A 1,153,433-nucleotide genomic window follows, 5' to 3' on the forward strand; every position below is an offset into this window, starting at 1 on the left:
GGGCAGAGGAGGTGAGGCCTGTCCAGGGGTCAAAGGAGGTGAGGCATGTCCATTGGGGTAGAGGAGGTGAGGCCGGTCCAGGGGTGCAGAGAAGATGAGGCCTCTCTGTGGTGTGCAGAGGAGCTGAATCCTGTCCAGGGGTGCAGAGGAGAAGTGTGGAGAAGTGTGGCTCAGGGGTTAGAGGCGGCAGACCCGGAAGCTGAGATCGGCCCTGGACCAGGGTTCAATTCCCCGCCTCGACGGGGCTTGGGCTCAATAATTCCACGGACTCGATAATTCTCGCTCCGGTGCCTACTCGACTCACGGGTTCACACTCTGCGACTCTGGGCAATAGCTTGCTTAATCTCCACAACGGCCCCTCGCGGCGGGATGCCTGGCTTTCACCTTGTGGATACCCTGCCGGGGTTATCTCACAGGGGAATACCAGGACGGGTTCCCTAAGCAAGCGCTTAGATGCCTGCGATGTGGGCGGTTTGCGCTATATAAATACATGTACATTTACAGGAGGAGAGGCCTGTCCAGGGGTGCAGAGGAGGTGAGGCCTGTCCAGGGGTGCAGAGAAGCGAGGCCTGTCCAGGGGGGCTGAGGAGGTGAGGCCAGTCCAGGGGTGCAGAGGAGTTGAGGCCTGTCCAGGGGTTCAGAGGAGGTGGGGCCTTTCCAGGGGTGCAGAGGACGAGAGGCCTGTCCAGGGGTGCAGAGGAGGAGAGGACTGTCCAGTGGGCAGAGGAGGTTAGGCCTGTCCAGGGGTCAAAGGAGGTGAGGCATGTCCAGGGGGGTAGAGGAGGTGAGGCCGGTCCAGGGGTGCAGAGTAGGTGAGGCCTGCCCAGGGGTGCCAAGGAGGTGGGGCCTGCCAGGGGTGCAGAGGAGGAGAGGCCTGTCCAGGGGATCAGAGGTGGTGGGGACTGTCCAGGGGTGCAGAGGACGAGAGGCCTGTCCAGGGGTGCAGAGGAGGAGAGGACTGTCCAGTGGGCAGAGGAGGTGAGGCCTGTCTAAGGGTGCAGAGGAGGGGAGGCCGGTCCAGCGGTGCAGAGGAGGTGAGGTCTGTCCAGGGGTTCAGAGGAGGTGGGGCCTGTCCAGGGGTGCAGAGGACGAGAGGCCTGTCCAGGGGTGCAGAGGAGGAGAGGACTGTCCAGTGGGCAGAGGAGGTGAGGCTTGTCTAGGGGTGCAGAGGAGGGGAGGCCTAACTATGGGTGCAGAGGCATTGGGGCCTGTCCAGGGGTGCAGAGGAGGAGAGGCCTGTCCAGGGGTACAGAGGAGGGGAGGCCTGTACAGGGAAGTGGGCAGCTGCAAACGAGGAGAAGTCTATCCAAGGAAGTGCAGAGGAGGTGAGGCCTGTTAAATGGGGTACAGAGGAGGTTAGGAATGTCCGGGGGTGCAAAGGAGGTGGGGTCTGTCCTGGGGGTGAAGAGGATTTGAGACCTGTCCAGCGTGGTTCAGAGGAGGTGAGGCTTGCGCAGGGTGGTCAGAGGAGGTGAGGCCTGTTCGGGGGATGTAGTGGAGGTAGGGCCTGTCCAGGGGTGCAGTGTAGGTGAGCCCTGTCCTGTCCAGGGGGGTGCATAGGAGGTGAGGCCTGACAGGGAAGTGGGCAGCTGCAAATGAGGCGAAGTCTATCCAAGGAAGTGCAGAGGAGGTGAGGCCTGTCCAGGGGTGCAGAGGAGGTTAGGAATGTCCAGGGGGTGCAAAGGAGGTGGGGTCTGTCCTGGGGGTGAAGAGGATTTTAGACCTGTCCAGCGTGGTTCAGAGGTGGTGAGGCTTGCGCATGGTGGTCAGAGGAGGTGAGGCCTGTTCAGGGATGCAGTGGAGGTAGGGCCTGTCCAGGGGTGCAGTGGCGGTGAGGCCTGTCCAGGGGGCTGCAGTGTAGGTGAGGCCTGTCCAGGGGTACAGAGGAGGTGGGGCTTGTCTTTTACTGGGTGGTGCAGTTGATATGGGGCCTGTGCAAAGTGGGTGCAAAGGAGGTGAGGCCTGTCAAGTGGGAGGCTAGGAGGCCATTTCCAGAGGGGGTGGGGCAGAGGAGATGAGGCATGACCGGCAAGGGGTGGGGAGGTGCAGCAGAGGTGACGGCTGTCTACGGTGATGCAGAGGAGGGAAGGCCTGTCCAGGGGGTGCAGAGAAGGTGAGACCTGCCAAGGGAGGTGCAGGTGACGCTTGTCCAGGGGAATGCAGGGAAAGTGAGGCCTATCCTGTCCTGTGGGGGCAGAGGAGGTGAAGCCTGTCCAGGGGGGTGTAGAGGAGCTGAGGCCTCTCCATGGTGGTGCAGATAGGTGAGGCCTGTCCAAGGGGTGTATCCTGTTCCGCTGGGGGCTGGGAATTAGAGGAGGTGAAGTGTGCTGGGGGTCCATGAGAGTGGGGCTTGCAGAGGAGGTGAGTCCTGTCCTGTTGGGGTGAAGCTTGTCCAGGGGGAGGCACAAAGAAAGTGAGGCCTGTCCAGTGGGAGCAGATGAGGTGAGGCCTGTCAAGCAGGGGAGTAAGGGAGGAGAGGAGGTGAAGCCTGTCCAGGGGGAAGTGCAGAGGAGGTGAGGCCTGTCCTGTGCTGTAGGTGCAGAAGAGGAAGCCACTCCACGGGGTGCAGAGGAGATGAGGCCTGTCCTGTGCTGGGGGCAGATTAAGTGAGGCGTCCAGGGGGTGCAGAGCCGGTGAGGCCTGTCCAGTCCTGGGGGTGCAGAAGAGGAGAGGCCTGTTCTTTACTGGGGAAAGTAGATGATGTGCGGCCTGTCCAGAGTGGGTGTATAGGAGATGAAACTTGTCCGGGAGAGGTGCTAAGGTGGTGTGGCCTCTCCAGGGGGTTGTAGAGGAGGTGAGACCTGTCCTGTCCAGGTTGCAGAAGAGGTGAGGCCTGTCCAGGTAGGTGCAGATTAGATAAGACCTGTCCTGTTCAGGAATGCAGAGGAGGTGAGACCTGTTCGTTACTGGGGAATGTAGATCATGTGGGGCCAGTCCAGAGTGGGTGTATAGGTGGTAAAACATGTCCGGGAGAGGTGCTAAGGTGGTGTGGCCTGTCCGGTGGGTGCAGGGGAGGTGTGGCGTGTCCTGGGGATTGCAGAGGAGGTGAGGTCTGTCCAGGGGAGTGCAAAGGATGTGAGGCCTGTCCAGTGGAGTGCAAAGGATGTGAGGCCTGTCCTGTGCTGGGGTTGCAGAGGATGTGAGGCTTCCCCTGGAGGTGCAGCGGGGGGTGATGCCTGTCCAAGGGGGTGCAGAAGAGGTAAGTCCTGTTCCTGAAAGTGCAGGGGAGTTTAGGTGTGTCCGGGGGGGGGGGGGGGTTGTGCAGAGGAGATACGGCTTGTCCAGGGGGTGACGAGGGGGAGAGGTCTGTTTAGGGGGTGCAGAGGAAGTGAGACCTGTCCTGGACTGGGGTTGCAGAGGAGGTGAGTCGTGTTCAGGGGATGCAGAGGATGGGAGGTCTTTCCAGGTGGTATATATGAGTTGAGGCCTGTCAAAGGGGTGCAGAGAAGGCGAGGCATGTCAAGGGGGGGTGCAGAGGAGGAGAGGTATGTCCAGGGGCTGCAGAGGAGGTGCAGACTGTCCAGGGGATGCCGAGGAAGTGAGGCCTGTCGTGTGCTTGGGTGGTGCAGAGGAAGTGGGCCCTGTCCAGGAGGGTGTAGAGGAGGGAAGGCCTGTCCTGTGCTTGGGTGGCGCAGAGAAAGTGGGCCATGTCCAGGAGGGTGTAGAGGAGGTAAGGCCTGTCCTCTGCTTGGGTGGCGCAGAGAAAGTGGGCCATGTCCAGCAGGGTGTAGAGGAAGTGAGGCCTATCCTGTGCTTGGGTGGCGCAGAGAAAGTGGGCCCTGTCCAGCAGGGTGTAGAGGAAGTGAGGCCTGTCCTGTGCTTGGGTGGCGCAGAGAAAGTGGGCCCTGTCCAGCAGGGTGTAGAGGAGGTAATGCCTGTCCTGTTCAGTGGTGCAGATGAGGTGAGGCCTGTCCTGTTCAGTGGTGCAGATGAGGTGAGGCCTGTCCTGTTCTTGGGTGGTTCAAAGGATGTGAGGCCTCTCCAGGAGGGATGCAGTGGAGATCAGGCCTGTTTGTCCAGGGGTGGTGGTCGAGAGATGAGTTTACGTTTTTTTAATTGTCCCAAGAGATTTGTGGAATGAGTGTAAGTTGCTTGTAAACTGGCCAATTGAAGAGCCACAGAGTGAAGCGCCTCAAAATATTTTAATATATTACAAGAGATTAATGCAGATTTACAGACAATATTGCAAAGGCAAAGACCGGGTAAAAGAGGGTGTATCTTTCTGCGTTCAGTTCCGAGCGTAGTGCATATAACCAGCAAAATGTGAGGGGCTGCAGGCTAATATTCTGGATGAGATTTTGTTGTAACCAAAGTACTGTAGTGTTAGAAGGGGCGATCCCAGGGGGGTCAGAATGTATTCTCCCACTCTTCCCGTGATCCACCTCTCCCAGGAATACTTCTGAATCTTAACGTGAGGTCCTCGCCGGGGAGAACGCCGGGTCTAAGATCGTACACACTGAGCTCACACCACACCTATGAACGGACACCACACTGTGGATTTCAGTAAACAAGTTCTTTATCAACAGTAGAATTTTAGGCAAAATGGATACGTATTTACAAGCGATCGAGTGGTCGTAAAGTCTCAGTTATGGAGAGCAAGGAAGCGGGACAGTCTCAATATCAGGCCAGTACGAAGCGTACCCTGCGCACAGCTCTCAATCCTCGAGCCGGGGGATACGGGCGATGGTGGTCGTACCAGCTGCTGTACTCACTCCTCTCGCTTCAGGTCGTGTTGGTAGCGTCGATGGTCCGGCCGGACCAAGGTTATCCTCGAGCCGCGACTAGGTCAGCAGGGCTCGATCCAGAGTGAACAGAGTGTCTGTCAGTTGTTGAGGAGCCGCGACCACATCAGCAGGGCTCAGGGTGTTCAGGGAATGTCCTTCGAGTTTCAAGGATGAGCCACAACGAGGTCAGCAGGGCTCCGAGGTTCCAGTTCCGTCTTCCCGAGAATGAGCTGGGTCAGCGTCAGCAGGGCTCGATGAGTTCTAAAGTTCAGTCTTCTCCTCAAGGGGTTGAGCCGCGATCAGATCAGCAGGGCTCTCTTGTCCAGGATACAACTGCCCGCTAGTTCTTGGGCGACCCTTAATATAGCGATGTGGCCCATTGATGTCCGGACCTTCGCAGGCGGAGATCTCATGCCCCGGGACTGGCCGTCGGGGAGTTCCGTAGGCTGGCCCTTTGATCCTCTTGAACATGCGTCTGGGGATTCCCAGATGCCCAGCAGGGTCTGGAGACAGCTTTTGGGAAGGTCAGAGGTGCGATCGAAACCAGCCCATGGGGGAAGGCCAGAAGTGTGAGCGAAACTAGTCCCCCAGGGAGGCCAAAGTTGCAATCGAAACTCTTTGGTCCTATCTCACTCAGGAAGTCTTCTACCCCCCAGCCGGGCATGGCGCATCTGCAGCCTAAGTGTTGCTGGGACCAGGGTCGGGCCAGGCAATGGGGTCAGGGACCTCTGGAAGGGTAATGGCGGCCGGTGGCCCTGTGGGGGGATGCAGGTTCAGGGTGCCCGGTACCGGGAGGAGCATGCAGGGATGGTCGTCCGTGGGCAGGGTCATGTAGGGAGTGGGGCGGACAGGGAACGGGATGACCAGGGGTTTCGGGGTGCAGAGTGGGCTAGCGGAAGAACCGGGACCGGACGTCCACGTTGGCGTGGTCAGTACCAGGACGGTGCTCAACAGTAAAATCCATCCCCTGGAGGGAGATGGACCAGCGTAGTAGTTTGGGGTTCTCTCCTCTCATTTGCATTAGCCACGGAGTGGTCGATGGTTGGTTTGGACCCGGAAGTGAGTACCGTACAGGTAGGACCTCAACTTCTTCAGGGCCCAAACCACCGCGAAGGCCTCCCGCTCGATGGTGCTCCACCTTTGCTCTCGAGGGAGTAACCTCCGGCTAATGAATGCCACTGGCTGGTCTAGGCCCTTATCATTCATCTGGGACAGGACTGCTCCGATGCCATGCTCAGAGGCGTCCGTCTGGACTACGAAGTCTCGGGAGTAGTCGGGGGCCTGTAGTACTGGGGCGGTACACATGGCGGCTTTCAATGCTTCAAACGCTTTCTGGCAGGCGGGGGTCCAGCTAACTTTCTTTGGCTGCTTTTTGGAGGTCAACTCTGTGAGGGGGACTACGATGCTGCCGTACCCCTTTATGAATCTTCGGTAGTACCCAGTGAGCCCTAGGAAAGCCTGTGCTTCCGTCTGGGTTGTGGGGGCCTCCCAGGCAATGATTGCATCGATGTTGGGTTGGAGGGGGGCCACTAGACCGCTCCCGACCTGGTGCCCAAGGTAGACCACTGACCCTTGTCCGATCTGACATTTGCTGGCTTTGATGGTGAGGCCCGCACAACATAGGGCCATCAACACCAGAGGTGTTGTAGGTGTTCGGTCCAGTGGGAGCTGAACACCACGATATCATCGAGATATGCGGCGCTGAATTCCTCCAACCCAGCCAGTACCTGGTTAACCAGCCCCTGAAAGGTGGCGGGGGCAATTTTCATTCCGTAGGGCATCACCCGGAAGTGGTAGTGGCCATCCGGGGTGGAGAAAGCGGATCATTCCCTAGCTCCCTCCGTGAGTGCGATTTGCCACTACTCACAGGTCAAGTCGAAGGTGCTGGGATAGTGAGCAGACCCTAGGCGGTCAATGAGCTCATCGGCTCGGGGAATGAGGTGTGCTTCGGTTCTGGTGACTGCGTTGAGCCCGCGGTAGTCCACGCAGAACCTCAGCTCGGGAACAGCGCCGGGGGCGGCCGCCTTCGGAACCAGAACCACAGGGCTGGCCCATGGACTGTCAGAGGCCTCGACCATTCCTATGGTTAGCATCTTAGAGACTTCGGCCTTGATGCAGCCCCGAACTCGGTCAGAGACGTGGTAGGCTCTGTGCCGTACCGGAGGGAGAAGAGGTCAGAGAACTGTCCCAGCAACTGGCGACAGTCTTCGCGCTGCTCGGGAGTGAGGGAGGAGGACAGACGCATCCCCTCTACGGAGCCATCTTTTTTTTTTGCACACAGGAGATCAGGGAGAGGCTCCGTGTCCTCTTCCACTCCGTCGTCGGTGGCGAGGAGCAAACTCAACTCGGGCTGAATGAAGTGGGGCTTGAGGCGGTTTACATGGAGGACCCTCAAGGGGGTCCTGGGAGACTGCACATCTATGAGATAGGTGACTTGGCTCTTGCGCTCCACCACTTTGAAGGGCCCGGCCCACTTGTCCTGAAGGGCACCACACGGTTCCACCTGGGCCATCACCCAAACCTGCTGGCCGGGCTGAAACTCGACCAGAGTGGCATTCTGGTCATACCAACGTTTCATTTCTTTCTTGGCTGGCCTCGAGGTTTGCCTCGGCCAGCTCCCGGAACTTGCGAGTCTGTTTCCGGAGGGCCAGAATGTATCGAAACACATCTGGGGGTGGATTTTGAGGTGCTGCTTCCCAACCTTCCTTGACCAGGCTGAGGGGTCCCCAGACGGGGTGTCCGTAGAGCAGCTCGAATGGGCTGAACCCCAAGGATTTCTGGGGGACTTCCCGGTAGGCGAACAGGAGGCAGGGTAGGAGGATGTCCCACTTGCGCCTCAGGGGTACGGTTGAATCGCTCAACCAGGCCGTTACCTTGAGGGTGATATGGAGTGGTGAACTTGTACGTCACCCCACACTGTTGCCACAGGGACTTCATGTACTTGGAGATAAAGTTCGTTCCTCGGTTGCTCACCACTTCTCGCAGGAATCCCACCTGAGAGAAGATCCCCATGAGGGCCCGTCCCACTACGGGGGCCGTCACCGTCTGGAGGGGGATGGCTTCGGGGTACCGGGTGGCATGATCCACTAGGACAAGGATGAACCGGTGGCCTAAGGAGGTCCGGGGGTCGAGGGGCCCCACGATGTCTATCTCCACCCGTTCAAAGGGGGTACTGACAACGGGGAAGGGTTGTAGAGGAGCCTTGCACTTCCCTCCACTCTTCCCGCTGGCCTGGCACGTGGGGCAGGACTTGCAGTGGGTCTCCACATCGGCGCGCATACGGGGCCAATAAAAATGAGTGACCAGGCGGTGATAGGTTTTGTCTTGACCCAGGTGTCCCGCCAAGGGTACATTATGGGCCAGGTTCAGGAGGAAGCTGCGGAAACATAGGGGTACCACCAGCACCCGGACTGACCCTAGTTTGGCGGATTTCTGTTCACTATACAAGAGGCCATTTTCCCAATAGACAAAGTGGGAGCCGGACTGGTCGCCGGCAGCCTGGGCAGCAGCCTGCTGCCGCGGCCCAACTAGAGAAGGGCAGGAGGTCTGTTCCAGGCAGAACTCCTCTCGGGGAGGTCCTCCTTCCTGGGGCCACTAGGTTAACTCAGGGAGGTTGTTCAAGGTCGGGGTCTGTTCGACGGGAGGGCCTAGGGGAACTGCATCGGGTTCAATTTGTTCGCCGGGGGTAGTTCGAGGACCTCGGGTCGCTCGCTGCCCTCCGGGTCGTCAGAGCCCGGGCTAGGGGTCTCTGGTTCCACCCCCCCGGGGTGGACATCCTGGCAGTCATGGCTCGTGTGCTCATGCAGGCCCATTCAGGCAGGCCCACTATCTCTAGGGGAGTCCTTCACTCTACCAGTTTCCACAGGGAGCTCTCCAGATCGTTTCCCAGGAGGCAGTCCACGGGCATGTCGGTGCGGACTGCTACCCTTAAGTCACCGGAGATTCCCCCCCCCACTGAAACGGGACCTGAGCTATTCGGCAGGTGCAGACGGAATTGTCGGCGGTGGTCACCCTGCAGGAGGCGTGGGGGATAATTTGGTCGGTGATTAAGTGACAACGCACGGCGGTGATGCTTGCTCCTGTATCTCAGAGGGCCCCTATGCTGTGCCCGTTGACCGTCACCTGTTGATGGTATTTCTCAGTGTTGTCAGGCAGGGGGTCCCCTGGGACCATCTCCCTATCCCCGAGGGAGACTAATGTCATGGCTGCGGGCTCCCACCCCTCGGTGTCCTCCATCTCTACCTCTTCTAACGCTACTGTGGATATCTGGCACGCGGGGGGACTCGCAGCTGCGGGTTTCTTATTCAGGGGCATTGGGGATCACTGGCATAATGCCCTGGTTGCTGACATCTGTAGCAGGCTATGCTGGCTCGGGGACCGTGTCTTCCTAAGGGGGGCCCTGTTCTAGTCACGGGAGGAGAGTTTTGGGACTGGTTTCGGGGGGGGGGCTACACTGGGGCCCAGACTGTAATCCTCGCTGCCTACCTTGACCTCCCCCTCCCCTCTGGCGGGAAAATCCTTGCTCATTTCGGCCATAGTCCCCCACGGGCCCCCCCTGGGACCCGGGTGTTTGTCCAACGATCGGCCTCGACAGCAAGCTTCCGTGGGTCTGTTAATTTGCTGTCCAGAAGGTGCTGTCTCAGTTCCACAAAGCAGTTTGTGGATAGGTGTTCATAGGCGATGAGGTTGAATAGTCCTTCAAAGGTGGTAACCTTGCTGCCCTTGATCCACCCTTCCAAGGCTTGGCTGTAGAAATTCACATATTCTACCCATGTGGTGCCGGGGATCTTCTTGCAGTCCCGGAACCGCTGCCAATACATCTCAGAAGTGAGTCCATATCTAGATAGTAGAGCGTCATTCATGTGTTGGTAGGAGTTCAGGACGGTGGAGGGCAGGTCTAGAATGGTGCCCCTTCCTTCACTGAGGAAGCGCCCCCACAATCTGGCCCCCCAATCCCTCTTGAGTACCCGGTGGGAGGTCATGGCGACCTCGTACGCTTTAAACCACTGCTGGATGTCGTCTCCCTTGTAGTACTCTGGGCAATAGCTTGCTTAATCTCCACAACAGCTTCTACAACACTGGGATGCCTGGCTTCACCTTGGGGGTGCCCAGGAGGGGCATCTCACAGGGAGAGCCAGGAAGGGTGCCACAGGGTTATACAGCGCCGGGACGCCCCGTTGGGGCAGCTGTGCACTTTACAAAAATACACTACACTACACTACTTTGCCTGCCCATAGTTAGAGTAGGGAAGCTCCTGGAACCTTCTAGAATAGGGGCAGAGTCTGCTTTTGCCGCCTTAGAATGTGGTCACCTGACCTGGGCATATATAAAGAAAGGAGGGAAAGTTTTTAGTCAGTTGGGTCATCACTGACCTGGGGTAACCTACACAGGAGACTTAGGCGGTAGGGCCTAGTCAGGAACCTATACCACTGGGGGTGACCGGGTTTAGGCGCTGTCCACCAAGCTGTGTGAGGAACACTGAACTAGCCCACTAATCTGGCCCGGTGGGAGGGGAACCCAGGGACCATCTGCACTGACCTGCTTAGGAATCCTGTCAGCAGCCTTCAACTCAACCCCCCTCAAGAAACTACCTACAAAGGGCGCAATAACCACCAAGCGCCAAGAAGAAACCCACCTGCGCTAATCAGGACTACTGGGGATCAACTAGGTACTGGGCTGTGCCATCTCTGCCCCCTCTGTCTGCACCTGGGGCCCCAGGGCTGCCCTGCCTCATCCCCTCTGAAAAAACTGCCTGTGCGGCTTGGCTGCTTTCCCTACCTACCCAGCGCTCTCCTACTGTGCCCCCTTGAGAAGCGCTGTGATTCGGGAGATTATTGCTGCCCTTGAGAAGCGCTGTGTCCACAAAGCGCTATTGTGGAGATGCCCCCGAGTGCTGACTCTGCTAAGCGCTAACTCTGCCAAGCCTACTGCTAGCCCCGAGGCGTTACAAGCGACCGCACCAGTCCACCCCGGCCCTGGGCCCAGAAGCGCTGCTGACCTGAGAGCCCCCGCCGAGGCTCTACTACAGAACTCACAGTCGCGGCCCGGCGCCGCGTCAGCGAAGTGCCGTCATCATTCGCAGGGCCTCTGAGGGGCCCGGGGCTCCGCCGTCGCGACCTAGGTGCTGCTTCCCCAGTGGCCCGACTGCTGCACGTCCTTCGCGGTGGCCCCCGGCATCCCAAGAGGACCGCCGGACTCCGGAGTGGGCCGCACTAGGACCTGAAGCCTGTCTCCTCATCATGTGACGGGGCGTGTCTTTCCCCACCTCCGCCAACGCCGCACTCCCATTGGGCCATGAGGCCGCGCTCCCGCAGGCAGCACTGCCATTGGCGGCTGCGGGCGCTCCATTGCCTCGGCCCCAACTGATTGGCCCACGGCCCCAGAAGCCATCAGGAGGCCCGGGGACCATCCCTCGCCAGAGCGGGGCCTCAACTGCTGCATCGGAGGCCCCGTGGTAGCCCCTGCCATCACCGGCCCTGCTCAGGAGGCTGCATCATTGAGCGGTGTGGGCTCAGAGGAGAGCCGAGCCCCGCCCCGCCTACAACCCTTCAGAAACCTCCGCAAGGGCTCCCCGAGGAGCCGAAGAGACTAGGTAACCCCCGGGGAGGCGGGGGGAAGGCCAAAGGAGGCCCCGAGTTCGCCCCACCCCTGGGGCACATTGTTGTTGGGCCCAGTTGGCTCTTATCAGCCCAAAGAAATCGTCCCTGAACTGGGCTAAGACTCTGGTAGGCCCCTGGATCCGGGGCTAGATAAGTTAACCCCTGCCTGGGGTAAAGTGTAACACCAGACCCTGTCGCTTTATGAGTGGTCCATTCTGGATATCTGAAATGCTAATTTTTAGCCGGATCGGTGGTTTATTAATGCCTAATGCAATGGTTATTCCGGCCTAATGAAAGTTGGCTTTGCCTGACGTGATGTTTGTTCTCCTGCCTAATGAGATGTTCACCCTGCTTAAGGAAATGTTTCACCTTCAATGACATGTATTACTCCTGCTCAGGGAAGTGTTTTCTACTCCTGCCTAATGCTGCATTTCCGATATGCCTACAGTTACCTGATGCAATAGTTATTACAGAGTAATGAAATGTGTAGTCCTTTAATGAAATGGTTATGGTGATATGCTACAGTGAATATTGAATTGCTCCCCTCACCCCCCTCTGATGAAATGCTTTGCCGAGACATTGATGCTTTGATTATTAATTGCATTGATTATTAATTGCCCTGTACCTTGAACTTAGATAAAACGTATTGATTTTTACTCAAACCTCACTGGTGTGGTGTCAGTCCTTGTGTGTGTTTCCTGTCTCAGTGGATGTGTGTGCTGTATGGTCATTTTACACCTAAGCTTTCGGGTGCCTACCTGCTCGTGCCAGGCTACCCCCCGGGGAACTGGTGACCCTAGTTCCTACAAGGCCTATATCAGGTTGTATAGGCTGCTGCTGCTGCTCCGTTGTCTTCAATGGAGATCTACACATTTCAATGTTTCCAGCTTTGTCTCGTGAAGGATTTATTTATACTGACCCGCAGCATCATCCATTCATATAAGTTATAGATAAATAGTACAAGTGTCGAGAGACCGAGAAGAGACGATACGCTTCATCTATGTAACAGCGATTGCGCAATTAGAGGCCAGAGTCACCCGCTGGATCTCATTGCCCCTGTCACTGGCGACCAGGGTGTCACTAGTGAAAATGGTAATTCTACTTCAGTTTTTATATTTATTTCTAAATATACCATATTACCCTGGAGCACACTTCTTTAAGACCCTGCGATCTGCGCTGATCCGTTTGGTGTGGGGTGGCAGACAACCGCGCCTAAGGTGGGAGGTTCTCACACAAACGTATTGTAAGGGCAGCTTTGATATACCTGACTTCGAGATTTATTATTTAAGTGCACAAGCTCACTACGCGTATCACTGGATGGCACCTACGCCATTTATGCCCCAGTTGGCGGTGGAGGATTGGGTGGCACGTCTGCTCCCGTTGGGGGGGGGGGCGATCCATGGCCCGTTGGAAGCTGTGGAGACTCCATTCACTACCGTCACTAGCACAATGGATGATTGGAAACATATAGCGCGCATCCTAGAGGTGCAATTGCTGTACTCACCACGATTGCCAATTATATATCACCCCAAGCTCCACATCCTGCAAAAAACAGGCTTTCAGGCCCTGTGTAGAAAGTTAAGGATAGCGTCCTGGGGCGACTTCTTTGCTGGCGGCCAGTTCCGAACCAGTTAACTTTTCTTTCATGACCTTAAACCCATGCCCCTGGACTTTTTCTTATACATCCGTCTCCGACAAGGGATGCGGATGGTGCTTCCGAACTTTCCATCAGAACCGGAGGTATTCGCGCCCCTACACCTCCTACTTGAGTCCCCGGATGGGAAACATCTAGTGTCCAAATTGAACAAAATGATCAGAGACTGTAGAGAGAGTGTTACTAGTTCTGCTCGTGATAAGTGGTCGGATGACCTCGGGCAGGAAATGACGGATGAGCAGTGGAAATATTGCTGCACCATCACGGAAAATATATCGGCTAGTCGTAGATTCAAGGTTATCCATTATAAGTTTCTACAGCGTCTATATTATACCTCTGCCAGGAAATATCGCTTTCAGCTATCAGACAATGACAGATGTGAGAGGTGTCGGAGGCCTGAGGCAGGGTTCTTGCACTTGGCATGGGAATACCCGGAGGTGAATGAGTATTGGTCACAGGTTCACGCAGCGCTTGAGAATATGATGGGTAACAATATAGATGGTGATCCCTTGCTGATGCTGCTGGGATGTACGATGCATATTCCGAAAACGGCGAGGACATTTATGGACATTGCATTGCTGATGGTGAAACGTAGGGTTGCTTGCAGATGGGGGAGGGGGAGAGCTCCGAAATTCAAAGATTGGCTGCGCGATCTTGTATACTGCTAAGAGCAAGCTGCTGTATATGCGGAATTGTTGCCATTGTCGTCTAGGCCGAAGGACATATGGGGCCCCTTACAAGGCTACTTGCTGAAGGTTGAGGAGAGAGCGGGTGAAGAGGATGCGGAGACAGATACCCCGGGGGGGGCGACTCCCCTCATTTCAGATACTTAAGTGGAGGGATGGTGGTTTAACTCAGAGACTCTCGCTAATACTGAATCCTGTGATTATATATTATACTTTTGCACTAATGGGATGCGAACTCCTGTGATGTTGAGGGCAGATTTGGGGTTGTTAGAGACTGTTCATTCTTCTGCTTTGCTGTGATTGTGTTTGTTCACTATACGTTACATTTGCTGGAATTTTATTGTCGCTCTCATGGATGCAAAAATGTTGCTCAGAGAGCATGGTTTGTATAAATCTAAAAGCCTGGTTGACTGATTTATGAACGGTGGGCAGAATTATGTACAAGGACATTAACATACCTTTGCAAACCAGGTTCTTTTGATTTGCAAGTTTCATGGTTTGTAAATGGAAAGATGGGGGTTATGAAGAAGTGGACTGGATTGTTAGGGTTTGTTCTCTGAGACTGTGGGTGCACACTATATTCACAGGGACCTTTTACAGCAAGGGATCATGGTTCTTGGTGAACCAAAAAAGTATTTATTCATGCCCATATTTGCATCACAATGGCCTCCAGAGAAAAAGAGATTATTTTGTTTTGTAAGTTAAGGACGTTTTTTTGTAAAATGTGATGAAGTGTGATAGTCGTCTGACGCAAAACTATTTCTTTACTTCCTTTCAAGGTATTCTGGGCTGACCAGGCAGTACAGCGGGCTGCCACCCTTGGAGGAACAAAATATAATATAACTGTCAGGTAAGGATTCCTATAACTCTTAAGTTTCCTTTTCCCCTGTTTCTTCTTTCTCTATTCCCTTTCTTGATCTCTGTTTTGTTTTTGTCTCTTCAGCTTCAACATTTGACTCCCTCTGTGCACTATTCTTGTTGTCATCAAACTTCTGATAATAATATGATGGAGCCACATTCCTCCTGGAAATGTTGGGGGTGTAGTGCAGGTCCAGTTCCTTTTTAGGTCAGTTTTGCCCAGCAGTTCCTTAACTATTGGCACATTTGGCTTCTCCTCTACACCACGTGATACTCTCCCCCCTCTGACTGTTCTTTGGGTGTCTTTTTTCTCTTGATCTGACTTCTATCTCTTTACCTACTCCTAAACTATCCTTTTCCGTCTTATCTACTACAAGCAAAAGACACAGTATATGTGTGTGGACACACATGCACACAAGGCTTGCTTTAGGGTGGTGCAACCGGTGGAGCCGTACCTGGTGCTGAACTTGGGGGAACTGTGTTTAGATGTAACTTATGGGTTCACAAGCATCTGCTGCACAGTTTCCTGTGCTGGACCCCTGAGGTCAATGTGGAAGATAGCTTTTTTTTCCTTTCCTCTATTTTGTGTTTTTCTTTTCCTGACCCTTTTTGGTTTCCTTTACTGTTGTGCTGGTTTTTTCACTTTTTCAGGTGTTGCAGAGCCTGGGTCCTGTCGGAGGAGCATGGTGAGTTCTGAGCCACCAAGTAAGTCCTTATCATCCGCACAATTTGAAATAGTAAATTCCACTGAGCTAACTGGACACCGTGTCAGTCTACAGTGGCATTTAAAGCAGTGATTAAAACTAGGTAAATTCCTTTGTACAATAAAATGTCCCTTCATAGATACCTTGAAAAAGGAATAGATGAATAGTTTAAGTGAGTAGGGGAGTAAGTAACATCTAATAATTCATTAAAAGAATTACAAATATCTCACTATCATGCCAGCCTGTTTCACAGAGTGTAAATTGATAGTGTTGGCTGCTTCTGAGAATCTATGTTGCAATATATGTGCAACTTGTGTTTCTTTCTTAATTATTAAATACGTTTTCTCTCACATCCATGAGCTCCAGTAATCCGAAGCTCCCGATCTACAGTATCCCCGAGCTGTTTCACCACTATCAGAAATGATACTCAACAGATTTCCTGGCTTGTTTTTGTCAATACTTTCTTTGTGAAAAGTATAAGGTCACAAATATTTTTTCTTTGTTTTCATTTACAATTTTTGACTCCATTTCTACAGGTGACTGAAGCATGAACAGAAAAAAGAAGGTTTCAATTTAGTGAAACACAACGAAAAGGATTATTTCAAGGAAAGTTAAAACATTCTCGAGCTCTTGAGAAGAAACGCATTCTATGTGCCAGGAATGGTGAGGATGTTGGTGCGGAAGAAACTGGTGAATGAGAAAGTTGTCAAATCCCTATTGTAAAATGGCCATAAATGTTTACCAAGTGTCAGTAACTGAGATTGAGGAGAACATTGGCCACAATTGATCCCCACGCGGTGCACTTGAGAAAACTCAGTGCTGTAATTCTGTTTTTATGGTTTATGAGAAATGCTTTTGAGACCTAAACCCTCCCCAACAGATCAGTATCCGTAGACGTGTTGTGATGTGACAGAACCGTCAAAAAGACTAATATTCCTGGTTTACAAGCACAAGCTTTTGTCTCTGTCTCCTGAAGACGAGAGGAGAGAAAAGATTGTTTAAAAGAAAGTCATTGTAAATACTCTTTCTCAGATGTCGTTACAGCAAAGATACTGGATTACCATTTCCAATATAGAAAGATTTTCCCTACCAGCTCTGTCTCTTGGGTTGATCCGAGTGGTTTCAAAGTGTCCTTTAACTCCAAAGTCTTTCATGTTCCTGTCTTAGCCACTGTGCAAAAAAGCATATACTGGCACAGAAAGTATAAAAGGGGCCAGTGTTACGCTATTGATAATTCATAAACCACCCTGGCATGCCCATATCATCTGTCATTACTGGTATGAGCAAACATACCTAACAGGCAAACACTAAAGCCCAAAGACCTTATCAGTGCTTTTAAAATTCCTAATTCAAATGTGATAAACTAGAATCACTAAATGAGACTAATTAAACAAGAGAAACACTACGAAAAGGATTATTTCAAGGAAAGTTAAAACATTCTCAAACATTCTCGGCATAACTTGGTGAAAATGAATCCATGAGAGGCCTCTTAATCAATACAAGGGGCTCCTCAGTGAAAGTTAATAAGACAAGTTAGATCGGTTCCTTTAAAGGTAGGAAAATAATTTCCAGTTAAAAACTATCATTAGTTAAAATACATAAAGAAGAGCATCTGAAATGTATTTTAGAAGTTAATGCTGAGTTGTAACATAAACAAGTACACAATCAGAAATCAAATTCAGTCTTAAGATGACATGTATCCAGGAACAAAGCCAACTTGAAGAAACAAACAACTCGAATAAGAGCAATGACTGTGGGAACAGCTTTAGTCATCAATCCCACCTCACTAAACATGAGAAAACTAGCGCTGGACGAAAACCCCATCAGTGTCCCGAATGCCAGAAACACTTCAATCACAAATCCAATCTCACTTTACATGAAAGAACCCACACTGGGCAAAAACCTTATCAGTGCTCTGAATGCTGTAAAAGCTTCAGTCAGAAATCCAGCCTTACTGTACATGAAAGGACCCACACTGGACAAAAACCTTATCAGTGCTCTGAATGCTGTAAAAGCTTCAGTCATAAATTCAACCTTACTGTACATGAAAGGACCCACACTGGACAAAAACCTTACCAGTGCTCTGAGTGCCTTAAAGGATTCAGTCGGAGATCCAGTTTAAATGAACACGAGAGAACTCACACTGGACAAAAACCTTACCAGTGCTCTGAGTGCCGGAAAGGATTCAGTCAGAGATCCAGTTTAATTGAACACGAGAGAACTCACACTGGACTAAAACCTTACCAGTGCTCTGAGTGCCGGAAAAGCTTCAGTCAGAAATCCACCCTTACTGTGCATGAAAGAACCCACACTGGACAGAAACCGTATCAGTGTTCTGAATGCCAAAAAGGTTTCTATCACAAATGCGGTTTAACTCAACATGAGAGAATCCATACTGGGCTCAAACCCTATCAGTGCTCTGAATGCCAGAAAAGCTTCAGTCGGAAAATAACTCTCACTTACCATGAGAGAACTCACACTGGGCAAAAACCTTATCAGTGCTCTGAATGCTGTAAAAGCTTCAGTCAGAAATACAACCTTACTGTGCATGAAAGAACCCACACTGGGCATAAACAATACCAGTGCTTTGATTGCCAGAAAAGCTTCAGTCGGAAAATAACTCTCACTTACCATGAGAGTACTCACACTGGACAAAAACTTTATCAGTGCTCTGAATGCTGTAAAAGCTTCAGTCATAAATCCAGCCTTACTGTACATGAAAGGACCCACACTGGACAAAAACCTTACCAGTGCTCTGAGTGCCGGAAAGGATTCAGTCAGAGATCCAGTTTAATTGAACATGAGAGAACTCACACTGGACACAAACCTTACCAGTGCTTTGAGTGCCGGAAAGGATTCAGTCAGAGATCCAGTTTAATTGAACACCAGAAAACTCACACTGGACTAAAACCTTATCAGTGCTCTGAGTGCCGGAAAGGTTTCAGTCAGAAATCCAACCTTACTGTGCATGAAAGAACCCACACTGGGCAGAAACCGTATCAGTGTTCTGAATGCCAAAAAGGTTTCTATCACAAATGTGGTTTAACTCAACATGAGATAATCCATTCTGGGCTCAAACCCTATCAGTGCTCTGAATGCCAGAAAAGCTTCAGTCGGAAAATAACTCTCACTTACCATGAGAAAACTCACACTGGGCAAAAACCTTATCAGTGCTCTGAATGCTGTAAAAGCTTCAGTCAGAAATACAACCTTACTGTGCATGAAAAAACCCACACTGGGCATAAACGGTATCAGTGTTCTGAATGCCACAAAAGCTTCAGATTGAAAACAACTCTCACTAGACATGAGAGAACCCACACTGGGGATAAACCTTATTAGCTCTTTGAATGCTGGAAAAGTTTCAGTCGGAAATCGGTTCTCACTCAACCTGCGAGAACTTACCTAGAAAAAACGTCATCATTGTTCTAAATGCCTGGGAAGAGTCTGCTGGAGATTCAGTTTCATTCAACAAGAGAGAACCCACAATGAGAAGGAAAATGACTCGTGCTCTCAATGTGACAAAAACTTTAGTTGTAAATGTAACATTTCTACATAAGAGAGACAATGTGGGAAAATAAAAGGTGCTCACTGTAAACCCTGGGGGAGGAGCTTTCAGACTCGCAAAACATTTACATGAAGCAGCCACAAAGACACCACTGTATTGACTGTCCAACAAACTGTCTACTGAGAAAAGCACACTGCGTGGGATGGAAATGCTTGAATTAACCTCATTCTTTTGTAATTATTTGTGGCCTCATTCCATTCAGCGTGTTTTGTTTGCTGAGTGTTTATAAGCAGTGACTGACCCACAAAGTCCATTCGATCCTGAACTTTGAGACCACGCCTCCAAGGATCAGGAATGCTTGAACCTCAAACTGTTTCCAGCCTTAACGAGCCTCACCAGGGGGCTGCAGCAGGAGTCCCTTTGTCATAGGTCTCTATGGGACCAACATCTGTTCATGTCTGTACCACGTAGGGCTGATCATTGAGAAAAACTAAAAGTGATGGATGGACTGGTAGTTAATCTCTGCAACGTCCCACCACATCATTCTCTAGTCTTTGTGTAACTACAGATGAGGTCAGCCATATGCAAACCATTCTTGGCCCCATCCTAAATAGTCCTAATGACTTCTGTTCCAAAAAGACACAGCCTTGTATTACAAAGATCCACATGAGTGGCCTCTTTCCATCTTCTTTTTGTTTCCAATGGAACCTGCTATCTCCTTAACCATGCCTCAAGCCTGCCAGGTTCCATGCTTTGGCTCTTATCCTCAACCTTGAACCGTCTCCATAACTTGGAAGCTCCGAAGACTTCGCAGCTGTTGTAACTGCTTGAAGTTTCACACATTTTGATGGCCGTGGATTCAGGTTCAACTTGATGACCCAACTCTACTCTATGGGAATTTTGCACTTCAAGCCACTTCTGTGCAGCTCGTCACCTTCTGAGACTGGTTCAGCCAAAAACCCTGCACCAAATTCCAGTGTTAATCATTACCTGAGACTAAACTTATCTTTGTCCTCTCGAGCATAGCTCCCAAAGTCAGCTACAATTTTGTTGGTGACTTCTTGATTGATTCAGTAGAACTGCTTGTTTTTTATTTATTTACCTTTTTGTTTGGTTTTGACAGTTGTTTTTGCTAATTAATAATCCTTAAATCACAGCCCACCTTTTGATTTTGCTTCTGAATAATTATTAAATATTCTTTTTGCTCTAAACTTGATTTGAATCTTACAGTTCCTTGTCTATTTTTAATAAACTGTATTGAAATTTGTGACTTCCACTGTTTTGCTTTTCCTTCGAGCGTGTCTTAGGCCATACTGCTCAAGCCACGTTACCAAAAGCGTGCTAAGAACACTTCAGTAGAAGACACATTTACCTTTGCTGACCAAAGTTTGGGAAAAGCAAATCAGGCTGACTCCAGAAAGCACACTAAGGTTACTATCTTAGTTGGCTTCTGCACCACCTGTAGATGCAAAAATCAAAAATTATGAGGGAAGCTGTTGGTAGCTGTGCCCCGGGAATTTGAGACTGCCTCTCAAACAGTCTCAAACAGTTGAAAGAGCTCAAGAGGCAGATTCATGTCCTAGCAACTAAGACTGCTCGCTCCTGTCATACAACACTCACACTGAATCACCCTCCCTGTGCAATGTTCAAACTTTTACATAAACAAGTTGTGTTGTGCTTTGTGAACAGGCTTTCACCCCCCCTTTGTATGTAAATGAGTTTCTGTGATCAGACACCCCAGGCTCCCATCTCTTCTAGTGCAAATGATAATGTGAGAACTGTAACGAGATCACAAACAAGGGCTGTATTGAGGAATAATCGTCTTCCAAGTCACCCAGTAGTTTGTAGTTCTTTATTAGTATTTTAAATGTACATCCCCTATCCCGTTCCAAGGTAGAGTAAAGTTTGCGAAGCGCGACTCTCTTGTGGCCCGCTCCCCAGATTAAGTCCATAAGAACAGAAACAGAGTCCAATTTCCTGAAGAAGTGCAGAGGCAGGTAAACTAGAGTGGTCGAGAAGCAGTATAAATGTATTAACAGCATTTTTGCATTTCCACTCTACCCATGGGTTGATAGTTGCAGGGAGCCCCAAAACAACAGGGAGCTGCAAACCTTGGATATCACCTAAGTTGCCCTGTACACGTTCATTGTCGTTTGGTAAGTTCATCGCTTAATACCTGAAGATGTTAGGGTGCCACCCCAGTGCTAATTTGGGTAGCACTTCCTGTTTTAAGTTGTTAGTTTGCGCATGGGATATAAGCTGGATTTGGTCAAATTTAGCCTTAGTCTAGAAACCCTACCAAAATCGTCTAGAACATCCATCACCTGTGGTAGATATGAATGCATGTTCCTGAGGTACACAAATGCATCATCAGCATACAGTGATATGTCCTCTTAATTTGACTCACTCGGTATACTGATTGCTGGGTCCTGTGACCGAAACTGGACAGCGAACAGATCCATGGCTAGGGCGAAAGTAATCGACAGCAGGCATCTTTGCTGCATTCAAAAGAAACTGAGATCTCTGCCTGTCCGGATGCGGGCCAGCATGTTTGTGTAGAGGAGATTTATCCAGTGTAATATTTTTGGGCCTAGTGTCATGCCCATCAGCACTTTCATTAAGTAAAACTACTTAAGGGTGTCGAAGGCCTTCTCTATATCTAGTGAGAGTGCTGTGTATGGAGACAATTCATGAAGATTCTTTTCCATTAGCCGGAGAGGCGCCATAGGTTAAGACATATTTTTCTCCCAGGTACGAAATCATTCTGGTCTTGGTGCCAATGTAGAGAGGCAGGGGAGCAACCTGTTTGCAAGGACCTTCCTGCAAATCTTGTGGTTGGTGTACAGTGGCCAGTAGGAGCGTAGCTCCAGGGGGTACCTGTTGGGCTAAGGCAGGACTAATATCATAGCCTCCCATAGGGATCCCGGCAATGTGCCCACCTGCCGGGCCTGTTGGTACATTTGGAGTAGCTTTGGAGAGAGGGTTGCTCTGTAGGTGAAGTAAAAGTCCACCGAGAACCCGACCATCCTAGGAGTTTTGTTGCACGCGATCTAGTCAATCATGAAGCCAATTTCCTCAGTGGTCAGGGTTTCGTCTGGTGTATGTCCCTGAAGGGGGTTAAGTCTGGGGATTGTCAGTCTATTCAAATACTCATCTAATTGGGGCGCTTGCACTCCCAACACAGCATGGTATACAGACGTCTGGTACTACAGGAAAGCCTGGTTTATATATGCTTGTACATTCAATATCACTCCCACCGGGGATCTGCTGGCCTTTCTGGGGGTCTTTGGGGTCAATGACCTTAGTAGCCATGCTAGTATCTGATAGTGTAGTGTTCCTAGTCTGACCACCGCCTCTCTTTACTCCTTTCGCAGAGGGGTGATTGTGTTCTAGTTTCATGCAGCTACCCCACATTTATTTCCGTTGTTCATATTGTTTGTTCAAGAGAGAGGTTCTGGGCTTGCAAAGGCATGTTTTACACAATGCTACATCTTGATGCACTGGCCTTATGTGAGACCCTTAAAGGTACCCCACTCTATCACTGTCGTATAGGCAGTCCCTTCCTTCGTCTCAAATATGGCGACATGTGTACCTTCAGTATCACAGAAGACTCTGTCCTGTAGGGCCGGGGCACACAGCCTCCTAGTAGATACTGGTGCATGTCGTCTGCCCCACTGAATCATCATTTTGAGGTGGTTGTGGTCTGAAAGTGTGTGGCCTAGACATTCAGGTCACAAGACCAAGGAAGCAACAGAGGGATTGCATAGGAGCAAGCCGATTCTGGTGTGCAGTTAGTGTACTGGTGAGAACAACGAGTATTCTCGTGTACGAGGATTCATCTGCCACCGGATGTTTCACATCTGGGTAAGCATAACCCAGTCCACAATGCATGGGTCATTCTGATTGCATTCTCATGTTGTGGTAGGGGAAGGATCTATTTAGGGAGGTGTCATGGCAGAATTAAAGTCCCCACCCCATATACTCGGCATTGCCAGGGCTTGTATCAAGGGCTTGGATGAAGTACACCTGTCTCAAACTCAACACAGACAAAATGGAAGTCCTCATTTTTGGGAACAACACCTCACCATGGAATGACCCATGGTGTCCCATGGAGCACGGCACACCCCCCATCAACATACCAGGCCCCTAACCTCTGCATCATTCTGGATAGCAAGCTATCCATGAAGAAACAAGGCAATGCAATCTCATCCACCTGCTGCCACACCCTTTGCAGGCTCCACAAGATCTTCAGATGGCTCCCGGCAAACACCAGAAGGACCATCATGCAAGCCCTCATCACTAGCAGACTGGACACTGGAAACACAATCTGCGTAAGAATCACTGCACGCCTCCAGACGAGACTCCAGACAATACAGTACTCAGTGGCAAGACTCATATCCAACCTTCCAGAAGGATCCACATCACACCCCATTTCAAGAAACTACACTGGCTCCCGATTCAGAAGAGATGCCAGTTCAAGATGATGAGTCATGCCTACATGGCCTTGCACAACGTAGGACCAGCATACACAACAAATGCCTGACCTTCCACTATCAATCAATCAATCAATCAATCAATCAATCAATCAAAATTACTTTATTCGGTATACAGCAATACCATAAAAGTACAATACAATTAGAATTAAAAAAAACCAAGAAATAAAACCTTCTACCGGGTACCTAGACAGTTGGTACAAAATATTAGCAAATAACAGAGCAAATCATCGTGGGTAATAAGGTTGAAAATGTGCTGAAAGTTAGAAAGTCTAACACTCCTGAGCAGATTACACTCAAAAAGGGCAAGTTACGAAACAAGGGTAATATAAAACCAACATGGTAAAAAAGGAAAAACCCCCAAGCATAAAATTCATCTTTGTAAAAAACAAGGAGAAGGGCATCATAAGTGTTGGTACCAAAGAGAAAAAAGGATAATTTAACGACCAGTGTCATAATCCCCTGTCCTTAGTATTTCTCAGTCTTGCAGCCATCCTTAGGAAATTAACAGTGCAAAAAAGTGTGAAGGCCTCCTCAGACAATTTCAAGAACAATAGCGCAACCTTTCCGTGTTTGAACCTGCATTCTTTAAAATGCTCTTTAAAAACAACTTCCTGGGGTGACCGTAATAGGGGCACAACAAAACAAAATGGAGCATGTCCTGCGGAGACTTATAGTCGCAGCCGCAGGGGCCCCTCAACTCTATGGATGATAGAAACCCCGAAGGACACCCCAGTGTGTTATGGAGTAGGTTCAACCTAAATCTAGTCATCAGGAATCTGTCCTGAGCATTATAAAAATAAGACAGGTATGGTTCCAAACCTGGTCTGGATTTAGCCAAGAGGTGGGCTCTCACGGATGGTTTTACCATCTCTGTGTCTTCCCTGATGGAGGCCTTGTTCTTTAAGAAAGCGGACTGAACAATCGCCTTGTCCCGGGCTAACAAGGATCTCGGGGTGTTAAAATAATCAGCAAAACCCAGGCCCAACAGGGTCTCCCTGGTAATGCAATCAGTTATTATCTGTTTGCTTAGAGCCGCTTCAGGGTTAGTCCATATTTTAAGCCAGCAAGTGAGAGGTTTCAATTGAATCTCATCTCTGATGTAAATGAGACCTAACTCTTCGTGGATTTAATAGGAGGGGGTGCTCAAATGTCAAAGGAATTAATTTTCTTCTATTTGGATCCTTAATGGGTCAATGAAACCCCAAATCTCACTGTCATATAGTGCTTTGGCATTACAGATGGCCCTATACAAATTCAAGATTTGCTCAGGAGCCCAGCGACCCAACCTGAGTGCAAAATTCATGATTGCCCCGGAAGAGCTGATAAGAGATCTGCATTTCTCATCTGACAGAGTATTAAACCTGATGCGGCTATCAAATAAAATTCCCAGATAAGAAAATGCCTGCAATTTTTCTAGACAGTGGATGCAGATCCTAAAGGTGAATTTCCTGCCTGGCCTTTTTCCCATCTCCATGATGTATGATTTGGAGAGATTAGCGGACAGGTCCAGGTTCTCCATGAAGATGACAAAGCCATCAATGAGGTGCTGAAGGCCCCGCGCAGTACGTGACAGAAGTACTGGTCGTCCGCGTAAAGCAGAACCGGGATCCCTCTTCTACCTATCCTCGGACTGTCCACCCCTAATGCTCCCAGTGCCTTATCTAAACCATTAATATATAAAGTAAATAAGAAAGGCGCCAGGATGCAGCCCTGTCTCACTCCCCTAGAGCAAGGGAAAGAATCAGAAATGTCTCCCTCGTCATTGTATCTGCCCTGGGCTGAAGTGTACTGGTGCAAAGTGCTTAAAATATTAACCAGTCCTGAATCCACGCCCAAAGCCCCCAATAGCTCCCACAGTTTCTTATGGTTAACCCGGTCGAATGCTGCTGTGAGGTCCATGAAAGCCAAGTACACCGTCTCATCGCTGGCAACAGTGTACTTGGCGACAAGGAGATAAAAGTTGAGACATTGATCAGAGGTTGAGCAACCCGGCCTGAAGCCATACTGTATATCCGAAATGATGTCATGTTCATCTGCCCAATCCATAAGCCGATTAAGAATAGCTCTCCCCATGACTTTCACTGTGACATCAATGAGGGAAATAAGCCTGTAACATTGTGGGTTACCTTTGTTACCCTGTTTGAAGATTGGGACAATTGTCGCAGTAAACCAGGATGACAGCATCCCTGCCTCCACTGCCGTATTGATCACTCTTAATAAAATAGAAGCCCACAAGTCTACCTGGGTTAATAGGAGATCTGGAGGGATCCCATCCGGGCCCGGGGCCTTATTGCGGGTTAAGCCCTCAATTCCCGCTTTTATCTCACCTAAAGAAAATGGGGTTTCAACAACCCTTTGATTTCCTATCCCTGCTGATGGTACTAAATTGCTCGTACTCTCATGATTATAGAGGCCTTGAAAGTGCTCCACCCAAGCCTCTGGCAGGACGTGGCAGACAGGCTTGGATTTATTCTTATCCTGAAAACAGGGTTTATTTAGAATTTTCCAGAAGGCGGTCATATCCCTTGATTCAGCCACTTCCCTCAGATTCTCCCAAGCCTGCTATTGCAATGAAGTTTTGCGTTGTTTTAGTGCCTGTTTATACCTCCCCCGGCAAGTGGACACCGTTGTCTTATCTTTGGGAACAATCTTTAAAGCTGCCTCCAGTTCCCTCAAGGCACTAGAGCCTTGCTGATCAAACCACCTGTGAGTATCCTCATCCTCTTTTGGCGTTCTACGTCTAAGCAGGCCGTCAATACAATGTGCTACTCCCTCAAATGCATTGATGTGGTCCACCTCCTCTACTGTTGGGTCTAGACACTTCCAGACCTGCTGGGCTTTCTCCGTCAGTAGTGCCCTGTAGAATTTATCACAATTGATGTTTGACGATCTCAGTCTCCTTCCCAGTCCGTGGCTGTAAAGGAGCCTCTGGTCTACTTACGATGGGAATGTTTAACTGAGTCAGGGTCCCTTAGGATCAACACCAGGGGGTTATGGTCACTAAAGGTGCTAAACTCCACATTAAAACTTAATATTCGACATATTAAGGAGCTTGGAACAAAAATAAAATCAATAACAGAGCCCCTTCCCTTCCCTTTAAAGGTTGGGAGGATACGATAGTCCCCCGCTGCTCCTATCAAATCCATCGTGTCATGTGTGCCCAACAGCTTGCTTAACTCAAATCCCTCCCTGCTGTGTTCCATGTGCAGTCCCTCTTCCCTTGGGCAAGCGGACCATTCCCCCTTACTGCTAATTAAGTGGGGGCACAAGTGACAATTAAAATCTCCCAACACCCCCAGTTGGGCGCTAGCAACCCCATGCGGTTCTAATCCTATCAACCTATGTTCCAGCTCTACCAAGCTGTCTAATGTCTGTCCGCCCTTGATGGCATTACAAAAATTAATAAAAATTAATTTTAATCCCTTGTTCGTAAACCGTATTCCCTGTGTGCATTCTGAATCCCAAACTAAGTCCTCCCATTTCCCATGTAACCTCAAATCCACATAAGTAATTAGGCCTCCCTTGGCTTGCCCTGAAGAGGATCTACATGCTGGAACAGAATACATTTTGTAGCATTCCAGTGCTAGTGCGCTACAATCTGCCTCCCACGTTTCTTGCAGACAAATAATGTTAAATCTCCTGAAATATCCTAGCCAGTCCTAATTTTTTAGTTTACTGGACAGGCCTGCTATGTTCCAGCAGATTATATTAATATTTCCCTGCCCTCCTACTACTGGAGGGTTAGACATTTGGTCAATGTGCCCAGTTAAAGTTGCAACTAATCTACGTGGATTTGTCTCTATATCCAGCGTGCTATGGGCTCCATGAATAAGGGGCGTTTTTGACATCACCGTCATCTCCTAGACTAACCCTTCATTATCCCTGCTGTGGTGCACATCCTCCTGTGCCACCCCTTGTCCTAGGATTGGCCCCCCTAACCAGTCAATCTAATTCACTTAAGGCGGAAACACTTTGGAGTGGCGCGTATCGATTAAATAATGGTTCTGGACGATCCCCCCAGGTTGACCTTGCAGGCTTTCGCCTCAGATCTTACCTGTTCATAGGGTGTATCAGGTCTCTGTAAAAGAAACTAAGTGGGAGCAGTCTGATGCTAGTACCACACTCCTCCTGGTAGGTCCCCCCACTTTTGATAATACAAAAGTTCTCTGGCCATTACCGGATATCTAAAGTTTAAAATTACAGTCTCCCGGGAAACCCTTCCTGCTATTTCCGATCCATGACACTCTTCTGGCCATTAGAATATGCCTGTGATTCTAATGTTAAAGCCTAAATTATTGGCCAACCAATGAACTGTTTTGTTGATCAAGGAGCGTGTGGTTTCTTCCCTCGCGTCTCTACATGCTGGGATCCCTGTCAAAACTACTGTGTAGGGGCTTGCAGCTGGTGGGAGGTCTAGTACGGGTAAATCCCGGGTGTCCAATGCCTGCTCCTCTAGTGATGACCCTGGTTCTTCGGGTTTAGTAGGTCTAGACATTCAACTGATAAGAAACCTTTAGTGTATTTCCCTTATATCTCAAAAAGCCAGATTGACACAAATGATGTACAGTGTTATGCAATTAAAACCATGTGTTCAACAAATCAAGAATCCTAAGGAGTGTGTATGTTATAAATAATACAATTTATTACAAATCAATTAAAACAATGTAGTACAATAAGATAATAGTGCCAAATATTCAGTGCAATTACAGTATAAAGATAAAATCAATAGAAAATACACAGTTAAAAATGATCAAAGAATCACAGTTGTTGGAGTTGTCGACGCAGCGTTTCGGTGTATGAATGATACCACCTTCTTCAGGACAAACAATTCTATACAATAGAACATTACAATTAGATACATATCATGGCATTCTTTAGCATTCTTTTTAAAAAAAAACATGATTAATACTGTTTTTAGGCACATTTTTAATACACACAACAATAGGGTATTTCTATTGGTCAAATAGGGCTTCTCGTTGGTACATCGTTCAGGCATTTGAGGTATAACAGGCTATACACATGGTTCTTAAATATGGTCACAGAAGGTAGCCATTCTAGGTAGCATCTGAGGGAAAATCATAATGCATACCTGTGAGTTAGTAATTTACTATCCCTCTCATATTCAATTTCGGAGGGAATTAGGATCGATGTCCCTCAATTTTGTAGAGCATCTGGTCTGTTTAAATCCAGTAAACGGTCCCTTTCTGCAAGGAATACAAGGTCATCATGCTTGTTTTTTTAAAATTCTAAACAAGAAGTTTGTTTTGTCCAATTGGACCCCTTGATAATAGTTAGCCTATGTCTATTTACCTTATTATCTCAGGAACTTTGCATTGATGAGGCTAATGCTGGAGGGGGGCCACCGTATTATAGATATAAAACTGGAAGTAAAATGAGGCAGAAATGATATTTTTTGCACAGTCTATACATCTGGGTAATTGTACATTATCCCTGGTGGTCTCAAATGGATAGGTGGAGTAGGATACAATGAAACTAAACGATATTAATTTTTTAGAGAAAGGGGGCTATGGTGATAGGTGGTAAACCCCAATGTTCCTGTTAGTAGTACATTGCCATTAGTCGAGAATTAGAACTCTTGCCACGATTGATATTCAGGGCTTTAGCGATTATATAGTTTTACTCACCCACTAAAATGGGGTTCAATGTCCCTCAATGCAGCGTCGCTGGATACCTTTAATTCTGCAGGCAGCGTCGGAGACTCTTTGAACAGGGTCTTTCCTCAATTTGACCTGTGTGGGGTTACATTGCAAGCATTGTTTCTTTGTTTATATACTAAAGAATGGATACATTCATTTCTATTAATAGACTTGTCTTTTTACTTTGCAGGCTAAGGGAGAAGATAAGTTATCCGGTGTTTGTATAATTTTGGGCACCTCTCTTGTGATGTTGTGAGAGAATTCTATGATCAGTGTCGACCTTTATTAATTTTGGTCGCAATTAGATGTTATTCTAATTCAGTTACCCCCTGTTTTTGTCTGTAATATAATACTGATACCAGAGGTAAGTGTCTTTTGGGGCACTCTACCGGTTTAGCCCTTTGGTTATTTAGCCTGTATCTACAACAACAGTGTCATTAGAGGTTTTAAAAAAAAATCCGTATTATTTTAGTTACAGGTCTCATTCTCTGTCTCTGTGCATAAACCGTGCTATGTATTGTGTGTCCTTAGTGGGGTAGCGACACAGCCTCTTTGACTTTGCTTATATTGTCTGGATTCCTACTCTGAAACGTATTGCAAATAAAACTGCTGCTGGTTACATTAGCAGTTACTACTACTTATTGGGCTCATTGTACTACTTCTACTTTTAGATCTGTGCTCTAGCCTCTCCTCCCTTGTCTGCCCGTTGTCTTCCCTAGAACTAGATGGTCCTAGGTACTTGCTTTTATTGGTTCCCTCTATTGGATTCTTCTTTACCACCTCTTGCCTAGACATGTGCAGGACTATGTCATTGTTTGCCCCTCCCATGCGATCTACTGAATGTGCTACCTTGGGGTGTGTACTAGTCTCAGCGACCCCCTCCCCATAGGCCATGGCCCCTTCACCATTGAGGCCACAGTACTACCTTGTGTGAGTAGCTACGAAAGTTGCCCTTCTATCACGTTCAGTCTCTCATACAGGGGCCCCAGATGAGAGGTTAATAGCGTCTCCAACTTTGACATTAGTTCTCTGTCCCTTCCCTGCGGCGTCGCTGTCTCTCTGCAGTTCTGACACAGGGTGGGGGTTGTAGATACCCCTTCTTCAGTAACCCCCTTCACTTTTACTCCTCCCCTCTGCCTTGGTTTTTTTGAAATATGTTGTCCCCCTCTCCTTGAGCTGTTAGCTAGTGCCTTGGCCTCAGCTAAGGCGGTGGTCGTAGTTGATGTACCCTTGGCCTGCAGGGCCTCTTTGAATCGGGATTGGACTGGACCTTGGGGTGAGTATTTTGTCTGCCACATCTATAGATATGACATCCTCCTCTTCCCCTAACCCTACTAAGTCAAGTGTCATGGAAATGCGGCCTGTTATACCCTCTCCCTCTTGTGTGGTGTTATGCGTCTAATTACGGTCATCGTCCATTGACTCAATGGCTTGTAGAGATAGGTCCACCCTCAATGGTGATAAGGTAGTATGAATTGTAGCCTTAGTGATGGCACTGGCTACCGTGTTGTGTTGACCAGGGGGAATCCCAGTAGTGGGGGGTGGACACCTAGCTATAGAACCCATGGACAATCTCTTGTGTTCTATTAGCTTATCCAATGAGAGCCTCTTTTCAGTCAACTGAATTTAATGGATTAACAGGGACTCAGCCCTTATTAGAAAAGCATCCAAAGTCCCCCTTGACCCCCCCCCCCCCTCCCCGGAGCTGAGCTTGCCTCTTTGCGTTTACTCATATCACAGGTAATGGCAACAATCCCCAGAATATGATGAGAATGATGCCACAATCCCCAGAATATGATGAGAATGATCCCCTATAGGAGGACAATATTCAGTACCTTATGATAGAAAACACTCTGGCACAACCTCTTTATAGCCGCCTCCTGGGGCTTGGCGATACAAATCTGGGACTGTGGATATTACACCCGACTCCAATCCCCAACCTTGATTGGAGTTTCTCTTAGTCCTGAGGGTTCTGTAAGTCCATAGATGACAATTAAGGGGGGTGGCCCAGCCCGGCCTCTTTCGGCCTCTGATGGGCGTGGGCGGGTCCGCGCTGCGTGGGGCCTCGTCGATTAAATGCGCCTCCTGGCGCTGAGCGATGATGCGGTCAGCTAGCGCAACCACAGGCCTCTGGGAAATGCAGTTCCTTACTGCGAGAGGCTGGCGAGTCCATGATTAGATGCGGCGGTGAATGCAGGATAGCAGCGTTTCCTCCTCCAAGGGAACAAGGAGCCAGTAAGAGAAACAGGCAGGGTTTGCAGCGTCCCACGCTGCGTGGGGCCTCGGTCGATTAAATGCGCCTCCTGGCGCTGAGCGATGACGCGGTCAGCTAGCGCCACCACAGGCCTCTGGGAAATGCAGTTCCTAACTGCGAGAGGCTGGTGAGTCCGTGATTAGATGCGGCGGCGACCGCAGGATAGCCGCGTTTCCCCCTCCAAGGGCACAAGGAGCCGGTAAGAGAAACAGGTAGCATACTGCATCTTGGTCAGTGTAATGCACATTCCTACCAAGGCACACTCATGTGTCTCCAGCCTGACTGTAAGGTTGATCTGGTCAGCCCGATGCAGCCCCACTTCCATTGCCAGAGCGTCCAGTTTAGGTCTGAGTGTGACCTTCACATCTTTGATTGCTCGCAAATGTTTGTCAAAGTGCTCTCCCTGGGCTTGTGAACTCTGTGGGGCAGTGGTCTGTAGAGCCTCTTGTTGGAAGAGAGGATACTGAGGTTCCTTCCTCCCACTGTCCGTGTCTCCCTTGTGCTGCCGTTTCTTGACGGTCTTTGTGCCGGAGTGAGTCGAGAGGGGTCTGCATCTGAAGTACTGCGAAGGCTTACTGTGCAACCCTCTATTCAATAGGACGTGTCCACCCCAGCAATCACTGCTGCCAGGTAGGTGTAAGGAATCTCCCCTCTGGCGCCCGCTCTTCACCCCTCTAATCAATAGGACACGTCCGCCCCAGCAGTCACTGCTGCCAGGTAGGTGTAAGGGATCTCCCCTCTGGTGCCCGCTCTTTCTCCTTTGTTCCTCATCAGTGCGATGAAGTAGTCAATGTTGATGTGCCCAGCTAGGGCACTGTCTAAGTGCAGGGGTGGTGATTGGTTCCCTGCCTTCTAGTAAGGGGAGAAGGTCAGCACATGTGGGACCCTTTACATGGGTCTGAATGCTCCATATCCTCCTCGGTCCCGCCAGCCCAGGGCACCAGGCTCACTTAAGGTGTTCTCAGCGCATCTCAAGGTGTTAGTCTATAGTGAGAAAGAGAGCAACAATTTGTATTCACCGGCTATGCGGGAGCATAATGCCCAGTCTTCTGTGCCTGGCCCAATTATCAGGTTCCTCTGTTTAGCATAGTAGCCCCATAGGGCCAAGGAAGGTTGGTGCACCTTGTTGTGGTGGCGGGGGACGACCTGCTCGGCATGTATCACAGGCCTGGATCCTGGGATCAAGCAGAGTGCCTCTTGCCCATGATCGTCTCTTAGTGGGCATCTCCTGCTGGGGGTGCCTTACCAGTGTTATCTAGACCAGCTTCCCTCTAGGCCTGTCTCTGCGATATCTCCCCCTCTACCACTGCCGACCGGCCCCGGCCTCAGAAGGCCAGAGCAATCCATGGGAGACCACGGCTACAGATGCACGCAGGCTGCGGCTCTCTGGGGGGGTCACGGCACACTGGAGAGTCTTTCAATAGTGGGGACACTCTGGCTGCACCTCCGCAGCATCAGTGTGGTCCCTGATGTTCGTCGGTGCCTCTTATGTGTGTAGGGAGCTGTCAGGGTGATGTCAGATGGGCTCGCCTCAAGAAGCTTCTTCAATCCACGCCCTGCTCAGTCGACATCTAAGTCAAATCAGAGCTCCATCTTAGGGTCATGGAACGTAGAGGTGACATGAAATATACTGCCCACTGTGCAGTGCTGTGCCGGGAGTGTTTTCTGGTCGTTATCATTCCCACTAGGTGAATCAGGGACAAAGCGAAACTCCAAACCCTCTTTCATAAGTGAATAACACACTAAAAAGTGCATTAAGAAGCATGGGGTATGATTTAAAATATGTACTTATAAAGCCCAAGGGTAGTGCATAAAATATGAACGGTAACCACACAGAATGCAAAAATAAATGTAGTAGTGCATGACATGGTCAGGGAAAATAACATGAACTTTTCTAATATGGTTGGGAAGTTCTTTCGTCCTACCACCCTAGATCTTCTTCCAAGCTCTATGCTAAAACATAGCACAAGCAGTACATAGAAACCCTGTGAATCGGGTTTCTTGAGATGGATCGCTCAGCATACCTTCTCTCGATGTTTGGCTGTTCTCTATCACAGCTTTGCCCAGGTATGATATCAATCAATCAATCAATCAATCAGTAATCTTATAAAGCACAACTGCTCACCCGTGAGGGTCTCAAGGAGCTGAGTGTGTGTGGGGGGTGGGTCTGCAATAGAGTGGAAGAGCCAGGTCTTGAGGTCATTCCTGAATCGTGGCAGCGATGGTGAGTGCCTGAGGTGCAGAGGCAGGGAGCTCCAGGTCTTGAGGTCATTCCTGAATCGTGGCAGCAGTGGTGAGTGCCTGAGGTGCAGAGGCAGGGAGCTCCAGGTCTTGAGGTCATTCCTGAATTGTGGCAGCAGTGGTGACTGCCTGAGGTGCAGAGGCAGGGAGCTCCAGGTCTTGAGGTCATTCCTGAATTGTGGCAGCAGTGGTGACTGCCTGAGGTGCAGAGGCAGGGAGCTCCAGGTCTTGAGGTCATTCCTGAATTCTGGCAGCAGTGGTGAGTGCCTGAGGTGCAGAGGCAGGGAGCTCCAGGTCTTAAGGTCATTCCTGAATTGTGGCAGCAGTGCTGAGTGCCTGAGGTGCAGAGGCAGGGAGCTCCAGGTCTTGAGGTCATTCCTGAATTGTGGTAGCAGTGGTGAGTGCCTGAGGTGCAGAGGCAGGGAGCTCCAGGTCTTGAGGTCATTCCTGAATTGTGGCAGCAGTGGTGAGTGCCTGAGGTGCAGAGGCAGGGAGCTCCAGGTCTTGAGGTCATTCCTGCATTGTGGCAGCAGTGGTGAGTGCCTGAGGTGCAGAGGCAGGGAGCTCCAGGTCTTGAGGTCATTCCTGAATTGTGGCAGCAGTGGTGAGTGCCTGATGTGCAGAGGCGGGGAGCTCTAGGTCTTGAGGTCATTCCTGAATTGTGGCAGCAGTGGTGACTACCTGAGGTGCAGAGGTAGGGAGCTCCAGGTCTTGAGGTCATTCCTGAATTGTGGCAGCAGTGGTGAGTGCCTGGGGTGCAGAGGCAGGGAGCTCCAGGTCTTGAGGTCATTCCTGAATTGTGGCAGCAGTGGTGAGTGCCTGAGGTGCAGAGGCAGGGAGCTCCAGGTCTTGAGGTCATTCCTGAATTGTGGCAGCAGTGGTGAGTGCCTAAGGTGCAGAGGCGGGGAGCTCCAGGTCTTGAGGTCATTCCTGAATTGTGGCAGCAGTGGTGACTACCTGAGGTGCAGAGGCAGGGAGCTCCAGGTCTTGAGGTCATTCCTGAATTGTGGCAGCAGTGGTGAGTGCCTGGGGTGCAGAGGCAGGGAGCTCCAGGTCTTGAGGTCATTCCTGAATTGTGGCAGCAGTGGTGAGTGCCTGAGGTGCAGAGGCAGGGAGCTCCAGGTCTTGAGGTCATTCCTGAATTCTGGCAGCAGTGGTGAGTGCCTGAGGTGCAGAGGCAGGGAGCTCCAGGTCTTGAGGTCATTCCTGAATTCTGGCAGCAGTGGTGAGTGCCTGAGGTGCAGAGGCAGGGAGCTCCAGGTCTTGAGGTCATTCCTGAATTCTGGCAGCAGTGGTGAGTGCCTGAGGTGCAGAAGCAGGGAGCTCCAGGTCTTGAGGTCATTCCTGAATTCTGGCAGCAGTGGTGAGTGCCTGAGGTGCAGAGGCAGGGAGCTCCAGGTCTTGAGGTCATTCCTGAATTGTGGCAGCAGTGGTGAGTGCCTGAGGTGCAGAGGCAGGGAGCTCCAGGTCTTGAGGTCATTCCTGAATTCTGGCAGCAGTGGTGACTGCCTGAGGTGCAGAGGCAGGGAGCTCCAGGTCTTGAGGTCATTCCTGAATTGTGGCAGCAGTGGTGAGTGCCTGAGGTGCAGAGGCAGGGAGCTCCAGGTCTTGAGGCCATTCCTGAATTGTGGCAGCTGTGGTGAGTGCCTGAGGTGCAGAGGCAGGGAGCTCCAGGTCTTGAGGTCATTCCTGAATTCTGGCAGCAGTGGTGGCTGCCTGAGGTGCAGAGGCAGGGAGCTCCAGATCTTGAGGTCATTACTGAATTGTGGCAGCAGTGGTGAGTGCCTGAGGTGCAGAGGCAGGGAGCTCCAGGTCTTGAGGTCATTCCTGAATTGTGGCAGCAGTGGTGAGTGCCTGAGGTGCAGAGGCAGGGAGCTCCAGGTCTTGAGGTCATTCCTGAATTGTGGCAGCAGTGGTGAGTGCCTGAGGTGCAGAGGCAGGGAGCTCCAGGTCTTGAGGTCATTCCTGAATTGTGGCAGCAGTGGTGAGTGCCTGAGGTGCAGAGGCAGGGAGCTCCAGGTCTTGAGGTCATTCCTGAATTGTGGCGGCGATGGTGAGTGCCTGAGGTGCAGAGGCGGGGAGCTCCAGGTCTTGAGGTCATTCCTGAATTGTGGCGGCGATGGTGAGTGCCTGAGATGCAGAGGCAGGGAGCTCCAGGTCTTGAGGTCATTCCTGAATCGTGGCAGCAATGGTGAGTGCCTGAGGTGCAGAGGCAGGGAGCTCCAGGTCTTGAGGTCATTCCTGAATCGTGGCGGCAATGGTGAGTGCCTGAGGCGCAGAGGCAGGGAGCTCCAGGTCCTGAGGTCATTCCTGAATTGTGGCAGCAGTGGTGAGTGCCTGAGGCGCAGAGGCAGGGAGCTCCAGGTCTTGAGGTCATTCCTGAATCGTGGCAGCGATGGTGAGTGCCTGAGGTGCGGAGGCAGGGAGCTCCAGGTCTTGAGGTCATTCCTGAATCGTGGCAGCAGTGGTGAGTGCCTTAGGTGCAGAGGCAGGGAGCTCCAGGTCTTGAGGTCATTCCTGAATTGTGGCAGCAATGGTGAGTGCCTGAGGTGCAGAGGCAGGGAGCTCCAGGTCTTGAGGTCATTCCTGAATTGTGGCAGCGATGATGAGTGCCTGAGGTGCAGAGGCAGGGAGCTCCAGGTCTTGAGGTCATTCCTGAATTGTGGCAGCAATGGTGAGTGCCTGAGGTGCAGGGGCAGGGAGCTCCAGGTCTTGAGGTCATTCCTGAATTGTGGCAGCAGTGGTGAGTGCCTGAGGTGCAGAGGCAGGGAGCTCCAGGTCTTGAGGTCATTCCTGAATTGTGGCAGCAGTGGTGAGTGCCTGAGGTGCAGAGGCAGGGAGCTCCAGGTCTTGAGGTCATTCCTGAATTGTGGCAGCAGTGGTGAGTGCCTGAGGTGCAGAGGCAGGGAGCTCCAGGTCTTGAGGTCATTCCTGAATTGTGGCGGCGATGGTGAGTGCCTGAGGTGCAGAGGCGGGGAGCTCCAGGTCTTGAGGTCATTCCTGAATTGTGGCGGCGATGGTGAGTGCCTGAGGTGCAGAGGCAGGGAGCTCCAGGTCTTGAGGTCATTCCTGAATCGTGGCAGCAATGGTGAGTGCCTGAGGCGCAGAGGCAGGGAGCTCCAGGTCCTGAGGTCATTCCTGAATTGTGGCAGCAGTGGTGAGTGCCTGAGGCGCAGAGGCAGGGAGCTCCAGGTCTTGAGGTCATTCCTGAATTGTGGCATCAGTGGTGAGTGCCTGAGGTGCAGAGGCAGGGAGCTCCAGGTCTTGAGGTCATTCCTGAATCGTGGCAGTGATGGTGAGTGCCTGAGGTGCGGAGGCAGGGAGCTCCAGGTCTTGAGGTCATTCCTGAATCGTGGCAGCAGTGGTGAGTGCCTGAGGTGCAGAGGCAGGGAGCTCCAGGTCTTGAGGTCATTCCTGAATCGTGGCAGCAATGGTGAGTGCCTGAGGTGCAGAGGCAGGGAGCTCCAGGTCTTGAGGTCATTCCTGAATTGTGGCAGCGATGATGAGTGCCTGAGGTGCAGAGGCAGGGAGCTCCAGGTCTTGAGGTCATTCCTGAATTGTGGCAGCAATGGTGAGTGCCTGAGGTGCAGGGGCAGGGAGCTCCAGGTCTTGAGGTCATTCCTGAATTGTGGCAGCAGTGGTGAGTGCCTGAGGTGCAGAGGCAGGGAGCTCCAGGTCTTGAGGTCATTCCTGAATTGTGGCAGCAGTGGTGAGTGCCTGAGGTGCAGAGGCATGGAGCTCCAGGTCTTGAGGCCATTCCTGAATTGTGGCAGCAGTGGTGAGTGCCTGAGGTGCAGAGGCAGGGAGCTCCAGGTCTTGAGGTCATTCCTGAATTGTGGCAGCAGTGGTGAGTGCCTGAGGTGCAGAGGCAGGGAGCTCCAGGTCTTCGCAGCGTGGTAGGAGAAGGATCTTCCTCCAGCCGTGGTCTTGCGGATCCGTGGGATGGTTGCCAGGGCCACTTGGGCAGAGCGTAGAAGTCTAGTGGGAGCGTAGAAGGAGCAGCGGTGGTTGAGGTATGCATGACTGGTGTGAAGGGCTCTGTAGGCATGCATGAGAAGCTTGAAGGTGATTCTTTTATTGCCAGTGAAGGTCTCTCGGGTGGCGGGTGATGTGCTTACAGCATGGGATGTTCAGGATGAGTCTGGCGGAGGCATTCTGGAAGGTCTGCAGTTTTGTTGGGAGCTTCTGGGTGGTGCTGGCGTAGAATGCATTGACGTAGTCTAGTCTGCTGCTGACAAGCACATTGGTGACCATTTTCCTGGACACAGTGGGGATCCTACAAAGGAGTGTGGAAGCAGGAGGATGAAACAGCGTTGATTTGGTGGTTCATTGAACGCAAGAAGTCCAGGAGGATGCTGAGGTTTCATGCGTGGTCTGTGAGTGAGGGGGTTGTCCAAGAGCTGCGGGACACCAAAATCCATTCGAGGTGGAGGGAGAGGAGCCCAGGATTAGGACTTCTATCTTGTCTGAGTTAAGCTTGAGGCAGCTGTCCTTCATCCATGTGGCAACTGCCTTCAACCCTTTGTGGAATTTGCTCATGGCTGCTGTGGGTTCATCTGTGAGGGAGAGAATCGGCTGGATGTCGTCGGCATTGGTGACGATGGTGAGTCTGTGGCTTCTGATGATGGCTGCAAGCTGAGCCATGTAGATATTGAAGAGGATCCCTGAGGCACTCCATAGCTGATCTCTGTTCATTCTGAGTTGAATGGCGGAAGCCTGACTCTCTGTGTTCAGCCGTAAGGAAGAAGTGGATCCATTCTAGGGCTTTGTCGCAGATGCTGGCGTCATGGAGTCTTGCACAGAGGTTGTGGTGGGAGTGTCAAAGGTGGCCAAGAGGTTTAGGAGGATGAGGGCAGCAGTCTCGCCTCAGACGAATAGGGTGTGGATTTCGTCTGTAGTGGTGAGAAGAGTGGTCTTGGTGCTGTGGTTGCTTCTGAAGCCCGATTGGGTGAGTTCCAGGGTGTTATTTATTTTGATAAACTCTGAGAGTTGGGTGTTGATGGTTTTCTCGATGACCTTGGCTGGGAAGGGGAGCAGAGAGTTGGGTATGTAGTTCTGGAAGTCTGTCTGGTCAGCAAAGGTTTTTTTCAGCAGGGGGGGTTTATCTTTGCATGTTTTCAGTCTTCAGGGAAGGTGGCGGACTCAATGGAGCAGTTGATGGTGTAGCAGAGCTTGTGTGCAATGGAGGTGCAGACTCTGTTGAAGATGTGGTTAGGGCAGGGATCCGAGGGGGCTCTGGAGTGGATGTTCTTCCTGATCCTTAGGGTGTCTTCATAGGTGATGGTACTCCGGGTGGTCAAACTCTCTTGGGGGCTGGAGCCATTGGGTGCGGTGGTTGCGGGTGAGTCTTGGACTTGGTAGGGTTTTGCATACGAGGATTGCGCCTGATTGCAGCCTTGTTTATATGCCTGCATATATACACTGTTTTAGCACCATGGTGAAGCTGTACCTACTATTTACTATTCTGATGCTTGAAATCACCTTCGCTCTGTGTTTGGCTATCCTATATCACAGCTTTGCCTGGGTATGATAAACAGGGCAAGGCTGAAGGTCACTTCTCAACACTACTTCTGGAGCCTGTCTCCGACTGATTGTCACTGCAAACTGAGGTGACTTCTGGCATGATAGCTCCATTGTGAAGCTCGTCCAGTATTGGGGGGGGGCACGTGGTGTGTCCAGTCTGAGCCTCAACCCGTATAGGAGTAGGTAGCACAACAAGAGTATTGCCACCTTAAGAGGTAACAAGTTGTGTCTACTCTCACCCTCACCTCATAGTAGTGTATATGACACAACAGGGTATTGCCACCTTATGAGGGAGTGCAAGTTGTATCTAGTCTGATCCTCACCCGATACAGGAGGAAAAGTAGCAATAAATAGTATAACACCTTATGTTACGTTCCTGGGTTAGGCCCACGTAGCAAAGCTGCTCATTTCTTACATTGTCCACTTTTTCACAATAACATTTCTATCCTGAACTTTTGCAAATATTTCCAAAGACAACAATGTTGGATTAGTTTCTCTGAAACTATTTTTTTACACATATAGCTGTGCACATCATTATCATGATGCCTCATACATCATGTACAAGGCCTCTTTTCGCACTATGTACAAATGTCGTTCTATCTTCGTCCACGGGGTGACAGAGCTATCAACAAATCCATAACATTACTAATCAACAATGTACATAGCAATGCTGATTTCTAATATAAATAATGAGCATCCCGATAGACTAGCAGGGGAGGCACTTCATCTGACATTGAAGGTCCCTGCATGCTGAGACTTCACCATGCAGCAGCCTGACATCTCCTAAGGGGTGTCCAGTTCGTGACCAAGATGGGGTCCTTCATTCTCTCCCTCCAGGTAATGGGGTTGGATCATTCCTTGCGAAGATTCTTGTCTCTAAACCTACATACAATCTAGGTACACTTGGAGTAGTGTTTTGCATACGAGGATTGCGCCTGATTGCTGCCTTGTTGATATGCCTACTTATATACACTGTTTTAGCACCCTGGTAGAGCTGTACCTACTATTTCCTATTTTGGTGCTTGTGATCACTTTGATCTTCTGTCTTCTGATTATTGCAGCACATGTATTCTATACAAGAATAACATTGGTTCAATAAATATATTGAAAGTGTCTCACTGTGTATTCTGTATATTTATCTGAGCACTAGTAAGCACGGGTGACTGAGAGAAAGGTTCTGATCCGTTTCCACAATCCCTGAGGGGTCAAGGTTGTCATGTTCAGTGGTTGCCAGAAACAATTCACTCCCTGGTAAGGTTTGGGGGCTTATGGTGGCACTGTGAGCTAGCTGGTCTCTAGGCCAACACATCCTGTGGGGATGCCCGGAATCAGTCTATGCACCTCGCCCAAAATTCATGTTGTCCAAACACGCAGGTAATACGGATTAGTGGGAACTGCACAACATGGCACCACCAATGTTGGTTGGGCTCTTATTTATCAGTCTATCTGAGTAGTTCAGTTGTACTTTACTCAGTGAATACTACTCACCTCCAAACCGAAGACGTACGTGGTGATAAGGAAAATCTGCCTCAGCTGAGTAGGTATACCCTATTTATTGACTATAGGTTATGCAAGCTTGTAGGATAAAATGTTCCCATATTGTGCAAACACTATCTCCATAAATTCGTCTCCATACAATTCTACTCCCTTCACACAATGTCCATAAATGGAGGAACCAGTGGAAAGGATGTTGTTACTCTAAATATTACAGAAAATTGCAGACATTCAATTACTCTGAAATTATTACATTAAGGCCTCCCGGCAACGGGTGGTGACGTTACCTTTGTGGTCGAGGCACATAAAGCATTCAGAACAGAGGTACTCTAGTCTTGGGTTAGATTCCCACCTGCGAATGCTCGTTCAAAATTGTTTCACACTTACATTGAAAATGAGATACGATGGGAACATTTTCCATATGTGGACATAGAAATTCTGTTAACTTACCAAAAACATATAAATTGGTTTAAAAACTTTAAAGGTGCCCTCCCCCATGCCATAGAAGATGTGAGACTGGGTCCGCTCAGTAAAGAAGGAGTGACTTGCCGGTCCTAGCTGCTCATACACCACATACTAATCTTGTCAATTTAGATGCAGCAGAAATAGCAACACTATATGATGATTTAGTAAAGATTTACAGAAATCTTACACAGTACAGCATGAGAACACTGACAGTTAACTCTGCGCAGATGGCTAAAGCTGCGCAACCTCAATTGGTTGCTACTGGTATCAGCCCTCAATTATCGGAAAAGTTCGCGCCGGTCAGGAGCAAATTACATTCTGAAGTGCACAGAAAACAGGCCAGCTTGAAGTGTTTTGTCACCATACGGGAGCACAGCATAAACACAGAATATTAGCAATTTGCTTGTCAATGAGATTGGCCCCCTATTGTGAAGATTGTGCCACTTGGTGTACAGTCTTCGCTGCAGTCTACACCAGAACTCATAGTACCCCTTCAATAGCAGTTCTACCTGATGTACCGAAACAGTTACAGAATGAGTACGGGGCAAGACCTGCCCTGAACTTAGGGATGAAACTGATGGAACTTTTTCTGCGTTATCGACCTGTAACGGGGGAGGTAGTGAGAGGCTGGATACTTCGTCTTGGTAAAGCAGGTTTTATTTTTACATATAGTTTTTTTCCGGCGAAATGTCAGTCTTTCACAGGCAAACTCAGAGGTATCCGTGGTGAGGCTGTCTTTGTGCTGTCCTTTCTCTTCTCGCAGTCTCCCTCCTGGCAGCTCCTTGGGGACTCTCTCTCACCGGGGTCGTATGAAACAAAACAGAAATAGAAGGACCGTTACTTTCACGTCCTCATGCTATATACATCCCGTGGGGAACCGGGGAGTGAGGGACACCGCTGACTCTGTAGGCTATACTGTAGATCTCGTGAAGGGTAGAGAGTGAGGGAAATGGAGGTAGGACAAGGGAAGCGGGGTGCTATGTACAACCGGAGGCACTAACTATAGTGTTCCGTTCCTATGGTGGACCCGAGCACCTTCTCCCCGCCCACCTTGAAAGCCTCTGCCGTACCTGTGATAGCCACACTACTCCCTCGGGAGTGTGGCATGGCGAAGCGTGAATCCGTTGGCCTCCTGGCTTGTCTTCTTCTCCTCCTGGATCACGCCGCACCTCGCTTTCGTCTTCTTCTCCTACTCTCCTTGCTCCGTCTTCTCCGGGGTGGTTCCTCACCAACTGGTCGTCTTCCGGGTTTTTACTCGCAGCTGCCAGAGTCACGTCACGCTGAGGAGGTTCTTCACTTGAGGTCCACGCCCACTTAAAGGCACCGCTTTGTTTTCTCTCCCTTTGCGGTAGCGGCTCCCATTGGTCCTGATAGCCCTGAGGGGAAGGAGGAAATGGATCGGTGAGCCACCATTCGCTATGGGTTTTCGTTTCCTTTCTCTCGTGCCGGGGCACCTCGTAACACTCCTCCCCCCCTGGTCTCTCCCGTTCGGGGAGGGAATGTGCCCTGGACAGGAAGTCCGCATTACAGTTATCCTGTCCTTTGCGATGTTTCACTGTGAATGAATAGGGCTGGAGAAATAGAAACCACCGCAGTACTCTCGGATTTTGGGATTTATTCTTCTGCATCCATTGCAATGGGGCGTGGTCATTAAACAAGACAAAGGAACGTCCCTCTAGGTAATACTTTAGTTTGTCAATGGCCAAGCGTATGGCCAAGCATTCCTTTTCAATTGTAGGGTAGTTCCTTTCCCGAGGATGTAACATCCTGCTAAGAAATACAATGGGATGTTCATTCCCGTCTTCCCCCTCTTGTGACAGGACAGCTCCCAGATGGGAGTTTGAAGCGTCTGTGGCCAACGTGAAGGGTCTATTGAAATCAGGTGGTATCAAGACCGGACTGGTTATTATAGCATTTTTGAGGTACTCAAAGGCCTCTTTGGCCTCGTTTGAGGGTTTGAGCAGTTGTGCGGGTTTTACGGTGTTTCTTAGGAGGTTGGTTAAAGGACTGGCTATCTCTGCAAAGTTCTCGATAAAGCGTCTGTAATAGCCGTTGAGGCCTAGGAACGCCCCTAAGTCCCTTTTTGTTCTCGGAAATGGTGTTTGCACTATAGCCCTCACTTTTTCTTCCTGGGGGGCTATCACCCCATCACCAAGCAAAAACCCGAGATATTTAACCCTGGGATATGCAGCTCTTGACTTTTTTGCATTTACGTGTAGGCCAGCTTCCTGTAATGCCTCCATGATGCGCTTTATGTGCTCTAGATGTTGGTCCCATGTTTTACTAAATATGACAATGTCATCCAGGTATACTGAGCTATAGTCAGTATGTTCAAGTAGGACATTGTTCATAAGTCTTTGGAATGTGGCCGGGGCCCTGTGTAACCCAAATGGGAGAACATTAAACTCATATAACCCGTCCTCCGTGGCGAATGCTGTCTTTCGCCTATCCTCCTCTCTCAGAAGGACCTGCCAGTAACCTTTCGTTAGGTCTAGGGTGGTTATGTACCTGGCTTCTCCTATCCTCTCCACTAGTTCGTCCACCCGGCGTATCGGGTAGGCGTCAAAGGCAGATATGGCGTTTAGGGCCCTGAAGTCCATACAGAATCTGGTTGATCCGTCTGGTTTTGGGACCAATACGATCAGGGAAGACCAGTTGCTGCGTGAGGGCCTGATCACGCCTAACCCAAGCATGTCTTTCACTTCCCTCCGGACATCTGCTCTCCTTGAAGCAGGGATATGATATGGTCGTTGTTTTATCATTTTGCCTTCTTCCGTGTCTATCTGGTGTTCAGTTAAGTGAGTCAAACCCGGGGTATCGGAGAACAATGAGGAAAAAGGGCACAGAACACTTAAGAAGTCCTCTTTCTCTTTTGGGGATAATTCGGGGTTGATAGGCAATTGGTCTAGAGTGGACTGGCTTCCACTTACGGGTACGCCTGATGAATTCCATCCACTCTGGATCCCCCACTGACCCATGCCCTCACCACATCTTCAACAAAGCAGACTCCGTCATAGCTCCGCACCTCCGAGACGTCATCAACTGCTCCCTCAAATCCGCTACCTTCCCAGAAGACTGGAAACACACTGAACTCACCGCCCTTCTGAAAAAACCAACAGCAGACCCCACCGAACTCAAAAACTACCGCCCCATCTCGCTTCTTCCATTCCCGGCCAAAGTCATCGAGAAAGCTGTCAACAACCAGCTCGCCGCCTTCCTCGAAGCCAACAAATCACTCGACCCCTCACAATCTGGCTTCCGAGCCAAACACAGCACTGAGACCGCCCTCATCGCAGCAACAGACGACATTCGAACTCTACTGGACAATGGAGACACAGTCGCCCTCATCCTCCTCGACCTCTCTGCATCCTTCGACACAGTCTGCCACAGCACCCTTTTACAACGCCTCAGAAACATCGGAATCCAAGGAAAGGCACTGGAATGGATCACCTCGTTCCTCACCGGAAGAACCCAGAGAGTCCGCCTCCCACCATTCAAGTCCGAGGCCTCAGAAATCATCTGCGGCGTACCACAAGGATCCTCACTCAGTCCCACCCTCTTCAACGTATACATGAGCCCCCTCGCGGCCATCGCCCGCCAACACAACCTCAACATCATCTCTTACGCGGATGACACTCAACTGATCCTATCTCTCACCAAGGACCCCAGCACCGCCAAAACTAACCTACACGAGGGAATGAAAGAAGTCGCCGAATGGATGAAACAAAGCCGTCTGAAACTGAACTCAGACAAAACAGAAGTCCTCATCCTAGGTAAATCCCCCTCTGCATGGGACGACTCTTGGTGGCCGGAAGCCCTCGGGAAAGCACCCATCCCGACAGACCACGCACGGAACCTAGGCGTCATCCTGGATTCTTCACTCTCAATGAACAGACAAGTCAGCGCCGTATCCTCTTCCTGCTTTAACATTCTTCGCATGCTCAGAAAAACATTTCGCTGGATCCCCTCCGAAACAAGGAAAACAGTCACCCACGCTCTGGTCACGAGCCGACTGGACTACGGAAACACCCTCTATGCAGGTACTACCGCAAAACTCCAGAAGAAACTACAACGAATCCAAAACGCCTCAGCCAGGCTCATATTAGACATCCCACGCAACGAACACATCTCTGGTCACCTTAAAGACCTCCATTGGCTACCCGTCAATAAGAGGATTACTTTCCGACTGCTTACCCACGCACACAAATCACTCTACGACATCGGACCAGAGTGCCTCAACTCTCGACTGTCCTTTTACACCCCCTCCCGCCAACTTCGCTCTTCCAGCCAAGCCTTCGCCACTGTACCTCGCATCAACAAGACCACCATGGGAGGCAGATCCTTCTCTTACCTGGCTGCCAAAACATGGAACTCACTCCCCGCTTACCTTCGCCTCACCCAGAATCACCTAGCGTTCAGAAAGCAGCTTAAAACGTGGATATTTGACAAATAATCCTACTCCCATCCCTAAGCGCCTTGAAACCCTCTGGGTATGTAGTGCGCTATATAAATGTTATGACTTGACTTGACTTGACTAGGCCAAAATGGGCGGACCGGGGAAGGGGCCCAATCCATTTCTTTAACATGTTAAATGTTTGCTGTCTCGTTGGGGACATTCGCACTCTGTAGGTCGTCTTCCCTATCGTTTCGATTATCGGATACGGACCCAACCACTCACTCCTAAACTTCTGGCTTGAAGAGGGTAGTAATACTAACACCCAATCACCCTTTTCTAGCTTACGCCACTTCTTGCCCTTATCATAATGGGTTTTCTGTTTTTGTTGACTGTGTACCTGATGAGAATAGGCCAGGTCCCTCAGATTCCCTAGCTTGGACCTGAGTTGTTGAGTGTAGTCCAAGAAGGACCTGCGCTCCTCACTCTCTTCGTGCTCCCAAGCATCCTTGGTTATCTCTAGTAGAGAACGAGGTTGTCTGCCATAAAGCAGCTCAAAAGGCGAACACCCTATACTGCTCTGAACCTGTGCTCTCAGTACATATAGGGCCAGGGGTAATACGGTGTCCCAATCTTTATTCTCCACAGTCAACATTTTCTTTAGAGTCGTTTTTATCGTTCGGTTATATCTCTCAATGAGACCGTCCGTTTGTGGGTGGTAGGCTGACGTTTTTATTTGGTGGAGATTTAACGTTTTACACACCTCTTTCATCATTCTAGACACGAAAGGTGTCCCCTGGTCCATTAGGATCTCCTTGGGGAATCCCACCCTGGTGAATAACTCCAACATTTTGTCTGCTACGTTTTTCGTGGTTGGTGCCCTTAAAGCGAAGGCTTCGGGGAACCGGGTATGGTAGTCCACTACAACCAGTGCATAGGTGTGTCCCCTTGAGGCACGAGGCAGAGGACCTATAAGGTCCATTCCAACCCTTTCGAATGGTTTCCCTATGATGGGTAGTGTTTGTAAGGGAACGGCCTGGGGTCTGGTCATGTTCTTTTTTTGGCATATCTCACAGCTCTTGCAATACTTTTCGGCCTCTTTATAAATACCTGGCCAGAAGAAATGTCTGGTGATATTTTGCGTGGTTTTCTCCACCCCTGAGTGTCCTGCAGTGAGGTGAGTATGAGCATAGTATAGGACTTGCTCTCTGAAGTCAATAGGGACAACCAATTGAGGCGGATCGCCTGCTCTCCCTTCCCTATAGAGAAGATCCTATTTTATGACAAAACGAGGGTAAGCTACTACTCTATTGGACTGAGCTGCATGTGCCGCTTCCCAGGCGTTAAACAGGGTGGCATCGTTGCTTTGCGTGAACCGAAAGCTCCTGTCCAGGACCCAGGGTTCTTTTGCTAACAGGGCCGGTATTTTGGTTGGAGGACCTTCTGTTTTGTTAACCCTTTCCATGCTCATGACGAGCTCAGCTCGTCATGAGGCACAGTGGAGCTGTGCTGATGACGAGCTGAGCTCGTCATGAAACGATGTAAATCTGAAGTCTTCAGCACCGGAGGGGAAAATGTGCAGCAGCGATGTGGTTAAGGAACTTGGTGCTGAATAGGGACATGAAGTCAGGGTTGTCTACCCCTATTATGAGGTCCTCAGGAAGCGAAGCCACAACCCCCGCTTTAACCGTGACAGGGGTTCTGTTTTGTGGTGTTATAGTGATTTTAGCTACGGGATAGGGCTTCACGTCACCGTGTACGCATCTAATATGCACTAGGGTGTTGGGAAGAATCTGGGAAGGTAACACTAGATTTTGTTACACTACTGCTGCACGACCGCTGAGCCTTCTCCAAGGTGAGGTCGCCCCCACTCCGCTGCTCCTTCCTGCCGCCTGCCTGAGCCTTGCTGCTGACTGCTGCCTGCCTGAGCCTTGCTCCGCCGCCTCGCTACTGCCTTCTGCATTTTCCCCCCTCCTGCTGCCCCGCTGCTGCCTATTTCGTTCTTTCCCTCTGCTGCCACCTCGTTTTCTTTTCTCCCTTCCTACTTCCCCTCTGCTGCCACCTCATTTTCTTTTCTCCCTTCCTGCTTGCCCTGTGTACCCCTTACCCCCCTCTGCTGCCCTCCCCCTTCCTTGGGTCTCCTCCGCCGGACGACCCAGCCGCCGCAGAGCAGCCCTGTGAGCCCCTTCCCGCCACAGACCTCCGCCGACCCCGCCCCCCCTGCCCATTGGCCGCCCCGCTCCCGCCACCCAGCTGACCCACCCTCCCGGCTCCTCTCTTATGACGCCCCAGAGCGACCGCGCGCAGCGGGAGCACCGATTGAGTGCCGAAGGTGTGCCAAAGGTAAGCCCGTCTGTGCCCGTCCACGCCTGGACCCCGCCCAGGGCCAGGACCCCTGGCCCCCGCAGATCCCAGCCCACCCGCCGGACTTACGACGCCACCGAACTCAACGCACTCAACACCGGCCGGATCCCTGGATGCGACCGAGCCACCCCGAGACGCACCCACGGACCCTTCAGCTGCCACTCCTGCAAGTTCACCTGCTTCCGGACCCGCACAGCATCCGCACCCACCAAGCCAAACACCAGCAGCAACCACCTCAAGTGCATCCTGCTCAACACCCGCTCCGTCCCCAGACACGCCGTAGAGCTCTGGAACCTCCTCGACACAACATCACCAGACGTCGCCTTCCTCACGGAAACCTGGATGAACGCTTCCTCAGCGCCCGACATCGCCATTGCCATCCCAGACGGTTACAAGATCACCCGGAGGGACCGCGGCAACCAGACCGGAGGAGGCATCGCCATCATCCACAGGAACACCATCCGCATCACGACCAACACCGACGACACCCTGACAACCGCCGAACACCTGCACTTCCAGATCCACACCGACCCCAAGACCACCCTCAGAGGCACCCTCATCTACAGACCCCCAGGACCACGCACACAATTCAGCGAAGACATCGCTGACTTCATCAGCCCGCACGCCCTCCCCTCCGCAGACTACATCCTCCTCGGCGACCTCAACTTCCACCTGGAGAACAACAACGACCGCAACACCACCACCCTAGTGGACAACCTCGCCAACCTCGGTCTCAAGCAGCTGGTGACCACCCCCACCCACTACGCCGGACACACACTCGACCCCGTCTTCTCATCCCGCCAGCTCAGCAAACCCCAGCCAGGCCGCCGACAACCTCACGAAGTGGATCGACCTCGCCCCACTGAGGACCCCGCCCAGCAGACCCGGCAGCAAGAAGGCCCCATGGTTCACCGACGAACTCAAGAGCTCCAAGAAGAACTGCTGAGCCCTCGAGAGAGCCTGGCGAAGAAACCCAACACCAGACAACATGACCACCCTCAAACTCGCCACCCGAAAGCTCCATCAACTGATCCACGCCACCAAGAAAACAGCATTCAAGGAACGGCTGGACAACAACGCACACAACAGCAAGGAAATCTTCAACATCGTGAAAGAGCTCTCCAACCCCAACGCCGGAAACAACGACATCACCCCATCGCAAGACCTCTGCAACTCCCTCGCCTCCTACTTCCACAACAAGTTCGCTGACATACACAACAGCTTCAGCACACAACCAACGCTCCCATGCCCGCACCAACGCCCCCCACCACCACCCTCAGTGCCTGGACCCCGATCAGCACCGAAGACACCATCCGCACGATGAACTCCATCCACTCCGGATCTCCCACCGACCCCTGCCCTCACCACGTCTTCAACAAGGCCGACGCTGTCATCGCACCCCACCTGCGGGACATCATCAACACCTCCTTCGACACCGCCACCTTCCCGGAGAGCTGGAAGCACGCCGAACTCAGCGCTCTATTGAAGAAACCAACAGCGGACCCCACCGAACTCAAAAACTACCGCCCAATCTCGCTCCTCCCGTTTCCAGCCAAAGTCATCGAGAAGGCCGTCAACAAGCAACTGGCCGCCTTCCTCGAGACGAATGGATCCCTCGACCCATCACAGTCTGGCTTCCGGGCCAACCACAGCACTGAGACCGCCCTCATCGCAGCCACCGATGACATCCGAGCCCTGCTTGACAACGGAGAAACAGCGGCCCTCATCCTCCTGGACCTCTCTGCGGCATTCGACACTGTCTGCCACCGCACCCTAGTGCAGCGCCTCAGCAACGTCGGAATCCAGGAGAAGGCACTGGAGTGGATCATCTCCTTGACCGCTGGAAGGACACAGAGAGTCCGCCTACCGCCGTTCAGATCAGAAGCCACCGAAGTCACCTGCGGCGTTCCTCAAGGCTCCTCGCTCAGCCCCACCCTCTTCAATGTCTACATGAGCCCTCTCGCAACCATCGCACGCCAACACAACCTCAACATCATCTCCTACGCCGACGACACCCAGCTGATCCTCTCCCTTACCAACGACCCCGCCACCGCCAGAGCCAACCTTCACGAAGGGATGAAAGACGTAGTCGAGTGGATGATGACCAGCCGCCTGAAACTGAACTCAGACAAGACGGAAGTCCTCATCCTGGGCTCCTCGCCCTCTGCTTGGGATGACTCCTGGTGCCCCCCTGCCCTGGGCACCGCACCCAAACCAACAGACCACGCATGCAACCTGGGCTTCATCCTGGACTCCTCCCTCTCCATGACCAGACAAGTCAACGCCGTCTCCTCGTCTTGTTTCAACATCCTGCGAATGCTACGTAAGATTTTCCGGTGGATCCCCACCGAGACCAGGAAGACGGTCACCCAGGCCCTCATCACCAGCCGTCTGGACTACGGCAACGCCCTCTATGCCGGAACAACCGCCAAGCTCCAGAAGAGACTCCAGCGAATCCAGAACACCTCAGCGAGACTCACCCTCGACATCCCCCAACACAGCCACATCTCCGGACACCTGAGAGACCTGCACTGGCTCCCGGTCAACAAGAGAATCACCTCCTCAACCACGCACACAAAGCCCTACACAACCAAGGTCCGAGCTACCTCAACAGCCGCCTCAACTTCTACACTCCCACATGCCAGCTCCATTCGACCAGCCACGCCCTCGCCGCCGTCCCCCGCATCCGAAGAGCCACAACAGGAGGAAGGTCCTACTCCTACCTGGCCGCCAAGACCTGGAACTCCCTCCCGACCCACCTCCGCCTGAGCCAGGACCACCTCGCCTTCAGGAAGCAGCTCAAGACCTGGCTGTTCGAGCAGTAGCGGACCCCTCCCTCCCAAAGCGCCTTGAGACCCTCCGGGTCGTAGTGCGCTATATAAATACGATGATTGATTGATTGATACTGACTGGCGGCATCCCGAGTCTAACAACCCCAAGACATGTCTCCCGTTTATGGATATACGTACATAAAACGTTGGACCCATCTCGGCCGTATACATTACTGCTCTGGGGATATACCCCACTTCCATGGGTTCTTCTTGGGGCTTTCGTCGTGGGCAGAGTCTGGCTATGTGGCCCCATTCACCACAATCGAAACATTGAGGACCCTTAATGGGGTTGAAATCCATTTTGGTGGGGCGGGGTTTTATTAATGGGGTCGTCTCTTGTTTCTTTTTTTCCGGCTTTGGAGCCAGATTCGTTTTGGGATTTTTGTCGCTGTCCCAGGCAAACGTACGTGGTTGTGCTCTGGAATAGTTCGTGGCCATGTCGATGGCTTGGGCTACCGTCAGTCCGGAGTGTTGGCGCAACCATCTTTGCGTGCCGTATGGCAAGGCTTCCATGAATTGCTCCAACACAATACTGTTCATAAGCTCTTCTTTGCTTCTCTGTTCGGGTCTTAACCATTTTTCTGCTGCCATCTTTAGTCTGAGGTATAGGGTCTTGGGGTTTTCTCCCGAGACTCCCTTCTCTCTTCGGAAACAAACCCTATATGCCTCTGCGTCCAACCCGAGATGGTCTAGGATGACCTCCTTGATTTCAGCATAAGGGGTGTTTCCAGCATGGTTGGCCACTTGATAGGCCGCTTGTGCCTCCCCGGATTGAAGCGGGGCCAAGAAAAACGGCCATTTCTCCGGAGGCCACCCACATGCCTGTGCTGCTCTTTCAAAATTGGACAGGAAGGCATCGGGGTCTTCCCCCTGTACATACTTTTGTAGGGAGACACCCGAGGGATGAGGCATTGCTGTTCTCCGTTCAGCTGCTGGACCGGACGTTTGTGTGACCTTCTGGAAGTTTTCAAGTTGGGCACTAATGGCATTTTTAAACAGTTCTCTATCAGCCTCCGCCGATGTTATCTGGGATTTAATGGCCCATTCCAGTTTGTCTTGTCCCTCGATGAGGTGTTGTATCACTTGTTCCATCAGGGGTTGCTGGTGGAGGTCTTCGGATCCCACTTCTGACACCACTGTAACGGGGGAGGTAGTGAGAGGCTGGATACTTCGTCTTGGTAAAGCAGGTTTTATTTTTACATATAGTTTTTTCCGGCGAAATGTCAGTCTTTCACGGGCAAACTCAGAGGTATCCGTGGTGAGGCTGTCTTTGTGCTGTCCCTTCTCTTCTCGCAGTCTCCCTCCTGGCAGCTCCTTGGGGACTCTCTCTCACCGGGGTCGTATGAAACAAAACAGAAATAGAAGGACCGTTACTTTCACGTCCTCATGCTATATACATCCCGTGGGGAACCGGGGAGTGAGGGACACCGCTGACTCTGTAGGCTATACTGTAGATCTCGTGAAGAGTAGAGAGTGAGGGAAATGGAGGTAGGACAAGGGAAGCGGGGTGCTATGTACAACCGGAGGCACTAACTATAGTGTCTCCGTTCCTATGGTGGACCCGAGCTCCTTCTCCCCGCCCACCTTGAAAGCCTCTGCCGTACCTTTGATAGCCACACTACTCCCTCGGGAGTGTGGCACGGCGAAGCGTGAATCCGTTGGCCTCCTGGCTCGTCTTCTTCTCCTCCTGGATCACGCTGCACCTCGCTTTGGTCTTCTTCTCCTACTCTCCTTGCTCCGTCTTCTCCGGGGTGGTTCCACACCGACTGGTCGTTTTCCGGGTTTTTACACGCAGCTGCGAGAGTCTTGTCACGCTGAGGAGGTTCTTCACTTGAGGTCCACGCCCACTTAAAGGCACCGCTTTGTTTTCTCTCCATTTGCGGTAGCGGCTCCCATTGGTCCTGATAGTCCGGAGGGGAAGGAGGAAATGGATCGGTGAGCCACCATTCGCCATGGGTTTTCGTTTCCTTTCTCTCGTGCCAAGGCACCTCGTTACACGACCATTATGTTAAGTAACATAAAAGGGGAAGCAGCAGCATCGGCTATACACCAATGCCTGAGGAAATTCACTCCTGCACAACAGGAATGGGAATTACCTAGACTTATCGAGGAAACCTATGCTACGTTAGACAGAGATAATTTGGGAGCCAGATCTGGGAAAACACAATTATTTTTTGTTTTTTTGTTTTATAGAGTGCTTACTTGACCCGTTAGGGTATCACAGTGCTTTAAAGGAATTATAGGATTGTACAAAAAAGCTTAGAATCACAAGAGTAAAAAATCAATTAGGAGGTGGCGGGGGGCATAATACATAACAGGTTTCTTAGTGGGGTGACTAGGTAATCCGAAGGGAGGCAATAGCCAGACGTATATCAGAGTCATAGTGGTGGTTGAAGCCAAAATGTAAATGCGGAATTCACCCATAAGGAAGGTTTTGGTATCCTTTTTGAAACATGACAGATAAGGGATTCTTCTGATGGAAGGTGGGAGAGAGTTCCATATTCTAGGAGCGGCCACAGAAAAAGCACGATTGTACGTTTTTTTTTCTGAAAGTGATCAGGTTGCAGCAGGAGATCTCTGGCGGACCGGGAGTTTCTGATTACTCCATAAAGTTAAGAGTAATTCTGAAAAGGATAACTCTAAGCAAGCACCCAATTCTTCCAGGAAGAAATGATATAATAAACAAAAAAATAAAAAAAATAACACACAATCACAGGGTCGGCCTCCTCAGCAGAAATCCACTGACAAAAAAGGCAATCTGAGAAACCGTGATAACATTAAAAAACCTGACAAGTATCAGGATACTGATACATAATCCTCTCGTTCCTTTCAGGATTCATCGGGTAGAGGTTCTGAGAGAGGTGGATGGTCAGAGCGCAGATTAGAAGAGCATGTGAAGCCAAAAAGGGAAATGCATCACACTTCAGATTACATCCAGAAAGAGGACAAAAGACTCAAAAATCACAATTCAAAAAGAAGAAGGTAGAGGGATTAAAATAAGACATGCCCAGACTACTGAGGACTCTGCTTCTGAAACAGGAGTGGAAGTGACAATGCTGGACAGCGCGGTAGAAGTCGCAATAGGTCGCCGGAACCGGATAAATTTTCTAGTGATTGTAACACTGAATGAGCATATCACAGTGGAAACGCCTGATACAAGGGTAAGTATCCCACCTCTTTTATACAAACTAATGCTCCAAATGGAGGGGGACATACTCAGGAAGATCAAGGCTCTCTTTTGGGAGAACCCGATACATGGTTATGACTTTCTTTTTCCTGAAAAGGATTGGCCTCCTGAGTTCGTAATGGAAAAGGTTATTTAACCTGCCTTCTCCGACTTCGTTCCAGAATCAGTTAAACAGTCATATGTGCAGGTGCAGGCATTAGCGCTAGCTCCTGCATTTTACCACTATCATGTTGTGTGGTTTTAATGGGAATACCAATAAAACCAGTTCCTCAGCCGCAGAGACAATACCCAATAAAACATGAAGCTAAAATGCAAGTTAGGGAAATCCTATAACAGCTTGAGTATCAGGGTAGATAGAAAATTGTACTTCACCCGTGAATAATCCTTTGTTTCCTGTATTGAAACCGGACAATTCATATTGACATTTGAACACTTCCACACGCATATTTGCATTACAAAATGCACATAGTGCCATGCTAAGGAGAACATTTTGCAGAATAGATACAAAACAACCCTAGATATATCGAATTGATTTTTCTGCCCGAATGTAGCACTTGAAAGCAGATATTTGACCGCATTTTCAGTGTTAGGTTTACAGCATCAATTTTGTCGTTTACCTCAATGGTATAGGAACAGCCCGGGGCTATTTTCAGCCAGGGTAACGGAGTTACTTCAAACTTTAGATGAGGAAGCATTGTCCTATGTAGATGAGATTTATCTGATGGACTATGAGCCAATGGAACACTTGGCTAGAGTGAACCACATAACCCTTGGATTCGCTCACCTGCGTTACAAATTTAATTTAAAAAATCTAAAATTGCCCACCTCATTATCCTGTTTCTCGGAAATGAGTTGTCAAGTGAAGCCAAAAGCCTGGCAGCACATTTTTCTGAAAAATGTGCACTGCTCCAACCTCCAACAACTCTGAAAAGATTACAATCCACTTTAGGATTTTTTTAATTTTGTCAGAGCATACATTTTGGATTACGCAGAACGAGTAAAACTGTTCTACGACTTAATTAGACCTGATTTTTCAATCAACCATTGTACACAGGACCATAAAAACATTGTATGTTCCGCACAAGCTGATATGTTATCTTCCAAACATTTGCACACACGTGTAAACACAACTAACCTGGTGATCCGCATAGGTGCTGAAACCACTAGGTACATATATATCACTTGCAATTAAAGTTATACCGTACAGATTGCATACAAATCACGTTTGTACACCAACGCTGAAATGCGTTTCGCACGTACTGAGGAAATCCTCACTGTGGTACAGATTGCTGTAGTGAGAGAGAAAGCACTGGCTCAGGACAATAGAGTAATAGTCGTTAACCCAGAGTTGCCAAAACAAAGTACTCCAGAGCGTGAATGAGCTATGCAAAGGCCCCCCTGGTCTGCCAGGACAAAAGAAACTCAGTATAAAAGTAGGAGTCCTGCTCCTAAGAAATCAGATCCAGTTTTACCACAATGAACCTCTGCCCAACTACAAGGACCAAGAAGAAGCTGAAGGACTGGCCTGCAGTGGTGCCTTGCTGAGGAAGAAGAGGAAAAGGCCAGAGAAGACTTTGCTTTATTGTGCTTGAAACTATCTCCAAGGGCTTGATTGTGCTTGCCCCCTGAACTGAACCCCAGGACCAGTGGGTTCATTGTGCTTTCGCTCGTCTTTGGCCAGCCGTGTGCTTCCTTCCCTCCAGAGCTGTGATCCTTGGTGCCCTCGCCCCCTCCTAGGGCAGTGACACTCAGGATCCTGTCCACCCTTTCCCGCTGAGAGCCCTGCTCTGACCGAGACCCTCTCCACCCGTCGGGCCGGGCTGCTTGCTCCCCTGTCGCTTGCCTGCTACTGGAGCCCTTGGTGTGCCCCTTCACCCCTCCCGCCAGAATCGGATCGGAGCGCGATCCCCAGACTCGGATGGCCGCCGTACGTCGTAACGTATCCGGCTGCCCCGCTTTTGCACTCCAAGATCTGAGAAGGCCGCACCGCACTCTGGAGAGACCCCCAGTACGATCCGTACTGGAGGTCCTGTGCCGCGCCTGCCTGGTGGAAAGCATCAAGCCCCCAAAGATCAGAAAGTACGCTTCGCCCGCCGGCACGTACTAAGAGAGTACGCCTCTTCCCCACCAGGACCGCCTTGTGGACTGAAGCGCCTATGTTACATCATGCAAATCAAGGTACAGTGCCAGTCATGAACTCGGGGTCTGCAACGTTCTGTTTTCCCCGCTGCACTGTTTCAACTCATACCCCGCTCTAAAGCAGACCACGCCGTACGCTTCGTACTGCACAGCGCGTGAGCCTCAGTAGGCTCACTGCCGTCGCTCAGCCCAGAGTACGCCAGCGCGCTTCGCAGCGCCTGGCCAACCGCAAACTGTGCGACCAGGCCAGGACCCGCTTTAGGAAGGTGGGGGATCGCGTGTCACCCCTTGAACTTTGCTGATTAAGTACAGAATCACGAACTAGAAAAGCTTCTTTCTCACCTTATTGCTTAATAACATCTTGTGGCCTCATTCTTAAAACGTTATATGGTCTTGTGATAATTCCGCAACTAAGTATTTTGATATAAAGCTATGTATTTTTGATACAACTTCTACGACTGGTGTCCATTCATGGTGCGTCATTGTATTTACTGTATGTGGTCATAAATGCTTAACTGACTTAGCGCCCTGAAGATTAACCTTGGCTGCTCGCGCCACGCAACCCAAAGGGTGAGCAGGGGTTATTATGAAAGGGTAATTCCCTGGCCCTGAGTAGAGGAGAGGGTCCCTGCTTGTCACAAGTGCCTACCTGTGCCAACCAGAGACCCCCAATTCTAACAGCCATGAATCAAGAGTGAGATAAAGGAGCAACCCTTGACCCTGATCCATGCAGGTCGCACCCCATGCCACACAGCTCTACCTGTCTGTGCCCGTGTCCCTGCTCCCTGATCTCCCTGCTGCGGCGAGTTCTCAGCCCTCCTCCACCTGCAGGCTCCCGCCTGCGCCTTATCCCTGGTGGCCCAGTGGTGAGCCCTAAGTGTCTGTGTGCTCACTCTGTTCCTTTTTGCCTGTTATTTGTCTGTTGTTGTATTATGTTTTGCGGTATCTGTTACCAAACTGTTGTATTACTTTTTAGTATTCTGCTTCTGTATTATTTTGTGCCCATTGTTGTATTCATTTTCTTTGTATTCTGTGCTTCCGCCCGTTTTTCGCTCTGTAGCCCTCCAGCATTCCAGCCTTCCTCTCCCCTTCCTGCCGCTGCAGCCCCGCCTCCCCACTCGCCCATTCATCCCGCTCCCGCATCCCAGCTGCTCCTCACTCCCACCTCCCCTTCTTATTGTGGCCGTGCCGAATGCAAGCCCATCTATGCTCGTCCGTACCTGGACCGCACCCAGCACCAGACCCCCTGGCCCCTGCGAACGCTACAATGCCCGCCGCCACTATGACACCAACACCCTTCACGCACTCAACGATGGCCGTTCATACTTCCTGGCCACCCCGAAGCACACCCAAGGACCCTTCGCCTGCCGGAGCTGCAGCTTCACCAGCCTCCAAGCCTCCACCTCGCCCACCAGGGTAGAAATCAACCACCTCAAATGCATACTATTCAACACCGGTCTGCCCGCAAGCATGCCATTGAACTCTGGGACCCACTCGACTCATCCTCCCCGGAAGTCGCCTTCCTGATGGAGACCTGGATGAACCCCTCCTCGGCACCCAACATCGCCATAGCCATCTCGGACGGCTACACGATCATCTGCAGGGACCATACCAACAGAGCAGGAGGAGGAATAACCATCGCCCACAGGAACACCCTCAGAATCTCGACCAGCACCGACAACACTCTCAGCGCCGCTGAACACCTGCACTTCCAGATGCACATCGACCCCAACACCACCCTCAGAGGAACCCTTGTCTACAGACCCCCAGGACCATGGCCACAGTGCAGCGACTCCATCCCTGACTTTGTCAGCACGCACCCCCTTGCATCCCCGGACTACTTCCTCCTCTGAGCTCTGAACTTCCACCTCAAGAGCACCAACGACAGTAACTTTACGACCCTGCTCGAAAACCTCGCCAACCTCGGACTCAATCAGCTTGTCATGACACCCACCCACTCCGCCGGACACACGCTCGACCGCATCTTCTCCGCCAGCAACCACATCACCATCAGCCACACCACCGAACTCCACTGGACCGACCAGCGATGCATCCACTTCATCTTCGAGAAATCCACCACGCACCACCACACACAACCGACCCCCGCTGCAGCAAAGTCACCGAAGACCAGCTAATCACCACCCTTGCCCGAAACCCACCAACTGACACCGCGGACACTGACAATGCAGCCCGCAACCTCAGGCAAAGGATTGACGACTGTGCCAACACTCACGCCTTGATCAAGTAACCTTCAAACATACGCACTGACAGAAAAGCCATCAGGTTCACCGTCGACCTCCAGGCATCCAAACTGACCTGCCGAAGGCTCGAGATGAAGTGGCACCACGAACAGACACTGGACAGCAATGCAGCCCACAAGAGCGCCATCCGCAGACACCACCAACTCATCCGAACCGCCAAAAGGACTTTCTTCAAGGAACGCATTGACAACAACGCACACAACAGCAAAGAGCTCTTCAACATCGTGAAGGAACTCTCCAACCCCAGCTCCAACTCCAGCGACATCCTGCCATCGCAAGACCTCTGTGACTCCCTAGCCACCTTCTTGCACCGCAAGATCGCAGACATCCACGACAGCTTCAACAACCAGGCCCCCAACAGACAGCTACCGACACCTCAGACTCACCGCCCCCAGCCACACTAATCCCCTGCTTCCCTGGACCCATGTCAACGACAACGACACTATCAAAATCATGAGCATCATCCACTCCGGCTCACCAGCAGACCCCTGCCCGCACCAAATCTTCAACAAAGCAAGCTCCACCATCACACCCCATCTCCGCAAGATCATCAACAACTCCTTCAAGACCGCCACCTTCCCAAAGAGCTGGAAGCACACCGAGATCAACACCCTACTCAAGAAACCCAAGACGAACCCTAAGGACCTCAAAAACCTCCGGCCATTTCCTGACGAAAGTCATCAAGAAGATTGTCAACAGGCAACTGACCCTCTTCCTCGAGGAAAACAACATCCTGGACCCATCCCAATCCGGATTCCGCAGCAACCACAGCACCAAAACTGCCCTCATCACTGCCACTGATGACATCAGGACTCTGCTGGACAACAGAGAAACCACGGCCCTCATCCTCCTGGACCTTTCGGCTGCCTTCAACACCGTCAGCCATCACACCCTACGCACACGCCTCCACAACGCAGGGATCCATGACAAAGCCCTTGACTGGACCACCTCCTTCCTCACCGGCAGAACCCAAAGTGTCCGCTCCCTCCGTTCCAATCTAAAGCCACCAAGATCATCTGCGGCGAACCCCAAGGATCATCCCTCAGCCCAACACTCTTCAATGTCTACATGGCACTGCTCGCCCACATGGCCCGAGCGCACATCCTCAACATCATCTCATATGACACCCAGCTGATCCTCTCCCTCACCAAGGCCCCCACCACCGCCAAAACCAACCTCCACGAAGGAATGAAGGCTGTCGCCGAATGGATGAAGAACAGCCACCTGAAACTGAACTCGGACAAGATGGAGGTCCTCATCCTCAGCTGCACCCCGTCCTCCTGGGATGACTCCAGATGGCCGGCCACACTGGGAGCTGCACCGACTCCCACCGACCACACACGCAATCTGGGGTCCATCCTGGACTCATCGCTGTCAATGACCCAGCCTCCAAAGGGTGAGTCCCTCAGACCTTGCTGGTCTACTCCGAAGCCAATCTTTTCATTCTGCGTGGGTTGCTGTTGCCAAGGTTTGTTGGGTCCAATCCGGATACAGACACCGCAACACTCGACATCCGATGTGGGACAGCTCGAATCCAGATCCTGGTTGTCGTTGATGCCTCCTGGTGCTTGTGGCTGAAGAGTTAAGCTTCACCTCCTGAACCTGAAATTACCCGACATCGGCTGGCTTTTTCTTGTTGCCTCCCTGGTCACTGGCAAGTGACCCATACCCTGTCCCCTCTACTTTCAGGTTCTTCCGATCTTCGATCCACCCTTGAATCCATCCGGACACTTTTCATCTGGTCGCCTGCAGCACTTCTTTGCAGCTCTCCATAGGAAACGACGACGAAACCCGACACGAAAAGACACCTATGCACCCAGCTTCCCTGGGTGAGGTAACACGAGTACTTTGGTGCTCCCGTTGGTCTTGACTCTCAAATTGTCCAGTACTAAAGGGGTAAGTTACTGTATTGTACTTTTGCCTCTAGCCTCATAAAGAGACTAGAGTGATGTGTTTAGAATAAATACATATATTTTTTATATATACCTGTTGTGGTTCTCCTTTCATTTGGTCATTCATGAGATTATGGCTTCGATGAATTTTGCCTTTTATTTGGGTGTTAGGGTATTGCTACAGTTTTATGAATCAATAATATAGATAAACCAACTTCCAAAGGGTATGGACTGAGGGCTGCGGCTTCTTGGCCTTGACAGGTGTGGTAATGGTTTCCTTTTTCTCTCCACAGGTTTCTTGAGGGATGGTGCCACTGGCAGTCTCCTCCAAAATAAATAGGGGCAATGCGAGGTGTAAGCTACTCTATTCTTTTACAATTTTCTCCCGTCACCAGGTCACCCACGATGAAGGATTCTAAAGACTCAGTGTCTCTTTTCTCTCTGGTAGGAGCATCATGGTGGACGGGAGGGAGTGCACAAGGTTATTAATAAGTTCATAGAAAAGTGCAAAAGGAGAAGGTAGGGAAGAAAAGAAAAAGAAAAAAATGGAAGCTTCGGATCTCTCAGTTCCTGTGCCAAACTTAAGGGAGAATTTCATATTATACTCCCACTACTTGTATATTGGCACTTTCTAGGACACATGCATGGGAAACCAGTTTTTCTCCTTTCCCCTTCATGCAGGTACTCCCCCTACCCACAATGATGCACCCCGCCTTGCTCAGAGCTCTCCTGAGCTGCTGCGGGCTGCAGCAGTATCTCTGGCAATGTCTACCATTCGGTGGTGAACCACACTTAGCGGATGTCTTCTGCCTTGCTGCGGTCCTGCTGATTCTTCTCCTCCAGTGTGGCGCTGACTCAAGGCTTCTTTTCTGGTGTCTCTTTGTTTTGCTGATCTCACTCCTGTCTCTCCTCCATGCTGGCGTCTTTCTCTTGTTCTCCCACTTCTCTTATGGTGTTGAAAAAGCGAAATGGCCAGGAACCATCTTAGCATGCGAGGGTTTCTACCCTTGTTATGAGCCATCCATTCAACAGGAGCATGGTATGCATAGAGGACAATTTCCTGTCCTTCCAAGTAGTATCAAAGTGCATTTAATAGCTAAGGCTGTCCTTCCAAGTAGTATCGAAGTCCATTTATGAGCTAAGGCTTCTTTTTCCACTGTAGCATTGTTCTTTTCTTGCTGAAATAGCATGCAGCGATATATAGGAGGGGGTTTCAACTTCTCTTTCATCTTTTTGGGACAGTGTTGTACCTAAGCCAACTCCCAACGCTTCTGTTTTGGGAATAAAAGGTTTTGTAAAATCGTGACTGGGAAGGATGGGTTCTGAGGTGAGAATGTTTTGTAAGGTATAGAAATCCAATAGCACCGCTTAGGAGGGATGACGTAACCTTAATTCTGCTCCTTTATTCTTTATTAGACGATCTGTTAGGGCAGAGCTTTCCAAAGTGTGAGTCGTGACACAGTACTGTGTCGCCCCCCCATGTGTGGGTGTGTCGCGTGACGATGACGTGTCGTCACTGACATATTAGGGCAAATGCTTGCATTCAGTGACACAGTACAGTACAGCGACGTACACAGAGGAAGGAGACGCTGAGCGGGCGGCCTTGTTCCCTTTCCGACGCAGAGACCATGGAGCTGCCTCTGCTCTCCAAGCGCTCACTAAGCCAAATCTACAACATTTTAAAACTCTGTTTAGGCCGTACGGGGATTGCATTTACAAGTGGGTCGGATTTCAACAAACCCTGTAATTACCGATTGGTTTAAAGACCGAACTACCCCCTCTCCTAGCCCCAACCCCCTCCAGTGTAGATTTCAGCCGGTCAAAGCTGCTGGGCTCCTGGGTATCAGATTTGAACGGGTGTGATAAATACCATCTATCCATCAGGTAGGGTTGCCCCAACCCCCTCCAGTGTAGATTTCAGCAGGTCAAAGCTGCTGGGCTCCTGGGTATCAGATTTGAACGGGTGTGATAAATACCATCTATCCATCAGGTAGGGTTGCCCCAACCCCCTCCAGTGTAGATTTCAGCAGGTCAAAGCTGCTGGGCTCCTGGGTATCAGATTTGAACGGGTGTGATAAATACCATCTATCCATCAGGTAGGGTTTCCCCAACCCCCTCCAGTGTAGATTTCAGCAGGTCAAAGCTGCTGGGCTCCTGGGTATCAGATTTGAACGGGTGTGATAAATACCATCTATCCATCAGGTAGGGTTGCCCCAACCCCCTCCAGTGTAGATTTCAGCAGGTCAAAGCTGCTGGGCTCCTGGGTATCAGATTTGAACGGGTGTGATAAATACCATCTATCCATCAGGTAGGGTTGCCCCAACCCCCTCCAGTGCAGATTTCAGCAGGTCAAAGCTGCTGGGCTCCTGGGTATCAGATTTGAACGGATGTGATAAATACCATCTATCCATCAGGTAGGGTTGCCCCAACCCCCTCCAGTGTAGATTTCAGCCGGTCAAAGCTGCTGGGCTCCTGGGTATCAGATTTGAACAGGTGTGATAAATACCATCTATCCATCAGGTAGGGTTGCCCCAATCCCCTCCAGTGTAGATTTCAGCAGGTCAAAGCTGCTGGGCTCCTGGGTATCAGATTTGAACGGGTGTGATAAATACCATCTATCCATCAGGTAGTGTTGCCCCAACCCCCTCCAGTATAGATTTCAGCAGGTCAAAGCTGCTGGGCTCCTGGGTATCAGATTTGAACGGGTGTGATAAATACCATCTATCCATCAGGTAGGGTTGCATCAACCCCCTCCAGTGTAGATTTCAGCAGGTCAAAGCTGCTGGGCTCCTGGGTATCAGATTTGAACGGGTGTGATAAATACCATCTATCCATCAGGTAGGGTTGCCTCAACCCCCTCCAGTGTAGATTTCAGCAGGTCAAAGCTGCTGGGCTCCTGGGTATCAGATTTGAAAGGGTGTGATAAATACCATCTATCCATCAGGTAGGGTTGCCTCAACCCCCTCCAGTGTAGATTTCAGCAGGTCAAAGCTGCTGGGCTCCTGGGTATCAGATTTGAACGGGTGTGATAAATATCATCTATCCATCAGGTAGGGTTGCCTCAACCCACTCCAGTGTAGATTTCAGCAGGTCAAAGCTGCTGGGCTCCTGGATATCAGATTTGAACGGGTGTGATAAATACCATCTATCCATCAGGTAGGGTTGCCTCAACCCCCTCCAGTGTAGATTTCAGCAGGTCAAAGCTGCTGGGCTCCTGGGTATTCGATTTGAACGGGTGTGATAAATACCATCTATCCATCAGGTAGGGTTGCCTCAACCCCCCCCAGTATAGATTTCAGCAGATCAAAGCTGCTGGGCTCCTGGGTATCAGATTTGAACGGGTGTGATAAATATCATCTATGCATCAGGTAGGGTTGCCTCAACCCACTCCAGTGTAGATTTCAGCAGGTCAAAGCTGCTTAGCTCCTGGGTATCAGATTTGAACGGGTGTGATAAATACCATCTATCCATCAGGTAGGGTTGCCTCAATCCCCTCCAGTGTAGATTTCAGCAGGTCAAAGCTGCTGGGCTCCTGGGTATCAGATTTGAAAGGGTGTGATAAATACCATCTATCCATCAGGTAGGGTTGCCTCAACCCACTCCAGTGTAGATTTCAGCAGGTCACAGCTGCTGGGCTCCTGGGTATCAGATTTGAACGGGTGTGATAAATACCATCTATCCATCAGGTAGGGTTGCCCCAACCCACTCCAGTGTAGATTTCAGCAGGTCACAGCTGCTGGGCTCCTGGGTATCAGATTTGAACGGGTGTGATAAATACCATCTATCCATCAGGTAGGGTTGCCCCAACCCCCTCCAGTGTAGATTTCAGCAGGTCAAAGCTGCTGGGCTCCTGGGTATCAGATTTGAACGGGTGTGATAAATACCATCTATCCATCAGGTAGGGTTGCCCCAACCCCCTCCAGTGTAGATTTCAGCAGGTCAAAGCTGCTGGGCTCCTGGGTATCAGATTTGAACGGGTGTGATAAATACCATCTATCCATCAGGTAGGGTTGCCCCAATCCCCTCCAGTGTAGATTTCAGCAGGTCAAAGCTGCTGGGCTCCTGGGTATCAGATTTGAACGGGTGTGATAAATACCATCTATCCATCAGGTAGTGTTGCCCCAACCCCCTCCAGTGTAGATTTCAGCAGGTCAAAGCTGCTGGGCTCCTGGGTATCAGATTTGAACGGGTGTGATAAATACCATCTATCCATCAGGTAGGGTTGCCTCAACCCCCTCCAGTGTAGATTTCAGCAGGTCAAAGCTGCTGGGCTCCTGGGTATCAGATTTGAACGGGTGTGATAAATACCATCTATCCATCAGGTAGGGTTGCCTCAACCCCCTCCAGTGTAGATTTCAGCAGGTCAAAGCTGCTGGGCTCCTGGGTATCAGATTTGAACGGGTGTGATAAATACCATCTATCCATCAGGTAGGGTTGCCTCAACCCCCTCCAGTGTAGATTTCAGCAGGTCAAAGCTGCTTGGCTCCTGGGTATCAGATTTGAACGGGTGTGATAAATACCATCTATCCATCAGGTAGGGTTGCCTCAACCCCCTCCAGTGTAGATTTCAGCAGGTCAAAGCTGCTGGGCTCCTGGGTATCAGATTTGAACGGGTGTGATAAATACCATCTATCCATCAGGTAGGGTTGCCTCAACCCCCTCCAGTGTAGATTTCAGCAGGTCAAAGCTGCTGGGCTCCTGGGTATCAGATTTGAACGGGTGTGATAAATACCATCTATCCATCAGGTAGGGTTGCCTCAACCCCCTCCAGTGTAGATTTCAGCAGGTCACAGCTGCTGGGCTCCTGGGTATCAGATTTGAACGGGTGTGATAAATACCATCTATCCATCAGGTAGGGTTGCATCAACCCCCTCCAGTATAGATTTCAGCAGGTCAAAGCTGCTTGGCTCCTGGGTATCAGATTTGAACGGGTGTGATAAATACCATCTATCCATCAGGTAGGGTTGCCTCAACCCCCTCCAGTGTAGATTTCAGCAGGTCAAAGCTGCTGGGCTCCTGGGTATCAGATTTGAACGGGTGTGATAAATACCATCTATCCATCAGGTAGGGTTGCCCCAATCCCCTCTAGTGTAGATTTCAGCAGGTCAAAGCTGCTGGGCTCCTGGGTATCAGATTTGAACGGGTGTGATAAATACCATCTATCCATCAGGTAGGATTGCCCCAACCCCCTCCAGTGTAGATTTCAGCAGGTCAAAGCTGCTGGGCTCCTGGGTATCAGATTTGAACGGGTGTGATAAATACCATCTATCCATCAGGTAGGGTTGCCCCAACCCCCTCCAGTATAGATTTCAGCAGGTCAAAGCTGCTGGGCTCCTGGGTATCAGATTTGAACGGGTGTGATAAATACCATCTATCCATCAAGTAGGGTTGCCTCAACCCCCTCCAGTGTAGATTTCAGCAGGTCAAAGCTGCTGGGCTCCTGGGTATCAGATTTGAACGGGTGTGATAAATACCATCTATCCATCAGGTAGGGTTGCCCCAACCCCCTCCAGTGTAGATTTCAGCAGGTCAAAGCTGCTGGGCTCCTGGGTATCAGATTTGAACGGGTGTGATAAATACCATCTATCCATCAGGTAGGGTTGCTTCAACCCCCCCCCCAGTATAGATTTCAGCAGATCAAAGCTGCTGGGCTCCTGGGTATCAGATTTGAACGGGTGTGATAAATATCATCTATCCATCAGGTAGGGTTGCCTCAACCCACTCCAGTGTAGATTTCAGCAGGTCAAAGCTGCTGGGCTCCTGGGTATCAGATTTGAACGGGTGTGATAAATATCATCTATCCATCAGGTAGGGTTGCCTCAACCCCCTCCAGTGTAGATTTAAGCAGGTCAAAGCTGCTGGGCTCCTGGATATCAGATTTGAACGGGTGTGATAAATACCATCTATCCATCAGGTAGGGTTGCCTCAACCCCCTCCAGTGTAGATTTCAGCAGGTCAAAGCTGCTGGGCTCCTGGGTATCAGATTTGAACGGGTGTGATAAATACCATCTATCCATCAGGTAGAGTTGCCTCACCCCCTCCAGTGTAGATTTCAGCAGGTCAAAGCTGCTGGGCTCCTGGATATCAGATTTGAACGGGTGTGATAAATACCATCTATCCATCAGGTAGGGTTGCCTCAACCCCCTCCAGTGTAGATTTCAGCAGGTCAAAGCTGCTGGGCTCCTGGGTATCAGATTTGAACGGGTGTGATAAATACCATCTATCCATCAGGTAGAGTTGCCTCAACCCCCTCCAGTGTAGATTTCAGCAGGTCAAAGCTGCTGGGCTCCTGGGTATCAGATTTGAACGGGTGTGATAAATACCATCTATCCATCAGGTAGGGTTGCCTCAACCCCCTCCAGTGTAGATTTCAGCAGGTCAAAGCTGCTGGGCTCCTGGGTATCAGATTTGAACGGGTGTGATAAATACCATCTATCCATCAGGTAGGGTTGCCCCAATCCCCTCCAGTGTAGATTTCAGCAGGTCAAAGCTGCTGGGCTCCTGGGTATCAGATTTGAACGGGTGTGATAAATACCATCTATCCATCAGGTAGGGTTGCCCCAACCCCCTCCAGTGTAGATTTCAGCAGGTCAAAGCTGCTGGGCTCCTGGGTATCAGATTTGAACAGGTGTGATAAATACCATCTATCCATCAGGTAGGGTTGCCCCAACCCCCTCCAGTGTAGATTTCAGCAGGTCAAAGCTGCTGGGCTCCTGGGTATCAGATTTGAACGGTTGTGATAAATACCATCTATCCATCAGGTAGGGTTGCCTCAACCCCCTCCAGTATAGATTTCAGCAGGTCAAAGCTGCTGGGCTCCTGGGTATCAGATTTGAACGGGTGTGATAAATACCATCTATCCACCAAGGTAGGGTTGCCCCAACCCCCTCCAGTATAGATTTCAGCAGGTCAAAGCTGCTGGCTCCTGGGTATCAGATTTGAACGGGTGTGATAAATACCATCTATCCACCAAGGTAGGGTTGCCTCAACCCCCTCCAGTATAGATTTCAGCAGGTCAAAACTGCTGGGCTCCTGGGTATCAGATTTGAACGGGTGTGATAAATACCATCTATCCATCAGGTAGGGTTGCCTCAACCCACTCCAGTGTAGATTTCAGCAGGTCAAAGCTGCTGGGCTCCTGGGTATCAGATTTGAACAGGTGTGATAAATACCATCTATCCATCAGGTAGGGTTGCCCCAACCCCCTCCAGTATAGATTTCAGCAGGTCAAAGCTGCTGGGCTCCTGGGTATCAGATTTGAACGGGTGTGATAAATACCATCTATCCATCAGGTAGGGTTGCCCCAACCCCCTCCAGTATAGATTTCAGCAGGTCAAAGCTGCTGGGCTCCTGGGTATCAGATTTGAACGGGTGTGATAAATACCATCTATCCATCAGGTAGGGTTGCCTCAACCCCCTCCAGTATAGATTTCAGCAGGTCAAAGCTGCTGGGCTCCTGGATATCAGATTTGAATGGGTGTGATAAATACCATCTATCCATCAGGTAGAGTTGCTTCCTGACAAGTATTTTACCATTCTGGCTAGAATAAAAAAAAAAAACACCTCGAGATAACCATCAATATCAGGTCCCTTGTCTGCCTGAAAAAGTCTGAAAGGAAGTGGTATGCTGCTGGGAAATAGGGCATGCAATCATGGCAAAGTTGGTGAGTGAAAATAAAAACATGAACACTGCACAAACAGCCATATCCACGTAGCAAGCACTACACAAAACCCTTATATCTAGATTAACATTATTATTACTTCCAACCTATATAGTCTATCTTACCCTCACTTACTTTTTTTTTTTTTTTTTTTGTTTTTGGAAGACCTTTATTTCACATTTGTCCATCATCATACAGGGTGCATTGCATGGCCCACAGAGGGGCGAATCAAATAGTCAAGAAACAGAGTGATACGGCATGGATGACACAGCCATTTAGCTGGCAACCCGGGGGTCCAGCGGCAGTATACATGATGGAATCAGCATTGTCATTTGGAATTGCCCATAAGAAATGATCAGTCTAATTTTCTCTTTTTTTTTTTTTGTAACAACAGTAGAAATGTGTCATTCAGGCAAGCATCGCAGTCGTCGCAGCTTGTTCCCCGGGACCTCACCTAGGTGTGTGTAGAGCTGTATAAATGCGTAGCAATGCGCGGGTCTCGGGGAGGTTGTGGGTATGGCTCGCATTTGCAATGCTCTACCGTGCATGACAATCAGTGTGTGGTATAGCTCACTGAGGCATAAAACTACCGGTGAATGCTCGCGAGTCCAGGTCGCAGCCCTAAAAGCGATGTCCACATGTGCGGCAGCAGGGCGTGCACACTAATCCTCAGGCCCCAGGCGCAGCGGTCAGTCAGTGTTAGGACAGGTTCACTCCGCCTTGCCGCGTGTTTGTTCACTGCGTGCGCCGGAGCCCTAAGCGTCAGTACCTCTTCGTACTCCAGGTGTAGCATGCGTTTCGTAGTGTGCTGTCGCCTAGTGGTCGCTCTATCCTCAGTGTCCATATCGAGAGCTAAGTGTAAGTCTGGTCGGGGAACTTGACCAGCGGTTAAACTATCCCCCACGCGTCATAACGGCAGGGGAAAACTGGGGTCGGGTAATGTATCGCGGTCAGGGAGTGGGTGGAGGGGGGGCATGAAGGAGATCATCGTGTGATGTAGCGGGGGGGGTAAGCAGCCAGAGGGACCAGGGCTAGGAGGACAGGAGCTGTGTGTGGGCGGGGGGGAGGGGAGATGGTGCACTTCCAGGTAAGGTCTCGGCATGTGAGTGCGCCCAGCGCGTCTATGAGGCAGGCGGTGGTCGCCTTAGGTCATCTCATGTTCCTGGCAGGCCTCCTGATACGTCTGGAGGAGATCGTCCCAGAGCTGGGCGATGGGGAACTTGCGTAGTCCCGCCGTTTCCTCCCTCAGGAGCACGGCACTTTCCGCTCGCGCCCAGTTAGTGAAGGACGTTCGCCAGTGCCGCGTGTGGGGAGGGGTAGCAGATTTCCAATGCTTGGTGAGCAGGCGTTTGGCTGTGATGAGGCCCATGTCCCAAAAGCGCGCTTGCACTTTGTTGGACTTAGTGCGTTTGTATAACCCGAGAACGCACGCTTCCCAGGTGTGCGGTAGCCTCTCTTCAGCTCCATGTGAGAGGAGTTTCAGGACTACTTCCCAGTATTCCCTCACCTCAGAGCAGTGCCACAGCATGTGTAGCAAGTCCGCTCCCGGTAGAGAGCAGCGCTGGCAGGCCGCATCCGCAAGCGGGAAGTACCTATTGATTTTATCCGGCGTGAGGTATGCGCGCTGGAGCAAATAGTACTGTATAATCTTAAAGCGGGGGTTTCTAGGGATGTTGGTCGGTCCCGCCAAGACCATCGCCCACTCCTTATCGGTCCAGTCCCGGCCCCTGTCCGCCGCCCATTTGTCACGCAGCGGCTGTGTAGAAGGTTGCGAGTGTGTCTGTAACGCCTGCGCCAGCCAGTGTATGATGTGCGATCCGTTGCCCATGACATGCAGGTACTGGATATAGCAATGCATCGGGAGTTCTTCCGTCACTTCACCCCAGGAGGCTGTGAGCGTGCGCAGTAGCGACGCGTGCTGCAAGAACTGCCCAGCCGGGAGATCTGCGCTGTCAGCCAGGGCTGCGAAGGTAAGCAATTCGCCTTCAGCGTACAGGTCGCTCAGCGTGTCCACCCCCGCCCGTGCCCATGCTTCCAAGCGCGTTTCCGTGAGGATCCCCGCCGGGGTCGGTGTGCCCAGCAGTGGTATGACCGGGGCATACGGCTTGGTCGCTCTGGTGAGGCGTAGGCACCTCAGGAAACATTTCCGCGCCACCGCCACGTGCAGCTGGGAGGGGCATCGTGCTTGGGTGAGCGGGTGAAATAGTGTATTAATCTGCGTTTGCGTCCATGCAGTCTCGTTTTCCGAGGCTGTATCTTCAAGATATTTGCCACTCAGCCAGTACGCCACCCATTGCGTCTGTGCCGCAAGGTAATACAGCTCTAGATTGGGAACTGACAATCCTCCCGAGTCAGTTGGCATGTACATCTTCGTCAGTGCCACTCGTGGGCGGCCGCTGTTCCATATAAGGTCGCGGAGTAGCACCTCTAGGTCTCTAAATATCCTGGTTGGGACATAAGTGGGTATGTTCGCGAAATAGTAGAGTAGCCGGGGCAACACAATCATTTTAGACAGAGCTATGCGGCTTGGGACATTAAGTGGGAGGGTATTCCAAAAGCGGACCTGCGCACGTATCGAGGCGATCGTCCTAACGAGGTTCCCCTCCAAGATGTCCAGCGGGTTCCGATAAATCTGTATTCCCAGATAGCGAAAGGAGGTGGGGTACCACTGTAATCTGCCTCCGCCCAGTTGCACGTCGCACTCGGGCGTGTCTGGGCCAAAGGGGTAGGCCCCAGATTTGGACCAGTTGACCCTGAGGCCCGACATCTCCTCAAATGCAGCAAAGACGGCAGTGAGAGAGGTGGGGATTGCGGTTATGTCCCTGACGTATAGGAGCAGGTCGTCTGCATACAACGACACCGCATGCAGACCATCCGCCAGCGGGATGCCCCAGTCTGGCCCCTGTGCTCTAAGAATCGTGGCTAGAGGTTCCATGGCCAGGGAAAACAGCAGCGGGGACAGAGGACAGCCCTGTCTAGTGCCTCTGCGCACCCGGATGGCATTGGAGTGTAGTTGGCCCGTGCGTACCCTGACCAATGGTTTGTCGTACAACAGGTCCACCATGGCCTCGTATCCTTCTCCCAGGTGGAACTTCTCCGCGACCGCTCGCAGGTATGGCCACTCCACGGAGTCAAAGGCCTTCTCCAGATCGAGAACGAGGCAGCCCGCTCTGGGCCACTGCCGGATGGCATATTCCTGCACTCGGAAGAGGCGACGGATGTTGTGGGAGGTGTGACGCTTTGGGACAAAGCCATTCTGATCTTGATGCACCAAATGAGGCACATGGGGAGCCAGCCTTCGGGCCAGTGTGGAGGCCAGTATTTTGTAGTCCGTGTTAAGCAGCGCCAGGGGGCGGTATGAGCCCACTCTGGTACCGTCTTTGTCCGGCTTCAGGATGGAGATCAGATTAGCCTCGTTCAGCGTCGGGGGCAGGATGGAGTCCTCCGCTGCTGCATTGTACATCTTTAGAAGCTCTGGAATAAGAATATCCGAGCCGGCCTTGTAAAACTCCGCCGGGAGTCCATCAGGGCCCGGTGCTTTGCCGTTGGACAGGTGGAAGATTGCCTCACGGAGTTCGTCCGCCGCAAGAGGGGCCCCTAGTTCGTTCTGTTGCGCCACTGTCAAGTGTGGCATCTGTAAAGGGGCAAGGTAGCCGGCAATGTCTGGGTGCGGGATTGGTAGTCTGGAGCGGTACAGCAAGGTATAATGCGCAACAAAGGTGTCGTGTATGCGGCGCTGTGTGTACACAGTAGTCCCGCCCGCCTCTATCTTACCCTCACTTACAGTGTTACAAAACTATTGCAGCAAACAGAATGTAAAATAGATGACACCATTATATTTAAGGAATATCAATTACTGGAAAAGAAACATCTCTGCATATTTCTACACAATTTGAGGCACAACATTTTTAGCACGACACATTAAATTGATTTAAAAATATTTTTGCAAAATACGAACTGCTTTTTAGTGTGTTTAATTTCACAGTGCGGATTCTGCTTTGATTTTAATTGTACCCTCGGTCCCTGAGCCCCGGTGACACTGCTCATGCCGCGCCTCTGATAGCCACGGTTCTGATTCACAGAGCTCCCCTAGATTACTCTTCAGCTTTACCCCCAGCTCTCAGTGTGAGGATGAAAATTCAATCTTTTCCCTTTCCTACCTCTATATTTTGCTCTTTCAGTCTCATTTGTTCTCTCACTTTACCTCGCTCTACTCTTTCTCTCGCGTTCTTAGTTTCTGCGAGTGTCCTCCATCAGTTTTCACTCATACTTCCGATTATCACACCTGCGTTTCCATTGACACTTGACCCTTTTCCCTCCCATTCCTGTCACTCTCTCCCTTCTCATGGTTCTGCCACCCTTTGTCTATATCTATCTCTGTTTGATTCACCTTTCCAGTTTATCTTCGCAAAAGTTACATTCCCTCTTTTTCTCTGTCTCACCGTTTTTAGTATTTCTTTTTTCCTCTTAGTTCCTCTCCTTTCTCTTAGACTTTTCCCTCTTTCCTAGAGAAACTTGCTTCGAGCCAATTTAGCCCCTCTGTTTCTCCCACTCTGTCTGTTTCTACTTTGGCACTCATTCTCTCTGTCGGTTCTCTACAAGTTTAGCCGAGACACCTCACTTTTTCTCTGTGACACTTGCTTTGCACCCGTCTCTGTTCTTTTTCACATGAGCCTCTTTCCTAATTCCACTGCTCATTTTCCTTATGTGCTTTAAATGAGCCAGTGCTCACAGGTACTCAGTACCTGCACTTCTTTAGTTTGAGCGGGAAAGAGTACTTGCTCTTCTCAGTGGGGGCTTTTAATGGGAGAGTACAGGCTTCCTAAGATCACACATGTACTCCTGGGCAAAGAATACCGCTACAGCTACAATACCATTTCAAACTCTGCTTCGAGTGCTTTTTTGATGGCATTACAGAACCTTCTTTTATTTCCATTGCAACGAAGCTGCAAGGCTGAAGCAGAACCACTGCAAGCAAAGTACATCCCTCACGCCTCTTTTCACCCTCGTCACTTTCAATGGCAAACTGTTTCTCTATTTTTCCACACCAACTCTTGAAATCTCTGACTTTTTCCATCTCTTTATGTCCCTCTTTTTTTAGGTCTCGTGACCTACAATGCGCGCAAGCGCATTGAGGGAGCGAGAATTCAAGTGCTCAAAATCCTCGTGAAACCACGGGCTTTTTGCTGCGGTTTTCTTCGAGTTCACGTGGCCACAGGCACGCGCTTTTGGGCCATAAACTTGCATTTCTCCTCCCCCTCCCCAGCCAGCTTCCCCCAGGCCGTAGCAGCACTCCTCCCACACCTTTGAAGTGAAGCTTTGCTTCACTTCAAAGGCCCCTGCTGCTTCACACCGTGTCGCATTTCTCCTCCCCCCTCCCCGTCTCTGCCTTCCCTCCGTCTTGTTTACCTACCCATCAACCCACTCTCTGAACAGACAGTTCAGTCTAACTTGTCTCTGCCTCTCTCTAACTCGGCCCCCTCCCCTGCCCGACGTGTTGCATTTCTCCTACCCCCTCCCCTTCTCTGCCTTCCCTCCGTCTTGTTTAATCATGAAAACATGTACTCTCAAAATTCTAGGCTTCAGAATGTTTAGTATTCCTAAATAAGTAAGGGCTTTCCAGCATGTACGGAGCACTTTTCTTGAGTTACTAATTCACAACCTGTGCACTATCCATAGTCTGTTGTTCCCATGTAGATTTTACTTGCGCCAACATTTAGGTCACATTACTTTTTGACAAACGCCACAGTCTGTTTAAAAGGCGTCCGGATTTCTCACTTAGTGAACGGAGCATGGTGATGGCGGCATTCCCGAGAAAGGATTGAGGCACGTTTTTGTAGCTAAGCACCACACACTGTATATCACATGTTGCACTGGTTAGGAGGTTGTAACTAGCCTTAACGTAAGGACTGTTCACTTTGTTTTCAGATTTAATTGCTGTAAATAGCAGTGTTATAACTGTCCGAACGCCAAACGTATGGGCTGTATTTAGCACACTGGAGCATTGGGCGAGTTCCTGGCTTCGGCTAGTTAGCTTATGCAAGTTTCTAGAGGTATCTGGAGTTTTCGTGTTCGTTTCCGAATATGTGTATTGACTCATCTGTAATGATAGAAGACCGATATGTTGGCAGTTTGTCTTTAGTGTTAGTGTAACACCCCAAGCGTCAGAGACCATTTTACCATCATACAACTGCCTCTTTGATTGCACGAGCACCAAGTAATTGTCATTTTCGAGTTTGGGCAGGATTTTTCCCGGGCATGTTTGTGAGTAAAACAGTAGAGGGGCCAATATTTAGCATTAGTGGTTTACTTCAAGCATGGTATGCATGCTATAAATGCACATCCAGATTGAACTCAATTCCTTTGGGCACGTTTTAGGCATGAAGCGCATTTTGCTGTACGTTACCTTTTTCATGATAATTGATTCCTGCAATTTTTTCAGTTTTTGAGACAACAATGCTAGCTCAAGTTGAGGCTTCATGACATGTGGTGACCCTGCATCCACGTAAACCTATTTGTCCCTGGACAGAATTAAAGGATTCCTATGTGCAGCGTCACTGTGCCTGTGCGCTACTGTCCACGCGCCACACGTGCTGACTCAGCCATGGCCGCACGTGCAAGGAGGTTTAAAAATAGCTTACGCCGTGATGCGCTTTCCTAAATCTAGCACGCTCTTCTTGGCACTGTGAGCGAGCATGAGAGAAAGATCTGCGTGAACAGCTGGGAAGAAATAAAACGCTCCTTCCGACCTGTCAATAGTGTATGACAAGCAGAATAGCAGAACATATTGGCTAAGTTCATTTTCCCCTGTTTAAATCAAGTGCATGAAGGATTATTTTTGTGGTAATTGTTTTTGATCCCTAACGTACCCTGCTTAGCTCCACTAAGCAGCAGTGGTAGAGTTTACAGCAAGGTGGCTGCTGTTTAGATGGCCAGAAAGGTAACACTTGTATTGCAGGATTTGTGAGAAGTTGGCCTAGTATATAATGCTCACTAATTCTAGTGATCACTTTGTACCATGCCAAGCAACCCTTATGATGATTGGTTGTAAGTCAACCTTATAGACCAGTTATCCTAGTGGTAACGTGGACAAAGCAGTCTTAGGCTAAACTCTGAAAGGCATGTGAAGCCAGCTGTATTACCATACACAACCCCCTTGAATACCAAATGAAAGGACACCACACAGATATATATATTGAAAATATATATAGGTTTATTAACTAAAAGTATCCCCTGGACTCTTTATGAGCACAGAAGCACAAGGGTTAAACACAAGACAGTCTAAAATACACAAAAGTTGCACAATATGGATGAGCCCTAGGGGCCACCTAAACCATATACTAAGAAAGTGGTATAAGAGATACCAATCGGAAAGGAAACAGGCCTAGGGCCTTGGGAATTGCTGGAGCTATTCGAGACTAGCAGTGACTAAGTCGGGAAAGGCCCGCGGGACTCGGGTGCAATGTTTAAAGTGCACGCACTCACCAATGCAAAGTCTATGGTGCGTAAAAAGTACAAAGTTAGTTAGTTCGGAACCTTCCGAGTGACCTAGAAAGCTGAAACTTGAGACACAGGCCCTAGAGATGTGTACCAGTGTGGGAGCACCGGAGGAGCGGAGTTACCTCACCCACAGGAAGCGGGTGCACAGGGTCGAAGTAGTGTCGGGTTTCGTCACGCTGGTCGATGGTGCTTGGAGCTGAAGATGCTGCAGGCGGCTTGATGCGAAGAGTTCCGGTGGATCCAAGGGTGGATCTGAAGATGTGAAGACCTGAAAGCAGAGGGGACAATGTTCAAAGTCACTAGCCAGTGACTACCGTGGAACCAGATTGGAACCAGGCGATGTCGGGTGCAAACAGGCGTTGAGGTGTAGCTTCTCTCGGCAGCCACGTGGACACCGGGGGTTGAGGATGTCCAGGAGTCGGTCACAAGCTGTCCCACGTAGGCTTCTCGCTGTTGGCGGTGTCGGCAACTTGATCGGAGCAAACAGGCCTTGGCTAATGCAAGCCACGCAGGAGTTGAAAAAGGCTTCTTACTCGGACCAGCAAGGTCAGAGCGGGTGCTCCTTTTTACAGGAGCCAGGGCAAGTCTGGAACAACCAGACCCGCAGTGTAATTCTTCGGTTTTGTCGCCTAGATGGCCGCTGGCCGCGTGGCTAGTGGCCGGGATGGCGCGTCGAGTGGCACAATGCAAAAGGGCACCACGCAGATCGTGGAGATGCTGGGGGGCTGATCTTCGGTGCAAGGGCTGCTCGGTGGCTGAGGGTCTCAGTCCCCAAAGCACAACGTCGAGGATGCCTCGGATGCTGCGCAGTCAGCTCTTCGGGGGTCTTCCAAGATGGCCGGTCCCACGTCTCTCGGTGCCTCCACGGGTCCCTTCTTTGCAGGGACTGTGGATCGGGCTGTGAGAAGTCTGGGAGTCTGGGTCTTGTCAGGCTCTGGGCTCGGGCTCCGGCGGCGGCAAAGCAGACGTCGATTTGCTGGTTGGTACCTGTATTCACAGGGTGGCCACTCCTAGGCCACAAGGGAGATTCTCTTCAGTCTTCTGAGCAGCAGAATGTCGAAGTCCAGTCGTCTTCTTAGTTTTCAAGTTGATTCAGGATGATCTGCTGTGCAATGGCACTGCTCCCACTCTTATTCCCAATCTGAGGGGTGGATCACCTACTAGGTCCCTCCTCTGGGAGGAACCAGGAAGGGGGGCGGTTACACCCCCTTTCCTTTGTCCAGCTCCTCGCCAGGCCTGGGTCTGGAAATTCCCAGGACCGGTTTGGACTGGCTTATGCACGGGGACACCTTGTGTGCCCCGGGCATGTCTGTTTCTATTCAGCCCTGTCCTACCCAATACACAAAACCCTGTCTGGGGTGGTGCTTGCACCTCCCCAGGCAGGAAACCCTTTGTCCAGGCCTTCCTCGCTGGAAGGACTCCAAGCAGCAGGAGGTCAGACTCGTGTCTGTGGTGGCAGCATCCATTTTGTGATGCTGAGGCTCTGTTTAACTTTAACCGGGGTTAAGGCTACACACATGTCGTGTCCTTCTAGAAGGGTGGAATGCTATCCCCGTCGACAGAACTGTCGAGGGGATAGTATTCCAATTCGTATGACACCTTACTCGACATGTTTTGATAAAGCCAAACCAAAGATAGCATATAACCGCGAGGATTATAATGCACTTAAGAGTATATGGTATGGCAATATCCCGGAACAGCTTAGGGAGTGGTTCCCGACAGCTGCAGACAGGCTCAGCTCATGCTAGAGCACCATCTCACACATTTCCAAGCACTCTGCTTTCAGGATTGATGAGGCCTTCCATAGGAGTGGCTGACAGGAACATATGTGTCCAGTTTAAGGTTAGATATAGGGATACTATACCTAAGTAAGAGGTGATTACACCAACTTACCCCAGCTGAGTGATCAGCCAGTTGTGTCAAATATGGAGGCCAGGCCAGGGGTGGCACAATACATGCTGCAGCCCCTGGTAGGCCTTGGATGCACCTATGCCCTGGGTACCTAGGGTACACTGTTACAGGGGGCAACAAGGTGAACCAGTTCCAATTCGTAATGCACCTAGAGTGCATGGGCAGTAATTTAGAGAGAGAACAGCAGGCTGTGGGTCTGATTAGCAGGCCCACAGCCACATTAAGTCATAAACGAGTGAAGCAAAAAGCAAAAATTTGGGGTGACCATAGGATAGCAGACCCTACTCTCCTACAGGATTGACATCTAAAACGTAAGGCGCTGTATATAAAATATGACGGTGTGTGTGATCTGGTTACTGCATATACTTGTTTCTTTTGTTCCAGTTTTAGAAGCATGTCCATCAATACATAAAGAAGGGCAAGGGAGTGTAAGCCTAAATAGGAGCATAATTGCAGTCTGCTTCTGTGTCAGCCCCACTTACTTTGCTGCATTTTTATTATATTGAATACTTTGTTGCTCAGCCATATGTTGCGCACAGAATGAAAAACTGGGCCATAACCACAACAAGCACTGGCGTTGCCAATAGGTTTCGCATTTGGAAAGTTGGAGCTATTGGTTTTGTAAATGACATTTTATATTTATATATTGTTATTGACAATGCCAATAACGATATATAAATAAAAAATGTCATTTACAAAACCAATAGCTCCAACTTTCCTACTGCGAGACCTATTGGCAACGCCAGTGCTTGTCTTCTATATTTCTCTTCTTCTGTGCCCTGTGCTGCCACTTTTGTACGGTGAAACGAAATGATACTACCGGCCCCTCGACTAAATCCTAACGCCATTCTGTGTAAATCACTTTATGCTCCTGGGCCTCTGTTAGCCATGGAATGCTAAAATGCATGTAAAATAAAATACAACGCCCTCTCTAGGGAGGAAGAGCATAAAAGTAACTCATTTGACAAGATGGCGCTATCCAAGCTGTCTCTGTCACTCTTTCTTGTTGGCTGTTGTTTCAATTCCGCTCCTTATGTCCAGCTTGTTTCTATCTCCGAGCACACCTACCTGTCCTCTAGCAGTCTCATAACTATCGAAGAGATAAAGCACATAGCAGTCATGCTGTGTGCTCTTGTGCAGTCTTTGCATGCGTTCACGGTGGCAGGCAGAAGTCAGTATTTAGCAGCAGCACTAAGGGACCACTCTCTGGCTTTGGCCCGCAGCACCTTTCCAGAGGTAAAGGCCGTTTTATGATCTCACCGAGGCAGCGCTTGCACTGTATCTGCAGGACATGCTGTGTTCATGATAAGGGCTTTAAAAACGCGGCTCATTTTCAAAGACTGCCCCCCTGCTACATGTATTGTCACTCAGAGCTTGTGAGCACTATTTCTTTCTTTAAGTTGGAGCATGAGAGACCAGTGCTCCTGGTTTATAGAGCTCTGATGTAAACAGAGCTGTAAATCTTGCTCTTATCTTGCCACATTTGCTGTGCATTCAAAGTCCGAGGTCTGTTTTGGCTGCAGCTGCCTCCTCCCCCTTCCTGCTTTTGAAATGCACGGCCTGATGTCACGGTCCCTGCCTTCCTATGGCTGCTGCCGCCTCTGTCTCAGAGCTCAACAAGCATTTGCAATGGAATAAATCTCACATGTGCATGAGTTTGAGCTATTGGCCTTGTAAATGACAATGCCTTTTATTTATGTTTTGAAAACCTGCCAGTGGTGCGTACTTATAGTTGTTGCTTACAAGAAACAAGGCTGGCACTAACTGTGCCTCTTTTACTGCCAACTGTGCTTCTCCTAAGCAATGACTATAAGTATAAAGTGCAAGTTTACACACCACTTACAGAATTTCAAAACACACAAATAAAAGGCACCGTCATTTACAATGCCAATAGCTCAAACTCTCACGAATGCGAGACCTATTGCATTGCAAATGCTTGTTTAGGAAAGTAAGCAATCTAGTTTGGCGGAGAAGACCATGGCATAACATGAAACAGGGGACCCCTCTAAAAATACTTAAGGCCAGGGAAAAGAGGGGAAAAAATGAGCAAAACACTAGAAAGTTCCCTCATAGCCTATATACTTTATACATTTGAACATTGTTCATATCCTTTTCTTAAACCTTCAAAACACAACAATGACACATATATTTTCCTGATTATACTTTTTCTTATTTATTTATTTTATCATCACTTTTTATCTCTTTCTTTCAACTTATTATATTCTTTTTTTCATTTTTTATAAATATAACATGTAAAAATGTAGTACATGGTTCATCTCAATTCCACATGATACATCAATTTGTCAATATTTCATTGCTACTATTTTAATACAACTTTTGTTTTTCATTACAAAAACAGAATTGATTTCAAAAAGAGAAACATATATACCCCTGGTTATAGAATACCATAAATACTATCACACTACAATCACTCAGATTCATACACTTTCACTTTCACACCAGTCATATACTGCCATAACGAGAACCACAGAATGTTCAACAGGATTCCACGCAGGGTTGACGCGCGTTTCGGTGGGTTTGGTATATTACAACCACCTTCCTCAGGACCTGTGCAGATACTCACTCTTCACTTTCAAACACCAGGGGATCTGAAAACACATAGAAGAAAACACTGTTGTGTTTGTACAAAAAACAGCACGAATATAGGGCATGTTATATCTATCAAACTGATGTGGTTGGAACCAGTATGGACACACATCTATCACAATAGGGGGGATACGCCAATCTCATACTAATTTATCATTATATGCACCAAGACGTCAAAAAACAAAATACTTTTTTTTCAAAAGACTATCCCCGTGTCTAGAAACATAGTAACAATCATGCAAGTAAGAATAGCCATCACCAAGAATTTTAAAGAGAAAACCCATGTGAAAGAAAAACTCTTTATAAAGAATCAAAGAATGAAAAAGATAAGAAAAGAGAAATAAATGTTTTTATACTGTATGTATACCAGTTTACTTACAAAGCACTATAGTTTATATAAAATCCATATTAAAACTCCAATTTTAGATCAAATACTGTCGTCCGGCCATATCATCCAAAAGTAGTCACTCTGTTATCCTATAAATAGAGGAGCATTCTATATAAGGACCATACTGAGAACACCTCAAAGGAAACTATTACCTAATATCTAGTTCCTTTAATTATATTGGTAGGTATCTTCTTGGGCCATTCAGGGCAGATAGGTGAACAAACACGAAATTCTGTGAGAAAGACAGCGTCCAATAATTAGATATGATCCATTGGACCGGCAGTTATAATGTAATCCGAGTAGTAATGACACATACTAACTTTCATATAATCTCTCATATGTTTTCAAAAACGATTTTTCTTCCGCCATTAAGTGCAGTCTTCAGAGTATCTGGCACCGATATATAGGCTGCCTGTTATGCCTAAAAAAACACATAGACTCACATTGTGATGCGTGTGACTTACACTGTCTTCAGTGTTCTTGATAAGCGTCCCAGCCTATGCCAAACTTCTTACTCGCAAAAGTATATTAACCCTGTCAGTTCGTATAAATTAGGCCAACATACATCATAAGTGGCCACTGAGCATACTAAAGATTCTTTACTATTGCCAAACGAGTTACGAGTTATGACAATGACTATTGTTTTTTACCTAGGTACACAAGAGAATCCGATATTCCGCGCTGGGACAGTTATCCTCCCAGGTTTTTTTTAAAAACACCCATGCAGGTCCCGTATTAAAGTAGCGACCAATATGCCACTAGGCATCATTCGGTTCTCACCTTGGTTCCCGGAAAGCATAGTTCCTGCATCCACACTGCCCGATGAGTCCCACGAAACAAAAAAATTGTGGGCTCCAAACTTTTTAAATCCTGGCGTGGCGCGAAAAAGTCTTGTATCCTGACAAATCAGGTGATCCCCAGTAACAGTGGTAGATAGTAAACATTAACGAAGGGTTACCTTAACCATTGTTATAGCAGGCGCCATCTTGAAACTCCCAAGAGACCGTATATCAGGCGAGGCAGTGTATATACCTCACAACAATAAATGAAGTTTTAATTACAAAAAAGAAAAGAATATCAATTGGTTTTAACTTAGACAATGTTGAGTACCTGTATAGATCAAAACCGTAATATCCAGTCATTGGATTCGTACATGTACATCAATCTCGCGATACCACATGGCGAAAATTTTAATTCAATCATGGACCTAAATGAAGGATTGCATACTTGTTTGGTCACGAGGACGCCATCTCAAAACACCTCATTGATAGTATTTCAAATCCAATTGTGCCCTTTACCATCAGGGAAAGGGGATTGCAATAATACAAAAATGATTTGATTTAACACTAAAACCAATTCACATATATTCAAGTCAACGCCACCAAACGATGTAAGTACGGTGGCCCATATATGTAAGATCACATGATCAAGAAATGATGACGGTTCCTAATGTCTAATAGCCATAGACAAAGGCTACCAAGTCTCCTCATTATAAGGAACGCAGTCCTGGAACTCAACAATAATCATATGTTGAATCAAAATACTGCACCCAATTGAGAACAAAGAAAGATAATTTCACAAAGAGGGTTGATACATATTGAGGTAATAAAAATACAATCAAAAAAGGTTGCATGTATACAAAAAGGTAATTGTGTTTCTAGAGTGTGTGATCCTAACATCACACTAGAACATACAGATATCTAATATAAGAACCACATTTCAATGTGGATTAGAGGCGCTCTAATTTACTTGACCAATAATCGTCAAAGACGCTAAAAAAATGGCTAACATCCAATAATGAAGAGGTTAGAAAAGTGCTTTACACAATTAAAATACTGCGTGTGTGCGAAGGATCAAAATTTGGTACATCATCATGGTGTTATCAGGTTTTGGTCACATACCAGGCTATATCCTCATTCAGCCCTTTGCGTATGTGTAAATGTATTGCGATTTATATAGCGCACGTATCACCCGAAGGCATCAAGGCGCTTGCCTTGGGAACCCGTCCTGGTATTCCCCTGTGAGATAACCCAAGCAGGGTATCCACAAGGTGAAAGCCAGGCATCCCGCCGCGAGGGGCCGTAGTGGAGATTAAGCAAGCTATTGCCCAGAGTCGCAGAGTGTGAACCCATGAGTCAAGTAGGCACCGGAACGAGAATTATCGAGTCCGTGGAATTTTAGAGCCCAAGACCCGCTGAGGCGGGGAATTGAACCCTGGTCCAGGACCGATCTCAGCTTCCGGGTCTGCCGCCTCTAACCCCTGAGCCACACTTCTCCACGTATGCAATCCAAATGGAAGATCTAAAAGGTCTCACGTTTCTTGCGAGTTGTTTCAGCAAGTTGACTCATTCTGGTTTAGATTTTCTCTAATATACACCACTTAAGATCAGATTCATGATGGTGGGTATCTAAAAAGTGTTGTACCAATGGAGCGGGGATTTTTTTCGTACTTATAGCAGACTTGTGTTCGCTAAAATGAAGTTGAAACTCACGGCCTGTCTCCCTTATATATGCCAGCCCACAAAGGCAAAGGAGTACATATACAATGTTGCTACTCTTACAATTAGTGAGAAACCTCAATTTCACATTCATGTTATTGTAGCAGAAGGAATCTGTCACCAGAGCCGCATCACAAGCATGGCATGAGCCACATCTATGGTTTCCAAGTATCACCGGAAGACCGGTAATAGTCATTGGATTTTCAGATAGCTTGGGTTTATTTCTCGTGTGAACCAACAGATCCCTGAGGTTCTGGTTTCTCCGATAGGCTATCAGTGGTTGAGGAAGCTGAGTATCTTTGTCATCTGTGTTTAAAATTCTCCAATTTCTGTTAATCACATTTTTCATTTTGAATTTCAGAGCAAAGTGATTAATCACACAGGTGACTTTACAATGTGGTTTCCGTTTTGTTCCTTTCAGTAGTGCCTCTCTATCATAGTATTTGGCTCTTTTGTAAGCCTGACGTACAAGACGATGAGGATACCCTCGATTTACAAGACTTTTCTTAAGTGCATCACCATGCACATGGAAGTCAACCATATTCGTACAATTCCGTCAAATACGGAGAAATTCCCCAAAGGGGATAGAATCTTTTTGACAATTGAGATGAAAACTCCCAAATTGCAATATGGTGTTTTTTGCTGTCTGTTTTCTATAAAGACTGACCTGTAGGCTGCAACTCCCACCATCAATCATGATGTCCAGAAATTCTACCTTACTAGAACTATAGTTTGCAGTGAATTTAATATTCTTGTCGCTTGCATTTAACCACAGCATGTATTCTTGCAATTGCATCTCATCACCCTTCCATACAAAAAAAATATCATCAATGAAACAGCTCCATATAAAAATATTCTCAAAAAATGGAGCCGCCTCATTAAAAACATTCCTAAGTTCCCAATCTCCCATGTATGTGTTCGCCACACTGGGGGCACAGGAAACCCCCATGCTCGTGCCCTTAATTTGTTTATAGAGGGACCCATTGAAATCAAAAAAGTTGTTCAAGAGGACAACTTCGAGGCATTGCAATATAAAACCGCCCAGACTATTGCTAGGATACCTGTGTAGGAGTGATGCCGCTGCCCGTAACGCTTGACATTGAGGAATGTTGGTGTACAACGCCTCAATGTCAAGCGTTACTAAGATGTCTGTTTCCGGATTAAATGGCATTCCCTCTATTTTGATAATTATGTCTCCAGTATCTCGGATAAATGAGGCATACTTCTGAGTCAGTGGGCATAAAAATGAATCCACATATTTTGATAGTGGCTCTGTACTAGAACCTATTGTTGAAATAATCGGTCGCATGGGGGAATGTCTTTCATCTTTATGTGATTTAGGGAGACCATACAGTGCCGGTGTTATGGGACATGTTTTGTTCAGGAAGGTATACTCATCATCGCAGATATAACCTTCCCTCAGGGATTTTTGTGTCATGTCACGGATCAATACATTCAATCTTGTAAGCTCATTAGGCTGTGCTGGTCTGTAATGTTAAGCTCTTGATAACATCTCTAGCATCTTCTTGTCATATTCCATATTAAAAATAGTTATACCCCCACCCTTATCACAGGGTTTAATCACTATGTCTGAATCGGTTTCAATTTTTTTCAAGGCTATGTTCTCAGTTTTCGAAAATTAAACCGCGGTTTATTAGAGCCTTTCAAAAGACGAGCAATATCCTTTAATACATTTTGCTCAAAAATATGAACTTCGGGTCCTACCATGTCCAGTGTAGGGGTAAAGGTGGAAGGAGGTTTACAATTTGATAAGTTGTCACTTTCTTGTTCCACTGGTCTATCCATGAAAAATTTCCTCAATCTGACCTTTCTAAAGAAGGCAAATAAGTCTTCATGGAGCTTGAATTTATTGAGTGAGGTGCATGGAACAAATGATAAACCACAACTCAATAAGGAAGACTCTTCTACACTAAAAGTTGTAGACGATAAATTGTAGATTGGTAGTGTATCCTCACATCTTTCAGTGTCTGTAGTAGTTACATTATCTACCACCAGTATTGCTTGTTTCGAGTTTTGACATACAACTGTTGAGGTTGTGGGCTCATCTGATGATGTCCCCCTCTGTCTTGTTGCCAGCGAACATTCCTTCCTCTGTACTGGCCCCTTGGTAAAAAACCCCGGCCATGAGAGAACATTTTTTGTATTAAAATAGTCCCAATGAAATATTGACAAATTGATGTACCATGTGGAATTGAGATAAACCATGTACTGCATTTTTACATGGTATATTTATAAAAAAAATGTAACAAAGAATATAATAAGTTGAAAGTAAGACATAAAAAATAAATGATAAAATAAGTAAATAAGAAAAAGTATAATCAGGAAAGTATATGTGTCATTGTTGTGTTTTGAAGGTTTAAGAAAAGGATATGAACAATGTTCTAATGTATAAAGTATATAGGTTATGAGGGAACTTTCTAGTGTTGACGACCATGGCATAGACATGTAAGGGCTTTCTGATAAAGGATGGAATATAATTGTGGGTTCTGGACCGCTCACGTGGCATCCTGAGTCTGTCGGAGCCAGCGTCAATGCAGTTATTACTTCTGTTCAACCTTATGCTGAGAGCTCTGATTTCAAATGATTATCTACTACTCAAATCCTGAAATGTTACTAGAGAGAATGAGGACAGTAGGCAAGGCGTAAGAATATTAAACTTCGTATCTCATGTTCTTCCTATCTCTAGATTGCCACATTTCTTCATTTTCCCATAAGGCAAACAGAAACTCAAAAATTGATACGTTTATAATTAGGAAGCGAAAAGCTGGTGAAGATGGTGTTTGCCAAGAACAAAATGTAGCAGCTATTGAGCAAAGTACCTAAGAATTAATTGAGCGGTCTGTCTCAGTACGTAAGAAATGTGCAGGGAAAATCTCAAATCCTCGTTTATATGATAAAGCTTATATGTAACTGGGGTTCACATTTTCTGGTAATGAAAATCCTCCTTGTCCCAGGTGTTTAGTTTGTGAGGAAATACTTGCAAATTAAAGTATAGTACCAAATAAATTAAAATGGCATTTTACCACAAAACACAGCAATTTGTCAGAAAAACCATTAGATTAATTTGAGCTTTCTAAATCTATAAAGAAGCAGTCTGCATCATTCACAAAGAGAATGAAGACATCAGAGAAAGCTCTAGAGGCAAGTCACTTGGTTGCTCAAATAATTGCCAGAAACAAGGAACCTCACACTGTTGCGGAAACCACCAAAAAGCAATCTTGCTGTGCTATTGTTCGAACAATGTTTGGGCCAGAATTTGTGATAGAAGTTAATAAAATCCCTTTGGCAGATTACACAATTGGAAGACATATTCAAGATATGTCTGCTAACGTAAAGCTGCAAATGAAGGATATTTTCCAAGACAATAATATGGTCTTTACATTGCAAATGGATGAATCAACAGATGTCAGTAGGTTAGCTCAATTACTTGGTTTCATACGTTTCATTCATAGTGACAGAATTATAGAGCAATACCTGTGTTGCCTAGAACTTCCATTGAGAACTAGAGGTGAGGATATATTTAAAACTTTGGATTGCTTCATGAAGGAAAATAATTTGCGCTGGTTAAATTGTGTCGGGATATGCACAGATGGTGCACCCTCAAAGGTTGGCTCAACAAAAGGTTTTATAGCTTTAGCAAAGAAAGAAAATGAAAATATCATATTTACTCATTGCTTTTTACATCGCGAGGCACTAGTCGCAGAAAAGTTATGGACAAAGTGATTCAAATGGTCAATTACATTAAAATCAGACCTCTTGAATCACGAATATTTATTCATATTTGTGAACAAATCGGGGCAAGATTTAAAAAGCTCCTACTGCACACAGACGTTTGTTGGCTCTCAAGAGGTTGCATGCTTTGTCGTGTATACGAATTGCGGGAAATGATACTTAAAATTTTTTAGATAAATCAGCAAGACGAATTCTGCAATCTAATTCTAAACAAACTTTGGTGCACAAAATTGGCATATCTTGCTGACATATTTGAAAATTTGAATACAATTAACACCAGTATGCAAGGAATAGGAGAAAATATTTTAACCGCAGTAGATACATTTTGTGCTTTGAGAGACAAAATACATATTTGGGAAAGGAAAGTGAAAGAAGGCAGTTTTTAAATGTTTTCCAAAACTGATGAGTGCCTTCTGAGAAATGAGATCAGCCTGCTGATTGTTGACCATTTAACATGGCTCGAAGAGAAAGTGTATCATTACTTCCCAAATGTTGAAATCCAAGACTATGATTGGATCAGAAATCCATTTCTTTGAACTGCATCTGGGATCTTTTCACTAACTGAAGAAGAATTAGCTGAAATAAAAAATTATCGAAGTATTTTCATGATGCATGCAGAGAGTGATTTAGACAGCTTTTGGATTTGTGTTACAAAAATGCCTCCAAACATAGGTAAAAAAGTGTTAAATATTCTCTTGCAGTTTTCTACTACATACATTTGTGAAGTATCCTTTTCAACGATGACAAACTTAAAGACACTGAAACGTGGATGCTTGAAAATGCTTGATGTTGAAATGCGAGTGTCTTTATCAAATATTCAACAAAATATTGACCAGCTGTGTACATCCTATCAGCCTCATATATCTCCATAAAATAGTAAGACAAGTGCTGTTGTTTTTATTAAATTTTTGTGCTATGAGAGACAAAAGAGCAATTTGGAAAAGCAAAGTGAAAGAAGGACAATTTGAAATGTTTTCCAAAACTGCTGAGCGACCGCTGAAATGTGATATCAGCCCCCTGATTGCTGACCACTTAACATTGCTCAGAGAGAACCTTCATCATTACTTCTGAGGTTCCGTGACAATTGTAAGTGGTGTTTTCGACTCGCACGAATATGGTCGAGTCTAGCATCTATGAACCACAAATGACGAGTTTAGTGGGTGTACGCGTTTTCGCTGTGCTAGCCTAAACCGTTCGTTTGTTTCGTGGGTTTCTTCATCTGAACCCACGGGTTCCATTTTAGATGCGGCATCCATTTTGTTTCTTGCCCTCAAGTAGCCAGCGAACGGACGCTGTCCGCTTCGCGACCCTGGGATTCCCAAGCTCTTGCGGAAGACACGTGTTCCTTTAAAGGTGTCTTTATGATGAGGGGGATGATACTGTAAGGCAGATGGCCCCGCTCGAGGCTCATCTTGCCGTGCAGGACTATTGTCTCAGTTGTGCATCTCATTAGGCACGTCCTTTGATTCCTGCAACTCGTGTTTCCTGATACCACCCCTTTTTATACCCTTTTCGATCTGTTACTGTTCTCGTCTTCCTCTGCACCTGTTTCTGTTTCTTCCCTGACTCGTTTACTGCTGAAAGGAATGTATTAATGGTGGGAAAACGTACTTTTACAGTTGGGAACTGCCAAATGCTACTGTAATTATGTTCCGGGCTCTGAATACATGAAAGCGACCCCTTACGATCTTTACGATGGGAACCAGGTTGTAATTCTTTGTGTACCATGTTATCCTATGCTCAGAAACTGTATAAAAGGAGCGATCCACAGATACAATTTGAATCAGGCTCCGCGAACCTACATGTTATGTACTTCACGTGACTTCTGTGTTCCCTGCAGTAAATAAACCTCGAATCTTTGACGCCGAAGGAAGTGTCCCGTGTCTCTGTTATTTGTACGCCGGAACAGGTAACCCACGAAGGTTTCAGGTGTTATCCCTGGCACCGCTGGGTCTTAAATTAACCCAGTTCTTCAGTTGGCGCCCAACGTGGGGCTGCATCAGTGGTACCGGTCCAAAGCCCGACGATCGTGAGAAATCTCCGAGGGAAGGTGCACACCGCTTCATCGATCCTGTTGTCGAAATAAGTGGCCCGGCGACTTTTCCCGCGAAGATTCCCGCCTCCTGACGGCTGCGACGGACTGCTGCCCTGACTGTAGACCTGTTTTGGCGTCTGGCGTAGACCTTGGTACAGCGAGACGATAGACGGGCCTTCCTGGTGACGCCATCGTTCTTTGAGTTAAGTATTTGTGGGTCGCTCCCAGAGTCCTTTGTTGTGGGTGCTTAGTTGTTGCATGGTTCCATTGCATTTGTAGTTCTTGGTATTTTGTTCTTCGTTGTACTATTTGACGTCTGCAGTCACCAAAAACCGAGGGTTTTTGCTCATTGCAGGGATATAGTGTAATCCCGTAACCCTTGACGTTTGTGAAACTCGGTTAGTGTGCACGATGCCTGGCCGTAGTACTTTGTTCAGTTGCTTCAGAAGTTGTGGTGCGGATTCCCGACTGGAGGACTCGTGTCCGATACCTCCGGTTGGAACTCCAACTTATGAGTTGTACAGTAGACATGGGTTGGGTCCAATTACATTCAATGAGTGTTGGGTTCGTTATACTAAAAAAGACGGTGCCCTCAGTTGGCCACCTCATGGTAGTTTTGAGACCCCGATTTTGGATAATCTTGAGGCTAAATTGTTCCAAAGAAAAGCAAGGCCGGCCATGTTTGATTCCTTTCGGTTGTGGCGTAAAGAAGCCGAGCAGAGAGAAATCAAGCAGATTAAACGTAATAAGAGAGAAGGTGTCGTTACGACGGTAAGAAACGCAGAGCAGTTCCAGCGAGATAAGGAGGAAAAGGAAGTTTTCGATAGATTGCAGCGTATGACTATAGATAAGTGTTACCCCGCTTTACCGACGGGTACAGATAAGAAGAAGGAATCAGTAGAGGACCCCTTGTTGTCCTATCTCTTGAAGTCACCACCTCCGTACGCACAGGGTACCGTAGCTCCAGTGGTTCCCCCTGTCCCTGTTCCTCCACCTGCTCCCGTTCCTGTTCCACAACCTGTCCCCGTACTTCAACCCGTTCCTGCTCCTCTACCTGCTTCTGTCCCTACTGCTCCTCCGCTTGTACTTCCCCATACTCCTGTTTCCGCTGCTCCTACTGTTCTGGTTACTCCTGCTGTCTCTTCTGTACCTGACGCTTCTCTTGTTACCCCGTTGAGTTACTCTTCTTCTCCATCTGTTCGACGTCGTACCCCCTCTGTTGCAGCTAACTTCTTTAATTCTCTTGGACCTATTCTTGAGTCCGCTGGTTCGGATGGTCCTCAAAGACGGAGTCAGCTTCCCGGTAGTAGGGAACGTGACTCGTTGTATAACATGGCGATGGGTTGGATGAAATACCCCCTTAGAAATCCTCCGCGTGTGGTGCTTGATACGTTTTGTCAATTCAACGTACCGACACAAAGGTTCGTGTTTGAGGAAATGTGCAAGCTTTTACGTGACCTAATATCGGCTGATGCATCTGACGATGTATTGAATGCTTTGACAAATCTTCAGCTTCAGTTTGCGAGCGGAATGTTGGTGGGTACCAATGTTTGACGTGCTGTTGAGCAGTTGCTGTCTTTTCGTCCTTCTATAATGCCTCAGGCATTGTTTTTAGAAGACATTGAGGGACCACTAGCAGCGCCTGGTCAGTATCCCATGCGCGAAGTTCCACCAGTGTGGATGGCGGGTGATGCTACTCAAATTCCGCCGACCCTCCACATTTCCAGAGAGTGTGGATACACCTCCCATGGAAACGATCGGAAGTTTTGCAGGTGAAGCAATCTTTGCCTGACCCTCGAAAGAATCCTACAGGGTACTATAAAGAATTGTCGCAGCTAGTGGATGCTACGATAATGAATCTTGCTGACATTGATATGTTGTTTGGTAACTTAGTTCCGCAACCGGTTTGGGCGAAAATTCGTCAGGAAAATCATGTAGCAGAATTAGGTGGTGATTGGGCTGCTCTTATAGCGGCAGATACACGGCAAGTTGGTGGGGCTAAGCCTGAACAGTTAATTACGGCTTTGCCCCAGAGAATAATTACTCTTATGAAAACGCTTATGCCAGCTATGAAGGTAAATTGGGACAAATTGTTTGCCTGCAAACAAAAGAAGGACGAAAGTGTCTCCGATTTCTTTACGAGATTTGAGGAGGCATTTATCGATCACAGTGGTCAGGATATGGGCACTGAGGGAGGTCAGAGATTGTTTGTGGACAAATTTGTGTCGAACTTGTTGCCGGACTTAAGCAACAAGTTAAGGAATTCAGAAAGTGCGTGGGCTGTTTCCACTTCTGCTCAGATATTGGCTACGGCCCAATATTATGGGAATAGAGAGAAAGAAGAAAATGATCGAGCAGATAAAAAAACAAAAGAACTCAAAACTAAAGTGTTGTTGCAACAGGCGTATCCTCCACGTTCGAATCAGAATGATTCGCAACAGCGGAATCGATCGCAGTCTCAGTCGAATAGGTCGCAATCACGAAATGATTCCTCTTCGCAGAGATCCATGTTGGGGTACAATCAGTGTGCCTATTGTAGGGGAGAGGGTCATTTGAAATTCGATTGTCCAGTTTTGCGTGATCGCAATAGTGGAAATTCATCTAGAGGAGGTCGTAGTGGTCCTCAACAGGCCTCGCGTGGTAGAGGTCGTGGTGTTCAAAATGATCGTCCCAACAATTCTTCTGATTCTAATAATTGTTTTGATCAGCGTAGATCGTCGCAAGGCAGATCCGCTCAGTACAATGTGGATGATTATTACGTCGATCAGGATGCTGACGACGGTAATTACTAGGACAGCCATAGACAAGGAGAGGGAGTAGTATCAGTTCCGGTTGATCAGAGAGGGCCTTACATCGCAGTTGCCACCTCGGGCGTAGTTGAGCCTTTTCTGTTGGACACTGGTGCAGCGAAAAGTTCCATCATGCATTCGAAACTCCCTGGCGCACCTTTGTCTGGCTTAACAAATGTTTCCGTTGGATTCTCAGGCCCCCCCGTAAGCAATCCGGTTTCTCGTCCGTTGCCCCTTACAATTGGGCCACGTGAGCTGAAAGCTCCCTTGATTTTGACTACTGGTTGTGGTGAAAATCTTTTGGGCTTGGATTTGCTAAAACGACTATATGCGACTTTGTATTGTTCTCCTGTGGGAGTGAAGCTTACTTTGGGTGAGAGAGTCATCTCACCTATGTACTTGTCTCTCGATAAGCTTCCACCGGAATTGAGTTCTCTTCCTGCATCTTTGTGGGCAACAGGTCCCAATGATGTGGGTCTACTTGATATCTCTCCTTATGTTGTTCACTTGAAATCCAATGTGCGATTACCACGTATTCCCCAGTATCGTATCTCCCTTGATGGTGAGCGAGCACTGTTAGCAATCATCTATGACTTGATTGATAAAGACGTTATCGAGGAGACTCGGGGAAACGTGTGTAATAACCCTGTGCTGCCCATTTTGAAACGCACTGATCCATCTAAGCCTCCTGTTTATCGTTTTGTTATCGATTTACGGGAGGTGAATAAAATTGTGATTCCTCAGTTCCCTGTGGTGCCTGACGTCACGGTTCTACTGACTCTGATTCCAGCATCTGCGTCTTGGTTCTCAGTGATCGATCTGAAGAATGCTTTCTTTAGCATTCCGATTGCTGAAGAGAGTAGGGACCTTTTCGGTTTCTCTCTTGGTGGCCGCAGCTTTAGGTTTAGACACGCTCCTCAGGGCTACTGTGAGAGTCCATCGATATATAGTCAAGCCTTGAAAGGCCAACTTGACGCGTTTGTGTTGCCGGCTGGTGCGGCCTTGATCCAATCTGTCGACGACTTATTGGTGGCTGCGGACTCTCAGGACATTTGCAAAACTGCTACAGTATTGTTGTTGCAGCATCTCTGTGACTTACATCACAAGGTGTCACCTTCTAAACTGCAATATTGTTGTCAAGAAGTAACCTATCTAGGTCCCTTATTGTCAAAGGAGGGAAGAAGGTTGACCCCAGAGAGAATTGCAGCGATTGCTCGAATGACTGTGCCAACAACTCAGAGAGATATGCGTGCCTTTTTAGGTATCACGTCATACTGCAGGCAATGGATTCCAAATTTTTCATTGCTAGCGAAACCATTGGTGGCTCTTACGTGTAAGGATGTTCCAACTCCTTTACCATGGACGGAAGAATGTCAGAAAAGTTTTTCTGAACTGCGTGATGCGTTGTGTTCGGCCCCTGTGTTAGGTACTCCTGACTACAGTAAGCCGTTTACACTATACGTTCACGAGAGGGAAGGGTGTGCGTTGAGTGTTTTGACGCAACAATTCGGCGGTAAGCAGCGTCCATGTGCATATTTTTCCTCGACCTTGGACCCAGTAGCTAGAGCATTGCTGAGTTGTTTGAGAGCAACAGCGGCAGCTGCGGCGTCCATCCGACAATCTGCAGGATTGGTCATGGATAATATGCTCACGGTGATGGTTCCACATGCAGTTGACACTCTCTTGAATCGTACGAAAACTCAACACCTGACGAGTGCAAGATTGTCTGGTTATGAGTTGACACTCTTGGCAAGTCACATTCAAATAAAACGTTGTAATGTTGTGGTAAATATAATTTACCGTATACTTTTTTCCATATAATTACAGACAGGTAAAAGAATAGCTCAATCAAATGAGAGGCAGAGTCCGTGATGTCTGAGTCATACGGGCTTTAATCAGGATCGCTCGAGCCATGGAAATCAATTCCATCAATACAAGGGTTCGGGGGTATGCAATGATGGCAGAAAGATGTCAACGATTTATTAGCAGTACATGACATATATAGTAAAATGACACAATGGCAATGGATACAGTAGGCGTGACAAGTGAAATGTATGTGATAAGAACACATGTGCATAGCAAAAAGGCGTGTACAAGGGCGTGCACAGAGGCGTGTACTGGAAACGTCATAGAAAAGTGTCATATGTGGGTGGGTGCGTAGAGAATTCTGCAAAGTCAGCAGGAAGTGCGGATGCACGCGCAACTAGCATGACGTGACATAGACGTGTAACTGGGGAGAACTTTGACACTAGTAAAGGAGACAGAAGTCTGGGATGTCAGTACGACCTGAACCTATAACATATCTGGTATCTTATGTTTGGAGGATGTTTTATCTGGAGTAAAAGGTCTCTCGGGCAGAGGCTATTCTATACTGAATGCTAGTGTGTGCATATGTGTCTACGTGTCTACGTGCGGGGCCATGGGCCTACTATGGCAACGGGAACTGTAAATTACTTGCACGGAGACAGGAAGACTTGCTCTTTGCTCTGCAGCCGGGGATATGTTTACCTAAATCACTAGACGGGAATGTGTTTTCGAGGAGGCTGAACAGATAACTTGAAGGCAAAACACTGTTTGGCAGGCAGGCCAGCCCGAGCCAGGCACCGCTTGGCAGGAAGTAAGGCAGAGGTCAGGGAAGCATCTCCATGCTGCAGCTTTCAGAGGCAGAGACAGAAGTAACTCGAAGGCAGAAATCAGGGCCTAGCTCGGCAGAGCCAGGTAAAACATGAAAGTGCACCATGTAAAGACGGTGGCACGGCATACTTAGGAACTGAATTACCGATCCATTCATGGTGGATCTGATAGAAGACATGTTAACGTTGGACGCAAATGTATTTGCGTCTTCAGATTCGGTTGTGGAGGGAAATTACATGTACTTTAAACTCGTACATGGAGCCGTTGGGGTGCACGTTAGGGGACATACTCGACCATAAAAATTTCAATTACCTCATTCCCTCCTTGTCCCCTACGGACCCTTCAGGATATATCTATTTTCATGAGACCATCAATCTGTTCATATAACATCATCTGTTCATCTTTCTTTATTCGGGAATGGGAACGTGAACTTGGATGAGGAACACAAGCTGTGGCGCACAAGCCGCAAATCGCTGGCCCACATTGTAGACATAGACAACAACTGAATACTATGGCCAATATTATTCCTAGGAATGACAGTAGCTTCCATCCCCAGGCTGTTATTACACTCCAGAGCCAACCGGACCAAGTCCAGGAGCCTGGGTTCTGATGTATCAGATGGGCAATTTCGTGAAGTCTGGTAATGGCCTTATAGACTGATGGCGCGTTATTAGGAATAAACACGCAACAACTGGATCCGATGACTCTACAAGCTCCGCCCCTATCGGCCAGGATGACGTCAAGGACAAGGCGGTTCTGAAGAACAACAAGTCTCATAGCAGACTGCTCCTCTGTTAAGTTGCCTAAAGCAGAAGTAGTCTCATTCACTACTGCTTTGAGTATTCTGGTTAATTTGCGTATCAGTTTACTGTTGGAGACAGTGCCTAGATAGGGAAAGAATCCTTTATTGAAATCTGTATATTGTTCCCATGTAGTTTCAGTCTGATCGACTATTGGGAGACCTCTCTTGTGCCTAACGAGATCGAGGTGGGAATTCCTGTGATAGTCAGAGGGGGCTAGAAAACTGGCGGCAATAAGAATGCAATGAAACAAGTACCATCCCAATCTAGAGGTAAGCGGACATAAGCTGTCTGACCACAAATGAAATAGGAATGTCGGGAAGCTTTGAATGTAGACTTGCCTCTATCACTGAATTCGACCACAGTAGTACAATCACTGTGACCTAGATGTACTGAACCATTCTTTCTGACACATAATACACCTTTTGCTGGTAAAACTGATATGGATGGCAAGTCTGGACTAGTCTCGGACTGAACATTTAGGATCATGAGGTTAAGTGTAAAATTGCCTAATCCATATACTTCATTTTCTAGATCGGTCCCTGTCATTTGTGGAAGACCTTCTTCGTTTGGGAAACATGCTTTGTTCATGACTGTGTTCAGATTTCCCCATATCAAATTGCCTTGGGAAACTCGGGATTCGGTGTCTAAAGAGGATATTAAACTAAACCATGCACCACAGGAACCATTATGTGTAAACGGGTAAGGAAAAAGGGGCAGAGCTCCCTTGTAGTTCTGATAGGGAGGGAGTCGGCCACATATCCAACAATTAGTAGCATTGTTGATCTGGTGAGAATGGTGTAACATACGGATGAATGTATTGTTGCGCAGCGCAAGTCGATAGGACAATTCGTGTGGAGGCAGGGCACTGAACGTGTGCTCTGCAGTGTCATTAGAAAAATGTGCAATAGGAAAATACATATATAACATCCAACTCATAACAATAATCGTAAGACTCAGAAAAAACATAATAAGTAATGTGCATATGCATCTGCTTCGGAGACTTTTACAATATTTCTGTTTCTTGGTGTCCTGTCTATCTCTCTCTCTATTGGGGTCTAACTTATACATGTCAAGAAACTGTCTAACCGCTTCACCCAGGGGGGGACTTAAACAATTAAACTGTCTGACTTACTAGACCTCAATTTCATTCGATACTCCTGCTGAGGAGTTTTCTCTAACAGGGGGAGTTTGGTATCAGTCTCTGGAATGCGAGAGTCATGGGAATCAGTCTTTGGCGGAAGTCCATAAAATCGCTTAACGTGGCTGGAATGGACTCAGCCTCTCCTCCCTCTAGCTTCACTGCAGTCCTGGTTGTTAACAAAACGATCTTCGGCTCCTTCCAACGGGGTTCCAGAGGGCTTGACCGATCGAAATTCCGGACTACGACGACATCTCCTGGGACCAGCTCATGCGGTTTCACCTCGGTGTTGTCTGGGAAGGCTGCCGCAACCTGTGAACGACATGATAGTAGTGCAGACATCAAGGAAGCAAGGTAATCTGTCAGCATTGTACTGTCAACATCAGTTATTTTACGTGGCATAGGCGTCCCCCACATATTAGGAGGTCTTCCGAAGACCACCTCATACGGGGATAGCCCTGTCCTAGAATGGGCTACCATTCGCATATAAAAAAGGGCAACTGGTAAAGCTACTATCCAATCTACGCCTTTCTCTTTACACACTTTGGCAAGACGAGTTTTCAGAGTCTGATTGTGTCTCTCCACGAGGCCTGCTGCCTCGGGATGTCGGACACAGTGAAACTTCCATTGATAACCTAATAGAAGTGAAACCTACCTCATAAGTTCGGACGAGAATGGCTGACCGTTATCTGAATACACGACACGGGGCAAACCGTACCGTGGGAAGAACTCACGAACCAACTGCTTGGCAGTGGTCGGGGCAGTGTAATCTGGGACGGGATATGCTTCTGTCCATCTGGATAGGGCACATACAACTACGAGGACATACTTGAATCCTCGGCATCTTTCCATCTGGATATAATCCATCTGGAGGACTTCAAAAGGATGATCGGGAGGATGAAATCCACCTTGTTCCACGGGAATGCCTTTGCCTGGATTGAACTGACAACAGATCATGCAGGTACGCACTTTCTGTTTTGCTGCTGCTCGTAAATGCTTGTTGAACCATAGATTCTGGATGCTGTCTAACATGGCTTTTTCTCCTAAATGTGCTGGACTGTGTGCTGTGTTGATGATAACCTGAACCATAGAGTCGGGGAGAAACCATGTGGTCTTTCCCTTCGTCATCCATCCCTGTTCTGTCTGGACCCCTCCTTGTTCAGTCCATTTCTTTATTTCATCTGGAGTAGCATGTGTCTGTATGTCAATGACATCTTGTGTAGGATCTCTGACTGTCATGCAATGTGTCAGTGAGGTTACGTCAGTCTTTGTCATATCAGTCGTTTGAGTATGAGTCAGTGCTGTATGTTTAGCCGTTCGATCTGCAAAATCGTTACCCTGGGAAATAGTGTCTGTGACTTTTGTATGTGCTTTACACTTCATGATAGCTATAGCTGTAGGCAAATGTATTGCTTCCAACAGAGCTTGAATGAGGGGGCCATGCTGGATCTTGGCTCCGTGAGAGGTCAAGAAACCTCTCTCTTGCCAAAGGACACCGAAATCGTGTACGACTCCGAATGCATAACGTGAGTCTGTGTATATGTTTACTTTACGGTTCTTGGCTCGTATACAGGCTTGGGTCAGAGCCATGAGCTCTGCTGCTTGGGCTGACAGGGTGTCAATGCGATGTGTTTGTATGACTTCAGTTTCAGTGGTCACTGCATATGCGGCCACTAACTCTACTGTACTTGTTCTCATACATGAACCATCCACATAAAGTGTCAGGTCTGGATTGGGTAATGCAACATCAGTCAAGTCTTGTCTGGGCTTCGTAATTGTGTTAACGACATCCACGCAATCATGTGGAGTAGGATCTGTTGTGCTCGATGGTAAAAGTGTAGCAGGATTTAGTGTATTGCAGCGTCTGATTTCTATGTGTGGTTGGAATAATGTCAATTCATAACCTGTCAGTCGTGCTATAGTCAAGTGTTGGGTCTGTGTTCTGTTTAGGAGAACTTCCACTGAGTGTGGAACCTGAACTGTCAATTGATGTCCTAATACAATGGAGTCACTTTGTCTGATTGCTAGAGCTGTTGCTGCAACTGATTTTAAGCACGCAGGCAGGGCCTGGGCTACTGGATCTAATGTACTCGAAAAATAAGCACACGGTCTGTGTTTGTCTGCTTGAACCTGAGTGAGAACTGATAACGCTGTGCCATCACGTTCCGTGACAAAAAGTGTAAAAGGTTTGCTGTAACATGGTGTTGCTAAAACGGGTGCTTGACATAAGGCTTTCTTTAATTCATCAAAAGCTTGTGTATGTTCCTGAGTCCATGGGAGAACAGTCGAAGACGCTGCCTCCTGTGTTGTCAACTGTATAAGTGGTTTGGCTAGAAATGCATATTGTGGGATCCATTGTCTGCAATAAGAAGTGAGTCCAATAAAGGCTCGTACTTCTTTCTGTGTCTTGGGTTGCGGAAGATGTGCAATTAACTGAATACGATCAGGTGTCAACTGTCTACCCCACTTGGACAGCAAGTGCCCAAGGTACACCACTTGCTGGGCACAGAATTGTAGCTTCGAAGGAGACACCTTGTGTCCCTTGTCTGCCAGGAAATGCAAAACTGTCAGTGATGCTTGTTCACATTCTGGTTCACTACGGGCGGTGATCAATAGATCATCGACGTATTGGAGTAGGGCAGTGTTGGCAGGCATGTGAATACTGTCAAGTTGTCGTTTCAATGCTTGGCTGTAGATGCTGGGGCTTTCTGTGAATCCTTGAGGGGCGCGTGCAAATTTAAAGCTACGGCCATTTAAACAGAATCCGAAGAGGTATTGGCTCTCCGGATCGATGGGGACACTAAAGAAGGCGTTCTTGAGATCACAGAATCAATAGCTGTCAATAGTGACGAAATGTCTGGGACCACTGGATACTGTGGTACAATGCATTTATTTAACTCTCGTAAATCGATAACTAATCGATAAACTGGGGGTGCATTCGGATCAGTGCGTTTAAGAATCGGAATGATAGGGGAATTACAAACATTTGAGTCAGTTTCTACAACCACTCCTTGTGCAATAAGCTTGTCAATGATTTTCAGTAAAGCCACTACAGCATCAGGTGGTAACTTGTATTGTCGGATTCGTGGTAGTACAACTCCTGGCTTGAGTGTGACATGGTATGGTGTAATGTGCATACAACCTACATCAGTGGGGCCTTGTGCCCATAAATGTGCAGGAACATTCTGTAACCTAGGATCAAAATCTCTCAATACATAGTGTCCCTTAAAATCACAAAGGAACAGCCTTACTCCTTCCGGAGAACAACAAATCACAGCTCCTACAGCTTTCAGTGTCTTTATACCAAGCAAGTTTTCTGGACATGATTTCGTGAGCAATAAATCTGTAGTACGGGATAATGGACCAACTGCAAGGGGAACTGGTTTCGATACTTCATTAACAATAGGCTTTCCTGAAAATCCAAGGGAAACGTTCTGTGAGCCTGAGAGGGGTGCCCCTGGAACCTCGTCATGACTGATGGTAGTTCTGCTTGCCCCTGTGTCAATCAAAAAATTTCTATCCTTTCCTAATACCTGACTATGTACATAAGGACCCTCTTGATCTACAGGAACTTCAATAAGAGGCAAGCCAACCTCCCTCTCTAGGCTGTTTCATGTGTACTGCTGATAATCGGGGTAATCGGATTGTGCATACTGGTACATCTGCTGTGTAACATGTTGTGTTGCGGCAATGGGCTGGGGCTGTGGTACCGCTACGGTCTGTTGTGGAACTTGCATAGGCTGTACATTCTGCGGAATATGATGTTGGACCTGGTCCTATCTAGGGGGACGCGGTCTCTCTTTAGTTTTACCTGTAGCTATATTGCGTTTCAAGACTGCACAATCGTTTACATAGTGACATGGCTGTTTACAATAGTTGCATGTCCCTTTAACAGGAGCTGCCGAATTATTGGACTGTGTCGTACCCCTTTTATGACCATCAGCTGGAACTGACTGAGCAACTAACACTTTCATTTTCGTGTCTTTCATACGTCTCTGTTCGTGATCATGTTCCTCCCTGATTCTGTTCTTGTGGTTCTGTAACATTTGTAACATTTGGGAAGGCGTATTTGCTTGCCATGTGCTCTCGACCTTCAATACACGGTTCTTAACCTGGGGTAAGGAATTTTCGACTAATTTGGTCACAAAAAGATGTGGGTATGACTCGCTACTTGCTTTCAGGCCACTATTAATAATAAAACATTTCTCAAATCTGGAATAAAAGTCACTAGTGTCTTTGTCGTGTTTCTGTTTGCAGGCTGAGATTGCATCCCAGTCCTCCTTTTTAGTTGTCAATAATCTTGGCAAAACCTGTACTAATAATCCTGGTAATGCTTTAGTTTTCTCCCCAAGACCTAAAACTGGGGTTCGAGTCGTTTCTTCGTTTTCTAATTCAGCCCAATTAATCTTTTTATCTCCCATCTCCCATTCTTTTTCTTTGAGTTTCTCGTAAATACCTGCAGGCAATAACACTTTTAATATTTTCATAATGTCGGGATATGTGTAATCTCCCATGAGTAACATGTCTTTTATTTCGCGGTGAAACCCTGCTGGATCTTTATCATGACTCGGCACTATTTTCTTCATTTCCAATAATTCCATCTTAGTTATGGGCGTGTATACAAACACGCGTTCAAGTGTATCATCTGGTTTCCGGATTGGATGCACTTCTCGTAAAGGGTTCTGTTTATCTAGGTGATATGGTTGTCTTACTGGGGTTGGAACGGAAACAAGATGTGGAGTCAGGAAAGTTCTGTGTTTGTGACGTTGTTCTAAAATGATGTCGATTAAATCGGTACCTAGACCTCTCCATCTTCTCAGGAGTAAGTCCTGGAATAGATTATATAACGGACCTGGATCAGATTGCTGGTTTTCATACTGTACAATAAGATGTTGGGTCATGTATATACCAGCTAGTCGCTGTTCTTCTGGAGTAAGACTTAAAAACGTTTGCACTACTAAATCATCTTTATATATGCTGTCATCCCCGGCCCATTGGACTGCGGACCGGGCTAGTTCCTGATCACGTAAGGTAGTGAGTTCATGATAACCTACTCTTTCTTTCAGGATTTTATAAGTAACTTGGAAAATATGTTCAAGGGAACATCGCTTTGGTATCGGGGAAAGGTATCGGTTCTTGTTTCCCAAACGGATGGGTCTATCAAAGGGTCTATCAAGAGGATACTGTCTAGGGAGTTTTTCTCTACCTACGTACGCCATCAGGTCTTGAGTCTCTGCGGCATTCTCTGGTTCTTCCTCCTCAGAGGTATCTTTATCGTCTGACTCGAGAGGCCTTTCAGCCTCCCGTCGGGCATGTATTGCTACTATTTCTTTACGGATCTTTCTTGACATGGCATCTATACAGTTCTGTTTATCATGTTTACAATCTGCAATATTCTGACTCTATTTTGACAATCCCTCCATTTCTTCTTGCGGAAAGCCTGGCTGGTCTTGTTCCCTAATCAAACAATTAATCAAAAATCGTAATATTAAACCTTGCGTCCCAACTTTCTGATGTGCCATGGCTTCACGAATACAACCTGGCCTCTCTCCTGTTCTAATAAAATGATATATGTTGTCTAGATGTTCTGGCATTTCTGGTAATAACATCAAATAATCTGTAACACGGCGTAAACGTAATGAGGCTAACATCATGGGTCCTGTCTTGCCAGGCACTGTATCATATCTACAATCTGTAAGTAACTGTTTAAGTTTTTCGGCTGGGCTTGCTTTAGGTGTACGCTGCATTGCTAATTCTCTCATTGTCACTCGATGTAATTGTGACGGGGTGTGATAGGGACCTCCTGTAGCACCTCCTGAGGCGGAAGCGTGAGCATAACCTGACGTCAATGGATGCGGGAAAGGTATATTTATCGGGGACGACTGACTCTGAGTCGCATTTGTACCAAAAGGGTTATGAGGACCAAGAGTAGGGGGACCAGGAGGGGAAGTGACAACAGGTGCGGGAAAATGCTGACGTGAGGGGTCGCGGCTTGGGCTTGATCAGCAGGAATAGGTGGTGGCAGATTGTTATTAGCAGGTTGTACGGGTACATTGGTATATGCGGGAGCTACATCATCTAAATAGGAAGAAAGGAAAATGTCTGCTGCGGTCTTTTTATGACGTAATTTAGTCGGAACCAATGGAGGTGGTAGATCGTTCGGTATTTCCGGGGTCGCCTTGGGCAGGCCCTCGGCCAGAACTGGATACAGTCCTGTTATAAGGGCATTACTCTGTCTGTCGTGTTGTTCCATTCTGACTCGCTGTCCTTCTTCTAGTAGTTCTTTTTCTCTAGCCTTTTCGGAATCTTCTCTACTCTTCTCTACTTTTCTGAGTGCTTTCTCTGTCCGTCTATGTGATTCTTTACGCCATAATTCTATGGCATCTTTCTGTGATTGTCTGGCTTTCTTTTTCCATAATGCTTCTTCTACTCTCATGATGCACTCGGCATCCCATGTCCCTGTAACGGGCCATCTCTGTTTCTCTTCCAAGTCTTTCGTATAATCTACCCACAAGTCTAAGTACAGTATGGCATCTAAGCCATGCTTGTGGTACATAAAATGTCCAGGGGTGTCCCTAGGTGGGATGGGAACTGCTTCTTCAAGTATCCCTTTCCTAGTTCCTATCTGTCGTAGTTTTGAAAACAAAGGCATTGCTACCTCGACGCAAACACGATAAACACAGTAAAGAAATGCAAACAATCACTCATACCACGACATTAAACACATTGAAACATTTCGAACAGATACTGACTTAACAAAAGTTAACTGAATCACTAAATAACTGAATAACTGGATTACTAGATGCACTGCTAAACAGTACAGATACACTGCTAAAACAGTGCAGACCGGATCTGTGTACCCAAACCCGTCTTGACCGGATACAAATTAATGCACCCGTCTTGATGCGTCCCCAGCAACGGTACTCACCGGGAAGCACGGAACGGAAGGCCTCGGAAACTCGACTGGACTGGACCGCTACGACGTCACTGCTGCCGCACACTACGCATGCGCCTCGACGCTTCGGACAGGTGGGCCTCTCGACACCTCGGACACTGCTCTCTCGGCTGGGCTCTGGTCAAGATCCTCCGCACTCCTCACCGCCTCGTCTGGATGTCGACCGCAGTCTCCGTCACCTCCGTAGGCCTGAGGGAGATACAGGAAAACCTGCAAATGCGCATAGAAGTCCGTCACGGCTGTGGTAGGGGGCAAGGCCTGCGACGCATCGCCGGCGCGTGGGGTGGGGGAGGGGTCCCTATTCGGGCGCCAAATTATGTGGTAAATATAATTTACCGTATACTTTTTTCCATATAATTACAGACAGGTAAAAGAATAGCTCAATCAAATGAGAGGCAGAGACCGTGATGTCTGAGTCATACGGGCTTTAATCAGGATGGCTCGAGCCATGGAAATCAATTCCATCAATACAAGGGTTCGGGGGTATGCAATGATGGCAGAAAGATGTCAACGATTTATTAGCAGTACATGACATATATAGTAAAATGACACAATGGCAATGGATACAGTAGGTGTGACAAGTGAAATGTATGTGATAAGAACACATGTGCGTAGCAAAAAGGCGTGTACAAGGGCGTGCACAGAGGCGTGTACTGGAAACGTCATAGAAAAGTGTCATATGTGGGTGGGTGCGTAGAGAATTCTGCAAAGTCAGCAGGAAGTGCGGATGCGCGCGCAACTAGCATGACGTGACATAGACGTGTAACTGGGGAGAACTTTGACACTAGTAAAGGAGACAGAAGTCTGGGATGTCAGTACGACCTGAACCTATAACATATCTGGTATCTTATGTTTGGAGGATGTTTTATCTGGAGTAAAAGGTCTCTCGGGCAGAGGCTATTCTATACTGAATGCTAGTGCGTGCATATGTGTCTACGTGTCTACGTGCGGGGCCATGGGCCTACTATGGCAACGGGAACTGTAAATTACTTGAACGGAGACAGGAAGACTTGCTCTTTGTTCTGCAGCCGGGGATATGTTTACCTAAATCACTAGACGGGAATGTGTTTTCGAGGAGGCTGAACAGATAACTTGAAGGCAAAACACTGTTTGGCAGGCAGGCCAGGCCGAGCCAGGCACCGCTTGGCAGGAAGTAAGGCAGAGGTCAGGGAAGCATCTCCATGCTGCAGCTTTCAGAGGCAGAGACCGAAGTGGCTCGAAGGCAGAAATCAGGGCCTAGCTCGGCAGAGCCAGGAAAAACATGAAAGTGCACCATGTAAAGACGGTGGCACGGCATACTTAGGAACTGAATTACCGATCCATTCATGGTGGATCTGATAGAAGACATGTTAACGTTGGACGCAAATGTATTTGCGTCTTCAGATTCGGTTGTGGAGGGAAATTACATGTACCTTAAACTCGTACATGGAGCCGTTGGGGTGCACGTTAGGGGACATACTCGACCATAAAAATTTCAATTACCTCATCCCCTGAACCCGGCGACTTTGTTGCCAATTAGTATGGAATCAGACGAAGTAGCACCTCATGACTGCTACTTACGAACCGAGGAGGAAACAAAAGGTCGCGTTGATTTGAAAAATACTCCATTGGAAAATCCCGATGGTACCCTGTATGTGGATGGTTCGTGTTTTAAGTTGCCGAATGGCGATGTGACGACTGCGTATGCTGTGGTAACTTTGAGTACGGTTGTGGAGACTGCAAGATTGAATCAGAACTCTGCACAGGCGGCAGAGCTGATTGCTTTGACAAGAGCGTGTGTTTTGTCGAAAGGGAAGCGGGTGAATGTGTTTACTGACAGTCAGTATGCTTTTGGTGTTGCGCACAGTTTTGGACGTTTGTGGAGAGAGAGAGGTTTCATGACGTCGCATGGTACGAAGATTCAGCATGGACAGCTTGTGAATGATCTTTTGGATGCACTTACATTGCCCGAGCAGGTGGCGATTATTAAATGTAGTGCACACCGTAAGGTGACGGATGATGTTGGTCGTGGCAATGCGTTCGCTGATGAAGTTGCTAAGGAGACTGCCAGGAACCTTAGCACTAGAATGTATGTGACGAGTTCGGTTAGGTGGCCTACAGAGACTGGTATGTGTGAGGACACTATCGAGAGTGTGAAAGCGATTCAGAACGAGGCCACTGAATCTGAAAAGACGAAGTGGAAAGAGAGTACGGGAAAGTTGGATGCAAATGGCGGCTGGATTGATTTGTCGGAGAATAAGAGGTGGATGTTGCCGGATGCGTATGTGCTAGCTGTTGTGACGATGGCACACGGCTTGGCACATATTAGTGCGAAAGGTATTTGTAAGTTGTTGTCCCCTGTATGGAAGAATGATGGTATTACTAAGTGTGCTGAGAGATTGGTTAAGTATTGCATGATATGTATGATGTACAATCCTGGTAAGGGAACTCCTACACCTCCTGGCCATTTTGCTCCCCCTTCATATCCCTTTGAAGTGATACAACTAGACTTCATCCATATGGAGCGATGCAATAACCTAAAATACGTTTTAGTAGTGGTTTGCGCATTCTCCCGATGGATTGAAGCCTACCCTCTCAAAGACAACACTGCCCTGTCCACTGCAAAGATCCTACTAAAGGAATACTTTCCTCGGTATGGAATGCCACGGATTGTATGGTCTGATAATGGAAGTGAGTTTGTAGGGAGTGTGATGAAGAGTGTGTGTAAGGGCCTTGGAATTACACAAAAATTCCACAGCGCCAATCATCCCCAGTCAGCAGGCTTGGTTGAAGGTTATAATGGCACCCTTAAATTAAAGTTAGCAAAGATTCAGGCTACGACTGGTCTCTCGTGGCCTGACGCTTTACCCTTAGCTCTACTGTCAACTAGGGCGACTGTACACTCCCGAGTAGGGCTCAGTCCCTATGAGATTGTGTTCGGCCGTCCTGCCAATGTTTGGGGGGTCCCTAGACCCAGTGTGTTCTCTGATCTTGAGTACCCTATGTTGATTGATTATCTTCATGATCTGACTATTAAACTGAGATTAATTCACCAACAGGTCTTTGAAGCACTGCCGACGCAGACGGAGGGTCCAGGCCACCAGCTCCAGCCCGGAGACTGGGTGGTGACGAGGAATTTCGCCAGGAAGCGCAACCTTGAGCCTCGTTTTACTGGACCCTACCAAGTGCTCCTTGCCACGAGGACTGCTGTTCGTTTGGAAGGACGCAAGAACTGGGTGCATGCCACCCATACCAAAAAGGTACCTATACCTTTACCAGCAGACTCGTGGGTGAGGAAGGGCATCGCCTCGTCTGAAAGCGAAACTGTGCCGACCTTCGTTCCTTTCAGCGATGCTCAGCCTGTCGGAGATACCTCAGTGCAGCAGAACGACATTGTTGAACATTTGTCACCACAAAACTCAGGATCTGAACAATTGATTGATCAACAGAACTCTGTCTCATCCTCGGATCAACTGTTTGACGAACAGACACGTCCTGGGAGAAGCCGATATTTTCTTCGATCCAGTACTAAAGACTAATAAATATTTTTGCTGACTCCCCTGACATCCACGTTACCCCATTGCCACCATTCAGTCTGAACACACTCGTATAATTGTAATTTTGTAAAATTTGAGCCTTTTTCCACATATGTGCTTTGCTTCCACAGCTAGGAGATTTTGTACATACTGTTAATTAAAGATACCTTACATCCGGGTGGGCCGTAGGGCCGCACGGGTACTTCCTTCTGGTTAGTAGGTCTTGACACTAGGTCGAAGACCGTCGGTTCCTAGGAACTCCTGGGGATTGACTATTGCTACACAGAACGAAGTGCGTCAAAAACGTTGCGGACGGTTTTAGAGGATGGCTTTCTCAAAGCTGTCGGATTTGGAAAAGGCTCAGGCTCAAAGATTTGAATTGCGTGGAATTGCCTATACAAAATGCTTCATGTTTCAGGAGTTCCTTTTATTCCTAACTGTCTCTTTGTTATTGGTGGGTGGGGTGTATTACACGATACTATCATTGTTGCCTACTGCCTCACCTACCCCTTCTACTGAATCTAAACCTACCTCTACTGTTTCTCCTCATTCTTTCCACATCTTACCACAACACGAGCAGGCTAGACGTGCGGAATTCATGAACAATTCCTTTGTTCAGCTCCTCCATCAGCAGTTAGTTGTAAACACTACCAACTATTGGGTGTGTGGATTAATGCCACATACCACCGATAAGGGAATTCCGTATTTGGTTCTTCCTTACAGCTCCCAGGGTTCAGCTCGAGCATTCCAATCAATGTTTCGAAGCGCACTAGATTCTTACCCCAATCGAGAGCCACGTTCTCCCCACTTTGGTCCCGGTCCGTACCATAAGTCGTTGGCAATAGCAATAGCTGACTTAGATAGGGATATCTATGATCCATCGCTTATCCCAGATGAAGAGGTGCGAGCCTATAGGGATCTGAGTGAGGTTGAGTATAGTGCGCTCGGGGCAATAGACAGCTTAGAAGTTCATCTCCAATATGGATCGTACCCCACCTTGGTAATTTCTGTCTGAAAGGCCGTGGCCGAAGCCCGAGAGCTCACCTTGGGGAGAGTGCTTGCTCTGAAACATACGTTTTACCAATGCTCTCCTCCCCTGTTCTCCTGACTGCCAAGGGTACGTACTTCGTCTGTTACGACCGTGCATATACATGGTTGCCCCTGGACTTCGTAGGCACCTGTTATATTGCAAACTTGTTGCCACCAACCTTCACAGTTGCAGCAGATTACCACAAGACTAGAGTTGTGAGGGGCGTGATTAGCAAAGAGGACACTGCCGGTCAAGAGGCAGGAGACTTTTTCAAGGGTTTCTTTTCGTTTTGGGGACCTATGGTCAATAGTAGGAACCTGAGACAGTTGACTCGAGTGGTGGAATCGACTGCTAATATCACTGCCAGTGCCCTTGGTAACATCACGATTTACAAAAAGGGGGGTGGTGATGAACAGAGTGTCTGAGTTAAACAGACCACTCTTACCCAGTCCAAAGGTCAGGGCTTGATCCATCACCGTTATTTATCTCACTGCCCCATCCCAGCTCAGAACCTGGCTATATGCAAATCAGTCTGTCCCTGGCCCAGTGCATCATGGGAACAGGGCAGACTAAACTACCAAGCCAATTCTTCACCAGAAAGGAGACAAGCTACCGGGGTAACATCACAGCAGAGCTTCAGGCGGATAGGCTTATGACGTTACAGAACCGTATGGTTTTAGACGTTGTCTTAGCAGATCGAGGTGGAGTATGTAAGGTGATCCATTCGAGCTGTTGTATTTTCATTCCAGACAACGCTCCGACTGTCTATCAGGCCATCTCGAAGTTGCATAAGATCTCTGAGTCCATACACGTGGACGTAGGAGATTGGTCGCTACTAGGATGGTTTTGGGGCCTAATGTCGACTTGGGGTTGGAAGATTCTGATGATCATTGGGGTTGTTGTAGCATTTTTGTTCACGTGCTGTCTTTGTGTGCAGTGTGGTCCTGCCTTATGTGGCCTCTGTGCTACATGTGTATAAGACGGCCATCTGTTACCAAGGAAGCATTGATGGATAGAATTATGTTGCAGCAGCATCTAGATGGTCTGATGAATATCGAGATCGATTATGATTCCGACTAGTGCTTGCCTACATGAGGGCAAAAGGAGCGTCTGAGGTTCCGTGACAATTGTAAGTGGTGTTTTCGACTCGCACGAATATGGTCAAGTCTAGCATCTATGAACCACAAATGACGAGTTTAGTGGGTGTACGCGTTTTCGCTGTGCTAGCCTAAACCGTTCGTTTGTTTCGTGGGTTTCTTCATTTGAACCCACGGGTTCCATTTTAGATGCGGCATCCATTTTGTTTCTTGCCCTCAAGTAGCCAGCGAACGGACGCTGTCCGCTTCGCGACCCTGGGATTCCCAAGCTCTTGCGGAAGACACGTGTTCCTTTGAAGGTGTCTTTATGATGAGGGGGATGATACTGTAAGGCAGATGGCCCCGCTCGAGGCTCATCTTGCCGTGCCGGACTATTGTCTCAGTTGTGCATCTCATTAGGCATGTCCTTTGATTCCTGCAACTCGTGTTTCCTGATACCACCCCTTTTTATACCCTTTTCTATCTGTTACTGTTCTTGTCTTCCTCTGCACCTGTTTCTGTTTCTTCCCTGATTTGTTTACTGCAGAAAGGAATGTACTAATGGTGGGAAAACGTACTTTTACAGTTGGGAACTGCCAAATGCTAGTGTAATTATGTTCCGGGCTCTGAATACATGAAAGCGACCCCTTACGATCTTTACGATGGGAACCAGGTTGTAATTCTTTGTGTACCATGTTATCCTATGCTCAGAAACTGTATAAAAGGAGCGATCCACAGATACAATTTGAATCAGGCTCCGCGAACCTACATGTTATGTACTTCACGTGACTTCTGTGTTCCCTGCAGTAAATAAACCTCGAATCTTTGACGCCGAAGGAAGTGTCCCGTGTCTCTGTTATTTGTACGCCGGAACAGGTAACCCACGAAGGTTTCAGGTGTTATCCCTGGCACCGCTGGGTCTTAAATTAACCCAGTCCTTCACTTCCCAAATTTTGAAATCAAAGACTATGATTGCATCAGAAATCCATTTCTTTCAACTGCAACTGGGAACTTTTTCACTTTCTGAAGAAGAATTAGCTGAAATAAAACATGGCACTGAAATGTGGTAGCTTGAAAATGCTTAATGACGAAATGCGAGTGTCTTTATCTAATATTCCACCAAATATTGACTAGCCGTATTCATACTATTCACCTCATTCATATCAATAAAATAGTAAGTGCTGTTGTTTTTATTCAAAGTTTTTCAATCTTGCACATATTTAGATATTGTTACTCATAAAGGACAACATGTTTTGGAAAAGTATGTGTGTTATATTATAAATCATATATATATATTTTAAATCAATGAAAGGTTTTCGTGAGATATGTTGGGTCCCCATACATTTTGATATTTACAATTTATATGCCATATATGGTACATAAGTAGTATTACTTTTATTTGATTTCGTTAAAAATCATAAAAGCATGGAAAAAACACATATTACACAATAGTTATCTAAGATAAAAGTCTATAAAATGCAAACAAGTAAAAACATTATCCTATCATAAGCTTTGGTCGCAACGACAAGTAAAACAAACATATTGTAATCTATACAAATCGTAAGAAGTTCATTGCAGTTCAATATGAAAAGAGCGATATTTGATGTCAGTGCAGAAAGGGAGTGACCAAACAGACATATACCTTTGCCATGTGGACTATTATGTTTTTTGTCCAATTCTTTGGCTGCTATTTTCCAAAAGGTGATGGCTCGACATGACAGCAGAATTGACAGCTCACCAAGGCATTGTATCACTGCATCTCTGCACGACCTCAATTGATGTTTCCTAAAAACCTCATGGAGGACTATTTTTTGAGGTTCTGATAGCAGGGGGCAGATGCATAAAAGGTGTAATAACGACTCTTCTCCTTGTTCACACAGGCGACATTCTTTAGTGGGCCATGTAGACTTCCATTTCGGGGTTAGATCCTTTGTGGGGAATGAACCCAGCCGCAACAGTGTCAAATAGTGCTTTTTGTAATGCGAGAAGTGTTCAGACAAGTATGGTTGGAGTTTCAGAAAATGATATGATTGAATCACTGCCCATGCATGATTTTTCTTAGCAAAGGCAGATTTGTCAATAAATAGCGAAGTTCGTTTAATTGCGCCGTTTACCATATTTTTGAACTCGGAATATGATGTTGTTGTATGCCATGCTTCTTCAAGATGTAGATCAACGAATGATTCTTTTAGGACTGCAACAATAGAGTTTTTTTTACCTCCCTTGCTTTTCGATTTCTTCCCAACAGAAGTGGGCTAATGTGTTGTCTTCCGCTTGCCTCATCCGCCAGTAATATTTTACCATCACCCCTTGTCTGGTAGGTTTCTGGATTTTCAGCCCGTATTCCAGTCGAACTTGTGCCTGAGAGATGTGCCGAGGAATTAAAAACAGACGCTTAAAAAAACTTGATTGGGCTAGGTTTAAGGCGGCTGCATCTTTTGTATTCATTATTTCCGACCCATATGATATTGAGGGTAAAAGTTTTGCTGCAATTATCTTAAGCAACTGACATGTTGGACAACCTTTTAGCTTCTTCTGTAACATTTTGAAAGCATGAAGGAGTTGTTTTGCTTTAATATTCCCTTGGTCCAAGTTTTTTTTTTTTTTGTCCTCATATATGCCACCAGATTTTATATGCTCTAGATGGGTCTCACTGTCGCCTTTTATACTAACAATTCTGTTTCCGCCCCGGGGTCAGTATCTAGCAGACAGGGATGTCCCAGAGGTAGGTTGTTTCCTTATCCATCTCCCCTGACTTATGGTGGTATATTTCAGGCCAGGGGAGGACAGGACCGACACAACCTCTGGCATAATCATCGGACCGTTTACTTGTTCGACCAGACCTCCAGTTTTGACCATACATTCTCAGTGTTTCCATCGCGACCGACCATGTCCATCTTACAGACTTCCATTATATTTTTTAGACACTCTGCAAATCTGGGAGGGGCAGCTGACTTCCATTCTTTACATATTTCTCTTCTAGCAATAACCACCACATAGAAGATAAACTGTGAATGTAAATTATTGATATTGTATTATCTTAAGCAACTGACATGTTGGCTAACCTTTTAGCTTCTTCTGTAACATTTTGAAAGCATGAAGGAGTTGTTTTGCTTTAATATTCCCTTGGTCCAAGTGTTGCTTATATTTAAGTGTATGGTCAAGTTGGAACCCTAGGTATTTGTATGAGTCCACCTGGGATATGGGGTTTTCCTCCATTTTCCAGGTGACCCTATTTTGTGATGACTACTAAAGCATAATACCTTAGTTTCCTTAAGGTTTATTAGTAATTGAGCAGAAGTGATATAAGATCTTAGTTGGGTCATCGATCGCTGTAGGCCTATTGGTGTTTGTGCTAGGAGCACAATAGCATCTGCGTATTAAAGGCTCCTGATTGACGTTTTGCCCAATTTTGGGGGGTCAATTTGCACTTGTTGGAGGTACTTGTCAAGATCGGCTGTGTAGATGTTAAATAAACAGGGGCCAACACACACCCCTGTTTTAGCCCGTTTAATGTTGGGATCTTGTTTGTTATGGTGCGGCCCTCTCCTTTCCTTATCTGCACCCACGTGTTTGAGTAAAGATTGATTCTTGCCTCCAAAAGTTTGGGTGGTGCCCCCCAGCTTTTCATTTTGGCCCACAACTTCTTTCTCAGGACCTTGTCGAAGGCTGCTTTAAGGTCAATGAAGCAAGCGTACAAGGTTCGATATTTCGCGTAAGCTTGTTTGGCTAGAAGAGTCACAGCAGAAATATTAGTAAGGGTGCCAATTCCGGCCCCGAATCCAGTTTGAGTGTTTGGTATCAGGTTTATGCGATTGACCCAATCCTCTAGATCTACCAAGAGATTTGAAGCATATATCTTGGCCTCCACATCAATCAGTGCAATCATTCTATAGTTCGCAGGGTCTTAACGTGAACCCGTTTTGTATATGGGATTTAAAATGCTTCCTCGCCAGGAATCAGGGATCGAGCCAGTTGCTAACGCGTGCATAAGCAATGGAGTTAGAATACCAGTCCAAAATGAGGGGTCATATATGTATTTGTCCTTATCTCTTATATCCAGTTAATTTTACCTCTAAGTGCTGAATGGAAAAACATATGACTCGTCTTATTTTCTGTTGCCTTTTGGCGCACTGCGATGAGGAAAGCAGTCCCACCTGAGTTCAATGCGCAGAGACCAGCTGATAAGTTGCCTGATTGTTTTACCAATTGCAATTTCAGGTCTCCTTTTGTTTTTGGAAAGGGTATCTTGAGAATGGATGCAATTGGTTTTCTCTGGGGTGAAATTGAGATTTCCCAATTAAAATGCCCTGGGGATTGTACCTTTGTAGTGAGAGCTGGGCCTTGTTGCATGCATTGCTATGTTAGCATAGGCTTATTAGAAGTTTAAGTGTCATTTTACCTTTTCGCTGCTTTTGCACACAACACTACACATAAATGTTGTTGTAAGTTAGGCTGCGTGAAATGCTGCACATGAGAATGGCTTGTTTTTAGCATCCCGAGACTTACATTGAGACTCTAGTCTGCACACAGAGTTCTAAAGCCGCCAACGTTATCATAACAAGGTAGCTGTTGTTCGGGCTGATCGGCTCACGTTTTAGCCATAACATACATGCAGCTGCAGCCAACGTGATTCTGGTGCCTTTAATAATGCATGGAAGCATGATTTCAGGCACTTGGAAGACTCCCGTTTTTCCAGAGAGAAAGAGTGCTTTTGCAGATCCTGATGTCATACATTCCTGCTAATCCTAGAGGTATGGGGTCCCCCGCACAAGCCTAAGAGACCTTCTATATTTTATAAAACATAGTTCCTATCTAGGGAGGGTGTTATACTAGGAACTATAAGACCAGTTTTCACCATCATTGTAATATGATTTCTCCTTTTGTGTTTTATGGAATTGTAACAATGCTGACCATATTATTTCCGATTGTATGTCTGCTTATGTTAGCAACAATACTGCATCTTAGAGCACGTCGTTAAAATAAATAAATATTTTAACTTTGCCCCTGTCTCTTTTTACTCCTGTTGTGGACTGGTATGAGAGTATAACGAAAGAGTGGTCTTGCTTCCCACCATTCCTGAGTATAACCTAAGTCACATGTCCTGGGTTGTCTAATCATTGGTTCCTTTGCTATAGGATGAAGAGCTAATGTGACACTGATGCTAGATGGTTAGGGTTTCTAGGCACTGCGGTGAGTTTTTGGTACACCACAATTCAATGAGGTCCTGGGTCTCTGTGTACAGTTCTGCGTAGGAGCAGAATCCCTGCAACACCTTTACTAGTGGCTAAGTGGATTTTTACGAGATTAACCTTGAGACGCACCAAGCCTAATGAGTCCAAACATTACATACGGTTGTATGACAGAGGCAGTCATGGCTGAACCACACATGCCTCTACAACGCCGTTCCAACCTCAAATGCGACGTAACCATGCATTTGTTTACTATGTATGCTTTTACAACGATTTTTGTTGCAAAGGTATGACTGCTAAAGGAATATGTGTGGTAAATTCAAAACTAGACTACCCCAGCTACCAGCCCATCCACTAGCTCCACTCAGAACCACAAGATGTGCAATCCCATAGGCCCCAATGCAGGTGATTTGCTATTTCCAAACTAGGTCCAAAACCACCCTTACTGTGGATCGATTTCCCCCAAAATGTTCATACACACAGCAGGCATCCCCAACCATCAGAAGCCACATTCACCTGGAGCAACTGAAACCACCCCAAAAATATTTCTCAAGAACTTCCAAAATGGGCCCATTAGATAAAATTGGACACCAGCATCTCAGAAACAATTGCTTTTCTACTAGTTCCACTTGTCCGATCCTTTGCAAACTTGGAGGAACACAAGTCCCACTTGTCCCCAAATACCTACCAAGCTGTATCCCGATCGATTCACGGGAATGGGTATGACTTTTGACCTAAAAACCCCACCTGCAGCCATTCAAAAACAAGGAAATTCAGCCAAAACAAGCCAAAAACCAAATTTCAGCCAAACCTTGCAAACTCCTATATGTTCTAAACTGAAATGGCCCCTGAGTCCTAACTCGAGGATCCCTAGCCCAATCCAACCCTAAGCCCTAAGAACTACCCTGACAACCCTGCTCTGTGCCTTAAACCCACCCACCAAAAACAAACAACTACTCCACCCCAAACCCGACCTCAGCCCCTCTACCTGTCCGCGTTGACCTTTCTTTCTTAACGCTTCCTGTTCACCTCCCTGCCTATCCGACATTCAGACCGCGCACCGCCTGAACCTTGCATATGCGTGGTTAAGGCAAGCATGGTTCCGCTTGCAGGTAAACAACATGCCTACCTCAGACCGCGTTGTTAAGACAGTTACCATTGCATACGTGTGGTAGATGTGTTTACCATGAGGGACTGCATATAACAATGTCATCAATATAGGCGGCAGTTTCCACTTAAGGGGCGCCTACAGCGATGACACTCTGATGACAGTCGGTGTCCAAGAGAGCCGCAATGGGATCCATGTTCACTTTCATTGTATTGTATTGTAATTGCAATTATATAGCGCTTACTTATAAAGCCTCAAGACCCCTTCGCTCCGACGCCGAACATCTTGCTACGGTGCCCAAATTCAGGAAGGCTCGCACCGGCGGTCGCCGCTTTTCGGTCAAAGCCTCCACAGCGTGGAACTCACTCCCTCTCAGTCTATGCCTGGAACCCTCCCACATGGTGTTCCGCAGGAAACTTAAAACCCTCTTGTTCCCCAAATAAGGCACTCCCTCTTCCCCCCTCTGGATCTTTACAGGTTGAATAGCGCGGGGATGCCTACAGGTCACCAGGCGCTTTAGAAATCGCAAAATAAATAAATAAAAATACTACCCCGACGAGGCGTCAAATCGCTTTTTCGGCAAGTAGCACGCTACTCCAGGACCTATAGAGGATTAATGTTGAATTAGTATAGTGAAACATGCAAGTAATAATCCAGAATTTAATCCACATTTTGTAAATTGAAAATCACCCGTAAGGGTCTCTAGGCGCTGGGGGCCGTCGGGAAGATTAAGCAAGCTATCGCCCAGAGTCGCATGGTGCTGGGCTAACCTGCCGCCGGTGCCAGGGATCGAACCGTGATCCCCAGATTCCGGAGTCAGTCACCCTAGCCGCGGCGCCACACCTCTCCCCAAGTACATTTTAAGTAGTGGATAGGGTAGTCAGTTATTTGGATTCGGAAGGATAGCAGAAGGATAGAGGGGGGAAATAAAGGTTTATATTTATATAGAGCTTGTCACACCTGATGGGGTGTTGAAGCACGCTACTCCGGAAACCCATAAAAGATTAGTGGTGAATTACTATGGTGAAATATGAAAGTAATTTGAGTGGTGGATATTAGTCAGTTATTTGGAGTGAGAAGGATAGTGGAGGGATAGAAGGGGAAGAAAGGTTTGCATTCATATAGCGCCTGTTACCCCTGATGGGTGTTGAAGCGCTTTTCTGGCGAGTAGCACGCTACTCCGGAACCCATAAAGCATCAGTGTTCAAAATTAGTATAGTGAAATATGAAGTCATTTGAGTGGTGCATATGTTATTCAGTTATTTGGATAGAGAAGGGTAGGGGGCGGGATAGCAGAGGGAAAGAGGTTTGTTATTTATATAGTGCTTGCTACCCGTAATGGGTTTTAAAAGCGCTTTTTTGGCGAGTAGCACGCTACTCTGGAACCCATAAGGATTAGCATTGAATTAGTATGGTGAAACATGAAATTACTTTGAGTGGTGGATATGAAAGTCATTTATTTGGATGGAGAAGGGTAGGCAGCGGGATAGAAGAGGGAAAGAGGTTTGTATTTATATAGCGCTTCTTACCCTGATGGGGTGTTAAAACGCTTCATTAGCAAGTAGCACGCTACTCTGGAACCCATAAAGGATTAGTGTTGAATTAGTATAGTGGAATATGGAATTTGAGAAGTGAACATGTTAGTCTGTTATTTTGATAGTGGTGGGATAGTCAAGGTTTTTTTGTGAGGTTATAGCAGTAGGAGGAGGCTTTTGGATGAGTAAAAGGGGTTTTGGAGGGGAAGAGTCAGAGAGAAGAGTTTAGAAAGGTTTGCTTTGGGGATCGGTATAGTAAAAGATGTCAGATGATGCAAGGAGGGGTAGAGTAGGAGAGAGTCTAGAAAGGGTAATTTTGGGGATCATACTAGTGGTATGGGGTTTGGGATAAATGAGAGAGTGGATGTAGAGCATATATTGATAGCTGTATAGGTTGAGAGATAGGGTAGTGCATTGGAAAGAGTAGTAGAGATGAGACAGATAGTTATTATTATTATTATTATGTTTCTTATATAGCGCCTGAATCAACCCCCGAAGGGGTATCTCCGCGCTTGCCTTGGGAACCCGTCCTGGCTTTTCCCTGTGAGATAGCCCCTACAGGGCATCCCCAAGGTGAAAGCCAGGCATCCCGCCACAGGGGGGCCGTTTTGGAGATTAAGCAAGCTTAATGCCCAGAGTTGCAGAGTGTGAACCCATGATTAGGTCAGGCACCGAAGCGAGAATTATCGAGTCCGTGGACATTTGAGCTCAAGACCCTGCCGCGTCGGGAATTGAACCCTGGTCCCGGATCTGACCTCTGCTTCAGGGTCTGCCTGCTCTAACCAGTGAGCCACACTTCTCCACTTGGGCTAGAAGATATATTGAGAGAGGTATATGCTGAGAAATATGGTAGTGCATTGGAAATGCTAAATTAGAAGAAAGTGATAAATGTATAGATCCATAAGTACATTGAAAGTATATAGATGCATAAAGGGGGTAAGTATATGCAGATTAAAGATATTGATAGAGGTACAGGATGAGAAATAGGGTAGTGCATTGGATTTGCTTTTTCAGGAGAAAACTAACTGACACACCGATCCAAGTACATGGAAGGTACATAGATGCACAATGGAAGCAAGTACATGTAGACCAAAGATGATTTTTAAAACTTTTTATTAACAAGATAATTATTGTACATGTTTATACAAAGCAATACACAAAGATAGGTACATATCTATGGTGAAATAAATGCTTACATACAGTATGCTGCTTTTGTGGGGAAGAGCCAATCCTTGAGTAGTTTTCTGAAGAAAAGGTGGTTGTCAGTGGATCTTATGTTGGGGGGTAAAGAGTTCCATAGTTTGGCTGCTTGAACAGAGAAGGATGTGCCACCCATGTTTTTAGGTCTCGCCTAAGCCATTGCGGTAGCAATGCTTTGGCGAGATATAAAGTAGGGACTTTAAAAAATGCCCCCAAAGGCTTTTTCAGGCGGATTGCCTACAGTGCATGTGTTTGGGCGCATGCACATCGCACACCATTTGGCAGGCTGTGAGCTTCAGACTTCATAGACTTTAAAGGAATCCGCCCCCCGCCCCCCCCACCCTCCGCGCAATGCCAGAGCTTGTTTAGGACTTGGGCTGTTTTCCGGCCCTATTGCAATTACATTTTCCTTAGCCAACTCGCGCTAGTGCTGCTTTCTCTGCTTTGCAAATAATGTCTCGAGATTACTTGCCCTGCTGGGTTTTACATTTCTCATTCTCCTTACTCTTCCACCTCTCTCCGATATCCCCTCTACCGCTCCACGTATGAGTAGACGGGTGTCCTGTTGCATTTCCTGATTTAGACATTGACACGTTTTCAGTGAAACTGGCATTTTGTCACTTAGCTTCTTTTTGAACTTGAATAAAACTGAAACCTCCCTTTCTGCCTACAAGCCGTACTTTTAAAAGTGCATCTCATTTGTTTCACGACGGGGATATCTATACAGTGCATGTGTTTGGGCGCATGCACATCGCACACCATTTGGCAGCCTGTGAGCTTCAGCCTTCAAAGACTTCAAAGGAATTCACTCCCCCGCCCCCCTCCGCGCAATGCCAGAGCTTGCATAGGACTTGGGCTGTTTTCCGGCCTTATTGCAATTACATTTTCCTTAGCCGACTCGAGCTAGTGCTGCTTTCTCTGCTTTCTAAATAATGTCTCGAGATTACTTGCCCTGCTGGGTTTTACGTTTCTCATTCTCCTTACTCTTCCACCTCTCTCCGATTTCCCCTCTACCGCTCCACGTACGAGTAGACGAGTGTCCTGTTGCATTTCCTCATTCAGACATTTACACGTTTTCAATGAAACTGGCATTTTGTCACTTAGCTTCTTTTTGAACTTGAATAAAACAGAAACCTACTTTCTACCTACAAGCCGTACTTTTAAAAGTGCATCTCATTTGTTTCACAACAGGGATATCTAAAATCATCTGGGTTTTTTGAGAGGACGTGTCTTTGTCAGGACTTCTGCTGAAAACGTCTTCTGTGCATCTGCAACTGCCAGCGCTGGGGTGGGTGAGCCCGAGGGGACCGGATTGTGGGTCTAATGCTGCAGCAGATGCTCACAAGCTGAGCACTCCTGAGGCATTTAAATCCTGGCACTCTGCCCACTTTCCACGCAACCCCATTATTTTACAGCCAAGACTAGAGCTGCAGGGAGGATTTTTGGGTGAGTGCCCTTACTGCTCGTGTTTACTTTGACAGTGCTTGTTACCTCTTCTATCCCCTCAGTATGCTACTCTGCAGCCACATGGAGGCCTGCCCCCTGTACGCCAATCTTGCAGCCGCCCTTCCTTTTGCCCCTCTCCTCTCTGTAGTGGGATTAGGTGTTCCAGTGATATTTTTATGAGGTGGACACACACGGGTGTAGGGAGTTACCAAACCTCTTTAGTAACCACAGCGTAATTTACAATAAGTGGTTATTGTAAAGCCATTGCGGCCGTTGATTGACATGTTGGATTCACACAGTTCGCTTCCAGCACACCCCAAGACTTTATGGAAGGTGTAGGAGAGTGGGGTCTCCAATCCTAGGGTCACCCCCGATTTTGGCTTTTTGCTTCACTGGTTTACGACTTTCCCTGGCTGTGGGCCTGCTAATCAGACCCACAGCCTAGCTGTTCTCTCTCTAAATTGACAAGCATGTACCTTAGGTGCATTTACCAATTGGTACTGGGCCACCTTATCAGTCACTGTACAGTATACCTTAGGTATCCAGGGCATAGGTGTACCCAGGGCCTACCAGGGGCTGCAGCATTTATTATGCCACCCCTGGCTGGCCATCCAAATCTGACACAACTGGCTGCACGACAGCTGGGGCAAGGTGGTGTAATCACCCTTCACTTTAGATATAGTATTTCTATATCTAACCCTAAAAATGGACACATATATTCCTATCAGTCACTCCTATGGCAGGCCTTATCAATCCTGAAGGCAGAGTGCTTGGAATTATGTGAGATGGTGCTCCGGCATGAGCTGAGCCCGTTTGCAGCTTGCGGAACCAAGTCCTAATAGCTGTTCCATGATAACGCTATACCATATACTCTTAAGTGGATTATGAACCTCGCAGTCAAATGCTAACTTTGGCATAGCATTATCAAAACATGTCGAGTAAGGTGTCATACGAATTGGAATACTAACCCCTCGCCAATTCTGGCGACGGGGTTAGCATTCCACCCTTCTAGAGGGACACGACATGTATGTAACTGTGAACCCCGGTTAAAGTTAACTCGAGCCTCAGCATCACAAAATGGATGCTGCCACCACAGACACAAGTCTGACCTCCTGCTGCTGGGAATCCTTCCAGCGAGGGCGGCTTGGACAAAGGGTTTCCTGCCTTGGGAGGTGCTAGCACCACCCCAGACAGGATTTTGTGTATTAGGTAGGACAGGGCTCAATGGAATGAGACATGCCTGGGGCACACAAGGTGCCCTGTGCATACACCGGTCAGAACCAGTTCCTGGGGCACTCCAGCCCCAGAGCCGGCGCAAGACCGGACAAAGAAAAGGGGGTGTAACCACCCCCCTTCCTGGTGCCACCCAGAGGAGGGACCTAGTCGTAGTGCAGCCCCCTTTAGCCGGATAAAGGTAGCAGCTGGTCCCATTCCAAATCAGATTACTCTTGAAAACTTCCACGAAGAACTCTTCACCTTCGACATTCTGCTCCCCAGAAGACTGAAGAAATCTCCCTTGTGGGCAAGGAGTGTCCACCCTGCACAAGCAGGCACCATCAGCGTCCAGCGACTTCCCTTTGTCGTCTTCCTGCAAGGATCCAGACTTCAGAGCCCGACGAGACCCAGACTCCCAGACCTCTCCGACTTCTACCCACATCTCCAGCAGAGCTGAGACCCGTGGGTGCAACGAGACACGTGGGACCGGCCATCTTGGAAGAAGCAGCACCTCGCTCCAGCACGACTTCAGAGGCATCCTCGTCCAAGTGCTTTGGGGACTGAGAAGCCCCGACCCCGAGCAGCTCCTGCATCGAAGATCAGCCCTCCAGCATCCACGAGATCTGCGTGGGGCCCTTCTGTCTGTTTGCTGCTCGACGTCTTGTCTGGTCACTTGCCGGCTGGCTTGTGACCTCCTAGACGACGAACTCCAACAACTTTGCTGCTGGTCTGGTTGGTCCAGACTGGCCCTTGCTCCCTTCCAAAAGAGGAGTACCCCGGACACTCCTGGTCCACTCCAGATGCCGTTTCCACTCACCGCGTGGGTTGCCTTTGCCAAGGCCTGTTGAACCCGAATCCGGAGACGACACCGCCGACAGCGAGAGCCTGCGTGGGACAGCTCGTGCCTCCATCCTGGTCGTCGAAGACACCACCTGGTCCAGGTGGCTGCAGAGACAAGCGTCCACCTTCACCTGATCGCGACGACGACATCTGGTTCCACTCCTGGTTCCACTCCAGTCACTGGCTAGTGACTTTGAACATTGTCCCCTCTGCTTTCAGGTTCCTCTCTCCACCAATCCACCCTTGGATTGCACCGGACATCTTCCTCCTGACCGCCTGCAGCATCTTTTCCTCCAGGCTCCATAGACTTCAACGCCGGAACCGGACCCGGACCCTCCTGGTCCCTCCTGGTCCACTCCAGACGCCGTTTCCACTCACCGCGTGGGTTGCCTTTGCCAAGGCCTGTTGAACCCGAATCCGGAGACGACACCGCCGAAAGCGAGAGCCTGCGTAGGACAGCTCGTGCCTCCATCCTGGTCGTCGAAGACACCACCTGGTCCACGTGGCTGCAGAGACAAGCGTCCACCTTCACCTGATCGCGACGACGACATCTGGTTCCACTCCTGGTTCCACTCCAGTCACTGGCTAGTGACTTTGAACATTGTGCCCTCTGCTTTCAGGTTCCTCTCTTCACCAATCCACCCTTGGATTGCACCGGACATCTTCCTCCTGACCGCCTGCAGCATCTTTTCCTCCAGGCTCCATAGACTTCAACGCCGGAACCCGACACGACTTAGCACCTATGCACCCGCAGCCTGTGGGTGAGGTAACACGAGCATTTCGGTGCTCAGGGGTAGCTTCACTATCCTAGTGTCCAGTTCCATTTTCGTTTCAGTCCTACCTAGTCAGGGACGTCCGTACTCAACTTTTCTTTAAACTGTACTGTCCAGAGACGATTGTACGCATCTCGCGTGTGAGTTCACACTCTGCACACGCATTCTGTGGGCCTCCTATTACTTACCTCCAGTTAGTATAGTGTGGTCCCAACGATCCTACAGCCTCTGGACAGCTCCATTCCTTTGATTGACTTTCGCATTCCATTTATTTAGTATATGGTTTGTTGCGCCCCTCAGGCGTTCTTGTAAATACTGTGCAAACTCGTATTTCCTTTCAAGTATTGTCATGTGCTTAGCCCTCTGACCTCAAAGAGTTCAGAGGTGTATGTTAGTTAATAAATATCTGTTTATTTTCATAACAACCTGTGTGGTGTCCTTTCACTTGGTTTTCAAGGGGTTATATGTGGTAAAACAGCTGGCTTCACATGCCATTCAGAGTTTAGCCTAAAGACTGCTTTTGTCCACGCTACTAGGATAGCTGGTCTACAAGGTTGACTTACAACCAATCACCATAAGGGATGTTTGGACTGATACAAGGTGATCACTAGAACTAGTGAGCATCATATATCAGGCCAACTTCTCACATTGGTGTGCAGCGGTTGGGATTTGAGCTTGCTGTTGTTTTTACCAAATATAATCTTGAGATATCATTTGAAAGATCACATTAGGTACCATAGGTACATATAACAAAACTTAGAAATACTCTGAGTTCTACTGAACCAGCTGTTGTAGTAGAAAGGGAGTAGCACACCATGACTACAACTCTTAGCAAGGGATCAGTAGGTAAACCCATAGTGTAGGTAGGTGCATCACTTACACCTAACTAGAAGCATGTCTACCCATGGAGAGTCTTCAGAGACTCCCCTTGTGGTTGTTGACCCTCCACAGGTCACTTCCAGATATGCAGCCCTTTCCTTCCAGGAGATGAGACAATTGTGTACCTCCAGGAAACTAAAACAGGGTTCTAACCCTACCACTCCTTTTCTGATAGGTCTCTTAGAGACTTATGATGCCAGAAGGGCTTCTAACACAGGCCCCTCTAATCAATATGGGAGCATGCCCCCCTTAGAGGGAACCCTTGGTGACCCTGACCTTACCCTCCATGAAGCAGAAGGTGGAGAGGAGGAAGAGGAAGAGGAGTTATCAGGGGACGAGGCAGACAAAGGTCCAGTAGTAGTCAGTAGGCTCACTAGGACCAACTTAAGCAGGCATGAGAGTGGAACTGGGGGACCCCCAGGCCTACTCTCAGGCAGGCTTAACATTGGGAATGGACGAGTTAGGTCTCTCTCCAGAGGCTCTAACAGATCTATTCGTACCCATGACTCTCAGGCATCTTCTCACAGAGGGATGACATCCCCTCAGAGAAGAGAGCATGAAGCCAAGATGAGGGAAGTCAATCTGAGGATTGAGAGGGAAGAACTTGCCCTTGCCAAAGAAAGCTTGCCTTTGCCAGAGAGCAGAAATTGTGTGGGTCAGACCCCACTGGTGGCAGCATTATCCCTAAAGATAAAGACAGGAGTTTTGATACTAGACACCTGAGTAAAATAGTGCCCCCTTTAAACAAGGGGATGACATCCACAAATGGGTGACTGCTTTGGAGAGGGCCTGCACTGTCCAGTGCATCCCCCCAAGTCAGTGGGCAGCTATACTGTGGCTCTCCTTTGAAGGCAAAGGTAGAGATAAGCTCCTCACTACTAGAGCGGAGGATGTTAACAATTACCAAGTCCTGAAGAATACACTGATTGATGGGTTTGGCCTAACAACTGAGCAGTACAGGTTGCTGTTCAGAGACACCCAGAAAATTCAGTCTCAGGATTTGACTGACTTTGTTGATTGTGCCACTAAGGCTTTTGAAGGCTGGTTACTGGGAAGTAAAGTTAATGATTATACAGGATTGTATAACCTAATTATGAGAGAACAAATCTTAAGTAATTGTCAAAATCAGTTGTTGCATCAGCACCTTATTGACTCAGATCTGACCTCTCCCCAAGAATTGGGAAAGAAGGCAGACAGATGGGCCAGGACAAGGGTCAAGCAGCAGAACCAGAACCAGGGTGGTGGCCAGAAGAAAGCAGACCAGAAGGGTAATGAGAATAAGCAAAATGACCAGAAGTCTCCAACAGGGCCCCAACAATCTAAGGAGGGTGGGTCCCAGAATTCCCAAAAGAAGAAGAACAATGGTCAGAAGAAACCATGGTGCCAATACTGTAAAAGTAATACTCACTGGTTTAGTGAGTGCACCAAGAAAGGCCCAACTCCTACCACTACTGCCCCTAAGGCACCTGCAACCCCTAGTTCAGTTAGTAGTGGTAGTGCTCCCCCTAAGGCTATAGTGGGGTTGACATTGGTATCTGAGGCAGGCTCTGACTTAGTCAGAGTACCTACCCAGGCTGTTCTTGTCTGTACTGGGGACATGGATTTGACCCCTACAAAAAGTCCCAGTAATCTGGGCAAATACAGGCAGACGCCTTTAATCAATGGAAAAATGGCTCAGGCCTACAGGGACACCTGTGCCAGTGTCACTATGGTGACACCAGCATTTGTGGACGCTGGACAGGTAATACTAGGTTCAGACTACCTGGTGACCAATGCTAGCATTGTCACTACCAACCATAGTATGGCACTTGTTAATTTCTCCTGGGGAGGGGTAAATGGCCTCAAAAGGGTTGTTGTTAGTTCAGACCTCCCAGTGGACTGTCTTTTGGGCAATGATTTGGAGTCCTCTCTATGGTCAGATGTGGAGTATAGGACTCATGTGGCGATGTTAGGTTTGTCAGCACATGTCCTTGCTGTGACTAGGTCACAGGCCAAGAAATGCCCAGCTGAACTAGTGCTGGATCCTGGAACAATGGACCAGACACTAACCAAGAGTAAGAACAGTAGGGTTAAGGCAGTGCCTTCCCCCTTGCCTCAAGGTGAGGATCAGCTCTCACAGGAGACTGACCCAAAGACCCCAGAAGGAACTGCCCTATAAGAACTTGAGCCTGAACAGGTTGAGTTTCTTGGGGCAGGGGAACCTTCCAGGGCAGACTTGAGGCAGGCACAATTAGACTGTTCATCTCTTGAACCCCTCAGACAGCAGGCTGCTGCTGAGGCTGCAGGGAATGCCACAGTTGCCCATAAGGTTTATTGGGACAATGGACTCCTTTACTCTGAGGCAAGAGACCCGAAGCCTGGTGCTACCAGGAGGCTGGTCATCCCCTTGTCTCTGAGAGGTTTCCTTCTCACCTTGGCCCATGAAATTCCTCTTGCAGGTCACTTAGGCCAGAACAAGACTTGGGACAGACTTGTCCCACACTTTCACTGGCCCCATATGTCTGAGGACACTAAAGAGTTTTGTCGCTCATGTGTCACCTGTCAAGCCAGTGGCAAATCAGGTGGCACAACAAAGGCCTCCCTTATACCACTACCTGTGGTGGTGTGGTAAATATTTAATTACCGTCCTAATTTCTATGCAGGTAAGTACTAAAAACAAAATAACTCAATCGGAAAGAAAGACGCAGAGTCCGTGGTGTTAGAGTTCTTAGGGGTTTTATTCCTTAAAAAGGAATGGTTCTTGAACCGGATATCGGGTTCCTGACACCACTGGGGTTCAGGAAGGGATAGAGCATACTTTATTGACAAGACATAACTTTTATACTTAAATCATATAATAGAAACCAATACAGTAGGCGTAACAGCTGAGAGAAACAAGATAAAAGTACACACGTGTTAGCAATACGTAATCAGAAGGCGTGAACATAGAGGTGTGTGCTAGAAACGTCACATGAAAGTGTCACAAGTGGGTGGGTACATAGCAGAATCTTGCAATGTCAGCAGAAATCTGAGATTTGGATGCGCGCGCAGCTGCATGACGTGTGATTGACGTGGAGCTGGAGGGTGCAGGGGACTTGACATTTACACTAGAGGAAAGAGACAGAAGTCTGGCATGTCAGATCAACTCGTTCCTATATCATATCTGATATCTGATGTTTGGGAACCATATTATCTAGAGGGAAAGGTCTCTTGGGCAGAGGCTATTCTATACTGACTGTGAGTGCGTGTATAAGCGTCTACGTGTCTGCATGAGATGCGAGGGGGCATGGGCCTTCCATGGTAACAGGAGCTATGAATTACTTGCACGGAGACAGTGAGGCCGGGCCCTTTGCTCTGCAGCTGGAAGGATGTTTACTTGAACTAGTAGGCAGGAATGTATTTTTGAGGAGCGGAGCAGATAATTCGAAGGTTGAATACAGTCTTGGCAGACAACAGGCTGAGCTAAGCGCCGTTAGCCGTGCAGGGAGTAAGGCAGAGGTCACGGGTACAGAGGCAGACCCAGGCTGAGGCATTCAGAGTCAGAAGGCAGGAAAAGGCTCGATGGCAGAATTCAGGGCCTACTTCGCCAGAGCTGAAAAACGTGTAAAGTACACCACAAAAAGACGTTGGCAAGGCATACTTAGGAACGGAATATTCAACCCATTCAGGGTGGATCTGAAAGAGGACATGTTAACGTTGGACGCAAATGTATTTGCGTCTTCATAGCTGGCACAGGAGGGAAGTTACATGCACTTTAAGCTTGTACATGGAGACGGTGGGGTACAAGTTAGGGAACATTTCTTGACCATAAAATGTATATTTCCTCATTCCCTCCTTGTTCCCTACGGACCCTTCATGATATATCGATCCTCATGAATCGATCAGTCTGTTCATGTAACATCATTTGTTCTTCTTTCTTCTTTTCGCGTTTTGAGTGGAAACTTGAATGCGGAATACATGATGTGGCGCACAGACCACAAATCGCTGGCCCACATTGTAGGCACAGGCAGCAACTGAATACTATAAGAAGGGCAATGCCTAGGAAGGATAAGATCTTCCATCCCAAAGCGGTCAACGTTGTCCAGAACCAACCGGACCAAGTCCAGGTGCCTGGATTCTGATGTATCAAACTTGCAATTTTATGAAGACGTGTGATAGCTTTATATACTGTTGGCGCGTTTTCTGGAATGAAAACACAGCAACTCGACCCGATGACCTTACAGGCCCCGCCCCTATCTGCTAGGATGACGTCAATAACAAGACGATTTTGAAGAACAACAACCCGCATGGAAGATTGCTCCTCTGTCAAGTTGCCTAGAGCGGAAGTAGTTTCATTCACTACTGCTTCGAGGGTTCTAGTTAATTTTCGTATCAGTTTACTATTAAAGACAGTACCTAAGTAGGGGAAGAAACCTTTATTGAAATCTGTGTATTGCTCCCATGCCGTTTCAGTATAGTCGACAATCGGGAGATCTCTTCGGAGTCTATTCGTTACTAGATTTGTATTTCTGTGATAATCAGGAGGGGCTAGGAAAACAGGTGGCAGAAGGAATGCAATGTAACAGGTACCATCCCAATCTGGAGGTAAGCGTATGTATGCGGTATGGCCACAAACAAAGTAGGAATGACGAGTAGCTCTAAATGTAGACCTGCCTTGATCGCTGAATTCGACCACAGTAGTACATTTACTATGACCTAAGTGTACTGAACCCTTCTTTCTGACACATAAGTCACCCGTGACTGGTAATACTGACATAGCAGGGAGAACTGGTGCGGCTTCGGATTCAACAGTAAGAATCATGAGGTTAATTGTATAATTACCTAATCCATATACTTCATTTTCTAGATCAGTTCCTGTCCTAGTGGGAAGTCCCTTCTTGTCAGGGTAACAGGCGTTAAGCAGAACTAAGTTCAGGTTTCCCCAAACCCAACTTCCTTCGAAAACAGCAATATCGGAGTCTAAAGAATTAATTAATCTAAACCATGCTCCACATGAGCCATTGTGAGTGAACGGGTATGGAAAGAGAGGCAGAACTCCCTTGTATTTCTGGACGAATGCCTTTCCTAAGGTAATTTCCCTTACCCACATATGCTATCATTTCTTTAGCCGTGTCATGTTCTTCAGGTCCGTCCTCCTCGGAGGAGTCATTCCTGTCACTTTCTTTTTCTTTTTCGTGTATTTCTATTACTGCTTTTCTGATTTTCTTGTACATACTTGCTATACAATTTAGTTTATCATGGTTTCCGTCGGCTATATTTTGACCCCACCTGTTTAGTGCTTCCATCTCTTCCTGGTCTACTCCAGGCCTGTCTCGTTCTCTTATTAAGCAATTTATGAAGAAACGTAATATACAACCTTGAGTGTCAACTTTCTGGTGAGCCAGGGCCTCCTTAATACTTTCAGGATTTTCCCCAGTCTGGATAAAATGATATATTCTATCTAGGTGTTCAGTCATTCCTGGAAATAACACGAAGTAATCTGCAACTTTTCGTAAACGTAGGGATGCTAACAACATTCTATCGTCTTTACCGGGTACTGGATCGTATCTGCAAATTGGAAGGGGTTCTTTAAGCATGTCTAATCTTGGAGTTTGCGGTGTTCGTTGCTTCATTAGGTCCCTAATGTTCAATCTGTGTGTTGGTGGCGGGGTCTGGAGACCTCCTGTCGCACCTCCTGTAGCGGAGGCTTGAAAATTGTATGTCTGTGGAATCGGTATCTGTACCTGAACTTGTCTCTTATTAGGATCAGGCGCAATCGGATTTGGTATATTAATCTTAGGTGTGGGAAGTGGTGGAGGTGGAGGAGCAGGTGGAGCAGGCTGTCGAACGGGTGAACTTTGTTGCGGCAATGGCTGGACATTGTCTCGGAGCGGGTTGCCACCTCCGTCACCGTCAGTAGGCGGTACGTTGGCACGTGGGTTGGTGTAAGCGGGAGCTACATCGTCTAGATAGGAAGCAAGAAATATGTCTTTGGTGGTCCTGTGACTTACTTTAGTCGGAACCAATGGCGGCGGCAGGTCTTTCGGTATTTCTGAAGTGGCTTCAGGCAAACCCTCGGCCACAAAGTACATACCATTTACAAGATTGTTTCGCATGCGGTCTACTTGTTCTGCTTTTACTCGGATCCCTTCGTTAACTAATTCGTTTTCTCGGACTTTATCCGACTCTTCTCTATGTCTGTCTTCTTTTCGGAGTGCTTTTTCGGCACGTTTATGTGATTCTTTACGCCACAACTCTATGGCATCTTTCTGAGATTGTCTGGCTTTCTTTTTCCATAGCGCTTCTTCTACTTTCATGATGCACTCGGCATCCCATGTTCCTGTAACGGGCCATCTGTGTCTCTCCTCTAGGTGCTTGGTATAATCGGCCCATAAATCTAGATACAGTATGGCAGCTAAGCCATGCTTATGGTACATAAAACTTCCAGGAGTGTCCCTAGGGGGGATAGGAATTTCTTCCTCTAGTATCCCTTTCCTAGTTCCTATCTGTCTTAATTTATTGAAAAACGGCATCTTGTTACTTAGTACTGGATACTCGATACTTGTTATTTACTCTGAACACAGCTAGTTACACAAAAACACAGTAATGTACATCAAACAATCACTCATACCACGACATTAATCACATGAAAACATTTTTAACACATATGACTACCCTTGATACTAGATGTACTGCTAAACAGCACAGATACACTGTCGAGAACAGTGCAAGAACTTGAATGCCTGATGTACTGCTAAACAGCACAGATACACTGTCTAAAACGGTGCAGACCGTGTTTGTGTACCCAAACCCGTCTTTACCGGATACATAATAATGCACCCGTCTAGATGCGTCCCCAGCAATGGTACTCACCGGGAAGCACGGAACAGAAGGCCTCGGAAAACTCGACTGGACTGGACCGGACTGGACTGGACTCGACTCGACACGTGGATACTTCGGAACTGGTGGGCCTCTTGACACCTCGGACCTTGCTTCTTTCGGCTAGGCTCTGGTCGGGATCCTCCGCACTCCTCACCGCCTCGTCTGGGTGCTGATCGCAGTCTCCGTCACCTCCGTAGGCCTGAGGGAGATACAGGAAATCCTGCGGGTACGCGTAATTGTCCGTCTTGACTTATGGCAGGGGGCAAAGGTTGCAACGCACCAACCGGCGCGTAAGGTGGGGGAGGGGTCCCTGTTCGGGCGCCAAAATAATGTGGTAAATATTTAATTACCGTCCTAATTTCTATGCAGGTAAGTACTAAAAACAAAATAACTCAATCGGAAAGAAAGACGCAGAGTCCGTGGTGTTAGAGTTCTTAGGGGTTTTATTCCTTAAAAAGGAATGGTTCTTGAACCGGATATCGGGTTCCTGACACCACTGGGGTTCAGGAAGGGATAGAGCATACTTTATTGACAAGACATAACTTTTATACTTAAATCATATAATAGAAACCAATACAGTAGGCGTAACAGCTGAGAGAAACAAGATAAAAGTACACACGTGTTAGCAATACGTAATCAGAAGGCGTGAACATAGAGGTGTGTGCTAGAAACGTCACATGAAAGTGTCACAAGTGGGTGGGTACATAGCAGAATCTTGCAATGTCAGCAGAAATCTGAGATTTGGATGCGCGCGCAGCTGCATGACGTGTGATTGACGTGGAGCTGGAGGGTGCAGGGGACTCCATTTTGTTTGTTGTTGCTCTCGTGGTCAGCCCGCCCCGCCTCCCAGCTGAGTCGCCCTCCCACAGGATACAAACAGCGCCTCCCTGCCTGGAAGCGCTGTGACTCGCTCTTCGCTTTGGCCGGAGTGGTCGCTCCCAGTGCTCCCTGGCGTGTACTGGTATCGTTACTGCAGCGCTTCTGTGACATTTGCCTCCTGTGTGCCTCTTATTGATCTGCCTGGCTGCCGCTTTGCATATAACGCGCATTGGCTTTAAAGTGTACTTTTTCAGCTGCTGTATTAGCGCGTTTGTTCCCAGGCGCTCTGTTGTGCTCCCCCCTCCTCCATTTTGTTTGTTGTTGCTCTCGTGGTCAGCCCGCCCCGCCTCCCAGCTGAGTCGCCCTCGCCCCTCCCCCTCCACTTTCCATATATGACAGTTCTTCCCGCGCGCAGCGTTCACGCGCAGCGACCGCGCCCAACCCGCGCCGAAGGTGCGCCAAAGGTAAGCCCGTCTACGCCCGTCCGCGCCTGGACCGCGCCCAGCGCCAGACCCCCTTGCCCCGTCCCTCCCGTCCCTCCCAGCCCCCCCGCATCACCTACGATGTTGCCACCCTCCTAGCCCTCAACCCTGGTCGCGCCCCCAACTGCGTCCAAGCTGCTCCTGGACACACCCATGGACCTTTCTCCTGCTACTCCTGCAAATTCAACGGCACCAACAACATCTCAGCTACGACCACACCACAGATTCCCGACCCCAACCTCCTACAATGCATACTTCTCAACACCCGCTCGGTCCACAGACACGCCATTGACCTATGGAATCTACTAGACACCACCTCTCCAGACGTCGCCTTCCTAACGGAAACATGGATGAACGCTTCCTCCGCCCCAGACATCACCATCGCTATCCCTGATGACTATAAGATCACACGCAAGGACCGCACCGACCATACAGGAGGAGGAATCGCTATCGTCCATAAGAAATCCATCCGCATCTCAACCAGCTCTGACGCCAACCTCGCTAACTCCGAACACCTTCACTTCCAGATCCACATCGATCCCAAGACAACTCTCAGAGGCACCCTCCTCTAGAGACCACCAGGACCCCGCGCAAAATTCAGTGAAGACATCACGGACTTCATCACCCCACACGCGCTCCCCTCCAAAGACTACATCCTTCTGGGAGACCTCAACTTTCACCTTGAAAAGATCAACGACCGCAACACCGCCACCCTCTTAGACAACCTCGCCAACCCCAGACTTAAACAACTGGTCACTTCCCCCACCCACATCGCAGGTCACACACTCGACCCAATCTTCACCTCCAGCAATCATGTCTCCTTTAGCCACACGACGGATCTCCTCTGGACTGACCACAGCTGCGTTCACTTCACCTACAACAAGCCGAAACCCATCAACCACCTCCAACCAACTCTACAAAGAAACTGGAACAAAATCACCACGGACCAGATCTCCGCATCGCTCCTTCAAAACTCCCCAGCCCTCTCTTCTAACGCCAACGAAGCCGCCTCCAACCTCACCCTATGGTTATCCAACACCGCCGACACCTTAGCACCACTGAAAAAACGTCAAAACAAACCTGGCAGCAAGAAGGCCTCATGGTTCAACGATGATCTCAAGAAGTCCAAGAAACTATGCCGCTCCCTTGAAAAGGCCTGGAAAAAAGACCCATCCACCAGCACCAAGGACGCCTTCAAAAGCGCCACCCGCACTCACCACCAACTGATCCGAAAAGCCAAGAAAACAGCATTCAAGGATCGACTTGACAACAACGCCCACAACAGCAAGGAACTTTTCAACATCGTCAAGGAATTTTCCAACCCCTCGGCCAACTCCAACGACATCACCCCCTCTCAAACCCTCTGCGACTCCCTAGCCTCTTTTCTCCACAACAAGATTGCAGACATCCACAACAGCTTTGACAACCAACCCGGAAGCCAACCCGCCCTACCATCTGCTGACCATCTTCCCCCCGTAAACACCCTTAACGCCTGGAACCCAATCTCCACCGAGGACACCATCCGCCTGATGAACTCCATCCACTCTGGATCCCCCACAGACCCATGCCCTCACCACATCTTCAACAAAGCAGACTCCGTCATAGCACCGCACCTCCGAGACGTCATCAACTGCTCCTTCAACTCCGCCACCTTCCCAGAAGACTGGAAACACGCTGAACTCACCGCCCTTCTGAAAAAACCAACAGCAGACCCCAACGAACTCAAAAACTACCGCCCCATCTCGCTTCTTCCATTCCCGGCCAAAGTCATCGAGAAAGCCGTCAACAACCAGCTCGCCGCCTTCCTCGAAGACAACAAATCCCTCGACCCCTCACAATCTGGCTTCCGAGCAAAACACAGCACTGAGACCGCCCTCATCGCAGCAACAGACGACATTCGAACTCTACTGGACAATGGAGACACAGTCGCCCTCATCCTCCTCGACCTCTCTGCAGCATTCGACACAGTCTGCCACAGCACCCTTCTACAACGCCTCAATAACATCGGAATCCAAGGAAAAGCACTTGAATGGATCACCTCGTTCCTCACCGGAAGAACCCAGAGAGTCCGCCTTCCTCCATTCAAGTCCGAGGCCTCTGAAGTCATCTGCGGCGTACCACAAGGATCATCACTCAGTCCCACCCTCTTCAACGTATACATGAGCCCCCTCGCGGCCATCGCACGCCAACACAACCTCAACATCATCTCTTACGCTGATGACACTCAACTGATCCTTTCTCTCACCAAGGACCCCAGCACCGCCAAAACTAACCTACACGAAGGAATGAAAGAAGTCGCCGAATGGATGAAACAAAGCCGTCTGAAACTGAACTCAGACAAAACAGAAGTCCTCATCTTAGGTACATCCCCCTCTGCTTGGGACGACTCCTGGTGGCCGGAAGCCCTCGGAAAAGCACCCATCCCGACAGACCACGCACGGAACCTTGGCGTCATCCTAGACTCTTCACTTTCTATGAACAGACAAGTCAGCGCCGTATCCTCTTCCTGCTTTAACATTCTTCGCATGCTCAGAAAAACATTTCGCTGGATCCCCTCCGAAACAAGGAAAACAGTCACCCACGCTCTGGTCACGAGCCGACTGGACTACGGAAACACCCTCTACGCAGGTACCACCGCTAAACTCCAGAAGAAACTACAACGAATCCAAAACGCCTCAGCCAGGCTCATATTAGACGTCCCACGCAACGAACACATCTCTGGTCACCTTAAAGACCTCCACTAGCTACCCGTCAATAAAAGGATCACTTTCCGACTGCTTACCCACGCACACAAATCACTCTACGACATCGGACCAGATTGCCTCAACTCTCGACTGTCCTTCTACACCCCCTCCCGCCAACTTCGCTCTTCCAGCCAAGCCAAGCCTCTGTACCTCGCATCAACAAGTCCACCATGGGAGGCAGATCCTTTTCATACCTGGCTGCTACAACATGGAACTCACTCCCCGCTTACCTTCGCCTCACCCAGAACCACCTAGCGTTCAGAAAGCAGCTTAAAACATGGATATTTGACAAATAATCCTCCTCCCCTTCCTAAGCGCCTTGAAACCCTCCGGGTATGTAGTGCGCTATACAAATTTTATGACTTGACTTTATGACTTGACTTGACATTTACACTAGAGGAAAGAGACAGAAGTCTGGCATGTCAGATCAACTCGTTCCTATATCATATCTGATATCTGATGTTTGGGAACCATATTATCTAGAGGGAAAGGTCTCTTGGGCAGAGGCTATTCTATACTGACTGTGAGTGCGTGTATAAGCGTCTACGTGTCTGCATGAGATGCGAGGGGGCATGGGCCTTCCATGGTAACAGGAGCTATGAATTACTTGCACGGAGACAGTGAGGCCGGGCCCTTTGCTCTGCAGCTGGAAGGATGTTTACTTGAACTAGTAGGCAGGAATGTATTTTTGAGGAGCGGAGCAGATAATTCGAAGGTTGAATACAGTCTTGGCAGGCAACAGGCTGAGCTAAGCGCCGTTAGCCGCGCAGGGAGTAAGGCAGAGGTCACGGGTACAGAGGCAGACCCAGGCTGAGGCATTCAGAGTCAGAAGGCAGGAAAAGGCTCGATGGCAGAATTCAGGGCCTACTTCGCCAGAGCTGAAAAACGTGTAAAGTACACCACAAAAAGACGTTGGCAAGGCATACTTAGGAACGGAATATTCAACCCATTCAGGGTGGATCTGAAAGAGGACATGTTAACGTTGGACGCAAATGTATTTGCGTCTTCATAGCTGGCACAGGAGGGAAGTTACATGCACTTTAAGCTTGTACATGGAGACGGTGGGGTACACGTTAGGGAACATTTCTTGACCATAAAATTTATATTTCCTCAGTGGGGGTACCCTTTGAAAGAGTGGGGATTGACATTGTTGGACCAATGGACCCCCCAACAGCATCTGGGCACAGATTTATACTGGTGGTAGTTGTTATGTTCTTGGATGTGGCACGCCCCTGACGCCAGGAGCGTGCAGCGTTGAGTCATGTGACCTACTATAATAAAGAGAGGCCCGCACGCACGTACGCATTCAGACGCGCGCACGGAGAGCCACAAAGTTATTCCCAGAGTCCGCCTCAGTTATTTCTAGGGCCACGTGTTAGGCCAAGGTAGACCTAGATGCCCCGGAGTGTAGGCCCCAAGTTGCTACCCCTAAGGCAATCACTCCCTGATTACAGAGCACAACAATTGGCGACGAGGGTGGTTGCCGGATCCTCGCCCGGGGTGTGTGTGTGCCCGCTGTCCCGCGGGGCGGCTGTGAGCCCGTCCCTTGGCTCGTGGTGCTCGTGCCTCGCGGCGTCACACACCCCCACGAGGTGCACCTGGAGGGAAGACTTCGATCCCTGGAGAATCGCAGGTGAGCCGTGCTGCCCAGCGTCAGTCTGTAGTGCGCATCGGTACGATTGCCCAGAAGGCGCACTCTCTCCCCGGTGGCTTCACACCCAGCGCCGCACTGGGCCCCTTGGCACGTGCGTGAAGCGCGCTTCGGTCCGCCTGGCCCGACGATCGGGGCGGCGCCCTGCATCATCTCACGCATCTGGCGGACGCGGCGCCTGCCTGTCCCATTGCTGGCCTTGCTCACCAGTGGTAAGTGCGCCGGTCGCACGTGCCTTCCCGGGCTCCCGGTGGTATACTCCACGGCCACGGACCGGCCTACTCTCGGGTGCCGACGGCCCGGTGCTCAGCAGTAGCCCACGTCTGGCCCCTTCGCGCACCGGCTCCGGTGCTGCCCCGGCCCGTCGAAGGCCTGATCAAGCGCTCCCTGGGCGATGGCTACGATTCCGCCCATCGAACCGTTTGTGGTGGAGGGTGCGCCCTCGACTCTCGCCCCGAAATGGAAAGAGTGGGTGGACAGGCTCCTAGTATTCTTCGAGGCCACGAAAGTCCACAAGGAACAAAAGCTGGCCATGGTGCTCCACCTTGGTGGCAAGGACATCCATTCCATCGCTCGGACACTCACAAAGGCGACCCCCAAAACTCATCACACGTTGATAAACGCCCTAAATGCCCACTTCGAACCCATGGCCAATCAAGACTATGAACGTTTTGTGTTCCGACAAGCGCGTCAGCTGCCGGAAGAGTCATTAGACACCTACCACACCAGACTCAAAAAGCTGGCACTGACATGTGGTTTCCAAGATGTAACAGAAGAGATCCGAGGGCAAATCATACAGGGCTGCGCCTCTGCCAAACTGAGAGAAAGAATACTGGAAGAGTCTGGCAAGCCGATGGCCGATATCCTAACTTTCGGCCGCACGAAGGAACTTTCGCAGGCAAGGGCAGCGCACATGGAAGCCGCTCTGCAAGCTACGGTTAAAGTGGAACCTGTCAACAAGCTTCAAGTCCAAACACCACCCAAGTGGCACAAAAAGATGACACCCACACAGGGTGGGGCATCTGGACACTCATGCGGATACTGCGGAGGCCCGCGTCACCCGGCACCAGAATGTCCAGCACGGGGAAAACGCTGCTCAGGATGCGGCAAGATGAACCACTTCGAAAAAGTATGCCGATCGAAAAGATTTCGTAGGCCACGCCAAGCAGTACAGACTATAACGGAAGGAGAACAGAGCCACAGCGACATGGATGATGACGAGGAGGAAGAACGGTCGGTGCACAAAGTACACATGATCGGCACCGCCGCCCGTCGCACCAGAACACTGCCTCAATGTTCAATCCAGGTGGCGGACCAGGACATAATGGCGGTAGTGGACATGGGTGCGTCTATACACCTCATGAGCACCTCACTCTACAGAACCATGGCCACGCCTCCGGCCTTGAGCTCCACTCCCATCACCGTCTTTGCATACGGACAGGACACCCCCCTCAGGATTCGAGGGAAGTTCCGAGCGGCAGTCCGCCATGGGGACAAGACCATCAGAGCAAACATCTTTGTGTCGGAAGAAGGACAAGGCATGCTACTGAGCTGCAGGGCAGCCGACGACCTAGGCGTGGTAACATTCGCCTTCGGAGTCCACGAGGAATCAGTACAACAACTCCTCATAGAATTCCCGGACCTCTTCGAGGGCATTGGACGCTTCAAGGGCCGTGAGATACACCTACACGTTGACCCCACAGTACAGCCGGTGGCTCTGCGACACCGTCGCATTGCATTCCATCTTCGGCCGTTGGTGGAAGAGGAACTCCGCAAACTGGAAGCGGCTGGCATCATCGAAAATGTCTCAGGTCCCACCCCCTGGGTGTCGCCCATCGTAGTCACCCGAAAACCGAAACAGCCAGGGGCAGTCAGGATCTGCGTGGACAACCGCCTCCCCAATGCGGCCATAAAACGGGAGCGTCACATCACCCCCACCATTGATGACCTCATCGGAGAAATGGCTGGGGCCTGCTGGTTCTCAAAGCTAGACTTACGATCGGGATATCACCAGCTAGTGCTGGACAAGGAATCGCGAAACATAACCACCTTTTCCACCCACATTGGTCTTCGAAGGTACACCCGGCTCAGCTTCGGGATCTCCAGTGCAGCGGAGGTGTTCCAGAATGTCATTCAAGAACTGATCGCTGGAATACCCGGGGTGATAAATGTCAGCGACGACATAATGATACACGCCCGCACCATTACGGAACACAATCACCGACTAACACAAGTGTTTCGCAGGCTAAGAGACACAGGGCTTACGCTCCATAGAGAGAAGTGTGAATTCCTACGAACCAAGATAGGGTTCTTTGGATACGTCTTCTCGGCAGACGGTGTCAACCCAGACCCTGACAAAGTAAAGGACATCAAAGACGCACCACACCCCACGACAGTCACCGAGGTCCGGAGCTTCCTTGGCATGGTTAATTATTGCGGTAGGTTCATCAAAGATCTGGCCAATCTCACACTTCCCCTACGCGACCTCACCAAGGACTCCACCCCGTGGACCTGGGGACCGGAGCAGGAGAAGGCATTCCAAGACATCAAGGAATCCCTTTCCAGCAACACCACGCTTGCGTTTTTTTGACCCTCGAAACGCCACCCTCATAGCGGTAGATGCCGGGCCGGCAGGACTGGGAGCCGTCCTAATGCAAAAGCAGAGGGACGAAATGGACTGGACACCAGTTGCCTTTGCAAGTAGATCTCTCACAGACACAGAGCAGCTGTACTCCCAAATTGAGAAAGAAGCTATTGCCATCCATTGGGGGTGCCGGCACTTCCATCTGTATATCTACGGCAAGCCGTTCACAGTGGTGACTGACCATAAACCGCTAGTGGCCCTGTTCTCAGGAACCTCATCAAAGCCGCCGCCTCGCATCGAAAAATGGCTGCTCCAACTGCAGGAATATAACTGCAACATCGAATACCAGCCCGGAGCAAAGAACCCGGCGGATTATCTCTCTCGACATCCCAGGCCAGCCACCCCGGAAGAAATGGATGAGGCAGAAGAAACGGAGGCATATGTCAAATGGGTGGTTGCGCGGTCGTGCCCGCGTCCCCTCTCTATAGAGGCCATTGCGAAGGCCACGGCACAGGATGCCTGTCTCCAGAGAGCCAAAGAGATCCTCCGAACGGCGAACTGGCACAGAGCCAAGGATGGTTGGAAGGTGCTCACACCAGATGCTCAGAAAATCATGGAGAGCCTGCATCACGTCCGGGAAGAACTCAATGAGGACGAGGCAGGGTGCCTGCTGAGAGGGCATCGCCTAGTAATACCTACGGCTCTGACTGACCAGGTGATACAACTAGCACATGTGGGCCATCAGGGAATGGTTAAAACCAAGGCCCGGTTAAGAACAAAAGTGTGGTTTCCCCTAATGGACGACATGGTAGAGAAGGTGGTGAGGTTGTGTGCTGCTTGTCAAGTTACAGGAGATGCTCCTCGGGAAGCCCCGATCATAGTGGAACCCCGACCCCAACAACCATGGGAGAGGGTCAGTATGGACTTCGGCAGCCTCCCGGATGGAAGGCACACGTTGGTAATGATCGATGACCATTCTAAATATCCTGAAGTGGAGATAATAACAAGCACAAATGCTGAGAGCGTCATCCCAAAAATAGAGAAAATATGTTGCCACTCACGGGGCTATGCGTGAGCTCCGCACAGACAATGGGCCCCCGTTTCAAGGACAAGACCTGGCCATTTATCTGTCATCCCTCGGCACTCGACATCGACGCATCACCCCTCGCTGGCCTCAAGCCAACGGGGAGGCAGAACGATTTATGAGAACCCTGAACAAAGTCATTCGCATCGCCCATGACAAAGGCCAGTCAGTGGAGATGGCCATCTTCACCTTTCTCCGAAGCTACCGGCAAACCCCACACTCAACCACGGGGATAGCCCCAGCCCATCTCCTCATGGGGCGAGTGGTGACTGACTCCATCCCTCACCATCCACAGTGGTCACCGGAAGGGGTGAATGAAGATAGGATTGCGAAGAAAAGAAAGGCCACGTTTGCCAAAATCAGCCAGAAGAGAGGGGCGGTGATGACACGCTTCAACAGAGGCGATGTAGTGCTTCTTCGTAACAGGGTAACCAGTGGCAAGTTTAGGCTGAACTATGAAAAAGGACCGTGGCGAGTGATTGGCGTAAAAGGCACCCGCATCACAGTGATCCGGGGACGGGAGACAGTAACAAGAAACGTATCCCATTTCAAACACTTCCATCCGGAGCCGACAGCATCCTGTCCCCCACCGATTGCCAATGGAACTGAAACTGCAACTAATCTGCCACACCAGGAACTAACACCCAGCCACGAGGTCACCCAGAGTAGCAACTCGAGAGCAGTGAGTGAAGAGGCGGGTGATGGTGCTGGGGCCCTCGAGGACATGCCAGATCCGGATGAGGCCGACAGGGAGGCGCCAGGAACGGCCCCAGTCACAGAGACAGATATTCCGAGTCAGAGAGGGTTGCAACACAGGCTGAGAAGAAACCCCACACCCTCCTGTCGGCTACGCGACTATTTCACGTAAGACTGTTTCAAGAAAAATGATATGAGTGCAATGTCTGTAACCATGCTCCACCAGTTCGAAATCATATCTGGAAGCAGAATGTGTCTACGAAGGACCTTATAATAGACTGTTCGACAATATTGTTGCTGTTGTTGTTTTTCCTTGTTTTAGGAGGAATGTTATGTTCTTGGATGTGGCACGCCCCTGACGCCAGGAGCATGCAGCGTTGAGTCATGTGACCTACTATAATAAAGAGAGGCCCCGCACGCACGTACGCATTCAGACGCACGCACGGAGAGCCATGAAGTTATTCCCAGAGTCCGCCTCAGTTATTTCTAGGGCCATGTGTTAGGCCAAGGTAGACCTAGATGCCCCGGAGTGTAGGCCTCAAGTTGCTACCCCTAAGGCAATCACTCCCTGATTACAGAACACAACAGTAGTGGATCATGCCACCAGGTATCCAGAAGCTATTCCCCTTAGGACCACTACAGCTCCTGTTGTGGCCAAGGCCCTACTCTCAGTTTTTACTAGAGTGGGGTTTCCTAAGGAGGTTGACTCTGACAGAGGTGCAAACTTTATGTCAGGATACTTGACTGCAATGTGGAAGGAGTGTGGTGTCAATTACAAATTCACCACCCCCTATCACCCACAGTGCAATGGGCTTGTTGAGAGATTCAACAAGACCCTCAAAGGGATGATAAAAGGGTTACCTGAAAAGCTTAGGCGAAGATGGGACATCCTTTTACCCTGCCTTTTGTTTGCTTACAGAGAGGTCCCACAGAAGGGGGTTGGCCACAGCCCTTTTGAACTTCTATTTGGGCATCCTGTAAGAGGACCCCTGTGTCTTGTGAAGGAAGGATGGGAGAGACCTCTCAAAAGGCCTAAGCAAGACATAGTGGACTATGTACTTGGTCTCCGCTCCAGGATGGCAGAGTACATGGAAAAGGCATCTAAAAACCTTGAGGCTAGCCAAGAACTCCAAAAAGCTTGGCATGACCAAAAGGCTGTCCTGACTGTGTATCACCCAGGACAGAAGGTGTGGGTGTTGGAGCCAGTGGCCCCAACAGCTCTCCAAGACAAATGGTCTGGACCCTACACCATTCTTGAACAGAAGGTAGAGGTCACCTACCTGGTGGACCTTGAAACTCCCAGGAGCGCTCACAGAGTACTTCATGTGAACAGGCTCAAGGCATTTGTTGACAGGGAGGACATGGGCTTGCTCATGGCCATAGATGAGGGACAGGAGGAAGAGAGTGACCCTCTCCCAGACCTGCTCACTCAGAACCCTGATGATGGGTCAGTAGATGGTGTAGTCTTTTCTGACAGCCTCTCTGAGCATCAACAAGAGGATTGTAAACAGGTTCTTCAATCCTTCAGACAAATGTTCTCTCTGACACCCAGTCAGACAAACTGGTGCACCCATGAGGTGGACACTGGTGACAGTCTGCCTATAAAGAGTAAAATCTACAGGCAACCTGACCACGTCAGGGACTGCATAAAAACAGAAGTACAAAAGATGTTGGAATTGGGAGTCATTGAACCCTCAGAGAGCCCTTGGGCTAGTCCTGTAGTTCTAGTGCCTAAACCTCACACCCAAGATGGTAAGAGAGAGATGAGGTTTTGTGTAGACTACAGGGGTCTCAATGCTGTCACTAAGACAGATGCCCATCCAATACCAAGAGCAGATGAACTCATAGATAAGTTGGCTTCTGCCACATTCTTGAGTACATTTGACCTGACAGCTGGTTATTGGCAAATCAGGTTAGCTGAGGATGCAAAGGCCAAAACAGCATTTTCTACCCCAGGAGGTCATTACCAATTTGTGGTGATGCCCTTTGGTTTGAAAAATGCACCTGCCACTTTTCAAAGGTTGGTGAACCAAGTTCTCACTGGGTTGGATGACTTCTGTGCAGCATATCTAGATGATATTGCTGTCTTTAGCTCCACCTTGGAGGATCACCTGATCCACCTGAGGAAAGTTTTAGAGGCCCTGCAAAAGGCAGGCCTCACTATCAAGGCCACCAAGTGCCAGATAGGGCAGAGTCAAGTTGTATACTTGGGCCACCTTGTAGGTGGAGGCCAAGTTCAACCCTTGGAGAGCAAGATACAGGCCATAAAGGACTGGGCTCCTCCAACCACCCAGACACAGGTCAGAGCTTTCTTGGGCCTGTCTGGTTACTACAGAAATTATGGAACCATTGTGACTCCACTTAATGACCTGACAAGTAAGAAAATGCCAAAGAAAGTTCAGTGGACAGTTAGCTGTCAAAAGGCATTCGATGACCTAAAGCAGGCCATGTGCACTGCACCTATTCTCAAGAGTCCAGACTACTCCAAGCCATTCATTGTCCAAACAGATGCTTCTGAGTTGGGTGTGGGGGCTGTTCTTTCTCAACTGAATATTGATGGTCATGACCAGCCCATTGCTTTTATAAGTAGAAGGCTGACCCCTAGAGAGAAACGTTGGTCAGCTATAGAGAGGGAGGCTGTGGTTTGGGCCCTGAAGAAGTTGAGGCCATACGTGTTTGGCACTCACTTCAAGATTCAGACCGACCATAAGCCCCTCTTATGGCTAAATCAAATGAATATTTAGGTGAAAATAGAAAATTACATTCACTACTCAGCAAATCTTGATCTTTATCTATACACGCCTAGAGTTGGAACGGAAGTACTGAACTAGAACAAAGCAACATCAGCAGCCTTTCTATCCGGAATTCAAGCAGAGAAAGAGGCACCTTAAGACATGCTACACGGAGCTAATATGAGCGGGCGATACCTAGAGACGGTAGGCTCGAAAGCCCAGAATATAAAATACCCACCTAATTTATCCAAAAATGCAGCTAAAAAGTTCAAGCACGACACACTGAGAAAAAACCAGGACATACTATTTACGGACCTATATTTCAATATAACCACAGGCACGTCAATGAATGACCTCATATTCTACACAAATCAAACAACCAAATGGTGCAATGCCTTCTCACGGATGCTTATCATAAAAGCGACTATAAACATCCCTCATGGCACAAAAATGATGACCTCACCATCAAAAAGATGCAGAGCAGAACTAAATATCACCATATATAAATCTGGAATTGTGCTGATACAAGCAGCAAATCGAGAACTGGAGAAATTTGCCAAGATTTTCCAAACAATAAAAGATTCACTAGAAGACCCAAGACACCAACTACACCAGACCTCACCAGGAGACACTCCCGACACCAAAGTTATCACCAGAGGTGCCATTAGAAACAGAGGACACCAGGCCCAAAGCTCTAAACCGGAAGATAGACTTGAAATGTTAATGCCCGAACCTGAGAACGCGACAGAAAGAACAGAGAGATCTACCAGTCAGGCAAACAAGGAACAAGACCGGCTCCAAAGAGAAGAGGCGTTCCCGCCTACAAACGAAGAGACCTCCCATGTAGAGCGTACATCGGCTTCGAGAGTAACACTTTATGACAACCAGGAATTGGACGAGGGAGAAGACATCAACCCTCCTATACCTCCCGCGAGTACAATACCAGCGTCATGCAGACTCTCACTCACAAACGCACTCACAGCAACACAGAACTTAGCTAGCACTGACGTCATCTCCAATAGAAACGGAACGGACAATCAAACATGGGTTACAAAGGAAAAGGATGCGGAACCAAGAACAGATCCAAAACGAAGAAGAGCAGTATACAAATCCCGGATAAACAGATCAGTCGTCCCTAAGAAATCACGTCAAAACATGAAGGATATTAATGAGATTCAGAAACTAGTGAGCGAGATGGCACAAGTCGCTATAAATACCCTACAGGCGATTGTAAAAATCGAGGAGATGACGACGAGCATTCACTCTAAGGTCACGCACATCCAAAACCTCGTACACTCCTCACAAAGAAAGAGCAACGAGACGGCCAGGCAGTTAAAAAATAGAGACAACCGACCGGATAGGACAAAACCATTATCAAAGGAGGAAACTCTGGCCTTAATCCGATCATATGAAATACCGGACCGCGAGGGAGAGGAAAGAATCAAAACGGTACCACTAGACTCGAACAGAACATCGAGAAAGAATGATAGAACATCCGAACCCTTACAATTTACAGCACGTACAACTTACAACAAAAGAAGCCAAGATTGGAATTTGTAGTAACAAAGAAAAACCTCTGACATGTCTACTACTCAACTGTCGGTCGGCAACCAAACATGCATCGGACATAGCGGACCTCATCATCAACAATGACATTGATCTGGCAGTCCTTACTGAAACATGGCTCACGGAATCCTCATCGCCAACCATGGATCTCTTAGTACCACCCCAATATAACATTGTGAGACTTGATAGACTCAGAAAGCTAGGGGGAGGTATAGCCTGCATTCACAGATCAGTTATAGAGGTCAAACAAATCCAAGCTGACCCTCTAGAATCCTGCGAATATCTAGGTCTTAATATAAGAGCAACTAACAACCAAAGATGCAACCTGCATACATTTTACCACCCACCAAGAGACAGCGCAAAGTTTACAGAGGAGCTAATGGAGATCATAACGGCCAACTCTAACAACGGCGTCAATAACATATTTCTTGGCGATTTCAATTTACATTGGGATGACTGCAACGACAAACTGGTCAACTCGCTTAAAGATTTCCTCGATGAAATGAACCTCACCCAAGTGTGCACACAACCCACTCACTCTAAAGGAGCGACGTTAGACTGGATTATTTCACGAAACAAAGATACAACAATCCTCTCCATAACGCCATGTGACTGGTCTGATCACCATGCCATAACATTTGCGATACCCATAATGGAAAAAGGCAGGACCAGGCAACCCTTCAAGTCCAAAAAATGGATTCGAGACACAAGAGGAGCAAACTTGGAGCTACTGGTTGAAAGCTGTGAAAGAGACCTGAAACATCCTAACAACCTGCAGAATGTCAACGAGCTGACCGACTGTAGGAGAGTAGGGTCTGCAATCCTATGATCACCCAGATTTTTTGCTTTTGTTTCACTGGTTTACGACTTTCTCTGGCTGTGGGCCTGCCAATCAGACCCACAGCCCGGCTGTTCTCTTTCTAAATTACGAGATGTACCCTAGGTGCATTTACCAATTGGTACTGGGCCACCTTATCAGACCCTGTAACTCAGGGCATAGGTGTACCCAGGGCCACCAGGGGCTGCAGCATGTATTATGCCACCCCTGGCTGGCCTCCTAAATTTGACACAACTGGCTGCATGACAGCTGGGGCGAAGTCGTGTAATCACCCTTTGCTTTAGGTATAGTAGTTCTATATCTAACCATACAATGGACCCCCGAGTTCCTATCAGTCACTCCTATGGCAGGCCTTGACAATCCTGAAGGCAGAGTGCATGGGCTCGTGTGAACTGTGTTCTGGCCCGAGCCGAGCCGGTTGCAGCTTGCGGAGAAAAGACCCAATGGCTGTTCCATGATAACGCGTACCACATCGGTAACTTCGGTGTTGCGTTATCAAGACATGTCGAGTAAGGTGTCATACGAATCGGGGTGCTGCCCTCTCACCAACCCTGGCGACGAGGTTAGCATCCCGCCCTTCTAGAGGGACACGACATGTACGTAACTGTGAACCCCGGTTAAAGTTAACGAAAGCCTCAGCTCCACAAAATGGATGCTGCCACCACAGACACGAGTCTGACCTCCTGCTGCTGGGAGTCCTTCCAGCGAGGAGCGCTTGGACAAAGGGTTTCCTGTCGAGGGCGGTGTTCGCACCGTCCCAGACAGGGTTTGTGTATTCTGGGTAGGTAGGGCTTTTGCGAGAAGGTGACTGCGGAGTGGCACCCCGGTGCTCACTACGCATCTGCCGGTTAGAACCAGTTCCAGGGGCGACAGCCCTGGCCTGGGGAAAGTCCGGCAGGGGAGAGGGGTGTAACTACCCCCCTTCCTGGTCCCACCCTTAGGGCAGGACCTAGTCATGTACCCACCCCTTTCTTTAGGATAAAGGCCGGAGCGGGGACCCTTCCAAATTAGATCATCTTTGAATCAAGAATACTTTCTACGAAAGGACTTCAAGACTCTTCTCAAGATTTCTCCCTTGTGGCTAAGGAGTAGTCACCCTGCATCAGCGGGCACCATCTAAGAACTCTGCGGTTTGCTGTAAGTCCTTCCTCCAGGAATCCGACGGCTCAGCTCGACGAGAACCGGCTTCCCTGGCACCTCTGACCTCTACCCACGTCATCAGCTCAGCTGTGATCTGTGGGTGCGACGAGACCTCGAGGGACCGGCCATCATCAGAACCTGCACGCTCTTAAAACCAGCACGACCATCGAGGTAACTCTCTGGTGAGTGCTCTGGGGTCCGAGAAGCCCCGACCCTGAGCCGCTCTAGCACCGAAGTGCAGTCTCCCAGCATCTCCACGATCTGCGTGGGGCCCTTCTGCTCGCTGCTCAGCACGTTGTCTGGTCACTAGCCGCTGGCTTGTGTCCTTCTGTGACGACATCCGAGAATCATCACTGCAGGTCTGGTTGCTCCAGACTGGCCCTTGCTTCCATCTTTTCGAGAAGCACCCCGGACCCTCCTGGTCCACCCAAGACGCCGACAGCGTCATCCTTCGTGGGACAGCTCGCACCTCCACCGTGGTCGCCGACAACGCCTCCTGGTCCGTGAGACTGCAGAGCCTAGCGTCGCCCACTCACCTAGTCGAGGTGACGGCCAACCGGTGCCTTCCTGGTACCCTCTGACTACTGGCTAGTAGTACGAACTTGGTCCCCTCTGCTTTCAGGTTTCATCAATCTCTGATCCAGGCTTGGATCTCTACGAACTATTCATCACTGGTCGCCGGCCAGCAACTCCTTTTCTTCCGGCTCCTGGCTCGTCAGCGAAGACCCCGACGCCTGTAAGACTTGTGCAGCCGCAGCCCTCGTGGCTAGGTAACTCGGCATTTCGGTGCCTGCATAGCCTCCTTACTCTAGGGTCCCGAGTCCCTCGCTTCCGACTTGCCTTAACCTTTCCGTGTCTTCGGACACTTGTTTAAACGTGCACTTAAAGTATTTGCTAAGGAGATTTGGTTTGTGCTTAGTACCCTGTCCTCATAAAGAGTACAGGGCTGTTGTGATTCTTAATAAATATACTGTTTATTTTCATAACACTTGTGTGGTGTCCTTTCACTGAGTGTTCAAGGGGTACATGTGTGGTAAACAGCTAGCTTAACGCGCCCTCTCGAGTCTTTAGCCTTAGACTGCTCGTATCCACGCTACTAGGATAGCTGGTCTATAGGTTGACTTACAACCAAACACCATAAGGGTCGTTGGAACGATACATAGTGGTCGCTAGAATAGCGAACGTTGCATATCGGGCCAACTTCTCACACCGACCACTACATAACAACGGTCGAAAATATTGTCAATAACACCATGCCATTAAAACTGAAAAGAATCTCGGAGAAGACAAAAAATCCTTGGTTTAATGAAGCTTTAAATGAAGAAAGGCGCAAACTGAGAATGGCCGAAAGAAAATGGAGACAACACCCTTCATCCCCTGAGTTGAAAGCCCTCAGAAAAATTAGAAACCAATATAATAAAAAGATCATCAATTCAAAACAAGAATTTATAAGACCAGAACTGGATAATGCCAAAAACAGGCCACGAAAACTCTTTGAAATCCTAAAGCAACAATCAAACAAACTAGCCAAATCCGTCCATGAGAACTCAAAAACACCCCTAAATTGTGAAGAATTTTCCACATTTTTCACGGAGAAGGCGAAATCGCTTGAAATAGAACTCAAAAACGCCGCGGCGAACCTTCCCACCGAACCAAGGCCCATGAGCAATACCGTCACTACAACGGAGAGTACCAAGGCAAAAAATGAGGCAAATTGGGATACGTTCGAACTATATGACCAGCACAATATCGCCAAAACTCTTTCTGAAATCAAACCACTACCAAGACCCCCTTCCCGCAAAATGTTTAAAAGAAATCAATCAAGTCTTGGTTCCAATATGGACCGAAATTATAAATGCTTCACTTTCACAAGGGATCCTCCCTGACTGCCTAAAAACAGGTCAAGTTGCTCCCATAATCAAAAAACCCTCAGTAGAGACATCAGACCCAAACAACTTTCGCCCAGTGACCAACATCCCGGTTCTGGCCAAGCTAATTGAGAAATGCGTACAGAACCAACTGAGCCAACACATCACCAAGTTCTCATTGCTTGATGAATGCCAATCAGGATTCAGGGCAGGGCATAGCACGGAAACAGCGATCCTCCATATAGTTGACGATGCACTACAGGCCCTTGACCAAAATCAAGCATGCTTACTGATTCTCCTTGATCTGTCTTCGGCTTTTGACACGGTAAATCACGAAGCATTACTGACTAGGCTGCGAGACAGGATGGGACTGTCAGGAACTGTGCTGAAATGGTTTGAGTCTTTTCTACAGAACAGGACGCAGCGATTCCTGGTCAACGAGTCAATCTCTCTCCCATCCCCTATTTCAATAGGAGTCCCTCAAGGATCGACGTTATCCCCAGATCTGTTTAACCTATACGTCGAACCGCTTACAGAAATTCTTCAAAAATCACAGATATCCTATCACATGTATGCAGACGACACGCAAATATACTTGAAGATCGCATCCCTAAAAGACATTGAACTAATGAACAAGTCATTAACAACGGCGCTACAATGGTTAACTACCAATCAGCTGAAGCTAAATGCTCACAAAACAGAGTTCCTACTAATCTCACCAGCTAGGAGCCATACGTTAATAAAGGAATGGACGAAAGTCATGACTGCGCTAAACTGCACCCCAACGCTAATCAAGTCAGCGAAATCGCTAGGAATCAAATTAGACGAGAATCTGGACATGAAAGCCCACATTAACTCAATGGCCAAAAATGCCCGATTCCACCTGAATTACTTAAGAAAATTGAAACCATTCATCTCAGAGGCGGATCTCAAATTGGCAATCCAATCCTTAGTTATCTCGAGGATTGAATATGGCTGCACCACCATAGCTGGTTTACCAAAAACGTCCACAGCGCCACTGAAAGCATGCCTTAACGCTGCGGCAAGAATTATCACCGGATCTAGGAAATACGATCATATATCACCACATTTGAAAGCTTTAAACTGGCTACCTTTTGAAGCCAGAATCCAAATGAAGTTAGCATGTATCACCCATAAAGCGCTACACCACAACACCCCAAGATACCTAGCGAAGAAAATTCAGCTGTCGGGGGGTTACAGACCAGCTAGGAGTGCTGAGGAGATGCTGTTACGGCCAGCCTTTTTCCGTAAGAAAAAAACCTATGACAGAGCGTTCTCAGGAGCTGCCCCCAGAATCTGGAACTCACTCCCTCCTAACATTAGGAAGATCCAGAATGTGGCAACATTCAAACGAGAAATGAAGAGCTTTCTGATGAAGAAATACTCTACTTAGAGTAGAACATTCATGAACTTATAACGACCTACCTCATACCTGCTACTTAAATTGCGTATGATTGAAGCTTAGCCGCAACTGACTACTTAACGCTAACTACACATGTGTTTTTGAATATATATCACCTACCTCATATATGTTGTTCGTATAACTGTTGATATATTTGTTTAATTTTCTAAGTCTTCTATGTTAAGCGCTCTGATACCCACGGGTCTTGTTCGCGCTATACAAAACTTTATAATAAATAAATAAATAAATAATAAATAAATAAGGGTGAAAATCCCAAACTTCTTAGGTGGTCCATTTCCCTACAGGGGATGGACTTTACAGTGGAGCACCGCCCAGGGACTGACCATGGTAATGCAGATGGTCTCTCCCGGTACTTCCACTTAGAACAAGAGGACTCACCTGGTCAACGTTAGTTTAATGTCCCTAAGTTTGGGGGGGTTATTTAGGAGAGTGGGGTCTGCAATCCTATGGTCACCCCCGATTTTTGCTTTTTGATTCACTGGTTTACGACTTTCCCTGGCTGTGGGCCTGCTAATCAGACCCACAGCCTAGCTGTTCTCTATCTAAATTGACAAGCATGTACCTTAGGTGCATTTACCAATTGGTACTGGGCCACCTTATCAGTCCCTGTACAGTATACCTTAGGTATCCAGGGCATAGGTGTTCCCAGGGCCTACCAGGGGCTGCAGCATGTATTATGCCACCCCTGGCTGGCCATCCAAATCTGACACAACTAGCTGCACGACAGCTGGGGCAAGGTCGTGTAATCACCCTTTGCTTTAGATAGAGTATTCCTATATCTAACCCTAAATATGGACACATATATTCCTATCAGTCACTCCTATGGCAGGCCTTATCAATCCTGAAGGCAGAGTGCTTGGAATTATGTGAGATGGTGGTCTGGCATGAGCTGAGCCCGTTTGCAGCTTGCGGAACCAAGTCCTAATAGCTGTTCCATGATAACACTATACCATATACTCTTAAGTGCATTATGAACCTCGCGGTCAAATGCTAACTTTGGCATAGCATTATCAAAACATGTCGAGTAAGGTGTCATACGAATTGGAATACTAACCCCTCGCCAATTCTGGCGACGGGGTTAGCATTCCACCCTTCTAGAGGGACACGACATGTATGTAACTGTGAACCCCGGATAAAGTTAACTCGAGCCTCAGCATCACAAAATGGATGCTGCCACCACAGACACAAGTCTGACCTCCTGCTGCTGGTAGTCCTTCCAGCGAGGGCGGCTTGGACAAAGGGTTTCCTGCCATGGGAGGTGCTAGCACCACCCCAGACAGGATTTTGTGTATTAGGTAGGACAGGGCTCAATGGAATGAGACATGCCCGGGGCACACAAGGTGCCCTGTGCATACACCGGTCAGAACCAGTTCCTGGGGCACTCCAGCCCCAGAGCCGGCGCAAGACCGAACAAAGGAAAGGGGGTGTAACCACCCTCCTTCCTGGTCCCACCCAGAGGAGGGACCTAGTCGTAGTGCAGCCCCTTTAGCCGGATAAAGGTAGGAGCTGGTCCCATTCCAAATCAGATTACTCTTGACAACTTCCACGAAGAACTCTTGACCTTCGACGTTCTGCTCCAGAAGACTGAAGAAATCTCCCTTGTGGGCAAGGAGTGTCCACCCTGCACAAGCAGGCACCATCAGCGTCCAGTGGCTTCCCTTTGTCGTCTTCCTGCAAGGATCCAGACTTCAGAGCCCGACGAGACCCGGACTCCCAGACCTCTCCGACCTCTACCCACATCTCCAGCAGAGCTGAGACCCGTGGGTGCGACGAGACACGTGGGACCGGCCATCTTGGAAGAAGCAGCACCTCGCTCCAGCACGACTTCAGAGGCATCCTCATCCAAGTGCTTTGGGGACTGAGAAGCCCCGACCCGAGCAGCTCCTGCATCGAAGATCAGCCCTCCAGCATCCACGAGATCTGCGTGGGGCCCTTCTGCCTGTTTGCTGCTCGACGCGTTGTCTGGTCACTTGCCGGCTGGCTTGTGACCTCCTAGACGATGAACTCCGACAACTTTGCTGCTGGTCTGGTTGCTCCAGACTGGCCCTTGCTCCCTTCCAAAAGAGGAGCACCCCGGACCCTCCTGGTCCACTCCAGACGCCGTTTCCACTCACCGCCTGGGTTGCCTTTGCCAAGGCCTGTTGAACCCGAATCCGGAGACGACACCGCCGACAGCGAGAGCCTGCGTAGGACAGCTCGTGCCTCCATCCTGGTTGTCGAAGACACCACCTGGTCCACTTTGCTGCAGAGACAAGCGTCCACCTTCACCTGATCGCGACGACGACATCTGGTTCCACTCCTGGTTCCACTCCAGTCACTGGCTAGTGACTTTGAACATTGTCCCCTCTGCTTTCAGGTTCCTCTCTTCACCAATCCACCCTTGGATTGCAATGGACATCTTCCTCCTGACCGCCTGCAGCATCTTTTCCTCCAGGCTCCATAGACTTCAACGCCGGAACCCGACACAACTTGGCACCTATGCACCCGCAGCCTGTGGGTGAGGTAACACGAGCATTTCGGTGCTCAGGGGTAGCTTCACTATCCTGGTGTCCAGTTCCATTGTTGTTTCAGTCCTACCTAGTCAGGGACGTCCGTACTCACCTTTTTCTTAAACTGTACTGTCCATAGACGATTGTACGCATCTCGCGTGTGAGTTCACACTCTGCACACGCGTTCTGTGGGCCTCTTATTACTTATCTCCAGTTAGTATAGTGTGGTCCCAGCGATCCTACAGCCTCTGGACAGCTCCATTCCTTTGATTGAATTTCGCATTCCATTTAATTAGTATATGGTTTGTTGCGCCCCTCAGGCGTTCTTGTAAATACTGTGCGAACTCGTATTTCCTTTCAAGTATTGTCATGTGCTTAGCCCTCTGACCTCATAAAGAGTTCAGAGGTGTATGTTAGTTAATAAATATCTGTTTATTTTCATAACAACCTGTGTGGTGTTCTTTCACTTGGTATTCAAGGGCTTATATGTGGTAAAACAGCTGGCTTCACATGCCATTCAGAGTTTAGCCTAAAGACTGCTTTTGTCCACGCTACTAGGATAGCTGGTCTATAAGGTTGACTTACAACCAATCACCATAAGGGATGTTTGGACTGACACAAGGTGATCACTAGAACTAGTGAGCATCATATATCAGGCCAACTTCTCACATTGGTGTGCAGCGGTTGGGATTTGAGCTTGCTGTTGTTTTTACCAAATACAATCTTGAGCTATCATTTGAAAGATCACATAAGGTACCATAGGTACATATAACAAAGCTTAGAAATACTCTGAGTTCTACTGAACCAGCTGTTGTAGTAGAAAGGGAGTAGCACACCCTGACTACAACTCTTAGCAAGGGATCAGTAGGTAAACCCATAGTGTAGGTAGGTGCATCACTTACACCTCACTAGAAGCATGTCTACCCATGGAGAGTCTTCAGAGACTCCCCTTGAGATTGTTGACCCTCCACAGGTCACTTCCAGATATGCAGCCCTTAGCTTCCAGGAGATGAGAGAATTGTGTACCTCCAGGGAACTAAAACAGGGTTCTAACCCTACCACTCCTTTTCTGATAGGTCTCTTAGAGACTTATGATGCCAGAAGGGCTTCTAACACAGGCCCCTCTAATGCAGATGGGAGCATGCCCCCCTTAGAGGGAACCCTTGGTGACCCTGACCTTAACCTCCATGAAGCAGAAGGTGGAGAGGAGGAAGAGGAAGAGGAGTTATCAGGGGATGAGGCAGACAAAGGTCCAGTAGTAGTCAGTAGGCTCACTAGGACCAACTTAAGCAGGCATGAGAATGGAACTGGGGGACCCCCAGGCCCACTCTCAGGCAGGCTTAACATTGGGAATGGACGAGTTAGGTCTCTCTCCAGAGGCTCTAACAGATCTATTCGTACCCATGACTCTCAGGCATCTTCTCACAGAGGGATGGCATCCCCTCAGAGAAGGGAGCATGAAGCCAAGATGAGGGAAGTCAATCTGAGGATTGAGAGGGAAGAACTTGCCCTTGCCAAAGAAAGACTTGCCTTTGCCAGAGAGCAGAAATTGTGTGGGTCAGAACCCACTGGTGGCAGCATTATCCCTAAAGATAAAGACAGGAGTTTTGATACTAGACACCTGAGTAAAATAGTGCCCCCCTTTAAACAAGGGGATGACATCCACAAATGGATGACTGCTTTGGAGAGGGCCTGCACTGTCCAGTGCATCCCCCCAAGTCAGTGGGCAGCTATACTGTGGCTCTCCTTTGAAGGTAAAGGTAGAGATAAGCTCCTCACTACTAGAGCTGAGGATATTAACAATTACCAAGTCCTGAAGAATGCACTGATTGATGGGTTTGGCCTAACAACTGAGCAGTACTGGTTGCTGTTCAGAGACACCCAGAAAATTCAGTCTCAGGATTGAACTGACTTTGTTGATTGTGCCACTAAGGCTTTTGAAGGCTGGTTACTGGGAAGTAAAGTTACTGATTATACAGGATTGTATAACCTAATTATGAGAGAACAAATCTTAAGTAATTGTCAAAATCAGTTGTTGCATCAGCACCTTATTGACTCAGATCTGACCTCTCCCCAAGAATTGGGAAAGAAGGCAGACAGATGGGTCAGGACAAGGGTCAAGCAGCAGAACCAGAACCAGGGTGGTGGCCAGAAGAAAGCAGACCAGAAGGGTAATGAGAATAAGCAAAATGACCAGAAGTCTTCAACAGGGCCCCAACAATCTAAGGAGGGTGGGTCCCAGAATTCCCAAAAGAAGAAGAACAATGGTCAGAAGAAACCATGGTGCCAATACTGTAAAGGTAATACTCACTGGTTTAGTGAGTGCACCAAGAAAGGCCCAACTCCTGCCACTACTGCCCCTAAGGCACCTGCAACCCCTAGTTCAGTTAGTAGTGGTAGTGCTCCCCCTAAGGCTATAGTGGGGTTGACATTGGTATCTGAGGCAGGCTATTACTTAGTCAGAGTACCTACCCAGGCTGTTCTTGTCTGTACTGGGGACATGGATTTGACCCCTACAAAAAGTCCCAGTAATCTGGGCAAATACAGGCAGACGCCTTTAATCAATGGAAAAATGGCTCAGGCCTACAGGGACACCTGTGCCAGTGTCACTATGGTGACACCATCATTTGTGGACCCTGGACAGGTAATACTAGGTTCAGACTACCTGGTGACCAATGCTAGCAATGTCACTACCAACCATAGTATGGCACTTGTTAATTTCTCCTGGGGAGGGGTAAATGGCCTCAAAAGGGTTGTTGTTAGTTCAGACCTCCCAGTGGACTGTCTTTTGGGCAATGATTTGGAATCCTCTCTATGGCCAGATGTGGAGTATAGGACTCATGTGGAGATGTTAGGTTTGTCAGCACATGTCATTGCTGTGACTAGGTCACAGGCCAAGAAATGCCCAGCTGAACTAGTGCTGGATCCTGGAACAATGGACCAGACACTAACCAAGAGTAAGAACAGTAGGGTTAAGGCAGTGCCTTCCCCCTTGCCTCAAGGTGAGGATCAGCTCTCACAGGAGACTGACCCAAAGACCCCAGAAGGAACTGCCCTAGAAGAACTTGAGCCTGAACAGGTTGAGTTTCTTGGGGCAGGGGTACCTTCCAGGGCAGACTTGAGGCAGGCACAATTAGACTGTTCATCTCTTGAACCCCTCAGACAGCAGGCTGATGCTGAGGCTGCAGGGAATGCCACAGGTGCCCATAAAGTTTATTGGGACGATGGACTCCTTTACTCTGAGGCAAGAGACCCCAAGCCTGGTGCTACCAGGAGGCTGGCCATCCCCTTGTCTCTGAGAGGTTTCCTTCTCACCTTGGCCCATGAAATTCCTCTTGCAGGTCACTTAGGCCAGAACAAGACTTGGGACAGACTTGTCCCACACTTTCACTGGCCCCATATGTCTGAGGACACTAAAGAGTTTTGTCGCTCATGTGTCACCTGTCAAGCCAGTGGCAAATCAGGTGGCACAACAAAGGCCCCCCTTATACCACTACCTGTGGTGGGGGTACCCTTTGAAAGAGTGGGGATTGACATTGTTGGACCAATGGACCCCCCAACAGCATCTGGGCACATATTTATATTGGTGGTAGTGGATCATGCCACCAGGTATCCAGAAGCTATTCCCCTTAGGACCACTACAGCTCCTGTTGTGGCCAAGGCCCTACTCTCAGTTTTTACTAGAGTGGGGTTTCCTAAGGAGGTTGACTCTGACAGAGGTGCAAACTTTATGTCAGGATACTTGACTGCAATGTGGAAGGAGTGTGGTGTCAATTACAAATTCACCACCCCCTATCACCCACAGTGCAATGGGCTTGTTGAGAGATTCAACAAGACCCTCAAAGGGATGATAAAAGGGTTACCTGAAAAGCTTAGGCGAAGATGGGACATCCCTTTACCCTGCCTTTTGTTTGCTTACAGAGAAGTCCCACAGAAGGGGGTTGGCTACATCCCTTTTGAACTTCTATTTGGGCATCCTGTAAGAGGACCCCTGTGTCTTGTGAAGGAAGGCTGGGAGAGACCTCTCAAAAAGCCTAAGCAAGACATAGTGGACTATGTACTTGGTCTCCGCTCCAGGATGGCAGAGTACATGGAAAAGGCATCTAAAAACCTTGAGGCTAGCCAAGAACTCCAAAAAGCTTGGCATGACCAAAAGGCTGTCCTGACTGTGTATCACCCAGGACAGAAGGTGTGGGTGTTGGAGCCAGTGGCCCCAACAGCTCTCCAAGACAAATGGTCTGGACCCTACACCATTCTTGAACAGAAGGTAGAGGTCACCTACCTGGTGGACCTTGAAACTCCCAGGAGCCCTCACAGAGTACTTCATGTGAACAGGCTCAAGGCATTTGTTGACAGGGAGGACATGAGCTTGCTCATGGCCACAGATGAGGGACAGGAGGAAGAAAGTGACCCTCTCCCAGACCTGCTCACTCAGAACCCTGATGATGGGTCAGTAGATGGTGTAGTCTTTTCTGACAGCCTCTCTGAGCATCAACAAGAGGATTGTAAACAGGTTTTCAATCCTTCAGACAAATGTTCTCTCTGACACCCAGTCAGACAAACTGGTGCACCCATGAGGTGGACACTGGTGACAGTCTGCCTATAAAGAGTAAAATCTACAGGCAACCTGACCACGTCAGGGACTGCATAAAAACAGAAGTACAAAAGATGTTGGAATTGGGAGTCATTGAACCCTCAGAGAGCCCTTGGGCTAGTCCTGTAGTTCTAGTGCCTAACCCTCACACCCAAGATGGTAAGAGAGAGATGAGGTTTTGTGTAGACTACAGGGGTCTCAATGCTGTCACTAAGACAGATGCCCATCCAATACCAAGAGCAGATGAACTCATAGATAAGTTGGCTTCTGCCACATTCCTGAGTACATTTGACCTGACAGCTGGTTATTGGCAAATCAGGTTAGCTGAGGATGCCAAGGCCAAAACAGCATTTTCTACCCCAGGAGGTCATTACCAATTTGTGGTGATGCCCTTTGGTTTGAAAAATGCACCTGCCACTTTTCAAAGGTTGGTGAACCAAGTCCTCACTGGGTTGGATGACTTCTGTGCAGCATATCTAGATGATATTGCTGTCTTTAGCTCCACCTGGGAGGATCACCTGATCCACCTGAGGAAAGTTTTAGAGGCCCTGCAAAAGGCAGGCCTCACTATCAAGGCCACCAAGTGCCAGATAGGGCAGAGTCAAGTTGTATACTTGGGCCACCTTGTAGGTGGAGGCCAAGTTCAACCCTTGGAGAGCAAGATACAGGCCATAAAGGACTGGGCTCCTCCAACCACCCAGACACAGGTCAGAGCTTTCTTGGGCCTGTCTGGTTACTATAGGAAATTTGTCAGAAATTATGGAACCATTGTGACTCCACTTAATGACCTGACAAGTAAGAAAATGCCAAAGAAAGTTCAGTGGACAGTTAGCTGTCAAAAGGCATTTGATGACCTAAAGCAGGCCATGTGCACTGCACCTATTCTCAAGAGTCCAGACTACTCCAAGCCATTCATTGTCCAAAACGGATGCTTCTGAGTTGGGTGTGGGGGCTGTTCTTTCTCAACTGAATATTGATGGTCATGACCAGCCCATTGCTTTTATAAGTAGAAGGCTGACCCCTAGAGAGAAACGTTGGTCAGCTATAGAGAGGGAGGCCTTTGCTGTGGTTTGGGCCCTGAAGAAGTTGAGGCCATACTTGTTTGGCACTCACTTCAAGATTCAGACCGACCATAAGCCCCTCTTATGGCTAAATCAAATGAGGGGTGAAAACCCCAAACTTTTTAGGTGGTCCATTTCCCTAAAGGGGATGGACTTTACAGTGGAGCACCTCCCAGGGACTGACCATGGTAATGCAGATGGTCTCTCCCGGTACTTCCACTTAGAACAAGAAGACTCACCTGGTCAAGGTTAGTTTAATGTCCCTAAGTTTGGGGGGGTTATGTAGGAGAGTGGGGTCTGCAATCCTATGGTCACCCCCGATTTTTGCTTTTTGCTTCACTGGTTTACGACTTTCCCTGGCTGTGGGCCTGCTAATCAGACCCACAGCCTAGCTGTTCTCTCTCTAAATTGACAAGCATGTACCTTAGGTGCATTTACCAACTGGCACTGGGCCACCTTATCAGTCCCTGTACAGTATACCTTAGGTATCCAGGGCATAGGTGTACCCGGGGCCTACCAAGGGCTACAGCATGTATTATGCCACCCCTGGCTGGCCATCCAAATCTGACACAACTGGCTGCACGACAGCTGGGGCAAGGTGGTGTAATCACCCTTTGCTTTAGATATAGTATTCCTATATCTAACCCTAAAAATGGACACATATATTCCTATCAGTCACTTCTATGGCAGGCCTTATCAATCCTGAAGGCAGAGTGCTTGGAATTATGTGAGATGGTGCTCTGGCATGAGCTGAGCCCGTTTGCAGCTTGCGGAACCAAGTCCTAATAGCTGTTCCATGATAACGCTATACCATATACTCTTAAGTGCATTATGAACCTCGCGGTCAAATGCTAACTTTGGCATAGCATTATCAAAACATGTCGAGTAAGGTGTCATACGAATTGGAATACTAACCCCTTGCCAATTCTGGCGACGGGGTTAGCATTCCACCCTTCTAGAGGGACACGACATGTATGTAACTGTGAACCCCGGTTAAAATTAACTCGAGCCTCAGCATCACAAAATGGATGCTGCCACCACAGACACAAGTCTGACCTCCTGCTGCTGGGAGTCCTTCCAGCGAGGGCGGCTTGGACAAAGGGTTTCCTGCCTTGGGAGGTGCTAGCACCACCCCAGACAGGATTTTGTGTATTAGGTAGGACAGGGCTCGATGGAATGAGACATGCCTGGGGCACACAAGGTGCCCTGTGCATACACCGGTCAGAACCAGTTCCTGGGGCACTCCAGCCCCAGAGCCGGCGCAAGACCGGACAAAGGAAAAGGGGTGTAACCACCCCCCTTCCTGGTCCCACCCAGAGGAGGGACCTAGTCGTAGTGCAGCCCCCTTTAGCCGGATAAAGGTAGGAGCTGGTCCCATTCCAAATCAGATTACTCTTGACAACTTCCACGAAGAACTCTTGACCTTCGACGTTCTGCTCCCCAGAAGACTGAAGAAATCTCCCTTGTGGGCAACCCTGCACAAGCAGGCACCATCAGCATCCAGCGGCTTCCCTTTGTCGTCTTCCTGCAAGGATCCAGACTTTAGAGCCCGACGAGACCCGGACTCCCAGACCTCTCCGACCTCTACCCACATCTCCAGCAGAGCTGAGACCCGTGGGTGCGACGAGACACGTGGGACCGGCCATCTTGGAAGAAGCAGCACCTAGCTCCATCACGACTTCAGAGGCATCCTCGTCCAAGTGCTTTGGGGACTGAGAAGCCCCGACCCCGAGCAGCTCCTGCATCGAAGATCAGCCCTCCAGCATCCACGAGATCTGCGTGGGGCCCTTCTGCCTGTTTGCTGCTCGACGCGTTGTCTGGTCACTTGCCGGCTGGCTTGTGACCTCCTAGACGAAGAACTCCGACAACTTTGCTGCTGGTCTGGTTGCTCCAGACTGGCCCTTGCTCCCTTCCAAAAGAGGAGCACCCCGGACCCTCCTGGTCAACTCCAGACGCCGTTTCCACTCACCGCGTGGGTTGCCTTTGCCAAGGCCTGTTGAACCCGAATCTGGAGACGACACCGCCGACAGCGAGAGCCTGCGTGGGACAGCTCGTGCCTCCATCCTGGTCGTCGAAGACACCACCTGGTCCACGTGGCTGCAGAGACAAGCGTCCACCTTCACCTGATCGCGACGACATCTGGTTCCACTCCTGGTTCCACTCCAGTCACTGGCTAGTGACTTTGAACATTGTCCCCTCTGCTTTCAGGTTCCTCACTTCACCAATCCACCCTTGGATTGCACCGGACATCTTCCTCCTGACCGCCTGCAGCATCTTTTCCTCCAGGCTCCATAGACTTCAACGCCGGAACCCGACACGACTTGGCACCTATGCACCCGCAGCCTGTGGGTGAGGTAACACGAGCATTTCGGTGCTCAGGGGTAGCTTCACTATCCTAGTGTCCAGTTCCATTTTTGTTTCAGTCCTACCTAGTCAGGGACGTCCGTACTCACCTTTTCTTTAAACTGTACTGTCCATAGACGATTGTACGCATCTCGCGTGTGAGTTCACACTCTGCACACGCGTTCTGTGGGCCTCCTATTACTTACCTCCAGTTAGTATAGTGTGGTCCCAATGATCCTACAGCCTCTGGACAGCTCCATTCCTTCGATTGACTTTCGCATTCCATTTAATCAGTATATGGTTTGTTGCGCCCCTCAGGCGTTCTTGTAAATACTGTGCGAACTCGTATTTCCTTTCAAGTATTGTCATGTGCTTAGCCCTCTGACCTCATAAAGAGTTCAGAGGTGTATGTTAGTTAATAAATATCTGTTTATTTTCATAACAACCTGTGTGGTGTCCTTTCACTTGGTATTCAAGGGGTTATATGTGGTAAAACAGCTGGCTTCACATGCCATTCAGAGTTTAGCCTAAAGGCTGCTTTTGTCCACGCTACTAGGATAGCTGGTCTATAAGGTTGACTTACAACCAATCACCATAAGGGATGTTTGGACTGATATATGATGCTCACTAGTTCTAGTGATCACCTTGCATCAGGCCAACTTCTCACAGAAGGGACACAGGAGATCGCACTCAGTGATGCATGAAATAGTTTAAGCTTATCTTACATTATAGTTCAGTTCCCCAAAGGGGTGTCTGAAAGGCTTCTGGTGCCAAAGAGACGGCTCTATTCTAAAAGAAGAGTAATTTACAAGATGAAGTTTGGCCACCTACAACCACATTAATCATATGTTTTTTGAAGGAGTACCACATGCTTTGCAATTAGTATTTGCCACGCTGAAAGGCTCTTCAATGTTTTTACATGCTTACGTTATATTTGGAACCCAGTAAAACGCCACAGCAGGGCACTCACCTTCTAGTAAGGGGTAATCTTAGTTGAATGAACTGCATTTTAATTTAAGTGCTACAGCCAGAAATATGACATTCAAGCTCCTGTTTGGTCACCAGAAGTCTTGCTTTTTTACTATCTGATCTGTCCTCACTCTATCTATCTATCTATCTATCTATCTATCTATCTATCTATCTATCTATCTATCTATCTATCTATCTATCTATCTATCTATCTATGTTATGTTATGTTATGTTATGTGATCTTGTATAGCGCATGCTACCACAGCAACGGGGCGTCCCAGCACTTGCGGACATACCAGAAGCTAGTACGGCAGAGGAAGTGCTAGATGGATGCAAACAGCCAAGTTTTTATAAGTTTTCGGAATTGCAGGTGATTTGAAGTGGCCCGAGCTTTAGAGGGGATAGAATTCCAGAGCTTAGGGGCCAAATACCTGAAGGAGCGGCCGCCAGCTCTGCTCCTCCAAATCCTGACAGTACAAGCTAGAGAGAGGTCCGCTGAGCGGAGTGCGCGCGTGGGAGTATAAAAAGAGCACAGTCCCTGCAGAGTTTGGGGGCCAGCATTATACAGGATTTTGTGGGTGAGGCAAAGAGTCTTGAATTGAATGCGTTGTTATATTGGAAGCCAATGTAGTCGTCCGAGAAAGGGGGACGTGTGGCAAGTTTTAGGTAGGGCAAATAGAACGCGGGCGGCGGCGTTCTGTGCTCTTTGCAACCTGTTTTTTGCAGTCATATTGGAGCCTAGCATGAGGGCATTGCATTAGTCCAGGTGAGATAGAACTAATGCCTGGACTATAATCTGGCGGGTAGAGGGCTAAAAAAAAAAACAAGATGGGTTTAAGAGAGCGAAGACGCCCGTAACAAGTACCTGCCACTTTTTTGGCATGGGACTCCAGGTTGAGTGAATTGTCAAGAAACACCCCTAGATTTTTTACTGACTCCTTGGGTATAGGAGCTGGTCCCAGCGCAGGAGGCCACCAATGCTTGTTCCAAGTCTGCGTGCCATTGCCTATCAGGAGTACCTCTGTTTTAGAGGCGTTTAACTGAAGACAGTTGTTAGATAGCCACCTTGAAATCGCCAGAATGTCTTCTTGGAATTTAATTTGGTCCTCCACATTGTTATTGGAGAAGCTGAAAATGAGTTGTGTGTCGTCCGCATATGATGTTAACTGGATCTTACGTTCCCGGGCCATCAAGGCCAGGGGGCGGACGTACACATTGAACAATGTGGGACTGAGCGCAGACCCCTGAGGCACCCCACATTCAAGAGGGAGCTTGCTGGATGAGTACGGCGGGGCGTGCACCTGGAAGGAGCGGTCATATAGAAATTACGCAAACCAGTCCAGGGCCGTTTCCCTGAATCCGATCTCCCACAGTCTCTCAAGTAGTATCTTGTGGGAGACCGTGTCAAAGGCCGCACTCAAATCCAACAGAACCAGGATAGAGGTTGTGCCCATGTCCAGGGAGGCCCTTAGATGTTCTGTGACTGTTAACTAGGCATGGGCGAATTTTGCGGATCTCGCGTTCGCGAATTTTGCGGATTTGCGGATTTTTTGTGTTCGCCCGTGTTTCTGCCAGTTTGCGAGGGTTTTTACAATTTCGCAATTTGCGAACTTACCTGTCGGGTCGCAAGTTTTGCGAACTTGTTGTTTCTACATGTCCAGCCTGTTTGGGACACTCTTCTTCATCACTGCCACTCTCTGTCACCACTGCCACTCTCTGACTACTCATGCCACCCTCTGGCCCACCCATGCCACCCTCTGTTTCATCACCACACCCTCTGGTTGTCCAGTGTACATTATTTTCGGCAAAGCAAAGCACACCTTCCCTGCCTCAAGTGACCTGAGTTAATTTGGGGCTGATTAATGTGTCACAGAATATTTTTTTAGCTGGCACCTGCTTCCTTAGTGCGCCCTGATTAGTGATCTTTTGCACTTGCTAAGTGCTTTCATTGTTGCAAAATTAGTTACAACACCTGCCCTGCCCCAACTGACAATAATGAATTAGGGGCTAATTAATGTGTCACTGAAAGAATTTAAAGTTCCAGCCTGGCACCTGCTTGTCTGCTCCTTTAGCTGTAAATCAGGACCTTTGTGGCATACAGTTAAGGTCAGAGCAGGGTCACACAAAATAGTTGCAAGCAGGCAACCGAATTCTGGAGGGCCCCCTCAGGAAGCACTACAAAGAATCGTTACAAATCATGAGGTTGACCTTTTGCACCTGCTCATTGCTTTTGCTGAAATCGTTTTTCGGTTTTTTTCGCGCTATTCGCGGGGCCCGGCGTCGTGCGAAACCGACCGCGGAAGCCGCCAATTCGTGCGAATGAGCATTTTATTTTTTTGCGGCTTGTTGTTTCGCGAGTTTTTTTGCAGTATTCGCGAGCCGCTTGCAGCGCAACACGCGAATTTACCCCAAGGTCGAGTACGGGCGCGGCCATTTTGTTTCCGTGACGTATTTCCGTTTCCGCCCGCTATGTATAATCTCGCGCAGTAAGCGCATTGCGAGTAGAGGTTCGCACGAGATCGCGCGGGAAATCTACAGGTTCGCACGAGATCGCGAGGAAAATCTCGCGCGAACTTTCTTTCGCGCTCGTGAACGGGCGCCGGCCATCTTGTTTTTCATTCATTTCCTGTGTCTGGGCATGGTGTTTAATCCTCTTGGTATCTTTGCCATCCTTTGCTTGTTTTCAGTTTTTTTTTTACGATTTTGCTTCTTATCTATCCCTCTCTTTTCCTAGCTGTATATTTTTGTCTTTTCTGCTATTTTTCTTTACTTTTAAACTACTTTTTTAAACTCTTTTCTTTTCTTCTTCCCTATCCTATTCTTTCTTAATTTTCTACTTCTTCCTACCTTACCTGCCCAGACCATGGTCAAGCCAGGCCCCGTGAAGCTGCCCAGGCACTTGAGGGCCGCAGCGGCGGCGGGGAGTAGTGCTGGACCCAGTGGCAGGACAGCATGCGGGAGATTGAGGGGGGAGCAGGTGACGCGACGGGAGATATTCAGCCCGGAGGAAGTGGGCGCGCTGGTCTACTTCGTCCAGCGCCGCCTGCCCAGGACCATCGCGGGAGGCGGCAGGATCGCGGCCGGCGGCTACAACATGCGGGAGCGCCGGAAGCGGTGGGAGAAGGTGTGCTGGGCCATACCCACCTCTACGGGGTCCAGCGCACCTACAGCCAGGTCACCCATCGCTGGACGGACCTCCTGGACCGCGAGCGCGACCTGCTGGACCAGCTCGGCTTGGAGATCCCCGGGCTTGGTGAGTAGTAGTAGCCATTTAATCACTCACTACTATGATGTTTTCTCCTGCTCTGTGTTGTTGTATTGCAAATATTTGTTTTTTACATGGAGCAAGCCAATAATGACGCTGATGACGATTACATTGTAGTTAAATTATATTTCAAAATCTTCTGTGCATTTCAGGTGCACTGCTCTCCTTCTCAGTGGCGTTGCTACTATGCTTATTTGTTTTCTATTTCGTGGTCTCATTGGCCTGAGTAACTATTATGTATGAGTGTACTTTACAGAACTGCGTAATGCTAGACACTAGGGGGCAGATTACATTTACAAGCCCCTTGCGCCACGTTTACGTTGCCTTGCGTGACGCAACAGCGGCGTAAACGTGCCGCATCCCTGCGAGTCATTTACAGCATGACGCATCTAGGGAGATGCGTCACGTTATAAAGCCATGGGCCTGCACCACAATGGGTGCGTTCCTAGTACGCAGGGTGGGCGGTCCAGCGGCTGTGCGCCTCGCAAAATTGCCTGCGTGAAATGTACAAGATTTAACGCAGGCACTTCTGCGACGCTGCTACGTCAATTCAATTCCTTATGTCTGCTCGAAGCAGGCGAAAGGACTGACACAGCATGTTAAGTATTGGGTGGCCCTGAGCATTACTGGAGTTGCATTGCGTTGGCGACGTGACTCCAGCGATGCGCCGCTCTTACGTGACGAGATGCGTCACGCAAGTGCCTACCCTTGCGCCAGGGCGCGCCGCATTGTAAATGAGGCACATCTGCCGTGTCGCAAGGGTAGTTTTGCGTGACGCATTTGATCTGGCGCATCTCTGGAGATGCGCCAGAACGCGTAAGTAAGTATGCCCCTAAGGGGCAGAATTGCAATTACCGTCGCATCCCTGCAAAGTAGCAGGGATGCGCCATTAATTGTGCGGCCCGCTACCACCACCAAACATGGTGCGCCGTATTTGCAATGCGGCGCACCATGGGCCCAAAACGTCACCGAAGCTTTACTGCTGGAGTTGCGTCGCAACGATGGCGCAGCTCCATCAATGCTCTGGGGTACCCTATCTCCCCAATGCTGGGTCAAGCCGTACGTCTGCTTCAAGCAGGTGCAGGGTTTGTGTGACGCATCATTGTCCTAAAGGTGACTGATTGATATTTTGTAGATTTCCCTCAGCCACTATTAGGATGTGTTCCAGCGCAGGAATGCCCTCCCTTGCGCCGGAACGCCCCCTGATGGCGCAGGGCTTTATAACGGGATGCATCTCCCAAATGCGTCACGTTGTTATAATATTATACGCCGCACCATGGCGCCCTTTTTTGTTTAGCTGCTGCGTCACAAAAGTCACGCAAGAACGGCGCAAAAGAGCCGCAAGGGCTTAAATCTGCCCCTTCCTTTGTAACCCTGACAATAAGAAAAATAGTGGCGGTGGATTGATAGTTTGACTATTTAAATGACTGGTAATGTAGCAGGCAACTGTTAGTGTTGTCACTGATCTGACTGAAATCACAATGGAGTTTGTCTGTCACTTTGCGTCTTGCCTGCGGACTGCTGCCTGCCAGTCCTAGGTGAACGTTTCAGTACTTTGTTTAGTGAGTTACGTGACTTTCGAAGTCACAGGTCCGCAAATAAATGAAAAGTAACCATAATCAATATAATTTCGCGGAAATATTTTGTTATTGTTCTTTTGAAATGTTTGATTTGGTTGACATTGACAAGCAACAATCATCCATGTTTTCTGTTCTTTCTTTCATGTTGTACGTCAGCTCCCCCCAGGGGCGAGAGGAGGACACAGGAGCAGCAGGCGGCGGATGCTGTTCAACAGGGCCAGGATCGGGCAGGCGAGGGCTCCTCTGCTGGCCCCAGTAAGTTTTCATTTTAGACTAGTACCTATTTTTCCTAGCGTTCCTCATTTGACTTTTTTCAAAATTGTCTTTGCTCTTCTTGTAGACTGTATCTAAATTCTTATCCTGCCTCTACTATGACTCCCTGTGGTATTACTAGATTATTCTTATTAGTCTGTCTGTGTAGCTAACTAAGATTGCACGGTTGGCGAAACTCCCATGATTCTAGTCAGCAATAGCTCTATCAACTTAGTGCAGTCCTCTGGGATTGTCCATAATGTCTTTTGAAGTGTTCTATCTGGACTCATGCTTGCAAAAATTGCAAAACCTTTCGCTCAGTCACTCTAGTCTGGACCAAAAAACACAGATTGTATTTAAGTTTAAAAGCTTTATTAAAAGTAAACACATTTATTAAAATCAAGTCATAATAAAACTAAACGTTTAACTGATAATGGAAAAGTGGTTAGTGCTGACGATTAATTGAAGACATTTCTTGTGGTCGAGCCGAGCTCTCACCTGGTTTCAACTTGATCTTGTTGTTAGAAGTCCATCTTCTGTCTGTGTGGAGAAAAATGGTGCGTGTTAAAAAAACAGCCTTCATCAGTTGTGCCAAAAAGTGCAGCAAGACAACCTTCCCTGGAAAAAGGGACATTTTTTTTTTAACTTTAACGTAGACAGTCACAAATTACATTGTTTTCACATGTCTTCATTCCTAGACCAAATACTAGTGACTAGTGAGTGCTTTATTCTAACATTCTTAAATGTACTTTGTAGGTGGAACATCTGGTGGCGGGGCCAGTGTGGAGGTGGTGGTGCTCGACACGGAGGCGGAGGGCGATTCTTCAGGGGAGGAGGCGGCGGCTGTGAGAGTTGAGACGGTGGTGGTGGCGGCCAGAGGTAAGCTCTTATATATTCCTTACTTATTGAGATTGAAGACTAGCTGGGAAGGCAAGAATATGAGATGCATGGCTGGGTGAATGATGAAGCAATGATGGGTGGAAGGACAACAGCCTGGGTGGGTGACACAGAAACTGTATGTGTCCATATACCTGGATCATGCTACTATCTGACTCTTAGATAGCATATGTGTATCTAGAGCAGGGGTACTCCTAGTACGGCCCGCGGGCGGGTGGTGGCCCGGCAAGCCTTCCTTGGCGGTGCGCAGACCTTGCAGACAATCACTGCTCCCCCGGCCCCCACAGAGCAGAGGCTTTTTTGTATTTCACCTGTTAGCGCCCCTGCATCTCCACTCTGACAATCACTGCTCCCCCGGCCCCCACAGAGCAGAGTAGAGATGCAAGGCCACAAAGAGGTGAAATAGAACAAAGCCTCTGCTCTGTGGGGCCGGGCAAGCAGTCATTGTCAGGGTGGAGAAGCAGGGGCGCTAAAACAAACAAAGCCTCAATAATATGTTAATGGTCTTTTAAAGACCTGTTAAGTACTTTGGTGTTGTTGTCTGTGTGTGCGCGTTGAGGAAGCAGGTCTCAACCCGGGCTGAAGGCTGACACAGATAGACACACACACAGTGAGATGACAGAGGGGGAGGGAGAGGGAGGGCAGGAGGGAGAGAGAGATGGAGGGAGGGCAGGAGGGAGAGCAGGAGGGAGAGAGATGTATGTAAATGCTGGGTCTGGTGGCTCAGTGGATGAGGGCATCTGCTGCAGGGACCTGTGTGCAACCTCATGGTCACAAGTTATCGTTTTGCTTTAGCCCGCCCCCTCTGACTCCGCCCCCACCAGTGCGGCCCTCGGCCCCAAACTACACTGTAAATGTAGCCCCTGAGAGAAAGTTTGTGAGTACCCATGATCTAGAGAGAGTAGACGGTCAGTGGATGAACTAAGTGTAACTTTGAAGAGCATGTAACACTGCACCCGCACGTCCGTTCCAGTGTAGGAAAGGCAAGGAAAAGAACTTTTAATTTTGTCCAAATACTACCATAAATAGTAGCAGTAGTTTGTATTGCAAGCACTACATAGATCCGGTTATTATGGTGGCCACTCCCTACCTCTCTTAATAAGTTTAGTAGTACACAGTCATTCATGTGTGGATGTATCACTGGTCACTCAATAAAAAGCAAAGCACCTAAAGTCATCCCATATATAAGCAAAAACATCCCATGTGAAGTGATAGATAATCAGATTATTTATCTTCTTCAATTTTCCATTTCTAGTACTCATTTCCACTGTAGGGTGAAAGATAAATTAATTAAGCAGTAGCCCTTGAGTTGTAACAGAGTATTCTCAGTGCCACCCGTAATAGAAAAGTAAGAGCTTCACCACCTGCATGTACTGGACGGGTACAGTAACGCAACGGCAACGCAAGTCTAGGTCACTCCTCATGGCGTGCGTCTCTTTTTCTCGGGTGCAAGTTTACTGCGCTGGCATTATGCCGGCTTGCAGAAAATAACGTACCAATTTTCCAAAACAAGAGATAAGAAGAAGAATAAGACTGGTGTACTTTCATAGTCGACTCCAATGGAAGTCCACAGTGCTCGTAGAATTTGTTCCTTAAACTCCCACTAATGTTAGAGCAAGGATGAAGAAGTGTGAGGTTAGATAGATACTGGCCTCAATAGTTATGTAATGCGCTTGCAAGTTGCTAGTTGTACTGCAACACAAATTTCTGCTGAATGATTGAGTTAATCTTAAAGAGCATTGGTTACAGACTATGTCTTTCTTTCTTCATATAGGTTCTCCTTCCAAACGAACAAGGAGGAAGGAGCTGGCTAGAGCGGCCCGGCAACGGAGGATCGAGGCCACTGTTGCGGAATATCGGCGGCTGGTGGCCCTGGAGGACGTGGAAAGTGTGCAGTCGACAACTACAACAACGTCGTCTGCATCGGCCTCCGTGGCCCCACGGGCTGCCACCCAGCACAGTGGTCCACCCAGACTGAGCCGGGCTGCCAAAGGCAAACGCCACCGCCCAGCAGCAAGGCCAACAGCTGCCTCTCACAGGCATTGCACCTGCAAGGCAGTGAAGGCACGCCTGCGCCGCACTACCCTGATGGTGTCCCGCCTTCAGCAGGAGCTCGCCTTGCTCCGCGAGGAGCATGATGCCCTGGCCCAAAAAGTTAACAGCATCCACCCATAGTGTCCCTTGCCCCTTTTTTAGAGACTTTTGGAGGGTGGGAATTGGGAGTTGGGTTTTTGGGGACTTTTGAAGGACAATCGTTGGGGTTAGGGAGGGTCTTGCGGGAGATTATTTTGTTAGGGATATAAATATACTTTTTCAAACTTTATCTGAGCATACCTGTTTTTTACTGCTTGCCTGGTGGGTGGGGGTTTAACGTTGACTGTTTTCCTGAAAGTTTAGTTCCATTTTCTTCCTTTAAGTGTAAATGCCCAAAAGTTTTCAACACTAAGTGCCTCTCACAGACTAAGTGAAGTGAATCCAAGAGTCCTAGGACTTTAGTAGTACTACCTTCAGTCTCTCGTCTCTCGTACTAATACTCCATTATACCCCCAAACCACCAAACGCTTATCTTACCTGTAATTTGTGTTTGAAAGTAGGGCTAGACCCAGGGCTGGCTCCACGGGAAACACCGAATAACGTTGGCAATCTTGGTCGGATAAAATTTCCTCATAGCGGTGGTACTAGTGGTGTGACACAGTGGCAGTTGCATGCCTATGAAAAAAAAGAAAATGAAATCTGGTTTGTCCTCCTGAGCAATTCAACGGTACAACTGAGAATATAGCAGGTGACAGAAGTACAGTAGAGCAGTGCCACATTGTAGCCTAACAAATGGTAAAGTATAACTACTAATTCGGTTGAAGTTCTTTCACATTAGCAATGGTTCTTTGTCAAGCAGAGTAAGAATATATCCTCGGATTTCTTCACCAGCCTGTTGCTATCACCTTATCCTCCCCACCCAGCAAGTGTGTGGATTTATTGCTGTAATAATAATTTAGTCACACATCAATCAAAACCACACAGCCCGGGGGAAGAGGGTTAGGGTTTGAAAAATGGATGGGTACGGGGGTTTTTGGGAAAGGTTTTGGGAGACAAGAAAAAATAGCACAGCATAGACAAACTATTGTGAACATAAACAAATCTTTGGGTACAAACCTATCCATCAATCTTTGAAAGTGCATGCACTACTGCATGCATGTCATGTGAAAAGTAAGTAGTACATTCGACAACTGTGGAAAGAAAGAATGCGACAGTACAGGGCCTGTGTGGAATTATTGATAACGATATTCAACATAAGGTCTCTGTAGCCAGATACCCGAGAGCCTTGCTGGTCACTATAAATCCATTCACAACAACACTCAATGGGGTTGGTCTGGAAGGTGTCAGGTTTACTCCCCGTGATCCAGTCGATGCAAATATGGTTCCACCTCCAAATGTCACCAACACCCAGAAGTGTAAACACAGGGTGTTCGAGCCATTAGGCGGGGGAGAAAAATAACAAACTAAAATAAAAAATGTGGGATGGGTAAAGGTAGGGTCAGCAGGGAAAGGATACCTGTAACAGAAGACAAGACAGGCATCAGTGAAGTGCTGTCCTAACATACAAGGGTACTCTCATATAGTCTCACTAAATAACCAAGGAAGTAGACAAGTACCTGAGCACCAAGAAAACATGACCTTGGATAGGAAATACTATAGCCCTTCTGCCACAATCTGTGAGGAAGGCCTAAGAAACACATAAACATATAGTTAACGAACACACTCCTGTCGCACCAAACACACTCGCGTTATACTAAGACATCAAACCCACTACTCACAACATACCACAAACATGGTAGAGGACTCAATGTACAAAGGGGGTTCCAAATAGTCAAAGCAAAGATGTATGGTCCAACAAAAAGGAAGAGGGAAACGGTAGTGTGTAGGAAGCAAGAACTACAACACTGCGCTCTCTAAGTAATGACCCAGTAGAGAATCTTTGGTGAAGGTCAAACAGAAAAACGTAGTTGCTGTTGCGACCACCACTGAATTCTGCCAACAACACACCCCACGGTGCACTACACAAAGAGAACTGGGGTAGCCTGTAGTTACCTCACTACATGCCCAGTTATGGAGGTCCTTTGAAATACACAGTTATACAACGGAGACGCGTAGTTGTCCTTACTACCGCGCTCCGTTTTAATAGTACAAAAACGATCCCCGATGTGAACGCGAACACGTGGTATAGACCGCCACTGTGCTCCGCCACACACAATTCAACCAAACAGGAATTCATCAAAGCTAGAATTCTGTTAGAAAACAGTCACAGAACCTCCCTTAACAATCCGTTCAGGCAGTAATCAGCTGACCGCACGGGCGGCCGAAGAGTTTAGAGCGGCTTTACCTGAAGACGCGTGAAGTCCGTCTACCGCCAAGGACAGAACACGGAAGCGCTCCCCACTGAGCCTCAGGGGGGGGGGGGGAAGGTGATAGTCCACAGGAGACACGATAGAAAAGCATGCAGAGCGTCCGCTCTCATGCCGGTGCAGAACAGAAACCAGAATAACGCGCAACAGGAAGCGCGTCTGTTCCCCAGATAAACTTCCTGCAAGTCTCCCGCCTACTCATGGGAAATGTAGTTTCATAGTACGGTAGGCGCTTAGGGGCTGCGTAACCTGACAGAAGGTATAGTAGATAGAAAAGGAGAAATTGCTTTTTTTCTAGGTGTCCCCTCACTCACCAGGGTTGCCCCTTGGTGACATGCTTCATCATTGGGGCCGTCCCAGTCCTCTATGGCCTGGGGCGTGCTGCGACTTGCGAATTACGTAGGAGCACTTACAAATGACTATGTGTGGTGCAGATGTGATAGTGGAGTGGACTAAGTGATGTGTTAAGGGATCAATTTAGAAGCCTAGAGAGAGCCAAGAAATGCAGTCACAGTCAGAGAAAAAGGCAAGGGATACTGTATGTATGTGGTTGTAGTGGTCCTGTTGGAAGTGGTAAGTAAGTTGCCTGCAGAAAAAAAATCCTCCTATTAGCGGCACTCCTCCATTGCAGCCGACGCTTCGTCCATCGATGTTGGTCACCAGAAGACACCCTGTAAAAAAAAGCACAGCATAGACAAACAATTGAACATAAACAATTCTTTGGGTACAAACCTATCCATCAATCTTTGAAAGTGCATGCACTACTGCATGCATGTCAGTGAAAAGTAAGTAGTACATTCGACAACTGTGGAAGAAAGAATGCAACAGTAAAGGGCCTATGTGTAAATTATTGATAACGATATTCAACATAAGGTCTCTGTAGCCAGATACCCGAGAGCCTTGCTGGTCACTATAAATCCATTCACAACAACACTCAGTGGGGTTGGTCTGGAAGGTATAGTAGATAGAAAAGGAGAAATTGCTTTTTTTCTAGGTGTCCCCTCACTCACCAGGGTTGCCCCTTGGTGACATGCTTCATCATTGGGGCCATCCCAGTCCTCTACGGCCTGGGGCGTGCTGCGACTTGCGAATTACGTAGGAGCACTTACAAATGACTATGTGTGGTGCAGATGTGATAGTGGAGTGGACTAAGTGATGTGTTAAGGGATCAATGTAGAAGCCGAGAGAGAGCCAAGAAATGCAGTCACAGTCAGAGAAAAAGGCAAAGGATACTGTATCTATGTGGTTGTAGTGGTCCTGTTGGAAGTGGTAAGTAAGTTGCCTGCAGAAAAAAAATCCTCCTATTAGCGGCACTCCTCCATTGCAGCCGACGCCTCGTCCATCGATGTTGGTCACCAGAAGACACCCTGTCCACTGCCTGCCTGATGCTGAATTGTGGCTCGCTACTGTGAAGCCTGACTCCATCCTTTTTTCCCCATTGCAGAGACTGAAACCCGGCCTGTAATTATTCAACGAAAAACAGGAAGTGATATAATATTACAACACCACTGATAAATAAATATAAGGTATGTAGGCTGTGGAGTGCAAAAAGTCACAATTTGATTTTCCTAGTAGACAGTACAATATTTTTGAAAGTGCGTACTCTGAGTCACCTTTTGAAGGATAAATAAGTATGGGCAAATTAATGTAGCGGATCTTGCCCCTCAAGCTAGGTGTACTGTAAACTGTGTTTTAGAACAAAATTAGATCTTCCTAGCAGTGCTCCCACCCAGACCCTTACTAAAGCCAGTCGCAAAAATGTAGGAGACCCCCAATCAAATCTCAAAAAACAAGGCCTAGCAGAAAACTGGTGACAAAACTTACTTTGAAAGTAAAAGTAGGCCGAAGTACCCCCTTCCTAATTACCCATTACCCACCGTGGATTGCATTCAAACCACTTGCAAGCAACCAAGCAAAAGTAGCCATAGCCAGCATCGCTCCAAGACTCGAAATCCCCCCCACTCAAACACATGCAATAGAAATACTGCTAACCCTAACGAACCCTAAGTTAAGAATAGTGGCAAAGGCTTTCTTTAACTATGCCAAATCCCCCCTTTCCCACCATGGATTTTCTTCAAATGACTTGCAACCAAAATTACACATTCTCACGAGTGCTCTAAGACCCCAGAACTCAGTTGGAAAAATCTAGAACACCCCGAAACACATGCAATCCTGCTGCTAGGGCTAACCCTAACGAACCCTAAGTTACAAAAAGTGCCAAAACTAAAGGCTTTTCCGCGCGGATTTTGTCCCAACCACTTCTACCCGGTATTAGACCTTCCCAGGAATGCCCCAAGACCCGGCAACCCACCCGCCAAGAAGCATAACACCCCCAAACAGGCCAAAAGCAAAATCTCATACTTGCAATATTTCTGGGCCTTCGGTCCAAACGCGCTGCGTAGCTAGGCCATAAGTCGTGGTTGGCACGACGGACTTCCTGAAAAGCAAATGCAATCAAGATTAGAGTGTCCCAGCAGTGCTCCCAGACCACGAAACTCACCCACAAACACCAGGAAGCCCCCCAAACAGGCCCCCGAAAACGCTACATAGAGCAAAATGTCAGAAATAGCCAAAAAAAAAATCGGCCTGGATTTTGTCCCAACCACTTCTACCCGGTATTAGACCTTCCCAGGAATGCCCCAAGACCCGGCAACCCACCCGCCAAGAAGCATAACACCCCCAAACAGGCCAAAAGCAAAATCTCATACTTGCAATATTTCTGGGCCTTCGGTCCAAACGCGCTGCGTAGCTAGGCCATAAGTCGGGGTTGGCACGACGGATTTCCTGAAAAGCAAATGCAATCAAGATTAGAGTGTCCCAGCAATGCTCCCAGACCACGAAACTCACCCACAAACAGACGGAACCCCCCCTAAGAGCACCTCAAAGGCAAGCAAGTCATCAAAAACACAAAAAAAATTCCGCCTGGGATTTGGTCCAAAACACTTTTATCCGGTATTAGAGCTTCCCAGCAATGGCCCCAGAGCCGTCAACCCAGGAGAAAACGAGTAGAAGACCCCCAAACAGCCAAAGAGCAAAAGTACAAAAATGGGGACTTAGTCAATTTTTCACAAATTTCCCAAATCACTCCGCGCGCGCTCTGCAGCTAGGCCCTAAGTCCCCTCTGCCACCATGGATTTGCTTCAAACCTCTTGCAAAGTAAAGTATATATAGCCAGCAGTGCTCCCAGACCACGAAACTCACCCACAAACACCAGGAAGCCCCCCAAACAGGCCCCCGAAAACGCTACATAGAGCAAAATGTCAGAAATAGCCCAAAAAAAAATCGGCCTGGATTTTGTCCCAACCACTTCTACCCGGTATTAGACCTTCCCAGGAATGCCCCAAGACCCGGCAACCCACCCGCCAAGAAGCATAACACCCCCAAACAGGCCAAAAGCAAAATCTCATACTTGCAATATTTCTGGGCCTTCGGTCCAAACGCGCTGCGTAGCTAGGCCATAAGTCGGGGTTGGCACGACGGATTTCCTGAAAAGCAAATGCAATCAAGATTAGAGTGTCCCAGCAATGCTCCCAGACCACGAAACTCACCCACAAACAGACGGAACCCCCCCTAAGAGCACCTCAAAGGCAAGCAAGTCATCAAAAACACAAAAAAAATTCCGCCTGGGATTTGGTCCAAACCACTTTTAGTGCTTCCCAGCAATGGCCCCAGACCCGTCAACTCACCTGCAAAGAGGTAGAACAACACCCCCACAAGTGCTGAGTCTTTCTTCATTGGGCGTAAACCAGCCCTCTGCTTTGATGGAAATAGGAGTCTGGAGGAGGAGGATAGAGGAGCATGTTCTTCTGAACTTGTGAACCTGAGGAATGCAGACTGCGGCACCTTCAAATAAATTAGCAAACAAGTGAAGACAGTTCTGCTGATGGGCTTGTTTTTGTGATTATCTGATTAAAGTTTGAATTATATTAACTGTGCACAACAAAGAAAGACAGACACACAGGAATAAAAGTGAATAAGGATGAAAAAGAAAGTTATTGATTCGTTGTCTCATTTTCAGGGCTCGAAGTCGGAATCACGGTCCAGGAATAAGAATAAGGCTTCGTCATCATACTCTGCGAATTCAGGCAGGGTGAGGTCAGTGTCACCTGACAGAGTAGAAATTCCCTCATCTATGTTGCTGGCCACCTCCTCTTCATCCGGCACGCTCTCTCGTACTCTGAAATCTGGTGGTATGAGGTGCTGATTCATCTTGATCATTGTTAACCTCTCCACATTTTTGGGCGAGAGGCGGCTCCGTTTGGGAGTTACAATCCCACCAGCCGCACTGAAAACCCGTTCAGAAGACACACTTGCGAGTGGGCAAGACAAGTAGTTTAAAGCCAGGTTGGTGAGCTGTGGCCACAATTCTTTTTTCCCATGCCAATACGCCAATGGGTCAGAATTAACATAGACCTCTGTTGAGTCATTCAGATAGTCCTTCACCATCGACTCAAGGTCCTCATCCAAGGTTCCTCCACTTTGCTTAGCTCTTGCTGTGCCTCTGACCTTTTGAGAACCAAACCCACGCAGAGCTAGCCAATCCTCTTCAGCCTCCAATGTTTCTGTTGTCTTTCGTGCAGATGATCCGGTTGCCGGTGTCTTTAACGGCTGAGAGGTCACTTGTGCCACAGCCACAGGTGCAGAAGTGGATTGTTTTGACTGGGGATGGCCTGCTGATGTACTGCCATTTCCTTCAATTTCCAGCCGTTCTGTTTCAAACTTCTTGGCTGACAAGGCTAGCCAACGTTTGTACTTTGGAACATGTTCATCATTAAAAGGAAAGAATGCTTGGCCTGCCAGCGCCTTTTTGTAGCGTGGATCCAGAATAGTAGCACAAATGTAATGCTGTTCTGAGTGGATCTTTTTAAGACGTTCATCACCTTGTAGGAGCTCTAATAATTGCTCAGCCAGAAGCAAAGAGTCTTGCTTTTTGTCATCTTTTCCAAACACAGAACACACCTCCTTCACTTGGTCCTCCAGCATGTACAACAATGGGATAGCTTTTCCCAAATTAGAGTCCTCCTTGCTGACTGCACGCGTGAAGACCTCAAAAGGACGAAGCATGCGTGTCAGGCTTTCAACTATGTTCCATTGCGGCCCACCCATCCTCAGCTCCTCTATACCCTCTTTCAAGAAATATTGATCGAGTTCCGTATACTGCTCATACAGACGCTCAAGCATGTAGAAGGTTGAGTTCCAACGTGTTACCACCTCCTGGATGAGTGCTTTCACTGGCATTTGACATTGATATAGCATGCTCCTCAGCTGCTTCCGGGCCTTAAAAGAATGCCTGAAATGCTTGCAAATTTTTCGGCAGGTCTCCAATACACCGTACGCTGCACTGCGTTTATTACCCAAGAATTTTTGGACAACCAGGTTTATACAGTGCGCCAAACACGGCACTCTGAAATAGTAACCGTCCCTCATGGCCTTAACTATATTGGCGCCATTGTCCGTGGAAACATAACCAACCTTGCGTTTTAGTGGGGACAGACAGTTAAGGACCTTTGTGTTAAAGACATCCAAAATGTTTTCTGCTGTGTGACGTTTCTCCAAACCAAACATGGCTAGTGTTGCATGTTTCCGAGCACCTTTAAAAACAATGTTAGTGTCAACACCTGAGTTTAGCTTTGCTTTAGCCCCTGAAAAAGAGACCCAGTGTGCAGTGATGCACATGTAATCAGCGCCTGCGCCACTGGTCCACATGTCTGTTGTCAGATGTATAGTGTGAACAGCACTCTTCTGCAAAGCTGCCCCAATCACCTTCAGAACATCTTCATGTAGTGCTGGAACCGCAACTCGGGCAAAATAGAACCGGCTAGGAACCTTCCATTTAGGGCAGAGCGCTGTCACTAATTCTAGAAAACCAACCCCTTCTACAAAAGAAAAAGGGAGAAGGTCCAGAGCTAGCATTTTAGCCAGCTTAGTGTTATACAGACGGGTCATTGGGTGGTTGCGTTCATATTGCGCTTCTGTAAACAACATCTTTTTTTTTTTTTTTTTTTTTTTTTTTTTGAAAACCTTTATTGATTCTTCACAGATTAGTACACAGCACGTGGCCTACAACCCAACCGGGCCGGCCGCTAACATAGCGTATAAGCAATAAATATGCAGTAACACAGTACAGGCTGTCGTGAGGACTTGAGGATAAGGTACCGAAAGGAAATTGTGAAGAAGGAGTTGCGAATGGTCCTTGCCAAATTATGAGGTTTCCGTTTTTTGTTTAATACCTAAAAAGAAAAACATTCAAACTTCGGGAAATCACGTTGCCATCGACACAAGAAACTGAATGCCATGCAGGCGGAAATGTGCCTCTGAGTCCATTCAATTTGCGCTTTTCACATTTTGGTAATTACCGTAGCAATTGCCCCATTCCGTTATAACGCCCCCACCCAGTGCAGCCCCTCCTCCCACCCCCATGCCCTCCCCTCTCAGTCACTCATCCTCATCCGACTCCAGTGTGTCCCCTTCAGGGAGTGGCTCACAAATCTCACCCCGGTAAGCATTCCACGGGGACCAAACTTTGTTCCACTTGGCCGGGCACCCCCTGGATAAATACACCGCCCGCTCCGTGACCATGGTCCTATCCATATTCACACACCATTGGGAGGCCTTCGGCAGATCTGCCACCCCCCAGCGATGCGCGATGTCCCTCTTCGCCACCATCATACCAATCGTCACCCAGATGCGACCATGTCGGGACAGGTCAGTTGGTTCCCACACATTAAGAAGACAGCGACGTGGTTCCGGAAGCACTGAGACCTCTAGGACTTGTGAGACGGTGCGCATGACCTGACGCCAGTATGTTTGTATGAGGGAGCAGTCCCAGAGTGTATGGAGTAGTGTGCCCTCCTCCCCGCAGCCGCGCAAGCAGAAGGGGTCAGGGGCTCGCTGTATGTGATGAAGCAATGTTCTGGTGTAGTATGTCCTGTGCAGAACCTTGAGTTGGATGAGTCTCATTCTAGAGGATATGCCCGCCTCTTTAGGGGATGCCAGTGCCTCGTTCCATTCGTGTTCATCCATCTCCCCCACGTCCTGCTCCCATTTTCCCTTAAGAGGCACTAGCGGGTCTGGGGAATTATTCAGGAGTTTCCGGTAGGTAAGGGAGGTGGCCTTCTCCACCATATAGTCAGTTAGGAGGCGATCCTCTAGCGGGGATGACTCCGGGAGAGTTGACCCCACCGGAATAACCGCCAGCAGAGCATGACGCACTTGAACATACCGATAGGTTTCATGTGGTCCCATTTCGTAGAGTTCCTTCAGGCGGGCGAACGTGATGACAGCCCCATGGTCCCACATGTCTCCCACTGTTGAGATGCCTATGTCGTCCCAGCGGGAGAACCCTTTACTGGTCCGAAGGTTGCCCAGAGCACGCGAATCCCAAAGCGGGGTGAGCTTAGTGATAGTATCTTTCCAGCCTAGCGCAGCGGTGGCTGCGTGCCAGACGGAAACTGTGATCTTCGTGGGCCCCCTCAACAACCTGAGTTTACGCTTGTCATAGAGCGGGGCCAGCAGGGTACCCGCCCCTAGCTGGGCCCGATCCGCCTGGAATGCAGGGTCCGATTGTGATGCATGCAGCCATTGATTAATCGGTCTAAGCTGAGCCGCCCAATAATAAAGTTGAAGGTTAGGGAGTGCGATGCCACCCTCGTACCAACCTTTACAGAGTTTGGCGTGAGCTATCCGTGCCGGGCGATTGTGCCATAGTAGACTGGTGACCACTGCCGCCACCCTTTTGAAGTACCTGGGGGGCACTGCAAAGGGGGTGTTGTCCAGAATGTACAGAAAGCGGGGCAGGGATTTCATCTTAAAGAGGGCTGCTTTTCCCAGCATCGTTAGCGGTAATCCTGCCCAGAAGCTCGCATCTCGCCTGAGGCGGTCCAGCGGCGGCTCCAAGTTCAACTTTTCAAATTCCGTCGGGTCACTCGTAACATGAACACCAAGATATTTGAAGGACGTGCCGGCCAACCGCAAGGGGCAGTCTGAGCCAACCGTGGGTGGGCCGCCCGCCAGGGTGTATAGTTCAGATTTAGTCCAATTAATTGTGTAGCCCGACACCTCCCCATGGGCATTGCAGATACTTAAAAGAGCCGGGATGCCATGGTCAGGATCCGTCAGGTATACAAGCATATCATCCGCGTAGAGCGAAATGCGGTCCTCCCAGCCCTCCCTCCATTGAATCCCCTTGAGCAAGGGGGTGGTCCTAATGCGGATTGCCAAGGGCTCTAGCGACAGTGCAAATAGTAGGGGGGAAAGAGGGCAGCCCTGCCGAGTGCCGCGTCTGAGCGGAAAGGAGCGCGAAATGTGGCCATTCGCCACCACATGCGCTACCGGCCCAGTGTACAGCAGTTTAATCCAGGATATGAAAACAGGGCCGAAACCCATGTACTGGAGAACCTCGAAGAGATAGGCCCATTCAACCATATCAAAGGCCATCTTGGCATCCAAGGCCAAGATGGCCGCTGGTTCGTCGAGTTCATCCGTTTTGGCCAACACCCCATGCACCCGTCGTAGATTGAGTGAGGTGTTCCTGTGGGGCATGAACCCGGACTGGTCTGGGTGAATTAGATCAGAGAGGTGGGGCAGGAGACGATTTGCCAGCAGTTTCGCCAGGATTTTACTTTCTGCGTTGAGTAAGGATATAGGGCGGTATGAGGAGCAGTCCTCCGGAGGTTTGCCAGGCTTAGGGATAGCCACTATCGTGGCCGTTCGTTGGTCTAACGGGAGTACCCCCGCCGTACGGCACTCCTCATACATTCGAAGCAGGTATGGGCTAATAACAGCAGTGCGGTCTTGGAACCATTCAATTGGAATGCCGTTTGGTCCGAGCGCCTTGCCCGTATGCAGGGCCCCAATGGCGATCCGCAGTTCGTCAGCAGTGAACGGCGTCTCAAGCTCAGCCGCCGCCTCGGGCAACAGCGCCGGGATGTGCAGATCATACAGTGCGCTTTGGGCCGCAATGGCCGTGACGTCCCGCTCCGGGGTGTAGACTTTCTCGAAGTAGGCAGCCAGCTCTTCTACTATCCGAGCTGGGTCCGTGTGAATGTTCCCCAGGACATCCCTGACCTGTTGGATCCCCCTGGCACTCCCGCCTCTTTTGTCTAGCCAGGCCAGCATCTTCCCTGCTTTGTCCCCCAGATCGTACACTCGGTTTTGTGTGTCAGAGATGTGACCTTGGGCAATGTGTCGAGCATGGTCTGTATAGAGACGCTGGGCCAGCGTGAGCGCATGCAGTGTGTCGTCAGTGGGGCCCGCTTCATGGGCTGCGGTTGCGTCGCGCAGTCGTATCTCGAGCGCCAAGTGGTCCGCCGCCTGTTCTCGCCTATATGAGGTTATGGAGCTAATGGCTTGCCCCCTCAGGACAGTCTTATAGGCCTCCCATAGCACCTCAGCCGAGGCCGCGGTAGGCTCGTTCTCTATAAAGTAATGTGTTGTGGCGGTCTGCAGTGCTTTCCGGACCTTCGGCACCTTAAGATATGAAGCATGCATCGGGAAGACACGGTGGCGTGAGCGTGTTTGTGAGGTAATGGTGAGAGTCAGTGGGGAGTGATCCGAAATGCCCCTTGGATGAATGAGCACCTCCTCTACGCGCTGCAAACCATCCCCGAGCGCCAGAAAGTGGTCAATGCGGGACAGGCTATTGTGGACGGCGGAATGGAAGGTGTACTGTCGTAATGTAGGGTGGACGTGCCGCCATATGTCTACCAGCCCCAACGCCTCAAGGAACCTTTGGAATCTGGAAGGACCCCCGGGGAGAGCGGGTGCGGGGAACCTGTCGAGTAGTGGGTCGGCAGGGGAATTAAAGTCCCCGCCCAACAAGGTGTCACCCTCGGGGAGGGACAGTAGGAAATCGCCCAGGGCAGGCAGCATCACAGAGTGTAAGGACGGCGGGATGTACACTGATACTATTGTCAGGGGGCGCCCCTCCCATTGACCACTCACTGCCGCAAAACAGCCCTGTGAGTCGGTTTTTGTGCAAATGGTGATAAAAGTTGAGGATTTTCTAAGCAGGATACCTGTGCCCCGGGACCCAGTGGAAAATTCGGAGTGGGCCAACATTGAGTACCCCCGCCTGTCCAGGGCCTTGGTGGCAGTACCCATTAGATGGGTCTCTTGAAGGAGTATGAGGTCAGGTTTATGTCGCTTGACCTCGGACAGAACAAGGCCTCGCTTCACTTTATCACCCAATCCACGCACGTTCCATGCCAGAAGCTTGAGGGAGGAGCCGCCCAATCGCGTCTCACCCGCCTGCATCACGTTACGCCGCTCACCCACCACCCTCGAAACTCAGGGGCCTGAACCCGCAGCACATGGCCCGCCCTCTCAACATCGTTCCAGTAAACAGCACAGTACATTCTACATTGTTCATACGATAGCATGAATTTCCCGTAAAACCAAACAAGTCCCCCCCCCAACACCCCCCACCCTGCCTCCCTGCCAAACGGACTCAAAACTGCCCGCCACCCCAACTTAGCAGAGCGCTCAACCCATAGCTGAAACAGAGTACTTGCACGTCGGGGGAGAGTGTCCCCCAAAGTAGGCGGTCCCTCTGCAGCCCTTGGGCGTCCGGGCCAGTGTCCATTAACGGCTCAATAGAGAATCAGTGGGAGTAGAGTTCAGGAGTAACACGATAGTCCCTTGTGGTATCTTCATTTGCCGCCATCCGCTCCCAATTGGTCTTGTGGCGGTGTTCCATTCTCGCTGGTCCTGGATGGGGAGCGGGAGCCCCGCCGGCTCGTCCCTCCCGATCTGTTGCGTCGACGGTTAGAGGTGCGGTCCACTGTGCGCCAGCCATCCAGCCATTCCCTGGCATTCTCTGCCGAGTCGAAAAACCAGACCTTCTTATCCGCTACCACTCGTAGCCGGGCCGGAAACAGCATGGAGTACGGCAGTTCTTGGTCGCGAAGCGACTTTTTAACTTCGAGGAAAGTCCTCCTCTTGCGGGTGACCTCCGCCGTGTAGTCGGGGAAAAAGGAAATCCTTGAATTCTGGATTTGGATGGGCGGTGCCACCCTAGCGGCCTGGAGGACTGCATCGCGGTCTCGAAAATTGAAGAGTCTCGCCAGGATGGGGCGCGGAGTTGCACCCGGGGTGGGCGTCCCGCCCGGGACCCGATGGGCCCGTTCTACTGTGAAGAAGTTTGATAGTCCCTTCGGGGCCAGTTTGGTCTTTATAAGGTCTTCAACATATAGGTCCATGGCCCCCTTTGTTTCAGACTCCGGGACCCCCAAAATACGGACGTTGTTGCGTCTGGAACGCCCCTCCTGGTCGTCCAGCTTACTTTTCAAAAGTTTATTGTCCGCCTGCAGCCTCTCCATTGCCACCTGCAGGTCCGAAACGTCTTCTATCAACGATTTGGTCACTACCTCCACCTGCTTCACCCTTTCGCTCATTTTCTGGAGGTCGGCTCTGATCAGGGTAACCTCCGCCGCGGTCGAACCCACCGTGGCCTGCACCTGCTCCAGTGTCCGTAGCACGTCGTCCAGCGTGGCCTTTTTTGCGCCGTCATTGTCAGAACCCTTCTCCAATGATTTGCGCTGCTCAGATTGTGTGGCCGACTGGCCCTCATAGGCATATTTCCCAAGCCTCGCTTGAGCAGCATTCTGTCGCTGTCCCTTCCCCGCCATTGCTGTCCAGTGAGACAAAGTCCAAGCTGGAACGGGCCGGAGGGGGAAAAGGGAATGCAGGGGGGGTTCAGCAGTGGTGGGATGCCAACGTCCGCTGGTACTATGCAAGTGTCGCCGGCCGCCGCGGAGCGTTGGCGGCCTCGGCCAATTCAGCAAAAATGGCGTCTGGTGCCGTGCAGGACCTCCGGTCCGTGACGAGCGCAGCCAAGGGGCACAGATGCCCAGCGTCACTGTGTATTCCACGGGAGGGGTAGAGCAGCCGGCGGGGAAGGATCGCCAGCCAAAGGTGTCGGGCGATGGCGTCGTCGGCTACTTCCGGATGGTTGCGCCGGGGAGGATGAACTTCCGCCCGGCCTCAGGATTCACTCGACACCGCTGCTCGCCTCGTGTCACCAGGCCCGTCTCGCCCAAGGGATGGAGATGAAGTTTCGCCCCGAAATCGGGGTCCAGGCACTCCCAAATTTTCTGCGCCGGTGCCGCCCGGTCACTGCACCCAGTACACCCTCTCCGGACTGAGTAGTGCGCGGATTGGCATGCGGATTGTTGCGGGAAGCCGCCTAGCTACGGGAGCCTCTCTAGGTTGCTGCCGCCATCATCGGCTGCTAGCCACGCCCCCCAAACAACATCTTTTTAATGTTGCCCTGGACCAATGATTTACGGGATGATGATGATCTCTTCGACCCAGTTACGCTCGCTGATGAACTTTTCCGCATTGATGTCTCACTCTCTCCCACACTCTTAGTGTGGCTCCCATGGGGTGTGCTGCTGACATGGGAACTGGGTGTAAGTGAAGTGTTTGAATCGTCTTCTTCTACCTCCTCGTCATCAGCAGATGAAAAATCAACATTTTCATTACGTGCAATTCCGGCTTTCTTGACCGCCTCTAGGTGCGGAAACCATTGGACAGCGTGCCTTCTCTCAAGATGACCTCTCTGGCCTCCGGTACCATAGTTAGAACCAAGCTTACCACGACCAACTCGAAGCTTACAAAGGCTACAAATGGCTACGTTTTCCTTTTTTGGGCAAACACTAAAGAAGTCCCAAACTGGAGACTTGAAATGTCTTTGGGGGCCGGAGGAGGCGGCGATACTGGTGGTGGTGGTCCTGCTGCTAATGCCAGATGAAGTGGAGGATGTGGATTGCCGAACTTCAGTACGTTTTGCACTTTCACCACCACGAATTGAGGTCGAGGACGAGGTGGGTACCTTCTTGCGAAGAAATATGGAAGCGGTAGGTTTTGGTGTACTACTTAACTCCAAATCTAATGATTCCATTTCCATTGCCTCCTCGCCGACATCATCATCACGCTCAGCAGCTTCTCGGGATAGGGTCAAAATGTCTCTTTGCTGCATGCCCGGTGGGGCTGCAGTGAACTTTGTGATGACTGGCTCGTCGTCATCGTGAGAGGCTTCATCACCAGCAGTATCTGTCACTTCTTGTTGAGCCTCATCACACTCCATAGGTTTGAGTTTTTGGACGACCTTCCTTTTACGCTTAGGTACCGGTGTCAGATCATGGTGTGCCTCACTGTCAGACCGCAGTTGTGGTTCCCAAGACAGATCACTTGCATCAGAAGGAAGTGGGCTTGAAGAAGATGTAGACACCCCCCTTGATCTTTTCCTTGCTAGGGATGTGGAAGACAATGAATGATCATCAGGAGGAGTGGCTTCCAATGATACCTCGGCTTCATTGTCGATTTCCTGATGTGCCCCTACTTCGGGAGGAACAACTATTGTGGGCACTTGTGAACCTCCATGCACCTTTGCTTGCGCATCTCCTTTTGCTGCCTCTCCTTCCACATGTACTTGGGCGTGTACTTGCACATGGTGTTGTTGTTGCGGCTGTGTTGATTCAGGGACATTGCTGCTACTTTCTTGCGATGAGCCAACATCACTGGTCGATGGTGATTGGAGAAGTACACTGACTGCCTCTGAAGCACTCAAGGGCTTTGACTTAAGTTGGCGTGGTGGTGGAGGCACTGAACCCAATGGAGCAGGGGTGCTGCTCCCAGCTTGGTCCCCAGCAGAACCTGCTGCAGCAGGCGTACTTTTTTTTTTGCTCCCAAAAAACGTGGCGGGTGGCACACCAGCCTCCTTGGTAACTTGCTTCTTCTGCTCCTTACTAGCAACTTTCTTGCTAGAGGAGCTACGGAGAACTTTCTTTGGGGGCGGGGCCATCTTCTTCAGAGCAGGTCAGACAGCAGGCCGCAGTTGCACGCTATGACGTTATGCTGCACACACACACCGCTGCAGGACTTCTTCCTGGCACTGGTGGTTCTCTTGAGTCTTGTGCACCTAAAAAAAATGGAAGACAGAGGAACATCAGTTCAGTTATAGAGCACAAAAAAAATCGAAAAACACTGCAAAATCAGCACAATCCCAATCCATCCATGCCCTCCATAATGTTTAAATTCAAGACAACCCACAGAAAGACTAGGCCCATGCAAGACTCACTAGTACCCCTGGGCATAAATAAAGGTTGAAAAGTAGGCAAAATGGTTGGAGGCCTAACAACAAAGCCTGCATTCAAAATGGCCACTTGCCTCCTAGCACATGGCCAGGGCCTGCCTGTACCAGCACTCAAAATGGCCCCCACCCACATGGCCTGTCCCCATGAACACCCCCAAAAATCGAAAAACACTGCAAAATCAGCACAATCCCATTCCATCCATGCCCTCCATGATGTTTAAATTCAAGACACCCCACAGAAAGACTAGGCCCATGCACCACTCACTACCCCTGGTCAAGGCCCCAACAACAGGTCAAAAATCGAAAAACACAGAAAAATCAGCACAATCCCATTCAATCCATGCCCTCCATGATGTTTAAGTTGAAGACAGCCCACAGAAAGACTAGGCCCATGCTAGACTCAAATACCCCTGGTGAAAAGGCCACAAGTACAGGCCCAAAAAACGAAAATCACTGAAAAATCTGCACAATCCCATTCCATCCATGGCCTCCATGATGTTTAAATTCAAGACAACCCACAGAAAGACTAGGCCCATGCAAGACTCACTACCCCTGGGCATAAATAAAGGTTGAAAAGTAGGCAAAATGGTTGGAGGCCTAACAACAAAGCCTGCATTCAAAATGGCCACTTGCCTGCCAGTGCCAGCACATGGCCAGTGCCTGTAGCTGCACTCAAAATGGCCACCAGCCACATGGCATGTCCCTCCCCATGAACACCCCCAAAAATCGAAAAACACTGAAAAATCTGCACAATCCCATTCCATCCATGCCCTCCATGATGTTTAAATTCAAGACAACCCACAGAAAGACTAGGCCCATGCAAGACTCACTACCCCTGGGCATAAATAAAGGTTGAAAAGTAGGCAAAATGGTTGGAGGCCTAACAACAAAGCCTGCATTCAAAATGGCCACTTGCCTCCTAGCACATGGCCAGGGCCTGCCTGTACCAGCACTCAAAATGGCCCCCACCCACATGGCCTGTCCCCATGAACACCCCCAAAAATCGAAAAACACTGCAAAATCAGCACAATCCCATTCCATCCATGCCCTATATGATGTTTAAATTCAAGACACCCCACAGAAAGACTAGGCCCATGCACCACTCCCTACCCCTGGTCAAGGCCCCAACAACAGGTCAAAAATCGAAAAACACAGAAAAATCAGCACAATCCCATTACATCCATGGCCTCCATGATGTTTAAATTCAAGACAACCCACAGAAAGACTAGGCCCATGCAAGACTCACTACCCCTGGGCATAAATAAAGGTTGAAAAGTAGGCAAAATGGTTGGAGGCCTAACAACAAAGCCTGCATTCAAAATGGCCACTTGCCTGCCAGCACATGGCCAGTGCCTGTAGCTGCACTCAAAATGGCCACCAGCCACATGGCATGTCCCTCCCCATGAACACCCCCAAAAATCGAAAAACACTGCAAAATCAGCACAATCCCATTCCATCCATGGCCTCCATGATGTTTAAATTCAAGACAACCCACAGAAAGACTAGGCCCATGCAAGACTCACTACCCCTGGGCATAAATAAAGGTTGAAAAGTAGGCAAAATGGTTGGAGGCCTAACAACAAAGCCTGCATTCAAAATGGCCACTTGCCTGCCAGCACATGGCCAGTGCCTGTAGCTGCACTCAAAATGGCCACCAGCCACATGGCATGTCCCTCCCCATGAACACCCCCAAAAATCGAAAAACACTGAAAAATCTGCACAATCCCATTCCATCCATGCCCTCCATGATGTTTAAATTCAAGACAACCCACAGAAAGACTAGGCCCATGCAAGACTCACTACCCCTGGGCATAAATAAAGGTTGAAAAGTAGGCAAAATGGTTGGAGGCCTAACAACAAAGCCTGCATTCAAAATGGCCACTTGCCTCCTAGCACATGGCCAGGGCCTGCCTGTACCAGCACTCAAAATGGCCCCCACCCACATGGCCTGTCCCCATGAACACCCCCAAAAATCGAAAAACACTGCAAAATCAGCACAATCCCATTCCATCCATGCCCTATATGATGTTTAAATTCAAGACACCCCACAGAAAGACTAGGCCCATGCACCACTCACTACCCCTGGTCAAGGCCCCAACAACAGGTCAAAAATCGAAAAACACAGAAAAATCAGCACAATCCCATTACATCCATGGCCTCCATGATGTTTAAATTCAAGACAACCCACAGAAAGACTAGGCCCATGCAAGACTCACTACCCCTGGGCATAAATAAAGGTTGAAAAGTAGGCAAAATGGTTGGAGGCCTAACAACAAAGCCTGCATTCAAAATGGCCACTTGCCTGCCAGCACATGGCCAGTGCCTGTAGCTGCACTCAAAATGGCCACCAGCCACATGGCATGTCCCTCCCCATGAACACCCCCAAAAATCGAAAAACACTGCAAAATCAGCACAATCCCATTCCATCCATGGCCTCCATGATGTTTAAATTCAAGACAACCCACAGAAAGACTAGGCCCATGCAAGACTCACTACCCCTGGGCATAAATAAAGGTTGAAAAGTAGGCAAAATGGTTGGAGGCCTAACAACAAAGCCTGCATTCAAAATGGCCACTTGCCTGCCAGCACATGGCCAGTGCCTGTAGCTGCACTCAAAATGGCCACCAGCCACATGGCATGTCCCTCCCCATGAACACCCCCAAAAATCGAAAAACACTGCAAAATCAGCACAATCCCATTCCATCCATGCCCTCCATGATGTTTAAATTCAAGACACCCCACAGAAAGACTAGGCCCATGCACCACTCACTACCCCTGGTCAAGGCCCCAACAACAGGTCAAAAATCGAAAAACACAGAAAAATCAGCACAATCCCATTCAATCCATGCCCTCCATGATGTTTAAGTTGAAGACAGCCCACAGAAAGACTAGGCCCATGCTAGACTCAAATACCCCTGGTGAAAAGGCCACAAGTACAGGCCCAAAAAACGAAAATCACTGAAAAATCAGCACAATCCCATTCCATCCATGGCCTCCATGATGTTTAAATTCAAGACAACCCACAGAAAGACTAGGCCCATGCAAGACTCACTACCCCTGGGCATAAATAAAGGTTGAAAAGTAGGCAAAATGGTTGGAGGCCTAACAACAAAGCCTGCATTCAAAATGGCCACTTGCCTGCCAGCACATGGCCAGTGCCTGTAGCTGCACTCAAAATGGTCACCAGCCACATGGCATGTCCCTCCCCATGAACACCCCCAAAAATCGAAAAACACTGCAAAATCAGCACAATCCCATTCCATCCATGGCCTACATGATGTTTAAATTCAAGACAGCCCACAGAAAGACTAGGCCCATGCACCACTCACTACCCCTGGTCAAGGCCCCAACAACAGGTCAAAAATCGAAAAACACAGAAAAATCAGCACAATCCCATTCCATCCATGCCCTCCATGATGTTTAAATTCAAGACACCCCACAGAAAGACTAGGCCCATGCAACACTCACTACCCCTGGTGAAAAGGCCACAAGTACAGCCCAAAAAAACGAAAATCACTGAAAAATAAGCACAATCCCAAGCCATCCAGCCCCTCCATGATGTTTAAATTCAAGACACCCCACAGAAAGACTCAGTCCACCCACCACTGAGTACCCCTGGGCAAAAGGCCCCAAAACAGCCCAAAAATCGAAAATTCCAAAATTTTAATTGCAGCAACTGTATTGCCCCAAACAACCTTACTTGTAAAATTTCTAATCCAACAGTGATCCAAAGAAAGTCAAAAAGGCCTCAAATCCAAAGATCCAGCAGCATCCACAAAAAGTAATCCTTCCAGCTGCACATCCAAATGAAAAGTGACCAGGAGATGGACAAAGCACTGGGAGGAGCCGCTGAACAGGAACAGGAAGTTGAAGACTATGGGGCACTTCCTTCCTCCCACCCCCCTGCCCCCCTCCCCAAAATGGACTCCTCGCTAAAAAAGTGCAGGCAAATGTCAAACTAAGGAGTTATTCACATAAAAATCATCATTTCTAGAAGGTTTATGCTGCTTGCTGGTGGATTTCTTGTGCAGAATTGCAAATTTATATTTTCGCTCGCCGCATCTCAAATCTCGCAATTGCGAAGTACCGCGAGACGAGATCTCGCCGTACTCGCGTTGACAAACTATCGCTGGCAAGCCGCGATGACGTAATCGCGCTCGCCAATTCCCGCGGGATCACACAGCAAGATCCAAAATGGCTCAGCACTCGCAAACTATCGAAAAAAACAACTCGGCAAACGATGATAAACGCCGCGCGCCGCAAAAATTGTATCACCAACGCCGCGCGCCGCCAAAAAAATCCGCTGCGTGCGAATTTGCGGATTTTGCGGGAAATCCGCAAATCTCGCGGATTGCGGATTTCCCGAAAATCCGCAAAATCCGCGAGCGTAACGGATTTTCCGCCCATGCTTACTGTTAACAGGGCAGACTCCGTACTGTGGTTAGCACGGAAGCCATTCTGGGACTCATCAAGAATCCCATTGGACTCCAAGTAGGCAGTCAAGATGGAATTGACATGTGCTTCCGCCACTTTCGCAAGATAAGGGAGCAGCGAAATAGGTCGGAAGCAGTCTGGCCTTGAAGGATCCACTGTTGGTTTTTTCAAGAGGGGTAATACTTTGGCATGTTTCCAGGATTTGGGAACGGTGGCTTGTTGTAAAGAACAATTAATCAGCTCTCGCAATTCGTGCAGGACAGAGTCATGAAGTGATCTGAAAAGTTCCGGTTTGATGGGATCATCCGGGGATCCTGACTTTACTCTTAGGGCTAGGTGTTCCATCCCTGGCTGTTCTATAGGTGGGAGGGTCAGGAGGGAGTAGGGAGGATCAAGATTGTCTCTAGCAGGATTAGGGGGCCCGATGGACTATCCAGTTGTAGTAGGTCGTATATCCCTTTGACTTTATTAATAAAGAAACGAGACAGTTCTTCACACTGTGCATCTGACACTACCAGCTTGCCTGTGCCTACCGGGGCATTGGTCATATCTTTCACCAGGGAAAAGATCGTTTTAGAGCGATTTGTGCTTGAGGTAATCAGGTCTGTATAGTAGATGGCTTTAGTTTTCTTTATAAGCTTATGATAAGCTTTAGTGGCCATTCTAAACTTAGTTTTGGCCAGGGGGTCATAAGATCGTCTCCAGATAAGCTCTAGCAACTTGCAATGTTTTTTAGTTTCAGCGAGAGTCTCCGAGTACCAGGGGTGGGACTGATCTCGCCTAGGTCTCGAGCGTTTCATAGGGATAAAATGGTCTAAATAATTCTATCTATCTATCTATCTATCTATCTATCTATCTATCTATCTATCTATCTATCTATCTATCTATCTATCTATCTATCTATCTATCCATCTATCTATCTCACTCTATCTATCCATCTATCTATCTCACTCTATCTATCCATCTATCGCCCTCACTCTATCTATCTATCTATCTATCTATCTATCTATCTATCTATCTATCTATCTATCTATCTATCTATCTATCTATCGCCCTCACTCTAGCTATCGCCCTCACTCTATCTATCGCCCTCACTGTATCTATCTGTCTATCTATCTATCTATCTATCTATCTATCTATCTATCTATCTATCTATCTATCTATCTATCTATCTATCTATCGCCCTCACTCTATCTATCGCCATCACTCTATCTATCTATCAATCTCCCTCACTCTATCTATTTATCACCCTCACTCTATCTATCTATCTATCTATCTATCTATCTATCTATCTATCTATCTATCTATCTATCTATCTATCTATCTATCTATCTATCTATCTATCTATCTATCCCCCTCACTCTATCTATCTATCTATCTATCTATCTATCTATCTATCTATCTATCTATCTATCTATCTATCTATCTATCTATCTCCCTCAATCTATCTATCTATCTATCTATCTATCTATCTATCTATCTATCTATCTATCTATCTATCTATCTATCTATCTATCTATCTATCTATCTATCTATCTATCTATCTATCTATCTATCTATCTATCTCCCTCACTATATCTATCTATCTATCTATCTATCAATCTATCTATCTATCTATCTATTTATCTATCTATCGCCCTCACACTATCTGTCTATCTATCTATCGCCCTCACACTATCTGTCTATCCATCTATCGCCCTCACTCTATCTACTATCGCCCTCACTCTATCTATCGCCCTCACTCTATCTATCGCCCTCACTCTATCTATCGCCCTCGCTCTATCTATCACCCTTGCTCTATCTATCTATCTATCTATCTATCTATCTATCTATCTATCTATCTATCTATCGCCCTCACTCTATCTATCTATCTATCTATCTATCTATCTATCTATCTATCTATCTATCTATCTATTTATCTATCTATCTATCTATCTATCTATCTATCTATCTATCTATCTGTTTGGCGGATTGCCTCTCATTTTGGGACTCGCTGCAGGAATACTGTTTTTGCTTCTATTGCTGCGATATGGCAAGTCATTTCACAAACGACACCTAGTTCTCCATGGAGACAACTCTACTGGCGATGAAGTGTCGTGAGCGCATCGTCCAAATTTTGGGACTACCTCGTCTAAGAGAATTAAATACCACATGGTTTCTGTCATTCAGACCAATTTGGCAAGATTGCATCCTACCTGTTCTACGCTGCCTGCTATGCGGAGAAGAATACGTGTTAGACACATGTCTCACACTCCCATCAGTCACGCCAACGGATGTTGATACTTTGCTTGAACCAGTAACAGCCCATGCACTGTGTTGTCCCCAGCGGCTACCGATTCTGATGACGGCATTCATTGAGATCTCACGGACGCAAAAAGCTACTGCTGTAATTCATGAATTTTTATCTTGTGTTCTGATTAACTTGGACATATTATATTTGTCAATCTGTAACTTGGAAGATGTTTTTCTTTTGTAAAACCGAATAAAATTTGTTGATAATAATCACTAGGGGATTCATTTACAGGGTAGCATGGTCTCCCTCACACTAACTCCAGGAGTCACAGTCCACACAATGGACATGCTTTGTTCCCCCTACTTCCAACCTTACATGTACCCCTAATCACCTGCCCAAACCTCTCTCTGCTAATGCCAATGTGGTCCTCCGTCAACCCACAGACCATATTTTTGGCCTCTTTGAAACTGCCCATACAATAAAAATACTGCAGTTGTAAATACATATCAACTACCATTTGTTGTGTTTTCAACTTTTTATTTGAATAATAAAACCTAATAAACATAAGCTGATTATTAAAGCAAAACAAAACATCAGTTGCCATACACATAAGAGACAAAAGTAGTACATAAAAATCAACTACTGTAACACAGCAAAGTTATGTAGAGCACAATTCCTAATTTCGGGCACTCTTTAAAGTTCAACAATAGAAACGTTCATAAAGAACAGGAAAGGAAACAAAGAAGGTGGGGATACAGTGATTTCATTAATGTAATGCTTCCTACATGTAGAAAAACAAATACTAATTATTTTGTTTAAGCAAATAGTCCTCACATTAAAATACTAAGAGAAATATATTGAACAATGAACATTTCATATGTAATTAGAATTCAATTTGAATATTTTAACCTCCTCAGCATTATTTGACTCATGATTACAACCTGAATGCTTTCTGGAAAGGAACCGCCTCATGGAGTTCAAAATCACATCTTTTCCAACAATAGGATTCAAATGATAAACTTGAATTTCAATTCAATTTATTTATTTAGGCCACTTTGGAGATCAACAATTTGAAATATATACAAAATCCATACACTTTTGTAAAAAATGTCTCCTAAACTTGAATTCCATCCACTTTTTGATTAAACACTTCCCATTCCAGCAAGCATCACAAGACCACTTGTTGTTATCTTCCCAATTAGTGATCATTTTTCGGCTGGCAATAACAATAAATATGTTTCGAATTTTACCTCTGAAAGCAAAAACATGCCATTTCTGAATCATGGTGCACAATAAAATGTAGGAACAGAAGGGCATATTTTGGTGTAGCATTCATTAAGGTTTGACCAGGCTTGAAACTATAATTCCTGATTTTTGGGACATTTAAATGTCATATTTTTGAAAGAGTTCTAACAAACCAAGCATGAGCTCCACAAAAAATAGAAGATGACTGAATTGTACTTAAAGAAAATGTTCTGATAAGTAATCTATTGATGTTAAATACAGTGGTCAGGCAATGCTTGAGGACCTAATCTATTCAGATTTTAACTCCATAGTTTGTTCAATAAATTGACCGAGCATAATACTTGAAGGTCCATCTCTCAGAACAGTTTTATTACAGTTTTAGTTGCGATAACACGAATACAGATCATTGATAAATAGATTTTAAAAGCCATGGGTGGAATTGATCCTTGGTCTAAATCTAGATTATTGTCTGCAATGGAAACCAGTACAAACAGATCAAATCTAAAATCATTGAATATGTTTATTATAGTGGTTTAGAGTAAACCCAGAAGACACATATTGTTCCTGAAACTCGGAAAATGTATCTAAAGATTATGATTACATCCTATTTTATGTCCAGAGACTGCTTTAGCTGCTTTCTTGTTTAAGTGACAACATTTGCAAATATATTTAACAAAACATTAACGCTGGATGTCAGGAATTCTGTCTTTAAGTATTGTGTAAGAGTTATGTGTGATGGTTTTTGTTTGATCTGAAGCAACACTAACACTAAATAGATACATGCAGCGGTTATCATTCAACGAACAATATTAGCAAACTTAATTTGGAGGGAATTGAGAAAAATTGCCTCATGTTTTATTGTTAAAAAAATCTACTGGTTCAGTAATTCACAGAGTTTGCAAATGCTAAACCCCTTTTTGAAATGTACTAAACCCATTTAACAATTCAGAATTTGGAAGGGGAATGTTAATAGTTTCCCTTCTGAATATTTAATAAGATATGTATTAAGCTTTGAAACCATATGTGGACTGAAAAACAGTAACAGGAGGTAGTAACCCAAGGGGACATTTGTGAATCTAAAAGTAAAATGGGGTGCATTAAATATGGCTTTATTTAAAAGCTATCACAGACAAAGTAGTGTGCTGACGCTACAAGCAACCACTTTTTACCAAATGGATTATTAGTACATGAACCTCAGTATTTCCTATATTGCTGAAATGTAGTCTCTAATATTTTTGTAATGTCGTGTAAATATTTGTTCCTGTTAGTTCAGAATTTCAATATTGTCAATGAATGTCCCTATTCTTTTTGTCAAACATATTGAAATATCTTCATCACAATTTTTGGAGCATTCTAAAAAGTGTTTTCACTCTCTAACTTGAATTTTCCTAAGAAAAATACTGACACCAGTCCCTGGTTTCTCCTAGATCATTTAGCTTTCTCACTAAAACAAGCACAATATTGATTTGAGAGAGGTGATTATTGTAGTCATATGCACTGGGGTTAGTTTAAAAAAGACCAATTCCTTAATCTTTTGAAATAATACTTGGAAAAGTTTATGTTCAATAATTTCAGATAACTTACTGATAAAGATATCAGATAAAGATCCCCAAATTTCGTATACCTTGTGGTATCAAAAATATGCTAGAATTAACATACTAGTTATATTTGCAATGATCAACTTTCTGTTATTTTAACACAGTTTGTCAGTGCACAGAGTATTTTCCCTACATAGATCACATTTCATGCAATGGTCTGTGCTTCAACGTACAATGAAGGGGTAAAAATGCATTTCTACCACAATCAAGAAACCCTTGGGTCTCTGAGGATTACTGTTGCAAATGAAGACCTAGCTAAGATGAAATATCCCTTTAAAAGGACGATTTCCCTCACCTACCATAGTTGGCATGCTTCCTTAATGGGAATCTCCTTGCACCATGAAACAACCCCCTCACTGAGAGGGAGGAGTTCAGGCATATTTTGTTATAGAGAAAGGTATACTAAATACCACAATAATGAGCTCAGGGTAGTGGGGGCAGCAGAGTGAAAGTTAAAACTTGTTAAAGGGTATGTGGCTTCCATTATTTGTACACCCCTGGGCCAGGATTAAAAATAGGACACTGTGGGAGAAATATATATACACTGTTAGAGTCAATAAGAGGTCAACATGTTTCAGCATATTAACCCTCCAAATAGGTGTTTGCGGCATTCTTCAGGACTTAATCAAAAGTTCTGCCGCTCAATGTACTCAATCAATAACAAGCATTGTCATAGCCAATAGGTCTCGCCTTTGGGACCTTATAAGTGTTTAGCCATGCATATTCAGTAACAATGTGAAATAATTGCTATTAAAAAAAAGAAGACTATAAACTAACTAAGCTAGACGTGACTTTATAACTGGTTAATCAAACGTTTCTGGAGGTTTAGTATATATAAACAACTCCTTTTTTCTATGGTGTGTCATATAAAGTTGATGCTTTAAATTTTGGTAAGAGTACACAACGTCAAAAAATTCAATACTGCTTTTATATTAATATACCTTTGAAAGCTTGAGTGAAAGACAATTCTAAGTGGCATTTGGTTATGAGTAGGCGCTAATGACTATTTCCGGATGACAATGTAATTAGCATTTTTTGTATAAGATGTGTTAAAAGTATGGGTAGGGAAAATGGCTATTTTGGCCAAAGGCTGCCCTTTCTATATGCATGCTAGTTTTAATTTGTAAACAGAATCACAATTTGTTATGTGGTACACTGCAATGTTAGATGAATCTGTTTTATCCTTCCGATAAGCAAGGGATGACGATGAACCGTTTTTTCGTCCCTGGTTTTAAATGGATTCAGGTTGGAACAGAAGAGGTGTTGGTTGACTTTACCTCAGAAAATGGTTGTTTCCCGCATGCTGCTTTCATGCGACTTAAATCCCTTCAGAGGAAGAGGCGGCTGCATGCCTGCATATATGGCCAGATCAGTACTTGGCTGTTTCGGTTCTCCAGTGGGGCTAGAATAGAAGCTGTTAAGGGCAGGGGCTTAGCTTCCCATTGGTGCAGCAGGTGCAGTGGCACCAGGTCCCAGATGCCTTAAAGGCCCACTGAATCCTGATAATTGCTGTTTGTCACAGTTCAAACAGAGGCCTGAGGGGCCCACAGAACAATGATTATTGCTGTTTTCCATAGTCCAAATAAACGGCAGAGGTCACATTTCCTTTCTTGCCTTGGGGCCCAAGGCACACTGGCTAGGCCACTGGTTAAGGATGCAGTGGGGAAGAAGTGGCGAGACAGGTGGATTATCTAAACAGCTCGACGATGACTTCATGCCTGGGTATTAAAGTATTCATTACAATTAAAGACTTAAGCAGGAATAGATATCATAATATAGGAAGGCCTATGTACAAATGCAGCTCGATTAGCGGCTGCCTTTAACTTCTCACTTATCACCTCTCCTAATTTACAGTTTTATATTAGATGCAGACATAAATCGTGACCTATGAATATGTTTATCTATCTTTAGGTTCAAATGACCCATCTTTTCTATATGCATGTATCAGACAGGTCGGAAACGCCTAATGGCTTTAAACTTGATAAAGCCACATTAATCACTGGTCTTGAAATACAAATGGCAGCATTAGGCACGCAGAGGTGTATTCTACGTAATCTCATTATGTTGAGGGTCCGGGAGGGTGTTTAGGGCATAAAGCACTTTGACCAAAACATTTCTGCCACCATAGAAATTCAATCTTCCTTGTCCTACCCTAGTATACAAGTAGTACCACATTCTTTGTATACCTGAATTAAATAGGCACACAAAATAGTACCGTATTTAAAGGCCAAGTTCAGAATTACATGGAAGGTGCACTGTCCCAGACTACACAACGGTGCAGTTTTCAGTGGGTGCTATCATCCCACACAGGGGGGAGCAGACCAGATTATGCTGGAAAAAACATGTGGTGCCCCAACGTAGGCGCAGTTGTAAACCACCAGTCTGCTTACATAGTAAAGCGTCTGGCAGCTATTAAGTGAGGTGGCAAGTTTCCCCTGCAGGTGGTTGGGGTCTGTCACTATCCTGTCAGGTGGGGGGTATACAATCAGTGCGCCTCCTGACTGCTTGTTTGCCTTTTTGCCTGTGTCAATATTACAGTGCAGTCCTTGGAGGAGTAGTCAATTTGTATTCATGAAAGACACTTGTGTTTCTCGGATGTGTAATCGCCAGATGATGCCTGAACTGTTCCCCAATGGGCTATTTGTACATCGTATTGAATTGTATGGTCTTATGAGGACTGTTAATAATAATAAAAAAGATTTAGTGAGTGTTTATTGCCCTCTATGTCACTCTACTTCTAAGCACCTAATACAGCTTGTACAGTGCTTACTGTCATCTGCTCACTTACATTATGCTTATTATGCTTAATATAAATAGTGCACAATTTAGGCGTTTGTGCCTGCCTACAACGTGGACATGATACAAATAGCAGTACCTACAAGGTGGATGGTACAATTCAAAAAGAGTCTAAGATACTCCAGCACAGATGACTTTGCATCAACATTACGGGGCATCAGTCTTGATGGCAAGCCAACTTAAAACTTATCAGTATTGTATACATTATTATCAGAGACTATACTTGCCTCTTGGATACAACTTTACAACGGAATTTTATTAATTTGTGTACAGTTTTGTGTATACAATAAAACAACCTCCCCACCATAATTGATCTATCTATTCATCTTGTTGGGATCTGGAGTAGCATGCTACTCGCCGAAAAGCACTTCAACACTTCATCAGGGGTAGCAAGCGCTATATAAATGCAAAACCTTCCCTCTTCTATCCCCCCACAATCTTTTTTAACCCAACTAACAGAACAACATGTCCAGCTCTCATATACATTTTATACTTTCCTATACTAATTCACCACTAATCATTTTTGGGTCCTAGAGTAGTGTGCTACTCGTCGAAAAAGCGCTTCAAAGTTCGTATGGGGTAGTAAGTGTTATGTAAATCTAAATACATTACAATTACTGTTTACATCATGCTGCACTAACACGAGGATAGAAGTAGAGTGGGGATTAGAGTTTATCTGCCCAGAACGAAGCATACTACAGAAAGTGTGTGAACAGTCTATATGTTGTGCGCCTGGCAGAGAAAAACACAGCAGAGGTGGGAAGAAGGTAGGTAATCTGATGGTCAGACCTATGTGGAAAGAGGCAATCACTTTGGGCAGAAAAGAGGGCTTACACAGAGAACTACTTTGTTTGGATGGACAGCAAGAAAGGGAGGTCTGGAAGATAAGCCTGAAGCTCACTCATCCTGCAAGCAGAGGTGATGGCAAGCACAAAAGCAGTCTTCTAAGGAGGCGAAGAGCACAATTATGTAGGTGCTCAAAGGGAGCACACATAAGATAAGTGAGGTCAACTCCCACTAGGGTATTACGAAAGAAGAAGGAGGAAAGAGATGAGTAATGCACTTCAGAAATCTGTTAACAATAGGATCGAAGGCCATGCTCAAGAGCTCGGGGTACCAGACTTGGGACTGATCGCGTTTGATCTTCTTCAGCAATCTTGGCAGAAGTGGTACAGGAGGCCGCAACTCCACTTGCAACGAAAAGGGTCGCAGAGTGAGAGCCTCTTTGGAAACTCTAACATGCAGAACTGCTGACATTGAGCGTTCTCTTCGGTGGCGAATAGATCTAACCAAGGCTCTCCCCACTACTGAAAGAGACCTAGCACGACCTTCAAGTAAAGATGCCATTTTGATCCATCATGCACTGGTGGCTGAGTTTGTCCGTCCTTGCGTTCAGTGAACCTGTTAAGTGTTGAACCACCAGAGATATGCCCTGATGTTCCAGCCATGTCCAAAGGCGAAGAGCCTCTTGACATACGGCCCACGACCCCACCCTGCCCTGTTTGTTGCAGTACCACATGGCGGTGGTGTTGTCCGTGAACACGTGCACCACTCTTCCTTTGACAGAAAGAAGGAATGCCTTCAGTGCAAGACGAATCGCCCGGAGCTCCAGCGGGTTGATGTGGTGCCTGGACTCCGACAGAGACCAAAGGTCTTTGATCTCCACCATTCCCATATGGCTGCCCCAACCCAGGAGTGACGCATCCTTCACTACTGTGAACTCAGGTTAGGGGAGGTAGAGGGATCTGCTGTTGACCCAATCCTGGTTCGTGAAGCACCACTGCAACTGACTTGCAGTCCCCTCTGAAATCTGAACGTCATCGGAAAGATTCCCCTGGTGCTGCGCCCACTGAAACTTCAGGTCCCACTGCAGAGCACGTATATGCCATCTGGCATGATGCACCAGCAGGATGCAGGAGGCCATGAGGCCCAGCAGCATCAGGGTCATTCTCACAGAACACCGGGATGGAGGCTGAAACATCGGTATCATAGCCCCAATATACTGGACTTGCTGCTAGGGAGGATAGACCCAAAACTGCGCTGTGTCCAGAACCGCTCCGATGAAGAGGAGCTTATCGGATGGAATCAGGTGCGACTTCAGCACGTTAACTGAGAACCCCAGCAAATGCAGGAAGTCCGTCGTAGTCTGGAGGTGGGAGCCTTCAACAGCCAGTCGTCGAGATAGGGGAAGACTGGAACCCCTGATCTGCGCAGATGAGCTGCGACTACCGCCATCACTTTCGTGAACAACCGGGGGAGGGGGTGGGCTGGTAAGGTCAAAGGGGAGTGAGGTAAACTGAAAATGCGCGTGGCCTACCGTGAACCATAGGTAATGCCGGTGGGCAGGCAAGACGGGGACGTGAAAGTAAGTGTCCTGCAAGTCCAACACTACCATCAAATCTCCAGGGTCGAAGGCAGATAAGACCTGAGCCAAGGTTAACAACTTGAACTTCTCCTTTCGGAGAAAGCGGTTGATGTCCCTGAGGACTAAGCTAGGATGCAGGCCTTTGTCCTTCTTGAGTACCAAGAAGTAGTGGGAGTAGCAACCCCGACCTACTTCTGGCACAGGGACGCGTTTGACAAAGAGATCCATAACTTCCTGGAAGAGAAGGGCCAAATGATTCTCCAACATGGGATGAAATCACAACAAACTGCATGACCCTTACGCACTCCGCTGCTTGCGGAACTCCGCGTAGACCGCCAGAGTTTTTTTGTCACTTTGCGGAGTTCCTCACTGAGGAACTCTACATAAGCTTAATCTTATCATGAAAAAATAGATATCAGTCATATGTTAAGAAACAAGGGTGAGTTGAAACCTTTTGGGTGGAGTAAAATTTAAGACATTATTATTGTGATTTTTTGGGCAATTAGTTGATTTTTGCAAGCACTAACACTTCCCTGTGTAAAGTAAAGACCTTGAGAGTTTTGTAACTTTCAGATACTCAAACTGTGGATTCTGTTTCAATGAAAAATATTTCCAGGCCTAAAATTTCTTTGGAGGTTGCATGCGGGCAGCCTAAGTTATCCTGCAAGAGTTTCTTGATGAATTCTATTGCAACTACAATATGTGCTCTCGCATGTAAAGTCAGGTTGTTAGAAGCTTTTCTGCAACTCAAGATACGCCTTACTTTTTACCTGGTGTGGATGCATTTCTTATGTTTAGTGATATCTCCTTTCTGAGTATAACGTTTCTGGCTTTCCCCTCCTGTATATGGCTTTAGTCCAGTGTGAATTCTTTCATGTGAAATGACATTGTATTCAAGACTAAACCTTATCTGACATTCAGAACACACATAAGGCTTTTTTCCCCGTGTGAGTTCGCTCATGTCAAGTGAGAAGTAATTTGTACCCAAAACATTGCTTGCATTTCGAGCACTCATAAGGTTTTTCCCCAGAGTGAGATCGCTCATAAAGCATAACACTGTCTTTCAGATTCAACCTTTTATGGCATAAGGATTTTCTCTAGTGTGGAGTTTCTCATGGTGAAATAGCATTTTTTTCTGCAGCTTTTCTGGCATTCAGAGCACTCATAAGGTTTTTCATCAGTATGGAGTCGCTTATGGTTAGTGAGGCTGTGCCTATCAAATAGGAATTTCTGGCATTCACAGAAATTGGTAATGTTTTTCCCCTGTGTGCGTCTGCTCATGTAGAGTGAGATTGAGTTTAAAATGTATGCTTTTCTGGCATTCGGAGAACTGATTATTTTGATGGTGTGTTTTCTAATGGCGCTTGTAACCATCTCTACCTCTGAATCTTTTCTGACATTTAGAGCACTGATAATTTATTTTCTCCAGTGTGGATTTTCACATGTTCAGTGAGATGAGATCTTTGTCTGAAACATTTTTGGCATTCGGAGCACTGATAAGGTTTTTCCCCAGTGTGGGTTCTTATATGCCGAGTGAGACGGCTTTTTACACTGAAACATATCTGGCATTCGGAGCACTGATAAGGTTTTTCCCCAGTGTGGATTCTTATATGCTCAGTGAGACTGCTTTTTTGACTGAAACATATCTGGCATTCAGAGCACTGATAAGGTTTTTCCCCAGTGTGGATTCTTATATGCTGAGTGAGACCGCTTTCTTGACTGAAACATATCTGGCATTCAGAGCACTGATAAGGTTTTTCCCCAGTGTGGGTTCTTATATGCACAGTGAGACTGCTTTTTTCACTGAAACATTTGTCGCATTCAGTGCACCGATAACGTTTTTCCCCAGTGTGGGTCCTTGTATGTTTAGTGAGTCTCATGTTGTCACTGAAACATCTCTGGCATTCAGAGCACTGATAAGGTTTTTCCCCAGTGTGGAATCTCACATGTGCAGTTAGAAGTGATTTATGTTTGAAATGTTTTGGGCATTCAGAGCACTGATAACGTTTTTCCACAGAGTGGGTTAATTCATGTCGATATAGACTCGGTTTGATACTAAACCTTTTCTGGCATTCAGAGCACTGAAAAGGTTTTTCCCCAGTGTGGATTCTCATATGCTCAGTGAGATAAGATTTACGCCTGAAACTTTTTTGGCATACATTGCACTGAGTGTGGTTTTCCCCTGTGTGCATTCTGTCAAATTCTGAGAGATAAGATTTATGGCTGTATCTTTTTGGGCACAGGTAACTTTTTTCCCTAACCTCGGTTATTTTGCCTCAATTTTAGAGTCAGGCTTGTTCAGATAATGTTCAGCACTATCTCTAAAACAAATTGTGTGTAATCTTCTCAACACTTGAATTGAGCAAAAAATGTCGGGAAGCAGTCCTGTAACACCTGTTGAAATTTTTCTAACAGATAATAGTCTTTAGGTAATAGCCTCTCCGGCAGCAACTTAATTTGTGACTGAAGTTTTTCTCAAATTTATTTGTATAGGTTCTTAGCAATGCAGTAATAAGGTTTTAGTCTGATATTTAATGATTAAACTGATAAGTACCTTTTTGCACTGGTGTACTGGCAGTAACCGAGGGCGTTAGAGTACTATTGTGGATCATTAGTCGCAGAACATCAGTTCCTTCTACCCTTTCTATGTTTGGGGTAAGGTTAAGGTTTGTAGTTCTGAGGATGAGGATCTATTTACATTAGCTATAGCGCAACGGTGCTCCTTTAATCCATTTATATATTTAACAGTTTTACATATCACTCCTGCACAACAGATAATGTTGAGGCGATTTACATAGAAATACAGAACAGTACACAATAAAAAGGAAACAATCTGAAATGGTCATTAACACAATAAAGTGGTGAATTTTTAAGGTTTTCGCAAGAGTGAGCAGAGTGGGTCAAGGTGTTATATCCCGAGGCAGATAGTCTCAAACTTGCGTAACTGGTTAAAAATGGTTGTTGAACAAAGGTGATTTTCCAATCTTTTGGTTGTTAATGTGTCAGCTTCGGAGTCTTCTTTCAGGATCTTTTCTTTGATGGTATCCAGAAGAAACCTTTAGTTGTAACTTTCTTTTATGTAGTGTGTGCTTCCTCTCTAGAAGTACATGATGCTTTAGATGAACGTTATTCTGTCATGCTGAGGCAATTTGTCTTTCTGATAATATTTCAGATGAGGATGCTGAAGCGGTCTTTCTACATTATTTCTGATGCTGTGTGCACAGATATGGCTTTTCTCTGGGTTAATGAAATACAAAATTCGAGACTTCACTTACAGGTATAATACTTTCCTCGCCACACTTAGATTTTTGGAAATTGTTTAAACGTAGAATGCTGGATGTCCTTCAGTTTTTCAAAATAATCCTTCTTATGGCACTGACACTCAGTTGCTTAGTGCTAAATCTTGCTTTCTTCGTCAGTAATTTCAATCACCTATAGTATTAAAATTAAATAGTTAATACATGTACATTTCCAAAAATATAATTTACAAGCCAAATCAATGCAGAATTTTGAATATGCCGAGCTGTTTTTCAGACAGAGCAGAGTGTAGAATGGTAGCATGAGAGTACTTGGATGTAGGAGTGAGGTTTTGTAGAATTTTCAACATTTTATTAAGCTCACAAAGGATACATGTACCCTATGGAGTTGCAACATAGAATCCCAAAGGCAGATATGAAAGTCATATGGACTGGCACCAAACAGATATTAAAAAAATATATACTATTAATTAATTTGTAATGCAGATTTCTGGGAAGGGAATGACTCCTCCACGGACAACAGGCGTTTTCCCCTGCCCTGAGTTACCACCTACTTGTATCTGGTTTCCTGACTTTTGAGCTTTGGCCTCTGCCTCAAGCAAATCTATTGTGTGCTGCGAGGACTATGCCTAGACCTATCCCTCAACTATGGTCAGAGTGTGAATCAAGGGCAATGAAATTAAGGCGTACTTTCATGTGTTCATTTTATTCCACCTGATCATTAGTTGTTAGGTTTTTCTGCACCTGGATTTACTGGGTGCAGAAAACCAGGACACAATCTTTTTCCAGACAGAAAACTTAGACTGAAAAGATGCATAAGACTCTGGGTGTAGCAGAAGCAGCCAAGACTTATGCTGTTTTTTTTTCACTAACTGGGGGAAACACACTATTCTTCCCTCTGTTGGTGTTCACAGTTGTTGTCGGCCTGTGATTCGGTATTGAGTGCAGAGCGTATCGATTGGAGCTGAGGGGCCGAGCCGAGGAGGAGTTGACGAGCAAGCGGAGCAGAGCCTGGGACGACTGCCAGGGTTTGTTTTGTGACCGGTTACCGCTTCACCCGCGTCCTGTTATACGGGCGCTTTAAGTTCTACGGATCTGCGATGGAGGCAGGAACGGCCGCTGCCAGCACCGCGGTGCTAAGGCGCTGATGGTGCTGCTCGTGCGGCGGCTGCTGCAGGGCACCGAGGAGCACAGAGGAGCACAGAGGAGCCTTGGCCTGCCACCTGATTTATGTCAAAAATGTGTTTAATTTTTTTTTTCCACAGTCCACAGGCAAAAATTACATCATCACTTGGTCCCACGCAGGGGATCAGAAAGCCTCAACAGAATTATAACAGGTGGACAAAGTGCATTGATCAATATAAATCAGCTCCTCCTCTTATTAGATAAGCCAAATGAAAGATACAGCTTCTAAGTGCCCCGGAGCTTAGAGAGAGAGATAAAAAAGGAAAAAAAGAAGATCATGCAACTTTGCTAAGCCAGCAGATAGGTCTAAAGAAAACTCAACGCCTTCTGTAACGGTAATTTCTCCAGGTTGCTCCACCGAGGTGTTGTATGCGGAATAGCCAAAAAGCGTGGACAAACTCATCCTAATATGGGATAAATAATTATGAATCTAACAAGGAACAAAGAAAAAAAACGAATAAAAAACCACTTCCCGACGTGGCTACCGGCCGAGAAAGATGGCTGCATTCTAGCAGAGCTCTGTGACTGCAGGGCACCTTCCCAGACAATCCGCACAATAATCCTGACTTCAGCAGGCACTGCTACGGCTGTATACAAAACGGGAGATCTTGCGGTGACCCGGTGAAGCAATCCGCTACTCCAGACTCCTAAAACTCAAGCGGCTACGAGACAGTGCAACCGGGGCCTAACAGCACTACGGAAGCCGGGGACTAAAGTTTCACGGCGGCCCGGCATACAGATGACCCGACAAGAACTGCTCCTGGACACAGAATAAAGGCGGCGAAAACCAAAACGGAAGCGGCTGCGCGCACAGGACATCCTCGGACTACAAGGTACTGGCGACTGCTGGAGGAGGCAGCGAGGGGGCTCTGAGTGAAAACCCGACGTTACCGGGCAGGGACTGTGGACTGGGGACGCCGCAGTACGGCGGCACAAAATGGCAGCTTAATCCTGGAACCACCGGCGCCTCTGTTACCGCCGCTGAGCACACCAGCCCGCTCACCTGCCTCACACGCAGCACTAGCTGCAAATCAGTGACACCAGCAGGCATTTAAAGGGGCATACCCTAGATAGCACTGTGGGAAGACACCCGGCGTTGTCTCACAAGCTTAGCGGGGGCTATAGGGAGCAGTTCCACGGCTGAAAGACAGGAGCTGAGGTACCACAGGCCGCTGGTTCTACACAGCGGACCAGCCCAGCGCAACGCAGGCCCACACGCATTCCCGGAGTCACCAAGGAACACACTGTACAACACATCGAGGAACAGTTGGCAAACGGGGCTCTTCTCCTGTTCCCACAAATTTTTGGGTGCGTGTCCACTGCGATCAAGTACCATGACGGGCAGGGGGCCCAAGGTGCAACAGCCTCCGCGCTTGGAAAAATATGCCTATGTAAAAGAACCCCAGAATGGTCACCGGAAAGCAAAGCGCCACGCACATCATCCCAGACGACCAACCCGCATGGTGACGCCGAACAGGTCACCCTGAACGATGTCATGGCGGCATTGCACACAATGCAAACTTGAATGGACACATTCTCCACCGATATCTCCCTGATAAGGGCAGACTTCTCCAAGTTGTCAGACCGTTTGATTGAGGTGGAAAAAGCTACATCGGGGCTAACTGACGACACGGCGGCCTTGAAACACAAAGTACAGAAACTGGAAGATGACAATCTGCTATTAAAGGCGATACTTGACGAACAGGAAGGCCACTCACGGCGCAACAACGTACGCCTGGTTTGTGTACCGGAAACAACAAACAAAGCTGCAACCGAAGGGCCTGTCAAATTATTTCTCAGTAGAACGTGCCCACCGGGTGCCAGGGGGGAAACCGAAACCAGGGGCACCACCGCGTCCAATCTTAGCGAGGATCTTCAACTTTCGCCACCGCGATGCCATCCTGCAGACAGCTCGAATGGCTCCACCAGTCAAAATTGACAATGCAGAGGTCACCTTCTATCCAGACTACACGGCAGCGGTGGCACAATGACAACGAAATTTCACGGAAGTGAAAAGGGAACTCCGTTCTAGAGAACTCAAATACTCAATGCTCTTCCCAGCGAAGCTGCGTGTTGAAGCGGAGGGAAAAACCTGTTTTTTTGAATCGTCTAAAGATGCGCAAGATTGGTTGGAGGGCTGGCGGCAGACAGGGAAACCCAGGAACCGGGATGCAAGACATAATAACCGATAATGGAAAAGACAGAAGCCCACAACAAACTGCATCACTGAAGCGACGCTATGACTTGGCTTTTTAAGGATAAAGGACCTCACAGCCTGCCACGCTTCACAACACCGCAGTAGGAGACTATGATATGGACACGGCCCGAGATTGGGCGGTGAGCGCAGGGTGATGGGTACTGTTACATTGACCTTCCTTACAATGGGTCGATTAAGGACGTGATACACAGGCAAGTTATGAAGACTCCTACAGGTAGGACCTACCGTGATGTTGGTAGCGCTGCATGGACATTGATGGGTGGGAAGGAGGCTATAACAGTCACGGTAGTCTCACCCTCACGAACACTACATTTTGTTCTGGGAAGTAAGCACTCTGCTCAGTTGGGGGTGGTGGATGGTTCTGTATCCGCCGGGCAGGGAGGCAGGGTGGGGGGTTGGGATTTTGATAGCGATAAGTTTCGGTTTGTTTTGGTCTCTGGTGAACAATGACCACTTTCTTCAGGGACTACAATTGTTTATCGGGGGCCATAATGAGCAATTGGAGATGGGGACAGTCACAGATCCGATGGGGGGGAGGGCAGGGTTTGGGATTAGGGGCCAAGGATTCTTGAAGCAACTGTTACAGTGGTTACGTTTAATATGTTACGTTATTTCAAGGAACAAGTTTACGTGTCAACTATACAATCTATGCGCACACAGGGCAGGTCATGTACAGCAGGTATCAACAGTAGTCACTGACCATAGGATATACATTTCAAGCACGACGTGACACCACATGAGGGGCAGGAGACCAACACTCAGTTACCACTTCAGCCGGGCCCCCCCTTGTCCATAATTTCGTGGAACGTGATTGGGTTGGGTCATGAGATTAAACGAGGGCTGGTCCTACAGTACCTGAAGCGCAAGGGGCCCTCGATTGTTCTACTCCAGGAAACACATTTGACAGGAACAACATGCAAGGCACTAGATAGATGGGGGTTTAAAATGGTAGCTCACGCGGAGTTCACATCTGGCTCTAGAGGGGTGGGAATCCTGGTCCATAAGAGCTCCACATTCATGATTAAGAACACTTGGACTGATGCACAGGGACGATTTGCGGTACTAACTGGGCAGTGGGAAGGTAGGTTGTATCACGTGCTCTCCGTTTATGTTCCCCCTACACTTCACCAGCAAGCATTTCAGGACCTCGGGAGGCTCCTGCTGGACCTTCCAGAGGGAGAAATGATCATGGGTTGAGACTTTAATACAGTAATGGATCCGACCATCGACCGCCACCCGTCCAGGGAAGCAAGCCGCTCCAATCAAGCCCTGCAAGATTTCATACACGCAATGGGAGTGACTGACATTTGGCGACTTAAGCACCCAACAGAGCGTCAATACACATTTCTCTCCATGGCACACAGGAGCCTCTCCCGAATAGATTATATATTGACACTGGGTATTACGCCTGAGAAAGTGAAACAGGTAGAGCATCTACCGAGGGGCATATCAGATCACTCTCCAGTCCAACTCATATACACTGCCTATATCCCTGGCAGACGGAGGATCTATCCGCTTTATCCTGGGTTCCTGAAAAATGCCAAGATTGTAAGAGACCTAGTTAAATCCACTACACAATACTTTGCAGAAAATGTTCAGTCAGTTCAATCCCCCAGCACACTATGGGAGGCATATAAAACCGTTATTAGAGGGCAGGCCATCTCGACGATCACGAGACACAAACGCTCACAAAGAGAGACCATAGAAGAACTAGAGGAGGCCACCCAGCAAGCGGAGAAAGCTCACGCCGCAGACCCCACTGAGGTTACGGCACACGCTGTGGCGCTGGCTAGCCAAGAATTTAAGAATTATGCATGGGAAACAGCAAAGGCCAAAAGTACCAATACCTTCCACAGAATTTACGAATTGGGAGACAAAACAGGTAAAATGCTGGCATGGATAGAAAAACGCGAAAAAGCAAGTAGATGGATAGCACAAATTTTGGAGAAGAATGGAGGCAACACCAAGCACGAAGTAAAACAGGACCAAAGTTGTATCAAAAAATATATTTTTCTTTTTATTTTTTCATATTTTCAAAGTGCACAGGACAGCCAACGCGTTTCGCTCCCCAACCGTGGGAGCTTCGTCAGGGCTGAAAACAACGTGAAATGATACACATATATTAATGACATATACTCAAATTAAACAATTACAACAAAGAGACATACAAAATTAAAAGCATCAGATCAAGCTTCCGAGAGAAGAGATGACACAACACCTAAAAAGATCACAATAGCAATCCTATTTTCTGGAGAGCATGTTACCCAAATTTGAAATATCCATACAAAAAAGGTAGTGCAACATGGTAAATACAGTAATCGCATTTGTTATGCGAAATAGTATACAACCATATATCAAGGGTTGAAAGAAAGATAAGTCAATAAAAAGAGTAAAAATCGAGCGGAGGTCAAGAAGGGGCGGGGAAAGATACTGGAATAGAAAAAAGGTAGGAAATGAAAATCCCTTTAGATGGAACTATGCAAAATAGGAAATGATCACCAATGCTAAAAAACACACAAACACGCGCCATATACTGGGCCCAATTGTTCGAGAATATATACAATATATTTCTCGCCAAAGATACTGGTTAGTCTTGATGTGACACAATGAAGTTGACAAGAAAGCTGGCCAATGAAGTGGTAGAGATGCTGAAATAACAGAGGACAAGATATATAAAATATGAAAAATTTAAATAAGCAGAATAGGTGTACTGAAATTCCTAATCTTCTCACCTAATACAAAGATTCCAATATTAGGAATAGAGATGTAAGCAAACGTCACGGGCCGTCAAGTTGATAACATCAGTTGCATGAAGGGTAGTATCTCAATTGAATCTAAAAAGATAATAAAATTAGAGAAGTGTCGTGAATATCGCGATTTGCAGATAGTATAGACCAAAACCGAAATATCAGCAACTAAGTTAGTACTGATCCTATTTTGTACATACAGTGACAGGGGGGGGTTTGACGTGAGTGGTAAGATGGTGGAAGGAAAAGATAGTAAGAGGGGGGGGCAATTGTTGATATTATATCATGTCTAGATATAATGATGGACGTGAAGAGATGGCACTTAATTTGTTTGGACCCAACAATCCTAGGGTAACATCTGCCCCGGAAGAACTTGGCAAAAAAAGTTTAAAGAGCCTTTTTCTAAAACTAGAGAGATTACGCAAATTGGAGTTAAGTAGATGGTGGGATGGGGAACCCTGACACAATATCTTGAGAATGGAAAAGTCCCTAGGGGATTGAGGATCCTCATATTTCCCACCTTTGAGGACTTACGTGAAAATCTACTTAAAGAGTGGGAGAGTAATTTAGAGGGAGCCTCATCTATTATGATGAAAATTCTGGTCAAACACTCGCTAGAAAAGGGTGAAAAGCTACAGGCGGAGATTGAACAAATAGAGAAAGAGATTGGTGAGTTGGGGGAGAAAGATTTAATTGAGAAAAATGTTGCTATCTTGAAAAAAGTAATGGATAATCACCAAGTCTACCTTAAGGACAAAAAATTACGAAAAATCAAGAGAGATGACAGTGATTACAAGGACGGTCGTATCTATACCTTTGCCAAAAAATGTGATAATCTCTCTGTGGCCGAGGATAAAAAAAGAACAAAGGGATGATGGTGAGGATAACCAGTCAGTCAGTAACATCGAATAGTTTCTTACCTGTCGGTGTAGTTTTGCAGCTTGATGATCTTTCTGGATTCACTATGCTGTGCATATTCCGCGGTCTTGTGGTTGGGTCCGGATTCGTAGTCTTTTCTCTCTTTTTTTTTTTTTTTTTTTTTGTGGCCCAGGTGGGCGTCGGCGTCACCCTTCCTTGGGTGTATTTCCGGTGACGTCGGCATGCTTCCTGCAGAAGCTCCCATCCATGGGCGCCATCTTCGGATTCTTTTTTTCGTGTTTCCTTCGTTTCCGAAGTGATGGCAATGTTCTATGTAGGTGATTTTTCCTTAACCGCCTTGTATGTAAAATCCATTTTATCTCTTCATCTTCTTTTTTTTTTTTTTTTTTTGACCACCCCTTTTTCTCTCCAGCCTCATCTTTCTGGCGGAGGTGGGTGGGTTCGCTAGTGAATCCAGAAAGATCATCAAGCTGCAAAACTACACCGACATGTAAGAAACTATTCGTTTTGCAGCGTGAATCTTTCTGGATTCACTATGCTGTGCATAGATTTTGTAGCGGTTTCTCATTTCCGTGGCGGCTGGGTGGAAGATGAGTTCTGGTGTCTGAATATGTGCTGGAGCACCTTTTGTCCGACTTGCGCTTCCTTGTTCATCTGCACATCCACGCAGTAGTGTTTTGTGAACGTGTGCACTGAAGCCCATGTTGCCGCCAGGCATATGTCTTGTATGGGCGTGTTAGCCAGGAAGGCTATTGTGGCCCCCTCTTCCTAGTGGAGTGTGCACACACTCCCTCGTCTAGTTCCTGTCCTGCCCTGTTGTAGCAGAGCTGAATCGTCTGTGCTATCCATCGTGCAATAGTGTTCTTCGTTACTGCTTTGCCCATGTAACTGTTGGCGAATGACACAAAGAACTGCTTCGTTTTTCTGTGCTCCTTTGTCCTTTCAATGTAATGCATGACCGCCCTTCTGGCGTCTAAGGTGTGCAGAGCTCGCTCAGCGCTATTGGTTGGTTTTTGGAAAAAACTCGGTATCTGTATGGACTGGTTCATGTGGAACCTGGAGACCACCTTCGGCATGAAGTGTGGGTCCGTCCTCATCACAACCCTATCACTATGTATTTGTATGTAGGGTTCCTGTAGCGTCAGCGCTTGTAGTTCGCTTACCCTGCGTAATGACGTTATAGCAACTAGGAAGGCTGTTTTCATGGTTAGCATCTTTAAGGAGGCCCTGTGCAGTGGTTCAAAGGGCTCCTTCATGAGTTCCGTGAGAACTACGTTCAAGTTCCATGCTGGTGGTGGCACCCGCTTGGGCGGTGCGATCCTCTTCGCTCCTTCCAGGAACCTCTTGACAACCTGGGATGTGAAGAAGCTCCTGCCCATCTCACCCCTTGTGTAGGCTACTATAGCCGCTAAGTGAACCCTCAAGGAGGATGAACTGAGTTTTTTGTCCAGCAAGTGTGTCAGGTATCGCAGCACTGTGGAGTCTTTCTTCATTTTCTTGTGAAGTTGTTCACGTTTGCACCACATCGTGTATCTTTTCCATTTTGCGACATAGCACCGCCGTGTGCTCGGCCTCCGTGCCTCCCGAAGGACCCTGAGGGTGCTCTCTGGCAGTCTCAAATGTGCAAACTCTATGTCCTCAGGAGCCATGCTACTAGGCTCATGGTCTCTGGCTCTGGGTGCAGCACCTCTCCGTTCTGCATGGAGAGCAGGTCCTTTCTTCTGCCGAATCTGTGGGGTGCACTCTGTGACATCTCCATGATCTGCGAGTACCATGTCTGCCTCGCCCACTGTGGCGCGACCAGTATCAGGGTCATCTTGCTCGCTCTGCACTTGCTCAGTACTCGGTGTATCAGTGGTATCGGGGGAAAAGCGTAGGCAAATGTCCCGGACCAATCTATCCATAGGGCATTCCCAAGGGACCCCTTTTCGGGTAGTCTGGATGCGAAGTACTGGCATTTCGCATTCTGGCGTGTTGCAAACAGGTCCACTGATGGCGTTCCCCACCTGTTGAATAACCACCTTGTTTCCTGAGCATTGAGCTCCCACTCGTGGGATGCCGATGTCTGTCTGCTCAGCCAGTCTGCCTGAATGTTCTCCTTCCCTGGTAGGTGTATGGCTAGCAGGTCTATCTGTAGAAGGATGGCCCATCTCCATATCTCCTGTGCCAGTGTTGAAAGCGTTGTTGACTGTGTTCCACCCTGCTTGTTGATGTAGAACATCGCCGTGGTGTTGTCTGTCTGCAGTAACACCCTTTGCTTGTACAGTCTTGTCTGGAAGGCTTTCAGTGCAAGGAAGATTGTCTTCAATTCTAGGTAATTGATATGCTTTGTCGCATCTGCTGGCGTCCACAGTCCTCTCACTTTGAGCTCCTCCATGTGAGCGCCCCATCCCTTCAGGGATGCGTCTGTGGTGATGGTCACTGTCGGAGTTGGGGGTGTTAGAGACTTTCCCCTTGTTAGGTTTTCCATGCTCCACCATGTCATCTCCCTTTGCACTGCGTGCGTCACCACCACAAGATCCTCCCAACTGCCTGACGCCTGTGACCACTGTTCCTGGAGCCATTCCTGCATGGGTCTCATGTGTAGCCGCACATTCGGCACCAGGTGGATGCATGATGCCATCATCCCCATGATCTTGCTCGCCGTCCTCGCTGTCCGAGCTTGCCCCTTCCGGTAGAGGCGAGTTTCCTTGACCAGCGCCCTTGCTCTCTTCTCGCTGGGGAACACCTTGGCCTGCACGGTGTTGATCACTGCCCCCAGGAAGGTCTTCACTTGCTCCGGTTCCATTGACGATTTTTCCCAATGGACGGAGAACCCCAGGTTTATGAGCGTGCTCGTCACTGTCTGTGCGTGGTGTTTGCACCTTTGGTACGAACTCGCCTTCAACAACCAGTCGTCTAGATAAGGGTATACGTGTATCCCCTGTCTTCGTAGGTGTGCAGCAACTGCTGCGAGGCACTTCGTGAATACCCTTGGTGCTGATTTGAGTCCGAAGGCCAGCGTTGTGAACTGGTAGTGGCCTCCCCCGATTGTGAACCTGAGCATATGCTTGTGCTTTTTGTTCATCGGTATGTGCAAGTAGGCGTCCTTGAGGTCTATCGTGACCATGAAGTCTCCGACCTGCAGTTGCGGTAGCACCTCCTGCAGGGAGGTCATTTTGAATTTCTGTGTTCTTATGAATTTGTTGAGGAACCTCAGGTCTAGGATGGGCCTCATCTTGTCGTCTACCTTTGGTACCAGGAAGTACGTCGAGTAGACTCCCTTGTTCCTTTCCTTGAATGGGACTCGCTCTATGGCCTGCTTTTGCAGAAGTTCCTTTACCTCTTCCTGAAGCCTCGCCAGCTGGTCTCCTGCTGGCGGTCTTCCCCTTGGTTTCCTGCTTGTTGGCCTTTTCTCCAATTCCAGGCAATACCCGAATTGGATGATGTTTAGGATCCATTTGTCTGATGTGATTTCTCTCCATTCCTGGAGGTAAAATTTCAATCTTCCTCCCACTGGTGTCATGTGGTCGTAGGTGTTTTGATTGTCCCGACCCCTTGGTACGAGGTGCCCCCCCGGGTCCTTTCTGTGGCTGGGCACCCAGAGTTCTGTGGAGTCACTTCGAGGAGGGCTGCTGCCCCCCTCTCCTATTCTGGCCACGCCCGTTTCTTCCTCGAAAGGACTGACCTCTTGGTTGGTACTGCCAGGACTGCTTCTGCTGACCTTGCTGTCCCTGTGAGTCTGCCTGGTGCGTTTGCTGGAAAACCTGGTGTGATGTACCTGGTTGGTTTCCACCTCTCCCGCCGGGCCTCCGTGACGGGGTGCCTCTTCTGTTGCCTCTGAACTGCAACGCCCCCATAGACCTTGCCGTCTCATTATCTTTCTTGAGCTGGCTGAGTTTCTCGTCCACAGTTGCCCCGAAGAGCGTGTCGCCGTTGAACGGTGTGTTGAGGATACTGTGTTGCACCTCGGGTTTGAACCCTGAAATCCTGAGCCAGGCATGTCTCCTTTCCGTGACACCCATCATCATCAGCCTGCTGGCGGTGTCTGCCCCGTCCAGGGCCGTCTTAAGGCAAGAATTTGCCGCATTTTTCCCCTCTTCGACCAACATCTCGGCCTTCTGCCTGGCCTCCTGGGGTAGGTCCTTCACCAAGTGCCCCAGGCCGTCCATGATCTGGTACATGTGCCTGTTTAGAAGAGCGTTGGAGTTAGCCATGCACCAGTGGGTCGCAGCATTCCGTTCGATCCTTCTGCCCACCAGATCCATCCTCTTGCTCTCCTTATCCGGTGGTGGGCCCGAGGTAGTGGATACGTTGGCCCTCTTCCTAGCCGTGGCCGTGATAATGGAGTCTGCGGAGACCTCGCCTCAAATGTAGGCCGGGTCCTTCGTGGAGTGTTTGTATTTTTTCTCTGTTCTAGGGGTTACCGCCTTGCATGTTGCGGGCTCCTTGAATGCTTCTCGTCCTTGAGCCAAGACGCTCTCGAGCATTGGGAGGAACTGGCTCCTTGTCTGTGTTGGGAGCAAAGTCTCGAGCAGGAAGTCAGCTTTCTGCTTCTCCTTGTCGAGCTTTAACCTAAATGCCGCTGCGGCAGATTGTATCGCCGAATTGTATGCCCCGATGTCGTCAGGCGGCGAGGGCCTCGAGGGGTATGTGTCGACCGCCTCCTCCGGGCTCTCGGTGTCGATATCCAGGTAATCCTCCTCGATGGGGTCAGAGGTGGCCGACTCGGCGTCCAACCTACTGCCCTCCTCCTCGTCATAGCCGTAATCCTCGTAGGGATTCTCCTCATCTCCCTGGTCGTCGACCATCTCGGCGGCCGGGCCAATCTAGCACCACGTGCTTGGTCTTGTGTGGAATTGTAAAGGCACTCATCTCTGCGTCGAAATCCTTCTTCCGCTGCAAGATGCTCGCCATCTCGGCCTCCAAACGCCGTCTTTTCTTTTCCCTTTCGGCCGCGTTCTCGCCCTCGGAACGCTCGGCCCCTCTCTTCGTCACCTGGCTCGGCGGCGAGACTCTCGGCGTCGAAGGTTTGGACGTCGAACTTGGCTTCGGGTCCTTGGACGTCGTCAAAGCTTTCGGGTCTTTCTCCCTCGACGCCGATCGGTCCCTTTCGGAGACGATCTTCGGCGCCTTCTGCTGTTCAACAGCCCGGCCCCTTTCGGAGGCGATCTTCGGAGCCTTCTGCTGTTCTACAGCTCTCGGCGCCAGGGACTCCTTCTCTGAGGATCCGCTGGGCCTGTATGCGGTCGCGGACTGCAGATGTCGCTGCGTTGGCGCCTTTGGGGTCTGGCCCTCGTTCTTTCGAGACTCAGGGTCTCTCGTGCTCTTGTGGGACGTCGAGTCTCCTACCTTATCAGGCGTCTTCTTGGAATCGGTCTCTACGACCGTGTAGCTGTCGTGTTCGGCGGCAGCGTTGTCCTCCTCCTCTGAGGACATCCCCAGGTCGTACAGCGAAGGCGTCGGGGCTTTTCCTCCGAGGGTGGCGTGTGCTACCCTCTGGCTCTTCCTCACACGAAGGGTCTTCGCGGCGAAGACGGAGCAGGCGTTGCAGTCTTCGGTTCTGTGGTCCACCGGTAGGCAAAGGTTGCACACCGGGTGCTGATCTTTCTGCGCGTACTTGTGTCTGCAATTCGGGCAGAACTTGAACGGCGTGTTGTCCATCCTCGAGCGCTTCAGGCTTCCCTGACCGCGTGGACGTCGATGATCGTCGAAGTTCTCGACGTTCTCTCCTCCTTCTCTCTTCGCCAATGGTCTGCGAAGTCTTCCTTGGTCTTCTTCTTTTAATTTCTTCTCGAACTTCTCGCTTTGCAGTACTTTCTCCAAAAATGTCTGGAGGCCAACGGGAACGATCCAGACCCGACCGCGGAAAAAAGAATCTGAAGATGGCGCCCAGGGATGGGAGCTTCCGCAGGAAGCATGCCGACGTCACCGGAAATACACCCAAGGAAGGGTGACGCCGACGCCCACCTGGGCCACAAAAAAAAAAAAAAAAAAAAAAAAAGAGAGAAAAGACTACGAATCCGGACCCAACCACAAGACCGCGGAATATGCACAGCATAGTGAATCCAGAAAGATTCACGCTGCAAAACTCCATTTCCTCAACCAGCAGTGTTGCCTCTTCCATTACTATACCTGAGGTCCCTTTAGGCGAGGGCTCCTCGTCGTTCCAGAAGGAACTGGCAAAGTTGAGAATGTCAAGCCGCCTTCAACAAAAAAGGGAACAGCCAAAACTAGGAGGGGGGGTAGGAGGTGGAAAAGCAGTAGGAAAGACCGACAAGCTTGTAAAAACAAAGAAATAGCCAATACTGCTGATTTGACAAATGTTACTGATGGTATACAAGAGTTGAAAATTGTAAATTTATCTAATAAAATTCTGGATACTATTGAGATGCAAGTTTTGAGTAAAGGATTGAATTTTTGCCCTACCCAAACAGGAGATTTTGCTGATGTACACATTGACTTGTTCAAATTCACTAGACTTTTAAAACTGAAGGATTTCTTTTCCAATAGAGCTGTGTGTAGTGCCACGCCAACAAACCGGATGAGTGAGAGTGAACATACTGTTGCCTCGATCCGTGCTGTTCACTGCCTCATGACTATCGATGAGGAGGAACAGACTGATTTACCCGCTTTAATGACGGAACTTGGTATCGGCCAAGAAATCACCGATGATAGTGGCCTCCATCCCAGACCCAAATTTATTCCAACATTTGGATATCACTCTAATATAGATGCCTTTCATAATAAGCATTGGAAATGCAATAGGGCTCACATTAGGAAAGTTTGAGCTATTGGTGTTATAAATGAATTATTTTTATTTATGTGTTTTTTTTAAAATAGGTAAATTAATAGCTTTATCATTTACAATGCCAATAGTTTTAACTTTCGCAAATGTGATACCTATAGCATTTGCAATGCAACATGTTTTGTATTTACGTGACTTAGATGTATTGATATTACAAATAACAATGGCTTTTAATTTTTTTAAATAATTAATACTTAATTATTTATTTAATTTGTAATGGCAATAGCTTAAACTTTTGTAAATAACATTTGTGAAGATTATGTTCAGTGTTTTTTATTGTGACGAAAATCCAAGAACAGAAGTGAAATATTAACATCTTTTTGTGATTTGTAATAAAGCGTGAAAGCTTGAAAAATTGAAAGAACATATTTGAACCAGTGATGCTGTGGTTGCGCTGAGTGGTGTGTGCATCGGTGTAGCTGTTTGGTGGGTGCATTGGTGGAGCTTAGTTGGAGCATCGGTGGAGCTGTATGGTGGGTGCCACGGCGGAGCTGTGTGGTGGGTGCCACGGTTGAGCTGTGTGGTGGGTGCATTGGTGGAGCTGTGTGGTGGGTGCATTGGTGGAGCTTAGTTGGAGCATCGGCAGAGCTGTGTGGTGGGTGCCTCGGCGGAGCTGTGTGGTGGGTGCCTCGGCGGAGCTGTGTGGTGGGTGCCTCGGCGGAGCTGTGTGGTGGGTGCATCGGTTGAGCTGTGTCGGTGGAGCTGTGTGGTGGCTGCATGGCTGGAGCTGTGTGATGGGTGCATTGCTGGAGCTGTGTAGGTGGAGCTGTGTGGTGGGTGTATCGGTGGAGCTGTGTCGGTGGAGCTGTGTGGTGGGTGCATCAGTGGAGCTGTGTAGTGGGTGCATCGGTGGAGCTGTGTAGGTGGAGCTGTGTGGTGGGTGCATCGGTGGAGATGTCGGTGGAGCTGTGTGGTAGGTGCATCGGTGGAGTTGGGTGGAGGGTGCATCGGTGGAGCTGTGTAGGTGGAGCTGTGTGGTTGGTGCATCGCTGGAGCTGTGTAGATGGAGCTGTGTGGTGGGTGCATCGCTGGAGCTGTGTGGTGGGTGCATCGCTGGAGCTGTGTAGTTGGAGCTGTATGGTGGGTGCATCGGTGGAGCTGTGTGGTGGGTGCATCGGTGGAGCTGTGTAGGTGGAGCTGTGTGGAGGGTGCATCGGTGGAGCTGTGTGGTGGGTGCATCAGTGGAGCTGTGTGGTGGGTGCATCGGTGGAGCCATGTGGTGGGTGCAACGGTGGAGCTGTGTGGTGGGTGCATCGGTGGAGCTGTGTGGTGGGTGCATCGGTAGAGCTGTGTGGTGGGTGCATCGGTGGAGCTGTGTGGTGGGTGCATCGGTGGAGCTGTGTGGTGGGGCATCTGTGGAGCTGTGTGGTTGGAGCATGTGTGGTGGGGGCATGTGTGGTGGGTGCATCGATGGAGGTGTGTGGTGGGTGCATCGGTGGAGGTGTGTTGTGGGTGCATCGGTGGAGGTGTGTGGTGGGTGCATCGGTGGAGGTGTGTGGTGGGTGCATTGGTGTTGCTGTGTGGTGGGTGCATCGGTGGAGCTGTGTGGTGGGTGCATCGGTGGAGCTGTGTGGTGGCTGCATCTGTGGAGCTGTGTGGTGGGTGCATCGGTGGAGCTGTGTGGTGGGTGCAGCTGTGGAGCTGTGTGGTGGGTGCATCTGTGGAGCTGTGTAGTGGGTGCCTCGGTAGAGCTGTGTGGTGGGTGCCTCGGTGGAGCTGTGTGGTGGGTGCCTCAGTGGAGCTGTGTGGTGGTTGCATCGGTGGAGCTGTGTGGTGGTTGCATCGGTGGAGCTGTGTGGTGGTTGCATCGGCGGAGCTGTGTGGTGGTTGCATCGGTGGAGCTGTGTGGTGGTTGCATCAGTGGAGCTGTGTAGGTAGATCTGTGTGGTGGGTGCATCGGTGGAGCTGTGTCGGTGGAGCTGTGTGGTGGGTGCATCGGTGGAGTTGGGTGGTGGGTGCATCGGTGGAGCTGTGTAGGTGGAGCTGTGTGGTGGGTGCATCGGTGGAGCTGTGTCGGTGGAGCTGTGTAGTGGGTGCATCAGTGGAGCTGTGTGGTGGGTGCCTCGGTAGAGCTGTGTAGTTGATGCTGTGTGGTGGGTGCATCGGTGGAGCTGTGTCGGTGGAGCTGTGTGGTGGCTGCATCGGTGGAGCTGTGTGGTGGCTGCATCGGTGGAGCTGTGTGGTGGCTGCATCGGTGGAGCTGTGTGGTGGCTGCATCCGTGGAGCTGTGTGGTGGCTGCATCGGTGGAGCTGTGTGGTGGCTGCATCGGTGGAGCTGTGTGGTGGCTGAATCGGTGGAGCTGTGTGGTGGCTGCATCGGTGGAGCTGTGTGGTGGCTGAATCGGTGGAGCTGTGTGGTGGCTGCATCGGTGGAGCTGTGTGGTGGCTGAATCGGTGAAGCTGTGTGGTGGCTGCATCGGTGGAGCTGTGTGGTGGCTGAATCGGTGGAGCTGTGTGGTGGCTGCATCGGTGGAGCTGTGTGGTGGGTGCATCGGTGGAGCTGTGTCGGTGGAGCTGTGTGGTGGCTGCATCGCTGGAGCTGTGTGATGGGTGCATCGCTGCAGCTGTGTAGGTGGAGCTGCGTGGTGGGTGCATCGGTGGAGCTGTGTGGTGGGTGCATCGGTGGAGCTGTGTGGTGGGTGCATCGGTGGAGCTGTGTCGGTGGAGCTGTGTGGTGGGTGCATCGGTGGAGCTGTGTCGGTGGAGCTGTGTGGTGGGTGCATCAGTGGAGCTGTGTGGTGGGTGCATCGGTGGAGCTGTATAGGTGGAGCTGTGTGGTGGGTGCATCGGTGGAGCTGTGTGGTGGGTGCATCGGTGGAGCTATGTGCATCGGTGGAGCTGTGTTGTGGGTGCATCGGTGGAGCTGTGTGGTGGGTGCATCAGTGGAGCTGTGTGGTGGTTGCATCGGTGGAGCTGTGTGGTGGTTGCATCGGTGGAGCTGTGTGGTGGTTGCATCGGTGGAGCTGTGTGGTGGTTGCATCAGTGGAGCTGTGTAGGTAGATCTGTGTGGTGGGTGCATCGGTGGAGCTGTGTCGGTGGAGCTGTGTGGTGGGTGCATCGGTGGAGTTGGGTGGTGGGTGCATCGGTGGAGCTGTGTAGGTGGAGCTGTGTGGTGGGTGCATTGGTGGAGCTGTGTCGGTGGAGCTGTGTAGTGGGTGCATCAGTGGAGCTGTGTGGTCGGTGCCTCGGTAGAGCTGTGTAGGTGATGCTGTGTGGTGGGTGCATCGGTGGAGCTGTGTCGGTGGAGCTGTGTGGTGGCTGCATCGGTGGAGCTGTGTGGTGGCTGCATCGGTGGAGCTGTGTGGTGGCTGCATCGGTGGAGCTGTGTGGTGGCTGAATCGGTGGAGCTGTGTGGTGGCTGCATCGGTGGAGCTGTGTGGTGGCTGAATCGGTGGAGCGGTGTGGTGGCTGCATCGGTGGAGCTGTGTGGTGGCTGAATCGGTGAAGCTGTGTGGTGGCTGCATCGGTGGAGCTGTGTGGTGGCTGCATCGGTGGAGCTGTGTGGTGGGTGCATCGGTGGAGCTGTGTCGGTGAAGCTGTGTGGTGGCTGCATCGTTGGAGCTGTGTGATGGGTGCATCGCTGCAGCTGTGTAGGTGGAGCTGTGTGGTGGGTGCATCGGTGGAGCTGTGTGGTGGGTGCATCGGTGGAGCTGTGTGGTGGGTGCATCGGTGGAGCTGTGTCGGTGGAGCTGTGTGGTGGGTGCATCGGTGGAGCTGTGTTGGTGGAGCTGTGTGGTGGGTGCATCAGTGGAGCTGTGTGGTGGGTGCATCGGTGGAGCTGTGTGGGTGGAGCTGTGTGGTGGGTGCGTCGGTGGAGCTGTGTCGGTGGAGCTGGCTGAATCGGTGGAGCTGTGTGGTGGCTGCATCGGTGGAGCTGTGTGGTGGGTGCATCGGTGGAGCTGTGTCGGTGAAGCTGTGTGGTGGCTGCATCGTTGGAGCTGTGTGATGGGTGCATCGCTGCAGCTGTGTAGGTGGAGCTGTGTGGTGGGTGCATCGGTGGAGCTGTGTGGTGGGTGCATCGGTGGAGCTGTGTGGTGGGTGCATCGGTGGAGCTGTGTCGGTGGAGCTGTGTGGTGGGTGCATCGGTGGAGCTGTGTAGATGGAGCTGTGTGGTGGGTGCATCGCTGGAGCTGTGTGGTGGGTGCATCGCTGGAGCTGTGTAGTTGGAGCTGTATGGTGGGTGCATCGGTGGAGCTGTGTGGTGGGTGCATCGGTGGAGCTGTGTAGGTGGAGCTGTGTGGAGGGTGCATCGGTGGAGCTGTGTGGTGGGTGCATCAGTGGAGCTGTGTGGTGGGTGCATCGGTGGAGCCATGTGGTGGGTGCAACGGTGGAGCTGTGTGGTGGGTGCATCGGTGGAGCTGTGTGGTGGGTGCATCGGTAGAGCTGTGTGGTGGGTGCATCGGTGGAGCTGTGTGGTGGGTGCATCGGTGGAGCTGTGTGGTGGGGCATCTGTGGAGCTGTGTGGTTGGAGCATGTGTGGTGGGGGCATGTGTGGTGGGTGCATCGATGGAGGTGTGTGGTGGGTGCATCGGTGGAGGTGTGTTGTGGGTGCATCGGTGGAGGTGTGTGGTGGGTGCATCGGTGGAGGTGTGTGGTGGGTGCATTGGTGTTGCTGTGTGGTGGGTGCATCGGTGGAGCTGTGTGGTGGGTGCATCGGTGGAGCTGTGTGGTGGCTGCATCTGTGGAGCTGTGTGGTGGGTGCATCGGTGGAGCTGTGTGGTGGGTGCAGCTGTGGAGCTGTGTGGTGGGTGCATCTGTGGAGCTGTGTAGTGGGTGCCTCGGTAGAGCTGTGTGGTGGGTGCCTCGGTGGAGCTGTGTGGTGGGTGCCTCAGTGGAGCTGTGTGGTGGTTGCATCGGTGGAGCTGTGTGGTGGTTGCATCGGTGGAGCTGTGTGGTGGTTGCATCGGCGGAGCTGTGTGGTGGTTGCATCGGTGGAGCTGTGTGGTGGTTGCATCAGTGGAGCTGTGTAGGTAGATCTGTGTGGTGGGTGCATCGGTGGAGCTGTGTCGGTGGAGCTGTGTGGTGGGTGCATCGGTGGAGTTGGGTGGTGGGTGCATCGGTGGAGCTGTGTAGGTGGAGCTGTGTGGTGGGTGCATCGGTGGAGCTGTGTCGGTGGAGCTGTGTAGTGGGTGCATCAGTGGAGCTGTGTGGTGGGTGCCTCGGTAGAGCTGTGTAGTTGATGCTGTGTGGTGGGTGCATCGGTGGAGCTGTGTCGGTGGAGCTGTGTGGTGGCTGCATCGGTGGAGCTGTGTGGTGGCTGCATCGGTGGAGCTGTGTGGTGGCTGCATCGGTGGAGCTGTGTGGTGGCTGCATCCGTGGAGCTGTGTGGTGGCTGCATCGGTGGAGCTGTGTGGTGGCTGCATCGGTGGAGCTGTGTGGTGGCTGAATCGGTGGAGCTGTGTGGTGGCTGCATCGGTGGAGCTGTGTGGTGGCTGAATCGGTGGAGCTGTGTGGTGGCTGCATCGGTGGAGCTGTGTGGTGGCTGAATCGGTGAAGCTGTGTGGTGGCTGCATCGGTGGAGCTGTGTGGTGGCTGAATCGGTGGAGCTGTGTGGTGGCTGCATCGGTGGAGCTGTGTGGTGGGTGCATCGGTGGAGCTGTGTCGGTGGAGCTGTGTGGTGGCTGCATCGCTGGAGCTGTGTGATGGGTGCATCGCTGCAGCTGTGTAGGTGGAGCTGCGTGGTGGGTGCATCGGTGGAGCTGTGTGGTGGGTGCATCGGTGGAGCTGTGTGGTGGGTGCATCGGTGGAGCTGTGTCGGTGGAGCTGTGTGGTGGGTGCATCGGTGGAGCTGTGTCGGTGGAGCTGTGTGGTGGGTGCATCAGTGGAGCTGTGTGGTGGGTGCATCGGTGGAGCTGTATAGGTGGAGCTGTGTGGTGGGTGCATCGGTGGAGCTGTGTGGTGGGTGCATCGGTGGAGCTATGTGCATCGGTGGAGCTGTGTTGTGGGTGCATCGGTGGAGCTGTGTGGTGGGTGCATCAGTGGAGCTGTGTGGTGGTTGCATCGGTGGAGCTGTGTGGTGGTTGCATCGGTGGAGCTGTGTGGTGGTTGCATCGGTGGAGCTGTGTGGTGGTTGCATCAGTGGAGCTGTGTAGGTAGATCTGTGTGGTGGGTGCATCGGTGGAGCTGTGTCGGTGGAGCTGTGTGGTGGGTGCATCGGTGGAGTTGGGTGGTGGGTGCATCGGTGGAGCTGTGTAGGTGGAGCTGTGTGGTGGGTGCATTGGTGGAGCTGTGTCGGTGGAGCTGTGTAGTGGGTGCATCAGTGGAGCTGTGTGGTCGGTGCCTCGGTAGAGCTGTGTAGGTGATGCTGTGTGGTGGGTGCATCGGTGGAGCTGTGTCGGTGGAGCTGTGTGGTGGCTGCATCGGTGGAGCTGTGTGGTGGCTGCATCGGTGGAGCTGTGTGGTGGCTGCATCGGTGGAGCTGTGTGGTGGCTGAATCGGTGGAGCTGTGTGGTGGCTGCATCGGTGGAGCTGTGTGGTGGCTGAATCGGTGGAGCGGTGTGGTGGCTGCATCGGTGGAGCTGTGTGGTGGCTGAATCGGTGAAGCTGTGTGGTGGCTGCATCGGTGGAGCTGTGTGGTGGCTGCATCGGTGGAGCTGTGTGGTGGGTGCATCGGTGGAGCTGTGTCGGTGAAGCTGTGTGGTGGCTGCATCGTTGGAGCTGTGTGATGGGTGCATCGCTGCAGCTGTGTAGGTGGAGCTGTGTGGTGGGTGCATCGGTGGAGCTGTGTGGTGGGTGCATCGGTGGAGCTGTGTGGTGGGTGCATCGGTGGAGCTGTGTCGGTGGAGCTGTGTGGTGGGTGCATCGGTGGAGCTGTGTTGGTGGAGCTGTGTGGTGGGTGCATCAGTGGAGCTGTGTGGTGGGTGCATCGGTGGAGCTGTGTGGGTGGAGCTGTGTGGTGGGTGCGTCGGTGGAGCTGTGTCGGTGGAGCTGGCTGAATCGGTGGAGCTGTGTGGTGGCTGCATCGGTGGAGCTGTGTGGTGGGTGCATCGGTGGAGCTGTGTCGGTTGAGCTGTGTGGTAGCTGCATTGCTGGAGCTGTGTGATGGGTGCATCGCTGTAGCTGTGTAGGTGGAGCTGTGTGGTGGGTGCATCGGTGGAGCTGTGTGGTGGGTGCATCGGTGGAGCTGTGTGGTGGGTGCATCGGTGGAGCTGTGTCGGTGGAGCTGTCTGGTGGGTGCATCGGTGGAGCTGTGTCGGTGGAGCTGTGTGGTGGGTGCATCAGTGGAGCTGTGTGGTGGGTGCATCGGTGGAGCTGTGTAGGTGGAGCTGTGTGGTGGGTGCGTCGGTGGAGCTGTGTTGGTGGAGCTGGCTGAATCGGTGGAGCTGTGTGGTGGCTGCATCGGTGGAGCTGTGCGGTGGGTGCATCGGTGCAGCTGTGTCGGTGGAGCTGTGTGGTGGCTGCATCGCTGGAGCTGTGTGATGGGTGCATCGCTGCAGCTGTGTAGGTGGAGCTGTGTGGTGGGTGCATCGGTGGAGCTGTGTGGTGGTTGCATTGGTGGAGCTGTGTGGTGGGTGCATCGGTGGAGCTGTGTCGGTGGAGCTGTGTGGTGGGTGCATCGGTGGAGCTGTGTGGTGGGTGCATCAGTGGAGCTGTGTGGTGGGTGCATCGGTGGAGCTGTGTAGGTGGAGCTGTGTGGTGGGTGCGTCGGTGGAGCAGTGTCGGTGGAGCTGTGTGGTGGGTGCATCGGTGGAGCTGTGTGGTGGATGCATCGGTGGAGCTGTGTGGTGGGTGCATCAGTGGAGCTGTGTGGTGGGTGCATCGGTGGAGCTGTGTGGTGGGTGCATCGGTGGAGCTCTGTCGGTGGAGCTGTGTGGTGTCTGCATCGCTGGAGCTGTGTGATGGGTGCATCGGTGGAGCTGTGTGGTGGGTGCATCGGTGGAGCTGTGTGGTGGGTGCATCGGTGGAGCTGTGTCAGTGGAGCTGTGTGGTGGGTGCGTCGGTGGAGCTGTGTCGGTGGAGCTGTGTGGTGGGTGCATCGGTGGAGTTGGGTGGTGGGTGCATCGGTGGAGCTGTGTCGGTGGAGCTGTGTGTTGGGTGCATCAGTGGAGCTGTGTGGTGGGTGCATCAGTGGAGCTGTGTGGTGGGTGCATTGGTGGAGCTGTGTGGTGGGTGCGTCGGTGGAGCTGTGTCGGTGGAGATGTGTGGTGGGTGCATCGGTGGAGTTGGGTGGTGGGTGCATCAGTGGAGCTGTGTGGTGGATGCATCGGTAGAGCTGTGTGGTGGGTGCATCGGTGGAGCTGTGTCAGTGGAGCTGTGTGGTGGGTGCATCGGTAGAGCTGTGTCGGTGGAGCTGTGTGGTGGGTGCATCAGTGGAGCTGTGTGGTGGGTGCATCGGTGGAGCTGTATAGGTGGAGCTGTGTGGTGGGTGCATCGGTGGAGCTGTGTGGTGGGTGCATCGGTGGAGCTATGTGCATCGGTGGAGCTGTGTTGTGGGTGCATCGGTGGAGCTGTGTGGTGGGTGCATCAGTGGAGCTGTGTGGTGGTTGCATCGGTGGAGCTGTGTGGTGGTTGCATCGGTGGAGCTGTGTGGTGGTTGCATCGGTGGAGCTGTGTGGTGGTTGCATCAGTGGAGCTGTGTAGGTAGATCTGTGTGGTGGGTGCATCGGTGGAGCTGTGTCGGTGGAGCTGTGTGGTGGGTGCATCGGTGGAGTTGGGTGGTGGGTGCATCGGTGGAGCTGTGTAGGTGGAGCTGTGTGGTGGGTGCATTGGTGGAGCTGTGTCGGTGGAGCTGTGTAGTGGGTGCATCAGTGGAGCTGTGTGGTCGGTGCCTCGGTAGAGCTGTGTAGGTGATGCTGTGTGGTGGGTGCATCGGTGGAGCTGTGTCGGTGGAGCTGTGTGGTGGCTGCATCGGTGGAGCTGTGTGGTGGCTGCATCGGTGGAGCTGTGTGGTGGCTGCATCGGTGGAGCTGTGTGGTGGCTGCATCGGTGGAGCTGTGTGGTGGCTGCATCGGTGGAGCTGTGTGGTGGCTGAATCGGTGGAGCTGTGTGGTGGGTGCATCGGTGGAGCTGTGTCGGTGGAGCTGTGTGGTGGTGCATCAGTGGAGCTGTGTGGTGGGTGCATCGGTGGAGCTGTGTAGGTGGAGCTGTGTGGTGGGTGCGTCGGTGGAGCTGTGTCGGTGGAGCTGTGTGGTGGGTGCATCGGTGGAGCTGTGTGGTGGATGCATCGGTGGAGCTGTGTGGTGGGTGCATCGGTGGAGCTGTGTGGTGGGTGCATCGGTGGAGCTGTGTGGTGGGTGCATCGGTGGAGCTCTGTCGGTGGAGCTGTGTGGTGTCTGCATCGCTGGAGCTGTGTGATGGGTGCATCGGTGGAGCTGTGTGGTGGGTGCATCGGTGGAGCTGTGTCGGTGGAGCTGTGTGGTGGGTGCGTCGGTGGAGCTGTGTCGGTGGAGCTGTGTGGTGGGTGCATCGGTGGAGTTGGGTGGTGGGTACATCGGTGGAGCTGTGTCGGTGGAGCTGTGTGTTGGGTGCATCAGTGGAGCTGTGTGGTGGGTGCATCTGTGGAGCTGTGTGGTGGGTGCATCGGTGGAGCTGTGTAGGTGGAGCTGTGTGGTGGGTGCGTCGGTGGAGCTGTGTCGGTGGAGCTGTGTGGTGGGTGCATCGGTGGAGTTGGGTGGTGGGTGCATCGGTGGAGCTGTGTGGTGGATGCATCGGTGGAGCTGTGTGGTGGGTGCTTTGGTGGAGCTGTGTAGGTGAAGCTGTGTGGTGGGAGCCTTAACGGAGATTACAACTCTCAAAACAAAAAAAATCTATCCTTTAACGATGCTGGATAAATTATGACAAGTGCTTGCTACTGTTCCAACAGATACATGCAGAAAAATATGTAGGACGTTATTCTGGAAGGAAAACTAAATCACAGAAAAGAAAAGAGTATGAACCGTAAATGAGAGAGGTTTGTTTGTTAACATCTGCATTGGGAGAAGGTTTTGTTAAACCTGTCGGTGTTTAATTAATACCGAAGCTACACTATATTTTAAGGAATGACGAATTTTAAAGGTCTGCTTAGAAAATGATAAGTAGCAGTGCACTCAGTACTTAAACCAAAACTCCGAAAAGCCCTCTTAAGAAGCATGGAATTTGTGGTCCTGGATACAGCATGCATTCCATGTTTCTTTTCAAGCAGAGCATAAACAGTTGTTGCAGCAAGGGGCGGGAAGATTAGGAGACGAAACTGAAAATACGGCCGGCAGGCAGTGAATAATTAGGAGGTGACAGCTGTATAGGTGGAGCTGTGTGGTGGGTGCATCGGTGGAGCTGTGTGGTGGGTGCATCGGTGGAGCTATGTGCATCGGTGGAGCTGTGTTGTGGGTGCATCGGTGGAGCTGTGTGGTGGGTGCATCAGTGGAGCTGTGTGGTGGTTGCATCGGTGGAGCTGTGTGGTGGTTGCATCGGTGGAGCTGTGTGGTGGTTGCATCGGTGGAGCTGTGTGGTGGTTGCATCAGTGGAGCTGTGTAGGTAGATCTGTGTGGTGGGTGCATCGGTGGAGCTGTGTCGGTGGAGCTGTGTGGTGGGTGCATCGGTGGAGTTGGGTGGTGGGTGCATCGGTGGAGCTGTGTAGGTGGAGCTGTGTGGTGGGTGCATTGGTGGAGCTGTGTCGGTGGAGCTGTGTAGTGGGTGCATCAGTGGAGCTGTGTGGTCGGTGCCTCGGTAGAGCTGTGTAGGTGATGCTGTGTGGTGGGTGCATCGGTGGAGCTGTGTCGGTGGAGCTGTGTGGTGGCTGCATCGGTGGAGCTGTGTGGTGGCTGCATCGGTGGAGCTGTGTGGTGGCTGCATCGGTGGAGCTGTGTGGTGGGTGCATCGGTGGAGCTGTGTCGGTGGAGCTGTGTGGTGGGTGCATCGGTGGAGCTGTGTCGGTGGAGCTGTGTGGTGGGTGCATCAGTGGAGCTGTGTGGTGGGTGCATCGGTGGAGCTGTGTAGGTGGAGCTGTGCGGTGGGTGCGTCGGTGGAGCTGTGTCGGTGGAGCTGTGTGGTGGGTGCATCGGTGGAGCTGTGTGGTGGATGCATCGGTGGAGCTGTGTGGTGGGTGCATCGGTGGAGCTGTGTGGTGGGTGCATCGGTGGAGCTGTGTGGTGGGTGCATCGGTGGAGCTCTGTCGGTGGAGCTGTGTGGTGTCTGCATCGCTGGAGCTGTGTGATGGGTGCATCGGTGGAGCTGTGTGGTGGGTGCATCGGTGGAGCTGTGTCGGTGGAGCTGTGTGGTGGGTGCGTCGGTGGAGCTGTGTCGGTGGAGCTGTGTGGTGGGTGCATCGGTGGAGTTGGGTGGTGGGTACATCGGTGGAGCTGTGTCGGTGGAGCTGTGTGTTGGGTGCATCAGTGGAGCTGTGTGGTGGGTGCATCTGTGGAGCTGTGTGGTGGGTGCATCGGTGGAGCTGTGTAGGTGGAGCTGTGTGGTGGGTGCGTCGGTGGAGCTGTGTCGGTGGAGCTGTGTGGTGGGTGCATCGGTGGAGTTGGGTGGTGGGTGCATCGGTGGAGCTGTGTGGTGGATGCATCGGTGGAGCTGTGTGGTGGGTGCATCGGTGGAGCTGTGTCGGTGGAGCTGTGTGGTGGGTGCATCGGTGGAGCTGTGTCGGTGGAGCTGTGTGGTGGGTGCATCAGTGGAGCTGTGTGGTGGGTGCATCGGTGGAGCTGTATAGGTGGAGCTGTGTGGTGGGTGCATCGGTGGAGCTGTGTGGTGGGTGCATCGGTGGAGCTATGTGCATCGGTGGAGCTGTGTTGTGGGTGCATCGGTGGAGCTGTGTGGTGGGTGCATCGGTGGAGCTGTGTGGTGGGGGCATCTGTGGAGCTGTGTGGTTGGGGCATGTGTAGTGGGGGCATGTGTGGTGGGTGCATCGGTGGAGGTGTGTGGTGGGTGCATCGGTGGAGGTGTGTGGGGGGTGCATCGGTGGAGCTGTGTGGTGGGTGCATCGGTGGAGCTGTGTGGTGGGTGCATCGGTGGAGCTGTGTGGTGGGTGCATCTGTGGAGCTGTGTGGTGGGTGCCTCGGTGGAGCTGTGTGGTGGGTGCCTCGGTGGAGCTGTGTGGTGGGTGCATCGGTGGAGCTTTGTGGTGGGTGCATCGGTGGAGCTGTGTGGTGGGTGCATCGGTGGAGCTGTGTAGGTGGAGTTGGGTGGTGGGTGCATCGGTGGAGCTGTGTCGGTGGAGCTTTGTGGTGGGTGCATCAGTGGAGCTGTGTGGTGGGTGCCTTGGTGGAGCTGTGTGGTGGGTGCTTTGGTGGAGCTGTGTAGGTGAAGCTGTGTGGTGGGAGCCTTAACGGAGATTACAACTCTCAAAACAAAAAAAATCTATCCTTTAACGATGCTGGCTAAATTATGACAAGTGCTTGCTACTGTTCCAACAGATACATGCAGAAAAATATGTAGGACGTTATTCTGGAAGGAAAACTAAATCACAGAAAAGAAAAGAGTACGAACCGTAAATGAGAGAGGTTTGTTTGTTAACATCTGCATTGGGAGAAGGGTTTGTTAAACCTGTCGGTGTTTAATTAATACCGAAGCTACACTATATTTTAAGGAATGACGAATTTTAAAGGTCTGCTTAGAAAATGATAAGTAGCAGTGCACTCAGTACTTAAACCAAAACTCCGAAAAGCCCTCTTAAGAAGCATGGAATTTGTGGTCCTGGATACAGCATGCATTCCATGTTTCTTTTCAAGCAGAGCATAAACAGTTGTTGCAGCAAGGGGCGGGAAGATTAGGAGACGAAACTGAAAATACGGCCGGCAGGCAGTGAATAATTAGGAGGTGACAAATGACCTGGGACGGCTGCCTTTGATGTGGTAATGCGAGGCAGGCAGGCAGATGGCTGGTGGCATTGTGCACGCGCTTTTTAGGGCTTGCGCTTGCGCAATGACCTAAAAAGCACGTGCACTCAAAGGAATCGCCAGTGGTGGTTAAACACTGGATAAGCCCCTATAGAGCTTCCAGCTGTGCGCATGCGCACAGCAGGCGAGCCCTAAAAAGGTCACAGAAGATTTGTATAAACTTGACACTTCCAACCAGTTATTTACTGGAACTAGAGCTAATATAACTCACTCTGAAAGAAAAGCCCTCAAAAACCTCAAGGATGACCCTACTATAGTCATACAAGAGGCCGACAAGGGCGGAAGTGTGGTAATTATGAATCCGGTAGACTATCTTAGTGAAATCAAACGTCAATTAGCAGATCGTCACAACTATAGGGAGATAAAGAGCAACCCGATACCACTTGTAGTTAATGCCATCAATGAAAGACTCTGTGAATGGAAAGATTCATGTCTACTTACGGAGGATGAATTTAAATTTCTACACGTTTCCCACCCTTCCTACCCTTGTATATACATCCTCCCTAAAATTCACATGGGGGGGGAGAGGGGTTTCCACCTGGTAGACCCATTATCTCGGGGGTGGGCTCACCCACCGAAGGTCTTTCCCATTATGTGGACCTTAAGTTGCAGAAATATGTTCTAAGTCTTCCTTCCTATATTCGAGATAGCAAGGATGTCTTGATCAAACTCAATGATTTTGAGTGGTCGGATGACCTTAGTTTCGTGACACTGGATGTCACCAGTCTCTACACGTGTATTGACAGAGTGTATGGGAAGATAGCAGTCCAATCGTTTCTAGATAGAGAGGATGCCCAGCTCTATTCACAGAACGAAATGATTTTGCAGCTGATAGACCTCATTCTGCTGAATAACTTTTTTCTCTTCGATGACCGCTGGTACCAACAGACCAGTGGTACCGCGATGGGTTCCAGGTTTGCTCCTTCCTACACCTGCCTCTTCATGGGGTGGTACGAGAGGGAGCATGCCTGGGCCCGATGTGCCTCCCTTTGGACCAATCATATTGTGTTCTGGGGAGGTACATAGATGATGTGATTTGTTTGTGGTCGGGAACTGCTGAGGAACTAACCAACTATCTTGTCTACCTTAATGATAATCCCTATAATGTGAAGTTCACCGTGTCACATAACATGAGCAGTATTAATTTTTTGGACATCACGTTCTATGTACAGAATGGTCGGGTCCACAGTAAACTCTATCGGAAGGAAACTTCCTGTAACTCCGTACTACATGTGTCTAGTGCGCATGCTAGTTCGGTAATCAGAAACATTCCGTTTGGCGAACTCACAAGAGTGCGCAGAACTTGCAGTGAAGAAGATACATTCAAGGAAAATGTAAATGCCACCAAACTGAGATTCCTAAAACGAGGTTATCACCAACAGGTTATTGACAGAGCTGTACGTAGAATTGAGACTGTGGACAGGGAATCTACCCTTACAAATAAGAATGAAAGAGCTAAATTGGATAAAGGATCTAGCAGAGTGAGGTTTGTCACCCAGTATACATCTCATAGTGACAAAATCTTTAACATATTCAGGAAGAATTGGCACCTGTTAACTGGAATTGAGGGCCTAAAAAACCATATAGGTGAAAAACCTCTGATCACTTACAGGAGGGGCATCTCTTTACGTAAAGAATTGTGCCCGAGCTATGTGACTACACCCCCCAATGAAAGAAATTGGCTAGCTCCTAAACCCGCATGCTTCTTTAGATGTGGAACCTGCAATGTTTGTAAGATGGGTAAGAATAAGACCACCACCTTCTCATATAATAACGACCGCAAGTTCAGAGTTAACCATTTCTGTAACTGCAATACCCCTTACACAGTTTATGTCCTAGGATGTCCCTGTGGTCGTATATATTTGGGCAGCAGTATACGACCATTGAAACTAAGAATCCAAGAGCATCGCAGGGCAATCATCAACAGGGACATCAGGCACCCAATAATGGAACATTACAATTTGGAACATGTTAATGATAACACCTTTTGGTTGACCAGTCAACTCCACGGATCCGGGGGTCTAACTCGTTTCTTTATTGTTTCATTATGTACTCTGGTACTCCCCTTTTTTACTTTGCACCATTCAACATATTCTATTGCCGACCAAGATTGTCTTTACAATTTAGTAGTAACCAGTCCACAAGGTTGCTTGCCCTTTTCCACCTGTTCATTTTCCTTTTGATTCAGTTCTATTATGCCTGGGGTCAGTTTAAATTGTTTATGTAATCAGCCTGATACAACCCTCCAGTGGACCACTGACCAGTCCTTCATGGCAGCCACTTCAGTGCGTCACTTTTGCCTTCTTTTCACCCTTCAGAAAGGTTGTTTTTGCAATAACGATCTTATTTACTTGTTCGCCTTTACCTTCATTTTTTCGGGATTCTTCCCTGAATTTATGGCAAAACATTGCTCGGGTTTTATACCTGTTCACTTACATACTGTCTACACTACAACATTTGGGCATTCTTGACTAGTCCATCATGGCAGCCCCACTCGGATGTGCTGCTGTCCTTTTTCCAGCTCTTCACTCCATGCAGGGCTGGGTTACATGTCGCTATCTCTTGCAAACACGCAGGTGTTTGTAATTATGTACCATGTGACCGGCGCGACGGTTTTTAAAAACCGGATCCGATCTGACAGACCCTGTTCGATCGAATCCGTCACGGGCCATTGCTACAAGACGAAGCTTGGAGGTAAGTGCCAACTTCAAAATGCTTTTGATCAACCTCTTTCTGCCAAGTCAGTTTCCTTTGGCACTTCCCGGTCGGCGGACTCTATGTGCCCGCTTTGAATGTCTTTTTAGCTTACTTTAAAAATCCCCCGTTTTTTCCTTTATTGTGAATGTGCACTTTGCACTTGTAATGACTTTTCCGTTGTGCGCTAATCTTTTAAGCCGGCAGCATTCGTATTTGGAATGCGTTCGCCTCTTAAAACACTTCCGATGTGTATTTGGTACATCGGAAGTATATTTTAATTTTCTGGTGTGTGCTGCCCCGGGGAAGCAGGGTAGTATTTACTTTGCATATATACATGTTACGCTGGGCGGCTTAATAATCTCACAGATGTTACCAATGGGCACTTGTAAGACACATGTTTTTGATATTAGATTGCTATGGATTAATATTATAGTTTGTCTACTGTCAAAGGTAGACACGCGTTTTTTTCACCTTGATTGTTCATGGGTGTAATTTATATGTCTTTGATTCTTATTTTCTACTGCAGCACGTGTGGTAGCAGCTTACTAAGGACTGCACATACGTCGCCCTACGTACAGTCTACTCTAAATACTAATGTGAGTTATTTCTGATATTCTTTTTTATTGAGACCCTCCCCTGCTCCCCTCCCCCTTCACCGCCCCCCCTCTTACTATCTTTTCCTTCCACCATCTTACCACTCACGTCAAACCCCCCCCTGTCACTGTATGTACAAAATAGGATCAGTACTAACTTAGTTGCTGATATTTCGGTTTTGGTCTATACTATCTGCAAGTCGCGATATTCACGACACTTCTCTAATTTTATTATCTTTTGAGATTCAATTGAGATACTACCCTTCATGCAACTGATGTTATCAACTTGACGGTCCGTGACGTTTGCTTACATCTCTATTCCTAATATTGGAATCTTTGTATTAGGTGAGAAGATTAGGAATTTCAGTACACCTTTTCTGCTTATTTAAATTTTTCATATTTTATATATCTTGTCCTCTGTTATTTCAGCATCTCTACCACTTCCTTGGCCAGCTTTCTTGTCAACTTCATTGTGTCACATCAAGACTAACCAGTATCTTTGGTGAGAAATATATTGTATATATTCTCGAACAATTGGGCCCAGTATATGGCGCGTGTTTGTGTGTTTTTTAGCATTGGTGATCATTTCCTATTTTGCGTAGTTCCATCTAAAGGGATTTTCATTTCCTACCTTTTTTCTATTCCAGTATCTTTCCCCGCCCCTTCTTGACCTCCGCTCGATTTGTACTCTTTTTATTGACTTATCTTTCTTTCAACCCTTGATATATGGTTGTATACTATTTCGCATAACAAATGAGATTACTGTATTTACCATGTTGCACTACCTTTTTTGTATGGATATTTCAAATTTGGGTAACATGCTCTCCAGAAAATAGGATTGCTATTGTGATCTTTTTAGGTGTTGTGTCATCTCTTCTCTCGGAAGCTTGATCTGATGCTTTAATTTTGTATGTCTCTTTGTTGTAATTGTTTAATTTGAGTATATGTCATTAATATATGTGTATCATTTCACGTTGTTTTCAGCCCTGACGAAGCTCCCACGGTTGGGGAGCGAAACGCGTTGGCTGTCCTGTGCACTTTGAAAATATGAAAAAATAAAAATAAAAATATATTTTTTGATACAACTTTGGTCCTGTTTTACTTCGTGCTTGGTGCTGCCTCCATTCTTCTCCAAAGTTTCTATCTGGAATTCCAGTGGGACTGAACCGCAGCAGGTCCTGGAGGTTGTCAGCACAACAAAACGGAACACTTTGAGGGACGCTGGAAAATAGAGGTGCTGGTTGTTTGATCCGCTGTGGAATATTTCTCTTTGGATAGCACAAATTTGTCTAAAGGACGGTACTCTCACAACAGACCCCGAACGTATTGTCGAACAGTTAGCTACGCATTTTGAAACAATATACTCACCGCAGGCGGTAACCACAATAGAGGACAATACACATTTCTTGCAAGACATTAGGATGCCTACGCTTTCCCCGGAAGCCAGGGAAGACCTAGATGCTGACCTCTCGTCGGAAGAATTGGGGCGGGCACTGGCGGCACTCAACACAGGGAAAGCAATGGGTCCAAACGGGCTACCAGTAGAGCTGTACAAAAAAGTGGCGGGTCTGATCACACCTCACTTACTTTACATGTACAATGACTGCCTGGAGGATGGCAGGCTGCCACGGGATCAGCGAATAGCCACAATTGTGGCAGTGCACAAACCGGGCAAACCTGCGCATTTGGCAGCCTCTTACCACCCAATATCGCTAATGAATGCGGAAGCCAAAATACTGGCCAAAGCGTTGGCACTCCGACTACAGCCACAACTCAAGGACTTGGTTCACCCGGACCAATCAGGGTTCATGCCGGGACGTAACACCTCCCTTAATCTACGGAGGGTGCATGCCGTTATAGCCCGTACACCAGAGATACAGAAAGATGCAGCCATCCTTTCCTCGGACGCCACTTTGGCCTTCAATTTAGTGGAATGGCCGTTCCTCTTTGCGGTACTTCGGAAGCTGGGACTTGGCCCGAAATTCTGTGCATTGATACAACTTTTATATACGGAACCCCTTCGCGCAAGTAGTAGCAAACGGAAGAATATCAAGAGAATTCAAACTAGGAAGGGGTACCAGGCAGGGATGTCCGCTGTTGCCGATGCTATTCGCCCTAGTGCTGGTACCGCTTGCTGCATGGATCAGGCAGGACGTCTCCATTCATGGAATGAGATGGGAGGAGGACCGGGAGGACCGTATCTCGCTATATGCGGATGACGTGCTCGTATATTTAACATCCCCGGTGAGATCATTAGTGTTCCTACTAGACATTTTTACTGCATACGGGAAAGTATCCGGCTACACTATTAACTGGACGAAATCGCTACTCTATGTATTGCACGGGCCTACACCCAAAATCCCGGCGGGATGCGAACTGCAGATCGTGACCAGAGGTTTCAAGTACTTAGGAATATATATGTCACCCCATCAGAGTCCATATTCATGGAAGAAAATTTAATGAGGCTCCTGGAACGACTCCAAGCGGACGTAAAACACTGGAGATCCCTCCCGGTGACGCTCCTGGGTAGAGCTGCACTATTTAAAATGCTAGCCCTTCCGAGATTCCTACATGCCCTACAAAATACCCCATTTCCTGTCCCCCCTAAGTATTTCAAATCCATTGAAGAGGAAGTAACAACCCTATTGTGGGATGGTAAACCCCCCCGGATAGCACAACACAAACTGGTCCGGAGTTGGTATGACAGTGGTATTGCTCTACCGAATGTTAAACTCTACTACTGGGCATCACAACTGGTGACAATAAATCAATGGTTGCACGTCCCACAGGACGAACCAGCATACAGGTTGAACCGGAGCCTCCTGCCGGCAGACCGACTGATGAGGGCGCTTTACACCAACGGAAAACAGGAAGGACTTACAGGACCAAGGGCACACACGACTAAAATATGGCACGCCGCACAGAGGGCCTTGGGATGGGAAGGGAGTGTTGACACAAGCCACTCCCCTCTGGGACACGAGAAAACTGGGCATACTGGCGAACACAAAGGGATTCAAAGAATGGGACCTAATTGGTATCTCTAAAATAGGCGACCTATGGGCGAAAGGAGAGATAATATAATTTGAAAACTTACAAGCGAGGTATAAGATGGCAGACTCGGACAGATTCCGTTACATACAGATACGACACGCATTACAAAGTGCAATTCCCCCAGAGACCAAATTGGTGGAATCCTCCCCTCTGGAGGATAGGCTCCTCACGGACTACATGGAAATAAAGGCAACCTCCTACACATACAAGAAACTGATCAATAATCAACCAGACCCCCTGATAGCACTAAAGGGAAAATGGGAGACTGAATTGGGAGATATCGAGGAATCTGATTGGATGGACGCCCTAGCATCAGCCCGAGAGGCAGCGATCTCATCCCCACTTAAACTCATTCAACTGAAAATATTACACCGAACATATTATCTTTGCACCGCGATATTTAAGCTGGGACACACACCAGATCACCTTTGCCTCAGAGGGTGTGGAGGTATTGGAACATTTTACCATATAATATGGGAATGCCCTATCATAAACCGCTATCGGTCAAGAGTATTAGCGATAATTTCAGAGGTGGGAGGAGCAGAAGTTCCCTGTGATCCCAGGTGTTGCCTCCTCAATATCTGGCAGCCCACCGACTTAAACCTAGCCTTACAGAACTGGGCTACATTGGGGGCGACAATCGTGAAGCGAAACATAGCAAAATACTGGGGCTCCGCGATAACACCTACACGTACACAATGGGAACGAGACATGGATATTGCAATGGTGGCTGAGAGGGCGGTTTACACGCACAGGGGCTGTCCCAAGAAATGGACTAGAATATGGGGTAAATGGAACGTATTCCGTGGGAACATATGTGAACCTCCTTTACAGATCCCCTCCCCAGTGGTCAGTCCCTAACTACACATGTACACGAAAGGGCTCGGCATGCAATAGCACGGCATGACAGTTACACACGTACAGCTGATGTGTGATGATACCACTGGCTACCCTTTATTGTAACTGAAGTAGTCCCTAAACAATCATGACATGTACTTATGCACTGTACTCTGCTTATTGGGCTTTATGTCACCAATGCTAAAATCAATTGATTAGCTGTACGATTTTACTGCCTGTATGAAACTGTCTTGACACAATAAAGGTTTTTGAAAATGTAAAAAAAAAAAAACACTTCCCACCCCACCCATGGTGGCGGCGTGTTCATACTAACGAGAGGTTGGTCGACACTGGGATTGGGATCAAAACTGGAAGAGATGGCGGGCTCTGATGGTGTAAATCGATTTTGGCCACTATAGGTGTGGCAGGGTATACTCAGACATGAGTCCCTTTCTCACTGCTCCATCAGGATTCAAGCAAGCCGGGCCGAAGAGGCTGAAAAGCCAGAAACCGGTCCCCGGTAGCTTGTCTCCTTTCTGGTAAAGAATTGGCTTGGTAGTTTAGTCTGCCCTGTTCCCATGATGCACTGGGCCAGGGACAGACTGATTTGCATATAGCCAGGTTCTGAGCTGGGATGGGGCAGTGAGATAGATAACGGTGATGGATCGGGCCCTGATCTTTGGACTGGGTAAGAGTGGTCTGCTCAATTCAGACACTCTGTTCATCACCACCCCCTTTTGTAAATCGATTTTGGCCACTATAGGTGTGGCAGGGTATACTCAGACATGAGTCCCTTTCTCACTGCTCCATCAGGATTCAAGCAAGCCGGGCCGAAGAGGCTGAAATGCCAGAAACCGGTCCCCGGTAGCTTGTCTCCTTTCTGGTAAAGAATTGGCTTGGTAGTTTAGTCTGCCCTGTTCCCATGATGCACTGGGCCAGGGACAGACTGATTTGCATATAGCCAGGTTCTGAGCTGGGATGGGGCAGTGAGATAGATAACGGTGATGGATCGGGCCCTGATCTTTGGACTGGGTAAGAGTGGTCTGCTCAATTCAGACACTCTGTTCATAACCACCCCCTTTTGTAAATCGATTTTGGCCACTATAGGTGTGGCAGGGTATACTCAGACATGAGTCCCTTTCTCACTGCTCCATCAGGATTCAAGCAAGCCGGGCCGAAGAGGCTGAAATGCCAGAAACCAGTCCCCGGTAGCTTGTCTCCTTTCTGGTAAAGAATTGGCTTGGTAGTTTAGTCTGCCCTGTTCCCATGATGCACTGGGCCAGGGACAGACTGATTTGCATATAGCCAGGTTCTGAGCTGGGATGGGGCAGTGAGATAGATAACGGTGATGGATCGGGCCCTGATCTTTGGACTGGGTAAGAGTGGTCTGCTCAATTCAGACACTCTGTTCATCACCACCCCCTTTTGTAAATCGATTTTGGCCACTATAGGTGTGGCAGGGTATACTCAGACATGAGTCCCTTTCTCACTGCTCCATCAGGATTCAAGCAAGCCGGGCCGAAGAGGCTGAAATGCCAGAAACCGGTCCCCGGTAGCTTGTCTCCTTTCTGGTAAAGAATTGGCTTGGTAGTTTAGTCTGCCCTGTTCCCATGATGCACTGGGCCAGGGACAGACTGATTTGCATATAGCCAGGTTCTGAGCTGGGATGGGGCAGTGAGATAGATAACGGTGATGGATCGGGCCCTGATCTTTGGACTGGGTAAGAGTGGTCTGCTCAATTCAGACACTCTGTTCATCACCACCCCCTTTTGTAAATCGATTTTGGCCACTATAGGTGTGGCAGGGTATACTCAGACATGAGTCCCTTTCTCACTGCTCCATCAGGATTCAAGCAAGCCGGGCCGAAGAGGCTGAAATGCCAGAAACCGGTCCCCGGTAGCTTGTCTCCTTTCTGGTAAAGAATTGGCTTGGTAGTTTAGTCTGCCCTGTTCCCATGATGCACTGGGCCAGGGACAGACTGATTTGCATATAGCCAGGTTCTGAGCTGGGATGGGGCAGTGAGATAGATAACGGTGATGGATCGGGCCCTGATCTTTGGACTGGGTAAGAGTGGTCTGCTCAATTCAGACACTCTGTTCATCACCACCCCCTTTTGTAAATCGATTTTGGCCACTATAGGTGTGGCAGGGTATACTCAGACATGAGTCCCTTTCTCACTGCTCCATCAGGATTCAAGCAAGCCGGGCCGAAGAGGCTGAAATGCCAGAAACCGGTCCCCGGTAGCTTGTCTCCTTTCTGGTAAAGAATTGGCTTGGTAGTTTAGTCTGCCCTGTTCCCATGATGCACTGGGCCAGGGACAGACTGATTTGCATATAGCCAGGTTCTGAGCTGGGATGGGGCAGTGAGATAGATAACGGTGATGGATCGGGCCCTGATCTTTGGACTGGGTAAGAGTGGTCTGCTCAATTCAGACACTCTGTTCATCACCACCCCCTTTTGTAAATCGATTTTGGCCACTATAGGTGTGGCAGGGTATACTCAGACATGAGTCCCTTTCTCACTGCTCCATCAGGATTCAAGCAAGCCGGGCCGAAGAGGCTGAAATGCCAGAAACCGGTCCCCGGTAGCTTGTCTCCTTTCTGGTAAAGAATTGGCTTGGTAGTTTAGTCTGCCCTGTTCCCATGATGCACTGGGCCAGGGACAGACTGATTTGCATATAGCCAGGTTCTGAGCTGGGATGGGGCAGTGAGATAGATAACGGTGATGGATCGGGCCCTGATCTTTGGACTGGGTAAGAGTGGTCTGCTCAATTCAGACACTCTGTTCATCACCACCCCCTTTTGTAAATCGATTTTGGCCACTATAGGTGTGGCAGGGTATACTCAGACATGAGTCCCTTTCTCACTGCTCCATCAGGATTCAAGCAAGCCGGGCCGAAGAGGCTGAAATGCCAGAAACCGGTCCCCGGTAGCTTGTCTCCTTTCTGGTAAAGAATTGGCTTGGTAGTTTAGTCTGCCCTGTTCCCATGATGCACTGGGCCAGGGACAGACTGATTTGCATATAGCCAGGTTCTGAGCTGGGATGGGGCAGTGAGATAGATAACGGTGATGGATCGGGCCCTGATCTTTGGACTGGGTAAGAGTGGTCTGCTCAATTCAGACACTCTGTTCATCACCACCCCCTTTTGTAAATCGATTTTGGCCACTATAGGTGTGGCAGGGTATACTCAGACATGAGTCCCTTTCTCACTGCTCCATCAGGATTCAAGCAAGCCGGGCCGAAGAGGCTGAAATGCCAGAAACCGGTCCCCGGTAGCTTGTCTCCTTTCTGGTAAAGAATTGGCTTGGTAGTTTAGTCTGCCCTGTTCCCATGATGCACTGGGCCAGGGACAGACTGATTTGCATATAGCCAGGTTCTGAGCTGGGATGGGGCAGTGAGATAGATAACGGTGATGGATCGGGCCCTGATCTTTGGACTGGGTAAGAGTGGTCTGCTCAATTCAGACACTCTGTTCATCACCACCCCCTTTTGTAAATCGATTTTGGCCACTATAGGTGTGGCAGGGTATACTCAGACATGAGTCCCTTTCTCACTGCTCCATCAGGATTCAAGCAAGCCGGGCCGAAGAGGCTGAAATGCCAGAAACCGGTCCCCGGTAGCTTGTCTCCTTTCTGGTAAAGAATTGGCTTGGTAGTTTAGTCTGCCCTGTTCCCATGATGCACTGGGCCAGGGACAGACTGATTTGCATATAGCCAGGTTCTGAGCTGGGATGGGGCAGTGAGATAGATAACGGTGATGGATCGGGCCCTGATCTTTGGACTGGGTAAGAGTGGTCTGCTCAATTCAGACACTCTGTTCATCACCACCCCCTTTTGTAAATCGATTTTGGCCACTATAGGTGTGGCAGGGTATACTCAGACATGAGTCCCTTTCTCACTGCTCCATCAGGATTCAAGCAAGCCGGGCCGAAGAGGCTGAAATGCCAGAAACCGGTCCCCGGTAGCTTGTCTCCTTTCTGGTAAAGAATTGGCTTGGTAGTTTAGTCTGCCCTGTTCCCATGATGCACTGGGCCAGGGACAGACTGATTTGCATATAGCCAGGTTCTGAGCTGGGATGGGGCAGTGAGATAGATAACGGTGATGGATCGGGCCCTGATCTTTGGACTGGGTAAGAGTGGTCTGCTCAATTCAGACACCCTGTTCATCACCACCCCCTTTTGTAAATCGATTTTGGCCACTATAGGTGTGGCAGGGTATACTCAGACATGAGTCCCTTTCTCACTGCTCCATCAGGATTCAAGCAAGCCGGGCCGAAGAGGCTGAAATGCCAGAAACCGGTCCCCGGTAGCTTGTCTCCTTTCTGGTAAAGAATTGGCTTGGTAGTTTAGTCTGCCCTGTTCCCATGATGCACTGGGCCAGGGACAGACTGATTTGCATATAGCCAGGTTCTGAGCTGGGATGGGGCAGTGAGATAGATAACGGTGATGGATCGGGCCCTGATCTTTGGACTGGGTAAGAGTGGTCTGCTCAATTCAGACACTCTGTTCATCACCACCCCCTTTTGTAAATCGATTTTGGCCACTATAGGTGTGGCAGGGTATACTCAGACATGAGTCCCTTTCTCACTGCTCCATCAGGATTCAAGCAAGCCGGGCCGAAGAGGCTGAAATGCCAGAAACCGGTCCCCGGTAGCTTGTCTCCTTTCTGGTAAAGAATTGGCTTGGTAGTTTAGTCTGCCCTGTTCCCATGATGCACTGGGCCAGGGACAGACTGATTTGCATATAGCCAGGTTCTGAGCTGGGATGGGGCAGTGAGATAGATAACGGTGATGGATCGGGCCCTGATCTTTGGACTGGGTAAGAGTGGTCTGCTCAATTCAGACACTCTGTTCATCACCACCCCCTTTTGTAAATCGATTTTGGCCACTATAGGTGTGGCAGGGTATACTCAGACATGAGTCCCTTTCTCATTGCTCCATCAGGATTCAAGCAAGCCGGGCCGAAGAGGCTGAAATGCCAGAAACCGGTCCCCGGTAGCTTGTCTCCTTTCTGGTAAAGAATTGGCTTGGTAGTTTAGTCTGCCCTGTTCCCATGATGCACTGGGCCAGGGACAGACTGATTTGCATATAGCCAGGTTCTGAGCTGGGATGGGGCAGTGAGATAGATAACGGTGATGGATCGGGCCCTGATCTTTGGACTGGGTAAGAGTGGTCTGCTCAATTCAGACACTCTGTTCATCACCACCCCCTTTTGTAAATCGATTTTGGCCACTATAGGTGTGGCAGGGTATACTCAGACATGAGTCCCTTTCTCACTGCTCCATCAGGATTCAAGCAAGCCGGGCCGAAGAGGCTGAAATGCCAGAAACCGGTCCCCGGTAGCTTGTCTCCTTTCTGGTAAAGAATTGGCTTGGTAGTTTAGTCTGCCCTGTTCCCATGATGCACTGGGCCAGGGACAGACTGATTTGCATATAGCCAGGTTCTGAGCTGGGATGGGGCAGTGAGATAGATAACGGTGATGGATCGGGCCCTGATCTTTGGACTGGGTAAGAGTGGTCTGCTCAATTCAGACACTCTGTTCATCACCACCCCCTTTTGTAAATCTGATGGTGGAGGGACACACCGCAGACGGACGGCCCTGGGAGAGGAAGGAGACAAGGGGACCCCTTTTAAATTCGAAATTCTTATCATTATCCCTGAAAATATCAGCCATACGTTCTAGGCTAAGCAGTCTTCAAAGACGAGAGTGCCATAGGGATATAGCTGGAGCCTCCCTTCTCTTCCAGGCGGCTGCCAAGGTGACCTTAGCTGCCCCACACGCACCACTCTTAAAGTATGGGACTCAATTCCGGGCGACAACAGGTGGACTTCTTTTCCATCCCCATTCACTCCAATCCATTTCAATCCAGCTTTCCCCCCGGCCCAACATGAGGGACCCTTTGATGCCTGGAGAAGGGGAGGCTGCTTAGCTCTAATACATTTGTTCCACAATTTTGATCCCCTTACTTTTGATCAATGTCAAAGGGACTTTGTATTGAAGAACACGGAAAGATATCAGTATATCCAATTAATGCACTGGGTCCTCACACCTCAGATACGGGAGGCTGCTACTCGACCTCTCACAAAATTTGAGGCCTTTCTCACCAAGACTGCTAACATGAAAGGGGTGATCTCATTTATCTATAGCTTCCTCCTTAAAACAGTGCTTTCCACACGCCCCCGGTATATGTCTATGTGGGAAGACTTAATTCACCGTCCTGTTTCCGATGAGGAATGGACACATCTATGGTCCGACATCGCACGCTTCAATCATTCCTCAGAACTCAGGGAACTGCCGCCTGATTTTACGTATACACCAATCATTGAGGAGAGCAGAGCTGAGCAGAGGAGTGGAGGGAAGTGCCTACATCTGCCGTCTGTAGGTGGACTGGCTCTGGATCCCGCTTCTGCTCCTGAACGATTGCCAGCATTCTCCCTTGTACTCTTGACAGCGATGAATAGCAACAAACAAGCAATGAACAGTGAGTGGTGAGTGACAAGTGGCAAGAGGTGTGTGCCATGTGGCGAGTAGTTAAGGTTGATCGGTCCGTAAGTCGCTGAGCCATTTCAGTCTGTAATAAGTCTGTAATACAAAATCTGAGAAATTATGCAAAGGGGAAAGTGACAATAGAGTTTGATCCTGTTGAAGCACCCCTCGACCCCTGAATTACTCTGCATGCCTAGACTACAGCCCTACACGGAGCTCGGATATTAATCAATTGAATAATGAATTAGTTAATTAAATAAGTAACCAGCAGCACCGGCGAATTCTGTACGGAGGTGTGCTTTGGGGGTGTTTTCCCTTGGAGGTGTTAGGAGGTGTTTTTGTCCAATCAAAGCACCATTTGGTCTTGTCACTGGCCCGTTTGATTCTCTGAAAGAAGCAAGACTTCTTCACCTTAGAGGGTATATTATGAGGTCAGGAAAAGGGCGGCCACCTTTCCCTCCTATCAAAAGGAAAAGAAAAATACAACAAACACTAATATTAGATATGTTTAAAATAAAATAGACAGGTGACATACAGTCCTTTAAATCATCTAAGGTCCATACATTCGGGAAACTGGGAAGGTCGCCGTCAAAGTTTGATTTTATGAAAGATCCAACTGGTGCTATGCTAACATTGCTAACTAACCCATGTGATCTTCGAACTCTGATCAAACCACTGAGTACAAAAAATATTATATCCCCTAAGGAAGGAGTAAGTGAACCAGGCCACCCTGAGCCTGAAGCTGAAGTCGAACGAATGTCAAATTCAACTAAGGACCATGTCAACCATTGGGGTCAAATAACGGACCTAGAGATGTTAACTATTCCACTTACTGGTCGTTCACAACAAGAGGACGCAAAATGCACAAATCTAACAATGAGAGATACTCAGCAATTACTACCAACTAGGCATCCAATGCCAATAGAAGTGCAAGTAAAAATCAGAACAGCTAACGGTATAGGGGAACCATCTAATTTGGGACAACTAAATCAACGAGAGCAAGAAGCTCCAAATGAACTAAATGGTGGGGTGAAAATCATAAGGGAAGCCAATACCCCACTGAAATCGGATCTTACTATGTCTAAAATAAATTCAGTTAAAAAACAGGACCAGTCGAAATGTAATCAAAATAACGGATCTCAAATTAATAAGGACGAATACAACAGAAACCAAGAAACTCTGCAGCGTTGGAGTACTCCGTATCAAAAAGACGTTTTGAATAGTAGTCCACAATTCATTAATTCTTGTGACGAGGGACATGATTTTCAAGGACCACAAAAAGAGGAGTATAAGGACCTATCATTCATAAATGGGCAACACCATAACCCAGGTACTCAGGTACCAGGAAGTGGGAACGCAGGAGCAATTTGGGATTTATTCTTCAAAACCTTGCAATTAACTCTGGAAGCTTTAACATATAAGTCCAACAAAAAGGAGGTCCAAATAGATCTCTTGAGTGCTACGGCATCCTCTGTTGCCGGAACTGAGCAGAAGACAAAAACACAAAATAATCTAATAGTAAGGGCACAATCTCAGCCAATATCTACATATGCAGAGTGTAGTTGTGCCCCACTAATTAACAAACTGGCGACCATTCCGGATATTTTAAAAACAATAATTGACGATGTAAAAGGGAATTTTCCTAATGTGAGAATTCAACCCATCAAGACCGACTCCCCCTCTAAAGATACAATAAAATGTAAAGACAATACTGTTGTTGTTAAAGATAAAATAGATGATAAAACAAAAGATCAAGAAGTGATAAACATATGCTCGACACAATCAACAATGACAGACGCAGCTCCGGAAGTTTAACTATCAAAAAGTCAGAGGAAAAAACAATGGAAAGAAAGAAATAAAGCTTCTACAAGTATTAAAAAAATACAAATGCATCAGATATAGTGTGATTGAACACCGGAAACAACCATGACCAAATATCATATTGTGAAGGTGAGGGTAAACAAATGTCTCCAACAAAACCCTTTTACCCTTTATTTAATAAAGATCTATCGGAGGTACAAGCAGTTATGAAATATAAATGCCTAAACAAGCAAGCTGATATTATAAAAATGATAGAGTATGGGAAAATTCAGTCTTTAGAAATGCTGCAAGTGGAGGAATGTAATAAACAGGTGGAGAATAAGCCATCACAATTGGAAACAAATAGAGCAAAGAGGGAGAGTATCAGAGGGGATGAAACGAACAGAGATTTGTTAAGTGGTGCAAGTAATTTCTACGCCAGAATATAAATCTAGGGGTAATAATGATATCATGACTCGTGGGAACATATTAAAATTGTGTAATGCAGTACCCTCATTAAAGAAAATTAAATGTACCGACATAGAATCAATTGAATTCCACACATCAAGAATAATAATCGCAAATCAACATTAGTAATTTGGACATCTTCTACTGCCGCCAGCCTTATTATGCAAGAACATAATCTCTTTCAGGACTGGGGAATACAAATAACAACTCCCCTGCAACTTTCCTATCCTAGCCCTTTTGTTTTAACAAAATTACAAAATCATAACCAATGAGAACCGATAATAATAAGAAATACTCAATATTAAAAAACCTACAGGTATGACCAACGGGCATCTTTTAAAATTATTAGAGGTAACAAAAGTAGACCTATTATTTGACACTGTCAAATTAGGTTGGCTAACAGCAGCCCTCCATTAAGTCAGGCAGGATTGACATCTACAATATGAAGTTTCTTTAAGGGGGCCAACAATTATGAATAAAAGGGTCAGATTATGTTTGTGGAATATAAATGGGGTTCAAGCAAAGATTCGGAATAACCAACTCGCTACTTTGTGTTGTTTTCAAATCATTATTATTATTTATTTCAGACTCTTATATAGCGCATGGCTACTCAGGAGCATCCCAGCGCTTGTACGGAGCCCAGAGGGTACACAGCGACGGGATCAGGAGCTATTTACATCACTGTATAAATCTAGCTTTATACTCTGCTGAAAAGCCAGGTCTACAAAAATCATTTGTTTACAAGAGACTTGGGCTTTAGTTCCTTTTAGATTGGAAGGGTATAGGGTTATTTCTCATTAGCTAAGAGAACAAGTAACTATGGCAGACCTTGTGGGGGTTTGGCTATTTTTATATCAACTGAGCTAAAAATGGAAAGTGAAATGGACGTCTCAAGTCAAAAGGATTATCTAATTGTCAAAATACGATACAAGGAACAAAATATAATTACATCTCTTGTAGTAATCAACGTATATAATTACGAAGAACAATGGCGACCAATTTGATAATTATGATATTGAAGCAACTGGACAATGACACCCAACCTGGGATTATTATTACCGATGATTATAACATGAATATGCTATGGTCTTACGACAGAGATGTTGAAATACAATGGCAAAATTACTTATGGTCAATTTTTCATCAACAATGGGTATGAGGGAACAAAAGAATGAAAACATCGGCAAGACTCTTGTATAAGAATTAGAAACCATAGGTCTAAGATGGCAAAATGGGCGATTTCCTCAAGATTCGCCAAAATCATGGACTTTTCAAGCAGGGGATCATAGTGCTAGAATAGGATTATACAATAGCATCGTTGAATCTATTTCATAAAATGTTGTCTAATCGGAAAGAGGGAATATATATAAACGACCACGATCAACAAATAATTGAGTTAAACCTAAATGGCCTAAGATTTGAAAACTATAGGTCACTTCCGGGAGAAATAACGACAGTAAATTATAAGAAACTTTATTGGTCAGATAACACCAAAGATTCTATTACAAACACTGCGCAGGCAATTGTGGATTTTTACTTCGAAGGAAATTATTTGAATGCTGTCGAAAAATGGTCTCTCTTCACAAAGCAATTAATTACCAGTCAATCTCAATATTATGCTAATAAAGGTCAGTGGAGGAAAAAACCAGCATGTTCATTGGTGAAAATTTCGCTTGAAAGCCATCAATTAAAAAAAGGACGTAACAGAATCCTGAGATTGGTAAAAAAAAGTTCCCAGTTAATTTAATTTACAGAGTAAAACTCAAAAAGATAAATACAGGAGTAAGGAAAATGGTCTGGAAGGACAAAATGCATGAAAAGCAATAGTTGTGGGCAAAAGCTCTATATGCTTGCAAAAGGAGTAAGTCAAGAGGCTTCTGGATTCTAGTAAACAAACTGAGTAGATCTAGTAGGAAATCTACTTCATCAACAGTAACTGAATCTGAATGGGTATCGTTTATAGATATGCATTTAAATCCTACTCCTAACTTGGCTGTGAATTCTACTGATTGGGCTATAAATTGAAAAGGAGGAGAAAAGAAAGATAACAGAAAAACAAGTATGTAAATTATTAAAGAATCTGAGATCCAATGGTGCCCCAGGCCCACATGGGATTCCCGCTATGCTGTATAAGGAGAAAGCATCATATTGGTCGAGCTATCGAACACCAGTATTTAATCATACTCTCCAATCAAGAAGAGTCCCCGAGGCATGGAACGGATCTATAATTTCTCCTATATAAAAAAGTGGGGACTGGTCCCTCCCATCCAATTACAGATTAATTACGCTCCAAGATATCGAAGCTAAATTAGTTGCATCGGTTCTACTTAAGGAGTTAATTGATTGGGCTAATGAAAACCATTTAATTCCACCGAACCAATCAGGTTTTGTACACGGTCAAGGTACAACAACAAACGTGTTAACACTAGGAATTTTAATGGAAAAGTATAAAACAAGAAAACAGCCATTATATTTATGTTTCGTTGATTTTAAAGCTGCCTTTGACTGCGTAAATAGGCAGATTTTATGGAGGAAACTGGATCGTTATGGCATTAGCTCCAGCCTTTTAAATGCAAAACAATTGTTATATACTGATACCTGGACAAGAGTCCGGCTAGGGAATGGTTCAAAGCTTTCGAGGAAAATTTTAAAAACTCACGGCTTAAAGCAAGGGTGTGTTTTAGCTCCATATTTATTTAATCTATTTTTATCAGACTTTACTCTTGCAATGAAAAATGAGTTAGCAGACTCACCAAAGCTGGCTGAGAAACAAATATCGAACTTATTATACGCTGATGAAGTCGTCCTGCTAAGCCAAACAAAGGTAGGACTGCAGCAATTAATAAACAAAAAATCAATGTATTCAATTGAGAACAAAATGACAATAAACGAAACCAAAACAAAAGTAATGGAAGTCAGTACCAAGAATCGGAAGAGCAGCCAATACAAATGGTCACACAAAAAGCGAGAGCTAGAAAAAGTTCAATGTTATAAATATCTTGGGATACTGTTTGACGTGAAAGGATCTTTTTCATATCATAAAATGAAGATGAAGAAAAGTGCCAAAAGTCTACAAGGGGCTTTTCGCCTACTTTATAGCTTCTTGGGAGGCCCAACTTTTACCCCAATAATAAAAGTAATAAAAGCGAAATTGCTCCCGATGGAAGTGAAATACTCGTGGCTTGATGCCGCCCAGGCGGCGTGCTCCAGCCCTGAGACGCTGGCGCTGCTTTGCCAAAAGCATACCGAATTCTCGGATGAAGCCGGCTGTAAACTGTCCTTCCTTGGTAGAGAGGGTCGAGCGCGCAGCTTTGGGGAGGGTGACCGCCCGGGACGTACCCTTGCTAACCTCCTAAGTCCACCGCGCGCTGCCTCCTATATACCTGCTCTCAGTGACAGAGCCTGGACAGGACCACCTCTGAGGTAGATATTAAATCCCGTTTTCTCGACTTTTACTCTCACCTCTATTGTGCCAGCACTCCCTTGCCACTGGAGGAGTTCGATAAAAGCATACCGAATTCTCGGATGAAGCCGGCTGTAAACTGTCCTTCCTTGGTAGAGAGGGTCGAGCGCGCAGCTTTGGGGAGGGTGACCGCCCGGGACGTACCCTTGCTAACCTCCTAAGTCCACCGCGCGCTGCCTCCTATATACCTGCTCTCAGTGACAGAGCCTGGACAGGACCACCTCTGAGGTAGATATTAAATCCCGTTTTCTCGACTTTTACTCTCACCTCTATTGTGCCAGCACTCCCTTGCCACTGGAGGAGTTCGATCAATATTTTGAGTCCTTCGCCCTCGTCTGGCTCGAAGACTACCATAGAATATTTCTTGTTGAGCCATTCTCCAGGGAAGAAATATTGGCAGACATCAACAGCTTACCTAGCGACAAGGCCCCTGGCTTGGATGGCCTGCTTGCCTCGTTCTACAAATCGTTTGCTGACATCCTGGAACCGCATCTGGCGGCCATGTATAATGAGTCTTTCGACACCGGGCTATTCCCGCAGTCCCTGCGCGAAGCATTGATAAATTTGCTCCTTAACCCTAACAAGCCTGCCGACCGTCATGACTCCTACCGTCCTCATTCCCTAATAAACATAGATAATAAAAGCTTCGCCAAATCTCCCTGATCAGTCTGGCTTCATACCTGGCAGGGCAACCTCACATAATCTTCGCACCATTTTCTCCGTCCTGCATCAAACTAACCCTAACTTGCTGGCAGTGGCCGCACTACTCGACACCACTAAGGCGTTCGATATCTTGGGGTGGCCGTTCCTGTTCAACATTCTACCGCGTATGGGTTTCGGCGCTCACTTTCTGCGTAATATCAAACTCCTTTACACCAGTCCCTCCGCACGTCTCCTCATTAATGGTCAGGTATCTGACCCGATCAACATTGCCTGCGGCACTCGCCAGGGGTGTCCGTTATCGCCCATGCTTTTTGCCATCGCCATGGAGTCCCTGGCTGCCAGGCTACGACAACACCATACACTCAGGGGCATTGGTTTCCCTTCCCGCTCTCTCCTGGTCTCAATGTATGCGGATGACATCACCCTATATGCTTGCCACCCCCAGGAAAATCTTAGCCCCCTGGTTCGGGAAATCATACATTTTGGCGGGCTTTCGGGCATCCAGATGAACTGGAGTAAGTCGGTCCTATTTCCCCTGACTGATGCTACTGTTCCCTTGACACCGGACTTTCCATTTGTGTGGGCATCCGGCCCCACGCGCTATTTGGGCATCTGGTTAAGTAGGGATTTGGATGAATTGTGGACGTAGAACTTAAGGCGGGCTGCTGATTGGCTTGAATCGAGAATCCCTTCGTGGAGCCGACTGCCGCTATCCTTGGCTGGCCGTATCGTCATAGCAAAAATGGTGGTCCTGCCTAAATTCCTCTAACTCTTCTTGAACATACCTATCCCCTCACCTCTCATTTCTTTCGCAAACTTCGCTCTCTAGTCATTTTGCTTATTTGGGCATGTGAACAACCCAGGGTGGCCTACGATATCCTCACCCTCCCTATGTCTGCTGGTGGGATGGGTGCGCCTGACTTTCGGATCTACGCCTGGACTCAACCCACCCCATGGAATTGACATTTTGGAGGCCGACTGGTTGTAATCAAACCAAAAAGTTGTCCCTGAATTACCGGCTCCGCCTGATCCACTTCAAGTACTTGCACAGACTGTACCGCACCCCAGTGAGGCTCCACCGGTTCGGGCTCACCCCCGGAGATACTTGTATGTGTTGCGCTGCTCCCGCCGCAGACTTTGCCTATTAGCTTGGCTCTGCTCCAAGGACTCTGAGTTCTGGCAGGCGGTGTGCTCCACCGTCTCTGACATCACCGGTGCTGCAGTGCGCCCAGACCCTCCCCTGTGCATTCTTGGCTTTGTTAAGTTTTGCCCTGATGCTTCCCACCGCCTGATTTCGATGCTTTTGGTCCTCGCCAGACGTAGGGTGGCCATGTGTTGGGGTTGGCGGCCTGCTCCTAGGGTCGAGAGTTGGTTGGAGGATGCATCTCAATGCCAGACTTCTCTCTGAAATTTGGGATTTAATGCCTGCCAGGTCCCGACCTGTCGACATTTGGGCCCCCCTGGTGGTCTATCTCCTTTCCCGCTCCCACCCCAGCGCTGCTACCTCTACTGTGCTCCCCGCCGGCCCTGGGTCCGCAGCGGCCGCCTGTGTTGGTTAGTGAATGCTCCCACCTCCCCTATTTCCCATCAGGGCCCCTGCTGCTTTAGACTTTCATCTGTTATTGTGCTTCTATGCGTGCTTCCCCTTGGGAGGCTGTAGCCCTGGACTGTGGTTCTGTGACTTTGACATTCCTGGTTTTACTGAATTGCTGTAAACGTAACCCAATTGCAACTCAATGTCTGTATTGTAATTTAACTTGCTACCGCGTGCGGCGGTTCTGCACGGTGTATTGTGTCTGCCATGTTGATATTCCTTAATAAAGGTTTTTGAAAATAAAAAAATGTCACTTTTAAAAGACAAAGAACTGTTTATTAAGAGATCCCACGCATGGATGTTGGTCCAGGAATATACAAGTCTTAAGGTCCAACCATATTTAGAAATACCATGGTCTCTACAAACCAAAAACACCTTTATGAAAGCACGATCCGGCAACTTACCTATCTTAAAACATGTAGTGCCCTGGTTGAGATCATCTAAGATGACAATGCAACCTATAGGACAAAAGTATTTTGTTTGTGTATGTGTTCTAATGATGGCGGAAAGAAAACGATATTTGAAAAACTGCTTCATTGGCAGAGGTGTTCGTATCTGCAGACATGCCATGGTAGTTTTTTTTAGACCATCGAATATTAAAATGAACGCCAATTTTACAACATTTTTAATACTAGTTAAAAAGAAGTTGGATACTTGAGAGTTGCCCACAGGAAATTTAGAAGTCTAAGATAATTAAGGACGTCATTTAAGAATATTTTTATATCACACATCAATTACAGAAATATTAATTGACACAATTTATATTAAGTCCTGGAAAGATGACGATCTGATGTAATGTCTATAAATTGTGTTTATGTTATTTAAGAAAACTAATTTGGATTTTTTGAAATTTTAAAATTGTTGGTCTGTATTTAAATTGGTGTGTTTCCTTTAAGAATGCAGTAATTGTACGATTTTTGTTAATCATGCAAATAAAATTTACCTTACTCCCTCTGTTAGAAAATGCTTTCCCCTTCCCTCCCCTGCTTCACCTATCTCCCCCAACCAACCACATGCATATATCTACCACCTGCTTAAAGAAAGTGGTAAATAAAAGCAGAAAAACACTATGAAATAGTGAATGGCATGAGGTTTGACAGGCAGAAGAATCTGTTCCTCGTGGCAACTGCCCAGTCCATGGTGTCAAACTTGTAAATGGACGTTACTGGGGTAAATCCACCACAAAGTAAAAAAACAACAATTACATGAGATTTTTCTGCCACCCCAGCACTGTGCAACTTCTAACAAGGGACTATGAGAGGTCTTGGACCGGTCCTGTGACCTGGAGGGTCACACCAAGTGTTCCCTTATTTAAGGCAGAGGACTGTCATGGGTTTAACAGCTAGAGCGGTTGTGGCAATGGAGCCTATTGTAAGAATCAATAGCCTAATGTGATCTTTGCATCATGGTCAGTGGATTGGTGTCCTACTGACACACACATGTAATGCTCCATTTCTATACCTGTGCCTAAACTTTGCGCTAACATCATGTGCGTGTTTAGGGTGTTGGTGTGCGTAGGTTAAATGCAATGTGAGAGTGCGACAGAGTAAACCGCTAGTCTAAGGGACACCCCCCACCACCACCCTCAAGACTCTCCCAATAGTTCAAGGCAGAAAATAATACTCTACGACAACGTGATTGTTGAGGCCCAGTTGGACGATTGTGTGCTGCCAACCGGGCCGTTCAAGGCTGCATTTGCCAAACTCCTAACACAACAGGGTCTGAATCTACTGGCTTCCTGGAAAGCCTGAGTTGGGTTTTTAGTGGCTGAATTCCTGACTACTCTGTGTCAGAGGCCCATGAGGGACTACACTTACTCAAGTGTCGAACACCCTGTCTGAGCTTACCCCTGTGGTCCACCCGGCCACAGTGTGGGCTCAATTGCTGACGGTCGGGCCTCCAGAGGAGCTGCACTTACCGACAGGCCTAGTGTGACTGCTACCTTGGGACTGCTGATCTTCAGGCAACTGTAAAGAAAAGACAGAGTGGGTGCCCTACTGAATGCAGCCCTACACCCAGGACAAAAGCACTCCACAAAAGCCTGCTGGTGGGTCACTGCTCTCTCGAGTCTTCGGGCATGCCATTCAAGTGCCGGGAAACAGGAAAGAGACCCAGACAAGACTTTCTCATCCTGTGAAAGGGTAAAATGCTTACAACAGAACATACACGCATTGGGGTGACTGGAGTGACAGAACTGCACCTATACTATATTCATGATACTCCAAAATGCTCTTAGAGGGTAAGGGGGTATCAGAACCGGACGCACCTGTCTGCAGCACATGGTAGTTCGGCATGCCTGCACTATCTTTTCAGCCAGACTGTCCATAAAGTTGATTTTAGGTTTAAAGCATGTTATTAAGCATTCACAAAAGAAAGGACAAACAGTTGACACATGGGAGCAAGCATCCGATACAGTCATATAATAGCGCACCAGCGCGTTAGGATCCTGTAAAAGCAGTGTACATTCAGATGCAATAGCTGGTGCGTATGCTACCACAAGGTGCTCCAAAGTGAACAAACCCCCCAACTCCCTACCTCCTCGAACCAAACCATGCCCCTTCCCCCCACCCCCGTCCAGTGCCCCAATGCAACACCCACCCACCCCTCCAAAGACCGCTCCCTTCTCTCCCATGCCCTCACATCTAGGCTCGTAGGCCTTCCAAGTCTGCCAATGTAGTCAGCCTCAACAGGCGGAGATATCTGGGGCACGTAAGCTCTGTAAATTCCCCCACAAGCAATGAGTGAGACGGTTGCCATAGTTCATTAAATTGATCCACCTCTCCTGCCACCATGAGCGACAATTTTTCCATTCCCAGGACATGCCATAGTCTATACAACCATCCTGTGATGGAGGGAAGTGTGGTAGTGCGCCAGTGAATAAGTATATTTTGAACAGCAGAACCCAGTGCTATCGCAATATGCCTCCCTCTATGCGGCTTCAGAGGATACATCAGTCCGAAATGAGTTTTTTGTCTGAGGTGCGTGTTACAAGCCATTTCTCATATGGTAAAAGCCGACTCTCGAGTCTGTGGTTGCAGTGCCCAGTGACGCACCTGCATATAGCGCAACCGTTCCACCTCCGGCAACTGATATTCTTTCCTGAGTTCCGGGAACGGGATTATGCCCTCCGGGCCATACAAATGAAAAAGAGCCCTGCACCGGGCCATTCGCCAACGTGTAAAGGCCCCTGGTTCCATGCCAGGGCTAAAGTCTGGGTTATCGATCAGGGGCGTTAACGGAGAGGGAAAGGTGGTAAGTGAGTGAGTCAGATTCGTGGCATCCTAAACCCTCAAGAGGACCCGTGTGACAGAAGATGCATATAAATTGGAGGGGCGATGTATCCGCAGCAGAAAGGGCACTTCTTGCAAGGTCCGGCCCGCAACTGCCTGGTCCTGAAAGAGCCAGTGTTTGTCGGACTCCCATTTGCTCCACTCCACCAGATACCTTAGTTGGGCTGCCTGAAAATATTTACGGAGGTCCGGTATTCCGAGCCCCCCTGCCTCGGGTGCCAGAGTGGCCAAGGTCCTCTTGAGTCTGGGTTTACGGCCCTGCCATATGAAGCGCGCAATGTCCGCCTGAGTCTGAAGCAGCCATCCCTTTGGGGGCTGCAGTGGCAGGGCGCGGAATAGGTAAAGCGCCTGCGGCAAGATGGTCATTTTCACCGCAGCGATACTACCCAGCCAGGATACTGTGCCCTTGCTCCAGCGACCCAGTTCCTCCTTAATTTTAGAGCCTAAGGCGGTGTAGTTCGCAGTTACCATGGCAGGTAGTGTAGGCGCCAGAAGAATGCCCAGGTAAGGCACCAGATCTTTCGACCAGTGCATGGGAAATCGCCTCTGCAAATCGGTTCTGGTGGCCACGGTGAGTGAGACGTCAAGGGCCGCCGATTTCCCCATATTCATCTTAAAGCCCGCAATGGCAGCGAAGGCTTCCATCTCGTGGATGCAAGCAGGGAGCGACCTCCCCGGATATACAGACTGATAGTGTGGGTGTACTCCCCCATCTTAACTCCCAGGGCATTCGGATTTTGACGAATTCTTTGGGCCAGAGGTTCCATATAAAGCGCGAATAAGAGGGGGGATAATGGGCACCCCTGTCTGGTACCCCTTTCGATCGCGAAGTGATGAGAACTGCAACCGTTAACCCGTACCACTGCTGATGGAAAGTAATAGCAGTTAAACACCAGAGTGCGGAATTTCTCGCCAATGCCGACTTTCGCCAAAACTCTCTCTAGATATGGCCAGTGCACCCTGTCGAAGGCCTTCTCTGCGTCGACTGCTAGTAACATCCTTTCTCCGGGTATTCTGGAGGCCTTCTCCAGAACATGAACTACCCTCTTGGTGTTGTCCACCGTCTGCCTCCCCGGGACGAATCCAGCCTGATCTGAGTCCACTAGACCCGGAAGATGAAGCGCTAAACGCTTCATCTTGGACTGTGGTTCTGTGACTTTAACATTCCTGGTTTTACTGAATTGTTGTAAACGTAACCCAATTGCAACTCAATGTCTGTATTGTAATTTAACTTGCTACCGCGTGCGGCGGTTCTGCACGGTGTATTGTGTCTGCCATGTTGATATTCCTTAATAAAGGTTTTTGAAAATAAAAAAATGTCACTTTTAAAAGACAAAGAACTGTTTATTAAGAGATCCCACGCATGGATGTTGGTCCAGGAATATACAAGTCTTAAGGTCCAACCATATTTAGAAATACCATGGTCTCTACAAACCAAAAACACCTTTATGAAAGCACGATTCGGCAACTTACCTGGCTTAAAACATGTAGTGCCCTGGTTGAGACCATCTAAGCCGACAATGCAACCTATAGGATGAAAGTATTTTGCATTTTGTTTGTGTATGTGTTCTAATGATGGCGGAAAGAAAACGATATTTGAAAAACTGCTTCATTGGCAGAGGTGTTCGTATCTGCAGACATGCCATGGTAGTTTTTTTTAGACCATCGAATATTAAAATGAACGCCAATTTTACTAAATTTTTAATACTTGTTAAAAAGAAGTTGGATACTTGAGAGTTGCCCACAGGAAATTTAGAAGTCTAAGATAATTAAGGACGTCATTTAAGAATATTTTTATATCACACATCAATTACAGAAATATTAATTGACACAATTTATATTAAGTCCTGGAAAGATGACGATCTGATGTAATGTCTATAAATTGTGTTTATGTTATTTAAGAAAACTAATTTGGATTTTCTGAAATTTTAAAATTGTTGGTCTGTATTTAAATTGGTGTGTTTCGTTTAAGAATGCAGTAATTGTACGATTTTTGTTAATCATGCAAATAAAATTTACCTTACTCCCTCTGTTAGAAAATGCTTTCCCTTTCAATCCCCTGCTTCACCTATCTCCCCCAACCAACCACATGCATATATCTACCACCTGCTTAAAACAAGTGGTAAATAAAAGCAGAAAAACACTATGAAATAGTGAATGGCATGTGGTTTGACAGGCAGAAGAATCTGTTCCTCGTGGCAACTGCCCAGTCCATGGCGTAAAACTTGTAACTGGACGTTACTGGGGTAAATCTACCACAAAGTAAAAAAACAACAATTACATGAGATTTTTCTGCCACTCCAGTACTGTGCAACTTCTAACAAGGGACTATGAGAGGTCTTGGACCGGTCCTGTGACCTGGAGGGTCACACCAAGTGTGTCCTTATTTAAGGCAGAGGACTGTCATGGGTTTAACAGCTAGAGCGGTTGTGGCAATGGAGTCTATTGTAAGAATCCATAGCCTAATGTGATCTTTGCATCATGGTCAGTGGATTGGTGTCCTACTGACACACACATGTAATGCTACATTTCTATACCTGTGCCTAAACTTTGCGCTAACATCATGTGCGTGTTTAGGGTGTTGGTGTGCGTAGGTTAAATGCAATGTGAGAGTGCGACAGAGTAAACCGCTAGTCTAAGGGACACCCCCCACCACCACCCTCAAGACTCTCCCAATAGTTCAAGGCAGAAAATAATACTCTACGACAACGTGATTGTTGAGGCCCAGTTGGACGATTGTGTGCTGCCAACCGGGCCGTTCAAGGCTGCATTTGCCAAACTCCTAACACAACAGGGTCTGAATCTACTGGCTTCCTGGAAAGCCTGAGTTGGGTTTTTAGTGGCTGAATTCCTGACTACTCTGTGTCAGGGGCCCATGAGGGACTACACTTACTCAAGTGTCGAACACCCTATCTGAGCTTACCCCTGTGGTCCACACGGCCACAGTGTGGGCTCAATTGCTGACGGTCGGGCTTCCAGAGGGGCTGCACTTACCGACAGGCCAGGTGTGACTGCTACCTTGGGACTGCTGATCTTCAGGCAACTGCAAAGAAAAGACAGAGTGGTGCCCTACTGAATTCAGCCCTACATCCAGGACAAAAGCACTCCACAAAAGCCTGCTGGTGGGTCACTGCTCTCTCGAGTCTTTGGGCTTGCCATTCAAGTGCCGGGAAACAGGAAAGAGACCCAGACAAGACTTTCTCATCCTGTGAAAGGGTAAGACGCTTATGACAGAGCATACACGCATTGGGGTGACTGGAGTGACAGAACTGCACCTATACTATATTCATGATACTCCTAAATGCTCTTAGAGGGTAAGGGGGTATCAGAACCGGACGCACATGGTAGTTCGGCATGCCTGCACTATCTTTTCAGCCAGACTGTCCATAAAGTTGATTTTAGGTTTAAAGCATTTTATTAAGCATTCACAAAAGAAAGGACAAACAGTTGACACATGGGAGCAAGCATCCGATACAGTCATATAATAGCGCACCAGCGCGTTAGGATCCTGTAAAAGCAGTGTACATTCAGATGCAATAGCTGGTGCGTATGCTACCACAAGGTGCTTCAAAGTGAACAAACCCCCAACTCCCTACCTCCCCGAACCAAACCATGCCCCTTCCCCCCATCCCCGTCCAGTGCCCCAATGCAACACCCACCCACCCCTCCAAAGACCGCTCCCTTCTCTCCCGTGCCCTCACATCTAGGCTCATAGGCCTTCCAAGTCTGCCAATGTAGTCAGCCTCAACAGGCGGAGATATCTGGGGCACGTAAGCTCTGTAAATTCCCCCACAAGCAATGAGTGAAACGGTTGCCATAGTTCATTAAATTGTTCCACCTCTCCTGCCACCATGAGCGACAATTTTTCCATTCCCAGGACATGCCATAGTCTATGCAACCATCCTGTGGTGGAGGGAAGTGTGGTAGTGCGCCAGTGAATAAGTATATTTTGTACAGCAGAACCCAGTGCTATCGCAATTTGCCTCCCTCTACGCGACTTCAGAGGATACATCAGTCCGTTGGGCAAGCCCAACAGAACATACGCTGGGAAACGAGGCAATTCAATCTCAAAGTTGGAGTCAATCAAGTCTAAAACCTCCTTTCAGTAGGAAGCTAGTATCGGACATTCCCATAAAACATGAGTGAGGGTACCCGGTTGCCCACATGCTCGCCAACAGGTGGCGTCAATGTTGTGATTCATCTCGTGTAACCTTTGGGGCGTGTAATACCAATATGTGGATACTTTTGTAAATGTCTCCGTTAGCCCAGTGTGATATGCAGAGTGTCGGGCCCTATATGCAATGCTGTCCCATTCCTTACGGCTCAAGGATCTCCCTAATTCTCTTTCCCATCGTTCTCTACCTGGGTCATAGATGTCGAAGGGGGAGGGCTGCAGCAATTTGTACAAGTCCGAAATGAGTTTTTTGTCTGAGGTGCGTGTTACAAGCCATTTCTCATATGGTAAAAGCTTCCGGTCTGCCGACTCTCGAGTCTGTGGTTACAGTGCCCAGTGACGCACCTGCATATAGCGCAACCGTTCCACCTCCGGCAACTGATATTCTTTCCTGAGTTCCGGGAACGGGATTATGCCCTCCGGGCCATACAAATGAAAAAGAGCCCTGCACCCGGCCATTCGCCCACGTGTAAAGGCCCCTGGTTCCATGCCAGGGCTAAAGTCTGGGTTATCGATCAGGGGCGTGAAGAGGAGAGGGGAAGGTGGTAAGTGAGTGAGTCAGATTCGTGGCATCCCACACCCTCAAGAGGACCCGTGTGACATAAGATGCATATAAATTGGAGGGGCGATGTATCCGCAGCAGAAAGGGCACTTCTTGCAAGGTCCGGCCCGCAACTGCCTGGTCCTGAAAGAGCCAGTGTTTGTCGGACTCCCATTTGCTCCACTCCACCAGATACCTTAGTTGGGCTGCCTGAAAATATTTACGGAGGTCCGGTATTACGAGCCCCCCTGCCTCGGGTGCCAGAGTGGCCAAGGTCCTCTTGAGTCTGGGTTTACGGCCCTGCCATATGAAGCGTGCAATGTCCGCCTGAGTCTGAAGCAGCCATCCCTTTGGGGGCTGCAGTGGCAGGGCGCGGAATAGGTAAAGTGCCTGCGGCAAGATGGTCATTTTCACCGCGGCGATCCTACCCAGCCAGGATAATGTGCCCTTGCTCCAGCGACCCAGTTCCTCCTTAATTTTAGAGCCTAAGGCGGTGTAGTTCGCAGTTACCATGGCAGGTAGTGTAGGCGCCAGAAGAATGCCCAGGTAAGGCCCCAGATCTTTCGACCAGTGCATGGGAAATCGCCTCTGCAAATCGGTTCTGGTGGCCACGGTGAGTGAGACGTCAAGGGCCGCCGATTTCCCCATATTCATCTTAAAGCCCGCAATGGCAGCGAAGGCTTCCATCTCGTGGATGCAAGCAGGGAGCGACCTCCCCGGATATACAGACTGATAGTGTGGGTGTACTCCCCCATCTTAACTCCCAGGGCATTCGGATTTTGACGAATTCTTTGGGCCAGAGGTTCCATATAAAGCGCGAATAAGAGGGGGGATAATGGGCACCCCTGTCTGGTACCCCTTTCGATCGCGAAGTGATGAGAACTGCAACTGTTAACCCGTACCACTGCTGATGGAAAGTAATAGCAGTTAAACACCAGAGTGCGGAATTTCTCGCCAATGCCGACTTTCGCCAAAACTCTCTCTAGATATGGCCAGTGCACCCTGTCGAAGGCCTTCTCTGCGTCGACTGCTAGTAACATCCTTTCTCCGGGTATTCTGGAGGCCTTCTCCAGAACATGAACTACCCTCTTGGTGTTGTCCACCGTCTGCCTCCCTGAGACGAATCCAGCCTGATCCGAGTCCACTAGACCCGGAAGATGAAGCACTAAACGGGCCGCCAAGATCCCAGTGTACAACTTAAGGTCGACATTCAAGAGGGAGATAGGCCTGTAAGAGCCACATTGTGTCTGGTCCTTCCCCGGCTTGGGGATAACCGAAACCGTTGCCCTAAGCAGATCCGGGGGAATAGCTCCAGGCTCGGAGAAGGAGTTAAAGAGGCGCGTGAGGATCGGGGCCAGCATGGGGCAGAAAGTCTTAAAAAAGAGGGAGGTATAACCGTTGGGGCCCGGGGCTTTCCCGTGTTTAAGCCTGGAAATGGCTGTGATTACTTCCTCCACTCGAATATCCCTCTCGAGATATTCTGCCTGCTCTGGAGCAAGGGAGGGAAGGTCAACCGAGGACAGGTAGGTCTCCTCCGCCAGTGCTGACGGGGGTTCGCCAAATTCGTCGTGCGTCACAGTGCTAATGGCCGGGATTCGCTCTGGGCCCGACTATGCAGGGCGTGGGGCCGCCAGGGACCCCGGCGTCGCTGCGAGCCTCGGCGTTCACTAAGTTGTGGGGTCCTGCCGCCGGAGAAGCCGAGGGGGGAGGGCTCCGCACAAGGCCACGGGTCCGCACCCTTGTCCCTTCGATGCCCTCCCGGGGACGGCCAGATGGGTATGCCGGGACTCAAGCGTCACACTCTGCTGGGCCTCTACGGTGGTTCCTCCAAATTTCCAGGACCTCTTGATCGAGGCGTTGCGGCATCTCTACCAGCTGCTCACTCCAAGCGGCACTGGGCGCGGCGTGCGTCCGGCCAGCGTGCTCTGGGGTCGGCCTCCTCCTCCTCGCGCCTCCCGGGTCGGACCTTCAACACCGTCCGACGGGCTGTCCAGAGGCTAGACGGAGGCTAGGACTCGACCAGCGTTGTCTCTGCAGGTTCCGCTATCTCTCCCCGTGCCGTTAAGCTCCGGGGGGGGGATAAAGAGCTATATTTCAGGGCTCGGGCCTAGTCGGACCGGGGAGCATCGAGAAGAAGCGTCCTCTCACTCCGCCATCTTGGCCACACCCCTCATAAAGTTGATTTTAGAGCCGCTACACACATAGCAGGGGGAATCTAAGACCATTCGCTGGTGGAGGTGCAACTCGATGGTCCGGTTGTGGACTTCATCCTACCCACAAGGGTTGATCTGGGATATTTATAAGACAAGAAGTTCATAGCTCATATGAGAGATGGAGCAGACTTCTATTTTAAGGAGAACGGGCGGCCTGTTGAATCAGCTTGCGTGCTATAGGATGAATTTAAGACAGTGATTTGAGGCCAGACACAAGCCTTGATTGGGGGAATGCCGAAGAAACGTAAATTGAAGTGCGAAGCTGAGGACAAGGAATGTGCTTTCCTGGAGGCACGCTTGGGAAGTGGGGAATCAGTTTCTCTCCCATTACACCATCAACTGAAGCAGCACACATTAAGAGCACTAATGGAAAATAGCGGGCACTCATGCGCTGGCTACCCAAAATTGTCTCTATGATGTCGGTGATAAAGCCAATGAGTTGCTTGCATGGTTAGAGAGACAAGACAAAGGACGGAACTGGATCCTTGAGGACACTGACAACAAGGGGACGGAAATACCGGGAGAGACTTCCTGAAAGACCTGACCCTGCCAATGCTAACGAATGAGGACCGAGACGCACTAGACCAAGAGCTGACAGTAGACTAAATAAATAAGACAATAGGAACAAATAGGGCAAGCGACGGGGTCCAATGAGCTCCCCATAGAATTATATAAAAGCATGATGGATAAAATCAGGGAGTGCCTCCAGAGGAGGTTTCAGACTGCCTGAAAATAAGGGTGTCTCCCAGTGGACCAAATAACATCTGAGGTGGTGGTCATCGCAAAAATGGACGAACCGGCAACTGAGTGTGGGTCTTATAGACCTACCCCCCTGCTTAATTTTGAGACTAAGGTCCTTGAGTAGGCCCTGGCGATCTGCCTGCAGACAGTAATTGCAACAGTGGATCATCCTGATCAATCGGGCTTTATGCTACACCAGGGAACGCGCTTAAATCTCTGACACCTTAATGGCGTACCACATGCAACAGGGGATTCCTTTGCTAACCCAGTGGCGCTGCTGTCAAGCTCTTGTATGTGGCCCCTCATGTGCGTGGGTTCGCCAGGACCTCTCATATGAGGTACTCCAGTTGATCAGGAGTTGGATGAGAGAATCTCCCTCTACGCTGACGCTTTGCTATATGACACTCAACCAGCCTTTCTCGAGTGAACGAATCCTACAAATTCTTCACATATTTGGAGACCATTCAAGATATAAGATCAATTGGAAGAAGTCCTTAATATTCCTGCTGGAGGCAGGGACCCTGCGGCTGCACTCTAGGGGCACAGTTCGGGTGGCACTACATGGCTTTAAATATTTGAGCGTAATCTGTCTTTCCTACTACCTCTTAGTGTTGTTGTTGTCACACGGCCGGCCCAACAAGGGTTGTAGGCGACATGATGTGTTCAAGCTACTTTGCTACTGCTTCTCCATACTCTTGGAGGCTCTCTTACAGTACGCTGCCGGCCCTAAATAGGGTTGTGGGCTTAACGCTGGGTCTATCTGGACCTGTGTTCTATTCTTTACCTACAAAATAAAAGTATATTTCAAACAAACTATTTGGGCGTGTTCATTACAAGAGAGCCACAGGCAGGAACATACTCCCGAAATTAGATCGGTGTCGCAGGCATACCCCAAATAGGCAGGCGCTCCGGCTCTCCTTACTGGGCCGGGTAGCCATATTTAAAGTGATAACCCTCCACGATCTCCTGTACATCGTGCAAAAAACGTCCTTTAAGATCCCACCGGACATTTTCTTTCAAAAGGTAGACTGAGAACTTCGGCTCCTGTTGTGGGATGGTGGCACTTCACGATGAGTAAGTTGCAGAGGGGAGTTTATTAAGGTGCACCGGCGGTCCGGAGCATTCTCAAGTATTACTGGGCCACGCAGCTGGTGGCAGTCAACTACTGGGTTTTTGCGGACCGTGAGGAACCTGCTTACCGGGTAGATAGATTGGCCATGGACAAGAGAGGTTACCCAACCCCGGTGTTGTATCAAAGAAAATATGAGTGCACCCTACCCACCCATACCCAAACATTGTTAAGGGTGTGGAGAGAGGCTACCAAGTATTTAGGCTGAGAAGGTAAGCTGTCTGAAATTACTCCACTGTATGATGGCGATCTCTTAAGTGCAGCGGGAGTATTGCAGGGCTTCACAAAATGGGGATAGATTAGCTTAGAGCGGCCGGGCGACGTGTAGAGGGGACAGGCGCTTGTGTCCTTCACGATCCTACAACAGAAGTATAAATTAGGTGACTAAAAACGGTTCTGACATTTATAGGTGGATCACGCTCTGCAAGGTCACATCTGGGAAGGGGAGCAGTTGCCTGAAGCAACCCCACTGGAGGACCAGCTGCTAACTAATCCCCGACCGAAAATATCGCAACCATCTATAGGAAGTATAGCATCTATATCTATATGCGGAAGCACAGGCTTAATATATTCGATCAGCTCACGGAAAGACAGTTTGACCTGCTGTTTCTTACGGAAACGTGGCTGGACCAGTTCTCTGATTCGGATATTATTGAGGCTATGCCGGAAAACTACTCAATGGTTAGGCAGGACAGGCCAGTGGGGAGAGGAGGGGGGATTGCGATTATTTTTAAAAAACATCTCGGATGTCTAATGGAGATGACCCCAGTCGCAGATAGCGAGGCTGGAGCCTTCACCATAAAAATCAATGGGGGAATGACGATAAAGGCTTCCTTATATATAGACCTCCGGGGCCTTGTACCAAGTTTAGGGAGAGTCTGCTAGATAACGTGACGGAGGCAGCGTTACACAGGGACAAATTCTTATTACTGGGAGACTTAAACCTACACCTGAATAGCCCAGGGGATAAAGGGAGGAGTTCTGCAGGGACATTCAAGCCCTTCAGTTAGAACTGAAGATCTCAAGTCCCACTCATCGTCAAGGCCATCTTTTGGACCCGATTTTTGCAAACTGGGGAGGGGTCGAAGTCTCCGCAGCTGAGCCGATCCCCTGGACAGACCACTTCCTTAGGGGAATTTAATGAAGCGCTGACACGCGGAGGCCAGCCAGGTGGGGAGGACATAGAATCGGCTGACCTGAACCTGAATAGGCGCATTACAGAGGCGCTAGATCACACTGCGCCACTCAGCCGGTCATCCGCGGGCGGCCGCACGAAGAGAACAGCCCCATGGTTTAATGGAGAGCTGCGGCTGACCAAGGCGGAATGTAAACGGGCGGAAAGATCATGGAGGGTAGCGTATGACAGTCAGGCCAGGGAACTGTTTTTAGAAAAGAGGCGGATACATCACAGGCTGATTAAGAAATCGAAGGCGGCCTTTTATGTAGGAAAAATCCTAGGGGCAAAGAACTCGGCTAAGGAGCTCTTCTGCATTTATAAGTCCTTGACTACTATAGAATCATCTGCAGACCCGGAGAACTGTTCGGTGGAAACATGTGATCGTATCGCCGACTACTTCTCTATTAAGGTTGCAAAGATCTACTCGACCTTCCCGAACCCTCCTTCTACAGGGGTAGAGCTTGAAGTAACATCTGGGGGCACGGAGAGCCTGGGGCCTCTTACAAATTTCATCACCCCCCCTCCTAAAGAGCTAATCAGGATATGTCTTTCTGTAAAATCTGGCTCCCCTCTTGATCCGGTGTCCCCTAAACGTCTGGGGGACAGCCTGGAGGTCCTGGAACCCTATATAAGGCATGTTCTGGATGTCTCTTTTAAGACTGGCATGTTACCTAGGGGATGGAAACAGGCAGTGGTGCTCCCCCTTCGGAAGAAACCTCATATGAGTTTTGAGGTGTTAGAAAATCTGCGGCCCATCTCTCTCCTGCCTTTTATGTCTAAAGTGGCTGAGAAGGTGGTAAATGCCCAAATCATGGAATATGTGGAGGAGGCAGGGCTACTCCACACCACACAGTTCGGCTTTAGACCTTGCCATTCGACGGAGTCTGCCCTACTGATGGCAACAGAGCATCTGAGACAGGGTGTAGATGAGGGGCAAACGATGGCCTTGATCCTGTTGGACCTCAGCGCGGCGTTCGACACTGTAGTACATTCCACCTTGCTACAGTGTCTGAGCAGAGGTGGCTCTAGGCCTTCTTAACTGGCAGGGGCTTCCAAGTGAGGCAAGGAGATTGCTACTCTAAAAGGGTTCCTTTGGGCCAGGGTGTGCCTCAGGGCTCGTCCCTGAGCCCGACCCTTTTTAACCTGTATGTAGCGCCTATTGCCTCCATTGTAGAGAACCATGGCCTTCAGATAGTATCCTATGCCGACGATACGCAGCTGGTCATCTCCCTGTCGCACGCGCCCTGTCTTGCGGCAGATAGTTTCCGGTCGTGTATGAAAGATCTTGCCGACTGGATGGCAATGAACTGTCTGAAACTCAATGGCAGCAAGACAGAGGTGCTTGTGGTGGGGAGAGACCAGTCTGCTTCGTCGTCGGCTTGGGGGCCATCCTGTCTGGGGCCGACCCCCCCCCCCTGTCAGGAGGCAAAAAACCTGGGGGTGTGGTTTGATGCGGGTCTCACCTTCGGGCCCCAAATCAACCGTGTGGTGGGTATGTGCTTTGGAGTCTTAAAAAGGCTGAGGAAAATTCTGGAACTGCTGCCCACGGAGGCCCGTAAAACCCTGGTACATGCACTGGTGACCGCAAGGTTGGATTATGCGAACCTGCTGTACCTGGGGGCACCTGGGAAAAGTTTTGGTCGCCTTCAAGTGCTACAGAATGCGGCAGCACGCCTGATCATCAGGCTGCCCAAAAGGGCGCCCTCGAGGGAGGCCTTGCAGAGGCTACACTGGCTCCCCGTGAGGAGCAGAGTAGAGTACAAGGCCCTTTGCACCTGCCATCGTATCTTGAATGGCAGGGCACCTCGGCCACTGCAGAGCCTGATTGAACCCTATGAACCTGCTCGAGCACTAAGATCTGCGGGTGGGGGACTGTTAAAAATCGCCAAGGTGAAGAAAGCCCTCATGGGAGGTAGATCGTTCAGGTATTTAGCGGCAAATCATTGGAACAAACTTCCGGTGGAGCTACGACTAGAACGGCAGAAACTAGGTTCCGTGCTAAATTAAAAACATACCTATATGTCGGGTAGACTGCCCGCCCCTCAGTTAAAATCCCAGCTTCCGCCTCTCTCACCATAGCGTGGGGACACGCCGGTGTGCGTAACTCAGCGCTTTACAAATGCCCCTATTATTATTATTATTATTATATCTATATATAGTATAGTATCTATAGCAGAGGGGCCAGGACCCTCAGGAACAAGAGGGACGAAAGAAAACCAGCCTCAATCCTGGAGCAACCAGAGCAGAGGGGCACAGGAGTACCTATAGACCCAGTCTCCACATTGCGAAGGAAGAGGAAGGAACAAAGCAAGACAACGTCTTGGCGAGAGAGCGAAAGAATGCACTCATTCATCATAGCCATCCAGCGGGAGGCGAGTGCAGAAGGGCAAGCCAAAGGGTCCTCGTAGAGTGGGGAGGAAGGGCGGGCCGTGAAGGAATCTGGGCTAGAATCGTCTCTACCAGATACATCGTTACCAAAGGTAAGTAACTCGTACATCTGATAGAGACTACTAGCTGCAGATTCCTTAACGTTGAATAGATACCCAAGCCATACCCACGGAAAAGGAGGGTCTGCGGAAGGACCCCACCAGCCTGGACATGACAGAGGGTCCCACAGGGAACTAATCCAATGGACAGGGTGAAGAGCCCCGTCCTCCCAGCCCCCCACAAGCAGAACACCACCGAACCCAAGAGTGGAAGAAGAAGAAGAAAAAAGAAGAAGAAGAAAGCCTGTTCACTCTCAACAGAGGAACCAAGGACACGGCCAGGGAGGCCGAAGCACCCTACGCCCCTACAAGGCAACAGAGCTTCCATCCAATGCCAGGCAAGGAAGAGGAAGAAGAAAAGCCTAGAGGGCCCAAGGAAACGAGGAAAAAGAAGGCGAGCCCACCATAGACGGAAGGCAACAGATCAGACAGAGCTGCGCCGGCTGCAATGAGCCGCCGGAAGCAGGACGAACAGCCTGGGGCCCCAGGAGGACCGGGCAGGCTACGCCTGACAAAGGGAGAAACACAGAACCCACCCAGCCTCCAGGACAGGAGCATGAAGGCGAGGAAATGCCCGGACACACTACTATGAGGGGTTCGCGCACACGACCCAAAGAAGCATCAGCAACATACATAAACACCATGGAGAGCAGAGGCCCGAAGGCGACCATAACTCCCTAGTAGAGCGCAAGCTATATAACAGCTACTACTACCCCACATAGGGTACGTTAAGTCCCAAGACATGGGATCCCTCTTTGGAAGAAACTTCCGCAGCAGAGGAAAAACCGAAAGAGCCACGGGGGAAAAAAAACCTGCAGAAGGCTTTCCAAGCAGCCCAAGAGAAAAACAGAAGGCCTAATCTCAGGGCCAATTCTGTGCAGATAACTCGAGCAAAAACACACACAGTCAACAAAGGGCCGTCCAGCAGCCAACAAAGCCACAGTCTTAGCAAGGAGGACTCGAGTGGCCATAAAACACACCTCACAGCCAGGGCAACCTGCCCAAAAGAAGGTCCAAGAAACAGATCAACTCAGCAGTCACTGAGGGGGAGAAGGAGAAGGAGGAGGAGGAGGAGGAGGAGGAGGAGGAGGACGAGGACGGAACCCTGCCAAGAACCTCTGGATGGTGGAATAACAGAGTGCCACCGAATGGAAGATCAACCAGCCGCTCCCAAACATTTTCAGGGAACACACTGTCCCGAAGCCAAACATGCCGACGGAGGGCGACCGAGGTAGCCGTGGCATGGCCCAGCACCTACGAGATGTCCAGGGTTCAGCAGAGAATAAAGGCTACTAGCTCCCAGCCATCGAACGCATGATGCCGTAAGTCGACCTGAACAGTCTCCTGTGAAGCAGCGGATCCCATGCACAAAGAAGAGGTGGCCCTAGCCAACACACATAAGGTGTTAAAGGCCCGCAAAGCATCGCAGGTCGAGTCGAACATGTTGTGTCCCCAAGAGTCCAGCCAGTGGGCCTCCCGCGACGGCGGAGACAATAGTGGCGGAAAGGAGGGAAAAGCAGTCTGCAAAAGTGGACTGGAGGCAGAGGGGTGGAGGGAAAGACACGCTGGGTCACGTGGCGCTGGAAGGTGCCGGTGCAGGAGGTGTTGGGGCACCGGATCGCCTGTGGCAGGATGCCCCCAGGTCCCCATCAGGGAAGAAAGGAGCGACCCCTCAAAGGGTAGCAATAGCTCCCTCCCACCAGAGCCCTGGTGGAGAACCTCCAAAAGATGGTCTGCCGGGAAATGAGCAACCGGGTCACCCATACGCAGAATACCCACAACCGTGGACACTGCCTGAGCGAAGGCCACACCCGCCTCCATAGGGCCCTCCAGTGGAGAAAGCAGCTCCTCCGTGGGCGACGGCTGTAAACTAAGGCGGCCCTCCCCGAAGCCAAGCGGGGCGGGCAAAGGCCAGACCTGGAAGTTAGAAGGAGGAACCGAAGAGTGAGGGACCTGTTGCACCTCCGGCAAACACCGCGGCCTCGGGAATGGTGGGGATCCGCCCTTTGATGATGTGGCTGAAAAAGCCACCATGCAGCAGGATGACACCAGCAGGCACCCAACCTCCAGATAAGAGGGAGCGTCCGAAGACGAATCCGCGACTCGAAGCCTGTCCGGCGCCGTAGAGTGTGCAGCCTGAGGCAGGACGTCATCACCATCCGGCGCCGAAGGAGACGCTGGACAGGGCTCCCCCAAGTCACGCAGCGCCAGGGACTGGAGCCGAAGTGGCCAAGGGGCAGCGCCGGAACGGCACCGACTCGACTTCCGACGAGGCAGCCGCCTGCGTGGAGGGACGCGAGGGACCAGGGGAGTGACAAGAAGCCCTCTGCCAGCCTCGGCCCAGAATGTGATGTAGGTAGTCCGCCGACCCATGCAGCACCACCAGGGCCGATACAACCTCCGACTCAACCTCCGTTGAGGCAGCCGCCTGAGTGGAGGGCCGAGAGGGGCCCGGAGGGGGACGAAGGGTCCCCGTCCAGCCTCGACCCAGAGCAGGACGAGGGGGTCTACTGACCCTTGTGGCTCCTCCTGGACAAGCAGGCGCTGGCGCCGTAGCGGCGTAAGCTCAGCCGTGGACAAGGCTGTCGCCTGTCTAGAGGGCCAAGCGGGGCTCTGGGATGCGACCCACGCCCCGCGGACCTCCCGCGACATCACAGGGACTCCCGCAGGAGTTTGCGGCGAGGCAGAGGCACCGTGGTCCGAAGGAGGGACTCCCGAAGGGCTGCACACCAACAGCACCACATCCTCCAAGCCTGGAGCCGAGCCAGTCGGCGCCGGGGCACCGCGGAGGGCCCAGCGCAATGCAAGGGATCCACCAACGTCCCAGAAGGGGAAGGAGGAGATGCCAGGGAGGCCTGCAAAGCCGCCGCATAGGTCTCCATCTGGGCACTCGACGCCCCCTCAATGGGAAACGGTAGATAGGAGGACGACACGCGGAGCCGCATCAGCCGCAAAGAACCCACGCCCTCGGCAGGCCGAACACCAGCCCCCAGGGACAAGCTGCAACACTTACCCACCGGGGAGCGACGCTCGTGCGACATCGGAGAGGGATGAGGACACCGACGAGGACGGCCACTTCTGAAACCCTCTGCGGAGGCTGATCGAGGAGATGAAGCCAATCTTGAGAGACGCTGCAGAGAGTAGTTGCTTCCAGCGCTCCCGCCGCGACTTCGGCTTCAACAGTTGACATGCCTCACAATCAGTGGTGCCGTGATCTTCCCCTAACACCACATTCAAATGAGGTGAGGGTCCGTCGCCGACATAAGGCGCCCACACGACGTGCATGTCTTGAAGCCCAAAGGCATTCAGTGTTCCACCAAAAGATATCAAGTCAATAGAGCTTTATTTCGGCAGTTTTCAACCATAAAAGCAGAGTACAAACACAATCTAAAATCTAAAATTTTGAACTGTTGATCCAAAGGATTATATAAAGCTTTACATGAGACCAGATTAAAAGTATAAGTAAAATCGATATACAAATATAATATATTACAAAGTATTAAAATTAAAAAATAGGGAGGGTGGCGAGCACCAGCTGACAAGATTATTTATTATTTGCACGCGGAAAAGGAAAAAACTGACGTAGGCGCGCCGGGTGGGACTTAAGTGACCTCGCTTACGTCACGTACGCGGACGACGCCTGGGCGGAGTCGCGTGATGCCGTCTCCCCGGTACGCAGGGAACCTGTGGCAAAAAGTTTTCCGGATCCAGTCTTACGCCTGGGGATAATTCTACGTTAAGGAATCTACGGCTAGCAGTCTCTATCAGATACTGAGGCTTGTGGGTTTAGTACAGGTTTAATCTTGTGTGTGGGTTTTATTGAACCCTGTGGTTTAATCTGCACTTGTTGTTTATGCGGTGTTGTCACACCCTTGTAATTATAAAAAGCATGTTACAGGCGACCAGGTATCTCTTGCCCATGACTTCTGAGGAACTAATGGTACACAGTTAACAGCAGCAACATTGCAAAGTGTCAAGAGCCTGATTTGGAGTTCGCTGGCTGGGTTACTCGACACAAACATGACGGATATCTTGGCCGCCATATTACAAGCACTACTGAATTTAATATAGGGGAGCCTTGTTTCTTTCTTTCGTTCTTCCTATTTCTCTTGTTTTTATTATTAGTGAAGTAGTGTGGCTCACTGGTTAGAGGCGGCAGACCCGAGAGCAGAGGACGGCCCGGGACCAGGGTTCGATTCCCGGCGCGGCAGGTTTCTGGACCAGGGTCAGCGGACTCGATAATTCTCTCGCCTCGGTGCACACTCTGATCAGCGTTCACACTCGGCAACTCTGGGCATTAGCTTGCCTCATCTTCACTAACGGCCCCACCAGACCGCCGGGGATGCCTGTTCTCACCCTGGAGATACCCATTAAGGGACCATCTCTCAGGGAAGCCAGGAAGGGTTTCGCAGCGGTCGAAGCGCCTTGGGACCCTCCGGGTAAGTAGTGCGCTATATAAATGCCTATACATTTACATTTACATTTACATTATCTTTATTTTACTCTTTTTTTCTCTTTCTTATTGCTTTTTCTGTTTCTCTCTATTCCTGGTTTATCTTTCATTCATTTCTTAGCTTAAGAGTGCTCAGCCTCCTGAACCATTTTATTCATTTATTTGCATTTCTTTTTGCCTCTCATGGGGATGACTGCACAGATATCCTTACTAGTAGGATCTTATGAATTCTGCATGAAAGTTTTTACTAATAGTCCTAGTTGAAGGTGCCATTTAGAAGTTAAATATAGGTTTCTGATGTGAGGTAGGATGGGTATGTGTGAGAATGTGTGTGAGAGAGACAGAGAGAGAGAGTGTGTGTGTCAGTGTCTGTCTGTCTATGTCTGAGTGTGAGTACTTGAGCGTGGGGAGTCGGCTCTCACTAGACTATACCAAAAAGAGGTATAGTGTGCAGAGAGTCCAGTGGATCCCCAAAGGCTTTACAGAGGCTCAAGTAGATAATACTAATGCTCTTTTGTGGTAGTGTGGGGGAGCAGTTAGACGTATACGAGGGTAGTTTTAAGCATTTGTTGTACACACAGTGGCAATAAATAACACACACTCAATGAATAAATCTGAGACCAATTTATAGAATGACACTTGGTTAGATTTATTTAGAGGAACCGCAGAATTTCATCTTGAGTAAATACGTTTTGTAATACAAATTCTGTTCAATATAAAAAGTGGACAATTAGTGCAATTTCCAGACTTTGCAATGTTAACCTAGGGGGTGAAGAAAACATTCGACATACGTATAGGCAACATCTCCTTACAAGACCATTCTTCGGAAGTCAAGGTTAGTATTGGACAAGGTTCAGTTCAGAACCTACAGTGCACCACCAGCGGCACAGGGGCGCCTAGGTGCAAGTGCAAGTTCAAGGTTGGAAACCCAATACAAACTAAGGGGGACTGGGGCAATCGGACAGAGGCTGCTTACAGGTAAGTAACAGCGGCTTGGGGGAACTAGTCTCTGGGGGTTGAGGCCAACACTGGACATGGCCCAAGGCAGCACCAGGACAACACCACACCACTAGCGGCACAGGGACACAGGGTGCAAGATGCCAACACAGCATCAAAGACCGGCCAAGTTGGAAAAGGTCTGCAGGCTCGGGCCAGGAGGCCGGTCGAAGGAAACCAAAAGCTGTCATGGTAAGTTTTGATTCTCGGGAACGTAGCAACACCCTTTGTCCTCTTCACCAAAGCCCAGGACGTGTGGTTGCAGGGGTGCCTTTTAGTGTCAGAAAAGGCATACCAGAGCACGTCAAGGTTGAGGGGGTCTCCTTGCAGAGGCTGCATGTAACGTTGAGTCCAGACGAGGTCCGCTCATGGTGGACTCTCGCTCTAGACTGACTGGGAGCGATCCTCTAGAAAGGAGCTAATCTAACTAAGGGCTGAGCTCTGAATGCCAGCCTCCTTGACACGGTCCACCAAGATCTCATGGTCGACCGTGTCAAAGGCGGCCGAGAGATCCAACAGCACCAGGGCCTGAGGAGTACCTCTGTCAGCCCTCTCTCGCAGTATTACGGTCTCCATTGAGTGGGCAAGCCGAAAACCAGCTTAGTGTGAGTCGAGATAGTTGGATTGGACTGTTCAATAAAATTGGACAGGCACATCACCACATGAGCCTCCAGTACCTTTGCCAGGTCAGCAAAGAGATTGGGCGGTAATTCAACAGGATCTGGGGTTTTCCCCTGATTTCTTCAGAAGGGGAACCACAATTGCCTCTTTAAAGGCCTTAGGGACACAGCCCTAGAATATGGACTCATTCAGAAGAGAGAGGTCTGGACCCGGGAGACGGTGAAGGCTTCTTTTAGGATGTGTAATGGGCAGCAGTCCGTAGGGGATCCAGATTTTACTTTAGACAAAAGGTCCTGGAACACCTGTGTACAATACTTCTCTGCAATCTTCTCTGGTATTGCACATCAGTAGTGCCCGGCTCTTCTTAGGTCATCAGGAACTGAAGTTCAGAAACTGGGGATGCAACCTGAAAACTAGATTAAAGGGCATTATAAGGGAGTGACAGGTGGTGTCCAATGGACCCTTTGCCTGGGGTGCCCTCTGACATGCCCACCTTCTGTTAGAGGAGGACACAGTCCTAGCCCTAACTAGATAGGTCCCATCATCCTCAAGATGGTGGGCACTGAAAACTGTACTTGACCTAGCCTCCAGCATCCGAGGGCTGGAGTTGGCAGAGGGGGGCACATCTCCTATTCTACCAAAGGTTTCCCACCTGTCCTGCCGCCAAAAAGGAGGTAAGAACAGGATGGAGGCCAGCTCCTTCGAATAGGAGAGGCTGGGGTCACATTACAAAGGAGGAAAGACCTTTGAAGCTCCCCACCACGGATGGCTCTTCCTGTCCAGTGGGAGACGTGAACACCTCCACCCAGGAAAGGCATTGTTCTCAGCCTCAGAGTGCGCAGGCACTCTCCCCTGAGGACAGAACACACTCTGGTGGAAGCAGGCTGGCTCGGGCCAGTCAATGACCACACTAAGGATTGGTAGGTTTCAGGGGACACCTCTGAGGGGCCCTCTGTGTGCAATTTGTAATAAAATCTACACTGGAATCAGCACAAGTTTATTATGTTGAGATGCTTGGTGCCAAACAGCACATATTTCAGTGAAGCCATCATGGAGCTGCGAACTCATAATGACGAGTGTCCAGCCTATGTACTTACTATGACTTCCCTGGTCACTTACAATATCCAGGAATCAACTAGGATATTGCAGGGGCATCAGGGGCATTTCATGCAGATATGCCCTCACAGGGGGAAGAGAATGTGGTGCAGCAGCCAGAGCTGCCGACTCGGGAACTGGGGATCCGGGTTCAACTCTGTGCTTCAGCGCAACATCCTGTGATTCAGGGCAATCACTGTATCTCCCGATGCCCATAGACAGCGTCTGTAAACCCTCGCAGGTGATGAGCCGCACTATATAAATCTGCGAACTTTAAGTCACTGCCTGAGATATGTGTAAGACATCCCTCTAGCAATGTTAATGGGAATGGCACACAGGGATGTGTGCCAGGTCGGCTCTTCAGTTTTGTCAGTAGGTGACGGAGTCAGAATTAAATAATTGTCCCACTCAGTAAGGAGGGATCTATCACCCACTCCCCTTCTTCTCTGTTGTTGTCAGTTGTGTGCGCGTCCTCTGGGTGATGAGACAAAGATGCCACCGAAGGGGGAGGCCTGATGATCGATGAAGGTAGAGGAAGAGGCTTCTGTGGGAATGAATGAATGAAAACTGCACTTGTATAGCGCTAAACTACCCGGAGGCCTCGTAGCGCTTGTGACTGAATTTGCTTAGCGCGGACTCAGGGCAGGTCAGCAGAATTTGGCATACAAGTGTGTTTTCAAGGCTTTCCTGAAAGACAGGTGGTTACTGTTGCCTCGAAGGGATAGAGGGAGGGTGTTCCAGAGTTTGGCCGCAGTATGGGAAAAAGAGCAGCCTCCCCATCGAGCTTTCCTGACTCTGGCGGAAGTGGCCAGCCGGAGGGTGCAGGAGCGGAGGGAACGGGACGGGACGTAGGGAGTAGCCAAGGGATGCAGGATGGCGGGACCTGTGCGATGAAAGGCTTTGTGTAGGATACACATAGCCTTAAATTGTACTCTTGCCACTATAGGGAGCCAGTGAAGCAGGGGTCGCCCGGAGCCCGGCGGTGGCGTCGGACCACGTTCCGATCGACAGGGAGACCTGTAAAGGGCTTGGACCAGGTGCCCATCAGAACATCGGTGAGGGCTTCGTTAAACGGCAGCAGAGGCTCCGAGGAGCTTGCCTGCGGTTTGAGCACCTCAGTGAGGAGGTTAGTCCTCACGGCCGCGACAGGGAGCTCATGAGCCAAGGCCTTAGCTGCCCTGTTCAATACCACGCTATAAGTAGAAGCCTCCTCCGAGGCCACGGAGGGAGGAGAGACAAATCCAGTGTCAGGTGAAGTGTCTAGACCACTGGCCTCCCCTAGCTTTTCTGCCCAGTCCTGGCTTAACTGGCACTGCTGTGCCAGAGGGTCCTCAGACCCCTCCCAGTCCTCCCCGTCATCCATGTCCTGGAAACCAGGCAAAAATTATGGAGCCGGGTTGTAGGTGATTTGGTCACCCATCGGCGCCGGAGACGGCGCCGCTCCGGCATCGCACCCGGACCGGGGCTAAAACCGTGGATGGTGTTGTCCGAAGACGGCACCGGGAGCGACACCCTCGGGTTCGGCGCCAGCGGAGGAGTCGTGAGGTCGACTGATGACGACGCGGATTCAGGCCTGGATCATGCGGGGCCCTGCGGCGTCGGGACCGGAGTCGACGACGGCACCGGGGCCGAAGCACCTGACGGCGCCAGAGCCACCTGCCCGCTAGGTCCCCCAGTCAGATCCGCGGGACCCGAAGGCGCCTCGACAGAGTCCGACGGAGGGAAGTGTGTCCTCATGGCCACGATGAAATCACGTATCTCCTCCGACGTCGCATGCAGCCCAGGGACCGGAGGGTATGAAGCTGTACGCTTCGCCTACGGCTCCGGTGGAGCCACGCGGGGGGGTGTCGCCCGAACCCCAAGCCGCGTCGCGCGAGCGTCGGGGGGAGTCGGAAGAGCGATGACGTCTCTTCGACTTCTTTTTCGAATGCCTCGACTTACCGGAGGACTTGGAGCCCGACGAGTAGTGGTAACTCGACGAGCGGCGATGACTGCGGCTCCGCGACCAGTCCCTCGACTTCCTCCTCGACCGGGACCTCGAGCGGCGTGGAGCCGACAACAGGAACTCGAGCAGCTTACAGGACCACTCCCGTTTAGCCTTCGAGGTCAAGGCCCGGCAGTCGGGGCACGACTTGTCATCGTGGTCGGGCCCGAGGCAGTAATGGCACCGACGGTGTGGGTCGGTCACCGACATCAGGCGGTGACAGGTGTCACAAGGCTTAAACCCAGGCATCCCTATTGGCACTGCGAGTCGAAGTCTACTCGAAAAAGTGATCAAAACAGATCAAAAAGTTAGTAAAAAAATTACTAGAGTACTGCTCTTCCCAGATCTGCGCATGCTGGCGTGGAAAAAAGAAGAACTGACGTCAGCGCGCGAGAGCGGCGTCTAAGTACTCCGACAACGTCATCCTGGCGATCACGACGCCGACGACGGACACAGAGCCGCAGACGGCGCTTAGCGATGTGCAGGGGTACTGCTGAGGAAAACTTTCCAGATCCAGCCTTACGCCTGGGGATATTCTAAGGAAAGGAATCTAACACTAACCTGTTTCTTTCAGATAAGGGTTTACTTGGTCAGTTTGTACAGCCTTACTAGGACAGGTCTTGTAACATCAAAGGAAAGTGACCTCAATCCAGTAGCCCCCGCCTAGCCCGTGGCCCCGGAACTGGATTGAACATAGAGGCGGGACTGAAACTCGCTTGCTTTGTCAAGCTGAAGTTTGGTCCTTTTATGTTTTCTAGACAACAATTCTTTTATTTGCTTTTTATCTTTTTCCAGTATGACATGATTTAACATAACCAGTAACTTGTTAAGCTGACATTGCAGAGATAAACCAATGCGACTTATATAGCAGATTTGTTTTTAAAAAGGCATCGTTAAGGTAAGAAACACAGCAGCGCATTGTCATTTACTTATTCACATATAAGAAATCACATATAGTCAGCATTCTAATTAACTCTCTCTTTTCTCTATTTGTCATTTGTCAAGGCTATGGGTTTGATTTAAAGTCCAAAGGGTCACCCGACTTGTTAGAGCTCTCTGCTGGCCCTGTGGCGCTCTCTGGCCCTTCAGAGGAGCAGCAGCCACGGTGGCTCCTCTGAAGGCACCGCAGGGGTGGTGAGCGGCTGCCATGTTTCAGGCGACTATTCACCAACTTTTGTGTTTTTCAAAAACAAGCTTCCAAAGCTGGAGTTTGTTTTTAAAAACCAATAACTTATCACCCTCACACCCTTGGAACTTTCTCCCTGATTAATTTTCCCCCAGGAAGTGGGGTTCATTTAAAAAGAAATTCTCATCACGACTGCCAAGTATTCCCTGGTGGTCCTGAATAAGAGAAAAATACTTCAGACTGCGTGATCTGAAAAGGAATGGCCGTCCGATGTATTTATTCCGACGCCACCCAAGAAAGGCTGGACACATGCCAATCCACCCGACTTGCACTAGATCAGGCAGACCATCCGTTCTATTCCGACGCCACCCAAGAAAGGCTGGACACATGCCAATCCACCCGACTTGCACTAGATCAGGCAGACCATCCGTTCTATTCCGACGCCACCCAAGAAAGGCTGGACACATGCCAATCCACCTGACTTGCACTAGATCAAGCAGACCATCCGTTCTATTCCGACACCACCCAAGAAAGGCTGGACACATGCCAATACACCTGACTTGCACTAGATCAGGCAGACCATCCGTTCTATTCCGACACCACCCAAGAAAGGCTGGACACATGCCAATCCACGTGACTTGCACTAGATCAGGCCGACCATCCGTTCGTTGGACAGGATACTCCACCACGCTTGTGAAGGAGTACCCTGCTCATCAAACTCCAAATCAAGACCTTTATCTTGTCTCTGCTATGCATGTATCTCTAGCTCTGCGTCATTATGTCCATCAGTCTTTGTATTATCTACCTGTTACTGAGGCTTGTATGGTTTAATCTTACGGTGTGTGTGGGGGGGTTTATTTGAACCCTGTGGTTTAATCTGCACTTGTTGTTTATGCGGTGTTATGTGGTGTTGTCACACCCTTGTAATTATAAAAAGTATGTTACAGGCGACCAGGTGTCTCCTGCCTGTGACTTCTGAGGAAGTAACGGTGCACAGTTAACAGCAGCAACATTGCAAAGTGTCAAGAGCCTGATTTACAGTTCGCTGGCCTTCGTTACTCAGACACAAATGTGACGGATATCTTGGCCGCCATATTACAAGCACCACTGAATATAATATATGGGAGCCTCATTTCTTTCTTTCGTACTTTCTATTTTCCTTGTTGTTATTATCTTTATTTTACTCTTTTTTCTCTTTCTTATTTATTTTTTTGTTTCTCTCTATTCCTGGTTTATCTTTCATTCATTTCTTAGTTTAAGAATACTTAGCCTCCTAAAGCATTTTATTAATTCATTTCCATTTCTTCTTTCCTGTCATGGGGATGACTGCACAGATATTCTTACAAGTAGGATCTTCTGCATTCTGCATGAACCTATTTACTAATGGTCCTAGTTGAAGGTGTCATGTAGAAGCAAAACATATGTTTCTTGTGTGAGGTAAGGAGGGTATGTGTGAGAATGTGTGTGTGAGAGAGAGAGTGTGTGTGTCTGTCTGTCTATGTCTGAGTGTGAGTACCTGAGCGTGGGGAGTCGGCTCTCACTATACTATGCCAAAAAGAGGAATAGTGTGCATAGAGTCCAGTCGATCCCCAGAGGTTTTACAGAGGCTAAAGTACATAATACTAATGCTCTTTTGTGGTAGTGTGGGGGAGCAGTTAGACGTATCCGAGGGTAGTGTTAAGCATTTGTTGTAAACACAGTGGCAATAAATGACACACAGTGTTGTACACAAAGGGGCAATAAATAACACACACTCATGAATGAATTTGAGAACAATTTATAAAATGACACTTGGTTACATTTATTTTGTGGAACCACAGAATTTCATCTTGAGTAAATACGTTTTGCAATAGAAATACTGTTCAATATAAAAAGTGAACAATTAGTGCAATTTCCAGACTTTACAATGTTAACCTATGGGGTGAAGAAAACATTCAACATACATACAGGGAACATCTACTTACAGGACCATTCTTCGGAAGTTAAGGTTAGTATTAGACAAGGTTCAGTTCAGAACCTACAGTGCACCACTAGCGGCACGTGGGTGCCCGGGTGCAAGTGCAAGTTCAAGGTTGGAAACCCAATACAAACAAAGGGGGACTGGGGCAATCGGACAGAGGCTGCGTACAGGTAAGTAACAGCGCTTGGGGGAACGAGTCTCTGGGGGTTGAGGCCAACACTGGACATGGCCCAAGGCAGCACCATGACTACACCACACCACCAGCGGCAGAGGGACACAGGGTGCAAGATGCCAACACAGCATCAAAGACAGGCCAAGTTGGAAAAGGTATGAAGGCTCAGGCCAGGAGGCCGGTCGAAGGAAACCGAAAGCTGTCATGGTAAGTTTTGATTCTCTGGGACGTAGCAACACCCTTCGTCCTCTTCACCAAAGCCCAGGACGTGTGGTTGCAAGGGTGCCTTTTGGTGTCAGAAAAGGCATACCAGAGCAGGTCACGGTTGAGGGGGTCTCCTTGCAGAGGCTGCAGGTAACGTTGAGAAGTCCATAAGAGGTCAGCTCATGGTGGACTCTCGCTCTAGACTGCTTGGGATCGATCCTCTAGAAAGGAGCTAATCCAGCTAAGGGATGAGCCCTGAATGCCAGCCTATTTGACACGATCCACCAAGATACCATGGTCGACCGTGTCAAAGGCGGCCGAGAGATCCATCAGCACCAGGGCCTGAGGAGTACCCCCGTCAGCCTTCTCTCGCAGGGAGTCCAATAACGCCAGAATTACGGTCTCCATTGAGTGGGCAGGCCGAAACCCAGCTTAATGTGAGTCGCGATAGTTGGATTGTTCAATAAAATTGGACAGGCACTTCACCACCCACTTCTGCTAGACCTTTAGTGGTACGGAGTATTGTCCTGAGCAGAATAGACTATTGTAATGCACTCCTACTGGGTGCTCCAGGCTGATTGTTAAAGAACTTACAAAGAATACAGACTATGGCGGCTAAATTGGCAATGACCCCGCCACGTGGAGCCTCGGCCTCTTTGCCCTTAAAAGATCTCCACTGGCTGCCGTTGTACAGAGAGTACACTTTAAGGCACTCTGTATTGTCCACAGGGTTGTACACAAAACTGGGCCTAAAATCGTACAAAGGAAATTTGTATGGTATGCCCCCGCCAGATCCCTCCACCCTTCCTCTGCGAATCTGGTCTATGTCCCCCGAGCAAAAAAGGTTCGAATGGGTGGAAGATCTTTCAGCTTTACAGCTGCCAGGCTGTGGAATGATCTTCCCCTGGAACTTAGGCAACTGAATGCCGTCTCGGCTCAGGAAGGAACTGAAAACTAGACTTTTCCCCAGATAAGTGATCTTGGACAATTCTGCTCTGTCCCTGCTGGTTGGTAATCTTTAGGCTCCGGGATACCCTTTGGGTGACAGCTGAGCTATACAAGTGTCCATTACATTACATTACCACATGAGCCTCCAGTACCTTTGCAGCAAGGAGAATGGGCGGTAATTCAACAGGATCGGGGGGTCTGCCCCTGATTTCTTCAGAAGGGGAACCACAATTGCCTCTTTAAAGGCCTTAGGGACACAATCCTGGACTAGGGACTCATTCAGAAGAGAGCGGGCTGGACCCGGGAGGCCGGTGAAGGCTTCTTTTAGGACGTGTAGTGGGCAGCAGTTCATAGGGGATCCAGGTTTTATTTTATGGTTTAAATCTTTTATTATTTTCATCAGAACAGAAAAAACAAAGAGACCACAGTTGTCAATTGGTATATCAGTACTGAGCCACATACAGGGAGCTCCTATCATTTGGAATGCAAAAGAAATACAAGCGGCGTCCCTGGAACAGGGCCCCTGTCGTGGGAAGCTTGGGTCTCGATTTCCGCCCCCTCCCACTCCCTCCCTCGTCCCCTCCTTGTCCAGTAAGGCAAAGCCATAAAAAGGAAAAAGAAAAACCAAGTGCAGGGAGATAGTCCTCCATCTCGGGTATGGGGATGTATGTTAAACCCTGAGTATGGACTCGCGCTTCCGTGGCCGGGCGTCTACTTCCTCAATTGGGGTGTCAGCCAGTCGCAGTAAGCGCAAGTAACGGGGGCAACTTAGTTCCCTGAATTCGCCAGTAAGCAAAGTCAGGAACGGCCGCCAAAGAGCAGCGAACTCTTCGCTCTGTCCCGTCTTTGCTAGAGATAACTTTTCCATCCCCAATATTGTCCAGAGTCTGTGTAGACAGACAGTGTGCGGGGGCGGTTGAGCAGACCGCCAGTGTGCCACAATGTTCTGTACAGCTGCCCCCAATGCCCTCTCCTGGACTTCAATGGGTACATTAGCGTGTTAGGGAGGCCGAGCAAGACATATGCTGGGAATCTGGGAAGTTGAGTGTCTAGGTGGGAGTCTATCTCGTGTAGAATGGATTTCCAGTAGGGCTGCAAGTAGTCGCAGCTCCATAGTAGGTGCTCCAATGTGCCCTGTTCTCCACAGCCCCTCCAGCACCGGTCACTAACACGGGAGTCCCATTGGTGTAGACGTTCTGGTGTGTGGTACCAATAGGTGGCTACCTTAGTCAGAGTTTCTGTGAGGCCTGTGTGGTAAGCTGAGTGTCTGGCCCTGTGATATGTACCCCCCCACTCCTTGTGTGTGAGCTGCCTTCCTAAGTCTCTCTCCCACCGGACCCTCCCCGCGTTGTGTGTGAATTTGTTGGTGAGGAGGAGTTGTTGGTATAAGTCTGAGATCAGTTTCTTATCTGAGGAGCGCGTCAGGAGCCACTTCTTGTATGCGGTGAGTAAGCGTTGTGCACCAGGTCTGACCGCGGGTTGTAAAGCCCCATGACGTAATTGTAGATAGGGCAGACGATCCTCTTCCGTAATGCCATAATCCTCTTTTACTTTCTGAAAGGGTAGGATCCCATTTAAATCAAACATGTGTCCCAGTTCCCTGCAGGGAGTGCGTCTCTAATCCGTGAATGCCCTGGGGTCCAGGCCCAGAGTAAAGTCGGGGTTATCAAAGAGCAGGGTCATCGGTGAGGGGAATGAGGTCAGTTCATGCCGGACCGCCACCTTGTCCCATATCTCCAGGACTGTGCTCGTGATGTGGGACGCATAGAGGTTAGGTGGTCTATGTCCCTTAGGCAGAAACGGGATGGCCTGAAGAGGCTTAGCTGCCACCGCATGGTCTTGGAAGAGCCAGGTTTTGCCTGACTCTAGCTGATGCCATTCAACCAAGGTGTGGAGTTGTGTTGCTTGGAAATACAGAGTGAGATCAGGAACCCCCACACCACCGTGTTCAGGGGGAAGTGCTGCGATCGTCTGCTTAAATCGTGGACGGCGGCCGGGTGTGCTCGGGAAGAGAAAGGATGCCAGCATCGGGGAATAGTCTGATAGTGAGGTCGGTAGGATGTCGACATCTTGTGCGCGGAGGACCAGCTGTGGGGAGCATAAAAAATAATCACGTCTCGCGTATGTCTTATGAGCTGCCGAGTAGTAAGTGTATGCCGTGGTTTGAGGATGAAGGTGTCTCCATAAATCTGTCAAACCCAGGTCAGCCAGGTGTGTGCGAGCTGCCTCAGAGAGTGCCCCTACTTGCCCGTATCGCTGGTTAGAGCGGTCAGCTGTGTTGTGGAACACTATGTTGAGATCTCTAGTGCTGCGTGAAGAAATTTCTCCTGGCCCTCATTAGGTGCGTATATGGAACCTATTAGGAATGCGTGTCCCCCATCAGAAAGCGGTGTACTAGCAGCCTACCCTTGAGCTCTGCTTCCTTCTGTAGAGCCTGACCGGGAAAGGACCTGGACACCAATATTGCTACTCCTGCCACTTTCTTAGCTGCTGAGGAGAAAAACTGCAAGGGGAAGGCTCGGGATTTAAGGCGGTGGTGGTCCTTTGGCAGCAGATGCGTCTCCTGTAGAAGGCATATATCGGCTGCAGTATATTCCAGGAGGGAGAGGATCGCTCGGCGCTTAATGGGGTTATTGAGCCCTCTTACATTGAGGGAAAGAATAGTCAGTGGGCGGGATATTCTAACTGGTTAGAGTGGCCTGTGCCAAGTAGCGCGTCCCGCCGAACAGGACTTGGAACTTCAAAATAAAATGGCCTTGGACAAGGAGGGCCCACCCCACCCCCTACCCCCCAACACCCCCACCCCACAACACCCTTGGATCCCACCCTGACCCCAACTTCCCAACGCTGCTCCCTCCAATAGCCAGAGATAACCCACCCAGCCTCTCCCCAACTGCCCGCTCCGCCCTCTCCCCCCCCCAACCTCAACTTGTGAGTCCCAAATTTGAGTCATAGTCCCAGGCCTATCCAGAGTCAGACATGGCCTGTAGAACCAGTAAATGAAGGTTCAATGTAGAGGAGCGCGGCACCATTAGCTCCCATGGCTCCCCGCCCCCCCCCCCTTCTGTGAATTAGATGCATTAAATCAACCCCCAAACCTCATTCCGTCAGTCCGGGCTCGTCGTGTCCTTGACCCCCTCCTGGATAGCAGCAGCCTGTTCCTGGGCTACTGTTTCAGGGTCTGGTTTGAGGCCTTTCTTAGGGTGGCGTCGTCTCCTTACTTGCTGCCATCCATCAGCTTGCGATGAGGAGGGACCCCCGCCTTGCCGCCTTTGCGACAGTCCCCCAGGCGGCTCCTCCTCCTCAGCGTCGAGGCCCAGCAAGGTACAGGTGTCAACGAAGGATCTCATCTGGTGTAGGGCACCCTGCCACTTGAAGATTATTCGAAAAGGATGGCCCCATGAATATGGTGTTGGACAGGCCACATGAAGGGCTCGCTCCCTCCCCGCACGACAGGGCCCGGACACCGGCTATCCAGGTGCTACTCCCAGAAGCGACTCACAAACCGTCCCCTACGGGACCCCTGCTCCCGGACATCTCTGTATTACCTGCCCGGGCCCCCACCAGCACCATTGCCCAGCCCGGCCGCCATCTTAGACACTGCACCACGAGGCCGCGTGGCCTCAGCTCGACCCCAACCCTGGGCCTGGCCAGGCCCCGACAGCCCGGCACCACCATCCACCCAGGAGGTGAACGGACCACTTGGCAGGTCAATGGGAGAAAGAAGTGTTGATGGCTCTCCCCCGCCAGGTGCCGATCGCCCCCAGCCTCCCCGGGCGCTGGCTCCACCCCCCTGCTGGGTGTCTGGACTCCCTCATCCCGGACCTCCCGACCTCCAAGTGCGAGGGTCCAGACATCAAAGGGCGCCAGACCTATAACTGGGGCAGCTCCAGAGCAGGAAGGCAGTTGTATCCTGGAGTCGAGAGACACCGAGAAGAACTCATCCTTGACGGACTACTGGGGCTGCCGTAGCCCCTCCTTGTGAACTGTCGTCCTGCCGCTGGCGCTGCCGCGGCCCTCTGCAATCTACCGTCTTCCTTGGGACCGGCTGGCGCTGCCGCGATCCGTTGTAACTACCATCGTCGTTGGGACCCGCTGGCGCTGCCGCGATCCGTTGTAACTACCATCTTCGCCGGGACCTGCTGGCGCTGCCGCGGCCCGTTGCCACCTTCGACCACTCCGGGATCTGCTGGCGCTGCCGCAACCCGTCCTTCAAGAACGCCGAGCTCGAGGATTGAGAGCTATCCACCATCTCATTGTACCTACCAGATTGGTAATAAGACTGTCCCGCTACCCCTTTCCTATCCAAGAGACTAGAATCGAGGGGACCCCTGAGTCCAGACCTCCTTGTACCATCCTACCGTACTTCAAGTTTACTTATAAAAACGTTAAATCTTATCCTTGTGTGGTGCATATTCTGTGGGGGGGGAAGTTACTTGTCTGTACGATCGCTGGAGACGGCTCTCCCCGGAGACCTCTCCCCTTGTCCTCGGCCGACCCTCCAGGTCCCGTCTAACATTGGTGGCCAGCGGCGCGATCCGAACCAACGCGTAATCGTACAGAAAGCAACTCACCCCACGACTAAACCACAATGCCGGCCCAAGAGAGCGGGTCTGCAGAGAAATTCCAAATGGACAAGCTGGAGGAATACAACCATCGAGAATTAAAACAATTTTGTATAGAACTGGGCATTGCTACCACCGGTCTGAGCACAAAAGATGACTTTAAACACGCCCTAGAAGCATGGGCGGAGGTAAACCCCGCTGGTCCCCGGGACCAACATAGCGAAGCCCCGGAAACTGACCCCGCTCCTCCCGAGGAAAGGAGGGCAGGTCTCTCCCGGGAAGAGATCCAAGAGCGAGAGAAATCCAGACTGCATGAATTAGAGTTGGCACGGCTCAAAATGGATGGAGAACTAAAACTAGCGGAACAAAAACTGAACTTAGAACACTTACAGCTCCGAGAAGAGCGAGAGGAAAAACAAAGACAAAGAGAGCTTGGGGAGAAAAGACTGGCATATGAACACGAGCGCAAACTAGCCGAAATAGAACTACGTAAGCAAGGCAAGGACCTGGGGGTGACCGAGCAACCACGCACCCCAGGAATTTCAGAATCAAAGGTCCACATTCCCAAAGATGTCGTCCGAGAGTTCTACCGAAACGACGACATACAACAGTGGTTCAAGGCCTATGAGATCGCCATGTCCTCCCACCGGATCGATCGAAGTGACTGGGGAGCCTGTCTATGGGGGAGGTTCGTCAACGAAGGCCGTGATGCCCTGTTACAGCTCCCGGATCACCAAATGACGTCCTATGACCACATGAAGGCCGCCCTCCTCACTCGATATGGGCTGACACCCGAAATGTACCGCCAGAGGTTCCGCGACTGCACCCGAATCCCGGGTACCACTTGGGTGGAATATGTGAACTATTTCAGCCGAGCCCTCGAGGGGTGGATCAAGGGGAGCAACGTAACTACCTACGAGCAGCTTTTTAACCTTGTTGTGTGGGAGCACCTCTCCAATAACTGCTTTGTCGAGCTCAGGCAGCACCTCCTCGACAGTAAAATGACTGATCCACGGCAGCTCGCCGCCGAGGCTGACCGATGGGAGAGCACCCGAGTGGGCCGGGGTGGCCCGAACGAGCAGAACCGGAACAACCAAGGCCTCCACCGCCCCCGAGGAGGAGGAGGAGGCCAGGGCCTGGGGAAAGACACCGCCCCGGCCGCTCCCGCCACCAGCACCCCGCCCCCGGCCAACAGGGGCAACCCCCCGATGCGCCCGGGGTTCAGAGCCAATGTCACGTGTCACCGATGCCAGCGAGTGGGTCACTACGCCAATGACCCGAACTGTCCACAGAACAGACTCCGAGGCCCCGCCAGGTAGCAGCCGCCGCCCTCGGTGAAGAGCAAGTCTCCGAGGACCAGGAAGAGTACGAACACGAGCAACAAGAGTGGGAGCCGGCCGCCATGGTCCTGGCGTGCCTAGGGGGGAGAGACATGGTCCCGCGGGCTCCCCTACCCGCCAACACCAGAAAGTATAGTCAGTGGGTGAGCATCAATGGGCGCAAGGCCGAAGCCCTACGTGACACCGGGGCCAGTGTGACGGCCGTCCGCTGTCACCTGGTGACCCCCGAGCAAATAATACCGAACATTCTCTGCCCCGTCCGGTCAGCCGACAATTCAGATAGCATGTGCCGGATGGCTTGCGTCCCCTTCGAGTGGGGAGGAGTATCCGGCATGCTGAAGGTGACGGTCCGTGATGATGCCCCCGTGGACTGTCTCCTGGGGAACGATCTTGAGAGTTCCCCGTGGGCCGCTGTAGAAAGAAGAGAGCACCTGGGGATGTTGGGCCTTCCAGACTGGGCGTGCGTAACCACCCGGTCCATGGCGGCCCGCACCATCCCCCGACCAGAAGAACCCGAATGGCCAGCACCTCCTCCCCCGATCGCTCCAGTGGGGAACGCCGCCACCGTCGACCCCCCAGAACAAACCCCAGAAGAACTTATTCAGCCCCAGGACCTCCCAGACCTGGCCCAGTGGCGTCAAGAAGGGGGACCCACACAGGAGCAATTCCGTCAAGAACAGAAGACATGTCCCTCCCTCGAGGGACTACGACAACAAGCCCTCGCCCAGAGCGCGGGAGATACCGCCGGGGCTCACTGGATCTATTGGGACAATGATCTATTGTACAGTGAACAGAGAATCGCCGAGTTGGGGGCCAGTCGAGTATTAGTGGTGCCCCTCCGTTTTAGAGACTTCCTGCTGAACTTGGCCCACGATGTCCCCCTGGCCGGACACTTGGGTCAGGACAAAACCTACAACCGCCTGGTGACCCACTTTTACTGGCCCAAAATGAGAAATGACTTGCTCAACCACTGCCGGTCTTGTCCCACTTGTCAGGCCAGCGGGAAGAGCGGCCGCAAACTCAAGGCACCCCTGCAGCCCTTTCCCGTGGTTACCACCCCGTTCGAAAAAGCGGGAATAGACATTGTGGGGCCCCTGGACCCCCGAACAGCACAAGGACATCGTTTTATCCTGGTACTGGTGGACCATGCCACCCGCTATCCCGAGGCCATCCCCCTTTCGAACTGTAACCGCACCGGTGGTCGGCCGAGCCTTAATGGGGATCTTCTCTCGAGTGGGCTTCCCCCGGGAAGTCGTCAGCGACAGAGGCACGAACTTCATTTCGAAATACATGAAATCCCTCTGGCAGCAGTACGGGGTCACCTACTGATTCACAACCCCCTATCACCCACAGGGGGACGGACTGGTTGAGCGGTTCAACCGTACACTCAAGGGAATGATTATGGGGTTAGAAGAGCCCCTCCGCCGCCAGTGGGATGTGCTTCTCCCATGCCTCCTCTTCGCCTACCGAGAAGTCCCTCAGAAGTCCCTCGGCTTCAGCCCCTTCGAACTCTTGTACGGGCACCCTGTTCGAGGGCCCCTCAGTCTAGTCAAAGAAGGTTGGGAGATGGCCCCCCTGAAAACCCCTCCAGACGTCTACAAGTACCTCCTGACCCTCCGCATTCAGACCAGGCGGTTCCGAGAAATCGCCAAAGCCAATCTTGAAGCCAGTCAGGAGGACATGAAAAAATGGTACGATCAGAACGCCTCCTCCATAGAGTTCGTACCTGGCCAGCAAGTCTGGGTGATGTCCCCCACCGAACCTTGTGCTCTGCAGGATAAGTGGACGGGGCCCTTCAAGGTGGTCGAACGCAAGAGCCCCGTCACCTATCTCATCGACATGGAATCTTCCCGGAACCCCCTCCGGGTCCTCCACGCTAACAGACTCAAGCCTCACTTTGTGCGCTCGGAGCTCAGCCTATTGATGGCTACCGACAGTGGGACAGAAGAAGACTCCGAGCCCCTCCCTGACCTACTGAGGACACGTGAAAAGGATGGTTCAGTAGACGGGGTCCGGCTGTCAGATGCCCTGACCTCAGAGCAGCGCCAAGACTGTCGGGCGCTCCTGCTGCAGTTCGCGGCTCTCTTTTCCCTCACCCCAGGGGTCACTCCCTGGTGCCTACACGACGTGGACACGGGGGACAGTCCCCCCATCAGACATCGGGCGTACCGCGTGCCAGATCGGGCACGTGCCTGCATCCAAGCCGAAGTCTCCAAGATGCTCACCCTCGGAGTCATCGAACCCTCGGACAGCCCTTGGGCCAGCCCAGTCGTACTGGTCCCCAAAGCTGCTACCCCCGGCACCACCCCTGAGCTCCGATTCTGTGTTGACTATCGGGGGCTGAACGCTGTCACCCGAACCGACGCTCACCCTATTCCCCGAGCAGATGAGCTGATTGACCGCATGGGGGCTGCCCGCTACCTCAGCATCTTCGACCTGACAGCGGGGTACTGGCAGATCGACCTCACCCCCAGGGCCCAAGAACGATCAGCTTTCTCCACCCCGGATGGCCACTACCAGTTCAAAGTGATGCCATTCGGCATGAAAAATGCTCCCGCCACTTTCCAGCGACTGGTGAACCAGGTATTGGCGGGCCTCGGAGACTTCAGCGCCGCCTACCTGGACGATATCGCGGTGTACAGCCGCCACTGGTCAGACCACCTCAACCACCTCCGAGAGGTCCTGCAGGCCCTCCAACAGGCCGGCCTCACAATCAAGGCCAGCAAATGCCAGATTGGCCAGGGGTCCGTGACCTACCTCGGACACCAAGTGGGGAGCGGTCTGGTGGCCCCCCTCCAGCTCAAGATCGCTGCCATCCAGTCCTGGCAGCCACTATCACCCAAACTGAGGTCCGAGCCTTCCTGGGGCTCACCGGATACTACCGGCGGTTTGTGAAGGACTATGGCAGCATTGTAGGGCCCCTCACGGCACTTACATCCAAGAACCAGCCAAAAAGAGTCAACTGGACTCCTGACTGTCAAGCGGCCTTCGAGAAGCTGAAGGCCGCCATGTGCACCGCCCCTGTGCTCCAGGCTCCCGACTACAGCCGAGAGTTCATCGTCCAGACTGATGCCTCCGACCAACTGAATCCCGAGGGAGTCGACAAACCAGTAGCCTTCATCAGCAGACGCCTACTGGACCGGGAACAGCGCTGGAGCACCATCGAGAGGGAGGCCTTCGTAGTAGTGTGGGCCCTCAAGAAGCTCCGGCCCTACCTCTTCGGTACCCACTTCCGGGTGCAGAGAGATCATCGCCCCCTGCAATGGTTAATGCAAATGCGGGGGGAGAATCCCAAGCTGTTGCGATGGTCCATCTCCCTGCAGGGGATGGACTTCACTGTGGAGCACCGCCCTGGCCAAGACCACGCCAACGCGAATGGCCTGTCACGCTTTTTCCGCCTCGACGAGGAAAGTCCCCAAGAAGATGGGTGACTCTCCTCGCCTTCAGCTGGGGGGGACGCATGTTGGACAGGGCCACATGATGGGCTCGCTCCCTCCCCGCACGACAGGGCCCGGACACCGGCTATCCAGGTGCTACTCCCAGAAGCGACTCACAAACCGTCCCCTACGGGACCCCTGCTCCCGGACATCTCTGTATTACCGGCCCGGGCCCCCACCAGCACCATTGCCCAGCCCGGCCGCCATCTTAGACACTGCACCACGAGGCCGTGTGGCCTCAGCTCGACCCCAACCCTGGGCCTGGCCAGGCCCCGACAGCCCGGCACCACCATCCACCCAGGAGGTGAACGGACCACTTGGCAGGTCAATGGGAGAAAGAAGTGTCGATGGCTCTCCCCCGCCAGGTGCCGATCGCCCCAGCCTCCCCGGGCGCTGGCTCCACCCCCCTGCTGGGTGTCTGGACTCCCTCATCCCGGACCTCCCGACCTCCAAGTGCGAGGGTCCGGACATCAAAGGGCGCCAGACCTATAACTGGGGCAGCTCCAGAGCAGGAAGGCAGTTGTATCCTGGAGTCGAGAGACACCGAGAAGAACTCATCCTTGACGGACTCCTGGCGCTGCCGTAGCCCCTCCTTGTGAACTGTCGTCCTGCCGCTGGCGCTGCTGCGGCCCTCTGCAATCTACCGTCTTCCTTGGGACCGGCTGGCGCTGCCGTGATCCGTTGTAACTACCATCGTCGTTGGGACCCGCTGGCGCTGCCGCGATCCGTTGTAACTACCATCTTCGCCGGGACCTGCTGGCGCTGCCGCGGCCCGTTGCCACCTTCGACCACTCCGGGATCTGCTGGCGCTGCCGCAACCCGTCCTTCAAGAACTCCGAGCTCGAGGATTGAGAGCTATCCACCATCTCATTGTACCTACCAGATTGGTAATAAGACTGTCCCGCTACCCCTTTCCTATCCAAGAGACTAGAATCGAGGGGACCCCTGAGTCCAGACCTCCTTGTACCATCCTACCGTACTTCAAGTTTACTTATAAAAATGTTAAATCTTATCCTTGTGTGGTGCCTATTCTGTGGGGGGGAAGTTACTTGTCTGTACGATCGCTGGAGACGGCTCTCCCCGGAGACCTCTCCCCTTTTCCTCGGCCGACCCTCCAGGTCCCGTCTAACATATGGTATCCCTTTCTCTTGGAGAAAGGTCGTGACAGTTCGGAAGGATTTCCGTTTCTGTAGTGTGATGGCCGAGAGGTCCTGAAATAAGGCCACCGAGTGGCCTCGGAAGGTGAGATGCTGCTTCTGGCGTGCCTCCCTCAGGATACGGTATTTCAGCGGGAAATCGGGGAGGAAGGCCAGAACGTCTGGTGGAGGGGCAGGGCCCCGTCTGTTCAGCCCCACTCTGTGTGCTCGGTCAATGCGGACCTCAAAGTCGGCTGGTTCCCCAAGGATCTCCCTGAAGAGCTCTTGTAGGTAGCATGTCACGCTGTTCCCCTCGGCTTTTAATGGAATTCCCCGCACGCGGATGTTGTTCCTCCGGGAACGGTTTTCGAGGTCCTCCGCTTGCGCCTGAAGGTCTACCTGTTGTTCTCGGAGCTGGAGCACCTCTTGCCGCAAGAATTCAACTTCTTCGCTGCGAGCTTGGTCTGTGGTCTCCACTGCCTCCACCCGTTCACCCAGGCTGTCCACGTCTCTGCGCAATTCTCGTTGTTCCCCGGCCAGATCCTGTTTCAGGGCCGTAAAGTCGTCCCGCAGGGTATTAAATAGGGTTTCCAGGAACGCCTTCATGATTGGGGCGCTACCGTCATCCTGCGGTGTAGCGGTGGCCTGGGTGGTAGGCGATGGGGGTGTGCGGGCCTTATCTCCTTTTGTGGCGGTCTTGGCTAGCATGTCCGGTATTGTGCGGCCTGCTCTGCGACTTGTGTTTGCCATAACCCCAGTCACCGGGGTGGATCAGGAGGGCTCCAAAGGCAGAGCGTTTCCCAGAGTCTCAGTAAGTGAAGCTGGGTGAAGTGGGTGCAGAGGTGACGCTTTGGGGGGACTACGTCAGCCAGTCCAGGATGATGCTGTGCAGCGGGTTAGGGCCCGAGGTATCTTCCACTCACTGCCCAGTCCAGTGTTCCTTGGGGTGCTGCGTGCGGCTGCAGGCAATGGGGGCCGGTGGGGTGGTTCTATCGGTGCTTGCGTGTCCCCCTCTCCTATGGTGTAGGCCTCTCCGGATGTCTGGGTCTAGTCGTTTATTCCTTGCGCAGTCGGGCCAGGTCCGGCAGGGTCAGCCCAGTGGCAGCGGGACACCGGCAAGGCTTGGCTCAGCTCAGCGATGGCAGGGACCTCGGCAAGGCGTAGTTCGCTTAGGCGCCCTGAGCTTATTCCCTGTGATTGCCGCCGTGTGGGTCCGAGGCCGCAGGCTCCGGGGTCCGGTCAACCGCTCTCAATATGCCGCTTTGGGCCGCTTAGGGTCAAGCTCCCAAGGCCATGCCTCCTGTGGTATTGAGGGTGCGCCAAGGCGCCGCTGCACTGACCTGAGCTGGGGGGCCTCGGAAGTGTGGGCCCGACTTCATCAGGACCGGGTCCGATAGCCCATCGTGCGTCGCTGCCAGTCGTAGGCGCCAGTGGTGCGATGCCAGTGTACAGGTGTAGGCCCGTCTGTGCGCTCCGGTACAGCTGGAGGCCGCCTGTCTGGCTATGTTCTCCCGCCTCCCGACTAGGCCCGGCGCCGGGGTCTCAATTGGCGCCTATCCGCCGGGAGGGCCGCTAGCTGGTGTGTGGGACTCGGCCCTCCGGGTCCGGACCCATCGTCTGAGTCTGGGCGCGGGTCCTTGCGTTGGTGCAATCTGCGGGCTGCGTCCGCCCAGGGATCCGGTTCGGCACTCACCTGGGGTCGAGTCCCGCAGATGTCCAGGCTAGGCCCAACGCCGGGGCCTCAGGTAGTGGAGGCCAGCTGGGGCCGTAGGTGGTGCTCGGGCCCGTCGGACCCGTCGATCGCCCAGGTTTGGCCTCCCGCTGCGCCGGCGGTCCAGTTGCCCCTTAACGTCCCCGGCAGGGCAGGATTCCACTCCAGCAGGTCGTCGTCAGGCCGCGGGCTCCGCTGGGCAGTTCGGCGCCGCCATTGCGCCGGTCCCGGCTTCTACGGTGTGAAGGCTCCCGCCGCCGTTGCAGAAGTAGGCAAAAAGTGCGTCGCTTTGTGGCCCAGCCCTGTCGCAGCGGCGTGGAGGAGTTTCAGGGGGATTTCCTAGCTATTACTCTGGATTTTCGGGGTTAGGGCCGGGGAGCCACGCGAAACACGTCCGCTCAACTCGCCATCTTAGCCACGCCCCCCAGGTTTTACTTTAGACAAAAGGTCCTGGAACACCTGTGTACAGTAGTTCTCTGCAATCTTCTCTGCTGGTGCAGATCGGTAGTGCCTGGCTCTTCTTAGGTCGTCTGGAACTGAAGTTCATGGACTGGTGATGCCACCTAAAAACTAGATTTAAGGGTGTTACAAGAGAGTGACAGGTAGTGTCGAATGGGCCCTCTAACATGCCCACCTTCTGTGAGAGGAGGACACAGTCCTAGCCCTAAGTAGATAAGTCGCATCATCTTCAAGATGGTGGGCACTGAAAAGTGTACTTGACCTAGCCTCCAGCAACCGAGGGGTGTAGTTGGCAGAGGGGGGCACATCTCCTATTCTACCAAAGGTTTCCGGCCTGTCCTGCCGCCAAAAAGGAGGTAAGGACAGGACGGAGGCCAGCTCCTTCGAACAGGAGAGGCTGGGGTTGCATTACAAAGGAGGCAAGACCTCTGAAGCTCCCCACCACGGATGGCTCTTCCTGTCCAGTGGGAGATGTGAACACCTCCACCCAGGAAAGGCATTGTTCTTAGCCTCAGAGTGCGCAGGCACTCTCCCCTGAGGTCAGAACACACTCTGGTGGTAACAACTGGCTCGGGCCAGTCAATGACCACACTAAGGATTGGTAGGTTTCAGGGGACACCTCTAAGGGGCCCTCTGTGTGCAATTTGTAATAAAATCTACACTGGAATCAGCACAAGTTTATTATGTTGAGATGCTTGGTGCCAAACATCACATATTTCAGTGAGGCCATCATGGAGCTGGCGAACTCATAATGACGAGTGTCCAGCCTATGTACTTACTATGACTTCCCTGGTCCCTTACAATATCCAGGAATCGACTAGGATATTGCAGGGGCATCAGGGGCATTTCATGCAGATATGCCCTCACAGGAGGGGGGGATGTGGTGCAGCAGCCAGAGCTGCCAAGTCGGGAACTGGGGATCCGGGTTTGAGTCTCTGCTTCAGAAGCAACATCCTGTGATTCTGGGCAATCACTGTATCTCCCGGTACCCATAGACAACGTCTGTAAACCATCACAGGTGATGAGCTGCAATATATAAATCTGCGAACTTTAACTCACTGCCTGAGATATGTGTAAGACATCCCTCTAGCAGTGTTCATGGGAATAGCACACAGGGATGTGTGCCAGGTCGGCTCTTCAGTTTTGTCAGTAGGTGACGGAGTCTGAATTTAATAATTGTCCCACTCAGTAAGGAGGGATCTACCACCCACTCCCCTTCTTCTCTGTCGTCGTCAGTTGTGTGTGCGTCCTCCGGGTGATGAGACATCGATGCCACCAGAGGGGCGGCCTGATGATCGATGAAGGCAGAGGAAGAGGCATCTGTGGGACAGATGAGGCCGACTCCGAGGGAGGAAATCGGCGGAAGTAGTCATCAAGCACCTGGTGCAAATTAGTGATGAGAGACATGGGCATCTGCACAGTTGGATTCTCAAGTAGTGGTTGAGTATTAGGCTCAGGGTAATAATCATATCCTTGGTCATCATCAATATCTTGTCATTTGATGAGAAGCTCGGAAGGAGTACGAGCAGCACGGAAACGGTCATCCTCTTCCGAAACCTCCTCATTAGCCCCATAGTCAAAAGGCTCCACAGAAAGATTTAGAGATGGTTGAAATGGCAATAGATCCAAAGAAAAGTTCCTACATTGACATTGAAGTGGGGAAACATCCGTCGTTCCTGAAGGCGGCAAAAGTGTTGCTGAAGATTTCAAGGGGACTAGAAACATCAAAGCTGAAGATGGAATCAAGGATGCCGCCGCCGACTCAGCGGTCAACGACGAAGAGCGTGGTTGAACTTCCGTAAGGAAAGGCTTCTGTGCTGTCGACGAGGCAACCGTCGACGAAGCAGGTGGAGCCTTGAGAGCCATCGACCGTCTCGTCAGCGTGGAGGCATCCGTCGATGACTGACCGGAGAGAGACCTCTTTTACGTCAACGACGAAGTGAGGGAGGTTGGAGAAGACCTAGGCTTCACCGACACCATGGCAAACGTCGATGGAGAGGACGCTGACGACATAATCATTGTAGGTTGAGGAGAAGAGAAGGTGGAAGTCGTCGTTGTAGAAGTGGCGACGGAAGTCATTGTCGACGAGGAACTCATTTTTTAGGCAAATTTGTTGCAGGAATAGACTAAGACGTCTGAGACTTAGAGGCAGGTCTCGGAGGCGTAGAGGGCATAAGTAGTCCCTTAGAAGGAGCAGGAGCCCTTTTTGAGGAGGAAGTCTGGCCTTCATGAGTAGAGGTGTGGTGTTTCTTGAGCATCTTAACCTTAGCAGATACCATCTCCGCCTCACAAGCCCTCTTCTTAGGGATGACAGTCCTGAGAGCGGAATCACTCTCAACATCTGATAAGGGATCATCCTTGGTCTTGAGTTTCTGTAACCACAGAAGTAGACGTCCCTCTCTGTCTCTTAAAGTCTTTTGAGGAAAAGTCCTGCAGATTTTACAATCTCTCACCTGATGTTCAGGGTGTGTAGGCAGTAGATACACTTTTTGTGGGGGTCTTCGGAACGAATCCGGAGTTTCCCACAAGACTCACAGTGTTTGATGAGTGATCTCTTTGTAGTAGACAAAGCAGTGAAGATATTCTGAAGAGTTTCTGAAGGGAAAAGGTAAAGGTGCTGAGCAGAGCTCAGGGAGACTCCCTTCACACGACGTGCGGTAGACAATCTGAGAGCCTGAGCCTCTGAGGAGAAGGTTCCAGAGGGTGCTGTAGCCTGATTGGCTGGAGTTTGTACCATATCTAATGACTTGGACAAGTTATTAAAGTGGCAACTACCCATTGTCTGTATCTACTCGGGTCCAGAGATATATCCACACTCGGGATCTTAGGTCTTCCCATTTGAATCCCCTAGCTACTTCGTCCTTTAAACGCTGAAATTGGGGGGACTAAGATTTGCGGTCCTGGCCCCTCAATTTTGGAATTCTCTCCCTCAGGACATTAGATTGAGGATATCATATCCTCAATTTTGGAAACTCTTAAAGACCTGGCTCTTTCACCAGGCTTATGAATGAATCACTTAGCGGCAGGACTCCCTTGTCCACAGCGCCATGAAACCTTGTGGTGTGCACGCGCTTTATAAGTATTTTTAAAATAACGTAACATTTACCATCGTCTAAATGGCACAACCTGGAAAGTCCATCTGCATTGGCACTCCCAGGTCTCTGTTTCACCTCAAAGTCTATTTCCTGTAGGGAGATGGACTACTTTAGCCAATTGGGATTTCCACCTTTCATTTGCATTAACCATCGGAGAGGCCTGTGGTCGGTTTGAACTAGGAAGTGAGAGCCAAAGAGGTTTGACCTAAACTTCTCAAGGGACCAAACCACAGCAAAGGGGTCGATCTAAATGGCACTTCAACGCTGTTCCCTGTGATTAGCCTTCTACCGATGAAAGCCACTGGCTGATCTTGACCTTGGTCATGTGTTTGGGATAGCACTGTTCCTATACCATGTTCCGAGGCATCAGTCTGCACAATGAATTGCTTGACATAATCTGCAGCTTTCAGAACAGCTGCAGAGCACATTGCTTCCTTCAGCGTGTCAAGAGCCTTTAGACAGCTCACAGTCCAGTTCACTATTTGTGGCATTCTTTTGGAAGTTAGTTCTGTGAGGGGTGCCACAATGGTGACATAATCCCTCACAAACCTCCTATAGTACCAGGGAAGCCAAGGAAGGCCCTCACTTGAGTCTGGGTAGTTGGAGCCGCCCAGTCCAGAATGGTCTAGATCTTGGGTTGTAAGGGTTGAACCTGGCCTCCACTAACAAGGTGACCCAAGTATGCAACCTTTCCCTGCCCTATCTGGCACTTGCAGGACTTGATAACGAGGCCTGCACTTCTCAGAGCCCACAGTACTTTCCTAAGGTGGATCAGGTGATCCTGCCAGGTGGAGCTAAAGACAGCAATATTGCGTAGATATGCTGCACTCAAGGATTCCAATACAGCAAAGGGCTTAGTTCACCAACCTTTGAAAAGTGGCAGGTGCCTGTTTCAAACCAAAGGGCATTACAGTGAACTGATAAGACCCATCTGGGGTTGAAAATGCAGATATTTCTTTTGCTCCTGGAGTCAGACCTATCAGCCAGTACTCTGATGTGAGATCAAACATACTCAGATACTTGGCTGCTCCCAACCTGTCAATAAGTTCATCTGCCCATGGAGTTTGGTATTCATTGCTTTTGGTCACAGCATTCATGCCCCAATAGTCCTCACAAAACCTAATTTCTTTCTTACCATCCTGGTTATGAGGCTTGGGGATTAAGACAACTGGGCAGGTCCAGAGGCTCTCGGAAGGCTTTAGAACTCCCAATTCCAGCATTGTGCTTACTTCAGCTTTGATGCTCTCTTTCACATGTTCAGTCTGCCTGTATATTTTATTCTCAACAAGTAGTCTTTCATCAGCGTCTACATCATGGACACACCAGCTAGTCTGGGGAGAGGTCAAAAAGAAGAGCTCAGCAAACTGATTTAGGACTTGCCTGCAATCAGCCTCCTGATGTGCAGGTAGGGTGTCTGACAAGACCACACCTTCCACTGACCCACCTTTTGGATTGCTGTACAGGTCAGGGGCAGGTTCACTCTTTGCTCCTGATCCTCATCTGTAACCATGAGCATGGTCACATCTGCCATGTCATAGTAGGGAGTTAGGCGGTTGACATGGAAGACACTCTTATGATTCCTCTCAGAGCCAGGGTCTACCAGGTATGTGACCGCCCATTTTCTTTCTAGGATAGGGTAGGGTCCACTCCACTTACATAGCAGAGCCCTAGGAGCCACAGGCCCAAAAACCCACACCATCTGCCCTGGCTGGAACTCAACCATAGCAGCCTTTTAGCCTTACCAGGGCTTCTGGAGCTCTAGGCTGGCCGCAACGTTTTTGCTTGCTTTTTTGGAGCAAAAGCCAAGCACATAGTCAACTATCTCTTGCTAAGGTTCACCAAGAGGTTTCTCCAATCCCTCCTTCACAAGGCACAGTGGTCCCAACAGGAAACCCAAACAGAAGCTAAAATAAGGAGGACCCCACTCCCTTCTGTGGCCCTTCCCAATAGTCAAAAAGCAGGCATGGTAGTAAGACATCCCATCTTCTTTTGAGTTTTTCAGGAAGTCCACAGATCATGCCCTTCATGGTCTTGTTAAATCTTTCAACACGGCCATTACACATAGCAGAGTGGCGTTGGCCACACTGACCAGGACTTATGCAGCGGGGGATTGGAGGTCCCACATTTGGACCCCTAATATTATGCCGTTCAATTGCAACGCACAGCTTGATCGCTCAACACAGGCCCTAGTTGGGAAATGCGGCTCTTGGCGGGAATGGTGGGTGCTGGTTGTCTTCCAGGCCTGTTAATGGAGGAATCAGGTACACCGAGAGATACTCCATATATTGTGCGACAGATGGCAATGGTTTGTAGTGGGAGAACTTAAGTGCGCACCATTCCATAGGGAGCTCCCAATCTGGACATTGAAACCAATCAGGCAGATAGCACTCAGTATGTCCTTCCAGGCATGGAGGAAGGGGGCTGCGAGCAATAGGGTGAATTGTACCCAGATGAGACTTATCGCCTGTAAACATACCCACAAAGAGTTTGGTCTAGCCCAGGGGCAATTTTAACAACATGCAGGCTTGGCAGACACAACTAAGCACACCTGTCCATGCTATGCGACAGCTCCGCCGCATACTCAAACTCTTGAGATACTGCTAGCGTATGGAACGTGTAGACACCTAACTATGCATTTTTACAGAACAACGTGATCAGATACAGTAGACAGTGGATGTATGACATTACAACGCATGCATTTACAACGCATGCCATCACAACGCAACTATTACAACGCAATCCATTACAACGCATGCCATTACAACGCAGGTGCTATTACAACGCATGCCATTACAACATAAGTATTTGGTAAGTATTTCATTTAAATAATATTAATTTATTTTTAAATTATGTTTGATAAAAGTTATATTTTATTTATATTAATATTTTTTATTTAAACATTATATTTTAATTTACTATTCTTACTCCAGAGGGGTGTAATAGTAGGGTAAGTATTTGATAGTGTAGGGGTTAAAATTACTATTCTAACTCCAGGGGGGTGTAATAGTAGGGTAAGTGTAGGGGTTTAAATTACTATTCTAACTCCAGGGGGGTGTAATAGTTGGGTAAGTGTTGGATAGTGTAGGGGTTAAAATTACTATTCTAACACCGGGGGGGTGTAATAGTAGGGTAAGTGTTGGATAATGTAGGGGTTAAAATTGTAATTTAAAAAATATTAAATATATTTAAAATGTTATAATTATTTTAACTTAATTATTTCTTAAAACCCAAAATAATTACATTAATATTAAAAATATTTTAAAAAATTAAAATAATTTTATTAAATTAAAAGAAATTAAAATAAATATTAATATTAATAAAATTAAATACTTACCTATACTTACGTTGTAATGACATGCGTTGTAATAGCACCTGCGTTGTAATTGCATGCGTTGTAATGGCATGCGTTGTAATGGCACCTGCGCTGTAATGGTTGCGTTGTGATGGTAATGCGTAGTAAAAGTTGCGTTGTTATGGCTGTTTCCCATAGACAGTACACACGGGCCCGAGAGGCCTGTAATTTAGACTTTAACATTCCAATGGAAGATCAAGACTGGCAGCGGGCCTGTGAACTAATACACATGGTTTCTAGTAATGCCCATTTTCGACTGATACATTCTAATTTTCTGCAAAGAACCTACTTAACGCCACAAGAACCTCATCGAATGGTCGGGTCTTGCCCAGTTATATGCTTGTGCTGCAACACTGTGGGGGCCGATTTCTTACATTAACCATGGTCCTGCGATGAAATACACTCCTTCTGGCAACTAGCTGTCGAAGAAATAATGCATGCAACAAAACTAAGTATTGAGCTGATACCCAAATGCTGTTTATTAGGCCTCTTTAGATGCCAGAAGGGCGCAAGAAGACCTATAAATGTGGTCAGTCGCCTATGGTACTGGCATGACGTAGAATTGCAATCACATGGCATGCCCCAATGATTGCGCTCTGGCATAGAGATGGGTCTCTTCTTCTACGGCGGACGCTTCTATCTCGTCTTGGTCAGATTCTTCCCCGCAGATATCTAGAGTGTGTTGAATGCTTTGACGCTGCCTCTCTCGTCATCGAGCCTGATGATCGGGTAGAGTCCTCTTGGACCGAAACGACTTACAAGCAGGCAGTCTTCCTCCTTGTGCGCTGGAGAGAGGCACAAGTTACAAACTTGATGTAGGTCGGTGCGAGGGTACTTGGCGTGGCACCCAGGACAGAAATGGAATGGAGTCCATTCCATTTGCAGATGGCTGGCCCTACGCAGCAAAATTTGAGAGTTTGCCGATCAGTTTGAAATTTGGAGAACACGGAAACGCGTACTGAAACAATACCGTTGAGGGTAGAGTGGACTGAGCACTGAGAGGAACCCGAAGAGCGGGTTCGGAGCCCAGCAATACACATCCGAACCCGTTTGGGGTAAAAAACAATCTAACAATGGAGTTGATGCCCATGCGCACTATCACCGAAAGGAGGAGTCACCTTACCTTGTGACTGGAAAGACACCAGTGACCGGAGTTGGCTAGAAGCATTGACGACCTTTGGTATTGATTAAATGTATTCCAGGTCACAGGTCACTGGAGGCACTGCTGAATACGGCTGGCTAGCAGCAGCGGTGGCCTCTAGGAAGAAGGAATTGAGAAAGCATAACTGGATATACTGGTTTCCTTAATACCGATAATTGGTTACACATGAATGCCACAACGTGCATTGATATATTACATTACCAAATTACAATATTCTTATATTAATTTGATGTGACTGTTCGCCTTAATATGCCTGCAAAGTTACATGATTCTATTAGGGCCAGACCATTTTATTTAGTGATGTCCATCGGCACACTTTCCTGCATCTTGTAGTAAATTGAATATTGACAAACAGAAGTGTTATTTCCTGAAACAGTGAATTTTGCAGCTTTTCTGTGTATCTTTTATCTGCACCTCACGGACTCCTTACATTCCTCTCGAGAGAAGATCCTGCCTCCTACTCATTAGTGTCGTTTCAGTAACTGTTTCTATCACGTGTTCATGTTTCATTGACTTGTATTAGGAGAAAAGTGTATAAAAATACATTGTGTAGCATTAGCATTATATACTCCAACTTCCTTTAGGGTGGATGCTCACGTCCATTGCAAAAACAATTGGCACTTGTTAGTTTGCTTGGCCTTTTGCTATTTTTGCATTAAATGTATGATAGATTTGTTGGCCTCCAGGTGTGTTGTGTATTATTTTACATAGCACAAGAGATGACGAGGAAAATGACAGTCCAGTATACACATTCTTCATATAAATCAACTCACAGTATACTGTTCTGGAGGTTCAGTCCCACAGACATTATCTCTAACTGAACGCAGGCGCCCCAGGAAGCACGTGCTTTTCAAACCAGTTGCCCTCTGATGCGGCGTCCTCGCTATTGGATAAGTCAGTATGTCCTGAATTTTAGGAGGGTTACCGTATCTAGTGCACTCTGTTAGACAGCGCTCACCTGTGGTAGTAAGATGTTAATAGGCACCTTATCACCTATGCACGGTGCAGGGCTTTGAGTTACAGAGCTCCTCACGCTGTGGAGAAGATTAGGTCACATTTACCCATTTTCCCATATTTGGTCCTGATGAAATGCCAACAGATTGCTCCATGACTACAGAAGGCATGAAAAAGGTTGACCTGAAGTACAGACCCCAGCTTACCAGCAGGTCCATAGGTGATCAACTCGTTCACACAGTGATAGGGGCCATTAGTTCCTCAATTTCTCTGCCACCGTTTTTAATCTCAACATGGACCAGGATGATCACATTAAGTATATTGTGGCAACTGGTCGATAGTTGATCTTATATTCAGACTTTCACCAATCTCACATCTTATGACACAACATCCTCTGTCCTACTATGCGCATCCGGCGTACTTAATAAAAGATAACGATTACAAGACAGGGCGTATTTATACCTTTGCTCATAAATTCGACAACGTAAAACCAGGGGGAGATGGTAAACGAGCCAGAGAAGAATCTGTTAGTGCCAGCAGTAGCTCAATCTCTTCCTTGGATAGCTCATCCTCCAAGAATGGTGGGGCATGTCAGGCTACTTCTCCAAAACGTAATTTTTTATTGGAGATGGAACGAATCCGACAAGGGAAAAATATATCAAATACCAACCCAGACCCAAAACCAGGAGGGGGGGAAAGGGGTGGAAAAACAGTACAACCAAGAGGGGGGACAGTACACCAAATGGATACCAGATCCAAGAAAACTTAGGATGTGGGGCATACCTTGAAATGACAAATATGAATAATGAGCCTGAAATTCCAGCTGACAACGCCCTGACAATTGTAAACTTATCAGACCGCACACTTACTGATGTGGAAACTAACATCTTACAAAAAGGTTTAAGTTTTTGCCCATCACAAGTTGGGGATCCAACTTTATTGATGATAGATTTATTTAAATTTGTACGACTCCTGAAATTAAAAGATCACTTCCAAGACAATCCGAAGTTTTGTAATGATAATTTTTCTACTGTATCCTCTTGCACCACCACGATTTCTGATTTACAGAATGCACAACTATTATTGTCTATTGAAACTGGTGATAATCCTTCATTACAGGAAATACGTTCGGATCTCGACATAGAAGAAGACATAACAATCACAAGCGGTCTTAAACCTTGTTCCAAATACATTCCGGTGAACACACATAAAAATATTGACTTGTTCAGGGAACGAGTGTCGAAGGACCTCTATAAAATGATTGACTCTCCTAACAGATACACATATAAACATCAAAATATGACAAAGAAAGAAAGAATGGCCCTAGATGGACAAGCCAAGGACAGCATTATCACTATCAAAGAAGCTGACAAGGGAGGAAATGTGGTTGTCATGAACACCATTGACTATGATAATGAGATCAGAAGACAAATAGCAGATACAAGATGCTATAAAATTGTACATGGCAGCCCCATTCCCTCCCTTGTCGCTCACATTAATACAAGAATACACGATTGGGGCGAAATTGGCCTCCTTTCTGAAGAAGAATGTCGATACCTCAAAGTAGCAAATCCAATGGCACCATGAATTTATTTGCTCCCCAAAATACACACAGGGGCTCCTTTCCCCCTGGACGCCCTATTATATCAGGGATTAATTCCCCCACTGAACGGCTTTCTCAGTACATGGACGGGTTCTTACAACCATTGGTGGGAAACTTGCCTTCTTATATCCAGGACTCAGGTGACATACTTGTAGGAAGGGGGAGGCTCTAGTTGACGCAGTGCAACACTAGCGACAAGCAGGGACTCTCTCTTCCTCGTCAGGGCTGAGGGTTACCTTCCAGACAACCTCTGCTTACCCTCTAGGTAGTGTGGCTTAAGCAGTCGTAGGCTAATCTTTGGGGCACATAGGGTTAAACACTTGCAATATTACACCGTCACAACCAACCCACCACACAATGAGACCAGACTGTATTCTGTAAAAATATATATCTTTATATAGAATTCAAGCCGGCTTATGAATACAGTTATCAGACTTTCAAGTAGCGGTTCCAAGTTACTTAGTTCAAGTTGCCACAGTTCTTTCGAGCAATACGAGTTCTTTAGGGCCTTCTGCCCAGTTCAACAAAGTTCTTGTGGAGCAGGCGGCTCCCAGGGGATCTGTCCCACGTCGCGTTGCCTTCCCGGGGTCGCTGTTCGTTGCGGCTCTCAGCCGAGCAGCTCACGGGTCATCCGGGGCAGCGGTGTTCTGTGGCGGCAGGGTCCTCTCCTCGTCGTCCGCTCCGACCCTGGAGGCGGCGGTTGCGTGGTGGCGGCAAGTGGCAGTACGGTCCTCAAGTGCAGGACGTACCCAGCCAAGTGCCGGTGCAGCTGTGCGCTCACAGCTGAGCTGTCGGGCAAGATACCGACCTAGTGGATTCTCACAGGGCAACTGTCCGTCTTTGCAAGTGGATTGGCTGCTTGTTGCGCAGTCAACTCGAGAGCTCGGACCGGACGGGTCCTCCTTCGCTTTGCTCTCGGGCTCCCGGTGCAGTTGCGGTCACGGTGTTCGGGCCAGCGGCGGCTGGTCCTCACGTTGCTTTCGCTGTTGCTTTGGGCCCCGGTCACGGTGGTCAGGTGGATGTCGTTGCCTTGGAGGAGATTTCCTCCGTCGGTACTGCAACGAGAAGCAGCACACGCAGTTGCTTTCTTCAGGGTGTAGCGCCCACTGGTCCTGGGGCGCTGGTCAGGGGGCAAGTTCAGTGGCAAGCCCTTGGAGATCTTTTAGCAGAGTTTGGCACAAAGTCTTGTAAAGCAAAAGTCTTTTCGTAGTCTTTCCTTTTTCCTCTCCTTCGGCAGCAAGGCACCAGACACAGGCAAGAGACAGCACTCTTCCTTGTCCTTCCCGGTCCTTCTCGTCGGGCAGAGTCCTTCTGTAGCCCAAACAGGATCTAATTTTCAAGGAGCAGGGCTCCTTCTTTTATAGGACATTTATTTTGTTCTCGTAGGCCAGGGGGGCCTTTGCATAGCCACTTTCAGTCCTTGAGTACTCTGGTGGGTGTACTCCGGCTTCTGCTTTCAGTGTGAGGGGCAGGCGCATCAGACGCCCCACAGGAGGTGGAGCCAGCATTGTGCGGACAGGGGTTGCCAGAGTACCTTGTTGATGGGGGCTTCGCACTTCCTGGGCCAGGGGCCGGCTGAGTCATCAGTCGCTCCCCAGGAGGGTGGAGCCAGCATTGAGGTGGCAGAGCACAGCTACAGTTCGAGTCAAGAGCCACTCCTACCTCCCACTAAGGTGTAATCTGCGCATTCACCACCTGTCATCCTCCCAGCCCTGTCACTCACACGTCCCAGACAGTCAGATACACATACCAGCAGAGGCGGGCTGAAATGGTTAGGCAAGCAAATGCTAACTTTCTAAAAGTAGCATTTGCAAACCCAGGATACTAAAATAAACTTTACTAAAAGAAATATTTTATCATCCTGAGTTCAGGCATACTAAACACGACGCGCTACCATGCTCCTTGAGCCTGCTGGGATTATAGGGTGTAATAACTCCAGCAGCTCAGTCTGGCCTAATGGAGCAGGTAGCCTTCAATAGTGAAATACGGTTTTGGTTGTAAGTCACTACTAGGACATGCCACACACATCAGAGCTTGTCCTACCTTACACCTACAACGCACCCTGCCCGCAGGCCTACCATAGGGGTGACTAATATGTAGTCAAGGGAAGGTTCGGGGGCTGGCAAGTGGGTGCACTTGCCCAGCTAGCGTGACGATACGAGACCGCACGCGGGTTCTGCGGTCGCAGTTCCCAGACACATCTTTACGGCTGCTTCGGTGGGTGGCGCAACCAGCGCTGCAGGCCCACTAGCAGTATTGGCATCTACATGCCCCGGCACTCTCTAGTGCACTTTACTAGGGACTAACAGTAAATCCAATGAACCAATCATGGATACCAATCGCATGTACAATTTACAGTAGGGAGCACTTGCACTGCGGCACGGGTCAGCCGTGGCGCAGTGCCCTGAGTATCGGAAAACCAGCAAAACATCGGAGGCACATCAGCAAAAAGTGGAAGGGAGACTCACGCCAAGGTGCCAGGTCTAACATGTGTCCCCTCCAGCTGAAATGTGGGGGGAAGGAGTAGTTTCTGTCCTGTAACTCCAGTTCTGTAGTAGGGGTATCTCTGTTATAGTCATAATCTAGTGAATAGTCCCGCCCATGTGCGTGGACCCCGGCAATCAAAAATAATCTCTTAAGTTGTCAAAATAATGCAGAAACTGCAAAGACACGTAAGAGAGAATTTAAAGACAAATAATGCAGCCTATATCCACAGGCTACACTGTCCAGTACTTCAACTAGAAATTCCACCAAAAATCACCACACACAGCACAGCCTGCTAGTTTCTACCATAGAGAAACTTGCCTCCCCCAGTCAAAGACCCAGGAATGATAGAGAGGAAGGTAGGGACAGAGAAGCCCCATAGGCTGCCATTATGTGGCTTAAATAGGATACTGTGCCTTTAAGAGAACTTTCCAGAACTTCTCCCATTATCCCAGAATGCATAGCAGGTCCCTCTACTTTCAGTTATTTTTGAAGGCGAAGCATGCCAGACCTGTCGCATTCATAACATGATGAAAATCTCCACCGGGGAGGAGGGCGGGCGCTTATGACTATAACAGAGATACCCCTACTACAGAACTGGAGTTACAGGACAGAAACTACTCCTTCTGTAGTAGGGGATCTCTGTGTATAGTCATAATCTAGTGAATAGAATGGCAAGCCCATCCCCACACCAAAGCGGCGGTGGAGAATAAATACATAACGCCACTACTGTGCGAACAAATTCCGCAGCGAAGCCTGCCCAACCTGAGCGTCTGCCCTGGCGTCAGTGTCCAGGCAGTAATGCTTAGCAAAGGTATGAACCGACTTCCAAGTGGCTGCCTTGCAGATTTCCGCAATCGGCACATTACGGAGCAAAGCCGTCGTGGCAGCTTTGCCCCTGGTGGAATGAGCCTTAGGCTTACCTCCTAAGGTCTTATTAGCCTTTTGGTAACACAATTGTATGCAGGACACAATCCACCTAGAGATGGACTGCTTCGAGGTCGCAAGACCCGTCCTGACCGACCCATAATTGATGAACAACTGGTCAGACCTACGAATATCCTTGGTTTTATCCAGATAAAATTTCAACACCCTCCTAACATCCAGGGAATGGAGAGACTTCTCCGCTGGGGATGAAGGGTTTTGAAAAAACGTAGGCAAAGTTATCGTCTGGTTGACATGAAAATCAGAAATAACCTTGGGAAGAAATTTAGGGTGAGTACGCATAACAACCTTAGCAGCATGAAATACAGTATAAGGTTCATTACAACACAACGCCTGAATTTCACTCACCCTGCTGGCCGATGTAATGGCCACGAGGAACGCCGCCTTCCAGGACAGGTGCTGCAACGAAGCCTTATGAATAGGCTCAAAAGGCTCCTTCATCAATCTGGACAGCACCACATTCAATTCCCATGAAGGCGAGGGAAGCCTGACAGGAGGGAATACTTTCTTCAAACCTTCCAGAAAATCTTTGATCACAGGGATCTGGAAAAAGGAAGTCTGTGAAGGGCATTTCCTGTAGGAAGTCAATGCAGCAAGATGTACCTTAATGGAATGGACATTAAGGCCAGACTGCGCTAAATGTAAAAGGTAAGGAAGGATGACATCTTCCTTGCAGGTCGTAGGATCATGGTTCTTAGACTGGCACCAGATACAAAACCTCTTCCACTTGTAAGCGTATGAAGTCTGAGTGGAAGGTCTCTTAGACTCCTTCAGTATGTCCATGCAGTCATCGGGCAGATTCAGATGGCCATATTGCACTATCTCAGGAGCCATGCCGCCAAACTCAAAGACGAGAGGCTGGGGTGTAACATCCGTCCCCCGAACTTCGTGAGAAGGTCCGGCCTGCACGGCAACCGAATGTGAGGAAGGAGAGACCGGTGAAGTAGGTCCGTGAACCACCACTGCCTGGGCCACTCCGGGGCGATGAGTATCATCCGAGCTCTGGACCGGGCCAGCTTGATGAGTACCGCCGGAATCAGGGGGATGGGAGGAAAGGCGTACAGAAAGCTGTTCGTCCAGTCGATCCATAACGCATTCCCCAGCGTCCCTTGTTGGAAGTACCTGGAGGCGAAGTCTCTGCACTTGCTGTTTTCTGCGGTGGCGAACAAATCTACGTCCGGAGTTCCCCACCTTGCGAAGACTTCTCCTAGTACTTCGTCGTTTATGACCCATTCGTGGTTTTCCTGAAGCAGCCTGCTCAGTGCGTCTGCCTGAACATTCTGCACACCTGGTAGATGGGTGGCCGTTATCGTCAGTCCTCTGGCTAGGAGCCAGTGCCAGATCGTCTGCGCCTCCTGAGACAGAGTGCGCGATCTCGAGCCCCCCTGCTTGTTGAGGTAATACATCGTGGTGGTATTGTCCGTCTGTACAAGCAGAGAGTTGGTCTGGAAGGACGGAAGAAAGGCCTTCAGCGCCAAGTGAACAGCCCTGAGTTCCAGGAAATTGATGTGATACGAGGCCTCCATCGGTGACCACGTGCCTTGAATCTGTAGAGTCCCGGAGTGCGCTCCCCATCCCAGAAGAGACGCATCCGTCACGACAGTCTGCTTGGGTATGTCCTTGTGAAAGGGAACCCCTTTGAGGAGATTCTCCGCCGAACACCACCACTTCAGAGACTGAAGAGCATGCAGTGACAGTCGAATCTTGTCGTCCCAGGATCCTCTCCTCTGATCCCACTGGTCCTCCAAGCACTCCTGCAACGGCCTCATGTGCAGCCGTGCGTGTGGCGTCAGGAAGATACAAGAGGCCATCGATCCCAGTAGAGAAGACACCGTCCTCACTGTTGTAGATGGAGACGTCATGAGAGCCTGAGCCTTCCGAAGGAGTGATAATCGTCCCTCTTCCGAAGGAGACACGCTTGCTGACAGCGTATTGATGGAGGCTCCCAAGTACTGTATGCATTGGACCGGAGTCGGGACAGACTTGGCCATGTTGATGTGCAGCCCCAGCTTGTTCAAGAGAACGCACGTCTTCTGGAAGTGTGCTCGCGCTTCCGAGAAGGAGGATGCCTGCCTTGATCAACCAATCGTCCAGGTACGGGTAGACGAACACCTTGTTCTTCCTCAGGTGTGCTGCTACCACCGCCATGCACTTCGAGAATGTTCTCGGCGCAGACTTCAGTCCGAATGGGAGTACTGTGTATTGATAGTGATTGGTGCCGACTTGGAACCGCAGGAACTTCCTGTATTTGTGTGCAATGGGCACATGGAAGTAGGCATCCTGTAGGTCTATAGCGCAAAGCCAGTCTCCCTGTCGCAACTGAGGGTAAATCTGATGCAACGACAGCATGCGGAACTTTTCTCTGCGAATCCATTTGTTTGCCTGTCGCAAATCCAGAATGGGCCTGAACTCGTTCTTGTCCTTCTTGCTAACCAGGAAGAACCGGGAGTACAGACCTCTTCCTCTCTGAGACCGAGGTACGTCTTCTATCGCCCTTTTCCTCAACAGGATATCCGCTTCCGCCTGAAGCTCGCGCAGCTGAAACTGCGAGCTGACCGGGGGAATAGCTGGAGGAGGGCTGGTGAACCGAAGACTGTATCCATTGCAAACAATATTTAGCACCCACTTGTCCTGAGTAATTTTTCTCCACTCTGCCAGAAAAAGTTGGATGCTTCCCCCTACCGGAGTGGGTAACGGATCCGGGGGAAGTAAGTTCCTAGGGCCTAGACCCCGCCTGGCCCTTGGGCGCCGGAGCCGACTGCTGGCCTCCCCTGCCCTTCTGCCGCTTCTGGAACGGCTTCCGGAACTGCTGCTGCTGTTGCGAGTGCCCCGAAGCCGGTCCTCGTCCTCGGCCTTGTCCGCCGAACCGCCGTTGGAAGGGGCGGTACTGCTTCTTGGTCTCTTTGGGCTTTTCCAGGCCCACAGCCGTCAGCGTTTCGGCCTCCGCCTTCATGCGGGCCATTTCATCATCAGCATGTTTCCCGAAGAGGGTCTCACCGGAAAACGGCAGATTGGCCACCCTCTGCTGTGCGTCCGGTTTCAGGGACGTAAGCCGGAGCCATGCGTGGCGCCGTTGGTTGATCCCGTGGCAAAATCCGTGAGCCGCCAACAGGGAAGAGTCCGCAGCCGCGCTGATTATCTGGTTGGCCACCAGCATCCCCTCACTCAGGACTTCCATGAAGTCTTCACGCTGCTCCCGGGGCAAATGCTCCGCAAAGCGCTCAAGGGAGTCCCAGAGGGCGCAGTCGTAGCGACCCAACAAAGCCGTGGCACTCGCCGCTTTCATGGAGGTCGCGGAAGTACCACAAACTTTCCTCCCTGCCGAGTCCATCCATCTTGATTCCTTGTCCGGGGGAACCGTGGAGGTCGGGGTGGTGGCATGCTGCTTGCGGGCCGCCGTGACGATGACGGAGTCAGGCGGAGGCTCAGCTCTCAAAAAGGCCGGATCCGAGTCGGGAGCCCGGTACTTCTTTAGTAATCTCGACGGAGCCGCCCTCGTCACAGCCGGGGTGAGAAACAGAGCCATAGCAGGTTCTTCCAGGCCCGGCACCAGGGGCAGGAGAGGACGAGACAGATGCTTCTGATGTAGCGTCTCGAAAATGACCGATGTCTTCGGTGTAGGCACTGTCAGGGATATGCCGAGCTTCGCCGCGCCCCGCAACAGTACGTCCTGAAAGGCCACCAGGTCATCTATCGGGGACACTCTGGTGTCGGGTGACCCCGATAGGGTAGGTGAATAATCCCTGGTCCCAGAGGACCTCGTGTGTGAGCGAGACTCGCGCCTCCTATGGGGGTGCCTCGATCTCGTGGATGATCTGTGCCTCGATCTCTCCTTCCGCCCAGAGCGAGAGCGAGACCTGCCAGCTCGTGGGCGCTCCTTTGGTTTGCGCGGAGGGGTCTTCCTCGGCTCATCACGAGGTGTCTTCGGTTCCTCCCGGGGTTTCGGTTTCGGAGTCCCCTTGGGAGGAGCAGGCAGGGACGGCAGGGAAGTGGACCTCGGCGGAGGAACCTTCGGCTGCGGTGCGGGCCCATGCGGAGGGACCGGAGGTGGAGAAGGGTCCCCTGAAGGCAGTGGTGGTTTGGGCAGAGGGTCCTCCTTAGGCACGGGGGGAGGAGTCGGAGTCCTGGGCCTAGACGGAGTGTAGACCTCCGAGTACACCGAGCCCGGTGTCCCTTTAGGCGAGGGGTGCGGAGAGCCATCCCCATCCGCAGGCGACCTCTTCCTCTTGCGACCACCGCTGGAAGCAGCGTGACTCCTGGGACTAGAGTCCCTTTTCCGCCGTTTTGGAGAGGGTGACCTGCTCCTCGACGCTGACCGCTGTCTGCCGGACGCAGAACGACGCTTCTCCGGCGTCGAATGACGTCTCCTGGACTCCGGCGTCGAGCGCCGTCTTCTCGGCGTCGACCCTCTTCTCCTCGGCATCGAACGCCGACTCCTCGACGTCGACGTCTTCCGTGACGTCTCCCGTCGTCCTCTCGACGTCGGGTGGTCCGCCCTCGACGACGAGCGCCGCCGTCGTCTTGATGTTCCCGACGTCGAGGAGCCCCTCGACGTCGATCGGCGGTGTCGCCTCGACGGCGATCGACGGTGTCGCCTCGACGGCGACCGACGGTGTCGCCTCGACGGCGAGCGTCGGCGCCGCTTCGACGGCGAGCGTCGATACACGTCACTGTGCCTTCGGCGTCGGTAGGAAGATCCCGACGTCGACGAAGACGATGACGTCGACGGCGGCTTCGACGTCGGCTTCTCCTTCGCCGTCGATCCGTCACGCCGTCTCGACCCGGAGCCCCGGGGAGAAGGGGAGCACGCCGTCGTCATCCCTCTCGACGCCGTCGTCGATGCCATCGACGCCGACGGAGAATGGGACCGATTGCTGGACTTCCTGCCCCCGGGGAGCCCCCCAGGGGCCTCAGCAGAGGCAGAGGGAACCTTCCCAGGCTGCCTAGACCCACCTGCAGCCCGCAGACGCCTATCCTCCAGGCCAGCCAGCCTGATCTTCAATCTGTCCCTCAAGGTCCGAGCAGAAAGCTGCTGGCAGATTACACAATCCTCAGGGACATGATCTTCCGGAAGGCACACGATGCAGACCTCATGGGGATCACTCTTGGCCTTCTTCCTCTCACATGCTGGGCACTTCACAAAAAGGCCAGGCATTTTGGAGCCCCAAAACACCTAGAAAACATCACAAAAGGGAGAGGAGAGCACCAAGAAATAACTGCAACACTTTTAAAAGTCAAAAGTGCAAAAACAATTCGAATAAACCCTTGAGAAAGGGAGAGCTCAATGCCAGGGTCCTGTAAGCAGGAGCCGGAAAAAAGAACTGAAAGTAGAGGGACCTGCTATGCATTCTGGGATACTGGGAGAAGTTCTGGAAAGTTCTCTTAAAGGCACAGTATCCTATTTAAGCCACATAATGGCAGCCTATGGGGCTTGTCTGTCCCTACCTTCCTCTCTATCATTCCTGGGTCTTTGACTGGGGGAGGCAAGTTTCTCTATGGTAGAAACTAGCAGGCTGTGCTGTGTGTGGTGATTTTTGGTGGAATTTCTAGTTGAAGTACTGGACAGTGTAGCCTGTGGATATAGGCTGCAATATTTGTCTTTAAATTCTCTCTTAAGTGTCTTTGCAGTTTCTGCATTATTTTGACAACTTAAGAGATTATTTTTGATTGCCGGGGTCCACGCACATGGGCGGGACTATTCACTAGATTATGACTATACACAGAGATCCCCTACTACAGAACTACCCTTCCCCAGGGAGTTCCACATAACTAAGGCGGAAAAATCTGGACAGACCGTCAGCGTTGGCGTGATCGGTGCCAGGGCGGTGTTCCACCGTAAAGTCCATACTCTGTAGAGAAATGGACCACCTCAACAGTTTCGGGTTCTCACCCCTCCTTTGCATCAACCATCTGAGGGGCCTGTGGTCCGTCTGAACTCGGAAGTGAGACCCAAACAAGTAGGGTCTTAGCTTCTTCAGCGCCCAGACCACAGCAAATGCTTCACGCTCTATTGCACTCCACCTACTTTCCTGTGGAAGTAACCTCCTACTTATGAAGGCTACGGGTTGGTCAAAGCCCTCCTCAGTCATCTGTTAAAGAACAGCCCCTACACCATGCTCTGAAGCGTCTGTTTGCACGATGAATTCTTTGGAGAAATCCGGAGCCAGGAGCACGGGCGCCGTGCACATGGCAGTCTTCAGGGTGTCAAAAGCCTTCTGACAGGTGTCAGTCCAAATCACATTCCTGGGCTGCTTCTTCGAAGTCAGCTCTGTCAAGGGGGTCACGATCGTGCCATAGCCCTTGACAAACCTCCTGTAATACCCAGTGAGCCCCAGGAAGGCTCTCACTGCCGTCTGGGTCTTGGGGGGTTCCCAAGCCAGGATGGTCTCGATTTTGGGCTGCAAGGGTGCTACCTTGCCACTCCCAACTTGGTGTCCCAAGTACACCACTGAACCCTGCCCAATCTGGCACTTGCTTGCCTTGATTGTGAGGCCTGCTCTGCGCAGGGCCATCAACACTTCCCAGAGGTGTCGCAGGTGTTCTGGCCAGGTGCCACTGAACACCGCGATGTCATCCAGGTAGGTGGCACTGAACTCGTCCAGTCCAGCCAACACCTGGTTGACCAATCTCTGAAAGGTGGCAGGGGCATTCTTCATTCCAAATGGCATAACCCGGAACTGGAAATGCCCATCTGGTGTGGAGAATGCCGACCTCTCCTTTGCCCCATCGGTCAAGGCGATCTGCCAGTACCCAGACGTCAAATCAAACGTACTGAGGAACCGAGCAGCCCCAAGCCGATCAATGAGCTCATCAGCTCTGGGGATGGGGTGCGCGTTAGTCTTCGTGACTGAATTGAGTCCTCTGTAGTCCACACAGAACCGGAGTTCGGATGTGGCTCCCGGCGCAGCAGCCTTCGGAACCAAGACCACGGGGCTGGACCAAGGACTGCTGGAAGACTCAATCACCCCCAGGGCAAGCATCTTGGAGACCTCCTCCTTGATGCAGGCCCGGACCCTGTCAGTCACTCTGTAAGCCTTATGCTTCACAGGTAAGCTGTCTCCAGTGTCCACATCATGGACGCACCAATCTGTGACACTCGGAACCAGGGAGAACAGATCTGGAAACTGCCCCAGCAACTGGCGGCAGTCTTCCTGTTGTTCGGCGGTCAGGGTGGGTGAGAGGTTAACTCCATCCACTGACCCATCTTTCTCACAGGCTACCAAGAGGTCAGGAAGAGGCTCCGACTCCTCCTCCATTCCGTCATCATTTGCCAACAACATGCCCACTTCGGACCTTCGCAAGTGGGGCTTGAGGCGGTTGACATGTAGGACCCGCAAAGGGTTCCTGGGCGTCTTCATGTCCACCAAGTATGTCACGGGGCTCTTGCGCTCCACAACCTCAAATGGGCCTGTCCACTTATCTTGAAGGGCACAGGGCTCCACTGGGGCCAGGACATACACCTCTTGTCCAGGCTGAAGCTCGACCAGAGTGGCATTCTGGTCGTACCCCCGCTTCATTTCCTCCTGGCTCGCTTCCAGATTTGCCTCGGCAAGTTGTCTGAAGCGTCTGGTCTGGTTTCTGAAGGCCAGCATGTAGCTATATACATTCTGGGGAGGTTTCCTGGGAGATTGCTCCCAGCCTTCCTTTACCAAACTCAGTGGTCCTCTCACGGGGTGACCGTACAGCAGCTCAAAGGGGCTGAACCCTAGGGACTTCTGTGGCACCTCGCGATATGCAAAGAGCAGGCATGGTAAGAGGACGTCCCACTTACGCCTCATCGGACCGTCTAGGCCCATGATCATGCCTTTCAGGGTTCGGTTGAATCTCTCAACCAACCCGTTACCTTGGGGATGGTAAGGCGTGGTGAACTTATACGTCACGCCACACTCTTGCCAAAGGGACTTCATATACTTGGATATGAAATTGGTCCCCCTGTCGCTCACCACCTCTAGAGGGAATCCCACTCGTGAGAAAATTCCCATCAGTGCACGTCCCACCACGGGGGCCGTCACTGTCCTCAGAGGGATGGCTTCAGGGTACCGGGTGGCATGATCCACCAAGACCAGGATGAACCTGTTGCCCATGGCTGTCTTGGGGTCCAGAGGCCCAACAATGTCAATACCCACTCGCTGGAATGGCGTACCGACCACAGGGAAGGGTTGGAGGGGAGCCTTGTTCTTCCCTCCGGTCTTCCCACTTGCCTGGCAAGTCGGACAGGTTCTGCAATGAGCGTCTGAACTCTTATGCATTTGGGGCCAGTAAAAGTGGGTGACAAGCCTGTCATAGGTCTTGTCCATTGTTATGGCTGGATTTTCTGATTAGATGGGATCAGCCCCTAGGGGCCCCTCCAACCCAGCCAGAACGTAACCACCTCCCTCCTCAGGACCATCCATCCAGGCACCTGGGTACCTACCTGAGGATGGGGAACTCGCAATATACAAGCTCATATTATTAAAAACACCACTAAATCTATAGGGATACTAAGAATACTCACTGATTACTAGGGATATCCATACCCTACACCACACTTATATTCACATCAGTTGGTCTCGCGGCCACCCCGACCCAGACCGGTCTACCCTAGGGCAGATATGACACACAATCCGGTGCGTCTACACATGGGCCTGCAGAACCCAATGCTCTCTTTTCCAAATGGTTCGCAATCCGGCAAACCTACACGCCAGTCTCCCACCTGACGCTCTCACTTACGCAAGCCACAATCCTGTGGGTATACACGCTGGTGATCCAACCCAGCGTTCTCACTAACGCCGCATATCAACGACGACCACATTCCTATGAACACCTCCAGATATATGTCTCTTCACTAAGGATCTGCTACTACAATAATATTATGGGATAGCCGAATTACTTAGTGTCAACAATTCCCTAGCTCAAGGGCTCCCTGTTCTCTCTATTTATTCAGACTTACCGGATCAGGGGCAGCATCTGTTCTGGCTGTAACATCTGACTAGGAGAAAAAGGTTACCTATGCTTTGGAACAGAAGACGCTGTTTACAGGATTATGGGAGGGTGTACTAACTTAGTCCCCTAGTTGCAGGTCTCCTCTCTCCCTCACTATTACTTACCTGATCAGGGGTAGCATCTGTTCAAACAGTAATACTACTAGGAAAGGGGATTACCCTCACTGTATGGGGACAAAGATATACACACTATGTGATTGAGTTATTTCTTGATTTAAGCGCTCCTACTCCCTTCTGATCCATCAGTGGCTCAACAGCAACTGGCTAGAAGCCAAGATAGCTTTATCATAAAAAAACTCATGCACACTAATTCACTAATTAATGGGGTCATTTATTGTAACAATAATAAAGTATACATATACAAAACTATGGGGTCTCTATAACTAGCAGTAACTTTAACACACTGCTGAAAGAAAAGGATTAAACATACAATTTATCTGCGGGGTAACAGGAACGCACCGCTGAAAGGGAAAAGATTAGACATACAATAGCCTAGGGAATAAGAACAAGGTTAAAGTGTAAGTGTAAGTGTAACTAATTCAGACTACCTCACCTATTAGAAGGAAGATTTCTCTCTCTGCCTCTGGTGGGATTAGGGCTCTCTCTGTCTCTCCCTCCTTCACCACATCACCACGCCTCTGGTTCAGTTGCTCCAGCTGACAGCCTTCTTTGATGCCCTCTGCACTGCTCTCTCTCTCCTCATCTTCAGCAATCGTCTGCCTTCATTCTCCATTTAAGAACTGCACTCTATTCTGCAGCTCCAGCAGACATTCTCTCTCTCTCTCCAAGCTGAATTGAGCTCCAAGCTGAACTGAGCTCCCAGCTGTTCTGAGCTCCAAGCTGTTCTGAGCTCCAGGCTGAACTGCACACCACGCTGAACTGAACTCCACGCTGAACTGAACACTCCTCCTCTCCTGTAGCTCACTAATATGGATTCCTCTCCCCTCATGGAAATTTCCACCAGAGGGCTGCCTCCTACCGAATTCCTGTGCCAGCTCCCAGGCTTCCACGCAACCGCAGTGGCCATCTGCTTGTTACGTCTGGGCCCAAGAGAAAAACACATTTCTCGGATAAGAAGCAGTCCTAACTGGATTTTCCTCTAGCACACAACAGCCTTAACCTCTTCGCCGCTAATGACAAGGGTAACTCGTCATGCACTTTTCATTGATTTCAATGGAAATTCAATGAAAAGTAAAATATTGCCTTAGCAGCCAAGTGGTTAACTATAAACATTACCTTTACCCTGAAAAGCCTCTCAGCTTCATCAAGATGGAATCCCTCTAGCTCTAGGCCTGTAGGCCTGAAAGGGATGAAATGCCCCTTAGCTCTGCCAGAATACCTACATAAACCATACCAATGTGTCTAGTATGTCAAAGCCAATAGGCAATAGACAGATTAGAGTCAAGAATAAAGGATCTATCATCATATTAAGCAGCTATCCTCTTCTAGGTCTGGAAGAAAGGGCTTAAAAGGGCCAACACAGGCTAAGAATACCTATCCTAGATGTGAGCAAGAATAAGATCTATATCACTGCTAAATAGAGCCAAAAACTCTGCCATAACATTCCACCCTTAGATCCTTATCTTGCGAACATCAATAAACAACAACATCCATATAAACAAACATCAACACAATCTATCAACAAATCAAAAACTAAAAAAAAAACTCTCTGAAAAGAATGACAACTTAAGGAAATTCCACCTGAAACTCAATTGTAGGGAATACAAACCTAACAACCAACTGAAAACAAATCAAAGCACCCCTGACTTGAATGCTGAAACATATCTGAGATTGGATCTGATAACAACAGAAACTAACCAAAGTATCCTCAAACTAAATGTGCCTCAACTTCTAGTGATAACTGGTGAAATCTAGTGATGTAGGGACTTATGTGTTGAATGAAAACAGCAAGGGGCCTAAATGGGGCCTACCGACTTCGGACAACTTAAGAACTAAATGTGTTTCAACTTCTAAAGAAAAAACAACAAAGGGCCTAAATGAGGCCTACCTACTATGGTCAACTTAAGCTAATGATGACACATGAAATCTATTGGTGTAAGGACTTAAATGTGTAATAAAAACAACAATGGGCCTAAATGAGGCCTACCTACTATGGTCAATTTAAGGAAACATTTTGGTGAAATCTGAGAAATAGACATGACAAATTATACTCAAGGTCTGGGCAAACACTAATACATAATCATACTAAAAGACACACCTCCCAGGACAATCCAAAGTCTAAGGTAACCACCCTTTGATCAATCAAGGTGAAAATGTAAGAACAGTAAAAAACAACCCCATTTCTACAAGATAGCTGGTGTATATATATATCACTTAGTTTCTTCACACTGTGGAACACATGTGTGCACCACCATTCAAAAAAAAAAAGTCCCTCATTGGCAAAAACTGTGTTGAAGAAAACAGGAAAACTATAATAGGTGACATGTTTGTGTTTTTTTTTTTTTTAAAGTGGGGCCTGCTCGTAGTGATTGCAAAGAAAAAACATGGGAATAATGCAGGCCAAGGAATTATATAACCAAATCCATTTTTGGGAAATTTATGATGATGGAGTCTGTCACAAATTAAAAAAAAGTGTAATTGTTTTTCATCCAAAAAAAAAAAAGTCCAATGTCAATTTTAGGACATCAGTGTAGGTCACCACCCAGCATCCTCGGTATCCGGACACTTCCTTCGATGCGGCCATTCACCACCCTTCCGGTCTGGTCTGGTCTGGATCCATCCTCCAAAAATAATAAACTAACATAAAAACATGAAAGTAAAAAACTAAAATAATAAAGGAAGTGGGGGGGGGGGGGCCGACCCACGCACCAACACCACAACCCAGCAATCCTAGGACGAGAAAACAAGTATCATTAATCTTGCAAAATAAAATTGTTATTTAAAAAGCACCCCGGGTGCCTTTCATTATTGAAAAGAAAATATCCTAATTAATTAAAAACATTCAAAATCTAACTTTTAATGATATTTAGCAGGGCCTAACATACCCTAATCCTCTGTGAGACACCCCTCCCTTCAGACGCGGGAGCCAGGCTACAGTGTGAAGCAATTTGAATCACTGCCAAATGATGATCTCACAGCAGGAGCAGGGCACTGCAAGCCTCCCATTCCCTGATCAGAGAAGCCCGCCTAAGCCTACTGTATCTAACTAACTCCAAGGGCCAAGATTCTGCAAGAATCCCTTATCAGCAGGCAATGAAGCTGCCCGCGCTGACAGCCAGGAAGAGCGAGTTCACCCCACCCTTACATAAACATGCCGTCCGCGGAACAAAATTGGATTATGGCCAATCATAACAGGACAGGCTGCAGTCGAAGCCTGCAGAGGAAAAAACCCGTCTTCACAAACCAGCTGGTCTGCCAAGGTCGACAAACACATTTTTTTCCAAGCTTGTTCCCAGGACTGATTTCTGTAACTAACGAAAGCTAGCATTTTTAAAAAAAACAATTCTGTTACAATGTACTGCTACTTAAAAGCTCCACTGTCTAAAAAGACTTTTGTCTAACTAATGCAGCATTTATGCAACATGCAGATCAACATACAAAAAGGGGCAATTAATTCTGCACACAAGATTATACAGTCTGCATTTAAAAAAAAACGAATTATCATGGACTATTGTCAGCTGTTGAAAGAGAAATAATTTTAAAACAACATAAAATGCAGACACATTTCACCAATATATTTTGTTCAACCAGGGGCATCATGTAATTATGCATTACAGCGTAATTAAACATGCAAGCTATTTAATCCAACCTAATAAAAGGGCCACATTCATATATTAATAAACAGCCATTTATTTTCTAACTGAGTTGATTAACTTACCAATGCCGGTTTTGCTGCATACAGTCACATTAAAAAAAAGTTTCAGTTTGCATTTGGGAAAATAATAATGAGAACACACATTTGTTTTCAAAAGCACACGGTTGCCTTTCACTAATTAAAAGCACATGTTACCATGCACTGTCGGGCAAGATTGATTATTCTCAACCTGTGATCACTACAAAGCATCGGCCAGCACATTCCTTTCTAGATGGAAAACCCTCAAAGAAATAATTAATGAAAACAGCCCCGTAGCGTGCACCCTAACTGGGCCATCTTTTTAAAATTTCACTCATTTTAAATCATGCATTCAAAAATAATTCTCCACACGTCAGTGGAGGCATATTAAGAAGCGCATTTAAAAGAACACAGCTCTCTCCGTGCAAACCCTTATCTCAATCCGACTGGTTGATTTATAACCGCATCAGTTCCAAGGCAAACCCACACAAATTCGTAGACGCATTTCAAAAAGAATGTGAAATGAACAGAACCTTTCGCAAAGCACAATATGTTACCTTTCCGTCAAGAAGCTGACAAAGCACGTAGGCAGACCAAGGAATCAAAAAAAGTCAAAATCAAACCATCAATCCTTAAAATAATACACTGACTTTTATAGTCAGTTCAGATAACCATGCAAGGTAAAACAGCATGTTTAAAAATAAAGACTGCCATCTCAATTCAAGATATTAACCCTTTGGCAGCTCAAGCACAATCATTCCCCAATGTCCATGGATACATGGGAAAGTCATGAGCACATCTCTTCACGTTTACAGATAACACGTACACATATTTTCAAAACGTTATCCCCAAGCACCCGAGAGAGATCCAGCTCTCTCCTGCCAAACGCAATGATAACATGCCCTGTCCAAGCCATTACCACATGGCGCTATTCACAAGCCATATTTACAAGACAAACTCTTTACAAACAATATATCCAAGGCGCAATTCACAAGGAACACAGCAGATCAACATGAGAACATGCACCTCACAAGCCACAATAACATGGCGCTATTCACAAGCCATATTTACAAGGAGCTATATGCAAAGAACTCCACAAATCATATTACAATGAACACATTTCACATTGCACAGCATAAGCAGATGCAGCAAGCAATTTAATTGACAATTTAAAAGTATTTTTTACACACATTTATACAATTGGACCATCACAAAGATGTAACTGGCTTCCTCATGTAATGCCATCCTTCAACTCTGACAGTTTAAACACCAAGATGAAAACCATTCCTTCCACCCTGAATAAGCCAAATGCCATGATGTAATGCAATCTCCTCACGCTGCAACTGTTCAAGCCCATAGGTCACACAGGCTACATAAACTGCAACATTACGCCAGATGGAACTGGCGCTCAGGGCACTCCCTCACAACACATGGGAAACTCTCTAAGCACATGGCCAGGTCACACAGGATAGGTAAGCAGTTCGTGACGCCAGATGTTATGGCTGGATTTTCTGATTAGATGGGATCAGCCCCTAGGGGCCCCTCCAACCCAGCCAGAACGTAACCACCTCCCTCCTCAGGACCATCCATCCAGGCACCTGGGTACCTACCTGAGGATGGGGAACTCGCAATATACAAGCTCATAATATTAAAAACACCTCTAAATCTATAGGAATACTAAGAATACTCACTGATTACTAGGGATATCCATACCCTACACCACACTTATATTCACATCAGTTGGTCTCGCGGCCACCCCGACCCAGACCGGTCTACCCTAGGGCAGATATGACACACAATCCGGTGCGTCTACACATGGGCCTGCAGAACCCAATGCTCTCTTTTCCAAACGGTTCGCAATCCGGCAAACCTACACGCCAGTCTCCCACCTGACGCTCTCACTTACGCAAGCCACAATCCTGTGGGTATACACGCTGGTGATCCAACCCAGCGTTCTCACTAACGCCGCATATCAACGACGACCACATTCCTATGAACACCTCCAGATATATGTCTCTTCACTAAGGATCTGCTACTACAATAATATTATGGGATAGCCGAATTACTTAGTGTCAACAATTCCCTAGCTCAAGGGCTCCCTGTTCTCTCTATTTATTCAGACTTACCGGATCAGGGGCAGCATCTGTTCTGGCTGTAACATCTGACTAGGAGAAAAAGGTTACCTATGCTTTGGAACAGAAGACGCTGTTTACAGGATTATGGGAGGGTGTACTAACTTAGTCCCTTAGTTGCAGGTCTCCTCTCTCCCTCACTATTACTTACCTGATCAGGGGTAGCATCTGTTCAAACAGTAATACTACTAGGAAAGGGGATTACCCCCACTGTATGGGGACAAAGATATACACACTATGTGATTGAGTTATTTCTTGATTTAAGCGCTCCTACTCCCTTCTGATCCATCAGTGGCTCAACAGCAACTGGCTAGAAGCCAAGATAGCTTTATCATAAAAAAACTCATGCACACTAATTCACTAATTAATGGGGTCATTTATTGTAACAATAATAAAGTATACATATACAAAACTATGGGGTCTCTATAACTAGCAGTAACTTTAACACACCGCTGAAAGAAAAGGATTAAACATACAATTTATCTGCGGGGTAACAGGAACGCACCGCTGAAAGGGAAAAGATTAGACATACAATAGCCTAGGGAATAAGAACAAGGTTAAAGTGTAAGTGTAAGTGTAACTAATTCAGACTACCTCACCTATTAGAAGGAAGATTTCTCTCTCTGCCTCTGGTGGGATTAGGGCTCTCTCTGTCTCTCCCTCCTTCACCACATCACCACGCCTCTGGTTCAGTTGCTCCAGCTGACAGCCTTCTTTGATGCCCTCTGCACTGCTCTCTCTCTCCTCATCTTCAGCAATCGTCTGCCTTCTTTCTCCATTTAAGAACTGCACTCTATTCTGCAGCTCCAGCAGACATTCTCTCTCTCTCTCCAAGCTGAATTGAGCTCCAAGCTGAACTGAGCTCCCAGCTGTTCTGAGCTCCAAGCTGTTCTGAGCTCCAGGCTGAACTGCACACCACGCTGAACTGAACTCCACGCTGAACTGAACACTCCTCCTCTCCTGTAGCTCACTAATATGGATTCCTCTCCCCTCATGGAAATTTCCACCAGAGGGCTGCCTCCTACCGAATTCCTGTGCCAGCTCCCAGGCTTCCACGCAACCGCAGTGGCCATCTGCTTGTTACGTCTGGGCCCAAGAGAAAAACACATTTCTCGGATAAGAAGCAGTCCTAACTGGATTTTCCTCTAGCACACAACAGCCTTAACTATAAACATTACCTTTACCCTGAAAAGCCTCTCAGCTTCATCAAGATGGAGTCCCTCTAGCTCTAGGCCTGTAGGCCTGAAAGGGATGAAATGCCCCTTAGCTCTGCCAGAATACCTACATAAACCATACCAATGTGTCTAGTATGTCAAAGCCAATAGGCAATAGACAGATTAGAGTCAAGAATAAAGGATCTATCATCATATTAAGCAGCTATCCTCTTCTAGGTCTGGAAGAAAGGGCTTAAAAGGGCCAACATAGGCTAAGAATACCTATCCTAGATGTGAGCAAGAATAAGATCTATATCACTGCTAAATAGAGCCAAAAACTCTGCCATAACATCCATCCCCAAATGTCCTGCTAAAGGCACATCGTGAGCCAGACCCAGTAGGAAGGCTATGAACTTCTGGGGTACCACCAGCACACGGGCTGACCCAGGTTCAGCAGCCTTAGGCTCTGAATACAGGAGGTCGTTCTCCCAGTACACGTAATGTGTTTTGGCCTGAACACCATTGGCCTGGTCTGCAGCCTGCTGCCGCATACCCATGAGAGAAGGGCATTCTTTCTGCTCCTTGCAGAATTCCTCCCTGGAGGGTCCTCCTTCTTGCTGCCAATGGGTCAGCTCAGGCAGGTCCCCCAGTTCGGCAATCTGTTCCCCTGTAGGCTCCAGGGCATCCCCCTCAAGGTCTGCTTCCTCCTGGACCGTGGGAACTTCAGGGGCCGGTTTCCCGCGCCCCCCGCGCCCTCTCCCTAAGGCCGGTTCCTGGGCCTCTCCTTCAGGCCCCAGGACCTCTTGATCAACCCTACTGGCTGCCATTGACCGGGTGGTCACGCACGCCCAGTCAGGCAGACCCACCATCCGTAGGTGAGTCGTTTTCTCCACCTTTTCCCAAGGGGAGTGCTCCAAGTCATTCCCTAGCAAACAGTCAACAGGCATGGTTTTCCTTACACAGACCTGCAGAGTACCAGAGACCCCCCCCCACTCGAAGGGAACTTGAGCCATCGGACACTGACTCTCAGAATTATCAGCGTTGATAACCTTACAGTAGGCATGGGGTACAACCTGCTCTTGAGACACCAGGTGCTGCCTCACTGCAGACACACTGGCTCCTGTGTCTCGAAGAGCCTCGGCTTCCTTGCCATTGATGATCACCACCTGCCCATATTTCTTAGTGTTAGAGGGCAGGTAGTTCGTAGGGATCATCTCACTGTCTCCTAGCGAGACTAGGGTCATCTGAACGGGATCTCCACCCCCCGGGACCATCACTTCTTCTCCTAAGTGAACACTAGTCACTTGACGGGGCGGAGCACCAGTGGGTGCGGGTTTTCCAAACAGGCGACACTTGGGGTCACTGGATATGTGCCCAGGCTCGCCACATTTGTAACAATTGAAGGGCCCCTTTGGAACAGGTTTACCTGTCGGGGCCCCATTCTGCTTTGGGGGTGGGGGAGGCTGAGAACCTTGCTGCTGGTTCCCCTGGGAACTACTTTGGGGGCCTTTTTGGAACCCTTTCTGTTTTCCCCCCTTGTCCCCCCCACTCTTCTGCTGGGGACCCTGCCCACTCTTGGTGGAGTCTCCCACTGGACCCTTGTGGACCCTGGTGCTGAGCCAGCGGTCCGCCTCCTCGGCAAGCTTCCTCGGGTTGGACAGCTTGCTATCAATCAGGTGTTGGCGTAACTCAGGAAAACAGTGATCAGACAAGTGCTCCCATGCAATTAAATCAAAGAGACCTTGAAAATCATTCACTTTGCTACCCTTCACCCAACCATCCAGTGCTCTGCAAAAATAAGTCACATACTCCACATACGTATTCCCAGGCCGCTTAGTACATCCCCTAAACTTCTGTCTATACATTTCAGGGGTAAGCCCGTACCTGCGCATTAAAGCTTCTTTCATGTGGGAATAGGATCTCTGTTTCTCAACGGGCAAATCTAGCAAGGTATCTCGCCCTTCGCTAAGGAACCTTCCCCACAACCCCGCTCCCCAATCCTTGTCAGGGACCCGGTGGGAGGACATGGCTACCTTGTATGCCCTAAACCACTGTCCTATGTCATCCCCCTTAAAGAACTCCTTAACTACGTCCTTCGGGATGTGCACTCTTGACTCTACCTGCACTGGCGATGTGCTGTCACCAGAGGGAGGACGATCCAAGTCTCTCTCCTTGAGACTTATCTCCCTCATTTTCACTTCATAATCCATTTGGTGCTTTCGCTCTTCCAGCGCCATTCTTTTTGTTTCAAGCTCCAGTTGGATTTTCAATTCTGCCAGCTTTCTTTCGTGATTCCTTGTTTCCTTCCTGTCTGCCAGCTCCTCTGGCGACAGGCCTTTACCAAAGCTGTGCACGCTGTCTTGCCTTTCGAGATCCACCAGATCCATAGGTGCATTCTGCTCTTCAGTCGCATCTTGCTCCGCGAGGGCATCTTGATCCTCCAGCGCCTTTCTGGACTCTATCCAGGCTTTCAGGGCCTTGTAGAATTCTGGCTTATTCTTGCAACCAGCGTGCGGAACTTTGAGTTTCTTACAGAAAAACTTCAGCTCCGTCTTTGAGTATTTGTCCAGCTTTGCGGCGTCCCACTCCACCTCCAACACCTCAGAGGTCGTGGACTCCGCTCCATCCAGGCTCTTCGCGCCCGGCATGGTTCTTACACTCTGAATCTTCTTTCAGCGAAAAGCAAAGTCTGTGGCTAAGTAACTGGACTGGAATCACTGTGCAATGGTCAGAAGTTAAGGTATAGATACTGCAAGTGTAAATTCGAAAATCCTCACCGCTGCGTCCAATGTAGGAAGGGGGAGGCTCTAGTTGACGCAGTGCAACACTAGCGACAAGCAGGGACTCTCTCTTCCTCGTCAGGGCTGAGGGTTACCTTCCAGACAACCTCTGCTTACCCTCTAGGTAGTGTGGCTTAAGCAGTCGTAGGCTAATCTTTGGGGCACATAGGGTTAAACACTTGCAATATTACACCGTCACAACCAACCCACCACACAATGAGACCAGACTGTATTCTGTAAAAATATATATCTTTATATAGAATTCAAGCCGGCTTATGAATACAGTTATCAGACTTTCAAGTAGCGGTTCCAAGTTACTTAGTTCAAGTTGCCACAGTTCTTTCGAGCAATACGAGTTCTTTAGGGCCTTCTGCCCAGTTCAACAAAGTTCTTGTGGAGCAGGCGGCTCCCAGGGGATCTGTCCCACGTCGCGTTGCCTTCCCGGGGTCGCTGTTCGTTGCGGCTCTCAGCCGAGCAGCTCACGGGTCATCCGGGGCAGCGGTGTTCTGTGGCGGCAGGGTCCTCTCCTCGTCGTCCGCTCCGACCCTGGAGGCGGCGGTTGCGTGGTGGCGGCAAGTGGCAGTACGGTCCTCAAGTGCAGGACGTACCCAGCCAAGTGCCGGTGCAGCTGTGCGCTCACAGCTGAGCTGTCGGGCAAGATACCGACCTAGTGGATTCTCACAGGGCAACTGTCCGTCTTTGCAAGTGGATTGGCTGCTTGTTGCGCAGTCAACTCGAGAGCTCGGACCGGACGGGTCCTCCTTCGCTTTGCTCTCGGGCTCCCGGTGCAGTTGCGGTCACGGTGTTCGGGCCAGCGGCGGCTGGTCCTCACGTTGCTTTCGCTGTTGCTTTGGGCCCCGGTCACGGTGGTCAGGTGGATGTCGTTGCCTTGGAGGAGATTTCCTCCGTCGGTACTGCAACGAGAAGCAGCACACGCAGTTGCTTTCTTCAGGGTGTAGCGCCCACTGGTCCTGGGGCGCTGGTCATGGGGCAAGTTCAGTGGCAAGCCCTTGGAGATCTTTTAGCAGAGTTTGGCACAAAGTCTTGTAAAGCAAAAGTCTTTTCGTAGTCTTTCCTTTTTCCTCTCCTTCGGCAGCAAGGCACCAGACACAGGCAAGAGACAGCACTCTTCCTTGTCCTTCCCGGTCCTTCTCGTCGGGCAGAGTCCTTCTGTAGCCCAAACAGGATCTAATTTTCAAGGAGCAGGGCTCCTTCTTTTATAGGACATTTCTTTTGTTCTCGCAGGCCAGGGGGGCCTTTGCATAGCCACTTTCAGTCCTTGAGTACTCTGGTGGGTGTACTCCGGCTTCTGCTTTCAGTGTGAGGGGCAGGCGCATCAGACGCCCCACAGGAGGTGGAGCCAGCATTGTGCGGACAGGGGTTGGCAGAATACCTTGTTGATGGGGGCTTCGCACTTCCTGGGCCAGGGGCCGGCTGAGTCATCAGTCGCTCCCCAGGAGGGTGGAGCCAGCATTGAGGTGGCAGAGCACAGCTACAGTTCGAGTCAAGAGCCACTCCTACCTCCCACTAAGGTGTAATCTGCGCATTCACCACCTGTCATCCTCCCAGCCCTGTCACTCACACGTCCCAGACAGTCAGATACACATACCAGCAGAGGCGGGCTGAAATGGTTAGGCAAGCAAATGCTAACTTTCTAAAAGTAGCATTTGCAAACCCAGGATACTAAAATAAACTTTACTAAAAGAAATATTTTATCATCCTGAGTTCAGGCATACTAAACACGACGCGCTACCATGCTCCTTGAGCCTGCTGGGATTATAGGGTGTAATAACTCCAGCAGCTCAGTCTGGCCTAATGGAGCAGGTAGCCTTCAATAGTGAAATACGGTTTTGGTTGTAAGTCACTACTAGGACATGCCACACACATCAGAGCTTGTCCTACCTTACACCTACAACGCACCCTGCCCGCAGGCCTACCATAGGGGTGACTAATATGTAGTCAAGGGAAGGTTCGGGGGCTGGCAAGTGGGTGCACTTGCCCAGCTAGCGTGACGATACGAGACCGCACGCGGGTTCTGCGGTCGCAGTTCCCAAACACATCTTTACGGCTGCTTCGGTGGGTGGCGCAACCAGCGCTGCAGGCCCACTAGCAGTATTGGCATCTACATGTCCCGACACTCTCTAGTGCACTTTACTAGGGACTAACAGTAAATCCAATGAACCAATCATGGATACCAATCGCATGTACAATTTACAGTAGGGAGCACTTGCATTGCGGCACGGGTCAGCCGTGGCGCAGTGCCCTGAGTATCGGAAAACCAGCAAAACATCGGAGGCACATCAGCAAAAAGTGGAAGGGAGACTCACGCCAAGGTGCCAGGTCTAACAATACTGAACAAATTTGATGGCCTACAATGGTCTCCAGATCTCATGTTTGTCACATTAGATGTGACAGGTTTATATACTTGTATACCCCAACATTTTGGAAAAAGAGCACTGTCCTCATTCTTGTCATTGAGAACAGCGGGCCACATTGAACACAATGAGATGTTAATTGAAATGACCGAGTTGATACTTTCTAGAAATTTTTTCTTACATGGCGAAACCTGGTACCACCAAATTAGGGGCACCGCGATGGGGAGCAAATTTGCCCCTTCGTACGCAGGACTCTTTATGGGGTGGTGGGAAAGAGAACATGCCTGGGGTAGATATGCCTCCCCCTGGATGGATATGATCATTTTCTGGGGGAGGTATATTGACGACATCATAATGCTGTGGAAAGGAAGTGAAGGTCAACTGGCGGATTATTTTGCCTATCTGAACGATAACCCCTATAACGTACAACTGACGATAAAATCAAGTAATACTCAGATCGAGTTTTTGGATGTACTCTTTTATGTGGAGAATAACACAATACAGAGTAATTTGTACCGTAAAAGCACATCTTGCAATAGTTTACTTCATGCATCTAGTGCGCACCCTAGCTCCACTATTAACAACATACCCTATGGAGAGATGGTGCGCATTAGACGGAATTGTAGCACTGACAAGAATTTCAAAGAAAATCTAAAAGACACCAAAATCAGATTCATCAATAGGGGGTATAACGCAAAAGTTTTGGATAAAGCTGAAAAAAGAATACAGACAGTTACCCGCAAAAATACTCTGATTAAGAAAGCTAAGAACAACAAAAAGACTCAAAAATCAAATATGGCCTTCATTACACAGTACACACAGAACAGTACCAATGTTTTCAAGGTGCTGAGAAGACATTGGAGTCTACTTACTGAGGTACCCAATTTGAAAAATGAGGTCAGTGATACCCCCAAAATTACCTTTAGGAGAGGCAAAACCCTACGCAATGTACTGTGCCCGAGCTATCCTGCAACCAGGAAAACTACAACATGGATACCTACAAAGCCAAAAGGTTTTTTCACCTGTGGGGGATGCAATATTTGCCCTTTAGGTAAGAACAAATCTAAGAAATTCCAGTATAACACTGACTGTGAATATGAGATAAGGCACTACATAAATTGTAATACAAGTTATGTAATCTATGTGATTGGTTGTGGATGTGAAAAGATATAGGTCGGTAGCACTGTGCGACCGTTAAAGATGAGAATCCAGGAACAGGTACGTGCTATGAAAAACTATGATTTGAGATATCCAATGACATACCATATGCGAGAACATCACAAAGACAACAACGTAATATGGTTTCAGGGCATTGATCATGTACCTCCACACCCTAGGGGTGGAGACCGTGAACTCACCCTACGTAAAAGGGAGGCTGCTTGGATATGCCGCTTGAGGTGCCTAGAAAGGGGACATAATACAGAGGATGAGATGCACTATCACTTACAATAAACTAATGTACAATATTTGTAGGAAATATTGCTGATCTAATATTCAGTGACATTTGCCCTGTGACCTTGTGCCCAAGCGTAAGGGGATTTGTGCCCCTCCATCATATATCTCATGTTTATGACTTGATTATGGGGCGATCATTGTATATGATCACCCCCTTGATGACATTTAAACTTTGTTGTCATAGACGTTTTTTGAAGATGACATAACTATCTTTTTTTTTTAAAATCTTTATTGACATGAAGGCATCAGTGACATATACAGTATTTCAAATAGGATTCAACTTGGTTCAGTGAAATATTAGACCGGTAATGCAGTAGGGTAGTGCGTAGTTTAACATGTAGTAAATGCAGTCCCAACAGGTACATGGATTTGTAGCAGTAAGTGTCCTCAGTACAGTAGTTGGAACGTTACTAATCTGTCTTATTTATACATAAGGTATACCCCTCTAACCCTCAATATCATGTTTAACAATGCGTGAAAGGTTTTAAGATAATAATAAAGAAAAGAAAAGAAAATCTAACTATTTGTCATCATGTGTAGTATGTCTTCTGTACACTTCAACATTTATAAGCCATTCCTTTTAATTCCAATTCGGTACATGGTTAAGCCACAATCGTGTGACAGCCCGGTGCATGAAGAACTAAACTCCCACCCTTCTAGTCATCCTCCCCCTCAGAATCTAGATCTTCGTTTTCTGGCAAGGGTTCACAGATTTCTCCTCTATAAGTGTTCCAGGGAGCCCAGATCTTGTTCCATTTCCGGGGGCAAGCCCTAAGCACATACACCGCCCTTTCCGTTACCATCAACAAGTCCATATTTTTGGCCCATCGAGCCGCTGTAGGTAGTTCTGGAACACCCCATTTTTGTGCTATGTCCCTCTTGGCTACTGTAATGGCTAGCGTGACCCACAACAGTCCATACCTGTCCAAATCATTGGGGTCCCAAATGTTCAACAGACATTTCCGAGGTTCAGGCAGGACAGATATCTTAAGTGCTTGAGAGACAGTGCGCATAATTTGTTTCCAGTATTCCTGTATCAGCGGGCATTCCCATAGGGTGTGATACAGATTCCCTTCCTCCCCACATCCCCTGAAGCAGAATGGGGGTAGTGTCCTTTGTATCCTGTGAAGTAATGTTCTAGCGTAGTAAACTCGGTGCAGAATTTTGAGTTGCACTAATCTGAATTTCGCCGATATGCCTACTTCCCTTGGTGAGGCAAGCGCTTCATTCCATTCTGATTCATCAACCTCTCCTATTTCCCTCACCCATTTCTCCTTAAGGTGTAATGTGGGGTCTGCCAGGTTGTTGACTAACTTTTTATATGTAAGAGAGGTTGCACTCTGCAGCATAAAATCCGTCCGTAGTCTATCTTCTAGTGGTGAAGACTCTGGTAGATCAGTGTCTGGTGGAATTGCTTGGAGTAGTGCGTGGCGTATCTGTACGTACCTGAACGTCTCGTTGGGGCCCAAACCGTATTGCTGTTGGAGTTGCGGTAATGCAATCACTGTGCCTTTCTCCCATAGGTCCCCTATCGTGGAGATTCCTATGTGGTTCCACTGTGTAAAACCTTTGCATAATCTGAGGTTCCCCAATGATTTTGTATCCCACAGTGGCGCCAGTTTGGTGAGTTTCCCTGCCCAGCCCAGTCGTGTTTGTGCTTTGTGCCACAGTGCTGCTGTGTGGTGCGTCGGGCCAATCAGTCTTCTAACCTGGGACTTGTTGTACAAGACGGAGAGCATGCCATCTGTCCCCAGTTGAGACCAGTCCGCTTTATATGCTGGGTCTTCTCGTGGGGTGTGGACCCATTGATTGATTATCTTAAGTTGAGCCGCCCAGTAGTATAATTGGACATTGGGTAGTGCAATCCCCCCCTCATACCAACTCTTCACCAGTTTATCATGTGCTATACGTGCCGGGCCATTATTCCAGAGTAAGCTGGAGACCAGCGCTGCAATCTGCTTAAAATAGCGCGGTGCAACCAAATAAGGGGGTATTTTCCAACACATATAAGAACCTAGGGAGTGCCATCATTTTATATAAAGCCGCCCTCCCCAGGAGGGTCAGGGGCAAAGTCGCCCAGTGTTTAACGTCAGCACGTAGGTGTTCCATAGGTGGCTTTAAGTTTGTGTCAAAGAAGTCAGTGGCATTACCCGTGATGAAAATACCCAAGTACTTAAAGGAGGTTGTCGTTAAGGCCAAGGGGCAGTCTTCCCGCAACAATGGCTCCGGGCCTCTGAGTACATACACCACTGATTTTGACCAGTTCAAAGTATAACCCGACGACTCCCCATGTGTGTTACAGAGGTGCAACAGGGCAGGGATCCCGTTATTGGGGTCAACCATGTAGATGAGCATGTCGTCAGCATATAGGGAGATCTTATCTTCCCACCCCTCCTCCCACCTGATACCTCGAAACAGTGGTGTTGTTCTGATCAGGATTGCCAGTGGTTCAAGCACCAGGGCGAAGAGCAAAGGAGACAACGGGCATCCCTGTCTAGTCCCCCGCTTCAGTGGGAACGACGCTGAAATGTGCCCGTTCGCCATCACCTGTGCTACCGGTGACATGTACAGCAGCCGCACCCATACTCTAAATTTTGGTCCAAAGCCCATATGAGTAAGCACTGCAAATATGTAGTCCCACTAGGTCGAAAGCCATTTTGGCATCGAGGGAAAGGATCACCGCCTGCTCAGCAATAAGGTGTGCACGTGCCATCACCCCATGGACCCTCCTGAGATTCATTGCTGTGCTTCTGTGGGGCATGAAGCCTAACTGGTCAGGGTGTATCAACGTGTGCAGGTGTTGTGTCAAACGGCTGGCCAGGACCTTTGCCAGGATTTTAGCCTCCACGTTAAGCAATGATATGGGGCGGTAGGAGGTGCATGCAGTCGGTGGTTTATCTGGCTTAGGTATAGCTGTCGTAATTTGACGATGGCTGGGTTAGCGCTTAGCTTTGCAAACACGTTATTACCCTTATCTTGGCCTTACTAGAAAACGCCATTTTTAATGTTACGGCGGCCATTTTAGAGAATGAGCCGCCTCGTGGTCAGCGTGCCCTTTAGTCCTTTGTCCGTGCCACTGACCATTCGAGTTTGCCCAGCAACAGGCTATTTTTAGTAACGGTCAAGCTTGTACATGCGCAGTTACGATTGACCAGTCACCCCTTAGGAATGTTCCGCCAAACTGACCAGTGGTGCTGTAACCCCTCCCATGAGTTGGCTGTGTTCCAAAAATGACCATATATGTACCTAAAACTCTGTAACCACGTACCGCCTACCTTTATTATGTCTGAAAACTGTATAAAAGAAGGACTCGCACCGATGTTCGGTGTGATACTTCTTGCATTGCCGAAGGGTGCTATAGGAATGTACCACCACCCCATGGGGTCTTAATAAACTTGTCTTTTGCATTTTTCAGTTTCCGTGCCAACAGTTCTTATGGTGTAGTGGGTGTTCTGTGGAGTATGTAGGCCTGAAGAACCCAATACCACAAATTGGCGACCACAAAGGGACTCATCGGCGACTCGGATGCCCGAAGGAGAGGTCGTGACGAAGGATTGGAAACTCGCCATGGACGCGTACGCTGCCTTTGAGTGACCCGAGTCTTGGCACCCACGGTGTTTCTTCCCTTCCTTCTGATCTGACCTTCCAGGTGGCGCCGGTCTCCGACTGAGATCCTGTTCGTCTGTGCTGCGGTACAGTGCCTGTTTGGCTGACTCGATCAAAGACCTTGGCAGTTGGAATCTGGATATTTGAGATTTGGGTAAGATTTGTGATCGGTAAGGTAGTCTGCGGACGCTTACTGAAGTTCTATGAATGTGACTATGATTTGAGTTAGCTAACATTTTGACTTTGTGAATTTGAAATACATATGTGCAGTGCACTTCACATAGGCAGGCATGTAGAGATGTTTCTCTAACCTTGTTTGTACTCTGAGCGGCACATTTGTGTGAAGTATCGTAAGTGCCATTTTTATGGTATCACGTTTTCGTGGTACTTTTTGAACATGCCTGTTTTAAGCACACTCTGAGGGATGTGCTGTCTTGGAAATGGTACCACATATAGGTTAAACGAATCTCAGCCGGCTCCCCCAGAGGGGACCCCTAATCGTGATATGTATGTGAAATTTGGCCTTCCCCCTATATTGTACAGTAAATTGTGGCATAAATATACTAGGTCGGATCCCGAGTTGCAATGGCCACTACATGGGTCGTTTGATTTACGAAAGGTTCAGTTTGTGGAGCAATGTTTGTTTCAGCGCAGGTCTAGACTGGATATGTTTGATTGTGTGCGAATGTGGGAGAAAGCGGTGCGTGAACGTATGAAGCGTGAGATTGCCTTGGCGGACAAAGAGCAGCGCAAGGCTGCTCGAGATAAAGCTTTACAGCTGGAGGAAAAGGAGTCGCAGGAGAAGAAAGAGAGAGAGGCACTGGAACGTAATTTGCAAACGACCGGTCAATTTCCTATTCGACGTCCGCTTTATCCTGTCCTTACTAATGAAATTGATGATTTTTCATTACTAGATCGATCTCCGCCTCCGTATGTTCAGCCTACGGCCCCGTCCGAGGATTCCGGTGATGAAGGTCGGGATAAGACGAGTACGAGGTTAACAGCTGAGAGAGCCGCGGACTTGCGTAGTTTAGCCAGGAAATTGAATTTGAATAGAATAACTGTGTCAGAGGTTACAGCTGAAAAGGATAAGTGGTCGGAACGAGAATTGATGTGTTTTTTAAATACCTTTGCAGATGAAGTTATTGATCGATTTCGTAAGAGTTCAGTGGATTTAGAACCCAAGGATATGTCAGTCCATCATGAGAATATGCGTAAAGGTTTATTTGTTCTTGCAGATGCAGATGGGTTTTTCTTACGATTGATCCAGCTACGGGATGAGGCGTCCAAATTGCGGGAAGCACGAAAGGCATCAGAGTAGCCTGGGTCGGAGTCGACGGAGCAGTCCAAACAGTGTTCTATCTTGGGAACAGCTAAGAGTTCTAACGTGCATGTTATGCCTATGCGTGAAGCTGCACCTTTGTATGTTCCCCCTAAAGGGCAAGGTACAGACGACGATAAACTGTCGGCAAATGCAAAAGGGTACTTTATATATAATTGGGTGTATACACCTTGGAATAGAGCGGATGTTATGGCATTGAAAAATGCTTTACCTGATCCCCGTAAAAATCCGGCAGCTTTTTATTAGGGGTGGAGGGGGCCATTTCCTCTTGTGTTATGACTCTTGTTGATATAGACATTTTCTTTGGATTAATTCTTCCCCCTGATATGTGGAGAGCGATTAGTAAGTTTGATGATCAAGCGGTGTTTGGGGCATCGTGGAAGGATATAGGCCAGGCTGACTTAGACAGGGAGCCTGCATGCAAACCATGTCGGTTGATTTTAGATCTTCCAACAGCTATTTTGAATAAATTAAAAACGCTTGTTCCCCCTAAAAAGATTGATTGGACCATGCTAGCATCGTGCAAACAGAAAATAGATGAATCGGTTTCTGACTTTTTCACACGTTTTGAAGAAGCGTTTCATGATTACAGTGGGCAATCGTTAACAGATGATACGGGTAGGCATCTGTTTGTAGATAAGTATGTGGCTAATCTCCTACCGGAGATTGCAAAACGATTGAAAACAAGTGAAAGTTCCTGGACCACGGCGACCCCTGCGTCTTTGTTAACTATGGCTCAGTATTACGAGCGGCAGGAAATAGAGGCTAAAGAAAGTGTTGATAAGAAAGCGAAGGAATTGAAGACGAAGGTGATGTTGGCACAGGTTCGTGGTGCGTACTCTAGAGGGAATGATAGAGGCAGGCGAGGAGGGGGTAATGCGTCGTACGGTCGTACCGACATTGCTGAGGACCAATGCGCATATTGTAAAGAGTTTGGACATTGGGCTGATGATTGCCCGGTGCTTCGTGAGCAACGTAGTCAGCGTGGTCGAGGAGGTGGAAGGTCGCGGAATAGTTATTCGGGAGCAAGAGGTGGCGGAGGTTATCGTGGTAGGTTTGAAGCGAGGGGTCGTGGTCAGGATGAACGAAACACCTTTGATCGACGGAATCAGTATCAGATATCAGAGGGTGAGATTGTGGAGAATCAGGATTATGTGCATGCATAGGATTGCGTAGGATGGGGTGTGGAAGCGGTTGAAGTGCCAGTAGATCAAAGAGGTCCATATGTATCACCGGGCATTTTGGGTTCTACTGATCAGTTTTTAGTTGACACAGGAGCTACTCGCAGTGCTTTGTCTAAAAACTTGGTTCCAAGGGCTCCCCTGTCTGGCGACACGATAACATGTATAGGGTTCGATGGCACACCCTCTCCAAGCCCATTATCACAACCTCTTGCATTTTGTATTGACACATTTTTTAGTTTTTGTCCATTTTTGTTGTCGCCCCACACTCCAGACAACATCATGGGCATTGATTTGCTCAAATATTTTCGAGCAATGATACGCTGCGCTCCTGAAGGAGTGCGCGTTATTTTGAATGACAACTACCCAGATTCAGGCAGATTCTGTACTATAAAGGAAGTTGAAGCATTAGCCTCTCTCCCACACACGTTATGGGCGACCTCGGATACGGATGTGGGACAGATGCTCATCCCGCCTATTCGAATTACTGTCAAGGAGGGAGTACTTTTGCCACGTGTACCCCAGTAAGTACAAGATATCTAAGGAAGGTGAAATTGCCCTGACGCACATCGTTCAGGATTTGATTATTGCGGGAGTAGTGGAGGAAGTTCCGTACAATGTCTGTAACAGCCCTATTCTCCCGATCCTTAAGAAAGACGCTGACGACAAAGTCTATCGATTTATTATTGATTTGAGAGAAATTAACAAAATTGTCATTCCCCAGTTCCCGGTGGTGTCTGATATCACGACATTGCTTACCTTGGTCCCCCCAACTTCAACGACCTTTTCTGTTATTGACCTTAAAAATGCGTTCTTTTCCATTCCCATCCATCCCGACAGCAGATACCTATTTGGCTTCACGTTAAATAATAAATCGTATAGATTTTGTCGTGTTCCTGAAGGTTACACAGAGAGTCCTAGCATTTATAGCCAGGCTTTAAAAAGACAGCTTGATTCATTTGAATTGCAATCTGGAGTAGCCCTTATCCAATATGTTGATGGCCTCCTATTGGCGGCAGATACCTACGCACAATGTGAGGAAAGTACACTTGCCTTGCTCTCCTTTTTGGCTCAGAATAATCATAAAGTTTCTAAGAAAAAGTTACAATACTGTAGACCAAAGGTGACCTACCTCGGTCATCTTTTGTCTAAGGAGGGGCGTGCATTAACATCTGACCGAATTCAAGCGATTTTAGATACACCAGTCCCCCGCACTCAGAGAGATGTACGCGCCTTCATAGGATTAACGTCTTTTTGTAGACAGTGGATCATGGGGTTTTCGCACATTATCAAACCTTTGTTAGCGTTATTGTCCAAAACTACACCAATGCCTCTTGAATGGACAGATGAATGTCAGACTGCTTTTGATCAATTGAGACAGGCCCTTTGCTCTGCACCCGTGTTAGGTACACCAGATTATACAAAAATTTTCACGTTGTATGTGCACGAGAAAGATGGGTGCGCGTTATCAGTGTTAGTGCAGACACACGGGGATAAGCAGAGGCCATGTGCGTGTTTCTCAGCCATTCTTGATCCTGTAGTGCGAGGGTTACCTGGGTGTTTTCGAGCGGTTGCGGCAACAGCAGTAGCTATACGGCAGAGTGAGGGAATAGTTTTGTTGCACAAACTGTTGGTGCTAGTTCCCCATGCAGTGGATGCCTTGCTAAATCAAACGATAACACAGTATCTTACGAGTGCACGTTTAACAGGATATGAGCTCACACTTCTGGCGCCACATATCACACTGAAAAGATGTGCTACCCTGAACCCTGCCACTTTAGTGCCATATCCGGTTGCTGAGGGCCAAGAGGAAAAGCACCATGATTGTGTTTTTCTGACCGAAGAACAAACAAAGGGTCGTGTCGACTTACAGGATATGCCACTTCCAGATGTGGATGGGGAACTGTGGGTTGATGGATCGTGTTTGAGGCTGCCAGATGGCACAACTTCTGCAGCATATGCGATCACGACACTTAAGACGGTGGTAGAAACAGCACGAATACCCCAGAAATCGGCCAAAGCAGCGGAGCTGATAGCTTTGACAAGAGCCTGCGAACTGAGTGCTGGCTTATGTGTGAACATCTACACAGACAGCCGGTACGCCTTTGGAGTAGCGCATGACTTCGGCCTACTCTGGAGAGAGCGTGGGTTTTTGACTTCGCATGGAGTACACATTATGCACGGAGAACTAGTGCGTGATCTCCTAAACGCGTTACTCTGTCCAAAGAAAGTGGCGATCATCAAATGTAGTGCACATAAAAAGGTCACTGACAAAGTGGGACAAGGTAATGCTTTTGCAGACAGTATAGCAAGACAAACAGCTATGTCACGAAACGACTCCCCCATGTATGTAGTGAAGTCGCAGGCCGAGCGATGGCATGATGCTAGAGCAGAGATACTAGACATCCAGAAATCAGCGACTGAAACAGAACTTGCAACTTGGGCGGCAGAGGGGGTGCTGGATGATGAGGGTTGTTGGAGGAGTAAAGATATGGAACGATGGAAATTGCCTGCAGCTTACTTGCAAGCGATGGTCCAGATGACACATGGGTTGGCACATGTTGGAGCTCTTGCGATTACTCGATTGTTAACACGAGTTTGGGAGCATCCTGAGATTGCCAACACTGCCAAGAGAGTAGTGCAGACCTGTTTGATATGTTTGTAGCACAATCCTGCAAAAGGGACGCATACTCCGAAAGGAGGGTTCGCTCCACCTTCTGCACCATTCGAGGTACTACAAATGGATTACATTCAGCTTGAGCGTTGCAATAACCTTAAGTATGTCTTAGTGGTGGTGTGTGCCTTTAGCAAATGGGTTGAGGCCTTCCCCACGAAGGATAATACAGCTTTGACAACAGCTAAGGTTTTGCTCAAAGAGTACTTCCCTCGATATGGCGTTTGCAAATTTTTGTGGAGCGATAATGGTCCGCATTTTGTTGGGAAAATTGTGGAATATGTGCTGAAGGGATTGGGGATTCAGCAAAAGTTTCATGCTGTGTTCCACACTCAGTCAGCAGGTCTTGTCGAACGGTACAATGCCACTTTGAAACTAAAGTTGGCTAAGATTGTGGCATCCACGTCTTTGAAGTGGCCGGATGCTTTGCCGTTAGCGTTACTCTCTATTAGATCAGTGCCCCATTCTCGAACTGGTCTCACACCTTATGAAGTGGTGTTTGGAAGACCAATAAATATATGGGGAGTTCCTAAGCCGCGATTGTTACATGATGTGCCTTGTATAATGATGAACGATTATTTGGCACGATTAACAAATGATTTGCTTTCTATTCACCAACAGGTTCGAGAAGCGCTCCCTGACAATTCCATTGGAGAAGCACACAATCTTCGTCCTGGCGACTTTGTGATGGTCAAATCGTTTGAGAGAGCGAACAGCTTGGAACCGAGGTGGCGTGGCCCCGAGCAAGTTCTGCTTGCAACTCGAACGGCTGTGCGAGTGACCAACAGGAAGCGGTGGGTGCATTCAACTCACTGCCGCCGTGTCTCTCCGGACCTGGTGAATCCTACTGTGCTATCTGATTACAGAGATATCTTGGACGAGGAAAAGAGCCCAGCTGTGACATCGGCCGAATCTGAGGGAGCCTTCCCGGACCACACTGCTTCTGGACGACGGCGGTACAATCTGCGGCCACGATAGGAGGAAGATTTTTTTTTGGGTATGAGACTGGTTGAGTTACCGCTCTGGGGTTTGTGAAACGGAAGCCGGGAATCTCAAGGGGAGGGATCAGTTCTGCCAAGAGTAGCGACACCCGTCTTGACCCCGGAGAAGAAAACAACGGCTACCTCGGAGCTCAGCCCTCACATTTTTATTTTTTAGTTGTATATTTGAGACATTGTGAACTCTTTGAACTATGGCGTCTTCTGCATCACGAGACAAAAGAATTCTTGGTGCTATATTGTTTGTATTGACAATTGTGGTGATAGCAGTGATAGCCCGGGTAGTAGAACTTGTGGTACCTGTACGAGAACATTTGCTGCCGACTACCCCGGCTCCATCTGAACATTTTCATTTCACCTTACCCTATCATGAAGAACGGTACCGACAGACTTATTTGAACAATAGCTTCATTCAAATCTTGCATCATACTCATAATATGACGAACACTTCTAATTGTTGGGTATGTGGGATGTTGCCTGGGCATCAGAAGAAAGGAGGTACACCACTTATCCCGCTCCCTTTTTCCCACAATGGTTCTTGCAATGCCTGGTATACTCTTCTGTTCACTCTGCGATGGCCAACAAAAGGGGGGGTGTTTTTCCGTTTAAATAAGATACGTTATCATGATCGGGACGGCTATCCACAACCTGAGGGTACTCGATTTGAATGGGAAGAGTACCGCCCTGACAACATGTCTGCACCTCGAGTTTACAGCAATCAACGGAACATTAACATGTCACACTCTCATGTTATTAATGTCATAGATACTAAGGCTGATCTTTGAATACGTAATAAAGGTACAATCCCGGTTGGCAAAAGTGAATGCAACACCACACTTACCTTTGACAGTCCAAATGGTATCTCATTCGTAGAATCCCGAAATACATACTTCATCTGTGGCAATAAAGGTTATCATCGTCTCCTGTTAGGATGGTTAGGCACATGTTATATCTCTTTTGTATTGCCCCCTGTATTCATTGCCCCACCAATGTACCATAATGATTATATTCTATATCATGATTTTGTGTTAAACAGGGTAAAGAGGGCTGTAGTCCTTGAAGATATTGATCAGACTGATACTGCACTGCAACAATATGTAGATTTTAATCTAGGTTTGTTTTCATTTGTGGGAGCCGCTCTAAACAGTCGGAAAATACGACGATTAACTCGTATTGTCGAAGCTGTTGCTAATGATACTGCTTTTGCATTGGGGAATATAACTGAAGAACTTCAAATATCTAGAATTGTAACGCTCCAGAAACGGATGGTTCTAGATGTAGTTCTAGCTGATCGAGGGGGGGCATGCCGAATTATCGGAAGTAGCTGCTGTGTTTACGTGCCAGACAATTCACCATCTGTATATGATGCCATATCTAAATTGCATAAAATTGCTGCTGAGATACATCCGGACAATGGTACATGGACCTTTTCGGGGTGGTTCTGGTCAATGCTTAGTACATGGGGCTGGAAGCTACTGACAATCTTATGTATCATAGTTGGGATATTATTCTTCTTATGTTTATGTATACAATGTGGCCCTGCATTTTGTTCTATGTGTTTATCAGCTTGTATTCCATCTAGGCGAGCTTTTGCTCAAAATGAATCCATACTTCATAAAGAAGTAGCCCAGATTATGTTGATCGATATAGAAGATGAGTATCCTGACTATGTCCATTACGAGGTAGCTTCAGCTAAACGCTAAAAGGGTCGTCTGTCGTAATTTGACGATGGCTGGGTTAGCGCTTAGCTTTGCTACACGTTATTACCCTTATCTTGGCCTTACTAGAAAACGCCATTTTTAATGTTACGGCGGCCATTTTAGAGAATGAGCCGCCTCGTGGTCAGCGTGCCCTTTAGTCCTTTGTCCGTGCCACTGACCATTCGAGTTTGCCCAGCAACAGGCTATTTTTAGTAACGGTCAAGCTTGTACATGCGCAGTCACGATCGACCAGTCACCCCTTAGGAATGTTCCGCCAAACTGACCAGTGGTGCTGTAACCCCTCCCATGAGTTGGCTGTGTTCCAAAAATGACCATATATGTACCTAAAACTCTGTAACCATGTACCGCCTACCTTTATTATGTCTGAAAACTGTATAAAAGAAGGACTCGCACCGATGTTCGGTGTGATACTTCTTGCATTGCCGAAGGGTGCTGTAGGAATGTACCACCACCCCATGGGGTCTTAATAAACTTGTCTTTTGCATTTTTCAGTTTCCGTGCCAACAGTTCTTATGGTGTAGTGGGTGTTCTGTGGAGTATGTAGGCCTGAAGAACCCAATACCACATAGCCACTATGGTGGCAGTACGCTGGTCAAGCGGCAGTGCCGCCCTTTCAAGGCTGTCGGTATACATATTTAGCAACGGTTTGCTCAGCATAGGGGCCATCGCTTTATACCACTCCACAGGCAGTCCGTTGGGGCCTAATGCCTTACCGGATTGCAAATTTTGTATCGCCAATTGAATTTCATCTTCCGAAAGGTCAGTTTCTAACATGTCCAACTCTCATGTTATTAATGTCATAGATACTAAGGCTGATCTTTGTATACGTAATAAAGGTACAATCCCGGTTGGCAAAAGTGAATGCAACACCACACTTACCTTTGACAGTCCAAATGGTATCTCATTCGTAGAATCCCGAAATACATACTTCATCTGTGGCAATAAAGGTTATCATCGTCTCCCGTTAGGATTGTCGTAATTGGCATGGCCGCGTTAGCGATTAGCTGAACCTACACGTTTTCCTCCTTAACTTGGCTATATATGAAAACGCCATTTTGAATGTTGTGGCGGCCATCTTAGACCATAAGCAGCCTCGTGGCTGGCGTGCCCTTTAGTCCGTTGTCCGTACCACTGACCACTTCAGTCTGCCCAGCAACAGGCTATTTTTAGTACTGGTCAAGCTTGCACATGCGCAGTCCTCACTGTCCAGTTACCCCTCAAGAATACGTGCCAAACTGACCAGTGGAGTTGTGCCCCCTCCAATGAGCTGGCTGTGTTCCAAAACATGACCATATATGTACATAAATGTGTCCTAACTTGTGCCGCCTATCTTTTATTGCCCCAAAACTGTATATAAATCGGGGTCACACCGGTGTTCGGTGTGATACCTCTTGCATTACCGAAGGGTGCTGTATGAGTGTACCACCACCCCATGGGGTCTTAATAAACTTGTTCTTTGCCTTTTAGAGCTTCCGTGCCAACTGTTCCTTATTGTAAGTGGGTTATCTACGGAGCATGTAGGCCTTGGGAACCCTGATCACTACAAATTGGCGACCACGACCAGGGACTCATCGGTGACTCGGATGCCCGAAGGAGAGGTCGTGACGAAGGTTTGGAAACTCGCCATGGACGCGCGCTGCCACTGAGTGACCTGAGTCTTGGCTCCCACAGTGTTTTTTCCTTTCCTTCCGATCTGACCTTCCAGGTGGCGCCGGTCTCCGACTGAGCTTTCGAGTGTCTGCGTTGCTGGGAAAGTGCCATTTGGCTGATTTGATCACAAGACCTTGGCAGTTGGAATCTGGACATTTGAGAATTTGGGTAAGATTTGTGTTCGGTAAGGTAGTCCTCGGACGCTTACTGAAGTTCTATGATTTGTGATCGGTAAGGTAGTCTTCGGACGCTTACTGAAGTCCTATGATTTGTGAACGGTGAGGTAGTCTTCGGACGCTTGCCGGAGTCTTCTGACCTCTGATTTTGATTTGAGTTAGCTAACGTTTGTGAATTTGTGATCTTTGAATCTATATGTGTAGTGCACTTCACATAGGCAGGCATGTAGAGATGTTTCTCTAACTTTGTTTTTTTCCTCTGAGCGGCACATTTGTGTGAAGTACTGTAAGTGCCATTTTATACGGTGTCACGCTTTTGTGATACCTTTTTGAACATGCCTGTTTTCAGCATACTCCGAGGGATGTGCTGTCTTGGAAATGGTACCACAATCAGGTTAGCAGAAGCACAGCCGGCTCCTCCAGAAGGAACACCAAACCGGGATATGTACATAAAATTTGGCCTTCCCCCTATAATGTACAGCAAATTATGGCATAAGTACACGAAAACAGATCCTGAATTGCAATGGCCTCTACATGGGTCGTTCGATTTACGTAAAGTACAGTTTGTGGAGCAATGTTTGTTTCAACGCAGGTCTAGACAAAACATGTTTGATTGTGTGCGAATGTGGGAGAAAGCGGTGCGCGAGTGAATGAAACGTGAGGTTGCCTTGGCGGACAAAGAGCAGCGCAAGGCTGCTCGGGATAAGGCTTTACAGCTTGAGGAAAAGGAGGCTCAGGAGAAGAAAGAGAGGGAGGAACGGGAACGTAAATTGCAAACGACTGGTCAATTTCCTATTCGCCGACCGCTTTACCCTGTCCTTAATAATGAAATTGATGATTTTTCATTGTTAGATCGGTCACCGCCTCCGTACGTTTTGCCAACGGCTCCAGCTGAAGATTCGGGAGATGATGGGCAGGATAAGTCGGAAAAGAAGGGTGTATCCGCTCTCAGGTTTACTACGGAGAGGTCCGCACATTTACGTAGTTGGGCTCGTAAAGTGAATAAGAAATGTGTTTCTCAGGATGAGCTGATTGCGGAGAGGAGTAGGTGGTCGGATCTTGAATTAATGTATTTTTTATCTAATTTGGCGGATGAAGTTGTTGCCGCGTATCGTGACTTATCAGACACGTTAGAACCTAAATCTATGTCAGTATATCGTGAGAATTTGGATAAAGGTTTATTTGATCTTGCAGATGTTGACGACCTTTTCAAGCAACTGATCCAGCTGCGGGATGAAACAACCAGATTGCGGGAGGAGCGAAAAAGGAGGCAAAAGGAGGCCGAGCCGGAGCCTGACGAGCAGATTAAACAGTGTTCTCTCCGGGGTTCAGATAAGAGTTCTGCATTGCATGTTATGCCTATGCGTGAAGCCGCACCTTTGTATGTTCCACCAAAAGGGGAAGGTACAGATGATGATAAAATGTCAAAGGATGCGAAGGGGTATTTTATATATAATTGGGTGTATACGCCTTGGAATAGAGCAGATGTTATGGCATTGAAAAATTCTCTACCCGATCTTCGGAAGAATCCGGCGGCGTTTTATGAAGGGGTGGAAGGGGCTATTTCGTCTTGTGTGATGACTCTTGTTGACATAGATTTGTTTTTTGGGTTGATTCTTCCACCTGATATGTGGAGGCAAATTCGAAAAAATAACGATGAAACAATACTTGGGGGAACATGGAAAGAAATAAATGCTGCCGATTTAGACAGGGAACCGGCATGTAAGCCTTGTCAGTTGATTTTAGACCTTCCAGCGGCTATCTTGATTAAATTAAAAACGCTTGTTCCTTCTAAAAAGATTGATTGGACTATGTTAGCTTCGTGCAAACAAAAGCCCGATGAAACGGTTTCAGACTTCTTTACACGCTTCGAGGAGGCGTTTCACGATTACAGTGGTCAATCTTTAACAGACGATACGGGTAGGCATTTGTTTGTAGATAAGTATGTGGCTAATCTCCTACCGGAGATTGCAAAACGATTAAAATCGAGTGAAAGTTCCTGGGCCACGGCGACCCCTGCGTCTTTGTTAACTATGGCTCAGTATTACGAGCGGCAGGAATTGGAGGCTAAAGAAAGTGTTGATAAAAAGGCGAAAGAATTGAAAACGAAGGTGATGTTGGCACAGGTTCGGGGACCACAGGGCAGAGGGAATGATAGAGGTAGACGAGGCGGAGGGAATACGTCGTATGGTCGTACGGATATAGCGGAGGATCAGTGTGCCTACTGTAAGGAGTTTGGGCATTGGGCCGATGATTGTCCGGTACTTTGTGAGCAGCGTAGTCAGCGTGGTCGAGGAGGTGGTAGATCGAGAGGAGGTTATACGGGAGCGAGAGGTGGCGGAAGTGATCGTGGAAGGGCTGAGGAAAGGGGCCGTGGCCAGGATGAACGAAATACGTTTGATAGACGGAATCAATATCAGATTTCGGAAGGTGAGAATGTGGAGCACCAGGATTATGTGCATGCATAGGACTGCGTAGGATGGGGTAAGGAATCAATTGAAGTGCCGGTAGATCAGCAGGGTCCATATGTAACAGCGGGTATTCTGGGTTCTACTGATCAATTTCTAGTCGACACAGGAGCTACTCGTAGCGCTTTGTCGAAAAATTTGGTTCCGAGGGCTCCCCTGTCTGGCGAAATGATAACATGTGTAGGGTTCGATGGCACACCCTCCCCTAGCCCATTGTCAAAGCCCCTTGCACTATGTCTTGATAAATTTTTCAGTTTTGGCCAATTTTTGTTATCGCCCCATACACCAGATAATATCCTGGGCATTGATTTGCTTAAATATTTTCGAGCAACGATACGGTGCGCTCCCGAGGGAGTGCGGGTTATCCTGAATGACAATTATCCTGACCCAGATAGGTTTTACACTATCTTAGACATTCCAGCGTTGGCCTCTTTACCGCACACGTTATGGGCGACCTCAGATACGGATGTGGGAGAGATGCGTATTCCACCAGTACACATTACTTCTCACCTGTTCTTCGTTTGGTCAGCAGTAGGAGCCTCGGACTGCGAGCACGCTGGAGCTGCTCTTCCCGTAATCTCCTTTAATCTCCTTTACCAACAACTCGCGGTACCCGCTCCGCGGGTCCCGCTTCGCTTTGGGTGCTTTGTCAGCGCTGCAGGAATTGCGCTGAGACTTTAAAGACCTCTTTCAACTGTGCCTCTGTGGTGTGGGGTGTGCAGGGCTGCGAGCGAGGTCAGGCGTGGACTTCAAGTCCCAGGAGCGCCTGACACTCGGCATTACCAGCAGCTGACCCGCTCTCCCTGCTGGCTCCTCCCCCGCCTCAGCGCGGCTAAATCCAGCTCGGCAGCTTCCCTGGCTGTCTTCTCACCTGTTCTTCGTTTGGTCAGCAGTAGGAGCCTCGGACTGCGAGCACGCTGGAGCTGCTCTTCCCGTAATCTCCTTTACCAACAACTCGCGGTACCCGCTCCGCGGGTCCCGCTTCGCTTTGGGTGCTTTGTCAGCGCTGCTGGAATTGCGCTGAGACTTTAAAGACCTCTTTCAACTGTGCCTCTGTGGTGTGGGGTGTGCAGGGCTGCGAGCGAGGTCAGGCGTGGACTTCAAGTCCCAGGAGCGCCTGACACTCGGCATTACCAGCAGCTGACCCGCTCTCCCTGCTGGCTCCTCCCCCGCCTCAGCGCGGCTAAATCCAGCTCGGCAGCTTCCCTGGCTGTCTTCTCACCTGTTCTTCGTTTGGTCAGCAGTAGGAGCCTCGGACTGCGAGCACGCTGGAGCTGCTCTTCCCGTAATCTCCTTTACCAACAACTCGCGGTACCCGCTCCGCGGGTCCCGCTTCGCTTTGGGTGCTTTGTCAGCGCTGCTGGAATTGCGCTGAGACTTTAAAGACCTCTTTCAACTGTGCCTCTGTGGTGTGGGGTGTGCAGGGCTGCGAGCGAGGTCAGGCGTGGACTTCAAGTCCCAGGAGCGCCTGACACTCGGCATTACCAGCAGCTGACCCGCTCTCCCTGCTGGCTCCTCCCCCGCCTCAGCGCGGCTAAATCCAGCTCGGCAGCTTCCCTGGCTGTCTTCTCACCTGTTCTTCGTTTGGTCAGCAGTAGGAGCCTCGGACTGCGAGCACGCTGGAGCTGCTCTTCCCGTAATCTCCTTTACCAACAACTCGCGGTACCCGCTCCGCGGGTCCCGCTTCGCTTTGGGTGCTTTGTCAGCGCTGCTGGAATTGCGCTGAGACTTTAAAGACCTCTTTCAACTGTGCCTCTGTGGTGTGGGGTGTGCAGGGCTGCGAGCGAGGTCAGGCGTGGACTTCAAGTCCCAGGAGCGCCTGACACTCGGCATTACCAGCAGCTGACCCGCTCTCCCTGCTGGCTCCTCCCCCGCCTCAGCGCGGCTATAATCCTCCTTTCTAACACCGCAACGCGGGAGCGCGCCGGGAGAAGCCCGGGACAAGGGCGGGACCGTCTGAGGCCGTCAGAGGCCGAAGGAGGCTGGGCTGGGCCCCCTCCCTTGGTTCTCTAGTTTTAATATAAGCTGTTTGTTGCATCCACAGGCTGATTCTGTATTTTAACGATTCTGTTAATTTGGTATCATACTTTATAATTGCTATTCTCTTAACTTTCCTCCCTTTTTTAATATAGTCTCATGACGGCTAAAAAATTACGTTCTGGACGAGTGATTGTGGGGAGATCTGGGTCTAAAACTAAATCAAATCCCCTACGAAACAAAATAGCGTCTACTATGCAATTGAAGGGCCAATGCCAGCTTTTTAATCTTTGGGACAAAGGGAAAGATAAACCCACTGATTCACAGTCCACGACCGAAACTCCAGGTTTTAATGTAGCGGTGCCAGTTAATGGGGTCATTGATGTTTCCTCTAGTTTAAGCTTGGTGGCCAGTCAATCTCTGCCAATTGTAGTCAGTTCGGAAGAACTAAGGGGTTCACCTTCGACACCAAATAATGTACAGCCGAATCAGAATAATTACCTGAATTCTGCGGGCAATTTGCCCGCAAAATCTGAAGATATTGCTCCTTCAACAGCTACATTAAGGGATGCACCTAAAGTTTCAATGAATACTGATTTTCTACCAGCTTCGTCAGTTATATCCCCTGTAGTAGGGAATGAATTCACTCTGCCTGATATTGATTTAACAGCTCATAGGGCGCGGGTGGAATTGTTTCAGGGGAACTCTAAAGGTGTGCCTGTGGAGGAAGTTATAACGATTTCAAGTACTGGTCCACTAAGTAGCACACCTTCTAATAAATTAGATTTCTCCCTCCCACAATTAAATCTTACAACCTGTTCAGGTCCAGTGTTGAACAATTTAGCTGAGGGTTCCCCAAATATTAACGGGAGGCTAATTTCTAATTCCTTGTCCTCTTTGGAATCAATTTTGTCTTCGATCTTAAGATTGCTGGAAAAGTTTGTGGGAGGTTCGGAATGTATTTTTGATACCGTAACACAGATTTTGCAAGTTCTCCTGTTAAACAAAAACGAGTTAGTATCAGATCCTCCTATTCCAGTGGCTTCTCTGTTGATGCCTCAGAAAATAAGCGCTCCTTTCTCTTCAGCAGATTTGGATTTAGCGCTTTCTTCTCCCTTGTTAGAAAGTCAAAAGGAAAGGCAGCCCATAGTACTTTCAGCTATCCCTAAACCCCCCAAAGCGGTTTCGGCTGGCGCTAATTGTATAGCCCCACTTAGTGATGAGATAGAGGTAATAGCAACTCCCCCTCTTAATTCTAAATCCGATTTGCCTTCCCTCTTTCCGATATTTTCCTTGCCATCAAATAAGGAAGAGGAAATTCCTAAAGGAAAAACGGGATTGATGGGAAATACAAGTTCCCAGAAACATAAAAAGATTAGAATGAAGAAGAGGAAACCTATCCGTAGGTTTGCCAAAAAAAGACAGAGGAAACTTCTTTTTGATAAGAATGTGGAAGTAAATATAGATGATTCTCCGCAGGTGGAGCAGTCTCTCACCCCCAAGGTTGAAATTAGGGTGGTATCGCCCAAAGATGACGCCCCCTCCTCTGGTCTAGGTCCAGTAAATTTAACTAATCCTTTTCTTCCTAAGGTTTTTCTCCCATCCACTAATCCCTTTTCCTATTGTAAGGTTAATCCAGGTCCTTGCCAAGTTTTATCTAAGGTTACCTCTCCATTTGTTATTCCGCCCCCGTCTAATTTAAATCCTATAGCAACACCCTTTCAGGCTCCATCTTTAACGACAGTTGTCCTCCCAAAAGAAAAAACAATTGTGGATACGTTATTTCTTGATTTTTCTCCCCTTTTTGAACCAGATTTAATTTTGAATAGATCTGCCCTATTGATCTGTTTTAAAGAGATCGAAAGCTTGAAATTAGTTCAAACCTCCGATTTAGATCTTGTACTTCTCCTTAATTCTTGTGCGGGGAAACCTTTAAGATCAACAAGGGTGAAATTTTATTCAAAAGTTGTGTTAAACCTTGTTTTACAATGGGCTGAGGAATTACAAATTAGAGGGATAGATGTGATGCCACATTTTGGGGAAAAACGTATTTTAAATAATGCTGCTAATCCCTCATTATCATTTTCCTCCAATTCGGATGCGCGATTGTCAGATTGGTCTAATCTTGGATCTGAGAACCTAAAAGTTTGTGTGGCTAGAAATGAAAGGCTGGTTTCTTACAAAAACCCTCCCCTTAAGCAAACGGTGAAGGATGATCAATCCAAATGGAGTTGACTTCCTGGAGTCCTTGCGAGTAAATCTGCTCCCCGTTCCAGTCAGGATTCCAATTTTTAACAGGGAGCTGAAATTTATCTCATGGAACACGGCCGGATTCAAAGATTATAAGGAGAAATTGGGTTTCCTTCATGCTCAAAAGGCAGATATAATCTGCTTGCAAGAAACCTGGGTCGATGGAAGTTTCGTTTTGGATAAAGATTATTTTGTTTTGGATTTTAACGCAACCAGCACTAGAAGAGGCCATGCTAAGGGAGGATTAGCATGCTTATTATCTAATAGATTGCAATGGAACTATTCACACTATTTGGATCCAGGAAAACTGTTTCAAGCAATAACTCTGAAAGATGTATTTGAAGATTGCCCTAATAGATTGCTGATTGTGGTAAACATTTATATTCCCCCCAATTGTTGTTTCAATAATGGTTTAAAAACTTTATTCACTTTTTTAACTAAAGTCTTGGAGACCTCACCATCTCCGCATGTGTTAATGTTTGGGGACCTAAATTGTAATGTATCTAACTGCGGGTTGGAGTTGTTTAGAAATATCCCATTGGAAGAGTCTCTGAATATACCTTCAGCCCAGTTTCCCCCCAACATAAAAACTAACAAAAGAGGTAAACTTATTTTAGATGGTTTACTTAATGCGGATTGCTTAATTGTAAATGGGAGGCTTCCGTCTGATATCCCGGCAGCTTTTACTCGTAAATCTAATAAGGGAAAATCTATTATTGATTTTATCATGATAGATTATGCCGGTTTTCACCTATTAAAGGATATGAAGGTCATTGAATCGAATCTTAGTGACCATAATGTATTGACGCTTTCTGTTTCCATTAGTCTTCAGAAAGTGGTTCCATGGAGGCTGGATATAGATTCTGTGAATTTTGATTCCAGCTCAGGGAAATGTTTTTGGAACCTCAGTACTGTGGAAAACCTAGCGCCTCTCTTGTGTGTTACTGTCGAGAATCTTCCTCTCTGGGAGGGGAGAGAGCTGTCTTGTTTTGTTAATTTTTTAGACTCTGTAACTGCTTGTGCAAAGGAGAAATCAGGTGTGAAACAGTCCTTTGTAGCCCCTTACCCTCTGCGGGCTATAAATAGAGAAATAAATAAAGTTGTAAGGGGGCAATTTTTATGTTTTACCCAAGAAGCTAAGTCTAAGTTGTCCATCCTGAAAAGAAGGAGAGTTAGGCTCAAGGCTCGTTTAAAACGCTCTAAGGAAGACGCACTCTGGATTCAATTGAGGGAAGCTTCTTTTAATCACCAAAGTAAGACCTTTTGGTCCTTAATTGGCAAAGGCTGCGGTACTAGAGCCAGTCCTACGCCCATTGCCATTGAGGAACAGGTGTGGGTTCACTATATTGAGAAGTTGTACAGTAATAATAATTCTCATGGTATTAATGTTGAATTCGAAAATGCTGCTGTTACACTTGACTGTCCAACAGAAAAGGAAATCGAATGTGCCATTAAGAATATGCGTTCCTCTGGTGCGATGGGTCCTGATAAAATCCCAATTTTAGTATTAAAAAACCAGAGTGAACTTTGGAGTAAAATACTCTTTCCAGTGTTTAAATTCTGTTTTTTTTAACGGAACAGTCCCCCCCTCCTGGAAAGGAAGCATCATTGTCCCTTTGTATAAAAAAGGGGCAAGAGATCTACCACAAAATTATCGCCAAATTGCCTTGCTTGACGCCATTGGCAAGGTGTTTGCAAAATGTGTGCTTTCTTTAATTAACGATTGGGTATCTGAACATAATATCCTTCCCCTGGAGCAAACAGGTTTCAGACAAAATCATGGAACCTTAGATAACCTGACTGCATTGCAAGTCATCAATGAAAAATATGTGAAAGTTCGGGGTGGTCAGGTATACGGCGCCTTTATTGACTTCTCCACCGCTTTTGACAAAGTAGATAGAAATCTGCTGTGGAGAAAGTTAGTTAACCTTGGTATGCCCGCTTCCCTTATTAAGTTAATTCGTGCCCTATATTCTGACACTTGGTGCAGAGTTTTACTTGGAGGTGATCGCGGCGTATCCAAATTAATCCCAACATCTAATGGGTTGAAGCAAGGTTGCCTTTTGGCTCCGTTGCTATTTTCATTATATACTGTTGATTTACCCATCGCTCTTTCTGCCTGCGCCGGTATTGCCCCATCCTTGGGGGGTGTTCCAATTGCATGCCTTATGTATGCAGACGACATCCTAATTTTGGATCTCACCCCAAAGGGCCTAAATAATCGGTTGCATGCACTTTTTGAATATGCTGAAAGTCATTTTTTATCAATAAATACGGCAAAAAGCAAGGTGATTTGTTTTTCTGGTAGAAAGAAGCCTAAATGTTCTAACTTTCCATGGGTTGTGGGGGGGGAAAAACTAGAATGTGTGAAATCTTATACCTTTTTAGGTAAAATTGTCACTCACAATCTAAGTGACAAATCACACATAGACAATAATTCCCGGAAGGCTATTTCTCAGGGAAAGAGCCTAGTTTCCCTATATAAAGCCACAGGTAGAAGGCATTTCTCTATTTTGTTAGATGTTTTTAGAGCGAAAGTTCCAGCCTCCCTGTTATATGGCATTGAATTAGTTGATCTAAAAAAATGGAGTTTTCTAAACTCTGCGGAGGGAAAAATTCTTCGGAGTTTAATGTCTGTAGGCACCGCAAACTCGACTGCTTCCTTGCGACAGGAATTGGGTTTACGTAGCAGCAGGGTTCAAGGTCTTGCTAGTATCATACGCTGGGTAGTAGCTTTATCTAAAGGTGAACCCAATACCTTAAGAGACCTTATAAAAAAGGAATTATTAGGATCTTTTAATGACTTCTCTTCAATTGTAAAAAACTTCAGATTTGCTGTGTTACAATTGAAATTGGATGAGGAGACTTTATTTTTACTGTCCTCTCATCAATTAAAAACAGTTTTGAAGTCAGCCTCTTGGGAATTGGGGTTTTGTCTTGATAGAGACTTTTGTCTAGCGAAAAAAGGTTGTACGCCTGTTATTGAATCTTATACCCTGCGGAAAGCTCAACCATACATGTACTGGAACATCTCCCATGGCGTGAGACGCCTGGTGTACTTATTAAGACATAATTTGCTTCCGCTAAAAGTTATACAAGCCAGCTGGTTTGGTTGTTCGGCACGCTGTGATCTTTGCCAATTACATGATCAGGATCTAGATCACGTGATGTTCGTTTGCCCTACACTGATGCCTTGCAGGCGTAGATGGTTAAGATCAATCTGCTTACAACTTAACATACTATCAGCGTCTTCGTTTAAGGCAGCCTTAATTAACCCTCCTAATGAAATGTTTGTTTTTAAACTGTACAACTTTTTTAAATGTTTTTTGGACCTGTATTAAGATATCTCGTGTGATTGTGATGAAAATATCTTCTTTTTCTTTTTCTTTAAGTATTTGTGCTTTGTATGTATATGTTGTTTTATGTGGACCTCATAAAGAGTTCCTTATCATAATAAATAAACTTTGAAACTTTGTGTTGCAGCTGAAGGGTCCGTGGACGCGTCGTGGGGTGGCTCTGCAGCATCCCGGGACTCGGCCGGTGTTGAGTGCGATGAGGGTGGCGGCGGTGTACGTCAGGCGGGTCGGTCGGGGTCCTCGTGGGCCAGGGGTCCTGGCACTGGGCGCGGTCCAGGCGCGGATGGGCGTAGACGGGCTTACCTTTGGCGCGCCTTCGGCGCACAAACGGCGCGTCCGCTGCGCGTGACCGCTGCGCGTTCGCACGGTCGCCATATATGGCGAAGAAAAAGTCTGCTACCGGCGTTCGGCAACGCTCACACTCCGCCGAGGGACGGAGGCCATATCGATGCAATCGTTCGGGGTGTAATACACCCGCTGAAGGAACTTGAAATGCACCAATCTGTGCCTGCCATTAAGGGAGATTTTGCGCGTGCTGGAACAGCAGTATTGTCATCGATGGGCGATTGCAGATCGTCCTGCCATGCTGCTCTAGCCTTAGAGTGTTGTAAGCGCTGATGCGTCACCCCCAACTTGTTAACTTGCAAAATTAATTTAGCAGGTGTTTTAGTTTTAATGATATAGGTCAGTTCAGGAACCTCCTCAGGTTCTTCCATAGCAGAGCCCAGAACCTCCCGGAACGCCGAGCGGAGCCTGTGAAACTGGAATTTCTGAAGAAATGAGGGGCCCGACGCCGTGGGAGTGAGCTGATCCCAGGTTTTTAGTGTACCCTCCGTGAACAAATCCTCCATTTTCGCGATTCCGAGGGATCGAAGAGCCTCAGCGACGCCTTTTTCACCCAAGGGGTCCAGCCAAAGCGCCCAGTCTATCGGCATCAGTGGGGAGTACAACATATTACAGCCGCGGGCCCGCGCCAGGGCGTGCCATGCATGGTTGGTTGCCTTAAGAGAATCCATCCGTCCGACAGAGCAATCCACCGGGAGGCAGATCGTGGCAGGCAAGGGGAGCGGGTCCGCGAACAGTTTTTCCAGGATGAGATGCGGCGTGCGTGCGTCGCCGTGGACCCATGAGTGCAAATGAGCAGCTTGCGCCACTCGGTAGTAGCGCTCCAAGTCCGGGGCCCCCAAACCCCCCATCTCACAGGGGAGAATTAGTGTCGCCCACTGTACTCTAGGTTGTTTGCCGCCCCAGGCCAGTCGGATCAAGACTTGTGTGAGCTGCCTAAAGAAGGACTTCGACAGCACCACTGGAATATTTATGAAAAGGAACAGGAACCGGGGCAGCACGATCATTTTCATGATGGCGATCCTGCCTAGGAGGGATAGCGGGAGTTTACACCAAGTGTCCACATCATCGACTAATTTATTGAAGGCTACGTCATAGTTATCCCTGACCAGGACCTCCGGGTCAGTGTGCAGTCGAATGCCCAAGTACCTGACCGAGTCTGTGGACCTCTTCAGAGGGTACTCCATGTCAGAGGGATGTGTCACTGGGGTGAGAGGGAAAGCAATGGATTTGTCCCAATTCACCCGTAGACCTGAGAGGGAGCCAAAGCGGACCACCTACAGCAAGGTGTCATCAGCGTACGTCGAAATCCCTATTTTGTAGGTGGGAAAGCTTATCCCCTCCAGACTGTGGTACTCCCTTATGGCACAAGCTAGGGGTTCCGCCACCAGCGCATAGAGTAAAGGCGATAGAGGGCAGCCCTGCCTGGTTCCCCTGCCAATATAGATCGGCTCCGACACTCTGTCTCCCAACTTCAGTCTGGCTGACGGGCGGTGGTACAGCGCCCCGATCCTCTGCAGAAACGGTTCGCCCAAGCCCAGCTTCCGTAGCACTCTGATCATGAAAGGCCATTCGACAGAGTCGAATGCCTTCTCCATGTCCAGGAATATCGCTAGCGCCCGGGTTCTCCTGTCGGACATGTTGCATCGTGCCCAGCACCGTGCGTACGTTGTATGTTAAATTTCTGCACAGTACGAATCCAGACTGTTCAGGCACAACCAGCTCCGAAACCAAGAGAGCCAGTCGATTGGCCAGTACTTTGGCGTAAATCTTTGCGTCCACGTTTAGCAGACTAAGAGGCCTGTACGAGCCGCAGAGGTTCGAGGGTTTCCCTGGCTTCGGTATAGTGACCAGCAGCGCCTCACGCATGGTGAGGGGCATCTCACCGTCCTCACAGATTGTGTCGAAGAGGGTGATCAGGTGTGGGAGCAAGATGTCTTTGTAGGTCTTATAAAAGCCTTCCGTGAGCCCGTCGGAACCCGGTGCACTGCCCGCTCTCATGCCCGCCAGTGCCTCCAAAATTTTGTCCCCATGAAAGGGGGCCATCAAAAATTCCCTGTCCGAATTCCGCAGGAAAGGCATGGCGATATGGTCCAGGTAATCGTCCATTTCGCTCTCAACGCCCTGTGTTTTGGACTGGTAAAGTCCAGCATAATAGCGTCTGAAAGTCGCCAGAATTTGTTCCTCATCCGCGACCATGTCGCCCTCTGGGGATCTCAATTTGTCTATTACTAGGGGTTTCCGAGAGCCCTTAACTATACGAGCCAGAAGGGCGCCCGGCCTATCTCCCTCCCCGTAGACTCGGGCCGTGGCGTATTTACCCATATAGAGAATTTCCCTGTCCGCTAGTGACTGATACTCTGACAGTAACAGGGTGAGCGCCAGGCCATTGTCAGTGCCAGGATCCTGTAGTTGGCGGCTCTCCAGGTCCGCCAGCTTAACTTCTAGAGCGGTCAGCTCCCGCCTAATGGTGCGCAGCATGCTGGAGTGTTTTGACATAGCCATGCCTCTAATAAAAACCTTGAATGCCTTCCAGACCGTGAAAAAGTTATCAACTGTGCCCAGATTAGTAGCAAAATAGTTATCAATGTCTTCCGCCAGTTCGCCCCGAAAGACATCATCCAACAGAGCGAAGGGGGGGAACCTCCAGGTAAAGGCCGGTATACCCTTCCTAGCAGTGGAAAGATGCAACAGAATGGGGGAGTGGTCCGAGAGGGTGCGCGGGAGAACCTCGCAAGTGCCAATACTACTCAGGACCGAAGGAGTCGCCAACCAATAATCTATTCTAGTGTGGACGTTATGGTAGGCCGAATAATGTGTAAAGCCGCCCTTCGAGGGGTGTTTGTCCCTCCAGACGTCTACCAGGTCGAGTTTGATCAGCTCGGCTCTCATGTAGGAGACGGAGGCTACCGGTCGCCGAGCAGGGCCCACGGAGCGATCCCTCTCAGGGTCAAAGACAAAATCAAAATCCCCTCCCCATCATATCCCAGGTTGTGCATGAGATCTACAGTGTGCGGACAAGGCAGCATAGAATTCAGGGTTATCATAATTGGGGCCGTAAACATTAACTATCAACAGGTCAAGTCCCTTACCCACACATCTAGCCAGGACATATCGACCCTCCGTATCTGCCATTACCGGGATCAATTTCAATTGTGAGGTAGGGCTGGCCCAGATTAATACCCCCGAGAATGTGTCGTGAAGCCAGCCGCCACTATATGTCCCGCCAACCCACGAGACTGTAACATCCTGCTGTTGATAGGCAAATGGGTTTCCTGCAGTAGGGCCAAATCAACATGGTGTCGGTGTAGGTAGCTAAGGACCTTCCTCAACTTGCGGTAATCGTTCAGGCCCCGCACGTTCCAGGTCACCAGTTTCAGAGTGTGTGGGGAATGTGTGGGAACATTCAAAGCAGCATTCGACATTTCAAGGACATTTGAACCATTGTATCACCAGGGATGGCGAGAACAAAACACAGCCGTACACATTTCCCTGTTATAGCCAGCCGGCATTTCAATTCGGGTACAGTTCCACAGAGCAGTCCACTCAAAGCAATTGCAAACTCCCCAAACCCATTGAAACAAGAACCCCCGTCAGTAGCTTCCCCCAACCCCACCCCCCGCTCCCCCACCCACCCACTGTCGACCACCCCCAACCAGGTCAGACAGGTCCCAAAAACTACCCCCATCAACCCAAAAATAGCAATTCGTAGTTCGTTTCGAAACTCGACTCCCCAGGGAGTCACACAGCCAAAGGCACCGGGGCAAAGCACGCCTGTAAGGTATCGCACCACCAACTGCTCTATCGCATATAGTCAATTTGGCTCACCAGCCCGGCCCCGCTATTTGTTCAGTGTCCATAGTAAATCACACCAACGCGCTCCCCAACCCCACCAACCCCCAACCATTGTACACTGGCCTGAGCATACCCCCAAGCAGCGTTATCCTCCCCCTTCTCCAACAACCGCCATAGCGTAAGTCCATTCGATTCGTACGCTGCACCTTCTAACAGTACTGACAGTCATAGTGCAATCCAGACTTACCGCCCCCCAAGGGGGTGGTGCAGCTCCTCCATTTGAGGAATAGTGTCCACTCCTCGTTGAGGAGAGCAAAATACTCCATTAGGACCCATCTAGTCTTGCTCCTCCATGTGCGAGACTGAACCAGCGTCGTCTTCCTGGTTCGTCCGAGCCTCCTTGCGCTCCCGAGTCCATTCCTTCAGGGACTTCTGAAGGTCTCTGGGGTCCGTGAAAAAGTAGGAATGCCCCCCTGTGTTGATGCGGAGTTTGGCGGGGTACAGCATCGCGTAGTCCATGCCCAGCATACGTAGTTGTTTTTTGTACGGCGCAAACTGTCTCCGCTCCTCCTGTATTTTAGCCGTAAAATCCGGGTAAAGGGAGATGTCCATGCCCTCATGTTGCAGCTTACCCTTGTCCCTCGCCAGACGCAAAGCAGTGTCCCTGTCGCGGTAATTGAGAAGCTTCGCGATGATGGGGCGAGGAGGCGCGCCCGGCTGCGGTTGTGGGCCCAACGTGCGGTGTGCCCGCTCCACGATGAACATGGGGGAAAAGGCCTCCTCCCCGAGCAGAGTCTTTAACAGTTTCTCTACATATAGTTCCATTTTGCCGGTCTGAGTGGTCTCCGCACCTCCCGTGATTGGACCTGCGCGAGCGCGCCTCCAAGTCCTCTGCCTTATCACGTATTACCTGTAGGAGTCTACAGAATTGTTTCCTGTCCTTGTCCCATTCGGTCTGCGCCTCCTCCGCCTCCGTGAGACGCCGCTCCGCCATGTCCAGGTGCTCCGCTTGCTTGTCGACTCGTTCCGCCATGCGGTCCATGCGGTACGACAGTGCGTCTATTTTTGAGCCCACAGACGCGATACTGTCCTGTATGCCCTTTTCCATGGCTGCCAACATGTCCCGAAGCTCTGTGGGCGCCGGGCCAGTCGCAGTGGCCCCCTTCGGGGATGCCTCCGGGGCCGTTGCATCCGGTCCCTCCGGTCGACGCCGATCAAAGGAGAGTTTTGCCTGCGTGGCGTCGTTCTTCCCCATATTCTTCTCTAGCAGCAGGCGAACACAGAAACAATGGGCACCTCGTTGCCCCCAGTCGGCAAGGATAGTGTGTGAGTCTCTCCTGACGGCGATCTGCTGCTGTCGGTCGCTGAAGTCTCTAGGCCTGTGTTGGAGGCGCGAGGCGCCCAAGATGGCGCCCATTAGTTTGGTCCAACAGTCTCCAACCACTCCAGCAAAGTCCGCACTCGGCACCGGGCGATATCAGTACAAAAGTCTCAGCGCCGGATCCACCACTCAGGTGTAGTGGAGGGCCTTGGGAACACCGGGGCACACCGGGGATGATATTCGCCCGCGATCACTCCGTAGCTGCAAAGGCGCCACCGCGTAGTCCAAATGCACAGCTTCCGCACCACCAAAGACCCACTACGATTGAGGGCAAATGTTCACAAAGTGGGGTGGCAGCCAAGAAAGGGGGGGGGCGCTCCGGTCGAGTAAATGCTTGATTTCGGCCCGGCCAGTCACCACACCGCCTCTACCGGGCTCCGTTGCCGCTCGTCAGGTGACGTCGCTCGGCCTGCTTTCCAGGATAGTCTGCGGCGTCAGGCCCAGTCCGCCACCGCCGGATCGCCAAAGAACCTCACTTCAATCCACTCGGAGGAACTCTCCAGCCAGGGACTGGAAGTCACCCACTGTTGCCTTGGGGTGTCAGTGAGTGTAGTAGAGCCGATTACGGAAGATTGGACACTTCGAAGGATAAATTAACAGGATTTTTCCGGGGCTAAGGCGAGGAGCCGAAGGCTCACGCGTCCGCCATCGACGCTGGCTAGCTCCGCCCCCCCACTGAAGGAAAATTCTATTAAAAGGACGGATTCCCATAAATCACTAGTGGTGACATGCTTCATCATCTGGGTCTCCTCCTAATGTCACACTAGTGGCACTAAGGACTGCAACCCATGCTTCAGGAAAGGGGAGCTCGTAGATGTTTTGACCTATTTCGATAAAACACGCTGTATTTGGACCTCTAGATGCGAGTACTCAATTATGTGGGAATCGTGAAAGCAGTGCAGTAGTGTGCATGTGATGTGAATTAAAATTACCAATGGGAAGCAAAATTATTTATTCGTGCCTCTCAGAGATCAAGACATAAAAACAGTGCAAAACGACAGTCTTAAACAAGTAACTGTCTAGATGTGAAGGGTCAACATGTTTCAGCAATTAATGGATAACGTGTCCTATGCCTTCGTCAGGACCTTAAGTATTGCTACTGCAAGTGAGTGTTATAAATACACAATATATAATGTGTGTAAAGAGTTGGATCTGATACAACATTTTTACCTGTAAATAAGGATAACAGTTCCTCTGTAAATGACGATTTCCCGTCTTTTGAGAGGATCAGACCTCGCCTCACCTGGCCACTGATCAGGACATAGGAGGCACCGCTCTCTCCGTCGGTACCTCTGGCGGTTCCAAAAGCCCCAGACGGCTTTTGGGACCGCCAGAGGTACTGACGGAGAGCAGTAGCAATACTTAAGGTCCTGATGAAGCCATAGGATAAGTTATCCATTAATTGGGCAATGGTGCCCGCTTGTTTGCATTTGCAGCGGGCCCTGCACGCCCCCACTGCAAGAACAGCCCCCGCCCCACACAGCACTTGCAGGACACGAATGCTGTGTGGGGCGGCAGCCGCTCCCAAAGTGAAATCCTGCATGGCGCTGCAAATACAAACAAGCGGCGTCCCACGAGTGCTGTGTGGGCTGCATTTCAAATAAGCGACAGGCGTTATTAAATTGGAAGGGCTCATGGCACGCTGCTGCAAATACAAAGAAGAAGGGCGCCAATGCTGTGCACTTTGCCGTGCCTGCTTTAGCAAGACTTGAATTAATATGTGAGAAGTTGGCCTGGCATATGCTGTCCACTATTCTAGTGGGCACCTTGCACCAGTCCAAACAATCCTTATTGATGATAGGTTACATGCAACCTTTATTGAAAGCTATCCTTGAGGTAACTATGGAGCAGCCTTCAGGCTATGTATTGGAGGAATGTGAAGCAGCTTGTTTTACCAGTCTATAATCTCGAGAATGACCAAATGAAAGGAGGACCACTCATGGAATATATATAAAATATATGTATTTATTCTAAACACATCTCTCTAGTCTCTTTATGAGGCTAGAGGCAAAAGTACATACAGAAAACTTAATAGCACACAGTAAATTAACACAATATATGTTGAGCCCTAGGGGCATACCAAACCATATATCAATAAAGTCGTATAAGAACCACGACTTTGATAGACACAAGGACTAGAGCCTGTAGAAGTGCTGGGGCCACCAGGAACCACCCAAGGTAGTGACGCAGGGGACCCACAGGGGACACGCTTTCAGTGTCTGAACACAGCCGCGGATCACCGTTAAACTTCAATTGGGAATGTCGCGGTTGGAAAATTAAAGAAAATGGACACTTAGAGGAGGACTTTGAGCAAACCCCTTTAGACTTAAGGTGTTCTAGAGCCAACACCCACAGGAGCAATGTAGTACTCGAGTTACCTCACCCAGGGAAGCCGGGTGCATAGGTGTCTTTTGGTGTTGGGAATCGTCGCTGTATCCAACGGCGATCTGCTGCAAAGTGCTACTGCTGTCGAAGTGGAAAGTGTCCGCATTGATCCAAGCCTGGATTGAAGATGAGAAGAACCTGAAAGAAGAGGGGACAGAGTCTGGGTCACTTGCCAGTGACCAGGGGTACGATAGGCAGATGCCCACCGATGTCGGGTGATTTCAGGTGAAGGAGGTGAAGATTGACTCTTCAGCCACGAGGACCAGGAGGCGTCGACGACAACCAGGAGCTAGATTCGAGCTGACCCACGAAGTATGCAGAGTGCTGCAGTATCGGTGCCCGGATTAGACCCATCAAGCCTTGGCAACAGCAACCCATGCAGAAAGGAGAAAGATGCTTGGGTGTGGGCCAGCAAGGTCCGAGGGACTCACCACTTGGTGGGGAGTCAGGGCACATCTAAAGCAAGAGGTGTCAAGAAGTCAATGCACTTGCAAATGTTCAGGGTGTCCAGGAGTTCTAGTTCCACGTCACTCACTAGGGCTGTGGGTCTCAGCTTTGCTGGGGACTCGGGGCAACCTCTGAGAAGTCTGGAAATCCTCTTCCTGGGCTGCAGATACTTCAGAGTTCGTCGGGAGCTTCGGAGATGCAGACCGGCAAATGCTTTGTTGGTGACTGCCAAGCAGGGGAGTTACTCCTTGACCCCAAGGGAGATTTCTTTAGTCCTCTAGTCTTGAGTAGAGCATCAAAGTTCCAGGATTCAGTTGCAGAGTTTCCTCCAGGGATATCTAAAGTCCTGTTGCCAGGGGTTCCTTACTTATACCTAAGAAAGGGGTTGGACTAACTCTGGGGACCCACCTAAGGGAGGGTTTGGAAAGAGGGGTGGCTACACCCATTTCCTTTGTCCAGTTTCGTGCCAGAGCAGGGGCTGGTAGCCCCTGCAACTGGTTTGAGCTGGACTATGCACATGGACACCAAATGTGCCCCCAGTGCAGACTTCAAAGCACTCCTGGAGTGTAACCACCCAGCCCCAATACACTAAAGCCTGTCTGGGAGGTGTTTACGCCTCCCTATGACAGGAAACCTATTGTCCAGGCCTCCCCTGCCGGAGTTTCGGTCAGCAGCAAGAGGCCAGACTTGTGTCTGTGGCTGCAGCATCCATTTTGTGATGCCAGAGCTCTCTAAACTGGTTACCGGGTAGACCGGTGTGTAAATGTCTCTCCCTCAAGAAGGGTGGAATTCTACCCCCGCCACCAGGACTGGAGGGGGGTAGGATTCCAAAGTGTTTGACACCAAACACAACATGTTCCCGTACAACCATCCCAAAGTTAGCATTTACCGCGAGGATATAATGCAGAGTATATGGTCAGGCTGCATCACAGAACAGCCCCAGAGAATGGTTCCGAAAGCTGCAGAGGGGCTCTGCTCATACATGGGCACCCTCTCACATGAAACCAAGCACCCTGCCTTCAAGATTGATAAGGCCTGACATAGGGGTGACTGATAGGTCTCTATGTGTAGTGATTTAAGGTAGATATAGGTAACCTATATCTCAGTAAGGGGTGCATGTCATTTTGGAAGGCTTCTCAGGGGTGGCATAATACATGCTGCAGCCCCTGGTATGCCTCTGGGGTACCTATTCCCTTAGTACCTAGTCTACTATGTACTAGGGACTCACAAGGGTACCACTGTAACCAAACTGGAGTGTACCTATTGTACATGGAATCAATTTTAGGGAGAAGGCAGATAGGCTGGGGTCCTGAATAGCAGGATCCCAGCCAAACTAAGTCGAAAACCAGCAAAACACCAGGAAAAAAGTGGGGGAAACCATGCAGTCAGATGACACCTTCCTACAATAATGTTCAAGAGTGAGGGGCTCAAAAGTCACATTAAAATCCACCGCAATCAGAATGTTTGAACCACGGTAGATCTAATAAGTTTTCTAAAGCCGCTATAACTTTAGACTTCTTCCCCTTTGAGCCCCTGGCATAAACGTTAGAAACGTCCACAGCCCCTTGTTGGCCCCACTTCAACCTGATCGCACCGATATCATTACTCTGTGTTTCAAGGACCCAACATTAAAACCGTCAACTTGGCGCACCCAGATTACCAATTCACCTGAGGGTCGACCCTTACTCCCACATGTTGCAGGGGTATAGTAACTTAAGCAACCTAAGCAGTATAGGGGGTCTATTGCCCAGGTTTCTTGAAAACAACAGACATCAAACTGATCAATAAAAGTGAACCAATCAGGGAAGACGGTCTTCATCTTCAATCCTGCTACATTCCAGGATAACATGGATGTCCCATGGGCAGCAGGTGAACGTAGCCGCAGTCCGCTTGTAACATCAATAAGTACATCATTTGGGCCCGATACTCCTACAGGTAAGGAGGGTGCTTCCCGAGAGGCAGTAGCCTCACGTCCTGGATGAAGACAAGGGAGTTGAGTACCAGCTAAGGGTAAGAGAGCGGATTTCTTAATCATATGGGGAGCAAAAAGACCATCTAGTTTGTTCTGGGTATTACAAAGCAGTCAATCATTAGCCTCAAGAGAGGAAAAACCTCTTAACCTAGAAAGTGTATTTTCTAGTGTTTAGTGGCACGTACTTGTTCTGTAAGAACCGTCTGAATGGGATCAAGGAACTTTCTGGGGGAAAGTACGATATTCCAGGGAAAGAAGATTTTCTGCAACATCAATCTCATTCAGTGTAAGCTCGATACAATCTAGTGATTAGGTTCGGGAGGTAAACCTAGAAGCCCTTGAGATGTCTTCGCGAATTACAGAGCGACAGCCGCTAACATGGCGTATCCAGTGTATGACCTTGTTGGTCAGGGAATCATTATTTTCATGGCCCTTGCTTGGGTCATATTTGGGTACGTTAATAATGTAAATTTTGGGAGGAAAATGGATATTAGACTGCGCGGGCAGTCGTGCGTTATGGTTTTGTGTAAAGCGCTGTGATGGGGGTGGTTCGGTGGGTCCAGTGACCAGTGGGTGTGCCAACTTTAGGGGTATACTACTGCAATTTGCATGTATTGGGCATGACTAGGGGCTATTTGGCGCTCGGTCCTGGAGGGTGCTGGAACCACTATATGGTTGAGGGGGCTAGCTTGCAAAAAGATGCCAACTTGGGAGCTTTACCTACAGTGGGTATCTCCCGCTCTGGATAAACCACCTGATGAGATGTAGAGTCAGTGGGTACGGGGCGAGAAGGACAGGAAGGGTCCTTATTCAATATCTGATTTACCAGGGAAGTAAGACCCTCAATCATGGTTCTCATATCCTTGACTTCTAGTCAGAGAGTATTAATGTGGCTAAGTATTTCTTGGGAAACATTGGTAGATCTACAATCTGGCTCTCGGTTTCATGTCTCGGGATGCTGTGTTTGATGAGGGGGGTGACACCTAGCCCCCGTTTCGGTGTCCTCCTACAGCAACTCCACCAGTGGTAGAAACCCATTAGTGTACGGGATTTCCGACCCTGTCTTCTTTTTGTCACTCCCAGATGACTTATTTGAGGATTGGCTATCGCTTCCAGCATCTAGGTTTCCCTCACCACCTATGTCTGGGCCCCCTTTTTAGGTCAAGCCTAGAGCAGCGCATGTGCTGCTCTAGGAAAACGACCTTTTGGAATTGCTGTGGACTTTTCACATGCTTGTGCGTGAGAAAAGGCCTACCGCTTGCGGTGGCGCGCAGTGTGCCATCTGTTTTGTGTCTGATTTCACACAGCGCACGCGCACCACTTGCAATAGACTCGCAACAGCAATGTCTGGTAAGTGAGACCTAAAATGGAAAGTGCCCCCTTCAAACATCTACAACTTTCACTTTTCTGTACTTTAAATCCATTAAAATTGTATATTTGAAGTGTAGGGATACATTGTAAGGGAGTATTTGGTTGATACCGATTTTTACTTTATTAGTGGTTTTTTATAGCGTACTAAATAAATAGCTGAACCTTTTGAAATGTAATTAACTAAAAGGGCAACCTGAGCCAGAGTCTCGGAAGAAAACAAGCACAACAGGATAGTGCCTGAAGTGCTGATGTGGAAGAGGCTATCCGCAGCCTTCTGTGAATGGAAATGGGGCAGGACAGTGAGTCGGCGTTCATCCTCTGGTGGCCAATAATTTGTTTACTTATTTGCCCTTACCTACATGGGGATTATCCCTTTGGCTGGTGGAGGGTGATTTTTGCTTGCCCTTTCCTCCTGTCCTGCTTGCTGGATTGACAAACTTGGAAGTGATTGTCTGGGCATCATTAGGCCATCAAGTATTTCAGAGCTTCTTCCTCTGATGTTGCCCATGAGCCAAGAGCATGGAATGAGATCAGGCCCTGGTGGCAGCCAATGTGCTTCATTCCGTTCTCTTTTTATCTAAAATTCTGGTGCCAGTCACATCCTTTGTTTTCTTTCTAGAGTTTGACTTAAGGTGTTTCTTATTCACTATTTTCAAAGTCAGTAGAGTGTGATTGAAAAAGTTGCTTCAAGCAAGCCTTCACAGCTTATTTGATCATCCGAGTAATACGCACCATTATGTTCAGGGATATCTCATGTTGTTCCCTACAACTTTTTTACAAATTAAAGTATCAAACAGTGATGTGCAAAGGGGAATAAATGTAGAAGCTATCTTACTGGATCACTCCCGGTTTTGGGACTGACGCTGTTGGTTTTTAAACTATACACTGGTACCCTGTCAACCATGACCGTTGAAACCATGTGCGCATGCGTTGCTCTAGGAAAACGACCTCATGGAATTGCTCTGGACGCATGTGAAAAGGCCTACGGCTTGCGGTTACGAGCAGCGGAGGCAGTATGCCATCTGTTTTGTGTCAGATTTCACACAAGCGCGTGCACCACTCGCGGGACGCTGCAGCTTTTAAAAGTTCTAAGTTTGTTCCTGAAACTGATGCTTAAGGGGCGATCATTCTTACCCCAGTTTCACCCTTTCTTCCACCCTGTTCCTTAAACCTGCTCTTCTGTGTTCCTTATAATGTTCTATTATCTCTTCCCATCTCTTGTCCTTTATTCAAACTAAGCCCCCTCTCTCTCTAGTTCACACGTTTAGTAATTAGACGCATTTGGTTTGAATTCACTGTAAATCGAGTCAAATGATTTGATTCAGTCACTGTGCCGCAGAAGGAGTCACACACCAGAGTTTGTATTCTGTAAGAACACAGTCAGTTCAGTAAATGAATGAGAATTGGTCACCCCATCCACCCGACGAGAGGCTGCGCACAATTCTCGTGCAAGTGAAATGCATTCATTGCTGACATATTTAGCACTGAACCTCCCTGATTGGCTTTGGTACAATATTTATGTACATATGTGGTATCTGTAGAGCGCAAACCTACCCTAAAGGCAGCTGAGCACTATACACGGGCAAAGGTAAACGAAAGTCCATGAGTGATCGGAGGGGTGTCAGGGTTCAGGGAGCAGAAGTCTATTGTTACTGCATCGTGATGTAGTGTTATTTTTTAAGGTGACTTGTGTTCTGCACTATGCTAAACTCGAGCAGAATTAAGGGTGTTGTCCCCAGATCCCGGGTGCATGGATAGATGGAGTCCGCTTTGGGGTATCACGATAATTACCACATAATTATATTCTACATAATTACACTGCACTAAATGCAACATACACTCCAAATAATAGCACTTAGTGCCACATGATTACATGCCACATAATTACACGCCACATAATTACACTCTACTGAATAGAACATACACTCCACACAATACCACTCAGTGCCACATAATTATATGCTACAAAATTACACTGCACTCAATGCAACATACACTCCAAATACCACTCAGTGCCACATAATTACACACCACATAATCACACTCCACTGAATTCAACATACACTCCACACAATACCACTCAGTGCCACATAATTACACACCACATAATTACACTCTACTAAATGCAACATACACCCCACACAATACCACTCAGTGCCACATAACGATTTGCTACATAATTACACTGTACTCAATGCAACACACACTCCAAATAATACCACTCAGTGCCACATAATTAGACTCTACTGAATGCAACATACACTCCATACAATACCACTCAGTGCCACATAATGATATGCTACATAAATACACTGCACTTGATGCAACATACACTCCAAATATTACCACTCAATGCCACATAATTACACGCCACATATTTACTCTACTGAATACAACATACACGCCACATAATTCCACTCAGTGCCATATAATTACACACCACATACTTACACTCCACTCAATGCAACATACATACACTCCACATAATACCACACAGTGCCACATAATTATTTGATTCATAATTACACTGCACTCAGTGCAACATACACTCCAAATACCACTCAGTGCCACATAATTACACGCCACATAATTACACTTTACTGAATGCAACATACACTTCACACAATACCACTCAGTGCCACATAAGTATTTTCTACAAAACTACACTGCACTCAATGCAAAATACACTCCAAATAATACCACTCGGTGCCACATAATGACACGCCACATAATTACACTCTACTGAATAAAACATACACTCTCCATAATACCACTCAGTGCCACATAATTACACGCCACATAATTACACTCTACTCTATGCACATAAATACACTCCACATAATACCACTCAGTGCCATAATTACACGCCTCATACTTATACTCTACTCAATGCAACATTAATACACTCCACATAATACCACACAGTGCCACATACTTATATACTACAAAATTAAATTGCACTCAATGCAAAATGTGCTTCAAATAATACCACTCAGTGCCACATAATTACACACCACATAATTACACAACTGAATGCATCATGCACTCCAAACAATACCACTCAGTGCCACATAATTATATGCTACATAATTACACTACACTCAATGCAACATACACTCCAATTAATGCCACAAAATTACACTCCACTGAATACAACGTACACTCCCCATAATACCACTCAGTACCACATAATTGCAAGCCACTTAATTGCACTCTACTCAATGCAACATAAATACACTCCACATATTACCACTCAGTGCCACATAATTACACGCCACATAATAACACTCTACTCAATGCAACATAAATACACTCCATATAATACCACTCAGTGCCACATAATTACACGACATAATAACACTCTACTCAATGCAACATAAATACACTCCATATAATACCACTCAGTGCCAGATAATTACACACCATTTAATTGCACTGTACTCAATGCATCATAAATACACTCCACATAAATGCACTCTACACCACATACCACCAACCAACATAAATGCACTCCACACCATGACACAATTTTACTAAGCATAATTTCACTCAACACCACAGTTCCAGGCCACACATTTCAACTCCACATTTCCAAAACACACTGCATAATTACTCACCAAACACCATGTTTCAACTCCACAATCCACAATGTACCTCCAATCCACACCATATATTGTCACCACCTGAGCACTAATCATCATTCACCACCACCATTTTGTATCAGCGCACCACCTAATCATCACATCAGTCTCCCTTGGAATCTGGCATCTGTTGATTCTCCCCTGGTGTCCGTCCACTACTCGTGTTCTAATTAAATTACTGTTTTCCAACCTACACTCCCCCGTTATTTATGTCCCGCTTTCTCATAATTTTTTTTTATAACCAACAAGAATGAGAACAGGCAGGAAAAAGTTGCCAGCAGTGCAATTACAAAAAAAGTTATGTTAAAATCTTTTTTTATCAGGTTTTTCAGTTGTATATAATGTTGTCTTTGTTTGTATAAACGTAACAAAAATGCTTAACACTTTTTATTATAAGTTTTCAACAAAATTCACAGCAGCCACAATGCTCTACAACATAGCCGAAAGCTATGGCTAAACACATAAGGTCCCAAAGGCGAGACCCATTGGCTATGCCAACGCTTGTTTTAGTGGGTTATGAAACATAGCTCGAATAGCTAATTGGCGGGTCGTAGTAGGGTTGTTTAAACTAGCTGGTTGGGTAGAGCGTTGTGGGGATTTAGTATTTGCTACCTGGGTGGTTGTATCTGTCACTAATATGTCCTCGCACTTGCTAATGCAGGTGTCTATCCTATCCAGTACACAATTACTCCCTCCATGTTTCTGTATCTTCCTAGCCTTTTTCCCTTTACTATCCCTCCCCGCCCCTCCCCCACTGCCCTCCATAGTTTTCCTTTTCCCCATGCTACCTCTATAGTGCAAGTTAAGTCTAAAGCAAGCTGTCTACGCAATCAGCAATGAACAGGCCTCTGGGCCAGTGGACAATGAGAACCCTCAGGCCACCCTTATACCGGCCCCACAAACCCCTCAGGAGAGAGAGCGTAATTATTTAGAATCAAAGAGAGTAGATTGGGCAATGCTGGGAGATACCCGCATTAACAGTACCTCGACTAGTCCACAACAGTTCTTGAATGTCCAGCAAATCTGAGTAGGCAAGATGCCTAATGCCAGTGGAAAGGGGGGTAGCCCTGCCCTGCCTCTTCCTGGCAATGAGGCCAAGGACGGGACAGCCCTTGGCCCGGGCTTCTCCCGCGCGTTTCCCGGGGGAGAGGCAGCACTATAAGCGTGGTGACAACAAGCACCTCCCCTCACTGCTGCGCCTGCGGTGAAAGCAAGGGATGCTGGGGCAGGCAGTTCTCACACTGAGGTTGAGCGCCTGGATGGGCTGATGGCGCTAGCAGCGTTTCCTACATGGACCCTGGGAGCTTGTGGTGTCCCTTGCTGGTGATAAGATAGCTTGCTCCCCTAGTGCCTGGCCTGTGTTATTGTATTGTTTGCATCAGATTCACCTAGTGCCTGTCCTGTGTTATTACATTGTTTGCATCAGATTCTCCTTGTGCCTGGCCTGTGTTATTGCATTGTTTGCATCACGTTTTTCTAGTACCTGGTCTGTGTTATTGCACTGTATGCGCGGCTTTTGGTATGTTATTATTCCAATAGTTGCAGCTTTTCTAAGAAACATGGTACCTTTTATCCCAATCAAGTGCATCTGACTGCAAGGACACTTCCTGCAGTAACAATCTACTTCCTATTTATGCAGACAGCACAACATGTCTGCCAGAGATGTTGTAAGGTCAGAAACAGTACATAGGTAAGTAGGTATGATGGAAAACAAACTATTGCGTACGATTTTAAACAAAGAAGCTGCTGTGATAGACGGCAAAAATTCATGTCAAAACATCAGCATTAGGACAATGGTACATGGAACAATAATGGTAGATATATTTACACTTCTGTGCAGTGCGTGTCACTTAATGTTCTTTTCTTGCACTCTCATGAGATGGTTTTGCAAGGCAACTCTGAGCTCACTGAGTGTGGAGCTTCCACGAATCTCAGAGATGGGCCGTTCCAAAGACGGTAACAGAGAAGGTTGAAAGATCTGAGTCTTGATCCTGGCAGATGGACTGGTGATCCCTGAGGGGGTGTAGTTAGTCTGTGTGTTGCCACAGCTGTCCAGGGGGTGTAAGAAAATGTCAGCAATTTGTGGAGGGCCCTCTTTTGCATGAGAACCACCCAGCTTCATGCAATACAGACTTGAGGGTTTGTGTCTGCGCAGGATGAGTTACATTCTGATAGTAAAATGGAGGACCTTGTCCAAAGGCGATAGATGTTACCAAGAATTAACATCTTCAGTTACGACAGATAGAGAAAGTCCATGTACCTCGAGGAGCTTGAAAAGCTTTCTGCACTCTGCTGGTGCAGGCAGGATGTTTATTTTCTAGTTGGCATTTGCCAGGGGATGTTCAGATACAGTAGGTTAATTAAACCTTGCAGCAGCACTTGTAGCATGGACTCCTGGAGTCTTGTAGTATGTGTTAGATGCGGAAGAACTGTCTTAATGTTCTACGGAGCTCAGAAAATCCAGACTCTCCTTCATCTCAGAGCTCGAGCTCTGTGGCTTGACCAGTTGAACTCCAATAAAGAAGATGACCTAGACCAGTTTTACATCTCCCGACCTTTGAACTAATCATTGAGGAAAGAAGCCCTTGGCTGGAAGGAAGATCTGCACAAGGCACCGCTGGCAGAAGTCCCGCCTGGAAGGAAGAGCTGCACAAGGCACAGCTGACAGAAGTCCTGCCTGGAAGGAAGATCTGCACAAGGCGCAACTGACAGAAGTCCCGCTTGGAAGGAAGATCCACACAAGGCGCAGCTGGCAGAAGTCCCGCCTGGAAGGAAGAGCTGCACAAGGCACAGCTGACAGAAGTCCTGCCTGGAAGGAAGATCTGCACAAGGCGCAACTGACAGAAGTCCCGCTTGGAAGGAAGATCCACACAAGGCGCAGCTGACAGAAGTCCCGCTTGGAAGGAAGATCCGCACAAGGCACCGCTGGCAGAAGTCCCGCCTGGAAGGAAGATCTGCACAGGGCACACCTGACAGAAGTACTGCCTAGAAAGGAAGATCTGCACAAGGCACGGCTGACAGAAGTTCTGCCTGGCTGTGACCTCAAAGCAATGAGAGACCCACAATCCACAAGATCCTTCAAGCCCAGCTAGCCACACTGGACACCATGTACACCAAATGCCTGATTTAGATTTCAGCAGATGCTTTATTCCATCACAAATGTGACAGGTATCTTGCCCGCCCCATTAAAAATGCATTACATCCCGTGGCAATTATAATAAGGCAGACAGGATATGTGTCACGTTTTCATTAGCCTTTGTGTAGTTCGCAGAGTTTTACTCCGCAGAACTCCACGAAGCACCAGGAAAACTCTGCCGTACTCCGGTGACTTCTGCTAGTGGCAGAGTTTATTAAGCTGCGCTGCTCTCACTGATTTTTACTACCAGGAGCTTGTCCCGCACTGTAAAATCAGCACGAACAGCACTTCCCTTCGTGCCAGATGGCGCTGCTGCCCCTGTCTCTCTAATTGACATTCTAATCGAGTGGCAGCTTCATCAACGAGAATGGCAGAGTTCTACCCTCGAGTGGTCGCGACCTGCCGTGACCTCCCGCAATGAGAACTATAACCAGCAGGAGGTCTAGCGCGTTATATTTACTCACAAGCGCTCGCCACCTTACCGTTGGCGAACCACTTGAAAAAAAAACTCCATTCTGCATCACAAGCTACGGCGGCAGAGTGGAATTCTTCACCAACTCCTAGTTTTGAGGCAATAATCTGTTGGAAAAACTCTAAACTAGGCCCTAAGTCGGCAATAAGTGTTGTAGAAGAAGTGAGATCCATGGCCTTGTGACTATCAGGCCGTTATCTGACTTCTTATGAACCCCACAGAGTGAGTGCACAGTCAGAGGGCAGTAGGGGGGTCGCAGGCAAGAAATTAGTCAATTTGAATATGAGAAATATGGAAAGGTAGAACTGCCGCATCACCTGTGGATAACTGACACCTCCTCCCGCTCTGCCAAATGCCCATCCGGTCACAAAGTGGCATCATGAACCCCAAACGGACAACATCATGCCAGATGCCATGCAATGGTGGAAAAGGGGGAAAAAGAGTAATATGCACACATCTGATGCGGGGATATGTCAGGTAAATTAGTGGTTGTGATGGATTCTCTAAACGACTGATAACGTTGAATATTAAATTATATGAATCAATGTTTGTTTGCCTTATCTGCGCTTACAATGTAAAGTACAGGCCTTACAGTAAACCCCTCGCTCTGTTTTACACAAAACCCCCCGAAGGAGCTGCATCTTACAGAACTTTAGAAAAAACTAATGACTAGCTTTTTAAAGTTGTCTTTCCGGGCCAGAACCGGGTGCTGTAAGCTGCACTAGTTTCAGGAAGATGGACGGATGTTCTGGCGATAGGAAACCCTGACAAACCACAATAATGTTCCAATCTTCCAGGTTAGACGAAACCAAAAATGCTTGAACCAAGGGAGCTGTTGAAAGTGTCAAAGGTGACCTATGAACAGCAAGGTAAAGACAGGAGTTGGTATTTGCGATGGTCTTAAGTGAATAGGAAAGAAATGAGAAGTGTGTGAATGGAGTTACTTTCGTTGTATACTTCGTAAAGAGTTACTGGAAATTTTGCAGCCCCGCCTGGTCCATCTCTTTTTCTAAACTCTATTGTTGTTTGAATGAAATCTTGACCGTATGCATCTATCTTATGCAAAACCTTAAGCACTTGGGAGCTCCAAGCACCCTTACTTTGCTAAGTTACTCAGTGAACACTGTTAAATCACCTAGTTTTCAGACATTAATAAGATGTCACCTGATCATCAGAACTTTTAGTTAAATATTTGTGTATGATGAAATATTCCCTACTAAGTTTCAAAGGCAGTAAAGAAGAAGGGGGCGATTTACTAAGATTTTGCGTAGTGTTTGCGTCACAAAAGTGGCACAAAAGAGTGCAAAATCTTTTTTTCCTAATTTTCTTTCCAGCAAATAGCGTAAAAGTAATGTGAAGCATCGCATTGCACTGCTTCGCATTACTTTGCACCTTGGAGCCTGCCAATGGTGGGGCATGGGCGTTCCCGTGCAACCACCCATTTTTTCTGACGCTAAACTCAATTTACCAAATACAGTAGATTGGGTTTAGCGTGAAAAAACTGCAGGCTTTTAAACTAGGCGCTTGGAAGGAGAAATGCTTTCATTTCTCCTTCCTTTTCTGACTTTGCATGCATGCTGCACTGTGTAACAATCATACAAAGTTGGAAAAGGTTTCCCCCTGATGTCTAGGCATAGTATTTTGTACAGGAAGAGTGTACTTCCTGTACAAAACCTATGCTGGACTCACACACACACAAACACCCTAGCGCTCTGGTGCTAAGGTGTGTGCATGCCGCAGGGCTGCTGTAATCAGTGCCAGCGCAAGGGAAAGGGAAGGAGAGAGCCATATCTTTGAAAATATGGGGCTCTCCTGCTCCCTCCCTGTCACGCAGCGCAGCCTCGCAGGGGGAGGCCTGCGCTGCATTGCGTGGAGATTTGGTAAATCTCCCCAGAAATGTCTTTTACAACCAGTTAAATATTGTGAATTCTCATTCAATTTTGTTTCAATTTAGTAATTTTAAATATCTTTACATCCAACAGAAAACAAGCCTTGAATGTATGAATTGACCATCAATAATGAAGCGAATGCTGTAAATCTTCAATAATAGCAGAAATATTGAGCTACACTATTCAGGAAAACATCAGTGCAGTCGGCGACAGATGAACCTGCACACAAACTGACAGATCCCAGATAAAGCATCAAGGGCAGTTCAGTGATTGTAAGACGCTGAGCTGTGTACCTCCATGCCAAAAAACGAATAAATGACCTTAGGAAAATTAAGGCAACAACAATAACAAACCACCTCCTGTATAAACAAGTGTCAAATACTAACTTTGATAAATCTATCGGTATGATGTGATTATCGCAGTGCTCTATTTTCTAAAAGGAAGACAAGCCATCATTCCGTGCTCTAGGTGAATTGTAAACTCTTTCTGGCCAAACCACAGTAACAAGCGGAAAGCACAACAGAGCGGAGTCAGACAACTGTCGGGTAATGGAAAGAGGAGCTCTTCTATCTACTATGCAACAGACTGTCCAAATTTGAACCGGCCAAAAGGAAGATACATCTTTACCTGCAAGCGTGCACAGCCATAATCCAATCTAAAGGCACAATTCCCTACAAAGACACATTCTACGTATTAGGAGTGTAGCAAATATTTGGTGGCTATTGTATTTTATTGTTAAAACAGAAATCAAACGTACAAAATACTGCGCACATATAAAGTGTGTGAGAAACACACAAGTGCTTTAACAGCCATGTTGGCCCCTCAGGAAATACAGTCAAGGGATGTAGATAAATATATACCTGACCCACAGAGACTAACCAAGAAAGAAGAATCATACACATGTAGCAAGAGCTTTAGTTTGTCATCACTACTCAAGCTTCATCAGCACACGTACACAGGACAAAAACCATTCAAGTGCAGTGAATGTGTCAAGAGCTTTAGTTGTTTATCAAACCTCCAAAGACATCAGCAAACACACACAAGGGAAAAGCCATTCAAGTGCAGTGAATCTGGGAAGAGCTTTAGTCGATTATCAAACCTACGAAGACATCAACAAACACACACAAGGGAAAAACTATTCAAGTGCAGTGAATGTGCAAAGTGTTTTACATTCTTGTCACACCTACAAAGCCATCAGTGGAACCACATAGGAGAAAAAAAATTCAAGTGCAGTGAATGTGCAAAGTGCTTCAGTAAGTCATCACACCTACAAAATCATCTGCGAACACACACAGGAGAAAAGCCATTTAAATGCAGTGAATGTGGGAAGAGCTTTAGTCGATTAGATCACCTACAAAGACATCAGCAAATACACTCGAAGGAAAAACCATACCAGTGCAGTGAATGTGGGAAGAGCTTTAGTCGATTATCAAACCTACGAAGATATCAACAAACACACACAAGGGAAAAACCATACCATTGCAATCAATGTCAAATGATTTTTAGTCGTTACTCAACATTAAGGATTCATCAGCGAACACACACAGGAGAAAAACCATTCAAGTGCAGTGAATGTGCAAAGTGCTTTAGACGGTTATCAGACCTAAATAGTCATCAGCGAACACACAAGGGGGAAAAACCCTATCATTGTAGTGAATGTGTCAGTAGTTTTCGCAGCTCTTCAGCATTAAGGTGTCATGAGCGAACTCACACAGGAGAAAAACCATTCAAGTGCAATGAATGTCTAAAGAGCTTTAGTCAATTATCATCGCTACAAAGTCATCTGCGAACACACACAGGGGAAAAACCATTTAACTGCAGTGAATGTGGGAAGAGCTTTCGTCACTTATCAAACCTCCAAACACATCAGCGAACACACACAGGGGAAAAACTCTATCATTGTAGTGAATGTGATAGTAGTTTTCGCAGCTCTTCAGCATTATTGATTCATCAGCAAACTCACACAGGAGAAAAACTATTCAAGTGCAATGAATGTGTCAAGAGCTTTAGTCAATTATCACACCTACAAAGACATCAGCAATCACACACAGGGGAAAAACCATTCAACTGCAGTGAATGTGGGAAGAGCTTTCGTCACTTATCAAACCTCCAAACACATCAGCGAACACACACAGGGGGAAACCCCTATCATTGTAGTGAATGTGACAGTAGTTTTCGCAGCTCTTCAGCATTAAGGTATCATCAGCGAACTCACACAGGAGAACAACCATTCAAGTGCAATGAATGTCTAAAGAGCTTTAGTCAATTATCAGTGCTACAAAGACATCTGCGAACACACACAGGGGAAAAACCATTCAACTGCAGTGAATGTGGGAAGAGCTTTAATCACTTATCAAACCTCCAAACACATCAGCGAACACACACAGGGGAAAAACCCTTTAATTGTAGTGAATGTAAAAGTAGTTTTCGCGTCTCTTCAGCATTAAGGATTCATCAGCGAACTCACACAGGAGAAAAACCATTCAAGTGCAGTGAATGTCTGAAGAGATTTAGTCAATTATCAGCGCTACAAAGACATCAGCAATCACACACAGGGGAAAAACCATTCAACTGCAGTGAATGTGTGAAGAGCTTTAGACACTTATCAAACCTCCAAACACATCAGCGAACACACACAGGGGAGAAACCCTATCATTGTAGTGAATGTGACAGTAGTTTTCGCAGCTCTTCAGCATTAAGGTATCATCAGCGAACTCACACAGGAGAAAAACCATTCAAGTGCAGTGAATGTGTAAAGAGCTTTAGTCAATTATCAGTGCTACGAAGTCATCAGCGAACACACACAGGGGAAAAACCATTCAACTGCAGTGAATGTGGGAAGAGCTTTAGTCACTTATCAAACCTCCAAACACATCAGCAAACACACACAGGGGAAAAACCCTATCATTGTAGTGAATGTAACAGTAGTTTTTGCGGCTCTTCAGCATTAAGGATTCATCAGCGAACACACACAGGAGAAAAACCATTCAAGTGCTGTGAATGTGCAAAGTGCTTTAGTCAGTTATCACACCTTCAAAGTCATCAGCGAACACACACGGGGGAAGAACTATTCAGCGGCAGTGAATGCGGGAAGAGCTTTAGTCACTTATCAAACCTCCAAACACATCAGCAAACACAGAGACTCCGGAAAGAACTTAAGAACATCAAAAATAATACTGACCCATCTGAGGACATAGACAAGAGCAGAACAGTGCAGTTATTGTGAGAGGAATGAATTACCGAAAAAGATTCAATTCAAATTATGTGGGACATTGAAATGCCAGGTGATAGAAGACCGGACTAGCAGTAAAGAAGGAAAACAGATAACAGTATTTACAGAATTATAAATGTGTTTGTTTTCAGTGATTGTTCACTTCCGTACACATAGCAAAGCAGTATGATATACCAGGATACACAGTGGAGGCTAGCACAATGTGAACTAAAAGAAAAGAAAAATTGTTGATTTTTATTTGGTGAAGAAGAGATACAAAGAAGAACATTCAATCGCACCTGACCACACCATCTGTAAAAGCAACACTGAGCAATACTGGGACTAACAACGATATTTTCAGCTAACTTGTCGGATTAGTGATAAAACCTATAAGCCAAACACACCCAGAGTGGACATGCTCTCTGGGCTCTGGAGATGGGAAACTTCATTGGTAAAATGTAGATATTACTATTAACAAATGCCACTGCAGTATATATATGATGTACTAAAGTGAAGCACAGGTGTTCAAGAGATAACCTGTTTTGAGATATAAAAGAGCATATACCTTGTTTCTAACCCCTTCAGTGCTGCGCGAATTCCGCTGCAGTGCTGAAGGTTCTAAATAACCTATGGACTCATGACGGAACAGTTCCGTCATGAGCACAGGCCAACCGACGCTCATGACGGAACCGTTCCGTCATGAGCACCGAAGGGGTTAAGTAATGTTTGCTGCATCTTTTACACTGTGTTATCGGTTGATGGATCAGCTCGTGCCTCGGGCCTTATAACTAAGTGTGACCCGTGGCTCCTCTCCGACATGGCTCACCCTATTCATTTTGTGACTTGCCAAACTCTACTTTTTACCAGAATTGAGCCATTGTAAGCAGCCGACTCTGTTTGAAGAATGTGGTGAAATAGCGAAATCCCATATCAAAAGTGTATATGTGACTGGACAATCAGTTGCAGTCCCAGCAACTCGTCTTCCACACTTGATTGTCCCTTGTCCTCCAATGTTCTAAAGGATTTGTCGTATGAATGCCAGAAGTAGCAGTGACATTAATGAAGCTAACGCTAACAGGAGTGTGTGGAAGATAGAGAGGGTGAGAGATAAAGAGAGCGAGAGGGACAAAGAAAGGGGCGAGAAATAGAGAGAAATGGAAAGAGGGGGAACTGCACGTTATTTGTACTCACCTAAAAATAGAAGAAGCAGCCGAATACATGTCAATGTGTGACATCACCAGAGAAATGGACTGAACACCTGTGAATTTATATGTTTATTTTTAATACCTATAGACCCATGTCATGCTAATAAACAGCGCACAAGTAAGGAAAATAGTGAAGGAGCCCATTATCATATGCAAATCACAGTGACGTCACATGTAGTGACATCACAAGAAGTGATGTCAGGCCCTTATACTAATTTTCACATGAAAGGTTGACGGCCTGTTTTAAAAACACAAAACAAGAAACATAAAATAATGTAAAAATAAGTTTTTGGTTTCAGTTTTTATATAGCATGTGTTTTTCCCACTATTAGTTTGTAACTAAACTCGGAAATTACTGAAAGTGTAAATATTTTTAAACAGAAATGTGAAACTTAGAAATTACATTTTTAAACAGTTTTCAGAGTATAAATAAAATGTGCTTTTAATTTGCGTTTGTTTCCTGACGTTATTCTTTATCCAGCCCCTAAGCCCCAATGTGTTTCACATTTACAGTGTATTAATCAAAAGAAGGGCTAATTTTGTCAAGTTCTCTGTTCCTCTCTTGTGCTACTCACACAAACACTCAGAGGCCTGTGTCTGCAGAGCTGGGGCACAAAGTCACAATTATCATTCGCAGGCTAAGGAGCTAGATGGAACTGAGTCAAGTTTCTAGATAATAGTGGGGGGACCCCTTCAAACTGTGGCTACCCCCGACTTGTGCCGTGCTGATAAAGCAATAGTGAATTTGACTAATTTATGATGAATTGAAATGAGAGAGAAAGAGAAGAGAGCGAGGTGCAGGATATATTAAAGAAAATGAAAAAAGAGACACAAGACTTTACCCTTTTCTGTGTACAAGCTGTACTGTGCGTTGTGAACAGGTTGTCACCCCCTTTGTATGTAAATGAGCTTCTGTGACTAGACACCCCAGGCTCCCATCTCTTCTAGCGCGGATGATAATGTGAGCACTGTAAGGTAATCATAAACTAGGGCTATATTGAGAAATAATCGACTTCCAGGTCTCACAGCTGTGGATATGTAGTTCTTTTATTAGTTTTTTTTAATTTACTTTAGTTTGCAGCAATTCTCAATGTTACTTTTTCTCAGTATATCGCTTTATATCGCTCTTTGCGCTTCATCAGTTAAACGTGAGGTTTGATGTAGGATTTGTTGTCAGTGTCCCTAGACCATGTCCCAATCCCTTTGTCCTCGATTTGTCAGCATGTGTTTTGTCCACACACTGGTCTAGGATGGGCCTTCTCAAGGTTGAATGCGCGGTAATAGGAATAATAAATCAGACATATTTGAAATTGTATGTAAACAAATGCGTGCCTTTCAGTTATCAGGCTCCACCAGACATATCTACACATGTAATTGAGCACCAGACTAAAGTGACTCCTCCTCTATATGTAAGGGGGGAGAAGGTGTGACGTCCTGTGTCATGATATTCTGGAATGTGGGGATGGTTGCTAGGCCGTGAGCTGGAATAGAGACATTTGTCCGTTGGTCTTAGCTTGTTGATGGATGGGGTCTCTGCATCTGTGATACTTAAATAAACCTTTCTTGACCCCCACCGTATGATATACTCTGATTTCTGGATGGACACACTTCCACAGATGACCATGTTAAATCTAGCTTCGCACAACCCACTGAGGATTCCTGCAGGTGTGGTACTTGATAGCAAAGGTTTATTGTCAGCGTTATTTACAGCAGATAATAAAACAATCACAATTCTTGTTGATTTAAAACGACAAGCAGAGTTCATACAAATACTACACTTTGCGCATAATCCATGATCTGACGTAAAATGCTAGTGCAAATAGATGACGTATATCACTTTTAAAACCAATCAATTAGATAGAGCGGTCATTAGATCTTACAAAGCGTACCAGCTAACAAGCACATACATAGGTGCAGATACCGGCATCTCCGTCTGCTTGTTGCCTACTCAGAGCAAGTAAACCCCTAACAAGCCTGACAACTGTCTTATAAACATCAGAAATAAAAGAAGAGCACAAGCCTCCTGCGCAGACGTTACCTAGTGTGTTAAAAAACACAAGGATTGTCCAAATAGTTTGTTTTATTGACAGCCGGGTGGAAATTAAACCCTCAGATATGGGCCAATAGACGGCCAACACCTAAGCGAGAATTTTATAAAGTGCAGGTACAAGTAGAAATGTGCAACAATACCTCTCGATGCTCTGTCCAGTCCATAAGGTTCTCCAGTGCCTTTCATGCTGGAGTCGAGCTTCGCCCCAGTTTATGAGGGCAAATATGTCAAAGGACGAGCACAGCCCCCAGAGATGAACGGAAAATTTCAAAACCATCGCTACAGTTGGTTTACGTTTTGAACCCGCTTCCTTCGCTGCTGTCTATGGCAGGTCTGCATATACGAAGCAACTGCCTGGCAAATCTCCATACGATCAGTTCTATAACATAAGAAAAGTACTGCACTGCAGCATCTCAGATTACGTGTTAGAAAAAGTGGACGTAGGTAGTACCTTCGGATTTTATGCAACATATCACACAGCAGCATAAAATGCATAAATGACTTGGGCCCCCTTATGTACGGGGACATGTGTCAGCTCCCCCTCCAGGGGCTTTACCCATGATTTAGTTAAGGTCCGCACCTGAAGAGTTCCTAATCTGAACTTGAGATATAAAGCCATTTTCTCAGCAGGGAACAGAAAGTCCATGAACTGCTCCAGGCACTGTTCACATTTTACTTTCTGGTAATTAGTCGGAAGGATGCCTTTCCTTGCTTCTTGCGTGCTCCACATGAATGCACAATATTTCTTTTTAACCAATTCTAGTGTTGCCTTATTCATCAGTTCCAGATGATTCTATTTCTCTACTCAACTAGTGTATGTTAGAATGTTCTCAGCGTGCTTGAACCGGAGTATATTATTGTAATCCTGCATTGTTGCAGTTCCTGCGGAACCATACTATATGATGCAAAGGATAGATTTGACCACACTCGCATCCATTATCTTACGGGGTGAGATCCTCCAGTGAACCCCAGCTCAGCTCTTAATACTGTCAGTGGGATTCCAGGACCCATGTTTAGTACATTTTACAAGAAGATGTTTCCCAGTTTAAGAAGAGCCTGAACTTTCGTAAAATCCCACAGTTCAGCACCATAAGGGCAGGCCGTACGTGCATTTGTCTTGAATGCATCAGTGCTAGTTTTATTGATCTCTTGCTGCTTGAGTTAGCAAAATGTAGAATAGTGGCGTCAAGTTTGTTTCCGCCTTCGCCACATGAGCTTTCCAATATAAATGGTCATCCATTCGTATGCAGAGGTAGTCATGTTTTAAGTCGCTTAGTTGGTTTACCATTAATACTGAATGTCAACAATACCTTTGATTTCGGAATAATTATCATATATTTTTCTCTTTATTGATTATTAACTTTTGTACCTTACAGAATAGCTCGAAGCCTTCCAAAAGTTGATGCATTGATTTTTCAGTACGCGCTAATATTACTGTATCATCTGCAACCAGCGGGATCGGAATATTTTCCTTCTCCAATATCGGAACATCAAGACGAAGATTCCAGAGAGAATCAGTTCCATTGATGTGAATGTTAAATAGAGCTGGGGCAAGTACGCAACCCTGCCCAACGCCAATGTTTATTTCAAACTTCTCTGTGCATTCTTTTACACCAAATCTTACTCTGGAATGATTGCCGCGGCAGATCCTTTCGGATACTCAAATAGTTGCTCGGGAACCTCCTTCCTCCAGAAGACTCAGAAGGACGGAGCGGCGACAGAATCGAATGCTGTTTTTAGGTCTCTTAAGACCAAGTAGAGCGGGGAGTTTCCAGGGACACGAACTTCATACAGATCATGTACAACCTCAGAGCCTGTTCAATTCTACTTTAGCCTTTTCAGGATCCAGCCTGAGAGTTAGAGGCAATATTGTCCTCGTGTGTCCAGGTCTCGAGTCGTGACTGTAAGAGTTTCCCAGAGATTTTCCTGATGTTGCCTAATTGGGACATTAGCCGATAGTTGGAGGGGTCATCTCTCCCCCCTTTCTTGTGAATCGGCACAGTTATGGAAGACTTCCATGATTCTGGAATCACACCAAGAGTCATTACGGTGGAAAATAACGCTGTTAAAGACTCTGAACGTCTGAACTGGCCCTCCCTCCTCTCCTCTGAATCCATGCAATGACGGTTAGTGAAGGTGTGAAAGAGGGAAGCCCATATCACTGCACAGTAAATCTCAGCCACAGGAACACCTTTGACAAGTGCTGATGCGGAGGACTCTGCTCTTGGGGACCGAAGCGCAGATTCTCTCAGTCAGTTCCTTTGTGATGCACAAGATGATGCAATGAGGTAAGGTCCTCTTCTGGGCAGAGGTGCCCTTCTTGAAGCTTCTACAGTCCACACATAGGGTCAATATAAAAATAGACTTCCTTTTTGGCTCTTACTGATATGATCACGCCCTTACGTGCCCGCATTGCTGCTCTGCTGTTTGTGCTGCTGCCTGGGCCCTTGTTGGGATATTGTGGCACCACCACAGGACTCAGTATTATTTCTTCTCTGCTCCCGAACACGGACTGCCTGGACTCCATCTCCCACAGGGCAGTGGGGTCTCGCGTGAGGAGCAGCACCAGCCAGCCACCGGGTCCATAAAACTCTCCGGGAGATCCCGCAGCGCAGGACGCGCGTGGGCCAAGTGCGGGCCCGTCGAAGCCCTGAGGACGCTGGGCTGGGCCCCCCCCCCCCTAACAAGTGGCCCTACTTCATACCACCTCTATAACGACCTTCAGGTACAGATTTTAATTATGACTTTCTGTTGATTGGTGTGAAGCGGGATTGGTATGTAACGTCGTGGTGGAGTGACTATCTGACGCATTTATAACGCGGGAAGAATCATTACTATGCCATGAGATGGAACTAACAGAGGGGCGGCTGTCTCTAGACCCCCTATCTCTTTCAAGGCGAACCTTATTAGGATTACATAATTCAGCAGGTATCTCCCAAAACCTAACCCAATACTGCTCATCACCTTATAACTTAGGGAAAGTACCAGTGGTCTCAGATGTGTTGGCCCTTGTACATGATGAGCCGCCAGCACTACAAATGGATATCTCTAACGGGCCAAGCATAGTCTCTAGAACCCGGACTTCCAATTCTTCTATTGGGGGCACAAAGGCTAAGCCGAAGGCAAAGGCATCCGTGAATCGTAAGAATGGTAAGGGTCCATCAAAACAAAAACTTCAAAAGGAATCCTAGTATAACTCCCAGACCAATACAGCGGTAAAGAGTTGCTCTGTAGGTACTCAGACCATGGATGTTTCATTGTCTATGCAATTCTGCCTCAAGGAGGACGGCACAGCCATTAATGCCATTAATATGACAGTATTGGACACTGCCCTTGGTCGGATCAGGGAATCTATAGACCAAAATGTTGCTTCACTGGACAGCTTCTGGAAGGTACATTGACTGATTTTTCTGGGCGCCTGTAGTCTTGTTCCATTTCTGTGAACTCTTTGGTGCTCAGTGAGGGGCAGAGCTCTGGAAATGCCTCATACCATCAACTTTCACTATCGGCCTCGGCCACATCAGAGAAACTGCTGGCAATGACCCTGGTGATCGAAGAACTGTTGAGCAAAATACAGGGTGTAGGCACAAATAACATACCGCCCAGTTGCTTAGGGCGTCTAGGGAGCACATCAAATGGTGGAAATATAGCCAACCCCCATACGGCGGACATCTCACAACCAGCCGTACAATCTGGGAGGGGTGTTGGACATACGAGTCATCTTAGTTTAGATTATAATAAGCGCCATCTGATATAGCACCCGTTATTAATCAAAGACTGCCCAACCCCGAGATCACATATAGGGTAAGGGACAGGGTAAATGAAGAAGGCCTGACCTTGAATCTACCTCCAGAAGCCACACCATATACAATAATATTGGGAAATGTACCACAATCCACGTCCAAATCAATTGAATCCTGGGAGACTTTACATAATAAGTCTCTTTGCAGGCTCGGGTTTAAAATGGGCTTAACTGATGCCCTAATTAGGGAATTTAAAATGGCAAGGAGAGTGGGATGGGTGGGGAAATGTGATAAGAGGCTCCCGGGTGATTGCATAGTCCTCACTTTTAGAACACCAAGTTTAACACAAGAAATTTGGAGCCTACAGGGTTCCCTCTATGTGACCAATCATGGAATAAATGTACTCCCGTTGGGTTACTATTATCCCCCCACTAACTACCTCCGACACGCAGGACAGGAGATGCAACCCCCAGCCCATTTCATGAATAGCATGCACCACACTCAATTTAGCATACCTTTGACTAATAGATTTGAGGCCCTTTCTTCCCTGGAAGATAACGATTGACTCAGTAACATTAATAGCAACAGGGTACAATGTCAATCAATAGGAACAATCTCGCAATGTACAGCTTTACTTGTAAATACTGAAGAACCCGACATTAGGGCAAGAAATGCCGCTAATCATTGTAACAACTGTAATACTCAGAGTGAAATAACTCAGTCGAGGCCAGCATTTCTTATAGTGAAACACCAAATAGCTCTGGTGGCCCGAACGTAGTCCCTGCCCCCACTGATTGTATATCACAGTCTGGGCCTAGACTGAAAGAAATAGAGATCCTGTTCTGGAATGTGGCAGGTCTTAAAGCTAAACTGTCTAATGCTGCCTGGCTGGAATTCATCCATAATTTTGACCTTATAAGTATTTAAGAAACTTGGTCTGATAACATCTTACATATTAATGGTTTTAAGACATTTTCCAGTCCAGCAGTGCCATCAAGTAAGGGAAGGAATAAGGGCGGCCTTTGCATCTATGTGTCTTACAAGTTAAATGCCCACAAGATAGACCTCATGAAGTCTAAAACCTATTATCAGGTGTTAAAAATAAATCTAAATAACAAGTATTATTTAGTCCTGTCAAATTTTTATAATAATATACCAGCTGCGGACACCCGACAAATTTTAATGCATTTGCAGAGAGATCTGGACAAGACCCTAAGAAGTTCTGGTAAAGACTATTGTATAATCTGGGGCGGAGACTTTAATTGTGGACCCTTCCCACATACAATGGGAGATGTTTGTGGTATAGACCCAGATGATGCAAATGCTGCGTCCCATTTCTTGCACACTGCTTCTGGAGATTCCTTTAATTTGCTAAAATATTCTATGGACTTGGGATTTGCAAACTGTGTGTGTTCATCCCCAATTCCTTTTAATAGTACCTTTAATGGACGTGGCTTGTTTTCAGCCATAGACCATATATTGGTATCAAACAGATATGTGGACAGAATACACAATTTTAAAGTACATCCCGTTGCTTTTAGCGATCATTATCCGATTAGCGTCCTTTTAAAACTCCCAGCCAAAGCATTAACAAGTACAACACTGGCAACACACCTGGCAGGAGATGTTGCTATTGATAGACAAAATGGTTACACAGTCAAATGGGCGGGTGTAAATCAATCTGAACTTTGTAAGCACCTCTTAACCATCTGCAAAGATTATTTTATGGCCTGTCTTGATGAAAACACTAACAAAACAGATATTCTTAGTTCTTTTGGGAAAATAATTCAGACAATACAAAATGGACTACGGGCAAAAAGTAAGAAATGGGCTGACAAGAGAAGCAGTTGTTTTGGTGCCAAATGTTCCCACACCCATGCAGCCTTGATAACCTCCTTACATAAACCCATAAAAGATCGAGCAGATATAAAAAGGGCAAGATTCGCCTATAAGATGTCTCTTAAGAAAAGCAAGGCGAACATAAAGTCCGAATTATGGCAAGATCTAAAACGAGCATCAGCCTTGAAAGATTCAAAAGGTTTCTGGAAGGCAGTGAATGCCCCTTTCCTTGCCTCGGGTAACCTGCCTAGTATCGAAATAGAGGAGGATAAATGGGTGTCCCATTTTTCTGGCCTTTATAATAATCACGTGGATCCCCAAAACAAGGTGACCATACGTTTAATCCCTCCAAACCATCTTCCTATTGAAATCGACTTTGATGCCCAGGATGTGATCTTGGCCATCAACGAAAGTATGGAGGGTAAAGCCCCAGGCCCCAATTGCATACCAGTGGAATTATTTAAATCAGATCCACTGCAATGGGGACCCCTGTTAGCCCTGATCTTAAAAGCTTGTTTCGCCCTGGGATTTACTGCCACTTGGACGGAATCAATACTGGTCCCTATTTATAAGAAGGGCAATCGTGACGATCCGTCCTGCTATAGACCAATTTCATTACTAGATTCTTTTGCAAAGGTGGCTGGGCGTGTTGTTTTAAACCGCCTCCGGTTATGCGCAGAGGAAAACTGAATAATTTCTGAATTACAGAATTACTGAATTACAGTATTCCTTCCGCTAAGGTGTGGGAACCATCGAAAAATGCTTACATCTGAACTTACTGGTTGGAAAGTATTTAAAGGCTAAAAGGGGGAATTTATTTTTATGCTTTGTTGATTTGAGTTCCGCCTTTGACTGTGTTAACCATCAGAAGCTATGGAGCATTTTAGACACCATGGGGGTTGATCAACCCATTCTTAACTTTTTAAAACAGTCTTATTTAGATGCTAGGGCCCGGGTGCGCTATGGAAGGGGCGGTGAACTCAGTACGACCCTATCGGTAAAGAAGGGGGTGAGGCAGGGGTGCGTGTCGGCACCCCTCCTGTTCACTCTTTATATTAATAGCTTGAGAGCAAAATTAGGTAATGATTGTCAGTACTTGCCATGCATAAACGGACGGCCAATAGAAGCTTTATTAAATGCAGATGATGCCGTCCTATTGGCTCGTACCCCCATTGGACTACAAAATGTAATTACCAGCTTTTCTGCCTATATACTAGATCTTGACCTTCGTGTCAATATAAATAAAACATTTACAATGAAATGCTGTAAGCCCAGTACTAAGTGCCTGTGAATTCTTTATTGAATTCACGGCTCATTTTTCCTACTTGGGCATTGTATTTGAAAAAAGGGATCTATGGGCTAAAGCTATTTAATCCAGGAAGTTATTATTTTATAAAGCCACTGGTTTTGCCAGGAAATTAGGGAGGCGCCCAGTTGCAGATTTAATAACAATCTATAAAGAAAAAATGCATTCCTGTTGCCATGTATGGAGCAGGCATCTGGGGTCTTGCCAATGCCGAGTGCCTGCAAATAGTTGAAAATAGGTCCCTGAGATATCTTTTAGCTGTACCCAGTAGTACAGCCACATTCGTATGCCACGCTGAGCTGGGGTTGCCTTATCTCCTAGACTTGATTAAACTGCAGCCCATCTTGTTGTGGCATAAAGTTTGGACTGGCACTTCTACTGGCTTGAACAGGGACCTGATAATGATTGTATGTCCCTTGATGGTGCTGATCGAATTTCCTAGTTGACCTATGTCAAATATTTTTTAGAAAGTCTAGGCCATCCTGAATATTTCTCTAACCCTGACAGCTTGACCAATGTTACTAGAAATAATTTAATATCACTATGTCTGGATTATTTGGAGTCCATTAATCTATCTAGCAACATTGTAAAACCGTCAGTGAGAACACACCAACTCCTCTTGACTCAACCAGGAATACAGCCATACTTATTGAACACTGCAGGAGCCTATGATAGATTGTTATTGACCCGCCTACGCCTTGGCAGCTTTCACACTAGGGTTACCTTCCCAAACACGAATGACTGGTCCCGCACCCTATGTTATTGCCTGTGTGATAACATCTCTGCTCAGTCGACAATTCATATTATGTTTTTTGTAAGTTTTATGCTATGCCCAGGAAAAAATGGATTTTACCAATTTGGCTTGAGACAATGCAGCCCACCCTTCTAAAGTTGCAATATTTGAATGACAGATCTGTGACTGATCACATTGTTAAATCCTTGAAAGGGGTGGTTAGACAACGGCTGACAATGGATTGTCCCACTCCTTCTTAAAATATCGTTTGCATTTTTATTTTGTATATATACATGAAATGCAAGTTTTTTATTATGTATTGTGCATTTTATGGTTAAACATAAATCGAATAAAGCGCATTCTGATCTGCTCTCGCCTCCTTTGGAGGTAGAAGGTGGGAAGGGTGACAGATTGCCTCAGATGGAAAGAGGTCACCACTTGGGAAGGAGAGGCAATGTAGTTCTGAGGAATAATTCCTCCGGGAAGAAGCATGTGAAGGGCAGCGGTACACTCAGTGCCCGTAACTCACTCGTGCCGCAACAAAGTGATGCCATAAAGAGAACAAAGGTATGCCCAAACTGATAGACCAGGAACCTGGGGGAACAGCAGATAACAAGTAGCAATGCTTCCCTGTAGACTGATTACTGAAAAATACCAACTTGATGACTGTGTGGATGCCGCCGCTCTCCACGAGTAGTCCATTAACCAGAAATGTACAGATTTAACATTTTCTGACATGACTTCGACAATTTTGAAAATACATTTGAAAAACAACGATAGAACAATCCCACTTGATTCAATCTATTCACAGAATTTAGCAAATAAAGTCAGCTATAATAGTGAAATAAAGTGCTCAAGATGTGAACAGCTGCTCATGTGACTAAAGAAGTGAAGGGTGCATCGAGACAAAGTGAAAACGTATGAATCGACTCCTCGAGTGACCTACCCGGCACTATAGACAGTCCATTTCCTTCTATGGTTTGTAAACTGTCTTAGTTCATAATAAGTCTACAGGGAAGCATTGTTGTTGTTGTATATCATCAAAATAATAGACACAAAAACAGTGTGCAGGATCAGTAACCATAGCTTGTAATTGTGTAGGGGTTCAGAAATTTGAAAACAAGTCCATTTATGCAGAATTGTGTCTGTCTTGAGACCACCAGATTCCTTGTTGTGTTAAGTATGTTAGGAAGAAGCATCCCTATTTGGACCTCAGCGCCAACCTCTGCCAACTATATATCTCCATTTCTAACAGTGGAGTACCGCAATGCCACACCCAAACTTCCCGTGGCCTCTTTGTAAGCCAGAGAGCTAAACGCCGGACCATAGTCGGAATGTAGTGTCCCAATGAAGACTCATAAATCCTTTATTACAGTTTGAGCATCATCTGAGCGCTGTGGGCAAACCTACAGGAATCTGGACCATTAGTTCCTTGCCACCAAGATGTACCTGTAAGCCCCATCTGATTGTGAGGCACCACAGGGCTTGCCTGAAATCAAAAGAGATGTCTGTGCTGGACGTGCCAAGGTGGAGCCTTCATATGCTGCCAGATGTTGCATTTTAGTACAAAATCCTTAGTCTGTTTTGATAGACCTGGCCACCAATAGCGGTGCTTCAGTAATAAAACTGTAGCAGTAATCCCTGCACGAGCAAACCCAGACCCTAATGTGCAGCTTTTATCAGTACTAATCTGCGATCAATGTTTGGTATTACTCTATCCGCCACATCTGGAATCTGAGGGTACAGAATGTTATTATTGCAGCAACTGTAGCAGTATGAACTGTTGCCTTGGCGGCTTCATCTTCCATTAAATTCCCTCAATGTGAACTCCAACATGTTGATGACTCAATGCATGAATAACATAAGCCGGTGGCAGACCTTCTTTCAGCTTTGTCACCTATTCCCAAAGCATATAGGGCCTCATTTATGAAAGACTTGCGCCGCCGGTGCGTCACTTTTTCCCATGTTAAAAGTGACGCACCTGCGGCGCAAGTCCTTCATAAATAAGGCTCAAAGTGCTTTACTGTTCAAACTTTAGAATCTCTAAATCCATTCTGGCCCCCATAGTGTAAATATACATTTGGAGACCAGACACAGTCGGCCCGATTCACAGAACTAACTTAAGACAAAATCCAAAACTTACTACCATTTTCGTATTCACAGAAGGCACTTACTCATTTTGGTATTCACAGAAGGCACGTACTCATTTCGGTATTCACAGAAGTTAGGAGTCCAAAGTTTAGGACTCCTAAATGCCTTCTGTGAATACCGAAAGTCTTAAAGCTAGGACTTTTCTCAGTTTAGGGGTAGTAAAGTTAGGACTCCTAACTTTAGGACTCCTAAATGCCTTCTCTGAATACCGAAAATCTTAAAGTTAGGATTGTTCTCAGTTTAGGAGTAGTAAAGTTAGGACTACGAACTTTAGGACTCCTAAATGCCTTCTGTGAATACCGAAAGTCTTAAAGTTAGGATTTTAATCAGTTTAGGAGTCCTTTACTACTCCTAAACTGAGAAGAATCCTAACTTTAAGACTTTCGGTGTTCACAGAACAGAAGGCATTTAGGAGTCCTAAAGTTAGGACTCATAACTTCTGTGAATACCGAAATGAGTAAGTGCCTTCTGTGAATGCCAAAATGAGTAAGTGCCTTCTGTGAATACCAAAATTGTAGTAAGTTTAGGATTTTGTCTTAAGTTAGTTCTGTGAATCGGGCCCAGTAAAATGAATCGCACACAATAAGTGTGGGGAATTGACAATCCATGTTTTGTAGTGCCAGTATCAGGGTTTTGAGTTCCTCCAGCTGTGCTGAGTGTGTATTTTCCCCAGACTGAACTTTCCTTTATGTATTTGCCGTTTAAGAATTGCACATGCCACAAGATTTTTGCTGTTTAATTCCTACGGCAGGCAGGGTAGAACCATAGGTATAAATGATGCATTCATATCGATCTAGAGGCAACATTTCATTCGGCAGAGGATATTATTATTCGTACTGTAAGAATGCTTGTGTTTGTAATCTAGAGTTGAATCTGTAATCTGCATCGTCTGCAGTGAGAGAGTTAGCCTATTGAATCCATCTTGGATGTAAAGCTTAGCGTTTGGAATTATCGCTTTCATAATGGCATAAGGTCAGTACCGGGGTCACGACAATTATGTGTTTCCCGTGTTAGCGCTCTCTCTCCCACTGCAGCAGTCTGTACTGCTGTGAGTATTTTTTCAGTGGATGCAGAACGTAGAAACATGTGTTGGCAAGACCTTTTGGCTATCCTTTGGCTGAAGAATTTACAAATTACGAACTGTGGCAAGAATTTTCTATGGTTACCCGTGGTTGAAAAGAAATAAGAACTGTTTTACCTTGAAGAAACAATGAAAATGGAATAATAAAGAGAAGAAAAGAAACTCAATACCACTAAAGACAGTTTGTTATTGATATGTATGTATGTATGTATGTATTGGTAATCTTTTATAGCGCATGTCTGTCACCCAACGGGTATCCTGGCGCTTTGACTAGAAGGATCCTGCTGCGCACCCTGCTGATTTAAGAACTAAAAAGATGCAGCCCTAGGAAAGAGATGTGTTTTTAAATTTTTCTTAAAAGAATCAAGATCATTCATACTTCTCAGTCCTAGCGGAAGAGTGTTCCATAGCCTGGATGTACACTGATTTATGCTAGCTTTGCTCAGGTTTGAAACTATGATTGTGCTTTAGGGTAGACCTTGTCTATCTGTTTCTACAACTGCTGGCAGTGTTTGTATTCCTGCCTTTGAGCATTTGCTTGCCCGAAATATTGAGAGCTATTGTACACTATCTTGCACATTTATCCCCTACTGCCAATTTTGTTTGAATTCTTCTTACAGCATTTGTGTACAAATGTGATTTGTATGCAATAAGTACCGTATCATTTAATTGAAAGTGATGTACGTGTACCCGGTTAGTTCCAGCGACTATGCAGATCACCAGGTTAGTTGTGTTAACCCGCTTGTGTAAATATTTAGGAGCGATCATGTCAGCTTGTGCGGAATGTAAAATATCTGTATGTTACTGTGTCCAATGATGTATGGAAAAATCATCGAGTAGAGGTGATATAGAATGACGAGATCAGGTGTATTCTCTTCTAATCTAATGATATGTGTATCATCGAGTACAGGTGATATCGAATGACCCGATCAGGTGTATTCTTTTCTAATCTAATGATCTGTGTATCATTGAGTAGAGGTGATATAGAATAACTCGATCAGGCTGGCCAAGTGGGCTACGTAAATATGGAAAAGATTGGGCTCAAAACCAGTCCCTGGGGCTCCTGTGGTGATCGTCTTATGGGTTTATCTGTAGTTAGCTAATGCTACGCTAGTCTCTGTAACGCTGGACCCTGGTTAGGTGACTGCACCACAGTCCCGGAGTCTTCTGGTTCAATCTTGTTGAGGAAATCTTGTCTTATCTGGCCCGTAAATCTTATTTACATTTACTTTATTTGTTTTGTTGTTGCCTCAGTTTTTTACCTTGTGTTTTTTTAGTGATTTAATGGCTTGGGGGTTCTTCCTGTTGTTCAGTTTTCCCTATTGCTTGAATTGGTATTTTCCATCGATTCTCCCACCAGTTTTCCCACTTCCCATCCTCCTGCCTTTCGACTCCCTGCCGGCCCCTCCCACCTCCCAGGAGGAAGCAGCTCCTGACCTCCATGGCCTTGTTTGCTGTTCCCTGTGGCCACTGTTCATCTGCCCTTGCTCCCCTGGCTAGATGGCCGCACCATAGTCCCCGAGTCACTGGTTTGAATGAACTGTTTACTTTATTTGTGTTGTTTTTTTGTTCCTATAGGTTTTTACTTGGTGGTTTCTTAGTGGCTTGGGGGTCCTTCCTGTTTTTCAGAGGTTTTCCTATTGTTTGTATTGGTATTTGCTGCCGATTCTCCCACCAGATTTACCACTTCCCGTCCTGCCACCCTCCTGCCTCCTTGCAGGCTCCTCTCACCTCCTATGATTACTTATGGAGGCCACTCTGCGACCCTTGTAAGCAGCCCTTGACCTCTGTGGTCTTGTTCACTGCTCCACCGCTGATGCAGTTCATCTGCCCTGGCTCCCATGGTTAGGAGACCGCGATGCAGTCCCTGAGCCCCCTGGTTTGATCCCATTGTGGGGACCTTTCCTGGCCTGTAAATCGTATTTACATTTACTTTATTTATTTTGTCTTGTTGTTGCTTCAGATTTTTACTTGGTGGCGTTTTAGTGCCTTGGGGGTTCTTCCAGTTTATTAGGAGATTTACTATTGTTTGTATTGGTATTTGCCGCCGATTCTCCCACCAGTTTTCCCACTTCCAGCTCCCACCCTCCCACCTCTCAGCTGGTCCCTTCAATCTCCCAGGACTACTTATGGAAGCTGCTGTGCAGCTGGAGTGCTGAAGATGCGCCAAAGGCAAGCCGTCTGCACACCTTCACTCCACTAAGCTACACCGCTGTAGACCTCTGAGCCAACTCACTGATACCAACTGCTGCTGCACTTCCCCATGCACCACCAGAGGACCGGCCACCTGCTGACACTGCTGCTTCACCTTCAGCACAGAGACAACCAACGACACCAGAGATACAGCAAATGTGACCATGTCCACCACGTCGTCTTAGACCACCGCTACTACTAGTGCATCCTATTCAACACACGTTCACTCGGCAAACCCAACAAGAAGATCTGGGAAACAATCTCATCCCTCACCCTAGATGTCATCTTCATCATCGAGACCTTGCTGAACCCCGCCTCCACTCCAGACATCGCCATCGCCATCCCTCAAGGCTACAAAATAACCCACCAGAACTGAACCAACAAACAAGGAGGTGGAATTGCCATCATCTACAAGGACGCCATCCACTGTATGACTTTGCCAGACGGCCCGATACCGACTGTGGAACACCTCAACTCCCAACTTCCCAGGAACTGAAAAAGCGCCATCAGAGGCACACTTGCCTACAGACCAGTAACACGCCCCATCTTCTGCAACACCATACCAAAAATAATCACCCCAATCGCTATCGACTCTGAGCACTACATCTTCCTAGGGGGCCTCAACTTCCATCTCGATGACCCTAGCAATGCCAACTGCACTGACCTCCTGAAGAGCATGAGTAACATCGGCCACAAGCAGCTAGTCACAGACCCTACTCAAATCGCAGGACACACGATCAAACCCATTTTCACCTCCAGCGACAGAGTCAAGTACATCGACTCCACACTACTCTCATGGTCTGACTACTAAAGCGCTTACTTCACCATCGCAGGACCCAGCAACCCCCGCTCTGAGCCCCCCAGATCAAAGCGCAGAGAGTGGAAAGAAATATCAGAAGACTGGTGGGACAACGTTCTCTGCTCACACCTCCCAGACTCTACACCCTCCAAGAACAAGCAGCAAAAAACTTCTCCCAGTGGATCACTGAATGCCCTGACATTATTGTTTGTTCCAAGACAGCCAAGTCTAAAGAGTGGAAAATTAGATTACGACGTGAACATTACCGGCGCCATCTTGTCTAACTTAGGCCTCTGCGAGCGCGTAAGCGGCAGCCATTTTAAGATACCACAACCATTTCGTGCATTGCTGATCACCTACGTGTCACCCTGACCTCACAATCATCCCCCGCGCGCTGTCAACCCCCAAGCACACATGCTGGAGTCATAAAGCATCCTCAGCGCGACCCAGCCCCGGAGCCACTTCCCGTGCCAAACCCCCATGCCCTTTCATCCTTCACGCACGAACAGGCCCCATCAATAACCTGCTCCCCTGCACCTGGCTGTTCGATCCGGTCCCAGGCAATAACCAACCCCTGCGGATACAGTTTTTTGCCCCCGTACAGTAAGATCTTGCTCCCCATCAAAGGGGCCGGAATTAATCAATGCCACGACCCCCTTAGATCTGAGCGATTACGCATATTTCAGATCCTTCCGGAATGCCCAGCTGCGCGATAGCAATCACCTGCTGAGACCAGGGTGGGGTACATTTGCTGTTGGGTATGTGTGGGAACTAGCCGGAAGCGGGGATTCCGGGGATGTAGTAAACCAAAGCCAGGAATGTGTTACCCTGCAATAAAGAGTTGAGATCATGTATAAAAGGCAATGCCACAGAGATGCAGGTGGAGCACCTTGAGAAGACATTTCGTTTGTCCGAACTGACGTGTTCTCCTCTGGAGAAATAAACCTGTTTCTTGCTTTCCAGTTCCCAGCGCCTGCCTCTTTATTTGATTAGCTAATAACCAAGTGAATTTGAGGCGACTAACGCCAAGCAGTGTTTAGTGATTTCTAGAGAAAAGCTGCTTTTTCACAAAAGGACCAACCAAAAGAGCCAGCTGATTACCGAGGAACTGCAATCGACCAAGTGCTACTACTGGCAACTAGAAAGGAAGTGGCAAATCAGCAAAAAGACGGAAGACCGCACAGTTCTTCAAGACAGCACTCAACTAGTACCACCGCCTCTTGAAAGAAACCAAGAAGAACAACATAGTAGACCGCATCAATGCCAGCACAAACCACAGAAAGGAACTCTTCACCATCGTAAAGGAGTTCTCCAATTCCACTGCCACCAAGAACAACATTAATTTTAACATTAATTTCCCAGGAACTGTGCGACAACTCTGCTGACTTCTTCCACGACCAGATCTCGGCCATCTATGAAAACGTTGAACGCCAACACTCCGCCGTCAACAGTATCAACTAGCTCACACTCATGAACAGTAACCCACTGAGACCTACTCACCATGCAAGAAGCTATCTCCATCATGAACTCCGTGCACTTGGGAGCACCCACAAGCACCAGCCTCCACCACAATATAAACCTCGGAAGTAAGACAATCGGCAACGAGCTCAGGAAAGACTGGAACCCCCTCATCAACTCGGTCTCCTATCCTGAGGACTGGAAACACGCTAAAGTAAAACCCCTTTGGAACAAAACATCCACCAAACTAGCTGAACTCAATAACTACTGTTCCAGCTCTCTTATGCCATCTCCAGCAAAGGTCCTCGAGAAAGTGATCAACCAGCAACTCACCCAACACCTGGAATGCCACATCCTCCTGGACTGCTCCCAATCCAGTTCCTGAGACAACCTCAGCAGTGAGTAAGCCCTGATCATAGCCACCGATAATATCAGGGCCCTCCTGGATCACAGAGAAACAGCAGCCCTCTCTTTCTGGACCTTTCAGCAACGTTTGACACTGTCTACAATCACATCCTGATCAACAGACTTCACTGCATCAGGATCCAAAGAAACGCCCTCAAATGGATCACCTCAAACCTCACCAATAGGACCCAGAGGATCCACCTCCCCATTCACCTTGGAGCCCAAGAAGATCATCTGCAGCATGCCCCGAAGATCGACCCTCAGCTCCACCTTCTTCAACACCTACATGACCCCCTGGCTGACACAGTGAGGTTGCACAGACTCAATATCGTCTCCTACGCCAATGACACACCCAGCTCATCCTCTCCTTGTCCAAAGATCCATCCATCGCCAGGGCCAACTTCAACAGATGAATGATGAATGGCGCTGACTGGATGAAGGATATCTACCTCAAACTCAACACGGACAAGATAGAAGTCCTCGTCTTCGGCAACAGTGCCTTGCCATGGAACGATGCATGGTGGCTCATGAAACTATGTCTGCTCCCTGCCCCAACAGACCATGCCCCCAACCTCGGCATCATCCTGGACAGCAAGCTATCTATGAAGAAACAAGTCAACGCAGTCTCAGCCGCCTGCTTTCACACAATTTGCATGCTTCACCAGTTCTTCCGGTGGCTCCCAGTCAACACCAGACAGATGGTCACAAAGGCACTCCTCACCATCAGACTGGATTATGGAAACACACTCTACGTACAATCACTGCACGCCTCCTGAAGAAAATCCAGACAATAAATCAATCAGCGGCAAGAATCATCCTCGATCTACCCAGAAGCCTCACCTCCTCGGTACCCCTTGGACAGGCCTCACTTCCTCTGCACCCCAAAACACAGGACAGGTCTCACCTCCTCCGCACCCCCCTGTACAGGTTTCACCTCCTCTGCACCCTCCCTCGACATGCCACACCTCTTCTGCACCCCCTGGACAGGGCACACCTTTTCTGCATGCCCTTTGGATAGGCCTCACCTCCCCTTCCTGAACACAGGCCTCACCTCTTACGCATCCACGTGAAAAGTACTTACCTCCTCTGCACCCCCCCAAGCAGAGGACAGGCCTCAACTGCTCTGAATCCGTTGGACAGGCCTCACCTAATCTGCACCCCCAGGATAGGCCTTACCTACTCCGCAGCTCTGAGGACAGGCCTCACCTCCTATGGACCCCCTGGACAGGACTCAGATCCTCCGTACCCCCCAGCAAAGGAGAGACCTTACCTCCTCTGCACCCCTTGGACAGACACTACCTCCCCTGCACCCCCTGAACTAGCCTCACCGCCTCCGGCCCCTTCCCCCCAGAGAGGCCTCGCCTTCTCTGCACCCCCTACCCCTCTTCAAAACACAGCTCAGTCTCACCCCCTCTGCATCCCTCCACTGCACCTCATGGACAGGCCTCCTCTCCTCTGCACCCCCTGGACGGGCCTCACCTCCTCTGCACCCCCTGGATAGGCCTCACCTCCTCTTCACCCCCTGGACAGGGCACACCTCTTCTGCATACCCCTTGGATAGGACTCACCTCCCCTTCCTGAACACAGGCCTCACCTCTTACGCATCCACGTGAAAAGTACTTACCTCCTCTGCACCCCCCCAAGCAGAGGACAGGCCTCAACTGCTCTGAATCCGTTGGACAGGCCTCACCTAATCTGCACCCCCAGGATAGGCCTTACCTACTCCGCAGCACTGAGGACCGGCCTCACCTCCTATGCACCCCATGGACAGGACTCAAGTCCTCCGTACCCCCCAGCAAAGGAGAGACCTCACCTCCTCTGCACCCTTTGGACAGACACTACCTCCCCTGCACCAACTGAACTAGCCTCACCGCCTCTGGCCCCTTCCCCCGGAGAGGCCTCACCTTCTCTGCACCCCCCACCCCTCTTCAAAACACAGGACAGTCTCACCCCCTCTGCATCTCTTGGACAGGCCTCCTCTCCTCTGAACCCCCTGGACGGGCCTCACCTCCTCTGCATCCCTTGGACAGGCCTCTCCTCCTCTGCACCCCCTGGACGGGCCTCACCTCCTCTGCACCCCTGGACAGGCTTCACCTTCTCTGCACCCCTGGACAGGCCTCACCTCCTCTGCACCCCTGGACAGGCCTCACCTCCTCTGCACCGCTGGACAGGCCTCACCTCCTCTGCACCCCTGGACAGGCTTCACCCTCTCTGCACCCCTGGACAGGCCTCTCCTCCTCTGCACCCCCTGGACGGGCCTCACCTCCTCTGCATGTAAATGTAGTGTATTTTATATAGCGCACTTCTACCCGGAGGCCTCGTAGCGCTGTATTCATACCGCTGTGGAACCCATCCTGGCTTTCCTGTGAAATGTCCACTCCTGGGCACCCCCAAGGTGAAGCCAGGCATCCACAGCGCTGCTGGGGCCGTTGTGGAGATTAAGCAAGCTATTGCCCAGAGTCACAGAGTGGGACCCATGATTAGACTAGGCACCGAGGCGAGAATTATCAGGTCCGGGGAAATTGAGTCCAAGACCCACCGAGGCAGGAATTGAACCCTTGTCCCGGGCCAGACCTCTGCATCAGGGTCTGCCGCTCTAACCATTGAGCCACACTTCTCCACACCTCCTCTGCATCCCCTGGACTGGCCTCACCTCCTTTGCATCCTCTGAACAGGCCTCACCTCCTTTGCATCCCCTGGACATGTAGAACATAGAAACCTTCTCGGGGGTCCCACTGATACTTGGTCCTTTTAAACCAGCAAAGAAGAAATTGGCACAGAAGCTTAAATATAAAAAGAACATCTTTATTAACCCCAAATGATGGCGACTACGTCACACAGAAGCCTTAGCAACCGAATGAGGCAGTCTAAGGAGTACAGAAAACTGGGGCCCTATATATGCTTAGGGTTACATAGTCAGCATAAGACCAAGGGGCAGTCCTAGCTCATGTACGCATGCAAAATGCCTGATGTGGGCATGCAAGATCTGCTTGCTCAACAAAGTGGGAGGAGAGTTACTTCTCCATACAGCAACAAAAATAGCCTGACAGTTCTACAAGATGAGCAGGTGCATTCTACTAGCTTGGCTTTCTGAGCATGTGCTAAGGTGGAAGATGGTAAATATAGTTTGTTTCTAGGCAGAGAACAAGAGCAGTCAACACTGAGGGAGGACAGAGCACATGGCAAGCACGTGGCAGCACATGGTAAACAAGATGGCTGCCAGAAATATAAAATGGCTTTCAGCTCATACTAACAAATCCCTGCAATATTTAACAGACAGGCTTCAACTCATGTACACCCCATTGGACCAGCCTCACCTCCTCTGCACGCTCTAATTCGGTCTCTCCTTCTCTGCACCCCTGGAGAGGCCTCACATCCTCTGCATCCCTCCTGGACAAGCCTCATCCCCTCTGCACCCCACGAGCACAGGACAGGCCTCACCTCCTCTGAACCCAAGCAAATGACAAGCCTCACCGCCTCTGCACCCCTTGGACAGTCCTCACCGTCTCTGCACCCCAAAGCACAGGCCAGGCCTCATGTCCTCCCTACCTCCCTGGACAGGATTCACCTCATTTGCACTCCCCTCGCAGGCCTCACCCCATGGACCAGCCTCACCTCCTCTGCACGCTCTAATTCGTTCTCTCCTCCTCTGCACCCCTGGAGAGACCTCACATCCTCTGCATCCCTCCTGGACAAGCCTCATCCCCTCTGCACCCCACGAGCACACGACAGGCCTCACCTCCTCTGAACCCAAGCAAATGACAAGCCTCACCTCTTATGCAACCTCATGAACAGTCTTCATCTCCTCTGCACCCCTCTGTACCCCTCCCCCCATACCCTGGATACCCTCTGCATACCCTGGACAGGCCTCACCTCCTCTGCACCCCTTCGACAGTCCTCACCTTCTCTGCACCCCAAAGCACAGGCCAGGCCTCATGTCCTCCCTACCCCCTGGACAGGATTCACCTCATCTGCACTCCCCTCGCAGGCCTCACCTCTTCTGCACCCCCTGGACAGGTGTCTCCTCCCCTGCACCCTTCGGAAGAGGTGTGGTGTAGCGGCCAGGGCTCAGCACCATGTAACTCTGTGCAATAGCTTGCTTATTCTTCCCGATGGCCCCCAGTGCCTTAACGCCCTTGATACTAGATTTACTCCTGGACACAGGCCTCACCTCTTATGCAACCTCATGAACAGTCCTCATCTCCTCTGCACCCCTCCCCCCCATACCCTGGATACCCTCTGCATACCCTGGACAGGCTTCACCTCTCCTGCACCCCTGGACAGGACTTGCGTCCTCGGCACCCCTCAGCACAGGAGATGCCTCACCTCCTCTGCACCCCTTGGACAGGTGTCTCCTCCCCTGCACCCTTCGGAAGAGGTGTGGTGTAGCGGCCAGGGCTCAGCACCATGTAACTCTGTGCAATAGCTGGCTTATTCTTCCTGACGGCCCCAGTGCCTTGACGCCCTTGATACTAGATTTACTCCTGGACACAGGTCTAACCTCTTATGCAACCTCATGAACAGTTCTTTTCTCCTCTGCACCCCCCGCCAAGAAAAGGACAGGCCTCTACTACTCTGCATCCCTTGGACAGACCTCACCTAATCTGCATACCCTGGACAGGCCTCACCTCCCCTGCACCCCTGGACAGGACTTGCGTCCTCTGCACCCCTCAGCACAGGAGATGCCTCACCTCCTCTGCACCCCCTGGACTGACCTCACCTCCTGTAACCCCCCCCAGAGTGGCCTCGACTTCTCTGCATCACCTCCTTTTCCCCAGCAAAACAAAGGACATGCCTAACCTCTGCAACCCCCAGGACAGGACAAGCCATTCTTCCTCTGCACCCCCCTGGACAGGCCTCACCTCCTCCGCACCCCCTGGAGAGGCCTCAACTCCTCTGCACCCTCTGGACTGCCTCACCTCGTCAGCCCCCCTCTGGACAGGCCTCATCGCCTCTGCACCCTGTGGACAGGCCACACTTCCTCTGCACCCCTGGACAGGCCTCACTTCCTCTGCAACCCTGGACAGGCCACTCCTCCTCTGCACCCCTCGACAGGCCTCACTTCCTCTGCACCCCTGGACAGGCCTCACCTCCTCTGCACCCCTGGACAGGCCTCACATCCTCTGCACCCCCTGGAGAGGCCTTACCTCCTCTGCACTCTCTTGACAGGCCTCTCCTCCTCTGCACCCCTGGACAGGCCTCTCCTCTTCTGCACCCCTGCCCAGGCCTCTCCTCCTCTGCACTCTCTTGACAGGCCTCTCCTCCTCTGCACTCTCTTGACAGGCCTCTCCTCCTCTGCACCCCTGGACAGGCCTCTCCTCCTCTGCACTCTCTTGACAGGCCTCTCCTCCTCTGCACCCCTGCACAGGCCTCTCCTCCTCTGCACTCTCTTGACAGGCCTCTCCTCCTCTGCACTCTCTTGACAGGCCTCTCCTCCTCTGCACTCTCTTGACAGGCCTCTTGTCCTCTGCCCCCCCCCCTCCCCCAGACAGGCTTGTGCTCTTCTTTTATTTCTGTTGTTCATTAGACAGCTGTCAGGCTTACTAGCAGGTTTACTTGCTCTAAGTAGGTAACGAGCAGATGGAAACAACGGTATCTGCACCTAGGTTCACGCTTGTTAGCTGGTATGCTTTGTAAGATCTAATGACTGCTCTATCCTATGCTTCATTTCAACCACACTATTCTAAAACACAGACTCTTATTTCCTCTGTAAACAACGTAATAATTAACCCCTTGCACGCTCATGACTAGCTCAGCTCGTCATGAGGCACAGTGCTCTGGTACTCATGACGAGCTGAGCTCGTCATGGCCCGTGGAACGTTCGCACGCTGGGATAAATCCCCTGCTGTGCTGAACGTTCCATGAAAACGGGTGTGGCCGTGACGAGCTCAGCTCGTCATGAGTACCGGAGCACTGTACCTCATGACGAGCTGAGCTCGTCATGAGCATGGGGGCGCTGTGCGCGCGCCCCCTCCCCCAGCACAGCGGGGAATAACCCCAGCATGCAAGGGGTTAATTGCCCGTCAATTGTCAAGGTACGAAATTGTGGCTAACATGAGGCTTTACCAAAAATGATATTGCCATAAAGTATATGCTAAGTAATGGATTTTTGCACATAGGTCATGTGGGCTGAGGGATTTCCTGACGCTTTAAATCACAGACGGGCAAAGTTAGTTTATGCGATTGTTATTTACGAGTGGGAGGCCAAGGGAGGGGGGGGGGGGTGAGTCGGAAGCACCTCTGCTGTATGACTGTGTGTAAGTGTCTAAGTAGAGTGAGGAGGGAGCGTGCTGGATGCAGAGGGCCGGGCGGCAGCGTTTAAACAGCAATTAGGTAACTGCCTCCAGATGCTATTGTTTGTGAAATATTTTTTCTGTTGATGATCAGACAGACTCATGCTGTCCGCGGCTGTACTGACACAAAAGTACAATAATAAACTGACTGTACAGTACTAAGTCAGTCACGGTTCTGCCTGACGCGCAGCAATTTGCCCGTTGGACTGATGTAACTTAAGTAACTCTTACTTGGACTAGATGAGTTCAGACTGCTGTCTCTTCCCGGTCCGTGACCGTCCGGTCCGCAGTGCACCAGGGCTAGTTATGCCACATGATGGACATGAAGGACAGGTTGCCGACGATGCCCACGGTGAAGATGATCAATGAGAGCAGCATCACGGCGTAAGCGCTATACCAGTTCTCCTTCATGGGGTAGTGTGGGTTCTGGACTTGCGGGCGCTTCTGGTCGGTCGCCGTTCGGTTCCCCAGTGTTCCCGCTCTCAGCCCTGTCCATTTGTGAGGCCCCGCCATGCCGGACTCTGGACGGGTCTGTGATTGACATGAGCAGTGGCTTGGTAGGCCTCAGGTGTCTCATACTGCTGCACGGCCTCACATCTGAAGTCCCAGGTCTTTACAGGTATAAATGCTTGCTTGTGTGAAATGTATACACTGCTTGAGTCGGCGGTTCCGTCAGCGGCCACCAGAGGGCGCACCTCGCCTGCTGATTAAACCCACTGAGCTGCACATTGGATGAAAGGAAGAAGGGTTTCCTCTTCCGGGTCAGCGGCGGCAGAGACAGCATCAGCAGCGGGTGCTGACATCACTTCCGGCCTCTACTGATGTGTCCAGCCTACTGCAGAGGAGGAAGGAGCCCTGTCTGGTGGGCAGTTACCTTCATCTTCAGACCCCCCTCAGACACCAGATCTGCCCCCTCCTTCAGACCCCAGATCTGCCCCCTCGCACCCCAGATCTGCCCCCCAGATCTGCCCCTCTGCCCAAACCCTCGCCTTCGGAGGAGGAGAGAGCCTAGACATGTCTGCACAGGTCTCTGCTCAGGTAGGAGATTGTAAGCACCTTCTGCTGTGTTTGTAGAAATAGACTGAATAATCCTGAAGGGAATCTCTGCAGGTTTTAAATTGCTAAGTGTGACATTTTCATAATTTTAGTGTAATTGTGAGTGACAATTCAAGAACTATGAGTGACACTTACTCGCGAGCAAAAATCAAGAAATTAAACATAGGGAAACATAAATATTTGAAATTACACCCATTTAACCAACAAGAAAACCTTGCAAGGTTTTAAACCTACTGCAAAGCACCAGAAATTGAAAAACGTGTGTGCCCTTGTAACCACCAGATCATAGTGTTAAACGAATGAGTAACCATGATATTAAACACGTTTTTCAGAAGCAGTTATGTATTAAAGTTCTGTGCACAAACGGTAGACATACACCAAGGTTGGCCAGGAGAACATGCTGAGGCAGGAAAACGTCGAAGCTGGGCTGCTAGAGCCTGGTCGGAATGATTGGAATGATTGATGTGTTGCCAGACAGACCGACAGAAAAACCAATTACCAACAGATTGCCATAGCCAGGCTTTGCCGACTAGACCCCTGACTCCTCCCTGGCTATTAATGGTGCGCAGTTGCAGACCATCACAGTGTGGACTCCAGGGCATATGTATACAGCACGGTATAAAGCCCCTGAAAACAAGCATAGATGGTGCCAATATCTGAGCCAGTACTTGGAGGAGAACATTGGGTCCATGTCCGCTGCACAGGTGCTGTGGGAGGGCAGGAAGGCCTCTGAGAGGCAATTTGATGAATGATTTGGCTGCCTATAAGTGCCACTGTGAGGCATAACAGCGTTGGTTGACTGACCTCACGTTTCACCTGGCTCAGACGAATAACGCACTGGTGACACCTGCTCTTCTCAAGGAGCTGCTTGGGGCCAAGTATGATCTGAACTTCGATTACACAGTGGAAGACCAGATGGATACGCTTCTGTTGACGATATAGTAGGGGACGGTGAGTTGGCCCACTTTGCTACACTCATGCGTGATTATGGGCTGCCACAGTCGCATCACTGACAGTACCGACAGCTCATGCAGAGCCTGCGACACATGCTGGGTGCTCCCCCTTACGATCTAGAGACTGACCCAATGTTGCATTACATCCTGATGTGGAAAGGATTCAAGGACACTATGGTGGGATTGTATGTTACCACTATGGACAGCCTTTTTTCGAGCACCACTGCCCACACTTTATGCTGTTTGTGGGAGCAGAGGCTGTGCCTCTCACTGTCTGAGCAGGACGGACACGACCTTTGGAAAGACCATGGCAGTTTCCTCCAGGAGGTCAGGTTGAAATTCAGTTATTTCAAGTTCCCACACCATTGGAACTGGACGCCGGAGTGGATCTATAAAGCACATACGGCAGACGATTCCAAGTGCTGGAGGTGCTGAAGGTGTGGCGCACTCGCCTGTGACATTTTACATTTCCTGCGGACTGTACAGTGCTTTGTGCTACTGGGTCTTTGTTTGGGATACCTTGATGACCAACCTAGGGGTGGAACAGCAATTTATGGCCCGTCTGACCTTGCTTCACTAAAATGTCAGTATTTCAGGATTTAACCCACCAATGTAAAAGTTAGCTGGCTATGGCCTTCATAGTGGGAGTTGGCTTTTTGGGGGCGACCATGGGGCCTGGCACAATGACATTTGTTTTTCCTGTTCCCATGTCCCTTCCCCTCGTGTTCTCCCTCATCCTCCTTCCCTGATGATCTGCGGGATCGTCTGAGCCACATCACTTCTATCTAGAGGGTTAATTTCATTTATTGTTTTTCCTGTTATCAATGTCTTCTCACACGTTCTAGTTTACACAGTATCTTGGACTCTGCTGAATCGATAAACTTCAATCCCTGTTATATGCTCATTGTACATGAAAAATCAATAAAGAATTGAGGTATTTAAAAAAGACACAGGGAGTGGTGTCACTTAACATTTGACTTTGACAATTCTAAAGGAAGAGACATTACTGAATTTATAGACATGATCAGCACACATATCAAGTGATGAAATTGCAACCAAGTCTCACTAAAATAGACATTCAATTTAACATTCTACTGAACTGTGTGCAGTACTCATGGTGATATATGAGAAACGTTTTGCACCAAAATGTGGCACAGAGGGTCTGCTCTGTGCTGAATAGTCATGTGTGAAGTTCTAGTTAATCCCCATAGTTTGGAAGAATGGGCCAGGTTTGAGTGAGACCTCAGTACGACCTCCAAATGTGTGAGTGTCACTCGTGATGAGTGACGCTTGAAATCTCTGATATATGCTCGTCCAAATTAATGTCGCTGTCGAGGCACTCAAGGTTGCTTGTATGACAATGCTACAAAGAGTTGACACACTCTCTAATCAGCGGTGTATTCATGACGAGCGTACTATGATATAGGGGCCTATGTGAAGGAGTAGAATATTTTAGAGTAGTGAAATGCCCCGCCCCCCCGTTTTTCAGACCAGTAACACCCACTCATTTTTATGATACAATGTAAACTGTGTGAGAAATGTCTGGTTCATACTTGGTTGCCCTATCTTAGGATTTAATTGTTTCAAATATATATTGCTTTATTTTTTGCCAGTGAATCTTTGTAGAGAGAGGATGGTGGTTACTGTAAACAAAAAAACAAAGCCTGGAAGAGGCCGCTATCTTAATATTTTAGGAGACAGTTGTGCTCTTAAACCAGAAACTCAAAACCTAATTAGAACTTACAATTAAGTCTTGTTGGATGACTATAGCACCAGGACACCGTTTGGTAACAGCGCACTCTACAAATGTTATAAATAAATAAATAAACATGGTATTTGCCTCTGTTTATTTTGCTATCTAGTACGTTGGGGATTGGAAAAACTGCAAATAAATTATTTTAAAGAATAAAGAATAAATAAGCTGTCCAGTTTAATTGGAAAACTAACTTATATTCTGATATATTCTTTGAAATACAGATATATTAATTGAAATACAGATATATTCTTTGAAATACAGACTGTCTCTTCCAGTTGTCGCCTTTCTGTAAATACTCTTTAGTCCTTTACGTCAGTGTTTGGAAGATGCAATCTGAAGAGAAGCTATAAATACTTTTTTACAGCAGCAAAGTGTGAGACCCTGTACTTGAACTGTCTGACCCTTAAAAACATTCACGTCTGTGACTTCTGAAATCCCAGGTCTTTACTGGTATAAGTGCTTGTTTGTGTGAAATTTATTCACTCCTGGAGCCTGGAGGCGGCGGTTCCGTCAGCGGCCACCAGAGGGCGCTCCACGCCTGCTGATGAAATCCACTAAGCTACACACTGTATGAAAGGGAGAAGGGATTCCTTTTCCGGGTCAGCAGTGGCAGAGACAGCACCAGCAGTGGTGCTGACATCACTTCCGGCCTCTACTGATGTGTCCAGCCTGCAGCAGAGGAGGAAGGAGCCCTGTTTGGTGGGCAGATACCTCCATCTACAGACCCCCCCCAGACCCCAGATCTGCCCCCCCCTTGCCCCCTCCCTCCCCCTCGAACCCAGGAGGAGGAGAGAGCCTGGACAGTTTTCCGCTCAGGTAGGAGCTGCTAACTCACTTGGCTGCAATTTATGAATCCATGGATCAGATCATCCCCCCCACCCCCCCCCCCCACCCCCACCCCTGGCATTCATGACCAAGTCAGGAGAGCTCAGCTCTAACTGCTGCTGAGCCTGAGTGGGGAGCAGAGGAGGAGAGGAGGAGAGGACTGTCCAGGGGAGGGGCAAAGGACAAGTGGCCTGTCCAGGGGGCAGAGGAGGAGAGGCCTGTCCAGGTGTGCAGAGGGGGTGAGGCCTGTCCAGGGGTGCAGAGGAGATGAGGCCTGTCCAGGGGTGCAGAGGAGGTGAGGCCTGTCCAGGGGTGCAGAGGAGGAGAGGCCTGTCCAGGTGTGCAGAGGGGGTGAGGCCTGTCCAGGGGTGCAGAGGAGATGAGGCCTGTCCAGAGGTGCAGAGGAGGTTAGGCTTGTCCAGGGGTGCAGAGGAGGAGAGGCCTGTCAAGAGAGTGCAGAGGAGGAGAGGCCTGTCCAGGTGTGCAGAGGGGGTGAGGCCTGTCCAGGTGTGCAGAGGGGATGAGGCCTGTCCAGGGGTGTGGAGGAGGAGAGGCCTGTCCAGGGGTGCAGAGGAGGAGAGGCCTGTCCAGGGGTCCGAGGAGATGAGGCCTGTCCAGGGGTGCAGAGGAGGTGAGGCCTGTCCAGGGGTGCAGAGGAAGAGAGGTCTGTCCAGGGGTGCAGAGGAGATGAGGCCTGTCCAGGGGTGCAGAGGAGGTGAGGCCTGTCCAGGGGTGCAGAGGAGGAGAGGTCTGTCCAGGGGTGCAGAGGAGGTCAGGCCTGTCCAGGGGTGCAAAGGAGGAGAGGCCTGTCTAGGGGTGCAGAGGAGGTGAGACCTGTCCAGGGGTACAGAGGAGGTGAGGCCTGTCCAGGGGTGCAGAGGAGGAGAGGTCTGTCCAGGGGTGCAGGTGGGGGAGAGGCCTGTCCAGGGGTGCAGAGGAGATGAGGCCTGTCCAGGGGTGTAGAGGAGGAGAGGCATGTCCAGGGGTGCAGAGGAGGTGAGGCCTGTCCAAAGGTGCAGAGTAGGAGAGACCTATCCAGGGGTGCAGAGGAGGTGAGGCCCATCCAGTGGTGCAGAGGAGGAGAGGTCTGTCCAGGGGTGCAGAGGAGGAGAGGTCTGTCCAGGGGTGCTGGGGAGGTGAAGCCTGTCCAGGGGTGCAGAGGAGGTAAGGCCCGTCCTTAGGGGTGCAGGGGAGATGCCTGTCCAGGGGGAGCAGAGGAGGCGAGGCCTGTCCGGGGTGCAGATGAGGTGAAGCATGCCCTGTCCATGGGGTTAAGTGCAAGTGAGGCCTGTCCAGGAGTGCAGAGGAGGTGGTACCTGTCCTGAGCTGGGGGTGCAGAGGAGGTGAGGCGTATCCGGGAGGGGTGCAGAGTGGTTGAGGCGTGTCCAGGAGAATGCAGAGGAGTGGAGGTGTGTCGTCTGCTGGGATGAAACCAGCCCTGTAGGGGTAGGAGGTGAGGCTAGTCCTGTTCTCTTGGTATGAAGAATGTGGACCGCCTCAGCCACCGCCCAGAGATGCTCCTTTCCAGACATATCATTTTATTTTAAGAGCTCATAATTCGAGTTTTTGAAAAGTATCTGGAGTTACCATTGAGCCGCAGATGGCTCCTGACAAAGTCACACATCTCCTCCTAGCATGGAGTTTATTTTTTAAACAACTGTCTTTAGTGAAGTAACCAAGACTACAACCCCCAGAATGCACTTACGTATACACATGAAAGTACAGGCATGAATTTTCAGGGGACCACTCTATTGAAATATTTGGTACCTCCCGGGGGATCATGGCAGAGAAGAGTAGAACAGTTCATGTGCAAGGACGTTCATTCTCAGCCTCTTTCTGCAGATTGTGAGTCCTGTGAGATCTGTGATTATATGAATCTCTCTCAAGGAGATTTCACACAGTTTTATCTGTTTCAGGGAGAAATACAATGAAAAACAGGAGGTGCAAGTCCAGCGCCCCAGTCTCTGGTGTCCTTGGATCTCTGGACCCACCCTTCCCTGGTCCTGCAAGAGAGGCCAAACCAGGTGTTTAGTCTGGCCTCTCTAATGGAGCGAGAGCTGGCTCAGTATCCTGGTCCACCAGGTCCCGTCTCCCATCCTGGTCCTCACAAGGCCCCGGCTCATGTCCTGGTCCTCACAAGGCCCTGGATCACGTCCTGGTCCACCAGGCCTCGGGTCACGTCCTGGTCCTCACAAGGCCCTGGCTCATGTCCTGATCCTCATAAGGCCTGCGGCTCATGTCTTGGTCCTCACAAGGCCGCAGCTCATGTCCTGGTCCTCACAAGGCCCCGGGTCACGTCCTGGTCCTCACAAGGCCCCGGGTCACGTCCTGGTCCACCAGACCCCGGCTCACATCCTGGCCTACCAGGCCCACGCTCACGTCCTGGTCCACCAGGCCTCGTCTCACGTCCTGGACCTCACAAGGCCCTGGCTCACATCCCGGTCCACCAGGCCCCAGCTCATGTCCTGATTTACCAGGCTCCAGCTCACGTCCTGGTCCTCACAAGGCCCCAGCTCACGTCCTGGTCCTCACAAGGCCCCAGCTCACTTCCTGCTCCTCACAAGGCTCCAGCTCACGTTCTGGTCCTCACAAGGCCCCAGCTCACGTCCTGGTTTTCACAAGGCACCGGCTCACATCCTGGTCCGCCAGGCCCTGGCTCGCATCCTGATTCTCACAAGGCCCTGGCTCACGTCCCTCTCCTCACAATGCCCTGGCTCACGTCATGGTCCTCACAAGGCCCTGGCTCACGTCCCTCTCCTCACAATGCCCTGGCTCACGTCCTGGTCCTCACAAGGCCCTGGCTCACGTCCTGGTCCTCACAAGGCCCTGGCTCACGTCCCTCTCCTCACAATGCCCTGGCTCACGTCATGGTCCTCACAAGGCCCTGGCTCACGTCCTGGTCCTCACAAGGCCCTGGCTCACGTCCTGGTCCTCACAAGGCCCTGGCTCACATCCCGGTCCACCAGGCCCCAGCTCACGTTCTGGTTTACCAGGCTCCAGCTCACGTCCTGGTCCTCACAAGGCCCCAGCTCACTTCCTGCTCCTCACAAGGCTCCAGCTCACGTCCTGGTCCTCACAAGGCCCCAGCTCACGTCCTGGTCCTCACAAGGCCCTGGCTCACGTCCTGGTCCTCACAAGGCCCTGGCTCATGTCATATCACATTCATAAAACATGTGAATCAAATGTGCAGGGCTTATTCCACATCTAGGACATTCTGCATTCGTTCTTTTCCCCCAAGAGTGCAGCTTGGCTGGTGTATAATACAAGTTATGTATCGTTTTATACAAATGTGCTTTTAAGTTGGAGGAAACAAAGAGCCGCAATGACATATCGATGTCGACATTGGGATTATTGAGTTTACTTGCCCAGACAGCTTCAACATTCTCCAAGTCATCCTTCTGGCTTTCTATTAATATGTCATAGAGGGTACCAATCCTAGTTGAGGATTTTGCTATACAATCCAGTAAGGGAATGTTAGCGAGGGAAATATTTGGAGTTTTCAAGTTAAGGATCGTATTGACTTGGATACATTTAAAAATATCTGTATTCGGGATTGAAAAATTGTTTTGAAGATACAGAAACCTAGTAGCTGGAACTGGATAAAGGAAGTCCCCTACAGTTAGAACCCTCAGATTTCCCCATCTCCTAGAAATGCCATCACTGACTTGTACTGGCAACAAGGAAGAATGCCATAATGGTGTATATTTATTACATTTTAAAATATTGAGATGTCTCACAGTTTAATTCCAGATTCTCCACTCACTATTTATAATCTTAAACTTGACCTTCTTAAAGTATGATGGTTCTACCTATTAGCAAGGGGCCTTTTGCCTTATTACCTAACGCTAGTTCATAGGTTGACTGTATGGGATTCACTTCTATGGTTGACTCTGTTGTTTTCATATTAAATAGCGGTGACATTTGCTGGAGTAAAGTAGCCCACAGGTAGAGCGTTATATTAGGGATTGCTAAGCCCCCTCTGTGTCAGGGATGGGACAGATAGTTCAGAGCTCTCCTTACTTTCCCATAGTTTCAAATAAACTTACTCATTTGGGATTCAAATGTTTTGATGACTTCGTCCTCCACTATTAATGGGATAGCACGAAACAAATACAACACCCTAGGAAGAATGTTCATTTTGAGAAAGTTACCTCTCCCAATTATTGAGAGGTGCAGACTGTCAACCCTCTTTAGGTCTTTCTTAATGGTTTTGAGGAGGGACTCATAGTTTAATTCAATGATCTTCCCTATCTTGGGGGATATACATATTCCTAGATGCAGTGCGTTATCTACCTTCTTAGGGTCTTCGAACCGTATATTTTCAGTACAAATAACCGCTGTTTTATCACGGTTGAGAGAGTACCCAGAGATCTGAACAAAAGCTTGAGTGATTAGCTCTATTTCCGGTATTGCCTCGGTGGGGTTAGGTGTTACTACCGCCACGTCATCGGCGTACGCCAGTTTTATCATGGTTGAGAGAGTACCCAGAGATCTGACCAAAAGCTTGAGTGATTAGCTCTATTTCCGGTATTGCCTCGGTCGGGGTAGGTGTTACTACCGCCACGTCATCGGCGTACGCCAGTATCTCAGTATAATGGGAGCCAACCGTGATTGGTTTAATTACATCACTTGCGATTAGCTTCAAGATCAAGGGATTTATATAAATGGCAAATAAAATCGGGGAACAGGGACATCCCTGCCTTGTTTCTCTTAATATATCAAATAGCCTAGATTCCTGGCCCATCACTAGTACCCTGGCCTTTGGATAATGGTACATTGCCCTAATTGACTTCATAAGACATGGCCCAAAGTTATTTTCATCAAGCACTGCCCATAGGAATTCCCAAGAAACTTGGTCGAAAGCATTCTCGGCATTAAGGAGGATCATCGACATCTGGCCCCCAGTCGCATTCATGATATCACATAGCGTTATGGTCCTACGTGTATGATCCGTGGTAGACTTGCCGGGGATAAAGCCATGTTGCCACGGGGAGACCAGATGTTCGACGATCCTCCTGAGCCGATTAGCCAAGATCTTTGAGTATAGCTTCGAGTCTGAGTTTATTAAAGATATTGGGCGGTATGATGAAGGAAGTTTAGGGGGCTTTCCCTTTTTTGGGAAAATTACTATATTCGTCTCCTTCCATGAATCCGGAGTGATGCTGCTCCCTTGAATCCCTACAAATAGATCTAACAGATAGGGTGTTATAAAATCTCTCAAAATTTTATACAATTCTAGAGGCAGTTTGTCAGGGCCCGCGGCTTTACCCGAGGCCAGTTTTGATAGGGCGAGTTGTACTTCAATAAGCGTAATATTCTTTTCCAGGTCTTCCCTAGTAATCTCGTCTATGACCTTATTTGATCCAGACTCGGTTAGCCATCTAGTCAGGGCCTCTTTGATTACTTCATAATCGAGCGTATCCTCATTTTGATATGGTTTTTAGTAGTATTTTCTAAAAGTTTCTAATATATCTCCCGGCGATGTATATTCCTGACCCTCTACCTCAATGATGGTGATTGTATTAAGAGAATGCTTCTGGCGGGTACGTAAAGCAAGCTGCTTCCCAACCTTCTCCCCATCTTCGTAGATCTTATTACGATTTGACTGGAAGGTCTCAGCCACCTTCTGGGTGAGCCTACTATTTAGCTCAGTTTTAAGAATAAGCATTTTTCTTAGAGTCGATCCCCCATTCTCGCCTCGCATTATTAGAGTGGTGTGCTTTTCCTCTATTTTAGCTAACTCTTACATCTGTAGCTTATTAGCCTTATCTGCATCTTTCCTGCGCTTAGCTACAAAACTAATTGTCTCCCCCCTAAGTGCGGCCTTGAAGCAATCCCAGACTGTACCCCTGGATGCATTATATCAGTTACAGTCAAAGAAACCCTGAGTCCATATTTTAATGTATTCGATATAGTCTTTATTTACAAACAATTTTCTATCAAAAGTCCATACTGACCGAGGCCTGTTAAGATTGGTGATATCAAGTGTAAGGGCTGAAAGATTGTGATCCGAGATGATCTTTGGGAATTTACTAATTAGTGCCTTGTCTGAGCAATCTCTGGTTACCCATATGTAGTCGATCCGGACATACTTGTTGTGAGGATATGAGAAATAAGTATATCCGGGGTCAGAGTGTCGTTTTATGTCCCATATGTCTATTAAATCTAAACTCTCTTTAAGCTGGGAAATGGCTCTAAACACTTTTGGTTTATGTCCAGCATATGTATATTTGTCTTGGTTTTGTCTTGCCCCATTTTGCCTCAGAGAAATATTAAAATCCCCACAAAATATCAATGTTCTGGGCTAAGAGGCTAACTCCAATTCAAGTTCCCTAAATGTAGAGGGATCGTCCTGGTTAGAGGCATATATTGAACAAATTGTAATAGCAATTTTGAGCTCAACGATAATCCACCTTCCCAGGGGATCAGCTGCCTTACGTATGGCCTGTCCCAAAAAGGGTCTAGCTAATATGGCAACACCTCGGATTCTAGATGTGTGTGTTGTAGTTACCAACAAGTTAAATCCAGGGACCTTCAATGAATCTCTTTCTTCCCATGGGATATGCGTCTCTTTTAGACATAGTACATCAAATGGATTTTGACTAAATATCCCACACAGCCGAGCCCTTTTGTCCCTATCATTGAGTCCCGCCACATTCCAGGAACATATTTTCAGCTTATCCATAATATTTTATTTTTTGTGGCTTAGATCTAGTAGACTTGTTATAGATTCTGGTTGTACCATGTGAAAAATGTATGCTTAACCTATTAATTTTGTTTGTACAATTTTGGATGCTTTTTTTACTGTTTTCCCCCCCTTGCTCCGCCCCCCAAACCTCTCCCCCCAAATCCCCCCTCCCCATCCCTGAAAGTGAGGCGTGCAGACTCCATTAGAGTCTGTTTGATGAAAGTGCGTCTCCTAACCAGTGCTTAAATTAGATAAAGTTTTTATCCTACGGATTATGCAAATTTGAAACCGTACAACCTATATATTTTTGACCACTCTTTTATTTTTTATTTTTTATTTCCTTCCCTCGCACCTATTCCACTCAGTCTGTCTCACCGTGGTCCCTCCCCCCCCCTACACATCTACTAGGAAAACTCATCTGGCTTAAGAGCTATGTATGTATGTATGTATGTATAGGCATTTATATAGCGCACTACTTACCCGAAGGGTCCCAAGGCGCTTCGACCGCTGCAAAACCCTTCCTGGCTTCCCTGAGAGATGGTCCCTTAATGGGTATCTCCAGGGTGAGACCAGGCATCCCCGGCGGTCTGGTGGGGCCGTTAGTGTAGATGAGGCAAGCTAATGCCCAGAGTTGCCGAGTGTGATCGCTGATCAGAGTGGGCACCAAGGCGAGAGAATTATCGAGTCCGCTGACCCTGGTCCAGATGTGGTAAATAAAGATTTACCTATGCGGAATTTCTATGCGGTAAAGTTCAATCAAATAGCTCAATCAAAAAATGAGAGGCAGAGTCCGTGGCATCTGAGTTTATAAGGGTTTTATTCCATAAAATGGAATGGTTCGAACCAGGGTATCATGTTCCATCACCACGAGGGTTCAGGAAGGGATAGACAATGCTTTATTCACAGTGTACAATATATATAGTAAATGCATACAGTGGTGATGGATACAGAAGGTGTAACAGCTGGAAGGAAACGAGATAAGAACACATGTGCGTAACAGAAGGCGTGCACGAGGGCGTACACGGAGGTGTGTGTTAGAAACGTCACATGAAAGTGTCACAGGTGGGTGGGTCTCTAGAGGAATCCTGCAGTGTCAGCAGAAATATATGGCAGGGATGCGCGCGCAGGCAACATGACGTGTGATTGACGTGGAACTGGAGGGTGAAGGGGATTTGACATTTAGCATTGGAAGGAGAGACAGAAGTCTGGGATGTCAGAACGACCTAAACCCAAATCATATCTGATATCTTGTGTTTAAAGAACTGTATTATCTAGAAGGAAAGGTCTCTCGGGCAGAGGCTATTCTATACTGACTGCTAGTGCGTGCATATGCGTCTACGTGTCTGCGTGTAATGCGAGGGGCTATGGGCCTACCATGGTAACCGGAGCAATGAATTTCTTGCACGGAGACAGAAAGGCCGGGCCCCTTGCTCTGCAGCTGGAGGGATGAGGGATGTTTACCTAAATCTCTAGACAGGAATGTGTTTTTTTGAGGAGCGGAGCAGATAACTTGAAGGCAAAATACAATCTTTGGCAGGCAAGCAGGCCGGGCCGGGCACCGCTTGCCGCGCAGGGAGTAAGTCAAGGGTCATGGATGCAGATCCAGGCTGCAGCTTTCAGAGGCAGAAGACAGGAAGGGCTCGATGGCAGAAATCAGGGCCTAGCTCGCCAGAGCCAGGAAAACGTGAAAGTGCACCATGTAAAGACGGTGGCAAGGCACACTTAGGAACTGAATAATCAATCCATTCATGGTGGATCTAAAAGAGGACATGTTAACGTTGGACGCAAATATATTTGCGTCTTCATATCTGGTCATGAAGGGAAGTTACATGTACTTGAAGCACGTACATGGAGACGGTGGGGTTCACGTTAGGGGACATTTCTTGACCTTAAAAATTCATATTACCTCACAGAAACCTGCCGCGCCGGGATTCGAACCCTAGTCTCGGGCCGTCCTCTGCTCTCGGGTCTGCCGCCTCTGGAGTTCTGGACTTTTTGGTTCCGTCCAGAGGTGTCAGGGTACAACACCCAAAGACCCCGGAGTCCCACCTGCCTTGGTGCACAAATGAACAGAAACACGGGCTTCTCGATGGTGGCGTCAAAGACCAAAGGTTTATTACTGCAGGGACACAGAAGTCACAGAATCTACACACGGGCAGAGACTAGGAGCCTGTTCGATTTGTACAAAGTGGGTTGCTCCTTATATACTAAAAATTGTGCTCTAGGCAAATATTTCACATGTCGGTACATTCCCAAACCTTTTGTGTCTCTAAACAATAAATATTTGGCGTTACACAGGAACTGTCGATAATATCTGATACCAAACATCACGAAGAGGGGTTCCCACTAGTCCATCACAATCCCTTGTCAATATTGTATTCAAGAGCCGGACCGCCTCATCGTAAAGTTCGTTACCTCCCCCTAATAAAGGCCCAGAAGGAAAGGAGCAGAGCCAGGTGCAGAAGATAGAAAAGCGGGATAAGAGATGTTTGTGGGTTGTAAATGGGCAAGGCTACCGGCTTCGGCCGCCTAATCATGATCAGGTACAATGGACACGAAGACCAGTTTGGCAGGACTGGCCTCGGGCAGTGGAGGCAGCCTTTGTCGAGTCATGCAGCTACAGCGTGATCTGGTTTAAGGTGCACGTGTCACGCAAGAGGTGAATCTCCGGCTAAGGCTACGTGTCCTTAATCAAAGTGGAGTGAATGAAGTGATCAGAGGCTATTGCATATGTGAGGGCAAGGAAACACAAAATGGCGGCCACGATCTAAGATGGATGCCGTGTGTATATCAGAAATGTGTCGGTAGAAGGAGTGCTCTTGCTCGTAGCGTAGCGAAAACACTAGGATATACTAAATGGATCATTTGCGGTTCACTGATATCATTTTTATGTTTTTCCGACAAACTTGAAAACACGGGTTCAAGTTGTCACGGAACCATCACGGAACCTCAGACCCTCCTTTTGCCCTTACATAGGCAATTACTCAATCTATGTCTGAATCTAGTTCTATGTTGTTGTATCATCATCCTTTCTCGTGTCTTTTCTCCAAACGCAGGTGGTTTTCCTAGACAAGTTGTAGCACAAAGACTACACAGAGCAGGACCACACTGGATAATCAGACAACATGAGAATAGGAATACTAGGATGACACCAATGACCATTAGAACCTTCCATCCCCACGCTGAGATCAGAGTCCAAACCCACTCCATGAAAGACCAGTTTCCCTTGTCTACATGTATGGAGTCCGAAATCTTGTGCAACTTAGAGATCGCCTCGTAAACTGTTGGAGCATTATTAGGAATAAAGACACAGCAGCTCGATTGGATCATTCTGCATACCCCACCTCGATCTGCAAGTATAACATCTAGAACCATACGGTTCTGCAATGTCATGAGCCTATCCGCCTGAAGCTCAGCTGTCAGATTGCTAAGGGCACCAGCAGTTTCGGTAATAGTAGATTCAACTACCCGTGTTAGCTGACGTATGTTTCTACTATTGGCCATAGGCCCCCAGAACGGAAGGAAGCCTTTGAAGAAGTCTCCAGCTTCCTGACCAGCGGTATCTTCCTTGCTGAAAACACCTCTTGCTACTCTTGTTCTGTGGTAATCCGGTGAAGCAGTGTATGTCGGAGGCAACAATCGAGCAATGTAACATGATCCTGAGAAGTCGGCAGGCAACCATGTATAAGCTCTGTCTCGACAAATGAAGTAGGTACCTCTAGCAGTGAGGAAAGCAGGGGAAAAGTTAGCCGGAAACACATAAGTCTCTACGCACTCACTCCTCCCTAGCTGAGCTCTCGGATTTCTCCCATTACCTTGCAGACAGACCTGACCTCGGTGAGGTACGACCCAGATTGGAGTTGAGCTTTTGCGCTTGCTTTCTCCTAAACTAAGGCGATACTCTGAAGTATTCCAATTTAAATATACTCGCAGTTCGTCTCTAGGGTAAGATGGAGTATTATTGACGTCCTTGACCATGTCAATAATTCCCTGGACTAATGCTTTGTTGGCAGAGTTATATTTAGTGGAACGTGGTGGACGTGGAGGATAGGTTTCAAGGGCATAAGCAAAGATGGTTTGGAAGGCCTGAAATGATCCATTATAGCTGTAAGGCAAAACCAAATAGGGAATACCTTTATCCATAGTGTGGGGTATCAAGCCACACACCCAGCAGTCTGTGGTGTTAACTACCAGTTGGTGTTGGTGCAAGAGCTGTACAAAAGTGTTATTAATGAATTCTGAGCGTCGAGCTTGCTCATGTTCTGGAAATGAGTGAAAAGAGTGTATAGAAGAAACAGTAGAAATAGCTGGATCAAGGGGAGGCACTGTAGAAACTGGCACAAAAATCAAATTTATGCTAAAGACAATTCCACCCACCAATGTTGCTAAAACAATCAAAAATGTAATGGCACATTGCATCAAGAAACATTTGCTGTGAAGAATTCTATAAAGTCTATTTCTGCGAACGTAAATCACATTTTCTCGTTGCAGCGCAGGAAGTTCCATCTTCTACAATCCGCTCGCGACCACTGATGATGTGTACGTAGATGAAAATGCCTCTGTCAGTCCTGGGAGTTCCCAAAACTAACAGAAAGATCGACCTTGTGTCAGACCCCTGCAAATTCAAACTAGGCACACAGCCACGACCCTACGGCTACCCAGACGGCAAGGCAATTTTAAAAAAAACAATATACAATAGCAAACTTCCTGGCTGAAAAGAAAAAGTTCAATATATATATGTATCAAAATCACAATATGCAGTTGCCTGCTTTATTAGTTCGTTTTATGGCTTCTAAGGTTGTATCTCTTCTTTGCTGGTACTGTTTGATCGGAAAATAGTGTATCACTAGCAGCTGTTGCAGAGTTTAAGTTCGCAGATGGCAAAGTTTCTTTTGATGCTGGAGACAAATGTTCAATGTTCAAAGCAGTCTTTTCAGGAGGAGAGTCAAGTTTCAAAGTGTCAGTAATCAAATCGGCATCGCTGAAAGGGACAAATTTTGGAGTTATTTCAGATTCGGAGGTATCAATTCCCTTCTTCACCCAATCGTCGTAGGGCAGCGGCAGTGGAACACGCTTTACGTGAGAAGCGTGGATCCAGTGCTTGCGGCCAGCAACACGTACAGCTGTCCTCGTCGTCAACAGGACCTGGAAGGGGCCGATGTAGCGAGGCTGAAGATTCTTTGTCCTCGCGAAGTTCCGGACCACAATGAAGTCACCCGGTTTCAGTTGATGCCCTGGACTCTCCGGAGGCTTTGGCAAAGCATCAAAAACCTGTTGATGAATAAGACTTAATTTAGCAGTCAAGTCGTAAAGGTAGTCTATCAACATAGGATATTCAATGGAGCAAAATCTTTTAGGCCTTGGCACACCCCAGATATTTGCTGGGCGGCCAAACACAATCTCATATGGAGAAAGCCCTATTCTAGAATGCACTGTTGCTCTCGTTGATAACAAAGCCAAGGGAAGTGCGTCTGGCCAAGCCAAACCTGTGGATGCTTGTATTTTGGCTATTTTAAGCTTGAGGGTGCCATTGTAACCCTCGACTAAACCAGCAGACTGGGGATGGTTCGCACTATGAAATTTTTGTTTCAATCCTAGACCAGCACACACACTCTGCATAACTTTCCCTATAAACTCACTTCCGTTATCTGACCATACAATCCGTGGCATTCCGTACCTAGGGAAAAATTCTTTTAGAAGAATTTTGGCAGTAGATAGAGCAGTGTTGTCCTTGAGTGGGTATGCTTCTATCCACCTGGAAAAAGCACAAACTACCACCAGGACGTATTTTAAATTGTTGCAGCGTTCCATGTGAATGAAGTCTAGCTGAATTACTTCAAAGGGACAGGAAGGAGGAGCAAAATGACCAGCTGGAGTTGGAGTTCCCTTGCCAGGATTATGCATCAAGCACACCATACAATTTTTCACCACTCTCTCTGCACACTTACTGATTCCCTCATTCTTCCAGACCGGAGCTAACATCTTACATATCCCTTTAGAACTTATGTGCGCCACTCCATGCGCCATCGTCACTACTGCAAGCACATACGCATCAGGCAACATCCAACGCTGCTGTTCTGTCAAATCGATCCAACATCCATTCGAGTCCAATTTGCCCGTACTTTCTCTCCATACGCGTTTCTCTTCCTCAGTCGCTTCTTTCTGAATCTCTTTCACACTTTCCATAGTGTCCTCACACATTCCAGACTCAGCAATCCATCTCGCAGACGTGGCAACATACATTCTACTCATCATGTCTCTAGCTGTTTGTTTAGCGGTTTCATCAGCAAAGGCATTTCCCCGACCAACATCATCCGTGATTGCTTTATGAGCACTGCACTTCACAATCGCAACTTCAGTCGGTAAGGTTAGAGATTCCAACAAGTCGTTAACTAGCTGACCATGCTGAATCTTAGTCCCATGGGACGTAATGAAACCCCTTTCTCTCCACAAACGGCCAAAACTATGGGCCACGCCAAATGCGTACTGACTATCTGTAAACACATTCACTCTCTTTCCCTCAGCTAAAACACATGCTCTCGTAAGAGCTATTAATTCTGCTGCTTGGGCAGAATTCTGACTCACTCTTGCAGTCTCCACAATCGTCTTCAAAGTCGTTACCGCGTAGGCAGCAGTCACATCACCATTCTCCAATTTAAAACATGACCCGTCCACATACAGCGTACCATCCGGGTCGGATAGGGGAGTATCCCTCAAATCGATGCGACCTTTTGTCTCTTCCTCCGTTCTAAAATAACAGTCATGTGGCTCAGAATCACTCGACTCTTGATCAGTCGGCAACAATGTTGCTGGATTCAATACATTGCATCTTTTGATCTGAATATGACTCGCTAATAACGTCAACTCGTAACCAGATAATCTCGCACTAGTAAGGTGTTGTGTCTTCGTTCGGTTCATGAGTGTATCCACTGCATGAGGAACCATGACCACTAACATATTGTTCATCACCAAACCAGCAGATTGTCGAATGGAAGCTGCAGCTGCCGCTGTAGCTCTCAAACAACTAGGCAATGCTCTAGCTACCGGATCTAATGTTGATGAGAAATACGCACAAGGGCGTTGTTTGTCACCAAACTTCTGTGTCAGAACACTCAACGCGCAACCTTCTCTTTCGTGAACGTAGAGCGTGAATGGCTTGCTATAATCAGGTGTACCCAATACAGGAGCTGAACACAGTGCTTTTCGTAACTCAATAAAACTCTCTTGACATTCATCAGACCATGGCACCGGACTCGGAACATTTTTCCCAGTCAAAGCTACCAATGGCTTCGCTAGAAGTGAAAAATTTGGAATCCACTGCCTACAGTAGGAGGTAATACCTAGAAAGGCACGTACTTCCACTTCCTTCCCTCCTTTGATAAGAGGTGACCTAGGTAGGTTACTTCTTGGCAGCAATATTGCATTTTGGAAGGGGACACCTTATGATTCGAATTAGACAAATGATGCAATAGTGAAATTGTAGCTGCTTTGCAAGTTTCCTTGTCATCGGCAGCCACTAAAAGGTCGTCTACGTACTGTACTAGGGCAGAGCCTGGAGGAAGGACAAAAGAATCTAGCTGACTTTTTAAAGCTTGACTGTAAATAGATGGACTTTCACAATAGCCTTGTGGAGCGCGTTTAAATCTGAAACTGCGACCTCCTAAACAGAAGCCGAAAATATCCCTACTTTCTTCAGCTATCGGAATGCTGAAAAATGCATTCTTGAGGTCTATAACTGAGAACCACGTAGCTGTGGCAGGAATCAATGTTAACAAGGCAGTAATGTCTGGCACTACAGGAAACTGCGGAATTACAATCTTATTAACTTCTCTAAGGTCTATGACAAACCTATAAACTGGAGGCTTTGTAGGATCAGTTCGTTTCAAGATCGGTAATACAGGACTGTTACAGACATTTCCTCGCGTTTCTTCAACCACACCTTTCTTAATCAAATCTTGCACGATTAGTAAAAGTGCACGTTCCCCTTCATTCGAGATTTTATATTGAGGAATTCTTGGAAATTTTACATTCGCTTTCAAAGTTACTACATATGGTGGAATTTCTAGTAGACCTACATCATTGGGACCAGTCGCCCAAAGAGAATCAGGGAGTGAACGTAGCTCCGGCGGGAGTGCGTCCATTGACAAGTACATCGGAGAGGTGAGTCTTTTACCCAAAGTAAGCTGTACTCCTTCCGGAGAACAGTACAATGTCGCATATAGTTGTTTTAACAAATCTAAACCAAGCAGATTTTCATTACAACCTGTCGTCAAAATCAGGGGTGCTTTCAATTGACACGGTCCAACAGAAATAGACAAAGGACCAGATATCGGATTGTATACAGGGGCGCCTGAAAATCCTACGGAAACATTTGTTGAGCCAGACAAAGGTGCGCCAGGGAGTTTCGCATGCATGATAGAACTTTTCGCGGCACCAGTATCCAACAGAAACGGTTCGACTACACCTGATGTTGCTACTGCGACATAAGGCCCACTCTGATCCACTGGAACTGATACTACTCCCTCTCTCTGTCCATGGCTGTCCTAGTACCCATTTTGCTGGAATCCCTCATCAACTTCACAATAATCCTCAACAAGATATTGCTGAGACCTATTCTGTTGAGCTGACTGTACATTTCGTTGATCAAAGTGATTAGAAGGACGATCATTCGTTTGTGGAGGCATAGCACCTCGCCCTCGACCTCTAGAATTCTGCGTATATCCACCACGACCTCTCTGAGCTGCTGCTGCATTATTTTGCGCTAAGATCGGACATTCATTTTTATAGTGACCCTCTTTCTTACAGTACGCGCACTGATTCCACTGATATTGAGGCCTTGATGTACTATAATCTGTCCTTTGATATGAGTTTTGCTGCGTATTAGTCTGATTCGTACGAGGCGGATACGCCTGCTGTAAAAGAACTTTAGTTTTTAAATCTTTCGTTTTCTTCTCTGATTTTTCCTTTTCCTCTTTATCCCTATTTTCGTAGTACTGGGCAGTCGCAAGTATTTGCGCTGTCGTAGATACAGCCCACGCACTTTCTGAGTCTTTCAATTTATTGCATAATTCGGGTAACAAATTATGCACAAATTTATCGACAAACAATCTCTGTCCTCCTTCAGTGCTCATGTCCTGACCACTATGGTCTACAAAAGTCTCTTCGAACCTCGTGAAGAAGTCCGAGACGCTTTCGTCTTTCTTCTGTCTGCACGCTGACAACTTGTCCCAATTAACACGCAATGCTGGCATCAGAGTCTTCATTAAATCAATTATTCTACCTGGCAGATTAGCAATCAAAGGTTCGGGTTTCGCACCACCTATTTGTTGAGCATCCGCTGCAGTGATAGCTGCCCAATCACCACCTAAAGCAGCCTGATGATCCTCTCTACGAATTTTAGCCCACACTGGTTGCGGAACTACATTACCAAACAACATATCAATGTCGGCTAAGTTCATTATACAAGCCTCAACTGTCTGTGTCAATTCCTTGTAATATCCGGCTGGATTCTTACGTGGATCTGGCAAAGCCTGTTTCACTGCTAACACTTCTGCTCGCTTCCATGGAATATGTATCCATATTCTTTGGAACTGTGCTGGAGCAGCTGCAATTCCCGCAACCGCATCAGCTTGCACGGCTTCGCGCCAAATTGGAGGAACCTCCCTCATAGGATATTGGCGACTTAGCTTCGCTTTACCTTTTTCTAAATCTCTTGGCGAACGAAGAGATGGATCATTTCTAAAACTTAAAATGAGTTCCATCGCTTCCTGTATTTTATCACCCACTATCATTCCTGCCGCAAACTCCTTTTGAATTTTAATTAAATCTTCCAAATCTGATTCGACATCGTCTTCTTCTATTTCCTCACGTAACAACGAGCACATCTCATCAAAGACGTACCGTTGCGTTGGCTCTCCCCATTGCATAAATGTCTCTAACACATCTTCCGTACTATATCTTCTAACTTTCGTAATCCATCTGAGAGCCGTGGAGTCTAAAACTCCCCGTTCCTCAGTACTTGGAAGCTGACTCCGTCTCTGAACAGAGTCAGGAGTAGGAGTCTTAATCAAGGTTTTATATATAGGAGACAGCATATTAGTAACAGAATCAGTGATTCTTCGACGAACAGAAAGTGGTGTTAGTACACTCGCAGACATAGAGAATGCAGTAGAGGTAGGAATAGATGACGAAACAGTAGGAGTATCGAGGAAAATAGTTTGAGGACCAGTAGGTCAAAATTCAGTGAAGACATCACGGACTTCATCACCCCACACGCGCTCCCCTCTAAAGACTACATCCTTCTGGGAGACCTCAACTTCCACCTTGAAAATAGCAAAGACCGCAACACCACCACCCTCTTGGACAACCTAGCCAACCTCGGACTTAAACAACTGGTCACTTCCCCCACCCACATCGCAGGCCACACACTCGACCCCATCTTCACCTCCAGCAACCATGTCTCCTTCAGCCACACTACGAATCTCCTCTGGACTGACCACACCTGCGTTCACTTCACCTACAACAAACCGAAACCCATCGCCCACCTCCAACCAACTCTACAAAGAAACTGGAACAAAATCACCACGGAGCAGATCTCCACATCGCTCCTTCAAACCTCCCCAGCCCTCTCTTCTAACGCCAACGAAGCCGCATCTAACCTCACCCTCTGGCTTTCCAACACCGCCAACACCCTAGCACCAATGAAAAAACGTCAATACAAACTTGGTATCAAGAAGGCCTCATGGTTCAACGATGACCTCAAGAAGTCCAAGAAACTGTGCCGCTCCCTTGAGAAGGCCTGGAAAAAAGTCCCATCCACCAGCAACAAGGACGCCTTCAAAAGCGCTATCCGCACTCACCACCAACTGATCCGAAAAGCCAAGAAAACAGCATTCAAAGATCGACTTGACAACAACGCCCACAACAGCAAGGAACTTTTCAACATCGTCAAGGAATTTTCCAACCCCTCGGCCAACTCCAACGACATCTCCCCCTCTCAAACCCTCTGCGATTCCCTAGCCTCTTTCTTCCACAACAAGATTGCTGACATCCACAACAGCTTTGACAACCAACCCGGAAACCAACCCACCCTACCATCAGCCGACCATCTTCCCCCCGTTAACACCCTTAACGCCTGGAACCCCATCTCCACGGAGGACACCATCCGCCTGATGAATTCCATCCACTCTGGATCCCCCACAGACCCATGCCCTCACCACATCTTCAACAAAGCAGACTTCGTCATAGCTCCGCACCTCCGAGACGTCATCAACTGCTCATTCAATTCCGCTACCTTCCCAGAAGATTGGAAACACGCTGAACTCACCGCCCTTCTGAAAAAACCAACAGCAGACCCCACCGAACTCAAAAACTACCGCCCCATCTCGCTTCTTCCATTTCCGGCCAAAGTCATCGAGAAAGCTGTCAACAACCAACTCGCCGCCTTCCTCGAAGCCAACAATTCACTCGACCCCTCACAATCTGGATTCCGAGCCAAACACAGCACTGAGACCGCCCTCATCGCAGCAACAGACGACATCCGTACTCTACTGGACAATGGAGACACAGTCGCCCTCATCCTCCTCGATCTTTCTGCAGCCTTCGACACAGTCTGCCACAACACCCTTTTACATCGCCTCAGAAACATCGGAATCCAAGGAAAGGCACTGGAATGGATCACCTCGTTCCTCACCGGAAGAACCCAGAAAGTCCGCCTCCCACCATTCAATTCAGAGGCCTCTGAAATCATCTGCGGCGTACCACAAGGATCCTCACTCAGTCCCACCCTCTTCAACGTATACATGAGCCCCCTCGCGGCCATCGCCCGCCAACACAACCTCAACATCATCTCCTACGCGGACGACACTCAACTGATCCTATCTCTCACCAAAGACCCCAACACCGCCAAAACTAACCTTCACGAAGGAATGAAAGAAGTCGCCGAATGGATGAAACAAAGCCGACTGAAACTGAACTCAGACAAAACAGAAGTCCTCATCTTAGGTAAATCCCCCTCTGCTTGGGACGACTCCTGGTGGCCGGAAGCCCTCGGAAATGCACCCATCCCGACAGACCACGCACGAAACCTTGGCGTCATCCTGGATTCCTCACTATCAATGAACAGACAAGTCAGCGCCGTATCCTCCTCCTGCTTCAACATTCTTCGCATGCTCAGAAAAACATTTCGCTGGATCCCTACCGAAACAAGGAAAACAGTCACCCACGCTCTGGTCACGAGCCGACTGGACTACGGAAACACCCTCTACGCAGGCACCACCGCCAAACTCCAGAAGAAACTACAACGAATCCAAAACGCCTCAGCCAGGCTCATATTAGACATCCCACGCAACGAACACATCTCTGGTCACCTTAAAGATCTCCACTGGCTACCCGTCAATAAGAGGATTACTTTCCGACTGCTCACCCACGCACACAAATCACTCTACGACATCGGACCAGACTGCCTCAACTCCCGACTGTCCTTCTACTCCCCCCCCCGCCTACTTCGCTCCTCCAACCTAGCCTTCGCCACTGTACCCCACATCAACAAGACCACCATGGGAGGCAGATCCTTCTCTTACCTGGCGGCCAAAACATGGAACTCACTCCCCGCTTACCTTCGCCTCACCCAGAATCACCTAGCGTTCAGAAAGCAGCTTAAAACGTGGATATTTGACAAATAATCCTCCTCCCCTTCCTAAGCGCCTTGAAACCCTCTGGGTATGTAGTGCGCTATATAAATTGTATGACTTGACTTGACTTGACTAGGTACAGTGGTAGGTATAGGAGCTGGCAGTGTGGGAAGAGGAGGAGCTGTAGGAACATTTACATTCACCACAGGAAGTATAGGAACTTGATTCTGAGGAACAGGAGCAGGAACACCGGGTTGTCCAGCAACCGGCAATTGAACATTCGGGATGAGTGGAGCCGTAGCACCTTGTGCATACGGTGGAGGTGACCGTAACAGATAAGATAGCAGAGGATCGTTTTCGGACTCCTCCAGTGTCTTAGCCATTTTCGATGGCAAGGCAGGATAGCACTTGTCAATCGCTAAGTTATGCTCTCTAATGGCTACATCTATGGCCTTCTCACACTCGTTAACCTGCAACTGTTTAGTCGCTTGCTCTAGAGTTAACTCTTCTTGTTCTTTTTGCTCTTTCTTCAACCTTTTCATTTCTCTCTGTTTGGATTCTTTCCGCCAATAACGAAAAGAGTCAAACATTGCCGGCCGGGCTTTCTTCCTAAACAATTTCGCTTCTAAGTTGTCGAGAATCTCTTGTTCAAAACTACCATGCAGTGGCCAACTAAGGACACCATCCTTCTTACAATAACGGACCCATATCTCATTATAAGTTATAGGACCCACACCATACTTACAGTATAAATCATATAGGGGAGTCCCAATCGGAGGAACCAGACAAGAGTCCTCTAATTGTGAGTCACTGTTGCAACTAAAACAAGACAACATTTTCCGACTTACCATTTTCAGTCCGGAACACAAAACAAACAAACACGAAACAAATTGTGCACTTGAACCAAGAACTTAGGCCTACCAAAAACGAACTGATGTATCGATACCCAAAACTAAACCAAATAGATTATCGTAATTAGAACAATCAATGATAATCTGGCAAAACCAAACCAAACCAAGAACCGATCAAGGATTTTTAACAATCCTCACAAAAGTAACCAGCTAGCTATCACTAAATACTTAACTGAGGCACTGAAGACGTCACCAAGGAGAAACCCGTCACGTTTCGCCGTACTAAGGACTGCACCACTTCGGGTCCAAGACAGGGCGACGGTCAAGGCAACGGCCCACTGCAGCCGTCCTGAACGGGAACCCTCGTGGAAGAGAACTTCAGGGCCACTTTTGCGATATGCCGGGATCGATGAAGTGGGGCGCCTCCCTCAGGAATCTTCACACGAAGCTTCTCGAACTCTTCAGGCTTTTGGACCGGTACCGAATGACGTCGCCCCACGTTGGGCGCCAATTGGAGTTCTGGACTTTTTGGTTCCGTCCAGAGGTGTCAGGGTACAACACCCAAAGACCCCGGAGTCCCACCTGCCTTGGTGCACAAATGAACAGAAACACGGGCTTCTCGATGGTGGCGTCAAAGACCAAAGGTTTATTACTGCAGGGACACAGAAGTCACAGAATCTACACACGGGCAGAGACTAGGAGCCTGTTCGATTTGTACAAAGTGGGTTGCTCCTTATATACTAAAAATTGTGCTCTAGGCAAATATTTCACATGTCGGTACATTCCCAAACCTTTTGTGTCTCTAAACAATAAATATTTGGCGTTACACAGGAACTGTCGATAATATCTGATACCAAACATCACGAAGAGGGGTTCCCACTAGTCCATCACAATCCCTTGTCAATATTGTATTCAAGAGCCGGACCGCCTCATCGTAAAGTTCGTTACCTCCCCCTAATAAAGGCCCAGAAGGAAAGGAGCAGAGCCAGGTGCAGAAGATAGAAAAGCGGGATAAGAGATGTTTGTGGGTTGTAAATGGGCAAGGCTACCGGCTTCGGCCGCCTAATCATGATCAGGTACAATGGACACGAAGACCAGTTTGGCAGGACTGGCCTCGGGCAGTGGAGGCAGCCTTTGTCGAGTCATGCAGCTACAGCGTGATCTGGTTTAAGGTGCACGTGTCACGCAAGAGGTGAATCTCCGGCTAAGGCTACGTGTCCTTAATCAAAGTGGAGTGAATGAAGTGATCAGAGGCTATTGCATATGTGAGGGCAAGGAAACACAAAATGGCGGCCACGATCTAAGATGGATGCCGTGTGTATATCAGAAATGTGTCGGTAGAAGGAGTGCTCTTGCTCGTAGCGTAGCGAAAACACTAGGATATACTAAATGGATCATTTGCGGTTCACTGATATCATTTTTATGTTTTTCCGACAAACTTGAAAACACGGGTTCAAGTTGTCACGGAACCGTCACGGAACCTCACCTCTAACCAGTGAGCCACACTACTTCTACTATTTATGATTATAAATATCAATCAATGTTCAATGTTCAAATAACTTTATTAGATTGTTTGTGATACAATCATAAAAGCACAGTTCACAGGAAATATACAATCGACACATGTGATTCATTACATTAATAATAAAAGAATAAGTGAACAATATAAGACAAAGAGTCACAAGCGGAATATACAATTAAAAATATAAATAATTAATGTTGCTTTAAAATATGCCTGACAACAGCACATTTATCCCTCCATACTTTTCCTAAATCTTATTGCTAATTTCAGGAAGCTACATACAAATAAAGTGCAGTCACAGTTTAGTAGTTGAAGATAATAAAGTGCTGGTCTGATTTGTGCAAATTTCAGTTGTTTGAGGCAAGGTTTTAAGTAAAGCCTCCGGGGTATGATGTAGTAAGAACAAATAAATAAGAAGTGTACCAGATCTTGCGGAGACTTTAAGTCGCAGCCACAAGCAGGCAACACTTGACCTCGATGGGCCCCACTCGGTACAGCCAGTAATAAATGAAATAAATCAAGGCGGAACCTCGTCAGCAGAAAGCGTTCATAACCCGACAGGGGCCATGACAGATATGGTTCCATTTGTAAGCAGGTTTTTAATAATACGTGTTTCCTAACGCTGTCTTTCTGTAACTCAACCTCCTCCCGGGCTAAATACCTAGTTGCCATAAAGGTGTTCTTCACAAAAGTGACATCAGGTTTGGTAATAGAATCTGGGGTTAAGAACAAGTCGGGCCGCCCTATTTCTGTAAAACAATCACGGATATACCTTATCCAGGGAACCTTAAACCTACCATCCCATGTTAAAGCTTCTTTTAGTATATGTTGGGTGAGTGGTATGTCTGTGTTCAGCCAACAATTCAACCAGCACAAAAGGGGGTTTGTGGCTATTCTGTCGCATAAGTAAGGCATGCCTAACTCTTCATGGGCAGAGAAGTTTCCAGTTCCCCTTGGCACCCTCAATATCTGCTTTAAAAAGTTGTTTTCTACAACCTCCAACTCTCTAGTGTGGGTGTACCCCCATAGCTCACTTCCGTAACATGCTACGGCGGTGCTTTTAGCCTGATAGAGTTTAGGCAAGGCAGCCACCGGGCTGTTACCCATTTTTCTCGCAAAGTCAAGTATAGCTGCATTGACTCGAGTTACCTCTCCCTTCTTCTTCTGAATCGTGGGTCCCCACGATAGTTGGTGATCGAAGAGGACACCGAGATAAGAGAAGGTTTTGGCTATTTTTTCCCCATTAACAATAAAAAGATTTGGCTTTCTTGATCCCAGACCTGTCTTCATGACGTAGGATTTGGAATTATTAATGCTTAAGCCTCGGGACTCCATAAAATCAAAGAAGGAGTTTAACAGGGTTTGAAGTCCGAGTGCTGTCCTTGAAATCAGAACAGCATCGTCCGCATAGAGCAGGACTGGCACACCTTTCCGTCCAACATAGGGGTAATCTGCTCCAGTTTTTAAAAGGTATTCCTCTAGCTCATTGATGTACAAGTTAAAGAGGAATGGAGCTAAGATACACCCCTGTCGGACGCCCCGATTTATTCTTATGTCACCCGTTATTTTCATGTCTTGGGTGTAACGGGCGTTTGCTCTCGTATCAGAGTGCAAATCGGCTAACAGATTGATCAAGTTCTGCTCTACTCCCATTTTTAACATGGCATCCCATAGCTTGCTTCTGTCTACGCAATCAAATGCGGATGATAGGTCCATAAAGGCCATATGGATTGTACCCTGCCGGGCCATAGTGTATTTTCCAATAATCAAATATAGGTTCAGACACTGGGTAATTGTTGAGTGTCCAGGCCTGAAACCATATTGAATTGGGGATATTATGTTGTTATCTTTTGCCCATGTGGTTAACCTATTCAGGATTACTCCCCCCACAACTTTTGCTACAGAATTGATTAAAGATATAGGCCTGTAGCACAGTGCGCTGTTACGGTCACCCTTTTTAAACATGGGCACTATGGTCGATATCCCCCATGACTTTGGGCAACCAGAGACCACAGCTGCATTAACTACAGCGGTGAGGACGGGAGCCCATAGCGAGATACAAGATTTAAAAAGGTCCGGTGGTAGGCCATCTGGACCAGGAGCCTTGTTACTGGTTAACCCCTGAATGCCCTTTTCTACCTCATTGACTGAAAAAAATAAAAGATTCTCCATAGGAGTTGTAGAGCTATATTCCACATGTTGCTCATTGCTTTTAAAAATTGTGCTAAAATGAGTGACCCAGTTCTCCTCGGGAATATTAGTGCCAAGTACAGTATTGCTAGGATCATCAAACAGTGGGTTATTGATGATTTCCCAGAATTTGGCACTGTTACCCAGGATTGTTGAATCAAGCAGGGACTCCCAGGTGCTTGCCTTAATTTCTTTTTTCCTTGTGGCGAGAGTTGTCTTGTAAGTTGCCCGCAAAGCTTTAATTTGGGCTGGCTCTCTAGGTCTGATTTTTAGAGCCCTTTTCAGATCTCTGCTTGCCTTGGAGCAAGAGTGGTCAAACCATTTAGGGTTATTTCCAGTATGTCCCTTAACTGGTACGGTTAACATAGACCCTAATGTTGATACCACTACCCCGAAAACAGTTAAAGTCAGTTCCGGGGGTGATGCAGGGGAAACACAAAGTGCAAGTTCATGTCCACATGAGTTATTAATTGAGGTGTACAAGCTGTCACAGTTTACCATTGTCCATTTCAATCGACGTTTGCCATTTGTACATTTTAAGGCCCCACAATCTTCACGATGCTTTTTCTGTTCAAAGATGCCCCCGCCCAGTCTGATAGAGATGGGGTTATGATCACTGAAAATGTTTGTTAAAATAGTGAAACCGGAGGCAGAATTTGCAAGGTCAGCAGATAGTAGAATGTGGTCTATATAGGAACCATGTCCTCAACCTTTATATGTGGGGACATTAAAAACCTTAGAGTCCGGCGCCATAGACATGGCTACAGTTAAATTGTTTTCATTTATCAAATTGTTAAGATGGCTTCCTCGCCGAGAGTGGTCAAAATGGAAACCTTTCATGCTGTTACATCCCAACAGTCCCATGGGTGTCACTCCTGGGTTCCCGCACGGATGTGCGTTAAAGTCACCTGCAATCAATATGTTATGTGGCAAAGTGCCTGCTCCATCTCTCAGAAGGTCATATAACTGCAGTATACTACATTCTCCTTGGTTGCTTACTGCATTATAGAAATTAATCAAGGTCAGAGCATGTTTACCCCTCTTCAACACCAGAACTTGGATGTTTCTATTTTCAAGGCTACGGTTAATTATTTGACAAGTAAGTGCCAGGTTAATGAAAATTGCCAAGCCCCCCCTTTGCTCTCCCACTACTTGACGGGACCGCTGGCGAGAAAAAGCTTTGGTATCCCTCAATATAAATGGTATTCTCTTCCATCCATGTTTCTTGGAGGCATATCACGGCATGCTTCTTTACAAACGCCAACCAAGTGGGATCGTGCGCTTTATCTGCCAGACCCGCTGTGTTCCAGGAGACTACGCTCAGACTGCAGGCAGTTGAAGTTTCTGTTATGGTGCCAGGGTCTGCAGTTCTAATATCTGGCATATTTCGAGGTGATTGTTCTAACTGCGTATCTCCCTGTGTTTCCATTACAGGGTAGTTATATTCGGTATGAGGTGGAACGAAACTGAGAGCATCAGTCGGGTCATGTAGTGTACACATCTGATCGTGTGATGGAGATCTATCTATTGAGGGACCTGTATCTGGTTCTACCTGCCTTTTTATATCTAATTCATCGTCAAGGGAGGGAACAATTACTACTTTTATGTCCTTAGTGTTGCCTGATACTAGATTATAATGTGTGTGGCCAGTGTGCGCAGGTGGGGTCAGTGGGACATGTAGTCAGTCGATCCCATCCAAGCCACTCTGATCGTAAAAGGCATCAAACCTATTTGAGATAGGCACACTGTACTGAGTGTTTAGATATGTTGGGTAGGGATAATCATGTTGGCGCATTCGCTGTGAAGCGTCCCTCCTCTCATAATGAGTTGTATTTGACCCATGGTCACCTGAAGGATAGAAGTAACTAAGGTCCATTGTACGAATCAAGCTATTTATAGGGCCGTCACTCCAGCTGCTAATATGGCTTGCCACACGGTTGTCCTTAAAACTAACAATAATGCAATCTCCCTCCGTGGACTTAAATCTATGTCCCACCCAGTCAACCCTCCTGACATAAGATATTTGTCCGTTAATGTGAGGGGGGATCGGTCTGTGAGAGGTTAGCCAATTGCTCACTTTATTTTTTAGTTCCCCATAAGTCTCTACCTTATCCTCACCTAGTTTCGGTACACCAATCATTACTATGGTGTATGGGTGGGATTCAGGTGGGAGATTTATGTAGATGGGTTTTTTAGGTTGTGCCAAATTTGATATTTGCACTGGTCGTGCATTTGTAGCTATATTTTGGGTTACTAAGGGCCTTAGGGCTCAACCTGGTCATTAGGTAAATCAGGAGATAGACCCTCAGCAGCCCATTCACTCTCATCAGTTCCAGTTGTAGAGGCATCTGTGATAATGGGCGGGGTTAAAACCGCTACCGGTTGAGTGTTCACACAGGCGATAGGGTTTGGGGTCTTATGCACTGTTACTCCCAAAGAGGGGGTCAGTAACAGTTTAGACTTGCCACTGTTGGGAGTTTTCTTAGCTCGTACGTTTTTATTGTTAGTTTGCTTGGAGGTACTGGTGCTTGCCGATGTAAGGGCGGCCTTTGGCTGCGGTGCACTAAGAATTTTTAGAATGCTTGTAGTGTCTTCATTTTGGGACCTCTCAAACTTCACTAGGACTTTCTCTATGTTGATGATTCTTTCGCTTATAGGCAGCAAAAGAGACCTTACTAGATGTTCCAGTTCCGTCAGAACTGATTTATCGTGTGTACATGCCATTTCAGTCTCCCTTATCTGATCTGTGGTAACTTTCGTGTGCTCTGGCTGTGATTCATTAGGAAACAATGGTGTGCCCTGACTAGAGAATGATGCTAATGAATTGGATGTTTTGCTAGTTAATTTGGCCAATCTAAAATTTAACCAAATATCCTTTGCCGAGGGCTTATGTTTACCTAATGGACGATAAGTTTTCCTCACTATCGATTTTGTTTTTTTCCCATTCTACCGTTTCGACATTATAGGGGAGGATGTTTTTTCTGTAGTTGTTTTGTTTACAGGAGTTGAGCTCCCTGCAAGTCCCTCACCTAACCTTAGGGGCGTTGTAGACATAACTGCAGCATAGGGAATATACAAATTTTCCCCAGAGGTACAGATCAACGTGGGGCTGCTTTCCCTGCTATTTAAGCATATAGGTGACTCTGATAATGCATTTTTCCTACTACTTTGGCCACTAGGTAGCCCTGTGAAAGATTGCATTAAGAGCGATTCCTGTGAATTTACTGTGGAATCCAAGGTGTTATTAGTGGTGGGAGTATGCTTTGAGAGGTTAGAAAAACACAGATTTGGTGTTAATGAGAGATGCCTCTCTGTGTTCTGTATTGCGTCTGCTACAGCACCTATAGTCTTTTGTAAGAGTTGGAAGTGGTGTGGTAGGGACAGTCTTATTTCGAGTGGAGGATCTTGTAGCCTCCGGGGTCCTTCTGGCTTTAGTCATCGTGTACATAACTTCCTGAGTACAGTTAAACTGTTAAGCACTTTACTTGGGCGGTGTATAGTTGATATAAAGTTCCACACTGGCAAGAAATGTAAGAAATATAAAACTGTCACCTTGAGCTGTGTCCCAGTCTGCTGTAGATGAAAGAGGGGTGGCCCGTCCCGTCCCCTTTGGTCCTCTGAGGGCCACAGAGGGCCCGCCCTTTGCCTGGGCTTAGCCCCGGGCGCTCCCGCGATACGGTAGTGAGGAGTCTCTTTATGCGCCTCCTGGCGCGTTTCTCAATTGCGCGGCTTCCGGACGCTCTGCCCTCTGGGAGTCGTGGTCCCGGGTCGGCGAGCTCACCCCCGCACTGCGGCCGCAAAAAGGTTGGAAATTGCGGCGGCCGGGGGCGAGCAGGCAAACCAGCACAGGAAGAAGAATGCGGGCCAAAGGAACGTGCAGGTACGGCAGTTTAGCTATCTTCCAACAAGGTTAATTATCAATCAAGTTACGAGATATCCTTAAAAATCAAGAAAGAGAAGAGAAAAAAAAAGCAAGCGAAAAATGTACATCATATCTCATTTGAGACCATCTAGATATTCTTTCGCTTTGATCTCGGAGGTGAAAAATTTGTCCCCCATTTATAACTTTCAGCCGAGCCGGGTATTTCAAATATGCCTGCACCTTCTTTTCTTGGAAGGGTTTAATGAGTTGGCGAAGCCGCCACCTCCTCTCCACAGTTGCGTGGCAGAAGTCCGGGCGTACGAAGTAGGTTATTGACCCCCTGGATCTTTTTGCTTCTGGCCTGGCCTTCTCAGCAATTGCCTGTCTTAAGAGGAAGTTGCCGAAATAGACTAAAATAGCCCTTGGATACCCCCCAGGTTTGACCGGGTGTCTGGAGTAAGAGGGACATGGTGGGCTCGTTGAACTTCTAAGTCCCAGTTCTAGCTAGACAATTCAGGGAGAGAGTCACGAAAAAGTTGTATTACGAAGGAGCGGGCGTCTTCCCCTTCAATTTCCTCAGGGATACCTAGCACGCATAGATTATTCCTACGTAATCGATTTTCCATGTCCTCCAGCTTCCACCTCACATCTGATAGTTCAGCCTCATGTGCGTCAATCTGTTCGTGATTTTCAGCCGTCTCAGACTCATTAGAGACAATTCTAGACTCTAAATCTGTCATTCGATCACTAAATGACCCAACTTTTCTTGAGAGTTTGCGCACCACCCCTTGAGCCTTACGGAGAGCAGCTTGGGCCTTGCGCCCATCATGTGATGTCTCCTCTCTGTGCGGCGCTATAGCTTGAAGTGAAGTTTCAATTGTAGGTTGAGCTTTGGTATGTTGGGGAGTCCGAATGTTGTGTTATATTTACAAAGCTTGGCGGTGTTAATGATGCTGTGAGGTGATTTGATGGCGTGTAGTCCCAAGCTAGCTCTGCTGTATCCTGATGGGTCTTTTTGCATTTTAGGACAGTTTTTTGGCCTGCTCTATGCTCTTTTGCACTCATTTTGTCATCACTTAAATCACCCAAGTTTGTCCAAGAATGAGAAAATATTGCTCGGATCTTTATCTCTGTCCGGGTCGAAATCGATTTTAGCTGCCATAGAACTCATTGGCTCCATCTACGGCACTTCTATTTAAATTGTGCTGTCAGGCATTTTGCGATCATCTGTATGCACCTCAGTATATATAAGGACAATGTCATCGATGGCTATGTGGAGGGGAGTAGTAATTTGTTCAGCCAAGTACGCGGCGGTTCCACCCCCTTGTACCTCCACACCCCCTATCACATTCATGCTTGCTTCAACCCCAGCTGCTGTATCATTATGTGTAGGGCTTACTGTGTTAGCGTCAGTTGTCCCCGTTATCACAGTTATCCCAGGGACGTCCGCGTCGCTGCTTTGCTGGTTACTCTGCTCATCCACTGCCTTCGCCCCCTTTGCGGCTGCTGGTGTCTGTTGAATTCCCGGCTGACTCCTCCCACCTCGACCCGGAAGGATTTTCGCCGGCGTCTTGCGGAGGAGGTCAACGACAGAGGGGGCAGTCAGACTTCCCTTCCGCGTAGAAGTTACACCCTGCTTCGGTGTCTTAGCTGGAATGTTTTCGGTAGCTCCTGGGGCAGGCTCTGGAACACCGCCCGCTTGCCTCACAGGCTCCGCACCGTCCCGGACTGCGAGTCTTGCTGCCCTTACTTTAGCAGCCGCCGCCGCATTCTTTGGTGCCATGACGCTTTCACTGACAGCCACGGCACTCCTCCGCTCCGGAGCTCCGACAAGGTACGTCTGACCAGCGGTTCTCTGAGACTTGTGGCCGCCGCTGCACAGGTATCGGATCACTACGAGACCAATTAGGTATATCAACGTTGCAACTTGACTCCTGATCGGCACTTTTGTGTCGTCTATGATCACGTTCTCCAGAATCTCCATTGCTCTGTTATGGGGTTATTGCATTAGTGTATACTCAAAAGTTCGGTATAACTTCAGCGGCAGGTTTGGAATTACTTCTCAATTTCATTTTAACCATTTAAGCTGCAGAATCCGCATATTTTCTTAGACCTCAGCACTGGTCTGTGCGCACTGCAGTCTCACACGACTTCCCAGTTGGGAAAACCAGTAATCACTCTCCTCCAGTTCTTAGGAATTCCCACCACACAATTCTTGGAGAGACATTAGACCTAGGTCTACCAAATGCTGATGCAACTTTTCATTTGTGCAATTACTCAAAATGTGTTCCTTCATAAACAAATTATAAAGTCCAGTAAAATCATGCACATTGTGTCCAGTTAAACAACCATCCAGTGTCTTTACTGAGTAGTCTACGAAATCTATCCAGGATTGGGTCTGGGTTTTGTGAGCCCCCTGAACCTAATTCTATACTCCTCAGTAGTGGGTCCAAAGCCCTCAATCAGAGTTTTCTTCATGAGGTCATAGGACCCTGCATCTGGCCCAGAAAGGGCCAGAAGTCTGTCTCTGCAATTACCAGAGAACAGTTCCCAGAAAAGTGACCCCCAGAGAGGTTTCTTTAGTTGTCTGATATCACAAGCCCTTTCAAAGGCTGTGAACCACTTGATGATGTCCAGCGGCCTCTCCACTGGTTTTGGTTTTGGCAAACGTACCAATCTTGAGAGAGATCGCTATGCAGTGACTATAAGTCAGTTCGAAGGAACAGAGAGAGGGATATGAGGGTGGAGGCCTGGGAAGGCCTCGATCAGGCGGCTAGGACATGCAATAGCAGAGATTTTTAGAAAGTAATAAACACTCCCTATTTCAAAAATACTAAGGTCCGACACTGGACTCATATGTAGGTGAAGAAGCATGGGTGGCACACTTTGAATTTATATTCACCTCAAAAACTTCTCCTGTGGTGCCCTCTAGTGACACAGATACTAAATTGCAGGTTTCTTTTTCACTCTCAGAAGTCAGAAGAAGGTTGGCGGCCTGTGGTTGCTGGGAAAACCCCAGGACCTGATGGGGTGCCGATAGATCTTTTTCAGGAAAACCAAGATTTGTGGGCTCTGCTGCTAACAAATGTGTTTAACAGCATAGTTATAGATGGGCCTCCACCTTCCTGGAAGCATAGTGTAATTATCCTGATATACAAAAAAGGGGACTGGGGAAGCCCAAAGAACTATAGGCCTATCTCCTTATTGGACACAACTGCCAAACTTATGGGTTGGTTCCCTTTATTCAGGCTGGAAGAGTGGACCCAAGAAACATCTTAATGCAGGTGCAGTATGGATTCCAGAGGGAAAAAGCCACTACAGACCAATGTCTAAACCTGTCACTATGTATAGACAAATATACCAGATCGAAAGACGGGAAAATCTACATGGCTTTTATAGATGTATCAGCTGCATTTGACTGCGTGAGCCATCAGAAACTTTGGTATTTATTGGAGGAGATGGGGATTGATCCACTTATAATTAACTTTATCCGCCAACTATATGTAAATGCCACTGCATTTGTCCCGTATGGCAAAAATGGGAAATGAACCCGCCCCTTTAAGATCGCTAGTGGAGTTAAGCTGGGATGTGTCCTGGCCCCGTTTCTTTTTTTTCCAGATATACAAACAGGGTTGAGGCAGCCCTCTCGGACTCATCCCCGGGCGTGCCAGTGTTTGACACCAACCCCCTACCAATGTTCGCTTATGCCGAGGATGCAGTGTTATTTGCAAGAATGGGGGAAGCTCTCCAATGGCTCATAACAACATATGCATCATTCATGGCTTTGCTGGACCTTAAAGTAAATGATACAAAATCTTCTGTCATTAAAGCAGGGTCTGGAAAAGCTGCTAAATCCCCACCCTTCCATATGGATTTCCAGAAAACCGAAGTGGTAGAGTCCTTCCCATACCTGGGAGTCTTATTTGATAAAAAATCAAACTTGGGAGAACCTGGTATCGGCAAGAGCACTAGGAATGGAAAGAAGTCTGAAAGCTATTAAGGCCTTCTCCAAAAGTTAGACACTAGCCCCCTTGACCCAATTAAAACATTTCTCAGGCCAAAATGAAGGCAATAGCCACATAAGGGACAGGAGTCTGGGGTATGGCGCCTACCGGCTGTCTGCAAAAACTTGAAGATCATTTTTAAGTCCCAAGTGTCTCTACCATCCACTTATTCAAATGATACCTTACATGTTACATACCATTAGACTAGCACCAATTTAATACAAAACATATTTAAAGATTGTTTCAAATTGGACCATTACAATAAGATCAGATGGCTGAGTTATGTGGAATCAGAATTAATGGCAATTTGGTTGTGAGAATTATTTAAGGATTAAAGGTCATGCAGGAAGATTTCAAAACAGAAATTAATTGAGATTTTTATGCGGAGGGCTCATTATCTTCGCAGGGAAAGGAATTACAGAAAAAAGACGGTCCTTGCATATCATCTGATTTCCCCTAGGCCAGAGGGCGGATATTCCTATCTAGCATGAACCACTACGTGCTGGATAGGAACTACTGAGATTTTGTCTGACTCTCCTCCCCTTGATGTTAGGTTATACGGAGAGGAGATTCAAACACTCAGATTAATGCTGTGTCCCTGCGACAACCATTCCCCCCAATGTGACCTGCACCTAGTCTTGTTTTGTGGGTTTTATAAAACAGGAAGAGAAGACTTTATCCTTCCGATTTTAAGGCGCCACAATTTTAAACAATGCCAGGTGGCACGTTACTTCTTTAAATCTCTGCCTGATCCCGTTGTCTGTTTTTCGGTAGCCACCTGTTTGTGGGCCTTTCTGGAAAGGAGAAAGGCGCGAGGTTGGTTTTAACTAACAATTATATGCAGAGATGAGTAATTTGATGTAAGCTGACTGGATTCGGTCTATGAGGCACTTGATGCACTTTATGGGATAAAATGTCCTGTAAAAATGATGCAGTGTCTGTCTTCAGCGCATGCGCAGCTGCTAATACAAGGCCCTCTTTAACCCGCGCTCCGTGGCGGGAGGCAGTGTCTGTCCCCAGCGCATGCGCAGCTGTTAACCCATCAAGACCTCTTTAACCCGCGTTCTTAGTTCAGTCCTGGTGTTTTCTGTTTTTCTGAATGGAAGACAGTGTGGACGGTCCCAGTTGCGACCCCTCTCGGTAGGCCGCGCTTCCCTGGGGGGCCGCTCAATGACACACTCTTACAGTTTTATGTGCTTCGCTATTCTCAGCGCATGCGCGGCCATAACGAGCATACATCCTGCACAGCTACAGATCATCAGAGCGGCTCTTGTCCCGCGCGCGGTTTGTTGTCACGCGGGGCCCTCGGGTGTGTCCCCTCCAACCAAGCCGACACTGTCCCCCCTTCTGCCCGGCCACTTCCCCCTCGAACCCACAAGAGAGGTAAGTAGAGATAAGGCCTTGAGGCTGCAGTGGAAGCGGTGGAAGAGCATTAACGTATGAGACCTACAAGGGTGTGGTGTCTGTGGGGGGCGGGGCCTGTGGCAATGGGGCGGGATCTGTGAGTTGGGGGCAGGGCCTGTGGGAGTGGTCAGAACAATACACCTACATAGCCTGGAGGCATTGACTGGAGACTAGTTTGTCCTTACGCTTCAACTGTGGAATGTGTTTTTTGGGAACCCTAATCGATCCAACTTTAGTTTGTATCGTGTAATTTTTGGCGGATTTATACTCTGTAAATATGTTACCATAATATCTAATCCTATATACTTTGCTCTATTGTGAAGCGCTCTGACACGGCTGGGTAAAGTATGCGCTATAAAAAAATGCCTAAATAAATCCAATGCCCTGCGACCAGGCTGTTGGAGGCTCGTCGTGGCCTTGGGGCTCCCAGTCACACGTCCTCAGGTCTGTAGACTAAAGACTGTTGCAGCTTGCAACTCAGAACTGGCAATTCCTCAAGCTCTGGCGGGCTGCTTTTGGAGGCTTCAGGCATGATTCTGAATGGGTGCGAGAAAAAATTCCTAGGACATCTAAGAATATGAGTGAACAATCTAGTCAGACCAGTGATCAAGAAGGAAAAATCAAAAAAATAAACAAATTTGTATAAAAAGTATATTTTTAATCAATATAGTTAAAAATCATATTGTGAATGACCAAAGGCCAGACCATATGATGGGTGTAAAAAATTCCCTAAGTACATACAGTTCTAATAAACAATTTGCATAAGACTCATATTCAACACAGTGAAATTCATCAACAAACACATATATATAGAGACATGGATAATAAAAAAAGCATAAAAACTCGACGCGCGTTTCGGCAGAGGACCGCCTTCTTCAGGAGACACAGATTAAATCAACAATGGAGACTCTATCCATGCAGTAAGATAACGGAAGGTGAACACCTCGTATATTTTTGATGAATATATAATTATCGATTGATAGGGTTCCTGATCTGTGTGTTAATGTTCTAAACACTGTTAACGATCGTATCATTTAGCGATGTTTCGGACAGGGGCACTCAGCTCATTCCTGTTCCACGTATGCACTTTAAAGATTCCAAATGTAATCTCACAGCTGCTGAATATTCCTAGATAGAAGATGCGAGATATGATATGTAAGGGTTAATCTTTAGAGAAACGTTGATGCCTGTTTAGTATGTACTTCATTCCGGATGGGAATAGGGGCTTATTTTAAAATTGCAACAGCGATATGTAGTATCACGCTTAATGCAGGTCGACTGATGATGGCGACTTGCTGTAGAAATTAAAAAAGGCTCGTCAATAAATTGGTACAGGACGAACAGCAAGATGGTGCTGCTCCGACGATCGTGGTGTGGGGGCCCGTCCTCCACATAAACAGAAAGTAATCCTATATACTTTGCTCTATTGTGAAGCGCTCTGACACGGCTGGGTAAAGTATGCGCTATAAAAAAATGCCTAAATAAATCCAATGCCCTGCGACCAGGCTGTTGGAGGCTCGTCGTGGCCTTGGGGCTCCCAGTCACACGTCCCCGGTCTGTAGACTAAAGACTGTTGCAGCTTGCAACTCAGAACTGGCAATTCCTCAAGCTCTGGCGGGCTGCTTTTGGAGGCTTCAGGCATGATTCTGAATGCCGCCATAGTCGCTGAATCTCAAGTTGCACATTCTTACCTTTCTCCTGGGCCACTGCAACCACAAACTTTACCCACTTACTGCCCGCATCTATAAAATATGTTTTTGACACAAGTGTGTCCACATGAGCATCTTTTAATTTGGCTGATCTGGGGTTTGCAGCAAATATTTTTTTTAACCCTTTGCGTGCGTGCGTCGGCCAACGGCCGTCGCAAACACTACCTCAGTAGTGCTGCCCACGTCCGTTGGCCGACACAGCCCCGCCCGCGCATTCGAACGCCCACACCGCAGAGGAATTGCAGCCGCAGTAAACAGGTTAAAGCCATGCTCTTGTATTTACAATCAACAGAAGCTTGTGCAGTGAGGGCTGGTGCTGTTCCTGACATCCCGTTCATTTTGTGGAAGTGCCTGGACCAGTCTTCAGCAAATTCCTTGCTCCCAAAAGGTGCTTCTCATGCCCTAGACTCTTGCTGTGGTTCAGTGGGCTCCTAAATCAAGCTTTTGAACTCTTCATGAGTGCAAATAAGCCCATTTGCACCCGAATCCCACTGCTCGCACAGAACTTCAGCACGAGCCCCTGCCGCCTATCTCCTTGCACGGAAAGCATCAATCGATCTGGAAGACCAACAATGTAAACCTCCAGCCCGACCTTCTGCGACACCTGCCTGCTCTTTGTGCCATGTCCACCACTGCCATCAACTCTCTCCTTACTCCCTGCGAGCCTCTCCAATGCGAACGGGGCTCTTGGCTCAAAACTTGAGAAGGTAAACCTTCAGCTGAACTAATCTGGGGCTCTATCTAATTCGCGCTCCATCGTGATCAGAGTGAATTTTTTACTTTAACCTGGTCCAGCATGACCAGATTACCTCGGTTGGCGCTTTATGTTTTTAGGTGCTATATAGAAGTTTATACTTTAAAAATTCATATCTCCGGTTCTACTTATTGGATTTTTGTCTTTTGTGTTTCGATTTGTTGATGAAACTGAGCTCTATTGTTCTAACCTGGTGTTGATTTTGTGTGCTGTTTACACTGTTTTACTGTTTGAAGTGTTGCACAAATATTTACACATTGGCTCTAAATTAAGCCTGATTGCTCCGTTCCAAGCTACCAGGGGGTGGCCACAGTTTAATTTGGGGTTTGCGTGTGCCTTATCCTGACTAGGATTGTCAAATTCTGAAAAGGAGCATACAGTTATAACTAGATTCTTTCATCAATTATACTCAAGCTTGCAATTAAACCTCATTTCCTTTGCAAACTAAACAAAATATTATAAGATCCACCAAATCATAAAATACAGTGCAGAGTCTTGTGATTTCTTTTTTTCAATGTATTCTTTATTTGTACTCAAATGCATCAGCCCAGCCAACGCGTTTCGTTTAACATGGACTTCATCAGGGTTGGAATAGTCTTTTATAGAAGCTCACCAAGGTGCTATTTCTGTAATCAGCTGTAGTATAGATATATAGGCAATCACCGTATCAATCATGATTGATTTAATTCCTTTGATCCATATTGAAATAGTTTTATTGAAAAACACCAAGTCGCTTGTTCTTATTAAGAGATGCAATGTCAATAAGCTGGTAATCACCATCGCATCCAGTCAGATAAAATCATGATAGGATTATTGCCTTTGATAAGTCCTGGCATGTAGTCTCATTGGGTATGCAAAGCCATCTATCCGATCTGATAGACAGACGGTCTTGCATGCAGCGGTGATTGGCTATATATCTATCCTACATCTGATTACAGAAATTGCACCTTGGTGAGCTTCCTTGCACCTGCTTCACTAATGATTGCTGCTCCTGTGTGGGCGTAGGGTAGGCTTCAGTGAGCTCTTAACCCTTATTTTTTTTTTAAACTTTATTTTGCGTTTAGGTATGAGTAAAGAAGTACACTAGGACAAGTAAAATCCTTTACAAGTACAGGTAGACATAGTACACACTGTCAAGGGCTCAATCAATGCCGCAGAGTGATCACATGTTACATAAAGCAAGCCCCTCGGCTGCTAACATATTAAAATAAATAGAAAATCTCGTGAAAAAGGAAGAAATAAAAAGAAAAGGTGTGATCAGCCTAGACCTACTTAGAGGCGACCGAATCTTGAAGGACTTAGAATCCGTTAGTAAGGGCCTTTTTGGGGGATGGTCCTAACACCAGTGGCAGCCTGACAACATCCAAGGGTGGGTCTCAAAGCACTAAAAGTAAACCAACACCTAACACTGCATCTAGTAAAAACACTGCAGCTCAAACTCATCTCGTCCCTAAAATGGCACCAAATCCCCCTGTGGCAGCAGTCCCCACATGCTCGACCAGCATAGCGAGCCCCATTGAAAAGAACGTCCCCACCTTGTCCTCTTTGAAACCCGCTGCCACTAGTGGTGTAAGTGGTAGTAAGGTGACTCCTGCAGCAAACAGGCCCATACAAAATCAGGGGCCAGCACTCCACCTACCACCCGATGCTTGTCCCTACGTATTAGTTTTAGCAGGTACCCCTCCTCTTAAAGAAAGACAAGGTGAGTCCTGGGTACAGCTAAAAAACAAATGTATCGATTGGCTGTCAAAACATAAAGGGGTAAGGCATGACATCTCCAATGAAATACTATCTGCCCGCCGGGTGAGCTGGGTGGGACCCTTACATAAAAATCTTAATGGGGACTGCATAGTCATCAATTTTAGGCACCCAGGCACGGCCAAATTTCTACTCAGCAACGACAACATCTATCCGAGCCCATCCACTGTTATTACCCCCTTACCTTTGAGCTATTTTTACAGGCCACCACACAGACCATTCCAACCAGTTCTCTCGCCCTTTCCACTCTATAACAGATTCACTGCTTTATCAAAGCTGGGTAGCCTAGACTGACCATAATTTATTTCTCCCGTCACCATAGCCAGGGCTGATTGTACCTTACTCACTCACACTGTAAAACCCCCGTCCGATCATACAACATCTCCAGGCAACTTACTGGCTACACCCCTGGCACAATCCGACTCCGCTACGGGTGTTCGGTGTCCCACTTCATCTATACTTTCTGATGATCTGAGTATTTTGAGTTGGAATATTGCTGGCCTTAATACGAAAATGAAAATTAAGGAATGGTCTGCCTGGGTAAGCAATTTTGATGTGTTAATGCTGCAGGAATAGTGGTGCAAGCGCTCCCAACTTCTCGAGGGATTTAGCTGTCATAATTTGATTGTATCCTCCCCTCCGCTGGGCTGCCCCAGTGGAGGCTTATCCATCTGGGCTACGATCACCACCGCTGCTAAAACCGAACTGTTGCAGACAAGTAGCAAGAATTTTATGGCAATGAAATATACAGCTAGGCTAAAGATATGTTTTATTAATTTTTATAATAAAGACTTTGTTACCCACCCTAACCCCAATTTTTTAGAACTGTTTAAATTTATAGATGATATCATTAACGGAGAAAAGTATGGCAAGTTCTACAGCATTTGCTTAGGAGGTGATTTTAATGCACATATTCACTTTATATCCCCACCGTGTAAAAGAGGAGATGAACTACTTTATTTACTAGCTAGACGTGACTTAGTGGATGTAATGGGTAATGGAGAAACTGTTGGGCATAATGCACCGGTTCCCACTTACATTGGGCGTGGGAGCTCAACCACTATTGACTACATATTCATCTCCTCTCTCTTAGGGGACGTTTTAGTAAAATCTGAGGTTGTTTGTAGCTCATACAGTGACCACTTTCCCATCTTAATTTACCTCAAATCCATTAAAAACAGATCAAATTGAGTGAAGTCGGGGCACAAAACCTGGTGGCAACAACTGATAGACTGAGGGTCGCCTGGAAGGGGATAGATAACCAAGGGGTCTTAGCTCGAGTCATCAAGAAGTACCCCTCGACAGTGTTGGTCTGTTTATCAACTGATAGCCCCGACATAATTAGCTCCTTTTGTGATCTATGCAGGGCAATCAAAAAGGAGATCTCAAAACCCACCAGAGCGAATAATAACAGGAACCCAAGATGGTTCGACGCCTCCTGCTCTAAGGCGAACCGGGAACTGAGAACCGCTCTCACAGCGGAACCACGTGATGTGTCCCTGGTAAGGTTATTACGTAGTAAATACAAACATACCCTTAGAGCAAGATCCGAAGAGCTATTAAAAGATCATTGGGACTGCCTCGTTCGAACAGCTGCATTAAAGGATGCAGCAGGGTTTTGGAGAGAGGTTAAGAATCTGAGAGCAATGGGCACTAACATCACCCCGATAAACTGTAACATAACAGGTGAAATGTGGGTCGCCCATTTCTCCAAAATCTATGCTGCTGCGGGCGACCCAGTTGAGAACACCTTTCGCAACTGTTCCATTAGTATAACATTGTTGGAGGTTGAGGAAGCAATCGCAGATACCGCTGGCAATAAAGCCGCAGGTCCCGATGGACTATCCATCGACCAAATTAAATCTGATCCTTGTTTCTGGGCACCCCTATTATGTAATATTTTTAATAATTTGTGCCATAGCCCTGTCCCAGTAACTTGGTCTAATAGTATAATCGTGACCATTTTTAAAAAAGGCGACAGGCTTTACCCAGGGTGTTACTGCCCTATATCATTAATTGATAATACGTTAAATGTTTTGGGTTGGGTCCTTTTTAACAAAATCAGTACCTGGGCAGAGGAAAATTCCATCCTTCACCCGTGTCAGTTAGGCTTTAGGAGTAAACTAGGGACAATCGAACAATGCCTAAATCTCAACCTGCTCACGGCCAAATACACGATAGCTATAAAATCTCCTTTATATTTTGGGTTTATGGATTTAAGTTCAGCGTTTGATTTTGTTAATCGTTCTCGTTTATGGACTGTTCTTTTGAATAATGGTTTAGATGAACCCTTGGTTTATTTTTTGGCCAACCTCCATAGCAATTTGAAAGCCCAAGTCCGTATTAACAATGATGGCGAGGTCTCTAGCGATATTTTAATTGGCAGGGGAGTCAGACAAGGTTGTATTCTGGCCCCTCTGCTTTTTATACTGTACATAAATGAACTTAGCAACTCTCTGTGCAATTTAACAAAGAATGTTCCGCTCGTAAATAACAAGTCCATTCCCGCACTACTCTATGCGGATGATGCGGTCCTTATGGGCTGCACACCAAACGCCTTGCGCACCTTAATTTCGGGGTTTGTCATTTACATGCCGGATTTGGGCCTAAGTACTAATTTTAAGAAATCTTTTATAATGACCTGTGGCCCGAAGAGTTATAAAATTACAAAGATCGTATCAGGGACCAACATTTTAAAAAGCACTTGCACTTTCCCCTATCTTGGTTTATTTTTTTCTAATAGTGGCTCTTGGCAGCCCCATGTCGCCATGGGGAGGAACAAATTGGGCAAATCCATAAACTCTATAACCTCTCTCCGCCTACTTAATCAGGCAGACGTGATCCCATCCCTGCTACAAATTTACAGAACACAAGGTGTCCCTACTGGAACATACGGTGCAGAGGTGTGGGGTTATTCGAACTGTTCCCAACTTCAGTCCGAAGAAATCAGATTCTGCCGGAAGGTTTTGGGGGGGGTCATTACGGCCCCTAACTATGTGTGCCACAAAGAACTAAATTTGCAATATATAGAGGATTATATAAGAGCTAGACCGGCATTGTTCTGGATAAAAATATGGTGGAACCCGGCAGCTTCCCTATCCCGCGACATCATTATTGACTGTCTTAAATGCGAGAAATCCAAATCAATACCATGGTTAAATGTGGTAGAAAAAAGTTTGATGAGTGTAGAGCATGGCCACCTCTTCTCTTTCCCTCAATCGATTGATTGTACACATAAAAGCATACTAAAAAGGGCTCTTTATGACCTCTATCATAAAGAGAGGGGAAAAGCTGACCTGTTGAAACCCTCTACATTAATGTATATCTCCCTTTTGGAGCCACATGATGTGCCACCCAAAACTCCGCAGCTTTATCTCTGTAAAAAGCTGGGGAGATGGAACAGGAGCCTACTATTCAGGTTCAGGGACGGGAGCATTACAAACCTAATCTGTTTTCCACTGGGCTATAACAAAAACGCGGAAAAATTACCCTGTCCCTGTAACCTTGGCGGAAAACAAAGCCTTCTCCATTTTACCTTTTTTTGTGGCTTTTACGGAAAATATACAAAACATTTCCTTATCCCGTACTGCAGGAAAAATGCTTTGATAGACTATAACCTGGCTTTTAAACACTTATTATTGTTGAAATCTGATGAATTGATTTCAGAGTAAGTTGTTTTCTTAAGGCTGCTGTCCGTTCCCGCGCTTCTTTGCACATTGAATGAGTATTTTGCACGATTGCTATTTTGCACATTAGACAAATTTGCACTGATGTTGTATTATTGCACTAATGTTTTTATCTAAAATACCCGCTCATCATTTTTAAAAATGGTCTCCATGCCATGAATATGCATCTCTGTATGTTATAATTATCTGTATTCCAACAACTTGATTATGTCTTACCTTGCTGTAATTAACTTGTGCTTTTATGGATGTTTTTAAATCCGAATAAAGACTATTTGACTTGACTTGATTACTATCCAAAAACAGTGTAGTTCCTCGGCATCGCTGAAAAACAACCATAAATAGTACTTACTAAATTCACACAACAATTATAAGGTGAACACCATTAGTGGTGGTGGCAGCGGTCCTACAGCTACGTGGCAATAAAAAATGATACTATAAAGTGATTGAATGAAATCCCAACTTAATAAAGTCTCCATGTAAAGGAAGGCCATATTAACAGTTTAGCCGTGCCCAGATCCCGAGAATAGTTCCATGCTGGCGTCTGAACCACTCTACGGAGGGGGAAGTCTTTTGTCCTCAGCTGGGCGTTTGTTGTTAAGTTTGTAAGTATGACAGAACTCCTGCACCTCCGTAGGATTGTCAAAGACACGGGCTCTCCCATTGATCTCAACACGTAACCGAGCTGGATATGGCTGTCCTAGATTTCACAGTGTTGCCTTAACTCCAGTGTATTTCCGCCTGGCCTCCTGTACCATGATTGTAAAGTCTGGGTATAGGGACAGCTTGGAGTCCTGCCATACCGTTTTGCCCCGCTCTCGTGCCTGGCGCAGGGCCATGTCTCGATCCCTAAAGTTCATGACACAGGTAGTGATGTGTCTGGGCGGGCATCCAGGATTGGGCCTTGGACCTAGTGATCTATGAGCGCGTCCTATCACAAAGCCCATAGTGAAGACTTCTCTACAAAACAAGTCTATCAGGATTATTTCTACCAAGGTGTCCATGCGACCAGTGGCTGTCGATTCCGGAACACCCAAAATGTGCACGTTATTTTGGCGACTGCGCGCCTCTAAGTCCTCTTTCTTGATTGCGACGTCTTTGAAGTAATGTTCCATTCGGCCGAGCCTTTTCAAGGATTGCGCCGTTCAGATCTCCTAGATCTGATGTATGCGATTTCACCACATCGAGTTTTCTGTCGTGAACTTGGATCTTCAATCCCAGATCCGCCATGTGCTTATCTAAAATGCAACAACACATATTGCCCGCACCACAATTACTTCAACAATACTTTAAAGGGTTAGAAACATATTTATTGTAACTACCCTCAACATAATTACTTGATGTCAATCAATTTATACTTTTTGAATTTTTCACAATTTTGACAGAAAATAGACTGTACACTTAAATATTTACACAGCAATATATACTTTGTACACACATAAACTCACAATATATACACAATAAATGAAATGTCTGCATCAAACATTACAAAAATTATAAATACATCACAAACAGCAAATTCACAAACATTAGAATCAATAAATGATGAGAAAGATCAAATGTGGGGAAAATAAGCAAATTAATAGCTCAGAAACGGATATTTCCTGGACCAGCCGGTCCTAGTATCCTGAAGATTATAGTTAATTCCAGCCAAGAAACTGCCGACGCGTATCAAGACCAGGCACAGACTCACTGGTCTCTCATCAGGGCTGTTTATTCTTTGTATCTGAAAGATGCAAAAAAAGTCTCTCACTAATCAATTTTGCGATAGCCTTTTTAATTCAGTAATGGGCTACATCAGATATTAGGCTACATACCGGATTAATTTTGGAGGGGAGGCAGGAGGATTAAGCTTCATGTGGTCCTGAGGACGTGAAAGCAATATGATACTCGTTAATTGTGGCAAGGCAGGCAGATCTAGGAATTTTTTTGGGGAATCGTTAATACAAAGAGAGAGCAGGACTCGTGATTTGTCTATCTTACTCAAATGTGTTACCAAACAGGACGTACCTCGCTCATCTGCGATAGCCGCCCATAGGCGTAATTACTCGTTTTGTATCACCATTCCATTTTATTCCTGCGAAGGCAAGGAGAATGCGTTTTAACTACGGGCCGTTTCTAAGCTTTTATAACCGCTAGCTGACGATGAAACACGGAGGAGTATCTCCTACCTCTAAGTTGTTTTTCAGTGTCGTGCAGTTAAAACTTAAGCCGCATCAATGCTCCTGTGAAAACCAAAGAGCGAGTATGACGCTAACGTTTTAGCGGTACGCAGTTAGTCAAGGAACAAGGTGTACGCTAACAGTTGATAGAAAATTACCTTCTCTGCCCGACAGCAGGCCGTAACTGGGGTCTCTGTACACTCATCAAAAATGGCAGGCGAAAAACTTCATTTGTTTTATACCTGGCGTCACCCCAATGCATCATGGGGTTTGTAGTGCGCCACGTACTTATGCGGATTATTAAGTTCTTTGCGAAATATCGATTGCACTCATGTTTATCCAATGGGGGCGCCTAGATGCACATTGCTTATGAAATTGTCAAAGAAGTGCGCCATATAGTCATAAGAATTGTTGCGTTCTTATTAAAGACTGTTAGTTGCACTCATGCATATTGATCTAATGGGAGCATCAAGGTGCGCATCACTTCTAGATTTGTCAGATCTCGCCAACAGCGTTCATTATTTAATCGCGCATTGTGTGTATTTATTGCAAGTCCCTTCCTTTTTGGCAAGGCACGTGCTCGCAAAGAAAACAATTCAAGTAGACGCACATTGCGTGTTTGTATTACAAGCCCAATCTTTATTAACAAGGCGCATACTCACCAAGGAAACAATCCGTGTATTAGATTCATGTTGTGTCTAGCCTGCCCAGGTTGCCCACGATCATTTTGTATCAGTGATGAATCATTTTTAAGGAGGAAACAGGTCACAGATTCAACCAGGGATGTCAACCAGATGGGCAGCCGCCCATACAAGATATCCAAAAACCTTATATGCTGGATATCTCTGACATACTATTAAGTCCTGTTTGTGTACTGTTACATTTTAAAATGAGGTAAGCCTCTTTTTGTAGCAAGACACGCTCGACGTCATGGCATTTAATTGTTGAACTCACAGTATACAATACTGACCACTTAAAATCATGTTCAGCATGACCCCTATCACAGAAATGTTCCACCATTGGTGCCGTCATTACCCTCTTCTTGATACGTGATCGATGCTGACTGAAACTTTGGTTTACCTGTTGGCTGGTATTACCTATGTAAACCATAGAGCACGGGCACAATATTCCGTAGACAACATTTTTTGTCCTGCAATTGGAGAAATCTGTATGTCGCCACTTGACTCCCAGGTGGATAAATTCATTACCCTCAATTGTACTGGAACAAGCAACACAATTGCCGCACTTATGGTGGCCTTCAAGGTTTCCTGCTCTCGCTTCCAAGAAGCAAAGCAGAATTTGCTATGGCATGGCGGGAGACATTGCAGCTGGCCCTAGGCGGTGATAGTTCCCAGGCCATCAAGGGCTCAAGAATGGGGGCTGCGCGGCCCCCCTCCCAACGAGTACAAAGCCCCTTGGAGGTGGTAGATACTGGGGCCAATGGTGTCACAAATTCACCAACCTGTACTCCGGTTTGTTCCTTCCTTGATGCCGCTATTACCCAACTCCCTCTGTACTCCACCAGAGAGGCAAGGATAGGATTCACTTGCCGCCCTGATCGAACCCCGGGGGAGGGGGGAATAGGTACGAGAGAAAAGAGAAGACACACTGGATTCTTGTAGACCGACTTGACAATTCAGTCATGTAGAATGTCTCTCAAGAAAGGCAAAGTGTTACTGGGATTCAGTTTTCAGCTCGTGTATAATCTGATAAATGTACCCGATTAATCTGAACACCCTAAATCACTTCTTTAGGTCAAACATCTGCTTTGGAACTCTTAATTGGATATATCTGAATTACCCTTGACCTTTTCTCAAAAGGATTCTTGAAACTAAAAGAAAGAATTAACAAAAAGAACACTACAGATGCACTAATAATCTGTGATTGCTCAAATTATCACAAGAGTTACTGATTTCCTTTACAATATTTGCTCCGTAATTTCACATTAAATATATATAAATAATAATAACAATCGAGCTCTCTGTTACCTTTCAGTCTTCTAATCAGACTCAAGGTATTTACACAAATGTCCGTTTTACTTTAACATTCTTCACTTACTCAATGTCCTTAAAGTCCTTGGATTGTTTCAGGAAGAGTTTCAAAACGTACTCTTGATTTATAGAAGGTCAAGAGGTTTGCCACAGTTTTCATAAAGTTTAAATTCTTACTGGTATGTGTTCAAGCATGCTAACGCTTTACCATTCAGAGCGAGGTGTTGCTTGACAACCCTTTGTTGATTCTTTTTTCTTTTCTCTTTTGTAGGAAATCGGAAACAGTGCCGGGAGAGGATTTGGAGCCAGAAATTCAGAAACAGGAAGGAACGTCTGAAATGTGCTCCGGGCAGCAAGAAGGCAGCCAAAGACACTGAGTGAACACAGGGAAGGAAGCAGGGTGGAGCACTAAAGAGCTTCAGGTGATCTGCCACCAAGGTCCGGAGTCAGGTGAGTGATTAGGCACGAAGCGAAGCATCGGGAACCAAGTGGGTGGGGTTTAAATAGCTTTGGGTCTCAGGTTTTCTCACGTGTGCATGTGAAGGTGATTTGGGCCGTAAATCTTTCCCAAGTAATTCACGTGTACTTGCCAAGACCGTTTACACATGCAGGAAATGCCTCCTGCCCCCCCCCCCCCCCCCAAAGGTCTGCGTATGTTTTTCCGGATGCAAGGCATGGAAAGATCTGACCAATCTTGGAGTAGGTACATGTGTTTCTGTTTCCAGGATCTTTCTGACACATCATAACCCTTCCAGTCAATTAAATACTGTAATCAACCATGTATACGTTTTGCATCTATAATGCGATTTCCTTCATATGCAATATTGTCTCCAACTACAACAGGTGGAGGAGGGTAGTCTTTTCGTTTGGACGGATGTAATGACTGATATTTTCCTACTTTTCTGTTGTTTCAGCTAGTTAGCTATAAAGTAATTACTCATCACAGTCCCTTCCCAGAATGCCTAACAACAAAACACCACATTCAGACTACCTATCTGAGAAAGGAATAACATAAATAACTAAAGATACTATAGATCATAGCTCAGAGGGTATGTATAGCAACGGCCTCCGACGAATCAGAATCAAATATCAAATCAGGTCAGCAACCTCTTCCGACGATCAACACACACTTACGTGAGCAACGCACCCTGGTGCGAATCAATATCAAATCATCAACGTCTTCCGACGAATCAATATCAAATCATCAACGTCTTCCGACGAATCAAATATCAAATCAAGTCAGCAACGTCTTCCGATGTTCAAGGCGCACTTACGCGAGCAACGCACCCTGGTGCGAATCAGCAACACCTTCCGGTGAAAATCAGTACATACCTCTACCAGCAATTTAGGTATTCCTGCTTAGGAGCCGATTTCCCTTCCGTATCTACAATTACTCACTAGAGGGGAATTAGCACATCCCTCTTTAAGCACTTGGTAACAAAGGGGCCCGACCCTCCTCCACAGAGAATAAGGACAAATTATATATTCTCCAATGTAGTCATCCCTAATCATGAGCAGCGCACCTTCCCATCAGTTACCTGTAAGAAGAGAATCACCCCTCCTTCTATACGACAGCACCTGGTTAAGAAGAACACACACTCCCTCTTAGTGACAACAAACAAATGGAATTAATGCACAGGGTCTTTTATTGCACAATGATGAAAGGACATAGAAAGAAATGACTTATTAACATACATACACACATATAGAACCTGAAAATAAAGGAATAATTAGATCAAATTAGTCATACATGGAACACCTCACCATATTATTAGACATCTGCAATCTGAAGACAGGTCCGTCTCTCTTTCCCTCTTCGGTTGGGTCAGGACTCTGTTCCAAAAACACGTCTGCACGTCTGCACGGAGATGCTTCACCAGACCGCCAAAACCACCAGCCAATCATCTCACTCTCACTTGGACCCGCTTTCACTAATATAGAATGTAGCTCTCTCTCGAAGCTTCTAGAAGATCCCGCTTACTGTTCTCATGAGATTCCTGTACCTTTCCGTACCTGGCACACAACAGCAGCTGGCCAAGCATTTGTTATGGCTCCAGCGCTAAGAGAGCACATTCCTCCGATAAGAACCGGTCCTTGCTGGTTCACTACTAGCGAACAACACATTGAAACTAAAACATTGCCTTTCACCTAAAGAGGCTTAGCAGGATGGTGTCAGAAAAAAACATGGCATCGCTCGAGCATAGGCCTTTAGGCCAGAAAAAGAGCAAAAAGCAGCATATAAGGGGACATAAAGCTGTCAAAGTCTATAGCCAAGCCCTACCAACTAGGTGAAATAAAGGTCGGGAATAGACAAAACACCATACATGTTTGAATGACGGCAGCATATAATGAGATGGTGGTGGGCAACGGTCATAACCGAGCCAAAAAGGCACCAATACCTCAGTCACTACAACGGATCATGTGGTTTGAGCAAAGATACATGAAAAACTGGGTGGATGGCATATTCCGAGGGAAAAGTTAATCTCATTGAAACTGGATTCAAAATGTTATTTATGGGAAAGGGGCCAATGAACCTAGGTTTTAGTTTCTTGGGGCCTTCAATCTGGATATTTCTGGTTGATAACCAGACAAGATCCCCTACTTTATAGGGTGGTGCTGGTGTTTTGTGTTTATTGACTGATAATTTGACCTTTTTGTTTATTTTTGGCTAAACTACGCTTGGCTTGTTCTTGAAATTCTCGCAATTCTGTTAATCTTTTAGTCACAGCAGGCATAAATCTGGAAGGATGGCAGGAATAGATCGTGGATGTAAGCCAGTTATAAAAAAGAAAAGGGAACAGCCAAAAGCTGCATGATAGCTATTGTTGTATGAAAACTCTGCCAATGGTAGGACCTCATCCCAATGAGCCGATATAATGGAGGTTAGGCAACGTAGACTTTGTTCAAGGTATTGATAAACTTTTTCTGTCTGGCCGTCAGTCTGTGGGTAAAAAGCGGAGGATAATGCTATTTCAATTCCTAAATGTTTGCACAACTGACTCCAGAATTTTGAAACAAATTGAGGGCCCCTGTCGGAAATTATTTTACTGGGAAGGCCATGTAGTTTTACAATATGGTTTAAGAACACTTCACTAAATTCTGTAGCTGTTGGTAGTTTTTGTAAGGGAATAAAGTGCCCCATTTTAGACAAAAGATCCACAGCTACTAAAATTGCAGTGAAGTTATGGGATTTAGGCAAATCTGTGATGAAGTCCAAACTGATAGTATGCCAGGGAAGCAGAGGTATGGGCAATGGTTGTAGAAGACCTTTAGGGGATGAATGGGAGGACTTTTGTTGTGCGCACACTAGCAGGCTTTTATATATTGTTGGACGTCCTGTCTGATGTTTTTCCACCAGAAATGCCGCTGACATAACTCTAAAGTTTTATTGACCCTTGGATGTCCTGCTGTACTAATATCATGATTCCAGTGTAATATCTGTTGTCGCAAGTTTTCTTGAGGGATAAACAATTTATCCTTGTGGAAGAAGTAACCCTCAAATATGGTGTTTTGTTTCTGAGCTAGCCATTGCTGTTCATTTAACGTCTGAACACTCAATTTAACTTGGCCTAAAAAGGTATCCGCTTGTGTGACTGCAACTATTTTTTCAGAAGGAATTATACTTTATGAATTCTTTGTTTCGCAAACTTCCTTTTCACACACTAATCTAGACAAAGCGTCAGACAGGAGTTGCTTTTGCCCAGGGCAGTATGTTATGATAAAATCGAATTCACAAAAAAAAAGTAACCAGCGCATCTGTCTGGGAGTGAGTGCCTTAACTGGAGATTTTTATGGTCTGAAAATATGGTAATTGTATGCTTTGCACCCAATAAATGATGTCTCCATTCAAGAAAGACTGCTTTAATTTGCAACAACGTGCGTTCTACAATGGTATAATTCTGTTCAGCTGGTAACAGTTTGCGCGAGTAGAAGGCAATTGGCTGTAAATGTCCAGTTGCAGCATCGTTTTGCATTAACACACCTCCCAATGCAGTTTGGGAAGCTCAGTCTCGACAAAGAATGATTTATCGGGGTCTGGATGAATCAAAAAAGGTACTGATGTAAAAGCTTGCTTCAATTTAAAAAAAGCTTTTTCAGCGTCTGGGTTCCATTGAACTTTCTCACCCTTTCGAAGTAATAGAGTGATAGGTGTCACTATCTCAGAAAATTTAGATATGAAGCTACCATCAGAATTGGCAAAACCTAGTACTCGCCGCGTGTCTTTTACAGAAGAGGGAGTGGGCCAATTTAAAATTACTTCAACCTTTTTTGGGTCCATGATTATTCCTTCGGGAGAAAGCCAATAACCTAAAAATTTGACCTTATTTGTGTTAAATACACACTTTTCAAGTTCTACATACAAAGAATTGTCTCTTAATCTTTGTAGAACTGAGCGAACATGTGTAGTATGCTCTTCCTCAGTCTTGGAGAAGGCCAGTATGTCATCAATATTTACGATGACACAGATATCAAGTAAATCATGTAGGACTTCATTGATGAAATACTGAAATGCTGCCGGGACGTTACAGAGACCAAATGGCATTACTGTATATTCGAATAGACCATATTTCGTGCGAAAGGTGGTCTGGCATTCGTCTCCCTCCTTAATACGAACATGGTGATACGCACTACGTAAACCCAATTTAGTATAAATACTTGATCCTTTGATTTGATTTAGCAAGACTGAGCTAAGAGGTAATGGATAACAATTTTTAATCGTTGCCTTGTTAACTGCGCCGTAATCTATGCACGCCCTCAGATCGCCAGATTTTTTAGCTCAAAGAAAAGTGGAGAAGAGACTGGTGATGTAGAGTGTCTTATAAAACCAATCTCTAACAGTTTGTTTAAGTATGTTCTCAAATATTGGTTTTCAGGCTCAGTTAAGGCATATATCCTACTACAGGGTAAGACTGTACCAGGGATCAAGTCTATCCTGCAGTCGTACACTCTGTGTGGTGGTAATTTAGTTGATCGGACAGGATCAAATACATCAGCATAGTCTTGATATTCGCTGGGTAACTGTGGAGAATCTTGTTGTAAGGCAGAACAAAATAATGGAATTATGGGATCTTGAGTTTCCGAATAACAAAGATTTCTGCAATAGGAGGAGTCTAAATTGACAGTTCTTTTAATCCAATCTATTTTCAGTTTATGTAGTTCTAACCAAGGAACTCCCAGTATGACACCAAAAGTGGGTGTATCAATTAGATCAAAAACAGTTTCTTCAGTGTGCCCATTTTCTCCAACTATGGTCAAAGGTTTGATATGAAACTTAATTAATCCAGAGGCTAAAGCTGAGCCGTCTAAAGCTCTGACTGATCCTGGTTCAGATTTTGCAGCTCAAGTTATTCCTAATTTACTGGCCAATTCCAAATTTTAAAAAATTGCCGGTAGCCCCAGAATCAATCAGAAAAGCCAAGCTGTGTCTTTCTTGAATTGTTATAATAAAGGTTACCCTAATTGTAAAGTGCTTCGGAGTACGATTAACAATATTAGTGGCATACTGTGAGATCTGTACTGCAGTTGTTCTCAAAGAAACAATCTCTTTTTTCTCTGAGAAATCCAGTTTTCCGACTCCCTCAATGGTTTGTCTGTTATTGCAATACATTTCTTTTTGTTAGTTTTAAACTGGATAATCCTGAGCAAAGTGACCTGCCTTGCCACAATGAAGACACAAATTGCCCTTTCGCCTGCGTTCTTTTTCTTCTGCAGAAAGTGGTCTTTTCAGACCACCAATCTGCATTGGTTCCACATGTGTGTTCTTTTCTTCTGTTTCTTTTTTCCCAACTCTAAAATGCCAAGTTCTTAAATCACTTCTGGGTCTTTCACTCTTTCGCTCTCCCAATCTGTGATCTAACGTAACCACTAGATCTAAAAATTCTGCGTAGTCCTCAGGCAAATTAACAATGTGTGCCAAAGAATCTTTTAATTCATCTCCAAGGCCCGATGGAATAAAGATATTCTTTTCTCCTCTGGCCAGTGTGTTTCTGATAACAATCTGTTGAAATTGGTTACATAGGTTAAAAGATCCTTGGACCCCTGGCGTAGATTTAAAAGCTCGTTATTGGCATGGTTCCAAGTCTTCCCTATTGTCCCCGCTCACCTGTTGTCCGTGTGAATGATGCGGACGTCTCCCCATGTATTGTTCGTGTGAATGAAACGGACGTTTGCATGGGTTCCAGAAAATACACTTCCGGCCGCAATGAGTTAGCGGTTCAGTCAACGACCGGAAGTCCGTACACGTCACCAGCGCTTCCGGGGATGGACGCTTATCATCGGCGATTCACTCAGAGAAAGCGCTTTGTGTACTTTCTCGGCGTGCTTCAGTATCGGAGCACCGTTCCAGACATAAAGAGGTTCGGTGAAACCTCATGAACTACTACACGTTAACAACTATTAACGACCTTTCCTTGACCGCGCAGGAGCACTTTGGTTTTCCTTTTGATGCACAGAAGCACTTGACTTTTGGCACAGCAGCGTCGTTGCGCTTTTGAGACGTTTACAGTGGCAGCGCAGAAGCGCATTACATTTCCTTGGTTTGCGCAGGAGCGCTTTACTTTCCTTTGGTTCACCCAGGAGCACCAGACTTTCGGCATAGCAGCGCCGTTACGCTTTGGGACATTTAAAGTGACAGCGCAGGAGCGCTTATATTATCCTTTTTATAATTTCCATGATGGCAGCAAGGCCAAGATAAGGAGGAGGTAAGCTGGGTTCCATATGTGTGTATGACGGATGTGATTGTCACGTCAGAGAATACCGCTGACTTGTGTTCCCTTGTCTCCCTGTCCAGCTGTTATCCCGGAACCACCCACCAGAGGAACGCTCCACTACCCTACTCAGCAGCCCTCCAGTCCCAGGCCCCTTTTTGGCTATCATCTTCACTCACACCCTTATTCTGGTTTGCTCTGTAATCACATTGGGACAGGGTGTGTGTGGAGACATTAGCTCGTGTCGTCTCTGCGAGGACTCACCACAAGAACAAGGTACTTGTGGGGACACCCGACAGTTATCAGATGTTAGAATAAAAACATGTTTTGCAAATAAACTGTACATAGCTGTTTTAAAGGCAGCTAGATTTTGCAATGAAGTATCATTTGTGTCAAACAAAGGCTAGCCCAGGTGGCCGCTACACCTCCTAAATAAGAGATGATGAAAGCGATCTTGGAAGTGTTGGTGGAAAAAACCTGCGGTTTACATAAAAAATGTAACTGGCATTGGCACATAAAAGTAGTAAAATGACTACTACCACCAGTAAATCGTTCCGGGTTTGCCAAGGGAACTGGGGTTCGAGTTACCACGGTGACTTGCAGGTTCTGATCAGTGTTAGGGCCTTATGTACTAGGGGAAAAAAAGACGAGGGACCAAATTTACCGGGCGCAATGATAGGTTCAGTTTCTCCTGGTTGTGGGTCTCTCCAATTAGTAAATTCTGTTCATGTTCTATCCAGCTCTTGTCTAAGGGCCTGGTTTTCCTACCTTACTTCCTGCATTTCTTTGGTTAGCTTCAATACTAAAAGGGTTAACTGAGACGAATCCATGTTGTCCTGTAGTGTAGTTCCTATATTTCCAATAGGCTCTGCGCATTGGAAAAATATATCCTATAGATTTGACATAGGACTGAGGTCAACTAGGTCTCTATCGAATATACTAAACCTAATTGTGTGTGTGCCAGCTAACTCCGAGATCACTAGAAACTTTCTCGTATACACAAGAAGGGATTCGTTTCTGATAACCGCATAAACATGACAACTTTGTTTCCCAACAATAAGAATATATCTCTCAGAGTGTCAATCGTGCATGCTTAGTTTCTACAGAGTTGCAGAATAATAGAGAGACATGCGTTTTCAATAAAAGGTTTATTGAACAGTCTTCTTTCTCATGCAAGAGAAGTGAACTGCTACAATTGTTAGGCAGACTTCAAAGTATAATGCGTACAGCGTAAACAGTAATATGAAATAATACTGTAAGAGCATTATATGGTTTCTAAGCCATATAAAAATACATACATAAATACACAGGCTAAAATACCCCCTGGTGCTTCTAAAATACGCCTACCCCAATGTAGGCAGTCTAGTACGCTGGAAGAAGTAGGTATTGTGTAGCATAGGTTTTAGTTTTCTTTGCCAAGAATCTACCAAAGGTTTCTCTAGGGTCTAATCAGCTCCATACCTTGGTTAGAATGAAGGAGGTCTGGTATCTCAGTCTCGGGACTCGATTTCCCAACACCCCGCAAGGGGAGCTGGAAACACTGGAGCTGGATTCTCGGCAGGAGCAGGGCAGCTTCCTGATCAGTGCGTCAGCTGGGGAGTCGGCGTCCTTCGGCACTTGCTGTAGCGAGCTGCGTCGGGCAAGTAGATAGTCGAACTGCTCCGAACCACCGTCGTTTGCCACAGCAAGTGAAGGTATATTTATACCTTGAAGGTGTTTAGGAATGCCATAGTTTGACGTAAAGTCGGGCATATGAACGTCATAATTAACCCCTGGGGAATAGTGTTTCATTGTAAGTAACTGAGTTCTTGGAGAAATCAATATTCAAGCAAGGGGAAGTTCCCTAACTGCTTAAGCCGGTTTTCCAAAAAATCGTTATGACGTTTGGTACGGGTGGAAGTAGCCATGCCTGTATTTGGGTAGCATGGGCTTTGATTTCTATGCCTATATAAGGGCAATGTGAATTGTACCTATATAAGGGCATGAATCGGGAAAATTCACTCAGGGCCTAAAACACCACACAACACCCACTCCACTTTCCCAAGTCCGACATTTCTAAGTTCTAAACCCATAAAAACGTATCTAAACATGATATGTTAAAAACCCACCAAAAATACATAAAAAATGCATTGGAATTGGTTGTACACAAAAAGAAGCATTTGTGCTGTACGCATTTGAAGCTATGTTTCATTCAAAGCAGATCATTTGATACTTGAAAATGCTATCCGAATGAATCACGAAAATACATTTATGAAATGGCTCTTAAATACAGAAGAAAAAGTTGAGACCAATTCATGGCAGAATATATAAACTTGTTGAATGTGGACAAGGTCAAATATTGTCTTACATGGAAGATTTTTCAAAGAATTCTGGTTCTCTATGAATAGTTCTACTTTAAGCAGATTACTTGTTGCCAAAAAATTTAAAAGTACAAATTTGGAAAACAAAAATTAATCATAGAAAAAAGAGTTCCAAAGTTAGAAACTTTGTTTTGAAAAAAATAAAAAATGAAGGTCGAATTCAGAGTCTCTCAGACATTGTGTGCCAAATCAAAAGTCAGTGTAATTGTTTGGGGAAAACATCAAGCCTTCTAAGTCTGTAAAGAATTTGTCTACCATTGTAGGGGAAAGCTGGATTACCTCGTTAAGAAGATCAATCACACATAGATGTGAAGCATCGCCATCAGCGTTTGTAGCATTAGCAATCTTCGAATTTGAATTTGAATGTGTGCCACTTTCCTCTCATACCTCAGCAGTAGCATGGTGCCTCTGTGAGATCTCAATGAATGCTGTCATCAGGATTGGTAGCCGTTGGGGACAACACAGCGCATGAGCCATTACTGGTCCAAGCAAAGTATCAACATGTGTATTAGGTAGGACCTGGCTCAAAGGAATGAGACATGCCTGGGGCACACAAGGTGTCCCTTGCATACACCGGTTCAAACCAGTCGCTGGGGCACTTCAGCCCTAGCTCTGGCGCGAAACTAGACAAAGGATAGGGGGTGTAACCACCCCCCTTCCTGGTCCCACCCAGGGGAGGGACCTAGTCGTGAGTGCAGCCCCCTTTAGGAGAATAAAGGTAGGAGCTGGTCCCATTTCAAATCAGATAATCTTGAACTTCTTCAGAAGAAGAAACTCTTGACCTTCGACGTTCTGCTCCTCAGAAGACGGAAGAATCTCCCTTGTGGTCAAGGAGTGACCACCCTGCACAAGCAGGCACCATCAAGCGCGGTTTGCTGTGTCGTCCTTCCTCCAGGAACCAGACTGCATAGCTCGACGAGACCCGGACTTCCAGACCTCTCCGACCTCTACCTACCTCTGCAGCACAGCTGAGATCCGTCGGTGCGACGAGACACGTGGGACCGGCCATCATCAGAAACCTGCACTTCGCTTACCAGCACGACCGCCGAGCGATCCTCGAGAAAGTACTTTAGGGTTGAGAAGCCCTAACCCTGAGCAGCACTTGCACCAAAGACCAGCCCCCCAGCCTCCACGAGATCTGTGTGGGGCCCTTTTGCCTGGTTGCTGCTCTCCTCGTTGTCTGGTCACTTGTCGGCTGGCTTGTGGCCTTCCTGACAACGAACTCCTGAATCTACACCGCTGGTCTGGTTGCTCCAGACTGGCCCTTGCTTCCCTGCAAAGGAGAAGTACCCCGGACCCTCCTGGTTCGCGCTAGTTGCCATCTTTGCTTGCCGCGTGGGCTTGCATTTGCCAAGGCCTGTTGTTCCGATCTTCGATCCAACACCGCCATCAACAGAAGCCTACGTGGGACAGCTCGTGCCTCCAGCCTGGTCTTCTGGTCCGTGCAGCTGCAGAGTCAAGCGTCTCCTCTTCACCTGATCGCGATAACATCACCTGGTTCCACTCTGGTTCCACTCCGGTCACGGGCTAGTGACTGTGAACATTGTCCCCTCTGTTTTCAGGTCTTCATCTTCCTTGATCCGCCCTTGGATCCATCCGGACACCTCCACCTGGTCGCCTGCCAGCATCTTTGTCTTCAGGCTCCATTAACATCAACGAGGAAACCCGACACAACTTCAAGCCTATACACCCGCAGCCCCGTGGGTTAGGTAACGTGGGCATCTCGGTGCTCCTGTAGGGATAGACTATCCAAGTGTCCAGTTCCACAGTCGTTTTTGCCCTAGCTAGTTGGAAACGTCCGTAATCTGTAACTTTGTAAACTGTAGGCTCCATAGCCTTTGTTCCGCATCTCGCGTGTGAGTTTCCACTCTGCATGTGAGTCCCGTGGGCCTCCTGCTCCTTACTTACGGTTAGGGTAGCGTAGTCCTAGCGGTCCTCCAGCCTCTGGATCTACTGACATTCTTCATTTCACTTTGCATTCCATTTTCATAGTATATGGTTTGTCGTGCCCCTAAGGCACTCTTGTAATTTGTGCGACTACTCGTATTCCTCCTAAGTCATTGTCATGTGCTTAGCCCTCTGACCTCATAAAGAGTTCAGAGGTGTATGTTATAAATAAATAGACTGTTTATTTTTATAACAACCTGTGTGGTGTCCTTTCATTTGGTATTCAAAGGGTTATATCTGGTAAAACAGCTGGCTTCACATGCCATAAAGAGTTTAGCCTAAGACTGCTCTCCTACTAGGATAGCTGGTCTATAAGGTTGACTTACAACCAATCACCATAAGGGTTGTTTGGACTGATACAAAGTGATCACTAGAATAGTGAGCATTATATATCAGGCCAACTTCTCACAGGGGAGCAGTGGAGTAAAAGACAAAAAAAAATCCTCTATTGCCTCTATAAAGTTTTTAGTATTGATTAGGTGTTTGGAATTTTGGTGCTGGTTCTTTGATCCCCTAGAAAGATGGGTGAGAAGGGAGGGAAAACAATAAAAATTAAAATCCTGTCCTGGAATGTCAATGGTCTTAGAGTACAAGCGAGGCGGGACAAAATTCTACAGTACCTGAAGATTGTTCAGCCCAGATCATCATTGTGCAGGAAACCCACCTATCAAAGGAGGAGCCCTTGGATCTTTTTGGGGCCCAAAACTGGATCTCTTAGGTAGCTTGCACATCCCATACGGCTGTAACAAAGGTGATTTTAGTAAAGAGAGGGGCACAGGTGGTTCTTGGGGCACAGATTTCTGACAGCGCTGGAAGGTGGCTAATCGTTAAAGCTAAGGGGCAGGCCTTTACTCTAGTGGTATATTATGATCCACGCAAAGATGATGTCTCTCATTTATGAGATTTGCTAGCAGAATTAATAGAATCTCCGGATCCAATCATTATGGCAGAGGACTTTAATACTGTTTTAGATCATTCCCTAGATAGAACTTCACGCAGCAGAGCATGCGTCAATCCAAAGATGTCCACATTTATCAAGCAAATTATGGCTCAGCTGGGGCTTTGTGACATCTGGAGACAGAAGGTTGGGAAAATAAAAGGCTTTACCTTTTATAATAAAATATATAGGCACCAGGCGAGGATTCACTACTTCCTTATCAACAGTAATCTGGTAGATTGGATCCAGAAGATTGAGCATGTGGGAGTTCATCTGTCGGATCACTCAGCTGTGGTCCTACATTTGAAGTCACAGGAGAGAATCCCCCCCTCCAGATGGACTCTAGACTGCACAATTCTGCAAGAAGAATAAGTTATGGCAGCACTATCTAGGGAGACAGAAGAGTTTTTCCATCTCAATCAGGGGTCAGCAGCACACAGAATAATTTGGGATGCTTATAAAGCCTTTCTGAGGGGTAGATTAGGGGCTTTGGCAGCTGAAAAAGACGCAGTTACTACAAAGAGGTGTCAACAGTTGAGGTACAGGTTCTGGCCCTAGAGAAAGATCAGACTGATCCCACGATAGACGAAGAAGCCCGGGAAAGTCTGCTTCAAAAAGTGCAGTAAGCAAAAGGTAAGATGGCAGTAATCCTACAAGAAAGGGTGAGGAAGAAATAGGACGCCAGTAAATTGGCTTATTTCGAATATAGTGAACGCTGCAGTAAGCTGCTGGCCTGGAAGGTCAAAAAGGAGCAGGTGAGAAGCAGTATGGACCAGGTTAAATGTGAACAAACTGGCGACCTTATTAGTGACAATAGGGAGATTGTGCATGTTTTTCACAGCTTTCACAGCAGGGTATACCAAGAAGATCTAAAACCCACCCAAGACGAGGTCTAAGCTTGGTTGGGACAGGGCTCAAGTAGCACCCTCTCAGCATAGAAGAGCAGGCAGTTGAATCAGGAGATTGGGGAAGGGGAAATAGGACAAGGTAAGAAAGGAAAAGCCTCTGGTCCCGATGGCTTACCTCTTGAGGTATATAAAGTACTGGCCAGTGTACTAAAACCTATCTTTGTAGAATTCTTTAACAAGTTCTTTTTGAAGGGGGCTAACATGCCAGCCTCATGGGATGAGGCTAACATCTCTCTAATCCTGAAGCCAGGCAAATGCCCAAAAAATTGTGGTTCGTATGGGCAAATATCTTTGCTGAATTGTGATTATAAGATCTTTGCAAAGATATTAGTCAACAGGTTAAATGGACAAAGTTGTCATGTTTTTGCGGTTGTCAGAAACGAATCCCTTCTTGTTCATTCGAGAACGTTTCTAGTGACCTCTGAGTTAGCTAGCACACACAAGTAATTAAGTAAATTTACTCAATAAAGACATACTGACCTCAGTCCTATGTCAAAACTATAGTGTATATTATTCCAATGCGCAGAGCCTATTAGGGATATAGGAACTACACTACAAAGACTGCTGTGTGCAGACCTGATAGCTGGTAGCACCCTGGAGTATGTATGTATAAATCAGATTATGTTGGAAGTAACCTGCAATACAGTGGCAGGCAGCACCGTGCCAACCAGTAGGATTTCCCATAGTATTTTATTTCCTGGCACATTAATGTTGATAGTCTTTTAACTGGCAGAAGAACAACACTGACCATACATTTCCTGGTGCCTTGTTTAAAATGACGTACACATTAGAAATCGCATTTCGTTCTGCTGGAATAATAACACAAGTTATCTTGTACTCTGCTATGATGTTACATAGCTTGTTGGCTGCAATGCATTCCATGTTTCATTCAAATATGCTTTCTACAGGGCACATACATGATTTGCTGCAGTAGAGAAATAATCAATCAATCAATGCATTTGTATAGCGCGCTACTCACCCGGAGGGTCTCAAGGCGCTTGGGGGAGGGGGGTCCGCTACTGCTCGAACAGCCAGGTCTTGAGTTGCTTCCTGAAGGAGAGGTGGTCTTGGGTCAGGCGGAGGTGGATGGGGAGGGAGTTCCACGTCTTGGCAGCCAGGTAGGAGAAGGATCTTCCTCCCGTTGTGGCTCTTCGGATGCGGGGGACGGCGACGAGGGCGTGGCTGGTCGATCGAAGCTGGCGGGTGGGAGTGTCGAAGTTCAGGCGGTCGTTGAGGTATCTTGGGCATTGGATGTGGAGAGCTTTGTGTGCACGGGTGAGGAGTCGGAACGTGATTCTCTTGTTCACGGGGAGCCAGTGCAGGTTTCTTAGGTGTGCGGAGATGTGGCTGTGTCAGGGGATGTCCAGGATGAGTCGTGCTGAGGCGTTCTGAATACGTTGAGGTCTTTTCTGGAGTTTTGCAGTGGTTCCAGCGTAAAGGGAGTTGCCGTAGTCCAGACGGCTGGTGACGAGGGCCTGGGTGACCGTCTTCCTGGTTTCCGTGGGGATCCACCGGAAGATCTTCCGTAGCATGCGTAGGATGTTGAAGCATGACGAGGAGACAGCGTTGACTTGTCTGGTCATGGAGAGGGAGGATTCCAGGATGAAGACCAGGTTGCGTGCGTGGTCCGTTGGTTTGGGTGCGCTGCCCAGGGCAGGGGGCCACCAGGAGTCATCCCAGGCGGAGGGCGACGATCCCAGGATGAGGACTTTCGTCTTATCTGAGTTCAGATTCAGGCGGCTGCTCATCATCCACTCGGCTACGTCTTTCATCCCTTCGTGTAGGTTGGTTCTGGCGGTGGCGGGGTCGTTGGTGAGGGAGAGGATCAGCTGAGTGTCGTCGGCGTAGGAGATTATGTTGAGGTTGTGTTGGCGTGCGATGGCCGCTAGGGGGCTCATGTAGATGTTGAACAGCGTGGGGCTGAGTGATGATCCTTGTGGTACGCCGCAGATGACTTCGGTGGCTTCTGATCTGAACGGGGGGAGGCGGACTCTCTGTGTCCTTCCGGCGAGGAAGGAGATGATCCATTCCAGTGCCTTCTCTTGGATTCCGACGTTGCTGAGGCGCTTCACTAGGGTGCGGTGGCAGACAGTGTCAAACGCCACGGAGAGGTCCAGGAGGATGAGGGCAGCTGTTTCCCCATTGTCGAGCAGGGCTCGGATGTCGTCAGTGGCTGCGATGAGGGCGGACTCGGTACTGTGGTTGGCCCGGAAGCCGGACTGCGAGTGGTCGAGGGATCCATTCGTCTTGAGGAAGGCGGCCATCTGTCTGTTGACGGTCTTCTCGATGACTTTGGCAGGAAACAGGAGGAGCGAGATGGGGCAGTAGTTTTTGAGGTCGGTGGGAATTGCTGATGGTTTCTTCAGGAGGGCACTGAGTTCGGCATGCTTCCAGCTCTCCGGGAAGGTTGCGGTGTCGAAGGAGGCGTTGATGATGTCCCGTAGATGGGGGTGCGATGACGGAGTCGGTCTTGTTGAAGACGTGGTGAGGGCAGGGGTCGGTTGGAGATCCGGAGTGGATGGAGTTCATCGTGCGGATGGTGTCTTCAGTGTTGATCGGGGTCCAGGTGCGGAGGGTGGTGGGGGGGGCGTTGCTGCGGTCGTAGGGTGCGTTGGCTGTGTGCTGAAGCTGTTGTGTATGTCTGCGATCTTGCTGTGGAAGAACGACGCGAGCGAGTTGCAGAGGTTTTGCGATGGGGTGATGTCGTTGTTTCCAGCGCTGGGGTTGGAGAGCTCTTTGACAATGTTGAAGAGTTCCTTGCTGTTGTGGGCGTTGTTGTCCAGTCGTTCCTTGAATGCTGTTTTCTTGGTGGTGTGGATCAGTTGGTGGTGTTTTTGAGTGGCGAGCTTGAGGGTGGTCATGTTGTCTGGTGTCGGGTCTCTGCGCCAGGCTTTCTCGAGGGCTCGGCAGTTCTTCTTGGAGCTCTTGAGTTCGTCGGTGAACCAGGATGCTTTCTTGCTGCCGGGTCTGCTGGAAGGGGCCCTCAGTGGGGCGAGGTCGTCTGCGCAGTTGCTGATCCACCTCGTGAGGTTGTTGGCGGCATGGTTCTGCGTGGAATCTGTTGCTGCTGGTGGTGGTGGATCGTGGTCCTACTGAAGCTGAAGTGGACGCAGCTGTGGTCCGTCCAGTGGAGTCCGGTGGCGTGGCTGAAGGAAATGTCCTTGCTGGAGGAGAAGACGGGGTCAAGCGTGTGGCCGGCGTAGTGGGTGGGGGTGGTCACCAGCTGCTTGAGTCCGAGGTTGGCGAGGTTGTCCAGCAGGGTGGTGGTGTTGCGGTCGTTGTTGTTCTCCAGGTGGACGTTGAGATCCCCGAGGAGGATGTAGTCAGCGGAGGGGAGGGCGTGCGGGCTGATGAAGTCGGCGATGTCTTCGCTGAATTGTGTGCGTGGTCCCGGGGGTCTGTAGATGAGGGTGCCTCTGAGGGTGGTCTTGGGGTCGGTGTGGATCTGGAAGTGCAGGTGTTCGGCGGCTGTGAGGGTGTTGTCGGAGTTGGTTGTGATACGGATGGTGTTCTTGTGGACGATGGCAATGCCTCCTCCCGTCTGGTTGGTGCGGTCCCTCTGGGTGATCTTGTATCCGTCCGGGATGGCGATGGCGATGTCGGGCGCTGAGGAGGCGTTCATCCATGTTTCCGTGAGGAAGGCGACGTTTGGAGATGTCGAGTCGAGGAGGTTCCAGAGTTCCACGGCGTGTCTGTGGACGGAGCGGGTGTTGAGCAGGATGCACTTGAGGTGGTTGCTGCTGGGGGTCGGCTTGGTGGGTGCAGTGCAGGTCCGGATGCAGGAGAACGTGCAGGACTGGCAGGTGAAGGGTCTGTGGGTGCGTCTCGGGGTGGCTCGGTAGCAGCCGGGGGTTCGGCCGGTGTTGAGTGCGTTGAGGGTGGCGGCGTCGTAAGTCCAGCGGGTGGGGTGGCCTCTGCGGGGGCCAGGGGTTCTGGCGCGGTCCAGGCACGGACGGGCGCAGACGGGCTTACCTTTGGCGCACCTTCGGCGCTCAATCGGTGCTCCCGCTGCGCCCGTCCGCTGCGCGGTCGCTCTGGGGGCGTCATAAGTAAGGAGCCGGGAGGGAGGAGCAGGTGGGTGGCGGGAGCGGGGCGGCGAATGAAATCACAGGGGGGCGCAGGGCCGCAGGGAGTCAGCGGCGGGAAATTCCAAGAAGCAGCGGGCAGCGGGAAATTCCCAGGAGCAGTGGGAAATTCCCAGGAGCAGTGGGAAATTCCCAGGAGCAGCGGGCAGCGAGCGAAGGAATCTGCAGGCAGGAGGCGGCAAAGGCAGGCAGGAGCGGCAGCAGTGAGTGGGGCGACCAAGCCCTGTGGAGGGCTGAGCGTGTGTACTGTGGCGGACTCAGAAATATTGAAAAACTTCATGATTTCTCTTCCAGCACTTCATAGTAAAACCTTTCAGTTTTTGACTCAATCATTTGGCAGGAACATAACTTAGTACTGTTAAAATAGTTGTGATGGGGAACATTCATGTGGGGTTAGGACTGGCTCGACCAGAGTGCTTGCTGATTTGGAGGAGTATGGAGATGACCCCCTTGCCTCAAGCCAGCGATGCTTTGCTGCAGGCTCATTTGCCTCGATGGCTGGTCAACAGTTTGAGGAGGAGGAGGTGAAGAGCTGTCTAAGTGTGCCCTGAGGCTGGCATTTCAGTACATCCCTGAGAAGTGAGCTTTGAGTCATGTAGTGTTCCTGTTATACCACGTGCAATTCACCCTCCAAAGACTGAATCATTCATGGTTGTGAAGGGCGGCTGATTCTGATAGGGTGCTTGATAGTTTTCCAGAAACTCATGGTTCGAGGCATATGATCTACAGAGTAGTACACTGCATTAGATCGCCACCTGGTGTTGGGCTCGGATGAAGTCTTTGTTAGTCCCGATAGGTGACTCCTCCCTTAGGAAATACTGCGCATCGGCATCGGCTCCATCCTCAGATTGTTTTTTTCCGCCACTGGGTTCGGATGAAAGTTTCTCCGCTCCGGCCTGCAACTACGATGCGCAGAACTTCATAAAACATATACTACCTTCCTTCGATATCAACTGTGGCACCTTTCGACAACGAAGTTTCCATTCCGGCCATCCAAGTGGGCCCTTTGGCCTATCGACGCCGTGCGGCCTGCACCATATGGAAAGGACTCCATTCTGAAAATGCCCAAAATGTCAAGCAAAGTTCCCACATAGCGACCACCACGAGGTTTGTAACCTCTGCCTGTCGCCCGACCACAACGAGTCGACCTGCACAGCCTGTGCTTCCTTCCGCTCGAAGAAAACCATCCGAGATCGCAGGGCCCGTCGACACGAGATGAGGAGAACAGCTCCAGCACCGGAAGACATCTTTGGCGAGGTTCCACTCGTTCCCGAAGAAGACTCACCGATCTCCTGATCGTCTCAGAGGCAGATGACTCCGACGACTCCATTCCATCAGGTCAGCGCGTGAGTACTACTGCCCCGGCCACACATATGCCCAAACAGAAGGCAAAGATCAGCACTCTGCCTGCTGGGCCCAGTCGAGACCAATCATCTACTTCGAAAGTCCCGCCTTCAGGCTCTACTCCGAAGAAATCTTCCACGCCAAGAGTCTTCCGTCGAAAAAATGTCCTCCGCCTTCCGGTGCCTCGTCACCGAGCAAGACTCCGTCGGCACCGAAGCCAAAACACCCTTCGGCTCCGACACCGAAAGAAGTGCTGATACCGAAACCTGTTTCGATCCCGAAACCGAAACCAAAAGACGCACCTGCTCCGAAGCCGCACACGGTGCAGAAAGACACGCAGCCTGATTCTGAGGCCTCCAAGCCCTCGAACATGCCTTCCAAGCCAAAAACAATGCCTTCGGCGCAGAAACCTAAGCTGCAGGAGGCTCTAATACCTTCCAAGGCTTAGGACACTAGACAACCTACGCCGGCTCCGAAAAAACGTCCAAGAAGGTTGTGCCTCAAGAGGACCTTTTTCAACTAGATCCTCAACAGAAAAAGATCTTCATCGACCCGAAAACCAGTCATGTTGGTGCCACACCGCTTAAGAAGAGACCTGCAGCTACACCACCTACACCTGTGGTTCCTGCCAAAAAGAAGGACTGTGTAACCTCTCCAATGCACTTTTCCTTTCCTGTCTCTCCTCCTTTTCCCGCTCCTCCCTATATTTCACTTCAAACCTCTCCTATACTGTCTCCATTGTCACCACATTCGCCACAGAATGATGATGAATATGATTTGGGTGGAGGGGACGGGGAAGGAGACACTGCATACCCTGTAGGCGAGGGCACGTGGAATTTTCCATACACAAAACCTGCGTCTGGGTGGGACTTTCCATACCCTGCAAATTAACCTGATGTCCCTGAGACACCCTCAAACCCATCTAAACCTTCTCCTCCTGAGGATACTATTGGTTTTGGACAGCTGATAAACAGAGCTGCTACATACCATGGTGTCTCCATACATTATGAAACCATTGAGGAAGATTTTCTCTTAGATACTTTTGAGCAGTCTCAGAGATCCGCTCAAATTCTTCCCATGATCAAAGGAGTGGTTAAACATGCTACTGAGGTCTTTAAAGATCCTGTGCGTACCAGAATTTTGAACCCCAGGATTGAAAAGAAATATAGACCTGCACCCTCAGACAGAGTCTATATTAAAGGACACCTACCACTAGACTCCTTAGTCCAATGCACGTAAAAGGGCCAATTCTCAGACTTCTGGTGAAGCTACCCCGCTGACAAAGAATCCAAAATTATTGATGTGTCAGACTGATGCTGGACGCCGGACTCTCGGTTTGATCCCCGGCTCCGGCGGCAGGTCAGCCCATCACCATGTGACTCGGGCAATAGCTCACCTAATCTTCCCTACAGCCCCCAGTTCCGGGATACCTTCGGGTAGCTGTGCGCTTTACAAATACTGGATTTATTTAACTACGTAAGACTGTCTGTAGCTAACCAAATGATAAAAAGTATCAGCTGCCTGTATTTACTTGGGAACGGTGGAACTGAGTCTGCTACTGAAGAATCCTGCCATCCTATTGGCCTGTGAAGGAAGAAGCCTGTTAAAATGTATTTATTTTGAAAGTTTTCTGTAGTGCAAACATGACCAACTCGGGTATCAGAGCGCTTTACAGTTTATACAACAAGAGGGAAACAAGCAATCAGAAACACAACCAACAAAGCAAAAAATACACAATAATGAAGGGATTCTCGCGACCATAGAAGCTGGGCAACAGATCAGCAACTGTGACCTCAGTGTGCACTGGAATAGCAGGTGCGAAGCAGAGATTTCTTCATCAAGAGCCCTTTGACTTCCTTTTTGAAGAGGACAATGGAAGGATTCACCTTGACTTCAGGGGGGGGGGGGGGAGTTCCAAATCCTCGGTGCTATACCTGAGAAGTCTGGATTGTAGGTTTTTTTCTTCTTGAATTCTGTTTGTTTGAGCAATAGTGTGCTGGAGCTTCTGGAGGCTCTCGCACCGCATGAGAGCTCCAGTTTCTGAGCGAGGTACAGGGGGTGTTGAAGTGAATGGCTTTGTCTGCCATGCATGCAATTTTTAATTGTATCCGAGCTTCATATGGCAGCCAGTTCAAGGACAAAAGGTCAGGGGTGATATGGTTGTATTTCTTGACGCCTGTTACGAGCCTAGCAGCAGAGTTGAGTGTGGCCCTAAGAGGAGCTGTCTTCACTCTAGGTAGGCCGCAGAGGGTTACACTACCTTAGTCCAGCTTAGATATCACTAAGGCTTGCTCTGCCGCCTTGAGTTCATGAGCAGAGAGGTAAGGTTTGAGTTTCCTTAGAACACTGAGTTGGAAGTTCGCTCCTTTGGTGAGGGAGCTGATGTGCTTCTGCATATTCAGACTTTTGTCTAAGATAATTCCCAGAGAGGTTGCAGAATCAACAAGGTGCGGTCTACAATTCAGAGCAGTGAGCTGCTTCAACCATTGTTCAATGACCTGGGATTGCTTGTGTGGTGCGATTAGGAGGAATTATGTTTTGAGAGAGTTTAACTTCAGGGTGGTTGCGTGTCAGCCAGCTTTGAGTTTCCAGTAGGACTGTGTTGAGGGACAGGATGTCCTCAAGGGAGGCAATCTTCAGGTATAGCTGGGTGTCATCCACATACATGTGATAGTGAATGCTGGATGATTTCAGAATTTCTGTCAAAGGCTCTATGAAGAGGTTGGAGAGCGTGGGTGAAAGCGCTGAACCCTGTGGGACCCCAAGAGTGACTGGCAAAGTATTAGAGAGAGACTGGTTGACCTTGAATCGTTTGGGATCTGTTATGAAGGAATGAGGAGAACCAGTTTAGTACAGGCAGAGACAGCCCCATTCTATGTTCCAGGAGATCAATTAGGTTATCGTGTTTGACGGTGTCAAATGCTGATGGAAGGTCGAGAAGGATCAATAGGTAGGATTAATTTTGATCCAACATTCTTACCACATCATCGACAATGTGAGTTAAAGCAGATTCTGTATTATGGCCCGGGCGAAAACCAGATCGACACTGGTCCAGGAGTTGGAAGTGATGGATGTGGGTACATAGTTGGGCGAGAACACATTTCTCCAGGAGCTTTGCCAATGTGGGGATATTAGAGATTAGGCAAAAGTTATGAAGGTCGGTGTGATCTGCAGATGGTTTCTTTAGAATTCAGGGTAACTTGACCTGATTTTAGGTAATCTGGGATACATTAACGAAGTCCAAAGTGTCCAACGTGGGAGCAGGAGGTTCTAACTTGGGAAAAGAGGTTGGATGGGAGGGGGTCATTGTAGTGATTAGACTGTTTCAGAGTAGCCAGCGTATTGCGTATAGTGGTTTCATCCAAGGTTTGGAAAAGACTCCAAGATGCGTTGTTTTTGAGGAGGTAAGGCTGCATGGGGACAATGACAACCAACCCAGTGGGTGGGAGGGTCTTCAGAGGACCGATCGACAGTTGTTCAAGGCCAGAGAGTAGTTCAACTCTGATCTTAGTGGTCTTAACTATGAAGAAGTCAGCAAATTCATTGCAGTTCGGCAATGGCCCTCGAACCATGATTGAAATCTCTCAAGAAGATCTGAGTGCCCAGGAAATCTTCATAAGCCGAGATAATATCCATGATCTGTTCAGCAAAGGGAAGGTTGTCTCAAGGCGGGTAGTAGAACGTATGCAGTTTGCATGGGTGATTGTTGCTACCAGCCACCTCGATGCATAGGTATTCACAGGACGGCATGAGGTCCGATTGTAGTGCTTTCACTATCTGAAAGAAACACGTTAGTGATAGATTCCTTACCTTAGAATTCCCCCCAGGCCTCGCATAAAAAAGCACAGAGAGGTAACATAAACATTTCAAAATGCACAAGTGCACAGTAGATGAATCAATCCGGACTTTTCAAATGATGTTAGGCAAAAAACGTTCAAGCCTCCATTGTATTTTGAGATTGACGGCGGTTCGAGAGACACGGCGTTACGAATGATGGCGATATGAAGTAACAACTGCTGATATTGATTAACCCCAGGTGTATCACCTATCATAGTGATCACCAGAAAATAGAATTTGGATTACACTACAGAATTTGGAATACTGGAGACTTAATACATCACGGTTTTAAGTGATTATGGACCATTTACTCAAAGCAAGATAGAAACTGGAAGAATACTTGCTTTTGTGGAATAAATACGCACCAAATTTGAAAGTTTTGTGCAGTAATTATCTGGGCACCTCTTTGACCTCATAAGATTGGAGTAACTGGTCGACTGCCCTGAGGTAGCCCTATTCAGGGCAAAACGCGTTGGCTGCACTCTGGGTGTACTATTCATATGTGGTCCAAGAATCCATTAAACTAAAGGATCATGCCTAACATCATTTGAAGAGTCCGGATTGATTCATCTACTGTGCATTTGTGCATTTTAAAATGTTTATATTGCCTCTCTGTGCTTTATTATGTCTACTATAACTGTGTGGTCTCTTGGCAGAAGACCAGTGAGGTGGGCAACTTTGACCTAGAAGTGAGTTTACAATTTGTGTATAACTAGTGTCCCTTTCTGCTTTTGTTCTTGTTATTTACCCCCAAGCGTCAGACTGGATCCGGAAAGTTTTCGTCAGCAGTACCCATCCGTGTCCTAAGGTGGCGTCATTCTGCTCCTCATCCGTCGTCAGCGTCGTGTTCACCGGCGTCACAGCAGGTACTTAGACGCCACTCTTGCGCGCTGATGGCAGTTCTTTTGTTTTCCACACCAGAAGATCCGGAGAGAGCTTTTTGAAGATTTGTGTCTCTATTTTTCGAGTCTATCGACTCCTGATGCTGGGTAGGGATGACATGACATTGCGGGACCTGTCCCCGCATGATGTCGGTGACTGACCCCCATGACGTGTGTCTCTTCTGTCTGGAACGCGACCATGACCCCAAGTCGTGCTCTGTCGGGCCATGGCAACAAAGACTTTGCGGGAGCGGTCCCGAAAGTTGCTGGAAGCCCAGGAGTCGGCTCCGCGCCGCTCGAGTCCCAGTCAAGGAGGAAGTCAAGGGACCGGTCACGGAGTCACCACCATCGATCTTCAGGATCAAAGTCCTAGGGGTCGGGTAAGTCGAGGCATTCGAAAAAGAAGTCGAAGAAGCATCGTCACCCTTTGACTTACTCTCGCCGGTCGCACAACTCAACTGAAGGTGCGAGTGGTGCCACCCCTGTGACTACTGTGGAGCCCGTGCAGGCAACCCCGTCCTATCCACTTTTTCAGGGCCCAGGAGCGACTCAAGCCCAGGTGCACGATTTTCTTCGGGCCGTCGGCCCCCGCCGGAGCGCCTTCAGGCGCCGCGGGCCCATCTGGGGTCCCTGCTTTGTGCTGCTGGCAGCTCTGGCCCCGGCACCGCCAACAACTTCGTTGCCGGCGTTGCAGGACCCCCTTGGGTCCAGGCCTGGATTCCGGTCGACCTGACAACTCCTCCGCCGGCATCGACCCCACCGGCACTGCCCGTGATGCCGTCCGGTCCCTTGGACGACGTCGGCCCCGGTACGGCGCCAGTTCGGTGTTGTTCGATTCCGATGCCGATGGGGGATTTCTATCCCTATGTCCAGTCTCCATCTTTTTGACCTGTTTATCGGGCTATGGTGGAAGGGGAGGACTGGGAGGGGTCTGAGGGCCCTCTCACACAACAGTGTGAGTTGGATTAGGACTGGGCAGAAGAGTTAGGGGATGTCAGTGGTTTTGATCAATTGCCTGACCATGGCTTCCTCCCTCCTTTTACCGTGGCTATAGAGGAGGGTGCGACTTAGGTGTGGTTCTACGTAGGGCAGCCAAGGACCTCGAACTTCCTACGATGGCCGTGACAACTAACCTCCTCACTGAAGAGCTCCAGCAAGCTCCTTGGAGCCTCTACTGCCTTTCAATGAAGCACTGACAGGCGTTCTTCTGGGCACTTGGTCCTGGCCCACCACAGGCGGGATGGGACCATCCAATTTGTGGATAGGAACGTGGCCAGGCACAGTCCCGGGCAACTCTGCTTTTCTGTCCACCCACCCCACCCCAGAGAGCCTAGTTATTCAGGCCTCTACTTCCCAGAGCGTGTTCCCTACCGCCCCTCCAGATAGGGAATCCAAGAGCTGGAGCAGTTTGGCAAGAAACTGTTTTCATGTGCCAGCTTAGGGCTGCGATCGGTGAACACTGCATTCCTCTTGTGCCGTTATTCCCACTCTGTGTGAGATAGGGGTGTGCAGGTGCTGCCTCAGTATCCAGAGGAGACCCGAACAGTGCTCTCCCAGGCTGTTGCTGAAGGGAAGGCTGCAGCAAAGTTCGCCATACGGTGTAGACTTGGCACCGCGGACACGCTAGGCAGAGCGATTTCCACGACAGTGACGCTCCATCGTTATGCCTTGCTTCAGTCTACTGGCTTTTCGGGGGATGTCCTAATTTCCCTTATGGATTTACCCTTTGATGGCCGTCGCCTTTTTGGCAACAAAGCAGATAGTGCGCTGGAACGCTTTAAGAACTCCCGAGCTACGGCCAAGTCCTTGGACCTTTCCACCAGGCGCCTGGCCACTTCTGCTTTTCAGCCCTTTTGTGGCTACGGAAGGGACGCCGACACGTTCGTTCAGGCACAGGCCTGCTCAGAACCTGCCTCAGCGCGGCCCGGATGTGGTCCCCGGTGCAGGGAGCCAGCGGGCGGGTCATTCCACCTCCACCTCCGCAGCATCTGCCTCAAAGTCTTCCTAATATACGAGCTTTCAAGCCCATTAAACACCAGTGGGCGGCAGGATTCGCCTTCACCTCCCCCACTGGCGCAATATCACTTCGGACAGGTGGGTGTCACAAATTGTCCGAAGGGGTTACTCCCTCCCCTTCAAGACTACCCCTCCAGCATGCCACCCCAGTACCACTGCATGTCGAGGGATCATTTGATGCTTCTCCAGCAGGAAGTCACGGCCCCCTTGGCCAAGGGGGCCATCAAGCGCGTTCCTGCGCCAGAAGTAGGTCGTGGTTGCTACTCCCACTAATTTCTGGTGCCCAAGAAGGACAAAGGCCTGCGTCCTATCTTGGACCTCAGGAACATCGACCGCTTCCTCTGAAAAGGAGAAGTTCAAGATGTTGACGCTAGCTCAGGTCCTGTCTGCCCTCGACCCTGGAGAATGGATGGTAGTCTTGGACTTGCAGGACGCTTGTTTCCACATCCCCGTCCTGTCCGCCCACCCGCATTACCTGTGGTTGCCGGTAGGCCAAGAGCACATTCAGTTTACAGTTGTCCCCTTCGGCCTTACCAGCGCCCCTCGGGTGTTCACAAAAGTGATGGCAGTGGTCGCAGCTTATCTGCGCAGATAAGTAGTTCCAGTCTTCCCCTATCTCGACGAGTAGTAGTTGAAGGTGGTCTCGACCGAAAAAGTCATCTCCCACCTCCAGTCCGGGATATTCAGGCTCTGATTCCGATCTTTCAGCCCCCATTCTGGGTTTCGGTCAGGATGACCCTCCGGCTGCTGGGCCTGATGGCCTCCTGCATCCTGCTAGTGGATCATGCCCGATGGCATATGCGGGCTCTGCAGTGGGACCTGAAGTCCCAGTGGGCACAGCATCAGGGCAACCTGTCCGATCACATCCAGATCTCGAAGGGCACTGCACAACACTTGCAGTGGTGGCTAACGAATCGCGATTGGGTCAATGGCAGATCCCTTCCCGACCGGAGCATACAGTATTGACGAACGCGTCCCTCGTGGGAGAGGCGGAGATCAGAGCCCTCTGGTCTGCGGCAGAGTCCTGGCTCCATATCAACTTTCTGGAGCTTTGGGCAATCCGACTTGCACTGAAAGCATTTCTTCCCTCTGTCTGAGGAAGTGTGGTGCAGGTTTTTACAGACAACACCACCACCATGTGATACTGCAACAAACGAGGTGGGGTGGGGTCTTGGCCCCGATGTCAGGAGGCTCTCCACCTCTGGACATGGCTGGAACATCAGGGCATGTCCCTGGTGGTTCAACACCTGGCAGGTTCTTTGAACGCCAGGGCGGATGAACTCAGCCACAGATGCATGTTGGATCACGAATGGCGTCTGAACTCAGAAGTGGCGCAAGGTCTCTTTCAGCAGTGGGGAGAGCCTTGGTTAGATCTATTCGCCACCGAAGATAACACGCAATGTCCTCAGTTCTGCGCATTGGAATTTCCAAGGCGGAACTCGCTAGACGACGATTTTCTTTGCGAGTGGAGTTGTGGTCTGTTGTTTTAATTTCCACCCAGACCACTTCTGCACATGTTCCCTCCTGTTCCTTTCGTAATGCCTCAGTGGGACTTGAATCTTGTCTTAACATATCTGATGTATGCTCCCTTTGAGCCACTTCACAATTGTCATTTACGTCTCCTTACTTTAAAGACTACTTCCCTGGTAATCATCACCTCTGCCAGAAGAGTGAATGAGCTCCGGGCTCTTTCTTCTACACCACCTTTTCTCTCTGTCCATCCAGACAAAGTTGTTCTAAGGACTCATCCATCTTTTCTGCCAAATGTTGTCACTGCCTTTCACATCGGGCAGACCATCACTTTGCCCACCTTCTTTCCACCTCCGCATCCCTCGAAAGAGGAAGAGAGGCTCCACCATCTGGACCCCAAACGTGCACTCTCATTCTATCTGAACCGAACACAACTGTTCCGGGTGGATGACCAGCTCTTTGTTGGCTACGTGCGTGCCAAGGAAGGTCGGGCTGTGCACAATTAGACCATCTCTCGGTGGGTAGTTCTGTGCATAAAAGCATGCTATTCTTTGGCTAAAAAAGAGCCTCCTGTGGGGCTGCGTGCCCATTCTACCAGGGCGACGGCAGCCACTACTGCTTTGGGACGGGGAGTCCCGTTGCATGACATCTGTCAGGCATCTACATGGGCCTCACTGCACACATATACCAAGCACTACTGCCTGGACAGCCAAGTCCGGAGAGACAGCTTCTTTGGCCGTTCTATTCTCTGGGACTTTCTGCTGTGCTCTTGGTCCGCAGGCCCACTACCTGGGTAGGTATTGCTGGGGTATCTATTCTAAGGTAAGGAATCTATCACTAACGTTTTTCTTTCAGATGAACAAGTTACTTACCTTTGGTAACGATATAGCTGCAAGAAACATTAGTTAGTGATAGATTCCTTTCCGCCCCACCCATTCTCCCTGTTATGTAAACTGATTTCTAGGGTCAAGGTCATCCCTTTCAGGTCCCTAGTTTCATTGCATCAGTGGTCATTGACGCCTAGGGGGGAATTATAAGGTAAGGAATCTATCACAAACTAATGTTTTTTACTGATATATTGTTACCGAAGGTAAGTAACTTGTTCATTAAGTTGCTGCGATGTAAGCAGTTGATGCCTCCACCATGACCGTTTGCTCTATCCAACCTAATTATATCATAGTTAGTCGGTACTACAATGTTTAGAATGGGAGAAGCTGAGTAATTCAGCCACGTTTCAGTCCGCATTACAAGGTCCAAGTCCTGTGCAGGGATGAGTTATGCAATGTCAGCAGCGTGTTTCACTGCCGATCTACAGTTTCAGGAGCATGGATTTGAGCTTTGTGTTTGTGTCAATTGGTGCAGATAGTGTGGTGGTGACTTACGTGAAGTTGTTCTCATTTAATGCTCTAGAGTCTAGAGTTTAGCCTCGGTTCCCGGAATGGATCAGTGGGGATTGATGCAAGTTGGATATGTTGGAGGAGTGTTCTGGATCATAGAATGGTTGGAGAGAATGGATATCCATATCGGACAGGGAGGATCTACATCTGAATGGCCATGAAGGGTCGTTAGGATGAGGAGCGGAAGCCCAACTATGGGGTGAGTGGGTGATGTGGGCCAGAGTCCGATGATTTATGAGGGAAGATGGTCGCAAGGTACACACTTTCGATGAGAGCGAGCAAACATATGTCAATGTTTACGACATATGGTTTTGACTTTTATATTAGTGTGTTCCTAGGTAGTTACAACTTACTCTTATTCCCTTTCCCGCCCAGACCCTTGATGGTTGTGGCAACTTCTGCTGCTGTTTCCCCTCGTTGTATTCCTTTTCCTTTTTGATTTGACCGATTGCTGCTGCTGTTTCCCCTCGTTGTATTCCTTTTCTGATTTGATTTGACAGATTGCTGCTACAACTGTTTGCTGCTTTACTTGGATTTATTGGGGCTCAGCTGAGTATTATGAACTACTCTTTATGGGCAGTTCTGTTGCTCTAATTGGGTTTTGAAGCTTTATGCTTTTTTGATTTCACACTCTAAGCCTATTCTATTTTGTGGTGGGCAGACTCTAACACCAAACCTTCACCGCAAGACATGGGCAGTGGGAAAGCTTTAGCCATCTAACGATGATGGTTAGCATTTAATCTTTGTTTTACCAAAATATGCTGGTTGTGAAATCTATACTTAGCCTGGACAGTTTCCACAGCACAGTGGCATATCTCTTGGTGAGAGGAGTTCCTGAGTCCAACCATCAGAACAACTCACAACCCCATTGTGTAGTGACCCAGATGGAAACTTAAATTAAAATAAACACTGGTAGTAAGTATGGGATGATAAAACTGCGCTGCAAAACAATGATCATTTCTTTTGATCCTTGGGGAGAGAACACCTAGTCTCATAATACACTAACTAAAATATGATGTAGTGAGAAAGTGATGAATCCTGAAACAAGGAGTTCTGCTCCGGGGTGTGGGTACTGCTGCTTCATCAATTTTTTTGTAGACAGTCAAATAATATCCTACTATGCCTTTGTGTCCTTAATTTCCATTATTTTATGGAGGTGGGCGAGCCAGTGAAGGATGCCTGGCTTTTGCTCAGCACAGAGTTTACTCGGATCCTTGGGCCAAAGCAGGCTCAGCCATTTGTCTGCCTCAGGAGGCCTTCCTAGGGGTGACAGACATATATTAAAAATCGTGTTTGACTTTACCACACATGGTGAAGGCAGAGTCGAGATCAAGCAGTTTATTCTCTTCTGCAGTCTGCATTGGCCGTCCTCTTGTTAGTAGTTTACTTGGGCTACTCAGGGTGGCATAAATAGTGCTTCAGGCCCTGGTGACTACTTTAACACCCATGCCCTGGGTACCATTGGTAACATGTACTAGGGACTTCTAAGGGTGTTAAAGTCATTGCCAATTGAGGATGCCAATTCACATATAGCAATTTCAGCCTGCTCCAGTGCACTTTCAGAGTCCTAACCAACAGTATCTGGAGCAAAGCGTATGGGTACTTCCCTCCAGATGATGCGTCCTCTCTATATTAAAGCACGGATATAACTCTGTCTGGAATTCATGTTTTAAACCAGTCTCCCTGGTTTGTTGTCCTTCCATGCCCTTCGGCAGTCCCACCAGCCACAGATTATTTCTGCATGATTGGCCCTCTGCATCTTCCATGCAGTGTTCGAGGAGTGTTGTCTGCTCATTCAGTCTTTTATGCTCATGTAATGGTGCCTGCCACATCTTGCAGGGAGGATATGCGCCCCTGTGCCTCCATCGCTCGCGAAGATAAGTCTGATATGGTGGACATGAGTGCTGGCAGCGAACGTTCTGGGAAGGCTAAAGTGAGGAGTATGGAGTATGTTGTTCGCTTACAGCATAATTTCCAGTTTGCTGCCTTTTGTTTCAGTTCCCCTAATGTCTTCTGAGCAGTATAGGGTGAATGTGAGGGGATATGGGGCTACCAGGAAGAGTATGGGTAAAGGGGACATCCCAGCCTCATGCAATTTCCAATGAGCTGCTTTCTTTTCCTTTTTCTCTTCTCCACTTCTTTTCTTGTCCACCATCTGTTTGTTCTAATCCAAGTGCTCACTCACTTCACGTTGTCTGCATGCTCAGAATGTAGATTTCCCTAAGTGTAAAGATTCAGAAAGTCTTGAGTATTATGCATTTCATCTCTTGCTTTATCCGCATCCAAGTTAAACACAGTTACAAAATGACTACACTTCCTAAAGCCCATTGGAATACAGGACTACGGAGAACTGAACCTGGTGCACCATCCTGGCACACTAGGTCTCGTTGTTAATCCTCCCGTGCATGCAGCAAGTCCTCTTCTCTGATAATGATCATTGAAAACAAGATGCGTAGGTTTTTCTGTTTTCAGTTTCCATGGGTTCAAAATGATGGTGTTTTAAAAAAAAACATCAACAAGAAAAACGAATTGAGGAATACAGTTTACAGGGAGCATGAATGACATAATATATGTGACATATGTAAACAGATCATGGTTGGGCAGCATTGCCATTTACCTCAGTCTCAGAGCAAGATCTACTAAGGTAAATGTGGTGATCTGGCTGGACTGTGTCATCAGCCATGTCAAATGCCCATGTCACCTGAGTCTAGAATGTACAATGCTTTACCTGCCTGAGACATTCTATGTATCTTCAGTTACTCAGGACCTGCTACAGCTGTAACCAATAAATACTTCACTTGATATATCCAGCCTTTGGTGATCCTTTCATCATTACAGTAAAGTATGATCACAAGGCAAGGAGGACGGTGAGGACTACAAAACATGCCAATCCTAATAGCAGACAGTGCATCAATAAAATAATAAATTATAAGGAAGTAGGTGTAAGGGGGATGCTGCAGGGAACACATGTGGCTAGATCAACAGGGGGACAGAGATCAGATGAACAGGATGATATACATCATACTTAGGTACAATTGTACAGAAGTTATGCATTCATGAGGTCCCGGACATATTCCCTTCATTGTGTTCGAATATCGTTTTTTGCTCCTATGCTAAGGATATACATATCACAGTTCCCACCCATCCACTCTCCCCACTCCTCCAGTGAGTAGCATGTGTAGTGTGTTGGCCTCTAGTCCTGCACAGTGCAGGAGAGTATGCAGCTGTCTCTTGGTGTTCAGCACAGAGCCTGCTTTCCAAGACATTTATATTTGGCGCTTGTAAAGTGGGAAACGACCTTTACATCGCGGTCATTACACTGTGATACCATTACAACGTGGTTGTTACAACGACCGCGCTGTTACCACACAATGCCATTACAAGGCAGGTCATTACAACGACTTGCAGTAGATGGTGCTCTAACAAAAGGAATAGTATAGTTTACTATTCCAACACCTTCCCTACTGTTACGAAGACTGGAGTTGGAGTAGTAAATTATACATTTCTAATGTTAGCGCGCCATCTACTGCAAGCTGATGTAATGACTTGCATAGTAATGGCATTGCGTGGTAACAAAACGGCTATTGTAACAACCGCGTTGTAATGCCACGCGATGTAATGACTCGTTAACGAGTCATATTCTTGAAAAGTACTTATGCAAGGTCTGTAAACTGGTGTAAGTATTTGCCCCCTCTTTACTTTAGGGTGAAGGCCTAGCAGTCAGGATTCAGGAGTAGGTGACCATGTAAGGTCTGCGAGTTCCGCTATAGTGGCTGTAACTTCAAGCCATGACACCTGTAGTCATGGCTTGAGGTACTCCCACACCATATGTTAGAAGCTGGCATCAGCCACAGTGTGGGCACTCTGGTCTCGAAACAGGAAACATGTGCTGGATACAGTAGGGGGGGGGAGAACTGTGGTGTGTGTAGTTAAACCGTGTGAATTGGAATTGAGGGTTCAAGGAACCCTTCGCAACAAGTTGTAGCACCCGCATGCATGACTTGAGCGGTTGCGGGAGCACAGCATTCCATCTAACCAATGCAGTCCCAGTGTGCAACTGGTGAAAGGTTAGTGGTCGGCATTTAACACACCTTCCTGTTGCCCTGTTCTTCAAACAGTCATTGAAGATTGGCTGAAGTGAGGGGCTCAGTGCAGTGTTATTGGAAGCCATTGTCCTATTACCCAGCTCTTTATCTGAAAATACTTCTGGGCCTGCACCCGCTCTACCTCATAGAGGAGAAGCTGCTGAGGAATTATCACACATGCTCTTGGTTTCAGGCTCTTCGGTCTCAAGACGGCCATCCAAAGAGACATGCGCACTACAAACTAGTGCACAGGAAGCCCACCACTGCTGCCACTCATCAGGCCTGCCCCAGCCTGAGTCTCTGAGGGTTTTCTCTGGTGCATTGAAGTGGAGTGATGCTCCATCCCGCCAATGGAGGATCTGCCCGTGAGAGACACAGGTAAGGCAGGCAATAATAAACAATAATAACCATTGCAATAACAGTATCATGTGAGCTAAAGCAAGAATGTGTTCATCAGAAGCACTTTTACGTATCTTTTGAAAGATGCAGGTGAAGAGTTAACTCGGATTTCAGATTGTAGAGAATTCCAGATTCTCGGGCAATTGCCAGAGTAGGCACGATTGTAAGTCTTCTTGAGGTTCTAGAGTCACCAGGCAGCTCCAGTTTTTGTGCAATGTACCTCGGGGTGTTGGAGTGTATGGCTTTGTGTGTCATGCAGGCAATTTAACAATTTATGTGTGCCTCGTAAGGGAGTCAGTTTAGCGATTTCAAATAAGGTGTGATGTGGTTATTGCATTCAGATCCAGTAATAAGCCTTGCAGATGAGTTAAGGGAGGCCCTAAGGGGGGGAACTTTGACCTAGGAAGGCCGCAAAGGGTTACATTTCCATAGTCCAGCCTGGAAAACACTAGGGCTTGAGCAACTGACTTGAAGTCATCAAATGCTGATGACGTGTCAAGGACGCTTAAAAGGCAGGATTAAATTTGAACAAGCATTGTGTAAAACATCGTCAGCTATGTGAGTCATGGCTGATTCAGTGCTGCGTCCCTGAAGGAATCCAGATTGGTATTGATTTAAGAGTTGAAATTGCTCTGTGTTTGCATAGCTGGGTATGGGCACATTTCTAGAGGAGCTTTGAAAGAGTTGGGATGCTAGACATAGGACGGAAGATATGTAGATCAGTGTGGTCTGCTGTGGGCTTTTTCAGAACGGCAGTTATCTGTCCAGACTTGAGGTAGTCTGGTATGCTGCCTTGAATTAATGAATCATTTACTATTTTGGTGGGAGAAGAGAGGTTTTAATCTCAATTAAGAGATTTGAAGGAAGCGGATCGCTGAAGTGCTTTGAAGGTTTAAGTGTTGACAGGATTTTTAGTATGGTTGTTTCATCAAAGGATTTGAATGAACACCATGCAGCAATATTTTTGGGGGTGTGTGTAGGACGCTCAGGCCACACAGGTGGTTGGGGACTGACGTGTGAAAGCCTCGAGGGGAGATCCAATGCAGTCTTTAAGTCACTTTCAATTTTGTTTGTCTTTCCCAGGAAGAAGGCGGCAAGTTCTTCGCAGTTAGGCTGCAGATAAGACCCAGAAAGTAGGTTGGGTTTCCTGTTAGATTGCAATTTAACGAGTTCAAACAGTTTTTAGGTCGATTCCTGGCATTGTTTAGCAGTTTCCTAAGGAAGTTTGCTTTTGAGCTATGCATGCGTTTGTTTCTTAAATGATTCTTAAAGATCTCAGGTGCTGGAGGTGTTCGAGCAAGGAAGAGAATCTCCATAACACTTCACTCAATCTTAGATTGCATCTTTCAGCGTTTAGACTACCACTGTACCAAGATGAGAGTAACATTGTGTGCTTGCTTCACGCAGAAAAAGGTAATCCATGGCTAAGGGCACCACATTTTCAGAGTGGAAAGAGGGGAGGGACCGGGGTACTGAATGCTCACGTGGGGGGAAGCTGAGGGGAGATGAGGAGAAGGGGTATGGTCAGATGAAGGAAGGAAGGAAGGGACGGGGCAAATCATGAGGTGGCTGGAGGAAAGTTCGATGACTCCGTTCTACAAAGACAGCCCATTAAACAGCAGCATAATGACAGAAGATGTCAAGAAAGAAGGTACTCTGGAGTTCTGGACTTTTTGGTTCCGTCCAGAGGTGTCAGGGAACAACACCCGAAGACCCCGGAGTTCCACCTGCCTTGGTGCACAAATGAACAGAAACACGGGCTTCTCGATGGTGGCGTCAAAGACCAAAGGTTTATTACTGCAAGGACACAGAAGTCACAGATACTACACACGGGCAGAATCTAGGAGCCTGTTCGATTTGTACAAAGAGGGTTGCTCCTTATATACTGAATTTTAAGCTGGGGGCAAATTCTTTACATGTAATACATTCCCAAAACCTTTGTGTCTAAAACAATAAATATTTGGCGTTACACAGGAACCGTCGATAATATCTGAGGCCAAACATTACGAAGAGGGGTTCCCACTAGTTCATCACAATCCCTTGTCAATATTGCATTCAAGAGCCGGACCGCCTCATCGTAAATTTTGTTACCTCCCCCTAATAAAGATTCAGAAAGAAAGGAACAGAGCCAGGTGTGGAAGACAGAAAAGTGGGATAAGGGATGTTTGTGGGTTGTAAATGGGCAAGGCTACCGGCTTCGGCCGCCTAATCATGATCGGGACAATGGACACGAGAACCAGTTTGGTAGGGCTGGCCTCGGGCAGAGGAGGCAGTCTTTGTCGAGTCATGCAGCTACAGCATGTTCTGTTCCAAGGTGTACGTGTCACTTAAAGAGGTGAATCTCCGGCTAAGGCTACGTGTCCTTGATTGAAATGAAGTGATCAGAGGTTATTGCTTATGTGAGGGCAAGAAACACAAAATGGCTGCCATGATCTAAGATGGATGCCATGGGTAGATCAGAAATGTGTTGGTAACAGGAGTACTCTTGCTCGTAGCGTAGCGAAAACACCAGGATATGCTAAATGGATCATTTGCGGTTCGCTGATACCAATATTATGTATTTCCGACAATATTGAAAACACGGGTTCAAATCGTCACGGAACCTCAGACCCTCCTTTTGCCCTTACATAGGCAATCACTCAGTCTATGTCAGAGTCTAATTCTATGCTCATCAGGTCAGTGACATGCTGTTGTATCATCATCCTTTCTCGCACCTTTTCTCCAAACGCAGGTGGTTTCCTAAAACAGGTTGCAGCACAAAGACTACACAGAGCAGGACCACACTGGATAATCAGGCAGCATGAGAAGAGGAATACTAAGATGACACCAATGACCATTAGAACCTTCCATCCCCACACTGATATCAGAGTCCAAAACCACACAGTTTCCCTTGTCTACATGAATAGAGTCGGAAATCTTGTGTAGCTTCGAGATCGCCTCATAGACTGCTGGAGCATTATTAGGAATAAAGACACAGCAGCTCGATTGGATCATTCTGCATACCCCACCTCGATCTGCAAGTATTACGTCTAGAACCATACGGTTCTGCAACGTCATGAGTCTATCCGCCTGAAGCTCAGCTGTCAAATTGCTAAGGGCACCAGCAGTTTCGGTAATAGTAGATTCAACTACCCGTGTTAGCTGACGTATGTTTCTACTATTGGCCATAGGCCCCCAGAACGGAAGGAAGCCTTTGAAGAAGTCTCCAGCTTCCTGACCAGCGGTATCTTCCTTGCTGAAGACACCTCTTGCTACTCTGGTTTTGTGGTAGTCAGATGAAGTAGTGTATGTTGGAGGTAGCAATCGAGCAATATAACATGAACCTGAAAAGTCAGCAGGCAACCATGTATAAGCTCTGTCTCGACAGATGAAGTAGGTACCCCTAGCAGTAAGAAAGGCAGGGGAAGAGTTAGACGGAAACACGTAAGTCTCTACGCACTCACTCCTCCCTAGCTGAGCTCTCGGATTTCTCCCATTACCTTGCAAACAGACCTGACCTCGGTGAGGTACGACCCAGATTGGAGTTGAGCTTTTACGCTTGCTTTCTCCCAAACTAAGGCGATACTCTGAAGAATTCCAACTTAAATATACTCGTAATTCGTCTCTAGGGTAAGATGGAGTATTATTGACGTCCTTGATCATGTCAATAATTCCCTGGACTAAAGCTTTGTTGGCAGAGTTATATTTAGTGGAACGTGGTGGACGTGGAGGATAGGTTTCAAGGGCATAAGCAAAGATGGTTTGAAGGGCCTGAAATGATCCATTATAGCTGAAAGGCAAAACCAGATAGGGAATACCTTTATCCATAGTGTGGGGTATCAAGCCACACACCCAGCAGTCTGTAGTGTTAACTACCAGTTGGTGTTGGTGCAAGAGCTGTACAAAAGTGTTATTAATGAATTCTGAGCGTCGAGCTTGCTCATGTTCAGGAAACGAATGAAAAGAGTGTATAGAAGAAACAGTAGAAGTAGCAGGATCAAGGGGAGGTACTGTGGTTACTGGCATAAAAATCAAACTCATACCAAAGACGATTCCAGCCACCAACGTTATCAAAACAATCAAAAACGTAATGGCACATTGTATCAAAAAGCATTTGCTGTGAAGAATTCTGTAAAGTCTGTTTCTGCGAACATAAATCACATTCTCACGTTGCAGCTCAGGAAGCTCCATCTTCTACAATCCGCTCGCGACCACTGATGATGTGTACGTAGATGAAAATGCCTCTATCAGCCCTGGGAGTTCCCAGAACCAACAGAAAGATCGACCTTGTGTCAGACCCCCGCAGATTCAACTAGGCACACAGCCACGACCCTACGGCTACCCAGACGGCAGGGCAATTTTAAAAACAATAAAACAATAGCAAACTTCCTGGCTGAAGGCAAAAGTTCAAAATGTCAAAATATCACAATGGGCAGTTGCCTGCTTTATTTGTCCATATTACGAGATCGTAAATTGTATCTTTGCTTTGCAGGAATTGTTTGATCGGCAAATAGCATATCACTAGTAGTTGTTGCAGTGTTCAAGTTCGCAGATGACAGAGTTTTTTCTGATGCAGGGGACAAATGTTCAGAGTTCAAAGGAGTCTTTTCAGGAGGAGAGTCAGATTTCGGAGTGTCGGTAATCAATTTGGCATCGCTGAAAGGGATGAACTTTGGCGTTTTTTCAAATTCGGAGGCACCAATTCCCTTCTTCACCCAGTCGTCGTAAGGAAGTGGCAAAGGTACGCGTTTGACATGAAACGCATGTACCCAGTGCTTGCGACCAGCTACACGAACTGCGGTTCTCGTTGCAAGCAGGACCTGGAAGGGGCCTACAAACTTGGGTTGAAGGTTCTTTGTCCTCGCGAAGTTTCTGATCACGACTTGATCGCCGGGTTTCAGCTGATGCCCTGGACTCTCCGGAGGCTTTGGCAATGCATCGAAAACCTGTTGGTGAATAAGACTCAATTTAGCAGTCAAGTCGTAAAGGTAGTCGATCAACATAGGATATTCTAGAGAACAAAACTCCTTTGGCCTAGGCACACCCCACACATTTGCCGGGCGGCCAAAGACAATCTCATAGGGACTAAGCCCTACTCTAGAATGTACAGTTGCTCTCGTTGATAACAAAGCCAAGGGTAGTGCGTCTGGCCAGGACAAACCCGTGGATGCTTGTATTTTGGCTAGTTTTAGTTTGAGGGTGCCATTGTAACCCTCAACTAAACCAGCAGACTGGGGATGGTTCGCACTGTGGAACTTCTGTTTTATGCCCAGACCGGCGCACACACTCTGCATAACTTTCCCTATAAACTCACTTCCGTTATCTGACCATACAATCCGTGGCATTCCGAACCTAGGGAAATATTCTTTGAGAAGAATTTTGGCAGTTGATAGGGCAGTATTGTCCTTTAGTGGATATGCTTCGATCCATCTGGAAAAAGCACAGACTACCACCAGGACGTATTTCAAATTATTACACCGATCCATGTGAATGAAGTCTAACTGAATCACTTCAAAGGGGCAGGAAGGAGGAGCGAAGTGACCAGCAGGAGTTGGAGTTCCCTTGCCAGGATTATGCATCAGGCATACCATACAATTTTTCACCACTCTCTCTGCACATTTACTGATCCCATCATTCTTCCAGACTGGAGCCAACATCTTACAGATTCCTTTAGAACTTATATGCGCTACTCCATGCGCCATCGTCACCACTGCAAGCACATACGCATTAGGCAACATCCAACGCTGTTGTTCTGACAAATCAATCCAACACCCACTCGAATCCAACTTGCCCGTACTTTCTCTCCATACACGTTTTTCCTCCTCAGTTGCCTCTTTCTGAATCTCTTTCACACTTTCCATTGTATCCTCACACATTCCAGACTCAGAAATCCATCTTGTAGACGTAGCAACATACATTCTGCTCATCATGTCTCTAGCTGTCTGTTTAGCGGTCTCATCAGCAAAAGCATTCCCACGACCAACATCATCCGTGATTGCTTTATGAGCACTGCACTTCACAATCGCAACTTCAGTCGGCAAGGTTAGAGATTCCAACAGATCGTTAACTAGCTGACCATGTTGAATCTTAGTCCCATGGGACGTAATGAAACCTCTTTCTTTCCACAAACGGCCAAAACTATGGGCCACGCCAAATGCGTACTGACTATCTGTAAACACATTCACTCTCTTTCCCTTAGCTAAAACACATGCTCTTGTTAGAGCTATTAATTCTGCAGCTTGGGCAGAATTCTGACTCACTCTTGCAGTCTCCACAATCGTTCTTAGAGTCGTTACCGCATAGGCAGCAGTCACATCACCATTCTCCAATTTAAAGCATGACCCATCCACATACAGCGTGCCATCTGGATCTGACAATGGAGTGTCTTTTAAATCAATACGTCCTTTTGTCTCTTCCTCCGTTCTAAAACAACAATCATGGGGCTCGGAATCACTCGACTCTTGATTAGCCGGCAACAACGTTGCTGGATTCAATACATTGCATCTTTTGATCTGAATGTGACTCGCTAATAATGTCAGCTCATAACCAGATAATCTCGCACTGGTAAGGTGTTGTGTCTTAGTTCGATTCATGAGTGTGTCCACAGCATGAGGAACCATAACCACTAACATGTTGTTCATCACCAAACCAGCAGATTGTCGAATGGAAGCCGCAGCTGCCGCTGTAGCTCTCAAACAACTAGGTAACGCTCTAGCTACCGGATCTAATGTTGATGAAAAATACGCACAAGGGCGTTGTTTATCACCAAATGTCTGTGTCAGAACACTCAACGCGCAACCTTCTCTCTCGTGAACGTAGAGCGTGAATGGCTTGCTATAATCAGGTGTACCTAATACAGGAGCTGAACACAGTGCATTTCGTAACTCAGAAAAGCTCTCCTGACATTCATCAGACCATGGCACCGGACTCGGAACATTTTTCCCAGTCAAAGCTACCAATGGTTTTGCTAAAAGAGAAAAATTTGGGATCCACTGCCTACAGTAAGAGGTAATACCTAAAAAGGCACGCACTTCTCTCTGCGTGCGAGGAACACTCAACTGCGTAATTGCTTTTATTCTCTCTGGGGTCAACTTCCTTCCCTCCTTTGACAAGAGATGACCTAGGTAGGTCACTTCTTGGCAGCAGTATTGCATTTTCGAAGGTGATACCTTATGATTCAAATTAGACAAATGATGCAATAATGAAATCGTAGCTGCTTTGCAAGTTTCCTTGTCATCAGCAGCCACTAGAAGATCGTCTACATACTGCACTAGAGCAGAACCTGGAGGAAGGACAAAGGAATCTAACTGACTTTTTAATGCTTGACTGTAAATAGATGGGCTCTCACAATAGCCTTGTGGAGCGCGTTTAAATCTGAAACTTCGACCTCCTAGACAGAAGCCGAAAATATCCCTGCTTTCTTCGGCTATCGGAATGCTGAAAAAGGCATTCTTCAAGTCGATGACTGAAAACCAAGTAGCTGTAGCAGGAATCAATGTTAACAAGGCAGTAATGTCTGGAACTACAGGAAACTGAGGGACCACAATCTTATTAACTTCTCTGAGGTCGATGACAAACCTATACACTGGAGGCTTTGTAGGATCAGTTTGTTTCAAGATCGGTAATACAGGGCTGTTACAGACATTTCCTCTAGTTTCTTCAACCACACCTTTCTTAATCAAATCTTGTACAATCAATAAAAGTGCTCGTTCACCTTCACTAGATATTTTATATTGAGGAATTCGTGGAAATTTTACATTTGCTTTCAAAGTGACTACATATGGTGGTATTTCTAAAAGGCCTACATCATTAGGACCAGTCGCCCAAAGAGAATCAGGGAGTGAACGCAGCTCTGACGGGAGTGCATCCATTGACAAGTACATCGGAGAGGTGATTCTTTTGCCCAATGTAAGCTGTACTCCTTCCGGAGAACAGTACAATGTCGCATATAGTCGTTTTAACAAGTCTAAACCAAGCAGATTTTCATTACAACCCGTCGTCAAAATCAGGGGTGCTTTCAATTGACACGGTCCAACAGAAATAGACAAAGGACCAGATATGGGGTTGTAAACAGGGGCGCCTGAAAAACCTACAGAAACATTTGTTGAGCCGGACAAAGGTGCGCCAGGGAGTTTCGCATGAATGATAGAACTTTTTGCTGCACCAGTATCCAACAGAAACGGTTCGACTACACCTGATGTTGCTACTGCGACATAAGGCCCACTCTGATCCACTGGAACTGATACTACTCCCTCTCTCTGTCCATGGCTGTCCTAGTACCCATTTTGCTGAAATTCCTCATCCACTTCACAATAGTCTTCAACAAGATACTGTTGAGATCTATTTTGCTGGGCAGACTGTCCATTTCGTTGATCAAAGTGATTGGAAGGACGATCATTCGTCTGTGGAGGCATAGCACCTCGCCCTCGACCTCTAGAATTCTGCACAAAACCACCACGACCTCTCTGAGCTGCTGCTGCATTATTTTGCGCTAAGATCGGACACTCATTTTTGTAGTGACCCTCTTTCTTACAGTACGCACACTGGTTCCACTGATATTGAGGCCTAGGTGAACTATAATCTGTCCTTTGATACGAGCCCTGTTGCGTATTAGTCTGATTCGTGCGAGGCGGATACGCCTGTTGCAAGAGAACTTTAGTCTTTAAGTCTTTCGTTTTCTTATCTGATTTTTCTTTCTCCTCTTTATCCCTATTTTCATAATACTGTGCAGTTGCAAGTATTTGCGTAGTTGTAGAGACAGCCCACGCACTCTCGGAATCTTTTAATTTATTGCATAACTCAGGTAACAAATTATGCACGAACTTATCCACAAACAGTCTCTGTCCTCCTTCTGTGCTCATATCCTGACCACTATGATCCACAAAAGTCTCTTCGAACCTCGTGAAAAAGTCGGAGACACTTTCGTCTTTCTTTTGCCTGCATGCGGACAACTTGTCCCAATTAACACGCAATGCGGGCATCAGAGTCTTCATTAAGTCGATTATCCTACCTGGAAGATTAGCAATTAGGGGTTCGGGTTTTGCACCACCTATTTGCTGACCATCCGCTGCAATGATAGCTGCCCAATCACCACCTAGGGCAACTGGATGATTTTCTTTACGAATTTTAACCCAAATTGGTTGCGGAACTACATTTCCAAATAACATGTCAATGTCCGCTAAGTTCATTATACAAGCCTCAACTGTCTGCGTTAGTTCTTTATAGTATCCAGCAGGGTTCTTACGCGGGTCTGGCAAGGCCTGCTTCACTGCTAGCACTTCGGCTCGTTTCCATGGAATGTGTATCCACACTCTTTGGAATTGGGCCGGAGCAGCTACAATACCATTGGCATTATCAGCTTGTACAGCTTCGCGCCAAATTGGAGGAACCTCCCTCATTGGATATTGGCGACTTAGTTTCGTCTTACTTTTCTCTAAATCTCTTGGTGAACGAAGTGATGGATCATTTCTATAACTTAAAATCAGTTCCATCGCTTCTTCTATATTTTGACCTACTATCATTCCTGCAGCAAACTCTTTCTGAACCTTAATTAAGTCTTCTAGATTCGATTCAACATCATCTTCTTCTACTTCCTCACGTAACAGCGAGCACATCTCATCAAAGACATACCGTTGCGTTGGTTCCTTCCATTGCACAAATGTATCTAGCACATCTCTCGTACTGTATCTCCTACTCTTCGAAATCCATCTGAGAGCCGTGGAATCTAAAATGCCCCGTTCCTCAGTACTCGGAAGCTGGCTACGTCTTTGAACAGAGTCAGAAGTAGGAGTCTTGATTAAAGTTTTATAGAAAGGAGACAGAATGCTAGAAACAGAATCAGTGATTCTTCGACGAACAGAAAGTGGAGTCAACACACTAGCAGACGCAGAGAATACAGTAGAGGTAGGAACAGATAGCGGGACAGTAGGAGTATCGAGGAAGATAGTTTGTGGAACAGTAGGTGTAAGCGAGACAGATACAGGTATAGAAGTCGGCAACCCAGCAGGAAGAGGAGGTGGTGCCGTAGGAACATTCACATTGACCACAGGAGGTACAGGAGCTTGATTCTGAGGGGCAGGAGCAGGAATACCAGGTTGTCCAGCAACCGGCAGTTGAACATTCGGTAAAGGTGGAGCCGTAGCACCTTGTGCATACGGTGGAGGTGACCTTAACAAATAAGACAACAGAGGATCGTTTTCGGGGTCCTCCAGTATCTTAGCTGTTTTCGATGGCAAGGCAGGATAGCACTTGTCGATCGCTAAATTATGCTCTCTAATGGCCACCTCTATGGCCTTCTCAGACTCGTTGACTTGCAGCTGTTTAGCCGCTTGCTCTAGAGTCAACTCTTCTTGCTCTTTCTGTTCCTTCTTCAATCTTTTAATCTCTCTCTGTTTAGATTCTTTTCGCCAGTAACGGAAAGAATCAAACATTGCCGGCCGGGCTTTCTTCCTAAACAATTTCGCTTCTAAATTATAAAGGATTTCGGGTTCAAAACTACCATGCAGTGGCCAACTAAGGACACCATCTTTTTTCGTATATCGGACCCACACCTCAGTATAAGATATAGGACCCACACCATGTTTACAGTACAAGTCATATAAGGGAGTCCCAATCGGAGGAACCAGACATGAGTCCTCCAATCGTGAATCGCTATTGCAACCAAAACAAGACAACATACAATTTCTCCGACTTACCATTTTGCAATCCGGAACACAGAACAAACAAAACACGAAACAGATATGTGCACCTGAACCAAGAACTTAGGCCTACCAAAAGCGAACTGATGTATCGATACCCAAACTAAACCAAATAGATTATCGTAACCAGAACAACCAGTGATAATCTTACGAAACCAAACCAAACCAAGAACCAAAAAGGATTTTAACAACCCTCACGAAGTAACCAACTAGCAACCACTAAATACTTAACTGAGGCACTGAAGACGTCACCAAGGAGAAACCCGTCACGTTTCGCTGTACTAAGGACTGCACCTCGGGTCCAAGACAGGGCGACGGTCAAGGCAACGGCCCACTGCAGCCGTCCTGAACGGGAACCCTCGTGGAAGAGAACTTCGGGCCACTTTTGCGATATGCCGGGATCGATGAAGTGGGGCGCCTCCCTCAGGAATCTTCACACGAAGCTTCTCGAACTCTTCAGGCTTTTGGACCGGTACCGAATGACGTCGCCCCACGTTGGGCGCCAATTGGAGTTCTGGACTTTTTGGTTCCGTCCAGAGGTGTCAGGGAACAACACCCGAAGACCCCGGAGTTCCACCTGCCTTGGTGCACAAATGAACAGAAACATGGGCTTCTCAATGGTGGCGTCAAAGACCAAAGGTTTATTACTGCAGGGACACAGAAGTCACAGATACTACACACGGGCAGAATCTAGGAGCCTGTTCGATTTGTACAAAGAGGGTTGCTCCTTATATACTGAATTTTAAGCTGGGGGCAAATTCTTTACATGTAATACATTCCCAAAACCTTTGTGTCTAAAACAATAAATATTTGGCGTTACACAGGAACCGTCGATAATATCTGAGGCCAAACATTACGAAGAGGGGTTCCCACTAGTTCATCACAATCCCTTGTCAATATTGCATTCAAGAGCCGGACCGCCTCATCGTAAATTTTGTTACCTCCCCCTAATAAAGATTCAGAAAGAAAGGAACAGAGCCAGGTGTGGAAGATAGAAAAGTGGGATAAGGGATGTTTGTGGGTTGTAAATGGGCAAGGCTACCGGCTTCGGCCGCCTAATCATGATCGGGACAATGGACACGAGAACCAGTTTGGTAGGGCTGGCCTCGGGCAGAGGAGGCAGTCTTTGTCGAGTCATGCAGCTACAGCATGTTCTGTTCCAAGGTGTACGTGTCACTTAAAGAGGTGAATCTCCGGCTAAGGCTACGTGTCCTTGATTGAAATGAAGTGATCAGAGGTTATTGCTTATGTGAGGGCAAGAAACACAAAATGGCTGCCATGATCTAAGATGGATGCCATGGGTAGATCAGAAATGTGTTGGTAACAGGAGTACTCTTGCTCGTAGCGTAGCGAAAACACCAGGATATGCTAAATGGATCATTTGCGGTTCGCTGATACCAATATTATGTATTTCCGACAATATTGAAAACACGGGTTCAAATCGTCACGGAACCTCAACTCTCTCTGTTTTAGGCTATCCAGCGTTATGTGCATGTGATTACTAGGTGGAAAACAAAAAATCCTGAGGAGAGGGCTCAGCTGCGAAAAATAAAAAAGGGGAAGTTGAAATACATTAGCTCAAACTAGATTATGCAATTAGGAAATTAGAATCCAGATTAGAGGAATAGGGGGGATAGGATGAACAGTCGCCTAGGATGCACTTGGAAATTCGGTAGACCGAGCCAGTCTGGAAATCTAAGCAGAATTAGTAAACAACATCATTCTAAGATGGCCGCCACCGTGGAAATACTTTGAAGCTATAGAACATGATAGTCCTTCTTTCATGTACATAAGAAGGACATGCTAAATCCTATGTCGATATCTATATTCCTAGAGTCTTAGAGACGCCGCCATTTTAGATTGGGCAGGGACTTTATATGGGGAGAGGATCGATACATGATGCAGGGCCTACAAGGCCCAGATAGAGCCCCTTTATGCCACAAGTGCCCCAAACACAATGAGCGCACAAAAGGCCCCCAATAACCAGGCCTTGAGACAACAGCCAGGGGAATCCTCCTGAAAAAAGAGTTAGTAGTGAATGGAGCAAGGCACCTCTGTGAACAATAGGATTTGATGTATGGCACAACTTCCTGTCTTGAGTGTTCCTGATCCATCTTTTACTCCAAGAGCTGTTTTTGTTTTAATGTGTGCAATGTGAGTGCCCTTTTTTGCAAAGTTACTCTATGAACACCTTTGCTGAAATAAATAACATTGTGGCATTTTCAAAGAAACTTTTATGCAAATATCTCTGTATGGCTAAATGTGTCTTAAATATGTCTTGATAAGTTTCAACAATAGCAATAAATGAGATGCTTTTACAATCAACTAAAAATTGTATATGTATATTCCGGTATTTTCCATATAAGTAATTTAAATCTCTTTACATCCAACAGAAAACAATCCTTGATTGCACAAAATGTTTAGGAATAATGAAGATAATACTGTAAATCTGCAAAAGCAAAGTCCGAAACATTGAGTTTCAGTATTCAGGATAACATAAGTGCCCTCAGAGGCAGCCGAACCTGAACATAAACTGAAAGATCTTGGAAGTACCGTCAAGGGCAATTCGGTGGTTCTACGAGTCTCAGCTGTGCAACTCTGTGCCTCAAGTTGGAGAAATTACCTCTAGAAAATGAAGGCAACACTGATCAACCACTTCTTGTGTAAACATATCCAATACCAGCTCTGATCATGAGGTGGTTACTGCATTACTCTGCTTCCTAAAGTGACATCAGACCACCAGTCAGAGCTAGAGGTGTATTTTAAACTCTTTCAGGCCATTCCATAGCAATCAGCGAAAAGCACAGTTAAATGAAAGTTAAAGGAAATGGGGGTTCTGCTATATAAAACACAGAGTATATTTACCAAGCCCAAAACTGCATCAGAGAACACACACAGGGGAAAACCATATCATTGCAGTGAATGTGGAAGTAGTTTTACAGAAGTCATGAGTCATCAGCGAACACACAATGGGGAAAAACATTCAAGTGCAATGAATGTGGGAAGAGCTTTATATATTTATCAGACCTAAAACAGCATCAGAGAACACACACTGGAAAAAAAACATATCCTTGCAGTAAATGTCTGAAGGGCTTCAGACTATTATCAGGCCTAAAACTGCATCAGAGAACACACACTGGAGAAAAACCATATCCTTGCAGTGAATGTCTGAAGAGCTTCAGTCTATTATCAGACCTAAAACAGCATCAGAGAACACACACTGGAAAAAAACCATATCCTTGCAGTGAATGTCTGAAGAGCTTCAGTCTATTATCAGACCTAGAACGGCATCAGAGAACACACACTGGAGAAAAACCATATCCTTGCAGTGAATGTCTGAAGAGCTTCAGTCTATTATCACACCTAAAACAGCATCAGAGAACACACACTGGAGAAAAACCATATCCTTGCAGTGAATGTCTGAAGAGCTTCAGTCTATTATCATACCTAAAACGGCATCAGAGAACACACACTGGAGAAAAACCATATCCTTGCAGTGAATGTCTGAAGAGCTTCAGTCTATTATCAGAACTAAAACGGCATCAGAGAACACACACTGGAGAAAAACCATATCCTTGCAGTGAATGTCTGAAGAGCTTCAGTCTATTATCACACCTAAAACAGCATCAGAGAACACACACTGGAGAAAAACCATATCCTTGCAGTGAATGTCTGAAGAGCTTCAGTCTATTATCAGGCCTAAAACGGCATCAGAGACAACACACTGGAGAAAAACCATATCATTGCAGTGAATGTCTGAAGCGCTTTAATCAATTATCACACCTAAAACTGCATCAGGGAACACACACCGGAGAAAAACCATATAATTGCAGTGAATGTCAGAAGCGTTTTAGTCGATTAACAAACTTAAAACGGCATCAGAAAACACACACAGGGGAAAAACCATATAATTGCAGTAAATGTCTGAAGAGCTTTAGTCAATTAACAAACTTCAAACGGCATCAGAAAACACACACAGGGGAAAAAACCATACCATTGCAGTGAATGTGGAAGTAGTTTTAGATCCTCTTCAGGATTAACGTATCATCACCAAACACACACAGGGGAAAAACCATTCCAGTGCAATGAATGTCTGAAGAGTTTTTATAACTTATGGCAGCTAAAGCAGCATCAGAAAACACACACTGGGGAATAACCATTCCAGTGCAAAGAATGTGGGAAGAGATTTTGTCGCTTATCAGCCCTACATGGACATCAGCGAACACACACTGGAGAAAAACCATATCATGGCAGTGAACGTGCAAAAAGCTCTTGTCAGTCTTCAAACCTAAAATAAAATCAGCGAGCACTCCATCACCATCAATGAACATGTCTATTCTGTGCTATTGTTTATTTCCCTACAGCTAGGAAAAACATGAAATATCACGAAACCCATTGGGAGACTAGCACAAAGTGTACTAAAAGTAAAGAAACTTTGTTGGTTTTTATTCTGTGAGAGAGTTTTAACGAAAGAAATCCAAGAACACCGGACCATGCTACCTGTAAAAGCAACACCATGAAAAATGCTTGGACTAACAAGTCTATTTTCAGCTAATTTTAAAACATATAAACCCAACACACTCAAAACAATTTAACAAGCACAAAATGAAGATTCTTCAGAGCTGGCTGTGGTTGTTGTCATTTTATGCATCATTAATTGTTCTGTGACAGTGGCTAGAGGACTGTGTAGAAAAGCAATAGTGAAAGCAGGAGAATGAGAGCTGCAGCTGTCTGGGTTAACCCTTGCAGTGCATGACATTTACCTTTGAAGCCCTGATGTAGAACTAATGAGGACACAAATTCTTCAGCCATGAAAATAATGATTACGTTTTAACTGTGAAACTATGTGACAACAATTACATTGATGTTACTCTTTTGGTCTGTCCTTACGATGTAGCAACTGTTATCCAATTATGTTAAAAATTAGACAGTGCATCTATATAGAAATAGGCACTTGATGAATGTGGAAGTATGCCTGTATATCTTCAGTAGGGACCATGGACCAACTATGTGCTGAATGTTGATCATCTCCATCGCAATTGCATTGCAAATGCTTTTTTAGGTCTCGCACCCAAGGTACGTCGGGGCACTTGGGAGCGCGGTAAATGATATATTTCTCATTTACTCCGGCAATAAATAGCCCGGGCCTGTGTTTTCATCGCAGCCAGCCCTGGGGACTCCCCGGTAAACGAGCGCCAGCTAACTGCGCTGTAATTACAGGTTTGTGCGGATTACTTGGTAAGCGACAAAAACAAATCTCAAAGTATTTGCATGAGACAGCGAATCCCTGCGGAAGGTGGAAAGAGTGCTGGTCGACGATGTTTGTCAAGGTGAGGAATCAGGGCAGAAAGTCAGCTGCACAAGTGCTGTTCACAAGAAGCAGACAGGCCCGCGTCGGCTGAGGCCTTCTGACAAACCCTTTGGGCTGGGGGCATATTCACAAATTAAGCAATGGGCGCTATGCATGTGTTAATTATAAAAACATTTCTCCAGAACCTTGTTCCATTCTCTGGCACTTTTGTGACTCTGGCACGAGCGCACACTAGGAGCTACGCAACCCCCTGCCCACACCCACATGACTCCAATCCTCATTGTAAACAGAGCTCCCGATGTCTCACGGGACTCCCCTCCCTCATCCCGGGCCCTCAGTCAGCCCAGTGGGTAACCCCTCAAATCACCATTACTGTCAGCTCAACCTCTCACACCCTCACCCCACCATCGCCCCCAGGTCCTTCCACCCCTCTGGTGCCGTGCTCAGCAGTATGGACATGTAGCGCCCCCTCTCCCCTCCACCCTTGTGCGCTTTCCTCCATCACCCCCAGGTCCCCCGCTCACTCACCGTCAGCTCAGGCTCTCACCCTTCTACTCATTGCACCCCCACCACCTCCAGGTCCTTCGACCCCGTAGCGCCTCGCTCAACACAAGGGCCACGTAGCGCCCCCTCCACTCCAGCGCGCACTCCTCCGTCACCCCCAGGTCTCTACTCACCATCAGCTCAGAGTCTCACTCTCTCATCCCTCTACTCACCATCGCCCCTCTCCGCCTCCAGGTCCTTCCAGCCCTGTAGCGTCTCGCTCAGCATTAGGGCCACGTAGCGCCCCCTGCGGGCATCGGGATCGGCCGCAGCGCCTCCACCACCAGCCCCCCCCCCGGAACAGCAGGAGAGGCTGGGCAACAGGCGACTGAGTAGAGCCACCAACGGGCACCCTCCGGGGGCCACTCTTCCGCGGGCTCCAGTCCTGACTCCACTCCTTCCCATTCCAGAGAGCAGCGCAAGTTCAGCTGGGGCTCCAGGGAAGGCTGTACACACAAGGTACACACGCTACTGCGGCCCAATACAAGGCCTAAAGGCCACCAGGGAGGGGCACCGAAGCTTAAAGCGAAGAGCAATACGCAGTCCAGCCTCCTCTTGCAGACCCCAGTGCGGAGAAAAGAGCAGAGCTGTATTGGAGGGTCTGGGGACCTCTGGGTAGGCATACAGAACAATTTCCAGAAGAGGCTAGTGGGGCTGGGTCAGCTGAGGGCCTCTTCTACAGCAGCCGCCTTCCTCTCATTTTCCAGTTCTGGCTGGTTAGAGAGCAGATTTACAGACAGCCAGGGATTCCTCACTGAAACCAGTTTCTACTTTTTTCAGGAGGTGGTGTCTGTCAGTCTGCGTGAGCCCGAAAATAAAGGGCACATGAGGTCAAGGTCGGGGTCACCAAAGCTTCCTGATGTGACTATTATATTTGTCACAGTGAGGGCAGCCAGGTAGCGTCGGCAGTAAATGATCTGTAAATCACTGCAGCACCAGAGCCATCAGAGGTAGCAATTATCTCACTGACCGCCCTTTCAGTGGTGTTTTTCAGGCCCCGGTCCCTAGTTGCTTCCTTCTACCTCCTGTGCGTTTCATTGCTCAGCGAAATAATACATGTACCCACTGCAGGAATCTGTGTTAGACCCCATAGTCACAGCGTCAAATACGTGCGTGTCTGCTCAGGTCATCAGCTTCCCAATGTCAATAATTCCTCTGTAATTCATCAGACACTGCACTTAACTATCCCCACGGCCAACCATACATATATATCAGTGTAATCAAATCCCATGTCTTCCTATAAGACAATGTATTGGAGGAAACATTTGCTCTATGTCTCAAGTCAGTACTGCTGCCCCATTCCTCCTTCCAAAGTTACTGCCCCGTTCCTTTCTCCCACATTCGCCCTATTCCCTCCCCCGGTTCCACTGTCCCATTCCTTCCCCTTAGTCATTCTGTCCTATTCCCTCCTCCCGGTACTACTGTCCCATTCCTTCCTCCCAAAGCTCCCAGTCGTTCGTTTCTCCCACATTCTGCCCTATTTCCTCTTCCCGGTGCTACTGTCCGATTCCTTCCTCCCAGTCATTCTGCCCTATTCCCTCCTCCTGGCGCTACTACCCCATTACTTCCTCCTAGTCATTCTACCCTATTCCCTCCTTGCAGGGCTACTGCCCCATTCTATCCTTGTTCTTTCTTTTAGCTTGTGTGCCTCTCACCCTGCTAAATACCTGCACCCCGACCTCTGTTGCTCTCTTGTGTGCTTCTGTCTTTCGTATGCTTTTCTTATTGCGCTCCACTTTACTCTTTTCCATAGAGGTGATGCTTTTATTACTCCCTCTCTCCATTGCTTTACCAGACGTCGACTCTGCCCGGAAAAAGAGTTTGTAGTATCATCCGTTTCCAACACCTAGAGTGCATCTAAAGCAGCATCGATTTATTTCTCCCCAACCCGCGTACTGTAGTTCAGCACAATAGATCTCGCATTAGCAAGAGTTTAACCTATTGGCATTGTAAATGACAATGCCTTAGACTTAGGTTCTAAAAACCAAAACATAAAGAATAAAGGCATTGTCATTTACAGTGCCAATAGCTCAAACTCGTAAATGCGAGCCCTATTGCATTGCAAATGCTTGTTTATACACTTGGTATAAACATATATTTTTGATAACTCATTATACTTGGTTGTTCACAATTTGTCTTTTCCTAATTCAAAGGTCCACTTTGTTCTTATATTTCCTCAATTTTTTTTCCACACTTTTTCACACTTCATTTCCATCTAGGAAGAAACTTGGCCCTACGCCTGGCTAGGAAAGACCCAGGCAACAACTTGTCTCTGGACAGGTCGGATAGGATCTCCTTTTACACCGATGATATTCTCCTGTACCTGGCCTACCCTCGATCCTCAATTCACAGGTTGTTGCATATTCTTGCCCTCTTTCGACAGTACTCAGGTTATATCATTAACTTGGACAAGTCATTGATTTATGTCCTCAGTGGAGAGCCCCCACTTCTTCCCCCGGGCAGCAGCGCTGATATAGTCACGGGCGGTTTCCGTTATCTGGGCATTTATGTCATGGGGAACAAGGAAGTTTTCTATCAGAAGAATCTCCTGCCTCCCCTGCATCGCCTCCAGGCTGACATGCAGCACTGGAAGACACTGCCCCTTACTCCATTGGATAGAGCTGCCCTTTTTAAAATGAAGGCACTCCCCTGTTTCCTTTATGCCCTGCAGAACACACCATATCCCATCCCTGCCCTCTACTTCCAGACGGTTGATTCCGAGGTCTGCTCGCTACTATGGAATGGCGGCACGACCCGAATTGCCCCGATCAAACTTACACAAAGTTGGTATGACGGGGGTATTGCTCTCCCGGCGATTAAAGCATATTACTGGGCCTCACAGTTAGTGGTCCCCAATCACTGGGCCCACCGTCCTCTTATGGATCCAGCATACAGGATGGACAGGCTTAATATATCTGCGGGCAATTACCTACGAGCATTGTATGGAGGGCTCAGGCATCTACCCAACTATACTCCGACCTCTATCACAGTTTCGATCTGGCATGCGGCAACCGCCACGTTGGGTTGTAAGGGGAAAATTACGCAGGTTACTCAATTGCTGGAATCGTGCCAATTGGGTATGCTCTCGTGTTATTCAAGGTTTGAAAAGAGGGATTTAATTGGTCTCTCCACGGTTAGGGACCTGTGAGCGAAAGGTGCTGTGGTTCCATTCGGCGAACTACAATTAAAATACCAACTGCATGAGGGCGAAACGTTTAGTTATCTTCAGGCATGCAGTGTATTCTGTAAGGCTATTCCCAAGGGCTCCGATCTATCTTTTCTCCTCGCCTCTGGAAGATAGGCTTCTAGATGATTATCTTCCGGATAAGGCCATCTCCCTGAAATACCGTAAAATACTTAATATTTCACCCGAGACTCTCGACAAACTACGCACAAAATGGTGCGATGACGTGCAAGACTTATGTGATGAAGATTGGAGGGAGGCCCTGGCTTCTCCCCGGGAGGTGGCTGTCCATTCCCACTTCAAGCTCATACAGCTTAAAAATACTTCACAGGGCCTTTTATACCAGCACAGCACTTGTTAAAATGGGTCTCTCTTATTCCCCACTCTGTCCCTGATGCGGCGGTTCCACGGGCACCTTCTCTTCAACAGTACTGGAGTGCGATTTTGTCCACCATGTCCCAAATATGCCATAAACCTATAGAAACCTCTCCTCAACTTTGTCTCCTACACATTTGGGACGCCACTGACCTCTCTCAAACTGAACAAACATGGGCTTCGCTGGGCTGTATAATAGCAAAACGCAACATAGCCAGAACATGGAAGGGAGGAATGGTGCCCCAACACAGGGACTGGGCGGCCGACATGGACTGGTGCATGCAGGCTGAAAGAGTGGTATATGAGAGCAGGGGATGCCCAGGTAAATGGGCAAAAATATGGGCCCCTGGAATGAAAGCAGAGATCTTTTGTGCACTCCCTTTGACGATGGTTCCCCATTTAATGTTGATAACGAGACACTTTAAGGTTTAATACCAGTATGTGACTGAAATATTATCAGTGACGCTTCTTTCTATTATATTGATTATAGGTACCTTGTGTTTATTTCACGTGATTTGACCATCTTGACAACTGCTCTCTTTTTATGTTTTTGTATTCTTTTTATATTGTTTTTCGTTGTTTCTCTCAATAAAAAAGATTTATAAAGAAAATAAAATAATGAAGGTCGCAGAGGTGCAGCCCTGTGTGAGGCAGGCCGTGCACGCAGCTGTAGTTCAGAAGAGTGCAGGATCAATAAGGAAGCAGCAGCTGTGGGATAGCCAGGCCGAGCTCACTTCAGAAGAGTGAAGGATCAATAATGAAGGTCGCAGAGCTGCTGCAGCTGTGTGATAGCCAGGCCGAGCACACTTTAGAAGAGTGCAGGATCAATAATGGTCACAGAGCTGCAGCTGTGTGATAGCCAGGCCGAGCTCACTTCAGAAGAGTGCAGGATCAATAATTAAGGTCGCAGAGCTGCTGCAGCTGTGTGATAGCCAGGCCGAGCACACTTTAGAAGAGTGCAGGATCAATAATGAAGGTCGCAGAGCTGCAGCTGTGTGATAGCCAGGCCGAGCACACTTCAGAAGAGTGCAGGATCAATAATGGTCACAGAGCTGCAGCTGTGTGATAGCCAGGCCGAGCACACTTTAGAAGAGTGCAGGATCAATAATGAAGCAGCAGCTGTGGGATAGCCAGGTCGAGCTCACTTCAGAAGAGTGCAGGATCAATAATGAAGGTCGCAGAGCTGCCGCAGCTGTGTGATAGCCAGGCCGAGCACACTTCAGAAGAGTGCAGGATCAATAATGAAGGTCGCAGAGCTGCCGCAGCTGTGTGATAGCCAGGGTGAGCACACTTCAGAAGAGTGCAGGATCAATAATGAAGGTCGCAGAGCTGCAGCTGTGTGATAGCCAGGCCGAGCACACTTCAGAAGAGTGCAGGATCAATAATGAAGGTCGCAGAGCTGCCGCAGCTGTGTGATAGCCAGGCCGAGCACACTTTAGAAGAGTGCAGGATCAATAATGAAGGTCACAGAGCTGCAGCTGTGTGATAGCCAGGCCGAGCACACTTCAGAAGAGTGCAGGATCAATAATGAAGCAGCAGCTGTGTGATAGCCAGGCCGAGCACACTTCAGAAGAGTGCAGGATCAATAATGAAGGTCGCAGAGCTGCTGCAGCTGTGTGATAGCCAGGCAGAATTCTAATCACCATAGATGAATTATTAACAAAGTCTCTGACCCACATGCTGTATGATTGCCGGGCTGAGCACAGTGCTTCTCTGCAGAAAAGTGACGGATCATTAACAAAAGCCACAGAGCCTCCCAATGTCTGATAGCAAGGCCGAGCACAAAGTGAACAAAATCACCATTGTATATTCGTGGGTGACAGTTGTAAATGGCTGATGGAGCTGCATTTTGAAATGATTGTTCTACAAAGGAAATTAAAAAAAGAGATTGATTGCACCATACTATTAAATAGTTGGAACTAATCATGACACTATAGAATGTACATAATAATTACTAGATTTTACATGTTAATAAAATTGTATGTTTTGGGATATGTAATAAAACAAAAAATAATTTGGATTTATAGTATTTGACTGCTGATTGTAAAGAATGAGACTGCTCCCCTACACTATCAAGATACTTTGTGCTGCCTGCAGGGAGTCTACAGACAACCCACAAATGATGGAGGGAATGCAGAACAAATCAAACATTCACCCCAGTCAGGAGATCTGATTTAAATCCATCGTTCCTTTGCTCATCATGCCATCCCGGTTTAGAACCAGCCATATGCAAATCCGTCTTGACCCTGCTCCTCATTGGGAACAGTCCAGCCCGAACTGCCAACCAGGTCCTCCCTGGACCAGAAACGAGCATCCTGAGAACGGTTTTGGCGTATCCCACTTATCAGCCAGGTCAGGTTCAATTCAGTGGCACAGTGAGCCCAGGACTCATGTCTGGCCATACCAGGAGCACTTAGGGCAAGAAAGCAAAAGATGCACAAATGATGGACGGAATGAGGAACAAATCAAACATTCACCCCCAGTCGAGATCTGGGTTCAATCCATCCTTCTCTAGCTCACCATGCCACCCCAATTTAGAGGCAGCCATATGCAACTCAGTATTGACGCTGCTCCTCATGGAAACAATCCAGCCCTAGCTGCCAAGGCAGGCCCTCCCTGGACTAGAAACAAGCATCCTAGGATCAGTTTCGAGGTATCACTCCTCATCAGCCAGGCTAGCCTGAATACTGTGGCACAGTGAGCCTAAAACCAAACTCTGTGCATACCCGGCATAATTAGGGTGAGTCTGCCACAGATGCAGATGAAGGGGTCCAACTTGACAGTGTGTCCCTGGACTGACAAGGTTTCTTTAGTTGGGATGGTACTAGCTCTCCTGTGTGGCTCGAAAGAGAAGTGCTACTGGTAATACAGAGATCTGTACTACACTACTTTTAATTCAGTCATTGTTACCCAACCAATGCATTATTTTTTAGGAACGATAACAATATGCCTGTCGCCTGGCAATCCCCTTGTTAATAATCCATATAAATGCAACAAAATGTTCAGTACTTGAATGTATTTTGCTACAAGAGGGATATAAATATTCAAAAAATGCTTTTTTTAAAGTTTCTTTTTTAGTGCAGCTTTATATACTGGGTGTTTGTCGATCGTGATACAGCTAGACCAACGATACTGTGATGGATGTGGAATGAAGGAGCCGAGTACAAAGAGTTTCTCTGAAAGCTATGAGCACCTTAGAAGGGTGAACAGTAATAAAGCTAAGGTTACTTAAGGATTTGGTTTCATATCTAGAATGTTGGTCTACCCATGTCCCGGACTAACAGGGCATTTTACATTTTTTTTATAGTACGTAAGGCTGTTTTTCAAAGCCCTTGTGAGAACATACAGTGCTGAAAGTCTAGCAAAATCCATCCATGGCGCCCTGCACTGGTGTTTCTGAGTAGGACTGCTTGAGCTTCTGTTGTATAGAAAATTCTGTGGGTTGCTCTGGGGGATAATAATTCCATAGTCCTATGGGAGCTTAACTTTAAATGTTTATTGACTGGAATGGAACTAAATGCCCTCCTGAACCTGGCCAAGATATGGGTAAGTAGGTAGTCCATTCTGAAGTAAGTCTTTGTTATTGATAAAATCTGCTGAGATTCCAAGGAGAAAGTTCACGGAATCATTTTGATGTTCTTGTTGTCACTGAGTGTAGATGATTAGAACATGGATTACTGTCATCTCACTGTTTATTCGGCTCAAATATGTGTATGGAATTGTGTTAAAATGTCCTCATTTCGTGTGCATTTTCACACCAATACTTCTGAAGTTAGTGGACCATATCTATAAATTAATACAGTTGAATACAATTACTAGAGTGGGGCTGAGTCATTTGGTAATTTTAGAGGATCAAAAGATTTGCCACCAATAATTGGGAAAGTAAAATGATTATATATATGTATTTTTTTGTATTCTTTTTTATTAACAAAACGGCAAAGAACATCAGGTGACATTAGCAGATCTTGCTAGTTACATGAGTACATTTCTATACATTCAAAATAATAGACACAGAATATAGGTAAAGGATCAAGGGGACACCTGCGCTTCCACTTCCTCGAAACACATCGGGGGACACACAAACATCTCAGCTGTAGTGATTCCAAGCCTCCCATACCTTCCCCCACTTCGCCGGACACTCCCTAGCCACATACACCGACCTCTCACTGAACATGCCCCAATCCAGGTCCTCCTCCCACCTCTCGGCCCGAGGCGGCTGGCTGGCTCCCCACAACTGGGCAATATTCCGCTCAGCTACCATGCAGGTCAGCAAGACCCATTGCTTCCTATATGCAGTCAGATCCGTGGGTTCCCAAACTTTAAGATACACCTGCGCGCTTCTGGCCGTATCTCCACCCCAGGACGTCTTGTAGCCTATCGTGAATCTTCTCCTTCTCCCAATATGCTTGCACCCCAGAACAATGCCACAGTATATGCATGAACGTTCCAAGTTCCCCGCACCCCCTCCTACACTCCCCGCCCTCCGAGTGACCCGTACGGACCAGACGAGGCCTGTGACATATGACCTATGGAGAATCTTTATTGTACTAATCAAAGCCTCATCTGTATCCCCACTATCCGTGGAGAGGAAACCACCTACCGCCAATCCTCATCATCCAACTCTATTCCATCCTCACCCCAGCGCGTTCTCAAGAGGACCAGCGGGTCTTCCATATGGCTAATAAGTTTCTTATATATTAATGAAATTGTTTTCTCAGGGAGGTAGCTGTCCAGCACTCGGTCCTCGAGAGGCAGGCGTCGGGAAGCGACGTATCCTTGGAGATATTCGCAAGTAGGGCATGTCCGATCTGGAGGTAGTGGTAATGTTTACGATCGTGAAGATGGTATTGTTCCTTGTTAGACCCGGCCGCCTAGCGTGGCCCTCCGAAGCCCAGCACACACCCTGACCGGTGCACATCCCTCACATCCCACGTACCCGGCCTAGCCAACCCTTCCCTTTTAGGGAACGCACATGCATGAACCCGGACATCCCCGTCCGTGCCCTCCATTTCACGGCTTAGCCGACCCTTCCCTCTAGGGCACACACGCACGACCCCCGACATTCCCGTCTGTGCCCTCCATTTTCCCCGGCACCACGAGGCCCGTGTGCCCACCTTCGAGCACCTAAGATGGCTGCCCAGCCCCAGCGCGGCCCAGGCCTAGCGGCGCCACCCAGTCTGAAAAACAACGTGCTTCATCGAGTGAGAGAGGGAGGAGCAGTATCTCTCACACCTTCGACCTCCCCCTGGGAGATGGGTTTCGATCGCCCCTTCGGCCTCCCTGAGGGCCGGCTCCAAGCCTGCTGTGTGTCCGGGACTCCTCCCGAACCAGTCCTGAAAGGATCAAAGGACGACATGGCAGGAAACCCCAACCAGCAACCCCCAGGTGTCAAGACCCCCTGCTGGACAGACTCCGGACATCAAAGCGGAGGTGGACTATAACCAGGGGTGCTCTGGGCCTATCTGGCAGATTCGATTCTGGAACGACGAGAGCCCTCCTGACGTGGTCGCGGCTCCCCTGGTAGAGAAAGGACTTCTGCCGAACCCTCTGAGCCCTGCTGAGTGACTCGCGGCTCCCCTGCAACATTGGAACATCTGAGCCCTGCTGAGTGACTCGCGGCTCCCCTGCAACTTTGGAACACCTGAGCCCTGCTGTGTGACTCCCGTCTCCCCTGAACTCGTAAGAACTCCGACCTTTTGCTTGAGCCCTGCTGAGTGACTCGCGGCTCCTACGACACTCCCGGTCCGGCTGGACCCTAACGATCGCATCGTATTCCCCGGCTCGAGGATTGTGAGCTGTGCGCCGGATACGCAACTACAGGTGACCCTGATCCACAAAGACTGTCCCGCTACCCTTTACTCTACCGAGACTCTTGAGCCTTGTGCTCCCTTGTATATATTGCAACCTGCCTGATCATAAAGATCCTTCGATATTTAGATAAAGCTCTATTCTTAAGAATCTACGGTGTGGTGTCTCTTTGTCGTGTGGTGCTTGTGCAGCGTGTACGATCCTAGATCTGAGGCTCTTCCTCCTGAGGAGTTTCTCGCCAGTGCTCGGCTACGATACTTCGAGGGTAGATCCTAGGGTGACCGGGTCCACTTCCTGGCTCCCCTGAGGTCGCCTTCTAACATTGGTGGCAAGCGTCAGGATTACAACCCATAATCTAGAGATCGTACCATAACAGCTGACACACTACCGACAGAGACGACGGAAGAAACCACCATGAGTCTCACGGAAAATGATGCGGGTACTGCATTCCAGGTGGAACAATTGGAAGAGTACACGCACAAACAACTAAAAGAATTCTGCAAAGAATTAAGAATCGCTACCACCGGTCTCAACACAAAAGAGGACATGCAAAAGGCACTAAAGGCTTGGGTGGACTCCGGGGCACCCTGCACAGGAGGAGCGACAGAGCCGCACGACGAAGCCGGACTTCCCCAAAGAGAGAGCAGCGGCACCCCGGTACGGAGCTCCGTACCAGACGGGAGCCTATCCCCGGAAGAACTTGCAGATCGAGAAAAGTCGCCATCACGAACTGAAACTGGCGAAGTTGAAAATCGAAGGCGAACTAAGACTAGCTGAAAAGAAGCTGGCCGTAGAGCAGTTACGGGTTCAAGGAGAACTCGAGGAGAAGAAACTCCAACGGGAGCAGGAAGACCGACGACTCCAGCTGGAGCACGAGCGAAGCCTGAAAGAACTGGAACTCAAGGACCGGAGAGAAGAGACCCGATCCCCGGGACCCGGAGAGGCCGCGCCCCTGACAGAACGAAAGGTCCACATCCCCAAGGATGTGGTCAAAGAATATTACAAGAATGATGACATTCAACAATGGTTCAAGGCCTATGAGGTCGCCATGACCTCCCACCGAGTCCCGCAGAAGGATTGGGGGGCCGGGTTGTGGGGCCGATTCTTGAGCCAGGGGAGAGATACCCTGCTCGACCTACCATCCTCCATGCAGACCTCATACAGCCACATGAAGGAGGCCCTCCTCACAAGGTACGGCCTCACCCCAGAGATGTACCGCCAACGGTTCTGGGACTGTGTGAAGATTCCTGGGTGAAGATTCCTGGCTCCACGTGGGTGGAATATGTGAACTTTTTTAGTTGTGCGTTTGATGGGTGGATCAAGGGCAGCAAGGTCACCACCCTAGACGAACTAGCTGACCTCATGTTGTGGGAACACCTGGCTTCGAACTGCTTTGTAGAGCTACGCCAGCACCTGCTCGACAGCAAGCTCACAGATCAGAGGAAGCTGGCTGTCGAGGCAGATCGCTGGGTGAACACCCGGGTCTCCCGGGGCCCCGTAGGAGAACACTCCTGCTCTAGTCAGGGTCCCCAGCGCCAGCGAGGGGGCGGGAACCAGGGGGGACAGAGAGAATCCCAGTCCAGTACGCCCAAGGTCCAACCCCCGAACTTCCCAGCACCCCCGCCAGCTGTATCCGGTCCCCCGGTTAGACGAGCGCACTGGGTGACCATTACCTATTTCCGTTGCCAGAAGCCTGGCCATTATGCCAATGACCCCGAGTGCCCCATGGCCCCGCGCGTCCCCGCTGCAGCGCCCCCAGCCCGACAGATGGCCAATGTCGCCCTAGGGGAGGAAATCGAGGAAGAAGGAGAATGGGAGCAGAAGCCCGTAGCCATGGCCTTAGTTTCCCTGGGAGATAGAGAAATGGTCCCCGGGAATCCCCTACCCCCCAACACGAAGAAGTATAGGCAGATTGTCACGATTAATGGCCAGCAGGCCGAAGCCATTCGCGACACCGGGGCGAGTATTACCGGTGTCCTCAGCCACTTAGTCCGGGAGGATCAGATCCTCCCCCATGTCTTTTGCCCAGTCCTTTCCGCAGACAACGTTGAGAGCCTATGTCGAGTGGCCCTGGTACCCTTCGAATGGGAAGGAGTAGAAGGCAAGTTGAAGGTCGCAGTACGAACCGCCCAGCCGGTTGACTGCCTCCTGGGGAATGATTTGGAGAGTTCCCAATGGCAACAAGTTGAACGCCGGACACACTTAGGAATGATGGGCCTCCCCGAGTGGGTGTGCGCCACCACCCGATCCATGACAGCCTGACTGCCCCCTCCCGGGGAAGCCGAGGACACCCCACCTGAAGAGAACCGGATCGACCACCTTGAGGTCCCAGAAGTCTCCCCACGAGGAGAATCTGTCCCCACCGACGAACCCCTACCTTCTGACACCCCACAAGATGTGTTCCGCTACATCTTGGACCTCCGGAACCAAACGAGGAAGTTCCGAGAGCTTGCCGAAGCCAACCTGGAGGCGAGCCAGGAAGAAATGAAGCGCTGGTACGACCAGAATGCCACTCTGGTCGAGTTCCAGCCGGGCCAGCAGGTATGGGTCATGGCCCCAGTAAAACCGTGCGCCCTCCAGGACAACTGGACAGGTCCCTTCAAAGTCATTGAGAGAAAGAGTCAGGTCACATACTTGGTGGACGTCCAGTCCACCCGGGACCCCCTTCGGGTCCTGCACGTGAACCGCCTCAAGCCTCACTTCGTGCGGACGGAGTTGAGTTTTCTGTTGGCCACAGATGACGGGGCAGAGGAGGAGTCCAATCCTCTCCCCGACCTCCTGTATACCAAGGAGAAGGATGGCTCCGTGGAAGGAGTGCACCTCTCTCCGGCCCTCATGCCCCAGCGGCGCGAAGACTGCCGCCAGCTCCTGGGCCAGTTCTCAGATTTGTTCTCCCTTGTCCCTAACGTCACCGACTGGTCTGTCCACGACGTGGACACCGGAGACAGCCCGCCGGTGAAGCACAGAGCCTACCGAGTCCCTGATCGAGTCCGGTCCTGCATCCAGGCAGAGGTCTCGAAGATGTTGACCTTGCGGGTGATCGAACCCTCAGACAGCCCCTGGGCCAGCCCAGTGGTGCTGGTCCCGAAAGCAGCCGCCCCCGGTGTAGCCCCGGAACGACGATTTTGCGTGGACTACCGGGGCCTCAATGAAGTCACCCGAGCAGACGCTCATCCCATTCCGCAAGCAGACGAGCTCATCGACCTTCTCGGGCTGCTCGTTTTCTCAGCACCTTCGATTTGACCTGCGGGTACTGGCAAATTGCGCTCACAGAGGGAGCCAAGGAGCGGTCTGCCTTCTCAACCCCGGATGGGCACTATCGCTTTCGCGTAATGCCCTCCGGGATGAAAAATGCCCCAGCGACTGGTAAACAGAGTCCTGGCCGGGCTGGAAGAGTTCAGCGCCGCATATGTGGACGATATTGCGTTTTTCAGTACCGAATGGAGTGAGCACCTCCGGAAGGTGTTGACGGCCCTGCGCCAGGCAGGCCTCACAGTGAAAGCGAGTAAATGCCGAATTGGCCAAGGTTTGGTGGTTTACCTGGGGCACCAGGTCGGAAGTGGGCAGGTCGCCTCTCTGCAGTCTAAGATCGACGCCATCTTAGTCTAGTACCCACCTACCACTCAGACCGAGGTCCGGGCCTTCCTGGGCCTCACCGGCTACTACCGGAGATTTATCCGAGAGTACGGCAGCATTGTAGGCCCCCTCACCGAACTCACCTCCAAGAAGCACGCCAAGCGTGTGCAATGGACCCCCGCCTGCCAGGAGGAGTTAGACGCCCTGAAAAGAGCCATGTGCACCGCCCCGGTGCTCCAAGCCCCCGACTACTCCCAGGAGTTCGTGGTACAGACCGATGCCTCCGAGCACGGGATCAGAGCGGTACTGTCCCAAGTCAATGCCCAAGGCCTAGACCAGGGTGTGGCTTTCCTCAGCCGACGGCTGACACCCAGAGAACAGAGGTGGAGCACCATCGAGCGTGAGGCGTTCGCCGTAGTCTGGGCCCTCAAGAAATTACGACCTTACCTGTTCGGTACCCATTTCAGGGTCCAAACAGACCATCGCCCCCTGCGCTGGCTCATGCACATGTGTGGAGAAAACCCCAAACTACTGCGGTGGTCAATCTCCCTCCAGGGGATGGATTTCACAGTAGAACATCGCCCAAGTGCAGACCACACCAACGCTGACGGCCTCTCTAGGTTCTTCCGCCTCAGCGAAGAGAACCCCCAAGAGGATGGGTAGTTCTCTCCGGCTTTCAGCTGGGGGGACGCGTGTTAGACCCGGCCGCCTAGCGTGGCCCTCCGAAGCCCAGCACACACCCTGACCCATGCACATCCCTCACATCCCACGTACCCGGCCTAGCCAACCCTTTCCTTTTAGGGCACACACATGCATGAACCCGGACATCCCCGTCCGTGCCCTCCATTTTCACGGCTTAGCCGACCCTTCCCTCTAGGGCACGCACGCATGACCCCGGACATTCCCGTCCGTGCCCTCCATTTTCCCCAGCACCACGAGGCCCGTGTGCCCACCTTCGAGCACCTAAGATGGCTGCCCAGCCCCAGCGCGGCCCAGGCCTGGCGGCGCCACCCAGTCTGGAAAACAACGCGCTTCATCGAGTGAGAGAGGGAGGAGCAGTATCTCTCACACCTTCGACCTCCCCCTGGGAGATGGGTTTCGATCCCCCCTCCGGCCTCCCTGAGGGCCGGCTCCACGCCTGCTGTGTGTCTGGGACTCCTCCCGAACCGGTCCTGAAAGGATCAAAGGACGACATGGCAGGAAACCCCAACCAGCAACCCCCAGGTGTCAAGACCCCTTCTGGACAGACTCCGGACATCAAAGCGGAGGTGGACTATAATCAGGGGTGCTCTGGGCCTATCGAATCTGGAATGACAAGAGCCCTGCTGACATGGTTGCGGCTCCCCTGGTATAGAAGGACTTCTGCCGAACCCTCTGAGCCCTGCTGAGTGACTCGCGGCTCCCCTGCAACCTTGGAACATCTGAGCCCTGCTGAGTGACTCGCGGCTCCCCTGCAACTTTGGAACACCTGAGCCCTGCTAAGTGACTCGCGGCTCCCCTGAACTCGTAAGAACTCCGACCTTTTGCTTGAGCCCTGCTGAGTGACTCGCGGCTCCTACAACACTCCCGGTCCGGCTGGACCCTAACGATCGCATGGTATCCCCCGGCTCGAGGATTGTGAGCTGTGCGCCAGATACGCAACTACAGGTGACCCTGATCCACAAAGACTGTCCCGCTACCCTTTACCCTACCGAGACTCTTGAGCCCTCGTGCTTCCTTGTATATATTGCAACCTGCCTGATCATAAAGATCCTTAGATATTTAGATAAAGCTCTATTCTTAAGAATCTACGGTGTGGTGTCTCTTTGTCGTGTGGTGCTTGTGCAGCGTGTACGATCCTAGATTTGAGGCTCTTCCTCCTGAGGAGTCTCTCGCCAGTGCTCGGCTACGATACTTCGAGGGTAGATCCTAGGGTGACCGGGTCCACTTCCTGGCTCCCCTGAGGTCGCCTTCTAACATTCCTGAAGTGAATTGAATGTGAGGACTGTGCCTTTCTCCCAGATATCCTTAATCTACATAATCCCGATGAGGTCCCACTTGTCGAACCCCCTAGATTTCCATAGGCTCCCCAACTTCTCCAAACTCCACAACGGAGTGGACAGTGTGAGTCTCCCCTCCCACCTGAGGTGCCTATTTGTCTCGTGCCACACCTGAACGGCGTGTGCTGTTGCTCCCGCGAGGGGAAACCGACGAGGTCCAGCATAGAGCGCTCTAGTGAAATCGCCGCCCAGGACTTGCCAGCGGTCCATGTCATACCCTGGGCCCCCGGGGGGGGAAGTATATTGCATGATTCACCCCGGCCAACTGGGAGGCCCAGTAGTATTTCTGCAGGTCCGGCAGGCCTATCCCCCTGTCATACCAGGGGAGAGTGAGTTGGGAGAACGCTATACGTGGCCTGGAGGACCTCTATCTCCCTAAAGTAGGATGCAGGTACCAAATCCATCGAGTTCTGGAGCGCGTATAAAAACCGGGAAGGGCCAACATCCTAAAAAGCATTGCTCTGCCCAGAAGTGAGAGCGGAAGCGCCTTCCAGCGCGCCACATCCCTCCTTAACATAATCAAGGGGGGCGCCAAGATTATTACCATATTGTAGTTCTATTTTTTTTTTTTAATAGGTAAACCGTTTTCTGCTCCTGGTTCTCTTTAAAACAGATGCTAGCCGATATGCCTATTACGCTGGTTTGATATACAGCCTAGCACACTAGGTCAATGTCTGGAAGCATAGGACGAGGTCACTTTCAGAACTTGGAATTGAAACATTTAGTTGGTGTTAAATGCTAGAAAGAGCATTGCCCATCCATGGAGCCAGAGTTCCGTCCGCCACGGCATGTTTACTGTGGAAGGCTTTGGGAACCAATGACATTCAAGTAAAAAAATACAACTTCTTATCAACTTGGCTGCCTATCCTGTATGACATGGTGGGTGTTCATAGAAAACTGGCTTCTCAAGCTAGACAGGGGGCACTGGGGATGTTTCTACTAATTTAAGAGATAGTTTGGTTGATAAACAAGACATCTGTCCCTATCTTTCATTGCAGTGTACAGAATAAGGAGTTCGTCAATTTCTGAAACACCTAGTAGCTGACATCGAGGCGACAGATAAAATTATAACAGAGCAGCAATTTGCCAACAGTTATGTGTTTAGGTACATTTTCACTGTATTAGGGCCCTTAAAATGAAAACACAAGTTTTTTAAGAAAGCTAACGTGAGGGTGTAACTTCCCTCAGATGATCTGGACGTTCTGTAGTCATTAGCCACAGGAATGAAACCAAGTGAAACTACAGAGTTTTAGGTCAAAAAGTGACTGAATTAGCTAAAGAATGCCCATCACCCATAGATTGAAGGATGCGGCTGGTAACATATCTCTGCAGGTTTCATTTAGCGATCGGTGGATTGAATTATTTTAGTTAGTCTGTTTGTGTATCTTTAAATGTTTAATCAAACGTATAATCATTTTTAGACCTAGATGTGTGTAATCCCTTTGACGCACCAGTGCCTTGTTCCCTACCACTGTTTATAAATTGATTAATTGATGTTAAAATACATTTTAGTCCTTGATGTTTTCTTCTGTGCTATTGTTGATTCAATTTCATGGAATATTCATTAATTCCGAAATAAATATGGTTTGATTCATTCACTCAAATTCTGTCAGCTCTTCTGTGATTTTTTATTTAGGACAATGAATGGTTAAAATGTATGTCTAGGGTGGAGGTGTTCAAACTGGGGTTGTGCCCCCTTTGGGGGTTCTCTGGTGATCCCAGATGGGGCGCCAGGCTCTGGCCAAAAAAACATTATACTGATAACAGTGCTTTATTTTTAGCTGAAAATACTGAGCAGCAGTAAGCTGCTCTCCAATGGGCCGTCACTAACATGTTTTGTCGTTTATATCCTAGCTGGGAGTACGTGTCAAAATGGACGGGACTCCAAATGTTCTTCAAAACCTCCACCCCCACTTCAAATAAACTCACTGTGGGGACTTGTACCCGTTACTAGAACATTGGAATGTTGGGAGCTCCATTGAAGACAACCGAGTAGCTCCGGGCTTGTAATGGCTGGTATAAGTCCGGAGCTCCAACATTCCAATGTTTGTCTTCATGTTTCTCACTTTTTAATTTAGAACATTCTACCCTCAGTGGTTGGAATGTTCTAATAGCCTTTAGCCTTTCTGCCTCAGGGTATGCCGGTTGTTAAAGGCCCTGAACCTGAGTTTTAGGCCCGAGCCGCAGGCCCTCGGCAGCGGGCTATTAAGCTATAGTAAGGCCTGCCTGACTAGAACAGTAAGTTGGGAAATCATGGATTTGATTGTATTTTTAAAACAGAATGTGAGAAGTTGGCCTGATATATGATGCTCATTAGTTCTATTGATCACCTTGTATCATGCCAAGCAACCCTTATGGTGTTGGTTGTAAGTCAACCTTATAGACCAGCTATCCTAGAGGTAGCATGCACAGAGCAGTCTTAGGCTAAACTCGAGAGGGCATGTGGAGTCAGCTGTTTTACCATATGCAACTCCTTTTAATATCAATTGAAAGGACACCACACAGGATATATATCGAAAATATATATGTCTTTATTTCTAAAACAATCCCCTATAAACCATATACTAAACAAGTGGTGTTAGAACCACGAATCAAACAGTGGTAAGGCCTAGGGCCTTGGGAATCGCTGGAGCTACACTGAGCTAACAATGGTTAGTGAACAGGAGGCCCACGGGATGCGTGTGCAGTGATGAAAATTACACGCGTGCACTCATTGGAAACAATGGGTGCGTAAAAGTCACAAAGTTAAAGATTGGGAGTCTTCCGGATGGTCTAGAACCTAACTACTTGAAACTTAGACACTAGGAGTGTTACACTACACAGGAGCACCAGAGTGCCAGCGTTACCTCATCCACAGGAAGTGGGTGCATAGGTGCCAAAGTGTGTCAGGTTTCTTCGTGGAGTTCTATGGAGCCTTGGAGAAAAGAGGCTGCAGGCGACCAGGCGAGAAGAGTTCCGGTGGATCCTAGGGTGGATCGAAGATGTTGAAGACCTGAAAGCAGAGGAGACAGAGTCTGGGTCACTAGCCAGTGACCAGGAAGGAACCAGGAAGGAACCAGGCGATGTCGGGATGCAATCAGGTGATGTTGAGAAGCTTGTCTCTTCAGCCACATGGACCAGGAGGCGTCGACGACGACCAAAAGTCAGGCACGGACTGTCCCACGAAGGCTCTCGCTGTCGGCGGTGTCGGCTTCAAGATCAGAGCAAATAGGCCTTGGCAAATACAAGCCACGCAGGAAACGAAGTTGGCTTCTAATCAGTCCAGCAAGGTCTGAGCGGCTGCTTCTTTTCACAGAAGCAAGGGCCAGTCTGGAGCAACAAGCCCAGTGGTGGAAAATCACAGTTTACTCGCCAAAATGGCCACTAGCCAGCGGGCAAGTGACCGGGTAGGCGCGTTGAGCAGGAAAACGCAAAAGGGCCACACGCAGAACTCGTGGATGGTGCAGGGCTGATCTTTGCTGCAAAAGCTGCTATGGGCTGGGGCTTCTCAAACTCCAAAGCACAGCGTCGAGGAGGCCTCGGGTGTTGCACAGAAAGAGCTTGCCCATCCATGGAGCCAGAGTTCCGTCCGCCATGGCATGTTTACTGTGGAAGGCTTTGTGAACCAATGACATTCAAGTAAAAAAATACAACTTCTTATCAACTTGGCTACCTGTCCTGTATGACATGGTGGGCGTTCATAGAGAACTGGCTGGCCATCTTGAAAAGTCCATGACCTGCTAACTGCAGGTCGTGGACTTTTCAAGATGACCAGTCCCACGTCTCTCGTCGCCTCCACTTGTTCTCAGCTTTGCAGGGACTGTGGATCGGGCTGTTGGATATCTGGGAATCTGGTTCTTGTCAGGCTCTGGGCTCCGGCGGGAGGCGGCGGCAAAACAAGTCGCTGATCGCTGGATGGTGCCTGCAGTTGCAGGGTGGTCACTCCTTGACCACAATGGAGATTCTTCAGTCTTCTTCTTTGGAAGTCGAGTGGTGAAGGTCCAGAGTTTCGTATCAGAGTTTCAGTCAGGATAATCTAAAGTCTTGGGACACAGCTCCTACCTATATACCAAATCTAGGGGCTGGATTACCTACTAGGTCCCTCCTATGGGTGGAACCAGGAACGGGGGTGGTTACACCCCTTTTCCTTTGTCCAGTTTCGCGCCAGATCTGGGGCTGGAGAGCCCCAGCACCGGTCTGAACTGGCATATGCACAGGACACCTTGTGTGCCCCAGGCAATGTCTAATTCTTTTCAGCCCTCCCCATCCCACTACACAAAATCCTGTCTGGGGTGGTGATAGCACCTCCCAAGGCAGGAAACCCTTTGTCCAAGCCTCCCTCGCTGGAAGGACTCCCAGCAGCAGGAGGTCAGACTTGTGTCTGTGGTGGCAGCATCCATTTTGTAATGCTGAGGCTCTGTTTACCTTTAACCGGGGTTCGTGTTAGGTGCATGTTGGGTCCCTCTATAAGGGTGGAATGCTACCCCCGTCGCCAGAACTGGTGAGGGGGTAGTATTCCAAATCGTATGACACCTTACTCGAAATGTTTTGATAAAGCCAATCCAAAGTTAGCAATAACCACGAGGATTATAATGCACTTAAGAGTATATGGTATGGCTATATCCTTGAACAGCTATAAAGACATGGTTCAGAAAGCTGCAGACAGGCTCAGCTCATGCTAGAGCACCATCTCACATAAAACCAAGCACTCTGCCTCCAGGATTATTAAGGCCTGCCAAATCATGGGGACAGAGAGTCACTTCTGTCGTCTCCCTCAGAGATTCAAGAATAGTCCTGGATTATTTTAAGCGAGGGTAACAGAGTTACTACAAACTTATGATGACGAAGCATTGTCATATGTCGATGCCATCTATCTGACAGATGATGACTTGGATAGGCACTTGAACAGGGTGAACACCATTATATTGGGCTTCGCCTGTGAAGGGTATAAATTAAATTTTAAGAAATCAAATATTGCCCACCTCAATGTCCTTTTGCTAGGATACAAACTTTCAAGTGAAGGCAAAAGACTGACAGCAAACTTTCTCGAGAAATGAGCGATGCTCCAACCTCCAAAAATGCTGAAAATCTTACAGTTGATTCTAGGTTTCCTGAATTTCGGAAGAACTTACATTCTAAATTACGCAGAAAGGGTAAAACCTCTCTACGCATTAATCAAACCTGATTTTAAAACAGTTAATTGGACAAAAAAACACACTGAAATTTTGCGTTCATTGCAAACAGACATGTTAGCGACAAAACATTTGCAAACACGCGTAAACATACGCAACTTAGTGATCCAAATCATTCCAGGACAATGCGGATTCACGTACTTAACTTTTAACGAAGGTGAAAAAGTACCAATAGCTTACAAATCACATTTGTACACACAAGCAGAAATGAAATTCACTTCTACAGAAAAAATTCTGGCAGCTGTTCAAACTGCTGTAGCGAAAGAGAGAGCCCTCGCACAGGGTAAGCGCATTATGGTCATTACACCTGCACCTGCCTTAGAGGCAGTGACAAAAGCGAGCATTCCTAATGCTAAAGCTTTACATCCAAAATGGATACAATGTGTTAATTCTCTTGCTGCGACAGACGTTGACTATGACTATGTTTTTGAGCCTTTTTTGAAAACACAAGCATTTTTACAATACGAACAAGAATGTCCTCTGCCTACTGAAATTCTGCCTCTAGAACAGTATGAATGTATCATGCATAGTGACGGATCAGCTCAACCTGCTACGGAGGGTAAACAAGCCTATAGTGCAGCCTGCGCGACCGTTAAAGGTCGTTGGCGTGATGGCAAATTCCGACCAATGGTCTCTAAAACTCAATCTCTAAGAGATTGTACAGCTCAGCGAGCTGAACTACAAGCATTCAAGATGGCGCTTGGGAATACGGACCGCGAATTCCCCACACTCATAGTGTGCGATTTGCATTATTGTGTTCAATCTTACAATGAATACTTCCAAAACTGTATTCAAAACGGTTACTAAGATGCAAAGGGTGGCACAATTAAGCAGAAGTTGCTTTGGGAACAAATAGTTCAGTTACAACAAGAACTACAAAACACTCATGTGATACATAGGCTGAGTCATCAACGTGATGGCGTTCACCTTGCAGGGAAATCATTGGCTGATGAAGCCGTGAAGGCAGCTGTGCAAACGGCTTCCGTAGCTGCAATCACTCATTCAAAAACAAAAATAAACGGCAAAATAATGTTGCCTGTCAATGCTTCAAGCAAAGGCATTAAACATTACCAAAAGGGTTTCCACTCAAATACTCATACATAACTGATGCGAACAATGTTCCGTTTGCTCATATCCCTGGAGTGGGGGATAGAGTAATTTCAAAAATGAAACATAGATTAGGTCTAATCTGCAGCAGCACATGAAGGGTTCGCCTCTGCACATGCACGTGTTCCCGCCACAGTGCCATTATTAAAGCAGAGACACTGGTGGCCATGCATGAGGAAACAAACCAGAAGGAAAATGCTACTTACCAGTATGCATCTGTTCTTGGCATGTAGAGCTGCAGATTACCACACTGTGCATTAGATCACCACCTGATGTTGGGCTCGGATGATTGCATGTTGTTGTCGTATTGGAAGAAGTCTTTTGTAGTCACGAGATAGGTGATTCCTTCCTTGGACGATAGTGCGCATCGACTCCATCCTTAGATTGTTTTTCGCCATGATGGGAAATGATGGAGTTAGTAGAAGTAAATAGAAAGATGTCCATGCATGTGCATCTAAGTAAGATGAAAACTGGAACAGATACAGGTCCCGGGGAGGCGGGAGGGCGTGTAGTAATCTGCAGCTCTACATGCCAAGAACAGATGCATACCGTTCGAGGCATATGAGCTGCAGATACTACACTGTGCATTGATTTTGCAGCAGTGTGTCCCTAGAGGTGGTCACCTGTATCTGTTGCAGTAGTTTGAAAGAGTTTTAAGGACAGCTTGGCCTACTGCAGCTTGCTGCTTGGATTGCACATCAACACAGTAGTGTTTAGTGCTGCCTTGCATATGCCTTCTAGGGGGATGTTCCCTAAGAAAGCCAAAGAGGTTCCTATTTTGCGTGTGGAGTGCGCTTTAGGAGGAACTGTTAATGTACATTTTGCTTTTTGATAGCATATTTGTATACATTTGACAATCCACCTTGCAATTCCACTCTTAGAGATGGGGATGCCTTTATGTGGTGGAGAGAAAGATACAAACAATTGTTTTTTTAAATTAAGATTTAGTCCTATCTATATAGTAGAGAAGAGCTCTTTTGACATCTAGTGTGTGTAGAGCTCTTTTTGCTAGAGTCAGGGTTTTAGAAAAACACAGGTAACTCTACAGATTGGTTTAATGAAAAGGAGTAATGACTTTTGGAAGGAATTTAGGATTAGTTCTCAGAACCACTTTGTTACGATGTAGCTGTAAAAAAGGTTCTTGTATTGTGAAAGCTTGTATCTCACTAACTCTCCTAAGAGAGGTAATAGCAATAAGGAAAGCTGTTTCCCATGTGAGGAATTACAGTCCACATTTGTGTAAAGGTTCAAAAGGTGGTCCCATGAGTCTTGTAAGAAGAACATTTAGGTTCCACACTGGAGAAGGTGGTAACCGGGGGGAATGATTCTTTTTAATCCTTCCATAAATGCTTTAATAGCGGGTACTCTAAAAAGAGACTGATGTTGTCTGTTTTGTAAATATGCTGCAATTGCTGCAAGGTGCAGGCGTATGGATAAATATGCCAAGTTACATCTTTGTAAATGTAAAAGTAAAAGGTAGCAAATGATATCCTGAATAGAAGCATCCAGGGAATCTATTTGGTTATTGTTGCAATAAATGGCAAATCTCTTCCATTTAGCAGCATAACAAGCTCTTGTAGTAGGTGTCCTGGCCTCTTTAATAATGTTCATACAGTCTGGAGGTAGGTTAAGATAACCAAACTCTAAGACTTCAGGAGCCATATCGCCAGATTCAGTTGATTTGGATCTGGATGTCTGATGTCTCCATGGTTCTGCGTTAGCAGAGATGGTGTTAGGCTTAACTTTTGGTGTGGAGCTAGAGAGAGTCCTAACAGTGCGGTGAACCATATGGCGTGACAATATGGGAGCTACCAGGATTAATTTGAGAGACTGTTGTGTGAGCTTGCGTACTACTAGTGGTATTAGTGGTATTGGCGGAAAAGCATACGCAAATCTGCCCGACCAGTTCATCCATATCGAATTGCCCTTGGACAGCGGGTGTGGAAACCTGGTGGCGAAGGTTGGGCATTTTGCGTTTTCGTGTGTGGCGGACATATCTATGTCTGGATGTCCCCACTTGTGAAAGAATGGTTGAAGAACTTGTGGATGTAGTTCCCATTTGTGAATTTGTTGTGTCTGCCGACTCAACAGATCGGCTATCTGATTGAAGGAAGAGGTGTGGCGCCGCGGCTAGGGCGACTGACGCTGGAATCTGGGGATCACGGTTCGATCCCTGGCACTGGCGGCAGATTAGCCCAGCACCATGTAACTCTGGGCAATAGCTTGCTTAATCTTCCCGACGGCCCCCAGCGCCTAGAGACCCTTGCGGGTGATTGTGCGCTTTACAAATGTGGATTTATTATTATTTATTATTGTAAACTCCTGGAAGGTGCTCTGCCAACAGATATATGTTTTGTGGAATGGCCCATCTCCAAATGTTCTGTGCGAGCTGGGACAGTTGTAGAGATTGTGTCCCCCCCTGTTTTTGTATATAACACATGGCTGTCATGTTGTGGTCTGGATTAAGACTGCTTTGTTTTGTACTTGCAGTTGGAATGTTTTGAGTGCTAGGAATATTGCTAGCAGCTCTAGATGGTTGATATGGAGCAGTCTTTGTTGAGTGGTCCATTGCCCTTGAGTTGTATGATGTAGGAGATGGGCTCCCCATCCTGTGAGTGATGCGTCTGCTGTAAGTACTATTTGTGGAACTGGTTCGAGGAACGGCCGCCCCGTGTCAAGATTTTGGTGTTCCACCACTGCAGAGAGCGATGTGTGCGGCTGTCTACCAACACCAGGTCTGTTAGTTGCCCTTGAGCCTGGTTCCATTGTTGTGCTAGACATTCCTGTAACGGACGCATCTGCAGTCTTGCATATGGTACTATGAAAATGCAAGATGCCATCATGCCTATCAGTCTCATGAACACATTGGATGCAGAGATTGATGATGTTGGAAGACTGTGACTAAGGACTGAATGTTCTGTATTCTTGCTGGACTGGGATACGCTAGAGCTGTAGACGTGTTTATTGTATCCCTTAGACACTGATGTATATGAGAGGGTTGCAGGTGTGACTTGGTGTAGTTGATTGTGTCAATGTTTGAATTGTTTGATGTGTATGTTGAACACACTGATTGAATGACTTGGCTTTTATGAGCCAATCGCCTAGATAAGGGAAGACATGTATATGTTGTCTCCTTAGATGTGCTGCTACTACTGCTAGGCACTTTGTAAATACTATTGGTGCTGTTGTAACTCCGAATCGAAGGACTTTGAATTGATAATGTTGTAATGCAATGTAATGTAAGATACATTTCTATAGCGCTACTACCACTCCAAGGAGCATCTTGGCGCTTGGTACCAACCCAGATGGAGTAGGTCGGTTAACTGGTTGTCCTTCTAGTACAAACCTTAGATACTTCCTGTGAGCAGGATGCATAGGAATGTGAAAGTAGGCGTTGTTTAGATCTAGTGTTGTAAGGAAATCGCCTTGTTGCAGCAGTGGGAGCACTTGTTGTAAAGTGATCATGTGAAAATTATCTGATTTTATGTAATGATTGAGGGGCCTGATTTCTAGAATTGGTCTTAGTGTCCCATCTTTCTTGGGTATTAGAAAATACAGCGAGTAAACCCCTGTTCCTTGGTGTTGTAAAGGAACTATTTCTATTGCGTCCCTTTTTCTCAAAAATGTTTTTATTAACAGTTTGCATAAGGGAAAAAGAAGAAAAAAGAAAAGTAGCGACAATCCCGCACAATATCCCACACAGGGGCTAAAATGAATCGGCGCGAGAGACAATAATTAGCAAGGGGGGCGCTTGTTCGCGCCCATATTAGCCAGTCGAACAGTAAAAGTATACTGGGCAAAGTCTCTTGCTGTGAGGACGTTCAAAAAAAGCCAGCAAATCGTTACCGTGGCGGAAGGTGCCATGGAGGCATTGCACAACATATCAAGTCAGATTCCAAGCTGCACTGTTCATCTCTCCGGCCTCAAGCAAGAGCGGTGTCACAAAAATAAAACAAAAAACAACAACCCCCCCCTTCTCTCCACCCCGCAACCGCTTGCCTCTCCCCCCTTCCCCAGTGGTGGTAGCTGAATTGCATTCACACATTCACTCAGATAATCAAATCACACTTGGAACAGGTGAAGAGCTCGCAATGTAGGTGGGCAGACCGCAGATGGCAGACCCACGGAAAGGAAGCGGACCAAGGGACCCCAGCGGAAGATGAAGTTCTTAAAGTCACCCCGGAAAATATCGGCCATGCGCTCCATACTCAATAGTTTCCACAAGCGTGCATGCCACACAGAGAGCGCAGGGGCTTCCTTCTTCTTCCAGGCCGCTGCCAGGGTCAGCTTAGCCGCTCCTATACAAAGCCAGAGAATCGTTTTGTCTACCTTGGTCTGGTGTTCCAAAACTGGGTCATGGAGGCCCAGTAAGACAAAGGCCAGTGAGTCCGGGACTGGGTAACCTAGTATTTCCTTGATATGAGACAGTATCTCTTCCCAGTAGGGGCGAATGACAGGGCAGTCCCACCAGATGTGGCGGAAGTCCCCCAACAAGCCACAACCCCTCCAGCATCTATCAGAAGAGTTCGGGAAAATATTTTTCAATTTGGCCGGATACAAGTACCAGTCCATCATCGTCTTGAGATGGGCCTCTCTCAGCTCCACTGAATGATTGAGTCTAGCTATCTCATGCCAAAGTCGGGACCATTCCTCGTCGGAGATATCACGGCCGAGGTGTTCTTCACATTGACTCATATATCGAGGACGAGGAGAGATGGCAGTAGAGAGCAGGAGACTGTAAATGAATGAGATCACGCCCCGCATGGAGGAGGTCCGAGAGAGAAAGGCCTCAAAGGGTGTAGGTGGCCTGGTTGCTGCGTCTCGCACCTCGGGCGACAGCGCCCAGTGGAGCATTTGAGTGTGATGGAATCGATCCGTTTGCTGAACTGCGTAGTCTCGCATGCAGTTGTCGAAAGTGAGTGGGGCGAAGCCGTGGAACACATGCATGAGAGCGAGGCAACCCCCGGTCCTCCAGGTGTCGAAAGAACCCTCTCTCGCCGCCGGGGGGAAGGCCGGATTGAAATGGATAGGGGTAAAGGGGGAAGGAAAGGACGTTCACCTTCCCGTCGTCAGAGACCGAATCCCATACCTTCAAGGTGGTGCTAGTAGGCGTACTGATGTAAGTGTTTCTAGGTCTGTCCCCCTTGGGTTTCCATACTAGGTCCCAAATAGACCTGCCTGCCACACTCCTGTCCATGTGGAGCCAGTGTTTCTCAGACTCAGTCTGAGTCCACTCAACCAGGACTCGGAGCTGCCCCGCCTTGTAGTACAGGTGCATATCTGGCAGACCTACCCCTCCGTTCTTTAAAGGGCGCCGAAGGGTTACGAAGGAGAATCGAGCTCGGCCCCCCTGCCAGATGTAACGCAGGATCATGGTCTTAAGGTGACGAAAGAAGTCCCCGTCCAGAACAATGGGCAGTGCTTGAAAAAGATATAAGAGTTTGGGAAGCATGGACATTTTGACCGCATGGATTCGTCCTAGCCAGGATGTAAACATAGGCTTCCACCGGGCCAGCTCGCTCTGTATCTGCTCTGTATCTGCACCAACAAGGGGGGAAAATTGGCGGCATAAAGTTTCTCGACACTGGAGGTCAGCTGAACTCCTAGATATTATATTGAGGAGCGGGACCAGGACAGGGGCGAGAGCGGCCGGAGGTGTTCCACCTCGGCAGGTGGGAGCGTAAGATTAAGAATGTAGAATTTACTGTGGTTAACTGGCTACCTTCTCGAAGCGTGACAAGACGTCCTGTACATGAGGGAGAGAGTGTGCCGGGTCCGCCAGGGAGAAAAGCACATTGTCCGCGAAGAGGGTGATTTTATGCTGTTCCCCCGAAAAGGGGAGATCTCGTATGTCCAGGTTCTCCCTCACCATCAGTGCCAGGGGTTCTATACTGAGAGCAAAAAGAGCAAAAAGTAGAGGCGACAGGGTGCAACCCTGTCTTGTACCACGAGAGTGCGGAAAGAACGATGACAGATGCCCATTGACAATGACTCTAGATCGGGGACTACTGTAGTTGGCCCTCAGCATCGAGATGAATTTAGAGGAAAAGCCTCAAGCCTCTAGGGTGCGGAACAAGAAGCCCCAGTCCACCCGGTTGAAGGCTTTTTCGGCATCGAGGCCCACTAGGAATGCTGGGATATTGAATCTGTTGGCCTCTTCAATTAGGTGGATCATTCTCCTGGTGTTGTCATGGGTCTGGCGACCTGTGATGAAGCCAGATTGATCTGGGTGGATGAGGGCTGGCATTAAGTCCTGGAGCCTAGCAGCAATGATGGATGAGTACAATTTAGCATCTATGTTAAGTAAGGCTATAGGCCTATATGATGCACATCTTGAGGGGTCCTTCCCCGCCTTAGGGATGACAGATATTACAGTCAGGCCTGACTCCCCCATGTTATTAAACAGTTGCGTCAGGAAGTCACACAACTCCGAGGCAAAGGTCTGATAAAAGGGGGCGGTGAAGCCGTCCAGCCCTGGTGCTTTGTGAGGTTTCAGAGCTTTAATGGCAGTCAGCACTTCTTCCCTAGTGAAGGGAGCCGCAAGCAGTTCATTCCATTCTTTGGAGACCTGGGGGAGTGGGTGTGTTCCTAGATATGCAATTTGGTCCCCGGGGTCCAGAGCGTCCGCCGAGTACAAAGCAGCGTAAAAGTCGCCAAATAGCTCAGCCTTGGACGAGTCTTGGTGCATCAGGGTGCCTGATGGGTCCTGGAGGACTCCTATATATTCTTTCTCACTCTTATCCCTGAGTTGGCGGGCCAGGTGCTTCCCCACTTTGCTCCCCTGAGAATAGGAGAGGTGTCGTAGTTTCAATAGTGTGAACTCTGCCCTGTTATTATAGTGGGCCTTGAGTTTGCCCCTGACTGCTGTCAGTGGTCTCAGTGTTATCCGAGAGGGATTTTGTTTGTTCACCAATTCAAGGGCGGAGAGCTCCCTTTCAAGCGCCTCCCTTTCCTCTCGTCTAAGCTTGTTAAGGGCGGATATTAGAGCTATGCATTTGCCCCTTATTGTTGCCTTAAAGGCGTCCCAAAGGTTAAAAATCGATGTAGCCTCCTCCTGATTGAGTTCAAAAAAGTCGCGAAAAGCCGTGCAGAGATTTTGGCAGGATGATTTGTCCCGGGTCAGGGACATTGGGAAGTACCACTTGCGATGGGGGGTCGCCCCCGGAATCCAACTCAAGCACACCGCCAGAAGACTGTGATCGGAGACGGATAGGGGGAATATTTCACTCTCCCGAAGGTCTCCCCTCAGTAATTGGCTCAGAAAAATGTGGTCCAGCCGCGAGTACGTGTGGTGGACATGGGAGAAAAAAGTGCAGTCTCTGGTCTGGGGTTGGAGAGTGCGCCAGCTATGAGTAAGGCCAAGGCTCTCCATGGTGTTTTGCGTGTCTGAAGGAAAAAAGGCCTGCCTCTGTTCGCTGATGATGAGAACAATCTAGTTCCTTATCCCATACCAGGTTAAAGTCACCCATGACCACCAAGGCGCCTTCTACAAAGTTCTCCACCTCCCGCAACAAGCCCTGAAGGAACCCATTTTGACCTGCATTGGGAGCATACGTGACTAGAAACGTACAGAGCTTGCCAAGGAGCATTCCCTTAACCATAAGCCTCCCTGTCACTACGCACGCCCATAGGTTGGTATTGCAGGTTGTATCGATATAAGAGGGCCAAACCCCTGTGTTTTGTGGAGGCAGAGGATCTGTAAATAAGGGGGAACTGCTTATTCTTGAGGCGGGTTTCATCCTTTCGGGCCAGATGGGTCTCCTGGAGCCCCACTACGTCAAGATGATGATCTAGGATGTACTTCCACACTTTCTGCCTTTTCTGGGGGGAGTTAAGACCTTTCACGTTCCACGTTCCCAGTTTAATAGGCATCAGGTATTAGGCCTCCTCCCCAGCTCAATCATAGGAGGAGTATAGGCAGCGCCAGACATGTCTCCCCGAGGCATCCCCCCCTCGTTCCCCCCAAGAGCGCGCGATACCCAGGACATGTCCCTCCCCGAAAGGCACCCCCTCCTAGGTCGGGGCGGTTGCATCTGTAAATCACCCTCTAGAGTCACCATTGCACTGCATTCCTCTACAAACAAACAAACCCCATCGCTACCACCACTGCCCACCCTCCCTTCCTACCCAACCCCCCCGTCCCTCCCAAAAAATGACAAATCTCCCAAACGGGAGAACTAGAGAAGAAAACTAACCAAAAGAGGCCCCATAGGGGGGCAGCTGGACATGACCGTAAGGGTCGGGGGAAGTGAACCCAGAGTTCAGGGTCGGGGTAACCCTCCAGAAGGAGCAAAGGTCTCTCGATGTACCTGAGGTGGAAGAGTCCCTCCGGCCACCTTGGAACTGCATCTGGGGGTCTCAGGCCGCTGAGGAGCTGTCCGCCTCAGTCACCAATGCAACCGAAGCGACAGCTTCACCTCGCTCGTGTTGGCTAACTGCCGAATCCGGGCCCTCCGCCATTGCTGAGCAGCCCACTCTCTGCCAGGCAAGGGAGCGGGATCTTCGTCTTGCTGGGGATGTACCTTCTCTGCGAGGCGAGGGTGCTTCGTCCATGCCCAGGAGGTCCCGAGCCGCCGACAAAGATCTGATCTTCACTAATCTGTTTTGCCACCGGAAAATTAGGCGGAAGGGGTGACCCCAAGAGTAGGCCACGTTATGGTCCCGTAGAAACGCTGTTACTGGTCGAAAGTCCCGGCGATTCTGTAGCGTGGAGGCCGCCAAGTCCTGGAATAGCTGGGGGTGATGCCCCCGGAACTGTAATGGGTTAGTGTCCCTGGACTGCCTAAGTATGCGCTCATTTAGATGAAAGTCATGTAAGCAGACTAGGGTATCAGGAGGTGGCGACCGCGCACCACGTGGCAACCCAACATGGTGTACTCTGTCCATACGGATCTCCGTAAGGTCGTTCTCCGCCAAAATCTGGAGGAAGAGGGCCTCCACATATCCTCGCAGGTCACCCCCCTCGCCTTCCCAGGGGACCGCTCGAATCCTGATGTTGTTGCGGCAGGACCGATTCTCCAAATCCTCGCAGTGGGCCTGCAGATCCAGCTTCTGCTCTTGAAGCCTGATCATGTCCTGCTGAAGTTGGTGCACATCACCCGCCAGACATCCACTATCCGAACGCCTCGGAGGATTGATGCACGCAACAGGACTTCGCCGACCTGGCAATACTAGTGTACCGGTGTTTCTCAGTAAGCCTGGCTACAGCCGCACGCCTTTTAACCTAGAAATCCGGTGACAGATACTTTGTTCTCTGCATTTACCCATATGCAAACTGTACCTACCCTCCCTGTGTCACACCGTGACACCATCCAAATCCACTACACAGATTTTCCGCAAGCCGTGCACCAATCCTGAAACCCTCCTAATTCTTTCAATTTCTCTAAGCAGACTCACGCATATTCAGGCAACAGGCATCCTATTAACACGCCTCGTTTACTCTACGCGCTACAAACGCTCCAGCCCTGATGAGTCACGGCCGTTTCACGCTGTGACGAAACACGTGTCGGCTTCTTTTTCCATTTATACTTTTCACATGAACGTACTACTTGGATGTACTATACACACCTCCTGTGAATAAATCTTTATAAACATCAACAAGACTCTTGAATTGGTTTTTCCATCACGGTACAAGAATACCGTTACAGTTTCCACTTTGAAACAACCCAACACATTCGTGTGCACAGGACTCTGTTCATCACCCGCCAGGCTCCTTCAATGTCGCCACCCGGTCACCAATGCCATCTACATCCAGCCGCACCTCACGCAAGTCAGAGGCCAACTGGGAACGTAGTTCGGAAATGTCCTCCTTGATAGCCGAGAAGAGTTCGATCATGAACGCTTTAGTAGCGTTGTCTCCTTTCGAGGGTGACTTGCTAGGGCCAGTGGGCGAAGCAGGCTAGCCTTTCCCGGGGCCATCCTTCCCAGGCTTATTCGTGCGGTTCCTGGTCGACATGGCGGAGGTTCCGAAGAGCCGGGGGCAGCAGGGTAGGAGTGCTCTCGGCAGGACGGGGTCTCAGTGCTCCGAAATGCAAACCTAGTCTCTAGGAGCGGTCTATAGATCGTTCGAAGCCCCCTCAGCTGCCAATAGTATCAGATCTAGGCCAGGGGCCCAACTGGGCCTGCAATCCTTGCTCTGTCCTGATCGAGTGGCCGGGCTCGTCGTATGAGGGGTCCCCGCTGGAGCATGGGCCGGTGGGCGTTTTGAAGAGTCTTGGGCCGTAGTCGGTCTCCGCGGCACGTAGAGCCAATTTCAGTCCCGGAGGGAAGCCAGCTGAGACTCCCCAGGCCCCGAACGTCCCCACTCCTCTCCGAAGCCACTTAACCTCGGTGGGCGCTGGCCGATCAGTTCTTCTTCTCCGCAGCTCTGTTCAGCAGGTGTCCAAAACTAATATTATCTTCTGGGGAGAAGGTTTTGATGGGTATGACTGTGGGTCAGGAATATCTGGTGCATCCTGTGGGTTCGGGTACTCCCAGTCTGTATCATCTATAGGGTATGGGAAAGGCTCATCTGGGTCTATCCCTCTTCCTAAACTATACTCATCATCATTTTGAGGTGAGTGTGAAGACAGAAGAGGAGAATATGAAGGGGAAATCTGTGGTGAATTGTTAAGAGGAACATGGGATGAAGGAGAAGGAAGTATAGGAGAAGAACGGTGCATAGGAGATGTGGCAGAGTCCTTCTTCTTGGCAGGTACTACTGTTGTGGGTGTTGTATCTGCCTTCCTCTTCTTGTGTGGCATAGTGGATACAGCACCTGTCTTTGGGTCAATGTAGATCTTCTTTTGCAGAGGATCAGGTTGGAAAAGTTCTTCTCCTTGTGTAGCCTTTGTCGGCGCCAATATTTTCAGATCCAAACGAGGTTGCTGCTTGTCTTTAGCCTCAGGAGGTGTTACAGTGTCCTTTGGCGTAGTAGGTGTTGTTTTTGGTGTGGTAGGCTGTTTCGAGCGCTTGGGTGCATCGGAATAAGACCTTGTCGGTTTCGATACCGAAAGTGATGGCTTCGGAGTGGAAGCTGGTCTCGTTGGTTTCGAGGCGTCGGATGCTGGCTTTGCACCTTTGTCTTTAGAAGTCAACGGAGTAGAGACTTCTTTTGGTTTCGGTGCCGATGGAGCTGGTGGGATCGGCATGTGCGGCTTGCTCGGTAAGGAGCTGCAGGAAGGCTTACTTCTTTTCTTCGGAGCCGGGCTCGATGGCGGGGCTTTCGAAGTGATTTTTCGGTCTTGACTGGGCCCAGGAGTCGGAGTGTTGACCTTAGCCTTCGGTATGGGTGCTGTGTGTGGTGCAGGAGCAGTAGTACTCACGCGCTGACCCGATGGTATGGAGTCATCGGAGTCGTCTGCCTCCGATACGACGATTTGGAGATCATCGGAATCCTCTTCGAGCACGAGAGGAACCTCCTCATCGAAGATATCCACCGGTTCCGGAGCTGGTCTCTGCATGTCGTGTCGATGGGCCCTCCGATCTCGAATGGTTTTCTTGGATCGAAAGGACGCGCAGGCTGCACTGCTGGGTTCGTCGTGTTCTGGCGATAAGCACAGGTTACAGACCACGTGGTGGTCACTGCATGGAAACTTTGCTCCACACACGGGGCATTTCTTGAATGCCGTCCTTTCCATGAGGTGTAGGCCTCACGGCGTGGATAGGCCCAACGGCCCGCGTCGATGACCGGAATCGAGCTGATGGAGTCAAAAACGATGTTAGTCGATATCAAAGTTAGTTAGGTGACGCTTAAATAAGTTTTTGCTCTTCGTAGTACTTGAAAAGTAGATGTCGAGCCGGGCCGGAAAAATTCATCCAAACCCAGCGGCCGAAAAAAACTATCTAAGGATGGAGCCGATGCCCATGCGCACTATCGTCCAAGGGAGGAGTCACCTATCTCGTGACTACAAAAGACTTCTTCCAAGACGGCAACAACATGCAATCATCCGAGCCCAACACCAGGTGGCGATCTAATGCACAGTGTATTATCTGCAGCTCATATGACTCGAACACTATGTTTTGGAATGTGAAATATGCCAAAAGATGAAAGTCTCTACTTAAAGATCAATCAAACAATACGGCCAAAATGGCTCCAGTCATTTCCAAAACTAACTTAAACAGCGAAGACTTCTCGATCTTATTTACAAACAAAGTCAACTCTTTGGGGAGGGAACTAAAAAAGGCTGCGGATGACATGGAAATGAAGAAGGGCCAGGAAGGTAAGGTGCTGGATGATCTAGAATCAGCTGAACTCAAAAACAATGCCAGATGGTCAGATTTTACACAGGTTAGTGATTTAGACATTTCAAAGATCATGGCGACCTCGAAACCTAACAATCATTACAATAATCCCCTACCGGCGAAATGCTGGTCCTCCATAAATCACCTGCTAATTCCGGCTTGGGCAAAGATTAATGCATCTTTGTCACAAGGTCAAATACCGGCCTGCTTAAAAACAGGACAAGTCATCCCGCTACTAAAAAAAACGTCTGAGAACCCCTTAGATGCAAACAATTTTAGACCGGTAACAAATATGCCCATGTTGGCCAAAATTATGGAAAAATGTGTCCAACAACAATTGAGCCTACACATCTCTGACTTCAAGCTTCTAAACGATTGCCAATCCGGTTTCCGTCCAAACCACAGTACAGAAACTGCGATTCTGCACATAGTAGATGACGCTTTACTGGCTCTTGATCATAATGAAACATGTCTACTAATCTTACTGGACTTGTCATCAGCTTTCGACACGGTGAACCATGCCTATATACTCGATCGACTGAAAAACAGGATGGGATTTGAGGGTACAGTGCTATCCTGGTTCCGCTCCTTTCGGGAGAATAGATCACAAAAATTCACTGTCAACCAGACCCTTTCAAGCGCAACCGACAATACTATAGGAGTCCCACAAGGTTCAACGCTATCTCCATCACTCTTTAATCTATACGTAGAACCTCTTACGGAAATACTTCGAAAAGATAACATTGCTTTCCATATGTATGCTGATGACACTCAGCTATACATTAAGATTGCCTCGACTGATGATATAAAGACAATGAACCTAGCTCTAACAAGAACACTTCAATGGCTAACCAAGAACCACCTAAAACTAAATGCTCAAAAAACTGAATTCCTTCTGATTACCCCTAAAAAAAGCAAAACATCGATGGCAGGATGGTCCAACCTCGTCAGTGCTCTAAAGTGCACTCCGAAGATTGTGGAGTCAACTAAATCTCTGGGTATCATTCTGGACAAAAACCTTAATATGTCTGCACATATCAACACAATGGCAAAAAACGCCATAGTCTACTTGAGTTACTTACGAAAACTAAAACCTTTTTTAAATAAAGCAGACCTCAAGACAGCAATTCAATCATTGGTCATCTCAAGGATTGAATATGGTTGCCCAACCTTAGCTGGACTCCCTAAGATCTCCCGTTGAAAGCATGTCTTAATGCAGCCACAAGACTCATAAGGGGATCCAAAAAAGTCGACCATATTTACCCCCACTTGAAAGCTCTCAACTGGCTTCTTTTGAAGCACAAATTCAGTTCAAGCTGGCATGCATTACCCACAAAGAAATACACAACAAGACTCCAGTCTACCTCGCCCAGAAACTTACGCTGTCGGGAGGGTCACGTTCCTCCAGGAGCAAGGCTTATCTACTACTGAAACCTGCGCGCTTCCATAAGAAAAGAACGTATGACCGAGCATTCTCAGGGGCCGCACCGAGAATTTGGAACGCCCTCCCCCAACTTGAGAAGAATTCCAACCATCGCAAAATTAAAAAAAGAAGTAACATCGTTCTATATGAGGAAATTTCTCCCTTAATTCCTTAAAACTGTTCTTTATTTATTTCATCCTGCCTGGGGGGCACAATTTTCATACTACCAGCTTCACTGTACAACATTGGTCTTTTATACCCGTTTTTATCTCATTGTTTTTAAAAAAAATGTCTAAGACTTTATGGTAATCTATCAGTGAACTTTTTAGCCCTTTGGAATGGCAATTACTGCAAACACCTATGTCTAGTAATATGTAAAGTTAGGATTGTTGTTTAAATGCTATTGTAAATAGCTCTGACACCCTTTGCTGGGTCATGTTCGAGCTATTTAAAACACAAACAATAAATAAAAAAAATAAAAAATTTCAGATAAACCATTAGCTTGCGTTTACCTGGACCACTGCGGTTCCTTACAGAGGGATGGCAACTATAAATATATCATGATCGCAGTGGATTCGTGTTCAAGATTCATTTGGATGTGGCCTCGGCGCTCGGCTGACGCTCCAACTGTTATAAAAGATTTGCGAGTCTTTATCGGCCAATACGCAGTCGGCACGCTACATTCTGACCAGAGTCCTGAGTTTAGCTCTCGAGCTTACAAGGAGGCCATGGCCAATCTGGGCGTTGCATTGCGGTACTCTAGTCCATCCCATCCTGAGAGAAATTCAGTAGTGGAGAGAAAAAACCGGGACATAAAGCAATCTATAACAGCTAGGGTATTAGGATTGGGTGACGGGTAGGTCAAACATCTAATAAGTGTCCAACGTAGTCTTAACAATCTGCCAAGAAGTTCTCTAGAGGGTATCACTCCATATGAAGTCCTTTTTGGGACCAGAATGTTAGTAGCGGACCTCGATTGTCAGACTTCAATGGTAGACCAAACACTCTTTGATATCAAAGATAGTTTGGCTGTCTTACAGGACTTAAATGAAATAAGAAGGAAACAAAGTAACATGTTCCTGAAGCCAACCACCACTGAAGAGAAACTGACCCTCCCAACAAGGCCTGTTTGGATCCCAATGCTCGGTGATCTGGAAGAGAAAAGATTGTGGACAAGAAGGAATTTGGGCATTCTTACTGACAACCAGTACCTGTCCTAGCAATCCACGGATCAAGACCAGTATTACTGCCGCCCCTTGCTGGAAAAAAGGAGAACAGGTTTGTGTCTATCAACCTGGTCATACAACCTCATTTGGCCGATCATAAGCAGTAGGCCAAGTGGACTCCTCCAATGTAGCAGACGCTCAGCTCTGGCTATCATCCAAGAGGTTCAAACTGAGAGACTCATCACCTTTGAAGAATCTGCAGTGGGAAATGAAGGACTAAGCAACAGAGCTACGGAACTTGTACCTCTTGAAACCAAATAACAGTTCGTCAAGAAACACCTGTCTATAATAAAGTAGCATCTGACTACACAAATGTTACAAGTAATCCTGAGGTTCCAGCGATTTCAACGAATCCCGATGCAATCTCAACAATTGACAGAACTGCCTCTGGCTATTTCATTAACTTTGATACATTTTCCGAGGATCCAAGCGAGCCTAAAACTGCGCCAGTGAAAAGATCTTTGAAAGAACAAGCAACAGACCCTTTTCATCACCTGGAAAAGACTTATTTGGTTTCACCATGGATTGAACTTTGGATTGTGTTGGGTGTGCTTTTTCTTCTACTTTGGTTGACTCTTGTAATAACTTTGGGAATGCTGATAAATGGAAGATATGTCACAATGGACACAGCAAATAAGAACATCAACTTACTTCTCAAGCCACACAAATCATCCCATTGTGAACAAAGAGACTTGTCATCAGTGAACATCACAGCCGTTCCTATACCAGGGAGTATAGCTTGGGACAGAACTAATTATGACATGTTTGGCCCATCAGAGCTGTTGAAGATTCCACACCAGTTCAAGATTTCCTTGAATGACTTTGTTTCATCTAGTACCTTTTCTAATGATTGGGACTTTGAGACTGTTAATAATATGATGTCAGACTTTACAAATCATGAATACTTAGAAGGTTCATCAGATTTAATCACCATGGTCATCATTTCTTGCACAAATCTGCAAATCCTAGAAATGTATTAATGTATAACCAAAGGGTAGCTCCAAAAAGTTTTTTTAGAGAATGTCCGTACTTTTCAGGGTTCAATGTATCCAATCCGGAATCATTTTACTTTAAAAATCTAAACAAAAACAGGAATGAAAAGTATGTTAACAAATACCAAGCAAATTTATTATACATCCTTTTATGCTCAACTGTCTTCACTAGGTTTTGAATCTTGGAAAGACAACAATGAGACAAAAACTGTCTGGGGCACAAAAGATTGGCAAGTGCAGGGGATAGAAGCTTTATTTAGAGCCTGCTTCATCCCTGAGCAAGTTAGGTTTTTGAATGACACTGTCCAACAGATGTCTTGTCTTGGGTTAGCAAAGATAAAAGACTTGAACAATCCGTCTATACCTACACCTACACCTACACCTGTTAGTGATAACACTTCAGAGGGGGGAGTCGACGTACATACTATTTTGCATCACAACAGAACAGATCCAGATTGGAATAAATGGTTGATCTGGCCCACAGACACAAACAACTGTCAAGATAGATTCCTGAATAAAACAAAGGGGTTCACATTCATTCGGCCAGACCAAGATATGTTCAAAAACAGCATCCAGGAATAGTAACAACATACAGTGTAGGGAAACTTTGCTTTGATTGGATACATAGATCTACAGTTAAGGATGTAAAGCAACACTTATCTTTGCTTAAAGATGCCACTGATCTTAGGGAATTGTTGCTAGGACCAAGAACACTGCGTCATAAACGTTTTATATATGCCGGTATCTTTGCTGCTTATAATAAAACGTGGAAAATTACGCAAGCAGAGACTGCAGAACGAGTACGAGAAGTTGATCGTATTAATTTTGAAAAATCTCTCTGTGGTTGACAATGAGTTAACGACTCTGTGGTCCAGGATATATTCTTTATGTAGCATAGTGTCTTCTGCCATAGGCATCATGGAACAGGACTTGCCATCTTGGTGGACCGTCTAGCCGCGGCAGGGATAGCTGGAAACGTGTTGGGCTGGCTAAAAAGCTTTTTAGCATTAGCAAATAGGTGACAAGTGGTCACCTTAGGTCAATTTAGGTCAGAAGAAAAATGGCTCAGTTCAGGAGTGCCTCAGGGCTCCTGCTTGAGCCCGACACTTTTCAATGTATATATGGCCCCCCTGATTGCTCTCATATCATCCTTTAATATCAATACCATCTCGTATGCGGATGATACGCAGCTCATCCTGGTGATGGAGGATGACACCGGTGAGGCTGAAATGAAGCTCAAAAACTGCCTAAAAGCCACGTTCCAATGGATGAGCGTGAACCATCTCAAATGCAATTAGGGAAAAACGGAGATCTTGCCGTATGGAAAAGGTAATCTGTTTAACCCCATGGTATGGTGGCCGGAGGACGCCACCGTCCCCCCAAACACTGCTCTATCAGTCCGAAATTTAGGGATCAGATTTGATTCCTCTCTGACTTTTAAACAACAAGCAGTGGCCATGGCAGAAACATGTTTCGGCATCATAAAGGGGCTCAGAAAATTCTTTGACCTAATACCACTCCCAGGACGAGACCAACTTACCTTGCCGCCACCTTTGCCGCCACCGCCGAGAGTCAGACGTGGGCTGACACTGCTCGAAGGAACATCGCCGCCACATCGCCGCCACCGCCAAGAGTCCAAAGGCACCGGACTCCGCGCCGCCGCTCCGGGAGACCACAAATCCCGGCAGGCCTCGCGGCGGCGCGTGCTGAGTGACGCGGCTTGCGCCACAGAGAGCGCCAACGGAGCTATAAAGCTCAGGAGCCCCGGCAGAGCGGGGGGACCAACTTACCTTGCCGCCACCTTTGCCGCCACCGCCGAGAGTCAGACGTGGGCTGACACTGCTCGAAGGAACATCGCCGCCACCGCCAAGAGTCCAAAGGCACCGGACTCCGCGCCGCCGCTCCGGGAGACCACAAATCCCGGCAGGCCTAGCGGCGGCGCGTGCTGAGTGACGCGGCTTGCGCCACAGAGAGCGCCAACGGAGCTATAAAGCTCGGGAGCCCCGGCAGAGCGGGGGGACCAACTTACCTTGCCGCCACCTTTGCCGCCACCGCCGAGAGTCAGACGTGGGCTGACACTGCTCGAAGGAACATCGCCGCCACATCGCCGCCACCGCCAAGAGTCCAAAGGCACCGGACTCCGCGCCGCCGCTCCGGGAGACCACAAATCCCGGCAGGCCTCGCGGCGGCGCGTGCTGAGTGACGCGGCTTGCGCCACAGAGAGCGCCAACGGAGCTATAAAGCTCGGGAGCCCCGGCAGAGCGGGGGGACCAACTTACCTTGCCGACCACCTTTGCCGCCACCGCCGAGAGTCAGAAGTGGGCTGACACTGCTCGAAGGAACATCGCCGCCACATCGCCGCCACCGCCAAGAGTCCAAAGGCACCAGACTCCGCACCGCCGCTCCGGGAGACCACAAATCCCGGCAGGCCTCGCAGCGGCGCGTGCTGAGTGACGCGGCTTGCGCCACAGAGAGCGCCAACGGAGCTATAAAGCTCGGGAGCCCCGGCAGAGCGGGGGGACCAACTTACCTTGCCGCCACCTTTGCCGCCACCGCCGAGAGTCAGACGTGGGCTGACACTGCTCGGAGGAACATCGCCGCCACATCGCCGCCACCGCCAAGAGTCCAAAGGCACCGGACTCCGCGCCGCCGCTCCGGGAGACCACAAATCCCGGCAGGCCTCGCGGCGGCGCGTGCTGAGTGACGCGGCTTGCGCCACAGAGAGCGCCAACGGAGCTATAAAGCTCGGGAGCCCCGGCAGAGCGGGAGGACCAACTTACCTTGCCGCCACCTTTGCCGCCACCGCCGAGAGTCAGACGTGGGCTGACACTGCTCGAAGGAACATCGCCGCCACATCGCCGCCACCGCCAAGAGTCCAAAGGCACCGGACTCCGCGCCGCCGCTCCGGGAGACCACAAATCCCGGCAGGCCTCGCGGCGGCGCGTGCTGAGTGATGCGGCTTGCGCCACAGAGAGCGCCAATGGAGCTATAAAGCTCGGGAGGCCCCGCGTCGCGGGACGCGAGCGGGACGCCCGGGGCGAAGCCCGGGCAAAGGGCGGGCCGTCTGTGGCCGTCCGTGGACGACAGTGGTCGGGTGGGCCACCCCCCTAAGATCCCCTCAAAAGTACGTATTACACTCAGGTACAAATATGGGTGACTTTACTGACACTACCACTCATATTGATATATCATCCCAGGGTGCTGATACCTCCGTCTCTCTAATCACATCATTTGAAACATTGATTGAAACTGCTTTTAATGAAATAGTAGAGACTGAGAGGAGGTTCTCCATGGGCTCCTTTGCCACCAACAACATACCGAGTGTTACTAACTGTGTAAATGGAAATATACATATTATCCCTGAGGTTACTGTGGTTAAGCCTTTACAACCGTCTGTTAATGTGCCCATTGTTGTGGAAGACGAAAATACTGTTACCTATACAGCTGCAGATTCTGCCCTTTTAACAACTGCTGCTGTTAGCCTACAGCTGGTACCCCTATCAATACCTCCAGTACCGCCGCTAACAGAAACTATCCCTATTAGCACAACTGTTTCCCAGGATGATGTTATCACTCTGGATATTACGGACTCCAGTAGTAACAAACTGGGAGGGGAAAAAAGAAAAAGAGGTACCACTAAACAAAGCGCCAATAAAAGGAAACAACCTCTATCAAATAAAAGTCAGCCCACCCCCCAAAGCTTGTGGAATAAACAAAAATCCTTGGGGGCGGTAACTGTTCCTATGGAAGACAAAGACCCAGTGGATATAGATAGCATTTCCCCTTCGCCCACCGTTCACCCCAGTGGGAATTTTAATACTATATGGACCCAAACAACATTAATGGGAGATAATTACAACCTCTCCAAACAAAATGGGAACCTTATAGAAACTATAGTGGATACTATTTTTAATTGATTGGAAAAACTTATGATCAACCTGTTTAATAATGTTTTTAAAAGACTGGACAGACTAGATAACCTGGTTAAAAATGATGAAGCCAAAAGGAAGGGGTCTATTATTTTGGATCAAATTAGAGCTGATCGTCTCCTAAAAGAACTTGAATCCCTAAGCAGCACCCTGTCACTAAAAACACAGGACGCTCGTATTATATTGGATGAGGGCACGAATAACCCGGGAACAACATCATCACCGTCTACCATACTACCTCCAACCCAACCCCGATCTGTTAATACAGGGGCTAAGTGTGCAAAATCCAGTAAAGCTACTAAAACTATCCCAACCCCTGCACCTAGGAAAACTACCCCTTTGGTTACTACTAACAAAAACACCATTAGTAAGGATGACAGCTTTACCCAATCTACCACAGCAGCAACTTTAACTGTAGATAACAATAAAGGTACTGACCAAGCAGGGTCCAATAAGCCTCGCAAACACGAAGGGCGTGTTTTACCCCTACACTTGCCACCGGATGCCTGTCCGTTTGTCCTGGTTTTGGCAGGAGTACCAGTGCTGAGGGAGGATCAGGGGGAAACCTGGGTACAACTACGAAATAAGTGCATAGACTGGCTAACTAAACACAAGGGGGTTGGATATGACATATCAAGAGAAATCATATCGGTTCGCAGGGTGCCTTGGATTGGACCATTACCTAAAGATAAGGACGGAGATTGTATAGTTCTTAACTTTAAAAATCCTGGTACCATAAGACATTTGCTTAACATAAGTGGTAACTGTTCGGCCATTTCCACGGTTGCAACTATGCTACCTTTAAGCTATTTTTACAGACAACCCCCTATGCATTTTCGACCACCTTTTATGCAATTCCATCCTCCATCTAGGTACTTTCAGCCACCTGCTATGCAATTTCAGCCAGTTGCTTTCCCTTTCAATACCTTCAACAGATTTGCACCTTTGTCAGGTTTGGATATGTTAGATTGACCCTCTCCGACTAAGCAAGCTGACCCAGCCGTTCCATCACCAACTTTAATCAATGGAAATCAGGAAGCCTCACATTCCTTGATAGGGATTCCTGGAAGAGGCCAATCTATGAACAATAACCTTGTGGATTCTGTACTTTCTCTTGTAAGTTGGAACATAGCGGGCCTCAACTCCAAACTGAAAATCAAAGAATGGTCTGACTGGGTCAACAATAACTGTGACATATTGTTGCTTCAAGAGACTTGGTGCATAACTAATCCTACAATGGAGGGCTTCTGTTGTTATAACTTAAAGGCCTCCGCTTCATCCATGGGACGCCCCAGTGGGGGGTTATCAATTTGGTTTAAGATAAAACCCGGGGCACAAACTAAACAGATCCCAACACCAGGCAAATGTTTTATGGCTGTGAAATACATTAACAGGATGATTTTATGTATAATTAATTTTTACAATAATGACTTTGTTAATCATCCCAATGGAAATTTTTTGTCTTTATTTAACTTTATTGATGACATCGTGGAGGGGCTGAAGTATGGGTCTTTTGACGGTATTTGTATCGGTGGTGATTTTAATGCTCATATGTATCGCACTAGTGTCCCATGTCGCAATGGTGAAGAGCTGAAGAATCTATTAGCATCCCGTAATCTAGTAAATGCTATGGAAATTGCTGGAACTAGTGCTGAAAATATATCTACACCCACCTATATAGGTCAAGGCTGTGCTTCCACGATAGATTATATATTTCTTTATCCTTCCCTGTGTGATATTATTCAAAAAGCCGAGGTCATCTGCTCCGCATATAGTGACCATTTCCCACTCAGAATATATCTAGACAATCCTCAGTCCATAAAGGCTGCCTCGGGAACTGAGAATGGGCCACAGAATCTGGTACTGTCTACCGATAGACTAAGACTAATATGGAAAGGGGTGGATAATAAATTTATCCTAGCTAAGGTAATTAAAAAGCATCCTCTGTTAATAGAGACCTGCTTGTCGCTTGATAGTACTGGCGAAGTATTGGCTGTTGCATTCAGTAATCTATGTGGGGCTATTAAAAGGGAATCTTCCAAACCATTTAGGCCCAATATAGATCATAGCCCTCGCTGGTTTAACTCCGCGTGCTCTAAGGCCAACAGGGAATTGAGGGCAGCTCTACAACAAAATCCTAGGGATTTTAACCTAGTGAGAGAATTAAGATCTAAATATAAACTCGCCCTACGGATAAGATCTGAGGCTTTAGTGGTTAACCATTGGGAGTCACTCACACGGACTGCCTCGCTAAAAGACACTGCGGGGTTTTGGAGAGAAGTCAAATCACTCAGGTCCTTTGGTTCTAACATCCAACCAATTAACTGTAACATAAATGGTGAGGTCTGGGTGGAGCATTTCTCCAAAATCTATACTGTAGCAGCCCCTACTATAGATTCTGCTTCTGCATTAAATAATGCTGAACAACTGAACTTTTTAATATCTGAGGTGGAGGATGCAATCTTGGAGAGCGCCAGTAACAAAGCCCCTGGCCCTGATGGTCTATCTATCGACCAGATTAAATCGGAAATCAATTTTTGGGCCCCTTTATTATGCAACCTATTCAACAATCTGTCCGACAGCTCAATCCCTGAATCCTGGTCGAACAGTGTCATCGTACCGATATTCAAGAAAGGTAACAGGTCTGATCCGGCCTGCTACCATCCGATCTCACTGATCGACAATACACTAAAAGTTCTTGGTAGGGTACTATTCAAGAGGATAAGGGAATGGGCTGAGGATAATAATGTGCTACATTGCAGCCAATTGGGGTTTAGAAGCCATGTGGGCACGGTTGAGCAGTGTCTCAACTTGAATCTGATCATGGCCAAATATATTATTGTTAAAAAGTCCCCACTTTACTTAGGTTTTATGGATTTGAGTTCCGCTTTTGATTTTGTCAATCGTTCTAGGTTATGGTCACAACTGCTCGACTATGGTTTAGATGATTCATTAGTATATTTTCTTTCATATCTACATAGGGACCTTAAGGCAAGAGTACGCATTAACAATGATGGTGAACTATCTGATGATATTTTTATTAGAAGAGGCGTCCGACAGGGCTGTGCACTCGCCCCTTTGCTTTTTATTTTATATAGTAATGGGCTGAGCCCTGCCCTGTGTAAGAACTCCAAGGACGTCCCAATTATTAATGGCTCCCCCATTACTACCTTACTTTATGCGGATGACGCAGTATTAATGGGGCGTACCCCAAATGCTTTGCGTTCATTAATTACAGGGTTCGTTGTTTTTATGTCTGATTTAGGTTTAAATACTAATTTTAAAAAATCTTTTATTATGAACTGTGGACCAAAAAGATACAACATTCTCTCAATCAAAAGCGGTGATAATGAATTAAAATGCACCAGCACTTTCCCCTACTTAGGGTTATTATTCTCCAATACTGGTTCATGGCAGCATCACACTGCCCACGCAAGAAATAAGATCGGTAAATCCATTAATTCAATCCTATCTCTTCGCCAACCGAGAACGGCTGATGTGATTACCCCCCTGTTAAACATCTACCGTACCCAATGTCAGCCAACTGGGACATATGGATCAGAAGTGTGGGGTTATTGTAACAGTTTGCCTTTGCAGTTGGAGGAAAATAGATTCTGCAGGAAGGTGCTGGGTGGAACCTCTTGTGCGCCAACATTCATTTGTCACCAAGAACTTATGTTGCCATATATAGCTGATTTTATTAGGTCAAGGCCTACGCTTTTTTGGATAAAAATATGGTCAAATCCAGCGGCTTCATTGACCCGCAGTATAATCTCAGATTGTCTATTACATGAACGATACCATCTCATACCTTGGCTAAATGCAGTCAAGACTAGCCTGCTGAGCGTGGGACATGGCTCTTTGTTTAGCTCCCCAAATACTATTGTCCCCGCCCACAAGAATAATGTAAAACGGGCACTGTTTGAAATATATAAAGAGGAACGAATGAGAACTGTATTAATGAAACCAGCTATTATTAAATATCTTCCACTAACTGAGACAGGAAACAATAACTTAAACAAACCATACAAGCCCTGTAGATATTTGTTAATACCAATGGGAAGATGGAACCGGAGCCTTTTATTTAGGTTCCGAGATGGAAGTATTGTAAATTTACTGAGTTTCCCACTTGGCTATAATAAGAATCTAGAAGAACTTGACTGTCCGTGTTCTGTCGGTGGGAAACAAAGTTTACTGCATTACTTTATTTTCTGTGGCCATTATAAATTGTATATCCATCATTATTTAATGCCGATCTTTAGAAAATATAACCTAAGAGATTTTAAATTGGCATTAAAATTCTTGCAAATGTTACCAACTGATGATGTTATATACACTGTAAGCTGCTTCATAAAAGCCTGTGTGAAATCGAGGGCAAGTATGGAACATGCATAATGGTCCATGAATGCATAACGCACTTTAAAATCTAAATTTAAACTGTATAGAGGACTAATTATATGTATGGAATCAATGATTATTGGTATTAGCTAAACAGAAATCTATGAATGCATCTTTTAATTGTTTAACGTTTTATATTTTGTATCATGCACTTTACGCCACATGCTGCTCATGCCCAATTGGGCTGTTTTTAACTTCTATATATGTTTTTATGCATTTTAAATGTTTCATTCTGTATGTACTTTTATGGATTTATTATAATCCGAATAAAGATCATTTCATTCATTCATTCACTCCCAGGACGAAAAATGGGTGCAGTAGCACTTATAACATCAAGCCTCGACTACTGCAACAGCCTATATGCAGGGACAAATAGGATGGTCTGCCATAAGCTGCAAATGGTGCAACATACAGCGGCAAGACTGGTGCTGGGATGGAATAGGAGGACGTCAGCCACAGCAGCAATGGATATTTTACATTGGCTGCCGATTCATAAACAGGTTCTTTTCAAAGTTCTCCTAATTACCTTTAGGGCCTTCTATGGAAAAGGACCTAACTACATTCAGAGCATGTTCAGACACTACGCTCCCACACTTAGTTTGAGATCCTAAAAGGCTAACCTCCTCACCATCCCTAATTTCAGACTGAAAACGAGAGGAGGAAAGGCCCTGGCAGTTTTGGGTTCCAAAGCGTGGAATATACTCCCACCGTCCCTACATCAAATTGCAACAGAAACAATCTTCAGAAAGACCCTCAAAACATGGATATACAATCTATCCGATACCCTATGCAAAAACCTAATTTGAATACGCAGACCATTCTTCTACCATCAGCAAGGCTCGTCATTTTCTGCCATTCCCTTCTAAAGCGCCAAGATGCTCCCTGGAGTGAAGGCTGCGCTATATAAGCGCTTTTTACATTTACATTTACTTGGTCATGTTGCAACATGGTCAGTCGCAAATACGTTCTATCATGCTAATAGGCTGGACGTTGCAAAACCTTCATTCAGGCTATGTGCTGTGCCGTTTAATCAATACTACTTCACTGTTTTCAGAATTCAATATCACTGATAAACAGATCAAATTGGCACAAAGGGGAGCAGACAATACGGTGCTGAGCATTGAAAAACTGGAAAGATTGCCATTTACTGTCGCAGAAAAGCCAGTTATGGAATGGATTATAAATGGAACAATCACTCTGCCTGTTACAATTTTCTATTTTCAATATTGCCTACAACATATACCAGCAGGCACATATAAAAGGTTGGGTAAAGAATACATCAAGACATCCTGGGAATTACCGTACACATACAGATATTGGAGTGGGGGTAGTGAAGTGTTTCTTAGCGGGGAAAATTGTGAAAACGCACTAAGCGGTTCTCTCCTATGTCAGGGTATAAACTTACATGGGGCCTGCGATAGTTCTTCTAAAAACCTATCCTGCACCTGCAAGGTACACTAGCCGCAGTGATTGATCCAATTTTTGGACAACTCTCGAATGGGAGTTACCTTACGTTGAATGATCGCAGCTGCTGTGGCATGTTGCCAGGATTACCATATCTAGTAACTGTGTAAGCCAGGGTCACTTGCTGTATGCAAGTATTGTTTCCTAAAACCAAGACAGCCAAGAGTCGGCACTTTGGCCTTCAGTGAACATCTCTTCTATACGAATTGATACTTTAAGCAGAATGAAATCCATTCTTTTGCAAAAAACTGTGCCACTGACCTCGGCCAAAGAAACCTATGATCTGCCAAATCGCAAGGACTTCTGCAGAGTTACATGCCCTCGTAACTACAAATTGCCCTGTACATTTCTCAGAAATGTTAAGTCGTATCTTAAACATGTTATGTTATGTTATGTTATGTTATTTATTTTTTTATAGCGCACTGCTGCCCCAGCAAAGGGGCGTCCTGGCGCTTTGACAGGCACTATAACATAACACACAATAAAAGAAAAGGGACGACTACTCAGAGGCGGGAAACAGGAAAGTTTTAATCGCCCGCCTAAAGGTGAACAAGTCATTGAGAGCTCGGATGTGCACCGGGAGCCAGTTCCACAGCCCTGCTGCGAGCACCCGGAAAGAACGGCCACCCATTCTACTCAATTTAAAACGGGGGCAAACTGCCAAATGAAGAGCCTCTGATCTCAATGATCTCAGAGGGATGTAAGGAGTGGGTAAATTGGCAAGTGCCGGCGGCGAGGAAAGTTTCAGAATTTTAAAGGCCAGACACAGCGCTTTAAACTTGATCCGCTGTCTGACCGGAAGCCAGTGTAGGGCCGAGATGGTACCTGACACAGAGCAATGTCTGGGGAGGCCCACAATGGCCCGCGCCGCGGCATTTTGCACCCTTTGGAGCCTGGAGGCCTCCGCCTGGTTCACCCCTAACATCAGCGAACTTCCGTAGTCCAGCCGGGATAAAATCGATGCCTGGACCACGAGCTGCCTGGTGGGGGGATCAAAGTACTTTAAAACCGGCCTTATGCCCCGCAGGATGCCATAGCACGTGGCAGCCACCTTCTTAGTGTGGTCCGTGAAAGTGAGCGCGGGGTCCAGCCAAATGCCTAGATTTTTCACTCCAGAGGCTGGGATCGGAGTAACGCCCAGCTCTGGTGGCCACCACTGGTTTCCCCATAGCTCAGCGTGTTTCCCCAACACCAACACCTCAGTTTTGGTGGCATTCAACTGTAGGCAGTTGGTGCGAAGCCAGCTTGCTACTGCCACAAGACCCGCACGGAATCTGGGAGCCTCCACCTCAGGGTCTCCACTAAGTGTTACCGCCAGCTGCGTGTCGTCAGCATATAAGGTCATCGTCAAACCCCACTGTTTGACGACTGCAGCTAGCGGTTTCACATCCTGTGGGACTCCCAGCTCCAAGGGATGGATGGTGGATTGGCCTGGTGGTATTGCCACTTTAAAGGTTCGATCTGACAAAAAGGATCGAAACCACTGGAGAGCGATGTCTGTGACTCCAGCTTCCTCTAAGCGTTGGATCAGTATGTGGTGGGACACAGTATCGAAAGCAGCGCTTAGATCTAATAGCAGGAGCGCTGCTGTACGTCCGGAGTCAAGTACCTGGCGAAGATGTTCAATGATGTAAAGTAATGCCGTCTCGGTACTGTGTCCTGGCCGGAAGCCATTCTGACTGGGATCCAGTATCTGATTGCGAGCCAAGTGCTCAGACAGAACTGAGTTGACATGGGCTTCCGTTACTTTGGCTATCCAAGGCAATAGGGATATAGGGCAGTAGTTTTCTGGCAGCAGGGGGTCAGAGTTGGCCTTTTTTAAGATTGGAGTGACTACTGCCTGTTTCCAGGCAGTGGGAACCGTTCCATTGGACAGTGACATATTGATGAGATTCAATATGGGAGCTCGGCACAGCGGGGAAAGTGTGCTGATAAGAGCTGGCTTCAGCGGGTCCAGAGGAGAACCTGATTTAACACTGAGGCTTAGTTTGTCAAAGGTCTCAGTGGACAAGTCTGGTAGGGTGATCAAGGTCTCATACCCCAAAGAGTCGGGGTCAATTACCTCTGGATTCGGCCGGCATGGATCAAATCCTCGGTACATTTTTTGCACTTTCTCCAGGAAGAAAGTGGCCAGATTCTCACAGTGGGGGTCTGTGCAAATCACCTCCGAGGTAGCTCTTTTTTTCATAAGGTCCTTCAGGACCTTAAAGATCAGTTTAGATGGATTGGTACTGGCCGAAAATTCCTGAGCATAGAATGCGGCCCGTGTTCTGCAGATGGCCCTGTGATAGAGCTTCAGATCCGGAAAGTACCGGATTTTCAGAGCAGGATCGTATGATCTTCTCTATTCCCTCTCTGTTTTCCGGCAAGATTTTTTCCGCTCGGCAAGGGACTCGTTATACCATGGGCTGGATGTTTTCGCCCGGCCTTTCGACCAGCACAAGGGTATAAGGGAGTCAAGAGCATCAGAAATCCAAGTGCAGAACTGTTGGTAGCCCTGGTCCACATTCACAAAGGCGCTCAAAGGTTTCTGTTCCAGTAAACTGTAAAACTCTTCAAGTTTGAGCTTGTGCCAAAGCCTTTTTAGAGAAGGCCTGTCCACCGATTTAAAAGGCTTATCGTGGACAGGACAAAAGGCTTTCACTAGCAGATGATCCGTCCATCCCATCTGCATCGGGTCTGACATCTTCACCCCCTCAAGCGTGGAAAAGAAGGGGTCCAGAATATGGCCCCCTGAGTGGGTAGGAAGAGTAACAAGCTGGATGAGTTGAAGAGCTTCAAGATCCGCCAGCAGAGTGTTCACGGTTGTGGATGACCTATTGTCAAAATGGATATTGAGGTCCCCCATGATGTTAAAGTTCGCACAACCGAGCGCTATAGGGCTAACCATGTCGGCCAGCGCGGATTTGAAGACTGAGTCATTGCCGGGAGGGCGGTAGATGAGCATACCGCTGAACGTAAAGTGATGGCTAAAAGCAACTTTGAAGATAGCACTTTCACAGGCGGGCAGCCCCGAAAGTTTCCATTCAGCAGGAAAGCAGGATTTAACTGCCATGGCGATACCACCTCCTCTTGTGGCCCTGTTGGACGTAAAGACCGTATAGTTCTGAGGAAAGGCAAGATTCAAAATAGCAGCATCTGAATCCTGAAGCCAGGTTTCAGTAAGTAAAAAAAGATCAGGATCTTCTTTTTCAATCAAATCATGTATAGACTGGTGATGTTTGACCAGAGATCTCACATTTAAGCACCAGATCCGGAGGCCCCGAGCCGCATCGATCTTGCGTGTGATTGGGGTAGCGTCTTCCAGGGAGCGGATCTTAGTAGGGCTCTCAAGTGACCAACCCTTACAGGCACAACTATATGGGCCCGCTAATGGGTCAACAGGCTCACATAAACATACCCTGTCCCTGTGCCCTATAGCCAGCAGCTCTGACCGTGTGTAAGACAACATCCCGCGGATGGACTGATGAGAGCCACAACGGAAGGGACCAGGACCTGCCACGTCTCGCGCTTCCTCGTCGCGGACGAGCGCAGACGGGCAGGACTCTGGCACGACTGCGGCTAAGCGACGGCGTCCCACCTGCGCGTCCCGCTGCGTGGGAGAGGAAAGCTTTAAATAGGGCCACCAATCCCAGCGCGAGCGCGAGAACGCTCCAAAATGGCGCCCGTATCTCTACACTCAGCCCAAAGCAAAATGGCGCCCACACTGGACCACCCTCGGGACCCAGGCCCGCCAAACGGCGGTGGAGGAGCCAATTTAAATGCAGTATGAGGGAGGGGGCGAAACCCAGCTAAAAGCAGGGGAAAAGTGCTACAAAGAATATTCAAATCAGATACAACATCGGGAAATTGTTAAAAACAAAAGCGCCAGCAGCAGCGCCTGCGCGGTAGTGCTAGAGCCTGTCAAGGCAGCCTAGATGGAAAGATCCGTCTTAAATAGGGCCACCAATCCCAGCGCGAGCGCGAGGATGCTCCAAAATGGCGCCCGTATCTCTACACTGAGCCCAAAGCAAAATGGCGCCCACACTGGACCACCCTCGGGACCCAGGCCCGCCAAACGGCGGTGGAGGAGCCAATTTAAATGCAGTATGAGGGAGGGGGCGAAACCCAGCTAAAAGCAGGGGAAAAGTGCTACAAAGAATATTCAAATCAGATACAAAATCGGGAAATTGTTAAAAACAAAAGCGCCAGCAGCAGCGCGTGCGCGGTAGTGCTAGAGCCTGTCTGATACGAGTGGTATTGTACATTTATTTTATTTAGTGTATTTGTAGAGCGCGAACCTGTCACCCAAAGGGCATCCTGGCGCTTTGATCAGGAACCATAACCTTAACAGCTCAAGCCTTTTATGGAAATAGGTGGGTTTTTAACGCTTTCCTAAAAGGTAAGTAGTCCTTGTGGCTTCTCAGAGAGAGTGGCAGGGAGTTCCAAAGTTTGGCCGCTGCAACACTAAAGGAGCGGCCACCCATCCTCACTCTACATGTATTTAAGACCGTATTTTCTGGACTGTTAGCACCTTTGGAAGCAGTCCTAGTAATATTTCCAAACTTTGTGCACTCTGTGTTTGGCGGATTGCCTCTCATTTTGGGACTCGCTGCAGGAATACTATTTTTGCTCCTATGCTGCGATATGGCAAGTCATTTCACAAACGACACCTAGTTCTCCATAGAGACAACTCTACTAGCATTGAAGTGTCGTGAGCGCATCCTCCAAATGTTGGGACTACCTCGCCTAAGAGAATTAAATACCACATGGTTTCTGTCATTCAGACTAATTTGGCAAGATTGCATCCTACCTGTTCTACGCTGCCTGCTATGCGGAGAAGAATGCGGGTTAGACACATGTTTCACACTCCCATCAGTCATGCCAATGGATGTTGATACTTTGCTTGAACCAGTAACGGCCCATGCACTGTGTTGTCCTCAGCGGCTACCGATTCTGATAACGGCATTCATTGAGATCTCACAGACGCAAAATGCTACTACTGTAATTCATGAATTTTTATCTTGTGTTCTGATTAACTTGGACATAATATATTTAACAATCTGTAACTTGGAAGATGTTTTTCTTTTATAAAACCGAATAAAGTTTGTTGATAATAATCACTAGGGGATTTATTTACAGGGTAGCATGGTATCACTCAAAATAACTCCAGGAGTCACAGTCCACACAATGTACATGCTTTGTTCCCCCTACTTCCAAACTTACATATAACCCAATCACCTGCCCAAACCTCTCCCTGCTGATGCCAATGTGGTCTGCCGTCATCCCACAGACCATATTTTTGGCCCCTTTGAAACTGCCCATACAATAAAAATGCTGCAGTTGTAAATACATATCAACTACCATTTGTTGTGTTTGAAACATTTTATTGAATAATAAAACCTAATAAACATAAGCTGATTATTAAAGCAAAACATCAGTTGTCATACACATAAGAGACAAAAGTAGTACATAAAAATCAACATACTATAACACAGCAAAGTTATGTAGAGCACAATTCCTAATTTCGGGCAATCTTTAGAGTTTAACAATAGAAACGTTCATAGAGAACAGGAAAGGAAACAAAGAAGGTAGGATACAGTGATTTCATTAATGTAATGCTTCCTACATATAGAAAAACAAATACTAATTATTTTGCTTAAGCAAGAAAGTCCTCACATTAAAATACTAGGAGAAATATATTGAACAGTGAACATTTCAAATGTAATTAGAATTCAATTTGAATATTTTATCCTCCTAAGCATTATTTGACTCATGATTACAATCTGAATGCTTTCTGGAAAGGAACCACCTCATGGGGTTCAAAATCACATATTTTCCAACAATAGGATTCAAATGATAAACTTGAATTTCAGTTCAATTTATTGATTTAGGCCATTTTGGAGATCAACAATTTGAATTATATACAACATCCATACACTTTTGTAAAATTGTCTCCTAAACTTGAATTCCATCCACTTTTTGATTAAACACTTTCCATTCCAGCAAGCATCACAAGACCACTTGTTGTTATCTTCCCAATTAGTGAAAATGTTTCGGCTGGCAACAACAATAAATATGTTCAGAATTTTACTTCCGAAAACAAAAACATGCCATTTCTGAATCATGGTGCACAATAAAATGTAGGAACAGAAGGGCATATTTTGGTGTAGCATTCATTAAGGTTTGACCAGGCTTGAAACTAGAATTCCTGATTTTTTCGACATTTAAATGTCATATTTTGGAAAGAGTTCTAACAGACCCAGCACGAGCTCACTAAAAATAGAAGATGACTGAATTGTACTTAGAGAAAATGTGCTGGTAAGTAATCTATTGATGTAAAATACAGTGGTCAGGCAATGCTTGTGGATGTAATCTATTCAGATTTTAACTCCATAGTTTATTCAATAAATTGACTGAGCATAATACTTGAAGGTCCATCTCTCAGATCAGTTCTAGTACAGTTTTAGTTGTGATAACACTAATAGAGAATATTGATAAATAGATTTAAAAAAACATGGGTGGAATTGATCCTTGGTCTAAATCTAGATTATTGTCTGCAATAGAAACCAGTACAAACAGATCAAATCTAAAATCATTGAATATGTTTATTATGGTGGTTTAGAGTAAACCCAGAAGACACACATTGTTCCCGAAACTCAGAAAATGTATCTAAAGATTATGATTACATCCTATTTTATGTCCAGAGACTGCTTTAGCTGCATTCCTGTTTAAGTGACATTTGCAATTATATTTAACAAAACATTAACGCTGGATGTCAGAAATTCTGTCTTTAAGTTTTGTTTAAAAGTTATGTGTGATGGTTTTTATTTGATCTGAAGCAACACTAACACTAAATAGGTACATGCACCGGTTATCATTCAACTAACATTATTAGCAAACTTAATTTGGAGGGAATTGGGAAAAATTGCCTCATGTTTTATTGTTAAAAAATCCACTGGTTCAGTAATTCACAGAGTTTGCAAATGCTAAACCCCTTTTTGAAATGTACTAAGCTCATTTAACAATTCAGAATTTGGAAGGGGAATGTTAATAGTTTTCCTTCTGAATATTTAATACGTTGTTAAGGTATGTATTGAGCTTTGAAACCATATGTGGGCTGAAAAACAGTAATAGGAGGTAGTAACCCAAGGGGACATTTGTGAATCTGAAAGTAAAATGGGGTGCATTAAAAAATGCCTTTATTTAAAAGCTATCACAGACAAAGTAGTGTGCTGACTCTACAAGCAACCACTTTTTACCAAATGGATTATTAGTACATGAACCTCAGTATTTCCTATATTGCTGAAATGTAGTCTCTAATATTTTTGTAATGTTGTGTAAATATTTGTTCCTGTTAGTTCCCCTTTCAATATTGTCATGAAATGTACCTATTCTTTTTGTCAAACAAATTGAAATATCTTTATCACAATTTTTGGGGCATTCTAAAAAGTGTTTTCACTCTCTAGCTTGAAGCTTCGTAAGAAAAAAAACTGAAGCCAGTTCCTGGTTTCTCCTAGATCATTTAGCTTTCTCACTAAAACAAGCACAATATTGATTTGAGAGAGGTGGTCATTGTAGTTATATGCACTGGGGTTAGTTTAGAAAAGACCAATTCCTTAATCTTTAGAAATAATCCTTGGAAAAGTTTATATTCAATAATTTCCGATCATTTACTGATAAAGATATCAGATAATGATCCCCTAATTTCTTATACCTTGTGGTATCATAAATATGATAGAATTAACAGACTTCTCTTCTAGATAAATCCAGGTATGAGAAGTTATTAAATGCGGTTATCAACTTTCTGTTATTTTAACACATTTTGTCAGTGCACAGATTATTTTCCCTACATAGATCAAAACATTTCATGCAATGGTCTGTGCTTGAACGTACAATGAAGGGGTAAAAATGCATTTCTACCACAATCAAGAAACCCTTGGGTCAATGAGGATTACTGTTGCAAATGAAGACCTAGCTAAGATGAAATATGCCTTTAAAAGGACGATTTCCCTCACCCACCATAGTTGGCATGCTTCCTTATTGGGAATCTCCTTGCACCATGAAACAACCCACTCACTTAGAGGGAGGAGTTCAGGCATATTTTGTTATAGAGAAAGGTATACTAAATATCACAATAATGAGCTCAGGGTAGTGGGGGCAGCAGAGTGAAAGTTAAAACTTGCTAAAGGGTATGTGGTTTCCATTATTTGTACACCCCTGGGCCAGGATTAAAAACAGGACACTGTGGGAGAAATATATATGCACTGTTAGAGTCAATAAGAGGTCAACATGTTTCAGCCTATTAACCTTCCAAAGAGGTGTTTGCGGCATTCTTCAGGACTTAATCAAAGGTTCTGTTTCTCAATGTACTCAATCAATAACAAGCATCGTCATAGCCAATAGGTCTCGCCTTTGGGACCTTATAAGTGTTTAGCCATGACAGTAACAATATGAAATAATTACTATTAAAAAAAAGTAGACTATAAACTAACTAAGCTAGACGTGACTTTATAACTGTTTAATCAAACGTTGCAGGAGGTTTAGTATAGATAAACAACTCCTTTTTTCTATGGTGTGTCATAAAAAATTGATGCTCTAAATTTTGGTAAGAGTACACAACGTCAAAAAATTCAATACTGCTTTTATATCAATTTACCTTTGAAAGCTTGAAGTGAAAGACAATTCTAAGTGGCATTTGGTTATGAGTAGGCGCTAATGACTATTTCCGGATGACAATGTAATTAGCATTTTTGTATAAGATGTGTTAAAAGTATGGGTAGGGAAAATGGCTATTTTGGCCAAAGGCTGCCCTTTCTATATGCATGCGAAATTTAATTTGTAAACAGAATCACAATTTTGTATGTGGTACACTGTAATGTTAGATTAGTCTGTTTTACCCTTCTGATAAGCTAGGGATGACGATGAACCGTTTTTTGTCCCTGGTTTTAAATGGATTCAGGTTGGAACAGACGAGGTGTTGGTTAACTTTACCTCGTAAATGGTTGTTTCCTGCATGCTGCTTTCATGCGACTTAAATCCCTTCAGTGGAAGAGGCGGCTACATGCCTGCATATATGGCCAGATCAGTACTTGGCTGTTTCGGTTCTCCAGTGGGGCTAGAATAGAAGCTTGTAAGGGCAGGGGCTTAGCTTACCATTGGAGCAGCAGGTGCAGTGGCACCAGGTCCCAGATGCCTTAAAGGCCCACTGAACCCTGATAACTGCGGTTTGTCACAGTTCAAACAGAGGCCTGAGGGACCCACAGAACAATGATTATTGCTGTTTTCCACAGTCCAAATAAAGGGCAGAGGTCACATTTCCTTTCTTGCCTTGGGGCCCAGGGCACACTGGCTAGGCCACTGGTTAAGGATGCAGTGGGGAAGAGGTGGCGAGACAGGTAGATTATCTAAACAGCTCGACGATTACTTCATGCCTGGGTATTAAAGTATTTATTACAATTAAAGACTGAAGCAGGAATAGATATCACAATATAGGAAGGCCTATGTACAAATGCAGCTCGATTAGCGGCTGCCTTTAACTTCTCACTTATCACCTCTCCTAATTTACAGTTTTATATTAGATGCAGACATAAATCGTGAACTATGAATATGTTTATCTATCTTTAGGTTCAAATGACCCATCTTTTCCATATGCAAGTATCAGACAGGCGGGAACGCCTAATGGCTTTGAACTTGATAAAGCCACATTAATCACTGGTCTTGAAATGCAAATGGCAGCATTAGGCATGCAGAGGTGTATTCTATGTAATCTCATTATGTTCAGGGTACGGGGGAGTGTTTAGGACATAAAGCACGCTGACCAAAACAATTCTGCCACCATAGAAATTCAATCTTCCTTGTCCTACCCTAGTATACAAATAGTACCACATTCTTTGTATACCTGAATTAAATAGACACACAAAATAGAATAACATGGAAGGTGCACTGTCCCAGACTACACAACAGTGCAGTTTTCGTGGGTGCTATCATCCCACACAGGGGGAGTACCCCAGATTATGCTGGAAAAAATATGTGGTGCCCCAATGTAGGCGCAGTTGTAAACCACCAGTCTGCTTACATAGTAAAGCGTCTGGCAGCTATTAAATGAGGTGGATGTATGTCACTACAACACATACTTTTACAATGAATACCTTTACAACACATTTTTTACAACGCAACATCCATTACAAGGCATTCCATTACAACTCATGCCATTACAACGCATCTTTAAAAACTACCTTTGCAACGCATTCCACTAAAACGCATACTACCTTTACAAGGCATACCATTACAACGCATACCATTACATTGCATGTATGGTAAGTATTGGATAGTGTAGGGTTAAAATTTACTATTCTAACTCCAGGGGGTGCAACAGTAGGGCAAGTGTTGGATAGTGTAGGGGTAAAAAGTACTATTCTAACTCCAGTGGGTGCAACAGTAGGGTAAGTGTTGGATAGTGTAAGGGTACTATGTGTATGCTTTGTAATGGTATGCGTTGTAATGACATATGTTGTAGTGGTGTGCGTTGTAGTGACATGCGTTGTAATGATTGCGTTGTAATGATTGTGTTGTAATGGCATGCGTTGTAATGGATGTTGCGTTGTAAAGGTTTTGCTGTAAAGGTAGTGCATTGTAAAAGTTGTTCCCCAATGAGGTGGCACGTTTCCCCTGCAGGTGGTTGGGGTCTGTCACCATCCTGTCAGGTGGGGGGGGTATACAATCAGTGCGCCTCCTGACTGCTTGTTTGCCTTTTCGCCCGTGTCAATAATACAGGGCAGTCCTTGGAGGAGTAGTCAATTTGTATTCATGAATGACACTTGTGTTTCTCGGATATATAATCCTCAGATGATGCCTGAACTGTTCCCCAATGGGCTATTTGTACATGGTATTGAATTGTATGGTCTTGTGAGCACTGTTAATAACAAGCATTTGCAATGCAATGGTCTCGGCATCATTAAAGGTAGAGCTATTGGCATTGCTCATGACATTTTTTTTCTTTAAATCAAAAATAAATGGGCATTGTCATTAACATTGCCAATACACAGCACTCTGCACTCAACAGCACACAATGCTCTGCACACTTGCTCTGCACACTCACTACTCTGCCCACTCACTACTCTGCACACTCACTACTCTGCACACTCACTACTCTGCACACTCACTACTCTGCACACTCACTACTCTGCACACTCACTACTCTGCACACTCACCACTCTGCACACTCACCACTCTGCACACTCACCACTCTGCACACTCACCACTCTGCACTCACCACTCTGCCCTCACCACTCTGCACTCACCACTCTGCACTCTGCACTCTGCACTCACCACTCTGCACTCACCACTCTGCACTCACCACTCTGCACTCACCACTCTGCACTCTGCCCTCACCACTCTGCACTCACCACTCTGCACTCACCACTCTGCACTCACCACTCTGCACTCACCACTCTGCACTCAGCACTCACCACTCTGCACTCACCACTCTGCACTCACCACTCTGCACTCACCACTCTGCCCTCACCACTCTGCCCTCACCACTCTGCCCTCACCACTCTGCACTCTGCACTCACCACTCTGCACTCACCACTCTGCACTCACCACTCTGCACTCACCACTCTGCCCTCACCACTCTGCCCTCACCACTCTGCACTCACCACTCTGCACTCACCACTCTGCCCTCACCACTCTGCCCTCACCACTCTGCCCTCACCACTCTGCCCTCACCACTCTGCCCTCACCACTCTGCACTCACCACTCTGCACTCACCACTCTGCACTCACCACTCTGCACTCACCACTCACCACTCTGCACTCACCACTCTGCACTCACCACTCTGCCCTCACCACTCTGCCCTCACCACTCTGCCCTCACCACTCTGCCCTCACCACTCTGCACTCACCACTCTGCACTCACCACTCTGCACTCTGCACTCACCACTCTGCACTCTGCACTCACCACTCTGCACTCACCACTCTGCACTCATGCACTCACCACTCTGCACTCAGCACTCACCACTCTGCACTCACCACTCTGCACTCACCACACTGCACTCACCACTCTGCACTCACCACTCTGCACTCTGCACTCACCACTCTGCACTCACCACTCTGCACTCACCACTTATCCACCGTTCCCCTCGCCCCCCACCCACCCCCTCAATTAACTGCGCATGTTGCATACAAACTACACAGAGCAGACGTACTTTTTCGTCGGGCCAAATGCTTCCATTGTAGCTATGAGTTCGACTTCAGCATGATTGCAAAACGCTAAAATAAGTATAAATTGAAGTGTGCAGAGGTCCTGAGGCACTATGGGTGGGGTGTCGAGCACAGCAGGCCCGGGGGCGGATCTAGTCCAAACTTTAAACATAAAAGGCCACTCGCACAACAGGTTGGTTGTATGTGCCTTAAGTGGACAGCGTTAAAATGCAGCCTGCATCCCGCTCTCCTGGGCTTGTGTTGGACACCGTGATAGGGTCCGTCCAGCACTCTTGTATTTGACTTGTTCCTAATTAAACTCATTCGTTTTTGTGCACTGTTACCTTTGGTGGTTTAGTCTGAAACCACTACTTCAATGTCTAGCGAAAAGTGAGACACCGGGGAGTCCCGATGTCTATGGTAACACCTTGCACACTTTCACGTGAACCACTGGGTTCTCCTCTGGTGTATGTGTATACCAAAATAATGATAATTCAAACTTTTTCATTTGTATCAATATTCTTTGTTTATTCTTTCTTTTTCATTCACTTAAATCCTTTCGTTTTCAAAACAATCTTGGGTCTCATCTCTCATATACCCAATGCATTTCGGGTCTATGACCCTTCTTCGGGGGTCTCAGTGATCAAGTCAGTCACAGAAAGTAGTCCGAGTGGTGTGCAGCTCGAGGTAGCAGATCCTCGAGCTGCACACCACTCGGACTACTTTCTGTGACTGACTTGATCACTGAGACCCCCGAAGAAGGGTCATAGACCCGAAATGCATTGGGTATATGAGAGATGAGACCCAAGATTGTTTTGAAAACGAAAGGATTTAAGTGAATGAAAAAGAAAGAATAAACAAAGAATATTGATACAAATGAAAAAGTTTGAATTATCATTATTTTGGTATACACATACACCAGAGGAGAACCCAGTGGTTCATGTGAAAGTGTGCAAGGTGTTACCATAGACATCGGGACTCCCCGGTGTCTCACTTTTCGCTTGTGTTGGACACGCCACAAAGGGTCACGGCTATGTGAATATTCGCCATGCCTTTCCCACGCTCAACACCGTTTTAAATTCACCCCTAAACTAACTGGCACACGTGGTGCAGAACGTGGGAAAACACAGAAGCCCTTGTTCAAGGGTGTGAGAGAAGGAATATTTTACAGGAACTAGTTTTTCACATGGACAAAAGCATTAAATGTGCTGGAGAAATACCTTAACAATCAATCAATCAATCAATCAATGGCATTTGTAGAGCGCGCTACATACCCGTAGGGTCTCAAGGCACATTTTAATGTGATGCAAAATGCTCAAGGGTTTTAAAGAAAAAAAATCCCGATAAGTTTTTAAAGAGAAATTCCCAATAGGCCATACGTTTTCCATGAATTAATATAGTTAGTAAATGTCTAAAATAAATTATTGTGGCTGCAATTTTTTAATTTTTTTTTGGTGTGGGGGCAGATAAGTGAAAGCCCTGCTTAAGCCCAACCTGTTTGCAGTTTTCTTTTGCTTGATATTAATTACAGGCCACACACTGTTAACTAAGACCGTCTTTGCAACAATGCATAATGTGGGTGTCTCGGGTTACCTAATGGAGATGACCAACGTGTCTGGAGTTGTGAAACACTTTTAACTTCTTTTGCTTGATATTAATTACAGGCCACACACTGTTAACTAAGACCGTCTTTGCAACAATGCATAATGTGGGTGTCTCGGGTTACCTAATGGAGATGACCAACGTGTCTGGAGTTGTGAAACACTTTTAACTAGGAAAGAAGCCACGTCAGTATCGCGGCCGCCCCGGAAGTCAGGCACGGTCGCCTGTGACGGGGGCGGGCCACGTTCACACCGGAAGAGGAGGCAGGCGGAGTCGTAGCGTCTCGCGGCCCGGGGCTCCTGTGAGCGGTGTAGAGCCCCGGGGCCGCGCCAGCAGGAGGTTGGGCGCCGCGTGCTGAGGTAAGGTAGGTGCACGTGTGTGTGTGTGTATGCTCGTGTGTGTGTGTGTGTGTATGTATGTGTGCGACGGTGACGGCGGGGGAGGGGGAGGGGGGGGGCCTCGGTGCCTCGGTGCACTTGTGTGTGTGCGCGCGTGTGTGTATGAGTCAGGGGTGGTGTCTCTGTATGTATGTATGTGCGTGCGTGCATGGGCGCGTGTGTGTGTGTATGCGCATGCGTGTGTGGTGCTTGCGCTTCCCAGGAGACAGCGCCTGGCCACAGCGCGCGTTCCAGTTACAAATCGCCTGGAAGGATGCGCGTGGCCAGGACTGTCTCCTGGGAATGATAGTCGCTGACAAAAGATCTCGGCGGAGACGCGCTTCCGCGCGTTGACGCCGAGACCTAATAAAAAAAGATTTAGTGGAGTGTTTATTGCCCTCTATGTCACTCTACTTCTAAGCACCTAATACAGCTTGTACAGTGGTTACTGGCCTCTGCTCACATACATTATGCTTAATATAAATAGTGCACAATTTAGGCGTTTGTGTCTGCCTACAACGTAGGACCTGATACAAATAGCAGTACCTACAAGGTGGATGGTACAATTCAACAAGAGTCTAAGATACTCCAGCACAGATGACTTTGCATCAACATTACGGAGCATCAGTCTTGATGGCAAACCAACTTAAAACTTATCAGTTTTGTATACATTATTATCAGATACTATACTTGCCTCTTGGATACAACTTTACAACGGAATTGTATTAATTTTCGTACAGTTGTGTGTCTACAGTAAAGCAACCTACCCACCATAAACGATCTGTCTATTCATCTTTTTGGGATCTGGAGTAGCATGCTACTCGCCGAAAAGTACTTCAACACTTCATCAGGTGTAGCAAGCGCTATATAAAAGCAAAACCTTCCCTCTTCTATCCCCTCACTATCTTTTTTAACCCAACTAACAGACCAACATGTCCAGCTCTCAAATACATTTTAGATTTCCCTATACTAATTCACCACTAATCATTTTTGGATCCTGGAGTAGCGTGCAACTCGCCGAAAAAGCGCTTCAAAATTAGTCAGGGGTAGTAAGCGTTATATATATCTAAATACATTACAATTACTGTTTACATCGGGCTGCACTAACACGAGGATAAAAGTAGGGTGGGGCTTAGAGTTTATCTGCCCAGAATGAAGCATACTACAGAAAGTGTGTGAACAGTCTATATGTTGTGCGCCTGGCAGAGAAAAACATAGCATACAAAATTTATCGAAGAGTCTATTGGCTCAGTCAAGGCTTCTATTTTTAATACAATTCATGTTTGCAAGCACAAGGATAGGAAAAAAGCTTTCTAAATATACAAGAGAAATTTGGATGTGTTTGAAAAACGTTCCGGCCCCCACCCATCTCCCATATACCAGGAAGGATACACTGCGAATGCAATATCTTCTGTGGAAATGTGTGCCTTTACAGGAGTTACATTTGAATTATCAAAAACATACCTTCTCCCAAAAAGAAAATGTTACTGGGCAAACTGGAAAGTAAATGTAAAGGAATAAATCGGCACTGTATCAATACTGAAGGCATTTTGGACAAACCGGGGTTAAATATTTCAGAAGGCAACAATTGGATGAACCAGGCTACCAAGGCACAGGAATGAGGCGGGAGCCTCCAGCTCTGGGTCGGATTCCTGTAATGATGCACACGCCGCAGGGAACAGATGCAAGGGTCACGCATCGTTCTCGTAAACTACCTTGACCTATATGGTGCAAAAATCTAGGCTCTTTCATTATTTGGTATTAAAACGCCTAGATATAGAAGACAGACCCCACACTCTAGACCTCAAAAGAATGGATTCTTAGGCATTCTGACATTTTTTGTGCAAGGAGGGATTTAAAATTAACTATGTCGCCTGCAAAAGGTCAGAGGGCATGTCATGCATGATTTGGTTCCCATAACTCCTTGCAAGAAGGAGCTCGTGAATTTGAGTCTCCACAGATCTGCTATGGGATCTCTGACTGGTCAGTTCATCTCTCCAAGCTATCACAGAATACATTTCTCCTTGGTTAATGCTTAGAAACCGGCAGACCAGGTCCATTTTTCAGGGGGTTTTCGTACTCCAATCTGCCACAGCTTCCAGGCACAGGGTGATAAAAAAAACGCTTTATTAAAAGAACAAAGATCGGTCAGCAGGTTTTACAGCTTTTTGTTAAACATTGAAAAGGTCCCAAAGCAAGAGAGGGAAAGGCAGAAAAGGGGAAGGTGATAAAGAGAGACAGCAAGGATAAATAAGCACATGCGCAATGTGTTCAGAGCCTCGCAGAGCAACGCATGCGGCCTGGCTCAGGCGAGACCTAAAAATGGTGTATGAACCAATATAAGTATAAAGGAGGGGTTTAATATACAAAACCCAGAAGCACTGTTTACAGGGCTTCCTACATCTCATTTACCGATTCAGTAAATACTGAATCGGTAAATGATGATTCGGTAAATACCGAATCGGTAAATAACGATTCGTTATTTACCAAATTGGTAAAAAAAGCCTCCTACATAGGAAAAGTCTATTACCGGTAGGTAACGGACGAATTCGGCTGTTACCGACCGGTCCTAGCCTACTTACCTAAGAGGCCCTAAGAGTGTGGCATGCCAATGACTGCTTCCACAACAACTTCAAGAAAATATTGTACCACCTTATAGTCCCTATTAAAGTCCACAAACAGCATTTTCATAAAGTAAACAATTGGTTTAATAAGGAATTCAGACTTCCACGTAGAAATCCTTCACAAAGGATATCTCAGAAATCAGTCTGGATGGAGAGAGGTATAAAAGGGCCCAGGCTCGGGCTAAGAAAGAATGGGAGGAAGATGGAAGGAACTCAAATTGGCTTGCTCTCTTAAGAAATCCACCAGGTTTTGGGCACTTGTAAAGTGGAGGGGAGAGGTCTCTGCTTCACCTCTGCAAAATAACATTTCTCCCAAGACCTGGGTTGATCATTTCTCCAATCTTTATTCAGTCACTCCTTTTAACGAGCAGGACACTGTGTTGGGGACTGTATAAACAGACAACTCCATAGCTGTACCTGGCCCTTTCCTTGACCTGGCCGACATCCTCAGCTCTGGATGCAATAACCAGAGGTAGAGCTTCAGGATTAGACTGCATTCCAGCTTATATCCTTCTGCTAGAAGGAGATAAATTGTCTTGGTATAACCTTTTCTTAACTTATGCCATTATCAGTTGTGCCCCAGTACCTGAATCTTGGAAGGGAGCGGACGTCGTCCCGATATATAAGAAGGGGGATAGATTCCATCCAGCCAATTACAGGCTGATCAGCTTGATCAACTGTGCGAAGAACATTTCTGCCCAATTGGTTTTGAGCAAGATTGAGGAATGGACTGCAGCTAAAGCCATTGTATCCCCCTTTCAGACAGGCTTTAGGAAGAAGATATCCACGATTCATCAGGTTTACGATACCTTCTACTCTATTGGAAGATCGTTGTGGTCGGCAGGGAAGCTTGTATGTTGCCTTCATCGACCTTAAATCTGCTTTTGTCCTGGTACCACGAAGCAGGCTATGGAAGGTTTGGGGTGATATGGGCCATCCCAGGAGGCTCTTGAGCCTATTGATCAGTCTACATGAGGGTAATTATGCACAGGTTCGCTGGAGAACGCAGGGCCAGGTGACTGAATGATTAACTATCAATTAAGGTGTTCACCAAGGCTGTGCACATGCACCCACCCAGTTTTCTTTCTATATTAATGTTGTTCATTATCTGCCCTCCTTCTCAAATAATGCCCTGGTAGGCACAAAACGAACAAGTTACTTACCTTCGGTATCGACATATATTAGTTATAGATTCCTTAGCTTAGAATTACCCCCAGGTGTTAGACTGGATCCGAAGAAATTTTTACTTAGCACTACCCCTACGTGTCTGTAGGTGGCATCGGTCAACTCCACGTCTGTCATGGGCATCGTGGTCGCTGGGATGACACAGTGGTGTCTATTTAGACTCCGCTCCTGCACACTAATGTCAGTTCTGATACGACGTTCCATGACAGAAGAGCAGAGCCATGCAAGACACTGACTCCTGGTGCACAAAACTAGGGCCGTGTAAGGGAGTCCCTATCCCTAGAAGTCAGTGTGCAGAATGGGGAGGATGGGTTGGGTGGTAGGGAATCTATAACTAATATATGTCTCTTACAGATACATCGTTACCGAAGGTAAGTAAACTTTTCAACTGAAATAGACTATACGTTATAGATTCCTTACCTTAGAATAGATACCCCAGCTATACCAACCCCGGAGGAGGGTCTGCAAACTAAGTTCACACCAGGAAGTCCTGGAGAACAGAACAGCCGAAAAAGCCATCTCTCTGGACTTGGCTGTCCAGGCAGTAATGCTTAGTTAACGTGTGCAGGGATGCCCACGTTGCTGTGTGACAGATGTCAAGCAGCGGAACTCCACGTCCCAAAGCAGTAGTGGCTGCCGTCGCCCTGGTAGAGTGGGTGCGCAGTCCTACTGGAGGTTCCTTTTTAGCCAAAGAATAACAGATCTTAATGTATAGGACGACCCATCGAGAGGTGGTACCTTTGTGCATTGCCCGACCTTTCTTGTTGCCCACATAATCCGCAAAGAGTTGATCATCCACCCGGAAGTCTTTAGTGCAGTCAAGGTAGAAACCCCTTGTTTGTACTGATGAATTTATTTCTACATCTGACACCTTCGAACATTGTTTGAACTGTTGTTGCTGTATGGCAATACTGTTGGGTTTGGTCCATACTCATGCACAACGGGTGGCTGTTAATGCTGTGGATATAAGAAAAGATAACATCATTTTCTATGGTTGCCATGTATGAAATGTGTATATATATTAACATGTGTATATTGATGTATGATGAATACTGTAGAATTTAAATGAATTTAAATGCAATCTCTGATGAAATTAAATAATTTAAAAAATCAGTTTGCTTTTGTGTTATATCAAGTATTCCATCACTAACCTGACGAGATTATAATTAAGAATTGTTTATGAGAATAAATCCTCAAGGATCTTTGTTCTAGGAAAAGGTAGAAAGACAGCGCACGTTTTGGGTCCAGACAGTGGAATCTGCCCTCCTCTTTGGAAGGGTGCAGAGGCGGGAAGAAGGTGGACAAAGTGATGGTCTGACCTATGTGTAAAGAGGTAATCACTTTGGGCAGAAAAGAGGGCTTAGTACGGAGGGCTACTTTGTCTGGATGGACAGCAAGAAAGGGAGGTCCGGAAGATGAGCCTGAAGCTCACTCACTCTGCGAGCAGAGGTGATGGCAAGCAAAAAAGCAGTCTTCAAAGGAGGCCAAGAGGTTAATTATGTAGGGGCTCAAAGGAAGGAGTAGTTTCTTACCTGTAACTCCAGTGCTGTAGTAGGGATATCTCTGTTATAGTCATAATCTTGTGAATAGTCCCGTCCATGTGCGTGGACCCCGGAGCAATCAAAATAGTCTCTTAAGTTGTCTTCTACTGCAGTCCTGCATAGACACTTAAGAGATAATCAAAGACAAATAATGCAGCCTAAAACTACAAGGCTACATTGGCCAGCACTTAATCTTGAAGTGAAAAGGATAGCCAAATAATATTAAATTCTACACATTTTGTAAAGTTTCACATCTAGAGAAACTCCCCTTCACAAAAATCCTTTGCCATGACAGAGAGGAAGGGTTGGACAGACAAGCCCTATAGGCTGCCATTATGTGTCTGGAAAAGGGATACCGTGCCTTTAAAGAACTCTCCAGAGACCCTCGGTATCCCAGGATGCACAGCCAAAGGCCTTTTACTTTCAGTTCTTTTTTAAGGTGTATAAAGCTAGGCCTGTAGCATTCTGTACAGTATTGTTTCATCCACCGGGGAGGAGGGCAGGCGCTTATGACTATAACAGAGATACCCCTACTACAGAACTGGAGTTACAGGTAAGAAACTACTCCTTCTGTAGTGGGGGGATCTCTGTGTATAGTCATAATCTTGTCAATAGAATGGCAAGCCCATCCCAAAAGAGCAAACCAGCGGTGGAGGAAACAGACAACACCACTACTGTGCAAACAGATTTCTCAACGAAGCCTGCCCGACCTCAGCATCTGCTCTGGCATCAGAGTCCCAACAGTAGTGTTTAGACTGACTTCCAAGTGGCCGCCCTGCAGATATCTGCAATGGGAACATTACGTAGCAAAGCTGTTGTAGCTGCTTTGCCCCTGGTGGAATGAGCCATAGGCTTTCCCCTAATGTTTTGTTAGCCTTTTGGTAACATAACTGGATACAGGACACAATCCACCTAGAGATGGACTGTTTTGAGGTGGCAAGACCAGTCCTGACCGATCCATAATTGAAAAACAATTGGTCTGACCTACGAATGTCCTTGGTCTTATCCAAGTAGAATTTCAAAACTCTTCTTACATCCAGGGAATGAAGAGACCTCTCCGCTGGAGTGCAAGGATGTTGAAGAAACGTAGGCAAAGTTATCGTCTGATTGACATGGAATCAGAAATCACTTTAGGAAGGAACTTAGGGTGAGTTCGCATCACGACCTTAGAAGCACGAAATACAGTATAAGGTTCTTGGCAGCACATGGCCTGGATTTCACTCATCCTGCGGGCCGATGCAATAGCCACAAGGAAGGCCGCCTTCCAGTATAAATGCTGTAGTGAAGCCTTATGAATAGGTTCAAAAGGTTCCTTTATCAAGCGAGACAGCACCACATTCAGCTCCAATGAAGGCGACGGACACCGAACAGGGGGGAAATACTTTCTTCAATCCTTCCAAAAAATCCTTAATTACAGGAATCTAGAAGAAGGATGTTTGTGAAGGGCATTTCCTATACACAGTTAATGCTGCGAGGTGAACCTTAATAGAATGGAAAAACAGACCAGATTGAGCCAAGTGCAAGAGGTATGGAAGGATGACATCTTCCTGGCAGGAGGTAGGATCATAATTTTTGGACGTGCACCAGATGCAGAACCTCTTAAACTTGCAGACGTAGGAAGTCCTTGTGGAAGGTCTCTTTGCCTCCTTGAGTATTTCCATGCAATTGTCAGGCAAGTTCAAGTGTCCATATAGCACTATCTCAGGAGCCATGCTGCCAAACTCAACGATGAGAGGTTGGGGTTCACCATCAGCCCCCAGAACTTCGTGAGAAGGTCCAGCCGACATGGCAGCCACAGGTGGGGTTGGAAAGACCCGTAGAGCAGGTCCGTGAACCACCACTGTCGAAGCCACTCTGGAGCAATGAGGATCATTCGTGCTCTGGATTGAGACAGCTTGATGAGTACTGCCAGAATCATGGGAATGGGTGGAAAAGCGTACAGAAAGCTGTTCGACCAGCTGATCCATAGCGCATTCCCCAGAGTTCCCCGGTTGGAAAAACCTGGAGGCGAAGTCTCTGCATTTTCGGTTTTTGCCGGTGACGAACAGATGTGTTTCTGGAGTTCCCCATCTTTCGAAGATGCTTCCTAGCACCTCATCGTTTAGGACCCACTCGTGGTTCTCCTGGACCAGCCTGCTGAGTGTGTACGTCTGAGCATTCTGCACACCTGTCAGATGGGTAGCTGTTATCATCAGTCCTCTGGCCTCCTGTGACAGTGTGTGCGATCTCGAGCCCCCCTGCTTGTTAAGGTAATACATTGTGGTTATATTGTCCGTCTGTACAAGCAAGGAGTTGGTCTGGAAGGACGGATGAAAGGCTTTCAGCGCAAAGTGAACAGCTCTGAGTTCCAGAAAATTGATATGATACATGGATTCCTCCTGGGACCACGTTCCTTGGATCTGTGGATGGTCTGAATGCGCTACCCAGCCGTGGAGAGAAGCATCCGTCACGATAGTCTGTATGGGAATGTCCTTGTGGAACGGAGATTCTCTGCTGAACATCACCATCTCAGGGACTGTTGAGCGTGTAGAGACAGTTGGATCCTGTCATCCCAGCTCCCTCGTTTCTGGTCCCACTAATCCTCCAGACATTCCTGCAGTGGTCTCATGTGGAGACGTGCATGTGGTGTGAGGAAGATGCAAGAGGCCATCGACCCCAGAAGAGAAGAAACCGTCCTCACTGTCGTTGATGGAACGGACATGAGAGCCTGATATTCCGAAGGATCGATAAGCGTCATTCCTCCGAAGGAGAAACGTTTGCTGAGAGAGTATTGATGGAGGCTCCCAACTAATGCAGGCACTGAACAGGAGTCAGAACAGACTTCGACATGTTGATGTGCAAACCCAGCTGGTTCAACAGAACGGCCGTCCTGTTGAAATGCAATTGCGCTTCCTGGAAGGTGGAGGCTTTGATCAACCAGTCGTCCAGATACGGGTAGACAAACACCTTGTCCTTTCTCAGGTGCGCTGCCACCACTGCCATACATTTAAAAAAAGTCCTAGGTGCAGCCTTCAGTCCAAATGGTAGTACGGTGTACTGATAGTGATTGGTGCCGACTAGGAAGTGCAGGAACTTCCGGTGTTTCAGTGCAATGGGCACATGGAAGTACGCATCCTGCAGATCTATTGTGCAAAGCCAGTCTCCTTGTTACAGCTGAGGATAAATCCAGTGCAAAGACAGAATGCAAAATTTCTCCCTACGAATCCATTTGTTTGCTTGTCGCAAATTCAGAATGGGCCTGAACTCGTTCTTGTCCTTTTTGCGTACCAGAAAGAACCTTGAGTATAGACCCTTTCCCCTCTGAGACAGAGGGACGTCTTCTATCGCCCTTTTTCCTAACAGGGTATCGGCCTCCGCTTGAAGTTCACGCAGCTGGTAGTTTGAACGAACCGGTGGAGTTGATTGAGGAGGCCTGACAAAATGAAGACTGTATCCATTGCAAACAATATTCAGCACCCACTTGTCCTGAGTAATTTTTCTCCACTCTGCCAAGTAATTTTGTATGCTTCCCCCCACCGGAGCGGATAATGGACAAGGGGGAAGTAACTCCCCAGGGCTTAGACCCGGCCGGGCCCTTGTGGGCGAGGAGGCCTGTGTCCGCCTCTGCCCCTCTGACGCTTCTCGAAGGGCTGTCGCTGGTATTGCTGCTATTGTTGTTGCTGCTGGCCAGCTTGGCGACCTTGCCCTCGCCTCTGGGAAGAGTAACGCCTCTGGAAAGGGCGGAAGGACTTCCGCTGTTCCTTTGGTTTTTCCAAACCTACAGCCTTCAGTGTCTCTACTTCATGCAGGCCATTTCTTCATCCGCATGAGTCTCGAAAAGGGTAGATCCCGAGAAGGGCAAGTTAGCGATCCTCTGTTGTGCCTCTGGCGTAAGAGAGGTAAGGCACAACCATGAATGGCCTCTCAAGTTGATGCCGTGACAGTACCCATGAGCAGCCAGGAGAGAGGCGTCTGCCGCCGAACTGATGACCTGATTTGAGACCATCATGCCCTCATTCAATATCTCTTGAAAGTCTTCTCTCCTATCCCTCGGGAGGAGCTCAATGAACTGCTGCAGGGACTCCCACAAGGGCAGTCATAGCGACCCAACAGCGCTGAGGTCCTCGCCGCTTTCATAGAGGTGGCAGCAGTACTGCAGACTTTCCTTCCTGCTGAGTCCATTTGACGGCTCTCCTTGTCCGGAGGAACTGTAGACGAAGGGGCAGTAGAATGCTGCTTCTTGGCCGCTGTCACAATGACGGAATCCGGGACAGGATCTGACCTCAAAAACGCTGGATCAGAATCTTGGGGCCTGTACTTCTTTTGAAGCCGAGATGGCGCTGACTTCACCGAGGCCGGTGTCAGAAACAGCTCCATGGCCGGTTCCTCCAGCCCTGGCACCAAAGGCAGCAAAGAACGAGAGAGGTGCCTGCGCTGCAATGTTTCAAAGATCACAGAGGTGGAAGGAGAGGGCACGTCAATGTGATCCCCAACTTCGCTGCCCCCCTCAGCAGCACATCCTGGAATGTCACAATGTCATCCACGGGTGACACTCTCGTAGGAGGAGAGTCCGACAAAGTGGGAGAATATCTCCTGTCACTGAATGAGTCAGTGTACCTGGACTGTGACCTTTCCTGACTACGACGATGACGTGAGCTCGTCGAAGACCTACGCTCACTGCGAGAGCAATGCCTCCCTCTGGACCTTGACCTCGGTTTTCTGGGCCTTTGAGGGTGCGGAGGCAGAAGAGGCTGAGCCGGAACCAAAGGCTGTGGAGGCCGTGGCGGTGTTGGAGGAGGAGGCGGTGGAGGAGGAGGAGGCGGTGGTGGTGGAGGAATCTGCTGCGGAAGAGCAGGAGGTGTAGGCGTCCTGGGCCTTGAGGGCGAATAGGTCCGGGAATAATCAGAGTCTGGTGACCTAACAACTCTCCTCTTCTTATGAGTAGACCCCGGGGAGGACGCACTGGAGGCAGATATCTCTGAGAGCGAGCGCCGGTGCCGCCACGACCGCGGACTGGCCGATGATGATGATGAGACGCTCACGACAGAGGCACTAGACACAGTCCTGGGCCTTGACGTCCTCTTTGACGTCGACTGATCCTTCCTCGACGTCGACTTCTTTGAAGTCGCTCTTCTCGACGTCGATCTTCTTGACGTCGAGGACCTTCTTGACGTCGATGACCTTCTTGACGTCGATGAACTCCTGGACATCGAACGTCCTCGCCTTGACGTCGATTTTCCTCTCCTCGACGTCGAATGTCTCGTCAACCTTAATGGCGAACGGCAGTGTCGCCTGCTTCTTCGGGACTCATCACGACGTCGATGGTGTGTCGACGCCGGTGAAGTCCTCGACGTCAATCTCATCCGAGGTCTCGAGATCCTGCCCCTCGACGCCGAGCGTCGACGTCGCTTCGACCCAGAGCCCTGGGTCGACGGGGAACAGATGGTAGTCATACCTCTCGACGCCGAAGTCAAAGCCATCAATGTCGATGTCGACTGGGACTGGTGCAGTTTCTGGGCCTTTTCTTGACTGGGGAGCCCCCCCAGAGGCCAAGGCACGGGCAGAGGATGATGACAGAGTCCCTCCATGCCCAGAAGTCCCACCTGGTTCTTGATGTCTCCTCTGTTCTAGGCCTTGGAGACGAATCTTCTCCCTGAGTGACAAATATCTCAGGAGTCATGGTCATGGGTGGAAGGGAGACAGAGTATGCATACTCTGTGGGGGTGAGATTTAGCCTTCTTCCTACCACACTCAGGGCACTTGTCAAATGAAGCTGGCATTTCGACAATAAAGAGGTGGCAAAACTGGGAAAAAAACACAGCAACTGGAAGAGGAAGACCCCAGATATCAAGTGAAACACTCAAGTCACTAGAAAAGCTTCACAAATTGAAGATATACCCAAAAAGGTAGAGCTCAATGCTCCAGGGTCCTGCTAGCAGGAGCCGGAAAAAAGAACTGAAAGTAAAAGGCCTTTGGCTGTGCATCCTGGGATACCGAGGGTCTTTGGAGAGTTACTTAAAGGCACGGTATCCCTTTTCCAGACACATAATGGCAGCATATGGGGCTTATCTGTCCAACCCTTCCTCTCTATCATGACAAAGGATTTTTGTGAAGGGGAGATTCTCTAGATGTGAAACTTTACAAAATGTGTAGAATTTAATATTATTTGGCTAATCTTTTCACTTCAAGATGAAGTGCTGGCCAATGTAGCCTTGTAGTTTTAGGCTGAATTATTTGTCATGATTTTCTCTAAAGTGTCTATGCAGGACTGCAGTAGAAGACAACTTAGGAGACTATTTTGATTGCTCCGGGGACCACGCACATGGGCGGGACTATTCACAAGATTATGACTATACACAGAGATCTCCTACTGCAGAAGGACACATAAGATAAGTGAGGACAAGATTCAAGTCCCACTGGGGCATTACGAAAGGAGAAGGTGGAAAGAGATGAGTAATGCACTTCAGAAATCTGTTAACAATAGGATCGATGGCCAAGCTCAAGAGCTCGGGGTACAAGACTCTTCGTGCCCAGTCCGGAGCCACAAGAATGACTTGGGATCGGTCGCGTTTGATCTTCTTCAGCAATTTTAGCAGAAGTGGTACAGGCAGAAAGGCATACAGGAGGCCTCAACTCCACTAGTAATGAAAAGCGTTGCCAAGCGAGAGCCGTCTTGAAAACTCCAACACGCAGAACTGCTGACATTGCGCGTTCTCTTCGGTGGCGAATACATCAAACCAAGGCTCTCCACACTGCTAAAAGAGACCTTGCACCACTTTCGAGTGAAGACGCCATTTGTGATCCATCATGTACCGGCGGCGGAGTTTCTCTGCCCTGGCGTTCAGGGAACCTGCTAGGTGTTGAACCACCAGAGGTATGCCCTGATGTTCCAGCCAAGTCCAAGGAGAAGAGCCTCTTGACATAGGGTCCACGACCCTACCCTGCCCTGTTTGTTGCAGTACCACATGGCGGTGGTGTTGTCCGTGAACACCTGCACCACTCTTCCTTGCCTTCAGTGCAAGACAAATCGCCCGGAGCTCCAGAAGGTTGATGTGGTGCCTGGACTTCGCCAGAGACCAGAGGCCTTTGACCTCCGCCATTCCCATATGGCTGCCCCATCCCAGGAGTGACGCATCCGTCACTACTGTGAACTCAGGTTGGGAAAGGGAGAGGGATCTGCTGTTGACCAAATCCTGGTTCGTGAATCACCACTGCAACTGACTTGCAGTCCCCTCCGAAATCTGAATGTCACCGGAAAGATTCCCCTGGTGCTGCACCCACTGGAACTTCAGGTCCCACTGCAGAGCACGTACATGCCATCTGGCATGATGCACCAGCAGGATGCAGGAGGCCCTGAGGCCCAGCAGCCTCAGGGTCATTCTCACCGAACACCGGGATGGAGGCTGAAACATCGGTATCAAAGCCCAAATATCCTGGACGTGCTGCTATGGAGGATAGACCCAAAACTGTGCTGTGTCCCGAACCGCCCTGATGGAAAGGAGCTTATGGGAGGGAATCAGGTGCAACTTCAGCATGCTAACTGTGAACCCCAGCAAATATAGGAAGTCCGTCGTAGTCTTGAGGTGGGAGACGACCTGGGTGAGCTCGCCTTCAACAGCCAGTCGTCGAGATAGGGGAAGACTGGAACCCCTGATCTGCGCAGATGAGCTGCGATCACCGCCATCACTTTCGTGAACACCTGGGGGGGGGCTGATAAGGCCAAAGGGGAGCATGGTAAACTGAAAATGAGTGTGGCCTACCGTGAACCGTTGGGCAGGCAAGACGGGGATGTGAAAGTAAGTATCCTGCAAGTCCAACGCTACCATCAAATCTCCAGGGTCGAAGGCAGACAAGACCTGAGCCAAGGTTAACATCTTGAACTTCTCCTTTCGGAGGAAGCGGTTGATGTCCCTGAGGACTAAGATAGGATGCAGGCCTATGTCTTTTTGGGTACCAAGAAGTAGTGGGAGTAGCAACCCTGACCTACATCTGGCACAGGGATGGGTTTGATAGCTCCCTTGGCAAAGAGATCCATAACTTCCTGGAAGAGAAGGGCAAATGATCCTCCGACATGGGATGAAATCACCACAAACGGCATGACCCTTACGCACTCCACTGCTCGCGGAACTCCGTGTAGACCGCCAAGTTTTTTTGTCACTTTGCGGAGTTCCTCACCGAGGAACTCCTCATAGGCTTAATCTTATCATGGAAAAATAGATATCAGTCATATGTTAAGAAACAAGGGCGAGTAGAAACCTTTTGGGTGGATATTTAAGACATTATTATTGTGATTTCTTTGGCAATTAGTTGATTTTTGCAAGCACTAACACTTCTCTGTGTAAAGTAAAGACCTTGAGAGTTTTGTAACTTTCAGATACTCAAATTGTGGATTCTGTTGCAATTAAAAATATTTCCAGGCCTGAAATTTCTTTGGAGGTTGCATGCGGCCAGCCTAAGTTATCCTGCAAGTGTTTCTTGATGAATCCTATTGCAACTACAATATGTGCTCTCTCATGTAAAGTCAGGTTGTTAGAAGATTTCCTGCAACTCAAGATATGCCTTACTTTTCACCTCATGTGGATGCATTTCTCATGTTTAGTGAGATCTCCTTTCTGAGTATAACGTTTCTGGCTTTCCCCACCTGTATATGGCTTTAGTCCAGTGTGAATTCTCTTATGTGAAATGACATTGTATTCAAGACTGTGCTTGCATTTCGAGCACTCATAAGGTTTTTCCCCAGAGTGGGATCTCTCATGAAGCATAACTCTGTCTTTCAGATTCAAGCTTTTATGGCAAAAGGATTTTCTCCAGTGTGGAGTTTCTCATGCAGCTTATCTGGCATTCAAAGCACTCAGTGGCGTCACTAGGGTTGGTGTCACCCGGTGCGGGTAAATCTTGGTGTCACCCCCTCATGACTTCCCTTTTTTTGTACCAGTACACATTTAACAGATCAGTGGGAAACTTTCTAAGAAAGAGCCAAAGCAAGAGAGCTTGTTTTTTTGGATTATTTCGTGCAGTCACACATAAATAATGTAGCAAACACGACCAGCTCTGAAATAAATTATGATCAGAGATCGCTTCTTGACACGTCTCTTTAAAGCTGACTGCTGAAGCTCTCCTAATTTATAGCACTGACTGTCTGTGAAGACTAAGAGTGCACAAAAAAGATAATTCACCCGTTGAATTGGTAATTTCTGTTTTTGTGTGTGTCGGAGTTGGAAATAAGGCAGGCAGCCAATCTCTGTTCTCAATGGCTGCCAGATCCTAGTGCTGTGCTTTTAATCACCAAGGTGTGGGCAGTTCAGAAGCGATGCTTCTGAGGCCTGAGTCCTGACTCACACTCACAGAATAGAAATGAACCAGATTGCTACAGCTTCAGGACCGGACTGGGAGCTCAAAGCAGCCCTGGCAAATGTTATTTGACCAGCCTCCATATGGTGCATAGCGAGCGAGCCTGACCCTTGCAAGGAGCAATGGCGGGGTGGGATTTTTTCCCCACCAAGAAAATTTGAGGGAAAAGTGGCAATTGAACATGAGGGTCCAGGAAGAGGCCAGTCAACAAAGACACTGTCACTATAATGAGAAAAGACACCACTGCTGCTGTACAGACACTGCCACAAGTGTAAGAAAAGACACACCAGCCAGCATGAGAAAAGACGCACAACTAGTGTGAGAAAGACACCACTGTGAAAGAAGACACTACGACTAGTGTACATACAAAGGCACAACCACCAATGTTAGAAAAGACACCATCCCTAGTGTATAATGTTAGATACAACAGCACGAAACAAAACCACACAGCTAGTGAGGGAAAGAACGCTACCACCACCAGTGTGAGAAAATACATCACCGTAAGTGTAGAAAGGCACCACTACTAGTGTGCAAAGACACCAAAATCAGTGTAAGAAAAGCAACAGAACTAGTGTGAGAAGAGACAGTGCCACCAGGATGAAGGAAACCCCAATGCCAGCAAAGAAAGACACTACTACTACTGTGAGAAATGATGGTATGACTAGTATACAACAACACTACCAGTGTAAGAAAAGACACCACTGCTGTGAGAAAGGCGCACCATTACTGTGAGAAAAGACACCACCAGCAATGTGGAAGAAGACGCCACAAGTAGTGTACCAAGACACCATCACCAAGATTAACAAGCATTTGCAATGCAATCGGTCTCGCCTTTGGGACATTCTATGTATTTAGCTATACAGCACATTCGCCTGGGTGCTGAAACATCTACTGTTCTTTAACATGGATGGAAAGTAAGCACCAAACTGTGTGACACACCAGGTATGAGACCACATGGAGAGAAATATTGCCTTTCTGAAGGAATGTATTTAATGTACATATGTGTTAATTATATTAAAATATATTGCAAATGCTACTTACCAGTATGCATCTGTTCTTGGCATGTAGGGCTGCTGACATTCATATCTGTGCATAGATCGCCGCCTAGTGTTGGGTCCGGATAATTGCACATTGTTGTCCTGGAAGAGTCTTCGAAGTATCACGAGATAGGTGGCTCCTCCACTGGACTACAGTGCGCATGGGCATCGCCTCCATCCCCAGATTGTTTTTAGCCATTGGCAGAGATGGAGTGAAGTATGTGAGTGATGACCATGCTATGAGCATATATGTATATGAATACTGCAGCTGCTACAGGCGCCGGGGAGGAGGGTGGGCGATATGAATGTCAGCAGCCCTACATGCCAAGAACAGATGCATACTGGTAAGTAGCATTTGCAGTTCGAGGCATGTGGGCTGCTGAATTCATATCTGTGCATAGAATACATAGCAGTCCCTCCATTAGCGGCGGCCGCCCGTGCCAGCTGCAGCAGTCTGAAAAAGTGTTTTGAGAACAGCCTGACCAACAGCTGCCTGCTGTTTGGAGTGCACGTCTACACAGTAATGTTTAGTAAAAGTATGTGTGGTAGACCATGTGGCTGCTCTACAAATATCTTCCAAGGGAATGTTACCTAGGAAAGCCATAGAGGCCCCCAACTTCCTGGTGGAGTGGGCTCTTGATGGGATAGTGAGAGTGCGTTTAGCTTTAGCGTAACAGATCTGAATGCATTTCACGATCCACCTAGCGATCCCAGCTGTGGAGATAGCGTTTCCCTTGTGGTGTGATGCAAAAGCAACGAAAAGCTTCTTGGTTTTGCGAAAATCTTTTGTCCTGTCAACATAGTACATCAAGGCTCTCTTAACGTCAAGGGTGTGGAGCATCCGCTCCGCCAGTGTCTCTGGGTTTTGGAAAAACACTGGCAACTCAATTGTCTGGTTCATATGGAATTGAGATACAACCTTGGGTAAGAATTTCGGGTTAGTGCGGAGTACAACCCTGTTAGCATGTACTTGGAAGAAAGGTTCCTGGATGGTGAGCGCCTGCAACTCGCTAACCCTCCGTAGCGATGTAATTGCTACTAAGAAAGCAACCTTCCAAGTCAGAAACTGAAGCTCACAAGAGTGCAGTGGCTCAAAGGGAGGACCCATCAGCCTTGTAAGAACCACATTGAGGTTCCATTCTGGAGCTGGTGGGGTCCTTGGTGGAATGACTCTCTTGAGTTCTTCCAGAAAAGCCTTGATAGCAGGGACCTTAAAAAGTGACAGGTGTTGCCTATTCTGGAGGTATGCTGCCATAGCAGACAGGTGAATGCGGATGGAAGAGTACGCCAAATTGCATTGATACAGGTGGAACAGGTAACAAATGATGTTTTGAATGGAAGCATCTAGCGGGTCAATATCGTGGTTTACACAGTAAATGACAAACCTCTTCCATTTAGCCGCATAAAAAGCTCTAGTAGTGGGCTTTCTTGCCTCCCGAATAATGTTCATGCAATCGGGAGGAAGATTGAGGTAGCCAAACTCTAGGACTTCAGGAGCCAGATCGCCAGGTTGAGCTGTTGCGGATCTGGGTGCTGAATGTCGCCATGGCTCTGCGTCAGAAGGCTGGGAGTGAGATGAAGCCTTTGATGCGGTACCACTGAGAGTTCCAGAAACGTGGTGTACCATGGTTGGCGAGCCCACGTTGGAGCAACCAGGATGAGAGTCATCGGGTGCTGCCTGAGTTTGCGTGCCACCAGCGGTATCAGAGGTGCTGGGGGAAAAGCGTACGCAAATCTGCCTGACCAGTTCATCCACATCGCATTGCCCTGCGATTGCGGGTGTGGGAACCTGGCGGCGAAGCTTTGGCATTTTGCGTTCTCCTTTGTGGCGAACAGGTCTATCTCTGGATGACCCCACCTTTGGAAGTACGGTTGGAGTACTGATGGATGTATCTCCCACTCGTGCATTTGGTGGCTGTGCCTGCTGAGCAGGTCCGCCATCTGGTTGTCTTTGCCCGGGAGATGCTCCGCCATGAGGAAGATGTTCCTCTGAATGGCCCACTTCCACATGCTCTGAGCCAGATGAGACAGCTGCGGAGAGTGTGTGCCCCCCTGTTTCTGAATGTAGTACATGGCCGTCATGTTGTCCGTCCGGATCAACACGACTTTGTTGCACAGATGTACTTTGAATGCCTTCAAGGCCATGAAGATTGCCATCAGTTCCAAAACGTTGATGTGCATCTTCCTTTGCTGTAGTGTCCATAGTCCCTGCACTGTGTAGTGGAGTACATGCGCTCCCCATCCCTGGAGAGAAGCATCCGTTGTCAGGATAATCTGTGGCACAGGCTCCTGGAATGGTCGGCCCTTGCAAAGGTTTTGTGGATTCCACCAATGCAGAGAGTTGTATGCCCGACCGCTCACCAACACTAGGTCTGTCAGTTGCCCATGAGCCTGAGTCCACTGACGTGCCAGGCACTCCTGAAGCGGACGCATATGTAACCTCGCGTGGGGGACGATGGAGATGCAGGAGGCAATCATGCCTATCAACTGCATGAACACTTTCGCTGGAAGCGAGTGCTGAGGTCTGAATCGTTGGATCAGCGTCTGGATACTGGCGATTCTCACTGAATTTGGCTGCGCAGTGGCTGCCAGAGTGTCTATTGTCGCGCCCAGATACTGCCGTATATGGGCGGGCTGGAGATGGGATTTTGGATAGTTCCGCGAGAATCCCAGATCGTGCAGGAGGTGAATTGTGCGGGACACGTGGTCCGCGCACTGCTGTTCCGTCTTTGCCTGAATGAGCCAGTCGTCCAGATAGGGATAGACGTGGACGTTCTGGCGTCATAGATGCGCTGCCACAGTCGCCAGGCACTTTGTAAAGACCCTTGGCGCCGTGGTGACCCCGAAAGGCAGAACCCTGAACTGGTAGTGCTGGTCTAGAATCGTGAATCTGAGGTACTTCCTGTGGGAAGGATGCAGGGGGATGTGAAAATACGCATCCTTTAGATCTAGCGTAGCCAGGAAGTCCCCTTGCCGAAGCAGGGGGAGAACCTGCTGCAACGTGAGCATGTGAAAGTGCTCCGATAGAATGTACCAGTTGAGGGGCCTGAGGTCCAGGATGGGCCTTAGGGATCCGTCCTTTTTGGGGATTAGAAAGTACAGAGAGTAAATTCCTGTTCCCCTTTCTTGCAGTGGGACGACCTCTATTGCCCCTTTTTGCAGCATGACTTGAACCTCCTACTGCAACAAGTGCAAGTGCTCGCCGGACATAGGACGGCTTCTTGGAGGTATGTTCGGTGGAGTGGAAGTAAGTTCTAGACAGTAACCGTACTGGATAAGAGACTTGACCCACCTGTCCGTGGTGATGGATTTCCACGCGGGCAGGAACTGCTGGAGTCTCCCCCCGACCGGTGTTGTGTGGTCGGGGGGCAGTGACAAGGCGTCACTGTTTGTTGGCTGTGGAGGACCTGGAGCTGTTGTTTCCACGTCCCCTGCCTTTGATGTTGTTGCCCCTGTAACCACCTCTACTCTTGTTTGTGTATGAGGTCTGGGTGTTGGTCTTGTAATACTGTGTGGACTGCGATGCCTGACCCCTTGAGGTGCCTCTGTGATTGGAGCGGCGAAAGGAACCACCCCGAAACTGCTGAGACTGGAGGGCCCCCATAGACTTGGCCGTGTCCGTGTCTTTTTTCATCTTTTCAAGTGTCGCATCCACATCGGGGCCAAACAGGTGGTCAGGATTAACTGTTTGGTTCAGGATTGTTGTCTGAATATCTGGCTTAAATCCGGATATCCTAAGCCACGCATGCCTTCTCAGCAACACGCTAGTGTTGATCGCCCTGGAGGCAGTATCAGCCGCGTCCAGCGCACATTTGATGGAAGCGTTGGTAATCAACTTCCCTTCCTGAATCAACATTTCACCTGCCTCCTTGTACTGATCAGGCAAGTGCTGCAGAAGTGTTTCCAGGGTGTCATAATGCGCCCTATCGTAGCGTGCAAGAAGGGCCTGTGTGTTCGAAATGCGCCAAATATTAGCTGCCTGCGCAGCAATTCTTTTCCCCGAGGCTTCAAATACTTTTGACTCTTTGTCTGGGGGAGGAGCGTCACCCGTTGTCTGCGAGTTCGCCCGCTTACGTGCGTTGGAAACCACCAAAGAATCCAGTGGCAAATGTCCCCTGATGTACGTTGGATCCGAGGGCGCTGCCTTGTATTTTTTATCAATTCGAGGATTGATGACTCGCGCCCGAGTGGGCTCCTTGAATACCTCTGGCGCATGCTTCAGCACTCCCTTCAGCATAGGCAGTGTCTTGACCGACTTCTCAGCCACTGAGAAAGTGTCAAACAAAAAATCGACATCCACAGGATCTGAATGTAGGTCTACATCATGATTAGCTGCAGCCCTCTCAATCAGAGCGTTGAAGGCTGCAGAGTCCTCTGTGGGAGAAGTCTTTGCAGCAAAGAGCTGCGGTTCATGACCGGAGTGCGGGTCCTCAGGGTCGCCTCCGGCGGACCAAGGTTCATGTACCTCCTCTGGATCCGAGTATGCTGGATAGGTGTACTCGTCCTCCTCATCTCCGTCACCTTCTCCAGCGTTGGAATGCGTTGGTGAAAGGTCTAAATTATGTGGAGATGCAGGCTCTATAGGGGCAGAAGTACCCGCAGAGTCCTTCTTGTTTTTGAGTGGAATACGATAATTTTCCAACACCGGCTCCGTGGTGATCTTCCGTTTGAGGAGGGAGAGCTTCCCGGTGTTGGCGTCGATAATAACCTCCCGACGCTCCTCATCTGCGAGCGGCTGGAGTCGATGCTTCGGCACCACCAAGGACGCCTTGGGCGTTGAAACCACCTTCAAAGGCACCCCAGCCCCATGCTTCGAAGCGAAAGCCTTCGGCGTCGACTTCGGCGGCAGCATGTAGCGGATAGGCGTCTGCGCCTTCGCCGGCTTCGGTGTAGGCTTCGGCGCCACATCCTTCGGTTCGGGAGCCTCAGCGTCCTTCCGAATCCTCTGCAGGGACTCGACGACCTTTTTGGCTAAGGCCGGAGAGGGCTGGACCGGCTCGAGCGATTTTCCCGAGTCCGGAGTCGGGTCGGTGAAAGGCACGGTCTTCGGAGCCGACACATCACCATCTTTGGCCTTGACGGCCGGAGCCGGCGCAGCCAGATCTTCGGCGCCGTCCCGACGCTTCTTCGGAGCCTTTTTCGGGTCCTGGACCTCGACCCCCTTCGGCGCCGACGCGGCCGCGTCGGACGTCTTCGCCCTCGGCTTCGACACCTGGATCTTCGGGTCGGCCATCTTGGCGTGGCTCTTGCCGTCGGCCATTTTGAATTTCTTGGACTTTGAGGCCTCTGGAGCCGTCTGTCCCACCAGAGCGACTTTCACTTTCGGTTTCGAAACCGTTGGTGTAGACCCCGATGGCTTCACTTTCGTTTTCTTCAACGGGAGTGGCACATCAGAAATGTCCGTGGCCGGGCCCGGAGGCGAGGCCGTGGGACGGTTAACAGGGTCTTGGGTAAGGCCCGAAGGCGATCCCTCGACCTGGGCCGTGTAACGGGGGTTGACCCCTGAGTCAGTCTGAGGATGCTCCTCCTCCGAGCTATCCTCCACGGTGGCAATGGCCCCATCGTCGTCCCCTACTTCACCGACGACTTCATCAAACTCCTCGTCTCCCGCGTCGTAGCTTTCTTCCTCCGACGCCGGGCTAGAGTCCGAAACTTGAAAGACATTGTCGTCTCCAACGTCTTCTTCGAAGATGTAGTCTGGCGGGGGCACAGATAACTGGGCCTGGAGTCTAGCGGCCCGACGAAGCTTGAGAGTCTTCTTACACCGGAACTTTGAACAGGCCATACACCTGTCCTCGTCATGGTCCGGCGACAGACATTTGTTGCACACTGGGTGCACATCGAGGTGTGAATACTTGGAGGTGCACACCGGGCACCTCTTGAACGGAGTTCGTTCCATGTCTGGAGCGTCGTGTAGGCCCGTCCGCGCCGACAGCACGCGGAAGGGTAGCAAGAGTTCGGAGCTGAAGAATAGTCAAACCCGAACGAAAAACGATACCGGCGCCAAGCCTAAAGACCTTTTGGTCTTGAGTTAGGAAAGTTAAACTATTATCGATTCCGACAGACGGAACCGAAAACACATCCGAACCCAATGGCGGAAAAAAACAATCTGGGGATGGAGGCGATGCCCATGCGCACTGTAGTCCAGGGGAGGAGCCACCTATCTCGTGATACTTCGAAGACTCTTCCAGGACAACAATGTGCAATCATCCGGACCCAACACTAGGCGGCGATCTATGCACAGATATGAATTCAGCAGCCCACATGCCTCGAACATATATTTTAATGTTGTGTTATATGTTGGCATTGTGAGTTGCTTACTTTTGTTAAAAGCAGGTAACACACATAATCTAGTTAATCTTCTATCATATCAGCCATGCATCATAGATAGTTTGAAAAACACTTCTTGGCTATTTTGTATTGTTACTATATTCAAAATTATCCGTATCAAGTCATTTACCTACATGGCTTATTATTGATAGTGGACCTGTCAGTCGTTGAGGGCCCAGGTGAGATGTGACAAGTTCAGGAAAGGGATGGATTCTCAAGCTATGCCACGGCAATGAAAACGACTTCCATTCTTCATTGCTCTGTTAGTGAATATCTAGATTTTGAAACTGGTATCCATGCAAGTTATACCATTAACAGGGCCAGACTGGAAGCTAAATCCTGCTCTGGCGAATATATTCAAACCCGCCCTGCACTTCAAGAGGCTGAGAGTGGGCTGAAGCTATGGGGCATGGCTTGGTCACCCAGGAAGCCCATTCTGTTCTGAAAGTAGCCCTATCACCTGCAGCCCATCAGGGGAATGCTAACGTGGCAGTATGGCCAATCCGGGCATTTTACAAAATGCACACTGTAGCAGGAGCAGCTTTTCAAACATGAGACGCGGTACACAGATCACCTCGTTTCAGTGAGTATTTCTCTAAAGGAACCAGTTTGAGGCAGAATTACAGAAGCCCCCCTGGGTATTGTGGAGGAGGCGGTAGGATGCCGTAGAGGTCAATAAAACTCATCTGCATTATACTACAATGCAGACAGCTCTGTAACGCTGCACATATACCATAAAATGAACGCAGAGATAAATAGGTCTGCCCAGGGTCACATGGTTTCAGAACAAGCGTTTAAATCTGGATTAGACAAGTAAAGTTTGATGTAGAGAATGGCGGTAAGTAGGCACACCTGTATCTGCTGCACCTTAAGAAAGGCTCCACCACCCCACCCACAAGCGCCCTCACCCAGCACCCACTGCGCAGACTATCAAATTTAAAACAGCCCTGGCAACAAATTATTCATTCAGCTCCCATTTGCACCGAGTAAGTGACCCCGGCACTTTGCTCAGTATAATTTTCCCAGGATAATTTTGGAAAAATCAAACTGAAAAGTGCCTGTTGAAAGGTTTCAATTATATACGCTAGTTTTACTGGTTGTTCAGAAGGGGATTTTTTTAATTAAATATTCAAGTACATAAGAGTTTATTTAGCACAGTAGCGCTATTTCTACAGTTTCTAATCATGCAAGCACCTATGTAAGAATACTGTTCTTGACGAGAAAAAGATGGTAGAGTTCTGAGACGCTTTCTCCTAATTCATGGATACATTAGTATTTTAAACGGGCCTGCCGCCTAAGAATCTCACAGAGGCCGCCGGGATCACATAACAGGTGCATCACAACTCCTGGGTGCGCTACACATGTTCGTTAATCCTGGGCCCGGGGCCGGCCACGATTGTCTGGGACTCTCACTCTGGTAATGCGATTATTGCGATCTGAATCTAGTGAACTGTGTGCCTGCCCTGCCACATTTCTCACTTCATTGAGTTCAAAACTTCATTCTAAAAATTATATTTCTCTATTCTCTCTCTCACCGTCCGTGACCGACTGCCTCCGAACCCAAGTCAGTCCCAGTCCCAGGCCACTGTCCCAAATTTGAAGGGGAGACGACGGCACTCCTCCGCTCGGGATATCAAAGAAGATGGCTCAGGCTGCTGACACACACATGAATTCTTTATTTCTAGCAGCAGCGCGAAGCACTACACGCACTTCCCTGCGCTGCCGTCTCCGAGTCTCGCCAGAGGAGCACAGCGCGCGGGGGCTGTCCCAGGGCTGTCATTGGTAGCGCTAAAGATTGACGGCCCTGGGACCCAAACTGGGTGGGTACACCACGCATCTGAATCATCACCGACCCCACCGGTGCGTAGTGTGCGTGCGTGCTTGGCCAGTGGCTGCAGTGCACAATCACTGTACTGACTGCAGAGTAGTATAATATTTTTATTTTGTAAGCAGGTGCGCAACTCGGTGCGCTGAGACAAAGTTGCGGTGGGCGGCGGCTTCAATCAAGGCTTGCACAGATGCTGATGCACTATAAATAAAAAGCAGTGAAGCACTGGCAGGCAGCTGCAGCAGAGAGGTACCGTGAGGGCGAGGCTGAGGCTAACTAACCAGATTGGTGACATCCCATGATGGGGTGACACCCGGTGCGGTCCGCACCCCCCGCTCCCCCCTAGTGACGCCACTTAAAGCACTCATAAGGTTTTTCATCAGTATGGAGTCGCTTATGGTTAGCGAGGCTGTGCCAATCAAATAGGAATTTCTGGCATTCACAGTATTGGTAATGTTTTTTCCCTGTGTGCGTCTGCTCATGTAGAGGGAGATTGCGTTTAAAATAATGCTTTTCTGGCATTCGGAGCACTGAATTATTTTAATGGTGTGTTTTCTTATGGTGCTTTAAACCCTCTCTACCTCTGAATCTTTTCTGACATTAAGAGCACTGATAATTTTATTCACCAGTGTGGATTCTCACATGTTTACTGAGTTGAGATTTTTGGCTGAAACATTTTTGGCATTCAGAGCACTGATAAGGCTTTTCCCCAGTGTGGGTTCTTATATGGTAAGTGAGACTGCTTTTTTCACTGAAACATCTGTGGCATTCAGAGCATTGATAAGGCTTTTCCCCAGTGTGGGTTCTTATATGCTGAGTGAGACTGAATTTTTCACTGAAACCTCTGTGGCATTCAGAGCATTGATAAGGCTTTTCCCCAGTGTGGGTTCTTATATGCTGAGTGAGACTGATTTTTTCACTGAAACATCTGTGGCATTCAGAGCACTGATAAGGTTTTTCCCCAGTGTGGGTTCTTATATGCTGAGTGAGACTGCTTTTTTGAATGAAACATATCTGGCATTCAGAGCACTGATAAGGCTTTTCCCCAGTGTGGATTCTTATATGCTTAGTGAGACTGCTTTTTACACTGAAACATTTGTGGCATTCAGAGCACTCATAAGGTTTTTCCCCAGTGTGGGTTCTTATATGCTGAGTGAGACTGCTTTTTATACTGAAACATTTCTGGCATTCAGAGCACTGAAAAGGTTTATACCCAGTGTGTGTTCTTATATGCCAAGCGAGACTGCTTTTGTCAATAAAACATTTCTGGCATTCAGAGCACTGAAAAGATTTTTCCCCAGTGTGGGTTCTTCTATGCCAAGTGAGAATACTTTGGTAACTGAAACATTTTTGGCATTCAGAGCACTGGTAAGGTTTTTCCCCAGTGTGGGTCCTTGTATGTATAGTAAGTGCTCTTTTGTCACTGAAACATTTCTGGCATTCAGCGCACTTATAAGGTTTTTCCACAGAGTGGGTTAATGCATGTCGATATAGACTCGCTTTGATACTAAACCTTTCCTGGCATTCAGAGCACTGATAAGGTTTTTCCCCAGTGTGGATTCTCAAATGCTCAGTGAGATAAGATTTACGGCTGAAACTTTTTGGGCATTCAGCGCACTGGTAAGGTTTTTCCACAGAGTGGGTTAATGCATGTCGATATAGACTCGCTTTGATACTAAACCTTTTCTGGCATTCAGAGCACTGATAAGGTTTTTCCCCAGTGTGGATTCTCATATGCACAGTGAGATAAGATTTATGCCTGAAACTTTTTTGGCATACTTTGCACTGAGAGTGGTTTTCCCCAGTGTGCATTGTGTCAAATTCTGTGAGATAAGATTTATGGCTGTATCTTTTTTGGCACATGTAACTTTTTTCCCCACCTTAGGTTATTTTGCCTTGATTGAGGCGGTTTTGAACACTGAATTTGTTCTCACAGTCCGTGTTTTTATAACGTGTATTCCTAGAGTTAATATCTCTACGTTTAGTTTTCTTTTGCTTATATGCCACAGTAAGAGTGAACCCGATTTTAGAGTTGGGCTTGTTTAGATAATGTTCAGCATTTATCTCTAAAAGAAATTGTGTGTAATTTTCTTAACACTTCAATTGAGCAGAATATGTCTGAAAGCAGCCCTGTAACACCTGTCGAAATATTTCTAGCAGATAATAGTCTTTAGGTTATAGCCTCTCCAGCAGCAACTTATTTTGTGACTGAAGATTTTCTCAAATCTATTTGTATAGGTTCTTAGCAATGCAGTGATAAGGTGTTAGTCTGATATTTATTAATTAAACTGATAAGTACCTTTTTGCACTGACGTAATGGCAGTAACTGAGGGCGTTAGAACGTGCACAGTAAGATTGTGGATCACGAGTCTCAGAACATCAGTTCCTTTTACCCTTTCTATGTTTGGTGTAAGGTTAAGGTTTGTAGTTCCGAAGACGAGGATTTATTTACATTACCTATAGCGCAACTGTGATCATTTAATCCATTTTTATATTTAACAGTTTTACATATCACTCATTCACAGCAGATACTGTTGAGGCGATTTACATAGAAATACAGAACAGTACACAATAAAAAATAAACAATCTGAGATGGTTATGAACACAATAAAGTGGTGAATTTTTAAGGTTTTCGCAAGAGTGAGCAGAGTGGGTCGTGGTTTTCTACCCAGAGTCAGATAGTCTCAAACTTGGGTAACTGGTTAAAAACGGTTGTTGAACAAAGGTAATTTTCCAATCTTTTGGTTGTTAACGTGTCAGCTTCGGAGTCTTCTCTCAGCGTCTTTTCTTTGATGGTCTGCAGAAGAAACCTTTTGTTATAACTTTCTTTTATGCAGTGTGTGCTTCCTCTCTGGAATTACATGATGTTTTAGATGAAGGTTATTCTATGCACAGATATGGCTTTACTCTGGGTTAATGAACTGCTAAATTAGAGAATTCACTTACATTATAGTACTTTCCTCAGCTCCCACTTCCTTGCCACACCTAGATTTTGGAAATGGTTTAAACGTAGAAGGCTGGATGTCCTTCAGTTTTTCAAAATAATCCTTCTTATGGCACTGACTTCAGTTGCCTGGTGCTAAATCTTCCTTTCTTCGTCAGTAATTTCAATCACCTATAGTATTAAAATTAAATACTTAATACATGAAAATTTCCCAAAATATAATTTACAAGCCAAATCAATGCAGAGTTGCAGAATTTTGAAAATGTTGAGCTGTTTTTCATACAGAGCAGAGTGTAGAATTGTAGCCTGAGAGAACTTGGATGTAGGAGTGAGGATTTATAGAATTTTCAACTTTTTATTAAGCTCACAAAGGATACATGCACCCTATGGACTTGTAACATAGAACCCCAAAGGCAGAAATTAAAGTCATATGCACTGGCACCAAACAGATATTTAAACAAGCATTTACAATGCAACGGTTTCGCCTTTGCAAATGTTAGAGCTATTGGCATTGTAAATGACATTTTTATTTATGTGTTGGTTTTGAAAACATAAATAAATGGCATTGTCATTTAACAATGCCAATAGCTTAATCTCTCGCAAATGCCACACACACACACCCACAGAGAGCCACACCCACAGAGAGCCTCCCCACACACCCACACAGAGCCCCCCACACACCCACACAGAGCCCCCCACACACTGCGAGACCCCACACAGAGCCCCCCCACACACTGCGAGCCCCCCCACACACTGCAAGCCCGACACACTGCGAGGCCCCCCACACACACACTGCAAGCCCCCCACACAATTACTGCGAGCCCCACACACTGCGAGCCCCACACACTGCTGCTGTTTACAAGGAGGGGCCGCATGTAAAGGTCAAGTTGGACACAAGCGGAAACAGTTGGAAACAGAAGAATGGTGAGATGGTTGGAAGTTGGTTCAGCTTGGGTATGGAAGGTGACACTAAAGTTACTCCTTTCCTTGTGCTCAAGATGCCTTGCACTGTGTTATGAGCTAAGATGGACCTTGAACACGAAGCAAGAAGTGTACAAGCACCTGCACTTAGCAACAAGGCCAGTGATGTGAGACTACAGGATCAGGTGATACACATAGATCTGGCAATACAGAGGTTGTGAGCGAAAGGATGAAACCAGAAAAGGAATGCTGTCAAATAAGAAAGCGCATCTGGTAATCCGCGACAGGCAACAGTTAAGTTCATCAGAAATTGATGTTTCCTTTTTTTTTTACTTGTCTCTACTGCTATGATTCTGGGTAAAATGTAAGTTGTTTTTCTACCGCTCTGAGCTCTGTTGGGGCCGCTGATCCCCAGTTCACTGCAGGCGTCAGCTCCCTGCCGCCCATCGCCTATAGAAAGTGATTTACAAGCTGCTTGAGCCAATTAGCGTCTGCGTCTTACAACGGGGGGCTCACCAGGGCACCTCTGAAGTACAAATCGGCTGGGAGGCGGCTTAAAGGTGTCCTCCAGGTGTCTGGGCCTTCTGGACAGGCAGTGTTATCCTCCAGCTAAATCCACATGGGAGGGTCCTGTCCACCCCGAGAGCCCGGCCTGTCAATACAGCTGCTGAGCCCAATCACAACACGGCTTAGGGGGGATTTGTTTATTACTGGCGAGGTTAAGTAATTGTCACGGGATATGGAGAGCAGACAGGACTGGTTCGGGTGAGCCAAGTGGGGTGGATTCTATAGATGCCCTTTCTGGAGATAGGTGTCGACCTACATTTCTCACTTTCTAACTTCTGAGAACTTAAAAACGTGACGTATTTGTACACCATGTGCCAGTGAATTCGATGCGTGTTCTGCACAGTTGATGGTACTTTCGGCAGCCACCCTTCAGTACGTTTTTCATGAAGCTCTACTGATTTCAGAACTAAACCTAAACGCTCTGCGTAACGGGTGACATTACCTCCAATGTACCTTATTTAAATCTTTAAACACGTGAGTGACAACTGCACGGCTGGGACAGCAATGTTACCCAGGGCAGGGTCCAATTTAGTAAAATTGTACTTTAGAAAAACAAATTGTTGGTAAACACCATCATGAAAACTATATGTGTTTTTGAATGAAATAACAGTTATGCATCATAAGAATGTCACCCCTGTATGTCCCTCATGTCCTTGTACATAAAGATGCTTTGGAAATGAAGATCGTAGATGCTACAATTTATACGAATAACTTTCTATTTTTATTTCAGAAGGAACACTTTTTTGCTTCGTGCGGACAGTGGTCACCATAGCACAGTTAAAGAGCGGAGAGTTGGTAGACGACCTTGTCGAAGATGGCAAGTCAAGTCAAGTCAAGTCAAAGGATTTATATAGCGCACTACATACCCGTAGGGTTTCAAGGCGCTTAGGAAGGGGAGGAGAAATTACTTGTCAAAAATCCACGTTTTAAGTTGCTTTCTGAATGCTAGGTGGTTCTGAGTAAGGCGAAGGTAAGCGGGGAGAGAGTTCCAAGTTTTAGCAGCCAGGTATGAAAAGGATCTGCCTCCCATGGTGGTCTTGTTGATGCGAGGTACAGTGGCGAGGGCTTGGTTGGAGGAACGTAGTTGGCGGGATGGGGTGTAGAAGGACAGTCGTGAGTTGAGGCATTCTGGGCCGATGTCGTAGAGTGATTTGTGTGCGTGGGTAAGCAGTCGGAAAGTGATCCTCTTATTGACGGGTAGCCAGTGGAGGTCTTTAAGGTGACCAGAGATGTGATCGTTGCGTGGGATGTCTAATATGAGTCTGGCTGAGGCGTTTTGGATTCGTTGGAGTTTCTTCTGGAGTTTTGCGGTAGTACCTGCGTAGAGGGTGTTTCCGTAGTCCAGTCGGCTCGTGATCAGAGCGTGGGTGACTATTTTCCTTGTTTCGGAGGGGATCCAGCGAAATGTTTTTCTGAGCATGCGAAGAATGTTGAAGCAGGAAGAAGATACGGCGCTGACTTGTCTGTTCATTGAGAGTGAAGAATCCAGGATGACGCCTAGGTTCCGTGCGTGGTCTGTCGGGATGGGTGCTTTTCCGAGGGCTTCCGGCCACCAGGAGTCGTCCCATGCAGAGGGGGATGTACCTAAGATGAGGACTTCTGTTTTGTCTGAGTTCAGTTTCAGACGGCTTTGTTTCATCCATTCGGCAACTTCTTTCATTCCTTCATGTAGGTTGGTTTTGGCGGTGCTGGGGTCATTGGTGAGGGAAAGGATCAGTTGAGTGTCATCCGCGTACGAGATGATGTTGAGGTTGTGATGGCGTGCGATGGTCGCGAGGGGGCTCATGTATACGTTGAAGAGGGTGGGACTGAGTGAGGATCCTTGTGGTACGCCGCAGATGACTTCAGAGGCCTTGGATTTGAATGGTGGAAGGCGGACTCTCTGGGTTCTTCCGGTGAGGAACGAGGTGATCCATTCAAGTGCTTTTCCTTGGATTCCGATGTTTCTGAGGCGCTGTAGAAGGGTGCTGTGGCAGACTGTGTCGAAGGCTGCGGAGAGGTCGAGGAGGATGAGGGCGACTGTGTCTCCATTGTCCAGTAGAGTTCGAATGTCGTCTGTTGCTGCGATGAGGGCGGTCTCAGTGCTGTGTTTTGCTCGGAAGCCAGATTGTGAAGGGTCGAGGGATTTGTTGGTTTCGAGGAAGGCGGCGAGCTGGTTGTTGACAGCTTTCTCGATGACTTTGGCCGGGAATGGGAGAAGCGAGATGGGGCAGTAATTTTTGAGTTCGGTGGGGTCCGCTGTGGGTTTTTTCAGAAGGGCGGTGAGTTCAGCGTGTTTCCAGTCTTCCGGGAAGGTGGCGGAGTTGAAGGAGCAGTTGATGACGTCTCGGAGGTGCGGTGCTATGACGGAGTCAGCTTTGTTGAAGATGTGGTGAGGACATGGGTCTGTGGGGGATCCTGAGTGGATGGAATTCATCAGGCGGATGGTGTCCTCAGTGGAGATTGGGTTCCAGTCGTTAAGGGTGTTCACGGGGGGAAGATGATCAGCAAATGGTAGGGTGGGTTGGTTTCCGGGTTGGTTGTCAAAGCTGTTGTGGATGTCTGCAATCTTGTTGTGGAAAAATGAGGCTAGGGAGTTGCAGAGGGTTTGAGAGGGGGTGATGTCGGAGTTGGCCGAGGGATTGGAAAATTCCTTGACGATGTTGAAAAGTTCCTTGCTTTTGTGGGCGTTGTTGTCAAGTCGATCCTTGAATGCTGTTTTCTTGGCCTTTCGGATTAGTTGGTGGTGAGTGCGGGTGGCGATTTTGAAGGCGTCCTTGGTGCTGGTGGTTGGGTCTTTTTTCCAAGCTTTTTCCAGGGTGCGGCAGAGTTTCTTGGACTTCTTAAGATCATCGTTGAACCATGAGGCCTTCTTGTTGCCAGGTTTGCTTTGACGTTTTTTCAGTGGTGCTAAGGTGTCGGCGGTGTTGGATAACCATAGGGTGAAGTTGGCGGCGGCTAGGTTTGGGTCCGAGGAGTGGGCTGGGGTGTTTAGAAGGAGCGATGAGGAGATCTGGTCGGTGGTGATTTTGTTCCAGTTTCTTTGCAGAGTTGGTTGGAGGTGGTTGGTGGGTTTGGGCTTGTTGTAGGTGAAGTGAACGCAGCTGTGGTCAGTCCAGAGGAGATCCGTAGTGTGGCTGAAGGAGACATGGTTGCTGGATGTGAAGATGGGGTCGAGTGTGTGACCTGCGATGTGGGTGGGGGAAGTGACTAGTTGTTTAAGTCCGAGGTTGGCGAGGTTGTCCACGAGGGTGGCGGTGTTGCGGTCGTTGATCTTTTCGAGGTGAAAGTTGAGGTCTCCCAGAAGGATGTAGTCTTTGGAGGGGAGCGCGTGTGGGGTGATGAAGTCCGTGATGTCTTCACTGAATTTTGCGCGGGGTCCTGGTGGTCTGTAGAGGAGGGTGCCTCTGAGTGTGGTTTTGGGGTCGATGTGGATCTGGAAGTGAAGGTGTTCGGAGTTGGCGAGGTTGGCGTCCGAGCTGGTTGATATGCGGATTGATTTCTTATGGACGATAGCGATTCCTCCTCCTGTGTGGCTGGTACGGTCTTTGCGAGTGATCTTATAGTCTTCAGGGATGGCAATGGTGATGTCTGGTGCGGAGGAAGCATTCATCCATGTTTCCGTTAGGAAGGCGACGTCTGGAGAGATGGTGTCAAGTAGGTTCCATAGGTCAATGGCGTGCCTGTGCACCGAGCGGGTGTTGAGGAGGATGCATTGTAGGTGGTTGGGGTCGAGAATCTGTGGTGTGGTCGTAGCGGAGATGTTGTCGGTGCCGCTGAATTTGCAGGAGAAGCAGGAGAAAGGTCCATGGGTTTGGCCAGGGGCGGCTTGGACGCAGTTGGGAGCGCGACCGGGGTTAAGGGCTAGGAGGGTTGCGGCATCGTAGGTAATGCGGGGGGGCAGGGAGGGACGGGGGCCAGGGGGTATGGCGCTGGGCGCGGTCCAGGCGCGGACGGGCGTAGACGGGCTTACCTTTGGCGCACCTTCGGCGCGGATTGGGCGCGGTCGCTGCGCGTGAACGCTGCGCGCGGGAAGAACTGTCATATATGGATAGTGGAGGGGGAGGGGCGAGGGCGGCTCGGCTGGGAGGCGGGGCGCGCTCGGGTCAACACGAAGCACAACAACAACAGCTACAAAATGGAGGGGGGAGTCGAGCAGGGCGCTGGGGGGTATCGCGCTATGACTTTGGCAAGAAAACAATGGTGCAAGCAGGCGAGGAGCACTCAATGCGGTTAAAGGCACAGTGAAATAATGCAGCTCAGTTCTATGAAATCGGCAGGCAAGCGGCGAGGTTAAACAATTAATTATATGGCAGTGCAAATATGCTAGCGAGCTGACAGCAAATAATTGAATGGCAGTACAAACAAATATGCTAGCGAGGTTAAAACACTTAATTAAATGGCAGAAGCAGCGTGGGTCAACGATACCGCTACACGGTGGAGAGGCAGAGGAGCGACCACTCGGGGCAGAAGCACAGAGGGATCACAGCGCTTCTGGTACAGGAAGCGCTGTAAATAGATAGTGGGAGGGCGGCTCGGCTGGGAAGGGGCAGGCCGAGGGGGTACTTTGTGGGGCCTTACATGAGGTCAACATCTTTTTCCCCTCTCTGCAGGTAGTTGTGCACCAGCCAGCTAAGAAACAGTGGACTTGTTATAGAGGAATCTAAAATAAAGTTTAATTTGCATGTAACAAGGACTGGCAGTCGTGTACTGAAAGCCCACGGTGTTGTTGCGCTTTGTTCTTTGCTAGCCCATTGTCACTTGAAATAACCGATTGGGCCATGAACTCAGTATAATTCAAATACACATCCAGGCCCACTCGAGCAGGAGTTTTGTTTTCCTGCTGAGTTCCGCCCATGGGGGGGCTCTATTACTCCTGGAACAGACTCGGTTTGCCTGTGGCCTCCATCTCTGCTACTCGCGTCCGACAGGTGAGGAGGGCTCAGTGGAGTGGTGGGGCGGTGCCCAGACGCCCTAATGAGATTTGGAAGCTGCCGAGCTTCTGAGTGGGGATGAGGTCTCAGGGCGTAATGGCCTAGCGTTTATGCAGACTCCATGTGTGGGAGGATTATTTTTTAAAAATTTTTTAAGGGTTGGAGATGTCAATGGAGAATGTACGGATGCAATATTGAGGAATAAAGATTAGAAAGGGAAAGCACCAGGGCCCTAACGTTTTAGGACTACGGATGGAGTGGGCAGAGCAAAAACCAATTTGCAGTACCTGGCAGCAAAGCTCAAACTTCTTGTCTGGCGCGAGGATGCAGAGCAGTGGTTATCGATGTAAAGGGTCCGGATGCCCCGAATTTCCTGGTACACCTACCAGGAAGGGCCACTGGTGGGGCAGAGTAGCGTGGTGGCTATCCGGCGGAAGGCAGATGTACTGACACACAAAACCTTCTTGCGGAAGGGAAATTCTAAAGGGGAGACAAATAACCTAAAACATTCGATCTATAAAAAAAAAAACAACACGCAGCTTGGGTGCATGACAGACCCTCCCAGGGGCCCTGCGGTATGCGCCAGCCCCATCCCAGCACCAGAGGCCATCAGGCCAGCGGAAGTATGCGTTTCTGAATTGCATGCTCCTCGTTTGAGAAGAGACCGATATACGAGGACTGTATACCCCGATTGATTGATTTTGTGGGGGAGCAGGCACGGCCTGCCACCCACCCCCACAGAGCAGCGGCCGCGCCTCTCGCCGCACCCCTCCCAGGTCTCACTACTCAGTCCCACCTACACGGCTCTCGCCCTGCACCCCGTCACTGTAGCCGGTGGCCAACATTAAGCCTGCAAAGAAAGAGCACCACACTCACCGCGGCCCGGGTTCACCAATGCTCACGAATAATCACCGAAAGCAGCCGTAGCTTTCCGTCCTCGGGCAGCCTTACGGTCGTTTTCTTACTTCCGTTCAGTTCGTCACTTCCGCTCACCTGTAAGGAAAGTGACATCGCGCAGCCCACCCCAGCTTGGAGTAGGGAGCGGGTCGGGTCTGCACCCTCACAGGGAGAGCGAGCAGGCTGGTGGGACGAAGGATGCCAAGCCCCCCCAAAAAAATAACCCGCCCACCGCCGCATGACGTGGGCAGAAAGCCTAAAAATCGCCGGAACGCCCACGAATCTGCTCCGGCATTGACGGACAGATCTGTCTTTCAATGGCAAGCCTCCATTTATGGAGCTAGCCAATGGAAGACAGAGGCGGGACTAGGCCAACATACTGTTGACATAAGATTTCGCCTGCGTGAAACGCTGCTTGCGCAGCTTTCGACAGGCAAAACCTAAAAAGACATTGTTACATGTAATCCACTTGCACGAAAGACAAACCATACTGTCTTGAGCAATAACTTCTTAATTTTCTTGGACAGGGTGGCCGGTTCCTCAAGGATAACTTGTTGAAGGTAGGGTAATATTTTTGCTTGGATAGATAAACAGTCTATGGATTCAAATACACGCTCATAGGGTAGGACAGAAAAGAAGGTTAGGATCAGGATAACATTTAGGAACGTGTTTTTAGTTTTAATGTAAAATGTGTTCATGCTCAAGACTGATTTCTATACAATGAACAAGATCAACTGGTAGCAACCAGGGTGATCTTTGTAGGTGGATGGCGATGGTTACCACCTTCAAAAGATCCTAGAATCACACTGTTATACAAAGGGCATGGAAAGGGGAGACCACTCGGTCCCCCCGAACGTTTGGCTGGGTGCCCCGCCCACCCGAGGAACCTTTGTGGGCGGGGGGCGTGACCCGACTGGTATGCCCAAAGTGGCGTGGTCGGAGCACGCCCCCGCCGCCTAAGAAGGAGGTCCTATGACTCCGGGCCCGGAAGTCCGTGTATTTCCGGGCCGGAAGGAGGATGCCGGCCCGGCCCACGCTGGATGCTTAAAAGGCGAGGAGGTCTGAGCAGGCGTCCTCTTGTTCTTGCGCTTTGGAGGCTGCACCACTCGACGCCTGTGAGCCCTCAACGAGAGCAAGTAGCGATTTTGAGCGTGGTAATCGTGTGTCTTTCTCTTTCAGTTCCTGAGAAGCGTTTTTGGAGTCCGGAGAGCTGTGGTTAAGCGGATTTGCGAAACAAAACAAGAGCGGAGATGCTGGGGAAAAAGATCGCAAAGGGCGTCGAGATGGAGCGCTTGCTACGCACACTGGTGAACAAGGTTTCATCGATGGATAGGAGGTTTGGTAAGGTGGACCAACTGGGTCGCAACTTGGCCGAGCTACAGAGAAAGGTAGAGGCACAGACAGGGCCCTCAGGAGGGCCGAAGAAAACTCGGGGTCCTGCCCTGCCGAATGTCACACCAGGTGGCAGAGGGAAGAGCAAGAGAGGCAAGAAAGGGGCCTTGGACGCTCCGCTGCCCGAGGAGGTCCCGGTAGCACCATCCGCACCTGTGCCCGATGGGGCCCCGGTAGCACCGACTACACCTGTAGTTCCGGTGGTGGTCCCGACTGATGGGGGCCTGCCGATCCCAGTGATTGTAACCCCACTGGAGAAGGAGCAGATACCCCCTGAGTTGGCCGCGCACCTGGCGGCGGTCCTGCCATGGCTAAAAAAGGGGGCCGCTGGGTCTGCGCCGGCGGTAGAACCCGCTGAGGAAGCTAGGCAAATAATTGAGCAGCTTAATCGGGCAAGGGGTGTCGGGCGGGAAATGTACTTTCTCCCCTCTGCAGGAGACACCCGCAGTGACGCCGGAGAACCAGAAGACGGAGGTTCCAGCCGGCGAAGGAGCGGTTGAACAGGGTAAGAGATCTCTCCCGATCATGGGGTATGGCGTGCTACCTTCTAGGCGGCAAAGCTTGGCGCAACATGTGCCCATGGCAACGAAGGAATTGATTTGGGGCGACAAATGTATAAACATGTTTTCTCTATTGACGGACAACCGTGAGTTTGAATACGCTAAGAGTCAGAAAGAATGGATGCATCCCGGTGAGTGGAGAGCAAAAATGGCGGAATTCCGGGTAGAGGAATCAATAATGAATTGGGTCAGGGCTTTCTCGGGGTTCGTCGCAATTGTGGCGGAAAAATCTCCTGAATTGTTGGCGGATTTGGCATGTTATCAAAGCAGGATAACGAGTTTCCATGAAAAATACAGGGGGGATGTATGGAGAGGTTATGATACTACATTCCGAAAGGAAAAGGAATTTAACAATACATTAACGTGGGATCGTTTGGATACCGTTGCATGGCATGCTCAGTTTACTCCGGATATCGGAGGTGCGGGGGTGGGCCATCTGGTTTTAGGCCTTACCACCAGAAGCGGGCCCAGACCTTTCGGACACCGTATGGGGGAGACCAGCAGGCCAGAACGGGGGGAAATGGCAACAAGCGCCGGGTGTGTTGGGGTTACAATTTATTTATTTATTTATTTATTTCAATTTATATAGCGCGTTATAACCCAGGGGTCTCTAAGCGCTTTATCAGGGTCCAGATATCAGGTACTGTGGAGGAAAACTGTTCATAAAAAGTACAAATCACCCCATGCTTGCTGGAAAAGCACTGTTTTTAGTTTTATTCGGAAGGTCAACAAATTAGTCTCCTTCCGTAATTCTATTGGTAGCTTATTCCAGGCTGTTGGGAACAAATATGAAAAGGCACGTCCACCTACTGTGGCCAGTCTACAACGTGGTTGAATAAGAAGAGAGGCGTCAGCAGATCGAAGTGTCCGTGCTGGGCTATAGGGGATAAGGCGAGATTTCATGTACATTGGAGCCTTACCGTACAGGGCTTTGTGAACAATGCACAATCCTTTGAACATCACCCTTTGCTTAACCGGCAGCCAGTGCAGTTCTTGCATAAGGGGAGATGCATGGGTATTCCTTGGCTTTTTAAAGATAAGCCTAGCAGCGTCGTTCATGACAACCTGCAACTTGTTCAGAAGTGTTTGTGGCAGTCCTATATATAGCGAGTTGCCATAATCTAGCCTAGCCAGGATCGTGGCGGAGACCGCTCGCCTCAGAGTGGAAAAGGACAACAAAGGTGAAACTTTTCTAAGTTGTCGGAGGATGCCGACGCAGGTCCCTACCACCGTCCTCACTTGTTTTTGCATAGACAGCCTGCCGTCCACCTGGATGCCTAAACTCTTGACCACAGTTGCTGGTTCCGGAGGTGACCCTAATTCTCTTGGCCAGAAATCCTCACTCCATGGGTTCCCTGCGATGGTGATTGGCAGTACCTCGGTCTTATCCGGATTGATTTTTAATGAATTCCTGGACATCCAGTTGGCTGTATACTTCAAGATATTTTACAATCTTACGAGGCCACCCGGACCCTGGTCAAGTTGGATCACTATTTGGGTGTCATCCGCGTAGTTATATACATGGCAGTCCATCTGGTTAAGCAATCTGATCAGGGGTTGTAAATAGATGTTGAAGAGTAAGGGCGACGGGGCAGACCCTTGTGGCACTCCGCAGGTGATCGATGTAGTGGTGGAAAGAAGGTCACCGAGCTGTACTCTCTGAGACCTCCCTCTGTGAAAGGAGGAGAGCCAGGCGTGTGCCGTGCCCACGATGCCGAAATCCATCATCCGCGACAATAGTTGTTTATGACAGACGGTATCAAATGCCGCGGAGAGGTGTAACAGCACCAGGGCACTTGGAGTTTTCTTATCTGCCCTGTTCCTCAAATAAGTCAAAGTCAAAGGATTTATATAGCGCACTACATACCCGGAGGGTTTCAAGGCGCTTAGGAAGGGGAGGAGAATTATTTGTCAAATATCCACGTTTTAAGTTGCTTTCTGAATGCTAGGTGGTTCTGGGTAAGGCGAAGGTAAGCGGGGAGAGAGTTCCATGTTTTAGCAGCCAGGTATGAAAAGGATCTGCCTCCCATGGTGGTCTTGTTGATGCGAGGTACAGTGGCGAGGGCTTGGCTAGAAGAACGTAGTTGGCGGGAGGGGGTGTAGAAGGACAGTCGTGAGTTGAGGCATTCTGGACCGATGTCGTAGAGTGATTTGTGTGCGTGGGTAAGCAGTCGGAAAGTGATCCTCTTATTGACGGGTAGCCAGTGGAGGTCTTTAAGGTGACCAGAGATGTGATCGTTGCGTGGGATGTCTAATATGAGTCTGGCTGAGGCGTTTTGGATTCGTTGGAGTTTCTTCTGGAGTTTTGCGGTAGTACCTGCGTAGAGGGTGTTTCCGTAGTCCAGTCGGCTCGTGACCAGAGCGTGGGTGACTATTTTCCTTGTTTCGGAGGGGATCCAGCGAAATGTTTTTCTGAGCATGCGAAGAATGTTGAAGCAGGAGGAGGATACGGCGCTGACTTGTCTGTTCATTGAGAGTGAAGAATCCAGGATGACGCCTAGGTTCCGTGCATGGTCAGTCGGGATGGGTGCTTTTCCGAAGGCTTCCGGCCACCAGGAGTCGTCCCATGCAGAGGGGGATGTACCTAAGATGAGGACTTCTGTTTTGTCTGAGTTCAGTTTCAGACGGCTTTGTTTCATCCATTCGGCAACTTCTTTCATTCCTTCGTGTAGGTTGGTTTTGGCGGTGCTGGGGTCATTGGTGAGGGAAAGGATCAGTTGGGTGTCATCCGCGTACGAGATGATGTTGAGGTTGTGTTGGCGTGCGATGGCCGTGAGGGGGCTCATGTATACGTTGAAGAGGGTGGGACTGAGTGAGGATCCTTGTGGTACGCCGCAGATGACTTCAGAGGCCTCGGACTTGAATGGTGGAAGGCGGACTCTCTGGGTTCTTCCGGTGAGGAACGAGGTGATCCATTCAAGTGCTTTTCCTTGGATTTCGATGTTATTGAGGCGTTGTAAAAGGGTGCTGTGACAGACTGTGTCGAATGCTGCAGAGAGGTCGAGGAGGATGAGGGCGACTGTGTCTCCATTGTCCAGTAGAGTTCGAATGTCGTCTGTTGCTGCGATGAGGGCGGTCTCAGTGCTGTGTTTGGCTCGAAAGCCAGATTGTGAGGGGTCGAGGGATTTGTTGGCTTCGAGGAAGGCGGCGAGCTGGTTGTTGACAGCTTTCTCGATGACTTTGGCCGGGAATGGAAGAAGCGAGATGGGGCGGTAATTTTTGAGTTCGGTGGGGTCCGCTGTGGGTTTTTTCAGAAGGGCGGTGAGTTCAGCGTGTTTCCAGTCTTCCGGGAAGGTGGCGGAGTTGAAGGAGCAGTTGATGACGTCTCGGAGGTGCGGTGCTATGGCGGAGTCTGCTTTGTTGAAGATGTGGTGAGGACATGGGTCTGTGGGGGATCCTGAGTGGATGGAATTCATCAGTCGGATGGTGTCCTCAGTGGAGATTGGGTTCCAGTCGTTAAGGGTGTTCATGGGGGGATGATGATCAGCAGATGGTAGGGTGGGTTGGTTTCCGGGTTGGTTGTCAAAGCTGTTGTGGATGTCTGCAATCTTGTTGTGGAAGAATGAGGCTAGGGAGTCGCAGAGGGTTTGAGAGGGGGTGATATCGTTGGAGTTGGCCGAGGGATTGGAAAATTCCTTGACGATGTTGAAAAGTTCCTTGCTGTTGTGAGCGTTGTTGTCGAGTCGATCCTTGAATGCTGTTTTCTTGGCTTTTCGGATTAGTTGGTGGTGAGTGCGGGTGGCGTTTTTGAAGGCGTCCTTGGTGCTGGTGGTTGGGTCTTTTTTCCAGGCCTTTTCAAGGGAGCGGCAGAGTTTCTTGGACTTCTTGAGATCATCGTTGAACCATGAGGCCTTCTTGCTGCCAGGTTTGTTTTGACGTTTTTTCAGTGGTGCTAAGGTGTCAGCGGTGTTGGATAACCATAGGGTGAGGTTGGCGGCGGCTTCGTTAGCGTTGGAAGAGGGGGCTGGGGTGTGTTGAAGGAGCGATGCGGAGATTTGGTCCGTGGTGATTTTGTTCCAGTTCCTTTGCAGGGTAGGTTGGAGGTGGATGCTGGGTTTTGGTTTGTTGTAGGTGAAGTGAACGCAGCTGTGGTCAGTCCAGAGGAGGTCCGTATTGTGGCTGAAGGAGACATGGTTGCTGGATGTGAAGATGGGGTCGAGTGTGTGACCTGCGATGTGGGTGGGGGAAGTGACTAGTTGTTTAAGTCCGAGGTTGGCGAGGTTGTCCACGAGGGTGGCGGTGTTGCGGTCGTTGATCTTTTCGAGGTGAAAGTTGAGGTCTCCCAGAAGGATGTAGTCTTTGGAGGGGAGCGCGTGTGGGGTGATGAAGTCCGTGATGTCTTCACTGAATTTTGCGCGTGGACCTGGTGGTCTGTAGAGGAGGGTGCCTCTGAGTGTGGTCTTGGGGTCGATGTGGATCTGGAAGTGAAGGTGTTCGGAGTTAGCGAGGTTGGCGTCAGAGCTGGTTGAGATGCGGATTGATTTTTTATGGACGATAGCGATTCCTCCTCCTGTGTGGCTGGTGCGGTCTTTGCGAGTGATCTTATAGTCTTCAGGGATGGCAATGGTGATGTCTGGTGCGGAGGAAGCATTCATCCATGTTTCCGTAAGGAAGGCGATGTCCGGAGAAATGGTGTCTAGTAGGTTCCATAGGTCAATGGCGTGCCTGTGGACTGATCGGGTGTTGAGAAGGATGCATTGTAGGTGGTTGGGGTCGGGAATCTGTGGTGTGGTCGTAGCGGAGATGTTGTCGGTGCCGCAGAATTTGCAGGAGAAGCAGGAGAAAGGTCCATGGGTTTGTCCAGGGGCGGCTTGGACGCAGTTGGGAGCGCGACCGGGGTTAAGGGCTAGGAGGGTTGCGGCATCGTAGGTAATGCGGGAGGGCTGGGCAGCGCGAGGGGCAGGGGGTCTGGCGCTGGGCGCGGACGGGCGTAGACGGGCTTACCTTTGGCGCACCTTCGGCGCGGATTGGTCGCGGGCGCTGCGCGTGAACGCTGCGCGCGGGAATGACTGACATATATGGACAGTGGAGGGGGCGGAGCGTGGGAGGGTCAGCAGGGAGGCGGGATCAGAGAGGCGGGTCAGGGGAGAGCAAAACACCAAATGGAGGGATGAAAGTGAAAACAAACAGCGAAGGCACAAAACAATGCTCGCCAGCAAGCTATCAAGGGCACTTAAATCCTGCACAATGTGTACACTTAAAGCGCTATCCACAGAGCAACCAACCTTGGAAGCGTTACACAACACAGATGTAAAGAGAAAATACACAGCGCTAATTCAATGAGCACAGTTGCGATTCCTAAGCGCTACACGCTAATGATATTCAAAGTGCAATAAGACTAGTGAAAGAAGCACAGAGCGTGAGGCAGATGATATAAGTGTAGTTTTAAAGGCTCTGCAGGAGCGAGAGCTTCAAAGCGCGACTATGCACAGAGCGCGAGGCAGCTGATACAATTAGGTTTCTAAAGCGCTTCCAGAGTGAGAGCTTCAAAGCGCTGCTATGCCGTCTGAGGCTACGATACCAGGTGCAGTCGGGAGGTCGAGGGTGAAAGAGGCTTCAGCTGCGGGCTGTAAGGGCTGCAGATAGATCGAGCAGGGAGCGTGTGGGAGCAACCGTTCCGGACAGAATCCAGGCGGTCACAGCTGGGCTTGGGCTGAGGGGAGTTAGCTATTCGTGTGTGGGAGGGTCAGCAGGGAGGCGGGATCAGAGAGGCGGGTCAGGGGAGAGCAAAACACCAAATGGAGGGATGAAAGTGAAAACAAACAGCGAAGGCACAAAACAATGCTCGCCAGCAAGCTATCAAGGAATCATCCAGAATAGACAACATAATGAGTTCCGTGCTGTGATTCGCACGGAACTCAGCTTGGTTTGGCTCAAATAAGTTGTTACTTTCCAGATGTTCCGACAGGATGGTGAGTATGTGTTGCTCAACCACCTTCGTCAGGAACGGCAGCTGAGATATAGGCCTGACATTTTTTAGGCATTTCACATCCGCCCCTGCTTTTTTCAGCAGGGGAATCAGCCGGGCTTCCTTAAAGAAAGACGGGACTTGGCCTGTTAGTAAAGAAGTATTTAGTAGATTCAACACTTCTTCCTCTATACCTGGCAGTGCTATTTTAAACACCTCTGGTGGGCAAGGGTCTGCCAAGGAACCCGATTTAACCCGACTCAAAAGAGCTGGCAGCCTTTCCTTCGTAATCAAGGAAAAGGCCGTTAAAGGACTAGTCACCGATAATCTGCCAGGTGTATCCAGCGAGGGGCAGTCAAACTCAGGGGTTGCGCCAATTTCAGCTACTAGGTCCGAGATTTTATTAACGAAGAAATCTTGAAATTTTTGGCAGTCCTCTTGCATGAACTCCATAGTTTGTTCTTTGTTTTTCCTGAGTTCCGTAAGGACTTTAAAGATTTCTTTCTGAGGGTTTCTAGCAGTAGTTATTCTCTCCTCAAAGAACTCTGCTTTCCTAGCTATAATCGCCTGTTTATAATTAGCGAGTGCCTGTATATACTGGCTCCGAGAGTTGGAATCATAATGCTTCCGCCAAGCTCTTTCTAATTTCCGAAGCCCTCGTTCCCTCTCCCTAAGGAGTTTGTTGTACCAGGGGGCCCCATGTCCTCTGTTCACTATATTCAACCTACGTATTGGTGCCACGTGGTCATTGGTCTTCCTGAGTTTATCCAATAATTCTTTACAGAGGACCTCAGAGTTTTCTGTCTGAATGTTAGAAGATGGATGGGTTCGGAGATGATCTAACATTTTATCTCCATTAATGTTTTTCCATTTCATGACCGCCTTCCATCCTTCCCTAGGCTTCATTACTTGTTCGTCCAGCACGAACTCACCCCTCACCAAAAAGTGATCAGACCAAACACACGGCTGGACCATCACCGTATCCTGCACAGGAGGTGTTGTCCAAATCAAGTCCAGGGTATGACCCCTGACATGTGTTGGACCTCTTACTAGTTGAACAAACTCCAGAGATGTCAATGCCTCATCAATCTGAAGAGCCTGTCCTTCCTTCGGTGCTTTCTCCCAGTGATAATTAAAATCACCCATGATAATCACCATATCGTATCTTGAGCGTGTATCTTGAGCCAATCTCAGGAATGAATCAGGGAAATCCGGCGATGCCCACGGAGGGCGGTAGACTAGAAGAATGATTATACAGTCTGCCCCCAACTTCAGTCAATTCAATTCAATTTATAAACTTTATTCGGTTCTTAAAAAGACACCATAAAAGCACAGATACAATATACATGCACAAGTTAAAAAGCGATATTAATAATATTCAGTTTAAAAAGTATAAATGTTTAAAAAAAAATTTGTACTTGATGGGAGGGCCAAGATAGTTTTAAGAAATTTAAATGTCCAATTCCATTAAGGGACAATGTCTCTGGTAGACCTCAGTCTTGTTGCGATCCGAATGAAGTTTATCGTGCAAAATAGGTTGTAAGCGTCCTCGGCTTCCTGTAGGAATCTCAACGCCAGTTTTGCGTGCTTGAATTTTAGCTCTTTTAGGATACCCACCAGGAACTTGCGTCTTGGTGTCGCGTAGAATGGACACAGTAAGACAAAATGAAGGGTATCCTGCGGAGATCTATGATCGCAGCCGCAGGTACCCTTCTCTTCCACTGTGTGGGTAAATCCAGATGGCACTGCAAGGATGTGGTGTAACATGTTGATTCTAAATCGGGTTATGAGATAGCGATCCTGCGCATTGTACATGACCCTTAGGTAAGGTTCCATGCCTTGCTTCGGTGTGAGATTATTGTAAGAGAGATTGGTAGGTTTAAGCCTCTCCTTTTCTGCCCTTGTTAACTTCAGCTGTGTGAGGAAGAGTTTTTTGACCAAGGTTTTACACTCCGGGGTTAAAGAGTCGGGGGCTAAGAAGTATTTAGAGCAGCCAATCTCTGTTAACGACTCTTTAACAAATTTCAGTCAGGGGATTACATGGCCTTTGTCTCTTTTGAGGCAATCCTCGATGATTTGTCTGGTTAGGGCCGCCTCGGGGTTGGTCCATACCTTCACCCAAGCCAGAAGAGGTTTAATTTTGATTTTGTCCTCCAGGAAAGGTTCTCCCAGCTCTTCATGTATGATGTGGGCCGAAACACTCTGTGGGACTTTTAGTATTCTTCGTAGGAATTTGTTTTCTTCCGTCTGGAGTGGCTGCGCTTTTTTACCCAGAAAGCCCCACACTTCCGCTCCATAACTTACTTTCGCGCAGCAGATGGATCTGTATAAGGTCAGGATTTGTTCCGGGGACCATTTCCCTAGTCTCTGCCCATACCCCATGATGGCTCCTACTGTGGCCGCCAATTTGGTCGAGTGTTTTTCAATCAGGGGTTTGAACGATAGATCGTGATCGAATAACACCCCCAGATATGTGAAAGACTTGACCTGGTCTATTTTATGTGACCCGATGTTATAGGTAAAAGATCCTTTTGTAGGTTTCCCTGATGTCATAATGAAGGACTTTTCGAGGTTTGTTGCCAGGTCCAATTTGTCCATGAATTTGACAAACCCGTCAATTAGTTTTTGCAGGCCCAGGGGTGTTCTCGAGAGCAAAACCGCATCATCGGCATAAAGTAGTACGGGTACAGCTCGATGACCGATTTGGGGTGAGTCAACTTTAAGTTTAAGAAGGTCCTGTTCCAGTGCATTAATGTAAATGGAGAAAAGGAATGGGGCGAGGATACATCCCTGCCTTACTCCACTATTGCAGGTAAAGGGATCGGTCTTTTTTCCTTCCTGGCTGTATCTCACACTTGCTGAGGTGTTGCGATGTAGGTTTTGTAAGGTGTCAACTAGTGAGTGATCCACACCTAGATCCATTAGCATTGCCCAGAGCTTTCTCCTGTTTACGCGGTCGAAGGCCGCTGAGAGGTCCATAAACCCCATATGTATTGACCCCCTCCCGGCGATGGTGTATTTTGCAATCAGGAGGTATAAATTTAGGCATTGGTTGGTGGTAGATCTGCCTTTCCTGAAGCCGTATTGGATTTCGGAGAGAATTTGTTGCTCCTCTGCCCAGTCTTGCAATCTTGATAGGATGACTCGACCCAGGACCTTAGCTGTCACGTCGATGAGTGAGATGGGTCGGTAACATTGGGGGTCGTCCCGATTGCCTTTTTTATAGATAGGGACTATGGTCGCCGTTGACCAGGACTGGGGGAGGCCTACCTCCACTGCCTCGTTTAGCACCCTCGTGAGTAACGGAGCCCATAGATCTGATTTGCTTAGGAATAAGTCTGGTGGTATTCCGTCCGGGCCCGGCGCCTTATTTTTGCTCAGTCCGGTTATTCCTAATTCGACCTCCTTTAAGGTGAAGTTTGGTTTAGCGGGCTGATGGGCCTTCGATAGCTCCTCTTGGGGTGCTTGGTTTGAGTGGTTATATAAACTCTGGAAATGTTTCTGCCATTGCTCCGGCAAGATGGTATTCATGATTTTTGGGGCCCCTTGGTCCTGGAAGCAGGGGGCATTGATCACTTTCCAGAAGGCGGTAGAGTCCTTTCTTTCTGCGGCATCCCTTAGATCTTCCCAAGCCTGGTTTTGTATACTCTGCTTTCGTGCCTTCACGGCTTTTTTGTATTCGGCTCTGTTCTTTGCCACCTTTATTTTGTCCCTTGGTTGAGTGTGTAGACTGGCCTTCAGGTTTTTCAGCGCCTTTGTGCATTTATGATCGAACCAGCGGGGGTTTGTGGAAATATTGTTGTTCGCACCTTTGGTTTGGAGGGAATTATTTACAACCTGCGCGATTTCTTCAAATGCCTTCACCACCGCACCTCCAGTTACGCAGGGGTCGAGACATTTATCGATCGCTGCTGAGGCTTCGCATAAGAGTTTTTTATAAAAACAGTTCCCATCAATTTTGGCCCATTTAATTCTTCTACCCTGGTCCACTGCTCTTTCCAATATAACCGGTCTCTTTTCCGCTGAAAAGACAAAACCTTCCATTTTGATGATCACCGGATTGTGATCACTGAAGCTACTGGCCTCTATGAGGATTGTACTGATAAGTCTTTTTAAATTAGGAGAGACTAATGCAAAGTCAATATAAGAGTGACAGCCTCTGCCTTTGAATGTTGGAGTTAGTTCTCCTCTCTCATTTAAGATGGCAAGGTCCAGGGTTTGGGTGAGGTTGTGCCTTTTCATTAGTCTTTCTAGGTCCCAACCCTCTGGTGAGTGGGTGAAGTGTGGGCCTTTCATGATCGTGCATTTTGACCAGTCATTATTAGAGGGTAACAGATTTTCGCAAAGATGACAGTTAAAATCTCCCATTAGAATTAAATTCATGGGCTTTGGTGTCTTAGATAAAAAGTTCAAACAGTTTTCAAGTTCTTTTATAGCTACGCCCTTCTCCGTTATGGCCGGTGTATTATACCAGTTCATTAGCAGGAATGTTAAACTTGATGAGGTGAACCTTAGTACCTGAAGGTTACGTGTGACCCATTTGGTGTTGGTCCAGGTGCCATTAATATCTAAGTGGACGTAAATCGCGAGCCCCCCACTCGCTCTCCCTGAGGTAGCTTTTTTTGCAGGGACAAAGAAGCTTTTATAGCCCTCCATGCTATAATCGTGCGGTTCGGTGGCCCAGGTCTCTTGGAGGCATAGGATATGGAATTTCCTTATGTAGCTGAGCCAGTCCTCAGATGTGAACTTAGTCGCTAGCCCTGCGATGTTCCAGGTAGCTATTAGTAGGTTATCGTGAGTCATTACCTTGGGAGTCCTTCTACCTTCACCTGTCGATGGACTTGGCTGTTTGCCCTTTGCAGGTATGGCGGCCCGGCTTGATTGCGGCCCGGGGGGGTGGCGATTCTTCTGTCGGAATTTGTTTCCCTCCCCTGTGCCCTGGGTACTGTTTGGTGGTATACTCCTACCTTCTGTGGTGTGCACTAGGCCCGTAAAGTCAAGTTTTCCGTAGGCTGCTCCTTCTTCCGCCCCTGATGGTGTAAGACTTGGCTCATTCCTGCTTTGGATTTTTGATGGAAAACGGTCCATTCTCTGTCAGTCCACCCCTTCAAGTGTGCTGAACCTGTTCCAATGGGCGTACTGCATTAGTGAGGAGTCATAGGTAGAGAATACAGGGAATACAGGGTTTGGCCTTTGCCATTGGGGTGGGCCATATTGGAAACCCAAGTGCGGTGTTCTGTTATGGTTAAAATTCTGCCTCGGCCTTTGAGGTGCCAGGGGGTAGAAGTACGATAGATGGACCGGGTGAATTTGTGAGCGGGTGTAACTCGGGGGGGGCGTTGCAGATGAAGTTGACTGCTGCCATGTCTCTGAAATTCACCGTAATGATGTCCCCTGCGATGGTCTTGGTGCCTTTGCCGATCCACTCGCCCCTTCTCACTGAGAGGATTTCCCCATAGATGTTTGGGGGCAGGGGCCTATGTGTTTGCAGCCACTGTGCACATTTGTTTTTTAATTCAATTTGTGTTTCCCTTTGGCCCTCCTTTAATGGGGGCACTCCTGTGAGGACCACTACAAATGGCAATGCCTCAGGGGGAAGATTAATTGTCCTGAAGCGTGTAGCGGTTTTCTTATCATTGGTGGTTGTCGCGGTAGGGATGCGGGAGGTCTTAGGGTCCGCCTTCTGGGTTAAGGCCTTATTTTCTTCAAGCGTTTGTGAAGAGCCGGGTAGAGGTTTATTATTACCGATCGGCGTTTGATTTTTATTTTTACCTGCTTGTGGGGTGGAGGCAGCCTTCTGTTTTTCCTTAGCTCCTTTCTGCAAGACACTGGTGTTATTGACGTTGTTGAGTTTTGGAGCCCCATTTTGTTCTAAAGAGGCCTTATCTTTTGGTAGGCTTGTTGTAGTAGGGGCCTTAGATTTTGTCGAATCTCGTTCCTGCACGGGATGAGTTTTCGGGCTTATCCCCTTGTTGTTAACCAATGATGTTAGTCTGTCTATTTTTGCTAGGAGGGGTTTTAGCAGCACCGTGATGGAATGCTCTAGGTCAGATTTCAGATCCGCCACCATGTTGGTTATCCAGCATGGTATTCCCGGTGTGGATGGGTTGATGGGTGTGATCAGATTGTGGTTGCTGGACTTTGCGTGACCTTTTTTCCTCCCTTGTTTACGGCCATCCGTAAGCGGCGTTTTCTCCTCAGGGAGTGCATCTGCGTCCATAGTGGTTGTTTGAGTGCTTAATTGTGCACCAGGTCTATCCCTGCTGGTTTCAGCGGTCGCCTGGGCACAAGGAAGGTCAGCGAAAGATGGTGGGGTTATGGGCCGGCTGGTGTAGGTCTCCTCTACCAAGTTATCAGAGGCTTCTGAAAGGTTAAAGAGTGATTCCTGGGTATCTTGGATGATGGTTACAGGTGGTAGAGACATTCTTCTCTCAGTGTTAGCTATGGCATCGGAAACCGCCCCTATGGTCTGCTTAAGCATTTTGTCGATGGCAGTTAGGGTCGGTAAAGGTGGTGGATGGTCCGGTTTGGCTTTTGTACTCGATCTTAGGGTAGGCATCCAGGTCTTCTTAGCAATTTTCCTCATTGCAGGGGGTGCTGTGTTGGGTTGTAACAGCCGGCTATAACTTGTGTCGATGAAAGTGACCAGAAGCCAGGCTAGGTACCGAGAGACAGTTAACAACGGCTTTTGAAGAGGCAATTTTTAGGGGGCTGGCCCAGCCCGGCCTCTTCTGGCCCCTGAGGGCCACAGAGGGCCCGCCCTTTGCCCGGGCTTCGCTCGGCGTCCCGCTCGGCGTCCCGCTACGCGTTGCCGCCCTCTATTTGTTGGGGGTATTGCGGCCGGGGGCGTGGCTTGCTGGGGGCGCGGCCGTGCACACCTGCGCAGCGCGGGGACTCCTGGTCAATGGAGTCCCTGCCTCACGCGCCCCCAGTTACCTTTCGCAGTTCTTTTTTCCTCCCGGTGATGGATGCTGGGTGATGACCTGCAGCCTCGACCCCACGCCTTAGCGCCGCGCAGCGGCACCCGCGAAGCGGGTGCTGCAAGATGTTGGCGCAGGCCTCGGCGGTCAATCCCTCCTGGGACACGGGGAGGCCGCAGGGACGAGTGGCAGTTCCCAAGTCAAGGCGTCGGCGAAGTCGGCGTTTCTCGGCGTGCTGAGAAGGGTTAGTTCTGGTAAGACGATCCCACTGAGTGTTAGGAGAATCCGCTCTTTAACAGAGCTTGGCCGGCCGGGGGCGTGGCTTGCTGGGGGCGCGGCCGTGCACACCTGTGCAGCGCGGGGACTCCTGGTCAATGGAGTCCCTGCCTCACGCGCCCCCAGTTACCTTTCGCAGTTCTTTTTTCCTCCCGGTGATGGATGCTGGGTGATGACCTGCAGCCTCGACCCCACGCCTTAGCGCCGCGCAGCGGCACCCGCGAAGCGGGTGCTGCAAGATGTTGGCGCAGGCCTCGGCGGTCAATCCCTCCTGGGACACGGGGAGGCCGCAGGGACGAGTGGCAGTTCCCAGGTCAAGGCGTCGGCGGAGTCGGCGTTTCTCGGCGTGCTGAGATGGGTTAGTTCTGGTAAACTTCAGTCTAATACCCAACACCTCAGCGCCGCCCATACTTTCGGCTAGGAGTCTTTCACCCTGTAAGCGTGAGCTATATAGAAAGGCCACCCCACCCCCTCTCTTCGTATCCGTTCTATTTAGATGGAGCGCCGAGAAGTGCGCTGCAGAGACGCTATGAGATCGGACATAGAGGAGTCCTCTAACCACGTCTCCGTTACTCCCAGAACGTCCAGTTCCCCATCCTCCAGTAAACTAAATACCTCCAAGTTGTGTTTCTGAAGGGAGCGAGTATTAAGGAGTCCATAGTGCAAGCCACGGGCCTTGTGCACCTGTTGCTGACTAAGCTCTATCCTAGGTACTTTTAACAGTCCTAACTGATCGAGTGTGGTAGCACACTCATGACTGATAGCAGTTTTGCCAAGATTGGATTCCCATAACTCACCTCTGCTATAGCTAAAGCGAGGACCAAGGGAACTTGAAGCAGAGAGAGGCGACGTGGGGGGGGCCTTGCTAAGACATGCGGACGGCTCCCCGCTAACGAAATTCCAGTTTCAGAAGGTGCTGACAATCACGATTGCAGCGGCGGGATTGAACCCGGGTGATTTTGGAACGCATTCGTTCAGAATAGGGGCCGCTACAGAGGCAACGGCCAGGGGTATGCAGGCAGACAATGTGAAACAGTTGGGTAGATGGTCATCGGACTGTTTCAAGCGTTATGTGCGATTGCATATGTTATGATTGTGTTAGAAACACACTCACGCGGCCTGTCTTTTTGTTTGGATTACAGTTTCACGAGCCTGTGACGCGGGGCGGAAATTGGGGTCGACCCAGGATCAGCGAACAAGCACTTTGCGGGCTACGATGAGAAGTCGATCGGTATGGGTCATGGGCCACTCATACGTGAGGCGGGCTGGAGAGATATTCAGGGCAGGTGATGCGATTCACACACCTGATAATTTATGGTATAACATATCTTTCCATGGGAAAGGAGGTCTGGGTATCAACCCGTTGCAAGATTTTGTCGAAGATCTGTTAGGGCGGCACAGGTCACCGCCATCCATTGTGGTAATACATGTAGGGGGCAATGATTTGGTAAAATTGGGTAGGCGGGCATTGATAGAGCGCATCCTACACACAGTTAGTTGGCTGGCGAAAACACTCCCGGATTCAACGATAGCATGGTCACACATAGTCCCCAGGAAGGTATGGGGGGGGGGGTTTGTCAATTACAGCATTGAATAACTCAGTTAGGAGGGTCAACAACAAGATGGATAAACTGTTTCGGTCTAAACACCTCCAGGTCTGGGCGGCTCACCTGGAGGCTCCGTGCTCCTCTCCTGATTTACCTGCAAACTTCGCAAGGACTGTAATCTAACGTAATGGTATTGAATGGCATTGAATGGAACCGAAACGGAATAGAATTGAATTGAATCGAATTGGGCACTTAATGGTCGCGGCTAGAGCACATAAGCGCTAAACCAACAATGTTTCAACCTTCAAACCTTCAATCTTTTAAACACAAACCTGCGCTGGTGGTTCTCCTTTCTCATAGCACGCTGATGTTCCGGTTCCCTGACCCGGCCTGGCTGCTCCGGCGGTTGCTCCGTGACTTGCTCAGCAGCTCCGGGATAGGTTGGATTGCCCTCAGTCTTAGCCAGCGAGTGACTGCCGGCGTTTTGCGGTTCAAGGGAATGTCTACCAAGAACCCGAATCCGTTGCGTTCGACGAGGAACAGCAAGCAGGCGGCAGCGGCTCCCTTCGCTACTGCCGCCCCAGGAATCACTGCAGCAGCAGCGGCAGCAGCGGCAGCGCCACCTCCGCCCATTGCGGAGGCTGTGACCGAGGGCGCCTCACCAGAAGACAGCAGGGGTCCCGCTTTGCTCGGTGGAAAGAAAGCTGCAGCTGCCGCATCACTTGCATCACTTGCAGAGCCAGAGCCGGCTGTCACCACTAAGAAGCAGAATCCGGTGAAAGATTTGGCCAAAGACAAACAGGTACTGAGATCGCTTACCCCGCTAGTAGGGACACAAACTAAAGGCTCTAAGGGCTCTAAGGACTCTACTCCTAAAACAGCTAAAACGGGGCCTAAATTGACTGTCAAAACGGGGGGGCCTGCTGGAGAAACAGTTTCACACCCTCTAATAAAAGCTGTTATAAACCCCAACGCAACTCAGGAGGGGGGCCAAGTAGCAATGCCTGACACTAACGCTGATATCGATTCTGAAGGACTCTTTATCAATTCCTCGGTTGTACAGCCATCGATAATGGGGCTCAGCAATGGTGACAGTATTGGTGACACTGAACAGCCGCTACTCAAGGGAGGTGACCCTGCCATTCTAGCTCCCGCGCCACAACCCGATCCCATAAGTGCCACTCAGTCAGCACTCTGTGATCCGCGGCCAACCAGTATGGAAGGACCTAACTCCGGCTGTGTGGGAATACCATCAGAAGCCCACAGGGAGGAAGATGAATGCGGGGCTCAAAATGAGCATACAGTGCTTACAGTGGATATTGAGTTGGACTCTTATGAGGACTATGAGGTAGAGACTGAGACTGAGGATGACTTTATTGATAACAGGGCTAACCCTCTTGTGGGGGGGTGTGTCTCTAAGATTAAGGCTATGGGCAAACAAAAAGCAAGGAGAGGTAGCTTGGCTGGTGCTATCTCCAAACGGTCAAAACCTAGTAATAACCAAGCTTTAAGGAAGAACTTGCCGGAAGAAAGCCCACTTAGAAAATGGATTGAAGCGAAGGGCTTGGTCAAAACCATGGCGCTAAGGCTCTCAGGAGCAAGCCCCACAGACTCTATAACTGTACTGGTCACTCCGGACAAAAGCATCTTAATTGACCCTGTTAATCTGCCTCCTGAGGACTTGACAGAGGAAGAACAGCCTCAGGTGCAGGGGAATCTGCCTGTTTCACCTGATGTTCTGGAACCAGCACTGGCCCACGCAAGCGACGCTTTGCATTCTAACATCAATTTAGCTGCCCAAACAACAGGCAATACCAGCTTCCCCTTTCCACGGGGATCAACCTCCGGTCTTGCTCTAGCCTCTTCTTCACCTGTTATGGTTAAAAACAGGGGCAACCCATCAGATGAGGGATCATTGAGACAAGACTCAAGACCGGAAACAGTCAACTCTTCCCCTCTGGACGAAATTCTAAAGATACTGAGCAAGCAGCTGAGTAACCAACGTGCAGAAGCACAGGAGTACTATCTCCAACTTAGGGAGGATAATAATAAGATGCAATCCTCTCTATGCGAGCTTACCTCTAAAATTGGGGGGATCTCGCAGGAAACCACAGAACTACAGCAACGGGTGGTTGAGGTGGAGGAGTCTACCACTAAAATGACAGTTGCGGTTGAAAAGCATGATGACCAGCTGACTGCACTACAGTTAAAAGTCGAGGATTTGGAAAACAGGCAGAGACGATCTAATCTAAGACTATTTGGCATACCGGAGAGATCCGAGGGCTCAGACCCGAGGGCGTACATTGTAGGAGTACTCCAGAAAGCTTTCCCTGATCTGGCAGATTGGGACTGGGACTCGCAAATCCAGTGGGCCCACCGTCTTCCCTTGTTTCAAAGAAACAGAGAGAATCAGTTTCCACGCCCCTTTTTAATCTATTTTGGCAACTTTCTTTTGCGCCAGGTGGTCTGGCAGAGAGCTCGCCCTAACTCTCCAGTAGCTGTAGGGGAGTTCTCACTTTTTGCACGATCAGACCTAAGCAGGGACACCATGGATAGGAGGTGGCAGCTCCGTAAATTGATGGACCCCATTAAGTCTCACGGAGGGCAGGTGTTCCTTCAAGAACCCGCCCGCCTTAAGGTTATTAGAAGCGGGCGGACACATTTCTTTAATGATGCTAAGGAGGCAGAAGCTTACCTCTCTAGTATCAGCTCTAGCCAGAGCCAGACCTAAAATAATTACAATTGGCCCAAAGGGTGGTGATTAATCTATCAAAAAAAAGAATACACACATATCATTTTTCTAAGTTACAGGATTTAGCTTAGAGGGTTTAATAGAGGGCTACCCCTCAGTATATGATAAATGTTCACTTAGTTCCATCCTTAATGATCTCTTACTTATTATGCACAATGATGTTTGAGAAGGGGGGGGCAGGAGCCTCTCAGGGTGATCCACCACACGAGCTGCCTCTCCAACGGCAGCTGTAGCTGGAGGGTGGTTCTTCCCCGGCTGGGGTGAGAGCCAGGGGGGTGGGAGGGGGTGGGCCCCCGTCTCTGCAGGTTGGGGGCTCAGGGTGGTGGTGGGGGGGGGAAATCACTTAAAATTTGTTTGCAGGCTGACAGGGGAGAACAAGACGAAGAATCTGATAAAGACATCAAAACACTGATTATTGAATGGTTTATTGGCTGTGCTAGTTGTTTGAGGGACCAAGACTTATTATTTGACTATTTTACGTTGGGTCTGAATTTTTTGCTACCTTATAAATGCATGTAATAAAATGTCTAGCTTGGAATGTAGCGGGCTCAATAGTAAAAAAAAAAAAAAAAAAAAGGAAAGGAGGTCTGGGTATCAACCAGTTGCAAGATTTTTGTCGAAGATCTGTTAGGGCGGCACAGGTCACCGCCATCCATTGTGGTAATACATGTAGGGGGCAATGATTTGGTAAAATTGGGTAGGCTGGCATTGATAGAGCGACGTGGGGGGGGGGGGCCTTGCTACGACATGCGGACGGCTACCCGCTAACGAAATTCCAGTTTCAGAAAGTGCTGACAATCACGATTGCAGCGGTGGGGTTGAACCCGGGTGATTTTGGAACGCATTCGTTCAGAATAGGGGCCGCTACAGAGGCAACGGCCAGGGGTATGCAGGCAATGTGAAACAGTTGGGGAGATGGTCATCGGACTGTTTCAAGCGTTATGTGCGATTGCATATGTTATGATTGTGTTAGAAACACACTCACGCTGCCTGTATTTTTGTTTGGATTACAGTTTCACGAGCCTGTGACGCGGGGTGGAAATTGGGGTCGACCCAGGATCAGCGAACAAGCACTTCGCGGGCTACGATGAGAAGTCGATCGGTATGGGTCGTGGGCCACTCATACATGAGGCGGGCTGGAGAGATATTCAGGGCAGGTGATGCGATTCACACACCTGATAATTTATGGTATAACATATCTTTCCATGGGAAAGGAGGTCTGGGTATCAACCAGTTGCAAGATTTTGTCGAAGATCTGTTAGGGCGGCACAGGTCACCGCCATCCATTGTGGTAATACATGTAGGGGGCAATGATTTGGTAAAATTGGGTAGGCTGGCATTGATAGAGCGCATCCTACACACAGTTAGTTGGCTGGCGAAAACACTCCCGGGTTCAACGATAGCATTGTCACACATAGTCCCCAGGAAGGTATGGAGGGGGGGTTTGTCAATTACAGCATTGAATAACTCAGTTAAGAGGGTCAACAACAAGATGGATGAACTGTTTCGGTCTAAACACCTCCATAGTATTCCTCATGGGTGCATATGGGGGGATCGCTGTTATTCACAGGATGGGGTGCACTTGTCCAGGGAGGGGAATGATATTTGGATTGGAGACATAATAGCATGGCTAGTGGGCTTGGAGAGACACGACCTATAGGAGCTTTTGGGGGGGCCAGACAGTCGGTCAACTATCCGGCCTGTGGCGGTAAGGTCATGATCGGTGAGCAGAGATTTCAAGGTCCCCAGGGGGGCGGCACCCATTACGGATGGGATCGCTCGAGGGGAGGGGCCATTGGCCCCTCCCATTTGGTGGGGCAGCACCCATTACGGATGGGGCACCCGGGGGAGACGGCCATTGGCCCACCCAGAGGGGGAGTTGGGCCATCGGCCACACCCAGAGGGAGTGTTTGGCCATCGGCCACACCCAGGGGAGGGTTGGGCCATCGGCCACACCCTAGGGGAGTATTGGGCTATAAGCCCCTCCCGAGAGTTGCACTTCCCGGGGGCCGGATATCCGCATGGCGGAGCTAGTGCGGGGAGAGGGGGGGGGGGGGGGGAGTTCACGCTGTCCTTCTTACAGTCACCCCGCACGGGAACTCAGACAGCCTTAAGATGGCGTCGAGTGAAGGGGGCCCCCATGACAAGGGAAGCTATAGTTGGCTACGAGGGTAAAGCCCTCTGCGCATGCGTTACTACGTGTGGGCGCTATTGGTTGGCTACGAGGGTAAAGTCCTCTGCGCATGCGTCACTACGTGTGGGCGCTAGTTGGTGATAGGGATCTGACACCGGTTAAGACCTTGCCGTTGGCCCTTAACGTTAGGATGTACAAAATTCGTATGCAATGCCTGATGTTAGACTCGGTTAGGAAACCTTTTGTATTAGAGATTTGTTAAGGTTAGCCTCGAAGATCTGTCAACATCAAGTGTAATGGAAAGTGAATTTTGTACATGTTGAAACGAAACGTTTTATTTAAAGTTTTAATTTTGTTTCATATTTTAATAAATACGGCCGGGGGGGTCGCAAGGCCCCCCTGCCTTCCAAAAGTTCAAATGTGTCTGTCTCCTACCATTGAGATTTCGGTGGAAGGGGTGGCGGGCATCCCTGACCATATATGCTTTTGGTGTAGGCCTTTGTCTAAAGTGTAGTTTTCTATTTCATCTCATCAGATGTATTTAATGTTATCATTTAATGCAACTTTAAAAAACCTTTTGTTGTAAAGTACAAGTTTGATGCCTCTGATGGTTGTATTTTATACCGGCTCATATAGCGAGGAACAATAAGGCTTACAGTGTGCGGATTACAAGTCAAAAATAAAGAACGAGGATCTGCATGTAGCTTTTCCTGCAAAAGTCGCACGTAAGAGAAATCTCCGTATGTGGATGGGCCAACAAAGGATGCTGGGAAAACAGATTTGAATAATCGCGCTCCATATTTTCTGGGCCCAAAAGGTTTCAAGAAATGGTCCTCTTCTGAGGAGAAAAATGGTGGTCTCGTCAGTGTGCTAAATAACCCTAAAGAAGTGTGAGGATTTTGAAAAGAGAAACTAGCGTAGAATAATAGGCAGGCTAATTCTGTTCTGCAGAACTTCTGAAAAGGGCAGCTCTGCATATGAGCACTATATTTCAATATTACGGTGTTTAAAGGACTTCCTGAATGAGGTATAAATAGGTAAAAATAACTGCCTGTTAAGATTGGCTTTGCAAATTCTATCTCAAGACCATGCCTTTTTCAGTGGCTCTTCAATGACATTGATGTTATTCTTCAAGAACTCAAGGGGGGCACCCCTTTGTCGTCTCTGTTCCCACCTACTCTCGTTTCAAGTGCACGCTTTCCTCTGTTCTTGGTCAGCCTCATCCATTCCCATCCTTTGGTGACCGAGAATAATAATCTCCAAGGTTCAAATGAATCCTTCTGTAAGGAGCTGAAAACATTGAGACACAAACTGTTTTCTTGGTGATCTAATTTAATTAAATTAAATGCAGAAAAAATTAATGCAATTGTGCATTATAAACTGACTCTGTGCCTTTTAAAAAGAAACCTCTGTAAAGCATGTCAGTCGACAGGCTCATCAAATTAATAACCTGAAATTTAGATGTAAGAGTTGCCGCCTTCAATTGCAAGGAAAGATCAAACTGGACGATTGTAAACAGTACAAAGTCCTCTGTTACCCAGGAATAATGTGCTCTACAAAGTACCCAGGTGCCTGCTGTGCCACCAGGGATGGTGTCAGCCTGACAGTCTATCTAAGTTGAGGGGACATCACCTGCAGGAAGAATTACTTAATGGAGAAGCTGTGTACCGGTCCTGCAGAGCCTAGAAGTCTGCCTAGAAGCCTGCCTGTCTGGTAAGAAAGGGAAGGGAGTTTGACTATCCAGCAGGAGGACAAGGCGGTCCTGGAAGAACCAAGGTCCGACACATCCTCGTTATTTGTAGGGCGGGCCGGAAAGCCATCCAGCAGGACCAGCTAGTCTAAGGGACCCCCTCCTCCCCCGCCAAGACTCTCCCAACAGTTCAAGGCAGAAAATAAAACTCCCTACAACGTGATTGTTGAGGCCCAGTTGGACGATTGTGTGCTGCCAACTGCCCGTTCAAGGTTGCATTTGCCAAATTCCTAACACAACAGGGTCTAAATCTACTGGCTTCCTGGAGAGCCTGTGTTGGGCTTTTAGCTGCTGAATTTCCGACTACTCTGTGTCAGAGGCCCATGAGGGACTACAACTACTCCAGTGTCGAACACCCTGTCTGAGCTTACGCCTGTGGTCCTGCCGGGCACAGTGTGGGCTTAATTGCTGACGGTCGGGCCTCCAGAGGGCGCTGCACTTACAGACAGGCCAGGTGTGACTGCTACCTTGGGACTGCTGATCTTCAGGCAAAGGCAAAGAAAAGACAGAGTGGGTGCCCTACTGAATGCAGCACTATATCCAGGACAAAAGTGCTCCACAAAAGCCTGCTGGTGGGTCATTGCTCTCTCGAGTCTTCGGGTGTGCCATTCAAGTGCCGGGAAACAGGAAAGAGACCCAGACTAGACTGACTCATCCAGTGGAAGGATAAGACGCTTACGACCGAGCATGTACGCATTGGGGTGACTGGAGTGACAGAACTGCACCTATACTATATTCATGATACTCCTAAATGCCCCTAGAGGGGAAGAGGGGATCAGAACTGGACGCACCTGTCTGCAGCACATGGTAGCATGGCATGCCTGCACTATCTTTTCACCCGGACTGTCCATGAAGATGATTTTAGGGCCGCTACGCACATAGCAGGGGGAATCTCAGACCATTCGCTGGTGGAGGTGCAACTCGATGGTCCGGTTGTGGACTTCATCCTACGCCCAAGGGTTGATCCGTGATATTTAAAAGACAAGACGTTCAAAGCTTGTATGAGAGATAGTGGTAAAAAAGGGGGTGGTGATGGACGGAGCATCTGAACCAATCAAACACTCACACCCAGTCCACAGATCTGGGTTTAATCCATCACCATTCTTTAGCCCACTCTGCCACCCCAGTTCAGACATGGCCATACGCAAATCAGTCTGCCCCTGTGCCTCATGGGAACAGTCTAGCCCGAACTGCCAAGCCATGCCTTCCCTGGACCGGAAACAAGCTTCCGGGGACCGGTTTCTGGCATTCCAGCCGTCTTCGGCCCGGCTTGCTTGAATCCAGTGGCAAAGTGAGCAAGGGACTCACTTCTGAGCATACCCTGCCGCACTTTATGTATGAGAGATAGAGCAGAATTCTATTTTAGGGAGAATGGGCGGCCTGTTGAATCAGCTTGTGAATTAGGGTGAATTCAAGGCAGTGATTTGAGGCCAGACACAAGCCTTGATTGGGAGAATGTCGAAGGAACGTAAATTGAAGTGCGAGGCTCAGGACAAGGAATGTGCTTTCCTGGAGGTTCGCTTGGTAAGTGGGGAATTAGTTTCTCTCCTATTACACCATCAACTGAAGCAGCACACAATAAGAGCACTAATGGAAAATAGTGTGCACTCATGCGCTGGCTACCCAGCATTGTCTCTATGATGTTGGTGATAAAGCCAATGAGTTGCTTACATGGTTAGAGAGACAAGACAAAGGACGGAACTGGATCCTTGAGGACACAGACAACAAGGGGATGGAAATACTGGGAGAGACTTCCTGAAAGACCTGACCCTGCAATGCTAACAAATAAGGCCCTAGACGCACTAGACCAAGACCTGACAGGCTAAATAAATAAGCAACGGGACCTGATGAGCTCCCGTTAGAATTATATAAAATCATGATGGATAAAATCAGGGAGTACCTCCAGAGTATGTTTCAGACTGCCTGAAAATAAAGATGCCTCCCGGAGGACCAAAGAACGTCTGAGGTGGCGGTCATCCCAAAAAGGACGAACCAGTAACTGAGTGTGGGTCTTAAAGACTTATCTCCCCGCTTAATATTGAGACTAAGGTACTTGCTAACGCCCTGGCGATCTGCCTGCGGACAGTAATTGCAACAGTGGTTCATCCTGATCAATCAGGCTTTATGCCACATCAGGGAACACGCTTAAATCTCCGACACCTTAATGGAGTACCATATGCAATAGGGGATTCCTTTGCTGAACCAGTGGCGCTGCTGTTAAGCTCTTGTTTGTGGCCCCTCTAGCGCGCATGCGCCTCAATAATACTGTCTACCGAGTCTTTGCCGTCCGATAGGGATGTTCCTTGTCTCCTATGCTCTTCACACATGTTTGGGTTCACCAGGACCTCTCATATGGGGTATTCCAGTTGATCAGGATATAATATCAACTGGAAGACGTCCTTAATATTCCTGCTGGTGGCAGGGACCCTGCGGCTGCTCTCTAGGTGCACAGTTAGGGTGGCACTACATGGCTTTAAATATTTGGTTGTGTTCATTACAAGAGAGCACAGGCAGGAACACACTCCCGAAATTAGACCGTCTTCGCTGGGATCCCCCACACTTGCGGGCGCTCCCGCTCTCCTTACTGGATCGGGTGGCCCTATTTAAAGTGATGACCCTCCAGGGTCTCCTGTACATTGTGCAAAAAATGTCCTTTAAGATCCCACCAGACATTTTTTTTCAAAAGTTAGTCTGAGAACTTCGGCTCCTGTTGTGGGATGGCGGCGCGTCACGCTGAGTAAGGTGCAGAGGGGAGTTGATTAAGGTGGACTCGCGTTCCGGAGCATTCACAAGTATTACCGGGCCACGCAGCTGGTGGCAGTCAACAACTGGGTTTTTGCGGACTGTGAGGATCCTGCTTACCCGGTAGATAGATTGGCCATGGGCAAGAGAGGTTACCCCACCCAGGTGCTGTATCAAAGAAAGTATGAGTGCACCCTACCTACTCATACCCAAACAGTGGTAAGGGTGTGGAGAGAGGCTACCAGGTATTTAGGCTGGGAAGGTAAGCTGACTGAAATTACTCCACTGTATGATGGTGATCTCTTAAGTGCAGTGGGAGGATTGCAGGGCTTCACAAAATGGGGATTGATTAGCTTAGAACGGCCGGGCGATGTGTGAGGGGGACAGGCACTTGTGTCCTTCACGATCCTACTACAAAAGTATGAATTAGGTGACTAAAACAGTTCTGACATTTGCAGGTGGCCACGCTCTGCAAAGTCACATCCGGGAAGGGGGGCAGTTGCCTGATGCATCCCCACTGGAGGACCAGCTACTAATTGATCTCATGACCGAAAAAGCAATCTCAACCATCTATAGGAAGTTGAACTACAATTCTCTGGATGCCTTGGGGACGCGGAGAGCTGTGTGGGAGAGGGATCTAGGCACGCTTGGCGATGGCGATTGGGTTAAGGCCATTCAGGGTGTCAGAGAGTTGGCAATTAGAAGTCATTTTTGTCTAATTTAACTACAGATACTGATACTGCCAAATCAATGACCCTGTTTACATTAAAGGGCAGCTTGAACTCAGAGCTCAACAACAGACTCGATTGAATAAATGACCAGCACACTGCTTATCTTGCCAAGACACAGGTACTTTGTAAATCTCTTTTTATTGAACAAGTGCTCAATCGATGGTGTTTGACACCGAAAATACGGTGCACATTAGTGAGAGTGGTTAGACCAAAAACACAAAGTCTGCGAATATAGAGTGAGTAGCATAGCTTGGCTTGTCCTGACACTCCCTGGCCAAATCCCACTACATAAAACTAGATTGCCCTTTATCGAAGGCAGGTAGTCCTCCCAAGGTTCTGGAGGTCGCTGGGCTGCAAGACGACTTGCCTTTTGGTTCAGGATCATCCAGGGATGCAGACAGGCCAGTAGGGCTGGGACCATGTCCATAGTTCTCTACAGAGCCTCACCAGCAGAGAAGGCCGCAGTGCCTGGCTCTTCTTAGGTCGTCAAGAACTGAAATTCAGGGTCTGGGGATACCACCTAAAATCTTGATTTAAGGGTGTTACAAGGGAGTGACAGGTAGAGGCTAATGGGCCCTTTTCCTGGGGTGTCTATACCCTCTATCATGCCCACCTCCTGTGGGAAGGGGACACAATCCTAACCCTGATTGGATGAGTCCCATCATCTTCAAGATGGTGGGTACTACAAAGTGTAACTCACCTCGCCTCCAGCACCTGAGGGGTGGAGTTGACAGAGGGTGCGGTGGCGCACCTCCTGCTCTATCTAAGGTTTCCCACCTGTCCTTGCGCCTGTTATGTTATGTTATGTTAATGGGTTATTTATATAGCGCACAGCTGCTCCAAGGAGCGTCCCGGCGCTGCAGGTTGACACAATACCCAGTAACCAACAGCAGAGCGGAAAAGTAGGTACATAACGGACTAAAGGACAATTACTGGGAAAAAAGAAAAGTCTTCAAATGTTTTCTAAAGGAAAGAAGACTGGCACTGGATCCAAGGGATAAAGGAAGCGAGTTCCAAAGACGCGGGGCAATATATTTTGAAAGATCGTCCCCCGCATCGGGCACGCCGGATCACCGGGATGGTAGCCATAACCATAGCGGATGATCGCAAGGGTCTGGAAGGAAGGTAAAGATTGACCCTTTCTTCCAGGTACGGCGCACCAGTGTTGTGCAAAGCCTTAAAGGCCGTAGTCAGGGCCTTAAAAGTAACGCGCTTTCTGACGGGTAGCCAGTGTAGTGACCTGAGAAGGTCACTGGCCCTAGTTCTTCGGGTTAGGCCATAAATGGCCTGTGCTGCCGAATTCTGGACAACCTGTAGGCGATTCAGGAGGTAGTCAGGGAGGCCGAGGTAGAGGATGTTGCAAAAAACACAGTTGATGGACAGAATGCAGAACAATGTCTTACATTCATCCCAGTCTAAAGATCTGGGCCTAAATCAATCGTTTTTTTGCTCTCCACACCACCCTTGGTCAGACACTGGCTATATGCAAATCAGCCTTGACCCTGTGCCTCATGGGAACAGTCCAGCCCGAGGTAGAGGATGTTGGCATAGTCCAAGCGCGATCCTATCAAAGCCTGCACTGTGATCTTTCTATGTACAAATGATAGGAGAGGCAAGAACTTCCTCAATATCCTCAAGATTTCAGTTTAGTTTAATTTTCCCCCTGTTTTTAATAGCGCCTGACAGCGCCTGGCCCTTACTTGCACTCTAACTTGAGGGAAACTCACCGCTGTTTGGCGGGTCCGCTTCCCGGCGCAGTTCCGCTTCGTAGCGCCATCTTGGGTGTGGATGGTGCCGATTCTTAGCGCTAATTGGTAGGCGTAGCGCTCTAGTCGCCAGTAGGACGCTAGGCGTGTATTTAAGTGAGGTAAACTGCTCGTTCTTCCTTCCTAGCTGCCAGTCGACCGGTGCATGCGCTTTGTGCACTTCAGGAATCGAGCTGCTGCTCGTTTTAAAGATAACCTTGTTTAATATTTTATTTCAGTTTAGTTTAATTTTCCCCCTGTTTTTAATAGCGCCTGACAGCGCCTGGCCCTTACTTGCACTCTAACTTGAGGGAAACTCACCGCTGTTTGGCGGGTCCGCTTCCCGGCGCAGTTCCGCTTCGTAGCGCCATCTTGGGTGTGGATGGTGCCGATTCTTAGCGCTAATTGGTAGGCGTAGCGCTCTAGTCGCCAGTAGGACGCTAGGCGTGTATTTAAGTGAGGTAAACTGCTCGTTCTTCCTTCCTAGCTGCCAGTCGACCGGTGCATGCGCTTTGTGCACTTCAGGAATCGAGCTGCTGCTCGTTTTAAAGATAACCTTGTTTAATATTTTATTTCAGTTTAGTTTAATTTTCCCCGTTTTTAATAGCGCCTGACAGCGCCTGGCCCTTACTTGCACTCTAACTTGAGGGAAACTCACCGCTGTTTGGCGGGTCCGCTTCCCGGCGCAGTTCCGCTTCGTAGCGCCATCTTGGGTGTGGATGGTGCCGATTCTTAGCGCTAATTGGTAGGCGTAGCGCTCTAGTCACCAGTAGGACGCTAGGCGTGTATTTAACTGAGTCATGCTGACCCACAAGGCGGGGCACACCCTTGATGGGATTTTCTCTAATGACTCCAGATTAACTGTCGGCACGCCGGTACCGATAATCTGGTCTGACCATCTAGCAGTCCCACTGTCCCTGGACATCCTTTGCTCTGATGTTGATTTGGGCACTGGAAAAAAATCCCTCAAAAGGAATTTCAAAAATTTTACAAATAAGGCTCTGGCCCCCTTCATTCATAATACGAACATCACATCCCAGCGGGTGGTGAATGAGTCGGCTCAAGAACTTACTGATGCTATCTCCAGAGCCGCAGACGAACTAGCCCCCCCCCTCTCTGAAATCTGTAGCTCGAAAGAAGCCAACTGCCCCTTGGTTCACAACTGCCTTGAGGCTTCTTAGACAAAAATGCAGACAGAAGGAACGAGTATGGCGCAAATCCTGGGATCCCAAGGATCGAGAAGTCTATAAGAGCCAGTTGCGAGAATACAAGAGTAGAGTGATAAAGGAAAAACAGGACTACTTTACCAACATAACCTGTTCTCTAACATCTTCTAAAGAGCTCTTTAAAATTGTGGACTCACTGTGCTCTCTCCAGGTACCAGATCCCGTGGTTGCTTCACAGGAGCTATGTAACAACATATCAGACTTCTTCTATAATAAAATAGATGATATCTATATAGCTCTACAATCACAGAGGAAATTTCTGAGTGCTGAGGACCTCTCTCGAATCAAACTGCTTGAATCTTGGAATATAGATGCCCCCAAGTCCCTGCTAAGTCTTTGCAATGTGGGGTGCCACAGGGGTCGGCACTGAGCCCGACCCTGTTTAATATCTACGTGGCCCCCCTTGCAAGACTAGTAAGATCTCAGGGGATGGAGGTAGTGTCGTATGCCGATGACACGCAGATTATGGTATCCCTGACCCACTCTGTGAATCTAGCCGCGTCAAACTTTAGGTCCTGCATGCAACTTGTTGCAGAGTGGATGATTTCCAACTCCCTAAAGTTGAACGGGGACAAGACAGAGGTCTTGGTCTTCGGCAAAGACCAGGGCATGTGGTCAGGTGAGTGGTGGCCCCCATCTTTAGGCATCTGCCCCACTCCTACACAATCTGCCAGGAACCTTGGTGTCATTTTTGACACCCAGCTCTCTATGGAGCTCCAGGTCAATAGAACGGTGGCTACCTGTTGGGGCGTCATCAGGACTCTGAAAAGGATCGTCCACTATCTTTCCCCACAGGCACGGAAGCAGGTTGTGATCGCTCTTGTTGGTTCAAGGCTTGATTACTGTAATTCACTCTACGCCGGGGCCAACAAGGGCCTTCTGCAGCGCCTGCAGGTCATACAAAATGCGACAGCGCGTTTTGCTCTTGCCCTGCCTTGGCTGTCATCTATGACCTTGGCGAGGAAGAATCTCCATTGGCTTCCTATTCCCTCAAGGATTATGTTCAAACTTCTTTGTTTAACATACAAGGCTTTAACTGCAGGACCGGCTGATGCCCTTGGATCCCTACTCACTAGGTATGTCCCTAACAGATGCCTACGCTCCAGTGAGCTTAACCAACTGGTAATCCCTCGAGCCAAGAAGGCCAGTTGGGGGAGTAAAGCCTTTTCCATTCTGGCACCCCAGATGTGGAATACACTCCCCCTTGAGATCAAGTCATTGCCTTCACTTGACCTCTTTAGGAAATCACTGAAAACCTGGCTTTTCATTAAAGCATACCAGTAAGCTCTGTTTCTGACTACTGACAGCTAGCTATTTGAGTTAGGCGCCTTGACGCCCATTGGGCATAGTTGCGCATTACAAATGCCATTTCATTCATTCATTCAAGATTGCAAAGCACTTCCCTGCTAGTCCTGACACCTGAGCCTTAAAGGAGAGGGTGTTGTCAACCAAGATGCCCAGATTGTTTGCAGCTTCAGAATCATGGGCCGGCGGAAACATGGCGGAGGGCCACCATTCCTTCCATCTGGGGTCTGCTGGACAGCCGAAGAAAAGAACTTCCGATTTGTCGGAGTTGCATTTAAGGCTGTTCCGGCCAAACACCTAAAAGGGGGTGAGGCCAGGATGATCGCTTGTTCCCTCTAACAGAAGAGGCTGGGGTCGCATTACCAAGGCGGCAAGGCCTTTGAAAATCCCTGCCACAGATGGCTCTGCCTGACGAGGGGGAGGTGTGAATATCTCCACCCAGGAAAGGCATTGTTATCAACCTCAAAGTGCGCAGGCACTCTCTCCATGAGGACAGAACACTGTCTGGTGGTAGCAGGCTGGCTCAGGCCAGTCGGTGACCACACTAAGGATTGGTAGATCTTAGGGGACCCCTCTAAGAGGCACCCTGTGTGCAATTTTTAACAAATCGGACACTGCAATCAATGCAGGTTTAATATGCTGAGATGTTTGGTATCAAATATCCCATATTTCAGAGAAACCTTCATGAGGCTGGGGAACTCGTAATGACAAGTGTCCAGCCAATGTGCTTACTATAGAGCTTGCCTGGTCACTTGCAATATCCAGGAATCAACAAGGACATTGCAGGAGATATTCCTAAAGCAGCGTCCACTATAAGGCCTGCTAGAGCGGTGTCTTACCTATATCTCAGACAGTCCCTATGGGTATCGCATACAGGGATGTGTGCCATGTCAACTCTTCAGTTTTGCCTGCACCAAGTCACACAGCTGCAGTGGCAGTATGTATGTATGTATGTATGTATGTATGTATGTATGTATGTGTGTATGAATGTATGTATGTATGTGCTTGGTGAGGGGTCCCTTGGGGTGGCATAATTTATGCTGCAGCCTTTAGGGACCCTCTTTAACAACAAGGCCCTTGGTACCAGAGGTATCTTTTACAAGGGACTTATATGTGAGCGAATGCGTTGACAATCGTGGAAACGACTGGTACACTTAATGAAGGAGATCGGGCTCAGGGGACCTGGTTGGCAGGGACCCTGTGCACTTCCAGAAAAAAACGATATCATTTTCCAAGTAAAAAGTGAAGGCTAACCATGTCCAAAACAGGCCCTTTCCTACATTGAGACATATTTCCTAGTACAGCGGAAACTCTACAGCAGGTCTTGCTCACAGTCCTTATACTGTGACTGCCACTACTGAACATTAATCTTGAATTGTTAAAGCAGGGCCAGGATCTGGACAGGAGGCAATGAACAGGAGGGCAACTCACCCGATAATAGAAGTCTTCTGTCTTCACACTCACTTAGAGAGAACAATGCCATCCCATGTATTGCATGAGAAAGAGGCCACAACCCTCAGTGAAACACTCACCTCTCAGATGTGATTCGTTAATAAGAATAAAATGAACATAACAGGTCTCTGAGGACCCCACAGATACACCGTTCCTACCAGTACTATAAATGCTTGGGGTCCCGCAGGTAAACCTAACAGTGCTACAAAGGCTTAGGGGCCCTACAGGTAAACCTTTCCTAACCCATTGCTACAAATGCTATGTGCTCACTGCAGCAGGACTGGGCGCTCCAGGGCAGCAATGAAGTTGCTTGGCATTTATCTACCCTTAGCTACGTGATAAAGGCAGTAGATCAGGATCATTCTCCTCGATCAGAAGTAGCTCCTACTATCGAAAAGGCGAAGACCCTGGTATAACACAAACGCAGACTTGCGGTTAGGCTCTACCAGGACATGTAGTAAACTATTCATTTATGTATATGTAGGATTAGATTGCATTGCAAGTTAATTCTTATGTCACTATTTTCCGCACACAACATACAACATAGATTCCTCACATGCGCCCCCCTGATGAAGGGAGAACCCCCAAAATGAATTGGGTCAGACTGAATTTGAATTTACTTGCGGAACAGAGGATTTTGAAAGTGATTCTATGAGAATAAATATGCTTAAACTGGAATACAAGTGGATTTGCTTCCAAGGGAAGGAGACATTGATGCACTTTTACGGGTACAAGCTGTGGAGCAGGAGACACAGACCTGATCTAGTCTGGGCTATATAAACAACTCTAGCCACACACATCTACCTTCTGGCACGCAATGAGTGGATTACATAAACACTACAATAATGAATGAAAAATACACGGCATGCATAGACAAGGTTTGCTATGTAACATCTGGACTCCTGTAAACCTAAACAAACACCAGTAAATCAGACACTAGGGACATCACCTGAAGCTCGTAAGATTTTCCTGTTGTTTGGTATCTTGTTTTTGGGAGGTGGGTTTTTAGGATAAGCTATTTTTGGGTGTGTCTGGGGGTGGGGTGTGTCAGGTAGCCCCTGTGGTAGACGATGGGATAGAGGATAATGAGTGCCATGCCATCGCTTCATATATTTCTCCCCTCATATATTCACAGTACCCTTTTACCAGTTGTCCACATTGCTGTTATCAAGAAGTGGAGAGAGGGGAATCGGCAGGCGGCCCCTTTAAGCCGGAGCAGAGGCCTGACATCAGAGGATAAACACTTGAAGAAGGTGGGGACGGAGAGCGCGTCAGGTTGGTCAGTAGTTGGTACAGCTACACGCGGAATGGGAATGCGAGGCGGAGAAACCAGCGGGGGAAGACCGGAAAGACAGAGAAGGACTAACAGCTTTACGAGAGAGAGAGAACCGGAGCCCAGGGGAGGTCACAGCTTGTCGGCAAGCAGAACACCCGAACCTGGCGGAGGAGGGAAAGCCAAAGCAGAAGACCAGACCTCACTGAAGGACGCGGAGTCACCACGCCATGGCCCCGGAGGGACGTGGCTCTTCCAGGTGCGTGGGCGTCTATGGGGTTTTTGGAAAGTGGCTAAGAAAGAGAGGGATGGGAGGAGAGGCTGAGGGGTGAAAGGGACCCAGGAAAAAGGAAATAAGTGAGATGGAAACAAAGACAAGAGCAGAAATCATCGGCTACTATTTCTTTTGGTTGCTCCAACCTCTACCCCCTCCCTTCACATTTATGCATAGCTATTATTTATCCCTCACATCCACCCTTGACTAAACCATAAAGCAAAAACACTTACCTGAGTCTTTTCCTTCTGTCCAAGGGACGACGGCGGCCGAGGCTCACTTAAGGGACTGAAGAGGAAGACCCTGTAGGAAAGAAGAATATAACAGAGACAATCAATCATTGTGATTTCCTGTAATACTAATAAAAAGTGCATATCAAGAAATTATTCAACGCTGTGCTCCTTCTTGACCGACTCTTCTACAACGGGGAGCTACATACTTTCCCTACAGGGAATGGGAGACAGACACACAGAGACCAAAAGACACACACACGGGAAAGCATAGTAGGAAAACGCTACATACAGTTTGTATATGCTTGCATATGTACGTTGTTTTAGAAAGATGGTGGAACTATTTATTCTGTTCAATGTGCCTATTTTGCTAACTACGTTTATCTGCTTCTATTATCATTGCAGTTCGGACTGGACTGTTCCCATGAGGTACAGGGTCAAGACTGATTTGCATATGGCCAGGTCTAAACTGGGGTGCCATGGTGAGCAAAATAATGATGGATTTAACCCAGATCTCTTGACTGGGGGTGAATGTTTTGATTTGTTCTGCATTCCGTCCATCAATTGTGTGTCTTTTGCTCTATTATCATTGCTGCACATAAATTCTATACAAGAATTACGATGGTTAAAATAATGATGAAAATGCTAATCATATGTTATTTTAATTTGATATTGCACATGAATTGCCACTAAACAGAAACTACTTTAAGGAGAAATTTAGGATTGGTACGTAGAACCACTCTATCGTTGTGAAGTTGAAAGAAGGGCTCTTGTATAGTTAATGCCTGAAGTTCATCAACTCTCCTTAGTGATTTTATTGTTATGAGGAAAGCAACTTTCCATGACAGGAATTGTAACGGACATTTGTGCATTGGTTCAAAAGGCGGGCCCATTAGCCTTGGAAGAACTATGTTTAAGTTCCACTCTGGAGCAGGGGGAATACTTGGCGGTATAACCCTTTTTAATCCTTCCATGAAGACTTTAATCACTGGTACTCTGAAGAGAGATAGGTGTTGTCTATTTTGCAAGTGTGCAGCTACGACTCCCAGGTGTAAACAAATGGATGTGTAAGTGAATCCACATTGCTGTAAATGCAACAGATAACAAATTATATTCTGCACAAACGCATCAAGATGATTGATATTGTTGTTCTTACAATAGGCAACAAAACGTTTCCATTTGCTGCATAACATGCTCTAGTAGTAGGCTTTCTAGCTTCCTTGAAAATATTCATGCAGTCTGGTTGTAGTTGTAAATAACCAAACTCTATGATTTCAGAAGCCAAATCGCTAGGTTGAGTTCTCTGGGAATTGGATGTCTGATTTCTCCATGGCTCGGAGTGAGGAGACAAGATGTGAGATGTAGCTTTTGATGTGGAACCACTGAGAGTTCTAAGGATGAGAGTACCAAGGTTGACAAGAACATGTGGGGGCTATTAAGATCAGTGAGGGACATTTGTCTGAGCTTTCGAACTATAAATGGAATTAGCAGGAGAGGCGGAAAAGCGTAAGCAAAAGCGTTTTCTCCATGTTAATTTCCATAGGAAATTTTGCGACAAGCTACAGCCCAAACTGCTGAACGGAATTACCCGAAATTTTGAAGAAAAGGTAGAGCTTGGTTTAGAACGCGACCTTTTTTAAAATGGTGTAAATCCGTTCAGTAGTTTTTGAGAAAATCAAAAAATAAGAGTAAAAAAATAAATTTCCCATAGGAAAATTTGTGAAAGGCTACAGCCGAAACTACTGAACGGAATTACCTCAAATTTGGCAAAAAGGTATTGCTTCAGTCAGAAAGCGACCTTTTTAGGTCTCACCTGAGCCAGCGCATGCCCTGCACTGGCGAGACTTTAAGTAAGTGGGCTTCAGAAAATTCTACCATTGTGGCCTAGAGCTTGCGGTTAGGCACTCGGGCGCGCGCTCACGAGCAGAGGAGCTATCTGGCTTTCCTCTCTCCTCATGGGTCATCAGCTTTCAAAATACGAGAGCTTTCTTTCACATTTCTGAAGTTGATAGCTTCCTTTTCATTTGCCTATGTATCCCTACCTCTCTACCTCTACTCTACCTCTTTACCTCTACTCTACCGCTCTTCTACCCCTCTACCTCTCTTCTACCCCTCTACTTCTCTTCTACCGCTCTACCTTTCTTCATTCCTCAACCTCTCTTCTATCCCGCTACCTCTCCTCTACCCCTCTACCTCTCTTCTACCCCTCTACCTCTACTCTACCTCTCTTCTACCCCTCTACCTCTCTTCTATCCCTCTACCTCTCTTCTATCCCTCTACCCCTCCTCTACTCCTCTACCTCTCTTCTACTCTTATATCGCTCTACCGCTCTTCTAGCCCTCTACCTCTCCTCTACTCCTCAACTTCTCTACCCTTCTACCTCTACTCTACCTCTCTTACTACCCCTCTAACCCTCTTCCACCCCTCTAACCCTCTTCTACCCCTCTACACCTCTACTACCCCTCTAATATCCCTCTTCTACCCCTCTACACCACTTGTACCCCTCTACTACCCGCCTACCCTACTACCCTCTAACCTACTACCCCTCTATTACCCCTCTACCTCCCCTCTACCTCTCTTCTACCCCTCTACCTCTCTTCTATCTCTCCACCTCTCTTCTACCCTTCTACCCCTCTACACCTCTATCCCTCTTATACCCATCTACACTGCTACCCTTTTCTACCCCTCTACTACCCTTCTACCCCTCTTCTACCCGTTCAACCCCCTTCTACAGCTCTACCCCTCTTCTACCCCTCTAACCCTCTAATAACCCTCTACCCCTTTTCTACTCTTCTACCCCCCCTCTACCCCTCTACTACCCCTCTTCTACCTCTACACTACCTCTCTTCTACCCCTCAACCTCTACTCTACCTCTCTTCTACCCATCTACCTCTCTTCAACCCCTCTACCTTTACTCTATCTCTCTTATAACCCTCTACCCCTCTTCTACCCCTCTATCTCTCTTCTACCCCTCTAGCCTTCTTCTACCCCTCTCCTACCCCTCTTATACCCCTCTACTATACCTCAACCCCTCTACTACCCCTCTACCACCGCTCTCCTACCACTCTACCGCTCTACTACCCCTCTTCTCCTTTTCTACCCCTCCTCTACCACTCTACTTTCCCTCTACCCCACTACTACCCCTCTACTATCCCCCACTACCCCTCTACTACCCTGCAAGCCCTCTACTACTGCTCTACAACCATCTACTGCCCCTCTGATACCCCTCTACCTCTTTTCTACCCCTCTACCCCCTACTACCCCTCTTCTATCCCTCTACCCCTCTTATACCCCTCTACTATACCTCAACCCCTCTATTACCCCTCTACCACTGCTCGCCTACCGCTCTACTACCTCTCTTCTACCGCTCTACCCCTTGTCTACCCCTGTACCATTCTTCTACCCCTGTACCCCTCTTCTACCCCTCTACTACCCCTCTTTTACCCCTCTACTTCTCTTTTACCCCTCTACTTCTCTTCTACCCCTCTTCTACCCCACTACCTCTCTTCTACCACACTACCTTTCTTCTACCCCTCTACCTCTCTTCTACCCCTCTACCTCTCTTCTACGCCTCTACCTCTCTTCTACCCCTTACCTCTCTTCTACCTCTCTACCCCTCTTCTACCCCCTACACCTCTATACCTCTACCACCCCTCAAATCTACTACCCCTGTAACCTACTATCCTTCTAGTGCCCCTCTACCTCTCTTCTACCCCTCTACCTCTTCTACCACTCTACCTCTATTCTACCTCTCTTCTACCACTCTACTTCTCTTCTATCCCTCTACCTCTCTTCTACCCCTCTACCTTTCTTCTATCCCTCTAGCTCTCTTCTATCCCTCAACATCTCTTCTACTCTTCTACCACTCTACCTCTTTTCTACCCCTATACCACCCCTCTTCCCTTCTCCTACCCCTCTTCTACCCCTCTCCTAACCTTCTACCTCTCTACTACCCTTCTACCTCTCTACCATCCCTCTTCTACCCCTCTACCACTCCTCTACCCCTACCCCTCTTTTACCCCACTACTTCTCTTTTACCCCTCTACTTCTCTTCTACCCCACTACCTCTCTTCTACCACACTACCTCTCTTCTACCCCTCTACCTCTCTTCTACCCCTCTACCTCTCTTCGACGCCTCTACCTCTCTTCTACCCCTTACCTCTCTTCTACCTCTCTACCCCTCTTCTACCCCCTACACCTCTATACCTCTACCCCTCTACTATCCCTCAAATCTACTACCCCGTAACCTACTATCCTTCTAGTGCCCCTCTACCTCTCTTCTACCCCTCTACCACTTCTACCACTCTACCTCTATTCTACCTCTCTTCTACCACTCTACTTCTCTTCTACCCCTTTACCTTTCTTCTATCCCTCTAGCTCTCTTCTATCCCTCAACATCTCTTCTACTCTTCTACCACTCTACCTCTTTTCTACCCCTATACCACCCCTCTTCCCTTCTACTACTCCTCTTCTACCCCTCTCCTAACCTTCTACCTCTCTACTACCCTTCTACCTCTCTACCATCCCTCTTCTACCCCTCTACCACTCCTCTACCCCTACCCCTCTTTTACCCCTCTACTTCTCGTTTACCCCTCTACTTCTCTTCTACCCCACTACCTCTCTTCTAAAATACTACCTCTCTTCTACCCATCTACCGCTACTCTACCTCTCTTCTACCCCTCTACCTCTCTTCTACACCTCGTCTACCCCTCTACAACCGCTCTATCCCTCTACTACCCCTCTTCTAACCCTCTACACCTCTTCCCTATCTTCTACCCCTCTAACCCTCTATTACTCCTCTACTACCCCTCTACCCCTCTACCACCACTCTCCTACCACTCTACCGCTCTACTACCCCTCTTCTCCTTTTCTACCCCTCTACCCCTCCTCTACCACTCTACTTTCCCTCTACCCCACTACTACCCCTCGTCTACCCCTCTACTATCCCCCACTACCCCCCTACTACCCTGCAAGCCCTCTACTACTGCTCTACAACCATCTACTGCCCCTCTGATACCCCTCTACCTCTCTTCTACCCCTCTACCCCCTACTACCTCTCTTCTATCCCTCTACCCCTCTTATACCCCTCTACTATACCTCAACCCCTCTATTACCCCTCTACCACTGGTCGCCTACCGCTCTACTACCTCTCTTCTACCGCTCTACCCCTTGTCTACCCCTGTACCATTCTTCTACCCCTGTACCCCTCTTCTACCCCTCTACTACCCCTCTTTTACCCCTCTACTTCTCTTCTACCCCTCTACCTCTCTTCTACGCCTCTACCTCTCTTCTACCCCTTACCTCTCTTCTACCTCTCTACCCCTCTTCTACCCCCTACACCTCTATACCTCTACCCCTCTACTATCCCTCAAATCTACTACCCCGTAACCTACTATCCTTCTAGTGCCCCTCTACCTCTCTTCTACCCCTCTACCTCTTCTACCACTCTACCTCTATTCTACCTCTCTTCTACCACTCTACTTCTCTTCTACCCCTTTACCTTTCTTCTATCCCTCTAGCTCTCTTCTATCCCTCAACATCTCTTCTACTCTTCTACCACTCTACCTCTTTTCTACCCCTATACCACCCCTCTTCCCTTCTACTACTCCTCTTCTACCCCTCTCCTAACCTTCTACCTCTCTACTACCCTTCTACCTCTCTACCATCCCTCTTCTACCCCTCTACCACTCCTCTACCCCTACCCCTCTTTTACCCCTCTACTTCTCTTTTACCCCTCTACTTCTCTTCTACCCCACTACCTCTCTTCTAAAATACTACCTCTCTTCTACCCCTCTACCGCTACTCTACCTCTCTTCTACCCCTCTACCTCTCTTCTACACCTCGTCTACCCCTCTACAACCGCTCTATCCCTCTACTACCCCTCTTCTAACCCTCTACACCTCTTCCCTATCTTCTACCCCTCTAACCCTCTATTACTCCTCTACTACCCCTCTACCCCTCTACCACCGCTCTCCTACCACTCTACCGCTCTACTACCCCTCTTCTCCTTTTCTACCCCTCTACCCCTCCTCTACCACTCTACTTTCCCTCTACCCCACTACTACCCCTCGTCTACCCCTCTACTATCCCCCACTACCCCCCTACTACCCTGCAAGCCCTCTACTACTGCTCTACAACCATCTACTGCCCCTCTGATACCCCTCTACCTCTCTTCTACCCCTCTACCCCCTACTACCTCTCTTCTATCCCTCTACCCCTCTTATACCCCTCTACTATACCTCAACCCCTCTATTACCCCTCTACCACTGGTCGCCTACCGCTCTACTACCTCTCTTCTACCGCTCTACCCCTTGTCTACCCCTGTACCATTCTTCTACCCCTGTACCCCTCTTCTACCCCTCTACTACCCCTCTTTTACCCCTCTACTTCTCTTTTACCCCTCTACTTCTCTTCTACCCCACTACTTCTCTTCTATCACACTACCTTTCTTCTACCCCTCTACCTCTCTTCTACCCCTTTACCTCTCTTCTACGCCTCTACCTCTCTTCTACCCCTTACCTCTCTTCTACCTCTCTACCCCTCTTCTACCCCCTACATCTCTATACCTCTACCACCCCTCAAATCTACTACCCCTGTAACCTACTATCCTTCTAGTGCCCCTCTACCTCTCTTCTACCCCTCTACCTCTTCTACCACTCTACCTCTATTCTACCTCTCTTCTACCACTCTACTTCTCTTCTATCCCTCTACCTCTCTCTGCTACCCCTCTACCTTTCTTCTATCCCTCTAGCTCTCTTCTATCCCTCAACATCTCTTCTACTCTTCTACCACTCTACCTCTTTTCTACCCCTATACCACCCCTCTTCCCTTCTACTACCCCTCTTCTACCCCTCTCCTAACCTTCTACCTCTCTACTACCCTTCTACCTCTCTACCATCCCTCTTCTACCCATCTACCACTCCTCTACCCCTACCCCTCTTTTACCCCACTACTTCTCTTTTACCCCTCTACTTCTCTTCTACCCCACTACCTCTCTTCTACCCCTCTACCTCTCTTCTACCCCTCTACCTCTCTTCTACCCCTCTACCTCTCTTCTACGCCTCTACCTCTCTTCTACCCCTTACCTCTCTTCTACCTCTCTACCCCTCTTCTACCCCCTACACCTCTATACCTCTACCCCTCTACTATCCCTCAAATCTACTACCCCGTAACCTACTATCCTTCTAGTGCCCCTCTACCTCTCTTCTACCCCTCTACCTCTTCTACCACTCTACCTCTATTCTACCTCTCTTCTACCAACAACTTCTCTTCTACCCCTTTACCTTTCTTCTATCCCTCTAGCTCTCTTCTATCCCTCAACATCTCTTCTACCACTCTACCTCTTTTCTACCCCTATACCACCCCTCTTCCCTTCTACTACCCCTCTTCTACCCCTCTCCTAACCTTCTACCTCTCTACTACCCTTCTACCTCTCTACCATCCCTCTTCTACCCCTCTACCACTCCTCTACCCCTACCCCTCTTTTACCCCTCTACTTCTCTTTTACCCCTCTACTTCTCTTTTACCCCTCTACTTCTCTTCTACCCCACTACCTCTCTTCTAAAATACTACCTCTCTTCTACCCCTCTACCTCTACTCTACCTCTCTTCTACCCCTCTACCTCTCTTCTACACCTCTACACCTCTTCTACCCCTCTACAACCGCTCTATCCCTCTACTACCCCTCTACCCCTCTTCTAACCCTCTACACCTCTTCTAACCCTCTACACCTCTTCCCTATCTTCTACCCCTCTACCCCTCTATTACTCCTCTACTACCCCTCTACCTCTCTACTACCCTTCAACTCCTCTTCTACTGGATTCTATTAGGGCCTAGAACCATTTTATTTAGTGATGTCCATCTGCACACTTTCCTACATCTTGTAGTAAATTGATAATTGACACACAGAAGTGTTATTTCCACAAACAGTGAGTTCTGCAGCTTGTCTGTGTATCTTTTATCTGCACCTCACAGACTCCTCACATTCCTCTCGAGAGAAGATCCTGCCTCCGACTCATTAGTGTTGTTTCAGTAACTGTTTCTATCGCGTGTTCATGTTTCATTGACTTGTATTAGGAGAAAAGTGTATAAAAATACAGTGAACGCAACTTGTCTTAAAAGCACATGCTTCCTAGGGTGTCTGGGTTCAGTTACAGATAATCTCTCTGGGACTAAACCTCTGGAACAGTATACTGTGATTTGATTGCCCTTCTGACCTACCGGCCATTTCCGCCTGCCCTTTGCTACTCTGTGCTGCCCAGGGACCTGCTTGTTGTTTGTGGCTGCCTTCTTTGACGGACTTTGCCCCATCTACATCGCAGAAAGCTGGACTGCTGGGACTCCAGTTCCCAGGAGGCAGCGCGCTCTCGTGACATTCCCATTGTGCCAACGAGGATAAATTAGTGTTGGGGCTCCCGTGGCGCGGGACGAGCGCGGGTTCGCCCGGGCCAAGGGCAGGCCTGTCCTTGTCCGTCAAAGGCCGGAGGAGGCCAGGCAGGGCCACCCCCCTTGAGTCTGAAAACAGGACACCTCCCCTAGGGACGGACGCTAGACCCAGTGTGGCAGTAAGTGAACCGCCGGATACACTATTTTTAAATTTTTTTTATTTTTTTATTGAAGCCAAGGTTTGTCAACATAAACATTTGCATAAACCAGCATTATATCATAGCAAAAAGCCGAACAGCTAAAACAAATCTATTTGAACCAAAAGAATCACCATAAGTCGCTATCCCAGGTCACAAACTTGGTATACATTTCATAAAAGAGAGTTGATCAGGTATAAAAGTACAAAAATCCCGTAGAAAAAGCCCCCTATAAACATTCACACAATAGATAAAAAGATAAATAGACAATTGACGAGGTCTTAAATCTCATTCCCACCAGCCACCAAACAAACTGGCCACTACATCCTCACCCTCTGTTTTAATTTAATCTCGAACCCCATGTTTTATTAAATCTATTAAGTCCTTGCTGCAAAGGTATATTCACTTTTCTTTACCCTTCTCATCTTATGCCCCCATTCCAAGGCTGACGGAATTAAGTCAGAGCGCCAATTTTGAAGGACCAGTGATCTTGCAATCGCCATAGCTATGTACAGAAATCTAGTCACTGAATCTGCAAAATGGATATCCGGGTCAAAGCCAAAAAGATTTAACCTGTCATTTACTTCCAACTGTAAATTGCATTCTTTTTCGAGATACACAAATACCTCTACCCAGTACACATTAATCTTTGGACAGCGGAGCATAATATGTGACCAATTGGCAGCAGGAAAGTTCAAACATCGGAAACATTGGGAAGACGGATTGGGGTACATTTTGGCCAGGGCTGCTGGGGTTCGATACAGCAGCCATTTACTAAAAAATAGCATTCTGTGCCAATTTGCCCCTCTTAAGGAGCTGAAATTCAACCTGTTAATAGTGGTCCAAATATAGGGGGAGATTTCACAGTTTTCCTGTTCTGACCATTTCCTTAACGCTTTAGATTCAACATCCACCCCCCCTTACCGAGGTCAAATATTTCTTCCAGGCACCAGGCTTCTTGTCTGACACCTTAACTAAAAGATCCTCCACCAACCGATTCTGAGCCAAAAAGGAAATAGCGCTAGTTTCTGCAAGATATTTAAATAAAGTGCCATAGGAATTCATTAAGATAAAATCATTGGTCAATTATTGGCGCATATCTACCATAGACACCCAGTTACCATCCCGTATAAAGTCAGAGATTTTAACAAACCCTGCTTACGCCCATTTTACAGCCAGATATATAGGTTGTCTAACACCTATGAAGGGGAGAATTTCTTCTAACAAGGAAGCAGAGTTGATTGCAGGTATGGAATATTTTTTAAAGAATGCCTGCCTTCTTTTAAAAAGCCAGCTTTGGAGATCTGAACATTAACAGGGGAGAATTAATTTGGGTGTCCTGACACATAAGATTGATAAAAAGTTGGTAAAAACAATGTGTTTGTGGTGCGGGCTTAAACCTCGATAAATATTGTGCAAAATACGCATCATAGTAGCTTTTAAGATTGGGAAGTGCTAAACCACCCTGATCCAAGTCTTCATATAAAGTGCTAAGTGCAAGGCGTGGGACTTTCTTTGCCCATATAAAGGCTGTAAACATTGACTCAACCTGAGAAAAGAAGGAATTTGATAAAGTGCACGGAATTGAGGCAAACAAAAAATTAAATAGCGGTAAAACAGATATCTTAACCAGAGCCACTCGTCCCATAATAGACAAAGGAAGTAAATTCCATCAGGAGAACAGCCCTTTAACTTTCTTTATTAGGAGGATCAAAGTTTAATTAATATAGATCATCAATTAGATTTGAGAAAAATATTCCCAAATATCTCTTTGGATTCGAGTTAACAGAGCCCCGGATATCAGAGTGTAGATTTATAGCGTCACTCCCACACTGAATAACTTCCGTCTTGCCCTTATTAATGCGGTATCCCCCTAAAGCTACAAAGTCCTCAAACAACTTGAAGACCTTGGATTGCACCTCAACTGTGGGCTTAATTAAGAGCATGATGTCATCAGCATACAGCTTTATTTTGGGCATTGCTGTAATTGGAGGACAAATATCGACACAGTTACGAATAGCTGTTGCTAAGGGTTCAATAAAGAACGAGAATAGCACCGGTGATAAAGGGCAACCTTGCCTCGTGCCTCGCTTAATTTTAATAGATCCTACCACTTCCGAATTGATGATTATATTGGCCATCGCGTTCTCATATAGGGTCTGAATTAAAAGTATCAATGACCTTAGGATATTAAAAGAGTGTAAAATTAAAAATAATGTCTCCCAGACCACAAGGTCAAAGGCCTTTTCTGCATCTAATAATAAGATGAGAGACGGAATCTTCTGACCCTCAAAGTAATCCAGGGCTTCTGCGAGAAAGTGAGTGTTAGTAGACAATTGTCTACCAGCTAGAAACCCGTTCTGGTCAGGTGGGAGTATCGAACACCACTCAGTATGAGTAAGCGGAAGGTGAATCCTGGGGTAGGGGGAGGGGTTAAGGGGACCCTTGATGCATTTCTTCAAAGAGCAGAATCACTGTTAGTCCACGAAATTCAGCTCACAGAAAAAAGATGGTCGCTAGATACACTGCTCGAACATAAGCGATCATCAATGGGCCCCATAGCGAGGTCTAAAACACCAAGTAAAAGTATCCTCCAAGGTCAATCAAAGCAGGATCGAAGCAGCATCACTAGTGCTATGGCTCATGTTCCCCATATGACACAGGAGGGTGGCTCACTTATGTACCCTGATGACCCACTTATAACGGATTCTGACCCTGACCGGTCTCACATTAGTATTGAAGAGGTGGAGAAGAATTCCATCGCGTCCACTCCAGTGATTGACAGGCCAGAACAAGGGCCATCAGAGTTGGTAGCCTCTAGGGCCAACTCAGGTATAGGAACCATAGTAAGGGGGGTGGAGAAGTGATCACAAGATCAAAAGGTGCAACAAAAGACACATCTACTACGCAGCTGGTATCACCTCTAGCTGACGCAAGGACCCGGGGCACACGATCGGGGGGGGAGGAGGGCGATTGTTTCAAAGCCAAAATCAAAACAGAAGGGTGCCGTAAAGATCAGCAGAGTGAAAACTGCCATGGGACCCATTTGTAGCACGCAATGTTTAAACTGTGGGAAGATGGGGAGCGGACAAGGAATGGAAGATCTATTAAGGTCAAACGTAGAGCTCCTTTTTTCCACCCATTTGGGACCGGTGCTGGAGAGAATTAAGGTTATTGAGGAAAAACTATCTCGGCTATGCGATCAGGGGAATAGTGTGCCAGGTAGAATTAGGGGACCGGAGGAGGGGGGAGCAGAAGCCTCATCATACTCAAAGTCCACAACTAGTTATGAGGGTCAGGGAGGGGGGCACAGCGAAGGAAGGCGGTTGGGCAAAGACAGTGAGGGCACCAACAAGGGTGCCTTGGCGGGTAAAACGAGTGGGACTACCCTAAGCATAAAAAGAATGGGGCCACCTAATACAGTTTGTCCTGACACAGCCCAGAGGGGCTCGGAGGGAAGAAGGGCAATAGTTAGTGATGAGGAGTTAAAAAAAAGCAGACGCTGTGCAGAGCACTAGGGGTTTACCGACATTGGATCTCCCCCCAGCCTCAAGCCCTTACACAGTGGCCCTTGTAGGGGTTCCTACTAACGGGGATTAGAGGGAGGAATCCCCTCGTATTTAACAAGACAGCACATTGGCTAGTCAAAAACACGGGTTTCAATATCACACAACACAGACATATTCTGATGGCAAGGAGGGTGGCTTGGATCGGAAGTAGCAGAAAGAGCTTTGCGGGTGATTGTGTGATTTTGAATTTCAGGTATCCAGAGTTAGTCAATGAGCTCCTCCATAGTCAATCCAGGGGTCAATACCAAGGGGATGGAGGGTCCAGTATCAGACTGCTCCCCTTGGCTTCTTTCTATAGGGATATGGCCCATAGGAATATGCAAGGTGACCATAGGAGGAATAGGATTGAATCAGATGGGAGGGGGCAGCTAGTTTCACTCATTAACCGATTTGCACCTCTCCACTGTGCTTCATCCCAAAATGAAATAGATTGACTGGTGGGGGGGTTGAAAGACGAGAAAGCATGAGGGGGGAGGGGTCACTCATAATAGGAGACAATGAAGGTCCAGGGCGCACACAGTCAGATGATTCCAATGTCAATGTGAGAGTTATGGAGCCCGGTGGGAGAAATGTAGAGAAAGATGCAGGGAATTTGGGTGAAGTTCCTGTAATGCCCACTAACCCTACAACTGTCACGGCAGGCAGTCAAATAGTGAGAGAGATTAAGATCATATCCTGGAATGTAGCGAGCTTAGCCTCAAAAATCAAAAATCACAACTGGCTAACGTATATTAAGAAACATCAAATAATCCTCCTAACAGAAACATGGGAGTACCTAGTAACACCCAGGCAATAGAAGGCTACAAAATGATTTTCGTCCCAGCACGTAAGTCAGCGCCGGGGAGGTCAAAGGGGTGTCTGACTATTTATGTCGATCTCAGAATCTCAGGAAGGTGGAGTGAACTTAGATGGGCCTCGGACTGAACACTGGGACTCACATATCGTAATAAGGGTTTTAATTTAACTGTTGTAAATTTCTATAATGCCATTACTCCAGGACAAACTCTCCAAAGCGTAAATGAACTAGGGGCTCGGCTGGCAGGCATGGAGGAGCAAGGGGCACTGTGCTCCCAGCTAGTATTAGCAGGGGAGTTCAATTGTCACCCATGCCCCTTCCTAAGAATAAATGAGGGGAACTGGTCGGCTTGCCTGACTGTAGAGGGGTGGCACCTGAATCACCCAAGGGAAGGAGGAGCGCTGAATAAGATCCTGGGCAGGCATGCCCTAACATATACCATGGATTTGATTGGTGGGGGGGCAATAGCACGGTCACCCCTACTTTCAAAGGCAGGGCAAAGGGCACTATAATTGATTTTATTTTCGTTACACCGATGTTAAGGTGTCAGGTTACAAAGTTTGAGATAGAGGTTAGCATTTTCAGCGACCATAACCCACTTCTCCTGTGCATCATAGATCCAAATGCGGTACTTCTATCACAACGTAGGGGGGCCGGAGGTTTGATTAAAGCCACTGACCAAGGTAGGAGACTAAGGTGGGTCAACACGGACAGTGAGGCATTTTACAGAATCTTACTGACACAGGCCGAGTCCAATGTTTGGAAATGTTTGGACTTGGAGGTTGAGGGGGCAGACCTGAACAAGGCATCTGAGGGAGCAGCCAAAGAAATAGATGGCTTACTTAGGGGCAGGAAGGTCAACAAGGAACACAGTGCACCAAGGTGGTTCGATCATGACTGCACCCTCGCCTTGAGGGATCTGAAATCGGCTCTGAAATGCGTACCTAGGGACAGAGGGAAGGTATCAAGCTGCAGGGCTAGGTACAATAAAACACTAAGATGCCGCAGAACCGTATTGCAGAACCAGGCATGGGAAAACTTGAGAGAAGCGGCCGAGACAAAGGACTCAACTGCTTTTTGGAGAGTTGTTAATGAACCGTGCTTTTAGGATTCAAATAAACCCAAGCCTGCCTGCCACACCCTCCCAGAAACCTGGCTTGAGCATTACAAGGGCCTGTATAACCATGGTAGCATTGAGAACTGGAAAGTGTGAACCCACCCCAGATTACCTTTTCCTTGGGAGAAATAAAGGCGGGGATTGAGGGGCTAACCCGTAACAAGGCACCAGTACCTGTTGGGATTCCACCAGATCTCCTCTTAAGCCAGAAAGAACTCTGGGTGCCCATACTCACCAGAGTAATAAATACTGCAGCGCAAACAATTATGCCAATATCCTGGTCTACGGCCACAATAGTCCCCATATTTAAAAAAGGGGACAGAAATAGCCCTCAATGCTATTGGCCTATTTCATTAATTGATGTTACCGTGAAAGTGCTAGGTAGGGCCATTCTTAAGCGATTGATTGATTGGGCGGAGGAACATGAGATCATTACGGATACCCAGTATGGGTTTAGGTACGGCCGCTCCACCACAGATCAATGCCTTAATTTATATGTCCTGGCAGCCAAGAACACCTTAGCCAGTGAGGGGACGGTGTACATGGCTTTCATGGACCTCACCGCGGCATTTGATCGGGTAAATCGGAAGAAATTGTGGGGACTATTGGGGGCCTTGGGAGCTGACCCTGGTCTGGTAAATATATTACGAACACTGCGTCAGAATACTTCTGCCCAGGTCAGATATGATGAGGAGGGAAAAGTCACAGACCACGTCCCATGCTCAAGGGGAGTGAGGCAGGGATGTATTTTGGCCCCCTTCCTCTTTACTTTATATATAAATGGTTTGACCCAGGCGCTGGTAGCTCTAGGGGTGGACTGCACGCAAATAGGTTGGAGAGGGATACCGGTGTTACTGTATGCAGATGACGCAGTACTCTTGGTCCGCACTGCGCGTGGACTGCAGCGCCTCATAGATGGCTTTGTCCATTTTATGGATAGCTTAGATTTGTCACCGAACCTCACCAAATCATATGTTATGGAGGTAGGGAAGGACCATCCAGCAAAACTAAGTATACAATAGGCACACAGGGACTGGAAAAGGTCAAGTCATTTTCATATCTGGGGATCATGTTCGACAGTCGCCATAGTTTTAAAGCCCTTGTGGAGGAGAAATGCAATAAACTAATTAACTCAACAGGGGCAACTATGAATTTTGCAAAGAGACGAGGCCGATGGGCTCCGGAACAAATCCTGAACTTCTTCAGTTCTGTAAGCTGTGCCAAAGTTTTATATGGGAGTGAGGTCTGGGGCTTTATAGACCCGCTTAAGTTACAAACAGAAGAAAACAAATATTTGAGGTGGGTACTGAAAGTCCCACAAAGCACATCCTCCTACGTGGTTCATGAGGATCTGGGTATAACCCATCTGTGCGATAGGCTGCAATGGAAGCCCCTCGCATGCTGGATTAAGGTATGGACAAACCCAGAGGCGGCGTTAAGTCAACAAATAATATCAGACTGCATTGCACGGGCACCGGGTTACAATATTCCTTGGAGTAGACACATCAAGGAAAACCTGTTAGCCATGGGTTGTGTTGAATATTTTACCCACCCGACCAAATTGCTATCTAAGGATAAGGGCCGTATTAGGTCAGAATTTTTAAACAGAGCCAAGTCAAATAGGGAAGCAAGAGAGCTGACTAAGCCATCAGTAAGAACTCATCAGTTAACAAAGTCGTGCCTGGGCATGGAACCTTATTTGAGTCTTATTTACAATCCTGAAGACAGATTTCTCATGACCTATTTCAGGCTAGATTTGTTACACCATACTTTGGCGGTTCTAGCAGGGTATACAAAGCATTTGGAGAGTAAGGGCTCCTGTGGCTGCAACCAACGGTCTCCACAGGATACGCTCCATTTGGTCCTACTATGCCCATTTTACGCTTACCCTAGGCGACTATTTTTAAAAGGTATTTTAAGGAAGGCCAAGTTCAAACAAGTTAAAGTGCCCCTACTGTTTCTGAAATTGTCAGTAGAACCTTTAACGCTTTTCTGTGTAGTACATTTTCTAAGATTAGCGATGAAACTCAGAACCAGTAGAGGGGAGGAATAATGGTCCTGTGTGTTCAATATTTGCTCTGATTTGCACTATACTATGGATGAAACATTTTTAACCGGGTACCTCCTTGTCATTTCTATAAGATGACCCCATGCCGAATCATTTATATTTTATGTATTGTTGTTAAACAGGTTTTTAGTATGGTTTTTATAATGTATGAGATATTGTCTTTTAACACTGTACTTTTATGGTATTAGTTTATGCCGAATAAAGTATATTTTGAATTGACTTGATTGTGTTTTATTTTAACAAATGTACAAAGCAGATATTGGTGCTTGCTTGTTTCACAAAAATGATCGGATACCTGCCTCGGAGCGCACTTCTTACAGACGAGTATGGGGTTATCATGTTGCTGCTACAAGGTCCTTACCTGTGTGAGTTATCGGGAACGATGCAGGGGCAGACACAAACCAGCCACACATGGAGATCAATGACAAATACTGAAGAATTAACTGAGCTTCCAAGCTGGTGACCATTACTTAATTGACCTTGAAAATAAAAGACACGTTTTTAGTATCCTGGTGACTCATGACCATAAAAAACAAAGGTTATAAATTCAATATTGTGTCAAATACTTAAAAAACTGGAACTGGATGTGCTGAATCGGAAGTTGTCCCAGGTCATGCGTGACACCTTCCACGAATATTGCTTATGGGACTTGTAGTTTTGTTTTTCTCATTAAAAGGATGGGCTCTAAAGTCCCAGTGTTCTAAGCGATGTTGGTCAAAATCAGAGGCCTGACGGAGGATGAAGCATGACATGGCTCTGCTTAGCAGTGAGATATATGACAGTTCCCCAGCCCTTCCATTCTTTGACAGACAGAGGCTCGTTCGCCATTCATATTTTTTTGCAATGACAAAGAAACTTTTATTGTAGCTTCTGTCAACTGAAGAGATAAAACCCCTGGGCATGTTTAATTAACTACTGATAAACATGAACAATCAAGAACATGAGTTTCTGGAAAACTATCAAGCACCCAATCAGGATCAGCCACCCTTCACACCCAGGAATTCTTGAGGCTTGGCTTTGGAGAGGATGAATTGCACGTGGTATAAGCAGTGGCGTATGGTACATAGGGGCGAATGGGGCGTTGCCCCACTAGCCTCGGGAGTCGGGACGGGGAGGAAGACAAGAGAGACACGTACCACACGCACGCAATGCAGCAGCGTCAAATCGATGAACTGCTCACTGCCCCGTGTGTCACAAATTAAATTCAGTCAGTCTGACTCTGACTGTTTTGGTTTTTTTCGTCAAGGGACGGACGATGACGAGGGCACAGCAGGTCAGAGACCTCCTGCGCATGTGCTGGCCGGGCGAGGAATATTGCTCGCCCTGGAAGCACATGCGGAAAGAGTGATGTCACCATGAAGGGACTGGCGTAATAAAGGCAAAAAAGGCCTGGTTTCAAATGGGTACAAAAGGGGGTGGTGATAGACGGAGCATCTGAACCAATCAAACAGTCACACCCAGTCAACAGATCTGGATTTAATCCATCACTGTTCTTTAGCACACTCTGCCACCCCAGTTCAGACATGGCCATATGCAAATCAGTCTGACCCTGTGCCTTATGGGAACAGTCCAGCCCGAACTGCTAAGCCATGCCTTCCCTGGACTGGAAAAAAGCTTCCTAGGACCGGTTTCTGGCATTTCAGCTGAACAAAGCGGTCCATCACCACCCCCTTTTGTACCGCTTTGTTAGCCATAAGTTGGCAGGGTATGCTCGGACGTGAGTCCCTTGCTCACTTTGCCACTGGATTCGAGCAAGCCTGGCTGAAGACGGCTGAAATGCCAGAAACCGGTCCTAGGAAGCTTGTATCTGGAGCGGAGACACACCGCGAGTAGCAGGTTAACAGCAGCAGCATGTGCGCACTTCTCTTCTGCTGCATTGTTTTCCTGCCCCGAGGAAAGAGATGGCTTACTTCATTTAACTACAGTAGATGCGGCTTCATTTTGCATACATTATGCCACTTGATTGGTAAAAGAAATAAATGAAATACCGCTATTCCAAATATTGGCAGGCGTAGCTGTGACGTTAAATGGGAGCTGGGTTGATGTGTGTGACTGTTTTTGTATCAAATGCTAACAATGGGGAGAGCAAGGGATCGTGTTCACTGAGAGTGAACGGAGAGTACTCCTGTTCCCCTGTGGAAGGACTAGATAAACAAAGAGAGGAGTACCATCAATGGAAGGTCAAAAGAGAGATTCCTAATGTGGTGGTAGACTGACAAAAGGAAGGAATTTATCCTTTTGTTAAAAACCCCTCACTCACCAGTCTAGTGGTGACATGCTTCATCATCGGGGTCCACCCTGGTGGCCTAGCGTCACCAGGGTGTGCTACAACACCTGAATTACAGTGGAGCAGGTTGTGAATGTAAGTGCAGAAAAACAGTGTGTTAAAAATTGTCCTGGTTTAGCTTAGTGGGAAGATACATTTTATTTACAAGTAACTGGACAATGTTAAAAAGGTGGGGCGAGATACTGTGAGGGTATATTAAGACCAAGAGTATCTCTTCTATGTGTGTTGGTCTACATGTTTCAACCGTGATTTGGATATACCAGGTTTTCATCAGGACCGGTTAAACAGGGAACTGGACGGTCTGTGCCCGATAAAAGGCACACCCTATCCTCGTTCTCTGTGACTAAAAATAGCAAAAATTCGCTAAATGGTACAAAAAAGAAGACTCTAGCCACAATGGGCGAGTCCAAAATAATAAAAGACCTGTGGGAAGCAAGAAGAAAACAGACATCAATCAGACGTGAACTGTGTTAAATGCCTGTTACGCAGTGCAGTGTCGTGTCTTTGGTATCTTCAGGCTTACTACCACTCATTAGAAAAAATCATGTGAATTTCAAAGTGAAGTTATCACAATGTGACAAGACCCGGTGTGGGCTGGTTGTCAAGATGGAGCATGCATACATATCAAGAGGTGCGTGCTGAGCGGCAGCGTGATTGTTGCCGTTCGTTATATTTATTCAGGCTTACGTCCTGGTCATATCATTAAGGTGTTGTGGTATCACAATCTCGCCATTCATTTATGGTGGTCGCGAATCAGGATTAAAAGTGCGTGAATTATCTGTGGCAATACACTCGACACACTCGGACTTACTTGACATATAACATAGACATATACATACACATATTGGTTGTAAGTGCAAGGCTTACTACTATTCTGGAGTCTTATATCATCGGAGGGCGGGAGGGGGTATCCCCACTACTCAACAGGGGAGTATTTGTCATGGCACCGCCGCGTTGTGCGGTAAATGAAAGTGGATCGTTTTCTGTCTCAGTTCCTGTGAAGGGAAGCATTTCTACTTACAGTTCCTTCGTGGTGGAAATGCCGATTACCTATGCTTGTCCTCCGCTGCCCTGCTATGAAGCCGTCCTGTCTCGTGTGGGACTAAGTAACGGCTACGCTTCCGGGTTGGGCGGGGACGGCCGTTGATCACGTGGTGGTTGCTGCAGCAACTCGTGAGCGTCTCTACTCTACGGAGGCCGTTAGTTGTCAAAAGTGTCTATAGGTTGCAGGCAACTTGTGACGTTGCTAGCGATGTTTGACAGAGCAGAGATGAGTTAATCATTTAAACTAAGGGTCGTGATGGTCTATTTCGCATGAGCGATCCCATTAAATTCCGAAATTTGCACAATCCAATTTGATGTAACGAGTACTCTAGATGTGGGCGTGTACCTTGGTTGGTAGTGTTTTTTGTACTTGGGCTTGATAGGATTAAGTAAGCCAGTCAAGTCAAGTCAAGTCAAGAGATTTATATAGCGCGCTACATACCCGGAGGGTCTCAAGGCGCTTGAAGGAGGGTGGGGAGTTATTTGTCGAATATCCAAGTTTTAAGTTGCTTTCTGAAGGCTAGATGGTTCTGAGTGAGCCGAAGGTGAGTGGGGAGTGAGTTCCAGGTTTTAGCTGCGAGGTAGGAAAAGGATCTACCTCCCATGGTGGTTTTATAGATGCGAGGTACGGTAGCAAGGGCTTGGTTGGAGGATCGTAGCTGACGGGGGGGGTGTAGAAGGAAAGACGTGTGTTGAGGCATTCGGGTCCAATTTCATAAAGTGCTTTGTGTGCGTGGGTTAGGAGTCGGAAAGTGATCCTCTTATTGACAGGGAGCCAGTGGAGGTTTTTCAGGTGACAAGAGATGTGGTCTTTACGCGGGATGACTAGAATGAGTCTGGCTGATGCGTTCTGGATGCGTTGGAGTTTATTCTGGAGTTTTGCGGTGATACCGGCATATAGGGTGTTTCCGTAGTCCAGGCGGCTTGTAACCAGTGCATGAGTGACCGTTTTTCTGGTTTCGGTGGGGATCCAGCGAAATGTTTTTTTGAGCATGCGGAGAATGTTGAAGCAAGATGATGAAACGGCGTTGACTTGTCTGTTCATAGAGAGTGAGGAGTCCAGGATGACGCCCAGGTTCCGTGCGTGGTCCGTCGGGATAGGTGCTTTTCCAAGGGCCTCTGGCCACCAAGAATCGTCCCAGGCGGAAGGAGAGGTGCCTAAGATAAGGACTTCTGTTTTGTCTGAGTTCAGTTTCAGACGGCTGTGCTTCATCCACTCGGCTACTTCTTTCATTCCTTCATGTAGGTTAGTTTTGGCAGTGTTAGGGTCTTTGGTGAGTGAAAGGATCAGTTGAGTGTCATCCGCGTAGGAGATGATGTTGAGGTTGTGTTGGCGTGCGATGGCTGCGAGGGGGCTCATGTATACGTTGAAGAGGGTGGGACTGAGTGAAGACCCTTGGGGTACGCCGCAGATGACTTCAGTGGCCTCTGAGTTGAATGGTGGGAGACGGACTCTCTGGGTTCTTCTGGTGAGGAACGAGGTGATCCATTCCAGTGCTTTTCCTTGGATTCCGATGTTTCTGAGGCGTTGTAGAAGGGTGCTATGGCAGACTGTGTCGAAGGCTGCGGAGAGGTCGAGGAGGATGAGGGCGACTGTGTCTCCATTGTCCAGGAGAGTTCGAATGTCGTCTGTTGCTGCGATGAGGGCGGTCTCCGTGCTGTGTTTGGCTCGGAAGCCGGACTGTGAGGAGTCGAGGGATTTGTTGGTTTCGAGGAAGGCGGCGAGCTGGTTGTTGACAGCTTTCTCGATGACTTTGGCTGGGAATGGAAGGAGCGAGATGGGGCGGTAGTTTTTTGAGTTCGGTGGGGTCCGCTGTGGGTTTTTTCAGAAGGGCGCTAAGTTCTGCGTGTTTCCAGCTTTCCGGGAAGGTGGCGGAGTTGAGGGAGCAGTTGATGATGTCTCGAAGGTGCGGTGCTATGATGGAGTCTGCTTTGTTGAAGATGTGGTGAGGGCATGGGTCTGTGGGGGATCCTGAGTGGATGGAGTTCATTAGGCGGATGGTGTCCTCAGTGGAGATTGGGTTCCAGTCATTAATGATATTCAAGGGGGGTGAGGGTTCTGCAGAAGGTTGGGTGGGTTGGTCTCCGGGTCGGTTATCGAAGCTGTTGTGGATGTCAGCGATTTTGTCGTGGAAGAACGAAGCTAGGGAGTCGCAGAGGGCTTGAGAAGGGGTGATGTCATTGGAGTTGGCTGAGGGGTTGGTAAATTCTTTGACGATGTTGAATAATTCCTTGCTGTTGTGGGCGTTGTTGTCTAGTCGGTCTTTGAATGCAGCTTTCTTGGCAGATCGGATTAGTTGGTGGTGTATGCGGGTGGCGTTTTTGAAGGCGTCCCTGGTGCTGGTGTTTGGGTCTTTTTTCCAGGCCTTTTCGAGGGAGCGACAGAGTTTCTTGGATTTCTTAAGATCATCGTTGAACCAGGATGCGTTTTTGCTGCCTATTTTGATTTGACGTTTTTTCAGCGGTGCTAGGATGTCTGCGCTGTTGGATAGCCATTGGGAGAGGTTAATGGCTGCTTGGTCGGGGTTTGAGGAGTGGGCAGGGGGGTTTTGGAGAAGCGATGAGGAGATCTGGTCGATGGTGATTTTGTTCCAGTTTCTTCGCATAGTAGGTTGAAGATGGTTGTGAGTTGTGGTTTTTTTGTAGATAAAGTGCACGCAGCTGTGGTCCGTCCAATGGAGAGTAGTGGTGTGACTGAAGGAGACATGTTTGCTGGAGGTGAAGATAGGGTCGAGTGTGTGCCCAGCGATGTGGGTGTGCGTAGTGACAAGTTGTTTGAGTCCGAGGTTGGCGAGATTGTCCATAAGGGAGGTGGCGTTGCTGTCATTGCTCTTTTCTAGGTGAAAGTTGAGGTCTCCCAGCAGAATGTATTCATCGGAAGAGAGGGCGTGTGGGGTGGTAAAGTCAGTGATAACGTCGCTGAATTGTGCACGGGGTCCTGGAGGTCGGTAGAAGAGTGTGCCTCTGAGTGTGGTTTTGGGGTCGGTGTGGATCTGGAAGTGAAGGTGTTCGGCGCTGGTAAGGTTGACGTCTGAGCTTGTTGAGATGCGGATGGAGTTCTTATGGACGATAGCGATGCCTCCTCCTGTTTGGTCGGTGCGGTCCTTACGGATGATCTTGTATCCTTCCGGGATGGCAATGGTGATGTCTGGAGCTGATGAGGTGTTCATCCATGTTTCTGTTAGGAAGGCAACGTCGGGAGAAATGGTGTCTAGTAGGTTCCAGAGGTCGATGGCGTGTTTGTGGACTGAGCGGGTGTTGAGCAGGATGCATTTTAGGTGGTTGGAGTCAGATCTCGGATGTGAGATCGTGGATGAGGAGTTTTTCTTGGTGCCGTCGAACTTGCAGGAGTAGCAAGTGAAGGGTCCATGGGTGTGTCCAGGAGCGGCTTGGGCGCAATTGGAGAGTCGGCCGGGGTTAAGGGCTAGGAGGGTGGTGGCATCGTATGTAATTCGGGAGGGGTGGGAGGGACGGGGGCCAGAGGGACAGGCGCTGGGCGCGGTCCAGGCGCGGACGGGCGCAGACGGGCCCACCCCCGGCGCACCCTCGGCGCGGCCGCAGCGCGTGGACGCTGCGCGTGGGACCATCTGACATAAATGAACAGTGGAGGGGGCGGAGCGTGGGAGGGGCAGCAGGGAGGCGGTAGTGTGGATGAGGGGCGGGCCAGGGGATAACAACAACAAAATGGAGGGTCAAAGGGGAAAGGCAGACAGGGGCAGCAGAAACCCTAATGCGTCGAGAGAGAAATGCAATCCTACCAAATGCACAGACCCAAACAAGAATGATCGAGTGAGCAGTAGAGACAAATGCACACACACAGCCAAATATTATCCCAACAGCCTGAGCGAGGTCGCGCTAAATTATGCAAAAAGTTACAGTGGCGCTATGCGTGTAAGGCGCTATAATACAGGTTACAAAAGTGCTGTAAAAAACGCGCAGAAAACGATACCAGGGAGCGTTTCAGCAGATGATGAGGAGGAGCGTGGTGGAGCGACCGTACTGAAGCTAGTCCAGGTGGTCACAGTTTGGCCGGGGGAGAGGAAGGCTCGGTAAACGTGGGTGGGAGGGGCAGCAGGGAGGCGGTAGTGTGGATGAGGGGCGGGCCAGGGGATAACAATAACAAAATGGAGGGTCAAAGGGGAAAGGCAGACAGGGGCAGCAGAAACCCTAATGCGTCGAGAGAGAAATGCAATCCTACCAAAAGCCACCGAATCTAGGAAAAGGCTCATGAGGGTTTTTTTTGGCAAACAGGATAACTGGACCATTTCGCAATCGATAGTGGCATAGTAATTTAGCTCCAAGTTAGATAGCCAAGATATGATTTGGGGCAGATTCATAAGGTTGGGTTGTATATAGGGGATCCCTATTGGCTATGGGTTTCTTCATACGTATCTTGGTGATATTCATGAAGGTCCATAGGTACTCATTTCAGAACAGTGGCCCAAGGAACATTGTCATTTAATCCCATCTTATGTGTGGAAAGTCTATAAATCCATCTTTGTTCCTTTTCAAAAAGACGGTTTTGCGAGTTTGGGCCTGGTTGTACCTGTTCAATGACTGTCCACTTCATGTCATTTGGAGTATGATGTGCTGTCAAAAAATGATCCGTGAGTTTGGTGATATTCTTTTTGCAACGTATTGTGCTCCGATGTTCGCTTATTCATTGTTTCACTTTTCGCGTTGTCATACCTATGTAAGGTTTTCCACATACACACTTGATCATATACACCACGTTGGTACTATTACAGTTGGTGTGTGCCCTTTGTTCCCAGATTTTTCCTTGCTCAAGGTTTAGGGTTTTGGTGTTCTCTGTGAGATGGCATACGGTGCAGTCACCACATTTTGAGTGTCCTGTCACCGGGGGGAGCCCCCATACTTGTGTTATGGTGGGGTTTATGTTGGTAGTTGTTACTTTGGGTCTGGTGTTAACCAGGCTGTCTTTTAAGCTCCGTCCTTTTTTGTATGAGAAGAGGGGTTTGTCCCACTTGAAGTTGCCTGTGTTAAGTATCGACCAGTTTTTAATGATGCTTTTGGTCACTTGATTGGATAATGCGTTATAGGTGGTAACGCAAGTTAGTGGTGTCTCTCCGGGTTCATTTGTTTTATCTTCCAGTAGAGCGTCTCTGGGTTGATTTCTCCCTCTCTTCTGACATTTGTTTACAATCTTCGTTGGATAACCTCGCTGCTTCAATTTTTTTGTGAGGTCCTCTGCTTGGTTCTTATAGTCTGCTAGTTCACTGCAGTTTCTCTGAAGACGGAGGTATTGTCCGTAGGGAAGGTTTTCCCTGAGTGGGCGGGGATGGAAACTCTCATATCTCAAGAGGTTATTTTTTGCTGTGGGCTTAAAGTGGGTTCTTGTTGTCAGATGCTCCTCTTCCCTAATGATCTCAATGTCCAGAAAGTCGATTTTGTCCTTGTTATGACAGTGTGTGAACCGTAGGTGTGGGTCACGTGTGTTTATCCATGTTATGAACTCAGCAAGTATTTCTGGTGGTCCCTGCCAGATTGCTAGGACATCATCAATATACCTGCGCCAAAACTTTATGTGAGTAGCATAAGGATTGTTGGCTGATAAGATATGTTTTTTCTCAAAATCATAAACGTATAGTCCTGCTACACTGGGGGCAAAAACACTCCCCATGGAAGTGCCTCCTATTTGTAGGAATAATGATCCTTCATACTCGAAGAAGTTTCTTTTCAGCGCAAGTGTGGCACATTCTAGTATGAATTTCCTTGGTGTTTTGTGTTCCCACACGGCTTCCTCCAAAGTTGTTTTAAGTACTGTAATGGTGGCATCTTGTGGTATGCTCGTATAGAGACTCTCTAGGCCAAAGCTTACAAAGATGGTATCTGTCTCCATTTTGATTTCTTTTAAAAGAACAAGGAGGCTTTTTGTATCCTTCAGGTATGTTGGAGTGCCTTGCACTATTGTTTTCAGGAAGAAATCACAGAACCTGGATAGTGGTTCCAGTAGCGAGCCTATCCCCGAGACTATTGGTCTGCCAGGGGGGGGGGGATTTTTGCCTTTATGCATCTTGGGCACTATATAGAAGTATGGGTTTTTGCCTTCCGTTTTGCTTAGGTAATCAGCTTCCTGTTTCGATATCTTGCCAGCAGCCTCAGCTGTCTCCACGAGTTGTATGATTTCAATTCTCAAATCTTCAGTGGGATCGGATAGGAGAAGTTGGTAGTTCCTGATGTCTCCTAGTAGTCTTCTACATTCAGTATTGTAATTAACCTTGTCCATTATTACAAGACCTCCGCCCTTGTCCACAGGTTTGATTATGATGGTGCTGTCTGATTTGAGATCCGCTATGGCATTGTTTTCTGCTCTACTATTGTTCTGGTATTGTTTGGTAACTGTCATTGATTCAATCTCGTTGAACACCGCTTGCTCGAAAGTGTTGATTTCGACAGGGATAGTATGAGGCGGTGGTACAAATGTGGACTTAATTCTAAGTCCGGTTTCGTTGGTGATTTCATCGGATTGGTCAGTGTCATGTTTTTCAAAAAATGCCTTCAATTTGAGTTTCCTAAAGAAGGATGCCAGTTTGCAGTGTAATTTGAATTTGTCCAGATTTGCTGTGGGCACGAAGCCTAGTCCTTTGTTGAGAACCTTGGTTTCTGTCTCAGTGAGGGTTCTAGACGATAGGTTGGTTACTAGCTCTTCGCATTGCTTGGACCCGCTTTGCTCTGTCCAGCTTTGCTCCTGGTGTAGCTGCCCACTGGCTCTTCCTCCTCCCATTGGACACTGTTCCCCTGTTTTTTTAGTCCTCTTCCGCGCCTGCCTCTGTTGGGAAAAGGAGGGCGGAATTGGTTCTGTGGGAAAGGATATTGTTGGAATGGTGGTTGCCATCCATACATTGGGAATTGTTGAGGTGGTTGGAACGGATGTTGAAAAGCCTGACTCAAACCTGACAGACCTCCTGAGGCGGAAGCCGGGAGTGGAAACTGCCGATTTTTAAAATTTGTATACTGTGAATTACTTGCTTTTTAAAACGCATTTTTCCTTGCCCCCTCCCTCACGACTTCAGGGCTTTGCACTTGCCTGTAGAGACGCCGTGCAGCCGATATAAACGCTGCCGCGGGCCAAACACTTTAGCTAATTTTGCCGCCATTACCGCTCGATCGCGGAGGCCACGCCCCCCTCGATGCCAGGCCCCCCGCATCAGCATTTAAGCGCTGAATACAAGCGCCTGACTCAAACCTGACAGACCTCCTGAGGTGGAAGCCGGGAGTGGAAACTGCCGATTTTTTTAATTTGTATACTGTGAATTACTTGCTTTTTAAAACGCACTTTCCCTTGCCCCCTCCCTCACGACTTCAGGGCTTTGCACTTGCCTGTAGAGACGCCGCGCAGCCGATATAAACGCTGCCGCGGGCCAAACACTTTAGCTAATTTTGCCGCCATTACCGCTCGATCGCGGAGGCCATGCCCCCCTCGAGGCCACGCCCCCCCGCATCAGCATTTAAGCGCTGAATACAAGCGCCTGACTCAAGCCTGACAGACCTCCTGAGGCGGAAGCCGGGAGTGGAAACTGCCGATTTTTTAAATTTGTATACTGTGAATTACTTGCTTTTTAAAACGCACTTTCCCTTGCCCCCTCCCTCACGACTTCAGGGCTTTGCACTTGCCTGTAGAGACGCCGCGCAGCCGATATAAACGCTGCCGCGGGCCAAACACTTTAGCTAATTTTGCCGCCATTACCGCTCGATCGCGGAGGCCACGCCCCCCTCGAGGCCACGCCCCCCCCGCTTGACGCTAATTACAGCCCTATAAAAAATGTGCTTTCCTAGGAAGCACAGCGGACGAGCGCAGCGGGCGCGACGTTTGCGCGCCGAAGGCGCGCCTAAGGCAAGCCCGTCTGCGCCCGTCCGCGCCAAGGTAGGGCCTTGGGCCCCTCACGCTGCCGGTTATGACCCTTTTCACCAGGAGCAGCTTCCGTCTGGGCCTCCCTATTCCAGAGAGGAGCTCATCCTAATAGGTAAGCAATTTGCCGACAAAGGAACACTGTCTTTATCATCCTCCTCCCTCCCCAGGGCTGACAAAACTCTTATTAAAAAATCTAAAGCCGAGTACTACGCCTCCCTGATCTGTAACACCACTAATAATTCCAGGAGCATCTTTAGCATTCTAAATAGCGTTACTAATCCGGAGTCTTGTAATAATGCGATCGTCCCGTCCCAAGACCTCTGTGACAATCTGGCCCTATTCTTCAAGGAGAAAATTGAACTTATCCTTAAAGATCTGGATACTCCTCTGACTGCTACTCGGAGAATCAAGTGCCTAACTTAGCTCTGCCTCCAGAAGAATTCCTCTGCAGGTGGCCACCGCTTACTCTTGAACTCTTCACTAAGGTAGCTAGAGGGATCGTGTCTGGGTCTCCACTGGACCCAGTACCCCCTAAAATCTGGAAAGAATTTGAAGCAGAACTCTTCCCCCCGCTCCATCTTATTTGTCAGCAATCCCTGCTGACTGGCACGGTCCCTGCGTACTGGAAACGAGCGCTAGTCTCTCCTTTGCTGAAAAATCACTCCCTGGACCCGGACTGCTCAAAGAGTTACAGGCCCATCTCACTGTTGCCGTTCCCTGCCAAGATAGTGGAACGAGTGATCAGTAACACCCTGTCCAACCACCTTGAACACCATTTACTACTGGATGGGGACCAATTCGGTTTCCGGCCTGCCCACGGAACTGAAACAGCCCTTATTATCGCCATGAACGAACTTCAAAGGCGAGCAGACAGAAGTCAGGCATCATTTTTGATACTGCTCGATATGTCTGCCGCCTTTGACACGGTGAATCACAAGATCTTACTGAGACGCCTATGGGAGGCAGGAGTGAGGATACGGCACTGCACTGGTTCCACTCTTTTTTGCTGGACAGGCAGCAAGCAGTATCTTTACCTCCTTTCCAATCTGTTTTTTCTCCGGTGACGCACGGAGTCCCACAGGGCTCAGACATCAGCCCAATACTTTTTAATATCTACCTCAGGCCACTGATTCTCCTGATCAAAAGCTTCGGTATCAAAACCATTAACTACGCCGATGACACGCAGATGATCCTCTCTCTGGAAGGAGAGGATTCTATCTCCATAGAGATCCTACACAATTGTTTGCGGGAGACTTCAATGTGGCTGAAGAATAATTCACTCCAATTCAATGCAGGAAAAACCGAAGTACTGTTTAACAGTGGCTCAAGGATCCCCCGCCTGTTCCCTAGCAACTTTTGGCCCCTGGAGACAGCGGCCAATGTACAGCCTGCAGACTCTGTTCGCAACTTAGGGGTCATGCTTGACCACAAGCTCAGCTTGGAGACCCATGTTCAGAAAACCTCTGCCTGTTGCTACGCCATTCTGCGCTCTTTAAGAAAGGTTCTGCCCCTCCTACCAACCCAGGCTCGCGCCCAAGCAGTGAGATGTACAATCCTAAGCAGGCTGGACTACTGCAATGCCCTCCTGCTCGGGGCCCCGGAGTTCCTATTGGATAGGCTCCAAAGAGTTCAATCTGAGGCTGCAAAACTGGCCTTGGGGCTCCCGAGGCGCTTCCATGGACCATTTGCCTTGGCACAATTGCATTGGCTCCCTCTTAGACAGAGAGTGCAGTTTAAGGCTCTCTGTATTGTCTTTAGGGCCCTCCACGGTTGTGGCCCAGCTCCCTTACAAGCCAAATTCGTGTGGTACGCCCCAACCAGACAACTCCGCTCCTCTGATGCCAAATTGGTAGTCATCCCCAGATTCAAGAAGGTTAGATCTGGGGGTAGATCTTTTGAGGTTACGGCCGCCAGACTCTGGAACTCCCTCCCCACGGAAATCAGACAGATCGACGAACTCCTTCCTTTTAGAAAGAGGATTAAAACGTGGCTCTTCCCGGGCTAGCCCATGTCCTTTTCAGCTCCACCTCCCAACCTTCCTCAGACTCTGCCAGCGCCAGGATGCCTGCAATGGCGACAGTTTGCGCTTTACAAATTCTTAAAATAAATAAAAGGGGCCTGGTGTATTGTGGCCATTGGTAGTGTCCCCTGTATCCTCCTCTTTGTCTCTGTCTTGGGGTCCCGTTCCCAGAACCCCCACTGCTATTGGAGGTGTTAGAAGTATTGCTTGAGGCATCTGAGTCATCACAGTATCTCGCCCCACTTTTTTAACATTGTCCAGTTACTTGTAAATAAAATCTATCTTCCCACTAAATTAAACCAGGACAATTTTTAACACACTGTTTTTCTGCACTTACATTCACAACCTGCTCCACTGTAATTCAGGTGTTGTAGCACACCCTGGTGACGCTAGGCCACCAGGGTGGACCCCGATGATGAAGCATGTCACCACTAGGCTGGTGAGTGAGGGGTTTTTAACAAAAGGTTAAATTCCTTCCTTTTGTCAGTCTACCACCACATTAGGAATCTCTCTTTTGACCTTCCATTGATGGTACTCCTCTCTTTGTTTATCTAGTCCTTCCACAGGGGAACAGGAGTACTCTCTGTTCACTCTCAGTGAACACGATCCCTTGCTCTCCCCATTGTTAGCATATGTTCTGGCAGCGCACAGCTGTGAGAGTCCATACATAGTGCTATATCTGTTATACTGATGTAAATAATTAATTTACTCTCTTAATTTCTATGCAGGTAAGTACTTAATCAATAATAACTCAATCGAAATGAAGGAAAACAGAGTCCGTGGTGTAAGAGTTTCTAAGGGTTTTATTCCTCATAAAGGAATCAGGATATCATGTTCTGACCACCACACAGGATGTCAGAAGGGATAGATGAGCGCGCCGTCGTTTATTGACAATACATAGCTTATATACTTGATTTACATCATAATGTTCAATGTAAGAGGCGTAACAGCTGAGAGAAGACAAGATAACAGTATACACGTGGTGCTAGTACATCATCAAGAGGCGTAAACTAGGCGTGAACTAGGGTGTGTGCTAGAAACGTCACTGATAGGTGACGCAAGTGGGTGGCACCAAGGGGTGGTGCTAACAGAATGTTGCAATGTCAGCAGAAATCGGAAGCTTGGATGCGCGCGCAGCTGCATGACGTGTGATAGACGGGGTGCAGGGGACTTGACATTTACACTGGCGGAAAGAGACAGAAGTCTGGCATGTCAGATCAACTTGTGCTTCTATCATATCTGATATCTGATGTTTAGGAACTAAGCTATCTGGGCAGAAAGGTCTCTAGAGCAGAAGCTATTCTATACTTGCTGTGAGTGCGTGTATAAGCGCCTGAGTGTCTGTATGAGAAGCGTGGGGGCATGGGGCCTTCCATGGAAGCATGGCAACAGAGGCTATGAATTACTTGCATAAAGACAGGTCGGCCCTTTAGCCCTGTAGCTGAGGAAGGATGTTTACTGAAGCTAGCAGGCCGGAATGTATCTTCGGGGAGGAAAACAGATAACTCGAAGGTTATAGTCAATCTTGGCAGGCAGCAGGCTGAGCTGAGCACGAAGGGCCGCGCTAGAAGTAAGTCAGAGTTCACGGGTACGGGGGCTGCTTGGGCAGAGGCCCTCGCAGTCAGAAGCCAGAAAAGAGGCTCGGTGGCAGAGATTCAGGGCCTACTTTCAGCCAGGCTGAAAAACGTAGGAGTACACTTCAAAAAGACGTTGGCATAGCATACTTAGGAACGGACCATCAAACCCATTCATGGTGGGTCTGAAAGAGGACAAGTTAACGTTGGACGCAAATGTATTTGCGTCTTCATAGCTGGTACAGGAGGGAAGTTACATGCACTTTTAACTCGTACATGGAGTCGGTGGGGTACTCGCTAGGGAACACAACATGACCATAAAATTTATATTACCTCATTCCCTCCTTGTTCCCTACGGACCCTTCATGATATATCGATCCTCATAAATCGATCAGTTTGTTCTTGTAACATTATATGTTCGTCTTTCTTTCTTTGACTGTTTGAGAGGCAACTGGAATGCTCAATGCAGGATGTGGCACACAGTCCACATATCGCTGGCCCACACTGCAGGCACAGGCAACAACTGAATACTATAACAAGGCCAATGCCTAGGAACGATAAGATCTTCCATCCCCAAGCTGTTAACGTAGTCCAGAACCAACCGGACCAAGTCCAGGTGCCTGGATTCTGATGTATCTGATTTGCAATTTTATGTAAACGGGTGATAGCTTGATAGACAGATGGTGCGTTTTGTGGAATGAAAACACAGCAACTTGACCCGATGACCTTACAAGCTCCACCTCTATCTGCCAAGATGACGTCAATCACAAGACGATTTTGAAGGACAACAGTCCGTATAGCAGACTGCTCCTCTGTTAAGTTACCTAGAGCGGAGGCAGTTTCGTTCACTACTGCTTCGAGTGTTCTCGTTAATCTGCGTATTAATTTACTGTTTTGGACAGGTCCTAGGAAGAAAAAGAATCCTTTATTGAAATCAGTGTACTGTTCCCATGCCGTTTCTGTGTAGTCGACAAGGGGAATATCTCTTTTGGGTCTATTCGGTGCTAGATTCGTATTTCTATGGTAATCAGGAGGAGCTAGGAAAACAGGTGGCAGAAGGAATGCAATGTAACAGGTACCATCCCAATCTGGGGGCAAACGTATGTATGCGGTATGACCACAAACAAAGTAGGAATGACTGGTAGCTTTAAAAGACGATTTACCATGGTCACTGAACTCGACCACAGTAGTGCATTTACTATGACCTACGTGTACTGAACCTTTCTTGCTAACACATAATTCACCTGTGACTGGTAGTACTAACATATGGGGCAGAACTGGAGCAGTTTCAGATTCAACAGTGAGGATCATAAGGCTAATTGTGTAATTACCTAATCCATATACTTCATTTTCTAGATCAGTTCCTATTCGAGTGGGAAGTCCTTCTTGATCAGGATAACAGACGTTGAGCAGGACTAAGTTCAAGTTTCCCCAAACCCAGCCCCCATCGAAAACAGCAATATCAGGATCTAAAGAATTAATTATTTTAAACCATGCTCCACAGGAGCCATTGTGAGTGAATGGGTACGGAAAGAGAGGCAGAGCTCCCTTGTAATTCTGGTAGGGAGGGAGTCGACCACATATCCAACAGTCTGTAGCATTATTTGTCTGATGGGAATGGTGTAACATACTAATGAATGTATTGTTGCGCAGCGCAAGTCTGTAAGAGAGTTCATGTGTAGGAAGTTCACTAAAAGTGTGTTCAGCAGAGACATTGTAAGCAGATTGTTCACGCCTGAAAATAGGCCAGTACATAGGAAGCAGAATGCTGGCAATAATAATTAGAATACTCAGAATAAACATGATTATTAGTGTCACTATGCAGTGACTACGAAGTGATTTGCAATATGTTCTTCTCTTTTCCTCTCTCTCTCTAACTCGATCTAGGGGATACATGTCAGAAACTATTTAACCGATTCACCTAGGGGAGGACTTAAACAATTAAACTGTCTGACTTGCTAGATCGAAGCTTCATACGGTAAAGTTCTTGAGGAGTCTTTTCTCTTTTAGGCACAGTAACGTCTTGTGCTTCAACACAGTCTGGGGGTGGACGAGTCAGAGTCCTGTTTCAGTCCGTTTTTTAGTTCATTGCATAGTTTGATGTGACTCGTGTGGACCCACCCCTTTCTCCCCTCGATTTTCACGGCGGTCCTGGTGGTAAGCAGAACGGTCTTTGGAGACTTCCAGCGGGGTTCCAGCGGACTTTTCCGGTCGAAATTCCGGACGACTACCAGGTCCCCTGGACGGACCTCATGCGCCTTTACATCGGTGTTGTCAGGGAAGGCTGCGGCAACCTGTGAACGACATGATTGGAGTGCAGACATCAAGGAGGCAAGGTAATCTGTCAACATGTTACAATCAATATCAGTGATCTTTTTCGGAACGGGCGTCCCCCACATATTCGGCGGTCTGCCAAAGACCACTTCGTACGGGGATAGCCCTGATCTCGAGTGGGCGACCATTCTCATGTAGAATAGTGCCACGGGCAGGGCGACTATCCAGTCGACCCCTTTTTCCTGACAGATCTTGGCAAGACGGATTTTTAGTGTCTGATTATGCCTTTCTACAAGGCCAGCTGCTTCGGGATGTCGGACACAGTGGAACCTCCACTGATATCCTAGCAAGAGGGAAACTTGTCTCATCAGCTCGGACGAGAACGGCTGTCCGTTATCTGAATACACGACACGGGGCAAACCGTACCGTGGGAAGAATTCACGAACCAACTGTCTGGCAGTGGTCGGAGCAGTGTAGTCTGGGACTGGGTATGCTTCGGTCCAGCGGGACAGAGCACAAACAATTACAAGGACATACTTAAATCCTCTACAGCTATTCATCTGGATATAATCCATCTGGAGGACTTCAAAAGGGTGATCGGGAGGATGAAATCCACCTTGCTCAACAGGGACGCTTTTACCTGGATTGAACTGACAACAGATCATGCAAGTACGCACTTTCTGTTTTGCTGCTGCTCGTAAGTGTTTGTTGTACCAGAGATTCTGTAAACTGTCTAACATGGCTTTCTCTCCAAGATGGGCAGGACTATGTGCTGTATTTATCATGACTTGAACCATTGAGTCGGGGAGAAACCATATAGATTTTCCCTTCGTTACCCAACCTTGATCTGTCTGAATCCCTCCTAGTTCAGTCCATTTCTTTATCTCCTCTGGAGTAGCATGTGTCTGGATATCAATTACATCTAGGGCGGGATCTCTAACTGCCATACACTGTGTTTGTACTATTGTCTGTGTCACATCAGTAGTCTGGGTGTAAGTCAATGCTGTATGTTTTGCTGTCTGGTCTGCCAGGTCGTTACCCTGGGAAACAGAATCTGTGACTTTAGTATGTGCCTTACACTTCATGACTGATATGCCCGAGGGCAAATGTATTGCTTCTAACAGTGCTTGAATGAGGGGGCCATGTTGTATCTTGGCCCCATGAGAAGTCAGAAAACCTCGTTCTTGCCAGAGGACTCCGAAGTCGTGTACAACTCCGAAGGCATAGCGGGAATCTGTGTATATGTTAACATTTCTGTTCTTGGCTAGAATACAAGCTCGGGTCAGAGCGATGAGCTCTGCTGCTTGAGCAGACAGGGTGTCAATACGATGTGTTTCTTTAATTTCAGTTTCAGTGGTCACGGCGTACGCGGCCACTAATTCTCCTGTACTTGTTCTCATGCATGAACCGTCCACATAAAGTGTCAGGTCTGGATTTGTCAATGGGACATCTGTTAAGTCTCGTCTAGGCTTAGTTACTGCATTAATTATTTCTATACAATCATGCGGAGCTGGATCTGTCATAACTGTAGGTAACAGTGTTGCTGGGTTCAGGATGCTGCAACGTCTGATTTCTATGTGTGGCTGGAATAGTGTTAATTCATAACCTGTCAGTCGTGCTATAGTTAAGTGTTGAGTCTGGGTTCTGTTTAACAAAACCTCTACAGAATGTGGTACTTGAACTGTTAACTGATGACCTAAAACAATTGAATCACTTTGTCTTATTGCTAACGCTGTTGCTGCTACTGACTTTAAGCACGCAGGGAGTGCTTGAGCTACTGAATCCAATGTACTAGAAAAATAAGCACAAGGCTTATGTGAACCTGCTTGGTCTTGAGTGAGGACAGACAACGCTGTGCCATCACGTTCTGTAACAAAAAGTGTAAACGGTTTGCTGTAACATGGTGTCGCTAAAACTGGTGCTTGGCATAAAACTTTCTTTAATTCTTCAAAAGCTTGTGTGTGTTCCTGAGTCCAAGGGAGGACAGTCGAAGTCGCTGCCTCCTGTGTCGTTAACTGGATGAGTGGTTTAGCTAGAAATGCATACTGGGGAATCCATTGTCTGCAGTACGAGGTGAGGCCTATGAAGGCCCGCACTTCCTTTTGTGTCTTGGGTTGCGGCATGTTCACAATTAACTGAATGCGATCGGGAGTGAGCTGTCTCCCCACTTTGGACAGCAAGTGACCCAAGTACACAACTTGCTGAACACAGAATTGTAGCTTCGAAGGAGACACCTTGTGTCCCTTGTCGGCCAGGAAATGTAAAACTGTCAGTGATGCTTTTTCACATTCGGGCTCACTTCGTGCGGTGATCAGCAGATCATCGACGTATTGTAGTAAAGCGGTGTTAACTGGCATTTGAATACAATCTAGTTGTCTTTTCAGTGCTTGACTATAGATGCTGGGGCTTTCTGTGAATCCTTGAGGTGCGCGCGAAAATTTGAAACTGCGTCCATTTAAACAGAATCCGAAGAGATATTGGCTCTCTGGATCAATAGGCACGCTGAAGAAGGCGTTCTTGAGATCAATTACAGTAAAGAACGTTGCTTCTGAATCAATAGCAGTCAAGAGAGATGATATATCGGGGACCACAGGATACTGTGGGATAATGCATTTATTCAATTCTCGAAGATCAATCACCAGCCGATATACTGGCGGTGCATTGGGATCAGTACGTTTAAGAATCGGAATGATGGGTGAGTTACAGATATTGGAGTCGGTCTCGACGACCACTCCTTGGGCAATGAGCTCTTCAATGATTTTCAGTAAAGCCGCTACAGCATCGGGTGGTAACTTGTATTGTCTGATTCTGGGTAATACAACACCTGCCTTGAGGGTAACGCGGTATGGTGTAATGTGCATACATCCTACATCAGTTGGGCCTTTTGCCCACAAGTAATCAGGTACATTTTTCAATCTGACGTCAAACTCACGAAGGACGTAATGACCCTTGAAATCCCGCAGAAAGAGTCTAACCCCCTCCGGGGAGCAGCATATTATGGCTCCTAGAGCCTTCAGTGTTTTAATTCCTAACAGATTTTCCGGACATGATTTTGTTAGTAACAGGTCTGTAACGCGTGATAATGGACCCACAGCCAGGGGAACTGGTTCTGAGACTTCATTTACAATAGGTTGTCCTGAAAAACCAAGGGAAACATTTTGTGAGCCTGAGAGGGGTGCCCCTGGAACTTCGTCATGACTTATTGTAGTGCGACTTGCCCCTGTGTCAATTAAAAACTTTCTATCTTTCCCCAATACTTGACTGTGTACATAAGGACCGTCTTGATCTACAGGAATCTCGATAAGAGGCAAGCCACCTTCCCTCTCTAGGCTGTTTCATGTATATCGGGAATATTCGGGGTAAGCTGACTGGGCATACTGGTACATCTGTTGTGAGACTTGCTGAGTTGCAGCAATGGGCTGTGGCTGTGGTACTGCTACGGTCTGTGCTGTCTGTGCGGATGCATGCATGGGCTGTGTATTCTGTGTAGACTGATGCTGGTTATGGTCTTGTCTAGGCGGATGCGGTCTCTCTTTAGTTTTACCTGTCGCTATGTTATGTTTCAGAACTGCACATTCGTGTACGTAGTGACCTGGCTGCTTGCAATAATTGCATGTCCCTTTAACAGGAGCTGCAGCGTGACTTGTCTGGGTCGTACCTTTCCTGTGACTGTCGGATGGGACCGTCTGGGCTACTAACATTTTCATTTTCGTGTCTTTCATGCGCTTCTGTTCCTGATCTTGTTCTTCCCTAATTCTATTCTGGTGATATTGTAACATTTGTAACATCTGGGATGGCGTATTTGCTTGCCATGTACTCTCGACTTTATACACTCTATTTTTAACTAACGGCAGGGAATTCTCGACTAACTTTGATACAAAAAGATGTGGGTACGACTCGCTACTTGGCTGGAGGCCACTAATTCTGGCTGGGCTCTGGTCGGGATCCTCCGCACTCCTCACCGCCTCGTCTGGGCACTGATCGCAGTCTTCGTCACCTCCGTGTGTCAGAGGGGGATGCAGGAAATCCTGCCAGTACACGTGTTGTCCGTCTAACTGATGGCAGGGGACACGGATTGCAACGCACCTTCCGGCGCGTGAGGTGGGGGAGGGGTCCCTATTCGGGCGCCAAAATGATGTAAATAATTAATTTACTCTCTTAATTTCTATGCAGGTAAGTACTTAATCAATAATAACTCAATCGAAATGAAGGAAAACAGAGTCCGTGGTGTAAGAGTTTCTAAGGGTTTTATTCCTCATAAAGGAATCAGGATATCATGTTCTGACCACCACACAGGATGTCAGAAGGGATAGATGAGCGCGCCGTCGTTTATTGACAATACATAGCTTATATACTTGATTTACATCATAATGTTCAATGTAAGAGGCGTAACAGCTGAGAGAAGACAAGATAACAGTATACACGTGGTGCTAGTACATCATCAAGAGGCGTAAACTAGGCGTGAACTAGGGTGTGTGCTAGAAACGTCACTGATAGGTGACGCAAGTGGGTGGCACCAAGGGGTGGTGCTAACAGAATGTTGCAATGTCAGCAGAAATCGGAAGCTTGGATGCGCGCGCAGCTGCATGACGTGTGATAGACGGGGTGCAGGGGACTTGACATTTACACTGGCGGAAAGAGACAGAAGTCTGGCATGTCAGATCAACTTGTGCTTCTATCATATCTGATATCTGATGTTTAGGAACTAAGCTATCTGGGCAGAAAGGTCTCTAGAGCAGAAGCTATTCTATACTTGCTGTGAGTGCGTGTATAAGCGCCTGAGTGTCTGTATGAGAAGCGTGGGGGCATGGGGCCTTCCATGGAAGCATGGCAACAGAGGCTATGAATTACTTGCATAAAGACAGGTCGGCCCTTTAGCCCTGTAGCTGAGGAAGGATGTTTACTGAAGCTAGCAGGCCGGAATGTATCTTCGGGGAGGAAAACAGATAACTCGAAGGTTATAGTCAATCTTGGCAGGCAGCAGGCTGAGCTGAGCACGAAGGGCCGCGCTAGAAGTAAGTCAGAGTTCACGGGTACGGGGGCTGCTTGGGCAGAGGCCCTCGCAGTCAGAAGCCAGAAAAGAGGCTCGGTGGCAGAGATTCAGGGCCTACTTTCAGCCAGGCTGAAAAACGTAGGAGTACACTTCAAAAAGACGTTGGCATAGCATACTTAGGAACGGACCATCAAACCCATTCATGGTGGGTCTGAAAGAGGACAAGTTAACGTTGGACGCAAATGTATTTGCGTCTTCATAGCTGGTACAGGAGGGAAGTTACATGCACTTTTAACTCGTACATGGAGTCGGTGGGGTACTCGCTAGGGAACACAACATGACCATAAAATTTATATTACCTCAATACACATAGACATACAAGGCAACCATGGCAGAAAACCAAGGCCTATCCTATTCCACGGAGGAGATAGATTCTATCATGAGCAATCTAACAGTATTTTCAGACGCAAATATCAGTAACACCATCTCCAAACCTCAGACTGGGACAAACTGTCTGAAATGAAACGCAATCGCATAAGAACTATACTACATGGGACAATACTGAAAGAGTATGTAACGAACAATATGGCACCAAAGGGACTACTAGTTACCAATGCCTCTCGCATCTTCTTAGATGACCCTGAGTTCAGAAAAGATTGGGCCCTCATAGCATGGCATTGTACACACGACTGGGTCATGTTGATCCTCAAAACGGCATTATGCCTATCAGAGAAGATCCAGATACAAATACAGGTCACTGAGTCACAAATCAAAGCCAGTATAACAGGATACAAAAAGATACTTGACTACCTCAACAAAGAAATCAATGAGTACAGGGATAACCTAACGCAACAAAAAGTAACCAAATTTCAAAAGGATCTTAAAAGATTCTCTTTTGTAAAGGCATACCCTTACTCAGGCCTGGATTATAAAGCATCCACAACTCCCGATCCTGACTCAGATGCCTCAAGCAATACTTCTAACACCTCCAATAGCAGTGGGGGTTCTGGGAACGGGATCCCAAGCCAGAGACAAAGAGGAGGATACAGGGGACACTACCAATGGCCACAATACAACCAGGCCCCTTTTCAACATCCGTTCCAACCACCTCAACAATTCCCAATGTATGGATGGCAACCACCATTCCAACAATATCCTTTCCCACAGAACCAATTCCGCCCTCCTTTTCCCAACAGAAGCAGGCGCGGAAGAGGACAAAAAAAACAGGGGAACAGTGTCTAATGGGAGGAGGAAGAGCCAGTGGGCAGCTACACCAGGAGCAAAGCTGGACAGAGCAAAGCAGGTCCAAGCAATGCGAAGAGCTAGTAACCAACCTATCGTCTAGAACCCTCACTGAGACAGAAACCAAGGTTCTCAACAAAGGACTAGGCTTCGTGCCCACAGCAAATCTGGACAAATTCAAATTACACTGCGAACTGGCATCCTTCTTTAGGAAACTCAAATTGAAGGCATTTTTTGAAAAACATGACACTGACCAATCCGATGAAATTACCAACGAAACCGGACTTAGAATTAAGTCCACATTTGTACCACCGCCTCATACTATCCCTGTCGAAATCAACACCTTCGAACAAGCGGTGTTCAACGAGATTGAATCAATGACAGTTACCAAACAATACCAGAACAATAGTAGAGCAGAAAACAATGCCATAGCGGATCTCAAATCAGACAGCACCATCATAATCAAACCTGTGGACAAGGGCGGAGGCCTTGTAATAATGGACAAGGTTAATTACAATACTGAATGTAGAAGACTACTAGGAGACATCAGGAACTACCAACTTCTCCTATCCGATCCCACTGAAGATTTGGGAATTGAAATCATACAACTCGTGGAGACAGCTGAGGCTGCTGGCAAGATATCGAAACAGGAAGCTGATTACCTAAGCAAAACGGAAGGCAAAATCCCATACTTCTATATAGTGCCCAAAATGCATAAAGGCAAAAATCCCCGCCCCCGGCAGACCAATAGTCTCGGGGATAGGCTCGCTACTGGAACCACTATCCAGGTTCTGTGATTTCTTCCTGAAAACAATAGTGCAAGGCACTCCAACATACCTGAAAGATACAAAAAGCCTCCTTGTTCTTTTGAAAGAAATCAAAATGGAGACAGATACCATCCTTGTAAGCTTTGACATAGAGAGTCTCTATACGAGCATACCACAAGATGCCACCATTACAGTACATAAAACAACTTTGGAGGAAGCCGTGTGGGAACACAAAACACCAAGGAAATTCATACTAGAATGTGCCACACTTGCGCTGAAAAGAAACGTCTTCGAGTATGAAGGATCATTATTCCTACAAATAGGAGGCACTTCCATGGGGAGTGTTTTTGCCCCCAGTGTAGCAGGACTATATGTTTATGATTTTGAGAAAAAACATATCTTATCAGCCAACAATCCTTACGCTACTCACATTAAGTTTTGGCGCAGGTATATTGATGATGTCCTAGCAATCTGGCAGGGACCACCAGAAATACTTGCTGAGTTCATAACATGGATAAACACACGTGACCCACACCTACGGTTCACACACTGTCATAACAAGGACAAAATCGTCTTTCTGGACATTGAGATCAGTAGGGAAGAGGAGCATCTGACAACAAGAACCCACTTTAAGCCCACAGCAAAAAATAACCTCTTGAGATATGAGATTTTCCATCCCCGCCCACTCAGGGAAAACCTTCCCTACGGACAATACCTCAGTCTTCAGAGAAACTGCAGTGAACTAGCAGACTATAAGAACCAAGCAGAGGACCTCACAAAAAAATTGAAGCAGCGAGGCTATCCAACGAAGATTGTAAACAAATGTCAGAAGAGAGCGAGAAATCAACCCAGAGACGCTCTACTGGAAGATAAAACAAATGAACCCGGAGAGACACCACTAACTTGCGTTACCACCTATAACTCATTATCCAATCAAGTGACCAAAAGCATCATTAAAAACTGGTCGATACTTAACACAGGCAACTTCAAGTGGGACAAACCCCTCTTCTCATACAAAAAAGGACGGAGCTTAAAAGACAGCCTGGTTAACACCAGACCCAAAGTAACAACTACCAACATAAACCCCACCATAACACAAGTATGGGGGCTCCCCCCGGTGACAGGACACTCAAAATGTGGTGACTGCACCGTATGCCATCTCACAGAGAACACCAAAACCCTAAACCTTGAGCAAGGAAAAATCTGGGAACAAAGGGCACACACCAACTGTAATAGTACCAACGTGGTGTATATGATCAAGTGTGTATGTGGAAAACCTTACATAGGTATGACAACGCGAAAAGTGAAACAACGTTACTGTATTGAAAAAGGAACTTAAAGATGTTTTCATCCAAACTAAGTCTGATATGCGCAGGGTAAAGTGTGCTACCATGTCTACCTATGTATTTTATCACACCACTAAATTTGAAGGAAAGGGCATGCCTATGTACTTAAAATTCATAACCAAGCAGTCCCATCAGTTTGTTCTGACACGTCTCAGACTTGGTATAGTACATAATTTAGTTGCCTTCCCTGAGATGAAAGTTCCTAGCCATTCCCCCTGTCCTTGCGATGGTCAGACTAGGCAAAGTACTCGGCACTTTATGCTTATTTGTCCACTCTATATGCATCTTCGCCGTCTCTATCTCAGACCTATGTTTTTAAGATTATCAGTGTATACTATTACCCAAGCCATGGAATTATTATTTGCACTTGACTCTGCAGACACCTGTTTTTTTACTGCTACTTTTTTACTCAAAGCCATTTCTCATAGGAAAAGTCTGGTGTTTTAAATCTTCCTAAATTCTTCATTCCTGAGCTATTGTTTTATTATAATGTTTGTATTGTGTTTTATTGTACGCTTTTGTGATTGTTTTTAATAGTCGAATAAAGCTTGAAAATTGAATTGAATTGAATTGAATAAGCGAACATCGGAGCACAATACGTTGCAAAAGGAATATCACCAAACTCACGGATCATTTTTTGACAGCACATCATACTCCAATCGCGAAACCGTCTTTTTGAAAAGGAACAAAGATGGATTTATAGACTTTTCACACATAAGACGGGATTAAATGACAATGTTCCTTGGGCCACTGTTCTGAAATGAGTACCTATGGACCTTCATGAATATCACCAAGATACGTATGAAGAAACCCATAGCCAATAGGGATCCCCTATAAACAACCCAACCTTATGAATCTGCCCCAAATCATATCGTGGCTATCTAACTTGGAGCTAAATTACTATGCCACTATCGATCGCGAAATGGTCCAGTTATCCTGTTTGCCAAAAAAAACCCTCATGAGCCTTTTCCTAGATTCGGTGGCTTACTTAATCCTATCAAGCCCAAGTACAAAAAACACTACCAACCAAGGTACACGCCCACATCTAGAGTACTCGTTACAGCCAACGGGTCACATCAAATTGGATTGTGCAAATTTCGGAATTTAATGGGATCGCTCAGGCGAAATAGACCATCGCGACCCTTAGTTTAAATGATTAACTCATCTCTGCTCTGTCAAGCATCGCTAGAAACGTCACAAGTTGCCTGCAACCTATAGACACTTTTGACAACTAACGGCCTCCGTAGAGTAGAGACGCTCATGAGTTGCTGCAGCAACCACCACGTGATCAAGGCCGTCCCCGCCCAACCCGGAAGCGTAGCCGTTACTTAGTCCCACACGAGACAGGACGGCTTCGTAGCAGGGCAGCGGAGGACAAGCATAGGTAATCGGCATTTCCACCACGAAGGAACTGTAGAAATGCTTCCCTTCACAGGAACTGAGACAGAAAACGATCCACTTTCATTTACCGCACAACGCGGCGGTGCCATGACAAATACTCCCCCGTTAACAACTCAACCCATGTTTTCACACAAATCGGTTGAGTAGTGGGGATACCCCCTCCCTCCCTCGGATGATATAAGACTCCAGAATAGTAGTAAGCCTTGCACTTACAACCAATATGTGTTTGTATATGTCTATGTTATATGTCAAGTAAGTCCGAGTGTGTCGAGTGTATTGCCACAGATAATTCACGTACTTTTAATCCTGATTCACGACCACCATAAATGAATGGCGAGATTGTGATACCACAACACCTTAATGATATGACCAGGACGTAAGCCTGAATAAATATAACGAACGGCAACAATCACGCTGCCGCTCAGCACGCACCTCTTGATATGTATGCGTGCTCCATCTTGACAACCAGCCCACAACGGGTCTTGTCACATTGTGATAACTTCACTTTGAAATTCACATTATTTTTACTAATGAGAGTGGTAGTAAGCCTGAAGATACCAAAGACACGACACTGCACTACGTAACAGGCATGTAACACAGTTCACGTCTGATTGATGTCTGTTTTCTTCTTTCTTCCCACAGGTCTTTTATTATTTTGGACTCACCCATTGTGGCTAGAGTCTTCTTTTTTGTACCATTTAGCAAATTTATGCTATTTTTGGTCACAGAGAACGAGGATAGGGTGTGCCTTTTAGGGGGCACAGACCGTCCAGTTCCCTGTTTAACCAGTTCTGATGAAAACCTGGTATATCCCAATCACGGTTGAAACATGTAGACCAACACACATATAAGAGATACTCTTGGCCTTAATATACCCTCACAGTATCTCGCCCCACTTTTTTAACATTGTCCAGTTACTTGTAAATAAAATGTATCTTCCCACTAAACTAAACCAGGACAATTTTTAACACACTGTTTTTCTGCACTTACATTCACAACCTGCTCCACTGTAATTCAGGTGTTGCAGCACACCCTGGTGACGCTAGGCCACCAGGGTGGACCCCGACGATGAAGCATGTCACCACTAGGCTGGTGAGTGAGGGGTTTTTAACAAAAGGATACATTCCTTTCTTTTGTCAGTCTACCACCACATTAGGAATCTCTCTTTTGACCTTCCATTGATGGTACTCCTCTCTTTGTTTTTGTATCAATACATCTGTCCCCCATTCCATGTTTGCATTGAGTAAAAGACAGCCTGTTTCTGTTTACCAATCTATGTACAAGCATTTGTAATGCAATAGGTCTCGCAACTACACGAGTTTAAGCTATTGGTATTGTAAATGACAATGCCTTTTATTTATGTTTTAAAAACGAATCAAAAATAAAAGGCATTGTTATTTGTAAGATCAATAGCTCAAACTCGTGTAAATGCGAGACCTATTGTATTGCAAATGATTGTTTTGTAAAAGCGCCCCATACTGATCTTTCACTTTAATGGCGACTCACCCCTTTCTTTAGAGACGGCTCATCTAAGAAAAGGGGCCCGGACAACATTAAAGTTACTGCGCTGCATGGGAGTTTTTACAAACAGGCATTTGCAATGAAATAGGTGTCGCATTTACAAAACTCTGGTAAACGCGAGACCTATTGCATTGCAAATGCTAGTTTCAATTTACCATGAGCAATATCGACCTTTTTCAAACAAACTCTTTTCCATGTGCACCTTTTGCATTTTCGTGCTAAAGCAATACATATATTTTTGATAAAACAAAGAGGGTGGCACATAACTCAGCAGGCCACAGGTTGGTCATTTAGACTCAATGTGCAAATGGCAGGTCGATACACATGTCCAGCGCTTACAAATCCAAGGGCGTGAACACACATCTTTCTGGGGCAATGCATCAGTGAGGAAAGACCAGGTAGAATGTACTACTTTTCACAGTTTTCCCATTAGAATCTAAATAATGTTGATAACCCTGCAGTGTAAACATCTTGTAGAGTTAAGCACTTAAAGGAAATAGGCCCCAGAGCTGTGAACACTGTCACAACTAATGTGCTTGCACCATTTGCTTTGTGGAAACATCGAGCTGTAAGAAATAACACTAGAATCAGACGAGGCTGAACTTAGCTTCTTATTCGGCCAGCTTCTTATTCGCAGGCTGAAGTTAGCTTCTTATTCAGCCAGCATCTTATTCGCTGGCTGAAGTTAGCATCTTATTCAGCCAACATCTTATTCAGCCAACATCTTATTCAGCCAACATCTTATTTGGCCAGCATTTTATTTGCAGGCAACATTTTATATAAAATGCAATCATAAATGATTCAATGAACTCCATTTTATGGGACTCTACATTGCCCTACAGTGAATATGTTGTTTTTGACATACAAAACATATCACTATTATGTCTATTATGATTTAGTCTGACGCTAGCAACCTTCCGACAAAAATGGGACAACTTTGCCACCATCACAAGTTAAGCAAGAGAGCACTCCTTTGCAGAACCTGTTTGTAAGTTTTCTGAGCTGATGATAATTTATGGCAGCATATGGGTTGCCTTGAACTCAAAGCATCCCCAAGCAGTTATATTCTAATAAGTAATCATACATTTCCTATAATAAATTCACATTGGATCACAATCATTTTAAAAACAATCCACCCTCCTACAAGCTCCATAAGGACTTACACTGAGCCAAGCAAAGTTACCACCTGTGCCCACTGTGCCACCCTCAAGCCAATGCATTCATAAGAAGTTATTGATGAATAATTAACCTACATTTCTCCCATCAAGATCAACTTGGCTCATCAATGTTCATATTGATTCTAACACAGGAAGCTCCCGTATACACCACCCATATGTAAATTGCCTGAGCCAAGCAAAATTTGTCACAACAGGTGGCACCAAACTGGTTGCCATCACCTCAATGCATTCCTGTATCGTTGTATGCAAATAAGTAATTGTGGTTCTCTTTTAGGAAAAACACATTGGCTCACACATATGTATTTTGTTTTCCAACATACCACATCCCCCTACAAACTCCATTAGGATTTAGCCTGAGCCATGCAACGGTCCCACTTGTGCCCACTGTGCCACTTTCAAGCCACGAATATTCATGTTGATTCTAATAAAGGAAGGTCTCCTCTATACTTCTGATATGTAAATTGCCTGAGCTGAGCTAAATTTGTCACAACAGGTGGCACCATACTGGTTGCCCTCACCTCAATGCATCCCTAGATAGTTGCATGCAAATAGGTAATTGTGGTTCTCTTATAGGAAAAACACATTGGCTCACACATATGTATTTTGTTTTTCAAACATACCACATCCCCCTACAAGCTCCATCAGGATTTAGCCTGAGCCAAGCAACGGTTCCACTTGTGCCCAGTGTGCCACTTTCAAGCCAATGCGTTCCTATGGAGTTGGAAACGAACAAGTAACCATCCTTTCTACCATGAAGATCAACTTGGCTCACTAATTTTCATATTCATCCTACTAAAGGAAGGTCTCCTCTATACTTCTGATATGTAAATTGCCTGAGCCGAGCTAAATTTCTCACAACAGGTGGCACCAAACTGGTTGCCCTCACCTCAATGCATTCCTATATAGTTGCATGCAAATAGGTAATTGTGGTTCTCTTATAGGAAAAACACATTGGCTCACACATATGTATTTTGTTTTTCAAACATACCACATCCCCCTACAAGCTCCATCAGGATTTAGCCTGAGCCCTGCCACGGTTCCACTTGTGCCCACTGTGCCACTTTCAAGCCAATGCGTTCCTATGGAGTTATAAACGAATAAGTAACCATCCTTTCTCACATGAAGATCAACTTGGCTCACGAATATTCATGTTGATTCTAATAAAGGAAGGTCTCCTCTATACTTCTGATTGTAAATTGCCTGAGCCGAGCTAAATTTGTCACAACAGGTGGCACCAAACTGGTTGCCCTCACCTCAATGCATCCCTATATAGTTGTATGCAAATAGGTAATTGTGGTTCTCTTATAGGAAAAACACATTGACTCACACATATGTATTTTGTTTTTCCAACATACCACATCCCCCTACAAGCTCCATCAGGATTTAGCCTGAGCCAAGCAAGGGTTCCACTTGTGCCCAGTGTGCCACTTTCAAGCCAATGCGTTCCTATGGAGTGAGAAACGAATAAGTAACCATCCTTTCTACCATGAAGATCAACTTGGCTCACTAATTTTCATATTCATCCTACTAAAGGAAGGTCTCCTCTATACTTCTGATATGTAAATTGCCTGAGCTGAGCTAAATTTCTCACAACAGGTGGCACCATCGGGACGGTGAGGTGTGGCTCACTGGTTAGAGGCGGCAGACCCGGAGGCTGAGAACGGCCCGGGACCAGGGTTCGATTCCCGACGCGGCAGGGTCGAGGACCAGGGTCAGCGGACTGATAATTCTCGCCTCGGTGCCCACTTTGGGCAGTGATCACACTCGGTAACTCTGGGCATTAAGCTTGCCTCATCTCTACAACGGCCCCCCACAGACGCCGGGGATGCCTGGCTTCACCTTGGAGATACCCAGCATGGGACCATCTCACAGGGAAAGCCAGGACGGGTTCCCCAGCGGTCATTCGCGCCAGGATACTCCGGTAGTAATTGAGCGCGCTACAAAACACCTTACATTTACATTTACATTTACCATACTGGTTGCCCTCACCTCAATGCATCCCTAGATAGTTGCATGCAAATAGGTAATTGTGGTTCTCTTATAGGAAAAACACATTGGCTCACACATATGTATTTTGTTTTTCAAACATACCACATCCCCCTACAAGCTCCATCAGGATTTAGCCTGAGCCAAGCAACGGTTCCACTTGTGCCCAGTGTGCCACTTACAAGCCAATGCGTTCCTATGGAGTTGGAAACGAACAAGTAACCATCCTTTCTACCATGAAGATCAACTTGGCTCACTAATTTTCATATTCATCCTACTAAAGGAAGGTCTCCTCTATACTTCTGATATGTAAATTGCCTGAGCCGAGCTAAATTTCTCACAACAGGTGGCACCAAACTGGTTGCCCTCACCTCAATGCATTCCTATATAGTTGCATGCAAATAGGTAATTGTGGTTCTCTTATAGGAAAAACACATTGGCTCACACATATGTATTTTGTTTTTCAAACATACCACATCCCCCTACAAGCTCCATCAGGATTTAGCCTGAGTCCTGCCACGGTTCCACTTGTGCCCACTGTGCCACTTTCAAGCCAATGCGTTCCTATGGAGTTATAAACGAATAAGTAACCATCCTTTCTCACATGAAGATCAACTTGGCTCACGAATATTCATGTTGATTCTAATAAAGGAAGGTCTCCTCTATACTTCTGATATGTAAATTGCCTGAGCCGAGCTAAATTTGTCACAACAGGTGGCACCAAACTGGTTGCCCTCACCTCAATGCATCCCTATATAGTTGCATGCAAATAGGTAATTGTGGTTCTCTTATAGGAAAAACACATTGGCTCACACATATGTATTTTGTTTTTCCAACATACCACATCCCCCTACAAGCTCCATCAGGATTTAGCCTGAGCCAAGCAAGGGTTCCACTTGTGCCCAGTGTGCCACTTTCAAGCCAATGCGTTCCTATGGAGTGAGAAACGAATAAGTAACCATCCTTTCTACCATGAAGATCAACTTGGCTCACTAATTTTCACATTCATCCTACTAAAGGAAGGTCTCCTCTATACTTCTGATATGTAAATTGCCTGAGCCGAGCTAAATTTCTCACAACAGGTGGCACCAAACTGGTTGCCCTCACCTCAATGCATTCCTATATAGTTGCATGCAAATAGGTAATTGTGGTTCTCTTATAGGAAAAACACATTGGCTCACACATATGTATTTTGTTTTTCAAACATACCACATCCCCCTACAAGCTCCATCAGGATTTAGCCTGAGCCCTGCCACGGTTCCACTTGTGCCCACTGTGCCACTTTCAAGCCAATGCGTTCCTATGGAGTTATAAACGAATAAGTAACCATCCTTTCTCACATGAAGATCAACTTGGCTCACGAATATTCATGTTGATTCTAATAAAGGAAGGTCTCCTCTATACTTCTGATTGTAAATTGCCTGAGCCGAGCTAAATTTGTCACAACAGGTGGCACCAAACTGGTTGCCCTCACCTCAATGCATCCCTATATAGTTGTATGCAAATAGGTAATTGTGGTTCTCTTATAGGAAAAACACATTGACTCACACATATGTATTTTGTTTTTCCAACATACCACATCCCCCTACAAGCTCCATCAGGATTTAGCCTGAGCCAAGCAAGGGTTCCACTTGTGCCCAGTGTGCCACTTTCAAGCCAATGCGTTCCTATGGAGTGAGAAACGAATAAGTAACCATCCTTTCTACCATGAAGATCAACTTGGCTCACTAATTTTCATATTCATCCTACTAAAGGAAGGTCTCCTCTATACTTCTGATATGTAAATTGCCTGAGCCGAGCTAAATTTCTCACAACAGGTGGCACCATACTGGTTGCCCTCACCTCAATGCATCCCTAGATAGTTGCATGCAAATAGGTAATTGTGGTTCTCTTATAGGAAAAACACATTGGCTCACACATATGTATTTTGTTTTTCAAACATACCACATCCCCCTACAAGCTCCATCAGGATTTAGCCTGAGCCAAGCAACGGTTCCACTTGTGCCCAGTGTGCCACTTACAAGCCAATGCGTTCCTATGGAGTTGGAAACAAACAAGTAACCATCCTTTCTACCATGAAGATCAACTTGGCTCACTAATTTTCATATTCATCCTACTAAAGGAAGGTCTCCTCTATACTTCTGATATGTAAATTGCCTGAGCCGAGCTAAATTTCTCACAACAGGTGGCACCAAACTGGTTGCCCTCACCTCAATGCATTCCTATATAGTTGCATGCAAATAGGTAATTGTGGTTCTCTTATAGGAAAAACACATTGGCTCACACATATGTATTTTGTTTTTCAAACATACCACATCCCCCTACAAGCTCCATCAGGATTTAGCCTGAGTCCTGCCACGGTTCCACTTGTGCCCACTGTGCCACTTTCAAGCCAATGCGTTCCTATGGAGTTATAAACGAATAAGTAACCATCCTTTCTCACATGAAGATCAACTTGGCTCACGAATATTCATGTTGATTCTAATAAAGGAAGGTCTCCTCTATACTTCTGATATGTAAATTGCCTGAGCCGAGCTAAATTTGTCACAACAGGTGGCACCAAACTGGTTGCCCTCACCTCAATGCATCCCTATATAGTTGCATGCAAATAGGTAATTGTGGTTCTCTTATAGGAAAAACACATTGGCTCACACATATGTATTTTGTTTTTCCAACATACCACATCCCCCTACAAGCTCCATCAGGATTTAGCCTGAGCCAAGCAAGGGTTCCACTTGTGCCCAGTGTGCCACTTTCAAGCCAATGCGTTCCTATGGAGTGAGAAACGAATAAGTAACCATCCTTTCTACCATGAAGATCAACTTGGCTCACTAATTTTCATATTCATCCTACTAAAGGAAGGTCTCCTCTATACTTCTGATATGTAAATTGCCTGAGCCGAGCTAAATTTCTCACAACAGGTGGCACCATACTGGTTGCCCTCACCTAAATGCATCCCTATATAGTTGCATGCAAATAGGTAATTATGGTTCTCTTATAGGAAAAACACATTGGCTCACACATATGTATTTTGTTTTTCAAACATACCACATCCCCCTACAAGCTCCATCAGGATCTAGCCTGAGCCAAGCAACGGTCCCACTTGTGCCCACTGTGCCACGTTCAAGCCAATGCGTTCCTATGGAGTTATAAACGAATAAGTAACTATCATTTCTCACATGAAGATCAACTTGGCTCACGAATATTCATGTTGATTCTAATAAAGGAAGGTCTGCTCTATACTTCTGATATGTAAATTGCCTGAGCCAAGCTAAATTTCTCACAACAGGTGGCACCAAACTTGTTGCCCTCACCTCAATGCATCCCTATATAGTTGCATGCAAATAGGTAATTGTGGTTCTCTTATAGGAAAAACACATTGGCTCACACATATGTATTTTGTATTTCAAACATACCACACCCCCCTACAAGCTCCATCAGGATTTAGCCTGAGCCCTGCCACGGTTCCACTTGTGCCCACTGTGCCACTTTCAAGCCAATGCGTTCCTATGGAGTTAGAAACGAATAAGTAACCATCCTTTCTACCATTAAGATCAACTTGGCTCACTAATTTTCATATTCATCTTACTAAAGGAAGGTCTCCTCTATACTTCTGATATGTAAATTGCCTGAGCCAAGCTAAATTTGTCACAACAGGTGGCACCAAACTGGTTGCCCTCACCTCAATGCATCCCTATATAGTTGCATGCAAATAGGTAATTGTGGTTCTCTTATAGGAAAAACACATTGGCTCACACATATGTATTGTGTTTTTCAAACATACCACATCCCTATACAAGCTCCATCAGGATTTAGCCTGAGCCATGCCACGGTTCCACTTGTGCCCAGTGTGCCACTTTCAAGCCAATGCGTTCCTATGGAGTGAGAAACGAATAAGTAACCATCCTTTCTACCATGAAGATCAACTTGGCTCACTAATTTTCACATTCATCCTACTAAAGGAAGGTCTCCTCTATACTTCTGATATGTAAATTGCCTGAGCCGAGCTAAATTTCTCACAACAGGTGGCACCAAACTGGTTGCCCTCACCTCAATGCATTCCTATATAGTTGCATGCAAATAGGTAATTGTGGTTCTCTTATAGGAAAAACACATTGGCTCACACATATGTATTTTGTTTTTCAAACATACCACATCCCCCTACAAGCTCCATCAGGATTTAGCCTGAGCCCTGCCACGGTTCCACTTGTGCCCACTGTGCCACTTTCAAGCCAATGCGTTCCTATGGAGTTATAAACGAATAAGTAACCATCCTTTCTCACATGAAGATCAACTTGGCTCACGAATATTCATGTTGATTCTAATAAAGGAAGGTCTCCTCTATACTTCTGATTGTAAATTGCCTGAGCCGAGCTAAATTTGTCACAACAGGTGGCACCAAACTGGTTGCCCTCACCTCAATGCATCCCTATATAGTTGTATGCAAATAGGTAATTGTGGTTCTCTTATAGGAAAAACACATTGACTCACACATATGTATTTTGTTTTTCCAACATACCACATCCCCCTACAAGCTCCATCAGGATTTAGCCTGAGCCAAGCAAGGGTTCCACTTGTGCCCAGTGTGCCACTTTCAAGCCAATGCGTTCCTATGGAGTGAGAAACGAATAAGTAACCATCCTTTCTACCATGAAGATCAACTTGGCTCACTAATTTTCATATTCATCCTACTAAAGGAAGGTCTCCTCTATACTTCTGATATGTAAATTGCCTGAGCCGAGCTAAATTTCTCACAACAGGTGGCACCAAACTGGTTGCCCTCACCTCAATGCATTCCTATATAGTTGCATGCAAATAGGTAATTGTGGTTCTCTTATAGGAAAAACACATTGGCTCACACATATGTATTTTGTTTTTCAAACATACCACATCCCCCTACAAGCTCCATCAGGATTTAGCCTGAGTCCTGCCACGGTTCCACTTGTGCCCACTGTGCCACTTTCAAGCCAATGCGTTCCTATGGAGTTATAAACAAATAAGTAACCATCCTTTCTCACATGAAGATCAACTTGGCTCACGAATATTCATGTTGATTCTAATAAAGGAAGGTCTCCTCTATACTTCTGATATGTAAATTGCCTGAGCCGAGCTAAATTTGTCACAACAGGTGGCACCAAACTGGTTGCCCTCACCTCAATGCATCCCTATATAGTTGCATGCAAATAGGTAATTGTGGTTCTCTTATAGGAAAAACACATTGGCTCACACATATGTATTTTGTTTTTCCAACATACCACATCCCCCTACAAGCTCCATCAGGATTTAGCCTGAGCCAAGCAAGGGTTCCACTTGTGCCCAGTGTGCCACTTTCAAGCCAATGCGTTCCTATGGAGTGAGAAACGAATAAGTAACCATCCTTTCTACCATGAAGATCAACTTGGCTCACTAATTTTCATATTCATCCTACTAAAGGAAGGTCTCCTCTATACTTCTGATATGTAAATTGCCTGAGCCGAGCTAAATTTCTCACAACAGGTGGCACCAAACTGGTTGCCCTCACCTCAATGCATTCCTATATAGTTGCATGCAAATAAGTAATTGTGGTTCTCTTATAGGAAAAACACTTTGGCTTGCAAATATGTTTTTTGTTTTTCAAACATACCACATCCCCCAACAAGCTCCATAAGGATTTAGCCTGAGCCATGCCACGGTTCCACTCGTGCCCAGTGTGCCACTTTCAAGCCAATGCGTTCCTATGGAGTTATAAACGAATAAGTAACCATCATTTCTCACATGAAGATCAACTTGGCTCACTAATTTTCATCTTCATTCTATCAATGGGAGCATCCATCTACACTACCGGTATGTGATTTGCCTGAGCCGATCAAAATTTGTCACAACAGGTGGCAGCAAACTGGTGGCCCTCACCTCAATGCATTCCTATAGAGTTACATGCAAATAAGTAATTGTGGTTCTATTATAGGACAAAACACATTGGCTCACAAACATGTATTTTGTTTTTTAACCATACCCCTTCCCCCTACATGCTCCATAATGATTTAGCCTCAGCCAAGCAATTGTTCCACTTGTGCCCACTGTGCTTCTTTCAAGCTAATGCCAATAAAGAAGCCTAATATGGAGAGCACTGCTATGGAGCATGGGTCGCATACAAGGACCAGTTTTGGCCCACTGAAAAGTACCTTACTTATGTTGTCGACAGAGACGAGATGTGGAAATCAACAGCTGATGCTTTGGCACCAAAGCACAGGATTGTCGGTAATACGTTGTCGTTGGGATAGTCAAATCAGTGATTCACTGTGCTCACACCATAAGATGTAGGCAATGTATTGGGAAGTGGAGGCAATGAGCCGCACAGTCGGCAATGCAATGGCTTCTTTCCTGGTGGTAGCAATGATGCATCGGCATGGTGTGAGATGCCCGGGTCAGATCGGTGCGACAGCATTGTTGTGTGGATTCTAGCAGGTGCAGTACTTTATACACACTTCCAAGGGCCCAGGACTGATTGGTACCACTTGGCAGGTCAAGACATGCAGCAAGGAAAGTTCAGGTGCTGTTGCAGTTAGATGAGAAGTCTTTGATGTCCCTGAAACTTAGAACAGGGTACAAGGCAGCATACCCTCCGAGTCACTTCAAGCGAAATTGGCCCAGCAGGGCAGAGGGTGGTAGGCAGCAGGGCAGCACAGCATAAAGGTGGTTCTTCCAGAGCAGCAGTCCAGCAGAGTGGCAGTCCTTGTAGCAGCACAGCAGTCATTCCCCCAGGCAGAGTTATTCACTGGTCCAGAATGTGCACTCAAGTGGTAGGGACCCAACTTGTGCATTTGAAGTAGGGGGTGACTTCAAAGAATAGTCTTTGAAGTGCACAGAGGTCTTTTTTTCATACCCTGGCTCTAGACTCGCCACGGGTTGTCATGCAGCCCTTTCTGTTGGGGTAGGATGCAGCCTAATCAGGCATGTCAGTTCCTCCCTCATTCTGTCCAGGATGACCCATTGGGATGCGGATGGCTCATCATCCACATCTACGCTTCCTTTGTGTGTGGCTGTGCAGAGGGGAGGCACAAAGTCCATATGGCACCCACCTCAGATGTGTAGTTAAGACAGGCTGCAGGCACAAAGTGCTAAGAGCAGGAAAATGGCATCTTTCTAAAAGTTGCATTTTTAATGGGTAATGATAGAATCACTTATATGAATAAAGAGTGTTTATCATTACCTTCCAATGATATGAAACATGACAGACCTACACCCTCTCAATCAGGAAATAAGAAATTCTCAATGTTAATCTAGAAGAGGGGTAGGTCTCACAGTAGTGAAAAAGGAATTTGGGAGGTTTTCACTACCAGAACATGTAAAACCTTCCTACCTTTTAAATACACACCACCCTGGCCTATGGGATATATTGGTCCTGCCTTAGAGGTGACTTATATGTAATAAAAGTGAAGTTTAAGGCTTGGCAAGAGGTTCTCAATGGCAAGTCTACATGGCACTATAAACTGCAACCATAGGCTTTTCAGTGGCAGGCCCAAGACATGTTTAAAGTGCTACTTGTGTGGGTGCACAATCTATGCTGCAGGCCCACTAGTAGCATTTAATGTAGTGAATTTTGCTAGAGGCCTATAAGTAAATTAAATATGCCAATTATGGATAGGTCATTAAAAACATGTTTGAGTGGAAAAGCACATAAACTTTAGCACTGGTTGGCAGTGGTAAAGTGTTCAGTGTCCTAAAGCTAACATAAAGAAATCAGCAAAAAGATGAAGAAAGCAGGCAAAACGTGTGGGGAAGAACACTCGAAGGCTGCCATGTCGAGCACACATTTTCCACATTACCTTTTGTAATCCTTTAGCTTCGAACTGTCTGGGAAATTCCAAGGGGGCATTATGGCTACCTTACTCAGCATGCTCCACCTTTCTCCAGCTTTCCTTCCTACACCATTGTGGCAGGAGTACTTTCTGTCTGAGTCTAACATGTGAACTATGACAGTCCCAGACACAAAAGTTACTTAAATGTATACCATGTGCCTTAGGAGGGAGAGGTGTAGTGCAGCGGCCAGAGCAGCTGACTCCAGAGCGCAGGGGTGATGGTTCAATCACCGCCGGCAGCTCAGCTCAGCATCATGTGACTCTTCAATCTCCACGATGGCCCCCAGGCGCCTTGCAACCTTAAGGGGTGATATGTTTGCGCTTTACAAGTATGGATTCAAATTATAATTATGCGCTGAGTGAAACTCTCAGCAAAGGGTTCCTCCCCAGGCTAGACAAAATACTGGAGTGCATATATCTCTTTTCAGAGCAGATGGCAGGCTCATCAGTTCTTGTCTGCCCAGCCTTCGGTGGGGGAAAGTAATCCAGATGTTATGATGCAGCAGCAACCAAAGCAGTCCACAGATTCCACAAGCTATGTTACTTTATGCATTCCTTCATTAAATGCCAGCTTTCATCAGGACACTGACTTCGTAATATCAACACCAGCTTAGCCATTGTTTGATCATCTCAAACTTTACTAATTCAAAATTTTCAAATCTGCCCTCAGTATTTTCAAAGCAAGTATTTCTGTAATGAAGCCTAATTTCAAATAACACCATTGTGAAAAGTGAAGTAATTCTATCTAAAATTATTGCTTTCATGGCAGTTTTCTGCACTTAACTGGCAAATAAAAACTAAAGGGGTCATTACGAATGGCGGACGGGCTAGAGTTCACCAGCCATCCTAGTGGGGATCGGTACTGCCCGCAATGTATGCGGCAGTCCCGCACTATAAATTAGGATGTGACCGTCACCATGGCAGTCGCATCTTGAAATTTAACATTGATGCGGGCGCTGCAGACTTCAGTATCCCCTGCAATGTTAAAAATGCTTGTGTTGCATTTCACTGCACTAAGTGGCAGGCACCACATGGTGTCTGCCACGTAGTGCAGTGAAATGTGCTACCCCCCAGTGCACCAACACCTCCACCCAACACAAGGAGTGCCCACACCGGGCCCCTGAAACCAATCCTGCCAGCCTTTCCATGGAGGTTTTGCCGCTATGGAAAGGCTGGCTGTAGCCAACATTCTAGTTTGGCCGATGGTGCCTGTTAGGCACCGCCACCATTTTAGGGATGCAGCCCACTCCACCAGGCAATTGGAACAATTGCTTATGGCGGTTCAGTCAGGTGCAGCTCCAGGCTCATGGCGGCCCTGGGCAGGGAGGGTAGGTAGGGGCCCTGGAAGAGGGGTTCCGGGCGTGGCGGAGCCCCCCTGGAGGTCAGGAAGGTGTTTTAATAAAACGTCCAGAAATGGTGTTAGATGAGCAGTACCTGCGGCTGCTCCTACCCTTCCAAATTCATCTCAGAATGATAAAATTTAGGAGGAGGAGGGTATATTGTGACACACGACGTGAGGGACTGGCACAGATAGCTGCAGGGCCATGACAGGGGCCCCGGGCCAGCAGCCCCCCCACAGAGAAAGAATCGGTGGCCTCTTTGACCAGAAACATCCCTGCCAGGGGCCTCCACGAGTATCATTCTGCTCATTGATATCTTAATTTTCTTTTCTTGTTTATGTTAGTCAGCGCCTGTTTTACCTAGTGCATCAGCAGTACTCTAGTCGGAGGATTCTCCATCTTTAGGTTTCCCTTGGGTGATAAACTTCAGGATTGCTCCTTCCTGTGACGCTGCTGAGCCGCCTTTCTCTTTCATTTCAAATAACCAGATTCGTGTACTCGAATTCTCTTCATTTTGCTTGCAATGTTATATACGCCTGTACCAGCGGGCCAGCAGTGGGTAGGGAAAAAAGAAGTCAATCAGGAACCAGGAGGAACGCAGGCACGGAGGACAGTGAAGAGGGGGAGGGGTCAGGGTGTTTGGAAGTGGAACAGAGCCAGAGGCCGTCAAATCCCTGCATGGGGTCACCACACAAATATGTATCCATCCTCAGAGGATTATTACATTAAGGATATATATTGGCGTGATGGCCCCTGGGGTTTGGTGGCCCTGTGCAGGTGCACAGCTTGCACATGTCTAAGGCCGCCCCTGGTTCAGTGGAGGGCGGTCTATGCGCCTGCCATGATTGTGGTCTGGATCTGCCTGGCATCCTAATATGGCGGGCGGTGAATCCACGTTCGATGGCGGAGGGCTAGCCAGCGCACGGCTGGCGGAGGTGGGCCTTCCGCCATCGTAATGACCCCCTAAATTTATGTATGACACCTACAAGCTTAAGTGGCCATGCATTATGTTTATAGAAGTACCACGCCATGCAAGTTGTGTAATAATGTTAATTTCGGATGAGGAGTGCTGTCCTACTTTTCCCCTAACGACTAATTTTTAGGTCGAGCATTCAAGACATTTTGTAGATACTTTAGTATATACTTTATGGGCTCTGGAGATCATCCCTAGAACTTGTCTGCTTCCGCTTAGGGAGTTTTTTCTGTTCAACTGCCTCTATTTAACTGTCTTAATAGAGAACGACCAGCTGAGGTCAGTAAAATACCAGATTTGCTTTCTGCTTAGGAACTTTCTGTTTTTAATTTTTCTGGCAACTGCCTATATTTAACCTTCTTGATGGCAAACGACTAGCAGAGGTCAGTAAAATACCGTAATCACTCCAACATTCTCTGGATTCCAGTTCATTGAAATTATTCCATAAGCACCCATAGACAATAATATTTTTTTCAAATCTTGTATTTTCAGTGATATGACCACCAAAGGTCCTGATTTTATATTAAAAACAGAGCTTTGTACTATACCATTTTGCGCTGAAAGGCAATATTTCTCTCCATGAATTCCCATACCTGCTGTATCATGCAGTTTGGTGCTTATTTACCCTCCTTGTTAAAAGCAGTCGATGTTTTAGCACCCAGATGAATGTGCTGCAAAGCTAAATACATATAAGGTCACAACCGACCGACCGACTGCATTGCAAATGCTTGTTGTTCTACTGTTTTATGTCTTGAAGGTTTGCTTTCTGATACAAAATGACCTTATGAGGCTACCATACTAATGCATTATTCTTTAAGCCTGCAGAGGGCACCAAACTAATTCAGTGCTGGTTTGGTTGCAACACAGTTCTTTGTCTACAATTTCTGAGTCTGTTGTTTACTAAAGACCTCAGAATTTCACTTAAACACCAGAAGGAGATGTGCTATGAAGATATGTCTTGCAGTTTATAGAAACATAGCAAAATCATGAGCTTTTCCCATATTAATATGCACTGTATGGAACTTTTGTTGTTCATTTTGTAACATTACTATTGGTCTCCAAAGGTTTGAGGGTTTCATTGCACCATCAGTGGGCTGTTTCCTACTATAGGCCTAAGAAGAGCAAAAGGATATTTCCACAGCAAACATTCATGTTTGGAATCATTGTTATTTATATTGCAAAGTTGCTTTCTGGTTTTCAGTTTTCCTGATTGTTCTTGCTCTTGTTGCCAAGAAAGCACCTCACGTCTTAATCTTAAATTTAAACAGGTCTGTGATATGGATACTTCATTGTAATTAAAACGTTTTATGTCTAATTTCATATCAAATATTATTTTCAAACAGAAATGTATGCAAGAATTGTAAATTGTTGAAAATGTCCTGGAAGCTTGTTTCTGATAAAAACTCGGAAAGTAAACTTATAAAGTTATTCCATGAAAATATTGCATCTCTAAACAATGAGGGTTACCGTAAATCTAACTCTGGGGAAAATTGGATTGGAACTTGGACAGAACAAGCTATGCACAAGGTTATGGCTTTATCATGTTTGGAGAGAAGACAGAAGGGCAACTAAAACAAAAACACTTGTGTATCAAAATAGTAAAAAAACAGGCTTGCTTGTCAAGCATCAACCCTCATTTTCTCAAGAAGAAGATGAAAATCTATATTGTGTATGCAGGCAACCATATGCCTAGTGTGATTCCTGTAAAGAATGGTTTCATCCAACTTGTATTGGCTATAAAAGCATTATGGATATAGCATCTATTTCACCATGGTTTTGCCCTAGATGTAAAGCAAAAAAGAACAGTGCCAAGAAATTAAGATTCACAGACTTAGCTTCATTTGCATCTCCCAAAACATTATTCACCTCACAACTTAAGTCCTGTATGAATTCAAAAGAATTAAGTCAAATCTTGCCTATTGAAAGTGGAAATGATAAAGAAGTCTTTCAGCCGACTGTGCTAAAGCTTGTTAAGGCTTCTAAAGACCAAACTGAATATGCAACAGTAAATAAAACAAGCATTTACAATGCAACGGTTTCGCCTTTGGAAAAGTTAGAGCTATTGGCATTGTAAATGACAACATTTTTATTTATGTGTTGGCTTTGAAAACATAAATAAATAGCATTGTCATTTACAAAGCCAATAGCCTAATCTCTCGCAAATGCGACACCTATTGCATTTGCACCCACCCACACACACACACAAAACCGGATCACAAGAAGGGAACAGAGGCACACACAAAACCGGACCGCAAGCAGGCAACATAGGCACACACAAAACCGGACCGCAGGGCGAGAGTGAGCGCTATATAAAACTGCGAAACAAACAAAAACATGGGCACACGAAAGTAGTCATAACAATGCAACATTTCCTTTCCCACCAGACCTATTGATGTCTTTGTTTATGAGGATTTCCAACATTTGGGAGGCGAATGGGACCAAACAGTCCAGGAGACTCGCGTTGGAATTCTTGGCGTCTCCACTTGATCTAATTGCGAGATCCCAGTCAAATTCACTTGCTAAATTCACTCTCTGTAAAAAAAAAAAAGGCGTACCTACTAACAATTCAAGGTTTGCTCTGTGTCAGACACATCATTAACACACACATCCATTCAGCAATCCATCCATCTTGGTTGAGTTTTGTCAAATGAGGCGGCGGAGGCTCGGGGCGTTCACGCCGTTTTTGAAGGGGTCCAGGCTGGGTGAATGGGTGTCGGGCTTTGAACCCAGGCCTGGCAAGGCGTCTGGTCTAGATTGTTTCTCTTTGACTCTTTTAAATTTACACTTATGTTCAACATGTGCATTGCCTTCTTCCTATCTGAGCAGCTGCACAGTCACTGTGAACTGCATGTGAGGGCCACCCACGAGTGACGTGATGTGGCCGTTTACTGTGAGTGGGTGGCCGTTACTGTGAGTGGCCCTTTCCCAGCCGGCAGATATTGTAACAGCACAAGGAGAGATATTGGGTGCTGTGGTGTTTGACCTGTGCTGGAATGTTCGGCACTGGAGGGCAGTGCCTGCACACATACCAGCGCTGGCTAAGAGCTGTGTGATCTTGGTCTACGCTCTGTGATTGGAGCCCAGTATTTGATGCTCACCCCGGCAGAGGCCTAGCACTCACCCACTCCCGGCTGGGACAGGGTGGGGTCAAGGGTCTCCTTGGGATCGATAGGAGATTTGACCCGATGGCTAAGGGGGAGTTCAGATCAGGAGGGATAGTTTTGGAATATGTGGGAGTTGTTTCGGAATAAGACGAGGGTTGTCTTGTGTTAGGAAGAGCTGTTTCGCGTGGGTCTCACCCTCGGATCAGGCGCCCACAGGCGCGGAAGCCAACGCCCCACTGATCCCGGCGCATACAGGCATGTGCTCTTGTGCCTTCCTTGAGTGATCCTCGTCCCCGCGACCGCCCCATCCATATTTGAACCGAGACTGCTCGGCGCTCACTGAAGGACCAGTCCAGGACCGCAGGGAGAGTTTGCTCTGCCCGTCCCCTCCACTCTGACGGATCGATGGTCTGAGAGCGGTCCTTACTCTGGTGCGGGGGTCCCCAGGGCCGGTGACGGCGAAAAAAACAAGCATTACGGGCAGAGCTCACTCCTGCGGGATACAGAGCAGGGGCTGAAATCCCTCTCCACCGGGCGCCATCTTCAAAGAAATGCCCAAAACAAACCACTAAAAAAAAAAAAAACACCGCCCACCGCCGCAATGACGATCGCAAGGGGGCGGAGAGGGAAAAAATGTACGGAACGCCCACGAATCGCCTCAAACAATGACGGACGCCTCTCTGTTCCAATGGCTAGCCTCCATTTATGGAGCTAGCCAATGGAACAGAGAGGCGGTGCAAAGCCAACAACTGTTCTAACAAAAGATTTCGCCTGCGCGAAACGCTGCTGCGCAGCTGTTCGCCAGGCGAAACCTAATAAAGGAGAGTAACTCCCAAAATGCAAAGCAAAAACAGTAGCTAAATAGATACTCAGTCAAACATCTGGGACACTTGAATGCTCTTTTATTAAGTGGTATACGTGTATAATAGCCAGGACCAGCTCAGTTGCACGTTTTTGGGCTCCCCCATACAAAATTATATTTTGCTGTTTGGGATCCCTGGTCTTCTTGCAACAAGGAATTTTTTCAGGTCATTTGTTGTACTCTGGCGCCCTCCTGTGGCGATTTGTAATGGCACAGTAAGGTATCTGCCTACAACGGTCTTATCAGCAAGGCTTACAGGGGCAGCAACAGCACTACTAAGAAGGACTGCTCTACTAAATAAGGACAGTATTACTACTATATTAAGACAGTCTCCGTAGGGCTCGAATAGGACAGTATAGATTGTTCCTGCTTCGCTGGCACTTCTCACCATTACAACTCTGCTTTTAGCAGGACTGCCCACCAATTGCCAGCAGAGCTGCTGTTTTTCTTGCAACAGATCCGTGACTTGCGCCTCACAGCGGCAAGGATGTCAGTTCATCAATATTTCTCACCATTATCCCGACACTCTTAGCCAGCACTTTTCATGAGAACCATGTTTTCGACGAAATCGTGTACGCTGCTTCTTTGCCTCTATTAGTACACCGCTGCCACTTGTCAGTGGAATTGCTGCAAGATACCAAATGTATCCTTTCCTTAAGTGAATTTGCAACTTTTATACATGTATCTCTGACCACTAGTAACTGTAGTAGACTTTTGTACTTACTATCATTCTTATGTGAATTTAGAGGTTTTCTGTTTGTATCTTTTCTGTATCTCATGTACTTTGAAGTCCTTAAGTAATATGACTGGTCCTTTTGTAAAGCGCTCTGGCATCTTCGGGAGAGTTTGCGTGGTATAAAATCGCATAAAATAAAATAAAAATACCGCCCGTCTGTCAGGAGCTCAGTAACTGATGGGACATTACTGACATCTTGCAGCTCAGTCGCACTGATTTCAATGTAACGTTTTTAATTGGTCAATGCAGCCCTTCACTTCTGCGCTTCGCTGGTTTTACCCATAATAGGATAATGCTGTCAGTCAAACGAGAAACCAATGCACACTGGGAATTACGTTCCGTCTTCTCACCCACGCACACAAGGCCCTCTACAATCTAGGACCCGAATGCCTCAACACTCAACTGTCCTTCTACAAACCCACCCGCCAACTAAGATCGTCCAATCAAGCCCTCGCCGCAGTCCCGCGCATCCGAAAATCCACCATGGGTGGCAGATCCTTCTCCTTCCTGGCTGCCAAGACCTGGAACTCACTCCCCACTCACCTCCGCCTTACTCAAAACCACATCTCCTTCAGAAAAGAACTTAAAACCTGGCTATTCGACAAATAATGAACTCCGTCCCCAAGCGCCTTGAGACCCTCTGGGTGAGTAGTGCGCTATATAAATACCCGAACTTGAACTTGAACTTATGTTGGGAAGGCCTGGGCGGTGAGCTCTTGCTGCATATGGGACAGTCGCGCGCTAGGCCTAGAGGCACCAGCGTGACCCGCACTGAGAACCATAATGGGTGCATGCCAACGTCATATAAAGGGCGCAAAGTCGCTCTTAAATAAACTACCTATTAAGATGCCAATTCATTTAATAAAATATTGGTAATAAACGGCGGCCAATAATTAATTATAATGAAGCAACTGCCTAGGAACTTACCCAAGATCAAACAGACTGGGATAACTAGGGACTCCTGGGTCCAACCAAACTGCGTCGACTCCTGGAGTTCAGCGCCTCCCTCAACGGCGCAGAGTGGGCGGATCAGGCAAAATATTGTATTTGTTATGTCTGCAAAGATCTGAAATATTTCCAGTTCTGTCGATCCCCATGGAGTCTAGAACATGTTGTTTTTTATTGACCACACGAACATAAATGCCGGACTACAAGTGCCAGCATGCAGTGGGAACAATGCAGACCTTGAACAGCCGTTCACACTTGACATGTGAAAGCTTGAGCGCACGGTCTGTTTTCTTACATGTGTTAAAGAACGACCCCCGCCATTTGCAAGCCCTGTCCAACTCTCATCCTGTAGATGCCAATCTGCCCATTGTCCCCCTCTTTTACAACTTCTTGGCTTCTTTCAAGTTGTAAAGCGCTTTCATGTTATATGGGGCAATACATCCTTCATTCAGTTCTCTCCAGTGGCACAAAAGAGACCGCACGAGCGTTTGGGACATCAGGAGATGATGCAGGGTGAGAAAGGCATGCAAACACAGGCACACAAACACAGCACAGACAGACTCTGTGCAGATGGTGCGAAGACCCGCAGCGGTGAACAGGTGGAGCAGGGGGAGAAGGCGGTAGATGTGTGTGGGGCGGTGGAGGGGGGGCAGGGGGCTGAGGGAGGGAGCAGGCTTCGCCGAGGGCAGCCTGTCTCTCACCATGAATCTATGATTGTGATTATGATTGTAAAATACTGAAAATGTTGTGCTGCATTACCATCGTAATACCGCCCGTGTATATCTTGAATACCATAAACTGATGTGTCCAGAAGCCGTAAGGGAATAGCATTATTAATTACCCAATCATGCTCAGTTTATGGACCTCGAAAAGATAATAGCTTGAGCGTGCCCGTTGCTTAGAATGAATCCTAATGTAAGGAAGGAAAAACGGAACTCTTGTCGCCTGTTGGCTCCTAGGTAGTGAAAGACATCAGTAATTTGGCGATGTTCTGCATTCTGTCCATCAATCGTTCTTTTTGCATCACTCACATCACTGGGCCTGGTGCCACTGTACCTGCTGCACCATTGAGAGCTAAGCACCTGGATGCGCTCATTGAGGTGGGAACCTATGAGCTGCTGGCTACTGTGCATGTATTGTATTGCAATATTTATATAGCGATTAACCATATATGAGGTGCTGACGCGCTTGCCTGCACCGTATAGGGTGTGTGAGTGGAAGTGTGTTGTTTTTGTTTTGATCCTATTTGGGAAGCATTTGAGGTCGTGTATTATGACCACTGAGATACAAATATTGTGTTATGTATTTTTGTCCACCTTATACTTATGTATGTGGGAAACACCTGGGATAGTGCTTTACATGGAAATATAGAAGTTAAGGTACTCAATCTTTGTGTGCTCATGAGAAGTCCTAGAACTCTCCCATTAGATGTATTGCTGCAGTTTTGAGAATTGCGGGTACTCTCCCTTTGAAGTTTAAGAAGTGCAGGTACTCTGTACCGGACAGTACCCATCCATTTAAAACTCTGACCTAGAAGACAATTGATGAAGTAAAACAATGCGTGGGAGAGTGGGTGAGCTATTCCGATAATTAACAGTGATTCTGCCATCTACAGTGGCTTAGCTGCCAATGTTCCCCAGGTCAATGCGTAGCTAGCAGCACCAGTCCTGTTTTCTTCTTTACATTCTGCAATTTATAGTCCTGGTTTTATTTTCGGATGAACAAGACTACAAGTCCCAGAATGCATAGGTACTGCAACAGCTATTTATAGTTAAATCAGAGAAGTTGGCAGGGCGGCTGCAGGTGAATAAGCTGCTGGCTTGGTTGCCAACTGCAGCCAGCCAGTATTGGCTTTGCAGTAAACAACATTTTGCATTCTAGTTTTTTTGTCAAAAGTAAAAAATTCCAGCACCAGAATAGAATATGAGCTAGTCTAAAAAAAAAAAGCAGATCGTACTACGGACTACTGGGCCACTTGGCAGTCGAAATTAAACTGCTAAAAGATGGCTTTTGTGTCAGAGTTTTCTACAGCAGGCACACCAACCCGCTGAGCTATAATAACACGGACCTCAGCCCACTCTCCCTACTCTTCCGCTTGGGAACACCCCTCTGACCATTAGCGACCTTTATTCATAAAGACCAATCAGAAGAGCCCTTTTTTGCGTGGGCGTAGAGCGTCTGCTCACATGCTGGTGCTACGTTGCTTGTCTCTGGCAGCTACGATAACATCAAGATGGCGATATCGGTGTGTTTTATTGTTAGCAGGCGTTGGGGAAGCTGGAGTAGTGTATGAATTATGGATTCATCTTTTAGAGCGGCAGAAAAAGTGCCTCAACCTCATAGTGCCCTCGGCTCGTGGCAGGGAGCAATCTGCGATCGCATTAATAACAATAATAAATGATTGTAGAACACAATTTTTTTTTCCTATTCCGTTTGGAGTTTAGCGCGGCCTCGTTGACTTCCAGGCGACTGGTTAACTATCGCGTAGCTTTACCACGTATGCCAGCAGTCAAGGAATGCGCTAAGCTGTGCAGCTTGGGCTCTTGGCACCCACACATAGGGAAGGCAGTACTTGCCAACAAGCCCTCTTTAATCAAGAGCCTCGCATTTTTGAGTAAAAAAATCCTTTATTGTAGCTTTCTTCTGCTTAAAATTGGTCAAATGAAAGTTAAAGAGAAATTAAATTAGTTTTTTTTGTAAATTAAATTCGTTTTTTTAGTAAATAGCCCACCACTTACCAACATGTGTATGTAAGGAAGAAGGTGTAGTCTGGCAAATTACTTTGTGAGTAATCGTTGTGGAACAGATTTGGACGAGACAGCAAATGAACAGCCGTGTCAATGGTCTGGCTTGCCCTAAATAGTCTGAGCACGAGCCAGGCTATCACAATCTGGTATGTTGTCAGGGATGTAAATTGTGCAACAAACCCCTTGTTTACTTAGGATAAAGATTTCCAAATTCAAAAAGTACATTTCTCTGTTACACAGAATTGCTTAATTGTGGTATATTTGATTATTTTACTTCATTGAGTGCCATTTTTAGAAGTGATATTTTATGAACGCAAACATAAAACGAGTCAGGTCCCGGGCGGCAGCCAATCACAGCGCGGCCCGGAATGACGTCACGGGGGTGTCCCGGCCGGCAGATTTAAGGGCGTGTTTTTCGCGCTCTCCCCTTCCCATTGGCTGGAAGGTAAAATTCCAGCCAATGGGAAGAGGAGAGGGCAGTCCTTAAAAAAAGGACACAGAAACGCCCCCGAATCGCGTTTTCACGGGAAAGCGTGATTGACAGCCTCTGTCTCCCAATGGCTAGCGTCCATTTATGGAGCTAGCCAATGGGAAACAGAGGCGGTCCGAACATCCATACTGTTGACAAAAGTTTTCGATCTGGGCGGGGCACTGCGTGCCCTCGCCAGGTCGAAACCTAAAAACAGAGGACTCTTCTGAAAAAGCAATAGATGCTAAAAAAAGCAAATACTTTAGCCGTACAATGTTACAAAAAATTATGCTAACACACACTTCTATGGTTAGTATAAAACAGGAATACAATCTACCATCAAGATTTAAAATAAAACTGACTAAAGAAGAATGGAAACAGATAAAACCAGAGAGCAGGCAGGGGTATCGTCTGTTAATGAATGGCTGGTCTGACTTAATTTGTAGCAAGCTTAATGAAATTAATAAATTCTGTGTGATTTCTTTCAAAAACAATAGAGTAAGATCTAAAGGGTCGCGAAAAAAAGTATCTGTTTTCTGGCGTGGCAAAGGGCATTGTAAATTTAGTGGCTGCACCAAATATGATTTTTCAATTGCCAAAAAACCCACAAAGCATAGCAATGTCATTATTCAAGTGGAGATGACTGGTGCAATCAACCATACGGTTCAACATTTTCACAAGAGGCATACTCGTGGTTTAGAAAGAGAGAAACTGAAATCCTGTTTAGGAGAGACACAACCTTCTCATCTGTATATAAAATCCATAGCTAATGCAGATCCAGAACAACTTTTAGCTGGTAACCTGAATACCGTTAAAACAACTACAGTCTTACAGAAAATTTCCAGTGAAAAGAATCTCAGTAACCGAATGAATAAAAATGTATTTTTAGACTGCCTTGAACTGCAACAAAGACAAGATCAGAAAGAACATAATCCAATTGTGACTGCTCATGCTTTCATTCAATATATTTGCATGAGCCCTCTTGTAATTCATGTGTACAATGATGTACAGCTACACATGCTGAAGGACCTTCAGGCGTTTGGTAATTGTTATCTGTATCTTGATGCAACAGGGTCAGTCATTGCAAAACCCAAAGAGACCCACCACAGAGTCTTGTATTATGCTTTGTGTCTTCAAACAAAGACACCTACCAATCATACAGTCCCAGTTGCAGAAATGTTATCACCAGACCAAAGCACACCAACCATTTTGCACTGGTTAAACTGTGTATGTCATGATTTCCTCAAGCTGTCCAACCGCAGACTCATCCCACAAAAAGTTGAGGTAGATTTCAGTTGGGCAATGATTCATGCAGCTATGCAGGCTTTCAATCAGATTACGCTTGTTCAGTACCTAAAACACTGTTTGAACATGTGCAGTGGTGGAGAGAAAAATATGTTGACTGTGGTCCATATCTGTGCAGCTCACATGATTAGACTTGTGGCCAATAAAGTGAGCAAAGCGGAAGCCAGAAAAGAAGCCAAAGAGTTGTTTATGTACTCCTTTGCCTTTTTTCAAAATGCAAGTACATTGAATGAGATTAAAGTACACCTCAGGAGAGTACTCTATGTTCTAACAGTGAAAACTGAGACAAATATATATTTTGAATATATGACAGAAATGAGAGCATCAACCAACAAACAAAAAATTAAGCTCTGTAGTGATGAGTTAGTAGACACACGGTACGCGGAAACTACAGATGACCTTTTAAAAGAGTCCACCTTAAAAGAGTCGTCTCCATTTTCAAAAATATTTCAAGAAATTTTATCTGAAACTGAGAAAAAAGCACTGAAGTCTGAAAATGAAAATAAAAATCTGAGGCAAAACATGAATTGATGTCGACACTTTGTTAATTTGCTAGGCAAATATGTCACAACCTTACCACTTTGGAGTGGAATAATGTTAGGTGAAGGACAACATAGAGACACTAATGCAACAGTGGAAAACTGGTTCAGGACTGTAAAAAAAGATGTTTTAAATGATAGGTTACATCGGAGATTAGGTGACTTTTTGCAAATAATGAAAGAGTTTGGTGAGGGAAAAATGCGTGAGATTGCACTTGTAAACATAAAATGTGCCACAGGTGAGACGTGTAAAAGAAAACAACAACACAACATAACATATACACGTGCCAGTGAATCTACTACAGAGCACATTGCACAGGGCGACGAGATAGGTGTGAGCCTAATCCATGGTTCCGAAGATGAAGGACATATGTTAACCCATGAAGAACAATGGAAAAAGAGGCCAAAAAGGAGGCTAAGTACTATAGCTCACCAAGACCCAAATCAGTGTTAAAGAAAGTTGAAAGCAACTGCCCACCATGGTCAGGCACAGGAAAGCTGGGAAGAAGAAGCATTAAATTACGTAACACATGTAGAATTGACAACTTGCTTTTTGTTATTCACTTGGCACTGCAGAAATATCCTCAGGTTTTTCATGAGTTGATGGCTATAGCACAAAAAGAGCCATGGATTCAAGCACTTATGACAGTGCATGCACATTTTACTAAAGGACAGTGGGTGAAAGGAAAGATTCAGTGGTTAAAACAATTTGCACGCTTTCAAAGCAAAAGTATTTGGGATACATTTGGCACTGAAAACGACCTAGTTGTCTGCCGTCTTGACTATCTTCTAATCACTACTGTTAAAGCTAGATGCAATGCCCCCTTTTGCCCACAACCATTGATCATGAGACAAACAAACTTGATTGAAGTCTGGTAAGAAATTATTCATTATTCATATCCTGATATATTGTTATTTACGTCAGTGGGACATATATGCCATTCTTTACTTGGCCCCATCACAGATCATGGTGGTGCATTAGCTAGAGTCAGGGCATCTCCAATGTCCATTTCATATAGTCTTGGATGTATAAGAAAAAACAAGGCAGTAGGCAAAGCTTTTCTGAATGATAATGACTGACCAAAGATGTGTGCCTAGGTTGGTGAATTCCGCTTAAACGTGTGTGAGGACGCGAGACGTTTATTCATCTAGCCACGGAGGACAGGCATTGGTTTTGACTCGTGAAATCGAAGTATACAAGGAGTCACGTCTTGTACCTACCAGAATGGAAATTTATATGTATTAGTATCGTACCGCGTACCGGGTTCATATTATGAAAGCTTTGTCCTTCAGCTATAGTGCTGGACGTGCTACGATATACGAAAGTTGGACTATACCTCAGCAACTATTTTAAATTAGAGTATTAAAGGATATTTCGCTGGCCGAATATCTCAAGCAAAGGATAAGGAGGAAATATACCCCTTATGATGCACTGATATATTTGTTTTATGCCCGAGAAATATTGGGAAACAGGTATACATATACCCTGATGAAGGCGGTCATACTTTGTCCATACCGCCGAAACGCGTCGATGCTCAAGGAGTGAATGTGGATTAAGAAATTAAGGAAAATTCGAAATAATTGTGTTATTTGAATTTAGTCCTTTTTCCTGTAGCTCCTTTTTTATTGGACTGTTTTTACTTATTATTGTTCCGTCCTGTGTTTGTTTCCCAATTTTTAATCAATATAATGTATGTTAATAAATTGTACTAAGTTTTGATTCTATTATAGTGTTATCACGTGTTTGAATTTTCCGTTTTTTCATTGCTTCCTTGTTACGCTTATGTATTAGTGAGTCTATTGTTTGTAAGTACCTTTGTATTGATGTTCACTTGCCCAAAGGGAATTTACTTTTTGACTTGTATCTTCTAATCACTACTGTTAAAGCAAGATGCAATGCCCCCTTTTGCCCACAACCATTGATCATGAGACAAACAAACTTGATTGAAGTCTGGTAAGAAATTATTCATTATTCATATCCTGATATATTGTTATTTACGTCAGTGGGACATATATGCCATTCTTTACTTGGCCCCATCACAGATCATGGTGGTGCATTAGCTAGAGTCAGGGCATCTCCAATGTCCATTTCATATAGTCTTGGATGTATAAGAAAAAACAAGGCAGTAGGCAAAGCTTTTCTGAATGATAATGACTGACCAAAGATGTGTGCCTATTAGTTCTTCCGAAAGCCTCCTTGACTGCTTGTATCTTTGTCTTTTTCAGTCACATTTTTAAGGATAGAACTTTTCAGATGTAGTATGGGGTATAGATTTAAGCAATGCTAAAATGGCCTTAATAATCTACTGATTGGCCAATAAATTGGTGTGATAAAGAAGGCTACATGTCATGTTATCTCATACGGTCAATTGCAGCAAGTGTGTAAACAGGTCTAATCACTAACCGGTTTCACGATATACAACAATGAAAAGTGTATCACCAAGTATCCAATGTCTGCCCTAAAAAAACATCCTGGTAAAGCAATAAAATGAATTGTTATGCATGGCTGCCTCTGTGCACCTTTTCGTGAATACCAGATTCTAAATCTGGCTATGCACTGCTATAATTCAGAGACAGTGGGAAATAAAACTTGTTTATCACCGTTGTAGCACCATTAAAGAATTCCAGGCTGTTGTGAGAGCACTTTCTGGGAGCCTGTCAGTGCAAAGTAGCTCTTTGCCTCCATGGATAGCAGAGGGTACCTCTTTAAGAGGCCAGGGATGGGAAGGAGGTAGATGACTCTCATGGCAGTGGGGGTGGGTTGCAGGAGGCAAGGTATTTTTCTATACATTTGGCATAGGCAGTTGAGGACAAGTATGTATGACTCCCCAATAACTGAAGAATTTGAAAAAACGGCTAGATAAGATTGGGGGCATACAGAGCATAAAGTTATAGATGCGTAAAATGTGAATTGTGGGGATGCTATACGCTTTGGATTCAGAGTGACATAATAGGACAGTTTAGCTTCACTCTTGTCTATTTGAGAAAACTCAGAACCCCTTGATGAAAGAATTCCTGTCATTCACTGTTTGACACCGATGATTATATATGTTCCAAGGTTCCACATGGAAATAGGCACTTTCAAGTTATATGACATAATCTGGAACATGCTATGGCAGTACATATGATACCTTTAAATTAAGTCATGGCAGCCACTTATCAAACTGTTCCCTCATTCCAGGTGGGAAAAGTCCTAAAATCAATTTCTGGGGAAAAGAGGTTGTTTTATTCTTGGAGGATTTCTCATACCATCCTATCTTGGCTTTCCTAGCGTTATGTTTCTTGAATGTTGTTTGAACAAGAAGGTTTGCTGAGGATGAATCCACATGATTCCACATTGTCTATTAGCTATAGAGTGAAGTCATCTTGGTTCATGTCAGTGAGATAAGATTGAATTAGTGGTTGTCTGAAGCTTTCTTGAGTTGAGCTTTAGACATGTATTCAATTGTGGATACATTTAAGGCAGGTTTGAATCAAATAACATCATTTGGTAAAGAGATTATTAGATATAGTTGTGTGTTGTTGGCATATTGGTGTATCTTGATGGTGTTGGGTGTATCATTCAGAGGTGTTATAAACCGGTTTTAAAATGATGGCGGAGAAGATGAAACCCTGAAGCACTCTGCATAACAGAGGAAGGTTTTGGGATTTTGCATGCTTTTTAATTAATCAGCTGCAGTGTATGAGGTTGAGGTAAGAGGGGAAACATTTCTGGTTCCTTGATTGTTTCAAGGTTATGGCTCAGTGCTTGATGGTCAGCTGGGTGTGAGTCTGCAGAGTGGTCAAGCAGTATCAGAAGGCAGGCATAATTTCTGTCATTGATGAGTATTGTCAGGTACATGAAGAGCAGCAGTCTCCATGCTGCAGCTTGGTGTGAAGCCTGAAACTAGACTGATTTAAGTGGTGCTTGGGCACTAAGGTAGCTTAAGCAGGAAGACTTGTGAATGACTCGGTCCCCTTGCTGTTTTTTGTGTTTGGGCTGTAGTCAGCGATCATGACATCCTTGAAGTGAGTGATGACGGATGTGATGAAGAATTCCTTTTGGCTGCGTTGCATGATGACATCAGGTATATCAGGAGGTGGAGTTATTACGTGCTTTGCAGCAGTCTTCTGTACACATTAATGCTTTTCATGCACATACACAATTCAACACAGGCATAGTATTTAAAGTGTAGTTTTTCTATTTAATCTGGGATATTTTTACAGATAGGTGGTTCAAACCACAAAACTCTGCCCTTAGCTTTTCAGTAAACAGGCAACATTTACATTGCAATGTGATAATGTTTCCTGTTTTGGAAGATAATATCAAACTTACTTATAATTGTAGGTTTAGCTACTGAGAATATGTTAAATTGTATCCATTTTGATAGCAATTAATAACTAACAATGTGAAAACTAAAGTAATATTTTTTATATGTATTCTAGTTGTGATGATCTCACAAAAATTCAGGAGGTGATGGACAATTGGCTAGCAGGACATACTTCTGTATGTAAAAGGAAGATTTCAGGGTAACATTTTCCATTAACAATTTATACATTGTATGAACTTTACTGGTGGATGCACGCAAGAGGTCAAATGAGAAAAAACAACATTATGACCGGTATTCTTTGCAATATATAAAGAGGACTGCCTAAAAATCTGACCATATATACTTGCTAAATGTTTGCTGCTGTAAAGAGTGTCCCTCAAATACACACTCGTCCTAAACCTCTTTTAGGGGCATGTTATCAACAAACGGGGTTATAATTATTGCTGCTTTAGCTGCAGAAAACTCAACAATGGGCTTGATAATACACCCTTGAGAATTCCAATAGAAGCCCATGTTCTGGAGTCAACATGGGCTTCTATGGGAATTCTCTACGGCATATTATCAAGCCCATTATCACAGCTTTAGCAGCAGTTTTCTGCCACTAAAGTGGCGATAATTATGATGTTGTGCTTGATAATATGCCCCCAAGTGAGTAGTTCAAATGTTAATATTTTATGTTCACGTGAAAAGGTACTACATGAAATTGTTGATCACATTGATCACATTGCCACCTGGGCTGCTCTCCCTCCCCGCCCCGCCCCCAATAGATCGGTGAGACAAATACCGGCTTGCCCTTCACTTCGTGGGATCACATTGCAACCTGTCACTGCCTTTTTGGACTTGGCGAGGATAATCTGCGCTTCCCACCATCACGCCTCGCGGAACCAGCTGCGCGGTTCCCGCATCGCAGAGGGGCGACCTTCTTTGAGTTTGGAAGCTGTTGCTGGGGTAAAACAGGGGCCGAGGGCTGCGAGCATAAGGGCTGGGACTACATTTCCCAGGAGTCCCAGAAACCCGCGCCCGCTCCACCTGGGCTGCTCTCCCTCCCCGCCCGCCCCCCAACAATCCTCCAATCATCATCGCAACAGCCATAAAATAAAGCGCGAATACCGCTGCGCGGGAGCGCGCGGGAGCTCGCCGGGAGAAGCCCGGGACAAGGGCGGGACCGTCTAAGGCCGTCCAAGGACGATCAAGGTCGGGTCGGGGCTACTCTCTTTCATCAGTGATCCCAGATCTCTCATTTCAAACTGATTGGTTGTAAGTTATAGCACTATATATTTAGTTGTTTTCTAGAACCCACATGATGTCCTTGCGCTCAGGGAAGGGTAGACAGGTTACCGTAAAAACGAACAATGGGAAAGCCACTGGAACCTTAGACGATTTTATAACTCGGGCAACTGTGATTTTAGAAAAAGAAATTGCCCTTACCGAAAAGCGTTTGTCCTTAGATCTAATAACAGGAAAACGCTCATCCTTGGGAGACATTGCCTCTAAAATTACCCCCAATAAAGCACCTACTCCTGAGCAGAGTGCAGATAGTGCAGATAGTAACCTAGAGGCTAGTCCAAATTTAGTGGTAATCTCTGACTCCCAGACAATCACGGTAGCAGATCCAGGGGACTCCCAAGTTGAAGCACCCACACTTACTCCTATATCTATTCCATCAGGTATCACGGGGGGTAGCGCCTCAGACGGCAACTTGAGCAACTCGAGCAATAACAGGCCCATCCCCACACAAGATCATGTAGTAGTTTGTGAGCAGGAACCTAACAATCCGAATAAACGTAAAAGAGGGGGAAACCATAGAAAAGGAACCAGATCCAAGTCAGCGAAGCCAGCTCCACCCAAAGTCTTGGCAATTCCTACTAAACAAAAGGGCACCCACCTAGCAGATGCGGGTCAGAAAATTTTCTCATTTAACACCAATAATAATGACCAACTTTTGGGGGAAATTGAGAAATTGGTTCAGATGCTTTTGCTGCCCCTCCTAGAGAAAATTCAAATTGTCAATCTAAAATTAGACCAATTGGAACATCTCATCTCACTTAACACCAATTCCCTTGAAACTTTAGCAAATAAGAGTAAGTCATTTGAGGTGGGGGGTACTAACAATAACAAAAACAATAACGCCAACAATAGTAATCCAAAAAAAGGGGGAGAGAATAAAAATGCCAGTAAAACACCTAAAACACTTATATCTGGTGACCCTAAGGCAGCACCGGTTCCCTTAGTACGAACAAAACCTGTACCATTAGCTCGCACTAAACCTGCAATGGCGGTCACTGTGGGGCCCCCTAGTCAAAATATGGGCAGTACAGCACCAACACCTGAAGTAACTACCTCTAAACAGGGAACTACCCAAGGGCCCAAACCAACATCTTCACAGGGGCCTGCAGCAGACAATGACAATGAGAGAGCACACAAAAGGAAATTACCACCTGTAAACTTGCCCCCAGACTCAGTCCCTTTCGTGGTAATTCTCACAGGAGTACCCCCAGTTTTGCCCAACAAAACGGAAGCAAATCAGGAGTTAAAAAACAAAGTAACATACTGGCTCAATAATAACAGACCACTTCCTCCTGATTCTAAGACAAAAATACTTAGTGTGCGTAGAGTTCCCTGGGTGGGCCCAAGTGAGAAGGACCTAGAGGGGGACTGCATCCTGATTAATTTCAGTGATACCTGGGTAAAAGACATTATCTGTTGTAAACCAAGATTTGCTAGAGTTGGGGATATCCAATGTATAGGTCTAGAATATTTCTATCCAAATTTGAACTTTGTTCCCCCGACCTCGATTCACAAGAACTCTGGGCAGACACTTCACAGAGAAACATACCCTGGGTGGGTCCGGAGAAATAGGGCTGTATGGCCAAACCAAAACAACTGGGGACCTTTTCAACAGGGGGATGGCTTCTTTAGGGGATCAATTTATAACAATAACAATTCTTTGCAAACTTGGTATAACGACCCAAGACCAAGATTCCAGGGAGAAGACTACCTAGGATGGCTCCCAAGTAACATCCCCTTAAGAAACCCCTTTGATCCACTTGTGGGCATGGAAGAGTTAGATTGACCATCACAAAACTCTCCTGGTAATGCTTTGATAATAGGAGAGTCCAGCCAGAGGAAGAAGGGAGAAAGTCGTAACGATAACTTATGGGAGATTGTTTCCGTTGGTGACGATCGTACTTCCAACCCCCAAGCCCCAGAGGCTGGCCCTACTAAGGAAAGCGAACTAAGCCCAATTATCTCAAGGCAAAACTTGGAAGTATTACCTGAACCTGCCAGAAAGAACCAAAGTGACCTAAGGATGAGCCTAATTTCCTGGAACATTGCTGGGCTTGCCTCAAGATTGGAGGATGAGGCATGGTTAGACTTTGTGGGTGTCTGTGACATTCTGTGCCTCCAGGAAACATGGAGTCGATCCACTCAGAACATCGAGGGTTTCCAAACCTTTAACATCCTAGCGGTACCATCACAAGCGGGTAGGGCAAAAGGTGGTCTAATGACAGCAATCTCGTTAAAACTATGTAAATCTGCAACCTCCAAGATAGCTGACACCCCATGGTTTCAAGTGCTAATGTTGGTCAATTTGTTCCCTGAACCATTGTTATTGATTAACTGGTACTATAACATCTTTGATAATAATGAGACAACTGTAATGTCGAAATTGGAGGAGGCCATAGCCAGGGCTCGCCACGAGCAACCCCTACTTTTTGTCATCTGGGTGGGAGACTTTAACTGTTCGTTATGCACCCATGGGGACTCGAAGGTGTGTGGTCTGAGAGACTCCCATGATCATCCCCTGACACACTTCAAACATACACCCCAGGGGAACGCTTTAAATAATATCATTATTCTAAATGATTTATGTATAGTGGAACCCTGGGTTGGTCCAAATTCGGCTCCGATACCAACTTTTCAGGGAAGTAGAGGTACGATGAGTTTTATTGACTTTGCAATTGTTTCTAGTGGGTATTTTCATTATGTTGATAAATTGGAAGTAACCGCTAATGCTGCCAGTGACCACAACCCTCTAATCTTATCCCTGCTTTGTCCTGTTAAACCCAAACATCCTGTCTGGGAGCAATCTATAAAGTATAACAGGAACCAAGGAATCACTCTCAAATCGGGCAAAATAGATGCAGCAGGTCTTGAGGCAGAGATCCTAAATGGATATAGCTCCGAATATGAGGCATGTCTAACACCTACAGCTAACCCCGAAAAGGTTATAGGGAATTTTGAATCTTTATGTGGGCATGTAGCCGAACGCCTCACAAAACCAATTGAGAAAAATAAAAGGTCAGGTCCCAGATGGTTTGATGCTGCATGCTCGGCAACACACAGATCTTTGAAAGCGGCATTAAAACAAAAACCTAGGGACACAGAGCTGGTTAGAGCATCTAGACTGGCCTATAAAGAAGCCATAAGAATAAGGAAGCTGGACTTGAAAAACCTAGCATGGGAAGACCTAGAAAAGGCCTCGGAATTGAAGGACAGCAGGCTTTTTTGGGAAGTTATTAATCGCCCCCTTTTTACAAGTAATGGCAAAGACAATATTGTGATGCAGATTGCATGCGAAACATGGGAATCACATTTTGGGAACATTTTTAACCCACATGGAATTCTACCCAATGATCCATCACCAGGAGACGCTAGGGAATTGGTGGTCTCTCAATCCTCTTTGTCCTTGAGCTTATCGCTTACCCTGCAAGAAGTGGAAGATGCCCTGTCGAAAGGCATACCATTAAAAGCACCCGGCCCTGATCTAGTGCCTCTGGACATTTTTAAACACAACGTTAAGGTCTGGGCCCCCATGTTGTTAAATGTATTTAGAGCAGTTGTTATTGGCCGTATTCCGGCATCATGGAAGGAGGCAGTAGTGGTGCCAATTTTCAAGAAGGGCGATAGATCTGATCCCCGATGCTATCGCCCAATCTCATTAATTGATGCATCATGTAAGATATTGGGTAGGGTCATCTTAGCCAGACTGGAAACATGGGCAGACTCGGTGGGCCTTATTGTGAACTCCCAATATGGGTTCAGAAAAGGCAAAGGTACCGTCGAACAGTGCCTGAACCTGGCCCTGATCATAGGGAAATACATGAAGGCAAGGAATTCTTCCATCCATCTTGCCTTCATGGATCTCTCAAGTGCATTTGACACTGTGTGTCGGAGCAAGCTGTGGCAAATGATGGAGGATATGGGATTCGAGGAACCCCTGGTCACCTTGCTCTGTAGACCACGAATCAACCACTGTAGCCATAAGGTTCGGGCCAGGGGGAGAGAAAACCAAGTCTATCCTCTCAACTGAGGGCGTCCGACAAGGATGCATATTAGCCCCTTTTTTGTTTCTCGTGTACACCAATGGCCTGGAAAAATACCTGTTGGACCACTGCCATGATTTTCCAAAGGTCAACGGCAGGAGCATACCAATGCTTTCTTATGCCGACGACACGGTACTAATGACACTCACAGGAAACAGTATGCATCACTGTCTTGATGCCTTCCACAACTTCATGTTGGACCTAGACCTGAAGGTAAATTTCACCAAATCCTTTGCTATGGTCTGTGGCCCAAAGGGTACCAAAACCAGAAAGTTTGTAGTAAATAACTCCACCATTGAAAAGGTTGAAAATTTTAACTACCTGGGAAACCTTTTCAATAACAAATTAAGCTGGGCCCCGTTAATGAAGACTCGAGTCCTGAGTGCTAGTCGCTCTATTGAAGGTCTGTTTCGTTTCTGTGGCAAACTAGGTCAAAAACCTGTTACACATCTAAAAACCCTGTACAAAGCAAAATGTTTGTCGGTAGCTACCTATGGGGCAGGGGTTTGGGGGACCGAAAGCCCTGACACGATACAAATTATGGAGAACAAATTTCTAAAGCGTGTATTGGCTATTCCATCAAGTTCTTCAAATAGATTTGCCCACGATGAGATAGGTCTGAGTTACGTGAGTGACACCATTCGCCTTTCCCCTTTATTATTATGGGGCAAAATATGGCTATCAGAAGACTTACAGCTTTCTAGAGATATCCTCCGGGACTGTTTAAAACTGGCAAACATGAAACAGATCCCCTGGCTATCTTATGTCAATGAAATGCTCCATAAATTAGGTCTGGGTGACATTTTTGACAACCCCGAAAACATACAGGGAGATGTTAAAGCTGTTATTAAATCAAGTTACTGGAAATCCTCATTTGCACACTCCCTGGTCAGCCCTCACGTTCCTAAGGTTACTTTACAGCATCGGTTTTATTTAACCTTTACAAATCATGTACAATGGCGATTCTACTTGACAAGGTTTAGGTTACACATCTTGCACTTTCTTTTTGCGTTCCCTAAACAGGGGGGTTGGTGTGAGAGACTGCCCCCCTGTCCTTGTAATAACAAAGATAGCCAAAGCACGATGCATGTTGTTCTCTTCTGTTCCCTATATAAGGATCCGAGAATTAGGTTTATTAAGCCGATCCTTAAGGAAATGCAACCATGTCATTATAAAGAGGGTTATGACCATCTGTTATCTTTGTCTTCATCTAGTGTCTGTTGTGCAATGTTAAACTTTATACGAGTGTCACTCTTGATTAGAAAATGGTATGGTTAAATTTGGCCCCAAAAACCTGTCTCTTTGCCCATGTATATTGTTGTATCGTGATTTTCTTTTTCCCTGCCCTTGAATGTATACCCTGGTATGAAGAATTTATGAATTACCCTAATTAGATTGAAAGCAAAAGTTATGGGTTTTAACTGTGATCATTTTAACTAATGTATCTTATTAGTTTAGTGTTATAATTGTAAAATTGTCTTTTAAAAATGAATTCCAAACTATGTTTGCATATGTAATTGTTTGACTTTTATGATTCTTCTTTTCTGAATCGAATAAAGTTTTTGAAACGACTCTAGACTCCAACATTCATTCTGGTCACAGTTTTCTACATAAAAAGTAAAAAGTTTCTTCTATGGCAATCCTAAAACGTACATTTCATTTCCTCAAATACATTACTATGGAAAATCTTGTCATGATCAAATTTTTTAGAAATTGTCTTCTGTGTGTAATAAACACTGGTCTACATACCGGGTCTTGCAAGTGGGTAAACAAACAACTGTGGATATGTCACATTCGATTTTACTTAAAAGGCAACAGCTACAGTCCTTGTCAGGGCACAAAAGTCACTAAATGAACTTGGAATTAGGTAAGTACTTTACGAGTTATACATTTTTACAGTTTTCAGAAATGGGCACAGTGGAATTGGGTAAGTACTTTACGAGTTATGAATTTTTACAGTTTTCAGAAATGGGCACAGTGCAATTTCTCAAGGGGTAATGCTATCCTATGGAGGAAAACCATGTATTACGTTTGGGTATTTGACAACGACTTACAGGACTGTTCTTGAGAACCTACGGTGAGTATGACGCAGGGTCCATGGCCACACTAACAGGTCACCTTAGAAAGCTCAGTGGCAACTGGGTGTAGAGGTATGTTACAGTGTTGGGTGTCCCATTCACTTAAATGGGGAATGGTTTGGTTACAAAGAGGCTGCAAGCTGGGACCTGTAGAACAGTCTAGGGAACCACAGGGGGGCTCAACACGCAAGATGCTCGTGAACGTATGGGCACCATTGGTCTACTTCTCCATGGGTTGTAGGGCATGGGTGCAGTGGTGTCTTTTGACATCAAGTTCAGAAGAAGGAGCTACTCGCGTTGGAAGGGGCCTACAGACAGAGGCAGCAGGCAGCGAATGGAAGACCAGTCTGGGCAAACCTAAGAAGGGGGTTAGCTCTTGTGGGTCTGGGGACCCTATTGTCATCCGTCTTGTCCATTGGACTCAGGCAGTGGAGTGCAGGTGCATAGTGCCTTTGAGGGGACGTGCGGTAGCGGTTGCAATCTCATGTCCTGTTCTTTGTTTTGCAGAAAAGATACAAGCAGGACAGCTGGGCCACTCTTGTTGGGGGTCTCTGTGTCCCTAAAGTCCCTTGATGTGCAGGTTAGTCTTCTTCAACGTTGGTGTCAGTACTGGACACAACAAAGCCTTGTTTTCTGCAAGGGGTCCAGTACCACAGGTATTGGTCACGTGCAGCTTTTGGTGGTCCCAGTGTCCTCCCGCTAAGTGGAGGGACAGGTCAGATCTTCAGTAGCACATGGTCCTCTTCCTAGGAAGCTGCTGTGTGGGGCTGTCCGGTGAGCGGCAACTCGGTGAACTGCACCTTGTGTCTTTAGTGCCGGTTGCTGCAGGGAAGTAGCTCCTCTGCTCCAAGGGAGTTTTCTCATGCAGTTTTTGAAACACTGGCAGCCCTCCTGGTTTCTTGGAGTCTGCACAGTGGAAGGATGAATCTGTTTCTTCCATGATTGTTGGGGGCAGCAGTCAGGTTGGCAGGGTTGGTGCCAAGTAAGTTTTTGGTTCTTGGATCTTGTGACAGGACTCTTCTTTGTCCAATCCTTCTCTTGATCCATCAAAAGTCTGTAGTGTTGGTATCAGGGGGTCCCCTAAATACTCAATTTAGGGGCATTAAGGGGAGCGAGGGGAAGTGGCCAATGTACTTTATACCTCTGAGGTCACTACAGGCCACTACCTTCAGGGAGGGGGCATTACCCTATCCAACAATTCCTAATTCCACAGCACACAAGATGGTGGAATTCTTAATTTGGTGTTCACTTCGGGCTTGGTCACCCTAGAGGAGTGTCCAGCCTGGCAGTGCAACATGCCTCCTGTATAGAAAATTTTCTTGAATGCCTTGGTGCCAAATGGGCTGTGGTCAAAGGGGGTTTGGCAGCCCCTCACCTCACAGGGAAGCTACATTTGCATATCAAAAGCGACAGGCTCTTTGAAGCTTCCTGCCTTGGAATGCTAATTTAACAGCCTTTATTAGAGGAGGCGGTGATAACACCTCTCCCCAGAGCAGGCAATGTTTCTGTACTCTGAGAGAAGGGCTCTCACCTAGTAGGGCGTCAGAAACACATCTGTGGTGGCAGTTTGGACTGGACCTGTCAGCCAAAACTCTAGAGTAGGTTTCAGGAAGTTCCTCTAAGGTACCCTCTGGGTGCCTGTATTAATAAACCCATCACTGTAATAAGTGAGGGTTAATTAATATGAAGTGCTTGATACCAAACACCCTAAGTTTCAGTGAAACCATTATGTAGCTGGGGAACTCATTTGGAGCAGTTCCCAGTACATACCTTAAGATGGCTTACCTGCTCACTTGCAATATCTAGAAATATAACTAGACATCACAGGTGCATATCTGGTCATGCATGCAGATATGCTCTCACATAAAATATAATGCACCCTACCTTCGGGCTCAAAGTCCTGCTGTAGGGATGACTAACATATTATATCTAGTGAATTTGGCATGACACACAGAAGTGTGTCATGCCAAGTTTTCACTCATGGTTTGCACAATGTTACGCAGCGTGTACTGGCAGTCTGTGTGGAATTTGTAGGTGGGTCCCTTAGGGTAGCATAAGATATCCTGCAGCCCTTAGGGACCCTATTTAGTACCTCTGCCCTCTGTACTTAGAGTACTATTAACTAGGGAGTTACAGGTCTGCTAAATTACTTGACCAATTGTAAGACAATTGGATTTTACCTTGTTTCATGGAAAGTGCACTGGCACTGAGGTCTGGTTTGCAGGCATCAGTCCCCTGTCCAAGTTAAAAATCAGCATCTAGTAGCTAAAAAGAGGGGAAAAGTGTGTGGGGGTGGTGACTGCAACAACAACCCAGTTCCTTACACCTACATCTTTAATCGATTTTTATTATCCATAACAAAACAATAGACAATGATGCAGTACAAAGTAATCATGGATGTTCATTAGAATAAAAAATATAAAAACACCAACATTATCTCAACTTGTGCCTGAAAGTTAAAATACATTAACAGGAAATCGGGTATCATCCACATATTCAAATAAGAGTATAACTTCGTAAATTAAGAGGTAATGTACTGGCTAAGCACCGCGTAAATACACACATCTTGCTCTGAGTTTGGAGCTGGCACTCTGGGTCTTTCCAATCACGAGTAGGCACGTAGATAAGGACCCTTGGAGAAGAGCCAAGCTTAGGCATGAACTGTAAATAAGTTTGGCAGTGGGGAGTTCAGACAAATACTTGAGCTGTCAGCAAACTCAATTAAAAAAAAATGACAGAACTATTTTTCCATAGTAGAGGTTTGGCAGTGGGGAGTTCAGACAAATACTTGAGCTGTCAGCAAACTCAATTTAAAAAAAATGACAGAACTATTTTTCCATAGTAGAGGTCCCAGATATCGGAATCCATCCAACAAATCTTGTGATTTCCTTCATTAATAGTTGATATAAGGTCTGTTCACATTTGGTCTTAAATGTGCTGATTGTATTTACTCTGCGGAGACTGGCATTAAATAGTTCCTAAAAACGCATCCGCAATGAAAAGACACTGAAGTAAAACATTAAATGTTTTCACTTGATATTGAAACTTTTACATATAATTCTTCATTTTACAGGGGATAAGAATGTTTCATGATACTAAGGCGGCAAACAAGTGGCTTGAAGTGAACATGCACAAAATGAATGGAGGTATATGTACACCAAAGATACTCTGCATGGAAAAAACAGAAGTGGAGAAAACACTTGCAAAGTATGAAGAATATATAAACTCTGAGGACATTTATGTTGGTAGCAGCAATCCTTTAGAGCTATTTGTTTTTACTTTTTATAATATTTTGGATATGGATTTATTTTTATCAGAGACAAAAGACAAACAGCAACTGCGTGTACATGCAACGTATGAGGAAAATGTTTAAAATATCATCACGTTTGTATATAGAAACATCACTTATGCAGTATCAAAGTGATTGTAAAGTACCTATTTTTCATATCTTCATTTGATACTCTAAAACCCCACATAAAGCACTTGAATATAAAAGTGATTTGTTTTATGGCATTTCTGTTTGTAAATTGTAAAATTATTTGGTTTACATGTATATTAACTAGCCATATCAGTTCAACAGACGTCAGACACATCAAATGGCAAATTACAAGTATTATTTCCTCCATTGATCATTCGGACAGTATCTAAAACATTTCTCAAAATTACTATGAATGCAGCATCAATAAGCATAACTAACATCAATAAGAACATACTTATAATCAATATCTATACAAACGAATAAAGTGAATCCTTGAATTTGAAATACATTTTAATGAAGTTGCTGTGGTCAATCTTTTACTTCGATGCGATGTAGAAGGCGAATGTGATATAGGTGCTTAGACTATTTGTATACAATTACCAGGCAGTATCTATCTGCATACATATTGGACTGTATTTTGTTGGTTTTTGTCTCCAGGACAGTAAGGTATTAGTCCAGAAGCAGTTGCTGCATCTTAATTGTGTGGGAGTCTGAAACAGAAGTAAACTTTACATATATGTTGTAGACAAACTCTTATGGAAGTTAGTCATTTCATGGATATAGCAAACCAGAGAGAAACATTTTTCAATCAACATCTTATTGCCTAGTACGAATCCAAAGCTTTTTGATAAAAACTTGAGCCTCTCGGTATACAAACATCTTCAGCAAGGAGCTTGAGCATTAGCACTGACTGTCAAGTTTCTTTTCAGGTTTCAAACACACTAGCTATCTGTTGTAGTTTCTCCCTCTTCTCCTCTGTTCTTGGTACCTTCCATCCTCCCGTCTCCGTTTGGAACGTTCCTGGAGTTTGCCTTACAATGCTGCCTGTGTGCGACCTGTCATACGGAGAGTGGATGACTGTCATTAAAGACTCATAATTCTTACCTGCTGTCTCGTGATTATTCTTTACAATACTGGTGACAAGCAAGGCAAAGGGGACCTGCAGTGATCTCCACCGTATGAGAATAAGGGGTGATTTATCAAAAGAGTGAAGATTGCTGCGGAAGGTGCCTGTTCTCTGAATATTGACTCGGGACCATAAAAAACTGTCTTGCGACACGTGTGTTGTTATCTGAGCGTATGCAGTGGCGCAGCGCGAGGGTTAGCCTTGGTGTAAGGTGACGAAGCAATTTAAGAGGCGTGCGGAGCCTGGGCATATCAGCTGCTGAAACAAACGTCTGTTTTCTCTCAGATGTCAAATTTGTGCATCACAAAGCCCTAGAGAAGCACAGAAGCTGAAATCCACCGAGTGAAGGTCACCAGTGGTGGAACTGCCTTGCCTGGCTGAATTACAGTTAGAGGGTGTCACTGTGTTTGTCGCCGAGTGAGGAACCGGTAATCCTGTCAGAATAGCGTCTTCACAGGAACTGCAAGCATCTTCGGAGCCTGCACACATCGGAGAACTGCTGCCTCATAACTACTTTCCTCTAAAAAGAAAAGAACCACTAGCTGGTGTCAGTCAGCTGGCTTTGCTTGCCTTTGAACCTTCAGGGAGCAAAGCAGGTAGTGAAATTATTATGCTCATCGCGGTGGGGGCTGCCCTGTCATGTCAGGAGGATAAACACAGCGCTGTCTGGCCAGCTTAGTCTGCATGAACTGGTTGGTTTCATAAGTGAGTGTGCATGCTAAAGACAGAGACACCTTATATTCTTTCCTCCACCGGGGTGCAGGTCAAAGTATACTGTGATTGTTGACGCCGTGCAGTTACATGCCCTACATGGTGAAACGCACACTACCAGGTTTCAGTATTCCTGCTAAATAAAATTACTTTAAAAAACCCTTCCTTGAGGAAGTCAATCGGCTCCTCAGCTTCACATAAAGCACTCATCAAGTCGTTTTGGGTTACTATACAGTTCTCCCATTGCACCTACCATGGCAGTACCAGCGTTATGCCAGCCACCTGCCTTCCTCAATGAAATTGGCAAGCCAGAAATCCACTGGAAGGACTGGGTAAAGCTTTTTGAGTCCTAGCTTATTGCCATGGGGTGGAGCATTTTTCAGCTGTGTCGAAACAACACATACTGTTGCACAACCTAGGTATCCATGGAAGGAACATTTACGAGATTTTAATGGAACTTGAAGGAGATTAGGATGATGATAATGAAGATGTATTCAATGTCACATTGTTAAAATTTCAATTACATTTCGGGGACAAAGTGAATGTAGTACTAGAAAGACACAAATTCTTCAACCGCACACAAGGGAAGCAAGAGTCAGTTACGAACTATGTGAAAGCTCTGAGAGGTCTTACTCTGTTGTTTGAGTTTGGTGAACTAAATGTTTCCTTGATCAGAGAACAATTGGTAAGGTGTACAAATAATAATCACATACATCAGAAACTGTTGTTTAAAAACCCTGCACTTAAGGTAGCAATTGATATAGCCAAATCAATAGAGCACACAGTTAAGTATGTAAAGGAAATGAGAATTCCAAGTGAAGTTGTTGCTAGTGTACAGGAACAAAGCAATCCTCTAATGAGAAGGAGAGCAAAGTAATGAAAGTCAAAACTAAAGTACAGACTATAACCAGACAAAGCAAGCAACTGATGAGATGCTTCAGATGTGGAAGTAACAACCATCTGGCTAACAGCCCTTTTTGTTCTGCACGTAATGTCACTTGTAAAAAGTGTGATAGAAGATTCCACTTCTCAAGCGTTTGCAAGGACAGGGACAGTAATCAAGTGAAATCTATCTACAGCGGGGGTGACCAAGTACCGAAATATGTTTTCCAGGTGAAAGATAAAGAGGGAGAGGATACTCCCATTTATCCTAAATGTACTGTGTACCTAAATAGTAAACCCATAGTTATGTTTGTGGACTCATGCTCATCGTTCACGCTGATCAACCAGGTGGATTTCAACAAGTCCTTCGACGTACCCAATCTAAGCATCTCAGAACCAGACATATCACCAGAAGGGCACACTAAGGAACCCATACCCCTGGTAGGTATGGCAAAAATGCTTATTACGTTTAAAGGCAGGTCCACCTACGGTAAAGTATATGGCAAAGGTAGGATCCAACCAACTAGAATGGCGCCATCAGAAAGATCTAGTGATCATTATGGATCCCAACAACAAGGAACAAGTTCTCGTTATTGAAAGAGAAGCATCAGAATCGTAGGCTCCCATTTTTCTGGCGACCAAGGCCAATGGCGAGGGGATCCGTTTGTGTGTACCTGCGCAGCCTTAATGACAACATATGGGTTGAGACCCATTAATGAGATGCTAAGCACCTGTAGTGCAGTTCCTATTTTCCCTATAGGCCCTGCGCATTGGAATAACATAAACAGCAGTGTAGACATAGAAGTGCGGTCTTCCAGGTCTCTACTGACTATATTAGACTTAATTGGGTTTGTACCAACTAGCTCAGAGGTCACTGGAAACTTTCTTGACTGAATAGGAAGTGATCAGCTTCCATGGCTCAGACAAGAAGGGATTCAGTTTTCCAACAACCGCATAAACATGACAACTTTGTTCCTTAGAATAAGAGTCAATCTCTAGAGTCGTGTGAAACAATAGACAGTTATTTCACTCAGTCAGTTGTGCAAGAATTACTTTCACCAGGATGCAGAGAATAGAGAGACAGGCGTTTTCAATAAAAGGTATTATTTATTGAACAGTCTTTCTTCTCATGCAAGAGAAATGAATTGCCACAATTGCAAGACTTGTTATTATAAAAAGTGCGTGCAGTAAAATGAGTATTGTGAAATAATACTGTAAAAGCATTGATATGGTTTCTAAGCCATACGATAGTTAAAATGAGTAAAATATATACATTCATATATACATTAGGCTAACGTCCTCAACTGGTGCTTCTAACTACGCCTACCTCGGTGTACCTGACCTAAGCCTAATACTTGGGAGGGAGTAAGTAGCAGTTTAAGTTAAGTTGGTTTTGCCAAGGGTTTGCTTCAAGAATTCTCTCTAAAGGGTTTAGTCAACACCATACCTCTGGAATAGAATGTTGGAGGTCTGGTATCTCCTCTCAGGACTCGATATTCCAGTCACCCGCAAGGGTAGGCTGGAAACGCCGGAGCTGGATTTTCTCGGCAGGAGAAAAGACAGTGTCTTTCTCAGCGCGTCAAGGAGGAGGAGGGGCAGCGTCCGTGGGCTTCTCGCATCTGCTGGGCTCTGCAAGGGACAGCTGTTCTGCTCCTGTATTCACCACCACCATTGCGCTTGCTTAAGGCAATGTTGGCTTTATTTATACCTGAAAGGTGCCTTGTTTGACGTAAGTTTTTGGACATAAGACGTCAATAAAGATGTCACTAAGAACTGGTCGTTCTTACAGTGCTCATTAGAGTTCTATTACTAATAAAAACAAAGCAACGGGGCTTTCCCAGGTTGCTGGAAGTTTTATCTGTTGAAGAACTCGGTGTGTAATCTAGGAATCTAAGATAGTGGCTTCTGCTGTGTCATGTACTAATGAGCTACAGAGGCTAGTTTCTGAAATATGGCTGAAATATGGCTCTGATCGTTTATGTCATTATAGGGGTATGAATTGATTATAGCCGTATAGGGCATAAGGTCACAATATTGATCGGGGTCCTAGATTAGAACACGACACGCCATGGGTGATGCAAAAATATTTTCTGTGAATGACGTATCCATGGCATACTACTATGTGGAGTTGCACCCACAGCCTATACCCCTCACTGTATTCACCACTCCTTTTGGGGCTTACATGTTTAAGAGGATGCCGTTTGGCCTAGCATCGGCCGCTGCAGTTTTTCAGAAGATACTGCAAACAGTGTTGAGCGGCATAGTGAAGACGTTCTGCTTCCAAGATGATATCTTAGTATACGGTACCACTGCAGAAGAGCTTGATTCTACATTACGAAAAGTGTTTAGGAAATTGATGGAAGCTGGCTTGACAGTGAAGTAGAACAAGTGTAAAATGAAAGTCAGTTCCGTAGACTACCTGGGGCAAACAATATCAGAAGAGGGGTTCAAACCTAAGTGCAGCCTAGTACAATCAGTTAAGGATGCCCCCTATCCAAAAAACAAGGAAGAACTCAAATCCTTTCTAGGGATAATCGAAATCATGGCCAAGTACGTCAAAGGGTTCTCAGATAAATGCGAATGTCTACGTGATCTCTTAAGGAAAGGCAATGATTTTGTTTGGGAAACAAAACACAGCACCACAATAGACAACCTGAAAGATGAGGTAACAAAGTCAGCGTTGGGGTCATTAGACCCCAAAAAGAAGACATTCTTGACCACTGATGCATCCAACAAGGGATTGGGAGCCACAATATCGCAAAAAGGAGAACATTGCAAGACCATCATTGCGTATGCTGCCCGATGCCTAACCTCTGCAAAATGTAATTATTCCATAGTGGAAATGGAAGCACTTGCTGTATTTTGGGTGGTGTTACATTTCAGATTTTATGTTTGGGCATACAATTCACCATCCTAACGGACCACAAACCCCTCACATTCATGTTTTCAACCAAGAAAACTAACTGCGGATCTCCCAGCATATCAAAATGAAGATTAGGCCTTGAGGGTTATTGTTTCAGGACCGAGTATTTACCAGGAGGTGACAATGTCCTAGCAGACTAACTCTCCAGGGCACCTCTAGAAGGGGAAGTGCAAGATGAACCCTTGGACATGCCTGTCCTTGATATACAATTACAAGCCATAACAGAACGTGAATGAAATGATGAGATGGTTTCCGACAAATCGTTTAGTTCGCTCAAGAACTGCTTGTCGAAGGATTGCCTGAGAAGCGCAAGGACCTGAAAGAAGATCTGCAGAGCTACTAGGAGGTCAGACACAAACTATCCATGATTGGTGGGAAGTTATACAGGAATGACAAAGCCATACCACCTACCAAATTGAGAGGAAAACTTATAGACTTAGCTCACGTAGAGCATTTAAACAGGAGAAAAACAAAAAACAGCGAGGAACCGTTTCTGGTTCCCCAATATGGACTCTTGGGTGGAGCAAAAAGTAAAAGAGTGCGTAACTGTGCGAAAAGTGACAAGACAAAGAATGTGCATAAAGTACCATTGTCTCCTGTTGTAGTACCCAATGTGCCATGGAGCAAATTGGCAATGGACATAATAGGTTCTATGGAGAACCTAGGACAGCAGAAAAGATTCATGATGGCACTCATCGACTACACCTCCCACTGGATAAGATATAAATTTGTGATGCACACTACTACGAAAATCCTTGTTGAATTTTTGAGTGACTTGTTCAGCTGCGAAGGGATTCCACAAACTCTAGTCACAGACAATGGGGTACAATTCGTGTCAGAGGAGATGAAAGGATTTTTAAGCAACATGGGAAACACACATAAAAAAACTGCATTATATTGTCTCAAGGCCAATGGCCCTGTAGAAAGAGTGAACCACATGATTAAAGAAAACACCCAATTAGCCATGAGAGAGCCTGTGGTCTTACCACACATCCTTCAACTTAATAACAGGAGTCTCCCCTTTGGTGTCCCTCAGGCGTAGAGCCCTGCACAAAAAATATCCCCTTGTGGTTGGATGGTGGGAGGCCTGTGCACACTAATGCACCCCTCATTAATGAGAGAAGGAATAAACACCAGCTGAAGTGCAAAAGTTGGTACGACTACAAACAGGGAGTCAAAAAACAGGATTGGGAAGTTGGCTATTCTGTAAGAGTTAAGATACCTACCAGAGAAAAGATAAATCACAGCAAGTTCTACCCCACACAGCAAGGTCAAAAGAAATGTGGTTCAGCTTGATAATGGTCAAGTCTGGAGCGGGGACAGAATTGTGAAGGCCAGTATCAATTAACACATGTGTGCCTAAGCTCCTCTAGTTCCCAGTCCACCCCTTCCTTCCTCAGCCTTTGCCTTCATACTTCCCTTTACAATACTATCTTTCAACAATATTTTATGTTTTGAGCCCATGTCCTGCCACTTCTGGATAAAGGCTTCCTATTCTTCCAGCCTTACAGGTACCTTATTAACAGATGACATGACATCTTAAATGCCACAGCGCAACTCATCCTTTGTATTAAGAATATATCTGTATAAAAATGAGTTAAAGTGTGCATGAATCATGTACAATGCTCCATTTATTATGATCATTAAAAGCATTTGTAAGCGAAGTTCATCTTCATGGATGAAATTACAGTTACTTATATGTCTATAACTTGATAGGTACACATTGGCTTGTGGGTGGCACAGTAGGTAGAGGTGATAAATGTTGCTTGGCTCAGGCTTAATCCTTATGGATCGTATAGAGTGTGGTGTTCTTGAAAAACAAAATATGTAATTGTGAGCAATGTGTGTGGAAAGGGCGCCCGACCCGAGAAGAACCATCCCCCAAGCCGCACACGCCAGAGTCCCGCAACACTCGCCCTCATTGAACCCCCATAGTGCCCAGCTGCCTAGCGGTGTACCCGCACGGAGTGCACGCACGGGGTGCATGGACTGGATCTTCTACTTTGGCTATCCCTCATTCTCAGATACCGGGGTGGCGCCCCATGATACTGTTGCTGGATGAGCGCTTTGTACATCAGCATGCGGGTGCGAGGAGCTGCACTCCCTGCAAAACCATGTCTTTGTTGGACTGAGTGAAGAGTGGCCGGAGGTGTGGGTTTCGCCTCTACGCCGCTTGCAGTTGTGCTTGCCTAGTCGAAAGTGTAATAACAACCATCTCTAAGACTTGACGAATCAGAGGTGGCGATTATGGAGAATGCATTTCTTCGATACCGTGTGTCTTCAGAGCTGAGGGGAGCTGCGGTGCTGTTGTCTGGCCCGACGTTCAACACCTGAGGTCCGCTGCGGACATTGAGAGTCCCGAGAAGGCATAAACAGAAGTGATGGTGAGTCCCTAGAAATCCGAGATGGGTCGCACAGATAGAACGCAACCTAAGTTTGACACCAGTAGAAAACTCAAAACTTCGGACATTCCGCCCCAGGAAGAAGATACTGGCCCAGAAAAAATAACAGGAAGCGAGGAAGCCCGAGACAGATCTGCGCCACATATTGCTCGCCATGGAAAAGAATCTTCAGGGCGGCATTGCGTCTCTGGGCACGAAGAGGGATGCATTGACGTACCGCATGGATCGAATGGCGGAGAAGTTAGATAAACATGCGGAACACATTGACATGTCGGAGAGACGCATCGGTGAAGTGGAAGAGGCCCAAACAACCTTGGATACAGAACACAAGCAGCTGGGGAAAGTGATTCTACTGTTGCAGGACAAAGCCGAGGACCTGGAAGCGAGGTCGCAAAGATGTAATATACGTATTGTTTGAATGCATTTCTGTTAAAGGTACACTAGTAATTCTTTTTGGCAGAGATGTTGGCCGACACGAGCAATGCTTTACGGAAAATTGTGAGATGCTTGCTAACATACACCTACACCACCCACATAATGACCAATCTTGTGCACGGTGATGACATGACCCCTACTGGCCCACAGCCTTCTGGAACGACGCACAGCTCACGTGACGGTGACACTATCACTTTTCTGACTTGGAACGTTAGGGGACTAAACGATCACAGGAAGGTGCGTAAGGTCCTACAGTACCTTACGAGACATGCAGTGGACATTGCGCTGTTGCAAGAGACCCACCTGCAAACAGATAGTCCGACCCTACGCTACAGAGAACTGCACAACCATATCCACTCTGCGAGCTTTACGTCTAGCGCCAGGGGTGTACTGACCATGGTGAACCCAAAGTCCTCTATTACATTTCATCCGACTGTCACTTACCCCGAGGGGAGACATGTGATCACGGAATGTACTGGTAAGGGAATGAAGTTCCACGTGATTAACACATACGGCCCCAACTTCGACTGTCCCCCTTTTCATGTCTCCCTAGCGCGTAACATCAGAAACTTAGGGGAGGGACAACTGCTGTGGGGCGGTGACTTAAACTTGACTAGAGACCCTGCCATGGACCGGTCAGATGGGCCTAGCAGACGCCCTTGGGCCTCCTCACGTGTTCTAGTTGCGGAGATGACTAGATTGGGACTTCAGGACGTCTGGAGGACAAAATACCTGACACAAGGGGGGATATACTCACTACTCGTCACAACAGGACATACACACCCGCATTGATTATTGGCTGCTCTCTGCGTGCCTCCTCTCTAGTGTGCGAGCGTGTAAGATACTGCCACGTACTTATTCAGATCATTCCCCGGTACTGGTCACCGTTTCCGTCCCGACGCGCCAACCGCCTCCCTTCTCCTGGCGACTACCTCCATATGCACTGCTTGACGATGCTTTTCGAGAGGTGGTAGCCTCCGCGATAGAAGACTTCTGTGATAGAAATGAGGGGTCGGTTGACTCATTCACCACAATCTGGGAGCCTTTAAGGCGTATATACGTGGTATCCTCATTTCTAAACATGCTGGAGTCCTCAAGTCCATCCGTGATCGTCTGGCGCTTTTAGAGCGCAGGCTTAAAGACATCAAAACACGTCGGCTTCTTGACCGTAGTGCGGACCTGACACAAGAATTAGCGCAAACGATTAGAGAATATAACAATGAAGCGGATGCGGAGGTAAAGTATCTTGGTAAATATGCTATTGCCAAGTCTTACGGAGAGGGAGAACGCCCGGGAGCGGTATTGGCCCAGATGGCCAAGCAACGCAGACAAAATGACAGGAAGGCAACCATTAGCTCTCCTCTCACTGGTGAGGTGATAGATGATGTGGAAGCAGTGGTCCGTTTCCGTGAATACTACGCTGCACTGTACGCTTCAAGGGGCCCGATGTCGGAGGAGCGCATCATGGAGTATCTGACACATATTCAATTACCTTGGCTCACAAATACTCACCGTGAATTCTTAGCGCGTCCATTCGAAAGGGAAGAGATTGTCTGGGCATTGTCGTCAATGAGGGTGTGTAGTGCGCCGGGGAATGACGGCTTCCCTGCTTCATTTTATAAGATTTACTCAGAGCTGTTGATTCCTAAGCTGCTGAAACTAGTGGAACAGATCGTAGAATATGGGCGGATGCCCCCAACAATGTGCAAGGCAGTCATTATAGCTCTTCTTGAACCGGGTAAGCCTCCAGAGGACTGTGCTTCCTATCGGCCGCTATCTCTTATAAATGTAGCTGCTAAGATCTTTGCAAAAGTAGTCACGAATCGTATCAGTCCGCTGATTCCGACACTGGTGGCCCCTGAACAAGCCGGATTTGTCCCTAGCTGTACTTTAACCTACAATTTGCGTACAGTATTTGCGGCCTTCCAACACACGAGGTGCCTGCAGTTGCGGTGTTCCTGGATATAGAGAAGGCATTGGACTCCGTCGAATGGCCTTTTCTACGTACAGTATTGCAACGCATGGGGGTTGGAGAACTGTTCATACAACTAATAAACATACTATATACATCACCAAAAGCGCGTGCCCGGATAGGATCGTCCACGTCAGAACCCTTTTGCATTGAGCGCGGCGCCAGACAGGGTTGCCCCCTCTCCCCTTTCCTGTACACCCTAGTAGCGGAGCCCCTCGCGTGCGCCCTAAGGGAATACCACAGTCACCGAGGCATCCGTTTCCCTGGCTTTAACCTAATAGTATCTACATACGCGGATGACACTCTCCTCTATGTACACGACCCAGATACAAACCTATCGAGGGTTTTGAGAGAGGTAGTTTTATTCGGATCATTATCCGGGATTATGGTGAAATGGAACAAAATGGTGATGTTCCCCCTCACACCGGCCACCGGCAGAATAGATTCGGACTACCCCATACAATGGTCCACGGACTCAGTCAGATATCTAGGCATAAAGCTCCATACAGACGCGGAAGTGGTCCTAAGGGAAAATTATGGTGTTGCTATCTCCAAACTTGAGGATGATGTAGAGAAGTGGATCGGCCTCCCCCTCTCCTTGTGGGCAGAATTTTGTTGCTTAAAATGATTGTGCTTCCCCGCGTCCTGTTCGTGTTCAGTAACATCCCCATGGTGCTGTCTAGCAATTTTTTTAAACAACTGAATACATTAATATTACGGTTAGTCTGGGCCGGCAAACAGCCCAGGGTAGCTTGGGATATCCTCATTCGACCTTACGAGGAAGGAGGTTTACAGGCTCCTGATTTGGAGCTATATTATCGAGCCAGGGTGCGCATGTGTACTACTGGATGTACGGTCCTGCCAACGCCCCTCATGTCCTCATTGAAGGTATAGTTGCTGATCCAACTCCGTTACCGGCGCTTATGGCTCGTCCCAGAGACAGACGTACGGGCATATTAGATTCTCTTAATGCGGTGACTCACGCCTGGTACCATTTAATGGACGCTCAGGCCTGCTCACTACTATACGCACCAGGGGCAAAATTAGAATGGTGTTCATGGCTTGGCCCCTGCAAGGATAGAGGAGTTTTATCGGCGCTGGCAAAATTAAAGCTAATCACTATATGGGATCTTTTCCTTAATGGCAGGGTCCGTACGTGGGAGGACGTACTCGCGTAGGAAGGCCCGAGAGCACAACCTCTGGCTATGTTTCAATTTCATAGAGTGCGGAGCGCCCTAAGAATGCTGCTTGGAGATGACATGGAGGAACCACCTACTGTGCACACATATGAATATGTGGTCACGGCTAAATCCCCAGCGCGCCTCATATCGCGTCTTTATAGCGACACACTGACGGAGAGGATATCACCATATGCAAAACCTAGGCTAGCATGGCAGTCCGACTTGGGGACAAATGGAAATATTGCAGCGCCAGTATCAGGAAGGTCTCTTTAAATGGTAGACACCGATTGCTACATTTTATATTTGTAAACAGGGTATATTACTCACCTGAGCCTCTGTATAGATGTGGCTTGCGAGACGATCCCAGCTGTGTACGATGCAGGGCACCCTCTGCTGATTTCTTTCATTTGGCATGGATGTGCCCGAAGGTGGCCGCCTTTTGGCAAGAGGTTTATAAAGAAGTAAATAGAGTCACTGAACTATCATTAACCCCTAACCCGCTGCTCCCTCTACTGGGCTATTCCAAAGATATAACACCGGAATTTCGCCGACTAATAGATATAGCCTTCCTAGTAGCCAGACGGTGTGTGGCGCTTACTTGGATGAAAGGGCCTGTTCCAACATTAAATAAATGGATTAATGATATGATATATTGTTGCACACAAACAGGCCGGTACAGCGAATTATTACCCCCCACGAAATCGACCAAAAAATTACTGGGCACTGTATCTAGAGAGGAGGCCAGTGACGGACACTGCTGACACTGACGAAACACGGTCTGCCTTGGGGTCGGGATCACGAGAGGGCAACACAGGACGTGCACCGAACACACTGATGCACCCATTGCAGGAGTGAATAGGCCGAGACTACCTTTTGTTACCCCTACCGTAGGTAATAGAGTCATACTAACTGTGGTGGGTTACTCTTGCGTTATGGATGGAATGCTGTAAAGCTGACCGGAGGCGGTAGGGCAAGAAGTCTGTGTACAGGCACTGTATATCTTTTTGCACCTTGCATGTAGGAATGATTTGTTGGGGACTGATGCACATATCAAAAGTGTGATAGAGGTTATCGCTGAGTATAACGCACAAAGATTACAATGTATAACTGCCTTAATCCGATGTGTCTGCCGATGTTAATGCCGAATCCACTGTAAGACAATATGTTTGTTCCTTTTTGTATTGCTATATTTTATATGCCATAAATAAAATGTAAAAAAATAAAAAAAATTGTGAGCAATGTAATCTTCCGATAAGGGAAATGCAATTAACTATTGAGACATAATACATTGAGGTGGGGGTACCTCGTTTGATACCACTTGTTGTGACAAATTTTACTCTGCTCAAGTAATTGACATATAGGTAGTATAGAGGGGTGCTCTCATTATTAAGATCAGTATGAAAATGGGTGAGCCAAGTTGATCTTCATGGGAGAAAGGATGGTTACTTATTCGATTATAACTCCAAAGGAACGCATTGGCTTGAAAGTGGCACACTGGGCACAAATGGAACCCTTGCTTGGCTCAGGCTAAATCCTGATGGAGGTTGTAGGGGGATGTGGTATGTTGGAAAAACAAAATACATATGTGTGAGCCAATGTGTTTTTCCTATAAGAGAACCACAATTACCTATTTGCATGCAACTATATAGGAATGCATTGAGGTGAGGGCAACCAGTTTGGTGCCACCTGTTGTGAGAAATTTAGCTCGGCTCAGGCAATTTACATATCAGAAGTATAGAGGAGACCTTCCTTTAGTAGGATGAATATGAAAATTAGTGAGCCAAGTTGATCTTCATGGTAGAAAGGATGGTTACTTATTCGTTTCTCACTCCATAGGAACGCATTGGCTTGAAAGTGGCACACTGGGCACAAGTGGAACCCTTGCTTGGCTCAGGCTAAATCCTGATGGAGCTTGTAGGGGGATGTGGTATGTTTGAAAAACAAAATACATATGTGTGAGCCAATGTGTTTTTCCTATAAGAGAACCACAATTACCTATTTGCATGCACCTATATAGGGATGCATTGAGGTGAGGGCAACCAGTTTGGTGCCACCTGTTGTGACAAATGTAGCTTGGCTCATGCAATTTACATATCAGAAGTATAGAGGAGACCTTCCTTTAGTAGGATGAATATGAAAATTAGTGAGCCAAGTTGATCTTCATGGTAGAAAGGATGGTTACTTATTCGTTTCTAACTCCATAGGAATGCATTGGCTTGAAAGTGGCACAGTGGGCACAAGTGGAACCGTGGCAGGGCTCAGGCTAAATCCTGATGGAGCTTGTAGGGGGATGTGGTATGTTTGAAAAACAAAATACATATGTGTGAGCCAATGTGTTTTTCCTATAAGAGAACCACAATTACCTATTTGCATGCAACTATATAGGGATGCATTGAGGTGAGGGCAACCAGTTTGGTGCCACCTGTTGTGAGAAATTTAGCTCGGCTCAGGCAATTTACATATCAGAAGTATAGAGGAGACCTTCCTTTATTAGAATCAACATGAATATTCGTGAGCCAAGTTGATCTTCATGTGAGAAATGATAGTTACTTATTCGTTTATAACTCCTTAGGAACGCATTGGCTTGAACGTGGCACAGTGGGCACAAGTGGGACCGTTGCTTGGCTCAGGCTAGATCCTGATGGAGCTTGTAGGGGGATGTGGTATGTTTGAAAAACAAAATACATATGTGTGAGCCAATGTGTTTTTCCTATAAGAGAACCACAATTACCTATTTGCATGCAACTATATAGGGATGCATTGAGGTGAGGGCAACCAGTATGGTGCCACCTGTTGTGAGAAATTTAGCTCGGCTCAGGCAATTTACATATCAGAAGTATAGAGGAGACCTTCCTTTAGTAGGATGAATATGAAAATTAGTGAGCCAAGTTGATCTTCATGGTAGAAAGGATGGTTACTTATTCGTTTCTCACTCCATAGGAACGCATTGGCTTGAAAGTGGCACACTGGGCACAAGTGGAACCCTTGCTTGGCTCAGGCTCAATCCTGATGGAGCTTGTAGGGGGATGTGGTATGTTTGAAAAACAAAATACATATGTGTGAGCCAATGTGTTTTTCCTATAAGAGAACCACAATTACCTATTTGCATGCAACTATATAGGGATGCATTGAGGTGAGGGCAACCAGTTTGGTGCTACCTGTTGTGAGAAATTTAGCTCGGCTCAGGCAATTTACATATCAGAAATATAGAGGAGACCTTCCTTTATTAGAATCAACATGAATATTCGTGAGCCAAGTTGATCTTCATGTGAGAAATGATGGTTACTTATTCATTTATAACTCCATAGGAACGCATTGGCTTGAACGTGGCACAGTGGGCACAAGTGGGACCGTTGCTTGGCTCAGGCTAAATCCTGATGGAGCTTGTAGGGGGATGTGGTATGTTGGAAAAACAAAATACATATGTGTGAGCCAATGTGTTTTTCCTATAAGAGAACCACAATTACTTATTTGCATGCAACTATATAGGGATGCATTGAGGTGAGGGCAACCAGTTTGGTGCCACCTGTTGTGACAAATTTAGCTTGGCTCATGCAATTTACATATCAGAAGTATAGAGGAGACCTTCCTTTAGTAAGATGAATATGAAAATTAGTGAGCCAAGTTGATCTTCATGTGAGAAAGGATGGTTACTTATTCGTTTATAACTCCATAGGAACGCATTGGCTTGAAAGTGGCACAGTGGGCACAAGTGGAACCGTGGCAGGGCTCAGGCTAAATCCTGATGGAGCTTGTAGGGGGATGTGGTATGTTTGAAAAACAAAATACATATGTGTGAGCCAATGTGTTTTTCCTATAAGAGAACCACAATTACCTATTTGCATGCAACTATATAGGGATGCATTGAGGTGAGGGCAACCAGTTTGGTGCCACCTGTTGTGAGAAATTTAGCTCGGCTCAGGAAATTTACATATCAGAAGTATAGAGGAGACCTTCCTTTATTAGAATCAACATGAATATTCGTGAGCCAAGTTGATCTTCATGTGAGAAATGATAGTTACTTATTCGTTTATAACTCCTTAGGAACGCATTGGCTTGAACGTGGCACAGTGGGCACAAGTGGGACCGTTGCTTGGCTCAGGCTAGATCCTGATGGAGCTTGTAGGGGGATGTGGTATGTTTGAAAAACAAAATACATATGTGTGAGCCAATGTGTTTTTCCTATAAGAGAACCACAATTACCTATTTGCATGCAACTATATAGGGATGCATTGAGGTGAGGGCAACCAGTATGGTGCCACCTGTTGTGAGAAATTTAGCTCGGCTCAGGCAATTTACATATCAGAAGTATAGAGGAGACCTTCCTTTAGTAGGATGAATATGAAAATTAGTGAGCCAAGTTGATCTTCATGGTAGAAAGGATGGTTACTTATTCGTTTCTCACTCCATAGGAACGCATTGGCTTGAAAGTGGCACACTGGGCACAAGTGGAACCCTTGCTTGGCTCAGGCTAAATCCTGATGGAGCTTGTAGGGGGATGTGGTATGTTTGAAAAACAAAATACATATGTGTGAGCCAATGTGTTTTTCCTATAAGAGAACCACAATTACCTATTTGCATGCAACTATATAGGGATGCATTGAGGTGAGGGCAACCAGTTTGGTGCTACCTGTTGTGAGAAATTTAGCTCGGCTCAGGCAATTTACATATCAGAAATATAGAGGAGACCTTCCTTTATTAGAATCAACATGAATATTCGTGAGCCAAGTTGATCTTCATGTGAGAAATGATGGTTACTTATTCATTTATAACTCCATAGGAACGCATTGGCTTGAACGTGGCACAGTGGGCACAAGTGGGACCGTTGCTTGGCTCAGGCTAAATCCTGATGGAGCTTGTAGGGGGATGTGGTATGTTGGAAAAACAAAATACATATGTGTGAGCCAATGTGTTTTTCCTATAAGAGAACCACAATTACTTATTTGCATGCAACTATATAGGGATGCATTGAGGTGAGGGCAACCAGTTTGGTGCCACCTGTTGTGAGAAATTTAGCTCGGCTCAGGCAATTTACATATCAGAAGTATAGAGGAGACCTTCCTTTAGTAGGATGAATGTGAAAATTAGTGAGCCAAGTTGATCTTCATGGTAGAAAGGATGGTTACTTATTCGTTTCTCACTCCATAGGAACGCATTGGCTTGAAAGTGGCACACTGGGCACAAGTGGAACCGTGGCATGGCTCAGGCTAAATCCTGATGGAGCTTGTAGGGGGATGTGGTATGTTTGAAAAACAAAATACATATGTGTGAGCCAATGTGCTTTTCCTAAAAGAGAACCACAATTACCTATTTGCATGCAACTATATAGGGATGCATTGAGGTGAGGGCAACCAGTTTGGTGCCACCTGTTGTGAGAAATTTAGCTTGGCTCAGGCAATTTACATATCAGAAGTATAGAGGAGACCTTCCTTTATTAGAATCAACGTGAATATTCGTGAGCCAAGTTGATCTTCATGTGAGAAATGATGGTTACCTATTCGTTTATAACTCCATAGGAACGCATTGGCTTGAACGTGGCACAGTGGGCACAAGTGGGACCGTTGCTTGGCTCAGGCTAGATCCTGATGGAGCTTGTAGGGGGATGTGGTATGTTTGAAAAACAAAATACATATGTGTGAGCCAATGTGTTTTTCCTATAAGAGAACCACAATTACCTATTTGCATGCAACTATATAGGAATGCATTGAGGTGAGGGCAACCAGTTTGGTGCCACCTGTTGTGAGAAATTTAGCTCGGCTCAGGCAATTTACATATCAGAAGTATAGAGGAGACCTTCCTTTAGTAGGATGAATATGAAAATTAGTGAGCCAAGTTGATCTTCATGGTAGAAAGGATGGTTACTTGTTCGTTTCTCACTCCATAGGAACGCATTGGCTTGATAGTGGCACACTGGGCACAAGTGGAACCGTGGCATGGCTCAGGCTAAATCCTGATGGAGCTTGTAGGGGGATGTGGTATGTTTGAAAAACAAAATACATATGTGTGAGCCAATGTGTTTTTCCTATAACAGAACCACAATTACCTATTTGCATGTAACTATATAGGGATGCATTGAGGTGAGGGCAACCAGTTTGGTGCCACCTGTTGTGACAAATTTTGCTTGGCTCAGGCAATTTACATATGGGTGGTGTATACGGGAGCTTCCTGTGTTAGAATCAATATGAACATTGATGAGCCAAGTTGATCTTGATGGGAGAAATGTAGGTTAATTATTCATCAATAACTCCATATGAATGCATTGGCTTGAAGGTGGCACAGTGGGCACAGGTGGTAACATTGCTTGGCTCAGTGTAAGTCCTTATGGAGCTTGTAGGAGGGTGGATTGTTTTTAAAATGATTGTGATCCAATGTGAATTTATTATAGGAAATGTATGATTACTTATTAGAATATAACTGCTTGGGGATGCTTTGAGTTCAAGGCAACCCATATGGTGCCATAAATTATCATCAGCTCAGAAAACTTACAAACAGGTTCTGCAAAGGAGTGCTCTCTTGCTTAACTTGTGATGGTGGCAAAGTTGTCCCATTTTTGTCGAAATTCTATGACTAAATCCTAATAGACATAACAGTGATATGTTTTGTATTTCAAAAACAACATATTCACTGTAGGGCAATGTAGAGTCCCATAAAATGGAGTTCATTGAATTATTTATGATTGCATTTTATATAAAATGTTGCCTGCAAATAAAATGGTGGCTGAATAAGATGTTGGCTGAATAAGATGCTAACTTCAACCAGCGAATAAGATGCTGGCCGAATAAGAAGCTAACTTCAGCCTGCGAATAAGAAGCTGGCCGAATAAGAAGCTAACTTCAGCCTCATAGAATCAGTTCCTATTGTAAACATTTTGGTACATTTAGCAGAAAAAATGAGAAGACAGAATGCATTCAACTATACCTCGAACAAGGAGCCAGGTGCTTTGAAATTCCGTTTAACAGTATCCACTCTTCAAAGACCCGCCATGGGGCCCCCTGAGTAACTAGAAACTGAGACACCTTGTCCCAGACCCACCTGGACACCCAGTGACCTGTCAATGGCGCCTGTGTGAGGCTTTGCATTAACTGCGCATGCGCTGAGGATAGATACACCTGAAGAGTGCATACTGCTTAACAACTGCGCATGCGTGGAGGACTGACCACAGCTGAAGATTGACCATCGATTAACAACTGCGCATGCGCGGAGTTCTGCCACTTCGTTCCCACTGCGCAGCACCCGAGCGAAGGTTACCGAGGGTCTGTTGGATGAACCACCTGAGCATGCGCTGAGGACAGACACAGCCACGATTGCGGGTTGAAGGTAGTCTCATGATTAACAACTGCGCATGCGCGGAATACTGATACTACGATCCCACTGCGCAGCACCTGAAGGAGGGTTACTGGGGGGGGGGGTATGTTGGGTGAACCACTGCGCATGCGCGGAGGACAGATAGAGCTCTTGGGCCTAATATTAACAGCTGAGCATGCGCGCAGGACAGACTGGCCTCTCGGGCCCTACATTAACTGCTGAGCATGGGCGGAGGACAGACACTGCTCTCGGGCCCTATATTAACACCAGCGCATGCGCGGAGGACAGACACTACCCTCTGTACCTGAGCACGAGAAGTCATCGAATGAAGTGCATTGGAAGAAATAAATATCAGACATTTCTATATTTTGAACAATGAGAAGCTCTAAACATATTTTGAAAATAATGGGAAACGACTGGAATGAAAGGTCACTAACATACAACCTCTTTCTAATATAACTACATTTTTAAACTAATCGCGGCAAAGAGGACACATGAGAAGGAAGTTTGATGGGGCTGAGAGACACTTGCTTAGCTTGACAAGACCTCACTCGTGGATCAACACTGTGCAGCAGACAAAAAGGAAGTTTTAGAGGCCAGTGCGTCAAGAAATATTGACGGACCAGTTAGTCTGAATCACTTTTGCAAATGTGCGCTCGATACAATTGTACAAATTTCAATCTCGGCTGCACAGAGAGTGTTATTATTGGTGCAGAAAAGAATGATGCTTCATTTCAACCGCGCTATTCTAAAACACAGACTCTTATTTCCTCTGCAAACGACGTAATAATTAATTGCCCGTCAATTGTCAAGGTACGAAATTGTGGCTAACATGAGGCTTTACCAAAAATGACATTGGCATGAAGTAAATGCTAAGTAAGGGATTTTAGCACATTGGTCAGGTGGGCTGAGGGATTTCCTGACGCTTTAAATCACAGACGGGCAAAGTTAGTTTATGCAATTGTTATTTACGAGTGGGAGGCCAAGGGGGGGAGTCGGAAGCATCTCTGCTGTGTGACTGTGTGTAAGTGTCTAAGTAGAGTAAGTGAGGAGGGAGCGTGCTGGATGCGGAGGGCCAGCGGCAGCGTTTATGTTATGTTATGTTATGTTAATAACATTTATTAGGCGCAACAGCTGCCCCAGCGAAGGGGCGTCCTGGCGCCTGATCATGTGCACAACACAACAGATCAGAGCTGAGAAGCAATCACGTAACTGCCTCCAGATGCTATTGTTTGTGAAATAATTTTTTCTGTTGATGATCAGACAGACTCGTGCCGCTCCGCAGCTGTACTGACACAAAAGTACAATAATAAACTGACTGTACAGTTCTAAGTCAGTCACGGCTCTGCCTGACGCGCAGCACTTTGCCTGTTGGGCTGATGTAACTTAAGTAACACTTACTTGGACTAGACGAGTTCAGACTGCTGTCTCTTCCCGGTCCGTGACCGTCCGGTCAGCAGTGCACCCAGACTAGTTATGCCACACAATGCACATGAAGGACAGGTTGCCGATGATGCCCACGGCGAAGATGATCGATGAGAGCAGCATCACGGCATAAGCGCTATACGAGTTCTCCGTCATGGGGTAGAGTGGGTTCTGGACTTGCGGGCGCTTCTGGTCGGTCGTGGTTCGGTTCCCCAGGGTTCCCGCTCTCAACCCTGTCTGTCTCTGAGGCCCCGCCATGCCTGACTTTGGACGGGTCTGTGATTTACGTGAGTAGTGGCTTGGTAGGCCTCAGGTGGCTCATACTGCTGCACGGCCTTACATCTGAAGTCCCAGGTCTTTACAGGTATACATGCTTGTTTGTGTGAAATGTATTCACTGCTGGAGACGGCGGTTCCGTCAGTGGCCACTAGAGGGTGCTCCTCGCCTGCTGATGAAACCCACTGAGCTGCACATTGGATGAAAGGGAGAAGGGTTTCCTCTTCCGGGTCAGCGGCGGCAGAGACAACACCAGCAGCGGTGCTGACATCACTTCCGGCCTCTCCTGGTGTGTTCAGCCTGCTGCAAAGGAGGAAGGAGCCGTGTCTGGTGAGCAGTTACCTTCATCTTTCGACCTTCACAGACCCGCCTCCCAAGACACCAGATCTGCACCCCCCCCCCCCAGCCCCAGGGAGAGGAGAGAACCTGGACATATCTGCGCAGGTCTCTGCTCAGGTAGGAGATTGTCTGCACCTTCTGCTGTGTTTGTAGAAATAGACTGAATAATCCTGGAGGGATTCTCTGCAGGTTTGCTATGTGTGACATTTTCATAATTTTAGTGTAATTGTGAGTGACATTTCCATAGCTGCCAAGGTTTCAGATTGCTATGTGTGACACTCTCATAATTTCAGTGTAATTATGAGTGACATTTCAATGACTATGAGTGACACTTTCTCGCGAGCAACATCAAGCAATGAAGATGAGGGAAACACATAAATATCAGAAATGACAGCCATTTGAGCAATGAGAAACTCTAAGAAGATCTTAAAACCACTCCAAAGCACCAGAAATGGAAGCACAATAACCAGAGATATACTGCGTGACTGCAGTTCTCAGTAATGGGGGGTGGGGGGGGCTGCTCAGAAGTGAATCTTATAGATCTGATCATTCATGACTGTGAAATAGCCTAAAAAGCAAAGTTTATAGCATAGCATATTCACAGTGCTTTCTGTAGCAGACTGGGACCCCATAGCACTATAATACTGTTTACCACTGTGCCAACCTGTACTGTATTATGTTTCTATCTGGTTAGGCACAAAACGTTTGCAGCGATTGCATTGAAGTTGAGCAGCGCCATATCATACTTCATTGTATATTGACAGCTTGGCTTTTGGACTCTGGCGCAGACAGAAATCACCACACATCATTCACACACATACATAATATTCATTCTTACTGTGAAACAAGTTAACCCCCAGCATTTTGGAAGAATAACATGCCTCTTGTGTAAACTATCTGGAGTATTTGCACTGACCTAATACATAGCTGTCAAATTTTGAGACTGCCTATGTGTGACATAGCCATATATTGAGTCTTCTGACATGTTACATATAAATGTCTTAAGTGTAGCACTTTTAGTGGTGCATGAATGCCCATGTTGTGGTATGAAAACTGCCTCAAAACTGCCCAATGTTCCTAAAGTGCCTAAACAAGATCACCGACCTGCTTTCTTTTACCAACAGGGTCATGTGGCAGATATATTTGGCATCATAATAACCAATAAAATATATGTTTGGGAGCATGACTATAGTTTAATAAAGTTGAATGTGAAGTCTAGTATACATTTCAGTTAAAACAAATGGTTTGTTAAGCCATAACAGTTAATCAATGACAATGCGTGGTAATCTCAGAGAGCAGCCACCAAAAAAACTCGGAATCCCTGTGCCACTTTCATGAAAGCAACATCTGGTCCATCACCACGGATAAACTGTAACAGGTTACAACATACGTATTTTAAAATGGTAATGATTAACATGGAAAACGAAATCTGAAAGTTTCTTTTAAGAATACACGCATTTGCCAGTTTCAAGAGAAAACTATCCAACGGTGGCGCTGTGCAGAAGGTTAATGATGGATCATGTATAGTGGCTTTAGTAAAACTGTGTCAAGTGAACGCTTAGCCAGCACAGCGAAATAATGTTACATCAGCCCACCGGTCTGAGAAAACTGTTGTGCCGTAAATGTTGTGTGTGTCTGCGTGTCACTGACTGCCCACCTTATGTGCAAGTCTGTGTGTGGCTGCAAGTGTAGGTGTGACTCTTGTGTGCGTGGAACTTGTAGGGGGTCGCAAGGGAAGCCGAGCACAGATTTGCAAGTTAGTTTATTAGCACAATAACTCTTCTTTTATGCCCTTCACTGACTCCAGGGCTAGTCATACTCTTATTTGAAATGAATTCAGGGGAGGACAGCTCGAGAACAGCTGCATTTAATGATTTCATGCGATGCTGGCCTGCTCCCCTCTCTCTGTGGTGACTGGCCGACCGCATGATCAGGATGCCTCTGACCCTGCCAGCTCATCTTCACAGAAGTAAGACTACAACTTCGCAACACATGACTACAACGTACAGTGGCGGCTGCCTGACCATTTATTACCTACTTGTTCTATCTCTCTGTCTCACTGTCACACAGCCGGCAGTGAGCCGCACGGCTCGGGTCTCCAGACTCTCCCGCAATCATCTGGAGGATCACGATGCCTGATGCGCGGGCCCTTTGCTGAGACTGTCTTCGGGGGGCGCTACTCAGTCCCACACCGGTCTGTGCCCTCAGAAAGAGGGCACTTCAGTGCTCTGCGTCACTGGGTGCATTTTAAAATAAGCAAAACCCTTCATGTGTACTGCTTTTCACCTTACTCTGCAGGCGGGGCCTAAACAAATAAGAATGCTTCTTCTGCAGCTTTGGGTGTCACTGGTACACAGGCCTTACAATTTCATTAAAATCTCAGAATACAGCCCATGGGTTCATTAAGTATCTGGTCTAAGTTTATAAGTACTTGTCACAATGTGCCTAATCTAGAATAATTTCGGACCTTACCTCTACACTTCGTATTAAATTCTGCAAAAATGCATTTAGAAAGCGCGTTGGATGTTAGCTCACGCAAAAGAACGCATGGAGGAGGAAAGTGCCTTGTTTGAATGAGACAGTTGGAGAGCACCATTTATGGCACCACGAGTAAAAGATAAATTCATCGCCCATCGGTTGCCATGCTAAGATAAACAACGTGCAAACAGAGGCCTCCAGGCGGTACAGAGTGTACAGCTGTAGTTACTAGTGACAGTCACAGCGACTCACTGCAGGTGACTCAATGGATGATGTTTTCCGTTACGGTCTCGTCCCAGCCAACCACTTCGGCGGCCGAGCGGTAAATAATAATATTACATTTTATGCGCAGGCTGAGGGCCCGACCAGGTCACTTACTGCACTCACTGCCCAGCCACGATGTGCACTCTGCCACAGGCTGAGGCAGCTGCTCGCCACTCGAGTCGAGTCCTCTGGGCCCCCCGGGCGCGGCCGCTCACAGGCCTTTGATCAAAGCTCAGCTGACTGTCGCCGGCTCGGCTGTGGCCAGGTCATCAAGGTGAGGCTGGGCAGGCAGCAGTGTTGCGGCGCAGCTGCCCGCCGCAAATTAATCGATTCTTTCCCCCTTTTGCACGGCGGCGGGCGGTCATGAGACTCGAGTCTGTCTCTCGTGCTGCCTGCTGCTCACTCGGATTCCCCGCCACTTCTGCCAGCCTACTTCCTCTTCCAGTCGTGACGGCACATCCGAATTAAAATCCCGGCCCCCATGATGCCACAACGGTGATTGATAGCAGTGCTATCGAGTCTGCTAAGAGAGGGCAGCCCTCCCTCCCCCTGCAGTGTCAGATGAGTAAACCCCGAGCCTCCGGCGCCGCATTCAGTTTCGAGGGCAGAGTGCAGATACATTGTAGCGCTCCCAGCCACTCCGAAAGGATGAGAGCAGTTAACTATTTAGGAACTCGGGATCAGGCAGCACAGCACGTCTCGAGCAGCAGTCAGAGCGCTGGCACAGGCGCCGCTGGTGGCGCGCCTGGCACTGGTGGCAAAATGCGTGACAATGCATTTCAGTGCGGTGATGCGGATCACCGCACTGAAATGCGTGAGTGTCACACCCGTTGCGTGACGCTTGGCAGGACTGCCCTACTGATCACTCTGGGGCCCCTGCTGCTCACTCTGGGGTCCCTGCTGCTCACTCTGGGGCCCCCTGCTGCTCACTCTGGGGCCCCCCGCTGCTCACTTCGGCCCCCTCCCGCTGCTCACTCTTGGGCCCCTGCTGCTCACTCTGGGGCCCCTGCTGTTCACTCTGGGGCCCCTGCTGTTCACTCTGGGGCCCCTGCTGCTCACTCTGGGGCCCCTGGACATCCTGACTTTGCAGCCGTCCCTGTTTCTCCTTTTTACTGATAACGCGGGGGGCCCGAGCCGGGGCCCTCTCATTGTCTGCAGGTAGGGGCCAGCTGCCTTCATCCGGGGCCCAGGAGAAGCACCCGGGACCCAGGAGATGCACCAGTGCCCGGGAAAGACACAACCGTGACCCAGGAGACAGTGCTTAATTAAAAAAAAAAAGTGCTAGGGTTCTGGTCAGGAGGGCACTGCGGTTTGCACTATACATTGCCACTGCTTATGATAATTACAACACAACGACTAACCATCACACTCCTACAAGTGTGACAATTCGGATTATTCCAGTCCCGTGAAGGTATATTAATGTTTTGGGCGCCAGGCAAGTCTTTTTTAATGTATATTGCATTAATAATTGAGTGTGGTTGTGGTCATCTGTAAATTAGCTAGACAATGCCACCTTGTGGCTGAATGTCACAAGCGCCGGTGTTGACAATTAAGTGCCTGTAGTGAGCACGGAAACCACTGGTAAAAATTAAGCACTGCAGGAGAGGCACCAGTGACCCAGGACAGAGGCACCTGCAACTCAGGAGAGAGACACCCATGACCCTGGAGAGATAACCGGGGCCCAGGAGAGGCACTCAGGGCCCCAGGAGAGGCACCAAGGAAAGGCCCCAGTGACCCAAGAGACACACCCGGGACCCAGGAGACACACCTGTAACCCAGGAGACACACCCGTAACCCAGGAGACACACCCGGGACCCAGGAGTCACCCCCATGGCCCAAGAGAGAGGTATCAGGGACCCAGGAGACACACCCTGGACCCAGGAGACACACCCGTGGCCCAAGAGAGCGGCATCAGGGACCCAGGAGACACACCCGGGACCCAGAAGACACACCCATGGCCCAAGAGAGTGGTATCAGGGACCCAGGTGAGACACCAGAGACCCAAGAGAGGCACCCGGGACCCAGGAGAGGCACCCAGGAGAGGCACCCGGGACCCAGGAGAGGCATCCGAGACCCAAGAGAGGCACCCAAGACCCAAGAGAGGCACCCATGCGAGCACGGAAACCACTGGTGAAAATTAAGCACTGCAGGAGAGGCACCAGTGACCCAGGACAGAGGCACCTGCAACTCAGGAGAGAGACACCCATGACCCTGGAGAGATAACCGGGGCCCAGGAGAGGCACTCAGGGCCCCAGGAGAGGCACCCAGGAAAGGCACCTGTGACCCAAGAGACACACCCGGGACCCAGGAGACACACCTGTAACCCAGGAAACACACCCATGACCTAAGAGAGAGGCATCAGGGACCCAGGAGAGGTACTCGTGCCCCAGGAGAGACACCCAGGGCCCAGGAGAGGCACCCAGGAAAGGCACCTGTGACCCAGGAGAGGCACCTGTGACCCAGGAGACACACCGGTGACCCAGTTGACACACCCATGGCCCAAGAGAGAGGTATCAGGGACCCAGGAGACACACCCTGGTCCCAGGAGACACACCCGTGGCCCAAGAGAGAGGCTTCAGGGACCCAGGAGACACACCCATGGCCCAAGAGAGAGGTACCCGTGACCCAGGAGAGACACCCAGGGCCCAGGAGAGGCACCCAGGAAAGGCAACTGTGACCCAGGAGAGGCACCTGTGATCCAGGAGATACACCTGTGACCCAGGAGACACACCCGGGACCCAGGAGTCACACCCATGGCCCAAGAAAGAGGTATCAGGGACCCAGGAGACACACCCTGGACCCAAGAGAGAGGCATCAGAGACCCAGGAGACACACCCGGGACCCAGGAGACACACCCGGGACCCAGGAGACACACCCATGGCCCAAGAGAGTGGTATCAGGGACCCAGGAGAGACACCAGAGACCCAAGAGAGGCACCCGGGACCCAGGAGAGGCATCCGAGACCCAAGAGAGGCACCCATGACCCAAGAGAATTGAATTTGAATTTGAGGGATGTGTAAAGCGCCTGGTTACCCAAAGACTGCCCCGCGCTGACGGTAGGAGCTGAAGTGACTGACAGAGGACCCTTAATAGCTGAGTGGGAAAAGCCAGGTCTTCAGCTTTTTCCTGAATAAAAGTTTGTTTTGCTGACTTCTCAGGTCCAGCGGGAGCTTGTTCCATCGTATTGGAACCAGGTGGGAAAAGGATCTTCCACCCCATCTAGATTTTTTTAATTCTGGTGGTGCTGAGGAAGTGAGCGTGGGAGGACCGTAGATATTTTGCAGGGACATAGACCGAGATCAGGGATTTAAGTTTAGGAGGGCCTTTGTTATTTACTGCACTAGGGGCAATAACGAGGGCTTTGAATTTTATTCTTGACGCTATTGGCAGCCAGTGGAGGAGTTTCAGGGAATTGCTAACTGACTCTTGCCTCTGGAGTTTGAGCCAGAGCCTAGCCGCGGCACTCTGCACCGTCTGGAGCCTCTTTATCACGTACTAAGGGGACCCCAAGTATAGGGAGTTCCCATAATCTAGACGGGAAACTATCAAGGACTGCAGGACAGTTTTCCTGTGTTGCTCTGGGATAAAAACCAAGATCTTTTTCAGCATCCCCAGGAGTCCAAAGCAGACACCAGACAGTTTGTTCACCTGCTCGCTCATAGAGAGTGCACTATCGAACCTTAAGCCTAGGTTTTTCACCACCAGTTTCGGAACCAGTGGAGTGCCCATGCAGGGAGGCCAGTGATTTAGAGGTCGCGGAATGGCCTTATTTCCCAGGTTCATGAGCTCTGTTTTATCTCTGTTAAGTTTTAGAAAGCTATTTGACATCCAGTTGGTAAATTTATTCAAACATGGGCCCAGAAGCGTGTCTCCCTGGTGGGGGTCCTAGAATGCCAAATTTCTGTATGATAGAAGAGAGCTGCCTCACATATATGTTAAATAAGGTAGGGCTTAAGGAGGAGCCCTGCGGTACACCAGACTTTAAGGGCCGGCTGTCAGAAAGGCAGTCCTGATCCATAACCTGGAGCAACCTGTCATCCAAAAAAGAGCAGAGCCATTCCAAGGCTCTGCCCTGGATACCTATTCCCTTTAATCTATTTTGTAGCAGGGTGTGGTTGATGGTATCGAAGGCCGAGCTTAGGTCCAGCAGAATAATCGGGGCAGACCCTCCTGTGAGAAGTTAGCCTGGCATATGATGTCCACTAGTTCTAGTTCCAAGACATAGCACTGAGTCTGCATTGATTGCAGCCACTGAAAGCTTACGTGCGCAACTAGATCAGGGCGGGAAGGCAATATTAATATTGCTTGATTTATCCACCACGTTTGACCGGTTGATCACCATATACTTCTTCAGCGGCTGGCAGAAATAGGTATTACAGATAGGGCCGCAGATATTCTTCAATCCTACCTAGCTGATAGACAACAAACAGTGACGTTAGATGAGCACAAATCTCCCTCCTTTTTTATACCATGTGGGGTACTTCAGGGCTCGCCACTCTGGCCCACCCTGTTTAACATATATGTAGCCCCACTGGCAAAGCTTATTCGCTCCTTTAGCTTTACAGACATATGCTACGCTGACGACACGCACATTGTCATCTCACTGACTGCTATATCAGCACGTTTTAACTCATGCATGAGCCATATTATCAATTGGAAGCAAAGCAATTGCTTAAAGCTGAACACCGGGAAGATGGAGTTAGTAACGTTTGGCAGGGACTCTTCTCTTTGGAACTCCGCTTGGTGGCCTGATACAGCAGGATCTTGCCCTCAACCCATAAAAAAGGTAAAAAACCTCGAAGTCCTAATTGACGATTGTCTTTCCCTATCAGACCAGGTCAACAGCATTACCTCTTCCTGTTTCTATACCCTGAAAATTCTTAGGAAAATCCTACCTTTCATTCCTATGCCCCTCAGGAAAAGGGTAGTCACAGCTCTGATTTTGTCAAAAATAGATTACTGTAACTGACTCTACCTTGGAGCAAAAAAAGTGTGACACAAACTGCAGACTCTACAGAATGCCGCTGCGCGACTACTACTAAATCTACCCAAATTCAGCTCTATTAGTCATGTAATTCAAGAACAGCTGCACTGGCTCCCCATCTTAGCAAGGATCCAATTTAAGTCCTTGTGTATCTTACATAAGACATTGCATGAAAAAGGACCAGGACAGATTAGACAGTATGTTGAGTGTTATGCTCCACAGAGAGTTCTCTGCGTTGCCTCTGCATCCTTACTTTTAGTTCCAAGGATAAAGACGCTGAAGTGGGGCGGTATAAGCTTCCGATTTTTAGCTCCGAAGTTATGGAACTCTATGCCCCTGCATCTTAGAACCCAAAATAATCTACTTCAGTTTAGGAGGGATCTCAAAACCTGGCTGTTTTAGCTGTACATAACCAGCTGCATTTCTCCTTACTCTGTATTTTTGATAGTTAAGCGCTAAAACACCACGGCATACACACGCTCTATAAATACCCTCATTTCATTTCATTTCAAGGCTCTGTCCTGGATACCTATTCCCTTTAATCTATTTTTTAGCAGGGTGTGGTTGATGGTATCGAAGGCCAAGCTTAGGTCCAGCAGAATAATCGTGGCAGACCCTCCTGTGAGAAGTTACCCTGGCATATGATGTCCACTAGTTCTAGTGGGCACCTTGCACCAGTCTAATCAACCCTTATTGATGGTGGTTGTAAAGTCAACCTTATAGAATGCTATCCAAGTGGTAGCATGGGCCAGCAGTCATCAGCCTAAGACTTCTGTAGGCGAGTTAAGCGAGTTGTTTTACCATTTATAATCTCTTGAGTATCAAATGAAAGTACACCACACAAGGTATATATCAAATATATATGTATTTAGTCTAAACACAACCCCTCTGCACCCTTTATGAGGTCAGAGGTCAAAGTACATTACAAGAATCCCAATTAGCATACGATAAGTTGCACAGTATACATTTTGCCCTAGGGGCCTCACAAACCATATACTAAAATAGTGGTATAAGAACCACGTCTGGGATAGAAAGCAGGCCTGGGGCCTGTGGAATCGCTGGGGCTACTCTGAACAACCAAAGGATAGGAAGTAGGAGTGCCCCAGGGGTCTATATTAAGTCCTCTCTTTTTTAACATCTACATGGCACCCCTCCTCGCTGTGATAGAATCACATGGGATTCTCGTCACGTCATATGCTGACGACACTCAATTGGTCATCACTATTGATAAACAGTGGACGGACGCAGATTTACGGTTCAAAAACTGTCTCTCTGATGTATTCAAATGGCTAAATACAAACCACTTAAGATGCAATAGTGCCAAGACAGAAATCATTCCACTGGGTAAAAATCTGTCTTTCTGTCCGAAAGACTGGTGGACCTCAGGATCAGAGGCCCCTCCCAGTGCAGTATCATCAGCTCGGAACCTAGGCGTGCAATTCGATTCATTCCTCTCTTTTGATGACCACGTTAGGATTACTGCCGGCCGCTGTTTTGGACTAATAAAATCCCTGAAGAAGTTCTTTGATTTCCTTCCCATTGCAGCCCGAAAGTCAGTCGCGGTAGCCCTAATTCTCTCCCGACTTGATTACTGCAATGGTTTTATGGCCGGAGTGAAAAAATCCACCCTCAGAAAGCTGCAAAGTATACAACATGCAGCGGCCAGACTGGTTTTACAACTCCCCAGAAGGTCATCAGCGTCAGCAGCACTAAAATCTCTGCACTGGTTACCGTTGCATGAAAGAATCCTCTTTAAACTGCTCCTTACAGTTTTCAAATCTATGCAAAACACAGGGCCCCACTACTTTGCAAATCGTTTTACGCGCTATAATCCCCCGCGTTGCTTGAGATCCTCTGGGACAAATCTTGTCACAATCCCCAGATTCAAATACAAGACTAAAGGTGGGAAATCTTTCACTGTTCTGGAAGCCAAAGCCTGGAACAACCTGCCAGTCAACCTTAGACTTATTGAAAATGAGAACAGTTTCAGAAAGCTCCTCAAGACATGGGTCTATCAACAATCAGACACCTCTGTATTGGCTGCCATCTAGTTTCAATCTTCCTTCACATCTCACTTTTTCAGTTATCCACTGCAGTTTGCTTAGCGCCATGATGCTCCCTTGGGAGCGAACGTCTGCGCTTTATAAATACACATAAATATCAAATATATCAAATAAATAGGAGGCCCAAGGGAGACGCGTGCAGTGTCTGAACACAGCCGCGGATTACCATTGACTTTCTATGGGAAATGAAGAAGTTACAAAAGTACAACTTAAGGAAACTTCCGGATGGACTACGATGGAACCCTTTTAAACTAGGACACTTCGAGAGTCAAGACCCACGGGAGCACCGGAGTACTCATGTTACCTCACCCATAGGTGCCGTTCGGTGTCGGGTTTCGTCGTCGTTTTCAATGGAGAGCAGCAAAGAAGTTCTGCAGGCGACCAGAGGAAAAGTGTCCGGGTGTATCCAAGGGCGGATCAAAGATCTGAAGAACCTGAAAGCAGAAGGGACAGAGTCTGGGTCACTTGCCCGTGACCAGGATGGCGATGGGAAGCTGCCAGCCAAAGTCGGGTGATTTCAGGTGAGGAAGTAAAGTTTGTCTCTTCAGCCACGGGGTCCAGGAGGCATCGATGATGACCAGGCGCAGGATTCGAGCTGTCGCACAAAGGATCTAGTTGACTGCGGTATCGGTATCCGGATTGGACTCAACAAGCCTTGGCAAATGCAATCCATGCAGGAAGTCGAGATTGACTTCTTTACAGACCAGCAAGGTCTGTGGCGCTTCTCCTTTGTAGGGAAGCTGGAGCAAGCCTGGAGCAACCAGGAAAGCAAGTTAGATTCAAAAGGAGGTCTTCAGGGGGCTCACTAGTCAACGGGCAAGGAACTGCGAAGACACGTCACGCTGCAGGACACTCGTCGAGTGTGGGGCTCTGAGCTTCAGTGCAAAGGGTGATCGTGGCTGGGGCTTCTCGAACCCCAATGCACAACTGCGCGTTACCTCAGGAGTCGATGCAGTTAGCATCCTGACGCTCCCATCCGGAACCTTGATTCGGTAAGCCCCCCAACCGGGTTACTTGCATGGCCCTGCTACATCGTTCACGTGTGCACCGCCCTGATTTTGAATGTTTTTTTCAGGTTCAACTAATTCAACTGAACTTTCCTGCTGCATTCGCAGCCACCCTTGATACCTAGTATCCCACCAGCTTGCAAACGGTAAGCCTGACCTATCTTAGTGCCCCCGTCCGCCTCCCTCACCAGAATTACTCACCCGTGTAAATACCAGATGCATACCGCTTCACAGTATCTGGCATTCTCATGGCACCATCGCCCGCAAATCGTCCACTGCGACTATTCACCTTACTATGTTGCCATTCCTTAATGCTCCGGCCCACGTTAATTCACCAACGTCAGCACCGTGTATGGGCACTTTGTCACAGTATCCGTCGATTCACCCGCAACTATATCCACCTTATTTCAGCTTCACTCTACTCTTCACCATAGCTCGTATTCTCCTCAGGACCAACCTAGGTTCCACTCGCATGACTCATTTGTTTCCCAGATACAAGGATGACTCATCACCAAGCGTCGCTACTCCTCACCTCACTGCCCCTGTTGTATAGGTTCTATTATCTTAAAAGTTTGTCTTTAATTACTCTCCCTATATTTTCCTTCTCCCCCTCTCTCCGTAGGCAACTGAGGCTTTCAACTGATAGGCATTTATCAAATGTCCTGATGATGATCCGAATGATTTGTTAAACGGATCGAAACGCCGTCGACATATGTATGCACCTTATACAAATGAAAAACGTTATTGCCTTCCAAATAATTGTAAAGGTGCTAGTAATGGTATGCTCTATATCTTATGATTGTGCAAAGAACGAGATAACAGAGCGTGAATCCCTTGCCTAAAAGCCCTTTGTTTTTGTTTGTTTCTTGAGTTTTTCCTTTTTTTCCCCTTCTATTCATTGTGTGTTAAGCTGGGTACAGGCTTGTGCCCCGCCTTGTACATTGTATGTATAAACTGCCTGACATTGTTTAAAAAGTAAATATTTGACCTCTACCCGGCAGGGCATGTCACTTCAATATAGATAAGATTTTGTCTATATTTATTAACTATATTCCCACGCTTGTAAGGGACCACTGTTGCTTTAATGTTATCTTATGCTGATGACACAAAGCTGATACTGGAAAAATGCCAAACACTCGGACCAAGTATCCCGACTGCATGACCAAAGTCTACGATTAGATGAGAACATACTCTCTCAAACTAAACACTGACAAGACAGAAGTTGCAATTGGCAGCAGATGCTCCTCACCATGGGACTCCACCTGCTGGCCGACCCACCCACTTCACCCACGCCAAGAACCTCTTTTTAGTTATCGACCATCAGCCCACTATGACCACCTCCTGCTTTCACACCCTGAAGATGCTGTAGAAGAGCTTCAAATAGTTCCCCACCAGCAACCACTGAACCGTCATTCAAGCCCTTATCATGGGCCAACTGGATTACAGAATGTCCTGTATGCATTTGACTAGACGACTCCAAACCATACAAAACCCAGCAGACGTGTTCACACTCCTGCATACACATCCCTCTGCACCCCAGGGAGCTCCAAAGGATTCACATTCACAAACAAGCTATGTTCAAACTCATCACAAACACATTCAAAACACTACACAATATGGGCCTGCTTACCTCAACAACTGTGTCAGATTTCACAAATGCACTAGACACCTCCACCCAGCCGGATGCCTGTTTGCATACACCCCACGCATACGCAGAACCAGAACCGGTGGTCATGCCTTCCTCTACATCCCTCCTAAAGCCTGGAACGATCTGCCTCTGCACATCAGAACAGCCTCTTCAATTCTTGAGTTCTGCACAGAGCTTAGGACACGGCTCTTCAACTAGGCTAATTCTAGGCTCAGCCTAGTATGCTCCCCCGTCAACAGAATTCCTGCCCAGGTGATAGAGTGCTTTACAAAAAGTCTTAACATAACATAACAAAATATCAATTTGTTGTTCTCCTCATTCTTTTTATGGCATCTTCTTGTTGTTCCAATCGTTGTTCTTTTTGTTTCAAGAGGTAACAAAGCGCCTCCAGGGTATCTCTTACCCTCTGCTCCAGATCATCAACTCGTGTCTCAACATTGTGAAGCTCTGCCTCACTCCTTGCCATTCTGCTCACCCAAAATGGGCCTACTGGCCACTGCCTTCTTCTGTAAACCCACCTCTTCCTCTTTCACTTTTCTAATCTCCTGAAATATTATCCCTAGAGAAGATTCCTCTTGATCATGTTCCTCCATTCTTTGCACAAAGCCCCATTCATTGAATTAAATATACACTTATATAGCGCAAAACTGCCACCCTACGGGTATCCTGGCGCTTGGATTGTCGAATAGACACCACAAAGCAGACTCAGTTGTCAGTAAGAGGATCTAAAGATCACCCTTTGGAAATAGCCAGGTTTTCAGGCTCTTCCTAAAGCATGTCAGGGAGCTGGCCTGTCTAAGGTCCAGAGGTAACTCATTCCATACACGCGAGGCAGTCAAACCAAAGGCTCTGTCACCCCATCCGAGACCTCTTAAATCTGGCAGTTCTTATCAGATTTACATTTGAAGAGCGGAGCCGCCTCCCAGGATTATACCACGTAAACATCTACTGCAGGGGGACAGGACCCTGACCATGTGCTGCTCTGTATGCAATGCAGAGGGATTTAAAACAAATTCTCTCCTTGATAGGGAGCCAATGAAGATCTCTCAAGGCCAGTGTTGTAGAGGTCCTTCCCTGTCTGTTTAACACCAGCTTTGCTGCCACAGACTGGACTCTCTGCAACCTCTGCACAATGTATTGTGGCGCTCCCAGGTACAGGGAGTTGCAGTAATCCAGCCTAGACTGAGGGACTAACTCTCGCCACGATTGAAGGGTGAGAAACGGCTCTTATTGGAGAGCACTCTTTTTAATAAAATTGTCGTGAGTTGCTAACTCTTTTAAAAATCTCAATTGATGAAATTCTGAATTTTAGCCTAACCACATACTTGCACTATAAAAATGGATACTACTCACTCGCTGCTTGGGCGGGGCAAAGACCATTTTTGGAACCGGACCCGATTGTAGTAGCGCCATCTTGGGTGGATATCTCTAGTATGCGAAGATAGAGGACTAGAGGTTTTGTTTTTAACGGAGACATGGATTACTGCAGAGTCAATGGTGGAAATAGGGCTTTCATGTCCTAATAGATATACAATCCTGCATAAGCCCAGATCCCGAGGTAGAGGGGGAGGAGTGGGAGTCATCTTCAAGGAGGAGCTGGACTTCACGATGTTATCAATAGACGAAGTGGAGGGGATTGAAACTATGAGTTTCTCGTTACAGATACCCAGCGGCAGTCTACTCACAGGATTATTATGCTACAGACCTCCTGGTAGTAATATGCAATACCAACTTTTCTTAGATATTATCACCAATCTAACTCTGACATACACAAGAGTGATTATACTGGGGGATTTTAATCTTAGGGAAGATGGGAATCTTAGTAATCACCTGAGAGACCTAAAGCATGCGTGCACTAATCTCAATCTCCCACAGTTAGTAGAACAGCCCACCCATCAGGGGGGACATGTGCTAGATTTACTGTTTTCAAATCAGAATATCTCTAAGATATTAGATGTATCACCACAGCCGTGGACTGATCACTATCTAATACAATTTGAGGTTAGGTGACCATGCTCCAAGTCCAAAAATATCCAATAATGCACCTACAGGAGGGGTAGGGAATGGGCAAAGTTGGATAAGAGTGGCTGCCGCCTAACTATTAAGGATGGTAATCATTTCTCACCTTCATTGACGGTTGAAGAGAACTATAAAACATATACCAGCCATATACAGATGTATGAGATCAGATAATTCCAGTAAAGGAATTAAAAAAACAGGAATAATGTCTGCACCCTGGTATAATGAAGGTTTGAAACAGCTGCATACACTTCGTAAGAAAGCAGAAAGGAAATGGAGAAGGGGTTATAATGATTGAAGACAAAAAAAATCTAAGCTCAATACAATTGAGATATAAAGAACTTATCCTTAAAACTAAGGCAGAATTCTATGCTAGCTCCATCACGCAAGCACCGAATGGTGCTAAAGCCCTGTTCAAGATCATTAAGGACCTTTCCTCCCCCACATGCCTAAAGAATAAGGTCGCAGCATCGCAAAAACTATTTGATGATATCTCCCTTTAATTCCAGGACAACATTTCCAAAATCCTTGATACATTCATTCCTAATAGTGAGGGCATAGATGAGGTAGAACAACTGCCGAAGGCCGACCTACCTCAGTCGTCGGTTCTGGATAGCTTTCCGGTCCTCACCACCGATGTATTTAACGGTCTAGCTTACAGTGTTACATCAGGGTCTACTCTTGACCCCCTTCCTCATAAAGTTTGGAAGACGTTTGGTAAAGAAACCTTCCCTTGGCTGAGACAGATCTGCAACCAATCATTGATGGAAGACACTGTCCTGGAAAGCTGGAAACAGGCAATGGTAACACCACTGACAAAAAAACTTACACTATATCCATCCAACCTCACCAGCTTTAGACCAATTTCCCCCCTACCTTACCCGGTTAAGATCCTGGAGAAGGTAGTCAGTAGGACACTGTCGGGTTTTTTGGAGGATAATCTCCTGCTGGATAGAGACCAATTTGGGTTTCGTCCGAGACATAGTACGGAGTCAGCGCTCGTCACTATGATGGACAACCTGTGTATGCGAGCCGACAACGGGAATGCCACTATTTTAGTGCTTCTCGATATGTCGGCAGCATTCGACACGGTGAATCATACCATCCTAGTGGAAAGGCTTAGGAGAATAGGAGTGAAAGGATGAGCATTACAGTGTCTCCAGTCCTAATTGGTGGGGAGACAGCAGGAAGTGACTCTGGCACCATTTCCCCCCGCTAAAGCCTCAGTAATACATGGGGTCCCGCAGGGCTCTGCGATTGGTCCCATCCTTTTTAATGTATATTTGCAGCCCCTCCTCCCTATTATCAAGTCTTTTGGGGTCAGCTTAGGTAACTATGCTGACGATGCCCAGTTAGCATTCTCTTTAGAAGGGGAACAGGCGATCTCTCTGGACACCGTCCAGCAGTGCATGCACTGCACGGCGGGCTGGCTTAGGAGAAATTCTCTCCAGTTTAACAGCGGAAAAACTGAAGTGCCGTACTGCTCTTCTGGGAGGATCCCTAAACCCCTACCTTGTGATTTTAAACTCTCTCCGGAGGAGAAACCAATAGTGCAGGTGAAGAAGGTATGCAACCTGGGGGTTTTGATTGATGATAACCTCCAGTTGGAGTCTTACGCAAGCAAAACTGCCAATGTATGCTTCTCCTTAATCCGTCTACTATGTAAAATACTCCCACTACTACCATTGGAGTCAAGTCCACTGGTGGAAAGGAGCACCGTGCTATGCAGACTTGACTATTGTAACTCTCTGTATTCAGGTGCCCCTCAATATGTCATGCAGGGTCTACAGAGAGTACAATCTGCAGCAGCGAAACTAGCACTTAATAGGCCGCGAAGCTCATCCTCCACCCTGGCTCTGAGAGAGCTGCATTGGCTACCCTTTAAGGAAAGAGTCCAGTTTAAGGCCCTGTGTATGATTTTTACAGCTGTGCATAAGACTGGCCCTATTCCCCTACAAGAAAAGTTTATGTGGTACCAACCTAGGAGGTAACTCGGCTCTTCGAGTGCTGGCTTTTTAATGGTCCCCAGATTTAAACGTGCCAGATCTGGCGGAAGGGCATTCAATGTGGTGGGAAATCACCTATGGAATGACCTTCCGACTAGTCTTAGACAAATGGATACCTTGTTGGAGTTTCGAAAGAGATTGAAAACCTGGCTCTTCCCAAAAGCCTAAAATTTTCCCCTTATCTGCTCACCTGGGCTTGACTTGGTTCAATTCTGGTCACCTAATTCAGTCAATAGCGCCAGGATACCCGTAGGGTGACAGTACGCGCTTTATAAGTGTACAATCAAATCAAATCAAATCTGTTACCAGCCACTATGAGATTCCAGTCCTTGGTACATCATACCATGAACCCTGCTGGGCGGGAGGATGGAGCCGGATTGCTTCTCAGGCCATATCTGGAGTGTTCTCCCTGTGAGGACGGCAATGACGAGGTCAGTTCCGGCGAGACCCCACCCTCTGGAGGTCGCGCCGGGGGACTTGGCAGTGAACTGTATGGCGTTCCATACAGCGAAGGGGTGCCAAGGTCAGATCTGTTCAGATCATCTGCGGGTATCATCCCTTGGTCATCATCCATTCCTTCCTCCTCTGGCGGTTGATGTGTTATGGCACCCAGGTTGTCCGATAGCGGCTGGTCTGTAGTCCCGGCATGTACCTTTTTGAAGAAGGATATGTTGAGTGTGATTTCCTCGGTTCCTGTCCTGGCTGTTATCATTGTGCCGGTTCGGCGGATGTGTGTCCATGGCTGATGTTCGAACGGAAGCCGGAACTTACTCCCGGGGTACCTGCCGTTGACTTACACTCTGTCCCTTACATGAATGGCTGACATTCGGTCCGTGCTGGCATCAATCAGAGACGGGTCCAGCTTGGGTGATGCGAGATTGGTGTCTCGCACCACTCGGCCCATGCTTGCCGGCCTCTGAGCTGCCTCGTCGTGAGATGGGGCGTCAACCGGTATTCTCTCAGGAATCTGTATACAGCTCTCTCAAGGGGTGCACTGTCAGCGTGCGCAATGCGTATTACATTGTTGAGAGTGGGCATGAACCTCTCTACTTCCCCATTTGCTTGGGGCCAGCGCGGGGTCACTTTCCGGTGTTGAATTTCCCAAGCCTTGAGATAGTCTGCAAATTATTGTCCTTGGAAAGGTGGGCCATTGTCTCTTTTCACCACCTCAAATATTCCATGGGTTGGAAGGGTTTTTTCTAGTTTAGTAATTACTTACGTGGCTGTCTGACTTTCTACAATCTTGATTTCGGGGTACTTTGTGTAGTCATCAATGATCACCAGGGCATAGTGTCCATCCGGAAGGTGTCCGAAGTCAACACTCAGGCACTCCCATGGCCGTTGGGGGTTTTCTTCAGTGATGATGGGGTGAGGGCGATCTGGTTGGCCTGATACCTGGCACGATGAGCTGTCTGTTCAACCATTGGGTCCATCCCCAGGACCCACACCTTGGCTTTCAGCCGGCTCTTTGTTTTTACCATGCCTTGATGTCCCCTGTGTGCGAGATCCATGGCTTGTTGAGCAAGGCTTGATGGGATCACCAGTTGCGGGCCTCTGAGTAGGCAGCCGCTGCTGTTGACCGAAAGTTCATCTTTGACACGCACAATTGACTCCAGGATGGCCTTTGCTTGCGGCGTCCGTCTGGTCATAGTGGATTGAATGGGGTGCCACTTGTTCGCTTGAACCGCTATTTTGGCCAGTTGCAGGCATTCATTGGTCCGGGTGGATTCTATAATGGTTTCAAGACTCATGGGAAGTGGTCGGATCTTTCCGATACGAGCCAGACATATTCTTCAGTGTCTTCAGCATCCTCTTCTTCCGCTTTGGTGGCGGCCCTAGGATGTCTCGAAAGGTAGTCCGCCGGATTGGATGAGCCTGGCTTGTATTCTACTCGATAGTCATACCCCTGCAGCTGAAGAATCAATTTTTCGATCCTCGGGGGAGGCTTGTATGCTGACCCTTGAAACAGGGGAATGAGGGATTTAAGGTCGGTGGACATTGTGAATGGATGGCCGTACACATAGACATGGAAGTGTCAACAGGCCCAGTGGATGGCGATCGCTTCTCGTTCTATCTGCGAGTATCTCTGTTTGTGTCTGTCAGGGAGCGGCTCATGTATGCAATCGGGGCCCACTCTCCATTTCCTTTAACAGCGTGAGCACAGCTCCATGCTCATATGGGCTGGCGTCAACAGAGACGTTAGTGGATCGGGCCGGGTCGAAGTATGACAGTGTAGTGTCTGCCGACAGGGCTGCTTTAGTGTCCTTGAAGGCTTGTTCCTGGTCAGGGCCCCACTGCCACGTGGTGGTGGAATTGGTCAGTTCCCTGAGGGGCTTTGTGAGGTTGGATAAGTCCGGGACAAACCGCCCACAGAAGTTCACCATCCCTACGACGCTCCTTATTTCTGATATAAAGGAGGGTGCTGGGGCTTACTAGACGTCTCGCACCTTTTGGGGGTCCGGGCCACTTTTTTGTCAGAGAATGTGTAGCCAAAGAAACTGATCTTGTTCTTTAAGAACTGGCACTTTTCTTTGTGTAGGGTCAGTCCGGACATCCTGGTGGTGGATCTTGATTCTGTACCTTGGAAGTCGTCTCCTATTCCGTCGCGGTTGGTCTACTGCGAACACATAGTGGACCGGTAGTCTCCTGTGTCATCATCCATGTCCTCACTGTCGTGTGCTTCGGCCACTGTCTGTTCTGCTTCTTTCAATGTCTTCGAGGACCGGCATACTGCCACGAAATGGTTCATCCATCCGCAAGCAGTGCTCCTTTTCCTTCTCAGTTGGCAGTCCTGCATGCGATGGGGCGCACCTCCACAGTAGCCACATTCCTTTCTCTTATCTTGCTGTCTTTTTCCTGAGTTTTGGCGTGCTTTTGGCCTCACCACATTTGCCTTTTCCACCGCGTTGACTTGTTCCGTTTTCATAGGTCGGTGGAGGGCAGCCTCCATATGGGATGCCCTGGCTTGCGACAGTTCATTTGACCGGCCCAGGATGACGATGTCCGCTAGAGACTTGCCTGACTCCTGAAGGATGTTTACTCTGAGCTTGGACGAGTGGCACCCTTGTATAATCTGTACTCGGATTTCTTCCTGTTCAATTTAAAATCCGGACGTGTTGGCCAGTTTTTTTAAACGTCCGTGGAATGCGTCTAACACCTCCTCCGCTTCTTGCTTAGCAAAAGATTAATCTTTCATAGTCCCTGTTCACCATCGGCTCGAAGTGTGCATTCAGGGCGTTGAGCAGCGTCACATACGTTTTGGGTGTGGCCTCCGCTAAGGTTTTGTAAATGTGGTGGATGTCTTTGCCTTCTAGATGGAGGAGCAGGGCTCTGCGCCTGTCCCGGGCTATACCCGCCACTTCAAAGTAAATCTGGAGACGGCCACTCCAGTCCCTCCATCGCGGGTCAAGGGATGAGGGGTGCCATCCACCACAAAGGGCTCAATGGTGGGAATTGATGCAGACGCAGTCACACCTTGCGGCACTTGCACTGCCTACCTCCTGGGCGTGGTAGTAGCCGCCTGGCTGAGAGCGACGAAGGCGCAGTTGGGTCCTCCGTCTGTGGCCTGTGGGTGCTAGGCCTCACTGTGGTGTCCTCTTTCAGGGTGCTGGGGGCATACACGTGCGTGGGCTCTGACACAGTGTGCAGATATAGCCCCTCTTCTTTCCAGGCACTCTCAGGGGCTGCAGGGCCCTTACTGGAGGCAGCAGACTTTCCAGGGGCACCCAGCAGGCCTGCGCAGGGCTGATGGTTCTCACATGGTTTCAAGGCCTAAATCAAAGGCTCTAAGCCACTCCGGAGAACAAAGCCCACTGATTGCTGTAATTGGGCTCGTTACCACCTCGTCACCAGTGTGATATGCGATGCACGTCTGCCTGTAATCAGTGCTGCGGTCGCAATGAGCAAGGGACACTGCTTGTGTAGTTAACCGCGTGGTCCCGACTGCCTGAGCCAGGCCACGCCCCTTTATTTATATTGCCGGCACATGACAAAACGCGCCAGCACTAGCGTGAACCCTCTGAGACTAGGTAGACTGCACCGCTACCCCACTGGAGGACACTACATAGCCTTCGTAGAGGCAAAAGTGGATTTTTATTTCATTGGTCATCCACCACGCTACTGTCTCATAGTACATGGCTCTTTGACACGCACAACATTGCTACTTACAAAAGACCTATTTGTAAACTGAAAAACCAACTGCAGAAGTTTGGGGTTCCCTTCCTACATGGGTAGTGGTATACGCTGACACCAATCGGCCTGGTTCCGTCCTCTTTGCCTGCCCCTTGACTACTTCGGGGGTGGGAGTTGGCTTCTTGAGGGGCTGCCAGGTGGCCTGGCACCCTGACGTTTCTCTCCTGTTCCCCTGTCCCTTCCCCTTGTGTTCTCCACGTCCCCCTTCCCTGTTATCAACGTATTCTCTTCTCACAAGTTCTAGTTTACACAGTATCTTGGACTCTGCTGAATCGATAATCTTTCATACCTGTTATATGCTGATTGTATAAGGAAAATCAATAAAGAATTGAGATATTAAAAAAGGCCATTAGAGACATTACTGAATTTATAGACATGATGCGAACACATGTAAAGTGATACAATTAAAAACCAAGTCTCACTAAATTAGACATTCACATTAGCATTCTATAGAACTGTAACATGTGCAGTGCTCAAGGTCAAATATAAGAAAGGGTTTGCCACCAAAATGTGGGACGGGGAGTCTGCTCTGTGCAGAAAGTTAGTGAGATGCTACTCAGCACACACCAGAAGTCATGTGTGATGTTCTAGTTTATCCCTATAGTCTTGAAGAATGAACCAAGTTTCAGTGAGACTTCAGCATGACCTCTAAATGTGTGAGGGTCACTCATGATGAGTGAGGCTTTAGGGCTCTGAGGTATATACCTCTGAACTAATGTCCACGTCGAGGCACCCATGGCTGCTTGCATGGCAATGCTACAATGAGTTGACGCACTCACTAATCAATGGTGTATTGATGATGAGGGTACTGTCATATAAGGGCCTATGTGAAGGTGAACAATATTTTTGAGTAGTAAAATGCCCCTCCCCTGTTCTTTAGGCCAGTAACGCCCACTCATTTTCATGATACAATGCACACTGTAAGAAATGTTTGGATCATAATTGATTGCTCTATGATCTTAGGAGTTAATTGTTTCATAAATGTATTGCTTTATTTTTTGTCAGTGAATTTTTGTTGAAAGAGGGTGGTCTTTACTTTAAACAAAACAACAAAGCCTGGAAGAGGCCGCTATCTTAATATTTTAGGAGACAGTTGTGCTCTTAAACCAGAAACTCAAAACCTAGTTAGTTCCTACATTTCAATCTTGTTCGAGGATATAAAACTGTATTCAAAATCTGCAATATGCCACAGACACAGGAAAATTAGAAATACGCTGGTCCTTAAATTTTCACTTTGACACATGACCTATGCCGCATTGTCACTGATCTAGTGTTTAAAACTCCATGGTATTTTCCTCTGTTTACTTTGCTACGTACTGCGTTGTGGATATGAAAAACTGCAAATAAATTATTTTAAAAATAAATAAGCTGGCCAGTTTAATTGCAAAACTGACCGGCATGCTCATATATTAATTGAAATAGAGATATATTAATTGAAATACAGATATATTCATTGAAATGCAGACTGTCGCTTCCAGTTGTCATCTTTCTGTAAATACTCAGTGTTTGGAAGATGCTCATCTGAAGTGAAGCTATACATCCTTTCCACAGCAGCAGCCAAGTGTGAGGCCTGTACTTGAACTGTCTGACCCTTAAAAACATTCACGTCTGTGACATCTGAAATCCCAGGTCTTTACATGTACCAAATCTTGTTTCCCTGCTGGAGCCTGGATGCGGCAGTTCCGTAAGTGGCCACCAGAGGGCACTCCTCGCCTGCTGATGAAACCCACTGAGCTGCTCATTGTATGAAAGGGAGAAGGGTTTCCTCTTCCGGGTCAGCGGCGGCAGAGACAGCACCAGCAGCGGTGGTAACATCACTTCCTCCCTCTCCTGGTGTGTCCAGCCTGCTGCAGAGGAGGAAGGAGCCCTGTCTGGTGGGAAGTTACCATCATCTACAGACCCTCACAGACCCCCCCCCCCCTCAGACCCCAGATCTGCCCCCCCAGCCCCATGGGGAGGAGAGAGCCTGGACATGTCTGCACAGGTCTCTGCTCAGGTAGGAGATTGTCAGCACCTTCTGCTGTGTTTGTAGAAATAGACTGAATAATCCTGGAGGGAATCTCTGCAGGAGCCGGGCTGAGCTGGGCTGAGCTGGGCTCTTCTATCCGGGGGCCCCAGGGGCTGAGCTGGGCTCTTCTATCCGGTGGCCCCTGGGGCTGAGCTGGGCTTTTCTATCCAGGGCCCCTGGGGCTGAGCTGGGCTCTTTTAGTCAGGGGCCTTGGGCTGAGCTGGGCTCTTCTATCCGGGGGCCACTAGGGGTGAGCTGGTTTCTTCTATCTGGGGGCCCCTGGAGCTGAGCTGGGCTCTTCTATCTGGAGGCCCCTGGGGCTGAGCTGGGCTCTTCTATCCTGGGGCCCCTGGGGCTGAGCTGGGCTCTTCTATCTGGGCCCCTGGGGCTGAGCTGGGCTCTTCTATCCGGGGGCCCTGGGGCTGATCTGGGCTGTTCTATCTGGGGGCCTCTGGGGCTGATCTGGGCTGTTCTATCTGGGGCCCTGGGGCTGAGCTGGGCTCTTCTATCCGGGGGCCCCTGTGGGCTTTCCTTCCAGTCTGGGGGGATTTGTGGGCATCATTGGAGTTAAAGAGGAGATCTGTGCACTGCACTGCAACTTAGTGTACTGTGAGGAGCCTGTGCATGCTGCACTGCGTCTTACTGCACCATGAGGAATCTGTCACTGCACTGCATCTTACTGCACCTTGAGAAATATTTGTACCTCAGTGCATCTTACAACACCGCGAGGAGTCTGTGCACACTACACTGTATCTTACTGCACTGTGAGTAATCTGTGCACTGCATCTTACTGCACTATGAGTAATCTGTGCACTGCCTTTTATTGCACTAGGAGGAATCTGCACATTGCCCTGCATCTTACTGCACTTTGAGCAATCTGAGCATGCTGCACTGCATCTTAATTCACTAGGAGAAATCTATGACACTGCATCACACTGCACTGTGAGGACTCTGTGGCACTGCATTGCAGTGGATCGTACTGCACAATGAGAAATCTGTACACTACACAGCATCTTATTGCACCGTGAAGTATCTGTGCACACTGTGCTGCATCTTAGTGCACTGTGAGAAATGTGTGCACATCCTTTATTCGTCTCTCCCTGTTAATTTGTTTACTTGCACACCTCTACCCCTATGTTCTAAGCATGTCCCCCAGGCAGTTGATGTCAAGGCTGCCCTGCTGCCCTGTGCCCCTGTACCCCTCTTACCCTTGTTTCCATCCCTCAGACTAGGCAAAGGCTTTAGTCATTGCAATGGTTTCTTGTGGCATAGGCTGGTTTGAGGCATTGTCTGACCTTGAGCCTGCCAGGTAGGAGGCCTGTCAAGCAGAGAAACGTAGCTGTGTGTGTGTTTTTAATTTACCTCTGTAGGAGGATGTGTGTCTGCAGGGTCGGTGTGTGCTTGTGAAGAGAATAGGGATGTCTTTACGTGTGTCTATGAGACATGTCTGTAGCGTGTCCATCTCTTTGCAGGGTGTCTGTCGTCGCAGATGTTAATGGCGCTATCAGTCACTCTCTCTGGCCTCTGCTCTCTGTGAGACTTCAGCCCGACCTCAAAATGTGTGTGAGTTCCCTCAATGTAGGAAGGGGGGGGCTCTAATTGGCGCAGTGCAACACTAGCGACAAGCAGGGACTCTCTCTTCCTCGTCAGGGCTGAGGGTTACCTTCCAGACAACCTCTGCTTACCCTCTAGGTAGTGTGGCTTAAGCAGTCGTAGGCTAATCTTTGGGGCACATAGGGTTAAACACTTGCAATATTACACCTTTACAACCAACCCACCACACAACGAGACCAGGCTGTATTCTGTAAAAATATATATCTTTATATAGATTTTAAGCAGGCTTGTGAATACAGTCAACGTACTTTAAGGTATCGGTTTCAAGTTACTTAGTTCAAGTTGCCACAGTTCTTTCTAGCAATAAGCGTTCTCTTAGGGCCCTCAGGCCGGTGTCAACAAAGTTCTTGTGGAGCAGACGGCTTCCAGGGGATCTGTCCCACGTCGCGTTGCCTTCCCGGGGTCGCTGTTCGTTGCGGCTCTCAGCCGAGCAGTTCACGGGTCATCCGGGGCAGCGGTGTTCTGTGGCGGCAGGGTCCTCTCCTCGTCGTCCGCTCCGACCCTGGAGGCGGCGGCTGTGTGGCGGCGGCAAGTGGCAGTACGGTCCCCAAGTGCAGGACGTACCCAGCCAACTGCCGGTGCAGCTGTGCGCTCACAGCTGAGCTGTCGGGCAAGATACCGACCTAGTGGATTCTCACAGGGCAACTGTCCGTCTTTGCAAGTGGATTGGCTGCTCGTGGCGCAGCCAACTCGAGAGCTCGGACCGGACGGGTCCTCCTTCGCTTTGCTCTCGGGCTCCCGGTGCAGTTGCGGTCACAGTGTTCGGGCCAGCGGCGGCTGGTCCTTACTTTGCTTTCGCTGTTGCTTTGGGCCCCGGTCACGGTGGTCAGGTGGATGTCGTTGCCTTGGAGGAGATTCCTCCGTCGGTACTGCAGCGATAAGCAGCACACACAGTCGCTTTCTTCAGGGTGTAGCGCCCACTGGTCCTGGGGCGCTGGTCAGGGGGCAAGTTCAGTTTGCAAGCCCTTGGAGATCTTTTAGCAGAGTTTGGCACAAAGTAAAGCAAAAGTCTTCTCGCAGTCTTTCCTTCTTCCTCTCCTTCGGCAGCAAGGCACCAGACACAGGCAAGAGTCAGCACCCTTCCTTGTCTCTCACGGTCCTTCTCGTCGGGCAGAGTTCCTTCTGTAGCCCAAACAGGATCTAATTTTCAAGGAGCAGGGCTCCTTCTTTTATAGGCCATTTCTTTTGTTCTCGCAGGCCAGGGGGGCCTTTGCATAGCCACTCTCAGTCCTTGAGTACCCTGGTGGGTGTACTCCGGCTTCTGCTTTCAGTGTGAGGGGCAGGCGCATCAGACGCCCCACAGGACGTGGAGCCAGCATTGTGCGGACAGGGGCTGCCAGAGTACCTTGTTGATGGGGGCTTCGCCCTTCCTGGGCCAGGTGCCGGCTGAGTCATCAGTCGCTCCCCAGGAGGGTGGAGCCAGCATTGTGGTGGCAGAGCACAGCTACAGTTCGAGTCAAGAGGCACTCCTACCTCCCACTAAGGTGTAATCTGCGCATTCACCACCTGTCATCCCCCCAGCCCTGTCACTCACACGTCCCAGACAGTCAGATACACATACCAGCAGAGGCGGGCTGAAATGGTTAGGCAAGCAAATGCTAACTTTCTAAAAGTAGCATTTGCAAACCCAGGATACTAAAATAAACTTTATTAAAAGAAATATTTTATCATCCTGAGTTCAGGCATATTAAACACGACTCGCTACCATGCTCCTTGAGCCTGCTGGGATTATAGGGTGTAATATTTCCAGCAGCCCAGTCTGGCCTAATGGAGCAGGTAGCCTTCAATAGTGAAATACGGTTTTGGTTGTAAGTCACTACTAGGACATGCCACACACATCAGGGCTTGTCCTACCTTACACCTACAACGCACCCTGCCCGCAGGCCTACCATAGGGGTGACTAATATGTAGTCAAGGGAAGGTTCGGGCTGGCAAGTGGGTGCACTTGCCCAGCTAGCGTGACAGTACGAGACCGCACGCGGGTTCTGCGGTCGCAGTTCCCAGACACATCTTTACGGCTGCTTCGGTGGGTGGCGCAACCAGCGCTGCAGGCCCACCAGCAGTATTGGCATCTACAAGCCCCGGCACTCTCTAGTGCACTTTACTAGGGACTAACAGTAAATCCAATGAACCAATCATGGATACCAATCGCATGTACATTTACAGTAGGGAGCACTTGCACTGCGGCACGGGTCAGCCGTGGCGCAGTGCCCTGAGTATCGGAAAACCAGCAAAACATCGGAGGCACATCAGCAAAAAGTGGAAGGGAGACTCACGCCAAGGTGCCAGGTCTAACATGTGTCCCCTCCAGCTGAAATGTGGGGGGAACTACCCTTCCCCAGGGAGTTCCACATCACTAAGGCGGAAAAATCTGGACAGACCGTCAGCGTTGGCGTGATCGGTGCCAGGGCGGTGTTCCACCGTAAAGTCCATACTCTATAGAGAAATGGACCACCTCAACAGTTTCGGGTTCTCACCCCTCATTTGCATCAACCATCTGAGGGGCCTGTGGTCCGTCTGAACTCGGAAGTGAGACCCAAACAAGTAGGGTCTTAGCTTCTTCAGCGCCCAGACCACAGCAAATGCTTCACGCTCTATTGCACTCCACCTACTTTCCCGTGGAAGTAACCTCCTACTTATGAAGGCTACGGGTTGGTCAAAGCCCTCCTCAGTCATCTGTGAAAGAACAGCCCCTACACCATGCTCTGAAGCGTCTGTTTGCACTATGAATTCCTTGGAGAAATCCGGAGCCAGGAGCACGGGCGCCGTGCACATGGCAGTCTTCATGGTGTCAAAAGCCTTCTGACAGGTGTCAGTCCAAATCACATTCCTGGGCTGCTTCTTCAAAGTCAGCTCTGTCAAGGGGGTCACGATCGTGCCACAGCCCTTGACAAACCTCCTGTAATACCCAGTGAGCCCCAGGAAGGCTCTCACTGCAGTCTGGGTCTTGGGGGGGTTCCCAAGCCAGGATGGTCTCAATTTTGGGCTGCAAGGGTGCTACCATGCCACTCCCAACTTGGTGTCCCAAGTACACCACTGAACCCTGCCCAATCTGGCACTTGCTTGCCTTGATTGTGAGGCCTGCTCTGCGCAGGGCCATCAACACTTCCCAGAGGTGTCGCAGGTGTTCTGGCCAGGTGCCACTGAACACCGCGATGTCATCCAGGTAGGCGGCACTGAACTCATCCAGCCCAGCCAGCACCTGGTTTACCAATCTCTGAAAGGTGGCAGGGGCATTCTTCATTTCAAATGGCATAACCCGGAACTGGAAATGCCCATCTGGTGTAGAGAATGCCGACCTCTCCTTTGCCCCATCGGTCAAGGCGATCTGCCAGTACCCAGACGTTAAATCAAACGTACTCAGGAACTTGGCAGCCCCCAGCCGATCAATGAGCTCATCAGCTCTGGGGATGGGGTGCTCGTCAGTCTTCGTGACTGAATTGAGTCCTCTGTAGTCCACACAGAACCGGAGTTCGGGTGTGGCACCCGGCGCAGCAGCCTTCGGAACCAAGACCACGGGGCTGGACCAAGGACTGCTGGAAGACTCAACCACCCCGAGGGCAAGCATCTTGGAGACCTCCTCCTTGATGCAGGCCCGGACCCGGTCAGTCACCCTGTAAGCCTTATGCTTCACAGGTAAGCTGTCTCCAGTGTCCACATCATGGACGCACCAATCTGTGACACTCGGAACCAGGGAGAACAGATCTGGAAACTGCCCCAGCAACTGGCGGCAGTCTTCCTGTTGTTCGGCGGTCAGGGTGGGTGAGAGGTTAACTCCATCCACTGACCCATCTTTCTCACAGGCCACCAAGAGGTCAGGAAGAGGCTCCGACTCCTCCTCCATTCCGTCATCAGTTGCCAACAACATGCCCACTTCGGACCTTCGCAAGTGGGGCTTGAGGCGGTTGACATGTAGGACCCGCAAAGGGTTCCTGGGCGTCTTCATGTCCACCAAGTATGTGACGGGGCTCTTGCGCTCCACAACCTCAAATGGGCCCGTCCACTTATCTTGAAGGGCACAGGGCTCCACTGGGGCCAGGACATACACCTCTTGTCCAGGCTGAAGCTCGACCAGAGTGGCATTCTGGTCGTACCACCGCTTCATTTCCTCCTGGCTCGCTTCCAGATTTGCCTCGGCAAGTTGTCTGAAGCGTCTGGTCTGGTTTCTGAAGGCCAGCATGTAGCTATATACATTCTGGGGAGGTTTCCTGGGAGATTGCTCCCAGCCTTCCCTTACCAAACTCAGCGGTCGTCTCACGGGATGACCGTACAGCAGTTCAAAGGGGCTGAACCCTAGGGACTTCTGTGGTACCTCGCGATATGCAAAGAGTAGGCATGGTAAGAGGACGTCCCACTTACGCCTCATCGGACCTTCTAGGCCCATGATCATGCCCTTCAGGGTTCGGTTGAATCTCTCAACCAACCCGTTTCCTTGGGGATGGTAAGGTGTGGTGAACTTATACGTTACGCCACACTCTTGCCAAAGGGACTTCATATACTTGGATATGAAATTGGTCCCCCTGTCGCTCACCACCTCTAGAGGGAATCCTACTCGTGAGAAAATTCCCATCAGTGCACGTCCCACCACGGGGGCCGTCACCGTCCTCAGAGGGATGGCTTCAGGGTACCGGGTGGCATGATCCACCAAGACCAGGATGAACCTGTTGCCCATGGCTGTCTTGGGGTCCAGAGGCCCAACGATGTCAATACCCACTCGCTGGAATGGCGTACCGACCACAGGGAAGGGTTGGAGGGGAGCCTTGTTCTTCCCTCCCGTCTTCCCACTTGCCTGGCAAGTCGGACAGGTTCTGAAATGAGCATCTGAACTCTTATGCATTTGGGGCCAGTAAAAGTGGGTGACAAGCCTGTCATAGGTCTTGTCCATCCCCAAATGTCCTGCTAAAGGCACATCGTGAGCCAGACCCAGTAGGAAGGCTCTGAACTTCTGGGGTACCACCAGCACACGGGCTGACCCAGGTTCAGCAGCCTTAGGCTCTGAATACAGGAGGTCGTTCTCCCAGTACACGTAATGTGTTTTGGCCTGAACACCATTGGCCTGGTCTGCAGCCTGCTGCCGCATACCCACGAGAGAAGGGCATTCTTTCTGCTCCTTGCAGAATTCCTCCCTGGAGGGTCCTCCTTCTTGCTGCCAATGGGTCAGCTCAGGCAGGTCCCCCAGTTCGGCGATCTGTTCCCCTGTAGGCTCCAGGGCATCCCCCTCAAGGTCTGCTTCCTCCTGGACCGTGGGAACTTCAGGGGCCGGTTTCCCGCGCCCCCTGCGCCTTCTCCCTAAGGCCGGTTCCTGGGCCTCTCCTTCAGGCCCCAGGACCTCTTGATCACCCCTACTGGCTGCCATCGACCGGGTGGTCACGCACGCCCAGTCAGGCAGACCCACCATCCGCAGGTGAGTCGTCTTCTCCACCTTTTCCCAAGGGGAGTGTTCCAAGTCATTCCCTAGCAAACAGTCAACAGGCATGGTTTTTCTTACACAGACCTGCAGAGTACCAGAGACCCCCCCCACTCGAAGGGAACTTGAGCCATCGGACACTGACTCTCTGAATTATCAGCGTTGATAACCCTACAGTAGGCATGGGGTACAACCTGCTCTTGAGACACCAGGTGCTGCCTCACTGCAGTCACACTGGCTCCTGTGTCTCTAAGAGCCTCAGCTTCCTTACCATTGATGATCACCACCTGCCCATATTTCTTAGTGTTAGAGGGCAGGTAGTTCGTAGGGATCATCTCACTGTCTCCTAGCGAGACTAGGGTCATGTGAACGGGATCTCCACCCCCCGGGACCATCACTTCTTCTCCTAAGTGAACACTAGTCACTTGACGGGGCGGAGCACCAGTGGGTGCGGGTTTTCCAAACAGGCGACACTTGGGGTCACTGGATATGTGCCCAGGCTCGCCACATTTGAAACAATTGAAGGGCCCCTTTGGAACAGGTTTACCTGTCGGGGCCCCATTCTGCTTCGGGGGTGGGGGAGGCTGAGAACCCTGCTGCGGGCTCCCCTGGGAACTACTTTGGGGGCCTTTTTGGAACCCTTTCTGTTTTCCCCCCTTGTCCCCCCACTCTTCTGCTGGGGACCCTGCCCACTCTTGGCGGAGTCTCCCACGGGACCCTTGTGGACCCTGGTGCTGAGCCAGCGGTCCGCCTCCTCAGCAAGCTTCCTCGGGTTGGACAGCTTGCTAGCGATCAGGTGTTGGCGTAACTCAGGAAAACAGTGATCAGACAAGTGCTCCCATGCAATCAAATCAAAGAGACCTTGAAAATCATTCACTTTGCTACCCTTCACCCAACCATCCAGTGCTCTGCAAAAGTAAGTCACATACTCCACATACGTATTCCCAGGCCGCTTAGTACATCCCCTAAACTTCTGTCTATACATTTCAGGGGTAAGCCCGTACCTGTTCATTAAAGCTTCTTTCATGTGGGAATAGGATCTCTGATTCTCAACGGGCAAATCTAGCAAGGTATCTCTCCCTTCGCTAAGGAACCTTCCCCACAACCCCGCTCCCCAATCCTTGTCAGGGACCCGGTGGGAGGACATGGCTACCTCGTATGCCCTAAACCACTGTCCTATGTCATCCCCCTTAAAGAACTCTTTAACTACGTCCTTCGGGATGTGCACTCTTGACTCTACCTGCACTGGCGATGTGCTGCCACCAGAGGGAGGACGATCCAAGTCTCTCTCCTTGAGACTTATCTCCCTCATTTTTACTTCATAATCCATCTGGTGCTTTCGCTCTTCCAGCGCCATTCTTTTGGTTTCAAGCTCCAGTTGGATTTTTAATTCTGCCAGCTTTCTTTCGTGATTCCTCGTTTCCTTCCTGTCCGCCAGCTCCTCTGGCGACAGGCCTTTTCCAAAGCTGTGCACGCTGTCTTGCCTTTCGAGGTCAGTCAGGTCCCCAAGTGCATTCTGCTCCTCCGTCACATCTTGCTCTGCGAGGGCGTCTTGAATCTCTGGGGCCTTTCTGGACTCTATCCAGGCTTTCATGGCCTTGTAGAGCTGTGGCTTGTTTTTGCAACCAGCGTGCGGAACCTTGAGTTTCTTGCAAAAGAACTTGAGTTCATCTTTGGTGTATGTATCCAGCTTCGCGGCGTCCCACTCCACCTCCAACACCTCAGAGGTTGTGGACTCCGCTCCATCCAGGCTCTTCGTGCCCGGCATGGTTCTCGCACTCGGAATCTTCTTTCGGCAAAATTCAAAAAGCAAAGTCTGTGGCTAAGTCACTGGACCGTAATCCCTGTGTAGTGGTCAGAAGCTCAGGTATAGATATCGCAAGTGTAAATTCGAAAAATCCTCACCGCTGCGTCCAATGTAGGAAGGGGGGGGCTCTAATTGGCGCAGTGCAACACTAGCGACAAGCAGGGACTCTCTCTTCCTCGTCAGGGCTGAGGGTTACCTTCCAGACAACCTCTGCTTACCCTCTAGGTAGTGTGGCTTAAGCAGTCGTAGGCTAATCTTTGGGGCACATAGGGTTAAACACTTGCAATATTACACCTTTACAACCAACCCACCACACAACGAGACCAGGCTGTATTCTGTAAAAATATATATCTTTATATAGATTTTAAGCAGGTTGGTGAATACAGTCAACGTACTTTAAGGTATCGGTTTCAAGTTACTTAGTTCAAGTTGCCACAGTTCTTTCTAGCAATAAGCGTTCTCTTAGGGCCCTCAGGCCGGTGTCAACAAAGTTCTTGTGGAGCAGGCGGCTTCCAGGGGATCTGTCCCACGTCGCGTTGCCTTCCCGGGGTCGCTGTTCGTTGCGGCTCTCAGCCGAGCAGTTCACGGGTCATCCGGGGCAGCGGTGTTCTGTGGCGGCAGGGTCCTCTCCTCGTCGTCCGCTCCGACCCTGGAGGCGGCGGCTGTGTGGTGGCGGCAAGTGGCAGTACGGTCCCCAAGTGCAGGACGTACCCAGCCAAGTGCCGGTGCAGCTGTGCGCTCACAGCTGAGCTGTCGGGCAAGATACCGACCTAGTGAATTCTCACAGGGCAACTGTCCGTCTTTGCAAGTGGATTGGCTGCTCGTGGCGCAGCCAACTCGAGAGCTCGGACCGGACGGGTCCTCCTTCGCTTTGCTCTCGGGCTCCCGGTGCAGTTGCGGTCACGGTGTTCGGGCCAGCGGCGGCTGGTCCTTACTTTGCTTTCGCTGTTGCTTTGGGCCCCGGTCACGGTGGTCAGGTGGATGTCGTTGCCTTGGAGGAGATTCCTCCGTCGGTACTGCAGCGATAAGCAGCACACACAGTCGCTTTCTTCAGGGTGTAGCGCCCACTGGTCCTGGGGCGCTGGTCAGGGGGCAAGTTCAGTTTGCAAGCCCTTGGAGATCTTTTAGCAGAGTTTGGCACAAAGTAAAGCAAAAGTCTTCTCGCAGTCTTTCCTTCTTCCTCTCCTTCGGCAGCAAGGCACCAGATACAGGCAAGAGTCAGCACCCTTCCTTGTCTCTCACGGTCCTTCTCGTCGGGCAGAGTTCCTTCTGTAGCCCAAACAGGATCTAATTTTCAAGGAGCAGGGCTCCTTCTTTTATAGGCCATTTCTTTTGTTCTCGCAGGCCAGGGGGGCCTTTGCATAGCCACTCTCAGTCCTTGAGTACCCTGGTGGGTGTACTCCGGCTTCTGCTTTCAGTGTGAGGGGCAGGCGCATCAGACGCCCCACAGGAGGTGGAGCCAGCATTGTGCGGACAGGGGCTGCCAGAGTACCTTGTTGATGGGGGCTTCGCCCTTCCTGGGCCAGGTGCCGGCTGAGTCATCAGTCGCTCCCCAGGAGGGTGGAGCCAGCATTGTGGTGGCAGAGCACAGCTACAGTTCGAGTCAAGAGGCACTCCTACCTCCCACTAAGGTGTAATCTGCGCATTCACCACCTGTCATCCCCCCAGCCCTGTCACTCACACGTCCCAGACAGTCAGATACACATACCAGCAGAGGCGGGCTGAAATGGTTAGAAGTAGCATTTGCAAACCCAGGATACTAAAATAAACTTTACTAAAAGAAATATTTTATCATCCTGAGTTCAGGCATACTAAACACGACTCGCTACCATGCTCCTTGAGCCTGCTGGGATTATAGGGTGTAATAATTCCAGCAGCCCAGTCTGGCCTAATGGAGCAGGTAGCCTTCAATAGTGAAATACGGTTTTGGTTGTAAGTCACTACTAGGACATGCCACACACATCAGGGCTTGTCCTACCTTACACCTACAACGCACCCTGCCCGCAGGTCTACCATAGGGGTGACTAATATGTAGACAAGGGAAGGTTCGGGGCTGGCAAGTGGGTGCACTTGCCCAGCTAGCGTGACAGTACGAGACCGCACGCGGGTTCTGCGGTCGCAGTTCCCAGACACATCTTTACGGCTGCTTCGGTGGGTGGCGCAACCAGCGCTGCAGGCCCACCAGCAGTATTGGCATCTACAAGCCCCGGCACTCTCTAGTGCACTTTACTAGGGACTAACAGTAAATCCAATGAACCAATCATGGATACCAATCGCATGTACATGTACAGTAGGGAGCACTTGCACTGCGGCACGGGTCAGCCGTGGCGCAGTGCCCTGAGTATCGGAAAACCAGCAAAACATCGGAGGCACATCAGCAAAAAGTGGAAGGGAGACTCACGCCAAGGTGCCAGGTCTAACACTCAAGTACCCAGGGTACGTGCATAACAATGTTACATAGGGTCTGCATGGTATATTGACAGTGTATGGACAGCATATATGAGGTCCAAATGCATTTCTACAAATCACCTTATTGTAGTGCACCATACAATACTTCTTCAGTGAGTCATTGGTTATTCTCGCTCACTCTTTCCTTCACATGTAAACTTTTATCTGTGAAAAGGCCCTCTCAACATGGGCACTTGAGACGGGCAACGGGAAAACAGCCAGGACACAATTTGCTAAATATGGCCACTGACATATCTTTCCATGCCAATGCTGGTGCCCCTGAAGACTGCTAATATCTGGGACAGGTTCTGCAACATCGCATTGATCTAGGCGCATATGCCCTCAGGGTTATTGAAGCGGTCAAAAATGAAGCAGTACTTTATAGAGTCCTGAGAAATGTCCCTTTACGGAAGGATCTAGAACGTGTGCCGAGAGAGTGCCACAGTGAGGCTTCATGGACTTCAAAGGCCATGGTTGGTGAAGGGACATTCCTATGCTTCATTGCAGCCATTTCTTGGCATTGTAAAATAACATTTCCTGAATTGCTCCTCAACATTTCTTTGCTTGTCAAGTGGCAAGAAATCTAACATGGAACCCACATGGTATCATTCTTTGAGACAGTCCTTGCATACTAACTGTAACTTGTATTAGAGTTTTCATTGAAGTGCATTTTTATGTGAAGTGTTAGGATAGTAGCTCATAGGCGCCAGTCTTGGGGTGGTTAGCTAATCTTATTTCGGGACCTGGTAATGCCTGATACTCGCTGTGGTAATTTGATTTTGCCAATGCTTTAGTACTATAATTATTCTTTGACTGTAATGCTAACTACTCGACTATTATAACACATTTAGTAAAAATCATGAATGCTCTTTAGTGTTGGACCTTGTAATATAGTGGTTTATAAAGGAGTGCTGTGTATTTCTGTAACCGTGGTAGGCATATTACATTTAGAAATTTGTCACCAACTTGTGATGGCATTTACGGTTTACACTCTTAAACAAACAACTGCACTCTGTGGGTTAATGTTGGGAAGGGGATGGTTGTGGCAACTGGAAAACACCAATTCAATGCCTCATCAGGGGTCGTAGGTGCTTTATAAATACAATTTCCATATATAGATATAATTACAATTTGGCAAAAAGGTAGGTCTTGGTCTAGAAAGCATGCTTTTTTTAATGGTATAAATCCGTTCAGTAGTTGCTGAGAAATTTAAAAAAGAAAAATTTCGATAACTGAGTACCGAGGAGGATTCGCGAACCCTCCTGGGCACAAGTTTCACTCTGATTGTCTGTCAACACTCCAAACCAGGACGTGTTGGCAGCCATCTTGTGACTTGGCAACCGAGTCACAATTAAAAGGGGGCAAAAAAGATGAAAAACAAGAGAAGGGGGCGGGGTAGAAACACCCTGACCCCCTAGGCCTGCTCAGGGGGTCCCAAAAAAGCATTTTGTTTAATCATCAGAATTCGTGTTGGGTCCACGAATCCTGCTGAGAAAATTTTAAAAAAATAAAGCGCGGACTCCGATTTTGGGTTGTATTTGAAGTCTGTCCACCTCATTTAGAGTGTGGCTGGTGGCCGGCCGACTGTCAAAGGAGCGAAGGTGATAACCATCCACCACATTTAGACATCTCCAGAACCTGGCAATATCTAAGCCCTCAGATAAGCCACATCAGCTCCTCGGAAAGTACTGAAAATGTGCTCAGTGGCCTCCATGTTTCACACAGAAGCTCATCAAATTGTTTGAAAAACTAAATAAATAGTGACTTTCACAGCCTGGGAGTTTTTTTACGAGGGAGCGGGGTTGACTTTTTGAATATTTAGGGCTGGGGTTAGCCAAGACATTTTTGGTTTACAAACGTGATATGTATAATACACTTACTTAATGGGGCTTTCCGCCAGCTCTATTCATCCATTGGTCTACTGTTGTGTCAGTCACATTTCGCTTCCTCCCTTTACAGCATACAGCATGGGGCAGCCTACTTCAGCCACTGGTTAATGATACTTTGAGTGACTGCATTTAGTCCTTTCACAAGGAGCACATCTGCACACCAGGAAGTTTCCTACAGTCCCAGTGTTTATGTTTTTACATTAGCATTAAGTCTCAGCCTTACGTGAGCAGTGCATGAGCTGCTCTTGTCCTACGAGGGTTTGTTGGAATTGAAACGATTGCAGAAGTCATCTCGCGGCTCCGCCTCCAATTTTCATTGGTGCTCGTCGTTTTGCGTCATGGCTGATGCAAAACACAGTGTAATGATTGCACCGGAGACAATCATTACACTGAGAGTTGCCACCCTGTCCCCTTTTGGCCCCGCCCACCGGGATCCGATCGTTTACTTGCGGAGGGACACGGCCTCATTCAATTACTCTATAAGCACTATTTACATGTAAGCACGTCGGGGAAAAACACAAGCGAGTCAAACACTTCTGTAGTAGGGGATGTCTGTGTATAGTTATAATCTAGTGAATAGTCCCGCCCATGTGCGTGGACCCCGGAGCAATCAGAAATAATCTCTTACAGTGTCAAAAAATGCAGAAATGCATAGACACTTAAGAGAGAATTTAAAGACATATAATGCAGCCTATAACAGGCTACACTGTCCAGTACTTCAGCTAGAAATTCCACCAAAAATCCACAAAACAGCACAGCCTGTCCAGATTTCCCTTGCTTTACCAGCAAAATCCCTCTGAATGATATAGAGGAAGACATGGACAGACAAGCCCCATAGGCTGCCATTATGTGGCTCAGAATAGGATACTGTGCCTTTAAGAGAACTTTCCAGAACTTCACAGTATCCCAGAATGCCCTGCAGGTCCTTCCTACTTTCAGTTCTTTTTTCCGGCTCCTGCTAGCAGGACCCTGGAACATTGAGCTCTCCCTATTGGGATTTATTTGGTGTTTTTTCACTGATTTTCGAAGTTGAAGTACTTTATTGTGCTGTGGGGCCTTTTCTTCTTGGTTTTCTCACTCTGTTTTTGTCGAAGATGCCTGCCTTATTCGACAAATGCCCGGAGTGCTCCAGGAAAAAGGCCAGGTCAGACCACCATGAGGTGTGTATCCTCTGCCTTCCAGCTTCTCATGTTCCAGAGGAGTGTACTATCTGCCAAGGCTTCTCTGGAATGACCCTGAGGGAAAGGAAGAAGATCAGACTTCAGGGTCTCGAGGACAGACGATTGAAGGCTCAAGGTGGGTCTGGAGGGGCTCCTTCTGCCCATGCTGAGGCCTCTGGGGGGCTCCCTAGGGGCAGGAAGACCAGCAAACGTCACCATTCTCCGCCGGGGTCCATTGCGCCCTCTACGGCGTCGAAAGGAATGACTGCGGTCTGTTCCCCATCGTCGGAGAGGAAACGACATCGAGGATCGGCGTCGAGGGATGTTACCAGACCTTCGAAGTCACCGGTGTCTGTGTCATCGTCGTCCTCGTCGGCGTCGAGCGATCGGTGTCGACGGCCCCAGCGTCGGCGCTCGCCGTCGAGGCGATACCGCCGTTCGCCGTCGGCGAAGAGGAGGCGTACGTCGTCGGTGAGATCCTCGCCGTCAAGGTCGCTGTCGAGGGCCAGGTCGCCGTCGAGGCACAGGAGGTCGCCGTCGAGGCGCAAGAGGTCGCCGTCGAGGCGCAAGAGGTCGCCGTCGAGGCGCATGAGGTCGCCGTCGAGGCACCGAGGTTCGACGTCGAGGCACCGAGGTTCGCCGTCGAGGCACCGAGGTTCGCCGTCGAGGCACCGAGGTTCGACGTCGAGGCACCGAGGTTCGACGTCGAGGCATGGAAGAACACCGTTGAGACACCATCGGCGTTCGACGCCAAGGAAGACCCGCTCGACGTCCAGAGGCCGACGCTCGCCGTATGGTCGTCGTTCTTCGACTCCGAAGGGAAGACCTGACAACGTAGGAGGTTCACCTACGTCCCAGGCTGGCAAGGAAGGGGGTTCGCCGCACTCGGTGTATTCAGAGGTTTGTACCCCGTCGGGGAAAGTGACTCCTCCTCCCCCATTGCCGAGGGGGCCCCGTCCGAGGACACCTACGCCTCCTCCGCTGCCTCCACCGCAACCTGGATCTGGATTGCCGGAGGTGCCACCTCCAGTTCCTCCGACGTCGACCTCCTTGCCTAAGTTGCCTAAGTTTCTGACGCCTCCGAAGGGTACGCCTAGACCTAAGGCTCAGTCAAAACCAAAATCGCCCGTTCCAGTGGGCCCGGTTGATCGTCCTCGGCCGAGGAGGTCCCGTTCACGCTCCGGACGGAGAGGAAGATCAAGGAGTCGCCACAGATCCTCCACCAGATCAAGGCGCCGCCATAGGAGGAGGGGGTCCAGGTAACGCACGGATTCCTGCAGGACCCATACTTCCTACTCGCCGACATTATCAGACTCTCCAGAGACCAGGATCTCTCCAGTGGACGACATTGCCACATTCCAGGAGGTTCTCCTGAGAGGGGTTGCGAAGTTGGGTATCACGGTGACGGCTCCAACACCAACGACGTCCGTGATATTCGAAACGCTTCACAAGAAGCACTTGTCTCGCCCCCTTCTGCCTCTGGTGCCTGGACTGAAGGAACCTGCGGAGGAGCTGTTTCTCACACCAGCGGTGGTGAAGGCCGCCCCGTCCCGGCTTCTGAAGAAGTACAGGGCCCCAGACTCGGATCCTGCATTCCTGAGAATGGATCCGGTGCCGGATTCGGTGATTGTGACAGCGGCCAGGAAATTGCACTCTACCTCCACGTCATCCACGGTGCCACCAGATAAGGAGAGTCGGTGGATCGACTCAGCAGGAAGAAAAGCGTGTGGGACCGCTTCCGCAGCCATGAAAGCTGCCAGCGATACAGCCCTGTTAGGCCGTTACGACCGGGCGCTGTGGGACTCCCTTCAACAGTTCGTTGAACTGCTCCCGAGGGACAAGAGGGAGGACTTCCAGGAGATCCTCAAGGAAGGGATGCTGGTTTCTAACCAGGTGATCAGTGCGGCGGCGGACACCTCCCTGTTGGCTGCTCATGGTTACTGCCATGGAATCAACCAGCGGCGGCACGCCTGGCTACGGCTCACGTCACTCAAGCCGGAGGCCCAGCAGCGGGTGGCCAATCTGCCCTTTACCGGAGAGACCCTTTCCGGTAAACACGCAGATGATGAGATGGCCCGCATGAAAGCGGAGGCCGAGACTCTGACGGCTGTGGGCTTGGAGAAGCCCAAAGAGAAGAAATCCTTCAGGCCTTTCCAGAGGCGCTACGGCTCGCAGGGAAGAGGATGGGGACAGTCTTCGGGACAGCAGCAGCAACAACAGCAGCAGTTCCGGAGACCCTTCCAGAAACGTCAGAAGGGTAGAGGGGGTCAACAGTCCTCTACCGCGAACAAGGGCCCGGCCGGGTCTCGACCCTGAGCGGTTACTTCCCCGTCAACCGTTACCCGCTCCGGTGGGGGGAATCGTTCAATTTTTTCTGGCAGAGTGGAGAAAAATTACTCAGGACAAGTGGGTGCTGAATATTGTTTGCAATGGATACAGTCTTCGGTTCATCAGCCCTCCTCCAGCGATCCCGCCGGTCAGCTCACAGTATCAACTGCGCGAGCTCCAGGCGGAGGCCGATATCCTGCTAAGGAAAAGGGCGATAGAAGACGTACCTCTGTCTCAAAGAGGAAGAGGTCTGTACTCCCGGTTCTTCCTGGTGCGCAAGAAGGACAAGAATGAGTTCAGGCCCATTCTGGACTTGCGGCAGGCAAAAAAGTGGATTCGCAGAGAAAAGTTTTGCATGTTGTCGTTGCATCAGATTTATCCTCAGTTGCAACAGGGGGACTGGCTTTGTGCCATAGACCTACAGGATGCGTACTTCCACGTGCCCATCGCGTACAAACACAGGAAGTTTCTGCGATTTGAAGTCGGCACCAACCATTACCAATACACAGTGCTGCCTTTCGGGCTGAAATCTGCGCCCAGGACATTCTCGAAGTGCATGGCAGTGGTAGCGGCACACCTCAGGAAGAACAAGGTGTTTGTCTACCCGTACCTGGACGATTGGTTGATCAAGGCCTCCTCCTTCTCGGAAGCTCTAGCAGACTTTCAGAAGACGTGCGTTCTCTTGAACAAGTTGGGGTTGCACATAAACATGTCCAAGTCTGTCCCGATCCCGGTCCAGTGCATTCAATACTTGGGGGCCACCATCAATACGCTGTCAGCAAGCGTGTCTCCTTCGGAGGAGCGACGGCGATCGATCCTTCGGAAGGCTCAGGCTCTTATGACCGCTCCATCTACAACAGTGAGGACGGTGTCTTCTCTACTGGGTTCGATGGCCTCTTGTATCTTCCTCACTCCTCATGCACGACTACACATGAGACCTCTGCAGGAGTGCTTGGAGGACCAATGGGACCAGAGGAGAGGTTCTTGTGACGACAGAATACGACTGTCTCTGCATGCTCTTCAGTCTCTGAAGTGGTGGTGTTCAGCGGAGAATCTCCTCAGAGGGGTTCCCTTCCACAAGGACATTCCCACTCAGACTATCGTGACGGAGGCTTCTCTCCAGGGCTGGGGAGCGCATTCGGGAGACTTACAGATTCAAGGAACGTGGTCTCAGACGGAGACCACGTATCACATCAATTTCCTGGAACTCAGAGCTGTTCACTTGGCACTGAAGGCGTTTCTTCCGTCCTTCCGGACCAACTCTCTGCTTGTACAGACGGACAATACGACCACGATGTACTACCTCAACAAGCAGGGGGGGTCGAGATCGCGCACCTTGTCTCGGGAGGCGCAGACGATCTGGCGCTGGCTTCTGGCCAGAGGATTGACGATAACGGCTACCCATCTGCCGGGTGTGTAGAATGTTCAGGCGAATGCACTGAGGAGACTGCTTCAGGAAAACCACGAATGGGTCATAAACGATGACGTGCTAGGAGAAGTCTTCGAAAGGTGGGGGACTCCAGACGTAGATCTGTTTGCCACCGCAGAAAACAGCAAATGCCGAGACTTCGCCTCCAGGTACTACCAGCAAGGGACGCTGGGGAATGCACTCTGGATCAACTGGTCGAACAGCTTTGTTTACGCTTTTCCACCCATTCCCCTGATTCCAGCGGTGCTGATCAAGCTGTCCCGGTCCAGGGCCCGGATGATCCTGATTGCCCCGGAATGGCCCAGACAGTGGTGGTTCACGGACCTGCTACACCGGTCCCTCCTTCCACACATTCGGTTGCCGTGCAGGCCGGACCTTCTCACGAAGTTCGGGGGGCAGATGTTGCACCCCAACCTCTCGTCCTTGAGTTTGGCGGCATGGCTCCTGAGATAGTGCAATATGGCCATTTGAATCTTCCCGAAGATTGCATGGACATACTGAAGGAGTCTAAGCGACCTTCCACTCGGACTTCTTATGCTTACAAGTGGAAGAGGTTTTGTATCTGGTGTGTGTCCAAGAACTTTGACCCAACGACGTGCAAGGAAGATGTCATCCTTCCTTACCTTCTGCATTTGGCGCGGTCTGGCCTTAATGTTCATTCCATTAAGGTTCATCTCGCTGCATTGACTGCCTACAGGAAAAGCCCTTCACAGACTTCCTTCTTCCAGATCCCTGTGATCAAAGATTTTTTGGAAGGCTTGAAGAAAGTGTTCCCTCCTGTCAGGCTTCCTTCGCCTTCATGGGAATTGAATGTGGTGCTGTCCAGTTTGATGAAGGAGCCTTTTGAACCTATTCATAAGGCTTCGTTGCAGCACCTGTCCTGGAAGGCGGCGTTCCTCGTGGCCATTACATCGGCCCGCAGGGTGAGTGAAATTCAGGCGTTGTGTTGTAATGAACCTTATACTGTATTTCATGCTGCTAAGGTTGTTATGCGTACTCACCCTAAATTTCTTCCCAAGGTTATTTCTGATTTTCATGTCAACCAGACTATAACTTTGCCTACGTTTTTTCAGAATCCTTCGTCTCCAGCGGAAAGGTCTTTACATTCCCTGGATGTTAGGAGGGTGTTGAAATTGTATCTGGATAAGACCAAAGATATTCGTAGGTCAGACCAATTGTTTATCAATTATGGTTCAGTCAGGACTGGTCTTGCGACCTCTAAGCAGTCCATTTCTAGGTGGATTGTGTCCTGCATACAACTATGTTACCAGAAAGCTAATAAGACCTTAGGAGGTAAGCCTAAGGCTCATTCCACCAGGGGCAAGGCTGCCACGACAGCATTGCTCCGTAATGTGCCGATTGCAGAGATTTGCAAGGCCGCCACTTGGAAGTCGGTTCATACCTTTGCTAAGCATAACTGTCTGGACACTGATGCCAGGGCGGATGCTCAGGTTGGACAGGCTTCGCTGCGGAATTTGTTCGCACAATAGTGGTGTTGATTTTCTTTTCTCCACCGCCGCTTTGGTGTGGGGATGGGCTTGCCATTCTATTCACTAGATTATGACTATACACAGAGATCCCCTACTACAGAAGGATTAGTTTCTTTTCTGTAACTCCAGTTCTGTAGTAGGGGTATCTCTGTTATAGTCATAAGCGCCCGGTGGAGAGATATTTATGTAAGGAATGCTACAGGTCTGGCGTGTTCCGCCTTCAAAAAGAACTGAAAGTAGGAAGGACCTGCAGGGCATTCTGGGATACTGTGAAGTTCTGGAAAGTTCTCTTAAAGGCACAGTATCCTATTCTGAGCCACATAATGGCAGCCTATGGGGCTTGTCTGTCTATGTCTTCCTCTCTATCATTCAGAGGAATTTTGCTGGTAAAGCAAGGGAAATCTGGACAGGCTGTGCTGTTTAGTGGATTTTTGGTGGAATTTCTAGCTGAAGTACTGGACAGTGTAGCCTGTTATAGGCTGCATTATATGTCTTTAAATTCTCTCTTAAGTGTCTATGCATTTCTGCATTTTTTGACACTGTAAGAGATTATTTTTTATTGCTCCGGGGTCCACGCACATGGGCGGGACTATTCACTAGATTATGACAATAATAGAGATACCCCTACTACAGAACTGGAGTTACAGAAAAGAAACTACTCCTTATTTCTGTGTCATCTTTTGGCTCGTGGAAAAGCGAGCGCACCTAGCTTGGAAGTGCCTATGTGTCAACTTCTCTGATGTGGATATGGAAAAATTGCCTTGGGTTTATTAATTCGGGGAAGAGGTTTGACCAGCGACGTAACCCCGAGCAAAAAATTAGCTTGCGAAAGTGAGTTGGCTTGCCCGTCTGGTGGTGGGCGGGCCCTTTACTGGCAGACAGGGGACATCCCGCCGGAGGTTGAGCTACCGCCACGGCGACTTGATGAAAGAGGTAAGGGATTGAGGAGGGCTCTACGAGAAGCGTGCAGCCCTGGAAGCTCTAAGCAGGGTCTGTGAAAGGTTCACAGAAAGGTTTGCGAGGAGATACCCCGCACCTTAAAAGCTGTCTGCAAACAGCAAGGGCAGATCTGAGCTGTTCGGAGGAAGGACTGTCGTTTGGAACGAGAGACGATTCTGGCTGGTCCTCCGGGGTACCCGCTGACGTCATGGCAGGGCAGCCTTGGGAACCAGCCGCAGGTGCTGTCTACTTTGGTCGGCGCAAGGAGGGCATTTGCAAGGAGTGATGTGACCAGTTGTGGTCGGTGGTGGGAGTAGCTGACGGGCGGTGATGTGGATAGCGGGAGGGCAGGGTGGGGGGGTAGTAAACTATGGATTACGGAGGAGTACAGGTAAGTAAACATATAAATAAATAAAATGAATTTCGTTGCGAGCACTGCATCCCGAAATGTCGGGTGCCCCCTACCGTATTTTATATCGCTGGGAGAAAAAGGGCTGGATTGCGTCTTATTGTTTGTTTTTCTCCCCTTTCTTCGCACATCTTGGGTCCGATTTGAAAAGAAAGAGTGGGAGCAGCAAGGGTGCGGCTATTAAACAGAAAACCTATTTTGTACCAAGAATCGTGTAGCACCGTAGACACCCCCGTCGAGCAGTGTGTTGTTTCTGCAAGGGGATTTCCTGTTATAGTCCAGCCCTCTTTTATGAGAGCCACCCCCCAGATGTGCATTTTTGTTTCCATTTCCCTTTTTTGCTCGGCTGCAGCGCAGACTTCTCATTTGCAGGGGTTTGCTAAAGCAGCCATGACCGTGGTTTCCTTGAGGGGGCTCTAGTGCAGGGAAAGGAATTGCCCCTCCCCCTACTGCTATTTGAACTATAAAATACATCAATCATCAGGATCGAGAGACCTCTCTGCACCCCGGTGCCACTGCACCTGCTGCACCAGTGGAAGTTACGTTGCTGCGCCTGACAGGGCCTGACATTTCCTGCAGCGCCCTGGCTTCACCCTGGCCTGGCTGAGAGCCAGGGGGGCCTTAGCTCTGGGGGCCGCCCTCCCTCACACCGTTGCTAGAATCCTACCCTACGGGTTAAAACTTTTCCACACCCAGGCCTGCAGGGACATATTTTCGTTCAATGCAAAGAGAGACAGGGACATATTTTCGTTCAATGCAAATTAACAACTTTTCCGAAAAGGTATGTGGTGGCTTGGGAACTAATTTTCAATATTTTACCTCTGACCTATGGAAAATACCGGCCGGAAAGAAAGCAGGGGAGAGGAGGGTTGGTGAAGGGGCATTCCTCCGAAATACGCGGTATACAACCTTTACAACAAATCTTTTACCACGCACTACCATTACAACGCAGTCATTACAACGCAAAACATTACAACACATTGCGCTGGGGGGCGCTCTAGGATAGGGAATAAGTTTAATTTACTATCCAACACCTTCCCTAGTGTCCACGGGGACTGGAGTTGGAATAGTAAAGTAATCATTCACTATCCAGCACCCCAAAGCGCTATGCGTTGTAAATACCGCGTTGTAATGGTGTGCGTGGTAAAAGTATGCGTTGTAACGTCATACATCAGAAATACGCTGTCTATTCTGTATATGTTTTATACGTTTTCAAGGTCATCGGGGCAATTATTCAAAAAGCAGTATTCCCAAACTGCATTTTAATAATCTGCCCCTAGAGTCTAGTTTTAAATGGGCTCACTGGTTTGAGATGAGAGCTGTGCGCTGGGTGCAGTTGAACCGCCCTCTCTGCGCTGCACTCACTGATGACTCTTTCATGAAACCTGGCCACAAATGTAAAGAGAGCAGCACTCCGCATATTGCATCAAGATAGTCTGAATGCGGCGCATTCTTTGCACAACTTGCAAGGGGTCCCTGTCCCAAGTGACACCATGAGCCAGTCGTGACTTTTCAAACACTAAATTGCACCAAGTGAGGTTTTGTCAACAAAGCATTTGCCCGAAGGCAAGATTGGCAATAAAGCCCACTCTGACTCATTGTATTGTTATGAGTGGGGGGGGGGGGGCATTAACATATGGACTCTGGCGGGGTTGCACAATGGAGAGATAAGACCTGTTCGGCCGGAGCCACATGCCTCAGTTCAATGTTTCCTTTTATTGGGCTCATGGCGCATGTGTTTGATGAATAAAACCGACACTCGCTTCAGCCCCCCTTGAACAATAAACAGCGCCGCCACTACAATTAATACATCCCATGCCAATCGGGCAAACAAAAGCAAAATAAACATTTCCACAGTGTCCCGGATAGGCATCTTTGTGCCAGGGGTCTCAGCCCAGTCTGCGCGGGGCAGTAAAGGGGGGTCTTTACTGGTATTAGGACTCCTTTCAAGGTGGCCTTGGCCCAGTTCCAGCTGTTCCACTGGTCCACATTTGGAGCTGTCTCTGCGCCTTCTTTTACTCTCATGCTCACACTTTGATCACTCGCATTGGTAACAAACACCTCTGGAGTGGACTGGAAGCTAGTTTGCCTTTGTCTCGAATGCCTGATGACTGGCACGTGACAGTTAAGGCTAATGAATGATGTAATTTCCTATGACAGCTGTCAGTGCCTTTCTGCAGTCATCAGAGCCACGGACTGAGGGTCAAAAGCAATTCTAAACTTCTAACTTGGATGACTGCCTTTGACCAACTTTGAGTCCTTCTCTATAAGGCTCATTGTCTTGACACCACCGAGTCCTTCTTTATAAGGCTCATCGTCTTGACACCACTGAGTCCTTCTCTATAAGGCTCATCGTCTTGACACTACTGAGTCCTTCTCTGTAAGGCTCATCGTCTTGACACCACTGAGTCCTTCTCTATAAGGCTCATCGTCTTGACACCACTGAGTCCTTCTCTGTAAGGCTCATCGTCTTGACACCATTGAGTCCTTCTCTGTAAGGCTCATCGTCTTGACACCACTGAGTCCTTCTCTGTAAGGCTCATCGTCTTGACACCACTGAGTCCTTCTCTATAAGACTCATCGTCTTGACACCACTGAGTCCTCCTCTGTAAGGCTCATCGTCTTGAAACCACTGAGTCCTTCTCTATAAGGCTCATCGTCTTGACACCACTCGGTCCTTCTCTATAAGGCTCATCGTCTTGACACCACTGAGTCCTTCTCTGTATGGCTCATCATCTTGACACCACTGAGTCCTTCTCTATAAGGCTCATCATCTTGACACCACTCAGTCCTTCTCTCTAAGGCTCATCGTCTTGACACCACTAGGTCCTTCTCCATAAGGCTCATCGTCTTGACACCACTAAGTCCTTCTCTGTAAGGCTCATCGTCTTGACACCACTGAGTCCTTCTCTGTAAGGCTCATTGTCCTGACACCTCTGAGTCCTTCTCTGTGAGGCTCATCGTCTTGACACCGCTGAGTCCTTCTCTGTGAGGCTCATTGTCTTGACACCACTGAGTCCTTCTCTATAAGGCTCATCATCTTGACACCACTAAGTCCTTCTCTCTAAGGCTCATCGTCTTGACACCACTAGGTCCTTCTCCATAAGGCTCATCGTCTTGACACCACTGAGTCCTTCTCTGTAAGGCTCATCGTCTTGACACCACTGAGTCCTTCTCTGTAAGGCTCATTGTCCTGACACCTCTGAGTCCTTCTCTGTGAAGGACTGGGTTCTTTAAGACCCAGCGGTGCCAGGGGACAACACCTGAAACCTTCGTGGGTAACCTGCTCCGGCGTACGAATGACAGAGACACGGGACACTTCCTTCGGCGTCAAAGATTCAAGGTTTATTTACTGCAGGGAAACACAGAAGTCACAGGAAGTACAACAAGTGTAGTTCGGGGAGACTGCTTCAAATTGGTTCTGTGGATCGCTCCTTTTATACACGATTCTCCCATAGGTTAACATGGTACACAAAGGTTTACGACTTGGTTCCCACAATAATCCCCGAGAGGGGTCGCTTTGGTCACTTTGATACATTCGAGGTCCGGAATATAAGTGCGGAAACATTTGGCGGTTCCCAACTGTAAAAACCCATCTTCCCACCATTAGTACATTCCAATCAGCAGTAAAACAGATCGAAGAAGGAACAAGAACAGGTGTGGAGGAAGATGGAAACAGTAGGGAGATTGGAAAGGGTGAAAAAGGGGAGGTATCGGGAAACACGAGCTACAGGCATCAAAGGGACGTGCCTAATGAGATGCACGGCTGAGACAATAAACCGGCACGGCGAGATGAGCCTCGAGCGGGGCAATCTGCCTTACAGTATCATCCCCCTCGTCATAAAAACACTTTCAAAGGACATGTGTCTTCCGCAGATATCTTGGGAGCCCCAGGGTCGCGAAGCGGACAACGTCCGTTCGCTGGCTACTTGAGGGCAAGAGACAAAATGGATGCCGTATCTAAGATGGAACCCGTGGGTACAGATGAAAAACCCACGTAACAAACGAACGGTTTAAGTTAGCACAGCGAAACTGCGCACACTTACTAAACTCGTCATTTGCGGTTCGTAGATACCAGACTCGACCATATTTGTGCGAGTCGAAAACACCACTTACAATTGCCACGGAACCTCATCTGTGAGGCTCATCGTCTTGACACCGCTGAGTCCTTCTCTGTGAGGCTCATCGTCTTGACACCACTGAGTCCTTCTCTCTAAGGCTCATCGTCTTGACACCACTAGGTCCTTCTCTATAAGGCTCATTGTCTTGACACCACTGAGTCCTTATCTGTGAGGCTCATTGTCTTGACACCTCTGAGTCCTTCTCTGTGAGGCTCATCGTCTTGAAACCACTGAGTCCTTCTCTATAAGGCTCATCGACTTGACACCACTAGGTCCTTCTCTATAAGGCTCATCGTCTTCACACCCCTGAGTCCTTCTCTGTAAGGCTCATCGTCTTGACACCACTGAGTCCTTCTCTGTAAGGCTCATTGTCCTGACACCTCTGAGTCCTTCTCTGTGAAGGACTGGGTTCTTTAAGACCCAGCGGTGCCAGGGGACAACACCTGAAACCTTCGTGGGTAACCTGCTCCGGCGTACGAATGACAGAGACACGGGACACTTCCTTCGGCGTCAAAGATTCAAGGTTTATTTACTGCAGGGAAACACAGAAGTCACAGGAAGTACAACAAGTGTAGTTCGGGGAGACTGCTTCAAATTGGTTCTGTGGATCGCTCCTTTTATACACGATTCTCCCATAGGTTAACATGGTACACAAAGGTTTACGACTTGGTTCCCACAATTATCCCCGAGAGGGGTCGCTTTGGTCACTTTGATACATTCGAGGTCCGGAATATAAGTGCGGAAACATTTGGCGGTTCCCAACTGTAAAAACCCATCTTCCCACCATTAGTACATTCCAATCAGCAGTAAAACAGATCGAAGAAGGAACAAGAACAGGTGTGGAGGAAGATGGAAACAGTAGGGAGATTGGAAAGGGTGAAAAAGGGGAGGTATCGGGAAACACGAGCTACAGGCATCAAAGGGACGTGCCTAATGAGATGCACGGCTGAGACAATAAACCGGCACGGCGAGATGAGCCTCGAGCGGGGCCATCTGCCTTACAGTATCATCCCCCTCGTCATAAAAACACTTTCAAAGGACATGTGTCTTCCGCAGATATCTTGGGAGCCCCAGGGTCGCGAAGCGGACAACGTCCGTTCGCTGGCTACTTGAGGGCAAGAGACAAAATGGATGCCGTATCTAAGATGGAACCCGTGGGTACAGATGAAAAACCCACGTAACAAACGAACGGTTTAAGTTAGCACAGCGAAACTGCGCACACTTACTAAACTCGTCATTTGCGGTTCGTAGATACCAGACTCGACCATATTTGTGCGAGTCGAAAACACCACTTACAATTGCCACAGAACCTCATCTGTGAGGCTCATCGTCTTGACACCGCTGAGTCCTTCTCTGTGAGGCTCATCGTCTTGACACCACTGAGTCCTTCTCTCTAAGGCTCATCGTCTTGACACCACTAGGTCCTTCTCTATAAGGCTCATTGTCTTGACACCACTGAGTCCTTATCTGTGAGGCTCATTGTCTTGACACCTCTGAGTCCTTCTCTGTGAGGCTCATCGTCTTGAAACCACTGAGTCCTTCTCTATAAGGCTCATCGACTTGACACCACTAGGTCCTTCTCTATAAGGCTCATCGTCTTCACACCCCTGAGTCCTTCTCTATAAGGCTCATCGTCTTGACACCACTAGGTCCTTCTCTGTATGGCTCATCGTCTTGACACCACTGAGTCCTTCTCTATAAGGATCATCGTCTTGACACCACTAGGTCCTTCTCTATAAGGCTCATCGTCTTCACACCACTGAGTCCTTCTCTGTATGGCTCATCGTCTTGACACCACTGAGTCCTTCTCTATAAGGCTCATCATCTTGACACCACTAAGTCCTTCTCTCTAAGGCTCATCGTCTTGACACCACTAGGTCCTTCTCCATAAGGCTCATCGTCTTGACACCACTGAGTCCTTCTCTATAAGGCTCTTTGTCTTGACACCACTGAGTCCTTCTCTGTAAGGCTCATCGTCTTGACACCACTGAGTCCTTCTCTATAAGGTTCATCATCTTGACACCACTGAGTCTTTCTCTCTAAGGCTCATCATCTTGACACCACTAGGTCCTTCTCTATAAGGCTCATCGTCTTGACACCACTGAGTCCTTCTCTATAAGGCTCATCGTCTTGACACCACTAGGTCCTTCTCCATAAGGCTCATCGTCTTGACACCACTGAGTCCTTCTCTGTATGGCTCATCATCTTGACACCACTGATTCCTTCTCTATAAGGTTCATCATCTTGACACCACTGAGTCTTTCTCGCTAAGGCTCATCATCTTGACACCACTAGGTCCTTCTCTGTGAGGCTCATCGTCTTGACACCACTGAGTCCTTCTCTGTGAGGCTCATCGTCTTGACACCACTGAGTCCTTCTCTGTATGGCTCATCGTCTTGACACCACTGAGTCCTTTTCTATAAGGATCATCATCTTGACACCACTGAGTTCATCTCTATAAGGCTCATCGTCTTGACACCACTGAGTCCTTCTCTATGAGGCTCATCGTCTTGACACACTTTGATGCCTGTTGCTGACGTCATTCTTCCCATTGCCTTCTGTCTGCATGACTTCGGTCTGTCTGGATTTGGTGCCCACTAGGACAGCCTGGTTGGAGCCAGCAGGGACGGTGCCCGTCCCATGATCTATCATAATGACTGCCGCAGAGATACCGTAAGTTGATTGGTAAAGAGCAGATCAATACTCCTTCATGACTTAGGAAAGCATGTGCCTTGTAGGTGCACCTCTTGTTTGTTTGCAGAAACCATTGCCTTTTTTACTGTATTCGTGAACCTCTTGAATTTGCTGCTGACTTGGTATGTAAGTTGATAAGGCAATCTTAAATGCCAAAGGATGCGAGGTATAACTTTAGTGTGTGTAGTTGATATGGGAGAACCTGTGCCTGTTTTTGTTTGCTTTTGTGTTTACTCTGTTGGTCGCCAAAATCAACAATATTATATTACTGATTCTTCAGGTATGTTAACCAGCAGTTCGGCGTCCGGGACACAGGCATGTTTATCTAGGGGGATAAGGGCTTGACACCCATTAAAGTGCTGCAACTGTTGAAACTCAGCTGTTTTCAGGAGCCACATTCAGTGGTTGGGTGGTGTGGGGTTGGCTTCTCTGCTCATCTTGATATTGGACACATGAGGCATTACCCCGCCTCCCGTCCCACCTGTTATTAGATATCAGTATCACTGTCCCCTGATGTCCTACTGGTGACAACTTGATAACCTAGGGTAAAATGGTATCTTAACAGAGCAATCCCTCCTCTGAAACAGACACCTGCATGCATGGCCATGTTTATCTTCATTTTAGAGCCAGTAGGCCTACTTTATTGATTCGAATCAGACACCGTCACTCATTTACTCTGCCTCTAATAACACATCTTCATATGCAATCAGACACAGACAAATCAAAATCAAACTTTATTTCACATTAAAAATGCATAAAAGTGCATACCATTTCATTTCCTGTGTCTTTACAAATAAATTCCGATATACACCATTTTACATAAAAGGAGAGTGTGCTATAATGATGGGTAAGCTGGTGAGCCAAAGACAGCCATCAATTCACAAAGCGTTAAATACATAAGGTAATCTATACACTTATCCATGGGCTATAAGTTAACTGTGTCTTACTAAGCTACCATTGTAGTGGCAGCCCTTGTAGTCTTTACAGCAGCCGGTAACAAGCATTAAAAATCAGCAGGTCTCGCCTTTTATTAAGTTAAAGCCATTTGCTTTGCTGTACAATACCATTAGCAAAGCAAATGGCTTTAACTTAATCAAAGGCGAGTCCTATTGCAATTTCAATGCTTGTTACTGTAGTGCGTCCTTTGTGTTTAGATCTGATGTGATAGCCGGATGCCCTCTACCCGCTCCTCATGTTTTCCTCCTGTGCCTCTCCAAGATCCTACACTGCTCATGCTTGCTTCCTCCATACCCTGCTCTCCTCATCTCCTTCCCAGCTTCACTTTGCTCCTCACCTCTGCACAAGCTGTTAGCTGCTTGTGTTAGTTTTTTGTTAGTTGCTGAGAGACAGCTGCCTAAGTTATGGTTCTCGCAAGTGCTGAGTATATTGCGCTGTCTGTGACTTTCCTCTTGAAAGCGCAGTAAGTGTAATGGGAAGAAATTCATTGCAATAATTCTGGGTGCTTGTTTTGTTTTCTCTTTAGCAGCACATGTATGGACGTTTTTCTTTTGGTAAAGTTGTTGATATTTTTAAACACCTTCGTACCCCTAACGGAGCAAACACAAGGAGATGATGGACGGAGCGCTGAATCTTTTCAGACACACCTCCAATCACAGATCTGGGTTGAATCAATCAGTTCGTCACCTCAGTTCAGATCCAGCGATATGCAAATTAGCCTTGACCCTGTGCCTCATGGGAACAGTCCAGACCGAACTGCCAAGCCAGGTCCTCCCTGTACTGGAAACAAGCATCCTGGGACAGGTTTCGGGCTGACATCCCTCATCAGCCAGGCTAGCTTGTTTCCAGTGGCAAAGTGAGCAAGGGACCCACGTCTGGACATACCCTGCCAACTGATGGATTCAACCCAGATCTGTTACTGGGTGTGAGTGTCTGAAAAGTTTCAGCGCTCCATACAAGGGCAGTGTTTTGCTGCCACACCCATAGAAATCAAGAGCAAGAAACAACTCCAATATGTAGTTATTCTACTTGACTGCTGGCTTAGGAAATGACACCCAAGGCATATTTATTTATTTATTTATAAAGCACAAACTGATACCCGAAAGCGTCTAGATGCTGGAAATTTGATATTGTGATGGGATTAGGTGCTGGACTTACTACAGAAGAGTTATTTTTGGCATTCGTAAGTAAACATGGCCACCACTCTCATTGCTGTGGCACTATAGTACTGGTGCCAGAATATGCAGAAGCTAACCCTTTGTAAGCTGTTCTGAATTTATCGAAGCTATCTTTTATTACTAGGTGTGTTCTTACTATCACTCCTGGTATGGTTTACATGGGAACTGTATCTTTGATAAAAGTATATGTATACCTAGAAAGGAAACCATCAGGGGGCTTTCGCCTTTTAATGTTGCCTCTATTACCATCAATGTGTTTTGTGATCCAGTTACATTAGCAACTGTGCAGGTTTGATCCATACTTTGCACTAAAGTGAGCTGCACTGTTCCATTTAGCATGGATGCTGTCACTTTCGTGACATTTTGCCTCTAAGGAGAGAACACCCAGTTTCATAGTCCACTCATTAAAATATGGTTTAGTGAGAAAGTTATGAATCTTGAAACAATACCTTGGATCCTCGGGCCAAAACAAACTGAGCCTTTTGTCTGTCACCCACACCTAAACATTATGCCCCAAGTACCAAAGACATAGCACTAACCTGTGATGTAAATTGAGAGAGCTAAAGACATACCCATCTACTCGCTAATTTGTCAGTCTGGAATTAGAAAACATGGGATCAATCTTGGCTTCCCTGCTTGACCAAATTGTATTACCCAGGCAATTGTTTAATTTCACTTTCACTCCTTTTACTTCATTATCACACATCTGAGAGCAACTTGAAATTCATGAGTTCAGGATGAACACTGTACAAAACATATTTGTTTGATTTAATAAATTATATATTTTTTCCATGTATAATAATAACCCAGGTCACATAGATGGTGCACAAGACAACTGTCTAGACTCTTGATTTGATAATGGTATTGTTGTCGGGGTGGGGAAGGCATGAAGTTTTTTCTACGATCATATTTGAAAATTATCACTTTCAATAAATGCCTTTCAAGGCAGTGATACAATCTGATGCATTTAAGTGAAGGCCCGGGCTATCGAGCAAGAACAGAACACTAGGAAGTGGGTCCTTATGTCTAGTCGCTTCATATGACAGACATCTACGGACAACAGACCCTTGTCTGGCAATGCAATGAATATTTGCTACCTACTACCAGTTCATATCAGACCCGCTCCCTCCCTGAAAGTGCTGACATTAGAGTTCAAGAAAACAAAGTCCTTCATTTCATCTTTTTCTAAGGCTGACCCCTTGCTTATGATAATTAAGCACTCATAGAGCGCCTGGCTACCCTCGGGCATCCCAGCGCTAGGCTGGGCTATTTTCCTCTTTTCTTCCCTTCTGCATTTTCTCTTCTCACTCCTTTCTTTTCTGCCATCTGATTACGTTCTCATCACAATATACACTTTCCAAGTGGTATGTTGTAAGCATGCTCAGAGTTTAGAGTTTCCAAAGGGCAAAGTGTCAGATAGTCTCCACTTTATTACATGCAGAGAGCAGCACATTATGCATTACTTTCCTTGCCTTATTCTTACCCCGGCCGAGATACCTGCAGTCACAAAAAGACGCGTTTCCCAGAACCGGTTGGAATGCTTGATTACAGAAGACTAAATCGGGCGCCTTATCATGGCTCTCTGGATCTCATTCAAGCCTCCCATGCTTGCAGCCGGCCCTGCTCGCTGATGGTGCCCATTGGGAACACAATTTAAAAAAATCAATCGAGTAAAGAGCTTCAGTCACTGGAAACATCAGAGTGAAACAGTAGCAAAATCGACTCTTGACAGTTCATGAGCATCGGTGACAGGAGCTGAGCAAAGAAGCGAACAGAAACACAACAGCGGTGGCATTATAACTCCAACTCACAGCTGCACTGAGAGGATACTGTCTTTAACTCTCTGACACTTAAAGGACATCGGACACACGGTCCACCATGCGCCTGATTTAGAGTTTGGCAGGAGGGTTACTAGGTCACAAAACATGACAGAAATCCTGTCCGTCTTATTGCAAGTGCATGCTATCCTGTGGCGGTTGTAATAAGGTGAGCAGATGGGATATCTGTCACATCTGTGGAGGAGTTACCTGTCCGGGAGGCAGGTGTAGAACCAGAGGAGTTGATAAAGGAGTCAGAACTTGATATTGTGGACGGATGGCAAAATATCCCTCAGATCTCTGGTGGGAACGCCCTGAGAACCGGAGTGATTTTTAGGATGCTTTTGTCTCCGAAGCTTATGTTGTGAGACACCTGGGTCCTCACCTGGATCACCCCCTTGAGGCAGGCAGTCTCCAGATGTTGGTTTTATGAGGCTTTGCTGCTCTCAGGTGAATGGTCAAGTGGTAACACCCACTCAGCAAGCGCCCATGTGAGGCCGCAGGAAGAGGGTTAATTGAAAACTAATACTCCGCCCAGTGCAGAGGGAAGCAGACCCAGAAAGAAACATGCATCTACCTGTGCGCCTCCTCTATTTGTCCCTCATGAGCACCTACCTGTGCACCTTCACTGTGCCTCAAAAGAACCTGCCTGTGCACGTCCTGTATTTGTACCTCATAAACAGTTGCCTCTGCACTTCTTCTGTTTGTACCTCATCAGCAACCCCCTGTGTACACCTCCTCTGTTTGTCCCTCATAAGCACCTCCCTGTGCACCTCTTCTGGACTTCACAAGAACTTACCTGTGCACTCATTCTCTGTTTGTACCTCATAAGCAACTACCTCTCCACCTACACTATTTGTACCTCATAAACATCTCCCTCTGCACCTACACTGTACCTCACAAGAACCTGCCTGTGCACCTCCTGTATTTGTACCTCATAAACAGTTGCCTCTGCACTTCTTCTGTTTGTACCTCATAAGCACCCCCTGTGTACACCTCCTCTGCTTGTACCTCTCAGGTACCTATGCACCTAGTTTGTTATCCCTGCACTGCTAACCACGGGCACTTGACTATCAGGCCATTACCTATCTTCTGCTATTTGCATGCAGACAGACGCTCCACTGCTTTGGAAAAAAATGCACCCCGAGTTACCTTTGTTTTGTACCTCCTGAAGTTTTAGTTTTGTTATAATCTTCCTGAAGAGTTACCATTGAAACTGAAGAAACAGCAGCACATCCTGATCCATCTTCTTCCATAATCTGTTCTTGTTCAAATAAAATCTTGATCATTTGCATCTCCCTAAAGTTGTGCCTGTAGCAGGTGGGTGCTCCTTGAGTGCATTTTTTTGACTGTGTTACTTTGTGAAAACTGACAAATCACCTCCGTCTCTGAAGTCAATAAGATGTGTTGTGCTAAACAGAACTTCTAGTTAAATATCTGTGTATGGGGGAACATCCCTTACTAAGTTTCAAGGATGGTAAAGACAAGATGTCTTTTACTACCATTTAAACATTGTATATTCACATTCCAATACATTTGCTTGTAGTAATTATACATCTCTTTACATCCAACAGAAAACAAGCCTTGAATACTTGAAATGAATATGGATAATGAAGATAGTACTGTAAATCTGCAAGAACAATGAAAAACTGGGCTCCAGTATTCAGGAAAACATCAGCACGGTCATAGACAGACGAACTTGAACCTTAACTGACAGATCTTGGAAGAAGCAGATAAGGGCAATTCAGTGAATGTACAAGTCTGAGCTGTGTGCCTCCACGTCACAAGACCAAGAAAAGAACTCTGGAAGATTTAGGAAACTCCTATTGTATAAAAAAGTATCCAGTACAAGCTTTGATCATGGGATTGGTATGATGTGCTTACAGTAGTGCTTTGCTTCGTAAAATGACTACTACTATCCAGTCTTTTATGTATATTGTAAACTATTTCTGGCCAAACCACAGGAAGCAGAAAAAAGAACAACGGAGTAGAGCCAGACAACTGGAGTTTAGATGGAAGTCGAGTTTTGCTAAATAAAATGAAAACCTCTGTCCCAATTTGCACAAACCAGAAGGAAGATTAATCTTTACCCCTAGCTTTACAAAACCAATAGCCATTCTAAAGGCACTATCACCCACAAAGAAGTATTACACACATTATAAGTGTAAAAGATATTTGGTGCCCTTTGCACTTTATTGTTAAATCGGAAACCAAATGTGCAAAATAGCACACACATTTAGGGAGTGTGAGAATAACACAATTGCTTTAACAGACATGTTGACCCTTCAGAAAACACAGTTATGTGATGTAGAAAAATATATAGCCAATCCAGAGACACTAACAAAGAATAAAGAATCAGACACACGCATCGAGTGCTTTAGTTTGTCATCACTACTAAAGCGCCCTCAGCAAACGCACACAGGAGAAAAACAATTCAATTGCACTGAATGTATGAAGAGCTGTAATCAGTTATCTGACCTTGAAAGACATCAACGAACACACACAGGGGAAAAACCATACCATTGCAATGAATGTAGGAAGAGCTTTAGTCAGTTAGCAAACTTCCTAGTACATCAACGGACACACACAGGAGAAAAACCATACCATTGCAATGAATGTGCAAAGAGCTTTAGTCACTTATCAAACCTCCAAAGACATCAACAAACACACACAGGGGCAAAACCATACCATTGCAATGAATGTATGAAGAGCTTTAGTCAGTTATCACACCTCCAAGGGCATCAGCGAGCACACACAGGTGAAAAGCCATACCATTGCAATGAATGTGTGAAGAGCTTCAGTCAGTCATCACATCTCCAAAGACATCTTCGAACACACACTAGGGAAACATCATACCACTGCAATAAATGTGGGTGTAGTTTTAGACATTCCTTAACATTAAGGAATCGTCAGCAAACACACACAGGGGAAAAGCCTATTGGGTGCAGTGAGTGTGTTAAGAGCATCAGTCGGTTATCATGTTTTCAAACAGATCAGCAACACACAGCGGTAAAACCATTCAAGTGCAGTGAATGTGGGAAGAGCTTTTGTCAATCGTCAGTCCTACTCAGACATCAGCGAACACACACAGGGGAAAAACCATACTACTGCAGTGAATGTGGGAAGAGCTTTTGTCAATCGTCAGTCCTACTCAGACATCAGAGAACACACACAGGGGAAAAACCATACCTTTGTAATGAGTGTGGAAAGAGTTTTAGTCAATTATCAGACCTACAGTGCCATCAGCTAACACACACTGGGGAAAAACCTTACCATTGCATTGAATGTGGGAAGAGCTTCAGACAGTCATCAGTCCTACACAGACATCAGCGAACTCACATAGGGGAAAAAGTCAGTCAAGTGCAATGAATGTGTGAAGAGCTTTAGTCAATTATCAATTCTGTAAAGTCATCAGCGAACACACATGGAAAAAACCTTACCATTTTATTGAGTATAGCAGTACTTTCAGTGACTCCTCAAACCTAAGGAAGCATCAGAGAACTCCCATGGTAAAAGCCACACAAGTGTACTGAATGTATGAAAGCCTTTAGTCGATTATAAGCTCTGCACAGCCATAAGCAAAAACACACCTTCATTGAACAATTGAAATAATCCTAGAGATGGTGAAAATTTGGCAAGAATGTAAGGGCCATTATAGTTACCCAACTGTGGATACACACAGGAGCAAACATGTGCAGTTATTGAGAGAGGAACGAATTACAGAAAATTGTAACATTACAATTAAGTGGGACATTCCATTACCAGATAATAAAAAGTAGAGGATAGAAGACCCGACTTGCAGGAAAGAAGAAACACATATATATTTCAAGAATTATGAAAGTGTCTATTCTTCTCTACATGTAGGGAAAACCATGAAATACTAGGAAGCATATTGGAAGACTAAGATAAGGTTGACTAAAAAAATAAAATATAGTTGCTTTTCAGTGAGTGAAACAGTGCTCTTAAAAAGGGCATGAAAAAACATGCATATCTGATCATACTTCTGGTAAAAGCAACACTATGAACAATGCTTGGACTAACAAGGATCGTTTCAGCTAGATTTCGGGATTAGTGATAAAACCTGTAAATTCATAAACCCAAAACACATGCACTCCCATGGAAAGCTTAACCAAAAAGACACGCGTAGTTTCTCATAGCGAGCAGTGAAAGTATCAAAGTCATCCAATCCGACAGATGGTAAAGAGGCTCTATTCCAGGGTAGTGACAAGAACAAGACGAGCCAACACAAGCTGACACACATCATGCAAATTAGGCATGCCACTAACAACATCTGTCAAAAAATATCCTAGGATAAAATCTAAATATGAGCATTGTTGTTGATCTCTACGCTAAATAATACAAACAACCATTTATTGCATGCCATTCACTCATTTGTCTCTTTATTAAAAAGTGCTGTTACTACCAAATGTAATGTTACTTATTTTACCAAACATAGCTCAGTATGTCTGACACAGCCTTTCTGCCATCTATTGCTGGTTTTATGCCAGCTTGTATTTCTATAAAACCTACCTTGGAGAAGCAGAAGGTGTGAATAATACTATTATTCTCTAAATTCTAAAATAAGAAATCACTTTTGGGGGTGAGCAGCCCCTTCAGTGACTTTCACATAATAAATAAAGCACTCATGTTGTCTATTAAAATGTATGACGACTATAAAAGATATGTGAAAACATTCATTCTCTGTAGACTGTGTGCTGTTTTATAATGTCATCACTGGCAGACGTTCATAGACGTGTGACATTTAAAAAAAAAGAGTTTTGTTGCAAGACAGATGCTGAGAACATCACATGTAACAAATCCAAATTGAATGGGTTGTAGGTGCCATTTGTATATGAATTACACAACCTGGTCAAGAGGGGAAATGTCTGCAATTAGCCATTCAGGACGTAGAGGCCGGAGAAATCCAGGGCAACCCCAATGATGCCGGCATAGACAAGGCATATCATCGAAACAGCATGTTCCATAGTTTGTACCGTACTGGAGAACATACTGTGCAGATGTATTTTAACATCACTTTTTATTTTATTTTTAATAACGTTTCACACATTTATATTAGGCATATTCATAGTTTGCTTATAATTATTTGTTGCAGTTATATTATCAAGGCTATAGTTCTTGATTAGATATTAATTGTGTTGCATAACATCAAGAACAATATCCTAGTGTGTTGTCTTACCTTATTCTCGTATAAGGTGGGTGCCTTCACATAGAACCAAAAGCAAAATCAAGGTTTATTTGGATCTCACGCAGGTAGAACAATAAGACCTTAAAGTCATGAAGCTGCACACTGTAAGATGACCCGGCCGAGCACAGGGCCTCCCCCCGGAAGAGTGAGGGCTCATTCATGAAAGTCACAGAGCTGCAGCTGAGTTTTAGTCAGGCCGAGCACTGGGCATCTCCGCAGAAGATTGAGGGGTAATTAATGAAAGTCACAGAGCTGCAGTTGTGTATTAGTCAGGCCGAGCACAGGGCATCTCTTCAGAAGAGCGAGGGTTCATTCATGAAAGTCTCAGAGCTGCAGCTGTGTGTTAGTCAGGCCGAGCACAGGGCATCTCTTCAGAAGAGCGAGGGCTCATTCATGAAAGTCACAGAGCTGCAGCTGTGTGTTAGTCAGGCCAAGCACAGGGCATCCTTCAGAAGAGCGAGGGCTCATTAATGAAAGTCACAGAGCTGCAGCTGTGTGTTAGTCAGGCCGAGCACTGGGCATCTCCGCAGAAGAGTGAGGGCTCATTAATGAAAGTCACAGAGCTGCAGCTATGTGTTAGGCCGAGCACTGGGCATCTCCGCAGAAGAGTGAGGGCTCATTAATGAAAGTCACAGAGCTGCAGCTGTGTGTCAGGCCGAGCACAGGGCATCTCTTCAGAAGAGCGAGGGTTCATTCATGAAAGTCACAGAGCTACAGCTGAGTTTTAGTCAGGCCGAGCACTGGGCATCTCCGCAGAAGAGTGAGGGCTCATTCATGAAAGTCTCAGAGCTGCAGCTGTGTGTTAGTCAGGCCGAGCACAGGGCATCTCTTCAGAAGAGCGAGGGTTCATTCATGAAAGTCTCAGAGCTGCAGCTGTGTGTTAGTCAGGCCGAGCACAGGGCATCTCTTCAGAAGAGCGAGGGCTCATTCATGAAAGTCACAGAGCTGCAGCTGTGTGTTAGTCAGGCCGAGCACAGGGCATCCTTCAGAATAGCGAGGGCTCATTAATGAAAGTCACAGAGCTGCAGCTGTGTGTTAGTCAGGCCGAGCACTGGGCATCTCCGCAGAAGAGTGAGGGCTCATTCATGAAAGTCACAGAGCTGCAGCTATGTGTTAGGCCGAGCACTGGGCATCTCCGCAGAAGAGTGAGGGCTCATTAATGAAAGTCACAGAGCTGCAGCTGTGTGTCAGGCCGAGCACAGGGCATCTCTTCAGAAGAGCGAGGGTTCATTCATGAAAGTCACAGAGCTACAGCTGAGTTTTAGTCAGGCCGAGCACTGGGCATCTCCGCAGAAGAGTGAGGGCTCATTAATGAAAGTCACAGAGCTGCTGTTGAGTGTTAGTCAGGCCGAGCACAGGGCATCCTTCAGAAGAGCGAGGGCTCATAATGAAAGTCGCAGAGCTGCAGCTGTGTGTTAGTCAGGCCGAGCACAGGGCGTCTCTTCAGAAGAGCGAGGGCTCATTCATGAAAGTCACAGAGCTGCAGCTGTGTGTTAGTCAGGCCGAGCACAGGGCATCCTTCAGAAGAGCGAGGGCTCATAATGAAAGTCGCAGAGCTGCAGCTGTGTGTTAGTCAGGCCGAGCACAGGGCGTCTCTTCAGAAGAGCGAGGGCTCATTCATGAAAGTCACAGAGCTGCAGCTGTGTGTTAGTCAGGCCGAGCACAGGGCATCCTTCAGAAGAGCGAGGGCTCATAATGAAAGTCGCAGAGCTGCAGCTGTGTGTTAGTCAGGCCGAGCACAGGGCGTCTCTTCAGAAGAGTGAGGGCTCATTAATGAAAGTCACAGAGCTGCAGCTGTGTGTTAGTCAGGCCGAGCACAGGGCATCCTTCAGAAGAGTGAGGGCTCATTCATGAAAGTCACAGAGCTGCAGCTGTGTGTTAGTCAGGCCGAGCACAGGGCATCTCTTCAGAAGAGCGAGGGCTCATTAATGAAAGTCACAGAGCTGCAGCTGTGTGCAGCCAGGCCGAGCACAGGGCATCCTTCAGAAGAGTGAGGGCTCATTCATGAAAGTCACAGAGCTGCAGCTGTGTGTTAGTCAGGCCGAGCACAGGGCATCTCTTCAGAGGAGCGGGGGCTTATTAATGAAAGTCACAGAGCTGCAGCTGTGTGTTAGTCAGGCCGAGCACAGGGCATCTCTTCAGAAGAGCGAGGGCTCATTCATGAAAGTCACAGAGCTGCAGCTGTGTGCAGCCAGGCCGAGCACAGGGCATCCTTCAGAAGAGCGAGGGCTCATTCATGAAAGTCACAGAGCTGCAGCTGAGTGTTAGTCAGGCCGAGCACAGGGCATCTCTTCAGAAGAGCGAGGGCTCATTCATGAAAGTCACAGAGCTGCAGCTGTGTGTTAGTCAGGCCGAGCACAGGGCATCTCTTCAGAAGAGCGAGGGCTCATTCCTGAAAGTCACAGAGCTGCAGCTGAGTGTTAGTCAGGCAGAGCACAGGGCATCTCTTCAGAAGAGCGAGGGGGAATTAATGAAAGTCACAGAGCTGCAGCTGAGTGTTAGTCAGGCCGAGCACAGGGCATCCTTCAGAAGAGTGACGGCTCATTAATGAAAGTCACAGAGCTGCAGCTGTGTGTTAGTCAGGCCGAGCACAGGGCATCTCTTCAGAAGAGTGAGGGCTCATTCATGAAAGTCACAGAGCTGCAGCTGAGTGCAGCCGGGCTGAGCACAGGGCATCTCTTCAGAAGAGCGAGGGCTCATTAATGAAAGTCACAGAGCTGCAGCTGAGTGCAGCCGGGCCGAGCACAGGGCATCTCTTCAGAAGAGCGAGGGCTCATTCATGAAAGTCACAGAGCTGCAGCTGAGTGCAGCCGGGCCGAGCACAGGGCATCTCTTCAGAAGAGCGAGGGCTCATTAATGAAAGTCACAGAGCTGCAGCTGTGTGCAGCCAGGCCGAGCACAGGGCGTCTCTTCAGAAGAGTGAGGGCTCATTAATGAAAGTCACAGAGCTGCAGCTGTGTGTTAGTCAGACCGAGTACAGGGCATCTCTTCAGAAGAGTGAGGGCTCATTAATGAAAGTCACAGAGCTGCAGCTGTGTGTTAGTCAGGCCGAGTACAGGGCATCTCTTCAGAAGAGTGAGGGCTCATTCATGAAAGTCACAGAGCTGCAGCTGTGTGCAGCCAGGCCGAGCACAGGGCATCTCTTCAGAAGAAGAGCGAGGGCTCGTTCATGAAAGTCACAGAGCTGCAGCTGTGTGTCAGTCAGGCCGAGCACAGGGCATCCTTCAGAAGAGTGAGGGCTCATTCATGAAAGTCACTGAGCTGCAGCTGAGTGCAGCCGGGCCGAGCACAGGGCATCCTTCAGAAGAGTGAGGGCTCATTCATGAAAGTCACAGAGCTGCAGCTGTGTGTTAGTCAGGCCGAGCACAGGGCATCTCTCCAGAAGAGTGAGGGCTCATTAATGAAAGTCACAGAGCTGCAGCTGTGTGTTAGTCAGGCCGAGCACAGGGCATCTCTTCAGAAGAGCGAGGGCTCATTAATGAAAGTCACAGAGCTGCAGCTGTGTGTTAGTCAGGCCGAGCACAGGGCATCCTTCAGAAGAGCGATGGCTCATTCATGAAAGTCACAGAGCTGCAGCTGTGTGCAGCCAGGCCGAGCACAGGTCATCTCTTCAGAAGAGCGAGGGCTCATTCATGAAAGTCACAGAGCTGCAGCTGTGTGTCAGTCAGGCCGAGCACAGGGCATCCTTCAGAAGAGCGAGGGCTCATTCATGAAAGTCACAGAGCTGCAGCTGAGTGTTAGTCAGGCCGAGCACAGGGCATCTCTTCAGAAGAGCGAGGGCTCATTAATGAAAGTCACAGAGCTGCAGCTGAGTGTTAGTCAGGCCGAGCACAGGGCATCTCCGCAGAAGAGTGAGGGCTCATTCATGAAAGTCACAGAGCTGCTGTTGTGTGTTAGTCAGGCCAAGCACAGGGCATCTCTTCAGAAGAGCGAGGGCTCATTCATGAAAGTCATAGAGCTGCAGCTATGTGTTAGGCCGAGCACTGGGCATCTCCGCAGAAGAGTGAGGGCTCATTCATGAAAGTCACGGAGCTGCAGCTGTGTGTTAGTCAGGCCGAGCACAGGGCATCTCTTCAGAAGAGCGAGGGCTCATTCATGAAAGTCACAGAGCTGCAGCTGTGTGCAGCCAGGCCGAGGACAGGGCATCTCTTCAGAAGAGTGAGGGCTCATTCATGAAAGTCACAGAGCTGCAGCTGTGATATCCCGGCCGAGCACAGGGCATCTCTTCAGAAGAGCGAGGGCTCATTCATGAAAGTCACAGAGCTGCAGCTGTGTGTTAGTCAGGCCGAGCACAGGGCATCTCTGCAGAAGAGCGAGGGCTCATTCATGAAAGTCACAGAGCTGCAGCTGTGTGTTAGTCAGGCCGAGCACTGGGCATCCTTCAGAAGAGTGAGGGCTCATTCATGAAAGTCACAGAGCTGCAGCTGTGTGTTAGCCAGGCCAAGCACAGGGCATCTCTTCAGAAGATTAAGGGCTCATTAATGAAAGTCACAGAGCTGCAGCTGTGTGCAGCCAGGCCGAGCACAGGGCATCTCTTCAGAAGAGTGAGGGCTCATTCATGAAAGTCACAGAGCTGCAGCTCTGTGTCAGTCAGGCCGAGCACAGGGCATCTCTTCAGAAGAGCAAGGGCTCATTAATGAAAGTCACAGAGCTGCAGCTGTGTGTTAGTCAGGCCGAGCACAGGCATCTCTTCAGAAGAGCGAGGGCTCATTCATGAAAGTCACAGAGCTGCAGCTGTGTGTTAGTCAGGCCGAGCACAGGGCATGTTTTCAGAAGAGCGAGGGCTCATTAATGAAAGTCACAGAGCTGCAGCTGTGTGTTAGTCAGGCCGAGCACAGGGCATCTCTCCAGAAGAGCGAGGGCTCATTAATGAAAGTCACAGAGCTGCAGCTGTGTGCAGCCAGGCCGAGCACAGGGCATCTCTCCAGAAGAGCGAGGGCTCATTAATGAAAGTCACAGAGCTGCAGCTGTGTGTCAGTCAGGCTGAGCACAGGGCATCTCTTCAGAAGAGGGAGGGCTCATTAATGAAAGTCACAGAGCTGCAGCTGTGTGTTAGTCAGGCCGAGCACAGGGCATCTCTTCAGAAGAGCGAGGGCTCATTCATGGAAGTCACAGAGCTGCAGCTGTGTGTTAGTCAGGCCGAGCACAGGGCATCTTTTCAGAAGAGCGAAGGGCTCATTAATGAAAGTCACAGAGCTGCAGCTGTGTGTTAGTCAGGCCGAGCACAGGGCATCTCTTCAGAAGAGTGAGGGCTCATTAATGAAAGTCACAGAGCTGCAGCTGTGTGTTAGTCAGGCCGAGCACAGGGCATCTCTCCAGAAGAGCGAGGGCTCATTAATGAAAGTCACTGAGCTGCAGCTGTGTGCAGCCAGGCCGAGCACAGGGCATCCTTCAGAAGAGCGAGGGCTCATTCATGAAAGTCACAGAGCTGCAGCTGTGTGTTAGTCAGACCGAGCACAGGGCATCTCTTCAGAAGAGCGAGGGCTCATTCATGAAAGTCACAGAGCTGCAGCTGTCTGTTAGTCAGGCCGAGCACAGGGCATCTCTTTAGAAGAGTGAGGGCTCATTCATGAAAGTCACAGAGCTGTAGCTGTGTGCAGTCAGGCCGAGCACAGGGCATCTCTTTAGAAGAGTGAGGGCTCATTCATGAAAGTCACAGAGCTGTAGCTGTGTGCAGTCAGGCCGAGCACAGGGCATCTCTTCAGAAGAGCGAGGGCTCATTCATGAAAGTCACAGAGCTGCAGCTGAGTGTTAGTCAGGCTGAGCACAGGGCATCCTTCAGAAGAGCGAGGGCTCATTCATGAAAGTCACAGAGCTGCAGCTGTGTGTTAGTCAGGCCGAGCACAGGGCATCTCTTCAGAAGAGCGAGGGCTCATTAATGAAAGTCACAGAGCTGCAGCTGTGTGTTAGTCAGGCCGAGCACAGGGCATCTCTTCAGAAAAGCAAGGGCTCATTCATGAAAGTCACAGAGCTGCAGCTGTGTGCAGCCAGGCCGAGCACAGGGCATCTCTTCAGAAGAGTGAGGGCTCATTAAGGAAAGTCACAGAGCTGCAGCTGTGTGTTAGTCAGGCCGAGCACAGGGCATCTCTTCAGAAGAGCGAGGGCTCATTCATGAAAGTCACAGAGCTGCAGCTGTGTGTTAGTCAGGCCGAGCACAGGGCATCTTTTCAGAAGAGCGAGGGCTCATTAATGAAAGTCACAGAGCTGCAGCTGTGTGTTAGTCAGGCCGAGCACAGGGCATCTCTTCAGAAGAGTGAGGGCTCACTAATGAAAGTCACAGAGCTGCAGCTGTGTGTTTGTCAGGCCGAGCACAGGGCATCTCTCCAGAAGAGCGAGGGCTCATTAATGAAAGTCACAGAGCTGCAGCTGTGTGTTAGTCAGGCTGAGCACAGGGCATCTCTCCAGAAGAGCGAGGGCTCATTCATGAAAGTCACAGAGCTGCAGCTGAGTGTTAGTCAGGCCGAGCACAGGGCATCTCTTCAGAAGAGCGAGGGCTCATTAATGAAAGTCACAGAGCTGCAGCTGAGTGTTAGTCAGGCCGAGCACAGGGCATCTCCGCAGAAGAGTGAGGGCTCATTCATGAAAGTCACAGAGCTGCTGTTGTGTGTTAGTCAGGCCGAGCACAGGGCATCTCTTCAGAAGAGCGAGGGCTCATTCATGAAAGTCATAGAGCTGCAGCTGTGTGTTAGTCAGGCTGAGCACAGGGCATCTCTTCAGAAGAGCGAGGCCTCATTAATGAAAGTCACAGAGCTGCAGCTGTGTGTTAGTCAGGCCGAGCACAGGGCATCCTTCAGAAGAGCGAGGGCTCATTCATGAAAGTCACAGAGCTGCAGCTGTGTGTTAGTCAGGCTGAGCACAGGGCATCTCCGCAGAGGAGCGAGGGCTCATTCATGAAAGTCACAGAGCTGCAGCTGTGTGTTAGTCAGGCCGAGCACAGTGCATCTCTTCAGAAGAGCGAGGGCTCATTAATGAAAGTCACAAAGCTGCAGCTGTGTGTTAGTCAGGCCGAGCACAGGGCATCTCTTCAGAAGAGCGAGGGCTCATTAATGAAAGTCACAGAGCTGCAGCTGTGTGTCAGTCAGGCTGAGCACAGGGCATCTCTTCAGAAGAAGAGTGAGGGCTCATTCATGAAAGTCACAGAGCTGTAGCTGTGTGCAGTCAGGCCGAGCACAGGGCATCTCTTCAGAAGAGCGAGGGCTCATTCATGAAAGTCACAGTGCTGCAGCTGTGTGTTAGTCAGGCCGAGCACAGGGCATCTCTTCAGAAGAAGAGTGAGGGCTCATTCATGAAAGTCACAGAGCTGTAGCTGTGTGCAGTCAGGCCGAGCACAGGGCATCTCTTTAGAAGAGTGAGGGCTCATTCATGAAAGTCACAGAGCTGTAGCTGTGTGCAGTCAGGCCGAGCACAGGGCATCTCTTTAGAAGAGTGAGGGCTCATTCATGAAAGTCACAGAGCTGCAGCTGTGTGTTAGTCAGGCCGAGCACAGGGCATCTCTTTAGAAGAGTGAGGGCTCATTCATGAAAGTCACAGAGCTGTAGCTGTGTGCAGTCAGGCCGAGCACAGGGCATCTCTTTAGAAGAGTGAGGGCTCATTCATGAAAGTCACAGAGCTGTAGCTGTGTGCAGTCAGGCCGAGCACAGGGCATCTCTTCAGAAGAGCGAGGGCTCATTCATGAAAGTCATAGAGCTGCAGCTGAGTGTTAGTCAGGCTGAGCACAGGGCATCCTTCAGAAGAGCGAGGGCTCATTCATGAAAGTCACAGAGCTGCAGCTGTGTGTTAGTCAGGCCGAGCACAGGGCATCTCTTCAGAAGAGCGAGGGCTCATTAATGAAAGTCACAGAGCTGCAGCTGTGTGTTAGTCAGGCCGAGCACAGGGCATCTCTTCAGAAAAGCAAGGGCTCATTCATGAAAGTCACAGAGCTGCAGATGTGTGCAGCCAGGCCGAGCACAGGGCATCTCTTCAGAAGATTGAGGGCTCATTAAGGAAAGTCACAGAGCTGCAGCTGTGTGTTAGTCAGGCCGAGCACAGGGCATCTCTTCAGAAGAGCGAGGGCTCATTCATGAAAGTCACAGAGCTGCAGCTGTGTGTTAGTCAGGCCGAGCACAGGGCATCTTTTCAGAAGAGCGAGGGCTCATTAATGAAAGTCACAGAGCTGCAGCTGTGTGTTAGTCAGGCCGAGCACAGGGCATCTCTTCAGAAGAGTGAGGGCTCATTAATGAAAGTCACAGAGCTGCAGCTGTGTGTTAGTCAGGCCGAGCACAGGGCATCTCTCCAGAAGAGCGAGGGCTCATTAATGAAAGTCACAGAGCTGCAGCTGTGTGTTAGTCAGGCTGAGCACAGGGCATCTCTCCAGAAGAGCGAGGGCTCATTAATGAAAGTCACAGAGCTGCAGCTGTGTGTTAGTCAGGCCGAGCACAGGGCATCCTTCAGAAGAGCGATGGCTCATTAATGAAAGTCACAGAGCTGCAGCCGTGTGATAGCCAGGCCGAGCACAGGGCATCCTTCAGAAGAGCGAGGGCTCCTTCATGAAAGTCACAGAGCTGCAGCTGTGTGTTAGTCAGGCCGAGCACAGGGCATCTCTTCAGAAGAGCGAGGGCTCATTAATGAAAGTCACAGAGCTGCAGCTGTGTGTTAGTCAGGCCGTGCACAGGGCATCTCTTCAGAAGAGCGAGGGCTCATTAATGAAAGTCACAGAGCTGCAGCCGTGTGTTAGTCAGGCCGAGCACAGGGCATCTCTTCAGAAGAGCGAGGGCTCATTAATGAAAGTCAGAGAGCTGCAGCTGTGTGCAGCCAGGCCGAGCACAGGGCATCTCTTCAGAAGAGCGAGGGCTCATTCATGAAAGTCACAGAGCTGCAGCTGTGTGTTAGTCAGGCCGAGCACAGGGCATCTCTTCAGAAGAGCGAGGGCTCATTAATGAAAGTCACAGAGCTGCTGTTGTGTGTTAGTCAGGCCGAGCACAGGGCATCCTTCAGAAGAGTGAGGGCTCATTCATGAAAGTCACAGAGTTGCAGCTGTATGCAGCCAGGCCGAGCACAGGGCATCTCCGCAGAAGAGCGAGGGCTCATTCATGAAAGTCACAGAGCTGCAGCTGTGTGTTAGTCAGGCCGAGCACAGGGCATCTCTTCAGAAGAGCGAGGGCTCATTCATGAAAGTCACGGAGCTGCAGCTGTGTGTTAGTCAGGCCGAGCACAGGGCATCTCTTCAGAAGAGCGAGGGCTCATTCATGAAAGTCACAGAGCTGCAGCTGTGTGCAGCCAGGTCGAGGACAGGGCATCTCTTCAGAAGAGTGAGGGCTCATTCATGAAAGTCACAGAGCTGCAGCTGTGATATCCCGGCAGAGCACAGGGCATCTCTTCAGAAGAGCGAAGGCTCATTCATGAAAGTCACAGAGCTGCAGCTGTGTGTTAGTCAGGCCGAGCACAGGGCATCTCTGCAGAAGAGCGAGGGCTCATTCATGAAAGTCACAGAGCTGCAGCTGTGTGTTAGTCAGGCCGAGCACTGGGCATCCTTCAAAAGAGTGAGGGCTCATTCATGAAAGTCACAGAGCTGCAGCTGTGTGTTAGCCAGGCCAAGCACAGGGCATCTCTTCAGAAGATTAAGGGCTCATTAATGAAAGTCACAGAGCTGCAGCTGTGTGCAGCCAGGCCGAGCACAGGGCATCTCTTCAGAAGAGTGAGGGCTCATTCATGAAAGTCACAGAGCTGCAGCTCTGTGTCAGTCAGGCCGAGCACAGGGCATCTCTTCAGAAGAGCAAGGGCTCATTAATGAAAGTCACAGAGCTGCAGCTGTGTGTTAGTCAGGCCGAGCACAGGCATCTCTTCAGAAGAGCGAGGGCTCATTCATGAAAGTCACAGAGCTGCAGCTGTGTGTTAGTCAGGCCGAGCACAGGGCATGTTTTCAGAAGAGCGAGGGCTCATTAATGAAAGTCACAGAGCTGCAGCTGTGTGTTAGTCAGGCCGAGCACAGGGCATCTCTCCAGAAGAGCGAGGGCTCATTAATGAAAGTCACAGAGCTGCAGCTGTGTGCAGCCAGGCCGAGCACAGGGCATCTCTCCAGAAGAGCGAGGGCTCATTAATGAAAGTCACAGAGCTGCAGCTGTGTGTCAGTCAGGCTGAGCACAGGGCATCTCTTCAGAAGAGGGAGGGCTCATTAATGAAAGTCACAGAGCTGCAGCTGTGTGTTAGTCAGGCCGAGCACAGGGCATCTCTTCAGAAGAGCGAGGGCTCATTCATGAAAGTCACAGAGCTGCAGCTGTGTGTTAGTCAGGCCGAGCACAGGGCATCTCTTCAGAAAAGCAAGGGCTCATTCATGAAAGTCACAGAGCTGCAGATGTGTGCAGCCAGGCCGAGCACAGGGCATCTCTTCAGAAGATTGAGGGCTCATTAAGGAAAGTCACAGAGCTGCAGCTGTGTGTTAGTCAGGCCGAGCACAGGGCATCTCTTCAGAAGAGCGAGGGCTCATTCATGAAAGTCACAGAGCTGCAGCTGTGTGTTAGTCAGGCCGAGCACAGGGCATCTTTTCAGAAGAGCGAGGGCTCATTAATGAAAGTCACAGAGCTGCAGCTGTGTGTTAGTCAGGCCGAGCACAGGGCATCTCTTCAGAAGAGTGAGGGCTCATTAATGAAAGTCACAGAGCTGCAGCTGTGTGTTAGTCAGGCCGAGCACAGGGCATCTCTCCAGAAGAGCGAGGGCTCATTAATGAAAGTCACAGAGCTGCAGCTGTGTGTTAGTCAGGCTGAGCACAGGGCATCTCTCCAGAAGAGCGAGGGCTCATTAATGAAAGTCACAGAGCTGCAGCTGTGTGTTAGTCAGGCCGAGCACAGGGCATCCTTCAGAAGAGCGATGGCTCATTAATGAAAGTCACAGAGCTGCAGCCGTGTGATAGCCAGGCCGAGCACAGGGCATCCTTCAGAAGAGCGAGGGCTCCTTCATGAAAGTCACAGAGCTGCAGCTGTGTGTTAGTCAGGCCGAGCACAGGGCATCTCTTCAGAAGAGCGAGGGCTCATTAATGAAAGTCACAGAGCTGCAGCTGTGTGTTAGTCAGGCCGTGCACAGGGCATCTCTTCAGAAGAGCGAGGGCTCATTAATGAAAGTCACAGAGCTGCAGCCGTGTGTTAGTCAGGCCGAGCACAGGGCATCTCTTCAGAAGAGCGAGGGCTCATTAATGAAAGTCAGAGAGCTGCAGCTGTGTGCAGCCAGGCCGAGCACAGGGCATCTCTTCAGAAGAGCGAGGGCTCATTCATGAAAGTCACAGAGCTGCAGCTGTGTGTTAGTCAGGCCGAGCACAGGGCATCTCTTCAGAAGAGCGAGGGCTCATTAATGAAAGTCACAGAGCTGCTGTTGTGTGTTAGTCAGGCCGAGCACAGGGCATCCTTCAGAAGAGTGAGGGCTCATTCATGAAAGTCACAGAGTTGCAGCTGTATGCAGCCAGGCCGAGCACAGGGCATCTCCGCAGAAGAGCGAGGGCTCATTCATGAAAGTCACAGAGCTGCAGCTGTGTGTTAGTCAGGCCGAGCACAGGGCATCTCTTCAGAAGAGCGAGGGCTCATTCATGAAAGTCACGGAGCTGCAGCTGTGTGTTAGTCAGGCCGAGCACAGGGCATCTCTTCAGAAGAGCGAGGGCTCATTCATGAAAGTCACAGAGCTGCAGCTGTGTGCAGCCAGGTCGAGGACAGGGCATCTCTTCAGAAGAGTGAGGGCTCATTCATGAAAGTCACAGAGCTGCAGCTGTGATATCCCGGCAGAGCACAGGGCATCTCTTCAGAAGAGCGAAGGCTCATTCATGAAAGTCACAGAGCTGCAGCTGTGTGTTAGTCAGGCCGAGCACAGGGCATCTCTGCAGAAGAGCGAGGGCTCATTCATGAAAGTCACAGAGCTGCAGCTGTGTGTTAGTCAGGCCGAGCACTGGGCATCCTTCAAAAGAGTGAGGGCTCATTCATGAAAGTCACAGAGCTGCAGCTGTGTGTTAGCCAGGCCAAGCACAGGGCATCTCTTCAGAAGATTAAGGGCTCATTAATGAAAGTCACAGAGCTGCAGCTGTGTGCAGCCAGGCCGAGCACAGGGCATCTCTTCAGAAGAGTGAGGGCTCATTCATGAAAGTCACAGAGCTGCAGCTCTGTGTCAGTCAGGCCGAGCACAGGGCATCTCTTCAGAAGAGCAAGGGCTCATTAATGAAAGTCACAGAGCTGCAGCTGTGTGTTAGTCAGGCCGAGCACAGGCATCTCTTCAGAAGAGCGAGGGCTCATTCATGAAAGTCACAGAGCTGCAGCTGTGTGTTAGTCAGGCCGAGCACAGGGCATGTTTTCAGAAGAGCGAGGGCTCATTAATGAAAGTCACAGAGCTGCAGCTGTGTGTTAGTCAGGCCGAGCACAGGGCATCTCTCCAGAAGAGCGAGGGCTCATTAATGAAAGTCACAGAGCTGCAGCTGTGTGCAGCCAGGCCGAGCACAGGGCATCTCTCCAGAAGAGCGAGGGCTCATTAATGAAAGTCACAGAGCTGCAGCTGTGTGTCAGTCAGGCTGAGCACAGGGCATCTCTTCAGAAGAGGGAGGGCTCATTAATGAAAGTCACAGAGCTGCAGCTGTGTGTTAGTCAGGCCGAGCACAGGGCATCTCTTCAGAAGAGCGAGGGCTCATTCATGAAAGTCACAGAGCTGCAGCTGTGTGTTAGTCAGGCCGAGCACAGGGCATCTTTTCAGAAGAGCGAAGGGCTCATTAATGAAAGTCACAGAGCTGCAGCTGTGTGTTAGTCAGGCCGAGCACAGGGCATCTCTTCAGAAGAGTGAGGGCTCATTAATGAAAGTCACAGAGCTGCAGCTGTGTGTTAGTCAGGCCGAGCACAGGGCATCTCTCCAGAAGAGCGAGGGCTCATTAATGAAAGTCACTGAGCTGCAGCTGTGTGCAGCCAGGCCGAGCACAGGGCATCCTTCAGAAGAGCGAGGGCTCATTCATGAAAGTCACAGAGCTGCAGCTGTCTGTTAGTCAGGCCGAGCACAGGGCATCTCTTTAGAAGAGTGAGGGCTCATTCATGAAAGTCACAGAGCTGCAGCTGTGTGTTAGTCAGGCCGAGCACAGGGCATCTTTTCAGAAGAGCGAAGGGCTCATTAATGAAAGTCACAGAGCTGCAGCTGTGTGTTAGTCAGGCCGAGCACAGGGCATCTCTTCAGAAGAGTGAGGGCTCATTAATGAAAGTCACAGAGCTGCAGCTGTGTGTTAGTCAGGCCGAGCACAGGGCATCTCTCCAGAAGAGCGAGGGCTCATTAATGAAAGTCACTGAGCTGCAGCTGTGTGCAGCCAGGCCGAGCACAGGGCATCCTTCAGAAGAGCGAGGGCTCATTCATGAAAGTCACAGAGCTGCAGCTGTCTGTTAGTCAGGCCGAGCACAGGGCATCTCTTTAGAAGAGTGAGGGCTCATTCATGAAAGTCACAGAGCTGTAGCTGTGTGCAGTCAGGCCGAGCACAGGGCATCTCTTTAGAAGAGTGAGGGCTCATTCATGAAAGTCACAGAGCTGTAGCTGTGTGCAGTCAGGCCGAGCACAGGGCATCTCTTCAGAAGAGCGAGGGCTCATTCATGAAAGTCACAGAGCTGCAGCTGAGTGTTAGTCAGGCTGAGCACAGGGCATCCTTCAGAAGAGCGAGGGCTCATTCATGAAAGTCACAGAGCTGCAGCTGTGTGTTAGTCAGGCCGAGCACAGGGCATCTCTTCAGAAGAGCGAGGGCTCATTAATGAAAGTCACAGAGCTGCAGCTGTGTGTTAGTCAGGCCGAGCACAGGGCATCTCTTCAGAAAAGCAAGGGCTCATTCATGAAAGTCACAGAGCTGCAGCTGTGTGCAGCCAGGCCGAGCACAGGGCATCTCTTCAGAAGAGTGAGGGCTCATTAAGGAAAGTCACAGAGCTGCAGCTGTGTGTTAGTCAGGCCGAGCACAGGGCATCTCTTCAGAAGAGCGAGGGCTCATTCATGAAAGTCACAGAGCTGCAGCTGTGTGTTAGTCAGGCCGAGCACAGGGCATCTTTTCAGAAGAGCGAGGGCTCATTAATGAAAGTCACAGAGCTGCAGCTGTGTGTTTGGCAGGCCGAGCACAGGGCATCCCTCCAGAAGAGCGAGGGCTCATTAATGAAAGTCACAGAGCTGCAGCTGTGTGTTAGTCAGGCTGAGCACAGGGCATCTCTCCAGAAGAGCGAGGGCTCATTCATGAAAGTCACAGAGCTGCAGCTGAGTGTTAGTCAGGCCGAGCACAGGGCATCTCTTCAGAAGAGCGAGGGCTCATTAATGAAAGTCACAGAGCTGCAGCTGAGTGTTAGTCAGGCCGAGCACAGGGCATCTCCGCAGAAGAGTGAGGGCTCATTCATGAAAGTCTCAGAGCTGCAGCTGTGTGCAGCCAGGCCGAGCACAGGGCATCTCTTCAGAAGAGCGAGGGCTCATTCATGAAAGTCATAGAGCTGCAGCTGTGTGTTAGTCAGGCTGAGCACAGGGCATCTCTTCAGAAGAGCGAGGGCTCATTAATGAAAGTCACAGAGCTGCAGCTGTGTGTTAGTCAGGCCGAGCACAGGGCATCCTTCAGAAGAGCGAGGGCTCATTCATGAAAGTCACAGAGCTGCAGCTGTGTGTTAGTCAGGCTGAGCACAGGGCATCTCCGCAGAGGAGCGAGGGCTCATTCATGAAAGTCACAGAGCTGCAGCTGTGTGTTAGTCAGGCCGAGCACAGTGAATCTCTTCAGAAGAGCGAGGGCTCATTAATGAAAGTCACAGAGCTGCAGCTGTGTGTTAGTCAGGCCGAGCACAGGGCATCTCTTCAGAAGAGCGAGGGCTCATTAATGAAAGTCACAGAGCTGCAGCTGTGTGTCAGTCAGGCTGAGCACAGGGCATCTCTTCAGAAGAAGAGTGAGGGCTCATTCATGAAAGTCACAGAGCTGTAGCTGTGTGCAGTCAGGCCGAGCACAGGGCATCTCTTCAGAAGAGCGAGGGCTCATTCATGAAAGTCACAGTGCTGCAGCTGTGTGTTAGTCAGGCCGAGCACAGGGCATCCTTCAGAAGAGTGAGGGCTCATTCATGAAAGTCACAGAGCTGTAGCTGTGTGCAGTCAGGCTGAGCACAGGGCATCTCTTTAGAAGAGTGAGGGCTCATTCATGAAAGTCACAGAGCTGTAGCTGTGTGCAGTCAGGCCGAGCACAGGGCATCTCTTTAGAAGAGTGAGGGCTCATTCATGAAAGTCACAGAGCTGCAGCTGTGTGTTAGTCAGGCCGAGCACAGGGCATCTCTTTAGAAGAGTGAGGGCTCATTCATGAAAGTCACAGAACTGTAGCTGTGTGCAGTCAGGCCGAGCACAGGGCATCTCTTTAGAAGAGTGAGGGCTCATTCATGAAAGTCACAGAGCTGTAGCTGTGTGCAGTCAGGCCGAGCACAGGGCATCTCTTCAGAAGAGCGAGGGCTCATTCATGAAAGTCACAGAGCTGCAGCTGAGTGTTAGTCAGGCTGAGCACAGGGCATCCTTCAGAAGAGCGAGGGCTCATTCATGAAAGTCACAGAGCTGCAGCTGTGTGTTAGTCAGGCCGAGCACAGGGCATCTATTCAGAAAAGCAAGGGCTCATTCATGAAAGTCACAGAGCTGCAGATGTGTGCAGGTAGGCCGAGCACAGGGCATCTCTTCAGAAGAGTGAGGGCTCATTAAGGAAAGTCACAGAGCTGCAGCTGTGTGTTAGTCAGGCCGAGCACAGGGCATCTCTTCAGAAGAGCGAGGGCTCATTCATGAAAGTCACAGAGCTGCAGCTGTGTGTTAGTCAGGCCGAGCACAGGGCATCTTTTCAGAAGAGCGAGGGCTCATTAATGAAAGTCACAGAGCTGCAGCTGTGTGTTAGTCAGGCCGAGCACAGGGCATCTCTTCAGAAGAGTGAGGGCTCATTAATGAAAGTCACAGAGCTGCAGCTGTGTGTTAGTCAGGCCGAGCACAGGGCATCTCTCCAGAAGAGCGAGGGCTCATTAATGAAAGTCACAGAGCTGCAGCTGTGTGTTAGTCAGGCTGAGCACAGGGCATCTCTCCAGAAGAGCGAGGGCTCATTAATGAAAGTCACAGAGCTGCAGCTGTGTGTTAGTCAGGCCGAGCACAGGGCATCCTTCAGAAGAGCGATGGCTCATTAATGAAAGTCACAGAGCTGCAGCCGTGTGATAGCCAGGCCGAGCACAGGGCATCCTTCAGAAGAGCGAGGGCTCCTTCATGAAAGTCACAGAGCTGCAGCTGTGTGTTAGTCAGGCCGAGCACAGGGCATCTCTTCAGAAGAGCGAGGGCTCATTAATGAAAGTCACAGAGCTGCAGCTGTGTGTTAGTCAGGCCGTGCACAGGGCATCTCTTCAGAAGAGCGAGGGCTCATTAATGAAAGTCACAGAGCTGCAGCCGTGTGTTAGTCAGGCCGAGCACAGGGCATCTCTTCAGAAGAGCGAGGGCTCATTAATGAAAGTCAGAGAGCTGCAGCTGTGTGCAGCCAGGCCGAGCACAGGGCATCTCTTCAGAAGAGCGAGGGCTCATTCATGAAAGTCACAGAGCTGCAGCTGTGTGTTAGTCAGGCCGAGCACAGGGCATCTCTTCAGAAGAGCGAGGGCTCATTAATGAAAGTCACAGAGCTGCTGTTGTGTGTTAGTCAGGCCGAGCACAGGGCATCCTTCAGAAGAGTGAGCGCTCATTCATGAAAGTCACAGAGTTGCAGCTGTATGCAGCCAGGCCGAGCACAGGGCATCTCCGCAGAAGAGCGAGGGCTCATTCATGAAAGTCACAGAGCTGCAGCTGTGTGTTAGTCAGGCCGAGCACAGGGCATCTCTTCAGAAGAGCGAGGGCTCATTCATGAAAGTCACGGAGCTGCAGCTGTGTGTTAGTCAGGCCGAGCACAGGGCATCTCTTCAGAAGAGCGAGGGCTCATTCATGAAAGTCACAGACCTGCAGCTGTGTGCAGCCAGGCCGAGGACAGGGCATCTCTTCAGAAGAGTGAGGGCTCATTCATGAAAGTCACAGAGCTGCAGCTGTGATATCCCGGCCGAGCACAGGGCATCTCTTCAGAAGAGCGAGGGCTCATTCATGAAAGTCACAGAGCTGCAGCTGTGTGTTAGTCAGGCCGAGCACAGGGCATCTCTGCAGAAGAGCGAGGGCTCATTCATGAAAGTCACAGAGCTGCAGCTGTGTGTTAGTCAGGCCGAGCACTGGGCATCCTTCAGAAGAGTGAGGGCTCATTCATGAAAGTCACAGAGCTGCAGCTGTGTGTTAGCCAGGCCAAGCACAGGGCATCTCTTCAGAAGATTAAGGGCTCATTAATGAAAGTCACAGAGCTGCAGCTGTGTGCAGCCAGGCCGAGCACAGGGCATCTCTTCAGAAGAGTGAGGGCTCATTCATGAAAGTCACAGAGCTGCAGCTTTGTGTTAGTCAGGCCGAGCACAGGGCATCTCTCCAGAAGAGCGAGGGCTCATTAATGAAAGTCACAGAGCTGCAGCTGTGTGCAGCCAGGCCGAGCACAGGGCATCTCTCCAGAAGAGCGAGGGCTCATTAATGAAAGTCACAGAGCTGCAGCTGTGTGTCAGTCAGGCTGAGCACAGGGCATCTCTTCAGAAGAGGGAGGGCTCATTAATGAAAGTCACAGAGCTGCAGCTGTGTGTTAGTCAGGCCGAGCACAGGGCATCTCTTCAGAAGAGCGAGGGCTCATTCATGGAAGTCACAGAGCTGCAGCTGTGTGTTAGTCAGGCCGAGTACAGGGCATCTTTTCAGAAGAGCGAAGGGCTCATTAATGAAAGTCACAGAGCTGCAGCTGTGTGTTAGTCAGGCCGAGCACAGGGCATCTCTTCAAAAGAGTGAGGGCTCATTAATGAAAGTCACAGAGCTGCAGCTGTGTGTTAGTCAGGCCGAGCACAGGGCATCTCTCCAAAAGAGCGAGGGCTCATTAATGAAAGTCACTGAGCTGCAGCTGTGTGCAGCCAGGCCGAGCACAGGGCATCCTTCAGAAGAGCGAGGGCTCATTCATGAAAGTCACAGAGCTGCAGCTGTGTGTTAGTCAGACCGAGCACAGGGCATCTCTTCAGAAGAGCGAGGGCTCATTCATGAAAGTCACAGAGCTGCAGCTGACTGTTAGTCAGGCCGAGCACAGGGCATCCTTCAGAAGAGTGAGGGCTCATTCATGAAAGTCACAGAGCTGCAGCTGTGTGTTAGTCAGGCCGAGCACAGGGCATCCTTCAGAAGAGTGAGGGCTCATTAATGAAAGTCACAGAGCTGCAGCTGTGTGCAGCCAGGCCGAGCACAGGGCATCCTTCAGAAGAGCGAGGGCTCATTCATGAAAGTCACAGAGCTGCAGCTGAGTGTTAGTCAGGCCGAGCACAGGGCATCTCTTCAGAAGAGCGAGGGCTCATTCATGAGAGTCACAGAGCTGCAGCGGTGTGTTAGTCAGGCCGAGCACAGGGCATCCTTCAGAAGAGTGAGGGCTCATTCATGAAAGTCACAGAGCTGCAGCTGAGTGTTAGTCAGGCCGAGCACAGGGCATCCTTCAGAAGAGCGAGGGCTCATTCATGAAAGTCACAGAGCTGCAGCTGTGTGCAGCCAGGCCGAGCACAGGGCATCCTTCAGAAGAGTGAGGGCTCATTCATGAAAGTCAGAGAGCTGCAGCTGTGTGTTAGTCAGGCCGAGCACAGGGCATCTCTTCAGAAGAGCGAGGGCTCATTCATGTAAGTCACAGAGCTGCTGTTGTGTGTTAGTCAGGCCGAGCACAGGGCATCTCTTCAGAAGAGCGAGGGCTCATTCATGAAAGTCACAGAGCTGCAGCTGTGTGTTAGTCAGGCCGAGCACAGGGCATCCTTCAGAAGAGTGAGGGCTCATTAATGAAAGTCACGGAGCTGCAGCTGTGTGTTAGTCAGGCCGAGCACAGGGCATCTCTTCAGAAGAGTGAGGGCTCATTCATGAAAGTCACAGAGCTTCAGCTGTGTGTTAGTCAGGCCGAGCATAGGGCATCTTTTCAGAAGAGCGAGGGCTCATTCATGTAAGTCACAGAGCTGCTGTTGTGTGTTAGTCAGGCCGAGCACAGTGCATCTCTTCAGAAGAGCGAGGGCTCATTCATGAAAGTCACAGAGCTGCAGCTGTGTGTTAGTCAGGCCGAGCACAGGGCATCCTTCAGAAGAGTGAGGGCTCATTAATGAAAGTCACAGAGCTGCAGCTGTGTGCAGCCAGGCCGAGCACAGGGCATCTCTTCAGAAGAGCGAGGGCTCATTCATGAAAGTCACAGAGCTGCAGCCGTGTGTTAGTCAGGCCGAGCACAGGGCATCTCTTCAGAAGAGTGAGGGCTCATTAATGAAAGTCACAGAGCTGCTGTTGTGTGTTAGTCAGGCCGAGCACAGGGCATCTCTTCAGAAGAGGGAGGGCTCATTCATGAAAGTCACAGATCTGCAGCTGTGTGTTAGTCAGGCCGAGCACAGGGCATCTCCGCAGAAGAGTGAGGGCTCATTCATGAAAGTCACAGAGCTGCTGTTGTGTGTTAGTCAGGCCGAGCACAGGGCATCTCTTCAGAAGAGTGAGGGCTCATTAATGAAAGTCACAGAGCTGCAGCTGTGTGTTAGTCAGGCCGAGCACAGGGCATCTCTTCAGAAGAGCGAGGGCTCCTTCATGAAAGTCACAGAGCTGCAGCTGTGTGTTAGTCAGGCCGAGCACAGGGCATCTCTTCAGAAGAGCGAGGGCTCATTAATGAAAGTCACAGAGCTGCAGCTGTGTGTTAGTCAGGCCGAGCACAGGGCATCCTTCAGAAGAGTGAGGGCTCATTCATGAAAGTCACAGAGCTGCAGCTGTGTGTTAGTCAGGCCGAGCACTGGGCATCTCTTCAGAAGAGCGAGGGATCATTCATGAAAGTCACAGAGCTGCAGCTGTGTGTTAGTCAGGCCGAGCACTGGGCATCTCTTCAGAAGAGCGAGGGCTCATTAATGAAAGTCACAGAGCTGCAGCTGAGTGTTAGTCAGGCCGAGCACAGGGCATCTCTTCAGAAGAGCGAGGGCTCCTTCATGAAAGTCACAGAGCTGCAGCTGTGTGTTAGTCAGGCCGAGCACAGGGCATCTCTTCAGAAGAGTGAGGGCTCATTAATGAAAGTCACAGAGCTGCAGCTGTGTGTTAGTCAGGCCGAGCACAGGGCATCTCTTCAGAAGAGCGAGGGCTCATTCATGAAAGTCACAGAGCTGCAGCTGTGTGTTAGTCAGGCCGAGCACAGGGCATCTCTTCAGAAGAGTGAGGGCTCATTAAGGAAAGTCACAGAGCTGCAGCTGTGTGTTAGTCAGGCCGAGCACAGGGCATCTCTGCAGAAGAGTGAGGGCTCATTAATGAAAGTCACAGAGCTGCAGCTGAGTGTTAGTCAAGCCGAGCACAGGGCATCTCTTCTGAAGAGCGAGGGCTCATTAATGAAAGTCACAGAGCTGCAGCTGTGTGTTAGTCAGGCCGAGCACAGGGCATCTCTTCAGAAGAGCGAGGGCTCATTCATGAATGTCACAGAGCTGCAGCTGTGTGTTAGTCAGGCCGAGCACAGGGCATCTCTTCAGAAGAGCGAGGGCTCGTTCATGAAAGTCACAGAGCTGCAGCTGTGTGTTAGTCAGGCCGAGCACAGGGCATCTCTTCAGAAGAGTGAGGGCTCATTCATGAAAGTCACAGAGCTGCAGCTGTGTGCAGCCAGGCCGAGCACAGGGCATCCTTCAGAAGAGCGAGGGCTCATTCATTAAAGTCACAGAGCTGCAGCTGTGTGTTAGTCAGGCCGAGCACAGGGCATCTCTTCAGAAGAGCGAGGGCTCGTTCATGAAAGTCACAGAGCTGCAGCTGTGTGTTAGTCAGGCCGAGCACTGGGCATCCTTCAGAAGAGTGAGGGCTCATTCATGAAAGTCACAGAGCTGCAGCTGTGTGTTAGCCAGGCCAAGCACAGGGCATCCTTTTGAAGAGTGAGGGCTCATTCATGAAAGTCACAGAGCTGCTGTTGTGTGTTAGTCAGGCCGAGCACAGGGCATCCTTCAGAAGAGTGAGGGCTCATTCATGAAAGTCACAGAGCTGCAGCTGTGTGTTAGTCAGGCTGAGCACAGGGCATCTCTTCAGAAGAGCGAGGGCTCATTCATGAAAGTCACAGAGCTGCTGTTGTGTTTTAGTCAGGCCGAGCACAGGGCATCTGTTCAGAAGAGCGAGGGCTCATTCATGAAAGTCACAGAGCTGCAGCTGTGTGTTAGTCAGGCCGAGCACAGGGCATCCTTCAGAAGAGCGAGGGCTCATTAATGAAAGTCACAGAGCTGCAGCTGTGTGTTAGTCAGGCCGAGCACAGGGCATCTCTTCAGAAGAGCGAGGGCTCATTCATGAAAGTCACAGAGCTGCAGCTGTGTGTTAGTCAGGCCGAGCACAGGGCATCTCTTCAGAAGAGTGAGGGCTCATTCATGAAAGTCACAGAGCTGCAGCTGTGTGTTAGTCAGGCCGAGCACAGGGCATCTCCACAGAAGAGTGAGGGCTCATTCATGAAAGTCACAGAGCTGCAGCTGTGTGCAGCCAGGCCGAGCACAGGGCATCTCTTCAGAAGAGCGAGGGCTCATTCATGAAAGTCACAGAGCTGCAGCGGTGTGTTAGTCAGGCCGAGCACAGGGCATCTCTTCAGAAGAGTGAGGGCTCATTAATGAAAGTCACAGAGCTGCTGTTGTGTGTTAGTCAGGCCGAGCACAGGGCATCTCTTCAGAAGAGCGAGGGCTCATTCATGAAAGTCACAGAGCTGCAGCTGTGTGTTAGTCAGGCCGAGCACAGGGCATCTCCGCAGAAGAGTGAGGGCTCATTCATGAAAGTCACAGAGCTGCTGTTGTGTGTTAGTCAGGCCGAGCACAGGGCATCTCTTCAGAAGAGTGAGGGCTCATTAATGAAAGTCACAGAGCTGCAGCTGTGTGTTAGTCAGGCCGAGCACAGGGCATCTCTTCAGAAGAGCGAGGGCTCCTTTATGAAAGTCACAGAGCTGCAGCTGTGTGTTAGTCAGGCCGAGCACAGGGCATCTCTTCAGAAGAGCGAGGGCTCATTAATGAAAGTCACAGAGCTGCAGCTGTGTGTTAGTCAGGCCGAGCACAGGGCATCCTTCAGAAGAGCGAGGGCTCATTCATGAAAGTCACAGAGCTGCAGCTGTGTGTTAGTCAGGCCGAGCACTGGGCATCTCTTCAGAAGAGCGAGGGATCATTCATGAAAGTCACAGAGCTGCAGCTGTGTGTTAGTCAGGCCGAGCACTGGGCATCTCTTCAGAGGAGAGAGGGCTCATTAATGAAAGTCACAGAGCTGTAGCTGAGTGTTAGTCAGGCCGAGCACAGGGCATCTCTTCAGAAGAGCGAGGGCTCCTTCATGAAAGTCACAGAGCTGCAGCTGTGTGTTAGTCAGGCCGAGCACAGGGCATCTCTTCAGAAGAGTGAGGGCTCATTAATGAAAGTGACAGAGCTGCAGCTGTGTGTTAGTCAGGCCGAGCACAGGGCATCTCTTCAGAAGAGTGAGGGCTCATTAAGGAAAGTCACAGAGCTGCAGCTGTGTGTTAGTCAGGCCGAGCACAGGGCATCTCTTCAGAAGAGTGAGGGCTCATTAAGGAAAGTCACAGAGCTGCAGCTGTGTGTTAGTCAGGCCGAGCACAGGGCATCTCTGCAGAAGAGTGAGGGCTCATTAATGAAAGTCACAGAGCTGCAGCTGAGTGTTAGTCAGGCCGAGCACAGGGCATCTCTTCAGAAGAGCGAGGGCTCATTAATGAAAGTCACAGAGCTGCAGCTGTGTGTTAGTCAGGCCGAGCACAGGGCATCTCTTCAGAAGAGCGAGGGCTCATTCATGAAAGTCACAGAGCTGCAGCTGTGTGTTAGTCAGGCCGAGCACAGGGCATCTCTTCAGAAGAGCGAGGGCTCGTTCATGAAAGTCACAGAGCTGCAGCTGTGTGTTAGTCAGGCCGAGCACAGGGCATCTCTTCAGAAGAGTGAGGGCTCATTCATGAAAGTCACAGAGCTGCAGCTGTGTGCAGCCAGGCCGAGCACAGGGCATCCTTCAGAAGAGCGAGGGCTCATTCATGAAAGTCACAGAGCTGCAGCTGTGTGTTAGTCAGGCCGAGCACAGGGCATCTCTTCAGAAGAGCGAGGGCTCGTTCATGAAAGTCACAGAGCTGCAGCTGTGTGTTAGTCAGGCCGAGCACAGGGCATCTCTTCAGAAGAGCGAGGGCTCGTTCATGAAAGTCACAGAGCTGCAGCTGTGTGTTAGTCAGGCCGAGCACAGGGCATCCTTTTGAAGAGTGAGGACTCATTCATGAAAGTCACAGAGCTGCTGTTGTGTGTTAGTCAGGCCGAGCACAGGGCATCCTTCAGAAGAGTGAGGGCTCATTCATGAAAGTCACAGAGCTGCAGCTGTGTGTTAGTCAGGCTGAGCACAGGGCATCTCTTCAGAAGAGCGAGGGCTCATTCATGAAAGTCACAGAGCTGCTGTTGTGTTTTAGTCAGGCCGAGCACAAAGCAAACATAAGCATTTACAGCTTTTGCAGAGTTGTGTAGAGGGCAGATGGATAATGGAGTCCAATCTTGAAATGTCTGTTCAACGTAGGAAATGAAAAACAAAACATTGTTCCCATTAAAATATGCTACAAATAGAATCAATTCTGATGCTATAAAATGTACAGAGCAATGATGGATTTTACATGCTAATAAGAAATGTATGTTTTGTGTGCTCCAGTTCTTGTCAAGGTAGGGAACTCTGTCTAAAAATGAACATGAATGATAATTTTTTTTTTTTTTTTTGCAAAACCTTTATTGCACATTTGCATAGTACACAGCGGAACGCCTACAACCCTGCGGGCCGGCCGCTATCAAGGATCAGTGCATAACATGTTTCCAGTAAAACAAGCAGTGAAATTATAAAGACATTGAGGTCGCAACAGGACATACTGGAATATTAAAAGTGCATGTTGTTCAAATATTCAATGCAGAAAGTGAGGTTTTGGTGGAGGTTTTTTGTACATTTTTTGGAAAACAACAAACAGAGAACATTAACAGTAGGAATGGTCATTAGGTCTGGCATGAATCAGTGCAACATAGATAACCTTCGTCCCTCGGGAACATGGAAATACGGGGTCCCCGTTCAGTACTGGCGTGTCTTCTAGTCCCATAAACCCCCCTCCCCCCACACTTCCACCGTGTAGGTGCCCAGAGGGTGCCTCCCGTCACAAGCATGGCCGCCTTTTCATTTCTGTAACCCGTCCAAGTTACCCTCCTTCCCCCTCGTCATCGGAATCTTCCAGGTCCTCCTCCCTCAGGGGCTCACAAATTTCCCCTCTATATTCGTTCCATTTCAGCCAAATTTTATTCCACTTCGCCGGGCAGGCTCGGTTGGAATAGACTGCCCGTTCGGTCAGCATCACGCGATCCATGTGCAGGCACCATTGGGATTTAGTTGGGAGATCCGCTGCCCCCCAGCGTTGCGCTATGTCCCTCTTCGCCACCATTATCCCTGCCGTGACCCAGAGCTGCTCGTAGCGGGACAGATCGGTGGGTTCCCAGATGTTCAGTAGGCACCGTCGTGGGTTAGGCAGGATAGAGTGATTGAGTGCCTGTGAGAGAGTGCGGTGTATTTGTTTCCAGTATTCCTGAATCTTGGGGCAGTCCCATATGGTGTGGAAGAACGTGCCCTCCTCCCCGCACCCTCGCAGACAGTAGGGGTGGGGTGCTCTGTGTATGCGGTGCAGCATTGTTCGCGTGTAATAAACCCGGTGCAAGATCTTAAATTGTACCAGCCGCATGCGTGCTGAGATGCCAACCTCCCTGGGGGACCCAAGTGCCTCATTCCACTCGTGTTCGTCCATGTCCTCAATTTCCCCCTCCCATTTCTCTTTCAGGTGTGATGTAGGGTCGGGGGTGTTATTAAGTAGTTTACGATAAGTGAGGGACGTAGCACGTTCCAACATGTAGTCTGTGAGTAAGCGGTCCTCTAAGGGTGAAGATTCTGGCATTGGTGTGTTGGCTGGGATAGCCGCAAGCATAGCGTGGCGTATCTGAATGTATCTATATAGTTCCCTGTCATTGAGCTCATAGAGTTCCTGGAGGCGGGCAAAAGGCACCACCTCGTTCCTGTCCCACAGATCGCCCACCGTAGATATACCTATTGTGTCCCATTGTGTAAACCCCTTGGTATTCCTGAGGTTGCCCAGTGCGCGAGAGTCCCATAGTGGTGTCATTTTCGTGATTTTCCCTTTCCAGCCTAGAGCTGTCGTCGCTGCCTGCCAAATTTGTACTGTCAATTTGGTTGGGCCGACCAGGGTCCGTACCTTGCGGTGGTCGTACAGCGGGCCCAACATGCCCTCCGCGCCCAGCTGCACCCTATCGGAATGGTATGCCGGCTCAGTGTGTGGTGCGTGGAGCCATTGATTAATAGGTTTGAGTTGGGCAGCCCAGTAATACAGTTTTAGGTCTGGAAGCGCAATTCCTCCGCTATACCAGTCCCTGCGCAATTTGGGTTGTGCCACTCTTGCCGGGAGAGCGCCCCATAGGAGGTTGGAGACCAGTGCTGCCACCTTTTGAAAAAATTTGTGAGGTACCGGGTAAGGTGAATTTTCGAGGACATAGAGGAAGCGTGGCAGCGCCATCATCTTATAAAGGGCCGCCCGACCCAGAAGTGTCAGCGGCAGGCCCGACCAGAACTCGACATCTCGCTTGAGCCTATCCATGGGCGGTTTCAGGTTTTTATCCATAAATTCCGACGCATCTTTAGTAATGTGTATGCCTAGGTATTTGAATGACGATCCCGCCAGTCGCAATGGACACGTATCGTCTAGAGTCGGAGCCGGGCTCCGCAACACATACAACTCCGACTTGGACCAGTTTAGCGTGTAGCCGGAGATCCTGCCATATGAGTCGCAGATGCGCAAGAGGGCCGGTATGCTCTCCTCAGGTTCTGTGAGATACACAAGCATGTCATCCGCGTATAGAGATAGGCGGTCTTCCCAACCCCCGGTCCCTGGAACACCCTTGAGTAGGGGAGAGGCCCGTATGAGAGTCGCCAGGGGCTCTAACGAGATGGCAAACAGCAGCGGAGACAATGGGCATCCCTGCCGTGTGCCTCTTCCCAACGGGAAGGTGCGCGAAATATGGCCATTTGCCACTACATGGGCCATCGGGGCCGTGTAGAGCAGTCTGACCCACGCCTGGAAGCGAGGTCCAAATCCCATCCGTTTCAGCGTTTCGAAGAGGTACTCCCACTCCACCAGGTCAAACGCCATTTTGGCATCTAGCGCCAGAACGACCGCCGGGTCTGTGATGGCGTCGGATCGAGCCAGGACACCATGGAGCCGCCGCAGATTCTGAGCAGTGTTCCTGTGCGGCATAAACCCGGACTGATCCGGGTGTATAATCGAGGACAAATGGGGCAGGAGTCTTTGCGCCAGGAGTTTGGCCAGGATTTTCACCTCCGCGTTTAAGAGGGAAATAGGTCGATACGAGGAGCATTCCTCCGGTGGCTTGCCCGGTTTTGGGATTGTTACAATAGTCGCCACACGCTGATCTAGCGGAAGGGAGCCCCCCTCCAGGCAATCTTTAAACATCCCCAACAGGTATGTGCTAAGGGTGTCCGGCATCACCTGATACCACTCCACCGGTATCCCGTTCGGACCCGAGGCCTTGCCCGGGTTCAATGCCGCAATGGCCATCTGGACCTCGTCTGTTGTAATGTCAGCTTCCAAGTCGTTCGAGGCCTCTGGGGATAGGGTCTGGACTGCGATCGGCGCGAGGAGTGCCCTGGCTTCCTCCGATGTAACCTGACGTGTTGGGGTGTATACTTGCTCAAAATGGGTCGCTAGTAACTCCGATATATGTCTCGGGTCGGTGTGTGTCACCCCCTGTGCATCTTTTAGGCTCTGGATCCCTCTGGAGCTGCCCTCACGCTTATCTAGCCACGCCAGCATCTTCCCTGCCTTGTCCCCCACCTCGTAAACCCTATGCTGAGTGTCCGCGATGTGACCCTTAACTATTGTACGTAAGTGGTCAGTGTAGAGTTGCTGCTGGAGAGTAAGTGCGTGTAGTGTGAGGGGAGAAGGGTGGGACTCGTGGGCCCTGGACCGTTCCTGCATGGTGATTTCCAGGTCCGTCAGTTCTTGTGTTAGCTGCCTCTTATGTCCGGTTATGGTGTTAATGGCTTGACCCCGCATACCGGTTTTGTATGCCTCCCAGAGCGTCGCCTGGGAACGCACCGATTGTGAGTTTTCGAGGAAGTAATGTTTCGTGGTTTGTTTCAGTGCCTTGCGAACCTGTGGGATCTTGAGACAAGAAGCGTGTATGGGGTAAATGCGCCTACGTGATTTCGTCTGTAAAGAAAGCGTCAGTGTGAGCGGGGAGTGATCTGAAATACCTCGGGAGTGAATCACCGAAGTGTCTACGTGACTAAGGGCCTCCCCCAGGGATAGAAAGTAGTCTATGCGCGACAGGCTACTGTGCACCGCGGAGTGAAAGGTGTACTGCTGCTTGCCTGGGTGTAGGTGTCTCCAAATGTCGGTCAGTCCCATGGCCGTGGTGAAGCGCCGGAAGTACGTCTCCCCCCCCATGCTGGGTCGGAGTGGGGTATTTATCCAGTTGTGGATCCTGGACAGCATTAAAGTCTCCCCCCAAAATGATCGCACCTTCAGGGAGAGTCAGGAGGAAGTCCCCTAGTCTCGGGAGGTGTACTGAGTGCAAGGCAGGTGGGACGTACACGGACACTAGATTCAGGAGTTTCCCTTCCCACTGCCCCTGCACGGCCGCGAAGCAGCCCTGGTCGTCAGTTTTGGTGGATAGGGGCAGGAATCGTGAGTTCTTTTGCACGAGTACGCCGGTTCCCCTGGAGCCGGACGTGAAGGCAGAGTGAGCCCACATTTTGTATCCTCGCCTATCTAAGGCCTTAGTAGCTACCCCTAGCAGATGTGTTTCTTGTAATAAGGCCACATTAGGACGCAGGCGCTTCACAGCTGTTAAAACCAATCCCCGCTTTACCTTATCACCCAGGCCCCTCACATTCCAGGACAGTACGGTCAATGGCGGAGAGTGTGCATCTGTAGGGTTCAGATTCCCCGTCTGTACAGTAGTACTAGCCATCGGGAAGTATGGGATAGACGTTGTGGCGCCCCAGAGATGGGACTGCTCTTTTGGCTGCGCCACAGCACAGCGAGGCGACCAGAGTCTTCATGGGGGCATAGTGTCACAGGTTATCATTCTCAACAGTGTCCCCCGAGTTCCAGCGGCCCTGAAACAATGTCCTCGACCCTTTGTACCCATTCCTAACAAAAACCATTCAAAACATTCCCCCCTCCCTGCCCCCCTGCTTAACGGACCTCCAACTGCCCGCCACCCCAACTTAGCAGAGTGCAATACCCTTCCCAAAGAACACAGTACTTGCTTGTAAGGGGGAGAGCGCCTCCCCGGGTTGGCGGCTCCCCTATAGGCTCTCGGGGTTGCCATGCCAGAGTCAACGTGCTGCTGTGAAAGATTAGTTAGTGCCGGTGGTCGGCGAGGTAGTGCAGTTCAGTGGTCGTCGTTGGAGTCAATCAGTTTCGCCACCCCCTTCAAAGCCATGGGAAGGCGAGCGTTCTGCGCCCTCCACGCGCCCCGAAGCCTGTGAGCCATTCCTGCTGTCTCCTCTGCGGTCCGATTCATGTCTGTTCGTCCTGCGCTGTCTCCCAACGGTGTGCCAGCCCTCTAGCCAGTCCCGGGCCGTGTCAGGGGAGTCAAAGAACCATACTTTCTTGTCCGCCACAACTCGTAGCCTGGCTGGAAATATCATGGAGTAGGGTAGTTCTTTCTCCCGTAGAGTCTTCTTCACCTCCAGGAATGTTCTCCTCTTTCTCGACACCTCCGCTGTGTAATCCGGGAAGAAGGCGATTTTGGAGTTTTGGATCTGGATGGTCGGCGCCACTCTAGCAGCCTGCAAAATGGCGTCCCTGTCCCGGAAATTAAACAGCCTCGCCAGTATCGGTCGCGGTGGGCCTCCGGTCTTGGGCTTCCCTCCCGGAACCCGATGGGCTCTTTCGACCGAGAAGAAGTTTGACAGGCCTTTAGGCTGGAGCCGAGTTTTCACCAGATCTTCCACGTACAGGTCAAGGGCCCCCGTGTCTTCCGATTCCGGAACACCCAGAATGCGGACATTATTGCGCCTTGAGCGACCTTCCTGGTCGTCCAGCTTGTCTTTAAGGAGTTTGTTGTCCGCTTGCAGGCGCTCCATTGCAATTTGCAGTTCAGACACGTCCTCAACCAAAGATTTCGTGACCACTTCGACTTGCTTGACCCTTTCGTTCATCTTTTGTAAATCCGCCCTGATTAAGGTGACTTCGGTCGCCATGGCCCCCACAGTTTCTTGCACCTGCGCCAGCGCCGCCAGGACATCGTCCAGTGTGGCTTTCTTCCCCGCCTCCGCCTCCGCCATTTTCCCTCCAACGGCTTTGCGCTGGTCTTGTGGTGGCGAGCGTCGATCATATGCAAATTTGTCCAGCTTTGCCTGGGTCGTAGTGGTCTTGGGGCCTCTGTGCGACATGGCGTGGTCCTCGTCGGGCCGGCACAGTGACTTCCCCGGTCGCCTGCGCCGAGTAATGGCGGCGGTGAACCTGGAGAATCCTTCGTCTGCCGAGTTTCCTGTAGCGCTGAATATGCCCGAAGAGGGTCAACAGGTGGTCGGAGGGTGGGCACTCGGGCTTTGGACTCTTCGGAGAGAGGTAGCGGGGCCTCGGAAGGAGGTGATCGTTGAGCCGACACTTCCGGTCTGTCGGACCCGATTGTCGGCTGCTTCCGGCTGGGTTCAATCCGGCTGTAGCTCCGGGGTTCAGTGGCCGCGTGTAGGCCCGGCCCCTCCTCCGCCTCTGGCCCGCGGCAACGTGCTGTTTCAGGCTTTCGCCGCACCGGAAAATTCCGGAGATGGTCGCTGCACGGTCTCTGGGTCCGGTTCCCCTTCTGGAGCCGGGATGGATCAGGATATTTGTGCGGATTGATGCGGAAAGCCGCCTTTACCCGGGAGCCTCCCTAAGCTGCGGCCGCCATCGTTGGCTGCTAGCCACGCCCCCCATGAATGATAATTTAATGAAGAAAACAAATTGGCCCCACGAAGAGGGATCTAAAAATGAATCTATTTGCTTTTTTGAATGGGTAAACCAGAAAACCCTTTTTATTTCTGTGCCCCGGTTCTCTTGAAAATAGCTGCTAGCTGGTATGTTTATAAAACTGGTGAATTATGCAGATACTGCAGTCACTACGCTAGATTTATGTGCAGTAGCCTGGAATGAGGTAACTTTTAGAACTTGCAAATTAAACTCTTACTTGCTGTTGAGCACCCGGATGAGCACAGCACATGTATGGAGCCTGACGTCTGTCCATCTTGGCATGTTTGGTGTTGAAGTGTTTGTGAAATAATTACAGTCAAGAGTGTCAGCATGTGACTAAAGAAAGACAATTTCCTGGCCACATGACTACCTTTCCTGGATAACACAGCTGGGGTTCACTGAGAATTGCCTTGTTCCCCTTGGCTGAGTTCACTAGTTATGTTCAACTAATTTAAATGATTGATTGCGAAGACATCGGTCCCTAGTGTTCAGTGTTGATGACTACGTACCAAGTGGAAGAAACCCGGGCTACAATACTGACAGTCACAGAACGGATTCTGGCTCAGACAGCTCAGATTCCACCACCAACCACACCCGTCACAGCACCCGGAGACTCAGGAGACCACGTGGTGGTCACGGCAGGTACCAGAGGGGACAGAATTTCAACTAGCCCACATACCCTGGTCCCCAACCATATGGACCGCTGCCTTTCTTCTACGGACCACCCCAGTTTCCACAACCCTACCACCAATAACAATACCAGCACTATGAACAAACCCCAGGAACAACAGAACCAGTCTTTTTTAGGACGGGGCAAAGGATCCAGAGAGGAAGAAACAAAAGAGGACAGCAGGTCCAATGGACACAACCCCTGTAGACCTCGAGGAGCCACACACGGAGCATGGGCCCACTGGAAAATCCTTCAACGAGCAACGTCCCAGTTTAGTTGTGAATCTCTCCGAGGCCACACTTATACCAACTCAACTGGCAGTTCTTGAAAAAGGTCTGGGTTTTGTACCCATGCCCACTATGGACAAGTTCAACTCTGTTGTGAACTCAAGGAGTTCATTAGGAAAATTAAACTTGAGGTTTTCTTCAAGGACAAACCACCAACAGAAGAACAAAGGAGCGACACAGGATTGAGGAAAAAATCTACCTTCACACCACCTGCAACTAATTTACCTACGGAACTTCTAGCCTTTGAGAAGGCAGTCATGAAAGAGGTCACAAAGTCGAATCCCAGAACCATCAGAGTGTTTCACAACACAAGCAACATGGAGCAAGAGGCAATATAACAATTGTCTAATGACAAATCTATAACCATCAAACCTGCAGACAAAGGGGGAGCTACAGAACACCGATGACTACCGGAATGAATGCCTCTGTCATTTGGCGGACAAAAGGAACTATATTAACATCAAAGAAGACCCCACAGAATGATTGCGAGTCGACATTGCTTCTCTCATTGAGGAATCACTGTCTAATGACTGGTTGAGCAGAAAAGAAGCAAGCTTCTTGGAGAACACCAACCCAACTACTCCCTATTACTACACCATTCCCAAAATCCATAAATCTTTAGAGAAACTGCCTGGAAAGTCAATTGAGTCACGAATAGGCTTCATTTTAGAACCTCTATCCAAATTTGCGGACGCATTTCTATGTCCCTTGATACAAAACACAGACACTTATTTGCAGGACATGAAGGCAGTCCTCTGCCTACTAAAAGATCTCCGATTTGACCCCACATCAAGCACAATCATTGGCTTGGATGTAGAGAGTCTCTATACTAGCCCTCCACACAAAGAAACACTAGAGATCCTAGAGGAGGTCCTATTTGAGAACGAGTGGACCTACCACACCCCAAGACACATAGTCCTAGAATACTGCAGACTGGCATTAACTGAGAATTTTTTCAGCTTCGAAGAGAATCTTTATCGCCAACAACATGGTACCAGCATGGGGAGCACTTTTGCGCCGAGCGTGGCAGGCCTCTATGTGCATCATCTGGAAAGACACAAGATACTAATCAATAACAACCCTCACATAAAACATGTCCTATTGTGGAAAATGTACATAGATGATGTACTACTGATCAGGGAGGGCACAGAGACAGAAGCCACTGATTTTGTGGTTTGGCTGAACCAACTAGACCCCTACTTGAAATTCACCTACACAATGAGTAGAACACACCTTGTCTTCCTTGATCTCAATATACTGGCAAGGCAAGGGGCTTTAGCTACCACCACACATTTCAAACCCACACCTAGAAACTGCCTTCTGATTTACGACAGTTTTCACCCTAGGCATCTGAAAGAAAACCTCCCCATTTGGGTAATTTTTACGCCTGATTAAGAACTGCACTGACAAACAAGATTACAACTCGCAGGCCAAAGATCATAGTGAGAAACTGCTGAGGCGCAACTACACTTAACGAGGGCCTCCAACAACAATAGGGAAGCCCTGCTAGAGCCCAAAGTTCAGAACACCACCGAACCCAAGAGACCCATCTGCATTACCACATTCAGTGTAGCATCTGACAAAGTGACTAAGATGTAAATGTAAATGTAAAAGTACAGGAATTTATATAGCGCAAATCACCAAGCAGTTTCTAAGCGCTTGCTTAGAGGACCCGTCCTGGTATTCCCCTGTGAGATAACCCTGGCAGGGTATCCGCAAGGTGAAAGTCAGGCATCCCACCGCGAGGGGCCGTTGTGATAGTCAAGAAACACTGGCGCACACTTAACAGTGGGGGCCTGAACATACCTACACCCATGTTCAGCCACAAAGGAGGCATGAACCTCAGAAACGACCTAGTACTTACAAGACCCAGTGCCACCAATGAGGAAGAAGGGAATGTACGACGCCTACACCCACTGCCCTTGGGACACTATCCCTGCAGTAATTGCAGCGTCTGCCACCTCACTTCAGGCACCAAGACAGTGATTTTGAACAACAACACCACATGGGAATTGAGACAATTCACTAACTGCAACACAACATGTGCGGTGTACTTAATTATGTGCACTTGCAATCTCTACTACATAGGGATGACTACAAGGAAAGTCAGCGCCCGGAAAGTAGAACACCGGAGTAACATACGCTGCAAACGTACCCCCACGAGAATGACAACCCATTACCTCGAGAAACAACACACACCTAATGACATGAGGTTGGTGATCCTGGAACACATCAAAAATAAAGATAACCTGGTGAAAAGGTTGCATGAGAAAGAACAACGCTGGGTTTTCAAACTTCGCACTAACTCCCAGGGTCTTAACGATGACATCCCCTGGGCCAATTCTACTAAATGGTATCCTCTGACCACCACCTTTAAGACCCATTGAGTAATCTACCCACGATAGCTTCACCTCCTGGGTGGGGGGGCAGTTACCTCATGTTCCCGCTGTATCCGTGTGCATACATGTTTCAGAATACATAAGCCACCATTGATTATGGCTGTCCGGAGTTTGTGTCAAATGGGAAGAACCCCATTTTCCTCACTCCACGTTTTTTCGAGTGGTCGCATATGGTCTTTTCCGCCACATTGATGGTAACACTGCCTTTCGAACCACGTGTCATTTACTCAGACACCTCAGGACATACACTGGGCACATTCCGCAATAACACCTGGCTATTTTATCCAGGCATTCACTGAAATTATGCTCGTTTGCATTTTTAGTAATTTCTAACAACCCTTTTCTAATATGCATTAATACAATCTGTGCTGTCTCCTATACACCAAGGCGAAGTTCACTTCCATTTTCGCCGCTTTGGTGTCTATATTGACATGAAATCAAGTACTGAGTAACTTTAGAATAGCGCAGAGCTCACGCATTCTACCGCCATGGCCGCCGCCTTTGCCATGGGCGGCGGCCATTTTGTATCATCTCCCGCGGTCTAGTGTTTGTAGACCTCGACGCAGGAGAATTCAGACACATTTATTCAGTCCCCCGCCGGATACACGCTAAGATGCGGTCGGACCGGGAGACTAATAGGTGACCAAATGTGGTGTTCTCTACTTTGAAGTAAGTCATGTTTGCTTCAACAGGAACCACACATCGATTTCCTGGGCAGTTTTTCTACACGCTAACAATGAACTACCCGTTTTCTTTCTTATTTTTAACAGAATTTTTCTCAGGGAAACACCACCCACCTCGACTCCATGAAGCACAGTTTTGGTCAATTCTAAGTATGTGCATTTAGTCTGTGATCATGTTTTTCCTATCTGTATGTGTGTCATGTGTTAGTCACCTAATATATGTGCGTGTTTTTAATATTTACCATACACCACGCAGGGCGTTCGCCGGGCATGTTTATACCTTTTTGGTTGCAATCATGATGCGAGCCTGGACGACTGCATGCCCCATTAAGGAGAACCTCACCAGCATGGAAGTACCTTATAATCTGTATCCACCTACTCCATATGAGAGAGGGGGCTGTTCTCTAACCATGTTATTTTTACTGTTACAGATACACTACGTGACATAGAGATCGAATGTGTAATCATGCATGCTTTATTAGAGGCAGCGTTTTGATCATTTAGATTTTCATTTACCACATTCAGGTTTAATAGGAGTGGCAAACACAGGTGTTGGTCCCTGTGTGGTCCAGATGAAGAGCTAGGGGTAGGCTCGAAACATGTTGATCTTACACAGAACTCCTACCCATTACAGTTAGGTTTTTCCGTGTAACATCCCGTTTTAGATATACCAACCTAGGAGCGATAATAAAGTATTTTAGTCCACTAGCAAGGTATTTTTAATCACTTTTACCCACTCCACCACACTGTGCACCACACGTAGTTTTCCATTTCAGTGCTCATACGTAGTTTCCGCAAGTCGCAGCACACCCCAGTTCTTAGAGAACTGGGATGGCCCCAATGATGAAGCATGTCACCGTGGGGAAACCCTGGTGAGTGAGGGGACTCAAGAAAGATATTTTTCATTCCTGAAGGCTATTTCTGACCATATCATTTCAGAGCCTTTTTCTTTTTGACTGGGTCCTCAAACCCGAGCCCTCGGGCACCCTACATATGACAGTAATTTTACACAACAAAAAAGAGTTATTATGTTCGTACAGAATTGATATTTGCATATAAGTAGAACAGGTTGAATCGGGAATACCACAAAATAAAGTCCTGGCAAGCTGTGCCAAGATTTGACTGAACAAGAATCTATAGCTCTTACTAAACAAAAGTGTACAACCAAACAGTCTGCTTGCATGGCTTTCATTGTTTGTGTTTAATGTATTGTCAAAACAATGAACACAAGTGTTGTCAGGGTAGGAGACGACAGGAAAACAAAATTGACTAGGCAGATATGACCGAGCGGAGTCCAGAGAGATATAGTAGCATCCTATGTGGCAGCATGGTATCGAAGTACCAGGATGTGATGCATAGACCCCTGAAAGATGAACGCGTGAGAGAAAGAAACCCTCCGATCAAGCTACCCAACTCCTTCCATCGACCCCTCCATGGGCATAAACTGGAGGTTTGGCAAGAGCAAAGAAACCGTTTCGGGGTAAGTGTCTGACACTTTCCCTTTCCCCCTCCATGCAATTAGTTGGATGAAATAATAACTGGAGGGAACCCAAGCCCTATTCTCTGTTTCCTTCCCTGCCTGCGCCCACGGGATGAGTTGTGGGCATAAGACCTGCAGACCATTTTTCTTCTACCCTCATATGAAAGCTCCATAGGGAATTGCAATGGGTGTTGGACAGTCTACATGTCGCGAGCCCCCACCAAAGTAGACCCCTGGCCACAGTATATACCAGTAATCTGGTAAACCCATATGCCAATATTTAGAGTAGGGGTTGGGACTTTAATGAGGATGGAAAGAAGTTGTTTACGAAGCATGGTAATAATAATAATAATAATAATAATAATAATTCTTTATTCGGTTAGTCACGAAGAAAACCATAAAAGAAACAATCAGCATAAAAAGACCATACATACATAAGTTAAAAAGACATTTCATGGGAACATTAATACAATAAGGAAAAAAAGAAGCAGATGTCATTTGTTTAAAAGGAAAAGGAGTTTTTGCTTCAAAAGATCATCATCAAATCATTAAATCATTATTTTTTTTTCCCTAGTGCAGTTTGCTAAAGGTTTTTTCTATGGTTCAAAATACATTTTAAAAAGTTTAAGACCAGGTAACAGACTTCTTCAGACTCTAAGGTTTGCAGTCTAAGGAAGGCCGGTCGACATTGTCTAAGGCCCCATCGCCTGCATAGCGGAAGTATCCAATATTTTCTGTGGGGTTGATAAAATTTACAAAAAAAGATGACATGGATATTGGATTGAGTTGATTTCGCATCGCAGGGACACAGAGGCAGGTTTAAGTCCCAGGCCTTGTTTAGGGGAAAAGCAACTAGTCTGAAAAAGAGGTTCAATCTGAGCCTGGTGAGCAGCATCCTCTCGTATGTTTTAGTATCGAGAGTAAGATACGGTTGAATGCCAAACGTTAGCTGGACTGTGTTCGCGTGGACCACTGAAGGTTTTGCAGACTCGGTTGACAGTCTTACTGTTTCCAGATGTCGTAATGCGAGTTCCTTGAGTTCCTTTTTTGGGAGAGCAACTATCGATTCTGGGTGGAGGTAATATTTTTCGAGGCCAAGGTCAGTGAAGAAGTTTCTAATGTAGCGGAGCCATTTTAATCTAAGGGCGTAGTCAAGTGACATTGTGTCGGCCACTATCGACTGTGATAGCATATTAGCATCCGAGGTCCATATACGCCTCCACAAAAGCAATGGCTGGATTTTGAGGAGATCCTGCAAGTAAGGAATTCCCAATTCCATGTGGGAGGCGTAGGTTGATGAGCCTTTTGGGGTGGCGAGAAGAAATCTTATAAATAGGTTTTCAATTTTTTGGAGGGCTCCGACGTCTGTGTGGCCCCAGACCCCTGCTCCATAGAGAGCAATCGCCTGGCACTTGGCATTGTAGATTCTTAACAGTTCTACTGGACGTCTCCTTCCCAATTTCCGTGAGAAGGTCTGCAAGGCTGCTATTGAGCGCTTAAAAAGGTGGCATCTCGCTTCTACTGCAGGTTTCCATGTTAGCTTGTCGTCGATCATAATCCCGAGGTATGGATATTGTGTGGCGATCTCCAGTGGTTGGCTATCAAGAAAGATGTTTTTTTTGCCTTTCTTCGCCCCCCCCGTGATCATGACGAAGGTTTTTTTTACATTAACCTTTAGATCCAGGGCGTTCATGAAGGTGGTATATCTATTTAGTGAATGCTGGAGTTCACGCGGCGTTCGGGCCAGGATGACGGCGTCATCCGCGTAGAGGAGCGCTGGAATCGGTCTCTGTTTCATTTTTGGGAGGTCCTGGGCCCCCCTTAGCATCGCCTCCTCCAAGCCATTTGTGTAAAGCGAGAAAAGAAAGGGGGCCAGGACACAGCCCTGCCTAACTCCTCGCTCCACATCAAATGATGCTGTCAACTCAGCGTTCTTTCCGAACCGGACTCTAGCCGAGGCCCCGGAGTACAGCTCTCTAAGAAGGTCCAGCAATGAAGGATCCACGTTCATCTCTCCTAGAACTGTCCATAGTTTGGAGTGTGCAACACTGTCAAAAGCGGCAGACAGGTCTACGTAGACCATGTATACCGTCGATTTCTTTGCGTGCGTGTACTTGGCCATTATAAGGCTGAGGTTAAGTGCCTGCTCAACTGTCCCAAGGCCTTCTCTAAAGCCGAATTGTAGGTCCGAGATGATGGCCTTTTCCTCACTCCACAGTTGCAGTCTCTCCAGAATGACCCTCCCCACCACTTTGCCGAGGGAGTCCAGGAGGGATATGGGCCGATAGCATTTTGGGTCCTGCCGGTCCCCTTTCTTGAAGATGGGGACCATGATTGATCTGGTCCAGGAGTCCAAAATGCCCTCACTGGCTGCTGCTATGCAAACTCTCATTAAGATAGGTGCCCAAAGCTCCTGGTTGCATTTAAAAAGGTCCACAGGAACGCCATCCGGGCCCGGGGCTTTTCCTGTTTTGCTTTTATCCAAAGCCGCCAGGATTTCGGAGATGTCAAAAGATATTGGAATTGGGTATTGTACTTCATTGTGGTGGTGAGATGGGTGGTCTGTGGTTCCTTGGTCTTTGAATATTTTTTCAAAGTGGGCTATCCAAGTTCCCTCATCTATAGCCACCTCTATCTTGGGAGAGTTGTTGTCCGAGAAGAAAGGGGATCTAATCGTTCTCCAGAAGTCCTTACTGTTTTTTGATAGGGAGCTCTTGTCTAGGTCATTCCAGAGTTTCTCTTTCATTTGTTGTAATTTTAATTTGCGTTCCAGTTTGTATTTTCTTCTCAGAAGTTGAATGAGGCCCACGTCCCTTGGTTTTTTATGGAGGGCAAATTTAGGTCAGTTAGAGCTCTTGTGCAATTGTGGTTAAACCAACCTTTCCTTTCTGTGTGTTTGTTAGTTGTTTTCCCCGTGAGTAGTCTCTTGGCTAATGTCAGAATTTCTGCGAAGTTCAGCAAGACCTCGGAATGATTTAGGGCTGGGTCCAGGCAGTTAACGATATATGGGTACGCCTGGTTAACTAATTCTTTTGTGAGTTTTTGTGGATCAATCTTTTCCCATTTTATGGAATAACCATTATGTTTGCGCAGTTGCAGGCTATCTTGAGTAAGGGCTGCTGCTATATCTGTGACCTTGGATTTATGTTCCGATGGATGAAGTTCAATCTTTAATGCGTAGTGATCACTTAGTATGTTGTCAATTACTTGGTGATCTGTGACTTTTGCAGCGAGACTGTGGGACAGCAGGATGTAGTCCACTGTTGTCTGGTGGCCTCTAGCTACATAAGTTGGATTAAACTGATTTTTCTCCGCCTTCAGAGAATTAGCAATGAATAAATCAAACTCTGACAGTGTGTTATTCAGAGCGTTGCCAGATTTATTGTGGACGAAATGTGCTAGTGGGACATCGTTGTCGTCTACAAGTCCGCAACGTTGGGTGTCTGCCATTGGGCACGGATGTGTATTAAAATCACCTCCCCAGATAAGGTGGATCGTTTTGGAATTGGTCTCCCGGTGTTGAAGGGATCTTAGTCTCTCCTGCATGTTTTCAACGAAAGTGAGGAAGTCGTTTTCCGTTAGGTTGTTGTATGAGTTGACAAGGGTAATAGTGTCTTCATTTGCAAAGGAGACAGAAAATATCTGACAGTTAGAGTCGGTGAAAAGATTAGTCACTTTTAAGTGGGATAGAGTGTTAGCAATGTAGATTGTTAAGCCTCCTTTGGGTCTGCCTATTGGGCTTTGGGTAGCAGGTGAGAAGTAGGTTTTATACCCTAATAAATGTAGCTCCGAGGTTGCCCAGGTCTCTTGGAGGCAGATTATTTTGCCTTGCTCTAGGAAATTAACAGTCACGGGGTCTTCGATCTTAGTTCGCAGACCCGCCACGTTCCAGAATAAAAGAGGTATTGTGTGGGGGTTGTCTTTCGGGACTGAGGTTGATGGGGTCATGGCAATGTTATTACTTAAGGGGGGGGAATATGGCAAGTTTGGAGTGGTTTGTTCTAGATCCCTTGATGGTCAATCCACCATTTCTAGGGGACTGTATCTATTTGTTGTTGGAATGTTATACCAGGGATCCCATCTGGGCGGATCTCTACGGGTCATCCTCTGCTGTTGGTATCCCCATTCTCCCCAATTTACTCCCTGATGGCGTGGATTAACTGATTGCCAAGGGTTTTCCTGCTCTCTAAAACGAGAGGTGCCATATTGTCTATTGTCGAGAAAAGTTAGTTGGCGCTGAGATGGTTCGACCCAAGGAAAAGCAGGGTCCTCAAAGAAATTGCTATTTGAGGTTTGGATGAAGGGGTAAAAGAATGAGAGGGGTTTAATTCTTATGCTTCCCTTTGGATTCGGTTGTTCCCAAGAGGTAATATAGTCTACCACCCATGGGTCCTCAAAGGTAATAATGATGCAGTCCCCTGGGTATTGTTTGCTGCCTTTCCCCACCCACGGGGTCCTAAAAAGTGAGGAAATCCTACCATGGCAGTTTGGTGGCATGGGGCGATTTGTCTGGAGCCAATGGTGTACTTTGTTTTTTAGGGACCATGGCGGTTCCGCCGTATTAGGAGGTAGTTCGGTTACTCCAATCATGACTGCTACATAAGGGGCGGCCTCAGGAGGAAGCTCAGTGTGAGCTCTAGCTTCTCCTGTCCCTTTTAGGGTGTTTCTTTGGGTTGGTTGGGAAGAAGAGTTGTGAGCCGGGGTTTTGGGGGGAACGGTTTTTCTTGGGGCTGGTTGTGGCCGAGTGGTTGTGGGTGGTCTATTTTTGGTTTGTTTTGATGTGGTTGGACCTGCAGTGGTAGGATTTAATGTACTTTGGGTCGAGGTAGCTGGGGGTGTTGGGATGGGAGGCGGAACAGTGGGTACTACTGTCTGTGGTGTAATTGTATGGGGAGTAGAGGGTTTTGCGCTAGCGCCCAAAGAGTTTAAGGGGGCGTTATGAGGAGGATTTGCGCTCCCTTTCTTCTTTGAGGGGGGGCCCTGGGAATGTTGTGAAGACGAGATAAGCTTCGAAATCTGTGTTTCTATCTTTGTTAGATTTTGTTCTACGGGTCGTAGTAGTTGTTTGAAGATTTCTGTTATCTTATCTATGAGAATAGAATTATCATGATCTTCCGGGCCCTTTTTTGTGGATGGTTGGGTTGGTGAATCCAATAGGATAGGAATAGTACCTTCCTGTTGGCCATGGTGAACTATTGCAGTAGCAAGTTCTTGCTGTGGTGGTTGTAAGGGAATTAATAGCGGAGTTGGTGAAACCTGGGAAGTGATCGGAGGAGGAGCAGTTTTGGATATAGTTGGATTATTTTGGGGAAACTTATTTTTACTAATCGCTCCTTCTCTCCTTCCTCTTGCTTGTATATCTTCCGAGGGAGATATCTGGGTAGGGAATTGAGGTGGTAACTCAGGGGTTTTTTCTAATTCTGAACCTAGCGGGGAATCTGCAAAGTCAGATACGGATAGGTCTACATTATTTGGAAGGCTACGTCTACCTTCGTTCACAGTACCTGGTGCTTTTTTATTTGCAGTCAAGACAGGAGTTCTGGCTTCTGCGAGGTTACCCAGGGAGGATCGCTTGGCAAAGTCTAGATCCAATGAGACTCTTTTTTCCATGAGGGTAATGCTTTGATCGATGAACGAATTTGCTTTTGCAAGGAAATCGTCCATGGGTCCCAGTAACTTCCCAACGCTCCCTGGAGCTAGTGTTTTGTTTTTTGTCCCTCTTGTGGCTACCATCTTGTGGTGCTATAGAATGATGTAGTGGATGTTGATTCCCGTGGCTAGAGTAAATGTTACTTAGATAGTGGATGTAAGAAGAGATTGAATAATAACTTACTGAGGATGGGGCCCAGTCCAGTCTCTCGGTCTCGCCGGGTCTCGAACGGCCTCAAACGGCCCGCTCTTTGCCCGGTCTTCGCCCCGGACTACGCCCCGCGCGCGTCCCGCGATGCGCGTTGCTGGGGTCGCCTTTATGTTGTGATTGGTTGTAGGGGCGTGGCACTGGGAGGGGGCGCGGCTCACACGGGAAGAGGACCAGCTGGAGCTGTTGTGTGCTGGTCCTCTCAGTCCCGGGGCCAGCGCCTCACCCTCCTCTGCGGCCACGAGGTGTTCTAAGGCTTCCCAGCCGGTCGGCAGCGCTGACACACGTAGATGGGCTACTCCTGTAGCGGAAACGAGTCAGGTAGGGCTGGAAACAAACACAGTCTGTTTGCGAGTGGCACCCGCGAAGCGGGTGCCGCGAGAAGTTATCGTGCTTGGTTGGGGGCGTGGCACTGGGAGGGGGCGCGGCTCACACGGGAAGAGGACCAGCTGGAGCTGTTGTGTGCTGGTCCTCGCAGTCCCGGGGCCAGCGCCTCACCCTCCTCTGCGGCCACGAGGTGTTCTAAGGCTTCCCAGCCGGTCGGCACCGCTGACACACGTAGATGGGCTACTCCTGTAGCGGAAACGAGTCAGGTAGGGCTGGAAACAAACACAGTCTGTTTGCGAGTGGCACCCGCGAAGCGGGTGCCGTGAGAAGTTATCGCGCTTGGTTGGGGGCGTGGCACTGGGAGGGGGCGCGGCTCACACGGGAAGAGGACCAGCTGGAGCTGTTATGTGCTGGTCCTCGCAGTCCCGGGGCCAGCGCCTCACCCTCCTCTGCGGCCACGAGGTGTTCTAAGGCTTCCCAGCCCGTCGGCAGCGCTGACACACGTAGATGGGCTACTCCTGTAGCGGAAACGAGTCAGGTAGGGCTGGAAACAAACACAGTCTGTTTGCGAGTGGCACCCGCGAAGCGGGTCCCGCGAGAAGTCATCGCGCTTGGTTGGGGGCGTGGCACTGGGAGGGGGCGCGGCTCACACGGGAAGAGGACCAGCTGGAGCTGTTGTGTGCTGGTCCTCGCAGTCCCGGGGCCAGCGCCTCACCCTCCTCTGCGGCCACGAGGTGTTCTAAGGCTTCCCAGCCGGTCGGCAGCGCTGACACACGTAGATGGGCTACTCCTGTAGCGGAAACGAGTCAGGTAGGGCTGGAAACAAACACAGTCTGTTTGCGAAGCATGGTACCTTTGTTACCAATCTACAGAACCAACTGTAGGACCCAAGAATAACATATATGCTACTCTTCATCTATGGCATGACAAGGAGCATAATCACATAAACAAATGTCCAGAGTATGAAAAATACTGAGGACCAGTTGGAATATCAAATAAGCCACCTTAGAGACAGGGTTAGGACACGCACTCCAGCTGTTCTGCCTCCCTTCTATCTATTCCCGCAGATCACTGAACCTCAAGAGAGGAAAGAGAGCGAGGATACAAGGGAAGAACATTTGTTGGACACATCCCACATGCTGGCTGCTGGGAATGGGGCACAACTGGAGTTGCTTCTGAAAGTGGACAGCACCTGTGGATCCACCAACGGCTGGTGGACAAAGAGATAACGTGCAAGCGAGCAATGTGCTTGGCTGGCACTACAATGGCCAGTCTGGAAGCTGATTCTACTACTGAGGATCGGTCTCGAGCTGTAGGAACCAGAAAGAGTGAAGTCCTATGATCACTCTTAAAAAAGTAAGATAAACTTAAGGGAGACTGTCTAGATGGCTTCACTTTTCTCAAGTAGTGCTGATGACATGGGCCTGTCCCCTTCAGCTCTGTACCCTCTAAAGAACTGCCCAGCAGCCAGGAGAATAGGATCCCCTCAGAATCAGTACTTTTTGGTTGTAGTGGATTATGGCTCCAGGTATCAAGAGGCGGAGCATAACCGCGGAGGTGAGAGTTAGAACTTCCGAACAATAGACTGTAATTTCTGACCAGGGAACCCATTTCACACTGTCTCATAGGACAGATGTGACAGCAAGCTGGTGTGACATATAATTTATTTAATGCATAGCATCCACAATCTAAGGGGTTAGTGGAGAGGTTGAACAGGACCCTTAAAAGCATAAGGTGAGCTTTTTCAGAGAACTTCAGGAGCAAGTGGGATCTTCTCCTGCCATGTCCCTTATTCGATAACTAGAAGAATCCAGATAAAGGCATGGATTTCAATCACTTTGGACTTCTATGTGGGCACTCATTGCGTGGACCATTCAGCTTGATCTGTGAAGGGTGGAAGGAACTTTCAATTCCTCTACAAAATTAATGTGGTGGACTATGTGATAGGCTTCAGAAGTATAAGAGCATAATACATGAGGAAGGCGAAGAAAAACCTGCAGGCTAGCCAGGAGCTAATGAAGCAGTTATATTACAAGAAAGCAATGCTGATTGGGTATTCAAATTTCTGGCAGTGTTTGTGCTAAAGCCCCTATCTCCCAAAGCTTTGGAGAATAAGTGATGTGGGACATCGACGGTAATGCAGAAAGTGTCTGATCTGAACTATTTGGTGGACACAGGTGGCACACTGGAACCTTGAAGGGTGTTTCATGTAAAGCAGGGCTCGAAAAATCCACTCGCCCGCTTGCATTTGCGAGCCAGATTTAATTAGGACGAGCTATTTTTAGGTCCTACTCGCCCTTTCTAGCGAGTAGAAAGACAAACTGACTTTTAACCTCTGTCTCTGAAAGCAGAGGAAATGGGACAAGATAGCAAGAGTTAAAGGCATCTTTATTGCTCACAAAGTGAATGAGAAATAAAAATGCCTTGAAATTTTGTTAACTTGTCACATTTGCTCCGCTTTCAGAGACTGAGGTCAAGAGCATTTCAGTCAGGTCGAGTACATTTTTTAGATTACTAGAACTGGAGGTCTAGTAAAAATGAAATGATTTTTCGAGCCCTGTGTAAAGTGGCTGAATCCTTCCGTCTGGAGAAATAGCACAGTGAATATCATCTTGTGGAAGAGGAATATGAAAAAGAATACAAGCAAAGTGGCAACAAACTAGGCTGCACAGGAAAACCCTAAGTCACCGATAATGGATTCACTCAGGGGCTACACAGTAAGCTACCTCTATCAGGGGATGAATGATACCTCTATCCAAAAGAGCTGTAACCCTCCAGTTAATATTAAGAAAAGAGTAAATGAGGTAATGATAAATCAAAAGAGAAAGTATGTAAGGGCTAACAGTGTCTAGATAAGGCACCCTAACTAAAGAACAAAGAAAAAACATCCTCTCCAACACATGATGGGGTAATTGCACAAACTAGTGACAAGATCAAGAGCAATCTTCTCTAGGGATCATATTGGTGAGTTTACAGAAAAGAATGACTGACCCGAAGGCCCCATTTGGCAGACCAAAATAGCAAGCAATGAGGCAGGGCTTCAGAAGTTAAGGCAGGTCGGGAGCAGATGGTAAGTTATGCCGTGGACCAGTGTGTTTATGTAATTTGGCCCTTTTTTACCCCTTGACACCAAAAGAACAATTATTGAAACAATACGAAGTTGCCATACAAATGAATGAGGAGGAGCAATAAATGGATATCTTGTTATGTTATGGTAAGAGCATTTGTAAAGCACTACACCGCCCTTGAGGGAATCCTGGTGCTGATGCAGCAGCATACTGGGCCTAGCCTAGAACTAGTGTAGTTGAAAAGCCACATCTTCAGCTGCTAGCAGTATTAAAAAAAATGGAAGAGGATGCCTTGGTGTGCTGGGCAGGTCATTCCAAGCTTTAGGAGTGATGTAGGAGAAGGCACAACCACTGTATTTGGTTGTGCATATGTGTGGGGTCTGTGTAATAGGAGTCCGGCCGAGGGGAGGTGTCTGGTAGATTTATGGATTCTGATGCAGGCGTTGAGGTAAGCTGGGGCCGTGGTGTGTTGATCTTTGAAGGTGTGTGTGACGTGTTTGAACAGAGCTTGTTTGTGGAATGAAAATCTAGTGGAGGTTCCCGGGTTGCAGGTGATGTGCATGCAGTTTCGTAGGCTGAGTGTAATCGTCCTTGCTGAGTTCTCTATGGTTTGGAGTCACCTAGTCAGTTGTGTATTGAATCTGGCATACAGGATGTTCCGTCGTCCAATTTGCTCTGATAAGGGCTTGGATGACGGTTCTGTGGTTGATGGTGGGAACCTATTTGAAGATCTTCTACAGCATCTTCAGAGTGTGGAAGCAGGAGTCATTCATGGTGAGTTGATTGCCACTAACTATACCAATGTTGTTGGCCTGGGTGTGTTGGGTGGGTCCATGTCTTGCTGGCCACCAGGCAAAATGCCATGGTGAGGATTGCCTGCTGAAGATCACAACTTCTGTCTTGGCAGTGTTGAGTTTGACCCAGATGTTTTTCATCCAATCAGTCATGCAATCAGGGAATTTGGTCTGAGTGTTCGTCATTTTGAGTGAGAGTATCATCTGTGTTTCATCAGCGTAAGATAAGATGTTAATTTCACATGCACAGATAACAGTGATGTAGGTGTTGAAAAGTGTCGGACTCAGTGATGAACCTCCACAGATGAAGATGCTGCTGACGGGGCAGTAGGGGGCCAGCCTGACTGGCTGGGTGAGGCCAGTCAGGAAGAAGCATATCCCACTGAGTGTGGGTCCTTAGATGCCAGCTTTGTGAAGTTATTGGATGAGGATGATATGGAAACCATGTTGAAGGCAGTGGAGAGGTCAAAGAGGATGAGGGTTATGGTGCCTCCTCCATCCACAATCATGTGGCTGTTGTCTGGTATGAGGGCTCTTTCCTTGCTGTGGCTCAGTCTGGAAGCAGATTGAATGGCATTGAGGAGATGGTTGACATTGAAGTGGGTGGCTATGAACTTAATGATCCTTCATGACTTTGGCAGGATAGGGTGGCAGGGAGATACGTCTGTAGTTGACTAGGGTCGTGGGGTCCACAGAGGGCTTTTTGAGGCGGTGGAGTACTAAAGTGGCATGTGTCCAGGTGCTTGAGTTGGCTGTTGTAATGGAGATTTTCAGGATCAGGCTGAAGATTGAACTAGTGGGTTCTAGTCCTTTGATCGAGACATGCTGGGGAAATGGTCCAATGGGGCTCTGGAGTGGATAGAATGCAGGATGCTAGTGGTTTTATCTGTGGGATTGGCAGGCGAGGCTGTCAGTGAGGCAGAGATGCAGGGGATTAAATCCTTGTATACACCAGCAATTCTGCCTCTGGGCTTGTGATATCTGTCCGGTCCGGCAATCTTGTGAGTAGGTGGGACAGCCATGGCAATGTCTGGGAAAGACTCAGGGTCTGCCAGTTTTGCATGAGGGAGAGCAGGTCTGGTGAGTGGTTGTGAATCTGGTCTCAGATTTGGCAGCATGTTTGGCACAAGGGCGTTGTTGAGGAGTGTGCATAATGGGGCGGCCAAAACGTCAGAGTATTGTTTGAGGGTAAATAGCAGTATTAATTATTAAGACTATCACACAGAAACATGAAATTAGAAAACATCTCTCCAATTTAATGGTAGTTGTTGCTCACAATTTCATGTATTTAATAAAATACAAACCGCTCACTTCCTGATCTCACCTTCACTGGTAAAAAAACAACAGAGCGACCGACCCGCGTATCAAACCCTGGCAGAGGCCACTAGCTCAATATTGTAAGAGGCAATTATGCTCTTAAACTGGAAACCTAATACCGAATTGAGGCCCTGCACTTGAACTGTTTGTGCCATCAAAACATCCATGTCTGTTTATTATGTTATTATGTTATTGTTTGAATTGTGTAGATGTACGTTTCATTTATAATACTTTTTAATAATTTATACGTCTATATTATATTTTTTATGTATATGTTCAATTAATGTTGTAATTTTTATTAATTTTAAACATTATTAAATATTTTTAACTATGTTTATTTGGTTTATAAGTATTATTTACTTTATTTTACACTTTTTTTATTTTAAAAAAAACGATATTTTTAATTACGATATTTTTAACTACGATATTTTTGTTTTGATATTTTTGTACTTACCAAGTTTTAGATAGGCTGTCGATATTCTTGCTTCCGATATTCCAACGTCGATTTTTGTGTAGGTCGATATTTTTTCAATCAATGGCCGTGGCAGTTCTGCTTCTCGAGGCCTCTGCCATGTGTTTTTTGGTTGTTCAGTGGGAGAAACCAGGCAGCACCTCGCAGACCGCCAGTGAGATGCACTTTGAGGTGGGGCGGAGCTACCATAACGGGTGGTAATGCCTTATGAGGTTCCTTGTCGTTGTACCAAACAGCTTTTAATAGCAATTTCTGGAGTTCTCTTAGCAGGCAAATTGAATTTTGCCTTGAGCTCCAGGAACTCTAGCACCGCCCCTATCTGGAGCTGGGTGCGGAATGTCTGTGGGTCTGATGGGAAGCAAGATAGTATGAATGAAGGTGTGAATGGTGTGAATGCCCCGTAGCAAAGGTCAAAACCTTGGCGTGGTGCTACTGCTCACAAGTTTACCCATGAACTTGTGCTAATTTGACCTGCCTTGGATGAAAGGGGCGTGCACTGTCTTTATCCTGTTCTGTGTCTTGTTCCTAGCTGCTTTCTTCCTGCTTTTTTCTTTTCTTAGTTTTAACATCTACATCTCACCTCATTCTCCACAAACTTTATTTCATTCCTTCCTTGTTTAATTCTTCTGTGGACTTTGTGTTTTTTATTGTTTTAGTCTTAATTTTGTTCTTTTATCTCATTGCCTTCCCAGGCTCCTCATTGCTTTTCTTCTTTCTAAAGTTGATTCTCGGACTTTCTCTTGTCCAGAATATCTTTTCTCATTCCTCCGTCCATACTTTATCTTTCTCTTTTGTTTCTTCGCCATTCTTTACAATGTCTTTATTTCATTTTTTAAATTCTTTATCTTGCATTTTTACTTTCATGATGTTATTTTCACTGCTCCTCATGTCTTTTCTTTCGGACAACGATTTTTCATGTCTTTTCTTTTCCTCACTTTATTCGTTGCTGTTTTGTTTCTCATCTTACTCTGCCATTCTTTTATTTCTTACTTGATTTTTTTTTTGGGTGCAATTCTCAAGTTGTTTCATTTGTTCTCGATTTTAGTTTTTACAAAATGCACAAAGATGATGTGATAGGGCATCGGGCCATCCATAGTGACGCTGCAGCCCCAGGAGGATGGGGGAAGGGGTGGGCCAGACCGTCATGCGCAGGTAGCCTCTCTCCAACCCTTAGCTGTGCTGTACAGCCAGGTGGAGAACCAACACAGACTCCCAGTTCCTGTCTGGGGGCCGAACCAGGAAACAGTATTATTCCCAGCATGAGAAAAGCCCTGGGATTGGCATCTGGGATCCTGCCCATTGGCAGCAGTTTCTGACATCAGGAAGAAGAGTTTCGGGAGCACTTGGGCAGCAGTCAGAGCAGGTAAGTGCAATTTTATATATTTTTAATTCTGTCTTCTGTGATGTTTTTGGTTTGTATTTGCCCTCTCCCGCTTCACCACTTTGCAATGGGAGCAGCCGCTACTTCGATATTCGAGTACCTAGAATTCCATCAGCGTGTCTCATCAGTTCAATAGTTGTACTATATAAACATTTATTTGAAAGAAATACACATTTCAGACAACCCTCACATATCTCAGACCTACCACAAACCCAGAACTCATGGTTGTTGCATGAGGGAGTGGGTAGTACACATTACCTGTCCACAATAAGGTTTACAACGTATTTCTAAAGACTCCCAAATGGTTAACACTTTTAACGGAAGTGGGCGATACATTGATATCGCGGCTGGTGAGGCTGATGTAAAGGCAATTGAGGAAGCGACCCAATGTTTGATGAGAAACCGTCTGTTGCAGGCGCTTTAACATAAGCTAGGCACTATATATAGTTGATACCGGAATCAAGCATATCTATAGGGTAATGTCTGAAATATTTACAGCATTAGTGTTTACTAAAACTTTGCTGCTGAGACGTTTTTTGTATTTTTCTACAACTGGAGGGGTTTCCCTCTACACGTCATTCACCACAGAAGCACACCTTAAGCTAGACGCATAAAGTACCTTGCAGGCGTAACACAAACTGCTACCAAGCAACAACAGATATACATGGACGTCAATTCACCAAAATGCCAGGGGTAGCGGAAGTGACATTATACGCCCTTTGACACCCACTTTCATTCACACACACATGCTTACACATTAGTGTGATAAAGAATTGACAGAAATTACTTAGCGGCCCAGCTACAATGGGTTGCTTACTGGCTGAGTGGTAAGAACCTGATGGATACGGCCACGATCGACACTACCCTGTCCCCTGTACAGGTGCTGACACTCTTCCACCCCCTGACGCGGGGCCGACCCCCCATTCAGATCCATGTGGCAGTCGCGAGGCAGTGCTATGTGCGGAGCCTCAGACTCACCAAAAGTACGGTACCCTATGCCCCGAACCTGCCTCTACTGGGGACCCCCCTGGGTACTGGTGCGCTGTCTTCAACCGAGCTACGCAGCTGGACTGCGGCAGACCTGGACGAACTGGGCGGCCTGTATAGTGACGGAGAGCTGTTGCCCTTTGAGACCTTGGCCGCAGACACTGGCCTGCCAGTGGGCCAATTTCTGGCGCACGCCAGGCTTCTCTGTGAGCTTACGAAGGCATGGGGTGACTTGGCCCACGAGCCGTCCACACATATGCTAATCCAGTATCTACATGTGATGGGCGATGGTTCCCATATAGTGCATTGGTTAGCACAAGCGCTACACAGTCATACTCAATTCTCCTCCCAAAGGCTGAGGGAGAAGTGGACGACCGACCGAGGTAGTGTCTGGTCGGACAAACAGTGGGCTGCGGTATTGGCAGGCGCCAGAAATATCCCTTGCAACGCGCGATTTAAGATCATCCAATATTACATAATACACCGCGTGTATTTGTCCCCAGGCAAACTGAATCGCTACTTCGGACTCACATCGTCGGCGTGCCCCAGGTGCGGCCTCCAGAACTCGGACTTCCTGCACGCACTCTGGAGTTGCACTCACCTCACTTTGTACTGGTCGGCGGTCGCTGACACATTGACGGCGGCCACGGGCGATACCCTCCCCAAGACGTGGGAAGCATGCCTATTGGGGCTCTACAAGAGAACCAAACAGACCAAGCTAAGGGCACGCTTCTGGGACCTAGGACTCATTACGGCAAAGCGGCTCATCACGAAACGGTGGAAGAGCGCCACCCCCCCGCGCCCTGCTGACTGGCGTCGCTCTTTTGACAACTGGGCTTGCGCGGAGAGTATGTCTCTACACAGGGAAGAGACCGCGGGCCTCCGGAAGTACCCGATTGCCCAAGATTGGGACGCTGCCCTGGCCGCGTACCACCGGGCGTGCACCAGGGCCGGTGTGGAGTGACTGCCCCGACACAACACAGTGAGGGTCCTGTCGTCTGCCGTCCGGTTGTGAAGCGAGCCCCCCCTCCTCCCCCCCCTTCCCTCCCCCGGCCACCGAGGTCCTGCCCAGCAGGAGGAGTCCCCTGTCGTTTCCCCTCCCCCCCCGGCCCCCCCCTGCCCCGCGATCGCAGCGACCCTACATCCTCAGCCGCCCCCGCCCCCACACAGCTCGCATAGGGTGAAACACACACAGCTAGGATCACTGATACATCACTGTACACACAAATGCTAGTCCGACTGTTGTTGAAATGTTTTTCCCTCCCCCCCTTCTTTTGATTCCCTGTTGTGTCTCCTGGTTGGCAGTGAGATTGTTTCTACTGTACCCATGATGATGTCCGATTTCCCCTCCCCGTTTACTCTTCACACAATGCCGGTCGGACACTGCCAAGATCAGGGGACTGTAACCCAGCGGCCCATATACCAGTGTGGGATGTGATCCTGCCTTTGATTGCTTCTGTGCCGACCAGGGAAAGCGGCCTAAGACAATGGTTGTTGACTTTCATGACCACATTGGTCCTTTTGCAGTGCTGCGGGCTACGAGCACTGCAACCCGAGACTTTTCCTGACACTGCCGTTTGCAGACTAATGTATCTCCCCTGGCTACTGTTTATTTTCACTTATGTATGACCGACATGTCAAAACATGCTACTGGCTGGGTAACGTTTGTAGTAATTATTCTTTTTTATGACATTGTGTGACCAATTGTCTTGTTACCTGTGAAACTAAATAAAATTTGAGACCATTGGTCTTAAAAAATTTTTTTTTTTAAAAATAAAGAATTGACAGAAAATAAAGAGTTGAGACCAAGCTGTCCCTGTGTTCCTGGCACTCAATTTGCCACCTCTGATGCCAGGGGTCGCAAAGGCAGTGCCAGGGGTAGCAAAGGGCGAGCCATGGGTCGCAGCTTCGACCCTTAAATAACGTCCATGATGATATACAGTTTAATGGTGCATTGTGGGTGATTTTGGTGGGAGAAACGTTCCCTATTTCCTGGTACTTTCAGTGACTGTTGCCCCTGGAGTGAAGGCCTGGAGGCCTGCAGGATACACGCCGCCTGCTGGTGGGGCATGTGTAGTGCCTGCTCCAGCTGTCAAGGTGCATTAATACCCTGGCAACACATTTCATGTGTCTCTGAGTTCAGGAAATAGGAAAAAGAAACTGCACAAAAGGATCTACGAAAGACCCTGCGCTTAATAGGAGAGAAGCAGAGAGACACGGAAAGAAAGGCTCCGCTTTCATCAGATCAAAAAAATGTTGAAATCCCTGCACCTGTCCACAGAGGTGACAATCTCTGGGAGGAGCTTCTCGGCACTACAAGTACCTTAAACATAAAAAGAGGACTGGGCAGTAAACCGTGGAGCTACACCCCCACCCACAACCCCAATGCCTTCCCCACGGATCAAATTATCCACATAGTCAATTAAGGTGATAAATGGGAGAATAAATGTCCCTGGAACTATAGATATCTATTTGCAGTAAAGTGCCTGGTAATTTCGCGTCTACGTCATCTTTCTCCATTCTGGAAACAGAAGCTCGTCATTGCATGTTGCAGGGGTGCCATAACCAGCTGGAATCAGTAATTTTACCAAGCAACTGGTACCCAGGCACATGGTCTTCTGTGACGCTCATCTTGAGATCCACTGATGCCTATTCTAGCTTGGGGTCCATTAATGCCTGTTAGAGCCTGTGGACCATTAATGCCTGTTAGAGCCTGTGGACCATTGATGCATATTATAGAATGAAGGCAATTGTTACCTGTTACACCTTGAGACCCATTGATGCTGATTACAGCTGGAATCACATTAATGCCTGTTACTACTTGGGGCTGATTGATGCCCAGAGCTGCTTGGGGCCAATTAGGCCTTTGAGCGTGTCACAGGCTCGGGGCCTAATAATGGCAATTACAGCTTGGGACCTACTGCAACCTGTTACAGATCGCTGCTCATTTGATTCATATTAAAGCTTCAGACCCGCTGAGGCCTGCCACAAATCACTGCCCATCGATAGATACATGTTACATCTTGGGACCCACTCCGGCCTGTTACAAATCGTTGCCCTCAGATACATAGTAAATGATGGGACCCACTTCGGCCTGCTACAGCTCGCTGCCCATTGATACATGTGACAGCTTGGAACCCCCTGTGACCTGTTACAGCCTGCTTCTCATTGATTCATGTTACCAGAAAGCTGGGTCTGGGGCTCAGTGGACTAATGCATCCACTTCAGGGTCCTGTGTTCGACCTCATGGTCACAGGTTCAAATCTTGGCGCGTCCACTCAGCCTTTCATCCATCTGAGGTCGATAAAATGAGTACCATTGAGATGGGTAACAATAAACATCTGGTATTCAGTGCCAAGATACTTCTGGGTGAACATGCGCTTTACAAATACTCATGTTATGTTATGTTACCTCTTGGAACCCAGTGAGACCTGTTACAGCTCGCTGCCCATTTATACATACGACAACTTGGGCCCACTGCAGCCTGTTACGACACGCTGCCCATTGATACACAATAAAGTCAGGGACACGCTGAGAACAGTTTCAGATCGCTGCCCATTGATACATAATAAAGTCTGGGACACGCTGAGAACAGTTACAGATCGCTGCCCATTGATACATAATAAAGTCTGGGACACACTGAGAACAGTTTCAGATCGCTGCCCATTGATACATAATAAAGTCTGGGACTTGCTGAGAACAGTTACAGATCGCTGGCCATTGATACATAATAAAGTCTGGGACACACTGAGAACAGTTACAGATCGCTGCCCATTGATACATAATAAAGTCTGGGACACACTGAGAACAGTTACAGATCGCTGCCCATTGATACATAATAAAGTCTGGGACACACTGAGAACAGTTACAGATCGCTGCCCATTGATACATAATAAAGTCGGGGACACGCTGAGAACAGTTTCAGATCGCTGCCCATTGATACATAATAAAGTCTGGGACACACTGAGAACAGTTTCAGATCGCTGCCCATTGATACATAATAAAGTTTGGGACACGCTGAGAACAGTTTCAGATCGCTGCCCATTGATACATGATAAAGTTTGGGACACACTGAGAACAGTTACAGATCGCTGCCCATTGATACATGATAAAGTCTGGGACACGCTGAGAACAGTTACAGATCACTGCCCATTGATACATAATAAAGTCTGGGACACACTGAGAACAGTTTCAGATCGCTGCCCATTGATACATAATAAAGTTTGGGACACACTGAGAACAGTTACAGATCGCTGCTCATCGATACATAATAAAGTCTGGGACACGCTGAGAACAGTTACAGATCGCTGCCCATTGATACATGATAAAGTCTGGGACACGCTGAGAACAGCTACAGATCGCTGCCCATTGATACATAATAAAGTTTGGGACACGCTGAGAACAGTTTCAGATCGCTGCCTATTGTGTTACAGCTTCGGACCCACAGTGAATCGCAGAAGCCAAAAGGGTTAAGAACCACTGCTCTAAAATATCTGGTCAAAAATCTTGAATGTGTTCCTTCTACATATTAGAACAACTTAGAAGCTACATTTTCTATGAACTCAGTGTACTTTCACCGACACCTCCCGTTCTTGATGGCTAATCCTCACTTTCTTTCCATTCATTCAAGTACTTCTTTTCCATCACTTTCATATTTCAAATGTCGCTTTTGGTCCTAAATCTCCCCTTGCCAATCTTTCAGGGGGGCTCATTACCCTTTTTCTACCTTAGTTTTCTTGTATTACTGTCAAATGTGTCCACAGTCATCCCCCTGAGCATATGGTCTCTCCTAGTACCCTCCATACTCTTCTGTTGCATACGTTCTCCTATATGATGTAAATGAATATTATATTTCCTATGAGCCGTATTCATAGCCTCTTTGTAGCAAAAGCGATTCATGACTTAAATTAAAATGTGATTATTATAATCAAGGGAACACATGTGTAATTAAATATGAACCAACTGGTCTTTTCTGGGTATATACTTACATACTGGAGCTGAAAAGAGCTCATTGATATTAACGAGGTGGCTTTGTGTGTTCCGTGTAGCGGTAACACACAGTCTCTATATCATTCCATCCCCTAGGCACCATCCCGTTCTCTCTTCCCCTCCATGTGATCAGTTGAACGTTCCGGACCTGTCCATCCTCTTCTTGGGTGGAGCAGTTGACTGGGAGAACCTTGTGAGTGTGTGATGGTTCATTGACTGGCTAATGCTATAATGTGCATGAACATGTGACAGCCGTGCTCTTGCATCATGACGCTGATCCCATGATGATCTGTGCTGGCACCGCATCAGAAATTCCATAACTTCAATCGACGATACTGTAGGCTTTGAACATTCTATGATGCGGAATATTGCACTGTGAGGCATTTTCCTCTAAACACTGGAGAATTATAGCTGATGTCCACCTTTCTGCCCTGATTTTGTCAGGCTTTTCCCAAGTACAGAGCTGTTTTCCATGGACAAGTTCCACAAGGTTTTACCTGACCAAAGGTGTCCATGAGAAACCCAGTGAGGGGAGTACTGTTACTTTTTTTGCAACATCCCTTAGATCAGAAACATCAGTTTCCGCACAAAATCGAATGTACAAACTTGTAACGAAGGTGTTTGTGGTGTCACAATGAAGGCATGATGTAATTGTTGTAATCTCTCTCCTTTTTCCCCTGGCTCCTTCCTCGCTGTTGTTTCTTTCCTCCCTGCCCCTTTTGGTATCTTCTCCTTCTCCCCAACTCCTCCTACCTTTTGGAACGTTACCCTAGAGTTCTCTTTGGAATGTTGGACATGTGGTCAGTTACGGCGAGTGGATGACAGAATAAAGGTGCTTGAACGTACCTTGCTTCAGTCTCATCTTTAATTTCAACACTGGCGACGAATTGGCAAAGGGGGCCATTCCTGTCATCTCCCCTTTCTTTACTCTCTCCTTCCTGCTGATTCAACTTGATCAGTTCTGATATATTGATTCCAGAGAAGTGTTCTCTTTAGCTATGAAGAATTTTCTCCCTTTCTGATGGAGCGGAGGTCTCACTGAAGGTATACCAGAGACTTGCTGATTCCTCAGTTGTTTTCGTTTGAATTCAGAGAAGGTTTTTTCAAAGTCTTCCTTTGAGATTTTTTCTCATCCCAGTGGATTATCCGATTTTCTCCTATCTGTGACACCTTACTGGGCATCCGGGTTGCCTGTGCCTGCTTTTGCCTCGAGGCCGTGGGGTTGCCTGAAGGAAGCTGCTCTGCGGATCACTCCTAGCCCTGCCGTGTTGGCGTTAGCTGGTACCTCACACGTGTCTGCTTTCTCTGAGGCGCTGTCACCATTCCACCTGGATAGCCTTTGTTGAGGACCCTGTTTTCGCTGTTCCTCTTATCCCGATGTCCGATGTGGTTGGCCGACCGGAGAGTGCTTCCTCAGAGGTGTTCTACTTCTGCTGTTTTCCAGGACATCCTAGCATGCAAATCAATATCCGTAGAAGTGTCTGGTAGGAGGAGTCCTCACCTCACTACTGTCCGGCGCACCAGCCCCTCAGAACCGTACTACTGTGAAGAGCCCTGTGGGGTTTTTCATTCCAGCGACGCACCAGCTTTTCCACCTCAGCTGCGTGACGGCAGGGCGGCTGCCGGTGCACCAGCCTCTCAGAACCGTATTTCTGTCAAGAGCCCTGTGGTGTTCTCCACACCAGTGACGCACCAGTTTTCAGCACAGCTGTGTCACAGCATGCCGGCTGCCGGCGCACCAGCCATTTTCAGCACCGTTCCTTTCTCTAGGGCTGTGGTGGTCGCCTGCATGTTCGATTTGCCTCAGTATGTCGTCTCCAGGAGGCACCTCTTGAAAGCTGTGGTGAGTTGAACAAGCGTTGGTACCAGCAACCTTTGTTGTAACAAGTAAGCTTTCCTCGCTTGGTGTTTCAAGGGTTTTGTCTTTTTCACGGCTGGCTCTGACTTTTCTGTAGTTTGCCTATACTTCCAAGCCTCAACTTTTACTCTTCTCACCAGAATGTTCCAGCCTTCTTGTTATTTTGCCTATTTTCCCTCCGGTTGAGGCACTCACTTAATCTGCCGCATCAAGTTTTTCCACGTTTCTTTTGACATTTGGCAGCCTATCAAGCACTCCATATCCTCTTGGTGGTCAAGGTCTCCTGTCGGCGTGTCCTCCACGGTGATACACACACCTTAAATATCTTTATGTACGTTTACCCAATGGTGACGTGGACACCTGACATTCTGCATGTTAGATGTGGGGGTCTCTGGTTGGCACAGGTGAGTACTTGTGACACGCAGGGACCCTCTCCTCTAGTCAGGGCAAGGGACTTACTCTTTAAAATAACCCCTGCTCACCCTCAAGGTTGCGTGGCGTGAGCAGACAAGGCTAAACTTCAGAGCATTATGGGTTAAGCATTTATGACCACATACAGTTATTGCAAAAGCCCTTCAGCTGGGCTAAGGAGTAGCTCTCTAGCCTCTCTTCTTCCCATTCTATTCCTTCAATGTCAGAGACTACAAATGCTGCCTTTTCTCCATTGACTGAATCAGGCATAACTTTTCTTTTTTTTAAAAAAGGGAGATCTCTTGGCAAAAACAAAAATCAACAAGTATGTGGCTGCGTTATTGGTCTGACCTCATTACGTGGTGTTCACCAATTACTGTATATTAATCACAAATGCAAGTTCGAAATCCTCACCGCTGCCTCCAATGTTAGATTTGGGGGTCTTTGGTTGGCACAGGTGAGTGCTTGTGGCAAGCATCGACCCTCTCTCAGGGTAAGAGACTTAGGGGTAGATGTATCAAAATTCCATTTTGCGATTTCTTAATAGCGATTCATAAGGAATTGCTATTTAGAATTCGCAAAATGGAATGTATGTAAAAATTCGCAGGAGGCCCATAGGAATGATTGAGAAATATTTCTCAATTTGCGAATCGCATTTTGCGAATTCGCAATTGAGAATGATTTCAAGGGTGCAGGGGTGTCTCAAATACACCCTGCTGCACCCCTGAAATGTACATGTGTGTGCATATAGGCATGTATCTGCATCACATGCCACCTTCACAAATGCCAAATAGGGCATTTTTAAATGAAATCGCAAATTACCACCAACTACAAGTTGGTGGTAATTTGTGATTTCTTAACCAAAATTAGCAATTTCAGAACCCCACATACATCGCATTTAAGGAATCGCAAAATTAGCGATTCCTTAAATGCTTAAGAAAAATAAGGAATCGCAAATTATTGCGATTCCTTATTTTGCGATTTTTTAATACATTCCCAGAAATGCAATGTGGGAGAGAGGTTAACTCCATCCACTAACCCATCTTGCTCTCTGGCTACCAGGAGGTCAGGAAGAGGCTCAGTCTCCTCCTCCATCTGTTGCCAAGAGCATGCCCACTTTCGACCTCTCCAAGTGGGGCTTAAGGCGGTTGACATGCAGGACCAGGACCCTCAAGGGGTTCCTGGGAGATTGCATGTCCACCAAATAGGTAACTGGACTCTTGCGCTCCACAACCTCAAAGGGGCCTGTCCACTTATCCTGGAGCGCACAAGGCTCCACGGGGGCCAAGACCCACACCTTCTGTCCAGGCTGAAGCTCTACCAGAGTGGCATTCTGGTCATATCACCGCTTCATCTCCTCCTGGCTGGCTTCCAGATTTGCCTCAGCAAGTGCTCTGAAATGCCTAGTCTGGTTCCTGAAGGTCAGCCTGTAGCTATATACATTCTGGGGAGGTTTCCTGGGAGATTGCTCCCAGCCTTCCTTGACCAGACTTAGAGGTCCTCTCACTGGGTGGCCATACAGGAGCTCAAAGGGGCTGGACCCTAGAGACTTCTGCGGAACCTCACAGTAAGCAAAGAGCAGGAGTGGCAAGAGGACGTCAGACCTACGCCTCATAGGTTCTTCCAGACCTATAATCATGCCATTCAGAGTTCGGTTGAATCTCTCAACCAACCCGTTTCCTTGGGGGTGGTAAGGCTTGGTGAATTTGTAGGTTACACCACACTCTTGCCAAAGGGATTTCATATACTTGGAGATGAAATTAGTAACCCGGTCAGACACCACCTCTAGAGGTAATCCCATTCTGGAGAAATTTCCCATCAGCGCACGTCCCACCACGGGGGCCGTCACTATCCTCAGGGGGATGGCTTCCGGGTACCGGGTGGCATGGTCCACCAGGACCAGTATGAACCTGTTGCCCATGGCTGTCCTGGGGTCCAGTGGCCCCACAAGGTCAATTCCCACTCGCTGGAATAGGCGACTGACTACAGGGAATGCCTGGAGAGGAGCCTTCTGCTTCCTCCCACTCTTTCCACTTGCCTGGCAAGTCTGGCAGGTCCTACAGTGAGGATCAGAGTTCTTGTGCATTTGAGGCCAATGTGCTGATGTCTTTTAAGGCCGCTTTCTTCCTCCTCTTCAGTCCGCGCCAGGATACTCCGGTAGTAATAGAACGCGTTATAAAACAGCATAATAATAATAATAATAAAAGTGGGTGACAAGCCTTTTATAGTCCTGCCCCAAATGCCCTGCCAATGGCACATCGTGAGCCAGCCCCAGTAGGAAGGCCCTGAATCTCTGGGGTACCACCAGCGCACGGGCTGACCCAGGTTCAGCAACCTTAGGCTCTAAATACAGGAGGTCATTCTTCCAATCAATTAAATGTGTTCCAGACTGATCACCGTTGGCCCGGTCTGCAGCCCGCTGCCGCAGACCTATGAGAGAAGGACACTCTTTCTGCCCCCCGCAGAATTCCTCCCTGGAGGGACCCCCTTCCTGCTGCCAATGGGTCAGCTCAGGCAGGTCCCCCATTTCAGCTATCTGTTCCCCGGTAGGCTCCAGGGCATCCCCTTCAAGGTCTGCTTCCTCCTGGGCTGTAGGAACTTCAGGGGCCGGTTTCCCGCGCCTCCTGCGCCTTCTCTCTAAGGCAGGTTTCTGGGCCTCTCCCTCAGGATACAGGACCTCTTAAGCACCCCTACTGGCTGCCATTGACTGGGTGGTCACGCATGCCCAGTCAGGCAGACCCACCATCCTTAGGTGAGTACTTTTCTCCACCTTTTCCTAAGGTGAACTTTCCAAGTTGTTCCCTAACAAACAGTCTACAGGCATGGCAGTTCTCACAGCTACTTGAAGAGTACCATAGACCCCCCCCCCACTCAAAGGGAATCTGAGCCATTAGACAACAACTCTCTGTGTTGTCAGCGTTGACAACCCGGCAGTATGCATGGGGGACAACCTGCTCTTGAGACACCAGGTGCTGCTTGACAGCAGTCACACTGGCTCCTGTATCTCTGAGAGCCTCCACCCTTTGGCTATTGACGATCACCCACTGCCCATATTTCTTAGTGTTAGAGGGCAGTTGGCTCTCAGGGACCATCTCACTGTCTCCTAACGAGACCAGGGTCATCTGAACATGATCCCACCCACCATGGACTTCTACCTCCCTTCAAAGGCTACACTAGCCATCGGCCGGGGAGGAGCACCAGTGGGTGCTGGTTTACCAAACAGGCGACACTTGGGATCATTGGCAAAATGCCCCAGTTTGCCAAATGTGTAACACTTTAGGGGCCCTCTTTGAACAGGTGTACCTGTCGGGACCTCGGTCGGTTTCTGGGGTGGGGGTGGCTGAGAACCTTTCCCTTGGTTCCCTTGGGGATTACTTTGGGGCCTCTTCTGAAACTCCCTCTGTTTGCCCTTGCCCCCCCCCACTCCTCTGCTGGGGACCCTGCCCACCCTTGGCGGAGTCTCCCACTTGACCCTTGTGGACCCTGGTGCTGACCCAGCGGTCCGCCTCCTCAGCGAGCTTCCTAGGGTTAGTCAGCTTGCTATCAATCAGGTGCTGGCTTAGCTCAGGAAAACAATTACTAGACAAGTGCTCCCATGCAATTAAATCAAAGAGACCTTGAAAATCATTAACTTTGCTACCCTTCACCCAACCACCCAGTGATCTGCAGAAAAAAGTTACATACTCAACATACGTACTGTTGGGAATCTTTGCACAACCCCTGAACCTCTGTCTGTACAATTCAGGAGTTAACCCATACCTGGTCATCAAAGCTTCCTTCATGTGTGGGTAAGAATTATAAACTTCAGATGGCAAATCTAGCAGTGTGTCCCGCCCCTCACTAAGGAACTGGCCCCACAACTCCGCTCCCCAATCTCTCTCAGGGACCCCGTGGGAAGACATGGCAACCTCATAAGCCTTGAACCACTGCCGTATGTCTTCATTCTTAACAAATTCTTTCACCACATCCTTTGGCATGTACACCCTTGATTCTACCTGCCCTGGCGATGCGCTGCCACCAGAGGGAGTAGTTTTCATACTTTTAGCTTTCAGCTCCAGCTCCCTCAACTTCATTTCATGTTCCATCTGAATTTTTCTTTCTTCCATAGCCAGCCTTTTGCTTTCCATCTCCAGCTGACCATTTAGTTTTGCCATATCCATTGCATGTGCCCGGGTTTTCTTCCTGTCTGCCTACCCCTCTGGACTACAGGACTACAGGACTCTGCCAAAATCATGGATGTATTCTGCTGGTTCAATTTCCACTCTATTCTCAGGTGCCCTTGACTCAATCCAGGCCCTCAGCGCCTTTTGGAAATGAGTTTTGTTTTTACATCCAGACTGTGAAACACTCAACTTTTTGCAGAAGCCCTTCAGCAGGGCTAAGGAGTAGCTCTCTAGTCTCTCTTCTTCCCATTCTATTCCTTCAATGTCAGAGACTACAAATGCTGCCTTTTCTCCATTGACTGAATCAGGCAAGGGAGATCTCTTGGCAAAAACAAAAATCAACAAGTATGTGGCTGCGTTATTGGTCTGAACTCATTACGTGGTGTTCACCAATTACTGTATATTAATCACAAATCGAAATTCGAAATCCTCACCGCTGCCTCAAATGTTAGATTTGGGGGTCTCTGGTTGGCACAGGTGAGTACTTGTGACAACCAGGGACCCTCTCCTCTAGTCAGGGCAAGGACTTACTCTTTAAATAACCCCTGCTCACCCTCTAGGTTGCGTGGCTTGAGCAGACAAGGCTAAACTTCAGAGCGTTAAGGGTTACGCATTTCTGACCACATACAGTAATTCAATGACACAGCACAAATGGACACCAGTCTAGTTTTGTATCAAAAAATAAGTATCTTTATATAAGGCTTAGCACAAGACACAAATAACGTTTGTAAAATGAGGCCATAATACTATTTAGCAATAAAATTAGGATTCTGTTAAAAATGCGTAATTCTTGGTTCCTGTGCACGTTGCGCACTCTTGTCCGACTCTTACAGTTGAAAAACAATGTCAAAAGCAAATTAAACCAGCGTTGTGGACTCCGTGGTCCGTGGCGTACACACTGTGGTACGCGTTGACTGACAGTACCTTTTCTGCGATGAGGAGTCCGGTTCGAATGCGGCGTCCGGGACGTGCAGGCAACACAAAGATGCCGGTGGCTCCTCTGCGAGGCGGGCCCCGGCTCTGGTAGGAGTCTCGGTGCGAGGCATAGAGCAGGGGGGCCTTGAGGAGCAGGGCGGGCGATGCGGGTTGCCTCCGGCGTTCACGGCGTTCAAGCTGTACCTTCGGTTCGTAGCTGCTGATTCAATGCGGGCAGGCGCGGCACGAGGCAGCCAGTACGAGGCGTACGGCCGGGCTCTTTTAGTGCGGCGCGTCCCCGGTGATCACAAGAGCGATGCGAGGTGGCTGGTACGCTTCGTGCGTACTGCCCGTCCTTGGCTTCGGGAGGCACTCCGTTCGGCTTCCAGCGGTGGGGGCGGCGAGGCGAGCAGTGTGGCTCGAAAAGGGGGGAAGAGTGAGGCAGAGTGCGGGCAGCCCAGCGGTACGGTGCAAGGAACGGCTCAAAGCAAAGCGGGCTCACACGGTGCAGGGCAAGCTCACCCACAAGCCCTTAGAGATTGTTTGAAGCACAAGTAGCAAAAGTATCTTTCAGTCCTTTTTCTCTCCTTTCTCGGCAAGGCACCCACTGCAGGCCAGTCCACCAGATCAGGGACAGTACTCCTCTTCACAGCTTCTTCCAGGTCCTTCTCGTCGGTCAGAGGTTCTTCTTGGTCAAACAGGATCTGATTTCTTAGGAGCAGGGCTTCTATACTTATACTGCATTTCTTTTGTTCTTTCAGGCCAGGGGGCATTTACCTAGTTAAGTCCAGTTTCTGAGCACTTTGTTGATAGGATGCATGCTTCTGCTTTCAGTGTGCAGGGCAGAGACATCAGACACTCCGCAGGAGGTGGAGCCAGCATTGTGGTGGCAGAGCACAGCCCTATTCCGAACCTAGGTGCACTCCTCCCTCCCATCTGGCTGTCATCTTCCTAATTACCACCTGGCAGCCCCAGCCTGTCTCATGGAAGTCCCCAGCCCTGTCACACACAGAAACCAGACAGCAGATACACATAAGAGCAGAGGCGGGCTGAAATGGTTAGGCAAGCAAATTCCAACTTTATAAAAGTGGTATTTGCAAACACAGAACTTTAAAGTAAACTTTACTAAAAGATGTCTTTTATTATTCTGAGTTTAGGCATACTAAACTCGAATTTCTACCATGTTCCCTGAGTCTTTTAGGAATGTAGAATGTAACATTTCCAACAGCCCATTCTGGCCTATGAGAACAGGTAGCCTTACAATAGTGAAAAACAAAAATGGCTGTAATTCACTATTAGGACATGCCACACACATCAGGGCTTGTCCTACCTTATGCTTACAATGCACCCTGCCCTTGGGCCTACCATAGGGGTGACTAATATGAAGTTAAGGTAAGGTTTAGGGACTGGCAAGTGGGTGCACTTGCCCAATCAGCATGACAGTACCAGAGTGCATGCAGGTTCTACATCGGCAGACCGCAGACACATTTTACAGGGCTGCTTCTGTGGGTGTCACAACCAGTGCTGAAGGCCCACTAGCAGCATTTGGATTTACATGCCCTGGGCACTCCTGGTTCACTTTACTGGGGTCTGACAGTAAACCAAATAAGTCAATCATGGAAACCAATCAACATATACACTTTATACAGGGAGCACGTGCACTGGGACACGCTGAGAACAGTTACAGATCGCTGCCCATTGATACATAATAAAGTCTGGGACACGCTGAGAACAGTTACAGATCGCTGCCCATTGATACAAAATAAAGTCTGGGACATGCTGAGAACAGTTACAGATCGCTGCCCATTGATACATAATAAAGTCTGGGACACGCTGAGAACAGTTACAGATCGCTGCCCATTGATACATAATAAAGTCTGGGACATGCTGAGAACAGTTACAGATCGCTGCCCATTGATGAATGTTAATCAATCAATCAATCAACCAATCAATCAATCAAAGCATTTATATAGCGCACTACTCACCCGTAGGGTCTCAAGGTGCTTGGGGAGGGGGAGGTCCGCAACTGCTCGAACAGCCAGGTCTTGAGCTGCTTCCTGAAGGCGAGGTGGTCTTGGGTCAGGCGGAGGTGGGTCGGGAGGGAGTTCCAGGTCTTGGCGGCCAGGTAGGAGAAGGACCTTCCCCCTCTGGTAGCTCTTTGGAAGCGAGGGCGTGGCCGGTCGATCGAAGCTGGCGTGTGGGAGGGTAGAAGTTGAGTCGGCTGTTGAGGTATCCTGGGCCTTGGTTGTGCAGGGCTTTGTGTGCGTGGGTGAGGAGACGGAAGGTGATTCTCTTGTTGACCGGGAGCCAGTGCAGGTCTCTCAGGTGTCCGGAGATGTGGCTGTGGCGGGGGATGTCCAGGATGAGTCGTGCTGAGGCGTTCTGGATCCGCTGGAGTCTCTTCTGGAGTTTGGCGGTGGTACCGGCGTAGAGGGATTGGCCGTAGTCCAGACGGCTGGTGACGAGGGCCTGGGTCACCGTCTTCCTGGTCTCGGTGGGGATCCACCGGAAGATCTTACGTAGCATGCGCAGGATGTTGAAGCACCACGAGGAGACGGCGTTGACTTGTCTGGTCATGGAGAGGGAGGAGTCCAGGATGAAGCCCAGGTTGCGTGCGTGGTCTGTTGGTTTGGGTGCGCTGCCCAGGACAGGGGGCCACCAGGAGTCGTCCCAGGCGGAGGGTGAAGAGCCCAGGATGAGGACTTCCGTCTTGTCCGAGTTCAGTTTCAGGCGGCTGTTCATCATCCACTTGGCTACGTCTGTCATCCCTTCGTGAAGGTTGGCTCTGGCGGTGGCGGGGTCGTTGGTGAGGGAGAGGATCAGCTGGGTGTCGTCGGCATAGGAGAGGATGTTGAGGTTGTGTTGGCGTGCGATGGCTGCGAGGGGGCTCATGTAGACGTTGAAGAGGGTTGGGCTGAGCGAGGAGCCTTGAGGAACGCCGCAGATGACTTCGGTGGCTTCTGATCTGAACGGGGGAGGCGGACTCTCTGTGTCCTTCCGGCGAGGAAGGAGATAATCCACTCTAGTGCCTTCTCCTGGATTGCGATGTTGCAGAGGCGCTGCACTAGGGTACGGTGGCAGACAGTGTCGAAAGCCGCGGAGAGGTCTAGGAGGATGAGGGCCGCTGTTTCTCTGTTGTCGAGCAGGGCTCAGATGTCATCGGTGGCTGCGATCAGGGCGGTCTCGGTGCTGTGGTTGGCCCAGAAGCCAGACTGCGAAAGGTCGAGGGATCCGTTCGTTTTGAGGAAGGCGGCCAGCTGTTTGTTGACGGTCTTCTCAATGACTTTTGCAGGGAACGGGAGCAGCGAGATGGGGCGGTAGTTCTTGAGGTCAGTGGGGTCGGCTGATGGCTTCTTTAGTAGAGCGCTGAGTTCGGCGTGCTTCCAGCTCTCCGTGAAGGTAGCGGTGTCGAAGGAGGTGTTGATGATGTCCCGCAGGTGGGGTGCGATGACAGCGTCGGCCTTGTTGAAGATGTGGTGAGGGCAGGGGTCGGTCGGAGATCCGGAGTGGATGGAGTTCATGGTGCGGATGGTGTCTTCGGTGCTGACCGGGGTCCAGGTGCGGAGGGTGGTGGTGGGGGGTGGTGGTTCGGTCGTGGCGTGCGTCGGTTGAGTGTTGAAGCTGTTGTGTATGTCTGCGATCTTGTTGTGGAAGTAGGAGGCGAGGGAGTTGCAGAGGTCTTGTGAGGGGGTGATGTCATTGTTTCCGGCGTTGGGGTTGGAGAGCTCTTTCACGATGTTGAAGAGTTCCTTGCTGTTGTGTGCGCTGTTGTCCAGTCGTTCCTTGAATGCAGTTTTCTTGGTGGTGCGAATCAGTTGGTGGTGTTTTCGGGTGGCGAGTTTGAGGGCAGTTATGTTGTCCGGTGTTGGGTCTCTGCGCCAGGTTTTCTCGAGGGCTCGGCAGTTCCTCTTGGAGCTCTTGAGTTCGTCGGTGAACCATGGGGCTTTCTTGCTGCCGGGTCTGTTAGGCGGGGTCCTCAGAGGGGCGAGGTCGTCTGCGCAGTTGCTGATCCACTTTGTGAGGTTGGTGGCCGCCTGGTCGGGGTTCGTTGCGCCGGTGGGAGGGTTCTTGCTCAGGGAAGTTGCGAGCAGGTCGGCTGAGATCTTGTTCCAGCTTCTGCGTGCAACCTGTTGCTGGTGGTGGTGGATCGTGGTCCTTCTGAAGCTGAAGTGGACGCAGCTGTGGTCCGTCCAGTGGAGTCCGGTGGCGTGGCTGAAGGTGATGTCCTTGCTGGATGCGAACACGGGGTCGAGTGTGTGTCTGGCGTAGTGGGTGGGGGTGGTCACCAGCTGCTTGAGTCCAGGGTTTGCGAGGTTGTCCAGTAAGGTGGTGGTGTTGCAGTCGTCGTTGTTCTCCAGGTGGAAGTTGAGGTCCCCAAGGAGGATATAGTCAGCGGAGGGGAGGGCGTGCGGGCTGATGAAGTCGGCGATGTCTTCGCTGAATTGTGTGCGTGGTCCCGGGGGTCTGTAGATGAGGGTGCCTCTGAGGGTAGTCTTGGGGTTGATGTGGATCTGGATGTGCAGGTGTTCGGCGGGTGCGAGGGTGTCGTCGGTGTTGGTCGTGATGCGGATGGTGTTCCTGTGGACGATGGCGATGCCTCCTCCTGTCTGGTTGACGCGGTCCCTCCGGATGATCTTGTAGCCGTCCGGGATGGCGATGGCGATGTCGGGCGCTGAGGAGGTGTTCATCCAGGTCTCCGTGAGGAAGGCGACGTCAGGGGCTGTGGTATCGAGCAGGTTCCAGAGCTCGACGGCGTGTCTGTGGACGGAGCAGGTGTTGAGCAGGATGCACTTGAGGTGGTTGCTGCTGGTGTTCGGCTTGGTGGATTCTGGTGTGGTGCAGGTCCGGTTGCAGGTGTACTTGTAGGAGTGGCAGCTGAAGGGTCCGTGGGTGCGTCTCGGGGTGGCTCGGTAGCATCCCAGGAATCGGCCGGTGTTGAGAGCGTGGAGTTCGTGGAGTTGTAGGTCCGGCGGGAGGGCAGGTGTCTGCGGGGGCCAGGGGTCCTGGCGCTGGGTGCGGTCCAGGCGCGGACGGGCGCAGACGGGCTTACCTTTGGCGCGCTTTCGGCGCCCAATCGGCGCGCCCACTGCTCGTCAACGCTGCACCTGCGCACGGTCGCCATTTATGGCGAAGTGCAGGGAGGGAGGAGCAGCTGGGAGGCGGGAGCGGGGAGGGTACAGAGGGAAAGGGGGCGTGTCCACACTCCCGGCAGCGGGAAGCGGGGCGGGTGCGCGCAAGGGGGACAACAATACAAGCAAGGACAAAAATGCAAAGAAACACAAAATACAATACAATTACACTGTAAATGGCGACAATTACACTATAACCAGAACAGCAAGAAATGCGGGAGAACGAGCGACGGCGGGGGGTGTGGCCAGGAGGGAGGAAAGCTCAGCGAGGCTGAGAGCAGCGGCAGGCGGGGGGCACACGCGACAGCTGGTGGCCGTGCGGCACGGGGGTGTCCTAAGATTAGGTCCCACTCACCTGTGCTGCACGGTCGCCATTTATGGCCAAGTGCAGGGAGGGAGGAGAAGCAGGAAGGCGGGACCGGGGAGGGTACAGAGGGAAAGGAGGCGTGTCCACACTCCCGGCGGCGGGAAGCGGGGAGCGGGGCGGGTGGGCGCAGGGGGGACAACAATACAAGCAAGGACAAAAATGGAAAGAAACACAAAATACAATACAATTATACTGTAAATGGCGACAATTACACTATAACCAGAACAGCAGGAAATGCGGGAGAACGAGTGACGGCGGGGGGCGTGGCCAGGAGGGAGGAAGGCTCGGCGACAATACAATTACACTATAACCACTATAACCAGAACAGCAAGAAATGCGGGGGACAACAATACAAGCAAGGACAAAAATGCAAAGAAACACAAAATACAATACAATTACACTGTAAATGGCGACAATTACACTATAACCAGAACAGCAAGAAATGCGGGAGAACGAGCGACGGCGGGGGGCGTGGCCAGGAGGGAGGAAAGCTCAGCGAGGCTGAGAGCAGTGGCAGGCGGGGGCACACGCGACAGCTGGTGGCCGTGCGGCGCGGGGGTGTCCTAAGATTAGGTCACACTCACCTGTGCCGCACGGTCGCCATTTATGGCCAAGTGCAGGGAGGGAGGAGCAGCTGGGAGGCGGGAGCGGGGAGGGTACAGAGAGAAAGGGGGCGTGTCCACACTCCCGGCGGCGGGAAGCGGGGAGCGGGGCGGGTGGGCGCAGGGGGGACAACAATACAAGCAAGGACAAAAATGGAAAGAAACACAAAGTACAATACAATTACACTGTAAAGGCGACAATTACACTATAACCAGAACAGCAGGAAATGCAGGAGAACGAGCGACGGCGGGGGGCGTGGCCAGGAGGGAGGAAGGCTCGGCGACAATACAATTACACTATAACCAGAACAGCAAGAAATGCGGGGGACAACAATACAAGCAAGGACAAAAATGCAAAGAAACACAAAATACAATACAATTACACTCTAAATGGCGACAATTACACTATAACCAGAAGAGCAAGAAATGCGGGAGAACGAGCGACGGCGGGGGGCGTGGCCAGGAGGGAGGAAGGCTCAGCGAGGCTGAGAGCAGCGGCAGGCGGGGGGCACACGCGACAGCTTGTGGCCGTGCGGCACGGGGGTGTCCTAAGATTAGGTCACACTCACCTGTGCCGCACGGTCGCCATTTATGGCCAAGTGCAGGGAGGGAGGAGCAGCTGGGAGGCGGGAGCGGGGAGGGTACAGAGAGAAAGGGGGCGTGTCCACACTCCCGGCGGCGGGAAGCGGGGCGGGTGGGCGCAGGGGGGACAACAATACAAGCAAGGACAAAAATGGAAAGAAACACAAAGTACAATACAATTACACTGTAAATGGCGACAATTACACTATAACCAGAACAGCAGGAAATGCAGGAGAACGAGCAACGGCGGGGGGCGTGGCCAGGAGGGAGGAAGGCTTGGCGACAATACAATTACACTATAACCACTATAACCAGAACAGCAAGAAATGCGGGGGACAACAATACAAGCAAGGACAAAAATGCAAAGAAACACAAAAAACAATACAATTACACTGTAAATGGCGACAATTACACTATAACCAAAACAGCAAGAAATGCGGGAGAACGAGTGACGGCGGGGGCGTGGCCAGGAGGGAGGAAGGCTCAGCGAGGCTGAGAGCAGCGGCAGGCGGGGGCACACGCGACAGCTGGTGGCCGTGCGGCGTGGGGGTGTCCTAAGATTAGATTACAGTTTCGGACCCACAGTGAATCACAGAAGCCAAAAGGTTAAGGACCACTGCTCTAAAATATCTGCTAAAAAATCTTGAATGTGTTCCTTCTATATATTAGAACTTAGAATCTGCATTTTCAATGAACACTGTACCTTCACCGACACCTCCCGTTCTTCATGTCTAATCCTCACTTTTCCTTACGATTCATAAAAGTACTTCCTTTCTTTTCCATCCCTTTCTTTTTTTAAATGTCGCTTTTGGTCCTAAATCTTCCCTTGCCAATCTTTCAGGGGGGCTCATTACCCTTTTACTGCATTAGTTTTCTTTTATTACTGTCAAATGTGTCCACAGTCATCCCCCTGAGCACATGCTCTCTCCTAGTACCCTCCATACTCCTCTGCTGCAAACGCTCTCCTATATGATGTAAATGAATATTCTTCTATTTCCTATGGGCCGTATTCATAGCTTCATTATAACAAAAGCCATTCATCACTTAAATTAAAATATGATTATTATAATCAAGGGAACACATGTGTAATTAAATATGAATACACTGGTCTTTTCTCGGTATATACTTACATACTGGAGCTAAAAAGAGCTCATTGATATTAACGAGGTGGCTTTGTGTGTTCCATGTAGCGGTAACACACAGTCCCTATATCATTCCATTCCCCAGGCACCATCCCATTCTCTCCTCCCCTCCATGTGATCAGTTGAACGTTCCGGACCTGTCCATCCTCTTCTTGGGTGAAACAGTTGACTGGGAGAACCTTGTGAGTGTGTGATGGTTCATTAACTGGCTAATGCTATAATGTGCATGAACATGTGATAGCCGTGCTCTTGCACCATGACGCTGATCCCATAATGACCAGTGTAGTGTAGTTTCTCTTTCCCTAATAGGCTCTGCGCATTGGAATAATATACACTATAGTTTTGGCAGAGGACTGAGGTCAGAATGCCTCTATTGAGTACATTAAACTCAATTACTTTGTGTGCCAGCTAACTCAGAGGCCACTAGAAACTCCTTGAAAAACAAGAAGGGAGTAGTTTCTGGCAACCGCATAAACATGACAATTTTGTTTTTCCCTTTGGAATCGGAATATGTCTGAGAATCGTGGAAAAAATAGATAACAGTTTCACTCAGTCAATCGTGCATGCTTAGTTTCTTTAGAATTACACAGAAAGAATAGACGGGCGTTCCAATAAAATGGATTTATTGAACAGTCTTGCTTCTCGTGTAAGAGATATGATCTGTTACAATCGCAAGACAGTATGCAAGATATATTACGTACAGCGTAAGCAGTAAGAAGAAATAATACTGCAATAGCATTGTCGTTTCGCTATGACACATATTCATATACATATACATAAATAAGACAGGCTAAAAAGTGGATACTCATCTGATGCTTCTAACTAGTTCTACCCCAGTGTACCTAACCTAATTGTAGTACAAGGTAAGAAGTAGGTGCTGTATTCTATAGTATGGTAAGCTATAGTTTTGTATGCCAAGAGTCCCTCTAGGGTCTAGTCTGCTCCATACCTTAGAATGAGAGAGGTGGGAATCTCTTTCCAGGTCTCAAACTCTAACACCCCGCGAAGGGAGTCAGAACACTGGAAGCTGGATTCTCTGCGAGCAGGGATGACAGCATCTAGTCAGTGCGTCCGGCTCGGACATACATTCTCCTGGAGTCGTGGTTTCTTCCGAACTTGCCGAGGCGAGCCTAGGCGAATCAAGCCGTGCAGCTGTCGGGAAGGTATATTTATACCTGGGAGGTGCCTTGGAATGTTAGCATTGACGTAAAGTCGGGCAGAGGAAGACATCATGAATGAACCATTAAGGCATAGCTGTTCATGCATAATAAATGAGTTATTGGAGAAATCAATAATCCTAGACTAGGGAAAGTCCCAATGGCTTAAGGGTCTGGTTTCTAAAAACTCGTGACGTTGGGGTGGACGGATGTAGGTGACCATGCCATATTTGGAGAGCATGGCTAATGCCTACATAAGGGCTGGGATCTTGTGCCTACATAAGGGTAATGCAAAGTGTGCCTATATAAGGGCATGTTTTAGGAAAACCTATATACGTACATCTAAATCGAAACAACATCAGTGCTGTGCGGACACCGTATCAGACATTCCATAACTTCAATCGACGATACTGTAGGGTTTGAACATTCTATGATGCGGAATATTGCACTGCTTGGCATTTTCCTCCCAGCAAAGGTGAATTATAGCTGACGTCCACCTTTCTGCCCTGATTTTGTCAAGACTTTTCGGAAGTATAGAGCTGTTTTCCATGGACAAGTTCCACCAGGTTTTACCTGACCAAATCTGTCCATGAGTAACCCAGTGAGTGCAGTAGTGTTACTTTTTTTTTGCAACATCCCTTAGTTTGGAAACTCCAGTTTCAGCGCAAAAATCGAATGTACAAACTTGTAATGAAGGTGTTTGTAGTGTCACAATGAAGGCATGAAGTAATGTTCAGGCCTTGCTCAAATGAAATTTGAGTTCTAAGATTCACAGTTCTATTTTGTAAAGGACGTTCTAAGTTTGGAATGAGAGTTCTAATTTGGAATGGAAAGAATTCCTTTAGAATGTAGATTGGAACAACGCTTCTAATTTGGAACGCAGGAGCTATGTATGGAATGCAAATTCTACATTTGGAACGCCTCTTGCACAAAACATAAATCTTTTTTAAGGTTGAAGCCACAGCTATGTGTGATCTCTTGATTTTTTGAGTAGAAAACAGGAGATTCCAAGACTACAGATTCATTGGGCACCTTGACCCCCAGGGTATCCAGAGCGACCTTCCATTTCATGAACTTGTGCATTGCTCTTGAAGCTGCGCGTAGTCACACAAGAAGGAGTCCATGGCAGTCTTCACACACATAAAGACTCAGAGCCCAGCCACAAGAAGGAGTCCATGGCAGTCTTCACACAGATGAAGGCTCAGAGCCCAGCCGTAAGAAGGAGTCCATGGCAGTCTTCACACAGACAAAGACTCAGAGCCCAGCCATAAGAAGGAGTCCATGGCAGTCTTCACACAGATGAAGGCTCAGAGCCCAGCCGTAAGAAGGAGTCCATGGCAGTCTTCACACAGATAAAGACTCAGAGCCCAGCCGTAAGAAGGAGTCCATGGCAGTCTTCACACAGATGAAGACTCAGAGCCCAGCCGTAAGAAGGAGCCCATGGCAGTCTTCACACAGACGAAGACTCAGAGCCCAGCCGTAAGAAGGAGTCCATGGCAGTCTTCACACAGATAAAGACTCAGAGCCCGGCCGTAAGAAGGAGTCCATGGCAGTCTTCACACAGATAAAGACTCTGAGCCCGGCCGTAAGAAGGAGTCCATGGCAGTCTTCACACAGATAAAGACTCAGAGCCCAGCCGTAAGAAGGAGTCCATGGCAGTCTTCACACAGATGAAGACTCAGAGCCCAGCCGTAAGAAGGAGTCCATGGCAGTCTACACACAGATAAAGACTCAGAGCCCAGACATAAGAAGGAGTCCATGGCAGTCTTCACACAGATGAAGACTCAGAGCCCGGCCATAAGAAGGAGTCCATGGCAGTCTTCACACAGACGAAGACTCAGAGCCCAGCCGTAAGAAGGAGTCCATGGCAGTCTTCACACAGATAAAGACTCAGAGCCCGGCCGTAAGAAGGAGTCCATGGCAGTCTTCACACAGAGGAAGACTCAGAGCCCAGCCGTAAGAAGGAGTCCATGGCAGTCTTCACACACATAAAGACTCAGAGCCCAGCCGTAAGAAGGAGTCCATGGCAGTCTTCACACAGATGAAGACTCAGAGCCCAGCCATAAGAAGGAGTCCATGGCAGTCTTCACACAGATGAAGACTCAGAGCCCAGCCGTAAGAAGGAGCCCATGGCAGTCTTCACACAGACGAAGACTCAGAGCCCAGCCGTAAGAAGGAGTCCATGGCAGTCTTCACACAGATAAAGACTCAGAGCCCGGCCGTAAGAAGGAGTCCATGGCAGTCTTCACACAGATAAAGACTCTGAGCCCGGCCGTAAGAAGGAGTCCATGGCAGTCTTCACACAGATAAAGACTCAGAGCCCAGCCGTAAGAAGGAGTCCATGGCAGTCTTCACACAGATGAAGACTCAGAGCCCAGCCGTAAGAAGGAGTCCATGGCAGTCTACACACAGATAAAGACTCAGAGCCCAGACATAAGAAGGAGTCCATGGCAGTCTTCACACAGATGAAGACTCAGAGCCCGGCCATAAGAAGGAGTCCATGGCAGTCTTCACACAGACGAAGACTCAGAGCCCAGCCGTAAGAAGGAGTCCATGGCAGTCTTCACACAGACGAAGACTCAGAGCCCAGCCGTAAGAAGGAGTCCCTGGCAGTCTTCACACAGATGAAGACTCAGAGCCCAGCCGTAAGAAGGAGTCCATGGCAGTCTTCACATAGATAAAGACTCAGAGCCCGGCCGTAAGAAGGAGTCCATGGCAGTCTTCACACAGATAAAGACTCAGAGCCCAGCCGTAAGAAGGAGTCCATGGCAGTCTTCACACAGATGAAGACTCAGAGCCCAGCCATAAGAAGGAGTCCATGGCAGTCTTCACACACATAAAGACTCAGAGCCCAGCCGTAAGAAGGAGTCCATGACAGTCTTCACACAGAGGAAGACTCAGAGCCCAGCCATAAGAAGGAGTCCATGGCAGTCTTCACACAGATGAAGACTCAGAGCCCAGCCGTAAGAAGGAGTCCATGGCAGTCTTCACACACATAAAGACTCAGAGCCCAGCCGTAAGAAGGAGTCCATGGCAGTCTTCACACAGATGAAGACTCAGAGCCCAGCCATAAGAAGGAGTCCATGGCAGTCTTCACACAGATGAAGACTCAGAGCCCGGCCGTAAGAAGGAGTCCATGGCAGTCTTCACACAGATGAAGACTCAGAGCCCGGCCGTAAGAAGGAGTCCATGGCAGTCTTCACACACATAAAGACTCAGAGCCCGGCCGTAAGAAGGAGTCCATGGCAGTCTTCACACAGACGAAGACTCAGAGCCCAGCCACAAGAAGGAGTCCATGGCAGTCTTCACACAGATGAAGACTCAGAGCCCGGCCGTAAGAAGGAGTCCATGGCAGTCTTCACACACATAAAGACTCAGAGCCCAGCCATAAGAAGGAGTCCATGGCAGTCTTCACACAGATGAAGACTCAGAACCCAGCCGTAAGAAGGAGTCCATGGCAGTCTTCACACAGACGAAGACTCAGAGCCCAGCCATAAGAAGGAGTCCATGGCAGTCTTCACACAGATGAAGACTCAGAGCCCGGCCGTAAGAAGGAGTCCATGGCAGTCTTCACACAGACGAAGACTCAGAGCCCGGCCGTAAGAAGGAGTCCATGGCAGTCTTCACACAGATGAAGACTCAGAGCCCAGCCGTAAGAAGGAGTCCATGGCAGTCTTCACACAGATGAAGACTCAGAGCCCAGCCGTAAGAAGGAGTCCATGGCAGTCTTCACACAGATGAAGACTCAGAGCCCAGCCGTAAGAAGGAGTCCATGGCAGTCTTCACACAGATGAAGACTCAGAGCCCGGCCATAAGAAGGAGTCCATGGCAGTCTTCACACAGATGAAGACTCAGAACCCAGCCGTAAGAAGGAGTCCATGGCAGTCTTCACACAGATGAAGGCTCAGAGCCCAGCCATAAGAAGGAGTCCACGGCAGTCTTCACACAGATAAAGACTCAGAGCCCAGCCGTAAGAAGGAGTCCATGGCAGTCTTCACACAGATGAAGACTCAGAGCCCAGCCATAAGAAGGAGTCCATGGCAGTCTTCACACAGACGAAGACTCACAGCCCGGCCGTAAGAAGGAGTCCATGGCAGTCTTCACACAGATGAAGACTCAGAGCCCAGCCGTAAGAAGGAGTCCATGGCAGTCTTCACACAGATGAAGACTCAGAGCCCGGCCGTAAGAAGGAGTCCATGGCAGTATACACACAGATGAAGACTCAGAGCCCAGCCATAAGAAGGAGTCCATGGCAGTCTTCACACAGATGAAGACTCAGAGCCCAGCCGTAAGAAGGAGTCCATGGCAGTCTTCACACACATAAAGACTCAGATCCCAGCCGTAAGAAGGAGTCCATGACAGTCTTCACACAGAGGAAGACTCAGAGCCCGGCCGTAAGAAGGAGTCCATGGCAGTCTTCACACAGATGAAGACTCAGAGCCCAGCCATAAGAAGGAGTCCATGGCAGTCTTCACACAGATAAAGACTCAGAGCCCGGCCGTAAGAAGGAGTCCATGGCAGTCTTCACACAGATGAAGACTCAGAGCCCAGCCGTAAGAAGGAGTCCATGGCAGTCTTCACACAGATTAAGACTCAGAGCCCAGCCATAAGAAGGAGTCTATGGCAGTCTTCACACAGATAAAGACTCAGAGCCCAGGCACAAGAATGAGTCCATGGCAGTCTTCACACAGATGAAGGCTCAGAGCCCAGCCGTAGGAAGGAGTCCATGGCAGTCTTCACACACATAAAGACTCAGAGCCCGGCCGTAAGAAGGAGTCCACGGCAGTCTTCACACAGAGGAAGACTCAGAGCCCAGCCGTAAGAAGGAGTCCATGGCAGTCTTCACACAGATGAAGGCTCAGAGCCCAGCCGTAGGAAGGAGTCCATGGCAGTCTTCACACAGATGAAGACTCAGAGCCCGGCCGTAAGAAGGAGTCCATGGCAGTCTTCACACAGATGAAGACTCAGAGCCCGGCCGTAAGAAGGAGTCCACGGCAGTCTTCACACAGAGGAAGACTCAGAGCCCAGCCATAAGAAGGAGTCCATGGCAGTCTTCACACAGATGAAGGCTCAGAGCCCAGCCGTAGGAAGGAGTCCATGGCAGTCTTCACACAGAGGAAGACCCAGAGCCCAGCCGTAAGAAGGAGTCCATGGCAGTCTTCACACAGATGAAGACTCAGATTTCAGCCATAAGAAGGAGTCCATGGCAGTCTTCACACAGATGAAGACTCAGAGCCCAGCCATAAGAAGGAGTCCATGGCAGTCTTCACACAGACGAAGACTCAGAGCCCAGCCGTAAGAAGGAGTCCATGGCAGTCTTCACACAGACGAAGACTCAGAGCCCGGCCGTAAGAAGGAGTCCATGGCAGTCTTCACACAGACGAAGACTCAAAGCCCAGCCATAAGAAGGAGTCCATGGCAGTCTTCACACAGATGAAGACTCAGAGCCCAGCCGTAAGAAGGAGTCCATGGCAGTCTTCACACAGACGAAGACTCAGAGCCCAGCCGTAAGAAGGAGTCCATGGCAGTCGTCACACAGACGAAGACTCAGAGCCCAGCCGTAAGAAGGAGTCCATGGCAGTCTTCACACAGATGAAGACTTAGAGCCCAGCCATAAGAAGGAGTCCATGGCAGTCTTCACACAGATATAGACTCAGAGCCCGGCCGTAAGAAGGAGTCCATGGCAGTCTTCACACAGACGAAGACTCAGAGCCCAGCCGTAAGAAGGAGTCCATGGCAGTCTTCACACAGATAAAGACTCAGAGCCCGGCCGTAAGAAGGAGTCCATGGCAGTCTTCACACAGATGAAGACTCAGAGCCCAGCCGTAAGAAGGAGTCCATGGCAGTCTTCACACAGATGAAGACTGAGAGCCCAGGCATAAGAAGGAGTCCATGGCAGTCTTCACACAGATGAAGGCTCAGAGCCCAGGCATAAGAAGGAGTCCATGGCAGTCTTCACACAGATGAAGGCTCAGAGCCCAGGCATAAGAAGGAGTCCATGGCAGTCTTCACACAGACGAAGACTCAGAGCCCAGACGTAAGAAGGAGTCCATGGCAGTCTTCACACAGATGAAGACTCAGAGCCCAGCCATAAGAAGGAGTCCATGGCAGTCTTCACACAGATGAAGACTCAGAGCCCAGCCGTAAGAAGGAGTCCATGGCAGTCTTCACACAGATGAAGACTCAGAGCCCAGCCGTAAGAAGGAGTCCATGGCAGTCTTCACACAGACGAAGACTCAGAGCCCAGCCATAAGAAGGAGTCCATGGCAGTCTTCACACAGACGAAGACTCAGAGCCCAGCCGTAAGAAGGAGTCCATGGCAGTCTTCACACAGACGAAGACTCAGAGCCCAGCCATAAGAAGGAGTCCATGGCAGTCTTCACACAGATGAAGACTCAGAGCCCAGCCATAAGAAGGAGTCCATGGCAGTCTTCACACAGATGAAGGCTCAGAGCCCAGCCGTAAGAACTAGTCCATGGCAGTCTTCACACAGATGAAGACTCAGAGCCCAGCCATAAGAAGGAGTCCATGGCAGTCTTCACACAGACGAAGACTCAGAGCCCAGCCGTAAGAAGGAGTCCATGGCAGTCTTCACACAGATAAAGACTCAGAGCCTAGGCACAAGAAGGAGTCCATGGCAGTCTTCACACAGATGAAGACTCAGAGCCCAGCCGTAAGAAGGAGTCCATGGCAGTCTTCACACAGATGAAGACTCAGAGCCCAGGCATAAGAAGGAGTCCATGGCAGTCTTCACACAGATGAAGACTCAGAGCCCAGCCATAAGAAGGAGTCCATGGCAGTCTTCACACAGATAAAGACTCAGAGCCTAGGCACAAGAAGGAGTCCATGGCAGTCTTCACAATCAATCAATCAATCAGTGACACTTATAAAGCGCGCTACATACCCGTAGGGTCTCAAGGCGCTGGGGGGGGGGAGCCGCTACTGCTCGAACAGCCAGGTCTTCAGCTTCTTCCTGAAGGAGAGGTGGTCTTGGGTCAGGCGCAGGTCGGTCAGGAGGGAGTTCCAGGTCTTGGCGGCCAGGTAGGAGAAGGACCTTCCTCCTGTAGTCGCTCTTCGGATGCGGGGGACGGCGGCGAGGGCGTGGTTGGCTGATCGGAGGTGGCGTTTGGGAGCGTAGAAGTTGACTCGGCTGTTGAGGTAGCTCGGGCCTTGGTCGTGTAGGGCTTTGTGTGCGTGGGTGAGGAGGCGGAAGGTGATTCTTTTGTTGACGGGGAGCCAGTGAAGGTCTCTCAGATGTCCGGAGATGTGGCTGGTTCGTGGGATGTCGAGGATGAGTCTGGCTGAGGCGTTCTGGATCCGCTGGAGTCTCTTCTGGAGCTTGGCGGTGGTACCGGCGTAGAGGGCGTTGCCGTAGTCCAGTCGGCTGGTGACGAGGGCCTGGGTGACGGTCTTCCTGGTCTCGGTGGGGATCCACCAGAAGATCTTCCGTAGCATGCGTAGGATGTTGAAGCATGCCGAGGAGACGTTGTTGACTTGCCTGGTCATGGAGAGGGAGGAGTCCAGGATGAAGCCCAGGTTGCGTGCATGGTCTGTCGGTTTGGGTGCGGTGCCCAGGGCGGGAGGCCACCAGGAGTCGTCCCAGGCGGAGGGAGAGGAGCCCAGGATGAGGACCTCCGTCTTGTCCGAGTTCAGTTTCAGGCGGCTGGTCGTCATCCACTCGGCTACCTCTTTCATCCCTTCGTGCAGGTTGGCTCTGGCGGCGGCGGGGTCGTTGGTCAGGGAGAGGATCAGCTGGGTGTCGTCGGCGTAGGAGATTATGCTGAGGTTGTGTTTGCGTACGATGGCCGCGAGGGGGCTCATGTAGACGTTGAAGAGGGTGGGGCTCAGAGATGATCCTTGGGGGACGCCGCAGATGACTTCGGTGGCCTCTGACTTGTACGGTGGTAGGCGGACTCTCTGTGTTCTCCCGTCGAGGAAGGAGATGATCCATTCCAGCGCCTTGTCCTGGATTCCGACGTTGCTGAGGCGCCGTACTAGGGTGCGGTGGCAGACCGTGTCGAATGCCGCGGAGAGGTCTAGGAGGATGAGGGCCGCTGTTTCTCCGTTGTCCATCAGGGCTCGGATGTCATAGGTGGCGGCGATGAGGGCGGTCTCGGTGCTGTGGTTGGCTCGGAAGCCGCACTGTGAGGGGTCGAGGGATCCGTTCGTCTCGAGGAAAGCGGCCATCTGCTTGTTGACGGTCTTCTCGATGACTTTGGCTGGAAACGGGAGGAGCGAGATGGGGCGGTAATTCTTGAGGTCGGTGGGGTCCGCTGTTGGTTTCTTGAGTAGAGCGCTGAGTTCGGCGTGTTTCCAGCTCTCGGGGAAGATGGTGGTGTCGAAGGATGTGTTGATGATGTCTCGCAGGTGGGGTGCGATGACAGCGTCGGCCTTGTTGAAGACGTGGTGAGGGCAGGGGTCGGTCGGTGATCCGGAGTGGATGAAGTTCATCGTGCGGATGGTGTCTTCGGTGCTGATCGGGGTCCAGGCGTGGAGGGTGGTGGTGGGGGGTGGTTGTTCGGTCATGGTGTGCGTTGGTTGGTTGTTGAAGCTGTTGTGTATGTCCGCGATCTTGTTGTGGAAGTATGAAGCCAGGGAGTTGCAGAGGTCTTGCGATGGGGTGATGTCGTTGTTTCCTGCGCTGGGGTTGGAAAGCTCTTTGACGATGTTGAAGAGTTCCTTGCAGTTGTGTGCGTTGTTGTCCAACCGGTCCTTGAATGCTGTTTTCTTGGCGGCGCGGATCAGCTGGTGGTGTTTCCGGGTGGCAAGTTTGAAGGAGGTCCTGTTGTCCGGTGTCGGTTCCCTTCTCCAGACTTTCTCGAGGGCTCGGCAGTTCTTCTTGGAGCTCTTGAGTTCGTCGGTGAACCATGGGGCTTTCTTGCTGCCGGGTCTGCTGGGCGGGGTCCTCAGTGGGGCGAGTTCGTCCGCACAGTTGCTGATCCACTTCGTGAGGTTGTCGGCGGCCTGGCTGGGGTTCGCTGAGCTGGCAGGAGGGTGCTGGCTCAGGGAGGTGGCGAGCTGGTCTGCTGTGCTCTTGTTCCAGCTTCTGCGGGCGGCCTGTTGCTGGTGGTGGTGGGTCGTTGTTTTCTTGAAGGTGAAGGGGACGCAGCTGTGGTCCGTCCATTGAAGCTCTGTGGCGTGGCTGAAGTCGATGTCCTTGCTGGATGAGAAGACAGCGTCGAGTGTGTGTCCGGCGAGGTGGGTGGGGGTGGACACCAGTTGCTTGAGTCCCAGGTTGGCGAGGTTGTCGAGCAGGGTGCTGGTGTTGCGGTCGTTGTTGTTCTCCAGATGGAAGTTGAGGTCTCCCAGGAGGATGTAGTCAGCGGAGGGGAGGGCATGTGGGCTGACGAAGTCGGCGATGTCCTCGCTGAATTGTGTGCGTGGTCCAGGGGGTCGGTAGATCAGGGTGCCTCTGAGGGTGGTGTTCGGGTTGGTGTGGATCTGGAAATGCAGGTGTTCGGCGGTGGTCAGGGAGTTGTCGGTGCTGGTCGTGAGACGGATGGTGCTCCTGTGGATGATGGCGATGCCTCCTCCCATCTGGTTGGCGTTTCGGTCCCTCCGGACGATCTTGTAGCCCTCTGGGATGGCGATGGCGATGTCGGGAGCTGAAGAGGCGTTCATCCAGGTCTCCGTGAGGAAGGCAACGTCAGGGGCTGTGGTGTCGAGGAGGTTCCAGAGTTCGATGGCATGTCTGTGGATGGAGCGGGTGTTGAGCAGGATGCACTTGAGGTGGGTGCTGCTGGTGTTCGGCTTGGTGGGTGCTGGTGCGAGGCAGGTCCGGATGCAGGTGAACTTGCAGGCGTGGCAGCTGAAGGGTCCGTGGGTACGTCGTGGAGAGGCTTGATGGCATTCTGGGAGTCGGCCGGTGTTGAGAGCGGTGAGGGTGGCGGCGGAGTACGTCAGGCGGGTCGGTCGGGGTCTTCGTGGGCCAGGGGTCCTGGCACTGGGCGCGGTCTAGGCGCGGACGGGCGCAGACGGGCTTACCTTTGGCGCGCCTTCGGTGCACAATCGGCGCGCCCGCTGCGCGTGACCACTGCGCGTTCGCACGGTCGCCATTTAAGGCGAAGTGCGCGGGTGGGCGGAGCAGCTGGGAGGCGGGAGCGGGGAGGGTACAGAATAGAAAAAGGGGCGGGGAAAAGCGGCGGTGGCGGGAAGGGAGGGCGGAGGGCGGCGAGGTAGGCGGGGAACAAGGAAGGAAACCACAACACGGGGGAAATAAAAATTAAACAGAACGGGCACAAATTCTCAACAAAACAAGGAAAACAAGGAAAAAACCAAAGTTATATAAAACAGGCACAAATGTTAGACAAAACAAGGGCAAAAACAACCGCAGCGGCGCCCGCCGGCAATCGGCAAAACGAGGCAGCAGCGAGGCAGAGGGCAGGCAAGGGGCACACGCAGCAGCTGGTGGCCGTGCGGCGCGGGGGTGTCCCACACAGATGAAGACTCAGAGCCCAGCCGTAAGAAGGAGTCCATGGCAGTCTTCACACACATAAAGACTCAGAGCCCAGCCGTAAGAAGGAGTCCATGGCAGTCTTCACACAGATGAAGACTCAGAGCCCGGCCGTAAGAAGGAGTCCATGGCAGTCTTCACACAGATGAAGACTCAGAGCCCAGGCATAAGAAGGAGTCTATGGCAGTCTTCACACAGATGAAGACTCAGAGCCCAGCCGTAAGAAGGAGTCCATGGCAGTCTTCACACACATAAAGACTCAGAGCCCAGCCGTAAGAAGGAGTCCATGGCAGTCTTCACACAGATGAAGACTCAGAGCCCGGCCGTAAGAAGGAGTCCATGGCAGTCTTCACACAGATGAAGACTCAGAGCCCAGCCGTAAGAAGGAGTCCATGGCAGTCTTCACACACATAAAGACTCAGAGCCCAGCCGTAAGAAGGAGTCCATGGCAGACTTCACACAGATGAAGACTCAGAGCCCGGCCGTAAGAAGGAGTCCATGGCAGTCTTCACACAGATGAAGACTCAGAGCCCAGGCATAAGAAGGAGTCCATGGCAGTCTTCACACAGAGGAAGACTCAGAGCCCAGCCGTAAGAAGGAGTCCATGGCAGTCTTCACACACATAAAGACTCAGAGCCCGGCCGTAAGAAGGAGTCCATGGCAGTCTTCACACAGATGAAGACTCAGAGCCCAGCCGTAAGAAGAAGTCCATGGCAGTCTTCACACAGACGAAGACTCAGAGCCCAGCCGTAAGAAGGAGTCCATGGCAGTCTTCACACAGATGAAGGCTCAGAGCCCAGCCATAAGAAGGAGCCCATGGCAGTCTTCACACAGATGAAGGCTCAGAGCCCAGCCGTAAGAAGGAGTCCATGGCAGTCTTCACACAGACGAAGACTCAGAGCCCAGCCATAAGAAGGAGTCCACGGCAGTCTTCACACAGACGAAGACTCAGAGCCCAGCCGTAAGAAGGAGTCCATGGCAGTCTTCACACACATAAAGACTCAGAGCCCAGCCGTAAGAAGGAGTCCATGGCAGTCTTCACACAGACGAAGACTCAGAGCCCAGCCGTAAGAAGAAGTCCATGGCAGTCTTCACACAGACAAAGACTCAGAGCCCAGCGCCCAGCCATAAGAAGGAGTCCATGGCAGTCTTCACACAGACGAAGACTCAGAGCCCAGCCGTAAGAAGAAGTCCATGGCAGTCTTCACACAGACGAAGACTCAGAGCCCAGCCGTAAGAAGAAGTCCATGGCAGTCTTCACACAGACGAAGACTCAGAGCCCAGCCATAAGAAGGAATCCATGGCAGTCTTCACACAGACGAAGACTCAGAGCCCAGACGTAAGAAGGAGTCCATGGCAGTCTTCACACAGATGAAGACTCAGAGCCCAGCCATAAGAAGGAGTCCATGGCAGTCTTCACACAGATGAAGACTCAGAGCCCAGCCGTAAGAAGGAGTCCATGGCAGTCTTCACACAGATGAAGACTCAGAGACCGGCCGTAAGAAGGAGTCCATGGCAGTCTTCACACAGATGAAGACTCAGAGCCCAGCCATAAGAAGTCCATGGCAGTCTTCACACAGACGAAGACTCAGAGCCCAGCCATAAGAAGGAGTCCATGGCAGTCTTCACACAGACGAAGGCTCAGAGCCCAGACGTAAGAAGGAGTCCATGGCAGTCTTCACACAGATGAAGACTCAGAGCCCAGCCATAAGAAGGAGTCCATGGCAGTCTTCACACAGATAAAGACTCAGAGCCTAGGCACAAGAAGGAGTCCATGGCAGTCTTCACACAGATGAAGACTCAGAGCCCAGCCGTAAGAAGGAGTCCATGGCAGTCTTCACACAGATGAAGACTCAGAGCCCAGCCACAAGAAGGAGTCCATGGCAGTCTTCACACAGATGAAGACTTAGAGCCCAGCCATAAGAAGGAGTCCATGGCAGTCTTCACACAGACGAAGACTCAGAGCCCGGCCGTAAGAAGGAGTCCATGGCAGTCTTAACACAGATGAAGACTCAGAGCCCGGCCGTAAGAAGGAGTCCATGGCAGTCTTAACACAGATGAAGACTCAGAGCCCAGCCACAAGAAGGAGTCCATGGCAGTCTTCACACAGATAAAGACTCAGAGCCCGGCCGTAAGAAGGAGTCCATGGCAGTCTTCACACAGATGAAGACTCAGAGCCCGGCCGTAAGAAGGAGTCCATGGCAGTCTTCGCACAGATGAAGACTCAGAGCCCAGCCATAAGAAGGAGTCCATGGCAGTCTTCACACAGATAAAGACTCAGAGCCCAGCCGTAAGAAGGAGTCCATGGCAGTCTTCACACAGATAAAGACTCAGAGCCCAGCCGTAAGAAGGAGTCCATGGCAGTCTTCACACAGATAAAGACTCAGAGCCCGGCCGTAAGAAGGAGTCCATGGCAGTCTTCACACAGATGAAGACTCAGAGCCCGGCCGTAAGAAGGAGTCCATGGCAGTCTTCACACAGATGAAGGCTCAGAGCCCGGCCGCAAGAAGGAGTCCATGGCAGTCTTCACACAGATAAAGACTCAGAGCCCAGCCGTAAGAAGGAGTCCATGGCAGTCTTCACACAGATAAAGACTCAGAGCCCAGCCGTAAGAAGGAGTCCATGGCAGTCTTCACACAGACGAAGACTCAGAGCCCAGACGTAAGAAGGAGTCCATGGCAGTCTTCACACAGATGAAGACTCAGAGCCCGGCCGTAAGAAGGAGTCCATGGCAGTCTTCACACAGATGAAGACTCAGAGCCCAGGCATAAGAAGGAGTCCATGGCAGTCTTCACACAGATAAAGACTCAGAGCCCAGCCGTAAGAAGGAGTACATGGCAGTCTTCACACAGATAAAGACTCAGAGCCCAGCCGTAAGAAGGAGTCCATGGCAGTCTTCACACAGATGAAGACTCAGAGCCCGGCCGTAAGAAGGAGTCCATGGCAGTCTTCACACAGATGAAGACTCAGAGCCCAGCCGTAAGAAGGAGTCCATGGCAGTCTTCACACAGATGAAGACTCAGAGCCCGGCCGTAAGAAGGAGTCCATGGCAGTCTTCACACAGATGAAGACTCAGAGCCCAGCCATAAGAAGTCCATGGCAGTCTTCACACAGACGAAGACTCAGAGCCCAGCCATAAGAAGGAGTCCATGGCAGTCTTCACACAGATGAAGACTCAGAGCCCGGCCGTAAGAAGGAGTCCATGGCAGTCTTCACACAGATGAAGACTCAGAGCCCAGCCATAAGAAGGAGTCCATGGCAGTCTTCACACAGATGAAGACTCAGAGCCCAGCCTTAAGAAGGAGTCCATGGCAGTCTTCACACAGACGAAGACTCAGAGCCCAGCCGTAAGAAGGAGTCCATGGCAGTCTTCACACAGATAAAGACTCAGAGCCTAGGCACAAGAAGGAGTCCATGGCAGTCTTCACACAGATGAAGACTCAGAGCCCAGCCGTAAGAAGGAGTCCATGGCAGTCTTCACACAGATGAAGACTCAGAGCCCAGGCATAAGAAGGAGTCCATGGCAGTCTTCACACAGATGAAGACTCAGAGCCCAGCCATAAGAAGGAGTCCATGGCAGTCTTCACACAGATAAAGACTCAGAGCCTAGGCACAAGAAGGAGTCCATGGCAGTCTTCACACAGATGAAGACTCAGAGCCCAGCCGTAAGAAGGAGTCCATGGCAGTCTTCACACAGATGAAGACTCAGAGCCCAGCCACAAGAAGGAGTCCATGGCAGTCTTCACACAGATGAAGACTTAGAGCCCAGCCATAAGAAGGAGTCCATGGCAGTCTTCACACAGACGAAGACTCAGAGCCCGGCCGTAAGAAGGAGTCCATGGCAGTCTTAACACAGATGAAGACTCAGAGCCCGGCCGTAAGAAGGAGTCCATGGCAGTCTTAACACAGATGAAGACTCAGAGCCCAGCCACAAGAAGGAGTCCATGGCAGTCTTCACACAGATAAAGACTCAGAGCCCGGCCGTAAGAAGGAGTCCATGGCAGTCTTCACACAGATGAAGACTCAGAGCCCGGCCGTAAGAAGGAGTCCATGGCAGTCTTCACACAGATGAAGACTCAGAGCCCAGCCATAAGAAGGAGTCCATGGCAGTCTTCACACAGATAAAGACTCAGAGCCCAGCCGTAAGAAGGAGTCCATGGCAGTCTTTACACAGATAAAGACTCAGAGCCCAGCCGTAAGAAGGAGTCCATGGCAGTCTTCACACTGATAAAGACTCAGAGCCCGGCCGTAAGAAGGAGTCCATGGCAGTCTTCACACAGATGAAGACTCAGAGCCCGGCCGTAAGAAGGAGTCCCTGGCAGTCTTCACACAGATAAAGACTCAAAGCCCAGCCGTAAGAAGGAGTCCATGGCAGTCTTCACACAGATAAAGACTCAGAGCCCAGCCGTAAGAAGGAGTCCATGGCAGTCTTCACACAGATAAAGACTCAGAGCCCAGCCACAAGAAGGAGTCCATGGCAGTCTTCACACAGATGAAGACTTAGAGCCCAGCCATAAGAAGGAGTCCATGGCAGTCTTCACACAGATAAAGACTCAGAGCCCAGCCGTAAGAAGGAGTCCATGGCAGTCTTCACACAGATGAAGACTCAGAGCCCAGCCATAAGAAGGAGTCCATGGCAGTCTTCACACAGATGAAGACTCAGAGCCCAGCCGTAAGAAGGAGTCCATGGCAGTCTTCACACAGATGAAGACTCAGAGCCCAGCCATAAGAAGGAGTCCATGGCAGTCTTCACACAGACGAAGACTCAGAGCCCGGCCGTAAGAAGGAGTCCATGGCAGTCTTCACACAGATGAAGACTCAGAGCCCAGCCGTAAGAAGGAGTCCATGGCAGTCTTCACACAGATGAAGACTCAGAGCCCGGCCGTAAGAAGGAGTCCATGGCAGTCTTCACACAGATGAAGACTCAGAGCCCGGCCGTTAGAAGGAGTCCATGGCAGTCTTCACACAGATAAAGACTCAGAGCCCGGCCGTAAGAAGGAGTCCATGGCAGTCTTCACACAGATGAAGACTCAGAGCCCGGCCGTAAGAAGGAGTCCATGGCAGTCTTCACACAGATGAAGACTCAGAGCCCAGCCATAAGAAGGAGTCCATGGCAGTCTTCACACAGATAAAGACTCAGAGCCCAGCCGTAAGAAGGAGTCCATGGCAGTCTTCACACAGACGAAGACTCAGAGCCCAGCCGTAAGAAGGAGTCCATGGCAGTCTTCACACAGATGAAGACTCAGAGCCCGGCCGTAAGAAGGAGTCCATGGCAGTCTTCACACAGATGAAGGCTCAGAGCCCGGCCGCAAGAAGGAGTCCATGGCAGTCTTCACACAGATAAAGACTCAGAGCCCAGCCGTAAGAAGGAGTCCATGGCAGTCTTCACACAGATAAAGACTCAGAGCCCAGCCGTAAGAAGGAGTCCATGGCAGTCTTCACACAGACGAAGACTCAGAGCCCAGACGTAAGAAGGAGTCCATGGCAGTCTTCACACAGATGAAGACTCAGAGCCCAGCCGTAAGAAGGAGTCCATGGCAGTCTTCACACAGATAAAGACTCAGAGCCCAGCCGTAAGAAGGAGTCCATGGCAGTCTTCACACAGATAAAGACTCAGAGCCCAGCCGTAAGAAGGAGTCCATGGCAGTCTTCACACAGACGAAGACTCAGAGCCCAGACGTAAGAAGGAGTCCATGGCAGTCTTCACACAGATGAAGACTCAGAGCCCGGCCGTAAGAAGGAGTCCATGGCAGTCTTCACACAGACGAAGGCTCAGAGCCCGGCCATAAGAAGGAGTCCATGGCAGTCTTCACACAGATAAAGACTCAGAGCCCGGCCGTAAGAAGGAGTCCATGGCAGTCTTCACACACATAAAGACTCAGAGCCCAGCCGTAAGAAGGAGTCCATGGCAGTCTTCACACAGATGAAGACTCAGAGCCCGGCCGTAAGAAGGAGTCCATGGCAGTCTTCACACAGATGAAGGCTCAGAGCCCAGCCACAAGAAGGAGTCCATGGCAGTCTTCACACAGACGAAGACTCAGAGCCCGGCCGTAAGAAGGAGTCCATGGCAGTCTTCACACAGACGAAGACTCAGAGCCCGGCCGTAAGAAGGAGTCCATGGCAGTCTTCACACACATAAAGACTCAGAGCCCAGCCGTAAGAAGGAGTCCATGGCAGTCTTCACACAGATGAAGACTCAGAGCCCGGCCGTAAGAAGGAGTCCATGGCAGTCTTCACACAGATGAAGACTCAGAGCCCAGGCATAAGAAGGAGTCCATGGCAGTCTTCACACAGATGAAGACTCAGAGCCCAGCCGTAAGAAGGAGTCCATGGCAGTCTTCACACAGATGAAGACTCAGAGCCCGGCCGTAAGAAGGAGTCCATGGCAGTCTTCACACAGACGAAGACTCAGAGCCCAGCCGTAAGAAGGAGTCCCTGGCAGTCTTCACACAGATGAAGACTCAGAGCCCAGCCGTAAGAAGGAGTCCATGGCAGTCTTCACACACATAAAGACTCAGAGCCCAGGCATACGACCGCTGCCAGGCTCTGCTAGTCAGTGCAGAAGAAAGATGTAGGGTGTCTTTGAATCCTTAGGTCCCACCCTGACATTTGAATACCTGATTACACCTGTGAAGTGGGCAAAGCAGATAGGAAGAAACAGAATGAAAAGCTGTGCATTCCTGTGCAGTGCACTAGGCCCATCTCTCCAGCGCCTTTACAGATTCTGTTAACATGGGTATGAAGGACATTCTTTTTGGCAGCAAAATTGATAGATGACTTGTTAATTATTGACCATCGAGGCCACATCTGTAGAATAATCAATCAAGAGAGTGAGAAATTCTGAAACAAATCCTCTGACCCATACTGTCTTTCTAGGCAGCTTAAAAATAGCAGTCGGTATGCAATAAAGAGAACACAGGAAACTGACTTCCTTCCCTCAATCTTCTGGTTCTGTGATGTTATGTGGCAGATGGGCCCACACCTACCAGCATAATGTATCACTGGTCCCCCCCAGGCAGCCATGAGTGCTATCAGTATTTCTCATCAATCGTTTGTGATGTCATCAACCATATCACACCCTTGACCCTGGCCGGTTTGTGACATCATGTACTACATCACACCCTGGCCCTGCAGGCTTAATGACATCATTCACCTCTTAGCTATATATAGAGGTGTAGTCGGGGATGCCTGCAGTGTGAGTGCAGTCTGTGGACTGGGCTATGAATGGTGTGAAAGAGGTGTGAATGGGGGATTTGGGGGCACCGAGCTAACATCAGACTCACAGGATGGCCGCAGCAGTTCTGCTTCTCGAGGCCTCTGCCATGTGTTGTTTGGCTGTGGTTCCAACGTAGAGGGTGTTCCCGTAGTCCAGTCGGCTGGTGACGAGGGCCTGGGTGACCGTCTTCCTGGTTTCAGGTGGGGATCCACCGGAAGATCTTTCGGAGCATGCGCAGGGTGTTGAAGCCGGATAACGAGACAGCGTTGACTTGCTTGGACATCGTGAGGGAGGAGTCCAGGATGAAGCCCAGGTTGCGTGCCTGGTTCATTGGCTTGGGGGCAGTGCCCAGGGCAGGAGGCCACTAGGAGTCGTCCCAGGCAGAGGGGGATGGTCCCAGGATGAGGACTTCCGTCTGTCGGAGTTCAGTTTCAGACGGCGGAGCTTCATCCATTCCTCGACGTCTTTCATTCCTTCCTGGAGGCTGGCTCTGGCGGTGGCGGGGTCGTTGGAGAGGGAGAGGATCAGCTGGGTATCGTCGGCATAGGAGTCGGCTTTGTTGAAGATGTGGTGAGGACAGGGGTCAGTTGGGGAGCTGGAGTGGATGGTGTTCATCATGCAGGTGGTGTCTTCGGTGGTGACCGGGGTCCAGTTGCAGAGGGTGGTGGTGGGGGGTGCTGGTTCGGTGGTTGGGTGCGGTCTGTGCGCCGAAGCTGTTGTGTATGTCGGCGATCTTGCGGTGAAAGAACGAGGCGAGTGAGTCGCAGAGGTCTTGCAAGGGTGTGATGTCGTTGTTGCAGGCGCTGGGGTTGGAGAGCTCTTTAACGATGCTGAAGAGTTCCTTGCAGTTGTGGGTGTTGTTGTCCAGACGTTCTATGAATGTTGTGCTTTTGGTGGTGCGGATCAGCTGGTGGTGTTTGCGGGTGGCGTTCTTGAGGGCTGTCATGTTCTCTGTTGTCTGGTCGTGGCGCCAGGCTTTCTCGAGGGTGCGGCCGGTTTTCTTGGAGTTTTTGAGGTCGTTGGTGATCCACGAAGCTTTCTTGCTGCCGGGTCTGCTGGGAGGGTTCTTCAGTGGCGCGAGGTCATCGGCGGAGTTGGTGAGCCTCTGTGTGAGGTTGCGGGCTGCTTCGTTGTGGTTCCTCGTGTTGGTGGGAGGGTTCTGGCTGGGTTCTGGAGGTGGTGAGATGGTCGGCGGTGATCTTGCTCCAGATTCTGCGGAGAACTTGTTGCGGGTGGTGGTGGGTCGTGGTTCTCCTGAAGTTCCAAGTGGACGCAGCTGTGATCTGTCCAGTGTAGTCCGGTGGAGTGGCTGAAGGAGATGTGCTTGCTGGAGGAGAAGATGGGGTCAAGCGTGTGACCCGCGTAGTGGGTGGGGGTGTTCACCAGTTGCTTGAGTCCGAGGTTGGCGAGGTTGTCCAGGAGGGCGGCGGTGTTGTTGTCATTGTTGTTCTCCAGGTGGAAGTTGAGGTCCCCTAGGAGGATGTAGTCTGAGGAGGTAAGGGCGTGCTGGCTGAGGAAGTCTGTGATGGTTTAGCTGAATTGTGTGCGTGGTCCCGGGGATCTGTAGATGAGAGTGCCTCTGAGGGTGGACTTGGGGTCGGTGTGTATCTGAAAGTGGAGGTGCTCGGCGGCGGTGATGGTGTCGTCGGAGTTGGTCGTTATGCGGATGGGGATTCTGTGGACGATGGCGATGCCTCCTCCGGTTTGGTTGACACGGTCCTTCCGGGTGATCTTGTAGCCCTCCGGGATGGCTATGGCAATGTCGGGGGCTGAGGAGGCGTTCATCCAGGTTTCTGTGAGGAAGGCGACGTCTGGTGCTATTGTGTCGAGGAGGTTCCAGAGTTCGACGGCGTGTCTGTGGACGGAGCGGGTGTTGAGCAGGATGCACTTGAGGTGACTGTTGCTGGTGTCTGGCTTGGCGGGGATTGGTGCAGGTTCGGAGGCAGGTGAATTTGCAGGATTGGCAGGTGAAGGGTCCGTGGGTGCGTTTCGGGTGGCTCGGTAGCAGGCGGGGTTCCTGGGAGAAAAGAGGCAGCACCTCGCAGACCGCCAGTAAGATGCATTTTGAGGTTGGGTCGGAGCCTTCCATATGGTGTGGTAAGGCCTTATGAGGTTCCTTGTCGTTTCAGTAAACCGCTTTTAATAGCAATTCCTGGGGTTCTCTTAGCAGGCGAATTGAATTTTGCCTTGAGCTCCAGGAACTCTGGCACCGCCCCTATCTGGAGCTGGGTGCGGAATGTCTGTGGGTCTGATGGGAAGCAAGATAGTATGAATGAAGGTGTGAATGGTGTGAATGCCCAGTAGCAAAGGTCAAAACCTTGGCGTGGTGCTACTGCTCACAAGTTTACCCATGAACTTGTGCTAATTTGACCTGCCTTGGATGAAAGGGGCTGGCACTGTCTTTATCCTGTTCTGTGTCTTGTTCCTAGCTGCTTTCTTCCTGCTTTTTTCTTTTCTCAGTTTTAAAATCTAATCTCACTTAATTCTCCTTACACTTTCTTTCATTCCTTCCATGTTTAATTCTTCTGTGGGCTTTGTGTTTCTTATTTTATTAGTCTTAATTTTGTTCTTTTATCTCATTGCCTTCCCAGGCTCCTCATTGCTTTTCTTCTTTCTAAAGTTGATTCTCGGACTTTCTCTTGTCCAGAATATCTTTTCTCATTCCTTGGTCCATACTTTATCTTTCTCTTTTGTTTCTTCGCCATTCTTTGCAATGTCTTTATTTCATTTTTTAATTTCTTTATCATGCATTTTTACTTTCATCATGTTATTTTCCCTGCTCCTTATGTCATTTCTTTCCGACATCGATTTTTCATGTCTTTCCTTTTCCTCACTTTATTCGCTGCTGTTTTGTTTCTCATCTTACTCTGCCATTCTTTTATTTCTTACTTGATTTTGCTGGGTGCAATTCCCAAGTTGTTTCATTTGTTCTCGATTTTAGTTTTTACAAAATGCACACATATGATATGATAGGGCATCGGGCCATCCATAGTGACGCTGCACCCCCAGGAGGATGGGGGAAGGCGTAGGCCAGACCGTCATGCGCAGTAGCCTTTCTCCAACACTTAGCTGTGTTGTACATCCAGATGGAGAACCAACACAGACTCCCAGTTCCTGTCTGGGGGCCGAACCAGGAAACAGTATTCCCAGCGTGAGAGAAGCCCTGGGATTGGCATCTGGGATCCTGCACAGTGGGCAGCAGTGTCTGACGTCAGAAAGATGAGGATCGGGAGCATGTGGGCAGCCGTCGGAGCAGGTAAGTGCAATTTTATATATTTTTAATTCTGCCTTCCGTGATGTTTTTGGTTTGTATTCGCCCTCTCCCGCTTCACCACTTTGGAATGGGAGCAGCCGCTACTTCGATATTCGAGTGCCTAGAATTCCTTCAGCGTGTCTCATCAGTTCAATAGTTGTGCTATATAAACATTTATTTGAAAGAAATACACATTTCAGACAACCCAACATCTCTCAGACCTACCACAAATCCTGAACTCATGGTTGTTGCATGAGGGAGTGGGTAGTTCACATTACCTGTCCACAATAAGGCTTACAGCGTATTTCTAAAGACTCCCAAATGGTTAACACTTTTAACAGAAGTGGGCGATACATTGATATCGCGGCTGGTGAGGCTGATGTAAAGGCAAGTGAGGAAGCGACCCAGTGTTTGATGAGAAACCGTCTGTTGCAGGCGCTTTAACATAAGCTAGGCACTATATTTAGTTGATACCGGACACAAGCAGATCTATAGGGTTATGTCTGAAATACTTCAAGCATTGGTGTTTCCTAAAACTTTGCTGCTGAGACGTTTTTTGTATTTTTCTACAACTGGAGGGGTTTCCCTCTACACGTCATTCACCACAGAAGCACACCTTAAGCTAGACGCATAAAGTACCTTGCAGGCGTAACACAAACTGATACCAAGCAACGACAGATATACATCGACGTCAATTCACCAAAATGCCAGGGGTAGCGGAAGTGACATTACACGCCCTTTGACACCCACTTTCATTCACACACACACATACTTACACAATAGTGTGATAAAGAATTGACTGAAAATAAAGAGTTCAGCCCAAGCTGTCCCTGTGTTCCTAGCACTGAATTTGCCACCTCCGAGGCCAGGGGTCGCAAACACAGTGCCAGGGGTAGCAAAGGGTAAGCCATGGGTCGCGGCTTCGACCCTTAAATGACGCCCATGATGATATACAGTTTAATGGTGCATTGTGGGTGATTTTGGTGGGAGAAACGTTCCCTCTTTCCTGGTACTTTCAGTGACTGTTGCCCCTGGAGTGAAGGCCTGGAGGCCTGCAGGATACACGCGGCTGCTGGTGGGGCATGTGTAGTGCCTGCTCCAGCTGTCAAGGTGCATTAATACCCTGGCAACACATTTCATGTGTCTCTGATTTCAGGAAATAGGAAAAAGAAACTGGGCAAAAGTAGCTAGGAAAGATCCTGTGCTCAAAAGGGGAGAAGCAGAGAGACACGGAAAGAAAGGTTCCGCTTTCATAAGATCAAAAAAATGTTGAAAGGCAACCACCTGTCCATAGAGGTGACAATCTCTGGGAGGAGCTTCTCCGCACTGCAAGTCCTGTAACCGTAAAAAGAGGCCTGGGCAGTAAACCCTGGAGCTTCACCCCCACCCACAACCCCAATGCCTCCCCCACGGATCAAATTAGTCAATTAAGGTGATAAATGGGAGAATAAATGTCCATGGAACTATAGATATCCATTTGCAGTAAAGTGCCTGGTAATTTCGTGTCTACGTCATCTTTCTCCATTCTGGAAACTCAAGCTCGTCATTGCATGTTGCAGGGGTGCCATACTCAGCTGGAATCAGTAATTTTACCAAGCAACTGGTACCCAGGCACCTGGTCTACTGTGACGCTCATCTTGAGATCCACTGATGCCTATTCTAGCTTGGGGTCCATTAATGCCTGTTAGAGCCTGTGGACCATTGATGCATATTATAGAATGAAGGCAATTGTTACCTGTTACACCTTGAGACCCATTGATGCTGATTACAGCTGAAATCACATTAATGTCTGTTATTACTTGGGGCTGATTGATGCCCAGAGCTGCTTGGGGCCAATGAGGCCTTTGAGCGTGTCACGGGCTCGGGCCTAATATGGCAATTATAGCTTGGGACCTACTGCAACCTGTTACAGATCGCTGCCCATTTGATTCATATTAAAGCTTCGGACCCGCTGAGGCCTGCCACAACTCACTGCCCATCGATAGATACATGTTACATCTTGGGACCCACTTCGGCCTGCTACAGATCGTTGCCCTCAGATACATATTACATCTCGGGACCCACACTGGCCTGCTACAGATCGTTGCCCTCAGATACATATTACATCTTGGGACCCACTTCGGCCTGCTACAGATCGTTGCCCTCAGATACATATTACATCTTGGGACCCACTTCGGCCTGCTACAGATCGTTGCCCATTGATACATGTTACAGCTCGGGGCCCACTCCGGCCTGTTACAGATCATTGTCAGCGTCTTCCTTTGAGATTTTTTCTCATCCCGGTGGATTCTCCGATTTTCTCCGATCTGTGACACCTTACTGGGCATCCGGATTGCCTGCGCCTGCTGTTGCCTCAAGGCCATGGGGTTGCCTGAAGGAAGCTGCTCTGCGGATCGCTCCTAGCCCTGCTGTGTTGGCGTTAGTGGGTACCTCACGCGTGTCTGTTTTCTCTTGAGGCGCTGTCACCATTCCACGCGGATAGCCTTTGTTGAGGACCCTGTTTTCGCTGTTCCTCCTATCCCGATGTCCGATGTGGTTGGTCGACCGGAGAGTGTTTCCTCATGAGTGTACTACATCTGCTGTTTTCCAGGACATCCTAGCGTGCGAATCAACATCCGTCGAAGTGTCTGTTAGGAGGAGTCCTCACCTCACTACTGTTCGGCGCACCATCCCCTCAGAACCGTACTACTGTGAAGAGCCCTGTGGGGTTCTCCATTCCAGCAACGCACCAGCATTTCCAGCTCAGCTGCATCACAGCAGGACGGCTGCCGGCGCACCAGCCTTTTCAGCACCTTTCCTTTCTCTAGGGCTGTGGTGGTCGCCTGTGTGTTCGCTTTGCCTCAGTCTGTCGTCTCCAGGAGGCACCTCTTGAAAGCTGTGGTGAGTTGAACAAGCGTTGGTATCAGCAACCTTTGTTGTAACAAGTAAGCTTTCCTTGCTTGGTGTTTCAAGGGTTTTGTCTTTTTCACGGCTGCCTCTGACTTTTCTGCAGTTTGCCTATAGTTCCAAGCCTCCACTTTTTCTCTTCTCACCAGACTGTTCCAGCCTTCTTGTTCTTTTGCCTATGTTCCCTCCGGTTGAGGCACTCACTTACTCTGCCGCATCAAATTTTTCCACATTTCTTTTGACATTTGGCAGTCTATCTAGCACTCAATATCCTCTTGGTGTTCAAGATCTCCTGTCGGCGTGTCCTCCACGGTGATACGCAAACCTTAAATCTCTTTATGTACGTTTACCCCACGGTGACGTGCACACCTGACATTCTGCATGTTAGATTTGGGGGTCTCTGGTTGGCACAGGTGAGTACTTGTGACAAGCAGGGACCCTCTCCTCTAGTCAGGGCAAGGGACTTGCTCTTTAAAATAACCCCTGCTCACCCTCAAGGTTGCGTGGCGTGAGCAGACAAGGCTAAACTTCAGAGCGTTATGGGTTAAGCATTTATGACCACATACTCAATGACACAGCACAAATGGACACCAGTCTAGTTTTGTATAAAAAATAAGTATCTTTATATAAGGCTTAGCACAAGACTCAAATAACGTTTGTAAAATGAGGCCACAATACTGTTTAGCAATAAAATGAGGATTCTGTTAAAAATGCGTAATTCTTGGTTCCTGTTCGCGTTGCGCACTCTTGTCAGACTCTTACCATTGAAAAACAATGTCAAAAAGGTATTAAACAAGCGTTGCGGTCTCCGTGGTCCGTGGCGTACACCCTGTGGTACACGTTGAGTGACAGTACCTTTTCTGCGATGAGGAGTCTGGTTCGAATGCGGCGTTTGGGACGTGCAGGCAACATAAAGATACTGGTGGCTCCTCTGCGAGGCGGGCCCCGGCTCTGGTAGGCGTCTCGGTGCAAGGCGTAGAGCAGGGGGGCCTCGAGGAGCGGGGCGGTCGATGCGGGTTGCCTCTAGCGTTCACGGCATTCAAGCCGTACCTTTGGTTCATAGCTGCTGATTCAATGCGGGCAGGCGCGGCACGAGGGAGCAAGTATGAGGCGTATGGCTGGGCTCTCGGTGCGGCGCGGCCCCGGTGATCACGAGTGCGATGCGACGCAGCTGGTACGCTTCATGCGTAGGGGCCGTCCTTGGCTTCGTGAGGCTTCAAGCGGTGGGGGCGGCGAGGCGAACAGTGTGGCTCGAAAAGGGGGGAAGAGTGAGGCAGAGTGCAGGCGGCCCAGCGGGATGGTGCAAGGAACGGCTCAAAGCAGAGCGGGCTCACACGGTGCGGGGGAGGCCAGGCACAAGCGTCATGGCAAAGGAGGGGACAAGGCGCACTGGGGATCGCGGCTCCAACGATAAGGAAGGCCAAAGTTCAGTAGATTTGTCAGCGAAGGTAGGAGGAGTCCAATAATCCTGGGACTCCGTTCAGGGGGCAAGCTCACCCACAAGCCCTTGAACATTGTTTGAAGCACAAGTAGCAAAAGTATCTTTCAGTCCTTTTTCTCTCCTTTCTCAGCAAGGCACACACTGCAGGCCAGTCCCCCAGGTCAGGGACAGTACACCTCCTCACAGCTTCTTCCAGGTCCTTCTCGTCTGTCAGAGGTTCTTCTTGGTCAAACAGGATCTGATTTCCTAGGAGCAGGGCTCCTATACTTATACTGCATTTCTTTTGTTCTTTCAGGCCAGGGGGCCTTTTCCTAGTTAAGTCCAGTTTCTGAGCCCTTTGTTGATAGGATGCAGGCTTCTGCTTTCAGTGTGCAGGGCAGAGACATCAGACGCTCCGCAGGAGGTGGAGCCAGCATTGTGGTGGCAGAGCGCAGCCCTATTCAGAACCTAGGTGCGCTCCTCCCACCCATCTGGCTGTCATCTTCCTATTCACCACCTGGCAGCCCCAGCCTATCTCCTGGAATTCCCCCGCCCTGTCACTCTCAGAAACCAAACAGCAGATACACATCAGAGCAGTGACGGGCTGAAATGGTTAGGCAAGCAAATACCAACTTTCTAAAAGTGGTATTTGCAAACACAGAACATTAAAATAAACTTTACTAAAAGATGTATTTTATTATTCTGAGTTCAGGCATACTAAACTCGAATTTCTACCATGTTCCCTGAGTCTGTTAGGAATGTAGAGTGTACCAATTCCAACAGCCTATTCTGGCCTATGAGAACAGGTAGCCTTACAATAGTGAAAAACGAAAATGGCTGTAATTCACTATTAGGACATGCCACACACATCAGGGGCTTGTCCTACCTTCTGCTTACAATGCACCCAGCCCTTGGGCCTACCATATGGGTAACTAATATGAAGTTAAGGGAATGTTTAGGGACTGGCAAGTGGGTGCACTTGCCCAATCAGCATGACAGTACCAGACTGCATGCAGGTTTCTGCATTGGCAGACCGTAGACACATTTTACAGGGCTGCTTCTGTGGGTGGCACAACCAGTGCTGCAGGCCCACTAGCAGCATTTGGATTTACATGCCCTGGGCACTCCTGGTGCACCTTACTGTGGTCTGACAGTAAATCAAATAAGTCAATCATGGAAACCAATCAACATATACACTTTATACAGGGAGCACTTGCACTGTGGCACTGATTGGCAGTGGCACGGTGCTCTGAGCAGCTAACACCAGCAAAACACATGAGGCAACAGTAACAAAAATGGAAGGGAGACCCACGCCAATGGTGCCAGGTCTAACAAGTGTCCCCTCCAGCTGAAATGTGGGGAGAACTACCCTACCCTAGGGAGTTCTCATCACTAAGGTGGAAAAATCTGTACAGACCGTCAGCATTGGCGTGATCTATGCCAGGGCGATGTTCCACCGTGAAGTCCATACCATGTAGGCAAATGGATCACCTCAACAGCTTTAATTCTCACCCCTCATTTGCATCAACCATCTGAGGGGCCTGAGGTCTGCCTGAACCCGGAAGTGAGTCCCAAACAGGTAGGGTCTTAGCTTCTTCAGTGCCCAGACCACAGTAAAAGCCTCACGCTCAATGCACTCCACCTCTGTTCCCTTTGAAGTAACCTCCTACTGATGAAGGCAACGGGTTGGTCAAAGCCCTCCTCAGTCACCTGTGAGAGAACAGCCCCTACACCATGCTCTGAAGTGTCTGTCTGCACAAGGAACTGTTTGGAGAAGTTGGGTGCCAGGAGCACGGGCGCCGTGCACATGGCAGTTTTCAGGGTCTGTCCAAATCACTTTCTTGGGCTGCTTCTTGGAAGTCAGCTCTGTCAAGGGTGCAACAATGTTGCCATAACCCTTGACAAACCTCCTTTAGTACTCTGTGAGTCCTAAAAAGGCCCTGATCTCTGTCTGGGTCTTTGGGGGTTCCCAAGCCAGGATGGTTTCAATGTTGGGTTGGAGGGGCGCCTCCTGGCCACTCCCCACTTGGTGTATCAAATACACCACGGAACCCTGCCCGATCTGGCACTTAGTCACCTTGATCGTGAGGCCTGCCTTGCGCAGGGCCATCAATACTTCCCAGAGGTGGCGCAGATGTTCTTCCCATGTGACACTGAACACTGCGATGTCATCCAGGTAGGCGACACTGAACTCATCCAGCCCAACCAACACCTGGTTGACCAACCTCTGGAAGGTGGCAGGGGCATTCTTCATCCCAAATGGCATAACCCGGAACTGGAAATTCCCATCTGGTGTGTAGAATGCTGACCTCTCTTTGGTTCTATCAGTCAGGGCGATCTGCCAGTACCCAGACGTGAAGTTAAACGTGCTGAGGTACCGTGCAGCCCCTAACCAATCGATGAGCTCATCAGCTCTGGCGATGGGGTGAGCGTCAGTCTTCGTGACTAAATTGAGTCCTCTGTAGTCCACACAGAACCGGAGTTCGGGTGTGGCACCCGGCGCTGCAGCCTTCGGGACCAAGACCACTGGGATGCCCCAAGGACTGCTGATTCATAGGTAAACTGTCTCCTGTATCCATGTTGGATTTGGCCTTTCTGGCAGGTTCACCCCGGAACTTTTTGCCTTTTAATGTTACTTCATTGTAGTGATTTCTGGTCTTTGCGCACTTCAGCACTGGGGCGCAGTGTAAAGTGCATGCGCTCTCTGAGTGCATGTGTGAGATTGGCCTGCCCTCCCAGAGGAATGTAAGGGGGATATGTGTGTCCATGGTAATTCCTGATGCGTGGGGAGTGCAAGGTTGAGTTTGGTATGTGCAGACTCGTGTGATTAAATGCTGCACAATGATGTGTGCGGCTTTAATGTGTCTAGTGTGGAAGTGCCACTTCTAGAAGTTGGCCTGCCTGTGCAGTAATTGTGAATTGACTGTCTGTCTGGAGCTGGCTGGTGTGCCTGGCTCCAGAAGTCAGGATGGGTCTGCCCCGGTGGTGAATGGGGAGATCTGCATGTTGATGGCAGGAAGGGGCTGCACCTGGGACCTGAATAGGGCTGGGCTTTCTCTCCACAATGCTGGCTCTGTCCCCTGTGGTGCGACTGATGACCCTAGCCTGTCCTGTGAATGGGAAGAGGGGCTGAGCAAAACAAAGTACTCCAGAACCAGCTGCTTCTGGTTTTCCCCCACCCTGCACCCTAGAGACAAAGGGATTTTGTGTATAAAATGAGGCTGTGCCCTCATGTTCAATGTTCTTGTTTTCCTGACTAGAATCTACCCGGAGCATGCTGCTGCTGGGGCCCAGGGGAAGGCTTGCCTCCCTGGGCCCTGTGTAGCCCCTGGATTGCTGATGGACTTCTTGTGGACCCTTCTTCCTGGCCCTGGAAGTCTTGTCCTGTGATGTCCTGCCTGTTGCTGGGCCCTTTTGTTTCCTGGGGTTCATTCCTTGGGGGCCTGGAGGTCTCTGTGCCCCCCAGCGCCTGGTGGGCGCTTTATTCTGCATTTATAGGCAGAGCGCTGTTGTATTCCCTCTGGGGGAAGCGCTCCTGCCCTTGTGTACCTCACAGGTGCCCACACTGCGTTTTGCCCGTATTTAGATTTAACTAAGCGCGGGTGCCACCACGCTTATTTTTGTGGTTATCACCGTGGGTGCCCACCCCGCTATTTACTTTTTCTACCGAGGGAGCCTACCCCTCATTATAGCCCCCGACACGAGAAGCCGCCGCCGTGGCAAAACCGGAAGTCAGGCCCGCGCCCACCTGATTGTGGGCGGGGCCTGGATTGACTCACTTCCGCTTCCCCCTGCCTGGGGGAAGCCATGCCCACTTTGCCAGTCTCCCTTAGGGAGAGGGAGACCGGGGATGCTGCCCGCAAGGGAAAAGCTGCCCGGAGCCTCTAGGGCTCTACACGAAGTCCTGACCCATGAGGAAAGAGGACTGGGTGGCGCCTTTGAGAAGGCGGGGCTCCCAGAAGCAAGGGAGAGCCCCGCAGGCGTCACCGTGGGTTCCGGAGAAGCGGAGGGGCTTGAGGCACATTGCCGGTGCCTGCCCCGCCGCCCGATGAAGAGAGCCTCCCCCCGTGCCGAGAGCCGGTAAGTTGAGATGGCTGGGGCGGGGGGGGGGAAGGCCACATGTGCTCCCCAGGCACCAGAGTGGTACCCTTCTTCAGTGCGGCCCCAGATGGCAGCGGGCCGCTCCACCAATGGATCTTTGGTAGTTTCAAGGGCCCCGTGGGGGTCCCGGGGGCCCGTGTACCCCAGATCCATGCAAGGCTCCAAAGATGGCCCCAATGATCCAAAAAGCCCCAGTGGGGGTCCCGAGGGCCAGAGGGGCCCATGGTCTTGCCCCTGAGGCCCCCGTTGTCCTAGAGCCAGAGGGCTCCACCGTTGGGGGCCAGTTCTTTTTCTGGATTGCGCATAATTAGTTTAGGAGCCAGAGTGCTCCAAGGGGCATAGCTGATTTCAGAGCCTAGAGGGCTCCACCGTATACGCAACATGTATTTCTAGAGCCAGAGGGCTCCAACAGTTTGCACAGTTTTGTTCTGAAGGGCTAGGGAGGGCCCCTGTCGCAGTTTTGAGATCCCAGCTGCCCAGCAAGTAGTGGGTAGCTGCACCGTTTAGGTTTTCCTTCCTAGGGACATGTACTTTGGACTCAGGAGTGAGTCGCACTCCTTCACCCCTACTTTGACCTTCACCAGCTGCGCAGCACTTAGTGCCAGCTGCAGCGTTTAGGCCCTGTTCTTGTCCTCAGCTGCCCAGCAAGTAGTGGGCAGCTGCTACGTTTAGGTTTTGGCGCAGTGGCGCAACCTGGACTTTAATGTGATTTCTGCGCTAAATGTGATTTATGTGCTTCTTAGGGTGCTAGGAAATGTACTGTGTAGAATGTTTTGCGCACCCTGTACTGATACCTCTAGACATATGTTTATGCTTAGGAGGTTGTTTTTCCAAGTATAGGTTCTACTAGGGAGTTCATGGTTTCCTGCGTGATATTTGCCTAAAGTGTGTAGGATTGCGTAGGTGGTACTTACCTTTTACCAGTGGTTACTGGTTGTGTGCTACATTTGTTATTTGGTGCCACAGTTATTATATGTGCTAAGTGTTATTCCTACAAAGTGCTAATTCTACCAGGTGCTAGTTCTAAAAGTGCTTATTCCTGACAGTGGCCCACGTGGCCCTGTCCCAAGTACATAATCCCCTGTAAATTCTGCCCGTGCCTATGGCACATTGTAAAGTGTGTGTTTCTTATCTAATGTGTTTGGTATAATACAAAGGCTATTTTTACATATAACCTTGTGTGGAGTTCCTTTTGTGGGGTGCCTAGGATGTTGTTGCTGGTGGGTGTGTGCGCAAATACTTAACTTACATTGCCTCCGGGATAAGCCTTACTGCTCGTGGCACGTTACCTAGAGGGCGAGCAGGTGTTATCTTTGGCGTGGAACTCCCTTGCCCTGACTAGAGTGGTGGTTTCTGCCTGGCTTTGGCGCAAGCCTTAACCAACCGGAAATCCCATTTCTAACATTGGTGGCAGCGACAGGGATACGGATTTGTGTTTGCGCAGTACCACAGCGACAACTGGCTCCACTACAAAACTCTGCATTTGAGATAGTCACATGTAAGGGGATTATTGTTTTTAAGTTTGTTCTAAATGTCATTTCTTTGGAAATGTGTTTCTTGTGCACTATGAGTTAGGTGTCCCTAGCTCGGGAGGGTAGACCATCCCCTAAGTGCAGTATGAATGTTCTGGGTTCACCAGTAAGGGTGGGATCCAGTGGTGGCAGCTGAAATGTGTGTTCCCCGTCCCGTTCCCGGAGTAATGGTACCTGTGCCTCGTGTGGTCAGGTTGAGAAATCAGGGGCGGTAGAAACTGTCTCACCGGTCTGGGGGAGGGGGGGGGGGGGGGTGGATGAATGGTGTGTTGCACTAGACGTGAGTGTGAGTTCTCTGAAATAAGGAGCTTGCTGAATAATTGCATGTGAGTTCTCTGAGATAGGGAGCTTGCTGTGTCTGGAGAACGTGGAACATCTGTAAACAGGGTTTCAGTAGTTCTGGTGTCTGGCAGTAACGCTCCAGTTGGGAGGGTGCAGAAGTCCAGATGGAGGGGTGCGAGGGGGATAGGCTCCCCAGAGAGGGAACCAGTGGGTCAGGGGCCAGCCAGAAGGGTTGTGTCGTCGAGGAGTAACCATGGTGCTAGCTCTGAGTAAGCTACTCGAAGTAGCAGCCTGTGCCCAAGCCTTTACACTGCTGGGGGATTTTAATTTCCACCTAGAATGCGGCTCGGACCCAGACACTCGCGATCTGATTGACCTATTGCAGGGGGTGGATCTGAAGCAAGGGGTCTGTGGTCCGACTCACAAGGCAGGACATACCTTGGACGGGATTTTTTCAAACCATCCCAGCCTTAATGTATCAACAGTGCATCCGGTCCCCTGGTCTAATCACTCAGCAGTCCACTTCAATGTCTCTCTAGCCACCCCGTGAAAGCATCCAGTACTAGAAACGCTCCTAGACAGGTTAGGAAATGGAACAACATAAATGGTGAAATGCTGGAGGGCATATTAAAAACTTCCTTGATGCCCCTCTCTGGAAATGTGGAGGAAGCAGCCTCAGCCTACACGAACTGGCTTGAGTTAGCTTGTTTACAACTGGCTCCCCCTAAAATTACTTACTCCACACGCCCAAATCCCGCCGCCCCTTGGTTCTCCGAACAGATCAGGGACAACAAAACTCTGTGTAAAAAATTGGAAAGAATTTGGCGGACAAACTATAGTGAGACAGACAAAAAAATTCTCAATATGGAGCAAAGAGCCTATAAAGAGAGGATACAACAGGCAAAACGGGCCTTTCTCACGAAACGGATTAAAGAAGCCAGCAATGCCCCGAAGGAATTATTCCGGACGGTGTCATCCCTGGCAGCCCCCAAAACTATAGAGATACCCCCCAGTCTTCTACTCTGTGAGAATCTTGCCACCTTTTTCCGGGAAAAAGTGGAAAAAATCTTCTCTCCCCAGACAGTCTAGTAAGGACCCCCCCTCTAACTCGGGTCCGGAATCAGACAGCAATTCGGAAAAAACTCCTGCAATTCACACCAATCAGTGAGAAGGAAGTAGTGAGCCGACTACTGAAGATAAAATCGGGCTCCCCGCATGACCCATGCCCGGCTGCAATCGCCAAATTAGCTCCTGCCACCATTGCAGCCGGACTTACTCCTCTCTTTAATCTCATGCTGGATAGTGGGGAATTTCCCGCAAAATGGAAACGAGCATCCATTCTACCCCTCCTAAAAAAATCTAATCTGGACATTGCCGAGATGAACAACTACCGGCCTATTGCAAGACTACCCCTTCCAGCCAAAATTATGGAAGGCACCTTAAATGCGCAGCTAAGTGCCTTTTTGAGGGCAGGAGAACATCTAGATCCATCCCAACATGGTTTTCGTGCAGAACACAGCACGGAATCCACCCTGATTAAGTCCGTGGAAGACATTAGAAGAGTGATGGACGCAGGAGGCAGAGCCGCCCTGATCCTGTTGGATCTCTCCGCGGCCTTCGACACGGTTCATCACAAGTTGCTGATGGACCGGTTGAGGGCCTGCGGAATTCAGGGAAAGGCATTGAAGATCCTACAGGCCTTCCTCTCCAATAGAACTCAGACGGTGGCCCTGGGAGACTTTGAATCACGGCCTTTTGTGCTTCCGTGTGGAGTCCCCCAGGGGTCCTCACTCAGCCTCACCCTTTTTAATGTGTACGTCTCTACCCTAGCGCTGGTCATTCGATCCTTTGGTTTTAACCTCACAGCATACGCAGATGACACGCAGATAGTGGTGTCACTGCTGCCGGGCGAAATAGATAGCACAGCAGACAGGTTTAGAGGCTGTATGCGCGATGTGGGCAATTGGATGGCACAAAACTGTCTTACGCTCAACTCTACAAAGACAGAAGTGTTGCTCTTTGGTTCCAAGGATAATTTCTGGACCCCTAGATGGTGGTCTGATGAAATGGGTTCCCTCCCCTCCCCAGTAGCAAAGGTTAAAAATTTGGGTATACTGGTGGACGACTCTTTATCCTTTAAACCACAGACTAATGCACTATCCTCTTCCACGCATTACATCCTCAAAACAATTAGGAAAGTGCTGCCATTTCAGGAGAGGAAGCATAGGAAAACTGTCGTTACTGGACTGGTTCTCTCGCGTCTGGACTACTGTAACAGCCTTATGCTGAACGCCCAACAGGGCCTACTAAACAAGCTCCAGATCTTGCAGAACGCAGCCTTCCGCCTGATCACTGACACCCCTAAGTTTGCCTCTGTAGCTCAGGATCTGGTGAAACTCCACTGGTTGCCAGTCCGGAAAAGAATAGTCTTCAAAGCACTTTGCGTGGTCTTCAAGGCTCTGCACGATCTGGGCCCTCGGTGCATGAAGCTGCTCTTCCACTAGCAAAAACCAGCAAGAAACCTTAGATCTGGAGAGCAGGCGCTGGTAACAGTCCCTAGAGTCAAGAAAGCGCGATGGGGGGGCAGGAGCTTTTCCCTAGGCGCGGCAGAAGCTTGGAACTGATTACCACTCAATCTCAGACAATCGTCGGACCTGCTATCTTTCAGAAGAGCGCTCAAGACCTGGCTTTTTACTCACTAAGCTTTCAACCCACATACAATGGTTTCAATCACGTTAGCGCCAGGACACCTCCGGGTAACAGAGCGCTCTATAAATGTGAAAAATAAATAAATGGTGATGCCACTTCCGTCCTGGATAACAGGCAGACTTGTGACATGACACATTAGTTATGTGTCACCCTCAAGGAAGTCCTGGTGCGCCAGGCATCTGACCAAAGGGTACGTCCCTCGGTTGGGGAGCCAGTAGCCTGTGGTTCCGGATCTGGACGTAAGGGCAACTGTAAGTATTGTCCTGAAGTTACAGGAAGAAACCTCTGCCTGAAGAGAAGGAACCGGGTAAACTGTATGGTGGAGTACTGTCCCTGACCTGGGGGATTGGCCTGCAGTGGTTGCCTTGCTGCTGAAGGAGAAGAGAAAGCCTTAGACTTTGTTTTCAACTTGTAGAAGTCCTGGTGCGCCAGGCATCTAACCAAAAGGGTAGCGTCCCTAGGTTGGGGAGCCAAGTTCAGGTGTTTGCCTGTCCTGGACGGCAGGGCGAATGTGGCCAGTGTCCTGGCCGGTTTGCCTTCTAGGGGTACCCCTGTGAACACAGGTGGGGCTCATCTTAAGTGAAGAGACCCTTTGTTTCCCAGAAGGGGTGGTACAGGCCTAGCAGGGAACTTTAGGGTTCTTGGTTGAGTGTTGTGGTACTACCCTGAGAGCAGGTGTGGCCTACCTTAAGTGGATGGACCCTGTTCTACAGTGGGAGGGTGCAGAAGTCTGGAAGGGGTTCAGAGGGAGTCTGACCCCTGTGCATCCGGTGAAGTTGGATCCCAGGTGGTATACCAGTGGAGGGAGAAAGGTCCAGAACTGGTGGGAAAGTTGTGTTCTGGAGGGAGCTTCTCCTGGGAGAGTGCGCAACCCCAGAAGTAGAGGTAGAGAGGGGCATTCTTGCCGTGACCTCTGGTCAGCCTGAGGGTGCGGACCCTAGGTTGAAGGATCAGTGATAGTTTGGAACTACACTGAGAAAGGCAGTGGAGAATGGCTATTGTAGTCCAGGTGTTACCACCCCCCACTCTGTGGATGGGCAAGGACCAGTGGTATCTGGGTGGCCTAGACCCTGGTCCTAGCTGTGGACAGTTGGGTAGCCTAGTTGGGTTTGATTTTTTTTTGTGTGTGCTTGTTTTGTGGAACAAAATGGCATAGAACCGGAGGGTGTCCCTGCAGTGTGGGCCCGCTTCTGTGTTCTATCGCCCAAAGCAGGGAAGTCCATCACAGTGGTGATTGGTCTGCCCTTTGTTTTGGCTGGAAGGGGTTTGTGTTGGATTTGGCCTTTCTGGCAGGTTCACCCCTGAACCTTTTGCCTTTTAATGTTACATCATTATAGTGATTTCTGGTCTTTGCGCACTTTAGCACTGTGGCGCAGTGTAAAGTGCTTGCGCTCTCTGAGTGCGTGTGTGAGATTGGCCTGCCCTCCCATAGGAATCCATGGGGGATATGTGTGTTCATGGTAATTCCTGATGCGTGGGGAGTGCAAGGTTGAGTTTGGTATGTGCGGACTCGTGTGATTAAATGCTGGGCGATGATGTGTGCGGCTTTAATGTGTCTAGTGTGGAAGTGCCACTTCTAGAAGTTGGCCTGCCTGTGCAGTAAATGTGAATTGACTGTCTGGCTTGTGATTGGCTTGAGCTGGGTGGTGTGCCTGGCTCCAGAAGACAGGATAGGTCTGCCCCGGTGGTGAATGGGGAGATCTGCATGTTGATGGCAGGGAGGGGCTGCACCTGGGACCTGAATAGGGCTGGGCCTTCCCTCCACAATGCTGGCTCCGCCCCCTATGGTGCGACTGATGACCCTAGCCTGTCCTGTGAATGGGAAGAGGGGCTGAGCAAAACAAACTGCTCCACAACCAGCTGCGTCTGGCTTTCCCCCATCTTGCACCCTAGAGACAAAGGGATTTTGTGTAGAAAATGAGGCTGTGACCTCTTGTTCCATGTTCTTGTTTTCCTGACTAGAATCTACCAGGGCGTGCTGCTGCTGGGGCCCAGGGGAAGGCTTGCCTCCCTGGGCCCTGCCCAGCCCCTGGATTGCTGATGGACTTCTTGTGGACCCATCTTCCTGGCCCTGGAAGCCTTGTCCTGTGATGTCCTGCATGTTGCTTGGCCCTTTTCTTTCCTGCGGGGTCATTCCTTGGGGGCCTGGTGGTCTCTGTGGCCCCCCAGCGCCTGGTGAGCGCTATATTCTGCATTTATAGGCAGAGAGCTGTTGTATTCCCTCTGGGGGAAGCGCTCCTGCCCTTGTGTACCTCGCAGGTGCCCACCCTGCGTTTTGCCCTTATTTAGATTTAACTAAGCGCGGGTGCCACCACGCTTATTTTTATTGGTTATCACTGCGGGTGCACACACCGCTATTTACTTTTTCTACCGAGGGATCCTACCCCTCACTATAGCCCCCGACACGAGAAGCCGCCGCGGCGGCAAAACGGGAAGCAGGCCCGCGCCCACCTGACTGTGGGTGGGGCCTGGATTGACTCACTTCCGCTTCCCCCTGCCTGGGGGGAGCCATGCCCACTTTGGGGGTCTCCCATAGGGCGAGGGAGACCGGGGATGCTGCGCGTGAAGGTAAAGCTGCCCGGAGCCTCGATGGCTCTACGCGAAGTCCCGGCCCATGAGGAAAGAGGACCGGGTAAGGCTTGGCACCTTTGCAAAGGCAGGGCTCCCAGAAGCGAGGGAGAGCCCCGCAGGCGTCACAGAGGGTTCCAGAGAAGCGGAGGGGCTCGAGGCACATTGCCGGTGCCTGCCCCACCGCCTGATGAAGAGAGCCTCCCCCCGCACCGAGAGCCGGTAAGTTAAGACGGCTGGGGCGGGGGGGGAGAAGGTCCCATGTGCTCCCCAGGCGCCAGAGAGTGGTGCCCTTCGTCAGAGCGGCCCCAGATGGCAGCTGGACGCTCCACCAATGGCTCTTTGGTTGTTTCAAGGGCCACGTGGCCCTGTCCCATGTACATAATCCCCTGCAAATTCTGCCCGTGCCTATGGCACATTGTAAAGTGTGTGTTTCTTATCTAATGTGTTTGGTATAATAAAAAGGCTATTTTTACATATAACCTTGTGCGGAGTTCCTTTTGTGGGGGGGCTAGGATGTTGCTGGTGGGTGTGTGCGCAAATACTTAACTTACATTGCCTCCGGGATAAGCCTTACTACTCGTGTCACGTTACCTAGAGGGTGAGCAGGTGTTATCTTTGGCGTGGAACTCCCTTGCCCTAACTAGAGTGGTGGTTTCTGCCTGGCTTTGGCGCAAGCCTTAGCCAACCGCAAATCCCATTTCTAACAATCCACATCAAGGACGCACCAGTCAGTGATACTAGGAACAAGGGAGAACAGGTCAGAGAACTGCCCCAGCAACTGCCAGTAGTCATTCTGTTGCTCAGGGGTCAGGGTGGGAGAGAGGTTAACTCTATCCACTGACCCATCTTGCTCTCTGGCTACCAGGAGGTCAGGAAGAGGCTCAGTCTCCTCCTTCATTCCATCATTCTGTTGCCAAGAGCATGCCCACTTCTGACCTCTCCAAGTGGAGCTTAAGGCGGTTGACATGCAGGAACCTCAAGGGGTTCCTGGGAGATTACAAGTCCACCAAATAAGTAACTAGACTCTTGATCTCCACAACCTCAAAGGGGCCTGCCCACTTATCCTGGAGTGCATAAGGCTCCACGGGGGCCAAGACCCACACCTTCTGTCCAGGCTGAAGCTCTACCAGAGTGGCATTCTGGTCATACCACCGCTCCATCTCCTCCTGGCTGGCTTCCAGATTTTCCTCAGCAAGTGCTCTGAAACGCCTAGTCTGGTTCCTGAAGGCCAGCATGTAGCTATATACATTCTGGGGAGGTTTCCTGGGAGATTACCAGACTTAGAGGTCCTCTCACTGGGTGGCCATACAGGAGCTCAAAGGGGCTGGACCCTAGAGACTTCTGTGGCGCCTCACGGTAAGCAAAGAGCAGGCATGGCAAGAGGACATCCCACTTACGCCTCATGGGTTCTTCCAGACCCATAAGCATGCCCTTCAGAGTTCGGTTGAATCTCTCAACCAACCCGTTTCCTTGGGGGTGGTAAGGCGTGGTGAATTTGTAGATTACAAGGAAAGTGTTATCCCGGTGCACTCGATATTTTTGAAAATTTCAACAAAGTTAGTTAAATCTTAAGGCGGTGCTTTAGTCGTCACACGTAGTCTGAACGTGCCTTACAAATGTCCATGAATATTGAGGGTAGAACACTTGTTTTCTTTGTAAAAAGAGTGCTCAGCCTCGAGGATAGTGTGTTCTACCCTCAATATTCATGGGAATTTGTAGATTACACCACACTCTTGCCAAAGGGATTTCATATACTTAGAGATGAAATTAGTACCCCGGTCAGACACCACCTCTAGAGGGAATCCCACTCTGGAGAAAATTCCCATCAGCGCACGTCCCACCACGGGTCCGCAACTGTCCTCAGAGGGATGGCGTCCGGGTACCAGGTGGCATGGTCCACCAGGACCAAGAGGAACCTGTTGCCCATGGCTGTCCTGGGGTCCAGTGGCCTCACAATGTCAATTCCCACTCACTGGAATATGGTACTGACTACAGGGAATGGCTGGAGAGGATCCTTCTGCTTCCTCCCACTCTTTCCACTTGCCTGGCAAGTCTGGCAGGTCCTACAGTGAGGATCAGAGTTCTTGTGCATTTGAGGCCAATAAAAGTGGGTGACAAGCCTTTCATAGGCCTTGTCCTGCCCCAAATGCCCTGCCAATGGCACATTGTGAGCCAGCCCCAGTAGGAAGGTTCTGAATCTCTGGGGTACCACCAACGCACGGGCTGACCCTGGTTCAGCAAACTTTGGCTCTGAATACAGGAGGTCATTCTCCCAATAAATTAAATGTGTTCCAGACTGATCACCGTTGGCCTGGTCTGCAGCCTGCTGCCGCAGACCTATGAGAGAAGGACACTCTTTCTGCGCCCTGCAGAATTCCTCCCTGGAGGAGCCTCCTTCCTGCTGCCAATGGGTCAGCTCAGGCAGGTCCCCTAGTTCAGCTATCTGTTCCCAGGTAGGCTTCAGGGCATCCCCCTCAAGGTCTGCTTCCTCCTGGGCCGTAGGAACTTCAGGGGCCGGTTTCCCGTGCCTCCGATGCCTTCTCTCTAAGGCTGGTTCCTGGGCTCTCTCCCTCAGGCTCCAGGACCTCTTGAGCACCCCTACTGGCTGCCATTGACCGGCTAGTCACGTACGCCCAGTCAGGCAGACCCACCATGCTTAGTTGAGTTTTTTTCTCCACCTTTTCCCAAGGTGAACTTTCCAAGTCGTTCCCTAACAAACAGTCTACAGGTATGGCAGTTCTCACAGCTACTTGAAGTGTACCAGAGACCCCCCCCCCCCAATCAAATGGAACCTGAGCTATTGGACAACAACTCTCTGTGTTGTCAGCGTTGACAACCCGGCAGTATGCATGGGGGACAACCTGTTCTTGAGACACCAGGTGCTGCATGACAGCAGTCACACTGGCTCCAGTATCTCTAAGTGCCTCCACCCTTTGGCCATTGACGGTCACCCACTGCCCATATTTCTTAGTGTTAGACGGCATTTGGCTCTCAGGGACCATCTCACTGTCTCCTAACGAGACCAGGGTCATCTGAACGGGATCCCACCCACCTTGGACTACTACCTCCCTCTCAAAGGCTACACTAGCCATCTGCCGGGGCGGAGCACCAGTGGGGGCTGGTTTACCAAACAGGCGACACTTGGGATCATTGGCAAAAATGCCCCAGTTCACCACATTTGCAACACTTTAGGGGTCCTCTTTGAACAGGGGTACCTGTCGGGCCCCCGGTCGGTTTCTGGGGTGGGGGAGGCTGAGAACCTTTCTCTTGGTTCCCTTGGGGATTACTTTGGGGCCTCTCCTGAAACTCCCTCTGTTTACCCTTGTTGCCCCCACTCCTCTGCTGGTGACCCTTCCCACCCTTGGCGGAGTCTCCCACTTGACCCTTGTGGACCCTGGTGCTGACCCAGCGGGCTTCCTAGGGTTAGTCAGCTTGCTATCAATCAGGTGCTGGCTTCGCTCAGGAAAACAATTACTAGACAAGTGCTCCCATGCCATTAAATCAAAGAGGCCTTGAAAATCATTAACTTTGCTACCTTCACCCAACCATCCAGTGCTCTGCAGAAAAAAGTTACATACTCAACATACATACTGTTAGGAATCTTTGCACAACCCCTGAACCTCTGTCTTTACAATTCAGGCGTTAACCCATACTTGGTCATCAAAGCTTCCTTCATGTGTGGGTAATAATTATAAACTTCAGAGGGCAAATCTAGCAGTGTGTCCCGCCCCTCACTAAGGAACCGCCCCCACAACCCCGCTCCCCAATCTCTCTCAGGGACCCGGTGGGAAGATATGGCTACCTCATAGGCCTGGAACCATTGCCCTATGTCATCATTCTTAAAAAATTATTTCACCACGTCCTTTGGCATGTACACCCTTGATTCAACCTGCAATGGCTATGCGCTGCCACCAGAGGGAGTAGTTTCCATACTTTTAGCTTTCAGCTCCAGCTCCCTCAACTTCATTTCATGCTCCATTTGAATTTTTCTTTCTTCCATGGCCAGCCTTTTGCTTTCCATCTCCAGCTGACCATTTAGTTTTGCCATCTCCATTGCATGTGCCCGGGTACCAACTCCTGTGGAGACATTACTCTGCTAAAATCATGGATGTTTTCTGCTGGTTCAATTTCCACTCTATTCTCAGGTGCCCTTGACTCAATCCACGCCCTCAGCGCCTTTTGGAAGTGAGCTTTGTTTTTACATCCAGACTGTGAAACTCTAAACTTTAAGCAGAAGTCCTTCAGCTGGGCTAAGGAGTAGCTCTCTAGTCTCTCTTCTACCCACTCTATTCCTTCAATGTCAGAGACTACAGATGCCGCCTTTTCTCCATTGACTGAATCAGGCATGACTTTTCTTTTAAAAAAAAGGGAGATCTCTTGGCAAAAACAAAAATCAACAAGTATGTGGCTGCGTTATTGATCTGATCTCATTACGTGGTATTCACCAATTACATATATTTATCACAAATGCAAATTCGAAATCCTTACCGCTGCCTCCAATGTTAGATTTGGGGGTCTCTGGTTGGCGCAGTTGAGTACTTGTGACAAGCAGGGACCCTCTCCTCTAGTCAGGGCAAGGGACTTACTCTTTAAAATAACCCCTGCTCACCCTCTAGGTTGCGTGGCGCGAGCAGACAATGCTAAACTTCAGAGCGTTATAGGTTAAGCATTTATGACCACATACAGTAATTCAATGACACACCACAAAATGACACCAGTCTAGTTTTGTATAAAAAATAAGTATCTTTATATAAGGCTTAGCACAAGACTCAAATAACGTTTGTAAAATGAGGCCACAATACTATTTAGCAATAAAATGAGGATTCTGTTAAAAATGCGTAATTCTTGGTTCCTGTGCGCGTTGCACACTCTTGTCCGACTCTTACCATTGAAAAACAATGTCAAAAAGGTATTAAACCAGCGTTGCGGAATCCGTGGTCTGTGGCGTACACACTGTGGTACGCGTTGAGTGACAGTACCTTTTCTGAGATGAGGAGTCCGGTTCGAATGCAGCGTCCGGGACGTGCAGGCAACACAAAGATGCTGGCGGTTCCTCTGCGAGGCGGGCCCAGGCTCTGATAGGTGTCTCGGTTCGAAGATTAGAGCAGGGGGGCCTCGAGGAGCGGGGCGGGTGAAGCGGGTTGCCTCCGGCGTTCACAGCTTTTGAGCCGTTCCTTCGGTTTGTAGCTGCTGATTTAATGCGGGCAGGCGCGGCAAGAGGCAGACAGTACGAGGCGTACAGCTGGGCTCTCTTAGTGCGGCGCGCCACGAGTGCGATTTGAGGCGGCTGGTACGCTTCGTGCGTACGGGCCGTCCTTGGCTTCGTGAGGCACTCCGTTCGGCTTCCAGCAGTGGGGGCGGAGAGGCGAGCAGTGCGGCTCGAAAAGGAAGGAATAGTGAGGCAGAGTGTGGGCGGCCCAGCGGGACGATGCAAGGAACGGCTTGAAGCAGAGCAGGCTCACACGGTGCGGGGGCGGCCAGGCACAAGTGTCACGGCAAAGGAGGGGACGAGCTGCACTGGGGATCGCGGCTCCAGCGATAAGGAAGGGCAAAGTTCAGCAGATTTGTCAACGAAGGCAGGAGGAGCCCAATAATCCTGGGACTCTGTTCAGGGGGCAAGCTCACCCACAAGCCCTTGGAGACTGTTTGAAGCACAAGTAGCAAAAGTCTCTTTCAGTCCTTTTTCTCTCCTTTCTCAGCAAGGCACACACAACAATATACAGTGTAGGGAAACTTTGCCTTGATTGGATACACAGATCTACACTTAAGGATGTAAAGCAACACTTATCTTTACTTAAAGATGGCGCTGATCTTAGGGAATTGTTGCTAGGACCAAGAACACCGCGTCATAAACGTTTTATATACGCCGGTTTCTTTGCTGCTTATAATGAAGCAAGGAAAATTACGCAAGCAGAGACTGCAGAACGAATCCGAGATATTGATCGTATTAATTTAGAGAAATCTCTCTCTGTGGTTGACAATGAGTTAAAGACTCTGTGGTCCAGGATATATTCTTTAGATAGCATAGTATCTTCTGCCATAGACATCATGGAACAGGACTTGGTCATGTTGCAACATGGTCAGTCGCAAGTACGTTCTATCATGCTATTAGGCTGGACGTTGCAAAACCTTCATTCAGGCTATACTACGTCACTGTTTTCAGAATTCAAGCTCACTGATATGCAGATCAAATTGGCACCAAGGGGAGCAGACAATACGGTGCTGAGCATTGAAAAACTGGAAAGATTGCCATTTACTGTAGCTGAAAAGCCAGTTATGGAATGGATTATACATTGGAACATTCACTCAGTCTGTTACAATTTTCCATTTTCAATATTGCCTATAACATATACCAGCAGGCACATATAAAAAGTTGGGTAAAGAATACATCAAGACATCCTGGGAATTGCCGTACACATACAGATGCTGGAGTGGGGGTCGTGAAATATTTCTTTGCGGGGAAAATTGTGAAAATGCACTAAACGATTCTCTCCTACGTCAGGGTATAAACTTACACAGGGCCTGTGATAGTTTCTCTAAAAACTTATCCTGCCACCTGCATGGTTTATGGACAATTCTCGAATGGGAGTTACCTTACATTGAATGATCGCAGCTGCTGTGGCATGTTGCCAGGAATACCATATCTAGTAACTGTGTCAGCCAGGTTCACTTGCTGTATGCAAGTATTGTTTCCCAAAACCAAGACAGCCAGGAATCGCCACTTTGGCCTTCACTGAACCTCTCTTCTATACAAATTGATACTTTAAGCAGAGTGAAAACAATTCTTTTGCAAAAAAACAGTGGCACTGACCTCGGCCAAAGAAACCTATGATCTGCAAGTCGCAAGGACTTCTGCAGAGTTACATGCCCTCTTAACTACAAATTGCCCTATACATTTCTCAGAAATGTTAAGTCGTATCTTAAACATGTCTGATACGAGTGGTATTCTACATGTATTTAAGACCGTATTTTCTGGACTGTTAGCACCTTTTGAAGCAGTCCTAGTAATAAAATTTCCAAACTTTGTGCACTCTGTGATTGGCGGATTGCCTCAAATTTTGGGACTCGCTGCAGGAATACTATTTTTGCTTCTATTGCTGCGACATGGCAAGTCATTTCACAAACGACACCTAGTTCTCCATGGAGACAACTCTACTGGCGGTGAAGTGTCGTGAGCGCATCGTCCAAATTTTGGGACTACCTTGTCTAAGAGAATTAAATACCACATGGTTTCTGTCATTCAGACCAATTTGGCAAGATTGCATTCTACCTGTTCGACGCTGCCTGCTATGCGGAGAAGAATGAGTGTTAGACACATGTCTCACACTCCAATCGGTCATGCCAACGGATGTTGATACTTTGCTTGAACCAGTAACGGCCCATGCACTGTGTTGTCCCCAGCAGCTACCGATTCTGATGACAGCATTCATTGAGATCTCACAGACACAAAATGCTACTGCTGTAATTCATGAATTTTTACCTTGTATTCTGATTAACTTGGACATATTATATTTGTCAATCTGTAACTTGGAAGATGTTTTTCTTTTATAAAACCGAATAAAGTTTGTTGCTAATAATCACTAGGGGATTCATTTACAGGGTAGCATGGTATCCCTCACACTAACTCCAGGAGTCACAGTCCACACAATGGACATGCTTTGTTCCCCCTACTTCCAACCTTACATGTTCCCCTAATCACCTGCCCAAACGTCTCCCTGCTGTTGCCTATGTGGTCCTCCGTCATCCCACAGACCATATTTTTGGCCGCTTTGAAACTGCCCATACAATAAAAATGCTGCAGTTGTAAATACATATCAACTACCATTTGTTGTGTTTGAAACATTTTATTGAATAATGAAAGCTAATAAACACAAGCTGATTATTAAAGCAAAACAAAACATCAGTCGCCATACACATAAGAGACAAAAGTAGTACATAAAAATCAACATACTGTAACACAGCAAAGTTATGTAGAGCGCTGTAAGAAATGGGGGTTACCCAAATCTCCAACGGGGTAGCATGGCATCAAGCGGGCAGGCCAAACTTCGAGGACATGTGAAGCATTTACGCAGTACCCACAGTCAACACACCAGGCACACCACAAAAGAGGCAGGACACCAGTTTGAGTTGGAAAAAGATACGTAGTTTAGTAGGGTTTCCAACCTGCAAGGCAAAAGAATGCAAAACAGTAGTGTCACACAGGACGCCAAATGGCGCCAGAGCCAAGTGAATAAAGGGGGGAAATTATTTACATAGGAAGTAGTCCATGCTGAAAGAGAAAAAGGATGGAATCAAAATGTCATTAGAATTGGGGCCAATCTGGCAGGGCCAACTCAGACTCTCATCCTACAGGGAAGGCTGTAATTGCAAAAGTTCTACATTAGCATAGTTAACCATCATGCACATTAACACCAACCCAACCCCTGTTAGGGAAAGAAAACATTAGGGCATCACGGCATAACATGGGCAGGAACACCTGCAATAAATCAGCCTGTCTGGCCCATCAATCTGGTACATAAACAAGGGCCTGGAATAACATCAGGCCAACCCATTGACCAACCTAGGCGGAACATACATCGCCCAGCATAGATATCAGGTAGGAGCCCTCCTCATATATCAGGAACACCTGTAAGGAAATAGCTAGGCTCCCTCTACCAACAACCTTGGGGAATCAACATCAGGCAGAATGTTGGCATCACTATAAGCATAAGACATCAGGGTGTACACAACAGCCAACTCTCTTCATGAACATTAGGCATACACATTATAGAGCATTGGCAGGTATTAAACCATACGCATGAGCCTAATCCTCCCCACTGGTGCATCGTCTAATAAAGGCTCCCTAGGCATCTGTTCCCTCCCAGCTCACTCAAGCCAACCCATATGGGGGTGTGCCCTTAGGCCATAAACACACTGGGCGAGAAATTCAGCAAAAGCACTGCCTTACGCCACACTAGCACAAACCCCAGGGCCTACACTAGCTGGCATTCACCTGGACCCCCAGGTAGGGGTTAACTAATGTCTTGGCCCAGATCAGAGGCCTGGCAGTTCCAAAGGTACTTCTCTCTGGGGGCTCTCTGGTGTGCAATTAGGGCCAACGAGCTCCAGTACAATGTCTCCCAGTGGGGGGGCGGGGGGGCTGCTCTTCCTTTAGGCAGATTCCCCCAAGATGGGGAGGGGCGAGCACCGACCCTGTGCCCCGACATACACCTCCTACTCCCCTACGGCAGCCCCACTCACCAGCTACTCCTAGACTCTTTCCTCTCGCAGACCTCAGCAGGCGCGGGTTTCCATGAGGAAGGGCAGGCACCGGCAATGTGCCTCGAGGCCCATTCCTCCTTGTTCTCCAGGCTGGCCTGGGCCCCTCCACGATAGGAGCAGGGCTCTTCTCCGAGGAGGGGGGCAGGCACCGACCACGTGCCTCGATGCCCCCTCCCCTTTTGCGACAGCCGGGCCCCTCCTTCCTCACGGGGGCCCGGGACTTGCAGGCAGCCTCCACGAGGCTTCAGGCACAAACGGGGCTCTCTCCAGAGCACAGGGAGCCCCGCACCGGTGCCTCCTCAGTTTCACCCGGGCCTGTCCTCTTCCACACGGGGACCCGGGGCTTGGGCTCGGCTCCTTCGGGCGTCCTGCCCGGCAGGGTGGACACCCGCTCCAGTCCTCAGGCCCAATCGGGGCTCGGCAAGGCGCACCGCGACGTCCTCCTTCACGATGGCAGGGCTCCCTCTCCCACACGGAGCCCTGCAGATGACGCGCAGCTCTTCCCTCCAGCGCGGGGGCACACACCGGCGTGGTGGGCACCCGCTCTGGTGATAAAGCACACTCGGGGCTCCCCTCAGTCACGGGGGCCCCACACCGTCGCTTCACCCGGGTCCCCCTCCTTCCTCTCGGGGACCCGGGGCTTCAATTCGGCTTCTTCCGGCCTTCCTGGCCGACCGGGCCAGCACCCAATCCCTGCGCGGCGTTGGCGGGGGCGGGCCGATGACGCGGCCGGGCGCCCCGTCACGTGATGGGGGACCTGACGGCTTCAGGGCCTGGCGCAACCCTATCTTCACTTCGGCGGCCCTCTCCTGGCACCGGGGGCCGCTGCAACGGTGCCCACAACAGCGGGGGGTCCCCACGACAGCGCCGGGCTGCGGCGGTGATTTTGGCCTATTTACAACCGGCGCGAGGTAGTGCCAACACTCCTCGGGCTGCGGCGGTGATATCGGCGGTAATAAGGGGTAGGCTCCCTTCTATTTAATTATTTATATGGCGGACAGCGCGCCAAAACAAGGGTAGGCTCCTCCAGCGCGATCCTCCTCAGCAGGATGGCGCTATTCACAGCGCCCTGCTCCTTCCTCTGCCCACAACTTCCTTGGGGGCATCAACCTCCCCAGAATAGCGCTTGCCAGGCAGTACCTCACAAGGGGCAACAGTTCTTTTGGAGGCACAATCTTCCCCAGATGGCTTCAAATGAGCCACAGCTTCTCAAGGGGGGTAGACAGTCCCACAGCAGTTCCTCAGGGGCACACTCCTCACCTCCTGGGCGCTTCTTCACACAGCGCTGGCGTGGTACCTGGTCCAAGCAGCTTCAGTGACCTGGGTAGGGGCCCTCCCTTGTCAGGGGCCCATGGGGACAGCAGAGGGGGGGTTTATAGGGGTGCAGGGCCCAGCTCACAGGCCCATGTGGCGGTAGCACCTCACAGCAGGTCCCCTCCCTTCCTTGTCCCAGCGCTGACTGACTTCTGGTGGCACTTCTCCCTATTTATACCCTCCTCCCTCACAGATTCAGCACCTTCCGGAATGTTGGGGATAACTGGTTCACACTGGCTCAAGGGAAGGGGTTGAGCACCCTGGGTGCCAGGCTTCCCTCCAAAAGCTAGGGGTAGCTGGGTAATATTATCTAGACCGCTGACCTATGGCAGTCCAGTGGCAAAACCCATGGCCATGGCATCCATTTTAAAAACACTACATTTCAGTCAGGTGCAGTTTTAAAATGGGGGATTTTACAAGTGCTCACATTATTTCATGTAATTACATTTTTCAACATGGGGTCTCACACCACTCATGGCCTATACAGGTTTAATCCCATGGGGGAGACACTCTAGATAAGGGGGTCAAAAAGCGAAAAATTTTGGGGGAAAAGGCCAAGTCCAACACAACTCCCCCCCAGCCAAAAGCCAGGGTAGACTGATCAATGCCTTGATGGGCTTCCCTGCTTGGGGCGGAAAAAGGTGGACGCAGGCCTGCAACTACAGGAGCACCTGCAGTTTCTCCTCCACTCTGGAACCCAATGGTTCTCTCTCGCTACCCTTCCTTCACCAACAAAACCACCCCACTGGTGTTCCCTAGTGGGATGCTTCTCCTTCCTGGAGTGGGAGGCTCTAGCCTCGGACTTGCAATTCTCTTGGACCACTCTCTTCTCTCCAATTTGCCACTGGTCCACCCACCTGGGGTCTACACCCTCAGACTGACCAGCCCTTAGGGGCGAGGCTCTCCTCCCCCTACTTCTCCTCCTAGGGTTCCTCCATCTCCTACGCCTGGGGACACCCTCACACAACTCTCTCCCCAACCTGGAGTCGAAGCCCACAGGCTGAACCGGTGACAGGGGTGAGTCCTCCCTCTCCCTGCACCCCCTCCCAGAGTTCCGCACCCTCCTACCCGGAGAAGTACCCCTGGGAGTCACTTCCGGGGGGACTCTGGTTACAGATGTCCCTCCCACCAGGGCAGGCAACTCCTGTCCCTGGCCACCCAACCCAGGGTCTGCGCCCTGTGGCTGAGCTGATGACAGAGAAGAGACCCTCCTCCCTCTGCACCCCCTCCCAGAGTTCCGCACCCTCCCACTGGGAGTGGTACCCCTGGGAGTCAATTTGGTAGGGACCTGCATTACAGGAACCCCACCCTCCAGGCCAGGCAACCCCTGAACCTGGAACCCCAGTCCAGGATCTAGACCCTGTGACTGGTCAGACCCCCGAACCACTGGAGCTCTGATTATTGATGCTCCGGGTTCTCCTGACATAAGGGGATCCCTCCCTCTGGATGACACATCGGGGCAGCCTAGCCTCCCAAGCTGGGGTTCTCTTAAAGAACACTCCAGGCCCGGTGGCCGCAGCTGGGGCACCTTGGGACACCTCCCCGTCTCACTCCCTTCAGGATCACTCCCCTCAGCCTTCCCAGACGCTCTGGCACTTACCCAGAGGTCTGCCTCCCGTGCAAGTTCCCTGGGGTCTGAGAACCCGCACTGCAACAGATGGTGACGCAGTCTTGGGAAACAACTCCTCAGCATGTGCTCCCGGATAACGGCATGGCACAGCCCTTCCCAATCCTCCACTGCTCTCCTCACCACCCAATCCTCCAGTACAGTCCAACACTCCTCCTCGAACTCTCCCCAGGACTGATGGGACAGCTTTCCCCTGCCCCTGAACACTAACCCGTCCTCCTCTTCCGGGGAATCAGGCACAGTCTCCTGGGCTTCGGGAGTGGGACTCCTTGCACTGGACCTACACTCGCTGCCACCACTGGATCCCACCCTCCTCGGTGAATCCAGACTCCTAAAACCACTCTCAGGGGACAACCTACCCACCTGAGCTGATCTCTCTCTGGCGAAGGCCCTCTCCGCCTCCGCCATCCTCTCCAGCGCTAGGACTTTTTCAGTCTCTAGTCGCTGCTCTTCTACCCTCAGCTGCGCTAAGCCCTCTGCATGCCTGAGCTTTGCCAGCGCCAGCTGATACTCCCTCTCTTCTCTCCTATCTACCCACTCTTCTGGGGACAGGGAAGGGGATGGGGCAGTGCCCCCGGGGCTGGACCCAGTGCGAGACTCCCTATCTTCGGTGTCCTCCACAGCTACTGGCGTCTCCGCCCTGTTAAACTCTTCCTCCTCCTCATCGGAGTAATTACCTCCCAGGGTTCTGGATGGGGAGCCCTCTCTCTGGTCTCTAACCCACTGACCCTTTAAAACCTCGGGGGGGTAGTCAGACAAGTCCCCATCAATCTCTAAGGGCTCTCCCCTCTTGAGGGCCTCATAGAGAAACAAATTTCTCCTAATGTTCCCTACTGGGGGTATCCCTCTCTCCAGGAGGAAATCTATCACCTCCTGTTCGGTGTACTCCATTAGTTCCACCTCCTCATAAACCAACCCCATCGTGGCGAGGACTCACGGGACACACCCACAGTGGACCAAGGGGACACAGTTGTCAAACACTTTCAGGAGGAAGCAATTTAGCAAACAACAGTAATCCCCACAACAAGGCTCGGATTACATCCACAGCTCTATTTGCAGTGTAACCCGTGGCCGCTGTGGTACTGTGCAAACACAAGTCCTATCCCACCGCTTGCCACCAATGTAAGAAATGGGGGTTACCCAAATCTCCAAGGGGGTAGCATGGCATCAAGCGGGCAGGCCAAACTTCGAGGACATGTGAAGCATTCACGCAGTATGCACAGACGACACACCAATCACACTACAAAAGAGTCACGACACCACCTTTGGTTGGAAAAAGAATACATTTAGTGATATCTCCAACCTGCAAAGTAAAGAGGAACAAAATAGTGGTAATCACAACAAGGCGCCAACTGGCGCCAGAGCCAAGTACTTCAGTGGGGGATTATTTACATGGGACAAAAAGGGTTGAGTCCATAGTCCATGCTGAAAGGGAAAAGGATGGTTAATTAAACGCTAGACCTGGGGCCAATCTGGCGGGGCCAACTCAGGCTCTCATCCTCGAGGGTAGGCTGTAATTGCAAATCCAACATTATGCATGAATACACCTTAGGCGTTATAACGCCAATCCCCACCCCTGTAAGGGAAGAACAACAGAGCATCACAGCACATACTAGACAGGAGCACCTGTAAGAAATCAGTACGGCAGGCTCATTAACACAGGGCATAAACAGGGGCCTGGATCAACATCAGGCCAGCTTAGAGGCACACCTGCAATAAAAGGACACGAAAGCATACCATCACCCATCAGGTGTAACATAACAGTATACCTGGACCTCAATAACCTTAGTGTAGGCATATCATTAGCATATTCTCATCAGCAGGGTGATCAACCTACAATTCAAGCTAGGCACGGAAGCGCACCACACCTTGACAGGTAACATGGAAATGCCGCGTTACCATAGGGCAACCAACATCCTAATTGGGAATAAACATAGCCATTAACCATTGCAGGACCCAGAGATAAACAAGCCACCAACAACCAGGCTAAATTACCCCAACCCTTCACTCCACAGTGTCTAACACCTAGCCAGGGGTTAACTTGTCCCTGTACCAGTCAAAGGGGGGGGGGGGGTTTCAGTAATGTCCCGGTCTGGTTTAGAGGCTTAAAAGGGGACCCATAGGGCCAGCGAGGCTCAGAAACAGTTCCCAGGGCGATCACTAGTCCAGGGGTGAGCACCGACCCTGTGCCCCGACTTCCACACAGGTTAACCAAGTCCCCACTCACCGGGCTCTCCTCGATGGCTCCTGCGGGGCTCAATAGGTCCTGTGGGGCGTCCTTTGGGGTCTCCTCTGCAGGGGGGGGGGGGTCACCAGGCACCGACAATGTGCCTCGAGTCGCAGGACTCCTTTCCAGAGGAGGGGGCAGGCACCGGCAATGTGCCTCGAGGCCCCTCCTCTCTGCGGCAACACTCAGGCCCCTCCTCCTCTCGGGGGCCTGGGGGGCCACTATACTTCTGGGCAACCACACTCGCCTCACCCGGGCCTCCTTTCCTCACAGGGGCCCGGGGTTTCAGTACAACCTCAGGGAGGCCTCAGGGGACACACGCAGTGTCTCGGCACACGTGGGGGGAAGCCTGCCTGGCATTCCTCCCACCTCGCACGGCTCCCACAGTACTCTCTGGGCTCCCTTCTCCGGTCGCCTCTAGTCGGGGCTAGCACCGACAGTGTGCCCCGGCCCCGCCTTCTTCACCGGCCCCTCGCGTGAGGCACAGACCGGCGGGGTGGCCTCCCGCTCCGGTCGCTTCTCTCGGGGCTCCTTCCTTGGCACGGGGGCCCCTCAACGGAGCTTCACCCGGGTCCCCCTCCTACCTCACGGGGACCCGGGGCTTTGATTCCCCTACTCCTGGCCTTCCCGGCCAACAGCCAATCCCTGTGTGGCCTTCAGAGGTCACGGCCGCGCAGGCCAATCCGTGCGCGGCGGGGGCGGGCAAATGACGCGGCCTGGTCCCCCCGTCACGTGATGCGGGAGTCGGCGGCCTCAGGGCCGAGCGTGGCCCTTCCTTCACTTCGGTGGCCCTCTCCTGGTACCGAGGGCCGCCGCAACGATCGCCACAGTAGTGGGGGGAATCCCCACGACAGCGCCGGGCCGCGGCGGTGATTTCCGGTGGCAATAAGGGGTAGGCTCCCTTTTAATTAATTCTCCACATCGGCAAAAGCGCGCTTCCCCCAACAGCGCTAGTCACAAGCTGCCTCAGTCTCCTCAGGGAAAACAGCGAAAATGGCGCTATTTACAAGCTGCCACAGTCTCTTTATAAAACAGCGCTTTTCATAGCGCACAGCGCCTCCCTCTGCCCACAACTTCAGCTCCTTCTTCAGTCCACGCCAAGGGGGCTGGAATTTAGCGCTTCACCACACAGCGCTGGACAAGCGGCTTTCCAACACTAGGGGGCCACAACAGTCCCAGGGGCCCAGCGCTCCCACGGGGCCTCACACCACCTCAGCCCGCAGCAGTTCCTTTGGGGGCACAATCTTCCCCAGGGGCTTCAGGGGGGCAGACAGTCCCACAGCAGTTCCTCAGGGGCACACTCCTCACCTCCTGGGCGCTTCTTCTCACAGCGCTGGCGTGGTACCCGGTCAAATAGCGTCAGTGACCTGGATAGGGGCCCTCCCTTGTCAGGGGCCCATGGGGACAGTAGAGGGGGGGTTTATAGGGGTGCAGGGCCCAGCTCACAGGCCCATGTGGCGGTAGCACCTCACAGCAGGTCCCCTCTCTTCCTTGTCCCAGCGCTGACTGACTCTCTGGTGACACTTCTCCCTCTTTATACCCTCCTCCCAGGCAGTGCCAGGACCTTCTAGAATGTTGGCAAATCTGGCCTAAACTGGTTCAAGGGGAGGGGGTGAGCACCCTGGGTGCCAGGCTTTCCCTCCAAAAACTAGGGGTAGCTGGGTAATATTAACTAGACCGCCAACCTAACGCAGTCAGGTGGCACTACCCAGGGACATAGCATCCTTTTTAAAATCACAGTACATTTTAGTCAGGTACATTTTCAAAATGGGGGATATTTTCTGTACACCATTTAACAACATGTAATTTTACATCATGGTAACTCTTACCACACATGGTCCTTATATGTTTAATACCATGGGGGAGACATTCAATTTAGGGGGGCAAAAAGCGAAAAATTTGGGGGGAAAAGGCCAAGTCCAACACAGGGTCTCTCCCACTTCCGCCAACAGAGCATTACCATAGTCTAATTGGCTGATGACCACGGCTTGAACTAAGGTTCTGCAGTGATTATTGGGCAAGTAGGGAAGAATTTTGCAGAGTAAACGCACACTATAGTAGCAGGAGCTAGTAGTGGCAGCAATGTGGTCTTTCATGGTTAATGACTGATCTAATTTTAGGCCTAGATTTTTAACACATGTTTTAGGAAAAGGAGCTGGCCCCAATTGTGAGGGCCACCATTCATCAGACCAGCTAGCTGAGGCTTTCCCCGTTAGCATGACCTCGGTTTTTCCAGGATTCAACTGGAGGCAGTTCTGTGTCATCCAGCTAGAGATTACAAGCATTCCGCTGGAGAACCGCAATTTCTCTGCTTCTATCTTTGGGCCAATAGTAAATATAAGCTGAGTATCATCAGCATATGAAATTATCTCAAAACCTAGCTGTTCTACAATTTTGTCTAACAGATATGGCCCTAGCATGACAGTTTGCATTCTGTCTGACAAAGTTCTGCAACCACTTCAAGGCTGCCCCTTTGACGTAAATAATTAATTTACTCTCTTAATTTCTATGCAGGTAAGTACTTAATCAATAATAACTCAGATCGGATGAAAGAAGACAGAGTCCGTGGTGTTAGAGTTCTAAGGGGTTTTATTCCTTAAAAAGGAATGGTCATGGCCAAGATATCATGTTCTGACCACCACACAGGATGTCAGAAGGGATAGAGTGAGCGCGCTACATTTTATTAACAGTACATAGCTTATATACTTATTTCATACCATAGGTTATAGTGCAAGAGGCGTAACAGCTGAGAGAAGACAAGATAACAATATACACGTGGTGCATGTGCGTAATCAAGAGGCGTGAACTAGAGGTGTGGTCTGGAAACGTCACTGATAGGTGTCACAAAGGGGTGGCACTAACGGAAAATGTGGCAATGTCAGCAGAAATCGGAAGCTTGGATGCGCGCGCAGCTGGATGACGTGTAATTGGAGGGGTGCAGGGGACTTGACATTTACACTAACGGAAAGAGACAGAAGTCTGGCATGTCAGATCAACTTGTGCTTCTATCATATCTGATATCTGATGTTTAGGAACTAAGCTATCTGGGCAGAAAGGTTTCTAGAGCAGAAGCTATTCTATACTTGCTGTGAGTGCGTGTATAAGCGCCTGAGTGTCTGTATGAGAAGCGTGGGGGCATGGGGCCTTCCATGGAAGCATGGCAACAGAAGCTATGAATTACTTGCATAGAGACAGGTCGGCCCTTTAGCCCTGTAGCTGAGGAAGGATGTTTACTGAAGCTAGCAGGAAGGAATGTATTTTCGGGGAGGGAAACAGATAACTCGAAGGTTATAGTCAATCTTGGCAGGCAGCGGCTGAGCTGAGCACGGAGGGCCGCGCTAGAAGTAAGTCAGAGTTCACGGGTACGGGGGCTTCCTGGGCAGAGATTTCTCGGAGTCAGAAGCCAGAAAAGAGGCTCGGTGGCAGAGATTCAGGGCCTACTTCAGCCAGGGCTGAAAAACGTAGGAGTACATTACAAAAAGACGTTGGCATAGCATACTTAGGAACGGACCATTCAACCCATTCATGGTGGGTCTGAAAGAGGACATGTTAACGTTGGACGCAAATGTATTTGCGTCTTCATAGCTGGTACAGGAGGGAAGTTACATGCACTTTAACTCGTACATGGAGTCGGTGGGGTACTCGCTAGGGAACATAACTTGACCATAAAATTTATATTACCTCATTCCCTCCTTGTTCCCTACGGACCCTTCATGATATATCGATCCTCATGAATCGATCGGTTTGTTCTTGTAACATTATATGTTCATCTTTCTTTCTTTGACTGTTTGAGAGACAACTGGAATGCTCAGTGCAGGATGTGGCACACAGTCCACATATCGCTGGCCCACACTGTAGGCACAGGCAGCAGCTGAATACTATAACAAGGCCAATGCCTAGGAATGATAAGATCTTCCATCCCCAAGCTGTTAACGTAGTCCAGAACCAACCGGACCAAGTCCAGGTGCCTGGATTCTGATGTATCTGATTTGCAATTTTATGCAAACGGGTAATAGCTTGATAGACAGATGGTGCGTTTTGTGGAATGAAAACACAGCAACTTGACCCGATGACCTTACAGGCTCCACCTCTATCTGCCAAGATGACGTCAATCACAAGACGATTTTGAAGGACAACAACCCGCATAGCAGATTGCTCCTCTGTTAAGTTACCTAAGGCGGAGGCAGTTTCATGTACTACTGCTTCAAGTGTTCTGGTTAATCTGCGTATTAATTTACTGTTTTGGACAGGCCCTAGGAAGAAAAAGAATCCTTTATTGAAATCAGTGTACTGTTCCCATGCCGTTTCTGTGTAGTCGACAAGTGGAATATCTCTTTTGGGTCTATTTGGTACTAGATTCGTATTTCTATGGTAATCAGGGGGAGCTAGGAAAACAGGTGGCAGGAGGAATGCAATATAACAGGTACCATCCCAATCTGGAGGCAAACGTATGTATGCGGTATGACCACAAACAAAATAAGAGTGACTGGTAGCTTTAAAGGATGATTTACCATGATCACTGAATTCGACCACAGTAGTGCATTTACTATGACCTACGTGTACCGAACCTTTCTTGCTAACACATAATTCACCTGTGACTGGTAATACTAACATATGGGGCAAAACTGGAGCGGCTTCGGATTCAACAGTAAGGATCATAAGGCTAATTGTGTAATTACCTAATCCATATACTTCATTTTCTAGATCAGTTCCTATTCGAGTGGGAAGTCCCTCTTTATCTGGATAACAGACGTCGAGCAGGACTAAGTTCAAGTTTCCCCAAACCCAGCCCCCATCGAAAACAGCAATATCAGGATCCAAGGAATTAATTATTTTAAACCATGCTCCACAGGAGCCATTGTGAGTGAACGGGTACGGAAAGAGGGGCAGAGCTCCCTTGTAATTCTGGTAGGGAGGGAGTCGGCCACATATCCAACAGTCGGTAGCATTATTTGTCTGATGGGAGTGGTGTAACATACTAATGAATGTATTGTTGCGCAGCGCAAGTCTGTAAGAGAGTTCATGTGCAGGAAGTTCACTAAAAGTGTGTTCAGCAGAGACATTGTAAGCAGATTGTTCACGCCTGAAAATAGGCCAATATATAGGTAGCAGAATGCTGGCAATAATAATTAGAATACTTAGAAAAAACATTATTAACAGCGTCACTATACAGTGACTACGCAGTGATTTACAGTATGTACGTTTCTTTGCTTCTCTCTCTCTATCTCGATCTAGGGGATACATGTCAGAAACTATTTAACCGATTCACCTAGGGGAGGACTTAAACAATTAAACTGTCTGACTTGCTAGATCTGAGTTTCATTCGATATAGTTCTTGGGGAGTCTTTTCTCGTTCGGCAACGGTAAAGTCTTTCGTCTCAACACAGTCCTTGGTGGGGGTGGACGAGTCAGAGTCCTGTTTCAGTCCGTTTTTTAGTTCATTGCAAAGTTTGATGTGACTCGTGTGGACCCACCCCTTTCTCCCCTCGATCTTCACGGCGGTCCTGGTTGTAAGGAGGACGGTCTTCGGGGACTTCCAACGGGGCTCCAGCGGACTTTTCCGGTCGAAATTCCGGACGAGTACCAGGTCCCCAGGACGGACCTCATGCGCCTTCACATCGGTGTTGTCAGGGAAGGCTGCGGCAACCTGTGAACGACATGATTGGAGTGCAGACATCAAGGAGGCAAGGTAATCTGTCAACATGTTACAATCAACATCAGTGATCTTTTTCGGAATGGGCGTCCCCCACATATTCGGTGGTCTGCCAAAGACCACTTCGTACGGGGATAGCCCTGATCTAGAATGGGCGACCATTCTCATGTAGAATAGTGCCACGGGCAGGGCGACTATCCAGTCGACCCCTTTTTCCTGACAGATCTTGGCAAGGCGGATTTTTAGTGTCTGATTATGCCTTTCTACAAGGCCAGCTGCTTCGGGATGTCGGACACAGTGGAACCTCCACTGATATCCTAGCAAAAGGGAAACTTGTCTCATCAACTCGGACGAGAACGGCTGTCCGTTATCTGAATACACGACACGGGGCAAACCGTACCGTGGGAAGAATTCATGAACCAACTGTCTGGCAGTGGTCGGAGCAGTGTAGTCTGGGACTGGGTATGCTTCGGTCCAGCGGGACAGAGCACAAACAATTACAAGGACATATTTAAATCCTCGGCAGCTATTCATCTGGATATAATCCATCTGGAGGACTTCAAAAGGGTGATCGGGAGGATGAAATCCTCCTTGCTCTACAGGGACGCTTTTTCCTGGATTGAACTGACAACAGATCATGCAAGTACGCACTTTCTGTTTTGCTGCTGCTCGTAAGTGTTTATTGTACCAGAGATTCTGTAAACTGTCTAACATCGCCTTCTCTCCTAGATGTGCCGGGCTATGTGCTGTATTTATCATGACTTGAACCATTGAGTCGGGGAGAAACCATATAGATTTTCCCTCCGTCACCCAACCTTGATCTGTCTGAATCCCTCCTAGTTCAGCCCATTTCTTTATTTCATCTGGAGTAGCATGTGTCTGAATATCAATTACGTCTAGGGCGGGATCTCTGACTGCCATACACTTTGTTGGTACTATTGTCTTTGTCACATCAGTAGTCTGGGTGTGAGTCAGTGCTGTATGTTTTGCTGTCTGGTCTGCCAGGTCGTTCCCCTGGGAAACGGAATCTGTAACTTTAGTATGTGCCTTACATTTCATGACTGATATGCCCGAGGGCAAATGTATTGCTTCTAACAGTGCTTGAATGAGGGGGCCGTGTTGTATCTTGGCCCCATGAGAGGTCAAGAAACCTCGCTCTTGCCAGAGGACTCCGAAGTCATGTACAACTCCGAAGGCATAGCGGGAATCTGTGTATATGTTAACATTTCTGTTCTTGGCTAGAATACAAGCTCGGGTCAGAGCGATGAGCTCTGCTGCTTGAGCAGACAGTGTGTCAATACGATGTGTTTCTTTAACTTCAGTTTCAGTGGTCACGGCATACGCGGCCACTAATTCTCCTGTATTTGTTCTCATACATGAACCGTCCACATAAAGTGTCAGGTCTGGATTTGTCAATGGAACATCTGTTAAGACTCGTCTAGGTTTTGTTACTGCATTAATGATTTCTATACAATCATGTGAGGCTGGATCTGTCATACTTGTGGGTAACAGTGTTGCTGGGTTCAGGATGCTGCAGCGTCTGATTTCTATGTGTGGCTGGAATAGTGTTAATTCATAACCTGTCAGTCGTGCTATAGTTAAGTGTTGAGTTTGGGTTCTGTTTAACAAAACCTCTACAGAGTGTGGTACTTGAACTGTTAACTGATGACCTAAAACAATTGAATCACTTTGTCTTATTGCTAACGCTGTTGCTGCTACTGACTTTAAGCACGCAGGGAGTGCTTGGGCTACTGAATCCAATGTACTAGAGAAATAAGCACAAGGCTTATGTGAACCTGCTTGATCTTGAGTGAGGACAGACAACGCTGTACCATCACGTTCTGTAACAAAAAGTGTAAACGGTTTGTTGTAACATGGTGTCGCTAAAACTGGTGCTTGGCATAAGGCTTTCTTTAAGTCTTCAAAAGCTTGTGTATGTTCCTGAGTCCAAGGGAGGGCAGTCGAAGTCGCTGCCTCCTGTGTCGTTAACTGTATGAGTGGTTTGGCTAGAAATGCATACTGGGGAATCCATTGTCTGCAGTACGAGGTGAGGCCTATGAAGGCCCGCACTTCCTTTTGTGTCTGGGGTTGCGGCATATTTACAATTAGCTGAATGCGATCGGGAGTGAGCTGTCTCCCCACTTTGGACAGCAAGTGACCCAAGTACACAACTTGCTGAACACAGAATTGTAGCTTCGAAGGAGACACCTTGTGTCCCTTGTCGGCCAGAAAGTGTAGAACTGTCAGTGATGCTTTTTCACATTCGGGCTCACTTCGTGCGGTGATCAACAGATCATCGACGTATTGCAGTAAAGCGGTGTTAACTGGCATTTGAATACAATCTAGTTGTCTTTTCAGTGCTTGACTATAGATGCTGGGGCTTTCTGTGAATCCTTGAGGTGCGCGCGAAAATTTGAAGCTGCGTCCATTTAAACAGAATCCAAAGAGATATTGGCTCTCTGGATCAATAGGCACGCTGAAGAAGGCGTTCTTGAGATCAATTACAGTAAAGAACGTTGCTTCTGAATCAATGGCAGTCAATAAGGATGAGATATCGGGGACCACAGGATACTGTGGAATAATGCATTTATTTAATTCTCGAAGATCAATCACCAGCCGATATACTGGCGGTGCATTGGGATCAGTACGTTTAAGAATCGGAATGATGGGTGAATTGCAGATATTGGAGTCGGTCTCGACGACCACTCCTTGGGCAATGAGCTCTTCAATAATTTTCAGTAAAGCCACTACAGCATCGGGTGGTAACTTATATTGTCTGATTCTGGGTAATACAACACCTGCCTTGAGTGTAACGCGGTATGGTGTAATGTGCATACATCCTACATCAGTTGGGCCATTTGCCCACAAGTAATCAGGTACATTTTTCAATCTGACGTCAAACTCACGTAGAACATAATGACCCTTGAAATCCCGCAGAAAGAGTCTAACTCCCTCCGGGGAACAGCAGATTATGGCTCCTAGAGCCTTCAATGTTTTAATTCCTAACAGATTTTCCGGACATGATTTTGTGAGTAACAGGTCTGTAACGCGTGATAATGGACCTACAGCCAGGGGAACTGGTTCTGATACTTCATTTACAATAGGCTGTCCTGAAAAACCCAGGGAAACATTCTGTGAGCCTGAGAGGGGTGCCCCTGGAACTTCATCATGACTTATTGTAGTGCGACTTGCCCCTGTGTCAATTAAAAACTTTCGGTCTTTTCCCAATACTTGACTGTGTACATAAGGACCTTCTTGATCTACGGGAATCTCAATAAGAGGCAAGCCACCTTCCCTCTCTAGGCTGTTTCATGTATATCGGGAATATTCGGGGTAAGCGGACTGGGCATACTGGTACATCTGCTGTGAAACTTGCTGAGTTGCGGCAATGGGCTGTGGCTGTGGTACTGCTACGGTCTGTGCTGGAGTCGAGGAAGCATGCATAGGTTGTGTATTCTGTGTAGACTGAGGCTGGCTATGGTCTTGTCTAGGCGGATGCGGTCTTTCTTTAGTTTTACCTGTCGCTATGTTATGTTTCAGAACTGGGCATTCGTGTACGTAGTGACCGGGCTGCTTGCAGTAATTGCATGTCCCTTTAACGGGAGCTGCAGTGTGACTTGTCTGGGTCGCACCTTTTCTGTGACTGTCGGATGGAACCGTCTGAGCTACTAACATTTTCATCTTCGTGTCTTTCATGCGTTTTTGTTCCTGATCTTGTTCTTCTCTGATTCTGTTCTGGTGATATTGTAACATTTGTAACATCTGTGATGGCGTGTTTGCTTGCCATGTACTCTCGACTTTATACACTCTATTTTTAACTAACGGTAGGGAATTCTCAACTAACTTTGATACAAAAAGATGTGGGTACGACTCGCTACTTGGCTGGAGGCCACTATTGATAATAAAACATTTCTCGAATCTTGAATAGAAGTCACTAGTATCTTCATCATGTTTCTGTTTACAGGACGAGATTGCATCCCAATCCTCCTTTCTAGTTGTCAATAATCTGGGCAGGACCTGTACTATCAAACCTGGTAATGCTTTAGTTTTGTCCCCAAGGCCTAACCCTGGAACCCGTTTTTTCTCTTCATCTTCTATCTCTGCCCAGGCAATCTTTGTGTCTCCCACCTCCCATTCCTTTTCCTTCAGTTTCTCGAATATACCCGTAGGCAATAATACTTTCAACATTTTCATGATATCATCATACGTATAGTCTCCCATCAGTAACATGTCTTTGAGCTCTCTATGAAAACCTGCAGGGTCTTTATCATGGCACGGGACTAATTTCTTCATTTCTAACAGTTCTAATTTAGTCAGAGGCGTGTGTACATACACGCGTTTCAAGACTTTATCCTCACCCATAACAGGGTGCACTTCCCGTAAGGGGTTCTGACTTTCAATACCACCCCCGCATTGCATATGGTACATTTTCCTTTCTGGAGGTGGGGCGGGAACATATTCAGAGCTTACAAAGGTATCATATCTGTGTCGTTGTTCTAGAATTATTTGAATTAATTTGGTGCTTAGGCCTCTCCATCTATCCATCAGTAGTGCTTCTAGTGTTTCGTGTAAGGGACCTGGATCAGAATAGTGTTTTCTGTATTTGATAAGAAGGTGCTGAATCATGTATACACCTGCTAATTTCTGTTCGTCGGGGGAGAGGTTCAGAAATGTCTGTGCTACGGTATCATCATTATATATGTCTGCATTTTCGGCCCATGATACAGCTGATCGGGCGAGTTCTTGTTCATCCATAGAATTGAGTACGTGGTACCCAACTCGATCTCGAAGCCTTTTATCAGTTTCCTGGAACTGATGCTCAGCAGAATTCGGATTTGTTAAGGCAGAGAAGAAAACTCTCTTGCTCTCCGGACGGATACCCTTCCTAAGGTAAGTTCCCTTACCTACATATGCTATTGTTCCTACATTTCTTTCGTGTTCTTCAGATTCTTCTTCCTCCTCGGAGGAAGCCTTTTCTTTCTCTTTCTGGTGTACTGCTATTACTGCTTTCCTAATTTTCTTGTACATAGAGTCTATGCAATTTTGTCTGTCATGTTTTCCATCAGCTATATTTTGACCCCACTTGTTCAATGCGTCTAATTCACTCTGATCTGTTCCGGGCCTGTCTCGTTCTCTTATTAGGCAATTTATGAAAAATCGTAGTATCAGTGTTTGTATGGCAACTTTCTGTTTCTCCAGGGCATCCTTAATACTGTCAGGGTCTTTCCCTGTCTGAACAAACTCATATATTCTATCTAGACGATCCTTCATTCCTGCATAGCATAACAAGCTATCCGTAGCAGACCTTAACCGTAATGATGCCAATATCATTAAATCGTCCTTTCCGGGTACTGGATCGTATCTGCAAACTGACATGTTTTCCTTTAATGCGTCAAGGCGGGATGAATTAGAGGAGTGGGGAGACCTGTACGTGAGAGGACTCTGCATGTCTCTGAGATTGAATCTGTGAGTTGGTGGCGGGGTCTGAGGACCCGCGGTCGCACCTCCTGAAGCGGAAGCTTGTGCATTACCTCCCTGTGGAGTCTGTATCTGGACTGGAATTTGTCGTTTAGGTGGATCAGGTAAACGTGATTTCGGCAGGTCTGTTTTGAGTACGGGAAGTGGCGGGGCTGGCGGAACAGGAGAAGTCTGTTGTGGTACCGGCGGAACATGACCTGGGGGTGGAGTGCCACCCCCGTCCCTGTCAGTAGGCAGGGCACGAACAGGCAGATTGGTGTAAGCTGGTGCTACATCTTCCAGGTAGGAATTTAGGAATATGTCTTTAGTAGTCTTGTGCATTACTTTAGTTGGAACTAATGGTGACGGCAGATTTTTCGGTATTTCTGAAATGGCGTCAGGTGTACCCTCGGCCAAAAGATACATGTTGTTCACTTGGCTATTTCGGATGCGATCTATTTGTTCTGATTTTACTCGAATTCCTTCAATAACTAATTCGTTTTCTTGGGCCTTTTCTGATTCTCTAAGTCTGTCTTCTCTACGGAGTGCTCTTTCAGCACGTTTATGTGATTCCTTACGCCAAAATTCTATGGCGTCTTTCTGAGATTGTCTGGCTTTCTTTTTCCGTAATGCTTCTTCTACCTTTATGATGCACTCGGCATCCCATGTTCCGTTAACTGGCCATCGGTATCTTTCCTCTAGGTGCTTTGTATACTCGGTCCATAATTCTAGATATTGGATGGCGTCTATGCCATGTTTATTATACATAAAATTGCCTGGAGTGTCCCTAGGGGGGATAGGGATTTCTTCCTCTAACATCCCTTTCCTAGTTCCTATCTGCTTTAACTTGTTAAAAAACGGCATTGTGCCTACTTAATACTGAAATGCTCGATCCTGGATACTTAATTCTGAATGTAACTATTTATACAAGAAAACACAATAATGCACAAAAAACAATCACATTCATACCACGACATTAATCACAAAAACATTTAAAACATAGATGACTACCCCTCTATACTAGATGTACTGCTCAACAGTACAGATACACTGTTGTAACAGTGCAGAATTCGGAAATTCGGAATACTAGATATACTGCTAAACAGTACAGATACACTGCCTAAAAACAGTGCAGACCGGACTTGCGTACCCAAACCCGTCTAGATACGACCCAGCAATGGTACTCACCGGGAAGCACGGAAACAGAAGGCCTCGGAAAACTCGACTGGACTCGACTCGATACTTCGGAAAACTTCGGAAAACTTCGGGAAACTTCGGGAATTTTCGGAAAGCTTCGGAAAACTGGTGGGCCTCTTGACACCTCGGACCTTGCTTCTTTCGGCTAGGCTCTGGTCGGGATCCTCCGCACTCCTCACCGCCTCGTCTGGGCACTGATCGCAGTCTTCGTCACCTCCGTGGGTCAGAGGGAGATGCAGGAAATCCTGCCAATACGCGTATGTTCCAGCCAACTGACGGCAGGGGACACAGGTTGCAACGCACCAACCGGCGCGTGAGGTGGGGGAGGGGTCCCTATTCGGGCGCCAAAATGACGTAAATAATTAATTTACTCTCTTAATTTCTATGCAGGTAAGTACTTAATCAATAATAACTCAGATCGGATGAAAGAAGACAGAGTCCGTGGTGTTAGAGTTCTAAGGGGTTTTATTCCTTAAAAAGGAATGGTCATGGCCAAGATATCATCTCTGACCACCACACAGGATGTCAGAAGGGATAGAGTGAGCGCGCTACATTTTATTAACAGTACATAGCTTATATACTTATTTCATACCATAGGTTATAGTGCAAGAGGCGTAACAGCTGAGAGAAGACAAGATAACAATATACACGTGGTGCATGTGCGTAATCAAGAGGCGTGAACTAGAGGTGTGGTCTGGAAACGTCACTGATAGGTGTCACAAAGGGGTGGCACTAACGGAAAATGTGGCAATGTCAGCAGAAATCGGAAGCTTGGATGCGCGCGCAGCTGGATGACGTGTAATTGGAGGGGTGCAGGGGACTTGACATTTACACTAACGGAAAGAGACAGAAGTCTGGCATGTCAGATCAACTTGTGCTTCTATCATATCTGATATCTGATGTTTAGGAACTAAGCTATCTGGGCAGAAAGGTTTCTAGAGCAGAAGCTATTCTATACTTGCTGTGAGTGCGTGTATAAGCGCCTGAGTGTCTGTATGAGAAGCGTGGGGGCATGGGGCCTTCCATGGAAGCATGGCAACAGAAGCTATGAATTACTTGCATAGAGACAGGTCGGCCCTTTAGCCCTGTAGCTGAGGAAGGATGTTTACTGAAGCTAGCAGGAAGGAATGTATTTTCGGGGAGGGAAACAGATAACTCGAAGGTTATAGTCAATCTTGGCAGGCAGCGGCTGAGCTGAGCACGGAGGGCCGCGCTAGAAGTAAGTCAGAGTTCACGGGTACGGGGGCTTCCTGGGCAGAGATTTCTCGGAGTCAGAAGCCAGAAAAGAGGCTCGGTGGCAGAGATTCAGGGCCTACTTCAGCCAGGGCTGAAAAACGTAGGAGTACATTACAAAAAGACGTTGGCATAGCATACTTAGGAACGGACCATTCAACCCATTCATGGTGGGTCTGAAAGAGGACATGTTAACGTTGGACGCAAATGTATTTGCGTCTTCATAGCTGGTACAGGAGGGAAGTTACATGCACTTTAACTCGTACATGGAGTCGGTGGGGTACTCGCTAGGGAACATAACTTGACCATAAAATTTATATTACCTCACCTTGAATGCCACAGGAAGCTAGTCTCTCCGCGAGCACTAACTGTGAGATGGTTTCAAAAGCCGCGGAGAGATCTAGAAGGATCAATACTACCGATCCTCCAATGTCTATTTTCTGTCTGAGCGAGTCAGTTACAGCGAGCATGGCAGTCTCGGTACTGAAGCCCGGTTGAAACCCGGATTGTGATTGATACAGAAGTTCCTTGGACTCCAGGGATAGACTTAGTTGCTTGTTAATTATACTTTCCAGCAGCTTACCCAATAAGGGTACCAAAGAAATAGGGCGGTAGTCGCTTAGTTCTTGGGGATCCGCAGTTGGTTTCTTCAATATTGGACGTACCAATGCTTCCTTCCATGTTATTGGAATGGTACCTGATTGTATTGAATAATTATTGATATTTAGAATTGCTGGCACGCAACGAGTGGCTAATAGGGCCATTGTCTTTGGAGGACAAAGATCTTGGCTTTTGAGAAGGAGAGAGCATTGGAAACTTCCTCAAGCGTGGTTAACTCAAAACAATCTAAGGTGCTAGCTGCCATTTTTTCTAAGCCCTCTGTTCTAGTAGAGGCTTCAAGGTCTTGAGAGGTGATCGATGAAAAGTTAGCATAAATATCAATGATCTTTTCTTGAAAATAGATTGCTAACGAATTACAAAAATCTTGTGTTTCCGTAGACAATTGTCTACAGACATGAAGAGATACGAAGTCTTTTACTATATTAAAAAGGGCCTTTGGGACGTTAATGGCACGTTCAATTTGGTTAATAATAAATAGACGTCTGGCTGATTTTAAATTCAGATTACAGCTAGACAAGAATTGTTTAAACCGTAGTTTGTTTTGTGGGTCTTTACTAGCTCGCCAAAGTCTCTCCAATCTCTTGCATTTGTATTTTTCAATCTTTAGCTCCGAAGTGCACCAGGGGGCTGATGGTGGACATTGGGGAGAATCCAAAACTGTCACAAAGGCGGTATTAAATTCTTCCAACGTCGTAGGAGCATCCTTATCCTTCTTTGGTGATTCCAGGTGAAAATCCTCATTAAAGGCTTTTACAGAAAGATTTCGCCAAGGTCTTGCGCCACTTGATTTTTCCCTGCACTTAAGTCTGAGCTCTTAGGTCATGGCTGTTGGATAGAGAACTTAATCATTGAATGATCGGTCCAAGTGAGAGAGTCTGGGAGGTTACAGGTTAGATGATCAATATTAGAAAAGATTAGGTCTAGCGAGTGGCCAGCTGGATGAGTTGGGCCTGTAACTCTTTGGGTGAGCTCAATCATGTCAAGAGTAGAGAGGAGTTTATTAACCTCAGGGTTCGTATGATTTTCACCATGAAAATTAAAATCCCCCAACAAAAGAAATGTATTTGAGGAGAGCACATGTATAGCAATTAGATCTATCAGTTGGTCTGTGAAATTGGTCTCAGGAGAGCTCTTCCGGGGAACCCTCCCTGCTCCCGGGACCGACGTTACAGAGCCTAACAGCAACCTAGGTCTGCTGCTGATGCCAGACACAATTCTGCCCTCCTTCTGCTGGGCCATGGCCGAGCAGGAGAACGTAGTACAATAGGTTTCCTGTCACAGGGAGGTCGCTCCCCACACTGCAACAGCACCACCTGTCTGCCTGTGTCTCCCAGCTCGCTGCTGTTGCCTTGGACACAAGTTCATGGCCCTCCTCCACCCGCAGGCTACCACCTGTGCCTCATCCCTGGTGGCCAGTAGTAGGTTGCTTTGTGTAATTGTATTGCTTGTATTGTTTATTTTGTTTGCTTCATTCCCCCTGTTACCTCTTGCGCTACTTCTGTGCCCTGTGCCCTTCTGCCTTCTCGCCGTTCCTCCCATGGTTTCTCCGCCGCTGCGTCCCCTCCAGCCCCACCCCTCCACTTGCTACACTTCGCCTTAGTGTATTTTGTATTGCATTTTGTTGGATTGTTAGTTGTTTTCCTTTCCATTCCTACTTTTCCTCTTGTGCCATTTCTGTGCCATTTCTGCCTTCTGTACCCTCGCTGTTCCTCCCCGTTTTCCCGCCGCTGCGCCCCCCGCTCGCCCATTTGTCTGCCTCCACCACCCAGCTGCTCCTCCCTTCCACCTCCCCTTCTTATGGCGTCCGCGCCTGGACCGCGCCCAGAGCCAGAACACCTGGCCCCCGCGAACGCCACGACGCCCGTCTCCGCTACTACTTCAGCTCCCTCCACGCACTCAACCCTGGACGATCATGCACCTGCTGCCTTGCTGCCCCGAAACGCACCCAAGGACCCTTCTCCTGCCGGAACTGCAGCTTCACCAGCATCCGGCCCGCCAACCCTACTCCCAGGAAAGAACCTAACTACCTTAGATGCATTCATCTCAACGCTAGAAAGCATGTTAAGACTCACTTACCAGCCGGGATGAGATGAAAACTGTGGATCAATGTTTTGTCCATGGGGCAAAGTAACATAATTTGGAAAATTAGCTAAATTAGAATTGCTATATAAGATACAGTGCCAAAGTTCATAATGCCATCTTTGATGTAATCTTTCCTAGTTTTTCAGTGCAGGGCAGTAGAAAAACGAATTTGCAGGAAGTCACGTTGAGTGTGGCACTTGTCCTAGCTCAAATTTACATTTTGATACAATCAGTCAGGGAACTTAGAGTCTTTGATTTCTGAAGAACAAATAAATCATTGTGGCTTCTCTCTGCGCTTCTGGTTAATGAAACACGGCAGAGAAGACCTACAACATAAGCAGGACGCAGCTGGCAGCCGCAGAGTGTACATGCACGTTTCTGCAATGTTCAAAGGCCTTATGTAAGATGGCCGATCAGTTGAGTGGCGGTTTAGCTGCCGCTTGCTGTATCCTACAAGTGGGATTATACGAAGTATGCATCTAAGACTACCCAAGGTTACAGTCCTGTTTTTCTATTACAAACTTACTTCAAATGTTTTGTTTGAGTTAAGCTATTCCTGTAACTGTTCAAAATGAAAAGATTGATCTTGAGAACACAATTTGTCACAAGGGTAGGCTGAGAATTAAGAAAAACAACAAATCTCCTGGTTTTATAGATGCCATCTTGTTTTTTAGTGGATGTCACTGTCTGTGATGGTGAGACCGGGACTGTTCTTATCATGGAAATGCCACTGAGTGCGAGCTGCCCAGACCTTGAATAGAGAGTTCTCAACCACAATATTTTGGAAAAGAGTTGAAGCCACAAATAAATGAGTGAGGTTTGTGGCTGCCCAACCAGTGAACACCTTTCTTGTGGGGGGGGGGGGGTTCACAAGAATTTTTTTTAAGCACTCACTACTTTAACAGAGCCAGTTTCCAAGCACTCAAAGTGTTTACCGATAAGAGTCTAAGGGCCACATGCAGGTAGCTAAATACCGGTCGGTAACAGCCAAAAATCGGTGAATTTTCCGTTACAGCCTGGTATTTAGCCCTTTCCAATGTAGGAGGCTGTAAATAAGGATTCGGTAATTTACGGATTCGTTATTTTAAAGAATTGGTAAAATACTGATTCCTTGTTTTAAGGAATCAGTAAATTACCGAATCCTTAAAACCTATGTAGGTAGCACTTAAGTTGTAGTGTAGTTCCTATATTCCCAATAGGCTCTGCGCATTGGAATAATATATCCTGTAGTTTAGACGTAGGACTGAGGTCTACTAGGTCTCTACCGGCTATATTAGACTTAATTGTGAGTGCCAGCTAGCTCAGAGGTCACTAGAAACTTTCTTGAATAAACAAGAAGGGATTAGTTTCTGACAACCGCATACAACATGACAACTTTGTTTCCCAAGAATAAGAAATCAAATCTCTAGAGTCGCGGAAACAATAGATAACTATTTCACTCAGTCAATCGTGCATGCTTAGTTTCACCAGAGGTGCAAGAGAAATAGAGAGACGGGCGTTTTCAATAAAAAGGTATTTATTGAACAGTCTTCTTTCTCAAGCATTGAAAATGAACTGCTACAACAGCAAAGCTTACTATGAAGTACAATGCATATAATATGAACAGTATTATAAAGTGGAACTGTAAAAGCATGATATGGTTTCTAAGCCATAAAGTGAATAAAATGTATAAAATACATAAAATACATACAGTGATAAAAGGATGACTAAATACTCAACTGGTGCTTCTTGAATACGCCTACCCCGGTGTACCTAACCTAAGTCTGGTAAGAGGGAGGGAGTATTAGAGGAGGAGTTTAAGTCTAGGAGTTCTCTGCCAGGAAACTGATTCCAATAATTCTCTAAGAGGTCTAATAAGCTCCCTACCTTTGTTCTAGAATGAAGGAGGTCTTGTATCTCGTTCTCGGGACTCGATTTCCCAGATACCCGCAAGGGTAGCCCGGAAACACTGGAGCTGGATTTCTCGGCAAGAGAAATGACAGAGTCTCGCAGTGCGTCTGCTGGAGGGTCGGCTTCCTTCGGCACTTGCTGCTGCAGGCCGTCAGGCAAGTAGATAGTCGATCTGCTCCAAACCACCGTGTGTTTGTTTAGGCAAATATATACTTTGAAGGTGCCGAGTTTGATGCATGTTTGGACTTAATAACATCACTCAAAGGCTCATTTCTTGGAAAACGCTGGGAGTTCTAGGAGAACTTAGTATTCAAGCAGGGGGAAGTCCCGGGCTGCTGAAGGCAGGTTTTTCCAAGAAAACATTGTTAATTCTTGGAGCTTAGTTGAAGAACCATGTCGTATTTGGGCTGTATGGTTTGGGCGAACTTTGGTAATGATTTCTATGCCTATATAAGGGAATGATAAAGTATACCTATATAAGGGCATGAATCGGGACATTTATACTAGGGTCCGAGATTCATTTATAACACCCACTCCACGGATATTAAGTTCAATAAAGCTAGTATAGCAAGAACTGAACATATCTAAAGGTAGTGTTTACAATCCCACCCCAAAACAAAGAATGCATTTGAACTGGGTAAGTAGAAAAATATTTTTAGCATTTCTACAGTACACAAAATACTTAAGGGAAACATTTCTAAGCATACAGTCTTTTAGTCTAATTTATGCAATTTGAAAAGAATCATGAGATTACATTCATAAAAACGTCTCTTAAATACAGAAGAAAAAGACGAGATCATTCAATAACATAACATCTCATAGCAATCTTTCTATTAATAAGGATGAGGCCTAAATAATTCTTTTAGTCAGTCTTCAGAAAATGACTTGTTCTCTAGGAATAGTTCTTCTTTAAGCAGATTAGTCTGTGCCAAAAAGTTCAATGTTTTGGAAAGAGAAAAAAATTACAACTTTGTTGTAAAAATAGAGTTCCAAATGTTAGAAGTCATTGTTTAAAAAAAAAAAAAAAAAACGAAGGCCGAATTTCAGAGTTCAGACAACACTGTGTGCATGACTCAAAAGTTATTCTCGGTGTCAGGAGAAAACATCAAGTCGTCTTGGCTGGCAAAGAAATCGTCTACCACAGTACGTGAAAGTGGAACCATTTGATCCAGCAGATCAAATGTGCATAGATGAGAAGCATTGCCTTCAGCGCTTGTTGCCGCGTTAGCAATGGTCATATCAGATGGTACCTGTGTGCCTGGTCTTTCTCGTACCTCACCCTCAGTTAGACTTACTGGTGAGATCTCAATGAATGCCGTCATCAGGATTTGCAGCCGTTGGGGGCAACACAATGCATGAGCCGTTACAGGACCTAGCAAGGCGTCGACATCCGATGGCAGGACTGATGGAAGTGTAAGACAAATGTCTAACACGCATTCCTCTCCGCAAAGCAGGCATCGTAGAACAGGTAAGATGCAATCTTGCCAGATTGGTCTGAATGATAGAAGCCATGTCGTATTCAGATCTCTTAAACAAGCCAAGCCGAGAATCTGTGTTATCCTCTCATGATACCTCTGAGCACGGACAGTCTGTTCCATGAGGTTCTGGGTATCGCCGGTTACTGGACTTGCCATATCAGGGCAGAAGAAATAAAAATAGTATTCCTGCTACGAGTCCTAAGATGAGAGGCAGGCCGCCAAACACAGAGTGCACGAAAATTTGGGAAAATGCCGAGGACTGCTTCAAATGGTGCTAACAGTCACGAAAAAATCATTTTAAATACATGTGCGATGCCACTGGTATCAAACATGTTTAAGATTTGACTTAACATTTCTGCGAAATGTACAGGGCAGTTTGTTGATAATAATGCATGTATCTCTGCAGATGTCCTTGCAACTTGCAGATCATACGTTTCTTTTGATGATGTCAGTGGCACAGATTTTTGCAAAAGAATAGACTTTAGTCTGCTTAAAGTATCAATTCGTATAGAAGACATATTCAATGAAGACCATATTTCCGTCTGACTGTCTGACTTGCGAGTTGGATACAATACTTGCATACAACAAGTGACCATGGACGACACACTAACCAGATAAGCTTTTCCTGGCACCATTCCACAGCAGCTGTGATCATTTAACATAACCTAACTGCCATTGGATAGCTGCCTGAAAACAGGTTCTATCAGTGTGGAGGGAGTACCGTGCAGGTGGCATGAAAGGTTATTCGCAGAACCATCGCAGGCTCCGTGTAAATTAATACCCTGGCACAGAAGTGTACCACTTAGTGAATTTTTAAAATTTTTCCCACTAAGTAATACTTCTTTCCCCTTATTCCAACAGCTGTGTGTATATGGTAAAGTCCATTTCGACTTAATGTATTCTTTACCCAAGCTTTCATACAGGTCTTCTGGTATGTGCTGTAGACAATACTGAAACTGGAAAATCGTCACTGGAATCATGATGGTGCCATGAATTATCCATTCTATTACAGGTTTCTCAGAAACTGTCAATGGTAATCTTTCCAGTTTTTCAAAGCTCAGCACCGTATAGTCTGCTCCTCTTTGTGCCAAAGAGATTTGTTTATCTGTAAGGTTAAACCCAGTAAACAATTACGTTGTGTTGATAAGCCTCCATGGCACGTAGCCTGAATGCAGATTTTGCAATGTCCAGCCTAGCTGCATTATAGAACATAATTGAGACTGGCCATGTTGTAACATTAGCAAGTCTTGTTCCATTAATCCAATCAATCAATCAGGGTACTTGTAAAGCGCGCTACATACCCGTGAGGGTCTCAAGGCGCTGGGGGAGGGGTGGGGGGGGGGTGCCGCTACTGCTCGAAGAGCCAGGTCTTGAGGAGTCTTCTGAAGGAAAGTAGGTCTTGGGTCTGGCGTAGGTGGGTTGGGAGGGTGTTCCAGGTTTTGGCGGCGGGGTAAGAGAACGATCTGCCGCCGGTGGTCGTACCTTGGATGCGGGGGACATCTGCTAGAGCGAGGCTGGCGGAGCGGAGCTGGCGGGTGGGGGTGTAGAAGTTGAGTCTGCTGTTCAGGTAGGCTGGTCCGGCATTGTGGAGTGCTTTGTGTGCGTGGGTGAGGAGCTTGAAGGTGATCCTCTTGTCGATGGGGATCCAGTGCAGGTCTCTCAGGAGGGGGGTGATGTGGCTGCGGTGGGGGGGCGTTGACGATCAGTCGGGCGGTGGCGTTTTGGAGGCGTTGTAGTCGCCGTTGGTGTTTGGCTGGGATTCCTGCGTAGAGTGCGTTGCCGTAGTCCAGTCTGCTGCTGACGAGGGCCTGTGTCACTGTTCTTCTTGTTTTGGTCGGGATCCATTTGTAGATCCGGCGGAGCAAGCATAGGGTGTTGTAGCAGGAGGAGGAGACAGCGTTGACTTGTTTGGATATGGAGAGGGAGGAGTTGAGGATGAATCCTCGGTTGCGTGCGTGGTCGGTTGGTGTTGGTGCTGTCCCTAGAGCGGTCGGCCACCAGGAGTCGTCCCAGGCTGAGGGGGTGGGTGCGAGGATGAGGACCTCCGTTTTGTTCGAGTTCAGTTTCAGACGGCTGCTTCTCATCCAGTCGGTGATGGCCTTCATGCCCTCGTGAATGTTGATTTTGGTGGTGTGCGGGTCCTTGGTGAGGGAGAGGATGAGCTGGGTGCCGTCGGCGTAGGAGATGATGTTGAGGTTGTGGTGGCGAGCCACTTGTGCAAGGGGGGCCATGTAGATGTTGAACAGTGTCAGGCTGAGGGATGAGCCCTGGGGGACGCCGCAGATGATGTCGGTGGCTTCTGACCAGAAAGGTAGGAGGTGGTCGCTCTGGGTTCTGCCGGAGAGGAAGGACGTGGTCCAGTCAAGGGCCTTCTCTTGGATTCCGGCTTCCTGGAGGCGTGTCTTTAGAATGCGGTGTCAGACTGTGTCGAATGTGGCTGACAGGTTCAGGAGGATGAGGGCTGATGTTTCGCCGTTGTCCATTTGGCGTCTGATGTCGTCTGTGGCGGCGATGAGGGCTGTCTCGGTGCTGTGGTTTCGTCTGAATCCGGATTGGGACAGGTCCAGGATGTTGTTGTCTTCGAGGTGACTGGTCAGTTGAATGTTGACGATTTTCTCGATGACCTTTGCCGGGAACGGGAGCAGGGAGATGGGTCCGAAGTTCTTGAGGTCCTTGGGGTCTGCTTTGGGCTTTTTGAGGAGGGCGTTGATTGTGGCGTGCTTCCAGCTTTCCGGGAATGTTGCTTTTTCGAAGGAGATGTTGATGACCTTCCGTAGTTGGGGTGCAATGGCTGCGTCTGCTTTGTTGAATACATGGTGTGGGCATGGGTCTGACGGAGATCCTGAGTGGATGGAGTTCATGATCTTGCGTGTCTCGTCGTCGTTGGTGTAGGTCCAGGAGGACAGGTGGTTGGGCTGTTGGTGATCGTGGGAGTGGTGGAGTCGTGCATCGTTGGTGCGGTCGTGGAGTTGAAGCTGTCGTGGATGTCAGCGATCTTGCGGTGGAAGAAGATGGCCAGTGAGTCGCACAGTTCTTGTGAGGGCGGGATGTCGTTGGCGCTGGCGTCGGGATTGGAGAGTTCTCTCACGATGCGGAAGAGCTCTTTGCTGTCGTCTGCGTTGTTGTCCAGGCGGTCTTTGAAGGAGGATCTCTTGGCTAGTCTGATGAGGTGGGGATGTCTGCGGGTGGCGTCTCTGTGGGCTGCGTGGTTTTCTGGTGTTCGTTTGTGGAGCCATTTCTTCTTCAGCTTACGGCAGGCGCGTTTGGAGGTCAGGAGCTCGTCGGTGAACCAGGTGGCTCTCCTGCTGGCGTGGCTGTTGGACGGTCTCTTGAGTGGGGCGAGGGTGTTGGCGCAGTCGTCGATCCACTGTCTGAGGATGCGGGCTGCGGCGTCAGGGCAGGTGGGGTTGATGGGTGGGTTCTGGGTGAGGGTGGTCAGCTGGTCTTCAGTGACTTTGTTCCAGCAGCAGCGCGGCGGCTCTTGGGTGCGATGGTGCGTGGTTGGTTTTTTAAATTTGAAGTAGATGCAGCGGTGGTCGGTCCAGTGGGGTTCGGAGGTGTGGTCGAAGGTGACGTGGGTGCTTGTGGAGAAGACGGCATCTAGCGTGTGGCCTGCGGTGTGGGTGGGTGCGGTGATGAGTTGTCTGAGGCCGAGGTTGGCAAGGTTTTCGATCAGAGTGGCGGAGTTGGCGTCATTGTTGTTCTCGAGGTGGCAATTCAGGTCCCCGAGTAGGATGTAGTCCGTGGAGGTGAGTGCGTGGGTGCTGGCGAGGTCGGCGATGGAGTCGCTGGACTGAGCCCAGGGTCCGGGGGGCCTGTAGACGAGTGTTCCTCTGAGGGTGGTGTTGGGGTCGGTGTGGATCCGGAAGTGCAGGTGTTCGGCGGTGTTGAGGGTGTCGTCTGCGTGGGTGGTGACCTTGAGGGTGGACTTGTAGACGATGGCTATTCCTCCTCTGACTCCATTGGCGCGGTCCCTGCGGGTGATCTTGTAGCCGTCCGGAATGGCTTTGGTGATGTCGGGTGCGGAGGAGTCGTTCCACCAGGTCTCGGTGAGGATGGCCATGTCTGGGGTGAAGGTGTCGAGCAGGTCCCAGAGCTCGATGGCGTGTTTGCGTGCGGAGCGGGTGTTGAGCAGAATGCAGCGGAGGTGGTTGGGTCTAGTTCTAGGAGGTTTGGTGGGTCTGTCTAAGCGCGGACTGGCGCAGCGGCCTCCATTAAGAAGGGTGCGAGGGAGGGTGGAGCAGCTGGGAGGGGGAGCGGGTGGTGAATCAGGCGCGGGGGCGGGGCCACAGGGGAGGCAGCGGCAGGAGCAGGAGCGGGAAAGCTCAGGTTATTTCAATTGCAGAGGATACAATGCTGTCCAATGTTCTGGAGGACAGAGTAGTTAACCCATTGTCCACTACAGAGAGAGCTTTCTCCAAGTTAATACGATCAATTTCTCGTATTCTTTCTGCAGTTTCTAATTGTGTCACTTTCCAAGCTTCGTTGTACGCAGCATATATACCGGTGTATATGAAACGTTTTTGCCGTGGTTTGCGAGGTCCCAATATGAAATCTCGCAAATCATTGCTTTCTTTAAGTAAAGTCAAGTGTTGTTTAATTTCGGGAAGTGTAGACATTTTCAGCCATTCAAGTCATAGTTTCCCTACACTATATGTTGTTACTATCTCTGGATGTTGTCTCTGGGAGTATCTTGGATCTGGCCTGTTAAGAATTAAACCCTGCGTTTTGTTCAGGAATCTATCTTGACAGTTATTGGTGTCTGTGGGCCAGATTAACCATTTTTTCCAATTAAGACTTGTTCTGTTTAATTTGAAAACATATTGCACGTCTATCTCCACTTCTGTTGTTTTGTTATTTTTAGGTATGGGCTTTGGTATAGACGGTTTATTTAAATCTTTTATTTTTGCTATACCAAGACAAGAGGTTTGTTGCACAGTGTCATTTAAAAACCTTATTTGTTCAGGTATAATGCAGGCTCTGAATAAAGCTTCCAGACCTTGCACCTGCCATTCTTTTGTGCCCCAGACAGTTTTTGTCTCGATGTTGTCTTTCCAGAAGTCGTAACCCAATGTGGACAACTTAGCATAAAAGTTTGCAGAATAAATTTGTTTGGTATTAGTCAACATTGTTTTCAATCCTGTCTTATTTACATTTTTTAAATAAAACGTTTCTGGATCTGTAACATTAAACCCTGAGAAGTAAGGAAACATTTCATAAAATGTTTTAGAACTGCCTTTTGGTAGTGTTGCACGATGTTCCCATTGATTATACCTAAAAACTTGCTGATTTGTGCAAATAGTGATGACCAAAATGGTTAAAACAATACATTTGTTCATAGTCTGATGACCCTTCTAAATAGTCATGTTCAGTATATTTCGCAGACATTTCTAAATCTGACATCATATTATTAATTGTCTCAAAGTCCCAATCATCAGAGAATCTGCTGGGTGTAACAAAGTCATTCACAGAAACCTTGAACTGATGTGGAATCCTCAGCATCTCTACCGGGCCATAGATATCATAATCAGTTCTATCCCATACTATACCTCCTGGTATAGGGATGGCTGTGATGTTTACTGATGACAGTTCTCTTTTTTCAACATGTGAGGATTTGTGCAGTTTTAGGACCAAGTTGATTTTCTGACCTGCTGTGTCCATTGTACTGTATTTTCCATCTATCATTTGCCCCAGGCTTAAAACCAATATTAGCCAGAGCAGGAGGAAAAATGCACCTAAACCAATCCAAAATTCAGTCCATGGTGAAACCAGATATATTTTTTCAAGTTCATGAAAAGTTCTGTCGTTTTTTCTTTGAGAGATTTCTTTGTTGTTGTATCTTCAGGTTCACTTGGATCCTCAGAAAAGTTGATGAAATATCCAGATGCAGTTCTGTCAATTGTTTGAATGGCATTGGGGTTTGTTGAAATTGCTGGAACTGATTTCTCCTTTGTCATGTTATTGTATTCGGTATAGAGACAAAATATCGACTCCAAAATATCGACTGGACATAATATCGAGTTTTAAATATAGACTGGACAAAATATCGACTGGACATAATATCGACTACAAAAATATCGTTTTTCAGGTAAGTGAAGTAATATCGACTGTATAAAATATAGATAGCAAAAATATCGATTTTTTAATAATATATAATATTTTATAGTGTATTTTTATGTAATAATATGTGTGAATAGTGTGTATTAATGTTATAAAATATTTTATTACATGAATTTTGTTTTGCTAATAATTGCGTAATGTAATTCTGTAGCGGGTTGTGGGTTTATAGGGGAATAGGGTGGGAAGTAATTTAATAATAATTAATTAATTAATATATGTGTGTTAATATTTTTAATTAATAATTAATTGATAATTAATTAATATTAATTAGTTAATTAATTAATATAATTTTGAATATATTTTGTATTAGTAAATAATTGTTAATTAATTAATTGTAATTAGTTAATTACATTAATTAGAGTACATTTTTAATATATATAATTTTGTGTTATTTTTAAGTAATTAATTTTGAAAAAATAATATTAATTATTAAAATAATTACACCTAATGTTCTAATATATTTATTTTATTGTTATTGTTAATTAATAATTAATTGGTAATTAAATAATATTGATACATTTTGGGTAAAGGAGCATTTTTAGGGTTCAGGGTCAGTTTTCAGTTCATGGGTAAAGGGGTATTTTTAGGGTTCAGGGTCAGTTTTCAGTTCATGGGTAAAGGGGTATTTTTAGGGTTCAGGGTCAGTTTTCAGTTCATGGGTAAAGGGGTATTTTTAGGGTTCAGGGTCAGTTTTCAGTTCATGGGTAAAGGGGTATTTTTAGGGTTCAGGGTCAGTTTTCAGTTCATGGGTAAAGGGGTATTTTTAGGGTTCAGGGTCAGTTTTCAGTTTTTGGGTAAAGGGGTATTTTTAGGGTTCAGGGTCAGTTTTCAGTTTTTGGGTAAAGGGGCATTTTTAGGGTTCAGGGTCAGTTTTCAGTTTTTGGGTAAAGGGGTATTTTTAGGGTTCAGGGTCAGTTTTGGGTTTTTGGGTAAAGGGGTATTTTTAGGGTTCAGGGTCAACAAATAAGATTTTAAAAAATTATTTTTATTATTTTCATTTATTATTTAATTATTATAATTTAATTTAAGTCGTTTTAAGTATATTTTAGTAATTAAAATTTAATATTAATTTAATTTAACACTGTTTTTAATAAAGTCGATATTTTTTACATCTATATTTTTGTCAACGATATTTTGTACTCGATATTTTTGTACTTACCTGTTTGTAGATACAAACTCGATATTTTGACTGTCGATATTTTGTCCACGATATTTTGGCAAGTCGATATTTTGTCAGTCAATATTATTTCAGTGATCCATTGTATTCAGGTGCTACATCATTGTTATGTTATGTTATGTTAATTAAACTTCTATAGCGTGCAGCTGCCCCATCAAAGGGGCGTCCCGGCGCTTTGACCAGCAGAGAGGCCAGCTACCAGCGAAGGTAAAGGGCAGCAAAAACAGTAGCAGGGGCAGTAGCAGAAGTTAGATCCTGGATGGAAAAAGGTGTGTCTTGAGCACCCACCTAAACAAAAGAAGGTCATTAAGAGCACGGATATGGACTGGTAATGAGTTCCAGAGACTGGTGTTACTGGTGGAACAGATATTTGGGTCTCAAGAGGCACGAGTTCCATTGCTTTGTTGCATAGTCCTTCTTTTCTTACTGCAGGTTTATCAAAGGTGATAAGTCTTTCAGTTTGAACCTCTTGGATTGTAGCAAGATTTGGCTGTCTGCTACATCTTAGGAGTCAACTTGGCCTACTACTTATTATTGGCCACATGTTGTGGTTTTACCAGGTCGATGGACTCCAAAATATCGACTGGACATAATATCGAGTTTTAAATATAGACTGGACAAAATATCGACTGGACATAATATCGACTACAAAAATATCGTTTTTCAGGTAAGTGAAGTAATATCGACTGTATAAAATATAGATAGCAAAAATATCGATTTTTTAATAATATATAATATTTTATAGTGTATTTTTATGTAATAATATGTGTGAATAGTGTGTATTAATGTTATAAAATATTTTATTACATGAATTTTGTTTTGCTAATAATTGCGTAATGTAATTCTGTAGCGGGTTGTGGGTTTATAGGGGAATAGGGTGGGAAGTAATTTAATAATAATTAATTAATTAATATATGTGTGTTAATATTTTTAATTAATAACTAATTGATAATTAATTAATATTAATTAGTTAATTAATTAATATAATTTTGAATATATTTTGTATTAGTAAACAATTGTTAATTAATTAATTGTAATTAGTTAATTACATTAATTAGAGTACATTTTTAATATATATAATTTTGTGTTATTTTTAAGTAATTAATTTTGAAAAAATATTAATTATTAAAATAATTACACCTAATGTTCTAATATATTTATTTTATTGTTATTGTTAATTAATAATTAATTGGTAATTAAATAATATTGATACATTTTGGGTAAAGGAGCATTTTTAGGGTTCAGGGTCAGTTTTCAGTTCATGGGTAAAGAGGTATTTTTAGGGTTCAGGGTCAGTTTTCAGTTCATGGGTAAAGGGGTATTTTTAGGGTTCAGGGTCAGTTTTCAGTTCATGGGTAAAGGGGTATTTTTAGGGTTCAGGGTCAGTTTTCAGTTCATGGGTAAAGGGGTATTTTTAGGGTTCAGGGTCAGTTTTCAGTTCATGGGTAAAGGGGTATTTTTAGGGTTCAGGGTCAGTTTTCAGTTTTTGGGTAAAGGGGTATTTTTAGGGTTCAGGGTCAGTTTTCAGTTTTTGGGTAAAGGGGCATTTTTAGGGTTCAGGGTCAGTTTTCAGTTTTTGGGTAAAGGGGTATTTTTAGGGTTCAGGGTCAGTTTTGGGTTTTTGGGTAAAGGGGTATTTTTAGGGTTCAGGGTCAACAAATAAGATTTTAAAAAATTATTTTTATTATTTTCATTTATTATTTAATTATTATAATTTAATTTAAGTCGTTTTAAGTATATTTTAGTAATTAAAATTTAATATTAATTTAATTTAACACTGTTTTTAATAAAGTCGATATTTTTTACATCTATATTTTTGTCAACGATATTTTGTACTCGATATTTTTGTACTTACCTGTTTGTAGATACAAACTCGATATTTTGACTGTCGATATTTTGTCCACGATATTTTGGCAAGTCGATATTTTGTCAGTCAATATTATTTCAGTGATCCATTGTATTCAGGTGCTACATCATTGTTATGTTATGTTATGTTAATTAAACTTCTATAGCGTGCAGCTGCCCCATCAAAGGGGCGTCCCGGCGCTTTGACCAGCAGAGAGGCCAGCTACCAGCGAAGGTAAAGGGCAGCAAAAACAGTAGCAGGGGCAGTAGCAGAAGTTAGATCCTGGATGGAAAAAGGTGTGTCTTGAGCACCCACCTAAACAAAAGAAGGTCATTAAGAGCACGGATATGGACTGGTAATGAGTTCCAGAGACTGGTGTTACTGGTGGAACAGATATTTGGGTTTCAAGAGGCACGAGTTCCATTGCTTTGTTGCATAGTCCTTCTTTTCTTACTGCAGGTTTATCAAAGGTGATAAGTCTTTCAGTTTGAACCTCTTGGATTGTAGCAAGATTTGGCTGTCTGCTACATCTTAGGAGTCAACTTGGCCTACTACTTATTATTGGCCACATGTTGTGGTTTTACCAGGTCGATGGACACAGCTCTGTTCTCCTTTTTACCAGCAAGTGGCGGTAGTACTACTGATCTCGTTCCTTGGATTGCTAAGACAGGTACTGCTTTTCTGTAAGAAGGCCCAAATTCCTTCTTCACGCTATCTTTTCCCTGACTAGATCCCCAATCTTTGGAATCCAGACAGGTCTTGCTGGGACAGGTGGTTTATCTTTAGTGGCTGTTGGCTTTTGTGTTGTGTCTAAATTTGCCTTCGTACCAGCGACCTTTAAAAATCGCGCACACAGCACTATAGACTTGTTTACCCCCAATTGCGGGCTGTACTGATCCATCTGTATATATCATACAGCCATAATGTTCAAGAGGAAGAATTTCGGTTGGCAGAGGACATTCGTGTTCATATTGGAGAAATTCTTGTGTCAAAAAAGTATTGAACGTCTGTTGCAGCAAGAGAGTTAACCGATTGTATCCATCTCGGATGTACAGCTTTTGAATTAGGAATGCTTGCTCTTGTCACTGCCTCTAAGGCAGGTACAGGTGTAACGATCATTATGCGTTTACCCTGCGTGAGAGCTCTCTCTTTTGCTACAGCAGTTTGAACCGCTGTCAGAATTTTCTTTGTAGAAGTGAACTTCATTTCTGCTTGAGTGTACAAGTGTGATTTGTAAACTATTGGTACCGTTTCTTCTTCATTAAAGGTTAGGTACGTAAATCCACATCTTCCTGGGATGATTCGGATTGCAAGGTTACGCACGTTTTCGCGTGTGTCTAGTTTAGTTTTTACTAACATGTCTATTTGGACTGAAAGCAACATTTCTGTGTGTGTTTGAGTCCAATGTGTTGGTTTAAAATCGGGTTTGATTAATTCGTAGAGAGGTTTAACCCTTTCTGCGTAATTCAGAACGTAAGTTCTTCCAAAATTCAGGAAACCTAGAATTGATTGTAAATTATTCCGCGTTTTTGGGGGTTGGAGCAGCGCACATTTCTCTAGAAAGTTTGCTGCTAGGCTTTTGCCTTCACTTGACAATTCATATCCCAAGAAAATGACATTAAGGTGGGCAATTCTTGATTCTTTGATTCTTGAAAAATTTAATTCATACCCCTCAGAAGCGAACCAAAGTATTATGGTGTTCACTCTTCGCAAGTGCTTGTCCAAGTCCTCATCCGTAAGATAGATGTCATCGACATAAGATAATGCCTCATCATCATACGTTTGCTGAAAATAACCCTGAGCTATTCTTGAATCCTTGGGGGAGACGCCAAAATTGTCGCTCTGTCCCCAATATTGAGAAAGCGGTCAAATGCCTGCTTTCTGGTGCAATATTTTGACAGAAAAATCCATTTGAAATATCAAATGTCGTTTTATATTTTTTGCGCACGATGTTATTCATCAGTGCTGTACTGTGTGAGTTTTGTACTGCAAATGTTTTGCAACAAGAGTTTAAGTGTCTGTAATCCAATACGAGATTATATGAATTGTCTGGTTTGGATACAGGAGACAAAGGATTGTTCATAGATGAGGTGCATGTTTCAATCACCCCTTGGTATTCAAGTTGATTTAAAATCTCCCTGACCTGTTTTTTAGCTACTTGCTTAACTGGGTACTGCCTTTGTGCAGTTGGCTGTTTTTTTTAACAGGATTTTATGGTGAGGAGAAACCTCATCCCATCCTGTGTGATTTTTATACAATTCTGAAGCTTGGGCTACTGCCCATTTTCCGGCATATGTATTTTTTTTATGAATTGGAATATGATTGGAGAAGGCTGGCATAATTATCTCTTCGCCATGTGGGCACTCCCTGACAAATTCAGGTGGCCAGTCTAGAAGGATGTCATAGCCCTTAGAGAGCTTCTCCCAAAAGAGTGCTCTTATTTTTCTAGTTATGTCCCCCTCCATCCGGAGTGTTACTTCATATAACTTATGGGGTATACTAACCCTGGTGTCTTCAGTTTCAACCTCAATGCATTCATTCAAGTCCACTGTCTCCAGATGGTCCTTCAGGATCTTGCGAACTATGGTTACTTCTGCTGCGCTGTCTAGCATTTTCTGAGCCCATTCCCCGTTCTTGAGTTGTGTCCTCAAGATCCTCGGCATGTCTGACTTTTATGCTTGCTACCTTCTTTTTGGAAAACTGAGCTTTTTTACTTTGGTGAACGGGTTCCTTGTCTTTGGACTTGACGCGTTTTTTCTTGTGTTCTGATCGTCCTCTTCTTTCCGATTTCTGCGAGGAAGTCTGAAAAAGATTGAGAGGGACGTTTATCATTATCTTGTTATCTATCAGGTTTTTTCAAATTATCCCTATTCCTAAGATTATATCTTTTTTCAGAGGGCTCCCTTCGGGGAGACTTGTCTCTGTTGGGGAGATCTTCCTCTGGGTTGAGAATATTTTTCTCTAAGAAGAGTTTGTTTATTACTCTCCCACTTCTTTTTTGGAGTAATGAGATTATTCTTAATAAATGTTTTTTCAGGATTTTCAGTTAGTTGGGGCGTCAATGGTTTTCCACCCAAACTATCTCTACCTAATTCTTCATATGATTTTTCAATAATTCTGGCAAGCTCATAAGGTTGGTCTGCTATATCTGTTTCTTTTAACTTCTGGTAGCAGGTTGGACTGTCAATTGTTAATTGAACTAATTGTCTATATGCTTTTATTAATTGTATTTGCTGAGCTAAAAAGTTCTCTGTCTGACATTTCTTCAATGTCAGGATGAAGTGTATAGCTGGCTAGAACCGGCCATATAGCTCCTGGTCTACCTAGTGGACCGAGCCTGGTAATGTGATTTTGATGTTTTAGGGTGCCTTTAAACCAGAGCTGATGCTCCTGGTAAGTTAGTGGAATTTCAATGTCCTCAAAAGGAACATTTTCCTCTGGAGGTTCCTCTGCTTTGTAGTAGTGGAACTCTTTTGTTACTGGATTTGCGTGTGGAAAAGTAATCCAAGAGTAGAATACCTCTGTCTGCCGATATTTGTGTGCCTCTATCACAAATATGACTTTACCACCTCTCCATGATACCCCATTTTCTATAAGTGTTATAGTTATGGTTTTTCTTTACATTTGCCGGGATGCCCCTAGCATCCGGGTCTGTTTCAGGGAAAGTTTGTGTTGTCTAACACTCCTTGAGCGTCTATTCTAGCTCTTTTCCTTTCGTCGTCACTCATTTTTATTTATTTTGAGTTCAAGGAGACAAAGATTAGGTGCCCAATATTTTTGGAACACTGTATCCTTCAACCTTGAATAAACCAAAAACTAAGACATAGGATTCTCGTCCTTCTAAGTTTTGGCGGATATTATGCCCGTTTACCCACTCCAGACGTCCATTGGAGTTTTTACGGGAAAGAGGGGTCTGTGTGAAAAGCCCAACTGAGTTACTCTAGTATCTAGAGTTAAATTATCGCCTTACCAACGTTGGGCGCCATGTAGTGTAGTTCCTATATTCCCAATAGGCTCTGCGCATTGGAATAATATATCCTGTAGTTGAGATGTAGGACTGAGGTCTACTAGGTCTCTACCGGCTATATTAGACTTAATTATGAGTGCCAGATAGCTCAGAGGTCACTAGAAACGTTCTCGAATAAACAAGAAGGGATTAGTTTCTGACAACCGCATAAAACATGACAACTTTGTTTCCCAAGAATAAGAAATTAAATATCTAGAGTCGCGGAAACAATAGATAACTATTTCACTCAGTCAATCGTGCATGATTAGTTTGACCAGAGGTTCAAGAGAAATAGAGAGACAGACATTTTCAATAAAAAGGTATTTATTGAACAGTCTTCTTTCTCAAGCATTGAAAATGAACTGCTACAATAGCAAAACGCCGGGAGTTCTAGGAGAACTTAATATTCAAGCAGGGGGAAGTCCTGGGCTGCTGAAGGCGGGTTTTTCCAAGAAAACGTTGTTAATTCTTGGAGCTTAATGGAAGTATCCATGCCGTATTTGGGCTGTATGGTTTGGGCCAAATATGGTAATGATTTCTATGCCTATATAAGGGAATGATAAAGTATACCTATATAAGGGCATGAATCGGGAAATTTATACTAGGGTCCGAGATTCATTTACAACAAAGTGAGTTCATTTTTGCTTTAAGCATTCTCTATTTACCACCAACTTGTTGTACCAAATACCTTTAAAAAAGCAATTATTTGCTTTTTTCAAAGTGCCATGTGGCAGACATACATGCCCTAAAGGAGCCAACTGTCCCTTGCATTATTACCACAATTTTAAAGCAAGTTCGGACAGACAATTACTGTAACAAAATTTAACACAATGGAAAAGATTACAGAATTGCTAAAAGTGTCGACGACGTTTCGATCCCTGGCTCCTAGTGAACTGGGATCATCATCAGGACTTTGTATTAATTTGCCTGTTTGTACTTTTGCCATCATTTAATACCTGACTGTGAGTCACCTCTAGGTTAGTTAGAGATGGCACTGCCAGTAAACTATGAACTCTTGAAACTGTTTAGAAGGTTAAATCTTCCCTACAACGGTTTCCTTCAATACCTATGTGTCTTATATGGAGACGATTTCCTCTTTAGAGTGATCTCTTGAGCGCTTTCTAGCGCCATCTTTAAAAGGGATATATAGATATCCACCCTAAGTGATGATAAATTTATGCAACAATCTATCTCTCTTTTGAACCAGTTCCCCATTTTTCATAGGTGGTTATATGTATACACTATAGACATACACCTAATGATAATAATGACCAACATTACTGTACGATCCAGACAATTTAAAGTTCAGAATGATCATTAAAAATATCTCCCTGTTGTGCCTGATAACTTCTGGCCTTGCAATAGTTACACGATCCATCAAACAGGGAATCGTTTTTATTTAAGACATGTCTGGTAACTCGAAAATGATTAAAAACCGGAAGAGTTCGGGCGCCATCTTAGATTGGGACGCGCTGTTAACTTCTATCTCTCCAGTAGTCCTTCCTTTAAGTCTATGGACATCGGTAACGATGCCGGCATTTTCGCGCCAAGATTTCCCTTTAAATGGGAAACCTTTCACCCGACAGTGATCTTCTTTTTGTGTGGAGGTCGGGTCCCCACACTACGAGCGTCGGAGCAGCACCACCCTGCTGTCCGCATATCGTCTTCTGATTCTAGGTAAGAATCCCGGTTTGCTGGGCACTTGCAGATTTGTTTACCACGGAATCAGATTCATACTGAACTGACCTCCAATTGTGTCTCTAATTTTCAGAGACGTCGTTTATCTTTGTTTTGAGTCCTCAGCGTCGGAGCAGCACCACCCTGCTGTCCGCATATCGTCTTCTGATTCTAGGTAAGAATCCCGGTGTGCTGGGCGCTTGCAGATTTGTTTACCACGGAATCAGATTCATACTGAACTGACCTCCAATTGTGTCTCTATTTTTCAGAGACGACCTTTATCTTTGTTTTGAGTCCTCAAATACCGGACGATATGTACTAAGACCGATACCATTCTCTCCACGTGTAGTCCAAAGGTAACATAGAAATCTAGCGTCTTTCTTCGCTATATAATTCTAGTGAATGGATATAACTTGCAACAACTAAGCCGTTTGTAGCAATTGGCATATGTATGTCTCTTTATCTCATATCACATATATTTTTTGTGTTCCTTTTTATTTTACCAGCCATATTGCTATCAACGTCTTTCAGAGTAATCTATCCCTGCGCTATACTCATTACCGGCTCAATCTGGAAATATCCAGGTATTGACATTGCACACTCAAACATAATACTATAACCATGTTGAGTTGAAGTAATATGTATTTTTTATTATATGTATAAATATGGGCCCAACATTGATCAGTTTCCGCCCGCTATTCTCTTTTCTTTCTCTGTATCGCCTGCCTTCACCCATCTATCAGTCATTAGAATATACATGGAAATTAGACAACAGCTACATCTGGAACAGGAATGAGCTTGCTGCCTCTGTCCAAGAAATCGTTTATCCCTAGCAACAGTTTCTACTTATAGAATATTATTGTGGAGAACAGGTAATTATATAACCGTAGCCATTTAAACGATTGGTAACGAAATGTGTCATTACTAACAGGCGCTCACACATTGTAACTTCCCATCGTCTCTCTGCCAAACAGACTAGTATCTACCTCGTGAAACTGCAGGGCTATCCACATGTCTTGCACAGTATATATGACCCATTTGGTTTGACTTTGAATGCATTTATCCTATTTATTGTCCCCCTCTTAGTGATGGTCCCCTTCCCTTTTTTTCACTATCAGGTCTACCCACATCTTTTATCCATTCTATTCTTATCAAACATTTCAGAGGATTTCACCTTCCATCATTGTTACTGCATGGATAGAGCGTCTAATGTTGTAAGTAATTCACCATGTATTGAGAGTCTTTTTAACCGTATTCTCTCCAGAATTGTATAATGAGTCGATCAATGAAGAGGTTATCAGTTCTGTAATTTTCGGTAATAAATAACAGGGCTTATGTCATATGATCAATCCGTGATCATTTCCTGCTTAGTCAGATACTGTACAATCGCTAAAGTTCATTATGCTAATTATTGGCACTGAGTGAACAAATTGTGGCATAAAGTCAGATAGCCAGTTAGGAATGTCGTTACTGATAAGTTAATAGTGTCTAACATGTTTTTTAGCCATTGAGGAACAACTGTATACTAGATGATAGAAAAAAGAGAGAAAAAAAGAGTATATATATATGGAGTATATTTTAATATGTATTTCTCTTTCTTTTTTATATATGTATTTTCAGGATTTATTCTGTGTCTCCTGAAGAAGGCGGTTCACTGCCGAAACGCGCGTCGAGTTTTTATGCTTTTTTTATTATTGGATTTATTGCATTTATCTTTTATGTATGAATTTCATTGTATTGTATATAAGTTTTATGTTAGATGTTGATTTAATTGTATGTAATTGAAATACCTTTTACCTTTATCATATGGTTTGACCTCCTGGTCATACACAATATGATTTTTAAAGAATACTCATTAAAAATATATATTTTATATAAACATTGTTAATTTTTCGATTATTCCTTCTTGACCACTGACCTTACCTGATTGTTCACACTGTCCACTTAGATGTCCTAGGAATTTTTTCACACCAGTTGCTACCCTGCCCTAGGAGTCTATATACTACCCAGGGGGTCCTTGTTGTCTTCACCTGTACTTTTGAAGAGCCTGTCAGAGCTGTGATGCTCCAGTAGGTCTAGATAGGGGTGGATTGACGCCGGTGGATTGAGGGATGGTTCCTCAAAATCCTAGTAAGTGGAGAGCTGATTAGTATCAGTCGCTTGAGGTAAAATCTTTTTCAATTGGGGGTATGGACTAAAATTAATCCATTCGCGTTATTTTGCAGTCGCTGCTGCCTTGCTCACGAATCAGGCAGAGATCAGTCGGCGTGCTCAATGGCACTGTTTCGACTCCGCGAGAATCCGGATCCCACGTTCTCTTTGCCTGATATTCTTTAAACCTTTTTTCCTTTCCTATTTTTCTCACTCCCGAACCTTGTTCGTGTGTCCTCTGGATAGGTACAGGCTTGTACCCTATCAGTTAATGAATTGGACCCCTCTGGCGGTCTTGCTTATCTATGCCTATTTTCGAATAAAACTTTTCAGGCCCGGCTGGGCACTGAAATATTTTGATATAGTACTGACTGCAGTCTATATTTCATTCAATTGTTCATGTTCTTAATCCTAAGGACCGTTGTTCTTTGTAATAGTTAATTGCCCATGGTCCCTAGGTACCTCTTGGGTTCCCTTGTTACGATTAAAAAGTCCTGTTCCTCCACAGCACCCACCAGCTGCTCTTCAGCTGGCTCCTGTTCCTCCGGTGCAGCCTCCCCAAGGGCCATCGGCTTTTACACCTGCTCTTCCTATACTTCCTCCAACTCTAACTATTGTATCAACTACCACTCCTGGTACTCCTACTGACAGTGCCTCTGCATCTGCCTCGTCTCACCCTGCCTTCCCACTTGTCTTTTCCTCGACCTCTCCGTCTGTCCGCCAGAGAGTGGCAAGCACTGTTTCTAGTCTTCTATATCCTTTGTTTGGAGTGACAAGCCCGACTCATGCCCCTGAACACAAGCAGTTGCGTAGCCAACAGCCTGATTCTAGGTAGAAAGAAATATTGGATCGTTTGGCACATAGATGGGTGACTAACCCGACAATATATGATCTAGAATCTGTTATGGATGTTTTCCATCAGTGGGAAGCATCAAAGCAGAGGTACGTTTTCGAGAAAATGTGTGTTTTCCTATGCGAGGATTTAGAGGAGAATGATTTGGACTCTAGCCCGCCCGAGTTGAATCATGTTCGGTTCAAATTTTCAAAAGGTACAATTGTGGGTTCAGATGTTAGGAAAGCCGTTGTGACGTTGTTATCACTTAGGACTGAAGGTGTTTCCAAGTCATTGTTTGATTATGATTCCTCTGTCAAGAAAAAGGGAAGACAGTATCCCATGAGAGAAGTTCCCCCAGTTTGGAGGGAAGGTGATGCGAACGCGAATCCAGCCATTCCACCACATTTCCAACGTGTATGGGTACATGTCCCTTGGAAAAGATCTGAGGTTTTGGCTTTAAAGCAGACATTGCCTGATCCCCGTAAAAAATCCTGCAGGATATTATAAGGAGTCATCCCAGACTGCAAGCTCCTGTATCATGAATTTAGCCGATGTAGACATGTTGTTTGGAAATGTTGTTCCACAGCCTTTATGGGAAAAGATTCGTCATACGAATCACGATCAAGAGCTAGGCGACACATGGGGAAATATTACCGCTGCTGATGCTAGACAAGTTGGTGGTGCTAAACCAGAGCCTTTAGTAGCAGAGCTCCCTGGTAAAATTATTACGTATATGAAGACTTTGATGCTCGAATTGCGAGTAAATTGGGATAAGTTGTCTGCATGTAAGGAGAAGAAAGATGAAACGGTGTCGGATTTCTTCACCAGGTTTGAAAACGTTTGTCGACCACAGTGGTCAAGATATGAGCACAGAAGGTGGTCAGAGACTGTTCGTCGATAAATTCGTGCACAATCTGCTTCCAGAGTTGTGTAAGAAGTTGAAGGATTCAGAGAGTTCATGGGCAGTTTCCTCTTCAGCACAGATATTGGCTACTGTGCAATATTATGAAAATAGAGACAAAGATGAGAAAGATAGAGTAGAAAAGAAAACTAAAGAGTTGAAAACGAAGGTCCTGTTACAGCAAGCATACCCGCCACGTGGTGGTGGTGGCCAGAATCATGGCGGTCAGAATAACTATCAGAATAATTATCAGCAACCTCAACAGTTTCAAAAGCCAAGAGTAGAGTATACTCAGCCACGTGTTCCTGTGGGTTCCAATCAGTGTTCGTATTGCAAGGAAGAGGGTCATTTTAAGTATAGCTGTCCTATCCTGTTACAGCTCGCAAATGGTGTGTCAAACACAAAAGGTAGAGGTTTTCAGCAAACACCTAGAGGTAGAGGACGTGGAAACGTCCATCAGAATGCATGCTCCTTTCCGCCTCAGGATTCTATGAATACGTTTGATCAGCAGAATAACGCATCTGCTAGGACAGCTCAGTACTATGCTGATGATTACTATGCAGAAGATGAATACATGGAAGGTAATGATTGCTAGGACAGCCATAGACAAAGAGAGGGAGTTGTTTCAGTTCCAGTAGATCAGAGTGGACCATACGTTGAGGTGATTACATCAGGTGTGTCAGAACCTTTTCTGTTGGAGACTGGTGCTACAAAGAGTTCCATGATGCACTCAAAACTCCCTAGCGCACCTTTGTCTGGCGAAATGAATGTTTCTGTAGGTTTTACTGGCGCCCCGGTTAGAAACCCGATTTCATGTCCTATGTCCCTGTCTGTTGGTCCTTGTGAATTCGAAGCACCCCTTATTTTAACAACAGGTTGTGGTGAAAACTTGTTGGGATTGGACCTGTTAAAAAGATTGTATGCGACTTTGTACTGTTCTCCTTCGGGAGTACAACTTACACTAGGTAAGAAAGTGGTTTCTCCAATGTATTTGTCAAGGGATAGAATTCTGACAGAATTACTGTCTCTACCTGATATTCTTTGGGCTACTGGTCCGAACGATGTAGGTCTCTTGGAAATACCACCATATGTTGTGACATTGAAAGCCAATGTTAGAATGCTGCGCATTCCCCAATACAAGATCTCCAGTGAAGGTGAAAAAGCGTTGTTAGCGATCATTTATGATTTGATTGAAAAAGATGTGATTGAAGAGACAAGAGGCAATGTTTGCAATAGTCCTGTTCTGCCTGTTTTGAAACAAACTGACCCGTCCCAGCCACCTGTGTACATATTTGTGATTGACCTTAGAGAGGTGAATAAAATAGTGTAGTGTAGTTCCTAGTTTCCCACTAAGCCCTGCGCATTGGAATAACATAAACAGTAGTATCGACGTGGAACTGCGGATATTCCAGGCCTCCACTGACTATGCTAAATTTAATTGGGTGTGTTACCAACTAGCTCAGAGGTCACTGGAAACTTTCTTCTCTGCATAGGGAGTGATCAGCTTCCTTGGCACAGACAAGAAGGGATTCAGTTTTCCAACAACCGTTCAACATGACAACTTTGCTCCTCAGATCAAGAGTCAATCTCTAGGGTCGTGTGAAACAATAGACATGTATTTCACTCAGTCAGTCTAGTGCAGTTTACTTTCACGAGATGTAGAGAATAGAGAGACGGGCGTTTGTCAATAAAGGGTTAACATTTATTGAACAGTCTTTCTTCTCGTACAAGAGAAATGTATTGCCACAATTGCAAGACTTGTTATTATAAAAAGTACGTACAGTAAGATAAGTATTGCGAAATAGAACTGTAAAAGCATTGACATGGTTTCTTAGCCATACAATGGTTTAAAAGTAATAAACCATATATACAGTCATATATACATTAGGCTAACATACTCAACTGGTGCTTCTAACTAAGCCTACCCCAGTGTGCCTGACCTAAGCCTAACACGTGGAAGGGGAGTAAGTAAGTAGCTTTAAGTTAAGTTGGTTTTGCCAAGGTTTGTTTCAAGAATTCTCGTCTAAGGGTTTAGTCAACACCATACCTCTGAATAGAATGATGGAGGATTGGTATCTCCTTCAGGGGTCACTCTCGATATCCCAGTCACCCACGAGGGTAGACCGGAAACGCCGGAGCTGGATTTCTCTGCACGAGAAAGGCAGCGGGTCTCTTCAGCGCGTCGAGGAAGGAGGGGGGACAGCGTCCGCGGGCAGCTGGAATCTGCTGGAAGTCTTCACAGAGGGACGGCTGTTCAGCTCCTAAGAGTACTGCACCATCGTTCGCGCTTTAGCAGCGATAATGGTATCAGTAGCTTCACCACCACAGGGACAGCAGGCTGCAGCGACAGAGTGCTAGATTCACCAACACGGGGTCTTGCAGGCAGCTAGCATCAGCAACAGTAGCTCATTGCTTAAGGCAACGTTGGTAATATTTATACCTGACAGGTGCCGGGTTTGACGCAAGTTTGCTGGACATAAGACGTCAATTAAAGATGTCACTAGGAAGTGATAGTTATCAGTTGCTCATTAGAGTTCCATTACTAATCAAAACACAGCAAGCGGGGATTTCCAGGTTTGCTGAGTTTTTATCTTGTTGAAGAACTCGGAGTGTTAATCTAGGAATATCAGATAGTGACTTCTGCTCTGTCATTGCACTAATTGGTCGCAAAGGAAGTGGCAGAGAACTATGCTGGAATGTGGCTATGTTCGTGTGAGGCCAGAGATGACTTTTCTGAAAATCGCACTTGAACGGTTATGCCAATATAGGGAATAAATGGATTTATAGCCGAATAGGGGCATAAGGTCACAGTATCGATCAGGAACCTAGATAAACACGCAACACCCACTCCACGTATTCATGCCCATCAAATTACTAAAACTAAAGCAATTAGATGCATGTGTAACATTGCCCACCCCAAAATACATAAATGCATTCGAAATAGGCATACTTGAAATACATGAAATTTAGGTACTGTACGTTTTTTAAAGCATAGAAATAATTCAAAAAATTATTGCATATGAAATTATTGAACGATTATGCAAAAGAATTACACATGAAGTATCTCTGACAGAAGAAGGGCGAGATAAATCATCACATATAAATGCATTGTAATAACATGTGCTAGAGGCTGGTGTAATATTGTTATGTCTCTAGATGTGTTTAGAAATAGAAGTGTGAAGCTTCTGTTCTCAAAGAATAGTTTTTACGCTAAGCAAAGAATTGTTCGTGCCAAAAAAAAAAAAGTCAATATTAGAAAAATTGTCCAAATCAAAAAAATGTTTAATGCTTGAACGGGGAAACATAGAGTTCCAAAGCTTTTTGCAGTTTTTGTTGATCAAAACTGAAGGCCGAATTCAGAGTTCATGGGAACGCTGTGTGTCGGAAAAGCTTCTAAAAGTTATTGTTTCTGTACGGGTGAGAACATCGTATCAGACAGGCTCTCAAAGAATTGGTCTACAAATTCAGGTGATAGTTCAACCAAATTAGATAGCGCTGTAACTTGGCAGGTGTGAGAATGATTGCTGTCATCATAGTCGGGACCAGCAATGCTCACAGAACGTTGTACCTGGATGATGTTGCTTTTGTCACTCACTCCACTGTTACCACTTGGTTGTAGCACAGGAGTCTCCACGAATGCCGTCATCAGGATTGGTAGCCGCTGGGGACAACACAATGCGTGAGCCGTTATTGGACTGAGCAAAGTATCGACGTCCATTGGTACTGCTGATGGAAGTGAAAGACAGATGTCCAACACACATTCATCGCCGCAAAGCATACACGGTAGCACAGGTAAAATGCAATTTTGCCATATCGGTCTGAATGAAAGGAACCAGGTCATGTTTAGATCTCTCAGCCTGGCCAATCCAAGGACGTTAGTTATCCTGTCCCGGTAGCTCATTGCTAGGATTGTCTCTTCCATTCCCATGGGAGCTATGTCTGAGTTTTGGCTTGCCATAACGAAGCAGGAGGGTCAAAAATAGAATCCCTGCGACGAGTCCCAAAAATAATGGTATGCCGCCAAAAACAGAGTGTACAAAATTAGGAACGATTCCCAAAATTGCCTGAAAGGGTGTTAGCAGTCCCGTAAAGACTGTCTTAAATATGCCTGGGATGCTTGTTGCACTAGACATGTTAAGGAGTTGGTTCAACATTTCTACGAAATGCACGGGGCAATTTGTTGATAAAAGGTCATGAACTTCAGTAGCTGTCCTTGCAACTAGAAGATCATACGTCTCTTTAGATGACGTTATAGGCACTGTTGTCTGTAAAAGTACAGATTTCATTTTGCTTAATGTATCAGTTCGTATAGAATAGAGATTCAGACGAGGCCAGATGGGAGTCACTGTGTCTGCAGGCCCACTCGGAAACAATGCTTGCATACAGCATTTGACCATGGATGTTACTTCTACTAGATAACTTTTCCCTGGCACGAGGCCACAACATCTGTGATCCGTTCTAAGAATGTAACTCCCATTCGAAAGTTGCATAAAGAAGGGCTCTATCTGAGTCGCAGGTGTGACTAGCTGGTGGCATGAAAGGTTGTTTGAATTTCCATCACATGCTCCGTGTAAATTAATACCCTGACACAAAAGTATACCGCTTAGTGAATGTTTACAGTTCTCACCACTAAGAAATACATTTTTGTCACTGTCACTATAGCAAGAATGAGTGTATGGTAATTTCCATTCAGATTTTATATATCCTTTACCCAATTGTTCATATTGGCCAGCAGGTATGTACTCAAGGCACTTTTTAAATCGGAAAGTTGTTATCGGAATTGTGATAATTCCGTGTATTATCCATTCAATGACAGGACTCTCTGACATTGTCAATGGTAATCTCTCGAGTTTTTTGATGCTCAGGATTGTATAGTCTGCTCCTTTCTGTGCCAAACTGATCTGTTTATCAGTAAGGTTAAAACTGGAAAATAATGACGTTGTGTTGATTAAACGCCAAGGCACATAGCCTGAACGAAGATTTTGCAGCGTCCAGCCTAATTCTATAATAGAACGTAATTGCGACTGGCCATGTTGTAACATTAGCAAGTCTCTGTCTATCACATCAAAGGCAGAGGATACAATATTGTCCAACGAATATATTCTGGAAGACAGAGTCATTAACCCATTGTCTACCACAGAAAGTGATTTCTCCAACTTAATACGATCAATTTCTCGTATTTTTTCAGCAGTTTCAATTTGCTTTACTTTCCAAGCCTCGTTGTAAGCAGCATAGATACTGGTCGCTATGAAATGCTTTTGACGCTCTTTGCGTGGTCCAAGAATGAAATCGCGCAAATCAGCACCATCTTTTAGTAAAGACAAGTGTTGCTTAATTTCAGCCAGTGTGGATGTTTTTAGCCATTCAAGGCAGAGTTTCCCTACACTGTATGTTGTTATAATCCCTGGATGTTGTCTCTGGGAATATCTCGAATCTAATCTGGTCATTTTTAACCCCTGTGTTTTATTCAGGAATCTATCTTGACAGCTATTTGTGTCTGTAGGCCAGATTAACCACTTTTTCCAATCAGGATGTGTTCTGTTGAAATGTAAAATTTGTGACACGTCTAACTCAATATCTGTGGTTGTATTCTCAGGTATTGGCTTCGGTATAGACGGTGTTTTAAGGTCTTTGATCTTAGCTAGGCCAAGACAAGATGTTTGGTGTATTGTGTCATTTAAAAATAACATTTGTTCTGGTATCATGCAGGTTCTAAATAGTGCTTCAATGCCTTGCACCTGCCAATCTTTTGTACCCCAAATTGTTTTCGTTTCAATATTATTTTTCCAATAATCAAAACCAAATGTCATCATTTTGTCATACAATGCTTCTGAATATATCAATTTAGAATTTGTCAGCATTGTTTTCATTCCTGTTTTATCTAACAGTTTGTAATAAAACGTTTCTGCATCACTGGTGTTAAACCCTGAGAAGTGTTTGAATTTCTCAAAAAATGCTTTAGAACTGCTTTTAGGTGGTGTAGAACAATGTTCCCATTGATTATACATAAAAACATTTCTAGGCTGTGCAGATTTATGCAAGTAATGATCCCCATAGTGGGTGTAACAGAATAACTGCTCATAACTAGATGAACCTTGTAAATAATCATGATCTGTGAATCTAGCTGACATTACTAAATCAGACATCATGTCATTAATACTGTTAAAGTCGGGGAGGAGCCAAGATGGCGACCGGGACGGACGTGTAAGCTACAGGCTCCGCGAGCCGTCCGATCCTGCACCGAAATCCTGCCACTAATCCTGATCGTACCGTGTCTAAATACAGACACGCGAATGCTGATGCCACCGGTGCTCTTTTGGGACCTCTGCCGATCGCCTACGCGGTGAACTCGCACTGTTTGCCGACCCCTGAAGCCGACCCGGGACCTGGAGCCGATCGCCGCTCTGGAAGCGGCTGGGCGCCGTCAGCCGGACACGCAAACACGACACTGGCTGGGACAAGAGCGCTCCTGATCGCGGAGACGGGCCACATCGCCCCTTTCGAAGTGGTAAGGCTCCTGGCTGGGTCGCCCTGCTAACAAGAGAAATGGGAACCCGACCCACAGTGACTTCCCCCCGATGAGCCTGGGGACTGCACGGAGTCCATCTTGGGGTGCCTGCCCTACCACAGCTCGTCCGCATCGCTGGTTGGATGGACAGCGTTCGTTCTGCCCCGGTCTGGACCTGTGTGCTGCCAGTTTGTCGGTGGCTCCCACTCTTCTAACTCTCGCCTGTGTAGTCGCCCCCCTGTCTTTACTGCGAGCCTGCTGCGGGGGTGACCATGACGTCCCCTCCCATGTAGAGGGAAGATGGCGGTCTCTTCGTCCTCAACGGGCAGGATCCTGCCTATGCCTGAACTGGTGATCAACGGGGGGGGAGCGCCCATTCAGTATGAGTCAGCCAGCGCTACGGAGAGAACCGACCTGCGGCGACATCCTGGCTGCCTTGCTTGACTTGCGGGCGACATGGCGGCGACAAGCCTATATACTGGAACAGCAGATAGTGGGAGCTACAGTATGTCTGACACAACTGCGTTCGACTGGCCCCTTGTTGCCGCTGACTAACCCTGTTCAGGAGACAATGTTATACTGCGAGACTGTGAAGAAGCGATCAGACCTCGGAGATACAGTTGACTGTTTCACTTCTGATGAGGCTACTGTTGCGAAGTCGCCCTCCGATTCACTGCCTGATACTGTTGCCACCGTCTTGACACTGTTGCACCCCCCAGAGACTCTCCGGGCGATGACCCCCCTCCCTGCCTTTATTGTGACTCTTTCTCCGCGCTCGCAGTGTGTGAGTCGTCTTGCGATGGGGGGGGCGCCCCGTCATTTGTGCACTGCTAGTGATGTCGACTGGGGGCGCTCATATCTTCCTCCTCTTCGCCTTCCTTGCTGGAGGAGGCCATTTTGTTCCTTTGTCTGGCCGGAGAGGAGTGTACAGCGGTGGACATGTTTGGAGGTATTTCGGCGCTCTGGCCAGGGCTGAGGATGTTCACACGCTGACTTGCCGATTGACTGGTGACGGCCTGGCCTGTAATGTTATTTGCTATGATTTGCGCGCTGGGGGGGGGTGTTCTCCTTCTTTCACGACCGCAGTCATAAAATCCTATTGTTTGTCTTCGTAGTCAAGATCTTGGTCCTGGGCGGAACGGGGGTCTGGAGGTAGACTACTTGGTTATAACTGCTGCGAGGTCTTCCAATTTTGAAGCTCCGTTTGGGGTAGAAACCATTGAATTGCTCGCGAGCTTGGGAAGCTTGATAATTGTTGGCTCCTCCCCACCTTCTTCATTTTTGGGGAGTCATAGATTAGTTTGCACACTCGTCTTCCTCCCTATATGTCAAGTGTGACGCTTTTTCTTTTTCTGCCTTTCTTCCGAACTTCGGACTTTACTTTCTCTTTCCCTTTTCCTCTCCCCTTTTCTCTTTTCTTGCTAAATTTCGGGTTTATGGGGCGACAGACACTCTGCTGGGGGGGGGGGGGGGTAGGCCATAGCCTCTGCATGTGTGTAGAGTGGGGGGTTATATTTAGTTTTTGTTAGTTTCTATGGTGCCTATTTATGATCTCTTTTACAATTTTCTCCTTCTTTCTGTTCTGGGTCTGTGATGGGGGTTAGTAAGGAGTGGGTGGCGCTGTGGGTGGTACGCAAATGCGGACTGACGCTCCTGTTGTTTAGCACTGTACTGCCATATTGCTGGGTGTTCATCACTACTGCTGTTCTTATTGCTGCCTGCTTATGTTGTGAAGCTGATTGTATGGACTCAGTTCTCCTTGATTCTATTTTTTACCGATTTATGTTTAGATCAAAACTTTAAAAATTTAACCTTCACTGCTCCTTCTCCTTGGCGACATGATTCAACTTAGTGTAACTGCTATTACTTGTTGCTATATTGCCTGATACCGCTGGGGAACTGGATTGCTTGCATCTGTGCTTAAATGTATCGTGGCCGGCCTGACGGTTGTAGGCCCGTATTTGTTACCTTTTTCATGCACAATAAAGGTTTTCAAAAAATAAAAAAAAATAAAAAATACTGTTAAAGTCCCAATCATCAGAGAATGTACTAGGTGTTACAAAGTCACTTAAGGAAACCTTTAGTTGATGAGGATACTTCAGGATTTCGACCGGACCATGGATCTCATAGTCTGTTTTCTCCCATACTACCCCACCAGGTATTGGAATTGCTGTGACATTTACTGTTGACAGTTCTCTTTTTTTCACGTGGGATGATCTGTGTGGTTTCAGGACTAGGTTGATGTTCTGACTTGCTGTGCCCATTGTAATATATTTTCCTTCAATGAATTTTCCCAAACACAGTACCATGATGAGCCAAAGCAGGAGGAAAAATACACCTAGACCGAACCAGAACTCTATCCAAGGGGAAATTAGGTAGATTTCCTTCAGTTGATGAAAGAGTTCCGTTGCTTTTTCTTTAAAAGTTTTTTTTGTTTCTGGCATCACTTCGGGGTCATTTAAATCTTCAGAGAAGTTGTCGAAGTTGATGAAATAACCAGAGGCAGTTCTGTCAATTGATGGGATTGTTCTTTCAATCTGTCTCTCGGTAGCACTTTCTTTTTTTTTTTTTTTTTTTACAAATTTTTATTAAGCATTTTCAAATTTTTTCTCCGCATTATCCTGCATTTGGTTACAGCACAGTCTGATTACATCTGATTACATAGATATTTAAGTACATTATCATACATTTCGTGGCGCACAAAAAACAGAAAAAAAAAATCCTATGCATAAATAATACCCACATTTATACATCAATTAATAACAGAACAACAAATGAAATAGAAAATGAAAAAATGAAAAAAGGGGGAAACACCCAAGAAAAAAACCATAAAAATGCAGAAAAATGCAGAAAAGAAAAGTCTTTCTTTCACTGAACTGGATTCATCCTACTATTTTTCCACTCCGTAATAGGTTGCCATATTCTATTACCTAGAACCTTAGCCCTCCTTCCTTTTCTTTCATAAATTGCTTTTTCTAGGTTGTATATTTACAGAAGACTTGCAATCCATTCCTGGAATGGGGGGGAGCTTTATTCAGCCAGTTTCTTGCTATACATAGACGATAGACTGCAAGTGAGACAAAAATAAACTCTACTGGCATATCCTCTGCCGTGCAACCCACCCCTAGTATAACTAACTTATCAGTAAGTTGGATCTTAAGTGATTTGTCAAAAAAATCCTCTATGGCTTTTTTCAAGGTAAACAATTGTGGGCATTGCGAAAACATGTGTATGATATCTGCTTCATTTGAATTGCATCGGGGACATGTTATACCTGACGTGCCACCCCATTGTGCTATTCTGGCCGGGGTATGATAGAGTGAAAATACCGTCTTAAAGTGCTGCGATTGAAGAGTCGCGGAACATAGCACTGTTCTGCCCAAATCCAAAGATGTCTGAAAAGTTTCTAGTCCTGACTCCAATTTTTCAGCCCATTTTTGTGAATACTTTGACCTTTCATCTGTTTTATTTCCTTTCAGTTCTGCATAAAGTTGTCTGATTGTACACTTATTAGTTATTTCTAATATTCCATCAATTTACACTGTCCCATTCCTGCCGGGCCACCATGTTTTTGAGTTAAAAAGCTCCTAACCTGGAGATATTTGAAAAAGCTATTATGTTCTAGCCCAAATTTCACTTTTAAGGTCGCAAACTGTAACATGTTCCCCTGATTGTCCATTAAGTTCCCTATTTTCCCTATACCCTTATTATGCCAGTCTCGCATAGTGCCATCCCTAAAAATCTCCTCCGGTAATGAGCAATTTGAAAATAGCCGCGTATAGTTATTAAATCTACCCAACCCCAATTTTTTCGACACTCCTTGCCACACCCTGTAGGCTGCCTTCAAGGTCTTAAATCTTGTATGTTTGAAATAACTGAAATCTGTTGTATTTAAAAACCCATTTTCAGCCTCCTCCCCCAGCAATGTGGTATAAACATTATAGACATTATTTAGTCCTGTCTCGATTTCTCCTGTGTTCTCTCTACCTCCCCCGCCTAGTAGCCCCCAGCAGTACTGTATTACAGCTGCCCAATAGTAGAGCCTAAAATCCGGCGCCCCCCAGCCGCCTTTTTCTCTGCCTACCGTTAAATGTCTATAAGCTCTCCTTGTTTTTCCTTTAGCCCAAATAAATTTATTCAGAATCGCTTCTAATTTATTGAACCATACATTTTCGAAAAATAATGGAATAGACCTAAAAAAAAACAATACTTTTGGAAACGTAACCATTTTGATTACATTAATACGGCCCATTAAAGTCAAGTGTAAGTTATTCATTCTTTCTGTGTCAGTTTTTATTTTCAGCAGTAGCGGGTTCATATTTATTTCAACTAGCCTGTCTAAGTCAGTTGTAATCTTGACGCCTAGGTACGTCACTTCATTAGCTACTCTTATATCCTGAAAGTTCACCCCGTTGTTTTGTATAATCTGCGTTTTCCCTTTATTCAATGAGTATCCTGCAATATTTCCAAAGCGCACAGCTTCTTGTTCGATTTCTAAAATAGCCGAGCCAGGTTCTGGGGTAACCACTGCCACATCATCTGCGTAGGCAAGTGTTTTATACTCCTGTGTGAGTAATTTGATTGGAAGAATGTTGGTATTCTCTTCCAGTCTTCGCAGAAATGGTCTAGGTATAAGGCAAATAACAATGGCGAGGCCGGGCAGCCCTGCCTTGTACCACGCCTTATACGTATGCCCTCAGTATAACCTCTGTTTACTCTTACTTTAGCTGTGGGCTCTAAATATAACGCCTTTATGGCCTTTATATATCCTGCTCCTAACCCAAACCATTCCAAAACCTTCCATAGGTACCCCCAGGAGACCCTGTCAAAGGCCTTCTCTGCATCCAAGAAAATGGCCGCGGCAGGGTCTCCTGTGGCACCTGTTGCGTCTAATATGGTAACCATCTGTCTGGTGTGTTGAGTGGTCCCTTTGCCAGGTATAAATCCGTGCTGTGTTGCGACTACCATCCCCTCAATTACCCTACTTAGTCTTTGGGAGAGAGCCTTGAGTAGATTTTCGCATCCGCATTCATAAGCGTTATTGGCCTATATGAGCCTGGATGTAAATGTGATTTGTTTTTTTTCAGAATAACTATAATATTTGCACCAGTCCACGATTTTGGTACATTTTCCCCTCTCTGTGCGTGTCTTAAAGTTTCCAACATATCAACCCCCAGGGTATCCCAAAAAACTCTATAAAATTCCGCCGGAATTTGATCGGGTCCCGCAGCCTTTCCTGAAGGGAGCTTGGTTACTGCCATATGGATCTCCCCCAGCGATAGAGTAGATTCCAATGTCTCCTTATCCTCCTCATCCAGTTCTTTGTGGGGGATATCCATTAGGTAATTCTCAATCTCATCCTCCACATCACCCAAGTCCTGATCATATAGCTCAGAATAAAACTCCCTGAACACCTCCCTCACATCTGCTACCTTAGTCACCACGTTTCCCCTTTTATCTCGGATTTCTTTAATTTCTCCCGCTGCCATATCTTGTCTAATACGAACTGCTAACATATGTCCTACCCGTTCATTAAATTCATAACATTTCTCCCTTTTTGCCAAATAGTTACTTGCCGCTTTATTTGCCAATTTTTCGCTAGTCTCTGCTCTCTTTAGCTCTATTTCCAATAAAATCTCTTCCAAAGGCCCCTGATTGATAACCGCCTGGATAAGCTGTTGTTCTAGCTCTGTTAAAACCTGTAGCCTATTTATTAATTCAAGCTTTTCTTTTTTACTCCTATGAAGAGTGTATGCCAGTGTTTCCCCTCTTACCCCTGCTTTGAATGTGTCCCAGACCACTCCTACAGAGGCCGTACCTCTATTTATCTCCCAAAACTGCCTAATCCATATCTTCATTCTGTTAACGTAGTCTTCTTCTTTAAGCAACCCTCTTTCAAAGGTCCAATTGTATTCTTTACCTGCAACATTGGAATTCTGAGGTATAGTCAGCACCAGTGGGTTGTGATCTGAGAAAACCCTGGGCAATTTTTCTATTTTTAAATTTGATACTAAAGTGCTGGAGGCTAGGAAATAGTCTAATCTAGCAACAGCCTTATGGGGTGCCGAATAAAAAGTACTACCTGTTCCCACGGGATTGTGTGCTAACCAGACATCGACCAGAGCATTATTCCCCATTAAATTAGTGATAGCTCTTCGAGTTTTCTTCTTGCGGTCTCCCTTCATCCCCCCTCCCGGCCTACTCAACCCTGATAGCCCGTTAACATTGAGATCCCCACATAAGATTACTGGCTCTGCCCATAATGCCAGCTCGACATCAAGTAATTCAAATAGCTCAGGTTCATCCTCATTAGAGCCATATACAGACACAATTGTATATCGTCCCCCGGCAGTCTCCCCTTCAATCATCACCCATCTCCCTTCCTCGTCCTCCTTCTTTTTCTTAATCACCATGATCCCTTTCTTTGCAACAATTGCCACCCCTTTCGTTTTTTCATCTTGTTGTGTGTATGCTAATACTTCATACCCTAATTGATCGATAAGGTATTTATCCTTTCCTCTCACATGTGTCTCCTGTAAACATATAACATCCAGTTTCAGTAGTCTACACATGGCTGCAACTTTCTGTCTTTTCCCTCCATCATTTAAACCGCAGATATTAATGGTTGCAACTCTTAACGCCATCTAGACTCATAAGGTAGTTCCGCAAATGTCATCCTTAACCTATCTGTTGTCACCTGTTTATATCCACATAACTTCTTACTTTGTGCTGTGCATAACCTAGCTTCTACACCACCCCTTTCCCCCCCCCACCCTCTCCCACCCCCTTGTCCCCCCTCCCCTTACAGCCCCCCCCCCCTGCTACAGGCAAATAGGTCAATCATGACCTATGTGTGGCTACACACTGCTGCAGCGTCGCCTCCCTCTCCTGATCAGCCTGCCCGTATATTCCTATGCTTCAATATAACTTGAAATGTAAGCCTATACTGGATCCGATTCCTTGCTTCTCTTTCCTTTCTGATTCTCCGTAATTTCTGCGAGATACTCGCCTGCTTTTACTTCTGAAAAGAACATTCTAACACGACCACTAGTGACAACTTTCAGCTTTGAGGGAAACATTAGGTATGCTTCAGAACCTTGACGTTGAAATGGGGTGATTAACTGCCTAAGTTTCCATCTTCTTTCAACGGTCGTGTGGCAAAAGTCCGGCCTCGTGAAAAATGTAATCCCATCAAATGATTTTTTTTTCTCTGGTCTGGCAGACTCCATAACTTCTTGCCTAGCTAGAAAATTCCCAAAGAAAACTAGCATTGCCCTAGGAAGGGCTTTCTGACTATTCTGACTATTGTCTCTTGTTTTCTTCTGCGTCAGTGGGAATCTATGCGCTCTTTGGATTTCTAGCTCCCACTGCCAGTGTGACTCTGGGTATGCACCTTTCAACAGTTTGACCATGAACCCTCTTGGATCATTCCCTTCCAGTCCTTCCTCTAGTCCCAGGAATCTTAGGTTGTTCCTTCGCTGACGATTCTCGAAATCCTCGAGCTTCCATTGTAGATCCTCTATCACTTTCCCTTGCTCCGCTTTAGACACCTGCCAGTCTGTGACTTCGTCCTCCAGCCTACCGGTTCTTTCCTCAACCTGTACCACTCTTTCTTCCACCTCCTCGTATTTTTTATTCATCTTCCTGATGCTCGCCTGTATTTTTTTAGTATCCTGCCTAGCTCTCCTGCTCTCCAGACGAGCTTCAATATGCATTTGTTTTAGCATGGCAAACATCCCATCCAAAGTCGCTTGTGGTGGTGCTTCAGCTGCGTCTTGAGAGATATTTATAGAGTGGTTATCAAGGGTATCGCCTAGCTCTTGGTCCTGGTACATTTTGGAGGTACTGCCATAGTCCCATAGCAATTTCCTGTTTGTACTTGATGCGGCTCTATCAATGTCTCTGTCTCTTCTTATCATAGTGCGCCTTTTTTTCCGCTGTGTATCTTTATTTCTCTGTCCGCTAAGATGGGACCCTTCAGATTCAGATTCAGACTCTGAGCCTAGTGAGGGATCAGTAGTGCTATCTTCTTCCTCTGAGTGCAGCGAGGAATCTGAGCCTTCAGTCCCAGTGTAGAATTTTTCTGCCTCTGGGGAGCGTATTCTCCTTCCTTTGCCACCTTTAATAGCACGACTTTCTACGCTTTTCATACTTCCCCAGGTGGATTGCACTAGAGTATTACTGTCCCCAGGCGTGGGTGCAATATCTATTTCTAGCAAAGCCTCCAACATTTGCTCATTATTATTATTATTCGTCGGTTCTCCTACCTCCTCCAGCTCTACTGTGTCCGCATCTGTAGCAGCGTCTGCAGCAGCGTCTGAACCTCCCAGGGCAGACACGGGAGCCTTCTCACTGAGCGCGGCTCTTTCCTGCACGCATGCCTGAGACTCCGGTTGCCCGGCAACCACCGTGCTTGCGTCCTCGCGGTTACAGCGTTCAGCTTCCGCGTTTGTCTCAGCGCCCGGGGCCGCTGTGTCTTCCGTGATTACAATCGCCGGCTGCATTCTGGCTGCAAAAGCCTCCGTAACTGTGGGCTGTCGACGATCTTTACCAGGTACACTGTTCGCATGCTTCGTGACCCCGCTGTCCGATTGACGGCGCTTCTGTTGCTGTTGTTGTTCCTTTGACACTGCAGCTCCCGCCTGAGGTGTACCCTTAGGTTCAGCCTTTTCCTTTTCCTTGGTGGTTTTCTCTGTCTTTTCTCCTTTCTCCCCTTTCTTGAGCTGTGTTTTTTGGATGACGCCACTTGCTACGGTGGTTCTCCTGTTTGACGCTGTTGATTTAGGGATTGCCCCTGTGCGCTGTGCCATCCTTTTCAGTACAGTACCGCCTTGGTTAAGCGTTTTTGTCAGTTTCGCTTCGAAATAGCCCCGTAGGATTGTCAGCGCTTTCCTTATTGCCTCGGATCTTTCTTTACAACTTTGGATTATCTGGAAAATCAGCATATCTCTTCATGTCTTCATATCTTCCCATACATGATGCAGGAGAGGGAGTAGGTGCGACTACCTCCTACAGCAGCTTAGCGGCCATCTTGCCCCCTCGTCCTCTCGGTAGCACTTTCTGATGCCACATCATTGTAGACTGGTGTTGTTTCTTGACGAACTGTTTCAATCTGTGTCTCAAGAGGCACGAGTTCCATGGCATTATTGCATAGTCCTTCATTGTGCACTGCAGGCTGATCGAATGTGATTAGTCTTTCAGTTTGAACCTCTTGGATTGTTGCAAGTTTGGGTATTCTGTTGTTTCTTGGGAGTCCACTGGGCCTACTGTTGATTATAGGCCACATGCTTGTGGTTTTACCAGATCGATAGACACAACTCTGTTCTCCTTTTTACCAGCAAGGGGCGGTAGCACAACTGATCTTGTTCCGGTGACTGCTAAGACAGGTACTGCTTTTCTGTAAGAAGGCCCAAATTCCTTCTTAACCGCGATCTTTTCTCTGACTAGATCCCCAATCTTTGGAATCCAGGTAGGCCTTGCTGGGGCTGTTGCTGGTGGTGCCTCGTCAGTGGTACTTGGCTGTTGCTTTAACTTTATGTTGCTTAATGATTTTCTTGTTTCATTCAGTTCCTGTAAAACAGCCAAACGATCCTTTACATCAAAGTGCGTTGTTCTTCTTGTACCACTGACATCTGACTATCGAGGTCCTGAACATGCATTCTAATTCCGAACAATAGTTCGTATGGGCTGAAACCTTTTAGAGAATTTCTTGGCATGTTGTTAAGACTAGTCTGGACACTTATTAAATGTTTGACCCACCCAGCGCCTGAACCTAATACCTTCGCTGTTATAGATTGCTTTATGTCACTTTTTTTCTTTCTACCACACTGTTCCTTTCGGGGTGCGACGGACAAGAATACCGCAACCCAATTCCCATGCTGGCCATGGCCTCCTTATAAGCTCGAGAGCTGAAAGCAGGACCCTGGTCAGAATGGAACGTGGTAATTGCGTATGTGCCGATAAAGACTCGCAAATCTTTTATAACCGTTCTAGCGTCAGCCGAGCGCTGGGGCCACATCCATATGAACCTCGTACAGGAATCCACTGCTACCATGATATATCTATAGTTGCCGTCCCTTTTGTAGGGGACCACAGTGGTCCAGGTAAACGCATGCAAATGGTTTATCCGAGATGAGAAGGGGTGTCTGCGCTGGTCGTTTTACTGTTGATACTTTTATCCTTTGGCATATGTCGCATTCTAATACATACTTTTTAGTTTGTATTCTCAAGCGAGGCCACCAATATCTCTGTTTTAATAGTGATATTGTTGCGGAAACGCCAGCGTGTGCAGAAGCAAGCCCTTCGTGTGCCGCTTTGATTAGTCCTAATCTGTGTTCCCTGTTTGGAATTACTCTATCCCCCACTCCAGGGATTCGAGCAAAAGGAACATTATTTGTATCCGTTAAGTACAAGTACTTTTCAGGAAAGCCTTTTGGGAGTGTTTTCTTATCATTTTTTACTGACGCACTGACAGCTTGTAGAATATCGCTGTCTATTTTTGTTTGTGACCGAGTTATCGCAGCTACAGAAGCCGTTTGCACAGCTGCCTTCGCGGCTTCATCAGCCAATGAATTCCCTGCAACGTGAACGCCATCACGTTGATGACTCAGTGTATGTATCACGTGAGTCTTTTGTAGTTCTTTCTGTAAAAGAACTACCTGTTCCCAAAGCATTTTATGCTTTATTGTGCCACCTTTTGCATCTTTGAAACCATTTTCCACCCAATTCTGCAAGTATTCATTATAAGATTGTACACAATAAAAAGAATCGCACACTATTAGTGTGGGGAATTCGCGATCGGTATTTTCTAGCGCCATCTTAAATGCTACTAATTCAGCTCGTTGAGCTGAGCAATCTCCTAGAGATTGTGTTTTAGTGACCAATGGTCTAAATTTTCCTTTGTGCCATCGACCTTTAACAATCGCGCACGCAGCACTGTAAGCTTGCTTACCCCCAACTGCGGGTTGTGCTGATCCGTCAGTATATATATCATACTTCCGTATTCTTCGAGAGGCAGGATTTCAATTGGCAGAGGACATTCATATTCATATTGTAAAAATTCCTGTGTTTTTAAGTTAGGATCAAATTCGTAAACTACGTCTGTTGCAGCAAGAGAATTAACCCACTGAATCCATCTCGGATGCAAAGCTTTAGCATTAGGAATGCTTGCTTTAGTTACCGCTTCTAAAGCCGGTATAGGTGTTACGATTATTATTCGTCTACCTTGTGCTAGGGGCCTTTCTTTAGCTACAGTAGTCTGAACCGCAGTTAGAATTTTCTCCGTTGAACTGAATTTTATTTCAGCCTTTGTGTACAAATGTGATTTGTAAGCTATTGGTACCTTTTCTCCCTCATTAGAGGTTAGGTACGTGAATCCGCATCTTCCTGGGATGACTCGGATTACAAGATCACGTGTGTTGTCACGTGTATCTAATTTTGTTTTTGCTAACATGTCTGTTTGCAGCGATCTCAAAATTTCTGTGTGTTTTTGAGTCCAATTGATTTGTTTAAAATCAGGTTTAATTAGTTCGTAGAGAGGTTTAACCCTCTCTGCGTAATTTAGAATGTAAGTTCTTCCGAAATTCAGAAAACCTAGTATGGATTGTAAATTCTTCAGCGTTTTTGGAGCTTGGAGTACAGCGCACTTCTCTAAGAAGTTGTCCGCTAGGCTTTTCCCTTCACTTGATAATTCGTACCCTAAAAATAGTACTGTCAGATGGGCAATTCGGGACTTTTTAAAGTTGAATTTGTAACCCTCTGCTGCGAACCCAAGTATAATGGTGTTCACTTCTTTTCAAGTGAGTATCCAAGTCATCGTCTGTGAGATAAATATCATCTACGTAAGACAACGCTTCATCATCATAGATTTGTAGTAACTCTGTTACCCTAGCTGAGAATAGTCCTGGGCTGTTCTTGAACCCCTGTGGGAGTCGACAGAATTTTTTCTGTGACCCAAATGCAGAGAAAGCGGTCAAATATCTGCTTTCTGGTGCAATGTTTTGACAAAAGAAACCATTAGATATGTCTAATGTCGTTTTAAATTTTTTCCTAACTATATTATTCATTAGGGCTGCACTATGCGAGTTTTGTACTGCAAAGGTTTTGTAACATGTATTAAGGTGTCTGTAGTCCAAAATTAGACGATATGAATTGTCTGGCTTGGAGACAGGAAACAAAGGATTGTTCATTTGAGAGGTGCATGTTTCAATCACCCCCTGGTATTGAAGTTGATCTAAGATCTCCCTGACTTGTTTTTTAGCTTCTTGCTTTATGGGATACTGCCGTTGGGCAGTTGGTTCACTTTTTAATTGGATTTTGTGAGGAGGAGAGTCCTCATCCCATCCTACATGATTTTTATATAATGCAGGTGCCTGGGCTACTGCCCATTTCCTTGCATATGTATATTTTTTTGTGAATCGGAATGTGATTCGAGAAGGCAGGCATAATCACTTCTTCGCCACGAGGGCACTCCATGACAAACTCTGGGGGCCAATCTTTTTCAACTAACAGAATATCCTAGCCTTTTGAGAGTTTATCCCAAAATAGACCCTTAATTTTCCTAGTCTTATCACCCTCTATACGCAATGTTATTTCGTATATTTTATGGGGCTCGCTAAGTCTGGCGTAGGCAGTTTCAACCTGAATGTATTCATTCGTGTCCACTGTCTCCAGATGACTCATCAAGATCTTGCGCGCTATACTGATTTCTGCTGCACTGTCCAACATTGTCAATGCCCACTCCCCGTTTTTCAACTGTGTCCTCAGTATTCTCGGCATGGTTGATTACTCTAATACTGGCTACCTTCTTTTTTTTGAAATTGAGATTTTTTACTCTGAGCAGGTTCCTTGTCTTTGGACTTGGTGTGCTCTCCTGGGTCTGACCGTCCTCTTCTTTCCGAATTCTGTGGAAAAGATCGAGAGGGACGTGTATCAATACTTTGATATCTATCAGGTTTTTTCAGATTATCCCTATTTCTAAGGTTATAACTTTTCTCAGAGGGCTCCCTCTGGGGAGACTGGCGTTCTCGAGTCGGAGATCTTTCCCTCCGTCGAGGAGACCTTCCTCTGGACTGGAAAACTTTTTCCTTGGGAGTGGATTGTTTATTTCCATCCCAGCTCTTTTTAGGAGTGTTTAAATTATTTTTAATAAATAATTTTTCAGGATTTTCGAGCAGTTGGGGCTTAACTGGTTTTCCACCCAAGCTGTCTCTACCTAATTCTTCATAGCATTTTTCTATGATTTTGGCAAGCTCAACAGGATCTTTTATATCTGTTTCCTTCAACTTCTGGCGGATCGCCACAGATGCTGCTTCTCCTTTAATGTTGGCTAATAATATAGCCGTGACCTGCTTGAAGTCTTTCAGTAATTTCATACCTAGATTTAAAGCGGGCTCTGGACCGAATTCATTTTGAATCTGTTTTAGCACTTCTGGTATTACCGCCATGGACGGAACACCGTGTGTTTTTGTGTAAATGGAAGCAAAGACTGTACCCCAAGTGTCACAGTCCTCCACGTGTGGTGCGATTCCCATAGGAAGGCAGATGGTCAAGATTCTGTGTTTCTCAATAGGGGTAGTATCAGGAAATACTGCCTCTATTTGAGTGATTTTCTGTGCTAACCAGAAAGGAATTTGTTCCCGTTTTACGGGTGTTTTACCAAGACATGACTGTATGTTCTGTGGTGTAATTTTATTTGTGTTCCCCTGATGAGGGGTCAGCTGTGGTGTATTAACAGCTGGCTGGACTGTTGCAGTCCGCATTACATATTGGACTAATTGCCTACGTATTTTTATTAATGTGTTTAGCTGTACTAACAGCTCTTCTCTAGACATTTTTACAATGTCAGGATGTGGTGTGTAGCTGGCTAGAACCGGCCACGTGGCTCCTGGTCTACCTAGTGGACCGAGCCTGGTAATGTGATCATTGTGTTTTAGGGCGCCATTAAACCAGAGCAGGTGCTCTTGAAATTTAAGTGGAATTTCAATCTCCTCAAAAGGAGCGTACTCTTCCGGAGGTTTCTCTATTTTGTAATAGTGAAACTCTTTTGTTCTAGCGTTTACCGCTGGAAAGTTTATCCATGAATAGAATACCTCTGTCTGCCGATACTCGTGAGCCTCTATCACGAAAATTACTGTACCACCTTGAGGTGTCAGTCCGTTTTCTATAAGTTTTAAAGATATAGATCTTCTTAAGTGGACCGGGATGATAATAGCATCCGGGTCTGTGTATTCGGGACCTTGCTGAGTCGCATCTGCTGCGGCCCCAGTGGTTCCGTTATTCTCTGGCATTGTAAAAATGCAAGGTTTGCAGAGTAGGTCTCCAAGGAGACAAAGATTAGGTGCACAATATTTTGGAACACTGTATCCTTCAACGTTGAATAAACCAGAGCTTTACATAGGAATCTCTTCCTACTAAGGTCGGGCGGATTTTAACCTTTCACCCACTCCAGACGTCTATTGGAGTATTTACGGGAGAAAGGGGTCTGTGTGAAATATGCACGACTGAGTTACTCTAACTGTCTTGCGTTAGTTTATCGCCTTACCAAACGTTTGGGCGCCATGTAGTGTAGTTCCTAGTTTCCCACTAGGCCCTGCGCATTGGAATAACATAAACAGTAGTATCGACGTGGAACTGCGGATATTCCAGGCCTCCACTGACTATGCTAAACTTAATTGGGTGTGTTACCAACTAGCACAGAGGTCACTGGAAACTTTCTTCTCTGCATAGGAAGTGATCAGCTTCCTTGGCACAGACAAGAAGGAATTCAGTTTTCCAACAACCGTGCAACATGACAACTTTGCTCCTCAGATCAAGAGTCAATCTCTAGGGTCGTGTGAAACAATAGACATGTATTTCACTCAGTCAGTCTAGTGCAGTTTACTTTCACAAGATGTAGAGAATAGAGAGACGGGCATTTGTCAATAAAGGGTTAACATTTATTGAACAGTCTTTCTTCTCGTACAAGAGAAATGTATTGCCACAATTGCAAGACTTGTTATTATAAAAAGTACGTACAGTAAGATAAGTATTGCGAAATAGAACTGTAAAAGCATTGATATGGTTTCTTAGCCATACAATGGTTTAAAAGTAATAAAACATATATACAGTCATATATACATTAGGCTAACATACTCAACTGGTGCTTCTAACTAAGCCTACCCCAGTGTGCCTGACCTAAGCCTAACACGTGGAAGGGGAGTAAGTAAGTAGCTTTAAGTTAAGTTGGTTTTGCCAAGGTTTGTTTCAAGAATTCTGGTCTAAGGGTTTAGTCAACACCATACCTCTAAATAGAATGATGGAGGATTGGTATCTCCTTCAGGGGTCACTCTCGATATCCCAGTCACCCGCGAGGGTAGACCGGAAACGCCGGAGCTGGATTTCTCTGCACGAGAAAGGCAGCGGGTCTCTTCAGCGCGTCGAGGAAGGAGGGGGGACAGCGTCCGCGGGCAGCTGGAATCTGCTGGATGTCTTCGCAGAGGGACGGCTGTTCAGCTCCTAAGCGTACTGCACCATCGTTCGCGCTTTAGCAGCGATAATGGTATCAGTAGCTTCACCACCACAGGGACAGCAGGCTGCAGCGACAGAGTGCTAGATTCACAAACACGGGGTCTTGCAGGCAGCTAGCATCAGCAACAGTAGCTCATTGCTTAAGGCAACGTTGGTAATATTTATACCTGACAGGTGCCGGGTTTGACGCAAGTTTGCTGGACATAAGACGTCAATTAAAGATGTCATTAGGAAGTGATAGTTATCAGTTGCTCATTAGAGTTCCATTACTAATCAAAACACAGCAAGCGGGGATTTCCAGGTTTGCTGAGTTTTTATCTTGTTGAAGAACTCGGAGTGTTAATCTAGGAATATCAGATAGTGACTTCTGCTCTGTCATTGCACTAATTGGTCGCAAAGGAAGTGGCAGAGAACTATGCTGGAATGTGGCTCTGTTCGTGTGAAGCCAGAGATGACTTTTCTGAAAATCGCACTTGAACGGTTATGCCAATATAGGGAATAAATGGATTTATAGCCGAATAGGGGCATAAGGTCACAGTATCGATCAGGAACCTAGATAAACACGCAACAATAGTAGTGCCACAATTTCCAGTTGTTCCTGACATTACTGCCCTGCTGACTATGATCCCAGCTTCTGCAACCTGGTTTTCGGTAATTGACTTAAAGAATGCTTTCTTCAGCATCCCAATTGCTGAAGAAAGTAGGGATATTTTTGGCTTCAGTTTAGGAGGACGAAGCTTCCGCTTTAAACGCGCTCCCCAGGGCTACTGTGAAAGTCCATCAATATATAGTCAAGCTCTAAAAACGCAGCTTGATACGATTGTTTTACCTGAAGGCGCTACACTCATTCAGTATGTTGATGACTTGCTTATTGCTGCAGATTCTGAGGAAATCTGTAAAGAAGCCACGTTGTCATTGTTGCGTCATTTGTGTGATCTGCATCATAAAGTGTCCCTGTCTAATAAATAAATATTGTCGACAAGAAGTGACCTACTTAGGTCATCTCTTATCGAAGGAGGGAAGGAAACTGACCCCAGAAAGAATCCAGGCAATAACAAAATTAAGTGTGCCAAAAACACAGAGAGAAGTGCGTGCTTTCTTGGCTATTACATCGTACTGTAGACAGTGGATTCCAAATTTTTCTTTACTGGCCAAACCATTGGTGGCGTTAACATGTAAAGATACACCCAATCCCGTGCCTTGGTCCGAAGAGTGTCAGAAAAGTTTTTCTGAATTGCGCACAGCATTATCTTCGGCTCCTGTGTTGGGTACCCCCAACTACAGTAAGCCCTTTACATTGTATGTCCATGAGCAAGAAGGCTGTGCATTATCAGTGTTGACACAATTGTTTGGAGACAAGCAGCGTCCATGTGCATATTTCTCGTCGACTTTGGATCCAGTAGCTAAAGCATTGCCAAGTTGTTTAAGAGCAACAGCAGCAGCAGCTGTTTCTATTCGACAATCTGCTGGTTTAGTGATGAATAACACGTTAGTGGTTATGGTTCCACATGCAGTGGACACGTTGTTGAACGGAACCAAGACACAGCACTTAACTAGTGCTCGATTGTCTGGTTACGAACTAACTTTGTTAGCAAGCCATGTGCACATCAAAAGATGTAGCACATTAAACCCAGCCACGTTGTTGCCAATTTCAGTTGAGACAGAGAGTGCTGAAGAACAGCACAATTGTTTTCTTAGAACAGAAGAAGAAACAAAAGGGAGAATAGACCTCCAAGATACTCCTCTTGCTGAATGTGATGGTTCCTTATGGGTGGATGGTTCATGCTTCAAGCTTCCGAATGGTGACACGACTGCAGCATATGCTGTCACCACTTTGCATACAGTCGTTGAAACTGCACGTATTCCACATAATTCCGCCCAAGCAGCAGAATGGATTCCACTTACAAGAGCGTGTGTGTTGTCGAAAGGAATGAAAGTAAATGTGTACACTGACAGTCAGTATGCGTTCGGTGTGGCTCATAGTTTTGGACGATTGCGGTGTGAACGTGGGTTCCTGATTTTGCATGGCACGAAGATCCAGCATGGTCAGTTGGTGAATGAGCTTCTTGAATCACTGACTTTGCCTCTACAAGTTGCGATTGTAAAATGTAGTGCTCACAAGAAGGTGACTGATGATGTTGGTCGTGGGAATGCATTTGCTGATGAAGTTGCAAAAGAAACCGCCAGGAATGTAATGAGCCGAATGTATGTTACAGGTTCTGCGAGATGGGTTGGCGATGTTGGAATGTGTGAGGACACGATAGAGAGTGTGAAATCGATTCAATCTGAGGCTACAGAGAGAGAGTTGAACACGTGGAGAGAAAGTACGGGCAGAATGGATGCAAATGGTTGTTGGGTCGAATTGTCAGAGCATCAGAGATGGTTGCTACCCGATGCGTACGTGCTTGCAGTTGTTACAATGGCTCATGGAATGGCTCATATCAGCGTGAAAGGGATTTGCAAGTTGTTGGCTCCAGTGTGGCAAAATGCTGGAAACCCGAAGTGTGCAGAGAACGTGGTTAAAAATTGCATGGTATGTCTGAAACACAATCCTGGTAAGGGAACCCCAACTCCAGCTGGTCATTTTGCACCTCCTACGTATCCGTTTGAGGTTTTGCAGCTAGACTTCATACACATGGAGAGGTGCAACATATCTAAAATATGTACTCGTTGTTGTCTGTGCCTTCTCCAGATGGGTAGAAGCATATCCCCTAAAGGACAATACTGCCTTGTCCACACGCGAAAGCCCTTGTGAAAGAGTTTTTCCCTAGATTCGGAATGCCTGGAGTGATAATGGGAGTGAATTTGTGGGACGAGTGATGAAGGAAGTGTGTGAAGGGCTAGGCATCCGACAAAAGTTCCACACTGCAAATCATCCCCAATCAGCTGAATTAGTAGAATGCTATAATGGCACCCTAAAGTTAAAACTAGCCAAGATCCAAGCAAGCACTGGTCTTAAATGACCTGATGCTCTGCCCTTAGCACTAATATCCACCAGAATGACAGTGCATTCTAGAGTAAAACTTAGTCCCTATGAAATTGTCTTCGGCCGTCCGGCCAACATATGGGGGGTGCCCAGACACACAAAGTTTAGTGAAATAGAGCATCCTGTTTTGCTTGACTATTTGTATGAATTGACGGCTAAATTGCGTGTTTTACACCAACAGGTCCACGACTCACTACCTCAAGCCTCTGAAGCTCCAGGACACCCTATTGATCCTGGAACATATGTCCTCGTGAAAAACTTCCAGCGGACAAAGAACGACCAGCCCCGGTGGACCGGTCCTCATTTGGTCCTTCTCTCGACGAGATCCGCCGTCCGAGTGGAGGGTAAAAAACACTGGGTTCACGGCACCCACTGCAAACAGATCCCTCTGCCTCTGCCTTATGACCGGTGGGTCCAGGAGGGTGTTGTGCCACGATTCAGCCCTTTCAGTGATGCTCGTGTGAAAGGAACAATTACAGAGCAAGAGAGTGACAATATTCTGCAACCAGCTGTACCATCATCAGCCCGATTGGACACTACAGAACCTGAAGCCTTGTTTCAAGACCATACAATACAGGGAAAACAACGGTATAATCTGAGGCCGAGAAATACGAACTAATAAAATTGGACTAATACATTTTTTTTCCCCTAAGTACTATTTTTGAAAGCGCAGCTCTCCCACCTGAGAAACTTGCTTATTCTTGTTTTTCGAACCGCCATCCGGGTTCTGCTGCTAGGGACGCGGTTGCCACAGTCTTTGGAGTGCAGCTGGAGACGGTTAGGTCAACAGTTCTGTTGACAGAAGCACTCCTTAGCAGAATCAACCTCCCACCGCGGGCAGCAACTTAGAGGATGGAGAGACCTGCCAGACCTACGAACTTTAAAACAAGAATATGTGGATTGATGACAAAAAAACGTTTTTTATTATTATGCATTTTCCTGTTATTGAGTGCAATGATGTTTTTAATAGGATATATACTGTTTTCTTTACAAGTAACCTTTGCACCAACTACATCGCCCATACCTCCTCCTACTATTTCTGCACATTCTTTTCAACCCCTTCCTGAACATGAGTCAGTTAGGAGGTTAGAGTTTATTAATAACTCCTTCATCCAGCTCTTGCACCAACACCAACTAGTAATGAACACGACTAACTGCTGGGTGTGTGGTCTTATGCCTCACACAACGGATAAAGGCACCCCTTACCGTGTCCTGCCATTCAGTCACAATGGCTCTGTGTGGGCATACAGGTCAATGTTCATTTATGCACGTGAAGTCTACCCCCTACGTTCTATAACAGACAATCCTAAGAATAGTGCTCTAGTTAAGGGTATAGTCGACATGATTAAGGAAGATATTTCCTATGAGACTATCCCTAGAGATGAGACACTAGTATACATAGGATGGAACGTGACCGGATATGGAGCTACTGTGACTGAGAAACAGCAAGCTAAGAGATCTTCCCCGATTTGGATTGTACCCCATCAGGGTCATCTGTGTCTGCAAGGTGCTGGCAAGAATCCCAGAGCTCAGTTAGGGAAGAGTGTCTGTACTGAAACGTATGTTTTTGCATCTCAGACTTCCCCTTCGTTTTTAGCAGCTAAGGGTACTTATTTCATCTGCCATGATAGAGCCTATACATGGTTGCACCCTGACTTTTCGGGCACATGTTTTGTTTCGTTCCTGTTGCCTCCCACCTACACGGCCGCGGCAGATTACCATCGGACAAGGACAGTTAGGGGTGTTGTGAGTAAAGACGACACCGCGGAACAGGAGTTTGGGGATTTCGCAAAAGGTTTTCTGCCGTTTTGGGGGCCCATGGTTAACAGCAGAAACATAAGGCAATTAGCAAGGGTGGTTGAATCCACCATAATTGAAACTGCTGGTGCCCTTAGTAACTTGACTGCTGATCTCCAATCGGACCGTCTTATGACCCTTCAGAACAGGGTCGCATTAGATGTCATACTTGCAGACCGAGGTGGGGTATGTAAACTGATCCAATCGAGTTGCTGTGTATTCATTCCAGATAACGCTCCAACAGTGTACCAGGCCATCTCCAAACTGCATAAAACTTCCGAATCTATTTTTATGGATAAAGGGGATTGGTCTTTTATGGGATGGTTCTGGGAACTGATATCCGGCTGGGGATGGAAAATTCTAATGGTCATTGGGATGGTCTTAGCCATTCTTTTCCTGTTCTGTCTGTGCGTACAGTGCGCTCCTGCAATATGTAGCCTCTGTGCTACATCATGTGTAAGGAAGCCTGTGTCAAAAGACAAACTAAGTACCAGAATGATGTTGCAGCAACATCTCAATGACTTTAGGAATATAGACCTGGACTCAGACTAGCATGAGATTAGGTTAAATTGCCTATGTTAGGGCAAAAGCAGGGTTTGTAGTTCTGAAAATTCTGGACTCGTGCAACAAACTTTGTCGTAGCATGACGATTTTGGTGTCAAAAGACCGATAATGGCTAGTACACTATGCACAAGCATTCTAGTCATAATCGAGTAACGATTTCACCATGAAATCGCCATTTTCGTTTTTGAACCCTTGGGTTCCATTTTACGCTTGGCAGCCATTTTGTGAGTTGCCCTTCACATAGGCTTGTAACCACAGCTGAATTCGATATCAAAGGACACATACACCTTAATTGACTTCTCTGTGACCTGGGAAAGCTGGAACCATTGCCCCAAGCCAAACCTGTTTGGTCAGTTTCTCTCCCAGTGGCCGAACAAGATAGCAACAAAGCACAACAGGCCATAAACTGTGTCCATCGCACACACCCTGCCTAAATCTTGCTCACACCTGTCCCTGCTCTTTTCTCTCCTTTTGCTTTTTTGATGAGGAGGAGCCCGGTTTTATTGAGGGTACACCGATATCTGATGGAAATGTTGGGCCTTGCCGGGTAATTGATCACGAACTGGACACACTAAATGTATACTTGTCATCATGACTCTGCTTTTTCTTTTGTAATGAAAATATGTGAATAGCTCACTGTAAATCCTAGAATGTTTGCACTGTAAATCTAAGAATGCTTGCCTGAAGCTTAAAAATCTGTATAAAAGAAGAAGCCAGGCTTTGTACATTTGAGCAGTCTCCTGAGAACCTACATGCTGTTGTACTTCTAGGACGCTTGTTACTTGGTTGCAGCCAATAAATTTGATCCTTGACTTCACCTAGAAGACTCGTGTTTCTGTGGTCTGAATCAGGAAAGTACTCGAGGTCTTTGGGTGTTGCCCCTGACACCGCTGGGTTACCAGATCAGTACCGGTTCTGAAAAACCCAGTACCTCAACCCTTAATGACCACATGTACCTCTTTGATTGAAAAGGGTTCTGCTGGTACAGAGTTCTCTGATCCAGATCTTACAGGAGCGCTTTGTGGGGACTGAGATTCTCGTACGCCACAGTACAGGTTGAGAAAATGGGTGTACCATTGTTGCTCTGTAATGTGGTTTGGGTTAGGATCAGCTCCCCTTCTATTGGCTTTATTAATTAACTCCCAAAATAAGGTTGGGTCTTTCATCTGGGAGGCAGATTTAAGCTCCTGCCAGTGCTGTTCCTCCCAGTCACGCTTCGCTAAAACTGTGGCTCTTGAGTACTCCTTTCTGCCTCCTCTTACTAATGTCAAGTCTTTCTTGCCCAGAGCTACAGTTAAAGCCTTCCTCTTTCCTCTGCATGTGGCCGTATACCAGAGGTTACTCGATTTTACAAGGTTCAGTTTCAGCGTTCTAGGCTCCTTGATAATAACAAACGAGCCCAACCTCTCTATTGTGTTACTATAAAATTAAGTAAGGGGGAAGACCTGAGTTTTTTCATGGGCTACGTTAAACAATTCCAGCTCTACAATCTTCTGCTCTATGTGCTTCCTAATACTGGATAATGTGTCCTCCTGACATGCAACCAGAAGTGCCTAACCTGGATGCAATTTTGTTAGACATGCTCAAAGCAGCCTTGCTGTCAGCATTTGGAACTAAATTGGACCCCATCCTACTCCGACTTTCTGCACTGGAAAGCAACCTGTCTGCACTGATACCTACTTGCAAAGGGACCGTGTCCTTCTCTCCACAAGTATCCCTCTTACAAGGCCTACGATCTCGACCACCATTTCCAGTCCCAGTAGTAGTGGCACAGAAGCAGGAGACAGAGCAGTGTCTATCACGAAGCAGCCTAGTCACATGGTAGGAGATACAACTGCACCTATTGCCCAGGACTGACCCCCAGCACCGTTTAGCCAACCGGAGGGGGGCGGGGGCACCCAGAACCCAGTATCTTTTCAGTCTCAGGGTTTCAAAGTGGGCGGATTGTACAGTTCCGATGATAGGTGGGAAGGGCTGGAAGCCATACCCCCGGGACTAGAATAACTATTATCCTAGTTTGGGCTCTATTCATCTCCTACCAGAGTCCACGACGCTTGTTGTGGTGTTAGCTAGAGTACCATGCCTCAACCCGGGACCAAGGAAGACTTTTACCAGCTGAACAATAAGGTGGTGCACTGGCTCAATTAAAACATTGCCCCTGTGCTTAGGGTTGAAAACCAAATTCTCATGGTGCGCCAGACACAGAGGGTTGGTAGCGCCAAGAAATCCTGGCTTGGGGACTACAATATCATCAATTTTAACAATCGAGTCATGGTAAACCGAATCTTAAGCACGGTTGCCCAGTCTAACTACAGGTGTTGGAACTCAGCAATCTTGACACTCCCGCTGGGATACTTCTACAGACCCAATTATTACCGCCTACAATCCCAGCGCGAGCGGCTCCAAGAGGTGGGCCATAGGGGTCGAGCAGAGGGGATTATAGTGGTAAGCACATCAAATAGGTTTACTCCTATGAGCTCATAGGAAGATTGCGATTGACGATGTGAGGGTCCCTCGGACCCTGTGGCACCCGCATCCCAGGGAAATGTATTGCCCCCGGAACAGGTATCGAGTGTGAATGGAGGGTGTACATTTCTTTCTTGGAATATCGCGGGGCTGAAGAGTAAGATTGGGAACACCGAATGGTTCACCCTTGTTAAGAGTTTTGATGTGATATGCCTCCAGCAAACTTGGGCTGGAGACAATAATTAGCACCTGGATGGCTATAAAACCCTCTTTGTTCCAGCTACCCCATCCAGGTCAGGGAGAGCCAAGAGGGGGCTTATCACCTTTGTTTCTCTAGCTGTCCTTAGCATCACGATGTGTAATCATTTCTCTATTGGCGCCGGGAGACCCCTTGTGGGTAGCTGCGCGCCCTATAAATTCAACTACAAATACAAATACAAATCTCCGCTCCCTGTAGGAAGGAAAATGCTACTTACCAGTGTGCATCTGTTCTTGGCATGTAGAGCTGCAGAGATTCACACTCTGAGCATAGATGGCCATCTGGTGTGGGGCTCGGATGCTTGCACCTTGTTGTTGTCTCGGAAGAAGTCTTTTGTAGTCACAAGATAGGGGACTTCTCCTTTGGATGATGGGCATGGGCATCAACTCCATCCTCAGATTGTTTTTCGCCATGAAGGGAAATGATGAAGTTTGTAAGAAACAGAGATGTCCATGAGAAAGTATCTAAGATAACACTGGAACAGATACAGGTTACGAGGAGGTGGGGGGCGTGTGAATCTCTGCAGCTATACATGCCAAGAACCGATGCATACTGGTAAGTAGCATTTTGGGTTCGAGGCATATGAGTCGCAGAATTCACACTCTGTGCATAGATTGTACAGCTGTGTCTCCCCTAGCAGTGGTTGCCTGTATCTGTTGCAGTGGTTTGAAAAAGTGTTTGCCTGTACATCTACACAATAGTGTTTGGTTTAGGTGTATGTAGTAGAACATGTTGCTGCCTTACAAATGTCTTCTAGGGGAATGTTGCCTAAGAATGCCATGGAAGTCCCTAGTTGGCGTGTTGAGTGCGCTCTAGGGGGAATTGTTAACATGCATTTTGCTTTCTGATAGCATATTTGAATGCATTTTACTATCCACCTGGCAATTCCAGCATTGAAAATTGAGTTGCCTTTATGAGGTGGTGAGAAATCCGCAAACAGTTGTTTTGTTTTCCTAAAGGGTTTAGTTCTGTCTATGTAATAAAGTAAAGCTCTTTTGACATCAAGGGTGTGAAGACCTCTTTCCGCTACAGAATCAGGGTTTTGGAAAAATACTGGTAACTCTACTGATTGATTAAGATGGAATGGAGAAATCACCTTTGGAAGAAATGTTCTAAGAACCACTTTGTTGCGATGTATTTGTAAAAATGGTTCTTGTACGGTTAAAGCCGGAATCTCACTTACTCTCCTGAGAGAGGTGATTGCGGCAAGGAAAGCTACTTTCCATGTAAGGAATTGTAATTCACATTTGTGTAAAGGCTCAAACGGGGGACCCATGAGCCTAGTAAGAACAATGTTTAGGTTCCACACTGGAGATGGTGTCAGTCTGGTTGGAATTATTGTTTTAAGGCCTTCCATGAAGGCTTTGATAGCAGGTACCGTAAACAATGACAAATGTTGCCTGTTTTGTAAGTAGGCTGCAAGAGCAGCTAGATGTAATCTGATTGATGAGTATGAAAGATTTCATCTTTGTAGATGTAGTAAATAGCAAATAATGTTCTGAATTGAAGCATCTAATGGGTCAATTTTGTTGTTATTGTAGTAAATGACAAATCTTTTCCATTTAGCTGCATAGCAAGCTCTAGTAGTCAGGCGTTTGGCTTCTTTAATAATATTCATACAGTCCGTGGGAGGTTCAGGTAACCAAACTCTAAGATTTCAGGAGCCAGATTGCTAGATTCAGTTGTGCTGGATCTGGGTGCCTTATCTCTCCATGGTTCTGCGTCAGCAGTTTTGGGGACAGATGTAGTTTTTGGTGTGGAACTATTGAGAGTTCGAGGAGTGTTGTGAACCATGGTTGCCGTGCCCATATGGGAGCAACCAGGATCATCTTGAGAGACGGCTGTTTGAACTTGCGTACTACTAGTGGGATGAATGGGAGCGGCGGAAAAGCGTACGCAAATCTCCCTGACCAGTTCATCCATATTGCATTGCCCTTGGACAGCGGGTTTGGGAACCTGGCAGCGAAGGTGTGGCATTTTGCGTTTGAGTGTGTTGCGAACAGATCTATCTCAGATTGACCCCACATTTGGAAGAAAGGTTGAAGGACTTGTGGATGAAGTTCCCATTCGTGTATTTGTTAAGTCTGACGACTTAACAGATCCGCTATCTGATTGTTTACTCCTGGAAGATGTTCTACCAGGAGATATATGTTTTGTGTAATGGCCCACCTCCATATACTTTGCGCTAGGTGAGACAGCTGCAAAGAATGTGTTGCTTTTGTATGTAGTCCATTGCTGTCATATTGTCCATCCGGACTAAGGCAGCCTTGTTGAGAAGATGTACTTGGAACTATAAATATTGCCAGTGGTTCTAGGTGACTGATGTGGAGCGCTTTTTGTTGTGTGGTCCACTTGCCCTGAATTGTGTGATTTAGGAGATGGGCTCTCCAGCCGGTGAGTGGTGCATCTGTTGTTAGCACTATTTGTGAAACTGGCACTAGGAACGGCCGTCCTTTGGAAAGGTTTTGTGTGTTCCACCACTGCAGAGAGCGATGTGTTTGGCTGTCTACCAACATCAGATCTATAAGTTGTCCCAGAGCCTGATTCCACTGACATGCCAAACATGCTTGTAAAGGGCGCATCTGAAGTCTTGCGTGAGGTACAATGAAAATGCAAGAGGCCATCATCCCTATTAGCTGCATAAACACTTGTGCTTAGAGAGAGTGTTGAGGCTGAAACTTGGTGATGAGGGTTTGCATGCTGGGTATCCTGGCTGGATTAGGGTATGCTAGAGCTTTGCAAGTGTCTGTTGTAGCTCGTAGATACTGATGTACGTAGGCGGGTTGAAGGTGTGACTTGGTGTAGTTTAGTGTGATCACTAAGTCGTGTGATAGCTGGATCATTTGATAAGTGTGATGAACACACTGACGTATGACTTGGCTTTTAAGAGCCAGTCGTCGAGGTATGGAAATGCGTTGGATAACATGGACACTTTTTCTCCAAAATGTTTCGAAGTGTGGAGTTTTTAAATCTAAAAATATTTTTTTTAATTGCACAAATAACCAAAACATGTTTACTTACCTGTTTCAAGGGAATGTCCCAGTGCTGAATCTAGGTATCCAAAGCGATACAAAAGGGGATGATGGACGGAGCGTTTGAGCAAATCAAACACTCATCCCCAGTCAACTGATCTGGGTTTAATCCATCACCATTCTTTAGCTCACTCCACCACCCCAGTTCAGACATGGCCATATGCAAATCAGTCTGACTCTGTGCCTCATGGGAACAGTCCAGCCCGAACTGCTAAGCCATGTCTTTCCTGGACCGGAAACAAGCATCCTGGGACCGGTTTCGGGTTCGTAACCCTCAATAACGAGGCTATCTTGAATCAAGTGGCAAAGTGAGCAAGGGACTCACGTCTGAGCATACCCTGCCAACTTAGGGCAAACAAAGCGATACAAAAGGGGATGATGGACGGAATCTAGGTATCCAGCACGGAGTTAGAAAAGTAACACGAAAAGTAACTTACCTTCATTTCAATGTACTGCTCCAAAAAGTTTCCAAGTGTGGAGTTTTGAAAACTGTAAATATTCTTTAAAAATCATGCAAATAACCAAAACGTAATTACTTAGCTGTTTCTAGGAAATGTACCAGTGCTGAATCCAGGTATCCAGCACTGAGTTAGAAAAGTAAAGCAAAAAGTTATTAACTGCAATTTAGTTAAAACGCCTATTCATATCAATGTACTGTATTTGCTAAGTGTTGCATACTACTTCTCCCTTGTAAATCAAACAAAGTACAATTTCTACTGCCTACTTGAACTGAGTTCATACAAGTAAATGATTACCGCACAGTATTTTTATGCTTACCTCTGCCAGGCTTGCTTGGTTCTAGAAATAAAACAATATATTTTTTTATACAAAAACAATTGGCCTCGAGTTCAGTTCTTGAGTGTGTGAATTCATTTGCTGACTGAGTGTGTACATCAAATGCTTAACACTGTCCTCTTATACTGCCTCACTGCTCGACCAAGCTACCACTTTAGAGAGTAAGGCTCTAGCTAACTTTAACCTCTGCCGACCTCTGGAGACCCTTGGACTCTAAACACACTATACCTCACTTTGGTGCAGTATACAGAGCCAGTTTCTTACACTACCTCACTGTATGTCTCTCTCAATTTACATGTGATGTTGTTGCCCAGTGGAAGGAGCAAGCTGCTCTGGTAACTTTTTCAACGCTGGAGTTACACACCCGGATGAGGGAAATATAACTCTGCTGGGGTCTGTACTTCAGCATAGCATCTTGAAAGGTCAGAGTTATCACTACATTTTTTTAACAGGGGATTTTAACACATGTGTAGGGACATCATGTAAGGAGTGGAAGCTATGGGCTGTGCACGACAAGCAGGCTTACACGTGGAACATACTCCCAAGGGTGTTGAGCTTAACTCCATCTTGCTTGAATTTGATCTAACATCTGTAATAAATAAGCTGCCTCTGGGGAAAACAGATATTACTCCCACCTTTATTGGGAGAGGGTGTGAGGCCGTTATTGATTTCACCTTTGTATAAACCCCCTTTTACTCTCTGGTTACCGGTTTTTCTGTGCAGGCGAGTGAATGCAGTGACCACAACCCCATTTGTGTCTCAATTGGCTGGACCCGAACACTCTGACACACCAAGGTGGGCGGGGGGCTAGTGTCCCCTTTAAAGAGGTGGAAGCGGGAAGGAGCGTAAAGTGGGGGTGTATTTTCCTAGAGCTACTCCACGAGTCCCTTTTAATTCTGTGTCGCAGCGAGTTTGCCACCTGTCTCGACGATGAGGCAAGTGTTCCGGACATCATGGGTGCATTTGGATACATGTCTACTGTCATAAGGAACTTTCTACGGGCCTGTTAGCAACCAGGTCCACGATGGTTTGACTCGGCGTGCTCCCAGGCTTCCAGGAACCTGAGACAGGCCTTGGGTGTCAAAAGACGAAGAAGAGCATATAAGGCTGCTCTAGCAACTCGCGAGTCTGTCCTGAAGGAGGAGGCCTGGATCAATTTAGTGGAGGCTAGTACACTGCGTAATAGCTCAAAGTTCTGGGGCATTATTAACAGCCTATTTCTATCTGGAAATAATGCTAATTTACTGGATGCCCAAATCACAGAGGACGATTGGGTACATAATTTTGAGGGTATCTTCCAGTCGGATACCCCACCAATTGAGGGGCAGGAAAGGGTGGAAGGCAAGTCGGAACTTATTTTCACCACGCAAGAGGTGAGTGCCGGTATTCTGGGTCTATCTAAAAACAAGGCCCCGCGCCAGATGGGATCCCACCAGATCTCTACATCGCCCACTTCAAAACCTGGGTGCCTGTCCTCACAGCTGTCATCAATACTGCAGTCCAGATTGGCTTTATCTATTATAGTCTCGGCATTTAAAAAGGGATAACGGGACAGTACCTATTGTTATAGGCCCATTTCTCTGCTGGACTCTGTGGTGAAGGTGGTGGGCCGCATGGTACTTGACACACTTGTATCATGGGTAGAGGAAAACAACATTTTATCCGATATCCAAAACGGCATTCGCCCAGGTCGTTCCACTGTGGAACTGTTTAAACCTGTACATGGTTCTGAACAAGTACACTGTGGCTCGTTCCAGCCCCATATACCTAGCCTTCATGGACCTGTCCTCAGCATTCAACTGTGTTAATAGGTCCAAGCTGTGGCAGTTGATGTCCTCCATTGGCATTGACAGTAACATCATTTTATTCACTATGTACAAAGTAGGATGATTATGTCCTGGATAGCTGTGGCGCTTCACGTTATTCAGGTGGTAGTTCTGCCGTAATATATTGGTATTGGGTGCCTAGAGTAGGGTTAATCATCCAAATTACCCCAGATATGATCATGGATCATTAGAAATTTCTACAAATCTCTATCACACCAATATAAAATATTGATATACAGTTTGCATGTACAGTTATATCGTAATAATAACAAAGTAGATGGTTCCAAAGGTCTTTAATGTGTGGTATCTTGGAATACTTCACGCCAACACTTGTTTCGTCGTACTGGGAATACCCATGACTTCTTCAGGGCTTCCAAATATCGAAGATTGTCAATAAGCCTTCTGACTGGTTATAATTCCGTCCCAGCCTTATGGTGGCTGGGTATAAGATGTAGTGTATTCGTCAGTACTGAATATCAAACGGAAGCCTCCTTATCTGTGTATGTCGCTGCTTGTTGACAATAGGTTAAGAGCAGGAAGCATCAGTAAATGCCATCCCAGATCGACAATTATGTCCGAATGAACGATGCTTATGATTTTCGCACCGTAAGAGGTCCACTCGCCATATCCGCCTTTTATTTCATTTTATTCACCGTAATTAAACTGCGGTTGTCCGCTATTCAAAGGACCTGAAAGTGACCAGTCAGCTTGACATCAAGAGAGGGGTGCATCAGGGGTGTATTTTAGCACCCTTTCTTTTTAACCTATCTATTAATTGCTTATAGAAAGCCCTTTTGGCCACAAATGCGGATTGTCCCCAGGTAGGCAAGCATAGCCTGCCAGTCCTATACGCGGGCGACGGAATCCTCTTGGCGAGGACAGCTAGGGGCCTACAACTTCTTCTGAATTCTTTTGCCCTTTTTATGGAGGACTTGGATCTGTTGTTTCATCATGCCAAGTCGTTCATTATGCAGGTGGGACCTCGTAAAGCTAAGCAGTTCACTATTAAACTCTGACTTTCATCAATACCGAAGACCAATGTTTTCTCCTATTTGGGAGTTGTGTTTGACGATTCCTTGAGTTGGTGCCCTTTGCTTACTTGGAAGAAAGGGGATCTAGTGAAAGCTTTTGCAGCTGTTTTTAACTTTACCAGCAGAGGGGGAGGGAAGCCAATAGGGGCTCTTTTGAAGACATATGAAGACAAATATATGTCAAAGGTTAGTTATGGGAGTGAGATTTTGGGCCACATTGGGGTAGGAGCAGTGCAAAGTACTGGAAACTCTTTCCTCCAAATGGCCCTTTCTGTCCCACAAAGCACTTTGTTTTATGTCGTGCACAAAGAGTTGAGAATGCCTTTCCTCTAAAATGTACTGGCTTTCCGTCCCCTGGCTTTGTGGCTTAATATTTGGGCTAAGCAAGAAAATACACTTAGCAAAGACATCCTACGGGAATGCCTTTCACTTGACCGTGTCTCACGCATCCGATGGCTCCAGTATATAAGAGTTGGCCTCTCCAGGGTAGGTAGGAACTATTCGCTAACCCTGAGTGCAGATGTAAGAGTGACTTTTCTCTGGTCAAAGAGTGTTTTTTAGGAATAAGCCACTGTGATAGAGAGGGAAATGAGCGGTGTAAGCCTAGTGTGCGTATGTACATTGTGTTAAAAACCGTACCAACCAGCGAACCTTATCTTCTAGGGCTTAAAAGCATCCATAATCATTTTCAATGACCCGGTTTTGGCTCAACCTCTTCCATTACCACATGGCACACCCTCGCGTCCTCCACAGAGGCCAGTGCCTCATGCCCTGTAGCTGCAACAGTGAGTCTAGTCAGGACATGATTCACTTTATAATGTTTTGTAGTTTTTATGCTGTCCCTAGAAAGTTATTTATTATTCCCATTCTCAAAAAAACTGGTTTTAGGAGGGTAAGACCAGCTCTTATCTTTTTACAACTGCTCTCTAATGACACTGTTTTGCATATGCTTTACTTTTTACGGTTCGCTGTTAGACTTAGGTCAAACTGCGATTAACTTCTGTACTGTACTTCATGAATTTTTATCTTGTGTTTTGATTAACTTGTACATATTATATTTGTCAATCTGTAACTTGGAAAATGTTTTATCATTTTATGTATGACCTTTATGGTTTTCTTTCATAAAACCGAATAAAGTTTGTTGATAATAATCACTAGGGGATTCATTTACAGGGTAGCATGGTATCCCTCACAATAACTCAAGGAGTCACAGTCCACACAATGTACATGCGTTGTTCCCCCTACTCCAACCTTACATATACTCCCAATCACCTGCCCAAAACTCTGCCTGCTGATGCCAATGTGGTACTCCGTCAACCCGCAGACAATATTTTTTGGCCCCTTTGAAAGTGCCCATACAATAAAAATGCTGCAGTTGTAAACACATATCAACTACCATTTGTTGTGTTTGAAACATTTTATTGAATAATAAAACCTAATAAACATAAGCTGATTATTAAAGCAAAACAGAACATCAGTTGCCATACACATAAGAGACGAAAGTTGTACATAAAAATCAACAAACTGTAACTTAGCAAAGTTAGGAACAGCACAATTCTTAATTTCGGGCAGTCTTTAAAGTTCAACAATAGAAACGTTCCTAAAGAACAGGAAATGAAAGAAAGAAGGTGGGATACAGTGGTTTCATTAATGTAATGCTTGCTACATATAGAAAAACAAATACTAATTATTTTCCTTAAGCAATAAAGTCCTCACATTAAAATACTAAGAGAAATATATTGAACAATGAACATTTCATGTGTAATTAGAATTCAATTTGAATATTTTAACCTTCTCAGCATTATTTGACTCATGATTACAACCTGAATGCTTTCTGGAAAGAAACCACCTCATGGGGTTCAAAATTACATCTTTTCTAACAATAGGATTAAAATGATAAACTTGAATTTCAATTCGATTTTTTGATTTAAGCCTTTTTAGAGATCAACAATTTTAAATATATACAAAATCCATACACTTTTGTAAAATTGTCACCTAAACTTGAATTCAATCCACCTTTTGATTAAACACTTCCCATCCCAGCAAGCATCACCGGACCACTTGTTGTTATCTTCCCAATTAGTGATCATGTTTCAGTTGGCAACAACAATAAATATGTTTAGAATTTTACCTCCGAAATAAAAAACATGCTATTTCTGAATCATGGTGCACAATAAAATGTAGGAACAGAAGGGCATCTTTAGGTATAGCATTCATTAAGGTTTGACCAGGCTTGAAACTAGAATTCTTAAACTTTTGGACATTTAAATGTCATATTTTAAAAGAATTCACACAGACACAGCATGAGCTCCGTGAAAAATTGAAGATGAGTGAATTGTACTTAGACAACATGTGCTGATTAGTAATCTATTGATGTAAAATACAGTGGTGAGGCAATGCTTGTGTATCTAATCTATTCAGATTTTAACTCCATAGTTTGTTCAATAAATTGACTTTGAAGGTCCATCTCTCAGATCAGTTCTATTATAGTTTTAATTGCGATAACACTAAAAGAGATCAATGATAAATAGGGTTTAAAAGCCATGGGTGGAATAGATCCTTGGTCTAAATCTAGATTATTGTCTGCAATAGAAACCAGTACAAACAGATCAAATATAAAAGCATTGAAAATGTTTATTATAGTGGTTTAGAGTAAACACAGATAACACATTGTTCCTGGAACTCAAAAATGTATTGAAAGATTATGATTACAACCTATTTTATGTCCAGAGACCGGTTTAGATGCTTTCCTGTTTAAGTGACAACATTTGCAAATATATTTAAGAAAACATTAAAGCTGGATGTCACAAATTCTGTCTTTAAGTATTGTGTAAGAGTTATGCGTGATGGTTTTTATTTGATCTGAAGCAACGCTAACACTAAATAGGTACGTGCACCGGTTATCATTCAACTAACATTATTAGCAAACTTAATTTGGAGGGAATTGAGAACAATTGACTCATGTACCAAGGGTTTTATTGTTCAAAAATCCACTGGTTCGGTAATTCACAGAGTTTGCAAATGCTAAACCGCTTTTTGAAATGTACTAAGCCCATTTAACAATTAAGAATTTGGAAGGGGAATATTAATAGTGTCCCTTCTAAATACGGAATACATCCTTAAGGTATGCATTAAGCTTTGAAACCATACGTGGGATGAAAAACAGTAACAGGAGGTAGTAACCCAAGGGGAAATTTTTGAATCTGAAAGAAAAAATGGGGTGCATTAAAAATGCCTTTATTTAAAAGCCATCACAGACACAGTAGTGTGCTGACTCCACAAGCAACCAGTTTTACCAAATGGATTATTAATACATGAACCTCAGTATTTCCTATATATTATTGAAATATAGTCTCTAATGTTTTTGTCATGTGGTGTAAATATTTGTTTCTATTATTTTATTTCCCATTTCCATATTGTCATGAAATGTACCTATTCTTTTTGTCAAACATATTGAAATATCTTTATCACAATTTTTGGGGCATTCTAAAAAGTGTTTTCACTCTCTAGCCTAAAGCTTCCTAAGAAAAATACTGACGCACAGTCCTGGTTTCTCCTAGATCATTTAGCTTTCGCACTAAACCAAGCACAATATTGCTTTGAGAGAGGTGGTTATTGTAGTCGTACGCACTGGGGTTAGCTTAGAAAAGACAAATATAGAATTTCCTTTATCTTTAGAAATAATGCTTGCAAAAGTATATGTGCAATAATTTCAGATAATTTACTGATAAAGATATCAGATAAAGATCCCCTAATTTCTTATACCGTGTGGTATTAAAAATCTGTTTGAATTAACAGACTTCTCTTCTAGATAAATCCAGGTATATATAAAGAACTCCTTTTTTCTATGGCGTGTCATATAATGTACACAATGTCAAAAAATTCAATACTGCTTTTATATCAATTTACTTTTGAAAGCTTGAAGTGAAAGAGAATTCTAAATGTCATTTGCTTATGAGTAGGCGCTAATGACTATTTCCAGATGACAATGTAGTTAACATTTTTTTGTAAAAGATGTGTTAGAAGTATGGGTAGGGAAAATGGCTATTTTGGCTAAAGGCTCCCCTTTCTTTATGCATGCTAGTTTTAATTTGTAAATAGAATCACCATTTTTTTAATGTGGTACACTGTAGTGTTAGATGAATCTGTTTTACCCTTTTGATAAGCAAGAGAAGACGATGAACCGTTTTTTCGTCCCTGGTTTTAAATGGATTCAGGTTGGAACAGAAGAGGTTTTGGTTGACTTTGCCTCTGATAATGGTTGTTTCCCGCATGCTGCTTTCATGCGACTTAAATCCCTTCAATGGAAGAGGCGGCTGCATGCCTGCATATATGGCCAGATCAGTACTTGGCTGTTTCGGTTCTCCAGTGGGGCTGGAATAGAAGATGTTAAGGGCAGGGGCTTAGCTTCCCATTGGTGCAGCAGGTGCAGTGGCACCAGGTCCCAGATGCCTTAAAGACCCACTGAACCCTGATAACTGCTGTTTGTCACAGTACAAACAAAGGCCGGAGGGGCCCACAGAACAATGATTATTGCTGTTTTCCACAGCCCAAATAAACGGCAGAGGTCACATTTCCTTTCTTGCCTTGGGGCCCAGGGCACACTGGCTAGGCCACTGGTTAAGGATGCAGTGGGGAAGAAGTGGCGAGACAGGTGGATTATCTAAACAGCTCGACGATGACTTCATGCCTGGGTATTAAAGTATTCATTACAATTAAAGACTGAAGCAGGAATAGAAATCATAATATAGGAAGGCCTATGTACAAATGCAGCTCGATTAGCGGCTGCCTTTAACTTCTCACTTATCACCTCTCCTAATTTACAGTTTTATATTAGATGCAGACATAAATCGTGACCTATGAATATGTTTATCTATTTTTAGGTTCAAATGACCCATCTTTTCCATATGCAAGTATCAGACAGGTCGGAAACGCCTAATGGCTTTACACTTGATAAAGCCACATTAATCACTGGTCTTGAAATACAAATGGCAGCATTAGGCACGCAGAGGTGTATTCTACGTAATCTCATTATGTTCAGGGTACGGGAGAGTATTTAGGGCATAAAGCACTTTGACAAAAACATTTCTGCCACCATAGAAATTTAATCTTCCTTGTCCTACCCTAGTATACAAGTAGTACCACATTCTTTGTATACCTGAATTAAATAGGCACACAAAATAGTACCGTATTTAAAGGCCCAGTTCAGAATTACATGGAAGGTGCACTGTCCCAGACTACACAACGGTGCAGTTTTCAGTGGGTGCTATCATCCCACACAGGGGGGGAGCACACCAGATTATGCTGGAAAAAACATGTGGTGCCCCAACGTAGGCGCAGTTGTAAACCACTAGTCTGCTTACGTAGTAAAGCGTCTGACAGCTATTAAGTGAGGTGGCACGTTTCCCCTGCAGGTGGTTGGGGTCTGTCACCATCCTGTCAGGTGGGGGGTATACAATCAGTGTGCCTTCTGACTGCTTGTTTGCCTTTTCGCCCGTGTCAATAATACAGTGCAGTCCTTGGAGGAGTAGTCAATTTGTATTCATGAAAGACACTTGTGTTTCTCGGATGTGTAATCCCCAGATGATGCCTGAACTGTTCCTCAATGGGCTATTTGTACATCGTATTGAATTGTATGGTCTTATGAGGACTGTTAATAATAATAAAAAAGATTTAGTGAGTGCTTACTGCCCTCTATGTCACTCTACTTCTAACCACCTAATTGTACAGTGCTTACAGTCATCTGCTCACTTACATTATGCTTATTATGCTTAATAAAAATAGTGCACAATTTAGGCGTTTATGTCTGCCTACAACGTGGACCTGCTACAAATAGCAGTACCTACAAGGTGGATGGTACAATTCAACAAGAGTCTAAGATACTCCAGCACAGTGACTTTGCATCAACATTACGGGGCATCAGTCTTGATGGCAAGCCAACTTAAAACGTATCAGTATTGTATACATTATTATCGGAAACTATACTTGCCTCTTGGATACAACTTTACAACGGAATTTTATTAATTTGTGTACAGTTGTGTGTATACAATAAAACAACCTCCCCACCATAATTGATCTGTCTGTTCATCTTTTTGGGATCTGGAGTAGCATGCTACTCGCCGAAAAGCACTTCAACACTTCATCAGGGGTAGCAAGCGCTATATAAATGCAAAACCTTCCCTCTTCTGTTCCCCACAATCTTTCTTAATCCAACTAACAGACCAACATGTCCAGCTCTCATATACATTTTATATTTCCCTATACTAATGCACCACTAATCATTTTTGGATCCTAGAGTAGTGTGCTACTCGCCGAAAAAGCGCTTCAAAGTTCGTATGGGGTAGTAAGTGTTATGTAAATCTAAATACATTACAATAACTGTTTACATCGGGCTGCACTAACACGAGGATAGAAGTAGAGTGGGGATTAGAGTTTATCTGCCCAGAACAATGCATAGTACAGAAAGTGTGTGAACAGCCTATATGTTGTGCGCCTGGCAGAGAAAAACACAGCAGAGGTGGGAAGAAGGTAGGTAATCTGATGGTCAGACCTATGTGGAAAGAGGCAATCACTTTGGGCAGAAAAGAGGGCTTACGCGGAGGACTACTTTGTTTGGATGGACAGCAAGAAAGGGAGGTCTGGAAGATAAGCCTGAAGCTCACTCATCCTGCAAGCAGAGGTGATGGCAAGCAAAAAAAGCAGTCTTCTAAGGAGGCGAAGAGCACAATTATGTAGGCGCTCAAAGGGAGCACACATAAGATAAGTGAGGTCAACTCCCACTAGGGTATTACAAAAGAAGAAGGAGGAAAGAGATGAGTAATGCACTTCAGAAATCTGTTAACAATAGGATCGAAGGCCATGCTCAAGAGCTCGGGGTACCAGACTTGGGACTGATCGCGTTTGATCTTCTTCAGCAATCTTGGCAGAAGTGGTACAGGAGGCCGCAACTCCACTCGCAGCGAAAAGGGTCGCAGAGCGAGAGCCTCTTTGGAAACTCTAACACGCAGAACTGCTGACATTGAGCGTTCTCTTCGGTGGCGAATAGATCTAACCAAGGCTCTCCCCACTACTGAAAGAGACCTAGCACGACCTTCGAGTAAAGATGCCATTTTGATCCATCATGCACTGGCGGCTGAGTTTGTCCGTCCTTGCGTTCAGTGAACCTGTTAAGTGTTGAACCACCAGAGATATGCCCTGATGTTCCAGCCATGTCCAAAGGCGAAGAGCCTCTTGACATACGGTCCACGACCCCACCCTGCCCTGTTTGTTGCAGTACCACATGGCGGTGGTGTTGTCCGTGAACACCTGCACCACTCTTCCTTTGACAGAAAGAAGGAATGCCTTCAGTGCAAGACGAATCGCCCGGAGCTCCAGCGGGTTGATGTGGTGCCTGGACTCCGCCAGAGACCAGAGGTCTTTGATCTTCACCATTCCCATATGGCTGCCCCAACCCAGGAGTGACGCATCCGTCACTACTGTGAACTCAGGTTAGGGAAGGTAGAGGGATCTGCTGTTGACCCAATCTTGGTTCGTGAACCACCACTGCAACTGACTTGCAGTCCCCTCTGAAATCTGAACGTCATCGGAAAGATTCCCCTGGTGCTGCGCCCACTGAAACTTCAGGTCCCACTGCAGAGCACGTATATGCCATCTGGCATGATGCACCAGCAGGATGCAGGAGGCCATGAGGCCCAGCAGCATCAGGGTCATTCTCACAGAACACCGGGATGGAGGCTGAAACATCGGTATCATAGCCCCAATATACTGGACTTGCTGCTAGGGAGGATAGACCCAAAACTGTGCTGTGTCCAGAACCGCTCCGATGAAGAGGAGCTTATCGGATGGAATCAGGTGCGACTTCAGCACGTTAACTGAGAACCCCAGCAAATGCAGGAAGTCCGTCGTAGTCTGGAGGTGGGAGCCTTCAACAGCCAGTCGTCGAGATAGGGGAAGACTGGAACCCCTGATCTGCGCAGATGAGCTGCGACTACCGCCATCACTTTCGTGAACACCCGGGGGAGGGGGTGGGCTGGTAAGGTCAAAGGGGAGCGAGGTAAACTGAAAATGCGCGTGGCCTACCGTGAACCATAGGTAATGCCGGTGGGCAGGCAAGACGGGGATGTGAAAGTAAGTGTCCTGCAAGTCCAACGCTACCATCAAATCTCCAGGGTCGAAGGCAGAAAAGACCTGAGCCAAGGTTAACAACTTGAACTTCTCCTTTCGGAGAAAGCGGTTGATGTCCCTGAGGACTAAGCTAGGATGCAGGCCTTTGTCCTTCTTGAGTACCAAGAAGTAGTGGGAGTAGCAACCCCGACCTTTCTGGCACAGGCACGCGTTGGACAAAGAGATCCATAACTTCCTGGAAGAGAAGGGCCAAATGATTCTCCGACATGGGATGAAATCACCACAAACGGCATGACCCTTACGCACTCCGCTGCTTGCGGAACTCCGCGTAGACCGCCAGAGTTTTTTTGTCACTTTGCGGAGTTTCTCACTGAGGAACTCTGCATAAGCCTAATCTTATCAAGAACAAATAGATATCAGTCATATGTTAAGAAACAAGGGTGAGTAGAAACCTTTTGGGTGGAGTAAAATTTAAGACATTATTATTGTGATTTTTTGGGCAATTAGTTGATTTTTGCAAGCACTAACACTTCTCTGTGTAAAGTAAAGACCTTGAGAGTTTTGTAACTTTCAGATACTCAAATTGTGGATTCTGTTTCAATGAAAAATATTTCCAGGCCTGAAATTTCTTTGGAGGTTGCATGCGGGCAGCCTAAGTTATCCTGCAAGAGTTTCTTGATGAATCCTATTGCAACTACAATATGTGCTCTCTCATGTAAAGTCAGGTTGTTAGAAGCTTTTCTGCAACTCAAAATACGCCTTACTTTTCACCTGGTGTGGATGCATTTCTTATGTTTAGTGATATCTTCTTTCTGAGTATAACGTTTCTGGCTTTCCCCTCCTGTATATGGCTTTAGTCCAGTGTGAATTCTCTCATGTGAAATGACATTGTATTCAAGACTAAACCTTATCTGACATTCAGAATACACATAAGGCTTTTTTCCCCGTGTGAGTTCGCTCATGTCAAGTGAGGAGTAATTTGTACCCAAAACATTGCTTGCATTTCGAGCACTCATAAGGTTTTTCCCCAGAGTGAGATCGCTCATAAAGCATAACACTGTCTTTCAGATTCAACCTTTTATGGCATAAGGATTTTTCTAATGTGGAGTTTCTCATGGTGAAAAGGCGTTTTTTCTGCAGCTTTTTTGGCATTCAGAGCACTTATAAGGTTTTTTATCAGTATGGAGTCGCTTATGGTTAGTGAGGCTGTGCCTGTCAAATAGGAATTTCTGGCATTCACAGAAATTGGTAATGTTTTTCCCCTGTGTGCGTCTGCTCATGTAGAGTGAGATTGAGTTTAAAATGTATGCTTTTCTGGCATTCGGAGAACTGATAATTTTTTTTCTCCAGTGTGGGTTTTCACATGTTCAGTGAGATGAGATTTTTGTCTGAAACATTTTTGGCATTCGGAGCACTGATAAGGTTTTTCCCCAGTGTGGGTTCTTATATGCTGAGTGAGACGGCTTTTTACACTGAAACATATCTGGCATTCGGAGCACTGATAAGGTTTTTCCCCAGTGTGGGTTCTTAGATGCTGAGTGAGACGGCTTTTTACACTGAAACATATCTGGCATTCGGAGCACTGATAAGGTTTTTCCCCAGTGTGGATTCTTATATGGTTAGTGAGACTGTTTTTGTACATGAAACATTTCTGGCATTCAGAGCACTGGTAAGGTTTTTCCCGAGTGTGGATTCTTATATGCTCAGTGAGATCGCTATTTTGACTGAAACATTTCTGGCATTCAGAGCACTGATACGGTTTTTCCCCAGTGTGAATTCTTATATGCTCAGTGAGATTGCTTTTACGACTGAAACATATCTGGCATTCAGAGCACTGATAAGGTTTTTCCCCAGTGTGGATTCTTATATGCTCAGTGAGATTGCTTTTTTGACTGAAACATTTGTGGCATTCAGAGCACTGATAAGGTTTTTCCCCAGTGTGGGTTCTTATATGCTGAGTGAGACTGCTTTTTTCACTGAAACATTTGTCGCATTCAGTGCACCGATAACGTTTTACCCAAGTGTGGGTCCTTGTATGTTTAGTGAGTCTCATTTTGTCACTGAAACATCTCTGGCATTCAGAGCACTGATAAGGTTTTTCCCCAGTGTGGAATCTCATATGTGCAGTTAGAAGTGATTTAAGTTTGAAATCTTTTGGGCATTCGGAGCACTGATAAGGTTTTTCCCCAGTGTGGGTTCTTATATGCAGCATGAGATGTCTTTTTTCATTGAAACATTTCTGGCATTCAGAGCACTGATAAAGTCTTTGCACAGAGTGGGTTAATTCATGTCGATATAGACTCGGTTTGATACTAAACCTTTTCTGACATTCAGAGAACTGAAAAGGTTTTCCCCCAGTGTGGATTCTCATATGCTCAGTGAGATAAGATTTACGCCTGAAACTTTTTTGGCATACATTTCACTGAGAGTGGTTATCCCCTGTGTGCATTCTGTCAAATTCTGTGAAATAAGATTTATGGCTGTTTCTTTTTGGGCACAGGTAACTTTTTTCCCTAACTTCGGTTATTTTGCCTCGATTTTAGAGTCGGGCTTGTTTAGATAATGTTCAGCACTTATCTCTAAAAGAAATTGTGTGTAATCTTCTCAACACTTGAATTGAGCAAAAAATGTCGGGAAGCAGTCCTGTAACACCTGTTGAAATTTTTCTAACAGATAATAGTCTTTAGGTAATAGCCTCTCCGGCATCAACTTAATTTGTGACTAAAGATTTTCTCTAATCTATTTGTATAGGTTCTTAGCAATGCAGTAATAAGATGTTAGTCTGATATTTAATGATTAAACTGATAAGTACCTTTTTGCACTGGTGGAATGGCAGTAACTGAGGGCGTTAGAACGTGCAGAGTACTATTGTGGATCATTAGTCGCAGAACATCAATTCCTTCTACCCTTTCTATGTTTGGGGTAAGGTTAAGGTTTGTAGTTCTGAGGATGAGGATTTATTTACATTAGATATAGCGCAACGGTGCTCCTTTAATCCATTTTTATATTTAACAGTTTTACATATCACTCCTGCACAAAAGATAATGTTGAGGCGATTTACATAGAATTACAGAACAGTACACAATAAAAAGGAAACAATCTGAGATGGTCATTAACACAATAAAGTGGTGAATTTTTAAGGTTTTCGCAAGAGTGAGCAGAGTGGGTCGAGGTGTTATATCCCGAGGCAGATAGTCTCAAACTTGCACAACTGGTTAAAAACAGTTGTTGAACCAAGGTGATTTTCCAATCTTTTGGTTGTTAACGTGTCAGCTTCGGAGTCTCCTTTCAGCGTCTTTTCTTTGATGGGATCCAGAAGAAACCTTTAGTTGTAACTTTCTTTTATGTAGTGTGTGCTTCCTCTCTAGAATTATATGATGCTTCAGATGAACGTTATTCTGTCATGCTGAGGCAATTTGTCTTTCTGATAATATTTCAGATGAGGATGCTGAAGCGGTCTTTCTACATTATTTCTGATGCTGTGTGCACAGATATGGCTTTGCTCTGGGTTAATGAAATGCAAAATTAGAGACTTCACTTACAGGTATAGTACTTTCCTCGCCACACTTAGATTTTCGGAAATTGTTTAAACGTAGAATGCTGGATGTCCTTCAGTTTTTCAAAATAATCCTTCTTATGGCACTGACATTCAATTGCTTAGTGCTAAATCTTGCTTTCTTCGTCCGTAATTTCAATCACCTATAATATTAAAATTAAATAGTTAATACATGTACATTTCCAAAAATATAATTTACAAGCCAAATCAATGCAGAATTTTGAATATGCTGAGCTGTTTTTCAGACAGAGCAGAGTGTAGAATGGTAGCCTGAGAGTACTTGGATGTAGGAGTGAGGTTTTGTAGAATATTCAACATTTTATTAAGCTCACAAAGGATACATGTACCCTATGGAGTTGCAACATAGAATCCCAAAGGCAGATATGAAAGTCATATGGACTGGCACCAAACAGATATTTAAAAAATATATACTATTAATTAATTTGTAATGCAGATTTCTGGGAAGGGAATGACTCATCCACGGACAACAGGCGTTTTCCTCTGCCCTGAGTTACCACCTACTTGTATCTGGTTTCCTGACTTTTGAGTTTTGGCCTCTGCCTCAAGCAAATCTATTGTGTGCTGCGAGGACTATGCCTAAACATATCCCTCAGAGTATGAATCAAGGGCAATGAAATGAAGGCGGACTTTCATGTGTTCATTTTATTCCACCTGATCATTAGTTGTTAGGTTTTTCTGCACCTGGATTTACTGGGTGCAGAAAACCAGGACACAATCTTTTTCCAGACAGAAAACTTAGACTGTAAAGACGCATAAGACTCTGGGTGCAGGAGAAGCAGCCAAGACTTATGCTGTTTTTTTTCACTAACTGGGGGAAACACACAATTCTTCCCTCTGTTGGTGTTCACAGTTGTTATCGGCCTGTGATTCGGTGTTGAGTGCAGAGCGTATCGATTAGAGCCGAGGGGCCGAGCAAAGGAGCAAGAGGAGCGGAGCCTGGGACGACTGCCAGGGTTTGTTTTGTGACCGGTTCCCGCTTCACCCGCGTCCTGTTATATGGGCCCTTTAAGTTCTACGGATCTGCGATGGAGGCAGGAATGGCCGCTGCCAGCACCGCGGTGCTAAGGCGCTGCTGGTGCTGCTCATGCGGTGGCTGCTGCAGGGCACAGAGGGCACAGAGGAGCCTTGTCCTGCCGCCTGATTTATGTCAAAAATGTGTTTATTAATTATTTTTTCTCACAGTCCACAGGCAAAAATTACATCATCACTTGGTCCCACGCAGGGGATCAGAACGCCTCAACAGAATTATAACAAGTCAAGTCAAGTCAATAAATTTATCTAAAGAAAACTCAACGGCCTTCTGTAACGGTAATTTCTCCAGGTTGCTCCACCGAGGTATTGTATGCGGAATAGCCAAAAAGCGTGGACAAACTCATCCTAACATGGGATAAGTAATTATGAATCTAACAAGGAACAAAGAAAAAAAACTAATAAAAAAACCACTTCCCGGCGTGGCTACCGGCCGAGAAAGATGGCCGCGTTCCAGCAGAGCTCCGTGACTGCAGGGCACCTACCTCGACAATCCGCACAATAATCCTGACTTCAGCAGGCGCTGCTACAGCTGTATAAAAACGGGAGATCTTCCGGTTCCCGGTGAAGCAATCCGCTACTCCAGACTTCTAAAAGTCAAGCGGCTACGAGACAGTGCAACCGGGGCCTAACAGCACTACGGAAGCCGGGGACTAAAGTTTCACGGCGGCCCGGCATACAGATGACCCGACAAGAACTGCTCCTGAACACAGAATAAAGGCGGCGAAAACCAAAACGGATGCGGCTGCGCGCACAGGACATCCTCGGACTACAAGGTACTGGCGACTGCTAGAGGAGGCAGCGAGGGGGCTCTGAGTGAAAACCCGACGTTACCGGGCAGGGACTGGGGGCGCCGCAGTACGGCGGCACAAAATGGTGGCACAAAATGGCGGCTTAATCCTGGTTACCGCCGCTGAGCACACCAGCCTGCTCACCTGCACCACACGCAGCACTAGCTGCAAATCAGTGACACCAGCAGACATTTTAAGGGGCATACCCTAGATAGTACTGTGAGAAGACACCCGGCGCAGTCTCACGAGCTCAGCGGGGGCTATAGGGAGCAGTTCCACGGCTGAAAGACAGGAGCTGGAGGTACCACAGGCCGTTGGTTCTACACAGCGGACCAGCCCAGCGCAACGCAGGCCCGGAGTCACCAAGGAACACACTGTACAACACATCGAGGAACAGTTGACAAACGGGGCTCTTCTTCTGTCCTCACAAATTTTTGGGTGCGTGTCCACTGCGATCAAGTACCATGACGGGCAGGGGGCCCAAGGTGCAACAGCCTCCGCGCTTGGAAAAATATGCCTATGTAAAAGAACCCCAGAATGGTCACTCGAAAGCAAAGCGCCACGCACATCATCCCAGACGACCAACCCGCCTGGTGACGCCGAACAGGTCCCCCTGAAAGACGTCATGGCGGCATTGCAGACAATGCAAACTTCAATGGGCACTATCTCCACTGATATCTCCCTGATAAGGGCGGACTTCTACAAGTTGTCAGACCGTTTGATTGAGGCGGAAAAAGCTACATCGGGGCTAACTGACGACATGGCGGCCTTGAAACACAAAGTACAGAAACTGGAAGATGACAATCTGCTATTAAAGGCGAAACTTGACGAACAGGAAGGCCGTTCACGGCGCAACAACGTACGCCTGGTGGGTGTACCGGAAACAACAGGGGGGCCTGTGTTGGACCTATTCGTAGAAGATTTGATCCAAACCAGGCTGCAACCGAAGGGCCTGTCAAATTATTTCTCAGTAGAATGTGCCTACCGGGTGCCAGGGGGGAAACCGAAACCAGGGGCACCACCGCATCCAATCTTAGCGAGGATCTTCAACTTTCGCGACCGCGATGCCATCCTGCAGACAGCTCGAATGGCTCCACCAGTCAAAATTGACAACGCAGAGGTCACCTTCTATCCAGACTACACGGCAGCGGTGGCACAACAACGACGAAATTTCACGGAAGTGAAAAGGGAACTCCGTTCTAGGGAACTCAAATACTCAATGCTCTTCCCAGCGAAGCTGCGTGTTGACGCGGAGGGAAAAACTTGGTTTTTTGAATCGCCCAAAGATGCGCAAGAATGGTTGGAGGGCTGGCGGCAGACAGGGAAACCCAGGAACCGGGACGCAAGACATAATAACCGATAATGGAAAAGACAGAAGCCCACAACAAACTGCATCACAGAAGCGACGCTATGACTTGGCTTTTTAAGGATTAAGGAACTCACAGGCTGCCACGCTTCACAACACCGCAGTAGGAGACTATGATATGGACACGGCCCGAGATTGGGCGGTGAGCGCAAGGTGGTGGGTACTGTTACATTGACATTCCTTAGAATGGGTCGATTAAGGACGCGATACACAGGCAAGTTATGAAGACTCCTACAGGTAGGACCTACCGTGATGTTGGTAGCGCTGCATGGACATTGATGGGTGGGAAGGAGGCTATAACAGTCACGGTAGTCTCACCCTCACGAACACTACATTTTGTTCTGGGAAGTAAGCACTCTGCTCAGTTGGGGGTGGTGGATGGTTCTGTATCTGCTTGGCAGGGAGGCAGGGTGGGGGGGGTGGTATTTTGATAGCGATAGTCTAGTCTAAGTCTAGGATCTGGTAGTACTGAGACCCCCTCCGATTGAGACATGGTTCCCATCACTTGTGTCCAGTAGGGTGCAATTTTCGGGCAGTCCCACATAGTGTGATAGAAGGTCCCTTCCTCACCACAACCCCGCAGGCAGTAAGGATGTGTTATTCGTCTCATCTTATGCAGTGTGTGTCTCGTGTAATATGATCTATGTAATATGCGTAGTTGTACCAAGCGGAGAAGTGAGGGGATGCCTAATTCTTTCGGGGACGCAATCGCCTCTTGCCACTCCGAATCCTCAATGTTCCCACAATCATGCGTCCACTTCTCCCGCAGGGGCCCCGTTGTGAGATGTAGCTTTTGATGTGGAATCACTGATAGTGTTAAGGTTGAGAGTACCAAGGTTGACGAGAACATGTGGAGGCAAATAAGATCAGTGAGGGACATTTGTCTGAGCTTCCGAACTAGTAATGGAATTAGCAGGAGAGGCAGAAAAGCGTAATCAAATATCCCTGACCAAATCGTCCATAGGCATTGCCTTTGGATGCTGGGTGTGGGAATCTGGATGCAGAGTTTGGGCATTTTGCGTTGTGCACTGTGGCAAACAGATCTATCTGTGGAAAACCTCATTTTTGAACGTAGGGAAGAAGAAGTGGGGATGAAGTTCCCACTCGTGGACTTGCTGCCTGTGTCTGCTGAGCAGGTCTGCATCTGATGGTCTTCTCCTGGGAGGTGTTCTGCTATGAGATTGATTTTCTGGTGAATCGCCCAATACCAAATGCTTTGTGCAAGGCACGACAGCTGGAGAGAGTGAGTCCCTCCCTGTTTCTGTAGGTAGTACATTGCTGTCATGCTGTCAGTGCAAACTAAGACAGTCTTGCCTACGCGTTGGGTTAAAAAAGCTGAGTGCCAAGAACACTGCTAGAAGTTCCAGGTAGTTGATGTGGAGATGTTTGTTTTTGTCCGACCGCAGCCAGTGGACTCTGTAATGTTGAAGATGGGCACCCCAACCGGTTAACGATGTGTCTGTGGAATGGGGTCTATGAAAGGCTGTCCTTTTGCTAAGTTTTGAGGGTTCCACCACTGCAGCGAGCGATGGTTGCGGCGGTCTACCAACACTAGATCGGTTAATAGACCCTGGGCCAGATGTAAGACCCTTTCATTTTACGCCTCGCAATTTGCGACTTATTGTTATGAAATGCTAAATGAAATGCACAGTAGTTGTTATTACACTAATTAGCGATTCCCAATGGGCTTGTAAATTGCGAGGCTCATTAATATTAATGAGCCTCTCGCAATTCCCCAGCTCAGCAGGCCCCGGATGGTGGGCTCAACAGACCACCACGTCTGGGACTGCGTTTTAATAAAGCTGCTTTTTTTTTTTAAATGCAGCCCGGTTTTCTTAAAGGAAAACGGGATGCATTTAATTTTTAGAAAGTGAAACGTTTTCGTTTTATACTTTAAGGGCAGGCAGTGGTCCCTGGTACCACTGCCTGCTCTTAAAAAATATTTTTAGACACAGTCACAAAGTAAGGGGACCCATTCGAAATTGCGACTGCATTACCACCCTCTTGAAGAGGGTGGTAATTTGCGACCGCAATTGTGGTCGCAAAACATTCACACATAGCATTGCGGACGCAATTAGGAAGGGAATGGCCCTTCCTAACTGTGACTCTCAATTCCTAAATAGCGAGTCGCAAATAAACTGTGACTCGCTATTTTGGAATTGTACATGGCCAACAGTGATTTTGCATGTGCAAACGGGTTTGCAAACCCGTATGCCCATGCAAAATAACGTCGTACATCTGGTCCCCTGTGACTGATTCCACTGACTCGCTAGACATAGTTGCAGAGGACACATGTGAAGCCTTGCATGAGGTACGATTGCAACGCAGGATGCCATCATTCCCAGCAGATGCATGAAGACTTTGGCGGGTAATGATTGGTTGGGTTGAAATTGTAATAGTGTGGCCTGGATATTGTGAATCCTGGCTATATTAGGAGTGGCTAGAGCTTTGAGAGTGTTGATGGAAGCTCCCAGATAAGATTGCACTTGTGCCGGACACAGGTGAGATTTTTGTGCAATGATTGTAAAACCCAACTGGTTAAGTAGATGTACTATTGTCTGATTGTGTAGCGTCCTTGGTGAGAGGGAGGATGACTTGGATGTCATGGGTGTTGGATACTATACTGAGTCCGTACTGTTTGATGATGGTGGCGAGGAGGGCCATGTAGATTTTGAAGAGCGTGGGGCTGAGCGACGATCCTTGTAGGTCCTCGGCAATTGATTTCTGTGGGTTCGGAGAGGAAGGGTGGCAGTCTGATTCTTTGAGTTCAGCCAGTGAGGAAGGAGCGGATCCAGTCAAGGGCGGTTCCCTGTATGCCGGCGTCATAAAGTCTGCCGGTGAGGGTGCAGTGGGAGACGGTGTTGAATGCCGCACAGAGATCGAGTAGGATCAGAGCTGCAGTGTGCCCTTGGCCGAGGAGGGTGTGGATGTTGTCTACGGCAGCGAGTACAAAAAACAAGACAGCTCAAGACAGTGTTTCCCATGCGGACTCACTAGAAAAACATAGAATATTAACAATTAGCTTGCCAATGGGGATGGCTCCCTCACTAGAAGACTGTACAATTTGAGGTATAGTCTTTGCTGCAGTATATATCAGAACACATGGTACCCCTTCATTGGCTGGTTTGATAGAAGTGCTTAAACCGATCCCGAATGTACGGGGTAGTACCTGCCCTGGACTTGGGAATAAAACTGATGGGCATTTTGCAACGATGTCCTCCATAATGTTAATTAACATAAAGAGGGAAGCAGCAGCGTTGGCGATATGCCAGCGTTGAAGGATCTGGCTCCTGCATAGCAGGAGCGCAAATTTCCTATAATTATCGAAGAAACATAAGCTACGCTCCATAGAGATCATTTGAGTGCCAGACCTGGTGAACCACAACTGAAGAGTTATTCTGCAAATGATAACTCTAAACAAGCACCTGACTTTTCAACAAAGAAGTAGAAGGAGAATAAGAAAAACAAATATAAAATAAAACTACAGGGTGGGTCTCCTACACAGGAAGCTACTGAAAAAAACTACAATCTGCTTAACTGCGATAACATTAGACCACCTAAGAGGTATCAGGATACTGATACATGTTCATCTCGTTCCTTTCAGGAGTTATCCGAAAAACATTTGGAGAGAGGTTGACGGTCAAAGCCCAGATCGGGGGAGAACGTGAAACCAAAGGATCCCAATGCTCATCTGACTACATCATTAAACAGGTTAAACAAGTTAAACCTTCCAAACCTCAATTCAAAAAGAAGAAAGTAGCTGGATTTACGGTCAAGGATGCCCCGCATATTCAGGACACTGCTTCTGAGCAGGGAATGGGCAGTGACCATGCTAAAACGCGCAACAGAAGTCACAATAGTTCGCCAGAACCTGATGGATTGTCTGGTAGGAGTAGCGCTGAGTGAGTACTTCACGGTCGAGACACCCGATATTAGGTTAAGCGTCCCCCATCTTTTATTCGAAATACAACTTCTATTGGAGGGGGAGGTACCTAGAAACATTAATTTTCTCTTTTGGGAGGACTTCACTAAAGGTTAAGAATGTTCTTTTGGCTAAAAAGGATTGTCGACCTGATTTCGTAATGGATTGCCTAAACGGAGAAACTGTAATTTTACCTGCCTTTTGCGACCTTGTTCAAGAATCAGTTATACACTTGTATGCCAAGGAGTGGGCACTAGCACTAGCTCCTGCGTTATACTGCAACCATGAGGGTGGTTTCCCTTACCATGAAGTACCACTGAGGACCATTCCATAACCTCAAAGATAATACCCCATTAAGCATGAAGTTAAAAAACAAGTGTTGCACTAATAAACAACATTGTGCGTAAAAAATACAAAACCAAACTTGATATCTCAAATGGATTTTTCTGCCAAAATATATCGCCTGGAAGCAGGTATTTGACCACATTTTTATCTATTTATTGTATTTATGTATAAAGTTTAATATAGCGCGAACAAGATCTCGAAGGATATCAGAGTGCTTTACAATAGGCAGAAAGAAAGAACAAGGGGGTAGTATAAACATCAATTTGGAAACAGCACCCAAAAATGGAGGATAACACAGTAAACAGATGTACGCATGTGAAAAAATAAACAAAATAACATAGGAGATGATCCATTGTAGCTGGAGGTACCATGGTGATAAGAACAAAGTCAGACGAATTAGGTGTGCATCCTCCCCTTACGGTAAGAATTTGCTCATTAGGGATCTTTTGGCTTCCAATTTGAATGCCCTCGTCGAGGAGAGGCTGCATACTTCATGTTCAGAATCAAAGATGGAATGAGGAACAGCGTGCTTAACTTCCTTCAGCAAAGAAGAGGAAGGACTGCGATGGTTTATGTGTTATATAGCTTATCGGACTGCTACTGGATTGGACTATTGGTTCATGGGAGTTGTATTATTGTTGCTGTGCGGTTTTTACTTTTATCTTTGAACTTGCTATTAATAAAGATATGCATAATCCTCGCCTCCGCATCCTTAATAGAACTGAAACTTTCCTTCGTGCTAACTAGGAATTTTTTCAATCCTCAGCACTGAACCCTGTTCTCAGGTTAAGGGGGAACTCGATCGTTAACTGCGTATGGGCAGATTTCACTCATCCTCACTTCGCATGCGCAGGAGATTCACCCCCCATTGCACATGCGTAGTAGATTCTACTTGCCTCACTACGCAGGCGCATCAGATTCTGAGGAAAGACACACCCTCCCATAGCGGCGCACGCAGGGTCTTGAGCTTCATTAAATCCCGGATTCAGCCGCAGCTTGTGTGTGTGATTTGTGGCATTATTCAGCAGTGATGAGCGGGGTCGCCCCGTGCATGGGCTCAGATGAGGGGCCCACCCTCTTCTTGCGGCCCTTCCGCAGAGGTTTCTTTCCTCTTGTGTTATCGTGCTTAGGAAGGAGGAGAGATGCGTCATCTGGGTTCAAGAAAGGCTCCGGTACAAGAGACGTGCTGCTGGATCCTGGATAAATGTGAAAGCAGCAGCACTAGTTTCTATCTTTTGGAGGTGGAGTTGGGGCGAGGGGAGGCAGGCACTGACTTGGAAAGAGTATAATTCTGGTGGGCACCAGGCAGTATAAGTCACTCAATCCTGGTCTTTCAGGAACTGGTCCTTCTCGGTCTGGTCCCGCAGGCTCTCCTTGTCCTCCATGGCGCTGGTACTTGTACACTTGGCCGTCATGGTTCTATTTTGTTTACTGTATTTATAGAGCGCAACACTCATCCCTAGAGGGATATCACAACACTAGTCGTCCAGCTGGAACTCATTCTAGTCTCACTAATCCAGATCCTTGGTTTTCCTAGATCTGGTCCTCAAGGCCGGGTCCCAACCATTATCATCTGGATATCCAGGTCTTGGTTCATATGTTCTTGCTTTTTCTCCTGATCCTAGTCCTCAAGTGCCCACTGGTCCTGCTGTCGCTGCAGCTCGTTCTTGAGGTCAAAGTGCTTCTGGGCCATGTCCTAGTATTCTTTGTCCTCCTCGTCTTTGTTCTTGTAGCCGAGACTCCTGGTTCTTGTCTTTGCGGGTTATGGCTCCCTCTGTCTTCTCAGTCCTGCATACCCTTGTTGTCCTGGTCCCTTATCCTTCTGTCGTAGTCGCTGGCCAACTGACTCCAGGCCTCATGGTCCAAATGCTAAATGTCATGACTCGCTCCCTGCTCTCTTGTGCCCACCACCATTGTGCTGAATTGTGAGACTCTCCAGTGTTCTAAGAAGCTTCTGGACCTTCCCATCTATGCATATCTTGACCTACAGCCATTTTGATGCTATTTGGAAATTCCCATCCATTCCCAATCCATGCCAGATTTTGAGAAGCCAGTCTCTCTGATCATGCTTGAAACTCCTATAATGCCCTGCTCACTACTCCCTCTCCACCCCTGCAGGCCAAGCGTGGGTTGAGGAATACAGCACACCTGTAGCTGGCAACTGTTAGGCTGCTCAAACCTGCTGCATGTGAATACTGTGAGCTCTTTGAAGCCCCAGCTCCCTTCAGTCCAGTGTTGGTCACTGTAGCTGTGTTCCTGCGAGGCCGACCCTTGTTTCTTGAGCTTTTGTTATCATTGTTTCCAGATTTCCTGAGCTATACCTATTCCTTGCTTTCTGCGCTATAGCGATTCCTTGTTACTGAACTAGCACTGATTTCAGGGCAATCTTCACTCCTGAGCCTTAGCTACTTCTTGTTTGCTTGATTCCTGAACCAGTACTGTTTAGTGCACCCTTGCAGCCTCCCTCCTGTATTTCCCTTTTGCCAGTCCTTGCTTCCCCTCCCATTACCTTTGTTCCCGTTCCAAGTTTGCTGTCTTCCTGTGCCTACTGTCTTGCTACTGGTTTACCCTGTATATTTGTTACCTGCTTTCTCCCAAGTGTGCAATTTAATTCCCCTTTTTTTCCTGTACTTTGATTCCTTGATTTCTGAGATAGAGTTAATTCCTTGTTCCTTGAACTAACACTGCCTTCAGTGCTACCTTCTTTTCTTGATTCCTGAACCAGTACAATTTAGTGCACCCTTATAGTCTCTCTCCTTTTGTATTTATCTATTCCGAGTCCCTGCCTTTTTTTTTTTATTTACCTCTTATTCCAGTTCCAACCTTCTTGTCTTCCTGTTCCTGTAGTCTTAGCTACCTGTATCCTAGTGGTTTTCGTTTTTTACTTTCTGCCAAGTGTGTCCTTTGTTTTCAATTCTTTCCTGTTAAGCACTCCTCCTTGCTAACACTTTGTCTATTGTGGCTGTATATTTAGTTCTTCACCCTTGCTGTTACCATCTTGCGGGTTCCGGTTTGATCGCCAGAATCTGTGGGTACAGCTGACAACCCTGGTGTGTTTCTTGTTATTTTTTAATATTGTGTTTTAGTTAAATTTCTATTGTCATTATAGGTATTTGCTCCACAGACCCTGTCTTTTCATGTATATCCTATATGAAGTTTGAAGTTTATTGACTTGTATAGCGCTGAATCACCCATGAGGGTATCTCGGCGCTTAAGACAGTGGGGAATACCAGAAACGAAGGAAAGATTAAAAGAGGTGGGTTTAACATCTTTCTGAACTGAGCCAGAGTTAAGTCCAGAGTGCAGGTGTGATGGTAAATTATTCCAAAATGCCGGAGCAAGATGAGAGAATGCTTTCCCACCACTACGTGCCTTTTTTGACTCAGATACTCAGAGCATCATGCCGGGGTGTAAGCAGAGGGTTTAATTGCAAGATACGAAGGGCCTTGACTATTGAGGACTTTGTGAATAATACAGCCTATTTTGAATTTTACCCTTTTTCCTATAGAGAGCCAATGGAGTTGGTTCAGGAGTGGTGCAGAGGGTGTTCTAGCTGGGCGTTGACAGTAAGTCAGGCAGCAGTATTCTGCACCACCTGAAGTCTTTTTATGGCGGATTGATTAGGTGAGATTAGGAGGGCATTGCAGTAGTCAAATCTACTAAGCACCAAGGCCTGCATCAAAGTTTTCTTAGTAGAAGAGGGTAGAAGGGGAAAAATCGTTCACAGGAGGCCAAGAATGTAAAAGCAAGATCCTGAAGTAGTGTTAGCGTGAGTATCAAAGGTAAGTTAGTGATCCATCCTGACACCTAGGTTCTTAATCACTTCTTTAGGGATACGGGCAATACCCAGCTCTTCCGGCCACCAGGTACGCGACCAATAAGTGGCAGCTCCTCCAAACAACATAATTTCAGATTTGCCCGCATTAAGTTGTAAATAGTTGGCATCCATCCAGGCAGCGATGGCTTTCATAAATTGTTAGTGGGAGAGGCACACCTTCAAATTTATCAATTCACACTAGGTGGTTATATGTATAATCTTGCAAGCGTGCTGTAGAGGTAGACGCAATGCCCATACCGCGCCAGTAGCTAATAAATGATATGATCAAGCGAAACCGTTTGCCCTCTGTGCACTGTTGCTAATCCAAACTGGATGTACAAAAAATTATCTAATGTATCATTTTATATGAAGAAACATAAACAACTGATTATTCAGTCAATGCATTCTTTACTGAATTTCAGTTCATCAGTACATTATTTTTTGTCATAATGTTCTTTGTTTTCTGAAAACGCAGTGATTTTATCAAAAAATTCTTTTTTGTCTCACAAATTGCCCATGCCCAATGCATTTCGGGCCACACGGCCCTTCGTCAGGGGCTGTACCTGAAAAACATAAGAATTGCGTACTTTCACTTCATTGAAAGACCTTCAACTTCACAGTTCACAGTTACCCACAGCAATCAAATTCATTACTATAAGAACCAAGAAAGTGTTTACCATAAAAACATAGTTAAATGAAGTAATAACATCATTTCAAATAAGTGAAAAACATTTGATTTACATGGTATTAAGCAGCACATTATCCAAAGCACTAACTCACTTGTGTGTGGTGTCAAGTGGCAAGGAGAAAGAGTGTGGTCTTAAAAGATTCCGGCCGTCAAAGGTTTAGCGTATCAGTGTTCTACAATATAAACAAACCAAAAGATGGCTAAAGGGTTCGGTTGCATGATAAGACAATTCGTAAAAACAACGCGTTAACTCACTTAAAAGTAATGATGTACAACGGCATATGAGAAGCGGGTGCACGTTCGTAATCCTTCCCCCCAGGAACGCGATGTGGTTTAACCGTCCTTCTATAAAGCAAATAAAGAGTCGTTGATCACTCGATAAAGCGTGCAACTATGAGTAAATATATCGTAGGAGTTTAACCCACGTTTGACACTAGCGGAAACAAGACATTAAGGTAGGTAAACACATGATGCCTCGTAATAAACATGACATTCAATGCCTCAAAAGAGCATGCTTTAGTGAAATGCCCATACGGGACTTAGCTAAAGAGACGCAAATGTACAGCTGGGCACATTCCGACGGAACCAACCTTTCGTTTTTCAAACAAATCAGTGTCTTGTCCTTAAACGTTCTCTTCATACGAAGAAACTTTACTGATAAGCCAACAGTATTGTCTGTAAAGATAATAATACCGTAGCGTGAAAAGATTGAAATATCGCCTGTCCTTTAAACAAAAGGTGAATATCTCGTACCTGCTGTCAGAGAAAAGTCATATACGACGCAAATCAAATCAGCCCCACGCGCTTGTGCACTCGATCCTAACGCCAGAGAAACGTGTCGGCCATTTCATCAAGCATAGGTGTGTAGGGAAATGAAAAGAGGACTATCGCCGTAGGTGAAAGATAGAAACCTAGTCGGCGCGGACGCCATGATAGTGCGGCTAAACCGAAACTGCAACCATGTGATGCTCACTTAGATGGGATAGTGTAACAAATATAAATATACAGGCAATGTTATTCACTAAATAAAATAAACGCAAATGTTTTGTAAAGCAAAAGTGAACACATTTGAACAAGTCATTGGTAATCAATATGAGAAAGCGCTGCTCAGGTCCTCATGCGTACATATGTCGTAAAAGAATCACAGGAAGCATGCTAAATCTACTCGGTCATTGATCCCTTTCGGATCTTGGGTGTCTAGTCTTTTTATCCAAAATACCTCCCTCTGCAACAGAGTTTTTGTCAAACTTTTTCCGGGTGTGGGAATAACAACTTCAAGGACCTGGAATTTAACTTGAGCGATAGAATGTCTGTTGGTATCCCAGTGAACTGCCAGACTGCTGTTTGTGTTTTTATTGCGAATTGTACTCTTGTGCTCAGAAATACGAGTCTTGATCATACGTTCTGTTTTCCCTACGTACAATAACCCGCAGGGGCACTTTATCGCATAAATAACATTTGTGGTATTGCAATCTGCATTAATCTTGGTTGTGATTGCTTCACCTGTGTGGGGATGCTTCACCATATTAGTCACTATAACATTGTTGCATTGGACACAATTCTGGCATCTTTTCATTCCTTTGTACATTACTATACTAGGTCGTGCGGTAGGTTTCAATAATTCCTTGATATTCTGAGATCTTCTATAGGCAAAAATGGGTCTATTTACAAAAAGTTCTTTGAAATCAATCTCATGGCTCAATAAATTCCAATGTTGGTTGATACTCTTCTTGATTTCATTTGAGCGTGTGGAGTATTTAGAGACAAATACCTGCCGTTGGTCTGCATTCTTTGTTCTTTTTATTAACAGAGAATCCCTTGTTTGCGTTTGTGTTTTGTCTCTTGCTATTTCCAGAAGCTTTTTTGGATGCTTTTTAGATTCATATTGGGTCTAAGGCACCAAGAGATCATGAAATCTCTAAAAGAATTACAATCAGAATACTGGTGGCCGGGGATGAACCTGCAAAATTACAAATTTGCAATGGATTGTCCAGACTGCAACAGAGATCGCAGTTGTGAACCGAACCAGACTACTGCCAGGATACTCTTATTAGAAAGCATAAGGCTATCTATACGCAGAAATCCAGCAGGAGAAATGGGTTCCCATAATTATTAGGACTAGATTCACTTAAGATGTAGACCCCAGCGCTCGGCTGACGCCAGAACTGTTATAAAAGATTTGCGAGTCTTTATCGGCACATACGCAATTGGCATGCTACATTCTGACCAGGGTCCTGCGTTTAGCTCTCGAGCTTACAAAGAGGCCATGACCAGCATGGGCATTGAATTGCGGTACTCTTCTCCCTTCCATCCTGAGGGAAATGCGGTAGTGGAAAGAAAAAACCGTGACATAAAGCAATCTATAAAGGCGAGGGTATTAGGTTCGGGTGATGGGTGGGTCAAACATTTAACAAGTGTCCAACGTAGTCTTAACAATCTGCCAAGACATTCTCTAAAAGGTATCACTCCGTACAAACTATTGTTTGGTACTAGAATGCACATCCAGGATCTAGATTGTCAGACTTCAGTGGTGAATAAAAAATCCTTTGATATCAAAGATCGTTTGGCTGTTTTACAGGACTTAAATGAAACAAGAAGAAGTCTGAGTAATATAAAGTTAAAGCCAACAGCCACTGAAGAGAAACCACCTGTCCCAGCAAGACCTGTCTAGATTCCAAAGATTGGGGATCTGGTCAGAGAAAAGATTGCGGTGAAGAAGGAATTTGGGCCTTCTTACAGAAAAGCTGTACCTGTCTTAGCTGTCAGCGGAACAAGATCAGTAGTACTACCGCCCCTTGCTGGTAAAAAGGAGAACCGAGTTGTATCCATCGACCTGGTAAAAACACAATCATGTGGCCAATAATAAGTAGTAGGCCCAGAGGACTACCAAGAAGTAGCAGAAGACCAAATCTTGCTACAATCCAAGAGGTTCAAACTGAGAGATTAATCACATTTGATAAACCTGCAGTGAATAAAAAAGGACTATGCAACAAAGCCATGGAACTTGTGCCTCTTGAAACCCAAATTGCAACAGTTCATCAAGAAACACCTATCTACAATGATGTAGCTTCAGACTATACTAATGTAAAAAAAGAAGATTCAAAGACAAAAGAAAATCCGGAAGCAATTCCAAAAATTGACAGAACTGCATCTGGCTACTTCATCAATTTCGATGACTTTTCTGATGATCCAAGAGAGCATGAAGAAACGCCAGCAACAAAAACTTTGAAAGAAAAAATTACTGAACTTTTTCATCAACTAAAAGAAACGGATCTGATTTCACCATGGATTGAATTTTGGATTGTGTTAGGTTTACTTTTCCTCCTACTTTGGCTCATCATGGGTCTAAGTTTGGGAAAATTCATTGAAGGAAAATATAGTACAATGGACACAGCAAGTCAGAACATCAACTTGGTCCTAAAGCCTCACAAATCCTCTCACATCGAGAAAAGAGAACTGTCATCAGTGAACATCACAGCCAATCCAATACCCGGTGGGGTAGTATGGGACAAAACTGATTATGAAATTTATGGTCCGATTGAGCTCCTGAAATATCCACATCAGTTCAAGATTTCATTAAGTGACTGTAAAACCAAGTACTTTCTCTGATGATTGGGACTTTGAAAATATTAATAATATGATGTCAGATTTAGTAATGTTAGCAAAATTCACAGAACAAGATTATTTGCAGGGTTCAGCAAAATATGAAGAAATGTACTGTTATAATCATTATGGTCATCACTATTTGCATAAATCTGCAAAACCAAGAAATGTTTTTAATTATAACCAATGGGAACATTGTGCAACACCGCCAAAAGGCAGCTCGAAAACATTTTATTAGAAATTCCCATACTTCTCAGGGTTTAACACAATTGATCCAGAAACGTTTTATTTTAAAATGTTAAATAAGACAGGAATGAAAACAATGTTGCCAAATACTAAATTGATTTATTCAGAAACATTTTATGAAAAAATGGTTACATTTGGTTTTGAATTCTGGAAAAACAACATTGAAACAAAAACCATCTGGGGTTCAAAAGACTGGCAGGTACAAGGTCTAGAAGCATTATTAGGGCCTGCATGATCCCAGAACAGATAATTGTTGGGAATTAGAATGGGTTGCGAATAGTCCTCTCTCTATGCACATGATTTTGAAAACCCTCCTCCCCTCATTACCCTTGTGATTGCATTTAATGACCGGACGCCAGGCAGTCGGTGCTTGGTTTACTCTCGGTCACGTTATCTATCTGTGGACCGTGCTCTGGGGAATTTTGCTGAGTTCTTGTTTGTGCTACTTGGGACAGTATCGAGAGTCAGAGCGAGGCTTCGTTCTGACGTTCAAAGTACCTTTTTTCCCTGAAAACGGGGATTGGATTACCGACGTAGGAGAATTGGGACTCTGCAAGTGACGTAACTTGCTACCGACAAGGATTTGGATTAATGTGCGCGGCTGCGCACGAACATTGCCTTCTTGCCGGTATGGTCATTTCCGGGTGTTGTGTTACACTCGGCGTTTTTGTGTAAGACTTTTGGTTCTACTTACGAACCGGCGATTTTTTACGCTTCTCTTTAGTTACCTTTGTGGCCACGGGTTTTTTTCGGGAAGCGAGAAGTGTGGAGAGTTAATTCGGCTCTACAGAAATGAAAACGGGGTTTTTTTAGTCCAAGGACTTTTTTCCCCCTAACGTGTACTTAGGAGCAAGGTACACTATATTGGAGTGGTGTTCCGTTTTTGAAGGCTTCCTCGCTGTAGTGAGGAAAGGAGTCTCCTATGCAGCCCTGCTGAAATCCACAACGGGGAACGAGATACATTGTATGCTAAAGGAAGTACATGAGATTAATCAGGAGACTACCTGGGCCCCCGAAGCCTTCCTCCTCCCGGGGATTATTATTTTTTACTCTTCCCTCTCTCCTGGCCCAGGCTGTAGAGTACATTGGTATTTATATCGTGGCCTGCAGTTTGTGTGGGGGTAGAGAGAAGGGAATATCGTCGCTCCTGCAGCGTGGTTCCAAGTGGGAGATAAATTGACAGAAAACCAAGCCCACGAATAGGTGCGCTGCCCGAGCGAGGATGGATGTAGATAAGAGTGAGGAAAGTGGGCGGGAAGACAGGGTCCCCACTATGCAGGAGTTAATGGGTGCCATAACTGCTTTACAGACACAATTGCAGGATGTTAAACATGAGAACCAGGGTTTGCGTAGGGAGTTGGATGTGGCTAGGTCCCGAGAATTGGGGAGTTTGGGAGCAGGAAAACCAGTGATACATCCTGCCACCTTTCAATTTGAACGAGGAGCCAGTAGTAGCTCTGCTCCCATGACTGTGAATGTTACCACACCCATTCCGGTCCCTTTAGCGGTCCCTGAACGTTTTACGGGGGACTCGAATAAATTTGCGGTATTCATGAATCAGTGCCAGCTCCACTTTCTGTGTAGACCCACAGCTTTTCCTAATGATTCCGCCAAAGTGGCATTTGTAATTTCCTATTTGGCAGGGACAGCAGCAACCTGGGCGGTGCCTTTGGTGGAGAACAATGATCCCGTTCTGAACGATTATGATTTATTCAAAGATATGATGCACGCCTTGTTTGCCAAACATGCGTTTATGCAGGCTAGTGACGCCGAACTATTGAAGTTAAGGCAAGGTAAACAAGATCTACTTACTTATGTATCCACCTTCAATAGATTAGTGTCCGAAACCCATTGGCCTGTTGATAAGCGTACTTCCATTTTCTATCAGGGGTTAAGTGAAGAACTAAAGGATGTGGTTTCCCAGGTGGTTAATCCTCCTTCTGATTGTACTGAGTTTATTGATTTGGTGGTGAAGTTGAATCACCGGTTATTGGAAAGAAAGGGAGAAAGAACCAGATCCTTTCAGTCACGCCCTCTAACTTTTCGGAGTGACTCTCGGGGAACAGGGGGGGACCTAAAACAGACCCCTGAACCGATGGAGATAGGTGGAGTTAGAGGACCGCTCTCTTCAGTAGAAAAAGAAAGGCGTCGAACCAACAACTTATGTTTATATTGTGGTCATGAGGGACATTATGCGAGGGATTGCCCCGTGAAACCTTCCAAGGAACCATCCCGGAAGGCAGTGGCTTGTGTGCACAGGGATGCCCTGCATGTGGACTCTCTGGTTCCTTGTACTCCGTATCAAATTCCCGGAATAGTGAAGAGAGTCCCCAGACATTTCACCATTACCGTCTGTTTGGTGATATCTAACAACCATAGGGCTCCTGTGTCGGCTCTGTTAGACTCCGGGGCTACGGGGAACTTTATGGATATTAAGTTAGCCGAGAGGATTGGAGTTCCCTGGGTTTACAAGGAACAACCTGAACCGGTTCGGGCTATCGACGGTACTGAATTGTCATCTGGTACCATTACACGTCAGACCGAACCTCTATGTATGATAGGTGATAATGGTCACTCGGAGGAAATAGGTTTTGATTTGATCGATGCCCCTTCTTTCGGAGTTGTCTTGGGAGTACCATGGTTGCAGACACACAACCCCAAGATAGATTGGATAAGGAGAACAGTAACCCTAGACTCCGTTCATTGTTTACAGGATTGTTACAAGGTCGCCACTGATTGGATTACCCCTTTGACTTGTGCTGCTAGTTCTGGAGGAACGGAGGAAGCTTTAGGGGTCCCTGAATCTTATTCGGCCTATAGCGATGTATTTGATAAAGGGAAGGCTAGGGAACTCCCCCCGCATCGCTCTTTTGACTGCCGGATTGACCTGATGCCTGGGGCTACGTTGCCTTGTAGTCGAGTTTATGCCTTGTCAGGCCCTGAGGAACAGCATTTGAAGGAGTATATTGAAGAGATGTTGGAGAAAGGGTTTATTCGTCCCTCCTCCTCGCCAGTGTCATCGGCTATCTTTTTTATTCCGAAAAAGGAAGGTGGACTTCGGGCATGTGTAGACTATAGAGCGCTCAATAAGGGTACGATTAAGAACAAGTACCCACTTCCCTTGATACCTGTGTTGCTTGATCAACTGAAGCATGCGACGGTTTTCACCAAATTAGATCTCAGGGGTGCTTACCATCTCATCCGTGTCCGTGAAGGCGATGAATGGAAAACTGCCTTCCGGACCAAATTCGGCCTGTATGAATATTGTGTTATGCCGTTTGGGCTATGTAACGCGCCGGCTGCTTTTCAGTTTTTCATTAACGAGGTGTTGAGGGAATATTTGGATTTGAGCGTTATAGTCTACATAGACGATATCCTTGTGTTTTCTACCACTGTTGAGGAGCACGAAGTCCATGTAGGACAGGTTTTGCAGCGTCTGAAGGAACATCAGTTGTATGTTCGACTTGAGAAGTGTAGCTTTCATACGTCTAAAGTGGAATTTTTGGGATTTGTGATTTCCGAACGGGGGATCATGATGGATCCCAAGAAAACAGAAGCTATCACTTCTTGGCCGTCTCCCACTTGTGTACGAGATATTCAAGTCCTCCTTGGGTTCGCCAATTTTTATCGGCGATTTATTTCGCATTTCTCTGAAATTGTGGCACCTATGACGGTGTTGTTACGCAAGGGGGTGCCTTTTGTTTGGTCAGATCATGCTCAGTCTTCCCTAGATCTATTGATTGAAAGGTTCACGACAGCTCCTGTTTTGGTTCATCCTGACCCTACTTTGCCTTTCTTTGTGGAAGCGGATGCTTCGTTGTGTGCAGTAGGTGGGGTGTTGTCCCAGAGAGATGCAGAGAATGGATATATGCATCCGATTGCCTTTTTCTCCAAAACCTTGCTGCCCGCTGAGAGGAATTACACAGTTGCGGAGCGTGAATTGTTGGCCATTAAATTATCCTTCGAAGAGTGGCGCCATCATTTGTGGGGTGCTCGGCATCCGATAACTATCTTCACTGATCATAAGAACCTGGAGTTCTTCAGGTCAGCACGAGCCTTAACCCCTCGTCAGATGAGGTGGGTTTCATTCTTTAATGAGTATGATTTTATCATTACTTATAGGCCCGCGGTACAACAGTTAAAATCGGATGCTTTGTCCCGTATCCATGTGAAACACACTAACCTGACAGTTGAGAAAGAGAGGTGTTCCTTCATAGCTCCTGAGAGAATAGTGGGCAGCATTTCCATTGATGACTTTAATGACTTGGTTCGGGCAGAACTGGCAAAGATTGATCTTACACCCTGGTTGTCACAACCTTTGTTTTCCCTAAGAACTGGGTTGCTGTATCGTGAGGATAAATTGTTTATTCCCCCTGATCTCCGTGTTATGGTATTGGAATGGTGTCATTCCTCTTCTCTTTCTGGGCATCCTGGTTCCACCAAAACCATGGAATTTTGTTTGCGGTGGTTCTGGTGGGAGTCAGTGGTGAGAGACGTGCAGTCGTACGTGAAGGCTTGTCCGGTGTGTGCTGTGAATAAACCAACCCATGCCAAACCCTCAGGCTTGTTGCATCCTCTGCCGGTCCCCAAGGCTCCCTGGCAAACAATAAGTATGGATTTTGTGACGGACTTACCTCTGGAGTCTGGTTTTACGGTCATATTAGTAGTGGTTGATTCCTTCACTAAGATGGCACATTTCATACCCTTGGCTAAGTTGCCTACTGCAGGGGAATTAGCCACCATCTTCTTGTCTTCCGTGGTACGCCTGCATGGATTGCCTCTGTCCATTGTCTCTGATAGAGGGGCTCAATTTATCTCTCATTTTTGGAAGGAATTGTGTGCTGCTTTGAAAATGGATCTATGTCTGTCCTCCGCTTATCATCCTCAGTCGGATGGGCAGACGGAGCGCACTAATCAGACCATGGAGCAGTATTTGAGGTGTCTGGGAACTTCATTGGCTTGTAATTGGGTTGTGGCTCTTCCGCTTGCTGAATTCGCCTATAACAACAGTGTGCATTCAGCGGTAGGAATGACCCCTTTCTTTTGTTCCATGGGGTTCCACCCTCGAGCGATCCCTTTTCAGCCTTCTGGCCAGGTGCCTGCTGTGACTGCCTTAGGTCTCTCTTTGGTTCAGATTTGGAATACAGCGGTGGAACATCTAGAAAAGGCCAAGGTGGACATGAAGAAGCAGGCAGATAAACATAGGGCCCCTGCTCCTTCTTATCGGGTGGGGGATAAGGTGTGGCTTTCCACCAAGAACTTGAGAATAGGGGGATCCATCCTGTTTTTCGTACCTCCCTTCTGAAACCCTATGTCGTTCCCACTCAGGTTTTGCCTCCACCTCCCCCTGTGATGATTGGAGAGGAAGAAGAGTTTGAGGTTAGTGCTATCTTGGACTCCCGGAGAAGGAACGGGAAGCTCATGTATCTGATAGACTGGAAGGGATATCCCCCTGAGGATCGTACATGGGAGGCAGCGAGTGGGGTTCATGCCCCTAGATTAGTGAGGCTTTTTCATTTACGCCACCCTTCTAAGCCCCGTCCGGTTGGGAGGCCTTTGAGGGGAGGTACTGTTGGGAATTAGAATGGGTTGCGAATAGTCCTCTCTCTATGCACATGATTTTGAAAACCCTCCTCCCCTCATTACCCTTGTGATTGCATTTAATGACCGGACGCCAGGCAGTCGGTGCTTGGTTTACTCTCGGTCACGTTATCTATCTGTGGACCGGGCTCTGGGGAATTTTGCTGAGTTCTTGTTTGTGCTACTTGGGACAGTATCGAGAGTCAGAGCGAGGCTTCGTTCTGACGTTCAAAGTACCTTTTTTCCCTGAAAACGGGGATTGGATTACCGACGTAGGAGAATTGGGACTCTGCAAGTGACGTAACTTGCTACCGACAAGGATTTGGATTCATGTGCGCGGCTGCGCACGAACATTGCCTTCTTGCCGGTATGGTCATTTCCGGGTGTTGTGTTACACTCGGCGTTTTTGTGTAAGACTTTTGGTTCTACTTACGAACCGGCGATTTTTTACGCTTCTCTTTAGTTACCTTTGTGGCCACGGGTTTTTTTCGGGAAGCGAGAAGTGTGGAGAGTTAATTCGGCTCTACAGAAATGAAAATGGGGTTTTTTTTAGTCCAAGGACTTTTTTCCCCCTAACGTGTACTTAGGAGCAAGGTACACTATATTGGAGTGGTGTTCCGTTTTTGAAGGCTTCCTCGCTGTAGTGAGGAAAGGAGTCTCCTATGCAGCCCTGCTGAAATCCACAACGGGGAACGAGATACATTGTATGCTAAAGGAAGTACATGAGATTAATCAGGAGACTACCTGGGCCCCCGAAGCCTTCCTCCTCCCGGGGATTATTATTTTTTACTCTTCCCTCTCTCCTGGCCCAGGCTGTAGAGTACATTGGTATTTATATCGTGGCCTGCAGTTTGTGTGGGGGTAGAGAGAAGGGAATATCGTCGCTCCTGCAGCGTGGTTCCAAGTGGGAGATAAATTGACAATAATACTCCTGAATGGCACCATTCAGCAAACAACCTGTCTTGGTTTAGCCAAGATAAAAGATTTAAATAAACCGTCTATTCCGAAGCCCATACCTGATAGTAATAGCACTTTATTATTTATTATTGATTGATGCTTTATTTCGATATGCACATATCATAAAAGCAATACAAAAGATAAAAACAGCATGTCGAAAAAAGCGAGACTGTACATTTGGTAAAAGGGTAAAAACGCATTAAGTCAGCATAAATTAGGTAAAAAGAGAATTAAATTGATATGGACAGTCTTCTAGTTCTAATCAACCAAGCCCATTTTAAAAACTTAGCAACAGCACAAACAATGGGAGGGGCTGTATTAGTTAGGAGAATCCGGAGTGCAACAGCGTGCTGACGAGTACCCAGTTCTCTGCAGATGGGACCGAGCCAACGTGATCTGGGGCGGCCGTACTCCGGGCATTCAAAAAGGAAATGTGGCACCGTCTCTGGCTTGTCTTGACAGAAGGCACAGAAGCATGATGTAGGCTGATATTTATTCCACCTCGAGCAGAAGTCGGCCAAGGGTAGGGTTCCTAACCGGAACTTGATGTACAGGGACCTATCCATAGCCACTGAAATAATGTCCAGGTATGGCTCATACATGACAGCGTCTTTAAACAGTAGAAAAGCTGCGGTGGTTTTGCAGTGCTGCTGGCTTCTCAAGCGCTTCGTACGGACCCACTCCCAGTAAAGTTTTTTTAAGATCTCCTTCGGGGGAGCGGAGTGATTTTGCCAGCATGAGTCCAGGCCTAGGTCCCCTAAAAGTTGTTTAATATCCTTCAGCCATTTGATGCGATGCCAGCCGTCAGAATGCATCACCTCTGCCAGACCATTGGCATATGATTTTAGCTCCGGGACCCTCCACAGACGTGCCCAAAGCAAAAGGGGTCGAAGCCGAGCCTGGTCCCTTATGGCTTTGCAGCCGGTGTCCATGAGCACTGGGATGGTCGGGCTACTCGATGGGATAGCAAGGAGATCCTTGATGAATTTATTTTCAGCCTTGCTCAGTGAGTCGACTTTGCCCGCGCCCCACAGTTCCGCTCCGTAGAGTGACGCAGGGACCGCACGTGCTTTGTATATCTCAAGTAGTGGGGCAACACAATGTTTTGAGGAGTTGTTAAACTCCTTAAGAATAGCACCCCCCACCCTTTTATGGGCCAGTGTCATTTTGTCAATGTGGGCGGTCCAGCTCATCCCATCGTTCAGTCGAATTCCCAGATAGTCAAATTCAGCCACTCTTTCTAGGGGAATGGAGTTTAGAATGGGGAGGCGGCCAAGTTTGCGAGGAGGATGTATAACTAGGAACTTGGTCTTATCTACATTTATAACTAGGCCCTTAGTGGTACAGAAGTCCTGAAAGCGGTTCAGCAGTATCTGGAGGCCTTGGGGGGTTTTAGAAATGAGGAGGGTGTCATCGGCGAACAGCTAGGTTGGAATTTTTACTCCTCCCAGGGTGGGAGCATCTGCTGGTTCGCCCAATAGGTGATCTACCACCCCGTTAATGTAGAGGGAGAATAAGGTAGGCGCCAGCACGCAACCCTGCCTTACTCCCCTCTCGACCCTGATCTTGTTGGTCTTTTCCCCATTCAACCCCCATCTAACCTGGGCGTAGGTGTTGGTGTGCAGGTTGATAAGGAGGTTTAATAAGTACGGGGGCATCCCTAAACCGTAAAGGACCCTCCAAAGTTCCTCCCTGGGAACCAGGTCAAAGGCAGTCTTGAGGTCAATAAAGGCCAAGTAAAGACTGCCTTTGCCCAGCACCACCACCTTCCAGTATACCAACAAGAGCCTGAAGACCTGTTCGATGGTTCCTGTACCTGAGCGGAACCCGGCTTGCATATCGGACAGGATATGATTATCGTCCACCCATTGGGAGATCCTCCCCAAGATGACTTTTCCTGCCAATTTCTGGCTTGAATCTATTAGGCTTATAGGCCTATAGTTTCCAGGTGAGTCCCGACTGCCCTTTTTGTAGATGGGGACCACCTCCGCACCTCTCCAGGAGTCTGGCACAGGGCCTCCCCCAATAATTGCATTGAGGAGTGCAGAGATTAGTACCCCCCATTCGTCCGGATAGGCGCGGAGGATATCGCCTGGTAATCCGTCAGGACCAGCTGCTTTCAATGGGACCAGGGTTTTAATCTGCTTTGTTACTTCCAAGACAGAAAAAAAATCCAGATCGCGAGCTAGGGTGAAGGGTGGGAGGATGAAAGTATCGTTAAGTGGGCCTTCAACAACAGAGTAAAGATTTTGGAAGTGAGAAAACCAAGTCTGGGCGTTGATGGTACAGGTCCTCCGAGTATCGTCAGGACGGTTCCTTTTGCCCACCAAGTCCCAAAAACCTTTGGCATCTTTCCCACGACTGGCAGACAGGAGGTCCTGCCAGAAGTTATCCTCCCACTCCCTCCTTGCATTTTTTTGGCAGAGTGCATAGTATCCTCTTGCCTCCCTCGCCTTAGATGGTAATTTGGACTTGACTGCCTCGATAAGAAGTGACTTCGCCTCCCTACATTTCTGATTATACCAGCCCTGACCCGACCGTGAACCTGGTTTCCTTCTGCTCGAATTACCTGGAATTACAAAGAGGTCACTAATAGCCTTAGTTATGACGGAGAACCTAAGTTCCACCTCCAACAGCCCTTCCTCTTGGGGGTCGAGATTGGCTAGGGCTGAAACAAGGAGCTGCCTAATGGTGGAGGTTTTCTCCTCTGAAAGTGCCAACTTCGCCCACTTTAGGCGTCGTCCACAATTTGTAACCACTGACAGGTCCGGGGCGGGGTTGCTAGAAAATCTACTCGCGGGGATACTGAGACACCTGTAGGACAAGGTGAGGGACAGGAGATTGTGGTCACTCTCTACCGATGGTACAATCACCATGTCCTCCACCATGCTCCACAGGTGTATGTCAAGGAGAAAATAGTCGATCCGTGACATGTGCCCTGGCCTATTATAGGTGTGGGCCCCTGCTTTGTCGGACCTTGTCCTGCCATTGGCGGCCCTGAGACCAAACTCCATAGCTAGTGAGTTGATCTGAAGGGCCACTTCTGTCCATTTTTTAATAGGACTGAGCTCAAGGGGCGGAATCCCCCACCCAATATCATGCTCCTCTTGGTCTGATAGGATTTCTAGATCCAAAGGCTCGAAGGTGCAGTTCAGGTCACCCGCCACCAAGGTACAAGACCTGTGTGGAGATAAGCGGAGCTGAGCTTCCAGACAAGCTATTACTGGAGATTCTCTGCCCCCCTTCGTCCCTCGGGCGTAGATGTTAAAAATGTTTAAGATAACTTGGCCCTGGGGATTTCTCAGCAGTATGTTAAGGAGATCCGGGCAATGGGTGTCCCGCTCCATTACCCTGCAGTTAAGATTTGAGGCCACCCAAATAAGTAAGCCACCCGATGGTCGGCCCCTACCAGTTACACTATGTACTGCCGGCAAAAAGTGGGTGGAATAACCCGCCTTATGTAGGGGCACCCGGCTCCAGGTTTCCTGGAACAGGCATATGGAGTATTGCTCCACAAGCTCGTTCCAGTCCGGCAATGCTAGCTTCCTCTCGAGGCCTGCCACATTCCAGCTGAAAACCCTAATCGGGGGGTCCGTTACAGCCGCAATGCGACAATCCTCAACAAGGAGCGGTATGTCCAAAACACCCGCACCAGGGAGGCCAGCCAGCAGGTTGGAAGGTGCCTCGGTCACCCCTTGCTCTTCTACAAGCTCGGCTATAGCCTGAATTTGCGATGGGGACGAGTGGCTATTTAGATTAGGGTGGGGTATTGGGACAACAGCAGGGCTCAAAGCCACAGAGACCTCCCTGGAGACATCCCTGAGTCAGCAACCCCAGGATTCCCAGTTCTGTGTCACAGGAACCTGGGTTGGTCGCTGTGGGAAGGCTCCCAGGAGAGAGTGGCCGTGAATGGTATTCTCCACAGTGATGATTTTGCCCCCATAACTGCTGATGTTAGTGGGTTGCCCAGGGTGAATGGGGGAAGAGTTCGTAATGGACCGGGGGTAAAAGAATGTTAAGTCAACGACTTCGATACCCGTTCCAGCCGTGGATTGTCCTTGGGAGCATATCAGATGGGCAACCCTGACATCTTGAAAATTTATCACCACGCACTCCCCTTCGAGAGATTTTTTCCCGTTTCCAATCCATCCCACCCTGCGTACACCAAGAATAATTCCATCCACTCCCGAAGGCAAGGGCCTGTAGGCTCTCAGCCAGTGGATGACCTTGTTCTTAAGTGACTGATGGTTTTCCTGCTGGGTACTCCCGATAGGGGGGACTTTGGTAAGGATAACAACGTACGGGTGGCACTCAGGAGGGAGGTTAACTGGGGGACACTTTCTTCTTAGATTCTCAGAAGAACCTGAGGGAGGAGGGTTTGTAGGTGGGACAGGAATAGGTATAGCCTTAGGGGTTGCTGCCAAGCCACCAGTTGCAACAAGGGAAACGGCCCCAGTTTGTGAGGTTGTGGCCGTTCCTCCCTTCTGATGTTGCCTTGGGCCTTGGGTAGGCGCCAGGGTTGTTACTACTGGGGGAGGGGCAGCATGCACTTGGGCTGTATGGGTGGAGGCATTCGACCTTTTCTGCCTAGGGCCATCCCGAGGGGCAACCACGTCAGTCTTCCCAGAGGCTGGTCGCTTAGGCGGCGGCGGCCGCTGCTCTCCTGGAGGGGGTGTCTCAGTAACCTCCATCCTAGTGGTCTTATCTATCCTATCAGTCTTATCCTCCCTAAGCTTTGGCTGATGTTTGAACAGAGTTTTGAGGGAAAAGAAATTATCCCTGGTTGACTGTTCAAAACAATCGAGTCTATCCCCCAATCTTTTAACCTGATCAACAAGTGGTACCAGAAGAGACCTGACCAACTTCTCAATCAGCTCTAAAGAGGGGCCCACATTGGCCAGATCAGGCGCTGGAGGAACCAGCAGGGAAGGCGGCACTGTTTCAGCTACAACTGGGGCGGTAATTGTAATCCCTGGGGCTACAGGACTTACGGCACCCACGGGAGAAGGACCCCTCCTGGGCGGACACCTAGCATGCTTAGTAGACATAGGAGGACAGCCCTTGCGGATGTTGATAGCCCTTTTCCCCTTCCTTTTATTGTGGCCCTGAGTGGGACAAGTCTTAGGGGGAGATTGTGGGTCAGGAGCAAGAGCATCAGAGCAGGAATTGGTCTGGATGGCAGGTGGACATACCATGAGAGGGTCAGTACAGGGCTCCTTGGGCTCGGCACAAGGGCTGGTGGAGTGATTACCAGACTGCGCGCTTTCTGCCCCATCTGTACCGCCCTCTACCTCACCTTCTGTAGGTGCGATGTAAGAATCCCCAGGTAGGTCCCCATCCAAGCATGCAGAGGGAGAAGAGTTTTGTAAGGACAATACTGTTGCAGGAGAAGAGCTTTTGGAGGAAGGAAAGTCAAGTGAGAGGCGCCTTTCTGATATGGCGAGTTCATTGTCAATGACTGCCTCCACCCTAGTGAGGAACTTGTCCATAGAGCCAAACATTGGGCGCACAGGGGTATTGTCACCCCCACCCCTTAAAACCTTACCGGAGCGTGTTGACATACTGAGTTTCAGCCCCACGAGTTAGGTACAATACGATGGATGTAAGGGGGGGTGGCCCGGCCCTGCCTCCTCCTGCCCCTGACGGCCACAGACGGCCCGCCCTTTGCCCGGGCTTCGCTCGGCGTCCCGCTCGCGTCCCGCGGAGCGCCTGACTGAGCGTTAAATCAAAGGGCGTTGCAGGCAGGGGGCGTGGCTGGTGGTGGGCGCGTCCACTCGCGCACCTGTGAGAGCAGGGACTCCTGGATCTTCGAGTCCCTGCTACAACGCCAGATCGATGTTTCCCCCGGCGCCTCCTGGAGCCCAGCGCCTAGAAGCAGCTTTCACCTTCCAAGTCCGCGAAGCGGCACCCGCGGAGCGGGTGCGGCGAGGGGCAGCGGCAGGAATACAGGACACAGTCCCCGGATCTGCGGGACGTGCAAGGGCTCTCCAACACGCCTCAACTCCACTGCAGCACAGAGGTAGGTTCCCAGGAAGCACAGGAGACTCGCGCCTTTTCTGGCTGGCCAGGCGGGGGGCGTGGCTGGTGGTGGGCGCGTCCACTCGCGCACCTGTGAGAGCAGGGACTCCTGGATCTTCGAGTCCCTGCTACAACGCCAGATCGATGTTTCCCCCGGCGCCTCCTGGAGCCCAGCGCCTAGAAGCAGCTTTCACCTTCCAAGTCCGCGAAGCGGCACCCGCGGAGCGGGTGCGGCGAGGGGCAGCGGCAGGAATACAGGACACAGTCCCCGGATCTGCGGGACGTGCAAGGGCTCTCCAACACGCCTCAACTCCACTGCAGCACAGAGGTAGGTTCCCACTACAGATGTGGAGATAGACGTATCCCATATTTTACACCAAAACAGAACAAATCCTGATTGGAAAAAATGGTTGATAGGGCCCACAGACACAAACAACTGTCAAGATAGATTCCTGAACAAATTACAGGGGTTAAAACAGAACAGGCCAGAGCCAAGATACTCCCAGAGACAACATCCAGGGATAGTTACAACATACAGTGTAGGGAAACTATGCCTCGAATGGCTACAAAAATCCACACTGGCTGAAATTAAGCAACACTTATCTTTACTTAAAGACGGTGCTGACTTGTGTGATTTCATACTGGGACCACGCAAACAGCGTCAAAAACATTTCATATATGCCGGTATCTGAACTGGGGTAGCAGAGTGGGCTAAAGAACGGTGATGGAACAAACCCAGATCTTTTGACTGGGTGTGAGTGTTTGATTGGTTCAGATGCTCCGTCCATCACCACCCCCCTTTGTACCGCTAATCAACATAACGTCATTATTTTCTATCTTCAACCTTACTGATAAACAAATCAGTTTGGCACAAAAAGGAGCAGACTGTACGATTCTGAGCATTGAAAAATTTGAGAGATTACCATTGAGAATGTCAGAGAGACCTGTCATTGAATGGATAATACCCGGAACAATTACAATTCCGATAACAACTTTCCAGTTTAAGTATTGCCAAAAATATATACCAGCTGGCCTGTATGAAAGGTTGGGTAAAGGATACATCAAGTCAACATGGAATTTACCTTATACACACAAATGTTATAGTGAAGGAAAAAAGGAGGTATTTCTTAGTGGTAACAATTGTAAAAAATCACTAAGCGGTACATTTCTGTATCAAGGTATTAACTTACATGGAGCCTGCGAAGGTTCATCAAATAACCTGCCATGTCACCTGTATCGCACTCCTGCGACACAGATAGAGCCATTTTTCAGACAGCTTTCCAATGGCAGCTACGTTCTAATAAGTGACCACAGCTGTTGTGGCATGGTGCCAGGAAAAGCCCATCTCGTGAGCGTTACTTCCATGGTCACTTGCTGTATGCAAGTATTGTATCCAAACAGCAATCCAGACATGGAGGCGGCAATATGGCCTTCTTTGAATATCTCTTCTATTCGAATTGATACTTTAAGCAGAATGAAGTCTATTGACAACTGTGCCTTTAACCTCGTGCAAAGAGACGTATGATCTGCAAGTTGCAAGGACAGCTGCAGAGATACATTCCTTATTATCAACAAATTGCCCCGTGCATTTCGTAGAAATTTTAGGTCAAATCCTAAACATGTCTGACACCAGTGGCATCGCACATGTATTTAAGACAATTTTTTCAAGACTGTTAGCACCCTTTGAAACAGTTCTGGGCATTTTTCCGAATTTTGTCCATTCTCTTTTCGGCGGCCTGCCTCTTCTTTTGGGACTCGTAGCAGGAATTTTATTTTTGATCCTTCTGCTCCGATATGGCAAGCCAAGCCACAGACAAAGCTCCAGCTACGATGGAAGAAACGATCCTAGCAATACGCTACCGAGACCGAATCACTAAAGTCATCGGATTAGCACGGCTAAGAGATCTGAATACAACATGGTTTCCTTCATTCAGACCCATCTGGCAGAATTGCATCTTACCTGTGCTTCGATGTCTGCTATGCGGAGAAGAATGCGTGTTGGACGTCTGTCTTACACTACCATCAGCAGTACCAATGGATATTGATACTTTGCTAGGTCCTGTAACGACTCATGCATCGTGTTGTCCCCAGCGGCTACCTATTCTGATGATGGCATTCGTTGAGACTTCACCATTACGAGTAGGTGGCGGCGAAGTACGAGAGGAAAGCAGCACCAAACAGGTACAACCTTCTGTGAGCATTGCTGATCCCAACATCGATAATAGCAATCATTCTCACATATGCACAATTTCAACTTTTTCGAACTTGGTCGAACTTTCACCTGATGTTGTAGACCAATTTTTTGCAAGCCTTTCTGATATGATGTTCTCTCCTAACAACGAGAATAACTTTTAAAAACAACGAGCACACAGCGTTCCCTGAACTCTGAATTCAGCCATCAGTTTTTGATAAACAAAACTACCTACTCTGCACCCCTGGACAGGCCTCCCCTGCTCTGCACCCCTGGACAGGCCTCATCTCCTCTGCAACCCTGGACAGGCCTCACATCCTCTGCACCCATGGACAGGCCTCACCTCCTCTGCACCCCTGGACAGGCCTCACCTCATCTGCACCCCTGGATAGGCTTCTTGGGTGCTTCTCACAGGAGCTCTCGGTGAAAGATTCTCATTAAGGACAGCCCGGAGTTCATTCCACCCCATATAGCGCCCTGAGCCTCGGGCCCTATGCTTAGGCCCCAAAGAGAGACACCGCTCCCCTGATCAGGCCTCACATCCTCTGCACCCCTCGACCGTCCTGACTTCCTCTGCGCCCCTAGACAGGCCTCACCTCCTCTGCACTCTTGGACAGGCCTTGCCTCCTCTGCAACCCTGGACAGTCCTCAACTCCTCTACTCCCCCTGGACAGGCCTCACATCCTCTGCTCCCCTGGACAGACCTCACCTCCTCTCCTCCCCCTGAACAGGACTCACCTTCTCTCCTCCCCCTGGACAGGCCTCACATCCTCTGTTCCACTGGACAGGCCTCTCCTCCTCTGCACCCCTGGACAGGCCTCTCCTCCTCTGCACACCTGGACAGGCCTCTCCTCCTCTACACCCCTGTACAGGCCTCACATCCTCTGCTCCCCTGGACAGGCCTCTCCTCCTCTGCCCCTCCTCTAAACAGGCCTCTCGGTGAAGGATTATCATTGAGGACAGAGGAGCCCAGAGTTCATTCCACCCCATACAGCGCCTCTGACACCGCCCTGAGCCTCGGGGCGCTATGCACAGGCCCCAAAGAGAGACACTTCTCCCCTGGGCAGGCCTCACCTCGAAGCCAAGCGGGGCAGGCAAAGGCCAGACCTGGAAGTTAGAAGGAGAAACCGAAGACTGGGGGACCTGTTGCTCCTCCGGCAAATACCGCGGTCTCGGGATTGGCGGGGAGCCGCCCTTTGATGACGCTGGTAAAAAAGACACCAAGCGTCAGCCTGTCTCTGGTGAGGATGACACCAGCAGGCACCCAACCGCCGGAGAAGAGGGAGCGTCCGGAGACAAATCCGCGGCTTGACTCCTGTCCGGCACCGTAGAGTCCGCATCCTGAGGCCGGACGCCATAGCCATCCAGCGCCGAAGGAGATGCTGGACAAGGCTCTTTCCAAGTCACACAGCGCCGGGGGCCCGAACTGAGCCGAAGCCGAAGTGGCAAAGGGGCGGCGCCGCAACGGCACAGACTCGACCTCCAAAGAGGCATCAGCCTATGTGGAGGGACGAGAGGGACCAGGGGAGTGACACGAAACCCTCCGCAAGCCTCGGCCCAGAATGTGGCGTAGGTGGTCCGCCGACCCAAGCAGCGCCGCCAGGGCCGATTCAACATCCGACTCAACCTCAAATGAGGCAGCCGCCTGCCTGGAGGGACGAGAAGGGCCCGGAAGGGGACGAGGGGTCCACTTCTTGCCTCGACCCAGAGCGGGACAAGATGGGTCAGCCCTGGACAAGGCTGCCGCCTGTCCAGAGGGCAGAGCGGGGCTCGGTGATGCGATCTCCCGCAACACCACAGCGACTCCCGCAGGAGTTTGCGGCGAGACAGGGGCGCTGTGGTCCAAAGGAGGGATCCATGAAGGGTCGCATCCCAACGGTACCACATCCTCCATACCTGAATTCGCCAGGGCCGGAGCCGCAAGCAACGCTGCGGAGGGCCCCGCACAATGCAAGGGATCCGCCAGCGTCCCAAGAGGGAAAGGAGGAGGAGGCGACACCAGCGAGGCCTGCAGAGCCACTGCATGTGTCTCCATTTGGGCTCTCGATGCCCCCTCCCCGGGAAACGGTGGATAGGGGGAACGAAACGCGGGGCTGCATCACCCGCGGAGAGCCCACATCCCTGACCGGCTGGAAACTAGCCCCTGGGGACAAGCGGCAACACTTACCCACCGGGGAGCGACGATCATGCGACATCGGAGAGGGATGAGGACGTCGATGACGACGGCCGCTTCTAAAACCTTCTGCCGAGGCTGATCGAAGGAATGAAGCCGACCTTGAGAGACGCGCCGAGAGTAGTTTTATCCGGCGCTCTCGCCGCGACTTTGGCTTCAACTGTTGGCACACTTCACAATCAGTGGTGCTGTGATCTTCCCCCAAAAACCATATACCAATGAGGTGAGGGTCCGTCGCCGACATAAGGCACCCACACGACATGCAAGTTTTAAAGCCCGAAGGCATTCGCCCACTGTTCCACCAAAAGATATCACAGTGATGAAAGAAAAAAGGGGCCCAAACAGGCTCGAACAGAGACCGGATCCGCGTTGCATGCAGAAAAGGAAAAAACTGAGGTAGGCACACCGGGGTGGGACTTACGTGACCTCGCTGACGTCACGTACGCGGACGCCGCCTGGGCGGAGTCGCGTGATGCCGTACCCCCGGTGCGCAGGGATGCTGTGGCAAAAAGTTTTCCGGATCCAGTCTCACGCCTGGGGATGTTCTACGTTAAGGAATCTGCAGCTAGTAGGCTCTATCAGATATAAATTTTAGAAGTCAGAGCCGGTGTTAACTGAGTATTTTTGTGTAAACTGTCTTGGTAAGTCGTGGTAAGCAAGATCACACAGCATGTTCTCAACGCACCTGCGCCGTGGATGGCTGAAGAGAGAAATATATATATCCAGCACACAGCAGCCCTTGCACACATGGGTCACCCCAGGCCGATCACTGTCCTATAAGAGGCCAGTCCCTATAACACAGCCTAATGAAGTGGTACATGAGAACAGTTTTACGTGACATCACAACTGGACTTTATTTCACTTGTCCTAGTTGGCCTTTTAAGCAAATGTGTTTTGGTTCCCAGTTTTCTCTAAATTGTGTGTACAGACCAGCCCTTTTGGCTGTGTAAATGTGAACTACTGGCACGCATGGGTGAGGGGATAAACAGCCAGTGGGGAGACCTTAAGGGCCATTTCTCTATTCATTGTATGCCTTGAGAGGCGGGGCAAGAAAGGGAAATGCAAGATGAGCTGGGAAGAGATAAGTTCAGCCACTTGGGAGGGAGGGACATATGGAAAGAGAGGGAGAGAGGAAGTGTTGCGATCTCGGCTCAACACAAACAAATCAAGCATTTACAATGCAATAGGTCTCGCAATTGCGAGATTTTCAGGTAGTGGCATTGTAAATGGCAATGCTTATAATAATAATAATGGGCTTTGTTATTTAGAATTTCAGTATGTGCAGAAGTTGGTAGATGAGTAAATCAAAGTAATAGACATTGGATTGGATATATGGATGCGATATAGATGATACGTCGATCAGACTTATCAAGACAGATATGCATAGGATTAGACCTATAGAAAACAGTCAACTTTCTGAGCAAGGTGGGAAAACAAGTATTCATCTACATCTCTTAAGGGGTTCTCTTAAGCATGCAGCAGTTTTGTCATGTTAACCAGGGGGGTTTGCACCTGAAAGAGGCAGATTCCTGACGACCAGTGTTATGCACACAAAGAGATGCATTTATATAGAGGGCAAAGGACTGACTATGGGAGAAAAGGATGCCACAGGAATGCATCGCAATTCAGCTTTCATTCAGGTAAATGTGCTGGGGGGCCCAGTTGGAGACTGGATCCCTCCCTGTGGGAAGTTAATCTGTCCTTGAAGGAAGGTGCATGACTGAGACGTGGTGCATGGAGAGGGCTGGCGGCTGAATTACAAGGTATTGTATGGGAAAAGTGGGTGGCAGGCGGTGTTCAGAAGGGCTGGCAAGCAGGCACAGGTGAGAGCTTCATGGATCTAAGTAAGCCACCCCCTCTGTCCATGGCTGCCTGCCTGTCCCATCGAAATGGACCCTCTACAGCAGCAGCGGTTCCGGGGGGAGGGGGAGGTTCTCTGAAATGGCCCTTTAACCTTAGCTTTGATCCACATTCATATTCAGAACTCTAGTGTAATATCCTCCATGTTGTTGTGGCACCCCTGACAGAGCCCTAGTGCATCACAGCACAGCCTTGCCCTACAATACCAGGGGGGGATGTAGCCTAACCGATAGAGCTGCAGAATTTGGAAATGGGGAACCAGAATCGAATCCCGGCATCGGCTCAACAATACTGTAACCTTTGGCATCTCACTTCACCCTCATCCCCCATACCTTTAAAAAATACAATCTAATGTAAGGCATTCATATAGAATGCCTGGTTCTCGTATTTAGCGCTCTGCTGCCTTGGGCCAGGTTCGCGCTGTATAAACTGCAATTATAAATACAAATAATGAAATGCCCCTACCAATAGTCTTGGCGCCTGATAGTTTCCATCTGCGTATAGTTTCCATCTGCCAAGCCGGGGCCAGAAGCTGCAATACCGAGTTCTGAGACAGAACAACGAACCCTTAAGGTGCGGTACTTGCCAGGCCAATAGCGCAGGCTTCCTCTGTGTATTTGGACATGACGTTCGGGATAGTGTGGTGTGTCCTTGAATGGCCTGAAACGCTGCGGAAAATGGCGCTAAAAGTAACTTTCTTAACTTTTCAGAAACTAGAAACTACGCTGGGCTCACTTTTAATCATAAGCATTCTGGGGTTGTGCATTCTGTACACAACGCTTACCACTCCCTCCATATGCCCCGTCAGTGTGCGGCAGCCTCGAGGCTGCATTAAGCGATTTTCAAGGAATTGACATGTTGTAACAATGGAGTAGACTTTACACACTCCGGCCCTGGCCAGGCCAGGCCCCATTGCAAGGTCACGGAATTCCCAAAACAAATCTCCAGAGTGTGCACCGGGAACGCCACAAAATGAGCACACTCTATATCAGCCCTGGGATCAATCACCCGGGAGCAGTAGGCGCGTGACCGGGTTTCTGGAATAGCAATTCGGTAGTGTAGGAGGGGTTGTTGTTTACGGTTGCCCTGCACTAGTCAGGGCTTTCTATGAAGTGAGCCTCTTCCGCTTACTGCTCGCCCATCCCTGGCTGGCTCGAATTCTGCAATAAGCAGAATGCTGTTGGGGTTCAAATGTTAGTTGACCTAGATGACGCCACGTCTTAAGGGGCGCCACTTCAAAGCCAACGCTTCTTTTTTAACACCCTTAAGTATTCTGTGAGTTGTAGTCTGTGTTAATTTCAGGACCAGCACACAGCGTCACAGATGACGATTCACCTGGTAATCTTTCACAGACATGCGCACACTGACTTCAGCTCCAAGGGCTAAAGCACGCGCTTCAGCTCTAAGGGAGTAGAGGCACACACTTCAGCCCAAAGGGTGTGTACACACACACACACACACGTCCCCCTCATGGCCAAGGTAGGAGCTCTCTTTTTGCTTTTCTCGGAAATTAGCGATAGCCCACCGTGTCACTGCTTTATATCCTGTTGCATGGAGTCCTGCTTATTCAATGATTAAATCAGGGCTACAGGTACTAGCGTCAAAAGCACACCCTGGACTGCATGAGCTCCCCAGGCTTTTTTACACAGATAACACCAGAGCTCTGCAGGGGAGTTACCCCGTGCGCCTCTGAGCTGCGTGCCTGCTTAGCTGGCCTGGCTGCTGCAGCTCTGCCGCTCCCTGTGCACCCATGGGCTATCCCTGCCTCGCGGCAATACACGGCAGGCAGAAATTAGATGACCGCAAAAGTAAAAGCAGCACGCGCGCAAATAGTTTGGCTAATTAATAAAAAAATAAACACGCCGAGACAGGAGGGCACGGACACGCACGGTCCTCTATCCCCGGGAGTCCCCCTCGTATGGCGCTGCCTCGCTGCTGCTGCAGCGGGTAGGAGGGCAGTAACGTCGGCGTGAAGGCAGCATGATTGTAATAGAGGCCCAATCAGAGAGCCGGCTGGCGCGTGTAAACAGCGTGACTGATCAGAAATGTAGTCACGTGCAGAGACACAGTAGACTCTGTGTCCCAAGGGTGTGTCAAAAAAAGCGATAGGGCGGTAACGAAAACCCCGGCACAGCAATAAGAAGCCAGGGTTTAACATAAATATTCATGTTGCCCAATAGAAAGCATGGGCGGGAGCAAAACTCCTTTTCCTAAAATCCCTCTACAACAATAAATCTCTTGCTGCGCGAGCAATGCTGTGCACTGCATTGCTAGGTGCAAGACCTAAAAACAATTATGGGACAATCGGTGGAAAGCAGCCAAATTGGAACAGGCAAAGTGGTGGGAAGCAACAGCTTTACAAGAGTATGTGGACCGTGAGAGAGTCCCAAGGTGTTTAAGGATCTTCAGCACCCCCAACCTTTAATAATCCTGATCCTGATTTAATTGATGAATGGGCTACCAATAACTACAACTGTTCCACAGTTAAGTTGAAATTATTGATAAAATATGCATTGAAGGACACACACAGACTATCATTGGAGATTGAAAAAATAACGAATACATTGGAAGAAAAATGAAAAAATAATGAATTAGGCTTGGAGATTAATAAATTATATTTGAGATTAGACAAAGCAGATGATGAAATTATAAAGAAGAAACAACGAAAATTTCATTTAGATCAAGTTGACTATGAAAGGGGACAGATTTTCACGTTTGGCATAAAATTTGATCATTTAAGCGAAGCAAGCCAGGACAAATCTAGAAGAAATCAACAGGTGGAGGAAAAACAAGGAGACCACCGATGGATCTGATGCTGGAAATGAGGGAAACAAAGATCAAAGAGAAAGCATGGAAAGCGAAGCAAGTGAAAGTGATACATCTGTGCAATCGGAAGAATCTGGAGTAAAATCCAAAATTTTAAAAAAATTCGACTTACTGGCAAAAGGAATACAAGGTGGAGTGGGGAATCAGGAACCCCAGGAACACAAAGGTCGAGAATGAGGCGCCAGAGGAGGCAACAAGCGAGGCGCAAAAAAGCAAGGAAATTTAGATGGCTACATGGGAATGACAAGAGGCCAATCCGCAACAAAATGAAGGATACATTCACTGTGGTAATTTATCTGATATTACACTTTCAGATTCTCAGATTGATGTTCTATCTTTGGGTTTATCGTTTTGTCCAACAAGTAGATTCAACTACACTGATAGTAGGATTGATTCATTTAAATTCACTAGAAAATTCAAAATTGAAAAAAATGGTATCTAAATAAAAAAGAGGGTGCACCGTCAATAAGCAGTGATGCATCCAATCTTACAATAGGTGATATAGAAATTTAAGACAATGAGAGAATTGGAAGTCGTTGAGGGATGGATTGATAACTTATGTTGAGTCTTGCAAGAAAGGATCTTGAAATAGATCGAGCCATTGTAAGTGGTTTCAGACCTAAATCCATTTATTTTACCCTAAATACACAATGATGCAATTGAAGTGTTTAAAAGAGGTGTAAAAAATGAATGTAAAAAACTGTTGTTAATGAACTACATGACAAGAAATCAGTAGTAATTAAACAAATCTGAAAAGGGAGGGAATGTAGTTGTCTGGCCCTTAGAAATGTATTTGAGGGAAGGCAAGGGACAATTAGATGTGAACATTTATGAAAAAAACAGACAAAGTGAGCTATGAAAGAAGCAATGAGAGGTACAGAGCCAATCTAACAAAATGGAAAGATGATTGTTTAATAATAATGAATGAGTATGAATTCTTAAGCTGTGATTTCCCGAAACTATCAGCAATGTATATGGATACGGATAATCCTCCGGGAGACCAATAGACTGGTCCATGGGTAGCCTAAATGAAAATATTTCAAAGTATATTGACTATTCTTTTGAGACCGATTGTGCAACTGCTTCCGACCTATGTAAGAGATACATGCGGTTGATCAACAATATAATTTAGGAAGAAAGACTGTTGTTGATGGTATTGGATGTAAATAGCCTGTACACATGCATACCGCATGATTGAGGCATGAATGCGTTTCTTAAGAGTACAGTCCATGTCATACTTCATGCATACCGAGATGTTGTTAGACATGATGTAGACATGCTTGACAAATAATTTTATATCATGTAATATACAGACAAACCCAAGGGACGGCAATGGGGACCTAATTCGCCCCTAGCTATGCAAGGTTGTACCTAGGCTGGTGGGAGGAGCAGGCTGCCAATAACATCAAGGCCTTTGACCAACATTTCGTCCTCTGGGTAAGACATATTGATGACATATTTTGTATTTGGAGAGGAACAGAAATGGATGCTAATGATTTTGTGGAAACCCTGAATAGGAAAGAATTTAATCTTAGATCTAGTGATGTACATGCAAATGAAATTGAATTTCTAGAGGTAAAAATACAGGTTGTCAACAGTTTCCTGCATGCTGATAGCTGTCTCCCAAAGAATTTAATTAGCAGCATACCATACAGAGAATGGCAAGAAGGAACTGTAGCTCTGAGGAAGGGGAAACATCCATTAGTACGCAGACATTTCTTCGCGTGCCATTATTTTAACAAAGCGTCACCTTTAGTACGCGTGCTGTTACATCGCATGCGTACTAACAACGCATTGCATAGGGGGCGGGCACCGCTTTTGGAGGTCGTCACGGCGGCCATTGGCTCCTAGGGTCTGCTGCTGAGGACGTAGGAAGCAGGAAGATTGGAATCACGCGTGGAAAGAGGTATGTGGGGCAGTGTAGGGTTGTGTAGGGCTGTGTACTTGTGTAGGGTTGTACTGTTTTAGGGTGGTGTTGTGCAGAGTAGTGTTTTGGAGTAGGGATGGTTGTGTAGGTGTAGTGTAGAGTAGTGTATTTCGGTGTCAGGTAGTGTAGCGGGTAGTGTTTAGATAATGTAAGGTTAGGGTTTAGGGTAGTGTTGTGGGGTTAGTGTAGTGTAGGGTCATTGTTTAGGGTTTACGGTAGTGTTGGGGGTAGTGTAGGGTAGTGTTTTGAGGTAGGGAAAGGACTGGGGCTAGGGGCAGGGTCATGCCTGGGGTAGTGTTTTAGGATTTAGTGTAGTGTAGTAGTGTTAGTGTAGTGTAGTTTATTGTTTTAGTGTTTAGTGTAGTGTTGGGGGTTGTGATGGGTAGTGAATAAGTGTAGGGAGCGGAGTAGGGGAATGTGTATGTCAGTGAGGGGATAGTGATTTAGGGTTTAGGGTTGTGTAGTGGTGTTTCAGTAGTGTAGGGTTGTGTAGTGTTTTAGTGTTTTATATGTGCAGGGTAGTGTATTTTCTATAGTGTTGTGTTTTAGACTTTTAAAAAAAAGATATGACGATTTTCCACATACCATTTTTATTATTAGGCAAGTTTATACTTAGCATACATTAACACTTTCAAAGTAATGGAATGCAAAGTAAAAATTTGCATAGTAACGGTTATTGATAAGTAATAACCGCTTAATAATAGTCGTCTATGATGAAATGAATAAGATGAAAGTGAGATTCAGAGAAAGAGGCTACTCTAAGAAAGTGATAGTACAGGCCAGTAATAAAAGTAAGAACTGTGAAAAGGGATTACTTACTGTGGCTTTGACAAAACAAACTGACACATGGTTTGCTAGTAAGGCTTGATTTAGATGACAACTAGTGGCTAGGACACAAGATATAAATATTCTTGCTTATCAAAATCGTACCAGAGTACCACTAAAGCTACTACTTTAGTATTCAAACAAATGTATGTAACTTCACTCGTTGTCCATTTTTAGTGTTGATATGACCTGTGGGGTTTAAAAACAGATCAACTGACCACATCACAAGATGCATATGAATAAAGCCTAGAGGAGGCTGAAGCGCGTTATGCTGAAGCTTCCAACAAATTAATAAAGGATTTTAAATGACTACACCAGCTGGTGGGCTCTATTTGCCTCCGAGAGCAGAGGCTGTGTCCTTTGGAATATATGATACGGACAACGCCCGTGTAAAGAGCCCCGGGCCGCCAGAAAGGGCATCCTCCAAGCGTCATATGCATTTGGATAGCTATATATATATATTTGTTTTTTTATAAAGTATCAAGTTTCATGAGAGGAGCAAGTCAGTAGAGCAGCACATTTTAAAAAGAAGACACATGGGCTCCATAAGCATTGTGCCGCGCTGGGAGAAAAAAACATACAATGTTTCATAAATTAAAGTTAGACGAGACACACAAGAAAAGTCGAGCAGCCGCCATTATTAAAGTCCAAGCAGGGCATGCTGCATTGCAAGAAAAAAGGCATTACATTGCGGGTGAGCGTGTCGTACCTACAGCAGCAGGTTGGGGAAAGTCCTGTAAGAAAATAGTGCTCCAGATTGTAAATAAAACATACAGCGCAGCAACACATGTAAGGGGGCAGTCCGAATAGAAGGTTACAATATGAGAAAAGGTGGCTCTAAGGGATTACTAATCCTATTTATTAATACATTTTATATAGAGTAAGCTAGACGAAAAGGTATCTGAGAGCATTACATAAAAACAAATAGCATAATGCAGCTTTACATAGGATGCATAAAATGAGAAATAGAATAACGTAGTTCTGCGTAGGATGCTAAACACTTAAGATTAGCAAGCAAGTTTAAATAGAGATAATGACAATCAGGCAAAAAAAGTGTGCAGACTAATTAGAAGAGCATAAATTATAGGAGTGAATGGCATACTAGACAGCTGAAACAATCAACTAGCTAACTATCCCAAACGGTCGAGTCATGGAGAGAGTGAGCTATTGCAGCCTAGTTCAGTTGGCGTGTGTGTTAAGGTATTTGTTGAGGAGGAGTTTCAGGTTCCCTTTGAAGTATGAAAAGGAGCGGTGGCATCGGAGGTCTCTAGGGAGTGCATTTCATATACTGGGTGCATTCTATTGACCAATGAAAAGCCACCATTTACAAATGACAGTAACAGGAGACAAGTAAAAAGATGGACAGAAAGTGGATGGGCAGAAAGTGGGTGGAGCTTCACTCCCATATCCTGAAATACAGTATGTCTCAAAGGGACAGCGCAAGCGCTATCTAGGCGAGACCTAATAAGGTCCCTGAATGGGAATAAAAGCCCTTGTTAGCCTAATGTTATTTAAATCTGGAGGCTAGTCAAATGTAGAAAGCGTGTTAAGACTCACTTCTCAGCCGTGATGAAATGAAAACTGTGGATCAATACAAGATATGGTGCCAAAGTTTATAATGCTCTCTTTGATGCAATCTTTCCTAGTTTTTCAGTGCAGGGCATTAGAAAAACGAATTTGCAGGTAGTCGAGCTGAGTGCAGCACTTTTTTACGATCCCAAAGGGATTCTATAAGGACAGTATCCACTTGTCCTAGCTCAAATTTAAATTTTGTTACAATCAGTCAGGGTACTTCGAGTCAAATAACTTAAAGTATAAGTAAAAGATTCATATATTCATTAGAAGTTTCAAAACTCCACTTTGATTTCTGAAGAACGAATAAATCATTGTGGCTTCTCTCTGCGCTTCTGGTTAACGAAACACGGCAGAGAAGACCTACAACATAAGCGGGATGCAGCTGGCAGCCCCAGCGTGTACATGCACGTTTGTACAGTGTTCAAAAGCCTCGTGTAAGATGGCCAATCAGTTGGGTGGCGGTTTAGCTGCTGCTTGCTGTGTGGTACAATGGGATGATACGAAGTATGCATCTAAGACTACCCAAGGTTACAGAACTGTTTTTCTATAATAAACTTACTTCAAATGTTTAGTTTGATTTAAGTTATTCCTGTAACTGTTAAAAACTAAGAGATATATCTTGAGAACACAATTTGTCAGAAGGAGAGGCTGAAAAACAAATCTCCTGGTTTTATAGATTTCATCTTGTTTGTTACACAAAGTGGATGTCACTGTCTGTGATGGTGAGACCGGGACTGTTCTTATCAAGGAAATGCCACTGAGTGCGAGCTGCCCAGACCTTTAATAGAGAGTTCACAACCACAATCTTTTGGCAAAGGGCTCAAGCCTGGAAAAAATGGGTGAAGTTTGTGCAGCCCAACTCAGTGAACTAAACATCTTGTTGGGGGGGTACACAAGGATTTTTTAAAGCACTCGCTACTTTAACAGAGCCCGTTTCCAAGCACTCAAAGTGTTTACAGATAAGAGACTAAAGGCATAAGGAGATAGTGATGCCTAAGATTTTATTTCATACCAACAAGCTACTTCCTGTGTAGACATGGCTCACCAAATGCAGCAATAGCAGGCAGAAAAGGCTTACTTTTTTTTTTTGTATGTTCTTATATAGCGCTCGAATCACCGGGGAGGTATCTCGGCGCTTGCCTTGGGAACCCGTCCTGGCTTTTCCCTGTGAGATAGCCCCTACAGGGCATCCCCAAGGTGAAAGCCAGGCATCCCGCCACGGGGGGCCGTTGTGGAGATTAAGCAAGCTTAATGCCCAGAGTTGCAGAGTGTGAACCCATGATTAGGTCAGGCACCGAAGCGAGAATTATCGAGTCCGTGGACATTTAAGCTCAAGACCCTGCCGCGTCGGGAATTGAACCCTGGTCCCGGGTCTGACCTCTGCTTCAGGGTCTGCCTGCTCTAACCAGTGAACAACACTTCTCCACCAACCAAACCAAATTCCCATGGTGAACCGGACACTTACTTTAAGGTCCAGTACTGTCTTCTAAACATTATGGGATTCAACAAACTTTATTCGGTTTTATAAAAGAAAACATCCATAAAAGTCATACATAGGATGCTTTTTTGCAGCATGCTGCTGGGGTTCTGGAGAAGGAGATTGAAATGGCTATGAGACGATTATCTCGCTCACCTTTCCTCCCTTCCCTAGTGGTTTCGTCTGTTGCTCCATATGCTGGTTCCCATACTCAGCCTCAGTCCCCTCAAGTAGGCTTGGTGGACATACCTCAAGATATGCCTCAAGACCAGGCTGGGGGTATCGCCCCCTTACACCAGTTGTTGTCACATGGGTCGGTGCCCAGTCGCCAATTTTTAGATAAGCCCCTGACATGACCTCAGGCAATGGGTTGGGCCCAGGAGGCACTAAAAGGAAGCGTCCATCGGTTGGGGGCCCTAGTAAACGCAGAAAGAACATTGGATCACAGTCATCTTCAGCAGTCCACACAGTAGTGCCTAACCTGGATGATATTTCTTTATACATGCTCAAAGCGGCCTTGCTGTCAGCACTTGGAACTAAATTGGACCCCATCCTACTACAACTTTCTGCACTGGAAAGCAACCTATCTGCACTGATCGCCTCCTTGCAAGGGGACCATGCACTTCTCTCCACAAGTATCCCTCCTACAAGGCCTACGATCTCGGCCACCATTTCTAGTCCCAGTGGTAGTGGCACGGGGGCAGGAGACAGAGCAGTGTCTATCACAAAGCAGCCTAGTCACATGGTAGGAGATACAACGCCATCTATTATGCTCAGGTCTGACCCTAAAGACCGTCCAGCCAACCGTAGGGGCGCGGGGGTCACCCTAAACCCAGTTTCTTCTCAGTCTGCAATCTCAGGGTTTCAAAGTGGGCGGATTTTACAGTTCCGATGATAGGTGGGAAGGATGGAAGTCATGCCCCCGGGGGACTTGAATAACTATTCTCCTAGTTTGGGATCTGTTCATCTCCTACCTGAGTCCACTCGCTTGTTGTGGTGTTAACTATAGTAACATGCCTCAACCCGGGACCAAGGAAGACTTTTACCAGCAGAACAATAAGGTGGTGCACTGGCTCAATTCCAACATTGCCCCTCGGCTTAGGGTGGAAAACCAAATTTCCATGGTGCACCGGACACAGTGGGTTGGTAGTACCAAGAAATCCTGGGTGGGGGACTGTATTATCATCAATTTTAACAATAATTTTAAACCGAACCTTAAGCACAGTTGCCTAGTCTAACTACATGTGTTGGAACTCAGCAATCTTGACACTCCCGCTGGGATACTTCTACAGACTCAATTATCACCAACTACGCTCCCAGCGCGAGCGGCTCCAAGAGGTGGGTCATAGGGGTCGTGCAGAGGGGATTATAGGGGTAACCACAGCAAATAGGTTTACTCCTCTGAGCTCATTGGAAGATTGCAATTGACGATGTGTGGGTCTCTCGGACCCTGTGGCACTCGCATTCCAGGGAAATGTATCGCCCCCGGAACCGGCCTTGAGTGTGAATGGAGGGTGTAAATTTCTTTCTTGGAATATCACGGGGCTGAAGAGCAAGATTGAGAACACCGAATGGTTGGCTCTTGTTAAGAGTTTTGATGTGATATGCCCCCAGGAAACATGGGCTGAAGACAATAATTATCACCTTGATGATATAAAACCCTCTTAATTCCAGCTACCCCATCCAGGTCAGGGAGAGCCAAGGGGGGAGCCTATCACCTTTGTTTCTCTAGCTGTCCTTGGCATCTCCGCTACCTCACTATCCTTCTCTCCCAATTTACATGTGATGTTGTTGTCCAGTGAAAAGAGTAAGCTACTTCTGGTAAACTTTTACAACGCGGGAGTTCCACGCCTGGATGAGGGCTATATAATTCTGCTGGGGTCTGTACTTCAGGATAGCATCTTGAAAGGTCAGAGTAATCACTACATTTTTCTAACGGGATTTTAACACTCGTGTGGGGACTCCAGGCAAGGAGGAGTGGAAGCTATGGGCTGTGCACGACAAGCAGGCTTACACATGGAACATACTCCCCAGGGTATTGAGCTTAACTCCATCTTGCTTGAATTTGATCTAACATCTGTAATGAATAAGCTGCCTCTGGGGAAAACAGCCATTACTCCCACCTTTATTGGAAGAGGGTGTGAGACCTTTATAGAATACACCTTTGTATCTACCCCCCTTACTCTCTGGTTACCGATTTTTCTGTGCAGGCGCATGAATGTAGTGACCACAACCCCATTTGTGTTTTAACAGGCTAGACCCGAACACTTGGACACACCAAGGTGAGTGGGGGTGCTGGTGTCCCCTTTAAAGTTATAGAAGTGAGAAGGAGCATAAAGTGGGGGTGTATTGTCCCAGAGCTACTCCACGAGTCCCTTTTAACTCAGTGTCGCAGCGAGTTTGCCACCTGTCTCGACGATGAGGCAAGTGCTCCGGACATCATGGGTGCATTTGGATCCATGTCTACTGTCATAAGGAAGTTACTACAGGCCCCGGGTGGGGGCCGTAAGCAACCAGGTCCACAATGGTTTGACTCGCGTGCTCCAACGCTTCCAGGAACCTGAGACAGGCCTTGGGTGTTAAGCCCAGAGACCGGGCGGCGATCAAAGGCCTACGAAGAGCATATAAGGCTGCTCTAGCAACTCGCAAGTCGGCCCTGAAGATTAAGGGCTGGATCGAATTAGTGGAGGCTAGTACACTGCGTAATAGCTCAAAGGTCTGGGGCATTATTAACAGCCCATTTCTATATGGAAATAATGCTAATTTACTGGATGCCCATATCACTGAGGACAATTGAGTACATCATTTCAAGGGTACTTTCCAGTAGGATACCCCTCCAACTGAAGGGCAGGAAAGGGTGGAAGGCAAGTCTGAACTTATTTTCACCACGCTAGAGGTAAGAGCCAGTATTCCGGGTCTGTCTTGCCATATCTCTACATCGCCCACGTAGAAACCTGGGTGCCTGTCCACACACCTGTTATCAATACTGCAGTCTAGGTTGGCCGCCCAGATTCTTGGGCTTTATATAGTCCCGGTATTTAAAAAGGGAGATCGGTACAGTACCTATTGTTATAGGCTCATTTCTCTTCTGGACTCTGTGGTGAAGTTGCTGGGCTGCATGGTACTGGACACACTTGTATCCTGGGTTGATGAAAACATCTTTATATCCGATATCCAATACGGCTTTCGCCCAGGTCGTTCCACTGTGGAACAGTGTTTAAACCTGTACATGGTTCTGAACAAATACACTGCGGCTCGTTCCAGCCCCATATACCAAGCCTTCATGGACCTGTCCTCAGCATTCCACTGGGGCAATAGGTCAAGTTGTGGCAGTTGATGTCCTCCATTGGCATTGACAGTAACATAATTTCATTTCTGCGGGATCTTCACTGTGATTCAACAGCGGTTGTCCGGTATTCAAAGGATCTGAAAGTGTCCAGTCAGCCTGACATCAAGAGAGGGGTGTATCGGGGGTGCATTTTAGCATCCTTTCTTTTTAACCTATATATTCATTCCTTAGAGAAGGCCCTCTTGGTCACAAATGCAGATTGTCCCCAGGTAGGCAAGCATAGCCTGCCAGTCCTCCTAAACCCGGATGACGCAGTCCTCTTGGCGATAGGTAGGTGCCTACATCTTCTTCTGAATTCTTTTACCCTTTTTATGAAGGACGTAGACCTTTCATTTAATCATTCCAAGTCGTTCATTATGCAGGTGGGACCTCGTAAAGCTAAGCAGTTCACTTTTAAATTCGGACTTTCGTCAATACCGAAAACCAATGTTTTCTCCTATTTGGGAGTTGTGTTTGACGATTCTTTGAGTTGGTGCCCTTTGCTTACTTGGAAGAAAGGGGATCTAGTGAAAGCTTTTTCAGCTGTTTTTAACTTTGCCAGCAGAGTGGGAGGGAAGCCAATAGCGGCTCTTTTGAAGCTATATGAAGCCAAATATATTTCAAAGGTTAGCTATGGGAGTGATATATGGGGCCACATTGGGGTAGGGGCAGTGCAAAGTGCTGAAAACTCTTAACTGTGATGGGCCCTTCCTGTCCCACAAAGCACCCCGTTTTATGTCGTGCACAAAGAGTTGGGGGATGCCTTTCCTCTCAGATGTACTGGCTTTCCGTCCCCTGGCGTTGTGGCTTAATATTTGGGCTAATTAAGAAAATATACTTAGCAAAGATGTCCTACGGGAATGCCTTTCACTTGACCATGTCTCAAGCATCCGATGGCTCCAGTATGTAAGAGTTGGCCTCTCCAGGGTAGGTAGGAACTATTTGCTAAACCTGAGCGCATATGTAAGAGGGACCTTTCTCTGGTCAAAGAGTGTTTTTTAAAGAATGAGCTGCTGTGATAGAGAGGGAAATGAGCTGTGTAAGCCTAGTGGGCGTAAGTACATTGTGTTAAAACTGTACCAACCACGAACCTTATCTTCTAGGGCTTAAAAGCATCCATGATCTTTTTCTATTGACCCGGTTTCAGCTCAATCTCTTCCATTACCTCTTGGCACACCCTTGCGGCTCCCACAAAGGCCTCGTGCCTCATGCCCTGTGACTGCAACGGTGAGTCTCCTCAGGATATGATGCACTTTTTTAATGTTTTGTAGTTTTTATGCTGTCCCTAGAAAGTTATTTATTATTCCCATTCTCAAAAAAGCGGGTTTTAGGAGGGTGAAACCAGCTCTTATCTTTTTATAACTGCTCTCTAAGGACACTGTTTTGCATACGCTTAACTTTTCACGGGTCGCTGTTCAGGTCAAGCTGCGATTAACTTCTGTACTGTAATTCATGAATTTTTATCTTGTGTTCTGATTAACTTGGACATATTATATTTGTCAATCTGTAACTTGGAAGATGTTTTTCTTTTATAAAACCGAATAAAGTTTGTTGATAATAATCACTAGGGGATTCATTTACAGGGTAGCGTGGTATCCCTCACAATAACTCCAGGAGTCACAGTCCACACAATGTACATGCTTTGTTTCCCCTACTTCCAACCTTACATGTACCCCTAATCACCTGTCCAAACCTCTCCCTGCTGATGCCAATGTGGTCCTCCGTCATCCCACAGACCATCTTTTTGGCCGCTTTGAAACTGCCCATAAAATAAAAATGTTGCAGTTGTAAATACATATCAACTACCATTTATTGTGTTTGAAACATTTTATTGAATAATAAAACCTAATAAACATAAGCTTATTATTAAAGCAAAACATAACTTCAGTTGCCATACACATAAGAGACGAAAGTAGTACACAAAAATCAACATACTGTAACACAGCAAAATTATGTAGAGCACAATTCCTAATTTCGGGCAATCTTTAAAGTTCAACAATAGAAATGTTCATAAAGAACAGGAAAGGAAACAAAGAAGGTGGGATACAGTGATTTCATTAACACCATCGCTGCTAAGGGTTTTCCCTCCCGGTGCTGGGATCTCAGATTTACCATTGTTCATGACGAGCTCAGCTCGTCATGAGTGCAGCTCCGCTGTGCCTCATGACGAGCTGAGCTCGTCATGAGCATGGAAGGAGTTAATGTAATGCTTCCTACATATAGAAAAACAAATACTAATTATTTTGCTTAAGCAATAAAGTCCTCACATTAAAATACGAAGAGAAACATATTAAGCAATGAACATTTCATATGTAATTAGAAATCAATTTGAATATTTTAACCTCCTCAGCATTATTTGACTCATGATTACAACCTGAATGCTTTCTGGAAAGGAACCGCCTCATGGGGTTCAAAATCACATATTTTCCAACAATAGGATTCAAATGATAAACTTGAATTTAAATTCAATTAATTGAATTAGGCCATTTTGGAGATCAACAATTAGAAATATATACAAAATCCATACACTTTTGTAAAAATTGTCTCCTAAACTTGAATTTCATCCACTATTTGATTAAACACTTCCCATTCCAGCAAGCATCACAAGACCACTTGTTATCTTCCTAATTAGTGATAATTTTTCGGCTGGCAACAACAATAAATATGTTTAGAATTTTACCTCCGAAAGCAAAAACATGCCACTTCTGAATCATGGTGCTCAATAAAATGTAGGAACAGAAGGGCATCTTTTGGTGTAGCATTCATTAAGGTTTGACCAGGCTTGAAACTAGAATTCCTGATTTTTTGGACATTTAAAGGTCATATTTTTTTAAAGAGTTTTAACAGACCAGCAAGAGCTCCACGAAAAATAGAAGATGACTAAGTTGTACTTAGAGAAAATGTTCTGATAAGTAATCTATTGATGTAAAATACAGTGGTCAGGCAATACTTGTGGATCTAATCTATTCAGATTTTAACTCCATAGTTTGTTCAATAAATTGTTGAGCTTAATACTTGAAGCTCCATCTCTCGGATCAGTTCTATTACAGTTTTAGTTGCGATAACACTAATAGAGATCATTGATAAATAGATTTTAAAAGCCATGGGTGGAATTGATCCTTGGTGTAAATCTAGATTATTGTCTGCAATGGAAACCAGTACAAACAGATCAAATCTAAAATCATTGAATATGTTTATTATAGTGGCTTAGAGTAAACCCAGAAGACACACATTTTTCCTGAAACTCAGAAAATGTATCTAAAGATTATGATTACATCCTTTTTTATGTCCAGAGACTGCTTTAGCTGCTTTCCTGTTTAAGTGACAACATTTGCAAATATATTTAACAAAACATTAACGCTGGATGTCAGAAATTCTGTCTTTAAGTATTGTGTAAGAGTTATGTGTGATGCTTTTTATTTGATCTGAAGCAACACTAACACTAAATAGGTACATGCACAGGTTATCATTCAACTAACATTATTAGCAAACTTAATTTGGAGGGAATTGAGAAAAATTGCCTCATGTTTTATTGTTAAAAAAATCTACTGGTTCAGTAGTTCACAGAGTTTGCAAAAGCTAAACCCCTTTTTGAAATGTACTAAGCCCATTTAACAATTCAGAATTTGGAAGGGGAATGTTAATAGTTTCCCTTCTGAATATTTAATACATTGTTAAGGTATGTATTGAGCTTTGAAACCATATGTGGACTGAAAAACAGTAACAGGAGGTAATGAAATGAAAGCAAATTTATAACGCGCGTACTTAGCCCAATGGGCATCAAGGCGCCAAACCAAAATGTTTACATGACCAGAGAGCTAATTACTAGTAGGCTTTCCTGAAACACCATGTTTTGAGGGCCTTTTTGAAGAGGGGCATTGAGGATAGGGACTTAAGCTCCAAAGGGAGTGCATTCCAAAGACGAGGGGCAACTGTAGAGAAAGCTCTTCCTCCCCATCTAGTCTTCTTAGTCCGAGGGATCACCAAGAGATTCAGTTGTGATGAACGTAAACATCTGCTGGGAACATAGCCAGAGAGAAGTGATCCCAACCCATCAGATGTTCCAGCTCTCAGAGCCCTATGCACTAGACAAATGATTTTAAAGGAGATACGGTGCTCTATCGGAAGCCAGTGAAGGCTCTTTCTGGCTAGTGTCGCAGAGGAAGAGTAGGGAATGTCTAGTACAAATCTTGCTGTCGCATTCTGTACTGTTTGGAGGCGTTGGATCAGTCCCTTATTGATCTCTGCATACAGTGCGTTGCAATAGTCCAATCTTGAACCGACCAACGCAACCACTGTCTGTTTCCTAGCTTGCGGGGAAAGATAATGCACTATTCGTCGGAGAATTTTGATAACTCCCCAACAGGTGGCCACCGTTCTATTGACCTGAAGGGTCATTGCCACCGTGGTATCAAAAATGACCCCAAGGTTTCTAGCTGAATGAGAGGGGATCGGGCAGGTTCTCAAGGATGGAGGCCACCATTCATTTGACCACACATCCTGGTCCCTTCCAAAGATCAGCACTTCGGTCTTATCGCCATTCAGCCTCAAGGAGTTGAGTATCATCCAGTCAGAGACTGATTGCATACAACTCCTGAAGCTGAAGGGGACATTTGTGAATCTGAAAGTAAAATGGGGTGCATTAAAAAATGCCTTCATTTAAAAGCAATCACAGACAAAGTAGTGTGCTGACTCTACAAGCATCCACTTTTTACCAAATGGATTATTAGTACATGAACCTCAGTATTTCCTATATTGCTGAAATGTGGGGGGCAGATGTATCAAGCCTTTTGCGAATCGCAAACTGTCTTTCTGCATGTTTTGACATGCATAAAAAATTTGCAAAATAAGAAACAGCAAAAATTTGCGATTCCTTATTTTGCCATAGCATTTAAGGAATCACAATTTTGCGATTCCTTAAATGCTATGTATGTAGCATTTTTGAATTACGATTTTTGCTTAAGAAATCGCAAATTACCACCAACTTGTAGTTGATGGTAATTTGTAAAGTCTTTAAACAATGCACAATTTGGCATTTTTTAAGGTGGCATGTGACGCACACATGCCCATAGGGCATGTGTGTGTGCCATATGCACACACATGTACATTTCAGGGGTGCAGCAGGGTGTCTTTGAGACACCCCTGCACCCTTGAAATAATTCTCAAATTGCGATTAGCAAATTGCGAATTCGCAATTTGAGAATTACTTCATAATCAATCCTATGGGCCTCCTGGCCGATAGGAATGCATGGGAAATTATTCCTTATTTGCGAATTCGCAAAATGCGAATTCGCAAATAAGGAAGATTAAGGAATCGCAAAAAAAAGAGCGATTTTTTACATACATTCCATTTTGAGATTTCTAAATAGCGATTCCTTAAAAATCGCTATTTAGGAATCGCAAAATGGAATCTTGATACATCTGCCCCTTGGTCTCTAATATTTTTGTAATGTCGTGTAAATATTTCTTCCTGTTAGTTCCCATTTCAATATTGTCATGAAATGTACCTATTCTTTTTGTCAAACATATTGAAATATCTTTATCACAATTTTCGGGGCATTCTAAAAAGTGTTTTCCCTCTCTAACTTGAAGCTTCCTAAGAAAAATACTGACACCAGTTCCTGGTTTCTCCTAGATCATTTAGCTTTCTCACTAAAACAAGCACAATATTGATTTGAGAGAGGTAGTTATTGTAGTCATACGCACTGGGGTTAGTTTAGAAAAGATCAATTCCTTAATCTTTCGAAATAATACTTGGAAAAGTGTATGTTCAATAATTTCAGATAACTTACTGATAAAGATATCAGATAAAGATCCCCAAATTTCTTATACCTTGTGGTATCAAAAATATGCTAGAATTAATATACTTCTCTTCTAGATAAATCCAGGTGTGAGAAGTTATTAAATGCGATTATCAACTTTGTTATTTTAACACATTTTGTCAGTGCACAGAGTATTTTCCCTACATAGATCGCATTTCATGCAATGTTCTGTTCTTGAACGTACAATGAAGGGGTAAAAATGCATTTCTACCACAATCAAGAAACCCTTGGGTCTCTGCGGATTACTGTTGCAAATGAAGACCTAGCTAAGATGAAATATCCCTGTAAAAGGACGATTTTCCTCACCGACCATAGTTGGCATGCTTCCTTATTGGGAATCTCCTTGTACCATGAAACAACCCCCTCACTGAGAGGGAGGAATTCAGGCATATTTTGTTACAGAGACAGGTATACTAAATACTACAATAATGAGCTCATGGTAGTAGGGGCAGAAGAGTGAAAGAGTGAAAGTTAAAACTTGCTAAAGGGTATGTGGCTTCCATTATTTGTACGCCCCTGGGCCAGGATTAAAAACAGGACACTGTGGGAGAAATATATATGCACTGTTAGAGTCAATAAGAGGTCAACATGTTTCAGCCTATTAACCCTCCAAATAGGTGTTTGCGGCATTCTTCAGGACTTAATCAAAAGTTCTGCCGCTCAATGTACTCAATCAATAACAAGTATTGTCATAGCCAATAGGTCTCGCCTTTGGGACCTTATAAGTGTTTAGCCATGCATATTCAGTAACAATGTGAAATAATTACTATTAAAAAAAAGAAGACTCTAAACTAACTAAGCTAGACGTGACTTTATAACTGGTTAATAAAACGTTTCTGGAGGTTTAGTATATATAACCAACTCCTTTTTTCTATGGTGTGTCATATAAAATTGATGCTCTAAATTTTAGTAAGAGTACACAACATCAATACATTCAATACTGCTTTTATATCAAGTGGCATTTAAATGAGTAGGCGCTAATGACTATTTCCGGATGACAATGTAATTAGCATTTTTTGTATAAGATGTGTTAAAAGTATGGGTAGGGAAAATGGCTATTTTGGCCAAAGGCTGCCCTTTCAATATGCATGAAAGTTTTAATTTGTAAACAGAATCACAATTTTTTATGTGGTACACTGTAATGTTAGATGAATCTGTTTTACCCTTCTGATAAGCAAGGGATGACGATGAACCGTTTTTTCGTCACTGGTTTTAAATGGATTCAGGTTGTTAGTTGACTTTACCTCAGAAAATGGTTGTTTCCCGCATGCTTTCATGCGACTTAAATCCCTTCAGTGGAAGAGGCGGCTGCATGCCTGCAGATATGGCCAGATCAGTATTTGGCTGTTTCGGTTCTACAGTGGGGCTAGAATAGAAGCTGTTAAGGGCATGGGCTTAGCTTCCCATTGGTGCAGCAGGTGCAGTGGCACCAGGTCCCAGATGCCTTAAAGACCCACTAAACTCTGATAACTGCTGTTTGTCACAGTTCAAACAGAGGCCTGAGGGGCCCACAGAAAAATGATTATTGCTGTTTTCCACAGTCCAAATAAACGACAGAGGTCACATTTCCTTTCTTGCCTTGGGGCCCAGGGCACACTGGCTAGGCCACTGGTTAACCCCTTCGATGCTGATGACGAGCTCAGCTCGTCATCAGCCACGGGTGACGTGTGTGGATGACGAGCTTAGCTCGTCATGTATCACGGTAAATCGAAAACAGCCGCACAGCGCAAAAATCACCGCAGCAGCGATGCGGTTAAGGATGCAGTCGGTGGCGAGACAGATGGATTATCTAAACAGCTCGACGATGACTTCTTCATGCCTGGGTATTAAAGTATTCATTACAATTAAAGACTGAAGCAGGAATAGATATCATAATATAGGAAGGCCTATGTACAAATGCAGCTCAATTAGCGGCTGCCTTTAACTTCTCACTTATCACCTCTCCTAATTTACAGTTTTATATTAGATGCAGGAATAAATCATGACCTATGAATATGTTTATCTATCTTTAGGTTCAAATGACCCATCTTTTCCATATGCAAGTATCAGACAGACCTGAATGAAATATGCACACAAAATAGTACCTTTATTTAAAGGCTCAGTTCAGAATTACATGAAAGGTGCACTGTCCCAGACTACACAATAGTGCAGTTTTCAGTGGGTGCTATCATCCCACACAGGGGGAGTACACCAGATTATGCTGGAAAAAACATGTGGTGCCGCAACGTAGGCGCAGTTGTAAACCACCAGTCTGCTTACATAGTAAAGCGTCTGGCAGCTATTAAGTGAGGTGGCACGTTTCCCCTGCCGGCGTCAGGGGGCTGTCACCATCCTGTCAGGTGGGGGGTATACAATCAATGCACCTCCTGACTGCTTGTTTGCCTTTTCGCCCGTGTCAATAATACAGTGCAGTCCTTGGAGGAGTAGTCAATTGTATTCATAAAAGACACTTGTGATTCTCGGATGTGTTATCCCCAGATGATGCCTGAACTGTTCCCCAATGGACTATTTGTACATGGTATTGAATTGTATGGTCTTATGAGCACTGTTAATAATAAAAAAAGATTTAGTGAATGTTTATTGCCCTCTATGTCACTCTACTTCTATGCACCTAATACAGCTTGTACAGTGGTTACTGTCATCTGCTCACCTACATTATGCTTAATATAAATAGTGCACAATTTAGGCGTTTGTGTCTGCCTACAACGTGGACCTAATACAAATAGCAGTACCTACAAGGTGGATGGTATAATTCAAAAAGAGTCTAAGATACTCCAGCACAGATGACTTTGCATCAACATTACAGGGCATCAGTCTTGATGGCAAGCCAACTTAAAACTTATCAGTATTGTATACATTATTATCATAGACTATACTTGCCTCTTGGATACAACTTTACAACGGAATTTTATTAATTTGTGTACAGTTGTGTGTATACAATAAAACAACCTACCCACCATAATTGATCTGTCTATTCATCTATTTGGGATCTGGAGTACCATGCTACTCGCCGAAAAGCACTTCAACACTTCATCAGGGGTAGCAAGCGTTATATAAATGCATAACCTTCCCTCTTCTATCCCCCGACTATCTTTTTTAACCCAACTAACAGACCAACAAGTCCAGCTCTCATATGCATTTTATATTTCCCTATACTAATTCACCACTAATAGTTTTTGGATCCTGGAGTAGTGTGCTACTCGCCGGAAAAGCGCTTCAAAGTTCGTATGGGGTAGTAAGTGTTATGTAAATCTAAATACATTACAATTACTGTTTACATCGGGCTGCACTAACACGAGGATAGAAGTAGAGTGAGGATTAGAGTTTATCTGCCAAGAACGAAGCATACTACAGAAAGTCTGTGAACAGTCTATATGTTGTGCGCCTGGCAGAGAAAAACACAGCAGAGGTGGGAAGAAGGTAGGTAATCTGATGGTCAGACCTATGTGGAAAGAGGCAATCACTTGTCAAGTGGGTAGTAATTTGTGACCAACATTTAGCTTCCATTTCGAGCACTCATAAGGTTTTTCCCCAGAGTGCGGTCTCTCATGAAGCATAACACTGTCTTTCAGATTCAAGCTTTTATGGCATAAGGATTTTCTCCAGTGTGGAATTTCTCATGGTGAGATAGCGTTTTTCTCTGCAGGTTTTCTGGCATTCAGAGCACTCATAAGGTGTTTCATCGGTATGGAGTCACCTATGGTTAGTAAGGTTGTTTTAGAACTGCCACAGAATAACCTGCACGAAACTGACAGCCTTCTTGCGCATTTGCACAATTGATTACAAATTGTACCTTGTTTACTGACGCCTCCATTCCTCGTTCCGCCGCGGGAAGTCCTGTTTGTTGCAGAGGGAATTTCGGGCTGTATCGACACCAGCAGGCCACATAGCCGCCATCTTAGGTGGGGGGAATGGTGCCACGCGCTCTAGTTGCTGCGACTTCCGGCCTACGAGCCTATTAAGCTCTATGCTCTTCCGGGCGCGCAGCGGACGAGAACAGCGAGCGCGCCAAAGGCAAGCCGGTCTGCGCCCGTACGCGCCGGACCCGCGCCCAGGGCCCAAACCTCTGCCCAAACCTCCACATCACATCCCAAACACTTTTATTCAAGAGATACTCTAATGAATTTAAGGCGCAATGCCTGTCCACATTCGGTATTGCTCCACGACAACGGCAGGCTGCAATCCCGAAAATGTCCGGCATGTGGCGTCATGATACCGTACTCATCACCTAGTAAGCCCAACTTAGAAACTATGGCAAGTCGGCCTCACCGCCTTAGATCTGCTTGAGTCCTTCCTTGAGGCCTGGATCCATCAAATTCACTGGGATGGCCTCCAATCCGATGAGTTCCATCTCCCACCCAAGGATCGGCCCTCTCACCTACCCTTTTTAATCTCTACGTTACCCCCCTTGCGGCATTGATAAAATCCCATGGCCTGAACCTAGTCTCATACGCTGACAACACCCAACTGGTTGTGTCACTTGCACAGACGGTGGAAGCCACCAGCACCAGTTTTAGGAATTGCCTGTCAGACGTAAAAAAGTGGATGAACACCCACTTCCTCAAGCTTGACACCGAAAAGACGGAGGTGATTGAGTTTGGCCAAAAACCCTCCATCTGGAGCGACCTATGGTGGCCCTCAGAGGCCGGCACCTGTCCGGCCCCAGCAAATAGGGTTAGAAACTTAGGTTTCATAATGGACAAGGACCTCGCCTGTACAGCACAGATCTGTCAGGTCAATTCGGCCTGTTTTTTCACACTAAAGATCCTTCGAAAAATCCTACCCTTCATCCCATTCTCCTTGAGGAAAACGGTGGTGGGAGCGCTGATCATGTCCAGGGTAGACTATTGTAATGCCCTGTACACAGGTGTGGGTCAAAGACAACTCGCCAGGCTCCAATCAATTCAAAACGCAGCGGCCAGAGTCTTGCTCAACCTCCCCAAACATCATCCCACCTCCAAAGCCATCTGTGAACTCCACTGGCTCCCGGTCAGGCGCAGAATTCAATTTAAGGCCATGTGCCTGGCCCATAAATCCCTTTAAGGGAATACCTCCAAACAGCTCTCCAATCTTCTCCCCCCATATGTACCGGAGCGCGCACTTAGATCCAGCTGTCAAGATCTCATTCAAATCCCCAGAATAAAGAGAGCTTGTTGGGGCGGCAGTTCCTTCTCCCACCAAGTCCCCAAGCTATGGAATAGTCTGCCATCCTCACTGCGTTCAGAAAGGCCTTGAAGACGTGGCTTTTCGCGCTGTCGTAACTCCTCTTCTCTTTCCTCGTCCTATAGCGCCAAGACGCCTCGGCATAAGAGCGCTCTAAAAATATTTCAGTCAGTCAGTCAGTCAGGCTGTGCCTATCAAATAGGAATTTCTGGCATTCACAGAAATTGGTAATGTTTTTTCCCTGTGCGCGTCTGCTCATGTAAAGCGAGATTGAGTTTAAAATTGATGCTTTTCTGGCATTCGGAGAACTGAATTATTTTGATGGTGTGTTTTCTTATGGCGCTTGTAACCATCTCTACCTCTGAATCTTTTCTGACATGTAGAGCACTGATAATTTTATTCACCAGTGTGGATTCTCACATGTTTAGTGAGATAAGATTTTTTGCTGAAACATTTTTGGCATTCGGAGCACTGATAAGGTTTTTCACCAGTGTGGATTCTTATATGCTGAGTGAGACTGCTTTTTTCACTGAAACATTTCTGGCATTCAGAGCACTGATAAGGTTTTTCCCCAGTGTGGATTCTTATATGATCAGTGAGATTGCTTTTTTGACTGAAACATTTCTGGCATTCAGAGCACTGATAAGGTTTTTCCCCAGTGTGGATTCTTATATGCTGAGTGAGACTGCTTTTTTGACTGAAACATTTGTGGCATTCAGTGCACTGATAACGTTTTACCCAAGAGTGGGTCCTTGTATGTTTAGTGAGTCTCATTTTGTCACTGAAACATCTCTGGCACTCAGAGCACTGATAAGGCTTTTCCCCAGTGTGGAATCTCACATGTGCAGTTAGAAGTGATTTAAGTTTGAAATCTTTTGGGCATTCAGAGCACTGATAAGGTTTCTCCCCAGTGTGGTTTATTATATGCAGTGTGAGATATCTTTTTTCACTGAAACATTTCTGGCATTCAGAGCACTGATAAGGTTTTTCCCCAGTGTGGGTTCGTATATGCTTCGTGAGATGGATTTTTTCACTGAAACATTTCTGGCATTCAGAGCACTGATAAGGTTTTTCCCCAGTATGAGTTCTAGTATGCCGAGTGAGCCAGCTTCTTTCACTGAAACATTTGTGGCATTCAGTGCACTGATAACGTTTTTCCCCAGTGTGGAATCTCAAATGTGCAGTTAGAAGTGATTTACGGTGGAAATGATTTGGGCATTCAGAGCACTGATAGGGGTTTTCCCCAGAGTGAATTCTTGTATGTTCAGTGAGTCTGCTTTTGAAGCTGAAACATTTCAGGCATTCAGAGCACTGAAAAGGTTTATCCCCAGTGTGGGCTCTTCTATGCTGAGTGAGACTGGTTTTGTAAATGAAAACTTTTTGGCAATCAGTGCACTGATAAGGTTTATCCCCAGTGTGGGCTATTCTATGCTGAGTGAGACTGTTTTTTTCAGTGAAACATTTTTGGCAATCAGTGCACTGATAAGGTTTTTCCCCAGTGTGGGTTCTTTGTGTATGCCGAGTGAGTGCGCTTTTGTTGCAAAAACTTTTCTGGCATTCAGAGCACTGATAAGGTTTTTCCCCAGAGTGGATTCTCATATGTTCAGTGAGTTTAGATTTACGGCTGAAACTTTTTTGGCATTCAGAGCACTGATAAGGTTTTTCTCCAGAGTGGATTCTCATATGTTCAGTGAGTTTAGATTTACGGCTGAAACTTTTTTGGCATTCAGAGCACTGAGCGTGGTTTCCCCCAGTGTGCATTCTGTCAAATTCTGTGAGATAAGATTGATGGCTGTATCTTTTTTTGCACAAGTAACGTTTTTCCCCAACTTTGTTTATTTTGCCTCGATTAAATTTGTTCTCACAGTCCGTGTTTTTATAAGGTGTTTTCTCTCCCTTATATGCCACAGTAAGAGTGAACCTGATTTTAGAGTTGGGCTTGTTTAGATAATGTTCAGCATTTATCTCTAAAAGAAATTGTGTGTAATCATCTTAACACTTGAATTGAGCAAAATATATCTGAAGCAGCCCTGTAACACCTGTCAAAATGTTTCTAGCAGATAATAGTCTTTAGGAAATTGCATCTCAGGCAGCAACTCACTTTGTGACTGAAGTTTTTCTCAAATCTATTTGTATAGGTTCTTAGCAATGCAGTAATAAGGTGTTAAGTCTGATATTTAATGATTAAACTGATAAGTACCTTTTTGCACTGACATAATGGCAGTTACTGAGGGTGTTAGAACGTGCACAGTACTATTTTGGATCACCAGTCGCAGAACATCAGTTCCTTTTACCCTTTCTATGTTTGGTGAAAGGTTAAGGTTTGTAGTTCTGAAGACGAGGATTTATTTACATTAGCTATAACGTAATGGTGCTCCTTTAATCCATTTTTATATTTAACAATTTTACATATCATTCCTGCACAACAGATAATGTTGAGGCGATTTACATAGAATTACAGAACAGTACACAATAAAAGGGAAACAATCTGAGAAGGTCATGAACACAATAAAGTGGTGAATTTTTAAGGTTTTCGCAAGAGTGAGCAGAGTGGGTCGAGGTGTTAAATCCCGAGGCAGATAGTCTTAAACTTGCGTAACTGGTTAAAAACGGTTGTTGAACAAAGTTGATTTTCAAATGTTTTGGTTGTTAACGTGTCAGCTTCGAAGTCTTCTTTCAGTGTCTTTTCTTTGATGGTATCCAGAAGAAACGTTTTGTTGTAACTTTCTTTTATGCAGTGTGTGCTTCCTCTCTAGAATTACATGATGCTTCAGATGAACGTTAATCTGTCATGCTGACGCAATTTGTCTTTCTGATAATATTTCGGATGAGGATGCTGAAGTGGTCTTTCTACATTATTTCTAATGCTGGGTGCACATATATGGCTTTGCTCTGGGTTAATGAAATGCAAAATTAGATACTTCACTTACATGTATAGCACTTTCCTCGCCACACTTAGATTTTTGGAAATTGTTTAAACGTAGAATGTTGGATGTCCTTCAGTTTTTCAAAATAATCCTTCTTATGGCACTGACATTCAGTTGCTTAGTGCTAAATCCTGCTTTCTTCGTCCGTAATTTCAATCACCTATAGTATTAAAATTAAATAGATAATACATGTACATTTCCAAAAATATAATTTACAAGCCAAATCAATGCAGAATTTTGTAGATGTTGAGCTGTTTTTCAGACAGTGCAGAGTGTAGAATGGTAGCATGAGAGTACTTGAATGTAGGAGTGAGGATTTGTAGAATTTTCAGCATTTTATTAAGCTCACAAAGGATACATGTACCCTATGGAGTTGTAACATAGAATCCTAAAGGCAGATATTAAAGTCATATGGACTGGCACCAAACTGATATTAAAAAAATATACACTATTAATTAATTTGTATTACAGATTTCTTGTACGGGAAGGACTCCTCCACGGACAACAGTCCTTTTCCCCTGCCCTGAGTTACCACCTACTTGTATCTGGTATCCTGACTTTTGAGTTTTGGCCTCTGCCTCAAGCAAATATATTGTGTGCTGCGAGGACTATGCCTAGGCCAATCCCTCAACTATGGTCCAGAGTATGAATCAAGGGCAATGAAATTAAGGCGTATTTTCATGTGTTCATTTTATTCCACCTGATTGTCAGTTCTTAGGTTTTTCTGCACCTGGATTTACTGGGTGCAGACAATTAGGACACCATATTTTTCAGACAGAAAAATTAGACTGAAAAGACGCATAAGACTCTGGGTGCAGCAGACGCAGCCAAGATTTTTTTTTTTTTTACTAACTGGGGGAAAAACAATTCTTCCCTCTGTTGATGTTCATGGTCATTGTCGGCCTATGATTCGGCGTTGAGTTCAGAGCGTATTGAGTAGAGCCGAGGGGCCGAGCCGAGGAGGAGTTAACGAGCAAGAGGAGCGGAGCCTGGTCCGACTGCTCTGGTTTGTTTTGTGACCGGTTCCCGCTCCTGAAGGTTTCTCCTGCGTCCTGTTATACGGGCGCTTTAAGTTCTACGGATCTGCTGTGGGGGCAGGAACGGCCGCTGCCAGCACCGCGGTGCTAAGGCGCTGCTGGTGCTGCTCGTGTGGCGGCCGCTGCAGGGGTCAAAGGAGCCTTGGCCTGCGGTGCTGCTGGTGCAGCGGCTGCAGCCGGGCACAGAAGAGAATAGAGGAGAACAGAGGAGCCTTGGCCTGCCACCTGATTTTACGTATTTACTAAGCATTGAGCAGAGCTGAGCAGAGGAGTGGAGTGAAGTGCCTACATCTGCTGTCTGTAATGGGACTGGCTCTGGATCCTGCTCTTGCTCCTGAACGATTGCCAGCATTCTCCCTTGTACTCTTGACAGCGATGAATAGCAACGAACAAGCAATGAACAGTGAGTGGTGAGTGACAAGTGGCAAGAGGTGTGTGGCGTGTGGCGAGTAGTTAAGGTTGATCAGTCCGTAAGTCGCTGAGCCATTGGAGTCTGTAATAAGTCTGTAAAACAAAATCTGAGATATTATGCAAAGGGGAAATTGACAATAGACTTTGATCCTGTTGAAGCACCCCACGACCCCTGAATTACTCATCATGCCTAGACTACTGCCCTACCCGGAGCCCGGCTAATAATCAACTGATTAATTAATTAAATAAATAAGTAACCAGCAGTACCGGCGGATTCTGTACTGAGGTGTGCCTTGGGGGTGTTTTCCCTTGGAGGTGTTTGGTGGTGTTTTTGTCCTATCAAAGCACCCTTTGGTCTTGTCACTGGCCCGTTTGATTCTCTGAAAGAAGCAAATTTCTTCACCTTAGAGGGTGTATTATGAGGTCAGGAAAGGAGCGGCCACCTTTCCCTCCTAGCAAAAGGAAAAGAAAAATACAACAGTAATATTAGATAAGTTTAAAATAAAACAGGCAGGTGACATACAGTCCTTTAAATCATCTAAGGTCCATACATTTGGGAAACTAGGAAAGTCAGCGTCAAAGTTTGATGTTATGAAAGACCCAACTGTTGCTATGCTAACATTGCTACCTGACCCATGTGATCTTCAAACTCCAATTAAACCACTGAGTGGAACAAATATTATATCCCCTAAGCAAGGAGTAAGTGAACAAGGCCACCCTGAGTCTGAAGCTGAAGTCGAACGAATGTCAAATTCAACTAAGGACCAAGTCAACCACTGGTGTCAAATAACGGACCTAGAGATGTTAACTATTCCACGCAAAATGCACAAATCTAACAATGGGAGATACTCAGCAATTACTACCAACTAGGAAGCCAGAGCCAATAGAAGTGAAAGTAAAAATCAGAAAAGCTAACGGTATAGGGGAACCATCTAATTGGGCCAAACAAATCAACCAGAGCTAGAAGCTCCAAATGAACTAAATGGTGGGGTGAAAATCATAAGGGAAGCCAATACTCCACTGAAATCGGATCTTACTCTGTCTAAAATAAATTCAGTTAAAAAACAGGAACAGCTGAAATGTAATCAAAATAACGGATCTTAAACTAATAAGGTGAATACAACAGCAACCCAGAAACTCTGCAGCGTTGGAGTACTCCGTATCATAAAGACGTTTTGAATAGTAGTCCACAATTCATTCATTCTTGTGACGGGGGACAAGATTTTCAAGGACCACAAAAAGAGAAGTATAAGGACCTATCATTCATAAATGGGCAACACCATAACCCAGGTATTCAGGTACCAGGAAGTGGGAACGCGGGAGCAATTTGGGATTTATTCTTTAAAACCTCGCAATCAACTCTGGAAGCTTTAACATATCAGTCCAACAAAAAGGAGGTCCAAATAGATCTCGAGCGCTATGGCATCCTCTGTTAACCGGAATTGAGCAGAAGATAACAACGCAAAATAATCTAATAGTAAGGGCACAATCTCAGCCAATATCTACGTATGCAGAGTGTAGTTGTGCCCCACTAATTAACAAACTAGCTACCATTCCCGATATTTAAAAAACAATAATTGACGATGTAAAAGTGAATTTTCCTAATGTGGGAATTCAAACCATCAAGACCGACTGCCCCTCTAAAGGTACAATAAAATGTAAAGACAATACTGTTGTTGTTAAAGAAAAAATAGATGTTAAAACAAAAGATCAATGTTAGACGAAGACCCGGAGGGTCGGCCGAGTACAGGGGGAGAGGCCTCCGGCGAGGGCCCTCTCCGGTAATCGTACAGACAGGTAACTTCCCCCCCACAGATGGACACCACACAGAGATGAGGTCTGCACACTTTGATATATATCTTGAGGCAAGGTGATAAGCGATACAGCAGGACCAGGATACGAGGATCCCGTCAATTCTAGTCTCTTTGGGGAAAAGGGGTAGCGGGACAGTCTGAGTACCGGTCCGGTACAGAAGCAGCAAGAGCAAGAGCAGCAAGCTCACAATCCTCGAGCTGGATGGTGGTGCCTCGATGTCGGGGCCTGGCCAGGCCCGAGGTTGAGGTCGACCCGAGGCCACACGGCCTGGTCGTGTAGTGTCCAAGATGGCGGCTGGGCCGGGGGCAGAGGTTCTGGAAGGGGTCCGGGCCAGCCGATACCGAAGTGTTCAGGAGCTGGGGTTCCGTGGGGGACGGGCCGTGGGTTGCCCCGGAGGGTTGCCGGGATAGTTCTTGTCTAGGAAACAGGAGGAGCAGAGGTTCGTGCCCCGCCATGCGGGGAGGGATCGGGCCTTCCGTGAGGCCTGTCCAACATGCGTCCCCCCCAGCTGAAGGCAGGGAGAGTCACCCATCCTCTTGGGTACTCTCCTCGCCGAGGCGGAAGAAGCGGGACAGGCCGTCTGCGTTGGCGTGGTCTTGGCCGGGGCGGTGCTCCGCAGTAAAGTCCATCCCCTGCAGGGAGATGGACCAACGCAACAGCTTCGGGTTTTCTCCCCGCATCTGCATCAGCCATTGCAGGGGTCGGTGATCTGTTTGTACCCGGAAGTGGGTACCGAAGAGATAGGGCCGGAGCTTCTTGAGGGCCCACACTACGGCGAAGGCCTCCCGCTCGATGGTGCTCCAGCGCTGTTCTCGGGCCAGCAGGCGCCGGCTGATGAAGGCCACTGGCTGATCAACTCCCTCTGTGTTGAGTTGGGGGAGGACGGCCCCAACGCCATGATCTGAGGCGTCCGTCTGTACTATGAATTCCTGGCTGTAGTCGGGGGCCTGGAGTACGGGGGCTGTGCACATGGCGGACTTCAATTTCTCAAAGGCCGCTTGACATTCAGGAGTCCAGTTGACTGTCTTGGGGTTCTTTTTGGACGTGAGTTCTGTGAGGGGCCCCACAATGCTACCATAGTCTTTCACAAAACGCCGGTAGTACCCGGTGAGCCCCAAGAAGGCTCGGACCTCTGTTTGGGTGACCGGAGGTTCCCAGGCCTGGATGGCAGCGATCTTGAGCTGGAGTGGGCCACCAGACCGCTTCCCACTTGGTGTCCCAGGTAGGTCACGGACCCTTGGCCAATCTGGCACTTGCTGGCTTTGATGGTGAGCCCGGCCTGCCGGAGGGCGTTCAGGACCTCCAGGAGGTGGTGGAGGTGTTCTGCCCAGTGGCGACTGTACACAGCGATATCGTCCAGATAGGCTGCGCTGAATTCCTCGAGCCCCGCCAGTACCTTGTTCACGAGTCTCTGGAAGGTGGCGGGGCGTTTTTCATGCCGAATGGCATCACCTTGAAGTGGTAGTGGCCATCCGGGGTAGAGAAGGCGGATCGCTCCTGGGCCCCTGGGGTGAGGCCGATCTGCCAATAGCCCGCTGTCAAGTCGAAGATGCTTGCCCGGGGAATGGGATGAGCGTCGGTCATGGTGACGGCGTTCAGACCCCTATAGTCCACACAGAACCTGAGCTCGGGGGTGACGCCCGGGGCGGAGGCCTTGGGGACCAGAACGACCGGGCTGGCCCAGGGGCTGTCGGAAAGCTCGATCACTCCCAGAGCCAGCATTTTGGAGACTTCCTTCTGGATGCAGGCGCGCACTCGATCCGGTACTCGGTACGCCCTGTGTCGGATAGGGGGGCTATCCCCGGTATCCACGTCGTGAAGGCACCAGGGGGTGACCCCTGGGATGAGGGAAAACAGGTCGGCAAACTGGAGCAGAAGGTCTTGACAGTCTTGACGTTGCCCGGGGACAAGGCATCGGAGAGGTTGACCCCTTCCACAGAGCCGTCCTTCTCGAGCGTTTTCAGCAGGTCCGGGAGGGGCTCGCAGTCTTCTTCAGTCCCACTGTCAGTAGCCATCAGGAGGCTAAGTTCCGTACGCACAAAGTGGGGCTTGAGTCTATTGGCGTGGAGGACCTGTAGGGGGTTCTGAGGTGACTCCATGTCGATCAGGTAGGTGACTGGTCCCTTGCGCTCATCTACTTTGAAGGGTCCCATCCATTTGTCCTGGAGGGCGCAAGGTTCAACCGGGGACATCACCCAGACCTGTTGGCCCGGTTCGAACTCGATGGATGAGGCATGCTGATCATACCATCGCTTCATGTCCTCTTGGCTGGCTTCCAGGTTGGCCTTGGCAAGTTCCCTAAATCGCCGGGTCTGGTTACGGAGAGTCAAAAGGTACTTGTATACATCCGGGGGAGGCTTCTGAGGGGCCACCTCCCACCCTTCTTTGACCAGGCTGAGGGGGCCCCGGACGGGGTGTCCATACAATAGTTCGAACGGACTGAAGCCCAGGGATTTCTGAGGGACTTCCCTGTAAGCGAACAGGAGGCACGGGAGCAGCACGTCCCATTGGCGACGTAGGGGTTCCTCCAAGCCCATGATCATCCCTTTGAGGGTGCGGTTAAACCGCTCTACCAGTCCGTTTCCTTGCGGGTGATAGGGGGTCGTGAATTTGTAGGTGACCCCTCACTGTTGCCATAGGGACTTCATGTACTTGGAGATAAAGTTTGTGCCCCTGTCACTGACGACTTCCCGGGGGAAGCCCACCCGCGAGAAGATCCCCATCAGGGCTCGGCCCACCACCGGGGCCGTCACGGTCCGAAGAGGAATGGCCTCGGGATAGCGGGTGGCGTGGTCCACCAGGACTAGGATGAACAGGTGACCCTGGGCTGTCCGGGGCTCCAGGGGCCCCACAATGTCTATTCCCACCCGCTCAAATGGGGTGGTGACGATTGGAAAAGGTTGCAGGGAAACTTTGAGTTTTCGGCCGCTCTTCCAGCCGGCCTGGCAGGTGGGGCAGGCTCGGCAGTGATTTGCTACATCGTTCCGCATCTTCTGCCAGTAGAAGTGGGTCACCAGGCGGCTGTATGTTTTGTCTTGTCCCAGGTGCCCGGCAAGAGGCACATCGTGGGCCAGGTTCAAGAGGAAGTCTCTGAAGCGGAGGGGGACCACCAGCACCCGGCTGGCTCCCAGCTCGGCAATCTTTTGCTCGCTGTAGAGCAGTTCATTGTCCCAATAAATCCAGTGGGCCCCTGAGGTATCTCCGACGCTCTGAGTTAGGGCTTGCTGTCGGAGTCCCTCGAGGGAGGGACACGTTCTTTGCTCCTGTCTGAATTGTTCCTGAGTAGGGCCACCCTCTTGATGCCACTGGGCTAGCTCTGGGAGGTCCCGGAGCCGATCACGTTCTTCCTCACTGGACTCCGGGGGACCGGGCTCCGGGGATGTTTCTTCGGTGACGATCGGCGGCGGGGGTTCTGGCCATTCCGGTTCTTCGGTGCTGGAGATGGCGCGGGCGGCCATGGACCGGGTCGTTACGCAGACCCATTCAGGGAGGCCCAGCATCCCCAGGTGCTCCCTTCGCTCCACGGCGGACCAGGGGGAACTTTCGAGGTCGTTCCCCAGGAGGCAGTCTACTGGGGCATCGTCGCGGACAGTCACTTTTAGCATGCCGGACACCCCTCCCCACTCGAAGGGGACGCAGGCCATCTGGCACAGGCTTTCGGAGTTGTCGGCCGACCGCACTGGACAAAGTACATTTGGTAAGGTCTGGTCAGGGATCACCTGATGGCAGCGGACTGCGGTCACACTGGCCCCTGTGTCGCGGAGGGCTTCAGCCCGGTGTCCATTAATGGTGACCCACTGGCTGTACTTCTGCGTGTTGGCGGGGAGGGGCGCCCGCGGAATCATGTCTCTTTCCCCTAGACAGACCAGGGACATGGCGGCGGGTTCCCACTCAGGCTGGTACGGCTCGTACTCTTCGGTGTCTTCTGGGCCGGTTCTTCCCCCAGGGCGGCGGCAGCGACCTGGCGGGGCATGGGACTCTGCTTTTTCGGGCAGTTGGGATCATTGGCGTAGTGCCCGGGTCGTTGGCATCGGTGGCAGGTAACGTTGGCGCGGAACCCTGGTCGCGTTGGAGGGCTCCCTCTCCCGGCCGGGGGCGGGGTGTTGTTGGTGGTGGCCGCCGGGACGGTGTCTCTGCCCCGACCCTGGCCTCCTCCTCCCCCCCCGGGGGCGGTGGGGCCCTTGGGAGGCCCTGTTCTGTTCGCTGGGTAAGCTTCGAGGAACTTGTGTGCTCTCCCATCGGTCTGCTTCGAGGGCGAGTTTCTGAGGTTCAGTCAGTTTACTGTCAAGGAGGTGCTGCCTGAGTTCGACGAAGCAATTACTGGAGAGATGCTCCCATACAATAAGGTCGAATAACTGCTCATAGGTGGTCACCTGGCTGCCCTTGATCCACCCCTCGAAGGCTCGGCTAAAGAAGTTCACGTACTCCACCCAAGTTGTACCCGGGATTCGTTTGCAGTCTCGAAACCTCTGGCGGTATATCTCGGGCATCAGCCCATACCGAGTGAGGAGGGCGGCCTTCATGTGGTCGTAGGATGTCATCTGATGGTCGGGCAGTTGCAGCAGAGCGTCTCGCCCTTCGTTGACGAACCTCCCCCATAACCCGGCTCCCCAGTCGCTCCGTGGGATTCTGTGGGAGGTCATGGCTACTTCGTAGGCTTTAAACCACTGCTGGATATCATCGTTCCGGTAATATTCCCTGACGACATCCTTGGGGATGTGGATCTTGGGGTCCGTAGGAGCAGGGGGGGTCTTGGACCCGGAGACTCAGAGGTCTTTGTTCTGCCTCCGAATTTCTAGTTCCTTCAAGTTGCGCTCATGCTCGTAGGCTAGTCTTTTCTCTGAAGTCGAGCCAGTTCCAATTCGTGGAGCCGGCTCTTTTCTCGTTCTCTGGCCTCCTCGGACGAGAGGCCCGGTCTTCTTTCTTCTGTGGGAGCGGTACTTGTTTCGGTGGTCTCAAGGCTTTGATTTTGGGGTAAGGGTGTTTCAGTCTCCACCCAAGATTCTAAGGCGTGTTTGAGGTCATCTTTCGTGCTCAGTCCTGTGGTAGCAATGCCTAGTTCTATACAGAATTGTTTCAGTTCCTTGTGGCTGTATTCGTCTAGCTTCTCCATCAGGAATTTTTCGGTTGTTCCACTCTCCTTTGTCGTCATGGTGGCTGTGTGTCGTGGGGTGAGTTACTCTCTGTACGATTATGCGTCGGCTCGGATCGCGCCGCTGGCCACCAATGTTAGAAGGAGACCCGGAGGGTCGGCCGAGTACAGGGGGAGAGGCCTCCGGCGAGGGCCCTCTCCGGTAATCGTACAGACAGGTAACTTCCCCCCCACAGATGGACACCACACAGAGATGAGGTCTGCACACTTTTATATATATCTTGAGGCAAGATGATAAGCGATACAGCAGGACCAGGATACGAGGATCCCGTCAATTCTAGTCTCTTTGGGGAAAAGGGGTAGCGGGACAGTCTGAGTACCGGTCCGGTACAGAAGCAGCAAGAGCTGGAGCTCACAATCCTCGAGCTGGAGGGTTCGCAAGGATGGGCCGCGGCAGCGCCAGCAGGCTTCGAAGATGGTTCACGATGAGGAGGGCCGCGGCAGCGCCAGCAGGCTTCGAGGATGGTTCACGATGAAGAGGGCCGCGGCAGCGCCAGCAGGCTTCGAAGATGGTGCACGATGAGGAGGGCCGTGGCAGCGGCAGCAGGCTTCGAGGATGGTTCACGGTGAGGAGGGCCGCGGCAGCGCAAGCAGGCTTCGAAGATGGTTCACGATGAGGAGGGCCGCGGAAGCGCCAGCAGGCTTCGAGGATGGTTCACGATGAAGAAGGCCGCGGCAGCGCCAGCAGGCTTCGAAGATGGTTCACGAGAAGGGGGCTGCGGCAGCGCCAGCAGGCTTCGAAGATGGTTCGCAAAGAGGGCCAGCAGGCCTCCAAGGATGAGTTTGTCTCGGTGTCTCTCGACTCCAGGATACAACTGCCTTCCTGCTCTGGAGCTGCCCCAGTTATAGGTCTGGCGCCCTTTGATGTCCGGACCCTCGCACTTGGAGGTCGGGAGGTCCGGGATGAGGGAGTCCAGACACCCAGCAGGGAGGTGGAGCCAGAGCCCGGGGAGGCTGGGGGCGATCGACACCTGGCGGAGGGGAGCCATTGACACTCCTTCTCCCATCGACCTGCCAAGGGGTCTCTTCACCCCCTGGGCGGATGGTGGTGCCTCGATGTCGGGGCCTGGCCAGGCCCGAGGTTGAGGTCGACCCGAGGCCACGCGGCCTGGTCGTGTAGTGTCCAAGATGGATGCTGGGCCGGGGGGAGTGGTTCTGGAAGGGGTCCGGGCCAGCCGATACCGGGGTGTTCAGGAGCTGGGGTTTCGTCGGGGACGGGTCGTGGGTTGCCCCGGTGGGTTGCCGGGATAGTTCTTGTCTAGGAAACAGGAGGAGCAGAGGTTCGTGCACCGCCATGCGGGGAGGGATCGGGCCTTCCGTGAGGCCTGTCCAACAATCAAGAAGTGATAAACCGACACAATCAACAATGACAGACGCAGCTCCGGAAGTTCATCTATCAAAAAGACAGAGAAAAAAACTACGGAAAGCAAGAAATAAAACTTCTAAAAGTATAAAAAAATACAAAGCATCAGATATAGTGAGATTGAACACTGGAAATAACCATGACCAAATATCACATTGTGAAGGTGAGGGTAAACAAATGTCTCCAACAAAACCCTTTTACCCTCTATTTAATAAGGATCTATCGGAGGTACAAACAGATATGAAAAATAAATGCCTAAACAATCAAGCTGATAGTATAAAAACAAGCATTTACAATGCAACGGTCTCGCCTTTGCAAAAGTTAGAGCTGTTGGCATTGTAAATGGCAATTTTTTCTCTATGTGTTGTTTTTGAAAACAGATAAATAAATGGCATTGCCATTTACAATGACAATAGCTTAATCTCTCGCAAATTTGAGGAGTGAATAGTTGTAGTAGAGTTAGTAGTAGATAGAGCGAGTAGTATAGTGATTTGAGTAGTAGAGAGTGAGTAGTAGAGAATGAGTAGTAGAGAAGTAGAGAGTAGTGGTGAGTAGAGTAGTAGAGAGCAGTAGAGCGAGTAGTATAGAGTTAGTAGAGTTGTAGATAGTAGAGAGTGATTAGTAGAGTGTGAGGAGAGAATAGTAGAGAGTGAATAGTAGAGTGAGTAATAGTGAGTAGTAGAGTGGAGGGTGGAGTTGGAGGGTAGAGTTGGAGGGTAGAGTTGGAGGGTAGAGTTGGAGGGTAGAGTTGGAAGGTAGAGTTGGAGGGTAGAGTTGGAGGGTAGAGTTGGAGGGTAGAGTTGGAGGGTGGAGTTGATGGGGGTGGAGTTGATGGGTGGAGTTGATGGGTGGAGTTGATGGGTGGAGTTGTAGAGTGGAATTGTAAAGTGGAATTGTAAAGTGGAATTGTAAAGTGGAATTGTAGAGTGGAGTTGTAAAGTGGAGTTGTAGAGTGGAGTTGTAGAGTGGAGTTGTAGAGTGGAGTTTGAGTTGGAGGGTGGAGTTTGAGTTGGAGGGTGGAGTTTGAGTTGGAGGGTGGAGTTTGAGTTGGAGGGTGGAGTTAGAGGCAGTTTTTCCCTGTAGAAATCCCTCCGAGTTTTACCTCAATAAATGTTTCTGTGTTCTGTTGAAATATCTGTGATAGGGAGGGAGTTACCCTTTTTTATCAGGAAAAAGAATTGAGTCAACAATCATAAAAAGCAAAAACTCCTTTTCCTGAACTTTATAACCAATTTCTATTACTTTGTCCGCTAAAGAGACATTCCATAGGTAGGAGAAGGGATCTCGTCTATGCGCAGGTTACCAAATTTACAAACTTTTTGAGTGCCAGACAAGGATTAACATGAATGTATTTACAAACACCAATTTAAAAAAGTTCTCATTCATTTATTAAAAATATTTTTTTAAAAATGCGCTTAACAGACACCAATAGGCCATAGGTGGAGCTATGCTACCGTCTATGGCCTATTGCGTGTTCTCTTAAAAAACAGCACGCACGAAAAGCCCAATCAAAATGGACCTTGGAAATAACACGCACGAGCTGTGTGGAATTTCCAGGTCCATTTTTGAAACCCCCATCAAAAGGGCTCGCTTCGCGTGCCCTAAAAATGCATTCATGTCCAACAGTAAATACATCAGGAGTGATTGGGACACTCTTAAGACCGCTAACTCTTCCACAGGTCTCAGTAACGTTTAATTCACAGTCTCACTAACGCAGAATTGAAACATTTTCAATATTATTTACAACAAAGCCACTTGCTACTCATTTATCTTACACAGCTAACAGCCATTGACAAAGTCAATAGTCAGTTGCTGTGTTATATTTAATGCAAAAACAATGCAATCAAAGAAAGCTCAGAGGAACCAAAATACCGATCTAGAGACACACTTTAGGAATCACAGAATGTTTGTATAGTTGCGGAAGCCATGCCCTTATTACAACCACCTCCCCTCACACAGGCATACTTTTTATCCCGCTTAAAGCCCTGCATTAGAGGAATTTAAAACAAACATATATGTACTGATGAGGAGGTGCTTTAACTTTGATTTGGAGCTAAAAAACGCCCTTTGTCGATGTTTATTTGTAGACATTATATTTATTGACTGGACTGGTGCCATAATCCTACTATTGTAATCAAATACTGCATAAGTGTAGTGACAGTTAGAAGTGGTGTAATGGTGTTGTAAATGCATGTAAACAATAGTTGTAGAATAATACTAGAAGGATGCCTCCACCCATTAAGTCAATAGGTAGCTTTCATCAGCATTTTTCATTCACATATTTTAATAGTAGGGGCTTGCTTCGAGAGAAAACAACTTTAGCTTCATCGCGGCCATCATTTAGAACATCTCATTTAACTACACGACGTATAAAACGATTAACAATTTCCACAAGACCTACAGTTCCCCACCTCCAGGGGCCGAGATAAGTATCCAACTTTCCATGTACACACAGCATTAGCACGATGCGATATAGGACGCACATGCACGCGTAGCAAAATCTAGCCTCAATGATCATGTTTCCATATTTTGACAGGAAAACGTACAAAAATCAGCCCCCACCTACATGCAGCACGTGTACGGACTTGGATTTATACGGCCCCGCCAAGGATTGCTTTGAACCACAACTCCCCGCTTTCTCGCACCAGTTCTCCAGCATCTCCTTAGTGGCGTTGGCTGGTCTCTAGGTCACTTCTCCAGCGGCGATGCGGTTCACAACTGCCTTATCCAGCCGTCGGATAACCCCAGCCATGGGTGCCATGGCCCCACAGAGCTCAACGAGGAGGTCTCGCCTGCTGACCGCCTCACAGCGACAGCACAAGCCTTTCACCAGAGCTGGATGTTTACAGCGACATCACTACCACCGGAACACCGCCATTGGATAAAAAGAGGAAACACAAACAAGCTGCGATGAGATGTACCGGAAGTTCGGGAACGTCATGCCGTTGTGGGCCGGGAATTCCGTATTCTGAAGCCCGTGGCTCCAATGCCTGAGGGAGAGCCGCTGCGGAGCCAGCAGCAGTCCGGAGTGGCGCCAATGAGGTGAGTGGAGTGGGGGGGGGGGGGGGGGAGTGGAGGGGGGAGGTCTCTGTATGTTTGTGCTTGTGTGCGTGTGTGTGTGTATGCCGAGACCTAGTGATAGAGAATAGGAAAATTCAGTCCTTTGAAATGCTGCAAGTGGAGGAAAGTAATAAACAGGTGGAAAATAAGTCATCACAATTGGAAACAAATAGAGCAAAGAGGGAGAGTATCAGGGGGGATGAAAGGAATAGAGATTTGTTTAGTGGTGCAGGTAATTTTTATACCGGGATATAAATCTAGGGGTAATAATGACACAACATGCAAACATCCGGACCCAACACAAGATGGCAGGAGTATGCGCAGCATGTGCATCTACAGCATACATGCCTAAAAGGATTAATGGCCCCAAATCCCTGCCGTGGTATCTTGTCATGTTGTGGCCGAGTGTGCCATGTGATGTGGCAGGCTATAGTGCTTGGTGTGATTTGGTCATTTTTGACAAGGCGGCGTGCTGAACGGTTAGGCAAATTTTTATTTTCTTTGTTTTTGGGATCGTGTGATATAGTGTGGTAACTACCGTATGATGTAAACAAATTACATTGCTAATATACCATAAGGATGTGGGGTGAGTGTTATTAGGGCCAACGTCTTGTTGATTATATGCAGACTAACGGTCTGGGAGGTCACTACTGACTAGAGCAGGTTAGCAGCTGCACAGGCCTTGGGCATTGATCCTACTGAGGATAATATGTGACGGGCCCTGGTGACTGGAGCTGGCTAGCAACAACTCTCGCCTCTGTTATTCATTACGAGCAGGGTAACAATGCATGTCAATATTGACTGGCACTGGTTGGCAGTAAAGTTGACCTCTGGTTTTGAATATTTGCAGGATTTAAGATACAGGGGTCACTACTGACTGGAGTTACTTAGCAGGATAATAGGTCTCAGGGAGCCAACCTTGACTGAAGATTGTTAGTTTGATCACTAGTCCCAAGGTGCTACTAATGACTCAACTTGGCTAGAATGATAACAGGTCCTAGGGGCCAGTACTAACAGGAACTGGCTAGTAGGCTTACATACAGGTCCAAGGGGCCACTACTGACTGGAGCTGGCTAAAAGAATAACAGGCCCAAGGGTGGTGGGGTGCGAGTGGCACCAGTGACCGGAGTTGGCTAGAAGCCTTGACAACATTTGGTATTCATTAAATACAGGATTCCAGGTCACAGGAGGCACTGCTGAATACGGCTGGATAGCAGCAGTGGTGGCCTCTAGGAAGAAGGAATTGAGAAAGCATAACTGGATATACTGGTTTCTTTAATACCGATAATTGTTTACACATCATACACATCAATGCCACAACATGCATTGATATATTATGTTACCAAATTACAATATTCTTATATTAATTTGATGTGTCTGTTCGCCTTAATATGCCTGCAAAGTTATATGATTCTATTAGGGCCCAGAACCATTTTATTTAGTGATGTCCATCTGCACACTTTCCTACATCTTGTAGTAAATGGAATACTGACAAACAGTGTTATTTCCAGAAACAGTGAATTCTGCAGCTTTTCTGTGTATCTTTTATCTGCACCTCACGGACTCATCACATTCCTCTCGAGAGAAGATCCTGCCTCCTACTCATTAGTGTTGTTTTAGTAACTGTTTCTATCACGTGTTCATGTTTCATTGACTTGTATTAGGAGAAAAGTGTATAAAAATACATGGGGAGCATTAGCATTATATACTCCAACTTGCTTTAGGGTGGATGCTCTCGTACATTGCAAAGACAATTGTCACTTGTTAGTTTGATTGGCCTTTTGCTATTTTTGCAATACATGTATGATAGATTTGTTGGCCTCCAGGTGTGATGTGTTTTATTTCACATATCATACGAGATGACGAGGAAAATGACAGTCCAGTATACACATTCTTTATATAAATCAACTCACAGTATACGGTTCTGGAGGTTCAGTCCCACAGACATTATCTCTAACGGAACACCCTGGGAAGCATGTGCTTTTCAAACCAGTTGCCCTCTGATGCGGCGTCCTCGCTATTGGATAAGTCAATATGTCCTGAATTTTCGGAGGGTTACCGTAACTAGTGCACTCTGTTAGACAGGGCTCACCTGTGGTAGTAAGATGTTAATAGGCACCTTATCACCTATGGATGGTGCAGGGCTTTGAGTTACAGAGTTCCTCATGCTGTGGAGAAGATTAGGTCACATTTACCAGTTTTCCCATATTTGGTCTTGATGAAATGCCAACAGATTGCTCCATGACTACACAAGGCATGAAAAACGTTGACCTGATGTATAGACCCCCGCTTACCAGCAGGTCCATAGGTGATCGACACTTTCACACAATGATAGGAACCATTAGTTCCTCGAATTCTCTGCCACTGTTTTTAATCTCAACATGGACCAGGAAGATCACATTAACTATATTGCGGCAACTGGTCAATAGTTGATCTTTTATTCAGACTTCACCAATCTCACATCTTATGATACAACATCCTCTGTCCTACTATGCTCATACGGCGTACTTATTAAAAGATCTGCGACAAAGTGCCTTCTGGTGGTGCCCACCAGGCAGTGTAGCGCCTGTCTGGTGAGGAGTATGGCCCAATGATGAAGCATGTCACCTTCAGGTGAGTGAACGCAACTGGTCTTAAAAGCACATGCTTCCTAGGGTGTCTGGGTTCAGTTACAGATAATGTCTCTGGGAAGAACCTCCGGTACAGTATACTGTGATTTGACTGTTTTATTTTAACAAATGTACATAGCAGATATTGGCGCTTGCTTGTTTCACAAAAATGATCGGATACCTGCCTACGAGCGCACTTCTTACAGACGAGTATGGGGTTATCATGTTGTTGCTACAGGCTCCTTACCTGTGCGAGTTATCGGGAACGATGCAGGGGCAGACCCAAACCAGTCACATATGGAGATCAATGACAAATACTGAAGAATTATTCCAAAGATTCCAAGCTGGTGACCATTACTTAATTGACCCTGAAAATAAAAGACACGTTTTTAGTATTCTGGTGACTCATGACCATAAAAAACAAAAGTTATAAATTCAACATTGTGTCAAATACTTAAAAAATGGAACTGGATGTGCTGAATCGGATGTTGTCCTAGGTCATGTGTGACACCTTCCACCACTATTGCTTATGGGACTTGTAGTTTTGTTTTTCTCATTAAAAGGATGGGTTCTAAAGTCCCAGTGTTCCAAGCGATGTTAGTTAAAATCAGAGGCCTGAGTGAGGGTGAAGCATGACACTGCTCTGCTTAGCAGTGAGATGAATGACAGTTGTCCAGCCCTTCTATTCTTTGACAGACAGAGGCTCTTCAGCCGTTCATATTTTTTTGCAATGGGAAAGAAACTTTTATTGCAGCTTGTGCCAACTGAAGAGATAAAACCACTGGGCATGTTTAATTGTCTACTGACAAACATGAACAATCTAGAACATGAGTTTCTGAAAAACTATCAAGCACCCAATCAGAATCAGACGCCCGTCACACCCAGGAATTCTTGAGGCTTTGGAGAGGATGAATTGCACGTGGCATAAGAGGAACACTACATCGACTCAAAGCTCACTTCTCAGAAATGTACCGAAATGCCAGCCTCATGGCACACTTAGCCAGCTCTTCACCTCCTCCTCCTCAAACTGTTGACCAGCTATCAGGGCAAATGAGCCTGCAGCAAAGCATCGCTGGCTTGGTTCCACACCGGACCAGGCAAGGTGGTCAACTCCATACTCCTCCAAGTCAGCAAGCACTCTGGTCGAGACAGTCCTAACCCCACATGAATGTTCCCCATCACAACTATTTTAATGGCACTAAGTTATGTTTCTGCTAAATGTATGAGTCAAAAAGTGAAAGATTTTACTAGGAAATGCTGAAAGAGAAATCATGACGTTTTTCAATATTTCTGTGTCTGCCACAGGACACAGGAGCATTATTTCTCTACAGCAGCAAATCATGCATGCGTCCTGTAGAACGCATGTTTGAATGAAACATGGAATGCATTGCAGCCAACAATCTATGCAACATCATAGCAGAGTGCAAGATAACTTGTGTTATTATTCCAGCAGAACGAAACGCCATTCCTAATGTGTACGTCATTTTAAAGACAAACCCAGGAAAATGTACGGTCAGTGTTGTTCTTCTGCCAGTTAAAAGACTAGCACCATTAATGTGCCAGGAAATTGAATACTATGAGAAATCCTACTTGTTGGCAGGGTGCTGCCTGCCACTATATTGCAGGTTACTTCCAACATAATCTGATTTATACATACATACTCCAGGGTGCTGCCAGCTATAGGGTCTGCACACAGCAGTCTTGAGACACTCAAGTACTCCGGTGGCCCCAACACTAAATATTTGGGACAAGGTACTGAGGCATAGAGAGCTGATCATATTCCCTCCCCATACACTCTGTCCCAGTTACCGTGCGCACAATCGTACCTGCTCTCGCCCCAGGAAGCTCCAGGAAGCATTGAACGCCGGACGCTGGCGTATTGGCTCTCACGCGCATGCGCTTGTGTTTGCGTGCGCGTGCCCGTTTGTCATGGGGATCCTGTACCTGCATCCACTCCGCTCTTTCTGTACGCCGAGCGAACGCCGAGCGGAGCGTTGAGTGAATAGAGGATCCAGGGGCCCGTGGCGCCCTGCTGGAGGCCGAGAATTGCAGCCAGAGGCCAGGGGGGAGGTCCAGAGTTTAGCTGAGAAGCTTGAGGCGTGAAACCCTGGCACATTAACCTTAAAATTAAACTTAAAATAAAACACAGGCCCTAAGAAGTGCTGTAGGCACCAGCTGAGTTAGAGTTGGTGACAGCACCTGATCAGACAATTAGCCAACGGTCGCAGGGGGCTGGAAGAGCGGAGTGCGCAGCGGCAAACAGTGAAACAGAGGTAAGTGAGGAGCAGTTGCCCTACATAGGTTTAAAATATGGAAGGGCTGTAATTGTTTTTCCTAATAATCAAGGACATTAAAACTAACCCAAAAGCAACGGCGCTAGTCACACGGGTACAGGTTATTGAATTGGTATTGGCAAAAGGGGCCTCGTGATCTAATCCTGGCAGAGGATTGGAATAGGGAAGCAGCATTTAAAACAGGCTATAGGATTGGTGACCTGAGACCAGAGTGCGAGTAATGAAGAAGAAAATCTAAAAGATGGCACCGTCCCAAGCAATAACCCGTAAGACTATATTAAAGGAAAAAGAATGAGATGAACATTCCAGTGGTAGGTGAAGGGAGCGGAGTAGGTAAATCAAAAGGGGCGATGAGTGAGCCAACTGGAAGTAAAAAACAAGTAACAAGGAATGCACAATCCTTGACGCTAACACTGCGATCAGCAAAACCAAAGATAGCAAAAGGTGGTTCATCAGTGTCTAACTCAATCAAAGACCTTTTGGAAAGACATTTCAAGGGGAAGGATGTGACGGTCAAGTGCCGAGGCCTACCCAACCTCTGAGTCCATGGGCGAGGTTGGTCTAGCCTCTCCAATCCAGACCATATTTAACATCTCTGGGGTTTCTTTAATCCACGGCTGTCCTCTTCGCCAAGAATGTTCCAGGGGGAGCCGTCGAAAGCAATGTTGGGCGAGTTGTCACAAATCAGAGGGTTAATGCCGGCATTAGTTAGATCGATTGGTGGGGAACAGGAGGGGGTAGGCAGTAAGGATGAAGAGGTAGCTTTGTTAAGGGTTCCCAAGCTAAAGAAAGAGGAACCAACTGTATAAATAGCCAGACAGCCAATTATTGTGAGAAAATGGCATGAAAGGAGATATTACATGAGTGGATTCCCGAGGTCAAGGGGAAAGAGGAGGTCGCCCTTAGAATAAGACAACAAATAAGACATCATGTAAGGAAGGTGAGAAGAGTGAAAGGAGAAAGGAAGAAACAAGAATGTCAAGAGAGGGAAATAACGCAAAGATCAAAGGAGTATAATGCAAAGCCGATAGCTGAACGAGAAGAACCTTGGAATAGGCTAGAAAGATCAAAGATCAGTAAAAGTAGTCTGGCACCAACAACGAAACGGAAAAAGGAGAAAGAGGTGAAAGGTACAGAATTGAGGATAACTACACAATTGGGACCTGGAAATCCGAGACGTAGTAAGACCACCAAAGAAAAAGATTAGGGAGACATTCCAACAAAGAGAAGGGAAGCTAGATTAATGGGAGACATCCACGGCGTAAGGCAAGATTGTACCCTCGACTTATGGGTTTTCCTAGAACCTTCCGGCCAGGACAAAGGCAGGAAAAAAGCCAGGAAATTAAACCCACTAAATCGATCACAACTTATATTCTCCATGTCAAAATGTGCAAGCCTCGGCAGTATTGGCACAGAGGACCTTACAAAAGTAGGGTTTGTTAGAGTAGGGTTAGAGTTAGGTAGGGATTGGTAAGAAGGGAGGAATTCCAGGGGCAGCACTTCCTTATGAATCATGCTGGACTAGGGTACGGCAGATAAGGTTGAAGTGTGGCTCACGGTGTAGAGCAGGCAGACCCGGAAGCTGAGGTCAGACCCGGGGCCAGGGTTCAATTCCCGACGCGGCAGGGTCTTGAGCACAAATGTCCACGGACTCGATAATTCTCGCTTCGGTGCCTGCTCTAATCATGGGTTCTCACTCTGCAACTCTGGGCATTAAGCTTGCTTAATCTCCACAACGGCCCCCCTGCGGCGGGATGCCTGGCTTTCACCTTGGGGATGCCCTGTAGGGGCTATCTCACAGGGAAAAAGCCAGGACGGGTTCCCAAGGCAAGCACCGGGAAACCTCCGGGTAGCTGTGCGCTCAATAAATGGAATAATAATAATAATAATAATAATAATAATAATAATAATAAGGTTAATCAACTCAAGTTGGAATAAGAAGGAGGATCTTGCAATAACTATAACTGATAACAAATTTGCAAGATACTACAGATATATTTGCTGGAAATAGGTTTAATGTCCTAGCATCCCCAGAATTTACGGAGTAAGAAGAGGAGGGGTTCCTGAGTGAAATCGACTAGGGGCATGGGTCGTCACACAGCCTATCAGTTCTATCATGGAATATAAATGGCTACAAGAAAATATCGACTCAGAATAATTTTGATAATTCATTAAGCGTAATGATATTGTCTGCCTGCAGGAGACTTGGCTGTGTGACGATACCCTAGCAACCCTAGTTACAGAAGGTTTCGCTCAACACTATAAAGCAGCAAAGAAAAATACTCTGGGGAGGCCATTGGGGGCCAACTAACGCCGAGTTCCACACAGATAGCTAGGAAGGTTCAGAATTTGAAACTACATTGTGATTGGGCATTAGGCTGTAGGGTCTTACTGCAGAAGTCGGATCCCTGCTATGATGGAATATGTATTATAAACGTTTATATACAGAAGGGAAAGGACAATGAATATAAGGTGAATTTGGGAAAACTGAAAGAAGATATAGAGTCTGTTAGCGTAAAGTATCAGAAGAATATATTATTGGCGTTCGGTGATTTTAATCATAGATTAGACTCCTAAAGGGTGGATAATTGGCACAAGGAATTTTTAGAATCTTATAATATCGAAGAAGGCATTTTCCCTAGAGGAGAGATCTCGCCGAAGGATGCGACTTTTACTCAGCTGATGGGTTCACTGGGCATGGTGTGCGTAAATGGGAGACTGCAGCCAGATCGTCCAGCAGGACGCACTTTTTTGAGGGGGCAGCAACTCTGCGCAATAGATTATGTGTTTTGTCAGGCCTGGTGCTTTGGGCTAATTAAAAATTTTGAGGTGGTGAAAATGAAAGAATTACACGTATCAATAAGCAAAAATAGAGAAAGGGTTTTGCAGGTACGTGTGGATTATTCAAAACGGTTGACAACTAGTATAACAGAGGAATATATCGAGAAATTAAAGCAAACCCAGCAGGCTATTCCTGAAGAAGGAATTCAATTAAGAAATTGAATTGCCTGGTTTGAATGCATCATAGGCAAGCTGGTGGACACCCTAAAGAAAAAATTTAATTAAGAAAGGCAGGGCCTGGGAGACATAGTGTTAATAAAAATGTGAACACCTGGTTTGACGATGAATGCCGGGTAGCCAAGGCATAGATCAGGCAGAAGACGAGAAGATTAAGGGTCAGGTTTAATGTGGAATTATCTCTGTCCCTCCAGTTACTAAGGTCAAAATACAAAACACTAATTCGGAACAAAAAAAGAACCTGTAAAGATAAGTGCTGGGCAAATATGTTGGAGGTAAATGAAACTAGAGAGGTCAAAGGATTTTGGAAATTAGTCCAAGAAAGTGTGGGTAGAAAAGTAGGTTCTCTAGACTGTATGGTCCCTGAAGATGAATGGGTGGGCTCCCTGGGAGAAATATATGGGAAATGGCCTATACAAGAAGAGTCAAGGATGCCAGTTTGGCCACAGCTGAGGGTTGACATAAAAGAAGACTTTACCTCAAGCTGTATAAAGAAAATGATAGCAAGTTTGAAGCTTACCCGCGCTGCAGGCCCAGATAACCAGATTATACGCCCATAACAGGGGGGTTTAAAGCAGGCCACTCCACAATTGACCATTGGTTTGCTCTATGAGCCACAGTGCGGAAGTCGATTGAAATGCAGGGAAGATTTTATGCTGATTTGTGGACTTCCACGCAGCTTTCGATCTGGTGGACCGGGAGCTGTTGTGGAGGCCTTAACTGGCTACTGTATCCCAAAAGATGTGTTAAGTCTGATTTAAATACTCCATACTATGAACTGGGCCCAGATAATTTTAGATATCTGGGAGGATTGAGATCGGAAATGGGTTGCGGCAGGGATGTGTATTGGCCCCCCTGCTGTTTTCCTTGTTCCTAGCAGATTTGCCCATGACCCTGCGAAACAAGATGGTAAGCATATTGCATGTTTGCTCTATGCCGACGATCTGGTGATTATGGATCAGACTGAAGTTGGCTTGCAAAGGAAACTAAATATATTTAAGGATTACTGCACCAAGAAAAAACTTGTGATTAACCCCTTCGATGCGGCCGCGATTTTTCCCGTGTGCGGCCGCCGGCCGAACACGGGCGGGCCATGACGAACCCCAGCCGTCATCAGCACACGAGCACTGTAGTGCATGACGGCTGGGGTTCGTCATCAGCATGGAAGGGGTTAATATGGACAAGACTAAAGCCTTGAGATTTGGTCGGAGAAAAGCTGGGTTCACATGGTGGATGGGGTCAGAGAAAGTAGAAACGGTCACTGAATATAGATATTTGGGATTATGGCTTGAAAAAAGTATGAACTGGTATACTCACCTAGAGGCGTCAAAATTAAGAACTTCAGGGGGGCGTGGCCGAGCGCGAAGCGAGATGGCCGCTTAGGCTGTGAGCTCCGCTCGCCGCGGCATGAAATCCTGAAATTATCCTGCCTTCCCCCGCTTGCACCAGCTCAGCGCTGATCTTCTGCGGCGTCGGAAGACCCCGGGAGTAGCTGGCGGCAATCTTGGAGTTCGACGTGACCGGCATCCCCCTTCTTTGATCCCTGCCGCCTGAGTCGTGACGTGTCGGGCAGCTGGCCGAGGGGCCGGATGTTGACGCCGGCTGTTGTTGGTACCCGAGACCGCGGCTGTGCAGGCCAAGACGCCCGGGGATCGGGACTGCGGAAGGTGGCATTGGAGCTGCACGGATGAACGTGGTGACCGAGCGCAGCCCCAGAAACGGACGCACACATTGGGAAGTCCGCTACGCCAGCTTGTAATATCATCCCTTTGTTCTTGGGGCTGCTTGTTTAGAGTGACTGGTCGGGCGGGGGACGCCATTTTGGAGCGGGCTCAACGTTATAGAACTTGTGTGCTTGGGCAAGACCTGTGATCTATGTGTCCCGGATCTCAGTGACACGGAGGTCGATGATCCTGCATTGTCTGTCCTGGGCATTACGACCCCGTGCCATGCAGCGCGACTACTGCCTGCGTTTCCCATAGGACGTTCGAGGGTTGAGAGCCTTGTCTACGGCCATGGTGGACATGGCGGATTGCATCTCACGACTGTGTGCTTTGCCGGCCCCTGTTTGATGGATCTCCTAAGAGCTCTTTGGCTAGGTGGCACCGTGTAAGCTTCTGGTGCTGTTTGGTGAAGGTGTTACTTTGCGGGGTGAGTGCGCTTGGTCTGGCCTCGCAGGATGGAATCCACGGTTCGGGACCTCCTGGGTGCTTTGGACTCCCTCCGTGTGGCTTGGGTAGGAGGAGCCGAGGAACTTGGTAGACGGCTGGACGCCATTATTGCTCCACCGACGGATGAGAGCCCTGATGATCTGGCGGGGAGTGTTGCCACAGGCAGCTTTACGCAGGAGACGGGAGAAACGACTATGCATTCACAGGTGGTCCTGTGGTGGACCCTGGCCAGCGTTGGAGGCGGCTCCGGGTCGCCCGACTGCGTGAGTGCGACATTGGGACCTGAAACTGTACTGCAGGCAGATTGCTTTCATGGAACGGCTCCTTTGCTCACCCAACCTGATTTGCCTTTACTGTGTCGCGACTTGGGAGGATGGCCCGGTACTTTGTTGTTGCTCCTACATGTCTGGAAAGACTGGTTTCTCAGCCCTTTGATGGCGGGATCACCCGTGCGGCTGACTCTGCCTCGCTTACCTGACCACCCTGATCTTTTGAGGTTGTACTGCATTACTAACTTTCAGTGGCCACGTATAGATGGAAGGGTCAAAATGGGTCAGGGGTGACCCCTCCTTTCGTATAACAAGGACGGATGCCCAGACGGCTATTGTGATGAACATGTTTAATGCTTTGTACAGCGACGCCGCCATTGCCTGTTGACATGTTGACTTAATTGTGATCGAGCCTGAGCTATGTTGTGCGAGTGGGGGGGGGGGTTGATTTTAATGACTCTCCCCCCATTTTTTCCCTTTCTTTGGGATTCTTTCTGGGGCGACGGGCACGCTAGTCGGGGGTGGGCCATAGCCTCTTTAGACGTGCAGGGTGGGAGGTTGGGGGGTAGGGATCTTCTGGGTTAGTATAATCTTCTTGGTTAAGTCTTTCTTCTTCTTTCTTTCTTCTAAATTCCCTCTTGTGGGTTTTCTGGGGCACCAAGCATGCCTATGGGGGGGGGTGGGCCGTGGCCTTCCGCTGCATGCAGGGTGGGGGGTGGGGGCGGGACGTGTTTTTTGTGTTTCTTTGTCTCTATGGCCCTACTTTTCTTCTTCTTTTCTTGTTCTTCTTGATGTACTTTCCTCTCTTACATATTTCTTATAGTTGGAGGCCGGGGTTTGGGTTTCCTGGGGAGATCATCGCTTGTGTCCCTATTAGCTACGGATTTTGGTTAATATTGCTCACTTTGGTGAATGGGACTCTGTGAGTCAGACTGCTCGTATTTGGCTCCATATCTTCCTATTGTTCTCCCAATGCTGTGTTCGACTAAAGGCTAATATCTTGTCCTGTGTATTGACTGCTACATGATGTCGTACTAATGCTTGCTGCTTGATCCTTCAACTCTATTATAAAATGGAATCCTCCCATATCCTGTACTAATGTGAACGATTTTACACGTCGATCCTGATTTAATGTGACTGGCCGGGTTGGGGCACACCTTAACGTTTTTTCTTTTATTGCTGCATGACATTCTGATGTCTGAAATTGTGACGCTTGGTGGCCCCCCTGGCCTGTACTCGCTTTGCTGTAATGTCTGAGGTTTTCCAAATAAAAATTAAAAAAAAAAAAAAATTAAGAACTTCAGCATCGATTAGCGGCCTGAAACTGTTTAATAAAGCCTATGGCGCAATGTCAGATAGACCAGTGCTAAAAGCTTACTCGGCCATGGTACCCCGCAATTTCTGTATGGTGCAGAACTGTTATATTTGAGCGGCAAAAAGGGCTGGGATGTCGAGGAAGGCAAACATTTTAAAAACCTATTCACACTCACTTTGTCAACAATGGTCCAGGCCGTAAGACTTGCATTAGGTCTGACTTCATGGGGCATTCTAGCCGGTATAGCCCTACTCCGCTTCTAGCAACGCCTAGGTGTAGACGTGAACACCAAAATATCACAGTGGTGCAAATATGAAATACAGAATAGCAAATTAAAATGGGCAAGAGAGACTAGGGCGATAATGAAGATGCTATGTGGTATGATGAAGTTTAAACTGTTCCCCATCACCTATACCAGTGGTTCCCAAACTTTTCACTCCTGTAGACCCCCATTGAGTCACCACCAGAAGCCAGGGACCCCCAAGCAATTTGTAGGACTTAAATTTCAAACATTAAAACAGTAATTCGAACAAAATAAACACAGGTGTACACAAAAGAAATACTCGAATTACTAACTAAGCATATTTACAAGCCCCTATCCCCATGGGAACGTCACTTTTGCGATGTTCCCGTGGCGATATGGGCTTCCGCCTTATGTACAAAGCAGCGTTGCGCCACTTACTGTGGCTTTTTTTTTTTTTGCAGAGTTTTATATAGCGCGAACTAGACCCTAACTGAATCGGGTATCAGAACGCTTTACATAGCACCAGTTACGTTACATGAGGACACACATTCATTTTAGGCACGGGAGATTAAGTGATTTGCCCAGAATCACAGGAGGTTTTGGCAACGTTACCGAGACTCAAACCCAGATCCCCAGGTCCGAGGTCGAGCGCCCTTTGCAAATAAGACCCCTTTTCATGCAATACTTAACGTGAAAGAGGTGGGCAGTGGGTGTGGCGATGGGCATTCCACTGCAACACCCAATGATTTTTTAACGCTGCCTCCTATTTACAAGGGCAGGGTAAATAGGAGGCTGCGCCAAAATTAAATTCAGGAAAACACCTGGACTTAATTTGACGAAATGGGGAGAAATGCTTTATTTCTCCTCGATTTTGCTTTTTCCATGTGGGCTGCCTTATGCAGTACACATGGAAAAAGCAAAACACCTTTGGTTTTTTACGTTCAGGAAGGAGGATCTTCCTGTACATAAACAATCTTCCCCTGCACGCAGTCACACTTGCACTATGGTGCAAGGGTGCCTGCAATGGCGCTACCCTGCTAAGTGTAGCGCCAGCACAGGGGGAAACGCAGGGCTGCACAATATTCTTGTAAATATGGTGCAGCCCTACGTTTCCGAAGTGGTGGACCGTGTCATTAAGCCAAGGAAGCTAACGACACGCTCCTTCACTTCTGTTTTAAATATCCCTCTTAAAATTTTATATTGAAAGAATTTGCAAAAAACGAAATAATTTAATGGGAAGATTGGTGCTGCATCCCAGTGACAAACCTTTACATGGCTGGTTTTATTTTGCACTACAAGGCTCCTGCTCCTGCCAGGGCCATCCTGGAAACCAAAAGCAGCCCTAGAAAATGTTTTCAGACCAGTCCCCATACGGTGCATACCAAGTGCAATGAGTGAGCCTGGCCACTACAGAGGGGTCTTTGGAATGCTCTCCCCCAAAAGTTTTTGGGAAACAATGGTGCAGTCTACAACACAGACATTTACATTTACATCATTACATATTGAAGTTAATTAGATTTTAAAGAATAGTAAATGAAACCCTTATTATGCACCAGGATACGACAATCTGGGAAGAAAAATAAGTTACTGACATAAGCAGTAAGTAACCGACTGACCTATGCACATGAAATTTAAAAGAAATTAAATGCATTGTACATGTTCTTTGCAGTAGGCATATTAACCCTCTGTGCTACATTAGATAAGTTAAAGCTGCCACTGGACAAAACTCTCCTCTCTCCAGCAGGTACATTAATCACTGGTGTTATCTTGACACTTTTATGAAGCTCAAAAACTGCTAATTCTACAAGGAACTTTGAAGTGCTTTTAAAACTGCTGCCGGCGGACCCCCTGGGAATGTGTCAAGGACCCCTGGGGGTCCGCGGACCACAGTTTGGGAAACACTGACCTATACGATTAGTATTGATAAGAAAGTACTTAGAATATTGGGGAAGGAAATATCTATGGCTCAGGACCAAAATTACCTTGCTAATAAGATCTCAGTGCTCTTTATGATTGACACATGGAAAAATGAACAATGTTTTCCCTACATTGATAGGTTACCCGATTGTCAATTACGAAGAGAGGTTTTCAGGTTAAGAATTGGGGTGAACCCCTGTTATGGAAATAATGTGGTAAAAAGCTCAATGATTGATAAGACGGGAAGACGCATTTGCACTGTGGGTACCTCATGTGACTTGTTACATATTTTATTAGATTGCCTGAAGTTTCTTGATGTACGAAATATGTTTTTAAAACCGATATTTAAGAAATATGATATTACACACATATTGCAGAGCTCCGAAGCCCCGGAGACAGCTGCACACATCCAATGCACAGTAGCAGATGTAATGTAATGTAATGTGTTGTTTCTTATATAGGACAGTGACTTTTTATATTGAAGAAACTAACAAAAACACCCCGCCCCACCTCCCCCCGGTCGCACCCACGCCCCCTCAGAAACACGTAGCAGAACACTGGAAGCACATACAAACCACCCCCGCCTACCCCCTGCAAGGTACCATCATCTTCACACTCATTAACCTGTCAGAGGGACATCTCGTTCCAACGGCGGATCCAAGTCTAGTCCCCGGTAATCTGCCCATCGTTTCCAAATCTTATAATGTTTACGGGGAGACCCCATGGCAGTAAAGGTCGGATGTTCAAGGCCCATGCAGAAATCAAACCCATTTCTCCATGCGGTCAGCGACAGGGCCTGGGGTGCCTTCCAAGCCCTCGCTATATCCCTCTTTGCCAAGGTTAGACCAAGCAACAATAGGTGTCGCTTATATCTATTATCCCTTACCCCCTCCAGGACATGTAACAGCGCCAAACACAGCGTGCGCTGAAGCTCCCAACCCAGCACTTCTGATCAGCAGGAAAACACCCCGTCCCAGAACCTGTGTAACGAAAGACAGCTCCAGACTGTGTGCATAAAGGTGCTCTCTTCTGAGCCACATCGAAGACACTCGGGATACAATCATTCCTGCTCTCCACAATCGCACCCTGGTGAAGTACAACCGATGTAAGTATTTAAATTGAATCAGGCGCAATCGCGTGGCTATTGCCGTCCCCCGCGGACTCGCTAGTGCCTCAGCCCAATCCTCCTCCTCTAGGTCCCATACATCCTCTTCCCAAGCCTTCTTGAGACGCTGTAAAGTTGCGGAACAGTGAATGATCAGTGTCTGATATATGCGGGAAATCTTGTGGTCTGGCAGCTCCCCCATAAAGACCTTAGCCTCGATGGGGCTGAAGTCGGGGAGAGATTCCAGGCCCTCCAAACAAGGCGCCAGCGCGTGCCGAAACTGGAGGTATCTTAAAAACTGGGAACGTGGCATTGCGTACTCATCTCGCAGATCTTGAAATGATTTAAGCGTTACATCGGACATCACATCCCCCAGAACTGTGATGCCAATGGAATCCCATCCCCTAAAACCTTGCAGGGCAGCAATCTGGGGTAAGCGTCCATTAACCCAAAGAGGAGTCTCTCTAGTCAGAACATTCCAAATATGAAACACAACCTGTGTAGCCGGGGGCAGAGTCTTCTGACGTGGTGCGGAGTACAATAACGAATGTAAAGAGTGACTGCCCATGAGCTGCCGCTCAACCGCATAAGTTGGGTTATTCCTATCTCCGTACCACCATTCGTTAAGAACCAGCAAGTGTGCAGCTTGGTAGTAGGAGAGGACATCCGATATAGCTAGTCCCCCCGTGTGCCTAGATAGGAAGCATGTGCACAGGGCCACCCTAACCGCGCCTCCACCTCATAAAAATCCGCCCAGTGCCGAATTAACCTGCCGGAACCATAGCGGTGGAAACTGGTAGGGATGGTTTTGTAACTGATAAAGAAGACGAGGGAGCGCCACCATCTTAAATATAGCGGACCGACCATAAATCGTCAGGGGCATGCAAGACCACACCTTGAGATCCTCTTTAGTACGATCCCAGACCAGGGCCAAATTACGCTCCCTGGCTACCGCCGGGACATCGGAAATAAAAAACTCCAAGTACTTCATCCCCCCCGTCGCCAATTGTAGGGCCGATGCCCATTTGTCGCAGGGTTTCCGTTCTCTCACAGAACTGTGCACAGAGACCTAGAACCTGGGTGAGTCAGGGTGACCCACAACTCACCTATGTTTCAGAAATCCCCTTACCAAGCTAGCTACAGTATCTCATCGGCAGTGAATACTTCCCGATGTCTTAGACAATCCAGAACATGAACTTAGAATACCTCAGGTATCGTGGAACACATGAACACTCTTTCGTTATATTATCATTCCAAACCAAAACTGGGAGGCAATGAAAACACATGCAAGTTTGAAATGTTTATTTTTCAATGCAACATTCTCAAACGCAGTATCTTGTATAATATCAACATACATATTATAAAAATCAGAGTCAGCAGCATAGTCACTAATCCATAGTAAGCAAACTGTGATAACATATTATGATGCAAAAATCTATAGAATTCTGTATCACCTATATTTCGCGCACCCTAATTAGCATATTATATTATATCTAAGAAGGTCTCATCTGGGCTTTAGCTGGGCGAACCCATACCTCAAATTCTCAGTAGGAGGAGATCACATCAACAGCTACCAGCTCTCAGCATGTCCAGCATCAAGTGTGTTTTCTCATTCCCTGTAACTGTATCTTGAACTCACGTAAAGCCCAAAGTTGGCACAAACATTATTTGTGTTATGACTAACGTAGTGCGAGGATCAGGCCTACAGCAACCTTGTGTTAGAGTGTGCAGTTCTCAGTGTGCAGACAGTTGTACCAAGTGTTCCAGGCACGACTGATACCAGTACAATAATATATTGTTCTGAAATAAATCACATCTTTCGTCTAGGTTAAAAGCTGTAATAACAATTAGGTGTCGTGTGCAAACCGAAGCAGAAAGAAAATATGGCGTTTAAACATTTAATAAGCACATGCTAACTTAACACAATCTATGGAAACGTAATAACCATATGACACCCCCCCCAATGATCCGAGGACGGTCAAAAGACAAATATATATAAGCCAATACTCTATGAGAGGCAAGACTTGAAAGCAGAGTTCAATGATATTGAGCCAAGCTAAATGTATGTAATGTATGTAAAATTTAAAAAATACAAAAAATATGTATGAATGCCTATAGTGGCCACACAAAATATAAAAAGTCGAACTTGAGGCCTAACTATAATAAATAGGCCTAGAACATATGAAAAAATCGAATGTTCGTATTGAAACTGGCACCATTCAGAATTACTAAAAAGTCACGTGCCATAAAGATGGAAGTATTCAGAGTCATTCCTCGTTGAATGAATATGCAAAATATGTAGCAACAGCTTCCAACATGAAATCACTGTCATCATCCGAAAACAGTTCAGCCATCCAATTAAGCAATGGGAAAGAACATACGTGCTCCTCCAGCACTGAATCCTCTAGCAACATCAGAGGACAACTCAGTGGGTTCTCGAGAACGCTCTGTGCCAGAAAGTCATGCGCCGCTGCGAATATGTCCCACTGACCCATTAGTCCATGCATCGCTGCCACAGCCATAACCCTTTCGCCAGAACAGACCAACTCATGAGCCACTACGGGGGACATCAGCTGATCAAAGTCGACGTCAGGAGAAGTCGGTAAACAGAGACACAAATCAATGGCCCAGTCAAAATCACAGCTCAGGCAATGAAACACAGGCTGGACACAGGTGAAATAGGAAAATCTGAAAGATAATCCAAAAGCCGTGCTTAAAGTCGCAAGCGGCAGCGATCCATAATAATCAAGCATTCGGTTGCGAAACTGCATCAGCAGGTGCTGTGCGTTTCCTTGCGCAGGATGGGCATCCATGTTTTATGAAATAAAATATCACCAGAACGCCTGCAGCCAAAGCCAGCAAAACAGGAAATCCGCCAAATAGACTAGCGAATATAGAATGAAAGAGCGCAGGGATAATACCAAATACTTTTTCAAATGTAGTCACGAGACCACTGCTAATCATTTTAAAAAAATGAGCGAGGCTGGATGTGGAGGAGGCATTAAAGATTTGATGAACCAGCTCGCAAAAATGAAACGGCAAATCAGTACTTAAAAGCGCTTGAACTTCTGTGCGTGTGTTTGCTATGTGAAGGACATAAGTTTCGCGGGCAGAGCTCAGGGCCACCTGTTTTTGAGACAAAAGGGCTCTTATACGGCCTAAACCATTGAATTCAGCTCTCAAGGTTGGTATTCTTGGCCAAATTAAAACTTCTGAATTCCCATGCGTGGGTGGATACAACACATTCTTGCAGCAAACGACCCTTTCAGACACGGTAACCACATATGCGATACCAGCCTCTAACCCACAACAAAACTCGTTATTCAAAAGTAAATAACTACCGTTGGACAACAACGTGAACGTGGGAACTATTGCAGGAACTGGTGTCCCTTTCAAAACACAGGCCAAATTAGGTTTGTCCTGATTACAAGAACCATGCAACTGGATGTGTCTGCAAATAAGTGAGCGGTCAGGCGACTGTGTACATTCTTCACCATTCAGATTCACTTCATTCCCCTCCTTAAGGCATCTGTAAGTGTATGGTAAGGACCATGTCTCATGGAGGAAAGCGCTGCTAATGGTTCATATCGCCCAATGGCTATATATTTCATACAATTTGTAAATTTATACAAAGCAAAAGGTAATGTTATAACACCATGAATAAGCCATGTTGCTGCAGTCACTTCAGTCACCGCAAATGGCAGGGATTCTAATTTTTCAATATGTAACATAGAAAATGTTGCATCTCTCATTGACAACATGCGCTGTTTTTCAGTCAAATTAAACGGGGCAAATAATGATGATACGTTCAAAAAAGTCCATGGCACTCGACCAGACTTAAGAGTCTGTAGTGTCCACGCAAACTGCATCACAGAACGCAATTGATTTTGACCATGATATAACACGGACACTTCATCATGTACAATGTCAACAACAGAAGACACAATATTATTCAACGTGTAAATTCGGGAAGAAAGCGTGTTAATGCTGTTATCAACCACTGCAAGCACTTTTTCTAAATTAGCTTGATCAATAGCCCTTAGGCGTTTAGCAGCCTCAACCTGGTTAACTTTCCAAATTTCATTGTAAATCGCATACAGCCATCGTTTAGATCTACCTTTAGCCGGGCCTTTTATAAAATCGTTCAAATCCACATTATCATGTAATTGAGACAGATGTAGTTTAACTGCAGCTAAAGTGGAATGCTGTAACCAATTTTGACACAGCTTCCCCACAGAATAAGTTGTGACAGTATAGTCTTCTTCAAAACGTGGATCGGGCCTGAGTTTTGTGAACCCCTCAGCCAAACCCATAAAACGGCGCTGGCAAGAATCAGCACTCTTTTGCCATACCAGCCAACCCTTGGAATCCAAACTGGAAATGTTAAAGGACGAATTATGTAAAAGAGTTTGCAACTCTTGAATGGAGGAACCAGTGAAATTACCCCAACCTGTATATTCATTTAAATCTGGGATGGTCGGTGTATTTAATTTTTTAGAAGTAGCCAATCCAAAGCATGTTGTCTGGAAAATGGTCGAATTTAAAAACAAAATGTGATTCGGGATGAGACATGCACGGTGCAAAGCCTCAGTGCCTTGTACCTGCCAATCTTTGGTACCCCAAACCGATTTAAGGTCAGTAGTTCCTTTCCAGAACTCGTAGCCATCTACAGCCAACCTGTCTAAAAAGGACTTCGAATACAGCAATTTTGTATCGGTAAGTCTAACTTTGGAAATGGGCTTTTGTGTCATTTTAAAATAAAATGACTCGGGATTAGACTGATCAAAGTCTGTAAAATATGTATATTTTTTTTCAGAAATGTATTGGAACTGCCACTGAATGGAGCAGGGCAATGTTCCCATTGTGTATAATTTACAGCAACCCTCCTGGAATTTGTCTTATGTAAAAAATGATTACCATAGTGTTGAAAACAAAACAAATCACCATAATTAATAGAATCTGTATACAGATCCTCAGCATCGAAGGCAGCATAATACTTCAAATCCGAGAATAATGCTTCTACGGCCTGAATATCCCAATCATCAGAACGTACATTTTGTTTAATCACATCTTCCATGTTTACTCTAAGCACATTTGGAACATTAATCACTTCAGTAGGCCCATGTATCTGAAACCTAACCGCATCCCACACAATCCCATCAAGGACAGGCCAAGCAGTAATGTTAACTGTATTTAAGTTTCGTTTCAGTCTGTGCGCAGAATGTGAAGAGGAAAGAGGGGCCAATGTTCCATTAAGGTACCGAATTCCTGTTCTTTCTTTAACGTAGTGACCATCAATCAGGCGGAAAAAATAAAACACAAAACCAATTGACATAAAAAGATAGAATGAAAATAGGATCAACCAAATGTATGTCAAAGGCGGAATTAAAAAATGTTTTTTAAACAACGTGGCATATCTTGCAATGTTTGTGGGTTTCTGTGAAGTTTCCAAAACAGAGTCAAAAGAGAATCTGGACTGGCCTGCCAAATGGGTCTGTAAATCAGGCATCGATAAATCAGCAGGATAAGTGTAGTTTAGCTCATCAATGTTAGTATCAGGAATAGTATTTAATAAAGGACTGGATATGGCAGGCATCTCGAGGGACACCTCCTGTTCTGCACCAGATGTAATAGCCAGCACAGAGTGCCTCACCATGGAAGGACAGGATACAGCCGGTGTCATGCTATGAAGAATCGGCCACCCTGTGTGTCTTGACATTGTCAATAGAAATAAATCTGTTTTCCTTACGACCTGGAAGTGGTGGTAATATTACTGTTCTTGTGCCCTTCACTCCAAGGACTCGAACTGGTGCTCGATATGAGGGACCAAACTCTTTCTTGTTATCGATCTTCTCTCGAACCAGTTCTCCAACTTGGGGTAGCCAGCCAACTACCGGGATCTGCAACGCATCATCCGATGTGGAGGGCAACTGTTCCTTTGCAAGACTGTCTCTGGTCTTTTGTAGATTCTGTAAAACATTGCAATGTTCATCTACGTCAAAGGCCCCGGCCTGGGCCTTGTAGTCCGGCCCATCAAGGTCAGGTACATACATCTTGATACCAAAGAGCATTTCGTATGGGGTCCGCCCACCCAGAGACCTTCTAGGGAGATTATTAAGCGCACGCTGCACGCCTATGAGGTGGGCTAGCCAGTTTCTACCAGTACCTATAACTCGGGCTGTCAAAGATTGCTTTAAGTCGCGGTTCATTCGTTCTACTACACTATTGCCCTCGGGCCTGTAGGGACTTGAAAACTTGACTTGGACTCCCAACGAAACCATAGCAGCCTTGTATGCCTTAGAGGCGAAAGCCGGACCCTGGTCCGAATGGAAAGTACCACAGGCAAAAATTCCCACAAAGACACGCAAATCCTTAATGACAGTCCGCGAATCAGCGCTTCGATGCGGCCATACCCATACAAAGCGTGTGCATGAGTCAACTGCTACTAAGATGTATTTAAACACAGTATCAGAAGAAAAAGGACCGCAGTGATCCAAATAAACGCAACCAAGCGGTTTATTAGAGATGTACAACTGTGTCTGAGGCGGACACGCAGCAGTAGAAGGCTTAATCTGCTGGCAAATGTCACATTGAAGAACATATTCACGCGTCTGTTTGTACAGCCCCCGCCACCAGAATCTCTGTTGTAGCTGCGTTACAGTGGCCGAGACGCCCGCATGCGCAGACGCCACACCTTCATGTGCCGCTGTAATCAAAGCAGCTCTGCGATCCGAGTTGGGAACTAAACGCTCGCCAACTTCAGGGATTTTCACATAAGGAACCTTATCGGGACTTAAGTGGAATGTGTATTTAGAAGGGAATCCCGCAGGATATTTACTTCCCTTCTCTGTTGCAGCTACAGCTGCCAAGATATCATCATCTATTTTGCTTTTGGACCTCGTGACTGCTGCAACTAAGTATTTTGATACCGCTGACTTCGCTGCTTCATCAGCAAGCGAGTTGCCAACAGCGTGGACCCCCACGCGCTGATGACCGAGAGTATGAATCACAAACACGAGTGGCAGCTTCTCTTTAAGTTCCGCCACTCGGACCCAGATCGTTTTATGTTTTATTGTGCTACCTTTGGAGTCACGAAAATCATTCTGAATCCAAAAGAACAAGTTTTCATTGTAAGACTGGACACAGTAATAAGAATCACTTACGACCAAAGTCGTCACATTAGGATCTGCGTACTCTAATGCAAGCATCAGAGCACGAAGCTCTGCTAATTGTGCGGTGCAGTCTCCAAGCGTCTGCGTGTGCACGACACTGGACTTGAACTCCTCGTTCATCATGGCACCGACCACAATGGCGCAAGCGGAAACGTAGGCATGTTTAGAGCCATGCGCAACCTGCGCCGAACCATCAGTGTAAATGATGCAATGGAAATCCTCCAACGGCCGCATTGCTAATGGAGCAGGATGAACAAATTCATACTGTAAATACTCCTGTGACCGTAAAGTGGCGTCAAAAATAAACGAGACATCCTGGGACGTCAAGGATGCAGCCCATTGAATCCACCGAGGGTGCAAAGCTTTGGAATTAGGTACACTGGCTTTCGTAACCGCCTCTAAGGCAGGACACGGGGTAACAACCAACATGCGCTTTCCTTGTGACAGGGCACGTTCCTTAAGAATTGCCATCTGCACAGCCGTTAAAACTTTCTCCACAGTGGAAAAACGCAATTCAGCCAAAGTGTACAAATGTGACTTGTAAGCAATAGGTACTGTATCCCCTTCATTAAAAGTCAGGTACGTGAAACCCACCGCCCCAGGGATAATTCTTATCACCAGGTTGGTCTGGTTATCACGAGTCTGTAAGTATTCAGAAGCGAGCAAATCAGCCTGCAAAGACTGCAGAATGGCCGAATGCTCAGGCAGCCAGCATGATTTGGAAAAAGATGGTTGTATCAAAGCATACAAAGGCTTGATACGCTGGGCATATTCCGGAATTTAAGTCCTCCCGAAATTCAGAAAGCCCAGTAGAGATTGTAATTTTTTCAGTGTTGTCGGAGAGCACAACTGTGCGCATTTCTCCAGGAAATGGGGTGCTAAACCCTTCCCTTCATGGTTAAGCTCGTAACCTAGAAACAACACGGTGTACTCTGCAATGTGCGACTTTGCAAAGTTAAACTTGTAACCCATGTCAGCAAAGTTACAAATTATGCTATTTACTCGACACAGATGCTCCCAAAGATCGTCGTCTGTGAGATAAATGTCATCCACATACGAACAAGCAACTGGGTCAAAGCTCTCCAAAATAGAGACTATGCGCGTGGAAAAAACTCCCGGACTGTTCTTGTAGCCCATTGGGAGTCGTTTAAACATTTTTTGCTCTCCGGCGCATGTAAAACTGGTCCATTGGGAACTTAGACCATCTAATCTATGCGCATAGAAACCATTGGAAATGTCAAGCGTGGTTTTGAACCTTTTACGGTCAAGACTATTCACTAACGCAGAGCCGTGCGTATTCTGTACTGCACAGTTACGGCAATGCGAGTTCAAATGCCTATAATCCAAAACCAAACGATATGAGCCGTCCGGCTTGTTCACAGTAAAAAGGGGGTTATTCATCGGTGACACACACATTTCAATTACACCTTGATATTCCAATTGTTCAAGGATAGCTGCGACTGAAGCTTTCGCTTCACGCCGTATGGGATATTGTGGTTGAGGCTGTGGCTGTGACCGTAAAGGAATCTCATGGCTTGGTGACAATTTATCCCAGCCACATTGATTGCGGTACACAGCCGGCGCAAGCGCCAGAGCCCACTCTTCTGCAAAATGCAGCGCCTCCACCCTCGGCACTGTGTGCGCGAAGCTGGGTAGGATTACCTCCTCCCCTCGCGGAGCTGCGAGAACAAAAGGTGAGGGCCAGTCAGCCTCCGAAAGCAAAATGTCATACGTAGACGAGAGATTTTCCCAAAATACCCCTTTTACAGTTCGCTGCATGTCACCTTCAATTAACAGGACAATTTCAAAAAGTCGTTCAGGGGGAGCAACATGCGTATCTGCTGTTTCTATCACAACATAAATGTCAGTCGCTGTCACCTTCAACAGTGGACGGAGGGCCTCTCTCACTATGGTAATCTCTGCTGCGCTGTCTAGCAAGGTCAGAGCCCACGTCAGATTCCGAAGCCGCGTTCTCACTATCTTCGGCATAACGATGCGCGGTCAGGGCAGCGACTTTCTTCGTGGCAAACTGTGGTCTCTTGGGCGTAGAGCCTTCCTGCTGATCTCCACTGGCACGCGGGCGGGGCTGACCACGTCCTTGCTGGCCACCCCGGCCCCTGCCGCCCCCTCCACCACCGGTTGACGGAGCCGATGAGTCCTGAAAGTAACGAGGAGAGCGTTGTTCAGAAGCCTGAAACCTCTCAGGCGATTTAATCATCGCGCGGTCGCGCAAATCATAAACACGATCCGACTGCGCAGGCAATGGAGACGCAGGAGCAGAAACCTGTTTTTGTTGTTGTTGCTTACCCTGATTCTGCTTTTTAGGCCAATTTTGTTTCTTGGACTTTTGTTGAACACTAGTTTCCGATGTCTGACCCTGGGGCTGCTTCTTCTCCTTATCAGGAAAAGATTTAACCCCCTTTGCATTGCGGCCCACCATTTTGTAAGCATTCACAATTATCTTTGCTAACTGTCGGGTCGGTCGGGCTCGGGAACCAACGCTAACGCGTTAGCAACTTGAAAGTTCACTGCATCCCCCTTGACATTCGCAAGGATCACACCGCAAACTACTTCAAAGGAGCCACACAGGCGCATGCCCAATTCAACAGCCGCCTCCGGTCCGTGTTCGTCCTGAACACGTTTAAGGACCCCACCTAGATTGGTCACAGACGGGGAGCCATAGCACCTCGAATAGACCGCTGCAAAAGTTTTTCCCCAGGTTTCACAGTCAGCAAGGTCAGGAGCCAGATCATTCGGCAAACCCAGTGTAAGAATCCGGTGCTTATCACCTGGACTCGTATTGGGAAACACAGCTTCCAGCTGGCCGAATTTCTCAGCAAGCCAGAACGGAAAATCGTCCTTTTCCTGGGGCTTCTTACCCATCACGGAATTAACCATGACCGGGTTGATTTTCAGACCAGCATGTTCTGCTCGAAGCTGTGCGCCTCTAGGGGCCGCGTCCTGAACATTACGGCCAATGTAATGAACAAGCGCTCTAATCACTCCCACCGCGACTTCATGAAGCTGCCGCAGTTCGGCCACGTTACAAGCGTTACGTCTAGGGTGAGGAGTAAATCCAGCCAAAGCAGGCCAAGGAGTGCCCGGAATGGACAAAGGACCTAACCTCGGAGCGGTCAAAGCGTGCGGTAGGGCGCCACCAAACCAAACTCCATGCTGCCAAGCGTCTATAGGAACCTCCAGTGCTCTGTACGGAGCGTACGCAGCCGGTACAACCGAAGCTGTGTATGTGTGGAACACACCAGTATTAGCGTCCACCGCTGGAAATGTCACCCACGAATAAAACAGTTCGTACGGGTAAGCATGTTCCGCGCTCACCACCAGAACCACAGCCAAGCCTTCCACAGGAACCTCATACATCCGCAAATGGTCACGCACCGCAATGCGACTATGCTGCGGGATGTCCACGGCTTGAGCCATGTTAGCACAGGAACTAGAAAAAACAAATTATACTTTGTAGCACAACTGGGTAGTAATTCAAAGAAACCGTTTTAGATAGATTCAAGCTTGAAAAAGACCTATTTCAAAAATAGGTAGGTTTCTCCGACACTGCCGTTTTCCGGAAACGGGAATGAAGGCGTTAAGGTTTGAATGATATACTACTCGAGTGTCATGTTATAAGGCCAACCAACGTATGGGCGCCATGTCGCAGGGTTTCCGTTCTCTCACAGAACTGTGCACAGAGACCTAGAACCTGGGTGAGTCAGGGTGACCCACAACTCACCTATGTTTCAGAAATCCCCTTACCAAGCTAGCTACAGTATCTCATCGGCAGTGAATACTTCCCGATGTCTTAGACAATCCAGAACATGAACTTAGAATACCTCAGGTATCGTGGAACACATGAACACTCTTTCGTTATATTATCATTCCAAACCAAAACTGGGAGGCAATGAAAACACGTGCAAGTTTGAAATGTTTATTTTTCAATGCAACATTCTCAAACGCAGTATCTTGTATAATATCAACATACATATTATAAAAATCAGAGTCAGCAGCATAGTCACTAATCCATAGTAAGCAAACTGTGATAACATATTATGATGCAAAAATCTATAGAATTCTGTATCACCTATATTTCGCGCACCCTAATTAGCATATTATATTATATCTAAGAAGGTCTCATCTGGGCTTTAGCTGGGCGAACCCATACCTCAAATTCTCAGTAGGAGGAGATCACATCAACAGCTACCAGCTCTCAGCATGTCCAGCATCAAGTGTGTTTTCTCATTCCCTGTAACTGTATCTTGAACTCACGTAAAGCCCAAAGTTGGCACAAACATTATTTGTGTTATGACTAACGTAGTGCGAGGATCAGGCCTACAGCAACCTTGTGTTAGAGTGTGCAGTTCTCAGTGTGCAGACAGTTGTACCAAGTGTTCCAGGCACGACTGATACCAGTACAATAATATATTATTCTGAAATAAATCACATCTTTCGTCTAGGTTAAAAGCTGTAATAACAATTAGGTGTCGTGTGCAAACCGAAGCAGAAAGAAAATATGACGTTTAAACATTTAATAAGCACATGCTAACTTAACACAATCTATGGAAACGTAATAACCATATGACACATTCTCCCACCCCAGAACCACCCCCCGAGGTCTCACCAAAAATGTGGAGAATGCGCAATAATCGCGGCCCGATCTATCCAAGTCTGTAAGAAAGAACAGCACGTCGTTTGTGTATAATGCTATCTTATCTGTATGTCCTGGTGCCCATTGAAACCCTTTAAACTGAACATCTATTCGCACCCAGGCCGCCAGTGGCTCCATAGCGAGCGCAAAAAGGTAGTGGGAAAGGAAGCAGCCCTGGCGGATACCCATCCGGATAGGGAAGGAACAAGAAATCGCCCCCCCACCCGCACCGAAGCAGTTAAGGTAGTATATAACAGCTGCAGATAAGCCAAGAACCGCGGTCCCAGATTGAGCCTTCGCAGCAATGCGAACAGGTACACCCAACTCAGAGAATCGAAGGCCCTGTCCATATCTGCCTGCAGTAGCGTCGCCGACTCCCCGAGTTGCCCATGGGCAGACATAGCTACGTGCGCACGCCTAATATTGTGACGGACCGCTCTCTGAGGCATGAACCCTGCCTGGTCCGGATGGACTAGAGTTGTATTGTGCGGCTTAAGTCGGTTAGCCAAAGCCTTGGCCAACACCTTTGCCCCGATATTGAGGAGAGAGATGGGGCGATATGATGCATGCTGCTCCGAAGGTCTACCTGGTTTGTGGAATACCACTATCTCCGCATGCCTCCTGTCCGGGGGAAGAAATCCATCCTCCCGCGCCTCCTCCACCACCGGCCAAAAGTGTGGGGCCAACTGCGTAAAAAACCTTTTGAAAAATTTGCAGGGAAACCCATTCGGACCCAGAGCCTTCCCCGGATTCAATTCTCCCAGGGCCACACTGAGTTCATCATCCGACAGAGGCCGATCCAAGTGCTCTCGCACCTCATCCGAAACCATCTTAGGCGGGAGATCGTCAATAAATTTCACAATAACCGCTTCCCCAAGGCACTCTTTGGGAGAGTATAGGTCCTCAAAGTACACCGCAAAGCTTGCAGCAATAGCAGAGGGTTCTAATATCGGCTCCCCCACCAGGTCCACGACCCGTGGTAAGGGCTGGGCATGAAATGAACCTTGGCACGGACGGTGAAGCATTTTGCTCGATTTATCCCCCCATCGACAGACCCTACTGCGCGTTGCCAGCCACGCCTGACGAGCCTCGTCTAGCAAGAGTGATGCGTACTGCTGCAGAGCTAACACCAACTGTCTCCTGGCCAGTCCCCAATCCACCTCCCTGCCCCTTCGCTCCAGTGCCTCAATATCCGCCTCCCTACGCACCAGGTCTCTCTGCCTTTCCCTCCGCGCGGCCACACACCAGGAAATATCCAATCCCCGCAACGTGGGTTTCTTCGCCTCACAGAGCACAGCCGGTGACTCAACTGACCCTACATTCGCAACCAGGTAATTATCTATCTCCTTGGCCAGGTGTTCCCTATATTCCTCTTTCTGCAGCTGCCACCCCGACATGCGCTATCTAAGAGAGTGCCTCACAGGGCCAATCCAAACCTTGAGTGCAACGGGTGAATGATCAGACAGGGCTCTAGGCATAATGTTTGCTGATAGTGCTCTGTGTACCATCCTCCTAGGGAGAAATATGTAATCGGGTCTCGATAAGGAATCATGTGTTCGCCTACGAACTAGACTGATTGCTTCGGGGAGCACCACACACAGAACTCCAACAGACCCAGCACACTCCCTAGGACATGTCCCACCAATCAAGGAAAGTGCCAAACAATTAAATACTAAACGCAGAGCTAACCAGAAAACCGGATCAGAGTCTGCAAAATGCAATTTAAATCAGCTGCAAAAATCATCTCAAAACTGTTCTGGAAAACAAGACGAGAATGTACTGAGGCAAAATGGCTTGAGATCTTTGAGCTGTTGGCACAGAGTAAATCCCAAGAATTATGGCATTGCTTAAACAACACTACCCACGGGGCCATTAATAGAGAGAATCTAATTGACGCAAGCACTTGAGTAGCAAATGTGAAAAGCTTGTACTTGGACGATTCCAACTCAACTCCTCCAACCAGCCTATTAACACCAGGGGCGGGAACAGGCAACTTTACCCCTGAATCTACTCTTCTGCTTGATGATTCAACCCTCCCAAGTAAAGGATTAGTCTGCACTATGCTAAAGAAGATTCGACAAAATGGAGCACCTGCCCCAATGGGCCACTCGGCTCCCTCTTCAGGGAAGACATAATCTTCTGGACGGAAAATTTCACACAGCTATATGCCGAATGCAGGCTCTTGGGGGATGTTCCAGATTCCTGGAGAGGATCATTGCTGCACCCAATATTTAAAAAAGGGCTCAACACCGATCCAAAGGAATACCGCATGATCGCCCTGCTGGACATTGAGGGCAAAGCTTATGCAAGCACTCTCCTAGCGGAACAAGCAGACTTGGTTGGCAATGAAGGCCTTCTGTCCTTTTTTCAGACCGGGTTCAGACCAGGGGACTCCACTGTGGATAACATCATTGCCCTGTCATAGCTAGCCCAACAAGCGGTCACCCATCGAACCATGCCACTCTTTGCCTGCTTCATCGGCTATTCAGAAGCCTTCGACGGGGTAGATCGTACTATCCTCTGGCAGAAATTGGCACGTTGGAACAACAGTCCGCCTTTACTACAAGCAATTAGATCACTGTATTCACAAACTTCGGTTAGAGTCAAACTCTCGAGTGAGTTCGCCATAGAGAAAATCTCCACAGATCGTGGGCTAAAACAGGGCTGCGTCATGGCTCAATGCTATTCAATTTATATACAGTTGACATGGGGCAAGCCCTGTATTGAGCCACTTTAGCCACCCCCAGGATCGGGCACACAAAGATCCAACTGATGCAATACGCAGACGACCTGGTTCTTTTGGATCATACCAAAATTGGATTACAAAAGCACTTACAGCCCTCGCAGTCTATAATGACAAAAACAAGTTGGTTGCTAACCCAACCAAATCTAAAATAGTGATTTTTGGCCACTATCCCAAATAAAAGGGGCCATGTGGAGGCAGGGTCCGTTGACCTTGGACCGTGTACAACATTATAACGATCCAGGGGCATGGCTTAGCGAAACGGGCGCCCACAGATTCATCTTAACAAACTGCAGGAGAAAGGGAAAAGGGTCACCTACGCTCTCTGCAAATTACACGCCACCCTAGATAGTCTAACAACAACTGCCATTCAAAGAGTACTGACGGCGAAACTACTACCAGGGAAATTTGGGAATGATCCAGAAAAAATACACTGTACTGCCTACAAAAAGCTATTTCGTCTACCAGCTTGCACCAGGAACAACTTAATCCGTCTAGAGTTTAACCTCAACCAACAAAAACTGGAAGAGATGGCGGCTCTGAGTAAATACTTCTACTTTACAATGGCGGCCCCGGAGAACTCAATGAAAGCCATCATGAAAGCACATCTTTCAACAACCTGGCAATCCTCGGTCCGCTTGTCTCGCCTCTACTAAAGATCTGCTTCAAATTGCAACAGAGAATTGGGACCCAAGCATAATCAAATACTCCAGTACCCAGACCCGCCCCCCCCCGGCAGAGGTGATGTGGTGTCGCGCTCTAGCCTACGGCCGTCAACGCGCTGACGCGTTGCGCACGTAGCTAGAGCGTGAGACGCGCGCATGCGCAAGAGAAGGACTTTGAAGGCGCGAACTCAGTTTAACGGTTAATAGCGACCGGAGCTCGTCAAGGTTAGACGCTCGGCGCTCTATGGGAATGATAATTGGTTGTATGCTGAATAAAACCCATTGCAACTTCAGCTGAGTCTTTGTGCACTGTGTGGGGGCAAGGAACAACATTACAGTGGCGACGAGGACTGGGAGCATCCCACTGTCTCCACACTGCCTCACAGAAGGTCGGCAACCTGAGCACCAGACAGCAATTCCAGACCAGTGTGCACCATGTACGCGTAGCAGTGCGCTTTCGAACCATAGAGCGTGGCAGCAGCAACTAACCTGCACTGTGGGCTGATGTGTGCACCCTCTTCAAGCAACTCGGCAGAGGAAAAAGTCACAGACCACTGAAGCAAGGTCAGTGCTGTCCCGGAGTGCGGGGGGTCCTTCAGCCAGTACCCTGGCAGTGAAAGGAGACGCCCTGAATACAGAGGAAGGCGAGCAATCCCTCAGCCTCCCTCAAGGTGCTATTAACAGCACACCAGGCAGCCCCAGAGGCCCACGAGATGCCGCAAGAGGGTTGGGTTCCCCTAGTGCGGCCCAAGAAACCAACCAGGGGCACCCAGGAACGTGCACAGTATGGCCAACCAGGCATCTGCACTGACGGCTCCCGTCCCCTTCCTACCCAGACCAGGTGAACCCCTTATGAAGTGGGAAGACTGGAGGGAGTACTTCAAAAACTACGTAGAAGCCTTGGAAGATGAGAATGGGGAGCCATACCCCCCTGCTCGGAAAAAGAGGTTGTTACTGCACAACCTAGGCCCGGAGGGTGTGCGTGTGTTTGCGAACATTGTGCCAAAAGAATGAGACACAACAGAAGATGACGTCTTCAAGAACGCTTTGGAAGACCTAGATAACCACTTTCGACCAGCGGTCTGTGTATCCATTGACCGTTATAACTTCCAGCAAAGAAAACAGGAAGCGGGAGAACCGATAGATGACTACGTGGCAGCTTTGCGACGTCTGGCCATCACTTGCAAGTATGGGCAACTTCAAGACGAGTATATCAAGGACCAGATTGTTATGCACACAACCAACAAGTCTGTCCAGGACAAACTTTGGGCGCAAAGCGAAGCCTCGCTCAAAGACGTCATTGCCATGGTGAAGAAGGCAGAGTTGTCCAGGCGCTGTGCTGATGCCGCCAAAAGGGAAAACACGCATAAGCAAATGGTTAACAAAATCGACGACGCCTCAGCGGCATACAAGCAAAAAGGACCCACAGGAGAACAGAGGCATGAATTGAGATGGCCAGGGAAGCAAACTGGGCCAGGACGACAAACCACAGACAGCAAGTTCGCATGCTACAGGTGCGGAAGCACGGCCCACTCAGCTCAGGACAAACGGTGCCCGGCGTTTCGTGCCAGATGCGCGTTCTGTGGCCTGGTCGGCCATTTTGAGAAGGTGTGCCGCAAGAAGGAGAAGAGGTCCATGGTTAAGTGCATGGAATCTACACAGTTGGAAGCGGAAGCAGAAGAAGATCTAGAGGATGAAAACTGGGTTCTGTGTGTGGAAGGTCAAGTGCTGGATGTAACTGGCAAACGCTCAGACAAGCCACGCACGGACATGTTCATCGGAGGGGTAAAGGTGCATGTGGCGGTTGACTCAGGATCCCCTTGGACAATAGTACAACGATCTGTTTGGGAGGAGGACTTTGTGCCCAAGTTAGGACCAAAGCTACACCCACGGGACATCCGTCCCATCTCCTACACCGAAAATGCCATCCCCATTGTGGGTTTCCGCCCCCTGATGTTTGAATTCAGAGGTAGAACAGCCACCTGCAAGTTGTATGTGGCGGAGAAGGGGCCCTCAGTACTTGGGTGGAGAGACGCTGGAGATTTAGGGATCAAGTTAGATCCTGGTGGCAAAGAGCAGATCCTGCTAACGGAAGATGGCCAGTCACCCCAATGAGAAGAACTAAAACAAGCCTACCCCAATGTCTTTGGAGGCACAGTGGGAAAATTGGACAAGTTTGTACACAAAATACTACTCAAGGAGGGAGCCCGCCCGGTTTCGCACAAAGTCAGGAACATTCCCATCTCCATAAAAGAAGCTGTACAAACGGAACTCCAGAGATTGGAGCGACAAGGGATCATCGAGCCGATAGACAGTTCCGAATGGTTGGCCCCATTGGTTGTCGCCAAGAAACCAAATGGAAATGTCCGTCTATGTGTGGACTTACGCGAACTCAACAAGTGCCTGATAGTGGGAAAGTTTCCTCTTCCGAGGATCGAGGAAATGTTAGCGAAAACGAAAGGAGTTTCATGGTTTTCCACCATTGACCTCACATCGGCGTATCACCAAATCGACCTGCACCCAATGAGCAGGAAATACACCTCGTTCATCACACCATTTGGGTGCTATCAGTTTCGCCGCATGCCCTTTGGTTTGGCCTCGGCGGCCTCCGTGTTCCAGAAACTGATGCATCGTCTATTCAAAGACCTGCCAGGAGTCCAATATTTTCAGGACGACATCCTTATAATGGGAACCAACCAGGATGACCACGACAGCAAACTGACCAAAGTGCTCACTGTACTACAAGACAAAGGCCTCACGGCAGAGTGGAGCAAATGCAAGATAGGAATGTCATCCGTCACATACCTAGGACACGAGATTGGGAGTCAAGGCATATCACCCAAACGACAGAATGTGAGGACCATCAATGATGCGAGAGCCCCCATCAACAAGGAAGAAGTTCGGTCGTTCCTCGGAATGGCCGAATACTACAGTAAATTCGTAAGACACTTCGCCACCAAGACGCATAAGCTTCGCCAGCTCATCAGAGACAAATCAAAGTTTGAGTGGGACGAGGAAGCGCAAAGTGAATTTGACGGACTGAAGAAAGACATCAGTGAAGCAGTGCCCTTACAGGGCTATGACCCTACAGGTAGCACCATCCTAACGACGGACGCCAGCGACAAGGGGTTAGGGGCAGTGCTCGCTCAAGAAAGAGAAGATGGCACAGTGGAAACAATTAGTTTTGCATCTCGTGCCTTGTCCCCCACCGAACAAAAATATAGTGTCATCGAGAAGGAAATGCTGGCAGTCACATGGGCCATGGGAAAGTTTAGGCAATTCATCTGGGGCACCAGGTTCAAACTACAAACCGACCACAAGCCATTGGTCAAGGTCCTGACGTCGTCCGGCCACGATACAGCCACACCGCGCATTGCAAAGATGACGCTCAAACTGCTGGACTACACGTATGATGTGGAGTATCTACCAGGGACGCAGAACAAAGTGGCAGACTACTTAAGTAGAGCTTCCGCCATGGAAGACGCTCCGGAAGCCTCGCCGGACACAGACGAGATGGTAGCGGACATGGTTGACGCGGAGATGACAATAAGCAAACAGGAATGGGCCGAGGCGTACATGCAGGACTGTGAGGTGGTAGAAGTCAAGCGATATCTCACCTCCGGGTGGCCTGACAAGAGGAACCTAAAAGCAGAACTGAGAAAGTACTATGAGATTCGGGAAGAGTTGTCGTTAAGTGACTCAGGCATATTCCTGTACCGAGGAGACAGGGTGATACCTCCAGAGACCATAATCCCTATACTGTTGAAACAACTTCACGAGGGGCACCTTGGCATCGTAAAGACGAAAATTAGAGTGAAACAGATGTACTGGTGGCCAGGCATGGACAGTCAGATAGAAAGGCAAGTAAGAGAATGTGTTCAGTGCCAAGGAGCTGACAAAATACTCAGGCCACTGAGGCCCGCGCTGGGAGAATTCGACCGTCCCCAGAACCCGTGGGAGGATATTGCAGTGGACATCCTAGGACCGGTGCTTGACAACAGAGGCATCAACAAATACCTGTGCGTAGTCATAGACAAATACTCCAAATGGCCCGAGATAGATGTGCAGGAATCCATGGACACAGACACAGTACTAAAATTCCTCACCACACTGTTCTTGAGGGAAGGAATACCAAAGACCATACTGAGTGGCAATGGACCACAGTTCGTCTCAGACAAATGGGTCAAGTACATGGCAAGGAATGGAATAAAGTCCAAGCACACGGCGATCTATCATTCGGCCTGTAATGGACAAGTGGAACGGTTCAACCGAGTACTGATGGGGTCGATACAAGCCGCTATAATGCAAGGTAAAGATTGGGAGACTGAAGTCCAAAGCATGTTGTGGGCATACAGGATTACCCCGACAGTACTAGGGTACCGCCCTTTCCAAATCTTAAGGGCCCTTTCCCCTTCACGAGAGACAACGTGGTGTGGAGAGAGAAAACTGTGACCAGCAAATGGTCTCCTGCGGTGGTACAGCACAATTTGGAAAAGGCTCAAAGGGTGTATGCTGCTCACTACAACAGAAGACGCAACACCAAAGAGGTCTTGCTGGAAAAGGGGGAATGGGTCAGGGTCAAACTCCCTACTCTTCAAAAGAAAGGGGAAAGCGAGTACAGTCAACCCTTACAAGTCAGAGAAGTGCGTGGTAGAGCAGCATTACTAAGCGATGGCAAAGTGTGGTCCCAAGACCGCATGGCAAGAGTCAACAGGATCATGAAATGGCCGGTGGTCAAGGCAGAAGAGCCGCAATGCGGAGGAGAAATGGAAATACAAGTAGGTGAAACCATCAAGGAGGAAGAGCTCACTGAAGGACATGAAGAAAGTAATGAAGAATCACCAACACCAGCGGAGGCAGGAAACAACGAAGTCCAGACTGAAGACACAGAGAGCAGCAACCAGGTGGGCACTAGGAGTCTCTCCCAGGGGAGCAGCAGTAAAGAACACAACCTGGTAAGGCGCACCCGCATGGGGAGGACAGTAACCCTGCCTTCCGGTTTCAGAGACTACGACATGAGTGGACATTGAGTTAGGACTCTAGAATATGTTATTGTTTGTATTATAAAAAGGGGGAGATATGTGGTGTCGCGCTCTAGCCTACGGCCGTCAACGCGCCGACGCGCTGCGCACGTAGCTAGAGCGTGAGACGCGCACATGCGCAGGAGAAGGACTTTGAAGGCGCGAACTCAGTTTAACGGTTAATAGCGACCGGAGCTCGTCACGGTTAGAGGCTCGGCGCTCTATGGGAATGATAATTGGTTGTATGCTGAATAAAACCCATTGCAACTTCAGCTGAGTCTTTGTGCACTGTGTGTGGGCAAGGAACAACATTACAGGTGACGCATTCACATCACAGGCCCCGCCCCCACCCACAAGCAGAGGAGGAGTGTTCACACCCACAGGCCCCGCCCCAGGCAGAGGAGGAGCGTTCACGCCCACCGCCCCCACCCACAGGCCCCGCCTCCACAGACCCCACCCCAGGCAGAGGAGGAGCGTTCATGCGCATCCAAGGTTTTACTCCGCCCTCAGATCCACTGGCCCCACCCCCACAGACCCCGCCCCCTACCGACTCCGCCCCCACAGGCCACGCCTCCACAGACCCCGCTCCCTACAGACTCCGCCCCCACAGGCCCCTCCCCCCGCAGTTCCCATACTCCATTTCTTACCTTTACTCCCTCGTGCGTTCGCTCTGAGAGGCGGCGAGGGGGGAGTGGCCTGAGGTGGAGGGAACTCTGGCTCTGGAGGCGCCGCTGGGACATCAATCCGCGCGCGGGAGAAGAGCCACGCGGGGGATCCGCAGCTGCGCATGCGCAGGACACTCGGTGTGCCACAAGCGCGCATGCGCAGGATGACTGCTCATTATGGCCGCGCGTGCGCCGTGAATTACGAAGTCAATGAAACTGAAAGATTGTGTCACCGAGTATTGAGCAGTCTGACCGAGACTGGATACAACGGGCCGGGGCCGTCAACACTGTCTTCCGTCAAACACGGGAAAGCCCTTAGGACCGAACTACGAGCGCGGGTTAAAGCGGGTTTGATGGGTTAACAACTGCGCATGCGCTGAGGACAGACACCACCGCGGGTTAAAAAGCGTCTTTTGATGAACAACAGCCCGCGGGTTAAAAAGTGTCTTTTAATTATTAACAACTGCGCATGCGCTGAGGCCGGCACTGTATTTTGCCTGACCTGTCCAGCATACATGCGCGAGGCAAACATTCCCCGGAAGCGGAAGCGCGGCCGTACCGGGGTAAATATCAGACGCGCCTCTGAAACTTCATTGACTCTGAGAAGAGAGGCCGCGTTGTCGTCACTGCCCCCTTTTCAGCGGGAACAAAAGACATCAAACTGGAATACAGCGCCGGCCCGCGCGGCGACATGTTCAGAGGAACAACTTCGAACAACAACTGATCAGGAGAGCGAGGAGAAGAAACTGCTCTAATCGCGTTCAGGCCCCCGCCCCGGCCTTGATTACTGTCCCAGGCCCCCGCCCCGACCTTGATTACTGTCCCAGGCCCCCGCCCCCTCCCCCTCCCCGACCTTGATTACTGTCCCAGGCCCCCGCCCCGGCCTTGATTACTGTCCCAGGCCCCCCCCCCCCCGGCCCCCTGGCCTTGATTCCTATCCCAGGCAGACCGTTCTCACTACACACACTTGCGACTTCACCACCCCACACACGCACAACACCCGATGGGAAAAAAGACCCATAACTGCACCTGTGAAGGAGTGTGCAAAAAATCGATTATTTCATTTTGCGCAATAAAGAAAATGTTCAGACAAATTACTGAAAATCATAGGTAATTAGGAGATATGGAAAACCAGCTTTTATTGCTGTATATTCTACGCGTTGCCTTATCCACTTTGGCGGTGTGGATGCATATCACACTAACCTGATATTGTGTAAAAGACACCGGCTCCACACACAGGCCGCTCGCTCTCTGTTGTCGGGTTGTTTCCTTGCGCTCATACATTTTTTACTGTGAACTGCTCATATTTACGTGACCTGGCACAGCAGTCTTAAGTGCATGAATTTCATGGAATGAGAGTGATGTGAAAGGACAGAACTACACTCGATGATGCCAGAGTAATGCGAATTGTGCCCAGGTCTCCTCCTGTGTATAGTTCGGTTAAAGCAGCTTTCTGTATTGACCTCACCCTGCAGACTCCTCAGTCAAAGCTCAACTGACGTTTCGTCCACACTCCAATAATGTGTTGTACTAAACCTTTTAGCCAGCCCACCGATGACTCTTCATCCGAGCAATACTGATTCTTCAGGCAGCATTCAAGGAGATGTTAATCTCTGAAAGACACAGGCTTTGAAATGGTTGCTAAAGTCATTTCTGGACTCGCCTACTATTTTACATTGCGTAAATGTAAATGTGTATATGTAAATGTGTTTGTATTTATATAGCGCCTTCTACCCTGAGGTCTCATATCGCTGTATTCATACCGCTATGGCACCCTTCCTGGCTTTCCTGTGAGTGTCCACTCCTGGGCACCCCCATGGTGGAGGCCAGGCATCCAAGCGCTGCTGGGGCCGTTGTGGAGATTAAGCAAGCTATTGCCCAGAGTCACTGAGTGGGACCCTTGATTAAACTAGGCACTGAGGCGAGAATTATGAGGTCCGGGGAGATTGAGTCCAAGAGCCGCCGAGGCGGGAATTGAACCCTGGTGCCGGGCCAGACCTCTGCATCAGGGTCTGCCGCTCTAACCATTGAGCCACGCTTCTCCTGCGTACTCTGCATCCCCTGCAAATGTGTGACATCTTCAAATTACACAGCAGGCAGCACTAAAGATAGAAGTGGGATTCAAATGGTAGAACAGAGCTCCTTCCATCTGCAAATCTCTGGATTCACTCTGAATGGAAGACAGGGAAGCAAGGACCAGTGGTTATCACTTCTTAAGTTTTGGTCTATCAGGCCCACTGCTGCTTTTCCAAGCAAACCTCACTTGTGTGAAACTTATCGCATAGCTCCCTGCCAAGGAGTCCACATTCCAGCGGTTCCAAGTCAAATACGTGAGCAGTACTAAAAGGTGGGTAAATGTGTGAAATGCACTGAAACCTCAAAAAACACTACTGTAAACAATCCATAGAATCTTCTTTCAACACCCAAACAGTGTAGCTTTGTGTCCATTAAATATATCTTTTTATTTTATCTTACACCTTTACTTTCCTGCTAGGGTTTCGTAATCAAAAAATATTCAAAGAAATACGACCATATATAGCAGGATTTGAGTTAGCCCTCTTTAGCAATTCCTTTGATCGAGCTAACTTCACATTCTGCTTGGGCCATGACATCATATAGCATGTGGGTCTCACTATATTTACCTACAGGGGACACCACTTTACCTGTTCACCTATGCACATTTGCTGAAAATTAGTTTGCTTCACTGGCAGAGCTGATAAGACAGTCCTTTGGATTTCTATTTTTTTCTGTGGGTCCCATTCATTTCTTTTTTTGTTTATTTAGGTCTTGTGTACAGACAGCTTTAGCTGTCTATAGGTAGACCTTTTGTGTCATTGTGAATATTGATAAAATTGATGCCTATGTTTATAATGATACATTTATATACACGAGTGAAATCACTATTAAACTCGCCCACCATGAACACTCTATTAACCCCAATCCAAAGATACATGGTCAGCCAGGCTCTGTAACATAGACCTTAGGTTTCTCATTGGCAATCACACAGGTGGGTTGGTACGTAGCAGCAGACAAACGCGAGAATAGAAACCATAGCTCCATAGCCCAGATAAACCCAGCAACACCACAATTGTCCAGGGAAATTGACCCAAATACCACACACGTGGCCAGATGGTGCATGCATTCCCAAAACACCATATAGTAAGATGCCACATAAAGTTAGGAATACGTAGCCAATCAGGACACAGCACACACAGTACATACAGTGCTCATGCAACCCTCATGCTAGACGTCTGGGCACGTTACCCACTGGCCCCAATAAGGTCCATGCAAGGCCGAGGCCCACCTGCATTTCTTATCAGGTGCTTTATTTATGACTCCACAAACAAGTCCCTTTTGTATTATGATATGTAATGTGGTTCTGTGGAATAGAACCACATCACGCTTCCAGGCTGCAATGTTCCAGGCGATCTGCTTGGCAGTCGTTTGGAGCAGCGCAACTGTACAGACCTGTTTCTCATGTACAGTGCATCTTGGAATAAAGAAGTTAGATAAAGCAGATGCCTTTGTGTCGGTTTGCGTGGAAGACTACACTACAATTTGGTGACAAACTGTGGATTTGGAGACTCATTACTTCATGAACAGAGGCTACATTACTACAATTTTAAGGATTGAGGTACTGTTGCTGTTATTACTGTAGTGTTGCGACGACAATGTGCAGAACTTTTGCTAAAAGGTCCAGTACTGTATTGTCCAAGCTGTCTCTGCCCCTTTTTAACAGCATTTGTTTTTCTTGACAAACAGTTGGCCACTCCTGAAGCCCCCGAGCCTTCAGAGGAGCAGCCAATGGACACCAGCGATGCCAAAAAGACAGGGTTAGCGGATGACGGTTGAGTTTTCCCCTTTTAAAAAAATAAATCCTGGACATTAGTAATTGGTAAGTGTAGCCGGCCCATCTTTTGAAAAAACATTTTAGATCAAATTGCCCTGCGTGCTGCTATAATAACATTGTGCATAGCACTACTTCACAGAAACAATTTGTCTTCAGTATCTACAAAAGTGATTTACATTAGGTAGGCATCACCATAATGTAAAGGGCCTTCTTGTGTACACTGTTCTTTATACAGCCATGGGTCCCTAACTGACGCAATCAGTAGACCAACATAGTGTTCCTTAGTCTGCCTGGGTTTTCACAGCTAGTGTGACATAAATCCCCCGATGGACCTCTAAGATGTTTAGAATGCAGCTCAATCTGCTATTCTCAGTCTCCTTCTCTGTACCTCACGCATCTCTTCTCCTCAGTCTCCGTCCTTGTGCCTCGCGCTTCTCATCTCAGTCTCCGTCCTTGTGCCTCACGCTGCCCTTCTCCTCAGTCTCCATCCTTCTGCCTCATGCTGCTCTTCTCACTCTACTTCCTTCTGCCTCACGCTGCTCTTCTCCTCAGTCTCCTTCCTTCTGCCCCACGCTGCTCTTCTCCTCAGTCTCCGTCCTTCTGCCTCACGCTGCTCTTCTCCGCAGTCTCCTACCTTCTGCCTCACGCTGCTCTTCTCAGTCTCCTTCCTTCTGCCTCACGCTGCTCTTCTCCTCAGTCTCCTTCCTTCTGCCTCACGCTGCTCTTCTCCTTAGTCTCCTTCCTTCTGCCTCACGCCGCTCTTCTCCTCAGTCTCCGTCCTTCTGCCTCACGCTGCTCTTCTCTTCAGTCTCCTTCCTTCTGCCTCACGCTGCTCTTCTCACTCTACTTCCTTCTGCCTCACGCTGCTCTTCTCCTCAGTCCCCTTCCTTCTGCCTCACGCTGCTCTTCTCCTCAGTCTCCTTCCTTCTGCCTCACACTGCTCTTCTCCTCAGTCTCCTTCCTTCTGCCTCGCGCTTCTCTTCTCCTCAGTCTCCGTCCTAGTACCTCACGCTGCTCATCTCCTCAGACTCCTTCCATGTGCCTCGCGCTGCTCTTCTCCTCATTCTCCTTCCTTCTGCCTCACGCTGCTCTTCTACTCAGTCTCCTTCCTTCTGCCTCACGCTGCTCTTCTCCTCAGTCTCGGTCCTAGTACCTCGCGCTTCTCTTCTCCTCAGTCTCCGTCCTAGTACCTCACGCTACTCTTCTCCTCAGACTCCTTCCTTGTGCCTCACGCTGCTCTTCTCTTCAGTCTCCTTCCTTCTGCCTCACGCTGCTCTTCTCACCAGTCTCCGTCCTTGTGCCTCACGCTGCTCTTCTCCTCAGTCTCCGTCCTAGTACCTTGCGCTTCTCTTCTCCTCAGTCTCCGTCCTAGTACCTCATGCTGCTTTTCTCCTCAGTCTGCATCCGTTGTGTTGCACCTTAGCACTTGGACGCCCCTGGGCAGCAACCGCGCTCAATACATTTATTTTCATTCATTTTTTCATTTCATGCTTACATCTGAAACACTGGTGTGGTCATCTTTCTGCTGCCAGCTTCTCTAGGTTTCTATACAGGGAGTGTGGTGTTGCATGTGTTTACATTTAAAATATCAGGGTGTCATCTTTTTGGGGTGAGCTGTATACTATACACGGGATGTGCTGTTACGCATATTTACATCTGAAACACTGGTGGGGTGTCTGTCTGCAGCCAACGCTTATGTTACTATACAGGGATTGTGTTGTTGCACGTGTTTGCATCTGAATTATAAGGGTGTCATCTATCTTTACTCTTTTACTATGCACAGGTTGTGGTGTTGCACATGCTTGCATCTAAAAAAAACGTTTCAATACTTTGTTTACATCTGAAATATCAGGGTGTCCTCTTTATGCAAAGAGCTGTACTCGGCTGCTGTGCACGGGCTGTGGAGTTACACATACACATATTTATATCTGAAATGGTTTTGCAATCTACCTGTATAGCTCATGGGTTAATGTGCACGGATTGTGGTTTTGCAGATGTTTACATCTGAAATGCCGATGTTGTCATTTCTGCTGACAGCTCTGTCCTGTACTATGCAGAGATTGTGGTGTTGCACAGGTTTACTTCTGAAATCCCACAGTGGCCTTCTTTCTGGAGACAGCTCTTCCTGCTTACTATACAGTGATGGTAGTGTTGCACATCTTTACATCTGAAATGTCTTTCGGCAAAGAACTCTACTAGGTTACTGTAGAGGGAGTGAATTTTGTCACTTGTTTACATCTCAAATGCCAGTGTGGCCACCTTTCTACGAAAAGCTCTGCTCTGTTACTATGTTTATCCATCGCTGCCCGCAAGTGATTTGCTCAGAGATCCGGAATGTTAGCTCGTGCAGTGCTCGTGAGATTTATTGGCTGACCTAATAGACATCTTTGCTTTTTTATGAAAAATTTTAGCACAGTGAAGTAGGTGTATGTTATGTGTACATTTTGGTCAGAAATGTCAGGAAGCAATTCAAAACTTTAGTTTCAGGGGAGTACCTGCACTTCTCAAGAAAATGTTATACTTTTAATTGGAGAGTACCGACACTTCTCAGAAACCAGCAACTTCTATTTTTCCATTTCAAGCACTGTTTTGCGCACTCAATGAGAGAGTACATGTATGGTTGCTCTCTCCTAGGTGCCATGCACCCCCTTGAAATACTTGTTCCTTGCTCTTTGCTGTGCACACGTAGACAACAATATACATTCTTTAATCTTGTATTTTCAGAGATATCATCACCAAAGGCCCTCATTTTATATAAAAAACAGAGCTTTGGACTATCCCATTTCCTGCTGAAAGGCAATATTCCTCTCCATGTGTTCCCATACCTGGCGTGTCACGCAGTTTGGTATTTACTTTCCTTCCATGTTAAAGAACAGTAGATGTTTCAGCACACAGGCTAATGTGCTGCATAGCTAAATGCATATAAGGTCCCAAGAGCGAGATCGATTGCATTGCAAATCCTTGTTCCATTTCTTTATGCAACCCATGGACTTGTAAATAGTTTCTTCGGCTGTCAGGCACCAATCTAGATCTCACAACCACTGGTCCGACTGTGGGGGTGCCTGCTCCCCCCAGCCACTGGCTATGTTAATTTTTGCCACCCCTGCCGCCATTGCTAGCCAGATTTCATTGTATTTGGACCAGTCCGTGGCCCCTTTGATGATCAACAATAGCCACCTAGGCTCTAGCGGGACCAGAGAATCCACCACCGCTGCCATTGTGTCCACAACTTTAGTCCAGAAGGGTACTATCTCTGGGCATTCCCACAAGATATGGTAGAATGTACCTTTTCCTCTACGTCCCCTTGTACAGAGCGCCGATTGGCTTCTTCCCCAGGCATATAGATGAGTTCTGGGGTAATACACCCGGTGTAAAATTTTTAGCTGTACCAATCGGAAACTGGCGCGAATTGCAATTTCGCAGGGGCTCTGTAGTGCATCCTGCCTGTCGTCATCCTCCAGGGTCCCTACGTCACCCTCCCATCTTTCCCACAGGGACACTAGGGGATCAGGCATGTTGTTAATAAGTTTACGATAAATTGTAGAAATGGGTTTTTCCACTGTGGGATCAAGGAGAAGCCTGTCTTCCATAGGGGATCGACAAACATCTTGAGGTAAAGTATGTTAATAGATGGCTGCACTTTATCCAAAGAGTTGAATGTGGAAGCAAATTTACTGAGTTCCTTTATAAAAGAGTCCCCGAGCAACACCCTTTGCGCAGTGATCCAGTGAGAGAACGCCGTCTCACCTACCGAGCGCACTCACTTTGGTTGCCCAACAGGATTGCAGATACAGGGGCCCCTGACTGATTGGCTTCTTCAGCCATATCTAAGATGTTTGTAATCGTTCCCATAAGATCCAATAATTTGTCTTGACATGACATGACCACCACAAGCAAGCTATGCTTTTCTTTGGGTCCCTAAGATATATTTTATCAAGCAAGTAACCGTGTGCTCATCTAGCTCAGGAGTGAGGTCCACCTTGCCCTCCAGGAACGGATGGGACACTTCGCCCGCAGGAATCCCCTGATAATCGTTGTCCCCTAAGGAGCTGGGGGAGGAGGGAGGCAGAACAAAGGGGTCAGGCGCTGGCATCTGTGGCTGGGCTTGTAGGCTGGCCCTTCTGAGGCGCTCAAAAGCGTCTTTATCGACCCCCCCTGGTCTGCAGGGCACTTGGAGTGGTTTCTCTCTGCCAGCTTTACAATCTTTCTTTCTAGGGGTGCCAAGGATACATCGTGCTGTATCGAAGCGTCTACTACCTCACAGAATTCATCGTCCAAAGGCAGTAAGTAAACAGATTCCTCCTCCATATAATCAGCTTCTCCTGCGTGAAATATCTGAACTCTGTGGAGATTTGCAACCTAGCAAGTAAAGAGAGTCAAGGTTTAAAGACAATGGGATCACACCCTAACTGTATTCAAAGGGTAGACAGCCTGCGCTGGTCCCAGCCGTGCTGGAGGGCTTGAGAGGGGATTGGAAGGCCTTAACTGGTCTGTTAGCCAGAACTCCCAAAGCAGGTTGAGAAGGGCTTATGTGGCCAGATTGGACACACAATGCCTGCAAATAGGGATCTTTACCCACTAAAGTAGCCAGCCCCAAAACACAGTGATCAGCCTATACCAACATCTGCAGGCACACCTGCATAGTCATTTTACTTATGGGCTTAATTTTAGATACCTGACTGCGTGGGCGTGTCGGTCACTGCACTGTGTATTACTGACCCCAGATAGGGCGCAGGGGCTTCAAGGCTGAATAAGGGGCACAGAAACAGCATGTGGCGCTCGGAGAGCCTGAGAAGAGCATCACTCCCCTACGAGCTCCCTCTAGTGGCCGGTGCAACGCACTGCACACATGCGGCCCGTCAAATTTTGAAAGACGCGTGAGGAGCGGTGAGACGCGCCTCGGTCCCCTACGAGCGCCCTCTTGTGGCCGGTGCACAGCACTGCACACATGCAGCCCTGTCCAAGTTTGAAAGCCGCACGAGGAGCGCTGAGGCGCGCCTCGGTCACCTAAGATCACCCTTTAGTGGCCGGTGTGCAACACCGCACACATGCGGCCCCGTCAAAGTTTGAAAGGAGCGCTGAAACATGCCTTGGTCTCCTAAGATCGCCCTTTAGTGGCATGTGCACAGCACCACACACATGCAGCCCTGTCAAAGTTTGAAAGATGAGTGAGGAGCGGCGAGGCGCGCTCCAACGGCTGCCTATTTAAAGAAAGGCATTGTTAGAGCGCGCAATAGCAAAAACGTCAAAATCACTATGTAGACACCAGCAAAATTACCAGTTAAGCATTTAACAATGAATTTAGGTGAGGAGACAATGAAACACACTTAACTGATAAACAGAGATGATGGACTATATTATATGAAGTGTTAAATGATTGGTTGCAATGTTTTCTCATTCTCTGATGGTTTTCTTGGGAAGGTAGTTGTTTGTTAAAGGCTGCTGTATGAATTAAAGTGGAGAAAGATTAACAGAATCCTCGCCTCTGTTCCTGACATAGAATTTTTATTATTCTAAAAGTAAAGATATCTCTGCAGTCATCCTGATGACAGAAAAGATTGAACACAAATGAATGAATGAAATGCGTTATGAGGCTAAGCACTCTTAAGTAAGGAACCAAAGAAAGGTAAGAAGAAAGGAATAGAGGGAAACAGAAAAAGCAATAAGGAAAGAGCAGAAAGTAAAATAAAGATAACCAAATAAGAGAAATAGATAGGCGAACGATAGTAAATTTGCTGCGGTATATTATATTCAATGGCACTTGTAATACGGTGGCCAGGATATCTGTCACATTTGTGACGGAGTAACTCAACCACCGAACTCTAAATCAGGCTCTTAATACCTTGGAATGATGCTGCTGTTAACTATGCAACATTACTCATGACAAGGAGACATCTGGTCGTGCGTAACACACTTTTTATAATTACAAGGGCTTGAACACACTGAATGAACAACAAGTGTAGGTTAAAATGCAGGGTTTGAATACACCTACACAAACACCCAGAGATTAAACCTGTACTCAACACACAAGCCTCAGTAACAGGTAGATCATACAAAGAATGATGGACAAAATGAAGCAGACCTACAGTTATATGCAAAACACAGAAAAGATAGGTCTTGATTTAGTGTTTGGTGAACTGGGTACTCCTTCGCAAACTGTCCGATAAACTGATGGTCTGCCTGACCTAATGCAAGTCAGCTGGATTGTTGTGCGTCCAGCCGGACTGTGGTGCAGTAAGTGTAAATACAAAAACAACAATTGATGGACAGAATGCAGAACAATGTCATACATTCACCCCCGTACAGAGATCTGGGCCTAAATCCATCATTTTTCTGCTCACGATGCCATTCCAGTTTGAACCCAGCCATATGCAAATCAGACTTGACCCTGTGCCCAATGGGAACAGTCCAGCCCGAACTGCCAGGCCAGGTCCTCTCTGGACTGGAAACAAGCATAATAGGACCTGTTTCGGGGTTTCACCCCTCTTCAGCCAGGATAGCTTGACTCCAGTGGCATGGAGAGCACGGGACCCACGTCTGGCCATACCCGTCCCACTCGGCATGACAAATGCAAAAACAATTGATGGACAGAATGCAGACCAATGTCATACATTCACCCTAGTCCAGTGATCTGGGTCTAAACCCATCGTTTTTTGGCTCACCATGCCATTCCGGTTTGAAACCAGCCACATGCAAATCAGTCTTGACCCTGTGCCCAATGTTAATACATCGGACTGCTGATCTTCTTTAGTCTTTTCTCTCATTGGGTACCGCCAGGGAAAACCCGTTAGTACTGAACAGAAATCTTTAAACAAGGCGGGCGGCCCGTTGGACTAAGATCAGACCCAGAGTCTTGATAAATGATAAACAGAGGTGTGGAGAAAAGAGAAAAAGGTAATTAGAATGCTGCCTGAATGTGATTTATTGTATATGACAAGACGCTGCTGTTTCCCTTACCTAAACGCTGACTATTTAAAAAAAATGTGCTAAGTATGCTGCATTTGTTTATTTCTCCAAAGTCAGCTGAACAAGTTACTGGTTATGTTAAATCATGTCATACAGGACACAAAATTGATGTGAAAACAAACATCTTGTTGTCTAGACACATACAAGGATCAAACTCCATAGCCTGTAATAAGAGTACCTTGCAAGAGTTTGTGTTCAATCCAGGTCAGGGATCACGGTGTAGGCACGAGCTGTTGGGTTGAGATCATTTTCCTTTGATGTCCCAAGACCTGTCGTAGAATGGCTGTGCAAACTGGACCGAGGAAACCCTTTTTGTACTTGACTCTCAAGTAAGTGAGGGCGAGCAGTCTCAGAATTCTCAGCTTGGTAACGTTGGCTGCTCGAACTCAGAGCTCAACAACAAACCAACAGGCTCAAAAGAATGAATGTCCAGCACACTGCTTATCTTGCTAAGAAAATGTCCTTTACTCACTCAGTTGCACCCAATACTAGATTATTCAGAAACAAGTCAATGTCTCTGGCCTGTTAAGTTGGCAGGTGCTGCGCCTATTCATGTCTATCCCTCTCCCGCTATTATCAGGTTCCTTCTCCCGGTTCTGATCCCCTCTTCTCTAGCGGCTTTTAAAAGTAGGATGAATATAGTACAGGTGCAGTTCATTCACCCCAATGTGCATGTGCTCTCAGTCCGAAGTGTTTATCCCCGTCACAGGATGAGTCAGTTATTTCAGGGTAACTTTCTACCTGCCCAACACTCGAAGGGCATACCTGCACACTCAAGAGAGCAGTGGCCCACTAGCAGGTTTTTGTCGAGCTCTTTTGTCCTGGGTGCATGGCTGCATTCAGTAGGGCATTCACTCACCCTTTTTGTTGCAGTTGCCTGAAGATCACCTGGCCTGTCGGTAAGAGCAGGCCCTCTGGACCTTCCCCCCCATCAGCAATTGAGCCCATACTGTGGCTGGCTGGACCACAGGCGTAACCTCAGGCAGGGTTTTCAACTCTTGGGCAGTTCTAACAGGTCGTATCATTGTATGTTCCCCCAGTAAGTAAAAAAACAATATAAGTCTTGGCTGCTTCTGCTGCACCCAGAGTCTTGTGCAGCTTTTCTGTCTAATTTTTCAGTCTGCAAAAAATTCGTGTCCTATTTTTCTGCACCCGGTACATCCAGGTGTAGAAAAACCTCACAACTGATAATCAGGTGGAATGAATGAACACATGAAAGTATGCCTTAATTTCATTGCTCTTGATTTGTAATCAGGGCCATGGTTGAGGGATAGGTCTAGGCATAGGCCTCGCAACACACAATAGATCATGTGAAGCTGGGGCCATAAATCAAAAGCCCAGAAATAAGATACAAGTGGGTTACTCAGGGCAGGGGAAACACCTGTTGTCCATGGAGGGGACATTCCCGTCCCAGAAATCTACATGAAAAATGAATTAATAGTATTTCTATATTTCTGTTTTGTGCTAGCCCATATGACTTTACAACTTCACAAGGTACATGTAACCTTTGTGAGCTCATTAAAATCGTGAAAATTCTACAAATCCTCTCAGGTTACCATTCTACTCTCTGCTGTGTCGGAAAACTAGCTAAAATGTTTCAAAATTCTACATTGATTTGGCTTGTGAATTATATTTTTGCAAATTTACACATATTAACTATTTTATTTTAATACGACAGGTGAGTGAAGTTATGAACGAAGAAAGCAAGATTTAGCACCAGGTAACTGAATGTCAATGCCATAAGAAGGATTGTTTTGAAAAAATTAAGGACATCCAGCATTCTGAGTTTGAAACCGTTTCCAAAATCTAGGTGTGCTGATAAAAGTACTGTTCCTGTAAGTGAATTTTCCAACTCTGTGTTTCATTAACCCAGAACAGAACCATATCTGAGCACACAACCTCAGAAATAATGTGGAAAGACCAGTCACTTCAGCATCCTCATCTGAAATTTTCCCAGAAAGACAAATTGCCTCAGCATGACAGAATAATGTTCCTTTAAAGACTCATCCAATTCCCGAGAGGAAGCACACGCCGGATAAAAGAAAGGTGTAACAAAATGTTTCTTCTGCAGACCATCAAAGAAAAGACTCTGAAAGAAGACTCTGAAGCTTACACATCCAACAGCCAAAAGCACAGAGATTCAAAATCATCCTTGCTCAACAACCAGTTTTAACTTCTGGCACAACTTTTAGACTTTCTACCTCTGAATATAATAACTCGACCAACTCTCCTCACTTTAACGAAACCCTTAAAAATTCACCACTTTTTTTTGTTCAAGACCATCTCAAATATATGTTTCCTTTTTATTCTGTACTGTTCTGTAATTCTATGTAAATTGCCTCAACATTATCTGTTGTGTAGGAGTGATGTGTAAAACTGTTAAATATAAAAACAAATTAAGTGAACACCGTGGTGCTATATCTAATGTAAATAGATCCCCATCATCTGAACAAGAAACTTGTCACCAAACATAGGAAGGTTAACAGGAACTGATGTTCTGCGACTGATGATCCACAATACTACTGTGCAATCAATCAATAATCCTTTATTAAGTATTTAAAAAACACCATAAAAGTTCAGAATTATACAATTAAAAATCATAAAATTACAATTCATAAGCATCATGTGGCACTGCGGATTCAAATGAGAGGGAGAAGAGTTAACATGAAAAGTTCAATCAACACAGCCCTCTTGTATTGTGGAGCCTTAAAGCAACCTTGATAAATTTCATCAAACAGGTCAATGTGAGGGGATCATTAGCCCTTTGCAGAAATAGGAGGGCAACCTTAGCATGTTGAAACTTGGCCTGTTTTAAAATACCTACTAAAAATCTACGTCTTGGTAATACATAAAATCTACATAATAATACAAAATGAAGGGTGTCCTGCGTAGACCGATTGTCACAGCCGCAGGCACCCTTCTGCTCAACAGTTGAGGTAAAACCTGGGGGGTCAGCCAGTAGGTGATGTAAAAGGTTGAGCCTAAAAATGGTAATTAAAAATCTCTCCTGTGCGTTAGGCATAAGAGCGAGATACGGTTCCATGCCCTCCCCTGTTTGTACCAGGCTATGCTCGCAGACTGTGGGTTTACCTCCTTCCTATACTGCCCTGCGCGAGGCTACCTCCTCCAAGAATAATCGCTTTACTCTGGCTTTATCTTGGGGGACAATTTCCATTGAATATATAAAGAGATCCTCGCAGCCATTCCTTTCAAGAGAATTTTTAACGTACATTAACCATGGGATTCTCATTCCCTTGTCCCTACCCAGACAATCTCTGATAATTTGCCTGCTCAGGTCAGCCTCTACATTCGTCCAGATCTTTAACCAGGCCAAAAGGGGTCTAACCTTAACCAAGTCCTCGATATAGGGCCTTCCCAGTTCCTCATGGACGATCAAGGCCGGAGTGGTTTTTGGGGTTTGGAGGACTTTCCTCAGGTATTTATTTTCCTCCACCTGAAGTTGCTGTGTATGAACAAAACCCCAAACTTCTGACCCATGGGTCACTTTAGAGCAACTTACGGAACTATACAGGTTCATAACTTGCTCTGGTGACCACCTTCCCAGTCTCCGCCCATAATTCATTATGGCCCAGGTCGAGGCCGCTAATGTGGAACATCGCTCTACAATTAATGTTTTAAAATTTAAAAAAACTTCAAATAGCAGACCAAGATAAGAAAAGGTTTGTACCTGTCCTATTTCATGTGCACCTATCCTGTAGGAGAACTTCTTACATGGTTTATGTTGGAAGTATAGATGTACTGAAGAAACAGGACACAGCTGGAGAAAGTACAACTCATTTATTGGCCATCCACTCTCCTCACTGGAGAACATCTCAACATTCTACAGTGAGCTTCACAGCGGGAGAACCCAACAGGGGTCAGGGAGAAGAGGTGGACGGAATGTACCAAACCAGGTTGTAACACATCTCCCTTCCTTATAATGAGTACCCACAAGGCATACCAGCAGGTACGGGTTCACAAGCAACTTGGTCGGCTCCCTGAGGGGGATAACAGCATGTTCCTGCAAAGAAAAGGTTATGGCAGCACTTTTACAATGTTGTAAAAACTCCACCATTGACCATTTTCAAACTGTACAACATTTTTTTAACACTTTGACAATTCTGCTGGGGGAATAGAACTTGCTGATGTCAGTTCCCAATTTAGTGTTCCTTCTGGCTTGCGCCATGTCCCCCACTTCCCACCTTTGAAACTACACACCATGTTTCTTATCGTACCACTGTTTGTACTTAGTTTGATGTTGTTTGACTTTCTCTCCTGCCTCCTCCCAATCTACATTCCTGACCTCGCCCCCATTTAACCAACAGGGGTTAAACTTGGTACTGGGCTCCCTCCCACGTAAAGACACAAAAGGAGAGACCCCAGTTATTCTATTGGGCGACGTGTGGTAAGCCCACAGGCATTCCCTCAAACAATTCTCAACATCTTGTCCATTTACAGTAGCCAGCTGGATATTCTCTTTGATGACCCTATTAGCTCTCTCCACCATGCCATTGGCTTTGGGGAAATAAAGGGCTGTGGTCTCATGTCTGATGCCTGACATTTCCAGAAAACTCTGCATTTCTCCGGAGGTGAATTGTACCCCATTGTCGGTTACTAATGTGGAGGGGATACCTTCTTCACAAAACACTTCTTTAAGGAATTGGATCACTGATCTGGTGTTGATGTTGTGCACACATTTTTGCTTCACCCAGTGAGAGGTATAGTCAATCAGAACTAACATGAACCTTTTTTGCACACCAAGATTTTGCATAGGTCCAATGATGTCTAATGCCAACTTGTTCCATGACTTGGTTGGAACGCCTACTGGAGAAAGTGGAGACTTGTGTATTATTTTAGACTTGTCACTTTTAGCGCATGCCCCACACTCTTTCACAGTTTCCTCCGTCATGTTGTCCATTTTTGGAAACCAAAAATTCGTTCTTACTCTAGCTTTTGTGGCGCTACGCCCAAGGTGACCTTCGTGCGCCAAGTCTATGACTCTCTTCCGTAATTTTTTTGGCCAAATTACTCTGTTATTACGGTACAATTTTCCTCCAATGGCACTCAATTCATTCCGTACTTCCCAGAACTCTTCTAGCTCTGCTTCAACATCTCTTTTTTTGTTGGGCCACCCTTTCTTGATCTGTTCCATTAGCACCTTAAGTTCATCATCTCCCTTCATACTGTCTTCCCACTCTCTCTGTGATGGCAGGAAAATCCATCATCATTATAGGGCTGTCCAGTGCCTCCTCAAGTTCCTCCTCCTCTGGTAAGGGTGATCTCGAGAGGAAATCTGCAATTGTATTTTCCTTGCCCGGCACGTGTTCGACCTTGAAATTATAATGTTCTAACCCCAGGATCCACCTGCTGATGCGTGGGGTGCAATTTTCCAGACCTTTCACCGAAAATACATATATGAGGGGCTTGTGATCCGTACGTATCGTAAACCTCAAACCCCATAGAAAAAACTTGAAATGCCTGACCGCCCAAAAACACGCCAGGGCTTCTCGTCCGATTACAGAGTAGTTTTTCTCCGGTGGAGAAAGGCTCCTGGACGCATAGGCAATTACCTTTTCTTCACTTCCATCCTTCTGGACTAGGGTGGCACCCAAACCATAGTTCGATGTATCTGTTGCGAGAATAGTTTTTTTGGTTGGATCAAATGTACCAAGCGCTGGGGAGTTGATTAGATCCTCCTTTAGAGCGTTAGCAACAGCTTCCTGCTCCTCACTCCACACAAATTCCTTATCTTTTTTTAACATTTCTCTCATGGGCTCGCACTTTGTTGCAAAATTGTCCACATACTTTGACATGTACTCCATGAGCCCCAAAAAGGATTTGAGTTCTTCTTTGTTGCGTGGACTCGGAGCCTCCTTCACTGCACAAATCAAACTTCCTTTTGGTCTGAAACCTTGTTCTTTGATGGAATGGCCCAGATATTCGACTTGTTTCACCTTAATCCTGCACTTTTCCTTTTTGACAGTTAGGCCTGCATCCATGAGTTTTTTGAAAACCTGCCTTAGTACATTATCGTGTTCTTCTGAGTCCTTACCATATACCAAGATGTCATCTTGGAAGCACAGAGTGTGTTCTACTCCTTCGAGGATCTTCTGCATGACTCTTTGGAAAATGGACGCCGCTGACGCAAGGCCAAACGGCATTCTTTTAAACATAAAAGCTCCAAACGGCGTAATAAACGCTGTGAGTGGCCTTGAGTCCGGATGCAATTCGATCTGGTGGTACGCCATGGACAGATCTATTACACTGAAGTATCTTGCAGGGCCCATGGTGCTTAGCATCTCATTTATGACTGGCAAAGGGTGTCTCTCCACCCAGATACAGTCATTTAAACTGCGCAAATCCACACAGAGGCGGATGCCTTCGCCGTTGGATTTGGCCGCGAGAACAATGGGGGCCAACCACTCAGAGCAACCAACCGGTTCAATAATGTCCAAGTCGCACAACTTGCGCAGTTCGTTCTCTAGGGGCTCTTTCAGTTTGAGGGGCACGGTGCGCAGGCCATGCACCACAGGTTTGGCATTTTGCTTTAGCTTAATCCTATGTTGGAAGTTGTGCAGGCATCCTAGCTCCTCTTTGAAGAGCTGGTTGAATTCCTCACAGATCTTTTCACTTCCCGGGAACTTTTCAGTAAGCAAAACTTGTTCTGCACTATTAGGGTCCAGTATAATTCCCAACTCCTTTTGATGAACCCATCCCAAAAGGTTTGAACCAGACTTGACCACATATATTGTTCCATAAGTTTTCCTATCTTTGAATTGAAGCTGCACATCCTTCATCCCCAGCAGGGGTATACTCATCACTTCCCCCACCGCATTTTCATCTCGCTCTGGTACAGGTAGGTTTTCATATACTTTACGCCCTTGCACACCCAGATTGTGGCGTAGAATATGTTGTTTCCTTATAGAGTTGAACCTCTGTCCCCCAATTGCTATAAGGTAAGACTCAAAAAGCTTCACCCATTCCTTCCAGCTTATCTCAGGTTCCCCTATGTCATTTAGGAAGGGCGGGGGTTGGTTCATGCTTGCTGCTGCCATAGTGGGCTAGGAATGTAGACCAAGAACTCTTACCTCAACAGAAAAAAGTACGATGCAAAAACACTCAAATGAAAGACTATTTGTTTTCTTATTTTTTTTTCAATACTCACTGCCCCTCATAAATTCTGACCAATACATTGACAGTTAACACACTGCAAAGAAAACGAAATCGGAATGTTTAGGGGAAATCAACAACTATTTTACCCTTCAGCCAGACGCCTCAAAAACGGGGCGGAACACCCCCAGTCAGACAATATGCAAACAGTGCGTAGCTCTTACTGAAGGTCTCTTCCTCGTGACTTCACCCTTATCTGACTCTGTGGTAGTCTTAGTTCGACTTGAGCTGGGCGAGTCAGCTGTTTCTCCTCTGTGTTTTCCAGCAGAAACTTGCACGGATGTGGACGCTCTCACAGGGTTGGCTTTTAGGAAACCGGCCCTTTGCGCATGGTGCGCCGGCACTGCTCCCCCGACGAAACCCAGGCACACGGACACTTTCCTCAGGAAGCGCGACCTGAGGAAACACGCAGGCGCCGTCGAGAGACACCGCCAGGCCCCGGATGTAAACGGTCTCGATGATACACTGACAGGGGTGGGCGGGCTGAACCCTCCGAGGCGTCTCTATGCCCAGACACTGCTTCTCCTGCCGATTCCTCACACAAAACGCCTCTCCGCACTCGGCCTCAGGGATAGACAGGTTGGGCGGGTTTAAGCTTTCGAGGCGCCGCTATGCCCAGACACTGCTCACTGAGGCAGGAAGCTTCCCTCGCAGGCGTCACAGTACAGGCTACGATGGGGCTTGGTCATGGAACGAACGCCCTGGCATGGACCCCCGCTGACACGCTGTTGCGGTCACAACAAGCAGACCTCCTCTGCCTACGCTGTCACTCAGCTCACATCAGCTCTCTTCAACAGCAAGGTACGTGTAGTAACAGGGGGTTTCAGGGGCATACATGTCAGGAATTGCATACGCTCTACTCAGTAAGGCGGCTTCTTGAGAGACCCACTTCAGTCTCTTCCGACTCACTTCTCGCACAGTAGCCAGCGAAAATTACAGTGAAGGTAAATTACTGCTCCATAGCGCTCTCATTCCAGCCAAATATAGATCGTTTCCTTATATTTGACAAAATATTTCCTTACTCTAAAGTCCTTGTATGTTTCTGTGTGGAGAGAGCACACAAAGGGGAGATGGCCACACTACCCCCTGCACAGTTCCGTCGCCAGTGTTGGAAGTAGAGATGTACTGAAGAAACAGGACACAGCTGGAGAAAGTACAACTCATTTATTGGCCATCCACTCTCCTCTCTGGAGAACATCTCAACATTCTACAGTGAGCTTCACAGCGAGAGAACCCAACAGGGGTCAGGGAGAAGGGGTGGACGGAATGTACCAAACCAGGTTGTAACAGTTTAGTACCCGCCAACATAACAAAGGACTTTAAAAGATTGGCTGATAGATCTAGGGTGTCCATAAACCTTACAAAAACTCGTCTATCAGACACTGCCGTCCTTTGGGGGTGCGATTTAGCAGTACCGCGTCATCCGCGTACAGCAGCAGCGGAACTGGTCGAGTTCGTATTCTTGGAGAATTCACCTTTACTTCGCTTAATGCATGGTCTAAGTTATTTATATATAGCGAAAACAAAAACAAAACAATACTACTGTGCATGTTCTAATGTCCTTAGTTACCACCATTATGTCATTGCAAAAAGGTACTTAATATTGAATCAGTAAATATCTGACTAATACCTTATCACTGCTTTGCTAAGAACCTAACAAATGAGTGTGATAAAAACTTCAGTTACAAAATAAGTTGCTGCCGGACAGGCCATAACCTAAAGCCCAATATCCGTGAAAAATATTTTGGCTTGTGTTATTGGACTGCTTCCAGATATATTTTGCTCAATTCAAGTCTTGAGAAGATTACATACAATTTCTTTTAGAGATTAATGCTGAACAGTTTCTAAACAAGCCCTGACTTTAGAATCTGGTTCACTCTTACCATTGCATATAAGCAAGAGAAAACCAAACTTGGAGCATTAACTCTAGAAAAAAATATTATAAAAACATGGACTACAAGAATGAATTCGCTGTTTACACCAGCTTCGCTCTTCGCACAGTAACCCAAAATAGGGAAAAAAGATATCAGTGCCTAAAAATATTTAGCTGAAAATCTCACCTTCACTGAACATGTGAGAATGCACACTAGGGAAAAACTCTCTCAGTGCTCTGAATGCCCAAAAAGTTTCAGCCGTAAATCTTATCTCACTGAGCATTTGAGAATCCACACTGGGGGATAAACCTTATCAGTGCTCTGAATGCCAGCAAAGGTTTCATATCAAACAGAGTCTTTTCCGACATGCAATAATCCACTCTAGGGAAAAACCTTATCAGTGCTCTGAATGCCAAAAGAATTTCAAACGTAATTTTCTTCTAACTGCACATCTGAGAATCCATACTGGGGAAAAACCTTATCAGTGCTCTGAATGCCAGAAAAGGTTTCGTACTAAACAGAGTTTTTCTCGACATGCTGTAACCTACACTGGGGAAAAACCTTATCAGTGCTCTGAATGCCAGAAATGTTTTAGTGAAAAAAGAAGTCTCATCCTGCATACAAGAACCCACACTGGGGAAAAACCTTATCAGTGCTCTGAATGCCAGAAATATTTCCATGACCAAAGTGGTCTCTCTCAGCATACAAGGACTCACACTGGGGAAAAACCTTTTCCGTGCTCTGAATTCCAGAAATGTTTCAGTGACAAAAGCAGACTCACTAAACATACAAGAATCCACACCGGGGAAAAACCTTTCCAGTGCTCTGAATGCCAGAAATGTTTCAGTGAAAAAGGCACTCTTATTCAGCATACAAAAACCCACACGGGGAAAAAACCTTATCAGTGCTCTGAATGCCAAAAATATTTCAGTACCCAAAGCAGTCTCGGTCACCACACAAGAACCCACGCTCAGAAAAAACCTTATCAATGCTCTGAATGCCAGAAATGCTTCTGGGGAAAAAAAAGTTTCACTCAACATACAAGAACCCACACTGGTAAAAAGCCATATCAGTGCTCTGAATACCAGAAATGTTTCCATGTCCAAAGTAGTCTCACTCAGCATACAAGATCCGACACTGGGGAAAAACCATATGAGTGGTCTGAATGCCATAAATGTTTCAGTGACAAAAGCGGTCTCACTAAACATACAAGAACCCACACTAGGGAAAACCTTATCAGTAGTTTTAATGCCAAAAACGTTTTAGCCATAAATCTCTTACTGAACATGTGAGAATCCACACTGGGAAAAACCCTTATCACTGCTCTGAAAGGCAGACAAGATTGAGAGTTGAGATTGTTACAAGCACCATAAGCAAACGCACCCGATCCAAAATGATCATCAGTGCTCTGAAGGCCATAAAAGCTTCAATTTTAAACACAATCTCACTCTACATGAGCAAACAGACACAGAGAAAAGTGAATGACAGAAATACCTCTCTAACCATGAGAGACTCCATTCTGGGGACTGCCGGACAAGATTCATTCAGAAAAGGTATCTCATTCTTCATCAGAGACTCCACAGTGGGGAAAAACGTTTTCATTGCTCCGAATGCCAGAAAAGCTTCTATCTGAAGCCCATTCTTATGTAACATGAGAGAATCCACACTGGGGATAATCCTTATGAGTCCTCGAAATACAAGTAAACTGGTGGTTACAAATTACTTCTCACTTGACATGAATAAACTCACACAGGGAAAAAGCCTGACAGATGTTCTGAAAGTCAGATAAAGTTTAGTTTTGAATACATTCTCTTTCCACGTGAGAGAATTTACTCTGGACTAAAGCCTTATACATACTCTGATTGCCAGAAAAGTTTCAGTCAAAAAGTCAGTCTCACTATAAATGCATCCACACCAGGTGAATAGGAAGCCGGATCCTGAGTTGCTGAACTGCTTTTAAAGCAACCTCACTTTACATAAAGAGCGAAAATTGTAGTTGCAATAGGATTAATCAAACAAGTCTTGCAGGATAACTTACGCTGCCCACATGCAACCTCTGGAGAAATATCAGGGTTTGAAAAAATCAACTACGTGCCACAAAATCCGTAATTTAAGTATCGGAAAGTAACAATACTCCCAAGGTCTCTACTCGATTCAGAAATGTTAGTGCTTGAAAATAATCAACAAATTGCCACAAAATTCACAATATGAATGTATTAAATGTTTTCAACCCCAATAGTTTCTACTCACCCTTGTTTGTCAATATATGACTAAAATATATATTTTGGGTGCAGTGTTTTGTACACTTGTTAACATTATTGAATATAGAATTTTCATCATAAGATACAGCCGCAGTAAAACGTAACAAACAAGTTACGTTTGATAATGCTCTTCCTGGTGGATAATCCTTTACCTGCAGATTTCTCACCAGGTGCCCAACTGAATCCTGAAAGTTGAAAACAGTATTACTGCACCTTCCTAGATGACTGTGCAGCTCAGTGACGACGTCCTTCTGCTCCAGAAGTGATGATTGGAGCCACATATAAGCACTACCCATGAGAATAAACACTGGGGTCCGAGGGTTTCATTATCTCACTGGCCTGTATCACATATGCAGGCCCTGGGCAGATGTTAATTCATCATTTGTATCATGAGTAGAATTCAGACGAGGCCTTTTCCTTTCTAATAACTCAAATTGTATTCTCAGAAGCAAGTTTATATATACATTTGTGAGTGATGACGGTGTGGTGCTCAATGTGAAAATGATATGATAGAACAATCTGATCCACATATACACGGAAACAGGGCTGAACATTACTTTTGTACAATACAAGTTAAGCAAAGCTGATTCTTAGAAGACATAGTTCATGTGAAACAGTCCCTGTATAGTTGATGTTTCAACCATTCCAGTTAATCAGTTAATTATCGTGGTCTCATCAGTACAGTAGATTGGCACCTCTCCCGTATACTGCTCACACTGTATTCATTGCTCCTCAGTACGGGATATTCTGTATCACAGGCCTGCATTCCCATGAGGAAGTCAAACTCAACGAAGCGGTTCCAGCGCCCTGTTCGCTTGACCAAACACCTGAAGCCATTGAATCTTCTGCTTGCTTTCAAACAAGTTCAGCTCTGATACGTCCTGATGTGATCCTCGTAATTGACTATGTTGTGGGGGAGAAGCTGCACCAGCCCTCCTTTAATGGTATGCAGGAATGCCATGAGCACCGAGCAAAATGTTTGCAACTCCCAACAGATTGATGTGGAGTCAGGCTTCTGCCTGTGACAAGGGTCTTCTAATCTGCACCTCTCCTGTATGGCCTTTCCAACCCAGAAGTCATGCATCTGCCACCACTGTTAAATCTGGGTGGAGTAAGGAGAGGAGTCTGTCGCTGGCACAATCTCAGTTGCTGGACATAATGTTAGATTCTGAATCCAACAGGGTGTCTCTGTGTCAGGAAGGACACAATAAAGAGGTTTTGCAGCTGCGCCCGCTGTAGCAGCAGGTTTCTCAGTGGAGTGTTTTCCCTGATGTTATGGACATTGTCTTTATGCCCCATGTCCATGAAAGAACTAGGGTGCCTGTTGGGCTTGCAGTGGGGTCTGGCATTGGTAGAGTTGAAAAACCCTACTGTATCCACTGAGGTGACAACATTGTTAATGAAATTGCTTGGCGGAGGCAAACAGGTCCAAGAAATGAGCTGTGGCTCTGCTTTCTTTAAATCTGTCTAGGGCTTAGTCCTCTTTCTTGTTTAAAAGACGACAGCTATTGAACAGCAGGTCCATTACATGTCTTAGGGAATCCTATATACCTAATCCAGTTGATTCACTGAAGTGCCACACTCGTGCCTATCGCCTTACCCAAAGCAGTCAACCATGTCCAAGCCACAACGAATTTCAAACTTTGCAGCAACGCGTCCATCTCGAATAGCTTTTATTAGGGTCACCGGCAGAGTTTGGGCCAATGTGGCCCACAGGGCATGATTATATTAGGAAGTATAGTCATTCAGACCCTCTAGGATTTGGTGACTTACTTAAGAAATCTCTAAATTACCCATTTTTTTTATCAAGCCTGCACTTTCTACAAAAATGCCTGTGAATGCAACCTCCTCCTTGTATTGGTCAAGCGCTCAACACTGGGCCAATAGGGGTCCCAGCAGCAGGCAGGTGAGGTGTCCTCGCCTGGCTGCCTGCTGTTTTGTATTCTTTTGTAGGGCCGCAGACACCACCACCTGCCGCTAGACTAGTGGACCTTCCTGGCTGTACCCTGGACTCTTCTGTAGCTGGAGGGGAGAAAAGACTGCACGTCTGAAACCGGGTCACCGAAAAGATGATTTCTTAGGTTTTCCCAGCCTGATGCAGCAGTGCGCATCTGTATCCTGCAACTTGTCTGTGCTTCTATTTCCTCGTCCGGGGCCTTAGGTGACCTGGGTGTGAAAATAGAAGGGATCATGGGCCTAATCAAGGGGGGCAAATATAATCAAAATCGGGCTCACCTGGCCTATGGTGGTAAAAAAAACGTTGTACCCAGAGGGCAGCTCTCGGGGGTCCAGTAACTTAATGCAGGGTCCTGCCTCTGACGAGCACACGGCAGGCACAGGGGGCTAATCATTTTTTTAATGAGCCAACTGCTCATGGGGAACAAGGCTGGCTTAGAGGGGCAATATTTTACTGAAGGTTGGGCCTACCCAAAGTTTAAGTGCTTCCACCACCCCTCAAAAAAAGCCAGGTTGAGTCACTAGCACAATGCCCCTTCTTGGCTCTCGCTCACCCCTTTTTGTAGAGTTGGAGGGTAGAATCTGGTGGTTGAGGAGCTCTTGGGTTGTCTGGTAACTACAATACACACATGCTGCTGCAAGGCTCCGGTCACTTCTGTACACTTCTGGGAAGATAGTGCACAAGTTAAAACTCAGAACCTTGTGGGCTGCAGTCATATTTTTGAAGTCCGACTTCCAAAGGATGGAAGTAACTTGAGTTGCCTCCCCCCCCACTGTTGGCATCATGAATGTCCTATCTATCTTAATACTTCAAAGTATAAAAATGGGTCTCCTTTCCAGTGGTAGCCCAGCAGAAACTGGCCAATTTGCATTGGAGTTCTGTATTTTATTGTGTTTTCCAAATATTTAATTTTGGGAGTATTTAAGTGAGTACAATTTATAAAAGTATTCCAAAAGCCATTTCAAATAATAACGTTTTTTTTTAGGCGGGGGGCGGGGGCTGATTGTGATTTTGAGCCCTTGCATTCATGCTTCATCCGTATTACATCTTGAGTTCTTATGCACATACAGCATTCCTGTTTAAACTGTATCCTTTTTTTTGGTGTTTTTAAAAACCTTTTTCAAGAACCTGAATTGATGAGGTTTCCCTTCTCCATTGAGCTGTTTTAACCCTGAATTTGTGGATCTGTTGCAAACTGTTCCATGTTTTCCATTCTTTGGCGCCACCAGAGGTGCAATGTGCTTATGTTTCAGTATTTATTTCCCGTTTTTGTGGAGGGTAATTTTGGTACGAAGTCGGAGTTCTTTAGACACCTCTACTCTGACATTTTTCTAATCACATTGAGTTACCGTACAACAGACTTTGTATTTGAAATTCATCTTCCCCCTGAGGCATTGTCACCTGATCTTGTTCACTGTTTTTCCCTGACTATCAACTGACTTGTATGCTAATGTATTTAAGCTTGGCTTGTCCTAATTTGCTTCAAAAGGTTTTGGGTTTCCCTTTCTTTGTAGGTGGTTGATCTTGCCCTTTTTTCCCTTTCCAAGCGTTCATGCAACATGTATTTGAAAAAATTTAACGTTTTCCATTGTGATTTCATTTCCTCGTCCAGGGCCTTAGGCGACCCTGGGTGTGAAAATAGAAGGGAGCACATAATTTAGAGCAGACTTGGTTGCTTTTTGAAATAAGTTTTGTTATACATTTTTTTATGTTGTCGTTTTTTTTCTGATTGCATTCTCTCTTTCTTTGAGTATGTAAAGTAAGAATGTATTTACTATAGTCCAGTGACACCCTCATACATCCCTTACCCCTCTGCGCCCACAGACTACTCAAATTTGCCTCGAGGGATCAAAACACACGTGTGCCATCCTGTATGTATTTTAACTTGACAATTAACCTGCATTTTCTGGCTGCTATGAAAAAATTGTGTAAATTGGTGGTGCTTAGATTTTAAAAACAGCTCTTGGGCCTGCCAGCTACTGGGCAATATAAAGGAATGTAAAGCCCTACACCAGTTCATCTTTGGAATGTTATTTTAGTACATTAGCTCTATCACAAAAACGTTAAGTTTTATATATTACATCAAGAGTGAGAGAGCTTTGTGTCTCATGTTTAACAGAATGAAAATGGTAAGCTCTGGCTTTACCCCAGTGTTAAAAAATCATTAACGTCCGATCAATGGCAAATATTATTTTAAGTAAAAGCTGCCCTTTTTTGGGAAATGAGATACAGAAATAACTAAGAACGCAGTTGCTCATTTCACTTGTCTTCCTAATATACATGTTTTCGACTACAGGAGGGGACGCGCAAATTTGCATTTTGAAAGCAGTGCGCTGCTGGTTGTTGTGGTGGCCCTCATATTGCATGATTGCCATGGTATCCTCTGTTGTCATCTCTGTTGAGAAGCTTTTGGAGTGGTGTAAGAGGTTGTAAAAAGAGGTTGTACCTCAGCAATAAAAAAAAAAATGTACTTGCGTCAACTTCTCATGTTCAAGCGTAAATGGACACAGCCTGTGGTTGCGCTCTGTGCAAGCAAATATTTGTACTCCATGTAAAAGTACTTGCAGCTTTTTTAATGTTCTCATTTTACATTGCTTGTTAAAGATTATGTACCTTTCATATGCTGTTTGCACTGTTTTTACTGATGCTTCCAGAAATCTCATGAGTTTCCATAATACATAATTTACACAATAACATGTGTTTACATCCATTTTAACTGTATTTGAGTATTTAATTGAGCTAATCACTCAGCTTAGGTAGAAAATGGATGCTTTTCATTTTGTGGTCTAGTTGCCACGGAGTGCTCAGGTCGTAGTGTGAGTGTAACTGTTTCAGTCATTTGCCAGCTAAAATCCAAAATTAACGATTAATGTCACTTTCTAAAGTCAACATACCGGGGTTTATATAAAAAACAACTTGCCACCAATAAGAAATAACTTAATTTCTTTTAGCTTTTTGTTTTGTTTTTCAAAAGTATTGATATCTGACACTTTTATCTTTTAAAAAAAATAGTTTGGTAAGCTCAAATTTAGAGAATTCTGTATTGTGACCTTGTGATAAAAGAAAGAAACATATTAACTGACAAAGGATAGTACAGTTTTGCTAGATATTTTTAGACAACTGTATGCAATTGTGAAACTATGTTGAACAAATTGTATGAGTTTGATTTGGACATGTATTTTGAAGTGCTAGATAAACCCCCCCAAAAATTTATTTTAACTCCATGTGTGCAACTCCACATGGAAAAATTTCAAGTTTTCTTTTTTTTGCAATTGAACGTGCTGTTTTACACTGTGTTTGCTCAACTCAATTTGACGACTTTCATTTTCCATGGCAGTTTGTTTCAAAGGTTTTTCATGTTTTTTTTCTTTAATTGCAAGTTCTTTAGAGCAAACATTAGTGCATTTTGAAATCGCCGTTTCCCTAAATTTTCTAATGTTTTAGTGCAACAATTGCGATGTTTTTTTCCCCTACTTTGGACTATGTCAAATAACAGAAAATGTATTTGCACACCGGTCAAGTGACTGCACCACACCCCACACAGGACGAAACAAACTTGCCTCGAGGGGCCAAACAAGTGTGCCCTCGTACTGTAGAGGACTTCTACCTTCCTGTATGTTTTTAAACTCCATGTGTGCAACTTTGCTTGAAAAGATTTCAGGTTTTTCTTTCTTTGCAACAGGCCATGCTATTTTCAAACTGTCTTTGCTCAACTCCATTTGAAGACTTTTGATTCCCAATGGGGCTTTGTTTCATAGAGTTCTTATGCGTTCAGAACTCTAAATTCCATAGAAGATTTAGATTTAAACAGAGTTGACTCCACGTGAGAGATCCCACTTAGCAGAACAAGTTGTTCCCAGCACTGGCGGTGGCCCCGTGTCCGGTGGAAGTGGTGTCCATAGTAACTCGAAGAAATTCTTAGCAATGACCACAGACAAGTAGGGAAATGAAGTTTGGTGGAAGGTCATTTTAAAGTACACATCTCATAATTATGAAAAGATGAGCACATACTTGTTCAAGCGGTTAAAACAGTATGCAGTCATCAGTGCCTATATCAGAAGATAAGATCCTTCAGTACAAGACTAATACCCTGTCTGGGCAGATTGTCTATCTACACTGTCTCTTTCAACTGCACTCCCTTCAGCAAGCATGCTATCTAATTACACCATTCGAAAAAATTACAGTCTTAAATGCCTTTATATCTTCACATCTGGATTATTGTAATTTCATTTACCGAGGATTACCAGTGCTACTTATCAACAAACTGCAGCGCGTCCAAACACCTGCTGCAAAGCTAGCAACTGGTATTCAATGTAGTTTTCCCATTTCTTCAGTTTTGTCCATATTGCTCTGTCTGCCATTTAAGGAGAGAATTGTGTTTAAATCATTGTACTTGGTACATAAAGTGGTTCACTAACATTCCCCTCTCAGGCCTCTTTTCAAGTTGCCTTACCCTACCCATACTTTGAGGCCAGCTTTTTGCCTGAAACGTGTATTCCCTAAATTTGCATGCTAGACAATTGCTAATAGTGCCTTCTCAGTCATAGCTGCCCAAAACTGGAATATGCTCCCAGACCCACTCACAATTGATCTGATCTAATGAGGTTCAGGGGGCGGCTTTAGACCTGGCTCTTTCCGCGTATTTAATTTGGAAATTGAGTAGCAGCCTTACACATTGGTTTATGTTCTATTTTAGTGCCATTATGCCTAGTGGGCTGATAGATACCCTTTATAAAACAAACATAAATTAATATCGAAACAGTAGCCAATAGGGGTCTGATGTATTAATAATCATTTGCAAACCAGCATGTGCAAGTTGCACACTGACTGTATTGCATTCAGGTTAGCACCTTTCAGTGAGACCTATATACAAAGAGCTCATATTTCAGGAGGTTGCAAAAGCACCTGCTAAATGGTGGGTAGGTAGGTTGCTTTTTGTGACTATCTAAGATTTGCTGAAAACACTGAGAAGGTGTCTTACTAGGGACAGCACAACATCATCTCTGCATTCACTTTGCCAAATTAATATATATTTTTTATTTTAGAGGCACCCCAAATCCATTAAAAAGACAGAAAAACGGGGAGGGGCCAAGATGGCGACCGGGACGGACGCGTAAGCTCCGGGCTCCGCGAGCCGTCCGATCCTGCACCGATATCCTGGCACGAATCCTGACTATCTCTTGCTCAAACGGAGGCATGTGAGCTCGGATGTCGCTGGCGTTCTTTTGGGACCACCGCCGCCCATTTCTATGGTGAATTTGCACCGTTTTCCGGCCCCCGACTCTGACCCGGGACCTGGAGCTGATCGCCTGCCACTGGACACGGCTGGGCGCTGTCGGCCGGGCACGTTGCCACGGCACTGGCTGGGGCAGGAGCGCTACTGATCGCGGATACAGACTGCATCGCCCCCCTTTTTAGCGGTAAGGCTCTTGCTGGGTTGCCCTGCCTCCGAGAGACACTGGACCCGAGTCACGACGGTTTCCGCCCGACTTGCTGATTGTGGGCTGACCGGAGTCCATCTTGGGGTGCCTGCTTTACCGCTGCCTATCCACACCGCTGGCTGGAGAGTAAGCTCTCACTCTGCCCTGCCCTGGACCTACGTGCCGCTTGCTTGTTAGTGGCTCCCACTCCTTCTGCTCTCGTCTGCGACGCCACCCCCCCCCTCTCTGCACTGCGAGCTTCTTGCTGGGGCGACCATGACGCCCCCTTCCATGTAGAAGGAAGATGGCGGTCTCTTTGTTCTCAACGGGCAGTATCCTCACTATGGCAGACCTGGCTATTGACCTGGGGGAGTGCCCGTGCAGTGAACGTCAGCCAGCATCACAGAGGGAGCCGACCTATGGTGACATCCTGGCTGCCCTGCTCGATTTGCGGGCGACATGGTGGCAACAAGCCCATATGTTGGAGCGAAAGATAGTGGGAGCTGCCTCGTGTATCACGGAACTGGGTTCGACTGCCCCCCCGCTGCCGCTGCCTATCCCTGTACAAGAGACAGCTTTACACCGCGTGCATGGGGATATGCGGCCGGACCCTGGATGTACAGCCGACTGTTCCACTATTGACGGAGATACTGCTACAAAGTCACTTTCCGTTTTGCTGCTTGAAACTGTAGCTATTTCTTCGACACTGTGGCACTCCCCAGAGACTTCCCGGGCGCTGGTCCCCCTCCCTGCCTTTGCCACCGTGACTCTTTCTCTGCGGTTGCGGAGTATGTATCAACTTGCGGCGGGGGGGCGCCTCGCCACCTGGGTATTGATATTGTGGTTGATTGGGAGCGCTCACCTCCTCCTCCTCTTTGCCTTCACTGTTGGGAGAGGCCATTTTGTTTCTTTGTCCAGCTGGAGGGGAGTGTACAGCGGTGGACATGTCTGGATGTCTTTCGGCGCTCTGGTCAGGGCTGAGGATCCTCCGCACATTGACTTGCCGATTGACTGGAGATGACCTGGCCTGGAACGTTTTTTGCTCTGTTTAGTGCACTGGGGGGGACGCTTCTCTTATTTCAAGGTGGTGGTAACAACATTCTATCGTTATTTTACCGTAGCCAATATGTCGGCTCTGGGCGGAGTGGGGGGTCTGGAGGTAGATTGCTTGGCTGTCATTTGTGCGATGTCTCCAAAATCGGTGCTATATCTGACGTAGGGACTATTGAAGGGCTCGTAAGGCCGTGTAGCTTGCTTACTGTGGGCTCCTCCCCCACTTTCTTCGTTTCTTGGGAGTTTTAGATTAGTTTACACACTTTTCTTACTCCCTATATTCAAGGGTGATTCTTTTTCTTTCTTCTGCTTCTTCTCTTCTAAATTTCGGGTTTATTGGGCGACAGACACACTGCTAGGGGGGGGGTAGGCCGTAGCCTCTGCATGCGTGTAGGGTGGGGGATGGGCGAAATTTTCTTTTGATTTTGGTTTCTATGGTGCCTTTTATTTGGTGTTTGTCCTCTTTCTCTATGTCTTTCGGTTCCATGTAAGGTAGTATGGGGGGGTGGCGGTGAATTCTGGGTACCTTCCTGCTCTGCTGCCCCTTCGGGGCGATTACGTTGCCATCCTGACTGGGGGTCCTAGCTTCCTGGGTATTCGGATCTTTAGACACACTGTCGATGAGGTTAGACCTCACCTGCATGGGCTGTTTTCTTCCTTATTGTTTTTGTGCATTTATGTTGTCGGATTTGAACAGCTGCATATAAAAAACCTTTGAAAATTAACCTTCATGACTCCTGGGACACGATACCACTTGACTTTACAGTGTAACTTTCGATGATTAACGTGGTCTGAATGTGATATGGTGTCACCGTAATGTATGCTATGACGCATCAACAGTTTTCGTGGCCGGCCGTATGGTTGTAGGCCCGTATTTGTACTCCTGATATTGCGTAATAAAGGTTTTCAAAAATTAAAAAAAAAAAAAAAAAAAGACAGAAAAACGTTTTCAGTTTTGGAAGACATCACAGAATTTTGCATTGGCCAACCGAACCAACTGTCTGTCCTCTCCTTTCTCTAAGGCCATCAAGCATGGTTCCCAAAGAGGAAACTGCCCACATCAAGAGATCTGCAAAACAGGCACCACCTCAACTCTTTTATCCGGATATGATAAATTGTTTGCAATCGCCATTGTGGTCAAATACCTTTGATGTGTTTTCACAGTTAAGCAGGCGGTGCTCCTTCAGTCACCCTCCTAATTGCACTGTGCAATGAATTACTGACACCTTTTTGTGAGATGGAAAACCTTGAAAAGCATTAATTGTGGTCGCAAAGTTCACACTCTTGAGATTATGCTACTTTTCATTTGACTGTGTACAATGTTTAAAGTAAGCCCAATACATAAACATTTGTTATCACATGGACCCTGTCAGGTGGCACTTCGCATGTTGAGCTACCAATTCAAACGGGCATCTGTACAGCTGACCTGTGAATGGCATGTGGCTAAGGATATAGGGGCCCGATGTATCAAGCCTTTTTGTGCTCGTAAACGGGGCGATTCACAGAAGCAGCCCGTTTGCGAATGGAAAAAGTCCTTTCCATACGTATGAAAAGTTTAGGCATTCGCAATTTAGGTAATTCCTGTTTTTTGCGATTACCCAAATGGCGAATGCAAATCAGGAATTACAATTTGTGTATCCCTATTGCACATGTAAGAAGCCATTCCTAAAGGCGAACTGTGCATTTAGGAACCACTAATTGCCATCAACTTGTAGTTGATGGAACCATGTGCGAATGTTGAAAAATGCAAAATAAAATCATTCTTCAAAGTGCACACATGCCCGTAAGGCAGATGTCTCCAACCAGTCGATTGGGAACTACCAGTAGATCCTAGACACCTAGCTCACAGCCTTGCGTTAATTTTTACATGAGCAATAGGTCATATTATTCTTTTAAAGCTAAGCGAAGGCTGTGTTTATGTTACATTATTATCTGGCTGCAGATAACAGGGCCTGCACTTTAAATTTCTCCAATTAAACAAAACAAATTGTATCTTTGTGTTATACATGTAACGGTACCACATATGGCAAGCTCTGCCACCCGTACAAATATATCCCATTCATAGTCACACATGTTCATACATCCCCAAAGACCACGCTCTAACTGACACTTATGGGAGCCCGCTCACAGTGCCCTTAGTAGTAGTATTTTGTTCAAACCATAGTATCTGGATGTTTGGACATTAGGCTTAACGTCAATGAAGCGGGCGTGGGGATGTCTGGTAACAATTTTTTATTTTATTTATTTATAAAGTTGTATATAGCGCGAACTTGATCCCTAAGGATATCAGAGCGCTTTACAATTTGAGGCAAAGGTAACAAATCAGAACATTAGTCTAACATGGGGAATTCAATGGGCATCATGTTCTACAGAAGTGGTACAATGCGCAAGGTATTTCGCCTTCAGTAGCTCACAATGATTTTTACTGAACAGAAGTTGCTCTCACTACCGAATATGTTGTAGACCCCTGCCGTAAGGCATGTGTGCCCTTTACATGTGTACTATTTACATTTTGGGGATGCTTTAGGGGGGCCTTAGGCCCCCGGACACCCTTGGCTTTTCATTAGCTAATTTGCAATTACTAGTATGGGAGATGTACCTTCAAGTATTATACTAGGTCAGTTTAAAGAACAAAAAATGGAGATACAACCTGAATACATTAGATCCACGAGCATGGCCTGACCACTGTATTTGACATCAATCAATCAATCAAACAGGACAATTGTAAAGCATACTACATACCCGTGAGGGTCTCAAGGCGCTGGGGACGGGGTGCTGCTACTGATCAAAGAGCCAGGTCTTGAGTAGTCTTCTGAAGGCCAGTAGGTCTTGGGTCTGCCGTAGGTTGGTGGGGAAGGTGTTCCAGGTCTTTGCGGCGAGGTGGGAGATAATTATTTATTAGCACACATTTGTTATCTGATTACAATGAATTCATCTTTCAATTCATACTGGTCTTGTACTTCTGTGTCCTTATGTTTTATTGTGCCGTATGATTCAGAAATGGCTTGTTTTGGCTGTTGCTTTCTGAAACATTATCACTGACTGGGAAGATAATACGTAGCCCTATGATGCTTAGTGGAATGGGAAGTGTTTAATCACAAAGTTGATAGAATGTAAGTTTATAACTTAAATCCTGCTGTTGGAAAAGATAACCCTATGAGTCTGTTCCACTTCATAAAGCATTCAGGTCATAATCATGAGTCAAATAATGCTGATTAGGTTAAAAAGCCTTCTTGAATATTCAAATTAACTTCAATTTACACATGACATTTTTATTTTTCAATATATTCCTCTTAGAATTTTAATATTTGTACTTTATTGCTTAAGGAAAATAATATATACTTTTCTATATATAGGAGGCATTAAATTAATGGAATCACTGTATTCCACCGTCTTTCTGCTTTTGTTCTTTATCAACATTTGTTTTGTTACACTTTTCAGATTACCTAATAACAATATTGCTCTGCATAACTATGCTATGTTACAGTATGTTCATTTTTATATACCACTTTTGTCTATTATATTTATGACAACTGATGCTTTCTTATGCTTTATCAAAATTAGCTTATGCTTTTTTGGTTTTATTATTCAATAAAATGTTTCAAACCTAGCAAACTGAATATGATATGTATTTACAACTGCAGCGTTTTTGGAGCCAAGATGGCGGGCTGAAGCCGCTCTGTGGAGGAGCCTGTATGGAGCCCTCACCGCGTACGGAATGAAAAGAAACTGTCCGTGTGTAATATAGATTCAGATCACCTCCTCTCTTCTTTACAGTACATGCTGTAACTAAATTCATATGCTGCGACTTGCCTGCCGACTGGTCGGAGGAGCTTCATCGACTGGGGAAGCCTGGAACATCGGCTTCTTTCGCCTTCTCTGCCGGGAGTGGTGCTGGGCGGGTCCTGGTCTACTCCCTGCGTTCTCTACACAGCTGCGGGAGGACTGCGGAGGCAGAGAAGACCGGACAACACACCCCACTCCGCTGCGAACAACCGGCGAAAATACAACGGCGCACACATCGCTGGGTTCGAATCTTTCTGCAGCTATCGCGCAGATGACAACACGGCAACATCCCCGGTCTACCCGAACTACCAGAGCGGGTAAAGCGGCGAAGAACGGCGAGCCAGGTATGTCAGTCAGCGAGATCAAAATAATGACGGGGGGCTCGGCTGCCAAATTGAAAATCGCTGCAAGGCCTGCGGGTCTCACAGGCACTCCCCCTTTAGTGGATGATACTAGCAAAAGCGGCAAAGGTGGCAAAGGCACAGAGGGCGAGAAACAGGCACACGATGTAGCTATCAACGAGCACAGTGCGACAGCGCCCTCTAGTGAGGAAATCACACCAGGGGTTTTGGCCGAGAAAAACGCTAACTTTATCTCTCCAGATAATACAACTACAAGTTTTGGACATACTAAAGAGAAAGTTGCAAACAAAAAGACTACAGACTGTATAGATAAGGTGGGCACCTATATAGCTGATATCCCTGCACACGCTGCCACCGCTGCCCCAGAGCTCAGTGCTACCATATATATCGATCCTACCTCTGCAACCAGCTTTGGCCTCTCTAACATGGAGGAGAATGGCAATAACAATCTGGCATTTATACCTAATGCGTCTGAAGCTACTACTGATAAGGATACGGATAAAGAACAAGAGATAGTGATAGAGGCTAACAAATCAACCCGTAGCCCATCTCCTGTTTTGACAACCATGTCCAGTAACTTAGAGGACGACAATGAACCCAGAGGATCTGAGTGTGTGTCAAATGAGGAAAGAATAGAAGAAAACTCAAATCAAGAATATGAAGAGCTATCCGAAGAAAGTGAACAAGAAGCGGAAACTAGGAACAATACCGGTCGAGCTATGGACTCAAGAAAATCTAAACTAAAAGTTAAGGCTAGACAAAAATACACTACCCGTAGACTACTGAGCAAAGACACTACTGTAAATAAAAAAGGGCGCAAGGGCCTTATCGATGATAGCCCGCTGAGGAGGTGGATTAAATCCAAGGGAGGAGTTAAGGGCATGGCCCTAAGACTATCCGGCGCAAGCCCTGATGGAGACCTGTATTTGCAAAACAGGGAGGCATTTCCCGGAGACGAGAACGCAGAGCATGTGGAATCTGATAGTCAGACTAATGAAGCGACAATGGGTCTATCAACCACATCAACCAAAATTGGACCAAACACTGGATTAACTGCTGCCAAGACTGCCGATACTGATGACAACTCAAAAATACCGCCTTGTGAACCTTCTACCTCCCACGTCGCCAATAACCTGGAGACCAACAAGCCTACTAACACACTTACTCTGACACCAACAGTGAATTCTGAAATAAGGCCAACATTGATAGAAAATAATTTGGAACCATACCAGATAGAAGCTTCGAATAACTCAATGGAAACAATGGGAATAATACCTATCAATACTAATCAGACTTCTCAGGCCACTAACCATTTGGCTACACAAACTACAACGCCAATACTAGATGAGGAGCCATCACATCAGCAAAATCATATTTCGATGGATTTAATAATGCAAACTCTCATCGCTCAGAGGCAGGAGAGCCACCAACAACACCTCCAGCTGAGAGATGACAATTTAAAACTACAGGCTTCTATGAGCGAAATGTGTCAGAAACTTGGTGGGGTTACACAAGAGATGGAGGATCTGAAACAGCGAGTCGTGACAGTTGAAGAAGAGACTTCACGCTCACAGTCAACTACGAGAAACCACTCTTCCCGCATTTCTCAACTAGAGTCCAAAGTCGAGGATTTGGAGAATAGAGCTCGCCGACATAATCTCAGACTGTTTGGAATACAGGAAGGCGCCGAGGGGGCCGACCCTCGTATCTTCGTAGTGAAACTCTTTGAAAAAGCCTTCAGCGACCTATCAGACTGGGATTGGGACTCTCAATTACAGCGTGTACATAGATTGCCTCCTTTCCAAAAAAGCCAGAATAGCAAATTCCCTAGACCAATAATGATATATTTTGGAAACTTCCTACTGAGGCAGGCTGTTGCTCTCAAAGCAAAAATCAATAGCCCTGTCACTGTAGGCAACTTTACTTTCTTCGTCCGCTCAGATCTCTGTAAGGCTACAATGGATCGACGCTGGGAGCTGCGTAAATTCATCGATCCTTTTAAAGCTATCGGCTGTACAGTGTATCTGCAAGAGCCTGCACGCCTCAAAGTTATCAGGGGTGGACAATCTTTATTTCTTACCGAACCGGAAGAAGCCAGCAAAAATCTAGAGAAATGGACAAGGGAAAAAGAATAAGGGGAAAAGAATATGAACTATAGAAGATAGAAAGTTACAAGACATAACCTCTCTTCTTTTTGATAATTAGAGCAATCTGCAAATTAATTAGAATCCAATATAGCCACTGCCATCACGTCTGAAACATGAAACTCTTATTCCCTTATCTTTCTTTTCCGATCCTATATATTCTATCTCACTATCTCACTATTAAGGGGGTGACAAAAGAACATAACATACTCACTATGAGCAACTTTTTGCGGTGGGGGAAGGACTCCATGCTCACGACTCCACTACGCTGCCCTATCAACGGCAGCCAAGATAGAGGGGTGCTGCCCTTCGGGGGCATCAAGGTCAAGGGGGTGGGAGGGTGGAAAGAAGCCATCTGGGTGGGTTGGGCAAAAAAAAGGGGAAAAATTTTTTTATTGCAAGAACAAGAAATGTATTAAAAGTTGTAACAAGGCCAACGAATTTGTTTTGTGGAAGAGATTGGGAAACAATAATATAAGTTATGTCTTCTCTTAAATGCTTAGTTTGGAATGTGGCCGGTCTCAATCATACAGGCAAGAGAAAATTGGTACAAGAAGAAATTAATATGTACAAACCACACATGATATTTATTTCGGAGACCCATATTAGATACCAAGATCGCAAAATTTTAACACAAATGGGCTACGACCTGGTTGTTTGCTCCACTTTAGGGGCACCAGTTCGAGGAGTCGCCATTCTAAAACAGAAATGGCTTAGAACAAATATTATCAAGACTGCTGCCGATGTTAACGGCAGATGGGCAATTGTACAATTGCAATTTAACAAGAAACGATATGTATTTTGTATAGTTTATGGGCCAAATCAAGATATACCGAAACTATATGAACAATTGACCATTGAATTACTGGACTGGGATGGAGAGCTATTGATAATGGGGGATTTTAATTGTGTGATGAATTATGCTATAGATTCTACTAGCAAAGGTAATAGAAACAGGATGGGTAAAGTGAGATCGGCCATTATAGAACTAGCCAGAATACACAACCTAAAAGATGTCTGGCGCACTAAACATCCTACTACACCCGGTTTCACTTATTACTCCTCTCCGCATCAAACTCTTTCTAGAATCGATATGATTTGGACAACAGACTGTATTCTAGAAAATTATGAGATAGAAATTTGCCCGAAAATCACTTCAGACCACAACCCTATATTATTCGAATTTAAAAATCTAGACACTAAGCCTATCGCCCGACAGTTCTCATTTCCCAGATATTTATTAACCGATCACCAATACATCGCCGGTATTAAAAAACATATTCTAGAATATATATCATTCAATATCAATTCAACATCTATCAGATATGCATGGGATGCATGTAAAGGTAGTATCAGGGGCTACACTCAGCAATATATATTGAAGGATAACTCTGAAAAATTAAGACTAGAAAAAATTACTACATCAAATATCTCTCTAGCCGAGCAACAACTTTCTGACGCTATAACAGAGGGCAGAACTAACATCAAGGAGTTAAGTCTAGGACTTATTTCACTAAGGGCATCACTCAAGAAAACTCTCAGGGAAAAATTCAGTTCCAAAATACATAAATACAAACTCGCACAATATGAAGGTGGAGACAGAATTGGGAAAATTCTGGCGTATAAGGTGGCTGATAAAAAGGCTAAAACTACTATTAAAACTATCAAAGGACTAGATTCTAAAATATACAGAAAACCAGAACAGATTTTGGAACAATTTGCCAAATATTACTGCCACCTCTATACTCCAGAAACAACACCTACTTCAGAAGCAATTAAATCATACTTAGAGAAATACGTACCTGAAAGCTTGGATACAGAATTAACAAGATCACTTAGCACCGCAATCTCTATAGAAGAGCTTGGTAAAGCTGTCAAGGCGCTCCCCCCAGGCAAGGCTGCAGGTGAAGACAGCCTACCTGTGGAGATTTATAAGATCTGCGAACAGGAACTTCTCCCTCTACTTAAACAAGTGATAGATGCTGTGGGAGAAACAGGAGAAGCCCCTACCTCTTGGCGTACAGCTAAAATTGTTTTCTTTCTAAAAAAGAACAAAATACCGGAAGAACAGGGTTCATATAGGCCTATCTCGTTGATTAATACCGACGCCAAAATTTTTGCTAAAGTACTTGCCAATCGATTAGCGCCCATAATGCCTTCTCTTGTCAATGGTCAACAACACGGCTTCGTGGTGGGCAGAGATACTACTGCCCACGTCAATACTGCAATAACAGCTTTCGATGTAGCAGCAACCACTCTCACCCCACTCGGTATGGTCATGCTAGACGCAGAGAAGGCATTCGATCGTGTGGGGTGGGAGTACCTCTGGGCAACACTAAAGGCGTATGGCATACAGGGACAGTATTTGGGATGGATTCAATCCTTGTATGAGACGCCTACAGCAATAGTTAGCTATTTAGGGAAGAATTCCGATAATTTTCTAATAAAAAGAGGCACCAGGCAGGGGTGCCCTCTATCACCATTATTATTCGCTATAGCTTTAGAGCCATTCCTCAACGCACTAAATGCTCAGGTACATATAACTCCAATAGAACATGAGGACATGTGCCTTAAAATCACAGCCTTCGCTGACGACATCGCTATATACACTACAGACTTGGTGCGGGCTATACCTAAAATCATCCAGGAAGCTAAAGAATTTGGCGACATATCGGGATATAGACTTAACGTAAACAAAACACAAGTGATAGCTAACTATCAACCTGCACACCCGATAATAGGACTTTGTCATAATGCTACTTATTTAGGAGTCAAACTCACTGCAAATATCGATAAGATTGTCTCTTTAAATTATGACCCCCTATTCAAAGATATTGACTCCATGCTTAAAAAATGGAACAAAATACCACTTAGCCTTATCGGACGTATCAATATAATAAAGATGAAGATAGTCCCGAAAATACTATACTTATTTAGATCTATCCCACTGCAACTTAATAAATCATACATTAAGAAAATAGAAAGTATCTGTGGTAGATACATTTGGGGATACAAAAAAGCCCGTCGGTCAATGACGATACTGAAATTACCTGTCGACCAAGGGGGATTAAATTTCCCGGATTTAAAAATGTACTTTCTTGCCACTTTTATACAACGCATACGTAGCCTTTTAGCTAACGAGGCCTCCACATTTTATCATCAATTTATGCTAGGCTCACATAGCAACAAGTTCTTATTCAGGGTACACGACCCAAACTACTACAAGAGAGTCAAATTTAAGACCGCGAGAGCCATCAAAAGAGTTTGGGACCAAATTATGGACATCGGAAAAACGTCCTTCTACAACGCAGAACACCCAATTTGGGGAAACCCGGGGCTGCCAACCATCTTCGCAGATAGTGCTTGCACCTTATGGATAGACCAGAACATTAACAAGCTAGGGGACCTTTATGGTCCTGATGGCCTTTTAAGTTTTAATGCTCTGAAAACACTATATAACCTCAATGAGACAACATATTTTAAATATATTCAGATACAAAACTTCTTAATTAATCACAAGAAAATCAAGAATGTTATGCATTCAGATATTTTACAACTTATCTTTTCTAACCAGACCAAAGCGATTATTAGTAAGGGCTACACTATCCTTAATAAAGGCCAAGCTGGAGATTGTGAGAAAATGGCAGACAAATGGACTACTAGGCTAGGAATCAACATCTACCCTAACCAGATTGAAAGCTCACTAAAACAAATAAACCGAGTTGTCCAATCTTCAAACCTGAGGCTACAACATTATAGGACAGTAACCCAAATTTATTACACGCCTCAAAAAATCTCCGGCTGGTCATCAGGCAATATCTCTACTGAACGCACCAAATGCCCAAAATGCAATTTAGAAGCAGCTGGCATAGAGCATATGCTCTATGAGTGTCCTAAACTCACAACTTTCTGGTCGGGAATTGTAGATGTCCTCAACAGGAAACGTATAACTATGCCTGTACTCTCTTCCCATTTGGTTTTGCTGGACATACAAGATACGAATAGTATCCATAAAGATTTGTTAACAATCGTCTTTGCATGCGCCAGACTGGCTATCGCGCGCACATGGATCTCGAACGAACCACCTAGTATTAACGAATGGTGGTATCTCATTAATGAAATATGCACTATGGAACTCTCTTTGGCTAAATTAAGAGGCCCTAAAGCGCTTAAAAGAAGGGAGAAAATGTGGGGTACATTTACTAGCTAAATGGACAAATATATTGTGAGACCAACATGCCACACTTTTTTCTTTTACATGATTATTAACCTTTTTTTTTCCTCTAACTCTCTTCCCAAAGACAATAATATCTATCGAGAACTATGTATATGTATATGACCGAGATGACTTTTGTTGTTGTATTCACGTTTTTTCTTTTTTCTCTCTTGCAATAAATAAAAAAAACAATTAAAAAAAAAAAAAAAACTATGCTATGTTACAGTATGTTCATTTTTATATACCACTTTTGTCTATTATATTTATGACAACTGATGCTTTCTTATGCTTTATCAAAATTAGCTTATGCTTTTTTGGTTTTATTATTCAATAAAATGTTTCAAACCTAGCAAACTGAATATGATATGTAT

General features: G+C 47.5%; 7 protein-coding genes and 1 pseudogene across 9 annotated transcripts; 4 read left to right on the forward strand and 4 right to left on the reverse strand.

Annotated features, from left to right (window-relative positions):
* The first annotated feature begins 16,849 nt into the window (after window positions 1-16,849).
* On the forward strand, window positions 16,850-18,841 carry LOC147737541 (uncharacterized). Of its 2 annotated transcripts, XM_086936239.1 has the most exons (3): window positions 16,850-17,794; window positions 18,131-18,327; window positions 18,412-18,841. In XM_086936239.1, exons 1-3 carry the CDS (start codon window positions 16,915-16,917, stop codon window positions 18,562-18,564), a joined length of 1,230 nt encoding a protein of 409 aa, XP_086792365.1. In that variant the 5' UTR covers window positions 16,850-16,914; the 3' UTR covers window positions 18,565-18,841. The 2 variants fall into 2 exon arrangements, with proteins under 2 accessions (XP_086792365.1, XP_086792349.1); XM_086936223.1 differs by having other exon boundaries at window positions 16,850-18,841.
* A 181,123-nt stretch (window positions 18,842-199,964) lies between these two features.
* LOC147737542 (uncharacterized) lies at window positions 199,965-732,255 on the reverse strand. Its single transcript, XM_086936290.1, has 3 exons — window positions 732,108-732,255; window positions 646,578-646,695; window positions 199,965-202,944 (listed from the first exon to the last, which is right to left on the reverse strand). The coding sequence occupies exon 3, from the start codon at window positions 201,702-201,704 to the stop codon at window positions 200,913-200,915; it is 792 nt and encodes a 263-aa protein (XP_086792416.1). The 5' UTR covers window positions 201,705-202,944; window positions 646,578-646,695; window positions 732,108-732,255; the 3' UTR covers window positions 199,965-200,912.
* On the forward strand, window positions 374,168-499,201 carry LOC147737543 (uncharacterized). Its single transcript, XM_086936202.1, is given in 4 exon segments — window positions 374,168-374,457; window positions 374,698-376,574; window positions 497,803-498,806; window positions 498,808-499,201. Coding segments are annotated over 4 exon segments (3,192 nt in total). The 5' UTR covers window positions 374,168-374,317; the 3' UTR covers window positions 498,979-499,201.
* On the reverse strand, window positions 586,245-587,489 carry LOC147737544 (uncharacterized). 2 transcript variants are annotated; one of them, XM_086934913.1, is made up of 2 exons: window positions 587,291-587,438; window positions 586,245-587,038 (listed from the first exon to the last, which is right to left on the reverse strand). In XM_086934913.1, exons 1-2 carry the CDS (start codon window positions 587,436-587,438, stop codon window positions 586,245-586,247), a joined length of 942 nt encoding a protein of 313 aa, XP_086791039.1. The 2 variants fall into 2 exon arrangements, with proteins under 2 accessions (XP_086791039.1, XP_086791031.1); XM_086934905.1 differs by having other exon boundaries at window positions 586,245-587,489.
* Window positions 732,256-757,117: 24,862 nt separating the features above from the next.
* Window positions 757,118-793,582, forward strand: LOC147737545 (uncharacterized). Its single transcript, XM_086934928.1, has 2 exons — window positions 757,118-757,190; window positions 790,464-793,582. The coding sequence occupies exon 2, from the start codon at window positions 791,104-791,106 to the stop codon at window positions 792,256-792,258; it is 1,155 nt and encodes a 384-aa protein (XP_086791054.1). The 5' UTR covers window positions 757,118-757,190; window positions 790,464-791,103; the 3' UTR covers window positions 792,259-793,582.
* A 206,684-nt stretch (window positions 793,583-1,000,266) lies between these two features.
* Window positions 1,000,267-1,001,641, reverse strand: LOC147737546 (uncharacterized). The gene has a single exon (XM_086924386.1). The coding sequence runs from the start codon at window positions 1,001,639-1,001,641 to the stop codon at window positions 1,000,568-1,000,570; it is 1,074 nt and encodes a 357-aa protein (XP_086780512.1). The 3' UTR covers window positions 1,000,267-1,000,567.
* A 59,131-nt stretch (window positions 1,001,642-1,060,772) lies between these two features.
* On the reverse strand, window positions 1,060,773-1,062,160 carry LOC147737547 (uncharacterized). The gene has a single exon (XM_086924413.1). The coding sequence runs from the start codon at window positions 1,062,135-1,062,137 to the stop codon at window positions 1,060,773-1,060,775; it is 1,365 nt and encodes a 454-aa protein (XP_086780539.1). The 5' UTR covers window positions 1,062,138-1,062,160.
* A 69,908-nt stretch (window positions 1,062,161-1,132,068) lies between these two features.
* Window positions 1,132,069-1,135,124, forward strand: LOC147737548 (uncharacterized; annotated as a pseudogene).
* The last annotated feature ends 18,309 nt before the right edge of the window (window positions 1,135,125-1,153,433 follow it).

Source organism: Lissotriton vulgaris, chromosome 1_1, assembly GCF_964263255.1.
Source record: "Lissotriton vulgaris chromosome 1_1, aLisVul1.2, whole genome shotgun sequence".
In the NCBI taxonomy this organism is placed as follows: Eukaryota; Metazoa; Chordata; class Amphibia; order Caudata; family Salamandridae; genus Lissotriton; species Lissotriton vulgaris.

What these genes read in the sequence shown, in the direction of transcription:
- LOC147737541 (XM_086936223.1), top strand. Translation starts at nt 16,915, where the DNA reads ATGACATGTATCCAGGAACAAAGCCAACTTGAAGAAACAAACAACTCG.
- LOC147737542 (XM_086936290.1), bottom strand. Translation starts at nt 201,704, where the DNA reads ATGCACACAGGGGAAAACCACACTCAGTGCAATGTATGCCAAAAAAGT.
- LOC147737544 (XM_086934905.1), bottom strand. Translation starts at nt 587,489, where the DNA reads ATGTGCCAAAAAAGATACAGCCATAAATCTTATCTCACAGAATTTGAC.
- LOC147737545 (XM_086934928.1), top strand. Translation starts at nt 791,104, where the DNA reads ATGTGCAAAATAGCACACACATTTAGGGAGTGTGAGAATAACACAATT.
- LOC147737546 (XM_086924386.1), bottom strand. Translation starts at nt 1,001,641, where the DNA reads ATGAGAATCCACACTGGGGGAAAACCTTTTCAGTTCTCTGAATGTCAG.
- LOC147737547 (XM_086924413.1), bottom strand. Translation starts at nt 1,062,137, where the DNA reads ATGCACACTGGGGGAAACCACGCTCAGTGCTCTGAATGCCAAAAAAGT.